This window comes from Geotrypetes seraphini, chromosome 6, assembly GCF_902459505.1.
Source record: "Geotrypetes seraphini chromosome 6, aGeoSer1.1, whole genome shotgun sequence".
In the NCBI taxonomy this organism is placed as follows: Eukaryota; Metazoa; Chordata; class Amphibia; order Gymnophiona; family Dermophiidae; genus Geotrypetes; species Geotrypetes seraphini.
Window position 1 is genome coordinate 239,202,600 of NC_047089.1, and position 1,153,433 is coordinate 240,356,032.

Sequence of the window (1,153,433 nt, forward strand, 5' to 3'; positions counted from 1 at the left end):
CACCCCTGAAAGCTAGCATGGCGATGACATTCGAGTATCAGCCCCCTTTTTTTGCAAAAAGAATGCACTGGTCATTACTGCAAAAGGAGCTTCCAAACACCGAGGCAATGGACAGGAAAAGATGTGCAATCGACATTTTTTGCGTTTTCTTATTACTTTTTGATTTCTAGAATTTTTCTTTCACGATAAATTTAGGAGTCTTGCCTAGATCAGTGAAAAGAACTCTTTTTAATGCATTCTGAATTATATATTTTAGACAATGGAATGTGGGAAATGCTTTGTGAGAAGACTTTTACATGGCACACTGTATATATGCACACAAGTGTATATACAAGCACAGATACATAAATGTATGCGTATTGGAGAGGACCTACATAATAAAAGCCTCTGCAGAAAGTACTGGAAGTATCACATTTAGAGGTTCAGTGCATTTGGGCGCATTCAGTGCAGATTGCAATATGCTTACTTAACCAACTCAAAAATTTAAAACCAAAAAACAAACAAACCGCACAGCTCATCAAAAATATACATTTTCCATATTCATTTTTTTCTTTTAAAATTAAAATAAGAACATGAAGCAAAAAAAGACCAAAAACAACCCTCCCTAGGTAGGATTTACAATCAACAGTAACGTCTCTACAGCGTAGGACTTAAAAAAAAAAAGATTCAAAATAGCAACGTGCAGCTTCTAGCAGGCCTGCACAGTAAATGCGCTGCATAGCATGCCGAATTTTCAGAGCAGGACCTTCACAGGCCAGTCTTCCATATGGTATAGAACACCCATCTGTAGTGGAAGGTCAAGGATCAGACATAAAAAACTTAAAACCACACATGAAATGTTTACGTCAGCTAGGTGTTCAAAAGTTATCAATGCTAAAGTGTGTGAAAAGCTTTACAGAAATTTTCTCATCAATCCCCCCACCCCCTTCACAGCCCCCACTGCAGATATCTTGCTTATAAAAGGCTGAGATAGAATATTATCCCATAATAAATGCAGCTCGAGCACTTCAGTGGCAGAATATATAAAAAAAAATCCCTTCTAGCAGAAAAATCGAAGGACTCCAAAAGACTTTGTGTCCTGTTATCCAGAGAACTGCTCCAGGCAAGCAACTTGGTTTTGTCATATAAGCACACCTGCTCCCAGTCCTTCCCTATATAAGAACTTACGTTTGAAATGACATGGCAAAAATTGGCCAGGCAAGGCTGTGTAGCCAAGGCCGTGAAATATATTGATTAGCTGACATAAGAGCAGCACACATTTAGAATCATATTTTTATTTGTAGAGATGTAGAATGCTGCAAAACTATCACTTTTTCTGATTTTTAAAAGCTAATGGTTTATTTTGCTTTGGGAACTGTTGATTGTAGACCTCTGCTTGACAGTAGGCTTTTAATTTAAGACTTGCTGGCAAACACATCAAAATGAATTGTCTATTTAGGTCCATCTCTGGCTTGTTGGTTTTCAGGAGACTCTCCCCCCCACCCCACTCCTATTTTAGTATGCAGGCTAAGAGACCTTTCTTTGCTAATCACTTGGTATAAACTGAGCATATCTAATCCAGTGTAAGATCAAGATTTCATCTATAAACACTGCTCTCTTCCCCCAGTAGAGAATAACATAGGTACAAAATTTGTCCCCGTGGATAACCGTGGGAAACCATCCCGTGTCATTCTTTAGTGTCTATCTCAAACTCAGTCCTCCTACACCAGCATTCTTTAATGCAAGGCTTGAGGGCCAGTGGCTGGGCCCATTCATACTCTGATTCTTATGTGCCAAGTATAGGACAATGAAGCCATTGTGACATCACTGATAAGGCTGGCTTTTAGGCATTGATGGAATGAGGCATTATGACATCACAATCTCAGCTACACTTTGGGTTTCTGCCAGGTACTTGAGACCTGAGTTGGCCACAGCTGGAAACAGGATCCTGGGCTTGATGGACCTTCGGTCTGTCCCAGAATGGCAACGCTTATGGTCTTATGTTCTAACCATCTGGGGGGTCATCCATTAGTGTCACTCTCAACCTCAGTCCTTCTACACCAGCATTCTTCAATGTAAGGCTTGAGGGTCTGTGGCTGGGCCCATTCATACTCTGATTCTTATGTGAGCCAAGTATAGGACAATTAAGCCATTGCGACATCACTGATGAGGTTGGCTCTTAGGCATTGGTGGAATGAGGCATTATGACATCACAATCTCTGCTCTGGATACCAGAGACTGTTATTCTTTAGCGTCTCTCTCAACTTCAGTCTTGAAGGTCAGTGGCTGAGCCCCTTCATATTCTGATTCTTTCCTCTCTCCTGTGGGACTTTATACTGCTGGTCGACTGTTATGTTGCAATTTAATAAAAACAGATTCCACATAAAGAATGACATAGGGATGGTTTTCCACGGTTAATCGCAGGGACAAATTTTGTCCCCGTGTCATTCTCCACAGTACCCCTTGCTCTTTTCCCTTCCTGCTCCTCCATCATGGAGTATCGGCCTGGCCAGATGTGGTAGTGAAGATAAATCACCATGCCACCATTCTTCCATGTCTTTGAGTGACAGGGCAGAACCTCCTTTCCCCTTGCTGCTTCTCCCGCCAATGACCACTACTACTTCTACTACAAATCACTTATATAGCATTGAAAGGTGTACGCAGTGCTGTACATTTTGATATTTATAGACGGTCCCTGCTCGGAAGATCTTACAATCTAACTTGGACAGACATGACATACAGGGTTGGGGATGTAGAACTCAAGGTGAGAGAAGTTAGGAGTTGAAAGTAGAGAATAACATGGGGGCAAATTTTTCCCTGTCCCTGTGGGAACTCATTTTCCCGTCCCTGCAGGTTTTTTCTTGTCCCTGCCCCAATCCTGCAAGCTCCGCCCTCATCTGCACAAGCCTCAGACTGACACATAGGAAGAGGCTCGACCTCACAGGAGTCTGCAGAATGCCAAGGCTGGATTAGAGTAACTAGCTTCGGTCCCATTTTGGTGAGGAACTGAACAAATTGCTGCTCTAACATGGTCTGGAAAGAAGCCGGCAAGGATGGATCCGTGTCTGAAACCGGACCACCTGCCTTGGCTGGAGATTCCACCGAGGCAGTGGAAATGTGCTTCGACTTAGAAGTCTTAGGCACCTTAAGCACCACCGGTGGAACTGTCTGCTGAGCTATCTGACCTGAGGATACAGGGGAAGATACAGCAGACATCTTCGAAGAAAGAGTCGCTGCAAACGAGGAAGGTCTGATGAGGCTCGAGGTCAAAGCAGTGGAGGCAGGAGGGCCCTCGGTCGAAGCAAGACCGAGATCAGCTTCAGAGTTGAGGAAGTGGTCGAATCCATCTGGAAGAGCTTCTTCACTGAAAGTAGACGACGTTTAAGGGCTCGAGGTTGAACAGTAGCACAGCGCTCGCACGACTTCAGGTGATGTTGTGGCCCAAGGCACTTGAGGCACCTGCTATGTGGGTCCGTGAGAGAAATCGCATGCTGGCACAGGCTACACTTCTTGAAGCCTGTAGCTGGCCGGGACATAGAGGGAAAAACAACCTCTGCAAGATCAAAGCCCCTGGGCTGCGGCAGAGCGGCCTGCCCCGGCAGCCAAACGGAGGAAATAAAATTTTTTTATTTTTTTTTTTAACTAGAAATAAAATAAAGTACAGCGATTCGTGAAGAAAAATAACACAAACCGCGGTGAGAAGGCACTAAGTAAGTTAAACGCAGAGAGTCAAAGATGGACTTCTCGGCTCGCCCTGTGCTGGGCGGGAAGGCACTCGCGCATGCACAGTGCGGCTTACTCAAAACTTCTAGTTTTTTCAAGCAAGTCTGCTTGTGAGACTTCCGCATCGAGGCTCCGTCGGTGACGTCACTCATATGTGAGAATAGGCTGCCTGCTTGTCCTGAGATAACAGCTGTTTTCCCGGCGCCAAAACTTGCGGAGACAGGATGGGACGGGGAAAGGTTTGTCCCCATGTCATTCTCTAACACCGACAACAAAATGTTTTTTTCTGTCATTTCATTGTGGGAGGAGTATCCAACCGGTTAGAGTGCATAAGAACATAAGCATTGCCTCTGCCGGGTCAGACCAGGGGTCCATCGTGCCCAGTAGTCTGCTCCCGTGGCGGCCCGCAGATCCGTGACCTGTAAGTGGTCCTTAATTTAAAATTCTTTATTTCCTATTCATTTAGTACCAGTATAGTTACCCTCTATCTGTACCCTTCAATCCCCTTCTCCTTCAGGAAATCATCCAATCCCTTTTTGAAACCCAATATTGTACTCTGACCTATCACCTCCTCTGGGAGACATTCCAGGTGTCCACCACCCTCTGAGTGAAGAAGAACTTCCTAGCATTCGTTTTGAATCTGTCTCCTTTCAATTTTTCTGAATGCCGGCCCGGTTAGTCTGAAGAATCTGACCTTCTCCACCTTCTCTATGCCTTTCATGATTTTATAAGTCTCTATCATGTCCCCCCCCTAAGTCTCCACTTTTCCAGGGTAAAGAGCCCCAACTTATCCAACCTTTCAGCATATGAAAGGTTTTCCATGCCCTTAATCATCCTTGTCGCTCTTCTCTGGACCCTCTCGAGTAACGCCATATCCTTCTTAAAGTAGGGCGACCAGTATTGGACACAGTACTCCAGATATGGGTGCACCGTCGCTCAATACAGTGGTAGAATAACCTCCTTCGTTCTGGTAGTGATACCCTTTTTGATTATGCCCAACATTCTGTTCGTTTTCTTTGAGGCCGCTGCACATTGCGCCGCCGACTTCATTGTTTTATCCACCAATACCCCCAAGACTTTTTCTAGGCAGCCTTCCCCCAGTACCCTCTCCCATCGTATTCCTGTACATTGGGTTCCCCTTCACCACATGCAAGACTTTACATTTCTCTACATTGAAGCTCATCTGCCATCTTTTTGCCCACTCACTCAGTTTGTTCAGGTCTCCTTGTAATTCTTTGCATTTCTCAACAGTTTTGACTCTACTGGAGAGTTTTGGTCGTCCGCAAATTTTATAACTTCGCACTTTATCCCTGTTTCCAGGTCATTTATGAATACAGTGGTGCCTCACACAACGAACTTAATTGGTTCCAGGAGCAAGTTTGTTATGCGAAAAGTTCGTTATGTGAAACGCGTTTTCCCATAACAATACATGTTAAAAAAAATAATTCGTTCTGCAGCATAAAATATGCTAAGATGACATAAAAAAAGATAAATTTGTCAAAATGGTGAAAATGGTGGTCTTGCTGAGGCCAAACTCTTTGATGAGGTCACACTGTTTTACCCCACATTCACTCCTTCTAATTATTTCCCGTTTCATTTCAACAGAAATCACCTTCCTGCTTTTTTTAGAAGCCATGATATATAAAAAATATTGAGTTTATCTTAAAAGGACGACTGTATACAGTGAGAGAGGGCAGTTAAGCGCAGTGACTAACGACTGCCTGCAGTGCCTGCGCGGAAGGATGCAATACATCGGCAGCTCGGGCGACTTCGTTGTGTGAAACGAAGTTCGTTGTGTGAATCAAGACATGAAGTTTGTTGTGTGCAGCGTTCGTTGTGTGAGGCGTTCGTTATGCGAGGCACCACTGTATATTGAACAGCAGCGGTCCCAACACTGACCCCTATGAGACTCCACTTATGACCCCTTTCCAGTCCGAGTAGTGTCCTTTTACTCCTACCCTCTGTTTCCTGTCCGCCAGCCAATTCCTGATCCATCTGTGCAGTAGGCTAAAAACCAGGAGAACTGGGTTAGATTCCCACTGTGGCTCCCTGTGACCCTGGGCAAGTCACTCAAGTCTCCATTGCCCCAGGTATGTTAGATAGATTGTGAGCCCACCAGGACAGATATGGACAAATGATTGAGTACCTGATTGTAAAACGCTTACACACACACTAATATATATATACTAGTCTTATAGCCCATTACATTAACGGGTGCTAGAATATATGTGTGTGTGTCTGTCTTTATTTCTTTCTCTCTCTCTTCTTAGCCGCTTTCTTTCTTTCTTTTTCCTTGGCTGTCCACCACCACCCCTTGGCTGCTCCCACTGTCCATTGTCCCTTCCTTTTACCTCCCCTGTGTCTACCTCCACCCCTTCACTGCTCTCCTTATGCAGCAGCAGCCCTTCTCACTGTTTTACCTCCCCTCTGTCCAGCAGCACCTCTTTCCTTCTCCCCCTGTCCAACATTAGGCCTCCGTTCCTTTTTCTTCACCCCCCCTGTCCATCAGCACCTCTTTCCTTCTCCCCCTGTCCAGCAATAGGATTCCTTCCTTTTTCTTCCCCCCCTCCTCCTTCTTATCCCTATGATACACTTACCTTGCTCTGCCCCTGATCAGAGGTTTCCGACAGCCACCCAGTTGCACCCATTGGAAAAGTTACCTCTGCCGCATCCCGCACCCCTCCTGACGCGACTCCCGCTGTCTTTCTTTCTGTCTCTGTCCCTGGCCCCCTTTGTCTGTCTGTCTTTCTGTGTATCTCCCTGCCCCTGTGTCTTTCTTCTTTTCTTTCTGTCTCCCTTCCTCCCTCTGTCTGTCTGTCCGAAGCAGCATTCCCTCCCCCTCCATTTCCCTCCCCCCACACCAGTTCCCTGTGCACCTTCCCCTGTGTCTTTCTTCTTTTCTTTCTGTCTCCCTTCCTCCCTCTGTCTGTCTGTCCAAAGCAGCATTCCCTCCCCCTCCATTTCCCTCCCCACACACCAGTTCCCTGTGCAGCAGCATAAGCGTTTCCTCTACTCCCCTTTCCCTTCCCGCGATCCCGACTACAAACGCGATCCCGAGTCCTTTGCCGCCCCCCCCTTCCCTTCCCGCGGGCCCGACTACACATGGCGATTCAAGCAGCGTGTACAGCAGTCTTCACATGCTGCTTCGGGTCCTTCTACTGCCCTGATTTACTCTGGCACATCCCTGATGACATCATCAGAGACACGGCAGAGCAAATCAGGGCAGTAGAAGGGCCCGAAGCAGTGTGTGAAGACTGCTGCACACGCTGCTTAAATCGCCAGTCAGGCCCGCAGGAAGGGAAGGGGGGGCAGCAAAGGACTCGGGTCCCGGGCAGCGGAAAGTTGCTGGGCTCCTCAGTGGGGGCGCTGAGCGGCCGCGACCCCTCTCCTTCCAGACCCCCCCCCTACTGGAGGAACGGAGATCGGCGGCTAGCTGCTGTCCCAGCTTGTGGAGGCAATCGGCGGCTGGTGACGTATAAGTGCGCATGCGCACTCCTGCGACCACAGACCTACTGATCACGGAAGCACGCAAATAGGAGTGCGTATGCGCGGCTAACCTTTTATTATATAGGATATATATATATATATAATCTTAATTAAATGAAAAAATAAAATAAAAAATCTTAAATTTAAGTATTTATCTACGTCTTATAGCCTAAGTTGTTTACATTCAGGTACTCAAGCATTTTTTTCTCTCTGTCCTAGTGGGCTCATATTATCTAATGTACCTGGGGCAATTGGGGATTAAGTGACATGCCCAGGGTTAAAGGGAGCAGTGTGGGATTTGAACCTACAGGGTGCTAAAGCTATAGTTTTAACCACTGCGGACCACTAAAGAAAGAGAGAGAACCTACATATAATATTAAACCACTTTGGTTGTATTATAGAAAATCAGTATATCAACACATACACACACACAAAATTAGATGTGTCTGGTGTAGCCAGCAGATCAAAAAATGCACATGCTCAGAGAGCCACTGGTACAGGTCTTCCCGAGCTGATAAGTGCTTTATTCCAATAGGGAAGCTGCCATGGATGACATCACCCATGCATGCAGCAGCATATCCCCCCTGCTTACCCACGGAGAATGGCCTAAAGCAGGGGTAGGGAACTCTGGTCCTCGAGAACCATATTCCAGTTGGGGGTTTTCAGGATTTCCCCAATGAATATGCATGAGATCTATTTGCATGCACCGCTTTCAATGCATATTCATTGGGGAAATCCTGAAAACCCGACTGGAATACGGCTCTCGAGAACCGGAGTTCCCTACCCCTGGCCTAAAGGTTCAGAAAAGGGACATATCGGGAGGATGGGGGTAGGGCTTCAGTTGCATATGGATGCTGCATGTTTATTTATCCAAAACAACAACTGGGCTGAGTGGATGGGCCAATCTGCTCCTTACCTAAAATCATTTACAGAAGGATACCACAGAATTTAGGTTATACCCTGGTAGGCAGAAGGGAAAGAGTTAGAGAAATGGTCCCCAATCCTGTCCTGGAGGACCAACTAGGCCAATCAGGATAGCACTACTGAATAATGCATGGAGCAGATTTGCATACCTGTCACTTCCATTATATGCAAATCTCTGTCATGTATATTCATTAGGGCTAGCCTGAAAACCCAATTGGCCTGGGTTGGGGACCACTGAGTTACAACAGCGTTTCTCAACTTGGTCCAGGAGTACCCCCTTGCCAGTCAGGTTTTCGGGATATCCACAATGAATTTACATAAATTTGATTAGCATACACTGCCTCCATTCTATGCAAATGTATTTCATGCATATTCATTGTGGATATCTTGAAAACCTAACTGGCAAGGGGGTACACTCCAGGACCGAGTTGAGAAACATTGAGTTAGAGGACAGACTGACAAGGTAGAGCACACGGGAAAGGGAAAAGGAGGAGGGAAGGAAAGAAAGAAATCACACTGCCATTCTGTAGACCATACTACTTTTTAACAGAGCAAATTCAAAACAGAAAATAAAAATGAACTAAGCACATCATTTTCACTTGTTTTTGTTTCCAACCCACAGGACAAATTATTTGCACATTGTTCAAGGATACAATTCCATGTAAGAGGGGATACACACGGTTTCCTTTGAGAACTCCACAGGACAACAAAGCCTGTTCAGCTGCTCCTCGTACAGTGCCAGAGCTTCAGTCAGGTTCACACAGTTTCCCTGTGGAAGAAGAGAAGAAAGGTAAAAAATCCAGTTCTCCTTTTATTAGCAAATACAGTGGTACCTCGGAATCCGAACGCCCCAGAACTCTAACAACTTGGAATCCGAACTATTTTTTAAATTAAATTTAGCCCTCGAATCCGAATGTACGGGAACTGCAAGCGGTGCTCAGCCCAAAGCTTCCCCTCTGACTCAGCTTCCTGTTTCCGCCTGGGCGGTTTGCGTCAGAGGGAAGCTTTGGGTTGAGCACCGCTTGCAGTTGCCGTTCTTGCTGCCTATGCTGGTGGGGGTGCCCGATCTTGTGGGACCAAGGAATGAATTAATCCAGTTTCCAGTATTTTCAATGGGAAAAACTGTTTTGGAACGCAAATGTTTTGGAACTCAAAATGGGTTCTGGAACGGATTAAGTTCGGATTCCGAGGTACTACTATGTAAATATGGGATATTTTGCGACTGCTTTCATCAACTATCCAAAGTATTCCCAGTGTTCCATATCTACAATCAATGTTAAATCATCTCCACAGTTACAGTAGGCAGGATTATAGAAAAACAGGACCCATATGATTGGCTCCATGTATGCAAGTGCTTTAGTATCTGCCTGCTCCAGCTTGCAAGATACTAAAATTCTGCAGTTCAGAAGCAGAACGGTTTAGAAAGAAACGGGGGCAAATCGAATGGCAATGGGTGACAAAGGAAGCATAAAGACTGACGTTCCCGAGTCATCCTCCTTGTGCAGTGACTATGGGTGGCAAAACAAAAATGATCTCAGGAGTTAACAGGAGCTAAATGGCTGTGCATGCTACAGAAAACATGCCATGTTTTGTGTGCATCTTGTAAGGATGTATTGTTTATTTGGGAAGTTCACCCAAGGTGATGTAAAGCGAGTATAACTAGACATCAGCAATAATTACAACAGTAAAATTTACAAGCGGTGCAGGGTATGCTACTTACAAAGTGAACATAATACACAATACAAACATCCTTATCATTAGGAAGTTACCATTCAAATGTGTGAACTGCCACCTGAAAATCAGGAAAAATTCAGGGGAAAAATCTAACCAAATTAGGTTTGCCTTTGCACCATTTTACAGAAAAACCAATGCAGAAGACACATGCTTCCCAAACTTTTACCCAACCTGACTTTTACTTGTTCTGCACCCAGAATTGTACCTATAAATTACAATACTAGGCTGACTTCTCAACATCAATGATGAAACACAGGTTTTGAAGCACCGTCTTGTTCCTGAGGTTTAGAGCCAAGGAAGCTGCCAGGAGCCCAGTTATTGATGTATGGAGGTGAGGAACTTTTGTGTGCGGAAGAAGAACAGGACTCGGGGGTGATTGTGTCTGATGATCTCAAGGTGGCAAAACAGGGAGAAAAGGTGACAGTCAAAGCCAGGAAGATACTTGGCTGCATAAAGAGAGGAATGGCCAGTAGGAAAAGGGAGGTGATAATGCCGCTATATAAGTCTTTGGTGAGGCCTCATTTGGAATGCTGTAGGTCAAAGTATACCATATAAACTGGATAGAAAAATCACCAAGGGCCTTCAAAATTGGAGACAATCAGGGTGTATATTGTTGGACCCGACATGCACCCTCAATCAGCCCAACAATATACACCCCGATTGTCTCCAATTCTGAAGGCCCTTGGTGAATTTTCTATCCTGTTTGCATGGTATACTTTGACCCTCTTTTACATTCTTCTAGGATAAAAAAGCTCATGGAGGGCTGAACAGGAATCTACTTGGAGAGGGGGCCAGTAATCATTCACACAAGGCTAAGAAATAGGTTCCACTAGCCCTTGGTGGCCTGAAGACCACTGTGCTACAGACCTAGCAATCCTGCTGCACTAGTTCGCCTCTGCTGGAGACACAGAAATATTGAGGAGCAGAAGGCAGCACTGTCCCACTATAAAGGAGTTGAAGCCAGCTTTGAGCTCTTTCCTCTGTCTCCATCTGCTGAAAGGGACAATTTACTTGCCTGGAGTAGTCTGACATAGACATGCAATTATCATTTTGGTTTCCTATTTTCTTAACAGTTTATCTTACCAAAAACTGAGGCTAATTTATTGCAATAGTGTGGCTCAAATGTGGCCACAAACTGCCAAAAGCCAGCAGCACTTCCATATCAAATGAAACACGGATAAAAATGTGATTTTATGCAAGTTTGTAACCAAACAAGCATCAAACCAGAGAATGGAAAAAAAAATAGAATAAAATCTTGGAGGGTTTTTTTTTGAGGGGGAGTGGGGTGTTTCAACAATAAGAATTTAAAGGATTTAGGAAGTAACATCCATACTTCATTCACCCATACTTATTTTAGATTTTAAACACACAGGAAACCATAGTATTTTCCAAATCTGGCCATACAATACGAGGTTTACTGCCAGAAATCTAAATGCAGCTCTGGGCAGAGCCACATCTCAGGTTATTTAAAATAGCTATCCAGCGTGGTTCTAAGAAAATAATTAAGGAAAGTAACCACAGAAGTCTGTGTTTATGCAAACTGCCAGTGATTTATCTACAAGTCCACTTGTTTAAAGTAGCCACTTTAATTTAGCCCATCAATATGCCTGTTTTAGGATGTTTATTATTTACTACTACTAATTATTTATTTAGAGCTGCTATACATATACAGCCCTGTACATTAAAATATTCTAGAGACAGTCCCCTACTCAGTAGAGCTTACAATCTTGTCAACGGACAAACAGGCCAAGTAGGGGGTTAGGGATTTTCTCAAGCAGGCAAGTGAGTAGGGCTAGGAGTTAAAAGCAACCTCGAAGTAGTGAGCTTTTTGTCTGGACTTGAATACAGCCAGGGACGAAGCTTGACGTAATGACTCGGGCAGTTTGTTCCTGGTGTTGGTGCAGCAAAAGAAAAAAAACGTAGTCTGGAGTTGGCAGCAGATGAGAAGGGTACAGATAAGAGGGGCCTACCCAATCAATAGAATTCACGTGGAGGAGTGTAAGGAGGGATGAAAGAGGATAGATACTTGTAAATCAAAAAGAGGAGTTTGAACTGTATGCAGAAATGGATAAGGAGGCAATGAAGTGATTTGAGGAGAGGGGTGATGTGAGTATAGTGACTCTGATGGAATATAAGTCTTACAGCAGAATTTTTAATGAACTGAAGGGGGGAGACATGACTTGTCACATAACCTTATGGATTAATGCTCCTGAAAAAAGGTGCATATAAATACTACTGTTTCATCAGCCAGATTGCAGCCACTGTAGGATATGAAATTTTTAACTTCATCCATATAAGAATTATCCAAAAATGTTGATACAAATGAGCTTTCAACAGCACAGACACAAGTGGCCTCAGAGGCTCATGTACAGAATTAATTGCAGCAGAATTCTTGAGCTATTTCATTATATCACAACCTATAGAGAATACAGAACAGTACATATTTCTTGACACTACTCAAAGGTTTCATTGTTTTCCTAAGTACTATAATGCTCAGGCAACTAGTAGAGATTTATGTCAAGGTCTTCATAGCTCATGTTAAAAATCCCACCTGTTCCGCATAGCTCGTACTCAGATTATTAACACTTCCAGGGGTTCTATACTTGTGTACATCAAAACTGAACTTTAAAAAACAATGAAAGACACATTTATACTAGGGCTACACACTGATTAATAATTTTAATTACATAAATAATCACATAAATATTTCCCCTCATATTTCCTCCAATACAGTGCAAAATATAGACAGCAGATAAAAATTCTCAAAAATGACATATTTCAATTACTAAACTGAAAATAAAGTTGTTCTTACCTTTTATGATCATCTTGTTCCCTTTCTCTGATTCCACTTCCCTTTCTTTATGCTCTGTACTCTGTCCTTTCTATTCATCTTTCAAGTTCAACTTTCTTCCATTTTCCTGTCTCTTTTTCAAACCTATATAGTTTCCAGTTCTTCCCTTTCCCTCCATCCATGGAAATCCATCCTTCTCTCTCCCCTTCCATCCATGTAAATTTCCTCTCTTCACGTCCACCATAATCCCAGTCTCTTCCCTCTCACACCCCACCACCATCCTGCACGGCCCCATCTCTTTGACCTGCCCCAATCATCCAGCATCATTCACTACCTCTCCCCATCACCATTACAAAAATAAAACCTCATCTCTCCCTCACTCCAAGCCATCTAGCATTGCCTTATCCCTCCTTTATCAGGCATTTCTCCATCTCCTCTCCTTCAAATTCTGCATTGCTCTCCCCACCCCCATAATCTGCATGGCTCCATCTCTCCTCACCCTCCAAATCCTGAAATGCCCCATCTTTCCCCCTGCCCAGTCTGCACTTCTGTCTCTCCCTCATCTTCATCCTGTCTTCACTCCAACTCTTCGTTGCCCTGTCTCTGTCTACTCCTCCACCTTACTCGTTCATTTTATGTGCTCTCTTGTTCCTGCACCAGATCGCTGTTCCTGTCTGTCTTCATGCGACTGTGTTGTTGGCAACAAGTAGAAGGCAAGTGTTGAGATGTTTCCTGTATGTGCTGCCACTAGCTCTGATGGACCCAGAAACAGGAAGTTAAATATCTTCCTGCTTCTGGGTCCAACAGGAGAAGACAGGGAGACAGATGGAGCAATACGGAATCCTAGGGAGGAGGGGAGTGATGGGGCAATGATGGATGCTTGCTGGTACAGAACAGAGAGAGAGATGAGGTCGTTAACAGAGTTAAAAATTTTAAGCAAGTTACACATTTAACGTCTTATTAATGTGCAGTCCTAATTTAGTGGTTGGAGTTACAGCCTCAGCACTCTGAGGTTGTGGGTTCAAACCCCGTGCTGCCACTTGTGAACATGAGCAAATCACTCAATCCTTCATGGCCCCAGCTACGTTAAATAGATTGTGAGCCCACCAGGACAGATACGTTAAATAGATTGTGAGCCCACCAGGACAGATGTGGAAAATGCTTGAGTACCTGATTGTAAACCACTTAGATAACACCTTGATAAGCGGCATATAAATCCCTAATTAAATACAATAAATAAGTTTAGTGAGATAAATAGGTGGTACATGAAAAGTTGACAGGTTGTATTTTTGTGAGTATTTATTGTATTGGATTGAATCTGATGGTGTATAGTTTGATGCAATGTTTTTATTTTATTTAATGATATGGTTTTTTTTTTTGTAATTTACATAGAATAGACTAGAAAAGTTAAAATAAAAGTATCACATTTTAACCTATGTGGCATATTGCTATGACGGGAAATCATAAAAATTACTTGTGTATTTTGCTATTCATGAAAGAATAAAAAAAAAACCAAATTGTTTTCCTCTACTGAAATAGACACAAAGCCCTCCCATATCCCTCGAATCTTAGTAAAACACAGTTCGCGCACTCTCTCAATGCAAAAAAATATCAGGTGTTTGTACATTGCATTTATATACCTAATAGCTTTAACAGTCAGTCTAAAGGAAGAGCTATTTTTCAAAGTTAAGAATTCGGATTTCTAACTAGGCAGTGCTATATATAAAGAAGAGCATACAGCTTCCTTGGTAACCTATCATCTGGTGACCTGCCACAGTAGTTTGTACAGACATGTAATTATTGTTCCAGTATAAAAACAACCTGTGTGTAATTTAAGATTTATAGATTTAAAATACTGCTAGGTAGACAGCCAATTTCACGCAGAGACCATAATAGGGCTTTATTTTTCCCTTTCCTTCCTCCCCCACCCCATGGACATCTGGACAAAGCATTAGAAAGCAAAGGTCCCACGAGGAGTAGCTGTCATTTCAGAGCCTCTTGCTCTCCACCTCCAAGCTCCTTTACAAGATGCAGATTTTACCAGTTGGGGAACCAAGATTCAGCAAGGAGAGAATGAAAAAAATATATATTTCTAGTACCCAATGTCTGCATCGCTCCATGGTGCGACCTCACTTTGAGTATTGCGTTTAGTTCTAGTTTTCTTATCTCAAGAAAGATATAGCGGCACTAGAAAAGGTTCAAAGAAGAGCTATCAAGATGACAAAGGAGATGGAACTCCTCTCATACAAGGAAAGACTAAAGAGGTTAGAGCACTTCAACTTGAGAAAAAGATGGCTGAGGGGAGATATGATCAAAGTCTACAAAATCCTGAGTGGTGTAGAATGGGTACAAGTGGATCGATTTTTTTTTTTTTACTGCAACAAGATTTACAAAGACTAGGGGACACTCAAAGTTACAAAGTAATACTTTTTAAACCAAGAGGAAATATTTTTTCACTCAGAGAAGTTAAGCTCTGGAATGCATTGCCAGAGGATGTGGTAAGAGCAGTTAATATAGCTGGTTTTAAAAGAGGTTTGGACAATTTCCTGGAGGAAAAGTCCATGAACTGCTGTTGAGACAGCCATGGTGGAAGCCATTGCTTGCCCTGGATTGCATGGAATGCTGCTACTATTTGTTTTTTTTTTGCCAGGTACTTGTGACTTGGATTGGCCTCTGTGAAGATGGGATATTGGGCAAGATCAGGGATCTCAAAGTCCCTCCTTGAGGGCCGCAATCCAGTTGGGTTTTCAGATTTTCCCAATGAATATGCATTGAAAGCAGTGCATGCACATAGATCTCATGCATATTCATTGGGGAAATCCTGAAAACCCGACTGGATTGCGGCCCTCACGGAGGGACTTTGAGACCCCTGGGCTAGATGGACCATTGGTCTGATCCAGTAAGGCTTTTCTTATGTTACGTTATCTTATTCTGTTGAGTCCATTAAATAAGTGGCCACAAATCATCAGCCACCCAAGAAAAAAAGAAACGCTCTTTCTTCTTTGATACAGAAAAAAGAAAATTTGAAACTAAAGAAACCACCCTGAAAAATAGATTAGTTTTCCTTTTATAGGTCACAAAAGTCTTTGGTATGCAGTCCCATTGGCCTGGCTATTAAAGTCTTTTGGTTCATGCTGTTATGCAGGGATCCTGTGAATCTCCATCATGAGAAAAAAAGGAATTGTACAATTGGAGACGCATCATAGCCTCCAGGGAAATGTCTAGAATCAATAATTAAGAACAGTTAATGAATAATCCAGGCATCTGATGGTTGCGCTCCCCCCTCCTTTCACTCCATGTATGTTGTACAACCCTGTCCTTGGGAGGATCTCGCTGCATCAAGACATCTTTGCACTCTGTGTGAATTCTGCAAGCATCTTCATTGCTAACTTGCTTCTATTTTTCATCCTCATCAATCTGTTATGTTTTCTTTTATGTTTCAGTCATATTGTATGTTTTTTTTTTAACTTGTTTTGTGCAGTGTGTTTCAACTTCCTCAAGCCAAGTACCCCCTAAGCCTAACAAATACCAACCGAGTACCCCTGCACAAGCTCCATCCCAGACCCACCCCCATAATAGTACTAATTGTAATGCAATTTCTTCCATTAATTTTTCAAATACACACAATATAATCTTAATACATAATGGTAACCACAAAATTTTTTTTAAAAACCCAAAAAACACAAAGCACACTGTGTGCACAGAAAATGTTAATTATTTATATTCTTTTTTTTTTCTTCCAATATGACTTCAAAATATGCAATGTCACCTCAGTAACAACTATAGAAAAATAGACAAATATAAATTCTCAAAACTGACACATTTTGATCATTAAATTGAAAATAAAAATCAATTTTCCTACCTTTGTTGTCTGGTGATTTCATGAGTCTCTGGTTGCACTTTCTTCTGACTGTACTTCCAATATTTAATTATTTCTGTCTCCTGCACGCTTTCTCTCCTCCAGACTTCATTCACTTTCACAACCAATATCTCTCTGTTCCTCCATGAGTCCAACTTTTCTTCCTCTCTCCTCCACCTCTATTGGCAACAGATCCCATAGATCATGTGCATTTTTCACCACTGCCCACCAGCCCCATTTCTCCTTACATCCCCTTCAATCTGTCCCTCTGTTCCCTCTCCACCACCATTTCTCCATCTCATCCTTCTATTCCCCATGCATCTCTACCTCACTCCTCTCTTTCTCTATGCCCAATTTTCCTTTCTTCCTTTCCCTTTGCACCATCTCCATCCTTCTCTCACACATTCATGCCTAACAATTCTTTCTATTCCCTTCCTCCCTATGTCCCAAGTTAGTGCCCCCTTCCTCCCTCCCTCCCTTGTGTCCCAAGTTCATGCCCCCTCCCAGCCTTTGTCCCAAAATCGTGCCCCCTCCCATGTCCCAATGCGCTCCCCCCTTTCTCCCAGATCATGTCCCATCTCTTCCTACTTGCTCACTCCAGGGCCACAATCACTGGGCTATTCCTTCCTACCTTCAGTGGCACTGGTTGCAGGGACGTGGGCAGTCGCTGCATGTGGCTGACCCACAAGCTTTCTCTCCAACGTCAGCCACGATCTTCATGGTGAAGGGTGGGACCAGGAACATGGGCGATATGGGTTTTCAAGGCAGGACGGAGTGGGCATTCCTCCTGCTTCTCTTTTTTTTTCAGGGCAATATGGCAGACCTGTTGGTAACAGAGTTACTGACCTACAACTGTTGTTCTTTTTTGGATCACTAGAAGTAATTGCTAACATTTTCACATCATGAAGCGATGCTTGGACATTTATCAGGGGGCTGGTTTTAATATTAATGATCTCATGTTAATACTAATGAGGTTGTTTGCACTGAGTGCAACAGACACACGAAAAAGTATGTAGTGAGCCACCGTGTACATCGGTTAGTAAAATTACATTGATGTTAAACTGATTCAACTGGTTTAGCAACGATCGTTAGACGCATGGCGACTTTAGTGAATCTGGGCCTCTGACAGGTGCTTGTAACCTAGACTGGCCACTGTTGGAAACATGACACTAGGCTAGACAAATTCTTGGTCAGACCCAATAGAGCAACTCTTCAAATGGATTTTTTCATTTTAATATTCAACTACTGACCTAAGTATTAAATGGTGTAAAGCAAACAAAATTTGTTCCAATTACAACATAATTAAGTTTATAAAAAGCATCATAATGAACATATTGCGTAAACCAGAAAAAGAGACTACTAATTCACTGGCTGCTTATAACTGCAAGTATCACGTTTAAATCAGGAATCACTGCCTTTAAGATACTTAGAAGGAATGCCCCAAACTATCTCAAAAGAGCTGGCCATCCTACTCTAAGGTGCCTCCAACATATATTCCACGAGAAATCTTTTCCACTTAAAATTCCCAGCATGCAACAATATAAAGTCTACCCAGCAAATTACCTAATCCATCCTATATCAATTAGCAAAATGCTGGAACCATCTATCACTTACACTACAATGCAGCCAAAAAAAGCAAACAAGATGCTAGGAATTATTAATGGTAAAAAATACTAAGAATGTTTTAATGCCTCTGTATCGCTTCATGGTGCGACATCACCTGGAGTATTGCGTTCAATTCTGGTCTCCTTATCTCAAGATTTAGAGGCTCTAGAAAAGGTTAAAAAATGAGTGACCAAGATGATAAAGGGGATGAAACTCCTCTCATATAAGGAAAGACTGAAAACGTTGGAGCTCTTCCCTCCAGAAAATTGTCCAAACCTTTCACTTGCTGGACTTACATTTTTTTCAAGATGCAGGGACTGAAAAATTATACCAATGTATAACCCTATCTATTATCTTGGACAGATCATTTCTTATTTAGTGCCAAGCTAATACAGGACTGTAATGTTTTATCAGTTGTTGGGGGAAAATGATTTAAGGTTAAACACATACAAGCTCGACAGGAAGAACGAAATAGCCAATTTTTCATCCTGAGACACAGATACTGATAACGGTACCTCAAATGATTAAGTGTTGAACAGGAATATGGAATTTAAATGTGTAACTGAATGCTTTGCCCCAGGGAACTGCTCTTAGTGAACAGTTGGTGAAATTCACCTTGGGATCAAGATGGTTTACATATCTTTAATCATAATAATAATTTTTTTTTTTTAAATCTAGGCAAAGCTTGGATCAAAATGCTGTTGCAAAGAGGCCTAATCATAAGAACATTAGAAGTTGCTTCCACTGGGTCAGACCAGAGGTCCATCGCGCCCAGCGATCTGCTCCCGTGACGGCCCATCAGGTCCATGACCTGTGAAGTGGTTCCTGACCATTTCTATAACCTACCTCTACTTCTATCTGTACCCCTCAATCCCCTTATCCTTTAAGAACCTATCCAAACCTTCCTTGAACCCCTGTAACGTGCTCTGGCTTATCACAACCTCCGGAAGCGCATTCCATGTGCCCACTAAAAGAACTTCCTAGCATTTGTTCTAAACCTGTCCCCTTTCAGTTTCTCTGAGTGACCCCTGGTACTTGTGGTTCCCCAGGATTTTGAAGGTTTCTATCATGTCCCCTCTAAGTCTCCGCTTTTCCAGGGAGAACAACCCCAGCATGTTCAACCTGTCAGCGTATGAAAAGTTTTCCATACCTTTTATCAGTTTAGTCGCTCTTCTCTGGACCCCCTCAAGTACTGCCATGTCCTTCCTGAGGTGCGGCGACCAGTACTGGACACAATATTCCAGATGTGGGCGCACCATTGCACGATACAGCGGCATGATGACTTCCTTCGTCCTGGTTGTGACATTCTGTTCGCTTTCTTTGAGGCTGTCGCACACTGTGCTGATGCTTTCAATGTTGAGTCCACCATCACCCCCAGGTCTTTTTCAAGGTTGCTCACTCCTAGCAATGATCCCCCCATTTTGTAGCTGAACATCAGATTTTTTTCCCCTACATGCATGACCTTGCATTTCTCTATGTTAAAACTCATTTGCCACTTTTTTGCCCATTCTTCCAGTCTCGTTAGGTCCCTTTGCAGGTCTTCACAGTGTTCCGTTGTTCTAACCCTGCTTCAGAGTTTGGCGACATCAGCAAATTTAATAACCTCACATTTCGTCCCCGTCTCCAGGTCGTTAATAAATATATTGAACAGGAGCGGTCCCAGCACCGACCCCTGTGGAACTCCGCTCGTGACCCATTGCCAGTCTGAGTAATGGCCCTTTACTCCAACCCTCTGTTTCCTGCCTGCCAGCCAGTGTTTGATCCATCGGTGGATATCCCCTTGCACCCCGTGGCTCCACAGCTTCTTAAGTAGCCGTTCGTGAGGTACCTTGTCGAAGGCTTTTTGGAAGTCAAGGTAAATGATGTCTATGGATTCCCCCTTATCCATCTGGCTGTTTATTCCCTCAAAAAAGTACAGTAAGTTCGTGAGGCATGACCTTCCCTTGCAGAAGCCATGCTGGCTCGCCTTCAGTTGTCCCTTGTTTTCTATGTGATCGCAGATTGTGTCCTTGACCAGTGCTTCCATCATCTTTCCCGGGACCGAGGTCAAGCTCACCGGTCTGTAGTTTCCCGGGTCACCCCTTGATCCCTTCTTAAAGATGGGCGTGACATTTGCTATTTTCCAGTCCTCTGGGATCTCTCCAGTTTTTAAGGATAGGTTACATATTTGGTGAAGTGTTTCAGCTATTTCGTTTCTCAGCTCTTTTAGTACCCTTGGGTGGATGCCGTCCGGACCTGGTGATTTGTCGCACTTCAGTCTGTCTATCTGTCGGAGGACATCCTCTCGGCTTACCTCTAGTTGGACCAGCTTTTCATCATGGACTCCGTTTATGATCTCCTCGGGTTCTGGGATATTGGATGTGTCTTCTCTCGTGAAGACTGACGAGAAGAACTTGTTTAACCTGTCAGCTATCTCTTTTTCCTCCTTTACCACTCCCTTCCTGTCTCCATCGTCCAACGGTCCCACTTCCTCCCTGGCTGGTTGTTTCCCCTTCACATACCTGAAGAATGGTTTGAAGTTTCTTGCTTCCCCCGCCAGTCTCTCCTCATTCTCTTTTCGCTTTCCTAACCACTCTGTGACAGTTTTTTGGGTGCCTTTTGTGCTCCTTCTGGTTTTCTTTTGTTTGGTCCTTTTTCCATTTTCTGGGATGTGTTACATGTAAAACTAACTAGAATATTGTTAATACCAGACTACAGCGTCAACTCTACTTTCAGGCTGATATGTATGACAGCAATTTCAGGCTTTTGTGCTCTATATCTCACTCTTACCTTCAGTTTAGAAGGCAACTGAAGACTCATCTCTTCAACAAATTTATAGGTAATTAGATTTCCCACACACAGATTATTCCTTGTATCCTTATTATTCTTTTGTGAACCGTATAGAACTATCTGGTTATGCGTCTAGAAATTGATTTACTGTATTGTACAGAGGGGACATGATCGAAACATTCAAGGTACTGAAGGGGATAGACTTAGTAGATAAGGACAGGTTGTTCACCCTCTCCAAGGTAAGGGGAACGAGAGGGCGCTCTCTAAAGTTGAAAGGAGATAGATTCCGTGCAAACGTAAGGAAGTTCTTCACCCAGAGAGTGGTAGAAAGTTGCAACGCTCTTCCGGAGGCTGTTATAGGGGAAAGCACCTTCCAGGGATTCAAGACAAAGTTAGACAAGTTCCTGCTGAACAAAAACGGGCGCTGGTAGGGCTAGTCTCGGTTAGGGCGCTGGTCTTTGACCAGAGGGCCACCACGTGAGCAGACTGCTGGGCATGATGGACCACTGGTCTGACCCATCAGCGGCAATTCTTATGTACAGTCTGTTCAGGAAAGAGATGGTAGGAAGAAAAAAAAAGAAAAAAAAGAAGTGAAACTGTCAGTAGAAGGGCTTCGCAGGCTATGTTTTTACACGATCCTTTTTTTGTATTAAATGTCAGGACAGGCAAGAATCTGACAAAGGTACTTTTTCTTGCAGACCTACATACAGTAGCAAAAGCACACATGCATTCCGATTAGTCTCGCTTATCTGACAAGGTCCCGGTGACATCACATCATCATCATTAAGATGCACGTGGATTCTCTTCCTCTGTCATTTCTTTAATAAGACATTAACTATTTTTTTCTGAGGCCTTCCAAGTACCTCCAAATTCAAAATGTGGCCCTGCAAAGGATTTGAGTTTGAGACCATTGTTCTAGAGTGTTTAGATTGAGTATGGGCAGAGTGTACAAGTGGGTCGGTACTCCAGGGATTCAATACAAGGTTGGACAAGTTCTGCTGAACCAGAACGAATGCAGATAGGGCTGGTCTCGGTTAGGGCACAGGTCTTTGACCTAGGGGCCGCCACGTGAGCGGACTGCTGGGCACGATGGACCACTGGTCTGACCCAGCAGCGGCAATTCTTATGTTCTTTACTGACATCACATTCAGACAAAACAGCAGCAATTTTTGAACCCGGCACCATGCTTTTTTCACCCTGCTCTCTCTGTAAAGGCAGCATGATTGGACCCGAGACTCTGCACTTCTCTGAAAAGCAGATAGTCCATATGATGCATAAATAAAAGGTATACAGTTAGTGCTTACAAACATGTCGAAGTAGGGAGATCTTGGATTCTCTACAAGAAGAACTGTTCTAACAGTTGGTGGGGTTCTACTGGACTTAGTGCTTACAAACGGGGAAAGTGTTTCTGATGTTACAGTGAGTGATCATCTGGCATCCAGTGAGCACTGCATGGTATGGTTTAATAAGACGGGTATAGAGAGGGCTCATTCAAAAGTAAAGGTTATACACTTTAGAAAAAACTAACTTTGTTCAGATGGGGGATATGTCTGGATGGGGACATCTGGAAGGAGTAGAAATGCAGTTTGCGACAAACCTTTTTGTGAGGCAAGTAAAAGGAAAAGAAGGCCACTTTGGTTCTCAAAAGCAGTAGCTGAGAAGGTAAGGAATAAGAGGTTAGATTACATAAAAACTACAAAAGATGGCAGAAAGAGGAAGATAGGCAAAAATATCTGGAAAAGTTAAGAGGTTGGTCGAGTAGTCAGGTAAGGAAAGATACAAATGGAAGAAAAAATAGCTGACACTGTAAAACGGGGAGACAAGACTTTTTTAGATATATCAGTGACAGGAAGAAGTGCAAAAGTGGCACTGTGAGACTCAAAAGTGAAGGGGAGAAATATGTAGAACCTGATAAAGAAAAGGCTGAATTGCTTAACAAATATTTCTGTTCTGTGTTCACAGCTGAAGCACCGGAAGCCGGACCACAGAAAACAAACGCAAATAGGGATAGAGTAGTGGTAGACCCTAATCGATTTTCAGAGGGTTGTGTTTGTGAGGAACTAGCTAAATTATAGGTAGACAAAGTGATGGGCCGGATAGTGTACATCTGAGGGTGTTGAAGGAACTTAGGAAAGTTCTAGTGGCTCCACTGACTGACCTTTTCAATACTTCTCTAGAGTTGGGAGTGGTGCCGGAGGACTGGAGAAGGGCGGATGTGGTCCTTCTACACAAGAGAGGAGAGAGATGATAGAGACGTTTAAATACCTACATGGCGTAAACGCGCATGAGTCAAGTCTCTTTCATTTGAAAATGGGGAAAGTGTTTCTGATGAAAACAGGGAAAGTTTTTCCAATTTGAAAGGATGCTCTGGAATGAGAGGGCTTAGGATGAAGTTAAGAGGTGATAGGCTCAGGAGTATTCTAAGAAAATAATTTTTTTTACAGAAAGGATGTTATATGTGTGGAACAGTCGACCGGAAGAGGTGGTGGAGACAGAAACGGTGTCTAAATTCAAGAAAGCCTGGGATAGTCACGTGGGATCTCTTAGAAAAAGGAAGAGATAAAGGTTACTGCGGATGGGCCATTTGGCCTTTATCTGCCATAATGCTTCTAAATATGAATTAATCACATTTTCCATATTACTCGACAATGGGTTGGCCTCTTTATGTCGGATAATTGAGAAGCTATGAGTTCTATTAGTTCTTTTTTTTTTTTTTTTTTCTTTTTTTCATCTTTATTCCTTTTTATTTCTTTCAACAAGTGTACAATATTATTACAAGTAATTCACATCACTCACTTGACATTCTTAAGCAATATTATTACACATGTTTTAATTCCCTCCACCCACCTCCCATCCCCTCCCCTATCAACAAAATATTTTATCCAAACATATACATATTTAGACTCTCCCTCCCCCCCATTTTTACAAATTATCCCCTAAGGAAAAAGAATAACCCTTAATCATTACAATATTCAATTAATGGCCTCCACACCTCCTTAAACCTTTTAAAATATCCCCTCTGTACGGCAAGAAATCTTTCCATCTTATATAAATGACAAACTGAGTTCCACCAAAAACTACAATTCAATCTAGAACAGTCTTTCCAATTAGTCGTTATTTGTTGAATTCCCACTCCAGTAAGAATCATCAATAATTTGTTGTTTGCTGCAGATATTTGACTTTTGGCCCTCATACACATTCCAAAAATCACTGTGTCGTAGGATAATGCTACATGATTTTCCATCAATATATTAACTTGATCCCATATTGATATCCAAAATGCCTGAATACATGGACAATAAAATAAAAGATGGTCTAAAGTTCCAATTTCAATTTTACAATGCCAGCATCTATTAGACTTAGAGCAATCTAATTTTTGTAATCTAGTAGGGGTCCAGAATGCTCTATGCAACAAAAAGAACCATGTTTGCCTAATAGATGCCGACATCGTACCTTTAATTCTCCAAGACCAAATACGTGGCCATTGAGATGCATTAATTTGATGCTTAATCTCAATGCTCCAAATATCTCTTAATCCATTTTTTGGTTTCTTATTCAAATAATTAGATATCATTTTATACCACTTTGCGGCCTGGTGTCCCAGAAAATCTGCCTGGAAACATAAGAATTCTAAGCTGTAATGATCATTTAAAGATTTCCATTCAGGGAACCCCACCTGAATAGCCTGCTTCAATTGCAACCACTTATAACTTTGTTTTTTATTCAGACCATATTTATGTTGCAATTGTGAAAAATCAAGCAGCTTACCATTATCAATTACTTCCGTTAAGGATCTTATACCTGCTTTAATCCAATCCTTCCAGACAATCTTAAACCCGCCTATTTGTATCTTGGAGTTTACCCAAATAGTCTGCTGTTTCGATTTTAAAATAGAATCACTAGTTAATTTATCTACAAATCTTAATGTTTTCCAAGTATCCATTAATACTCTATTGTCTTTACGTATTCTAGGCACTTTTATACCAAGCAGAAGATCAAGCCTAAGTGGAAAAATAAGTGATCTCTCCACCCTTAACCACTCTGGTAATTGTTCCAAAAGCTCTGGGAGGACCCAATACATACCTTGGCGCATGATATAGGCCTGATGATACCTATAAAAATTGGGAAAATTTACCCCACCCTCCTCAATTGGTCTTTGCAAAGACACTAGAGCCACTCTTGCAATTTTACCCAGCCAAATAAATTTAACCAGAATACTATTTAATTTTTTATAAAAAGACCCCTGAAAAAACACTGGTATCATTCCCAATTGATAGCAAACTACAGGCAAAATCATCATTTTAACAGTTTGAACTCTTCCCCACCATGACAAATGTAAAGGATTCCATTTCTCACATAACTCTGTTACTTTTTGTAATAAAAATTTTTCGTTTATTCTCATTGTCTCTTCAAGTGTTTTATTCAACCAAATACCTAAGTATTTTATACCATCCTCTTTCCAAATAAAAGGGAAAGAATCAAGTATACCTTTTGTACAATGCACATTTAAAGGTAAAATTTCTGATTTATTCCAATTTATTTTGTATCCTGAGAATTTTCCAAATGTATCTATTATCTCCAGTAGACATGGAATTGTTGTTTCCGGATTCCTCAAATGAAGCAATATATCATCTGCATAAGCGGATACTTTATATTCCACTCCAGCACATGGAATACCCTCTATGTCCTTTGCCTGTTGAATAGCTAACAACAAGGGTTCAAGAACTATATCAAAGAGCAAAGGAGATAATGGACAACCCTGTCTAACTCCCCTCTGCAATTTAAAAGCATCTGAAAAATTATTATTTATGTATAAACGAGCAGTTGGGGAGCTATACAGTGCTTGAATCATTTGTATAAATCCGGATCCAATACCAAACCATTCCATAGCTTGATACATGAAATTCCATTCTACACGATCAAAAGCCTTCTCAGCATCTAGTGATACTGAAAAAGCCTGATCATTAATTTGTCTTGTTAAATAATACATCTGAAATGCCAGTCTAGTATTATTTGAAGAGTGTCTTTGAGCAACAAATCCAGTTTGATTTATTCCTATTATATGCGGAAGAGCTTTAGCCAATCTTAATGCTAAAATCTTAGCTAATATTTTACCATCTACATTTATTAAAGATATAGGCCTGTAATTTGACACCAATGTTGGATCTTCATTTGGCTTTGGCAAAACAATAGTTAAAGATTCTGCCATAGTGCCTGATATACAACCTTTATTCAGTTGGTCCTGATATAGTTTTAATAAATATGGTAAAAGGGAAATTTGAAATTCTTTATAAAACTCCACTGTAAATCCATCTCCACCTGGAGCGGTCCCAACTCTAAGGGATTTCAATGCCATTTGTAACTCTTTTAATGATATAGGTTTATCTAAACTTCCTTTTATATGATCAGGAACCTTAGGTCCTTTAACTAAACTCAAAAAATCCAACCCATCTTTCTCTTTATCTAAATAAGACTCAGAAGAATACAGTGACTTATAATATTTTAAAAATTGTTTTAATATATTTCCAATTTGAGAATGAGAATGTCCTAATTCATCCTTAATTATGCTTATTTTCTCCTTTCTTTTCTTTGCTTTTAAATAATTTGCCAATAATCTTCCAGCCTTATTTGCACTACCATAATACATCGTTTGCTGAGCAAAAATATCTTTCCTTACTAATCCAGAGGAAATTTCATTATATTCACATTTTTTTTTTAACAATAATTGAAATGTCTCTTGTTCCCATTTATTAACCAATTTTAATTCCAAATTTTTAATTTCTTTTTCCAAATTTGCAAATTGCTTTCTTATCTGTTTCTTTTTATACGCAGAATATGATATAATTTGTCCTCTCATAGTTGCTTTGAAAGCATCCCATAATATTCCAATCGACATTTCCTCTAGGTCATTAAGTCTGAAATATTCATTCATTTTTATCTGAAATTCAGTGCAAAATTTAGAATCAGCAAGCAAAGTATTATCAAACCTCCATACAGGTTTGGAATTATCTTGATCTAATAAGTTAACTTCTATCCACACACCACCATGATCAGATATTACTATTGGTTCTATGTCAGCTTTTACAACTTGCTGTACAATCTGATCTGAAACAAATATATAATCAATTCTTGAAAACGATTGATGAACATGTGAACAAAATGTAAATTCCCGATCATTAAAATGAAGAATACGCCATATATCTTTCAAATTACATGCTTGTATCAAATTTTCTAATCCCATTGATTTCATAATTCTACTAGGCTTTTTATCCATTATTTGATCTATAACAGCATTGAAATCCCCAGCCACCACTAAATTAGTAGTAGCCAGTGGTAAAACTAATTGTTGTAGAGATTTAAAGAATTCACTTTGATTCGAATTAGGTGCATATATATTTAGTAACGCCATTGTATTACTGCCCATGCTCATGTCAACAAGTACCCACCTTCCTTGAGGATCTGCCTTTACCATATTAAATGTTGCTGAACATTTTTTATTAATCAATATTGCTACTCCTGCCTTCTTTTTTACCGCTGGTGCAAATAAACATTGTTTTATCCACTTATCTGTCAGCTTCATAGACTCTGTTCCAGACAAATGTGTCTCTTGCAAGAAACATATATCTATATTTTGTTGTTTAATATATTCCAATACCTTTTTCCTTTTTATAGGGTGATTAAGGCCATTTACATTCAAAGAAAAAATTTTAAAACCCATTTTACAAATAAAATATAAAATACATATATAATCCACTCAAACATAAAATATACATTTTTTCTTTTTCCTTAAACCAATATATGAGTCTCCCTCCCTCCCCTCTTTCCCCATCCCCCCTATTCCCATCCCCCACCCTCCCCTCCCCTAACACAAATGCAAACTTCGAAACGCACATATTACTGAGCAAAAATAAACTCCCCACAGGCAATAACATACTCATTTTTCTTTCTCTAATCTTTCAAACAACCAACACTAAATTATCCTGCAGTCAATCCATTCTTCAATACCCTAAATACCTATATTTACTATAATTCTTTATTATATACTTCCCCTCTCATTCAAATTTCCAAACATTCTTCCATCCTATACCTCTAATATATTTATAAAAGTATATACCCAATATTTCGGAAACCATTTCTTACAATATATACCCCCCCAAGATTAATATTATTATTTTATTATTTTTTTTTTTTTTTTAACCTAAGTTTCTCACAACTTCAATGGAACATACATCACTCCATCCTATAATATTCATTTTTTTTTTTTTTTTTTAACCTTACATCAAAAGAAGGATCAAACATTTCAACCAAGCAGACCTCATATTTTTTAAAACTCTCATTAATTTTCATTGCATCTTCAATCTATTACAGTCTATTCTCCATTCTGCACAACTGTAACACTTGTACATCTTCATCCTGCTGTTTCAGTCTCTTATTCCATCTTCTTGCAGATTGCTATTTCATCTTTCTCCAATAAAGTATTTTTGCAACATCATCCTTATATCTCAGTCAATTTCAGATGCAAATTGTAAATCTAAATAATGCTCAAGTCATTTCCATCAGTCCATCTTCACATCTTCTTCTCTTTACATCAATAGTCTTTTGTATTTTTCATCTTATTATATTCTAAGTTCCCACATTTCTCCAATGCAGCATTTATGTGTCCTCATATTATCTCAGTCACGCTCAAATGCAAATTATAAATTCACATTAAGAAACCATCCAAATCTTATAATTGTTCCTCATATTTTCTTCACTTCCTATATGCTCCATCCCTCTTCTTACCTTGTCAAAATCTTCTTTTCTTCTTTTCTTATTGTCTCTTTCAAATTTTTCATTTCTTTTCTTTAAATCTTGTTTGAAATGTTGATCCCCCTTAAACCTAACTGCAACAATTTTCTAGAAAATATTTTCTCCTTTTCTATTTTTTTTCCACTTTTTCCTTCTTTATAAAATATCTTTCAATTTTCACTCAAAAATATAAACCAAAAATAATCTAAGTATATTATTTATTACATTTTCTAAATAATTTCATGAAACCATAGGCAAATTATATTGATCTAGAAATTCCTGTAATTTGCCTGCTTCTTCAAAATTATAAGTTTTATTCTCATAAGTTACCCTCATAATAGCAGGGTATATCAATCCATATCTTGCTCCCATTGCTCTCAGTTTAGGTCTTAAATCCAAAAGCTGTTTTCTTTTGTAGGCTGTAGCTTTTGCAAAGTCAGGTACTATAAAGATCTTAGAATCCTGGCATTTAAGATCCTTGTTTGTTTTAGCCAGCTTTATAATCTCTACCACCTGCTGATGTCTTAGCAGCTTAAAGATTATTGGACGGGGACCCTTCTGACTATTTGATCTTTTCATCGGTATCCGATGTGCTCTTTCTATCTCCAAAGGAAAAGAACTTTTAAATGGCAAGATCTTTGGGATAAAATTAGTCACAAATTGAATAGGATCATTCTGCTCAATCCCCTCAGGTATCCCAATCAGACGCAAATTATTCCTTCTTTCACGATTTGATAAGTCTTCAAAATCCTTTTTCAACGCCTCTATTTCTCTGTGATCTTTTTTACACACCAGCATCTCTGCCTCAGATTTCTCAGCATGCTTTTCTAACTGCTCAATTTTGAAGTCAACTGCCTGCATTCTATTTGTCAGACTCTCTATTTCCTTCTTCACATCTTTTATATTTTTAGCGTTATCACTTACTATTTCTTTAATTTTCTGAAGTTCATTCATCAAATCACTGTTATCAATTTCTTCCTGAGGCAAAGGGACCGCTGTCGGGGATACCGAATCAATTTTTGTTCTTTTTTTACTTCCTGCTCCTGAATTCACTGGATTACTTTTACTAGTTTTACCCGAAGCCATTTCTTACTTCAATTCTCTCTTTTCCTTCACTTTTCTTTAATTTTAACTGCCAAAATCTTAATAAAATTTGCCTGTCACAACAGAGCTAATCCTCTACCCAGCCATCTTCGTGCGCTGCAAAGTTCTAGAATCTGTTCTATTAGTTCTATGTGGAGCTTCTAGTTTTAAGATGTTTATAAAACTCATTCCAATGTATTTTCAAGGTTTTTCAAATCAGGGGCAGCAGAATATCTTTTGAGTTGGAGGGGCTAAACAAATCAATCACTGCTCTCATTTCCAGGCATTCCCGTTGATGATGCTGTGTTGTGCAAAATACTGGGTCAAATCATGGCCCCAGTGGCCCATTCCATTATGCTGCCTATAGTCAGTCAGAGAAGTTTGTATAGCCCAACACAAAGTGCATGTGTAAAGCAGTGATAGCTAGGATCCTGCTTAAACAGCAGTCAAATGTCTCCACCTGGTGGAAAGATAGCGTTCCATCTTCTCTGGTCTATCCCTGCATAATACTGGATTTTTTTGATTACCAGTGTAAGATACCCAAAGCCTCTTTCTCCTATTTATGAAGCTTATTTTTAGCATTAACTATGTAGTGAACAACTCTATATTGTCATGTTTGTTTGTCCAAATTAGATTGTAAGCTCTTCTAAGCAGGGACCGTCTATAAATATAAAAATGTACAGCACTGCGTACACCTTTCAGCGCTATATAAGTGATAAGTAGTAGTAGTTAGTCTGTCTGCTTGTAATGTAAGGAAAGAGGGATGTCAAAATTTTACATTTTCATACATTCAGTTATGATGCTTACCCTCTCAAAGCAGAATACATTCTCAAAATCTATTGCCAAAGCCATTTTTAACAGATCAGGACCTATAATGCCTCAACTTCACTGTTAACATGAAAAGCATTTACATCACATGCTGTGGGACTTTCTGGCCCTCAGTGGAGGTCAGGGGCCCCCCATGGCCAATGTGATTTTTCAGGATTCCTGAAATGAGTACATACGAGATATCTGCAAGCAGTGTCTCCATTGTATACAAAGGGGCTCCTCTGTATTCATTCCAGATACCCTGAAAATCTAGATTGGCCAAAATCAAGAGTGAAGGTCGCCGCTGTAGTCAACCAGGAGTCATGAAATTTCTTTTCTACTTGACTTTTTATTTATTTATTCATTTATTTAGCCCGTCCTCTCAAAGGAGACCAGAACAGGTTACAAGAGTACATGCATAGTAAGGTTAGGACATACTTAGGTGAGAAATACAGATTCTACAGCATTTACAGTAAAGACAAAGGGGTTTGATTAGAGTATAGACATAACATGCAGACATAAAATACTGACTTAGTGGGCATAGGGTGGATTTAATTTCAGCACATTCAGTGTAGATATCACTTGGAGGTAAGATACCTTTCTTAGTAAATGGGTGCATGTTTGTGGTCGGAGAATGTAATAGTAATTCAGGTTATATCTGCGGTGGCATACGAGTATTTGTGAGATTCCGTTTGGAGTTTTAGGTCATGTCTTTGAGATCCATCCATCAGGGTGTAGACTTGGGAGCCTAATTTGAACTTGTGACCTGGAGATAAAAATTATTTTCTTCTCTCTCCAGGAAATAAACAGCGATAGCCATTTACAGTAAAATTCAATGAAAACCAAATTTAATACTGGTTAAACAAGAGTCCTAATAAAATGTTCAGATCGCAAGGCCTCTTCCCTCCAGGATAATTTTACATCAACTTATACACACATTAATAAGGGCCACAAAAAGTTATCATGTCCTTCTTAAATAATATGAAAGAACACATGACTGCTGTATTCAATGCTGCATCTGTTACTGAGTCACCAGAGTGGCCTTGTTGTTAGAGCACTGCAGCTCCTTCTGTCTCTGGGCAAGTCACTTAACACTTCACTGCTCCAGGTACAAAATAAGTATTTGTTTAAAAGATATGTAAACTACTTTGCAACAACACGAAAAAGCAGTATATCAAATACCATTCCCTTTACATGCAAACACCACAGAGCCCTGTGCATGTACAGCTGAACAAGGACAACAGAAAGAATAAGAATCAAATATGTAAGACTTAAAAGATCTGGTTTGGCTGCTAGGACCATATTAGCAGACGAGGTGCTTCATTACACTAATAGCTAATGGTGTTAAGAATAAAGGATACCCAAATATATAAGGGATATATAATTTATCCAGATTCTCCTTGTACCAGTTTAACAAACACCAGTTAACAAACACTTATAACTAAGTTGCCATATATAAAATCATGCTTAGCGGCCGTACGCATTGTTAACATTTAGGCCTAGAAAACCTGCGCCTAAGTAGTGCATGGATCAGGCATATTCTATAACAGTGTACATAACTTTTAGGAATGCCCTTAATCAGTCCATGCTCCTTCCGTAGCTATGTCCCCTTTTGTAATTCGGGCACTAGAACCAATATGCAACACTTTATAGAATGTGCCAAGTTCTGCATGTTGTTTCTAATTAGCATCAATTATAAGGTGCTAATTGCCAATTATCGGCGCCAATTGGCTTGTTAAACCATTAAATTGCAAGCACAAATCGGCTGTGCACACAACTTATGGCGCTATATCCAGAATTTGGAGGTAAATGTGTGCTTGTGAATTCCGCCTATACTCCACCCCTGCACACTGCAAAGTAAACACATATGCACATATTTTTATGGTGATCACAATTTTATAACCAGGTCCCATACACTCAAAAATTGACTTCACAAAATTATCCCCTTAGAACAGGGGTCTCAAAGTCCCTCCTTGAGGGCCGCAATCCAGTCGGGTTTTCAGGATTTCTCCAATGGATATGCATGAGATCTATGTGCATGCACTGCTTTCAATGCATATTCATTGGGGAAATCCTGAAAACCGACTAGATTGCGGCCCTCAAGGAGGGACTTTGAGATCCCTGCCTTAGAAGCATAACAGAGCAACCAAACCTGCAGCCTTGCAGTAAAATATTAGGTGCATAAACAAACAGATCTGTTCCTCTGCCTTAAGATACAATGATGATTATTCCTGCATCATGTTTATTAATAAGCATTCATTTAAAAGGACTTTGATGTTCAGTTTCATGCAGAGACAATTTATGACATTGTTTCTGTTTAACAAATGCTGCTTTCTATGCTAGTGATTACAGCTGCAACTTTCATCTCTCCAGATCTCTAAGTGTTATAACAAGAGAATATTTTAAGATATGCAGTCACCAGTCCCATGCCTTACCAAGTCTCATGGCCAATTATACCAGAGATGTTTCTGCAGTAACTCTCTCCATTCTAGCAATGTATTTTAAATGGCATTTTCCTTCAGAAAGAATTTCCAACATGCTTCACAATCTGGTGCTTCAGAACCATGCCTGTAGCCACTAGTAGGATGCAAGATATAATTGTACTATAGGAAAGATGTCAAAGGGGTAAAATCTATAACTGGACACCGCCAACATAGGCACTCTGCGGCCGCATGAAAGTAGTTTATTCTATAACAGAACCACCTAGATGCCTAAATTCTATTATAGAATACTAAGAGTAACCTGTGATTGGTGTGCCTAACATCTAAGTCACCAAAAAACAGTGGTTCACTTATCCCCTGTTTTATCTTAAAACCCTTATTAGTGTACTGTATATATTTTTAACTTTTATTCAGGATCCTCAGCGGCACCACTTAGAGCTCAAATATCCTCATTGCTCTAAGATTTGTGTGTCAACTCGTCATCTAAGTCAGCCATTCTCAATCCAGTCCTCAGGGCACACCTAGTCCCCTTTGGGTTGTCAGAATATGCACTCACGAGAGATTTGCATGCACTGCTTCAACTGCACGCAAATCTAACTCATGCATATTCACTGTGGATATCCTGAAAACCCGATGGAACCAGTTGTGCCCCAAGGATGGGATTGGGAATGGCTGATCCAAGTGTCTGCACTTAGCCAGTCGTAAAGATGGTGTTAAGTGAAGGCACCAAAATGGAGCAGGCACGTACGTAATGAACGCAATATTTCTTTGCCCTACCCATGCTCTACCTCCCTTGCAAATACTCACTCTGTAAAAGTTAAGCGAATATTTGCAGCCTAGGGCTTGGGTGGATTATTGGCACTTGCAATGTTGTGTGTCAGTATTCTAAACCAGTGTTTTTCAACCGCTGTTCCGCGGCACACTAGTGTGCCGCGAGATGTTGCCTGGTGTGCCGTACGGTCAGGGCCGCCATCAGGGCAGTACCACCAGTCTAGGGAGAGGGGCGGTCCGCCCCACGTGGATAGGAGAGAGCTGGACGGGGGACCCGCGGAGTTCAATACATCTCGAGCCGCGAGGCTCGTCTTCTGTTCCTGCCTGCCCTGCAGCTAACATATAGCCGATCTCAAGCGTTCCCCGATGTCAGCGCTGACGTCGGAGGGAGGGCTTAAGCAAAGCCTGCCCTCCGACGTCAGCGCTGACGTCAGAGAATACTTCCGGTCGGCTATATGTGCGCGGCAGGGCAGGCAGGAAGCAGAAGACAAGCCTCGCGGCTTGAGCTTCGTTTTGCTGAGAAAGTTGCAAAGATGGGCTGGGAGGCAAACACGGAACACAAAAGGGGGGAGGGAGTGCGTTTTGGACACAAGGCATGAACTTGGGAGAGAGGAAGAGAGGGAAAGAGATGCTGAGGTGGGGGAGGGAATGCGTTTTTGGACACAGAAGAAATGGACTTGGGAGAGAGGAAGGGAGGGAAAGAGATGCTGAGGTGGGGGAGGGAATGCGTTTTTGGACACAGAAGAAATGGACTTGGGAGAGAGGAAGGGAGGGAAAGAGATGCTGAGGTGGGGGAGGGAATGCGTTTTTGGACACAGAAGAAATGGACTTGGGAGAGAGGAAGGGAGGGAAAGAGATGCTGAGGTGGGGGAGGGAATGCGTTTTTGGACACAGAAGAAATGGACTTGGGAGAGAGGAAGGGAGGGAAAGAGATGCTGAGGTGGGGGAGGGAATGGGTTTTTGGACACAGAAGGCATGGACTTGGGAGAGAGGAAGGGAGGGAAAGAGATGCTGAGGTGGGGGAGGGAATGCGTTTTTGGACACAGAAGAAATGGACTTGGGAGAGAGGAAGGGAGGGAAAGAGATGCTGAGGTGGGGGAGGGAATGCGTTTTTGGACACAGAAGGCATGGACTTTGGAGAGAGGAAGGGAGGGAAAGAGATGGTTGTGTACACGGGGAATAGAAGAAAGGAGAATTTTTGGTCATAGGGAGGGAGTGAGGTACAGATAGTGGCATACCAGGGTGGGGGGGGGCGGTCTGCCCCACCCCGGGTTTACATCCCAAGGGGGTGCACAGCTGGCCACCCTCCAGTGTTGTCCCTAGGCCGGCAAACTGCGGCTCTTTAGCCACTTGAGTGCCACCGCTGCCATCGGGAACAGGCCGGCGCCAAGTTCTCCCTGCTTTTCCCTGTGGGGCCGGCCAACTCTCGCCACTCGCGTCAATTCTGACGTCGGAGAGGACGTTCTGGGCCAGCCAATCGCTGCCTGGCTGGCCTAGAACGTCCTCTCCGACGTTAGAATTGATGACGGGTGGCGAGAGTTGGTCGGCCCTGCGGGGAAGAGAAGCAGGGAGAACTCGGTGCCGGCCTGTTCCCGATGGCGGCAGTGGCAGCCTATTCCCCAGTGGCGGTGGCAGCATTATAAAATACTTTCTTTGTGTTTATTTGATTCCTATATATTTATATATAGTCAATATAGGCACAGTTAAATTTTTTAACTTTTTCTAATGGTGGTGTGCCTCGTGATTTTTTTCATGAAACAAGTGTGCCTTTGCCCAAAAAAGGTTGAAAAACACTGTTCTAATGCTTATGTTTATTAAAATCTGCGTTAAATGTGAGTGCTCGATTTACAGAATTGACCTTCAAGATGGTAATATAAGGAGGCACCTGCTTTTCTTTATAAAAATACAAGCATACAGCATATAGCAAAACCAGCACTTACCCTGCTTGCACTTTTGTTATTTAATGCATTTACTGTTGCGATTGTCTTTTGCCTATGTTAGACTTATTTTTGCTGTACATATCCTTGGGTGAATTTCTTCAAAAAGGCAGTAAATAAATCCTATTAACTGCTAAAATTTACACTAGCCCTAGAGCTGATATAAACATCAATGAAAAGATTTCAGAAGAATGCACATGACTTATAGGATTTTATGACATAAGAACATAAGAATTGCCGCTGCTGGGTCAGACCAGTGGTCCATCGTGCCCAGCAGTCCGCTCACGCGGCGGCCCCTAGGTCAAAGACCTGTGCCCTAACCGAGACCAGCCCTATCTGCATTCGTTCTGGTTCAGCAGAACTTGTCCAACCTTGTATTGAATCCCTGGAGTACCGACCCACTTGTACACTCTGCCCATACTCAATCTAAACACTCTAGAACAATGGTCTCAAACTCAAATCCTTTGCAGGGCCACATTTTGAATTTGGAGGTACTTGGAAGGCCTCAGAAAAAAATAGTTAATGTCTTATTATAGAAATGACAGTTTTGCATGAGCTGAAACTCTTTATAGTTTATAAATCTTTCCTTTCGGCTAAGTCTTAATAATAATATTGTAATTTATAGCTAAAGAGACATATGATCAAGAAACTGTTTTATTTTACTTTTGCGATTATGATAAACATACCGAGGGCCTCAAAATTGTACCTGGTGGGCCGCATGTGGCCCCCGGGCAGCGAGTTTGAGACCACTGGTACAGAACAACCGGTGAATTCTGGGCTAGACTTGGTTAAAAGGTTCGTTGTTGTTACAGTGCTTCCTGAGGTGAGAGAATGAGCACACCGTACCTGAGTGTAATATTTCCCATCACGCTTCAGAACTTTCATCGAAAGGTCAAGAATCAGTCGTAGGAACTCCCAAGTAGAATCTGGAATTGAAGCATAAATTAACATATATTTTCTGCATTAGACAATCAGAACCCACAAGCATCTACTGGTTAAGAATATATTAGAGTCTACATTTCTTACATATGCCAACTTGCAGTACAACTGTAGCCCTTGCTAGTAACACTCTTATAATTATTGGAATGACATATTCCAATAACTCTTTCCATAAAGGGCGAAGGGAGATCTTGCCTCACAAATCTGATTGACTTCTTTGAAGGTGTGAATAAACATGTGGATAAAGGTGAGCCAGTTGATATAGTAAATCTAAATTTTCAGAAAGCTTTTGATAAAGTTCCTCACAAGAGGCTCCTGAGAAAATCAAAGAGTCATGGGATAAGTGGCAAAGCTCAGTTGTGGATAAGGAATTGTTATCAGATAGAAAACAGTGGGTAGGGTTAAATGGTCATTTTTCTCAATGGAGGAGAGCAAATAGTGGAGTGCCGCAGGGGTCTGTACTGGGACCAATGCTATTTAACTTATTTATAAATGATCTGGAAATTGGGAGTACGAGTGAGGTGATTATATTTGCAGATGACACTAAACTGTTCAAAGTTGTTAAAACGCATGCGGATTGTGAAAAATTGCAATTGGACCTTATGAAATGGGAAGACTGGGCGTCCAAGTGGCAGATGAAATTTAATGTGGACAAATGCAAAGTGATGCACATTGGGAAGAATAACCTGAATCACAGTTACCGGATGCTAGGGTTCACCTTGGGGGTTAGTGCCCAAGAAAAGGGATCTGACTATCATTGTAGACAATACGATGAAACCTTCCGCCCAATGTGTAGCAGCAGCCAAAAAAGAAAAAGGATGCTGGGAATTATTTAAAAAGGGATGGTTAACAAGACTAAGAATGTCATATTGCCCCTGTATCGCTCCATGGTGCAACCTCATTTAGAGTACTCCGTTCAATTCTGGTCTCCTTATATCAAGAAAGATATATTGGTGCTAGAAAATGTTCAAAGAAGAGCAACCAAGAGGGTAAAGGAGATGGAACTCCTCTCTTATGAGGAAAAACTAAAACAGTTAGGGCTCTTCAGCTTGGAAAAGAGATGGCTGAGGGGAGATACGATTGAAGTCTACAAAATCGTGAGTGGAGTAGAACGGTACAAGTGGATCGATTTTTTGCTCCATTAAAAATTACAAAGACTAGGGGACCCTCAATGAAGTTACACGGAAATACTTTTAAAAACAAAATGGAGGAAATTTTTTTTTCACTCAGAGAATAGTTAAGCTCTGGAACGCGTTGCCAGAGGATGTGGTAAGAGCGGATAGCATAGCTGGTTTTAAGAAAGATTTGGACAAGTTCCTGGAGGAAAAGTCCATAGTCTGTTATTAAGAAAGACATGGGGGAAGCCACTGCTTGACCTGAATTGGTAGCATGGAATACTGCTACATCTTGAGTTTTGGCCAGGTACTAGTGACCTAGATTGGCCACCATGAGAACGGGCTACTGGGCTTGATGGACCATCGGTCTGACCCAGTAAGGCTATTCTTATGTTCTTAGGAATCATGGCTTCCCCTATCTTGGACTATACTCTTGTCAAAGAATAATGTAGTCTGGAATTTTCTTTTGATGGCTGACCAATCAGCTGTATTTGCTTCTCACCTTCCATTTTTCATTTTGATCCTTCCCCCTTTCCCACCTTATTTATTTCCTCAGAAATTGGTTTGGAACATATTTGATTCTTTAACTTTTATTACTATATTGCCTCTATTTCTTACTATGGATGTATTTTCTGTAAATCAGGTTTAAAACTTAATATCAAAAACTTTTCTTTTTTTAAAAAAAGGGTAATGGAATTAAGGAACCACCTCCCAATGGAGGAATTCTTGGTGGCATGAGGAAAGTACAGAAAATTCTTGCTGGGTCCAGGCAGGGGTAGGAGGTAAGAGATTAGGTTTCCTGTAGTACTATGGCAGAAAAGAAAAAAATAATTAAAGATTAGACCAGATGAGACAAAGTGTTTCCATCTGAAACACAGCTAAGGTTGATGTATAAAATGGTGCTTAGATGGTGACTGTGGCTGTGAAAAACTAAGACTTTCACAGTCTGTGTCTCATATATGGCAATTTGGTTTAGGATGTGCTGGAGAAGGCTCTAACAAGCTCCAGTAATTTTGGAACTCAAGGACAGTGTCTGGCAGACTTTTACGATCTATGTCCTGATATCATAAGATAAATGGAGAGGGCTTTGTGGCAACTCCAGTAGTTGGTACCTAAGGACAGTACCAGGCGGACTTCTATGGTCTACGTCCCAGAAATTTCAAAGACGATTTAATCATGAATTAATAATTCATGGTGAAGTGAAGCCAATGCCAGATGAACTTCTACAGTCTGTGTCCCGTATTTGGCAAGGCAGATTAGGATGGGCTGGGGTAGGTTTTGCGGCACCTCGGTAGCTAAAAAGTAAGGCCAATGAAGAGAAGACTTTTTATAGCCTGAGCCCTGAACATAGCAAAGATGGATCAGGAGCAAATATGCGTATTTTATACCACATTCATATCATCTGAGTGCAAGTCTTGCATATCTTGGGGGGTAGGAGAAGACATCTTATAGTGGAACTTAGCAAGTAAAATGCAATATACTGGATTGTTGGTTCAACATTGTCTTGACAATGAATGTGACTGTTGGGCAGACTGGATGGACCATGCATGTCTTTATCTGCCGTCATCTACTATGTTACTGGCATCTTTTAAAAATAAGATATTACAGAACAGAGTAAGTACTATTGCATCAAAAGAAGAGACCACCACAAATGGATCTTTTCAGTTCCAATAGGCATCTGAGTGAATAAGCCAAACTTTTACATCTTAAAATTCAACAGGATGAGAGTAAAGCAGTGCAGCGGCATGCCAGCGCTCCCAGCACAGCAGCCTTGCGTGCATTGAAATGTCAAATATCAAAACGCGTAATAGCTCACCTTCTTCTGGGGATGTGGAGATGGGAACAGCCGTCAGATCATTAATTACATAATCAAATGTCTGTCCGTCTTTAGCATACCTCTTCAATACTGGGATACAGTCCTCTACTAAAACCTAAAACATAGAAACCATTTTAAGGATTGGAAACATAATATTAAGTCTAGAAATGAAAAGCACAGAATTACAGCAACACTCAGTTCACATCAGAGCTGGACCCTTAGAACATCTATTATTGTCAAAAAATAATAATCAGGTGATGAGAGCCTGTAGGAAGCACCCCATAAGAATCGGTCACAGAGACCTGCACTCATTCCATGGAGAAGGGATTTAAAAAGTCATCAAGGAGTGAGTGTGTGTGTGTTGTGCTGGGGGGGGGGGGGGCACCGGTCTCCATTTATCAGTACTGGCTTCAATTCTCATTCCAGAAATATAAAAGACCTATTAGAACATAAGAATAGCCTTACTGGGTCAGATCAATGGTCCATCAAGCCCAGTAGCCTGTCCTCACGGTGGTCAATCCAGGTCACTAGTACCTGCCCAAAACCCAAGGAGTAGCAACATTCCATTCAGAATCCTAAATTAGCAAGATTCCGGAATCCCAGAGAGCAAGATTCTAGAACTCCAAAGAGTAGCAACATTCCATGCTACCGATCCAGGGCAAGCAGTGGCTTTCTCAATAACAGACTATGGACTTTTCCTCCAGGAAATTGTCCAAACCTCTCTTAAAACCAGCTATGCTATCCACCCTTACCACAACCTCTGGCAATGCGTTCCAGAGCTTAACTATTCTCTGAGTGAATTTTTGCAAGATAAAGTGGTATATCAAGTATCCAAAAACACTCATATTCCTAGGATGATCAGCTTAAAATCTGTTTTATTCCTTGAGGTCTTGTCAGGTACTTGTGACCTGCATTGGCCACTGTTGGAAACGGGATTCATGGGCTTGATGGTCCTGCGGTCTGCACCAGTATGGTAATTCTTAAGTTCGCCATGTATAGGACAATCAAGCCATTGTTTGTTTGTTTTTTTAAATCATGTTTATTGAGGTCAACCAGAGTAACACAGAATATACAAAGAATACAAATGCAAACAAACAAAAGCCATTGTGACATCACTGATGAATTTGACTCTTAGGCATTAGCCGAATGAGGCTTTATGACATCAAAATCTCAGCTCTGGACTGTTGCTACTCCTTGGGTTTCTGCCAGGTACTTGTGACCTGTGCTAACCCACTGTTGGAAATAGGACGCTGAGCTTGATGGACCTTTGGATTGTCCCAGTATGACAACTCTTATGTTCTTAAGAATGACAGTCTATATATTTTGGTAATATCCTACAGATCAGGGGTTCTCAACACAGTCTGCTTCTCAAGATATCCACATCCTTTGTCAACATGTTCCAGAGCTTAACTATTTGCTGAGCAAAAAAATATTTCCTCACATTTGTTTTAATGTATTTCCATGTAATTTCATTGAGTATCCCCTGGTCTTTCTAGTTTTCAAAAGAGTGAAAAAATGTATTCAGTTTTACCCATTCTATATCACTCAGAATTTTCTAGACCTTAATCATGTGCCCCCTCTAGTATCTCTTCTCCAAGCTGAAGAGCCCCCAGACTCTTTAGCCTTTCCTATGAGTTCTGTCCCCTTTATCATGCCCAATAATGGATAAGAAAGTGTTTTCTGGTGGCCTGGAGGACAGGGCAACATGAAACCAGGGATTAAACTAAAAGGGCAAAAAGGAGGAACAGAATCCAAATGGAAAAAAAATACATAACAACTCACGACTGTATACATTTTCTGGCTTCACTTTTTTTTCTCCTTACTCCTCACAACATCAAAGAAAAAATATATTTAATACTAGAATCAACATATTTTACCTGGTAACAGTTCCCCTGGAGGCTGTCTAAAACATCGCCACATGTCTTGCGCATGTATTTTTTACATCCATCAATCACCATTTGATCAATGTTGAAGCATGTTAAGGATTTTAAAATTTTTTTCAAAAAGCAAAAGGCAGGTTGCTAAAACAACAGTCAATATCTCCACAAACTGATATGAGAGTTAGGGAGTTAAAGAGATCCCAAGTCCTGACTAATATATAAAAATTAAGAGATAGTAAGTGCAAAGTCTGTGCACCAATTTGGTGGGGGCAGGTTCTCATACAATTACCATGCAGATTTTCCTACCGTGCATTAAGTGTACTCACAATTAGATAAGTTGCACTTACCACTCTAGTGCATCCAAGTTATTTATCATTTATATACCACTTATACTCTGAGAGCTTTTTCCCTATCTGTCCCAGCAGGCTCACAATCTAACAAGGGTTAAGTGATTTGCCTAGGGTCACAGGGGGTGAGCACTGGACTCGAACCCACAACCTCAGCTGCACCACTGACAACGTTTTAAGAACTATACACTAACTGCAATGCTCATACTTGCCCATTGCTCACCCAATTCCAGTCCCATAACAGGCTACAAGTTAGCACGTGACATGTCAGTAGGATAAAGGTCATTATGCTAATGCATTAACAGCACATGCTAATTGCTTGGTGCACTTTCAGAAACAGGTCACATTGTTCATTTTGTTTCTTTTTTTGCCATAAAAGCCTTGCTTTCAAAATAGTTCACAGAGATCCGTTGGGAGTGGCCCTGCAGCTCTTCTTCCACCAGCTTCCGAGATCTCATGATGATTATCACTCTTCACAGCTATTTTGCTTTTTTTTTCATTTCTATTTGAGTTTATAATACTATTTTTCTCTTCTTTTTACTTTCCTGAGGACTGGACTGACACTATTATTATTATTATTTCTTTTATTAATTTATTTGTGATGTTAATATGTAGTATGTTAATAAATGTTTAATATGGTGCTTTAGTTAGATTGTGATCCTGCCGGGACAGATAGGGAAGTTTTAAGCAGTACCTAATGACTACTACTATATTATCCATTCTGGGCTCCTATATTATCCATTCTGGGAGGAAGGGCTCTAAAAATTTTTTTTTTTTTTAAATTAAGCTGTAAGAAGAGGTTTCTGCAAGGCTGAACTCATCTCCCAGAGCAAACAGTTTGGTACTGAACTCCCCGGGAGGAGCTTTAGAATGGACTCCCCAAGTTTCATTTAAATTTGATACATAGCACTCAGGGAGTCCATCTAGGTCAGAGGTTCTCAACCTTGTCCTTGAGGACCCCCAGGTCAGTCGGGTTTTCAGGATATCCCTAATGAATATGCATGGAGCAGATTTGCATGCCTGGAGCCAACATTATATGCAGATTTCTCTCAAGCATATTCATTAGGGCTATCCTGAAAACCCGACTGGCCTGGTGGTCCTTCAGATCAGGGTTGGGAACCACTGATCTAGGTGGTTTACATGTAAAATTATAGTTAAAAGTCTGAAAGAACTATAATGTCAACAGGACAGCCAAAGCAAATGGTAAGAGAGAGAAGAGGGAAAGAAAGGTCATAGGGACTGGAGAAAAAAGTTGGGGGGGGAGGAGGGAGAGAAGAGGGCACGTCAACTATGCATCGAGGTGTGTCAAAGATTCATGCCAATCCCAATGCTTGATGTTTGAGCAGGGGTGTGTGTGACACAGCCTCAGTCAATGCTATGATATAACCTCAGGCTGTACTAAAGTAGGCATGGGCATCTTTAAAGCCTGTGAAGACGGCATTTGCAGTAGCCCTGCTAAGCTTCGGTCCTGGGCAATGATGGTCCAGATGAAATCGAATGCTGCTAAGACCAAACTCTTATGGATCGGTCCAAAGTTAGATTCTCTTCCCTCAGCTGTGACCTTAGACTCAGGAGAATCTCTGAAAATTGAGTTTTCCTCACTAATATTGGGTATTGTTATTGATTCATCTCTTACATTTAAGGATCAGCTAAATTCTCTTGTTAAAACGTGTTTCTTTAGCCTCCATATCCTGAGAAGAGTGAGAGCGCTCTTTCATCAGCAACACTTCTCTGTATTGGGTCAGTCAATTATCTTGTAAAGGTTGGATTACTGCAACTCAATGTACTTGGTCACTCAAAGGTCAGTATGCTGAACCAGAGCACCGCTGCCAAGTTCATTTTTGGTAAAAGTAAATTCAATCACATAACCCCATTGCTTAAGGAATTACATTGGCTTCCAGTGTACCTTTGAGTTTAATTTAAGTGTGTTTGTATTGCATTTAAAATTCTCTTTGGCATCTTTATTACTTTGGTTCCTTTAGATTGGAATGTACACAGATCTCATCTCGCTAGGAGTTCAAATAAACTAAAACTTACATTTCCTTTCCTTAGGGGTAAAAACAGAACTTTCAAGAGATTCAGCCACTCTTTCATTTTCAAACTAACTGAGCTCTGGAATGAGTTACTGCTTTCACTTAAAAGTCTAGGCCCCTTCGTTTTATTTTGGAAAGCTCTGAAAACTTTCTTGTTTACTAAACATTTTGGAAACTAAGCCATTCTAGATTACATTCTTCTTCCATATTTATATACTACTAGTTTTTAAGCCCATTACATTAACGGGTGCTAGAATAGATGTGTCTGTCTGTCTGTCTTTCTTTCTCTCTCCTTGGCTGCTGTCTGTCTTTCTTTCTCTCTCCTTGGCCACTGTCTTTCTTTCTTTCTGTCTCTATTCTTGGTCGCCTTCTTTCTTTCTTTCTGTCTCTATCTCTCCTTGGCCACTGTCTGTCTGTTTTTCTTTCTTTCTTTCTGTCTCTCTCTCTCTCTCTCACTCTCCTTGGCCACTGTCTGTCTGTCTTTCTTTCTTTCTCTCTCTCCTTGGCAGCTTTCTGTCTTTCTTTCTATCTGTCTCTCTCTCTGTCACTGCCTAACTTTTCCATCTTAGCATCAATGTGTGTGTCATTCTGTGTATATTCAGTCGGCACCTTTTGCTTTACACTACCCAAACTGTGGTCTTCTTCCCGGTTCTTGTCTTCACCACTCTCATTCTGCTGGGCTGCAAATTCACCATTCACTGGGGCAGAAACATCTGCACAGGGCTCCTTCCTCTCTGTCTCATTCGTAGCTTCCTCTCCTGTTAGCTTCTCAACGTTCTTCTCAGCTTTGTCCTTCTCAGTCATGCTGTTTTTGTTTTTTTTCTGAAGTGGTCCCCTCAGCACGGGCTTTGTTTTCCTTCTGATTTGGTTTCCTTGCTGACTCGGACTGCTGCTTCTTCACGTCATCACCAGTGTTGCTGTCACTATCCTGTCCTTTTTCCATCTGTTCTCCGGAACTGCCACAGGTGCCATAAACTGCCACAGGCTCCACCACTGTACGCATCACAGAAGCAGCATGGAGAGAAAAGCACTGCACCGCGCTACCGCTGGCTTCGGCGTCTTCTATCCACTGTGGCCAACCCTAGCGGAAACAGGAAGTGGTCAGAGAGGGGGGGCCACAGTGGACAGAAGACGGCAAAGCCAGCGTTAGCGCAGTGCAGCGCTTTTCTCTCCATTTAAACGCGGGTGAGCCGGCGAGAAGGAGGAGGTGGTGGTTTTGGCGGTGAGTGAGGGCGGGAGGGGGGAGTCGCCGGCTGTGCTGTGCTTTCCCGATCTGGCCGCCGCATACGCACTGTGACCAGCTGTTGCAGGAGCGGAGCGGGCTTCTGGAGGCGATCAGCGTGTGGCTGCGGTCCCGTGCTGAAGTTTGGAGACGGTGACACGACAGCGTCCTCTATACCAACTCTCTGGCAGACGTGGTAAGAGCTGAGAGGGCCGGCGGAATAAATATTTAGCCTCCCCCCCTCCAGCGCGGTCTCAGAATTCGGGGGAGGGAGAGACACGCGCATGCGCACTTCCTATGGGTCACTACAGCTCACGGAAAACGCACGCATAGGAAGTGCGCATGCGCGGCTTACCGTTTTATTATATTAGATACTAAACCGCGTCGAGCAACTTTTGGTTGAAGACCCGGTCTATAAAAGGAGAAATTAGGTTCTTACCTGCTAATTTTCTTTCTGTTAGCCTGAAGCCAACCCCCCCAAAATAAAAAGAACAAAATTTAACCAAATTGAAAAGAATGACTAAAAACAAAAGAAATGAAGAATTATGAAGAAAATTACAAAAAGTAAAAACAGGAAGGCCCACAAAAAGATTTCTAAGTTTGATGCACTGAGAAGAAATGGAAAACGCAACTTCTCGGCTCTGCGGTAAACTAAGAACTGATGGTCACTTGAGCCGCTGCCGGGCAGGAAGGCACCGGGTACGTGTGCAGCATGAGAACTGCCTAAAAGTATCAGTGTACATTTTTGATAGTGGACAGGAAGGTCTCTGTGATTCCAAGGAGCCTGCCTGTTCCTAGTGACTGAAAATACAATATTGAAAATACAACCTCTCCCTCTCACACCTTTCTATCATTTTGTTGCATCTCTCCCTTCATTTCCTCCACCCCATGTCCAACAATTCTTCTTTTCTCCTCTCCCCTCATGCAGCAGCCTACCCTCCCTCCTTCCCATTCCCCTCTGTAGCAGCCTTCCCTCCCTCCCATTCTCCTGTGCAGCAGCCCTCCCTCCCATCCCCCTGTGCAGCAGCCTTTCATCCCTCCCTCCAACCCCCCTATGCAGCAGCCTTCCCTCCCTCCTTCCCATTCCCCTCTGTAGCAGCATTCCCTCCCACCTTCCCATCCTCCTCCGCAGCAGCCTTCCCTCCCTCCCATTCTCCTGTGCAGCAGCCCTCCCTCCCATCTCCCTGTGTAGCAGCCTTCCATCCCTCCCATCCCCTTATGCAGCATCCTTCCATCCCTCCTATTCCTCTATGCAGCACTTCCCGAACGATCTCCCCCCACAGTTAAGACCTGACAGTTTCGGGCCTCCTAAAGCAGCAGTGGAGGCCGTCTTGGCAGAGGCAGCACTCTGATCAGGCTGCTCTTGGCCTGCCCTGCCAGGGTTTCCCTCTGCCAAGTCATCAGTGATGTCATCAGCGATACGGCAGAGGGAAGGCCCTGGAGGGGCAGACCACAAGCAGCCTGTTCACTGCACTGCCTCTGCCTGCTGGCCATCGCTGCTTTAGGAGACCTGGACGCATGTCAGCAGACTCATGACTCACTGAATTAGTGAGTCCAATTTTTTTAGAAAACAAATTGATTCACCAAAGTGAATCGGTGAATTCATTCGAATCGGCGAATCAAGCAGCACCAGAGCTCAGGCACCAACAGAAAGGAGACTGTTTGCAATGAGCTGCAGCTTACTGCTGCATTCCTAACATGACAGCAATTTGCATGTTCACTGATGATTGCACAGCTGTGGTATATAGTAACATGATGCAGATAAAGGTCAAATAATCCATCCAGTCTGCTCATCTGCAGTAACCATTATCTCTTCCTCTCTCTAAGAGATTTCCTTGTAACTTTCACTGAGCCGCATGGCTTTCTGTATCAATCCCCATGACTATTTTACTAATAAGGTAATCAAAAACTACAGTTCATAATGTCAAACATTTCAATGAAAAATAAAAATGCTGTCCTGCAGTCTCTTTTTTTTTTTTAACCTATTCTAGTAGCACAAATCTAATTTTAATTTTCTTGCAGTAAGGAAGGGCTTGGTTAACCCACACAGCTCCCACCACATTCAGAAAAAAAATTCTACAATAAACAGAAGGTTTTAGCAACCTGACATTAAAACTCATGTGTTCTCTGTCACTTCCTTCCTTGTCTTTGTGGTTTGCTAAATCCAAAACAATCTGTAAATAGAAACTTTGCTTTGTGAAACCATCCCGACTCCTCTGGCTGAATTCACAGAGCAGCACCATTGTCTGTCTGTTGTGTGGTGCTGTGCTAGACACCAATGTCACAGATACTGTACCTGCACCCAGAGAGTGATAGACAACTGGAACACTCTTCTGGAGTCTCATAGGGGAAACACCCTCCAGGGATTCAAGACAAAGTTAGACAATTTCCTGCTGAACCGGAACGTACGCAGGTAGGGCTGGTGTCAGTTAGGTCGCTGGTCTTTGACCAGAGGGCTGATGCGTGAGCGGACTGCTGGGCACGATGGACCACTGGTCTGACCCAGCAGTGGCAATTCTTATGTTCTTAGGGAGATCATTTATATTACATTTCTAAACCGCAAAACCTCACGGATTGATGCGGTTCACACAAGATAGAAAACTGGACATTCCTAGTGAACTACAGAGTAATCGTTAATCAATTCAGTTCTCTAAAAATTTTATAAACAAGAATGATTTTAGTAACTTTCTGAAATGTATGTAAGAACGAGACCTTAACTCCTTATAACATAACATCGTACTTATAAACCGCATAACTGTTAAGTTCAACGTGGTTAACAAAAGATAAATAATAAAATAACAAACATAAATTAATTCACCAGGTACTTTGAAAAAAGGTAAGTTTTCAATTGAGTTCAAAATGTTTGTAAGAACAAGCGCTACTCAACAAAGGTCGAAATTCCTTACTGTAGGAAGCAGCCTGGAATGCCAATGTATGATCCAAAGATTTCTTGCTTTCATAACCCTGAACAGATGGAAAAAGAAACAAAGCATGCGATCCTCTTTTAGGTTTATAAGATGCTATAAGGAATCTGTCAGTTATATAAACTGGAGCAATACCATACATGATTTTATAACAAAGACAATCCAACTTAAACAAAACGCAAGCCTCCACCGGAAGCCAGTGCAACTCGCGATAGAAGCGCATCACATGGTCATATTTCTTCAAACCATAAATCAATTTCACTGCTTGACAAGCAAACAGGCGTTGCTGGAACTTCTAATATATATAACATCGAACTGGGGGGGGGGGGGATAAATAAAGCAGTATTACGCAGTGGGCGATTCGATGTGAATAAGGTGAATAGTTCTAATAGGTACTCAGGCGCTTGACGTAACAGAGTGTTCCCAGTTTAAAGATCATACGGGCCTCAAATGGAGCTCTCTGTAATAAAACGTAATATGATCTGATTTTTTTCAAATCAAAGATCGGAAATACTGCGACATTCTGCATTCTTCATAGTCTAAGTATATTTGTCCCAGTCCCAGTCTGGGACTCCAAACAGATAAAAGGATTGTTGGCAGATTTCACAACTACTCCAATGAATCAAAAACTCAATTGGCTTTGTTTACTGTCTGTATAGCGGTGGAGTAGAGTGATGTGATCTAGTGGTGACAGTGAGGCCGAATTTCGGCACAGATCTGTCATACTCTAGTGCCAGGACAGCACTAAGTTTCACCGATACCTCCCCTCCATGCGTAAATATTAAATACATACTAAATAAATATTAAGACACTCTCTTAAGCTTGAAGTTTTTTTTAACATGACTTTCACACACTTCCTCTCAACCACCATCCCCTATTATCAGTGGGAGTTTGATATTTTTTATTTTTTTTTGCAATTTATATCATATTTTTCTCTTTCATTTCTAGTTGTTGTTAGGATTATATTCTTAATATATTTTTTTTTTTACTGTCTAGCCAAGACAGCGCCACTTCTGGTAATCATTGTTATTTAAAATCAAAAGCATATAAGATTAAAAATAACATGTAGTCTTAATAGCTGGAAGATGTGACAACCACCACTTTGTTATCCAATTCATCCTTCGATTTGGTTGATTTCTCGTCCTCCTTGGGGCTATCAATCAGATCAGGAGTCAACGCCTCCATTCTTAAAACAGTATATTAATAATCTCCTCTCTAGCCTAGTCATTAAAGGCTGCAGCTCTTAAACCAGATATGCACCAAATCTAGACACAAGGTCACTATAGTGCAATGGATGAAATCACCCTCTGTCAGAGATTGTGAATGCTTCCTTCACAGCACCACTGCCCCCATTTAATCCAAACAGTAGCAGCCCAGCTCTGGAATCATACTAAAGGTGCTGCACCATGACAATGGAAAGTATCAACATAAAATCTCCAATTAGGCTGACACACCTATCTATGAAGAATCAAGTAGATGCGCTGGTAAGTCGGGGTTTTCACACTTTATGGAAGCTCTTGGTCCTGAGTCAACTGGATTACTGTAAAATGCAGCGGTAAGACTAATTTTCAAGCTAAAGAAGCATGACCATGTCACTGCCTTCTTTCACAAATTGAACTGGTTGCCAGTGGAGACTCGGATTAAGTTTAAGTTCGGGTGTTTTTGCTATAAAACCCTATTTGGTCTTAACCCTAATTACCTCACGAATTCATTTTCACTTGCAACTAGTAAACATACTAGACACTCAAATGCCACTTTCATTTTTCCATCAGTAAAAGGATGCAGATTTTAAAAAATTCCACCAACGTCTCTTATCCTATCAGGCAGCGTCCTGGGACAAAGACTTAAATTTCTTAATCATGACTTCCAGCACTTATTTAGATTTCAGGAGGCATTTGAAAACATATTTGTTCACCAAGTATATAGGAAATTAAGTTATTACATTACATTACAGATTTCTATTCCGCCATTACCTTGCAGTTCAATGCGGATTATAAAAAGAGTTAAAGAAGGAGGGTTACAAAGTTAGATCAAAGATCGTTTCCAAGAGTGGGTCAGGTAGGATCAGGGGTTAGGGAGAGGATAGTAAGATGGAAGGTATTCGTGGTTTTAAGCCTTATTAAGGGATTTCTTGAACAGTATAGTTTTTATTTCCTTTCTGAACATCTTGTAGTCTTGGGTTATTATCAGTAGGTTGGAGATTTGGTTATCTAGTTTTGCTGCTCAAGTGGCTAGTAGGCCGTCGTATAGTTTTTTCCGTTTTACTTCTTTGATTGGGGGGGGTATGTGAATGGGGTGTGTGTTTTTCTATGCCTGGTAGAGGTAGTTTGGATGAAGCAGTTGTTTAGGTAGATTGAGCTGTCTCCGTTTATAGTTTTAAATTGTATTGGAAGCCAATGTGAATCGATGTATGCCTCTGTAATGTGGTCATGTTTCTTCAATGAGTAGACGAGTCTCAGAGCTGTGTTTAGAATTGTTTGTAGTTGTTTAATCATTATTGCAGGGCAGGGGAGGTAGAGGATGTTGCAGTAGTCTAGTATACTTAGGATTAGAGATTGTACTAAGAGCTGAAATTGTGTTCTTTCGAAGAATTTTCGGACTTGTCTAAGGTTTCTCATAACTGCGAAAGATTTCTGTATTGTTTTTTTATTTGTGGTTGCATGGTGCAGCCTCTGTCAATAGTAATACCTAGTAGTTTTAGGGTGGTTTAAATAGGGTAATTGATTGAGTTGATTTCTAAATTGGTTGTGGTTGAGACTTTGTTATTTACAACTTTCTCTCATGTAAACTGCATAGAGCTTCATGGTCCTGCCATATATATGCAGAATGTTATGTTACGTTATGTTATCACACCTATCTACTGGGTTGAGCAAAATGAAGCTATATTTTTATAGAATGTTATAAATATAAGGTCTGAGCCATGATGCTTAAGACGTTTGGTGAGAGATTAAAATTTTGTTAACCAAGCCCACTAAGAACACAAAATCATATACACCTGAATCACTAAAACAAACAAACAAAAAAATCATCAGTGCTTTCTATGATATCAAAAGCACATGTTTACCACACTCAGAAATATACATTGGTTTTGCAAAGGATATCTCCACCATAGTGACCATCTTTGGTTTCAACTTGACCATTTCATACAGTATCCCTCCATCTCCACCTCCAAGGATCAGTACTTCCTTCCCAGAGAAGTCCTCCTTCCCACTGCCCATTATGGCTTGGGTGTATGCCAAGTCACTCTCTGCCAAATCTGGGGGAGCAAAGAAAAAAAAGAACAGAACAAGAATTAATAAGCCAAAAAAGTACATGGTAGAAAAACAGGCTACAAAGAGAATTTCCCTTCCTCAAACCCTGGTGAAAGTCAACAAGGGGATGCACATTAAGAGTTGCCAGGGAAAACAGGGCATTGTAATTTTGCACAGAACTTTTGAGCCAAAATTTCAACTCCCTTACTGCTTTTACTCCCCCAAATCTCCTAGCTGAATTTCAGCAAAATGTATTCACTGGTTTATATTCATAACTTTTACTATGCATGTGGATGGACAGACGTACTGTCAATGGGCACTATTGTTCTAGCAGAGCACACTAACAGGCCGGTTTTCAGAATTCACACAAGCACAAGGAAAAGCAATCTCACTTTCTCTGTACCCGTATCAATTCTCAAACTGAAAGTCTCCATGCCCATTCCCTTTGAAAATCAGGGAACGAGACAGCAATTTGGCCTGCTTGAGAGCTACGGCCTCAGTTCCCCTCCAAAGAAAAGTGCGCACAGAGCACAACCTCTTCCAGTAACATACATCATGTTCACGCATAGCAAAAAAAAACTTGTAACAAAATCACTTTGTTAGCGAGCATATTTCCAAAATCTGGGCAGTGGGAAAAATCTTTGGCATACAGGTCTCTGGAGTCACAAAGCCAAGCAAAAAACAAAGAATTTACACAATTTTTGCCAGTGAATTTGGGAAAGAATGTCACAAACCCAACCCCTCTCTCCCATTTTAAGGAACAGTCATACTTACTAACATCCCCATTGAGGATAAGAATATTTCCAAACTGTTTTGAATGCAGGATTTTTATGTTCTGGTAAGGCGATTCCTCATCATACACTATATTGTCGATGTCGTACTCCACCAACCGCCCGTCCGCCGTAGGCCAGTATCTGTCAATGGCGCCTCCACGAGTAATAGCTGGCAAACTGGAAAAGACAGGGAAAGAAATATCTCAAGACATGCATGTGACTGATTAGAGGTTACCAAATAGCCTACCTAATTAAATCATATCCCTATTCTGGTAAGAAAATGTTAACACACACCTCTCTGCACTGGTTTAAAAACAAAAAACAAAACAAAACACCACACCACACAAATCTTTGTAGATGAAATCAGAATTCGTAGTTTTGCTGGGTTAAAGACTTATTTGTATATAAATCCAATTACACTGTGTATCTAAGTCCAAATACACCCCCACCCCCCAACCAACATATACCCTCACCTCCAGTTGGAAAACAGAGAAAAAAATGTTAAGTACCACACAAGAGCCCCATTAAATCATTTCAAGACAAGAGTTAAGAACGAGTTATGTTTTTAAAGCTATTCTTAAGTCGGATTTGTATGTTAACTCCGAACTTGTTAGATTTTAGAATTCTTGCTGCTTACCTATGCTCCCAGCTGACAAAGGGGTCAACTGTCCCTCAGTGTTCCCTCTAAGGTACAGCATACACAACCACACTCTGTTCTTAATGTGGCCAGGCATCATTCCTGAATCTGCTACAGGAGAAGTGTAGGGGTCTATGCCACTGGAAATACTGCTCAGTGAAATCAAATGAAACCAAAACCGCGTTCTTAAGTACGAGTCATACTTAGGTCGGGCGTCTAACTCAGGGACTGCCTGTATCCTGTTTGCTTATCAAAATGTTGAAATCCTCCAAAGAAATGAGTGTACAAAGTTATGATTTTGATAAATCACTTGTAATGACACTAAATAGAAAAATTAATAAAAATACAACGGTGCTATTAATACTATTTTTTTTTCCGATCAGGTAGGTACCTATAGTTCCTCTGGGCTTCCAGCTCAGCTGGAACTAGGGCTGGTATGTGGGACATGAGCCTTCATTCACAATAATCCAGGGATTTATTCTATTATGTTCCCTACCAACTTACTTTAGTCTAATAATTACAGTGGCAGTTGTTGGCCAGGTGCCACGTAGAGAATGACATGGGGACAAATTTTTCCCCGTCCCCATGGGGACTCATTTTCCCGTCCCATCCCTGTAAGTTCTTTTCTTGTCCCTGCCACACTCCTGCAAGCTCTGTCCTCATCTGCACAAGCCTCAAACACTTTAAAATCATAACTGTTCGAGGCTTGTGCTGTTAAGGCAGAGCTTACAGGAATGGGACAGGGACAGCGGCAAAACTCACGGGGACGGGACGGGGAAATTGAGTTCTTGCAGGGACAAGGAAAAATTTGTCCCCATGTCATTCTCTAGTGCCATGCATCAGAAACCCATTCAGAATTCTGTAATCAAAGCCCCTAAATGCAACCACTGGGTGGACACTTTTGTGTAAAGCTAGGACGTTCCTACCAGAGCCCATGAATGTATCCTTTGTATGGTTCCTAGACCCAGCTGAGGAAGCAGAAGACAGGAGTTGAACCCTGTTTTCTTCATACAGTGGTGCATACCACCACTCAAGCATTGAGTTGGACCATAATTTTTCCAATCTAACCTGAATTTCCGAATCACACTTTTCCAATATAGGTTCAAGGAAATTTACAATCAAGAGGCCCCATACATTATATGGAGAGAATATAGCATTATTCACAAATTATTTACATAAAGTAACAAGTGAGTACAGGGTCAGAACAATAAATTTACAGCGCTATTAGTGTTCGTGACATTATTTGTGGTGATTGAAGAGTGTTTGTCAAGGGTTGATGAGTTAAATTCTAGAGTCTAATTAAACGTTATGAGAAGAAATATTTTCTCTGGTTTTAAATTTACTACTTAGTAGCTTCATCACAAGCCCCCTAGTCCTAGTATTTTTGGAAATAGTAAACAAGCGAGTCACATCTACCCTTGCTACTCCACTCAATTCCCTTGCTGTGAACTGCCCGGAACTTCTGGTTGGGCGGTATATAAGAAAATAAATTATTATTATTTTACTTGCCAAGTTCCACTAAGATGCATATCTCGGGTGGGATGGGGGGTGGAGAAGACAAGTTAGTAGGCTGTTAAATAGGGAGACTAGCCACAGTATTAGTGAGTCTGGGATGTGAGTGAATAAGCATGAGGGGCAGTTGTCCAGTATCAAGTTTATTTAAGTTCTTTGATTTACTCGCATACTCCAAATCCAATGCTTTGAGTTGATATTCTTGGTTGGATGTTGTGGTATAGAGGTTGTTGGTTCTAACCCTACACTGCTCCTTGTGACCATGGGCAAGCCACTCAATCCTCCACTGCCCCAAGTACATTAGACAGATTTTGAGATAGGGAAAATGCTTGAAGTACCTGTATGTAAATCGCTTTTGAATGTAGTTGATAAAACTACAAAAAGGTAGTATACAAGCCCCAATCCCTTTCTAGTTGTGAAGATCATCTGTATAAGATGGAAAGAATATTTATTTATCAAGTATGTTTTATGTGAGGTGGGTAGGGATTAAATTCTTTTCTGTAAGAATTGTAGATTTTCAAGTGGAATTGTATATATTTTGAATGATTTTCTGTACACTTGATGTAAAATTTAAAATGAATAAAGATTTACAAAAAAAAAAAAGATCACCTGGAGAGATTAGATCAAAGTTGTTCCAGATTTGATCTACCATGCATGATTCACTGGTTTTGGGTTCAGATTGGATTTTTGTCATGTTTAATAATAATTTTATTTTTTATATACTGCCACACCACATAGTTCTAGGCAGTTCACATCTAGAAGAACTGTACAATCAGTAAATAAAATACAGTAAGATCAAATTAAAATAAACATTTAAAAATATTAATTTACGGTTTACCAATCAAGATTAAAACATCAGTTTACAAATTTACCAAACAGATCAGTTTTCAACAGCTTCCTAAAAGACACATAAGAATAAGCCTGAGAAATAATGGTACATAACCATGAATTCATTTTGCCTGCCTGAAATGCAAATATTTTGTCAAGAAATCTCTTATATCGGCAAGATTTTATGGTTGGATAAACAAATAGATAGTTTCCTCGAGTAATCCTGTTTGGTTTATATCGTTCAAAACAGGAAGACAAGTAAGTGGGAGCCAGACCAAATAAGGCCTTAAAACAAATGCAACCGAAGTTAAACAATATTCTTGCCTCAAAAGGCAACCAATGCAACTGCTGGTAAAATGGAGTAATATGGTCGTGTTTTTTCAGGCCGAAAATCAAACGATCTGAATAAGTTTTAATCTTTTTAGAAGTTTTTATGAGATCCCAAATATATTATGTTGCAATAATCCAAGACAAACAGGATGGAAGATTGTACTAATAACCTAAAAGATACGCTGTCAATTTTTTTTTATCATTCAAATCATTTTTTAGTCAATAGATTTGTATGGTCATCCAAAGTTAGGTGGCGATCCAAAATAACTCCTAAGCTTTTAATGGAGGTGGATATTAAAAAGGTTTGATAATTCAGGAGAAGTACCTTTTCGTTGATATTATCAGAAGGACTAGCTAGTAAAAAAATTTGTTTTTTCAGGGTTAAGTTTGGCCCTGATTATACATTGCTCAATATGAACCAATATAGAAGAAACTTGATTTTTTAGTTCCACTGAAAAAGATGTAAGTGGAAGCACTATAGTAATATCATCTGCATACATGAAGAACTTAACTTTCAAACTATGCAATAGTCTTCCTAACGGGGCTAAATAAATGTTAAACAAAGTGGGGGATAGTGAAGAACCTTGTGGTACCCCACATAAGAACTGCTGCTGCTAGGTCAGATCAGTGGTCCATCGTGCCTAGCAGTCCGCTCACGCGGAGGCCCTTTGATCAAAGACCAGTGTCCTAACTGAGACTAGCTTTACCTGCATACGTTCTGGTTCAGGAGGAACTTGTCTAACTTTATCTTGAATCCCTGGAGGGTGTTTTCCCCTATAACAGCCTCCGGAAAAGCGTTCCAGTTTTCCACCACTCTCTGGGTGAAGAAGAACTTCCTTACGTTTGTACGGAATCGATCCTCTTTTAACTTTAGAGAGTGCCCTCTCGTTCTCTCTACCTTGGAGAGGGTGAACAACCTGTCTCTATCTACTAAGTCTATTCCCTTCATTATCTTGAATGTTTCTATCATGTCCCTTCTCAGTCTCCTCTTTTCAAGCAAAGTTCTGGGTGTCACCTTAGACTCTTCTCTATCCTTCAACGAACATCTCCAATCCCTGGTGAAGAAATGCTTCTTCAGCCTTCACATGCTAAGGAAAGTCAGACCCTATTTTCACCAAAAACACTTCGCAGTCCTAGTACAATCCATCATCCTCTCCAGATTGGATTATTGCAATTCTATCTACCTCAGCCTAACCAAGAAAAGCCTCCACAGACTTCAGCGGATTTAGAACGCCGCAGCTAAGCTTGTTTTCGCGAAAAGCAAATTTGATCATGTCTCACCACTCCTGTCTAAGCTCCATTGGCTCCCAGTAATCCCCAGGATCCACTTCAAATGTGCGTGTCTGGCCTACAAGATCCTACATGGCATCCTTCCTGCCGTTATCCCTCTATCCTGGAACTCCCCAACCCCTACTTCCTCCAGATCCTCCCAAATTTTTAAACTATCCTTCCCTTCCATAAAAGGTATTTCCCATGTAGGCAAACTTGGGTCATCCCTCCCCTTTAGAATCACTGAGATCTGGAATAACCTCACCTCCCCTCTCCGAACCTCAAGCTCCCTCCAACTCTTCCACAAACACCTAAAAACCTGGCTATTCTCAAAACTGTAACACTTCCCCCCTCTTAGGCCTCTCACCTTCCCCCTTTACACCTAACTCTTTAATCTCTCCACTGTAATTCCTCTCTCATCTTTCTTCCTGTAAACCGTGCCGAGCTCCGCATTCGTGGAGATGGTGCGGTATATAAACCCAAGGTTTAGTTTAGTTTTAGTTTAGAAGAGGCCCAGTTTCTCTAATCTCTTACTGTATGGCAACTCCTCCAGCCCCATAACCATTTTTGTCACTCTTCTCTGGACCCTTTCGAGTAGTACCATGTCCTTCTTCATGTACGGTGACCAGTGCTGGACGCAGTATTCCAGGCGAGGGCGTACCATGGCCTGGTACAGTGGCATGATAACCACATAAGAATATAAGAATTGCCACTGCTGGGTCAGACCAGTGGTCTATCATGCCCAACAGTCTGCTCACGCGGCGGCCCTCTGGTCTAAGACCAGCAACCTAACCGAGATTAGCCCTATCAGCGTATGTCCTTGTTCAGCAGGAACTTGTCTAACTTTGTCTTGAATCCCTAGAGGGTGTTTTCCCCTATGACAGACTCCGAATATTGTTCCAGTTTTCTAACACTCTCTGGGTGAAGAACATAAGCATTGCCCCTGCCGGGTCAGACCAGGAGTCCATCGTGCCCGGCAGTCCGCTCCCGCGGCGGCCCCCCCAGGTCCATGGCCTGTAAGTGCTTCTAACCTAAAACGTTCATACCCTATTCACCTAATGTCCTGTAAGTAACCCTCTATCTGTACCCTGCAATCCCTTTCGCTTCCAGGAAGTCATCCAGTCCATTTTTGAACCCCAGTATTGTACTCTGTCGTATCACCTCTCCTGGAAGCGCGTTCCAGGTGTCCACCACCCGCTGAGTAAAGAAGAACTTCCTTGCATTCGTTTTGAATCTGTCTCCTGTCAGTTTTTCTGAATGACCTCTTGTTTTTGTTGTCCCCTCATTCTCCCTACCTTGTAGAGGGTGAACAACCTGTCCTTATCTACCAAGTCTATTCCCTTCAGTACCTTGAATGTTTCGATCATGTCCCCTCTCAATCTCCTCTGTTCGAGGGAGAAGAGGCCCAGTTTCTCTAATCTTTCGCTGTACAGCAGTTCCTCCGATCTGTTCGTGATTCCCTTCTTAATCATTCCCAGAATTCTATTCGTCCTTTGCTCCATAAAGATGAATAATTTTCCTCGCTAAACACTTGATAATATCTGTTTCAGAAAAAACCCTCAAACCAATTCCAACTTTACCCGAGATTCCAATTGAGTCCAAGCAGTCCAATAAAATCTTGTGATCAACCAGATCAAAAGCGCTGCTTAGATCCAACTGCAGGATCAGTGCACTCAAGCCTACACTAAATAGTCCATGAAGATAATCAGAGAAGCTAGTACTGTCTCTGTAGGGCTCAAAGAATACAAAAAATATACTATATGCAAAGCTGAATAGGTAACAAACGCAATAATGCCTACAAAGTACAATAATAAAAAAAGGCCATCTATTTAATAAATCATCTCTCACAACATCTACTATTCTAGGCTTAGTTAAAACAAAGAAACCTGTAAGTAGGGTAAACTCATAATCCAGTGTCAGGGGGAGGGGAAGTTCAGTTAGTCCTCATCCTACTCCACTGAATATAGAAAATGGTAGCCCTAATTCAGCATCAGAACTACATCTCCCTGCATGCAATACGATAAAGCTCAGGTTGTCACCTGGATGCAGAGCTGCATATATCTAGCACATGGCACAAAGCTGAGGACAGCTACAGAACAATATAATGTTAGATCACAGAGTTGGTGATGGTGTTCTGTTCCTTAATGTCTCCCTGGATGCATGTATCTTCAGAAGAGATTCTGTATTTAACCAACTGCAAGGTCAATTTGGGGAATTGAGGACAGCAAGGGAAAACACATGGAGAAAGCCCAGCAAATAACCCAGGGAATACCTGCCACTGGACAGACTACTTTTGCTATTGTAATAAAATTTGGAAAGGGCAGGGGAGTGGTGATGGCAACATCCTGGGAATAGGGTCACCACAGCAGACACTGTATTTATCTCCAGCAATGACCCTGTTACCACCTCCAATCCTGCTGTTCAGTCACCAGATGCAAGTCAGGTAGCTGAAGCATGTTTTAAGCGCCTGATTAGATGCTGCTGGGCCATGAGATTATGCAGATTATACTACAAAATTGAGAGCCTCCTGTTGCCTAGCCACATGGGCTGATGGAAAAAATAAAAAAGGCAGGTCACGAGGGAAAGATGAAAGAAAAATTGTCTTACCTGTTAATTTTCTTTCCTTTAGACACAGCAGATGAATCCACCTGCTGGTCGATGTGTGCTATCCCACTAGTCTCTGGATTCATCTGCTGCTGTTGCTAAGGAATTTGCTTTAGTGTAAATAGGGCTGTGCAAGCCAAGATCTTAGGGCCACTTTTATCAAGCTATGCTAGAGCCTTAAGTGTGAGCCAGTGTGGTAAATTCTCAGATGCTCATAGAATTCATATGAATGTCAGAACAGTTACCACGCTGGTTCACGCTAAAAGCCTCTAGCACAGCTTGATAAGGGGGGGGGAGGGGGGAATTAACTTGTTATTTATACCTCCTCCGTTTTACAAAACTACACTAGCGTTTTTAGTGCTATTTGCGGCGGCAACAGCTCAGATGCTCACAGAATTCCTATGAGCGTCAGAGCTATCACCCGCTGTGGCCAGCGCTAAAATCCACGCTACAGTTTTTAAAAAAAGTAGGGGGGAGGGGTTAGTTTGTTGATTTTTTTAATTTTGTCTTTTTCTGTTTGATATTGTACAGACAATATTGTCAACGCGTGCTGACAATACAAGGAGAAAATTAAATTTCAGGGTTTTGTTTCTTTTGTGTCCACTTAAAAAAAAAACCTGTGTATTGGGGGCGGCGGCCTATGTAGCAATTTTAAATCATCCCCCACCCCTGGTACCTTTTTCGGAGCCCCCTCACTGGATGTCTTGAATCTCCAGCAATGAAGGGCAGCCGCGATCTCTTCAGCATCCAGCCTGCCCCCTCACCATTTGCTGAGTGGCTGACGGCAGTTCTCGCGAGAGCTGACGTCGGCCATTCAGCGGCAGTGCGGGGGCAGGCCGGATGCTGAAGAGATTGTGGCTGCCCTGCACCACTGGAGATTCAAGCTGTGCCCCATCCAGTGAGAGGGTTTTGAAGGAGGTACTGGGGGGAGGGGAAGAAGGAGGTACCGGGGGGATGATTGAAAAGGCAGGGGAGGTACTGGAAGATAAGCCGAGGCTAATACAATGGGGCACCTTATCTTCCATTTTTTAAACATAGGTCGCCCTTTTCTGCGGCTTATACATAATAATTAATAATAATTTATTGTTTATATACCGCCAAAGCCAAAGTAGTTCGAGGCAGTTTACAATAAAGAAGAGCTGGACATACAGCGAAAAAACAATGAAGTCTTTGAGTACATGAATATTTGTACAGAGTATGGTAACATTCTAGATGCGGGTTTACAATAAAAAGTAAGTCGAGGCGATTTACAATAGGAAGAGCAGGTCATACAGTGTGGGAATAAGCAGTGAAGACTTTAGGAATTCTTGGTCAATAGGAAGTACATAAGAACATAAGCAGTGCCTCCGCCGGGTCAGACCATAGGTCCATCCTGCCCAGCAGTCCGCTCCCGCGGCGGCCCAAACAGGTCACGACCTGTCTGAATCACCAGAAGGGGCTCCCTTGCCACCTTGGTTTCTCATTTAAGTCCTGCCTTCCTATCGAAGTCCTAACCCTCCGGTCTTGCACATGCACGACCTGGTTGGTTTCTATACTCATTACCTGGTTAGCTTTCTATACTTGTGTTACATCCCAGCTCCTCCCTCAGTATCCCACGATCCCTTTATCCCTCAGGAATCCGTCCAATCCCTGTTTGAATCCCTGGACCGTACTCTGCCTGATCACTTCCTCCGGTAGCGCATTCCAAGTGTCCACGACCCTCTGGGTGAAAAAAAACTTCCTTGCATTTGTTTTGAACCTATCTCCCTTCAGTTTCTCCGAATGCCCCCTCGTATTTGCTGTCCCCTTCAGTCTGAAGAATCTGTCCCTATCCACCATCTCTATGCCCCTCATGATCTTGAAGGTCTCTATCATATCTCCCCTGAGCCTCCTTTTCTCCAGAGAGAAGAGCCCCAGCCTATCCAACCTCTCGGCGTATGGACAGTGTTCCAGCCCTCTTACCATTTTCGTTGCTCTCCTTTGGACTCTCTCAAGTACCGCCATGTCCTTCTTGAGGTGCGGCGACCAATACTGAACGCAGTATTCCAGATGTGGACGCACCATCGCTCGATATAATGGCAGATCGAGGAGATTTACAATAAGAAGGGATAGGTCATACAGTGAGTGATAAGCAGTGAAGACTTTAGGAATTCTTGGTCACAAATCGATTGAACAGGTTGGTTTTAATAAGTTTTCTGAAGTTGAGGTAGGATGAGGAGTGCATGATGATGATGCTTAACCAGTCGTTCTGTAGACTTGCTTGGAAGGCAAGCGTTCTGTCAAGGAATCTTTTGTATCGGCAGGTTTTTATTGTAGGGTGGCTAAACATGCGTATGGACTATGCAGAGGGGCGGCTTATATGTGGGGAAATACGGTAACACCTCTCAGATCTTTTCAAATGAATGCAGAAGGGGGTTGAGGCTCACTGGTAGAGCTGCTCCTTGTGACCCTTGGCAAGTCACTTAATCCTCCAGAGCCCACTGCTTTGAATGTCAGCTTTGAATTGCCAAAGCAACAAAAAAGTAGTATACAAGTCTCCATTCCCTTTCCCCACATAAAATACCAGTGTCCAGACTTTATTGCTTAAAAAATGCTTTCATAATCCTCTCTAAACTAGTACATTAACATTAAACCAAAGCCTTACCGTTTTACCCTTGTGATGTTGTTCTGAAACAATTCTCTCATTCTCTCTTCTAATTCGTTTAACAACTGTCAAGAAACAGAACAGAAAAAATGCCAACATCAGCTCAACGAATATCGTCATGCAGAAAAATCAGGGGCAAGGATGAAAAAGAATGCAAAATCAAGCAATATTCAGAAAAGCTCAGGAATTGAAAATTCAGTCATGTGAAGACCAGTTCCTCTGCTTCTCTTACTCTAATGCAACTTTACCAAGGACACCACAAAAAAACAAGCACGGGCAAGCAAATTGTAGTATACAGTTTCGAACACATTATTCCCTACTTTCCTGCCAGATCAAGAAAGGGAAGGGAATGGAAACTTGAATACCGCCTTTTTGTGGCTTTGATATTCAAAGCGGTGGGAACTGGAGGCTTGAGTGACTTACCCAGGGTCACAAGGAGCAGCACTGGGATTTGATTTTACAACTTCTGGATGCAGAGGCTGCGCTCTACCAGTGAGCCACACCTCCTCTCCATTGTTATCCCATAATACTGGGGATTGTCGGAAGGTTGGTGTCAGGAGGGAATGGGCATCTCTCCTGCCATCCTTCAATTTAAAGGTATGGGGGGTGGGTGGGCTGGAGGGGTGGTTTGGGTGCGACTAGGGTGAGCTTATGAGTTGGGAGTTTTTCTGCAATAATCAAACATTTTAGGAAACATCCAGGACCCAATTTAGACGCTTGGGGCTAGACCTGTTTTAACAACGAATGAGTGCTAAAAAGGGGTCCAAATTGGAGGGATGAAAGCATGAACCCCCCCCCCCCTACACACACACTCACCTAGTGGTCACTCACCCCCTCCCACCACCTAAAGATGAGAATGAAAACAGTATACATCTGCTTGTATGAGATCTTCTGATGTTATAGCCAGTTCTAGTAGAGCAACAAGCAGGTTACTGGTGTAACCTAGTGGGCGGTGCAGTGGACTAGAGATATGAGAACCTAGGCCCATACCCCACTCTAGTGACTACACTTATGAGACTTCCATAACTCACTATACCTATATAGCAATGTTACTTACTGTAATTGTTGTTATCCAGGGACAGCAGGCAGCTATTCTCACTAGTGGGTGACGTCATCCGACGGAGCCCCGATGCGGATGTCTCACAAGCATACTTGCTTGTAGAAACTTTAGAAGTTTCGAGTCGCCTGCACCGCACATGTGCGAGTGCCTTCCCACCCGATGCACAGGGCATGTCTCCTCAGTTCAGATAGCTAGCAGAGAAGCCAATCCAGGGGAGGTGGGTGGGACGTGAGAATAGCTGCCTGCTGTCCCTGGATAACAACTGTTACGGTAAGTAACATTGCTTTATCCCAGGACAAGCAGGCAGGTATTCTCACTAGTGGGTGACCTCCAAGCTAACCACAATGGGATGGTGGGTGTTGGCAACTTAGGAGAATAAATTTTGCAATACTGTTTGGCCAAACTGTCCATCCCGTCTGGAGAAAGTATCCAGACAATAATGAGAAGTGAAGGTATGAACCGAGGAGCAAGTAGCAGCCTTACAAATCTCCTCAATCGGTGTCAATCTGAGGAAGGCTACAGAGGCTGCCATTGCTCTGACCTTATGGGCTGTGACTTTACTGTGAAGGTGTAATCCAGCCTGGGCATAACAGAAAGAGATACAAGCCACCATCCAGTTGGAGATGGTACGCTTAGAGATAGGGCGTCCTAACTTGTTCGGATCGAAGGAGAAGAAAAGTTGAGGAGCAGTCCTGTGTGGCTTGTTGTGTTCCAAGTAGAAAGCCAAAGCACGTTTACAGTCCAGAGTGTGAAGAGCTGATTCTCCAGGATGAGAATGAGGCTTAGGAAAAAACACAGGAAGAACAATGGATTGATTCAGATGAAATTCCGAGTCCACCTTGGGGAGGAATTTGGGATGAGTGCGAAGGACCACCTTGTCATGATGAAACACTGTAAAAGGTGGATCCGCAACCAACGCTTGAAGCTCACTAACTCGACGAGCAGAAGTGAGGCCAATGAGAAACACCACTTTCCAAGTGAGATACTTCAGAGGAGCCTTGTTAAGAGGTTCAAATGGAGGCTTCATAAGCTGAGAAAGAACAACATTGAGGTCCCAAACCACTGGAGGCGGTTTGAGGGGAGGATTCACATGGAAAAGTCCTTTCATGAATCTAGAAACCACCGGATGAGCAGAAAGAGGTTTCCCTTGAAGAGGCTGATGGAAAGCATCAATAGCACTCAAATGGACTCGGATCGATGTAGACTTGAGGCCAGAATGAGATAGGTGCAAAAGATAGTCCAAAACAGAGGACAAGGAGGCAAGTTGAGGCTCCTTGCGATGAGAAAAACACCAAGTAGAAAATCTAGTCCATTTTTGGGAATAGCTTTGCCTAGTAGCAGGCTTCCGTGAAGCTTCCAAAACATCCCTCACAGCTTGAGAAAACTGGAGAGGAGCTATGTTGAGAGGAACCAAGCTGTCAGGTGTAGAGACTGCAGGTTGGGATGAAGCAGAGATCCCTGATGCTGCGTAAGCAGAGATGGAAACACTGGTAGAAGGAAGGGCTCCCTGCTGCTGAGTTGAAGTAGAAGGGAGAACCAAGGTTGTCTGGGCCACCGAGGAGCAATCAGAATCATGGTGGCCCGGTCCGACTTGAGCTTGACTAGAGTCTTTTGAATGAGAGGAAATGGAGGAAACGCATACAGAAAGAGATTCATCCAATCCAGAAGAAAAGCATCCGCCTCGAAGCGATGAGGAGTGTAGATCCTGGAGCAGAACTGAGGCAGTTTGAAATTGTGGGGGGCTGCAAATAGGTCTATCTGAGGCGTTCCCCACAGAGAGAAGATGTGGAATGGAGAGTCCATTCGTGAGGCTGTAGAAGACGACTCAAGTTGTACGCCAAGGCATTGTCCGCCCCCTGAATGTAGACAGCTTTGAGGAAGGTGTTGTGGCAAATTGCCCAATCCCAAACTTTCAGAGCTTCCTGACAGAGGGAGGCCGATCCCGTGCCTCCTTGTTTGTTGACATAATACGTGGCGACCTGGTTGTCCGTGTGAATGAGAACCACCATGTCATGAAGGAGATGCTGAAAAGCATTGAGAGCATTGAAAATAGCTCTGAGTTCCAGGAGATTGATGTGACACAAGCGGTCCCGCACTGGTCCAATAGCCTTGAGTGCGCAGACCATCCAGATGAGCCCCCCAAGCATAGGTCAAGGAGTCGGTCATGAGAACCTTCTGATGGGGAGGCGTGTAAAACAGCAAACCTCTGGAGAGATTGGAAGAGAGCATCCACCAGCGAAGAGACTGTGTCAGAGCAGGAGTGACCTGGATGTGGCGAGTCAGAGGGTCGAATACCTGCGTCCATTGAGATGCCAGGGTCCACTGAAGAATTCTGAGGTGAAGTCTGGCAAAAGGAGTCATGTGCACTGTAGAGGCCATGTGGCCCAGAAGAACCATCATGTGTCTTGCCGAGATGGACTGGCGAGAGGACACTGAATGACAAAGACGAAGGAGAGCATCCAGGCGTTGCAGAGGAAGGAATGCCCTGAGTCGAATGGTATCCAGAACAGCTCCTATGAAGGGAAGAGTCTGGGAAGGTTGCAGATGGGATTTTGTAAAGTTGATCTCGAACCCCAGACTCTGCAGGAACCATATCGTCCTTCGGGTCACCTGGACGACTCCCTTGATGAGCAAGTCGTCAAGGTAGGGAAACACCTGGAGACCGTGGTTCCTGAGTGCTGCGGCCACTACAACCAGGCACTTGGTGAAGACTCTGGGAGACAAAGCCAGGTCGAAAGGAAGCACTCGGTATTGAAGATGAAGATGTCCCACCCGAAATCTGAGGTATTGTCGAGAGGCCGGATGGATGGGAATATGAGTGTAGGCCTCCTTGAGATCCAGAGAGCATAATCAGTCGTTCTGCTCGAGGAGGGAATAGAGAGAAGCCAGGGTTAACATGCGAAACTTCTCTTTGACCAGAAACTTGTTGAGCACCCTGAGGTCCAAAATAGGACGCAGATCGCCCGTCTTCTTCGGAACAAGGAAGTACCAGGAGTAAAAACCCTTGTTCTGTTGATCCAAAGGGACCGGCTCGACAGCCCGGAGCCGGAGCAAAGCCTGAGCTTCCTGAAGAAGAAGGGCGATCTGGGTTAAGTTGGAAGGATACTCTCTTGGAGGATGTTCCGGAGGAACTTAATGGAACTGAAGAGAGTATCCCTCCCTTACGATGGAAAGGACCCAGAGGTCGGTGGTAATAGTTGTCCATCGATGGTAAAAATGATGGAAACAACCTCCGATGGGAAAAACAGGGAAGGGCAGAACGATGGCAGTTATGCTCTCTACGAGACAGTCAAAAAGGCTGAGGAGCCTTGGGGACAGCAGAAGGTTGAGGGCTTTGCTGTTGCTTCTGCGGGTGCTGTCTCTTAACAGGCTGACGGATGGTAGGTGCCTGTTTCGGTGGGTAACGCCGCTGGTAGATCAAAGGCGGGCGTGATGGACGAGGAGGAGCAGGCTTGGGCTTCGGATGGAGAATTGACTAGAAAGACTTCTCGTGGTCCGACAGCTTCTTGGTCGCCTCCTCGAAGGACTCATCGAAGAGGTCGGCTCCAGCACACGGGACGTTAGCCAGCCTGTCCTGAAGATTTGGGTCCATATCGATGGTCCTAAGCCACGCCAGGCGTCGCATGGCCACCGAACAAGCAGCAGCCCTCGCAGAGAGTTCAAAAGCGTCGTAAGACGACTGCATCATCTGCAGTCGTAGTTGGGACAACGAAGCCAGAACCTCCTGGTACTCGAACCGAGCTTGAGAGTCCAAATAGGGCAGAAACTTTTGCAGAACTGAGAGGAAAAACTCGAAGTAGGTTGCAAAATGAAAACTATAATTGAGGACTCGAGAGGCCATCATCGCGTTCTGGTAGATGCGCTTGCCAAACCTGTCCATTGTCTTGCCCTCCCGGCCAGGTGGAACGGTGGCATAGACCTGGGAGGGATGAGGCCATTTCAATGAGGACTCCACCAAGAGGGACTGATGAGAGAGCTGGGCCCCATCGAATCCTTTAAGGTGAACCGTGCGATACCTGGCATCCAATTTCCCGGGAACAGCTGGGATGGAGTAAGGTGTTTCAAAACAGCGCATGAAGGTCTGGTCCATCAGCTTATGCAGAGGAATCCGGAGAGACTCATCAGGCGGTTGAGGGAGATGCATCGTCTCCAGATACTCCTTGGAAAATTTGGACCCCGAGTCCAGGTTAATGTCCAGATCCACAGCCATCTGTCGAAGGAAAGAAGAGAAAGACAGCTGGTCAGCCAGAGCAGGGCCTCGAGAAGGACTCAAGGACGTCGAGGCCTCTGGATCCAACGAGGCCGTGGATCGACAGGGAGAAAAAGATCCCACGGTGTCCTCGAGCTCCGGCATAGGAGGAGGCGAAGTGGCTGGTGGTGAATATTCGAGGAAAGGCTGCTTCCGACGAGGCGAGGCATGCCTGGATGAATGCCTCTAAGAATGCCTCGATCGATGACCAGAACTGTGCCTGGATGATAGGCCAGGACATAGGCCGAAAAAGCTCCGCCGCTAGATCGAAGCCGCGGGGCCATGGCTACGTGGCCTACCCGGTCGAACGGATGGAAGAAATTTTAAACACGACGAAAACCAACGATTATGAGTAAAAAGAACCCAAAACCACAAGTAAAGATACTTCGCGCAGAAAGTCAAAGACGGACTTCTCGGCTCCGCGGAAAAGTAAGAACTGAAGAGACACACCCGGTGCATCGGGCGGGAAGGCACTCGCGCATGCGCGGTGCGGGCGACTCAAAACTTCTAAAGTTTCTACAAGCAAGTATGCTTGTGAGACGTCCACATCGGGGCTCCGTCGGATGATGTCACCCACTAGTGAGAATACCTGCCTGCTTGTCCTGGGATAAATAGGTGATACCTACAAGCATAAGTGCTATTGGTGTGGTGTACAGTTGGGTCCAGTAGGTTTTAGAAGGCTCTCCATATACTATAAGGGGGGGGGGGGGGGGGTTAAGGTGAGATATGCACCTGGGGCTTTTTATATGATGTTCACTGCAATAACCCCTAGGGTGCCCCACTGCTCTACTGGGAAGTCTGTATAGCCAGTCTACTAAAAATGCTGGCCCACCTCCTATATCCCAATGACTTGTTTTGTGCGTTTTTCTTCTGGTTGTTTTTTAAATTTTTTTTTAATGGTTCAAAAGGGTAGACACACATCTAAGAAATGGACGTTTTGAAAACAAAAAGATTTTTTTCTGTTTCGAAAAGGTCATTTTGTGCATGTTGTACAAAACATTCAAACTAGGATTTGGACATCACAAAAATTGCCCATCGAAAATGCCCATCTATTTCTGCTGGGTTCCCCAAATACCCCTTAGTGTTTTAGGTTTTACTTGTGTGGCTGGTCAGTCATTGCACAACAGAATTAGGTTTAGTGCTGCGGGTTCTCTAAAACACATTTTGGAGAAAAGCAAAGAGAGCAGCAACCGTGCAAATGTTAAGAGTTCTAGCACAGAATGCAAAGGCCATATATTGGAAGAGTCTCTATGCAGCAATACTGAAACGGCACTTAAGTCAGACACTCAGTTAAGTTGTGTAAGATTAACACTGATCTCTCAGATATACATTTTTGATAGTGAAAGCGGGCTCTCGAGGGATACCACCTGGTCAATTCTGTATGTAAAATATGTTGGTTGATGAGGGTTAAAGTGATTTTACATACACTTCTCCCTCTGTATTCACAGTTTCAGTAATTGCGGTTTCGATTATTTGCGGTTATTAGCTTGCTGGCTCCTACCCCCAAATTACATCAGCTTGCATAATGAAATTGCTGATTCCAAGCATTTACAGAGAAAATCGCTGATTCCCAGCACTTTCACTGTGTTTTGCCTCTCCTTCTGGAACAGGCCAGGTTATTCATGTTAACCATGTTATTCATGGTTTCACTATATCGTATTCACGATGGTTTTTAATAGAAAACAGCGAATAACATATGAAAAAGTTATTCGCGGATCTGTTAATCCCCTATCACAGCAAATACAGAGGGAGAAGTGTTGTATATTAGTTTGTTAAAAACTTGCAAAGGGACTACAATTAACACTAACTTTAACAGATTTGTTCACTAACTGATGTAAAACAATAATTGATTTATGTTGTGCAAAATGTCCTTCCTATCCTCTTAATTGGGGTAAGAAATCTGTAAAGAATATGCTAAACTCCCTTCCTGTTTTTCTCTTAGAAAGTTACATGTGATTTAGTGCTATCAACCCCCCCCCCAAAAAAAAAAAAACACCACCACCTGATAGGTGTTTCAGTTATTACTTTGTTCTTTCCAAATCCAAACCTGCTCCCCCCTCTTTTGACATTGTCATCAGTTGTATCATTTAAGAGAATACTTTCTGCACAACAGTCACCATCACAGGTTGTTGCATGCAATACAGATTCAGACACATCTATGATGATCTAGCACTGTTGCACCCTCGGGCTCGATGGGCATCAAAATGGTGTACCTACGTGATGATCCTCATTCTTTTCTTCAGCCCCATAGCTCTGCAGGTCCACCAGCACTGATCCGGGAGGGTATATTCGCACGGAAGCAAAACTACAAAATTAAAAATAAATAAATCAACCAACTAATTACAAGATCAGTACACATGACATTACAAAGATTTTTTTTATATTCTGCCATAGCCATTATGAGTTCCAGGCAGATTACAATAAAGCAGATGACCAGAAACAAACTCAGTTAAACAGGCAATATTGAAAAAAAATCATAAAAACAATCAGTTCAAAATTTTTTGAATAAAACTGTATAAGACTTTGGTGAGACCTCATTTAGAATATTGTGTACAATTCTGGAGGCCGCATCTTCAAAAAGATATTAAAAGGATGGAGTCAGTCCAGAGGAAGTCTACTAAAATGGTGTGTGGTCTTCATCATAAGGCGTATGGGGACAGACTTAAAGATCTCAATCTGTATACTTTGGAAGAAAGGGGAGATATGATAGACATTTAAATACCCTGTTTCCCTGAAAATAAGACCTATCCTGAAAATAAGCCCTAGCATGATTTTTAAAGATGCTCCTAACATAAGCCCTAGTTAAAAACGACCCCCAAAGCCACCCCCCCTCCCCGAATGTCTCCGACACTCCCTGACTCCATCCCTGACACTAGTGCTGCCTGATTTGCTAAAAAAAAATTGGACTTGTCGATTCAGCAACCCCCCACCCCTGCTGCTTTAGGAGGCCTCGGAGAAGAGGTATGTCAGTCTCATGGTGGGAGGGTCGGTGGGGTTGTGCTGCACAAGGGGATGGGTGAGAGGGGAGGAAAGATGCTGCACATTGGAGGGGGGGGAAGGAAACAGGAAGAATTGGGGTGGAGAGGAAGGGAGAGATAATTGTACATGAAAACAGTGGAGCATTTACATTGAATATTTTTATTACCCACTTTCACCAAATTTGGACATGAAAAAAATAAGACATCCCCAAAAGTAAGCCCTAGTGCATTTTTTAGACTCAAAATTAATATGACACTGTCTTATTTTCGGGGAAACACAGTACCTATGTAATGTAAATGCACACGAGTTGAGTCTCTTTCATTTGAAAGGAAACTCTGCAATGAGAGGGCATAGGATGAGTTAAGAGGTGATAGGCTCCGGAGCAATCTAAGGAAATACTTTTTTACGGAAAGGATGGTAGATGCTTGGAACAGTCTCCCAGAAGAGATGGTGGAGACACAGACTGTGTTTGACTTCAAAAGGGCCTGGGTTAGGCACGTGGGATCTCTCAGAAAGAGAAAGAGATAATGGTTACTGCGGATAGGCAGACTGGATGGGCCATTTGACATTTATCTGCCATCATGTTTCTATGTAAATAATTAGTTTCTGATCTGACAGTGAGAAGAAGTTTATTCCAAATAGTCGGAGCTTGATAACTAAAAGAGGTACTAAGCTGACAGAATAGCTTAATTGATTTAGGTGATGGAAATTGTAAACAGAATTGATTTCATTGTATATGACCCGTGTATACCAATGCTGAATACCATAAAACAGTAGTCTGCAACATGAGGCCCCCCAAAGCCCTCCACTGAAGCCCTTAAACCCTGTAACTCCGTTAATTTCAATCTTATCCACTTAATATATTAACCGCAAACAATCTCTTAAGTGTGTTGTTACTCAGGTGTCTCAGTTATGGAATTTGCTACTGTTGACAATCCAAAATAAGATGCGTTTCTACAACACTTCAAAAATATATTTTAAAATCAAAATTGGTATTGTTTTTTAACGTTTTAACACCCAGTCTGAACAAACAAGTCAATGCGGTTAACAAAATTAGTAGCATATGTGCGGTTGAAATCTTTTGGTGGCCCTCAGAGCTCTCTCATATTCATGCTGTGGCCCTTTACATGAAAAAGGCTGGAGATCACTGCCATAAGGTCAATATTCTAAAGAGCACAGCGAGTGTTTGTCTAACACAGTGTTTTTCAACCGCTGTTCCGCGGCACACTAGTGTGCCGCGAGATGTTGCCTGGTGTGCCGTACGGTCAGGGCCGCCATCAGGACAGTACCACCAGTCTAGGGAGAGGGGCGGTCCGCCCCACGTGGACAGGAGAGAGCTGGACGGGGGACCCGCGGAGTTCAATACATCTCCAGCCGCGAGGCTCGTCTTCTGTTCCTGCCTGCCCTGCAGCTAACATATAGCCGATCGCAAGCGTTCCCCGATGTCAGCGCTGACGTCGGAGGGAGGGCTTAAGCAAAGCCTGCCCTCCGACGTCAGCGCTGACGTCGGAGAATACTTCCGTTCGGCTATTTGTGCGCGGCAGGGCAGGCAGGAAGCAGAAGACAAGCCTCGCGGCTTGAGCTTCGTTTTGCTGAGAAAGTTGCAAAGATAGGCTGGGAGGCAAACACGGAACACAAAAGGGGGGAGGGAGTGCGTTTTGGACACAAGGCATGAACTTGGGAGAGAGGAAGGGAGGGAAAGGGTTTTTGGACACAGAAGAAATGGACTTGGGAGAGAGGAAGGGAGGGAAAGAGATGCTGAGGTGGGGGAGGGAATGCGTTTTTGGACACAGAAGAAATGGACTTGGGACAGAGGAAGGGAGGGAAAGAGATGCTGAGGTGGGGGAGGGAATGGGTTTTTGGACACAGAAGAAATGGACTTGGGAGAGAGGAAGGGAGGGAAAGAGATGCTGAGGTGGGGGAGGGAATGGGTTTTTGGACACAGAAGAAATGGACTTGGGAGAGAGGAAGGGAGGGAAAGAGATGCTGAGGTGGGGGAGGGAATGCGTTTTTGGACACAGAAGGCATGGACTTTGGAGAGAGGAAGGGAGGGAAAGAGATGGTTGTGTACACGGGGAATAGAAGAAAGAATTTTTGGTCATAGGGAGGAAGTGAGGTACAGATAGTGGCATACCAGGGTGGGGGGGGCGGTCTGCCCCACCCCGGGTTTACGTCCCAAGGGGGTGCACAGCTGGCCACCCTCCAGTGTTGTCCCTAGGCCGGCAAACTGCGGCTCTTTAGCCACTTGAGTGCCACCGCCGCCATCGGGAACAGGCCGGCGCCAAGTTCTCCCTGCTTTTCCCTATGGGGCCGGCCAACTCTCGCCACTCGCGTCAATTCTGACGTCGGAGAGGACGTTCTGGGCCAGCCAATCGCTGCCTGGCTGGCCTAGAACGTCCTCTCCGACGTTAGAATTGACGACGGGTGGCGAGAGTTGGTCGGCCCCGCGGGGAAGAGAAGCAGGGAGAACTTGGCGACGGCCTGTTCTCGATGGCGGCGGTGGCACTCAAGTGAATTACTTTATATATAGTCAATATAGGCACAGAGTTAAATTTTTTAACATTTTGTAATGGTGGTGTGCCTCGTGATTTTTTTCATGAAACAAGTGTGCCTTTGCCCAAAAAAGGTTGAAAAACACTGGTCTAACACACCAGCCACAATGTTTTAAACATCCATATATTTTCAGTGCTGCTATCCAGCGCTCACCAGCGTTTACTAAACAGGAGTGACAATATTCAGTCACTATTCATACAGGAAAAAGTGCTGTCATAACTTATATAAAATCAGTGGGCAAAAACTAAAAAGGAGATATTTCAGTATTACAAATGTTTTTGTTACATACAGTGGTGCCTCACACAACGAACTTAATCCGTTCCAGGAGCAAGTTTGTTATGTGAAACGTTCGTTGTGTGAAACGCGTTTTCCCATAAGAATACATGTAAAACAAAATAATTCGTTCTGCAGCCCTGTTGTCCCATAAGAATACCTGTAAAACAAAATAATTCGTTCTGCAGCCCTACATTTCCCTCCCTCCACCTCACCTCACATGCAGAGCCTGCCAGCCTTCTCCCTCACCCAGCCGCACGATCTGCAGGAGGCTAAGAACTTCGGGAACTGGGTCAGTTCCCACTGCAGCTCCATGTGACTCTAGGCAAATCACCTGACCCTCCAGTTGTCCTAGGTCAGTGGTCGGCAAACCGCGGCTCGCGAGCCGCATGTGGCTCTTTAGCCACTTGAGTGCAGCTCTGCACTTGCCTAGGGCCCGAAACTGTCAGAAGGGTCCCAGGGCTGGCGTAAGAGGGGGGAGCATAGATCTAAGGGGCCCTGCGATCCAAACTTCTTTATTAAACACCTAAATTTTCCTTTTCAGAGGGACCCCGACATGGCAGCTGTTCTCATAAACTGCCGGTAGCTGCCCCGAAGCTTTCCCTTTGCGGCGATCTGCCCTATCAGAAACGGGAAGTTGCAGCAGAGGGAAAACTTCGGGGCAGCCGCAGGCAGTTTGTGAGAATGGCTGCCATGTCGGGGTCCCTCTGAAAAGGAAAATTTTGGCTGGAGAGGGCAGTGATCTCTTGCCTTCCTTACTGCTCCTCCCCCGTACTGTCCAGCTTTCCCTCCCCTGCTGGCCAGAACTCCTCATCTTTCCCCCAAGAAATTCAACAGTTTTCCTTCCTCCCTCTTCGGCTGTACCAGCAGGTTAGTTTGTCTGCACAATATTCACTGCTGCTGTGCATCAGCGGGTCTGGCTCCCGGCACGATCTCAAAAAGCTGTGCACGCGCAGCTGCTGGAGTTGCGTCAGAGGAGAAGATTGAACAACAGAGCATGCGCGCATGTGCTGCTCCCTGAAAGCGTGTGGCTGGCCGAAAAAGAAAGCCGGAAAACTCGGCATCCGAGGTAAGGTGAGGGTGCTGCTGTTCCCGGCTCACATTAGGAAGCGGCGAGAGTAGTTCCGCCCCCCCCACGGGTGAAACATGTTGGCTCTTTAATCCCTTGCTAACCAACAACCACCAGTGAAGCTAAGTACATAACAATACTCTTTAATACTATTTATTGTTTTAGAATAAACTAAAATTAAAAAAAGTCAAAAATAGACAAAAATTAGAGAAGCACACACACTATATATTGACCCGATGAGGATCAGGTGCGTAAAGCCAGAGGATATGATGATGTGATCTTCTGGTGGCGTCTCTGAGGGTTTGAAAACAAACGTTACACTTTCCTTTGGATACAAGGTTGAAAGGGTGAACTGACAGTTTCACCTTAGATGATTTAGTGATATTGCCTTGTAAAAATAACAAACCTGTATACTAGCCAGATATATCAATTGATTAAGCTTAATGGCTTCAGAAGAAGATATTGAATTTGGAGGGTATTCGGACGAACAATTCAAGTTTATCTTGTCCAGACCCGCACTCCTAGACGGGGGGGAAGAGCTTCCCAGTGAGACATCATGGACGGAATGGGAGACGATAACTAAACGACTGATTAGAGCTGAACTCCATAGCAGCACACTTGTGCAATACCTCAAGAAATCTATGATCCCTAGAGGCCTAAGGGTTATAAAAGAACCCAAGGTTATGTCTTCAAACAAATCTTTCATGGATAAATGGACAAGTATATTAAATCGCTGTTCACGCGATCTCATGATCCTGTTGGTGGAGAGTACGATCGAAGTCGAGCAAGATTTGAAGGTAAAATTGGTCGATATACAACAGGAGTTACAGACTAAATATCCGACTGATGAGTTTGACAAGAAGAAAAAAGAACTTGAGGAATCAATGGATAAGGTTAGGGATTCTATACGACAAACGAAAATTAAGAAACTTCGTAGGGATGAAAAGGATTATCAGATGGGAAGGGTCTACTCATGGAACAAGAAACAAACCGTGCCACCCACTAAAAGAAGAGTTGCCTTTGAAGCTACCTCAGATGAAATGGAGGGATCGAGTGGGGAGTCCACGGATGCATCTAGACCTGGACCAAATGAAGAGACAAGACCAGCTCCAAAAAACTTACGTCCCAGGACCCGGGGTCGGGGATCCAGCAAGACAGGGGGGACCAACAGACCCAAATAACACCTTTAGTAGTTAACATCTCCCCATATCCCCTGACACCTATCCAACAACAAGTATTGCAGCTAGGTTTAGGGTTCGTAGTAAAAGAGAAACTAGATTTCTTCAAATTAAAAATTGCGCTGCATAAATTCATTCGTCTGATCCAGATTAAAATATTTTTTCAATGTGATTTAGAAGAAGGTGAAGGCAATGACATCTCTTCCACCTCTATAGATCAATCAATTTGTAGAGCTAGATCCACCTGGGTCCCTCCCCCTCCAATAGATCCAGCGATAGCCACGTTCCGAGATCTGATATTGAAAGACATTACTAAGTATGAAAAAGGGTATAATACCAATTCCCTTAGATATAATTTAACATACTCTCAATATTCAGCTATAAAGGAATTGGCTATGCGCAATGATATTATAATACAACAAGCTGACAAGGGAGGGGCTATTGTGGTCCAGGACCGCCGCTGCTATGAAAATGAAGCAGTGGGACAATTGGGGGATACGGTTTCATATACCCCTTTGAGTAAGGATCCGGGGGACGATCTAGCCAAAAAGATCTTTGATTATGTTACCAAAGCTTATGAGGAAAAAATTATCACCAAAAATTAATATAAATTTTTGTTAAAAAAATTCCCTAGAACACCTAACATTCGATTTGTCCCGAAGATACATAAAAATCTCCAGCACCCACCGGGGAGACCCATAGTCAATACGAGAGACAGTATACTGGAGCCACTCTCAAAGTTTTTGGACATTTTCCTCAAACGAGCAGCCACACAGGTTCGTTCATATCTCAAAGATTCCTCTCACTTCTTGAAAAAGCTTGGAGAAGTGACCCATCTCCCCTCCAATTGTTGGATGGTTACGATGGATATAGTGTCTCTCTATACGAAGATCCCCCAAAATGGGGCTTTGGATATTATTAAGGATGTGTTGGAAGCGAGACAAGAGCCACAAAGAATTTCTACGGACTTTTTAATGTCTTTGGCTAGATGGGTCACCGAGGAAAATTATTTTACATATGATAACATCTATTACAAACAAACCCAAGGTGTGGCAATGGGGTCTACTTTTGCCCCTTCGGTGGCCACTTTATATGTGGGACATTTCGAGGAACAGTTCATTTATCCATCAACGTATTATAATGCCAATATAAGATTATGGCTCAGGTTTTTGGATGATATATTCATTTTGTGGACTGGATCTGAGAAGGAATTATACAGCTTCATTCAGTGGATTAATACTGTGGATAAAAATTTACAATTTACAGCCGTTCATAATAGTTCACACATGGAATTTTTGGATATCACTATAAATAGGGTGGGTGATACTTTTGAAACCACCCTATATAGAAAACCAGTGGCGAGGAATAATCTGTTACATTTTGCCAGCTTCCACCCCTATAGACTCAAAACCAGCCTGCCTATAAGCCAGTTCCTGAGGGCTAGAAGGGTGTGCTCCAACCTCACTGAATTTCAGAGGGTGGCAAAAGACATTAGCCAGAGGTTCCGGAACCGAGGGTACCCAGAAAAGTGCATTCATCAAGCATATGTGAGAGCTCGCTTCTCTCACCGAGATCTTTTATTAGAACATTCTGATAGGGAAATCCAACAAGTCAGGGAGGGGGTTAACTTGGTATGTGTATTGCCTTATTCGGACGTAGTAATGACCATGGTTAGAATTATTAAACAACATTGGCCTATACTGAAGGAACTTAGGGGTTTGGTTGATCTGCCCCTATTCACATACACAAAAGGCACTACCATAGGTCAGTTATTGAAACGAAGCACACCTATCCAAAAACCTCGGGGTACCCATGCGCCCTGTCATCAATACCAATGGTGTGATAAAGCCATAGTGGGTAGTGATTGGTGTGACCCACGTACGGGGAAAGTGATCCAAGCTAGAATGCAGACATCTTGCAAAAGTACTTGGGTTATATATATTATTGTCTGCCCTTGCCCTCTGGTATACGTGGGCCGCACCAAACGCGCGATACATTTGAGACTTAACGAACATAAATCCAGAATCGTTACGGGTAATCTGACAGCTCCCCTGGTCCATCACTGGCAGTCCAAGAAACATGAGGTCACCCATATTAGGTGGAGGGTGCTGGAAACCCTGAACACCCAAGGAATGGAGGGAGATTTGGAGGCTAAATTAAATTATCTGGAGCAAAGGTGGATATATCGCCTAGACACTGTGGTTCCCCATGGGTTAAATCTTGAATTAGAATGGTCATCCCTCCTGTGATTCTCACTGGGAGCCTTATGATATTCCCCCCACCAATGTTACTGGGAGAGGTAAATATTGATTATTACTTGAAAAAGTATCCCTTAGGTCTAGGGTGATGCAAGGGATCGGGCGATTAGCCCCTCCCCTTTACATCTCACTTCCGGGTTTAGGGTGATATAAGGGAGATCTGTACCACGCCGCGGCCATGTTAAAAGACTTAAATTAGGTGGTCATATCGTGGAAAAAGAATTGGTATTAAAAAGGTAGGCATGTATGGCTATTTATTATAGTGTGCATGATGTTGAAGTATATTACTTGGCGTTTCTCCGATTAAAGTGAGGATTTCTTATTGCAGGGATGGTAGCCCTGAAGAAACCCCCTCCACGGGTGAAACATGTTGGCTCTTTAATCCCTTGCTAACCAACAACCACCAGTGAAGCTAAGTACATAACAATACTCTTTAATACTATTTATTGTTTTAGAATAAACTAAAATTAAAAAAAGTCAAAAATAGACAAAAATTAGAGAAGCACACACACTATATATTGACCCGATGAGGATCAGGTGCGTAAAGCCAGAGGATATGATGATGTGATCTTCTGGTGGTGTCTCTGAGGGTTTGAAAACAAACGTTACACTTTCCTTTGGATACAAGGTTGAAAGGGTGAACTGACAGTTTCACCTTAGATGATTCACTATTTTATGGAACATAAGAACCATAAAAAAATATTTTGACATGGTGTCCTTTAGGATACTAGTTCAATCCACCATCCTATCTACCTTAAGACTATTGCAATATCACATAATTAGAGTCAACCAAGAAAATATTGCTAAGACTTCACCTGGTTCAAAATGCGGCTGTACATCTGATCTTTCGATTAAAGAAGTTTGACCATGTAAGCCCTTTTTACGTGCAACTTCATTGGCTCCCTTTCGAAGCTAGAGTTATTTTTAAATTTGACTGCATTTGTTATAAAGCACTCTTCTGGCTACTACCATCATACTATACTTATCCACCCAACTAAAATTATTCATATCAAATAAGAACAGAAGAAACTTGGGCATGTTTATGCACCCCTCTCTGAAAGGCTTGCGTTTTAAAAGTTTTCTAGACAAAACTCTGGCTTTCCAAGCAGGGAAAATGAACTCTTGGATGTGTTCTCTAATTGCCCAATCCCAAACTTACTATGAGTTCAGAAAAATCGATGAAAACCTACTTGTTTGGTAAATTTATGTGATGATTTTACATTGTATTATATTGCATTGCATTGTATTGTATTCCACTGAATTCTACTGTATTTTGTGTCTTCACTGATATGTCTCAGTTCTCTTGCTGTGAACCTCCCGGAACTTCTGGTTGGGCGGTATGTAAGAAAATAAATTATTATTATTTTACTTGCCAAGTTCCACTAAGGTGCGTATCTCGGGTGGGGTGGGGGGTGGAGAAGACAAGACCTGCACTCAAGAGGATATGAAAGCGGTATAAAATATGCATACTTGCTCCTGAAGCATCCTTACTATGTTCAGGGCTCAGACTGCAAAAGATCTGCTGTGCATTGGCCCTACTTTCCAGCTCGTGAGGTGCCGCCCATCGTGATCTATCTTGCCAAAAACGGGAAACAGACAGAGGGAGAACTAGGACAAAAGGCAGAGGTCTCTGTACAGACCGAGGCCCTCCCCATCCCCAAGCAGACAACTACAGCCTCCACACAGACGGACGAGATAGACCAGCTAGACGGAGACATCTTGCGAGAGCTGACGAGCCTAAGAGAGGAGGTGAAGCGCTTGAGGAGCATCAGGGAGGACGAGGCCTTCATCAACGAGGTCATCCAGGAGCTGTCCCAGATCACCGAGCAGGAGCCAGGCAAGATCATCCTCGAGACGCCCAAACCGACCAAACCTATAACTTTGGCACCAACGACTGGGGTGCAGGAGGAGGATGGGGACGCTGACTCCTGGCAGCTGGTAACCTCCTCCACAAGAAAACACGGAAGACCTTCTTCTTTTTCTTCTCCTGTCTCCTTCTCTTGCACACAGGGCAGCCCTACATCAACCCCACTAATAACCTTGAGGAACAGATTCCAGATACTACAGGAAGGACCCGTGAGTGAGGCACAGGAGGTCAACCGTCACAGTCCCAGTTCCAGAGACAACTGATCAGCTCCCCTCAAAGAAGCACAGAGTAGTAGTCATTGGGGACTCCCTGCAGAGGGGCACCGAGGGACCAATCTGCAGACCGGATATGCAGTCGAGAGAGGTTTGTTGCCTGCCAGGGGCCAAGATCCGAGATGTAACCGCCTGCCTGGATCGACTCATCAAGCCCGAGGACTACTTCCACATGCTCCTTATTCACGTTGGAACGAACGACACTGCCAGGAACACCCCAGAGAACATATCTAAGGACTTTGGAGCCCTGGATGAGAAGCTGAGGCAGATGGGAGCGCAGGTGGTCTTCTCCTCGATCCTCCCTGTAAGAGACAAGGGAAGAGCCAGGGAGAAGCGTATCCAGAGGACGAACGAGTGGGTACATGAATGGTGCAGGGACATGAACTTCGGCTTCCTGGACCATGGAGAGGCACTAAAGGGACTGCAGGGACCAGATGGACTCCACCTGACCAGGAGAGGCAAGAACGTCTTCGGACATCGACTAGCCCACCTACTTTGAAGGGCTTTAAACTAGGTAAGTTGGGGGAGGGTACCCACTCATGTACCAGCGCAGTAAGTAATTTTCCAGGAGAGGTAAGTTCACACAGTAAAAACAATCATATAAAAGCCACTCAAACTCAGGCGGGAAATTCTACACAGGGTCTTAGCAAACAAAGTATGGAGGGCTATGTATGTTAATGCACACAGCTTAGGCAATAAAATTCTAGAATTAGAGACAGAGATAACGAACGCTGACCTCGATGTAATAGCGATATCTGAGACTTGGTTCACAGACTCACATGAGTGGGACAAGGCTATACCAGGATACAACTTACTTCGTCGGGACAGAGAGGGCAGAATAGGGGGTGGGGTAGCACTATACACTAGAGATAACATCAAAGTCACCAGAATCACAGATGTCAACTACACCGGGGAATCACTCTGGGTGAACCTGGCCAGAGGAAACGAAAAAGCACAGTTACTTACTGCTGTTTAAAAACTAAAGTGCTAGAATCTACCTTGAAATGCCCCCTGCAGTTCATGTATTAAAATAATTGCATTACTTTATACACTTTTTATCCATGCTCAGCTTGCTTTATTAACTGCTTTCTGAAAGGGAAGAATAGAAAGATATGAGTAAACGCTCTATTTCTTGAGGTAAATAGAAAGGAATGTAGTTAGGGATGTGCATTTAGTTTATTATCATGCCTTAAACATGTGAATGCATAGGAGTGGAGGAGTGGCCTAATGGTTTCAGCAGTGGCCTTACAGCCAGGGAGGTCTTAGATCCCACTTAGAGAACAGCAGGCAGATATTCTTGACTGATGGGTGACGGCACCGACGGAGCCCCGGTACGGACAATTTTAGAGTGATTGCACTCTAAGAACTTGGAAAGTTCTAGCAGGCCGCACCGCGCACGCGCGCGCGGTCCCCAGTTAGGATAAGCCAGCTAAGAAGCCAACCCGGGGAAGTGGGTGGGACGCAAGAATATCTGCCTGCTGTCCCTGGATAACACCTGTTACGGTAAGTAACTGTGCTTTATCCCAGGACAAGCAGGCAGCATATTCTTGACTGATGGGTGACCTCCAAGCTAGCAAAAAGAGGGATGGAGGGAAGGTTGGCCATTAGGAAAACAAATTTTGCAAAACAGATTGGCCGAAGTGTCCATCCCGTCTGGAGAATGCATCCAGACAATAGTGAGATGTAAAAGTATGAACTGAGGACCAAGTAGCAGCCTTGCAGATTTCCTCAATAGGAGTGGAACGGAGGAAAGCCACAGATGCTGCCATAGCTCTAACTCTAACAGAACCTTCCAGTGTCAGTCCGGACTGAGCATAACAAAATGAAATGCACACTGCAAGCCAATTTGACAACGTACGTTTAGTAACAGGACGTCCTAATTTATTCGGATCAAAGGACAGAAAGAGTTGGGAGATGATCTGTGGGGCTTAGTACGCTCTAAATCAGGGGTGTCAAAGTCCCTCCTCGAGGGCCGGAATCCAGTCGGGTTTTCTGGATTTCCCCAATGAATATGCATTGAAAGCAGTGCATGCACATAGATCTCATGCAGATTCATTGGGGAAATCCTGAAAACCCGACTGGATTCTGGCCCTCGAGGACCGACTTTGACACCTGTGCTCTAAATAGTAAGCTAGAGCCCGCTTACAGTCCAAAGTATGCAGAGCCTGTTCTCCAGAATGCGAGTGAGGTTTCGGAAAGAAGACAGGCAGAACAATAGATTGGTTGAGATGGAATTCAGAGACAACCTTAGGGAGAAACTTTGGATGTGTACGCAGAACCACCTTGTCATGATGAAAGACAGTAAAAGGTGGATCTGCAACTAGTGCATGTAGCTCACTGACCCTCCTGGCAGAGGTAAGAGCAATAAGGAAAAGTACTTTCCAAGTGAGAAACTTGAAAGGAGCGGTAGCCAAAGGTTCAAATGGAGGCTTCATTAAGGCAGAAAGAACCACATTGAGATCCCAGATAACAGGAGGGGCTTTAAGAGGTGGTTTCACATTGAAAAGACCCCGCATGAATCTGGACACCAAGGGATGAGCTGAGAGGAGTTTTCCATGAACTGGCTCATGAAAAGCAGCAATAGCACTGAGGTGGACTCTGATAGAAGTAGACTTGAGGCCAGAGTCAGACAAAGAAAGAAGATAATCCAACAACGTCTCCACTGCGAGGGAAGTGGGATCAAAATGATGAAGAAGACACCAGGAAGAAAATCGAGTCCACTTCTGATGGTAACATTGTAGAGTGGCCGGTTTCCTGGATGCGTCCAGAATGGAGCGAACGGGCTGAGACAAAAGAGTATCAGTCGAAGTCAGCCCGAGAGATACCAAGCTGTCATGTGCAGAGACTGGAGGTTGGGATGTAGAAGGGTCTCCTGATGTTGTGTAAGCAGCGAAGGAAACAGTGGAAGAAGAAAGGGTTCCCTGGAACTGAGTTGAAGTAGAAGGGAGAACCAATGTTGCCTGGGCCACCGTGGAGCAATCAGAATCATGGTGGCTCGCTCCCTCTTGAGCTTGAACAAAGTTCTTAACATGAGAGGCAGAGGAGGGAAAGCATACAGGAACAGATTGGACCAATCGAGGAGAAATGCATCCGCTGCCAGACGGTGAGGAGAGTAGAGTCTGGAGCAGAATAGGGGCAGCTGGTGATTGTGAGGAGCTGCAAAGAGGTCTATCTGAGGAGTGCCCCACTGAGCGAAGATGGACTGCAGAGTTAAAGGATCGAGTGTCCACTCGTGAGGCTGGAGAATTCTGCTGAGCTTGTCCGCCAAGGAATTCTGTTCTCCCTGAATGTAGATAGCTTTCAGGAATAGATGGTGATCTGTGGACCAAGCCCAAATCTTCTGGGCTTCTTGGCACAAGAGGCGAGAGCCTGTCCCACCCTGCTTGTTGATGTAGTACATCGCAACTTGATTGTCTGTGCACAGCAGGAGGACTTGAGGAAAGAGAAGATGTTGGAAGGCCTTGAGGGCATAAAACATCGCTCTGAGTTCCAGGAAATTGATGTGATGCTTCATTTCCTGGGCTGACCAAAGTCCTTGAGTTTGGAACTCGTTCAAATGAGCTCCCCAGGCATAAGGGGAGGCGTCGGTGGTAATGATAAGTTGATGAGGAGGTAGATGGAACAGAAGACCTCTGGAGAGATTTGAGGATATCAACCACCATTGTAGAGACTGACGAAGAGATGATGTCACAGATATGTGACGTGAGCAAGGATCCATCGCTTGGGACCACTGGGTAGCTAGGGTCCATTGAGGAGTGCGCAGGTGAAGACGTGCGAAGGGTGTGACATGAACTGTGGAGGCCATGTGACCCAAGAGTATCATCATTTGCTTGGCAGAGATGGAACGTTGTGGAAGCACCTGCTGACATAGAGATTGAAGAGTTTGAAGACGGCTGGACGGCAGGAACGCTCTCATGAGGACTGTGTCCAAGACAGCTCCAATGAATTGAAGTCTCTGAGTGGGGATGAGATGAGATTTGGGTAGATTGATCTCGAACCCCAGAAATCGCAGAAACAGGATGGTCTGGTTGGTGGCCTGGAGTACTGTCTGAGATGAATTGGCCTTTATCAACCAATCGTCCAGGTAAGGAAACACCTGAAGGTGGTAGAAAGGCAGCCACCACAATCAGACATTTGGTAAACACTCTTGGAGAGGAGGCAAGACCGAAGGGAAGCACCTTGTACTGGTAATGACAACGATTGATCATGAAGCGTAGGTACTGTCTGGAGGCCAGATTGACCGGTATGTGAGTATATGCTTCTTTGAGATCGAGGGAACATAGCCAGTCGCCTTGATTGAGAAGAGGGTAAAGAGTGGCCAGAGAAAGCATTCTGAATTTCTTTGACCAAGCATTTGTTGAGATCGCGAAGATCTAGAATGGGTCTGAGATCTCCTGTTTTTTTGGGAACTAGAAAATAACAGGAGTAGAATCCCTGCCCCTTTTGATCTAGAGGAACTTCCTCTATGGCGTTCAGAAGGAGGAGGGATTGAACCTCTTGAAGAAGGAGAGAAGACTGAGGAGTGTTCAAAGCAGACTCTTTTGGTAGACCTTGGGCAGGAAGAGTCTGAAAGTTGAGAGAGTAGCCGTGGCGGATGATGTTGAGGACCCACTGATCCGAGTTGATGGTTTCCCAACGGCTTATGAAATGAGTAAGGCGTCCTCCTATAGGCAGCTGAAGATGGGCAGATGGAGGGATACTGGCTATGTCCTGGAGAACCAAGTCAAAAGGGTTGTGAAGATTTTTGTGGAGGAGGAGGCTTCACCTGTTGTTGCTGCTGTGCCGGTCTATTGTTTTGCCTCTGCTGTTGCCTCTGACGCCTGGGTTGTTGAGGTGCCGGTGGTAAAGGACGAGCCACAAATCGACGTTGGTATGCCGATTGCTGACGAAAGGGCCTGGTAGGTGGGGTCTTCTTTTTTGTTTTGAGAAGAGTATCCCACCTAGTCTCATGAGCTGAGAGCTTTTGTGTAGTGGAGTCTATGGATTCTCCAAACAGCTCATCCCCCAGGCAAGGTGCATTAGCCAGTCGATCCTGATGATTGACATCAAGTTCTGAAACTCTGAGCCAGGCCAGTCGACGCATGGCCACCAACATAGCCGTGGCCCGAGAGGTCAGCTCAAAGGTGTCATAGATCGATCTGACCATGAACTTACGGAGTTGTAAGAGCGATGAAGAAGTTTGGCGAAAGGCAGATCTTTTACGGTCAGGGAGGTATTTTTCAAAAGATGACAAATTCTGAATGAGATGCTTAAGGTAGAAAGAAAAATGGAAAGCATAGTTCCCTGATCTATTAGCAAGCATCGCATTCTGATATAACCTCTTGCCAAACTTATCCATGGCTTTACCCTCTCTGCCAGGAGGGACAGAGGCGTACACACTAGCCCCCGTAGATTTCTTTAAAGTGGATTCCACTAATAAAGATTCATGAGGGAGTTGCGGTTTGTCAAAACCTGGAATAGGTATGACCTTATATAAGGAGTCCAGTGTGCGAGGAGCTCCTGGGATGGTCAAGGGCGTCTCTAGATTTTTGTAGAAAGTTTCTCGCAAAATATCATGGAGAGGCAATTTTAGGAATTCCCTTGGAGGCTGGTCAAAGTCCAGTGCATCGAGAAATGCCTTGGATTTTTTAGATTCAGCCTCCAAGGGAATAGAGAGAGAGTCACACATCTCTTTAAGAAAAGAGGTGAAAGAAGTTGCATCAGGTTTGGAGGACGGATCTAAACCAGAAGGATCCTCGTCCCCTGACGAACACTCTCCCTCAGAGAGGAAAGGCTCCTCTGAATCACCCCACAGATCAGGGTCCCTCACTTGAAAGCTGCGGTCCCGTGACTCCGGTGTGGAGGGTTCTAGGTGTCGAGTTTTGTGAGTCGACTTACCAGACCTCTGTGAAACAGTACCAGGAGATGTTATAGGGTGTGTCGGTGCAGAAGTTTGCACGGCCTGGTGTAAGGACCTCGGTTCCGGCGCTAAGATCGGCATGGATACCGAAGAAGCCGTATGCACCGGTACCGACAAAGTGGATGCCGATAAAAGAGGCTGCTCCACTGCCGGTACCGGTGGCTCAGACCGGACCGGGACTGGAAGGCTCGGTGTCAATAGAGCAGGGAGGAGCTGCTGTAATTGCTCCTTGAGCTGCACCTGCTGGACGGCGGCAATGCGCTCGTCCAGCAAAGGAACCGGTACCGCTTTTTTTTTCTGCGGTACCTTTGGTGCCGCTCTACACTCCAAAGAGGAACCCAAGGTCGAGGGGCTGACCTCAATCGGAGCGGAGCGCTTCCGCTGGCGCCTCGAGGTTGGCAGGATTGGACTCGCTGCCATTGAGACCGGAGGGCGCTCCAGCGGGGAAGGCTTCTTAGCTGGCTTACCTGAGGGATGCGACGCCGCCGCGGTGTCGATGAGGTAGGTGCTGACTGCGTCGGGGCCGAAGTCGGGACCGGTGCCGCCGAATCCGACATCTCGGTACCAAATAATATCCGCTGTTGGATTTGGCGGTTTTTTAAAGTTCTCTTTTTTAGAGAGGCACAGCGGGTGCAGGTAGACGCCCGATGGTCAGGACCCAGGCACTGTAAGCACCAATTGTGCGGGTCGGTAAGAGAAATGGGCCTCGCACACCGCTGGCACTTCTTGAACCCGGGTTGGGAGGGCATGAAAGTGAAAACGGCTTCTGCCAAATCGAAGGCCGAGGCCTCGATGATGGCAACAGGCCCCGCCGGGGCGAACCGAAAGGAATCAAAAAACAAAGTTTTTTTTTTTTTTTAAATAAAATAAAGAAAAGAAAAGAAATAAAGGAAACTTTATTTCCAGAAGGGTTTACGCGAGCGGGAAGGCGATTACAAAAAAAAATCTTTCAACAGCCGTTGAAAGAGACGCGTCTTCTTAGCTCCGCGGAAACTAAGAAACTGGGGACCGCGCGCCTCTGTCGGGCGGGAAGGCACTCGCGCGTGCGCGGTGCGGCCTGCTAGAACTTTCCAAGTTCTTAGAGTGCAATCACTCTAAAATTGTCTGTACCGGGGCTCCGTCGGTGCCGTCACCCATCAGTCAAGAATATGCTGCCTGCTTGTCCTGGGATAAATGCTTGTAACTGGGTGTGGTATACAGGCCCCCAAAACAGCAGGAAGACAGGGATATGGAACTAATCAAAGATATTGAGAACATCACTTTACGCAGGGACACGGTACTGCTAGGGGACTTCAATATGCCCGATGCTGATTGGAAGACACTTTCCGCTACTACCAGCGGCAGCAGAAGGCTTTTAACCTCCATAAAAGGGGCGTGACTCAAACAAATGGTGCTGGAGCCCACTAGAGATCAGGCGACACTGGACCTGATACTCACCAACGGAATGATACGCTAGCCTCCAGCGACCACAATATGGTATGGCTCAACATCAAGCTAGGCTTCACTAGATCAAACACAGCAACAAAGATCCTCGACTTTCGGGGAACTGACTTTAAACGCATGGGAGACTTTGTCCATCAGGCGCTACAAAACCAAGCTGAAACCAATAATGTAGAGGCTATATGGTCAATCCTGAAATGCACCTTGCATGAGGCAACAAACTGCTATACAAAAACAGTAAGCAAACGACGGAGGAAGAACAAGCCCCAGTGGTTTTCTGCAGAGATCTCGGATCTTGTTAAGGAAAAGAAAAAAGCTTTTATTTCCTACAAGCATACAGGAAACAGGGTGGCAAAAGAAGACTATCTGACCAGGTCTAAAGCAGTCAAAGCGGCAGTCAGAGAGGCCAAGATTCAAACAGAAGAACATCTAGCGAAAAACATTAAAAAAGGGGATAAATCCTTCTTCAGATACATTAGTGACAGGAAACGAAACACAGATGGGATAGTAAGCCTCAGGAAAACAACGGATTCTGATAAAGCCAAACTACTAAATGAATACTTTTGCTCAGTCTTTACCTGTGAGGCGCCGGGGACCGGTCCACAACTGCAGGCAAGGCAAACCTCGGAAGACCCGTTTCAAAATTTCAAGTTTACACCCAGCAGCGTCCATGGCGAACTATCAAAACTCAAGGTGAACAAAGCCATGGGACCGGACAATCTACACCCCAGGATTCTTAGGGAGTTGTGTGATGACCTGGCAGAACCGCTATCCGTGCTGTTCAGTCTTTCCCTGAGTACCGGAAAAGTCCCCAAGGACTGGAAAACAGCTAACGTCATTCCATTGCACAAAAAAGGTTGCAGAACAGAGGCTGCGAATTACAGACCGGTGAGTCTCACCTCAATAGTGAGCAAACTCATGGAAAGACTTATTAGACATGAATTAGATACGATCCTGACCGAGGAGAATCTACAGGATCCCCACCAGCATGGATTCACAAAGGGAAGGTCCTGTCAATCCAATCTGATCAGCTTCTTTGACTGGGTTACAAGGAAACTGGATATGTGGAAGTCTCTGGACGTCGTGTACTTGGACTTCAGCAAAGCTTTTGATAGCGTCCCGCACCGCAGACTGTTGAGCAAGATGACTTCGATGGGATTGGGAGCGACATTGACGACATGGGTCAATGACTGGTTAAGCGGTAGACTCCAGAGGGTAGTGGTTAACGGTACCCCCTCCAATACATCGGAGGTGACCAGTGGAGTGCCACAGGGCTCGGTCTTGGGACCGATCCTTTTCAACATATACATAAGAGACCTGACTCAAGGGCTTCAAGGTAAAATAACACTATTTGCCAACGATGTCAAACTATGCAACATAGTAGATAACAGCACCTTGCCCGACAGTATGGAACAGGACCTGCTCTTATTGGAACATTGGTCCTCGACTTGGTAGCTAGGCTACAATGCTAAAAAAGGTAAGGTCATGCACCTTGGCAGCAGAAACCCATGCAGAACTTACACTCTAAATGGTGAGACCTTAGCTAGGACTAGGGCAGAACGTGATTTGGGAGTAATCATTAGTGAAGACATGAAAACTGCCAAGCAGGTGGAGAAAGCTGCATCCAAGGCTAGACAAATGGTGGGATGCAACCGTAGAGGTTTCGCCAGCCGGAGGCCCGAAGTCATAATGCCCCTATACAGATCCATGGTGAGACCTCATCTTGAATATTGTGTTCAATTCTGGAGACCACATTATCAAAAAGATGTGCGGAGAATCGAGTCGGTTCAGCGAATGACCACCAGGATATTCTCGGGACTCAAGAACCTCCCATATGAGGAAAGACTGAATAAACTGCAGCTATACTCGCTCGAGGAACGTAGAGAGAGGGGGGACATGATTGAGACTTTTAAATATATCACGGGCCGCATCGAGGTGGAAGACGATATCTTCTTTCTTAAAGGACCTTCGACCTGGGCAGACTTGATGGGCTACAGCCCTTTTCTGCCGTCATATTCTATGTTTCGGCACGTGGGATCTCAGAGAGATGTAGAGATAATGGTTACTGCGGATGGGCAGACTGGATGGCCCATTTGGCCTTTATCTGCCATCATGTTTCTATTTATGTTTTTGTTTTTTATTCCATTCATTTTCTAATTAGAGATCCTCCATGTTCATCCCATGCCTTTTTGAACTCCATCACCGTTTTCGTCTCCACCACCTCCCTCGGGAAGGCATTCCAGGAATCAAATACACTCTCTGGGAAAAATAATTTCTGGGGCACACGCCCATATTTGCATGCACAATTCTGAGTGCCATATTTAGAACGCAGGGATCACTAACAGTGTGTGTGGGAAAATATTTGCCTTTTGCAAGGCTGACTAAACAGCTACTTTGCCTTAGCCTGCATTGGCAATATAATTAGTAAAAGTACTTCAATTTGATATTTTTTTTTGTTATTATCAATCACAGATTTAAACAACTTGGCAGAGGTGTCAAATACAGTGCTTTAATACTTAGACAAAAAAAAGGGGAGCACACATCTTGGGTTTTGGTAAACAGGAAAGCTTTGTTTACATCCTTATACAAAATGCAGTTCTCACTGCTTATGTGCATATGGAGAAGTTTTATAAAGGACTTTTCCACATATAAAGCCCATTTTACATGTAGAAAACGGCTTTTTCTCTATATATACATGTTAACTGAAATTTCTTTTATTAAATTGTGTGACCACAAATGCATGAAAAAGTACAAACTGAAAGCATAGGCCTTCTTTTACGTGACTTGAACATAGGCTTTTTTAAGAGCTGAGTGGAGGTTAGTTATGAGGTATGCACATTTATAAAACATGTACGTAAACGCAGAGTACACACACACACGGATCTAGGACAGTGGTCTCAAAATCGCAGCCTGTCAGGTACTATTTTGAGACCCTAGGTACATTTATCATAATTACAAAAGTAAAATGAAACAGTTTCTTGATCATATGTCTCTTTAGCTATAAATAACAATATTATTATTAAGACTTATCCAAAAGGAAAGATTTATTAACTATAAAGAGTTTTACCTCATGCAAAATTGTCATTTCTTTAATAAGGCATTAACTATTTTTTCTGAGGCCCTCCAAATACCTACAAATCCAAAATGTGGCCCTGCAAAAGGGTGAGTTTGAGACTAGAGAATGACACAGGGAAAAAATTCTGTCCCCGTCACTGCCCCGTAAAAAAACTTTAAAAAACTTAAGGGATGGAAGGTATGCGGTCATCGATCACGCACGTGGCCTCTTCCCTCTCTTCCTACCTCTGGCCAAATCTATCTCCCTCCCTCACTCCCTTTTACCTTCGCAGTGCTTTAGAAAAGAAACTGATGTCAGCAAAGCCTGCCTGTGCTGCCCTGCAGTCGTGTGTGTGTGAGCGGAAGCTTCTCCTCTGACAATTGTCATTTTATAAATACAAATAAAACAGAGCAAGGTTCAACAAAACTCATCTCCCCTCCCTTTCACAAATATCCCCTTCACTATTGTGAAAACTGAACAAACCAAATTACTACAGAATGCTACATAGAAAAATCAAGCTAACAGAATACTTTAGTTACACATGGCAAGAATAATGTTAGAGGAGTGCAACTAGGGCAACTGCACCCTGTTCAGAGAGAGCCCTAAGCCAGCTGGAAGCTAAAGAAGCACAGTCTGGACTTTGCGGTCCCCAGTTATGTCTAATATCAGCTCTAGCAGGATACATATTTCAAATCTGAAATATTCTAATCACAAAATATAAAATAAATTTATTTTTTTTCTTTTTGTTGTCTGGTAATTTTATTCTTCAAATCACATTGGTCTCAGGCTTTGGTTTTAGGTTCCTTCTGTCTTCATTGTGGCATGGCTGGCTCCTGAAGATATAATAGGTGTAAGAGGAGCTGGGGAGAAGATGCCGAGTCTGACACGGGCGCAATCTTTTTTACCACAGGTGTATGACTTTTCACCGCTACCACGGGGCGGTAAAAGGTCTTATCCCTATTCCCGTGGGGCGGTGAAAGGACTTGTCCCCATTCCTGCGGTAAACCAGTTGCAAATGTCTCCATTCCTGTGGATTTACTGCGTTGACCCGCGGTAAACGGTCCCCGTGTCATTCTCTATTTGAGACCACTGGTTTAGGACGATTCATCGCAGCCGATTTAAGAGCTACCAGTTCAACTTGGCCCTTTCATCACAGGACAAATTCAGTGCAGCCCACACCCTGCCATCAGCACTCCACCTCAATCTAGGATGTGGCGCATGGCAATGCCCCCTACACCCCCCCAATCAGCAGTCCACCTCAATCCAGCATAAGCTGTGCTGAACTTGTCCCGTGATGAAAAGGCTGCACAGAATACGCCCCTCGATGAAATGGCAGCTCTTAACAGCCACAATGAAGCACAATGTATTTAAAATGGGATTGCTATATTTTGGCAAGCTAAATTGGTGGTAATAGCTATTCAGAAAGCAATTAAAAATCTAGGAGAATTATCAGACCATGGGGAGCTACAATCCGCTTCAAGCAGCCAAAGTCAATTGGGCTATTGTGTCTGGTAAAGGAACTCAAACCACATTTAGATGATGGGAGCATTGTATTCAGTCATATAAGCATAAATCATCAGTATCTTAGACTACTGCAATAGTTTTTCTTGTAGGAATGTTGGCCAGAGGTTTATATAAATTACAAGTTATCTAGAACAGTGTTTCTCAATTTGGTCCTGGAGTACCCCCTTGCCAGTCAGGTTTTCAGGATATCCACAATGAATATGCATGAAAAGAAATTTGCATACAAATTTATGCATATTCTTTGTGGATATCCTGAAAACCTGATTGGCAAGGGGGTACTCCAGGACCAAACTGAAAAAACTGCTCTAAATAACATTCAGCTTTATATAAATTACAGGTTAACTGGAGTGAAGAAAAAGGAGAGCGTTTCATCTGTACCTTTTTATGTTTTACTGGCTGCCAATTCTAACTGTGAAAGTGCTCCATAATAAAGACCCAAATACTTACTGAAATGGCAAGCACCTTCAAGAGTTAACAAGACTAAGGATGTTATAATGCCCCTGTATCGCTCCATGGTGTAACCTCATCTGGAGTATTGCGTTCAATTTTGGTCTCCTTATCTCAAAAAAGATATAGTGGCGCTAGAAAAGGTTCAAAGAAGGGCGACCAAGATAGTAAAGGGGATGGAACTCCTCTCATGAGGAAAGACTAAAAAAGTTAGGGATCTTCAGCTTGGAAAAGAGACAGCTGAGGGGAGATATGATTGAAGTCTACAATATCCTGAGTGGAGTAGAACGGGTACAAGTGGATCGATTTTTCATGCCATCAAAAATTACAAAGACTAGGGGACATTCAATGAAGTTACAGGGAAATACTTTTAAAACCAATAGGAGGAAATATTTTTTTCACTCAGAGAATAGTTAAGCTCTGGAATAGAGAGTTGCACGGGGACAGAAATCCCACCCATCCCCGCCAGGATCCTCTCCATCCCCAACCGTCCCTGCAAGGAATTACCTCCATCCCTGCCCGTCCCCATAAAAAGCAGCAATTACTTCAGACAGGATCATCAATTCCACAGTTTCTTTTGTGTTTGCGCTGCTGTTTTCCTTGTGGAATCTCTTTGGTGGAACCCTGTTTTTGTTTTCTTATAAACCTCCTCTTTTACTAAGGCTGACATGTCCATTATATTATATGGATGAACCCTGCTTCCAAAGCCTTCCATCCCCGTGGCAGTCCCGTTGGCTAGAGGGGGGTCCCCGTGGGAGTCCCTTGGGGTAAGGAGGGATTCCTGCGATCCCCATTCCCGTGCAGGCCTACTCTGGAATGTGTTGCTAGAGGTTGTGGCAAGAGTGGATAGCGTAGCTGGTTTTAAGAAAGGTTTGGCCAATTTCCTGGAGGAAAAGTTCATAGTCTGTTATTGAGAAAGACGGGGGAAGCCATTGTTTGCCCTGAATCGGTAGCATGGAATATTGCTACACCTTGGGTTTTGGCCAGGTACTAGTGACCTAGATTGGCCACTGTGAGAACAGGCTACTAGGCTTGATGGACCATTGGTCTGACCCAGTAAGGCTATTCTTATTTCTTATGATTAGATACTCCTGTCAAGGTTATGAGAAAGAGTTGTTGGCCAGAAAGACCTTTTCATTAGCAGCACCAAGGACTGTAGAACTCCCCTCCTCCCCCTTTAGATAAGATTTAATCAACAGTGTAACATTTGAAAGAAACAAAAAGTTTATTCATGGCATTTTAGCCTAGGTCTCTCCTTCAATGAAGAGCACATGGTTTTTCTCATTTTTGCAAGCTCCATTGAACCTGTCTAATTCTGTTTTTAGTGTATGGTTTTATTGTACTTTTTATTGGTTTCCTGCTTTGCCCAATTTTTTTTCTTATGTTTTGTAAACCACTTTAAATGGTTGTTCCAGGAAAGCAATATATAAATGTTTATAAACAGTGAAACTAGGGCACAAGTGCAATCCACTTTGCACATCTCTACATTATAAGAACATAAGAATAGCCTTACTGGAACAAACCAATTGTCCATCAAGCCCAGTAGCCCGTTCTCACGGTGGCCAACCCAAGGAGTATCAACATTCCATATGAAATCCCAAAGAATAGCAAAATTCCGGAATCCCAAAGAGCAACAAGATTCTAGAACTCCAAATAGTAACAACATTCCATGCTACCGATCCAAGGCAAGCAGTGGCTTCTGCCGTGTCTTTCTCAATAACAGACTATGGACTTTCCTTCCAAGAACTTGTCCAAACCTTTCTTAAAACCAGCTACACTATCTGCTCTTACCACATCCTCTGGCAACACGTTATAGAGCTTAACTATTCTCCGATTGAAAAAAAATTTCCTCCAATTGGTTTTAAAAGTATTTCAGTGAAATGCAAGCTATATGCTGCGGCGAGATTTCCAGTGTACTGTCAGGGATTGAAGGACAAAAAGTATACCACAAGTTACTTCCGGCGTTAGTGCCGCTTCTCTCCACCCCTAAACGAACCTCGTCTCATTTTCCCTGAGCTCAGAACTGTGTCTGGAGGGCCTCTGAGCATATGCAAACGTCGTGATGACGTTGTGCGCATGCATGCGACGCTGTCGTGCTGATGTCCGCACATGCTCGGAGGCCCTCCAGACATGGTCCCGCGCTCAGGGAAAATGAGACGAGGTTGTGTGGGGCGGAATTGTGGGTGTGCCACAGAAAAACAGTCATTTAAAGCACACTGAGCCCTTATCAAAACATGCTCATAGTTGAACTCTTCATAGAATAATCATGAAGTTTTGAAAAAGGATGAAACCGTTTGCCATTCTAATCATAGCACGCTTGTCAATCTTGCCTTGGGCAAAAAATATATCTATATCGACTTAACAGGTTATGCATTAAACAATTTTCACAAACAGAATGTGCTCATGCCAAAAGCACAAACATCTTCAGCATCAAATAGGCATGCTGAAACACTAAACACTTTTTCCATCAAATTAGTGTTACTGCCTGTTTATCGTAAAACAATTTTTTTGAACAATAGAAAAAAATAAATCAAAAGTCAATACAGTTCAACATTTTCCAAAATTTGCCTAATCTAAACCCACAATCCTCCCCTTTCCATCCCATCTACCCCTTTACCCAGATAAACAAGACAGGCCATAGATCAAGAAACTGTAAACTCCCTCCCCAAACCCCGAGTTACTGCCTGTTTAATGCAAACTGCAACAAATAAAAATGCACATAAAAAGACAGTGCGAGTTCTGAAAAACAGATCTAAACTCCTCCCCACCCCCACTCTCTGGTACATAAAAAGGGAAATATATTGTGTATACAGTTTATAAAGTAATGGTTCCTGTAAAGCAAGACTCAACAAAACTCAGGAGCCAATGCAAGACTGTTTACTGCAAGAGGAGCCCTGGAGCAAAGTCTCACAGGAGCTCTGTTACTACTGTGGGTTTTAGCTACTGAGATTCAGAGCCTGCACTAGAGCTGCCCGATTCAGGAAAAAAAATTTCGATTCGATTCAGCCTATTGAAATAGATTTTTCGATTCGATTTTCCTGCCCAATTGGGTGTTTTTTTAAAACATCCTGGTGGGTTTATTTTATAGTCTCTTCACCTCTTTTATAGCCTCTTCACCCCCTTTGCCCTCTCCTAACCACATTGGCGCCGTGGTGTAAACAAAATAAAGAAACAAAAAAGACTTTTCCTCTCTGTTAAATCCTAGCTCACGTTTGCGGTCTAACACCAACTCTAGCAGGATACACATTTCAAATCTGACATATTATAATCACAAAACAGAAAATACAATTAGTTTTTCTACCTTTTGTTGTCTGGTCATTATTCAAATCTTGTTGATACCAGGCTCTGGTTGTCTTCTGATAACTTGCTTGCCAGGGTCTCCTTCTTTCTTCTTTCTCCATGCTAACCATCCATATGCCATCTCTGTTGTCCCCTTCCGTTTCCCTTCTCTCCCCGGAGGTCTGGCATCTTTCATTTTTTTGTCTCCCTCCACAGATCCACCTTTTCTTAACTACCCTTTCATCCAGCATCTCTCCCTCCTTCCCCACCACCCCAGGGTCCACCATCTCTCCCTTTTTGTTCCTTTCATCCCTAAATCCCATTGTCCACCATCTCTCGCCCTATCCTGTTTTTAGACCTATTATTTCTTCCCCCCCAAGTCCGACATATGCACATCTCTTTGACCCCCCCTTCCCTCCCTCCGTGTACTTCTACACCAGGGCCCCCTCCCCTGAATGTCTGCACACCCCTGAAAGCCAACACCCCACCCCTGAAGACCAGCCTGTCCCCCCCTGAAGGCCTGCACCCCACCCCTAAAGGCCTGCATCCCCACTAGAAGGTTGCACCCCCCTCAAAGGACTACACCCCCTCCCCCCGGAAGGCCTGCACCCCCCCTCACAAAAGACTACACCCCCCTCCCCCCGGAAGGCCTGCATCCCCACCACAAAGGACTACACCCCATCTCCCACAAAGGACTATACCCCTGTCCCCCGGAAGGCCTGCGTGTTCAACTTATCTAAATTCAGCAGCCTGCCCTGCAGAAGATCGCCGCTGGCTCTACCAATCTTTGTAAGCTGCCATACGACGTCCCAGTCGTCTTCTCTCAGCCACGGTCCGGCCCCCTTCTCCGACGTCAGAGAAGGGGCGGGACCGCGGCAGAGAAGACGACTCGGACATCGTATTGCAGCTTACAAAGATCGGTAGAGCCAGCGGCGATCTTCTTCTGCAGGGCACGCTGCTGAATTTAGATAAGTTGCTGCGGGGAAGCCAGCACTAGCAGGGAAGCCACTTCCCGATTGACCCTCCTCACTCGCCCTCTAAAGCAGGAGCAGCAGGCCAGCAAGAGGCAGCTCTGCCACTCCTGCTTTAGGGGCGAGGGGGGAGGGTCATTCAACGAATCAGGAGGCAAATTTTTTGTGTGGTAAATCGATTCGAATCGTGAATCGGGCAGCATTAGCCTGCACTGTTGCCATGACTCGTGTGTCTCCTGATTTTGAAGGCCCACAGGCTGCCGTGTACCGAGCTGCTTTGAGAGGGCCATATCTCTCTGGTCCTTGTGGGCACTGAAGAACCCGGTGACGAGGACAGGATGAAGCATTTGTTGGCCCCCATGGGCACAACAGGCCAGATCAGCTCATCAGCTATGTACTGCTGGCACATGGACTATTGGGAAGGCACAAGCTCTTTTCACACCTCCCCTGAAGCCTGAGCTAGGCAAGCAGTATGGAGGGGCAAAGGATGGCATCTGAGGGCTAGAAGCTGCCATTTATCTCAAAAGGGATGTGGAACCCAGATTTCTACTAGTCTGGCACCTGCTGGACTACTGCCTGGCCTTTTTTTTGTTTTAATATCTTCTGGAACGCCTCTGCCTGCCAATGTGTTTTTCTCCCTTACAGCAAAGCCCGATGACAGAAAGGGAATGCAACTTGTGTACTGCCTTTTTGTGGTTACACATTCAAAGCAGTGGGCAATGGAGAATTAAGCGACTAGCCCAAGGTCACAAGCAAGAGTTCTGGGATTCGATTCCACAACCTCAGGTGCTGGACTATGACTAGCAATGGCACACAGCAGTGTTCCAATTTTTGCTGGCCCCTGTGCAAATGAAAAACAACTTGTGCGCCAAGTTTTTCAGCCTCGACTCAATGTGTGCAGCATATACTGAAGGAGAGAGAGAGGCAGTTGTGAGATGCAACTTGCAGTAGTCAAGGTGAGAGGTGATAAGCGCAAGGATAAGAGTGTGGAGAAGGGTTTTGATGGTGTGCTCTGAAGGAAAGGGTCAGATTTTGGTGATATTATACAGAAATAAGCAACAGGTTTTGGCAGTCTGCTGGATTTATGCAGAGAAAGAGAGAGGAGTTAAAGATGACCTTGAGGTTGTGAGCTGATGAGACAGGGAAGATGAGAGTGCCATCCACTGAAATAGAGAGTAGGAGGAGATGAGAGGTGGGTTTAGGCAGAAGAATAAGTAGCTCAGTCTTGGCCATATTCAGCTTTAAGGAGCGGTGAGACAGGCTGAGACATAGTCCTGGATACCTGCAGAGATTTCTGGTGTGGAGATATAGATTTGGGAATCATCAGTTTAGAGATGGTATTGAAAATCATGGGAACAGATCAGAGTCCAAGGGAATGAATATAGGTGGAGAAGATAAGGGGTTCCAGGAGACAGCCCTGGGGTACCTCGACTGATAGCGGGATAGGAGTGGAGTAGAATCCACTCCTGTTTACACTAAAGGTGCTGCCCTGAGTAGGCCCACACTTGCTATTGGAAGCTAAGCAGGGTCAGGCCTGGCTAGTACCTGGATGGGGAGCCACTGGGGAATACCAGGTGTTGTAGGCTGCAGGGTCCTAGGTTGGACATCAGCAACATAGCTGAGCCACACACTTTGCGGGAGAAGACAGCCCTGCTTAAGTTAAGGATCTGCATATAGTTTTAAAACACAGGATCTCGTGCAAAAAGTTGCTTTCCCAGGAACAGCTGAGAGCTATGCAGTTTGTGTGAAAAGTACGCCTGCCAGGGTTTCCCAAAAAGCTGTGCTGCAGTACTTACAGTTCACCTGGGTAGGGTGATGTACTCTGATATTTTCTTCTTTAAAATCCACAGCCACCCAATGACTTCTCCCCACTTTCATAGTCTGCCTAAACTTATTTAGTCAAATTACTACAGCATCCTAGTCAGGATCATGCATCAGGACTCTGCCCAAATTCAACCACTCGAAGAGTCACTCTTTAGTGATAATTATGAACAATTTTGTAAGGGGGGGGCTCCACAACAACCCCAGACATGGCCAACTCAGGGGAGAGAAGACCTGACCTAGGCTTCGTTTGGGAACCTTCTACATGGGAATGTCTGTCCAGGAGGGGGAGGGAAATAAAGCACAGTTACTTACCGTAACAGGTGTTATCCAGGGACAGCAGGCATATATTCTCACATGTGGGTGACGTCATCTATGGAGCCCCGATGTGGAAGCATTTTCAAGCAAACTTGATTGAAGATTTAAGTTTGCTCTGCTGCTCCACGCATGCGTGCCTTCCTGCTCCACTAGAGGGCGCATCCCCTCGTGGTCTCCAGTTCACTTAACTAGCAAAGAAGCCAACCTCGGGGAGGTGGGCGGGTTGTGAGAATATATGCCTGCTGTCCCTGGATAACACCTGTTACGGTAAGTAACTGTGCTTTATCCCAGGACAAGCAAGCATGATATTCTCACATGTGGGTGATCTCCAAGCTAACTGAAAAGGGATGGAGGGAAGTTGGCAATTTAAGCAAATAGATTTCGCAATACCGATTGGCCGAACCGGCCATCGCTTCTGGACAGTGAGTCCAGACAGTAGTGGGAGGTGAAAGTATGAACCGAAAACCACGTGGCGGCCTTGCAGATTTCCTCAATAGGTGTGGACCTGAGGAATGCTACGGAGGCTGCCATCGCTCGGACCTTGTGTCCCATTACTCAACCATGCAGCGCGAGACCAGCCTGAGCGTAGCAAAAGGTGATGCAGTCGGCCAACCAGTTGGACAAGGTGCGCTTGGAAACTGGGTGGCCTAACCGGTTTGGGTCAAAGGACAAAAATAATTGTGGGACTTTCCGGTGTGGTTGAGTGCGTTGGAGGTAAAAGGCCAACGCTCTCTTACAGTCAAGAGTGTGAAGCGCCACCTCTCCGGGGTGAGAGTGGGGCTTGGGAAAAAGCACGGGCAAGACGATGGACTGATTGAGGTGAAAATCAGACACTACTTTAGGCAGGAACTTTGGATGTGTGCGGAGTACTACCTTGTCATGGTGGAAAACAATGAAGGGTGGGTCCGCTACCAGAGCCTGTAGCTCACTAACTCGCCGGGCGGAAGTGAGTGCAAGCAGGAAAATCACCTTCCACGTGAGGAATTTAGGATGGCATTTGTCTAGGGGCTCAAATGGAGGTTTCATTAGTTGAGCCAGAACCACGTTAAGGTCCCAAACCACCGGAGGGGGTTTGAGAGGAGGGTGGATATTCAGAAGACCCTTCATGAAGCGAGAGACTAAGGGGTGGAGCGAGAGGGCTTTTCTTTCCAGGGGCTGATGAAAGGCCGCAATCGCACTGAGATGTACTCGAATGGAGTTGGTCTTTAGGCCGGAGTGAGATAATTGAAGTAAATAGTCAAGGACCAGAGGGACGGGGACCGACACCGGGTCCTGGCTGTGAGAGGAGCACCAAGCTGAGAATCTGGTCCACTTTTGAGAATAGCAGGTTCTCGTCGAGGTCTTTCTAGAGGCCTCCAATATCTCCTTGACTGATTGAGACACGGGGAGAGAAGTCGGGGGGAAAGAAACCAAGCATTCAGATGAAGAGATTGAAGATTGGGATGTAACAGCGAACCCTGACTCTGTGAAAGTAGAGAGGGAAACCGAGGCAGAGGCAGTGGATCTCTGACACTGAGTTGAAGTAGAAGGGAAAACCAAGGCTGGCGTGGCCAGCGAGGAGAAATCAGGATCAGGGTGGCTTTCACCGTTTTCAGGTGGACCAGCGTCCGCAGGATCAGAGGGAACGGCGGAAACGCGTACAGAAACCTTCCCTCCCAGTCGAGGAGGAAGGCGTCGGCCTCGAGTCGGTCCGGGGAGTGTATCCGGGAGCAGAAGAGGGGCAGTTTGTGATTGTGGGGGGATGAGAACAGATCTATTTGCGGCGTCCCCCACTTTTCGAACACATGTCGTAGGGTCTGAGAGTGCAGTGACCACTCGTGTGGCTGGAGGAGGCGGCTGAGTCTGTCCGCCAGACAGTTTTGTTCTCCTTGTATGTACACCGCTCGAAGGAAGGTGTTGTTGGAGATTGCCCATTTCCAGAGGCGCATGGCTTCCCGACAGAGGGACCAAGACCCTGTCCCCCCTTGTTTGTTTACGTAGTACATTGCTACCTGGTTGTCGGTTCGGATGAGAACCACCCGGTCGTGAAGCAGATGTTGAAAAGCTACAGCTGCGAGATAGATGGCCCGGAGCTCTAGCACGTTGATGTGACAGCGGCGGTCTTCTGCTGACCACATCCCCTGAGTGCGGAGGCCGTCCAGGTGGGCTCCCCAAGCGTATTCTGACGAGTCTGTGGTCAGGGACGATTCTACCAACAGCGACTGGTGGGAGAGCTGCGGTTGTTCAAACCCCGGGTAGGGTACCGTACGGTACTTGGCCTCCATTTTGGAGGGGACGGCTGTGACCATATAGGGGGTCTCCAGGTTCCTGAAGAAAGCCTGTTGGAGTACCGGATTAGGCGGTAAGCGAAGGGACTCTCTGGGCAGTGATGGCATGTACAGCTCCGCTAGGTACTCCTTTGAGTATCTGGAATCGGACTGGAGGTCTAAGTCCAAAGCGTGGCCCATGTCCTGGACAAAGCGAGAGAAGGATGGGCGGGATGTTCCCGAGGCCCCTTGCGGGGTCGGTGAACGAGACCTCCGTCGGGTGGAGAAGGATGGGGAGGCTTCCCTCGAGTATTGAGGCTCCTGCTCCGATCCACGCTCCGAAACCGGGGAAGCACTGTGAAAGTGTTCCGGAGTCGTGGATCTCCGACGTCTCGAGGAGCCCCTCGGAGACGATGCCGGGGTTCGGGGTACCGATCGATGACGGATCGGTGACCTCGACCCGGACTCCCTCGGTGAGAGTCTGAAACCTCGGATCGGAGCCCCGGTCCGAGGGGGAGTTCGGAGGATGCGAGGGTTGGAGAGTGATAGCTCCGTCACCCTCAGCGGTCCCGTACGAGGTGTAGGTGAACGGCCTCGTAGAGTGGGGAAACCTCGGGCCTTTTTGGAGGTACGGCGGTTCGAGGTTTCTGTCGTTTTAGCACGACGTTTTGCCCCGCGGCGGTCTGTGGAGGGAGAGCGCCTCGGGTGTCTCGGCGAGGAGTCCGAGGAGGATGGGATGCGGCGAAGCTTGCGCGCTTTTCCTCGAGGTGGCTCGACACGAGGCTCAGGCTGGTCTGGCACATGCGGGATCGAGGTCGAGGCCGGTTGTAGATGGGCCATTGCAGCGGACAGCTCCGATGAAATCATCGCTCGGAGTAGGTCCTGGAAAACGGGCACGGACAGCATCGAGGGCATGTCCACTGCCTCGGTGCGCTACACCAGGGGCGACCTCGTATCAGAGTATTCCCGTGTGGTGGAGGCACGGCCCGAAGGCTTGGAGGGCTTTACCGGGGCTGTGAGCATGGGACTTCCGCCATGCGTCGCCGGTGTCCCCGAGGCTGGCTTCTTCGCTGTTGCGGAACCTGAAGAGGGAAGAGGGGACTTACCCGGAGCCGAGGCTTTCTGTTGTCCCGAGGACTTCGGATTCGAGTCTCGAGGCGATGCCGAGGTATTCGGGGCCGAGGTCAAGGCCGGGGCCGACCTCGAGGCCGAGGTAGAGGGTTGGTCGGCGGCGAAGAGATCCGCCATGCGGGCTTTTCTTCGGCGGAGGGCCCGGTTCTGGAAAGTAGCACACTGGGGGCAGGAGTCGGTTGGATGAGCGGCCCCCAGGCAGAGGATGCACCGGCGATGCGGGTCTGTGATGGAAAGAAGCCGCTCGCACCGGGTGCACTTTTTAAAGCCGGTCAAAGGCCGGGACATAGAATCGAAAGTGGCCGCGGCTTGAGTAGCCACGCGGCCACGGGGACCCGGAAGCCTCCGGGTCGGTCAAAAACGAAGCAGGATCAAGTTGAATAAGGAAAAAAATTCACGCACAGCGACTTAATAGAGAAAAAAATAAGAAAATCGCGGTGCTAGAAGGCAGTTGGGGCAGAGCCTGAAAAAACACGACTTCTAGGCTCAGCGGAAAATTTTGAACTGGAGACCACGAGGGGATGCGCCCTCTAGTGGAGCAGGAAGGCATGCATGCGTGGAGCAGCAGAGCAAACTTAAATCTTCAATCAAGTTTGCTTGAAAATGCTTCCGCATCAGGGCTCCGTACATGACGTCACCCACATGTGAGAATATCATGCCTGCTTGTCCTGGGATAAAAGCTACTTCTAATCTGAACATAGCCTTACTGGGTCAGACCAAAAGTCCATCAAGCCCAGTAGCACGTTATCATGGTGGCCAATCCAGGTCACTAGTACCTGGCCAAAACCCAAAGAGTAGCAACATTCCATGCTACCGATCCAGGGCAAGCAGAAGTATCCCTCATGTCTTAATAACAGACTATGGACTTTTCCTCCAGGAATTTGTCCAAACCTTTCTTAAAACCAGCTACGCTATCCGCTTTTACAACAACCTCTGGCAACGCATTCCAGAGCTTAACTATTCTCAGAATGAAAAAATATTTCCTCTTAAAGGTTTTTAAAGTATTTCCCTGCAGTTTCATCGAGTGTCCCCTAGTCATTGTAATTTTTGACAGAGTTAAAAATTGATCCACTTATACTCGTTCTACTCCACAAAGGATTTTGTAGACTTCAATCATATCTCCCCTCAGCCGTCTCTTTTCCAATCTGAAGAGTCCTAACCGTTTTAGTCTTTCCTCATACGAGAGGAGTTCCATCCCCTTTACCATCTTGGTCGCTCTTCTTTAAATCTTTTCTAGTGCCGTTATATCTTTCTTGAGATAAGGAGACCATTTAGTACCCCTTCTGAGGGGATACAAAGCTGTATCTTTGCATCATCTACCCTCAGGGGATTATCTGAACTGATCAGGGCTCTCTGTCTAGGCAGGCCAAAACATCTCTCTCAAAGCAGCACACCATTCTTATACAGTTCTGCTTCTCCAACTTTTTCAGGGACTGTAGAAGCTTATATTTTATTACATACTGTACTGGTCAAAAGAAAACCAAAGCACAATAACCCAACATTAACATTAAATGTCATAGGTCTCCTACCTGCCACTTTTGTTGATGTAGGTTGCCAAGTAGCCTCGATCTTTCCAGTTATAAACAGCTTCTGTCATTTCCTGCTCTTGAAAAACGGGCTGCAGTCCTTTAAGAATGGCACGGCCATCAGCTGGAAAAATGAAGAGAGAAACTGCATTACTCAAGCATGGACGCTTTTCTTTATTAAAATTCCATACACTTAATAAATGTAATGACTGAAGAATCACAAAACGCCCCAGAAACCAAAAATACTCCATTCTGAATCGTTCAATCTGGCCAAGGCGAAGGCTACTTATCTGTTTTATGTTAGTGGCAATATAAATTTTGATAGTTTCAAAGTTTATTTAAGTTTTGATATACTGCTCATTATAATACTGAGCAGTGTACAATAAAAAATGGGGGGTGGAGAAAATATAAAGAAAGGGGATACATTACACAGACAGACATAACATACAACAGGGTAAGACAGTTACAGAGAAGTGGGTAAAACTACAATATCTTGATAAGAAAGGAAGGAAAATTATATTAGTTAAAAGGGGTAAGAACTAGAGAGTTGCGCGGGGACAGAAATCCCACCCATCCCCGCCCAGGTTACAATAAATACCGTAAAATAAAATATAGCAAAGTTACTTACCTGTATAGTCAATTTATTTATTTTAAAAATTTCTATACCGTTTTTTAGATAATTTACATACATAATTTTAAAACAAAAACATGATATAAAATAAACATACAAACAGTCCTCAAAAATCATATCTACAAAATAATACCATAACTTGCATAGTAAAAAATAACGAATACTTCATCTGTGTCTGTATATGGCCCTTTGGGGAAGGATGGGCTGGGGAGGGATTCAATGGCTGGGAGGGTGTAGATGGGCTGGAGTAGGTTTATAACGAAGATTTCGGCAATAGGAATCCAAGCACAGTACCAGGTAGAGCTTTGGATTCTTGCCCAGAAATAGCTAAGAAGAAAAAATTTTAAATTGAATCAGGTTGGGCAGACTGGATGGACCATTCGGGTCTTTATCTGCCGTCATCTATTATGTTACTCTGCCACTGACAGCGGAATTAGTACGGCATACAAGGTGATGATGTCATCCAATGACACAATGAAATCGATACTCCCAGAACTCAGAATTAGCATAAAGGTCACTACATGTGCAGCACTTTCTGAGCACAGCATTCCACATGGTCTAAAGCTTAAAGTTAACTCTTGTGGAGATAGAGTGGGATTTTCTGATTCGTCCATCTAGAGATAACATGTTATAAGTAAGAACTTTATAACCTGCTTTTCTGCTGAAAAAGCAATCTTGTGTGTAAGTGGATAATTCCCACCTTGAGGCTTGATCCAGAATCTAATAGGATTAGTCCAATGTGTAGGAGCATCCTGTTAAAAACATGTTTGTACAGACCAAAACTTTTCTTCATTTCTTACAGGAATTTTTTTTTGCCATCATTGTTGGGGTTTTTTTTTTTTTAAATGTTTGTTTTGAGAACAATATTGTCAATAGAATGTAATTCCTTCCTTCCCCTGTTATTTCATGAAAAGTATCACTGGCATTCACAAGTCGAGTTCCCACAGCAATCTCATGGCAGCCATTTTTAAAAGCGAGACTGCACAGGTAGGAGCACAGGAAGATCATTCCTGCCCTGACTCAACATTAGACCGCCAGAGTTTAAGGAAGCATGGGGGAGGCCTGTGCTGGTTCTGGGAGAGGGGCGTAGTGGACAGGACCAGACACCTCCTATCCCAGATCACCACTGGACCACCCGGACTTTAAGACAGGCCTGAGGAGATGCCAGCGCTGGGTCTGGGAGGGGGAACGAATATAAACTGAGACCCCAGTTTTGGGCCATTTCTTTTTGGCCCCAAAGGAGAAATTAGGTCTTACCTAGAAACATGATGGCAGATTAAGGCCAAATGGACCATCTATTCTGCCCATCCACAGTAACCATTATCTCTTTCTCTCTCTGAGAGATCCCACATGCCTATCCCAAGTCCTCTTGAATTCAGACACAGTCTCTGTTTCTACCACCACTTTCGGAAGACTGTTCCAAGCATCTACCACTCTTTCCGTAAAAAGGTATTTCCTCAGATTACTCCGGAGCCTATCACCTCCTAACTTCAACATATGCCCTCTCATTGCAGTGTTTCCTTTCAAATGAATGAGACTCGACTCACACACATTTATATTGTGTAGATATTTAAACGACTATCATATCTCCCCTCTCCCGCCTTTCCTCCAAAGTATACAGATTGAGATCTTAAGTCTGTCCCCATATGCCATTAGTCCTTCACACTATTCCAGACCAGTAGGGATAGTCATGTCTATCAACCAGCAGGTGGAGATAAAATTCACAAAGAAGAGATGTCTTGTTATAGGCCCTACCTGACCATAGCCCTTCAGTACTTTACTTCAAGCAGAGAGAACTAAGAGAACAAGACCCTGGGCTAGTGCTGCCTCTGTCAAACTCATAGACCTTTAGTTGCATCCTTCAAGTCACGCGGTCTGTTTTCTCATTCTTTTTCTTTATTTTTTAAAGAAGGTGAGGACAGAATCAGCAAGGACTGCCTCCATCAATACCCTTCTCAACCTCAGACAGCAATGAATAAAGGGTCACTGCAGTTCCAGCAATGTCACACAGAGAGAGGGAGGGCCTCTGGAATAGTGTGAAGGACTAATAAGAACATAAGAATTGCTATACTGGGACAGACTGAAGGTCCATCAAGCCCAATATTCTGTTTCCAATAGTGGCCAACCCAGGTCCCAAGTACCAAAACAGATTTTAGGACAGTTCAAGCATACCCACACCACAAAGGAGCAACACACTGAAGACTACAGACACAGTGAAGCCACTTCAAAGGCCTGCTTTAGCGCATGCTCTATCTTTCCATCTTGAAGATCTTTTAGGGTAATGCCCCCTTCCACTGGAAGGGTCTTCTTCTTTGTAATGGTCAACACCAGGGCATCCACCCTGAGAACCTGGAACTTCTCCTTTTCTTCCAGCAAAAGAGGATACAACCGAGCCATAGCTCAGCCCATCTTCAACCCCCATATCCAGTCTGTCACTCTGTAACAATCAGTTCCTGTATATCCGTAAAAGCTTTTGGGGGACCCCATAGTCCTCTTATCACAGAAACCTTGTGCACCCATTGTTGGTGCTGAAGGATCTTCAATGGACAGGTTGGCCAGCGCATCCGAAATAAGGGAATTCAACTTGTTCCTGCAAAAGAATTGTAAGACTTTAGGGTCATCCCCCTGTTCAGGAGGGATCTCCCCATCTTCCAAAGGCTCCCTATCCAAGGACCTCTCAGAACAAACTGAGTCCTTCTCTGAAGGAGGTGAAGACACACACCTCTCTGCCCACACCCTTAGCCAAGTTCAAATGCTTATGCAATCGAGGAGCAAGAGACACCCCCCCCAAGCAAGGGATTTAAGACTTCTGCTAGAACCTGACCACCCCCCACCCCCGGGAAAGGCCCTGCAGAATCTGGGACAGCATGACCTGAAGCAATACTAGCACAAAATCTAGTGAAAACGTGGGCCCCTGCCCTGTAGACATGCCAGAGGAAGAAGGCCCTGATGCTCCCAAACCCGCGGGAGAGAGAACAGGGGCAAATCCATTGAGACCACATGGGTCCAAGATGGTCACCACTCCTGTACTCCGCTGGGGTGAACTTCCAGCAGCCATTTCACCAGTGCTGGCAAGCCACAAAACCACATGTGGATGCCCGCAGTCAAACCCGACAGTCTCCCCTGCTTTATTCACTTCTGATCATGCCTTTGGGGCCTTACATGAGCAATTTTTTTCCAAGACCTCTCGCTGCACTCCGCAGCGCTTGAATGACTCGTGGGTGCCATCATCTTCGAACTGCGACGCTCCGGAACCCCCTCCCCCCAGCTTATTTGAACATCTTCACAGTTCTGCGCTGACAACTCCCAGCTATCGCGGCTCACCAGAAGCTCGCCCTGCCAACCTTGCCTTGCTGAGTTTGATCTCGGGTGCCCTGCTGCTTTGTTTTTAATTTTTTTGCAGCTTACTCTTAAAGAGCCGAAGCCCTAAAACAAATAAACAAAGCCGAATAAAAGCAAATGCTTTCAAACAAAGCTGATTTCAATGACAGAGGCCACAGGGTACTAAGGCACTGAGAGAGAGAGGGAGAGCCGAGACAGAGGAGGATAGGTAAGAGACAGAGGCTGGCACCACTGAACATGCACCCCACAGGCCCTCTAGAAGGAAGCTCAACTGGGAGCCAGCTGACCAAATGGACCAGAAGCAGCCTAACCAGAATCCAGAGCCGATAGACACAACCATCCACTTGCTTGGAGATAGAAAATACCGAAGGACTGTAGTCGGGTAGGATCTACATAGAACAGCTATTCTTTGTGAAGGCTGGTCGAAGGACAAAACTATCCCCATTGGTCTGGAATAATAGGAAGGATGCTTTGGAAATCTCAGTTTATATCAGAATATGTATGACAAGTACCTCCATGTCTTCACTATCCTGCTTCTATTCCTGGAAAAATTATATATCTTTCTTTCAGTCTGTCCTATATGCTTTAGGATGAAAATTGCTGACCATTTAATCACCCGCCTTCTGGACAGCATCCATCAGTACTCCAAATCAGGTGTGATCAGTCTTATACAGATCCACCATCAACTCCTTATTCTTCTTTCTACGCACCCAAGCATCTTTATGGCTTTTGCCATCAACTCATCTACCTGTTTGGTCACTTTAAGATCATCAGATATGATCACCACCATGTATAGATCTTCTTTTTCATGCAAATAAGTACTTCACCCCCCTGTACCGTACCTCTCTTGGATTTTTGCAACCCAGATGAATGATTCTGCATTTTTTAAGTATTAAATCTTTGCTGCTACTCTAGACCAGTGGTTTTCAATCTTTTTACACCCGTGGACCGGCAGAAATAAAAGAATTATTTTGTGGACCGGCAAACTACTAGGACTAAAATTTAAAAACCCCGTTTCCGCCCCATCTCCGCAAGCTCGGACACCTCAGTAACTATTGAAAAATAGACAAATATAGTGCAAAATATAGACAGCAGATATAAATTCTCAAAATTGACACGTTTTGATCACTAAATTGAAAATAAAATCATTTTTCCTACCTTTGCTGTCTGGTGATTTCATGAGTCTCTGGTTGCGTTTCCTTCTGTCTGTGTATCCTTTCTTTCTGCACTCAGGCCCAAGAATTGTCCCTTTCTATTCCCTCCCTCTTTCCTTCCTATGTCCTTAGTTCACCCAGTGCCTCCTTCCCATGTCTTTAGTGCCCCCAGTGCCTCCTTCCCATGTCCTTAGTGCCCCCAGTGCCTCCTTCCCATGTCCTTAGTGCCCCCAGTGCCTCCTTCCCATGTCCTTAAGTGCCCCTTCCTGTCTTTAGTGCCCCCAGTGCCTCCTTCCCATGTCCTTAGTGCCCGTTCCTGTCTTTAATGCCCCCAAGTGCCTCCTTCTCATGTCCTTAATACCCCTTCCTGTCTTTAGTGTCCCCAGTGCCTCCTTCCCACGTCTTTAGTGCCCCCAGTGCCTCCTTCCCACATCTTTAGTGCCCCCAGTGCCTCCTTCCCATGTCCTTAGTGCCCCCAGTGCCTCCTTCCCATGTCCTTAGTGCCCCCAGTGCCTCCTTCATATCTCTTTAGTGCCCCCAGTGCCTTCTTCCTATGTCCCTCTCACCTTCTTCCACACTTTGTCCCACCCCCGAAGCCAGCCTGCTTGCCTGTCTACCTCTCTCCCTCCCTCCCTGGCCAAAGCCAGCCTGCTTGCCTGCCTACCTCCTTCCCTCCCTGTCCCACAAAAAAAAAGCCTCCCTCCTTCCTTTTCCCCTGCTCTTACCACCCTGCTGCTGCTGCTAAAGCCAACAGTTCCAAGTCTTCTTTCCAATGTCAATTCTGACGTCGGAGAGGACATTCTTGGCCAGCCAGGCAGCGATTGGCTGGCCCAGAACGTCCTCTTCGACGTCAGAATTGATGTCGGAAAGAAAACTTCCTGTTGGCTTTAGCAGCAGTGGCAGGGCGGTAAGAGAAGGGGACCCGGGAAAAGGAAGGAGGGAGGGACAGGAAATGATTGCCTGTCCCGTTGTCCCCAAACACAGCTTCGGGATGTTATCCCGAAGCTGTGTGTAGGGACAACGGGACAGGAGGTCTGAAAACAGACCTATGGTCACTTTAATCTTGCTGGCCCTGCGCAGACCAGCAGAAATTTCCTGTGGACCGGTCCGGCGGTTGAAAAACAGTGCTCTAGACTGTTCCTCAAGTTTTGCTAGATCCCTCCCTATATTATTTACACCTTTTCACCTGTACGATGAAATAATGCTTCTCATTTGCTATCCAGAGTTTGTCAAATACTCAAGAAAAGGATCTTTATATGGTGGATCATTAACAGGCTCTCTCACCTGTCACTTGCAGCTGACTCAACTATTTGTTTTGTTTGATTCAAACAGACCTGATAAGGATGTTGTGAAAGAAGTCTAGCAAACAAGCTGGCTGCCTGCGTACAAATGTCCTATGATCCAAGTGCAACTCCTTTCGGCTCCAAAGTCAAGCCTCATAAAATTAGAGCCACATGACGTTGGCCATGCTGAAATGGTCCTCTCTCTGCCTTTTTGTAGTTACACAGCCACATTCAAAACAGTTTACATACAGGTACTCGAGCATTTTCCCTATCTGTCCCAGTGGGCTCACAATCTATCTAATGTACCTGGGGCAGTGGAGAATTAGGTGACTTGCCCAGGGTCACAAGGAGCAGCGCAGGGTTTGAACCTACAGACTCAGGGTGCTGAAGCCGTAGTTCTAACCACTGCACCACATTCTCCTTCTATCATTACTCACCCACTGCATACTATTGGTTTAAGCTTCAACATGGACTGTGTCTTTGGTCAAGCTGAGAGATGCCGCAGAACAGAACACTGGTCTTTAATTACTTTTCTTTCACTTATTTTTCAAAGAGTGAGTCTCTAGTACAGTGTGTCTCCTGAGATTTCAGGTGTGCCGCGACACACTGGCAAGGAGGAGAGTCATCCAAGCCGGCTGCCTGCCTATAGGATGTGCTTGTCGCCTGTAGGAAATCAGCTGGCGTGGACGAATCTCTTCCTGGCCGGCGTCTTTCGTTTCCCTGCAATGGCAGGGTCGCGGCAAGATGGGCCTCCGCGCATGAGCATGATGTCATCGTATCAACTTCCGGGTACCTTTCAGCTGGGGCACTGCAATTAGTGTGACGCCAGCCAGAAAAGGTTTGTGGGACACTGCTCCAACAAGGTACAACCATTAAAAGAGTAGACATTCTCTTGTAAGCCAGAAGCTTGCAACCTTGCCAAATAATCGGCCTGAAATTGAAGACACACAAAATGTCCAAGATATCAAAGTCATCCTAAGCTTTCCGTATTTGTCAGTTTCGGCTAAAATGCAAGCAAGCTGCTCCTGAGCTTGTATATAAAGAGTCGACGCAGCAGAGGACAGGCCCTGCCAGGGCTGGCCAGAAGCTGCCTGTTTATCACAGCTTTCCCTGCTCGCCGGCTGCCGCTACATTGTCGGGTGAGTGAGGGAGGAGGGCGGGAAGTGGGGTTGTCAGGCCCAGCTCTGTTGCTTCAGGAATGGAGGGAGGAAGGAGGCTGTCAGGCCTGGCTCTACTGCTTCAGGTAAGGGAGCGGTTTTTTGTTTGTTTGGGTTTGTTTTTTTTGGGGGGGGGGGGTAGAAAGGGAAAGAGAAAGTGGAAGAGAATGGGAGAGAGAAAGTAACCAAGAAAGAAGGGAAGAAGTGGACCTACAAGTGGAGGTGAGGGGGATGATAGAGTGAGGTGGAAAGGGGGAGACAACCATTTTTACATTAACTTTCAAATAACCATAAACTACAGTTATCTAGCAACCACCAAGCCCCATGGGTACTGGATAAGTGAGATTCTACTTTACTTCTACATGTGCGTACACATATGTGTTAGGCCAGCAGGTGGACTGTTTTTGGGTTTGGGAGAAGTCTAGGATGGTAGGCCAGTTTCAAGGGAGGAGATAAGTTTTGGAGGGAAGGGACAATTTGGGTGGCTGAGAAAGCAGAGAGAGGTAGTATGAAAGCTACCATACAATTGCATTGGGGCTTTTTTTGTTGTTGTGTTTTGAGTTTTTTTTTTTTGTGGGGGGGGGGGGGTTGGGGGAGAAATCTCTTATCTAATCTTACCCATTTTCCAAATGGACATCAGTTTTGCCTTCATACGAAGTTTCATCCCATTAGATTAAATTTTTGGCCAGTTATTTTGCCCCCAGAAAGACACACAGGCAGGCAGGCATTTTTCAACCTATTTTTTTTGTATAATTATTTCAAACTGATACTCACCAATCTATTAATAACTGAAAATAGCATGTTAACCCCACTTAAGGCCAGATCGAAGAGAAGATAGTATAATGATCAGAAATATATAAGCCACAAATTTGTTCTTGGAGAATGAGATGTACAATGTCAGCGTCTATGAGACAAACTTGGTTTTTATTTTATTACATAGAGCTTTTTGGACCCCAGTTAGATTACAAAAATTAAATAGTTCCTTGTCTAATAGATGCTGGCATTGTAATCTGGATGTAGGGACTTTGGATCATCTTTTGTTTTATTGTCCCCATATCTTAGCCTTTTGGTACTCAATCTGGGATCAAGTAAATTGTTTATTGGAAAACCCTGTAGCGTTATCTTATGATACTGTGATATTTGGAATGTCTATGAGAAAAGAGTCAGATATCATCGTCTAATAATAAACTTTTAATGATCATGACGGGAGTTGCCATCCAACATATAACTAATAATTGGAAAGATTATAGGAGGCTTAATTTAAATTTTTGGTGGAATTCATTATGTCACATACCCTGTTTCCCCGATGGTAAGACACTGTCTTATTTTTTTTGGAAGGCCAAAATATGCTCTAGGGCTTATTTTCGGGGGGATGCCTTATTTACCCATGAAGAAGACTACAGTACACAGTTATTGTTGAAAAAAAACAGAATTTTATTACGTTCGCGATAGGTACGTTCGCAATGCGTTCGTTGGAGGAAGAAAACGGTCGGCTGAAGAATCGGTCGGCCGAAAAATCGTACCGTGTATGGCCAGCTTTATCCATCATACCATATATTGTACCATTTAATGTCCCCAATGTTCTCCATCAGGGAAACACAGTAAAGAGATTATTCTGTAGTGCAGCATCAGAGGGGACTTGACAATGTGAAACCATTGTTTATATACCGTATGCATTTTAAACAGGCTTTATATTCAGTAAGTGGTATTGCTCACAGCAAAAGAAACCTGTCTGCGTGTCTCACTTTTGGATGTTCTGGCCGTGAACAAACTCCTGCAGTCTCCGTTAGGGAGGGATGAGGGAAGCTGCCTGTGTTTCCTTGCGCGGAGTCACGTGCGCGCGCTGCAGTCCTGTCACTTCCTCCTCTTCACTTCATGACGAGGCGCGGCACGCAGCCATGGAGGCAAATACGGTAGACGGAGGGACCACACGGAGTCACCCACCGTACCACCCGATTCGGGTAAGCGCAGGTATCGGTGGGTGGCTTATTTGCGGGGGGGGTGCCTTATTTTACATTTTTTTCTAAAAAGGGGGGGCTGTCTTATTTGATGGCCCTGCCTTATCATCGGGGAAACACGGTATATAGAATGGAAAGATCATTAGCGGTACAGAAGGGAAAATATAAAAATTTTATTAAAATATGGGAGCCATTAACATCTTTTTGTCATGATTAAATGCCATTTTTCTATTAATTATACACCACTTAGTATTGGGTGGGGGGAAGGTTTCAAGAACATGATCTTATAATGATTTATGGGCTTTGAGGGAGGGGGGGTTACATTTGTATTTATAAGATATAATGATAAGATGTTCAAGTGATTAAATTAATTGTGTTTGTTATGAATTTCTGTACACTTGATGAAAGTTTAAAAATGAATAAAGAATTAAAAAAAAAAAAAAAAAAAGAAAGAAATGTATTATGAATACACTCTCAAGTCGACTATGGTACTATACCTAGGGAAGAACAAACAGGTGGCCCTAGATTTTAACCAAAACAGAGAATTAAATAGATGGGAAGGCCTCATTGTAGACAAAACCTCCCAAAAACCTAGGCTGCATCCTGGACTCCACATTAACTCTGGAACCTCAAATATCCCATCTCCGAAAGAAATCCCTCTTCACTATGAAACAATTAAGACTCATCAGGCCATACCTTCCATCAGCATCACTTTGCACTCATCATCCGGATGATATTGTCCCATCTGGATTACTGTAACTTCGTCTACATAGGAATTAACACCACACTAATCCACAAAATGCAGCTTATTCATAACACTGCAATAAGACTCATTTTTGGTCTGAAAAAATTTTTGACTAAAACCGCTGACCATAAACCTTTTCTCTGAATGAAGGCAGAAAAAGAGACTCATTGCTATGAAACGCCAAAACCACCTTCGGTACAAAGGAAGGTGTTTATCTAACCAATATCCCTGCCACACAGAAACAGCGAAATGGATCTCTAATGAAAGGGCTTGCAATTCTGAAATCCAGCGAGCTGAAGCTAAAGTAACGCGAAACACTGTTTTTACAAGGAGTCCTTTGATCAGCACAGAGCCTAATGGTTCTAATGGTGCTTTCTGCAGAGACTGAAGCCCTGGCCAGGGTTCGTAGAAGAGAGGCTTGAGGCAGTTGACTCCACATAACACCAAACCACATCCAGCTGCGAAGCCTGTGTGCATGAAGGCATCTGCCGCTGAAGTGTCGAAAGTCTTAGCTGTGGAACATAGCATGTAAGACCTGTACCACAACAGACTGCGAAGCCCCTATATGTGCAGCGTCTAAAACCATGTCAGTGGAATGCAGCAATAAAATCATATCTGCGGCCATCACCTACAAGTCAAACCTGTGTATGACATCTGTAACACCACCACTACAGAAAGTAGAATCGTGGGACGGGACATGTCCCTTCTACAGACGCATTACCGTCCTTTTAAGGATGTTTAAGACAATATTAGACCGGCCTATTAGGTCGCTCCTTCTGGTCTCCCCTCCTTTTTGTTTGTTCCTTAATTGTTCTTTACTATTCAAATATTGTAGTTCTTTCCCCTCTTCCTCTCGTTCCAGTTAGTCTTTGCTTTATTGTCTGTCTTTGTCTCACGTTTTTATGTCTTATGAGTTAGTTTTCCCTTCTTTTTTTTGATGCTGTAAACTTGTTTTTTCATTTTGTATAATCGCTTTGAACATGGATAAGGCGGGATATCAAATTTTAATAAACTTGATAAGATGGAAAAGCAGGATGCCAATTATGACTCAAATAGCTCTGTGCTGCCTAGGAGTGCTATGAGCAGGCCTCGACCTGCGTTAGTCTATAAACTCAGCAGGTAGAGGCCTGAAGCCAACCTTGGAGCTGCTGAGTAAGTTCCAGTGCAGTCAAACTAAGGAGCAACTACGAAACTGTTGCTTAAAGGACACAGGAAACTCCTCTAGACAGACGTGCTGGAACGTGTCACGGGCAATAAAAAAAAAAATCCTGCGCGTGGAACAGCAGGGAAAGTCCTGAGAAAACAGAACCAACATAAAGCAACAGATTCCACTGAGAAAATGGCAAAACGGCCATGTAAAACTGCACACTTGGCAAATACCCAGAGTAATAGAAAGTTGGAACTTCACCGTAGAGGCAGCCACCATCTTAAATCTTCCTCCCAACCTCACAATACCCCCTGTCCCGGGACTATTGAGGTATCTAGTGGTCCAGCGGCAGGAGCACTGTCCTCTTGCTCCTGCCTCCTAAAATAGCTGCCATGACCTCTTGCAGCCCTTGTGGCATTTCTTATAGCACTGCGAGCTGCCGTAAGAGGTCGCGGCAGCCATTTTAGAAGACAGCCATGAGGAGGCAGAAGCGAGAGGGCTGCAATCCTGCCACAAAGACTCCTGCTGGACCACCAGGTACCTTGGTATGCCTGGGGGGACATCATGGAGTTGGGAAGGAGATTAAAGAGCAGGGGTCTGAGGAGGGGAGGGAACCTTAGCTATGGGTTGTTGTGAGAAGGGGACGGGCAGGGGAGGGAAGGTGGGATGAGAGGTTTAGAGACCTGCAAGGGGTCGGATGGGAGAGAGGTTACACCTTGTGGCTCTTTGTAAAACTTGGGTCAAACATTTTGAATAAATTGGCTCTGCTGTAAAAAAAGGCTGCCGACCTCTGCCCTAGTGGAAAGAAGGTACAGGGAAGATTTGATAGATGCTTAAGTTCTTGAAATGTATTAATATACAAATCTTTTCCAGAGACAGGGAAGCAGTAGAACAAGAGGACATAAATTGAGGCTGCAGGGTGCTTGACTTAGGAGTGGTGTCAGATAGTATTTTTTTCATGGAGAGGGTGGCAGATGCCGGGAATGCCCCCTGGAAGAGGTGGTAGAGATGAAAATAGTAGTGAAATTAAAAAATGTATGGACATACAAGGAATCCCCTAAATTCCGCAGCCAGAATGATTAGGGGATTATACCTTTGTTAAAACTACACAGATTGTCAGCTATGTATTGGGTGCAGTAGAAAACCTTATCAATAATCCACAAAGGACTGGTATGTTTTTGCAAGTTTTGAAGATTTACCGACCAGAGATCAGAAACAGTAATGAAACTAGCTACAGAGAATATGGTAGAGATAAGAAACTCATGTGATAGCTATTTTGGTGGTTGGTCCGCAGTTATGAAATACCTCACCAGGAACTCTGAGATTGTGTCATAGTGTGGGACAGTTTAGGAAGATGTTAAAAGATACATTTCGTTTTTGCTGAATGATGATGAGCCGGGTGCAGGGATATGAAATACGAGGGTCATTTATAAATAATGCACACTATTTTCTTAAATTTACATGTTTTTGTTTTTTTTTCTCCCAAATACAGTATTTCTTTACAATCCTTCAATATAGTCTCCCTGCTTTGCATTGACCGAGTCCCAATGTCCAGGAAGCTTCATTATTCCATCCAAGACACCGTTTTAGTTCAGTTGCCCAATGGCTCGGGTACCGGTGGAAAAAAGCTCTTCCACAGATGCAAAACAATGTCCACGCATAGGTTGTTTCAATTTTAGAAAAAGCTCAAAAGTCTGGTGGTCTCATGTCTGGACTGTAGGGAGCATGAGGTAACTCCTTCCAGCCGTATTCGTGTAGTTTTTAAATTACATTCCCTATGTGAAGAATGAGTGGCTCAGCCAAGAGCAACTGAGGTTGGCTTGTGCATTTTTCTGCACATTTTTTGCAAAAAAATCACAATAATACACTGCTGTTGACACTTCTTCCACATGGAACTTTGTCTGTGAAGCAAAAACTCATCATTTGTTTGGTTTTTGATTGAGCTCGTTGAAATTTTTTTGGTCGTGGGGAAAATGGAGCTCTCTATTTGTCATTGAAAAACTGTGCAAATATGGCTGGGAGGTGTTACCTCATGCTCCTTACAGTCCAGACATGAGTCCACCAGACTTCGACCTTTTCCCAAAGTTGAAACAACCTATGCGTGGACATCGTTTTGCATCTCTGGAAGAGCTTTCTTCCGCCGGTACCCGAGCCATTTGGTATCCGAGCTAAAACGGTGTTTTAGATGAAATAATGAAGCTTCCCGGTCCCTTCATTGAAAATCTTAGGTATTAGAAGACAGGATATGTTCTCAGTAATGGCCCCCCAACTGTGGAACTCACTTCCCCAGTATATTAGAGAGGAAAAAGACCTTAACCAATCTGGAGTACTGTGTCTAATTTTGGTCGCCGTATCTTAAGAAGGATATGGCGTTACTCGAAAGGGTCCAGAGGAGAGCGACATGTCTGATAAAAGGTATGGAAAACCTTTCATACGCTGAGAGATTGGAGAAATTGGGTCTCTTTTCTCTGGAGAAGAGGAGACTTAGAGGGGATATGATAGAAACTTACAAGATCATGAAGGGCATAGAGAAAGTGGAGAGAGACAGATTCTTCAAACTTTCAAAAAATAAAAGAACAAGAGGGCACTCGGAAAAGTTGAAAGGGGACAGATTCAAAACGAATGCTAGGAAGTTCTTCTTTACCCAACGTGTGGTGGACACCTGGAATGAGCTTCCAGAGGACGTAATAGGGCAGAGTACGGTAATGGGGTTTAAGAAAAGATTGGATAATTACCTACTGGAAAAGGGGATAAAGGGGTATAGATAGAGGATTACTGCACAGGTCTTGGACCTGTTGGGCCGCCGCGAGAGCGGACTGCTGGGCACAATGGACCTCAGGTCTGACCCAGCAGAGGCATTGCTTATGTTCTTATGTTCTTAAAAGTTATCTTTTTAAAGATGCATTTAATATCTAATTTTAGATGAAGATTTTTGACTCAGTCTTTTACCCATCCTATTGTTTTTTCTGTTATCTTTTTTCTTAAACCAAGAACATGTAACTTTGCCCCTCCATCCCTCATATTTCGTGTGTGTCTTAGATCTGTAAGTTTGAAGTTACTTTGTTTAAATTATATAACACTATTTTAAGTAGTTGTAAATCGCTTAGCAACCTAAATAAGCGATTCATCAAATATTAATAAAAACTTGAAACTTGGGACTCAGTCATTGCAAAGCAGGGAGACTATATTGAAGGACTGTAAAGAAATACTTGAAAAAAAAACAAAAAACATGTAAATAAAAAAAAAAAAGTGTGCATTATTTATGAAATGACCCTCGTAGTACTGATATGGGAATTGCAGATGGATATTTGTGTTGCGTTTCTGTTATAATTTATTATGTATGTACACTTCTCCCTCCAAATTTGCGGGTTTAGGACTCGCGACTTTGGTTATTCATGAGTTTCTGAACTTTGACCCACCCCATGCCTCCCAACCTCTCCACGACATACCTGATGGCCTAGTGGTGAAGCAGGGCAGGAGCAATCTTCCTATGCGCCTGCTCAAATGCAGAGCGATCAACAAAAATGGCTGCTGTGAGTTCTTGTGGTCTCAGAAGACTACAGCGGGAACTCATGGCAGCCATTTTTTTGTTGATGGCTCTGAACGGGGAAGGAGCGTAGGAAGATCGCTCCTGCCACGCTTCAACACTAAATCACCAGGTATGGCGTGGAGAGGTCCGGGAGGCGGGTAAGAGTAGGCCCTAAAAGTTATCTGCCAGGGATGGTGGCATAGGCCTTCAGGGGGGACAGGCAGGCCTTCAAGGGGGGGAGGTGCACCCCTTCAAGGGGGGACAGACCTTCAAGGTGGGGCACTGGTGTAGAAGTACACGGAGGGAGGGAAGGGGGGATTCAAAGAGACACACATTTACCGGAATTGGGGGGGAAAGAAATAATGGGTCTAAAAATAGAGGAGAGGGAGATAGATGATGGACAATGGGATTTAGGGAGGTAATGAACAGAAAGGGAGAGAAGTTGGACAGAAGGGATGGTGTGGAGGGGGATAGAGATACTGGATAGGAGGGTAGTTGGGAAAAGAAAGTGAGAGATGGTGGACCCTGGGGTGGTGGGGAAGGAGGGAGAGATGCTGGATGAAAGGGTTGTTAAGAAAAGGTGGATCTGTGGAGGGAGACAAAAACAAGGAAAAATGCCAGACCTCCTGGGGAGAGAAGGGGAGGACAGAGGTGGCAGATGGATGGTTAGAACGGAGAAAGATGGAGGCCTTGGCAAGCAAATTATCAGAAGACAACCAGAGCCTGAAACCAACAAGATTTGAATAATGACCAGACAACAAAAGGTAGAAAAACTAATTGTATTTTCCATTTTCTGATTACAATATGCCAGATTTGAAATGTGTATCCTGTCAGAGCTGGTGTTAGACCGCAAATGTGAGCTAGGATTTAAGAGAGAGAGGAAAGCACAGTTACTTACCGTAACAGGTGTTATCCAGGGACAGCAGGCAGATATTCTTTACATGTGGGTGGCGTCATCACGGAGTCCCGACGCGGACAGCTTTTCAAGCAAACTTGATTGAAGATTTCAAGTTTGCTGGTGCTGCCCACGCAAGTGGGTGCCTTCCTGCTCCACTAGAGGGCGCATCCCCTCCTCATGGTCTTCAGTTCAGATAGCTAGCAAAGAAGCCAACCTCGGGGAGGTGGGAGGTTGCGAGAATATCTGCCTGCTGTCCCTGGATAACACCTGTTACGGTAAGTAACTGTGCTTTATCCCAGGACAAGCAGGCAGCATATTCTCTACATGTGGGTGACCTCCAAGCTAACCAAAAAGGGACGGAGGGAAAGTTGGCAATTCAGGAAAAAAGATTACACAAAATGACTGGCCAAACCGGCCGTCGCTTCTGGACAAAGTATCCAGACAGTAATGAGAGGTGAAGGTATGAACCGAAGACCAAGTAGAAGCCTTACAGATCTCCTCAATTGGCGTGGACCTGAGGAAAGCGACAGAAGCCGCCATCGCTCGGACTTTATGCCCCGTAACCCGACCACGCAGCGAGAGACCAGCCTGAGCGTAGCAGAAGGAAATACAAGCAGCCAACCAGTTGGACAAGGTGCGCTTGGAAACAGGACGACCCAACCAATTAGGATCAAAGGACAAGAAAAGTTGAGGAACCCTCCGATGCGACTGGGTGCGTTGAAGATAGAAAGCCAACGCCCTCTTACAGTCAAGAGTATGCAAAGCCACCTCCCCAGGATGAGAATGGGGCTTGAGAAAAAACACCGGAAGAACAACAGACTGATTAAGATGGAAATCCGAAATCACCTTAGGCAAGAACTTAGGATGAATGTGCAGGACCACCTTGTCATGATGAAATACAGTAAAAGGCGGGTCCATCACCAGCGCCTGCAGCTCACTGACTCTGCGAACAGACGTGAGTGCAAGCAGGAAGATCACTTTCCAAGTAAGGAACTTCAGATGAGCTTTATCCATGGGTTCAAAGGGAGGTTTCATCAACTGAGCAAGAACCACATTAAGATCCCAAACCACAGGTGGAGGCTTGAGGGGAGGATGGACATGCAAGAGACCCCTCATAAAACGAGAAACCACAGGGTGAACAGAAAGCGATTTCCCATCAAGCTGCCGATGAAAGGCAGCAATCGCACTGAGATGAACACGAACCGAATTGGTCTTGAGGCCAGATTGAGACAAATGAAGCAAATATTCCAGAACCGAGGACAACGAAGCAGACAGAGGTTCCACACGATGCGAAGCACACATGTGGAGAAACGAGTCCACTTCTGAGAATAGCACTGCCTCTTAGAAGCCTTCCGAGAAGCCTCAAGGACATCCTGCACCGACCGAGACAACCTAAGAGAAGGGGACAGGTAGAAAAGAACCAAGCCGTCAGATGAAGAGATTGCAGATTGGGATGCAGCAGTGAACTCCGATTCTGAGACAGCAGAGAAGAAAAAACAGTCTGAAGTAGAAGGTCCCTGACATTGAGTTGCAGAAGCAGAGAGAACCACGGCTGCCGAGGCCACCGAGGAACAATCAGAATCATGTCAGCATGCGCCGACCTGAGATGCACAAGTGTCCTTAAAATCAGAGGGAAAGGTGGAAACGCATAAATGAATCTGCCCTCCCAATCCAAGAGGAACGCATCCGCCTCGAGACAGTCCGGGGAGTACATCCTTGAGCAGAATTGAGGCAACTTGTGATTGAGGGGGGAGGCGAACAGATCGATCTGCGGAGTTCCCCAGCGAACGAACACTTGATGCAGAGTCTGGGAATGGAGAGACCACTCGTGCGGCTGCAGAAGGCGACTCAACTTGTCCGCCAGACAGTTTTGCTCTCCCTGGATATAAACTGCATGAAGAAAGATGTTGTGGTGGAACGCCCAATCCCAAAGGTGAAGAGCCTCCTTGCAGAGAGACAGGGAACCTGTGCCCCCCTGCTTGTTGACGTAATACATCGCCACCTGGTTGTCCGTGCGCACCAGGACCACCCGGTCCTGAAGCAGATGATGAAAATCAACCAGGGCAAGGTAAATGGGCCAAAGTTCCAGCAGATTGATATGACAACGATAATCTGCACTCGACCAAATGCCCCAAGTCCGAAGACCGTCGAGGTGAGCCCCCCAGGCATACGCCGAGGAGTCCGTGGTCAGGACCTTGTGATGCGGAGGAGCGAGAAAGAGCAACCTGAGGCACTGCTTATGTTCTTATGTTCTGGAAAGATTGGAAGAGTTGGTCCACCAACGGAGCGAGCGTCTCAAGGAAGGAGTCACCGCAATGTGCTGGGAAGCGGGATCCTGACACCATTGAGACGCCAAGGTCCACTGAGGAACCCAAAGATGCAGCCTGGCGAACGGCGTGACATGGACGATGGAGGTCATGTGACCCAGCAGAATCATCATCTGCCTGGCCGAGACCGAATCCCGCAGGGAAACCGACTGGCTCAGCTGAACCAGGGTGGCCCGACGAGGAGGCAGAAAAGATCGTAGGCGAACCGTGTCCAGTACGGCCCCGATGAACTGTAGAGACTGAGTGGGGCACAGCTGAGATTTCGGGAAGCTGACCTCGAACCCCAGACTTTGAAGGACGGGCCGCTGAAATAACTCCAGCCCTCGACGGGGCTTTGATCAACCAGTCGTCGAGGTACGGAAAGACCTGGAGTCCTTGGGACCTGAGGGCCGCAGCCATCACCACGAGACACGATATTGAAGATGCAGGTACCCCACCTGAAACCAAAGGAACCGGCGGCAAGCTGGATACACCGGAACGTGAGTGTACGCCTCCTTCAGATCGAGGGAACACAACCAGTCCCCCCCGTCTATCAAGGGATACAGTATGGGGAGTGAAAGCATCCGGAACTTCTCCCGAACGAGATCCAGGATAGGCCGGGGGTCCCCGGTCTTTTTGGGGACCAAGAAATAGTGGGAGTAAAAACCCCGCCCCCGCTGACAAGGGGCAACCTCCTCCACCGCTCGCAGGCGAAGAAGAACCCGAGCCTCCAGAAGAAACAACGGAAGCTGCACTCGGTTCGAAAGAGACATGCCGGGAGGACAGTCCAGCGGCAACTCCCGGAAATTCAGCGAATACCCCTCTCTGATCACCGAGAGGACCCAAGCATCCGAGGTGATGCTTTCCAAGACCGGATAAAAGGCACGGAGGCGGCCCCCAATAGGGAGAGGAGCGGGACCCAACACGGAGGAGGCCAGCCCATCAAAAGGACAGCGCGGGTTTAGTCGCAGCCGGGGTCTGAGGCTTGGGGGGAGCCCCTACCGCTGCTGGCGTCAGGGAGGACGCAAAAAAGCAAGCGTGGACTTCTGCGGCAACCGATAGGCCTTGGGAGGAGTGGGCTTTGGCTTGGACCGCACCAAGGATGCAAAAGAACGTTCGTGTTCGGAGAGGCGTTTTGTAGCCGCCTCGATAGAGTCATCGAAGAGTTCATTGCCTAAACAGGGAAGGTTTGCCAACCGATTCTGAAGGTTAGGGTCCATATCAACGATCCACAGCCACGCCAATCGTCGCATGGCAACCGCAAAGGTGGGGACCCTCGAGGAAAGCTCAAAAGCATCATAAGCCGCATGAATCATGTGCAGACGAAGCTGCAACAGAGAGTCCACCAGCTGTCGAAACTCCCCACGGCGCGAGGCGGGCAAGTCCTCCTGAAAGGCGGGCAAGGATTTGTCCAGAACCTTGAGATAAGAAGTGAATGTAAAAGTATAATTCAAGACCCGGTGAACCATCATGGAGTTTTGGTAGGGGCATCTGCCAAACTTATCCATCGTCCTCCCTTCCCGGCAAGGCGGGACAGCCGCAGACACCCTGGACGGATGAGACTTCTTCAAAGATGATTCCACCAGCAAAGACTGGTGGAAAAGTTGAGCCTTCTCAAACCATGGGCAGGGGACCATCCTGTATCGAGACTCCATCTTGGACAGAATAGCAGGGACCACATAAGGGGTCTCCAAATTCCGGAAAAAAGCCTGGCGCAGCACCGGATTCAAAGGGAGCCGTAAGGACTCCCGAGGAGGACAGGGCAGATCCATCTCCTCCAAGAACTCCTTGGTGTACTTGGAGTCCGACTGAAGGTCAAGATGGAGCGCCTTCCCAATGTCCTGGACGAATGTTGTGAAGGAAGAGGACTGACCATCCGACCGGCCCTCCATGGTGGTGGTCGAGCGAGAATGAAGCACCGCCGAAAAAGAGGGAGAAGCCTCCCGAGAGTAGTGAGGTGGCCTATCCGTGTCCCCATGACCCGAGCCCCACGACTCTCCGCTGAGAGAACGGGGCAGGGTCGAGGACTGTCGACACTTCGAGGACTCCCGAGGGGAGGACATCGGGGTCCGAGGAACCGAGGTCCAACGGCGCCGAGGAGACACGCCTCGGGAAAAAGAAGGGGACCCCTGTGAAGCCGGGACCTCCCGGCGCGGAGCCCCGGACCGGGAAGGGGACTTGAACAACCGAGGGTTGGACAAAGTCAACTCCGAGACCTGGAGAGCCCTGGTCATGCAACCAGCCCCGCCTTGTGAAGTGGCGAGACGAGGTCGAGGCACGCCCCGACCAGCGCTTCGACCTCGGATGCCCCGAAGGCGAGGAACGCCTCTGAAGAGGAAAGACGCAGAGACCGACGCACCCTGCCCTGAGGGGCCTCGACACGATGCTCAGACTGGTCTGCCACACGTGAAGTCGAGGCCGGGGTTAAGTGGGCCAAAGCCGAGGAGAGTTCCGAGGAAATCATAGCCCGGAACATATCCTGGAACACGGGCACCGACATCATGCTGGGCATGTTCCATGTAGCAGTGCATTCCACCGAGGGCGACCTCGAAGATGAGTATTCCCTGGAGGCGGAAGCATGCTTGGAAGGCTTAGAGGGTCTCGTTGAGGCCGGCAGGACAGCACTCCCCCCATGGACGGCCAGAGACTCAGAGGTTGACTTCTTCGCCGACGCTGACCCTGAAGAAGGAAGAGGGGACTTACCCGGAGCCAAGGACTTCGAGGTCGGTCCCTTCGAAGTCGAGGGCAGCTTACTTGGGGCCAAGTCTTCGAGGCCGGGGCCGAGATCAGAGTCGAAACCAAGGCCGGCTCCACCACAAACAGCTCAGCCATGCGGGCCCGACGACGACGCAGGGCACGCGACTGGAAAGTGGCACACCTGGGGCAAGAGTCGGTTGGATGATCAGCCCCCAGGCACAGGACGCACTAGCGGTGTGGGTCGGTTATGGACAGCAGCCGACCGCACTGCGAGCACTTTTTAAACCCAGTAAGAGGCCGGGACATAAGGAAAAAACAGGCTGCGGCGAACTGCAAAAACACACGAAAACTTGCAAAGAACAAAGAAAAAAGCGCACAGTGACTCCCGCAACTAAAACAAAGAAGCCGCGGTGCTAGAAAGGCACGTAGACACGGAGAGAAAAACAACAGGGCTTTCTGGCTCCATGGAAAACTAAGAGCTGAAGACCACGAGGAGAGGATGCGCCCTCTAGTGGAGCAGGAGGGCACACACATGCGTGGTGCAGCACCAGCAAACTTGAAATCTTCAATCAAGTTTGCTTGAAAAGCTGTCCGTGTCGGGGCTCCTGTAGATGACATCACCCACATGTAGAGAATATGCTGCCTGCTTGTCTTGGGATAAAAGTCTTTTTGGTTTATTCAGTTTACACCATGGCACCAGTGTGGTTAGGAGAAGGTAAAGGGGCTATAAAATAAACCCACCAGGATGTTTGAAAAAAACACCCAATTGGGCAGGAAAATCGAATTGAATCACCAATTCAATAGGCTGAATCGAATTGAAATTTTTATTCCTGAATCGGGCAGCACTAGTAAGCATGCATTAGAAATGTGCACCAACACTTAGGGCCTGATTCTATAAGACGCCTATAGTTAGGCACCTAGCCGATCTAGGCACCTAAATCAATTTTTTAATTGACAATCGGTGCTCTTAATTGAACAGCACCATTATAAAACAATTTTAAAATAATAATAAATTTCCAGGTATGGGTCTAACTCGTTAGGCGCGATGTCAGTGTCTACATCGAGGCATTTGCCCGAAAAGTAGGTGTGGAGCTTGGGAGTGGATGAGTTAGGTGCCAATATTTTAGCCTAAAAAAAACCTCTGGCCTAATATACTGGCGCCTAATTTGTTAGGTGCCGCTAGAAGCGATTCTATGAACAGTACCTAACTTTGAATGACTCGCGGTAGGTGCCATTTACAGAATCAGGCCCTTAGTGCCCAGCTTCCTAAAGCAAAGCATCAGCTCCCCAATGAAGTAACCAAACAGCATGGAAATAACCTGGATATAAAAAGTATGTACCAAGCTCATCAGATGCATACACATTTGGGTCTATGCTATTTATTGCATTATTTATTCTATTTTTTTATACTGTTCTTCCAGGGGAGCTCAGAATGGTTTACATTAATTTATTCAGGTACTCAAGCATTTTTCCCTGTCTTTCCTGGTGGGCTCACAATCTATCTAATGTACCTGAGGCAATGGGAGGATTAGATGACTTGCTCAGGGTCACAAGGAGCCATGTGGGTTTGAACCCACAACCTCAGAGTGCTGAGGCTTTAGCTTTAACCATTGCGCGTGCCGCTGCTGCCCCCTCCCCCATCCTCACCGCAACTGGACCTCCCCACAAACACTACCAAAAATAAAAAAATAAAGATGACCCCTGAGACCCTCCACTCCTACAAATACTGAGGTGCTCCCTGAACTCCCTACTTTACAAATGGCAGCAGGGGAACCTCCCCTAAACACCCTCTGAAGCCCTACAAATCCCCCACCCCACACACATAAACCTTAAAGATGGAAGGCAGAACAATATCCAGTTGATCCTGCCTCTATACCAGCATTTTGAACAATGGGTGTACGGTGCAGGCAATAATTCCCTTATTTGGTAGGCTGGCCCTGCTGGCAGAGGCAGGATCAAGTGCGGTTCACTCCAGCCTTATATCTTTAAAGTACATGGGGGGAAGGGGGGGAGAAAAGGACCACAGGCAAATAGGATGGGCATTTGGGAGGGGGTGGGAAATTTAGGCCCACCAGCATTATGTGAGTCTGGGATGGGGCCATCAGCGTTTATTGGTCTAGGAGTCCACTTAACCAGCACTTCACCCCAGATTACTTTCTGCTTCCTTAGACTGGGCATTAAAAACTTAAGTCTTGCACTCAGCTGCACACTCATCTGCCTCTGGGCAGAATAGATCATTATTCTCATCACAACCTTTTAAAAAAAAAAAAAGCTAGGCACTGGTCTCTAATTCAGGACGCTGAACTGGGTTAGGCTTTGGGCAACACCCCCCCTCTCCCCTTCATCTGTGCGCCCACAAACGGTGTAGTACTAAAGCCATCCTAATCCCGTGCAAAAGCCTAGCACATGTCACTGCAAAAGCCCCCTTAGTGAGGCGATCTACAACATCCTAAGCGAGGGATGCATAGCCGAATATCTAGAAGTACGGGGAGAGGGAAAGACTACGGCATTTGCAAAATCCAAGTGGAGTCATATGAGAGCGCGTGTGGGATACTGTGAAGGTGCAGTCAGCATCTATGTGCCACTTTTTCTGTGCAATATCTATTAAAAAGTAGGCATAAGGGGGGAAAAAAAAGAGAGAACGTGTTCCCATGCTAAGGATCCCAGGGGAACAATATCTTTTCTATCTCATCCGTGCACCGCCTCAGGCTCTCAGGACAAGGTCACTGAAAAAGAGAGAGAAAAACACCCCCCCCCCCCCCCCCGAACAATGCACTTTTAAGCCTCACCAGGGCGAACGTATTTGCTGCGACATCTACAGAAGCCCGGGCAGGAGGAGCAACAGGATCTGGGCAAAGGCAGCTCTGGAGAGAAACCACCCCCCCTCCCCTCCTTGAACGCGGGTGGCTCGTTTTAACGCGCCGGGAGGGGGTGGGGAGAGAATGCCCGTTTCTGCAGCTTTCAGGGCTCCAGGGTCCGAGAGGCGGAGGAAGGACGGAGCCCGGGCCCGGAAAGCGCCCGTGTGAACCCCCCTCCCCCCTCCGCTCCACGCGAGCAGCTGCTCCCCCACCTGTACGGTGGGGGGAAGGGGGCGCGCGACGACGTGCTCCCGAGACCTGCGAGCGCCGCACGGGCCCGGCTCCGGCTCCACCGACGTCCCTCGGGGGCTATTTGTTCGGGGTGAGGAGGGGTGGGGGGGAATTGTTGTGGTGTTTTTTTTTGTTTGTTTTTTTACCTGAGCCCCGGAGCGTGAAGTCGAGGATGTGGTGTCGCGCTGCTGTTGCCATAGTGAGGGAGAGCCCTGTGCCATGCCTGGAGGAGGCGGCCGCCGCGCTGCGAGGGGAACCGGGCGCCGTTGCCGAGCCGTAGCCGCCGCTGCCGCTCCTGCAGCTCGTGCTCTGCGCTTGCCGGCGAGCGCAGAGGCTCACGGGCGCGCGCGCCCGCTGGTGAGGGGCGGCGCGAGGCAGCGACACGCCCACTGTTCGGCGCCCTGGCCCGGCGGCTCAGCAGAAGTGGCGGCATTCGAGGGTTTGTGCTCTGGGCTTTTCTTTGGACAATTTGTATGTTGAGAGCTTCAATAATAATAAAAGATTTAACATAAATGCACCTAGGTCTGGAATGCGGAGTGTTTGGGGTTGAGTAGTGCATTTAATAGAGTGTGAAGCCCATTGACTGTATTTGTTACATCGTAATAATTGGCAAGTATTTATTTATTTGTTTATTTTTTGTTGATTTTCCTTACACATCCAGGGGAGGGAAATGTATTTTGATTATTAAAATTACTTAATTATAATTTTGTAAACACATAATTGTCTTCTTGTATTAATAATTGGGAGGAGGTGCGGAAATGATTGTTTTATGTATAAATTGTGTATTTAATAGTGCGTTTTATGAAATATTTATGTTCAAGTAATTGTATTGCACTGTCAAAGTTTAAAAATCAATAAAGATTTATATTAAAAAAAAAATCTCAAGTGCTTTAATAATGGTTGCTGAAAGGTTTCTTTCATATGTTTTTCTTTTAATTGCAATGTGTAGGAGCATTTCTGGGGTCCTTTGACTAAGCTGCTCTAAGGCCATTTTTACTGTAGCTGGAAAATCCAGGGTTCAAGATGTCCAGGTTGCCCCAGACATGTCCTCTTTTTGAGGACCCTGTCGGGAGTCCAGGTGGCTTTTTAATTTTACAACTAATAACCTTATAGCAGCTCATGCACCTATTCAGAGTCCTCTTCCCCTCACCTTGTGGGATCCGGTGCTTGCTCACCAGGCACTGCTGCTGTAACTCTCCAGGCCGGGAAGCAGTAGATGAGAGAAAGCTTCTGGGTCACCAAAGGCAACGTGTTTATTGTACTCATGTTGCCAATGGTCAAAGAGTTACATCAGTACCCGGTGAGCAAGCACCACATCCTGGGGGGGGAGGAGAGGGGGTCAGCACGGGAAGGATAAGAGACCTACTGGACCACGGGAATGGGGAGGAAAGGGAAGATGCCAGACCTATAGGGGAAGAAAGGGAAGGGGCAGACAGAGGGGGAAGGAGAGAGATAGACCACTGGATGGGGAAGGAAGGGGGGGGAGAAGAGAAAGATGCCAGACCAGGGAAAGGAAGAAGGAGGGAGAGATTCCAGACTAAGGCACGGGGAGGGGAAGGGAAAGACAGAAAGATGTCAGACTACAAAGGGGAGAGGAGAGAAAAGGAGGAGAGAGAGATGCCAGACTGTGGGAAGGAGAGGATAAAGATCCCATGGGGCTTGGTGGTTGCTAGATAACTGTAGTTTGTGGTTATTTGAGAGTTAATGTAAAAATGGTTGTCTCCCCCTTCCCACCTGGTACACAGGAATGGGAGGGGTGGGGAAGGTAAGAGAGATGGAAGAAATGCTGTTTATGGATAGATGGGAATAGGGGAGAAGAAAGCTTGAGGAGATGGCACACATGGATGGTGGGGAAGGGTAGAGGGAGGAGATGGTGCACATGGATAGATGGGAAGACATGGAAAAGTGGATAGATTTGAGGAGGAAAGCAGAAAAATGGACAAAAGTTGAAAGTTAATGTCAAAGATGGATGTAGGTATATTTCGTGGAGAATGTTTTCTAAGACAGCAAGTTCAAAGAACTGAGTCAATCTTGCAAAAGATAAAAGAATGGTTTGCTATGCTCGGCTTCCTGAGGTAGCTATCGTGAAACACAGCTCATGTTGAGGCTGGGGTTTACCTGTAATAAGTGTGTGTGTGTGGGGGGTTCTATTAAATGCAAACGTGTTTAAACGGTGCTTGTGTGCTATGATTAAAGTATCAGCTATACCATTGGTAAAAGTTACTTTACTGCATGATTGCCTTGTGAATATTTGGTTTATGAGCACATGAGCGTCTATAAATTTATGAAATGCATTCAAACAATGGGTGAAGATTGTTTCTGTCTCTGAAGGTTTTTATTTGGTGAAAGATGGATTTAGGGCAGAAAGTGAAGGAGATGAAAACAGAAAATGGATAAGGCCCTGGAAACAGTTAAGAGCACAGACAGAAGAAAGAGCAACCAGAGACTGGGAAAAGATGAGTAGAAAAATAAAATCACCAAAGGTAGGAAAAGTGATTTTATTTTCAATTTAGTGATTGAAATGTGTCCATTTTTAGAATTTACATCTGCTGTTTAGATTTTGCACTGTTCAGGACAAAATGTATTTCTATTTCTCTAACGTTGTACTGTATGCAGAGTCTGGCATCTTAGGGTTTTGTTTGTGTATATTAGGACTTTTAGTTTGTGGTTCTGTATTTGCAGAGGGTTTATCTGTGTTCTGCAAGTGTAACCAAGGCAGGTGTTCTCGTAGGAATGAATGTCGTAAAGCATTAATTGGTCTAATGGCCCCAAGTAGGAAGATATTTGCCAGCAGTTTGTCTGGGTTTTGGAAGGCACCAAGCTGGAGGGCCTCTGCACATGCACGAATGTTGACGTGATGACATCACATGCATAAGTGTGATGTCATGGCACTGACATCCACACATGTGCAGAAGCCCTCTAGACACATCCCAGAGCTTGGCGAAGGATACGAGGTCCATATGGGGTTGGGGGCAGAATGGGGAGGGACCACATCTCATTTTTAAAGAGGAAATCTGGTAACCCTAAAATTGGCCAATTTTTTTTCTATTATTCACCATGCACCAATATTGCCAGTAGCATGTAACCATTTAAAATAATTACTGTTTATCAGGGTTGTGGAGTCAGAATCGGAAGCTATTTTAGGCGGAGTCAAAGTGGTTTATATACAGGTATTCAAGCATTTTCCTTATCTGTTCCAATGAGCTCACCATCCATCTTATGTACCTGAAGATACCAACTCCAGCTTCCAAACAATAACTTACATTTTAATATATGGTAAATGTATCATTTTATACTTACATATATTGTCCTGGATCCAGTACAAAAATTTAAAGCCCAATATCCCCTTCAATCTGTTCAGAATTTGACTGCAAGATTCTGCCGGTGTTGTTATACTCACATTACCCTTCTCCGCAAGTCATGTAATTGGCTCTCTATCCACTTCCACATACAATTCAAACTCTTCTTGTTGACTTACAAATGTATTCATTCTGCAGCTCCTCAGTATCTCTCCTCCCTTGTCTCTCCCTATACTCCCCCAGGAACTCCATTCATCAGGTAAGTCTCTTTTGTCTGTACCCTTCCACTCTACTGCCAAATCCCAACTCTGTCCCTTCTACTTTGCTGCTCTGTATGTCAGGCTCTGTCTCTGGCAGTATTCGTAACCATGCTAAAAGCCCATTTTTTTTTTTAAAGCTGCTTTTAACTCTTAACTCCAACCCACTTGTAAAGCACTCATCTGTTTGTCATTCCCTCTATAGGTCCAAACTCTGTCTTCCTTATCATTCCCTCTGTAATTCCCTACCTGAGCAGCATATGTAGATTCACCCTTTTTGTCCTGTTTGTTACAATTAGATTATAAGCTTTTATCCCAGGACAAGCAGGCATGATATTCTCACATGTGGGTGACGTCATCTACGGAGCCCCGATGCGGAAGCATTTTCAAGCAAACTTGATTGAAGATTTAAGTTTGCTCTGCTGTTCCACGCATGCGTACCTTCCTGCTCCACTAGGGGGTGCATCCCCTCGTGGTCTCCAGTTCAAAATTTTCCGCTGAGCCTAGAAGTCGTGTTTTTTCAGGCTCTGCCCCAACTGCCTTCTAGCACCGCGATTTTTCTTGTTTTTCATCGTTTAAGTCGCTGTGCGCAAAACTTTTTCTTCTTCAACTTGATTCCTGCTTCGTTTGACCGACCCGGAGGCTTCCGGGTCCCCGTGGCCGCTTGGCTACTCGAGCCACGGCCATTTTCGATTCTATGTCCCGGCCTTTGACCGGCTTTAAAAAGTGCACCCGGTGCGAGCGGCTTCTTTCCATCACAGACCCGCATCGCCGGTGCATCCTCTGCCTGGGGGCCGCTCATCCAACCGACTCCTGTCCCCAGTGCGCTACTTTCCAGAACCGGGCCCTCCGTCGAAGGAAAGCCCGCATGGCGGATCTTTTCGCCCCAGACCAACCCTCTACCTCGGCCTCGAGGTCGGCCCCGGCCTTGACCTCGGCCCCGAATACCTCGGCATCGCCTCGAGACTCGACTCCGAAGTCCTCGGGACAACAGAAAGCCTCGGCTCCGGGTAAGTCCCCTCTTCCCTCTTCAGGTTCTGTACCAGCGAAGAAACCAACCTCGGGGACACCGGCGACGCATGGCGGAAGTCCCATGCTTACAGCCCCGACGAAGCCCTCCAAGCCTTCGGGCCGTGCCTCCACCACACGGGAATACTCTGATACGAGGTCGCCCCCGGTGGAGTGCACCGAGGCAGGGGACATGCCTTCGATGCTGTCCGTGCCCGTCTTCCAGGACTTACTCCGAGCAATGATCTCGTCGGAGCTGTCCGCTGCAATGGCCCATCTACAACCGGCCTCTGCCTCGACCTCGACCCCGCATGTGCCAGACCAGCCTGAGCCTCGCGTCGAGCCACCTCGGGGAAAAGTGCGCAAACTTCACCGCATCTCATCCTCCTCAGACTCCTCGCCGAGGCACCCGAGGCGCTCTCCCTCCACAGACCGCCACAGGGCAAAACGTTGGGCTAAACTAACAGAAACCTCGAACCGCCGTACCTCTAAGAAGGCCCGGGGTTCCCCCATTCTACGAGGCCGTTCACCTACACCTCGTACGGGACCGCTGAGGGTGGCATAGTTATCACTCTCCAACCCACGCATCCTCCGAACTCCCCCTCGGACCGGGGCTCCGATCCGAGGTTTCGGGCTTTCACCAAGGGAGTCCGGGTCGAGGTCACCAATTCGACATCGATCGGTACCCCGAACCCCGGCATCGTCTCCGAGGGGCTCCTCGAGACGTCGGAGATCCACGACCCCGGAACACTTTCACAGTGCTTCCCCGGTCTCGGAGCTTGGATCGGAGCAGGAACCTCGCTACTCGAGGGAAGCCTCCCCTTCCTTCTCCACCCGACGGAGGTCTCGTTCACTGACCCCGCACGGGGCCTCGGGAACATCCCGACCATCCTTCTCACGCTTTGTGCAGGACATGGGCCACGCTTTGAATTTAGACCTCCAGTCCGACTCCAGATACTCTAAAGAGTACCTAGCGGAACTGGATATGCCATCACTGCCCAGAGAGTCCCTTCGCTTACCGCCTAACCCGATACTCCAACAGGCTCTCTTCAGGAACCTGGAGACCCCCTATATGGTCACAGCCGTGCCCTCCAAAATGGAGGCCAAGTACCGTACAGTACCCTTTCCGGGATTTGAACAACCACAGCTCTCCCACCAGTCGCTGTTAGTAGAATCCTCCTTAAAAAAGGCTCACCCCTCCCGAGTCTCAGCGGCGGTCCCCCCAGGCCGAGAAGGCCGAACCCTAGACAAGTTCAGCAGAAGATTATATCAAAATGCGATGATGGCCTCTAGGGTGCAAAGCTACACTTTCACCTTCACATCCTACCTCAAACACCTCATTGGACTACTGAGAGCCTTTGAGACTGACCTACCGGCCTCCCGCCAAGGAGCCTTTAGCCTGCTTTTGGAATCCCTCTCCAACTTACGCCTCCATCTATTCCACGCGGCCTACGATGGCTTCGAACTCTCCTCCAGAGAGGCAGCCTTTGCTATCGCCATGCGCCGACTAGCTTGGCTACGCCTGGTCGACATGGACCCCAACTTACAGGACCGGTTGGCTAACCTCCCCTGCGTGGGAAAAGAACTGTTCGATGACACTATCGAGGCGGCTACAAAACGCCTCTCCGAACACGAACGCTCGTTTGCCTCCCTCGTCCGACAAAAGCCCAAACCGCCCGCGTCCAGGCCATATAGGGCCCCTTCGCGCCGCTACCCACAAAAATCCACTCCTGCCTTCTCGCAGCCTCCACCCAGGCGTCCGCAAGCCCACCACCGGGCCATGCCCAAGTCCCAACTGCCTGCGAGTATCAAACCATCCCCGTCCTTTTGACGGGATACGCGGAAGGGGGCGGGCCCCCTCCGCCATAGTCCCAGGCCTCCTTTCCATCGGGGGTCGCCTCAAAGCCTTTTACCCTCGCTGGGAACAAGTCACGTCGGACGCATGGGTCCTTGGCGTGATCTCATCAGGATACTCTCTCAACTTTCGGACCATTCCTCCGGACAACCCCCCAAGGAATTGCCCTCCCAACCGGACACAGCTACCCCTACTCCTCTCCGAAGCTCGAGACCTGCTTCGCCTGAGAGCAGTGGAGGAGGTACCCCCGACCAACGGGGGAAGGGCTTCTACTCCCGTTACTTCCTGGTACCGAAAAAAACGGGAGACTTACGCCCAATACTAGACTTGAGACACCTCAACAAATTTCTGATACGGGAAAAATTTTGGATGCTTTCCCTACCGACCCTCTACCCCCTGATCGACGAGGGCAACTGGCTCTGCTCCCTCGATCTGAAGGAGGCGTACACACATGTCCCAGTGCACCCCGCTCACCGCAAGTTCTTGCGTTTTCAGGTAGGGGACTGGCACCTACAATACCGTGTCCTCCCCTTCGGCCTAGCATCGTCACCTTGGGTCTTCACCAAGTGCCTCGTGGTGGTCGCAGCAACCTTACGCTCCCAGGGCCTCCAGGTATTCCCCTACCTGGACGACTGGCTGATCAAAGCCCCGTCCAGGGAAGCGGTTATCTCAGCAACCCAACAGACTATTACCTACCTACAAAGTCTGGGGTTCGAGATAAACTTCCCAAAATCCCAACTACGCCCCTCCCAGTCCCTACAGTTCATCGGGGCCACGCTGGACACGGTTCGCCTCCGTTCCTTCCTCCCCCCTCCGCGTCTAGAGGCGTTAGTAAGTCTGAGTCGAAGGTTTTCCCTGCTGACCTCGGTATCAGCTCGGCAGATGATGACTCTTCTGGGCCACATGGCCTCCACCGTCCACGTCACACCCTTCGCCCGCCTCCATCTGAGAATTCCTCAATGGACCCTGGCCTCTCAATGGCGTCAAGAACGGGACCCGATCGACCGCCCCGTGACAGTGACGCCTTCTTTGCAACGATCGCTCCGCTGGTGGGCCAACTCTTCAAATCTTTCCAAAGGTTTGCTCTTCCTCACCCCACCCCACAGCAAGATACTCACCACGGATTCGTCGAAGTACGCTTGGGGAGCCCATCTGGACAGCCTACGCACTCAAGGGATGTGGTCAGCAGAAGACCGCCGCTGCCACTTCAACGTGCTAGAGCTTCGGGCCATCTATCTCGCAGCTGTAGCTTTTCAACATCTGCTCCACGACCGAGTGGTTCTCATCCGAACCGACAACCAGGTAGCAATGTACTACGTAAACAAACAAGGGGGAACAGGGTCTTGGTCCCTTTGCCGGGAAGCCCTGCGCCTCTGGAAATGGGCAATCTCCAACAACACCTTCCTTCGAGCGGTGTACATACAAGGAGAACAAAACTGTCTGGCGGACAAACTCAGCCGCCTCCTCCAGCCACACGAGTGGTCACTGCACTCTCAGACCCTACGACGGGTGTTTGAAAAGTGGGGAACGCCTCAAATAGATCTATTCGCATCCCCCCGCAACCACAAGCTGCCTCTCTTCTGCTCCCGGATGTACTCCCCGGACCGGCTCGAGGCCGACGCCTTCCTCCTCGACTGGGAGGGAAGGTTCCTGTACGCGTTCCCGCCATTTCCTCTGATACTGCGGACGCTTGTCCACCTGAAAACAGTACAAGCCACCCTGATCCTGATTGCCCCTCGCTGGCCACGCCAGCCATGGTTTTCCCTTCTACTTCAACTCAATTTCAGAGATCCACTGCCTCTGCCTCTGTTTCCCTCTCTACTATCACAGGGTCAGGGTTCGCTGTTACATCCCAATCTTCAATCTCTTCATCTGAATGCTTGGTTTCTCTCCCCCTGACTGCTCTCCCCGTGTCTCAATCAGTCAAGGAGATATTGGAGGCCTCTAGAAAGACCTCGACGAGAACCTGCTACTTCCAAAAGTGGACCAGATTCTCAACCTGGTGCTCCTCCCACAGCCAGGACCCGGTGTCGGTCCCCGTCCCTCTGGTCCTTGACTATTTACTTCAATTATCTCATTCCGGCCTAAAGACCAACTCCATTCGAGTACACCTCAGTGCGATTGCGGCCTTTCATCAGCCCCTGGAAGGGAAGGCCCTCTCGCTCCATCCCTTAGTCTCTCGCTTCATGAAGGGTCTTCTGAACGTCCACCCTCCTCTCAAACCTCCCCCGGTGGTTTGGGACCTTAACGTGGTTCTGGCTCAACTAATGAAACCTCCATTTGAGCCCCTAGACAAATGCCATCCAAAATTCCTCACTTGGAAGGTGATTTTCCTGCTCGCGCTCACTTCTGCCCGGCGGGTTAGTGAGTTACAAGCTCTGGTAGCGGACCCACCCTTCACGGTATTCCATCACGACAAGGTGGTACTCTGCACCCATCCAAAGTTCTTGCCTAAAGTAGTGTCTGATTTTCATCTCAATCAGTCCATTGTCTTGCCTGTGTTTTTTCCCAAGCCCCACTCTCACCCCGGAGAAGTGGCGCTCCACACTCTTGACTGCAAGAGAGCGTTGGCCTTTTACCTCCAACGCACTCAGTCACACCGGAAAGTCCCACAACTGTTTTTGTCTTTCGACCCAAACCGGTTAGGTCACCCAGTTTCCAAACGCACCTTGTCCAACTGGTTGGCCGATTGCATCTCCTTTTGCTACGCTCAGGCTGGTCTCGTGCTGCATGGTCGAGTAACGGGACACAAGGTCCGAGCGATGGCAGCCTCCGTAGCTTTCCTCAGGTCCACACCTATTGAGGAAATCTGCAAGGCTGCCACGTGGTCTTCGGTTCATACCTTCACCTCCCACTACTGTCTGGACTCACTATCCAGGAGCGATGGCCGGTTCGGCCAATCGGTTTTACGAAATCTATTTGCTTAAATTGCCAACTTCCCTCCATCCCTTTTCAGTTAGCTTGGAGGTCACCCACATGTGAGAATATCATGCCTGCTTGTCCTGGGATAAAGCACAGTTACTTACCGTAACAGGTGTTATCTAGGGACAGCAGGCATATATTCTCACAACCCGCCCACCTCCCCGAGGTTGGCTTCTTTGCTAGTTAAGTGAACTGGAGACCATGAGGGGATGCGCCCCCTAGTGGAGCAGGAAGGCACGCATGCGTGGAGCAGCAGAGCAAACTTAAATCTTCAATCAAGTTTGCTTGAAAATGCTTCCGCATCGGGGCTCCGTAGATGACGTCACCCACATGTGAGAATATATGCCTGCTGTCCCTGGATAACACCTGTTACGGGAAGTAACTGCTTTTCGATCAGGGACTGTCTCTTCCATGTTAATATACAGTGCAGCGTGCATCTGGTAGCACAATAGAAATGATTAGTAGTAACAGACACATGATGTCATGTGTGGATTCTCCTATACGAACTCAAGGAGCAATTATAATAATTACTTCTGTTAGAATGTAAACAATCAGAGAAAACTGTCTCCACAAGTTACTGCTATTCAATAAATAAGTATAAAAACTAAGGAGAGTGCATACAGTGCTTAAAAACTACTCTTCAATTGTCATAAAGTGCTCAGTCACCAACCAAAAAGTGCTTTAGTATCATTAAATGTACCAGCGCTGGTTTTAGTAAGGGCCCATCATTGCACTAAGAAGTCCCTCTTACTGCCATCCAAAAAACTATAAATTTGTTGAAATATGTTGTTATACTATCAGTACTTATCTGATCAAAGCAGACACAGGAGAACCCACACACTCACTATTCACACACCCGCCAACCAAAAATGTCAAACGTAGAAAACTGGATGACAACCTACTGGCCACCAGAGTAGCAAAACTGGACAGACAACTCACCAATCTGCTGTCTTCGACCACAGATTTCAAAACCTTCAAAAGAGAAACAAAAACCCTACTCTTCAAAAAAAATACATAAAACCTATATAACACATCCAGATCCGTTCTCAAGCTTCACCTACAATACTATCTACTCCTTAGCAAACCTAAAACGCTCAAACTAACCCTTTGTATTTCCTATTCTAAGGTAATCCGCCTATGTACTTAGTAATATTACGACAATTCTAATGTAATCCGCCTTGAACCGCAAGGTAATGGTGGAATAGAAATCACAAATGTAATGTAATGTAATAAAGGCCAAATGGCCCATCCAGTCTGCCGATTCACAGCATCCACTATCTCCTCCTCTCCCTAACAGATCCCACATGCCTGTAGCAGACCATATCTCTCAGGTGGTATCTGCCTCATTTTACTACCTGCGACAACTCCAAAAAATAAGGAACTACTTTTCAGAGTCTGACTTGGCCCAACTACTCTATGCCATAATACTCTCCCGCATGGATTACTGCAATGCGCTATTCAATGGTCTCATGGCAAAGAATGTATGACAGCTCTGGTGTGTTCAAAATGCGGCAATCAGGCTTCTTAAAAAACCTCCGTACCCGTACTCCCAGGCTCTAGCGTCGGCTCACTGGCTGCCTGTAGTTAAACATATCTTCAAGGACCTGATGTTAGCGTTCAAATCCTTGCACGACATGGCACCGGGCTATGTGATGGCTAAACTTCCTCCATTACGTGCCAAACTGGCCTCTCTGCTCCCAGGATGAAATACGCCTCAAAACGCCCCCTGGTCGTACCCTTCAACTACAAAACACCAAACAACTCCCACTTCATACCGAGTCGCTGGAATCGACTGCCATCGCAGGTCAGATCTCTTGAAGGTCTCCTCAACTTCAGAAAAGCAATAAAAACATACCTCTTCATTTGATCCCCCTGCCTTTGATCCATGGACTACGACAAATTGTATATTGGTAACTGAACCAGTTACTGGAACACACATCCCAACCCCTGACATGCCCCGTCATGTAAAAATAACAAAAATTTTCTAATGTGCAGTTAGCACATGCCAATTTGAAACTTACCACAGGGCACCCGAGCACATCCCAAAGTAAGACATTTTAAGCTGTGGTAAATGGCCACTAAGGTCTACCGCAGCCTAGTAAAAGGATCCCTCCGGCTCCAAAAGTGGTCTTGTAAATGATCATCTGATTGCCGTTAATGAAGAGATCAAAATGATGCAAAATTATCATTTAGGTCTCAAATAACTAAAGTAATGCAGATTGCATTCTTCGCAATCAGAAAGTTGCTCTAAGTGAAAAAGATCTTATCAGGTTGGTATTTCAGACAGGTCTTACAGACACTAGTGCTCTCAAAGCTTGATTACTGTAATAGCATTTACCTGGGACTTCCATCCACCCGCTTAAGAGCATTTCAGATTATACAAAATTCCGCGGCACGAGTGTTAAAGGGAGCAGCATGGTATGAACATATTACACCAATTTTAAAGAAATTACATTGGTTGCCAATATATCATCGGGTACAGGGGTCTCAAAGTCCCTCCTTGAGGGCCGCAATCCAGTCGGGTTTTCAGGATTTCCATAACGAATATGCATGAGATTTATGTGCATGCACTGCTTTCAATGCATATTCATTTTGGGAAATCCTGAAAACCTGACTGGATTGCGGCCCTCAAGGAGGGACTTTGAGATCCCTGATCTAGGGATATATGACACCCTTCCAGACTATCTGACCAAATGCTTGAAAATATATAAACCTAATAGAGTTTTGAGATCAGAAGATAGGATGCTGTTAGAAGCAAGAATAAGAGACAAAATTAAGTATGCCTCCACTAGAAAGCCTTGCTTTTCAATTGCAGGTCCAGCGCTTTGGAATGGACTGTTTGGAGCAATACGTTTTTGTAACAATGTGCTATTATTTTGAAAATTACTTAAGGCTCATTTTTTCGTCTTAGCTTTTAGCTGTCCCTCTGACATCCAATAAAATGTTTGAAAATGACTACAATATTTTGTTGAACAAGGTAAACAAAGCTGATTGATGTTTGTAATGTACTGTAAAATATATGGTAAAATCTGACCTCTACTGTGTATGTTTACTTGTAAGTCGCTTAGGAAATAAGTGGATAATAAGTTCTTTAACATAAGAACATAAGCAATGCCTCCGCTAGGTCAGATCTGAGGTCCATCATGCCCAGCAGTCCGCTCACGCGGCGGCCCAACAGGTCCAGGACCTGTGCAGTAAACCTCTATCTATACCCTTCTATCCCCTTTTCCAGCAGGAAATTGTCCAATCCTTTCTTAAACCCAAGTACTGTACTCTGCCCTATAACATAGAAACATAGAAGATGACGGCAGAAAAGGGCTACAGCCCATCAAGTCTGCCCACTCTGCTTACCCACCCCCTGTCTATGCCCTAATGACCCAATTTCCTTATCTTGACCCTCGTAGGGATCCCACATGGGTATCCCATTTATTCTTAAAGTCTGGCACGCTGTCTGCCTCGATCACCTGCACTGGAAGCTTGTTCCAATGATCAACCACTCTCTCTGTGAAGAAATACTTTCTGGTGTCGCCATGAAATTTTCCACCCGTGAGTTTGAGCGGGTGCCCTCTTGTGGCCGAGGGTCCCTTGAGAAAGAAAATATCATCTTCCACTTCGACACGTCCCGTGAGGTACTTAAATGTTTCGATCATGTCTCCCCTCTCCCTACGTTCCTCAAGAGTGTAGAGCTGCAATTTGTTCAGTCTCTCTTCGTAAGAGAGACCCTTGAGCCCCGAGATCATCCTGGTGGCCGTCCGTTGAACCGATTCAATTCTGCGCACATCTGTACTGTAATGTGGCCTCCAGAATTGCACACAGTACTCCAGATGAGGTCTCACCATGGCCCTGTACAACGGCATTATGACTTCAGGCTTTCGGCTGACGAAACTTCTATTGATACAACCCAATATCTGCCTTGCCTTAGATGAAGCCTTCTCCACTTGATTGGCAGTTTTCATGTCTGCACTGATGATTACTCCTAAATCTCGTTCTGCTGAAGTCCTAGTTAAAGTTTCTCCGTTCAAGAAGTACGTCCTGCATGGATTTCCGCTTCCGAGGTGCATGACCTTACATTTCTTAGCATTGAAGCCTAGCTGCCAGGTTGAGGACCAACTTTCCAATGTAAGCAGGTCCTGCGCCATATAATTCTGTAAACTGCATTCACTTACTATATTACATAGTTTGGCGTCATCGGCGAATAGTGTTATTTTACCTTGAAGCCCTTGAGTCAGATCCCCTATGAATATGTTGAAAAGGAGTGGACCCAGGACCGAGCCCTGCGGCACTCCACTGGTCACCTCCGATGTTTTAGAGAGGGTACCATTAACCACCACCCTCTGAAGTCTGCCACTCAGCCAATCATTGACCCATGCAGTTAGTGTCTCTCCTAACCCCATCGATTCCATCTTGCTTAGCAGCCTGCGGTGTGGGACACTGTCAAAAGCTTTACTGAAGTCCAGGTACATGACGTCCAAAGACTCTCCCAAGTCCAACTTTCTTGTTACCCAGTCAAAGCTGATGAGATTGGATTGGTAGGACCTACCCTTGGTGAATCCATGCTGACTGGGATCCCGAAGATTCCCTTCATTCAAGATCGTGTCCAATTTGCTTTTAATTAGTGTTTCTATGAGTTTGCACACTATTGATGTGAGACTCACCGGTCTATAATTCGCAGCCTCTGCCCTGCAACCCTTTTTATGCAGAGGAACGACATTAGCTAATTTCCAGTCCAGGGGAACTTTCCCCTTACTTAGGGAGAGATTGAATAGCTCAGCCAACGGTTTCGCCAGGACATCGCTCAATTCTCTGAGCACTCTTGGGTGCAAATTGTCTGGTCCCATGGCTTTGTTCACCTTGAGTCTTGCCAGTTCACTGTAAACTTCACCTGGTGTGAACTCAAAATTCTGAAACGGGTCTTCTGTGCTTTGTGTTGCCTTCAACTGCGGACCGTGTCCCGGTGCCTCACAGGTGAAGACTGAGCAGAAGTATTCATTCAGTAGTTCGGCTTTATCGGAATCTGCTTCCACGTAACTTCCGTCCGGTCTTCTAAGGCGTACTATCCCGCCTGTGTTCCTTTTTCTGTCACTAATATACCTGAAGAAGGATTTGTCCCCCTTTTTAATGTTTTTTGCCAGAATTTCTTCCACTCGAAGTTTTGCCTCCCTAACTGCCATTTTGACCGCTGTAGACCTGGTCCTATATTCTACTTTTGCCTCTCTTTTCTCCGTGCGCTTGTAGGAGAGAAACGCTTTTTTCTTCTCCTTAATGAGGTGCGAGATCTCCGCGGTGAACCATTGGGGTTTATTGTTTCTTTGTCGTTTATTTACTGATTTTATGAAGCGGCTAGTTGCTTCATGTATGGTTGATTTCAGTGTTAACCACTTAGCTTCTACATCATCGGTCTCCGCTTGGTCCTGCAGCGTCTGATGGACGAAATCTCCCATGCGTGCGAAGTCTGTGCCCCGGAAATTGAGTACCTTTGTTTTCGTGTTTGATCTAGGGAAGCCTTTCCTAAGGTTGAACCATAATGTCCTCTGGAAGTGCATTCCAGGTATCCACCACATGTTGGGTAAAGAAGAACTTCCTAGCATTCGTTTTGAATCTGTCCCCTTTCAACTTTTCCGAATGTCCTCTTGTTTTTTTATTTTCTGAAAGTTTGAAGAATCTGTCCCTCTCTACTCTCTCTATGCCCTTCATGATCTTATAAATAAATAAATAAATTTATTTATTTATTTAAAACATTTAGATCCTGATTTAATCCTAAATAGCACCAAAAAGAGAGCCCAAGGAGGCCTCAACGACGAGACAACCAAAGCACAACAAAGGAGTCGTGAGGATGAGATGTCAATAATTCAGCCACGGGTGTAAAGTTCAAAGTTAACTTTACTGAAAGCAGCACTGCGAGGACTCGAAGACTTGACTCTGACAGTGTTTCGGCATCCTAAATAGATCCCAAAACACATAATCCATCAGTTAAAACAGAGAAAAAAAACCCCAAGCATGAATCAATTAAAATCAAATTAAGAGAAGGCCTGCGAATATATGTCTTAAGCTGCTTTTTAAATGTGCTCACTGTTGGGATTCATCTCACCTCCAATGGCAAATTATTTCACTCCTAAGGACCAACTACAAAAAAGCCCCCTGGGTGTGATATTGCTCTTAGGTTTACTGTTCATGCTCTTTTAAACAGTACAGTATGGTTTTAAAAATCCTGTTTCTGAAGCTGAGAAGGTAGGGAACCTAAGGGGCTCATTTAAAAAAAAAAAAAAGACATAAAAAAAAACTTGGACGTCTTACTGGACGATTTTCAAAGCCGACTTTCTGGACATCTTTTTAGACTTTTTAGCCGCTGTGCATCCAGAGTTCAAGGGTTGGAGGCAGTTATGGGCAGGCTTTGGGCGTGTTTAGCACTAGGACAGGGGTGTCAAAGTCTCTCCTCGAGGGCCGCAATCCAGTCGGGTTTTCAGGATTCCCCCAATGAATATGCATGAGATCTATTTGCATGCACTGCTTTCATTGTATGCTAATAGATCCCATGCATATTCATTGGGGGAATCCTGAAAACCCGACTGGATTGCGGCCCTCGAGGAGGGACTTTGACACCCCTGCACTAGGACGTCATAATCAAACATTTCCCAAGACGTCCAGAACAGAACTTAGATGTCCGGAGCTAGACCTGTTTTAAAAGCTCCCGCTAAAGTTAAGGCTAATGCATAAAGCTCTGACTCTTGACTTTCAAAGCATTGCGAACGGGCAATCCGAATATTTAGCTAATCTTTGGATTCCGTATAGACCAGCAAGAAACTTGCGTTCCATCAGTGGCAATCAATTATCTTTTCCTTCGGTCCACTTTCCCCCTCTTCTATTAAACTGAGCGAGCAGTTTTTAGCGCAGAGAGCCGCGTTGAATGGCCCGCGCTGCTCCTGACGGGGAGCAGCGCAGGCCATTCAGCGCGGTTCCCCACATTAGAAACTGCTAGCGCACTTTAATAAAAGAGACCCTTAGTGAGATTAACCTCTACACGAAATTCTGCCTTTTTTGCATCAGTACACTATCTATGGAATTCGTTGTCATGGGAATTATGTAGCGAACTCTCATATATTAAATTTAGAAGTCTGTTAAAAACTCATCTGTTTGGTTTGGCATACCCTTAATTCCACTTCTCAATCAGGGGATATTTTAGTATCATATAGGTACGAATGTGGGGGGGAGAGATTTACAGCTGCTGTTTTTATAATCATATTTTAAGTTTTATCTTTTTTTAAAAATAATTTTACTTTGTAATTTATTATTCTTTTGTATTTTTACTTTCCTATTAAAAATTGAGTTCCTTTTTTTTTGTTTAGTGATATGTAAACTGCTGTGATGATATATCTTAATAAACATAGACATAAGTACCAAAAAAATACCCAGACTGATCAGATGACCCCCCTCCCCACACTCCCCCAGTATCACTAAACCCCCTCCCACCCCCCCAAAGATCTGAATGAAACAGTATGTATCTGTCTCTAGAACAGCAGCGCCTGTTATGGGAAAGTGTACTCTAGTAGCACAAAGGTGTCTTAATTAGCCTTGTGGATGGGCTAATGAACCATAGAGAGGAGGATCCAGGTACTCTAACCACTATATTTATGGTGGAAAGTGCAAGCCCACCAAAACCCTACTATACTGTGCCACTTGCAGTCATAAGGACTATTGGGGTGGTAGACAGGTGGGTATAGTAGATTTCGGGGGGCTTACCATAAATTATAAGGGGATTATGTGAGATGTACATCTGGCACCCTTTATATGAAGTTCACAGCAGTGCCCAAGATGTCCCACTGTTCTGTTGGCATGTCTTTGTGGTCAGTCTATTCGAAAATGGCCATTTTTATACCTCCAACTTTGGACGTTCAGCTGGAAATATCTAAGATGGACTTAGACATTTAAAAAAAATGCCTCTCTAGATCTAAGGAGAAGTAGAAAAGTTAATTGATATATTGTAACCACAGAAAGATGGTATATCAAATTCTATCCCCTTTTAATTGAGCTAATTTAATGCTAGTTTTGGCGATTTAATGCCTTTTTTTTCCTCCCCCCTATGAGCATTACAGTACCTGCAACTTTTCAGTTCTATACACAGGTTAGAGCAGAAACAAAATTGTTTCCATACATGTCTTGGAATGTTGTTTTGTGGATCAATATCAACATCGCAAGACATTTTTGCGAGGCTGATATTCACCTGCAGAATACAGAGGTGCCAAGAGTGGCCCCTCCCAAAGCTGGAGATTTACCACTATGCTGGAGAGGTGGAGAACGATGGAGGTTTTACTTGTGGGCTCAGCCCTGTCTAAAACCAACTCTAGCCGATGTATATGCCAAAAAAACTGACATATTATGATCAATAAATAGAAAATAATTTTTTGTCTACCTTTTGGTCTTTTTTTTTTCCTAATTGTGTTGGTCAAAGTCTCTGTTTTCCTCTCTTCTTAACTATCTTGCCAAAGTCTATTTGTCCTTTTGGCAATGCTTTTCTCTCCATGACCACCATCCGTCTTCTCTCGGCATCCCTTTTGCCCCTATCCAGCATCACCCCTGTGTAATTGCCCTGGCCCAATGTTGAACATCTTCCCTCAGTGTACCCAATTCTAGCCCTGCTCAACATACCGTAATTGTTATGCGTCACTATTTCCCTCTCTCTTTGTTTCGTCTTGCCCCCCCCCCCCCCACATACCCAAACCAGCATATCTCCCTCTCTCTTCTTGTACTCCTCTGCCCCTTTCCTAGGGATCCAGCAAGTCTTCCTCCTCTTCTATTGCTCCCTTTCTGTCTCCCTAGTGCAGGTCTAGCACCTCTTCTTCTCTCCCCCATCATGATCCTGCATTTTTTTCTCTCCCCCCCACCCCCACCTTCTTGGCATCTCTTACTCATCCCTTCCCTATATCATCATTCCAGCATCTTTTCCTCTCCTCTGAAACACACTTTCTCTCTCCCTTTTCTTCTCCTACTCCTATTCCTGTGGCCCTGCCCAGCATCTCCCACTTTGTTTGTCCCCCACCCTGTGGCCTGCCAAGCTAGCTTGTGGTTGGTACAGCTGAAGAGACAATGCTTTCTAGTCCACCCAGGGCACTTCTTCTGCTGCTCCCACCTCCATAAATAGTGGCAGAAGAAGGGTTTTGTTCCAAATGGAAACAGCATCTCTTTAGCATTACTACAGGGCCTACTACTGTTAGTTATTTCTACAGCGCTACCAGTCGTACACAGCGCGGTACAGAGTCACAAAGAAGACAGTCCCTTCTCGAAAAAGCTTACAATCTAAGCGGACAAGATAGACAAAGAGGATGTCATGGATACAGTTAAGGGGAATGGTTAATCTGTAGGCTGGGTTGGAGGGCAGAGGGTATAACAGGACAATCAAACCATTGTGACATCACTGATGAGGTTGGCTCTTATTGGTGGAATGAGGCATTATGACATCACAATCTCTGCTCTGCTTCCCAAAGGCTGAAATTCTTCACACTACTACTATGAATTATTTCTATAGCGCTACCAGACGTATGCAGCGCTGTACAGAGTCACAAAGAAAACAGTCCCTGCTCAAAAGAGCTTACAATCTAAGCAGACAAGGCAGACAAACAGGATATCATGGATACAGTTAAGGGGAATGGTTGATGAGCAGAGGAGTAGAGTTATGGATTGAAGGCTAGATCAAAAAGGTGGGTTTTCAGTCTGCTTTTAAACAAGGGAAGAGGCTTGGCGGACAAACTCAGGTAATTTATTCCAGGCCTAGGGGACAGCTAGATAAAAGGAACAAAGTCTGGAATTGGCAGTGGAGGAGAAGGGTAACGCTAAGAGTGACTTATCTGAGGAACAGAATTCTCTCGGAGGTGTATAAGGAGAGAGGAGAGATATTGGGCAACAGAATGAACACACTACTGTCCACAAGCAAGCTTGGTGGACCATGGGGGGTTGGGAGAAAAAGAGGTGCTGGCAAGGGCTGGGCCATACTGGGGGAATAGGAAAAGGTAAGGGAGAGAGATGCCAGATCGCCAACAGGGGGCCAAAGCATGAGATCAGGGAACTTAGGCATGTTACTCAGCATGCCTGAGAGTACCATTCCAGCACATGCACAGATATGTGTTGACACTTCAGTTTTCCTCCGACATATATACAGGACTAGCTGCTCTCGGCGCAGAACCTTGGCTTATGGTGGCTTAGGAAGCTTATGGTGAACCACAAATTTGTGTTGGGGCATGACAACATGAATGCCTTAGCCTCCAAAAAAGGATTGGGCTATTTTGAACTGAGGACACTACCTCGCTACATTGCTTTTGAGCATAATTAATTGTGTGATTAAAGGAGGGGCATAACAATCCATGGGAGGAGGGGGAGGGAAATGGGGGACTGGGGGGCCTTGCATTTGCTCTCCCTCCTCCCATTAGGCATCAGACCTTTCCTGATGAGGATGCTGAAGCCCAACCAATCAAAGAAATCCATTGCCAAAGCTACCTCCTTGTGCTGCCTCAGGACTGAGGAAGTCAGTGGGATGCCTCCAGGCACCAATGTTGGCACTTCCCAAGCATGCTCAATTTGTGCCTGAACTGAGCATGCTTGGGGAGTGCAAATGCCTGTGGCTGGAGGCATGCTGCTGACTTCTTTGTTCCTGAGGCAGAATGAGGAGGGAGGAGGCAACTCAGGCAGCATTTCTTTGGCTGACGGGTCTTTGACATCCTTACCATCCATCAAACAGGTACTGGGCAATCTAGTTTATATTATAATAAAATTTGCGATTGTCATTTCCTGACTTCTAAGCTCCTTTATATTTCATTTTTTTTTAATTGGCTGTCCCCTACTTCTTTTTTTGTTTACATAGGACACAGTAGGTATGTATGCATTTGCATTTGTAAAATGGCTGATCTCATTACTCAAAAAGACTCAGATATTGTGAAAACCAACGGTGATTAATAAAACACTTCCACAACAATAAGATGCACTATGTCAGATGGTGTATTACTAACACAGTACAGGCTGAATGACCATTTTCAAATGGAGGAAAAAGCCTCAGACAAGGGCCCTCTCACCTCCACAATGGTGGAATAGCAAAGGCGGAGCGTTCATCTCACTGGCAAAAAATCTCCTTTAAATGAAATAAGCACTGTGCTGTGTTATGCTCAGCTTGGAAGATACTTCAAGATAGATGAAAAAACATATTCAACTTATCTTCTGTTGATCGGTACACCAACGGTGGCCAGCGTTTCACAAGTCTGCTGCCTCAGGGTGTAACATATCCAATCAAACTTTAATTCGGACACCCTGAGGCAGCAGACTTGTGAAACGCTGGCCACCATTGGTGTACCGATCAACAGAAGATAAGTTGAATATGTTTTTTCATCTATCTTGAAGTATCTTCCAAGCTAAGCATAACACAGCACAGTGCTTGTTTCATTTAAAGGAGATTTTTTGCCAGTGAGATGAACGCTCCGCCTTTGCTATTCCACCATTGTGGAGGTGAGAGGGCCCTTGTCTGAGGCTTTTTCCTCCATTTGAAAATGGTCATTCAGCCTGTACTGTGTTATTAATACACCATCTGACATAGTGCATCTTATTGTTGTGGAAGTGTTTTATTGATCTCATTACTCATACAGGCAAATACATAGGCACCCCTCCACATCCTTATCATATTTCACAAAATGCTCTGTGGTAGAGTTCAGATTTTACGATCGTAAAATCTGGACCCATGACCCCTACCCCTAGGCCTGCCCAGTTCTATCCAGCCCCGCCCTGTTCCATCCCAGCCCTACCCCAACCTCTTCTCGTGCACCTTGGGACGTGCGACGTCACCACATTCCATCCGCGCATGCACAGATGCTCTCCCGAAGCGGTCCCGAGCTGGAAGCTTTTCAAAACCTGGACAAAGTGCCGGGTTTTGAAAAGCCAACCGGACACCCGGACAGTCCTCTAAAAAGAGGACATGTCAGGGTAAATCCGGACATCTTTGGGGATGTGTGGGTATGGAATGGATTTTAGTGGGTATAGGTTAGATTCTATTGGGGATGGATGAAATTTCTGTCCCCGTGCCACTCTCTAGTAGCCATTTGAAATAGATTTGACAGGTTATCAATTTTGGATTTAGACTTTTTTGAGTGTTACAATTCTACTCAGTTGAACGCTGATGCTTTGATCTACTTGATTTATGGCACTGTCTCCACTGCTATGAGCACATGTATTTTATTTTACATTACATTAAATAAAATCTAAAAAAAATATTTTTGAGTGTATTGTAAACTGCAAGCTTTAAAGCTTTGTTTGTACTGATATAGGACAAGACACAAATTTAAACAGCTTCAGAACTACAAAAATGAATCATGTACAAAACACAGATATGGTGTATTTCCTGTAAGTCCTTTCTACCAAGTAAATGTGGCAACCATAGGCATCAGAACAGGGAGGGGGCCCACATGGGCCATAGCTCCCCCCCAAATTGTCACGGGGTCGACAAAAATTCTGTGAAATCCATGTAGGCCTCTTCCTCTTTCCTTCTAGCCGTACTTCTACAAGAAAGTGTAGGAACCCAGTGGCACCACCATCACCAACGCCTAATCCTAAACTGTGCCTTGCACAGGACTGAGCTCAATTGGAACTTTTTCTCAATTTAGTTTAATTTTTTCTTTTTTTTTTAATTTGATTAAATTTACTTTATTTTTAAAGTAATTTTTGTTTTTGTTTTTCATACTTGTTAGGATATGTATATATCTTGTATCTTTCTCTATCTCTTCCTTTCCTATCTGAATATGTTCAATATTTGAATATGTTCAATGGAGTTCCTTTCTGTTTTTAATTGTTATATTGTAAACCGCTTAGGTCAGTAAAATGCCGGAGTGGTATATCAAATTTTTAATAAATATAAATTTCTTCACAAAGCCGCAGGAAGTGGTTCCTACAGGCTGCCCGTGGCTGACCCAGAAGCCTTACCTCTGATGTCAGTGGAAGCTTCCCTCTGACATCAGAGGGAAGGCTTCCGGGTCAGCCATGGGCAGTGTGTAGGAACCGCTGGCCACGGCTTTGTGAAATGCGTCTGGAAAGAAGGAGGACGCCTATGCGGATGTCTTAGAGCCGGCCATAACTGGTACACACCTGTAGGAGGAGGGCATGAACTTGGGAAATAGAAAGGAGAGAGGGAGAGGGGCACGTTGGGACACGGGAGGGAGAGGGGGCGCATTGGGAAATGGGAGGGAGTATGAACTTGGGAAAAAAGATGGCATGAAGGAGGGAGGGGAGCACGAACTTAGACACAGAATGGAGTGAGGGAGGGAGTGAATTGGGACACAAAGAAGGGAGGGAGCACTTTGGGACACAGAAAGGAGGGAGGAGCAAGAACATGGGATATAGGATGGAAGGATGGAGGGAAAGAGATGCTCAGGTGGGGGAGGGAATAGAAAGGGAGAATTGTTGGGCATAGGGAGGGAGAGAATTATTGGACTTGTGGGATAGGAGTGAGGTAGAGATGCATGAGGAAGGGAGAAATGTTGGATGTGGTAGTGGAGATGGAATAGTGGGATAGATGGAAAGAGATGCAACAGAGAGAAATGTTGGACATGGTGGTGGAGGGAATGGATATCTGTGGTATGGTTCTGGAGAGAGGTGATAGAAGGAGAAATGTTAGGCATGGGGCTGGTCGACAGTGGCGAAAGATGCTGCACACAGCCCGGAGGATAAGAGAGAGAGAAATGTTGGATGTAGCAGTAGAGGGGGTGGGAGAGATGCACCTTGAATCTCTCTCTCTCTCTTTCCCCACTCCCTTTGCAGCAAGAGAGAGAGAGAGGGAGATGTTGCAAATGGGCGTGGAGGAGAGAGGAAGAAATGCTGTGCTAGGGTGAGAAGGGGATAAAGAGTGTGCTTTGTGTAGTTTAATTTTGCAGTTACCATTATGTATTGTTAATAAAATTATATTGTGTGCATATGAAAAATGAATGGAAGAAATGGCATTACAGTTAATACTATTATTATGGGTGGGGTCTGGAGCAGAGCTGGGTGGTGCTTTTGCCCTCCCCCCACCCAACAAAAAAGCGTTCCACTGCCTATGGTGTCAACTCATTATACACACCACTCTAAGAGAATGAATAGGTGCCATTGCTGAATACAGGCTGGCATATGGTAATAGCTTTGACATGTTCCACGGTATGGAAATACTGAGAGAAGTTCACTTGCTTTTACAAATTATGTCTCATTGTTTAACAAGGAATATGAACAGGAGACTCTGCCTTCACAACCATGAAAAGCAAAAAAACAACAACAAAGGTGACCAATGGTGTTCATTCTCTTTTTATTGTGATTGATGCGACACGATCGTGTTTCGGCCCACAAGGGGCCTGCCTCAGGAGTCTTGTAGTTAAGTCGTGATAAACAGAATCTTTTACTCATTATGGAAAGTACTACTCCGTATAAAACGTGCATATGCGGCTGAACTGCTAGCTTGAAGAAGCAATGTGCACGGACAACAGCTCACGTTGCTTCTTCAAGCCAGAAGTTCAGCCGCATATGCAGGTTTTATACGGAGTAGTACTTTCCATAATGAGTAAAAGGTTCTGTTTATCACGACTTAACTACAAGACTCCTGAGGCAGGCCTCTTGTGGGCCAAAACACGATCGTGTCGAGTCAATCACAATAAAAAGAGACTGAACACCATTGGTCACCTTTGTTGTTGTTTTTTTGTCATTGTCTAACAAAACAGCACGGTTCTAACAACACAGGTGGTCACTGTTTAGTTACAATACAAGTTCAAGTTGTAAACATTTACAATTCCATCCACAAAATATCTTACAGTAAGGTACGGCTTTAGTCACCAGAATAATTGATTTTGTCTAAGAAACCACCGACATGTTTTTTTTATACCACAAGAAAACACACCACTGGGCTATTTACTGGCCATATTATACAACTGAATGTTCTGGTGGACACAGAAACACGCAACTTTCATTGATGCCATAATACAACAATCAAATTTTTTAGTGTTCATTCTGATTGATATGTTCAGTGAATGACTCAATCATTATAATTTATAAGACAGAACAGTCAACATATACTGTATTGATCAAAGCATTAAGACTCCCGAGGCAGGCCTTCGGCCGAAACACGTACGTGTCGAGTCTTCATAGAATAAAGATATTGAGTACCACCTGGTCGCCTTTTCCATTTTCTTTGAGTATCTGCCTTGATAAGGTAGAATCTCCTGTTGCTTTGGATTGCCGTAATACAATGCCATCACCAGCCAACCTGTTGGAACTATGACCAGTCTCTTCCTCAGGCGGTGGGAAGAGCATGCTGGGACGGGTTCATGCTTGATCATCAGATTTCGAATGGTTTCTCTGTCATGATCTCTTTAGATTTCATCAGGTTAAGCCAAGAGGCAGATGAGATTGGCTTCGTAGTCACAGTTAAAAGAATGGAAAATGAGATGTTTCCATTCTTTTGATGGCTGGACACTGAAAGACCGACGTGCAGAGAAATCCAGGGACAAAAGTGCACCATCAGAAGTAAATTTACTTTGTACCATTTGGAATAATTTGTTGCTTCAGCATTGGAATGACATTGCTGGGGTGGTTATGCTTCTCATTTTGATGTGCTCAGTTTTTGTCCTATAGCATTTTGCTAGGTTATTTTAATAAATAAAAAGTCCTTTCCAGTGCAGCTACATTACAGAAATCAATACTGGACGGATGCTGCATCTACTCACTTATTCAGGTTCTCTCAATCATCCGACATCTATCCAAAATGCTATCGTGCTGTCACCATCCAAAGTCCGAGTGCCACATTGGCAGCCAAAAGAGCACTGCCAGCAAGTAAGATTAAAAATCCTATTAGTTCCCTATTTTGTTTCTCTGTAATCAGAGAACAGAGGGTGGCTTCCAAGAAAGCATTTAATATCCACTGCCCATCCAAGGCAAAGCAGGGCACAGCATTGATTACAGCTAGCGCACCAGACAGTGAAATGAGATATCTGGTGAGAACTAGTTAAGGTCATTCAGAGAAATCAGTTATGGCCACATTGTAAGTACAGTGGAACCTTGGTTTATGAGCATAATTCATTCCAGAAGCATGCTCATAAACCAAATTACTTGTATATCAAAGTGAGTTTCCCCATAGAAAGTAAGGGAAACTCGCTTGATTCGTCCCCCCCCCCCCGAGGCCAGCGGCACTGCTCTACCCCCCCCCAAGAACCGGCATTGCGAGATCCGCCATCCCCCCCGCAATCTGGAATTCCCCCCCTTGTGTCACCCCCCCCGGCCACAATCCGACATACCCCCACCACCAATCCACCCACCCGAACACATCACTGCCATCTGGCACCGGCACCAACGCACAGGATATGCCGGTGCCCGAAGATCTGCCATCTTCTTTTTGCAGGGCTTTGAGCATCTGCGCATGCTCAAGTCCTTCGAGTAGAGAGTTGCGTGGGGACAGAAATCCCACCCGTCCCCATCAAAGTCCCATCTGTCCCCACCCGTCCCCTTGAGGAATTCCACCCGTCCCTGCGAGGAATCCCTCCATCCCCACCCGTCCTCGCCCGTCCCTATAAACTTCAGAAATAGTTATTTCATTTAATTATGCTACTGAATTAAAGGCTCTGGTAGAAACCCATTTACAAAGAAGCAAAGAGACTTTATTAATTTGGAAATATTAATTGGGAAGAATACATACTTTGTAAACAGGTTTCTACCAGAGCCTCTAATGTTTATAAATTTTTATCAACACAACTAATATACTACTTTATCCTAAAGCAAAAAAAAAAAAAAGAAATAGAATTTTTTTCCTACCTTTGTTGCCTGGTTTCTGCTTTCCTCATGTTCTCATTCAATTCCTTCCATCCACTGTCTCTCTTCTCTCTGCGTCTTCCATTTGCTCTGTTATTGTGCCTCCCTTTCTCCCCCCTTCCAAATTGGTCTGGCACCCATCTTCTTCCCTCTGCTCCCCCCATAGTCTGGCATCTCTGTCTTCTTCCCTGCCAGCGTCTTCGCCCCACTCTCTCTTCCCCATTTCCTTTCAGCGTCCTTCTACCCCCCATCTTCCCCATGTCCTGTCAGCGTCCTTCTCCTCCCTCTGTCTTCCCCATGTGCTTTCAGTATCCTTCTCCCCCTCTGATTTCCCCATGTCCTTTCAGCATCCTTCTCCCTCCTCTGTCTTCCCCATGTGCTTTCAGCGTCCTTCTCCCCCCTCTGTCTTCCCCAGTGCTTTCAGCGTCCTTCTCCCCCCTCAGTTTTACCCATTTCCCTTTATCGTCTTTTCCTCTCCACTCCACCTTTCCTCCCTTTCTCCCTCCCTGCTCCTTACCTTTGTGGCGCTTCCCCGCCCGACCGATAACAGAACAGGCCCGGTCCGACAAACCTCCCTGCCCTGAATCCAGCTGCTGTAAGAAGGTAATTTAGATTTGCGGCTACAGGGCAGGGAGGTTTGTCGGACCGGGCCTGTTGTCGGTCGGTCGGGGGAAAGCGCCACAAAAATAAGGGTATCTGGTCGGCTCTGCACCCCACCCCTAAGGCTGCCCTGGGGCGGACCATCCCTCCTTGGTACGCCACTGCCTTGAGTTTTTCCTACCTGCCCTGCCACAGCACACAGCCGACCAGAAGTCTTCCCTGGCCGGCTGTGCACCCCCCCCCCTCCCTATGGCTGCACCTAGGGCAGACCGCCCTCCCCTGGTACGTCACTGCTGATCGCAGCACACAGCTGATCAGAACGGAAGTCTTTCCGATGTCAGCGCTGACGTCGGAGGGAGGGAGGACTTTGCTTAAGCCCTCCCTCCGACGTCAGCGCTGACATCGTGGAAGACTTCCGGTTGGCTGTGTGCTACAGCAGGACAGGTAGGGAAAAGAAGATGAGCCTCGCAGCTCGAGTACATCGGAACCCCAAGGAATCCCGTGATCCTAGGGGGCGTCCCCACAGGATCCCCGCGACCCTAGGGGGCGTCCCCACGGGATCCCCGTGACCCTAGGGGGCGTGCCAAGGGATCTCCATGACCCGAAGAGGGAACCCGCGGGATCCCTGTCGTCCCCGTTTCTGTGCAGCTCTCTACCTTCGAGTTCCCGCTCTCTCTGAGATTCTTGGAGATCTCCGAGAATCTCGGAGAGAGCCGGAATTCGAAGGCCTTGAGCATGCTCAAGGCCCAGCAAAAAGGACGACAGATCTTCGGGCACCAGCACTGGCATGTCCTGTGCGTTGGTGCCGGTGCCGGATGCCAGATGGAGGGTAAATGATGTGTTCGGGTGGGTGGATGGGTGCGGGGGAGATATCAGATCGCAGCTGGGGGGGTGACACGAGCAGGGGGGGTGCCGGATCGCGGGAGGAGGCGCTCGTACATCGAGGCAAGCTCGGTTTCCAAGGCACCGATTTTGCAAATGTTTTGCTCGTCTTGCAAAACACTCGCAAACTGGTGCACTCATAAACTGAGGTACCACTGTACATTAAAATGCATGAGCCTGAAAAAGGATTAGATGCTAACCTCACATATATGTTCACAAACACACATTCTCTCTTTTCTTACATTAGCTTCCTAGAAGGGGAATGGAACACTGGCTGAAATTACAAAGAACTCTATATTCAATGAATGAGATTAAGGCTTAAGCAACTTTTCTGCAGATAAAAACAGTTACCCCACCAAAAGGAGTAAATTTACAAGTCATTTACACACCCAATATGACTTGATATATAAAATCGACTGCTAAAGTATGCCACCTATGCTTAAGAACATAAGAAGTTGCCTCCGCTGAGGCAGACCATAGGTCCATCCTGCCCAGCGGTCCGCTCCCGCGGCGGCCCATCAGACCCATTGCCTGAACAATGGTCTATACCTATCTATACCCCTCAATCCCTTTTTCTTCTAGGAATCTATCCAAACCTTCTTTGAAACCATTTAATGTTTTCTTGTCTACAACAGCCTCTGGAAGCGCATTCCATGTATCCACCACCCTCTGAGTGAAAAAGAACTTCCTAGCATTTGTTCTAAACCTGTCCCCTTTCAATTTCTCCGAGTGCCCCCGTGTACTTGTGGTGCCCCTTAATTTGAAAAATCTGTCCCTGTCTACTTTTTCTATGCCCTTCAGGATCTTGAAGGTTTCTATCATATCTCCTCTAAGTCTTCTTCCTGAATCTGAGAATCTCGGAGAGAGCGAGACCAGAAGGCCTTGAGCATACGCAAATGTTCAAGGCCCAGTCCAGCCCAGCACAGAAGAGGGAGGATCTTCGGGCACCGGTACCGGCATGTCCTGTGCGTTGGTGCTGGTGCCGGTGCCCAATCGGGGTAAGGGATATCGTTTTGGTGCTCGAGGGAGCATGTAAGATCGGGGGGGGGGGCGACTCGAGCGAGGGGGGGGATGCCGGATCGCGGGGGGTGGCACTTGTAAATCGAGTCAAACTCGCTTTCCGAGGCACTGATTTTATGAATGTTTTGCTCGTCTTGCAAACCAGTGCACTCGTAAACCGAGGTTTGACTGTATTACAGTTCTTGCATTGTACTGTACGCTGAAGCACGTGCTGAAAAAAAACTGCCAAACTTTTTCTCGGCAATCCAGGATGATGTGATTTGGGGGGTGGAGCCAGCAAGATAAAAACCACGAATAATCGAAGTCAGTAGTGCTGAACCCGAGAATATGGAGGAAGATGTGTATAAGGCAAAATGTAGGATAAACACAGTGTATTGTATATATGGCAAAATGTAACCCATTGCCTGTATCTTATGTATGTTATCCTGTAACCTGTTCTGAGCTCGTTGGGGAAAACGGGACAGAAAATGAATTAAATAAATAAATAAAAACAATCTTTTCAAAGGATACTTGCAGAATGTCTCAATCATCACTGGAAGTTCTATGCTAAGGAAGTTATATCGTGGAATAAAACTACCGATGCTCACTGGAAAGAAAAGACACATTAATGCAGTTAGTTTACATATGTGTTTTTCATACGAAAATATCCATACTTGGAGTTAGTAACGTGGATGGGCATAATCAGAAAAAACGTCTAAGTCCCCTTTTGGCCTAAGGCCCTAAACGCTGAAAGTAGAAGCAGGAAAAATGTCCATTCTCAAAAAAAAACCGTCCAAAATGAGGGTTTTATTGAGAATGATCTACCTCTACGTTCAGCTGTTTAAATGTCTACACTTAGAACACATTATCAACCAAAAGACAACCTAAGTCCCAAACGCCCAAAACAAGACCTTTTAGGTGAAGGAAGGGCCAGTCCTTCGCCTAAAAGCTGGATTCTGTAATTGGCGTCTGTATAAACAAAACCGGTTACAGAATCCAACCCCCCCCCCCCCCACAACGATCGCAGAAGGAGAAATGGCTCATCTCCCCTGCTGCAATCGTGATGGTGATTGCCCCACCTCCAAACTACCACAACCCGTGGCAGGAGAGATGCCCAATCTCTCCTGCCGCAGTTCGGGGGGAGGGGTGATCGCCATCATGTTTGCACCAGGAGAGATGCCCAACCTCTCCTGCCGAGACACGACCCCTCCACTCCCGAACCAATTCTGGCAGGAGGGACCCAACCCCTTCTGCCCCAGCGACCCCCCACCCCCCTTAAGATATGGGTAGGAGGGAGCCCAACCCCTCCTGCCCACGACGCACCACCCCACCCCCCTAAGATACAGGCAGGAGGGATCTCAACCCTTCCTGCCCCGGTGATCCCACCAACCTCCCTAAGATATGGGCGGGAGGGAGCCCAACCCACGACGTACCCCCCTCAAGACTGCCCCCCCCGAACCTCCAATTGCCCCCCTCTGAACCTGTGACCCCCCTCACCCCCCTTACCCCCGACACTCCCTCCGAATGGTGGGCCTTGGGGCCTGATTGGAAGAGGCTCCTAAGGCCCCACCCACAGGAGAGGCCTTAGGCGCCTGGGCCAACCGGAATTGGCCCAGTTGCCTTAGGCCCCTCCTCTCTTTATGCAGCCCAGCATCCTTCTGGCAGCAGCCACCACCTTGTCACGCTGTTTTTTCACCTTTGTTTTGTATGCGACTTCAGCTTGTAGAATAGTGTTTTATATGCTTGGGTAGATGCTTCTAAAACTGCCCCAGTGCATACATGGAGAAAAGCAGAGTGCAGAAAACATATGTAGACACTCCCAGGGCCAGAGAACGTGTACAACAACGGCAGGATAATCAATTATGCAGTTATTTTAGCAAGCAGAGGAAGAGACTGCTGAACAGTTGGCTTTTGTGGAGGGTTGTACGCCCTGAGGAAGTGGTGGTATGCCATGAAATGGTCATTGGCCTTGCTGAGTGGAACCTTTTTGCTTACAAAAAGCTTAATGATTTAATGATTTTATTTTTTTTTTTTTTTGGGGGGGGCAGTTTTTACGAAAGTTTTTGTGCCTATAATGTAGAGGTGGTAGAGTCCTATTTTATTAGGCTCACCGGAACCCAAGGCTTTTTCTTTCGTTTTGAACAAGCACTTTGGCGTCTTTAATATTAATTGAAGAGTTCTTTTAGTATTTTGGATATTTTTTTCCTCCATTCCTCCTATTTTTGTTGGTATTTTCTAAAATACACACATATCTACATCGATCAAACATAGTCCATCCTTCATAAAACATTCAATTTATTGATGGATGGACCAGATTTAATTGACCCTATTTGAGGAATTGTTCCTGATGTAGGGAAAGAGGATGGGATTTGATATACTGCCTTTCTGTAGTTACAATCAAAGCAGTTTATGAGTATTACTGTATATACAGGTACTTATTTTGTATCTGGGGCAATGGAGGGTTAGATGACTTGCCCAGGGTTACAAGGAGCTGCAGTGGGAATCGAACCCAGTTCCCCAGGTTCGCGGGCCGTTGCACTAACCACTAGGCCAGTGTCCCGCAATCTTTGTGGAGCCACAACACACTAAACATAGTGGCTGCGGCTCGAGGCATCTGGAAGTGTGCGGATGTCGCTTTGATGACATCTTGGGCATGCGTTGATGTCCGTGCATGTGCGAAGGCCTTCCAGATAGGCCCTAAGCCGCCAGTGGATGGTGCCAGAAAGGAAGAGGGCTGGAGAGAAGGAGAAGCACTGGCGCCGGCCGATTGCCTACAGGAGGCACTAGGCTAGTCCTCCACGCCTAATAGGTATTTATTGAAACATGATGTCACGTTGCAAGGAAGATTGAACAGATAAGTTTTGCTGTACTTTTTTTCCCCATTTTACAAGACTGATTAGGAATGGTGTTACCGAGAAAATTGCTGAATTGTCAAAATGTCAAGAGATGGAAAGTCTACAGACCTAGAAGTTAATTGAAGAGGTACAAGGCTGAAAGTTCGCCTTTTCACAGGCCCTGGATGTGGGCTGCAGAGTTCAAGGGGTGGTGGTGCCAAAGGCTAAGGCCTGCTTCTACTCCTCTTCCTCTGTCACCGCAAGCACCCTTCCTCTGCCATGCCATCCTGACCTAGTGTGAAGTGCCATGAGCTCCACAGGGCCTCTCAGCACAGATACATGCTCAAGCTCTACTGGATGCCATCTCTTCTGATATCATGCTGGAGGAAGCAGGACCCAGCAAGCCTGAACTCATGCCTATTCTCAGAGGTCCCGCAGTGGACACACTGCTTTACCAGACTTCAGGGTAGCCCAGTGAAGGTGGGAAGGTGGGCTGGTGAGGGAAGGGAAGACAGGCAAGATGTGGGAGGGATACTGGACCCAGGAAGAGGGGCAAAGAGAAGGAAAGATGCTGGACATTAGTGGGGGAGGGGGAAATGAAGAGAAGGGAAGATGGTAGACATGGGGGCAGGAAGAAGGGGCCACATTTGAGGGGAAATTAGGAAGGAGAGATGCTGGGCACCTGGGGAGAGGATAGGTAGGGGAAGATGAGCACTTGATGAAATGATAGGGAGGGAAAAAGGAAATGTTAGGCATTTATGTGTGTGTGTGGGGGGGTAGGGATGCAGGACTATGGCTCAAGGTCTACCTAGGGCAGTGCTTATGAAACGTTCTATGTCTGTGACCTCATTATCGCAGCCACAGAAACATGTAATACCTGGAGGTTGTGACTCCAAACATGGATTTTGTGACCCCCACAGTTGAGGAAGCCCTGGCCTAGCGCATCAGACACTCTTAGGCCCACCTTGCATGCAATGTTCTAGTTTCGCTGAACGGAGTATATTACGGCTGCAATGTGTCATATATTATTATATTTCATCCCTCCTTTGTAACTTAAGCAAGCTCACAAACCTGAGTACTGAAGGTGTGCTGGGTAACCCACAAACAGCATATCAATATGAGGTGGATGTTTCACCCGGATGAGTCGGGTTTGGTTTTCAATGGATGGCGTAACACACACACTGGGGCCAAAATCCTTCTGGCAATCCATACTGGTTCGGCAAATTTGACTGGCTTCAATGGCCTTTCTTGCAGGCAGGCACGCATACTGCAAAGAAAATGCCAAATCAGGAAACAGATCCCACATTCAGAGCAAAGTTTCAACTAACAGGAATGTCCCACTTAGTTTGTAAGGAAAAGAGAAAGGCAGGTCCAACAGGCAATGCTTACACCAGGCTTGGAGGAAAACAGAGACCAACTGGGAAGAGAGAGGAAGAAAGCCCAAAAGACCAAGGAAAAAGAGAAAGTGAAAGCCAAAAGGGTCAGGCAAACAGAAAAGAAGAAAGCAAAAAGGGCTAAAAGACAAGGGGGTTAGGGAAAGGAATATGGAAAAGATCTTACCATACGACTGTCCAAATTATTGCTATATGAGAAGCAGATATCTGTGAGGCTGTTGTTACTGCAACACTCAACAGAGCCATCAAGCCGCCTGTACACTAAAGATTAACACAACCAATTACCTATTGGCAGATGCATCAGACAGTAAAGCACATGTACCAGGCAGATAAACCTCTCTGGAATCTGTAGTGCCCTTTGTGGGATCAACATAAAGATGTTAATATGGATGGACCATGCTAAAACTCGTCTTCAGAACTCTGAAGATAGGACCAGAATGGATTTAGTTCAGATATATGCACAAAAAAACAGGAGAGTGCAATCCGCACACAAGCAGTAGAAAAAAAAAACTGAGTGAGGACTAAAATCCAATGAAGGATGTCCAAACCAATTTAAAAAGTTTTTAATAAATAATGTGCTCCTCTACAATAATCCATGACACAAAAATGCCTGAGGAGAAAACACGGTGATATGAACACAAAAGTACAAAAAGTGTAGGAATAACTCAACATGGCTGTGTTTTGGCAAAGCAGTCTGCGACATAGAAGACCCTTACAAATAAAATGCCTGGAAAAACATTCTGATTTAGTATTTAGGAAAAGTATCTCGGTGCTTTGGAAACTCCGCACTATTAAGAAGTATTTTGACGAAGTCAGCCTGAGTATTCTTGATTATTGTAACATCATATATTTGGGTGCTTTCAAAAAGATTCTCAGGAAACTGAGGGTGGTTCAGAATACACCTGTCCGCTTTATTTTCGGCTTAAAGAAATGTGAACATGTTACCCCTTTTTATCAAAAGCTCCATTGGTTGCCACTGGAATCCAGAGTTTTGTTTAAGTTTTCATGCATCTGCTACAAAACAGTATTTGGCATGTTACCGAGTTATCTTACTCCTCATTTTATTTTGAGTTATACTAACAACAGTTCTCGAAAAATACACTTGTTTGCATATCCCTCAATTAAATTATGTCATTATTAAAAGTTTCTTGAGAGAACCTTTTCTTTTCAGGCGGCCAAACTGAATTTATGGCTGGCCAAAACTGTGTTAGAAGCTTCTTCTTATCTCGATTTCAGAAAACAGATAAAAACTCAATTATTTAACAGGCTGGGTTTTTAATGTATCTTATTCTTTTAACTTTTTATTTTATTTTAACATTGTTGTATCCTTCCTATATTGTATGTATTTCTTTTTATATTGTATGCACTTAATCTGTCGAATCTCAAACGATTTGCATTGTTTGTACTTTGCTTAACTGTTGTGAACCGCCTAGAACTCACAGGTATGGCGGTATATAAAAATAAATTATTATTATTATTAAAACTTGTGGTCTCTAATGCTGTTGATGAGCATAAGAACATAATAAATAGCCTTACTGGGTCATACCAATGGTCCATCAAGCCCAGTAGCCCGTTCTCACGGTGGCCAATCCAGGTCACTAGTACCTGGCCAAAACCCAAAGAGTAGTAACATTCCATACAGAATCTCAAAGAATAGCAAGATTCCGGAATCCCAGGAGTAATAAGATTCTAGAATCCCAAATACTAGCACCATTCCATGCTACCGATCTAGGGCAGACTGGATGGGCCATTGGGCCTTCATCTGCTTTCATGTTTCTATGTATGCACAGTATACAAAGTGGAGCTCCGCAGCATTTGTGGCACAGGGCTGGCAACATCTCAGGTATTAGTAAGGATGTACACATTGTTGCCAAAACACAGGCGTGTCGAGTCCTTCTATCTTTGTACCATAGACTATTGTAGATGAACACATTATTTATTAAAGACTTTTTAAACTGGATTGGACTGGACCTTCTTTGTTGGATTTTATTCCTTGCTCTATTTTCAGAAACAGCTTTGGATAACTTACTGTATTTTTCGGTCTATAAGACGCACTAGTCCATAAGACGCACCCCCCTGTAGAGGAAGAAAAACCAAGGAAAAAAATTTCTCCTCTACAGAGGGGTGCGTCTGGTGCTAAGCAGCCTGAAGCAGCCCACCCACAGCCCAAAGCCACCTGCTCCCGAAGCAGCTAGCCCACAGCCAGAATCTGCCCACACCAGAAGCCACCCACAGCGAAGGAGCTTGCTCGACGCCACCCGCACCTGAAGTCTCCAACCTGAAATCCAGTCAGAAGCCGTCGCAGCAAAGGAGCTTGCCTGGCGCCGCCCGCACCTGAAGCCTCCGGCCTGCAGCCCAGTCAGAAGCCATCGCAGCGAAGGAGCCCACCCACACCTGAAGCCTCCCGCCTGCAGTCCAGTCAGAAGCCGTCGCATCAAAGGAGCCCGCCTGGTACCTTTTTAAAGGTGCGGTGCTCTCCTTGGCTGTCTTTGGAAGCAGAGCAGAGCAGAGCAGCGCGATGCAGGACCGCAACCTTTGTGCTTCCTGCTTGGTCTTGCGTCGCTCAGTGATTGGCTGATGTCAGTTCTCAATGAGAACTAACCTCAGCAAATCACTGAGTGGCGCGGAACAAGGCAGGAAGCAAAAAGTTTGCGCTGCCATCCGGCAGGAAAGCACCACAACTTTTTAAAAAGTACCGGGGGGAAGGTGTATTTGGGGGGGGGAGAAGGTGTATTTGCTCCATAAGACGCATCTAATTTTCCACCCCCTTTTTGGGGGTAGACAAAGTGCATCTTATGGAGCGAAAATTACTGTATATGTTGCTTCAGTAAAGCATATCGCAGTTGCGAAGAATCCAATATGGCTTGTAAAATGTTACTGTACAGAGGATGAAGGTTCACTTCTAACATTTTCTAAATTTCTATATTTAGAATTTGTTAGCAGTTGACTGGTTTATTTGACTTCAAAATTCCCTAATATGTGACAGTGTACTGAATTGCCCAATAAAAAGGTATGACCTTATTTCTTTTCCACCATTATTTTTTTGTATCTTATAGCATTATTTTTTTGTATCTTATAGTAATCCGTAAGTAAAATGAATTCTGAGCAACAAGAGGACAATTTTATAAGGGGGTACCTAGTTAAGGCACCCCTTAAGGAGTCTATGTTGAAACTGTTCTATAAAAACAAGTAGGCACCTATTTGTTTTTATAAAATATTAGTGTAAGTAGCAGGTACAAATCTATATACCCTATTGCTGGTGTAAGTGTCTGTGCCGATAATTATCAAGTATAGTCTATTTTATTGGAAGTTCATCTTCTGGTTGCACTTTTCAATACATAACAAACATTCAAATGTGCATCCTATATTTCCTCCTCTACAACTAAAGTAAAATTGTCATATAGACAAACTATATTGAACAAACTATATAAGTTTCTATATAGCTGGATCGTCAGGAGTGCATCAAACAGGATCTTTATCATGCTTGGAAATTAGCACTTAAATTGTCATTGATCCGCTATAGTCTTTCTTTTTTTGCATTTAAATTTTACATTTCAAACATTAGTAGATTCTATATACAGTAAAACCTTGGATTGCAAGTAACTTGGTTTGCAAGTGTTTTGCAAGACAAGCAAAACATTTTATAAAATTTTAACTTGCTAAACAAGCAACATCTTGCAATACAAGTACATACAGTATACACACATCACACAATCATAACTGAGCCGATGGTTCTTCTCTCTCTGACGCTGTAGGATTGTAGTGACTGTTCTAAACAAGCAAGGTCTTGCAATACGAGTACGTACAGTATACACGTGTCACATCATCACAGCTGAGCCGATGGTTCTTCTCTCTCTGACGCTGTGGGAGTGTAGTGACTGTTCTAAACAAGCAAGGTCTTGCAATACGAGTACATACAGCAGTGTTTTTCAACCTTTTTTGGGCAAAGGCACACTTGTTTCATGAAAAAAATCACGAGGCACACAACCATTAGAAAATGTTAAAAAATTTAACTCTGTGCCTATATTGACTATATATAAAGTAATTCTCTTGAATAGGAATTAAATAAACACAAAGAAAGTATTTTATAATTACTTTATTATGAAATATTAAGTAAACAGAATAGTGAAAAATTATAAAATACTTTATTCAGTGCGAAACCGGGCCTGTTTGGCTGAACACAAAGCTGATATTCTGGCTGGAATCGAAGAAAGACACACACGTAGCTCTTCGTCAACAGCTCTCAGTCTCTCTCTGTATTTGGTTTTTATAGCATACAAAAATAGACAAATATACCCTCCATCCTTTTTATTAAACCACAATAGCAGTTTTTAGCGCAGGGAGCTGCGCTTATTGCCCAGCACTGCTCTTGACGCTCATAGGCTCCCTGCGCTAAAAACCACTATTGCGGTTTAGTAAAACCGAGATCTCCGAGACAACAAGAGCCAGAAGGCCTTGAGCATGCGCAGATGCTCAAGGCCCAGCCCAGGCAAGAGGCGGGAACTCGCATTCACCCTTACAACGAGCAGAAGGGGTAAGGACCGTGTTTGGGAGGAAGGGCGGGCGGATGCCACTTTCAGCCCGGGGGCGCTTTGCGGTTCTCGCAGGGGGGGTGCGATGCCGGTTAGAGCGGGGGGGAGGTGCTCGTACATCGGAACATGCTCGGTTTGCGAGGCAAAAGTTTGCTGAGTGTTTTGCTCGTCTTGCAAAACACTCGCAAACCGGGTTACTCGCAAACCGAAGTTCCACTGTAATTGGAAAAATTATGACAGATTAAATTACAACTTTTGGTGGAATTCTGTATGTCATATATATAAAATGGAGCGTACAATAGCAACACAGAGAGGATATTTTGATAAGTTTCAGAAAATATGGGGACCATTAACAGATTTTTGCAATGAGTACCGTATTTTCGCGGATATAACGCGCACCATTGTAAAACGCGCACAGGGGTATAGCGCGCAGAAATCACGATGATATGTACAAAAACTTTTCTATACCGCGCTCAGGCATATAACGCGCATGCTGCCCGACTCTCCGTTCACCCCCCCTGACTTTCCGTGCACTGTCCTCCCTTGAAGTCCTGTCCCCCCTTGAAGGTCTGTCCCCATCCTGAAAGCCTGATGCCCCCCCCTACGTCCGATACATCCCCCCCCCCCCGGCAGGACCACTCGCACCCTCACCCCGAAGGACCGCCGACTCCCCAACAATATCGGGCCAGGAGGGAGCCCAAACCCTCCTGGCCACGGCGACCCCCTAACCCCACCCCGCACTACATTACGGGCAGGAGGGATCCCAGGCCCTCCTGCCCTCGACGCAAACCCCCTCCCCCCAACGACCGCCCCCCCCCAAGAACCTCCGCCCGTCCCCCAGCCGACCCGCGACCCCCCCTGGCCGACCCCCACGACACCCCCACCCGCCTTCCCCGTACCTTTGTGTAGTTGGGCCAGAAGGGAGCCCAAACCCTCCTGGCCACGGCGACCCCCTAACCCCACCCCGCACTACATTACGGGCAGGAGGGATCCCAGGCCCTCCTGCCCTCGACGCAAACCCCCCTCCCCCCCAGCCGACCCGCGACCCCCCTGGCCGACCCCCACGACTCCCCCACCCCCCTTCCCCGTACCTTTGGAAGTTGGCCGGACAGACGGGAGCCAAACCCGCCTGTCCGGCAGGCAGCCAACGAAGGAATGAGGCCGGATTGGCCCATCCGTCCTAAAGCTCCGCCTACTGGTGGGGCCTAAGGCGCGTGGGCCAATCAGAATAGGCCCTGGAGCCTTAGGTCCCACCTGGGGGCGCGGCCTGAGGCACATGGGCCAAACCCGACCATGTGTCTCAGGCCGCGCCCCCAGGTGGGACCTAAGGCTCCAGGGCCTATTCTGATTGGCCCACGCGCCTTAGGCCCCACCAGTAGGCGGAGCTTTAGGACGGATGGGCCAATCCGGCCTCATTCCTTCGTTGGCTGCCTGCCGGACAGGCGGGTTTGGCTCCCGTCTGTCCGGCCAACTTCCAAAGGTACGGGGAAGGGGGGTGGGGGGGTCGTGGGGGTTGGCCAGGGGGGTCGCGGGTCGGCTGGGGGGGCGGTCGGAGGTTCTTGGGGGGGGGGCGGTCGTTGGAGGGAGGGGGGTTTGCGTCGAGGGCAGGAGGGCCTGGGATCCCTCCTGCCCGTAATGTAGTGCGGGGTGGGGTTAGGGGGTCGCCGTGGCCAGGAGGGTTTGGGCTCCCTCCTGGCCCGATATTGTTGGGGAGTCGGCGGTCCTTCGGGGTGAGGGTGCGAGTGGTCCTGCCGGGGGGGGGATGTATCGGACGTCGGGGAGTCGGCCGGGCAAGAGGGCTTGGGCTCCCTCTTGCTCCGATCGTGGGTGCGGGTGGGAGCGCGTGCGAGCGGTCGTTCGGGGTGGGGGTGCGAGCGGTCCTGCTGGGGGGGTGAATCGGGCGTCGGGCGGGGTGGGAACTATGTTTAAAAACTTTTGTATACCGCGCTCAGGCATATAACGCGCGAGGGGTATGCGCGGTACGTAAAATCACGTATAACGCGCGCGTTATATCCGCGAAAATACGGTAATAACATTTTCCCAAAGTAAGATATTTGACATGAGGGGTTGTGGGTGGGTAATATTTATTAATACTATAATGTATATGAATGTGTTAATAATTTTGATATATTGAGATGGAATTTCTGTAGAGGAAGGGAGGGGATGGGAGGGTTTTCTATCCTAATATTAATTCTTTAGATATTAGATGTAGTATATAATATTCAAGATATTATAGAACATAGGTATTGACTGAAATGTTATATTTAAAGTGTTATATGAAAGTTAATCAAGTGTATATATACAAATTCGAATGATTTCATCTGATACACTTGTTGTAATATGTAAAAACTAGTCTTATAGCCCGTTACATTAACGGGTGCTAGAATATATGTGTGTATGTCTGTCTTTAATTCTTTCTCTCTCTCTGTCTGTCCTTTGCGCTTTCTATCTTTCTTTTTCCTTGGCTGTCCACCACCACCACCCCTTGCCAGCTCCCCCTGTCCATTCTCCCTTCCTTTTACCTACCCTGTCCTGTTCCTGATTCCTGCAAACTTCCCTGTAGGTGTCTCTTCCTTTTTTTTTTTTTTTTTAATTCCTTCTTCAGTCTCAGTTCTTTATCTGAACATTCCCTTCCTCAGTCTCTCCAACTGCAACTCTATTGCTCTCTAAGCCCCTGCTGTGCATGTCGCTCCTGATCCCCTCTCACTGACACTTGCGATTGTGTTTCCATGGCAACCCTGCTCGCGGGTCTGTGAGTGTAGGGCCATTTTGCTTATTTCCTCATGGGAAGCTGTTTTGCAGGCTAGTGGGTGTGAGGAGCGGCCGGGAACGCGAGTAATGCCCAATGCTTTGTAGCCATGACTCCCTTAGTTGTGTCCGAAGTTATTTTTAAGTTCTGCTTCTCTCACGATCCCTGCCTGCGTCGGAAGCCTTCTCCAAAGCAGGTGCGGCTCGTGAGAAGAGCCGCGGCGGCGGCTTAGAACGTAAAAAATAACTTCGGCCACAACATTACCTGCTGAACTTAAAAATTAATTCTTTGAGAACATTAGCTTGGGTTCCGCGAGTGTGTAGAACCCTGGTGTCCGATCGGGTCCTGTTTGGTCTGCCACTGCCTGGAGGAATTGAAGAGCGTGTAGGGCGGAAGCGGGAGGCGGGGCCTCAGCACCAGCCGGGCGGCTCGCGCCGCCGGCCCCGAGGAGCTCGAGGCCGGTGCCGGACATGGGGCCCCCAGGAGCTCGAGGCCAGCGGCAGACATGGCTGGTGTGGCATGGTGGAGGAGGAACAGAGTTCGGTGACGTAAAACCCGCGCATGCGCAATCGTGTTTCTGCGACGGGATCAGGGAACACAAATTTTTTAGTGCGCATGCGCGTCCTACCATTTTATTATATTAGATGAATAAAGAATTTGAATGTCAAAAAAAAAAAAAAAAGAAAAGCCTAGTGGGTAGAGTGCTAGGTTGACAACCCAGGTTCAAATCTCAATGCTGTGCCTTGTGATCTTGGGCAAGTCACTTAAACTTCCATTACCTCAGGTACAAAGGCATGAGCAAAATTCAATGATATAAATATTCATACAGTACCTCTGCTCGAGAAGCTTAACTTCTGCAGAGTTGCAGCATTTATACAATAGCCAGTTTGTGCCTTCTGCGAGAGTTTGTCCAGGCATGCATGCCAGTCTTCCACATTATGCAATGGGCAATCCTGTAGGTGAGTAACAAGGTCCCCTACAAAGAGACCCCGGGGCCCACTAGCAGGGGAATCCTAAAGGAGAAAGAGGAGAGAAAATATGAAAATTGTTTTAAAGAAAACAAGACATACTAGCATACTGTAACATATGACAGAAATACATCTGAATGAACCAAGTAAGAACATAAGAACAGCCTTACTGGGTCAAATGAATGGTCTATCTAGCCCAGTATTTCGTCTTCACGGATGCCAATCCAAGTCACAAGTACCTAGCAAAACCCCAAATAGTAGCAGCATTCCAAAGCTAAGATTGTGATGTCATAATGCGTCATTCCACCAATGCCTAAGAGCCAACCTCATCAGTGATGTCACAATGGCTTGATTGTACTATACTCAGCTCACATAAGCATTGCTATACTGGGACAGACTGAAGGTGTGGCTCATTGGTACAACTGCTGCTTCGGAGGCTGTGAGATCAAATCCCAGTACTGCTCCTTGTGACCCTGGGCAAGTCACTTAATCCTTCAGTGCCCACTACTTTGAATGTCAGCTTTGAAATGCCAAAGCAATGAAAAGGCAGTATACAAGTCCAGTATCCTGTGGCCAACCCAGGTCCCAAGTACCTGGCAGAAACCCAAAGAGTAGCAGCATTCCAGAGCTGAGAATGTGATGTCATAATGCCTCATTCCACCAATGCCTAAGAGCCAACCTCAGCAGTGATGTCACAATGGCTTGATTGTCCTATACTTGGCTCACATAAGAATAGCCTTACCGGGTCAGACTAATGATCCATCTAACCCAGTATCCCATCTTTGCCGAGGCCAATCTAAGTCAAAAGTACCTGGCAAAAACCGAAATAGTCGCAGCATTCTATGCTTCAGTCCCATGTGTGTCTCAACAGCAGACTAAGGACTTTTCCTTCAGGAACTTGTCCAAACCTCTAGTAAACACATACCTCCACTAAGGGAGGGGATTATTTCCCTAGACTGGCAAGCTATTGGCCTACAACACCATGAGCCTTCATCTGCAACTACTTGGAGAAGGGGCTCCCCCTTACATGTCCCCCTTCCTACCCAATTTTGTTAGCTCAATTATTGCAGTGACCAGCCTTGACCAGGGGCTACTCAGTGTTCTTTCCTGTCCCTTCCTGCAATTATGACCCAGGAATCAAACTTCCAAACACCAGCACTGCCACTGAGCTGGTCCCTGAATTTTTTTATTTTTTTATTTTTATTAATTGGGGCATGCTCACCTGCATAAAAGGTTCAACATACAAGCTTTAAATGGTCAAAAAATTCACACAGAAATGAGACCAAGAAATAGGCATCTTATCAGTGGCATAGTAAGGGGCGGTGGTGCCCCCCCCCTCCCTCCACTCGCGCTCTCCCTTCCCCCTCCCCCCACCATACCTCTAAATCTTCGCCAGTGCAAGTGGCTTTTCTCCAGCATTCTCCTCGCGCCAGCTTTGGATTGCCCTCTGACGTCACTTCCTAGCTCCTTCACCCGGATGTGAGAACCAAGCTGGCGTGAGCAACAGGCAGAAGTTGCTCGCATTAGCAAAGATCTACAGAGGTACGGGGGGGAGGGATGGTGCGAGCGTGGCATGGTATGGTGGGGAGGGGAGGAGAGGTTTCAACACCCCAACCGACACGGTACCCGGGGCAGTCCGTCCTGTCCTTACTATGCCTCCGGGAGAATCTAGCCCATTTCCATGACAATAGGCAAACGATGCGCAATCTGGTTCTGCTTTACCTCTATGACTTCAGTGACCAGTGCACCGACTCCAGTAGAGTAAAAGGGGAAGAGAAGCGCTGGGAGCAGGAACAGAACCAAGACACTTACAAGCCCAAGAATGAAATTGTGCCAAATACCTAGAAATTGAGGAAAAACAATCTTACTATCTAAATGCAGAATTAGCACCAACAAGAAAACCCTTACAAGTCAATAATTAAACACTGCAGCGGGCACTATCCGGATAGTGGTGATACTCAAACAGGTTAGCAATCTGTCCTCTTAAATTTGAGGTCCTTTTATTAAGCTCCATTAACCCCCTCTTCTACTAAACCGGTTTTAGCATGGGGAGGTGCGCTGCTCCCGATGCTCATAGGAACCCAAGGAGCGTCGGGAGCAGTGCGGGTCATTCAGCGCGGCTCCCCGTGCTAAAACCGCTAGCGCAGTTTGGTAGAAGAGGGGGTAAATGTTAAACTGCGCTTAATGCAGTAAACAAAGCCTAACACGGGACACACATAAAATTATCCTGCTCTCCTTCAAAATCAGACTATCTCATAAGCCTTTATTTCTTGACAAACTACTAATTCCTCAAAGTTCCCCCCGTTCTTTAAGATCAACCGACCAAAAACTCCTTTTTATTCCATCTTTAAAAGAATCCTATTATACTCGTAAAACCAACTTTGCAATAACAGCTCCCACATTATGGAACTCCCTTCGCGACGAACCTCAATTACTCAAATTCAAGACTGAGCTTAAAACTTTCCTATTTCAAGATGCCTATGATAAATCATAATTTAACCATTATTTCTTTTTTTTCTACATCACTCTTAGCCTTATTCTCATCAACCATGCACTCCTACCCTTCTCGTTCTATCCCTTCCCCTCTATCTCATTTCTTCTAAATTATGTAACTTTTCCCATCCCCCCCATTTTATCCTCACTTTCCAGTATGTCTGTATATGTCATTTACATTTAATTTATTCACTTTCGTACACTTACTATTATCTCTTTCTAGTTTCTCCTTTTTTTTTAATTCTACTGTTAACCGGTCAGATATTTGTTTTATGATCGGGATATTAAAAACTAATAAACTTGGAAACTTGGAAACACACTAATTGTATTGTGTTAGTTTTCCAATGTGCATGTTAACCGCGTGCTAAATTTTGTTTGAGGGGGGGTGTCAGAGCAGAGAGTGGGTCCTTCTGCGTTAACCATGTAGCACTTCTATATTATCACTTGCTAACTGGTTAGCGCATAGATAACACAGGAGCCTTTACCATCCACAGAATGGGCGTCGATTTTTACAGCCACTGAAATAACGGCCTTAGCACATATGAAAGACCCACATAAGGGCACACTAGGGCCGATTTTTACCCTAGCTGAGACTACACAACTGCAAAAGTATAACTACCTGCGCAGAATATTCGCAACTGCTGGACTGGCGAGACAAGTTGCAAGTGGGTGGTGAAAAGATCGACAAACGCTCCAGGATAGACAATAAAGATAAAGATCCCGAAGCCATTAAGCCGCACTTGTTCTCTGGAAATAATCAAACCAAACATTATTACATATGTGAAAACGGACTTAGACGCTTTCAAAACTTTAGTATAGGTTAAAAACAAACAAACATGGTATTTCATTTTGTTAGGTCGGTCATGGATGGGATATCACGGCTAAAAGGAACACTGGCATGGTGGAAAAAGAGGTTGTGGAACTTGGCGCTTCCTGGTTATGCTGAAAATCTCCGTTAGGAAAACCAAACAAAAACTGCAGACAATGTACACGATGCAGGCAAGAATTTATTGTACCAAAGTTAAAATGCAGTAATATAAAAACCTTTTTACCAACCAAGAGACCCAACACGGTCCGTGTTTTGGACAACACAACTTCGTCAGGGGCCCTAATAGATAAAAAAGCAATACTGAAATGTACAATATGAAGAAAACTGAAAAACTGAGTAAAATAAAATAAGAGTGGTGTTGACATGCCATGCCTGAAGGAATGTGATGATAGGACAAAAATAGGATGGAGGATATATGTTGAGTGTTCTCAGTACAGACCAAAATTAATACAAAGTAAAAAATTGAAGAAATGAAAAAAATGAAAAAGTGTAAAATACAAAGAAAGTAGCATGCAGTGAATCAGAAATTAATAAAAGATAGGAGTGGAAACAAAAACAGATAAGAAGAAGAAATAGAAGTGAAAACGGAAAACGTGACACAGGGGCAATAGGTGAATCTCCGTTAAGCTCGAACATTGGATGGTTTGAAATGAAAGACACAAACCAAGTTGATAACTCAATTACCCCATTTATGGGCAAGTTGTTCTTGCTTTAAGGACAAATGGGATCAATGTCTACATTTGGGCAACATATACAGATTCCAGAGGATAGTGTGTAATTTTTTTTTTTTTTTTTAAATTCTTTGTTAATTTTTAATCTTACATCAAGTGTACAAATAATAAAACATTTGAAAATTAAATACATCACTTGAATTTCTTTCTAATATAACATCAAATATATAAATTTATTCCCTTCCCACTCCCCCTTTCCTTTAACATTTAATCAAAAATATACAATATAAATATTCTTTTTCTTTTGATTAAACCCACAGTAAACTATAAACCACCCTCCTCCCCCCATTTGCACTAGAAAACGGTGTCTATTCATTACAATAAGTTGTCAATGGCCCCCAGATCTTTTTAAATTTATAATAATACCCTTTTTGAGTAGCAATTATGCTTTCCATTTTATAGTGTGTAATTGAAAAAGGAGAGAGGCGTACAGGAAGGTGGCATATGGGAATGACACAGGCAGGTCATCCAATTATTTTTTTCACTGCACAGTCTAGCAGTGTGGCGCAGTGGTTAAAGATACCGCTTCAGCACCCTGAGGTTGTGGGTTTAAACTCACGCTGTTCCCTATGAGCCTAGGCAAGTCACTTAACCCCCCATTACCCTAGGTACATGAATAGACTGTGAGCCCAAAAGGACAGACAGGGAAAAATGCTTGAGTACCTGAATAAATTCATGTAAACTATTCTGAGCTCCCCCAGGAGAACAGTATAAAAGTTGAATAAATAAATAGTGTGAAAAGTTTCAGCCTCGATCTACATTTGAGCGCACAGATTCCGTACCAGAACACAGGCCTCGATCTACATTTGAGCGCACAGATTCCGTACCAGAACACAGGCCTCGATCTACATTTGAGCGCACAGATTCCGTAACAGAACACAGGCCTCGATCTACATTTGAGCGCACAGATTCCGTAACAGAACACAGGCCTCGATCTACATTTGAGCGCACAGATTCCGTACCAGAACACAGGCCTCGATCTACATTTGAGCGCACAGATTCCGTACCAGAACACAGGCCTCGATCTACATTTGAGCGCACAGATTCCGTACCAGAACACAGGCCTCGATCTACATTTGAGCGCACAGATTCCGTACCAGAACACAGGCCTCGATCTACATTTGAGCGCACAGATTCCGTACCAGAACACAGGCCTCGATCTACATTTGAGCGCACAGATTCCGTAACAGAACACAGGCCTCGATCTACATTTGAGCGCACAGATTCCGTACCAGAACACAGGCCTCGATCTACATTTGAGCGCACAGATTCCGTACCAGAACACAGGCCTCGATCTACATTTGAGCGCACAGATTCCGTACCAGAACACAGGCCTCGATCTACATTTGAGCGCACAGATTCCGTACCAGAACACAGGCCTCGATCTACATTTGAGCGCACAGATTCCGTACCAGAACACAGGCCTCGATCTACATTTGAGCGCACAGATTCCGTAACAGAACACAGGCCTCGATCTACATTTGAGCGCACAGATTCCGTAACAGAACACAGGCCTCGATCTACATTTGAGCGCACAGATTCCGTACCAGAACACAGGCCTCGATCTACATTTGAGCGCACAGATTCCGTACCAGAACACAGGCCTCGATCTACATTTGAGCGCACAGATTCCGTACCAGAACACAGGCCTCGATCTACATTTGAGCGCACAGATTCCGTACCAGAACACAGGCCTCGATCTACATTTGAGCGCACAGATTCCGTACCAGAACACAGGCCTCGATCTACATTTGAGCGCACAGATTCCGTACCAGAACACAGGCCTCGATCTACATTTGAGCGCACAGATTCCGTACCAGAACACAGGCCTCGATCTACATTTGAGCGCACAGATTCCGTACCAGAACACAGGCCTCGATCTACATTTGAGCGCACAGATTCCGTACCAGAACACAGGCCTCGATCTACATTTGAGCGCACAGATTCCGTACCAGAACACAGGCCTCGATCTACATTTGAGCGCACAGATTCCGTACCAGAACACAGGCCTCGATCTACATTTGAGCGCACAGATTCCGTAACAGAACACAGGCCTCGATCTACATTTGAGCGCACAGATTCCGTAACAGAACACAGGCCTCGATCTACATTTGAGCGCACAGATTCCGTACCAGAACACAGGCCTCGATCTACATTTGAGCGCACAGATTCCGTACCAGAACACAGGCCAACAGAACACAGGCCTCGATCTACATTTGAGCGCACAGATTCCGTAACAGAACACAGGCCTCGATCTACATTTGAGCGCACAGATTCCGTACCAGAACACAGGCCTCGATCTACATTTGAGCGCACAGATTCCGTAACAGAACACAGGCCTCGATCTACATTTGAGCGCACAGATTCCGTAACAGAACACAGGCCTCGATCTACATTTGAGCGCACAGATTCCGTACCAGAACACAGGCCTCGATCTACATTTGAGCGCACAGATTCCGTACCAGAACACAGGCCTCGATCTACATTTGAGCGCACAGATTCCGTACCAGAACACAGGCCTCGATCTACATTTGAGCGCACAGATTCCGTACCAGAACACAGGCCTCGATCTACATTTGAGCGCACAGATTCCGTACCAGAACACAGGCCTCGATCTACATTTGAGCGCACAGATTCCGTACCAGAACACAGGCCTCGATCTACATTTGAGCGCACAGATTCCGTACCAGAACACAGGCCTCGATCTACATTTGAGCGCACAGATTCCGTAACAGAACACAGGCCTCGATCTACATTTGAGCGCACAGATTCCGTAACAGAACACAGGCCTCGATCTATATTTGAGCGCACAGATTCCGTAACAGAACACAGGCCTCGATCTACATTTGAGCGCACAGATTCCGTAACAGAACACAGGCCTCGATCTACATTTGAGCGCACAGATTCCGTAACAGAACACAGGCCTCGATCTACATTTGAGCGCACAGATTCCGTACCAGAACACAGGCCTCGATCTACATTTGAGCGCACAGATTCCGTACCAGAACACAGGCCTCGATCTACATTTGAGCGCACAGATTCCGTACCAGAACACAGGCCTCGATCTACATTTGAGCGCACAGATTCCGTAACAGAACACAGGCCTCGATCTACATTTGAGCGCACAGATTCCGTCACAGAACACAGGCCTCGATCTACATTTGAGCGCACAGATTCCGTAACAGAACACAGGCCTCGATCTACATTTGAGCGCACAGATTCCGTAACAGAACACAGGCCTCGATCTACATTTGAGCGCACAGATTCCGTAACAGAACACAGGCCTCGATCTACATTTGAGCGCACAGATTCCGTAACAGAACACAGGCCTCGATCTACATTTGAGCGCACAGATTCCGTAACAGAACACAGGCCTCGATCTATATTTGAGCGCACAGATTCCGTAACAGAACACAGGCCTCGATCTACATTTGAGCGCACAGATTCCGTAACAGAACACAGGCCTCGATCTACATTTGTGTGCAGATTCTGTAGTAGAACACAAGCTTAAACCCGTAATTATGCTCACTTACGCCAGGTCAAGGGCAGGCATAACTTGGTATACGTAAATGTTAGATGTCATGAGCACAACGTACAGTCTTCTGTAAGTTATGCAAATAAGTGGGAGACATACCTATGTCCCATCCACACTTCGCCCATGTGTATGCCCCCATGCACTAATTTACAGACTAGCACACAGTGCATTTACACTCGCCACGTACAATTACTGAATTGCCCTTTTTGTGCCTTCCATATTTTTGGTAATGACGCTGCCCAGTTCTGAAATGTTCACATTTAAATAAAAGTTATGTACAGTCGAAGAAAAGCAGTATGTTTTACCTTATCGCTGCCACCCCATGGCCGATTTCATGTAGGACTCCGCTGATGAGGATTGCAGAGAAGAAATAGGTCAGCTGGCTGACAGGGAGATTTACGCCAGGCACCTGTTTACGTAGGCATGACAACAAAAATATAACATTAACAGTACAGAGACAAGTCTTTCCAGGCACAAGCTACAGTGGCTTTGGATCAACCAAAACCAAGCAGATTTACAACCTTTTGAACAGAGCCTTTTTAACTCTAGGTCTCAACTAATTTACAAATGAAAAGAATTTGTGGTGAATGTTTTGACTCACAGCTAGAAATTTAAGGGCAGGTATTTGGCTGAAATCTTTTCCTCCTTGAATTTGAATGTTCATATTAATTTTCATTTTGGATTCTACTGTTATGGAACCTTACACATATTGGATTGGTGTATTTCTTGGGGTAAAGTCAGCCTGTGGGTATATACACATCCCCCTCCGTATTTGGGGGTTCAGAACTCACTACCGGTTATTCGCAGTTTTCATCTGGGTGACCTACCCCCGCCTCCAGGACCTCTCCACTTACTTGGTGGTCTAGCAGTGAAGCAGGGAAAGAGCGATATTCCTATGCTCCTGCCCTGTGCAGAACTGGGAACAAAAATGACTGCAATGAGTTCCCGTTATCGGCACTTGGTTGACCTGTCTTTTAGGTCATCCAAGTGCTGACTTAGGCGGGTATATAGACGTATTTTTGTTTCGATTATGAGCCCCATAGGTACATAAAGGTTACAATATGTGTCGCAATCTAGGAAAAAGTATCAAGTCTTGGTGCACGCTTACTTGAAAAACGAGGCAACAATGTCAGTTGGGTTCTATTTATTTGTGAAATATATACTCCTCCCCTTTTTCCCCATTAAAAGTGCTCATTGTGCTGAAAAATGCCCTAGCTGTAATAAAAATGCTGGTTAAATGAGAAAAACAATACAAATGGCAGTTTTTAAGGGAAATGAGCCCTTTAGACCAGCACACCTCAGGATTTTTTTTTTTTTAATGACTTAAACAGAACAGACTCCACGGCTCTCAAAGCTGGAGGGCTGACCAACCAGGGGGCCAGGCCGCCGGCTGAGGCACCTCTACAAAAATGTGGGGAGGTGGAAGAAGGTGGGGGGAGGGACCCAGCATGAGACCCGCCGAGTTTAACACCCCCAAGGTCGGACGGATCCCCAAACAGGACCCGTCCAAGCTCTATCCGGCACAAAAGGGGAACCCATTCGTAAGGACTACACCAGTCTACCAGGTGCTACAGAAGAAGGCTAATCATAAAGGCCCAGATTCTACGGCACCTAAAAAGCAGCTGCCGATCGCGTGTCAATCACAAGATGGCGCTGTATAGAGAATTGCGCCTCTGTGAAAAATAGGCAGCCAGAAATGTAGGCCAGGGTTTTCTGGGTCTATCTTTATTGTGAATCATACCTCCATAGGCGCTTTAGGCCACCTAACGCCACTTCCAACATTAGCCACGCAAACAGTGGCATTAAGTGGTCTAAAGCACCTATGGAGGTACAATTCTGGCGCCTTGATACTCATTTTAAAACACTGGGCTCCTTTAACTAAACTGCGGTAGCGTTTTTAGCACACGTTGCAGATTAACGCGTGCTAACCCCCGCGCTATGCGGATAAACTAACGCCAGCTCTATGAAGGCTAAAACTGCTAGCGCAGCTTAGTAAAAGGAGCCCATTGTTAAGATGGCTTTTTTTACTGAGTTTTGGGCACCTACTGGCGCCTAAAAAAATTGGCGCTGATTAGAGAATCCGGGCCAAAATGCACTAAGTTAGTTCAATAAAAAAAGTATTACTTTATTTCCTTTTTATTTTATTTCTAAACAGTATATTACCTTAATCAGCCAATGCTTCTAAAGTCCAAGAAACTTTCACTATGTTCAATTGCGTAAACTCAAATTATACAATTTTCATTCATTATTTAACATGGGAAAAAGGACCTCAGTACCCACACAAATGCAGAAACTAAACTGCTTGCCAATGGTTCCCTTAATCATCAGTTCTTTAAAAATCCACGTAGAATTTTTCAATAGCGCTGCATGTGGAATGTGAAAAATTAAGGCCATGCAGATGTCTTTAAACGGCTCCACAAAAATCATATCATATTCCATTTATCTGTTAGTAAAATACCCCAATGGGGCTCGTTTCACCTCCTTGCCAGGCTTCCTCAGGGCGTACTTCATATTTAGGCATTAGCACAGCTCATATTTAATTTGAGATTATAGTCATCAATTATACTCTGGAGCTGCGGCTGAAATTTCAAATTAAATATGAGCTGTCTTAATGCCTAAATATGAAGGAGTCCCTGAGGAAGCCTGGCAAGGAGGTGAAACGGGCCCCACTGGGATATTTCACTAACAGATACATGAAATATGATATGATTTTGGTGGAGACATTTAAAGACATCTGACTAGTCTTAATTTTTCACATTCCACACACAGTACTATTGAAAAATTATATGTGGATTTTTTTAAGGACTAACGATTAAGGGAACCATTGGCAAACAGTTTAATTTCTGCATTTGTTTACAAGTTTCAAGTTTATTTGTTATTTGATTAATCGCCTATTACAAATACTAAGCGATGTACACATAATAAAATAAATTTCTAAAATGTACATAAAATAGATAGTAACGTTAACAAGGGTATAAAATCACCAAAACAAACTAATTAAAACAAAACAAGCAAACAATAGGACAGAAGGGGAAGAAATACAATTTTCGATAGGAAAGAATCAACAATTAAAGGTAAAACCCAATAGGAATGGGAGGATAAATAAGTAATTGGAGATAAAAATACATAAAAGAGCAAATGATGAAAGAGCAATTAACATTTCAATTAGGTGTGTGGGTACTGAGGTCCTTTTTTCCTTGTTAAATAATGAATGAATTGTATAATTTCAGTTTATGCAATTCAATGTAGTGAATGTTTCTTGTACTTTATAAGCACTGTCTTGCTTCATTTGGTCCAAGTTCATCTCTATCTTTATTGCAAAAATCAAGATCAGCCCGAGAGCCAAGTTAACTCTTCTAATTTAACTGAGCACTAACAGTATTGCTCCAATATCAAATGTTGTTGAAAACATAGTTCAGAATGTGCCATTTCATTCAGAAGGTCTGAACTATTTTTCCCATTATTATTTTGCTAATTTGTAAGGATCTGCATGTGTTTCAAACCACATAGAAAATATCAACAACATATGGGATAGCTGAAAAATGACTTCTGGGTTTGATGTTATAGCTGAAAAATGTTCTGGTGCCCAATATCAACAATTGGGTGAATGAATAAACTGGATATTGTTCCAAGGTGAATATAACAACAAGCAGCAAAAAGGAACAATAAAAGTTATTAACACCTTTCAAGCAGCAAAAAGGAACAATAAAATGTACATGTTTCCTACAAATCCTGGATTACCTAAGTATAAACAAGACAGTGACAAATGAACGGCAAAAGCACGCACAGCAAAAATGATTTGAATATCACGCATTTAAGAATGTCAAATAGATATGTGCTTTAAGTGAGCTTCCAATGAAAATGACACTTCCACATTAAGCGGAAAGATATCACAGGTCAGTTTGTCAGGATTGGTTCAACCACTGGATCAGGTGAGGCTCTGGCCCAGGGCACCAGAGATATAGGGCAACAAAATCCCTGGCCCCAAAGTTCACAGCCAGTGTTTCACCTGGTCCAAAGCTTTCTCCCCTTTCTTTTTTGGTCCAACATTTCCTTTTCTCTACAGACCTGTTTACCATTGCTCCCTCTCCTCTCTCCCTCCCTCCTCCTTCCCCCATGGTCCTCTAAACATTAGCTTGCTTGCTGGAAGCAACAGCATGCACAGCAAGTTCCTTTTAGTCAGCCCTGGGTTTTCCCTGTGCCGCGTCCTGCTTGCAATTTGGGGATGCAGCAGAGGGAAGACCCAGAGCTGGCCGAAAGGAGCATGCTGTTGAGAAAAAATTGGACTGAGCAAGAAATGATTGAAGGAAAGTGTTCACAAGATGGAAGACAGAGACAAGATGGAATGACTACAAGCACAGCAATGCCTGTGTAACCTTGAACACCAGAGAGACAGAAGCTGAGAGAAATGTAACATGTGATTTCCCAGAAAAGGACACTTTAGCAGGGAAACGAAACTTTAGGCACGGTTAGTTCCCTAAAACAAAGAGCAGGCTGGAGGTGAGGTGTGGCTATGCAAACTAAGAACAGCAAGGGAAATTAGGTGGCACAAGCAGATTTGCTAAAATAAAACAAAAAAAAACAAAAACCCTCAAAGGAAGGCCTGTAGCAGGCTTGGCAGAGAATTATAGGCTTATAAGAACTAATATATGCAAGGGGGTAGAGATTAGAGGTCTGTAAGGGAACGGGTATCACGGGAATCCCACGGGTCCCGTGGAGATCCCCCTAGGTCAATGGGACTCCCACGGGGACCTCTCCCAGGCTGACGGAACTCCAACAGGGACCCCTCCAAGGCTGATGGGACTCCCATGGGGATGGAACTGGGGTTCCTATCCCAACTCGAGGCCTACCTTATTTCCGGTCCAGTGCTATGCTGAGCTCCGAGTCCCGATGAATCAGCAGCATGTTACGTAGGTATGGAGCTCATAACGTAGGCAGTAAGCTCAGCACAGGCACACATTGGTTCAGCTGCAGCACAATGGGCCAATCACAAATGACCTCAGAGTTCTAATGTCATTTGTGATTGGCCCATTGTGCTGCAGCTGAACCAATATGTGCCTGTGATGAGCTTACTGCCTACGTGATGATATCCAGAGGAGGGAGAGCCGGCAGCTGAGTTGCTGATTCTGGGGAGCTGCGGCGCTTCACTTTTCGTTGCCTTTGTGCAGCCACCTGAGCGAGGAAAGGGATGGCTCTCTGGCTCCCAGCTGTGTTCTGCACTGCCCCCACCTGAGCTGGCCAAAGTTGCGCAGGGTAAGTGTGGGCACTGGGTCTGGAGAAGGGAAGGACCTCGGGGAGCAAGGCGGGCCAGGCCAGAACCCTGCACCTCCCCCTCCACGGCTCCCCGCTACCGTGGTGTAGGTGGCTGTAGCTCCAGGGCACTGGGGTGGCTGGCTGGGAGAAGGCCTACTCCCCCTGCCAAACCACTTGGCAGGAGCTGGCTGGTGTTGTTGAGGTCAGGTTAATGGGGGAGGGGGAAAGGCTTGGTGGGTGCTGGGACTTGGCATGCATTTGACAGGTGGGCAGGGGTGGGCTTGGGATTGTGGAAGACAGCTAGGGGGAAGGGAGAGGGAAGTGACAGGCAGGCCAGGGTGAGGAGAAGAAAGAGTGAGAGCTAGCATGAAGGAGAGAGTGAGGTGACAGGGAAAGGAGGGGGGGGGCACAAGATAGCAGAGACAAGTAAGCAGGCAGTTTGGCTAATATGAGAACTAGCAAAAGGGACAGGTGACGACCATCATGAGGGGTACGGAGAATGAGGCAATGATGACATGGAGCATGGGATGACAGGTGGCTAGAGAATAAGGTGGCAGACAGGCCAGCCAAGGTGATAGCCTTCCACCTTGGGCAGAGAGAGAGGTAGGGAGAGTGAAGTGGCAGGCTGGATGGGGTGAAGGGGAAGGGAGAGAATCTGATGACAGGAACAGGCATAAGGGGGTACAGAGATGATGATGACAGGATCAGGGGTAGGGAGAGTGTGGTGATGGTGACAAGGAAGCAAGTGGGCCAGTATGAGGCGTAGGGAGGTTGTGTTCTGTATGTATGAAAAGGACTGTTTTCTTTTAGCGTTGACTGTGCAGGATTGATCTGTATTAATCTGGCTTCCGTTTAACAATGGGTATATTAATGTTCTAATGTTCACTGCAGTGTTTATGATGCTCCCTTTTCCTAGGTGCACCCTTGCTTTGTGACTCATGGATTATTACTAAAAATATTTTTTTATAGAGAGGAGGGGGGTATTAAAAAGAGGAGGGGATGTTAAAAAATGATTGTATTTTATTGTTGGTTTATTTTTTATTCATTTTTTCATCTTGCATCAAGTATACAATATTACAACATTTGAAATTAAACACATCACTTGAATTTCTTTCTATTACTGCCTTAAATACATAAATTTACTCCCTCCCCACCCTACCCTTCCCTTCCCACAAATACTTTAATCAAAAAATTCATATAAATATTACATTCTTATCTATTGATTAAACCTTTAATAGAGCTTTATACCATCCCCCCTCCCCCATATTTATGAAAGTACTTTCAATGGAAAATGGCGTCTATTCATTGCAGTAAGTTGTCAATGGCCCCCAGATCTTTTTAAAATTATTATAATTTCCTTTTTGTATAGCAAGTGTTCTTTCCATTTTATAAATATGGCATAAAGAATTCCACCAGAATCTACTGAGTCTACTGTAATTTATTGTTGGTTTAAATAAACTAAGGCTTAAAAAAGAAATCAAAATTTTCTGAAGTAATTGCTGCTTTTTATGGGGACAGGTAACTTTTATGAGGGGATGGGTGGGGACGGAGGGGATTCCTCGCAGGGATGGGTGGGATTTTTGTGGGAACGGGTGGGATTTCTGTCCCCGCGCAACTCTCTAGACATATAAAAGGTATAGCCTAGGAGGGAAAGGTTGAGTGACACATTCTGTCCCTCATTTGCTGGCCTGAGGTCATAGAACTCACTCCCCTGTTATAGCTTATTGGATTACTAACCATTTAATTAGTTCTTGGCTTTCTATATTATTTGACTGCATTGATTTTTATTGATACAATAAAACGTTTGGATTCAAAAAACTATTACAGGGCACCGATGGTTATTCCTGTGAAGGGCTTTAGCAGCCAGCTCTTCACTGTACATGCTGTTGCTTCCGGCAAGCAAGCTAATGTTTAGAGGGCCATGGGGGAAAGAGGAGGGAGGGAGAAAGGAGAAAGAGCAATGTTGGACTAGACTCTAGAACAGGGATGTCAATGTCCCTCCTCGAGGGCCACAATCCAGTCGAGTTTTCAGGATTTCCCCAATGAATATGCATGAGATCTATTTGCATGCACTGCTTTCATTGTATGCTAATAGATCTCATGCATATTCACTGGGGAAATCCTGATAACCCGACTGGATTGTGGCCCTTGACACCCCTGCTCTAGAAGCTTGAGAGAAAAGGGGAGAAAGCTTAGGTTTTGAGAATGAGGACGCTGCTGGGGAGGGGGGCGCCATAACCCTTTGAACTAGCCCTGGGTTTTGTGATCTCACTGCTTGCAACTAAGGTCTCCATTCTCTTCAGCAAAATCTATAGGCATCACTGTGGTTTGGACATGGAGATCCTTCACATTGGGTATATACGGAGCAGAAACTATCGCTGCATGCTTTGCAAGAAATGAAATCGATACCAACCACAACTTGCAGCATGCGATCATTCTGGGCGGCTGGGGTCTCGGTCATCATCTGTGAGAGCGTCTGCAGTAATGTCTTCTCCAGCAGAATCACAGAACCAAACATGGCAATTATTCCAAACACCATCCCCAAACTGAACCTGCAATGCACCAAACAGGTAGAGAGTCTATAAACAAGACATTTTCTACTCTGAGTTAACCAAAGTGCAGAATCTTTGGCCAAAGACATACGAGTCAAAACAAAATTGTTCTAACGAGCTATGACGATGGATTCAAACGAGGACTCCATCTTCCACCAGAAAGATACACATTTAATATAGAGTCAAATTTCAGCAAATAACAATAAACTTTTGTTAATACTGACGGGGATTGCCATTCAACATATTACTGGAAATTGGAAGAATTATACTAAACTTAATTATACCTTTTGGTGGAATTCAGTTTGTCATATTTATAAAATGGAGAGAATGCTTGCTACACAGCAAGGAAATTATAATAGTTTCAAAAAGATTTGGGGGCCATTGATTACATATTCTAATGATTAGACACCTTGGACACCTTTTTATTACATAGGACTATATTTAATGTGGGGATGGGGAGGTATGTTATGTGATTTAATGGGTTTATTCCTGATGAATGGGATGGGTGGGGGAGGGGTCTTTTTTATATGCATTTGACAATAATTGTTAGAATGTCAAGTTATTTGTACGAATTATCTGATTGAATTTTGTACACTTGTTGCAAGAGTTAAAACTGAATAAAGAATAAAAAAAAAAAAAGAAAGATACACATTTGGGGGAGGGGACAATTCTATAACTGGGCCCATGGTAGCAGCTTATCCTATAGTGACTGGAAAGAAAGGGACCCCCAACATTTTCCCAACTAACCCCCCCAAATCCTACTCAAGCAGAAAGTTCTGCCTGAAATCTGAGACATTTCTGAGTACTTTATTTTTCTCAATAATAGCCTGACCACATGGTCCAAAATAGAAAAAACACCTACCGTGGAGTCCTGCCGAAGTAGCTAATTTATTCAATTACTGCTAATCTAAATCTTATTCAAGTATATATGTGAATCTAAAGGGATAAAAAGCCTCAGAATAAGGAGCAATTAATCCAACTGGGCTTCAAACGTGAACCATTCACTCGCTCCTGTTTAAATTATAGGCAATATACCCCCTTCCTTCCTATTTATTTAAATCTTTTTCTATAAATATATAAATTACTTGCTTATCCACTTATTTTTTAAAAGTTGAGCATCAAATGCAATTTAAGTTGTTATCTAGAATTTATGTATCTCCTTATAGAGCATACTGTGCTAAATTTCGACCATCGCCAGTGTGTGATAAATGTGGTCATCAGACCGCCGAGCTGGGCCATATGTTATGGTCCTGTCCGGCAGTCCAAACCTTCTGGATGCAAATTTTTGCTTTTAGAGGAACTCTTTGGACTGTGACTATATGACCCTCATCTCTTCTCTTATTTGGTGTTTCTCCTTCTTACCATCCGAGGCCACCGGGACTGAAAGCTTTTCTTAGGTGGTCCATTTTATATGCCCTCAAATGTATATTCCTCAAGTGGCTGGACAGGAGGCTCCCACAATTTTTATGTGGCGTACTCAGATGATTCTACTGCTGACTTGGGAGCGTCGAGATGTGCCTGATCTTTCCACTGTGCGGGGGGGAACGTTTTAGTTATCTGGGAACGTTTTTGGAATACCATGACTCCTGTTGCACGAAGTCAAGTGCTGAATTGTTGACTGCGTCTTGTTGATTTACCAGTGTTGCTGACTGTTTCTGGAAACTCTGACCAGTGGGGGGGAGGGGAGGCGAAAGGGGGGGGGGGTTGGGGGGAGGGAGGAGGGTTTGGTTTGTATAAATGTTCTATTTGGAACACTGCTTGTACGGCTGAGTTTTGGTACCTGTTTTCTTGTTTGCTCCAATAAAAATTATTTTCTCATAAAAGTTGAGCATCAATTTCTTAATTCACATTCAAAACATCTTCTTAGTTCGTTTTCAAAAAATCAGCAGAAGTCCATACAACTTGTTATACTCAATTTATAAAGAAATTATTTCAGAATCCTCAGCAGAGCATAAATCTATAGACCAGCAACTTCCAAATTTTATGCCAGTTACAAACAGTTCTCAACTGAGCAGAGTTTTGCCAAGAGTTGTTTTTAGCCTTTGATCCCTCAACGTTTTGGGTCCTAGGTACTCCTTTTGTGGATTATTGGATTGAACTTTTAAATAAAGCCTGCATCTTGAACATCATCTTTTCCACAGTGTTTGTGTTTTTGTTTTTACAGGCATAAAGAAATACATACATGTGGTGAGAGTGCCCAGTGGTGGCTGGTTATTGGGACCAAGTGTTCCTCCATGTTGGTAAGCTGGTACACGCCACAGTGCGCAGAAATGCCATGGTAGCTCTGTTAGGGGTTTGGGTGGAGGGTTATGAAGATCAGGATAAATTGCTTACCCTTACTTTTGTGGCCCAAACCTGGAAACAGTTGGTGGCCCACCTTACAGCTGATGAGGAATAAAATGAGTGGGCTCTGTCATAGGTATAGGCTCTCCGAACTCTTGAGCCGCAGGTGGCAAAACTTTATGGCTATCTGGGGTACTTACTTAGTATGTAATACTCGCTTAGTATGTAATAAGCGATTTATCAAATTCAATTAAACTTGAAACTTGAAGTGGAAGACACTCTTTAGTGACCAAGAAGAGCGACCAAGATGGTAAAGGGGATGGAACTCCTCTCGTATGAGGAAAGACTAAAACGGTTAGGGCTCTTCAGCTTGGAAAAGAGACGGCTGAGGGGAGATATGATTGAAGTCTACAAAATCCTGAGTGGAGTAGGATGGGTACAAGTGGATCGATTTTTCACTCCATTAAAAATGATAAAGACTAGGGGACACTCGATGAAGTTACAGGGAAATACTCTTAAAACCAATAGGAGGAAATTGGTTTTCACTCAGAGAATAGTTAAGCTCTGAAACATGTTGCCAGAGGATGTGGTAAGAGTGGATAGTGTAGCTAGTTTTAAGAAAGGTTTGGGCAAGTTCCTGGAGGAAAAGTCCATAGTCCATTATTGAGAAAGACCATGGGGGAAGCCACTGCTTGCCCTGAATTGGTAGCATGGAATATTGCTTCACTGTGAGAATGGGCTACTGGGCTTGATGGACCATTGGTCTGACTCAGTAAGACTATTACTATGTTCTTATGTTTATACAGGAGGTAGTCTAGTCGATTGATTTGATTGTTGTTGAATCAGCAGTTATGTACTTTATCTTTTTGATCTCTGGTCGATGTACAAACCGTTTGATTACTATGTTTTGGGGGGCTGTTTTTGGTGAGGGGGGCTGGGGTTTGATTGCTGTTTCATATTGTTCTAGGAACGCTGTCATTTTGCTTGGTGCATTGCTGTACTTCTTTTTATGCTCTTTGATGTGTATGGTATACTTAATAAAAATTTCCAATTACAAATATGAAACAATGGCTTTTGTAGCAAAAAAAAAGATGCTCTTTCAAGTGCTATAAAATTTTATTTTAAAAATGGATGATGTACAGTTGAGATATTTGTACTCAAAAAAGGGCCAAAATTTGTATAACGTATAGCACAGTTACTTACCGTAACAGGTGTTATCCAGGGACAGCAGGCAGATATTCTTAACACATGGGTGACGTCACCGACGGAGCCCTCGGTACGGACCTTTTTAACTAGAAGTTTCTAGTTGGCCGCACCGCGCGTGCGCGAGTGCCTTCCCGCCCGACGGAGGAGTGCGTGGTCCCCAGTTAGTATAAGCCAGCTAAGAAGCCAACCCGGGGAGGTGGGTGGGACGTAAGAATATCTGCCTGCTGTCCCTGGATAACACCTGTTACGGTAAGTAACTGTGCTTTATCCCAGGACAAGCAGGCAGCATATTCTTAACACATGGGTGACCTCCAAGCTAACAAAGAGGGAGGTGGGATGGTTGGCCATTAGGAAAATAAATTTTGTAACACAGATTGGCCGAAGTGTCCATCCCGTCTGGAGAACGCATCCAGACAGTAGTGAGTAGTGAACGTGTGAACTGAGGACCAAGTGGCCGCCTTGCAGATTTCCTCGATGGGCGTGGAACGGAGGAAAGCTACAGAAGCAGCCATAGCTCGGACTCTGTGGGCCGTACAGTTCCTTCCAGTGAGAGACCGGCCCGAGCATAGCAGAAAGCAATACAGGCAGCAAGCCAATTGGAAAGTGTCCGTTTGGAGACAGGACGACCCAAACGGTTGGGATCGAAAGATAAAAACAGCTGAGGGGATGTTCGTTGAGCTCTGGTACGATCAAGGTAGTAAGCAAGGGCACGCTTACAATCCAGCGTGTGCAACGCCTGTTCCCCAGGATGCGAGTGAGGCTTAGGGAAGAAGACGGGCAACACAATGGACTGGTTGAGGTGAAAAGCCGAGACCACCTTGGGAAGGAATTTAGGGTGGGTACGCAGAACAACCTTGTCATGGTGAAAAACAGTGAATGGTGGGTCAGCAACCAGTGCATGCAGTTCGCTAACCCTCCTGGCAGAGGTGATGGCAATTAGGAAGAGCACCTTCCAGGTAAGAAGCCTGAGCGAAGTAGTGGCAAGAGGCTCAAACGGAGGTTTCATGAGTGCTGAGAGAACCACATTGAGGTCCCAGACGACAGGAGGAGGCTTGAGAGGCGGTTTGATATTGAAGAGACCTCTCATAAATCTGGAAACCAGAGGATGAGCCGTGAGGGGTTTTCCGAGAATAGGCTCATGAAATGCAGTGATGGCACTGAGGTGGACTCTGATAGAGGTAGTTTTGAGGCCAGCATTGGACAGCGAGAGCAAATATTCCAATACAGTTTCCACCGCTAAGGAGGTGGGTTCCTGATGATGCCGGAGACACCACGAGGAGAATCTGGTCCATTTCTGATGGTAACATTGGAGGGTGGCCGGCTTCCTGGAGGCGTCCAAGATGAGGCGGACCGGCTGAGATAGGTTCTCTGGAGAGGTCAGCCCGAGAGAAACCAAGCTGTCAGGTGGAGCGAAGACAGATTGGGATGCAGTAGAGACTGATGTTGCTGCGTAAGTAGAGTAGGAAACACAGGAAGGAGAATGGGTTCCCTGGAGCTGAGTTGGAGCAGGAGTGAGAACCAGTGTTGGCGAGGCCACCGAGGTGCGATAAGAATCATGGTGGCGTTGTCCTTGCGGAGTTTGGACAAGGTCCGCAACATCAGAGGAAGTGGAGGGAAGGCATACAGGAACCGATCCCTCCAGTCGAGCAGGAATGCATCCGGAGCCAGACGGTGAGGAGAGAAGAGTCTGGAGCAGAATTGGGGCAGCTGATGGTTGTGAGGTGCTGCAAAGAGGTCCACCTGCGGAGTGCCCCATCGAGCAAAGATGGAGAGCAGAGTCGGAGGGTCCAACGTCCACTCGTGAGGTTGAAGGATGCGGCTGAGATTGTCGGCCAGAGAGTTCTGTTCGCCCTGGATATAGACCGCCCTGAGAAAGAGATTGCGGTCCGTGGCCCAGGTCCAGATGCGCAGAGCCTCCAAGCAAAGGGGGCGAGATCCGGTGCCGCCTTGCTTGTTTATGTAGTACATGGCGACTTGATTGTCTGTGCACATGAGGAGGACTTGAGGGCAGAGAAGATGTTGGAAAGCCTTGAGGGCGTAGAACATGGCTCTGAGTTCCAGGAAATTTATGTGATGACGACGCTCCTGTGGGGTCCAAAGTCCCTGGGTGCGAAGATCTCCCAGGTGAGCTCCCCACGCGTAGGGGGACGCATCTGTGGTGATGATCATAGAGTGGGGGGGCAGATGAAAAAGTAGACCCCTGGAAAGATTTGAGGAGTTCAACCACCATTGGAGAGATCGCTGAAGAGATGATGTCACAGAGATGGGATGAGAAAGAAGATCCGTAGTCTGTGACCATTGGTTGGCGAGAGTCCACTGAGGTGTGCGAAGGTGGAGACGTGCCAGAGGAAGGACATGCACCGTCGAGGCCATGTGACCCAGGAGGACCATCATCTGTCGGGCAGGAATGGAGGGATGCGTGAGCACCTGACGACAGAGGTGGAGCAGGGTCCGCTGACGATCGGAGGGGAGAAAAGCCCTCATTAGTGTGGTGTCCAGAACTGCTCCAATGAATTGAAGTCGCTGGGTGGGAAGCAGATGCGACTTGGGGTAGTTGATCTCGAACCCCAGGAGGTGGAGGAGAGAGATGGTGTGATGAGTAGCCTGTAGCACAAGTTGAGATGAAGGTGCTTTCACCAACCAATCGTCCAAGTAGGGGAACACCTGGAGGTTGTGAGACCTGAGGAAGGCCGCTACCACTATAAGGCACTTGGTGAAGACCCTGGGTGAGGAAGCGAGGCCGAACGGTAGCACCTTGTACTGATAGTGGTGGTGCTGCACCTGGAACCGCAGGTAGCGGCGAGAATTCTGATTGATGGAGATGTGAGTGTAGGCCTCTTTGAGGTCCAGGGAACATAGCCAGTCGTGTTGAGAAAGAAGAGGGTAGAGCGTGGCAAGGGAGAGCATTCTGAACTTCTCCTTGACCAGACACTTGTTGAGGTCCCTGAGATCGAGAATGGGACGGAGGTCTCCCGTCTTTTTGGGTACGAGGAAGTAGCGGGAGTAGAATCCCTGACCCCTTTGATCTGGAGGTACTTCTTCGATGGCATTGAGAAGGAGGAGGGATTGAACCTCCCTCAGGAGGAGGGGGGTTTGAGATGAGTGCGAAGCAGACTCTACGGGAAGGTTGTCCGGTGGAAGAGTCTGGAAGTTGAGAGAGTAGCCGTGGCGGATGATGTTGAGGACCCACTGGTCCGACGTGATGACTTCCCAACGGCTGGAGAAAATGGTGAGACGACCCCCGATAGGCTGTGGAAGAGGCAGTGAGGGTGGATGACTGGCTATGCCCTGGAGAGAAGAGTCAAAAGGGCTGAGATTGTTTAGCAGGCTGAGAAGGCTTAGAGGGTTGAGTGGCCTGAGATCGAGCCTGAGCATGGTGCTGCTGTTGACGGGGTCGGCGAGATTGTTGGGGAGGCGGATTGAGTGGCCTGGCTGAGAACCTCCGCTGGTAAGATGATTGAGGCCGATAGGGTCGGGCAGGCGGAGCCTTCTTTTTCGGCTTGATCAGGGTGTCCCACCTGGTCTCATGGGCCGAGAGTTTCTGGGTGGTGGAATCCAGTGACTCTCCAAAGAGTTCATCCCCGAGACAGGGGGCGTTGGCCAAACGATCCTGGTGGTTGATGTCCAGGTCGGAGACTCTGAGCCAGGCTAAGCGACGCATGGCTACGGCCATGGCAGAGGCCCGAGAGGTGAGCTCAAAGGAGTCGTATATTGAGCGGACCATATATTTGCGCATTTGGAGAAGACCAGAGATGTGTTGTTGGAATAGCGGGACCTTGCGCTCAGGCAGGTACTTCTGGAGGGCAGACAGTTGCTGGACCAAGTGTTTCAGATAGAAAGAAAAATGGAAGGAATAGTTGTTTGCCCTGTTGGCAAGCATGGCATTCTGGTAAAGCCTCTTGCCAAACTTGTCCATGGTCTTACCTTCTCTGCCAGGAGGGGTAGAGGCATAAACACTGGAGCCCTGAGTCTTTTTTAAGGTGGATTCCACCAGAAGGGACTCATGGGGCAATTGAGATTTGTCGAATCCAGGAATAGGGATGACACGGTAAAGGTTGTCCAGTTTACGGGGGGCTCCCGGTACCGTGAGGGGATTTTCCAAGTTTTTGTAGAACGTTTCCCGTAGGATGTCATGCACGGGAAGCTTGAGGAACTCCTTAGGAGGTTGTTCAAAGTCTAAAGCCTCTAGAAAGGCTTGAGACTTTTTTGAGTCAGATTCTAGGGGAAGAGACAGGGCAGCAGACATTTCTCTCAGAAATTTAGAAAATGAGGACTGCTCTGGTTTAGAGGTGGCATCGGGTGCCGATGGTTCCTCATCAGATGAGGAGGGATCCTCCTCGGTACCGAGAGGAGTTTCCTCCCATAAGTCAGGGTCCCTGACCTCTGGTGCATGTCGAGACACCGGGGTGGAGGGCGCGGTGTGGCGGGTCTTGGACAAAGACTTTCCAGAGCGCACCGAAACGGTACCAGGGGAGGACGATCGGCGTTGATCTCGGTCCCGAGAAGAATGCCGTACCGCCTGGTGCCGAGGAGGATCCAATGTGGCCTGAGAATGAACCACCGGATCGCCATGAAGTTGTTGGGCCGAAAGGATCGGCATGGAGGTGTTCACCGGTACCGAAGGGGTGGACACCGGGGGCTCGGTACGGGGCTCGGGCCGGTCTGGTACCGGAAGGAGCGGTGCCAGGATAGTGGGCAACAGTTGTTCAAGTTGTTTCTTCAACTGCTCCTGGAGTTGAGCCTTTAAGATGGCCGAGATACGGTCATCTAGGGGTGGCATCGGAACCGCTTTCTTTTTCTTCGGTTCCTTGGATGCCGCTCCACGCCCCGGCGATGAGGAGGCCGATGACGAGGCACTCACCGAGATCGGGGCGGAGCGTTTGCGGGACCGGTGCGATGCCGGTAGGGACGGTGTCGCCACCGTAGCTGGAGGGCGCTCGAGGGAAGAGGAAGGCTTCTTAGCCGGCTTACCTGGCGCCAGCGACGCCGATGTGGGGTCGGTCGGTGTCGAGGTCGACGGTGCCGATTTTTGAGGTACCCGCCGTTGAAGGTGAGGAGTCCATCGCCGACTCGGTGCCGAAGAGAAGAGTTTGTTGAATTCTTCGGTTTTTAAGGGTTCTCTTTTGAAGAGTGGCACAGCGGGTGCAGGAGTCCGCCCGATGCTCCGGACCCAGACACTGCAAACACCAATTGTGTGGGTCAGTTATGGAGATCGGGCGTGCACACCGCTGGCACTTCTTAAAACCGACCTGCGGGGGCATGAAGGGGAAGATAGCCTCCGCAAAATCGAAGCCCGAGGCCTGTATACTGGCAACAGGCCCCGCCGGGGCAAAAAACGAAAGAAAAAAGGCGAAAAAGCAGTTTTTTTTTTTTTTTTTTTTTTTTTGCAAATCAAAGAAAAATAAACCCGAAGGTAAGAGAGAAAAAATAAGGAAAAAAGCGCGAGCGGGAAGGCAAAAAAGTGGTTTCAACGGCCGTTGAAAAAACACACGCGTCTTCTTCGCTCCGCGGAAACGAAGAAACTGGGGACCACGCACTCCTCCGTCGGGCGGGAAGGCACTCGCGCACGCGCGGTGCGGCCAACTAGAAACTTCTAGTTAAAAAGGTCCATACCGAGGGCTCCGTCGGTGACGTCACCCATGTGTTAAGAATATGCTGCCTGCTTGTCCTGGGATAATAATCGCTACTTATCATACTTACAGAGTACTAATATCATTTCTTTGTACAATTATACTATATCTTTGCTTCCAACTGGCTGCAAAGCCTCCTATTGCAAATCCTATGTACATCTGCTCAATGTATTTTGCACTGTTCAGGAAGAAATGCATTTGTTTCTATATCTCTGGGTTTGTACTGCATGCAGAGTTTTGCATCTTAGGGTTTGTTTATATATATTACTAGCTGATGCCCCGGCGTTGCACGGGTATTTAATTATAGCAATAACACTGTAAATGGATTCAAATAAAGATACTTTATAGTGGTGAATGAAATTATTTTTTTACAGCTTTATAAAAAGTACAATATTCAAATTATAATGTGAAATATTTGACAAAATGAATACAATACAACTAACACAAAACTTGATTAAAAACAACATTTTTAGTTTCACCTCCAGGAGCAAGAACATATAAATTCTTGGGTGAACCCACCCTTGAGCAAGCAACATAGAGTTGTCCATGGGAAAAACAGGGGGATCTTAAATCCACTCCACAGTATGTAATAGTCTGTCCCTGTGATTTGTTGATTGTGATAGAGAATGCAAGTCTCACTGGAATTTGAAATCTCTTAAACTGAAAAGGAAGATCTGTTGGAATAAGTGGTATCTGCGGGATAAATACGGTTTCACCTTGTCCCTTTCCGGTTAAGATAGTCGCTTCAATTACATTGGACAGTAACCTCTTTACACAAAGCCTTGTGCCATTGCAAAGTTTTGGTGGGTCAAGGTTGCGAAGTAAAATAACTGGAGATCCCACTTTAAGTAAAAGACGATGTGGTGGTAATCCAGCTGGATCAAGTGAGTTTAGGAATTCTGTTGGGAAATTGATGACCTCATCAGCATCTACTACTGTATCAATAGACTTGTATTCAGTGACTGCGCCTGGTAACATGGCAAGTATTTGATTGTTTATTCCATGGACATCTTCATTTTTAGCAGCAAGAATGGCCCTCTCTCGCAACCAGTTAAAATTGATATAGTTTTCTTTAACTGCTGGATAGACTACATCTATTAGCTCTGCAACTGATGACACCAGATTACAAAAATTATAATCCAATTTTATTTTGCCAGAAGACTCAACTGGTAATCTACCTTCTCCAATTTCGAGTAGTTGGTTTGAGAAAATTAGCGCACTTTCATCCCCCAAATCTACTGTCATGTTTTGTTTTAAAGTTATTTGTTGCACATGTCTCCACAGAAATGAATGTTTTAAACATGCATGTATCTCATCAGCTGGTGTTGACTTTGGGATGACAGGCAGAGTTTGACGAAAATCTCCACATAGAAGTACCAGAGCTCCTCCCATCAGGTTGTCATTTCCTCTCAGATCTCTCAGAGTGACATGAAGGGCCTCATAGTTGGAATTACTGTGAGAATGGCAGCTTTTTACATTTTTTCCATTGACATGAATGGGTGAAATCTGATTTTCTGTTTGTAGCTCCGCCCACGTGTGCAGGTGGGCCGCGAGACCCCCAGAACATATCACCCCAGGTAGTGAGGGATCTGCATACCAAGTTTCGTTCAAATCGTTTTTTGCGTGATCGCGGCACATACACACACACATACATACACACATACATACCTCCGATTTTATATATATAGATTACTTTTAGTTTTGGTCCCTTATTTGCATAGGGATTATCTGTGTTCTAGTAGAAATGAATGTTGAGAAGCATTCAGTGTGCTTTGTGTAGTTTAATTTTGTGGTTAACCATATGTGTTGTTAATAAGATTATATTGTGTGTGTATATGAAAAATGAATGGAAAAAATAGTGTTACAATTAGTACTATTATGGGAGCGGGATCTGGGGCGGAGATGGGTGGGGTCTAGCCCACGATTTAGCTCAGTGTTCAACCGCCGATCCACAAAATAATTATTTTATTTCCACCGGTCCATAGGTGTAAAAAGGTTGAAGAACACTGTTCTAAAGCATTATGACCTCATTGCTTACTGCATCCCTCCAGCTGGCAGCATCATCTGCCGATGCACAGCGTGCCTGGTGAACAGCCACATAGACCAATCAGTGTTTTCTGCTGTTACGCCAGGCCTATTTTTAGAGCGTGACATATCTGCACTAGATATCACCTGCATGCCACACGCCTTGTAGGCGGAGCCTGCTTGTCCGTTATAGCCGTACAAAGCTACAGCTAAAAGCGACTCTGGGGACCAAATTGGTTGTCCGTTATAGGTGAAATTCCATTATATGCAAGTCCGCTGTATGCGGTGCTTTTCTGCATGTTCAAAAGGCGCACGGCCAGGACCAGCAGACCTCGTCTGCTATAGACGATATTCCGTTAAAAGCGAGTCCATTCTAACGGGATTATACTGTATCACATTTTTATAAATAAATACACATAAGAAACAACCATTTCAGCATACCATGTTTGTTTCATAGTTTCAGGATATAAATCCTTCAGGAAGATGGTGTGCCATATTTACCAAAATGTGGGAGAGAGAATTAGTTCTGCAGTGACAGGTAGATTTGATTAGTTTAAAAATAAACCCAAAGCAGTTATGAGTGAACTAAAGAGGTGCTAAGAATTTGCACTTTGTCCACAGAGTGATTAGTGAACAATAAACATGAAAAAGTTTATCTTTCCTTAACAGCACCATTAATTAAAATATTAACCCCCTCCCCCCCTTTAATGAATCCGCATTAGGGTTTTTTTTATCGCAGGCCACAGGGGTAAAAGTTCCAATGCTCATAAAATTCTTATGAGCATCAGAGCTTTAACCGCCACGGCCTGCAATAAAAAACCCTAACATGGATTCATAAATTGGGGGAGAACGACAAATAAATTCACCAATAGATAGATCCCTGATCTGATATTTTCACATTAATTATTGCTGCTTTAATACATTTGTAGTTATATTGAGTATTTTTTTTGCAATAGAGGTGATGCCCACATTCTATAATTCAGGATCCATACCACAGATACAGAAGCCTGGGTTTCCATCGTCCCCACTTGTACAGAAGGCGATTGAAGAGACAGGTTTGCCACCGTACATGAAAAGGAGAGATGCTAAGCCCATGGGATGTTAGCCAGTCTTCATAGGAAGTCTTCAGAGAAGCAGAGGACTATGAAATTAAAACAAATTATTGTATAAACCTAATAAAGCTATTTATTGCAATTTGATGTCCCATTGTATCAGAACATCAATTTTTTAAATAAAAATTAGTAATATGAGAAAACAGAGCTGCACAGTGATACAAATTTTCATTTATTTTTCTTAGAACCAAAAAAAAAGACAAAACTTCCACCACCTATGCTCATCAAAAGCCAACAACAAAAGGTGGAAAAAACCACATTAGAAAAATACTAAACATACGCTTATAAAGGTTCAATGATAATGGGGTTTTTTTTTTTTTGGTTTTTTTTACATCAGCTGACTTCAACAGTTCACTCAAGGAGGAAAAAAGACCTCAGATTCCCTCTATAAAGAGTAACGTTAATCATCGGTCAAAGAAAAAACCTCCTTCACATCAATAATCATCAAAAAGATTTCCCCCCTCTTTTACAAAGGTGCGGTAGCCATTTAGGCGCGTGCTACATGCTAACGTGTGCCAACGCGTCCATAAGATATAATGGACGCGTTTGCAAGCATTAGCATTTAGTACGCGCTAAAACGGCTACCGCACCTTAGTAAAAGGGGACCTTAAATAATAGAACAAGGTAAACACTGGAAGAGAGACAGGAAGAGGGAATGGGAGTGGAAAGAGAGGAAGAGACAAGAGGAGAGGATGAGAGTGGAAACAGAGAGAGAGCAAACAGAAAGAGACAACTGGAAGAGAGAATGGGAGTGGAAAGAGAGGAAGAGACAAGAGGAGAGGATGAGAGTGGAAACAGAGTGAGAGCAAGCAGAAAGAGACAACTGGAAGAGAGAAGGGGAGTGGAAAGAGAGGAAGAGACAAGAGGAGAGGATGAGAGTGGAAACAGAGAGAGAGCAAGCAGAAAGAGACAACTGGAAGAGAGAATGGGAGTGGAAAGAGAGGAATAGACAAGAGGAGAGGATGAGAGTGGAAACAGAGTGAGAGCAAGCAGAAAGAGACAACTGGAAGAGAGAAGGGGAGTGGAAAGAGAGGAAGAGACAAGAGGAGAGGATGAGAGTGGAAACAGAGAGAGAGCAAGCAGAAAGAGACAACTGGAAGAGAGAATGGGAGTGGAAAGAGAGGAATAGACAAGAGGAGAGGATGAGAGTGGAAACAGAGAGAGAGCAAGCAGAAAGAGACAACTGGAAGAGAGAATGGGAGTGGAAAGAGAGGAATAGACAAGAGGAGAGGATGAGAGTGGAAACAGAGTGAGAGCAAGCAGAAAGAGACAACAAGAAGAGAGAAGGGGAGTGGAAAGAGAGGAAGAGACAAGAGGAGAGGATGAGAGTGGAAACAGAGAGAGAGCAAACAGAAAGAGACAACTGGAAGAGAGAATGGGAGTGGAAAGAGAGGAAGAGACAAGAGGAGAGGATGAGAGTGGATACAGAGTGAGAGCAAGCAGAAAGAGACAACTGGAAGAGAGAAGGGGAGTGGAAAGAGAGGAAGAGACAAGAGGAGAGGATGAGAGTGGAAACAGAGAGAGAGCAAGCAGAAAGAGACAACTGGAAGAGAGAATGGGAGTGGAAAGAGAGGAATAGACAAGAGGAGAGGATGAGAGTGGAAACAGAGTGAGAGCAAGCAGAAAGAGACAACAAGAAGAGAGAAGGGGAGTGGAAAGGGAGGAAGAGACAAGAGGAGAGGATGAGAGTGGAAACAGAGATAGAGCAAGCAGAAAGAGACAACTGGAAGAGAGAAGGGGAGTGGAAAGAGAGGAAGAGACAAGAGGAGAGGATGAGAGTGGAAACAGAGTGAGAGCAAGCAGAAAGAGACAAGAAGAAGAGAGAAGGGGAGTGGAAAGAGAGGAAGAGACAAGAGGAGAGAATGAGAATGGAAACAGAGTGAGAGACAGCAGAAAGAGACAACAAGAAAAGAGAAGTGTATAATAGAAGAGAGAGTGGGGATGAAACAGTACACGTCAACCTGGGATAAAAATTGAGTTTATTAAAGACAGTTGAAATACTAAACATTTGAGATTTTCCACCGAAGGGCTCCTTTAACTATGCTGCGCTAGCGGTTTTAGTGCGCGCGCTAGACGCTAACGCCTCCATTGAGCTGGCGTTAGTTTATCAGCGTAGCGCGGGGGGCAGCGCCACGCTAAAAATGCTAGCGAAGCTTAGTAAAAGGAGCCCTAAGTTTTTATGAGCGCTTTTATTTGGTGTTTTACAGTACTTTTCTTTTGGAAGTTAAATGCTTAAGCGCCACCTACTGAATTACCACCTATACTCCTGAGGCAGGCTTCCACTTTGAAGCCAATACACAGGCTGTGTCGGGTCTGGAAGAAATTGAAAGACAGATTGATTGTCTCAAATGTTTTGTATTTCAATTGTCTTTAATAAACTCAATCTTATCCCAGGTTGACGTGTACCGTTTCTTCCCCACTCTCTCTTCTATTAAATAACTTAACTGAAGGGTCCTGATCCCAATGGGACCCGTTTCACACCTTGCTTCATCAGGGGACTAGAAGGAGAAATAGCTATTCCTGACAACCACTTAAGGAATCTTTTAAGTCCTTTCAAAATTAGTGAAAACCTAAAAAGCTGGATGTCACAATATTATAACCGATGATTAATGTTACCCTTTATAGAGCCATGTGCAGTTACACCAGCCACTAGAGGGAATCTGAGGTCTTTTTTTCCTCCTTGCTATGAATGTTATAAGAGAGAACTGTTAAAAGTCAGCACAAAACACATTTTGTTTGTTTGGAATTCTTCTTCTAGTGAATCTTTCCTATCTGAGTTCTGTGTCTGTGCTTTATTGCAGTGCTCTTCAACCACCGGTCCTTGGACCAGTGCCGGTCCACAGAAATTTCCTGCCGGTCCACAGGGCCAGCACGTGCATCAGGCCCAAAACAGTGTTCTTCAACCGCCGGTCCACAGAGTGATCGATGTGGCGTTATCTTCGAGCCAGCTCCCTCTTCCTAACTGATTCAGTGCACAAAGCCACGGGCAGTGGCTCCTACGGGCATTCTGCGCCTGAACCGGAAGCCTTCTCTCTGACGTCGCAACGTCAGAGGGAAGGCTTCCAGTTGAGGCATGGGATGCCCGTAGTACTATTATAGGGGCGGAGTCTGGGGTGGAGATTGGGTAGAGATGGGCGGGGTCTGGCCCACGACTTAGCCCAGTGTTCTTCAACCGCCGGTCCATGGACCAGTGCCGGTCCACAGAAATTTCCTGCCGGTCCACAGGGCCAGCACGTGCATCAGGCCCAAAACAGTGTTCTTCAACCGCCGGTCCACGGTGTGATCGATGTGGCGTTATCTTTGAGCCAGCTCCCTCTTCCTAACTGATTCAGTGCATAAAGCCACGGGCAGTGGCTCCTACGGGCATCCTGCGCCTGAACTGGAAGCCTTCTTTCTGACATTGCAATGTCAGAGGGAAGGCTTCCAGATGAGGCATGGGACGTGCAAGGTGTAATTAGTACTATTATGAGGGCGGGGTCTGGGGTGGAGATTGGGTAGAGATGGGCGGGGTCTGGCCCATGACTTAGCCCCGTGTTCTTCAACCGCCGGTCCACAGACCGATGCCAGTCCACAGAATAATTCTTTTATTTCTGCCGGTCCATAGGTGTAAAAAGGTTGAAAAACACTGCTGTATTGTGTAGTGTGCATAGCTTGAATGGGCATACATCCAGGTTGAATTGGTGGTAAAGTATTTATTTTGGTGTATTTTGTTTGTGAATTGTTAAAACATATGCCTGACATGCCCACGATTCAGCTGAAGGCTTTGTCAGAGGCAAAACTGTAATTAGAACAATAAAAACCAACAATCAAAACAATAACATATAATCCAAATAAAATCAAGTAGTATCTATACATATTTTAAATAATTAAATAACAAAAGAAGAAAACCCAACGATGGCACAGAGAATGGACAGACCAAAAACAAAAGAAACCGGGGAGAAGATGTTCTTGATGCAGGTGTTAAATTGTTGTATCATAATTCTTTACTGTTCCTGTAATTTACTCTTATCCTGTAATGTAATTCTACTGGAATTGCCCAGACATCTTCTATATTGTAATCCGCCTAGAACCGCAAGGCACAGGCGGAATAGAAATCCCTAATGTAATGTAATGTGTTTATTCAGACAATTGAAAGTTGCAATCGCAATCCACATGTGCGTGAGATGAGAAGGACCCAACACGGCCCGTTTCGACAAAAACATGCCTTCCTCAGAGGTCCTAGATTATGCTACGAGATCAGAGAAAGCAAATGTGGATGTTGAAAAACCAACACAAACCCCGAAGTCTAACATGGCCAAATCAGCTCATTCACACGGGCATTGCTATTGCAACTTTCAATTGACTGAATAAACGCCTGCATCAAGAACATCTCCACAGTTTCTTTTGTTTTTGGTCTTTAAATAGTTAGAAACATGTATACATAATAATTGCAGAAGTGAAAACATGAAGCTGCATATAAAAAAGAAGGTTGATTGGTTAGAAAGTGGTGCCCATTCTCAAGGCTTCAACATGCTACTGCCCCTAAGTTTCAGACTTACTTAATTTAGGGCTCCTTTTACAAAGGTGAGCCACGTGTTTTAGTCCGTGCTAAAAACTAACATGCCCATTATAAGTCTATGGCTGCGTCAGCGTTTAGCGCACACTAAAATGGCTAACGCACCTTTCTAAAAGAGAGAGTGAGCCTTTATGTGTGAGCTACTATATATCCAAGATAAAGGCATTTTTCTCAGCCTGTCTCTCTTCAGTTTTTCTTTTATTCTGTCTTCTGCAGTCCCATTCTGCTGTCTCCTTTTATCCTTATTTCATCTCTCTCCTCTTTCATTCTACTCTCTTTTTCCTCCGATTTGGTCTCTGTCTCTCTTTCTTTCCACTCCCATTCTCTCTTCCAGTTGTCTCTTTCTGCTGTCTCTCACTCTGTTTCCACTCTCATTCTCTTCTGTTGTCTCTCACTCTGTTTCCACTCCCATTCTCTCTTCCACAGTCTCTCTCCTCTCTTTCCACTCCCATTCTCTCTTCCAGTTGTCTCTTTCTGCTGTCTCTCACTCTGTTTCCACTCTCATTCTCTTCTGTTGTCTCTCACTGTTTCCACTCCCATTCTCTCTTCCACAGTTTCTCTCCTCTCTTTCCACTCCCATTCTCTCTTCCAGTTGTCTCTTTCTGCTGTCTCTCACTCTGTTTCCACTCTCATTCTCTTGTTGTCTCTCACTCTGTTTCCACTCCCATTCTCTCTTCCACAGTTTCTCTCCTCTCTTTCCACTCCCATTCTCTCTTCCAGTTGTCTCTTTCTGCTGTCTCTCACTCTGTTTCCACTCTCATTCTCTTCTGTTATCTCTCACTCTGTTTCCACTCCCATTCTCTCTTCCACAGTTTCTCTCCTCTCTTTCCACTCCCATTCTCTCTTCCAGTTGTCTCTTTCTGCTGTCTCTCACTCTGTTTCCACTCTCATTCTCTTCTGTTGTCTCTCACTCTGTTTCCACTCCCATTCTCTCTTCCACAGTTTCTCTCCTCTCTTTCCACTCCCATTCTCTCTTCCAGTTGTCTCTTTCTGCTGTCTCTCACTCTGTTTCCATTCTCATTCTCTTCTGTTGTCTCTCACTCTGTTTCCACTCCCATTCTCTCTTCCACAGTTTCTCTCCTCTCTTTCCACTCCCATTCTCTCTTCCAGTTGTCTCTTTCTGCTGTCTCTCACTCTGTTTCCACTCTCATTCTCTCTTCCACAGTTTCTCTCCTCTCTTTCCACTCCCATTCTCTCTTCCAGTTGTCTCTTTCTGCTGTCTCTCACTCTGTTTCCACTCTCATTCTCTTCTGTTGTCTCTCACTCTCTTCCCACTCCCATTCTCTCTTCCAGTTGTCTCTTTCTGCTGTCTCTCATTCTGTTTCCACTCTCATTCTCTTCTGTTGTCTCTCACTCTGTTTCCACTCCCATTCTCTCTTCCACAGTTTCTCTCCTCTCTTTCCACTCCCATTCTCTCTTCCAGTTGTCTCTTTCTGCTGTCTCTCACTCTGTTTCCACTCTCATTCTCTCTTCCACAGTTTCTCTCCTCTCTTTCCACTCCCATTCTCTCTTCCAGTTGTCTCTCACTCTGTTTCCACTCTCATTCTCTTCTGTTGTCTCTCACTCTGTTTCCACTCCCATTCTCTCTTCCACAGTTTCTCTCCTCTCTTTCCACTCCCATTCTCTCTTCCAGTTGTCTCTTTCTGCTGTCTCTCACTCTGTTTCCACTCTCATTCTCTCTTCCAGTTTCTCTCCTCTCTTTCCACTCCCATTCTCTCTTCCAGTTGTCTCTTTCTGCTGTCTCTCACTCTGTTTCCACTCTCATTCTCTTCTGTTGTCTCTCACTCTCTTCCCACTCCCATTCTCTCTTCCAGTTGTCTCTTTCTGCTGTCTCTCATTCTGTTTCCACTCTCATTCTCTTCTGTTGTCTCTCACTCTGTTTCCACTCTCATTCTCTTCTGTTGTCTCTCACTCTCTTCCCACTCCCATTCTCTCTTCCAGTTGTCTCTTTCTGCTGTCTCTCATTCTGTTTCCACTCTCATTCTCTTCTGTTGTCTCTCACTCTGTTTCCACTCCCATTCTCTCTTCCACAGTTTCTCTCCTCTCTTCCAGTTGTCTCTTTCTGCTGTCTCTCACTCTGTTTCCACTCTCATTCTCTTCTGTTGTCTCTCACTGTTTCCACTCCCATTCTCTCTTCCACAGTTTCTCTCCTCTCTTTCCACTCCCATTCTCTCTTCCAGTTGTCTCTTTCTGCTGTCTCTCACTCTGTTTCCACTCTCATTCTCTTCTGTTGTCTCGCACTCTCTTCCCACTCCCATTCTCTCTTCCAGTTGTCTCTTTCTGCTGTCTCTCACTCTGTTTCCACTCTCATTCTCTTCTGTTGTCTCTCACTCTCTTCCCACTCCCATTCTCTCTTCCAGTTGTCTCTTTCTGCTGTCTCTCATTCTGTTTCCACTCTCATTCTCTTCTGTTGTCTCTCACTCTGTTTCCACTCCCATTCTCTCTTCCACAGTTTCTCTCCTCTCTTCCAGTTGTCTCTTTCTGCTGTCTCTCACTCTGTTTCCACTCTCATTCTCTTCTGTTGTCTCTCACTGTTTCCACTCCCATTCTCTCTTCCACAGTTTCTCTCCTCTCTTTCCACTCCCATTCTCTCTTCCAGTTGTCTCTTTCTGCTGTCTCTCACTCTGTTTCCACTCTCATTCTCTTCTGTTGTCTCGCACTCTCTTCCCACTCCCATTCTCTCTTCCAGTTGTCTCTTTCTGCTGTCTCTCACTCTGTTTCCACTCTCATTCTCTTCTGTTGTCTCTCACTCTGTTTCCACTCCCATTCTCTCTTCCGAAATCTCTCTCTCTCTCCCCACTTTCTGAATCTACCTGTCCACATCAGGTCAGTCTCACCTTCAGCAGAGTGTCCGCCAGGTACACAACGCACCAGCCCCCCAGCACTACCACCACCACCGGGATCGGGATCATGGCGGAGGAGCAGACGGGGTGGGGTGGGGAGGGGAGCGCCCAGCACACACGAGCCGTTCCCGCCTCGACAGAAAGGAAACCAGAGACAGAGAGAGCAGACGGAACGAAACAAGAGGGGCCCAGTGCGGCTACACGCCGGGCTGTCACGCCGGACACTTCCGGGAAAGGACTGTCTGACGTCACTTCCCGCTCGGAGCACGTCAGCGCGTCGCCGGCGGCCATCTTGTGGTTGGCGGCTTTTGGAAGCAGGGAGCGCGCCATTTTCGTTTCGATTGGGAAAGCGAGGAGGGCTTGGGAAAGTGCGCCTAACAGTAGGGTTGCGCCGCATGGCCAAGCGCCGTTCCGCCCCCAGCCCAACCCCAGCAAGCTGCTGCTTTTAATGCCAGTTCTCCAGACACACCCCGCCCTATTCCACCCACCACCCCTGCCCCATTCCTCCCCACCCAGGGATCTCAAAGTCCCTCCTTGAGGGCCGCAATACAGTCGGGTTTTCAGGATTTCCCCAATGAATATGCATTGAAAGCAATGCATGCACATAGATCTCATGCATATTCATTGGGGAAATCCTGAAAACCCAACTGGATTGCGGCTCTCAAGGAGGGACTTTGAGACCCCTGGATGGTCTCTGCTCATGCGCAGGTGCAACACAATGACATTCTATGCATGCATGTGACGTCATCGCAGCGCAGGGCACCTACAGATGTGGCCCCGAGCTCAAAGCTTATCAGAACCAAGACAAACGCCAACTTTTCAAAAACCCATCCAGATACCTGGACTGTCCTCTAAAGAGAGGATATGTCCATGTAACTCCAGACAGATGTCCCCAGCTTCAGAATCATCTCTTCTGTCCCTGATTTTAGTATTTGGGGCAGAGGTGCGGTATCGAAGTTTGGTGTGGGCATATTACATTAGTGATTTCTATTCCGCCATTACCTTGCGGATATGTGGCATGTGGTCCAGCTCAATTCTTTGGATAATTGGAAAGAAATGAGCTGCGGTGGTTTTATGCTCTTGACACGGTGATTTTTGCTATACAGTACATATTGTGATCCCACGTTGTGACAAACTGTGTGCTATTTGATTAGATGTGAAACTACTAAATACAACAGATTGGTGAAGTGGGAAAAATATAAATATACAATTGCAAAAACCCCCAATTGCTTAAGGCTGAGAGTCGGCTCAAATGGAAGAAAAGCCTCAGGTTTTATCGGCAGAGCTTAAGCTCAAACCACCACTACCACATCATTGGCAAAAACTTCCAAAAAGAGCAACAATACACTATTTGAGGTTGTTTTTAGAGGACTAAGATTCTGTAGCAACTTAGAAAACTGTGTTAGAATTTTAGAGGAGTTTCATATATTGCCGACGTTTCAGGGTGCTAAGCTGTTTCTTCAGGGCTTATAGACTTCACTTATAACCACACAGATTGAATTGTTGCGTTCATGGGGATTCATAGGGACACTGGTGAGACCATGAACACAATGATTCAATCTGTGTGAATATAAGTGAAGTCTATAAGCCCTGAAGAAACGGCTTAGTATCGTGAAACGTCAGCAATATATGAGACTTCTCTAAAATTCTAACACAGTTTTCTATGTTGTTACAGAATCTTAGTCCTCTAAAAAATAACCTCAAATAACTTATTGTCACTCTTTTTGGAAGTTTTTGCCAATGATGTTGGTGGTGGTGGTTTGAGCTTAAGCTCTGCTAATAAAACCCGAGGCTTTTCTTCCATTTGAGCCAACTCTCAGCCTTAAGCAAATGGAGTTTTTTTACAATTGTAAATTTGATTAGATGTGACATGTTTTAGGAGCACCAATTTTTTTTTCTATCTCCACTAGAGAGTTGCGCGAGGACAGAAATCCCACCCATCCCCGCCAAATTCCCACCCATCCCCGTGAGGAATCCCACCCGTCCCCGCGAGGAATCCCTCCGTCCCCATGAGGAATCCCCCCCGTCCCCACCCGTCCCCGCGAGGAATCCCCTCCGTCCTCACCCATCCCCGCGAGGAATCCCCTCCATCCCCACCCGTCCATATAAACTACAGAAATAGTTATTTCATTTAATTATGCTACTGAATTAAAGGCTCTGGTAGAAACCCATTTACAAAGAAGCATAAATACTTTATTAATTGGGAAATATTAATTGGGAAGAATACATACTTTGTAAACGGGTTTCTACCAGAGCCTCTAATGTTTATAAATTTTTATCAACACAACTTTATCCTAAAGCAAAAAAAAAAAGAAAGAAATAGAATTTTTTTTCCTTCCTTTGTTGCCTGGTTTCTGCTTTCCTCATGTTCTCATTCAATTCTTTCCATCCACTGTCTCTCTTCTCTCTGCATCTTCCATTTGCTCTGTTACTATGCCTCCCTTTCTCCCCCCTTCCAAATTGGTCTGGCACCCATCTTCTTCCCTCCGCTCCCCCCATAGTCTGGCATTTCTGTCTTCTTCCCTGCCAGCGTCTTCTCCCCACTCTCTCTTCCCCATTTCCTTTCAGCATCCTTTCCCCCCCCATCTTCCCCATGTCCTGTCAGCATCCTTCTCCCCCCTCTATCTTCCCCATGTGCTTTCAGTGTCCTTCTACCCCCTCTGTCTCCCCCATGTCCTTTCAGCGTCTTCTCCCCCCCCCCCCGTCTTCCCCATGTCCTTTCAGCGTCCTTCTCCCCAGGTCCCCCACCCGACTGACAACAGAACAGGCCCGGTCCAACAAACCTCCCTGCCCTGTAGCCGCGAATCTAAATTACCTTCTTATAGCAGCTGGAGTATTGAAGCTGCTGTAAGAAGGTAATTTAGATTCGCGGCTAAAGGGCAGGGAGGTTTGACGGACCGGGCCTGTTGTCGGTCAGTCGGGGGACCTGGATGGCTGTGCTACACCCAGGGCGGACCGCCTCCCGCCTTGTACCACTGCCTTTTCCTACTGCCTTTGCTTAAGCCCTCCCTCCGATGTCAGCGCTGACATCAGGAAGACTTCCGTTCGGCTGTGTGCGGCAGGGCAGGTAGGGAGACGAGCCTCGCGGCTGAATACATCCAGCCCCGCAGGAACCCCGCGACCCTCGGAGGTGTCCCCACGGGATCTCCGTGACCCTAGGGGGCGTCCCCACGGGATCCCCGCGACCCTAGGGGGCATCCCCACGGGATCCCTGTGACCCGAAGGGGGAACCTGCGAGATCCCCGCGGGTCCCGCGGGATTCTCGTCGTCCCCGTTCCCGTGCAGCTCTCTAATCTCCACTGTTTGTCTATGTGATACTTATTCATGGGAGTGACTCCTGTGTCTGCAGTTGTACAGTATAAAGTCTACCAGGCAAATTACCTTATTCACCCAATATGAATTAGTAAAATGCTGAAACCAACTACCATTTACGCTATGATCTTGTGACCAGGTACTTGGAAGACAAAGGGATTGAGGGGTACAGATAAGAGTAGAGGTAGATTATAGGGATGGGATTAGAGGTAAGTTACAAAATTAATCAGGGACCACTGTTCAGGCACTAGGCCTGATGGGCCGCCGCGGGAGCGGACTGCTGAGCAAGATGAACCTCTGGTCTGACTCAGTGGGGGCAACTTCTTTCTTATCTCAAATTCAGAAAACTTCTAAAAGCATTTCTGTATCAAGACAGGGCGCTAATCCTGAAGTAACTGAAACAATAATTGTAAAAGCCCATTTCTAAACTGTCTAATGCAACTCCTAGGACAAAAACAAAGAACTAACGACCTACTTGTAACTATATATGATCTAACTGTATTAATAGTTGTAGTGATCTACCTGTACTAACAACCCTACTGAATGTCCACATCAATCTGTCCACTGTAACTTCCTGTGTAACTGACCCAACCTCTTGTAATGTAATCTGACCTTGAACTGAATAGGTAAAGGGAGAATAGAAAATCTGATTAACATAACATAACAAAATATAATTGGCTATCTGTTTGAAACCATGGCATAGTACTAAAAGGACATAGTATATTCAAAAGTGTCCAGAGAAGAGTGACAAAAATAGTTAAGGGACTAGAGGAGTTGCCATACAATGAGAGGCTAGAGAAACTGGGCCTCTTCTCCCTTGAAAAGAGGAGACTGAGAGGGGACATGATCGAAACATTCAAGATATTAAAGGGAATTGACTTAGTAGAGAAAGTGAGATTGTTCACCCTCTCCAAGGTGAAGAGAATGAGAGTGCACTCTTTAAAGTTAAAAGGGGATAGATTCCGTACAAACGTAAGGAAGTTCTTCTTCACCCAGAGAGTGGTAGAAATCTGGAACGCTCTTCCGGAGGCTGTTATAGGGGAAAACATCCTCCAGAGATTCAAGAAAAGGTTAAATAAGTTCCTGCTGGAACAGAACATACGCAGGTAAAGCTAGACTCTAGTAGGGCACTGGTCTTTGACCTAGGGGCCGCCGCAGGAACGGACTGCTGGGCACGATGGACCACTGGTCTGACCAGCAGCGGCAATTCTTATGTTCTTATGTTCTCTCAATTGATAATAAGCACCTGTCTTTAAGAATAGGTAGCTGGAGCCAATTTTTGTCTGATTTCCTTAAGCATCTGTCTTTAGCATATCTGTTGAAATTCCAGGGCTGTGTAAGATACTCCCCAATACTATGCCAAGGGTACTTTGTTAATCTCAAAGTACTGGTATTTTAGGCATTATTTAATGGCATACTAATGTCTTATGTTAGATTGAATGGCCAGGAGCCATTCAGTCTATCTGCACTAACATTCCCAGGGACAGAGTTATATAATATCCCAGAGACCTTTGCTTGCACTCTTGACCTGCCAACACACAGTAATGGAATGCTGGCAGCACTAACCAGATATTTTCAGTGGCACTAACTGGTTAAGTGCCACTGAAAATTAGTGGTTGGCCCCAAACAGGTGATTTAACTACCCAGCAGCCATTTCTGACCAGCTAAATCACTTTGAATATCAAGCCCTGAGTTTCTTACATAATAACATAGTGGGTGACAGCAGATAAAGACCTTCACGGTCCATCAGACAGGAAAATGCTGCAGGAACGGTGGTATGTTTATTTTTGAAAGACAAGCCAAAGCAGGGTTAACAAAATTTACTAAAGTAAAATCTGGACCCCCCCCTAGACCTGCCCCCCAGTCCCACCCAGTTCCACCCAGCCCTGCCCCATTATGCCCCAGCCCCGCCCCCAATCCCACCCTAGCTCTGCTCCAGTTCCACCCCCCCTGCTGCCTGCCCGATGCAATTTAGAGCAGGCTTTTCAAAACCCAGACAAAGTGTCGGGTTTTTAAAACCCTTCTGGATATCTGGTAACCCTAAACCAGAGCTAGTACAAGCAAGCAACACTAGGTAAAATAAGTCCTCCCAACAGCTAATGCCTGGATCTGAAGTCTGCTCAATGAGTTGCCCTTACTGACAAACTTCTCCCTGACATCCAGCCCCTGTTTTGTTTTTTTCAGCCTCCTAAGTCTGCTGGTGAGATGGACCCAAGTCACAGATTGTAGCAAAGTCTATATTTAGGAAGACCAGCTCCCAAGCTATGACAGGAATCCCTTTCACACTTAAGCTTTCAAACGGAGCTCATCCCTCCAGCCTCAGAGCAGCTCTCTACAGAGCTTGATGGGCACACGGCAGCCCAGCAAATTCAGCCACATTTGCAAGGACCGAAGCCAAGGCCAGGTCTTCGCAGACTGAGAGAGGAAGGAGCCTTGTCCACTGTCGAAAAACACTCAAGTGCCCCTGAGGACTTTCAACTTTCCAAAAGAAAAGAAAGAAGAAACCTGGTAAGCTGTGGGAAAAATATAACAGTTTAATAGATTGAAAAGGGGTGCTCTAGACTAGAGTGATCCTCCTGTTTGACTAAGCAGATTGGGAGTGAAGGGGCTTGTCATAGTGGAACCTTGACATCTAGTGAGTACGGACTGTATATACAAGGATAGCTGTGGGGGACATGACTTCAGTTTCTGCAAAGAGGGTGTTCTATAGCTGGTAATTTATCTTTCTTTTGACTTAACAGGATATTAATATTTTCAATGTAACTGTGACCTTGTGTCATGCTGAGTGCACCTGTCAAGGATTTAATACATATGGTACTGAAAGGCAGGGTTTCAAATAATCTAGGACATCACTGGAAGCAAAAGCTGAAACATTATACCAGTAATGTACTGTGCTCGTAAGTTTGCATGTCGCCTCATGAGTTTTGCATTCATTTCCCCCTTTAGTTCTAAACAGAGTTAAGATGTCAAAAATGGGCCTGGAAACTTTCAACTTTATCCCAACTTTCCATGAGCTTTCCCAGCACCTGTCACAAGGTGCCTAAGACTTTCTTGGCTTCAGCATTTTCATGTGCTGTAATAGAACTTTTATATGAAGGATATAATACAGTCATATCTGTGCTGGATGCCTCCCCTGTTCTTGGATAGAGTCCTCCTGTAGTGTTGGCAGAACAACATCCAAAGTGCACTTTTATTCCTCGGGCACAAGATTTGCACTCTAATGACTTGTCTCCTGAGCATTTAAAGCCCACTGAAAAGTCAGCCCAGCCTGGACAGCTGCAGATCACTCTGCACCCTCTCAGGGATTATTTTTAGGTCAGAAGGGGGGTAATCTGGACAGCTTTTCTATCCCTGCCAAATATGGGCCTACCTGTTGATTCCCTCCTTTAAAGTGACCCTACTGTGCAAGACTTAATTTAATTGCAGAGAGGATTGTTTCTTTCAGCTTCCTGAGACAAGATAAAGGCCCTGATGCTCAAGGCAAACCAGACTGGCAATGTTTTATTTAGACTGGTTTAAGCCAGCCCAAATGAAATGTTATTGTGTGTCTAATGCACAAGGACTTTTGGCGCTGCTTCTACAATGCGTGAAAGTAGCCACTGGAATCTATTCCATCCACTGCTCAGAGAAGCAGCACACAAAACTCCCCCCCTAAGGGCTAATATCTAGCAACAACTCTCAAGCAGGCATTAGGGTGAGGAAGCTCTGAATCACGGAGAGCCAAAAAAAATCAGTTTTCCTTTTCCCCTCAAATGGGTGCCTGAACACCGATTTGTAATGCAAATAAAAAGCTGACAGGAGAGAAAAAAGAAAGCATTAGAAACTCCCAAGATTACAAGTGGCACAGCAACCCTATAGAAAGTACATTCTTCCTATCTATAATAGGTTTGGATGCTCCAGAGACCACAACCTCTACTGGGCATGTGCAGAAGAGCTATACTTACCATGCTCTTGTGAGCATGCACCAGACATGCTCCTCCCCCTTTAACATCCAATGCTCAATACTAACAGCATGCTTATACCGGTATTTAGTTAATTAATTTATTTTGATTTCTATCCCATTCTCCCAGAAGCTCAGAACGGGTACAAGTAGATATTCACAATCGTTTGAAAACAGACTAGTCATGACAACAAATAGGTAACAGTAAACAATAACAGAGCTTATTCTAGAGACCAGACTGATCATAGCGCAGAGTACTAGGAGAAGTATATTGAGGAGGCAGTTTTTAATGGCCTGATTGGCGGAAGAGGAAGGTCTTTACTGCTTTATGGAAGTAACACAGTAGCTCACAAATATGTTGAATAGAATTGGCCTCAGTAGCAATCCCTGAGGCATTTTACTACTTACATTTCTGTTCTCAGAGAAAATCTATTGACCGACACCCTGACTGACAGATGATGGAGGGTGGTGGTTAATGGAGTTTTCTCAGAGGATAGAAATGTAAGTAGTGGAGTGTCTCGAGGATCAGTACTGAGGCCAATTTTATTCAACATAGTTGTGAGTGACATTGGTTCGGGACCGAGTCGGGAGGGCATCTGTGCATGCGCAGATCGCATGCATGTGACATCACCACATTGCATCCACATATGTGCAGATGACCTCCCGCCGCGGTCCCAAGCTGGAAGCTTTTCAAAACCCGGACAAAGTGCCAGGTTTTGAAAAACTGTCCAGATGCCCAGACATGTCCTCTAAAAAGACTGTTATCAAATAGGGTGCACTATTTTCAGAAGCTGACGTGGGACACATTTTTAGATTTCTCCTGGCCATTTTTGGCTTTTAATGACATTAATCAACAGGGGTTGGTATTTCTCATTTCATTACAAATGACAGCCCATCTCTAACAACAAAGTGCTATTATGGTAGGGCAACCAGTGTAAATCTAGGCAAAGTTGTGAGTTATTTAAAGTGATTGTGTTCTTGGCACTAGGAGGGTAATACTATAAAGAAGATCCATTTTTAGGCACCAAGAAGCAACCAATAGGCTTCTTGAAGCCTATTCTATAAAGAAAAGTAAGCCTCTAGTTTTCTTTATAGAATACTAATGTACATTTACACCAACCACACATAGATTGCTAAAAGAAACATGTAAATTATAGTATTCTATAATTTATATGTGTAACTGTGCACCCAACCATGCTTCATCCACACTCCACCCATGTATACGCCCACCTTCAAACTACTACTGTTTGAAAGAAGAGCGAGATGTGAAGGTGGTCATGTCTGACAGCTTTAATGTGGACAAACAGGTAGAAAGGGTGACAGCCAAAGCCAGAAGAATGCTTGGGTGCATAGAGAGAGGAATGGCCAATAGGAAGAAGTTGGTGATAATGCCTTTGTATAAATCTCTGGTGATGCCCCATTTAGAATACTGTGTACAATTCTGGAGATTGTGCCTTCCTAAAAATATAACTAGGATAGAGTTGCAGGACTTGACAGGGATTTTGGAAGACTCCTTATTTGAAGTTAAAGATCAAGGTATCTTATTGATGAATTTTGTATTTGAACAAGATCTTGCATCTGTGGTGAGAATTTTCTTCAAGAAGGGAGCAATCCCTTTTTGTGGTCAAAGAATATGGATATATCCAGATGCAACGAAGTCTACGCAAGATAGACAGAGAGAATTCTTAGTAATTTGAGACGAAACAAGAGGATTGGGTGCTACCTTCTTGTTTGCTTATTCCTGAAAATGTGTAGTAAAATACTTGAGTGTAAGATATGTGTTTTTCCTCCCGGAACATTTAAGATCTTTTCTGGACCTTAAGAAGCTGACCAGTGGCTCTGGATGAGTACACTTCCCCCTCCCCATTCGCGGTTTCGGCAATCGAGATTTCATATATTTGCGAATTTTTTGGGAGGGGGAAAAAAAGAAAAAAAAAACAACCCATAGTTTAGCCTTCCCCCGGCGTCCCGGCCTTACCTGGTGGTCTAGTGGGCTTTCGGGGCAGGAGCGATCTTTCTACACTCCTGCCCCATGTAGATCGCCAACAGGAAATGGCTGTGGGGAGTTCCCGTTGTAGTCTCAATTCCTCCTCCTCTCCCCCCAAGTCAGCCATTCAGCCTCCTCTCCCCCCCCCCCTGGTCAGCCAATCAGCCTTCTGCACAGCCGATTCCTCCTCCTCCTCTCCCTTTCAGAGTATACCGGGTATGATTTACTGCACCTGCCAGCGCCCCAGCTGCCCTATCCTGCCTCTCCTGCCTTTTTACAGACTCAAAACCACATTTGCAGTTTTTCAAAATTTTCGGGTGATTCTGGAACCCCTGCGAATTTCAGGGAAGTACAGTATATACCTTATCTCAGGGGTCTCCAAAGTCCCTCCTTCAGGGCCGAATCCAGTCGGGTTTTCAGGATTTCCCCAATGAATATGCATGAGATCTATGTGCATACACTGCTTTCAATGCATGTTCATTGGGGAAATCCTAAAAATCCGACTGGATTCGGCCCTCAAGGAGGGACTTTGGAGATCCCTGCCTTATCTTAAGCATTTTTACTATAATACACTCATCCTACATATCTCACACATAATACTAGTATTATGTATAGTGGTGTAGCGAGGGGGCAACGCATCCAGGGCAATGGCACCCTTCCCCTGCCCTCTTCTCCACCCCCCACTGTACTCCCATCCGCTCCTTCCCTGCCCCCATTCCTCTTTAACGTTCCCAGTATGAGCAGCAGCCCCAACCTGCTGCTCGCGACAGTGTCGGCTCTTCCTTGGACATCACTTCCTAGGTGTGTGCCCAAGATGTGACATCAGAGGAAGAGCCGACGCTGGCGTGAACAACAGATTAGGATTGCTGCTCACGCTGGGAATGTTAAAGAGGTACGGGGGAAGGGAAAGAGCATGCATGCGGCAGTGGGGGGGGGCAGAGAGGAGGACGGGTGCCAGTGCCCCACCATGACAGCGCCAGGGGTGGACCGCCCCCCTTACTACTATTACTACTACTATTAATTATTTCTATGGTGCTACCAGACACACTCAGCACTGGACAGAGTCACAAAGAAGAAAACAGTCCCTGCTCGAATGAGCTTACAATCTAAACAACCAAACAAGATGTCAAGGATACAATTAAGTGGACGGTTAATCTGCTGGCAGGGTTGGAGGGCAGAAGGGAGTACAGGACAATCGAGCCATTGTGACATCACTGATGAAGTTGGCTCTTATTGGTGGAATGAGGCATTATGACATCACAAGCTCAGCTCTGCTTCCCAAAGACTGAAACTCTTCACACTATTATTAATTATTTCTATAGCGCTACCAGACGCACGCAGCGCTGTACAGAGTTACAAAGAAGGTAGTCCCTGCTCAAAAGAGCTTACAATCTAAACAGCCAAGATAGACAAACAGGATGTCATGGATACAGTTAAGGGGAATGGTTAATCTGCTGGATAGGTTGGAGGGCAGAGGAGTAGGGTTAAGGATTGAAGGCTAGATCAAAAAGGTGGGTTTTCATTCTGCGTTTAAACAAGGGAAGGAAGGGGCTTGGCGGACAAACTCGGGTAATTTATTCCAGGCATAGGGGGCAGCTAGATGAAAGGAACGAAGTCTGGAACTGGCAGTGGAGGAGAAGGGTAACGCTAAGAGTGACTTATCTGAGGAACGGAGTTCTCCGAGAGGTGTATAAGGAGAGAGAGTGGGGAGTAGCCAGCTATTTCCTCCGTGATGCTGTGCCCCCTGTTTGTTGCATTATTAGTTAAAGTAGTCTATGAAAAGGCTTCTCTAGAACATCTCTTGAAAAAAAGTGTGAAATTGTTGCAGCTTTTCCAAACAACAGATTAAAAAAATGTCAACCCTAGCGCCTTTCGAGCTTTCATATATAAAGTTTTTTATTGATTTTTTCATATAACAACAAGTGTCATAAATTTTCATACAATTATCTTAACAATACACTTGATATTTCTATAATGTATTTTATATAAAACATATCTTATATTATTTTTATTATGATTTTACATATTATATATCTGTAATTATTTTTCTTATGAATTTATATAATATACATATTGTTATGATTTTATCAATTATTGTTTAATTATGAACCTTTTCCCCTCCCTTTATTATGTTGTTTTTATTTAAGAGTATCATCTATTATAATATTTTATTTATAATTTATGATAAAGAGAATAAAAAGTCCTCCCTATCCCTTCCCACCCTCCCTTCTTTAATCATTGTCTTATTATGGGAAAAATGAAAATCAGTCATTGCAAAAGTTTGTTAATGGTCCCCAAATTCTCTTGAACTTATCCATATATCCTTTTTGTGTTGCAAATGTACGTTCCATCTTATATATATGGCAAATTGATGTTGCCTTTCGAGCTTTCAGACTCTGCTTGTCAGCAACAGAAGTGCTTGGCTTCATAATTTCGTAGTCTACATTATTAAAGAAGAAAGTTCGGCTGTTGTTGTTTTCCCACACACGTGTAAGGGTGTAACCAAGCAACTCTGAAACTGAGCCTGAAAGAGCGTTTAGAGTAGACAGGCGAAGTGGATGGATATTGAGAGCACAAGCATGCATCAAGCTGAGGTTAAACAACATACTGTTGAATTTCAATGTCAGAATTTCTTCTTACTTTGTCTGCAGGGACGGAACTCCTTCTAAAATGTCTAATCAGCCAACGTCAAATGTGAGAGCCATTCAGGTAAGCTATCGAAATGGATAATTTATCTTTATTTTATATGTGCATTTCAACCAAGGTTCAACTCAAGGGACTGAGGGCATTTGATCCCCAAGGGGTCGATAGTCAGATACGTCTCCTGGCCAGTTAAACCACTTGTTCTGCACTAACCAGTCACACTCAGAGGCACGTAATCAGATAGTGGCGCTGAAAATGTCCAGTTGGTGCCCCAAAGTGAAGTCAGCTATTATAAAAACTTACGAATAGTCTTACTGGTTCAGACTATAAGTGAATCCAGCCCAGGATCCCATCTTCACGGAGGCCAATCCAAGTCACAAATACCTGGCATAAACCCGAATAGTAGCAGCATTCCGTGCTACCGATCCAGGGCAAGCAGTGACTCACCCCCCCCCCCCCCCCCCCCCCCCCATATCTGTCTCAACAGCAGACTGTGGACTTTTCCTCCAGGAACTTGTCCAAACCTTTTTTAAAACCAGCTACATTAACCGCTCTTACCACATCCTCTGGCAACGCGTTCCAGAGCTTAACTATTCTCTGAGTGAAAAAAAATTTCCTTCAGTTGGTTTTAAAAGTATTTCCCTGTAACTTCATCGAGCGTCCCCTAGTCCTTGTCATTTTTGACAGGAGTGAAAAATCGATCCCACTTGTACCCGTTCCGTATCACTCAGGATTTTGTAGACTTCAATTATAAAAACATAGAAACATAGAAGATGACGGCAGAAAAGGGCTACAGCCCATCAAGTCTGCCCACTCTGCTTACCCACCCCCTGTCTATGCCCTAATGACCCAATTTCCTTATCTTGACCCTCGTAGGGATCCCACATGGGTATCCCATTTATTCTTAAAGTCTGGCACGCTGTCTGCCTCGATCACCTGCACTGGAAGCTTGTTCCAATGATCAACCACTCTCTCTGTGAAGAAATACTTTCTGGTGTCGCCATGAAATTTTCCGCCCCTGAGTTTGAGCGGGTGCCCTCTTGTGGCTGAGGGTCCCTTGAGAAAGAAAATATCATCTTCCACGTCGACACGTCCCGTGAGGTACTTAAATGTTTCGATCATGTCTCCCCTCTTCCTACGTTCCTCGAGAGTGTAGAGCTGCAATTTGTTCAGTCTCTCTTCGTACGAGAGACCCTTGAGCCCCGAGATCATCCTGGTGGCCGTCCGTTGAACAGATTCAATTCTGCGCACATCTTTACTGTAATGTGGCCTCCAGAATTGCACACAGTACTCCAGATGAGGTCTCACCATAGCCCTGTACAACGGCATTATGACTTCAGGCTCCTATCTGGTTAAGCTCCACTGAGCAACCCAAAACACGAGATTCACGGCAATTTACTGGTTAGTGCTGCTGAATATCCCAATTAACCTGCCAACACCTATCTGCTTAAGCTAGAGGTGGATTGTAGTTTCACCACATTCTTCTGATGTGCATTTAGGGTTACTATATTTTACAAAGGAAACCCCTGGAAACACATAACCCACCCCGTTCCACCTCCAGCCACGGCCTGTTCTGCCCCAGTCCCACCCAGTACTGTCTCCAGTCTCACCCAGTTCTGCCTGTGGCCCCGCCCAGTTCCTCCCCCCCCCAGCCCTGCCCCAGCAAGCCTCCTCTCTTCTGCGACGAGCACCGGTCGCGTCTGGAGGGCCTGGAGCATGTGCGGATGTGTATGACATCATCTTCGCATGCTCAGAGGCCCTCCATATGCGACCAGAGTATGTCGGGGCTTTCCTAAACCCGGACAAATGTCGGGTTTTTGAAAAGCCCATCCGAGAGCTGAGGACGTGGCCCTCTGGCTCAAATAAACAGGGGGTGTGGCAGGCTTGAGCCCGGACAGTCCTCTAAAAAGAGGACATGTCCAGGTTTTCCCAAACGTCTGGTAGCCCTGTGTGCATTAGAAAGATCTCTAGCAATCAAGGTCGGGTTCTGAAAAAAGTTGCCAAAAGTTAGGCACTGACAGGTACCTAGATTGCCCCTACCAGCACCTAACTTAAGTATTTTAATTGGTTTTAAGTGGCACGATAATTGGTTGCACCATCAAAACAATAGTTAAAATCTTATATTTAAAAAATTAGGCGCCAAGTTTCAAGTTTATTAAAAAATTTATAAACCGCCCAATCGGCCTTCTAGGCCGACGTCTTGAAGTGGGCGTGTTTAGGGAGCAGCACCGGACTTCGGCATCACTAAGTACCACTGGCCATGATTCTGCAAGGACCTTAGGTGCCCGAAATGTAGGCCTGTAAAACCCTGGCCTACATTTCCAGCGCCTAGGGTCCTTTGCTAGCCGCGTTTCTGTAAGCAGCTCCTGTCCGTGATTGACACGCAGCAGGTACCCGTTTTGTAGGCACCTGCTCTGGCAGGCGCCACTGACGGAATCAGCCCCTCAGAGACTATGGAGAGAGTCACGCACTTCAGAGAAAAATTTGTCATGAATGCACACATGGCCGTGCCTTACCTAAAGTCATAGTTACATAGTAGATGGCGGCAGATAAAGACCCAAATGGTCCATCCAATCTGTCCAACCTGATTCAATTTAAAATTTTTTTAAATTTTTTCTTCTTAGCTATTTCTGGGCAAGAATCCAAAGCTTTACCCGGTGCTGTGCTTGGGTTCCAACTGCCGAAATCTCTGTTAAGACTTACTCCAACCCATCTACACCCTCCCGGCCATTGAAGCCCTCCCCAGCCCATCCTCCACCAAACGGCCATATACAGACACAGACTGTGCAAATCTGCCCAGTACTGGCCTTAGTTCAATATTTAATATTATTTTCTGATTCTAAAGTCCTAAGTCCTAAACATTTTTTGGTTTACTGTTTCACACCGCTTCAGAGGCATGTATACTGCGGCGGCCAAAAAAGCAAACAGGATGCTGGAAATTATTAAAAAAGGGATTGTTAACAAGACTAAGAATGTCATAATTTCCCTGTATCGCTCCATGGTGCGACCTCATTTGGAGTATTGCTTTCAATTCTGGTCTTCTTATCTCAAGAAAGATATAGTGGCGCTAGAAAAGGTTCAAAGAAGAGCGACCAAGATGGTAAAGGGGAAAGCCTAAAAGGGTTAGGGCTCTTCAGCTTGGAAAAGGGACGGCTGAGGGGAGATATGATTGAAGTCTACAAAATCCTGAGTGGAGTAGGACGGGTACAGGTGGATCGATTTTTCACTCCTTCAAAAAGTACAAAGACTAGGGGGACACTCAATGAAGTTACACGGAAATACTTTTAAAACAAATAGGAGGAAATTTTTTTCACTTGGAGAATAGTTAAGCTCTGGAACGTGCTGCCAGAGGATATGGTAAGACCGGATAGCATAGCTGGATTTAAGAAAGGTTTTGACAAGTTCCTGGAGGAAAAGTCCATAGTCTGTTATTGAGAAAGACATGGGGGAAGCCACTGCTTGCCCTGGATTGGTAGCATGGAATATTGCTACACCTTGGGTTTTGGCCAGGTACTAGTGACCTGAATTGGCCACCGTGAAGATGGGCTACTGGGCTTGATGGACCATTGGTCTGACCCAGTAAGGCTATTCTTATGTTCTTATGTCTTATGACTGCACATCATCAGATTTTATTCCCTATGTAACAAGTATTTCAGTATAGGATTTAGGACCTACCCTACAGTTCTGGTTCAGGTACTTATATTAGGAATCCATTATAAGTTGTTTCTGCTCTTTTCTCAGGCAAATATCAATATCCCGATGGGAGCATTTCGGCCAGCATCTGGCCAGCCACCCAAAAGAAAAGCTTTCACACCAGAAGCGGATGAGGTGAGAAAAGACGCTGGTTTTCCCTTATCTGTTAAGCTAAACCATCTGAGAACAGATGCTGTAAGAATCCCCCCCAATATTTAAACTACTATCACTATTGTTTCTATAATGCTACTAGACATACTGTAGACAAGGGGTAGGGAACTCCGGTCCTCGAGAGACATAATCCAGTCGGGTTTTCAGGATTTGCCCAATGAATATGCATTGAAAGCAGTGCATGCAAATAGATGTCATGCATATTCATTGGGGAAATCCTGAAAACCTGACTGGACTATGGCTCTCGAGGACCGGAGTTCCCTACTCCTGCTGTAGTCATGATATGCAGGTTATATCAGGAAAGAAATGGAAAACAAAGATGAAAATGTTATAATGCCTTTGTATAGGGCTACCAGATATCCTGGACATGTCCTCATTTTAGAGGACTGTCTGAGTTCTAGGATGGACTGTCTGGGTTTTAGAAAGCCCCGATGAGCTCGGCCACATCTGGAGGGCCTCTGAGCATGCGCGGATGATGTCACACACATCCGCGCGTGCTCAAGGCCCTCCAGACGCGGCCAGAGTTCGTCGGGGAAGAAGACGAGGCTTTGAGGGGGCACGGCCGAGGGCAGAACAAGGTGGGGATGGGGGCAGAACCAGTGTTTTACAGGCCTACATTTCTGGCATCTGTCTTTGACGTAGAATCACGCGTAGCAGCACTGAACGTCCATCCCGCCCATAACTACACCCCTTTTGATGTCCGGCGCTTATAAGCATCTGTGTAAACATGATTTTCAGGCACCTTTTCTTGTAGGCACCTCGCAGCGCCTAATATTTTTTTCCTAATAAGTTTAATTGTTTTGTAACGGCATGGTCAATTACTGCATTGTTTTTTGTTTTTAATTTTTTATTCATTTTTACATATTACAACAAGTGTAACAGAAAAAGACATATGATCTTATAAATACACATTTGATTTTCCTTAATATAACATTTAAAATACAACATATCATTCTATATTCATATTCTGTAATATCTTGAATATTATGTAATACATCCAATATGTAAGACAATTAATATTAAAATAGAAAACCTTCCCATCCCCTCCCCACCCATTGCAGAAATACCAACCTAAAAATACTTAAACTTAGGCTCTCTGAATGGCACCATTTTGAGAAAGTGGGCCCTACTCCATTGCCAGTTAAGTCCCGCATAAAGATAGGACTGACATTTATGTGGCCCTATTTATGAAGTTAACCTGGCTGGTTAAGTGTTAAATATTAGCATTAAAATGATCAAGTACAGACTCTGCCCCAAGAACAGGGGTAGGGAACTCCGGTCCTCGAGAGCCGTATTCCAGTCGGGGTTTTCAGGATTTCCCCAATGAATATGCACGAGATCTATTTGCATATTCATTGGGGAAATCCTGAAAACCCGACTGGAATACGGCTCTTGAGGACTGGAGTTCCCTACCCCTGCCCTAGAACCTCTCCCCCAAATAGCCAGTTCTCACGTAGGCGCTGACTGCTAATTTCCAATGGCAATAATTGTTTAAGTGCTGCTGAAAATTAGTGGATAGTCCCAAACAATAAATTTTCCCCTCCCTTTTACAAAACTGCACAAGAAGTTTTTACCGCCGGCCGGCACGCTGAATGCTCCGCGCTGCTCTGACGCTCAAAGGAACTGTATGAGCATTGGACCAGCACAGAGCATTCAACTAGAGAATGACACGGGGAAAAAATCTGTCCCCGTCACCGCCCCGTCACCGGCCCACCATCCTCTGCACCGCCCCGTCACCGCCGTTCCCTTCACCGCCCCGTCACCGTCACCGCCATCCCTTTCACCGCCCCGTCACCGCCACTGCCATCCCATTCACCGCCCCGTCACCGTCCCCGCTGCATCCCTTTCTTTCCTGCTGTGGGTTTTTCTTTCCGACTTCATCCCCTTGGCCCAGAATCTCTTTCCCTTTCACTCCCTCCTTCCAATTTGAGCCGGGAACACTAGCGATCGCACGGTCCCCGCAGCTCACACCCGCCTGCCCAATCGATTCTAGTGTTTAGCCAGCTCTCTCCCTTCTCCTCACCTTAGTTTGTAGATTTTCTTTTTCGGCGACCCGCACGCTATCAGAGAGCCGCGCACGCGCGGCTGCTCAGTGTTCAATCTTCTGCTCTGCTGCAACTTCCTGTTTCCGGTTGCGTCAGAGCAGAAGATTGAACACTGAGCAGCCGCGCGTGCGGGTCGCCGAAAAAGAAAATCTACAAACTAAGGTGAGGAGAAGGGAGAGAGCTGGCTAAACACTAGAATCGATTGGGCAGGCGGGTGTGAGCTGCGGGGACCGCGCGATCCTTCATGCCTCACTGCGGGGACAAGACCATTCACCGCCCCGCGGGCGGTGAATGGCCTTGTCCCCGTCGCCACAGCGACTGCTAGTTTTCTTCCCCGTTTTCGGCGGGTGACCCGCGGCTAAAATGCGGTGGCCGCGGGTAAACCGCCATCGTGTCATTCTCTACATTCAACCTCTTGTGCAGTTTTTTTAAAGGGGGAGGGGGGCGGGGAAGGTTAACTGCTCAGCGGCTGTTTCTGACCAATTAAATCACTTTGAATATCGACCCAAAAGGTTTAATTTTTATTATCACTCATGGGATTTTACAAACTTTTCTTTTATAGACAGTTCCTGTTCCTGCTTCCGAGGAAGAAGAGAAGAAACCATTTCCTGGAGCTGTGAAGCTCCCAGGGCCAGCTATTAACCTCTCAGAGATTCAGAACAGAAGAAGTGGACTCAAATTTGTTCCCAGAGCTGAAGAGCAATAGCGACAACTTAAAGGTGGGTGAGCACACACGTAAGGCAACTTCCGTAATCATTTTGCAGGCTTTCAAAGAAGCTGAAGACTGTTTTCAGATGTAATGGGCATGCCACTGATGGAATAATGATAGAATCGGCCAAAAGGGCACTTTTGACTTTCTGTGGAAGAAGCATAACAACAAGATTGTGGAACAGAAGACTGAAAGTACCAGTTTGCAGTTTAATAAGCGTTCAAAAAACTTAAAAACAATCCACAAAGGACTAAGGTTACCATATTTAAAGGCTCAGAAATGGGGTTATCAGATTTTACGTCAGTAAAATATGGACCCCTAGACCCGCCCCCAGGGCTGCCCAGTTCCACCAGTCCCTGCCCCATTATGCCACCACCATCCCTGCCTTGTTCCAACTCCAGCCCTGCTCAGTTCCGCCTCAAGTCCTACCCTGTTCTGACCCAGCCCTGCCCCCTCAAAACCTCACCTTCTTCCCTGATGAGCTCCAGCCGTATCTGGAGGGCCTCGAGCATACGTGTATGTATGCGACGTCACCCGCGCATGCTCAGATGTCCTCCAGATGTGGCCGGAGCTCATCGGGGCTTTCCAAAACCCAAACTGTTGGGCTTTGGAAAGTTCATCTGGGAACCTCTTAAAAGTGGATATGTCTGGGTTTTCCCGTACGTCTGGTAATCCTAACAAGTGACCCACATGATAAATACCAAAGAATGTATAAAATCCAAATGAATGCAATACATATCAATTCAGTGCTTTGAATTGTCAGGAGGTTTTTTTGCTGATGAGTGAAAGCTGGTCCCTAAGTAGTGCATGAGTAACGTGACCATTTATGTTTTTTTCCTGAAAATGGGACATCTACTAATTTATAGGTAATAACATTGTAGATATCTGTCTTTCTTTCGCTCTCCCTGCCCCCCTCCCCTTCCCTTTCTTTCTCTCTCCCTGCTCCATCCCCCCACTGCCGCCGATTTCTCCAAGCTACCGCCGCCGGAACTTCCTCTCTGATGTCAGAATTAACGTCGAGGTGGGGGGGGGGAGAAGACTTGTGGTCCCACCGCTTGTAAAGTCACATTGAAACATAGAGTATGACGGCAGAAAAGGGCCAGCGGCCCAACAAGTCTGCCCACTTCAGAACCCTCCCTCCCGCAAGTCTGCCCACTTAATCAATACGAACCCTCCTCCCTGGGGTATCCATCTTTTGGGCATAGCTCTGTGGTGCCCCCACCTGTTTGTCCCATTGACTCTTGAAGTCGAGCACGCTACTGGCCTCGACCACCTGGCGTGGAAGATCATTCCATCGATCAATAACCCGTTTGGTGAAGTATTTCCTGGTGTCACCATGAAATCTTCCCCCCTTAAATTTCAGCGGTTGCCCTCTTGTCGCCGTGGGATCCTTTAGAAAGAAGATTTCTTCCTCCACTTTAATGCGACCCGTGATGTATTTGAATGTTTTTATCATGTCCCACCTTTCTCTGCGCTTTTCTAGAGAATATAAGCGCAGTCTGGTCAGATGTTCTCCATAAGGGATGTCTTTCAGTCCTGAGATCATCCTAGTGGCCATTCTCTGGATTGACTCCATTCTCTTCACATCCTTTTGATAATGGGGCCTCCAAAATTGGACACAATACTCCAGGTGAGGTCTCACCATGGCTCTGTATAATGGTAGTATGACTTCAGGCTTTCGGCTGACAAAGCTTCTTCTGATGCAACCCAGCATTTGTCTAGCCTTTGCTGACGCTTTCTCCCCAAGCACTGTGCCTTTTTTTGAAATTGTTACAGTGGGTTGCTCTCTTTCTGAAAACAGGACATTTTGGAATCCCGAAGCTGTGCTTGGGGACAATGGGATAGGCTACCTAAAAACGGGATGGTCCCGTTCAAAATGGGACGTATGCATAAGACAAACAAAGTGATTTATGCATGGGGTTCTCCAAGGCCTTTTCTTCCTGTGTAATAAGGAGGTGTTTATTCTCACCACTGATTGGTATTTAGATAGGGTTACTGGACGTCCAGATTTTCCCAGTCATGTCCTCCTTTTGAGGACATGTCAGGGGGTTTGGATGGTTTTTCAAAACCCAGCACTTTGTCCGGGAAGCCCCGGTCAGATGATCGTGACTAGAGCCAGCAGGGGAAGCCACAGATCAGCTGAGCTGGCAGTCGCCGCTCTTCCTTCTTCTGGCTATCAGGTGATTTCGGCTCCAGAGCCACCATCAGCTGTGTAGAGGGGGAGAATGGCGGCTGCAGGCAGGAGGAGGAGCTGGGACCAGCAATTTGCTCTGAGCAGGCACCAGGCACAGTTCCTCCCCTCTTTTATTGGACTACTCCGCACAAATTGTATGCATATGATTTGCATGCTATTTGTGCAAGAATTGCCTGGTAAAAGTAAATCGCTCCCAACCCAGTATTTTTGGTTCATAGACAATGGCGCAAAAGACAAAAGCGCGCGCCGACAATTGAGCGCAGTGCGGAGGTGCGCGCCGCACAAAATTACAGTTTTTAGGGGCTCCGACGGGAGGTTTTGTTGGGGAACCCCCCCAGTTTACTTAATAGACATCGCGCCGGCGTTGTGGGGGGTTTGGGGGGTTGTAACCCTCCACATTTTACTGTAAACTGAACTTTTTCCCTAAAAACAGGGAAAAAGTTAAGTTTTCAGTAAAATGTGAGGGGTTACAACCCCCCACAACGCGGCGCGATGTCTATTAAGTAAAGTGGGGGGGTTCCCCCCACGCCCCCCCGTCGGAGCCCTAAAAACAGTAATTTAGAGCGGTGCGCGCCTCCGTGCTGCGCTCAATTATCTGGGCGCGCCTTTGTCCCGGCGCACTTTTGATCTGACACCGTATTTTTTAGCCAGAGGAGAGAATACCATAGCACCAAGTACAGCTTAATCTGTACCACCATGCAGACTGTTGTGTACTCCTGCAGAGGGCGCCAGTGTTCCATTTTTTAGCTCACCCAAGCTCTGAATTCTCTCTTGAAGCCTGAAAAGTGAGTAGGACTCATGATGACTTCAGTACCAGGAGTTGTGACCTCCCTTTCTGTCTTTCAAAGAATGCAGGCTGCAGTGCCCATAAGTGGGTACCTCAGAAACATTTCTCATTATTCCCTCTTCTGAAAATCTTCTGCCATAGGAAAGATGTGGAAAACAATTACTGTGTCCTTTTTTTTTTTATAATTCTTTATTCATTTTTGCATCTTACAACAAGTGAATTAAACATAATATAAACAATTTCCACATATCATTTGTATTTACAATCAAATATTCTTATATGAAAAATTAAATACCCCCTTTTTATTATCAATCCTATTTCAAATGATATACATTCCCCAACCCACCCCCACATATATACTACCCATGTGCTATGATATCTGATCATTAGAATAAATAGTCAATGGTCCCCATATTTTTTTAAAATTATGAATATTTCCTTGTTGTAACGCTATCATCTTTTCCATCTTATATATGTGACAAACTGAATTCCACCAAAATGTATAGTTTAATTTAGTATAATCTTTCCAATTTTGAGTAATGTGTTGCATGGCGACCCCTGTCAATATTAATAATAACTTGTTGTTATTTGCAGAAATTGGGCTCTGAGTTCTCATTGCTGTACCAAATAATATAGTGTCATACGAAAGTCCTACATGGTTCTCTAATAATTTATTAATTTGGGGCCAAATTAGTTTCCAAAAAGCATTTACACAGGGACAAAAATAAATTAAATGATCTAACAAATACTGTGTCTAATTAACAAGTTTATTCATTACAAAAAATAGTAACATTCACTGTTAAATTTCTTTACATCCCCCATACTAGAAAATCACATGCCCTCTTCATTTTCCCCTCAGTTAAAGGTTGCAAAAGCAAGAAGTATCATGACCACCTGGTTTCATTTCAAGCAGCTTCTCACGATAAGGCCTTTCGCTCACTGCTATTATCATCCTATTCTTATGAACATTTCAGAAAGCAACTTAAGGCCTTTCTTGTCTCCAAATATCTGATTGACTAGCTGTTCTCGATCTTTTCCTTGTTAATTATGTAACTTTTGTAAACCGCATTGAACTTATGGTTATGCGGTATAGAAGCATGCTGTACCTTAACATAACATAACATGCTCCCTGCTCTCTCCTTGCAGTTTAGAGGGAGACTGTAGATACCCTTGAAGAGGCTCTGCTTAGACAAACGGTGACAGAACCCACGAGGGAAAAAAATGATACTGGATCCGGTCCTCACAAATGGGGAAAATATCTCTAATGTTTGATTGGGTGCCCACCTGGGAAGTAGCAATCATCAAACGGTTTGGTTTGATATAACAGCTAAAGAGGAGGGTGGCCACACAAAACTCGAAGACCTAGATTTCAAACATATGGACTTTAGTAAAACGGGAGAGTACCTGAAGACAGAACTGTTAGGATGGGAAGACATAAAAGAAGTGGAAAAACAGAGGTCTAAGCTGAAAGGAGCAATAAAAATGGCTACTGACCTTTATGTGAAGAAAATAAATAAAAACCAAGAGAAAAATGAAACTGATATAGTTCTCCAAACTAGTGGCAAAGAAAATAAAGGCAAAAGAGTTGGCAGTCATGAAATTTAAAAAAAACTCAAGAAGAGGAGAACAGGTGAAACTGAAAGTAGCCAAGAGAGAGATACGTCTGGTGAAAGCACAAGCGGAAGAGGAAATGTCTAAAAATGTAAAAAAGGGAGATAATGTTTTTTCAGATATATTAGTGAAAGGAAGAGGATGAAAAATGGAATTGTGAGACTAAAAGACGCTATGAACTGATATGTGAAGAGTGATGAGGAAAAAGCAAACATGCTAAACAAATACTTCTGTTCTGCGTTCACGGAAGAAGATCCTGGAGAAGGACCAAGATTGGCAAAGTTACACATGAGAATGGAGTAGATACCATGCCATTCATGGAAGGGTTTTATGAACAACTTGAAAAATTGCAGGTGGACAAAGCAATGGAACTGGACGGGATCAGGGAGCTCAGAGAGGTCCTGACGGGTCCTATTAAAGATTTGTTCAATAAATCTTTGGAGACAAGAGTGGTTCCTGGGTATTGGAAAAGAGCAGATGTGGTCCCTATTCACAAAAGTGATTGCAGAGATGAAGCGGGAAACTACAGGCCAGTACCGGTAAGCCTTGCTTCAGTTATTGGAAAAATAATGGAAGTGTTGCTGAAAGAAAAGACAGTGAACTTCCTAAAATCTAATGGGTTACAGGATCTGAGATAACATGGTTTTACTAAAGGTAAATCGAGCCAAACAAATATGATTGAATTTTTTGATTCTGTGGCCAGAGAATTGGATCAAGGACATATGCTAGATGTAATTTACTTAGATTTCAGCAAAGCCTTTGATACCTTTCCTCATAGAAGGCTCTTGAACAAACTTGATGGGCTGAAGTTAGGACCCAAAGTGGTGAATTGAATTAGAAATTGGTTGATGGACAGATGCCAGAGGGTGGTGGTTAATGGAATTTGCTCAGAGGAAGGAAAGGTAAGTAGTGGCATCCCTCAAGGATCGGTGCTGGAGCCAATCCTGTTCATTATGTTTGTGAGCAACATTGCCGAAGGGTTAGAAGGAAAGGTTTGTCTTTTTGCAGATGATACCAAGATTTGTAACATAGTAGACACCAAGGAGGGAGTGGAAAACATGAAAAAGGATCTGCAAAAGTTAGAAGAATGGTCTAATAGCTGACAACTAAAATTCAATGCAAAGAAATGCAGAGTAATGAATATGGAAATAGAAATTGAAGGAGCCATATGTGCTGGGAGGTGAGAAACTGATATGCACGGATGGGGAAAGGGACCTTGAGGTGATAGTGTTCAAAGATCTAAACGCAAAGAAATAGTGTGACAAGGCGGTGGTTATTGCCAGAAGGATGCTAGGCTGGATAGAGAGAGATGTAACCAGTAGAAGAGAGAAGGTATTGATGTCCCTGTACAGGTCATTGGTGAGGCCTCACTTGGAGTATTGTGTTCAATTTTGGAGACCGTATCTGGCAAAGGACATAAGAAGACTTAAAGCAGTCCAGAGAAAGGTGACAAAAAAGGTAGGAGGTTTGCACCAAAAGACTTATGAGGAAAGACTGGAAGTCTGAATATGTCTATCTTAAAGGAAAGGAGGGACAGGGAAGATATGATTCAGACATAGAAATACTTGAAAGGTATTAATGTAGAACAAAATCATTTCCAGAGAAAGGAAAATGGTAAAACCGGAGGGCATAATTTAAGGTTGAAGGGTGGTAGACTCAAGAGTAATGTTAGGAAATTCTTCTTTATGGAGAGGGTGGTTGATGTCTGGAATGCTCACGCGGGAGCTGGTAGAGAGGAAAATAGTGACAGAGTTAAAAAAAGAATGGGATGAACACAGAGGACCTCTAATCAGAATCTAGGTATATATTGAAGGAACTAAGGCCAGTACTGGGCAAACTTACACAGTCTGGCCCTGATTCTGTATAAGACACCCAGGAGAGATGTCCTATACAGAATCGGTCCTACACTAAACCCCGATTCTGTAACTGGCGTCCATGGTACAGATGCCGGTTAGAGAATCGGATTAAATTAGACGCGGCCGCTATACTTATGGCAGCAAGGGATCTCGTTGACAGGAGGATGCCCAATCCTCCTGCCGGAAAGCCCGACGACCCGACGACCCCCCCCCCAAAAACTAACCTCCCTCCCTCAACTAACCTTTACATGTTGGTCGGCTGGACGGGTCTTGCTGCAGTCCAGCCGATAGGCCCGCCTCGTGAAAATGAGACGGGCCCGCCCCTTCCCGGCCCATCCCCAGTAAATCTAAGGCCTGATTGGCCCAGGCTCTAGAAGCCTGGACCAATCAGGCCTTAGGCATAGCGGGTCCGCCCATCCCCACTAATCCTAAGGCCTGATTGATTGGCCCAGGTGCCTAGGCCAATCAGCCTGGGCCAATCAGCCTGGGCCAATCAGGTCTTAGGATTAGTGGGGATGGGCGGACCCGCTATGCCTAAGGCCTGATTGGTCCAGGCTTCTAGAGCCTGGGCCAATCAGGCCTTAGATTTAGCGGGGATGGGCCGGGAAGGGGCGGGCCCGTCTCATTTCCACGAGGCGGGCCCTTCGGCTGGACGGCAGCAAGACCCGTCCAGCCGACCAACATGTAAAGGTTAGTTGGGGGAGGGAGGGGTCGTTGGGTCGTCGGGCTTTCCGGCAGGAGGATTGGGCATCCTCCTGCCGGCGATTACCAGTTTGGGGGGGGGGGGGGGTTCCAAGGGGGTTCCGGCAGGAGGATTGGGCATCCTCCTGTCGGCGATTACCAGTTTGGGGGGAAGGGGGGTTCCAAGGGGGTTCCGGCAGGAGGATTGGGCATTCAGTTGAGAACGGACTGGTAATTCCATCGCTTAGTATAATAAATACAAGACAAGATATGATCTTTGCGGTTACAGCGCCCAGAATACAGGGGAGAGTGTGGCGCAGTGGTTAAAGATACAGCCTCGGCACCCTGAGGTTGTGGGTTCAAACCCATGCTGCTCCTTGTGACCCTGGGCAAGTCACTTAATCCCCCCATTGCCCCAGGTACATTAGCTACTTGTGAGCCTGCCGGGACAGACAGGGAAAAATGGTTGAGTACCTGATTAAATTCATGTAAACCATTCTGAGCTCCCCTGGGAGAACGGTAGAGAAAACTGACTAAATAAAATAAGAATATGGAACTCTTTACCATCATTTATTAAGGAAGAAAATTCGCTAAGTACCGTATTTGCCGGCGTATAAGACGACTGGGCGTATAAGACGACCCCCCAACTTTTACAGTTAAAATATAGAGTTTGTTATATACTCGCCGTATAAGACTACCCCTTCTTCCGCACACCTTCTCTACCGCCCCGGGTGCAGCACAGCTGGCCAGGTCCCCTTACTTTTGTGGCACTTCCCCGACCGACCGACAACAGCCCCGGTCCGACAAACCTCCCTGCCCTTAACCGCAAATCTAAATTACCTTCTTACAGCTTCTTACCTGCTTACGGCCCGCTCCTCTCCCTTGGTAGCCACTCGAACCGCGAGGCTACTTTCCTTCTCCTTATCTGCCCTGCCTGCAGCACAGAGCCGAATGGAAGTCTTCCCGACGTCAGCGCTGACGTCGGAGGGAGGGAGGGCTTTGTTTAAGCTTTGTTTATGCCCTCCCTCCCCTCCGACGTCAGCGCTGACGTCGGGAAAACTTCCGTTCGGCTCTGTGCTGCAAGCAGAGAAGGTAGGGAGAAGAAGAGCCGCGTACATCCAGAAGACTGAGTACATCCAGCCCCGCGACCCTCGGAGGCGTCCCCATGGGATCCCCGCGACCCTAGGGGACGTCCCCACGGGATCCCCGCGACCCTAGGGGCATCTCCGTGCAGCTCTCTAATGTAAAGTAAGGGCATGTAAACAGTACCCGGCGTATAAGACGACCCCCGACTTTGGGGAGGATTTTAAGGTACTGAAAAGTCGTCTTATACGCCGGCAAATACGGTAAATTTAAAGGACTGTTAAAATGCTGGTTGTACAAGGATGAACAAAGCAAAAAACTGCAGACCTTGTACACGATGCAGGCAGGCTTTATTATGACAAGTAAATTTAGGTTAAAAACCTTTTACCAGGTGAGGGACCCAACACTTTGTTTGTTCTGGATTGTTTTTCACTGCAGACAGTTGAACCTTGTTTTCCTCCTTGGATTTGGTTTTTTGGTTGTACAAGGATGCCTTTGAGACCTAATTGTCAGATTCTCTTTTGACCCCATTCATTCCAGAAACTCGTGTTTCCTCTGTCTTAGGTTCCGAGAAATTAAAAAAACCCAAACCAACAACTTTTTAATTTTATTATGCTTTTAAAATGTTTACCGTTCTTTTATACTTACCTTTCTTGTTTCCTTTACTATGGTTATTGTAGTTTTCCCCACTTCCCCGTAATGTTCGTGTGTTTGTTGTAGTCAATAACTAAGACCTTGTTTTTAATTGTAAATCGCTTTGAATTCACGATATTGTGAGACATCCAAATTTTAATAAAACTTGAAACTTGACGGCTGGGATGGTTTAGATCAGGGGTAGGGATCTCCGGTCCTCGAGAGCCGTATTCCAGTCGGGTTTTCCCCAATGAATCTGCATGAGATCATTGTGCATGCAATGCTGAAATCCTGAAAACCCGACTGGAATACGGCTTTCGAGGACCGGAGTTCCCTACCCCTGGTTTAGATGGACCAGAGTGAGCTTTGACGGAGACTCCAGTAGATGGGACCTAAGCATAGTACCGGGCAGAGCTCTGGGTTCCTGGCCCAGAAATATCTAAGAACAAGGGCAATTTAAATTAAATCATTAATTTATAGAGAATGTACAGTTGGGCACTCTGGATGGACCATTCGGGTCTTTTTTTGCCGTCATTTACTTTGTTACTATACGTCATCAAGAAGACACCCTTCTATTGTAAAGTCCAAATCAAAATTGGCTAACACTTTTATTCTCCTAGACCTAGAGGGAATGTTTGGTGTAAAAAACTTTCAATAATGGACATCCGTATGAGCCCTTCAGATTGAACACGAGGGATTATTGGCTCAGGCGGTAACTCATTGATGACCAGCCCCAGACAAAAGTCTAAATAAGAACTGCCTCATGCATCATATAATCCTATTGATATATAATCAAAAATAGGAAGTGTATACTTTAAATCACTTGCAAACATTCACACTAGGGGAAAAAATATATATAAAATATTAGTGAGGCAAAATGGAACAAAGTGAATAAGTTAATTCCCAAAATGTTATAAGTTCTGGTACTTAAAGTTTTTGAAATGCTAAAAATACTTGAAGTGCAGGTGCAAATGCAGACGAAAAATTCATGTTAAAAACAATGTAATAAGCTGTATCGTGCTTCTATGTATTTCATCAGGATTCACTAAAATGTAATAAACTTGGTGCAAAAACTGATAGAAGCAATTCATATAGAAATAATTAATAGTAGTAGTGTATTGTGGGTTTTGTAGTCTTGTATTTTCCACTGGAAATTAGTCCTGCATCTACCAAAAAGTAATGGGAGGTGGCAAGCAAGAAAAGCCTATGGGGTCCTTTTATCAGGCGTCGGAAATTTCATCACACGCTAACCCCCGCGGCCGGCTAAAAACCGCAGGCGTTAGCGGCTAGCGTGGCAGGCGGTTTAACACGTGGTATTACGCGCGCTAAACCCCCTACCGCAGCTTGATAAGAGGACCCCTATGTTCAGTTTCCAAAAACTGGGTCGCTTGATAGCTGTAAAGAAGGGACATAAAATCAATAACCAAAAAAAACACCCTCCAAAACACAGGTCTATGTATCAGAATTATATCAAAAGGGAGAAAAGACCTCAGTGTCCAATAAGGGCTCTATATAGATACCCACATACACAAGCTGATTTCAAACATCATTTGAGACCAGCAGACACATCCTTGGTCAAAAAACTCCCAAATAAGAGAGCTATAATGTATCAGTCTCTATCAAAAAAGCACACTCTCTTTCAAAACTCTTTCAAAGTCAATTTTTTCAATAAAGTCACTTTCACTGTTATACAATTTTTTAGTTTTTTTCAATTTTATCAATGAAGTCACTTATCTGAACATTGCTGTTTGAACGTAGTCCTGGGGTTAGAAAGCAGGAAAAATTGCTCCGTGGAAAATAAGCTGAAAGCTATTCAAGCATGACCATTACCACACTTCCACATAATCCAACAGGGCTCCCTGTTTCGCTGACACGCTTCTTCAGGGATTTGAGCGTCCATTCACCCGCTTCCACTCCTGTCCGGGTGTGATCTGACCATTGCTCTATAAACTGTCATAATGCCACTTTATAGAGCAATGGTCAGACCATACTTGGAATACTGTGTCCAACACTGGTCCCCCTACCTAAAGAAGGATATAACCCTACTAGAGAGGGTGCAGAGACGAGCCACAAAACTAATAGAAGGTATGAAGAATTTGAGTTACGAAGAACGCCTCAAAAAACTGGGATTGTTTACCCTCCAGAAGAGAAGGCTGCGAGGGGATATGATAGAGACTTTTAAAATACTAAAAGGTTTCGACAAAATGGAGCAAGAATCTTCGTTATTCACATTGTCAACAGTGACTCGAACAAGAGGTCATGGACTAAAACTTAGGGGAGGCAGACTCAGGACTAATATCCGGAAGTTCTGCTTCACACAGCGAGTGGTGGACGCCTGGAATGCTCTCCCGGAGGAGGTTGTGACAGAGACCACCATTCTGGGATTCAAGGGCAAGTTGGATGCATATCTTCATGCAAATCACATTGAGGAACACGGGTGAACAATGTGTCCATTAGAGAACACCTAGCTTGGCCTCCACGTGTGCGGGTCGCCTGACTAGATGGACCTAGGGTCTGATCCGGTGAAGGCATTTCTTATGTTCTTATGTTCTCAAGGATGTGTCTGCTGCTCTCAAATGATGTTTGAAATCAGCTTGTCTATGTGGGTAGCTATATAGAGCCCCTATTGGACACTGAGGTCTTTTCTCCCTTTTGATATAATTCTGATACGTAGACCTGTGTTTTGGAGGGTGGTTTTTTTTGGTTATTGATTTTATGTCTTGAAACACACATAATAATTAAAAATAAAAAAGACAGAAGACAAAAGCCGCTTATACCTTGTAAGGTTTGAGTCCAATGTAAAGGTTATTTGTTTGGGTTACTAAAGATCACTGGCTCCCCAAAGAGTTGTTTTAAGTATCTGTTACAATATTTTGCAACAGACAACAGACCATCCAGAGCCTAAAATAGGGTTTGAGTTTAAAATAGTGTGTTCTCTCATACGCTGGTAAATCTAGAGTGTTTCTCAAGTTGGTTCTGGAATAGCCCCTTGCCAGTCAGCCTGAGATTGGTTTGCATGTATTGCCTCCATTGTATGCAAATCTTTGCCATGCATATTCATGATTGTGGATATGCTGAAAACCTGACTGGCAAGAAACTCTGATCTAGATTAACCACGGTTTAGGGTGCTGTGAAATAACAAGATGATATCTACCCTATTCAATAGCAGAAGGATGAATTTTTTTTTAGCTTTATTTAGGATTATATATATATACAGTGGTACCTTGGATTACGAGCATAATCCGTTCCAGGAGCATGCTCGTAATCCAAAATGCTCGTTTATCAAAGCGAGTTTCCCCATAGGAAATAATGGAAACTCGCTTTGATGCGTTCCCCCTCCCCGAGAACCGGCATTGCTCCCCTCGAAGGCTCCCCCCCCCGCGATCAGGCACCCCCCTCTGCGATCCGGCACCCCCCCCCGACACGATTGGGCACCCCCCGACACGATCCGACATCCCCCCCGACACAATTGGGCACCCCCCCTCCCGCCGCTTCTTACTCTCATCTGGGCACTCTTGAAAATCGGCTTCCTCCTCTGCTGGGCCTTGAGCATCTGAGCATGCTCAAGGCCTGCGAGTTCACGTTCAGAACATGAACTTGCAGGCCTTGAGCATGCTCAGATGCTCAAGGCCCAGCAGAGGAGAAGGCCGATTTTCAAGAGTGCCCAGATGAGGGTAAGAAGCGGCGGGGGGGTGTCGGATCGTGGCGGGGGTGTGACCAATCGTGTCGGGGGGGGGGGTCGGATCGTGGCGGGGGGGGTCAGATCGTGGCGGGGGGTGCCAGATCGCGGGGGGGTGCCGGATTGCGGGGGGGGGGGGGTGCTCGTAAATCGAGCCATGCTCGGTTTCTGAGGCACCGATTTTGCAAATGTTTTGCTCGTCTTGCAAAACACTCGCAAACCGGTGCACTCGTAAACCGAGGTACCACTGTATATATATATATATATATTTATTTATTAAATTTTCTATACTGTTCTCCCAGGGAAGCTCAGAACAGTTTACAGGAATTTATACAGGTACTCAAGCATTTTTCCCTGTCTGTCTTGGCAGGCTCACATACTGCCAATTGTACAAAGTCTGCTGGGCGGTAAACAAATGAAAATCAAGTTTGCAGAAGGGAAAAGAAATATAGGCTCCCTTTTATCAAGCTGCGTAAGGGTTTTTTTTCATCTCAGACCGCTGCGGTAAAAGCTCCGACGCTCATAGGAATTCTATGAGCATCGAAGCTTTTACCGTAGCAGCTGTCAATAAAAAACCCTAACGCGGCTCAGTCGATCTTTTGTTTTCAAGTTTGTAGAGATCTGGAATGAATTTCCTGACTCCATTAGGCTTTTAGGCCAGCTGCAATTATTTCATAAATCCCTGAAAACTCTGTTATTCTCGCAATTTTTAATTGGTTTAACTACAGTCTCAACAAAATAATATTAGTTATTTTTCTTATGCTTTTCTTATGTACTTTAGTTTTGAATTAGTTCGTCCTTCTATGTTTTCTGCTATGTCTTAATTACATGTGAACCGAGTCGAGCTCTACTGGGAGATGACCCGGTCTATAAACCAAAGATTAGGTTAGATTAGATTAAAAGGGGGTCATAATTAAGATAGAAAGAGGGGACTAGAAAACAAAATGGACTATTGACAGCATAGAAGACTAAACTTGGAAAGGAATAGGGAAAGGCATGACAGTTCTCAGGACACGTCCCAGTCATATGCCATGAAAAGTCTTCCTCTGTCTGACAGCTCTAAGCCAGTGTATCGCAAACTGTGTGCCACGAGACACCAGCAAGGAGGACAGGCGCCAGTGCCAGCTGACTGCTTACAGGACACGCCTCTCACAACGAGAGGCACATCCTGTAGGCAGGCAGCCAGCGCCAACGACTCTCTTCCTCGCCGGCATCTCTCCTCTTCCCCTCACACCTCCCCTCCCCACCAGTGAAGTGACAGGTTCAGGGTCACGGCCGGAGGGCCTCCGCGCATGCGTGGACATTGATGCAATGATGTCATGCATTCATGTGACATCATTGCATCAATGTCCACGCACTTCCGGATGTCTTCCGGCAGCAGCACGATATTTCATGTGCCACGGCATTGAAAAGATTGCGGAATGCTGCTCTGTCAACATTCTTCATTATCCAACCCAGACTCTGTGTAGAATACCCAGTGGAAAAAAATGTATTATATATCAGGGGTCTCAAAGTCCCTCCTTGAGGGCCGCAATCCAGTCAGTTTTTCAGGATTTCCCCAATGAATATGCATTGACAGCAGTGCATGCACATAGATCTCATGCATATTCATTGGGGAAATCCTGGAAACCCGACTGGATTGCAGCCCTCAAGGAGGGACTTTGAGATCCCTGTTATATATGGTTCTCACTTATTTATGTAGGTTCAAACTGGTGGATATAGAGCAGTGGTTCCCAAACCTGTCCTGGGGGACCCCCAGCCAGTCAGGTTTTCAAGATATCCCTAATGAATATGCATGAGAGAGATTTGCATATAACGGAAGTGACAGGTATGCAAATCTCTCTCATGCATATTCATTAGGGATATCTTGAAAACCTGACTGGCTGGGGGTCCCCCAGGACAGGTTTGAGAACCACTGATATAGAGGGTTAAAAATAGTCAAGACTTTTTCCCACTATCCTTCTAGCCAGGGTCGGTATTACTTATGGTGGGGCCTTGGGCAGAAACTTGGGAGGGGGTCCCAAGGTCCACTAGCAGCCTGCATCTCCTTCAGCTGTAAGCAGGCATGAGGGCCCAGGGCAACTGCCCTGTTGGCACAACTCCTCCCCCCCTCCCCTCCTGCCAATGTTAGCTCTACTAGGGTTACCAGATTTTATGATTGTAATATCCGGACCTAAGGTCCTGTTTCCCAGGCCGGCCCAGCCCCTACCCTGTTCTGCCCAAGTCACGCCCCATTCTGCTCCCACCCCCAACCTCATCTCTTGTCGGAGCCACGACAGTATGCACAGATGCGAAGCGATGACATCACACACATGCACACATGTCTGTGATGTCGCTGCATTGCATCTGGGCAGAAGCCCTCCTGAAGCAGTCCCAAGCTGGAAGCTTTTCAAAACCCAAAGTGCCAGGTTTTGAAAAGCCATGCGGATGCCCAGACAGTCTTCTAAAAAGAGGATATGTCTGGGTAAATCCCTAAGCTCTACTGCTAGCCCATTTGTCTGTTCATTTGCATTTTGCTGGAGGATTACAGTAGGAACACTCGAGCAATAAGAACATAAGAATAGACTTACTGGGTAGGACCAATGGCCCATCAAGCCCAGTAGCCCGTTCTCACAGTGGCCAATCCAGGTTACTAGTACCTGGCCAAAACCCAAGGTGTAGCAATATTCCATGCTACCGATACAGGGCAAGCAGTGGCTTCCCCCATGTCTTTCACAATAACAGACTATGGACTTTTCCTCCAGGAACTTGCCCAAATCTTTCTTAAAACAGCTGCGCTATCAGCTCTTACCAACCTCTGGCAACGCATTCCAGAGCTTAACTATTCTCTGAGTGAAAAAAAATTTCCTCCTATTGGTTTTAAAAGTATTTCCGTGTAACTTCATCGAGTGTCCCCTAGTCTTTGTCATTTTTGGTGGAGTGAAAAATCGATCCACTTGTACCCGTTCTACTCCACTCAGGATTTTGTAGACTTCAATCATATCTCCCCTCAGCTGTCTCTTTTCCAAGCTGAAGAGCCCTAACCGTTTTAGTCTTTCTTCATACGAGAGGAGTTCCATCCCCTTTACCATCTTGGTCGCTCTTCTTTGAACCTTTTCTAGCGCCAATGGAACAGCCTGGGTTTTGATTACTCTCCCTGTTCTGCTGTCTTGAGCCTGTGGGTGAATTTTCTTTTTCATTCTTCATAGCAAGTCTCTTGGATCTTGGAATTCTGCACTCACAGCCAGCTACCTAACTTGGAAATTAATTTAAAAAAAAATTTCTCTCTGAGTGCTTAGGCTTGCTCCCTTAATCCAATAGGAAGATTTCTGCTCTTCTTCTCTCCAAAAAAATGCCATGGCTGAAAGACTAACAATTATTTAAATCAAGCCCAGCTGTGATTTGTAATCAATCAAACAAAAGACAAGTAAACATTATTAGCGTAATAAGATGTGGAGAACAAAATTAGACATCCTGATGGGTACATTTAGCAGTTAGCAGGAAATATTACAGCAGTGAATACGTGTTTCTGAGGTCCTTAAATTCAAATCATACCACTGCTTTGTTTTAAACTTTGAAGTTGGCAATAACAAACATAAAGAAACCTGTGAGTACTGAGATTTTTGTAGAGTGCATTTTTTGACAAAGTACAAAAGCAGTCTAGCAGAAAGGTCAGGAGATCCAAGCAAGAGACAGGGGAGAAAGATAAAGAAGACGGCCAAAAACAAGAAAAGGAAAGGAGAGAGACATGGGAGAGGAGGGTGAAAGGCAGGCAGTCTTTGGAAAGAAGGCAGGAGAAAAGAACAGGGAGCCACAAGGGAGGAAGAGGAGAGGCAGAGGGGTTCCAGAGAATATAAATGGTGCAGGAGCTAGAGGGGAGCCACAAGAGACAAAAGAGAAGAGGGGTGGAGGGGATAGAAGAGGGAAGGAGGGAGATTATGATAAGCATGGGAGTGGAGAGGGGGAAAGAGCGATAATATGATGATAGGAAGCATGGGAGTGGGGAGGGGGAAGGGAGATTTAGAGGTTAGGCCAAGGATAGGGGAGGGAAAGAGGGAGAATATGATAAGCATGGGAGTGGGGAAGGGGAGGGGAAGGGAGTGGGGATTTAGGGGTTAGGGGAGGGAAAGAGGGAAAAAAGTGATAAGAAGCATGGGTGTTGGGAGGGGGGAGTAGGATTTAGGGGTTAACACTTTAGGGGAGGGAAAGAGGGAAAATATGATAAGAAGCATGGGAGGGGGGGAGGGGGATTTAAGGGTTAGTGGAGGGAAAGAGGGAGAATATGATAAGAAGCATGGGAGTGGGGAGGGAGAGGAGGATTTAGGGGTTAACACTTTAGGGGAGGGAAAGAGGGAAAATATAAGAAGCATGGGAGGGGGGAGGGGAGATTTAGGGGTTTGTGGATGGAAAGAGGGAGAATATGATAACAAGCATGGGAGTAGGGAGAGGGAAGAGGGACTTAGGGGGTAAGGGGAGAGGAGAGAACACAACTGAGCACATGTTAGTAACAAACCCTTAGTCCTACCTGCCAATGGGGTTTTCAGAATATCCATAATGAATATGCATGGAATCATTTTGCATATATGGGTTTCCACTATGGGGGTCAATGATATTCTTTGAGAACCATTGCCATAGAGGTTTTTTTAAAACATGTCCCAGGTGATCATCTGAACTAAGAATTTGCTGAAAAACGAAGGGATGAAGAACTTTCCATTTTATTCCTCTTTGATTTAGTTTCCGGACCCTTTACAGAGGAAGAATAGATTATAGACTTTGTGGCTTGTTCAATAAGAGGGTCATTCCATCACATAGACAGGTGGGTAGAGTGGGTTTTGGGGGGGCTCACCATAACCTATAAGGGACTTCAGGTGAGATGTTTATCTGGCACCCTTTTTGTGAAGTTCACATAGCACCTATATAAAATTTTCAAACATGGCTCTATAAAATAGACTATTACAAAAATAGGGGTCTGTGGATAATCAAAAATATATAACCTTAGATTTTTAACGCAAACCAATGAACTAATTTTCACAGTTACAATCTCAACTCAACGTTGTTAGCTAATTAAAAGGTTGCGAGTTGAGTTGGGATTGTAACTGAAAATTAGTTGCATTAAAAATCTAATGGTATATATTTTTGATTATCCACGGACCCCTATTTTTATAATAATCTAAATGTGGGTTGGATACAAGTTACGTATAAAGATCTGTTTTCTAGTATTTTTGGTTAGCAATTGATTCTCTAGGATCAGGCAATTTGGTATGGATCTATAAAATAGACTCTCAGAATGATCCCTAATAGCGCACAAACAATTGTGCACAAATTATTCCTGTAGCAATTTCAACCTTATATGTCATGTCTGTCTGTCCAAGTTAGATTGTAAGCTCTTCTGAGCAGGGACCGTGTATTAAATGTCAAATATACTGCACTGCGTATGCCTTTCAGCGCTGTAGAAGTGATAAATAATAGTAGTAACGTTAGAATTGTTGATAAGTTTCATGGAAACGGTGGCAGCGAGCAGGTATATGGTTTGCTCATCAATTGTCTACTCTCACTACGTCAATTCCTTTTGATATACTCTGCTCCACATACCTGTTGCCTTCCTCTGCCTATTCACAGTGGATCTCACTTATTGAAGTGCTGTCTTCTGTGCATGTACGGTATGACTTCATGTCTTCCAAAAACACTATCTACCATTGGTCTTTATGGTCTCTATCAAAAGGAAAAGCTATATCTTTTTTCTATAATATTCTGAGAGATCATTTATTCACTTTTTCATATCAATCTATGAAACACTGGGATAATATACTCACCATTCCGCTATCTGACATTGATTGGGAACTCTTTTGGTCTTCAACAAACCGCCCACTTCTATTTTCTAGAGTTTCACAATCAATGTTCTTTATTATGTGGAATGCAATATGGACCCCATTTCCATGTGGAAAGCCAACTTAAAACTTGACTCTATTTGCTGGAACTGCTTGAAAGAGGAGGGAACTCTTGATCATATGTTTTTTCATTGTACTTTAGTCCGCTCTTTTTGGACCCAAATTTGGAATACCATACAATCTATCACTAACTGCTCAGAAGAAATTTCTATGGACATTATAATCCTTCGATCTCAACATCCCTGCTTCGCGCAATCAAAATGTCCTCCTAAACTCATTGATACCATGATTGTGACTGCTCTCATGCACATTCTGAAAAATTGGAAATCATTTTCGTTATTAGATTATACGTTTGGTGGAACTCACTATGTATGTATCATAGACTTGAATCATATGCATATGAGAGTAAAATCACACTCCGAATCTCCATGAATTTAAAAAGCAAGAAATCACCCTGGTCATTTTTAGATTCATATGTTCGCTCTGCTTTGTAGACACTCCTGTCTTCCCTTCCTTTTCTCCACCTTTCCTCTTTCTTTCCTTTCTCTTTTTATTTTTACTCTGTCTTCTTTCATCTTTTTCTCATACAGTCTTCACAAACAACTCCATTACTCTGAGCTTTTCTTAATACTATGGTCCTTTATAATTAATTTTATATTTATAGATCATATATATACAAAACGTTATCTTATTCTTATGTATTTGAATTGCTCCTTGTATTTTTCAAAATACTCAATAAAAATTTATTGAACTTAAAAAAAAAAAAGAATTGTTGATAAGCTCTTTTTAAATGGAGAAGGGTTTTTTGGTATTAGTAATCTGTATCTCTTCCCGGTAAAACATTTTTTTGATTGACCACTTGTAATCAATATTTAATAAAATATGCATACACATTACAATTCCACCCCAGCTTTGCCTATAATACACCCCCAGAAGAGTAGTTATAAGTTCACAAATACTTGAAGGCTCATATTTAGCTGCCATTTAACTTGTGTAAAATGCCGTAATCTCTCTAATAATCTGCAGGGCTATTATTAGAAACACTGTTTTGGTTTTTTTTAAAAAAAGTCAGGGTAGGCTATTGCTGGAGGCATTATTGCTCTCCTCCCCACAATAACGTTGTTAATGCCAAAGAGACCGTTAACTCCTAATAGTAATAAATTATTTCTCATTATGACAGGAGTTGCCATACAACTTATCATAAAGAATTGGAAAAACTGGGACCGGTTAAACTATTTGCAATTCTATCTACCTCAGCCTAACCAAGAAAAGCCTCCACAGACTTCAGCGGATTCAGAACGCCGCAGCTAAGCTTGTTTTCGCGAAAAGCAAATTTGATCACGTCTCACCACTCCTGTCTAAGCTCCATTGGCTCCCAGTAATCCCCAGGATCCACTTCAAATGTGCGTGTCTGGCCTACAAGATCCTACATGGCATCCTTCCTGCCGTTATCCCTCTATCCTGGAACTCCCCAACCCCTACTTCCTCCAGATCCTCCCAAATTTTTAAACTATCCTTCCCTTCCATAAAAGGTATTTCCCATGCAGGCAAACTTGGGTCATCCCTCCCCTTTAGAATCACTGAGATCTGGAATAACCTCACCTCCCCACTCCGAACCTCAAGCTCCCTCCAACTCTTCCGCAAACACCTAAAAACCTGGCTATTCTCAAAACTGTAACACTTCCCCCCTCTTAGGCCTCTCACCTTCCCCCTTTACACCTAACTCTTTAATCTCTCCACTGTAGTTCCTCTCTCATCTTTCTTCCTGTAAACCGTGCCGAGCTCCGCATTCGTGGAGATGGTGCGGTATATAAACCCAAGGTTTAGTTTAGTTTAGTTTAGTTAGAACATATGAATTCCATATGGGACACTATAAGAAGTTTAAGGAAATTTGGGACCCATTAAGAAAATTTTGCAAGAAGTGAATATTAGTCTTACCCTTGATTTCTGAAAGAAAGTTATACACATCCAGGATGGGTGGGAGGGAGGGGGGGGGGATATGATTGTAATTTTATATGACCTGATCATTTGTATTATCCTTTGATCTGTGTTTTCATACTCTCAGGAAGGGTGGGGGGGAGGGGATATGTACATACAATAACATTTGGTGAATTTGAGTGCTGTTTTTTCTTTTAACTGTATGATAATATGTTGCTCTTTGTCTTGGCTTTAAAAACGAATAAAGATTAAAAAAAAAAAAAAAGAAAAAGAAACGCAGTTTTTTTAAAAGTCAGGGTAGGCTATTGCTGGAGGCATTATTGCTTTCCTCCACACATTAACCATTTCTCTCTTCCACCTTGTCACCCATGATAACCACCATTTCTGTCCTCCATCTTGCCTCCACCCCCACCCCCACCCCCGTGATGACCAAATCTCTCTTGTTACCTTGTCTTCCAGTTATACTGCTGGGCCAGTGCAGGGGATGAAGGGAGAGGAAAGCAATGCCAAGGGGGTGTGGGAGATTATTGGGGGAATCTTGATTTGTTTTTTAAAACCAAATTTTCTAGAGTTTATGGGTCATGAAGCAGGGGTTGGGCGACTATTAGAGAGAATACGGTATGCTCTCTATTTGTGGAAAATGCTTTATCACTTTACTGCCTAAATGAGCTCTCTGGGTTCCTGAAAGCCCTCAGCTCCTGGTATATATTAATTATTACAATCCTTACCTTTTGAAGTGGTTAAAATTGATATTTCTGTTTTGGGTTTCTTTTGGCAGGTCGGAGATGAGGACGAGTGGAGAAACCAAATGGATTCTGGAGAGAGCAAACAACTGAAATGTTTTATATATTTATACAAAGACTTTGAACTTCCAAACGGAAGAGACAGACTCTCCCTTAGATGCAGTTTACACCAAGTCCGAGGGCATTTCTTAATTTAGAAAGTGTTGATGACAGGATGGTACCAGAGGGCGATTTTGAAATACAGAAGAACAAGGAGGGAGGAATGTATACGATGTTCTAAAAAAAAAAAAAAAACCCAAAAAACAACACACACACCAAAAAAAATTCTAAAAACATTCTTAAAAAAACATTTCTTGTGTATTGACTAGAAATTAAAAATAAAAAAAAATCATTTTACAAAAAACCACAAAAGGGAAGCAGAAAAAAATTATTCTCCAAATAATTAAAATTAGTTTCCTTTGAAATTCACAATGAAGCCAGTGCTGGTGGCAATGTGGTAAAATTGGCTTAAGGTTGTATAGTTACATGATGTCACATAGGATTGAACTTGAACTGTTGATTGAACCTGAACTTGAATAGTTGAAGTGGCCAGCACTGAATATTGCCTTAACTGGTTAATAGTGGCATTGAATATCTGAGCTCACAGCTGACCATGGGAATTAGCTGAGCAGCCTCCCATGGTCTGAAAATCAGCCCCATAACACTGCTTGCCCTGGATCGGTAGCATGGAAGGTTGCTACTCTTTGAGATTCTGGAATATTGCTACGCCTTGGGTTTTGGCCAGGTACTAGGGACCCAGATTGGCCACCGTGAGACCAGGCTACTGATCTGAACCAGCAAGACTATTCTTTTTTTTTTTAACTGTTTATTGGTTTTATGAAAACATCTTACAGAAAGTGCATCAAATTATCCATCAATAACATTCCTTAAAAGCACTTATGTACTATACATGAAATACAATATAAACAACCCCCTTCCCTCCATCTCTGGATTGTAGGTAGAATAGAAAATCTTTAATTTGGCAGGTTCCAATAAATACTATTAAAGCTGCTTAACAAAAGAATCTAATGGACCCCAGATAGCTATGAATTTTTGTGACTCATTCATTTTCTCTGCGAACATTTTCTCATATCGATAATACATACAAAGAGTCTCCCACCAAAACGGCATATTTCACCGATCCCATTGCTTCCAATTCCCTATAATCCTTTGAAAAGTCACACCTGGCATAATGAGAAGAAGTTTATCTTTGGAACTACTGAGTGGACTCCTATTCATAATTGAAGTACCAAATAAAATAATTCCATATGATAACGGAATAGGAACTTCAAGAATAGAAATTATTTTGCTCCATATGTTATGTTTTTTATTAAAGGTCAATAAATGGCAGTGTGCATAAATACAAACCAAACAATATACAATACACAAGAAACCCCCCCCCCCCTTTTTCCAACCCCCCCTTCCCCCCCGGGAACAGCCACAGTTATACACGCCAGTGAATAATCAATCAAGCAAACGAGCTTTTGCTACAGGAGACAAAGTAGAACAAAAAGGTCTCCAACAACGGAGAAATAAAATACCCTTTTTAGAATGCAAATCGGGAATGGCCTGTCGTTCATAACCAGCCCAATAAATCATTTGAGTCTGCCAGTGCGAGACAGTAGGTGTTTGTGGAGGCAACCAACATTGTAAAATAGTCTTTATACCACCAGGATAACCCTTTGAACAAAAGCATTCACCCCTGGCTTAACTGGGTCCAGTGAAAATTTCAAAGTGAAGAGAAAAGTCGATGTCGGTATCCAGGAGCATTTCCACAGGGACTGAATCATAAGTCCTATGCGCCGCCAGTAGGCCCGAATACCAGGACATAGCCAAAACATGTGTCCGAGGGTTGCCCTGGTAGCAGCGCATTTAGGGCAGCCTGCAGAAGGGCTAATATGTGCTTTATAGGCTCGCACAGGTGCAAAATAAGCTCGAACCAAGAATTTATAGTAGCGCTCCCTTTCAATTGCTGCCACCAGGATGGTCGACCCCAATTTAAAACTCCGCTTTAACATGGATTCTGACACTGTTACTTGTAGATCCAAGGACCAGGAACCGGCCAAAGTTGTAAAATCCAGTTCCCCCGCCAACTCTTGCAGAAAACGATGGTAAAAGCGCAGCGGAGTGGGAACCTGCGCCGTTAAACATAAAGCTTCTGATAATGTTTCTTGTACTGTTTCTAATAAAGCCTGTCGGGGGAGAGAGTGAACATAATGCAGTAGTTGACCATAACTCAACCAATCATTAGCAGTTAATATATGAGCATCCAACAACATCTGAAATGATTGGAGTGTGCCATCGGTTTGTAGTACTTGAGACAGGTAAAACACCCCCCCCCCCCCGAGTCCACTGAGACGGGGCCCCCAGGTCAAAACCAGGAGCATAGTCTACATTACCATGAATAGGCAAACATGGGGTAACATCCGACCTGACATGTAATTGCTTGCATAATCTTTTCCAAATTTTTCGTACGGGGACTAAAAATAAATCCCCATAATGTTGAGTACGCAAAGGCAATGTCGAGACGTGTAGTAAATAGCTAAAGTGAAAGGGAGCAAATGCAAGGCACTCGACCCCGGCTGCCGAAAAATGGGAGGTCCCACAGAACCAGTCATTCAAGTGTCGAAGTTGGCATGCTATATTCAGTCTCCCCAAATGTAACAGTCCCAGGCCTCCTTGAGATACGGGTAAAGAAAGTGTACAAAGGGGAATCCGAGAACGTTTACCGCCCCACAAATACCCAGACAATGATTTATGAAGGACACGAAGATGACGATATTGTAGTAGCAAAGGCAATGTCTGTAAGAGATATAACCATTGGGGAATGACCATCATATTGTATAGAGCTATCCTGCCTAAAAGAGTTAACGGATAAGAGCGCCAAGCTCGGAGCCTCTGTCCCGTTCGCTGAAGTAGAGGAAGAACATTAAGCGTGTACATTTGAGTTAGATCTTGCGGAATCCAAATCCCCAGATAACGTAAGGACGTGGAAGTCCATTCTAATGGAAAGGGGCCCTGCCAAGAGGTCCGAATCTCCTCCTGCAGGGGTAGGACTAAGGACTTCTGCTTGTTTAAGATAAGACCAGAGAAAAGATGAAACTCGTCCAGTATCTCAAGGGCCCGAGCCAGGGACCGCTGAGGACAAGCCAGGGTCAACAGGATATCGTCAGCAAATGCTAATACCCGTAGTTGAGACGAGCCCTCTGATAGTCCAACTAAGGTGTCATCCCTCTGAAATGTCCGAAGGAAAGGTTTCAAGTATATCAAGAATAGTAAGGGCGACAGCGGGCAACCCTGACATGTCCCCCTACCAACCTCAAAGGACGATGTAAAAATCCCATTGACCAAAATCGATGCCTTGGAGGAAGAATACAGGGCTCGTAATGCAGCTAGAAAGTGCCCTCCAATGCCCACATAGTCAAGAACCGAAAACAAATAGGGCCAGAGAACCTGATCGAATGCCTTGGCCGCATCTAGGCTCACCAATATGCCCTTGGTGTCGGATGCTTGTGCTCTGGCCATAGCCAGAAGCGCCCGACGAATGTTAAGAACAGAGTGGCAGCCCTGAACAAAGCCAACCTGTGCTGGAGAGATAATATGCAGTAAAAGAGGTGTCAACCGATTGGCCAGCAAGCGAGATAGGATCTTTACATCTACATTGAGCAAAGATATTGGTCTATAGGAGTCGACCTCCTCCCTAGGTTTGTTCGGTTTAGGAAGTAAAGTGATAGTGGCAGAGTTCGCATAGTCTGGGAAAGCACCTTTCTCCATGACCTCATCATAGTAGGACATCAAAGACTCACAGAGCTGAGGCGACATCATCTTAAAGAATTCCGCCGAAAACCCATCCGGGCCTGGGGCTGTACAAGAACGCAATGTCTTAATGGCCTTTTGTATCTCTAAGCCCTGTATGGGTCTGTTCAGGGTCTCCCGCTGTTGTTCAGTGAAACAAGGCAAGCCAACGTCTGCTAAATAATCTAAAACGTCGGGGCCAGAATACGGTCCGGGATCCGAATAAAAGGTAGAAAAATGTTGATAGAACGCGTCCGCAATGTCCTTCGGTTTTGTATGATAAGTGGTGGTGCCATGCCTAAGTTTCGAAATATATCTAGATTCTTGCCAATTCTTGGTTAAAGATGCCAGCATCCGGCCCGGTTTATTTCCGTAGCGGTGGAATTTATATTTGCGGTAAATAAGAGAGCGTTTAGTACGATCATGTAAGAATGTATTAAGAGATACCTGAGCCGAATGAAGTTCATCTCGCAAGGCACGCAAGAAGGCCGCCTTCAAGAAAAAACATTTTCTCTCCAAACGAATAATGCCTGCCGAAATACGTTTATTCCGTGCCGCTATATAAGCGATGATCGCCCCCCTAAGGACAGCTTTAGCGGTTTCCCAGAACAATCCCGGGTCGGTACGGTGTTGCGCATTGTTTGTCAGAAAATCCTCCCAACAAGTCCGGAGGTAATCCCCAAAAATAGGGTCCTCATGGAGATAGGATGGAAAACGCCACCGACGGGCTCCCATAGGAGACAACCCCCAGGCCAGGTCCATCCAAATAGGGCAATGATCGGACACCTCCAACGGGCCTATGGTAGCCTCAGAAACTTGGGCAAACAGAGATTCCGAAAGCAGCAGATAATCTAAACGGGAGAAGGACCCGTGGGCACGCGACTGGTGTGTATAGTCTCGTTCCAATGGATGGAGAAGTCTCCAGGGATCTACTAAGCCCAACGATTGACATAGAAAGGGGATGCCTTTAGTCAAATTTGGTGGAGATGATGCGGGAGAACCGGAACGATCCAGCGAATTATCCATCACTTGATTAAGATCTCCAGCTATAACCAAAGGCAGTGAGGTATCCCGGAGACCTAAGGACACCAGAGAATCAAAAAATCCTGGGAATAAGTATTCGGCCCATATACAATCAACAGCCGGAAGTCTGTGCCCTGCAAAGAAATTTTTAAGAGCAGATATCTGCCCATAGGGTCCTCAGAAAGTATCGTTACAGAACATTGTAGCCCTTTGCGGACCAATAAACATACTCCCGCTCTTTTCCCCGAGGAGGAGGCCGAATAAACTGAGCCCACCCTTATTTGTAGCCTGCCCTTATCCAGAGCGAAGAACAATCATCCATACACAATAAAAAAAAAGTAACACGAAAGCAAAAACTCAGCTAATATACTGTACAATTGTACAAATGCTCCATTGTGCTTCCTTACAATAATCCAGTACAGTTTGCATCAAACCATAGTCAAAGTTATGCAAAAGCTGCAGCTGTTTCTTAAAAACAGATAAATTAGTCTACTTTAAATCCACAGGCAGTTTGTTCTATTCATAAGGGCCAGCCATTGAGAAGGTGTTGGTACGTGTTTTATTTAGTCTCCAGCGTTGATACTGAGGGATCATTAAGGCCTCAACTGTTCCTGAGCGCAATGCATGCCCTGTTGTTTTCACCAGTTTATACAAGTGGATCGATTTTTCACTCCGTCAAAAATTACAAAGACTAGGGGGACACTCGATGAAACTGCAGACAAATACTTTTAAAACCAATAGGAGGAAATATTTTTATCACTCAGAGAATAGTTAAGCTCTGGAATGCGTTGCCAGAGGTGGTGGTAAGAGCGGATAGCGTAGCTGGTTTTAAGAAAGGTTTGGACAAGTTCCTGGAGGAAAAGTCCATCGTCTGTTATTAAGATATGGGGGAAGCCTCTGATTGCCCTGGATCGGTAGCATAAAATATTGCGACTATTTGGAGTTCTAGAATCTTGTTGCTCTCTGGGATTCTGGAATCTTGCTATTCTTTCGATTCTGTATGGAATGTTGCTACTCTTTGGGTTTTGGTCAGGTACTAGGGACCTGGATTGGCCACTGTGAGAACAGGCTACTGGGCTTCATGGACCATTAGTCTGACCCAGTAAGGCTATTCTTATGTTCTTATGTACCTGAGAAACATAAGATCATAACTTTTCAGTTACCCACGGCAGTTCTGTAAGTTCTTTGATAAGAAACAAACTGAGTCCTCTCTTATACTGAGGCCCCGACGCTCTAAAATCACCGTGAATTCATTGTAGTGGTGGATAAATTGTCCGATTTGAAAACGGCGAGCGATGCTGGAGGAACTTTCATGCAAATGAGGTTCGTGGAGGCCCACGGAAATCCCATCTGATCAGTCGTTGGAAAAAGCAACTCACACCTGCTTAGAATAGTCCACGGAAAGTGGCATAAATGTGTACATGCATATGAGTCTGAATCATAGGCATGCTTTATAAGAGCGCATCATAGGCGCACGTCATAAGGGAGGGAGGGGGAGGGGTGAACCAAAAGCAAAACAAGCATAAGAACATAAGAATAGCCTTATTGGGTCAGACCAACGCTCCATCAAGCCCAGTAGCCCATTCACACGGTGGCCAATCCAGGTCATTAGTACCTGGCCAAAACCCAAGGAGTAGCAACATTCCATTCAGAATCCTACAGAATAGCAAGATTCTAGAACCCCAAAGAGTAGCAACATTCCAAAGAGAATCCTATAGAATAGCAAGATTCTAGAACCCCAAGGAGTAGCAACATTCCATATAGAATCTCAAAGAATAGCAAGATTCTAAAACCCCAAGGAGTAGCAACATTCTGTAGAGAATCCCATAGAATAGCAAGATTCTAGAACCCCAAAGAGTAGCAACATTCCATGCTACTGATCCAGGGCAAGCAGAGGCTTCCCCCATGTCTTTCTCAATAACAGACTATGATAAGAACTGTGAAAACATTTTTTTGTACACTGCTTTGGCAGGACAAGTGCTCCCCACATGCAATTGGCAGCCCTCCCCACCCAAACGTGATGAACTGCTAGCTCGCATGCAATAGGCAACCTAAGCTTTTGATGCATGTGCATGAGATACGCCTTCAACACACGCACCTGAGCTGCATTTTTAACATACTACCAGCACCTCAAGACCTGCTGTTAATTTTGGAGTGTTAAAGGCCAGCACTTTCAGTCTGTGTATCACCAGACCTCATTGTATTACATAGCAGTCAGAAGCTGTTTCGAAGCACAGAAAAGCCCGCAGTGAGCTAATATATGCATCGGTAGGCAAAATGCTTCAACGCTAACCCAATGAGATCTGGTTTAGCATCGATCGTTAAAGGCACAGTGAGTTTAGAGCAGTGTTTTTCAACCTTTTTACATCTATGGACTGGCAGAAATAAAATAATTATTCTGTGGACCGGTATCAGTCCGTGGATCGGCGGTTGAAGAACATGGGGCTAAGTCGTGGGCCAGACCCCGCCCATCTCTACCCAATCTCCACCCCAGACCCCGCCCCCCATAAATAGTACTAATTGCACCTTGCATGTCCCATGCCTCATCTGGAAGCAATGACGTTGCAACGTCAGAGAGAAGGCTTCCGGTTCAGGCGCAGGATGCCCGTAGGAGCCACTGCCCGTGGCTTTGTACACTGAATCAGTTAGGAAGAGGAAGCTGGCTCGAAGATAACGCCACATCGATCGCACTGTGGACCGGCGGTTGAAGGACACTGTTTTGGGCCTGATGCACGTGCTGGCCCTGTGGACCGGCAGGAAATTTCTGTGGACCGGCACTGGTCCATGGACCGGTGGTTGAAGAACACTGGTTTAGAGCATCGAGGCCGAAGTACCCTCTTATACTGGGTTGCTAAAATCTATTTTTTAAATTCTTTTGAGCTTCGCTCGAAAGCTAAATGTGGGAACAGACACTTATAGAAAATGTCGAAAAGCATGATAAAACACCCATCAGAGCCTGAAATTACATTATATGCAGGATTCCATGCGGAACTCAGAAATGGAAATGGTTTTTGCTTTTTAAATCTCCTGTAAGAGACAGTTCCATTTGAACTCAGACTCTGTAAATAGCTTCACCTGACATGCACTTTTTGACAGTATCCCACTAGTTAATATTTACAAATTTGAGGCGCTTATTACTCTAGTTTCACAAAGTATTTCTGAATAATGAGTGGCAAAAATCTACATTGCTAATTTATGCTAATCCAATCAGCACTTGACACTTCCTGAAGACCCCTATGGTGCTAATTTCTGCTGAATGGATCCTCTGTCATATCTGAATACGGGCTGACATGGGAGTGAAGGCTCCTGTATTCCTCTGGATAAGTCTCACCTTGCTCCAGTTAAAGGTATCACGACTTGCAAATGATCCTGGCTTCGTCAAGACCAATACTGTTGTTCTACCCTACTCTGTAGCTCTTGGAACACAGGCTCGGATGTACCAAAATTGTTTCTTAAAAGCTGGTGAGTCACTGTGGGGCCGACATGTCCAATGTCAAAACGGCGATCCGTGTTCAAATGACTTCCCATGCAAATGAGTTTCACAGAGGTCTGTCGTAATCCCACCCCATCAGTAATTGGAAAAGCGACTTTAAGACATGCGCAGTGCCGGCAAGGGAAACCCGAACAGCTGAGCAGCAGGGGAAGCCCAGGAGCCTCCAGCCGCTCAGCTGTTCAGGACAGGAAGACTTTTTTTCTTTCTTTTTTCCTTTTTAATGGGCACAGATGTTGTGTGTGTGTGTTACACACGCATAATATCTGTCCCCATTTTAAAAAACATTGTGCTGCCCCCCCATGATGGCTCCCCCCCCAAAAAAAAGGGCAGGAGGGATGACCACTCCCTCCTGCCTCAGTCCTCCGGTCCCCCATACCCCCACCCCGCACCTTATATAGAAGACGACAACAGGAGGGATGCCCAGTCTATTCTGCCTGCAGGCCCGCCTCTCCTAATTGGTAGACCTTTCCCTTCCTGGTGCATCCTGGGATGCACTGGGAGGGACCTAAGGCCCTGATTGGCACGGACGCCTAAGGCCCCTCCCCCAGGGGGGTCAGGACCCCGGGGTTGAGTTTCTGAGGCAGCAGGGAGTAGACATCCCTTCTCGCTCTCTTTTTTTTCAGTGGTTGTCGTGGCTAACGAGCGGCGCACAATATGGAAGACCTGTCAGTAACACAGTTACTGACAGGTTTAGGCCTGTTGGTAATTTCAGATCATTAGTAGTGGTCGCTAGATTTAGTGCATGCCTAAGCGATGTTAGGGCATCGATCAGAGTGCTCATTTTAATATTAATGACCTTGTTTATATAGCAGAGTCAGAGGCGGCATGGAACGCATGGAAAAGCCTGCATGAGCCATTGTGTACATCAGTTGGCTAAACCAGTTCAACTGATTTAGTGATGACAGATACAAATGTTACTTAGGCTACGATAGGGGTTTCTACTGCAGCCTGGGACGCTAAATACTGCCTTGATGCTGATAGGAATTCTGTGAGCATCAGAGCATTTTGCGCCCTGGGCAGCTGAGCTTCAACGCTAAAAAATGCAAGGTCATGCACCTTGGCAACAATAATCCGTGCAGAACGTACACATTGAATGGTGAGACCTTGGCTAGAACTACAGCAGAACGAGATTTAGGGGTGATCATTAGTGAAGACATGAAAACTGCCAATCAAGTGGAGAAGACTTCATCCAAGGCGAGACAAATGCTGGGTTGTATCCGTAGAAGTTTTGTTAGTCGGAAGCCCGAGGTCCTAATGCCATTGTACAGAACCATGGTGAGACCTCATCTGGAGTACTGTGTACAATTCTGGAGGCCACATTACCGTAAAGATGTGCTGAGAGTTGAGTTGGTTCAGCGAATGGCCACCAGGATGGTCGCGGGGCTCAAGGATCTCTCGTACGAGGAAAGGCTGAACAAATTGCGGCTGTACTCTCTCGAAGAACGCAGGGAGAGGGGAGACATGATTGAGACATTTAAGTACAGTGGTGCCTCACACAACGGACGCCTCGCACAGCGAACGCTGCGCACAACGAACTTCAGGTCTTGCTTCCCACAACGAACTTCGTTTCACATAACGAAGTCGCCCAAGCTGCATCGCTTAACTGCCCTCTCTCCGCCTGGCTCCCTGTGCAGTGACGCTACATATTTTAAACCCCCCTGCCGCCGCTGCTGCATATTTTTAAGCCTCTGCCGCCACCGCATATTTTTAAACCTCCCCCCGCCGCCACATATTTTTTTAAAAAAGCCACCACTGCTGCAACTTTAATCTCACCCGCTCACTCGTAACTGGTGGTCTAGCAAATTTCCTCTCTGACCTGGGATTCCACCAAACTATTACCACCCCCACGCACTCAGCAGGCAACATCTTAGACTTGCTCTTCACCCTCAGAGACCCAACTGCAGAGCCCCGACAAACTTATACCACCACACCTGTCCCATGGTCAGACCACCACCTCATTGAATTCGAACTCCCACTCGAAAATACCATAACCCCGCGTAAAGATCCTACCCCCCCCCACCCTACGTCAACTCCCTAATTCAGTCAGCCCTCAAACCATGGCCGCGGGTATTCGCACCCTAAATGAAACCTGCACCCAACATCCCCACTCCATTGACCTGGCTGCCTCCACATGGCACTCCAACATTCAATCCCTCTATAATAGCCTTGTCCAGACAAAAACAACCCAAAAAATCACCAACAAAGCACCTGCCCCCTGGTACACTAATGACCTCCGATCCATAAAACGATCACTGAGAAAAGCAGAAAGGATCTGGATCAAACACCCGTGCACAGAAACCAAAGCCCACTGGAATAACATATCCATCACCTACAAAGCAGCCATTCTAGAAGCAAAAAAGACCTACTACTCTCGCCTCCTACAACTAGCCCCTTCTAGATCTAAACAACTGTTCACCCTCACAAACCAACTCTTCACTAACGCCCAAAGAAAAAATCACAGCAACCAAACAGAACTCGATAGCGAGACTCTCTCGAACTTCTTCCAATCCAAAATACAAACCATTCGAGATAACCTTGACGCCAACACCAAACCCGCTCCTACTCAGCCCCAGCCGACTCCAAATACCACCTCTTCCGCCGCTCTCTCCCAATTTCATATAGCCACTCATACTGAAGTTCTTGAAACACTGAGAGAACTCAAACCCTCCAACACCATCCTCGACCCCTGCCCGTCCAGCCTCCTGCTATCCACAGAAGATGCCATGGCAGAATCCATCCTCCCCATCATTAACACCTCTCTAACCACTGGGACTGTTCCCCTCAGCTGGAAGTCAGCTATTATCAAACCCACTCTCAAAAAACCCACCCTTGATCCTAACGAACCTGGCAACTATCGCCCAGTCTCCAACCTCCCATTTGTCTCCAAACTCCTTGAACGAATTGTACTCCACCGACTACACCCGTTCATTGAAGAACAAGCTGCTCTATCTCCAGCCCAATCCGGCTTCCGAAAAGGCCACAGCACAGAATCAGTACTCCTCGATATCATGGATGACAGCTGGTCTATACTCGACAAAGGCAGTGATGCCCTACTAGTCCTACTAGACCTCAGCGCTGCCTTTGACACAGTCGACCACAATCTCCTCACATCCAGACTTTACGACATCGGAATCAAGGACACAGCCCTCCAATGGATCACCTCCTTCCTCCATCAAAGGACCCAGACCGTCCTACTAGGAACACATAAATCTAACCCCAAGCCTATCAAATATGGTGTTCCTCAAGGCGCCCTTCTATCCCCCCTCCTATTCAACCTCTACGTCAGGCCTGTCATCGATATAGCGAAGAAATATAACATTAAAATCCACTCTTATGCAGATGACATCCAGCTACTCCTCCCTCTAGGCGAGAACCGGTCGTCCCAAATTGCTAACCTCCAACACTGCCTCTCTGACATGAAAACTTGGATGTCAAACAACAAACTTCAACTTAACGCCTCTAAAACCGAACTCTTATGGATCAGGAAAAAAACCACCAAATACCCACGTCCTACACTAGCATGGGACTCCACTCTACTAACGGCAACAGATCAGGTTCGCAGCCTAGGAGTAACCCTAGACGGACACCTATCCCTATCTGCCCACATATCCCAAAGCAGTGTTCCCTCTAAGCGGGCGGGTGTTGTGAGCAAACTTTTTTCACTGTGAGCTAAAAATATCGGGCGCCAGCAAGTTATGAGCCAAATAAATATGTTGCTTTCTACCACAGAACTTCCTTACGTTTGTATGGAATCTATCCCCTTTCAACTTTAGAGAGTGCCCTCTCGTTCTCCCTGCCTTAGCTACTAAGTCTATTCCCTTCAGTACCTTGAATGTTTCTATCATGTCCCCTCTCAATCTCCTCTGCTCAAGGGAGAAGAGGCCCAGTTTCTCTAATCTTTCGCTGTACGGCAACTCCTCCAGCCCCTTAACCATACGTGACAAAAAATCAATTCATGTAGCAAATGCTACATTTATCTTTTGGCATGGCCCATCATGTAGCAAATGCTATAACTGATGGGCCATGCCAAAAGATAAATATATATATACTAAAAAATAAAAAATAAAAATAAATATATACTAGGAGTAAAGGGGCATGCAATAAAGCTTTTAAGTAGTAGATTTAAAACAAACCTGGGAAAATATTTTTCATTCAACATGTAATTAAAAAAAGATTTGGATAATTTCCTTAAAAAATCTGCATGACATTATTAAGATGGACTTAGGAAAGCCCACTGCTTATTCCTAGAATAAACAGCATAAAATCTGTTTTACTCTTTTGCACTGTTGTGCTTTCAGCAAAATGTTTTAAACACAAAAACAGAAAATCACATGCACAGGCATTAGGTCACCCAGGCATCTAGAATTAGCAATCTTGCACAGCCAGCCTATGATTGACAGGAGCTGCCAAATCACATTGAAAAGGATGATAAGGAAGGCAGATAAGAGATGGTGGAAGGAAGACAAAACGAAAAGGCAAGAACAAAACTGAAGTAGAAACGAGCCAAACATACAGTATAGCATACAAAAAATGTATGTTTTCCTTTGGCTTCCAAAAACTGATTGGCATCCAAGTTCCCTAAAGTTTCACACAGTCATCTTCTAATAATGTCACCATATACAGTTGGCTTGCCAGAAATATGTTTAGGATGCCACTGCAACTCTACCAACAGCATATTAACTTAACAGTGTAGCTTCAAAATAACTGCATCTCTATCCTTCCCTCCCCCCTGTGGTTTTTAGCATATCTCTCTTCTCATTTCCTCCACTCAGATCTGATCATTCTCTGCTCTCTCTTCCCTTTTCTTCTCTGGTCTTCCTTCTCTATTTTCTGCCTCCATCTAAATTAAATTCTTACTATTTAGTCCCGTTTCCCTCTTTTCACTGTGTCTACACACAGCTTGTCACCCCTTTCCCTCACCCCTCCATTATCTTACTATTTTCTTCCCCCTTTATTTATCTCCTCCTTCCATCCAGTATGTGTTCTTTCCCCACTTCCATTCAGCATCTGCTCTCCCTTCTCAACTGACATCCATCTGCCTTCTGCTCTCTCTCCCTTCTTCTCACTTCCATCATCTGTCCCCTTCTCTCTCTCTCTCCCCCCCCCCCAACTTCCATCATCTGCCCCCCTTCCCCTCACCTTTGTGGGTCACTTTCTTTCCCCTGAGGGTGGCTCATGTCACAGGGGAAGCTTTGGCCGAGCAGAACCGCTTGATTGACAGTGGAACTTACTTGATTGATGTCGATGCTGGGGCCCGTTGCCGTTTGAAGGAAAAAAAAAAAGGTGGAAAAAAGGAACCTGTAAAGGCGAGAGGAAGGGAAACCTCCAGGACAGCTGCTTTTTGCCCTCCTTCAGCGGCCCAAGAGTTCAGACCAGCAGCGGCAGCTGTGTATGCTTTTAACTTCGGCACAGAGCTGCCCCTAATCAATAGTTTAGCGCGGTTTCATGAGGCAGCCTCGGGGCCTTTGATAGCCGGCCCGCTTCGATGATGCGATGTGGGCCGGCCTAGCAAAGGCCCCGAGGCTGCCTTATGAAACCGCGCTAAACTATTGATTAGGGGCAGCTCTGTGCCGAAGTTAAAAGCATACACAGCTGCCGCTGCTGGTCTGGAGGTGCGGAGACAAGGCAGGAGGCAAACGCGGTGGAAGGCAGGAGTCCCGGCGAAGGCAGGAGTCCCGGCACAGCGACTGCAACAGGAAGTTGCAAGTCAGCTGACGCCGGCCTTTCGTTGCGGCGGGGACCGAATCCTTCGCGGACCGGCAAGATTTTGTTTGCGGACCGGCGGTTGAAGAACTGTGCTCTACACTGTGTGCGCTGTGACGAGAAACTTGTGCGCTGCGAGGTAATATTTTGTGCGCCAGCGCACCCCAGCGCAGCTTAGCGGGAATCCCAAGTAATCTCCACCTCTTTCTACTACCTTCGCCAACTGAAAAGGATCAAACCCTACATCTCCACACCGGACCTCGCCCAACTCCTCTACGCATATGTTCTCTCCAGAATGGATTATTGTAACTCCCTATTTAATGGACTAACCAAAAATAATCTCAAACGCCTTCAACGGGTCCAAAATGCAGCTATCCGCCTCCTACACAACCTCAACTACCACGATCCCATCTCCCCAGCACTCCGTGCAGAACACTGGCTCCCAATTAGCCAGCGCTGTGCCTTCAAGGCCCTGACAATTGCCCACAAGACAATTTATTCCTCCACCCCCTCCTACATAAAATCCAAGCTTCCCATCTACACCCCCACTCGCACCCTCCGCTCAAAATCGGAGATACGCCTATGCACCCCCCCCGGAAGGTCCCTCCTCACAGAAACTGCCCGCAAACGGTCCTACAGCCACTTCATTCCACACCTCTGGAACCAACTCCCCCCTCAACTCAGACAACAGAACTCATTATTAACATTCCGCAAATTGATAAAGACCCTCCTCTTCAACTAAAGATCACCCTCTGTCTTCTCCCCCCCCTTAAACCCCCTCTCTCCTCTCTCCCCTGCCTATCTTCTCCCTAAATTTCAATATAGTCCTCTCCTAGTCCTTACACTGACAAACTGTATCTAAACTCATAGAACTGTTCTTAAACTAAACTACTTATATGTAAAGTCTACTCTTAATTTGCTTATTCTCCTTTTATTTAAATTACATCACATTCTTATAGTCCAAACATTTAAACCTGTTGTACTTCTTATATGTCAAATTACTCTCCATTGTGTATGTTCACTTGTAGACCGTTCTGAGCTACTGGGAGGACGGGATAAAAATCTAAATAAATAAATAAATAAATAAAATAATAAATAAATAAATAAATAAGAAGCGCAGAGATCAAGAGCAAGCCTTCTGTGCTACTGCCTGGGCCTGCGCTGATCTCTGAATGGCTGCAGTCAGCTCTCGCGGGACTCACAAGAACTAACTGCAGCCATTCGGAGATCGGCATGGGCCCACACAGGCGTGCAGAGGAATTGCTCCTGATCTCTGCGCTTCTGGCCTGTACGCCACTGGCTGGGAAAGATGGGAGGAATTAAAAAAGGTACCGAGGGGGGATGATTAAAAAGGTACTGGGGAGTATGTGGGGGGTGATTATAATACACAGCAAGGATCAACAAAACCCCTGTCTCCCCTCCCCTTCACATATATCCCCTCTATATCATGCTAACAGCTCTAACAAGATAAATTTATCTTTTTTTATGTCATCTTAGCATATTTTATGCTACAGAACGAATTATTTTTTTAAACATGTATTGTTATGGGAAAACGCGTTTCACATAATAAACTTTTCGCATAACAAACTTGCTCCTGGAACGAATTAAGTTCGTTGTGTGAGGCACCACTGTATATCACTGGTCATCTTGAGGTGGAAGACAATATTTTCTTTCTTAAAAGGCCCTCATCCACAAGAGGGCATCCGCTGATAATCAGGGGCGGAAAATTTCATGGTGACACCAGGAAGTATTTCTTTACCGAAAGAGTGGTTAATCATTGGAATGAGCTCCCAGTGCAGGTGATCGAGGCCAGCAGCATGCCAGATTTTAAGAATAAATAGGATGCCCATGTCGGATCTCTAAGAGGGTAGAGCTAAGGGGATGGGTCATCAGAGTGTGAACTTTCAGAGGGTTAAGGGGGAGGGTCAATAGAGTGGGCAGACTTGATGGGCTATGGCCTTTTTCTGCCGTCATATTTCTATGTTTCTATCGTGGCTTAGTAAAAGGCGGGAGAGGGGAGATATGATAGAGATGTTTAAATGCCTACATGATGTAAATGCGCATGAGTCGAATCTCTTTCATTTGAAAGGAAACTCTGCCATGAGAGGCCATAGGATGAAGTTAAGAGGTGATAGGCTCCGGAGTAATCTAAGGAAATACTTTTTTACAGAAAGGGTGGTGGATGCGTGGAAGAGTCTCCCGGAAGAGGTGGTGGAGACAGAGACTGTGTCTGATTTCAAGAAAGCCTGGGATAGGCACGTGGGATCTCTTAGAGAGAGGAAGAGATAATGGTTACTGCGGATGGGCAGACCGGATGGGCCATTTGGCCTTTATCTGTCATTATGTTTCTATAACCATAAAGCTCTATGACTTCACAATGCAGATGTAAAGAGCCTTAGCCAATAGGAAGAGGAGATACAAATGTTAAGCGCTTTAGCCAATAGGGAGAGGAGGAGATAGTGGATGCTGCAGATGGTCCATTTGGCCTTTATCTGCCATCATGCTTCTATGTTTCTAATAAAATGACACATATCTTTGAGGTGAGCAATTCCCTCAGATTTCTCAGAGCTGTGCCTTTTTTTTAGCTGACCCTCCTTCCCTAGATTGGGATGGGCAACCACTGTTCTTGAGGGCCATAACCCAGTTGGGTTTTCAAGATTTCCAGAATGAATATGCATGAGATCTGTTTGGCATACAATGGAAGCAATGCATACAAACTGACCTCACGCACATATATTCTGGAAATCTTGAAAACCTGACTGGGTTGCGGCCCCCAAGGATCGTGGTTCCCCACCCCTGTTCTAGCTGGAGAGTGTATATGGACCTACGAGTGTTAACTGTGCAGTGGTCTGAATATTGGCCAGTGCCCTGTTATTTTCCAGGGGACCACAGATACCTGAATGCTGGAGGCCAGACATGCCCTGGAATTGAATATCTGGGGTCCTTTCTTTTTAAAAAAAATAATATTTCAAACAATGTTGTTACACAAAGTAAAGGTCATGGTACAAAAAAGGAAAGATAACTTTCGATATTTCAGTACTTCAATATTTGACAAAGTCCATCAAGCCCACATTATTGAGAGAAAAGTGTACTAACTTTTAAAAGTAAACTCCAGGAAAAGGAAAAAAAAAATTGGGAATTAAATCCCCAGTACCAGTAGGCACTGATAATAAATCTATGACCTTAAGTCAAAATCTGAACAAAGGAAATAATATACATTATTTCTCATTTGCTTGATGAAATGCTTCAAGTTGTGTTGGCTCCCCCAAAACATGATCCTTATTCTAAGTCAGTGGTTCCCAAACCCTGTCCTGGGGGACCCCCAGCCAATCGGGTTTTCAAGATATCCCTAATGAATATGCATGAGAGAGATTTGCATACCTGTCACTTCCATTATATGCAAATCTCTCTCATGCATATTCATTAGGGATATCTTGAAAACCCAACTGGCTGAGGGTCCCCCAGGACAGGGTTTGGGAACCACTGTTATAAGTGAAGCAGACATTTACCTGGGAATATCTGGGGCTATTTCAACCCACGGCAGTGAGTAACCTACAAGCCACTTACCGCCGTGGCTTCAATATTGTGACCATATTATTTAACTTCACTGCTTATATGCTTTCTGCTGAGCTGGAGAGACTGTGCTGCAGCAGGTTTTTAAAAAGGGTTGGATCAGGGGTCCCCAAAGTCCCTCCTTGAGGGCCGAATCCAGTCGGGTTTTCAGGATTTCCCCAATGAATATGCATGAGATCTATGTGCATGCACTGCTTTCAATGCATATTCATTGGGGAAATCCTGAAAACCTGACTGGATTCGGCACTCAAGGAGGGACTTTGGGGACCCCTGGGTTGGATAATTTCCTAAAACAGGGGTAGGCAATTCCGGTCCTCGAGAGCCGGAGCCAGGTCAGGTTTTCAGGATATCCACAATGAATATGTATGAGATAGACTTGTATCTCAAGGAGGCAGTGCATGCAAATCCATCTCATACATATTCATTGTGGACATCCTGAAAACCTGACCTGGCTCTGGCTCTCGAGGACCGGCATTGCCTACCCCTGTCATAAAAGAAAAGACCATAAGCCATTAATAAGTTATTATTAAGTTGGGCTAGGAAAATTCCACTACTGTTTTTTCTATGATAAGCAGAATAAAATCTGTTTAACTCTTTTAGGCATATTCCCAGGTAGTTGTGGCCTGTATTAGAAACAAGTTAGCGGCCTTGACTGGTCTTATGGTCTGTCCCAGTATGGCAAGGCTTATATTCTTATGTAACAGGGAACCCCCCAATCCACTTATCCCATGCACGCACCTACTCCCATGTACTCCCCCTCCCCCGTTTAACCTCCCTCCCACTAATCCACCCATCTCCAGAACCACTCACCTACTGATTCCATACTTGGATCTCACAGATATAGAGGGCCAGACCTGGGTTGCTCAGCTTGGGAACTTAGGTCTGTGGTTGGATGGCTTTTTTTTAAACTTCCATTTAGATCTAATACAAGTAAATGAAAGTTACAATTGTATTTGATCTCCAGGGCTATAATAAGCACTACAAGTGAGAAGAGAACTAGCACTTTCCCACATTGGAAGTCATTTCATATGCAACTCATTATCATGCAGTACCACAGAAAGCGTGATAAAAATTAACCTACCTTGTTCTACTTACCCTTTTGGTGCATTCACACCCTTCCTATCTTGAAAGTAAATTTATCTCAGCAAAAATATCCACTAAGTGGTAATAATAAGCTATGCTAAATTTTAATGCACCTTATTACATCAGCCTATAGCGCCCTCTTGCTTCCTCTCCTGATACAACTACACAGTTGCAGGATGACTTTCCCAGCAGGCACATAATGGTGGACGAAAGAGGGATTTTTTTTCCTGGGGCCTTAATTAACCTGGTAGGTTGTTCCTGGACTGTATGCAACTATGCCACTTGCACAACAGCAAAGCACAATATCAGAGCACTATAGAAAGGGAAGAGGAATCGCTTTCCACTAAATCATATTTTCTTCCTGCAGTCATTAGTATTGAGGGAATTTCATGTCCATGCTTTTGCCTATTGCTACTAACCCAATAGGCACTGTAAGAATTTAATACATCCCTGGTTTTTCTATCTCCCGTATCAATGCATCATCCTTCGTTTCTCTGCTCGCCCCTTATAAATAATCTATATATATAAAATCGGAGGTATGTGTGTGTGTATGTGTGTATGTGCCGTGATCACGCAAAAACGGCTTGACCGATTTGAACGAAACTTGGTATGCAGATCCCTCACTACCTGGGATGATATGTTCTGGGGGTCTCGCAGCCCACCTGCACACGTGGGCGGAGCTACAAACAGAAAATCAGATTTCACCCATTCATGTCAATGGAAAAATGTAAAAAGCTGCCAACGCAAAAACGGCTTGCCCGATTTGAATGAAACTTGGTATGCAGATCCCTCACTACCTGGGGTGATATGTTCTGGGGGTCTCGCGGCCCACCTGCACACGTGGGCGGAGCTACAAACAGAAAATCTGATTTCACCCATTCATGTCAATGGAAAAAATGTAAAAAGCTGCCAACGCAAAAACGGCTTGCCCGATTTGAACGAAACTTGGTATGCTGATCCCTCACTACCTGGGGTGATATGTTCTGTGGGTCTCGCGGCCCACCTGCACACGTGGGCGGAGCTACAAACAGAAAATCAGATTTCACCCATTCATGTCAATGGAAAAAATGTAAAAAGCTGCCATTCTCACAGTAATTCAAAAACGGCTTGACCGATTTGAACGAAACTTGATATGCAGATCCCTCACTGCCTGGGGTGATATGTTCTGGGGGTCTCGCGGCCCACCTGCACACGTGGGCGGAGCTACAAACAGAAAATCATATTTCACCCATTCAAGTCAATGGAAAAAATGTAAAAAGCTGTGGGACCGATTTGAACGCAAATTGGTATGCAGATCCCTCACTACCTGGGGTGATATGTTCTGGGGGTCTCGCGGCCCACCTGCACACGTGGGCGGAGCTACAAACAGAAAATCAGATTTCACCCATTCACGTCAATGGAAAAAATGTAAAAAGCTGTGGGACCGATATGAACGAAACTTGGTATGCAGATCCCTCACTACCTGGGGTGATATGTTCTGGGGGTCTCGCGGCCCACCTGCACACGTGGGCGGAGCTACAAACAGAAAATCTGATTTCACCCATTCATGTCAATGGAAAAAATGTAAAAAGCTGCCAACGCAAAAACGGCTTGCCCGATTTGAACGAAACTTGGTATGCTGATCCCTCACTACCTGGGGCGATATGTTCTGTGGGTCTCGCGGCCCACCTGCACACGTGGGCGGAGCTACAAACAGAAAATCAGATTTCACCCATTCAAGTCAATGGAAAAAATGTAAAAAGCTGTGGGACCGATTTGAACGAAACTTGGTATGCAGTTCCCTCACTACCTGGGGTGATATGTTCTGGGGGTCTCGCGGCCCACCTGCACACGTGGGCGGAGCTACAAACAGAAAATCAGATTTCACCCATTCAAGTCAATGGAAAAAATGTAAAAAGCTGTGGGACCGATTTGAACGAAACTTGGTATGCAGATCCCTCACTACCTGGGGTGATATGTTCTGGGGGTCTCGCGGCCCACCTGCACATTTTGGCGGAGCTACAAACAGAAAATCAGATTTCACCCATTCAAGTCAATGGAAAAAATGTAAAAAGCTGTGGGACCGATTTGAACGAAACTTGGTATGCAGATCCCTCACTACCTGGGGTGATATGTTCTGGGGGTCTCGCGGCCCACCTGCACACGTGGGCGGAGCTACAAACATAAAATCATATTTCACCCATTCATGTCAATGGAAAAAATGTAAAAAGCTGTGGGATCTCCAGTTATTTTACTTAGCAACCTTGACCCACCAAAACTTTGCAATGGCACAAGGCTTTGTGTAAAGAGGTTACTGTCCAATGTAATTGAAGCGACTATCTTAACCGGAAAGGGACAAGGTGAAACCGTATTTATCCCGCGGATACCACTTATTCCAACAGATCTTCCTTTTCAGTTTAAGAGATTGCAAATTCCAGTGAGACTTGCATTCTCTATCACAATCAACAAATCACAGGGACAGACTATTACATACTGTGGAGTGGATTTAAGATCCCCCTGTTTTTCCCATGGACAACTCTATGTTGCTTGCTCAAGGGTGGGTTCACCCAAGAATTTATATGTTCTTGCTCCTGGAGGTGAAACTAAAAATGTTGTTTTTAATCAAGTTTTGTGTTAGTTGTATTGTATTCATTTTGTCAAATATTTCACATTATAATTTGAATATTGTACTTTTTATAAAGCTGTAAAAAATAATTTCATTCACCACTATAAAGTATCTTTATTTGAATCCATTTACAGTGTTATTGCTATAATTAAATACCCGTGCAACGCTGGGGCATCAGCTAGTATTTTATAAAGAATGCTTTGCGCGTGCATTGAATATATATATTGTGATATTAGCATTATCCAGTGCTCTTGAAAAAGAATTATTGAGAAAGCCATGAAATCCAGTTCTTACTGAGAAAGTAAGAAGCATTACGGCGATGGAATTACTTTGAACTACAGCCATGGCGTGAATCTGTCGCATCCCAGACCACAGCTGTTGCACGTCAGAACACATGTCCCTCTTTCCCTACCACTGAAGGTTAAGCAGGAGAAATTCCAGCTTCCAAGTTTGTTCTGTGCAGTTCACTGGGGGTCTTCTGAATAATCTGATTTAAGGTCACCCAACGCTTCTAAATGTCACATGCGCCCTGATGCCCATGTGACCTGGGGAGCAGTACAGCCCTGCTGCATTCCCAAATGATATGCCAGTGACTCAGACTCCAAATTTCTCCACTGAGATAACGTTTCTTCTCACTTCTTTGACTGCATTTAACCAGTCCCTTACCATTCCGGATCAGTAGAAAAATAAACCACTGTGAGTCTGAATTAGTTTCTTTTGTATAGGGCTCCACTTAACACCCTCCGCCATCTTGTCCATTCAGAAATCAGATTTCTGTATTTATTTGCCCCAAATTTAAATGACAACAATAAAATAGAATAGGTTGCAAAAATGTATCTGGAATGCTGAGAACACAGGGTGGAGAAGATTACGATAAGCTGTTTGGACATAAGATTTCAGCTGGTGGAACTTGGGGCTCAGGTATTTAATGTTTTGAGTTGCCGGGGGCGGGAGAAGGATGTGGAGATTACATATGCTGACTCACCCAAAATCTGGGATCTGGCTATGGGGTCCTTTTACTAAGGTGCTAACCGATTTAGTGTGCGCTAAACGCTAACGCATCCATTATATTCCATGGATGCGTTAGTATTTAGCGCAAGCTTAATTGGCAAGTGCGCCTTAGTAAAAAAAAGGGGGGTATGCCTCTTTGGCCCTAAGCGTGTGCTAAGTGTTTTAGCGTGGATTTAGCGCACACTAGATCAATGTGTGCACTAACCACTAATGCATCCATAGGATAACATGCACGCGTGTGTTTAGCACGCGCTAATATTTATCACGCGCTAAAAAGCATAGCACACCTTAGTAAAAGAGGGGGGCTTATCTTGCAAAAACAATTTTTGACGGACAACAAAATAGAATCCATTGGCTGTGGTAGGATCCAAGTAGATTCTCTTTGACAACATTTTTGAAGCTGGGTCCATGGGGAAATAAATCTTTGCGCTGTAATGTTTATCTCTTCGAATCTATCTGGAACTGAAACAGATCAGGAGAACAGTGGGGAACAAAAGAAATAATGACTTTGCATAACACTGATGCCTTATTTGGACTCAGATTCATGCTAGGGATATTAATAGCTGGTGATTGCTATACTTCCTCTGTGAATGGGTAAGATGGCCATGTTCTCTCCGGCGGCATCCCCAACGCCGATGTCTGATTTTTGAGTTTTCTCCAGGTAGTCAGAGCTGCAGAATCATCAATTCCTAATGATAAGTCAGAAAAATAATCAAAAGTGACTGTAGTTCTCTCATCAGAGGCATGCAAGGGTAAAGCATAATCGCTTCCATTTTTTTGCAAATTTCTTCATTTTATACTGATGCAATTCCTTTTAAATGGATTTTTGAAGATCAACATACAGAACGTCAAATGAATCTACGGCACTATCGGTTTCCACGGCAGTCACCTTCTCATCTTTATTTAATGATTATTAGTCTCCATGGTCATTCCCAAATAAGAAACATTAAATCTAATGAACATTTGCTGAAAATGGAACTCCATTAATCATCCAAGGTTGAGATGCTGCAATACAATTTTGGCTCTTTTATAATTCATGCACTACAGGACATATGTTCTTGTTTGCAATTAAATAGCTGAATGATGAACAAGTCTAAATGAACTTGTCGCCTAACAGTAATACCATGTGACTACTGCTAGGGGTCGCTGGTGCCATTTTGAACTCAGCACTTGTAAGAGGCAAGAGCAGCTGGGGACCTGCCCTGACCCCACTAGACACCAGGGAGGGTGGGAAAATGTTTGGTGACTGGGAGGGTCTGGGATGAAGGCATTAGGACTTGTATTCAAGGAGGGCATTGGGAGAGGATCTTCAGGGTGGAGGCATCAGGTGGGGGATGAGTAGGGGCATAGGGAGAGGGGCTTTTATTGGGAGACATGAAGAAGGATAATGTGCAGGGGGCATTAGAAGGAGAGCTTGTATGGGGATGGATCATCAGGAGGGGAATATGGGGAGGCCTGTGGTTTAGTGCAGGGGTGCCCAAAAGGTTGATGGCGTTCGACCAGTAGATTGCAAAGGCAACGCGAGTCAATCGCGTTGCTTTGTGATCTGTTTTCCCTGCTCCCCAACACCAGGCCAGGCTCTTACAAGCGCCGGGCCCACAGCCTTCCCCTAAATTCTGGGCCACCCAGGCAGTGATTGGTTGGCTCGGAACTTCCTCTCCGATGTCAGAATTGACGTCGGGGTGGGGGTGGGGGGAGAGGAAGGCTGTGGGCCCAGCACTTGTACACACCTGGCCTGGCGTCGGGTAAGCAGGGATAAATCGGCAGCGGTAGCTTGGAAAGAGAAAGAAATAAAAAAAGAAAGGGGCAGGGAGAGAGGAACAAAGACAGAAAGAAAGGGGGGCAGGGAGAGAGGAAGAAAAAGTTGGATTCATGGAGGGACAGAGAAAGATGTTGGTTGGGGAATGGAATGAGGTCTGGAGGAAAAGAAGGAAGAAAGAAAGAAAGGCAGAAATAAATAAATATTGGATTTACAGTGAGAAGAAGGAAGTGCAACCAGAGACCCATGAAATCACCAGGCAGCAAAGGTAGGAAAAATGATTTTATATTAAATTTAGTGATCAAAATGTGTCCTTTTTAATTTAAATTTAGTGATCAAAATGTGTCTTAATTTGTATCTGCTGTTTATATTTTGAACTATGGTCCCCTTTTACTAAACCGTGATAGCGGTTTTTAGTGCAGGGAGCCTATCAGCGTCGGGAACAGCGCAGGGCATTCAGCGCAGCTCCCTGTACTAAGAACCGCTATCGCAATTTAGTATAAGGGGAGGGGGTATATTTGTCTATTTTTGTATATTTGTTACTGAGGTGACATTGCATATTTTAAAGTCATCTGCCTTGACCTCTTTGAAAAAAAACCCTGAATATAAATGATAATTAACATTTTCTGTGCGTACAGTGTGCTTTGTGGGGGTTTTTTTTTTTAATTTTATTGTTGGTAGATCATTTTGACTTGGTCATTTTAAAAGTAGCACGCAAGCCAAGAAAGTGTGGGCACCCCTGGTTTAGTGTCTAATGTTCCTGGCCACAATGAATAGCTTGTACTTAGTGGCTAGGCTAGTATTCTAGAGTAGGTTTCTACCAGGCCCGAGACACCTCATTGTATACACTAGTTATAGAACAGTGGTCTCAAACTCATGGCCCGCCAGGTCCTATTTTGAGGCCCTCGGTATGTTTATCATAATCACAAAAGTAAAATAAAACAGTTTCTTGATCATATGTCTCTTTAGCTATAAATGACAATATTCTTATTAAGACTTAGCCAAAAGGAAAGATTTATAAACTATAAAGTGTTTTATCTTATGCAATATTGTCATTTCTTTAATAAGACATGAACTATTTTTTTTTCTGAGGCCCTACAAATCCAAAATGTGGCCCTGCAAAGGGTTTGAGTTGGAGACCACTGGCTTAACTGTAACCATGACATCCTGTTTGTCTTTGGGAAGCAGAGCTGAGATTGTGATGTCATAATGCTTCATTCCACCAATAAGAGCCAGCCTCATCAGTGATGTCACAATGGCTTGATTGTCTTGTTCTCCCCTCTGCTCTCCAATCAAGCCAGCAGATTAACTGTTCCCCTTAACTCAGTGGTCTCAAACTCGTGGCCCGCCATGTCCTATTTTGAGGTCCTCGATATGTTTATCATAATCACAAAAGTAAAATAAAACAGTTTCTTGATCATACGTCTCTTTAGCTATAAGTGACAATATTATTATTAAGACTTAGCCAAAAGGAAAGATTTATAAACTATAAAGTTTTACCTCATGCAAAATTGTCATTTCTTTAATAAGACATTAACTATTTTTTCTGAGGCCCTCCAAGTACCTACAAATCCAAAATGTGGCCCTTCAAAGTGTTTGAGTTCACTGTTATAGAACTACTGTCGTGAAGGGCACCTATATACTAGGCACCCAGATTTACACACTCCTTGCATGTATTAGTACATAGTAGTGTCTTGCAAACTATTTCCAGCCCAGGGTCACAAGGGGTAGCGCTGGGATTTGATCTCACAACCTCTGGGTACAGAGACAGCAGCTTAACCAGTAAGCCACAGCCCTTCCGCATCCTGTAGCCCTCAGCACAAACCCTCCTTGGGTTTCCTCTTCCATGACTTTTTATTATTCAGGCTAGTCTAGGGGTGGGCAACTCCGGTCCTCGAGGGCCGGAATCCAGTCGGGATTTCAGGATTCCCCCCATGAATATGCATTGAAAGCAGTGCATGCAAACCGATCTCATGCATATTAAAACCCGAATGGATTCCGGCCCTCGAGGAGCGGAGTTGCTCACCCCTGGTCTAGTCTCATAGCAGCACTCCTGTGAGGTTTGACACTGGCATGACAGATAGTGTGAACCTGCCCCCCCCCCCCACTAACACCTTGTCCCACCTTCTCCAGTGCACAGAGGAGCTGCAGAGAGAGGCCACACACTACCATCTTCTTTGATTTTATATTCCATAATGAAATGTGGTTAACTTTCATATTACCTCCCTGTGCAGCATTAATCTCCATGGAAACACTGCTACGGGGACTGCTCTTAGCATTTGGTTTGCCTTAATTTATAACATTTTATTGAAGGAATCCAATAAATATACAATAAAATAAATACAAAAAAATAATCATTGCATTTATATTCACAATATTAATTTTCAAACATATGTCTATCATTCCTTCAAAATAAATTTCCATATTACCCATTACATACCTCTATACCAGGGGTTTCAAAGTCCCTCCTTGAGGGCCGCAATCCAGTCGGGTTTTCAGGATTTCCCCAATGAATATGCATGAGATCTATTAGCATACAATGAAAGCAGTGCATGCAAATAGATCTGATGCATATTCATTGGGGAAATCCTGAAAACACGACTGGATTGCGGACCTCAAGGTGGGACTTTGACACCCCTGCTCTAGAGGATAAATTTTGTATATAAGGGTCCCAAATTAAAAAAAAAAAACACCAAAAAACGACTTTGCCTTAAAGTATAAAGATGTTGGACTCTCACATTCAGCTTATCTGAATGTTTTGGGAAAGAGAGAAAATTGACAGCGAACCGAGACAAACCGGTTTGCTAAAGTATTAAGCAAACATCTGAAAATTCCATTATTTTTCGACTTCGTAAAGGCTCCCCTTCCCAAATCAGTTTAAAGTGGCTCTGATTGTGTTTAAATTACAGCACACGCAAATTAAAGAGGCTTCTGGCAAGTGGAAAAACGAATTTGCTGCTCCTCTAAGCATTCACAGTGCACCTTTTTTTAATTTAAAATAAATTAGTTGCCATTTCAGAACTAGGTTATCCTGTTCTCATGGAGTAAATAAATGAACAACGCTGTTACTTCAGGGTTGTTAGATTCTTCAAACATGTCAACATTCCTGCTTCGTGGTTCTTTCGGTCTTATTCCCACATCTTTTTCGGACCCATTATTATTTAATTTGCTACATTTTTAAAACACTGTCATAGAATAACGGTCACCTTTATCCATTTCGCTGTCTGTCTACATGGATCTGCCTGACCCCTGCATGGAGTTACTTCGATCGTTGGAATGAACTTCCGCTTTAGGTGATTCAGGCCAGCAGCGTGCTGGATTTTAAAAGGAAATGGGATACACATGTGGTATCTCTAGGGGGGTAAATTCAAGGGGGTGGGGTTGTTAGAGTGGGCAGACTAGATGGGCTATAGCCCTTTTCTGCCGTCATCTTCTATGTTTCTATATAACGGTGGTAAGCCGGGATGTTTTCGTTATTTCGTTTGGGACTGGGTAAAACGTGGACCTCGCGGATCTTAACCGCACGCCCGGGTCCGCCAGAGATCCTCGTTTTAACTCCCTCGGACCTCATGGATCCCGCTCACTCCCGAGGAGAGCAGCATTTTTAATAATAATAAACTTTATTTTTGTATACCGTCATACCAATGAGTTCTAGGCGGTTTACATCAAAAAAAGCTGGACAATCAGCAAATCTTATAAATGCACCACATGACATATCATAACTACAATACTAAAACAATTAAGATATGAATTTATCAAACAAGTAGTTTTTCTAAAAGCATGGTAAGATTGAGCTTGAGGAATTAAGATCCTCCACCAGGTGTTCATTTTACTAGCCTGGAATGCTTATGAGTGGTTGGAAGTATGTGGAGTTCGGTGGGTAGGGGGGGACTACATTTTGTGGGTGGGAGGATGGGATTTGGTTATTTTGTTTGATACGTGCTGAGCGGCATAAGCAAACAGCTTCTCAGCATACTCCTTTCTTGCTGGGGGTTTTTGGGTATGGATTGGGTCTCATGGTGTGGATTTGGGATGGGGTGGGGGTTTGGGTTTTGGAGTGGGTGGGGATTGGGGGGATTCTTTGGTTGGGGTGAAAATGTGTTTGATGGTACGTTTGGTGTTCGCGACCGTGTTGTATTGTCGTGCTGTATTGTGTATTTACTGATGGTGTGCCAATAAAACATGATTTATACTACTAGCCTGGAATGCTAAAGTTTGATCAAAAAATCTTGTATAACGACAAGCTTTAGGTGATGGAAATGCAAACCAGTAAGATCTGCACGTATTTTTAAGGGCGTGCGGTTAAGATCCACGAGGTCCACGTTTTACCCGGTCCCCTTTCGTCGTCTGGTCGAGTTCTCCGAAACCTTCTCGTTCTGCCTCCGAGGATGCACGTGGGAAGATTGGAAGCACGAAGCTGTCATTTCACCAGCTCTCGCTCAGCTCATCAGCAAAGACACTGCGGGATAAGAGAAACAGATGCCGCCTCTCTGTAGCTGAGGGGGCGAGAAATCATCACACTTCCACTGTGCAAAGATCCGTCCCGTTGTCGCACATGGCTTGACTCACCAATGAGTCACAATGGACTTAATGGAGCTTGGGGGCTCCTGCCGTTTCCCTGAAATTAACCAGCCTTTCAGGTTTTAAAAATGATGACGGATCACGCCAGGAGCAAAACGAAAACCAAGGTCATAAGTGGCATGAGACATTACATGTATTATTGCAAAATATACAATATTGTGACTATACGGAATGGGTTTGCTGCTCAGGGTTGATTTTTTTTTCTTTTCTTTTCAGATAGTAATAATAATAATAACAACTTTATTCTTCTATACCGCCACAGTCGAATGACTTCTAGGCGGTTCACAGCGAAGAAGGCTGGACAATCAGCGAATTACAGAATGCAGGAAGTGAGGGTACAACTGATTACATAAGAAATAGATAAAAGGAAAATATGAATCTTAAGTATGTAGAATAGGTCTCTTGTATGCAACCCAAGGAATAAAGCTGGACAATCTGCATAGTAGAATAATAAAAGGGTTTCCCAAACCTGTCTACAGCAGGTTGTGAATCTCAATCCATCCATAACATCAATAAAATGTACTTATGGAATTGGCAGTGGAGGAGGAGGGTATAGCTAAGAGCAGCTTATCTGACGAACAGAGTTTTTTTGAGACTGTCAGATCTGGAGTTTCAGGATGGTGTGGCTCAAACTCACTAAGAACTTTGTGGTGCAGAGGAGAGAACGGGGCTTCTGTTTCGGCAGAGGAGTAGCAGACTAGAGTAACATAGAAACATAGAGTATGACGGCAGAAGAGGGCTGGTGGCCCAACAAGTCTGCCCACTCAAGAACCCTCCCTCCCTGGACTACCCATCTTTCATGCATAACTCTGTAGCACCCCCACTTGTTTGTCCCATTGACTTTTGAAGTCAAGCACGCTACTAGCCTCGACCACCTGGCGTGGAAGTTTATTCCATCGATCAATCACCCGTTTGGTGAAGATGTATTTCCTGGTGTCACCATGAAATCTTCCCCCCTTAAGTTTTAGCGGATGCCCTCTTGTTGCCGTGGGACCCGTAAGAAAAAATATTTCTTCCTCCACTTCAATGCGACCCGTGATGTATTTGAATGTTTCTATCATGCCCCCCCCTTTCTCTGCGCTCCTCGAGAGAATATAAGCACAGTCTGGTCAGACGTTCTTCATATGGGATGTCTTTAAGTCCTGAGACCATCCTAGTGGCCATTCTCTGGATCGACTCCATTCTCTTCACATCCTTTTGATAATGTGGCCTCCAAAACTGGACACAATACTCCAGGTGAGGTCTCAGCATGGATCTGTGTAACGGTAGTATGACTTCAGGCTTTCGGCTGATAAAGGTCCTTCTGATGCAACCCAGCATTTGTCTTGCCTTTGCTGAAGCTTTCTCCACCCGATTGGCAGCTTTCATATCTTCCCAGACGAGAACTCCCAAGTCCCTTTCTGCAGTGGTTCTTGCTAAGTTTTCACCGTTCAAGGTAGCAAAGGAGTAGCTGACAAGACTGTGCCCCTGTGGGTGGCTGGATGGCTAACTGCAGTGGATGGAACAGTGCCTGAGGTGGGGTTGGTGGAAGCTGGTGGATTCCTGGGTGGTGAAAGTTAGTTGGAATGAGGTGGCTGGCTAAGAGGAGAGCTGGCTGGTTGGGGCAATGGCTGGTGCAGATTAAGGGTGGCTGGCTAAACAAGGGTTGAGTGGGGAGAAGGAAGACTATGGATGAGGGAGTGAGACTAGTGGGGAAGAGTGGGATAGCCCATCGAGAGAAACTAGAAACTTCTACTTATTTGCTTATCCAAAAATGAATGGGTGTAGATAGGACCCTAGCATTTAAAACTGGTAGGCAACAATCTTGGTTAGGTAAATGTGTTCAGCATGCTATGTTATCCTATTGCAGTTTTTGGAAATTGATTAAGACCACTTTGTTCGATAAGTTTATTACTTAGTGAGTTTTATTATTGAAATTCTATTTTACAAATATTTGTATTTTTTACTTTATTATTGTATTTCGCTGATTGTCCAACTCTTTTTAGTGTAAATCGCCTAGAACTTTTGGTTATGGCGGTATAAAAGAATAAAGTTATTATTATTAAAAGAGGGGGGAGAAGAGAGAAAGAGGGTGGGAGGGGGGCTGCTTGCATTAGGGGCCTAATTTATTAACCTGATTTCCCTTTAGACAGAGAAAGAAAATCAGATCCTAAAGCAGCTGAGGGGATCTCTCTTCCTCCTCCCTAACCATGCTGCTCTTCAGCTTTGGTTGGGACAGTAGGGTTTGGGGTGAAGGTCTCAGCCACCAGCTCCTAAGAAATGTGTCATGGCCTGGCCTAAAGCTAAAGCTTGTCAGGACCCCGGGATAAACGAGCAGTGGTCATCGCTGGAGAGGCAAACGGATAGAACAGACAGCAGTGGGACAGCCTGGTTTTATTAGCCAGCTCTCATTGCATGAACATATCAGCTAGCACCAGCATCAAACTGGGCAAAAGGTAGTTTTAAGCCATGAAAAAAAAGACAAAAATAAAATGCAAGGCCAAAAGGGTATTTCTCTTGGCAAGGTAGGTAGGGTAAGTACTTAGGTGATTATAGTTGCTTCAAATAAATGAATTAGAGAATGACCTGGCGACAAATTTTTCCCCGTTCCTGCAGGAACTCAATTTCTCTGTCCCGTCCCTTTAAGTTTTGTCTCTATCTCTGCCCTGTTCCTGTAAGCTCTGCCTTAACTACACAAGCCTCAAACACTTATGATTTTAAAGTGTTTGAGGCTTGTATAGATGAGGACAGAGCTTAGGCATTGGTGGAATGAGGCATTATGACATCACAGTCTGAGCTCTAGAATGTTGCTATCGTGTTCCCCCCAAAACAAGACCTAGTATACAGAAGGCCCCAGCGAGAAGGCCGCAAAGCAGCCTGTGAGTGCTGCTGGCCCGACACTCCTTTGAAGCAAGGTATTTATTATTGCGGTCAGCGGGGATCGGTTGAGAGGGAAGGATGGAAGGGTCAGCGGCGGTTCGGCTGAATGGCGGGTGCTCAAGGGTTCTGCTGCACGAGGGATGGGAGGGATAGAAAGATGCTGCAGAGGGAAGGCACAAGGGGATGGGTGAGAGGGGAGGAAAGATGTTGCACATGTGGGGAAAAGTAAAGAGGAAGAATTGGGGTGAAGGAGAGGAAGGGAGAGATGATCATATACATGAAAAATTAAGCCCTACCCGAAAATAAGACAGTGTCTTATATTTCCGGGGAAAAACGGTACTTATGATTTTAAAGTGTTTGAGGCTCGTGCAGATGAGGACGAAGCTTGGCATTGGTGAAATGAGGCATTATGACATCATAATCCGAGCTCTAGAATGTTGCTACTTATGATTTTAAAGTGTTTGAGGCTTGTGCAGATGAGGACGGAGCATGCAGGAATGGGGCAGGGATAGGAAAATAACTCGCCGGGATGGGAAAATGAGTTCCTGTGGGGACGGGGAAAAATTTGCCCCCGTGTCATTCTCTAAAATGAATGATGAAAGAACGAATGCCATTCACTTTGAGCATTACTACTTGTGGCTGGTAGATTACAAATATTTTCAAATAAACATTTTTAATTAATTTGCTTACTTTTTGATGCATATATTAATTCACTTTACTAAAATGGATCATGACTTGTGGGTTTCCATGCCAGCTCCAGTAGTTGAGAAGTAGACTGGTGCCCAGCAATCTTGTATAGTTTGTGCCCCAAAACTAGGCAGCCACTGAGCTCAATTTTGTATCCATATGGCCCCCTCCACTTCAGAAAATCAGCTCTGGGGCACAGAGGTGAAATTTCACACCAGCCCCTCTTCCCCATCATGAGCTTCGGGCTGCCACCAGGGTCAGGCAAAACTTAGCTTTGTGCCTCCTCCAGCCTTTTAGGGCCCGCGACCCCTTTCCCCCCCTCCCAACATCAGTATTACCCTTTACCCTTCCCATAATAATCTGGGTAAATGAGCTATGTGAAAATTGCCCACCAATATTCCCTCTAAGGATTGGCTTGATATGTGCCAATATTTTCTCTTGTGAGCAACAAGTTCTAAAAACCAACAATTTTCCAGATTTGCAAGTATTTTTGTGAGCGACCGTGCAATATCCGTGAGCGACACGCCTCGAATGTATGAGCAGTTGCTCAAGTGCTCAGCTTAGAGCAGTGTCTCGCAAACTTTATGAGCCATGGCACGCTAAACTGGCGGCCTTGGCCCGAGGGCACCCAGAAGTGCGCGGATGCTGCCATGATGACATCATGTGCATGCGTGATGTCATCACATCGATGTCCGCATATGCATGTCGGTCCTCCATATGGGGGCCTTGAGCCATCAGGAGGGGGGGGGCGCTGAAAAAGGAGGAAAGACGCCAGGGAGGATGTCAGACGGCGCCTCTCCTCCTCCCTGGCGTCTTGCGGCACACCTAAAATCTCGTGGGGCAGCTTGCAATACACTGGCTTAGAGGGAGCATAGCTGCCCACCCCCCTTGCTCTCGCCTGTTTGTCCTTGTCAGGATCTATTTCACTTTGTCTGTAGTTGCTCTACACCTCCTGAAGCTGCTGTCCTAGGCAACTGCCTAGTTCCGCCTAATGGTTGGGCTGGCTCTGGCTGCCACCCATGCCTGCCCTGATCCAGTTGCTTGCAAACAGCTTACAGAAATCAAGCGTTCCCCCCAGAGATACAACATGGGGTGGGTGGGGGGGGAATCTCTTTAGTCAACCGGTCAGTTTACCGGGGGGCAGATGCACTAAAAAATGGGAAGCTTCCTTGTGCCCCCCACTATATTATTTCTTTTATGTATTTATATATCACTTATAGCCTAAGTGGTACTCAAGCATTTTTCCCTGTCCCGATGAGCTCCCGGGGCAATGGGAGATTAAAAGGCAAATTCTATAAGAAGCGCCCAAAAGGTAGGCGCCTACTTAGGCACCGTTCAGCGCGATTCAAGTAAAATCGGGTGCTGTTTAGTGAATCACGCTGAGGGGCACCTATTTTGGAGGCGCCCATTAAACAGGACAGTTCTAGGCACAACTAAAAAGTTAGGCGCCCGTGCGAGCGTTTAAGCACGCTTAAGAGCAGTGATTCTGTAAGAAGGCCCAACACGTAGCCGCGCCCACACCTAACGTGCATAGCGCCTATTTTTTTGAAGGCCGCCTAAATTTTTATAGGCGCCTTGTTACAGAATCGTGCTTTCTTGATAGGCGCCTAGATTTCAATCAGTGCTGATTAAAAAGCTTAAGTGAGCTTGTTTAATTTAGACAGGCGCCTATCTAGTTGGGCGCCTCTGGAATAGGTGCCTAACTTTAGGCGCTGGTTACAGAATTTGGGCCTACGTGACTTGTGCAGGGTCACCAGGAGAAGCACGGGGTTTGAACCCGCAATCTCAGAGTACTTAGGCCATAGCTCTAACCACTGTGCCACATGGTGGCAAGTCAAATGCGCGCAAGACAAAAGCGTGTGGACAATTTCGCGCAGACAACTGAGCGCAAGACAATTGAGCGCAAGTCAATTGAGCGCAAGACAATTGAGCGCAACAACAATTGAGCGCAAGACAATTGAATGCAACACAATTAAGCGCAACGACAATTGAGCGCAAGTCAATTGAGTGCAACGACAATTGAGCTTAAGTCAATTGAGCGCAACAATTGAGTGCAAGACAATTGAGCGCAATGACAATTCAGCATAAGACAATTGAGAGCAAGACAATTGAGCGCACCACAAAATGGCGGAGCGCGCCACAAAAGTTTAACAACACAATCACGCGCACATTCACGTAAACGATTCACGCCCACGTTCACGTAAACGTGATGCTGTTTTGCAAGTGCATTTTTATCACTTTGGTGTCCACGCGCAAATGTATTGCGCGCGCATCAGACTATGAACCGTGCCACACATGTATTCTGTTGGCTAAACTTTGACCAGCAAAGCTTCCACTTTTGGTCTGCTCCCGCTGTCCTGCCACTTTCCGTCGCACACGAGCTAACTTTACTTTTTTTTTTTTTTTTTTTTTTGGGGGGGGGGGGGGGGTTTCAACCCAACTGAAACGACCTCTCCCTAGACCCAGTCAGGGAATCTGTTCAATATTGGGGGGTGCTCGAGCACCCACAGAGCTGGCTCCTATGCCGTCCAGTCAAGCTGCCCCGTCGGCTTATCTAAACTGCAGCCAGCCAGTTCCCGCCCAAATATCATCTTCCTCAGAGGCTCGTTAGAGGCCGCGGTGTAAATCGCACTTAATCCTCCCTTCTTCTCGTGTTTCGTTGGCCCCGGTCTCGTTAGCATCTGCTTAACCCCGACCTTCCCTTTCACTACACAAGAACTTTGCGCCTGACTCCCGTCAACCGTCTGACTCTCCCCCAAGTCCAGCTTTTCGGAGCCCCCGGCTGCTCTTGACGCGCCCTCTGCTCTTGGAAAGCCTGGGTCCGCTTGCTATTCTTGTCCCAGCTCTCAGAAACGCCCTGGCAGACGCTTCACTGTCTGGACTGCTTCCTTGTCTTTTAGGGTCAACGACGGCAAATCTCTCTGAAACCCCCGAGATGCTGATTTCCGGCTTAAGCACCGCTTCCAGAAGGAGCGATACCAAAGAAGCCGCTCTAGGCCGGGGACTGGAGTTAAGCTCGACTCCCCTGATCCACCAAACAGTTTCGGATTAAACGTGCCGCCGCGGTCACAGATACCACACCAAGACCTGTTTAGGTCAATTTCGTTGACTTAATCTCGTGTCTCTTCCTGGCTGCAAATTCTGCAGGTGAGCAAACAAAACTGCAGTAGCTTTAATGTCAGCATCTGAATGAATACGCTTCTGTGTTTTAAAACGACTTGCCTTGTGCATCAAGCCCTTCCCAACGACAGGTTGCAGTTGGAGAGCTCTCTAACCATTATGCATGATGAGCTACTTCCTGGCTCTGTGCAAATCGCACCCCGGGGCTGTGCTCGCCCGCTACCGAGACCTCCGAGCCGAGGGGCTGCTGTGTGATGTTTTCCTAGAGGTCAGTGGGAAGGAGTTCCCAGCCCACAAGTCCCTCCTGGCTTGTTCCAGCGATTACTTTCGAGCCATGTTCAAGGACTACACCAGAGAGTCAAAGGCTTCTGTCGTCCGCTTGCAAGCCGTTTCAGCCACGGGTCTCCAACACGTCTTGGACTTCATCTACTCCTCTTGGTTGTCTCTTTCACTGGACGCTTTGGAGGACACTCTGGAGGCGGCCAGTTACCTCCAAGTGACGGAGGCCGTCGCTCTTTGCAGCCAGTACATAGTGAACAATCTCGGGCTCGAAAATTGCTGCTTTTGTGCCAACGTTGCCTTCAAGTTTTGCCTGCCAGATGCGATACTGGCCACAGATAAATACCTTGTCAACAACATCTGGAAACTGCTGGAGCAGGAAGTGGGTATAATGGAACTTCTTGAGCTAAACTTTAAATCTTTGTTGACTGTGGTGGCATCGGACGACATCTCTAAGGTGAAAGAACTGTCGTTGCTGAGGCTGGTGGTGAAGTGGGTGAAGCACGAGAAGACCAGGCTCGTATACACTAGTCGGTTGCTAGAGCACATACGATTTGGACTTGTACCCCTCGAAGAGCTGAGAGACTTCTACTCTCGGCCAGAAGTTCTTCTAACAGGGACTATTAAAAACTCGATCATCCAAGCAATCAACTATCACTCGTTTGCTTTCAGACAACCCCTAGTGCAAGACAAGTCCAGTACCCTGAGAAATCAGAAACCCTGGATAATGCTGGTGGGCGGAGGGACTGCTCACGAGGGTCTAGTTAAAAAAGTGCTTGCATTTGATGTTTATAACCATAAATGGAGAGCGACAGCCCCGTTACCAGTCAAAGTGCAAAATCACTGCATTTGTGCGGTGGGGAACTTCTTGTACGTGCTGGGAGGGGAAACGCCAAGCCCTTCCCATGACGACGCAAAGAGTGTGGCGATGCCAGTCTCGAATGCGGTTCATCGCTATGACCCAAGGTCTGACCAGTGGATGGAGGTAATGGGCATGCTGGAAAGCAGGGCTCAGTTTTCTTGTTGCGCCGTAGAGAACAGTATCGTTGCGGTTGGTGGGAGGGCTGACGCCAAGTCCTTTCATTCGTCTGTTGAAATCTACGACCTAAGTAGAAACAGATGGGCAAAGACACGAGATTTGCCCCATAAGATGCATGGGCATGCCAGCGCCGTCCATAACAATATCATTTATATAACGGGGGGAAAGTATATGGATCAAGTGAATACGAGTAAAGATGTTTATTCTTTTAATATGCTAAAAGGAGATTGGAAAAAGCAGGCACCCATGAGCATTGCTCGCTTTGGGCACCAAATGGCGACCGTGAAAGAGACAATTTTCACATTTTTAGGAATTTACGAGCCCTTTTGTGACATAGAGAAATTTGACCCCTTGCTAAACCAGTGGACACGGCTGCGCCCCCTGATCTTTGATCGTTTTTGCTATGGCTTGGTGGTTGTAGAGGAAACCGTCCTGCTGCTCGGAGGCAGGAAGTGGCAGGATGCCCAGGAAGTGGCGACACCAAACGTCGTAGGCTACGACACTGAGAACGATTACTGGGAGGACATCTGCAAACTTCCCTGCCCTCTCTACGGACTGAAGAGTGCTGTGCTGCAACTTTCTGACCGGGCAACAGAGGACGAGAAAAACTTGAAAAGAGTTTGAAGGGACACCGGTCTAGAATACTTCCATGGCTTCGCTTGCAGCGCCGCCCTGCAGACGAATCAGCGGCTTCCAGTGTCTTTCATGGTGTGCTGTAGACGGAACGCAACAGTGGAAGGGCAATCCAACAAGGAAAGGTTGGGCATGGTATCCCTACACAGGCAGGTGATTCCGAGAGAACAGCAGATCAGCTGGAGTTCCCCCTGAAATGGAAGGCACAAATACATAATTAGTGCCACTTCCGCATATGAAAGAGAGTATTATATCATATTCTTTTTAATTAATTTAATCAAACATCTCTTGCAGAGAAAGAGGTATGGCCAGTAGGAAAAAGGCAGTATTGATGCCCCTGTATAAGACTGGTGAGACCTCATTTAGAATATTGTGTGCAGTTCTGGAGGCCGCTCCTTCAGAAAGATATAAAAAGGATGGAGTCGGTCCAGAGGAAGGCTACTAAAATGGTGTGTGGTCTTCGTCATAAGGCGTTTGGGGGCAGACTTAAAGATCTCTATACTGTATACTTTGGAGGAAAGGTGGAAGAGGGGAGATATGATAGAGACGTTTAAATGCCCATGGGCACAAATGCGCATGAGTCAAGTCTCTTTCATTTGAAAGGAAACTGCAATGAGGGCATTGGATGAAGTTAAGAGGTGATAGGCTCAGGAGTAATCTTTACAGAAAGGGTGGTAGATGCATGGAACAGTCTCCCGGAAGAGGTGATGGAGACAGAGAATGTGTCTGATTTCAAGAAAGCCTGGGATAGGCACGTGGGATCTCTTAGAGAGAGGAAGAGATAATGGTTACTGCGGTTGGGCAGCTCTATGACCTCACAATGCAGGTGTAAAGAGCCTTAGCCTATAGGAAGAAGAGATGCAAGTGTTAAGAGCCTTAGCCAATAGGGAGAGGAGGAGATAGTGGATGCTACAGATGGTCCATTTGGCCTTTATCTGCCATCATGTTTCTATTATCCTCTTGCATATGTGAATTATATATTGTAGACTAGAGCGTTCAGAACATGGCTATACTGTAGCTTTGTTCTAATTCTTATTCAGGAGACGAGACAGCAGCATATTCATCATTGAACTATGTGAAAACAACTTTTACAGAAGAAGAGAATAAAGTGCCCTTATCTTGTGACACTCAATTCACCTTCCTCTCCAAAGGTAATCGCAATGTATTTCTTCCGGTGCTGTCTGCGATCATTCAAACTTTCTCCAATGTCTGTGCATTTCCTGCGGCGCTGCCGTCCACACCCAAAAACCCAACTAGGATCCCGGTTACGCCAAAAAAATGAAACAACATAAAATAAAAATTTAAACTCCAATCTTCTATAAAAATAACATACTTCAAACTACTATTACAAACGAATATTGATGGCTCGTGTTTGTAATAGAAGTTTGAAGTACGTTATTTATATAGAAGATTGGCGTTTAAGTTTTTTATTCTATATTGTTTCAGTTCACTCTTGAGGAAGCCATTTTTTTTTTTTTTTTTTGCATAACCGGGATCCTAGTTGGGTTTTTGGGTATGCACGGCAGCGCCGCAGGAAATGCACGGACATTGGAGAAAGTTTGAACGATTGCAGACAGCACCGGAAGAAATACACTGTGATTACCTTTGGAGAGGAAGGTGTTTTGAATGTTACAAGATAAGGGCACTTTATTCTCTTCTTCTGTAAAAGTTGTTTTCACGTAGTGCAATGATTAAATATGGTGCTGTTTCGTCTCCCGAATAAGAACTAGCGCATAGAGCTACGGTGTAGCCATGCTCTGAACATTATACACTATATATTCACGTATGTAAGAGGTTGTGAGTATAATACTTGCACGGTCTGTGTCTGTATATGGCTGTTTGGTGGAGGATGGGCTGGGAAGGGCTTCAATGGCTGGGAGGGTGTAGATGGGCTGGAGTAAGTCTTAACAGAGATTTCGGCAGTTGGAACCCAAGCACAGTACCGGGTAAAGCTTTGGATTCTTGCCCAGAAATAGCTAAGAAGAAAAAAATTAAAATTGAATCAGGTTGGGCAGACTGGATGGACCATTCGGGTCTTTATCTGCCGTCATTTACTATGTTACTATGTAATACAAGAGATGATTGATTAAATGAATTAAAAAGAATTGTTGCTCTGGGATTTGTGAAATGTGCTACTTCAGGAGTCAAACGGGTTGTAGGGATGACCCAGCAGGTAGACTTGATCATCAGAGCAAGTGGTTGGAGAGGTGTTGCAAAATCATGCGTTATCTCTGTATTTATGCAAATGCATACAAACATACGTTTGTTACGGGGGGGAAGGGGGGGAGGGTCACAACATGATCTCTTTTTCAGCTTAAACATGCTATGAAGATGACCTTGTTCTCGGACCATCCGCGCACAGACACTTCTGATGAATATTCGTTGAGAATATCTGGAAAATGGTTTTGTTAGCTTCACTTTGAACCCTTGAGAACAACGTTTGAGACAATATAAAACATTACTCCTCCTGTCAATAACAGGGACGTGCTGTGGTTAAAAAAATGAACATTCACCGATAACAAGGCGCACTATTTGTGAACGAGCGTGCTTGCGCAATGGTTCGTGAATGTGGGCATTACCAGGATTCCATATACAGTGCCCAGGTTTCAAGTTAATTAAGTAACGAGCTCTGAGCCATCAATAATTGGATACTAACAGTCAACTATTGATGTTAATTGGCACTCACATCTGGCTTTGCGCTATTCTGTACGGCAGTGTGTCCCGCTCCCATAAGGCATGTCTTAAAAGGGGGCATGGCCATGGGAAAGGGTGTTCCATAAAGTTTTGCGTGTCATTATAAAATACTGGATCAGGGCGCTCAACTTGGGCACCAGCGTTAACACCGGGTTCCAGGAGGTATAAGTCTGGGGCCTAAAGTTTAAGCTAAGTGAGATTCTATAAAGGGCGTGTGCACTTTATAGAATTGCACTTAAGGGGAAATTCTATAAATGGTGCCTAAATTGACACTGAAACGCCCTTTGAAGCGCCAATTAATGTTAAATTCAAAGCACCTACCGGCACCTAAACAAAAAGGAACCAGAATCACGCCTTTGGAGGTGCCTATCAGCGCCTACACCATTGTAGACGTAGTTAATGCCAGAAGTGGCGTTAGGCACTGTAAAACGCCTCCTTGGCGCAATTCACATCAAAGATAAGCGCTGGAAATGTAGGCCTTGAAAACCCTGGCCTACATTTCCAGCACCTATCTTTCCCAGAGGTATGGTTCTCTAAACGGCGCTGTCACGTGATTGATACACGATCGTCAGCCGTTTTTAAGGCGATCTCCAGTATTGGCGCAATTTAGAGAATCTGGCTAGCACCAGTGGCGCAGCGTGGGTGAGTGGCGGCCGGGGTGGTGGTGTTCCTCCCCTGCCCCCCACTCCTTCCTGCCTGCCGTTCACGCCTACCTTCCCCCATACCTCTAGTCGAAGTTGTTGCTCGCGGCGGTCAGCAGCGTGTTCTTTGCGACCCCCATCGGCTCTCCCTCTGATGTCGCTTCCTTTGCGCGGAACCCGGAAGTGACGTCAGCGGGAGAGCCGACGGGGTCACGAAGAGCACGCTGTTGACCACCGCGAGCAATAACTTTGACTAGAGCAGTGGTCTCAAACTCACGGCCTGGGGGCCACATGCGGCCCGCCAGGTCCTATTTTGAGGCCCTCGGTATATTTATCATAATTACAAAAGTAAAATAAAATCGTTTTGATCATATGTCTCTTTACCTATAAATTACAATATTATTATTAAGACTTAGCCAAAAGGAAAGATTTATAAACTACTAGCTGATGCCCCGGCGTTGCACGGGTATTTAATTATAGCAATAACACTGTAAATGGATTCAAATAAAGATACTTTATAGTGGTGAATGAAATTATTGTTTTACAGCTTAATAAAAAGTACAATATTCAAATTATAATGTGAAATATTTGACAAAATGAATACAATACAACTAACGCAAAACGTGATTATAAACAACATTTTTAGTTTCACCTCCAGGAGCAAGAACATATAAATTGTTGGGTGAACCCACCCTTGAGCAAGCGACATAGAGTTGTGGGCCGAGAGACCCCCAGAACATATCACCCCAGGTAGTGAGGGATCTGCATACCAAGTTTCGTTCAAATCGGTCAAGCCGTTTTTGAATTACTGTGAGAATGGCAGCTTTTTACATTTTTTCCATTGACATGAATGGGTGAAATCTGATTTTCTGTTTGTAGCTCCGCCCACGTGTGCAGGTGGGCCGCGAGACCCCCAGGACATATCACCCCAGGTAGTTGGAATTACTGTGAGAATGGCAGCTTTTTACATTTTTTCCATTTACATGAATGGGTGAAATCTGATTTTCTGTTTGTAGCTCCGCCCACGTGTGCAGGTGGGCCGCGAGACCCCCAGAACATATCACCCCAGGTAGTGAGGGATCTGCATACCAAGTTTCGTTAAAATCGGTCAAGCTGGTTTTGAATTACTGTGAGAATGGCAGCTTTTTACATTTTTTCCATTGACATGAATGGGAGAAATCTGATTTTCTGTTTGTAGCTCCGCCCACATGTGCAGGTGGGCCGCGAGACCCCCAGAACATATCACCCCAGGTAGTGAGGGATCTGCATACCAAGTTTCGTTCAAATCGGTCAAGCCGTTTTTGAATTACTGTGAGAATGGCAGCTTTTTACATTTTTTCCATTGACATGAATGGGCGAAATCTGATTTTCTGTTTGTAGCTCCGCCCACGTATGCAGGTGGGCCGTGAGACCCCCAGAACATATCACCCCAGGTAGTGAGGGATCTGCATACCAAGTTTCGTTAAAATCGGTCAAGCCGTTTTTGCGTGATCACGGCACATACACACATACATACCTCCGATTTTATATATATAGATAAAGAGTTTTACCTCATGCAAAATTGTCATTTCTTTAATTAGAAGAAATTAACTATTCTTTCTGTGGCCCTCCATGTACCTACAAATCCAAAATGTGGCCCTGCAAAGGGTTTGAGTTTGAGACCACTGGACTTGAGGTATGGGGAAGGGGGGCATGCATGTGGAGAGGAGAAATGGGAAGAGGCGGGGGCCAGTGCCCCCACCAACATGGCCCCCTAGGGCAGACCGCCCCCCTCGCCTCCCTCTTAGGACGCCACTGGTTAGCGCAGATCTTTTCGAACATCTATTTTGTAGCGCCATTCATCAAATCCGGCCCTTTATGCAAATAGTGTGCATCATTAATGATACTCATTTTGAAACAACCCCTCCCCCCCAGAAAAAAAGCAAAATGAAAAATTTCTAGCTGCTCATCCCGGGTCACTAAATAAAAATTCATCAAATTGTTAGTTGCAGCTCTGTATATCTGTGTGAAAAAAAATAAAGGAAAAACCATCAGATCACAGATGTGCCAGGCAACATCATATGACCATGTGTCAAACAGCATCAAGCCCTATTATCTATGCATCTCAGACTCAGGAGGTGTTAGCCAATGGTGAAACAGATGTAACACACTAATGTACTCTGCTTTAACTTCATTTTGGCTTCAGTACACAGTATCACACGCAATAAAAATGTTTAAAAAAACGGCTCTTGAATTTTAAAGCCAAAGAGCATGAGGTTCTTTGACTTGGAGACATTTTTAAAGTACAGTCACACCCTAACATGGAAACAAACAAATTCTGACACACACACAAAAAAAAAAAAAATAATAATAATAATAAGGGTACTTAAATGTAACATTCTCCGGATGCAGCTTTGAGGTCTGGAGGATCATTCTGAGGGGGAAGGTTATTGCCTAGCGTCCCAGCGTCACAAGGGGGCGCCCTTGGCAAAGCTGAATGGCGTCACCGAGAGAGTTTCAGGACACCTGGCACTAGCCAGGGTATTCCTTTGGGATTTGCCCTGCGCTGTCCTGGCTGATATCAATTAAAACAAAATGCTATGAAGCCAATTCTAAAAGCTGGCGCCCTAAATTTAGGTTACAAAAATAGAACTATAGCTCCATGTACAGATAAATATATGTTTGAGCAACTTTTCCACCTCACTTGAAAATGTAATATATGCTCAGAGACCTGGAGACCTCCTGAGGAACCTTCCTCAGAAATAAAGTCTCGCCACCCAATCATCGCAAATAAATACGCTGTTAAGTTCATTCAATTAGAAAAATTCAAAATGCTTCACAATTCCAAAAATTGTAAAAGACGAACTTAGAAGAATTTCAGGGTCCCGACTAGAGAATGACACGGGGACAAATTTGTCCCCATTCCCGCAGGAACTCAATTTCCCTGTCCCGTCCCCACGAGTTTTCTGGCTGTCCCTGCCCCTGCCCCATTCCTTTAAGCTCTACCTTAACCACACAAACCTTGTTTGAGGCTTGCGCAGATGAGGACGGAGCTTAGGCATTGGTGGAATGAGGCATTATGACATCACAATCTAAGCTCTAGAATGTTGCTATTTGTGATTTAAAGTGTTTGAGTCTTGTGCAGATGAAGACAGAGCTTGCAGGAATGGGGCAGGGGGTGACGGGATAATCGCGCGCCAGACGTCAGCGTGCTGACAATCCAGCGCCGACAATTCGGCGCAAGACAGAAGCGCGGGGGAAAAAGTAATTTTTAAAGAGCTCCGACGGGGGGTTTGGGGTGGCAACCCCCCCACTTTATTGGTTAGTGTTTACGCTGCCGTTGTGGGGGGTGTGGGGGGTGAAACCCCCCACATTATAGAGAAAACTGAATTTTTCCCCCCCAAAATCAGAAAAAGTTCCGTTTTTGCTATAATGGAGGTTTCCAACCCCCCGAATCCCCCTCCAACAGCAGCGCGAACACTAATCAATAAAGTGGGGGGGTTGCCACCCCAAACCCCCCGTCGGAACTCTTTAAAAATTAATTTTTCCCCCGCACGCTTCTGTCTTGCGCTGGATTGTCAGTGCGCTGGCGTCTTGCGCGCCTCTGACTATGAACTGGGGCAGGGACAGGAAAAGAACTCGAGAGGATGGAATGGGAAAATGAGTACTCGCGGAGTTGGGGAAAAATTTGTCCCCATGTCATTCTCTAGTCCCAACACAGACGATATTTCGTCTCTGCTTCAGGGAACCCAATTGAAAATCCAAGTACTGCTTAAATTGTGGGTCTCTTTATTGCCTTGAAGCTCTTCTCTGCTCAAATTCTTCAGTCAAATAACAAAATATAACACTAGCACTTATGTGTGTGAGTTGCAGCTCCACATGTAATTGCAACTCTTTGTGTAAATCACGCAGGGACCATTTTACTAAGCTGCATTAGTTGCTAACTGTGCTTAATGCTGCGCTGTGAGAATTTGCTCAGGTGTCCTGTGGAAACGGTACAGTTTAGGGGGTGAAGAACGTATGTGCACGGCAGAAGAGCGGGACTTGGGTGTGATTGTATGTGATAATCTTAAGATGGACAAACAGGTTGAAAAGGTGACGGCGAAAGCTAGAAGGATGCTTGGTTGCATAGGGAGAGGTATGGACAGCAGAAAAAGGAGGTTTTGATACCTCTGTATAAGACTCCGGCGAGACCTCATTTAGAATATTGTGTACAATTCTGGAGGCCTCACCTTCAAAAAGATAAAAAAACAGATGGAGTCGATCCAGAGGAAGGCTATTAAAATGGTGTTGTCTTCGTCATAAGGCGTATGGGGACAGACTTAAAGATCTCAATCTAAATACTTTGGAGGAAAGGCGGGAGAGGGGAGATATGATAGAGATGTTTTAATACCTATGTATTGTAAATGTGCATGAGTCGAGTCTCTTTCATTTCATAGTTTATTTAAATTTTGATTAAACGCTTATCCAAATGTATAAAGCGTTGTACAAAGTATTTAAAAATAACTGGGAGACAAACATTTTTAAATTATTGGACATACACAACTAAAACTCTGCAATGAGAGGGCATAGGATGAAGTTAAGAGGTGATAGGCTCCGGAGTAATCTGAGGAAATACTTTTTTTATGGAAAGGGTGGTAGATGCGTGGAACAGTCTCCCGGAGGAGGTGGTGCAGACAGAGATTGTATCTGAATTAAAGAGGGCCTGGGAAAGGCACGTGGGATCTCTGAAAAAGAGAAAGAGATAATGGTTTCTGCGGATGGGCAGACTAGATGGGCCATTTGGCCTTTATCTGCCATCATGTTTCTATCAAAGTAGTTTATATATATAAACGAGTATATTCTATATGCAGGTCCCTTTTTCTGTCCCGAGTGGGCTCACAATCTAAGTTCTGTGCTTGGGGCAGTGGAGGGTTAAGTGACTTGCTCAGGGTTACTGCAGTAACCATTAGGCTCCTCCTCCACTGCCAATGTAGCATGTGCTAATCCATGCACAAAACAAATGTTGGGGGGGGGGGCATGTCATGGGGCATTCCTTTGTTAATCAGTACTGAAAAGTTCTCGGCCCAACTAAGAAGAGAATGACATGGATATGGTTCAATTAAAGTATTAGACCTTCTTTTAATAAGCCACGGTAGAGGTTTCTACCACGGTCTGGAGCGCTAAATGTTCCTATGAGCGTCAGAGTTGCATCAGAGCATTTAGCACTCCAGGAGGCTTAATAAAGGGGAGGGGGGAGGTTAATGATCTGAAAATGTCAAAATATGGAATTTTGTTTCTGCAAATTGATATTCAACGAAATAATATAACCCTATTTTCAGGTTCAGTGGCAAAATAACGCTCAGAATTTAGGAACTTGGTTGGTTGAACTGAGAACTGTAATAAAAGTGAGCCAAGAATAGGACAATCAAGCCTTTGTGACATCACTGATGAGGGTGGCTCTTATTGGTGGAATGAGGCATTATGACATCACACTGTTCACACTACCAAGGGATGCTGAAAAGTTCTCAGTCCAACCAAGGAGATAATGATGTGGATACAGTTTAATCAATGATCGGAAACAATGTCTGTATTACTATTTTAAAAGGCAATAGAAGACCTTCAATCACTATCCTCACTGGACAGAATGCCAGGAAATCAAAATAGTATACATATTAAGTTTTATTACATATATACAATATTTCTAGCCATAATCATTGATTAAGTACAGAGTTTGAATCAATACATTACCGGTTATTGCATCACTCCGATGGGGGACCACATTCAGGAGGCTTATTCAATATATCATCACACAGCTCGTCAGCAATGGAGAAAATGTCCCTTCCTTACAGGTAACTCCCCCCCCTTAAATTGTACTTTTTCCCCATCCCCTTTTTCCAGATTGGATATACCAATGCGTGCTTATCTCATGTTGAGAATGTAATCTCCAATCAGTATGTCTTGAAAACATCTGGCTTAGCTCGTGGGGTAGCTCGTGGGTTGTATACCCAGCCCCTCTTTATAGATTGGATACTTTTTCCCCTACCCCCTTTAGCCAGATTGGATGTACAAACGCGTGCTTATCTCATGTGGTGAGAGTGTGTTTCTGTTAAGCACCTATCATCAGGTGCTTAAGACTCCTGGCTCTGCTCGTGTGCTGACAGTGACTTGCTCTCATAATAGGCAGTTTATCAGTAGGTGCTGAAAAATTTCTGGCCTGGCTCGTTCTCATAATACTTGTGTTTCCTTGTAATAGCTATCATGGATCCTAGGCAGTGTCACTCAATATTAATATTCCTTTCATATCATACGTTTCACATACGTGTCACATTGTCAAAACATGAAAAACAAGACTATAAGTTCCAGCATGCCATTGGGCAAACCCAGGATGGGATCAACCCTGTCCTGCAAATCTGGATCCAATTGGCAGCCTTACCATAAGCTCAGGTGCTAGGAGTTGTGTGGGAAGGGATGTAGAGATAGGCAGGCTTATCTCAGGGAAGATGGGTGTCAGCTCAAGTAGCTTGAAGCAGGCAGCCAAGCCCCTAGGAATAAGGCAGAAGCTGCCTGTGTATCATGCCTATTCATTTAACCCTTTAACATGTGTTTTCTATGGCTCTTATGGGAGATCTGCATCTCCAAATGCCTGTTACTTGGCATTGTTGCTCTCGTTCGGCATCAAGTTACATAAAGCAGCCGTTTTACCATCTGCCAATTAAAGGGTTAAAGCACAGTTAAGAGCCAAGGTGGATCAGTGGAGGAAAGTAGGGTTACCAGATTTTATGTCAGTAAAATCTGGACCCCCCTAGACCCGCCTCCAGGCCCGCCCAGGTCCACCCACCTCTGCCCCATTATACCCCAGCTCCACCCTAAGCTCCACCCTCAGCCCTGCCCCCCAGCCCCACCCCCTTCTGCCTGTTCATTGGGCAGACAGGATGGGGGAAGGAGCAGGGGTGGAGATGAGGGCAGGGCGCCTCTCAACCTCACTATGCCATTGTCTACGCAGAAACCTTCCAATTAATAAATTCAGAATGAAATACCTTTTTTTCTACCTTTGTTAGAATATAAGAACATAAGACTAGCCTTACTGGGTCAGACCAATGGTCCATCAAGCCCAGTAGCCCGTTCTCACGGTGGCCAATCCAGGTCACTAATACCTGGCCAAAACCCAAGGAGTAGCAACGTTCCATACAGAGTCCAAAGAACAGCAACATTCCAGAATCCCAAAAAGTAACAAAAGATTCTAGAATCCAAAAGAGTGTCAAGATTCCAGGCAGAATCTCAAAGAATAGCAAGACTCTGGAATCCCAAATATTAGCAAGATTCTGGAACCTCAAAGAGCAACAAGATTCTAGAACCCCAAAGAGTAGCAACATTCCATGCTACCGATCCAGGGCAAGCAGTGGCTTCCCCCATGTCTTTCTCAATAACAGATTATGGACTTTTCCTCCAGGAACTTGTCCAAATCTTTCTTAAAACCTGTTGCCTGAGTATTTTATTTTTCTATTTGCTTTGGTCACAGTATTTCTGGTTTTAATTTGCTTTTTGGCTTCTGTCTTTGCAGAGTGCCATGTCCATCGCTCTTCTCCTTGTCTCCATTCCATCTTCCCTCTGCATTCCTATCGATCCAGTCCAGCATCTACCCTCTGTGTCCTTCAGTTGGCATAGTAAGTGGGGTGTGTGTGTGTGGGGGGGGGCACGGTCTTCCTAAGAGCGTGGCACCCCTCCTCCTTACCATCTCCCCTTCTGCTTCTCTCCATGCTGCGTGCACATGCCCCTTGCCTTCTCCATAACTTTTTTACTTCCCCAGCATGAAGTTGCTGCCCGCATCGGCATTGGCGCTCTCTCTGACGTCACTTCCGGGACTTGCAGCTAGGAAGTGATGTGAAAAGGCGAACCAACACCGATGTGGGCATGCTGCTCATGCTGGAGAAGTTAAAATGATATGAGGAAAAGGAAGGGTGTGTGCATGTAGCGTGGGGGGGGGGGGAACAGGGTTGGGGGAGGGGCACCAGTCACCCTTACTACGCCACGGGTCCCTTTGTAGCCCTGTGATGAATGTTGCCCTTCTGTACTCCCATTCCCTCTCTATCCAGCATTCCTCCTCTGTGTCTCTGTCCCTCTCTTCCTTCCATGCCTAGCATCTCTTCTCTGTGCATCACCTCTCTATAAATATCTCTCCTGTCATATAACTAGAGCAGTGGTCTCAAACTCAAACTCTTTGCAGGGCCACATTTTGGATTTGTAGGGGGAGCAGAAGAATCGGCAGTAGATTTTGGAGGGAGGGAGGCAGGCTTCAGAGGGAGAGAGACAGGCTTGGAGGGAGGGAGGCAGACAGACAGGCAGGCTGTTGGTTGCTGAGCTTTCTCATATCGGCGCGGCAGAGAGGGAGGGAGGGAGGCTGGCTGGCTGGCTTCGGGAGAGGGGGTGGGACAAAGGCTGGAAGGCAGTGAGGGGGACATAGGAAGGAGGGAGGAAGGAAGAAGAGAAAGAGGCAGAGAAAGGGGAGGGAAGGTTGTAAGCAGAAGAAAGACTAGAAAAGGAATGGCCTGGACCAAAGGGGAAAGATAGGAGGCAGATGCAGGACTATGGGAGGTTCAGACAGAGGGGGAGAGATCCTGAGGAAGAGCAGAGAGATGCAAGATCATAACAGAGGAGGGAGAGAGAGACCTGGAACAAAGGTACAAAGGAGAACTGACACTGGATCTGGGGAGGGTAACAGAGGGAAAAGAGAGAGAGACCTGAATCCAAAGGGGAAGGGGCTGGATTGTGAAAGAAATGTTGGATGTGAAAGAAAGAAAGAAATATTGGATGCACAATCAGAAGGAAGTGTAACCAGAGATTCATGAAATCACCAGACAACAAAGGTAGGAAAAATGATTTTATTTTCAATTTAGCGATCAAAATGTGTCCGTTTTGAGAATTTATATCTGCTGTCTATATTTTGAACTATATTTGTCTATTTTTCTATAGTTACTCAGGTGACATTGCGTATTGACATCTTTGAGAAAAAAACCCAAAACTCATAAATGATAATTAATGTTTTCTCTGCGTACAGTGTGCTTTATGTTTTATTTTTAATTTTATGTATACCATTATGAATTAATAAGATATTGTGTGTACATGAAAAATGAATGGAATAAATTGGGGGCGGGGCTAGGGCAGGATTGGGGCGGGACTGAAAATTAATAGAGTGGCTGAAAGGGGGATACAATGAAAACTTGGGTGTAGAAGGGGGAACACATTTATTAATTAATTTATTTTCTATCATTTATATTCTGCATATCCTACAATTCTATGCGGATTACAAATTATTGAGGTACTCAAACATTTTTTCCTAACTGTCCCTGTGGGCTCCCACTCTATCTAATATACCTAGGGTAATGGGAGATTAAGTGACTTGCTGAAAGATCAAATGCAAAGTAAGCCTGCAGGCATTTTAGCTGAGCAGAGGAGGGCAAGTTTTAGCTGCTCTGATTTACCCAAATAAATGCCTTTGAAAATTGCTATGTGACACAAACAAATGGATTAAAATCACCCCAGCTATGGGCCAGAACGAGAAGAGGGAAGGCAGCTCATCAAAGCCAGTCTTTGAGAGTCTAGAGGTGTGATTCTTGATAATGCACTTTCATTCAAAACACAAATTAGTTCCGTAATTTGAAAATGTGTCTTTAAACTCAAGATGATACAGTCCCTTGCGTCAATTCTAGAAGCAAAGTCTATCAATATTCTCATTCATTCCTTGGTCATCTCCACCGTAGACTACTGCAATTTCCTTTACTATGGAATCCCCCCAAAAGAGACTAGGAGATTACAAATTATTCAGAATACTGCCATAAAAATTATCGTCAATGCAAAGAAGATTGACCATGTCATGCCTCTTCTGAAAAAGGCCCACTGGTTGTCCATCTCCCACAGAATCACATTTAAAATTCTCTTTCTTGTGTTCAACGTTTAGGCCAATCACTCTCCTTCATTTATCGACAGACTTCTTTTTTTATTTTTATTTTATATTTATCTTTATTTAACATCAAAGAAGAAAAACACCTTTGAAAAGAAAATTAACATCCAATAAGAAAATATTACATATAATAGAAATAAGTATACAATGAAAATAGTCCTCTACTAAGGAGATTCAAGCACTATCAAGGGTAGTTGAATTTCAAGAAAAATAAAAATAAAAGGATAATAATATACAGAGCAATAATCAGTTGTATAAAATATTAAACAGTCCGGACAGTGATGTCAATGGGCACCTCTGGGGCTAATGAAGCAGCTTTGCCCTCCAAGAAAAATTGTAACTGATTTAGTTCATAGAAAACATATCTCTTAGTTTGATAATTAATGCAACATTTACAAGTTTCAAGTTTTTATTTATATTTGATGAATCGCTTATTCAAATTACTAAGCGATTCACAACTTCATAAAACAGGTTTCAATAGGTAAACAAAAGAAGAAAAACAAAAAAACAAAACTTAGAACTAACAATTTTAAGACATACACGAAATGTGAAGGATAAAGGGGTAAAGTTACATCTTCATAGCTTAAGAAAAGAGACAAAACAAGGGATGAAACAGTGGGGTTGGGTAATAAAACTGAGCCCTAATATTTGCAACTAAAGAGGAAGGTTAGAGATTGAACGCGTCTTTAAAAAGATAATTTTAGATGGATGCAACTGAAGCATGCCATTCAGGCGGGGTTCCCTGATTGGAAAAACCTTAATAATCATTATAGTATGGAGTTTCTTTGTTTTCAGACAGACTTCTTGGGTCACCAGGCCTATAAATTATTAAATGGATTTACTAAGAAGAAATTAAAAACTGGTTTAAGAGATATTTGGTGCATTGAGATTAAGCATGAAATTACTGCATCTCAATGGCCACGAATTTGGTCTTGGAGGATGAAATGTACGGTGTCAGCATCTATGAGACAAACTTTGGTTTTTTTCTGTTGCATAGAGCGTTATGGACCCCTGTTAGGTTACAAAAAATAGATAGTTCTTTGTCTAATAGATGCTGGCATTGTCATTTAGAAGCAGGAACTTTAGATCATTTATTGTTTCATTGCCCATATATTATGAATTTTTGGAAATCAATTTGGGACCAAATTAATAATTTATTAGAGAACCCAGTGGCATTATCCTATGATAATGTGATATTTGGTATGGATATGAGAGCAAAAAGTCAGATTTCTGCAAATAACAATAAATTATTACTAATAATGACAGGGGTTGCCATTCAACAAATCACATATAATTGGAAAGACTGGAGGAGATTAAATTATAACTTTTGGTGGAATTCTTTATGCCATATCTATAAAATGGAAAGATTTATTGCTTTACAAAAGGGATATTTTAAGAAATTTCAGGATGTGTGGAAACCATTAACAAAATATTGTCAAGATTAAGTAAAATTATTTCCCTTATGTTTATTAGTTTATGAGGTAGGGAGGGGGGTATTTTATTATTACATATATCATACAATAATGGAGTATATGTAATATACCAATGATTGTTTATAAGTGATGTATTTATTGTTACTGTGAATGAAAATATTAACACTTAATGTAATTTGTGAAAATGAATAAAGAATTATTAAAAAAAAAAAAAAGATAACTTTTTAGAAGTTTTTTTAAATTGACTAAGGTCTTTTTCTTCTCTGATATATTGAGGAAGAGCATTCCACAATTGGGGGCCATTACTGAGAACATATTGTGTCTTCTAGTGCCAATGATTTTTAATGAAGGGACTGTTAGGAAGCGCAGCTGGAAAGTAGCTCCCAAACTCAATACAGGTTGACGTAACATTAGAAACTTTTCCCGCCGAGTCTGCGTCCACTTAGAAACATCAGGAAAAATAGCTACTTTACTACCCCAAAATTCAACATTCTCGGTGCTAAAGAATAGACGAAGAATGGCTTCTTTATCTTGTAAAAAGACAAAAGTCACGAGAAGTGTAGCCCTTGCAGAAATTTCAGGTTGTGACAATTCTAGAATTTATGTAATATTCAGTTCAGCTGCTTGTTGATCCCTTTGGGAAAATTTAAGTAATACAATTTCTGTAATGGGGGTATAGTTTCAAGTTTCAAGTTTATTAGGTTTTTATATACCGCTTATCAAGGTTATCTAAGAGGATTTACAATCAGATACTCAAGCATTTTCCCTATCTGTCCCGGTGGGCTCACAATCTATCTAACGTACCTGGGGCTATGGAGGATTAAGTGACTTGTCCAGGGTCACAGGGAGCAGGGCAGGATTTGAACCCACAACCCAAGGGTGCTAAGGCTGTAGCTCCAACTATAGCTGTCTCCGGATATTTTAGAACAGAAGACAAAAACTGTTGAAATAGTTCCTTCGGTGATTGCAATCTGGAGACTGGAAAATTGATCAATCTTAGATTTAAGTTCCTAATTGCATTCTCCAGGTTCTCAATCTTCCTAGCCAACAGTGCTTTATCCTTATAATATAAATTAGAGGAATTTTGTAACTCGGAGACCTGCTTCTCAACTTTGTCCTGATGTTGAATTTGTAAGTCTAAATTCATTATTTGAGTTGAGGAGGTTTGTGAAGCAGAAATAAAGTGTGAACATACCTTGTGAAGGCTTTCAATAGCCTTCCAGATTGCCTCCATATCTATCACTGGTGGTTTTTTTCAGCGGGTTCAGGAGGGGAGAAAGAATCATTAAGGAACTTGCAACCGTCAGGTCCACTTTAGGATTTTCACCTCCCTCACCTGTCTGAATTTTAGGTCCCTCAGTCACTGTGGTACGAAGCTGAAATTCCAGCGAAGGTAACACTGCCTCCAGGGTCAAGGGTGAGCTAATCAGCGATGGCAAAGTGAGGTTCATCTCCGCTGCTTCCTGTGGTGCTGTCGGCGTCCCTAACAACATCCCAGGGCATGGGGGAACTCGCGGACCAGCAGTGAAACTTTGCTGTCCAACGTCGAGGTCAGCCCCCCTCAACCAGACGAATCGCCCCTTACAACTGGAACAGCGTAGGTGATAATAGCTGATTGGTGCATTGGCGGTGTAGCAGAGAGGGCAGGAAGTCCACCTTTCTGTTTTCCCCTTCGCTTCGGCATGAAGAAATAACAGGGAAAAGGCAAGTAATACGTGTTATTTTGCCGGCGTTGCAGGAGCTTCCTGCTATGCGACTTGCTCCGTCGCCTTCTTGAATCTCTTATCGACAGACTTCTGATCCCGTACGAAACCTTGCATATTCTACGATCATCCCAGCAACATCTTCTTATGGTTCCATCTGTTCATCAGTTATTTTATGATACAACCCCCAAAACCATTTGTTCTGTAGTCGGTCCCACTCTATGGAATGCCCTCCCCTTAGTGTTAAGACTGGAAACTAACTCTAATCGTTTTAAAACATAAGAACAGCTTTGCTGGGTCAGACCAATGGTCCATCAAGCCCAGTAGCCCGTTCTCATGGTGTCTAATCCAGGTCACTAGTACCTGGCCAAAACCCAAGGAGTAGCAACATTACATGCTACCGATACAGGGCAAGCAGTGGCTTCCGCCATGTCTTTCTCAATAACAGATTATGGACCTTTCCTCCAGGAACTTGTCCAAACCTTTCTTAAAACCAGCTACGCTATCCGCTCTTACCACATCCTCTGGCAATGCGTTCCAAAACTTAACTATTCTCTGAGTGAAAAAAAATTTCCTCCTATTGGTTTTAAAAGTATTTTCCTGTAGTTTCATCGAATGTCCCCTAGTTTTTGTAAATCTATCCATTTGTACCTGTTCTACTCCACTCAGGATTTTGTAGACTTCAATCATATCTCACCTCAGCCATCTCTTTTCAAGCTGAAGAGCCCTAACCGTTTTAGTCTTTCCTCATACGAGAGGAGTTCCATCCCTTTTTTCATCTTGGTTGCTTTTCTTTGAACCTTTTCTAGTGCCACTATATCTTTCTTGAGATCATCCCTTCCTTGATTCCCGGCATCTCTCTCCTTTCCTTTTCTTCCATCTCTCCCTCCCCCTCCATGCTCTGACATCTCCTTTCATTCCCTTCCTCATCTTCCTTCTCCTTCCAGTTGGGTACAGCAACACTCTCCCCCTCTGCTCCCTTTCCTCCTTCTGTCACCCAAGACCTGGTGTCCTGAACTTCATCAGGTAGCAGCAGCGTTTACAATTCACTTCTGTTGCTGGCTTCAGGCCTTCCTCTCTGTCGGGTCCTGTCTTCATGAAAACAGGAAGTAGGCAGGACCCGACAGAGAGGAAGGCCTGAAGCCAGCAACAGCAGCGAATTGTAAACGCTGCTGCTGCCCCAAGAAGGTCATGGCGCCAGGCCTTGGAGCACTCGAGGCAGACCGCTTCTCTCCCCCCCCCAGCCGAACCCCCGTTGACCCTCCTATCTCTCCCTCCCATGCGAACCCTGCCAACCCTCCCAGCGAGATGACCAAGCAGCAAATCTCCCTCCAATAGCGTTGGCAGCCGCAGCACACTAAATAGGCTACTTCGCGGCTTTCTCCTGCCTGTGAGTCCCTCTGCCGCGTCATCGATGACATCATCAGTGATGCTTCACCGGCAGGAGAAAGCCACGAAGCAGCCTGTTTAGCGTGCTGCAGCTGCCAACGCTATTGGAGGGAGATTTGCTGCTCGGTCATCTCGCTGGGGGGGTCGGCAGGGTTCGCAAGGGAGGGAGAGATAGGAGGGTCAACGGGGCCCGAAATCAGGCTGCGATCCCCTGCCCCTTTGTCCCTACTCACAGCTTCGGGACGCCCTCTCTGAAAACGGGACATTTCGGTGTTCCGAAGCTGTGAGTGGGGACAACGGGACAGGGGATCTGAAAAAGGGACTGTCCCGTTCAAAACGAGACACATGGTCACCTTAAGTATGATTAATAAATGTGATTATAGAGAGAAAATTCAGTGAAAACCTGAAGTGGCTTCAGCTCCTGAGGACGCCTGTGTGGTGAAACGCAAGATTGTGTTGGGCTGGCTTGAACATTTTGCCAGTTGTTATTCAAGAGAGAACAAGATCTTATCATGAAAGTAGGAGTTTAATCCATGAAGCACCAGTTTGGCAAATAAAACACTGGACAATGTGGAACTGATTATCCAGGTTTTCGGGGCAACCAGGGCATTTGCCTGGGTTGTCTGTTGAAATAGGTGCTTGTTATAAGTCAAAGGGTGGTATATTCAATATATTTATAATATTTATGAAAAAAGTAAGGTTGATTAATAAATTATTAATGTTGTGTGCATATATGTATTAGTTCTTCTCTTCTGCTAAATGTATGTTATGTGGTTAAACAATGTATATGCACGAGATCTATTTGCATACAATGGAGGCAGTGCATGCGAATAGATCTCGTGCATATTCATTGGGGGGAAATCTTGAAAACCCGACTGGATTGCGGCCTTCGTTGCCCACCCCTGTTCTGGCCCATCTTGACTTTTTCTTCAATAGCCTGCTAAGCTTGCAAAGATGCTTTTGGTGTCAGGTCAAAAGCGCGCCGGGACAAAGGCGCGCCCAGACAATTGAGCGCAGCGTGCGCCGCCGCCCCGCTCTAAATTACTGTTTTTAGCGCTCCGACGGGGGGGCGTGGGGGGGAACCTCCCCACTTTACTTAATAGACATTGCGCCGCGTTGTGGGGGCGTTGTCGGGGGTGTGGGGGGTTGTAACCCCCCACATTTTACTGAAAACTTCACTTTTTCCCTGTTTTTAGGGAAAAAGTTCAGTTTACAGTAAAATGTGGAGGGTTACAACCCCCCAAACCCCATAACGCCGGCGCGATGTCTATTAAGTAAACTGGGGGGATTCCCCAACAAAACCCCCCGTCGGAGCCCCTAAAACCTGTAATTTAGAGCGGCGCGGCGGTGCGCGCTGCGCTCAATTGTCGGTGGACGCTTTTGTCTTTCGCGCCGTTGTCTATGAACCGATGCTTTTCCATGGTTTCCCTGCAGTCCAGGTGAATCCATTTCTCCTCTATAATCTGTGGGCCCGATATTTAATCAGGAACGCTCAGAATTTTGTTGACTCTGATGTTATGCCCAGAAATTCAGTTCTGGGGCCATGTCTTGGCTTCGGCATTGAATTTCTGGGTTTGCGCAGCTGGCTAACGTATGGTCGGCTAAGTGTGATATTCAGCGCTTGACCAGCTATGGGTCACTACCAGTAGCATAACAAGGATGAGTAGCACTCAGGGCGATAAGTTGAGTGGCGGCGAGGGTGGTAGTGCCTCTCCCCTCCCCTCTTCTCTGCGCCCCGTACCTTCCCGACCTCCCTTACTGCGGGCACACCCCATTCCCTTCCCCCATACCTTTTTAATTTTCCCAGCCCAAGCAGCATCACGCATTTGCTGCCCACATTGTGCCGGCTCTCCCTCTGATGTTACTTCTTAGGCATGGGACCCGGAAGTGACATCAGAGAAAGTCGACACCGACGCTGGCAGCAAGTTCGTGATACTGTTTGCGCCGGAAAAATTAAAGAGGTATGAAGGAATGGAAGGGGCTCATGAGTGCGACAGGGAAAAAGCGGGGGGTGGAGAGGAGGATGGGTGCTTGCGTCCCCACCGAGATGGTTCCCAGGGCGGACCACACTTCTGGAACCCCCCCCCCCTCCCCTTGTTACGTCACTGGTTACCAGAGGATGTGGTAAGAGTGGATAGTGTGGTTTTAAGAAAGGTTTGGACAAGTTCCTGGAGGAAAAGTCCATAGTCTGTTATTGAGAAAGACATGCTGCCCTGGATCGGTAGCATGGAATGTTGCTACTATACGGAGTTCTAGAATCTTGTTGCTCTCTGGGATTCTTGAATCTTGCTGTTCTTTGGATTCTATATGGAATGTTGCTACTACTTGGGTTTTGGCCAGATATTAGGGATTTGAATTGGCCACTGTGAAGACAGGCTACTGGGCTTGATGAACCATTGGTCTGACCCAGTAAGGCTATTCTTATGTTCTTATGTCTTATTTATGCAGTTACCTTAGCCAGTTAAGAGCTGAATATTGGCACTTAATCATCCAGGTGCTGACTCTGTTCCCAGAATCCCTCCCTTCCCCACACCTAATAGCTGGTTTTCAGTAAGGCACTAAGACCCAGATTTTGTAACTGTTGCTGATTTTTTTGGTGTCAGTAGAGGTCCTACCGGTGCCTAAAAAAAGCCTGGTGCTGGAATTGCCCCTCTGTAGGCACTTTAGGCCTCCTAACGCCACTGTGGGCGTGGCTATCGCTGAAAGTGGCATTAGGCAGCCTACAGTGCCTATGTAAGTGTGATTCATGACCAAGATAGGTGCCAGAAATGTAGGCCTGGAAAACCCTGGCACCTAACTTTCGCAGAGGTATGATTCTCTATATGGCGCCAGTGCAGAGATTTTCAGTGGCACTAATCAGTTAAGTACTGCTGAAAATGAGCAGTTAGCCTGAACAGGTGATTTAAGGGAAATGGAAAGCAATTGAGACTTGTACATTATACGGCCATTTTGTAGTTTTACAAACACACTCAAAGCAGTTTACATACAGATACTTCAAGCATTTTCCCCTATCTGTCCCAGTGGACTCACAATCCGTCTACTGTACATCGGGCAGTAAAGGATTAAGTGACTTGCCCAGGGCCACAGGGAGGGGAGTTGAACCCTCAACCTGAGGGTGCCGAGGCCATAGCTCTAACCACTGCACCACACTCTCCTCCAATACAATATTAGAAGTGAGCTAAGTATGGAACAATGAAGCCATTGTGACATCACTAATGAGGTTGGCTCTTATTGGTGGAATGAGGCATTATGGCATCAGGGAAAGGGATTAGGACATGTATATTGCCTTTTTTGTATTTCTACAAGCACACTGAAGGTACTTCAAACATTTTCCCTATCTGTCCCAGTGGGCTCACAATCTCTCTAATGTACCTGGGGCAGTGGAGGATTAAGTGACTTGCCCAGGGTCACAAGGAGCAGTGCGGGGTTTGAACCCACAACCTCAGGGTGCTACCATCCAGAAGCCTTTGAATATCAACCCACACGTTATCGTAAGGTGAATAGGGAAACACCTTAGATCCGAAAAACCTCTCCATAACAGTCTTCTCAAGTTTCTTTCATCTGGATACCCATCCACCTTCCCCGTCCCATGGTCCCGTCCTCCCTCTGTGTATATAAGGCCACAGAGCTGCCCTGCCTCTCTCTCTTCTCCAGCCCTGCTGGTGATCCCAGAAGTCCCTTTCTGGATGCAGTATGAGGTGTTGAGGAATTAAGAGGCCTGGTATCCCTTCTCTGTCTTTTAAGTATTGGAAATGGAGGAAGGTTTTTTTGTAAAAGTTTGGGGTTTGCTCTGTAATACTCATAGCTATAGCCAACAGCAGAGGGGCCCATGATCTTTTTCTTGGAACCTCCCTAATACTTGGGGCCTCATCCATTCCTGCCTACTTTGGATGCCAAAGCTAGCCATTACCTGGAGGCTCAGTTTGAGGCTTGCCAGTATCCCTATCCAGTTCCACACTTGGAGATACAGGAATGAAAGTCTTCTGGCCTCTTTCAAGCTCCAGTGCGGTTTGCTGTGTCAGAGAGCCTTAGTCGGAAAATGTTTCTCAGATCTATGGAAACTCCGAACCATTAAGAAATACTTTGATGCAGCCTCGTTTCGCTTGCTAGTTCAGTATATATACTAAGTATTCTTGATTACTGTAACATAATTTACTTGAGAACCTATAAGAAAACTTTTAGAAGACTACAAGTGTTACAAAATTCAGCAGTACGGTTGATTTCTGGTTTGAAAAAAATGGGACACATTAGACCCTATTACCAAAAATTACACTGGTTGCCGATGGAGGCAAGAGTCTTGTTCAAATTTGCCTGTATTTGTTTTAAATCAATATTTGGTATTTCTCCAGTCTACCTGGTTTCCCCATTTTCTCCGGGATTATTCTAACAAGTCTACACGTAGAGTTCATTTATTTGCATATCCAGCAGTAAAAGCCTGTTGATTTAAGAGATTTCTCAATAGAACTCTTGCTTTTCATGCAGGCAAAATGAACGCTTGGCTTGGTAAAATTATTCCATGTGTTTCATCTTACCACACCTTCAGAAAATGAGTAAAGACAAAGTTATTTGATACATTTGTAACATAAGTTATTGGGGTTTTTTTTACCGTTCTAGCTTATTTGCTTTGCTTATTATGTATTTTTTTATGATTTGTACATGGCGTTGACTGTTCAGTTTCTCTTGCTGTAAACCTCCTTGAACTATTGTGGTCTGGCGGCAGCGAAAAGGGCTAACAGAATGCTAGGAATGATTAAGAAGGGGATCACAAACAGATCTGAAAAAGTTATCATGCCTTTATACCGGTCCATGGTATACCTGGAATACTGCATCCAACACTGGTCACCGTACATGAAAAAGGACATAGTACTACTGGAAAGGGTCCAGAGAAGAGCGATAAAAAATGATCAAGGGACTGCGGGAGTTGCCGTACAATGAGAGGCTAGAGAAACTGGGCCTCTTCTCCCTTGAGAAGAGAAGACTGAGAGGGGGACATGATTGAAACATTCAAGATATTGAAGGGAATTGACTTAGTAGAGAAAGAAAGACTGTTCACCCTCTCCGTGGTGAAGAGAACGAGTGGCACTCACTGAAGTTAGAAGGGAAAAGATTCCGTACAAACGTAAGGAAGTTCTTCTTCACCCAGAGAGTGGTAGAAATCTAGAACGCTCTTCCGGAGGCTGTTATAAGGAAAAACACCCTTCAGGGATTCAAGTTCAAGTTTCAAGTTTTATTAATATTTGATAAATCGCTTATTCAGTTTGCTAAGCGATGTACAACTTCTAAAAAACAGAGATGCGAAGACTAACAAAGTAACATTCAGACTTACGAATCTAAAACAGACATGAGTCGGGGGGATTGGAGGGAAAAGTTTCAATTCTTAGTTAGTATGAAAAAACAAAAAGGGGAAAAATGAGAGGGAGGGTAAAAAATTTTCGAGACCTAAAGCAACTGATTATAGGTCGAAAGAGGAAAGATTAAAAGCGTCATTGAAAAGATAAGTATTTAGAAGTTTTTTAAATGAGGTGAGATCTTTTTCTTCTCTAATGTACAGTGGTAGTAAGTTCCACAGTTGAGGGGCCCTAACTGAGAACATATCTTGTTTCAAGATATCTTGATTCAAGACAAGGTTGGATAAGTTCCTACTGGAACAGAACATACGCAAGTAAGGCTAGACTCTAATAGGGCACTGGTCTTTGACCTAAGGGTCGCTGCGTGAGTGGACTGCTGGGCACGATGGACCACTGGTCTGACCCAGTAGCAGCAATTCTTATGTTCCTATCATTAATGTATAGTGCTATCAGTGCAGCTTTTCCAATGGATCTGAGTGAGACATCCTGGGAGCTCTTTAAGACCAGCATTGGTCTTGCCAGTCAGCAGATAACACTGTACCTTACAGATTTTAAAAACAAACGCAGCCTGGAAGAATTCCAGAATCCACACCATTTTCTTGTTATTATCATAATAACAAGAAAAGTAAATCATATAACGTGTCCTATTTAGCAGCTCTTTGTTTATTCTGTGAACGATAAAGCTTCATTTTAGCCTAAGAAAAAAAAAATAATAGTGAAATGAAACCTACTGTGAGAAAATCAGATTAGAGGGACATTTTCGGCAGGACGTTTAAGTCCAACTTTGAACGTTTCCTGCAGAACATCTTGAATTGGACTTCCAGAAGGGTCCATTTTTGAAAATGTTGCATGTCCAAATTGGTTTTTGGAAAATCGTCTAGTTGGACGTCTTGGCCATTGGGACGTCCATCTAGATGTCCAGCCTCAGGTCTTAGTCCCCGTTTTCGACCACAATACCGTCCAAGTTGAAAATGTCCAAATGAAGCCCATTTGGATGTGGGAGGGGCCACCTTTCTAATGGACTGGCCACACAGGCATGCCAACAGAACATTGGGGCACATTAGAAGACGCTGCTGTGAACTTCACATAAACAATGCCAGAAGTATATCTCACCATCCATAATCCCCTTATAATGTGTGGTGAGTCCTCCAAAACTCCCCAAAAACCTACTATACCACCCCAATAGCCCTTATGGCTGCAGGTGGCATCTATTTGCCAATATAGTAGTGTTTTGTGGGTTTTGGTGGGCACACATGTTCCACCATAAATGTAGTGGTTGGAGTGGCTTATGGGCCTGGCCTACCCACCTGACTACCTAAGACACTTGTGTGATGCTCTATACTTCTCTCTCCGAATCCATGTTTTCAGTATCCGCAGATTTGGTTATTCATGATTTTTTTTTTTTTTAAAGAAGCTAATTCTGGACTTTCTCCGCCTCCCTCCTGGCACCCCAGACCTTACCTGGTGGTCTAGTGGACTTTCAAGGCAGGAGTGATCTTCCTACCCTCCTGCCCTGTGCAGATCACTCATAGCAAATGGCTGCGGGGAGTTCTCGTCGTAGTCTCGCAAGACTACGGTAACTTACAGCAGCCATTTGCTATGAGTGATCTGCATGGGGCAGGAGCGTAGGAAGATCGCTCCTGCCCCGAAAGCCCGTTATCCACCAGGTAAGGTCTGGGATGCCGGGAGGGAGGCGGGAAGGGCTGGAATGAAGCGGGGGTGGGTCAGGGCCAGCCAAAAATCTTTTCGTGATTTTTCACACTTCACGGTCCGGTTCTGCACCCAACCCCCGCGAATACCGAGGGAGAAGTGTACTAGGCTTTTCTATACCAAATATTGCTGTTCGAGAGCCAGGTATGTACTGTTTCATTCAAATTTGGGGGTGAGTGGGAGGGGACTAGTGACCACTGGGAGAGTGTGTGTGGGTCATTACTTAATCCTTCCGGTGGTCAACTAGTCAGTATGGGTAACTTTTTGGCACTTAGATGCTTCTCAAACAAGTCTAGTTGAAAACATCTAAGTTCCATTTAGGGCAGGGGTGTCAAAGTCCCTCCTCAAGGCTGCAATCCAGTCAGGTTTTCAGGATTTCCCCAATGAATATGCATGAGATCTATTTGCATGCACTGCTTTCATTGTATGCTAATCGATCTCATGCATATTCATTGGGGAAATCCTGAAAACCTGACTGGATTCCAGCCCTCGAGGACTGGAGTTGCCCACCCCTGTCTTAACCTCATTCTATACCAGGGGTGTCAAAGTCTCTCCTCGAGGGCCGCAATCCAGTCGGGTTTTCAGGATTTCCCCAATGAATATGCATGAGATCTATTTGCATGCACTGCTTTCATTGTATGCTAATAGATCTCATGCATATTCATGGAGGGAAATCCTGAAAACCTGACTGGATTGTGGCCCTCGAGGAGGGACTTTGACACCCCTGATCTAGGGCATCCTGAGATAGCAGCAGGATGTCCAAGTCTAAGCCCACCCAAAGCCCTCCATTCCCTGCCCATGGTACGCCTACCAACAAGGCCATTTCTACTCTGGAAGCACAGCGGGTAAGAAGTCCTGCTAGACGTCCTGAAAATCAATTCTCAAAACGGCCACTTGGACGTTTTGATTAGTAAGACTTACAAGTACCAGTTTATGCTGTCTTTTGGACATCTGTCTTTTTTTTGAAAATGAACTGCTAATGTCAGCATTGAAGATTACTGCACAGCTTCTCGCTTTCAGAGCCTGAAGTAGGGACATTTTCCTCAGTGTTCTCAGAAGCAGCTTTGGAGAACTTGAAACCCAAAACAAATACCAAATGAGCCCATCACTTTCCAACTGCTTTGGCTGAGCAAAATTGATGGGTCAGTTCTAGAGAAGGCCTAGAGAAGGCAAGATAGCAGCTCCCATGAACTTCCCTTGCAATGATGAGAGTCTCTGGATGACTGCACGCAGAGCTCTCTTAGCCAGTGGTTCCCAACCCTATCCTTGGAGGACCACCAGCCAGTCAGGTTTTCGAGATAGCCCTAATGAATATGTATGGGGAAGATTTGCATGCCTGTCACCTCCATTATATGCAAATCTGTCTCATGCATATTTATTAGGGTTATCCCGAAAACCCGACTGGCTGGTGGTCCTCCAGGACAGGGTTGGGAACCACTGCTCTAAGCTATGCTGGTCCAGGAGGAGGCCAAATTTTGGCAGGGATACAACACCTTTTAATGGTCCAACACAAGAATGTCCACAGACAATGATCATGATGTATTGCAATCACCTTTTTTTTTTGTTGCCAATGAAGGCGAGATCCTTGACTTCATGGCACCATCTTTCCTTGATTCTTTAAGCTGGCCATTTGGGAACAAAAGATGCTAATCAAAACCTGGAAAGAAATCTGTTGAGGGAAGCGGTAAAACGCGGACCTCATGGACCTGACGTACCTCACGGATCTAAAACCGCACGTCCTTAAAAATCTGAGGTCCGTGTCCGTGCCACTTGTAGTTTCTGTCTCTTACAGACATCTATGAGATTTTAGCGCTGACGGATCCTAATGGAAAAGTATTAGGATCCGTCAGCGCTAAAATCTCATAGAGATCTTGAGGCTAGCGTTTTACCCTTTCTCCTAGAAAGGCAGAGCAGAGGGGTCCATCGAGCAATTCAGAGGAAGGAAAGCAGCCGAGGCTCTGCCTCATGCCTACGATCCGCTCCAGCACTAGTCTCTGGCTCTGACAGACCTCTATGAGATTTTAGCGCTGACGGATCCTAATACTTTTCCCTCCCTATGCTGAGACGGATCCGTCAGCGCTAAAATCTCATAGAGGTCTGTCAGAGACAGAAACTACAAGTGGCACGGACACGGACTTCAGATTTTTAAGGACGTGCGGTTTTAGATCCGTGAGGTCCGCGTTTTACCCCTTCCCATCTGTTGATGCAAAATTGGCCGAGGGGGCAAAGATCTAATCAGTTAAACCGTGGTGGGTCTTGACCTGCTTCAGTAGAAAATGTATCAGATCAAAGCTTGTACGTACTTCAGAATCCCTTAAAAGTTAAGAGTGTGAGCAGAATATATTTCAAACAAAATCAAGAAATTAAATGGAAACTGAGGCGCGATAGCGTTTTAACGTGTGATAAACCGCTGGCCGTGCTAGCCGCTACCGCCTCCTCTTGAGCAGGCGGTAGTTTTTCGGCTAGCGCGGGGGTTAGCGCGTGATTAAAAGTCACGAGCGCTAAAGCCGCTAACGCGGCTTCGTAAAAGGAGCCCTGAGGGACATTTGTCTTTTGTTTTAAAAAAAAAATAGCTTGACTGCGATATGCTGAAGTGGAATCATGTATACCTGACAATCTTCATTACATCCCCGGGAGCTCCAAGGGTGTTGCTGATGAAAGGGAAATCGACCAGTCAGTTTTGCCAGATAGTTTAAATATTTCCCAGTTTCTGGAATCTTCTAAAGCCATAATAGCTAAACCTGCTACTTTGTTGGTTACGCAGGCTCTGTTTTTTGATCAGCAACTGAGAATTTTTCCTGATGTTTCTAGACAGGCGCAGTTTCGGAGGAAGCAGGTCCCATGCCTTAAACCTCAGGTTTTTGGCAACAGGAGCTGGCTTCTTCCTTAAACTTCCATGTAAATGTTTGATATCTTAGGGAAATGATAAATATACACGTGTGGATCCATCTCCAACGGAGAATTTCCTAAAAGATACATTTTCACCAGATAAGGTTTCAAAACCGAATGCAATGGGAGCTGACCATAAGTTGCACAAACAGGAGAGAGACAAGGTGGATGTCTCGACCAACCAAAATGGGTCTTGATTGAATTGCACAAACTTTAAAAAAAAAGTCCCAACGGGGATCCGTGTTTTGGCGCTGCTGTCCAAGCATGCGCTGTAGTAAATCCGCTAGGCGGTCCATGCTTTCGCTTTTGCAGCGTTCAGCACGGACCGCCTAGCTATTCTGCTACAGCGCATGCATGAACAGTACTCTACAAACAAGTGTCCCCTGAAGGAGGCGCTATATAGCAGCGCCGAAACAGGGATCCTTGTTGGGACTCTTTTAATGTTTGTATTTTGATGTACGTGTGGGTTTGGCCATAAACGAAATTCATCGTCGATGCGACGTATATGTTATTATGTCACGGGCAGGGCAGCGCTGTGCCATCTAAAACGCCAGTGTGCCCTAAGCAGACCCAGATAGGGACCTATATTCCTTGCCTAGAACAGTGGTTCCCAACCAGGCCAATTGGGTTTTCAGGATAGCCCTAATGAATATGCATGAGAGAGATCTGCATATAATGGAGGTGCCAGTGACCTGTCCCCGTGACCGTCCCGTCCCTGGACCACCATCCTCTGCACCGCCCCGTCCCCGCTGGTACTTTCACTGCCCCGTCCCTGTCTCTGCCGTCCCCTTCACCGCCCCGTCACCGTCCCCGCTGTCTCTTTCACCGCCCCATCACCGTCCCTGTCTTCAGTATCTTCTCCTCTCCATCCCCCCATTTCCAGAACCTTTCACGCGGTCCAGCAGCTCCCTCCCGCTGGCCAGCCGTGCATTTCCCTCCCTCCCTCCTTTTCCCTTACCTTTTCTTCTTGAAACTGGTGATTTCTATAAGGCTACGAGCTGTATTACAGCCGGAGCCTTGAAGTTGGGTTGCCTGCTAGAAAAGTCTCCTCCGATGCAACCGGAAACAGGAAGTTGCGTCAAAGGAGACTTTTTCCAGCAGGCAACGCGACGCGACTTCAAGGCTCCGGCTGTAATACAGCTCGTAGCCTTATAGAAATCGCCAGTTTCAAGAAGAAAAGGTAAAGGAAAAGGAGGGAGGGAGATGCATGGACGGCCGGCAGGAGAGAGTGGGCTGCCGGATCGAATGCTCGTTCACCGCGCGTTCACTACTTGTTCACTGCCCTGTGCTACCATTCACCGCTCCACGGGGCGGTGAATGGCCTTGTCCCCAAACTCGCGGTGACCCTTTTTTTTGGTCACCGTTTTGGCGGGTTACCCGCGGCTAGCCGCGGGTAACAACCACCGTGACATTCTCTATTTTGTACGAAAAATGTAAATCTTTTATTTTGTATGTTAATATGTCACTCGCTCTGGATAAGGGCGGGTGAGAAGTAAACAAACAAACAAAACAAACAAAGGCCCATTTTGGTTGATTGAAGCATCCACCATGTCTTTCTCCTTTATCCTAAGACAAGGGGGTTCTTCTTTTGCGCCTGCTTGATGAAAATAAGTGTCAGTTGGCTATACCACTTTACTAAGTAATCTACTAAGGCTATATATGTTACACTTCTCCCTCGGTATTCACGGGGGATAGGGGCAGAGCCGGACCGCGAATGGAGAAAACACGCAAATATCTTCTCGTCCGGCTCTGACCCACCCCTGCCTCCCTCCCGCCTTCCCCCCGGCATCACAGCTTTACCTGGTGGTCTGGCGGGCTTTCGGGGCAGGAGCGATCTTCCTACGCTCCTGCCCCGTGCAGATCGCCAATAGGAAATGGCTGCCCGAGTTCCCGTAGTCTCTCAAGAGTGTAGGAAGATCGCTCCTGCCCCGAAAGCCCGCCAGACCACCAGGTAAGGCCGGGATGCCGGGAGGGAGGCGGGAGAGAGGAGGGAATGTGATAAAATATGGGTTCTCCCCAAATAAAATCACGAATTTGTGAAACCGCGAATGGGGAGGGGGAAGTGTACACATTCATATCCAAGAGAGCCTTAGAGTAATTTATTAGCCCTCAGCGGTGCAACAGTATGCATATTATACTTTCATGCATACCGCATAGCAGCACCAAAATCGTCTAAGGCAGTGTCCTTCAACCACCAGTCCATGGACCAGTGCCGGTCCACAGAAATTTCCTGCCGGTCCACAGGGCCAGCATATGCATCAGGCCCAAAACAGTGTTCTTCAACCGCCGATCCACGGTGCGATCGATGCGGCGTTATTTTTGAGCCAGCTCCCTCTTCCTAACTGATTCAGTGCACAAAGCCACGGGCAGTGACTCCTACGGGCATCCTGCGCCTAAAAACAGGGAAAAGTGAAGTTTTCAGTAAAATGTGGGGGGTTACAACCCCCCAAGCCCCCCATAACGCCGGCGCGATGTCTATTAAGTAAAGTGGGGGGGTTGCCCCCCCACGCCCCTCCGTCGGAGGCCTAAAAACATTAATTTTGAGCGGCGTGCGCCTCCGCGCTGCGCTCAATTGTCTGGGCGCGCCTTTGTCCCGGCGCGCTTTTGACCTGACACCATGTAACAAATATAAAGAGAAAAGCTTCAGACTGATGGTAATGTAACCATAATACTGCCCAATTAACCAGTTTTAACAGCAATGAATCAATTAAGGATCTCGTTTTATATATATATATCTTTACATATATAGTTTTAATATGTATATATCTGTTTTAAATTGAATGCTTTTCTACATCTTTAAAAAATATAACTCCGGCAGTAAACATTCTCAATCACATTTAAGAAAATACATATAACATTTCAACAAATATTTTTAAAAAGTTTTCTTTTCTCATCGCAAACCTGATATCGGCACTCCCCAAAATGTGGCATATTACTGAAATTATAACCCCAAAAATATCAATCTTTTTTTTAGCATCTGGAGACCAATTAACCTCCTACGTCCAGCTGACGTATCCGTCGACCGCCTTTTCAAACGTGTGCTCTTTTATGCTTTAATTGTTTAAAGACCATTATTTATTCAAGTCACAAGGTAAACACAGAGCTGAGCACTGGTAGCAGATAAAATAATACAAATGTCCGTCAAAGAGCGGAGCTTCATGACCATAAAAGAGTTACGTCACATAGTTCAGCAACAATGAAATATTATGTACTCTACCTCCCATTGATTGATAAAAAAAACAACGTCGGCCGCCAGGCAAAAGAGCTGGCGTGTAGCAGTGTGAAAAGAAGACATTTATACATGCGTTTCAATGTATGAATGACTAAGCGCTAAGGATGGGATAAGGTCGTCTTCTTCGGAGGAATCGTTTACGGAGTCTTTTGTTGCACTGTTTTCACAGATGTCCAGGTAGAGGTCAAGGTACAACAGTTTCCAGTCCTGAAAGTCCTTAGATGTCAAATCTGGATTGTCCAGAAGCTTGTCTATAATGGCTACTTCTCCTTCTCTGGCCTGAATGAGAAACACAAATCGAGATGTCAGCTTGGCACTTACCCACATGTGGCTAATTACAGGGAAGGGGAGGAGGATCTATTTTCACTTGCTTTCACTGCTGTAAAGTACATGAGGTCATTAATTTTCAATCTTCTACCAACCTCGCTACGCTCATGTCATGTCATGTTATGTCTCCTTAAGTCACTTCACTGGCTCCCCCTATCTGCCATCGCATACAGTTCAAGATCTTTTTGCTGACCTACAAGTGTGTTCATTCTGCTGCCCCTCAATATCTCTCCTCGCTTCTCTCTCCTTATAAAACTACCAGAGAACTCCGTTCCTCAGATAAGTCACTCTTAACGTTACCCTTCTCCCCCACTGCCAATTCCAGACTTCGTTCCTTTCATCTAGCTGCTCCCTATGCCTGGAATAAATTACCTGACTTTGTCCGTCAATGCCCTTCCCTTGTTTAAAAGCAGATTGAAAACCCACCTTTTTGATATAGCCTTCAATCCTTAACCCTACTCCTCTGCCCTACAACCCAGCCCGCTGATTAACCGTTCCCCTTAACTGTATCCATGACATCCTGTTTATCTTGCTTGTTTAGATTGTAAGCTCTTTCAAGCAGGGACTGTTTTCTTACTCTTTATGACTCTGTACAGCATTACGTGCGTCTGGTAGTGCTATAGAAATAATTAATAGTAGTAGTAGTAGTAGAGTGAAGAGTTTCTGTCTCTGGTAACCAGAGCTGAGGTTGTGATGTCATAATGCCTCATTCCACCAATAAGAGCAAACCTCATCAGTGATGTCACAATGGTTTGATTGTCCTGTTATCCCCTCTGCCCTCCAACCCAGCCTGCAGATTAACCATTCCCCTTAACTGTATCCATGACATCCTGTTCTGTCTTGCCTATTTAGATTGTAAGCTCTTTCGAGCAGGGACTGTTTTCTTCTTCTTTGTGACTCTGTGCAGCGCTGCGTGTGTCTGATAGTGCTGTAGAAATAATTACTAATGGTAAACCACTCCCTTTGGTTTATGTATTGATAAGCTACAGTATCTTACCAATGTACAGCATGATGATTTACAAAGAAATTATAAAAACAATTGGGTTGATATATCAACCTGTTGGTCTCTGTATTGTCGTAAGTGCCCCCAGGCCCGCCCAGTTCCACCCAGCTTTGCCCCATTCCGCCTGAGTCATGCCCCTCCCCCTCATCATGTTCAATTGTCAGGAGGACATCTGCGCATGCGCTGGTGTGATGTGATGTCATCGCGTTGCATCTGTGCATGCACAGATGCCGTCCCGTCATTGCCGCTGGCTGGAAGCTTTTCAAAAACCCGGACAAAGTGCCGGATATTGAAAAGCCGGACCCCCGGCCATGCACTTGAAAAGGACAATCGGTAACCATAACCAAGAAGCACAAGAGGCCTTCAAGTTCTGAGCAGTCAAACTTCTGTTTATTGAAGGACCCGATAAAGCCCATATTTCGGCCTATCTGCCTGTCTGACAGGTCATTCAATGTAATCCATACAAAGAACAATGGAAAGATAGTCAAACAGATAACACCAAATATTGACCGTCTCAACAATCTGTATCCAAGATATAGCAAGGGTGAAGTTACACCTGCATATTGCCAGCGAATGCTTTGTTCTTTGTATGGATTACATTAACTGACCCCTGACACAGGCGGATACGCCGAAACACGGACCGTGTTTGACTGCTCAGAACTTGAAAGCCCCTTGTGTTTCTCAGTTGTTTTTTGTAGTTTGACTCCCGCTCAATTTTGACTAACAAACATTTCTCAACATTTGCTTACTTCTGATCCGAAGAAGGGGTTACTTTTGAAAGCTAATCATAAAATGCATTGAGTTAGTCCTATAAGAAAGGTATTACTTTATTTCTTTTGTTTTTGATGTACAGTGTTCCCCCGCGAATTCGCGGTTTCACTCATTCGCGGTATTCTCCGACTGCCTCTTCCTGTACTAAAGTCGGGCTTCACCGATCAGGAGCTGCAGGTCAAAGCAGCTCCTGTGTAGCCCGACTTTAGTACAGGAAGAAGCGGTCGGAGCCAGTGGCGTACCAAGGGGGGGGGGTGGGGGACGGTCCGCCCCGGATGCAGCCTTAGGGGGGTGCACAGCCGGCCAGGCCCCTTTACCTTCGTGGCGCTTCCCCCCCCCTCTGCCCACCCAACCGACTGACCGACTGACAACAGGCCTGGTCCGACCAACCTCCCTGCCCTGTGGCCACAAATCTAAATTACCTTCTTACAGCAGCTGGAGTATTGAAGCTGCGTGTGGCTGCTGTAAAGATCATCTCTGACGCAACCGGAAGTTGCGTCAGAGATGACCTTTACGGCAGCCATATGCAACTACAATGCTCAGCTGCTGTAAGAAGATAATTTAGACTTGCGGCCACAGGGCAGGGAGGTTTGTCGGACCGGGCCTGTTGTCAGTCGGTCGGGCGGGGGAGAAAGGGAGGAAAGGTAGAGTGGAGAGGAAAAGACGCTTAAGGGAAATGGGTAAAACAGAGGAGGGAGAAGGATGCTGAAAGCACATGGGGAAGACAGAGGTGGGAGAAGGATGCTGAAAGCACATGGGGAAGACAGAGGGGGGAGAAGGATGCTGAAAGCACATGGGGAAGACAGAGGGGAGGAGAAGGACGCTGAAAACACATGGGGAAGACAAAGGGGGGAGAAGGAAGCTGACAGGACATGGGGAAGACAGAGGGGGGAGAAGGATGCTGACAGGACATGGGGAAGACCGGTGGGGGGGGGGGGGAGAAGGATGCTGAAAGGAAATGGGGAAGAGAGAGTGGGGAGAAGATGCTGAAGGGAAATGGGGAAGAGAGAGTGGGGAGAAGATGCTGAAGGGAAATGGAGAAGAGAGAGTGGGGAGAAGATGCTGGCAGAGAAGAAGACAGAGATGCCAGACTATGGGGGGAGCGGAGGGAAGAAGATGGGTGCCAGACCAATTTGGAAGGGAGGAGAAAGGGAGAGGCACAGTAACAGAGCAAATGGAAGACGCAGAGAGAAGAGAGACAGTGGATGGAAGGAATTTAATGAGAACATGAGGAAAGCAGAAACCAGACAACAAAGGTAGAAAAAAAATTATATTTCTTTGTCTTTTTTTGCTTCAGGATAAAGTAGTATATTATTTGTGTTGATAAAAATTTATAAACAAAGCCCTGCCAGCTGAACATCTCTTTCTCCAGTTCAGCAGCCAGAACTTTGATTTAGAAGGAAGGAATAAGCTAAATATTGCAGTACTGAGGCTTGTATGGATGCTGCAGGGACGGTGACGGGGCGGTGAATGGGATTGCGGTGACGGGGTGGTGAAGGGGATGGTGCAGTGATGGGGACAGATTTTTTCCCCATGCCATTCTCTAGTGCTCACGTCAAAAGCTTCCCTTTGATTCAGCTTCCTGTTTCCGCTTTTGACTGAGCACCATGTTGTAGATCTGAAGTTCTGTTGATGCCAGGGGTAGAAGAAGGCTCGTTGCCGATCTTAAGTGTCATCGCGGGGGGGGGGGGAGTTGCAGATCTTGTTGCCAAAATTGGAAAGGTGAGGAAGGGAGATAGATGGGCCTGTGATGGATGGAGAGATTGAGAGAAGGGGGCAGATGATGGTAGTGGGGAGAAAGGGGAGAGAGAAGAGGGCAGATGATGGAAGTAGGGAGAAGGGGCAGATGATGGAAGTGGGAAGAGAGAAAAGGGCAGATGATGGGGGAAAAGGATTGAGTTAGGGAAATACTGGAGGGGGTGAGGGAAAGAGGTGGCGAGCTATAGGTAGACAGTAAAAAAGGAAATTGATGAGAGGGTAGTAAGAACATAATCTAGATAGATGCAGAAAATAAAGTGAAAAGGAAAATGAGGGAAGAAAGGGATTGCAGAAGAGAGGTATGGGAGAGGGAAGGAGAGGAGAGAGATGCCAGACCAATGGGGGTGAAAGGAGAGATTGAAGGGGGAGGCATACAGTTTCTGGAAGGGACAAAGAAGGAAAGAAGATGCCATATAGGGGAAGAGAGATGGTAGACAGTGAATGGAAGGAAGAGAGTTACAAGAAGATGAGGAAAGCAGAAACCACAGAAGACAAAAGTAGAATCAATTTTCTATTTATTTATTGCTTTAGGAGACATGTGTCACTGTTTCTGTGGTGTTGCATTGTATGCAGAGTCCAGCTTCTTGCTGGTTCAATTTAACCTTTGTCTATGTATTTCTATTTTATCCCTCCTTTTACAAAACTGTGGAGCGTTTTTTAGCGCCAGCCGTGGTGGTAGCAGTTCTGATGCTCAGAATTCTATGAGCGTCAGAGCTGTTACCACCGTGGCTAAAATCCACACTACAGTTTTGTAAAAGGGGGAGGGGTTAGTTTGTGATGACATATTCCATACTAGGCGAAGGTGTTTTCTGTGTTCTGTGTGTTCGAAAGACATGGTTTTCTGTTAGGATTGACGGTGTAGGATTGATCTGTACTGGTCTGGCTTGTTTAGTTTTAAAATGGGTGTATTGATGTACTGCTCACTGCAATATGTAAAATGCTGCCTTTACCTAGGTACTCATGTGTGACGTGTGGCTTGTTACTAAAAATCATGTTTTTCGTACAGATGCCAAAAAATGATGGGCCCTGGGTGTCACATATGCTAGATACACCACTGGTCGGAGCATACCGCGAGTGATTTCCTTTACTCGTCAGCGCTCCAGCTGCCCTCTGCTGCCTCCCCAGGTGAAAAACTGTATTCACGATTTTTCGATATTCACGGGGGTTCCTGGAACGGAACCTCTGCGAATATCGGGGGAATACTGTATTTCCAAATATTTCCTTGAAAAGTGGACTAACATGGTCACCAAACCATTTCACTCAAGATGATCTTATTGCGAAATTGCTTTCTATTGATGACTGGCTGCCTACTAGTGGATTAAAACTGAACCCTAGGGAAAACCCAGGGCCTTATTATCCAATTTCTATTACAGCGACTTCTGTTTCTTTCATATCAGCTCTGAAAACCAGCTCTTGATTCAAATTTAACTTATCATTCGCATATTTCTGATATAGTTCAGCACTGTTGGTGTAAGTTCAAAATGATTTCCTCGGTTCATCAAACAGGCTTTCCTGATTTTTTACCAATTAATTTTTAATTTGTGGAACAGTCTCTTGCATGGATCAAAAACCACAGAGAATAGATTGGCCAAAATACAGCGATAAAAACTTCCTCAAAGAAATTTTGATCATGCAACTCCGCTTCTTCAGGAAGAATCCGGACTTCCTGTTGTTCGTTGGATAGCTTTCAAAATTCCCACCACAGTTCATATAGTTCATTATTCTTGGTATGTCACAATATCTTTTGCAATATTTGATTGCATAGGCTCCCTCTAGAACAGCGGTCTCAAACTCAACCCTTTGCAGGGCCACATTTTTTTTTTTAAATAAATTTATTATTTTGTTACAACATAAAGCAACTTCATGCAATTACACAAATCTCAAAGTTCAAAATAAAATTATTTATCAAGTCCACATTTTGGATTTGTAGGTACTTGGAGGGCCGCAGAAAAAATAGTTAATGTCTTATTAAAGAAATTACAACTTTGCTTGAGGTAAAACTCATTATCTATAATAATAAAATGCTAAGCGCGCATGCGCACTCGCGCTGCTTGTTCCCTGATCCCTTTTCTGTCGGGAAGTGGCCACAAGAGTGTGCATGCGTGCTTTTTACGTCACACATGGCAACTCGACTCACTCAGGAAGAAGGGCCCGACATGGTGGAAGAACAGTAGCAGCCCCCGAAGCTCCTCACCAGTCCAATCCCTCTCCAACATCACCAACAACGAAGAAGCTGCAGCTGGGGTAGTCGGGGCCTCCCCCGCCGTGCACAACCCGCTCCCTCTCCTGCAGCTCAGGCACCACAGAAGCCGCAAAATCCACTGAGCGTGAAAGCGCAACCCGGTCACCGCGCCTGCCTAACCCCCCCCCCCAACACAGTGCATCTAAGCCGCCGCCGCGGCTACTCTCTCGAACCGCACCAGGCAGGGATCGAGAGAGGAGCTTCAGCGTCGGCTTTGAATTAAAAAAGCGCTGTCCTTTCAGGGCCTCAATCTTCACCAGCAGCAAGCAGTTAGTACTCTCTCTTAGGGGAAGGAGAGCAGGCCTGGGATTCGTCCGGCCCCGGCTAGGCAAGACCCCCTTTCCCCGCTGCACCCAGGCCCTGGCGGTCCCTGTCGGCAGAGGCGGAAAGAGATCTAAGCCCACAACTCCCGACTCTGGATGACAAAGTTCATTTTTAAAAATCAAAACCGCCGCCTCGGCTCCTCTCTCGAACCGCACCAGGTGGGGATCGAGAGAGGAGCCGCGGCGTCGGCTTTGAATTAATAAATGAACTTTGTCATCCGGAGCCGGCACCTGTCATGCTCGATGCCAATGCTGATCCAAAACTAAATTATCTCATTTGCATGCCACCTCTCCCTCGAAAACCTATGTATTGAGATCACAATTCACATCCGGGTAATAGTAGGCGCGTTAGACGGTTGCCATAACAATGTTGCATCTGGTTACTAATAGGCCCGTTCCACGTGCTAACTTTCGCATTTAAATGAGTGTCAAGTGACGGTTTGACCTACACAAGTCACTCTGTGCCTATTTCATACTTTGGACCATTTCTACTGTGCCGATTTACTTCAAATAACTTACTCTGTGCAACTTCCCTTATTACAAAAAAAAAAAAAAAAAAGGTAAGTGACAGACATCTCCACACACAGAAAATACATACACTGAAGTACAAGGGGGCTACAAATACAGATTCAAAGAGACAGACACCAAAACAAAGACAGACAGACAATGGACAAGGAAAATTACTTGAGAGACAGACAAACAGGAAAAAAAGACAGACACAGAAGGACAAGGGGGATACAGATTCAAAGAGACAGACATCAAAACAAAGAGAGATAGACAGACATGACACACAGAAAAAAAAAAAAGAAGCACAAAGGAGAGAGAGAGACAGAAAGAAAAACAAAACAAAACCCTATAGCAGCCAAAGAGACAAACACCAAAACAAACAAAAGTAAGAATTACAGTCAGCAGCCAAACACATAGACAGAAGGTGACTGTCAAAAAACCAAACAGAAGAACAGGAGTCTAAAGAAACACATTTAAAGAAAAAAAAAAAATTGCACAAGGAGAGAGACAAACAGGAAAAAAAGACACACACAGAAGGACAGGGAGCTACACACACATATTCAAAGAGACAGACACCAAAACAAAGACAGACAAACAGACATTGGTCAAGGAGACACACAGCAACAACAACAACAAAAAAAACAAAACCCAGGGAGGCAGACATACACAGAAAAAAAAACCCCACCCATATAGCAGCCAAAGATACAAACAACAAAACAAACACAGACAGAGAGACCACAAGTAAGAAATACAGACATCAGCCAAAGATATAGACAGAAAGTGACAGTCAAAAAACCACACAGAAGACCAGGGGTCTAAAGAGACAGATTTAAAGAAAAAACAAGTAGAGAGAGACAACAAACAGGTAAAAAAAGACACACATAGAAGGACAGGGGGCTACAGAGACAGATTCAAAGAGACAGACACCAAAACAAAGACATATATTCTATTCTAGCACCCGTTAATATAACGGGCTTAAAAACTAGTAGTTTATAAATCTTTCCTTAATTGCTTCTGATCATTTCAGCTATACACAGCATGCAGAAAGTGAAGTTTAGATAGTTTTTCACTTTCTGCATGTTGCACTGCTTTCAGCTGTGTATAGCTGAAATGATCAGAAGCAATCAAGGAAAGATTTATAAACTATAAAGAGTTTTACCTCATGCAAAATTGTGATTTAGATTCTACAGTATCAACTGCAAGAGACAAGATTTTGGTGTAGTCCTCTAGGGGAGCATCAATATCCGACTTGTGTCTGGAAAACTTGTGCCTTAAGTGTCCGGTGGTCGCATCCACAACCGCCTTCAGCTCTCACCTCCTCCAGCACCGGACACAACCGCCATCTTACATCAGGCAGTCACTGCCAGGAGAGGTGCCGAATTGCGCGCGAGTTCACGAGATTACGTACACGCGCAAAAGCTGCACTACCTCACTGCTGTAACCTCACGCAAGCGCTTTCCTGCGTTTGTACGCGATTGTCCTCTCCACTCTACCTCATAATCGCGTACAGCCGCAGGAAAGCGCTTGCGTGAGATTACCGCTCTGAGGCAGGCAGCATTCTGGAAAAATGGTAACATACCAAGGGCCTCAAAATAGTACATGGCGGGCCGCGGGTTTGATTCCACTGCTCTAGAACTTTGTGCTACTCCCAAAACAACACCTTAGTCATTTTTTCTTTTTTGTCACCTCTATTTTCATTCAATTCAATCATAAGCTTTTAGTATCATTGGTCCAACCCTATGGAAAGTGCTTCCCTTACCAGTTCAATTAGCGAGAGCCTATAAAATTTTTCAAACTGGTATCAACATGTTTTTATCTCTGGATGCTTTTGACCTTTGAACCCCCTCGTTTATTTTCCTCTTTCAACTGCTGAAGAATTTTCGGTTCATAGACAAGTTGGCGAAAGACAAAGGCGCGCGCCGACAACTAAGTGCAAGATGGAGGCGCGCGCTGAAGAAAATTACAGTTTTTAGGGACTTTGACGGGGGTTTTTGTTGGGGAGCCCCCCCCCCAGTTTACTTAATAGAGATCGCGCCGGCGTTGTGGGGGGTTTGGGGGGTTGTAACCCTCCACATTTTACTGTAAACTTAACTTTTTCTCTAAAAACAGAGAAAAAGTGAAGTTTTCAGTAAAATGTGGGGGGTTACAACCAGTGTTCCCTCTAAGCGGGCGGGTGTTGTGAGCAAACTTTTTTCACTGTGAGCTAAAAATATCGGGCGCCAGCAAGTTATGAGCCAAATAAATATGTTGCTTTCTACCACAGAACTTCCTTACGTTTGTATGGAATCTATCCCCTTTCAACTTTAGAGAGTGCCCTCTCGTTCTCCCTGCCTTAGCTACTAAGTCTATTCCCTTCAGTACCTTGAATGTTTCTATCATGTCCCCTCTCAATCTCCTCTGCTCAAGGGAGAAGAGGCCCAGTTTCTCTAATCTTTCGCTGTACGGCAACTCCTCCAGCCCCTTAACCATTTTAGTTGCTCTTCTCTGGATCCTTTCGAGTAGTACCGTGTCCTTCTTAAAGTACCAGTGCTGGACGCAGTACTCCAGGTGAGGGCGTACCATGGCCCGGTACAGCAGCATGATAACCTTCTCTGTCTCTTCAGTCCAGCATCTGCCCCTTCCATTCACTGTCTGTCTTTCCCTGCCATCTCTCCTCCTGCCCCCCCCCCCACCCCCCAATTTGGTCTAGCATCCATCATCTTCCTTCTGTTCCCCTCATGGTCTGGCATCTCTATCCTTCCCTCCCCCCTGTGGTTTTTAGCATATCTCTCTTCTCATTTCCTCCACTCAGATCTGATCATTCTCTGCTCTCTCTTCCCTTTTCTTCTCTGGTCTTCCTTCTCTATTTTCTGCCTCCATCTAAATTAAATTCTTTCTTACTATTTAGTCCCGTTTCCCTCTTTTCACTGTGTCTACACACAGCTTGTCACCCCTTTCCCTCACCCCTCCATTATCTTACTATTTTCTTCCCCCTTTATTTATCTCCTCCTTCCATCCAGTATGTGTTCTTTCCCCACTTCCATTCAGCATCTTCTCTCCCTTCTCAACTGACATCCATCTGCCTTCTGCTCTCTCTCCCTTCTTCTCACTTCCATCATCTGTCCCCTTCTCTCTCTCTCTCATCTCCTCCATTCCATCATCTGCCCCTTCTCTCTCTCTCTCCCCCCCCCCAACTTCCATCATCTGCCCCCCTTCCCCTCACCTTTGTGGGTCACTTTCTTTCCCCTGAGGGTGGCTCATGTCACAGGGGAAGCTTTGGCCGAGCAGAACCGCTTGATTGACAGTGGAACTTACTTGATTGATGTCGATGCTGGGGCCCGTTGCCGTTTGAAGGAAAAAAAAAAAAGGTGGAAAAAAGGAACCTGTAAAGGCGAGAGGAAGGGAAACCTCCAGGACAGCTGCTTTTTGCCCTCCTTCAGCGGCCCAAGAGTTCAGACCAGCAGCGGCAGCTCTGTATGCTTTTAACTTCGGCACAGAGCTGCCCCTAATCAATAGTTTAGCGCGGTTTCATGAGGCAGCCTCGGGGCCTTTGATAGCCGGCCCGCTTCGATGATGCGATGTGGGCCGGCCTAGCAAAGGCCCCGAGGCTGCCTTATGAAACCGCGCTAAACTATTGATTAGGGGCAGCTCTGTGCCGAAGTTAAAAGCATACACAGCTGCCGCTGCTGGTCTGGAGGTGCGGAGACAAGGCAGGAGGCAAACGCGGTGGAAGGCAGGAGTCCCGGCGAAGGCAGGAGTCCCGGCACAGCGACTGCAACAGGAAGTTGCAAGTCAGCTGACGCCGGCCTTTCGTTGCGGCGGGGACCGAATCCTTCGCGGACCGGCAAGATTTTGTTTGCGGACCGGCGGTTGAAGAACTGTGCTCTACACTGTGTGCGCTGTGACGAGAAACTTGTGCGCTGCGAGGTGATATTTTGTGCGCCAGCGCACCCCAGCGCAGCTTAGCGGGAACGCTGGTTACAACCCCCCCCACCCCCCACAAAGTGGCGCGATCTCTATTAAGTAAAGGGGGGGTTCCCCCCCACGCCCCCCTGTCGGAGCCGTAAAAACAGTAATTTTGTGCGGCGCGCACCTCCACGCTGCACTCAACTGTCTGCGCGCGCCTTTGTCCCGGCGCGCTTTTGACCTGACACCGAATTTTCATTTACTGGGCATTGGATGTTTTGCATGGTTAACGCTTTATCCTCAGCTGTACTGTCTAATAACGTAGTTCAACTTTTCTCCCTCTTTTAACGTTATTTTATACTATGGAAAACGTCCAAAATGTGACATAAAGTGCCAGATGAATGGTTTTCTCGCCAAACCGTCCAAATTGCTATTTTTGAAACCTATTTTCCAGATGTTCATCTGCAGTTCATCTAAATCTCAAGGCCTGTGTGGTAGAGGTGTCTTCTGGATGGGTCTAGGGCGGGCTTATGACTTGGACGTTTTTCTGCCATATTCAAACATTTTACAAAACCGCTCTCTTACTCTTCCGCGGCTGGCGTCATGACTGTTGCAGTTATCTTGGTCTCGCCACGTCTGGGGCGGTGAGACCAGGATAACTGCAACAATCATTTTAGAAAACATCCAAGGACACAATTTGGACTTTTGGGAGTAGGCCTGTTTCAAAAATTTAGTACTAGATTCAAATGTTCCAATGTCATATGAGGCTATAATTTGTGGAACAATTTTACAAGTGAAACCCACTCTAGATAAATATAAGAGTCATCTATTTATGATCCTAACAGGTATAGCCATTCAATTGATTACTAGTAATTGGAAAAACCATGACAGAATTAATTATACATTTTGGTGGGTGAATGTGTGTACTTCATACAGATACGAACGAATTAACGCAGAATGTAGGGGTTTTAGTGAGGTATTTAATAAAATTTGGAGCCCACTGACTAAATTTGTAAAAACATAATAATGTATTTTCATCATATCTCTTATTTTCTTTGGTTTATTTATCTTTACGCATCCAGGGGGGTGGGGGGTTGGAGGGAGGGGAATAAATATTGATAGTGATATTTGGGTAACTTTATTCTTTATTTGTATTGTATATTACGATATATTATGATATTATTATATGCAGGAAAATGAAATTATTGAATGATATTTATGTTACCTGTATAGATAATAGTGGAATATACGGGATATCTTTTGTTCTTTCATTTGTGTGACACTGTTTTTGATTAAAAATCAATAAAGAATTAAAAAAAGAATAAGTGCCCAAAAAAAGTACACAGGGATGGAAGCATGACCCCCATCCCACTACTTCTGGAGTCACTGACCCCCTCACACCTCCCAAGATATGAATTAAACAGTGCACACCTGTTTGTATGACAACTGCAGATGTTATGTCCAGTCCGATGAGAGCAGAAAGCAGGTCTCTGGAGAAGCCTGGTGGGCAGATCCAGGCCCTATCCAACTCTAACTAATATACTTGTGGTGGAGAGTATGAGCCCACCAAAACCTACCATACCTACATGCAGGTGACACCTGCAGACATAAGGTCTATTGGGGTGGTGTTCAGTTGGGTCCAATAGGTTTTGGAGGGCTCACCAAACATCATAAGAGGGCTATAGTGAGATGTGTACCTGGGACCTTTGATGTGAAGTTCACTGCAGTGCCACCTGAGTTGTTCCACTGCTCTTCTGGGATGTCTGTGTGGCCAGTCTACTAGAAATGCTGGCCTCTACTACATCCCAATGGCTTGTTTTGTACTTTTTTCGTCTGAATGTTTGCTTTTTAGAAAATGGTCAAAAAACAGAGACACTCTAAGAGGGAACGTGTCTAGAAAGGTCATTTTGGGGGGAAAAAAGATGTTTTGCGGTTTCAACAATGGCTATTCACCTGATTTTTGGGTGTACTTCACGAAACATCCAATCTCGAACTTAGACGTCATATCGACAATCAAGTTTCATGTTTCGAGCTTATTTCAAATTTGATTTGATCACTTCTCAGACTTCTAAGCGATGTACAATGAATTAAAATGGGATTATACAACATAATCAAACAGACATGGACATCAAAACACGCACAAAAGTACAGACAAAACGAGGGAAGGGGGAAGAACTACAATGATTACAGAACAAAGATGGTAAAACAAAGATGGTAAAAACAACAAGGAAGGGGAGATCCAAATAGGACAAGAAGAAGAGAAAAAAAAATGCCCCATCACACGTTTTTATGCTTTAAACTCTGAAAGATGTTTTCTTTAGGGCAGGGGTAGGAAACTCCGGTCCTTGAGAGCCGTATTCCAGTCAGGTTTTCAGGATTTCCCCAATGAATATGCATGAGATCTATTTGCATGCACTGCTTTCAATGCATATTCATTGGGGAAATCCCGAAAACCCGACTGGAATAAGGCTCTCGAGGACAGGAGTTCCCTACCCCTGCTCTAGGGCAATATATCAAGGATCTAGGGCAGACATGGGCAACTCCGGTCCTCGAGGGCCGGAATCCGATCGGGTTTTCAGGATTTCCCCAATGAATATGCATGAGATCTATTTGCTTTCACTGCTGTTAAAGCTTGATTGAGCTCATTAATCAATTTAGATAGACGCCTATCTAGTTGGGTGCCTCCGAAATAGGTGCCTAACATTAGGCACCGGTTACAGAATTTGGGCCTAGGTGACTTGCCCAGATTCATAAGCAGCTGCGGTGGGAATTGAACCCAGATTTACTGAACCTGAACTCTACTATAGCTAAATATACATGCATGTGAACACTCGCACAAATGTGATGCCATTTACGCAGGTTCATAGACAGTAACGCGGAAGACAAAGGCGCGCGCCGACAACTGAGCGCAAGATGGAGGCGCGCGCCGAAGAAAAAGACTGTTTTTAGGGGCTGCGACGGGGGGTTTTGTTGGGAAGCCCCCCCACTTTACTTAATACAGATCGCGGCGGCGTTGTGGGGGGTTTGGGGGGTTGTAACCCCCCACATTTTAGTGAAAACGTAACTTTTTCCCTAAAAACAGGGAAAAAGTTAAGTTTTCAGTAAAATGTGGGGGGTTACAACCCCCCAAACCCCCCACAACGCCCACACAACGCGGCGCGATCTGTATAAAGTAAAGTGGGGGGGTTCCCCCCACACCCCCTGTCGTAGCCCCTAAAAACAGTCTTTTTCTTTGGCGCGTGCCTCCGCGCTGCGCTCAGTTGTCTGCACGCGCCTTTGTCCCGGCGCGCTTTTGACCTGACACCATTTACGCATGTAGATTGTGGAATACCAAAACCAACTTCCACATGTAAACGTCAGCATTTGCATTTGAAAATTGCTGTGTTTTCCCATTCAGGTTTTCAACCTCAATCTTAGTAAAATGGCTGGTCCTGCTTGTAGTTTGGAAAAGGCTCTATGTAGGCACATTCTTTCCTAAAATAATATCAGAATTGTATATGTCTTGACCTGAACGCATCAATTATAACTTCTATGTTCTATTTAAAATGGGGCTGCGTGACCACATAGAATACAGGGACTACTCATTTATATTTTGCTATAGTTCATAGCGGATAACGCCACAAAGAAGCTAGATCAGTAAATCTAGGATATACATATGATAAGTCAGTTTACAATACGGATGAACATTACTGGGCTGGATTTATTAATGTGATATACTGCTATTGACAACCAGGTATTAAACAGTTTACAATATAAACAAGTTATGAAAAACAAACACATTACTTCAATAAAAGACAAATACAAAACCAAAAGATCTTAGTCTAACAAACAAATAAAAATCAGATTACAGCTTAGATCATAATTAGAGAATGACACGGGGACAAATTTTTCCCCGTGGGAACTTATTTTCCTGTCCCGTCCCCGCAAGTTCTTTTTCTGTCCCTGCCCCATTCCTGTGAGCTCTGTCCTTATCTGCACAAGTCTCAAACGCTTTAAAATCAGAAGTAGCAACATTCTAGAGCTCAGATTGTGATGTCATAATGCCTCATTCCACCAATGCCTAAGCTCCGTCCTCATCTGCACAAGCCTCAAACGCTTTAAAATCATAAGCAGCAACATTCTAGAGCTCAGATTGTGATGTCATAATGCCTCATTCCACCAATGCCTAAGCTCCGTCCTCATCTGCACAAGCCTCAAACGCTTTAAAATCATAATTAGCAACATTCTAGAGCTCAGATTGTGATGTCATAATGCCTCATTCCACCAATGCCTAAGCTCCATCCTCACCTGCACAAGCCTCAAACGCTTTACAATCATAAGTGTTCGAGGTTTGTGCGGTTAAGGCAGAGCTTACTGGAATGGGGCAGGGACAGCGACAGAACTCACAGGGACGGGGGAGATTGAATTCCTGCAGAGACGGGGACAAATTTGTCCCCGTGTCATTCTCTAATCATAATCAAGCAGCCCTCAAAACAGCAGTTGCATAAATAATGCTGAAATAAGATTGATTTAATCTTCTTATGAAAAGTTAAATAAGAGCAATCGCCATGAAAGCAACTTAATCATGAATTCCAAAGAGCTAGACTGGCATAAGAGAGAGCCGTACTTCTTGTAGACAACAATTTAATTCATTTCAAACCTGGCAGTTTGAATAGATTCCTTTGCAAAGAACGCCAAGGGTCCAGCACAGTGGATCGCAAATTGTGTGCCCGGCAAATTCCAGGTGTGCCGCGAGATGCTGGCGAGCAGGAGAGGTGCCAGTGCCAGATGACTACTTACAGGACGTTCCTCTTGCGGCGAGAGGCACGCCTGTAGTCAGTCAGCCGGCACCCACGCCTCTCCTCCTCGCTGGTGCCTCTTCTTCGTCTCGTCACCTCTCCTTAACAGCACCCCCCCCCACACACACACACACACACACTGGTGGTAACAGGAGGCTCAGGGCTGTGGCTGAAGGACATCCGCAAATATAATAATAATAATAATAATAATAATAATTTTATTCTTATATACCGCCATACCCGGTGAGTTCTAGGCGGTTTACATCCATTAGATTAGTATCTGCGTTGACAAGCAGATTTACAAAAGTTTATCAGATATATCACAAGTTTTAACCGAACTTGACATAGGAAGACGGGAGGTTGTGGAAGATATGGAAGAGAGAAGCTAATATGGGGGGGGGGGGGAAGCAAGGGGGGCGAAGTGGTAATGTAAACGGGGGGGCCATTAGGGGTCTTGTTTGCTGAATAGGTAGGTTTTGAGTAATTTTCTGAAGCCGAGGTAAGTGGGGGCCTCGAGTATCATTTGGGCAAGCCATGGGTTGAGCTTGGCTGCTTGGAAGGCGAAGGTTTTGTCTAGGAATCTTTTAAGATGACAAAGTTTTAGCGACGGGAAGGCGAACAGCTAAATTCTACGGGAATTCTTGTTTGTGTAATAGAGGTTAAAGTGAGGAATGATGTAACTTGGTGCTGAACCATTTACCGATTTGTAGCAGAAGCATGCGAATTTAAAAAGGACTCTAGATTCGAATGGCAGCCAGTGAAGTTGGTGGTAGAAGGGGGTGACGTGTTCCCAATTCTTTAGGCCGAAGATGAGATGCACGGCGGTATTTTGGATTATTTTTAGTCTCCTGGTGGTTTTCTTCGTGGCGTTAAGGTAAATGATGTTGCAGTAGTCAAGGATGCTGAGGATGGAAGATTGTACCAGTAGGCGGAAAGAAGTGTCGTCGAAGTATTTTTTTATGGTACGTAGTTTCCACAGTACGGAGAAGCTTTTCCTGACCATGAGGTCGGTGTGGTTTTCTAAGGATAAATTTCCTTCAGCTGTTGCCCTCCAGCTGTTGCCCCAAGGTTAGTGTGCCGCAGCTTAAAAAGTTTGCAACCCACTGGTCTAGCAGGTAGATATCTTAATTTATGTGTCGGATATTCAGGTTGACCAATGTTACATGCTTTGATCATCAGGCGGAACAATTTGAATTCCATACGTTTATAAACAGGCAGCCAGTATAGGTCATACAGAACTGGCACATATGTAACACCTCATAATTGAGGTCAATTGGAACTTGACAGGCGCTGAACGTGGTGGGCGCGATTCTTTAAAAGATAGGCACCTTGTCCAAGGCGCCTGCCTAAAAGTGGGCGTGGTTAGGGGCAGATTGTGGGTGTGTTCTGGAGTTAGGCGCCTGTTTTCGACATAGACGCCGTTTTGCGCCTAACTTAGGCCAGTGGCATACATAGGGTGCTTCTAAAAGCCAGTACCTCTAGCGATGCCTAACACCGCTTAGGCAGCGCTAAGCGTGATTCTGTACTGTGCGCCTAACTGTTATAGAACCACAATTACTGCTGCACTTGTCGGCACCGACATTTTAGGCGACCTATATAGCATCGGGCCTTTACTTCATAGTAACAGCAAAACTTTAGTGCATTGTGGTCACATATTTATCTCTTCCTGGAACAATGGCTCCGGGAAATAAGAACTTATAATGCATTACTTGAGGAATCAGACTCGACGGCATGCGTCAAGCTGCATCTTTTTATTTAGCCCCGGTTCCGTGAAATGCACTGTCACAATCTATTAGAGTTGAAACTATTTTAGGAGCTTTACCATTGGCTTAAAAATGTACTGTTTCTCTGTGGCTTTTAGTGGTGACTAACCACAAGGATGGCGGAGTTGGTTGCAGCTTTTGGAGAGTGTTGCTGCATTTTGAAAGATTCCCCCCCCCCCCCCTATATTCATTTAAATACATATTAAACCAAAGGCCAAGGCAGATTATAGCCAAACATGCACAATAAAACATAGAGAAGGTGGAGAGGGGCAGATTCTTTAGACTAGCGGGGACAACAAAAACAACCACTCCCCCCTCCCCTTCCCGGAAGAGGTTGTGGAGGAAACCACCATTCCAGGATTTAAGGGCAAGTTGGATGCATATCTTCTTGAAAGACACATTGAATAACTAAGGTATTCGCCAGGGTAGACCTGGCTGGGCCTCCGCGTGTGCGGATCGCCGGACTAGATGGACCCATGGTCTGATCCGGTGCAGGCATTTCTTATGTTCTTATGTTAAGAGGTCATTCAGAAAAACTGAGAGGAGACAGATTCAAAACGAATGCAAGGAAGTTCTTCTTCACTCAAACGGGTGGAGGACACCTGGAACACGCTTCCAAATGAGGTAATAGGACAGAGTACAATACTGGGATTCAAAAAGGGACTGGGTGACTTCCTGGAAGCGAAGGGGATAGCAGGGTACAGATAGAGGGTTACTTACGGGACATTAGGTGAACAGGGTATGGAAGTTGTAGGTTAGGAGCACTTACAGGTCATGGACCTGGGGGGCTGCCGTGGGAGTGGACTGCCGGGCACGATGGACCCCTGGTCTGACCTGGCAGGGGCAATGCTTATGTTCTTATGTTCTTATTTAACTACAGCTGTTAATATTCAGCCACAGTCGTCAGTGTTTTTTTTTTTTGTGTTTTTTTTTTTAAATAAACGCTGACCAGCACTAGCTAAATTAGCCCTGGATAGGGTTTCCAGATGTCTGGATTTCCCCGGACGGCTTTTCAAAACCCGGCACTTTGTCTGGGTTTTGAAAAGCTTTCCTTCGTGCAGGAGGGCATCCGCGCACGCTTGGATACGACACAACGATGTCAAACGCACGTGACGTCATTGCGTCACATCCGCACATGCGTGGATGGGCTGCCTGACAAGAACAGGCAGCGGGGGGTGGGATCAGCGTGGATGGGTGGGTCTGGGGGACCTGGGGGCGGGTCTAGGGCAGGGGTCTCAAAGTCCTTCCTCGAGGGCCGCAATCCAGTCGGGTTTTCAGGATTTCCCCAATGAATATGCATGAGATCTATGTGCATGCACTGCTTTCAATGCGTATTCATTGGGGAAATCCTGAAAACCCGACTGGATTGCGGCCCTCGAGGAGGGACTTTGAGATCCCTGGACTAGACGTAGGGGGTGAGCAACTCCGGTCCTTGAGGACCGCAATCCAGTCGGGTTTTCAGGATTTCCCCAATGAATATGCATGAGATCTATGTGCATGCACTGCTTTCAATGCGTATTCATTGGGGAAATCCTGAAAACCTGACTGGATTGCGGCCCTCAAGGAGGGACTTTGAGATCCCTGGTCTAGGGGGTCCGGGTTTTCCCTGGATATTCAATGCTGGACCTGGCACAGAATATCCAGGCCTGACCAGACTTCTAGCGAAGCTTATGCAAATCCTGGTCAATATTTTACCTGGACCCGCATAAATATGCGGTCTGGATGAATAGTGAGGGAGACCTGTGTAAATTTTGTCCACATATCCTGAAACAGTTCTTCACATGCTCCCATCCCACCCTCAGATGCAACTTCAGTCCCCCTCCCACACCCAACACAGTTCTAGAACCCCCTCCCCCACCCCCGATGGAGGTCCAAACCTCTTTTCTTCTTGATACAGCTCTGCTCCTCCTCCTCCTCCCCCTCCTGCTCCCCGTCTCACCCTCCCCAGATAGGGTTACCAGATTTCCTCTTTAAAAAAGCAGAGGACACGTGGCTCCGCCCTGTTTTATCCCAGCCCCGCCCTGTTCTGCCCCAGCTCCGCCCACACATGAACCTCATGTCTCCTTCCCCGAGCTTGCTTCTGGAGGGCCTCCGCACATGTGCAGAGGTCGAAATGAGGACATCACATGCATTGCATCGACATCCCTGTGTGCACGGAGGCCCTCCAGACACAGCCCTAAACTTGGTGCCTTCCAAAACCTGGACAAACTGCCGGGTTTTGGAAATCCCTCCGGGTACCCGAACAGTCCTCTAAAAAGTGGACATGTCCGGGTTTTCCTGGACCTCTGGTCACCCTATCCCCAGGACCTCTTTACTGCTCCCACCGAGCCCCAGACAGCTCCCTTGGGTCTACTTAGGGTCCCTACTTAAGTGCCATTGAATATAGGCGCGCAGCCTGCTACCTCTTAAGTTTGATTTAAGCGGACAGGAGCCTCCCCTGCTCGCTTAAATTGCTTTGACTATTGACTGGACAATACTCGACATACATACAAACAAATGCACAGCATAAAACTCAGTTGCCCACAGACATATAAAACTACTCTGCCATGAATAATAAAAACATTATAACTTAAAGATAAACATAACCTAAGCCCCAGTTTCCCTAAGCAGTCTCTCTCGATTCTCTTTAACTGTGTGCTCTGAATCCCTCTGAAAATGCATCGTAACCTTTCGGCAGCTTCTCCAAGTTCCCCCATGTTAGGATGAGGCAGAACCGTTATGTTCGTGGTCTATTTTTTAAATTATGCTAACTCATTATGGCAGGGGTTGCCATACGACAGATTACGAATAATTGGAAAAAATTGGGATAGGCTGTATTATAGCTTTTGGTGGAACATTTTGGGCTCATTTTTATCAAGCCACGCTAGCGGAGTTAACGCGCGAGACTTTTCATCACGCGCTAACCCCCGCGCTGTCCAAAAACTACCGCCTGCTCAAAAGGAGGCGGTAGCGTCTAGCGCGGCCCGATAAAAGGAGCCCTTTGTGTCACATATTCAAAATGGAAAGGATAATTGCCACGCAGCAGGGAAATTTAAAAAAAATTCAGGTTATTTGGGAGCCATTAACAAGATACTGTAAAGCAGGGATCTCAAAGTCCCTCCTCGAGGGCCGTAATCCAGTCGGGTTTTCAGGATTTCCCCAATGAATATGCATTGAAAGCAGTGCATGCACATAGATCTCATACATATTCATTGGGGAAATCCTGAAAACCCGACTGGATTGCGGTCCTCAAGGCCCGGAGTTGCTCACCCCCTACGTCTAGTCCAGGGATCTCAAAGTCCCTCCTTGAGGGCCGCAATCCAGTCGGGTTTTCAGGATTTCCCCAATGAATACGCATTGAAAGCAGTGCATGCACATAGATCTCATACATATTCATTGGGGAAATCCTGAAAACCGGACTGGATTGCGGTCCTCAAGGACCGGAGTTGCTCACCCCCCTATGTCTAGTCCAGGGATCTCAAAGTCCCTCCTCGAGGGCCGCAATCCAGTCGGGTTTTCAGGATTTCCCCAATGAATACGCATTGAAAGCAGTGCATGCACATAGATCTCATGCATATTCATTGGGGAAATCCTGAAAACCCGACTGGATTCCGGCCCTCGAGGACCGACTTTGACACCTGTGCTGTAAAGATTGAAATTACTGCATAGAATAAATATTACATTTTTTCCCTTTTGTTCATACACGTCCAGGGGAGGGGGGTGGGTGGGTGGGAATATTTTATGATTTCTTTTGCTTATGAAAAACTGTTGGGTATAAGGGAGGGGGGATATTTGATGCTAGTTAGAATTTGAGGTTCATAGACAACCCCGCGAAAGACAAAGGCGTGCGCCGACAACTGAGCGCAAGTCGGAGGCGCGCGCCGAAGAAAATTACAGTTTTTAGGGGCTCCGACGGGGGGTTTTGTTGGGGAGCCCCCCCAGTTTACTTAATAGAGATCGCGCTGGCGTTGTGGGGGGGGTTTGGGGGGTTGTAACCCTCCACATTTTACTGTAAACTGAACTTTTTCCCTAAAAACAGGGAAAAAGTGAAGTTTTCAGTAAAATGTGGGGGGTTACAACCCCCCAAACCCCCCACAATGCCCCCACAATGCGGCGCGATCTCTATTAAGTAAAGTGGGGGGGTTCCCCACCACGCCCCCCCCCCCGTCGGAGCCCTAAAATCAGTAATTTTCTGCGGCGTGCGCCTCCGCGCTGCGCTCAATTGTCTGCGCGCACCTTTGTCCCAGCGCGCTTTTGACCTGACACCGAATTTGATGATATAAGTGATGTTAAAGTATAAATGATTGTATTATATGTTACACTTACTGTGAGCTTTAAAAATGAATAAAGAGTAATTAAAAAAAAATTATGCTAATATAAACTGTTTTGATTTTTGCCTAGCCCTAGGAGAGCAGTGTAGGACGTTCCCAAATGAACACAAACAGAAATATCGATGGCAAATTGATACCCTCTGCTTTGATCTGTTCTGCCTGACATTTGTAACGGGGTAAAGAAAAGGCCTCAGGATTCAATTCTTTATGTTCTTAAAAAAAAAAAATATCTGACGCATTGTCAGTGTTTTTATTAAATGCAAGCAGCAGCAGCTCAAACTCCCCCTCCTCCCAAAAAATTTGGCTATTCAGCGTTACTATCCGAATATGGCCTGCGCTAAATATCTGGATCTTGTGGTGAGAGCCGGAACTCAGTGGCATAGTGGGGGTAAGAGGCGCCCATGATGTTGGTGCCTCCTGCGCCCTCCTCTCCATCAGCTCCTTCTATGCCACCCCTCCTCTGCCCCCTTGCCCCTACTCCTTCTGCGCCCCACACGCCACTGTCCTGCTTTAGCCCGCTGCTCCCGCCGGCGCTGGCTTTCCCTTTAACGTCACTTCTTGGCCCCGAGGACTGGAAATGATTTCGGAGGGCGCCAGGCTGTCACGAGCAGCAGCCTAGGGTTACCAGACGTCCGGATTTCCCCGGCCGTGTCTTCCTTTTGAGGACATATCCGGGGGTCCGGATAGCTTTTCAAAACCAGCGGGGCTGGGGCGGGATTTGAGGCAGGGCTGGGGCGGGATGGGATGGGGGGAAAGTGACAGGGTGGGGATTGGTGGAACTGGGCAGGCCTGGGGGCGGGTCTAAGGAAAATCTGGCAGGCTAAAGTGGTTGATCACACTTGTGAAGATTTAACTTATAACATTTTAATGAAGGAAATAAATAAATATAATATAATACAAATAGATTTCATTTCAAATAGATTCATAATTATAATATTTGCATACATATTTCTATCATTCCTTTAAAATATATTTCCATATGACCCAAATCAACCCCCTACTACCTCCACCTCTCTTCCCCCTTTCCCCCTTTCTCCCTCCCTATTCCCCCTACTATTAGAGGTATGGGGGGAAGAGAGGGTGCAAGCGTGGCATGGTGGGCAGAGAGGAGCCAGCGCCCCCACCAAGATAGCGCCTGGGGCTGTCGTTCCCCCCTCCTCCGCATACTACGCTACTGCCTGAACTTACCCAGATAGTGGCAGGCTGGATATTGCCACTATCTGGGTAAGTTCTAGGCTCCAGGCACTATCCCCTGATTTTCTAATTGTTGTCCAAATTTGGGCATCCAGGGCAAACTAGTTAACAAGGGTCAACAAACAATAATTGGAGTTGATGACGACAATTTGGATTAGAACGCACATCCCCTCTGGTCGTTATTCTATAACACCTGTGCCTACATTTCACAGCATGAAACTCAAAAAGGACGTGGCCGTGGAATGGGTGGTGTTCCCAGAAATGAAACGCGAGGTTGCGGATGAGCAAAGCAGGCAGAGGAGCGGCAGAGTTGGACTAGCTGAAGAGGAAGAGCGTGGTGTGGAGAACGATGCGGCTGGAGGGAAATTCTAGGCCCCAGCGATCCAAGACCTCGAGGAGGTTGGCCTACGTGCTTGTGGTCCTTTCGCTGCTCCAGTGCCTGTCCACCCGGCATCTGACTGTGCTTTCTGCTGGGCCTGAGCCATGTAGAGATAGGAGGATAAGAGATGACAGCGTTATATAGCAGGGAGAAAGGAGGGAAAGAGGATAGAGTAAGTGAAGGAAAGAACCAGTGGGATGGAGAGTGCGTAGGAAGTAATGGGGAGTGGGATAAGCAGGAAAAGAATGAAGTGGGGGGAAGAGGAAAGTAGGAAGGAGCAGGATGAGGAGTGGGGTAGGGTTACCAGATTTGCCGTTTGGAAAATCCGGACCCCTAGACCTGCCCTCCCAGGCTTGCCCCCAATCCCACTCTAGCTTTTCAAAACTCGGACAAAGTGCCGGGTTTTGAAAAGCCGTCTGGACCCCTGGACATGTCCAGGGAAATCCAGACGTCTAGTAACACTAAGGGGGGGGAGAAAAGGGGAATGTGGGTTACACACTAAAGGTTCCCATATTTTTACGGCAAAAAGTGATGTGTGGCCCCCGCCCTGTTCCAGTCCCAGCCCCGCCCCTTCCACCTCAGCCCCGCCCTCACACAACCTCATCTCCTCTTCTTCCCAGAGCTTGGGACCGCGTCTGGAAGGCCTCCGAGCATGAGCGGATGACACGAAGATGTCGGGCACGCGCGCGTGTGATGTCATTGTGTCATACCTGCGCATGCTCAGAGGCCCTCCAGACACAGCTCTGAGCTCTGGCAGAGCCTGGGCCGTCCAAAACCCGGACAAAGTGTCGGGTTTTCTAAATCCAATCGGACACCTGGACAGTCCTCTAAGATCTGGACATTTGGTAACCCTAGTAGTTAAACAGCCACACGTACAACGCCTCCCGCCTCTGTTCCCCTGGCTTGTGAACACTGCCATCTCACCCTCTCACTGTCTCCCATTCCCAGCCCACTAATAATACACACATAAGTTAGTCTTATACCTATAGAATAAATCATCTATACTCAGAAACCACTGCCGTCTCTTCATACACATACATGGTTATTTATTAATCGTATCTGCTCTACAGTCTCCCTGGACACGACAATCAAAACAATTTAAAATATTAAAGTTCAGACTAGCATCTATTAATAAAAATAACTGAGTGATGAGCAATCTACAGCCGTGAATAGCAAACGGTGTGCCATGGCACAACAGTGTTCGGTGATGAGATCCCAGGTGTGGAACAGCGAGACAGGATGTCACTGCTGGCACAGACCCCGCTACCTCTCCTTCTCTCTGCCGCCCCCCCCCCCCCCCTAGGTAATGGAGGTATTTCCAAAACCTGGCAGTTTGTCCGGGTTTTGGAAAGCCCTGATCTCAGGGCTACGTCTGGAGAGCTTCTGAGCATCACACATATGCATATCCATGACATCCTGTTTGTATGATTGGATTATAAGCTCTTTCGAACAGGGACTGTGTTCTTTGTGACTCTGTGCAGCACTGCATATGTCTGGTAGCACTATAGAAATACTTCATAGTAGTAGCGGTAGTGTGAAGAGTTTCAGTCTTTGGGAAGCAGAGCCGAGCTTGTGATGTCATAATGCCTCAATCCACCAATAAAAGCCAACCTCATCAGTGATGTCACAATGGCTTGATTGTCCTGTACTCCCCTCTGCCCTTCAACCCAGCCAGCTGATTAACCGTTCCCTTTAACTGTATCCATAACATCCTGTTTGTCTGTCTTGTCTGTTCAGATTGTAAGCTCTTTGGAGCAGGGACTGTCTACTTTGTGACTTATACAGCATTGCGTACATCCAGTAGCTCTGTAGAAATAATTCATAGTAGTAGTGTGAAGAGTTTCAGTCTTTGGGAAGCAGAACTGAGCTTGTGATGTCATAATGCCTCATTCCACCAATAAAAGCCAACCTCATCAGTGATGTCACAATGACTTGATTGTCCTGTACTCCCCCTCTGCCCTCCAACCCAGCCAGCTGATTAACCGTTCCCCTTAACTGTATCCATGACATCCTGTTTGTCTTTGGGAAGCAGAGCTGAGCTTCTGATGTCATAATGGCTCTTCCACCAATAAGAGCCAACCTCATCAGTGATGTCACAATGGCTCGATTGTCCTGTACTCCCCTCTGCCCTCCAACCCAGCCAGCTGATTACAGGTTCCCTTTAACTGTATCCATGACATCCTGTTTGTCTTTGGGAAGCAGAGCTGAGCTTCTGATGTCATAATGGCTCTTCCACCAATAAGAGCCAACCTCATCAGTGATGTCACAATGGCTCGATTGTCCTGTACTCCCCTCTGCCCTCCAACCCAGCCAGCTGATTACAGGTTCCCTTTAACTGTATCCATGACATCCTGTCTGTCTGTCTTGTAGCACTATAGAAATAATTCATAGTAGTTCAGTCTTTGGGAAGCAGAGCTGAGCTTGTGATGTCATAACGCCTCATTCCACCAATAAAATCCAACCTCATCAGTGATGTCACAATGGCTTGATTGTCCTGTACTCCCCTCTGCCCTCCAACCCAGCCAGCTGATTAACCGTTCCCCTTAACTGTATCCATGACATCCTGTTTGTCTTTGGGAAGCAGAGCTGAGCTTCTGATGTCATAATGGCTCTTCCACCAATAAGAGCCAACCTCATCAGTGATGTCACAATGGCTCGATTGTCCTGTACTCCCCTCTGCCCTCCAACCCAGCCAGCTGATTACAGGTTCCCTTTAACTGTATCCATGACATCCTGTTTGTCTTTGGGAAGCAGAGCTGAGCTTCTGATGTCATAATGGCTCTTCCACCAATAAGAGCCAACCTCATCAGTGATGTCACAATGGCTCGATTGTCCTGTACTCCCCTCTGCCCTCCAACCCAGCCAGCTGATTACAGGTTCCCTTTAACTGTATCCATGACATCCTGTCTGTCTGTCTTGTAGCACTATAGAAATAATTCATAGTAGTTCAGTCTTTGGGAAGCAGAGCTGAGCTTGTGATGTCATAACGCCTCATTCCACCAATAAAATCCAACCTCATCAGTGATGTCACAATGGCTTGATTGTCCTGTACTCCCCTCTGCCCTCCAACCCAGCCAGCTGATTAACCGTTCCCCTTAACTGTATCATTGACATCCTGTGTGTCTGTCTTGTCTGTTTAGATTGTAAGCGCTTTGGAGCAGGGACTATTTTATTTGTTTGTTTGTTTTTGTGACTCTGTGCAGCGCTGTGTAAATCTGGTAGCACTATAGAAATAATTAATGGTAGTAGGCCCTGTAGACGCGGCCCCAAGTTCAGTGTGCCGTGGCGGAAAACGTTTGCGACACACTGGTCTAGAGGTTAGAGCAATGAGCTAAAAACCAGGGAATCTAGGATTCGAATTCTGCTTCTCTCACTGAAATGTCTTGTGACCTCTTCAGCCTCCATTGACTCAGCTCTAAATTTAGATCTGCGTCTCTCAAATTTTTTTTTTTTTTTTTTTAGCTCCGGCACAGCCTTTCTGGGGTCACGGATATTATCACTGGTCCCCAAAACCTTACAGACTGAACGCTGTCCCCTAATAGTGTTAATTTGGTGGGTAAGGAAACGAATGAGACACTAAGCCCTCTTTTTAGCGTGGATTTAGCGCGCACTAAATCATCGCATCTGCTAACCGCTAACGCGTCCATAGGATAACATACACACGCCAGCTTTTAGCTTAGCGCACCTTTTAAAAGAGGGAGGTAAGCCCTGAAGAAGCCCCTGTGTGGAACGGCAGACTCGCCGTTGGGTACATAAAAGCTTAATTTCCTTCTGGTACAGCTTCATTTTTCATCTAAAAGTCTGAACATAGACAAGAAATTTTGAAAACATAAAGAAATGTTTTGAATTAAAATTAAAAAGCAAAAATATTTTGTAAGGTTTTTGGAACCAGTGATAATATCCATGACCCCAGAAAGACTCGGGGTGTGACCTGTAGAAAGGGGGGTTTGAGGTCCTTTTCCTTACAGTTTAGACTTTTTTTTTGATCTATCAGTGCATTTCTTACTACTGCTTGATACTGACAGTGGCACTCTCTCCTCCTGGCAGTAGAGAATGACATGGGGACAAATTTCCACCATCCCCGTGGGAAATAATTTCCCCATCCCATCCCCACGAGTTCTTTTCCTGTCCCTTCCCCATTCCTGGAAGCTCCGTCCTCATCTGCGCAAGCCTCAAACGCTTTAAAATCATAAGTAGCAACATTCTAGAGCTCAGATTGTGATGTCATTAAAATCATACGTAGCAACATTCTAGAGCTCAGATTGTGATGTCATAATGCCTCATTCCACCAATGCCTGAGCTCCATCCTCATCTGCACAAGCCTCAAACACGTTAAAATCATAAGTGTTCGAGGCTTGTGCGGTTAAAGCAGAGCTTGCAGGAATGGGGCAGGGACAAGGACAGCGACAAAACTTGTGGGGACAGGATGGGGAAATTGAGTTCCTGCAAGGACGGGGTTAAAGTTCTTCCCGTGTCATTCTCTACCTGGCAGCTGGCCTATAAAGCCACATCCTGCTGGGACTGGGCAGTAGTGTCAGAGGAGGGAAATGGCTGGGGGTGGCATGGCCTGGGATGCTGTAATCTCTTGAGCCAGACTTGACAGTAAGAATTACAACATTCACAGATTGATCTGGGGCAGAGCTGCAGGATGAACCTGTTGCCCAGTAAATTAAGGGGGTCGCTTTACTAAGCTGCAGTAAAAGTAGGCCTTAGCTAGGGTTACCAGGCTTCCGGGAAAACCCGGACATGTCCTCTTTTTAGAGGACTGTCCAGGGTCCCGGACGGACTTTCCAAAACTCGGTAGTTTGTCCGGGGTTTGGAAAGCCCCGACGCGCTCTGGCCGCATCTGGAGGGCATCTGAGCATGTGCGGATGGCGTCCAGGCCCTCCAGACGCAGCCGGAGCTTGGCGGGGAAAGAAGAGAGGAGATTTGTGGGGGCGGGGATGGAGGCGGAACTGGGAAGGGCTTGGGCGGAACGGAACAGGGCTGGAGGTGGAACTGGGAGGGGCTGGGGCAGAACGGAACAGGGCGGGGCCAGGGTCTGGATTTTTGCGGGCCTGAAAAATGGTAACCCTAGCCTTAGCATATCCGTGCACAAAGGCCATTTTTACCCTGGCTGTAAAAACCCTGACATAAAACGTATTCAACTCATACAAAATACTGCTATCAAAATTATCTCAGGTTCCACAAAATTCGACCACGTCACCCCTTTATTACAAAAAGCTCATTGGTTGCCTGTCTTACAGCGGATCACTTACAAAATTGCACTTTTGACTTTTAACATCAAACAGACTAATACTCCTGCTTTCCTAGATAGATTATTAATTCCGTAAGACCCTCCTAGATCTTTAAGATCTGCCTCACAACATTCCTTCCCTAAAGGTAATTGGTAGTCGTCGTGCTCTCATTTCTTCAGCCACTGTCCCACTAATTCTCTCCCTCTGTTCCTCAGAGCCGAACAAAACTTGCAGAAATTTAAAAGTAGCCTAAAATGTTTGCTTTTTAAAGAGGCTTTTAACTGATTGAACTTCCGTACACACCTATCTTCCTATGAATTAAATCATTTCCTTTCCCTATTGTAATTTCCTTATTTGTATTCTTTAAAAAAAAAAAAAAAAAAGTTGTAACATAGTAACATAGTAGATGACGGCAGATAAAGACCCGAATGGTCCATCCAGTCTGCCCAACCTGATTCAATTTAAATTTTTTTTTTTTCTTCTTAGCTATTTCTGGGCGAGAATCCAAAGCTTTTCCCGGTACTGTGCTTGGGTTCCAACTGCCGAAATCTCTGTTAAGACTTACTCCAGCCCATCTACACCCTCCCAGCCATTGAAGCCCTCCCCTGCCCATCCTCCTCCAAACGGCCATACACAGACACAGACCGTACAAGTCTGCCCAGTAACTGGCCTAGTTCAATCTTTAATATTATTTTCTGATTCTAAATCTTCTGTGTTCATCCCACGCTTCTTTGAACTCAGTCACAGTTTTACTCTCCACCACCTCTCTCGGGAGCGCATTCCAGGCATCCACCACCCTCTCCTACTTTTCCTCAATGTTTTCATGCTACCAGTATGTTTGAAATGTTTGTTCATGTTGATTATTTAAAATGTCTGTTCCCCAGCTAATTTTAAATTATTATGTACAACGCTTTGCACCTTTGGTTAAGCGTTTAATCAAAATTTAAATAAACTATGAAACTATTTTCTACTCTTTCCATTAACGGGCGTGCGCAAATTACCATTAACGTGTGACCATTTTTATAAATGACCACAGGAGCACTTTTGCGTAGGCGGCAAGCACTCCTGTGTTATCCATCTGCTAATCAGTTAGCATGCAGTCATGCAGACATGCTAAATGGTTGCTCTCCACCACCTGACCCCTCCCCCCCCTCAAAAATGTAAACTACATGATGCTGTAGGTGAGGGTTTTCCAACCTGCGGCCCCGTGAAGTATTTTGTGTGGCCCCGGTCGAGGGCGATGCAGTGTTTTCCTCTGCTGCCCCCGGGTGTTTACTGTCTTGCCGGCACCCTCCTCTGTCTTGCTACAGCACTTGCGCGTTTGTGCGGCCCCAGAAACATTTTTTTCGGCCAATGCGGCCCAGGGAAGCCAAAAGGTTGGACACCCCTGCTGTAGAGCATCTCGCAGTTGCCCACGGTTTACTCTGTTAGATGCGTGTTAGCCCTTAACGCAGTTTAGTGAACGGGCCTCTAATTGCAACCATCTTGGAGACAGAATGCTGACTCGGCTAAAAGTTTCATAATTTTGACCAGCGCTCTGTGTTAATTAGCCACTGTTGCTCTAGGAAAGGTCAATCCCACCGCACCAGAGAACACAATTGTTTAGGTTTGCACATTTTTTGCACTTTGCTCTTGGAAAAATGTGTTTTCACTTCCATTCTCTTTTCTTTGATCTAGCTTACTGTTAGAGACTGCAGATTGCCTTCTCCATTGCCAGCCTCAGTGGTGGAGCAAGGGGGAGGGGGGCGGGTGGACTGCCTCATGCATCATCTTTGTGCCTCTTCTCCTCTCCGCGTACCTCTTTTAATTGTTTACCAGTGCGAGCCTCTTCCACTTGCAGCTCATGCAGGTGTCGGCTCCCTTCTGATGTCACTTCCTGGCCACGGGAGCAGGATGTGACATCAGAAGGGAGCAAAGGTGGGCGTGAGCAGCTGACGGAAGGTGCCACTCAGGTTGGCGAACGTTTCAAGAGGTGCGCGGGAGGGGGGCGCTCAATCAGCGGCTAGAGCAGGGGCGCTCAAGCAGCGGGGAAAAATGGGGGGGGGTGCACAGCGTTGCAATGCTGGATGCCAATCTCCCTCGCTATGCCACTGGCCAGTCTTAATAACTGATGTTGGCTTTGAGTGAGCTCTACTGACTGACTCGCTTTGTTCTCCTCCTCGTGATCCTACCTTTAAAGTGCTTTTCAGAATTCGCAGTCTGTGCAGTTTCTCATTGACTACTGGATCGCTACATCTGCTTATAAAAGACTTCTTGTACTCCAATTTGGTTGAAAGGCGGTGATCTCCAAGAGGGGACAGACTGGCCCGCTCCAGGGCTCGGTAGAGATCTTGCAGTGAGTCTGCTGGCTTCTCTTCTACAATGTCTGCTAATGTGAAACACAGAAACAGACAAACAAACAAACAAAAAAAAAAAGGAATGGAGCATAAATAATGTGGTCATTACTTATGGGAGAGGTGGTGGTATTCTCTCTGCCTCCCTCAGCTGGAACAAATTATGGGGAAAAAAAGAAGCCGCCATATTGGCCAAAGCAGAGTGTTGGATGAGCAATTTGGTGAACCAAAGAAGGAATACGGAAGGGACCGAACACACCAACCTTAAGAAACAAATACAATCTTATTATAATAAGCAAATATAACATGAAATCGTATCATATATGTATAACCAAGCCTTATAAAAAGTCCAAGTCTTGTGAATTTTGTGGATCCAATGCTGTTCGTGTTTCGGCTTATGTGGAGAAGTCTTCCTCAGGGGTCAGCCCAGTCGATGGCGCTCAATGAAAAACTCTTCCAATGACAAGGCTTAAAGGCTGGATGGAAGAGGGCATCTAAACCACCAAAGATGCCTCTTCCATCCAGCCTTGTCATTTGAAGAGTTTTTCATTGAGCGCCATCTAATGGGCCGACCCCTGAGGAAGACTTCTCCACAGAAGCCGAAACACGGACCGTGTTGGGTCCACAAAATTCACAAAACTTGGCTTGGTTTACATATATGATATGATTTTATATATTTTCGCTTATAATAAAATTGTATTTGCTCCCTAAGGTTGATGTGTTCAGTCCCTTCCCCATTCCTTCTTTGGTTTACCTAGTTTGTTCGGGGGGGGGGGGGGTGTTCCTTCCTTTTGGATTATTTTGTTGTATGAGCACCTTGGCCATCTTTGTACTTTGGGTCAACAGATGTATGGTAAAGCATAAAATATGAAAGGAGATAAGGATTGTAAGGCCCATGTGATCCGGCCAGTTCTCTTCCCCTTGCAATGGCATGAACCATGGTTGATCTTCAGTTTTCCCTTCACTTTATTCCCATTAAGAATCTCTTGCGCTTACCTCAAGCTACTTGGATACCATTAAGGAACCCCGGAGTAAATATTCAGTCAGCAGCAGCTAGTGTATATTTTAGCCACCGCCTGAATTGGGCCCAGATAATCCGTGCTAGGTCATATCTGGGCACCAGCAGTGAATATCTGTTTTTCTTTTGCCAGTTAAGTGTGATATTCAGCATTTAATTGTCTATGCCAGGGTTAGGCAATTCTGGTCCTTGAGAGCCACAGGCGGGTCATGCTTTCAGGATATCCATAATAAATATGCATGAAATAGATTTGCATCTTAAGGAGGCATCTCATACATATTCATTGTGGATATCCTGAAAACCTGACCTGCCTGTGGCTCTCAAGGACTGGAATTGTCTACTCCTGGTCTAAACGAAACGGGATAAAGATAGGACTGAATTCTATGTGCTCCGATTTGTCCAGTTAACTTATGTGGTACAGTGCTGACATGGTGCAGTGACGGGGGGGAGGGAGGGGAAGGAAGGCAGGCAGACCACCCTGGGTGCCATCTTGGTAGGGGCACTGGCATCTCTCCTCCTTTCCGCCCAACCATCTCTTCAAATCTTTGCCAGCAGCCAGCAGCATTTCCTAACCGTTGCTCGCGCAGGCCTCAGCTCTCCTTCTGATGTCACTTCCTGATCAAGGGATCAGGAAGTGATGTCAAAGGGTGAGATGAGACCAACATGAAAAGAAGGAGAAGCTGCTCACATCCGGCAAGGATATGAAGAGGCATGTGGGACGAAGGATGGGGGAAGAGTATGGGGGAGAGGGGCACACGTGGCATGGCGATACTGGGTGCCACTACTCCAGCCTCGCTACGCAGCTGAGTGCGGAATATTGGCACTTAACCGAATAACTCTACCTCCAGAAATAGCTATGCCATCAGTGGGTTGCGCTGATATTCCTGGCCAGGGAAATCACTTTGAATATCGACGTGCTCTGTATTATCTCGTGCTATTTTGTCACCATCACGCTCTTACCTCACGCTCTCTTAAATTCTTTCACTAAATGTTACTTGAATCTGTTCCCTTTCACCATCATAGCAGGACTGCTGGCTCTTGAGTTGTACTTTACACTTTCTCCCTAATTCTATATATGGCGCTTTGAGTTTCATGCGCAAATTTGGGCTTGCGCAATTGATTTGACGAGCCAGTTTGCGCGTCTTAACAAGCAATTATTACCGTTAATTGGATTTCATTTAAATTTTACACGTAAATTTAGGCGTGGTGCCCAAAAATAGGTGCAGTGATAGGAGGGTCATGGGCGGGTCAGGGACATTTCTCAAATTGACGCACATACCCCCTCTTTTATGAATGTGTAGTGTGGGTTTTAGCGTCGGAGCAGCTACTTCCGCTACCGGTGCTAAAACCTGCGCTATGCGTTCGTAAAAGAGGGGAATAATTAGAGAATAAGAGATATCAATGCCTAGGTTAGGTGAGAGGATTTGTACCACATTTCAGTTGGTGTACATGGATTTAAGGCACAGGTTCCCGGCATATTCTATAAATCACGCCTAACTTTAGGTGCGGTTTATAGACTACCACATTGTGTTTTTAGGTGCTATATATACAATTTACCCTTTCAAGACACTGCTTGGTATGTGTTAGCCTCCTACTCATCCTCAAAATCTCGACAACAGAACAGTCCTCCAGTTGAACGTCAATTTCATTTGTCAAAATAATGTTCCGCTTGGTCTATTCATCAATGATTGCTACAACAAATGAGCACAACAAATTCTAAAAGACAAGCTAGTTTAAAATGATAAATCTGTTCTATCCGTGTTTTTATCACATGTCTGAAAAGAATGAGGAACAACTCTACTGTTAAATTTGGCTTTTGTCTAGAGCAGGGGGGTCAAACTCAATCACATAAGAGGCCGAAATCTAAAACATAGGCTACGTTGTGGGCCAAATTTTTTATTAAGATACTTAAGGGTCCTTTTATTAAGGTACACTAACTGATTTAGCGTGCGATAAAGATTATAACACGCTAAATGCGCACCTTAATAAAAACACTCCCTAGTCTTAGTAGAAGTATAGGGTTACAACCTCTCCAACTCCACGCTGGCTCTGTTAAGTCCTAGTTCACGCTCGCTGTCTAACACCAGCTCTGGCAGGATACACATTTCAAATCTGACATATTGTAATCACAAAACAGAAAATACAATTATTTTGTCTACCTTTTGTTATCTGGTCATTATTCAAATCATGTTGGGCCCAGGCTCTGGTTGTCTTCTGATAATTCGCTTGCCAGGGCCTTCCATTTCCCTTCCCTCCCCCAGAGGTCTAACATCTTTCCTTTTGGCCCGAGATTTGGCCCTCTGTTCCTTCCCTCCCTTCATTCCAATCTCACATTAAAGCAGCCTGCAGAGGATCGCCAGTCGGCTGTAGTGATCCTAGCAGGCTGCCGTCAGCCTCTGCAGCACGTTCTCTCTGTTGCGGTCCCGCCCCTTCTCTGACATATGGGACCGCGGCAGAGGGAACGTGCTGCTGAGGTTACAGCAGCCTGCTAGGATCGCTACAGCTGACCAGTGATCCTCTGCAGGCTGCTTTAATGTGAGACTGGGAAGCCAGGATAGAGGGGGGGAAGGAACGGCAGGCAAATCTTGGGCCAAATTTGACACCCTTGATCTACAGGATGGAGGCCTGGTAGGTGTTTAATATCCAGGCAAATAAATTACTTTCCCCGCCCACTAAGAAAATGGAGCTGCCTAGAAGATAATGGTTCAACCTGATCACAGGGAATCATTGTTTTGCAAGAAACCAACCACAGCAGAGTAAGCCAGCATTTCACCGGAATGAAGTAGAACTGAAAATTGAAGACTCGCGTAATGAAAGGCTGATAGGAAAAATCAGAGTGAAACTATTTTTTTTTTTTGGGGGGGGGGCCCTGTTTCTAAAGTTTTGCTATTCAAAACGATTTAAACTGGAAGGAGAGGACCATATCTGGTCAAATTGAAAGGTCACTCAGACACAATAATCAGAGACTTGAAGAAAGCAACAGGGTTTATTCAGCATATATGCGACTCCCGACCACCAAGTTGGCATCTTCAGAAGTCCCGAAACCAGGAAGTTACAGAGGTATTTATTTATTTTTCTGGCTATACAATTGAATTCTAGAAAAAACTTTTCACGTGCTACTTTTCTTAACAATCATTGGTCCTAAGCTCACACTAGCAGGTCACTTATCTAAGCCCTGCAGTCTTTCTGTTACATGTCCAGGAGGGCGGAATACAATATCGTGTATGCTGAGATAACCATAAGAACATAAAATGTCCAAGCTAAAACACCCAGTGCAGGCAGGCTAGAACATGAGATAAGTTAGATCTGCAGCTAAACATAATTCAGCATTTTATTAAAGAGAAAACTTAGTTCAACACTCAGGAAAACCAGTCCCAGACTCCTTCAAAATCATGCTGGCCGTCTGGCCCAACTGTTAATATTCCGTGGCATTTAGATAGTTCTATTTAGCACTATTTGGTTGCCACAAAAAAGTAGGGGCGGACCCCTGGCCTTTCCAACTATGAAATGGATTCAAAAGAAATGTTTATTTAACATTTTAAAAAAAGCTGCACCAAAGGCTTATGAAGGTGAGTAGACTCAACACGGGTCCATGTTTCGACAGAAAAGCTTACATCAGGAGTCAAAATATCTGAAGAGTTCTTAGATAGAATAAAAATGCCGTCAATAAATATCCCAATCAAGACGCAGAATCACATAAAAACCGAGCGCTTTTCTGTCTACTTTCAAACGCTCCCTGTAATCAAGCAAAGCAGAGAGTGTATGGAAGTAGACAAAGGAGCAGGCAGTTTTTACATGATTCTGCATCTTGATTACGATATTTATTGATGACGGTTTTATCCTATGGCTGCTTTTGCTTCAAGGTTCTATTCGATCTAGCCCCCAAATACATAACCGACCTATTCTCCTTTTCAACCAATAGACATAAAAGAAGCTCAAACTTGAATTTTGTTTCCCCCCCGGTTAGAGGATGCAAATTCAAAATTCATCACCAACATCTTCTCTCTTATCAAGCAGCATTATGGGACAACGATCTGAAACAACTACTTACGCTTGCCAATACATATAGGGAATTTAGGAGACAACTGAAAACATATCTTTGGGATATATTCCTTTGGGAATAGAATCTCTTTATCCAACCCAAACTAAACACCCCTACTGTCCATATCATCAACATTAATTAACCAACATCATGCAATCATCAAAACAATAAATACACCTCCACTTATAGGCATATGATGCTACTCTCCATCCGAAGAAACTTGACTCAGCTCATGTAACATCTTTTGTAATCTAGAATATATTGTAATTCTTTATTCTCCACCAGTTGTAAATTGACTCAGTTGCTATGTAACATCTCCTGTGATATTGAATGTACTGTAATTCTTCACTATTACCTGTAATTAACACTTCTCCTGTAATGTAATTCTACTGGAAATGCCCAGATATCATCTTTATTGTAATCCGCCTAGAACCGCAAGGCACAGGCGGAATAGAAATCCCTAATGTAATGTAATGTAATATCTGTTCCTAAAGTACGTAGGAAACTGATTCGCACAATCTCTCTCTCAATACCAGATCTCTAGAACTGCTAAACAATAGATATTAACTATCTCAATTCTATTCAATTTGTAACATTTTTTTTAATAATCATTGTAAACCGCATAGAACTTCACGGTCCTGCGGTATATAAACCGTTATTATTATTATTATTATTATCTACGAACTCTTCAGATGTTTTGACTCTTGACGTAGGCGCTTCTACCGAAACATGGACCCTGGCCAAGTCTATTCATCACAAGAACAACAGTGGAGATGTTCAATGATACCGGTGTGCTTTATTTATTTTATTTCAAAGCTTTTCCTAATTGGTGCGATGACTCGACACGCACGTGCTTCGGCCCAAGAGGCCTTTCTCAGGAGCCTCAATTTATCCGTATTATGCTTTGCAGAGTTAAGTATATCACAAAAGGAAACACCGCTCTTGGACAACGCTAATTTAAAGGACACATGGGCATAAAAATGACAAAAATAAATAAAGCACACCAATATCATTGAACATCTCCACTATTGTTCTTCTCGTGATTTAGCTGTGGAGACGATTCTCCCGTCTTTCTTCGTCAAGTCTATTTATCATCATGAGCCCTTTGGTGCTGCTTTATTTAAGTTAATAACCATCTTTTGCGAATCCATTTCTCTGATAATATTTTACATTTGGAAAGGCCAGGGGTCCTTGCTACACTTCTCCCTCCGTATTCGCGGTTTCGATTATTCCCGGTGTTTAGCTTGCAGGCTCCTCCCCCCCCAAAATTACATCAGCTTGCGCAGAGAAATCGCTGATTCCCAGCACTTTGTTCACCGTGTTTTGCCTCTCCTTCAGGAGGTCAGGTCTCCCACCACGTTATTTGCGGTTTCACCATATTCACGATGGTTTTTAATAGAAAACAGCAAACATATAAAAAAGTTATTCGCGGTTTGTCAGTATTTGCGGTTCTGTTAATCCCCTATCACAGCGAATACGGAGGGAAAAGTGTACTTCTTTGCTGTGGTGCTGCTTCCCCAGTAGGGATGGTTTATCTCCTTTCTGTTTGTTTCGCTAGACTGTCTAGTTATTGCCAGGGCAATTCAGTTATCTGGAAACTGCAGATAGTCACTGTTGTTGGCCTTATAGCAAATTGGGCATTTTGGATCATATGGAAAAGGCAGTTATGTAGCAGAATGTACGACTCTAAATAAATAAGTAAAATTTATGTGTCCCTTGCATGCATAATTTAATAGGATATTAACAAGTGCACATTTACTCATAAAAGTGCCATCAGAGCGCTTGAGCATTATTCTATAATGGCGTGCGTAAGAGAAGGGGCGTTTTAGAAAAGACGTTCAACTCAGAATGTAGATGTCCCAGTCAGTATGTCACAAATGGATGTCTATCTCATGTGCATTTTAGAACAGGATCATAGAAACATAGACATAGACGGCAGATAAGGGCCAAGGCCCATCCAGTCTGCCCACCCTAATGTCCCTCCCCTACCTTTGCCCTGTGAACAGATCCCATGTGCCGATCCCATTTGGCCTTAAAATCAGGCACGCTGCTGGCCTCAATCACCTGCAGTGGAAGACTATTCCAGCGATCAACCACCCTTTCTGTGAAAAAGAATTTCCTGGTGTCAGCTCGTAGTTTCCCTCCCCTAATTTTCCACGGATGCCCTCTTGTTGTCGTGGGACCCTTGAAAAGGAAGATATCTTCCTCCGTCTCTATGCGGCCCGAGAGATACTTGAACGTCTCGATCATGTCCCCCCTCTCTCTGCGCTCCTCGAGTGAGTATAGCTGCAATTTGTTTAGCCGTTCCTCGTATGGGAGATCCTTGAGTCCTGACACCATCCGGGTGGCCATTCTCTGAACCGACTCCAGTCTCAGCACATCCTTGCGATAATGCAGCCTCCATGAGACGGACGACCATGTGCTGAAAATGTACAGCGCGAGCATCCATTTTACAAACTGGAATGTCCAAATTATGAATGGAGGAAATGAGAGACGTGGACGTCTCTGTGGCAGCAGAGGCGCATCCAAATTACAAAATAGCCACACAGCTACAGTCTAATGCAGAGGTGTCAAAGTCCCTCCTCGAGGGCCGTAATCCAGTCGGGTTTTCAGGATTTCCCCAATGAATATGCATGAGATCTATTAGCATACAATGAAAGCGGTGCATGCAAATAGATCTCGTGCGTATTCATGGGGGAAATCCTGAAAACCCGACTGGATTGCGGCCCTCGAGGAGGGACTTTGACACCCCTGGTCTAATGATTAAAACAACCAGTTAAGAGACGGAGCTGAGATCTAGAGTTTGCCAGTTCAAATCCCACTGCAGCTTTTTGTAATTTTTTTTTTTTTAAATTATGAACACTGCAGGGACTGAAAATGACCTACTGTGAATTCTTTTATCGTCGTTCAGTGGAGAACTGCTCAATCAGAGCACCTTCTCTGTAACCTGGACTTGCCACGTACCAAGTCTAAATATGGCCATCCAGCTTTTTTTAGGCTTAGACATATTTTGGGCCCTCCCTAGTCTAGCTCTAAACATGCCCAGAACACACCCCTTTGCCTTTATAAACTTGGGATTTGAACGTCCATGCAATATTGATGTCTGAATGCCCATTTTCAGATGTCCAAAACAACAGAGCTTCTAAAATACCCACCACAGCTCTTAAATACATGGGTGGCGCAGTGGTTGGCTCTACAGCCTCAGCACCCTGGGGTTGTGGGTTCAAACCCCGCGCTGCTCCTTGTGACTCTGGGCAAGTCACTCAGTCCTCTATAGCCCCAGGTACGTTAGATAGATTGTGAACCCACCGGGACAGATAGGGAAAATGCTTGAGTACCTGGTTGTAAAGACCGCTTAGATAACCTTGATAAGCGGTATATCAAATCCTAATAAACTTGAAACTTGATATGTATGGGCGGGGCATAAACATGTCTTCCACTTATAAGCCACTCTAAGTGACGTGCATCCCTGTTTCATTTCTGTACTTACAGTCACGCTAGGTCTACGGCTGATAGAACTGCGGGCATGGAAAGGCGCTGGAAACGCACCCAGCAGTTACTGCACAAGCATGGCAATTATTATAATTTATTTATTTATTTATTGGGTTTTAAGTCCCATCCTCCTAGAACAGCTCAGAATAGGTTACAAGTTTACACACATAATAAAGTGTATTTATATAACGTGATAGCAAATATGGCATGGCAGAACACTGGCAAAGATGGCAAAACATAACAAAGCATGGTAAAACATAATATGACAAAACATGGCATGGTGAGACGTAGGATGGTCAGCATAGTACGACAAAACATAGCATGGGAAACATAGTATTACAGCGAAAAAAAGCACAAAGAGCCTCAACGAACAGGGACTTGTCTTTATTGACCCAACACATGGTCTTTGTCATAAGGCATCTCTCTCTCTATATATATATATATTGACTAGTCTTTAAGCCTGTTACATTAACGGGTGCTAGAATAGATGTGTCTGTCTGTCTGTGTTTCTTTATCTCTCTCTCCTTGGCCGCTGTCTGTGTCCTTCTGTCTTCCCCCCCCCCCCCCCCGAGCAAAGCTGTCTGCCCCCAGCACACACCTCCCTCCCCCAAAGCAGCCCCCTTTCCCTCTCCCTGTCTCTCCATGGCCCCTTCTGTCCCCCCCCCCAGAGCAAAGCTGTCTGTCCCCAGCACACTTCCCCCCCAAAGCAGCCCCCTTTCCCTCTCCCTATCTCTCCATGGCCCCCTCTGTCTCCCCCCAGCACACCCCTCCCCCTAAAGCAGCCCCCTTTCCCTTTCCCTCTCCCCCTGGCCCCCGGTATTGATCCCCTTCTTACCCTCCCTCCATCCCGGCGTCTTCTGGCCTGCTCCTCTTCAAAGCAGCCTGCGATTGTGGTGGCCGGCTTTAGCGAACCTTGCAGGCCGCTCTCCAACTCGGTAGCACGTTCCCTCTGACGCAATCCGTTGCGTCAGAGGGAACGTGCTACTGAGGTTGGAGAGCGGCCTGCGAGGTTCTTTAAAGCCGGCCACGATCGCAGGCTGCTCTGAAGAGGAGGATCAGCGGCGGCGGCGGCAGCAGTGAGCGAGGGTGGGAGGTGTGTTCCCTGCCGAGGACGCGGGCAGGGAGAGAGCTTGCCTGTGCTTCCGGTTGGTGAGTGAGGGCGGGAGGAGGGGAGTGGCCAGAATGTTCCCTGCCACCGGGTTCTAAAATGGAACACGGCCACGGATCACACACCACAGCGGCAGGGATCACGCTGTTTTAACAGCGCATGCGCCGGTAAGCTTTTATTATATAGGATAGATACTTTGCAGGAAAGGCATGGGAGGGGAAATATGATAGAGACGTTTAAATACCAACATGGCATAAATGCACATGAGGCGAGTCTCTTTCATATGAAAGGAAGCTCCAGATTGAGAGGGCATAAGATGACGTTAAGAGGTGATAGGCTCAGGAGTAATTTAAGGAAATACTTTTTTTTTTTTTTACAGAAAGGGTGGTAGATGCATGGAGCAGTCTCCTGGTAGAGGTAGTGGAGATAGAGACTGTGTCTGAATTTAAGAAAGCCTGGAATAGACACGTGGGATCTCTTAGAGAGAGGAAGAGATAATGGTTACTGCGAATGGGCAGACTGGATGGGTCATTTGGCCTTTATCATGTTTCTATAACCATAAAGCTCTATGACATCACAATGCAGGTGTAAAGAGTCTTAGCCAATAGGGAGAGGAGGAGATAGTGGATGTTGCTGATGGGCAGACTGGATGGGCCATTTGGAATTTATCTGCCGTCATGTTTCTATGATTCTCTTTCAACACACACAATGTTACTATTCAAACTTGTATCAGTGCACACACCAAGCACACCACAACTACCACACCGCTGTGTGAACTGCCCTACCTCAAAAACTATCCCTGCAACTTTTCCACCACCTTGCAGACCTCTCCACCTACAAAAACTTCTATAACTGACCCACCATCCTGCAAACTGCTCCCACCCCTAACAAATATTCCTTTGCAAGATTCCTACCACCCTGCAAACTGTTCTACACCCACAGCGGCTCCACCACTCCACGCACTGCCACCATCCTCTAATAACTAGCTCCATGCAACGATCCCACTGACCGGTAACTGCCCCACCAACTTGCAGACTTCCGTATCCCTGAATACTATCCCCAGCGACCACATCCTACAACTAGCTCCTTGCAGCTGTTCCAACATGCTTCAAGCTGCCCCAATGTCACTGTGAGGTTTCCTCTGTATGACGGGTTGAGAGCAATATAAATATGACAGGGACATTTAAATACCTACATGATGCAAATATGCATGAGTTGAGTCTCTTTCATTTGAAAGGAAGCTCTGGAATGAGAGGGCATAGGATGAAGTTAAGAGGTGATAGGCTCAGGAGTAAATTACAGAAAGGGTGGTAGATGCATGGAATATTCTCCCGGTAGAGGTGATGAAGACAAAGACTGTGTCTGAATTCAAGAAAGCGTGGGATAGGCACGTGGTATCTCTTAGAGAAAGCAAGAGATAATGGTTACTGCGGATGGGCCATTTGGCCTTTATCTGCCATCATGTTTCTATTACCATAAAGCTCTATGATCTCACAATGCAAGTGTTAAGAGCCTTAACCAATAGGGAGAGGAGGAGATAGTGGATGCTCTGGATGGGCCATTTGGCCTTTATCTGCCATCATGTTTCTATTACCATAAAGCTCTATGACCTCACAATGCAAGTGTTAAGAGCCTTAACCAATAGGGAGAGGAGGAGATAGTGGATGCTCTGGATGGGCCATTTGGCCTTTATCTGCCATCATGTTTCTATTACCATAAAGCTCTATGACCTCACAATGCAAGTGTTAAGAGCCTTAACCAATAGGGAGAGGAGGAGATAGTGGATGCTCTGGATGGGCCATTTGGCCTTTATCTGCCATCATGTTTCTATTACCATAAAGCTCTATGACCTCACAATGCAAGTGTTAAGAGCCTTAACCAATAGGGAGAGGAGGAGATAGTGGATGCTCTGGATGGGCCATTTGGCCTTTATCTGCCATCATGTTTCTATTACCATAAAGCTCTATGACCTCACAATGCAAGTGTTAAGAGCCTTAACCAATAGGGAGAGGAGGAGATAGTGGATGCTCTGGATGGGCCATTTGGCCTTTATCTGCCATCATGTTTCTATGTTTCTATATCTACCCTATTATCATCATAAGAACATAAGGATAGCCTTACTGGGTCAGACCAATGGTCCATCAAGCCCAGTAGCCTATTCTCATGGTAGCCAATTCAAGTCCCTAGTACCTGGCCAAAACCCAAGGAGTAGCAACATTCCATTCAGAATCCTATAGAATAGCAAGATTCTGGAATCCCAAAGAGTAACAAAAGATTCCGGAACCCCAAGGAGTAGCAACATTCCATGTGGAATCCCCAAAGAGTAGCAACATTCCAGAATCCCAAAGAGTAACAAAAGATTCCGGAACCCCAAGAAGTAGCAACATTCCATGTGGAATCCTCAAAGAGTAGCAACATTCCAGAATCCCAAAGAGTAATAAAAGATTCTAGAACCCCAAAGAGTAGCAACATTCCATGCTACCGATCCAGGGCAAGCAGTGGCTTCCCCCATGTCTTTCTCAATAACAATGGACTTTTCCTCCAGGAACTTGTCCAAACCTTTCTTAAAACCAGCTATTCTGTCATGTACCCCAGCCTACAAGGTTTGCCATCTGAAAACAGTTGAAGGCTTTCCGCATAGCCTGCTCATGGTTAGGGAAGCCAATAGGCAATTTATTTATGTATATACCACTTATGGCCTATATATAAGTATCTCTCAAATGGTGTGCCATGAGCGATTCCAGAATTTTAGTTTAATTTTAAAAAATTCCCTTCATACAATTTTTTTTTTTTTTCCTTTATTTATTGGATTATTCATTACAATATCTCTGTAACAAACATACATGAATGAACACAAAAAAAAATACAAAATACAAAATGTAAATTCCCAAATGGGAATTAACATAATATAAGAAAACTAATTCAACCGTATCCTAGTCCACATTAAAGCTGATCGCCAGTGCAAATAAAACATCAAAGCAAATCTTTCTATCTACTTTCTAGGAACAGGCAAATGGCTATTATATATATTATACATCATCCTCCAAAAGTAAACCAAAATAAGGAATTAAACTTTCAACAAAGGTTTCTCTTTGATAAAATCTTCCACCTGGGCTGGATCAAAAAACACATATTTATCAGTTCCATATGATATTAGGCATTTACATGGAAATTTTAAGAAGAAAGTAGCTCCGACTGCCAAAACCTTAGGCTTTAGCTGAAGGAACTGTTTCCTCTTAAACTGAGTTTGTCTAGAGACATCTGGAAAAATTATCACCCGTTGACCACAAAACATCTCTTGCTTTTTCAGGAAATATAATTTCAAAATATCTTGTTTCTCAAGTTCTGTCTTGAAGGTCACGAGAAGAGTTGCTCGTTTCTCAATTATGTCTTTAGAAGACTCCAAAAACTGTGATACATTCAAACTCTCTGGTGATACTATTCTATCCATTCCACCTTCCTCTACCTTTTCTTTGGAATCTCTTGAAATGTAATATAAATTATCGACCTCATACAATTAATAGATGAAATGTACGTCACATACACAAGAGTCTGTCAATGTTATGAGCGCTTGTGTGTGTAAGGATACAACCACCCAAACAAGCATCATTCTTTGATGTGATTGGTCTTTGAAAACTAATGGCAAGTCATTTTATTTTTATTTTATTCTAACTTGAGCAACAAAGCAATCCTTGACAACTGACTCTTCCCTGCCAGCACCTAGGTAAGGAATGCAAACCATGAACATTTTAAGTTCTTCTTTGTCCTTGTCATCTTTCCTTCTTCGCTTTTTACCTCATTGAAGTTTGTGGCGTTAGTTATCCCTAGTTGGAGGAGCTGTTTCGGGTAAGTAATGTTATGTCACTAGTAGCTTGTTAACTGGACCCCTTTTTAAGGGCTCCTTTTACAAAAGACGCGCTAGCGGGGTTAACACGCGTGACTTTTCATCACGCGCTGGCCAAAAATTATCGCCTGCTTAAAAGGAGGCAGTAGCGGCTAGCACGGCCGGCGGTTTAGCGCGCGGTATTACGCGCGTTGAGCCGCTAACGCACTTTCGTAAAAGGAGCCCTAAATTTTTTTATTGTAAAACGCTTAGAATTTATGATTAGCTTTTTATCAAATTTTTAATAAACTTGAAACCTGAAGAACAGCAGGCCGACGATCTTGCCTCATGCGGTCACTCGGTCACGTGTTTCTCAGTGCGGTGGAAAAGAAGGGGCTAGGAAGCGGCATGCGCGTCAAGTATCAGGAAAAATGGGTTTTACCGTTTCGTTAATACATTATCACTGACTGCCACGGGGATAAAAATAATTCTGAAATAAGTGTGAAATTAATTTTTTATAAAAATGGCATTCCTGGAACGCTGCCCGTCTCAGGCAAAGGCATAAATGTCAGAAAAGAAGGAGTTATTGGCTCTTTGGGACCTATAACTCTGTCACACAAATGATTTTCTATGGCATCATCCCAGAATTCTATCACAAAAGGAGGCCGGAATTCAGGTTGTACAGTGGAGAATATTCCGGCATCATCCCAATCTCGCTTGTACTACATGAGAGTATCAGAAGGAAGGGGCTGGTGTTGTGCTACCTTGCAGACACATTTTCCCAAGGTATAGTCATAAATCCTGGGGGGGGGAGGGGAGGAGGGAAACCCTGTTTTGTAACGATGAGTTAATGGTGATAGAAAATGCCATGATTCACCTCCATCTTTATCTGATTTGATTACTTCATTCAGGCTAGTTACTAGTGAAAAGTCATTAAATACAGTTACTAGCTTCGGTTCATAGACAACGGCGCGAAAGACAAAGGCGCGCCCGGACAATTGAGCGGAGCGCGGAGGCGCGCACCGCTCAAAATTACTGTTTTTAGGGGCTCCAACGGGGGGTTTTGTTGGGGAACCCCCCCACTTTACTTAATAGACATCGCGCCGGCGTTATGGGGGGTTTGGGGGGTTGTATCCCTCCACATTTTACTGTAAACTTAACTTTTTCCCTAAAAACAGGGAAAAAGTGAAGTTTTCAGTAAAATGTGGGGGGTTACAACCCCCCACAACGCAGTGCGATGTCTATTAAGTAAAGTGGGGGTGTTACCCCCCCACACACCCCCGTCGGAGCCCAAAAAACAGTAATTTTGAGCGGTGCACGCCTCCGCGCTGCGCTCAATTGTCTGGGCGCGCCTTTGTCCCGGTGCGCTTTTGACCTGACACCACTAGCTTCTTCTCAGCATAAAGTAATTAGTAATTGACTACTGTAATATCGCCTATCTGGCAATTACCCAAAAGAATATGCAGCGATTACAACCGGTGCAAAATGCAGTGGTCAAACTGATCTTCGGGTTGAAGAGGTGACTCCTTCCTTCCGACTCCTACACTGGCTGCCGATGGAGGCACGGGTGACGTTTAAGTTTGGATGTTTCTGCTTTAAGGTACTGTTCGCTTTAGCCCCTAAATATATGTAACTGACCTTTTCTCTTCCCAATCAACAGACATAAGAGAAGCTCACGCCTGAACTTTGTATCTCCACTGGCCAGAGGATGTAAATCCAAAAGTCATCGTCAACATCTTCTCTCATATCAAGCAGCATTATGGGTAAAGACCTGGAACAACGACTTATGCTTGCCAACAGGGCCGGATTTAGATGAAAAGAGGCCCTAGGCTATTCCACTTATGAAGCCCTTTCACCTCCCATTTTTAAGTTTGTAAATTACATGAGAGATAATATAATGCATCATTACTGTGATATATATCAATATGTTAAATGAAACATGTTGTTATTGGTACTAACCTTTATAAAAAAATGTGACACGGACAATAAATAAAAAAAAGTCGAGAACACTTATTTGGACATTTATTCTCAGCACCATATATAGTACTTGTAACAATAACTAATCAAACATAACACACAACATTGCCCCTTCCTATGTCCATAGTGCCCCCAGTGCATCCTTCCTCACCTCACCCCCACTCCGATGCCCGCCTGCCTCTCATCCCCCTTCCATTGAACACCCCCCCATGCCCTCCTGCTTTCCATTAAACCCCCCACCCCCCCTCCGATGCCAGCCTGCCTGCCTCCCATCCCCCTTCCACTGAAACCCCCACCCCACCCCAAACCCCGATGCCAGTCTGGGCCGCCCTGTCCTGACGGATCCACGTTTTGCCTCTCTCCCCGTGGGGCTGGGCTTTGCCCAGCTGTTTCCGGACTGACGTCTTTCCCTCCACGATCCTCCTCCCAGGGCTAGAAAAAGAAAGGGAGAAGCCGAGTCGGCGCCCCGTTGCGGCCGGAGCCGGTTCCTATCCCGAAGCGTAGAATTTCTCCTTATTTTCGGTTCAGTGTTTTAGTGTTCACTGTTTTTAGAATAGTGTAATTTTAATTTTGCTAACAATTTGAATGTAGGCCCCTCTTGATCTTGAGGCCCTAGGCTGAAGCCTAGTTAGCCTATAGGAAAATCCGGCCCTGCTTGCTAATACTTATGGGGAATTCAGGAGACAGCTAAAAACATACTTAGGCAGTTGATTTGTACAATGTTTCCCACAATAACTGATCTCTAGAGCCGCTAGTCACTAGTTTTAACCTGCCAGTTCTACTCAATTTGTAGCATTTTTAATTATTGTAAACCGCATAGAACTTCACGGTCCTGCGGTATAAAAACTGTTAATTATTATTATTATTATTAATTAAATTACTCATTTACCCTCCTTTTAAAGCCGTGGTAGCAGCTGCTGCCTGGCAAACGCCCGTTAAATCCCTATGGGCATTGGAGCGATTACCCTGCGGCAGCCGCTACTTTGGTTTGAAAAAGGAGTCAGGTTCAAATGCGGAGCTCCGGTGTGTATTTACTGCCCACGCAACGTTCACCGATAGCTTACAGGCCTACAACTGGCAGCCTGGGCAGAGTGGGAATTTATCTTGGCTTGAAATACTGAATTGAGCTTTTTATAAATCCTGCTCCTTTAATGTAATGTAATGTAATTTATTTCTTATATACCGCTACATCCGTTAGGTTCTAAGCGGTTTACAGAAAATATACATTAAGATTAGAAATAAGAAAGGTACTTGAAAAATTCCCTTACTGTCCCGAAGGCTCACAATCTAACTAAAGTACCTGGAGGGTAATAGAGAAGTGAAAAGTAGAGTTAGAGGAAAAATAAAAATAAAATAAACATTTTAACAAGACAGCATTGATCTAAATACTTTGGAAGGTAGAAGAGAGGAGAGAAAGGAATAGAAGCAGAAGGGGGAGCCGTTGAACAGTAGAATTCTGCAGCATCCACTATCTCCTCCTCTCCCTATTGGCTAAGGCTCTTAACATTTGCATATCTTCTTCCCATTGGCTAAGGCTCTTTGCCTGCATTGTGATGTCATAGAGCTTTATGGTTATAGAAACCTAGAAACATGATGGCAGATGAAGGCCAAATGGTCCATGTAATGTAATGTAATGTAATTTATTTCTTATATACCGCTACATCCGTTAGGTTCTAAGCGGTTGACAGAAAATATACATTAAGATTAGAAATAGAGAAGTGAAAAGTAGAGTTAGAGGAAAAATAAAAATAAAATAAACATTTTAACAAGACAGCATTGATCTAAATACTTTGGAAGGTAGAAGAGAGGAGAGAAAGGAATAGAAGCAGAAGGGGGAGCCGTTGAACAGTAGAATTCTGGAGAAATTTAAATGATAGAAATAGAACAAAACAAAGACAAAAGGCAAAACAATAGAAGAGCTGCTCTGGGCATCTCCTTCTCTCTGGCTCTCTTTAATCCCTTCTAGCTGCTTTATTCTGTTGTAATTACATTGCCAAACACTGCCAGATGGCACACCATCGGCCCATCAGTAACAATTGCTTAATGACATTACAATTAACACCAAGTCCCTAAATTACCATGGATCTGAAAGAATTGAGTTTGGGTTTATGGAGAACAGCACGGTCTGCTCTTCTAAGTAAAAGGCACCAGATGGGACTAGCTAGGAGTTGCAAAACACCCCGTTTCGCTTAGGACGTCCAAGTTTAAAAAGGAAGTTGAGACATTCAGGATTTCGGCCCCGATTCTGTACATGGCGCCTAAATCGGCCCTGACAGTGTTCCAGTCATAGGGTTACCAGACGTCCGGATTTCCACAGACATGTCAAATTTTTTGAAAACATGTCCGGGGGGGCCGGACGGCTTTTCAAAACCCGGCACTTTGATAGGCTCCAAAGGGTGGTGGTGAACGGCACCCCCTCCAAAATGACGGAGGTGATTAGTTGAGTACCACAGGGCTCAGTCTTGGGCCCAATCCTATTCAACATCTTTATAAGAGACTTGGCAGAAGGGCTTCGAGGTAAAATAACATTATTCGCCGATGACGCCAAACTGAGTAATGTAGTGGGCAAATGCACAACAGACGAAGATTCAGTGCCCGACAACACGATGCACGACCTACTCCTACTGGAGCGATGGTCTAGGACATGGCAACTCAACTTCAATGCCAAAAAATGCAAAGTTATGCACCTGGGCAGCCAGAATCCATGCAAGTCTTACACCTTTAATGGCGAGATCCTAGCAAAAACGGTAGCAGAACGAGACTTGGGGGTAATCGTCAGTGAGGACATGAAGTCTGCCAATCAAGTGGAGCAGGCTTCGTCCAAGGCAAGACAAATCATGGGCTGCATACGAAGGGGTTTCGTCCGTCGTAAGGCGGAAGTCATTATGCCATTGTATAGATCCATGGTGAGGCCCCACCTGGAATACTGTGTGCAATTCTGGAGGCCGCATTATCGCAAGGATGTGCTGAGACTGGAGTCGGTGCAAAGAATGGCCACCCGGATGGTCTCGGGACTCAAGGATCTACCGTACGAAAAACGGCTTGACAAATTACAGCTATACTCGCTCGAGGAGCGCAGAGAGAGGGGGGACATGATCGAGACGTTCAAGTATCTTACGGGCCGCATCGAGGCGGAGGAAGATATCTTCTTTTTCAAGGGTCCCACGACAACAAGAGGGCATCCGTTGAAAATCAGGGGCGGGAAACTACGAGGTGACACCAGGAAATTCTTTTTCACTGAAAGAGTGGTTGATCGCTGGAATAGTCTTCCACTACAGGTGATTGAGGCCAGCAGCGTGCCTGATTTTAAGGCCAAATGGGATCGGCACATGGGATCTATTCACAAGGCAAAGGTAGGGGAGGGACATTAAGGTGGGCAGACTGGATGGGCCGTGGGCCCTTATCTGCCGTCTATTTCTATGTTTCTATGTTTCTATGGGTTTTCAAAAGAAATTGCGTCGGGGGGGGGGGGCATACGTGCACACCCGGATGCAACGCGAAGACATTGTGTGCCTGCGCGCCTCCGCTTGACATCATCGCATCGCATCAGCCCATGCGCGGATGCCTTCCTGCCCGACAAACAGGCAGCGGGGGCAGGGCTGGGGGGGTGGAGTTGAGGGCAGAGCTGGGGGCGTAACAGGGCGTGGATGGGTAGAACTGGGCGGGCCTGGGGGGGGGCAGGTCTAGGGGTCCGGATTTTACTGATGTAAAATCTGGTAACCTTTAGTCAATCACACGTAGGCGCCTTTAACAGAATCGCAGCTACCGGCACCTAAGAAAAAACTTAATTTAGGCCAGGGTTTTACAGGCCTACATTTCTGGTACCTAAGTTTTATGGAGAATCGCACACAGCAGCACCAAAGGTCATCTCCACCCCTAGCCAGGCGTACTTTAACCTTAGGCATCGCTAGACTCCTAAACGGGCTTGCGGCAAAAAACATCCATTGACTTCAACGAGTACAAAATGCTGCCATCCTACTCCTGAAGAACCTCCACATAGGAGACCCGATCGCCCCGACGTTGCGCGCTGCCCATTGGCTACCGAATGACAAACAATGTAATTTCAAAGGCCTAGTAATGGCCTACAAATTCTTTCATGACATGGTACTGGCCTATAGGGCCTCCAAACTTCCGCCCTATGCCCCAAATCAAGATGAACAGCGATTATGTGTGCCCTTGGGATGAGCCCTCAGCCTTGAGAATGCCCCCAAAAGATCTTACTCGCACTACCTACCACACCTCTGGAACAAACTTCCTACCTGCATAAGACTGTTGTCAGTCTTGTAGTTTTTTATAGAAATGTATGTTTTAATTGTTAAATTTTTGTTTAAATGTTATTTTAAATCTTGTTCAACGCTTTGTAGTTTCGAAAAGCGTTTAATCAAAAATCTGAATAAACAATAAACAATAAACAATCTACTGAACTTCAGAAAGGCAATAAAAACTCACCTCTTCCCCTGACCTTTGAGAGCACGCCAATCAAATTCCCTGAACCTTCAGACAAACTGCCCGACCTTCCACTGTCTCAAATCTAAAACGCTATGTGCTTTGTCCTATGTCTGTGCAAACAATAAGGAAGAAGGTATCAAGCCTCGTGGTAAAACAGAACAACAAAAGAAGAGGCACAGGAGATGTCAAAACCAACCTTCAGTTACATGTGCTTTATTGGTAATTCTCCAAAGTCTAAAATCAAAGTCCCTAGCATACAAAATGAATGTGGTCCCAACTCAGATCCAAGTTTTGGCGACTATGTTGCCTTCTTCAGGGAACAACAAGGGACTTGTGATGCTCTGCTAACGTGTGTGATAACACGTCGGCTTTTCTACTTTGAAAAAAGTGCTTTTTTTCGAAGTAGAGACGGCAACGCGTTATCACTCCAGAAGCATTCCCGAGCGCCTAAACCTGGACAAACTGCCCAGACAGTCCTCTAAAAAGAGGACATGTTCAGGCAAATTCTGGCGTATGATAACCCTACAACTACATGTACAGCTGTAGACGGGCGTGGGCTGTTGTAAAAGAAGCTATGAAGATGTTGGTGTTACTTGATAGTGCACAAAGCTCCTTCAAGCACGTCCAGGTGAGGCAAGCCATGTCATCCTATATAATAAAACGCTAGCCGCACATGTGCACTCAGACCTGCGTGATCCGTGATCCCTGATCCGTGATCTGTAGGTCCGTGGCCAGAGTGCGTATGCGGCGGCTAGACAAAGCGGGAGAAACAGACTCGAGCACTGTGGCCGACTCAGGATGGGTGGATGCGCCGCAGCAAAGTGCTGCACAGGTACTGGAGGGGGAGAGACATATTAAACAGAAGTGGGGACAGGATAGAACCTTGTGGAATACCATAAGAGACTGAAAAACTAGCAGAAATAGAATCATTAAAGGAAACTATAGAAGATCGATTGTCTAAATAAGATCTAAACCAGAGAAGGACTTGCTCAGTAATGCCTATAGATTGTAATCTATTCAATAAGAGATCATGATCAACCGTATCAAAGGCTGCCGAAAGGTATACAGATTGAAATCTTTAAGTCTTTCCCCATATGCCTTAAGACAAAGACCACGCACCATTTTAGTAGCTTTCATAAGGAACGACTCCATCCTTTTTATATCTTTTTGAATGTGCGGTCTCCAGAATTGTACACAATATTCTAAATGAGGTCTCACCAAAGTCTTACACAGGCGCTTCAATACTTCCTTTTTCCTACTGGCCATACCTCTCCGTATGCACCCTAGCATCCATCTAGCTTTCGTCATCGTCATCATCATCAAAGACGCGACAGAGAGACTCAACGGCAGAAGAAAGCCGCGAACCAGCCTGTTTAGCGTGCTGCGGCTGCCAACGCTGGAGGGAGGTTTGTTATTAAAGTCATCTCGCCGGGAGGGTCGCAGAGTCAGCGGGGGCTGGGCTGGGAGGGGAGAGAAGCATCTGCCTCGGGTGCTTCAGGGAGCAGCAGCGTTTACAATTCGCTGCTGTTGCGGCTTCAGGCCTTCCTCTCTGGCCGGTCCTGCCTACTTCCTGTTTTCATGAACACAGGTCCCTCCAGAGAGGAATACCTGAAGCCAGCAACAGCAATGAATTGTGAATGCTGCTGTTGCCCGATGAAGTAGTTGAAGGAGGAAAGTGAGCAGAGGGGGAGAGAATGGCTTGGAGGGAAGAACAGATGGCAGGGCATGGAGGGAAGGAGGAAGGTATGCCAGACCAAGGGAAAAGGAAAGAGGAGATGGAGAGAGGCCATATGGGACAGAGAGAGAGGAGACAGACACTAGATGGAAAGAGAAGAGAGGGCAGTGAATGGAAGGGGCAACATAGAGGGTGAACAGTATTCTAGCACCTGTTAATGTAACGGGCTTAATGACTAGTCATTTATAAGATCGCTCAAAGACACAGCATCGTCACTGGAAAACAGGTATATTTACAACTCATTGGGGTCTCTCATAATGCTGGTGATAGGTAGATTTCGTCTTTGACCAACCTTCCTCCACAAAGAGTTTAAGAGCAATTTTGCAATTTGTCTTGTTGCAGAGTTCACACTTATCTGATTACGGTTACCAGATTTTAGTTGACTAAAATCCGGACCCATAGCTGCCCAGTTCCAGCCAGTCCTGCCCAGTTCCGCCCCCTTAACCTGCTCTCGTCGGGAGGGCATCCGTGCATGCACGGATGCCCTCCCAATGCCCTCCCAAAGAAGAAGCTTTTCAAAACACAAAAAGTGCTGGGTTTTGGAAAAGCCGTCCGGATGCCTGGACATGTCCTCTAACAAGAGGACATGTCCAGGTAAATCCGGAAGGCCGGTAACCCTTTATCTGATCAACACGTAAAAGTATGCCCTCTTTCCGATAGGAATCACCACTGGGGAAACTCTAGTGCTTCCTGCTTTTGACACAGATGCATGTTGATGTATTCTGCAAAGCGGTGAGTAGCTGTCTGTTCAAAATGCCAGACCTCACAGATTTCTACTACCTTGTACCTTTTAGCAATATCCTTTTCCAATTCTATAGTATACCTTGTCCTTACTAGGGCTCTCTCACCATTTTCGTGGATGTTTTTCTCCCTCTGACCTGTCTCGGTGCACATGTGAACCAAAGGAAAATAAGCTTATTGTGCAGCCTAACGGGTAACATGGGTAAAAGAGTCCACATGGGACATGCTCGGCGGTTCTATTCTACTGTGCATACGGAGGCATGGAGTTTCAAGTGCGCATGCGCGGCTAGGGTTTTATTATTATTATAGATGGACGAACCCTGCTTCCAAAGCCTTCCATCCCCTTGGGAGTCCCGTTGGCTAGAGGGGGGTCCCCGTGGGAGTCCCGTGGGCCAGAGGGGGGTCTCCGTGGGAGTCCTGTGGGTTAGGGGGGATTCCCGCGGGACCCGTGAGATTCCAGCGATCCCCGTTCCCGTGCAGACCTCTAATTCAGATGCTTAAGCGGCGGGGAAGATTTGTGGGGGTGCTCAAGTGGCAAGGAAGAGTGGGAGGTGCACGGCATGGCAATGCCGGATGCCACCACCCTGGGCGCCAAACTCCCTCGCTACGCCACTGCTGACTAGTAAATAAATAGAATATCGTCATTAACCGTTTAAGTACCGGGGGTACACCTTGACTTTCACAAAGCCGAAATAGAGAGGAGCCTGAGATTTTCATAGATGGTTTGCAGATGACTGATCAGATATGGTAACACAAAGAGACGGGATTTTGAGTATTACAGTGGGAGTTTTTATGATCTGTGATTGGATCTCATAGCCATTAGGTTATTAATAAGACTATTAGGGCTGCAGAAGTTCTTAGATCTCTTCACTTCATTAAATTCTGTACCCACTGGGCAAATTATTATTCTCTGTTGTGATTCGCTACTCGAATCTAGGTTATAGCCCTGTTAACTGGAATCCCGACAATTGGTAGGAAGACAATTGTTAGAATGACAGTTGGTAGGATGAACTTGGTGGGATGACAATTGGTAGGATCTTCCTACCAAATGTCATCCTACCAATTGTTGTATCTAATTGCCATAGCCAAATGTCATTACCAATTGTCCTATTGCTACCAATTGCATAGTCCCCAACATCCCCTTGATCACCCAGCCCTCCAACACCACCCTGACATTCTACACACCCCCTCCTGACACCCCACATACCCCCTAACACAACTCTGACATTCACACACACATGACACCCCTCTGACATCACCAAACCCCCTTGACATCCCCAGTCCCCCAACACCTCTGACATCCGCACCCCATCAACACACCTCTAACACCCCCACACACCCCACCTGACATCCCTCCAGCCCCCCACCTGACACCCCTCTGACATCCCCACACTCCCTGTACCTTTCGCAGATACATTGGCAGGAGGGACACCCAGTCTCTCCTACCGATAGGACTGCCTCTTCACAATGGCGACCCTTCCCCCTCCCAGTGCATCTTGGGAGTAACATCAGAGGGAAGGCTAAGCCAGTAAGGGCCTTAGGCCCCTCTCAGTGCATCTCATGATACACTGGGAGGGAGAAGGGCATCATTGTGAAGAGGTAGCCCTATCGGTAGCAGGGAGTGTGCATCCCTCCTGTCGATGTCTCAGCAAAAGGTACAGATGTATGAGGATGTTAGATGGGGGGAGGGGGGTATGGGACGGATGTCAAGGCCTATGCAATTGGTAGCGGTAGGAAAATTGGGTATGGCAATTGGATATAACAATTGGTAAAACATTTGGTAGGAATATCCTGCCAACTGTCGTATCCGTCCAACTGTTGTCCTACCAATTTCATCCTGTCAACTGTTGTTCTAACAATTGTCCTTCTACTAATTGCTGAAGTCCCCCATTAACCAATTGTTAAATATCACTATTTATACTTGAATAGCATGTGATTAATAATATATTTTTGAAGCTGGTAGTTGGCTTGAAGTTTTACTTTTGCTTACCAGAGCCATAGCTGGAGAATCTTCAGTAAGAGTTACAAATATGTGTTATCGCACTGGTGAATTCTAACACCATTAATGTGTGTTATTAGTAATTAGATGCCACAGAAAAAGGGGCAAAATGAATCCAACTTAAAAAGTCCACAGGGGAAGGACGTTGAAGCCTGCAATGTTGGACAGAAGCACCTGTGGTCCTCAAACGTGCATTTTATGCACTGTGGACTCATTGGGACTCTTGAAGAAGGCCGAAAGACAGGCTGTGTTGAGTCCTTATTATTTTCGAATTTTAATAAATTATTTTGTGTTGTTCCAGACTCTGGTCTTTTCCCCCCACTAAATTGTGTTTGGATTAGTAATTAAATGTCATTGTGTAAAATGGTCACAGCTATAATGTGTGTTGATGCCCCTGTACAGGTCATTGGTGAGGCCCCACTTGGAGTATTGTGTTCAGTTTTGGAGACCGTATCTGGCGAAAGACGTAAGAAGACTTGAGGCGGTCCAGAGGAGGGCGACGAAAATGATAGGAGGCTTGCGCCAGAAGACGTATGAGGAGAGACTGGAAGCCCTGAATATGTATACCCTAGAGGAAAGGAGAGACAGGGGAGATATGATTCAGACGTTCAAATACTTAAAGGGTATTAACGTAGAACAAAATCTTTTCCAGAGAAAGGAAAATGGTAAAACCAGAGGACATAATTTGAGGTTAAGGGGTGGTAGATTCAGGGGCAATGTTAGGAAATTCTACTTTACGGAGAGGGTGGTGGATGCCTGGAATGCGCTCCCGAGAGAGGTGGTGGAGAGTAAAACTGTGACTGAGTTCAAAGAAGCGTGGGATGAACACAGAAGATTTAGAATCAGAAAATAATATTAAAGATTGAACTAGGCCAGTTACTGGGCAGACTTGCACGGTCTGTGTCTGTATATGGCCGTTTGGTGGAGGATGGGCTGGGGAGGGCTTCAATGGCTGGGAGGGTGTAGATGGGCTGGAGTAAGTCTTAACAGAGATTTCGGCAGTTGGAACCCAAGCACAGTACCGGGTAAAGCTTTGGATTCTCGCCCAGAAATAGCTAAGAAGAAAAAAAAAAAAAAAAAAAATTTTAAATTGAATCAGGTTGGGCAGACTGGATGGACCATTCGGGTCTTTATCTGCCGTCATCTACTATGTTACTATATGTTACTATGTTAATGTCATTTGTAAGTGTTAGCTCCACAGTGCATAAGAATAGCCCTACTGGGTCAGCCCAATGGTCCATCAAGCCCAGTAGCTTGTTCTCATGGTGGCCAATCCAGGTCCCTAATACCTGGCCAAAACCCAAGGAGTAGCAACATTCCATTCAGAATCCTAAAGAATAGTAAGATTCTGGAACCCCAAAGAGTATCAAAATTCCAGGCAGAATCTCAAAGAATAGCAAGATTCCGGAACCCCAAATAGTAGCAACATTCCAGAATAATAATAATAAATAACAGTTTATATACCGCAGTACCGTTAAGTTCTATGCGGTTTACAAAAGATTAGTGAAGTTCAAGTTGAGAGAACTTAAGGGAAGGGAGAACAAGTGGGGGACATGACCAGAGAACCGTAAAGGAGGGGGAAAGGGAGAAACGGGTCAACTGTTTAGGTACTTCAGGAACAGGTGAGCTTTGAGGCGTTTCCTGAACACCTCGTAAGTGGTGGGCGAGAGGAGTTGTTCTAGTTCTTTACCCCATAAAGCTGCTTGATGTGAGAGAAGGTGTCCATAGTGTTTTTTTAGTTTGCAACCTCTGACTGGGGGAGAAACGAAGTATAAGTGGGAGCTTCTCTTGTGTCTGCAGGCTGAGAAGGAGAAGAGATCAGTTATGTATTTAGGGGCAAGACCGTAAAGAACTTTAAAGCAGGCGAACTTAAATTTTACACGAGCTTCCAATGGCAACCAGTGTAGCTGTTTGTAGTATGTCGTCACGTGATCGAATTTCTTTAGACTGAAGATAAGTCTGACCGCAGTGTTTTGCATTAATTGTAAGCGTCGTATATGTTTTTGGGGGATTGCTAAGTAGGTGATGTTACAATAGTCAAGTTGACTTAATACGAGGGATTGTACCAGGATTCTGAATGCAGAGTTATCAAAGTATGCTTTAATGGATTTGAGCTTCCAGAGGGTGAAAAAACCCTTTTTGATTAGGGAGTCCACCTGGTCTTTCATGGTTAGGCATTGGTCCAGTATATATACCCAGTATTTTAATGGTGGGCTGTATGGGGTAGTTAAGTTTGTTAATGTCTAGTGGTATTTTGGTGTCGTGCGGGCGTGGTGAAGAGACAAAGAATTTTGTCTTCTCTGTATTGAGCTTGAGCTTGAAGTCTGTCATCCAGTGCTCCATCAAGTTTATGGCTTCTGATGCTTTGGGAATGGTTTCCGAGATGGAGTTGGCAAATCCCAAAGAGTAACAAAAAATTCTAGAACCCCAAAGAGTATCAAGATTCCAGGCAGAATCTCAAAGAACAGCAAGATTCTAGAACCCCAGAGTATCAAGATTCCATGCAGAATCTCAAAGAACAGCAAGATTCTAGAATCCCAGAGTGGCAAGATTCCATAGAGAATCCCAAATAATAGCAATATTCTAGAACCCCAAGGAGTAGCAACATTCCATGCTACCAATCCAGGGCAAGCAGTGGCTTCCCTCGTGTCTTTCTCAATAACAGACTAGGAACTCTACCTGTTAGCGACTTGTAGCCTCCTCCCTCTGCCAAATGGGTGAAAAATAATAGTTCTACATCAAAGCATGTCCAACAACTCAGTCTATGCCCATGTTAAGGATGCGTTCTATGCCACTGCACCGTTCACTCACCCTGGTGTTCAAAAACTTGGTTTGACGGCTTCATCTGCTGGTCTGTCCAGTGAATTTGAGATTGACCATTCCCCCCTCCCTCCTTTTTTCATTCTTTAATATACTCCCGTCACTATACTTTCTCTACAGTCAGGAAATGCGGCCCTGAGGCTTTAGCAGCATATTTTGACAGCTGCGATATTTTCATTGTGGCTCCTGAAATGTCATTTAGATTTCTATCTTGCTTTTACCCAAATTAATGCTTCTTTTGTAATAGTTTTGGCTTTCAGCCTTTCAAACCAGAAATGTTCTCATTCTGCTTTACTTCATCTCAGCTGTTCCGTTTCATTTCCCAAACGTGCCACACACACATCGCCTAACACCGCCCACTGGGCCTGCCACGTTAATGACTGTTATGTGACCCATTATTGGGCTGGCTGGTGACAAGCTATTCTCTGCATTTTCACTTTACTGCTTAACTGGTGGCGTGGCGAGGGTGGTAGGCGCCTGGGAAGGTGACACCTCAGCGTGCCCTCCTCTCCACCCCTCCCCGCTCCCATGCTGCACTTCACCCTCCCTTCCCGCCCCCGAACCTCTTTAAATCTTCGCTGGCGCGAGCCACTTCTCCAACCTGCTGTTCACACCGGCTTTGGCTTTCCCTCTGACATCACTTCCTGGTCCCGGGCCTTGATGTGATTTTAGAGGAAGCCAGGCTGGTGAAAGCAGCAGGCTATAGCCGCTTGCACTAGCGGAGATTTTAAAGAGGTACGGGGCGGGGAAAGGAGGGCCCAAGTGAGGCATGGTGGGGCAGAGAGGTGGTAATCCGTCCCCCATCCCCTTTATTACTACGCCACTGCGCTTAACCAAACTCTCATATTTGCGTTACTTCTCAAATTCATGTTGCGTTTTAGCTTGTCCCCTCCTTTCGTATGTTACATACATTGAAAGTGGATGAAGGACGCAGAGAAGAAAAGTACTTCTGTTGTGCCAATGTCTCCACTGGTCTTTGAAGAATCTAGCTAGAACAGGAGTCTCCAAAGTCCCTCCTCAAGGGCAGAATCCAGTCAGGTTTTCGGGATTTCCCCAATGAATATGCATTGAAAGCAGTACATGCACATAGATCTCATGCATATTCATTGGGGAAATCCCGACAACCTGACTGGATTCTGCCCTTGAGGAGGGACTTTGGAGACCCCTGAGTAAGAACTAGTTATAGCAGGGGTAGGCAATTCCGGTCCTCGAGAGCCGGAGCCAGGTCATGTTTTCAGGATATCCACAATAAATATGCACGAGATAGATTGCATATTCATTGTGGATATCCTGAAAACCTGACCTGGCTCCGGCTCTCGAGGACCGGAATTGCCTACTCCTGAGTTATAGGATCTGTCAGGCTGCGCCATCTGTTTTGCAAAATGAAATATGGTTGAAGAACGAGGGACTATGAGAAGACATATTTTGAACATTTATGTTAATTGATGCTAATCGTACGTTTTTATGGTTTTATATTTATGTATTTTTGTATGGTTTTACGTCTGTAATGACATTTATTATGTTTGTTGATTTGTCCTTCGCTTTGTACAAGGCGAATAATAAATAAACACGCAATACAATAAAACACACCATACATAAAACAGATTTCTGTAAAACTTTGCTTTCATTTTCTGGTTGTTCCAGTTTTGACCCAACAATTTTTCACATTACTAAATACTTTGAAAGTTTCACAGATGCACCAGGAATATTCTGATGAGGAGAAATAGTCGATATGCCTGGGCCCATACATTTTTCCTTGCCCCGGTGGGATAATACCTTAGTTTTTGGTTCAAGGCTTGACTACACATTCCCACCACCGAAGAGTTGTTTATCAACCAACACTGACACCCATCTCATGAACCAGCAATTCCATAAGCATTTCAAGCCAAAGCAAAAGTTATAAGAACACATTTATACAGACGGTGGGCGTTGACTGAAAAAAACAACAGCTAGGGCACCCTATACATGCTAAGAAAAGCACAACATGACGCAAAACAATTTGGTTAAATTTGAGGCTTATGCATGGCTAATGTGTTGTTTCGAGTTCCTTCTATTCAAGTTAGTGTCTGCTTTTCTCTTCAAATTGCATAATGAGGGTGTGAAATGCCACCGAGGACTCAATCTGTTTTCTTAAAAAAGCTGTTATCATTGTTCGTACTCCGCACACTGTCCGCAGAGAGGCTTGAGTAGGATGCTTAATTGATGGTATCTAGCTGAGGGAGATACACACTCAGTTTGTCGTCAACAAGAGTATGTTAGGAAGACACCAATGACGAAGCCCCAGAACATAACATCTGGTAGAAACTGGATCAAATATCACCATGTTTAGAAGACCAATGTACCACTGTGTCTGCTCTTCCCTCACAATGAGATTAGCCCAGTAACAGAAGGCTTTCAGTGTGGGACAACACTAAGTCACACTCCCAGTATCTGCAGTTGCTTGTCCTTAACACTTATGCTTCTTGACTAGTAAGAATGTGTGATACACTCATGGTATCTCCACTGTGCTACCACTACTCCTTAGAGGGTTAAGCCAAGGGAACCTGTCACCAGGAGTGGGATCCCTAGGATAGTAGACTTGGGGGTGGCTCTTATCTGCCGTCATCTTCTATGTTTCTATGATGGTGCGGATAACATGACGGAGGACCTGGCAAAGCTTGAGGAATGGCCTGAATTCTGGCAGCTAAGATTTAATGTTAAGAAATGCAAGGTCATGCGTTTGGGCTGCAAAAACACGAGGGAACGGTAGAGTTTAGGGGGTGAAGAACTTTTGTACATGAGGAGTGGAACTTGGGAGTGACATGTCCGGGGAAATCCGGATGTCTGCTAACCCCACCTGTAAATGACCTGGTGAGATCTCATTAGAAAACTGTGTACACTTCCCCCTCCCTATTCGCGGTTTCGACGTTAGCGGTTTTGATTATTCACAATTTTTTTCCCCAGGCCCCCCCCCCCCAAGAATCGCTCGTTGGTAGCCCGAACCCAAACAATGACCCTGGGACTTGGATCGGGGTGAGGAAGGAGGCAATCGGAGCAGGAAGGGGCGATCGGAGATGAGCAGCCGCCCCAGGAGCACGGACCTTACCTAGTGGTCTAGCAGTGACGCGAGGCAGGAGCGATCTTCCTGCACTCCTGCCCCGTGCAGAGCCGTGATGGGAGTTCCTGTGGTTTCATGATACTACAATGGGAGTTCCTGTTGTAGTCTCGTGAGACCATGGGAACTCACAGCACAGCTCTGCATGGGGCAGGAGTGCAGGAAGATCGCTCCTGCCCAGCGTCACCGCTAGACCACCAGGTAAGGTCCGGGGGTGGGTCAGAGCCAGCCCAAAAGTTATTCACGAATTTTCCCTATTCGCGGGCCGACTCTGCCCCTATCCCCCGCGAATATGGAGGGAGAAGTGTACAATTCTGAAGACTGCCCATATCATGCCTCTAACATGCCCCTTGAGATTTAGACGGTTCATAGACAACTCGGCGAAAGACAAAGGCGCGCGCCGACAACTGAGCGCAAGACGGAGGCGCGCACCAGAGAAAATTACAGTTTTTAGGGGCTCCGACGGGGGGGTTTTGTTGGGGAGCCCCCCCCAGTTTACTTGATATCGCGCCGGCGTTGTGGGGGGTTGTAACCCTCCACATTTTACTGTAAACTTAACTTTTTCCCTAAAAACAGGGAAAAAGTGAAATTTTCTGTAAAATGTGGGGGGTTACAACGCCCCCACAACGTGGCGCGATCTTTATTAAGTAAAGTGGGGGGGGTTCCCCCCCCGCCCCCCCCGTCAGAGCCGTAAAAACAGTAATTTTCTTCGGCGCGCGTCTCCGCGCTGTGCTCAATTGTCTGCGCACGCCTTTTTCCCGGCGCGCTTTTGACCTGACACTTATTTAGACAAACTGCAGATGAACAGCAAAGAAATCCATCAAGAAAATAGGTTTTGAAAATAGCGACTTGGACAGTTTGGAGAGAAAAATGGCCATCTGCCACTTTATGCCACTTTTTGGATGTTTTTTTTCTCTTTTGAAAATGAGCCTCATAGTGAAATTAGGAAAGGTTCAAAGATGAATAATCAAAATGATTAAGGGGATGGAATTCTTCTTCTAAGGCAGGGGTGTCAAAGTCCCTCCTCGAGGGCCCCAATGAATATGCACGAGATCTATTAGCATACAATGAAAGCAGTGCATGCAAATAGATCTCATGCATATTCATTGGGGAAATCCTGAAAACCCGAGTGGATTGCGGCCCTCAAGGAGGGACTTTGACACCCCTGCTCTAAGGAAAGACTTCAAAGAATTAGGGCAGTGGTTCCCAACCATGTCTTGGGGGACCACCAGGCCAGTCAGGTTTTCAGGATAGCCCTAATGAATATGCATGCCTGGCACCTCCATTATATGCAGATCGCTCTCATGCATATTCATTAGGGCTATCCTGAAACCCCGACTGGCCTGGTGGTCCCCCAGGACAGGGTTGGGAACCACTGAGTTAGGGCTCTTTAGCTTGGAGAAGAGTGTTTAGGAGGGATATGATAGAGGTCTGCAAAATTCTGAATGGAGTAGGGCAGACATGAGCAACTCTGGTCCTCGAGGGCCAGAATCCAATCGGGTTTTCAGGATTTCCCCCAATGAATATTCATGAGATCTATTTGCATGCACTGCTTTCAATGCATATTCATGGAGGAAATCTTAAAAACCCGATTGGATTCCGGCCCTCGAGGACCTGAGTTGCCCATGTCTGGGGTAGAGCAAGTGGACCTGAATCAATTTTTTTTTCACTCTTTCCAAAAGTATAAAGAAGAGGGGGAACTCAGTAAAGTTATATGGTAATACTTTTAAAAAGAATAGGATAACTTTTTTTACTCAATGTTCTGTCCCCACATTCATGGGAGCTTGTCTGGAACTATGTAAACCAGGGGTGTCAAAGTCCCTCCTGGAGGGCCGCAATCCAGTCGGGTTTCAAGGATTTCCCCAATGAATATGCATGAGATCTATTAGCATACAATGAGAGCAGTGCATGCAAATAGATCTCATGCATATTCATTGTGGAAATCCTGAAAACCCGACTGGATTGCGGCCCTCGGGGAGGGACTTTGACACCCCTGATGTAAACAGTGTTTTTCTTTAAGTCAAGTTCCCAGTGTGCACTGTTGCATCCTTATTGGGCTGAAGCCCCCTTCCCTTGTGTATGTAGATATGACTCCATTTTATAGCTGCACATGGCCATAGGAAAGCAGTGTTTCCCATTTGTTTTACACCTTTGAATCTGCTAGCCTCTAAGTAACTCGGAGTCGTTAAACTTTAAAGTACAGTATTATCCTTCACTAAAGCCATGTGGAATACACTCCTGGCTTTCTCTATCTCTGGGGATACGCTGGTAAGTGTAGACTTCGTAGAGGACAAGAATCCTTAAGATCAACTGAACTGTGAGTTTATTTATTTCTTTGTTTTAAGTTTTGTATTAAAGAAGTTTGTTTAAGTAACTATAGAATCCAATCTGGTAATATTATAGGCCACAGGTTCAATGTGTTGAAGCTGTTGACAATTCTGAGAGCCAGAGTGAGAGGTCAAGACACTCAATGAATGGTACAACTCTGGACCCCTAGACAGCAGTTAGCATGTCTAGGTTTAGAAAAAGGTTTGGACGAGTTCCTGGAGGCAAAGTTCATAAAGTGCTATTTTAGGTAGACATGAAGAAAGCCACTACTTATCTCTAAGGTTGGTAGCATGAAATCTTGTTATTCTTTGGGATTCTGCTAGATACTTGAACCTGGAATTGCCTTACTTGGATGTAGGATACTGGACTAGGTAGACCATTGGTCTGACGTATTATGTCTAGGGTTACTAGACGTCTGGGAAAACCTGGACATATACTCTTTTTAGAGGATTGTCCAGGTGCCTGGATGGACTCTTCAAAACCCGGCAGTTTGTCCAGGTCTTGGAAAGCCCCGACGAGCTCCAGCCGCAGCTGGAGGGCCTCTGAGCATGCGCGGATGACATCACACACATGCTCAAGGCCCTCCAGACGCGGCCTGGAGGTTGGTGAAAAAGAAGTGAGGCTTCCAGGGGGCGGGCCTGGGGGGTGGGGCTGGAGGCGGAACTGAACGGGGATGGGGCGGGATAGGGCGGGGCCAAGTGTCCGTGTTTTTGCTTCTCAAAATATGGTAACCCTAATTATGGCTATTCTTATGTTCTGCATGCAACCCATGATAACAGCATAGTTAGGTGATGTGTCAAAACCGCACGAGACAATCGTGCGCAGGACATCAGCGCGCCAGATGTAAAGTCAATTTGAAAGCGTTCCGAGGGTGCTCTGAGGGGGTGGGGAACCTCCTCCCACTTAACTTAGTAGTGTTGGCGCTGCCGTTGGGGTGTGTGTGGGGGGGAACCCCTCCCCCCCACACATTACAGAGGAAGCTGAACTTTTTCCCTAAAAAAATAGGGAAAAAGCCTGTTTCTCCACAATACCCCCCCCCCAACGGCAGCGCCAACACTACTAAGTTAAGTGCGGTAATTTTCCCCCCCCCAAAAAAAAACCCTCGGAACGTTTTCAAATTGAGTTTAAATCCGGTGCGCTGATGTCCTGCACGCGATTGTCCGCCCTGCTCTGTCTGCGTGCGATTTTAACTATGAACCGCATAGCTATACCCATGGTAGCTTTTCGCACTGGCCCTTCTGCGTCCACCTGAGCGGCCAGCCTGGCTGTATCACTGGAGGGGCTATTCTTTCTCTGGACTAGCTGTGTTTTTGAAGGGTAACCCCTTCTTTGTCCAGCAGCAGCTCTCACACTGAAGATTCTTTATTTATTTTTTTGAATTATATTTATTGAATTTTCAATATAATCAAGATTAACTTGTACAGAAAGGAAATTCAGCAAGAAAATAGATAAGCAAACATTATAAAACATCTAACATCAAATAAAAGCTTAAATTTCTACTCAAGTCCTCAAATGGGATCCAAGATAGATGATAGGCGAAAATAATAAGTAAAATTATAATTACAAAAATATAATAGTTGGCTGAGGTTAGTAAACCCTTCATTAAACTTAGCACTTATGTTCCATCTTTCTCCAAACATGAAGTTGAGAGAAAGGTTATCAGTTGAGATGGCTCAAAGAATACAAATTTATGTGAACGATAATTAATTACACATTTACATGGATGTCGCAAATAAAATGTGGATTTATTTTTTTTTTTTAAACTGTGCCTTCAATATTAATTTAATGAGAGCAGCGTGGATGCCATGTTTGCCCACTTCAATGCGTGGTAATAAAGTATGAGGTACAAAGTCATATCAGGTCACAAATTATGATTTAAAAAAAAAAAAACTAAATTAACTTCACTTATCCCACCTTTTATGAAGATGCGCTCGTCTTTTCTGTCGCTGGCTGCGACGGCATTAGCGCTGATGCTCATAGAATTCGTAGGAGCTGATATAACCGCGGCCGGCAATAAAAAAGCCCAACGCATCGTTGTAAAAAAGGGGGGAGGGGCTTAATTAGGAAGAGACTTATTTTCAAAGCCGTTCCCAAGTCTTTTGGAAATGGATTTTTAGAAACATTGTTTGCCTGTACTGTATTAAATATAAATGTTTTAGATCAGTGTTCTTCAACCGCCGGTCCACGATGCGATCGATGCGGCTTTATCTTCGAGCCAGCTCCCTCTTCCTAACTGATTCAGTGCACAAAGCCACGGGCAGTGGCTCCTACGGGCATCCTGCGCCTGGACCGGAAGCCTTCTCTCTGACGTCGCAACGTCAGAGGGAAGGCTTCCAGTTGAGGCATGGGATGCCCGTAGTACTATTATAGGGGCGGAGTCTGGGGTGGAGATTGGGTAGAGATGGGCGGGGTCTGGCCCACGACTTAGCCCAGTGTTCTTCAACCGCCGGTCCATGGACCAGTGCCGGTCCACAGAAATTTCCTGCCGGTCCACAGGGCCAGCACGTGCATCAGGCCCAAAACAGTGTTCTTCAACCGCCGGTCCACGGTGCGATCGATGCGGCGTTATCTTCGAGCCAGCTCCCTCTTCCTAACTGATTCAGTGCACAAAGCCACGGGCAGCGGCTCCTACGGGCATCCTGCGCCTGAACCGGAAGCCTTCTCTCTGACGTCACAACGTCAGAGGGAAGGCTTCCAGATGAGGCACGGGACGTGCAAGGTGCAATTAGTACTATTATGGGGGTGGGGGTCTGGGGTGGAGATTGGGAAGAGATGGGCGGGGCCTGGCCCACAACTTAGCCCCGTGTTCTTCAACCGCCGGTCCACGGGCCGATGCCGGTCCACAGAATAATTCTTTTATTTCTGCCGGTCCATAGGTGTAAAAAGGTTGCAAAACACTGTTTTAGATAATTAAAACATGCATGAAGTCAGTATGCATTTAATTTTACCCACAGGGAAGGAAGCTTCCCAAAAGGCAGGGTCCACACTTAACCCTTATAGGATCGATATTCAGCTGACGGTGGTCAGCATTATGCCGACCGCCGCTAGTTTAATTCCCAGATATTCAATTCCAGGCCACGTTTGAGGACAAGCATTGAATACCCGGGCACACATGGCCGGCTAAAACATATCAAGTTAAGTGCAATATTCAGCAACTCAATAGCTGATGAAGGTAGGACTGTGTATAATCTTAGCTGGTTAAGGGCCGAATATTGGAACTCTGCCTGATAAATGCCGACTCCGCCCTGGTTTCGGCTTAGGCGCTAACTGGGCATTTTCAGTGGCACCATCCAGTTCAGTCAAGCCATTTAGCAATTTAAACAGCTATGAGTGTTTCTGATCATTTAAATAACTTTGAATAAGACCTTTAAGCTTTTATTCTAATTTTGATATACTACGTGGGACTCATAATTAAAAATGATACATGGCTAAAATCCCGTCCAAGTCAGTACTTGGACGATCTAAAAGACAGTGCCGATAATCAAAACGGTTTTTCAGACGTATCCAGGGACTTTGTAGGCCTCCGAATCCCGCTGTGCGCCCAGAGCTGAAAGGGGTGTTTTTGGAGGGCGGGATGTGGGCCGACCTAGACTAAGGCCCTCTTTTGCTAAGGTGCGCTAATCGAATGAGTGCACGCTAATCGCTAATGCGTGCATGTTAGTCGATGGATGTGTTAGGGTTTAGCGTGCACTAATTCGATTAGTAAAAGAGGGGGGGGGGGGTTAGTCGTCCTGCAGGGATAATCGAAGGTTGGACGATCTAAAAGACAGTGCCGATAATCAAAACGGTTTTTCAGACGTATCCAGGGACTTTGTAGGCCTCCGAATCCCGCTGTGCGCCCAGAGCTGAAAGGGGTGTTTTTGGAAGGCGGGATGTGGGCCGACCTAGACTAAGGCCCTCTTTTGCTAAGGTGCGCTAATCGAATGAGTGCACGCTAATCGCTAACGCGTGCATGTTAGTCGATGGACGTGTTAGGGTTTAGCGTGCACTAATTCGATTAGTAAAAGAGGGGGGGGGGGGGGTTAGTCGTCCTGCAGGGATAATCGAAGGTTTGACGAGGCTGCCTAGACGAAACTTATACGTTGTGACTTAGACGATGTAAAGACACGTATAAGTGCCCCAAACCTATCCACAGTGACTGGATAACCACTGCAGGGACAAAAGTAAAGACCCTCAGACACACACACACTCCGTGTTCACTGACCCCCGTCGCACCCCCACAAAGTTCAGAACTTCAGCACTTGCTACAGGAAAGCCTAGTAGAACTGCACAGAGTTGGGCTACTGAACCATAGAGAGGAGGACCCAGGCCCATAAGCCAGTCTAACCACTACATTAATGGTGGAAAATGTGAGCCCCCCCCCAAAAGCCTACTGTACTGCCATATAGGTGACACCTACAGGGTGTCAGGTCAAAAGTGGGCCGCGACAAAGGCGCGCCCAGACAATTGAGCGCAGCGCGGAGGCGCGCGCCGCTCTAAATTACTGTTTTTAGGGCTCTGACGGGGGTGTGTGTGGGGGGAACCCCCCACTTTACTTAACAGACAACGCGCCGCGTTGTGGGGGCATTGTAGGGGGTTGTAACCCCCCACATTTTACTGAAAACTTAACTTTTTCCCTGTTTTTAGGGAAAAAGTTCAGTTTACAGTAAAATGTGGAGGGTTACAACCCCCCAAACCCCCCATAATGCCGGTGCAATGTCTATTAAGTAAACTGGGGGGGTTCCCCAACAAAACCCCCCGTCGGAGCCCCTAAAAACTGTAATTTTGTGTGGCGCGCACCTCCGCATTGCGCTCGATTGTCGGCGCGCGCTTTTGTCTTTCGCGCCGTTGTCTATGAACCCACCTACAGCCATAAGGACTATTGGGGTTGTGGACAGATAGGTATAGTGTGTATTAGGGGGCTCACCATATCCTATGAGGGAATTCTGGTGAGACATTTATGTGGCACCCTTTTTGTGACGTTCACAGCGGGGCCCTCCAAGGTGCCCCACTGCTCTGTTGCCATGTCTGGGTAGCCAGTCTTATCACAATGCTGGCCCCTCCCATGTCCAAAAGGTCTTGTTCTGGGCGTTTCGGACTTGGATGAATTTTTGGTCGAGAATGTGGTACAAAGATAGATGTAGTGGCAGTCTGGACGGTCAAACGCCTGGACACATAAATGATTTTTGAAAATAAAAAAGGATTTTGGACCTACTTTTCAAGAATGGACATTTTGCCGCTGCCGACTTTGGGCGACTAGCGTCCTACGCCCAAATCGGACTTAGATGTTTCTTTTGATTATGCCCCTCTGTGTGTCTTCAAAGCATTAAAAACTTTTATTTATAACTGCTTTGGTGCTAACTTGCGATAGACGGTATAAAGTGCTCCCCCAGTCATTCGTGGTCGGCGATTCACGGTCCCAGTCATTCGCGGTATTTTCCGACTGCAAATGACCGGGCAGGAGAGAGCAGCCGGAGCTCCGGCGAGTGAATGAAATCACTCGCGGTATGCTCCGACCGCCTCTTCCTGTAATAAAGTCGGGCTACACCAATCAGGAGCTGCTTTGACAGCAGCTCCTGATTGGTGAGGCCCGACTTTAGTGCAGGAAGAGGCGGTCGGAGCATACCGCGAGTGATTTCCTTCACTCGCCGGCGCTCTGGCTGCTCTCTCCTGCCTCTCCGGCTGCCCTCTCCTGTCTTCCCCGCTAAAAACCGTATTCACGGTTTTTCAGCATTCGTGCGGGTTCCTGGAACAGAACCCTCGTGAATAAAGGGGAAGTACTGTATAAATTATAAACATAAATAAATAAATACAGTAATAACATCAAAATCAAATTTTACCCCAGACAAATTTACATACATCCTTTGTCAGGTGAAAACGTACGCACATACCCCCTCTTCTACGAAACCGCGCTAGCGTTTTTTTACCGCAGAGAGCTGCGCTGAATGGCGCACACAGCTCCCGATGCTCACTGAGTTCCTATGAGCGTTGGGAGCAACCTGGGCCATTCATCGCAGCTCGCTGCGCTAAAAAACGCTAGCGCGGTTTCGTAGAAGAAGGGGCTAATATCCCTTCGGGTCCAAGTTTCACGCAGAATTCTGCCCAGGCCTAGCCTAACGATGCCTACCTGAAAAGTAGACATGGTAAGGGGCGGAGAATAGGCGTGCTTCACTTAGGCATCGTTAAGCATCTGTGTGAGGTGCCGGTTAATTAGTCCAGGAAAACTCCGGCTTAATATAACGACCCTCTAAGCACGCCTAAGTGCCGCTAAGCTTGATTCTGTAAAAGACACCTAGTGATCGAAAGACAACCGCACCTACAAGTTAGGCGCCATTAACAGAATCAGCCTCTTAAGTGCTCCTGCGTTAATTTTCAGTAGTTATCACATAGGGACATTAGCGTACAACCTTCAAACACTGAAAAAGAAAAAGGTCTACAAAAACGGTGCATTTAATCTAGGCTTAGTCCAACGTTAGAATATGCTAAGCCCAGATTTTGTTGTATCTTAGTATAAAGGTTCCTAGAGTAGTCGAATAAAAAGGAATCTTTTCTTTGGGGGAGGGGCCTGTAACCTTTGGTTTCTAAGCTGTTTACTGAGAGCTTTTACTTTGGGTCAAATTAAGGAAGAATCAATAAGTAATGGAGCAAGGTTCAAAATCCCTGATAGGTTCTTGGGCGTTGGAATGGGAGGGGCCACAGACTCCCCATAGTAGCTTGGCGGTCACCGGTCAATCATGGCTCTTCTCCCCCCCACCCACCTCCTCATGATGCTGTTCTTTTAAATCTTTGGGCAGGCCTGCCCCGGAACCTTCATTCTACTTCTGGGGGCAGGCCTGCTCGTTGACGCTGCGTGGCGAGTGACTGAAGATTTAAAAGTACAGGGCCCAGAGGGGGAGTCGGGAGCTGGTGAGAGCTCGTGCCGCAGGACTCCGCTGGGGCCTAGGATGAAGCCCTTGGGCCTTCCCAAACAAAACACTATTTTTTCTATAACCGCTCCTCAGTCCTGGAATGATCTCCCATTATATATAAGAGAGGAAAAGAATTTGGACAAATTCAAGACCAAACTTAAGAGTTTTCTCTTTAAAGATGCTTTCGGTGAATAAACATAATGCTTTTGTCTTTTTTTTTTTTTTTCTTCTTATCTTATATGTCATTGCGAACTATACGTGTTTCCCCTCCTAATGTTTTTACCTTAAATATATTGAATTAAAAATTGATTGTAATCCCTTAATAATTTTTCCCTTTTATTTTGATATTGTATGTCACTTAATTTAAGTAATTCAAACTTTGTAAAGGAATGTTTGTATTTGTCATTTTAATATGTTTAGATTTATGTCTGTGTGATTTGTTAATCCAAAAATAGCAAGAGGAATATATTTAAAAATCCACAAAAAGTATTCCAATTTATATCCACTACTGTAGAGGAGTGAGGTATAAGATAGGATATGTATTCCTAAATGGAGAAAGACCTCAGTTTCTTCCAGTGAAAGAAAGCAATCACCTGGAGGATCTCTATGTCTGCCGTATACAACTTTAAGCAGCATAGGAAAAAACATCCCTGGTCAAAAACTCCATTGTAAAATAATATCTGAAAAACTGTTAGCATACAGTCCAGAACATCACAAATCACTTATCTTTTTGCTTCACTGTCCTCCAGGTGGAAATAGAATCCAAACAGTTCAATCAATGTCCCCACGTTAACTTTCTTCTATATGTGGGAACAGATATTTTTGAGACTCCCGACAGGCCCTGTTTCGCTGTTAGAACGCTGCATCAGGGGAGGTCTTTTGAAATAATGAGCTACCGCTTCACAGATTCACAGATTCTTTTTTCTTTTTAGTGAATCTGTGAAGCGGTAGCTCATTATTTCAAAAGACCTCCCCTGATGCAGCGTTCTAACAGCGAAACAGGGCCTGTCGGGAGTCTCAAAAATATCTGTTCCCACATATAGAAGAAAGTTAACGTGGGGACATTGATTGAACTGTTTGGATTCTATTTCCACCTGGAGGACAGTGAAGCAAAAAGATAAGTGATTTGTGATGTTCTGGACTGTATGCTAACAGTTTTTCAGATATTATTTTACAATGGAGTTTTTGACCAGGGATGTTTTTTCCTATGCTGCTTAAAGTTGTATACGGCAGACATAGAGATCCTCCAGGTGATTGCTTTCTTTCACTGGAAGAAACTGAGGTCTTTCTCCATTTAGGAATACATATCCTATCTTATACCTCACTCCTCTACAGTTGTGTGATTTGTTACCCATATTTGGCTATTTTAGCAATTGTACATCGCCTAGAACTTGGAATAGGCGATTAATCAAATTATATAATAAACTTGGAAACTTATGGATAGGTTGATGGTCCACCTTCAATGTATCAAGCAAATTATCAAAGGGAACCTACCTGAACCGTCTCTATAATGTGCTGAATAACACTCAGGATATTATTAGCCATAAAAAGCGTAATACGTACTCGAAAGATCTTCTGTTTCTGCTGCCTCTTCCTCTTCCTCCTCTTCCTCTTCCGTTACTTCCTTTTTCTGAACTGTTTGCTGCCGTTCAGAGGCGCTAACTGAAGAGTTCCGACTGCAGTGATTGAAACCCCCATCCCGGGGTAAGGTGAAGCTGCGAGGTTTACCCCCGCCCCCGCTGTTCAACGCCTGCACTCTTTCACCCTCCACCAACGGATACGGCCCGTAGTGATCCTGCAGGTGGCACTTCTGCGTCGGAAGGGTCGACTGCCGCCTGTGATCTGGCGAGATGACCGCGGAATCGGAGAACACCGAGTCCTCGAGCGGTGAAGTCTGGAGGTAATGCAGTCCCGAACTGGTCAGCGGTGTTTCAATTAAATCCTGCCAGGAGCGGCGCTGACTGGCAGTTTTGCGTGCCGGCGATCCGGCGGCGCTCTCTGCCGCTTCCTGATGGTGCTCCTCGTGTGAGGACTGCGACGTCTCTGTGGATGACAGTCTACTGTGCTTTGGTTCAATGAAGGGACTTGTGCAACTCATCTGTAACCAATAAGAAGCGTGGTTAGTTCTCGGGTGGAATGCGCTTTCAACCCAACCTGACCTTACCACAAGCCAAGCCTAAGCCCTGAGGGAAGAATTGTGCAGCATAAGCCAGAAGAGTTATTTAAAGTGAACCACTTTGGAACTAAGAATACATACGTTTCAAGATAAATAGTGAATCAAAATGGTACCACTGGGCTAAAGTTACATATTTTAGGCCCGATATTCAGATTAGAGAGTTGCACGGGGACAGAAATCCCACCCATCCCTGCCCGTCACCGCCAGGATCCTCTCCATCCCCACCCGTCCCCGCCAGGATCCTCTCCGTCCCCACCCGTCCCCGCCAGGATCCTCTCCATCCCCGCCAGGATCCTCTCCGTCCCCACCCGTCCCCGCCAGGATCCTCTCTGTCCCCATCCGTCCCCGCCAGGATCCTCTGCGTCCCCACCCGTCCCCGCCAGGATCCTCTCTGTCCCCACCCGTCCCCGCCAGGATCCTCTCCGTCCCCACCCGTCCCCGCCAGGATCCTCTGCGTCCCCACCCGTCCCCGCCAGGATCCTCTCCGTCCCCATCTGTCCCCGCCAGGATCCTCTCCGTCCCCACCCGTCCCCGCCAGGATCCTCTCTGTCCCCACCTGTCCCCGTCAGGATCCTCTCCGTCCCCACCCATTCCCGCAAGGAATTACCTCCATCCCCGCCCGTCCCCATAAAAAGCAACAATTACTTCTGACAGGATCATCAATTCCACAGTTTCTTTTGTGCTTGCGCTGCTGTTTTCCTTGTGGAATCTCTTTGGTGGAACCCATTTTTTGTTTTCTGTTCAGGTAATTAACTTATAAACCCCCTCTTTTACTAAGGCTGACGTGTCCATTATATAATATGGACGAACCCTGCTTCCAAAGCCTTCCATCCCTGTGGGAGTCCCGTTGGCTAGAGGGGGGTCCCCGTGGGAGTTCCGTGGGCCAGAGGGGGGTCCCCATGGGAGTCCCGTGGGTTAGGGGGGATTCCCGCGGGAACCCTGCGGGACCCGCAGGATTCCCGCGATCCCCGTTCCCGTGCAGACCTCTAATTCAGATGCTTAAGCGGCGGGGAAGATTTGTGGGGGTGCTCAAGCGGCAAGGAAGAGTGGGAGGTGCATGGCACGGCAATACCGGATGCCACCACCCTGGGCGCCAAACTCCCTCGCTACGCCACTGCTGACCCGTTAATAAATAGAATATCGTCATTAACCATTTAAGAACCGGCTCTACTCAACGACCGTCACAGCACTAACCAGATATTTATCATGCCTTGGTTGGGGGTTACCAGACGTCCGGAGTTCCCCGGACATGTCCTTCTTTTCGAAGGCATGTCTTGGGGGGGTCCGGATGGCTTTTCAAAACCCAGCACTTTGTCCGGGATTTGAAAAGCTCTCCAGGTAGCAGCGATTGTCGGGAGGGCAACTGCGCATGGAACGCAGTGACGTCACGCACATGCGGGCATGTGTGCGACATCATCGTGTCGCACCAGCGCATGCGCAGATGTCCTCCCGACCGGGTTGAGGGGGGGCGGGGCTCGTGGCAGAAGGGGACGGGCCCGGGGGAGGAGCCAGGGGTCCAGATTTTCGGTCCCGAACATCTGGTAACCCTAGTCTTGGTAGTCTGAGCCGATACTCATGAGAATCTCATGAGAATTTCGGAGAGGGTGAGATCCCGAAGGCCTGAGCATGCGCAGATGCTCAAGGCTTAGCAGCAGACCGGCGGCAGGCACTTTCTATCACAGGTGGTGTAGGGGTAAGGACAGAGCCAATCGGGGAGGGGGGGGAAGAGGTGATAGCAGCACCGGTGGCCTCGGGTGGAGCATAGGAGTCGTGGTGCGTCCGGCAGGAGTGAGCCAGCACTTGAGAGTCCCAGCAGAGGGGGTAGTGGCATCCGGGGGGGGGGGGGGGGTGCGCAGCGTCCAGTCGGGCTCTGTGGCGGCGGCAGTGGCGTTTGCTTAGCCAGCACCACCCGCAGTGAGAGGCAGCGAACAGCAGCAGAGGAGGAGAATTGGAGGAGCCACGTGGATGGGTCTGTGGCAGAGGCAGCGGTGGAGGCGTCCCTCACGGTAATTAAGTTTTTGGGGATGTGGAACGAATTGTTCAAGTTTACACTAACTCTTATGGGAAAAGTTGCTTTGATATACGAGTGTTTTGGTTTAAGAGCGTGCTTCTGGAACGAATTATGCTCGTAAACCAAGGTTCCACTATATGTTTATTTATTTATTTTTTTAAAAATTTCTTTTCCGCCTACCAACCTAGGTGGGTTACAGTAAAACAAACCCAGAATATTTCACATCATCTTCACAACAAAACAAACTGCAACAAGTAACCCTACTGGTGACGGGTCAAAAGCGCGCAAGACAATCGAGCGCAGGATGTCTGTGCACTGGATTTAAACAGTATTTTAAAGCGCTACGAGGGAGGGGTGTGTAGGGCCCCACTTTACTTAGAACTTGGCGCTCCCATTGGGGGTGGGGGGAACCCTCCTATTACAGAGGAAACTGTAATTTTTCCCTAAAAAAAGAGGGAAAATGGCTGTTCCCTCTATAATGGGGAGTTCCCCCCAACACCCCCTAACGGGAGTGCCAACAGTTCTAAGTAAAGCGTGTGGGGGTGTTTTCCCTCTACACACCCCCTCGGAGCGCTTTAAAATACTGTTTAAATCCAGCGCCTTGACTTCCTGCGCGCCACTGTTGGCGCGTCTTTGTCTCGCACGCTTTCGTCTATGTACCAACCCGCCTCCATCATTCCCTCTTCTAAAATTTCAAACCTAAAACCTCACAAAGAGGAATATTTCACAGCATTTCGCTCTAGACAAAAAGCTCATACAAATGAGTAAGTTTTCAACTCCTTTTTCAATGATTTTAATTACGTGCGAGTAAAGTCGTGCACACGTTCAAGCCGCTAATGGCACACCTATTTCGGAACATGTTCCTTTGTCAAAGAGCTGTTCCTGCTGGACACGCCGCTGACTTTTTACAACACTTCACCACCAGCAGGACTACAGTACTCCCCTGAAATTCGCAAGGGTTACGTTCTCTGAGTCACCGCGAATGTTGAAAAACCATGAATATCGGAAGAGTACTGTAATCGTCATTCCCCTCCCGTTTGGAACCGCGTGAGCCATTGGGGGAGGGGGGAGGCATTAATAAACTAAGCGAGGGAATGCGGATTCCCATGTAACAGTATTGAAATCCTGGTTTAAAAAAATAAGTAGGATTCTGGTTTACCCAGACCCATATGTGGAGTGTAATTTTCCATATATTGCCATCCTTGAAAGCTACTGCTAAGCCTTGCTGTCTGACAGCTTTAATCCTTTTCGGCTCACCCCACCCCCTTCCTCTCTCAGAACAGGAAGACATACCCACCCTGCGGCTTCGCAGAGGGAGACAGCGCTCACTCCCTTGGCCGTGCGCTACAGACTGGGATAGGGAGGCGGGGCCGGTAGCTGCTGACATCAAGCACCGTGCCGGGGAAGTATAAGCCGATTTTGGTTTGAGCGTAGGGGAGGTGGCGAGGCGCCTGCGTCGTTGAAGGAGGAGAGGCTGGAGACGAGCGTCAGATAGACAGGCGCAGGGAGGAGGGTTAAAAAAAACAACCCCAAAACGCGAATTACTAAGTCCTCAAATTCGGAACCACAAATTCATGAGGGTATACTGTATAATATTAAAAGCCCTTAAACTTAATGGAGTTAATTTTTCAAATAATATAAGAGCTCATACAAACCAACTTCCCAGGACCAGTGACGATTGGATACTTAAAGCTTTAGGGCTACGAGAGTAATCGAGCCCTGAGTGGTATCGCTGTGGTCCTGGGAAGTTGATTTATACGAGCCCTTATATTTGAAAAATTGGCTGACTTTTTACATGCATTTTTCCTGCAACTTCAGAGGCATTTTACAAAAGGCTCTACCTTCAATGAACTTTCTGGAACCTGCTCTGCAAATCATGAACGTGTAGACTTGGAAGGCCTACCTGGAAGGCCTGTCTAAAATCATGCTTATATTCTCTATTTGTAACCATCTCAAGGCAGTGTGTTTTCAAACAAAGGGCTTACCGAGGGAGGCCGTGGGTAAGTGTCATAAGGAGGTGGCGGGCTGTCTTGCTTAGGTGCAGAAGGAGTGTCTGCTTCTTCCTGATCACTTTCACTCCAGTATTCTAAAAAAGAGACACGTCCAACGATAAAGTTAGAGAACATCGCCTTCTAGCATGTCCCAGTTAAGAGTCTCAGAATGCTTAGGGTTACCAGATTTAAAGATGGATAAACCTGTATGCATGGCCCCGCCTTGTTCTGCCGCAGCCCTGCCCCATTCCACCTCCAGCCCCGCCCCCCTAAAGCCGCTTCTCTTTTTCCCAACCTACAGGCCGCGTCTGGAGGGCCTCCAGCGTGTGCGGATGCATACGACGTCATCCGCCGATGCTTGTTGAAAGCCCTCCAGACACGGCTGGAGCTTGGAGCTTGGAGCTTTTCAGATCCCAGACAGGCTGCCGGGTTTTGGAAAGTCCCGTCTGGGAACCCAGACAGTCCTCTAAAAAGAGCACATGTCTGGGTTTTCCCGGACGTCTGGTAACCCTAAGAACGCATCCTACCTTGTCAGAAGTTAACATGTCATGATGGAGCTGGGCCACGAGGAGGCCCTCCACTCCGACAGCAGGACAGAACCTTGCTACTGACCCTGTCCAATTAGGCAAGAGCTTTTTTTTTAATCAAATGTCAGAAAAGAATAATACTAAGCGTTTCAAAGATTTCACATTTGGTTTGATAATATTACAGTCTGAACATGAATGCTCCTCCATCTCAAATCAGAACATTTGGTAGTTAAAGTTACGCTATAAAAATCTATTGAGCTTCTGGTGAATTCCATTTCATTCTGCTTAATGCACCATTTAGAGCTCATTTTGACCTACAAGAAAATTGAAAATACACGGTGAAGGTCAGACCGTGTTTCTTCTTGAGTTGCTGTAGAAAAATCATGCAGACACAAAGTGCTCACACATTTCCTCCTGCCATTTCTCTCGAAACCTCCGTACATGTCTTCAATCTTCCCCTTCTCATGTTCTCTACGCCTCTTTACCTTCAAGACCCCCTCCTATTTTTGTACATAGAAACATGATGGCAGATAAAGGCCAAAAGGCTCATCCAGAGCACTCACTATCTCCTCCTCTCCCTATTGGCTAAGGCTCTTAACATTTGCATCTCTTCTTCCTATAGGCTAAGGCTCTTTACACTTGCATTGTGAGGTCATAGAGCTGCCCATCCGCAGTAACCATTATCTCTTTCTCTCCCTGAGAGATCCCACGTGCCTATTCCAGGCCCTCTTGAATTCAGACACAGTCTCTGTCTCCATCACCTCTTCCGGAAGACTCTTCCACGCATCTACCACCCTTTCGGTAAAAAAGTATTTCCTCAGATTAATAATAATAATAATAATAACAACTTTATTCTTGTATACCGCATTACCATGGAAGTTCTATGCGGTTAACAGAAGAAGAGACTGTACAATTACAGCGAAGATACAATTTCGTTAATGTTACATTAATATTTTAGATAATGCATATTTTCTTTTTTTTTTTTTTTAGTTCAATGTTTTTTATTAATGTTTGTGAAAAGTTACAGTCCAAGTACAGGTCCAAATACACGTTTAAAATACATGTTCAAAATCAGGACATCAAGTCTAAAGCACTTAATATAGTACAACTTCAATTGCAATTAACTATAGTCGTGTCAAAACTTTTTAAGAAGTTCATAATACTTGAACCGCCAATAAGAGAACAAGAAGGAAAGAGAGAAAAGGAGGGAAGAAAAAGGAAAGAAAAGAATGGAGGAAGGAAGACAAGAAGAGGAAGAAGGAGACAGGAGTGTCTATGAAACAGAACGAACATAAAAATCTAAGAATTTCCAGGGAGAATTACATCGTACCATGTTCATGGAAAAGCGAGCAATGTTTTTCTTCTCATATGCATATGATTCATATTTATGGTACATACTCAAAGAATTCCACCAAAAAGTATAGTCCAATAAGGAAGAGGATTTCCAGTTTTTTAAGATATGCATAATGGCAGTCACAAACATAGTATCTATGAGTTTGGGAGGACAGTTTGACAAAGTAAAACATGGGTGTTGAGAACGAAGAATAATAATGTCTAAGGAAATTTCATCTGAGCAGTTGGTGATACGTTTTATAGTGACCCAAATGCGAGCCCAGAAGGATCGAACTGGAGTACAGTGGAAAAGCATGTGATCCAAGGTTCCGGTCTCTTTCATACAGTTCCAGCATACAGAGTCTTGTTTGAGGTTAGCCTTCCACATCCTAAAAGGAGTCCATACTGCATTCCACATGACGAAGAACATTGACTGTGAAACTCTGGAGGACAGGAGAGGACGGTTTGTCGAAGACCAAAAGAGATCCCAGTCAACATCCGTAAGAGGGGTCGTTAGCATGGATTCCCAGTGTTTCATAGAATTGGAAGAAAAAATAAAGGAATTGTCTCTTAGTATGCTGTAAAATAAGGAGATTGCTTTACCGTTTAGTATAGCCAGTGAAGACCAGTGGCGTATAGTGTGAATGGATGATTCAAAGTCAAATCGTAGAGACAAAGAAGACAACGCTCCAGTGAGAATAAGCCATTGAGAAGCTGTAGAGTGGGGTAGCGAGTAAGTGGAGCAGAGTATGTTAAAGGGAACAATGGAGGATTGATTAATTATTTGATGAGGAAACCACAACCCAGACCTCTGCCAACGTTTCCATGAGATTGATTTTCCATTATGTTGGAGTTTGGGATTATTCCAGATACACATGAATGGACTGTCTTTAATTGAAATTTCTGCGATTGCATCTAATAGATGAAGGGCATGCTGCGTTGCACTCAACAGAGAGTATCCTCTCAAATTTCGAGGAACAGGTATAGTTGCCAAACAGGAAACATGTAATGGTGTACAGAGAAATCGCTCCATTTCAAACCAGGTTGGAGGATCTTGGGGACAAGGGTCAGTGATCCAATATGCTCCGTATTTGGCCAATGATGCTACATAATAAAAATAAAAATCAGGTAGGTTTAAACCGCCATGTATTCTGGAGGCTTTTAATTTAGTGAGTGCAATACGGGGCTTTTTCTTATTCCAAACAAATTCAGAAATTTTTTTATCTAGCCATTGAAAAAATGTCTTCCTACATAAAAATGGGAGCATCGAAAGGGTGTAATTTATCTGTGGGGCGAGAGTCATTTTGATGGAAGCAATCCTGCCCCACCAAGACAAATAGAGTGGGGACCATCGGGATGTCGTGTTCAAAACTAAATTTTTAATTTTAGTCAGGTTGAGATCTTGAGCATAAATTGGATCTTTATGTATTAAGACACCCAGGTACTTCACAGCCCCACGTGACCAAGGGAAAGGGAATTGAGCGAGATCCGATGGAGAGATATGATCGTTAAGAGGGAAGATCTCTGATTTTTCCCAATTAACTGAGTATCCAGAGAGCAGGGAGTATTGAGAGACAATGTCAACAAGAGCAGGAAGGGAATTAGTAGGGTCTCGGATGAAGAGGAGAACATCATCGGCATAGGCCGCTAACTTGACGTGACGAGAGGAAGTGGAGATGCCTTTAATTAAGGAACATTGACGAATGGCCGAAAGGAGTGGTTCTAGAGCTAAATTAAATAATAGGGGAGAAAGTGGGCATCCTTGACGAGTACCTCTATGAAGTGGAAACTTATTAGAAAGAGAATTGTTGATTAGAATGCGAGCTGTGGGTTGTCGGTACAAGGTTTCAACCCATGACGTGAAGGAGGTACCAAAATTGTACCACTTCATGATTCGAAAGAGAAAAGGCCATTCGACGCGGTCGAAGGCCTTTTCAGCATCAATAGCAAGGCCAATTACAGGATCCGGGAGGGTTTTAGCGTGGGCATTAATGTGGTGAAAAAGACGTAAATTATCACCGATAAATCTCTGTTTAATAAATCCTACTTGATCCTTATGGATTAGAGAAGGGATTGCTTTATTAAGTCTCAGGGAAAGGAGTTTTGCCATAATTTTATAATCTAAGTTAAGAAGAGAGATGGGGCGAAAATTTTTAACCAAAGTGGGATCCCTGTCAGGTTTGGGAATAACCACAATAGTGGCCTCGGTAAAATTAAATTGTTTTTCTGGGGTAGAATGAAGAAATTCGTAATAAGTATGCAGATAAGGGGCCAGGAGAGTCCGAAATTGTTTAAAGAATTCATTAGTGAAGCCATCTGGGCCTGGTGCTTTGCCGTTAGGCAGAGATAAAATTGCTGCTTCTATTTCAGGTATAGTAATAGGAGAGTCTAATTCCAATTTTACAGATTCTGATAAAGATGGGTGATCCAAGGGAGCTAGGAAAGAATCTATCTCAGAGTCAGAGACTAAGTGTTCGGATTTATACAAAGTGGTATAGAATTGTTCAAATTGAGAGGAAATCAGAGATTTAGTCTTAACCATCAGCCCCGATGAGTCTTGAACAGCTGTAATATGCAAGCGTTTAGATTTAGTTTTAAGATATCTGGCCAGTGGACGACCCATCAAATTGTCACCTAAGTAGTGGCCCGAGGTTGAAATAAAAATATCTCTCCTAGCGTTATGGGACATCAAGGTGTTATATTCATATTTAAGGTTTTGGATACGCTGATGCATGGCCGGATCATATAAGTGATCAGACATATGTTGTAATTCTAACATTTTAATAGAGGATTCCAATTCCTTCTCTTTCTGCATGGATTTTTTCTTTTTCCAGGATGAAATTTTGATTAATTCACCTCTAAGGGTAGCTTTGTACACCTCCCAAACAATGGCAGGACAAACCTCAGGATCTTTAGAGTTAAGTTCAAAGAATTCGGTGGTAATTGATTTTATTTTTTCAGCTATTTCCGTATCTAAAAGTAAAGTGTTATTCAGTCTCCAAGAAGGAGAATCTTTGCGGGGTGCCGAGAGAAGTAGATGTAGAGAAATGGGTGCATGATCTGTGAGAGAGATCGGGTGAATAATGGTGTTTGTGAGGTCATGAGTTAGAGAAGAGGATAGAAGAAAGAAGTCTATTCTTGTGTATGTATTATGCGGCGGTGAAAAATGAGAATACTCCCTACCCTTCGGATTGAGCAATCGCCAGGGGTCCACTAGTGAATAGGTGTCTTTAAGGGCCTGTAGGGCTGCGAAGGACCTGGATTTTGAAGGTTTACAGGACGAAGATCTATCGGTATAAACATCCTGAACTTGATTAAAGTCGCCCCCTAGTATTAAGGAGCAGGATGCATGTCCCATCAACTCCATCTGAAGATCTTGAAAAAATTCCGGATGATCTAAAACTGGAGCATAGATATTAAGAAATACAAAATCCACCGAGTGCAACGCAGCATGAATCAAACACCATCTGCCCTCTGTATCAGTTTTAGAGGAGTGAATAGTAGGAGAAAGTTTATCATTAAGAAATATTGACACTCCATTTTTTTTACGCTGAGTGGCAGGTGAGTATATATGAGTGGAGTATCCTTTAATTTGGAATTTCATAGCGGCAGCAGGTGTGAGGTGGGTCTCCTGTAGAAATATAACATCAGGGTGTTTACTGGAAACGTAATTGGTTATCTTTTTTCTTTTAATAGGGTGGTTCAAACCGTTCACATTAAAAGAAAAAACATGTAGGTCAGTCATAGGTCACAAAATGTAATATTATAATACAGAAGAGACTATCCATGCTCAGAAGAAGCACAAATTCAGCATAATAATAATGAAAAAAATAAAGGACACTCCTGTCAGAAAATAGAAAAGGGAAAAACAGAGAAAGAAAAGAGAAAAAAGAGAGACAGCTAGAAATATCAGCATGTAATGCAGTCAAAATGGACTCCATTGCCATGCGTACAATATAACAATTCAAGGGTGCACCTATGGGCACAGGGAACAAGCACAGATGAGACAACTAGCAAACCTCCCACCCATATATTATCAGAAACATGAAAAAGATGTGCCTGTCAAAGAAACAGGTAAATACACTTGTAACTGTGAAGGGGAAAAAACAAATTAACCAGCAGCAGCCTTCCTCTTCAGCGCATTTTCAAAGAATCAAGGAAAGCAACTAAATCATCCGGCTCAGTATATGAAGTGGTGTGATTGTTGTAGGTGACTTTCATTCTGGCCGGGTACATCAGTCCGTACTTGGCACCTATGTCTTTAAGCTCCTGGCGGTGAGATAAAAAAGCCTTTCTTTTTAATGCTGTAGTTTTAGCCAGATCAGGCACAATGAAGAACTTCTTGCCCTGGTAAAGCAGTTGGGGTTTGGCTTTTGCAGCTGTGAGAATCTGTAGAGTGTGTTGAAATCTAAGCAGTTTGGCCACTATGGGACGAGGAGCAGTAGCATGTGCAGAGAGATGGGAGGGCACGCGGTGAGCACGTTCAATTTCCAGTGCTGGAGAGAAGGTTAGACCTAGCATTTTAGGCAGGAAATCAGACAGGAAGATAATCATATCAGAGCCCTCTGTCGATTCCGGTAGTCCAATAATCCTCAGATTGGATCTCCTGCTGCGATTAGAAAGGTCCTCAATATCTCTTTGCAGGTTGGTAATCAGTTTTGCATGCGTATTTACCATGGCTTGTGTAGACTGCAAATTCGCCGTTTTTTCTTCCAGGGCATCAAGATGGTGGCGCGCATCTACAAACTGGGAATTTAGCGCTTCTATCTCCCCTCTAATCAGTTTAGTTTCTTCAACCTGCTCCTGCACAATCGATCGGATTGATCGTGTTTCTCGGAGGAGCAGGTCAAGTGTAGCCTCCTCTCCCTTGGGCGCCATTTTCTCCGGCGTGCTCGGCGTGCTCGGATCGGGCTTAGGCCTTTTCCCCCCGAGGGGCGCGGGTGCGGCAGACTCCGATTTTGTTGGTTTCGGAGGCGACATTCTATTCCCGGGTAAAGGCAGTGCTGGTTTTCGCTGCGGCTTTAATTTTTATTTCCCCAAAAAGGCACTTTTTTAATATAATCGGGCGCGGTGTGGAGGAGCCATTAACACATGCGTGCTCTCCCCGTGGAAGTTAGGCTCCGCCCCCAATAATGCATATTTTCAATCAAGTTGAATTTACATTTTAGACGATACATTTACGGAGAAGTTAATTTTTGCAGGTAGGTAATATATTCGGAGTAGTTATGTTTGCTATGAGTTACATACATCAGAGTTACAAGTAGAAGTGTTACATACGGCGGTAAAGAGTCTGGGGAGAGTCAAGGTCAGAGGAGGAGGAGGGAGGAGAGGAGAATGTTCAGAGGAATTTGTCAAAAAGGTAGGTTTTAGTTAACTTCCTGAAAGTTTGATAGGGGGGGGAATTGGAGATGAGAGTGGAGAGGCATTTGTTCCATTTGCCCGCTTGGAATGCTAGGGATCAGTCGAGGAATTTTTTGTAGAGGCAGCCCTTCGGGGAGGGAAATGAAAACAGGTAGGTATTTCGAGTACGAGAGGGGCCTGCAATTTCGATGTGCTCAGATAGGTAAATTGGAGAAGAGCCTGCTAAGGTTCTGAAGCAGAGGCAGGCGAATTTAAAGAAGATTCTTGCAGCCAGTGGAGTTTGGAGTAATAGGGGCTGACGTGGTCATATTTTTTGAGGCCGAAAATGAGGCGGACAGCGGCATTTTGTACTATTCTGAGACGTTTGATGGTGTTTTTATAGAGCCTATCACCTCTTAACCTCATCCTATGCCCTCTCATTCCAGAGCTTCCTTTCAAATGAAATAGACACGACTCATGCGCATTTACGCCGCTTAGGTATTTAAATGTCTCTCAATAAATAAATCGTAGTGACAATAAAACCAACAATTTTATGAAAATGTCACTCACCAGCAGTGGACTCAATTTCTCAGATCTTACATTCAATCAAAAAAGGTGGAGAAAAAGCCTCAATTATTATATCGCGTAGCAATCATTGATGATTTTTAAGCTAGCAATTAGTTAAAAATATAAAAATTTTAGGGGTAATTTTTGATAATAAACTTAATTACCATGAACATATCAGTAACATTGTGAAAATCACCTTTTATAGGTTACGTAAAATTCGTTCAATCTCTAAATTTCTTTGTCCTAAATCACTCACAATATTGATTCACTCCTTGGTGATGTCTAAAACTGATTACTGCAATTCTTTATTCAAAGGAATTGCATTATATGAAATAAAACGATTACAAATTATACAAAATACAGCAATAAAATGAATAACTAATTCTAAAAAATTTGATCATGTAACACCACTTCTCAAAGAGGCTCACTGGCTTCCTGTTAATTACAGAATCACTTATAAGTTATGCTTGATTATCTTTAAAACCTTGATTAATAAGACTCCTGCTTTTTTATATAGGGCACTTATTCCATACTCTGCAAAGAGAATTTTACGATCTAGTGAACAAAATCTGCTATCGATTCCATCATTAAAAACTATCAATACGAGGAGACAATTTATTTTTTCTTGTACGGCACCGCAAACATGGAACGCCCTCCCTATATTTTTACGGGAGGAAAAAGAACTTGGAAAATTTAAATCTGAACTAAAAACCTTTCTTTTTAAAGATGCCTTTTTAACATAATTTTACTCTACATGAATTATTTTACTTGGTTATACCTGTTCTAACTATATCCCTTTTGTATTTTCCCTCAATGTTTCTTCTTTACTTTAAAAATTGTATTTCATCCCTCCTTTCCTTATGTTTATTAATGTTAAATTAAGAAGATTTAATCCATTATTTAAGATTGTATGTATAGTAATGTATTATATTGTTGTTGTTTTTTTAAATTTTAATTGTAAATTTTAAATGTACATCGCTTAGAATATTTGAATAAGCGATTGATCAAGTCACCTAATAAACTTGAAACTTGAAACTAGCGTTGTTTTTGTCATTGGCAAAATGCTCACACCCAAAAGAATGTAGGGATCTAGAGAGATTTAAACCCCACTACTGGGCACAGTAGATAATAATCTTTTTTTAGTTTTTCATTTTATCTATACAATTAGTTCATCAAAAAAGCCTATAGTTTTAAAGGCGTTTAAACAACAACCGATTAAAGGTAGAAAAATAAAAACGTAGCTCTGGCGCCAGAAAGAAGGGGTAATATAAGACGTAAACTCCATCAATGTGAACAGCGCTGGATCTACATCCAGAATACGATCTGGCCTCGAGGTTTGAATCAGAAGATTGAGTGGTGTGCCTTTTTTTTTATTAATTGTTTTGGATTTCTTCCCGGAAATGCTGCCCTCGGAAGTCAATCCGTTTCTCTCTATTTCTGTGATGTGCCGTCCTGTGCCACTGTTTACGCTATTAACAAATGCTGCCCAGATGGAAGTTGGTATTGGTTTTGAATCCATGAAGAAACTATCGGACAGTTGGTGAAACAAGATCTTGTAGGAGGAGCTGCTGGCCTGTCGCCGTTGATTATGCTGCAAACCTTAACGCCATTGAAAAGAAAGTTTTTTGCTATCGGTGAAGCTGGTTTTGTTTCAGCGAAGTTCTGGCGCCAGAGCTAAGTTTTTCTTTTTCTACCTTTCATCTGTTGTTGTTTAAACGCCCATCCTCCATTCTTCAAATCTCATCTTCTTCTCCAGCTGCAACATCTAGGAGATTCAAGAAATTCCTGCAAACGACTTAATACAGCTAGCTCCTTCCCAGTTTCCAATACCACTCCCTAATACCTTCCTGATTCCCCAAAGCAACCTCATCTACTCCTTATCTCCTCTAGAAATTACCAGATATCTTTTTCATGTAATACCTTTTTTGTAATTCTTTTGTAACCCGCCTTGAACCGCAAGGCAATGGCAGAATAGAAATCTCTAATGTAATGTAAAATTATAAGGACTGCTTGTGTGTGGGTTGGTGTGCTAAGGTTTAGCTTTCTGTTGAATATACTGCATGTCTGCTGAGTCATGGTCCATCACTGAATCTCCAAGTCTAATTTAGCTGTTTACAGTCAGTGCTTAAAAAAAACACTGAACACTGCTAGTTGAATTTTGACCTGTAAAAGTGCCTGTTCCAGCTCACCTGTTTCTCTAGATAGCCATTTTTTTTTTCAGCAGTGTTAAATATCCTCAACAAAGTTCCACCATGACACCAAAACCTTGGAGTGGTAAGAGACTTCAAAGAATGTTAAAAAAAACAACAAACCCATCTACGGTTAGAGTCACAATAAGACTTTCTTGGTACCTTGTTCCGGTTTAATCCGCTCTCTCTCTGCAAAACCAGCAGCTGCCATTCCGACTCTGTTCAACCACCTGCAGTTGAATTACATAAATCAGGAAGAAAGAGAAAGCACCATTAAAACAATACTTTCACTCTCCGGCACTATTTACGTGTCTTTTAGTACATGTTATACTGTGTGAATCCAAGAGGAAAGTTGAGTCCTCTGTTAATTCACGCATCACTTAAGCAGCTGCTTCCTGTAATGCTTAATTCACTGGTGTCTCCTACAACGCATAATTTCACTGCTGTGCAGATTGCTTCCAGACCAAGACATGCATTAATTACCGTATATACTCAAATATAAAATGAGATTTTTGGACCAAAATAATGGCCCAAAAATGGGGTCTTGGTTTATATTCGGGTCCTTGGGTCTGCACCTAACCTCTGCCCCTGACTGGACCTGTTGCAGGCCTCCCACGGGGTTGCCTGAAGCCCTGGTGGTCCAGCGGTGAGCCAGGACAGGACTGATCTTTCCCACGTCCTGTCCTGGCTGTCACTAAGCCACCCCCATCTCCCTCCAGCCTCCCTGACTGCTGCAGACCTTATCTTTTAAAGCTCTGGTGGTCTGGCAATGAAGTGGGGCAATAGCGATATCTCTATGCTCCTGCCCCTTGAAAGCCGTGATCAAAAATAGCTGCCCCAAGTTCCCATTATAATCTCATTAGACTGCAGTGGGAACTCGCGGCAGGCAATTTTGATCATGGCTTATCATGGGGCAGGAGTATAGGAAGATCACTCCTGCCCCACTTCACTGCTAGACCACCAGGGCTTCAAGCAGGCCTGTAGTGGGCATTAGGGGTTGGGTAGGGAGGGTAGGAAGGAAGAAAGACACGACATTTGAATATAACATCCACATGCGCGCGCACACACATGGCTTATATTCATGTCAACCTTTTTTTCTTCTTTTTTGGGGAAAAAGGTTACCTTGGTTTATATTCGGGTTGGTTTATATTCAAGTATATACGGTATTTTTGTTGGTTTTCAAATGAATGGAGATTCCAAACATCTGTAAGAGAAAGGATAATCTGCCTTTCACAGGTGTGTGTGATGGATTTGATATGCCACCTTTCTGAGGTACAACCAAAGCAGCTTACTAATTCCCCTGCTGTTCTTTGCATTGGTAGCGCCACCCATTACCACACTAAACGTGTTGGCCAATGGCATGAGGCATCCAGATGTGCGCATACAGTGACACGATGATGCATGCGCGAAGTCCCTTTCATGAGGCCTTGAAACACCAGTGAGAGGTGATGAAAGGGAAGACGTGTGGAGCGAAGGAGAAGCACCATGAAAGGCACGTCCTGTAGGTTGTCAGCTGGCATCGGCGCCTCTCTTCCTCCTTGGCGTTTCACGGCACACCTGGAATCTCGGACGGCACACAGTTTACGATATACTGCCCTACAGAGTTGAGAGCAGCACTATAAGAACAAAAGAATAGCCTTATTGGGTCAGATCAATGGTCCATCAAGCCCAGTAGCCCGTTCTCACGGTGGCCAATCCAGGTCACTAATACCTGGCCAAAATCCAAGGAGTAGCAACATTCCATTCAGAATCCTAAAGATTTGCAAGATTCCGGAATCCCAAAGAGTAGCAACATTCCATGCTACTGATCCAGGGCAAGCAGAGGCTTCCCCCATCCGCTATAATAAAACCCTTAGTGCACATGCGCAGTTGAAACTCCATGCGGACGTGATCCCTGATCCGTGACTCCATGTCGCCGCATGCACAGTAGAGTTGAACTGTGCCTGAGGCGGTTTCCCCATCGCCCTCTCTCAGCGACGCTGCAAGCGTCATGCTTCCGACTGCATGGGTCCCTGCCCCACCCTCGAAAAGGCCCGCCAAAACACCTGCACATGCGGGAAAGTAGCTGGAGGCGATCAAAGGCCAAGGCACTATCCTGTCGGCTCCCAGACACAACCCACTCCTCCCGCGGCCTGGAACACCTAACCGACAACCCCAGACACCGAGCTCCTCAGATCCAGTGTGGGTAAACCAGCTCCCTGCGGCCCGGCAGAGGCCATGCACCAGAGTGCGTCAGCACCCAATGCACAAGTCAACTCCCCCGGAGCCTGAATCCCACCAGCGCCAGACGGAAATAAGGAAGGTAAAAGGGGAAATGGGAGCTTGAATATGGGTAGGTAAAAGGAAGGGAGAAGGGCTACTGCTGGTCAGGGGGAGCAGGAAAAGGGTGCTGCTGAACAGAGGGAAGGTAAAATGAAGGGAGAAGGGCTACTGCTGGACAAGGGGAGCAGGGAAAGAGTACTACTGGACAGGGGGGAGGTAAAAGGAAGGGAGAAGGGCTACTGCTGGACAGGGGGAGCAGGGAAAGAGTACTACTGGATGGGGGGAGGTAAAAGGAAGGGAGAAGGGCTACTGCTGGACAGGGGGAGCAGGGAAAGAGTACTACTGGACAGGGGGGAGGTAAAAGGAAGGGAGAAGGGCTCTGCTGGACAGGGGGAGCAGGAAAGGGGTGGTGCTGGACAGAGGGGAGGTAAAATGAAAGGAGAAGGGCTACTGCTGGACATGGGGAGCAGGGAAAGAGTACTACTGGGCAGGGGGAGGTAAAAGGAAGGGAAAAGGATTATTGCTGGACAGGGAGAGCAGGGAAAGAGTACTACTGGATAGGGGGGAGGTAAAAGGAAGGGAGAAGGGCTACTGCTGAACAGGGGGAGCAGGAAAGGGGTGCTACTGGACAGGGGGGAGAGACAGAAAAAGAAAAAGAAAGAAAAGAAAATCCTAAGACTACACATCTATCTAGCACCCGTTAATGTAACGGGCTGAAAAACTAGTGTCTTAATAACAGACTATGGATTTTTCCTCCAGGAACTTGTCCAAACCTTTCTTAAAACCAGCTATGCTATCCGCTCTTACCACCACCTCTGGCAACGCGTTCCAGAGCTTAACTATTCTCTGTGTTAAAAAAAAAAAAATTCCTCCTATTGGTTTTAAAAGTATTTCCCTGTAACTTCATCCAGTGCCCCCTTGTCTTTGTCATTTTTGATGGAGTGAAAAATTGATCCACTTGTACCCGTTCTACTCCACTGTGGATGGGTTAGGGGTGTGCTGAGCGCTTACGCAGTTAGGCCTAGATTCTGTAAACAGAATTGTTATTGCTGACCGCTTGAAAGCGACTGCCAGTCATGTGTCAATCACACGACGGCACTGTTTAGGGGAATCACACCTCTGGTAAAGATAGGCGCCAGAAATGTAGGCCAGAGTTTTCAGGGCCTGCCTTTTCCGGAATCGCTCTTCTAGGCACCAGTAGGCGCCTTATAATTTCTCTTAATTCCACATTTAAATGGCATTTTTGACTTAACTTAGGCGCTGGTAGGGCGCCATTTAGAGAATATGGCCTTATAGAATACTAGCAGTTACGCACCTAACTCCCTACAATTAGAAGTGAAGTAAATATAAATGGGGACGACTGACTCAATATTTCAAAGAATTGAGTGATTAAAGAAAGTGTATCAAGTCCAATAGAAAAATCACTCTTTAAGCAATTCAAAATAGGCTATTTCAAACGTGCATCAACTGTTGATAGAACTTATACTCAAAGACATGAAGGCAACGACAGGGGAGAACCCCAACATTACTGCCTCACCACCCAATCATCGCATGTTCAAAACGATTTTAAGTTGATGATCAAGTTCGTTAAATATTTGACGTGAGATAGATAAGACGTTAATAATGAAACTTTACTTTAAAAATAGACTGACTAAATTTTGTGGAGATTTAGTTAGGATTTTTCCTGACGTCTCAAGAGCTACGCAACTAAGGACGAAGGAATTTTTGAAATTAAGAGCAAGAGTTTTAGCTCTTGAGGCATCATTTTATTTAAAATTTCCATGTAAATGTCTTGTTCAATTGCAAGACATTGAATATGTAAAAATAATTCAGTGTTCCCGCTAAGCTGCGCTGGGGTGCGCTGACGCACAAAATATTACCTCGCAGCGCACAAGTTTCTCGTCACAGCGCACACAGTGTAGAGCACAGTTCTTCAACCGCCGGTCCGCAAACAAAATCTTGCCGGTCCGCAAAGGATTCGGTCCCCGCCGCAACGAAAGGCCGGCGTCAGCTGACTTGCAACTTCCTGTTGCAGTCGCTGTGCCGGGACTCCTGCCTTCGCCGGGACTCCTGCCTTCCACCGCGTTTGCCTCCTGCCTTGTCTCCGCACCTCCAGACCAGCAGCGGCAGCTGTGTATGCTTTTAACTTCGGCACAGAGCTGCCCCTAATCAATAGTTTAGCGCGGTTTCATAAGGCAGCCTCGGGGCCTTTGCTAGGCCGGCCCACATCGCATCATCGAAGCGGGCCGGCTATCAAAGGCCCCGAGGCTGCCTCATGAAACCGCGCTAAACTATTGATTAGGGGCAGCTCTGTGCCGAAGTTAAAAGCATACAGAGCTGCCGCTGCTGGTCTGAACTCTTGGGCCGCTGAAGGAGGGCAAAAAGCAGCTGTCCTGGAGGCTTCCCTTCCTCTCGCCTTTACAGGTTCCTTTTTTCCACCTTTTTTTTTTTCCTTCAAACGGCAACGGGCCCCAGCATCGACATCAATCAAGTAAGTTCCACTGTCAATCAAGCGGTTCTGCTCGGCCAAAGCTTCCCCTGTGACATGAGCCACCCTCAGGGGAAAGAAAGTGACCCACAAAGGTGAGGGGAAGGGGGGCAGATGATGGAAGTTGGGGGGGGGGGAGAGAGAGAGAGAAGGGGCAGATGATGGAATGGAGGAGATGAGAGAGAGAGAGAAGGGGACAGATGATGGAAGTGAGAAGAAGGGAGAGAGAGCAGAAGGCAGATGGATGTCAGTTGAGAAGGGAGAGCAGATGCTGAATGGAAGTGGGGAAAGAACACATACTGGATGGAAGGAGGAGATAAATAAAGGGGGAAGAAAATAGTAAGATAATGGAGGGGTGAGGGAAAGGGGTGACAAGCTGTGTGTAGACACAGTGAAAAGAGGGAAACGGGACTAAATAGTAAGAAAGAATTTAATTTAGATGGAGGCAGAAAATAGAGAAGGAAGACCAGAGAAGAAAAGGGAAGAGAGAGCAGAGAATGATCAGATCTGAGTGGAGGAAATGAGAAGAGAGATATGCTAAAAACCACAGGGGGGAGGGAATGATAGAGATGCCAGACCATGAGGGGAACAGAAGGAAGATGATGGATGCTAGACCAAATTGGGGGGTGGGGGGGGGCAGGAGGAGAGATGGCAGGGAAAGACAGACAGTGAATGGAAGGGGCAGATGCTGGACTGAAGAGACAGAGAAGGTTATCATGCTGCTGTACCGGGCCATGGTACGCCCTCACCTGGAGTACTGCGTCCAGCACTGGTACTTTAAGAAGGACACGGTACTACTTGAAAGGATCCAGAGAAGAGCAACTAAAATGGTTAAGGGGCTGGAGGAGTTGCCGTACAGCGAAAGATTAGAGAAACTGGGCCTCTTCTCCCTTGAGCAGAGGAGATTGAGAGGGGACATGATAGAAACATTCAAGGTACTGAAGGGAATAGACTTAGTAGCTAAGGCAGGGAGAACGAGAGGGCACTCTCTAAAGTTGAAAGGGGATAGATTCCATACAAACGTAAGGAAGTTCTGTGGTAGAAAGCAACATATTTATTTGGCTCATAACTTGCTGGCGCCCGATATTTTTAGCTCACAGTGAAAAAAGTTTGCTCACAACACCCGCCCGCTTAGAGGGAACACTGTTTGGGACCCCATTCAATTACAACAATTTTTAATGGCTCGAGAACAGAAATGAGGTTTGTTGGTTTAATGTTTCACTACTGAGAAAACTGGAGGGAACAACTGATCCAAGATGGCGATCTGAGAGCAGGACGCGCTGAGCTGCGTGTCCCAGGATCGCGTTCGTTAAAACTTTTCTAGCGGTTTTTACTTACTGCGATGCCGAAGAGACGGGGCCGGAGTGCCGCTTCTGCCTCGCGGCGTCCTGGAGCCCCGGGTCTCGGGAATATTCATGAACTCTTGAGGCGCATGCAGGAGGTCACAGCGACGTCGGATTTGAGCCCGCAGAGGACACAGGGAGGCGAACCCGTTGTGGATGCTCCTGGGCCCGATACTACACTGAGCCCCGACGTTAGGGCACCGCCCCCGCAGCCCCAGACGACCAGCTCTCCCAGGGGCGGGGAAACCCCGGATTCATTGGTTTTCTCCTCTCCAGAGGCAAGGAAGGATTCACTGGAGAGTTTGGAGGTTGGGGCTCACTTTTCCAGGGCCCCCATGGAGGTATCTGGGGGAACACCATCTCAACATGAGGGGGAAGGGCAGAAGACTCCCCTCGAAGGACTTCAGGACGGTGAGCACTTTACATTTACGCAAACTCCAATTGTACTGATTAAACCTGCAGAAGTGACTTTAGACTCTATTTGGGACTTAATGGCTGATTTTGTTAAAAATATTACTCCTACATTTCAACAAATTGAAGGGAAAATTAAGGAACACGATAAGGAACTGAAGAATTTAAGAGAAGAAACGAATACTTCTAACTCATCTATTCAAAAAATAGAAAAAGAAATTGTATCATCGAAACAAATTCAAGAGACCTTAGTTAAAGACAATATTAACCTAAGGAAGAAGATTGAAATGCTTGAGAACAACTCACGTAGTAATAATTTAAGGTTAATAAACTTTCCAAGACTTGAGTTAGTAACACCTAGAGATATGCTTAAGAGATATCTAGTGGAGAATTTAGAGATACCCGAAGATTCATTACCACCATTTTCACGGGTTTATTATTTGCCTGATAAAGAACAAAGCCAACAACCAAAAGTAAAATCTTCTGATCAAGAACCCTTAAACATTTCACAGATCTTAGAAACATCTGAGAAGGATTTGGCATCACCAGCCACTATGATTATTACTTTAGCTTTGCCGATTGATAAAACATGGTTGTTAAAACTTTACTTTAAAAATAGACAAAAAAGCTTTCTTGGTTATAAAATACAAATGTTCCCAGATTTGGCACGGGAGACGCAAAGGCGTCGCCATGAATTTCTTCTTTTGAAACCTGGGGTTTTATCTTTGGGGGCAACTTTTTACTTGAGAACCCGTGTAAATGTATTGTATATTACCATACTCTTAAATATGTTGTTTTTTGAACCATCACAACTGACCAATTTCGTGGCTATGTCTTGTCTGAATGTTAACAATCTTTGAGCCCTATAACTTGGATATTGTGACCCCATCTCAATGCTATAGCTCTCTTAGTTTCTTGTTATATTGCTGTTTTTCTTTATAATTTCACCAATTTTCTTTAATTCTTGGATCAGAATCTGTGGACTTGAGCATAAATAGTATATTTGTTAACTTAGGAATTATATTACTATTGTATTTGATATCTATTCTATTCTTGCTTTCTGTACAAGTGTAATACTTGAAATTTAAGTTGAAAATAATAGAAAATAATTTTAAAAAAAAAGAGAAAACTGGAGGAACGTCAGAGTCCCAATAATATAAGGAAAGGTTAAGATTCAATGAATCAAGAACCAATTCTTAGTTTTCTTTGTATTCTTTGTTAGTTGATATTAAGGTTTGGCTCCCCAACTTTGTGGGCTTGAAAAGAAATTTTGTATTATATGTATAATTACTGTAAAACTTTGTGTAAGAATCCTTTTTCTTTGGTATCATTTGATATTATAAATTGTTAAATTTGTATAAATAAAAAAAAAATAAAAAATATTTGACTTGAAATACCACACAGGCTACAAAGTGTACCCTATGCACTTGTAGATTGAAAAGAAACGGTAAACTTATCTTTCAGCTTGCGGGTTCCGACGTGACACGTTTCAGTCCTGCTTCAGGGAACCGACGGTGCATTTCAAAAAAGTTTGTTGATCCTATCGTTAATTTTCTGGCTATTACACAAGATGTTTCCTATCCAAACCTTCTTTGAAGCCCTGTAGCGTTCTCTGATAAGCCAGAGAACGCTACAGGGCTTCAAAGAAGGTTTGGATAGGTTCCTAGAGGATAAGGGGATTTAGGGGTACAGATAGGAGTTGAGGTAGGTTATAGGAATAGTCAGGGACCACTGCACAGGTGATAGGCCTGATGGGCCGCCGCCGCGGGAGCGGACCGCTGGGCGGGATGGACCTCTGGTCTTACCCAGCAGAGGCAACTTCTTATGTTCTTTTTGAGACTACATCGCCCGAATTTAAAAATCTTGTTTGAAATGCACCGTCGGTTCCCTGAAGCAGGACCGAAACGTGCCACGTCGGAACCCGCAAGCTGAAAGATAAGTTTGCCATTTATTTTCAATCTACAAGTGCATAGGGTACACTTTGTAGCCTGTGTGGCATTTCAAGTCAAATATTTAACAAACTTGATCATCAACTTAAAATCGTTTTGAACATGCGATGATTGGGTGGTGAGGCAGTAGTGTTGGGGTTCTCCCCTGTCAATGCCTTCAGGTCTTTGAGTATAAGTTCTATCAACAGTTGATGCACGTTTGAAATAGCCTATTTTGAATTGCTTAAAGAGTGATTTTTCTATTGGACTTGATACAGTTAGGAGTGAGCATTTAACTAGAGCAGACATGGGCAACTCTGGTCCTCGAGGGCCGGAATCCAGTCTAGTTGTCAAGATTTCCTCAATGAATATGTATGAGATCTATTTGCATGCACTGCTTTCAATGCATATTGTGTGGGGAAAACCCGATTGGATTCCGGCCCTCGAGGACTGGAGTTGCCTACTCCTGAACTAGAGTAACTGCTGCTATAGAATTACACATCATCATCATCCCAGCACCTTATTTTAGGCAACCATTTTGAAGCGTCTACATTTAGGTGTCCTATGAACATAAGAGTTACCGTACCGTGACATACAGAAAGTCCATCAAGTCCAGTATCCTGTTTCTAACAGGGGCCAACCCAGGCCACAGGTACTTAGCTAGATCCCAAGTAGGAAAACAGATTTTATGCTGCTTATCCTGCGAATAAGCAATGGATTTTCCCCACGCCATCTCAATAATGGCCTATGGACTTCTCTTTTAGGAAATTATTCAAACCTTTTTTTAAACCCCGCTAAGCTAACTGATTTCACCACATTCTCCAGCAACGAATTCCAGAGTTTAATTACACCTTGTGTGAAGAAATATTTTCTCTGGTTTGTTTTAAATCTACTACTTAGTAGCTTCATCTCATGTCCTCTAGTCCTAGTATTTTTGGAAAAAGTGAACAAGCGATTCATGTCCTCCTATATACTCCACTCCATTCATTATTTTATAGACCTCTATCATATCCCCCTGAACTGTCTCCTCTCCAAGCTCAAGAGCCCCAGCCACTTTATCCCTTCCTCATAGGGAAGTCGTCCCATCCCTTTTATCATTTTCGACACCCTCCTCTGTACCTTTTCTAATTCCGCTATATCTTTTTTGAGATACTACTACTACGGCAATCAGAACTACACACAGTATTCGAGATGCAGCCGTATCATAGAGCGATACAAGGGCATTATAACATTTTCATCTTTGTTTTTCATTCCTAACAATCTATTTGCTTTCTTGGCCACCGCTGCACATTGAGCTGAGGGTTTCAACGTATCCTCAATGACGACACTTAGATCCTTTTCCTGGGCAGCGACTCCTAACGTAGGCCCCAATTCACTAAACTTCCCGATTGGATCGTTGTTGGGAAATTCTTGGCCAAGTTTTGCCGAGCGACCAATTCACAACCGATTTTACAGGCCAATGATCTGATCCGATGCACGCCCTATAGCAATCCCACAGCTCGCTGTAAGAGTACGCTGGCGTAGGGCACCCTTGTTGGTTAATGATGCAACGTATGCAGGTGCTTGTTCTTCGCTCTTTACTACGTAGTTAGTGGGCGGGATTTATTCTCGCACATCATTGGCGGGCGTCAAAATGTGCTGCCCGCAAAGCACTGTTTTAGTAAAAAATGCAATATAAACGACACCAGAAGAGCAATAGCTGTTCTCTTCGGAGGTTTCGGTGGAAGCTGTGGCCGGAGCTTAAGAACATAAGCAGTGCCTCCGCCGGGTCAGACCACAGGTCCATCCCGCCCAGCAGTCCGCTCCCGCGGCGGCCCAAAACAGGTCAAGACCTGTCTGAATCATCAGAAGGGGCTCCCTTGCCACCTTGGTTTCTCATTTAAGTCCTGCCTTCCTATCGAAGTCCTAGCCCTCCGGTCTTGCACATGCACGACCTGGTTGGTTTATACTCATTACCTGATTTACTTCCTATACTTGTGTTACATCCCAGCACCTCTCTCAGTATCCCACGATCCCTTTATCCCTCAGGAATCCATCCAATCCCTGTTTGAATCCTTGTACCGTATTCTGTCTGATCACTTCCTCCGGTAGCGCATTCCAAGTGTCCACGACCCTTTGGGTGAAAAAAAACTTCCTTGCATTTGTTTTGAACCTATCTCCCTTCAGTTTCTCCGAATACCCCCTCGTACCTGTTGTCCCCTTCAGCCTGAATAATCTGTCCTTATCCACCCTCTCTATGCCCCTCATGATCTTGAAGGTCTCTATCATATCTCCCCTGAGCCTCCTTTTCTCCAGAGAGAAGAGCCCCAGCCTATCCAGCCTCTCGGCGTATGAGCAGTGTTCCAGCCCTCTTACCAATTTTGTTGCTCTCCTTTGGACTCTCTCAAGTACCGCCATGTCCTTCTTGAGGTGCGGCGACCAATACTGAACGCAGTACTCCAGATGTGGACGTACCATCGCTCGATACAAAGGCATGATGACTTCCCGTGTTCTGGTTGCTATGCCCTTCTTTATGATGCTGGTGGAGTTCTTCGAAGTTGTGTGGCTTCTTGGGCCGTGAAGTGACCCCGTGACGTCATTTACATGCGACAAGCGAGCTCAAAGAAAGGGGGGAGGGGTGACTGCAGTTTACTTTTGCTGGCCCTACCAGTTGGACATTTTTAAAAAGGAATGATTTGCGACCGATGTAGTGAATTATATGTTTGTGTAGCCAGACTATGGACATTTATCGAACAGAACATGCTTTAAACCCGCGGGATAAAACCCCGGGCTCGCAATGCGCATTTTACAGAATATAAAACAGGAATGAATTCTTACACATATGTAAAGTTATTTTACAGTTTTATTTTTTAATTCTAATGGTTCTTTTATAAGGGGTTGTAACCTCGATATTTCGGGGCAGAAGAGTCGGCAAGGATAGTAAGTGACTGGTCCTCAGCGGTCACTTCTTTTCGGACCGGCAAACCCAATCGGGGTTTCTTCTTCTGCTTAGTGCAGGGGTGTCGAAGTCGGTCCTCGAGGGCCGCAATCCAGTCGGGTTTTCAGGATTTCCCCAATGAATATGCATGAGATCTATGTGCATGCACTGCTTTCAATGCATATTCATTGGGGAAATTCTGAAAACCCGACTGGATTGCGGCCCTCGAGGACCGACTTCGACACCTGTGGCTTAGTGAATCGATCGCTTCCTACTTTTGCATGCCATTTCCCCTCATTTGCAAGGGCGGATCGGATCGGAGATTCATCGGACAGCGGTTTAGTGAATCGGGTCGGGGAACGGTCGCAAAACCAGTAACACTGCTTTTGCGACCATTGGTACAGGATCGGTAAGTTTAGTGAATCTAGGCCATAGAACCCAGCATCACATAGCTATAGTTTGGGTTCCTCTTTCCCACATGCTTTGCACTTGCTCACATTAAAAGCCAAAGAATGGAGGTCACCAGTCATCAGAACACTTTATCCCTTTAAAAATAAACAGAGAACAGAATATCTTCTTGAAGATCCAATTAAAGCTAAGTTGGTGCTACTGAATAATACTGTTAAAGTCAAGTGGACATCTCTATCCATGAACTCCGAGCTCCTACTTTTGCAGTCCAACTCAACTGGTTAACCAAGAAATAATACTGAATATTGATTTCTGCGGTCAGGGAAACTCACGTCTGAATTTTTATGCTGCCACTTCCCAAAGGTAGCCAGATAAATCCTTGAATATCAATCTCATATAGTTAAGGGTATGGGCGAAGGAAAAAAAAATTCTCCTTCCCCATTGTGTCCCCTTAATATGGAACTCGACTAGGTTTTAGGCAGGTTATCTTTGTGACCCTGGGCATGTCTCTTAACCCCTCCCACCCCCCAATTGTTCCAGGCATATTAGATATTTTGTGAGCCCACTGGCATAGACAGGGAAAAATGCTTGAGTACCTGAATAAAATAAATTCTGAGCTCCCCTGGGAGAACGTATAGGAAATTGAATAAACAGTGTGAAAAGTTTCAGCCTTTAATAGCCAGAGCTGGTATTGTGACATCATAATGCCTCATTCCACCAATGCCTAAGAGCCAACTACATCAGTGATGTCACAATGCCTCGACTGTCCTATACTTGGCTCCCTTTCACTACATTTTGATTTCTAGAATGGTGCAGTGGTTAAAGCTACAGCCTCAGCACCCTAAGGATGTGGGTTCAAACCCATGCTGTTCCTTGTGGCCCTGGGTAAGTCACTTAGGGGGTCTTTTACTAAGGCGCGATAAATGCTAATGTACCCATTATATTCTATGGACGTGTTAGCATTCATCGCGCCTTAGTAAAAGAACCCCTAAGTCAGTGGTTCCCAACCCTGTCCTGGAGGAACACCAGGCCAATTGGGTTTTCAGGCTAGCCCTAATGAATATGCATGAAGCAAATTTGCATGCCTATCACTTCCATCATATGCAAATCTCTCTCATGCATATTCGTTAGGGCTAGCCTGAAAACCCGATTGGCCTGGTGTTCCTCCAGGACAGGGTTGGGAATCACTGCCCTAAGTGACTTACCCAGGGTCACAAGGAACAGCATGGGTTTGAACCCACATCCTTAGGGTGCTGAGGCTGTAGCTTTAACCACTGCACCATTCTAGAAATAAAAATGTAGTGAAAGGGAGCCAAGTATAGGACAGTCGAAGCATTGTGACATCACTGATGAGGTTGGCTCTTAGGCATTGGTGGAATGAGGCATTATGATGTCACAATATCAGCTCTGGTTATCAGAGGCTGAAACTTTTCACACTATTTATTCATTCAATTTTCTATATTGTTCTACTAGGGGAGTTCATAACGGTTTACATGAATTTATTCAGTTACTCAAACATTTTTTCTTGTCTGTCCTGGTGGGCTCACAATCTATCTAATGTACCTGGGGCAATAGGGGGATTAAGTGACTTGTCCAGAGTCACAAGAAGTGTGGGTTTGAACCCACAACCTCAGGGTGCTGAGGTTGTAGCTTTAACCACTGCGTCACTCTAGAAATCAAAATGTAGTAAAAGTGAGCCAAGTATAGGACAGTCGAGGCATTGTGACATCACTGATGAGGTTGGCTCTTAGGCATTGGTGGAATGAGGCATTATGATGTCACAATACCAGCTCTGTTGTCAGAGGCTGAAACTTTTCACACTGTTTATTCAATTTCCTATACGTTCTCCCAGGGGAGCTCAGAATTACATTAGATAGATTGTAAACCTACAGGGACAGACAGGGAAAAATGCTTGAGTACCTGAATAAAATAAATTCTGAGCTCCCCTGGGAGAACGTATAGGAAATATCTGTCTCAACTACTGCTTTTCAAAAGATCTCTCCCTGTTTAACCCTTTCAGGACCAAGGGACATATTTGTCCCATAACTTTAAAATCCTATCAATTTTGATTGGGATAGTCTACAGTTCTAAATTTGATATGTACAGATTCCATATGATACTGCCTTTATGTAAACAAACTGGTTCCGACATTCATTCATTAGCGTCGTTGCCAGATTGACGAGAAGATTCACTTGCCACACTGTCCATAAGCCAGAAGTGTGATTTTTTTTAAATAAAAATAATGATATTTCACAAAAAAAATCAATTTTTTGGCATCTGCAAGCCCTTTTTACCATAAAAATGTCGTCAAAACCACAAAAATTGGCCTACGATCCTTATGGTCCTGAAAGGGTTAAGTGAGAGTTGAAATATGTGTTTAGTTTTTTCTCTTTCCATTGTGAAGATGCCAGAGAGAGATGCCAATGTTGGTGTCGTTCTATTGTGCCAGTTCCCCCTCCTCTTTCCCGGGTGGGGGGTGTGTGTCTTTAATTGGCTATTTAGACAGGGACCTTCTACCCATCACCAAATGTTTAAATCAACTGCAAAAGATGCTCATTCTGAGAAAGTAAAAAGCCGCGTCTGAGAAACTAGCGTCGGCCTGGAGCGGTTTTAATGTGCTCGCAGTTCAGGGAGCACCGAGTAAATTTAGAAAGCGCACATTCACAATTTAGCCTTCATTGAGATTCAAAGAATCCTTTAACAGAGAACCACGAGTAATTATCATCTCTCTTGCTCCGACTCGACTAATTATCATCTGTCTTGCTCCGACTCCACACAAGCAACTTCTGTGACAATTAAGGCAAACTGTGATCTCGGGCAAGTCTTGCCTCAGGTGCAGAGAGTGTAAGCCTGCTGGAGACAGGGAGATACATTCTGTTCCTGAATGAAACTGGTCTTGAGCTACGCAGTGGCTAGAGCTACAGCCTCAGCGCTGCTCCTTGTGACCCTGGGCAAGTCACTTAATCCTCCACTGCCCCAGGTGCATTAGAGAGGTTGAGAGCCCACTGGGACAGACAGGGAAAATGTTTGAAGTACCTTCAGGGTGCTTGTAGAAATACAAAAAGGCAATCCCATTCCCTGATGTCATAATGCTTCATTCCACCAATAAGAACCAACCTCATTAGTGATGTCACAATGGCTTCTAATATTGTATTGGAGGAGAGTGTGGAGCAGTGGTTAGAGCTACAGCCTCAGAACCCTGCGGTTGTGGGTTCAAACCTGGCACTGCTCCCTGTGACCCTGGGCAAGTCACTTAATCCTCCACTGTCCCAGGTACATTAGAGAGGTTGAGAGCCCACTGGGACAGACAGGGAAAATGTTTGAAGTACCTTCAGTGTGCTTGTAGAAATACAAAAAGGCAATCCCATTCCCTGATGTCATAATGCCTCATTCCACCAATAAGAGCCAACCTCATTAGTGATGTCACAATGGCTTCATTGGTCTATACCTGGCTCACTTCTGATATTGAATTGGAGGAGAGTGTGGAGCAGTGGTTAGAGCTACAGCCTCAGAACCCTGCGGTTGTGGGTTCAAACCCGGCACTGCTCCCTGTGACCCTGGGCAAGTCACTTAATCCTCCACTGCCCCAGGTGCATTAGAGAGATTGAGAGCCCACTGGGACAGACAGGGAAAATGTTTGAAGTACCTTCAGTGTGCTTGTAGAAATACAAAAAGGCAATCCCATTCCCTGATGTCATAATGCTTCATTCCACCAATAAGAACCAACCTCATTAGTGATGTCACAATGGCTTCTAATATTGTATTGGAGGAGAGTGTGGTGCAGTGGTTAGAGCTATGGCCTCGGCACCCTCAGGTTGAGGGTTCAAACCCCCCCCCCCATTGCTCCCTGTGACCTTGGGCAAGTCACTTAATTCTCCACTGCCCCAGGTATATTAGAAAGATTGTGAGTTTAATGGGACAGATAGGAAAACAATGCTTGAAGTACCTGTATATAAACCGCTTTGAGTGTGATTGTAAGACTACAAAAAGGTGGTATATAAGTCTCAGTCCCTTTCCCTCCCTGAACTCCCACCAGGAATAAAGCATAGGAAGTTTGCAAAGGGTTCTCCTTCCCTGGCAAACAAAATGCCCTGTGGGCAGAGACTTAAATGATTGATGACTCAGCTATTTGGGGAGACTAAGGTGGGATGCAGCGAAATTAGTGAAATTAATATTGCTGAAGTTTTTGGGCAAATTTTTGCAAATTTGGTACAAGAAAGAAAAATATAAATTAGAAAACATTAAAAACATTTTAAAAAATGATGAAGGTGTTTTGACCAATGAAAGAGAACTTGATCCAGTTATTACCAATAGACTTCAATCTAGCCCAGGGGTAGACAATTCCTGTCCTCGAGAGCCGGAGCCAGGTCAGGTTTTCAGGATCTCCACAATAAATATGCATGAGATAGATTTGCATCTCAAGGAGGCAGTGCATGTAAATCCATCTCATACATATTCATTGTGGATATCCTGAAAACCTGACCTGGCTCCGGCTCTCGAGGATCGGAATTGCCTCCCCCTGATATAGTCTAAGGTTTGGATCACTGAGGTGTTTTCTTTCATTTATATTCATAATTACCTTTACAACCACATTGAATATCATGTTTTAGGGACATGCATTTTCATTTCGATAGACCTTCAGTTGCTCGATACAATTTAAGAGAAAGAACAGACTGCGGCCAGATACCCAGCTTCACAATCCAGCACCACAACCAGTACAGACTAAGATAGAAACAGCTCAGACCTTCCTGGAAAAGCAGCTTCCTGCCTTATGATCACAAGCGTCTGTGCTATGAAGTAATTTTTTGGCTGGATCTCAGGGGGCAAAATCTGTTGGGGGCTTTCTTGCCAGACTATTAAGTGTCATCTCCATCTGCAAAGGGATCACAGACTCTTGAGCTCATTCCACAGAAAGGATAGCCTGGAACAAGTGCCAAGCGCAGGTGTACGCGTTTGCCGTAACTGGTTGATGCCTTCTGGCACAATGACGTTCTCACATGACCACGTCAAGAGACAGGATTGTTGGTTCGCAGGCGTGTTGCGTAAGGGTGTGGGGATTACTAGAGTAGCAGGCTGGAATCTGGAATGTCAACTGGGACATAAACAGGAATCTTATGATCAGCCTCTCAAATGACAAAACCTTAAAAGTCTTGTGTTCTGGTGTCTATAGTGTATTCAGTGCAGGCCTATCTTCTTAAGTAGATTTGAATAAAATGAGAAAATAGGCCATGTCAGTCCACTTGACTCCAGGTCAACGACCCCTTCCCTGCAATATTGCATCTTTTTTACTGCACTAAATTAACACGAGAGTGTACTAATGGCATCATCCCCAGTCCCCAGCTGAATGTTTTCACAGGAGCAAGCAGGGTCAACTTTCATACCATGTATGAAAATATATTCACAGATATGACTAAGCATTACAGAAGAGCCAGCCACTCACTGCCATAGGGACACAGATAGGGCACATCAGAGGCAATCTCCCCTTATAAGGTTAGTTCAGTTGCATCAAACGAAAGTCGAGGGGACAGGGGTACTGGACCTCCAAAGAATTACTCCAGAGTAGTGGGGATGAGGCCTACACGGCTGGGAGCCTCGGCCGCCCCCATGCAGTAACTCGGACAGGTCTTGCAGCTGTTATCCACTTGTACCCGTTCTACTCCACTCAGGATTTTGTTGACTTCAATCAGATGGCTGAGGGAAGTAGAACGGGTACAAGAGGATCGATTTTTCACTCCGTCAAAAATTACAAAGACTAGGGGACACTCAATGAAGTTACAGGGAAATACTTTTAAAACCAATTGGAGGACATTTTTTTTCACTCGGAGAATAGTTAAGCTTTGGAACGTGTTGCCAGAGGACGTGGTAAGAGTGGATAGTGTAGCTGGTTTTAAGAAAGGTTTGGACAGGTTCCTGGAGGAAAAGTCCATAGTCTGTTATTGAGAAAGACATGGGGGAAGCCACTGCTTGCCCTGGATTGGTAGCATGGAATGTTGCTACTCCTTGGGGTTCCGGAATCTTTTGTTATTCTTTGGGATTCCGGAATCTTGCTATTTTAGGATTCTGAATGGAATGTTGCTACTCCTTGGGGTTCCGGAATCTTTTGTTACTCTTTGGGATTCCGGAATCTTGCTATTTTAGGATTCTGAATGGAATGTTGCTACCCCCTTGGTTTTGGCCAGGTTCTAGTGACCTGGATTGGCCAACATGAGTACGGGCTACTGGACTTGATGGACCATTGGTCTGACCCAGTAAAGCTATTCTTATGTTCTTATCATGTTGCACGTCAGTCAGGCAATTAAGGAAATTAGGTGAGGGGTCTTGTCAGGAGACTTTGGATCTAATAGCAAGGACTGTGCAAGCAGAGAAGTTGTAATAGTGTTTTAATTTCCTTTCTCCCCGTTGCCTCCAATGGAGTAGGCCCTCCTACATCTCTTTGAGCATGTGTGGGCAAACCTTTTTGGCTTTATCCCCTTCCTCTAATCAATGAACTTCCTCCACCCCCTCTGGCTTAGGGTTACCAGACGTCTGGATTTCTCCGGGCATGTCCTTCTTTTAAGGACATGTCCGGACAGCTTTTCAAAACCCAGCATATTGTCTAGGCTTTGAAAAGCTTCCCGACAAAATCGCATCAAGAAAGGGCATCCGCGCATGTAAGGTTGCAACCCGGCGACGTCATGCGAACGCACCCGTGATGGTCATTATGTCGCATTTGCATCTGTGCAGATGCCGTCTGGGGGCGGTCCTGGAACAGGACGTGACAGAGGCGGAACTGGGCGGTCCTGGGGGGGCGTGGCCATGGGCCCGGATTTTCCAGACGGAAAATTTGGTAACCCTCTGGCTTTTTATTGTTCTCATGTTGATGCAGAACAAACAAACAAACAAAAAAAAAAGAAAATGAGGAATGGGGGTAATTTAAACCCAAGCTATAAACCGTGAACACCCCATTAATAATCAACTTCCTAGCAATAGAAAACGCCTCAGTTGCAATGGCGAGGGAAAAACCGCTCTACCAGCCACACATCACGGGCATTAGGAAACTTTCGCTGCACGGCAGTAGTGTATTTTAAATACAGAAAATGGTGAAAACTTGGGAACCGTCGTGCAAAAATAGAAGCTATCGTGTAAACAGCCTACGATCGTTTCGTAGCCAGATATGCCACTTCTTCAGGGCAAAACACATTATTAGCATAGCAGTTGAACTCTTAGAAGCGCTGTTCCGCAAGATATCTAGAAACATAGAAACAGACGGCAGATAAGGGCCACGGCCCATCTAGTCTGCCCACCCCAATAACCCTCCCCTACCTTTTTCTGTGAATAGATCCCACGTGTCGATCCCATTTGGCCTTAAAATCAGGCACGCTGCTGGCCTCAATTACCTGTAGTGGAAGACTATTCCAGCGATCAACCACCCTTTCGGTGAAAAAGAATTTCCTGGTGTCACCGTGCAGTTTCCCGCCCCTGATTTTCCACGGATGCCCCCTTGGTGCCTTGGGACCCTTGAAAAAGAAGATATCCTCTTCCGCCTCGATGCGGCCCGTGAGATACTTGAACGTCTCGATCATGTCTCCCCTCTCTCTGCTTTCCTCGAGTGAGTATAGCTGCAATTTATCCAGCCGTTCCTCATACGGGAGGTCCCTGAGTCCCGAGACCATCCGGGTGGCCATTCGCTGGTCCGACTCAAGTCTCAGCACATCTTTGCGGTAATGCGGCCTCCAGAACTGTACACAGTATTCCTTATGGGGTCTCACCATGGATCTATACAATGGCAGAATGACTTCGGGCTTACGGCTGACGAAACTCCTACGTATACAACCTATGATTTGTCTAGGGGAGGGAAGGGATGTTGGCTTTTCCTCATACCTTTTTTTTTAACTTGTAGCTCAAGTACAGTTAGTATTTTCCTGTCTCCAGCGGGCCTACAATCTAACAGGTCGATGTTCAGCTGCCAGCCAATTAGATCAGGATATTCAAAGGTGTACCGTGTCCAGGCACTAGCACTAGTTATCCAAGTGAGTGGCAAAACCTGGAAATTATGCGGGTACAGCTGATATTCTGTACTGTACCAACATGGCTAAACTGGTAAAAGTTAGGATTGTTACCATGTTTCCCCCTAAAATAAGACCTATCCGGAAAAGAAGCTCTAGCGTCATTTTTAAAGGTGCTCCTAATATAAGCCCTACCTCAAAAATAAGCCCTAGTTAAGATCGACCCCCGAAGCCCATCCCAAATGTCCCTAACACTCCCCGACTCCATCCCAGTGATGCGGCAGAGGGAAGGCCCCGGCAGGGAAGGCCACGAAGCAACCCGCTCAGAGCGCTGCTGCCGCCGCCGCTGTTTTTGGAGACCTCGGAGCGGAGGTGTATCAGTCTCACGATGGGAGGGTCGGCGGGGTTCTGCTGCACAGGGGGATGGGAAGGAGGGATAGAAAGATGCTGCACAAGGGGATGGGTGAGAGGGGAGGAAAGATGCTATACATGGGGGAGTGGGGGAGAAAGGGAAGAGGAAGAATTGGGGTGGAGGAGAGGAAGGGAGAGATGATCGTTGTACATGAAAAAAATAAGACATCCCCGAAAATAAGCCCTAGTGCGTTTTTTGGACCCAGAATTAATATAAGACACTGTCTTATTTTTGGGGAAACGTGGTTTATAAGCAGTCTTACTTTCCTGGTTTGTTATGTAGGCATAAGAACATAAGCAATGCCTCTGCTGGGTCAGACCTGAGGTCCATCGTGCCCAACAGTCCGCTCTCGCGGAATCTGCAGTAATCCTCTATCTATACCTCTCTATCCCCTTTTCCAGCAGGAAATTGTCCAATCCTTTCTTGAACCCCAGTACCGTACTCTGCCCTATTACGCCCTCTGGAAGCGCATTCCAGGTGTCCACCACACGTTGGGTAAAGAAGAACTTCCTAGCATTCGTTTTGAATCTGTCCCCTTTCAACTTTTCTGAATGCCTTCTTGTTCTTTTATTTTTCGAAAGTTTGAAGAATCTGTCTCTCTCCACTTTCTCTATGCCCTTCATGATCTTGTAAGTCTCTATCATGTCCCCTCTAAGTCTCCTCTTCTCCAGGGAAAAGAGACCCAGTTTCTCCAATCTCTCAGCATATGAAAGGGTTTCCATCCCCCTTTATCAGATGCGTCGCTCTCCTCTGAACCCTCTCGAGTAACGCCATGTCCTTCTTAAGGTACGGCAACCAATATTGGACGCAGTACTCCAGATGCGGACACACCATCGCCCGATACAACGGCAGGATAACTTCCTTCGTCCTGGCTGTAATACCCTTCTTGATTATACCTAGCATTCTATTCGCTCTCTTAGCGGCCGCTGCACACTGTGCCGTCGGCTTCATTGTCATGTCCACCATTACCCCCAAGTTCCTTTCTTGGGTACTCTCATTCAATAACATCCCTCCCATCATCATTGAATACTACTGATGCCTGTGTAAGTTCTGGGAACACGCCTGGACTACGCCCACATGATCTGGACAGTGCCCCGATGGATAGAGAAGATATTAAGAGCGCTGCCTGACTAACTGTTGCAGAATATCCCCTTCCAGCCTGCTCAATATGGTACACCAATAAATCCGCGCACGACAATTGCGCTCCGACAAATGCGCCCCGACAATCGCGTGCACGGACAAGTGCGCGCACGACAACTGCGGCCCGTCAATTGCACCCCGTGACTGAATCTGCTGTAAGTGGATATCTGGAAGGCCCTAATTTGCTCAGACTCCTCAGGCCTCCCCCCTCAAGCCCCTCCCAAGGGGCGGGGCCTGAGGAGTCTGAGCAAATCAGGGCCCTCCAGATGTTCCCTTATGTAAAGGGTTCCCATAATCATGATGTAAACCTTACCCTAATACTAGATACCAAGTGAATCTTTTAAGTGTAGTGGGGGGTGTCCCCCTCCCACCCACCTTCAAAAAAGAGGGTTACTTTGTAACCCCCAAAAAGACAAAATAGTATCCACCGTCGGGGTACATTTAACGGGTCACCTCCCATTCAGTGTGCGCATTTGTCTTGGCGTTATTGTGCGCGCATTTGATGGGTCACCGCTCAATATAGTTAAACTGGGCAGAAGAGGCCGTTTTGAATATTGGGTCCTAAGTTTGTATCTGAGGCAATGCATAGGTTTCCAGACGTCTGGGTTTCCCAGGACATGTCCGGGTTTTGAAAAGCTTCCAGCTAGGAGCGACGTCAGAACAGCATCGGCGCATGCAACGGGGTGACGTCACACCAGCGCATGCGCAGATGCCCTCCCGACATGTGAACAGGTTGAGGGGGTGGGGCGGAACGGGACGTGACTTGGGGTGAACTGGGCAGGGCTGGGGGAGGGGCCACGGGTCCGGATTTTAGTTCTGGAAAAATCTGGCAACCCCAGCAATGCAGGGTTAAGTGACGTATTCAAGGTAACAAGGCGCCAAAGGAATTTGAACCAGGCTTCCTACGGCCTGCGGCTCTAACCATTTGCCTACTTCTTCATCTAAAACGGTTCATAGTCAGCTGCGCGCCGAAAATGGAGGGCAGACAGTTCAGCGCGCCGCACCGCGGGAAAACTTAGTTTTAAAAAGCTCCGAAGCGGGTTGTGAGTGGGGAACCCCCCAACTTTACTGCATAGTGTTTGCGCTGTTATTGGGGGGGGGGGGTGTTTGGGGGGTTGGAACCCTCCATTTTAGAGAAAACCGAACTTTTTCCAATTTTTTTCAGGAAAAGTTCTGTTTTCTCTATAACGTGGGGCGTTGCACCCCCCCCCACTCCCTCCCAACGGCAGCGCGAACAGTATGCAGTAAAGTAGGGGGTCCCCCTATACCTCCCGTCAGAGCTCTTTAAAACTAAGTTTTCCCACGGCGCGCTTGTGTCTTGCGCCGAACTGTCAGTGCTCAATTGTTGGCGCGCTGGTGTCTGGCGCGCGATTGTCCCGTCACCTCTAAAACGGATAATGACAAGTTATGCCACAATCTAATATAATAAAATGGTAGACGCGCATGCGCACTAAAAAAATCGTGTTCCCTGAGCTGTCCTGTTTTTTTTTAGTGCGCATGCGCGGGTTGTACGTCACCAAACTCGGCAACGCAAGCCATGTCCGCTGTCGGCCTCGAGCTCCTGGGGGCCGGCGGCTCGAGTCGCCCAGCCGGTGCTGAGTCCCCCCACTCCCACTTCAGCTGGCACGGACGGTTTGAGAATGAGGGAGAGAACAACGCAGCCAGACGGACCGCGGGAAGGGAAAGGGGGGGAGGGTTTCGAGGGAGCCGGCTGGCCGCATAAATTATTTTAATTTGAAATCTGCTGCCGTCGCCGCGGCTCCTCTCTCATCTTCCGACATAATATAAGTGCAGCTCATGAGAGGAGCCGCGGCGGCGGCTTTGAAAACGGCTCCCTTAGTTCGCTGCATTTTTTTTTAAGTTTAAAACTGCCGCCGTGGCTCCTCTCACGATCCCGGCCTGTGTCAGAGAAGGCTTCCGATGCAGGCCGGATCGTGAGAGGAGCCGCGTAGGCATCTTTAAACTTAAAAAAAAATCCAGCAAAGAACTAAGGGAGCCGTTTTATCTCCATGCTGCTACGAAGGAACAGGTGAGGAGGAGGGAAATGCTGATGCTGATGCACAGGGAGCAGGCAGGCATGGCAGGCAAGCAGGGGAAGAGGGAAAGGGGCTGCTTTGGGGGTAGGGGTGTGCTGGGGGCACATAGCAGTCATGGGCAGGGGATCACAGAACAGGCAGGCATGGCTCAACAAGGGGAGAGGGAAAGGGGGCTACTTTGGTTTCCTGGGCCAGACAGCAATCATAGGGGGGAAACAGAAAGGGGCCACGGAGCAGGCAGGCATGGCACAAAAGGGGGCAGGGGCATTGGGAAACGGGGCTGCTTTGGGGGGAAGGGTGTTCTGGGGGCACACACCAATCATGCCGGGGAAGAGAAGGGGGCCACAGAGAGATAGGCAGGCATGGCGCAAGACAGAGACACAGACAGAAAGAATGACAGACAGACAGACAGCATCCAAGCACAGAGAGAGAAAGGAAAAAAAAAACAGTCGTCTACTCTAGCACCTGTTGCACAGGGGGAGAACGAAAGAGATGCTGATGGACAGGGGGTTGAAGAAAAGGAATGGAGGACTAATGTTGGACAGGGGGAGAAGGAAAGAGGTGCTGCTGGACAGGGGGGAGGTAAAACAAAGGGAGAAGGGCTGCTGCTGCATAAGGAGAGCAGTGAAGGGGTGGTGGTGGACACAGGGGAGGTAAAAGGAAGGGAAAATGGACAGGGGGAGCAGGCAAGGGGTGGTGATGGACAGCCAAGGAAAAAGAAAGGCAGAAAGAAAAAAAGCGGCTAAGGAGAGAGAGAGAAAGAAATAAAGACAGACACACACACATATGTTCTAGCACCCGTTCCCGTCACCTCTAAAACGGATAATGACAAGTTATGCCACAATATAATGTATAATATAATATATTCACCAGAATAAGCGCTGTGCAAGTCCATGTAGAAGGGCCTTGTAGAAGTCCATGTAGAAGGGTTTGAGGCCCTATGTTGGGTCCTCCACTAAGGTTCCCTATAAGCTGAGCAGGAGACGGTCCTCCATCTAGATTCCTGCCAGTCAATAGTTAGGGTCAGTCAAGCCAAGCAAGACTCCAGGGACCCTGCCTGCCTCTAGCCATGGAAAATGCAATATTGAAACACCACCGCAATGGAAGCAGTGCAGCTGGAGGACTCCCACTCCCACTCAGCTTAGAACAGTGGTGTCAAAGTCCCTCCTCGAGGGCCGCAATCCAGTCGGGTTTTCAGGATTTCCCCAATGAATATGCATGAGATCTATTGGCATGCACTGCTATCATTGTATGCTAATAGATCTCATGCATATTCATTGGGGGAAATCCTGAAAACATCCCTTTGACATCCCTGGCTTAGAGGGAACAGTGTCCCACACCCCCTAGGTTGGTGTCAGGTCAAAAGCGTGCCGGGACAAAGGCACGAGCAGACAACTGAGCGCAGCGCGGAGGCGCGCGCCGAAGAAAAAGACTGTTTTTAGGGGCTACGACGGGGGGGCGTGAGGGGGAACCCCCCCACTTTACTTAATATAGATCGCGCCGCGTTGTGGGGGCGTTGTGGGGGGTTGTAACCCCCCACATTTTACTGAAAACTTAACTTTTTCCCTGTTTTTTAGGGAAAAAGTTACATTTTCACTAAAATGTGGGGGGTTACAACCCCCCAAACCCCCCACAACGCCGCCGCGATATGTATTAAGTAAAGTGGGGGGGCTCCCCAACAAAACCCCCTGTCGCAGCCCCTAAAAACAGTCTTTTTCTTCAGCGCGCGCCTTTGTCTTCCGCGTTACTGTCTATGAACCCCCTAGGTTGGGTGAAACTGGGGAGGCTGGGAAGGCGTGCAAAATATACTGGGAAGTCTGTGCAAACCAACTAGAAATGTGTGCATGCAACTTCCAAAGAACTATATAACATTGCCTTTCCATTTTTCTGCTACCGCAGGAAGAAAAGCATTAGTTCATCTCGCTTGAAAAACCCACACATTTTTTCCCACAGGCTACTTCTCCATGTGTGGTGAAGTACGTCAGGAACAGCCTGGCAGGATTAGGAAACGCTCTTGGGGAACAAGTGCACTTTAATAATCACCCAGAAACATAACAGCCCGAAGGACACAAAGGCTAGTACAGGCGATACCGGAAAAAAAGCCCCCACAACATGCACCTAAGAACAGCAAGAGGCAGTGCACGGTTTTAGGAGCCAGAGATGTACAATTTATCGAAAGGAAGTTGAAAATAATTACAGAAACTGTTTGTTGTTCTCCTCTGTACTTCTGCAAATTATTCCCCCCACCTACCAGTATTTTAATTCCTGGTTGGCGTCGCTTTAAAACACTAACTATGGCCTAAAAGTTATATCTGGATATTCAGCGTCAGGCTGTAGCCAGATATAGGAGCTTAATAGGCAGGTATAAAATGACCGCCGGAAATTATCTGAATACCGCAGCTAATTATAATTATCTGGACAATGGGCATAGCTCTATTGTTGTATGTATTAGCCCAGTTACCCAGACAGTGACACAGAATATCGGTGGGACCTGCATAACTTCTAACTCTGTCCACAAATAATACAGCTGAATATTGAGGCCACCGAGGATTATTTATTTATTTATTGCTTTTTTTTTTTTTTTTTTTTAATGAATTTATTCAAGGCGGTATACAGGAAGAATAAGTCAAACATAAACAACAGATAATTACAGCAGTAAAAATATTCAAGTAACAATACAAGGTATGGTATATTATGCTACATTACAATGTCAACATAATATGCAATAAAACACTCCACACTGCCACCCTATGCTTCCCCAAACAGCTCCGAGGCCCACCCGTGGAAAATGATGGGCCTTCCCCTCCCCGGTGCACCATGTGATGCACGGGGAGGAGCCTAAGGCTCTGACTGGCTCAGACGCTTAAGGCACAGGGTGAGGCCTAAGGTCCTGATTTGCTCAGATGTCAGACCTTAGGCCCCTCCCTGTGTATCATATAGGATACAGAGGGAGGAGCCTAAGCCCTGATTGGGTCAGACGCCTATGACCCCCTCCCCTTGAGCCCCTTGGGAGGGGTTTTAGGGATCTGACCCAATCAGGTCCTTAGGCACCTCCCCCTGCATCACCGGGGAGGGGAAGACCCATCATTTTCCACAGACGGGCCTTGGAGCTGGAGGGACTGTGCTTTCCTCCAGCTCCCAACATCTACCAAAGGCACCGAGGGGCGGGGGGTGTCAGGGAGTAGGGGAGGGGTTCGGGGGAGCTTCCGGTGGCAGGAAGCAATGGGCACCCCTCTTGTCTTTTTTTTTTTTTTTCAGAAGGAAGGGAGAAGGGGAGGGGTTGATGGGGGGTCCAGGACTGGGTGGAGGTAACACACGCACAACAACTGTGTCATTACAAACAAAGAAGTCCTAACAGCAGTGACAGGAGGCTGCTTCCCCTGTCACTGCTGTAAGGTCTCTGCGCATGTATCAATAGCTCACTGAGCAATTAATCTGTCATGTATGCATGCATGCAAACTGGGTAGCGCATCGCTCGCTCTTCTGCAATTGGCCAGAGAATCGGCCAACGGTGATCCAGTCAGTGTTACCGATTATCTTTAGTGCATCCAGGCCTAAAAAGCCTAACTCCATCCCCTCTTCTTCCTCCCCCATCTGGCCTTCTTTTTCTTCCTGGATTGACTGCTGCAGAGTCCCTTTATGGCGTCCTTTTTGCACTGGCTGTGACTCTGCTGACAGAACCCAGAAAGCTGCGAAAACCCTACATTTCAGAGATGACATTGTTTTTGACTAAATGCGTTCAGGGTTCTAAAGAGCAAACCTCGACTGAACATTGTCAGTTTATAGCCTTACGAGCCATTTACCCCTCAGGGCTGTAACTTTCCATTCTCATTTCAAATTGTGGTCAAGGACCTTTCTCTTCATACACTAATTCCAAAGCTCCAACCATCTCGTGGAACGTGCAGAATCGAAGACAGCCAAAGAGAGATCCTTCCTTACCTATTCATGTCATCCAGATTGTCCGCTGCAAAATAAAAGCTTTTGATCTTGGGATGGCAAGCCTTAAAAGCACTGTGAAAGGAATGAGAAAGAGAATAATAATAACTTTATTTTTGTATACCGCAACACCACAAACAGTTCAGAGCGGTTTACAGCGGAAGAGACTGATATTACAAAAAACTTTCAAAATTACATTAGCCTGGTAAGGTTAATCACATTTTTCCTGGAAGTGTTTTAGAAGTACATCAAGGCAGAAATGGGGTCAGAGAAATTTATCAGAGATAGGTTTTAATTGACTTCCTGAAAGTTTGATAGGAAAGTGCGCTTGAAATAAAGTTGGTTAAATATTTATTCCATTTGCCTATTTGGAATGATGGTGTTCGATCAAGGAATCTCTTGTAGATACAGCCCTTCAAGGATGGACAAGCGAACAAGTAAGCACTACATATATAGGTTGTGCCTGGAAATTCAAAATGGTGAGACAGATAGATTGGGGATGAACCTGGCCCCCTCCCCCAATCGACGGAAAGTAAGACAAGCAAGCAACGCAGGTAAGAAAGGCAACGGGAACTGTACATAACATAAGAACATAAGAAATGCCATCTCCGGATCAGACCTTCGGTCCATCAAGTCCGGCGATCCGCACACGCGGAGGCCCTGCCAGGTGTACACCTGTCGTAATTTATAGTCCACCATATCCTTTTTTTTTTTTTTTTTTGTAAATTGTTTATTAATAATTTTTCAAATATACAAAACAAAAACAAAAACACAGAGGTTAAGCAAACAGATATCTACAATGTCACATTTTCTCCAACCTCTTCCCCCCAGATTAATAAAAATATAAAGTTGTACTTGAATCTTCAGCACAATGCAAACAAGAATCATATAAATCAAAATAAACCCCCCCCCCTAGCCCACCCCAAAATCAGCTTTCACATAGGGTTACACAAATGTAGCTAAACACTCAGGTCATGAAGGACATTCACACCACCGAATATAAGGATTCCACACCTTAAAAAAGGGTGTAAGACGAGATTTTGTCAATGCCGTCAATTTAGACATACGAAAAATAAAATCTATTTTTCGCAATAAGTGTAGTCGACCTGGGGGAAAGGCCTGTTTCCAATATGCCGCTAACAAAAGACGAGCAGCAGTAAAAATATAACAAGCCAATTTATGTGTATTAGAAGACAATGGAACCAAAGGTAGATGTAAAAGAGCACTACCCATAGCTCGAGAAATCGTGGTATGTAAAATATCAGATAACAGTTCAAATACCATATCCCAATATGGGACTACCTTCGGACAATCCCACCAGATATGAAGGAAGGTACCCAAACAACCACAGCGTCTCCAACATAAATTAGATACTTGAGGATACATGAGATGAAGACGCTGGGGTGTTAGGTACCATTGATAAAGCATCTTATATCCATTTTCCACCAAAGAGCTGGCTATAGAAACTCGAAGCAGGCGACTAAACACCCGCTCCCATTTAATAATCGGTGGCACTGGGCGTAAAAGTCCCTCCCATAGAGATAGATATTTTACCGGGGAAGCTTGTTGTTGAATAAGAGCTTTATAGAATCTAGTAATACACCCCTTACCACTACTACCCATAATTGCCTACTCTAGGGTGGTTTCTTCCAAACAAATATCATCAAAAGCCCTGCGCCTAATAAAATCTATTGCTTGAAGATAGCGAAAATAATCAGTCGGCAACAAATCATAAGCTTCCCTCAATTCCAAAAATGATAATAATCGCCCCTCTTCCACAAAATCTCCCAAATCCATAAGACCCATTTGAGCCCAAACCCGAAAACGACAATCAGATCTTCCTGGTGCAAAACCCCACGCAACCCACAACGGGGTACTACGAAAATACAATCGAGAGGGGAAAAACCTATTACGCAACCTAATCCACATCACAAACGTATGTTGCAAAAAAGGGTTAGCCCCCTTAAACAATTGTCGAGCCTCTTCCACTTTTAACCAAGGGATCACCCGACAAAGCTCTTCCGATCCCAAAATTTTTTCCCCTCGAACCCAGCTTTTTGATCTATCCTTACACCAACTCAAAAAAGACTTCAGTTGAGCAGCCTCATAATAACGCCTCAAACAGGGTACAGCCATACCCCCCTGAGAGCGAAGTTGATACAACACATTCCTAGGCACCCGTGGGGGTCGACTCTTCCAAATGTATTTAAAAATTTTTCTAGCTACCCCACGAAAAAAAGCAGCAGACAAAGGAATTGGTAAAGCCTGAAAAAGATAAAGTAGCTTCGGCAATACCATCATCTTTACACTTTGTATGCGACCAAACCATGATAAGGAGACATTCTCCCATCTATCCAAATCAACCCAAAGAGATTGCAAAATCGCTGGATAATTAACTTCAAACAAAGAGCAAAGCCGCGCTGGCACATTGATTCCTAAATAACGTATAAATTTAGATGCCCATTTAAAAGAATAAGTAGCTTTCAAAAAAGCACAATCCCTTGGATGTACTGACAAATTCAATATCTCAGACTTATCCATGTTGGTCCGAAATCCAGATACAGCGCCATAGGCAGACAATTCACCTATAATACCCGGGAGAGTAACATAGGGATCAGTTACAGTAAAAATAACATCATCAGCAAACATCAATAACTTTGTGGAAAGTCCATTACAAACCATGCCATGAATATTCTGCTGGGCTCGAACATGAGAAGCAAAAGGCTCCATCACCAACGCAAAAAGTAGTGGCGAAAGCGCACAACCTTGCCTTGTTCCTCTAGCTAACTGAAATGAATCTGTATATCCCCCATTAATCCGGAGAGCTGCTAAAGGCTTTGTATATAGAATCTGAATCCACATAAAAAACTGTCCTCTAATTCCCATAGCTGATAAAGTGCTCAACAAAAATGGCCACGACACCCTATCAAAGGCCTTTTCAGCGTCAGCACTCAACAGCAATGCTGGCATCTTTTCATGTTGTACAAACCAAATCAAATGAAGCAATCTACGAATATTATCAAATGTTTGCCTCCCCGCAATAAAACCCGCTTGGTCATCCTGTACTAAATAAGTCATATAACATTGCAACCTACGAGCCAATATTTTCGTGAAAATTTTGTAATCAGTGTCTAACAATGAAATTGGACGATATGATCCACAAAGCATAGAATTTTTTCCCGGTTTCAAAATAAGTGTTATACCCGCCAATCTCCATGAATGAGGCAACTCCTTACCCATTTCCAGACTATTAAAGGCTCGAGTAAGAGGGCCTACCAGCAAATGTCTAAAACATTTATAAAATCTATTCGTAAAGCCATCTAACCCAGGTGCTTTCCCATAAGCCAAAGTGGAAATCGCCCATTGAGTTTCAGCTTCCGAAATAGGGGCTGACAGACACTCTGCTTCTTCAGATGTCAATTTAGGAAGCTGTGTCTGTGCCAAATAATTATCAATTTGAACTTGAGACACATCTTGTTCAGGAGTATATAGATGTTGGTAAAATGAAAGGAAAGCACCTGCAATAGATTCCGGCGTATAACAGGCTGAACCATCAGTGGCTGTCACCTTAGTAATCACATTCCTCAATCTTTGAGCTTTCAACTTATAAGCCAACTGACGGCTCGCCCGATTACCATATTCAAAATGTTTTTGTTGGACCGATTGTAATTGGTCTGATAATTCGTCCAATTGCATCATCTGAAGATCTGTTCGCACCTTATCTAGACGCGTCAGCAAAGCAGAAGAAAGATCCCGCTTATGCTTTTGTTCTAGATAATGCAATTGTTGGCGCAGAGCTTCCTGTTTTCGCCCACGTTCTCGCCGTCGATGTACTCCAATAGAAATAATATGACCACGTAAAACTGCCTTCATACCTTCCCAAAATATCAAAGGAGAAATCTCATCACTAGTATTAAACTGAATATAATCCTTCAAATTCTGTTCTATTCGAGACACTATTATAGGATCCGTCAATAGGCTATCACAAAATTGCCAGAACCGCCGCCCAAAGGAAGCCATATGAGGATGTAAAATAAAGTATACCGCAGCATGATCTGACCACACACGCTGAGCAATTCCAACATCTGACACCTGGGAAATTAAAGCCTTATCAATACCCCAAAAATCAATACGAGAATATGAATCATGTACTGTTGAAAAATAAGTATAATCTTTGGTAGTTGGATATAGATGTCTCCAAGGATCAATCAAATCCCAAGTCATAAAGAAAGAGTGCAATTGCTTTCTATCAGATTTTCCATAATGAATCGACTGTGACGAATTATCCAATCCCACATCGTAAGTCAAATTAAAATCCCCCCCTACTAATAAAGAACCCTCAACAACCCCTCGCAACACCTGGTCTAAATTTACCAGAAAATCTTTTTGCTCAGAATTAGGAGCATAAATATTACAGAAAGTATATAGCACCTGCTGCAATTCAACTTTCAATATCAAATAACGACCCCTCGGGTCTCGTACCACCTGTTTAATCTGAGGATCAAGGTGCTTTGCAAAAAGAATCCCTACTCCATGTTTTTTAAACCCCTCCTCATTTGAAGCAAAATATATATGGGGATAACGAGGATGTTTCACTAGCGTTTCATATTGAGGTTTAAGATGGGTCTCCTGAAAGAAACCCACCCCAGCCTTCAACCTATCAGCCTCTTTAAAAAGCAATTGCCTCTTTCGAGGTACATTCAGACCCCGTACATTTAAAGTAAAGAAACTAATACCTTCAGGAGCCATTCATTCAAACATACCCACACGCAACCATACTCCCGCAAACAACCCTTCACAACCCAGAATAACAAACCCCACTATAAAAACCAGCAGCAAGAAAGAAAAAACCCCTTCCCCATTCCCCCCCCCACCTCCCTCCCCTCCCATCCCCAAACTAACCATAGGCCCTCCTCATGGTGGGCTAAAAGAGAAAGTGACATCCCAACATACCCCAAATCACACCAAACATATAAAAAATAGTACGAAAAGAGATCATATATGCCAATAATAAACAAAAATTAGCAAGAATCGCATATCATTCAACCAAAAACCAAACAAGGCATCTTAAAAATTTAGGTAGGTCCAGAGGCCGAGTTCTGTTCCAGGCCAGATCTCCGCTGCAGGCGCTTGCTACTAGTAGGGACCCGTTTCCAGCGCTGCGATGAAGCACCAGTTCCAGACGATGTAGTCGGCTCTTCCAAGGATGTATAAAGTTGAGCATCACGTAATATAGCAGCAGCTTCCTCCACTAAAGTAACCTTATGCTGTTGAGAAGCCACTTGAAAGGAAAGTCCAAAAGGAAAAAGCCATCTATAACTGATAGCATGGGATTGTAAGCAGCGAGTAATCTCCCGAAAATCTCGACGCTTTCGTAGAGTAATTGCGGACAAATCCGCAAATAATTCCACTTTAGAATTTTCCCATGTGATATGTCCCACTTTTCGAGCAGCTTGAAGAACTTGATTTTTAACTGGATAGCGCGTAAAACAGGCTACCACATCCCGGGGCCTATCACCTACCCGGGGACCCAGAGCCCGATGCACTCTTTCAAACTCGATCACAGGTATTGGAGCCTCTGGGTCATCTGCCTGAAGAAAGCGCTTGCAGATTTCCAACAAATGAGCCTGTAACTCCGATGCAGCCAAAGATTCAGGAACCCCTCTAGCACGCACATTACTCCGTCGGCTGCGATTCTCACCATCTTCTAGGCGAAGTTGAAAATCTTCCTGTCTGCGTTCCAAATGAGCGCACCGCGCTTGCAGAGCCACTAGATCCGTATCATGATCAATAACGCGTTCTTCAAACTCCTGCAGCCGAGCCCCCATCTCATGCACTGACTGCCCAATCTTAGCCACCTCCGATTGCAAAGTGCTTTGGATAGAAAGCATTGTAGATTTTAAATCTGCCATCCATGCACGCATTTCCCCACAGGTGGCCGATCGAGCATCAGACTCGGTACTCAGCTGGACAACGCCCTTACCGCGTTGTGGTTCATCAGTCTCACAGGCCTCAGAATTATCCGATGGCTGGTAAGCATAGGATTTCAAATCCGCTCGCCCTTTTTTCGAAGCCATCTGCTACCCGCTAGTTTTCCACACTCGATTATGCAAAAAATGCAAGATACTAGCCTCGTACCGCTAGCTGAAAGCTAAAAGTTTAGCGCGATTCGGAGGAGCTTTGATTTTAAGCCACCATCGCTCCCGATGACGTCACTTCCTCATTTTTCGTCCACCATATCCTTACATGCCTCTCTTAAGGAGATATGCATCTAGTTTGCTCTTGAAGCCTAGGATGGTCGATTCCGCAATAATCTCCTCTGGGAGGGCATTCCAGGTGTCAACCACTCTCTGAGTGAAGCAGAACTTCCTGACATTAGTCCTGAACCTGTCCCCCCTTAGCTTCATTACATGTCCTCTAGTCCGTGTCAAATTGGACAATGTAAATAATCTTCTCTGCTCTATTTTGTCGATTCCTTTCAGTATTTTGAAGGTCTCGATCATATCCCCACGCAGTCTCCTTTTCTCAAGGGAGAATAATCCTAGTGTTATAAGTCTGTCCTCGTATTCCAGTTTCTCCATACCCTTCACCAGTTTTGTTGCTCGTCTCTGCACCCTCTCCAGCAGTTTTATATCCTTCTTTAGGTAGGGAGACCAATGTTGGACGCAGTATTCCAAGTGTGGTCTGACCATTGCCCTATAAAGCGGCATTATAACTGTGCAAGTGGTCCTGCTTGCCCAAAGCTTCCCTCTGACGCAGCTTCCTGTTTCCGCCTGGGCGCATGGTGGGATGGGGGGAGCAGGTGGCCCACTGTAGTTGTGTGCTTAGGGGCCCTCGACGAATTAATCCTGCCCTGCTTAAGGACTGATAATTTAAATTTGGAGCTTATGATAAGTTCAAGTTATTAGCTCACTTCTTATTGGTTCACTACTATTTCTTAGGGTCAATCATTCATTTATTATTTTTCACCGGGATTTCAGTTCTCATGTGTCCAAGTTTCCCTGGTATTCAAGTGTTTATCACTTTATTTACTATGAGCGCTTAAAAATTACTGCTAGGTCACACTTTCTCCTGCCTTTTTATCTTTAGCAACTAAGGATCCTCTGTGCTCATCCTATGCCCTCTCAGTCAAGCATGATTTACCAAAATGATTTTTTTTTTTTTTTTCTGTTCTTCTTAAAAGTGACAAGTGAAGCATAGGAGGAGATGCTGAAAAGTTCTCAGCCCAACCAAGAAGAGAATGACGTGGATATGGTTCAATCAATGCTCTGAAACAATGTCAAAATGTAGAATTTCATTTCTGCAAATTGGCACTTAACGAAAGAAGATAACCCTCTTTTCGGCTACAGGGGCAAAATAACGCTCGGAATTTAGGAAGTTGGTTGGTTGGGTTGAATTTTTCAGCACCCCCTTGTATTTTTGCATTAGAACTGCGGATGCAAATGAATCATTTCTCTAAACCACGTAAGCTAACAGGTAACTGTACACACACACACACACACACAAATATCTATCTATCTATCTATATAATTTTTTAAAATTTGACTTACTATTTCTTTCGGCATTCACTGGCTCGATCAATCTTAAACTCAGGTAGACTGATAAAGCCCTCTGCTTTTTCTTCCTAAGGAAGTAATATTTTTTGTTAGTTGGGTGATGCATCGGAGGAGCAAAATGGTCTGCAAAAATGATTTTCCTGTATAAAGACTCCACAAATGGATGGGATTTTTCAGTTTGTTGGTTTGACTTTAATGTTTCCTCCTAGTCCTTGGGGCTTCCAGCTAGGTCAAGCCCTAGGCTGGGATCTGGAGTTTTACACTTTCATTTGCAACTAATTAGGGATTTCCCCCCAGTATCGTCCGGGCACCAACCCTGACTATCACCCAATGCCTAGATAAATTCCGGGTAGTCCTGTGCTTTGCCTTCTCATCCAACCCCCTCCTCTTCCCAAAAGAGCACTGGAGCATTCCCCTGCCTCCAACCTTCCCCCAACCCACCCCCTCAAAAGAGCAATGCGACATCCGCCTGCTTCTGATCTTCCCTCCATCCTCTCCCATCAAAAGAGCATCAAGGCATCCCCTTGTTTCGATCTAACCCCCCCCCCCAAAGAGAATTAGGCTTCCCAACAGTGACCCTCCTACCTACCTCCACCCCATATAGGCCCCCAAAGCCTATCTTTCTGATGCCTGGTGGACTAGCATAGGAAGGATTGGAGAGATACTGACTCACATATGCCCTTCACAACTCCCACTTCAAAATGCCTACCACAACCTCTAATGGCAGCCTCACCATTCTACCAAAGTATCATAAGATTACAGCTAGAGGTCATGGCAATCATTTTAAAGTTGGAACCAGATACAAGTTTCAAGTTTATTCATGGCTTGATATACCGACCATCACATGTATCTGGGCGGTTTACAAAATTAAAAATTAAAAAGGTCTAATAAAATGTTTGATTTAGGTGGGGTAAAATAAAAAGGGGGTAAACCTAAAACTATGACAAATTAGGACCGATTGGAAACAAGAGGTTTTGGGGGACAGGGAAGTTTTAATTATAATGATAAATGAAAATAAAAGGAAGAGTAGGGGGAAGGGGAGTAACGAGAGGGAAGCAGGGATGTCGCTTCTTAAAAGCCTTTTTTGTAAATCCCCCCCCACTTATGGGAAGGCATCTTTAAAGAGAAATGTTTTGAGATTTGTTTTAAAATTACTTAAGGAACTTTCATTACGAAGATGAGATGGCATTGCATTCCAGAGCGAGGGAACAACTACTGAGAAAATGGAATTTCTAGTACAGTGGTACCTCGGTTTACGAGTGCACCGGTTTGCGAGTGTTTTGCAAGACGAGCAAAACATTCGCAAACTTGGTGCCTCATAAACCGAGCTTGCCTCGCTGTACGAGCGCCCCCCCCCCCCCGAGAACCGGCACCCTCCCTCCCGCGATCCGGCACCCCCCCGCCGCCATCGGGCACCCCCCCCCCCCCGCCGCCACCTGAGATCCCCCAACCCACCCGAACCCTCTTCTTACTTCCAGTGTAGCCTCCGCATCGGCACCAGCATGTTCTGTGCCCGAAAATCTGCTTCCTGTGCCGGGCCTTGAGAAGGTTTGAGGTGGGAACATATCAAAGCAAGTTTCCCTTACTTCCTATGGAGAAACTTGCTTTGATATACGAGCATTTTGGATTACGAGCATGCTCCTGGAACGGATTATGCTCGTAATCCAAGGTACCACTGTATAGTATAGGTCCTTAATTGAAGGTAGTGTCAGTGGGTTTTGATTATGCTAGTCCTGACTGGAGCCTGCATAAGTAAGTATCATATGCGGGTATCTGGCCGAGTATCAGCCAGCCCGTGTAAGTTCTGTGCCCATACGTGGCCCGGCATAGGGGTTTAATTCAGCCAGTGACTGTTAAGTGGCTAAAAAAGCACTGACTGATATAAGCTAAATATTACCCCCTTTTTATGTACCAGAGAGAGGATGGTGATCATCAAATACTACTAAGGAGTAAATAACCAACCAGAAAGAAGCATTTTGCAGAGGACAGAAAGTGAGTTAGGCTTAGGGATAGGGGTAGGCGTAGGGTTAGGGCTATGGCCATGGTAGAGCCCCTCTCCTACCCTAGGAATGATTCTTCCCCCCTCTCCCCTGAATGGCACCATTCTATTCTCCTTTCCTCAGCAGGAGGTGAAATGCAATTCATCTCTGTGCCTCCCTCAGTCTAAACACTTTTTTTTTTTGTATATCTTTATTGAATTTTCAAACTACAATTGTGCAACAAGTAATTCATAGACATAAAATATTACAAGACAAGCACAATAAACTTTCAGACATTAATGTACAATTATATTTTCCCCCACCCTCTCACTTAATATTCAAATAAAATAAAACCTTCAAGGAACTATCCATAAATTCCCTAAATCAAATTCCAATGCAACTCCCTTCCCCCACCCTGGATGTGTATGTTTACAGGTCAATGAAATAAAATCAGTTATCATTCCTTACAAAATTTAGCCCAAGTCCCCTGGGATACGGGACCTTCCATTTTTCAGATTTTAAATGAAAACTGCCTGAGGTGGAGACAGATGGAGGCAAGAAGCTCTGCCTTCCTCCTGCTAGTGGAAGGGAAAAGGATGAGGATTGTACAGATGGGTCGTGAATTGACCAGGGAACTGGCCAATAGAATCAAAGAATGGACCTCAAGTGCTGATGCATAGCAGCATTTCTAGGTCTTGATAAAAGGAGAAGTCACTACAAGGAAGTATTTCTCCACAGAAACACATGAAGCAGTCTTCGAGGGGAGGCGGGGGAAGCCAAAATCATTAGATGATAGCAGATAAAGGACTAACAGGCCCACTCATTCTGCTTGGCTGTTTTCTTCTACTCAGCTCAGTCACACAGAGCCAATGTTAAGAACAAGAACAAAAGAATAGGCATCCTAGGTCAGACCGATGGTCCTTCTTTTGAGGACATGTCCAGGGGTCCGGACGGCTTTTCAAAACCCAGCACTTTCTCCGGGGTTTTGAAAAACCTCCTCAAATCATGTTGGGCAGGAAGTCCGCGCATGTGCGGATGCCAGGTGATGACGTCACGCACGCGTGACATCATCACCTGGCATCCGCGGACTTCCTCCCTGCCCGGCAAGAGCAGTTGGGATGGGCGGGGCTAGGGCGGGACTAGAGGGCGGGCTTAGAGTGGGGATGGACGGAACTAGGCGGGCCTGGGGGCGGGTCTAGGGGGCTCCGGATTTTCCGATTGGAAAATCTGGCAACCTTACATGTAGGTCCCCTGTCACTTGAGGCTCTGGGCAATTGCCCTGGTTGCCTACCTCTAACACAGGCCCTGCATTCATATGAGTATTTTGTGAAATTCCCTATCAACTCTGCATCCAAATTATTTTTCAGTGTCTTGGACTAAGATCCTCCAGTGGACAGGGTAACACCCTTTGAAAATGAAGGCTATCAATAAATGTCTCCCTAATGCCTTTCTTCTTACCTCCTCATTAATATACCAGTACAAGGAGGTATCCTTCAGAACGAACCAATATTTCTTCCACTTCTGGGAAAAATAACTCTTGGCATCTTTCTTTTTCCAGAGCCAGCCTTCGCAATCTCCTCGACCCAGGTCTTTGCAGGAAATGCGCCTTTTGCTCTTGCCCGGCACAGGACCTGAAAACAACAGATTTTATTTATGCAGTAAAGACTATTATGGGACTAAAGTGATAAAAAAAAATACAAATAATAATAATGTTTGGTAGATTAAAAAACAAATGGATCAATATTCAGGCCTGGACGATCAGCAGCTTTTTAAATACTGACTGCCACAGGCGGAACTGAGCTCCAATATTCAGTACTGGCACCTATCCTGATACCGGTACCAAGCATCCAGGAGCTGGTGGCCTCACGCAAATTAAATAGGTAGGGGACTGAATATCTAAGAGGGAAAAACACCTATGCTTACCAACGACCCTATGCCCATGCTGCTCTAATGCGATAACTCGAGCACGCTAGCCTATGTATTCTGTAGTGAATTTCATGTATGCTAATTAAGAACATAAGAATTTCCGCTGCTGGGTCAGACCAGTGGTCCATCGTGCCCAGCAGTCCGCTCACGCGGCGGCCCTTAGGGACCCTTTTACCGAAGGGCGTTTAGCAAGTGGAAAAAAAAGGCTTCCTGCAAAACACATTAAAGTTTGCCAGTTTGTGTTTGTTAATCTTCCCCCTCTTTTACTTAGGCGCGCACGCACCCATTATATTGTGTGGACGTGTTAGCATTTAGAGTGCGCTAATTGTTTGCGAGCCTTAGTAAAAAGGACCCCCTTGTGTTTACAAAAGCGAGTGAGGAAGCGTTATCCAGCTAGCGAGTTCGCCTTAGCATGTTTTGACTGGAAAATGCAAATTAATGCAAGAGTACATGTGGGGGAGGCGCTAATTGCTCCCGTGATAATTATTTTGCAAGCTCCACATGTTAAAAAAAAAAAAAAATCCCCCCTGGATATTTTGGTGGTGGTGAGCATTTTGCTGCCCCCTGCTGGTGTTATTCCTGGATCTTCAGTGTCAGGCCCAGTCTGGGCTTTGGCATTGAATATCCATTGTTTTTTTGGAGCTGGTCAACATGTATCCCGTGAAGCCACTATTCAGACCTTGTCCGCAAAATCCAAATCACTTTAAAGGCAGGACTGCTATTTATGTGGCCTGATTTAAGCGATTCGCTTATACGGTGAGGGGCTGAATATTGGCACTTTACCAGACTCTACTCCTAAAATGCCCGCAAGTCAGCTGCTTTTGAACTTGGCACTAGCCGGCCATTTTCAGTGAAAATAACCAGATTAAGTGCTGCTGAAAATGACTGGCTGGCAGCGAGCGAGTGATTTAACTGGTTGGCAGATGGTTATGACATTTTGAATATCGGTCGAAATATGTTTAAAAAGCCCTAAATATTGATGTGTTAAACCTTAGCTTAGTGAAAAAAAAAATCCCTGCATTGAAACACATTAAGCTCATATCTATCTTCATGTCTTTTAGTAAAAGGGTCACTCAGATTCTTGAGTTACAGCCCTGCTTGGATTCAAGATGCCACACCTACGAAAACTCTCTTATCAATTCTAGACGGTACACTACCTCGAGAGCTCGGTCACTACACAAAATCGAAACAATCCAGAAGGGGGCACAAGCGAGCTGGGGCAGCTCCTAAAAACCCTACTCCTTTAGGACTGTTTCTGGAAGTTTCACTTTGTCTTTCCTTTTGGCAGGGGTGCCACCATGGGTAGGGTTATCAGACGTCCGGATTTCCCCTTTTCGAGGACACGTCCGGGGAGTTCGGACGGCTTTTCAAAACCCGGCACTTTGTCCAGGCTTTGAAAAGCTTCCTCGAAATCGCGTCGGGCAGGAGGGTATCCAGGTGTGCACGGGTGCCCTCCTGCCCGACGAGAGCAGGCAGCGGGGTGGGGGTGGGGCTAGTGTGAGATTGGGGGCAGGACTAGGGTGGAATGGGGCGGGGATAGGTGGAACGGGGGGGGGGGGGGCGGGTCCAGGAGTCCGGATTTTACTAAAGTAAAAAAAAAAATAAAAAAAAATCTGGTAACCCAAACTATGGGGTGTTCATTGCAGGTCTCAGGGGCTGGAATTAAATGATTGTCACCTTTGTTTCTTTTCTTGCTCTTCTGCTGCAGGGACGAATGTTGAAACGTCTGAAAGAAAAGAGAGACATGCAAAGAGTGAAAAATGGAGGCTGCGCTTAGTGCGAGCATCAGCGTCTCTCTCAAATGTACCAAGTGGACAACCGAGGGCACCGCACTGAAAAGAACAGAATTAATGAAGAATGGTCTGCTCTAAACGAGTTGCAAGGCAAAGCCTTTTTGTTCTCCTGTTGAAAGTGGCACGAACGTGAACAACTTTTGTATGTGCACCTCTTGTGAGACCATAAGGGAAGACAAGCGCGAACAGATGTAAAACCATGTTTAATGGCTACATTCTTTAAAAACGATTACAAGTGTTTAGGATTCTGCAAAGAAAATTCCATGCTGTCATCAAGGACACGGGGAAAATGGAACCTGAGAAAAGCATGATGCTTGTCCATTGATTTAAGTGGTATGCTAGCCATGTTAGTCCACTTATAAAGGTTTTAAAACATTCATCATGATAATTGAGATATCTAGGAGCCTTCCAGCAAGTACAAGAAAGTAGCATTTTCTAAACAAGTTTCAAGTTTATTAAATTTTTGATTAATCGCTTTGTCATATTTTCAAAGCGATGAACATAAATACAAAGTAATAGGAGTGGATACAAAATTACCTTATTAAAAAATAAAAAATAAAAATTACATATAATCTAAAACATTAATTATCCATAATCAGTAAACATATACTATATACATACTTGACAAGACATGAATAAAAGGGAAAAGGGATAAGAAATACAAAATTCAATAAAAAGAGAGGTAGGTTCAAAACATGAGGTTGGGAATTAAAATTAATGCATCATTGTGTTCCTATTTATGAGTACTTAATCGAAAGCGTCTTTGTAAAGGAACGTTTTTAGGTTGATCTTAAATTTATCGATATCATGTTCTTTTCTTAAATAGATTGGCAAGGAGTTCCATATTTGTGGCGCTGTAACCGAAAAGATGAATTGTCTTCTTGTATTTATAATTTTAAGAGAAGGAACTGTAAGTAAATGTTGTTCATTGGATCTTAATGGTCTACTAGTGGAATAGGGAATTAGAGTTCTATAGATAAAGGCCGGAGTTTTAAAAAGCATTGCTTTAAAAGTGAGCAGACATATTTTATATGTTATTCTGTGTGATACTGGAAGCCAATGGGCGTTTTTGAGAAGTGGCGTTACATGATCAAATTTTTTTTTTTTTGTTATTAATTTAATGGCGGTGTTTTGAATTATTTGTAACCTTCTTATTTCTTTTTGTGTAATCCCTTGAAAGAGGGCATTGCAATAATCAATTTTGGAAATTATTAGAGAGTGTACCAGAATATTTAATGATTTGGAGGAAAGATATTGCGAGAGAGAACGTATTTGACGAAGTCTATAAAATGAAGATTTAATGGTATTGCTTATATGTTCATGAGGTTGCAGGATAAGGAATCACAGGATGAGGTTTGAGGGACAAACGATTCAGAGGAAAGGTAACAATCATAAAATGGTACCAAAATATAGGGGGAGGGAGTAGAGTTCCCAGGTTTTTGTCCAGAGAAACTTGGCCACATTACCCTGCCCTGTTCTGCTCCCAGCCATGCCCCTTTCCGCCTCCAGCCCCGCCCTATTCAGCTTCTAGCCCCGCCCCTGTAGAGCCTCGTCTTTGTTTTCCGACCTCCGGGCCGCGTCTGGAGGGTCTCTGAGCGCGCGCGTGTGAAGGCGTGTGACATCATCCGCACATGCTCAGAGGCCCTCCCGTCGCGGCCGGGTAGGTCGGGGCTTTCCAAAACCCAACCTACCAGGTTTTGGAATGTCCGTCTGGACACCCAGACAGTGCTCTAAACAAAGAACATGTCCAGGGTTCCCCGGATATCTGGTAACCCTAGGGGAAAAGGAATCACTCCCTTAAGAGGAAAGGCTAAACAGGTTAGGGCTCTTGAGATGGCTAAGAGGAGATAGAAGTTTATCAAACTATGGGTGAGGCAGATCAGATAAACAATTAAGATGTGCAGCACCGTCACTTATATGACAGCAGTTCTTCAACCTGTCCTGGGGGGATCCCCAGCCAGTCAGGTTTTCAAGATATCCCTAATGAATATGCATGAGGCAGGTTTGCATATAATAGAGGTGACATACATGCAAATCTGCCTCATGCATATTCATTAGGGATATCTTGAAAACCTGACTTGTCATATGATATGCAGACTTGATCCTCATCTGTCTTATGCCATTTGCAGAACATAGACCCAGAGAAGTCTTATCTGACACTGGCTTTAGTTCCCACCTACTGGTGTTGAATAGGGTTACCACATCTCCGGATTTCCCCGGCTATGTCCTCCTTTTGAGATCATGTCCGGGCAGCTTTTCAAAACCCAACAAATCGCTGTCAGGCAGGAGGGAAGGCAGTAGGGGGCGGGGCTAGGGTGGGATTGGGGGCGGGGCTAGGGCATAACAGGGTAGGGATGGTGGAACTGGGCGGGTCTACGGGTCCGGATTTTCCATTTAGTAATTCTGGTAACCCTAGTGTTGCTGATTCTACAAATGTCTTATACCGTATGCGGAACACGGACTGTAGAAATCGGTCTCGTGCTAGCCTTGGTTGCCAGCTACTCTTGCCTCACATAATATCTCTCAACAGCCATGTTTTGATTTTATCCACTTTCTATTCAGATATCCCTAATTAGAATTCTAGCCACCGTACTGGGCAGACTGGGTGCAGGGCTTTATCTGCCATCTGTTACTATCCGATCCATATTCAACCTGCAGTGGTCAACGTATTCCAAAATTCACGATATAATTACTCAACATAACCTTCAAATCCTATTTCTCACAGAAATATGGTTAACTCAGGGAGATGATGCTTATATCACTCAGGCTTGCCCACCCAATTATTCAGCATATTTTCAACCCCGCTCAAACAAAAAGGGAGGTGGACTAGCAATCATACATCATGCCTCAATTCCTATTCAGGTAAATACCGCCAACCTTTTCTCTCACACTCCTATTGAATCTCTCCATTTTTCTATTAAACTCCCCTCTCCTCTTAACTTTCTTCTTATCTATTTACCCCCTCCTATATCTAAAGTCTCTCTTTCATCTCTTATCTCCACTCTAACGGATTTCAATATCGCCTACCCTGATTCAATAATCCTCGGAGATTTTAATATCCACTTCAACTGTCCTAATCACTTTAACACCTCTGAACTCTTAACTTCGATAGCTGATTTATCTCTATCACCTCTTATTCATACGCCCACTCATTCAGCAGGAAATACTATAGACATGATTCTTTGCCCAACCACCATGACCCATTTCTTTCACACTTTCGATTTCATCCCTGTACCATGGTCAGATCATACACTAATTATTTGGCAATCAAACATTCCAAATCATTCAAATCCCATTAAACAGACAAATAATTCCTCTTTCTCTCGTAATCTAAATAACATAACTCTCCCTGCTATACAATCCTCTTTTGCTCTAAATCTCTCAGATTTCTCTTCTCTTCCAATCACAGAACAATTTTCAAAATGGGAAACAGCTACGAAAACCCTATTAGACTCTTTAGCACCCTCGACTGTTACACAAAATAAACCCACTTTCAACACTTCCTCAAGAAAGCAACAACCCTGGTTTAACGAAAACTTGATCCTCCTTCGTCGACAGGTCCGGACTGCAGAAAACAAATGGCGCAAATCTCGTTATAATAGTCACCTTCTTTCTTCTTTTAAAGAAAAAGCTTCTCACTATAAAAAGGCCATTCAACAGACTAAAAAGGACTACTATTCAAAACTTATCTCTACTACCAGCAATTCATCTACTCTTTTCAGTATTGCCCAATCTCTCTCAAAGTATTCTAAAAAAAAACTTCCTCCTCCTGCCTCAAATATTCCATCTGCTGATGAACTTTCCCAATTCTTTGACAATAAAGTCGCTAATATTCGTACCCATCTTGGACCTTCTCTTCCTACTTTTACGGTTTCTACTAATAACGATCTAACTTTCCTACCACTGAGTTCTTTTTCTAATTTCAAAGTACCCTCGCTAACACAACTATCCATAGTTTTACAATCTATAAACTTACCTAATAATATTATTGAAAGTTTTCCTCCTCATCTTATCAAAAGATTCTTTTCTTATTTTGGACCCTATTTAAGGGAAATGATCTCCAAATCCTTTTCTGACTGTTGCGTTCCTATCGCATGGAAATCAGCTCTAGTTTTTCCAAAATTGAAACAACACAACATTGATCCTTCTTCCCCTAACAATTATCGTCCCATTGCTAATCTGCCTTTAATTTCTAAACTTACTGAAAAAGTAATTCATTCTCAATTATCAGATTTCTTTGAACAAACACATGCCCTACATCCTTATCAGACAGGCTTTCGAACTTCTCATTCTATTGAATTATCTTTACTAGGTCTCATTTCTACTATACAATACTCACACGATCATCTAAAATCAGTTATACTAATCTCCCTTGACTTATCTTCAGCTTTCGACACCATTGACCATTCTTTACTTCTTTCTAGATTAGCAGACTGTAACATCACAGGTCCCGCTCTCAACTGGTTCATCTCCTACTTTCATCAACGCAACTTTAAAGTTCATATAAAAAACCACACTTCTCCTTCAGTAACTCAATCTTTTGGAGTTCCTCAGGGCTCTATTTTATCTCCACTTCTATTTAACATTTTTCTATCTTCTCTTCTTTCACTGGCCCAATCACTAGGATTCTCAATTTTCGCCTACGCTGATGATATTCAGCTGCTCTACCCCATTAATACCTCTAACTCCTCAGATATCATTAATCTCAACTCTAAATTAGATATCATAAGTGATTGGCTGTTCTCCAATAAACTTTCACTCAATGTTGCTAAATCTTGTGGCTTACTCCTTCCCATTAAAAAATCCGAAACCTTACCAGGAACTATCTACATCAAATCCACACCCTTACTTATGGATACCAAAATAAAACTACTTGGCGTTACTCTAGACACAGATCTCACTTTCCATGATCATATAAGCACAGTTGTAAAAACTTGTTTCTTTAAACTCCGTATCATTCGCTCACTTATCTCCATCCTAAATACCAACTCGATTAATATTCTCATTCATTCGTTAGTTATTTCGCACCTGGACTACTGTAACTCATTATTAAATGGATTACCCCAAAAAGAACTTCGCCGTTTGCAGATTATACAAAATACTGCAATTAAACTCATTTACAATATAGGCAAATTCGAACACGTTACCCCGCTTCTTAAGGAGGCTCATTGGCTCCCAGTCACACACCGTATAGTTTATAAAATTCTACTGCTCTCATTTAAAATCAAACTTTCCCACCTGCCTTTATTCTTGGACAAATTACTTATTCCCCAAAGTTCTCCCCGTACCCTACGTTCTACGGACCAAAAACTCCTTTTCATCCCTTCCCTAAAAGAATCTTTTTATACAAGGAAAACCAATTTTGCTATAACAGCTCCTACTTTATGGAACTCTCTCCCTCAATCTCTTCGGGATGAAACTCATTTACTTAAATTCAAAACTAATCTAAAAACTTTCCTATTCAAGGATGCTTTCAACAATCCCTAATCACTTATATCCACTTACTTACTCATCATTTATTTCTGCGCATATCTTTTATACCATGCACCCCTGTCCCTCATGTTTTATCCCCTCCTTCTATCTCATTTCCTCCAATATTATGTAACTTTTCCCTTCCTTCCCATCTCTCCTCACGATTATGTTTGTCAGTATATGTCTAATATGTTTTCGAAAATTTCTCAAACACACCTTTAACTAGTTCTTCTCTCCTATCTTAAATTTTTTTTTATATTGTTAACCGATCAGATATTTATTTTATGATCGGGATATCAAAAATCAATAAACTTGAAACTTGCCTCCACAGGCTGATGTAGTCCTGGATATTCAGCACCATATGTGGGTCGTCAACAGCCAGCAGAATTATCCGAGTGCTCCCAACCCCTCACAGAATTACCTTTAAAATTGCTCTACACTCCTCCCTCAATATTCGCAGGAGTTAGGGGCAGAGCCGGCCCGTGAATATTGAAAATTCATGAATAACTTTTGGGCCGACTATGACCCACCCTACCTCCCTCCCGCCTCCCCCCCCCCCCGGCATCCCAGACTTTACCTGGTGACCTAGTGGTCTTGGTGGCAGGAGCGATCTTCCTATGCGCCTGCCTAGTGCAGATCACTCATTCAAAATGGCTGCCGTAAGTTCCCGTAGTCTCTCGAGACCACAACGGGAACTCACGGAAGCCATTTTGGATGAGTGATCTGCACGGGGCAGGAGCGTAGGAAGATCGCACCTTCCCCGAAAGACCGCTAGACCACCAGGTAAGAGGTGGGAGGGAGTTGGGGGTGATTCCGGTTTTAGGAAATCGCGAATAATCAAAATCGCGAGTCCTAAAACCGCGAATCGGGAGGGGGCAGTGTACTTACATTTAAAACCCTTAAAACCAGACAACCAGCCTTCATTGATATGTTACTCAATCCCCACAATTCAATCAGAATTCTTAGATCTTCTTCCCAAAACCTTCTGCTCATGCCCACTCTTAAGACATTTAGCACTCACCGTACGACCTGTTTGGCTGTTATCGCCCCTCATAATTGGAGTATCTTGCCCACTTACATTAGGGAAGACGTTAACTTAGATAAATGTAAAGGATTGCTAAAAGGTTTTCTATACAGAGATGCCTTTGAACATTGATGCTTCTCATCTCTCATCATAATATTAGTTTTTGTATAATCGCTTAGTATTACGATAAGCGATACATCAAATTATTATTAAACTTGAAACTTGATATTCAGTACCAGTACCAGGACAGCGATCTGAGCAGGTTCCACTGTTCCCTCTAAGATGAACAGAAGTCCTCCAACTGCATGGCTGCCACTGGGTGGTGCTAGTGCTTAAGTATTGTGTTTTCAGTCTCTAGGGCAGTGTCCTGCAAACCTTTTGATGCTGCGGCACACTAAACTCGGGGCTGCAGCTAGAGGGCATCCGGAAATGCGTGGGTGTCGATGCGACAACATCACGCGCGTGTGTGATGTCATCGCATTAATATCCGTGCATGTGCGGAGGCCCTCCAGATGGGGCTCTGAGCCTGCTATTACTAAGCTGGGGGGGAGTGCTGGAGGAGGAGAGGCACCGGCGAGGAACAGAGGAACCGGCTGACTGCCAGAGTCCGTGCCAGCGCTGGTACCTCTCCTTCTCGCCGGCGTCTTGTGGCGCGCAGTTTGCAATATACTGCTCTAGGGACAGGCAGGTGCTCTGGAGTTCTGCAGAGCTTTCCTGTCTCTCACTTTTGAAAATGTGAAAGTGAAACAGCACCCCCTACTGGCAGGACTATAGGCGGAGGACTCCTGCTCAGCTTACAGGGAACAATGAATTTAGAACTACTATTTATGTGGTCCAACGTAACCAGATGGTTATTTTTGGCAGTGCCCAAATAAGTCCCAGCTCTGACCTGCACATGTTTAGCAACACTCTCCAGCAGACCCAGCCAGCCAGGGGAAGAGCGGCCTAGTGCTTAGAACTGCTGCCTCAGCAACCTGAGGTTGCAGGTTCAAATCCCTCACTGCTCCTTGTGACCCTGGGCAAGTCACTTAATCCCCTCATTGCCCCAGGTACACTAGATAGAGTTTGAGCCCGCCGGGAAAGATAGGGAAATATGATAAAGTACTTGAATGCAAACCACTTAGAATATAAGTGGTATATAAATAAAATATTTGTGGTATAAAAATATATTCAACTAGGTAGGAGCTGCTTCTACCCGGTTAACTTCCACTGAATATCAACACTTGTATTTCTGCCATCAACTGCTCCGTTCCTTTAGTCTTTTGAGCACAGAAATGACACCAGGGCTCTGCCAGGTCACAAACATGCTACGAGAGCAGGACGGAGGCTAGCGAGACAGAGGCAGAAGCTGCACATGCTGTTGGCAAGTATGGTACTATCGTTTCTCAGCAGTTCGTGATTCCAGATGCATTCATTCCAGCTTCCAGGTGAAAGCATCAAAAAAGAAGGAGAAAAAAAAAAAGCAGCTCTGCAGTTTCTGTTTCTATAGCAACGAATATTCTTTCCCATTTTACAAAATTAAGGCCGACAACCAGCCCTCTTTCCCCCTAGACAAATAGCTTTTCTTCGTATATGGGAAATGAGAAGTTAACAGATGCTTCTGAGCATGGCTGTGGCTAGGAAGCATTAAAATACAGTTTCATAAAACAAGAACTGAGCAGCTGTTCTCTCTTCCCCTGTTTTTAAGAAAGACAAAAGCTCGTTTGCACGTGAACTGCCGATTTGGCATGGCCCACTTAGTTTTGGCGACATACCATCCCTTTATCTCGCCCTCCTTTTAACTGTGGTATCACCTAAAGAAACATGATGGCAGACAAAGGCCAAATGGCCCATCTGCAGCATGCACTATCTCCTCCTCTCCCTATTGGCTAAGGGGCTCATAATCGAAAGAGAAAAACGTCCAAAAACCGGCCTATCTGTACTTGGACAAACATTTCTCAAAAACGTCCAAGTGCTGATACAAAAAACGGGTTTTGGATGTATTTCTAAACGACCTAGGCCTTCAGAGTGCCACTGAACAACCAAAGCTAAACGTGGTGTTTCGGGAGGAGTGTCGAGGGCGGGAGTTGGGCAGCACGTGGGCCGGCATAGACTTAGTTGTACAGCATGAATAATCGAAAGTTATACAGCCTCCAATCGATGGAACTTGGAGATTGTGACTTAGACCGTGTAAAACATGGTCTAAGTCACAAAAACCCACCTAAATTCACCAGAAAAACACTGCAAACACATAAAACAGACCCCCCCCCCACACACTACCCCAATGATAACCGACCCCCCCCACCCCCATAAAAATATTAATCACACCTTTAAAATTCAGCCTCCAGACCATCATCACCTGGCAGCCTGGCATAGGAAAGCCTAGTCGTCCAGCACAGAGGCAGCTTAAGTCGTCTTGGGGATGGGTTAGGGACTCATGAAGAGGAGAACCCATGCCCATAAGCCCCTGTAATCACTGCATTGATACTTAAACATGTGCACTCCCCTATACTGGCATATAAGTGGCTCCTGCAGCCAGTGGCGTACCTAGGGGGGGGCGGGGGGGGCGGGCCGCCCCGGGTACCAGCCCTAAGGGGGTGTTCCCGGCCTTGCCGTTCAGTCCCCCGCCACCCCCGAAGGACCGCTCGCCCCCCTGGCCTCCCCGCACCACCTATGAACAGCCGCAGCAGGATCGCGAAGTCAGCGTCAGCATCCCTGCGCTGCTTCCTACGACGCGATCCCGCCCCTCCTCTGACGTCAGAGGAGGGGCGGGACCGTGGCGCAGGAAGCAGCAGGGATCGCTGACGCTGACTTCGCGATCCTGCTGCGGCTGTTCATAGGTGGTGCGGGGAGGCCAGGGGGGCGAGCGGTCCTTCGGGGGTGGCGGGGGACTGAACGGCAAGGCCGGGAACACCCCCTTAGGGCTGGTACCCGACGCTGACTTCGCGATCCTGCTGCGGCTGTTCATAGGTGGTGCGGGGAGGCCAGGGGGGCGAGCGGTCCTTCGGGGTGGGTCGGGGCATCAGGCCTTCAGGGTGGGGCGGGCGGGCAGGCAAGCAGGCTTTCAAGGGGGAGGGGGTGACAGGCAGGCAGGCAGGCCTTCAAGGGGGGACAGGCCTTCGGGGGGGGGGGTGCAGACATTCAAGGGGTGCAGGCCTTCAAGGGGGGCAGGCAGGCCTTCAGGGGGGTGCAGACCTTCGGGGGGGGGGGGGTAGGCCTTTGGGGGGGTGCAGACCTTCAAGGGGGTGCAGGCCTTCAAGGGGGGAAAGGCAGGCAGGCCTTCAAGGGGGGGACAGGCCTACAAGGGGGGGGGGACCGGCCTACAAGGGGGGGACAGGCCTACAAGGGGGGGGACAGGCCTTCAAGGGGGGGTGCAGGCCTTCAAGGGGGGGTGCAGGCCTTCAAGGGGGGTGCAGGCCTTCAAGGGGGGAAAGGCAGGCAGGCCTTCAAGGGGGGGACAGGCCTACAAGGGGGGGGGGACAGGCCTACAAGGGGGGGGGGACAGGCCTACAAGGGGGGGGACAGGCCTACAAGGGGGGGGGGACAGGCCTTCAAGGGGGGGTGCAGGCCTTCAAGGGGGGGTGCAGGCCTTCAAGGGGGGTGCAGGCCTTCAAGGGGGAGACAGGCCTTCAAGGGGGGGAAAGGCAGGCAGGCAGGCCTTAAAGGGGGGACAGGCCTACAAGGGGGTGGGACAGGCCTTCAAGGGGGGGACAGGCCTTCGGGGGGGTGCAGACCTTCAAGGGAGTGCAGGCCTTCGGGGGGGGGTGCAGTCCTTCAGGGGTGGGGTTTAGGCCTTCAGAGGGGGACAGACCTTCGGGTGGGAGGTAAAGTCCTTCGGGGGGTGCAGGTCTTCAGGGGTGGGGTGTAGCCCTTCGGAGGGGGGACAGACCTTCGGGGGAGGGGGGTCCTGGTGTAAAAGTACACAGAGGGAGAGAGGGAAGGGGGGGTTCAAAGATACATGCATATGCCAGACTTTGGGGGTTAGAAATAATGGGTCTAAAAACAGAGGAGTGGGAGAGAGATGGTGCATAATGGGATTTAGGGAGGGAAGGAACAGAAAGGGAGAGAACTTGGAAACAGGGGATGGTGTGGAGGGGGGATAGAGATACTGGATAGGAGGATAGTTGGGAACAGAAAGGGAGAGATGGTGGATCCTGGGGTGGTGGGGAGTTGAGAAAAGGTGAATCTGTGGATGGAGACAAAAAAAAGGAAAGATGCCAGATCTCCGGGAGAGGGAAGGGAAACGGAAGGGGAGAACAGAGATGGCAGACGGATGGTTAGCACGGAGAAAGGAGACCCTGGCAAGCAAGACAACAAGAGCCTGGGACCAACAAGATTTGAATATTGATCAGAGAACAAAAGGTAGGAAAAATAATTTTATTTTCTGTTTTGTGATTACAATATGTTAGATTTGAAAAGTGTACATGAGACAGCTTGAAATGGGAACTTTTCTATTTTTGTGAATGGCAAGGCTGAGTTCAGTTAAAATATATGCTTTATAAGAAAATATAATAATGTGTTTTATAAAGTTTATAAGCATTGCTGGCATACTCGGTGAGGTGTTCCTAGTGTTGGTGGTGGTGGTAGCATGTCAGTGTGTTGAGAGGAAGAGGTAGTCTGGGAAATTCTGCTGAGCAAACTCTGGGCCCATTTCCACCCCCAGTTAGTCCACTCCACTCAACTGGTTCACACACTGAGTGGGTCTTTGGGTGTTATTTCTGGGTAGTTGTTTTAGAATCTCTTCCAGTGGTTTGTCAGTATCTCCTTCTGGTCCAAGGAAGGAAACTTTGTCAACCTTAGCATTGACCTTCAGAATATGTTTGTAACAGCGCTGCTTGTGTGGCATTAGGCTATGTAGTGATCGAAAGAAAAAAACAGACCTTTGCACATTTTTGCACTATATGGTGGGTGTATGAGGAGATTCATTTCCTGCACAGTTAAGTCCATTTTTTCTACTGAATAATAGTATAGGTACAATGAAAGTAAATAGCAAAAATGTTTGAGTAGATAATTAAGGAAATCTTTTTCATATTGCTTGCTTATGGACTGGGAAAAAAGACTGTTCAAGCAAATGTCTCCAGAACTGCTTTAATGGAAAAATGTGATTTTTTTTTTTTAAGTACTTTGTGAAATTTATTGTTGTTGTGAAATTTATTGTTATACTTTGTTTAAACTTAAAAAGCGGTGTCATTAACAGTGAATCTAATCGAAAAATCGATTCAACAGGGTGAATCGGATCGAATGAAATATTTTTCTCTGAATCGGGCAGCACTATTGGCTACCATGAGAATGGGCTACTGGGCATGATGGACCATTGGTGTGACCCAGTTAGGCTATTCTTATGTTATGTTCTCATCTGTAGGGGCCTTTGTTTTCACTTCTTATTTTAATGTATTTTTTTCCTGGGAACTTATCAGTGTTTTTTTATAATGGGAACAAAAATGGAAGAGAATTAATGTGTGTGGAATGGGGGGGGGGGTAACTAATTTCTTCAGCTAAATAATTCAATCCACTTCAAACAGACATAGGAGAACTCACGCACCATTCACACACCCTCCAACCAAAAACGTCAAAAGAAAAAAACTGTTCGACAACCTCCTAGCCATTCGAGCTGCAACACTTGACCCCCAACTCTACAACCTATTGACCTCGACCACAAACTACAAAACCTTAAAAAAAGAAATAAAAACCCTTCTATTAAAAAAACACATAAAACCAAACTAACATAATCAGAACTGTCCCAAGCATCACCTGCAACTACTCCATATGTACTTCTGATGTCATGACAATTCAGACATAATTTATGTTATGTTATGTTTGGAATAATGGTTACATAAATGAGGTTCAATAAAAGAAAATTTTCTGTGGGAGCATTTGTTGGAACTTCTGTTATCCTGATTTCTTCTATCTGTGGGCTTTCTTTAGCTAACCTACTTATCTGGGGCTTTCCACTTCTGCAGCTGCCCTTTTCACGGTCCACTTTGCGCTTGCACTCTCTGGGGAGGGGGGGGTTGGGTCTGGGCTTGGTGGGGTAGGTGTGTCTGGTAGTTTTGTCTGGGTGGTGGCTGGGTGTTTCTTGGGTGCTGGGTGTTTCTTGGGTGCTTGTTGTGCGGATTGGTGTGTCTGGTGAGCGGTCTGGGTGTTGTTGCTTGTGGGGGTTTTTTTCATTATAAAATATGGCTGAGGGTCTAGTCCGGCTTATTATTCTTGTGGGTTCTGGGGTGGGATTTGTTTGCTTGCCCCAAGTTTTGGCCTTTTGTTGTGTATTGCTATGCCTCTCATTGGCAATTTTCTCTTGGGAGAGGCTTGTTCATGCTTGTTGTTGCTGTTACTCTCATTCTGTGTTCTTTTTGATAATGTATAAGTTTCTGTACAGACCATGGTTGCTTGTCTGGACCTTTTGCCATTCTCAATAAAAATACTTTGGAAAAAAAAAAAAAAAAAAAAAAAAGAAAATTTTCACTGCCTGTTTCTATTCTGACCATTTATTCCATTTCATGGTTATTGCAAAAAAAAAAAAAAAAATTTTACATGAGGGGGGGGGGTGTCAAAAAATGATGGGCCCCGGGTGCCACATACCCTAGGTACGCCACTGCCTGCAGCCATAAGGGCTTTTGGGGTGGTAGATAAGTGGGTCTAGGGGATTCTGGAGGGGGGTTTGGAGGGCTCACCGTAACCTATATGGGAGCTGTAGGGAGGAGAAGGCATGGCACCCTTTTTGTGAAATTCACAGCAGTGTCCTGTAAGGTACCCCACTATTTAGGTGCCATGTCTGGGTGTTTAGTACATCACTTTGCAGACCCCTCCCACGTCAAACAGGGCTTGTTCTAGGTGTTTTGGACATGGATGAAAAGTTAGACAAAAATGTGGTATAAAGATGGACGATTTAGTGACTTGGATGATCAGATCTGCAGGACGTATAATTAGATGATTTTCAAAAGTAAAAAAATTTTGGACATATTTTTTGAAAATTTGTCCTAGGCTCTTTTTTTACTTTGGACGACTTGCGAGTTGGACGTAAACGGACTTAGACATCCCTTTCGATTATGCCCCTCCACGGCTCTTAACATTTGCATCTCCTCTTCCTATTGGCTAAGGCTCTTTACATCTGCATTGTGAAGCTTTATGGTAATAAAAACGTGAAGGCAGATAAAGGCCAAATGGCCCATCCAGTCTGCCCATCCGCAGTAACCATTATCTCTTCCTCTCTCTAAGAGATCATATCCCAAGCTTTCTTGAATTCAGACACAGTCTCTGTCTCCACCACCTCTACCGGGAGACTGTTCCATGCGTCTACATCATTTCTGTGAAAAAGTATTTGCTTAGATTACACCTCTTAACTTCATCTTATGGCATCTCGTTACAGAGACTCGATTCATACGCATTTACACTACGTAGGTATTTAAACGTCTCTATCATATCTCCCCCTCTCCTGCCTTTCCTTCAAAGTATATAGATTGAGATCTGTAAGTCTGTCCCCATACGCCTTATGATAAAGACCATGCACCATTTTCGTCAGTTCCTTTCCAATTTGTTCTGTGGATTTGGTCAAGGGGTTCAAAGAAGCTTTGGATAGGTACTTGGAAGACAAAGGGATTGAGGGGTACAGATAAGAGTAGAGGTAGATTATAGGGATGGGATTAGAGGTAAGTTATAAAATTAATCAGGGACCACTGTTCAGGCACTAGGCCTGATGGGCCGCCGCAGGAGCGGACCGCTGAGCAAGATGGACCTCTGGTCTGACTCAGCGGGGGCAACTTCTTATGTTCTTATATTCAAAGTGCTGGTTCTCAAACCCAATCTAAGAGACCACCAGTTAGTCGGGTTTTCAGATCATCCCAAATGAATACACATGAGGAAGATTTGCATATAATGGAGGTGATGAGCTTGTAAATCTGTCTTACCCATTTTCATTAGGGATGCTCAGCAAACCTGGCTGGCCGTGGTCCCCCAGTATAGGTTTGAAAACCACTGCTCTAAAGGGTCTAAGCCAGGGGAGTCCAACATTAGCTCTCGCCACGTTGGGTTTTCAGGATCTCCAGATATTTATGCGGATGACTTTACAATCGTTATCCCGTTCAATACTTCTCCCTCTGAAACCACCCCCATGGCAACAGAAGCACTAAACCTGATGGAACAATGGACCACAGAATTCAGACTGAAGCTTAATTCAGATAGTTTCAAGTTTATTAGGTTTTTATATACCGCCTATCAAGATTATCTAAGCGGTTTTACAATCAGGTACTCAAGTATGTTTCCCTACCTGTCCCAGTGGGCTTACAATCTATCTAACGTACCTGAGGCTATGGAGGACTGAGTGACTTGCCCAGGGTCACAAGGAGCAGCATGGGGTTTGAATCCACAACCCCAGGGTACCGAGGCTGTAGCTCCAACCACTGCGCCACACACTTCATAGCCTCACCACACCCACCTGTCACCACAACACCACTACGCATCAACAATCTCAGCTACCCTATTCAACCTACACTGAAGGTTCTGGGGGTAATACTGGACCAAGGTCTAACCATGAAAGACCATGTAGACTCCCTAGTCAGAAAGGAGTTTTTTACTCTCTGGAAACTTAGATCCATTAGAGCATACTTCAACGCATCATCATTCAGAATTCTGGTACAATCCCTAATACTAAGCCATCTTGATTATTGTAACATTGCCCATCTGGCAATCTCCCAAAAGAAAATGCAGAGACTACAACTGATACAAAATGCGGCAGTCAGGTTGATCTTTGGGTTGAAGAAGTCCGATCACATAACCCCTTCCTACCGACTCCTGCACTGGCTGCCAATGGAGGCACGTGCGAAGTTCAAGCTAGGATGTCTCTGCTTCAAGGTACTATCCGGTCTAGCCCCTAAATATATAACTGACCTCTTCTCCTTCTCAACCAACAGACATAAGAGAAGAACACACTTGGAGTTCGTTTCCCCATCGGCTAGAGGATGTAAATTTAAGAGACACCATCAACAACTTCTATCGTATCAAGCAGCCACATGGGGCAAAGACCTGGAAAAACTAATTATACATGCAAATAACTATGGTGAATTTAGGAAACACCTAAACACATACCTGTTCTTGAAGTACCTAGGAAACGAATCTGCTCAATCGACCCCATCACAATCTCACCCTCCAAATCTGATCCCGTAAACTGTTAATCACTAATCTCTAATTACGAATGTTCCATTCAATTTGTAGAATCTTCTAATTCATTGTAAACCGCATTGAATCTTTCTAATTCATTGTAATTCATTCTAATTCATAGAATCTTTCTAATTCATTGTAAACCGCATAGAACTTCATGGTTCTGCGGTATATAAACTGTTATTATTATTATTATAAGAAATGCAAGGTCATGCATTTGGGCTGCAAAATCCCAAGGGAATGGTACAGTTTAGGGGTGAAAAACTTTTGTGAACAAAAGAGGAACGGGACTTGGGAATGATAGTATGTGATGATCTTAAGGTGGCCAAACAGGTCAAAAAGGTGACAGCGAAAGCTAGAAGGATGCTAGGGTGCATAGGGAGAGATATGGCCAGTAGGAAAAAGGAGGTATTGATGCCTCTGTATAAGACTCCGGTGAGACCTCATTTAGAATATTGTGGACAATTCTGGAGGCCACACCTTCAAAAAGATATTAAAAGGATGGAGTCAGTCCTGAGGAAGGCTACTAAAATGGTGTGTGGTCTTCGTCATAAGGCTTATGGTGACAGACTTAAAGCTCTCAGTCTGTATACTTTGGAGGAAAGGTGGAAGAGGGAAGATATGATAGAGACGTTTAAATACCTACATGGCATAAATGTGCACGAGTCGAGTCTCATTTGAAAGGAAGCTCTCGAATGAGAAGGCATAGGATGAAGTTAAGAGGTTATAGGCTCAGGTGAGGGTGATGTATGTTCTTTGTGGGATCTTGTGTTGGGGGTGGGGACAGTTAATGTTGCTGGTTGCTTTCTGTACCATAATGGACATCTCTGTGTGTGATGCTTTTCAATTCTATGGCATTTTGTTTACTGCAACAAAAAAACAGAAAATTAAATGGTTATCTATTAATTAAATATACATATATTAGAAGCCATTAAAAGATCAAAAAGGACTGTAGACTAGAGAATGACACGGTGACAAAATTCATCACCGTTCCTGTCCCTGCGGATAACCACGGGAAATAATCCCATGTCATTTTCTAGTGTCTATTTCAACCTCGGTCCTTCTACACCAGCATTCTTCACAGCAAAGCTTGCGGGTCAGTGGTTGTGGCCATTCATACTCTGATTCTTATGTGAGCCAAGGATAATGAAGCCATTGTGACATCACTGATGTGATTGGCTTTTAGGCACTGGTGGAATGAGGCATTATGACATCACAATATCTGCTCTGGATACCAGAGACTGTCATTCTTCAGTGTCTATCTCAACCTCAGTCCTTCTACACCAGCATTCTTCAAAGCAAAGCTTGCGGGTCAGTGGTTGTGGCCATTCATATTGATTCTTCCCTCTCTCTTTAAAGAATGACATGAAGATGGTTTCCCGCGGTTATCCGCGGGGACGGGAACGGTGATGAATTTTGTCACCGTGTCATTCTCTACTGTAGACTATAAATTATACTCATTAAATATTTAGATTTAAATTTTGCGTGGACAAGCCTCAGATTATAGAGTAAATCTTCCTATACTGGGATGTCTTCAAGAGAAAGAAACCATCTTTTCTCTTCCTCCTTATAACATCACCGGCTTGAGCCCCACCTCCCTACCAAATTAATGAATTTCTTCTTATTAATCTGCTACTTTCTAAAATACACAAATCTTACTATTCAGATACTCTCCAATTTTATTTCTTTCACTATTTAAATAATCTAAAAACTCATCCACTATTTTAATAATCTAGATATATAAAACTCTTAGGACTCCTTTTTACGAAGTGTGTCAGCGGCTTTATCGCACGTGACTTTTTATCAGGCGCTAACCGCCACACTAGCCAAAAAACTACCGCCTGCTCAAGAGGAGGCGGGAGCGGCCAGCGCGGCCGGCAGTTTAGTAAAACTATTACGCGTAACTCCTTATTACCGGCAGTTGCACTGGCTACCGACAGAAGCACGCGTAAAGTTTAAGTTCGCCTGCCTCTGCTTCAAAGTACTATATGGTCTAGGCCCTAAATACATAACAGACCTTTCCACCTTCTCCACCAACAAACAAAAGAGAATCTCACACCTGAACTTCGTTTCCCCTCCAGTCAGAGGTTGCAAATTAAAAAAACACTATGAACACCTTCTCTCACATCAAGCAGCATTATGGGGCAAAGACCTAAAATAATTGCTCTCGCCCTCCACTTACGAGGAATTCAGGAAGCGCCTAAAAACATACCTATTCCTGAAGTACCTAGACAACTGACCCGCACTCCACTCTCAACAACTGTTTTCTTGACCTATTTCTCACTCTCTTCTCTCTTCAGGTCACTCATTTTGTACCTCTTGTAATCTTTTGTAAACCGCATAGAACTTCTTGGTATTGCGGTATATAAACTGTTATTATTAAACCGCTAACGCGGCTTCGTAAAAGGAGCTGTGGTATGGGATACATATGTTCTCTAGAAAAGTCCACATGCCGTTGTGATACTCGAAACCAACAAAGAGGCTGTATTATAAAGATGAAGTGATTCATAAAGTTCAATTCATTTTAAACTGTAAATTCATAAGATTATTATCAGTCTAGAAAATTTCAAGTACTTAGCTCAAATTTGCTCTTTCCAAAACCAACGCCGTTGCTTATATTTTTATTTCAGTCTTCCGACAAGGCCTTCGTTTCGCGGGACAGACTTGCAACACCCGCTGCATCAGGGATATGACTGAAGCAACGCTTGTCTAAGTCTCCATACCCGTGTTGGTTCTGAGCAAATATTTATCTAAATATTTAATGAGTATAATTTATAGTCTACAGTCCTTTTTGATCTTTTAATGGTTTCTAATCTAATATAATAAAGCCCTAAGCGTGCATGCGCACTCCCACCTGCGTGCTCCTGTTTTCCGTGCGCACGCGCGAGAATCCTCCGAGGTTGATATCAGCCGCGGTGGCCATCGTCGGCTGCCGGCCGCAGCAGCGGCTGCAGGCTATGGCGGCAGATGGCTGAAGCTTGGCTGGAGGAGGACAAGGAGGAGCTGTGAGAGCTCTGCAGAGGCAGGAGGTGAGGAGAGAAAGACAGAGACAAATGGATGAGAAGGACAGAGGGGCTACTAGGGGGACCAGAAGAGATGGTAGGGGATAGGGAGAGATAGACTTCAGGGAGTGTGGAGGGGGCAGGAGAGAGAGATGGTCTTGGGGAAGGACAGAGGGGGACAGGAAAGGGAAAGATGGCAAAAGGGGTGAAAGAGAGAGATGGTAGAGGGTGTGAAAGGGGGAAAGGAAGAGATGGAAATGGTAGAACCACTGCTGCTTTGGGGCACTGAGGGAGGAAAGGTTGGTACGTCAGGATTGCTGCTGCCGCCTCGGGTAAGTAAAGACCCTGTCAGAGGGCCTAAAGGGTACAAAGGAAATGGTGAAAGGTGAGGTGGTGGGACTGGGATTAGTGGGAGGCAGGGTCCGGACATGATAGAGGCAGGGCATGGGTGGGGTCAGAGTCAGGGTCAGAGTATAGGTGGGGCTATTCTAGCACCCGTTACTTTAACGAATGTAACGGGCTAAAACACTTGTATATGTATATTTTGTTTACTGCTCATATGGATGTGTTGTTCTGTATAATATGCCTTGGCAACCAATAAAAGCTATAAGTTAAAAAAAAAACACAAAAGGTGATGGGCTCAGGAGTAATCTAAAACACTGTTTTACATAAAGGGTGATAGATGCATGGAATAAGCTCCCGGTAGAGTTGGTGGAAGAAAAGACTGCGTCTGAACTCAAGAAAGTGTGGGGCAAACACATGGGATCTCTTAGGGAGAGGAAGAGATAGTGGATGCTATGGATGGACAGAGTGGATGGGCCTTTATCTACCACAGTTTTCATAAACACAATCCCATATCATTCACAACTCACAACCTGCTGTTCATTGGGATTTTCCACCAGCTCCATCAAGTCTACTTTGCCTTCTTGATCAATGATTTGCATTTGATTTCCTATCTCTAAGTCACTTTATGTTATGTTTACATTTTGCCTATGCCTCCACAGTTCAAGGGCAGATTTACAGAAAAGCAAGATATCGAATTTGTGAAAAATAAATGTTTGTAAGTATTTCCTGAATAGAAAATAATGATCGCATGTTCTCAAAAAGAAAGGGAGTTGATTCCATAGCTCAGCCACATGGCATTGAATTCAAGAGGAAAAAGTTGTCCAAAAGATTTAAGGTTTTTCTATTACCTTCAGTCAAGCCTATCTTCTATTTTCTTAAGAATATTATTTTAGTTTTGATAACCTCTTTCACCTCATTTTTAAACCATGCAAGCTGTCAAGTGACATTCCTTCTGCCTTTTTTTTAATATGTGGAATATATCTGGTCTGGGCTTCCAGAAGAACATTATTATACAACATCCATGTCTGCAACTTCTTTTTCTAAGATGATAAATAGCATAAAATCTACCAATGCTCCATGCCCGGATACCTATGGCCCCTCCTAAGGGGCGTTTGGGCATATCAGAGCTTCAGGCCCCTTCACAATACATCCAGGGAGGGGCCTAAGACTCTGATTGGCCCAAGTTGTATAAGGCCTCTCCTATGAGACATTAACTTCTATGGGAGGGGCCTTATATAACCTGGGCCAATCAGAGCCTCAGGCCCCTCTCAGGTGCATCCCCAAGATGCACCAGGGAGGGGAAGTCCCATTTTAGATGACGCAGGCAGGCAGCTGGGAGGAGGGAGTACGTACTCTCTGAGCATCTATGTTGAGGTAAGGGGGAGGGGGTATCGGAGGTGGGGAAGGGGACGCGGGAGGGAGGTCACTTGGCAGTGGGGAGAATGGGCAGCTCTCCCGCTGCGGGCTGTGCGCACAGCTGAGCGGCAGCAGGTATCTTGGCTGTGGGGAGGTTGGGCATCTCTCCCGTTGCGGGCAGTGCGCACAGATAAGTGGGGGCAGGTGTCTTGGCAGCGGGGAGAGTGGGTATCTCTCCCGCTGTTCTGTTTTTGTTTTGATTTTTTAATGCGTTTTTTTCTGCACATGTGCCCATCGCTTTCACTAGCAATGGGCACATGAAAATTTGGTGAATCTTTGCTGCTGTCCGCTGACCTCATCTGCATGTGTGATTTTTTGAAAATATCTTGCTTTTTTCAATTTGCTATCAAAATGGCTGCGTTAGAGAGAGAGGATAAGGCTGGCCTTAGAGAGAGTGGATAAGATAGTGAATGCTGTGGATGGGCCATTTGGCCTTTATCTGCCATCATGTTTCAATCAGATTTGATTTAATAACAAGTAAGTACATACAGGAAATACAATGTTAGCATTTAACTTTCAAAAGGAGAGTATAATAAAATGAGAATGGTAAAAAAAGAAAAAAGATTTAGAGGATTAGCTGCAAAAATTAAAAATTTACATCAGGGATGGATGTTGTTCAACAATGCTCTTCTGGAAGCCCAGACCAGATATATTCCACATATTAAAAAAAAAAGGCAGAAGGAATGTCACATGACAGCTTGCATGGTTTAAAAATGAGGTGAAGGAGGTTATTAAAACTAAAAGAAGATTCTTCAGGAAATAGAAGATAGGTCTGACTGAAGGTAATAGGAAAATCCTTGAATCTTGTAGCTAATTTTTTCCTCTTGAATTCATTGCTATGGGCTCCTTTTACAAAGGTATGCTAGCATTTTTAGCGCACACACTGGCTTAGCGCATGCTGTAGCGTGCGCTACCCGAAAAACTACCGCCTGCTCTAGAGGAGGCGGTAGCAGCAAGCGCGTGCGGCAATTTAGCACGTGCTATTCTGCGCGTTAAGGCCCTAACGCACCTTTGTAAAATGAGCCCCCATGTGGCTGAGCTATGGAATCAACTCCCTTTCTTTTTGAGAACATGCGATCAAGTTTCAAGTTTAATAATTTTTTTGATTAATCGCTTAATCACACTTCTAAGCGATGTACAGTTTAAAATTACATTTGTTGGGTGACAATACAATAAATAAGAATACAATACAAAATTACAATCAATTTTAACATACTCATAACATTAGGTAAGGAGGAATGAAATACAAATCTTTAAAGTAAAAAGAAAACATTAAGGGAAAAATACAGAAGGTTAACAAATTGACAAAATATAATAAGATAAAATTTAATAGGGTTATTGGATATTAAAATTAGTTTTCAAAGGCATCCTTGAAAAGGAATGTTTTTAAATTACTTTTAAATTTTCCGAATTCCTGTTCTTCCCTTAAAAATATTGGAAGAGCATTCCAAATCTGTGGTGCAGTAACCGAAAAAATAAATTGCCGTCTTGTATTAATAATTTTCAACGAAGGAATAGTCAATAGATTTTGTTCATTAGATCTCAAAACTCTATTTGCAGAATATGGAATTAATAATTTGCGCACATTCGATATCTTGCTTTTCTGCAAACCTGCCCCTGAACTGTGGCGTTATAGGCAGAATGTAAACAGAACATAAAATGACTTAAGAGATGGGAAATCAAATGCAAATCGTTGATCAGGAAGGCAAAGCAGACTTGATGGAGCTGGTGGAAAAGCACTTGGTAAATTGGGCAAATCTGAACCTTGATTCCGAGGTCTGCCAAATCAGCCACCTGTGGGGGTCTTTCCCCAAGGCAGAGAAAGAGGATTTATAATAAACAGACTGAAATGCTCTGCCTTAGAAAGGGTTGATGGTATTTGCTATAATTTTTGCGTGCATGACCAGAGACCGATGAAGCAATTAACCCTGGAGACACGCAAGACATTATCCTAGATAAGCATCAGTGTTCTGTGTTTATTTTACAAGCTGGCACTGTAAACTAGTCATCTTTATTTAGACAGATAAAAATGACAACGGCTATTCAAGACCGGTAAACCTATTGCTGTGAACATCAGTGTAAGTGACTAAGCGGCATCAAAGTGCAAATTATATCCCCATTTAATCTCCCTGTAATGCAATTGATCTCTCGTTTCTCACTCAGAGAGATCACACATTTAATTGGATATATGTATATTCATTTCCTATGGATTCATGCTGATAAGATTAATCACGACGAATGAAGGCAAGCAACTGTACTAAGATGAGTCAAGAAAAAAAAAAAAGGCACACACACAGTCACAGGATATATAATCAGGTTGAGATTTCTTGAATTAATAAAGACCAAGAAATCATTATCTACAAGGATGAAGGGCCAACATTAGGCTTTGTAACTGCACATGTCAAGGTTAAAATGAGTGTTCCCTGATAATGCAGTTTGATGAAACCTAAAGGAAAAGACCTAGTGGCAGTTAGGCCCCGCCCAGTGCATCCCAGAACGCACTGCAGACAGGGCTGGGTGATGCCATTTTGAATGACGCTGCCCAGAAGGGTGGAGGGAAGGATGCCTAGACCCTCCCTTCCAGCAAAAGCATGTTGAGTTGTTTAGGGGGTGGGCCAGGGTTACCCTAGGCCACCAGGGAACATTCCGGTGTGGAAGGGGGGGTTCAGACCCAGCTTGGGGTCCCACTGGGCCATAAGGGTTTTGTCTAGGTTTGCTTGGGTGGAGGGGGGGAGGTTTCAGAGTTGGGATCCACAGGACCACCAGGGCTTTGTCTTAGGTTTGGATTCAGGGTCCATTGGACTACCAGGGCTGATTGTGAGTGGTGTTGGAAGGGGCCTTACCATGATTCATTTCAGCGGGTGGTCTGGCCTGCTGGCCTCAGGGTGGGAGAGGGGTTCGGTCTGGGTCTGGGTCCCTGTTAGGGTCCACTGGAGAGAGGGTGGGAGAGAATTCAGGCCTGGGTCAGGGGCTGGTGGCATTCCTTTTTATTTTTTAAATGTCTGCATTCCTATCAGTGCCTGAGCCAATCAACTATCAGGGCAGGATTAACGAATAGGCCAAGTAGGCACTTGCCTAGGGCCCAAAATGGTCAGGGGGGCCCGATGAAGGAGGGTATTTTTTTTCAAACGGCGATGCCCCTCCTCCCAGTATCAATTGGCAATGCGACCCGCCGATCGGCAATGTGGGCCCCCCCATCGACGAACTGATCGGCAACGGACCCCCCCTTCCCCATCGACAGAAAGTAAGATGAGCAAGGAATGCGGGTAAGAAAGGCAACACCAACTGTAATTTTCCAAGCGGTGCTGCTTGCCCAAAGCTTCCCTCTGACACAGCTTCCTGTTTCCGCTGGGGCGCATCAGAACGGGGAAGGGGGCCCAGTGTACTTGTGTGCCTAGGGGCCCTCAAAGAATTAATCCTGCCCTGGGTACTGACAGGAAATATTAGCACAGCATAGTATGTAGCAAATTAATACTGCAATTTTAATGTGGTATAAATTTGCATGTTCATTATTCTGAGCGGCAATTTTGCAGCGAGAGATTTGGGGTAGAATTTGAGTCTACGCAAACCTTTGAGCATTGACCCATCTATCTGTCTCTGTCTTTTCCCTCTGTGTTCCCCCTTCCTTTCTGTCTCTTATTTCAAAGAAAGGCTTCCTTTAAATTCCCCTTTGTCAACCACCTAACAGCTAATTATTGCAGCTGTCAAGCACTGACAGCAAACTGGAGTGCTGCTAATTAGTGCAGCTGCGAGCTGCTGGATTAGCATGTTTTTCCCAGGCTCCTGTCAAGCCTTTTCCTGCTGGCCTCACTTGCCTTATGGGGCTTGAAGTTCCCCTTTCTTAAAGGGCAAAACCCATCTTTTCTAGCTTCCATTGCAAGAAAGTGAGAATCTGCTATTGGCCTTTGATCTCTGTCTTAGTCATGAGAAGTGTGCAACCGTGACTTGTCATAATATTCTTTGAGGAACCATCCAAACCATACCTAGAATCTTGAATTCTTTGCCTACTGGGGCGTTACAAATTAGACAACAACACTTGTCTTTCGCCATGATGAAGAAGTGGTAGGTTTTGCTCCTCTTTGGAACACTCGTCTTCGTTATACAGTACTGGGGTGGCTGGATGTCAGAAGACCAAATCTGCTAAGTTAGTATAAACACCGGCTGACGGGGCGAGCTGCTGGAGAGATGGAACAAAGATCTACCTCTTACCCCTCAATGATCTACAGGTAGATCGGGATCTACCAGTTGGACATGTCTGCGCTATTGCATGCTTCTCAGGCAGGTTTTAGCTCCCATTATAGTACAGAAACGGTACTTGCTGCTATCTTGGATTTCCTTCATAATCATAACACATGGCTCGTAAAACCCATTCTCGAGGCCACTTCTTACGCCGACTTCAGAAAATCACTGAAGACCTGTCTCTTTAACAAATTCTAATTCCTAATTCTTGCCCAATCTCCCTCAGCTATCCTCATCCCAATCTCAAATTCTCTTGATTTTAGATTAGCTCATCCTTCTTCCCATTTGTAAAGGTATTCCACCCAAATTGTTTTCCCCTGCACCCCTATCTCTGACTAGATACTTCCTTTTGATTCAAACTATCTTGGTTCTCTTCCATTTGCATTTTGTATGCCAGAAAGTACTTTTTCTGTTCCCCTTACATCTCATACACTCATTGTATGTATCTCGTTGTAAACATCTCTTACTTCTTGTTGTAAACATCTCTTACTCTCATTGTATGTACCTTGTTGTACAAAGCAACAAAACAAAGAGAAAAGTTCCAACCTAAACTGCAGTAAAAAAACAACCGAGAGCAAACAAAACAAAACTGCAGATCTATACAAGACGTAGGCAAAATTTATTGTGACAAAAAATAATTATATGCAAACCCTTTTACCAATCAGGGGACCCGACACGGTCCGTGTTTCGGACAAACCTTCGTCAGGGGTCCTAATAGGTACAAATATAACATAAAATTTATTATTATTAAAAAAACAATTATACACATAATAATGGATAAAAATAGTAATTAAAAAACCCTTTTAACAAAAATGGTGTTTAAAACAAACTTATTGTCAAGGTATGTGAGGAGTACGACAGAAGAACGCATGTGCGTAAATGAAAAAAATAATAAGAACCAAAGTGAAAAAAAGAAATAGTAATGGCATGCAATTTCAATGAACTACATGCAGAATAGAATAAGCGATATTAATAAGCTATAATATATATAAAAAATATAAAAATATGTATAAGGACAAAGATAGACACACAAAAAACGTGACCCGTAGAAAAAGAACGCAATAGAGAAAAAGCAATGTTACTTACCGTAACAGTTGTTATCCAGGGACAGCAGGCAGCTATTCTCACTAGTGGGTGATGTCATCCGACAGAGCCCCGATACGGATGTCTCACAAGCATGTCTTGCTTGAAGAAACTTAGAAGTTTCGAGATGCCCGCACCGCGCATGCGCCAGTGCCTTCCCGCCCGATGGTCCGGGCGTGTCTCCTCAGTTCAGGTAGCTAGCAGAGAAGCCAACCCAGGGGAGGTGGGTGGGACGTGAGAATAGCTGCCTGCTGTCCCTGGATAACAACTGTTACGGTAAGTAACATTGCTTTATCCCAGGACAAGCAGGCAGGTATTCTCACTAGTGGGTGACCTCCAAGCTAACCTCAATGGGATGGTGGGAGAGTTGGCAACTTAGGAGAATAAATTTTGTAACACAGTTTGGCCAAACTGTCCATCCCTTCTGGAGAATGTATCCAGACAATAATGAGAGGTGAATGTATGAACTGAGGACCAAGTGGCAGCCTTACAAATCTCCTCAATCGGTGTCGATCTGAGGAAGGCTACAGAGGCTGCCATCGCTCTGACCTTATGGGCTGTGACCTTACAGGGAAGGGGTAGTCCAGCCTGGGCATAGCAGAAAGAGATACAAGCTGCCATCCAGTTGGAGATGGTACGCTTTGATACAGGTCGTCCCAATTTGTTTGGATCAAAGGAGACGAATAGTTGAGGAGCAGTTCTGTGTGGTTTGGTGCGATCCAAGTAGAAAGCCAAAGCACGTTTACAGTCCAGAGTGTGAAGAGCTGATTCTCCAGGATGAGAATGAGACTTTGGAAAAAACACTGGAAGAACAATGGATTGGTTGAGATGAAATTCAGAGACCACTTTAGGCAGGAATTTAGGATGAGTGCGGAGGACCACCTTGTCATGATGGAATACTGTGAAAGGTGGGTCCGCCACCAAGGCCTGAAGCTCGCTGACCCTGCGAGCAGACGTGAGGGCCACCAGAAAAACCACTTTCCAAGTGAGAAACTTTAGTGGAGCCGTTTTCAGAGGCTCAAAAGGAGGTTTCATAAGCCGAGAAAGGACAACATTGAGATCCCAAACCACTGGAGGCGGTTTGAGAGGAGGATTGACATGAAAAAGTCCTTTCATAAATCTGGAAACCACAGGATGAGCAGAGAGAGGTTTCCCCTGTAGAGGCTGATGGAAAGCAGCAATCGCACTCAGGTGGACTCGTATAGATGTCGACTTGAGACCAGACTGAGACAGGTGTAGAAGATAGTCCAACACAGAAGATAGAGAGGCTCTCTGAGGCTCCTTAGAGTTGGAAATACACCAGGAAGAAAATCTAGTCCATTTTTGGGAGTAGCATTGACGAGTAGCAGGCTTCCTCGAAGCCTCCAAGACATCCTTCACCGCTGGGGAAAACTGGTGAGGGGTTACGTTGAGAGGAACCAAGCTGTCAGGTGGAGAGACTGCAGGTTGGGATGAAGTAGAGATCCTTGATGCTGAGTAAGCAGTGAAGGAAACACTGGAAGAAGCACCGGCTCCCTGCTGCTGAGTTGAAGTAGAAGGGAGAACCAAGGTTGTCGGGGCCACCGAGGAGCTATCAGGATCATGGTGGCACGATCGGACCTCAGCTTGACCAGAGTCTTCTGAATGAGAGGAAATGGAGGAAACGCATACAGAAAGCGATTCCCCCAATCCAGTAGAAAAGCATCCGCCTCGAGGCGATGAGGAGTGTAGATCCTGGAGCAGAATTGAGGCAGCTTGAAATTGTGGGGAGCCGCAAAGAGGTCTATCTGAGGTGTTCCCCACTGAGCAAAGATCTGAAGAAGGGACGTGGAATGGAGTGTCCACTCATGAGGCTGGAGAAGACAACTCAATTTGTCTGCCAAGACATTGTCCTTCCCCTGGATGTAGACAGCCCTGAGGAAGACGTTGTGGCGAACCGCCCAATCCCAGACTCTGAGAGCTTCCTGGCAGAGGGAGGCCGAGCCCGTGCCCCCCTGCTTGTTGACATAATACATGGCGACCTGGTTGTCTGTGCGAATGAGGACCACCATGTCGTGAAGCAGATGTTGGAAGGCTTGGAGAGCATTGAAGATGGCTCTGAGCTCCAGAAGATTGATTTGATGGAGTCGGTCCGCACTGGTCCAGAATCCCTGAGTGCGAAGCCCATCCAGATGCGCTCCCCAGGCATAGGTCGAGGAATCGGTCGTGAGGACCTTCTGGTGGGGAGGAGAATGAAACAGCAAACCTCTGGATAGATTCGAAGAGGTCATCCACCAAAGTAGAGACTGCCGAAGAGCAGGAGTGACGACGATGTGTCGAGACAATGGATCCGCCACCTGAGTCCACTGAGATGCCAGGGTCCACTGAGGAATTCTGAGATGGAGTCTGGCGAACGGCGTCACATGAACTGTAGAGGCCATGTGGCCCAGGAGGACCATCATGAGTCTCGCCGAGATGGACTGGCGAGAAGACACAGACTGGCAGAGATGAAGAAGGGCATCCATGCGCTGAGGAGGAAGGAACGCTCTGAGGCGGATGGTATCCAGGACCGCTCCGATGAAAGGGAGCGACTGCGTGGGCCGCAGATGAGACTTGGGAAAGTTGATCTCGAATCCCAAACTCTGTAGGAACTGAATCGTGGACAGGATCGCCGAGATGACCCCCGATGCCGAGGGAGCCTTGATGAGCCAGTCGTCGAGGTAGGGAAATACATGAAGACCCTGGTTCCTGAGTGTAGCGGCCACTACCACCAGACATTTCGTGAAGACTGGAAGACGAGGACAGGCCGAATGGAAGCACTCGATACTGCAGATGCAGATGTCCCACCCGAAATCTGAGGAATCTGCGGGAGGCCGGGTGAATGGGAATGTGAGTGTAGGCCTCCTTGAGATCCAGAGAGCATAACCAGTCGTTCTGCTCGAGGAGGGGGTAGAGAGAAGCAAGCGTCAGCATGCGAAACCTCTCTTTGACCAGGAATTTGTTGAGGACCCTGAGATCCAAAATGGGTCTCAGGTCGCCCGTCTTCTTCGGAACGAGGAAGTACCGGGAGTAAAACCCCTGGTTGTGTTGGTCCACAGGGACCGGCTCGACGGCCCGGAGCCGGAGCAAAGCCTGGACTTCCTGAAGAAGAAGGGCGGACTGAGTCAAGTTGGAAGGATACTCTCTTGGAGGGTGGTCTGGAGGGACCCGATGGAATTGAAGAGAGTATCCTTCCCTGATGATAGCAAGGACCCAGAGGTCGGTGGTTACGGCCTCCCAGCGATGATAAAAATGATGGAGGCGCCCTCCGATGGGAAAAACAGGAGGAGGCAGAACGAGACTGGTTATGCCCTCGACGAGACAGTCAAAAAGGCTGAGGGGCCTTAGGGACAGCAGACGGCTGAGACTTTTGCTGACCCTTCTGAGGAGGCTGCCACTTCGCTGGTTGCCTCGCTGGAGGGGCTTGCCTCGGCTGATAACGCCGCTGATAAATCAAAGGCGGTTGAGAGGGTAGAGACTGCTGAGGCTTAGGCTTCGGCCTAAGAATGGACTGGAAGGATTTTTCATGATCCGACAATTTCTTTGTGACAGTCTCGATGGATTCGTCAAAAAGATCCGCCCCAGCACATGGGACGTTAGCCAGGCGGTCCTGAAGATTCGGGTCCATGTCAATGGTCCGTAACCAGGCCAAACGGCGCATCGCCACAGAGCAGGCTGCTGCTCGTGCCGAGAGCTCGAAAGCATCATAGGCCGATTGCATCAACTGAAGACGAAACTGGGACAGCGAAGCAACGACTTCTTCAAACTCAAATCGAGCCTGGGACTCGATGTAGGGTGTGAATTTCCGAAGCACAGGCAGAAAAAATTCCAAATAGGTGGCGAAGTGGAAATTATAATTCAGGACTCGGGACACCATCATAGAATTCTGATAGATGCGTCGTCCAAACTTATCCATTGTCCTGCCCTCGCGGCCTGGAGGCACCGAAGCATACACCTGGCCAGGATGAGACCGCTTGAGCGAGGATTCGACCAGGAGGGACTGATGAGAAAGCTGAGGTCCCTCGAAGCCTTTATGATGCACCGTGCGGTACCGAGCGTCCAATTTGCCAGGTACCGCCGGGATGGAGTAAGGAGACTCAAAGCACCGCATGAAGGTTTGATCAAGGAGCTTGTGCAGAGGCAGGCGTAAGGACTCGGCCGGAGGACGAGGCAAGTGCATGGTATCGAGATACTCCTTGGAGTAGCGGGACCCCGCATCGAGGGTAATGTCCATGTCATCCACCATCTGCCTGAGAAACGAGGAAAAGGACAGTTGGTCCGCCAACGCTGGTCTCCGAGAAGGACTAGAAGAAGTCGAGGCTTCGGGCTCCACGGAGGCCTGTGAGCAACAGGGTGAGTAAAATACCTCGGGGTCCTCGAACTCCGGGCCGGGAGGAGGAGACCCAGCAGAAGCAGAATACCCCATCCGAGGCAATTTCTTTTGAGGTGAGACGGTGGAGTGCCGAGAGGAATGCCTCGAAGAGTGTCTGGAGCGATGCCCCTCTCAATGGGCATTACCGTAAAGACGTGCTTAGAGTTGAGTCGGTTCAGCGGATGGCCACTAGGATGATCTCGGGGCTCAAGGGTCTCTCGTACGAAGAAAGACTAAACAAATTGCAGCTATACACTCTAGAGGAGCGCAGGGAGAGGGGGGACATGATTGAGACATTTAAATACATCACGGGACGTGTCGAGGTGGAAGAAGACATCTTCTTTCTCAAGGGACCCTCGGTCACAAAGGGGCATCCATTCAAACTCAGAGTAGGGAAATTCGATAGTGACATAAGGAAGTATTTCTTCACAGAAAGGGTTGTAGATCACTGGAACAAGCTTCCAGAGCAGGTGATCAAGGCCACCAGCGTTATTGATTTTAAGAATAAATGGGATGCCCTAGTAGGATCCTTACGAGGGTCGAGTTAAGGAAATAGGTCATTAGTACTCAGAATTAATGGGGTGGGTCAGTAGAGTGGGCAGACTTGATGGGCTATAGCCCTTTTCTGCCGTCATCTTTCTATGTTTCTATGTTTCTATGATGTCTGGAAGTGGATCGAGTTCGTCTGTGAGAGTACTGGTCCCCAGAAGCCTCCAAGGAGCAGATAGGACTCGAAGCTGTCGATCGTAGAGGCGGATGAGTCGGAGCCTCCCCGGAAGCCACCCAGGCCTGATAGGGGGTCCGGAAGAACTCGTCCTGCCTCCTGCTATGCCCAGGACTGGGAGGCCTCGAAGGTGGACGCCACACTGTGTCATGGGGGTGGAATAATAGGTTCCAAAGGAGGTAAGTCACTAAGGGAAGCTTTCCTCGAGGGAATCGGTTCCAAGGGAGGCATATCTCCAAGAGGAGCTGTCGTCGATGGAACCGGTTCCAAGGGAGGCATGGCCCCAACCGAGGATCGCCTCGAGGAGCTGGACACCGCCCGCCGGTCCTCCTTGCCGAGCAATGAGGTCGTGCGGCGCAGAGGAGGAGGAGGGGGCGGCCCGCCCCTCGGGACCGGAACTGGGAGGTCACCCTGGATCGAGGCAATCAGCCGGGGACCCATGGTAGTCATGAGCTCCACAAATTGAGCCTCCAGGAAGGACTTCAACGAAGCCGATATGGAGGGATCCGCACCAAACGGGGGCCCTTCCGCACGGTCTTTGCGCACTTTCGGTGCAGTGTGCTTCTGTTTGCCAGGTTTCGGCACTTTAAGCACCACCGGAGGAACTATGGGGGTCGGTACCTGTTCCGAGGAGACAGATGAAGGCACCGGCGCTGAAGACGAGGCCGAAACTGGCGTGAACGAGGCTGGTTTCAAAAGGCCCGAAGCAGCCGGGGAGACAGAGGGCTTTGTCGATGAAGTCGAAGCCCCAGTTGATGTTGAAGCAACAGGATCCAACGAAGCTTCCATCTTGAACATGGACTCCCACAGCAGGCAGTGGCGCTTAAACGCTCGCGCTGTCAAAGTGGAGCAAGGCTGGCACGATTTCGGAAAATGATCCGGGCCCAGACGCTCTCTACCTCGGTAGCATGTTCCCTCTGACGCGATCCCGTACGTCAGAGGAGGGGCAGGATCGCGTCGGAGGGAACTTGCTACCGAGGTGGAGAGCGGCCTGCGAGGTTCGCAGATATGGACATGAAAAAAAGGAAAGATGCCAGACCTCCGGGGGAGGGAAGGGAAATGGAAGGGGAGGACAGAGATGGAAGATGGATAGTTAGCATGGAGAAAGAAGAAAACGACAAATGGGCAGGAGACCCTGGCAAGCGAAGACAACCAGAGCCTGGGACCAACAAAATGTAGAAAAAATAATTGTATTTTCTGTTTTGTGATTACAATATTTATTTTGTTTACACCATAGAGCAGGTGTGGGGTTGGAGATATTGTAACCCTATATTTCTGCCAAGACTAAGCCTTAGTCACTTAGGGGCCCTTTTATTAAGGTGTGCATTTAGAACGCACTAAATCAGTTAGCGTACCTTAATTAAATGACCCCTAATTATCTTAATTAAAAATTTGGCCCGTGGCTTAGCCTTTTTTTCAGATTTCGGTCCCTTATGTGATTGAGTTTGACACCCCTGAGCCAGGACAATTAACTTTGGCCTAACATACCATCATCTGAACCCAATTGGCCACATAATGCTTCTCCTGTGCTTATGTAATGAAAACAAAAAGAGGACGAAAGCCTCAGTGAATATTTATCCATCGTTGCTCATCTGAATGCAGCCGTGGTTTAGCTCACGTCTAATTCAGGCAATTGTGCTTAAGATTATATTCATATGGGCTTATTCAAAACAGACCTGCTTCTATCACTGTGAGAGCTTGCAGTTCTTTTGTGACTTTGAAGTCCTGCTCTTGTTATCAGCATCGGAGCGAGATTGCTCAATTATCTTCCACTGGAGGAAACCGTAATGAAGTCGGATCATTCTGGCAGTTAGGGGATGAGAAATGTCTTCATCGCTCTCTTTTTCTCCTCTTTTGGGTCTCTGATTACTGTATTAATAAAGTCCTAGATAAGACTTTCAGCTTATTATAATACCCTAGGCCCTAGATGATATAATTTTAATAATATATTTTAGAATAATAAATCTGAAACCATACCAAAAAAGTATGATCTACGTGATTAACCTGTTACTGCTTTTAATTATTTCTAGAGTGTTACCAGACATATCCTGCGCTGTATAGTCACGAAGGAGGCGGCCCCCTGCTCCAATGAGCTTACAAACTAAACAATTGCCACAGGGAAACTTCTGTGAGCCACATTTCAAACCCCAAAGTGGCAAATGCTGACAATAATAAGCTCATGGCTAAGCCCAGACTCTCACAAGAAAGGAGGCAAGAACAGGCTAATACCTATTTATCTTTTTCTAGGGAAGCAGCTAGCGGACTAAATACAGCATAGCAAGGTTCAGGTATGCTAAACGGAGAATTCCTGACCTTAAAGCTAGCTAATTCCCTAGCCTGAAAGCTGGGTTTAATAGGTGTATTAACACAAACAACTATGGAGAATTCAGGAAACACCTGAAAACATACCTGTTCACAAAATTACATTACATTACATTACATTAGTGATTTCTATTCCGCTTGTGCCTTGCGGTTCTAAGCGGATTACAAGTTAGAAGACTGGACATTTCCAGTAGCATTGTAGTACATGTAATCAAGAATGCGTCAAGTTACAATTGTTATTCTGGACTTTTCCAGGAGAAATTGATAGCAGATAGTAGATAGTGATAGGTTGTTTTGACGAATAGAGATAATATTGTCCGGATTCTGTTGTTTAGACCAGTGTTTTTCAACCGCTGTTCCGCGGCACACTAGTGTGCCGCGAGATGTTGCCTGGTGTGCCGTACGGTCAGGGCCGCCATCAGGGCAGTACCACCAGTCTAGGGAGAGGGGCGGTCCGCCCCATGTGGACAGGAGAGAGCTGGACGGGGGACCCGCGGAGTTCAATACATCTCGAGCCGCGAGGATCGTCTTCTGTTCCTGCCAGCCCTGCAGCTAACATATAGCCGATCGCAAGCGTTCCCCGATGTCAGTGCTGACGTCGGAGGGAGGGCTTAAGCAAAGCCTGCCCTCCGACGTCAGCGCTGACGTCGGAGAATACTTCCGTTCGGCTATTTGTGCGCGGCAGGGCAGGCAGGAAGCAGAAGACAAGCCTCGCGGCTTGAGCTTCGTTTTGCTGAGAAAGTCGCAAAGATGGGCTGGGAGGCAAACACGGAACACAAAAGGGGGGAGGGAGTGCGTTTTGGACACAAGGCATGAACTTGGGAGAGAGGAAGGGAGGGAAAGAGATGCTGAGGTGGGGGAGGGAATGGGTTTTTGGACACAGAAGAAATGGACTTGGGAGAGAGGAAGGGAGGGAAAGAGATGCTGAGGTGGGGGAGGGAATGCGTTTTTGGACACAGAAGAAATGGACTTGGGAGAGAGGAAGGGAGGGAAAGAGATGCTGAGGTGGGGGAGGGAATGAGTGTTTGGACACAGAAGGCATGGACTTTGGAGAGAGGAAGGGAGGGAAAGAGATGGTTGTGTACACGGGGAATAGAAGAAAGGAGAATTTTTGGTCATAGGGAGGGAGTGAGGTACAGATAGTGGCATACCATGGTGGGGGGGGGCAGTCTGCCCCACCCCGGGTTTACGTCCCAAGGGGGTGCACAGCTGGCCACCCTCCAGTGTTGTCCCTAGGCCGGCAAACTGCGGCTCTTTAGCCACTTGAGTGCCACCGCCGCCAACGGTGTTGTTGGCGGTGGCAGCATTATAAAATACTTTCTTTGTGTTTATTTGATTCCTATTCAAGAGAATTACTTTATATATAGTCAATATAGGCACAGAGTTAAATTTTTTAACATTTTCTAATGGTGGTGTGCCTCGTGATTTTTTTCATGAAACAAGTGTGCCTTTGCCCAAAAAAGGTTGAAAAACACTGGTTTAGACGAATAGAGATAATACTGTCCGGATTCAGGGTGTTGCTGGTGGTGGTGATGGAGGTGGTCATGAGAGCATTTTCTAATACTTTTGTGAGGTTATGATGATGGGAAGTGTTTTTTGAAGAGATGAGTTTTGATTTCTTTTCGGAATACTTTAGTGTCTGTTGATTTGGTCAGTAGATTGGTGATGGTAGTATCGATCTTTGCTGCCTGTGTCGCTAAAAGGCTGTCATATAGTTTCTTTCGTCGTGTTCCTTTGAGAGGGGGGTGAGTGAATAGGCTCTGAGTTCTCCTTAATCTGTGTGAGAGGTTACGGTGTAGTCTGTTGTTTAGGTAGCTGGGTGCTGTTCCATGTATTACTTTGTATAGGAGACAGTAGAATTTGAACTGGGATCTTGCTTTTATTGGTAGCCAGTGTGAGTCTAGGTATGCTTTGGTGATGTGGTCTTATTTGCCGAGTGAGTAGATGATTCTGAGGGCTGTGTTCTGAACTGTCTGTAATTGTTTTATCATGTAGTTTGGGCATGATACCTAGGCAACGAACAAGGACAATAACCCCCTTCGCAATCACTCCCCAAATTTGTTCTTGTAAACTGTTAACCCCAATCACTAACTTCCAACCCTGTGCAAACCGCAAGGTACCGTATTTGCCGGCGTATAGGACGACTGGGCGTATAAGACGACCCCCCAACTTTTAGTTAAAAAATAGAGTTTTGTGTTATACTCGCCGTATAAGACTACCCCTTCTTCCGCACACCTTCTCTACCGCCCCGGGTGCAGCACAGCCGGCCAGGTTCCCTTACTTTTGTGGCACTTCCCCGACCGACCGACAACAGCCCCGGTCCGACAAACCTCCCTGCCCTTAACCGCAAATTTAAATTACCTTCTTACAGCTGCTGTAAGAAGGTAATTTAGATTTGCGGCTACAGGGCAGGGAGGATTGTCGGACCCGGGCTGTTATCGGTCGGTCGGGGAAGTGCCACAAAAGTAAGGGAACCTGGCCGGCTGTGCTGCAACCGGGGCGGGGCGGCCGCCCCTCTCTCTTGGTACCGCGAGGCTACTCTCCTTCTCCTTACCTGCCATGCTTGCAGCACAGAGCCAAACGGAAGTCTTCCCGTGTCAGTCGCGCGGCTCTTCTCTCTACCTTTTCTGCTTGCAGCACAGAGCCGAACGGAAGTCTTCCCGACGTCAGCGCTGACGTCGGAGGGAGGGAGGGCTTTGTTTAAGCTTTGTTTAAGCCCTCCCTCCCCTCCGACGTCAGCGCTGACGTCGGGAAGACTTCCGTTCGGCTCTGTGCTGCAAGTAGAGAAGGTAGGGAGAAGAAGAGCCGCGCGACTGAGTACATCCAGCCCTGCAAGTAAGGGCATGTAAACTGTACCCGGCGTATAAGACGACCCCCGACTTTGGAGAGGATTTTAAGGTACTAAAAAGTCGTCTTATACGCCGGCAAATACGGTACTTCACGACCCCACAGTACATAACTGTTGTTATTATCATTAATGCTGTTACTATCAGATGTACATTGCAATATTCTTTGCTGTAAACCGCCTAGAAGTCGCAAGATTGTTGGCGGTATATAAGAATAAAGTTATTATTATTATTATTATTAATCCCCAGAAGTCCCCACCAATGTGACCAAAGCCCTCATCTGAAGCTGGTCTTAATTACCCTAGCAAAGTAAGTCAGAGGTACACAGTGCAAGCAAGTAGCGGGAAGGAACGGCACCCACAAGCCAAACCTCGCTGGATGAATGCCAAGGATAAAGCTGAAAAGGTCAGGCTATCCAGGTTTCTCACAGAACCTAAAATAGATTATCCATAAGAACATAAGAATTGCCATTGCCATCCTGGGACAGACCGAAGGTCCATCAAGTCCAGTATCCTGTTTCCAAGAATGGCCAACCCAGGTTCCAAGTACCTAGCTAGAAACCCAAAGAGTAGCAACATTCCAGAGCTGAGATTGTGATGTCATAAAGCCTCATTCCACCAATGTCTAAGAGCCAACCTCAGCAGTGATGTCACAATGGCTAAATTGTCCTATACTTGGCTCACATAAGAACAAAAGAATTGCCATACTGGGACAGACCGAAGGTCCATCAAGCCCAGTATCCTGTTTCCAGCAGTGGCCAACCCAGGTCCCAAGTACCTAGCTAGATCCCAAGTAGTAAAACAGATTTTATGCTGCTTATCCTAGGAATAAGCAGTGGATTTCCCTCAAGTCATCTCAGGACCACATGTTGGTGGGTTCTGATAATGATATAATTGAAGATGAAGCTGAATCAATGGATTGCAACGGAAGTTATATTGAATGTATTTCTATGGAGAGACGATTTAAAGTAGGAAAGGCTACGATACTGAAATAGATGCGTTTGCCAGAAGGAATGTTTGGAAAACAGAAAGTACTGATTCTAGGGTGGAAACTGTGAACTGTCGGAGAAATTGCAGCCTGTGCCATGGTGTGCTCAGTAGTTAATGTTCCAGCCATAGGCGTCGGAACGGGGAGGTCCATAGGGGCCGTGGCCTTCCCCCAAATTGCCACTTAGGGCTCCTTTTACTAAACTGCGTTACGGCTTTAACACGCGGAATAGCGCGCGCTACATTGCCTTGTGCGCCAACGTTGAGCTGGCGTTAGTTTTTCCGCATAGCGCGCAGTAATTTTCTGTGTGCGCTAAAAAAACGCTAGCGCGCCTTCGTAAAAGGAGTCCTTAATCCCTGGTGGTCCAGAGGTGCAGCGAGCAGGAGCGAGCTTTCTTGCTCCTGCTCCGCTGCTCAGCTGGTCGATCGCGCCAAATTCCTTCTGCCGCTGAGCGGTAATGAGCGGGAGCCTTTCTCCAGTCCTCCGGTACCACTCCCGCAAACCATGTCACCTGCCCACTCACCGAGCCACTCCCCCTGGAGCCCTGTTTCTCATTTAAAAAGGTGCTTAAAAGTCGACAGCTCACTTCCTGTCCTCTTTTCCAGATTTATTTTTTTACTCTTTCTTAAACCCTGCCTTCATACTCTCAGCGCTCATAGAACTAGGCCTGGGAGTTAGTGGGCAGGTGAGAGGTTTTGTGCTGAGCAGAATTCACAGAGGCAGGTTAAATAGTAGTAGCAGTTAATTTGTTACTTACGCCAACAAAACATTCATCTTCAGCTTGTTCGGTTTCTTACTCTGTTATTACGCTTTCCAGCTCAACAGATGTTAGGAAGAATTATGCAAAAGGAGTCAAAAACTTTTGCCTGACTGAGGGCAAAATAGTTCTCTAATAATTTATTGGCTTGGGATGAATCTCAGCATGAGGAAAAGACCAGTAAAGAGACAGCAAGTTCAAAAATGGGACAAATTGGACTGGGGGGGTTCCAGAAAAATTAAGCCCCTCCCACATTAATACACATCTCCTGGGAGGAGTTTCCAGCTTCCATAGCACAGAGAACTTAACATAATGGGACTAAATTTGGCATGTATTAAATTGTGAGATACCCTTGCAGTTTAGTTGGTAAGTTCAGAGTAGTGAGGACACAGAAGGATTGCGAAGACCTATAACGAGACATAAACATACTCGAGGAATGGGCCACGAAATGGCAAATGAGGTTCAACATGGATAAGTGCAAGGTGATGCATGTCGGTAACAAAAATCATATGCACGAATACAGGATGTCCATTGCTATACTCGGAGAGAGCCCCCAGGAGAGAGACTTGGGAGTACTTGTAGACAAGTCAATGAAACTGTCCGTGCAATGTGTGGCGGTGGCGAAAATGGCAAACAGAATTCTAGGAATGATTAAGAAGGGGATCACGAACAGATCTGAAAAGGTTATCATGCCCCAGCTGACTCCAACCGCTGATGCTGCCGCAAGAGAAGGAGTTGGGGCAGGCGTGGGAGACAAACTCCGCCCCCCCCAACAGCCCTCGCGGCTCTAATTAAAACAAGATCTCTTCAGGGCAGCTCCACTGTTCTTGGGAGCTGCCCAGCTGACTCCAACTGCCGACGCTGCCGCAAGAGAAGGAGTTGGGGCAGGCGTGGGAGATGAACTCCGCCCCCCCCAACGGCCCTTGCGGCACTACTGCCTACAGCAAAGATCTCCTCAGGGCAGCCCCGTCAACTTACCCCACCTGAACTGGGAGCAGCAGGAAGGAACCCGAAGGCGTGGGAACACACTCTGCCCCTTTCCCCAATTTTCCACCGCTGAGCAAAAAAAAAAAAAAAAAGGATCAGCGCCTAACGACGTGCCACTGATTGGGCGCGTACGCCTTTGCAAAGTGACCAAACCACTACCCTCTCAAGTCCGCCTAACCAGCCCATACAAAGCTTCACCCAACACTATCCATCCACAACACCACAAAATACCTGCTCTTTCAACAGAAAACAACTCTCAACAAGCCAAGGAAGGAAAAGAACTTCCCCACCACTTCCCTCAACTACAACACCTACCACTCTCTGCGCCACAATGAAAACCACACCACAAAAATATCCTCAAGTTATCCTACTGATTACACTGCTCCTAACCAACTGGAAGGCAACAGCAAACATCATCTCCCCAATACCAACTAACGGACTTACCCACCCAACCAGACGGCTCACAATAGATAGAAACACAAACTATCAGACCCACACTTACCAACCCACCACACAAACTACAAGGAGACCGACAAACCCTTACAAGACCAAAACACAACCTCACCAAAGATCACTCATTTACCCAAATCACACAAACAGACTACACCACTTTCACATGTGCATATGTGAACATCAGAGCCGTAAGCCCCAAGACAGAACACATAAAAAACTGGATAGAAGAAGAAAATATAGATTGCCTTTTCCTCACAGAAACTTGGCTTACTTCTGATTCAGACCCCAGAATAACGGAAGTCTGCCCAAAGGGATACAAAATAATAGTGGTCTGCAGAGAAAAAAAACGAGGAGGAGGTATCGCCATAATAGCCAAAACCTCCTTAGACCTAAAAATACAAGACAAAACAATCGCCCCATACATGGATCTACTAGCCTGTCAACTTTCAAGCTCATCACTCATGCTCTGCTACATAACTCTAGGAAACTGGAACACAGCAAAACCAACCTTCGAAGATTTCATATACCGAAACTCACTAACGACAACCTACAATTTAATTCTAGGAAACCTCAACCTCCACCTCGAAAACCAATCTCAAAAACAAGTTAAAAACTTACTATCATACCTCGAGGCCCTAACATACAAGAAAAAGGACACCAACTCGACATTGCCTACATGTCCCAACAGCCCACTCAACCAGAAATCCACACATCAAACAGATACTGGTACTGTTCCCTCTGGTCTGATCATTATATGTACTCCTTCAAAATCAACTGGACCAAAAACAAAAGCAAACCAATTACACAAAAAATAACTTACAACTCACATCACTACATCGACCCCACCAAATTCTGGACAAAAACAGACACCATAATCCAAGACTACAACCCCAAAGACTTCATCTCACAATGGAGCCATGTAAGTACAACAACCCTAAATGAGCTAGCCCCAGAACAATCCAAAACTAGAATCCACAGAAAATCAGACAAATGGTTCGACAACGAACTACTCAAACTCAAAAGGCAATGCAGACAACTAGAAAGAAAATGGAGAAAAAGTAGCCAAGATTCCACAAAAACAGCATGGAGAATACTACACCAAAAATACAAACAAAAGCTGAAAGAAAAAAGAAAGACATACTACACAAAGCAAATAGGAGAAGGATCACAAGACACAAAAAGCTATTCCAGTTACTAAAAGAACTCACAGACACCACACCATATCTGACCAATAACAACTCCCCCTCCCCCTCAGCCACTCTCTTAGCCACATTCTTCAAAAACAAGATCGCAAATATCAGAGCCACTTTTAATGGAACACCTACTCACCTAGAAGAGATCATAACTCCCCCCACAGAGAAAGATTCAGTAGCAGCAGACAGAACCTGGTCCCACTTCTCACCTATACAATGGTCAGACTTCAACAAACTATATAACAAATACAGTCATGCAGTCTGTGACCTTAACCACTGCCCCCCATACCTATTGAAAACCTCCAGTACGCTATTCCGCACTCTGCTCCTACAATGGATACAAACTTTACTCACAGATGGCCAGTTCCCACAAGACCTCAGCAAAATCATTATAACTCCAATCCTAAAAGACCCCAAAGGAGCAACAGACCAACCATCCAACTACAGACCCATAGCCTCAATCCCACTTTACGTCAAGCTAATGGAAGGCCTCGTAGCTAAAGCCCTAAACTTATACCTAGAAAACCACAACTTACTCCACCCCACACAGTCTGGATTCAGAACCAACTACATCACTGAGACTCCACTAGGAACACTTATGGACATCGCGAGACAACACCTCAACACAGGCAAGAAATGCTGATCATACAACTAGACCTCTCTGCAGCCTTTGATCTAGTAGACCATGACATCCTTTTACAAACACTAGATTCAATAGGAATTACAGGCAAGGTACTAACCTGGTTTAAATGATTCCTACAATCCAGAACTTATAGAGTCAAAACAAACAAAGAAAAATCAGAACCATGGTCCAACCCATGTGGAGTACCCCAAGGATCACCTCTGTCTCCCACACTCTTCAACCTATACATTGCCTCCCTAAGCTCTTACCTAGACAAACTAGGCATTAACTCCTATAGTTACGCAGATGACATCACCATACTCCCCCCCTTCGACCAACCAGCTCCCTCCATGGTAGGCACAATCAGTGCTCCCTCTAAGCGGGCGGGTGTTGTGAGCAAAATTTTTTTCGCTGTGCGCTAAAAATATCGGGCGCCAGCAAGTTATGAGCCAACTCGCCCGATTCTCCTCTCGCCGCCCTGCCCGCCGTGCGCTGTGACGTGAAACTTGTGCGCTGGATGTAATATTTTGTGCGCCAGCGCACGCCAGCGCAGCTTAGAGGGAACACTGGGCACAATACAAAGAACACTCGAAGCAGTAGCAACATGGATGAAAGAACACAAACTAAAGCTTAACCCTGACAAAACAAACTTCATCCTCCTAGAAAACAGCAAAACTCCAACCTTGACTAACCTAGTAATTAACTCTATCTCATACTCCATTCAACCCAAGCTAAAACTCCTCGGAGTGCTGATAGACAGAGGCTGTACCATGCAACCACAAATCAACAAAATAATAAAAACATCATTCGCCACTATGAGAAACCTAAGACAAGTCTGAAAATTCTTCGATAGAAAACAATTCCAACTCGTGGTTCAATCACTAATCCTAGGCCTAATAGACTACTGCAACATACTATATCTCCCCTGCCCTGCAACCACGATAAAACAACTACAAACCATACAAAACACAACCCTAAGACTCATCTATTCGCTGAAAAAATACGACCACATCATGGAGGCATACCACGACTCACACTGGCTACCAATACAGGCCAGAGTTCACTTCAAGTTCCACTGCCTACTATTTAAAGCTATAAACGGAGACAGCCCAATCTACTGGAACAATCGACTGATTCAATCTACCTCAACCAGACACAGGAGAACCCACACAATATTCACTCACCCGCCAACCAAAAATGTCAAACGAAGAAAACTGTATGACAACCTACTGGCCACCAGAGCAGCGAAACTGGATAGACAACTCACCAATCTGCTGATCTCGACCACAGACTACAAAACCTTCAAAAAAGAAACAAAAACCCTACTCTTCAAAAAATACATAAAACCAATATAACACAACCAGACATGCCCCAAACTCCTCCTACAATACTATCTACTTTTTAGCAAATTAGAAAATGTTCAAACTATTCCTTAAGAACTTCTTATTACCTTAACAATATGTACTTCTTAATATCATAACAATTCTTATGCAATCCGCCTTGAACCGCAAGGTAAAGGCGGAATAGAAATCACTAATGCAATGTAATGTAATGCAATGCTGTTATACTGGGCCATGGTACGCCCTCAACTGGAATACTGGTCGCCGTACATGAAAAAGGACATAGTACTACTCGAAAGGATCCAGAGAAGAGCGACAAAAATGGTTAAGGAAATGGGGGAGTTGCCGTACAATGAGAGGCTAGAGAAACTGGGCCTCTTTTCCCTTGAAAAGAGGAGACTGAGAGGGGACATGATCAAAACAATCAAGATATTGAATGGAATTGACTTAGTAGAGAAAGAGAGATTGTTCACCCTCTCCGACGTGAAGAGAACGAGAGGGCACTCGCTAAAGTTAAAAGGGGATAGATTCCATACAAACGTAAGGAAGTTCTTCTTCACCCAGAGAGTGGTAGAAATCTGGAATGCTCTTCCGGAGGCTGTTATAGGGGAAAGCACCCTTCAGGGATTCAAGACAAGGTTGGATAAGTTCCTACTGGAACAGAACATACGCAAAGAAGGCTAGACTCAAATAGGGCACTGGTCTTTTACCTAAGGGCCACCGCGTGAGCGGACTGCTGGGCATGATGGATCACTGGTCTGACCCAGCAGCGGCAAATCTTGTGTTCTTATATTAAGATACGTTAGATAGATTGTGAGCCCACCGGGACAGATAGGGAAAATGCTTGAGTACCTGATTGTAAAAACCGCTTATATAAAATCCGAATTAAAAAAAAAAAAAAGAATTGCCGCTGCTGGAAAATCTCCAGTTCACCTTGTATGTCTCATCCAGGGCTGTTTTAGCCATTATGCAAACTAGGCAGTTGTCATCTGTGGTAGAATTCTCTAGGGCAGTGGTCTCAAATTCACGGCCCATGGGTCGCACGCGGCCCGCCAGGTGCTATTTTGAGGCCCTCAGTATGTTACCATTGTTCTGGAACGTTGCCCATCTGCAAGCGCGTTTGTGAGGTGGAGTAGAGAGGACAATCGCATACAGACGCAGGAAAGCGCTTGCATGAGGTTACAGCAGTGAGGTGGGCAACGTTCCAGAACATAAGGTAACCATTGGAGGCAGTGCAGCTTGTGCGTGTGTACGTAATCTCGTGAAATTCGGCACCTCTCCTGGCGGTGACTGCTTGATGTAAGATGGCGGTTGTGTCCAGCACTGGAAGAGGTGAGAGCTGAAGATGGATGCGGACGCGACCACCGGACACTTAAGGCACAAATTTTCCAGGCACAAATCGGATATTGATTCTCCCCTCTACAAAAAAACCTAGAGGACTACACCAAAATCTCGTCTCTCGCAGTTGATACTTTAGAATCTAAATCACAATTTTGCATGAGGTAAAACTCTTTATAGTTTATAAATCTTTCCTTAATTGCTTCTGATCATTTCAGCTATACACAGCTGAAAGCAGTGCAACATGCAGAAAGTGTAAAACTGTCTACAAAAATGCTTGAGTACCTGAATAAATTAACGTAAACCGGTCTGAGCTCCCCTGGGAGAACAGTATAGAAAATTGAATTAATTAATTAATTAAGGAAAGATTTATAAACTATAACAAGTTTTACCTCATGCAAAGTTGTCAATTCTTTAATAAGACATTCACTATTTTTTCTGCGGCCTTCCAAGTACCTGCAAATCCAAAATGTGGCCCTGCAAAGGGTTTGAGTTTGAGACCATTGCTCTAGAGCACAGGTGTCAAAGTCGGTCCTCGAGGGCCGGAATCCAGTCGGGTTTTCAGGATTTCCCCAATGAATATGCATGAGATCTATATGCCTGCACTGCTTTCAATGCATATTCATTGGGGAAATCCTGAAAACCCGACTGGATTCCGGCCCTCAAGGAGGGTCGTTGAGATCCCTGGACTAGACGCAGGGGATGGGCAACTCCGGTTCTCGAGAGCTGGAATCCAGTCGGGTTTTCAGGATTTCCCCAATGAATATGCATGAGATCTATGTGCCTGCACTGCTTTCAATGCATATTCATTGGGGAAATCCTGAAAACCCGACTGGATTACGGCCCTCGAGGAGGGACTTTGACATCCCTGCTCTAGAGGGATGGCATCCCCGACCCTACCAGTATGTCCAGGCTTGACCAATCCTGATATTTCTTAGACCTTATCTTTTGTTGCTTTCTGAATTTAACACAAAAGTACTAGATGCTACAATGGGTCGCCAATTATCGTCTATTTCCACGCTGGCTCTTACTAAGCAACTGGAGATTGGAATGCTTATCAAGCAACAGAAGGGGTGACATCAGACTGTAGAACACCTCCTCAAAATCTGTATTGTTTTTCTAAAATTACTTTCAAAGTTGAGCTAAAGAGCACAAGAAATGATAAAAATAAATCCAACACAATTTTTTTTTTTAAAGGAAGTCCAAGGTAGTCCAGACTATTTCATAATCTGGACTACCTTGGACCTGGAGGTCCCTGGCAACGTTCCTTCTAAGGACTGAGATGATGTGAGCAAAAAGGTTTCTTTGCGAGCAAAGGACTGAGTTGACATGAGCCCAACTTTTCTGTTACCTTACCATGCGAGGTCATAGACACACACACATACTACAGACACGTGTGAGCGCACTCACACACACAGAAGTTGGAAAGAAATCCATAAACTATGCATACGTTCCCTACGTGTTCACCTGTAGTTTATAGCTACTTTTACTCAGATACTAACCCCCTCTTTTACAAAGGCTCGCTAATCGATTTAGTGCGCGCTAAACGCTAACGCACCCATTATAGTCTATGGACGCGCTAAATTGGCTACCGCACCTTAGTAAAAAGGACCCGAACATGTTTAACACTGCTCCCTCTGTATAAGCACCACTCTTTAAAAAAAAAAAAAAAGGGGGGGGGGGCGGGGGGCTAGTCGGAGCTCTTTTGAACACAGCAGAGAAGAACTCCTTCACTGTCTACAAGCAGGACAGGATTAACCAATAGGCCAACTAGGCACGTGCCTAGGGCCCGAAATGGTCAGGGAGGCCTGATGAAGGAGGGCAACAACATTGTTTTTTCCAAACGGCAATGGGCCCCTCCAGCATCGATCGGAAATGCGCCCCCCCCGATCGGCAACACGGCTCCCCCCCCCCCATCGACGGAAAGTAAGATAAGCAAGCAACGCGGGTAAGAAAGGCAACGGGAACTGTAACTGTGTAAGCGGTGCTGCTGGCCCAAAGCTTCCCTCTGACGCAGCTTCCTGTTTCCGCCTGGGCGCATGGTGGGGTGGGGCGGGGAAGGGGGGCCCAGTGTACTTGTGTGCCTAGGGGCCCTCGACGAATTAATCCTGCCCTGTCTACAAGCTGCTTCCGTCAAAACAGTCCAAAAAATGAAACAGATTAACCAAATTAATAAGGTCTGCCCAAAGTTAATCAAAATGGAGATTACGTCAATTAAATGAAGGACAGGAATCTCAGAAATGCCACTTCATGGATCATAATGATATTATCCATATAGGGAATTGTGGCGTGGATATCTTTCATAGATCCAAAAGCTAAAAGATAAGTGCTTTTCCTGTTTAACAACTATTAATGCTGGTTGTAATCTTTAAAAACAGTGCTTGTGCCATTTGTGCACACTTGAGGAAGATTTGATAACACGAATGAGTCGTTAAGCAAAATAGAAAGAAAGTAAGATAAAACAGAAAAATTTTCTATATAACTAAATTATATTGGTATTTATGACAAAGGTCTGAGTAATAATTTAAAAAATAATAAAAATTTGACGAATTAAGTCTTTTTAATATATGAAGGTTTTTGGATCTATGAAAGATATCCACGCCACAATTCCCTATGTGGATAATATCATTATGATCCATGGAGTGGCATTTCTGAGATTCTTTTCCTTCATTTAATTGACTTAATCTCCATTTAGATTAACTTTGGGCGGACCTTACAAGCTGCTTCCCCAAGTACTTCTGTTACTGATGGGACATGAAAATACTTACTGTAGTTCGTTCTAGTACAGGGGTCTCAAAGTCCCTCCTTGAGGGCCGCAATCCAGTCGGGTTTTCAGGATTTCCCCAATGAATGTGCATGAGATCTATGTGCATGCACTGCTTTCTATGCATATTCATTGGGGAAATCCTGAAAACCCGACTGGATTGCGGCCCTCAAGGAGGGACTTTGAGATCCCTGTTCTAGTACAATAGGTATTTTCATGTCCCTGGAGGGCTTATATTTAAGGGGTCCTTTTATTAAGGCACGCTGATTTAGGGCTCCTTTTACAAAGGTGCGCTAGGGCCTTAACACGTGCACTAGTGAGCATTCAATTCCCGAGCGCGCTAGCCACTGCCACTTCCTTTTTAGGAGGCGGTAGATTTTCAGCTGCCGCGCACTATATCGCACGGTAATTTTGTGCGTGCGCTAAAAAACCCTAGCGCAGACCTTTGTAAACGGAGCCCCTAGCATGCGCTAAATGCTAAGGCATCCATTATTACATTGCATTAGAGATTTCTATTCCGCCATTATCTTGCGGTTCAAGGCGGATTCCAAAAGAGTTATAAACGGTTGGGCTACAATGGAAGATCATTGGTGATTTCTAGAGGAGGACAGGTAGTATCTGTGAGGTAGGAAGTAGGTGGGAGGAAGGGAGGTAATTGCGATGTTAAGACTGTTTCAGGGATTTCTTGAAGAGTATCATTTTTATTTCTTTTCCGAACATCTTGTAGTCTGGGGTGGTTATCAGTAGGTTGGAGATTTGGTTATCTAGTTTTGCTGCTTGAGTTTGATTTCTTTGATTGGCGGGTGTGTGAATAGGGTGTGTATTTTTCGATGTCTGGTTGACGTTGTTTGGATTAGGCGGTCGTTCAGGTAGGTTGGGCCGTCTCCATTTAAAGATTTAGAGCTCCTCAAGGTGCGCTACAGGGGTTAGCGCGTTGGACATTTCACCCCTGCGGCAAGCCAAAATACTAATGCCTCGTTAATGGAGGTGTTAGCGATTAGCGCGGCAGGCGGTTTAACCTGCGGTATTCTGTGCGTTAAACCCCTATTGCAGCTTGATAATAGGAGCCCTTAAATATCATGCAGTAGAATTTAAATAGTATTCTTTCTTGAACTGGTAGCCAGTGTGAGGTGATGTATGTTTCTGTAATATGGTCGTGTTTCCCCAATGAGTAGATGAGTCTTAGAGCTGTATTTTGGATTGTCTGTAGTTTAGTCATTGTTGCAGGGCAGGGGAGGTAGAGGATGTTGCAGTAATCCAGTAGACCTAGGATTAGGGATTGAACTATGAGCTGGAATTGTGTTCTTTCAAAGAATTTTCGGACTTGTCTTAGGTTTCTCATAACTGCAAAAGATTTCTGTATTGTTATAGTCTATGGGCGTCTTAGTTTTTAGCACGCCTTAACCCTTTCAGGACCAAGGGACATATTTGTCCCATAACTTTAAAATCCTATAAATTTTGATTGGGATAGTCTACAGTTCTAAATTTGATATGTACGGATTCCATATGATACTGCCTTTATGTAAACAAACTGGTTCCGACATTCATTCATTCGCGTCGTTGCCAGATTGACGAGAAGATTCACTTGCCACACTGTCCATAAGCCAGAAGTTTGATTTTTTAAAAAAAAAATAATGATATTTCACAAAAAAAATCAATTTTTTGGCATCTGCAAGCCCTTTTTACCATAAAAATGTCGTCAAAACCACAAAAAGTGGCCTACGATCCTTATGGTCCTGAAAGGGTTAATAAAAGGACCCCTAAGTTTTCTGAGGCCATGGAGGTCTACGTGACTTGTCCAAGATCTCAAGGAGCATCAGTGGGATCTGAACCCTAGCTTCCCTGGTTCTCAGCTTGCTGTTCTCCGTTTGGTAACTCATTAGCAAACTAGAGGTTAGAGAAGCTGAAGCCTGGCGGCCATTTGGCAACCTTCTAAAAATATTGATATGTAAATTATTTTATGGTCGCTTTTAACCTCAATAGCTCATCACTGAGACAAGTGGAGGTTTAAATCAAAACCCCAAATCTAATACAAGGCATATTATGATAAGAACATAAGAAATGCCTTCACTGGATCAGACCGAGGTCCATCTTGTCCGGCGATCCGCGCACGCGGCGGCCCTTTTAAGTACACCTTTTAGGAGACCCGGTTTTCTCGTATCCCTCAATATGATTTTCAAGAAGATGTGCATCCAACTTGCACTTGAAATTCGGAACAGTAGTCTCCGCCACAACCTCCTCCGGGAGAGCATTCCAAGTGTGAAGCAGAACTTCCTAACATTTGTCCTGAACCTGCTGCCACTCAATTTCAGGCTATGACCCCGTGTCCGTGTCACCTCCAAAAATGTTAGTAATGCTGTTTCCTGGTCTATTTTATCAAATCCTTTTAATATTTTAAAAGTCTCTATCAAATCCCCTCACAATCTTCTCTTCTCGAGGGTGAACAGTCCCAGTTTTCTGAGGCGTTCTTTGTAGCTCAAATTTTCCATACCTTGATTGTAATAAAAAAAACCACTCAAATGTCACTCAGGATCTATAGAGTAATTCCAACATACAACAGTCAACATACAGTCAACATACAACAGTCCTGGTTGGGTAATTATATCAGTGGAGCCATGCTGTCCTATGGCGCTTTTAGAAAAGAAATCAAGGTAATATTATTTGACAAATTTATCTCTTAATCTGTGCTTTCATTCTTAACATAATTAATTTTATTCCATTAATTTTAAATTTTTAATGTCTTTTTTAATACAATAGATTGTATTCATTTTTTACTATTTTGAATTTCACTGATTGTCCAGTTTTTTCTCTTTTGTGGAAACCGTCTAGAATTCTTTTGATTAAGGCGGTATAGAAAAATAAAGTTATGTTATGTTATGTTATATACCATGATAGCGGTAACTTCCGCAGGTCACACAACAAGCACCTACTTAGGAAAATACAATACCATAAACAAGTGAACACTAGAACATCAATAAACCTATTGGAAAACTAGAGAAACAAGATTAAAACAGATCGATCATGCCGTCAGGGACAACAGAAAATCATAGCTCCTTCTCACACACAAAACACAGATCCTCATCCAGCACAGAATAAGTAACCACAACTTAAAAATAGAAATAAAAAATTCACCAGGGAAAGAAAAAGCAATGCCTGTCCCCCTTTACTCTGCAAAATACAAAGATGGCAAATATAAATCTCAAAATCTGACACATTCCAACCACTAAATTTGCAAATTTACAAATGAAAATAAAACAAAAAAATTGGAAAATATGATATCATTTTATTGGACTAAATATATTTTTTTTCAATTAGCTTTCAGAGGCTGAAATCTCTTTCCCCAGATCAGGAAGTATATTGCTTTTATGGTCCTGACCTGAGGAAGCGGGTTTTGGTCTCTGAAAGTTAGTCAATATGGTACTAATCCAATAGAAGATAACATCTACACTTCCCCCTCCGTATTCGCCGTGATAGGGGATTAACAGAACCGCAAATACAGAAAAACCACAAATAACTTTTTCATATGTTATTCGCTGTTTTCTATGGTGGGACACCTGGCCTGTTCCTGAAGGAGAGGCAAAACACGGTGAAGAAAGTGCTGGGAATCAGCGATTTTCTCTGTAAACGCTTAGAATTAGTGATTTCTCTATGCAAGCTGATGTAATTTGGGGGGAGGAGCCAGCAAGCTAAAAACCATGAATAATCGAAACCGCGAATGCTGAAACTGCGATTACGGAGGGAGAAGTGTATTTCCATTTCTATTTCTTAATGTTTATTAACATAGATACCACATTACTTTATCTTAAATTTAAAAATAAAATTCTTTTTCCACCTTTCTTGTCTGGCCATTTACTTTTTTCAGTTGTGTTGGTCCCAGTCTCTGGTTTCTGCTTTCCTTGTCTTGTCAGGATTTCCTGTCCATTTGTCAATTTTCTTTCCTCCTTTTCCTTTCAACTTTCTTCAATTTATTTTTTATCTCAGCCCAGATTTAATTCTTTCTTACCATTCAGTCCTCAATTTCCCTCTTTTACAGTGTCTACCTACAGCTTGCCCTCTCTTTCACTCATCCTGGCTCTCCTATTTCACTTCATCTTATTCCCCAGTCTCTCACTAACTCTAACCTCCCACCTCCCTCTCCCATACAGCATATTCACTCTCTTTTCCTTCTTTTATCCAGCACCTGTCCTTTTTCTTTATCCCCTGTTCCACCCAGCATTTGCCCTCTCTCCCCCTTCCATCCAGCAACTGCCTCTTCTCTTCCTCCATCCATCCAGTGTTTACCCTCTCTCTCTTCTTCCATCCAGCATCTGCCCCTCTGTCCTCTCCACTTCCTTCCAGCATCTGCCCCCTCTCTCCTCTCCACTTCATCCATCTTCATTTTCACAGTTTACAACATTCCCAGCCCTATTGGAGCAGTTCTTTCAACAGGATTCTCTAGATAGAAACATGATGGCAGATAAAGGTCAAATGGCTCTTCTAGTCTGCCCATCTGCAGTAACTATTATCTCTTTCTCTCTCCGAGAGATCCCACGTGCCTATCCCAGGCCCTCTTGAATTCAGACACAGTCTCTGTCTCCACCACCTCTTCTGGGAGACTGTTCCATGCATGAAAAAAATGGCCACTCAAGAAATAAGCATCTCTAATAAGCATTTAATTAGCAATTGAGATGTTAAAAAGAGCTCTTCCAAATTTATTAAAAATCAAATGACTGTGCAATGCTCAACATCCGGCCATGTAATTAATGTGCATGGATGACTTTAATGCGAGTTAAATGAATTAAATTCTTATTAGAAATGCATCCAAATTTATGGAGTTAATAAAGAAATTAGAGAGGCTGAAAATATGGAGATCTCAAAGACCAGAAGTATTAGGTTAAACCTGCTATAGAATCTGACTATTCCAGAAAAATACTGTTCAAGGATCATGTCGGTAAGACTTCAGTTTGTAACAAAGGGGTTTCTGCTTGTGAGCACGGCTCTCTGTGCCTTACTGCATTAATTAAAGTCCATGTCGGCAGGGTTGGTGTTAGACACACAAGGGTTTGGGACAGAAACTGGGGAGGAGGCTTCAAAGCTGCCTGTAGGATGAGTCCTTCTGTTTCATGTAGGCTCAGGGCCCTTTGTGGCATGGGTATGGTTACCAGATGTCTGGCTTTTCAAAACCTGGCATTTTGTCCGGGTTTTGAAAAGCTTCTGGCAACGATGCAACGCGTCGTGATTGCGTCACACCTGCGCATGCGGGAATGCTGTCCGACATTGCTCATTGCTTGTGCAGGTCAGGGGGGCAGGGATGGGGGTGGCCTGGGGGCATAACAGGGTGTGGCTGGCCAGAACAGGGCAGGCTTGGGGGCGGGGGCATTGGTCCGGATTTTCCGTTTGGAAAATCTCATAACCCTAGGCATGGAGGTGTGTGCAATTGCCCTGGTTGGCACCCCTAAAGCCGGCTGTGCATGCAGGGGCAAAGTTTGACCTGCTACAACAGTAGTCTAGTGGTGATATTGCCCAAGTGAAAGCCAAAATCCTTGCAGCCTGTGATACGTTTTGTAGGAGCAAAAAAAAAATGGCATTACAGAACATGAGTTTTCAAGATCTAACAGATCATCATTGACCAGACATTCGCCTACTCAAAATCCCCATTTAACCCAGTAGGTTCTGGTGTTTGTACTCACATGGTATAGTCCAGTGTCTGTAACGGACGAGCTCACCACATCCTGCCGCATTACGTCCATGTCCACGCCCACTCCCAAGGCGTAATGGCTTGGACTTTTATTCTTCTCCCCTTTTTTCTTTGATTTCTTCCCGGTTTCTTTCTTGTTGTTCCTCGGTTGCATATAATCTTCCTGAGGTATTTTCTCGTTGCTCATATATCGTAGCAGAGAGCTCTCTAAAACAACACAGACAGAACTTCTGTTTTTCTGCACTGAGGTGAGTCGCGGCATTGAAAAGTGGATGAACCTAATTACCGATGCTGGCCCCTTCTCACCCATCAAACACTGCCTCTCTCAACAATCAACCTCTTGGTGTCACCACTACCCTGGCTGAATATAAATAACATGTACAGTATTTAATAATAATAATAATAATTTATTTCATTGTATACCGCTATACCAAAAGTTCAAAGCTGTTCACAACAGAAAAGATACATACAGTCAATGTATATAAAGTCTATAATAACACAGTCGATAAAAAAGAATACATCAATTAAAAAGCAAGAAGAAGTTAAAACAGTATCACAACTAAAATGTAAACATGTCAAACAGGCGTGTCTTTAGTGATTTTCTAAAATCAAGATAAGAAGTCGCCTCAAGTATAGGTTTTCCAAGCCATATATTCAGTTTAGTGGCCTGGAATGATAAAATTCTGTCAAAAAAATTCTTATATTGACATGACTTTAGAGTAGGGTAATTAAATAGATTTATTCTACGTGTACTCTTATTAGAATAGTTCAAAGAAAACTGAGAGGCAAGGTAATCTGGTAGCATCCCGAAAACTGCTTTGTAACAAATGCAAGAAAACTTAAACAGAACTCTGGACTCCACTGGCAGCTGGTGGAGTTTTTGATAGAAAGGGGTAAGAACATAAGAATAGCCTTATTGGGTCAGACCAATGGTCCATCAAACCCAGTAGCCTGTTCTCACGGTGGCCAATTCAGGTCACTAGTACCTGGTCCAGACCCAAGGAGTAGCAACATTCTAGAATCTCAAAGAGTAACGAAAGATTCTAGAACCCCAAAGAGTATCAAGATTCCATGCAGAATCTCAAAGAATAGCAAGATTCTAGAACCCCAAAGAGTATCAAGATTCCATGCAGAATCTCAAAGAATAGCAAGATTCTAGAACCCCAAAGAGTATCAAGATTCCATGCAGAATCTCAAAGAATAGCATGATTCTAGAATCCCAAAGAGTAGCAACATTCTGTGCTACCGATCCAGGGCAAGCAGTGGCTTCCCCAAGTCTTTCTCAATAACAGACTATCTACTGAGATTTACGAACTGCCATTATTAAGAGATTCACCCATGGCAGTGCACACCCAGGTGGACCAATTGTCAGTGTAATATACAATTAAAATACCCCCTCCTTTACTAACGCATTGCGCGGGTTATAACACCGGCAGCGACGGTAACTGCTCCGACGCTCATAGGAATTCTATGAGCGTTGGAGAAGTTACCGCCACTGCCGGCGCAATAACCTCCGCTATGCGTTAGTACAGGAGGAAGATAGTGAGGTAATCTTGGAAACAGGGACAGTAAATAATAATAACAGTACTTCAATTTGCATTATTTCATTTTGTTTATTTATCTTTATTGAAGAATGTACTCAATATTTTGTATGATAGATGTATGATATTTAGATTATTTCTTTGCTTTTCCTATCTTTAAGTGGAGTTCTTATCATTACTTTGATTGGATTCTATCGCTAACCGCCTTGATCCTATTTGGCAAACTGAGCGGATGAGAAATCGTTACATACTTTAATTCATGCTTCTGTCTTATCTAAATTGGATGATGGCAATTTAGGGCTCCTTTTACTAAGGTGCGCTAAGCACTTTAGCGCGCGCTAACGGTGGGAACTGGAGGCTTGACTGAGTTGTCCAGGGTCACAAGGAGCAGAGCCGGGATTTGATCTCACAACCTCATAATCTCATAATGCCGTTGTACAGGGCCATGGTGAGACCTCATCTGGAGTACTGTGTGCAATTCTGGAGGCCACATTACAGTAAAGATGTGTGCAGAATTGAATCGGTTCAGCGGACGGCCACCAGGATGATCTCGGGGCTCAAGGGTCTCTCGTACGAAGAGAGACTGAACAAATTGCAGCTCTACACTCTCGAGGAACGTAGGGAGAGGGGAGACATGATCGAAACATTTAAGTACCTCACGGGACGTGTCGAAGTGGAAGATGATATTTTCTTTCTCAAGGGACCCTCGGCCACAAGAGGGCACCCGCTCAAACTCAGGGGCGGAAAATTTCATGGCGACACCAGAAAGTATTTCTTCACAGAGAGAGTGGTTGATCATTGGAACAAGCTTCCAGTGCAGGTGATCGAGGCAGACAGCGTGCCAGACTTTAAGAATAAATGGGATACCCATGTGGGATCCCTACGAGGGTCAAGATAAGGAAATTGGGTCATTAGGGCATAGACAGGGGGTGGGTAAGCAGAGTGGGCAGACTTGATGGGCTGTAGCCCTTTTCTGCCGTCATCTTCTATGTTTCTATGTAACCTCTGGGTGCAGAGGCGGCAGCTCTACCAGTGAGCCACAGCCTTTCCTTTCAAGGACCTGACTCTATAAATGGCACCTATATTAGGTGCTGCTAGGTGTCCTAATTGTGGCCACTTAGCACCGCCTAACTTTTTTTTTTTTTTCTGACTTAATTGGTGTGCTAATTAATTGTGCTGGTTTTCAGCCAATAAAAAAAAAAAAATCATGAATTAAACAATTTAAGAGTTCGGTGCTGAACTCATAGGATGCCTAGCAACACCTAAGGATGCCTAACGATGCCTATGTTAAAAGTAGGCGTGGTTAGAGGCGGAGAATAGGTGTGGTTGACTTAGGCATCCGAGAGAGGCATCTATAAATTAGGCGAGTGAAAAGCTGGCCCATTGGAGCGGCGTCTACCTTTAGGGATGCCTAAGTCCCCTTAGGCACTGCTAGGCCTGATTCTGTAAACAGTGCCTAAGAGTTAATGACAACCTTTGCCGGCTATTTTCCATTTCTGAATCTTATATGAATTTTAGGAAAACTGTTAAAAACGTATCTCCGTGCACAATTTTTGTAAGATTATTTATATGCAAAGTTTTGGGGAAGATTAATTTATTGTAGCTCGCTGCCGATGTTCAGCTTTCCCTAAATTTGTTATACCGCATAGATCTGCAAGGTATTGCGGTACGCCAATGTTATGTTATGAGCGGCGCCTACAATGTACTGTAGACGCTCTTTTGTAGAATCTAGTCCGAAGTGGCTTGGCGAGCCGTTGGAAGTGGATGGGATTTGATTTATTTCCTTCTTTTTTGTAGTTACAATCAAAGTTGTTTACATACTGGACTGGATTCCGAAAATGGCGCCCAAATTTGGTCGCCAAAAAAATTGAGCACTGAACATAATTTATAAATGGTGCTCTGACTTGGGCGCTTAGCACTGGGATTCACACCCAATTTTGGGCGGAAGGATTTATCCCAATTGAAACTAAGTGTAAATCCTTGTGCCTAAATTAGGCATGCATCTTCTATAATACTACGTGCATCTGTAATGAAAGCCCCTGACTTGTCCCTTGCCCCCCCCCTCCCTTTGTATTGAAAAGGTTTATGCACGCATATTTATAGACCAGGGGTGTCCAACCTGCGGCCCAAGGGCCCCATAAAGTATTTTGTGCGGCCCCGGTCGAGGGCGATACAGTGTTTTTCTCTGCTGTCCCCGGGTGTTTACCGTCTCGCCAGCTCCCTCCTCTGTCTTGCTGCAGCATTTGCGCATTTGTGCGGCCCCAGAAACATTTTTTTCGGCCAATGCGGCCCAGGGAAGCCAAAAGGTTGGACACCCCTGTTATAGACTATTCCCTGGTATGATTTGTGCGTAATAGGGATAGCAGATATCCGGGAAAACTCGGGCATGGCCTCTTTTTAGAGGACGGTCCGGGTCCCCGGACAGACTTTCCAAAACCGGGCATTTGTCCGGGTTTTGGTAAGCCCTGACGAGCTCCAGCTACATCTGCATTATGTCACACACATCCACAATGTGCTCCTGGCCCTCCAGAAGTGGGTGGAGCTCATCCGGAAGGCTTTGTGGGGAAAGGGCTGGAGGTGGAACGGGGCAGGGCTACAGGCAGAACAGGGTACCCAAAGTTTCACGGAGAAAAATATGGTAACCCTGGTGTGTAAGTCTACATTATTGACAATTACCTTATTTCCCCATATATAGGCCGCGGCCTATATAGGGGTTTTGTAGTCCAAACAGTGGGTGCGGCTTCCTTATATGAGGTGGTCTATCTAATGACATCGTAGATAAGCCGCCCCGTTAGTAGATTCCCCTATACTTTATTAAATAATGTAGCTCCCTTGCTGGCCTCCTGCAATTTCGCGGCCGCGGTGCAGGGCTGGAGCGATCTTTTCAGCGCACAGCCCACCCCGCGCTGCTTCTTCAATGCCTGCGTTGGTTCTCGCGGGACTCGCGAGATTGAGAGTCCTGCGAGAACTGACGCAGGCATTAAGGAAGCAGCGCAGGGTGGTGCTGGACGCTAAAAAGATGGCTCCTGCCCTGCGGCAGCGACATTGCAGGAGGTAGGAGGCAGCCGGCGGAGGTAGGGTACTTATCGGTGGGGATGTATACGGGGGGGAGGGATGTATAGGCCGCCCCCAGGTGGTTTAAAAACTCTTAGATAAGCCACGGCTTGTAACATGGGACGGCTTATCTAAGAGTTTTAAAATATGTATAGGCATTTTTTGCAGTCTATACACTGGGGCGGCCTATATGCGGGGAAATACGGTAGCACCAATAATTGATTGCTTTCACCCAGCTATTGGTGCTATTTGGCTTCTTACTCAATGAACTCGTGCATGAGCTCAAACGTGTGCAATTTTGAGTACCTAGAATTTGAGGGATAATGCGCAGATACTTATTTTGCCGCTCGGGCAATAGAGGTTGAGTGACTTGCCCAAAGTCACAAGGAGCTGAACCTGGTTCCCTGGCGACCCGTCAAACGCGCGTAGGACCACTGCGCGCACCGAATGGGAGGTGACCTGACAATTGCGCCCTGACAAGATAATGTTTTGTCTTTCTGAGGGTTACAAAGTAACCCTCTTTTTTGAGGGGATGGGGTGGGGGGACCCCACCCCTACACGCAAAACATTCACTTCTCTCTAGTGTTAGGGTTGGGTTTTAATCATGATTAAGGGAACCCTTTTAGGGGACACCTGGAAGGCCTTGATTTGCTCAGACTCCTCGGGCCTTCCAGATATCCTGGAGGGGGCCGCAATTCTCGTGCGTGCACTTGTCCGTGCGCGAAATTATCAGGGCGCATTTGTCGGAGCGCAATTGTCCTGCGCGGATTTGTCGGTATACTGGTCCCCCTAGTTATCAGGCCTAGTTACAGGGCTCGCCACTGTCCCCCCACCTTATTCAATATCTACCTCGTCTCCCTGGGAAACCTCCTGCACAACTTCAAGCTCAAATTCTTCATTTACGCAGACGACATCACAATAATCATCCCCCTAACCAGTTTCACCCTAGAGCTGCTTGATTCTATATCACACTTACTCAGGCAGATAGAACTCTGGATGCTATCCCATAGACTAAAATTAAACGCTGACAAAACTAAATTCTTCCTGGCCTCCCCCAACGACAAACTCAAAACTACCTCAATCCAAGTGAATGGATCGGACTTTCCCCTAGAACAAACCCTAAAAATACTAGGAGTCACCCTAGACAAACACCTTTCACTTGAGAAACACACCGATCTTACCGTCAGGAAATGCTTCTCTGCTCTGGAAACTCCGCACCATAAAAAAATACTTTGATGACAACTCATTCCGACTGTTAGTACAATCTTCCATTCTCAGCATCCTCGATTATTGCAATGTCATTTACATAGGCGCCATGAAGAAAACCACGAGGAGACTAAAACTGATCCAGAACACTGCTGTCCGCCTTATTTTTGGCCTAAACAAATGGGAACATATCACCCCTTTCTACCATAAACTGCACTGGCTGCCATTTGAATCCAGAGTACTGTTCAAGTTCGCATGCCTCAGCTTCAAAACGGTGTTTGGTCTATCCCCAAGCTACCTCATCCCCCACTTTAAATTAAATCACAACAAAAAGAACTCTCGCAGAATTCATCTATTCGCCTTCCCCTCCCTAAAACTATGCCCTCTCAAACGATTCGTTGACAAAACCTTCTCCTTCCAGGCGGCCAAAATAAACTCATGGCTTGCCCAAATTATACTTGACTTACCTGGACTTCAGAAAAAAACTCAAAACTTACTTATTCCACAGACAGAATCCCTAACACTCCCTCTCGCAACTTCTACTCCCTTCAATACACTTGAACCCCACCTTCCCCCCCTAGGTCCCCTCCAAACCTATTAACTTCCCGGTCACTCATGTATATTCCATGTACTATATTCCCAGTATATTCCTTGTATTCTCCCTGTACCATACTCCTTGTATTCTCCTTGTATACTACTTGTATATTCCCACTGATGGCATTTTATATCGACTTCATCTCGTTATATTCCTGTTAATCTCAATGACGTGTACATTCCAACAAACTGTAAATTCCAACGTTATTTTTTCATGTGTAATCTTATTAACTACTGTGAACCGCCTAGAACTCTCTGGGTATGGCGGTATACAAAATAAAGTTATTATTATTATTACTAACCATTAGGCTGCTCCTCTTGGGCAGAGCATGAGAGGAACATGGGCGTGTCTTCTACTGACATATGCAACTTCTATATTATTCTAGGTTGTGCACCTTGACCTGCCTTTGACCTGGCTTAAGTGGGCGTTTCTACATTTAGATGCACCAATGTGGATTCACACTAGTATTTTATAATAGCATCTGGGTGCTCAGATAGGGTTGCCAGATTTTCCAATCGGAAAATCCGGCCCCCTAGACCCACCCCTAGGCCCGCCCTAGTCCCGAACCCATTGCCTGCTCTTCTCGGGCAGGAAGTCCGCACATGCGCTGATTTTCTTCCTGCCCGACGCAATTTGAGGAGGCTTTTTCAAATCCCGGACAAATTGCCTAAATGGAGGTGCCCAGTTATAGAACTGCCCCAATTGTATTAAAAAAAATCTCTTTCCTTAAGCCCACTTCACAACTAGTAGACCTAGACTAACAGAACAGGTACAATTAAATCAGGATAAATAAATATGTTTCCTTGCGGGGGTTCATTTTTTTTTGCAAGCTAAGTCTGGAAAAGATGCTTTTTCCTGGGCCTGACATATGACAACCACCCTTCCCCCCTCAAAACCACCGTAACAGTCTTCTAAACACTCCCCATCACCTCCCTCACAGATTCCGAGGGCATCATCTCTGCAACGTGTCCGCACCGGGCGCGATCAGATGTCTAGCGCCGCAGTGCGCAGCATCTGAAGGACACAGACGATTCCGTTTGATATAGCGTTAATTGTTTCCTGGAACTTCACATGGCTGTCAAGGTGTGGTGCACGTCTTGGAAGGCCACAGCCCCCACGCTTACCTCTTCTGCCGTCTCGTTTCATCTTGCTGGGATCTTCATAATCGCCAACCCAATTATATTCAACCGGCATAGAGATGGGGCGCAGCTTTCCTAGAACGAGCCAAGAAAGGGTGATGTGACAATTACTTCCAAGGGTTTAACGTTTTCTGTTGGCCTAGGGCAGGGGTGTCATAGTCCCTCCTCAAGGGCTGCAATCCAGTCGGGTTTTCAGGATTTCCCCCAATGAATATGCATGAGATCTATTAGCATACAATGAAAGCGGTGCATGCAAATAGATCTCATGCATATTCATTGGGGAAATCCTTGAGGAGGGACTTTGACACCCCTATCCTAGGATATGACCCCGTTGTGTACTGATGTTAATTCTGTACCTTGTTTAACATGTACTGATTACAGACCCCTTTTACTAAATTGTGCAAAGTACTTCAACCCCCCTCCCCCCCCGATTCCATATATGGTGTCCAAAATTGGCAGTTAATGAAATAGCACTCTTTTCAGCTGGTACACCGTCAGTAGCATGGAGGACATTGGCACGCCGACAATTCCGCTCCGTCAAATGCTCACAGGGACAAGTGCGTGCATGAAGGGAGCGGGATTATCGGGGTGCAATGGTAAGTGTAGTAGGGGGGGGTTGGTGGCAATCGAGTGTGTCGGCATTCCCCTGAAGGAGAGGGGAATTGTAGTGTGTGTGTGTGTGGGGGGGGTCCTCCCCCACACCCCCGAAAGCAGAAGAGCAGAAACGGGAAGACTTGGGAAAGAGAGCGCGAGTTTTAAGTGTAGTGGGGGTTCCCCCCCCCACACCCCCCCTCAACGGGAACACGAGTGTGTTGGGGGCTGCCCCTAAACCCTCTCTCAGAGCGCAAACGGGAAAGCATAGGATCCAGTACGCATTTGTCCTGTCCGTAAATGTCGGGGGTGATTGTCAGCGTGCTAATGTCCGGCGCGCTTTTGACGGGTCACCTTTCAGCTCGTACAGTGGCAAAATAACGCTCAGAATTTAGGAAGTTGGTTGGTTGGGCTGAGAATTTTTCACACACAAACACACACATGAGGGGCGTCTGAGGCAGGCACAGATCCATGTCAGGTCTTTTTTTTAAATAAAACCCTTGTGCTGGAATTTGTCTCTACTCTTTTGGGTTTTTTTCTATGTACACACATACTCATGTAAATTACATTATTCTACTCGATAGAAAGAGAGGAGTCTTCCTTTGCCCAGCACAGCGAGAAGCAAAACAAAAGAAAGGCAAAGCCGAAGTCACAATACAACCCAAGGGATTTTACTGAAAGCTCCTATGGGAAGCCCCAACTAGGATCCTTGTTTCGGCAGAATGCTGCCTTTCTCAGGTGACATACCAAACTAAAATAAACATAATTAATAAAACAATTAGTAAAATGATAAACCATACAGAATATGATAAACAAAAACATCTAAAATACAGAACCATAATTAGTATACATAACGAAATCATTAGTATACATTAAAAATGTGGTAAATGTCATAAGTCACGGTCATAGGAGGTCTTAAAAAAATGTTAAAGCAAGGATAACATACCTGATAACAGGATATTACAGTGGTATCTCTATTTCAGGTAGTCTTGAAAAAGACCTAAATATAGATTAAATTATCCCGAAAATATATGCTCAGATGGGAGATCAAGGTTTGAAATGAAGGGCTCCTTTTACGAAGCCGCGTTAGCGGCTTTAGCGCGCGTGACTTTTAATCACGTGCTAACCCCCGCGGTAGCGGCTAGCGCGGCTGGCGTTTTAGCACGCGCTATGACGCGCGTTAAACCGCTAACGCGCCTTCGTAAAAGGTAGATAAAACCGAAATAATGTTTGTAGGAAAACAGGATCAACAGTGGCCTAAAAAAAGTGAAAGTCATTGATGACTTTCTTCCTGGTCACGAGTTTATGACTCAATGAGGTGACTGTACAAGCGTGCTTTGCGCAAATTCATTTGTTACATCGACTGAAACCAATGCCTGCGCCATTTGATTTTCGTACCATAGTTCAGGCCATGGTCCTGTTGAAACTTGATTATTGTAATGCCCTGTATCTTGGAACAACAAAAGCTGGGAGCAGGGCATTCAGGTTGTACAAAATGCAACGGCAAGATTGATTATGGGACTGTCCAAATTTGATCACATTTCGCCATATCTACAGCAATTGCATTGTCTACCAGTCGCCTTCAGAGTAGAGAGTTGCGCGGGGACAGAAATCCCACCCATCCCTGCCCGTCCCCGCCAGGATCCTCTCCATCCCCACCCGTCCCCGCCATGATCCTCTCCATCCCCACCCATCCCCACCAGGATCCTCTCTGTCCCCACCCGTCCCCGCCAGGATCCTCTCCATCCCCACCCATCCCCACCAGGATCCTCTCCGTCCTCACCCGTCCCTGTCAGGATCCTCTCTGTCCCCACCCGTCCTCGCCAGGATCCTCTCCATCCCCACCCATCCCCATCAGGATACTCTCCTTCCCCACCCGTCCCCGCCAGGATCCTCTCCGTCCCCATCCATTCCCGCCAGGATCCTCTCCGTCCCCACCCGTCCCCGTCAGGATCCTCTCCGTCCCCACCTGTCCCTGCCAGGATCCTCTCCATCCCCACCCATCCCCACCAGGATCCTCTCCATCCTTACCCGTCCCTGTCAGGATCCTCTCCGTCCCCACCCGTCCCCGCAAGGAATTACCTCCATCCCCGCCCGTCCCCATAAAAAGCAGAAATTACTTCTGACAGGATCATCAATTCCACAGTTTCTTTTGTGTTTGCACTGCTGTTTTCCTGGTGGAATCTCTTTGGTGGAACTGTTTTTTTTGTTTTCTGTTCAGGTAATTAACTTATAAACCCCCTCTTTTACTAAGGCTGACGTGTCCATTATATTATATGGACGAACACTGCTTCCAAAGCCTTCCATCCCGTGGGAGTCCCGTTGGCTAGAGGGGGGTCCCCGTGGAAGTCCCGTGGGCCAGAGGGAGGTCACCGTGGGAGTCCCGTGGGTTAGGGGGGATTCCCATGGGACTCCCGCGGGACCCGCGGGAATCCCGCGATCCCTGTTCCCATGCAGACTTCTACTTCAGAGTACAATATAAAACAGTAATGTATGGAAACATTGTTTAAAACTAATAGGTCCAGTTATACACCAAATAGATCATTACGTTCTGAAAATTCAGCTTTACTGAAGACAAATGTATACCCAAGGCTTGTTGAGACTGGCAAAATGACTTTCTGCTGTGCAGGAGTTAAAAAAAATGGAACTCCTTTGTAGGCCAAATACGAAGCTGCCGTGTGAAGGATATGTTCAGGAAATTACTCAAGACACAGCTATTTGTAGATGCCTTTTTTCTAGCTAATAATTGCCTTTTTTGGCAAAGCTGGTGAACTGTTCACGATCACTTGTATCATGATTTTAGTTTGTAATAATGTTTTTTAACATGATTTCTTAGGATTATTTGTATGTCATGATGATTCTGTTTTTAAATTAAGTACGTAGCTTTGTGAACCGCTTAGTTATAAATAGTATAGAAGATTTTAAAATAAATAAATATATATATGAAATACACAAAATAGACAAAAAATAGACAAAGTCGGGAGTAGGGGTGGGTGGGGGGGTTGGGGGGAGGTTTGGATCCGGTTTTCTACGGTGTATTCTAATGTATGTTATAGTATTGGGGTGCTACGATATGTCCTGGGGGGGTTATTCAGAGGGTTTTACATGGAAAATTGTATTGAGCACCTCTTGTTCCTGAGCCATCTGATCTTGGTTGTGTCTATGACCTTTGCTCTCTGTATGCCCGGTAGGGCAGTTTTTTTCTGGATTGATGGATGTCCCTTTACTCTGTTATGTTATGTGTGTACTGGTTTGCTCAATAAAGAAATATTATATATAAAATAAATAAATAAATAAAGACAAGAGTGAGGGGGGGATGGAGTATTTGTGATAAGCTGTGAAAAGCCAGACAGGGATGGCAAAACAGATTAAACCAGGATCCCGGCTGGGACTTCCCGTAGGAACTTTCAATAAAATCCCTTGTGTTGTATTGTGACGTCGGCTTTGCCTTTCTTTTGTTTTATTACATTATTCTAAACATTTATGTTCATTTTGCATGCACGCAGGAGGGTGTCTGGGATATAGAATTGCCCTTATGGAGGGCAATAGTTAAAGCTCTATCTATGGCTATACTGGCATTTCACTAGTGGACATTAGGGCCTGCACTATTGACCAAGAGCCCCAACCTTTCCACCTTTTATGCGGTCTGGTAGGCTCTTAGAACACTACCTACTTTTATATGATACAGTATGGAACCATTTCTTAGGGAAAAATAAACAGGCAAGATTAACATTTATATCTCCTCGAGGGCCGCAATCCAGTCGGGTTTTCAGGATTTCCCCAATAAATCTGCATTGAAAGCAGTGCATGCACATAGATCTCATGCATATTCATTGGGGAAGTCCTGAAAACCCGACTGGATTGCGGCCCTCAAGGAGGGACTTTGAGACCCCTGTTATAAAATATTCACATATATATCTCTATGCATATATTTATACAAGGGATCTCAAAGACCCTCCTTGAGGGCCGCAATCCAGTCGAGTTTTCAGGATTTCCCCAATGAATATGCACGAGATCTATGTGCATGCACTGCTTTCAATGCATATTCATTGGGGAAATCCTGAAAACCCGACTGGTTTGCAGCCCTCAAGGACCGGAGTTGCCCACCTCCTATGTCTAGTCCAGGGATCTCAAAGTCCCTCCTCGAGGGCCGCAATCCAGTTGGGTTTTCAGGATTTCCCCAATGAATCTGCATTGAAAGCAGTGCGTGCACATAGATCTCATGCATATTCATTGGAGAAATCCTGAAAATCCAACTGGATTGCGGCCCTCGAGGAGGGACTTTGAGACCCCTGTTATAAAATATTCACATATATATCTCTATGCATATATTTATACAAGGGATCTCAAAGACCCTCCTTGAGGGCTGCAATCCAGTCGGGTTTTCAGGATTTCCCCAATGAATATGCACGAGATCTATGTGCATGCACTGCTTTCAATGCATATTCATTGGGGAAATCCTGAAAACCCGACTGGTTTGCAGCCCTCAAGGACCGGAGTTGCCCACCTCCTATGTCTAGTCCAGGGATCTCAAAGTCCCTCCTCGAGGGCCGCAATCCAGTTGGGTTTTCAGGATTTCCCCAATGAATCTGCATTGAAAGCAGTGCGTGCACATAGATCTCATGCATATTCATTGGGGAAATCCTGAAAATCCAACTGGATTGCGGCCCTCGAGGAGGGACTTTGAGACCCCTGTTATAAAATATTCACATATATATCTCTATGCATATATTTATACAAGGGATCTCAAAGACCCTCCTTGAGGGCCGCAATCCAGTCGGGTTTTCAGGATTTCCCCAATGAATATGCACGAGATCTATGTGCATGCACTGCTTTCAATGCATATTCATTGGGGAAATCCTGAAAACCCGACTGGTTTGCAGCCCTCAAGGACCGGAGTTGCCCACCTCCTATGTCTAGTCCAGGGATCTCAAAGTCCCTCCTCGAGGGCCGCAATCCAGTTGGGTTTTCAGGATTTCCCCAGTGAATATGCATTGAAAGCAGTGCATGCACATAGATCTCACGCATATTCATTGGAGAAATCCTGAAAACCCGACTGGATTGCGGCCCTCAAGGAGGGACTTTGAGATCCCTGATTTAAACCTACCTCAGAGCCTATATAAAATGTGTGCACCTACTTTACCTGGAATAATTTTATAAAGGTAACTTGGGCTATATAGAACACTGCAACACATGAGCCTATGTGCCTGGCTAGCCTGGTTGTTCTGCCCCTTGCATACTCCATAAAACTTTAATGTTGCAGTCATTTCCTGCTATGGTGTGTGAGAAATGCACTTTGCTGTGCCTTGAAGGCCCTGGTCCTCGTTTTCAAAACCTTCCATGAAACGATTCCGTACCACATGAAAACTAAACTACAAATCTACTTCACAAAACGACCACTGAGGTCCCAAGGAGAAAAATGACTGACCATACCTCCCGGCCGCTCTCTCAAAACTGAAACCGCCTGCAAACGCTCCTACTCGCATTTCATACCTAAACTTTGGCACACAATCCCTCCATCTGTCAGATCACTAGATGGACTCTGGAACTTCAGGAAGGCCGTGAAAACCTTCCTCTTTACTAACCCAGCGCCTTAAAGTCATTCACCCTGAAATGCCACCCAGTCAATGCACCTATGTCACTTAATCTCACCAGATGCTACTAAGTACATATGTTTTATTGTCACGTCTATATTGTAATTTATGTAAACTATGTCATCTCTGCTCTGTCTGGATTATTATGGATGTACTTTGTAACCCGTTCTGGGCTCCTTTGGGAGGACGGGCTAAAAAATCGAATAAATAAATAAATAGTCTCGTGCATGCTGCAGCTACTTTTGCTTACCGGCATAAGCTTCACTTCCAGTGGCCTTTTCTCCTTTTCCTCTCATCTAAACTTGAGGCCTTTGTCTCACTGCTGTACTTCCTGGTCACTTCTACAACCTTTGCTCTGTTGGGTCTGCAAAGATATGACTTCGCTCTGTTACCTGTTGCCAAGCTCTGTCTCCATCGGTCTCTTCTCCTCTCCCCCCTAGCCTTATGAGTATTCCCTGAGGACTTTTTGTCCCAGGGATCAGTCACACTTCTCCTTCAGTCTGAAACACACGTGGCCCTAGTCCCCGAACAAAGGATCAGTCTCGTCACCTTAAGCTATCTGACCACATGCATGAATAATTCAGCATTTCATCTCTGGAATTTGGAATACCTTACTGTCTAACTATTCTCTTATCTCTGCCACAGAGCTTCTGTTCTTCAAATCTTCACCTCCAGCTGCAGTATTTAAAAAAAAAAAAAATCTACCAACTGTGAGTACATCTACTATATTTATTCAATAAAGTATATTTCAGAAAATTATAAGGACTTTCTGCATGTGCGTTGGTGTGCTAGGGGTTTAGCTGTCTGGAAAGAGAGACTGAACAAATTGCAGCTCTACACTCTCGAGGAACGTAGGGAGAGGGGAGACATGATCGAAACATTTAAGTACCTCACGGGACGTGTCGAAGTGGAAGATGATATTTTCTTTCTCAAGGGACCCTCGGCCACAAGAGGGCACCCGCTCAAACTCAGGGGCGGAAAATTTCATGGCGACACCAGAAAGTATTTCTTCACAGAGAGAGTGGTTGATCATTGGAACAAGCTTCCAGTGCAGGTGATCGAGGCAGACAGCGTGCCAGACTTTAAGAATAAATGGGATACCCATGTGGGATCCCTACGAGGGTCAAGATAAGGAAATTGGGTCATTAGGGCATAGACAGGGGGTAGGTAAGCAGAGTGGGCAGACTTGATGGGCTGTAGCCCTTTTCTGCCGTCATCTTCTATGTTTCTATGATGGGTCATTTGGCCTTCATCTGCCATCATGTTTCTATGTTTCTATAATCAGAAAGTTCTATGACATCACAATGCAGGTGTAAAGAGCCTTAGCCTATAGGAAGAGGAGATGCAAATGTTAAGAGCCTTAGCCAATAGGGAGAGGAGGAGAGAGTGGCTGCTGCAGACACCAGAAAGTATTTCTTCACAGAGAGAGTGGTTGATCATTGGAACAAGCTTCCAGTGCAGGTGATCGAGGCAGACAGCGTGCCAGACTTTAAGAATAAATGGGATACCCATGTGGGATCCCTACGAGGGTCAAGATAAGGAAATTGGGTCATTAGGGCATAGACAGGGGGTGGGTAAGCAGAGTGGGCAGACTTGATGGGCTGGAGCCCTTTTCTGCCCTCATCTTCTATGTTTCTATGATGGGTCATTTGGCCTTTATCTGCCATCATGTTTCTATAATCAGAAAGTTCTATGACATCACAATGCAGGTGTAAAGAGCCTTAGCCTATAGGAAGAGGAGATGCAAATGTTAAGAGCCTTAGCCAATAGGGAGAGGAGGAGAGAGTGGCTGCTGCAGACACCAGAAAGTATTTCTTCACAGAGAGAGTGGTTGATCATTGGAACAAGCTTCCAGTGCAGGTGATCGAGGCAGACAGCGTGCCAGACTTTAAGAATAAATGGGATACCCATGTGGGATCCCTACGAGGGTCAAGATAAAGAAATTGGGTCATTAGGGCATAGACAGGGGGTGGGTAAGCAGAGTGGGCAGACTTGATGGGCTGTAGCCCTTTTCTGCCGTCATCTTCTATGTTTCTATGTTTCTATATGTCTGCTTAGAGGGTCTGACTGTGACAGCATGCTATATGAATCCAGAATACTGGGCACTCTGTTATTTTATTTATTTCGTTTCTTTCCTAGTACTTAATATTCTACCTAAATACACCTTGTGCCACTAGACGGTGTACAAAATATATAATTGTGAATGCAGAAAGGGGAAGTGAAATTATAATAAGGTAAGAAAAGGATAAGTGAAATTAGATTTTAAAAATGAGGTGCTATGGAACAGGGAAAGCAGTCTATGGGACATGGCAGAATCAGCGGAAGGATCGTTTGAAAAACCAGGTTTTACGCATAATCTTAAACTTCTCGAATGAAAGCTCAATATGGATGGATGTTGGGAGAGAATTCCACAATTGAGGGCCTAAATAGTTGAAGTTCTGTTAACGTAATTCAGTTTTGACTATGTTAAAATGATCTAAAACTGAGATATTGGTAATGTTCAGTAAAAACGTAAGATTCATTTATTTTTTTTGCATTTTCCTGATCCTTTGGACCTCCAGCTAAATCAAAATCAGGCTTAGGACCTGGGCCATAATCCTTTATTTGCAACTATATGGAGCTTTCCCCCCTATTTTGTACCCTTTTCCAATCAGGGTCATTGAAGCCTCAATCGTTGGCTGGACAGGGAAGGAGCGAAACCCTTCCCTGCAATTGGGAGCTCTAAATTCAGTCAATAGATGATGCTTAGTGGATGTGGACACTTGCCTCCACAGCATCCCCAGTGCTCACTGATGAAGGGAAACAAAACCAGGTCCATATAGCAAAAACAAAGCACAATCATTAATGGAGCACTCAGTTTTACTGAGTAAGAAATGGGAGAAGCTGCTAATCAGGGCTGGATTTAGATGAAAAGAGGCCCTAGGCTATTCCACTTATGAGGCCATTTCACCTCCCATTTTTAAGTTTGTCAATTACATGAGAGATAATAAAATACATCATTACTGTGATATATATCAATATGTTAAATGAAACATGTTGTTATTGGTACTAACCTTTATAAAAAATGTGACACGGATAATAAATAAAAAAAAGTCGAGAACACTTATTTGGACATTTATTCTCAGCACCATATATAGTACTTGTAACAATAACTAATCAAACATAACACACAACATTGCCCCTTCCTATGTCCATAGTGCCCCCAGTGCGTCCTTCCTCACCTCACCCCCCCTCCGATGCCTGCCTGCCTCCCATCCCCCTTCCATTGAACACCCCCCATGCTATCCTGCCTGCCTGCCTTCCATTAAACCCCCCACCCCCCTCCGATGCCAGCCTGCCTGCCTCCCATCCCCCTTCCACCGAACCCCCCCCCCCCCCCCGATGGCAGTCTGGGCCGCCCTGTCCTGACGAATCCACGTTTTGCCTCTCTCCCCTCGGGGCTGGGCTTTGCCCAGCTGTTTCCGGACTGACGTCTTTCCCTCCCCGATCCTCCTCCCGGGGCAAGAAAAAGAAAGGGAGAAGCTGAGTCGGCGCCCCGTTGCGGCCGGAGCCGGTTCCGTTCCCGAAGCATAGAATTTCTCCTTATTTTCGGTTCAGTGTTTTAGTGTTCACTGTTTTTTTTTTACAATTTGAATGTAGGCCCCTCTTGATCTTGAGGCCCTAGGCTGAAGCCTAGTTAGCCTATAGGAAAATCCGGCCCTGCTGCTAATATATATTTTGAATATTCAGGCGGCACAGTTGGCTACTGGAGAATGAAAAGTGCGTTGTTTGTACGGCCTTACAATCAAGTTAGTGGAAGGTCACAGAATTGGGAGATTCGGAATCTCTGCAATCATAATCCTCACTTGTTTGGGTCATTTATAGGATGGCAAGAGGGCTTAAAAAGCCTTTCATAAAGCTTTAGCTCATCTAATGGCCTCCTGTTTAAATGCAATTTGTTTGCCTGTTGCTGTATTTCTTACTGTTACTTAAAAAAAAAATATACTAAACAACGGCAGTTCATTTTTTACTTATCCATTTAATGCAGTGTCTCTAGTATGCCCCGACGGGACCCGTTTCGCCCACAAGGGCTTTTTCAAGGGTTCACAAAGGAGCTCTCATTCAGCGTCCTTCCTCATTTAGGGATAGAATTAGTCTGCACCTAAATGAGGAAGAACGCTGAATGAGAGCGCCTTTGTGAACCCTTGAAAAAGCCCTTGTGGGCGAAACGGGTCCCGTCGGGGCATACTAGAGACACTGCATCAAGGGCTCCTTTTACAAAGGTGCGCTAGCGGTTTTAGTGCGCGCTTAGCGCACGCTAAAATGCCCCCGCGCGCTAGCCGCTACCGCCTCCTTTTAAGCAGGCGGTAATTTTTCGGCTAGTGCGCGCTAATCCGGTGCGTGCACTCAAAACGCTAGCGCACCTTTGTAAAAGGAGCCCTAAATGGATAAGTAAAAAAATGAACTGCCGTTGTTTAGCATTTTTTTTTTTTTTTGAAAAGTAACAGTAAGAAATACAGCAGCAGGCAAACAAATTGCATTTAAACAGGAGGTCATTAGATGAGCTAAAGCTGGATGAAAGGCTTTATAAGCCTTCTTGCCATGACCCAAACAAGTGAGGATTGCGAATGCTGTGATTGTTTCCAGTTTGGCTCACTTTTTCATCTTCTGCATCTATCTAAATTCGGAATCTCTCCCAACCCCTCTGTTTCCATGTTTGAACATAGTAACATAGTAACATAGTAACATAGTAGATGACGGCAGATAAAGACCCGAATGGTCCATCCAGTCTGCCCAACCTGATTCAATTTAAATTTTTTTTTTTTTTTTTCTTCTTAGCTATTTCTGGGCGAGAATCCAAAGCTTTACCCGGTACTGTGCTTGGGTTCCAACTGCCGAAATCTCTGTTAAGACTTACTCCAGCCCATCTACACCCTCCCAGCCATTGAAGCCCTCCCCTGCCCATCCTCCTCCAAACGGCCATACACAGACACAGACCATACAAGTCTGCCCAGTAACTGGCCTAGTTCAATCTTTAATATTATTTTCTGATTCTAAATCTTCTGTGTTCATCCCACGCTTCTTTGAACTCAGTCACCGTTTTACTCTCCACCACCTCTCTCGGGAGCGCATTCCAGGCATCCACCACCCTCTCCGTAAAGTAGAATTTCCTAACATTGCCCCTGAATCTACCACCCCTCAACCTCAAATTATGTCCTCTGGTTTTACCATTTTCCTTTCTCTGGAAAAGATTTTGTTCTACGTTAATACCCTTCAAGTATTTGAATGTCTGAATCATATCTCCCCTGTCTCTCCTTTCCTCTAGGGTATACATATTCAGGGCTTCCAGTCTCTCCTCATACGTCTTCTGGCGCAAGCCTCCTATCATTTTCGTCGCCCTCCTCTGGACCGCCTCAAGTCTTCTTACGTCTTTCGCCAGATACGGTCTCCAAAACTGAACACTGAAGTAATAGGACCCTTAGATTCATCAAAACCCCTGCAGCTCAAAGTTGGGTGCGCAATCCTATGAGATGATAAAACAACCACGACTACTCCTGACAAATTAAATGGAACAAAATGTAACGCAGAACAAGATCCCGACAATTGGTAGGAAGACAATTGGTAGAATGACAAAGGTTCTATCAATTGTTGTATCCAAATGCCGTGCCCAAATGTCCTTATCAATTGTCCTACCACTACCAATTGCACTGCACATACCTCTCCTGCACCCCTCTTACTCCCCCTCCTACTGATAGGGCTGCCTCTTCACAATGGCAGTCCTTCCCTCTCTCAGTGCATCTTGGGATGCACTGGGAGGGGCCTAAGACCCTGTTTGGCTTAGTCTTCCCTCTGATGTAAGCTAAGCTAATCAGGGTTTTGGCCACTCCTGGTGCATCCCAAGATGCACTGGGAGGAGGAAGGACCGCCATTGTGAAGAGGAGGCCCTATCAGTAGGAGGCAGAGGGGTGCCAAGAGTGGTGGTGGTGTGTGTGTGTGGGGGGGGGGGGGAAGTACGTGGACTGTCGGGAGGTGTGGTGCAATTGGTAGGAGATGTCCAAAGGTTGTTGGGAGTGGGGTGTGTGGGGTGCCTTGCAATTGATAGTGATAGAACAATCGGATATATCAATTGGATAAAACAATTGTCATCCTACCCAATTGTTGTATCCTACCAATTATCTTCCTTCCGATTTCATCCTACCAACTGTCGTTCTCCCAATTGTCTTCCTACCAATTGTCGTCGACCCAAGCAGATCAAGTGCAAGACTCGATTTCTTTTTGCTGAACCGATGCCATCTGCTTCAGAAAACCAGAGTGATTCTTGACAATTTGAAAAATGCTCAACAAATTGACCACCTACAGCATATTCGGGACAATCTATTGTGTTCTGAACTCTCGTCTCAAGCTCTTACAAGTAAATAACACGTCTCTTTCTTTTGGATCTGTTTATAGCTTAGGACAGTATATCGCTTAGACTTGGCTTGTTCAAAATTTGGTGATTCATCACAGATGAGAAATAAACAAACATAAATAAAGGCCCATCCATATAGATCTGGCTTTTACATGGGCAGTGTTGCTGAAAAATTTTACAGAGTACTCCTGCATTATATAGATAGTGCAGGGCCTCAGCAAATGTACAGTATGGGCATTGCACCTAACTCTACTGACTCATATGAGGTCAAATTGATCTATGGTCTGAAGAAGTATGACCATGTGACATCATTCTATTGCGAGTTGCATTGGCTCCTGATGGTGTCTTGTTCAAGTTGGGCTATCTTTGTTATAAGGTTATCTATGGCACTGCTCCATTCTATATGGTAGATAGATTTTCTATTGCATTGCATAGTCGGTTCAGAGAATGGCCACCAGGATGGTCTCAGGACTCAAGGATCTCCCGTATGAGGAACGTCTGGGTAAGTTGCAGCTATCCTCACTCGAGGAACGCAGAGAGAGGGGGAAGACATGATCGAGACGTTCAAATATGTTACGGGCCGTATTGAGGTAGAAGAAGATATCTTTTTTCCTTAAAGGACCTACGGCAACAAGAGGGCCTCCGTTGAAAATCAGGGGTGGGAGATTTCATAGCGACACTAGGAAGTATTTCTTCACCGAAAGGGTGGTTGATTGTTGGAATGATCTTCCACTTCAGGTAATTGAGGCAAGCGACGTGCTCGATTTAAAAAAAAAAAAAAGGGATAAGCATATGGGATCACTTCAAGGAAGAACTTAGGGGGAGGATCATTAGAGAGGGCAGACTTGTTGGGTCGGTGGCCCTTTTCTGCCGTCATTTTCTATGTTTCTATGCATAAACATAGCAGAAGATCTCATGCCCTGTTTACTTTCCCATCCGTACAGGGTTGTAAAAGCAAGAAATTTCTCAATCATACTTGAGCATTTCAAGCAGCATCCCACGATAAAGAATTTCAATCGTTACTGCTTATAGCTTGTTCCTATAAACCAGGGGTAGGGAACTCCGGTCCTCGAGAGCCGTATTCCAGTCGGGTTTTCAGGATTTCCCCAATGAATTTGCCTGAGATCTCTTTGCATGCACTGCTTTCAAAGCATATTCATTGGGGAAATCCTGAAAACCCGACTGGAATATGGCTTTCGAGGACCGGAGTTCCCTACCCCTGCTATAAACACTTTAGAACTCAGTTGAAAACCTATCTTTTCTCAAAATACTTGGTCAAATAACTTTTCTTGTTCTTCGTGACATTGTTTATAATCTTTTGTAAACTGCGTTGAACTTACGGTTACGCGGTTAAGAAGCACAATGTTATGTTATGTCCAGTGATATTCATTTATTTAAAAATTTTAGATCCCGCTACATCCACAGTTCTGAGCAGGTTACATAACAACGTCCATAATAACTAATGTCAAACAAATATTCAACATACAATTAAAACATACTAAAATGTACACTTTTTCTTTTATTTATTATATATACTGAAACTGAAAAAAAAAACCCCAACCCAGGCCTTCCTGCCAAAAAGTCAAGGAAAAAATCAATTCATTTATATAGAATTTTAGAAACGTATAGCGTGGTTTTTAGCGTCAGCAGTGGCAGCAACAGCTCGGATGCTCATAGGAATTCTATGAGCGTCGGAGCTGTTACCACTGGAACCGCCGCTAAAAACTGCGCTACGCTTTTGAAAAGGGGGGAGGGAATAGTTTTTATGCATTTTCTAAATTGCATCACATCTGAAGACTATTTAATTTATGCGGCTGCTATCCAAAAAGCTATGTAGTGCAATATAGAACAGCAAAATAGTAGAGCCATTTTAACTCAGTATTGTCTCTTCACTTACTTGCTGAGAGAAGAATGCTCTAAAGTAGAGAATGACACCGGGACAAATTTTTCCCTGTTCCCTCGGGAACTCATTTTCCCATCCCATCCCCGCAAGTTCTTTTCCTGTCCCTGCCCCATTCCTGCAAGCTCCGTCCTCATCTGCACAAGCCTCAAACACTTTAAAATCCTAAGTAGCAACATTCTAGAGCTGAGATTGTGATGTCATAATGCCTCATTCCACCAATGCCTGAGCTCCGTCCTCATCTGCACAAGCCTCAAACACTTTAAAATCCTAAGTAGCAACATTCTAGATCTGAGACTGTGATGTCATAATGCCTCATTCCACCAATACCTAAGCTCCGTCCTCATCTGCACAAGCCTTTCACAATTTAAAATCATATGTGTTCGAGACTTGTGTGGTTAAGGCAGAGCTTACAGGAATGGGACAGGGAGGGACAGAGACAAAACTCATGAGGACGGGACGGGACAGGACAGGACGGGAAAAATGAGTTACTGCGGGGACAGGGAAAATTTGTCCCCATGCCATTCTCTACTCTAAAGCTTATCACCAAAGTATTGAGTTAACCCAGCACATGGTCTCACCTATGACTTGTTTGCTGACCTTTATTTTTATGCATTTTGCTTTGCTTGAGAAGGTAGATACAGTATGTTAATCATCATTTTTGTTTTATAATGCATTATTCAGAGCCAAAAATAAAAGCCCCCAACTTTTGTGCCTTTTTTCTGGCATGATTCATGTTGACGCAGTGGGTTTGTTTTTTTTCTGGATACCTGTGGCTTACAGCAGTGTTTCTTAAGTCAGTCCTGGAGTACCCCCTTGGTAAGACAACAAACTCCAAATAGCACCGAAAGGTTCCACAAAGGAAATGAAGCAGCAAAACAAGAAAAAGATTGTGGAACAAAAGGTCGGATGTACCAGTTTGAAGTTTGATAAGCGTCGAAATAACTTAATAACATTAACTATAAAAATAATCCACAAAGGGTGTGTGTAGTCCCAAGTGGCCCACAGGACAGAAACCAAATAATGTGTACAACAAAAATGACCCAACACAGGCCGTGTTTCGGCAAAATAAAAACACCTTCCTCAGGGGTCTTATAGGGTCCTCGGCTGTGCCTCTTAACTACTTGTATTTTTTGTAACTTTTATGTTTTATATTTAAGACAGCCAAGGGCCCTATAAGACCCCTGAGTAAGGTGTTTTTATTTTGTCGAAACACGGCCCGTGTTGGGTCATTTTTATTGAATATCAATATGACTCCGCACTGCTCCTTGTGACCGTGAGCAAGTCACTCAGTCTTCCACCGAGGAGGACTGAACGGTAAAGAAGCGACAAACACAGAAGGTAAGGAAGAGACAGACGCCAAGGGAACAATCCCACACATACAATCAAGGTGAGGTAGAGCGGAGACAGCACACACAAAAGACACAGCAAGGCAAGTAACATAAGGAAGCAGCAGGCAAGGAACACAAGCACACACGAGGGAAGCAAGAAATGGAAGCCCAAGGAAGTCAGAAGGTGAGCTTTCCGGTCTTCTGTATCGGCTGCAATATGTATGACTACCTCCCTTCGGGGATCCAGGCATACATTTGCAATCGATGCATGGAGATGGATAGCTTGAAATGTCAGGTAAGACTATTGGAAGGAACAGTGATGGAACTCGAAGACAGAATCCGAGCACAGGAGAAGATTCTAGTGGAGTACAGCCCAAACGACGAGGTCAAGGAACTAGAAATGTTCATAGAGGAAGCTCATCAGCACCACGTAGAGATCCCAGGGCTGGGAAACTGTACTCAAGAAACCCATGTGAGGAGAGAAGACACCCATGCAAACACAGAAGAAACCGAAGACGAGGTAGGAGACAACCGCACACCAGGAGAAATAGTGAGAGCACAGGAAGACATCCCCCCACCCAAAGAACAGGAAACAATTTCAAGAGTATCATTGGAGGAAGAAGACTGGCCCTACTCCAAGGACGTGGACCTACGCCCCCCAAGGAACTCCCGAATAAAGAAGATGGGGATCATCGTAGGCGACTCCATTATACGACATGTGGACAGCCACACCGCAGGAGGAAGAGAGGACAGAGTCGTCACCTGTCTGCCTGGAGCAAGAGTGAAGGATGTGACCAACAGGATCTCCAGGATCATAGATGGCGCAGGGGGAGAGGACACCGCTGTGCTTATCCACGTGGGAACAAATGATGTGAGCGGGCGGAAGTATGACAGGGAAGAGCTGAAGGGCCAGCTCCGCTCACTCGGAAGACAACTGAAGATCAGGGAGGTGAGGGTGGCCTTCTCTGAGATCCTCCCAGTACCAAGAGCGGATGGAAAGAGACAAGGGGAATTGCAAGTAATCAACGCCTGGATGAGACGATGGTGCGAAGAAGAAGGCTTCGACTTCGTGCGCAACTGGACGGCGTTCTGGGGAAAAAGCAAGTACTACAGAAGGGACGGACTACACCTCAACAAGGAAGGAGCACGAGTTTTGGCAGGCAACATGAAGAAGGCAATCGAGAAGGCTTTAAACTGAAAGATAGGGGAAAGCCGACAGTCGACCACCGGTCGATGGCACGGATAGCAGGATGCCCCGACGAAGAAGCCAAGGACTACTACTCCTACACAAGAGAAGACGACCCCACAGCCAATAAGGGAGAAAAAGCAGGAAGGGACAACTCAGACACAGGAGAGGACGACCACACAGCAAATAAGGGTGATAACACAGGAGCAGTAAAGGATACCGTATTTGAAACTATAGGGACGGCCAAGAGTAGAAGGTCCAAAAAGGTAACACAAAGGGAATTTAGATGTATGTATACGAATGCTAGAAGTCTAGGTAACAAAATGGGGGAACTAGAGACAATAGCGAGACATGACATATTGGATATCATTGGCATAACAGAAACATGGTGGAATGAAGAAAACAAATGGGACACAGTACTACAGGGATACAAACTGTATAGAAGAGATCGAGTAGGGCAGAAAGGTGGAGGTATTGCTCTATATGTCAAGGAGGGAATAGATTCTGTTGAAATGGTTACAACAGAAATGAAAGAGAAGCTTGAGTCACTCTGGATCAAAATTCCTGGTCAATATGGTGCAGATACGAAAATTGGCCTTTACTATCGTCCCCCAGGACAGGCGGAGGAAACTGACTCAGAAATGATGGAAGAAATCAAACAAGAATGCAAGACGGGCAATGTAATTGTATTGGGAGACTTCAATTTCCCAGGGATAGACTGGAAACTAGCAACCTCCAACTGCGGCAAGGAGGCCAAGTTCCTGGATGTGCTAGGGGATTGCTTCCTGGAACAAATGGTAAAAGAGCCGACAAGAGGCAACGCCACCTTGGACTTGGTCCTAAATGGCCTCACGGGACCGATAACAGAAGTGGAAGTCGTGGTTCCACTGGGAACGAGTGATCACAATGTAATCAACTTTAAACTTGACATCGGGAAAGGGAAACATGCCAAAACCTTAACCACCACCTTAAACTTTAAAAAGGGTAAATACGATCGCATGAGGGCCATGGTAGAAAAACGACTAGAGAAGATGGTGGACAAACTTGAAACGGTAGATCAGGCATGGTCCCTACTGAAAAATACTATCACAGAAGCACAAGATCTCTACATTCCGAGGATTTCCAAAGATCGGAGAACAAAGAGCAAAAGAGAACCGGCATGGCTTACCATACAGGTGAAGGAAGCCATAAAAGAAAAGAAGGACTCTTTCAAAAAATGGAAATGCATAAAGACAACCGAAGCCTGGAACAAACATAAAGATGATCAGAAGAAATGTCACAAGGAGGTGAGGGATGCCAAACAGGATTATGAGGAAAAAATAGCCCAGGAGGCCAAAAACTTCAAGCCCTTCTTTAGATACGTGAAAGGGAAAAAACCTGCAAAAGAGGCAGTGGGACCCCTGGACGACCAGGGAAGAAAAGGGTACATCAAGGAAGATAAACAAATCGCAGACAAACTAAATTCCTTCTTTGCGTCTGTCTTTACGAAGGAAGACACCTCAACAATACCTGAAGCAGAGAAAGTGTTTCCAGGAGAAATAGAGGACAGCCTCACCACAGTTGAAGTGGACTTAGACCAGATATACTATCAGATCGACAAACTTAAAAGTGACAAATCCCCTGGACCGGATGGAATTCACCCGAGAGTCTTAAAGGAATTGAAGGTTGAAATCGGAGAGTTATTGCACAAACTTGCAAACCTGACAATCAGAACTGGACAGATACCGGACGACTGGAGGATAGCGAACGTCACGCCAATTTTCAAAAAAGGATCGAGAGGGGAACCGGGCAACTATAGGCCTGTGAGTCTTACGTCGGTCCCCGGCAAGATGGTTGAAGCACTGATCAAGGATAGCATAGTCCGGCACTTGGACGCACACGACTTGATGAAACCCAGTCAACATGGATTCAGGAAAGGGAAATCATGTTTGACGAATTTACTCCAATTTTTTGAGACCGTAAACGAGCAAATTGATAGTGGGAAGCCTGTGGACATAATATACTTGGACTTCCAGAAAGCGTTCGACAAAGTTCCACACGAAAGACTTCTCAGGAAACTACAAAGCCATGGCATAGAGGGAGATATACAAAGATGGATAGGCAAATGGCTGGAAAACCGAAAGCAGAGAGTGGGCATAAATGGGAAGTTCTCCGACTGGGAGAAAGTGACTAGTGGTGTACCCCAGGGCTCGGTACTTGGGCCGATCCTTTTTAATATTTATATCAATGACCTGGAGGAAGGAACATCCAGTGAGATCATCAAGTTTGCAGACGATACAAAACTATGCCGGGCAATCAGATCGCAGGAGGATAGAGAGAAACTCCAGAGCGACTTGTGTCGGTTAGAAACATGGGCGGAGAAATGGCAGATGAAGTTCAATGTGGAGAAATGCAAGGTAATGCATTTAGGCAATAAGAATAAGGAATACGAGTATACAATGTCAGGTGCAACTCTGGGGAAGAGTGAACAAGAAAGGGACCTGGGTGTACTGATAGATAAGACCCTGAAGCCGTCGGCACAATGCGCGGCAGCGGCAAAGAAGGCAAATAGAATGTTGGGCATGATAAAGAAAGGAATCTCGAGTAGATCGGAGAAAGTTATAATGCCGCTTTATAGGGCAATGGTCAGACCACACTTGGAATACTGCGTCCAACATTGGTCTCCCTACCTAAAGAAGGATATAAAACTGCTGGAGAGGGTGCAGAGACGAGCAACAAAACTGGTGAAGGGTATGGAGAGACTGGAATATGAGGATAGACTTATAACACTGGGATTGTTCTCCCTTGAGAAAAGGAGAATGCGTGGGGATATGATCGAGACCTTCAAAATACTGAAAGGAATCGACAAAATAGAGCAGAGAAGATTATTTACACTGTCCAATTTGACACGGACTAGAGGACATGGAATGAAGCTGAGGGGGGACAGGTTCAGGACTAATATCAGGAAGTTCTGCTTCACTCAGAGAGTGGTTGACACCTGGAATGCCCTCCCAGAGGAGATTATTGCGGAATCGACCGTCCTAGGCTTCAAGAGCAAACTAGATGCATATCTCCTTAAGAGAGGCATATAAAGATATGGTGGACTATAAATTACGCCAGGTGTACACCTGGCGGGGCCTCCGCGTGTGCGGATCGCCGGACTTGATGGACCGAAGGTCTGATCCGGTGATGGCAGTTCTTATGTTCTTATGTTCTTATGTTCATAGCCCCATGTACGTTAGATAGATTGTGAGCCCACCGGGACAGATAGGGAAAATATTTGAGTACCTGATTGTAAAACCGCTTAGATAATCTGGATAAGCGGTATATTAAAAAAAAAAAAAAAAAAAAAAATCTAATAAACTTGAAAATAATGACTGCGCTTTCGTAGTAAGCGTTTTCGGTGCTAATCTCTACAGTTATACCATAAAGAGGATATTAGATTTAAATATCCCCCAGCAGTATCACCTTTCCAAATCCTTTGATCCTCAGAAACACCATTCTGTGTTCTATAGGTTTTCACTACACGGAGCTTTATGTGTTCTGTCGTCATGGGATCATTATACATTTATTTTTAATAGATTATTGCTAGTACCTAGCTTTTTCAGTGTGGTCGGAATCAGGGACAGACATCACCAACATGTTTCGCATAACAATGCTTTTTCAAGGTGAAGTCCCTAATGATATTGTCACCATCCGCTTAGATAAGGTGGTCTAAAACGATTAACACCATGCTGATAACTTGAGAAATATGTGTATTTTACTAACTGTATTCTGTAATTCGCTGACTGTACTGTGATATCTTCGCTATATGTATTCTGTAATTCGCTGATTGTTCAGCTCTCTTCACTGTAAACCGTCTAGAAGTCATAAGATTGTGGAGGTATAGAAAAAATAAAGTTATTATTATTATGACGACAGAACACATAAAACTCTGTGTAGTGAAACTCTATTGAACACAGAGTGGTATTTCTGAGGATCAAAGGATTTGGAAAGGTGATACTGCTGGGGGATATTTGAATCTAATATCCTCTTTATGGTTAACACTGGAATTCGCACCATAGTAACATAGTAACATAGTAGATGACGGCAGATAAAGACCCGAATGGTCCATCCAGTCTGCCCAACCTGATTCAATTTAAATTTTTTTTTTCTTCTTCTTAGCTATTTCACACTCAGATTGTTCACAATAAAATACACCAACTCAGATATAGTGGCAAAAAAATGGGCCGCAGCTTTATTTTCATTAAGAACAAATCTTAATCAAATCAACTTATCAACATTTTCAAAAAACAGTGTAGCTTATACTCAAAATTCTGGAGCTACTCGGTGTCGAACTAGCTCCTCTTCCAAAATTCTCCCCCATTCCCCATTTCCCTTACAGCAAGACACGCAGTGCCGCAGAGTCCAGCCGCCACCCATGGCGGTATCGCACATGAGCAGTTACAAAATTTAGTCACCAAATCTGTTGCATAGCCACACTGATCCAAAATTGTTTCCCCAACATATAATTTTTTCCGCCACGTGCAGAGACAGCTTAGTTAGTCACCGCACCCCCCCACAAAAGCTGCGGCCCTGGGGGTCCGCATAACAGGCCTCCATCAAATCCTGCACTGAACTCAAAAAAATATCAAGCCCAATATCCAACAAATGTACCCCGTCTGCCCTATACAACCCAGGGCAGTCAACAGTGAGCAAATCATGGCACAGAACTAAACCTCCCATCATACCCGGAAACCTGGAAACTTCAGAATTAACACGTTTGCGTAGACGCTCAATACCCTCAATACCAAATCCTTTGATCCTCAGAAATACCACTCTGTGTTCAATAGGGTTTCACTACACAGAGCTTTATGTGTTCTGTCGTCATAATAATAATAACTTTATTTTTTCTATACCTCCACAATCTTATGACTTCTAGACGGTTTACAGTGAAGAGAGCTGAACAATCAGCGAATTACAGAATACATATAGCGAAGATATCACAGTACAGTCAGCGAATTACAGAATACAGTTAGTAAAATACACATATTTCTCAAGTTATCAGAATGGTGTTAATCGTTTTAGACCACCTTATCTAAGCGGATGGTGACAATATCATTAGGGACTTCACCTTGAAAAAGCATTGTTATGCGAAACATGTTGGTGATGTCTGTCCCTGATTCCGACCACACTGAAAAAGCTAGGTACTAGCAATAATCTATTAAAAATAAATGTATAATGATCCCATGACAACAGAACACATAAAGCTCCGTGTAGTGAAAACCTATAGAACACAGAATGGTGTTTCTGAGGATCAAAGGATTTGGAAAGGTGATACTGCTGGGGGATATTTAAATCTAATATCCTCTTTATGGTATAACTGTAGAGATTAGCACCGAAAACGCTTACTACGAAAGCGCAGTCATTATTTTCAAGTTTATTAGATTTTTTATTTTTTTTTTTTTTTTAATATACCGCTTATCCAGATTATCTAAGCGGTTTTACAATCAGGTACTCAAATATTTTCCCTATCTGTCCCTGTGGGCTCACAATCTATCTAACGTACATGGGGCTATGGAAGACTGAGTGACTTGCTCACGGTCACAAGGAGCAGTGCGGAGTCATATTGATATTCAATAAAAATGACCCAACACGGGCCGTGTTTCGACAAAATAAAAACACCTTCCTCAGGGGTCTTATAGGGCCCTTGGCTGTCTTAAATATAAAACATAAAAGTTACAAAAAATACAAGTAGTTAAGAGGCACAGCCGAGGACCCTATAAGACCCCTGAGGAAGGTGTTTTTATTTTGCCGAAACACGGCCTGTGTTGGGTCATTTTTGTTGTACACATTATTTGGTTTCTGTCCTGTGGGCCACTTGGGACTACACACACCCTTTGTGGATTATTTTTATAATTACCTTACCTAACCTGCCTAACAACCCACTACTCATCCTCTTACCTACCTACTACTATTTAATTAACCCTTTCCCCCCCAAAACAATCTTCGCTGACTCATCCAGTGTTATAAGCCTGCAGATTAATCTGCAAGCCACTATAACTTTAGGGTCATTTTTATTGTACATTTTATTTGGTTTCTGTCCTGTGGGTCACTTGTGACTGTACGCAACCTGTGTGGATTTGTTTTTAAGTTTAATAAGCGTCCAAATGACTTAAAAACGATAAACTAGAATTTTGTTCCGGAATCTTTGTGTTGTTTCACGGTACCCCCATGCCAGTCAGGTTTTCAGGATTATCCGCAATGAATAGGCATGAGACTGATTTGATCATGTTACTCCTTTGCTTCAAAAAGCCCACTGGTTGCCTGTCCCACACAGGGTAACTTATAAAATCGCCCTTCTGACATTTAAAACTTTACAGACCAATACACCAGCATTTATAGACAGACTTTTTGATCCCATATGACCCTCCGAGAGCTTTAAGATCTATTTCTCAATATAATCTTAACATCCCATCTTTAAAAATAATTGGTACACGTCGTACCTCAATCTTTTCTGTGACAGCCCCTATGATCTGGAAAATGGAAAAAAACTTAAAAAATTTTAAAAGCAATTTAAAGTGCTTTCTTTTTAAAGATGCTTTTAATTGATCAATTATATTTTAGTAATTAAACTATTCTTGTTTTTTACATTTATTTTCCCATTCCCCTTCTGTGTTTACCTTAAATGTTTCTCACATTTTCTATATCGATTGTATTTCTCCCCCTCTTCCTATTCGTGTTTAGGGGCCTTTCGGTCCGTTTTTACCTAGTATGTAATTGTTGTCAGTCTTGTAGTTTTTATTATAGAAATGTATGTTTTACTTGTTAAATTTGTGTTTAAATGTTAATTTTAAATCTTGTTCAACGCTTTGTAGTTTCGAAAAAGCGTTTAATCAAAAAAATCTGAATAAACAAACAAACATACAGTGCCTCCATTGTATGGAAATCCCTTCCGTGAATATTCCTTGTGGGTATCCTGAAAACCGGACTGGCAAGGGGGTACTCCAGAACCAGCCCGGGAAACACTGATTTGCAGTACAATGTATCCAGCACCAGAAATGTGAACTGCTTAGTTACCATAGGTTGGCGTGCTCTCCCGCTTCCCTGAGACACTCGTTCTCCCTTTTTCATATTCATAACAGTACAGAATTGCGTCTTCTTCAACCACATTAAAACGCTTCCGATACTCCTGGTCAAGGAAGGAGTTAGGAGACTCGGATCCTTTGGAGACTGGCTTACCCATTAAGTGTCGGCTGAGATCTTCAGAGGGAAGATTGCCCTTTTCATCCCTATCGGAAGCAAGGGAGGGGGGGACACAGAGTATGAAGAGATGAACAAGAGATGACAGCTTTTCAGAAAGAATGTATTCACAATTTCATCCGTTAAATCGGCAAACAACAGATCTGATTTTTAAAAAAATTTGTGACCACTAGTGAAGGAGTTTGCGAAAGTTATGTAAGCATTTTAGGGTAACAGTCACTCTTGAGGTCACTCTTGAGGTCATCCAAAAATTTGTTGCGTCAATATCTAACTTAGGACTCCTTTTACTAAACGGCGGTAGAGGTGGGATGGTGAGGTAAATACTTTGATGCTCACAGGGATTCTATGGCGGTCGGAGCACTTACCTCTACCGCCGTTTCGTAAAACCCAACGTTAATCTCTGCAATAACAAATTTCCCTTTTTAAATAATAATAATAATAATAACTTTATTCTTCTATACCGCCATAGTCGTGAGACTTTTAGGCGGTTTACATTGAAGAGAGCTGGACAGCCATCGAGTTATAATATGCAGTGATAAGAGAAATACAGCATGCAGAATCTTTAAAAAGGTAGCAAAATACAATATACAGATAGTTTAACAGATGCTAGAAATTTCAGACTTATACGCAGGAGTGGACATGTTTGAAATATTAGAAATTGATTTAGACTTTTGTGTAGATATTTTTTTAAGTGACATTTTTGTCGAATAAGGCAGTTTTTATAGCTTTTCTAAAGAGATCTTTTATTAAACACAAAGAAGAATGAAAAACAGAAGCAAGGGCTTATCGAAATATTTAATAAGAACATTGGAGAGGTCTAGAAATAGTCATGAACTAGGCTGAGAACCACCAACCTAGAAGAGAAAGACTTTGAAACCTTGCACTACGTCCCTTGAACCATCGAGCTTCCAAATCCCAGTAATTACTTAACAATCCATATAGTTAAAAGGAGCCCTGTGTTGCATTGTAAACCGCTTAGATCGGTAACGACCGAGGGCTTGATGGTGGGGCTAATTGTAGAAAGGGCACAGCCGCAAAGGCGAAACATGTCGGCAGATCCCAAGTCGGCAAAACTTCATTGAAAGATAAGTGCCTGCTTTACAGGAGATTTTATAGAAAAAAGTATTTAAATCTTTGAAAGTAAAAAATACCAAATGATATTTATTTAAAGATTAAGTTAAAATGAAGCAAAGAAAGGATCAATGACAATTAGAGCAAGTATCTTTAAGAAATAATGAGAGATCACTGCGCTCAACTCTGAAGCTTCTTAAAAGTGAATGGAGTGAATGAAGTGGCTAGAATATCGTACGATTGCAAGATTGTGTGAAGGAATTATATATTTATAGACTGCAATCAAAAAAATATATTGCCAATACAATAACTTGTTTGTGTTTATTAACATTTGTTATACCGCTTAAGCATATTACAGATCTAAGCGGTTTACAATGCAACACAGGGCTCCTTTTACGTTTTTAATGCACGCAGGATATTACCGCGCGCTATGTGGCTAGAACTAATGCCAGCTCAATGGTCTAGCGCGCGGGGCAATTCAGTGCGTGCTATTCCGCGCGTTAATGCCCTAACGCAGCTTAGTAAAAGGAGCCCACAGATAAATTAGGAAAGGAACCCCATTAATGACAGGAAAGCTAGAGATAAGATAAAGAGAGAGGATATATCTTAAGTGGCTCAGGCCAGACCCATTAGCTGGAACTATGTACTAGATGCAGTTACATAACAATTAAAAAAAAAAAAAAAAGGAGAGGAAAATGTAGAATAAAATAAAGTCTTTGAAGATGAGATCCACTCATTCTGCGAAGTAGAAGTTGGCTCCACCGTAGCCGAAGTCGATCCTGGCAGGTAGGACAGTCAACCTCTGCCTGATGGAGAGACAGTGCCCAAGATCGGAGGCCATCAAAGACAGATAAGCAGCTCCGCCGAAGCAGGCAGTCCAAACAGTTGACGATAGCAGGCCGAGGAAGGAAGCCAGGCCACCGGAGATATATCATGTCATCTATTTCAAAAGCTGTCATAGCAAGGAGCGCTTTCCACGGTCACGTACCAATGGGGGCGAAGGGGTCCGACCCGGGTGCCATGTTGGTGGGGCGCTGGCACCCCTTTCTCCTCTTCCCGCTCCTCCCCTCATCACGTGTGCGCCCCTTCCCCCTACCTGTAGTTGTTCAGCGCCACGATAAACGACTTGAACGTGCTCCTCGCGGCCGCGTCGTCTCTCATGCCGATGTCAATTCTGGATGCCGCGCATTGGAAGTGACATCAGCGGGAGAGCCGAAGGGGTCGCAAGGAGCCCGTTGAAGTTCTTGTCGCTCGCGGCGGTGAACAACTAGAGGTATGGGGGAAGGGAAGGGGCGACTGTACAGCAGGGGGATCAGGGAAGGAGCAGGGGGTGGAGATGAGGGTGGGGGAAGGGCGCCACTGGCTTTCCTTACTGTCCCGTTAAAAATGCTGCCTTCACAAACTTATTTCATTCAAGCAGCTCCTCTATAATTCCTCTTCATTTTTAAGTAGTATAAAGAAGTTTCAAGTTTATTTAATATGTTTGATTTGATCGCAAAATCCAAATCCAATGCGATTTACATTTGGTTAAAAATTAGTTTAAGATAAAAAGAAAAAAACAAGACAATTAGTACTGATTGTAATAAAATAATACGTTTAAGAAAGGGAGGCGAAAAAAAAAAAAGTGGCTTAAATACAATTCAAAAACAAATAAAAAGGGACAGGTAATGAAACAAGAGGTTGGGGAATGTTACCCACTTAATTTTCACTTGTCGGTGTTCCTAGTCCAATGTAAAATCTTAAAACTTAAATGAATCAGTTAAAAGCATCCTTAAAAAGCCAACTTTTTAGGAGAATTTTAAACTTAGTAATTTTTCTTCTCTTATGTTGATCGGGAGCGAATTCCAGATTTGAGGGGCTGTAACCGAAAAAAAATCACATCCCTCCTTGAATAAATGAATTTCAACGAGGGGACTACTAGCAAGGATTTATCTTCAGATCTTAAAGATTTAGTGGGGATGGATGGTATTAGAAATCTTTCTAAGAATGCAGGATTGTATCAATAGAAGTTTCGTCAGCCGAAAGCCTGAAGTTATAATGCCGTTGTACAGGGCCAAGGTGAGACCTCATCTGGAGTACTGTGTGCAATTCTGGAGGCCACATTACAGTAAAGATGTGCGCAGAATTGAATCGGTTCAGCGGACGGCCACCAGGATGATCTCGGGGTTCAAGGGTCTCTCGTACGAAGAGAGACTGAACAAATTGCAACGCTACACTTTCGAGGAACGTAGGGAGAGGGGAGACATGATCGAAACATTTAAATACCTCACGGGACGTGTCGAAGTGGAAGATGATATTTTCTTTCTCAAGGGACCCTCGGCCACAAGAGGGCACCCGCTCAAACTCAGGGGCGGAAAATTTCATGGCGACACCAGAAAGTATTTCTTCACAGAGAGAGTGGTTGATCATTGGAACAAGCTTCCAGTGCAGGTGATCGAGGCAGACAGCGTGCCAGACTTTAAGAATAAATGGGATACCCATGTGGGATCCCTACGAGGGTCAAGATAAGGAAATTGGGTCATTAGGGCATAGACAGGGGGTGGGTAAGCAGAATGGGCAGACTTGATGGGCTGTAGCCCTCTTCTGCCGTCATCTTCTATGTTTCTATGAGCTTGGTTTACTAATATTTTATGTGTGAGCAATGCTATTTTAGATGTGATTCTCTGATTTACGGGTAACCAATGCTTTTCCTTTACAAGGGGAGTTACACGATCAAATTTTTTTCTTTTCATAATTATTTTTATTGTAGTATTTTGGAGAATTTGCAGTCTACGCATTTCTTTTAAGGTAGATCCCAACCCTCCCCCAAGGAAATAAGGTGATACCTTTTTTTATTGGACTAACTCAATGCATTTTATGATGAGCTTTTGAAGGTAACCCTTCTTCTTCAGATCAGAAATAACCAAATGCTGACAAATACCAGTATTTTTTGTTTCGTTTCTTTATACTACCTCGGAAAGTGGACTAGCACGGCCCCCCCCCCCCCCCCACCATTTCATTCTTCAGTTTTAGGAACAGCTGTCCCAAATGAAAGCACAAAGATTGGTATCTGATTGGTTCGTACAGTGCGAGATCTCATTTTTAACATCACGGCTGACGTGAACCAGTTAACGATCAATGAATAGCATAATCACAAAAGCCAGAAGGGGAAAGCGTTCCGTTAAGGAACAACAGGCAAGCCTTAAAACGCGCAATTACTCGGGTGAATTGTCTGCGTCTTTTGTTTGGATGCTTACGTTGACTTGACAAGTGAACCCTTACCGATGGCACTTGTTCCACATGTCATGAAGGGGCAACGCCAAAAGCTGGCTGAAATATAAATGCTCCAGGGCCAGAAATGGTTTTGTTTATGTTTATTGAGAGCACCTATACTGCGACTGATGAATGGGGCGTCAATTCAGAACGGTTTACATGTAACAGCAGTTTTGGAAAATTATTTTAACGGATGTAAAAGATAGAGCTACGTTCATTGTACATTTTGTATTTGAGCAAGACCTCAGTTCAATTATGAGGTTATTCTTTAAGAAAATAGGTACGCCTTTCTGGGGGTCATCGTATATGGGCTACACCGTGATGTTGCGAAACCAACACAAGAAAGGCGTAAGCTATTTTTAGAAGCTGGGGGCTATTTTTACTTTAGCTTATCCTTGTAAGTGCATAATTAAGTATATGGGTTTAAAATACGTTTTTTATGCACCTGATCATCTAAGATCCTTTTTGGACCTTAAGGGGTTAATCAGAGGTGGAGAGTCTAGCTCTAAAAATTAAAATCCGGGGGGTGGACGTACTAAGCCTTTTCTTTTTCTTACATCTTGTAATTTTACTTTGATCATCTCCCTGTAATTCAGATCGTTCCTCTAAATTGAGGTCTAGGAAGGAGTTATATCCATTAAGAATTTGTCTTGCTTCTGATAGGAATGTGATTTTCCTTTTTTTTTTTTTCATGATGGATTATAACTCTGTATTGCTTTAACAAGTTTTATTACCTGTGAATAATATGATAAAGAATAAAAAAAAAAAAAAAGAATGGTTTACATGAAGTTCTGTAAAGATGGGGGGGGGGGGGAGGGGGGAGGGAAGTGGCCTAGAGGTTAAAGCGGCTGCCTCAGCACTCTGAGGTTGTGAGTTTGGTCCCAACCTGCTCCTTGTGATTCTGGGCAAGTTGCTTTAAACCCCCCCCCTCCATTGTCCCAGGTGCCACAGTTAGACTGTAACCTACCAGGACAGATAGGGAAAATGCTTAAGAGTATCTGATTTGTAAATCACTTTGGGTAGGGTACCAGATTTTCCAGGAGGAAATCCAGACCTATCCCCAGGCCCGCCGACCTCCACCTCTGTCATGCCCCATTCCACCCCTAGCCCCGCCCCCAAATGGCATCCATGCATGCGCGGATGCAACACAATGATGTCACAAGTGCGTGCGCATGACATCACCGAGTTATGTCCGCGGATGCCCCTTCCCAATGCGATTGTTGCCGGGAAGCTTTATAAAACCCGGACAAAGTGCTGAATTTTGAAAAGCCCGCCGGACCCTTGGACATGTCCTCGAAAAGGAGTTCATGTCCGGGGGAAACCGGACATCTGTTAACCCTAACTTTGGGTGAATCTCTTCATGAAAAGGTGGTTAATAAATCCCGATCAATCGATAACCGTTTGGTGTGCTGAGCAGCAAAATCTTAAGGATAATGCTGTCATCCCACCATATCCATAAAGAGAGCCTGTTATCAGGCCTCCAAGACTCTGGAGAGATGACGTTATGAGAAGGAGAAACGAGAAAACATGCTGAAAGGGAGCAGACGCAGGAGTCACATATAGGGTGGTGGTTGTATTGAACATGGCAAACCAAACACGAGCAAAACTATGGAAACGACAATGTTCTTGACCTTCATTTTATTTCTTCAAACGACCTTTAAAACACTGTCCACATTTGTGTTTAACGGACCCAATCAAAAGTCAAACAAATGATGATTTTTGCTTATGATCATGAAGTCATCATCATCACAAAGTTCCATGTGGAAGAAGCGTCACAGCAGTGTATTATCGTGATTTTTTGCAAAAAATGCACAGAAAAATGCACAAAACCCAACCTCAGTTGCTCTTGGCTGGGCCACTCATTCTTCATGGCAATGCTTGCCCGCACATAGGGAATGTCATTGAGAAATTACACAAATACAGCTGGGAGATGTTACCTCATGCTCCCTACAGTCCAGACATGAGTCCATCAGACTTCGACTTTTTTCCAAAGTTGAAATAACCTATGCGTGGACATTGTTTTGCATCTGTGGAAGAGCTTTCTTCTGTCGGTACCCGAGCCATTTGGCAACTGAACTAAAACGGTGTCTTGGATGGAATAATGAAGCTTCCCGGACGTTGGGACTCTGTCATTGCAAAGCAGGGAGACTATATTGAGGGATTGTAAAGAAATATTTGAAAAAAAATAAAATAAAACATGTAAATTTAAAAAAATAGTGCATTATTTATAAAATGACCTTCGTATATTCATTTTGGGTCCAAAAAGCACATTAGGTCTTATTTTCAGGGGATGTCTTTTTTATTTTTCATGTACAACAATCATCTCTCCCTTCCTCTCCTCCAATCTAATTCTTCCTCTTTCCTTTCTCCCCCTCCCCCCCCCTCGTGTGCAGCATCTTCCCTCCCCTGTCATCCATCCCCTTGTGCGGCATCTTTCTTGCCCTCCCTCCCATCCCCTTGTGCAGCAGAACTCTACCGGCCCTCCCACCGTGAGACTGACATACCTACGCTCCGAGGCCTCCAAAAACTACAGTAATGGCAGCTGTTTTTGAGAACTCAGAGCGAAGGTATGTCAGGTCTCACCGGGGTGGGGATTGCTGAATTGACGAGTCCAATTTTTTTGGTGAATCGGGCAGCACTAGTGTCAGGGATGGAGGGGGGGGCTTCGGGGATCCATCTTAACTAGGGCTTATTTTAGGGGTAGGGCTTATATTAGGACCATCTTTAAAAATCATGCTAGGGCTTATTGTCGGGATAGGTCTTATTTTCGAAGAAACAGGGTAAAACGAAGGTCAAGAACATTGTTGTTTCCACAGTTTTGTTCGAGTTTGGTTTGCCATTTTCTGCTGTGGAAATTTGGGTCGTCTTCTCTTGTTTCTGGCTGTATTCAACAGTCTCCCACTGGAGCTGGTGGAGGCAAAGAGAGTGACAGGCTTAAGGGATGAAACACAAGGGACTATGGTTACAAAGGGAGAGTGCAACGCAAAGGAAGAACCGCATTGCCCCAGGGGCGAATTTGGACAGATTAGTTTAGACCTTACAGTCTTTAACTACCATCATAGTCTAATGCCAGGCAGATGTAACATGACTTGATTATCCGCTTTACTTTGAAATTTCCAAAGAAATATAGGCTACTTGCAGAAAACACGTACTGAGGAGTCAGGGCACAATTAAGGCACAGGAAAACTAGGTACTTGTTTGGGGCCCAGAAGTTTAAGAAGAGCCCTGGCAGATTTTTGGCCTGGTAACTCGGCTGCTGCCAGAAAGAGGAGCAGGGGTAGGGTCACCATACCTGGAGCCTCACAAACCTGGACGCATGGCCTGGCCCTGTTCCGCCTCTAACCCCGCCTTCTTCCGCCTCAAGTCCCGCCCCAGCTCCGCCCCCTTCAAAGCCTCATCTTCTTCCCCCCAATGAACTCCAGCCACGTCTAGAGGGCCTCGAGCGTGCGTGGATGTGCCTGACATCATCCGTGCACGCTCAGAGACTCTCCATATGTGGCTGGAGCTCGTCAGGGCTTTCCAAAACTCGGGTGCAACAATAACACAGACACCTTATGAAAGGGAGGTGGCAGATACAGTACTCCATAGCACTGATATTTAAAAATGATTGGGAGAGCTAAGCAGTGCAAATTATATTTCCCTGGACACAAGCAAGGAACTTGCTCAATATTGGGGGTGCTCAAGACCCACTGGTAACTATAGAGCTGGCTTCCTACACGTTATGCTGAGAATAAACAGAGCTGTTGCTTAATTAAAAACTTAGAATAGTGAAAAGGGGACTTGTGTCTTTGGCAATCAAAGCAGACATTCAAAGCGGTGGGCACCGGAGGATTAAAGGGGTCTTTTACTAAGGCCCGCTAGCCGATTTAGCGAACGCTAAATGCTAGCGCATCCGTAGAATATAATGGGCGCGTTAGCATTTAGCGCTTGCCAAATCGGCTAGCGCACCTTAGTAAAAGACCCCTTAAGTGACTTGGCCAGGATCGCAAAAGGAGCAGCGCTGGGATTTGATCTCACAACCTCTGGGCGCAGCGGCAGCAGCTCGGCCAGTGAGCCGCAGCCCTTCCCCCGCTGAAGGGTGCTGGAACGATTGTTAAGGAAGGAACATAAAGGCCCTCGTTTACAAAGGTTCACTAAGCGTTTTAGCGTGCTTTTAGCGTGCGCTAAATCAACAAGTGCGCTAACTGCTAACACGCCCACAGAATAACATGCACGCGTTAGCGTGCGCTAAAAAGCATAGCGCACCTTTGTAAAAGAGGGGGGGGGGGAAGTCTCACAATGCAGCTTTTGAATCTTCACCAGGTCACGCGAAGGCACATTATCAGCGACCTCACTCTTACCTGGGGATGTAGGGCTCGGCTGGCGGAGGTGGGATGAAAAGATCTTGCAGCGCAGAGCTGTCCCTCCTTGTAGGTGTGCTAATGGTGCTGGATGGCGTAGCAACGCTGCTTGTAGGACTTCTAGGTATAAGCGGCTGGGGAGAAAAAAAAAGCGTAGAAAACGTTACATTCAAGTGCTAGAAAATCAAGTTTCCTTTTCAAGTTTTACAATATTAACTCCCTTTACTGTTCAACTAAGGAAAGAAAAGACAGAAATAAAGGCCTTATAATATTCAGCACTAACTTGGCACTTAACTTCAACCAGTTATACTCAAACAGGTCAACTTAACCAGATGCCATTAGCTAAATATTAAGAACATCAGAATAGCCTTACTGGGTCAGACCAATGGTCCATCAAGTCCAGTAGCCCGTTCTCATGGTGGCCAATCAAGGTCACTAGTACCTGGCCAAAACCCAAAGAGTAGCAATATTCCATCATCTCAAAGAATAGCAAGATTCTGGAACCCCAGTGAGAGCAACATTCCAGAGCTGAGACTGTGATGTCATAATGCCTCATTCCACAATGCCTCAGAGCCAACCTCATAAGTGATGTCACAATGGCTTGATTGTCCTATACTTGGCTCACATAAGAACATAAGAATAGCCTTACTGGGTCAGACCAATGGTCCATCAAGCCCAGTAGCCCATTCTCACGGTGGCCAATCCAGGTCACTAGTACCTGGCCAAAACCCAAGAAGTAGCAACATTCTATACATAATCTCGAAGAATAGCAAGATTCCGGAACCCCAGAGAGTAACAAGAATCTAGAATCCCAAGGAGTAGCAACATTCCATGCTACCAATACAGGACAAGCAGAGTCAATATTTAGCTGATGGTATCTGGTTAAGTCCCGAAGGCAGCAGTGCTGAACTTCCATGTAGCCCAGTGCTCCATCTGTGGGAAAGGGTGACTCCCACCCACCGCCACCCCAGCTCGGGAGGTACTGGGGCAGGCACTGCTCGATGGTGGTGGTGGGGGGGGGGCAGGAGAGAGTGAAAGGAGGGGGAGGGCTGCAGGCACTGGAGTGGGTAGGAAGGGAGGTAAAGAGAGAGACTGCATGGGATGCAAGGGGCGGAGGAAGGGAAAAAGAAAGATGCCTACTTTGGGCTCAGGCCCTCCCACTTTGGGCTCAGGCTCACCCAAATCAGTTGTCTGGCTACGCCACTGTATTGACCTTGCTCTTCTAGTTCAAAAGTGTCACTAGTGTACACAGCACTGTTGAGGGAAATTCCCTCATTACAGTGTTCATTTCCAACAACTTATGAAGCCACCGTACTAAGGAGTGGCTATATTTGCACGTGCGTTAATGTACATGGAACTGGCAAATACTATTGCACATTTATGGTTTCGTATGACTTAATGAGCATTAACTCACGCAAGACCTATTATTGTCAGTGGGATTTATTTGCCAACTATTGGGCAAGTCTATCAAGTGGTTCCCAAATTAGCATAAACATTTACAATATAACCCACTATTCACGCAGACCTCATACACCCGGAACACTACTCGATTTGCTTCTGTGCCCTTACTGGGATGGCGCATTCATCATTGGGTCTGATTTTCTATTTTTTTCTATTTTCTCTCGAGTTTAAACTTATAATGAAAACAACTGTGTGCCTCCAAATATACAAGAAGGAACCACTTTATAGACTTGACAAATAAAAGTTCTATTCAGTGTATTTGGGTCTTTCAAAGGTCAGTCTGCAGACACGTCAGTTAATACAGAACACTGCAGCTAAACTTATCTTCGGTAAGAGTAAATTTGATCACGTAACCCCTCTGCTCAAGGAATTACATTGGCTTCCAGTGTATCTCCGAATTCAACTGAAGGGCATTTGTATTGCATTTAAGATCCTATTTGGCATTTTAGACTGGAATGTTCATAGTAACATAGTAGATGACGGCAGATAAAGAGCCGAATGGTCCATCCAGTCTGCCCAACCTGATTCAATTTAAATTTTTAAATTTTTCTTCTTAGCTATTTCTGGGCAAGAATCCAGAGCTTTACCCGGTACTGTGCTTGGGTTCCAACTGCCGAAATCTCTGTTAAGACTTACTCCAGCCCATCTACACCCTCCCAGCCATTGAAGCCCTCCCCAGCCCATCCTCCACCAAACGGCTATACACAGACACAGACCGTGCAAGTCTGCCCAGTACTGGCCTTAGTTTAACCTTAGAATAAATATGGTTCGCCTAAGGTTAAGATGCCTATTTATTTATTTAATTAATTAATTAATTTAAAAATGTATTTATCACCTATACTCTAAGCGGTTTCCATTAAAATAACATTCATAAGTGAAGAACAATAAATAAAACATTTATTCTATAAACATCACTTAAAATATTACAAGATTCTTACAGATCAATAACCCCCCACCCAAACTATTCTCTATCATTCAAGTATCTATAAATTTATCATTATTCCTTAATTCACTACATATTTTAAACATAAAATCACACATTTATCCATTTAGACATATTTTAAATTTATAAACCACCCTGTCCCCATCCATAATAATAGTTGATTATAACCCTTATATTCCTCCCACCCTCCCCCCTCCCTCCCTAGATGTGCAATTCTTCTAACAACAAAAATGTAGAATTATAATAAATCTACAAAAAACGTTAATGGACCCCATATTAAATTAAAGTTTTTAAAATTCCCTAACTGATCAGCTCTCATTTTTTCATATTTATATATTTGACATAAACTTGCCCACCAGAAAGCAAAATTGAGACGATCCCAGTTTGTCCAGTTATGTGTCATCAATTGTATAGCTGTACTTGTCATAATTAAAAAGAGACTTCTTTTATATTTATCTAGGGGATCTTTGATATACAAAATGGTACCACAGATTACTACTTCATAAGTTAAAGGAATCTCAGATTCTAAAATATTAGTAATATGTCCCCAAATTGATTTCCAAAAAACCAGTAAATAAAACAGTAAATGATCCAATGTTCCTATGTCAAGATGACAGTGCCAGCATCTATTAGACTTTGAATTATCCAACTTATTCAATCTAACCGGGGTCCAAAAAGAACGATGCAACAGAAAAAAACAAGTTTCTTTCATAGATGCTGAAGCTGAACACCTCATCCTCCAAGACCAAATACGTGGCCATCGAGATGCAGAAATATACTGCTTAATCTCAATGCTCCAATTGTCTCTAAGAGCGTTTTTGGGTTTCTTATTCATAGGTTCAGATATTAATTTATACCACTTAGCAGCTTGATGTCCTAGGACAGGGGTGTCCAATGTCGGTCCTCGAGGGCCACAATCCAGTCGGGTTTCAGGATTTCCCCAATGAATATGTATGAGATCTATTAGCATACAATGAAAGCAGTGCATGCAAATAGATCTCATGCATATTCATTGGGGAAATCCTGAAAACCCGACTGGATTGCGGCCCTCGAGGACCGACATTGGACACCCCTGTCCTAGGATGTCTGTCTGAAAACAGGAATTGCAAATTACACCTCTCAGGGAACCCTTTCTGAATAACCTGCTTCAGTTGCAACCATTTATAAAATTGAAATTTAGAAATACCAAAAGATTGTTGCAACCGTGAAAAATCAAGCAATTTCCCATTTAAAACAACATCCTCTAATGTTCTTATTGAAATTATTTTAAAATGAATAAAGATTATTTAAAAAAAAAAAATAACATTCATAAGTACATTTTAAGGCCTAACAAATTTCAACTCGCTCTCAACATATAGTCAACAATTATCAAACTGCTCATTAAGAACATCAACAGGCGCTACAGTTTCAAGTTTATTAAAAGATTTTTTTTTAATCACTTAATCAGGTTTCTAAGCGGTGTACAATTTAAAATTACATAAAAACATATTAAAACTGGGGATATTGGATAAAATTCAAATGTCATAATAAAGCACTGATAAGACGTATAGACCTACTTCAAACAATGGGAAATTGGGAAAGAACTACAATCGTTAAAGAAAAGTGCAACAAAAAAGGGAAAATACAATAGGATAGGGTAAAAAGTAATAATTTTGATTTAATTTTTTTGTCCTTAAGAGGACAGTTCTTCAAAAGCATCCTGGAACTAGAATGTTTTTAGTTTTGCTTTAAATTATTTTATATCGGATTCACTGCGCAAATGATTAGGCAGCGAATTCCAGAGAGTCGGGGCGGTGACGGCAAAATTATTGGAGCGCAACATATTAATCAATTTTAAAGAAGCTATAACGAGAAGATTCTGAGACATTGAACGAAGAGATTTTAAAGTATTATAGGGAATTAAAAGTCTGTTAATGAACTCAGGATGGTTGTTTAATTTTGTTGTGAATGGTAAAAGTAAGATTTTATAACTGATTCTATGTTTGACTGGTAACCAATGTGCACTACCGTATTTTCACCCATATACCGCGCACCCGTGTAAAACGCGCACACGGGTATAGCGCGCGGGGAACACAAATTTATGTAAAAAAATTTAATATAGCGTGCACACGCGTATACCGCGCATGCTAAAACCTCCTCCCGCCTACTCCGAACCGGCATCCTCCCCCCCTCTCGCTTACCCGCGTTTTACAACTTTTTTTTTTCAATCCGATCTGGCATCCCCCCTGCGAAACGGCATCCTCCCCCCCCGCTCGCGTCACCGCCCCCCCCGCGATCCTATATCCCCCCCAGCACCGCAAAACATCTCTTACCCGATTGGGCACCGGCACCGGCACCAGCACCAGGTATGCACAGGATGTGCCAGTGCCAGTGCCCGAAGATACTCCCTCGTTGGTTTGGGCTGGGCTGGGCTGGGCGGTGCAGCAGAGATCCTCCTTCTTCCTGCGCCGGGCTGGACTAGGCTTTGAGCATTTGGGCATGCTCAAAGCCTTCTGGTCTCGCTCTCTCCGAGATAATGCTCAAAGCCTAGTCCAGCCCGGCGCAGGAAGAAGGAGGATCTCTTCCGCACCGCACCGCCCAGTCCAGCCCAAACCAACGAGGGAGGATCTTCGGGCCCTGGCACTGGCATGTCCTGTGCATTGGTGCTGGTGCCGGTGCCCAATCAGGTAAGAGATGTTTTGTGGTGCTGGGGGGGATGTAGGATCGCGGGGAAGGGGTGGTGGTGACGCGAGCGGGGGGGAGGATGCCGGTTCGCAGGGGGGATGCCGATCGGATTGAAAAAAAAAAGTTGTAAAACGCGCTCACACGTATAACGTGCACGGTTATGCACGGTTTGTAAAATCGTGTTTAATGCGCGCGTTATATGCGTGAAAATACAGTAATCAGAAGGGGTGAGACGTGATCGTATTTCTTTGCACTGCAAATGATCTTAATAGCTGTGCTTTGTACAACCTGAAGCCGTCTAATTTCCTTTTTTGTAATACCCTTATGCAGGGCATTACAGTAGTATATACAAGAGATTACTAGGGAGTGGATCAATGTGTTCAAGGAGGCTGGTTCAAGTAACTTTGCAAGGGAACGTATCATCCTGAGTCGATAGAAGCACTTCTGAACGACCGTGCTAATGTGAAAATGATAAGAAAATTTACTGTCAAAAGTAACTCCTAATAGAACAGAATTCACTACGTGGAATTCACACATGTCTTAGGTTGTAATTGCCTCCACGTATAGGCATCTACAAACAACTTGGTTTTTACCAGTTTTTTTGAAACTGAAACTGAGCAACTTATTCCAAAGGGACACCCCTGCAATGGAACACATTCTTGATTCTGTGGTCATCTGTTTCACTCCCTCTTCCATTCTTGCTATTAGTTTCATGCCACCTTCTGATCTCAAGACTCTGGTCTATAGACGCAACAAGACAACAAGACTTGTAAATTTGATTATCTACAATCTTGAATACTGTGCTCTCAGATGCCTGCGCTGATAAATCAAAAACGATTTCTTATCAGCTTGTGCAGGAAAGGGGTATCTTTCATCGGGCTCAGTATCACTATTTGCTTGAGAAAAGTGCTACTGCTTAGTGCAAAATATTTTATCAAAGTGCTCACGTGCAAAATAAATAACAATGTTCGACACTTATCTCAAGACACCAGCGTTAAAGTTACCTTGAGATAAGTGCCGAACATTGTTATTTATTTTACACGTGAGCACTTTGATAAAATATTTTGCACTAAGCAGTAGCACTTTTCTCAAGCAAATAGTGATACTGAGCCCGATGAAAGATACTCCTTTCCTGCACAAGCTGATAAGAAATGGTTTATGATTCATCAGCGCAGGCATCCGAGAGCACAGTGTTCAAGATTGTAGATAATCAAATATACAAGTCTTGTTGTCTTGTTAATCTAGCAATTAAGTGGACTTATTTCCATTGTGACATAATTCAGTGTTTGGTCTATAGACGTCCCACAGAGCTTCAAACCAGAAAGGGACCGACTGATACAATGTCTGGTATACCAATGATATCACCTTGTAGTATACTCGCTGTTGCATAGGTAGCAAGTAGAGTTGTTTCAGAATAGGAGTGAAGTGCGTGATTCTTGGAACACCATTATTAATAATAATAATAATAATAATAATAGCTTTATTTATATCCCGTCATACCTTTTCAGTTCAAGATGGTATACAGGTATCGATACACGAGAGGAGAGCAGGGAGAATTACAGCATAGGTTTAAGGGGGGGGGAGGACTGTGCAGGTAGGGGAGGAGAGATTGGAGGAGTTGCGGGAAGGGATAGTAGGTAGGTTGGTTACTTAGGGTCCGATAAACTTGTCGAATAGGCGGGTCTTCAGAGATTTCCTGGAGGATTGGTATGATGGGGAGTTCAGGAAGAGTGCGCTTAGGGTGTTGTTCCAGGTGCCAGCCTGAAAGGATAGTGTCCTATTAAGAAATTCTCCTTGGGCGTGGGGAATGCAAATAGAAGTGTTCTGTGGGAAGGACGGGGATGGTCCTGTAGAACGAAGTGCTTCATGAGGTAGGTGGGTGAAGTGCCGAACAGCGTCTTATAATAATAATAACTTTATTTTTTCTATACCGCCATAATCTTGCGACTTCTAGGTGGTTCACAATGAAGAATAGCTGTACAGTCAGCGAATTACAGTGTACAAATAGAGAGGAGGTCACTGAGCGGTCAGTGAATACAAGGTGCAAATTGGCAAGAAGAAAGATAAACATAGGTTACAATATAATTTTGACATGTTACGTTGAAAAAATTGGAAGCCAACGAATAACTGAGTACAAATTGAGAAAAGACATTGTACAGTCAGAGGATACAGAATACTGATAGAGAGGAAAAGTGAATTCAGTATAATGAGCGGTAGCTTTGATCCGGGGGGAGAAAGTCTGGCTAGGAAATAAATTTCTTAAACAAGGTGGTCTTTAGTTCTTTCCGAAAAGCGCCATATGTCAACCTGGCAAAGGTTGACATAGCTGGCAAAGGTATGTCAACCTAGCAAAGGCAGCTGAATTTGGGAGGGGAGTGGGAGCCAGTGCAATTTTTTTGAAGTATGGGGATATGTGGTTGGATTTTTTCAGGCCGAACATCAGTCTTACTGCCGTGTTTTGGACCGCTCTTAGTCTCCTAATGGGTTTTTTTTGTGTGATCCTAGGTAAATTATGTTGCAGTAGTCCATTGAGCTTAGAACTAGAGATTGGACTAGCAGCCTAAACGTGGCGAAGTCAAAGTAAGGTTTTAGTGTGCGTAGTTTCCATAGTAGACTGAGTTCATTAGAACCTGTAAGGCCTTGAGCTTTATTTTGTCGTGCCCAAATAGAGAGAATTGCAGTAGTCCAGGTCGGGTAGAATTAATCCTTGTACCACTAAAATCATATGGTGTTAACAGTGGTTTTAACCTATATAAGGTACGCAATTGTGCATATCCCCTCTGGATAGATTTCAGAATCTGTTTTTCCATGGTGAGTGCTGAATCTAAACGGATGCCTAAGACCAGTTCAAGCGCCGCTAAGGCGCGATTCTATAAAATGGGTCTAATGTTTACAGAATCACGTCCGTGTGCCACCACTGCTCAGCACCTATGTTTTGGGCGCCATTTATAGAATCGGGCTCTTAGTGATGATTGTTATACATCAAATTTTAAGCACCATTTATAGAATTACCTCCTTCGCAAGTTGCACGCCAATATTAAAATAAAATGCAAAGCACATGTGTGTATGAGCCAATTAATGGTGCCAGTCCGGTCCATAAGTGCCACTATTCCATAAACACTGGCGCACAACTGGTACGTAACTTTAGGCCCGCCTTACAGAATTGCCTTTTAAGTGCTTAACTCAAATTAATGCGAGTTAATGTGCAATAAGACACATTAACTGGTTCATGCACGTTCATAAACAGAGCCCAATAGATGACATTCTGTTTGCAAGATTTTGTATTGATTACATAATAATAAATTTATTCTTTTATACCACCATTACCAAGAGTCCTAGGCGGTTTACACCATATGAGGTTCATAGACAACGGCGCGAAAGACAAAAGCGCGCGCCGACAATTGAGTGCAGCGCGGAGGCGCGCGCCACACAAAATTAGTTTTTTTGGGCTCCGACGGGGGGTTTTGTTGGGGAACCCCCCCAGTTTACTTAATAGACATCGCGCCGGCGTTATGGGGGGTTTGGGGGGTTGTAACCCTCCACATTTTACTGTAAACTGAACTTTTTCCCTAAAAACAGGGAAAAAGTTAAGTTTTCAGTAAAATGTGGGGGGTTACAACCCCCCCCACCCCCCACAACGCCCCCACGATGTCTATTAAGTAAAGTGGGGGGGTTCCCCCCTCACGCCCCCCGTCGGAGCCCTAAAAACAGTAATTTAGAGCGGTGCGCGCCTCTGCGCTGCGCTCAATTATCTGGGCGCGCCTTTGTCCCGGCGCACTTTTGACCTGACACCCCATATGAAACTGAACAAACAGCGAAATCCATTCATACCATAAAAATAAAATCATTATAAAAAGTTAGAAATGAATTACAATCTTAAAAATACTCAACTAAGTAATACATTTGTCAAACAAAGAAGGCTTAACTAATTTTCGAAAAGAACAGTAAGATATGGCTTGATAAATACATTCACCAAGCCAGGATTGTAGTTTACCTGCCTGAAACGCTAAGGTCTTATCAAAAAAGGTCTTAGATCTGACACCATTTGGCTTAGGATAGGCAAATAAGTAACAACGTCTTGTATTCCTTTGAACGATCAGCGTCTTCATAGACCTCTTATCGGTTCTGTTCATTATGAACGTAATATTTATTTATTATAAAAATTTCTATACCGTTTAAAACTAAACAGTTTACATAATTTACACACATAATTTTAAAACAAAAACATGATAAAATAAACATGCATGTTTGGAAATTCTTTAATTGTATATTTGTTTAATTCATTTATTACAATGCTATAATTGGAAATAAAAATTAGGGGGGAAGGGAAGAGGGAAGGGGGAGGGGGAAGGGTACAGGGGAAGTGTATAGAGGTATGAATAGGTAATATGGAAATATATTTTGGAGGAATGATAGAAATATGTATGGAATATTCAAATTTTGAATTTAATTGTAATGAATGTTTTATTGTATTGTATTATTGTATATTTATTTGATTCCTTCAATAAAATGTTTTAAACTAAATATATAAGAACATAAGAAACGCCATTCACCGGATCAGACCTTAGGTCCATAGTCCGGCGACCCGCACACGCGGAGGCCAAGCTAGGTGCTCCCTGATGGAGACCTTGATTATCCGTATCTCTCAATGTGATTTGCAAGAAGGTGTGCATCCAACTTGCGCTTGAATCCCAGAATGGTAATCTCCGTCACAACCTCCTCCGGGAGAGCACAAACAATCCTCAGAAATCATGACTGCAAAATAATACCATAACTTACATAGTAAAGACCATGAGTAGTTCAACTCTGCCAGAGAGGAAAATTATTAGCTAGGAAAAGGCATCTACAAATAACTGCGTTTTAAGTAATTTTCTAACCATGCCCTTTTCAGGACAGTTTCGTATTTGACCCACCAGGGAATTCCATAACTTAACTCCTGCACACCAAAAAGTCATTTTACCAGTCTCAACAAGCCTTGGATTCACAGTCGTCTTCAGTCAAGCTAGATTCTCAGAGCGCAATGATCTTTTTGATGTATAGCCAAGTACAGTGGTACCTCGGTTTACGAGTGCACCAGTTTGCGAGTGTTTTGCAAGACGAGCAAAACATTTGCAAACTTGGTGCCTTGTAAACCGAGCTTGCCTCGCTGTACGAGCGTCCCCCCCCCCAGCGAACCGGCATCCCCCCCTGCCCGCGTTGCCCCCCTCCACCGTGATCCTACTTCCCCCCCCCGAACAGTCAATGACACCCTTTACCCGACTTGGCACCAGTGCCGGTGCCCGAAGATCCTCCCTCTTCTGGCACGGCCTTGGCTGGGCAGTGCGTCGGAGATCCTCCTTCTTCTGGGCTGGGCTGGACTGGCTTTGAACATTTGCGTATGCTCAAAGCCTTCTGGTCTCGCTCTCAATCTCGGAGAGAGCGAGACCAGAAGGCTTTGAACATGCGCAAATGCTCAAAGCCAATCCAGCCCAGCCCAGACCAGAAGAAGGAGGATCTCCGACGCACCGCCCAGCCACGCCAGAAGAGGGAGGATCTTCGGGCACCGGCACTGGTGCCAAGTCGGGTAAAGGGTGTCATTGACTGCTCAGGAGGGGGGAAAGTAGGATCGCGGTGGAGGGGGGGCAACGCGAGCGGGGGGGGGGGAAGCTGGATCGCGGAGAGGGGTTTGGAACAGCGTCGGATTCCTCAAGGGGGGGGGAGAATGGAGCAGCGCCGGTAGCCTCGTGGGGGGAGGGGAGGAGGTGGAACCAATCAAAGCAGTCTCCCTTGCTTCCTATGGGGAAACTTGCTTTGATATACGAGCAATTTGGTTTATGAGCATGCTTCTGGAACGAATTATGCTCGTAAACCAAGGTTCCACTGTATATTATTTTTAAACAATTCTGGAATGTTTCCATACAAGAACTGATGGCAAATCATTGCCACTTTAGACTGTACTCTGAAGGCAAGCAACAACAAGGGAGACGGACACCTCTGCTCTCTGGTATTGGAACTTACGAGAGTGAGTGACTTTTTTTGCCTTTCATCTTCTCTCTGGAATTCCCTTCCATCTTTAGTGCGTCTTGAATCTACATATTTAACCTTTAGAACTTTGTTAAAGACTTACCTTTTTGAGCAGGCTTTTTCTATTCAGTTGGACGGCTCTGATATGGTTCTGATTTACCAGCAATACAGCCAATAATTTTTAATTTTTCAAATTTTTTAAAATTTCAATTTGTTTACTTTATTTTTGTGATAGTAACATAGTAGATGACGGCAGATAAAGACCCGAATGGTCCTTCCAGTCTGCCCAACCTGATTCAATTTAAATTTTTTTAATTTTTTCTTCTTAGCTATTTCTGGGCAAGAATCCAAAGCTCTACCCGGTACTGTGTTTGGGTTCCTACTGCCGAAATCTCTGTTAAAACGTACTCCAGCCCATCTACACTCTCCCAGCCATTGAAGCCCTCTACAGCCCATCCTCCACCATACGGCCCTATACAGACTGTGCAAGTCTGCCCAGTATGGGCCTTAGTTCTTCAATATTTATTATTATTTTCTGATTCTAGATCCTCTGTGTTCATCCCACGCTTCTCTGAACTCAGTCACAGTTTTCCTCTCCACCACCTCTCTCTCTCTTTCTTTGTCTTTCTCTTTTTCTCTCTTTCTCTTTCTTATAGTAATATAGTAGATGACGGCAGATAAAGACCCGAATGGTCCATCCAGTCTGCCCAACCTGATTCAATTTAATTTTTTTTTTTTATTTTTTCTTCTTAGCTATTTCTGGGCAAGAATCCATAGCTCTACCCGGTACTGTGCTTGGGTTCCTAATGACGAAATCTCCGTTAAAACCTACTCCAGCCCATCTACACTCTCCCAGCCATTGAAGCCCTCTCCAGCCCATCGTCCACCAAACGACCATATACAGACCGTGCAAGTCTGCCCAGTACTGGCCTTAGTTCAATATTTAATATTATTTTCTGATTCTAAATCCTCTGTGTTCATCCCACGCTTCTTTGAACTCAGTCACAGTTTTCCTCTCCACCACCTCTCTCGGGAGCGCATTCCAGGCATCCACCACCCTCTCCGTAAAGTAGAATTTCCTAACATTGCCCCTGAATCTACCACCCCTCAACCTCAAATTATGTCCTCTGGTTTTACCATTTTCCTTTCTCTGGAAAAGATTTTGTTCTACGTTAATGTGATGTGGTTACTGTAGTTTAATGTATATTCTATTGACTTTGTATACTGCTTTGTTAATGTCTTACCGTATGTTTAAATGATTGTGAAGTGCTCTGTTATTGTACAACGAAGGGCAGAATATTGAATAAAGTAAACCATAAACCATGAAGTACCCTCTGAAAACAGTTGCATTTCATAACCAAAACACTCCCATACCACATCACCCTGCATACTTGCTGAGGTTGGAAAGAACTTCATGAGCCTTGCTCTGCGTGCTTTTCTATTTGTTACGATCTCCTGATATGCATGGAGCAGGAGAGGAACCTCGGGGTGATATCTGAGATGGCAAAAAAAATGCGCTAAGGCAGTGTCTCTCAAACTTTCTCGCGCCGGGGCACACTAAACGTACTGGCCACGGCTCGAGTCACCCAGAAATGTGCAGATGTCACCGTGATGACATCACACATATACGTGACATCATCATGTCGACATCTGCGCATGTGCAGAGGCCCTGCAGATGGGCCCTGAGACGCCAGTAGGGGGCGTCAGCAGGGAAGAGGGCCGTAAAGAAGGAGAGGCTCTGGCGCCAGCTGATTGCCTATAGCAACGTTTCTCAACTACTTCAAGCTAAGTACCCCCTAACCCGAAGTTATATTGCCATTATACAGATCCATGGTGAGACCGCACCTGGAGTACTGTGTCCAGTTTTGGAGGCCACATTACCAAAAGGATGTGAAGAGAATTGAGCCAGTTCAGAGAATGGCCACAAGGATGGTCTCGGGACTTAAAAGATCTTTCATATGAAGATCGTCTGAGCAGTCTGCGCTTATACTCGCTCGAGAAGCACAGAGAAAGGGGGGACATGATAGAAACTTTCAAGTACATAACGGGCCGCATCGAGGAGGAGGAGGAACTCTTCACTCTTAAGGGTCCCACGGTGACAAGAGGACATCTGCTAAAACTTAGGGGAGGAATCATGGGGACACCAGGAAATACTTCTTTACCGAGAGGGTGATCGATAGATGGAATGGTCTTTCCACGTCAGGTAGTCGAGGCTAGTAGCACGCTCGACTTCAAGAGACGATAGGACAAACATGTGGGGTCGCTACAGAGGTATGATAGAGGATAGTTTCTCGAGGGTGGAAGGGATCATGATTGGGCAGACATGTTGGGCCGTCGGCCCTTTTCTGCCGTCATATTCTATGTTTCTATGTTTAACAAATATCAACTGAGTACCCCAACCACAGACCTCCCTAGGCCCACCCTAGCTCCGCCCCAGATCCCATCCCCTTTACTAATTGTAATGCAATTTTTTTCCATTCATTTTTCATATACACAGCAGATATAAATTCTCAGAACTTACACATTTCAATCACTATATTGAAAATAAAATCATTTTAGCTACCGGTGATCCTCTGCAGGCTGCTGTAATTAGCTTTAAAGGGGAGACCGTGAGGCCAGGGGGGGGAACCGTAGGACGCTAGAGAGAAGGGGGGAAACATGAAGGCAAATTGTGCAACGCTGGCACTGTACCACGTAGAGAAGTCAGCTGGCAGGCGCCTCTCTCCCTCCTCAGTGTGCCACGGCACTCTTGGAATCTCAGAAGGTACGCTTGTATGCCTCGGCACACAGTTTGAGATCCGCTGTGCCACGGCGATGGAAAAAGGCAAAAGAATGCTAGGCATAGCTAACAGAAGAAAGGTGGTATTAATGCCCTTGGGCATCTCTTGGATTATCGCGTTCAGTTTGGTGTTCGGTTCAGGCTTAGATTACTGTAGTCTACTTCTAACTGGTCACCTGCTGAACCGCCTCTCCTCCCAAACCTCTACGAGCACAGGACTGCGTCTGCACATGCGCGGACATCGACGCGATGACGTTGCACACACGCGCGCATGCATGTGACATCATCACGTTGACTTCAGCCCGTGCGCAGGCACCCTACAGACGCGGCCCTGAGGTCGGGGACTTCCAAAACCCGGACAAACTGCCGAGTTTTGAAACCCCCCTCTGGGCACCTGGATATCCTCTACAAAGCGGACATGTCCGGTTTTTCCCGGATGTCTGGTAACCCTCTCTGTACTGAACTGCCCGCTTACTGATTCACTGTTGTCTCTGCTGTTTAGAAGGGAAGTTGTTAGTCTCTGCGGTATTTATTTATTCCATTTCCTATACCTTTCTCATAGAGGAGCTCAGAACAGTTTACATGAATTTATTCAGATACTCAAGCATTTTCCCTGTCTGTCCTGGTGGGCTCACAATCTATTTAAGGTGCCTGGGGCAATAGGGGGGATTAAGTGACTTGCCCAGGGTCACAAGGAGCGAACCCACAACCTCAGGGTGCTGAGGCTGTAGCTTTAACCACTGCGCCACTCTAGAAATCAAAATGTAACTAAAGTGAGCCAAGTAAAGGACAATCAAGCCATTGTGACATCACTGATGAGGTTGGCTCTTATTGGTGGAATGAGGCATTATGACATCACAATACCAGCTCTGGTTATCAGAAGCTAAAACCTTTAACACTATTTATTTATTCCATTTTCTATACCTTCTCCCAGGGGAGCTCAGAACAGTTTACATGAATTTATTCAGATACTCAAGCATTTTTCCCTGTCTGGCCTGGTGGGCTCATAATATATCTATTGTACCTGGGGCAAAGGTGGGATTAAGTAACTTGCCCAGGGTTACAAGGAGCAATACGGGTTTGAACCCACAACTTCAGGGTGCTGAGGCTGTAGCTTTAACCACTGCGCCACATTCTCCCCTGTAGCCTAAGCCTCGCAGATTATTGAGCCCCGAGAATATGAGTTGTATATGTAAAATTGTGCAATGCCTTTAATAGCTCCTCTAGGTAGGAATGAATAGAGCAGGTGGACCTTATTTACATTTTGCTCCTAACTTCTAAACCAGGTCTTTTTTGATAAGAGTTGAACTATCGGGTGTAATTAAAGAAGGCCATGAGGCTTGCTGTCTAAGATTTCTTTTGCATGACAGAATCTCTGCACACCCCTAACCCCCCGGCTGCCATTCCAACATCTTTAAACCTTCAGGTTTCCTATTGGGTTGCCATGGCAACAATTTTTCATGAGCTGGATGTATGGCATTTGCAAGGTCGCTATATTCTGGCATGGATTCGAACTACGGATTTTTTTTAATTTTTTTTTTACATTTTTAGTGACATTTACCTAGGGCTCCTTTTATCAAGCCGCGCTAGCGGGGTTAACGCGGGTGTCGTCTCATCACGCGCTAACCCCTGCGCTGGCCAAAAACTACCGCCTGCTCAGGAGGAGGCGGCAGCAGCTAGCTTGGCCGGGGGTTTAACACGCGCTATTGCTTGATAAAAGGAGCCTCGAGTTTTTAGACCTTGATCCCGTCCAACGATGTTTATTTTGATTCCACCATAACGGAAGAATTATTCGTCACACACACAAGAAATGATCACAGCTGTGTACAAAACTTTCAAGGAACTCAGGACTCAGCTTAACTGTTCATATACAGTCATTTGGTCCTCCGACGGTAGCATTTCATGGGTTACCTGCACCTAGAGTTACCAGATTTTCTGTTCGGACGTCTGGTAACACTACCTGCACCTGCTTCAGAACCATTTATCCAGCTGTAAACATTCTGTTCCTTCTTGAAGTGCCTCAGTGATATTCTGAGATGTTTTCCTTCTTTTAATGTAAAGTTCCATTGCTGCATTTTAAAAGGCTTAATTTTTGTCGGAAGTTATATAATGTTGTAGCTTGATACATAAGAACATAAGTAGGGCTATCTACGGAACAGACCTTAGGTCCATCAAGTCCGGCGATCCGCACACGCGGAGGCCCCGCCCAGGTGTACCCTGGCATAGTTTTAGTCCTCATATCACTCTAAGCTTCTTATAAGGAGATGTATGTCTAGCTTACCGTTACCCATGTCACTTTATGCCACTCATAAGGAGATGCACATCTAACTTACCCTTAAATCCTAGAACGGTGGATTCCGCAATAACCTCCTCTGGGAGAGCATTCCAGGTGTCCACCACTCGTTGCGTGAAGCAGAACTTCCTGACATTTGTCCTGGACTTGTCCCCCCTTAGCTTCAATCCATGTCCTCTTGTCCGTGTTACATTGGACATTGTAACCTCCTCTGGGAGAGCATTCCAGGTATTCACAACTCGTTGCGTGAAGCAGAACTTCCTGATATTTGTCCTGAACTTGTCCCCCATTAACTTCTGTCCATGTCCTCTTGTCCATGTCACATTAGACATTGTAAATCATTTTTTTTCCTGCTCTATTTTGTCGATTCCTTTCAGTATTTTGAAAGTCTCGATCATATCTCCTCGCAGTCTCCTCTTCTCGAGGGAGAACAATCCCAGTCTCTTGAGTCGTTCCTCGTATTCCAAGTTCTCCATGCCCTTTATTAGCTTCGTTGCTCGTCTCTGCACCCTCTCGATTATTTTTATATCCTTCTTTAGGTATGGAGACCAATGTTGGACGCAGTACTCCAAGTGTGATCTGACCATTGGTTTATAAAGCGACATTATTACTTTCTCCGATCTACTCGTGATTCCCTTCTTTATCATGCCTAGCATTCTGTTTGCATTCTTCGCTGCCACCGCGCATTGTGCCGACGGCTTCAGGGTCCTATCGATTGATACGCCCAGGTCCTTTTCCTGTTCGGTTCTTCCCAGAGTCGCAGCTGTTAACTCAGCACCCTGAGGTTGTGGGATCGAATCCCAGCGCTGCTCCTTGTGACCCTGGGCAAGTCACTTAGGCCCGGATTCTAAAAACGGCGCTGAAATCAGCAGGTACCCGAAAAAAAAAAATGGCGCCAGTCACGTGCCACTCAGATTATGGCGCCGTTTTCAGAATCGTGGCCTGCGTCAAAGGAAGGCGCCGGAAGTGTAGACCAGGATTTTTAAAAGCCTACATTTCCGGCACATACCTTCGACGTAGAATCACGCAGATAGTTTACATACAATAAGGGAAAAAAACAGAATAGACACCTTTTTTCATTTTGGGGCCCTTTAACTAAGGTGCGCTAACCGTTTTAGTGCATGCTAAAAGCTAATGCGTCCATTATATCCTTAGTAAAAGGACCCCTTTGTTTTTAACGGCATGGTCAATTACCTACTGGCGAAAACCAAAAAAACTCAGTGGAGTGACGATGTTCCTAAATGGACTTTATTTGAAAGTGTCAAAGTTCCAAAGGTACACTGAAATCATCCACAAAAAATAATTCCATCCACATAAAAATAAATCATCCACATAAAAGCCTTAAAGGACCTAGTCCGCTAGGGATACAGGACCCAACACGGTCCGCGTTTCGACAAAAAGTCTTCTTCAGGGGTCCCTGCAGTGTCTCACTTCCGGCTCACTACACAATTGTTTCCCACGTAATCACCTTTATAGGACCCCCATGGACCCCTGAAGAAGACTTTTTGTCGAAACGCAGACCGTGTTGGATCCTGTATCCCTATCGGACTAAGTCCTTTAAGGCTTTTATGTGGATGATTTATTTTTATGTGGATGGAACTATTTTATGTAGATGATTTCAGTGTACCTTTGGAACTTTGACACTTTCAAATAAAGTCCATTTAGGAACATCGTCATTCCACAGAGTTTTTTTTTGTTTTCTCTGGATTTTCTTCTTTGTGGATATTTCGGGGTCAATTCCTTTTGTTTTTTGCAATTACCTACTGGCGCCTTCCTAACAGCGCCATTTTTAGAATCTGGGCCTTTGTCCGCCATTGCCCTGGGTACAAAATAAGTACCAGTATATATATATATATATATACCACTTTGAATGTATAACCACAAAAAGGTGGTATACAAGTCCCTTTCCCTTTATAATGCAGATTTTTACATGGGGAATTAAGAGGCCTCGTAAAGAGGCGTATATATACCAAAACCCTTGTCCACACTCTCATCACCTCGTGCTTAGACTGCTGCAACGTACTTCTGCCGGGCTTCCCGTGCCTCCGTCTCTCGCCTCTTCATTCCATTCAAAATGCTGCTGCGCAACTCATATTCCATATGAGCCGCTATTCTCACATTACCCTTCTCCTCAAGTCACTTCATTGGCTCCCCATCCATTTCCGAATACAGTTTAAACTCCTTTTGCTGACCTACAAGTGCATTCGCTCCAATGGCCCCCGATATCTGTCCTCGCTCATCTCCCCCTATGCTACCCCCCCCCCCCGTGATCTCCGCTCATTGGGCAAGCCCCTCTTATCTGTACCCTTCTCTTCCACTGCCAACTCCAGACTCCGTCCCTTCTTTCTTGCGGTGCCGTATGCCTGGAACAGGCTTCCTTGAATCAATATGTTCTTGCTCCCTCCCTGGCAGCGTTCAAATCCAAGCTAAAGGCCCACTTTTTTAAAACTGCTTTTAACTCTTAACTCCCCCTCACTGCTGTCAGATACCTAGACCCGCTATAATCTCCCCAACCCTGAAATGTCCTGTCTAAATTAGATTGTAAGCTCTTCTGAGCAGGGACTGTCTATTGTGTGCTAGAATGTACAGCGCTGCGTACGCCTCTCAACGCTATAGAAATAATAAATAGTAGTAGTATATGCATGAAAAAGTCTTTTTAAAATTGCTCCTAAAATGGAGAAAAGAGTCATGCCATAGATCAGGTGCAACTGGGGGGTCCAGAGAAAAGTGAGAAAAATAGTATGGGGCTCATATTCGAAAGAGAAAAACATCCAAAAATAGGCCTAAGTCGGCACTTGGACGGACATTGTCAAAATCCAAGTGCTGATAATAAAAACGGGTTTTGGACGTATTTCTAAATGACCTAGGCCTTCATAGTGCCGCTGAACGACCAGAGCTAAATGGGGCGTTTCAGGAGGAGTGTCGAGGGCGGGAGTTGGGCGGGACGTGGGCCGGCTTAGACTTAGTCGTACAGCATGTATAACCGAAAGTTATACAGCACAGGATCGATGGAACTTGGACGTTGTGACTTAGACCATTTAAAACATGGTCTAAGTCACAAAAAAACACCTAAAGTGACCAGAGAAGCACTACAAACACATAATACAGACCCCCACACACTACGCCAGTGATCATCGACCTCCCCCCCCTAAAAATATTAATCACAACTTGAAAATTGTGCCTCCAGAACATCATCAACTGGCAGCCTGGCATAGAAAAGCCTAGTCGTGCTGAACAGAAGCGTCTTAAGCCGTCTTGGGGGTGGGTTAGGTACTCATGGAGAGGAGGATGCATGCCCATAAGCACCTGTAATCACTGCATTGATATTGAAACATGTGCACTCCCCTATATATCCCCAAATATCCCCCATAGAAACATAGAAACATAGAATATGACGGCAGAAAAGGGCCTACGGCCCAACAAGTCTGCCCACTCAAATAACCCTCCCCTCTAAGTTCCTATTTGAAGTGAGCCCACGTGTTGATCCCATTTGATCTTAAAATCAGTCACGTTACTGGCCTCAACTACCTGAATTGGAAGATTATTCCAACGGTCGACCACTCTTTCGGTGAAGAAGTACTTCCTAGTGTCACCATGGAATCTCCCGCCCCTGATTTTCAGCGGATGCCCCCTTTTCGCCGTAAGGCCTGTAAGGAAGAAGATATCTTCCCATATATTTTATACTGGCATATAAGTGGCTCCTGCAGCCATAAGGGCTATTGGGGTGGTAGATAAGTGGGTCTAGGGGATTCTGGAGGTGGTTGGGGGGGCTCACCATGACCTATAAGGGAGTTGTAGTGAGATGATGACATTGCACCCTTTTTGTGAAGTTCACAGCAGTGCCCTGTAAGGTACCCCACTATTTAGGTGCCATGTCTGGGTGTTCAGTCCATCACTTTGCAGACCCCTCCCAGATCCAACAGGGCTTGTTCTAGGCATTTTTGACTTGGACGAAAAATTGGATGAAAATGTGGCATAAAGATGGACGATTTAGCGGCTTGGATGATCAGATCGGCAGGACGTATAATAGATGATTTCCTCTGATGTCTCTTCCTGGACAAATCAAGAACGAGTATGCGTATTTTTATATCACATTCGTATCATATGCTGAGTATATCTCGTAGGAGAAGGGGAAGGCATCTTAAGATTAATAGCGAGTAAAAACGTTGACAGTTTGCAACTGTGGATTCCGGCGGCTAATTATCACTTCAAGACAAAGTGCTCAGCTAAGCTTTCCTTTATTCAGAAGAATAATTGCCGGCAATGAAGAAGCTTCATGAGACCGATCGCTGGCAATCAGATGTCAGTTCACCTCTCACGAGCTTCTTGCCGGACAAAGGGAGAATACAGAATTATACAGATGAACAACAGCTTAGCTAACAATCGGTTCTATTCAAGGAAATCAATAGGTCAACAAAAATACAAAAAAAGGGTCATTGATTGATAGGTAGGAGACAGCTTTTTGTACGAAAAGCAAAACATGTCTAATGCATAGTATTTTCTCAACTATTGATAAGGAAACTCTTAATAATTACGGACATCTTATTTAAACGAAACATACTATTTGCAGCTTGGAGAACTGAAGAAGAAAAAACGGTTTTCAATAATAATTCTTTATCTAAAGCAGAGGTTCCCAACCCTGTCCTGGGGGACCCCCAGCCAGTCGGGTTTTGAAGATATCCCTAATGAATATGCATGAGAGAGATCCGCATACCGGTCACTTCCATTATATGCAAATCTCTCTCATGCATATTCAATTGGGATATCTTGAAAACCCGACTGGTTGGGGGGTCCCCCAGGACAGGGTTGGGAACCACTGATCTAAAGAGAAGCACCTTGGCCCAGATTCTATAAATGGCATCAGAAGTTAAGCACCTGAATCGGTGTATCTAGCCCATGTAGGTGGCTAACTTAGGGCTCCTTTTACAAAGGTGCGCTAAAACGCATGTGCTAAATGTTAATGCGGCCATAGGATAACATGCACGCATTAGCGCGCGCTAAAAACCATAGCGCACCTTAGTAAAACACCCAGTTAAATTTTTAAAAATATATATATTTTATTAAATTTTTCATAGTACACTCAAAAATAACATGAAATAATACTAATAATCATTGTGGGCTCCTTTTAGTAAGCTGCGTGGAATAGCGTGCGCTACAATGCTGCGCGTGCTAGACGCTAACACCAGCATTAGTTCTAGCCACGTAGTGTGGGGTTAACGTGCGCTAATCTGCTGTGTGCGCTAAAAACGCTAGCGCACCTTAGTAAAAGGACATAATACAAATTTAACATAAAATAACATAATCAATCTGGACGCAGGGGAGAAACATCGGTCCAAAACGATGGCCACGGCACTGAACTTCCGAAAAGGGAATTACAAAGGGATGAGACTCATGGTAGGGAAGAAGATTAAGAAGAGGAAAAGCACTGTAAAAACGCTAGAGCTAGCATGGTCCCTTTTTAAGGACACAGTCACAGAGGCGCAAAATCTATATATACCGCGTATCAACAAGGGATCCATGTGGAAAAAGAACAAAGAACCGGCATGGCTCACTGTAGAGATGAAGGAAGCGATCAGAGACAAGAAAACTTCGTTTAAGGAATGGAAAAGGTCAAAAACAGACGAAAACTGGAACATGCACAAATAACATCAATGCAAGTGCCATAAGGCGGTAAAAGGGGCCAAAAGAGACTACAAAGAAAAAATAGCCATTGAGGTGAAAAACTTCAAGCCGTTCTTTCGATATATTAAGGGGAAACAACCTGCGAATCAAGCGGTGGGACCATTGCATGACCATGGAATAAAGGGAGTGCTAAAGGAGGACAAAGCAATCGCCGACAAACTGAACACATTTTTTGCGTCTGTATTTACCGAAGAAGATTTACACATTATACTGGAACCCATTAGGCTATATGCTGAAAACGAAGACGGGAAACTGACAGGGTTGACGATCAGTCTAAAAGAGGTATGCAGGCAGATCGATAGGCTTAAGAGCGATAAATCACCAGGACCAGATGGCATCCTTCCGAGGGTCATTAAGGAACTGAAAGGGACTATAGCTGAACAGCTTCAACTAATAGCCAATCTGTCGATCAAATCAGGAAAGATTCCAGAAGACTGAAAGGTGTGCGAATGTTACGCCGATCTTCAAAAAAGGTTCGAGGGGAGACCTGGAAAACTACAGGCCGGTGAGTCTGACCTCGGTACCGGGAAAGATGGTAGAGGCGCTGATAAAGGACCGCATCACTGATCACCTTGATGGACACGGTCTGATGAGGACCAGCAGCACGGCTTCAGCAAAGGCAGATCTTGATAAGAATTTTTATTTGAATAAGGTGCAGAGATTGACAAAATTAATTGTTCAATATTGCAATAAACAACAACACTGTATATGAATTATGGCAGTCGATTAGTAGACTACGCTGGTTTGTGCACAGTATTTTGTTGTGTTTTTTGGGCAAGTTTTCTGTTTGTGGCTTGTAGCAATACCGGACCCCGGAAGAAGGTTGTTTTGCAACCGAAACACGGCCCGTGTCGGGTCTATGCCACAATTCATATACTGTGAAGTTGGGTTTTGTTTTTTTGTTTTTTTTTTTTGCATCATTGAACAATTAATTTATCAATCTCTGCACCTTATTCAAATGAAAGTTCTTATCAAGATCATCAGTCCCACATTCTTTTGTTTTCTGCTCTGTTTCCAGTTTTGTGGAAGTTTCTTGGTGGACATTTACATTTTTTTGCTTCTCCCTGACTTTCTTAGCCCACTGCATCTTGTGATGGTGGCCCATCCATGACAGAGGTCTAATGAAAACAATCTATTGATTCCACCCTAACATCGATGCAATTTCTTAGACAGTAGTGATGGATGCCCTGTACTTCTGTTTCAATTGGCTAAGATATATCTTTGACTTATGCATCTTGCTGTGATCCTAGTAAACATTTCACGCTGAAGCATTTACTCCCCATGGACTCCAGCATGCACATCACCTGAATGCAAAAATGGCCTTATATCTGGAGACATTCAGATTAGAGAATGACACGGGGACAAATTTTTCCCCGTCCCGGAGGGAACTCATTTTTCTGTCCCGTCGAGTTCTTTTCCTGTCCCTGCCCCATTCCTGCAAGCTCTGTCCTCATCTGCACAAACCTCAAACACTTTAAAATCATAAGTGGCTACATTCTAGAGCTCAGATTGTGATGTCATAATGCCTCATTCCGCCAATGTCTAAGCTCTGCACAAGCCTCACTTTAAAATCATACGTAGCAACATTCTAGAGCTCAGATTGTGATGTCATAATGCCTCATTCCACCAATGCCTAAGCTCCATCCTCATCTGCACAAGCCTGAAATTGAGTTCCTGCGGGGATGGGGAAAAATTTGCCCCCATATCATTCTCTAATTCAAATCACATTTTTTTCAGATTACAGAAAACATATATATTTCGGCAGACCCGGGGAACATTCAGCTTACATCATATTAAAATATTTGTGTTCTGCAATTATCTGTCCAGTTTGCTGCAGATTACCTAATAAACTTTAGGCCATCTCTAGGAAATTCAAAACAATACATGAATTACAATTTATCTAATGCAAACCTTTTAAATAGGTTTTTAATTCTTTCCTAAATCCCTAATCATCAGAAGGCAAAGCACTCCATATCAATGGAGTTTAGTAGCGTAATGAGGACATCAACTGTTTAAAGTTTCACGCTGTTAGTGTTTGGAAAATGAAGCATTAACACGTTACGGAGGGAATAAACCCTCATACCATTTGATATTTGTAAATGTGCCAACATGTAAGGTAGCTAATTGTCTTATATAAACCCAAGCTTTGTTACATAGGCACAAAATCAGGTGGCCAACATTGACAAAGTCACAATTTGTGGCCAATCTGCACCTGCTATGATGCTATTACACCACTGACAGGGGCTGCAAGAGAAATGACCCATTCTATCATTCACCACCTCATCACAGTAAATTTGTTTATAGGTAAGCATTCCACCTAAGGTGCAACCCTGACAATATGCACGAAGAGGATATTCATCAAAACCTTTATGCAAAGAAAGAACATACCATGATTCTAGCTATGGCACTGCTTTTGTTGGAGAAAGGCATGACTGCCAAAATCTGTGTCTCAGACTTTTACTGTAATAGTAAGTCCTGTGAGCTCTAATAAATTGGATAAGAGATAAACTCATCTTCAGACGGTGGGGGTGAAAAGGAAAATGGTAATACCAGAGGACATAATTTGAGGTTGAGGGGTGGTAGTAGATTCAAAGGCAATGTTAGGAAATTCTACTTTACGGAGAGGGTGGTGGATGCCTGGAATGCGCTCCCGAGAGAGGTGGTGGAGAGGAAAACGGTGACTGAGTTCAAAGAAGCGTGGGATGAACACAGAGGATCTAGAATCAGAAAATGATAGTAAATATTGAACTAAGGCCAGTACTGAGCAGACTTGCACAGTCTGTGACTGTATATGGCCATTTTGTGAGGGATGGGCTGGAGATGGCTTCAATGGCTGGGAGGGTGTAGATGGGCTGGAGTCGGTTTTGATGGAGATTTTGGCAGTTGGAACCCAAGCACAGTACCGGGTAGAGCTTTGGATTCTTGCCCAGAAATAGCTATGAAAAAAATTAAAAAATTTAAATTGAATCAGGTTGGGCAGACTGGATGGACCATCTGCCGTCATCTACTATGTTACTATGTAAGAGAATGTTCTTTGCGACTTCTTTACAATATAAGGATATGTTTGCTCTGAATAACTATATGGACAGGTTTCATATCCCCTCAGCTTTTTCTACCATCTCTGGAGGAGACAAAGGAATAACACACAAATTGTAGTTTAAACATCAAGGCCTTGGGAATTCTTGGTGATCTACTAACTGGTAGAACACCAACCAAGAATTTCCCTAAGCCATGAGTGACAGTCCATTTTCTTAGGTTTATGACATCACTTCAAATATCATTATTCATACGTAAGTTAGTACGTTTTCCAATTGCAATACAATTACTTAATTAAGATCGATAAACTGCATACTCTAGCAATGTTCTTTTGGTTAGTATTGATCACATGATTTCTTGTCAGTCTTATTTCATTAGTAATTTTTCCCTAGCAACAACAGAATGACTTAGGGGTCCTTTTACTAAGGTGCGCTAACCGATTTAGTGCACGCTAAATGCTAACACACCCATAGAATATAATGGGCGCTTTAGCATTTAGCATGCACTAAATTGGTTAGCACAGCTTTGTAAAAGGACCCCTTAGTTATCACACACTATTTAGTTTTGCTCCTGGCAGCATTTACATTTAGACTAGCTGAGATTACTATTTATTTCAATTTATTGGACATCTTGTAATAACGTGTTGGCTTAGGGCACAGTGACCTGTTCCCTATTCTAGAACACATATATTTCCCAATCGTACAGGAAGTAACAGCTGGGGCAAACATCTATTTAAAAACTTTATCATTTTCCAGTAATGCTAAACAAGCAATATTTTTTTTCTGTAACTCCAAAGCATTTCTATCTCATTCAGCTTAATCTTTTATTTATATATATATATATATATATTGGTGTCTTTCTTCAGATATCCCAGACAAAGGGTGTCTCACACATATTGGATTATGGCCCCCCATATATCCTGCTTAATACCATTATTTCCATCAGAAATATGTAATCTCCCATGTTGCTTAATTATCCGCACATTAAGAAAAAAAACAATTGTTTACTGGATGTCATTATGAATTAAAGATTTGGATTCAAAGAATTCAACCATTGGCGAGAAAAGCATCTTTTTTGCAAGACACTACTCACTTTTTGAGACTGTTACAGGAGATTCTTTTTTTCTGTTTTTTAATAAATCTGTTTATTGAAAATTTTAATACATCGAAACAGACAACAAAGGAAAATACAGGTCTTATATCATGCATGGAGATAATGATATATGCAAGTATGATCAAAGAACAAAGAAACATGCATGTGGAGGCATGTGGTAATAAAAATCATGCCCTCAAACATGCACAAAAACTTTGTAACTGAGTAACCCTAAAATACAGTCTTGCAGAACGATATAACCACTTTGCAGCAGGAATAAACCAATTAATTACATTACATTATATTACATTAGTGATTTCTATTCCGCTTGTGCCTTGCGGTTCTAAGCGGATTACAAATTAGAAGACTGGACATTTCCAGTAGCATTGCAGTACATAGAATCAAGAATGTGTCAAGTTACAATTGTTAGTCTGGACATTTCCAGGAGAAATTGAAAGCAAATAGTAGATAGTGATAGGTTGTTTTGATGAATAGAAATAATACAGTCAGGATTCAGAAGTGTTGCTATGGTGGTGGTGGTGGTGGTCATGAGAGTATTTTCTAATACTATTGTGAGGTTATGATGATGAGAGAGAGAGAGAGAGAGAGAGAGAATTTCATTTTCCTGCATATAATAATATCATAATATATCCTAATATACAATACAAATAAAGAATAAAGTTACCTAAATATCACTATCAATATTTATCCAATAAGAGGAAATATTTTTCACTCAGAGAATAGTTAAGCTCTGGAACGCATTGCCAGAGGTTGTGGTAAGTGCGGATAGTGTAGCTGGTTTTAAGAAGGGTTTGGACAAGTTCCTGGAGGAAAAGTCCATTGTCTGTTATTGAGAAAGACACAGGGGAAGCCACTGCTTGCCCTGTATTGGTAGCATGGAATGTTGCTACTATTTGGAGTTCTAGAATCTTGCTATTCTTTGAGATTCTGCATAGAATCTTGATACTCTTTGGTGTTCTAGAACAGGGGTGGGCAAACTTTTTGACTCGTGGGCCACAATGGGTTCTTCAATTTGACAGAGGGGCCGGACCAAGAGCATCTTTCTATTCCTCCATCCCTCCCATCCCCCTGTGCTGCAGAACCCTTGCCCAGCTTCTATCCTTCCCTCCCTCCCATCCTTTGTGCAGCCTTCCCTCCCTCCCATCCCTCGTGCAGCAGAACCCTTGCCAAGATTCCATCCTTCCCTCCCTCCCTCCCATCCCTTGTGCAGCAGAACCCTTGAGCACCCACCCCCTCCACGCAGCCGAACCCTTGCTGACCTTCCATCCTATCCCTTCCAAACCCCGCCGACCGCGAGCCCTACATACCGCCCTCCAGAGCAGCGTCGGCCTGACAGTACTCTAAACAGGCTGCTTCGTGGCCTTCTTTCATCGGGGCCTTCCTTGTGCCGCGTTACTGATGACATCATCAGTGATGCAGCAGAAGGAATTCCCTGTCGAAAGAAGGCCGAGAAGCAGCCTGTTTAGAGTGCTGCCAGCTGATGCTGCTCCAGAGGGAGGTATATTGGACTCGCGGTCAGCGGGGTTCGGATGGTTGGCGAGCTGGATTAAAAAACTAAACGAGCCGGATATGGCCCTCGGGCCTTGGTTTGCCCATGTCTGTTCTAGAATCTTTTGTTACTCTTTGAGATTCTGGAATGTTGCTACTCCTTAGATTTTGGCCAGGTACTAGGGACTGGAAACTGTGAGAACAGGCTGCTGGGCTTGATGGACAATTGGTCTGACCCAGTAAGGCCATTCATATGTTCTTATGTATTTTGTAGCTGGAGCAGTGACTAGTTAAGTGACCTTCTCAGAGTCACAAGGAGCTTGAACGGGAATCAAACCCTGGTTTTCAGGCCATTGCATTATTCTGTCCTCCTAAAAAGCCAGTAAGAGGAGCACCGCTTAAGTTATTTTGAGTGGGGGTTGCACTGACCAGTATATTAGGTCAACATCTCCACAACCTAGTCAGGCATCAAATTAGGGCCTTCTTTTCACTAGTTGTCCTCAAATTGATTCAGTCATTGATGCGTTCTAACATGGTTCCTTCCGTTCCCCTGATAACGTTAAATTCCTGCTTTATTTGTGCGACGCTAATATGTAATTAGTAGCACACTTACCCATTCACTGCTAATGACATTTATTCTCTGCTCTAAGAAGACTTCCTCACTGAATATTTATTTCATCATTGCTTGAGTCTGGTGAATTTTTGGCGTAATTAATGTTTCCTCAGCATTGCTCACTTTGAGACACTTACAAAAGTGTTCAATTATTTTAACATTCATTGTTCATGAACAGTAATTTATGGTTATTAAGAAGCATTTTTTTTTCTAGTTACATTCATTCTACCTGTGAACTGAAAGGAGTTTCCCCAAATATAGTAAATTATTCAAGTCATATTACCCCTACCACTAGTTAACCCCCCCCCCCCACAATAAAACAAATCTCTTGATAACAGGGTACTGTAGATTGATAAGAATGTGTTGAAAGTGACATCAGATTTATTAGTCCTACACAAGAAAAGGAGTCTTCACCGATTCCACTTCAGTTTGAACCAGAAGTATAGACTTTAGGAGGACTTTATAGAATCAGGGCCTTTGTCTTAGGGTTCACCAACTTAGAAACATAGACACATGATGGCAGATAAAGGCCAAATGGCCCATCCAGAGCATCCACTATCTCCTCCTCTCTCTATTGGCTAAGGCTCTTAATATTTGCATCTCTTCTTCCTATAGGCTAAGGCTCTTTACACCTGCATTGTGAGGTCATAGAACTTGATGGTTATAGAAACATAGACACATGATGGCAGATAAAGGCCAAATGGCCTATCCATAGCATTCACTATCTCCTCCTCTCACTATTGGCTAAGGCTCTTAACATTTGCATCTCTTCTTCCTATAGGCTAAGGCTCTTTACACCTACATTGTGAGGTCATAGAGCTTTATGGTTATAGAAACATGATGGCAGATAAAGGCCAAATGGCCCATACAGTCTGCCCATCTGCAGTAAGCATTATGTCTTCCTCTCTTTAAGACAGGGGTGTCCAATCTGCGGCCCGAGTGCCGCATGTGGCCCGTGAAGTATTTTGTGTGGCCCCAGTCGAGGCCGATGCAGTGTCTTCCTCTGCTGCCCCCGGGTGTTTACCATCTTGCCGGCTTCCTCCTCTTTCTTGGTGCAGCATTTGCGCATTTGTGCAGCCCCAGAAACCTTTTTTTCGGCCAATGCGGCCCAGGGAAACCAAAAGGTTGGACACCCCTGCTCTAAGAGATCCCACGTGACTATCCCAGGCTTTCTTGAATTCAGACACAGTCTCTGTCTTCATCACCGTTCCACGCATCTACCGCCCGCTCTGTAAAAAAGCGTTTCCTTAGATTACTTCCATTCCTTCTGTTCCTTATGGACTCTTGAAACCTATCAACCCTAAGCATTCAAATTACAGAGGCTGGCCAATGGAGAACAGAGTCAGGCAAGAAGTGGACTGGGATTGAGGAGCAATGCTCATTCTAAGCTATAACAGCATTCCTCCATCTACATTCCTGCCAGCAGCAATCGTGTTTCAGTATCACATTTTCAATAGCAAAGGATAACTTCTCTATGTTTCCCCTCTGGTTATATGTTCCCTTTGCAATTGACAATAAAGATATTTAAAAAAAAAAAAAAAAAAAGCAAGGGATAAGAAACTTCTGAAGAACTCCAGAGGACTTGCCGTTGCCCTGGTGAATGAAAACATGATAGTGAAGCATTCCCCCCCACCCCCTCAATTGAGCAGGAATGAGGTTGGAGGCCTCCTGCACAGCTCAAGAGGAAACACCGATGAGGAGGTGGTGAAGAGAGAGATTTGCGGAGGAGAATCTTTCAGAATTTGAGGGAGGGAAGAATAAATGAAGAGAAAAGAATATATCCAATTGCTCTCTCTGGAAAAGGTAGCAACCCTTACCTAGGGATTTTAGACATGCAGGGGCCCAGGGCATAAACTGGGAAGAGAACTCCTTGAGGTAGGCTGAGACCCCCTGTGGCATGCGGGTCTAGGGTAATTTCCCTATTTCTTACCCTTGCCCTCACCTTGCCTGCTGCTTTAAAGAATACTTTATTTTCTAGATCAATTTTCCAGAATGGCCTCTATAATTATAATAAATTTTACAGCAATATTTCAAGGGTGCACAATGATTCTTATTAGAAGATACAATTTGCTTTCCTTTAATAAGTCTATTTATCTATATATGAGGCTGGTTTTCTCATTCATCTTTAAATGCATCCATTTGCTAGTGACTTAAAATTTGCAGATATGAATACACTGGAAGACCTGTAACTGCATCACAATAATCATCTTAAAGTCATGCAATTCTGTAAAATTTTTGAGTCGTTAAAATTTCGCAAACTATAGTCACATAGTACATGACAGCAGATCAAGACCCGGGTGGTCCATCAAGTCTGCCCAACCATACACGCTCCATAAATTAATTATTTAGTCTACATGGTCCTTTTTCTTAGATATTTCTGGGCCAGAAACCCAGAGCTCTGCCCAGTAGTGTGCTTAGGTTCCATCTACTGGAGTCTCTGTCAAAGCTCACTCCAGCCCGTCTTAACCATCCCAGTCATCGAAGCCCTCCCCAGGCCGTCCTCAACTGAAAGTCCATATAGATAGATAACGGATCTCAACTTTTGTTAGCTCAATGGCAGTGGATTGCTATTTTACTGTAAACACTGCCTCCTCTTACCACATCTATTTTAAAGCATAACCTTCACACTGATCTCCTCAACCCCTTCCTTCCTCAACATTACATGAAAAGACCATCCCATTTCTTCCTGTAAAATTCTGAGTCGGCGAGGCGTGCCCGCTGGATCATGCACTTCTCTTATTTGGATGGATCATCTATAGAATGGAAAATGCAAAAAAATGGTCATGCCCTCTATTTATGTCCAGTTAACGTCAAGGAAAATACGGATTACTGCCTGCATTCTGTTTCACGGAGTCAACCGATGGATTTATCACAAAAGCATCACGGAAGGTAAGCTGTGGAAGGGGTGCAAGGCTAAGATCAGCTCACAACACTCTTCAAAAGCATAGAAAAAAGGGGTTAGTCCATATGTTGTGGAGATGAAACAAAGCATGACGAAGGTTACAGTATCTATGGCTAGGATGATGGTGCATGACTTATGATTAAGACTTATTACCTGCAGAGCAAGAGGTTTCCATCTCATATTTTTCAGTAAAGCTGGCGCTGAGGTTAGCATGCTCTGAGGTCGCTTTTTCAAAGTTAAGATAACACCGCTCGGGTCCTCTCGCAGTGCATTCACCAAATTTTTCAACTGCCACCCCACCTGGTAACCAGCAAAATCGTTACAATATAATTGAGGTACAGTATTCATGATGTAATGCTCCCCCCCCTTTAACAAATAAGAGAATTAATTCAATCAGTTTGACAAGATAAGTTGTTTAGTTTACTCTAGGAGGTAAGCAAGCAGAAGAAAATTTAAAGGCGCATCACTTCTCTCAAAATGAGATGTCACGCTACCCAAAGAAATGTTGTCCATCACTAGGCATTAAATCGGGTCCCCCTTGAAGTTTGATGACAGTATGGATAGGAAAATGATGGGGGAGGAGTCAGACAAACTTTACTTTTGTGGAATGAGGTAGGGTATAAAGAGATCAGGATGATAGATAGTCGCCATTGACTACATCTAGCTTGCTCTTCCACAAAACAAGTCATTGAATGGCAGTAACAAATTTGCCCATCAAGAAAGGCCTCTCTCGCTCCTTCTCTTTTTCAATGACGCTCGCTCTGTACTACAAAGCTGGCATGCGAACTTTCACATCAGTAGAGAGAAGAAAAACGGGAGAGGGGAAATCAGGAGAGCCTCAAGTCTTTACTCCAGAACTTCTGTCTCATGTTTAAAAAAAAGTTTCAGGAAACCACCCTTACCCTGAATAGGCACCAAACCCATATGGGAAACGGAAAACCACCAAACTAATTTGCTTTCAGTGTTGCAATTTCAACAAATTTTTGGTTTAGTTGTAAAAGCTTCATCTCTGCATACTTCCTCTGCATTAAACTGAAGTCTTGGTATCTTTAGTTACTCTTTGATTTTCTAAATAATTTATCTCAGAATGTAGAAATAAACATAACCTACCAGTGGTTTCAAGCGCACAGTTAAGAAGCTACCACTACGCTTAGTCTGATACTAAACAATACTTTCAAGCATCTTGTGACTGACGGAAGTCAGCAGCTGGGTTGCCAATCACTTGCTTCAACACAGAAGACAAATGTCTGAATGACGAAATTCACAACTCTTCATCATTAGTCCTGTAAACTTAAAATAGCCACTGCCTATCCCTTGGTGTAGGCAATAAGAAATGCCTCTACTCTACGTAATCCTTCTGGGTACTTGGCCACTGTTGAAAACAGGATGCTGGGCTTGATTGACCTTCGGTCTGACACAATGTGGAAGTTCTTATGTTCTTAATGAGATGATCATGCCTTGATTCATCTGCAATCCAAGGACTACCATTGTGACAACTGGGATGATAATGGAAGGAGGAGATGAAGGAAAGGTCAGGCTACGCTATCCCTGCCTTGCGTCCCCTCTCAAGTCGCAGAAGACCAAGTAGGTTGGGTTAGCTGCCAAGTTTCAAGTTTATCATTTATTGGATATCCCGCCTATCAATACGTCTAGGCGTAGAGAAATTTGGCCAGGCCAAACATTTGCATAACAGTTATGATTTAGTAGTTGTTTTCTGCCATTATAAAGTACTGTCTCCACTGTTGGGAAATCAGATATTTATATCAATCCTCTCCCTTCACTGGCTGCTGGGAAAGTGTGGTACTATCATATGAAATGCAATGGAGGCCATCTTAATGAATGAGGACCTGCCCCCATAAAACAGCACTTTTTAATCATCCTCCAAGTGCTCAAGAGTCCTATTTTGCGGAACAACCTCAACCTGTCGGGATCTTTTTCACATGTGATCTTGGTTCAAGCAGCCATTTGATGGAAAAACTCTTTATCTGGGTAATCCAGGATGAGGGTTTATTAAATAGAACTACAGAAAACCATTTGTGAGCCTAGTATGTTTTTCAGGTATCCTATTCCTTGGTCAAAGTTTGGAACGATCTTCCCTCGATTATCAGAACGTCATTATCTCTATCACTTTTTAGGAAAAATCTGAAAACTTATCTCTTTCAGAGATTCTTAACTGAGGATTGATCTAATTTATTGAAAATTTTTCTATTACCTTCATTATTGTTTTATATTATATTCTTTTAAACTTTGTTAACCGGCTCGAGTCCTTGCTGGAATGATCTGGTATATAAGATGGAAATTAGATTAGATTGATTTTATATAAAGTTCTTGTATGTCTGTCTCTTTGTTAACGGGACAATAAACAGAATAGAGGACACTTTTGTTCCTTTGTTACATGCACATTGATCTACAGTGCTCATGAATGCGGGGAACACAGCATGCCTGTATCATTTTAATGTTTTCCCTTTCACAGAAATAAAGGACCATTCACAAAGTATGGTAAAATGCAGGCAGAAAACGTAAGAGCTGAACAAAGTCAAAGATCAGCAAACCTTTCAGCAGGCCATCAATTCAATCTTAAAATGGTTTGCAAGCATTCTACAGAACCAATTAAAAAATGTAAAAATAGGATAGTCGTTATTTCGCTTGGAATTTTGTTTTTCTTTGGTTACAATTTTCAATGACTACCGTACTTTCACGCATATAACGTGCACACTGGTATAGCGCGCGGGAAAACAACATTTATGTAAATAAATTGACATATAGCACGCACACGGGTATACCGCGCATGCTGCTTGCCGCCCCGACTCTCCTCTCGCCAACCTGCCCTTGAAGTCCTGTCCCCCCACTTGAAGGCCCGCCCCACCCTGAAAGCCTGATGCCCCACCCCGAAGGACCGCTGGCCCCCCCACCCTGAAGGACCACTCACACCCTCCCCCAATGTCCGATTCATCCCCCAGTCCCTCTGCACCGTTTGCGGTGGAGAAGCAGTCTACCGTGGGTTCGCGATGCCAGTGAGCCCTGCGCTGCTTTCTCTGCTGTGGTCCCGCCCCTTCTCTGGGCTGCTTCCTCTGCCGCGGTCCCGCCCCTTCTCTGTTGTCAGTTGATCCTTGGATAATTATTGTAAATCTTATAAAATCTTATAAAAATAACCAAATTTTAAAAATGTATGTAATGTTCTTCCGATCTTGGACTCTTGAATGCTTGCAGGGGGGTCAGCTCAAGGCTAGAGTTGGGTGAATTGGGCTGGACAGATAACTCAAAACCTGAATGGCAACAGGATGGACCATAAATTGTTCTTTTAGGCTTCTGCAGCTAGTATTATGCTTGTTGTATTTTCCTGGGTCTCACCGCATCTAACGTTTCAGCCACCATGCTGTGGCTTTCTTCAGGGTATGCTGCGAGGTCTGCAGTTTGTCTTTAAATGTAGTGGGTCCTCAAATCCGATTGGTTGGGGCTTGAGGCAAATGAGGCAGGAAAGTCACAGCTTGATGGCTGAAACGTCGGTTCTACCTGACCAGATGCGGTGAGACCCGCAAAACTGCAAACAAGCATGATACTAGCTGCGGAAGTCTAAGAGAGCATATAACCCAGCTTCAAGGGGAAGACACCTTTAAACTCGGCAGTAAATTTCCCATTCTGTGGAAAAAAAGACAAACTGAATTTCCCACCAAAATTCAAATTTGTGATCAATGGACTTTCCCATCAAAATTCAGTTTTTTGACCAACAGACTTTCCTGCGTCATTCACCTCAAGCCCCAACCAATTGGGTTGAGGACCTACTATATATATGTAAAGCCAAACTGCACACCTCACAGCATACCCTGAAGAAAGCCACAGCATGATGGCTGAAACGTCGGTTCTACCTGACCAGATGAGGCAAGACCCAGATAACTGCAACAAGAACCATAAATTGTTTTTAATTGACGACTATTGTACATTAAGATTGCAACATTGTTGGGTTAATGAAACTAACTACACCTTCTGAATTCCTCAATATGATTATCTCAAATACTTTGGAATTCTATATACGAAGATAAAGATAACTGGGAGCCAATGAAATCCTTCAAACACTGGGGAAATATGATTATATCTATACCTTCTCACTACTTCTAGTCTGGTTGCTGCAGAATGACACGGTGACAGAATTTGTCACCATCTCCATCCCTATGGGAAACCATCCCATGTCTTTCTATAGTGTCTATTTCAACCTCAGTCCTTCTACACCAGCATTCTTTAATGCAAGGCTTGAGGGTCAGTGGCTGGGCCCATTCATACTCTGATTCTTATATGAACCAAGTATAGGATAATGAAGCCATTGTGACATCACTGATGAGTTTGGTTCTTGGGCATTGGTGGAATGAGGCATTATGACATCACAATATCTGCTCTGGATACCAGAGACTGTCATTCTTTAGTGTCTCTCTCAACCTCAGTCCTTCTACACCAGCGTTCTTCAATGCAAGGCTTGAGGGTCAGTGGCTGTGCTCATTCATAGTCTTTTTCTTGCATTTATGACATTTATGACATCACAATATCAGCTCTGTCTTCTTTAGTTAGTGTCTATCTCAACCTCAGTCCTTCTACAGCAGCATTCTTCAATGCAAGGCTTGAGGGTCGGTGGTTGTGTCCATTCATACTCTGATTCTTATTTGAGCCAAGTATAGGATAATGAAGCCATTGTGACATCACTGATGAGTTTGGTTCTTGGGCATTGGTGGAATGAGGTATTATGACATCACAATATTTGCTCTGGATACCAGAGACTGTCATTCTTTAGTGTCTCTCTCAACCTCAGTCCTTCTACACCAGCGTTCTTCAATGCAAGGCTTGAGGATTAGTGGCTGTGTTTATTCATAGTCTGATTCTTCCTTCTCTCCTTAAAGCAGTTTATTGCAAACTGTGTGCTGTGGCACACAAGTGTGCCGTGGTGAGATTCCGGGCGTGCCACGAGATGTTGGCGAGGAGAAAAGGTGCTGGCACCGGCTGACTGATTACAGGACGTATCTGAAGAGGTACTTAACTAGTATAGACTGTAGTTCACAGTTCTTCAACCGCTGGTCCGCAGACCGGTGTCGGTCCGCAGGAAATTTTTGCCGGTCCGCGCAAGGCCGGCAAGATTGACTCCCTTCAATTTCCTGCCGGTCCGCGCAGGGCCAGCAAGATCAACAGCTGAAGTCTGCGCTGGGCCGGAGAGATCTTGGGGAGCCTCCGACAGTGGCTTTCTCCCCTCTATGCAGCTCTCCTTTACTTCCCAGCGCAGCGATTCACGAAGGCAGCCTCGGAGCTTTTGCTGAGTCGCGGCTGCCTCTGATGATGCAACTTCCTCTTTCCTCAGAGGTGGCGCAACCCAACAAAGGACCCGAGACTGCCTTCCTGAATCGCTGCGCTGGGAAGTAAGGAGAGCTGCTTGGAGGGGAGAAAGCCACTATTGGAGTCTGGGAAGCTGCTACTGAACAGGGAGAAGGAAAGATGCTGCTGGGAGGGGAGGAGGGATAGGAGTCTGGGAAGCTGCTGGGCAAGGGAAAAAAAGGGACAGCTGTTACTGGACCTGGAGGGAAGCTTGTGGGCAAGGGAAAAAAAAGGGACAGCTGCTACTGGAGAGGGAGAAGGAGAGATGCTGCTGGGAGGAGAGGAAAGGAAGAGAGTTACTGCTGGACAGGAGGAGGAGGGAAGGGAGAATGAAAAAAGGAAGGAAACAGCTGGCAGAGAGATTAGAGGAGGGGAAGGGGAGACACAGGCATGAGAAAGTAGAGAGACTGATGATAGGAAGGGGTCAGCAGAAAAATAAGCAAAGAGGGACAACGATGATAGATCTGGTGTAGGAGAGATAAAAATGAAGAGAGCAGTGAAGCTGGAATGAATCATGTAAAAAGGAGAGAGGGGGCACAAGCTGGATGGAAAGGGGAGAGGGGGAGAGGGGCATAGAAAGAAGACAGATACCATATGGAAGGGGAAGAGGACAGACAGTGAATGGAAGGGGCAGATGCTGGATTGAAGAGACAGAGAGGGCAGGCGCTGGAAGGACGAGAGTGAAAAGAAGATTGAAAGCAGAAACCAGAGACGACAAAAGGTAGAAAAAAATAATTTTATTTCTATTTTGTGATTAGAATATATCAGATTTGAAATATATATCCTGCTAGAGCTGGCGTTAGACATAACTGGGGACTGCAAAACCCAGGCAGTGCTTCTTTAGCTTCCAGCTGGCTTAGGGCGCTCTCTGACCAGGGGGCAGTTGCCCTAGTTGCACTCCCCTAAAACTATTCCTGTCATGTGTGACTGCAGTATTCTGTTAGCATGATATTTCTGTGTAGCATTCTGTAATAATTTGGCTTGTTCAGTTTTCTTGATAGTAGAGGGGATATATGTGAAGGGGAGGGGAGACAGGGGTTTTGTTGATCCTTGCTCTGTATTATTTGTATTTATAAAATGACAATTGTATAGAATACTGTTTCTTTTTATACTTTAATAAAATACATTCAATATAAAATCATAACTGAGGCTTTTGTGGATGGGATCAGATGATTTGTGGGGACCGAGCTCGCAGAGATGGGGCGGAAACGGGGTTTTTAAATTTTAGTCCTAGTAATTTGCCGGTCCACAAAATAATTATTTTTTTTCTGCCGGTCCACGGGTGAAAAAGGTTGAAGAACACTGCTGTAGTTCATAAATGTTTGATTTTGGAAGCCATTTGGTAGTCTATTCCAGGCAGGACTAGTTCGTGAACAACCTATGTCAAGAATATGTCAACTAAAAACGGGCCACAACCCATGAACTTGGGAAAAGGTATGAAAAGGAAACGTGATGCTCCAGAGGAATATAATCAAAGGTCAGAGGTCATCACAACGAACAAGAGAAGCAGAATGACAATTTTCTATCACCTGTAGTAAAGCGGTAATTCTCCGAAGAGGCACCAAGAACCTGAGTAAATGACCAGAATTCCCACATTATATGTGTGGAAATACAATATTCTGCTTATGTGCTAGTCTATGAAATGGTGGCAGAATGCGATGGAATGTAGTTTGAATATAAGCGAACGCTGGGCAGATTATGAGCAGGTTATAGGTGGGACACAGTAAGGCACTTAGGGGGAAATATTCATCCAGAGGTGGTCAGCGGTTTTTTTTAAACCCCCCCCCCTACTGGTGTTATGCCTGAATATTCAATGCCGGGCCATGTCTGGGCACTGTGGCTGAATATTCAAGTTTGTAAGGCCGTCAGTCCCGCATCAGGTTAAGAGCGATATTCAGAATTTAACGGACTATGTGAAAATGGACACAGATAGAACTGACTTTTATGCTGTTCAATTTGTCCAGTAAACTTAGGTGGTTAATATCAGCACTTAACCGCGTAAGTGATAATTCTGCCCTCCAAAAAAAATAGCCAGTTATCGCTTAGCGCAGGGGTGTCCAATGTCGGTCCTCGAGGGCCGCAGTCCAGTCGGGTTTTCAGGATTTCCCCAATGAATATGCATGAGATCTATTTGCATGCACTGCTTTCAATGCATATTCATTGGGGAAATCCTGAAAACCCGACTGGACTGCGGCCCTCGAGGACCGACATTGGACACCCCTGGCTTAGCGGTTAGTGCTAATATCCAGCAGCACTAACCAGTTTAGTGCTGCTAGAGTGGCTTAACCATAGGTGATTTAACCAGCCAGGAGTAGAGGTCTGCACGATGGGGATCACGGGAATCCCACGGGTCCCGCGGGGGTCCCCTGGGAATCCCCCCTAACCTACGGGACTCCCACGGGGACCCCCCCCCTCTGGCCCACGGGACTCCCACGGGGACCCCCCTCTAGCCAACAGGACTCCCACGGGAATGGAAGGTTTTGGAAGCAGGGTTCGTCCATATAATATAATGGACACGTCAACCTTAGTAAAAGAGGGGGTTTATAAGTTAATTACCTGAACAGAAAACAAAAAAAGGGTTCCACCAAAGAGATTCCACAAGGAAAACAGTAGCGCAAGCACAAAAGAAACTGTGGAATTGATGATCCTGTCAGAAGTAATTGCTGCTTTTTATGGGGACGGGCAGGGATGGAGGTAATTCCTTGCGGGGATGGGTGGGTACGGAGAGGATCCTGGCGGGGACAGAGAGGATCCTAGCGGGGATGAGTGGGATTTCTGTCCCCGCGCAACTCTCTAGCCAGGAGCCTCTCCTAGCTGGTTAAATTACTTTGAAAATCAACCCCTTAATGTTCAATCATTTTTATTGAGTTTTAAAAATAAAATATACATAACAAAAATCTTTCAAAGAATATCATCTCAACTCAGTTAATACAATGTAGATATATAAATTCAAAGAAATCAACAATCAATTATCATCACAATACAAAGATGATAAAGTACCTCCCAACACACCCTCCTCTCTTCCCATCCCCCTTCTCCCCTCCACCCATTGAAAATCAACCCCTTAAATTATACTATAGAATAATATAAAATTTTGCTGTTTCTTTAACAATCTAGGGCCCTTTTTTACTAAGCCACAGTAAAGGTTTCTACCACGGCCTGGGGCACTAAATTCTCCGACGCTATTTCAGCACTCATAGGAATTCTATGAGCATTGGAGCAGCGTTTAACGCTCTAGGCGGGGGATAGGTGTGAGCACACATCTGCGTGTAAGTGCTTGTGCCTAAAATATGTACACGTTTGTGCCCTGTTAGACTAAAAAAGAAAGTAGGAGCCTACTCTCCTGTTGAGAATAGGTTCCAAATAGGGATCTTTTGGCACCTGAATGTAGGTGTCCTTATATTTATTTATTTTTAGTATTATGTATACAGAGAACAACAAAAAGAGGCACTGGACATGTTACAGCCAACTGAATGTCCCGAGTTTTATTTGAAGATAAGCAATTAAAATATATATAAAAACAAACAAATCCCCACTAGGATCCAAGTTTCGGCAAAGGATCCTAGTTTTTACATATTTCAATTGCTTATCTTCAAATAAAAGACTCGTGACCATCAGTTGGCTGTGACATCTCCAGTGCCTGTTCTCTTCACATTAGTTCGAGGCTTTGTCTCTTCTTTTATTGTTCTCTAATATTTTTTATACACCACTTGTACTTAAGTGGTTTATATTCAGGTATTCCTTATCTGTCCTGGTGGGCTCACAATCTGACTAATGCACCAGGGGCAACTGGGGGATTAAGTGACTTGCCCAGAGTCACAAGGAGTAGCATGGGTTTGAACCCACAACCTCTGGGGGCTGAGGCTGTAGCTTTAACCACTGCGCCACTCTAGAAATCAAAATGTAGTAAAAGTGAGCCAAGTACAGGACAGTCAAGCCATTGTGACATCACTGATGAGGTTGGCTCTTAAGTATTGGTAGAATGAGGCATTATGATGTCATAATACCAGCTCTGGCTATTAGAGGCTGAAACTATTCACACTATTTATTTATTCAGTTTTCCATACCATTCTCCCAGGAGAGCTTAGAACGGTTTACACAAATTTATTCAGGTACTCAAGCATTTTCCGTCTGTCCCGGTGGGCTCACAAGCTATCTAAAGTAGTTGGGGTAATGGGGGGATTAAGTGACACCCAGGGTCACAAGGAACAGTGTGGGTTTGAACCCAGAACATCAGGGAGCTGAGGCTGTAGCGTTAACCACTGCACCACTCTAGAAATCAAAATGTAGTAAAAGGGAGCCAAGTATAGGACAATCAAGCCATTATGACATCACTGATGAGGTTGGCTCTTATTGGTGGAAGAGGCATTATGATGTCACAATATCAGCTCTGCTTATCAGAGGATGAAACTTGTCACACTATTTATTTATTCAATTTTCTATACTGTTCTCCCAGGAGAGCTCAGAACAGTTTATGTGAATTTATTCAGTTACTCAAGCATTTTTCCCTATCTGTCCTGGTGGGCTCACAATCCATCTTATGTACCTGGGGCAATGGGGGGGGGGGGGGGGATTAAGTGGCTTGCCCAAGGTCACAAGTTGCAGAACTGGGCTTGAACCTGCAACCTCAGGGTGCTGAGACTTCAGCTCTAACCACTAATGTGTAGCTATGATGTCCTGCTCTCCTGACACTTCCTGTTAATCTTTTTATCTCACTTTCGATTCCTGTGCCCCCTCCCCATTTCATACCACAGAAAGGAAAGGATCTGGGTGTCTTCTGTTAATTATAATTATATTTGAATAATTATTAATTGTATTCCTTTTTTGACCTATTTTTTTTGCTTGCCTCATATTGTGGTATGTGTGCTGATAGCCATATATAGAAATTATTTAAAAAAAAAAAGAAAAAAAGACAAAGGGTGAGAGCATACTGATGGCTGCATGTTCTGGAAGGGAATGCCATATAAGCCTTGCAAGGGTAGACAGAATTTAATTTATGGAGCTGGAAGTAATGCAATTCAGGTCTTAATTTATTAGTATTCTAGAGATCAATTCTGTGGAATTTGGTGGTAGGCAAGTTTATTCTGTATTTGATTAATTGCTTATTCAAAATTCTAAGCAATGTACAAAATGTTAAAATATTGTATTACAATAATCAAAAGGAAATGGACTATTTAAATATGACGGACAGGACAAAACATATGATACAAAAGGAAAGGAATAGGAAAAGAAATACAAGTTAAAAATAGTAAAGAAAACGAGTAAGGGAAAACACCAATAGGAAAGGGGAAAGCAGTAAGCTTCAAAGAGTTTGAGAACCAGGGCTCAGGCAAACATACTGCAGGAATTTAGGGTGATGGGGAGGGGGGGTTAGGAGAGATATACAAATTAAAAGCTGTGCATTCAGGGTTAGAAATGGTTCACAAGGGCTGCCCCATAGATCAGCACTGGTGTAACGCTTCAGGGTTAGCCTGGCTTATTTGCTCCACTCAAGCTTTTGGCCAGAGAATATATGATCTCATTTATTCCATGACTTCATTGCTTCTTTTTTGAACTGGGACTACCTCCTTTCCCATCAATCCACCTCTCTCCCTATGATATTATGCACCTCTGAGAATGGGGACAAGGGAAAACAATAGCTGTGCCCACGGTGACTGATGCCACAGTGGAAAGGAGCAGACGGTGCATAGCATCTGCCCGCACTGCTGAAGGAAAAGAAGAAAAGGTACAGAGAAGGGAGATGAAAATTGAAAAAAAGGGGGATGAGACGACTTCCCTGTGAGGAAAGGCTGAGGCGGCTAGTGCTCCTCAGCCTGGAGAAGAGACGGTGCAGGGGAGATACGATAGAGGTCTGTAAAAATACCGAGTGGAGTGGAAAGGGGTAGATGTGAATCCCTTGTTTCCTCTTTCCAAAAATACTAGAACTAGGGGGTATGCGGTGAAGCTGCTAAGTAGTAAATTTAAACAAATCGGAGAAAATATTTCTTCACTTACCTCCCCCCTTTTATGAAGCCACGTTAGGCTTTTTTATTGCCAGTTGTGGCGGTATTAGCTCCGACGCTCATAAGAGTGTCAGAGCTAATACCGCTGTGGCCAGCGATAAGAATGCCTAATGCAGCTTTGTACAAGGGAAGGGGGGGGGGGTTAATGTGTAATTATACTCTGTTGCCAGAGAATGTGATAAAAGCAGTTAGCTTAGCAGGGTTTAAAAAAATGTTTGGCTAATTTTCAAAAAGAAAAGTCCATCAACCATTATTAAGACGGACTTGGGAAAATCCACTGTTTATTTCTAGGATAAGCAGCATGTACTACTGTTTTAGGATCTTGCCAGGGACTTGTGGCCTGGTCACTTTTGGAAACAGGCTTGATGGACCTTTGGTTTGTCCCAGTATGGTAACTGTTATGTAATCTTTTACCTAAAGGTTTCTTAATGCTCTATGAGCTACTCAAAATATGATATACCACCTAATTAGTGTACTCTCTACAGTAGATGGTTTACAAAATATTAAAAATAAAACCACACAGCATTTTCAAGAAATAAAATAAAATGAAATGGAATTTACAATATACAGTATAACAGAAAAGAATAGAACAGGATCTTACTGTTGTAGAGCGCAAACCCTAAATGTCACCATGACCCCTCCTACCATACAGCTAGTCCGCAAGTTTTTCCATGTTTCCAAGTTTTATTTAAAATTTGATTAAATGCTTATAAAAATTTCTAAGTGACTTACAATTTAAAACCAGGGTAAAAACACTCAAGTCATACAAGACCAAAACAAGACAGTCACTACAGGAACAAAATGGAAGGAGGGTAGAGCGACAATTGTAATAGCAAACATTACATGGGCAAATACATAAGGAAGGGGAGAATAATAGCTTAAAAAGGTTTTCCCCCTGTTTTACTAAGGTGCGCTATGCATTTTAGTGCGCTCTAACCACTAACGCATCCATAGACTAACATACACGCGTTAGCGTATGGTTAGCGCGCGCTGAAACGCTTAGTGCACCTTAGTAAAAGGAGCCCTACGTTGTCACTGTGGAGATGTTAATTATTTTGGTGTGTAGGCCCGATGCTTGCCGGTAGCTTCAGCTCTCGAATGCGTCATTGAAAAGGAAACTTTTGAGAGAGCTTTTAAATTGATCTAATCGTGTTTCAGCTCTAATAAAGGAAGACAGGTTACTAATCATAGGCTGTATTAAAAAAATTAAGGGGCTTATTTTCAAAGCACTTAGACACACAAAGTATCAGAGATTGTCTACGTGCTTTGAAAATGAGCTTCTTTAACTGTCCAGTATTCAGAGTGATTTAGAGGCTGAAACCCACTTAAATCGAAACTGGTTGCCCAGCCACCGATATTCAGTGGCACTTAACTAGGCAGAAAGGTTGAATATTGGGGATCTGATGCCCATTAAAAATTGGCAGGTCAGGGTTGGTACAGGGAGTGGTGGTGGGGAGGAGCCAACAGTTATGCAGGTACTAGCACTCCTATAACTGAGCGGGCGGATTTAAGACAGCTCCAAAGCTGTCTTGAATGCTGGCACTACATAGTGGCTGGCACACAATAACAATTTAAAAGGTTTCTGGAGCCCTCCAAGCCTAGTGTTAACATATTTTTCTCAGGGAAACCCTAGACACATGACCCTACCCTGTTTTGCCTCTAGCCCCACCCAGTTCCACTCCGCACATTTCCACTCCCAGCCCCGCCCTATTCTGCCCCAAACCCTGCCCCCACAAAACTTCCTTTCTTCTTCCAGACGAGCTCCAGACGCGCCTGGAGCATGCACGGATGTGTGTGACGTCATCTGTGAATGCTCAGAGGCCCTCCTGATATGGCTGTAGCTCAATCGGGGCTTTCCAAAACCCGGATTAATGCCGGGTTTTGGAAAGTCTGTCTGGGATCCCGGACAGTCCTCTAAAAAGAGGACATATCTAGGTTTTCTCAGACGTCTGGTAACCCTATCCAAGCTCCCTTCCGCCTCCAAAACACTTTCCCTCCTTTCCTTTCCCCTTCCTAGCCCTTGACTTTAACACCCCCCCCCCCCACGGAATATCATGCCAACCTCCCACTCCTCAGTCTGGCTAGCCCCCTCTGGGCCTACCTTGGCTTCCTGGTGGTCTAGGAGGGGTGATGGGAACAGGAGCAAATCCCACTCGCTCCTGCCCCTAGTGGTAGTATCTTCAAAATGGCTACTTCGACCTCTCAGAGCAGTTGTGATTGTTGGAGGGACATTCCAGGGCAGGGAGGGTTTATGTTGGAGGCTGGGGGAAGGGGAAAGGGAAGGAAGGGGACTATATTTTTAGGGTGGAAGGAGGCTTGTAGAATTCCATGAACCTTTTATATACTTATAAAAGTGCCAACCGATATTCAGCTGAGGCTTGCATAATTGTCTTATGTGAGCGTCGGCTGAATATCATCCGGCTTCAGAAGCAAACAGTGGGACAATTAGCCCTGACCTCCACTAGCTAAATATTACCACCTAAATTTTTAATCCAACCTTGAATTTTTGATATGTTGATTCCAAGTTAGATATCATAAGACCATAAAAATACCTAAATACAAGTTAGACCTTTCTCCAGCCTTTTTTCAGCATTTATTAAGAACCGCTTTTAAGAAGTGTCCGCTCCTCCTTGCTTGTTCCTTCCCCTCCCTTCCTTCCCATCCTTTTAATCTTTTTATTTTAACTTCGATATATTTTTTGAACTTTCCCTTCCCTCAGGACCTTCTGTGTCAACCCCCTTCCCTTCATCTCCGTCCTGTCCATGTACCACCCCATTTTATTTTTTTAAACTCCTATTTTAGCATTGTAAACCAACCAGACACCCATTGATGTCCAGTCTACCAAACTATAAATAAACTTGGAAACTTGAATAGTCTTACTGGATCAGACCAATAGTTCATCAAGCCCAGTAGCCTGTCCTCACGGCGGCCAATCCAGGTCACTAGAACCTGGCAAAAACCCAAAGTAGCAACATTCCATACAGAATCCCAAAAAATAGCAAGATTCCGGAATCCCAAAGAGCAACAAGATTCTAGAACTCCAAAGAGTAGCAACATTCCATGCTACCGATCCATGCTACCAAGCAGTGGCTTCCCCCATGTTTTTCTCAATAACATATTATGGACTTTTCCTCCAGGAAATTGTCCAAACCTTTCTTAAAACCAGCTACGCTATCCACTATCCAGAGACATTATTCCAATGCATAGATCCATGTTTAGACACAGAACATTGCAAAAATGCAGAGTATTCATTCTTCATCAGCTTGTGCAATAATGGGTTTATACAAGGGTACACAGCTCCAATCTTGGAAGGATACAGGCAGGTATGCTTCTTCTCGCCCTTCTAAAGCAGCTCACTGCCAACTCATACCAGGGACAGGATTCCATAAAAACATAAGAATTGCCGCTGCTGGGTCAGACCAGTGGTCCATCATGCCCAGCAGTCCACTCACGCGGCGGCCCTTTGATCTAAGACCAGCACCCTAACCAAGACCAGCCCTATCAGTGTACGTCGTTGTTCAGCAGGAACTTGTCTAACTTTGTCTTGAATCCCTTGAGGGTGTTTTCCCCTATGACAGACTCCGGAAGAGCGTTCCAGTTTTCTACCACTCTCTGGGTGAAGAAGAACTTTCTTACGTTCGTACGGAATCTATCCCCTTTCAATTTTAGAAAGTGCCCTCTCGTTCTCCCTACCTTGGAGAGGGTGAACAACCTGTCCTTATCTACTAAGTCTATTCCTTTCAGTACCTTGAATGTTTCGATCATGTCCCCTCTCAATCTCCTCCATTCGAGGGAGAAGAGGCCCAGTTTCTCAAATCTTTCACTGTACGGTAACTCCTCCAGCCCTTTAACCATCTTAGTCGCTCTTCTCTGGACCCTTTTGAGTAGTACCGTGTCCTTCTTCATGTACGGCGACCAGTGCTGGACGCAGTACTCCAGGTGAGGGCGCACCATAGCCCGGTACAGCGGCATGATAACCTTCTCCAGTCTGTTCATGATCCCCTTCTTTATCATTCCTAGCATTCTGTTTGCCCTTTTCGCCGCTGCTGCACATTGCGTGGACAGCTTCATCGAATTGTAGATCAGAACCCCCAAATCCCTTTCCTGGGAGGTCTCTCCAAGTACCGCCCCGGACATCCTGCATTCGTGCATGAAATTTTTGTTACCGACATGCATCACCTTACATTTTTTTTAATGACTGTCCAATTTTTGCTGATAAGCCAGCTCTTTTCACTGACCAGCAAAACTGGCAATAAAATGTTTCTGATGCCACTGGTAACCCTATGTTAACAAATAATGTGCCAGGTGGGAGGGGGTTGCCATCTGAAGCTGAAAATCTCAGTCTAAGCAGCTACTGGTTGTCCCATCTGTCCAATCTATAGTTAAAGAAACTAGTCATTCTCATGTTTTTGGCATAGTAGTTCCTCAATTATGGAATTCTATCTCTGATTCAGTTCGTCAGATTTCTACCTTTCTATCTTTTTGTAAGAGTGTGAAAGCTCTTTTTTTTTTTAACAAGGTTTTTCAGGCTCTGTGATGGGAAATGTTTTTTTTTCTTTTATCATTTTATTTAGCGCTCCTTTTACAAAGGCATTAACGTGCGTAATGCCACACGCTAAACCGCCGGCTGCGCTAGCCGCTACCACCTGCTCTTGAGCAGGCGGTAGTGTTTAGGCCAGCGCGGGGGTTAAAGCGTGATGAAAAGTCACGTGCGTTAACCCCGCTAGCGCGGCTTGATAAAAGGAGCCCTTTGTTTATATAAGAATAATTCTTGGTTTTAAAAGGACACGTATGTTGCTTGTACTAAGATAATGGAAATGTATGGTATGATTTTAATATGTTGGGACGTGTTTGCACATCTTAATGCACGAATGTTACTTCTGTAACCTGCAGAGATTTTGGATATGCGGGATATAAATGTTTAAATAAATAAATAAAAGCCTGCTTGCCAAGGGTCGCTTCCTCTCTGAAAGCAAAGCCTTTCCTCTTCCAATGGGTCGTTCTTCTTTGATAGTGCGGAGCCTTTAAAAACTGAAAAGCGGCGTGTGACTGCTCAGTTTTGGAAACAACCTAAAGCACTGTCCAATCAAATGTAGTATCAATGTATACATGATAGTTACATGATGAACTGATTTTTTTTAAGGGAAAAAAGGTACCAGTACTCGTAAAGAGCCAGCTTTAAGGACAAGGTTACTTTCTCTCTGTTACCACAATGTTCAGTTTCCTTGTATCTTTTTGATTAGTTGAAAATGAGATGTCCTAGAGACATGACTGGGGACTCAAAGCCCAGGCAGTGCTTCTTTAGCTTCCAGCTGGCTTAGGGCTCTCTCTGACCAGGGGGCACTCCCCTAACACTATTCCTGTCATGTGTGACTGCAGTATTCTATTAGCATGATATTTCTGTGTAGCATTCTGTAATAAATTGGCTTGTTCAGTTTTCTTGTTAGTAGAGGGTATGTGAAGGGGAGGGGTTTTGTTGGTCCTTGCTCTGTACATTTGTATTTATAAAATGGCAATTGTACAGAATATTGTTTCTTTTTATACTTTAATAAACTACGTTCAATATAAAATCATAACTGAGGCTTGTGCGGATAGGATCAGATGGTTTGCAGGGACCGAGCTCGCGGAGATGGGACGGAAAGGTTTTTTTTAAAATTTCATTCTTGGTAGTTTGCCGGTCCACAAAATAATTATTTTATTTCCGCCGGTCCATAGGTGTAAAAAGGTTGAAGGACACTGTCCTAGGTGATCTGCAGGGAGAAGCTGAATGTTAGTCTGGATCGTAGCTGTCATAGATTATGAGGGTATATTCCAGCTCTTTCAAATGTAATAGGCAGCAAATAACAAAACAAAACAAAAACCCTTTACACGCTGTCTTTTAGTGATATAATACCTACTTTAATCTTTTTAAACTGTCAAGCTCACATTAACTAGGTCACGATGTGCTCAAACGTTAACAACCATCTCCGTTCTTATTCATTCAGCTGCATCTTGAGCAAACCCTGCATCTACGCTTTCTGTTAAGACAAGGTGAACTTTTGTGGACAGAGATTCTCATCGTGCTTTCCTCTAGTAATATATCTCGTTTTCTCAATTCAAGACACAATGAGGGGCACTTTCGATAGGACATCAAAGTCCGACTCTGGATGTTTCCTGCATGATGCACAAACTCAGAAGCAGACAAGCGGCCATTTTCAAAACTGCTAGATTACATTACATTACTGATTTCTATTCCGCCTCAACCTTGCAGTTCTGGGCGGATTACAAAAGAGACATCTGGACATTTCCAGGATGATTACAAAGAGACTTCTGGACTTTTCCAGAAGACTTACAAGAAGAAGAACATTTCCAGGGGAGTTACAAGAAGAATGGTGTAGTATAGTTTAGGGAATGGGATTCGGCAAGGAGGATTGGGCTATTCCAGTGGATATACAATTCGGGATGCTGTACAGATAGGATATAGTGCAGTTTCAGTATATATGCAGTTAGGGAAGCAGTTGACAAGCTTGGGCTTTGAGGGGAAGGGTAACTGGTGAAGAAGGGAGGATGGGGGAGTCACACTGAGGGGAATCCAGGTTGGAGTTATGACATCTGTATAAATTTTTTGATTAGATGGGTTTTGATTTCTTTGCGAAAAGATTTGAAATCGCTTGTTGTCATCAGCAGGTTGGAGATGGCATGGTCCAATTTCGCTGCTTGCGTTGCTAGCAGACTGTCAAACATCTTCTTACGCTGGGTGCCTTTGAGTGGGGGGTAGGTAAATGGAGTCTTAGATCTTCTTTGTCTAGCGGGGAGATTTTGGTTCAGGCGGTTGTTTAGATCTCCCCCCCCCCAATTTTTTTTCTCTCAAAAATCTTCTACTTAGACGTCTTGGCCGTCAGGACATCCAACCTTTGGACACCTTCCATTTGTTCGCCATTTACAACCACAGAAATGTCAACGTTCAAAACATCCAAATCCAGACCATTTCCTCACACCCAGCCGAATCACTACAGTGGCAATTTTTAGCCAGGGATACGGCCCCTGTCCCAACTTAATACATAGGGCTCCTTTTACTAAGCTGCGATAACGTTTTTACCACACGCAGAATTTTAGCACGCGTTAAACCCGCGCTACGCGGCTAGAACTAACACCAGCTCAATGCGTGTGGCAATTCAGGAAGAACGACGTTAAGGTTTAATTGCTGAATTGCTAGACCTTAACGCCAGCATTGAGCTGGCGTTAGTTCTAGCCGCGTAACACGGATTTAGCGCGCTAAAAACGTTATTTCAGCTTGGTAAAAGGAGCCCATAGACATCCCATGTCTTACCAGTAGGCATCACTCTAGCATGACAGCTGGTGGGATGCCATCCATGCCAGGAGCTTTAGCACCTTAATGTCTTTCTTCCTTTTATATTCTATAGCAAAAATGAGCATAAAAAAGATACAGCTACCCCCAATCTCTCAATAAAGGAGCTTACTTTCTGAGCATTTGGATGTTTCAAAATGCCTAAATGGACTTCAGTGTGCTTGAAAGGTCCAAATCCCAATTTTGCAAAGGCAGAAGAGAGATGTCTAACACTGCAGTACACACATCCAAACAGCAAGGGGACATGTTGTTGACAGGACTGGGGAGGGCCTACAATCATTAAATCATTACACCTAACAGTGATTACTGAACAGGAAGAAATGGCCAAACCTAAAAAGAAGGGCATTGTAAGTTAGACCTGTTTTGGTCACGTCCAGGGTACACAAAGGTGCTCTGATTGAGCAGCTGACCACTGGAGGGATTAAGGCACATGATACTTCCTTAATCCCCAATGGTTGCTGTCACCATCCCTCTCTCCTGAAAGTAAAACTGAAAGAGGATATCAAGTTCTATGACAGCTTTAGGTATTATAGACATTCTTAGTACAATGGACTTTAATTTAAGGGACCAAGGTTCAAATCCCAACTCTTACTTTTTTGTTGTTAGCTTTGCAGGAAGAGAAAAATACTTATTATACTTAAATAGATGCATGCCTGAAAACTATTGAAGTAGTGTAATTTCAGGTACAGTAAGTATTTTTTGTTCTTGGAGGGCTCAAGATTACAAAAACAAAGAGCTAGATGCACTAAAGTCAGCGATTGTCACTAAACTTGTTTTTACAGCTTTAGCGGTAATCAATTTTACCGACCTGATGCACAAAATGGCTCAACCTGTGTTTTTCCCTTCAATCATTCATTTTCCAATCCGGCCATGCAAATTAGCTAAAACCCCATGCAACGTACCCAAGCAATTGATGCACTAACATCACTTGGCTATGCATTAACCCCCCCCCCCCCCCCAAACTGTGGTTTTAGCTATCAGAAAAAAAAAAAGACTGGTCTAGACCTGTGTTACTGACAGGTCTGCCTGTTTTGTTTTCATGGTTTTTTCAATGGCACAGATATTCTTCGTGTCCCATTCAAAAAGTCACCCACCGCCGATGACGGCCCTCCCCCAACGACCCCCGACGAATGTGGCAATGGGAATCCCTCCCCCACGAGAAAATTGGCAGGAGGGATGCTCACTCCCTCCTGCCAACACAGGTCCCCCCAAACCATCCCCTACCTTCCCGAAAAAAAAGGCAGGAGCGATGCCCACTCCTTCCTGCCAACAGAGATCTTCCCTTCCTCCCGAAAAAAGGCAGGAGCGATACCCACTCGTGCCAATGGAGACCTCCCTTCTTCCTCCCCAAATAAAAGACAGGAGAGATGGCCACTCCCTCCTGCCACCAGTTATCAGACTTTTACAGCCAAGTATCTATGAACTAATACCTGGCCTCGAGTAGAAAAAAAACCCAATCTGAGAGCAAAGAAACTTTCTGATATCAAAGCTAGCAGTTCATCCTTCCTCTCCACTTGCACTGCATATGTAGCCCTTGTTCCATATAAATATTACTTGTCATCGGTACATACATTTCTTTGATAAAATCGACTCCACTTGATTCATATTTTCTGCCAAAAATTACAAAGACTAGGGGACACTTGATGCAATTACAGGGAAATACAGTACTTTTAAAATCAATAGGAGGAAATACTTTTTCACTCAGAGAATAGTTAAGCTCTGGAACGCGTTGCCAGAGGTTGTGGTAAGAAGGGATAGCCTAGCTGGTTTTAAGAAAGGTTTGGACAAGTTCCTGGAGGAAAAGTCCATAGTCTGTTATTGAGACAGACATGGAGGAAGCCACTGCTTGCCCTGGATTGGAAGCATGAAATGTTGCTACTCTTTGTGTTTTGGCCAGGTATTAGGGATCTGAATTGGCCACCATGAGGACAGGCTACAGGGCTTGATGGACCATTGGTCTGACCCAGTAAGGCTATTCTTATGTTAGATCATGTATTTATTGTTTGATAGTTGGGTTCATCTAAAAAAAAGAGTCAATTTTATTGATAAGAACATAAGCATCGCCTCTGCCGAGTCAGACCACAGGTCTATCATGCCCAGCAGTCCGCTCCCGTGGCGGCCCCCCAGGTCAATGACCTGTGAGTTATCTATTATTTAAAATATTTTGCCTGTATAGTATCCCTGTAATTATACCCTTCAATCCCCTTTTCCTTCAAGAACTCGTCCAATCCCATTTTGAAACCCAAAACCGTACTCTGCTCTACCACCTCTTCTGGAAGCGAGTTCCAGGTGTCCACCACCCTCTGAGTGAAGAAGAACTTCCTAGCATTTGTTCTGAATCTGTCTCCCTTCAATTTTTCCAAATGCCCTCTAGTTTTTGTTGCCCCTGCCAGTCTGAAGAATCTGTCCCTCTCTACCTTCGCTATACCCTTCATGATCTTATAAGTTTCTATCATATCCCCTCTAAGTCTCCGCTTCTCCAGGGAAAAGAGCCCCAGCTTCTCCAGCCTCTCAGCATATGGAAGGTTCTCCATGCCCTTTATCATTTTTGTTGCTCTTCTCTGGACCCTCTCAAGTATCACCATATCCTTCTTAAGGTACGGCGACCAGTATTGAACGCAGTACTCCAGATGCGGTCGCACCATTGCCTTATACAGTGGGAGGATAACCTCCTTGGTTCTGGTAGTGATACCTTTTTTGATAATGCCCAACATTCTGTTCGCCTTTTTTGAGGCCGCTGCGCATTGTGCCGCTGGTTTCATTGTTTTATCCACGAAAACCCCCAAGTCTTTTTCAAGTTTGCCTTCCCCCAATATCGTCCCCCCCTCACCATCGTGTAGTTGTACATCGGGTTTCCTTTCCCTATGTGCATGACTTTACATTTCTTTACATTGAAGCTCATCTGCCATTTATTTGCCCACTCACTCAGTTTGTTCAGGTCCCTTTGAAGTTCTCTACATTCCTCAACAGATCTAACCGTACCGGAGAGTTTTGTGTCATCCGCAAATTTTATTACATTACATTACATTACATTAGTGATTTCTATTCCGCCATTACCTTGCGGTTCAAGGCGGATTACATCCAAACTAAAACAAGAATTACATTTCAACTTTGAAGTAATAGAATAAACGATGAGATAAAATTTTAAGGGAGAATTATAGGTTTTAGATAATGTTTGGTAACTCGAAAATTAGAGAGTACTAAGGGTTCATAGAGTGTTGGATGTTGGGTTAGGTTTAACGTGTTTTTTGAAGAGTATGGTTTTATAACTTCGCACAGTTGGTTGGTAGTGCTGTCAAATTCGCCAATTTGAATCGATTTGCCTATTCACTTCGGTGAATTGATTAGTTTTCTAAAAAAATTGGACTCACTGATTCAGTGAGTCCCTGACATTCTCTGGGCCTCCTAATGCAGCGGCAGCAATGGTGGTGGCCAGCCAGCAGAAACAGCACTCTGAACAGGCTGCTCTTGGCCTGCTTCGCCAGGGCCTTCACTCTGCCGCATCACTGATGATGTGGCAGAGAGAAGCCCTGGCAGGGCAGGCCTCAAGCAGCCTGTTCACCGTGCTGCCTCTGCCAGCCAGCCACCGCCACCACTGTTGCTACTTTAGGAGGCCTGAATGGGAGTTGGTCGGGAGGTGCTGCAGAGGGGATTAAGAGGGCTGGAAAGCTGCTGCACAGTGTGATATGCAAGGTATGCCTGCTAGGGCTGTGCATAGTAGAAATCCCACTGTTAGAGCAGATATCCCTGTGCCTACTATTACTCCTGTGTCCAGCAGAGGGAGTGCAGGTGTCAGAAGGCAGATTTCCCTTCCCCCACCTAGTCAGGGAAAGGAAGGGAGGATATCCGGCACACCTGAGAGTTTGGGGCGTGGTCCCAAGTTCCTAAACCTCAAGGCTGCCTGGCTGGAAGGGGAGAGGCAAGCAGGCAGTGAAGGCAAACAGTCACCAAGCTCAGGGCTGAGGGCTCTGCAAGGCTGTTATGTTCCAGAGCAGATGGAACTGGTAGAGGCCGGGGCAGAGCCATCTGAAGAGCCTTTCTCAGAGTTCCAGGAAATGGAACTAGACTTTGTACCGGAGTCCTGCACAGAGGTACCTGCCAACCCACAGCCCATGGAAGTTTGCTAACCAAAGGCAAGTGGTCACTGTGGATTACAAATGTAACAGTTTTTCAGTATGGACTATTCTTGAGCAAGTCTGACAGTGTTTGTTGAAAGGTGGTGGGGATTAGCCCCACGTTAATTGTGGAGGGATAGAGGGCCATATCTTGGCAATATTCCAGCACGTGGAGCACACCACCTTCTCCAGCACTACTGCGGCTGGAGGAATCAGTGCGGGTGCACTGGTTCAAGCTTAAGTCTGATTGTTTGTTGAAAGAAAATAAAGACTTAGGCCAGGACTTTATTTTGGATGTGCAGCAATCCTTTACTGGGGAAAAAGGAAGAAGAAATTTGTTGTTCTTTTTTCTTTTTGAGTTTTAAAACCTCTTCGCTGTTTGGAGAAATACTGGTTTTGCAATAAGACTCTTAAAGTTACTTAAACTGGAGGTTCAAGGACTTACCGATGAGTGGCTATGACCTGACAAAGTTTAATGTGCTTGATTACTTTATTTTTGAAGACTGATATCAAGTTGTTTTGTAAAGTAACCATTTTGTGTGGGGAATCGCTCCATTAAATCCAGTCCAGTTTTTGTTTGTTTCCATACTTACCAGTTTGCAGTGTGTTGTTTTTTTTTTGGTCGTGTTGAATCCTGACATTAATTATCCCTGTGTTGCTAGCCACAGCACACAGGAGCAAAAACTTCTATGTCCCAGCGGCACAGGACGCATTGCCTTAACCCCGCTGGTGACAACAGGGGGATAAGGAGGAGGAAAGCTGTTGCACATGAGGGGAGAGAGGAAAAATTGTTGGGCATGGGATGGAGGAGAGAAAGGAAGAGATGCAACAGAGGTAGAAAGGGGTGAGAGGAAGAAACCCTGCATATAGTGGAGGGGAGGGAGACATGCATGAAGAAGAGAGAAAGATGATAGTGGGAAGGGAGACTGTTTTACCAGTAACTCTCAAGCAAACAGAAAGTACAGTTATCCGGCATCCACCAATCCCCATGGGTGCTAGATAACTGAGAGACGACTATATTGTATCCCAGAGCAGGAGAAAGTAGAAATACTCTGGATATATACATCCTGTATTTGGGTAGATATGCAAGCAGGCTTCTTGAAATCTAAGTGGTTTTGATTTCACGGAATATACTTAAACTGAATAAAGATAGATAACAGATGGAGCTGAGCCTTCTTTCCAAACATGGAGAGTTAATTCATGCTCTTTGCCAACCTTCTGCCCCCACTCCAGGCACTGTGCGGGCAACAGGTGGAAAGGGAGGGCATAGCTGGCTGAGAAAATCAAAGAAAAGTCGCTCATTTCCCTAATCTAGCTCCTCCTTTCCTACCGTTTCTTCCTTCATTTCTGTCCTGCAGGGAACAGGAGAAGAAGGGATGAACCTGGAGAAGCCAAAAGTCCAGTCTTTGCAATTTTTTTAACTGGACATTTATGGCTCCTTAGAGGCTAATATTCAGAAGATTTGTCCAGTTGACTTTGGGCGTTACCTAGGCAATTCCTAGATTTTAAAAATTCACAACCTCCTTCCCCGCCAACCAGGGGAAGGGAATCTGCAAGGCTGAAGGATCTCCTGGGGTTCCTAATAACCGCTTGCATTTACCCTGTCCTTAAGACAGACCCAGCACGGCGAAATACACGTTGCCATGGTTACTACATCTTATCTGAGGAACAGTAAACACACGTTCTATGCATTAGAGATGACTATTGGCACACAACTCATACTGAGCTGTCATAAATCATCAGCAAGTTCTGTACACGTTATAAAAATCAATCGCTTATTTTTTAATATGTAGATAGAAAATGGAAAATTGCACCAGAGGGTTCCATTATGGAAATGGCAAGTGGGATTCTTTTTCTTCATGCACGTTTTACTTGTAAAGTGAATGCATTTAAAAATCTGATAATAGAAAAATAAAATCAGAAAACTGACAGCAGATAAAAGCGCCCTGACTCATCTAGTTCCTCCACTTTCCCTTCCCCTTATAGATCCAACTTAGTCTCTAAATGAACAATTTACTTGAGGCTTTAAATAATTTATCTACCTGAGTATGTTGAAACAAGTCTACGCATGTTGTGACATGTCTCAAAGTTAGATGTATAATGATTATTTATACCACTCAGTTTATTATACCTTAAGATTTTATGTCTCAAAGTTACTCATGCGCAGTTGCGGCTCAGTATGAGTCTAACATACCAAGAGACAGGATGTCAGGAGAGTCCTCCTTGCGAATCAAGTAAGAAACTAATTGATTTGGAGCACCATTCACAAAATTTCTCACAAAAGAAAGGAAGAAGCCAAAGGAGATCCATGAACGCATGATTGCAGTTTATGGTGAGTTGGCCTCATTATCCTACACAGTAAAATTTTGGAACAAGCGGTTTAAGTGGGATAGAGAGTCCATTGATGATGGCGCTCACATTGGATGGCCTGTGGAAGCAAATTCCACAGAAATGCGCAAGAAGATTGAGAATTTCATTTTGTCAGACAGACAAATTAAGTTTTTCCGAATAGCTGAAGAAATGGGCATCTCGGCAGGTACAGTTTGGAAATAATTCATGAAAAGTTGGTCTTGAGTTCCAAGAATGCCGATGCCATGTCAGAAGGCCATGAGGCTCCAGTGCTGTCAAGAGAACTTGGAAACGCTCCGTGAAGCTCAAGTGAATTTCTTTCATCATTTGGTGACTGGAGATGAGACTTGAATTTTTCACAAAGATCCCGAGTCCAAAATGGAATCAATGCAGTGGAAGCACAAGTCATCCTCCACCCCAAAAAAGATAGAAAAATCTGCAGGCAAAGTCAGGCAACTGTCTTCTGGGATGATGAAGGATTTAATGCATACATGACAACCATTGCCGGGGAGAGTTACGCCTACACAATGATCGCTTTGCGGGAGTTAATTAAGGAGAAAAGATGAAGAAAACTCATAGAAGGCATGTTGTTTCTTCTGCCAATGCGCCGGTTCACATGTCACGACAATCACAGGCTGCCATCTGAGAATGTGGATTTCAGTAGCTGAACCATCCACCTGACCTGGCTCCCTCGGATTAATTTCTGTTCCGGGTTTTGAAGAAATCTCTCTGTGGACAAAAGTTTTCAAATGACGACGATGTCAAGGAAGCTGTGACGTCCTGATTTGAAGGTCAAACAGAATATTCTTCTCAAAGGGGTTAAAGTCATTGCAGGAAAAGTGGATGAAGTGTATGGAGCTATCAGGGGACTATATTAATAAATAAAACAAATATTATCTGAAAACTTTTTTTTTTTTTTTTAATCTTTATTGATTTTCAAACTTTGACAGTTCAATACAATTAATTGAACATAAAATACTGCATAAAACGCACTATTAACTACACAAATAATACATAAAACAATCATTTTCTCCCACCCTCCTCCCAATTATTAATACAATATGACATATGATGTGATTACAATATTATAATTAAGTAAATTTAATCCTCAAAATACATTTCCCTCCCCCCACCCACCCACCCTGGATGTGTAAGGAAATCTAAGAAAAGGAAAGATACATGACCCTTATTGCGAGGTAACAAATGTAGTCAATGGGCTCCACACTTTATTAAATGAATTACTAAACCCCAAATATTCCGCATTCATTCTCTCGTATTTATATGTGGTACACACATTTGCCCACCAAAATGTGTAATTAAGTCTGTCGTGGCTTAAGTCTGTGTGACCATTTGGATAGATATTCCCGTCATGATCAAGAAAAGACGGCTTTTATATTTATCCAAAGTAGGCTTAACGTATAGTAACGTACCACAAATTATGGCTTCATAAGTTAAGGGAATAGATGACTCAAGAATAAAATTTATTTGTCCCCCAAATTGACCTCCAGAAATTAAGTATCAATGGTCAAAAATATAACAGATGATCCAAAGTCCCTATATTAATACGACAATGCCAGCATCTATTAGACATAGAACTCTCTAGTTTTCGTAAACGAACTGGGGTCCAAAAAGTCCTATGTAATAAAAATAACCATGTTTGTCTCATAGATGCTGACGCTGTACATTTCAACTTCCAAGTCCAAATTCGTGGCCAACGAGATACAGAAATATACTGTTTTATCTCCATGCTCCAAATGTCTCTAAGACTATCTTTTGGCTTTTTATTCAAAAATTCAGAAATCAATTTGTACCACTGTACTAAATCTGTCTGATAGCAAAGGATCTGCAAGCTATAAGTTTTTAAGTTTTTCCATTCAGGGAACCCATTCTGAATAGCCTGCTTCAACTGCAACCACCTATAATGTTGAGATTTTAAAATACCAAATGATTGTTGCAGCCATGAAAAATCAAAACTCTTTTTGATCTTACTGAGGTTGATGAATTATTGAATGCCTCTCGTAACAACCCAAAGGGCCCTGCCTACCAAATGACATTAAGGTTTTGCAGTTAGTATGCATTAATTACTAAACTAAACTAAACTAAACCTTAGGTTTGTATACCGTGCCATCTCCACAAGCGTAGAGCTCGGCACGGTTTACAGGGTTAGGTTGAAAAGGAGCTACAATGAAGGGTTATAGGAAAGGAGCTAGGAAGATAAAGAGGGACAGGGAACCAAAAAGCGGGAAGTGTTAGATTTTTGAAAAGAGCCAAGTTTTCAGGTGTTTGCGGAAGGATTGGAGGGAACTTGAAACTCTGAGCGGGGATGTGAGGTTATTCCAGAGTTCTGTGGTTCTAAAGGGGAGGGATGTTCCTAGTTTTCCTACACGGGATATACCTTTTGCAGAGGGGAATGATAGTTTCAGTTTTTGGGAGGATCTAGTGGAATTAGGGTTAGAGGAGTTCCAGAAGAGTGGGATAACGGGAGGGAGGATGCCATGTAGGATCTTGAAAGCTAAACAGGCACATTTAAAGAGGACTCTGGAGTGAACTGGGAGCCAGTGAAGTTTGGACAGGAGTGGGGAGACGTGGTCGAACTTGCCTTTTGCGAAAATAAGCTTGGCCGCGGCGTTCTGGATTAGCTGAAGTCTATGGAGTTTTTTTTTAGTTAGGCTTAAATTACAAAAGATAACCTGTCACAGCTGCAAAGCCTCTGTGGTAACTGTTGGGGTGTCCCCAGCATTTGAAGGGAAACAGCTGTGCCACTTCACTCTATGCATTGATTGTGTTCACACGATGGGTAGCCATACATGATTAAACAGCCAGATAAACCAAGACAACACCCAACGGGAGACTAGTTTTTCTTAATTTCCAACTGTTCATTGCAAATAAACGAAAAGAGATAACTTACTCCATGGAGATAGCTGAAGAACAAGAGCTCTGTCCAGGTAGGATGAGTCCTTGAAGCTGGATGCTGCGTCCCGCTGTTTGACAGTTTGCCAGACTGAAGTAGAGGATGTGACTGGAGAGGTGGGAGTTAAACATTAGTGGGAAAGGGATGTCTATGATTGCTTGCAGATCTTCACCTCTTCTTTTGTGTTTCTCAGTTAATTGGATAGATGCAGGGAAGATGCTGAGACTCGTAAGTGGAGGATGTTAGGCATTTGTGAAGAGGATGTTGGCCTCTGGTGAAAAAGAGGATACTTTCTCCAGAGAGGGACTACTTAATCTTGAATCCTGAGATGGAGAATTTTGCTCTGTGGGGAGGAGGGCAGAGAATACCCATAAGACCAAGAGGTTGAGGAAATGACCATTAGGGACAGAGTATGCGGTTGGGGGGAATGAAGTCGAAACTTGGCAGGTTTCTAAGTGACCGAAAGAAATGGGTCACATGCAAAGGATGACCTATGAAAAATGGGAACTGCAGAACCTACCAGGAAGTTGATGCTCGATTGAATTCTGTAATATGAATGCAAATATAATATGCAAACATGCATATACAAGTGTGGGGACGGAACATTAGTAGCACAGTCACTAATGCAGAATACGGAAATTACATCTTTGAAGTGCAATTCTGCAACAGAGCCGGATTATGACCCAGGCAAACTAAAGGCGGGACCCCGTCAGATGTGCAGGGGGTCCAGAAGCCTTGGATTGCCAACTGTCTGGAATCTTTTAGGATTCTACAAATGTGTAAATTACCAGGCTAAAAGTCAGAATGATGGCTAAAATGTCTGGATATTTTTTTTCCCCCCTACAATTTTGCCCTCTGTGGCTCTCCAATGCCTCCCCCTCCAGTGAAGAGGCTGTGGTAGGATCCTGTCAATGGGGAGTCTTCTAGTCGCAGAAGTAAGGGGCTGAGCTGCAAGGCCTAGAGCAGCGTGTCGTACACTTTTTAAACTGCTGGCACACTAATCTCAGGGCTGCGGATGGAGGGAACCCCGGAAATGTGTGGACGTCAACGCAATGATGTCACGTGCTTGCGCGATGTCATCATGTAGACATCCATGCGTGCACAGATGTCCTCCAGCTCCAGCCCTGAGCCTCCTGTTACCGCTGGTGGTGGTGGTAGGGAGGGTGCTGCAGAAGGAGAGGCGAGGAAAAAGAGGAGAGGCACGGAGAGGAGAGGTGCAGGCATTGGCTGACTGACTACAGGATATATCTCTTGCCGCAACAGGCACATCCTGTAAACAGTCAGCTGGCACAGGTGCCTCTCCTCCTCACAGGCATCTCAGGGCACTCCTGGAATCCTCCAGGGCACACGGTTTGCGATACACTTGGCTACAGAGAAGGTACAGGCTGAGCCCTGTATGGGTGAAACTAGGGTTACCATATTAAAAAAAAAGAAAACCCCACACCCATGACCCCGCCCCTTTCTGCCTCCAGCCCCGCCCCCCCCAAGCCTCTTCTCTACGCAATGAGCTCTGGTCGCGTCTGGAGGGCCTAGAGCGTGTGACGTCATCTGGGCATGCTCAGAGGCCCTCCAGATGTGGCTGAGGCTTTGTTCTGTCCCGGACACATGTTCTGCCTCAGACAAACGCCAGGTTTTGGAAAGTCCATCTGGGAGCCCGGACAGTCCTCTAAAAAGAGGACATGTCTGGGTTTTCCCAGACGTCTGGTAACCCTAGGTGAAACCACCCATGGAGGTGGGTTTTTTTCAGAGCTTGTAAAGAAGGAAATCTTTGTGTTTAGTTGGTTTGAAATCGGTATTTATCTGTTTGCATTGAAACTGAATGAGAACAGTTGTGACTGCCACCCGTTGAGAGAGCAGGAGAATTGCATCTACTTAGGAGGGGGCTGGACAACACCTTCTGCAAATCCTGTACTGAGGGATGAATACACAGACATTTGGGAATTTAAGAAAACATAGGGGAAATATGATTCAGACGTTCAAATACTTGAAGGGTATTAACGTAGATCAAAATCTTTTCCAGAGAAAGGAAAATGCTCGTATCTTCGTGAATGAAGAAACGCAGGGAAAGGTTTTATTCGTAAATTTACAAAAGCTCCAAAGCGTCACTGTTTGTGTGTATGTATGTGCAACTGTCAGAAGCAACGATTTTTCAGTGTCCATTGCAGCACATGAATAAAATTTTTCGATCCCCTGATGAAGTCTTTGGGCTCCTTTTATCAAGCTGCGGTATGGGGTTTAACGCGCGCTCGGAATACCGCACGCTAAACCGCCTGCCGCGCTAGTCGCTAACACCTCCATGGACGAGGCATTAGTTTTTGGGCTTGCCGCGGGGGTTAGCGCGTGATGAAATGTCCGACGCGCTGACCCCCGCAAGCGCACCTTGATAAAAGGAGCCCTTTGGTGAAATGGGTTCCCATTGGGATCTTTTTCAGATAAGTAGTGCCGATAAGTGCTGTCTTATCCTGCTAAACATTATACATTACAGTAATACAGTGGAACCTTGGTATACGAGCATAATTCGTTCCAGAAGCATGCTCGTAAACCGTATATCAAAGCAAGTTTCCCCATAGGAAGTAAGTGAAACTGCTTTGATTGGTTCCACCTCCTCTCCCCCCCCTGAGGCTACTGGCGCTGCTCCATTCCCCCCCCCTTGAGGAATCCGACGCTGCTCCAAACCCCTCCCCGCGATCCGGCTTCCCCCCCCTGCGAACCGGCATCCTCCCCCCACTCGCGTTGCCCCCCTCCACCGCGATCCTACTTCCCCCCCCCCCGAGCATGTCAATGACACTTCCTTTACTCTGACTTGGCACCAGTGCCGGTGCCCGAAGATCCTCCCTCTTCTGGCGCGGCCTGGGCTGGGCGGTGCATTGGAGATCCTCCCTCTTCTGTCTCCGAGATTGAGAGCGAGACCAGAAGGCTTTGAGCATGCGCAAATGCTTAAAGCCAGTCCAGCCCAGCCCAGACCAGAAGAGGGAGGATCTCCAATGCACCGCCCAGCCCAGGCCGCGCCAGAAGAGGAAGGATCTTCGGGCACCGGCATTGGTGCCCAGTGGGGGTAAGGGATGTCATTGCCGTGCTCGAGGGGGGATGTAGGATCGCGGGGGGTGGGGGGCAGACGTGAGCGGGGGGGATGCCGGATCGCTGGGGGGATGCCGGATCGCGGGGGGGGGGGAGCGCTTGTACCGCGAGGCAAGCTCGGTTTACGAGGCACCAAGTTTGCAAATGTTTTGCTCGTCTTGCAAAGCACTCGCAAACCGGTGCACTCGTAAACCGAGGTGCCAATGTATATTTAAATTTTAAGCAATGGAAGTTTTTCTGACCAATGCTGTAGCCTGGTTTAAAGCAGTAACATTAGTTCTGCAAGAGGTCATTTGAGAGACTACCTGGGTGTCTGAGGCCTTTTTCTCCATTGAGTTTACAGATAGATTTTTCAGAGCGATTATAAGTGATGGTTTATTTCCACAATAGTAGGGTTACCATATTTTTCTCAGCGAAATCCCGGATGCCTAGCCCCGCCCTATTCTACCCCAGGCCACGCCCAGTTCTGCTTTCTGCATGCATCATTCTGCCCCAAGCCCCACCCTCTTCTGCCTTCGGCCCTGCCCCCGAAAGCCTTGCATCATTATTTCTGACCTCTGTACCATGACCTCTGTACCTTGACATCATCTGCGCATGTTCAGAAGCCCTCCACACATGGTCAGAGCTTTCCAAGACTTGGACAACTGATGGGTTTTGGAAAGTTCGTCCAGTAACCTGGACAGTTCTCTAAAAAGAGGACAAATCCGGGTTTTCCCTGATGTCTGGTAACACTATACAATAGTGTTTACAGAACTCCCTTGAAATTTGCGGGGGTTCTGTTCCAGGAACCCCCGCAAATTTTGTTCATAACATTTTAATGATTTTATGAAATTGAATATATAAAGCAATACAGCATATGTCTCCGAAGAAGCAAAAAACAAACTTGGGATAACACCCGTCAAGTATATCAAATTGCAGAAGGAACATGTTAGACATATAGAAAGTAAAAGTCAGCAAGTTATACAGCAAATCTTAATATCACAAGCAGAAAGAATCACAAAGGAACTTTGGGTAAAGAAATAACAGCAGTAGTGATAGAAAGGTATGAACTAAAAGATGTATACCATTTAGGAAAAGTTGTAAGCCTAGTCAAGGAGATCGAACACAAGGTAAAACCGTTCAGGTAGAATCAATCCATCAAGCAATGATGCGAGCAGTCAATCAGTCAAAGGTCAGATTTACAGGGATCCAGTAGTAAAGACCATCCTGTCAAAAGGCAGGGGAGGCAGAGCCGTCGTCGAAAATGGCTGCTGTGAGTTCCCGTGGTCTCACGAGACTACAACGGGAACTCACGGCAGCCATTTTTGAAGACAGCTCTGCATGGGGCAGGAGCGTAGGGAGATCGCTCCTGCCCCGTGTTGCCACTAGACCACCAGGTAAGGTCTGGGAGGCAGGAGGGAGGGTCAGAGCTGGCCCAAAAGTTATTTGTGAATTTTCAATATTCGCTGGCCTGCTCTGCCCCTAACCATCGTGAATACGGAGGGGGGGGGGAGTGTACTCCTGCCACTGAAGTCTTGATTTTCTCATAATGTACAGTCATCGGCTCTTTGCTAACGAACCGTAACATCCCTTCTGATCTCTAAGATCTTGATGGCTGGTGAAGGGACACGTATCATATACCTTGGTAGTTTTCCATAGAATGTTTTGAAGCTGTAAGAAAACCAGATCTGTTTGTTTTTCCTTCTCTGATGTTTGAAAAGATATGTTCTTATCATGTTGTGAGTGACTTCAGTTGTTTTTATAAGCCATATTTGCAAACAGCTTTAGTTAAGAGGCTTTGCTGGCCCAAGGCTCTTCTGACCTTTTGGACTCCAGCCAGAGATAGAAAAAATGCTGATGTGTTTAAAGTTTCATGTGACCTGTGTCCATATATGGTTTGTGTTTATGTCACATGCTGACAACACTGATTCATTTAGAATAATATAAAAGGAATGTGAAGCTCACAATAAAGCAGACATGTTTCGGAGATCATTTCTTGCCTCTACAATATGTCCCCAGGTGCACCTGACTTCCAAATGGCAGAGAAAGTATGGGGCAGGAATTGGGACCTAAACCTTTTCAGCTGGTACGCTTTCAATATTTGCATCTGCTAACTAACCATAACATCCCTGCTAACTAACCATAACATCCCTTCTGATCTCTAAGATCTTGATGGCTGGTACACTTTCAATACCTGCATCTGCTACAAAACCGTATCTGGTATGTCACCAGACTATCTTTACCCCCACTTCAACCTGAACTATAATAATAAGAGCTCCCGCAGAATAACTATGTTCGCTTTTCCCCCACTGAAATCGTGTCACCTTAAAAGATTCCTCGAACGAACCTTCTCTTTTCAAGCGGCCAAACTAAACTCATGGCTCGCCCAAATTATACTCGACGCCTCTTCATACCTCCACTTTAGAAAAAAGCTCAAAACTCTACTTTTCAATGAACCAAATCCTTAATGCTCCCCACTTCCGCCTTAACGTTCCCCTTTTCCACACTAGAAAACAGATTAAAATCTCTTCTTTGCAACAGATCAAATCCTTAACCCTCCCCTCCCCCTCCTCAACGCTTCCCACCTCTTCCTTTACTTTTTCCCCACCCTTCCAAGATTGTTGCTCCCCCCCCTCTCATCTAATATGCTTTGTTGCCCCTTCTCATAAATCCAATTGTATTCTCTTACAGTACATACTGTATACGCTCTGTATTAGCCCTTCCCTCACCTAAATTGTCAATGTAAACTAGTTTTGACCTTTCGACTGCCTTGCTATGTTCTTCTTTTCTCAATCGAACTGTATGTAATTCATCTATTTGTTGTGAACCGCCTAGAACTCCCTGGGTATGGCGGTATACAAAAAAAATAAATAATTATTATTATTACCTGTGTTAGGTACCATGGGATCTCAAAATGAACGCCCTTAAATAGGTATTCTTGGCCTAAATACTGCTGCCTAAGTCCAAAACAGGTACCTCCATGCCAAACATGTCCACGATCCACCCCTTCTTTCTGGTAGGCACTTTGGACAAGAGGGCGGGGCAGGGGCACCTCTCACCCTCGCTACGCTACTGAGTAGATGCACTTTCATGATAGATTTGTTTTAAATATCCCTGACTGATAGCAGAGATCATTCTTGCCAAACCATTAAAAAATTCTATCAGCAAAATTAAAGGTTGAGCTTTATCTCATTAGTTAAAATTAAAGACCAGCAAAATACACATTTTGTGGTTAGGGAAGCAAGACAAATACCAGATATGATTTTTAACTAAGTGCAAATGATTGTATGCCCATTGAACGTACGACCAAAGTTGGTTGGGATAATTGTGCAGTTCGAGAGGGTGATTAAAAGTGGGGATTTGATAAGTTGGGAAATACTGGATTGCTTATGGAACATTTAGCTCACTCAGTATATGCAAATCCTTTGAGCATTATTTCTAAAGGCTCTAAGTCATAAGAACATAAAAACATAAGAATAGCCTTCCTGGGTCAGACCAATGGTCCATCAAGCCCAGTAGCCCGTTCTCATGGTGGCCAATCCAGGTCACTAGTACCTGGCCAAAACCCAAGGAGTAGCAACATTCCATTCAGAATCCTACAGAATAGCAAGATTCTAGAACTCCAGAAAGTAACAAGATTCTGGAACCCCAAGGAGTAGCAACATTCCATTCAGAATCCTACAGAATAGCAAGATTCTAGAACTCCAGAAAGTAACAAGATTCTGGAACCCCAAGGAGTAGCAACATTCCATTCAGAATCCTACAGAATAGCAAGATTCTAGAACTCCAGAAAGTAACAAGATTCTGGAACCCCAAGGAGTAGCAATATTCCATGCTACCGATCCAGGGCAAGCAGTGGCTTCCCCCATGTTTTTCTCAATAACAGACTATGGACTTTTCCTCCAGGAACTTGCCCAAACCTTTCTTATAACCAGCTATCCTCTGGCAACACGTTCCAGAGCTTAACTATTCTCTGAGTGAAAAAATATTTCCTCCAATTGGTTTTAAAAGTATTTCCCTGTAACTTCATCGAGTGTCCCCTAGTCTGTAATTTTTGACGGAGTGAAAAATCGATCCACTTGTACCCGTTCTACTCCACTCAGGATTTTGTAGACTTGAATCCTATGTCCCCTCAGCCGCCTCTTTTCCAAGCTGAAGAGCCCTCACCGTTTTAGTCTTTCCTCATACGAGAGGAGTTTCATTCCCTTCCATCATCACTGACTTGCTACCAGTAATTGAAGCAACTTTAATAAGGTGAGGTGCAGTAAGAAATCCCCCAAGCTGATTTACGAGGGTAAATCAAAAAATAAAGGCAAAATACATTAAATGGCTTTAATAGAAGTAACTGTCAGCAATTGAACATACCACTTTCCCACACAGTCCCCATGCAAGAAGACACATTTGTTGTATTATTCAACTAGCTTCTGCATTCCTGCAGAGAAGAAGTTTTTTGGCTGCTCCTGAAGCCAGGAGAGCACCGCTTCCTTTACTTCATCGTGCTTTGGCTTTTGCTCCCAGGGTCGCAGTGATACACCCATGTCTCGTCGCTGGTGACAATTCTCTTTAGAATACTCGGATCTTCTTCATACCGTCTACGTCAATGGGGCGCAACCTCCACACGCTCTTGCATGTGCAGATCAGTCTGCTGTTTGGAAGCCCGACTTTCCTGTATCCCAAGTCATCATGCTTGGCAGGGGTGTCAAAGACCCTCCTCGAGGGCCACAATCCAGTCGGGTTTTCAGGATTTCCCCAATGAATATGCATGAGATCTATTTGCAGGCATTGCTTTCATTGTATGCTAAGAGATCTCATGCATATTCATTGGGGAAATCCTGAAAACCCGACTGGATTGCGGCCCTCGAGGAGGGTCTTTGACACCCATGCATTATGGCAAATGCAGATCCGTAGCTGATATTCAAATTTGCAGCCAATTAAGACACTGTTACCTGTCAGTCTTCTTTAATCAAGACAACTGCCTTGTCAACATGCTCTTGTGTGTGTGATGTTGATGGGCGACCAGAATGACCAGGGCCGGATTTTCCTATAGGCTAACTAGGCTTCAGCCTAGGGCCTCAAGATCAATAATAATAATAATAACTTTATTCTTATATACCGCCAATAATCTTGCGACTTCTAGGCGGAAAGGAGGAAAGGAGAGACAGGGGAGATATGATTCAGACGTTCAAATACTTAAAGGGTATTAACGTAGAACAAAATCTTTTCCAGAGAAAGGAAAATGGTAAAACCAGAGGACATAATTTGAGGTTGAGGGGTGGTAGATTCAGGGGCAATGTTAGGAAATTCTACTTTACGGAGAGGGTGGTGGATGCCTGGAATGCGCTCCCGAGAGAGGTGGTGGAGAGTAAAACTGTGACTGAGTTCAAAGAAGCGTGGGATGAACACAGAAGATTTAGAATCAGAAAATAATATTAAAGATTGAACTAGGCCAGTTACTGGGCAGACTTGTACGGTCTGTGTCTGTGCATGGCCGTTTGGAGGAGGATGGGCTGGAGTAAGTCTTAACAGAGATTTTGGCAGTTGGAACTCAAGCACAGTACCGGGTAAAGCTTTGGATTCTCGCCCAGAAATAGCTAAGAAGAAAAAAAAAAAAAAAAAAAATTTTAATTGAATCAGGTTGGGCAGACTGGATGGACCATTCGGGTTTTTATCTGCCGTCATCTACTATGTTACTATGTTACTATGTTTACAATGAGGTGAAACTGTACAGACAGCGAATTACAGAGTATAACAGTGAACATCAAGAGGGGCCTATATTCAAATTGTTAGCAAAATTAAAATTAAACTATTCTAAAAACAGTGAACACTAAAACACTGAACCGAAAATAAGGAGAAATTCTACGCTTCGGGATCGGAACCGGCTCCGGCCGCAACGGGGCGCCGACTCGGCTTCTCCCTTTCTTTTTCTCGCCCTAGGAGGAGGATCGGGGAGGGAAAGACGTCAGTCCGGAAACAGCTGGGCAAAGCCCAGCCCCGCGGGGAGAGAGGCAAAACGTGGATCCGTCAGGACAGGGCGGCCCAGACTGGCATCGGGGGGGGGTCGGGGGGGTTCAGTGGAAGGGAGGCAGGCTGGCATCGGAGAGGGGGTGGGGGGGTTTAATGGAAGGCAGGCAGGCAGGATGGCATGGGGGGTGTTCAATGGAAGGGGGATGGGAGGCAGGCGGGCATCGGAGGGGGGGTGAGGTGAGGAAGGACTCACTGGGGGCACTATGGACATAGGAAGGGGCAATCTTGTGTGTTATGTTTGATTAGTTATTGTTACAAGTACTATATATGGTGCTGAGAACAAATGTCCAAATAAGTGTTCTCGACTTTTTTTTATTTATTATCCGTGTCACATTATTTATAAAGGTTAGTACCAATAACAACATGTTTCATTTAACTTATTGATATATATCACAGTAATGATGTATTTTATTATCTCTCATGTAATTTACAAACTTAAAAATGGGAGGTGAAAGGGCCTCATAAGTGGAATAGCCTAGGGCCTCTTTTCATCTAAACCCGGCCCTGAGAATGACCTTCGTCAGTTACACCTGTTCTTCTGCTTTAAAACCTTTTTACCCACTCTTAAACCTTTCGTAGAGTCATGGCGCTGTGTCCATACTGAGTCAATGTCCGATGGTGAATTTCCACTGGTTCCACTCCCTCTGGCCAAAGAAAGCACACTATATCCCAATTTAATCTTAATATTCCTTCTTTAAAAATTATTGGCACACGCCGCACCTCAATTTTTTCTGTGACAGCCCCTATGATCTGGAATGCCCTTCCGCTTTATTTAAAAATGGAAAAAAACTTAAAAAATTTTAAAAGCAACTTAAAATGTTTTCTTTTTAAAGATGCTTTTAACTGAAATACTGTATTTTAGAATTTAATTTAAATCTGCTTTTTTTTTCTATTTATTCCTAGTCCTTTTGTGTTTACCTTAAATGTTTCTCCCATTTACTATATCAATTGTATTTCCCCCCCTTTCCAACATGTGTCCATTGCAAGTATCTATTGCTTGTTTGTCCATAACAACCTAGTTAGTATTGTTATTAGCCTTGTAGTTCATAGAAAGTATGTTTTAACTGTAACATTGTTCGTTGAAATGTTATTTTATACTTTGTACAACGCTTTGTAGAACCGAGAAAGCGTTTAATCAAAAACTAAATAAACAATAAACAATAATGCACATTGTTCTTCAATGGTGTAGTTTTGCAATAGAGTGTCCATGTTTCTGTCCTTGTGGCTGCCACACGACTACAGGCCAAGCGCTGCACTGTGCACGGACGAATTATCCAATAGGCAATGTACGAGTACATATGTTGCATTACACTTTCCAAACATGACGTCCTTCTCCATTGATCTTTCTCTCCTGACAGCAATTTATCAATTTATAGCTTATTTAAATTCAATGGGATCAATATTCAAAGGGGTTTAACGGAGCAGGAGAGGCTCCTGCCCCGTTAAACCCCACTGAGCCGACTGGCCCGGGTAGTGTCACCGAGTATGTCCTCCAAATGGCCATTCCCTAACTGGCTAGGGGGCACAATTTGGGATAACCTAGTGGTCTCCAACCTTTTTCAACAAAGGACCATGATATGAATGCGAGAAAGTTCTGAGGGGCAACAAAAGATTTCAGGCTTATCCATTCAAGCCTTTACTAGTTAAATATGTCATTGAAAAATCTGTTCTCATCATGCACTCTTCTGTGTTTTAGCAAAACTTTGTTGAGGCCCCACTTGGAGTATTGTGTTCAGTTTTGGAGACCGTATCTGGCGAAGGACGTAAGAAGACTTGAAGCGGTCCAGAGGAGGGCGACGAAAATGATAGGAGGCTTGTGCCAGAAGACGTATGAGGAGAGACTGGAAGCCCTGAATATGTATACCTTAGAGGAAAGGAGGGACAAGGGAGATACGATTCAGACGTTCAAATACTTGAAGGGTACTAACGTAAAACATAATCTTTTCCAGAGAAAGGAAAATGGTAAAACCAGAGGACATAATTTGAGGTTAAGGGGTGGTAGATTCAAGAGCAATGTTAGGAAATTCTACTTTATGGAGAGGGTGGTGGGTGCATGGAATGCACTCTCAAGAGAGTTGGTGGAGAGGAAAACGGTGACAGAGTTCAAAGAAGCGTGGGATGAACACAGAGGATTTAGAATCAGAAAATAATATTAAATATTGAACTAAGGCCAGTACTGGGCAGACTTGCACGGTCTGTGTCTGTGTATGGCCGTTTGGTGGGGGGATGGGCTGGGGAGGGCTTCAGTGGCTGGGAGGGTGTAGATGGGCTGGAGTAAGTCTGAGCAGAGATTTTGGCAGTTGGAACCCAAGCACAGTACAGGGTAAAGCTTTGGATTCTTGCCCAGAAATAGCTAAGAAAAAATTAAAAAATTTAAATTGAATCAGGTTGGGAAGACTGGATGGACCATTAGGGTCTTTATCTGCTGTCATCTACTATGTTACTATGTGTGGTTTCCACAATTCTCTGAACCCAAGTGTTTCATGGTTTCTCTAGCTTTGTCATGCCACGTGCCTGTAAACATAATTCCTGACCTTTGACTTGTCTATGCGTATGGCACAGGCATAGTAGACCCTATACTAGTTAATGCCTGGCCTATGGCAATGCTTTTTTCACACATTAAATTCCCCCTGCTGCGCTCACCCCCCCCCTCCCTTTCCATGCCACGAGTAACAACTTCAACCTGCTCCGTGCGACCCCGGCGGCTCTCCCTCTGAGGTCACTTAATATGCGCAGCACCCAGAAGTGACGTCAACGGGAGAGCTGACGCGGCCGCGAGGGATACGTTGAAGTTGCTGCTTGTGGCGGTGAACAACTAGAGGAATGGGGGAAGGGAAGGGGCGGCAAGCGCGTGGCAAGGGGAGGCGAGGGGTGCCGGTGCCCCCAACAACATGGTGCCCAGGGTGGACCGCCCCCCTTACTACGCCACTGGAGTCCCCAGTCAACATCTTCCATGGATACAAAATAGTGGCCCGAATATAGGGGCCCCCTAACTGGACCTAGTTGAGATCGTACCCGAAAACTTTGGATATCCTCTGAAAAAAACCCATCATCAGTTTCTGAGATGGTTGAGTGGGGAGCTCTGGACCACTTGACATGGAATGACCCACATCTAAGATCTCTAAAGAAGATGAACAGATGATAGATTGAATGGATAGGCCATATGGGCTTTATCTGAGGCCAGTTTCTGTGTTTCTGTTTTAGACGAGGAATATGAATATGCAGCAGCCCTAAATAAACCAATTTCCAGGACAAGCTGAAGTGATGGAGTGTTACAGTAGTTATGTATGTCCACTGTCCAGGATCATCTGAACGTCTTTCTTTTAGTAGGTGGGTGGAGGTTTCGTGCCGGAGTGGCGAACGTCAAGTCTGAGGAGCTCAGATGATTGACTGAAGCTTCAGACTGGCTTTCTTAAAAGCACAAGCAGCCTTCTGAAGGCTAAGAGCAGGGGTCCCCAATGTCCCTCCTTGAGGGCCGAATCCAGTCGGGTTTCCAGGATTTCCCCAATGAATATGCATGAGATCTATGCGCATGCACTGCTTTCAATGCATATTCATTGGGGAAATCCTGAAAACCCGACTGGATTCGGCCCTCAAGGAGGGACATTGGGGACCCCTGGCTAAGAGTAACAATGCAATTTTTAAAACCAATCTTAACTGTGCTTTTAAGTGACTGCTGATACTATAATGTTTTTCTTTAATAAATTAAAAGCAGATGTAATACCCTTGAAGCAGCCATCTTGGCGAAATGCAGATTTCTCTCAGGTTTCTTAAGAAAAGGTTTGGAGAGAAACGTCAAGCAATGGAAAGAATTACGAACAAGGAAAGTCCACAATGAGGCTTTTCAATAAACCTTAAATACGTTGGCAGAGATCAAAAAATATTTCGGGAGCCCTGTATAAGCACGGAGATTAAAATATTGCGTTGAAATAAGCTATAAGTTACTAGAAGACATAAGCCATCAAGGTTCTTTTTAAATTATAGAGAAGCTATGCACTCATCAAGATTCTAAATGAGAGCGCCAAGGACTATATAACGCTATAAACATTTTGTCAAATAATATTGCAGCTGATTTCAAAGGCCGCTTCTTAACATACTAGATACTCTATGGTGCGACCTCACCTGGAGTACTGCATTCAATTCTGGTCTCTTTATCTCAAGAAAGATATAGCAGCACTAGAAAAAGTTCAAAGAAGAGCGACCAAGATGATAAAGGGGATGGAACTCCTCTCATATGAGGAAAAAGGTTAGGGCTCTTCAGCTTGGAAAAGAGACGGCTGAGGGGAGATAGGATTGACGTCTACAAAATCCTGAGTGGAGTAGAACGGGGACAAGTGAAAAGAATTTTCACTCGGTCAAAAATGACAAAGACTAGTTTTAAAACCAATAGGAGGAAATATTTTTTTCACTCAGAGAATAGTTAAGCTCTGGAACGCATTGCCAGAGGTTGTGGTAAGAGCGGATAGCGTAGCTGGTTTAAGAAATGTTTGGACAAATTCCTGGAGGAAAAGTCCATAGTCCTTTGAGACTTAATTGCCCTTGTAAGGGGGACCTAGAATGATTTTAGGTTCAGAATCCTCTCCTATTGTTTTTCCCCTAAACGTTTTCTTTTACCTTGACTATTGTAGTTCTTGCCTTTTTACCTTCTGTCCCCATTTGTCATGGTTTTAAATGTCTCTGAATGTAGTCGTTAGAGAATGATACAGTGGCTTTTACCCACGGCTAGTCGCGGGTAACCTGCCAAAACGGTGAGGGGAGAAAAAGTGCTCACTGCGGGTATGGGGACAAGAGTGGAAGAGAGTGTGGGGAGAAGACGCTGGAAGGAAAGAAGACAGAGATGCCAGCCTATGGGGGAGCGGAGGGAAGAAGATGGGTGCCAGACCAATTGGGGGGAGGGGGGGGGTGAAGGGAGAGGCACAGTAACAGAGCACATGGAATATGCAGAGAGAAAACAGACAGTGGATGGAAGGAATTGAATGAGAAGATGAGGAAAGCAGAAACCAGACAACAAAGGTAGAAAAAAAATTTCTATTTATTTATTTTCTTTTTTTGCTTTAGGATAAAGTAGTTGTGTTGATAAAAATTTATAAACAAAGCCCTGCCAGCTGAACATCTCTTTTTCTAGTTCAGCAGCCAGAACTTTGATTTATAAGGAAGGAATAAGCTAAATATTGCAGTACTGAGGCTTGTATGGATGCTGCGGGGACAGGGACAGGGCGGCGACAGTGGTCGTGGGGACGGGGCGGTGAAGGGGACAAATTTTTTCCTCGGGTCAATCTCTAGTAGTCGTCATCCCTAGATATGCCTTGTCATGTTAAATATGGAAAGGGGTCACAAGTGGGGTCCCACAGGGGGTCAGTGTTGGGACCGCTGCTGTTTAATATATTCATAAACGACCAAGTGCGAAGTCATAAAATTCGCGGATGACGCAAAACTCTCCAGTAGGAGTCAGAACGGTTGAGGATTGCAAAGAATTACAAGGAGACCTGAACTGAGTGAATGGGCAAAGAGATGACAGTATGACGCAGGACCTACTTCTATTGGAACACTGGTCCTCGACTTGGCAGCTAAACTTCAACGCTAGAAAATGTAAGGTCATGCACCTCGGCAGCAGGAATCCATGCAAAACTTACACACTAAATGGCGAAACCTTAGTTAGGACCAAGGCGGAACGTGATTTGGGGGTGATCATTAGCGAAGACATGAAGACCGCCAATCAAGTGGAGAAGGCTTCATCAAAGGCAAGACAAGTGATGGGTTGCATCCGAAGAGGTTTTATCAGCCGGAAGCCCGAAGTCATAATGCCGTTGTACAGATCCATGGTGAGGCCTCATCTGGAGTATTGTGTACAATTCTGGAGGCCACATTACCAAAAGGATGTGCTGAGAGTTGAGTCGGTTCAAAGAATGGCCACCAGAATGGTCTCGGGACTCAAAGACCTCCCGTATGAAGAAAGGCTGAATAAATTGCAGCTATATTCGCTCGAAGAACGTAGAGAGAGAGGAGACACGATAGAGACGTTTAAAATATATCACCGGCCGTATTGAGGTGGAGGATGATATCTTCTTTTTTAAAGGCCCCTCTGCCACAAGAGGCCATCCGCTGAAAATCAGGGGTGGGAAATTTCATGGCGACACCAGGAAGTTCTTCCTTCACCGAAAGGGTGGTCGATCGTTGGAATGAACTTCCACCTCAGGTGATTCAGGCCAGCAGCGTGAAGGATTTTAAAAGGAAATGGGATACACATGTGGGATCTCTAGGGGGGTAAATTCAAGGGGGTAGGGTTGTTGGAGTGGGCAGACTTGATGGGCTGTGGCCCTTTTCTGCCGTCATCTTCTATGTTTCTATGTTTCTATGAGCTTCAATATAGAAAAATGTAAAGTCTTGCATGTGGTGAAGGGGAACCCAATGTACAGCTATACGATGGGAGGGAGGGTACTGGGGGAAGGCAGCCTAGAAAAGGACTTGGGGGTATTGGTGGATAAAACAATGAAGTCGGCGGCGCAATGTGCAGCGGCCTCAAAGAAAGCGAACAGAATGTTGGGCATTATCAAAAAGGGTATCACTACCAGAACGAAGGAAGTTATCCTACCACTGTATCGAGCAATGGTTCACCCCCACTAGGAGTACCGTGTCCAGTACCGGTTGCCGTACCTTAAGAAAGACATGGCGATACTCGAGAGGGTCCAGAGAAGAGCGACTAGGATGATAAAGGGCATGGAAAACCTTTCGTATGCTGAAAGGCTGGAGAAGCTGGGGCTCTTTACCCTGGAAAAGCGGAGACCTAGAGGGGACATGATAGAGACTTATAAAATCATGAAAGGCATAGAGAAGGTAGAGAAGGACAGATTCTTCAGACTAACAGGGCCAACAAAAACAAGAGGGCATTCAGAAAAACTGAAAGGAGACAGATTCAAAACGAATGCTAGGAAGTTCTTCTCCACTCAGAGGGTGGTGGACACCTGGAATGCGCTCCCAGAGGAGGTGATAGGGCAGAGTACAATATTGGGCTGCAAAAAAGGAATGGATGACTTCCTGAAGGAGAAGGGGATTGAAGGGTATAGGTACAGGTACTAAATGAACAGGGAATAAACAATTTAGGTAAAGGACCACTTACAGGTCACGGATCTGGGGGAGCCGCCATGGGAGTGGACTGCTGGACACAATGGACCCCTGGTCTGACCCGGTAGAGGCAATGCTTATGTTCTTATGTTATTTATGTTCTAAATTATGTTAATTTAGCTAATGGATGTTTTTATGATTTTGTACACCGCCTAGAAGTCTGATTAGTCGGTATAAGAAATTTTAAATAAACTTGAAGACATAGAGGAAACCTCTGCTTGCCCTGGATCGGTAGCATGGAATGTTGCTACTCTTTGGGTTTTGGCCAGTACTAGTGTCTTGGATTGGCTACCGTGGGAATGGGCTACTGGGCTTGACGGACCATTGGGCTGACCCAGTAAGGCTGTTCTTATGTTCATATACTCAGTTCAGTAGTGTTTATGTATTATGAAATACCGCAACCGAGATAATACATCAGTTATTCATGGAACAGAACAGCAGGAAAGCTAAGAATGTGTGTTCTTTAGGAGTACTTGATCATTAATGCACCTTAAAAATTTTAATGCAAGCACAATCAACACATATTAATCTAAGAGAAAGGTCCTCTGGGATTCTCTAGTCTGCTCAGTTTTATTCCTAGCACAATGTCCTAGATCTTGAGTCATCCCTGGCTTTCCTCAAACTTCTTCACAACTGGGGGATTTGTAGCGCTTTTCTATAGTTTGTTATGGAAAAAGACACCTGGAAATCATTGCTTGCCTTGTATCGGTAGCATGGAATATTGCTACTCCTTGGGGTTCCGGAATCTTTTGTTACTCTTTGGGATTCCGGAATCTTGCTATTCTTTGAGATTCTATATGGAATGTTGCTACTCCTTGGGGTTCTGGAATCTTTTGTTACTCTTTGGGATTCCGGAATCTTGCTATTCTTTGAGATTCTATATGGAATGTTGCTATTCCTTGGGGTTCTGGAATCTTTTGTTACTCTTTGGGATTCCGGAATCTTGCTATTCTTTGAGATTCTATATGGAATGTTGCTATTCCTTGGGGTTCCGGAATCTTTTGTTACTCTTTGGGATTCTGGAATCTTGTTATTCTTTGGATCCTGTATGGAATGTTGCTACTCCTTGGGGGTTCCGGAATCTTTTGTTACTCTTTGGGATTCCGGAATCTTGCTATTCTTTGAGATTCTTTATGGAATGTTGCTACTCCTTGGGGGTTCCGGAATCTTTTGTTACTCTTTGGGATTCCGGAATCTTGCTATTCTTTGGCTTCTGTATGGAATGTTGCTACTCCTTGGGGGTTCTGGAATCTTTTGTTACTCTTTGGAATTCCAGAATCTTGCTATTCTTTGGATTCTGTATGGAATGTTGCTACTCCTTGGGGTTCTGGAATCTTTTGTTACTCTCTGGGATTCCGGAATCTTGCTATTCTTTGGATCCTGTATGGAATGTTGCTCCTCCTTCGGTTTTGGCCAGGTACTAGTGACCTGGATTGGCCACCGTGAGAACAGGCTACTGGGCTTGATGGACCATTGGTCTGACCTAGTAAGGCTATTCTTATGTTCTGTAAGGTTTATTTTCCATTGCTAAAGGTTGGATAGATAGCAGATTAAGTCTTGCAGCTGGTTTATTGGGCAGGAACTTGCTATATATACATTTGCTAGCCTCCCCCCCCCCCCCCCACCACACCACACACCTCTTGACTGGAGGAACGCTCTATTATTATAGAAAGGTATTTTGATATAAAATTATTTGAGAGAGATGTTTCATAGCTAACACAGCTCACAGATCTCTGGTTGCCTAGGCCCTCCCACCCCCCAGTGCTTACACTATCCGGTTCATAGACAAAATCGCGCGAAACAACGGCGCACCGACAACTGAGCGCAGACAACTGAGCGCAAGGTTGACGGCGTGCCGAAATAAAGCACTATTTTAAAGGGTTCCAACGGGGGGTGTTGGTGGGGACCCCCCCTATTTTACTTAACAGACATCGCGCTGGCGTTGTGGGGGGTTTGGGGGGTTGTAACCCCCCTCATTATACTTGAAACCGAAATTTTTGCCTGTTTTTTAGGGAAAAAGTTCAGTTTTAAGTATAATGTGGTGGGTTACAACCCCCAACCCCCATCGAAGCCCTTTAAAATAGTGCTTTTCTTCGGCTTGCCTTCAACCTTGCGCTCAGTTGTCTGCGCGCCGTTGTCTCGCGTGATTTAGTCCCGTCACCACACTGTCCAGGTCTGCCTAATACCTAATTCTCATTTGCTTGGTTATCTGCTGAATTAAGGACAAATTGCTGGCACAATGTCCTAGATCTTGAGTCATCCCTGGCTTTCCTCAAACTTCTTCACAACTGAGGGATTCGCCGCGCTTTTCCCAGGCCTTCTCAAATTCTGTTATAGTTTCCATCTTGCATCATTATACCGGTTGGAAGATTCTCTTTGCTGGTGAGAAAAGCTGTTTTGTTTGGCTGACTCTTTAGCCTCTGGCCTCCTCCTTCTCACAGAAAACTCAGCAGATGAAGCTGCTTCCTACCCTCTATAATCAGCCAGCTGGATTACACACTGGAGACCAGTGATTTTTTTTTTTTTTGGACAATGGAATGGAGGGTGCGGCAGCGAAAAGGCACATAAGGGAGAAAGCAGTTTGATCAGCAAAGGGGAAAAATGCATTCTCTTTTATGGAAAGACTCACTTTTGGCAGACGTTTGATAGAAAATCACAAACATGTAGAATGAACTGTAGCAGAGATGCTAACGTCTCACTCAGGAGTGTGTCATACTTAAGTAAAGACTCACTTAGGTAGAGTCTCCATTCCAGTGCATCAGTCCGATCACTGATTCATGATAAAGGGGACGGAACTCCTCTCGTATGAGGAAAGACTAAAACGGTAAGGGCTTTTCAGCTTGGAAAAGAGACGACTGAGGGGAGATAGGATTGAAGTCTACTAAATCCTGAGTAGAGTAGAACATGTGAATCAATGTTTCACTCCGTCAAAAATGACAAAGACTACGGAACACTCGGTGAAGTTCCAGGGAAATACTTTTAAAACCAATTGGAGGAAATATTTTTTCACTCAGAGAATAGTTAAGCTGTGGAACGCATTGCCAGAGGATGTGGTAAGTGCGAATAGCGTAGCTGGTTTTAAGAAAGGTTTGGACAAGTTCCTGGAGGAAAAGTCCAGTCCGTTATTGAGAAAGACGCTGGATTACTGCAACTCTGTCCATCTTACAGGTCCACGTAACAATTTACCTAGACTGCGCTTAATTCAGAATGCGGTCGTGCGTCTGATTTTCAACCTAAAGGAAATCGGATCATGTTACGCCATAACTTTAGTGAGCTCCACTGGCTTCCAGTTGAGACCTGAACATTTTTCAAATTTGAGACTGTTTGCTATAAGGCTCTGTATGGCCAGGCTCCTGGTTATCTGGTGGATCAATTTACCCTCGTTGCTCCAGAACGTCCATTATGACATGCATCGCTATTTGTGTTTCCTTCTGTACGTGGCTGCATCTACAAAAGATTCTTACAACGACCGTTTGCTTATCAAGCTGCCTGCTGGGATGCTGAGCTTCGTAAATTGTTCTCCCTTTTCTCATCATACATGCATTTCAGAAAATCACTGAAATCAAGTTTATTTGCTAGATTTGAGGGGGAATCTGATTGTTGGTTTGTTTTTTTAAAAAAAAAATATTTTATTAAAGTTTCAAACAATAACAGAAGCGATAACAGCAAATACACCGTAAATATACAATCGCTAAACTAGACCATCCCTCCCACCCATCCCCTTCCCATCCGCCCACCCATCCCAAAACAAAATCAACAAGTTCAATTGTCCAGAGTTCAAAATGGGTATCCAATCAAGGGTTCAACAGGTGACTACGAGCCTTATTGGTCAATGTGAGCCAAAAAGGCTCCCAAATAACAGAAAACTCACAATCTGGAGCGGAGTCCTGAGGGGCACCACAAAGGCGCTCCAAAGATGCGTGTTGTAACATAAGAGTACGCCGATTATTTTCTTTGTATTATTTGAATTTTCTTTGTATTATTTGATAAAGATTTCAGCCATTGTAAAGCTTTCTCCCCCCCTTAATTGAGGTCTAATGATACAAACCAGTAAAAATTCATATTTGGGTCTAATGTTTTTGCCGAATGAGAAAGAAAAATTTTGTTTTGTTCTTGTATTTGAATTGTATATTTTCATTATTACCTATCGTCTCATTTTAATGTTTGAACTGAATTGTATTATTTTCTTGTTTTGACTAATATTATGTCAATACTATAAAATGAAAATAAAGAATTAAAAAAAAAAAAAAAAAAGAGTACACCAATGAGACAATGTTGGTGAGTCCGATGTTATCCAACCATGTAAAATGGTTTTCTTCCCCAATAAGATTGCTCGTTCCATAAAGCCCCAAAACCCCCTCGGAGTCCTACGCGGTAGAGACGTTGTTGTTTTTATAATTTGAAACTCTGTAGATCACTGATGTTGTTCCAGTCTCTTTACTTACTCTTTATTTTTCTTTATTTATATTCTGCGTATCCTACAATTCTATGCGGATAACAAATTATTCCGATACAGGCACCGTTCAGCGCGATTCGAGAACAATTGGCTGTTGTTTAGTGGAGGCCAGCTCTAGGCACAACTAAAAGTCAGGCGCCCACGCGAGCGCTTAAACACGCTTAAGAGCAGCGATTCTGTAACAAAGCCTAACATGGATAGCGCCTAGTTTTTTGAAGGCCGCCTAAATTTTTAGAGGCGCCTTGTTACGGAATCGCTCTTTCTTGACAGGCGCCTAAGTTTCAATTATTGCTGATTAAAACGCTTAATCGGGCTTGTGGTTCAATTTAGACAGGCGCCTCCATAATAGGTGCCTAGCATGAGGCGCCGGTTACGGAATTTTGGCCTAAGTGACTTGCCCAGAGTCGCAAGGAGCCGTGCAGGATTTGAACCCGCCGCCCCAGGGCGCTGGCGCTGTAGCTCTAACCACTGCACCACACACTCCTCCCTCCCTTCCCTAGCAAGTGAACCGCATAGAACTGTGAGGTTTTGTGGCCTAGAAATGAAAATGTTTATGTTATTTCTAAGACAGGCGCCTGGCGAACTCATTATTTGAAAGATCAAGACTATAAGCGGTGAAACACAAGACACAGCTAGGTGTTGCACTTGGCCAGTACATAGCGGCTCTCTCTCTCTTTGAAGGGTGCATGTCCAAACATAACTGATGCCTTGAACGGCAAAATATTGAAAATGGTGGCATCATTCACTGAATTGTTAAAATAGCGTTAGAATTTTCAGTAAGTTCTAGAAATTGTTTCTCTAGGGTTGCTAGATTTCCTCTTTGATTAAAGAGGACACCTGGCCCCACCCCATTCCTAATCAAGCCCCACCCCCACAGAACCCCCCCCCTTGAGCTCGAAGGCCACATTTGGAAGCCTTTGCGCATCCACGGACATTGATGCAACGACGTAGAGGTAAATTACAAAATTAGTTAGGGACTACTGTTTCAGGCAATAGGCCTGATGGGCCACCGCGGGAGCGGACCGCTGGGCAAGATGGACCTCTGGTCTGCCTCAGCGGAGGCAACTTCTTATGTTCTTATGACGTCACATGCGTGCGCATGTGCACAGGACATCGCGGTGACGGCCGCGCATGCACAAAGGTTTCCAGACGTGGCCTCTGAGCTCAGGATTTTCTAAAACCCAGACAAACTGCTGGGTTTTGGAAATCACTCCGGGCACGAGTCGATGGCATCTAACCACAACTGGTACTTATCTCCAAACCAAGTGACATTTTAGTGCCAATTAGCTAATTATGTTGTGCATATAAGTGTCCCTATTTCATAAGTGGGCACACAATTCCATGCCTAACCTTAAATGCCATGTGCAGAATTTGGAGGTTAGAGTTAATGGTATTCATAAATTATTTGCTTGTTATATATGAATGTATATTAATAAGCCCAACATAAGAACATAAGCAATGCTTCCGCTGGGTCAGACCTGAGGTCCATCGTGCCCAGCAGTCCGCTCACGCGGCGGCCCAACAGGTCCAGGACCTGTGCAGTAATCCTCTATCTATACCCCTCTATCCCCTTTTCCAGCAGGAAATTGTCCAATCCTTTCTTGAACCCCAGTACCGTACTCTGCCCTATTACGCTCTCTGGAAGCGCATTGGCTAAGGCTCTTAATATTTGCATCTCCTCTTCCTATAGGCTAAGGCTCTTTGCACCTGCATTGTGATGTCATAGAGCTTTATGGTTATAGAAACCTAGAAACATGATGGCAGATAAAGGCCAAATGGTCCATCCGCAGCATCCACTATCTCCTCCTCTCCTATAAGAACATAAGCAATGCCTCTGCTGGGTCAGACCCGAGGTCCATCGTGCCCAGCAGTCCGCTCACGCGGCAGCCCAACAGGTCCAGGACCTGTGCAGTAATCCGCTATCTATACCCCTCTATCCCCTTTTCCAGCAGGAAATTGTCCAATCCTTTCTTGAACCCCAGTACCGTACTCTGCCCTATTACGTCCTCTGGAAGCGCATTCCAGGTGTCCACCACACGTTGGGTAAAGAAGAACTTCCTAGCATTCGTTTTGAATCTGTCCCCTTTCAACTTTTCCGAATGTCCTCTTGTTCTTTTATTTTCTGAAAGTTTGAAGAATCTGTCCCTCTCTACTCTCTCTATGCCCTTCATGATCTTGTAAGTCTCTATCATATCCCCAAATGTTACAACTTTTTAAAACAACGAGCATGCTGCCAAGAACAGCATTTTGTTGATTAACTGCCAGATATTTTCACCGATAAGAATGATTTAAAGGTTCACGGTGCTTCACCTGGCCCTCGGTGCGTCTGGGGCTGGATTTCAATTCCGGCAACACAATAGCAGAAACAGCACAACAGAGTCTGCAAACCAATGTGCCTAAAAAGTTCTACAAGGACATTTTGGTGGCAGTTCTTTGAAGGAGTGCTCACGTGTAGGCGCCCGGAGCGCCTATTCCATAATGGCAGCTGGGCGCCCCAATTCTGTTATTGAATACTAGCGTATATTCCTGTCAGCTAATCCATTTACGCCAGGTCTATGGCAGGCCTAAAATGGCAGGCCTCAGTGTGCCGTGCATGTAGGGTGACTTTCTGGCCACTCCTGGTATTAAAGTTACATCCCAAAGCAGTGTAGTATTTGTAGTCCATGATTCAATCCATTGAAATCAGTGCTGCAGGTCCCATAATGCACCAGGATGAGGCTGGCAAAAATCCAGGACTGGCCCAAGATCCCTTCTGGAATGGGTAACCTGGTCACCCTACATACATGTTGCATAAATTATAGTATTACTAGGAGATATGCCCAGTGGCATAGTAGGGGGGGGTCCAGCACAGGTACCATATTGGTGGGGGCGCTGGCACCTGTCCTCTCCACCCCCTCGCTCCTTCCCAACCCCTTCTGCCGCACATGTACGCCCCTTCCCTTCCCTTTTAACGCTTTAATTTTTCTGGTGCGAGGAGCATGATGAACTTGTCGCCCGCTTCCGTGTCGGCCCTCTCTGATGTCACTTCCGGGTCTTGCGTCTAGGAAGTGACATCAGGGGGAGAGCCGACACAACGCGGACAGCAAGTCCGCGATGCTGCTCGCGCCCAGGAAAGGGGGAAGGGAAAGGGACACACGCTTGGCAGGGGGGCCGGGAGGAGCGGGGGTGGGGTGGAGAAGAGGGCAGGGGGAGGGGTGCCACCTCTCCGGGCGCCACCCACCTTTGCTACGCCACTGGATACACCCTTGTGATTCCCATGCTATAGCTCAAAAAGCTGACATTGCAAAATACTGGCGCTAATGGATGAGCACCCTTTATACAATAGTGTTAACTGCTCTGAACCGAGAGGTAGCTGTGGTATATACGTTTTTACGTTATATTATGTTCATGTTTATTCCCACAACCAAAGTTGAACACTAGTACAGCGTTCCTCCGGTCGTTCGCGGTCGGCGGTTCGCGGTCATTCGTGGTATTTTCCAACCGTGAACCGCCGACAAGGAGAGGGCAGCGGGAGAGACAGGAGACAGCAGCCGGAGCGCCGCGCGTGCAGGAAATCACTCGCGATACGCTCCGACCGCCTCTTCCTGCACTAAGTCGGGTCTTATCCAATCAGGAGCTGCTTTGACACCGCAAATCCAACCGCCCCAGAACTGGAACAACTTGGAATCTGAACTTTTTTTAAAATTAAATTTTGACCCGGAATCCGAACACTGCTTTGCAGTCCGAACATACGGGAACTGCAAACGTTGCTCAAAACTTCCCCTCTGACGCAGCTTCCTGTTTCCGCCTGGAAGGGAAACTTTGGGCTGAGCACCGCTTGCAGTTGCCGTTGCCGATCTTGCTGTCTATGCCAGTGGGGACCTGATCTTGCTGTTTCTGCCACGTGGGCCCGATCTTGCTGTCTCTTCCAATCTGAGTTTGTGTGACTAAGGAACAGATTGACCCAGTTTCTATTATTTTTAATGGGAAAAACTGTCTTGGAATTCGAATGTTTTGGAATTCGAACGGGGTTCTGGAACGGATTAAGTTCGGATTCCAAGGTACCACTGTATTTAGATGCCAACCGATGCACACTCAAATAAACCAACAACAACTTATATTGAATTCAATTCTCCATCTTCAACCAATATAGCATGACTTTTGGGGGGAGGAGGGAAGAAATAGAGGGGAAATGCTGGCCATTTGGGAGGGAGAGGAAAAGGAGTGGATGCTGGACACTTGGGAGGCAGAAAGAAGAGAGATACCGGACATCCAGAGAGGGAGAGAGATGCTGGATGCCTGGGGAGCAGGGTAGGGAAGGGAAAGAGAGTAGGGAAGACCTAGTAGGGGAGGGGGAGGCGAATGGGAGGCACGGTGCAGGGATACATGCCTGATGGCTCACCTATGGCATCAGATACTCTTGGACTGGCCCTGAAAATACAGCAGATGGAACTGCATAGCTTGACAAACTCTTTGTTGATGGCTGCTTGTAATGAGGCTAATTTCTTCTTCAACTGCCTTGATACACTGTCACCATATAAGATCAGATAATAGAGATTGTTGGGGTTTTTAAAAAATTTTATTTTAATAAGTTTTGCTGGAAATTTTTATGTATGTTTGCTGCTGGAAATCGCTTATATATTAAGTGGTCTATAAATGTTTTAAATAATATAATAAATAAACAATCGGAAACAGTTACAACTTGGTACAAGTTCACTTTTTGTCATTTCCAAAAGGGGCTTGAAAAAAGCATGCTTGGGGGGGCCTATACACACTAGGAAATGAAATGGTCCACTACAACCCTAGATGGACTGTGAAACTACACTTCCCCCTCCATATTCGCGGTTTCGCGGTCCGTGGTTTCGGTTATTCGTGGTTTTTCCACTGAAGGCCTCACCCCCAAATTTACGTCCCGGGAAATCGCTACTCCCGGCGTTGCACAGAGAAAATCGCCCAGCTGCACTTTCTTCACCGGAAGAGGTCAGGTTATTCACGAATGCAGGGGGGGGAATTGTACTATGAATAAAATGTAAACATTCTCAAGACCAGAAGCTTAACTCAGTTTCATAACAGGATGTGATCACCAATTGAACTAAACAAGACTTGCAAAAATACCTCTATAGAACCAAAAAAAATGTGAAACAGGCCAAATAAACATTTCTTGACCTATTTCTTAAAACACAGCATGTTTACATTCAAATATACACATTTCGCAGTCTTATAAATCAAGGGTTCTCAGCCCGGTCTTCGGGTCATGACAGTCTGGCTTTCGAGGAGTATATGCCCGAGATAAATTTCTAGGTCACAAAGAAACAAATCCAACGGGTCTGCAGTGAGTGTCAAAATGACAAAATCCCCAAAAGATACTGCAGGACTGAGGTACTTGAGGCAGGAAACTTTATTTAAGTCAATAAAATGTTGTTTTAGGGTGGTCCACCTTGGTTTAGACACAAGGACCCGACACGGTCTGTGTTTTGATCAACACATCTTCCTCAGGGGTCCGTGGTGTTTCTTTCTTTTTTTGTGTGTGATTTATTAATAAATCTTTTTTTATTAGACCAAACAAACAACCAACAACAAACAGTACAGTCTTTTCAATGCAAAGATCCCAACACCCAACACCCCCATGGCCATGACCAACCAAACCCCCCTTCCAAACAGATACCCATCCCCTCAATCTCCAACCCTCCCCTTCCCCCCCCCCCAATTGTACAGGTATACCATCATAACATAGCTACTCCCGATAGGTGCGCATGCAATTGAAGTCTGTCCAGGACTTGACTCCTACAACGAGGATCAAATATATGTAAATAAGGAGTCCACTCCAGACCTTAACAAAAGCCCGACTGCGAAAATGAGCAGCCATGCGAGCATCCTTTCCCATTAGTTCATGTAATCTATGAACTCTGTGGAGCACAGCAACGTAGAGAAGATTTCAGACCTTGTGAAACAGCGCTGCTTCCACTGTGTACAAATCTATCCCAGGCGTATTCATTAAGGATATCCTGAAAACCTGGATGGCTGGGTGTATCCCCCGTCTGAGAACTTCTGTTATATAGCAAAGCGATGGAGGAAGGGAGCACAAAGTAATATGAAGATTAAACTATAACCCTTCTCCCCCTTTTTAAAAATTTTTTTACAAAACCGCGAAAGTGTATTATAGTGCTGGCCGGCGCCCTAAATGCTCCGACGCTCATAGTGAGCAGAGCACTCAGCGCGCCGGCCAGCACTAAAAACCACTTTCGCGGTTTGTAAAAAGTGTGTGTGTGTGGGGGGGGGGGGGGGGAAGACAATTATTATTATTGGGAAAAAAGTAGAATTTTTATAAACTGAAAAAAAACTACATTTGGACAATTTTTGGTTCGAATGAAAATCTAGATGAATATATACACAGAAAATGTTATCTGGATCAATGATTATGGTGCTCATTTTCAAAGCAGATGGACGTTCTAAAATACCAAAAAAAAACACCCCACATCTATATACTAAAAACAGCCAAATCCCAATTTGGGAAAATCAGAATTTAGATGGTTCATAAGGCAATTCATCCAAATAACAAGGGGGAGTGTTGTGGGCGGGTTTTAGGTGGAACTAGGGAGGGCCCAAAAGTAAGCCATCCAATAGGGATTTTCAAATGCAAAGAAACGTCCATGTCTAAATGAAAGACGTGTTTATCTAGACCAGGGATGCCCAACACGTCGATCGCGATCCACCTGTCGATCGCAAAGGCAACGCGAGTCGATTGCGGAGCCCTGCCTTTCAAAATAAACTCTACCGCGCCTGAAGCTGTATGTTCAGTTCACCTTTCAAACCTCCCTCCCCCACCAGCTCCTAGCTCTGACCCCTCCCAATCACGAATCAAGCGCGGCTCCAACTTTAGTAGTGATCCACGTTTTAAGGAAACAAGTCACTACCGTCCTCAATGTCCCAGTAACCCATCCCTACCACAAGGGCACCAGCCGTCTCCACCACAAACTCTCGCGAGAACTGCTAAGGTAAACGTTTCCTGCGAAAGTCGAGAGAACCCTGAACAGGTGGCGAGCGACTAAGAAATCTCTCGAGAACTGCAAAGCAGTCCCTTGCCATACATGTTCATGCCGTTACGCAAGGTGAATATATATTTTTAAATATCAAGCACAGGTGTACACCTGGCAGGGCCTCCGCGTGTGCGGATCGCCGGACTTGATGGACCGAAGGTCTGATCCGGAGATGGCAGTTCTTATGTTCTTATAACACTCGGTATATATAGAGATAAATATATATTTAGCATTTTTATTGTTGGTAGATCATTTTGACTTGGTCATTTTAAAAGTAGCTCGCAAGCCAAAAAAAGTGTAGGCACTCCTGATCTAGACCAATGGTATTCAACTCAGTCCTCAGGAACCACCTGGCCAGTCGGGGTTTTCAGGCTATCCACAATGAATATGGATGACAGAGACTTTGAAAACTCGAATAGCCAGGTGGCCCCTGAGGACTGGGTTGAATACCACTAGAACTTTTTCAGTCAGGTCCACGTTAGAAGAAGTTGCTTGAGTTGAGCATCTGGCCACTGGAGGATTTAAGGCACGACCCTTCCTTAATCACCCAGTGGCGGCTGTCCCCCCTCTCCTGCCTCTGAAAGTGAAACCAGGTATGTCAGCTGCAAGCGTTACAGTCATTCTGAACAGAGCAGTAAGGAGATCAAAGGAGTGCCTCAGAGGTTGGTGCCAGTGGCATAGTAAGTGGGGTGGTTCACTCCGGGCACCATGTTGGTGGGGGCGCTGGCACCCCTCTTCCTCTCTGCCCACCCCCCTCGCCACACACATGTCCCCTCGGCCCTCTCTCCTTCCCTCTAATTGCTCCAACTTCAACGCGCTCCTCGCGACCGCATCATCTCTCCCTCTGACGTCGCATCTGGGTGCCGCGCATAGAAAGTGACGTCAGAGAGAGAGAGCTTGACAGGGTCGCGAGGAGCACGCTGAAGTTCTTGTTGCTCGCGGCGGTGAGCAACTAGAGGCGTAGGGGAAGGGGGCAACAGGGGGGGGCAGGGGGAGGGGGTGGCAGGGAAGAGTGGGGAAGGAGCGGGGGGGGGAGACGAGGGCGGGGAGGGGCAGACACCTCTCACCCTCACTACGCCACTGGTTGGTGCAATGGATTTTAAAACCAAGGGTGCCAGGTTCAAGTCTCACTTCAGCAGTTGTTTTTCTTATTATTAAAAAAAAAAAATAACGTGCAACCTCAAAACATTTCGAAAAGAAATCAAAACCCTGCTATTCAAAAAATGTATCCGGTCACCTTATCCCCACTCATCTTCCCTCCCCTCCCTGATAAAACCCCTCTCAATTCCACCGCTCCTCTGGTATTCTCTTCCACTCCAAAATATCAATCAAGAATACAGTACCCTAAAATGTAATGCTCCTGGAAATGTCCAGCTATCTTATTTTGTTATCTTATCTGTTATCTAATTTGTAATATTGCCTAGAAATGTCCAGTTGTTTTACTTGTTATCTAATTTGCAAAATCTCCTGGAAATATCCAGCTATCTCATCTCATTTGTAACCCAAAATTGTAACTTTCCTGGAAATGTCCAGTTAGCTCTTCTGTAATCCGCCTAGAACTGCAAGGTACAGGCGGAATAGAAGTCACTAATGTCATGTAATGTAATTCTGAGCCTTCCAGAAACAGACAAATATATAAGAGAGCTGGAAGCCTGAAGACTACTGGAACAGAGCTTTGTCGGATGAGAACGGTCAGTTCGCCCAATCTACTCCCTCCGCACTCAGAAATGAATACCAAACGCTTTTAAGAAGAGTAATGTCTACCCCCCCTCCACCCTTACCACCCTTTTTTATCTCGATGTATTTTCACTCTTACCTAGCCCCGGATCTTCTTGCTTCTATATGACTATGTCCAGTCTATATAAATATTACTTTTAAACTTTTTTTTTTTTACTACCCTTTTAAAAATTTTATAGCATTGTAAACCGTCTAGGTACACGTTGATAGACGGTATATCAAATTTGGAATAAACTTAGAAACTAGTAGGTATTTTCAGGTCTTGAAGAGATCATATTTACAAAAAAAAAAAGAACAAAAGAGTAATAATGGGACTTGAACCTGTGCCTCTTGGGGGGCCTCTACTATCAAAGTGCGCCAGCAGTTTTTAGAGCAGAGAGCTGCGCTGAATGGCCTCCGCTGCTCCCGACGCTCATAGGAACTCTATGAGCGTCGGGAGAAGCGCGGCCCATTCAGCGTGGCTGATAGAAGAGGCACTTGGTCTACAGTCCACCGCATTAACCACTAGGCTATGCCTCTGTTCTGCGGCGACATCTGTGTAACCATATATTTTTTTTAAATGGTTCCAGACAAGATCCCCATGTCCCCGTTTTTTTTAGTGATTCAAAAGTCGGACCGTTCACTTTTGGAAAATGGAAAATGGTTATTCATTTTGGATGTTTTCAGGACAATAACATCTCATCTCACAGCCATAATCAAACAGGAAATCTAGACGTTTCTCCCATTTGGGTTATGGCTGTGAGGTGGCAAAAAGGTGGAGTCCATCGACCGTGGAGTCGATGTTCTTCGTGAAAATTTAAAAGTTTATCGATACATGTAATAAAATCCCAATAAGGGACTGAAGTCCAATATGTATATAGACGTTGTAAATCATAAGAAAACAACGACCACAATCGGTGGAGACAACATTTCAAACAGATCCTGATTTAACGATGAGCAGAGTCTAAAAAGCCACACCAATGACAAAACTGCAATGGCCATTCTCAGTTTGTGTACAGACATGGATACACTCCTCCCTCAATATTTGCGGTGGTTAGGGGCAGAGCCAGCCCGTGAATATTGAAAATTCGAGAATAACTTTTGGGCCGGCTCTGTCCCACCCCTGCCTCCATCCCACCTTCCCCCCCGGCATCCCGGACCTCCCCTGGTGGACTAGCGGTCTTTCAGGGCAGGAGCGATCTTCCTACACACCTGCCCCGTGCAGATCACTCATCCAAAATGGCTGCCACCAGGGGAGGTCCAGGGAGGTCCGGGAGGTGGGAGGGAGGTGGGGGTGATTCCGATTTTAGGAAATCGCAAATAATTGAAATCGCAAATCCTAAAACCGCAAATCGGGAGGGGGAAGTGTACTTGTAAATGTCTCAACATCTGAAAACAATACCCACAATCTATGTGAAAAGCTAGCACCAGTGGCTTAGTAAGTGGGGGAGAGACAATCCACCCCAGGCATGCTCTCGGTAGGGGCTCTGGCACCCGTCCCCCTCTCCGCTCCCACGGCTCCGTCCTGACCCCTTTGCCATACGCGTGAGCCCCTCCCACCTCTTTAATTTTCCCCCACGCGAGCAGCATTACGAATTTGCTGCCCGTGTCGGTGTCGTCTTTCTTTGACGTCACTTCCGGGCCCCGCACCTAGGAAGTGACGTCAGAGGGACAGCTGACACGACATGGACAGCAGGTTCGTCATGTTTCTCGCACCTGGAAAATTAAAAGGCACGGGGAAGGGGGCGGGAAGGAGTGGTGGGGTGGAGAAGAGTACAGGGGAGGGGCACCACTCACCCTCGCTACGCCACTGCTCGTCACCTGCAAGAAAGCACCTTGCTGCTTTTAAGAGAGCCTAACTGTTAAAGTTTAAAGTGCTCAGCTGGTGTAATAAGTCACCCTGTAAAAATAAGCTGGCAGCATGATGGTTTCAAATGACATTTGTCTACATAGTCAAATGATATTTTTGGTGGCCCAACATTTTCAAGGAAATTTAAGGGTCACATGCCTTCAGAGTTAGAATGCCATCCTTCCTTTTGAACGGATCTTGGGTTCCTTCCAGCCAAATCGGTTAACATGCAGTTTTAACAACCAAACGAAGGAATTATAGCCAGATTCACAGGGGGAGCAGACTGGTGCAATGTTATGGGTTCGTGGGTTTTTTTTTTTTTGGGGGGTGGAGGGGTTTCGTGACTTATTTTATCAATTTGAACTTTCAGTTCAATCAAAGTCACCAAATCTAGGCCACCCCTCTTCTCTTGCTCTGCGCTTCCTTCCACTTCGAGAACGACACGGTGACAGAATTTGCCACCATTCCCGTGACGCGGGAAACCATCCCATGTTATTCTTTAGTGTCGATCTCAGCCCTACACCAGCATTCTTCGATGCAAGGCTTAAGGGCCAGTGGTTGTACCCGTTCATACTCTGATTCTTACGGGAGCCAAGTATAGGATAATGAACCCATTGTGACATCACTGATGAGGTTGGCTCTTATTGGTTGAATAAAGCATATGACATCACAGTATCAGCTCTGGATACCAGAGACTGTCATTCTTTTGTATCTATCTCAACCTCAGTCCTTCTACACCAGCATTCTTCAATGCAAGGCTTGAGGGTCATTGGTTGTGCCCGTTCATACTCTGATTCTTCCCTGTCTCCTTAAAGAATGACCCGGGGACGGTTTCCTGCAGTTAACCACAGGGACGGGGACAAATTCTGAGCATGATTCTAGAATCAAAAGGTAACTATCTTTATTTATTCCCAAATGGATTTGTTCCACTTGTTGAGTTCCTTGAGTTCAAATTTTCTTGTGGAAAGCCAGAACATGAGATGGTTTAAACTTCCTCTGATCATACCACAGTTTTTTCAAGACTATAAGACTTTTGTTTTTCTCACGTCAAACTGTGCTCCAAGACTAAATATTCATCATACATACCACAGTTTGGTGGTTAACTTGAATCACTTCATCCCCAGCATGGATTTTCTTGCACCGATCTGCAGGTGACTGCATTTAAACACAAAACATGATCACGGAACAGAAAGAGTGGCACTACGTTTAGAATGAGACAAAAAAGACCGAGACAAACTCCTTGCTTCTGTATAGCGCGGCAAATGTTGGGTGCGCACTCAAGACTGAGTCCTGAATTGACTCTTTAACTAGCAACAACTGGTTGCTAACAAGCCATTATTGGAGTTAATTGGCTTTGACAGGAGTTGCACGTGCACCTTGCTGCATGCTACAAAATTATGTGCCCAATTTCAATTGCCCGTATCTGAAAAGGGGGCGTGGCCAGGGGCCGTGTCAGAGGCATTCTCAAAAGTTGCGTGCAGAATTATGGAATTAGGTTGAGCCACACCTAATTTAGGTGTTGGCATTTATACCTGGAAAAATCTTAATAATCAGTATAGTCTGGAGTTTTTATGCTTTCAGGCGGATTTCTTGGGACACCAGGCCGCACAGTGGTATAAATTGATATCTGGATTTAAGAATAAAAAACCAAAGACTGGTCTTAGAGACATTTGGAGTATTGAGATTAAGCATCAAATTTCTGCATCTCAATGGCCACAAATTTGGTCTTGGAGGACGAGATGTCGGCATCTATGAGACAAACTTGGTTCTTTCTGTTACATAGAGCATTTTGGACCCCAGTTAGATTACAAAAGTTGGATAGCTCTAAGTCAAATAGATGCTGGCACTGTAATCTGGAAGCAGGGACTCTGGATCACTTAATTTTCTATTGTCCCTGCATTATGTTCTTTTGGAAATCAATTTGGTCTCAAATTAATTGTTTATTAGAAAACCATGTAGCTCTATCATACGATACAATTCTATTTGGGACGTCAATGAAAATAAAAAGTCAAATTTCATCAAGCAATAATAAACTTTTATTGATAATGACAGGAGTCGCCATTCAACATATCGCCAGGAACTGGAAAAATTACACTAGACTTAATTATACCTTCTGGTGGAATTCGTTGTGCCATAGATACAAAATGGAAAGAACAATTGCTATACAAAAAGGAAATTATAATAATTTTAAAAAGATTTGGAGGCCATTGATAACTTATTGTAATGATTAGACGCCTTTTAACACTGAAAGTACAATTATAATTATGGGAAGGTGGTGGTATATAGTTATGTTAAAGGTTTAATCAATATTTATGAATAACACAGGTATGATTTTTTTGATTACAATATTTGTGGGAAGGGTGGGTGGTGGAGGGAGATAATTTACGTATTTAAGATGATAATAGTAAGAATTTCAAGTGATGTGTATAATTCAACTGATGTAATATTGTGTACTTGATGTAAGATGAAAAAATGAATAAAGAATTGGAAAAAAATATATATATACTAGTGTTTAAGCCCGTTACACTAACGGGTGCTAGAGTAGATGTCTGTATGTCTGAGGGTTTTTTTTTGTCTCTCTGTCTGGACACTGTCTGTCTGCCATTCTTTGTGACTGTGTCTCTCCCTGGTCCCCTGTCTGTGCGTCTTTCTTTCTGTCTATCTCCCTGGCCCCCCTGCTTGCCAAAGCAGCCCCCTTTCCCTCTCCCCCTGTTGTGCAATGCCTGCCTGCTTCGTGGCCCCCCTTCTGTTCCTCCCCCCCCCCCCCCCCGCAATTGCTGTCTGCCCCCAGCACACCCCTCCCCCCAAAGAAGCCCCCTTTCCCTCTCCCCCTCACCCCCGGTTGTGCCATGCCTGCCTGCTCCGTGGCCTCCTTCTATTCCCCTCCATGATTGCTGTCTGCACCCAGCACAACTCTCCCCCTAAAGCAGCCCCCTTTCCCCCTGTTGTGCAATGCCTGCCTGCTCCGTGGCCCCCCTTCTGTTCTTCTCCCCGATTGCTGTCTGCCCCCAACACACCCCTCCCCTCAAAGCAGCCCCCTTTCCTTTGCCCTCTAGCCCCCTGTTGTGCCATGCCTGCCTGCTCCGTGGCCCCCTTCTGTTTCCCCCACCCCCCATGATTGCTGTCTGCACTCAGCACAACCCTCCCACCAAAACAGCCCCCTTTCCTGCCTGCTCCATAGCCCTTCTTTTTTCACTTCCCCTCCCATTCTTACCCTCCCTCCATCCATCCATGGTTCCTGTCGCCGCTGCCACTCCTGTTCCTGTTCAAAGCGGCCTGCTTAGGTTTGCGGCTGGCTGTAGCGAACCTCGCAGGCCGCTCTCCATATGCTAGCATGTTCCCTCTGACGCGATCGCATCAGAGGGAACATGCTCCATGTGGAGAGCGGCCTGTGAGGTTCGCTACAGCCGGCTGCGAATCTAAGCAGGCCGCTTCAAACAGGAGCGGCAGCAGTTGGTGCGGGAGGGGGGAGTTGTCGACGTGTTCCCTACCGGACACTGCCGCCGCCAGCGCTGCTCCGCACCGCCTTCATCCTGCCGTCTGGTGTGCCAAGCCAGCGCATGTGCAGCCACGGACGGACACAGCACATGTCAGGTACCCACAGCCTCCTAAGTGCGCATGCGCGCTTAGAGAATTATTATTATATTATATTATTATATTGATGGAATATGGATCTTATCCTTTAATATTAGGTGGTGACTTCAATCAAGTTCAGGATATATATATTGATAGATCAGCATCCTGTAGATATTCGAAGTCCAGGTCCCTCGCAGCCTTACATGCCCTTAAAGATGCTTTTTCACTAATTGATCCCTGGCGATTGTTTAATCCAAAGAGTAGGGAGTACTCTCACTTTTCACCACCACACAATACATACACTAGAATAGACTTCTTTCTTTTATCCTCTTCACTAACTCATGACCTTACAAACACCATTATACATCCGATCTCTCTTACGGACCATGCGGCTATTTCTCTGCACCTACTTCTCTCTGCGCCTCGTAAAGAATCTCCATCTTGGAGACTGAACAATACCTTACTCTTAGATACTGAAATAGCGGAAAAAATAAAATCCTTCACCACTGAATTCTTTGAATTTAATTCCAAAGACCCTGCAGTTTGCCCTTCCATTGTTTGGGAGGCCTACAAAGCTACCATTAGAGGTGAATTAATTAAGCTCGCCTCCTGGAAAAAGAAACAATCCATGCAAAAAGAGAAAGAATTAGAATCTTCTATCAAAAAGTTAGAATTACAACACATGTCTACACATCTACATGACCCGTCCATACATCAACGTATACAAAATCTTAAATACGAATATAATACTTTGGTTTCGTGCACAGCCAGGAGGGATATTTTTATTTCGTCCTCAGGTCATTACATGGGTGACAACCTCATGGGCCGTCCTTTGGCTAAATACCTTAAAACTAAATCTAAACGTTTACACATCGCGGCTGTTCAAGACCCGTCAGGACAGATGGTTAATACTAGGTCTCTAATTTCTTCTCAATTTGAACAATTCTACACTTCCTTATATAAATCCGAACACTCAGCTTCTGACTCTGAGATAGACTCCTTTCTCACTCCACTGATTCACCCATCCTTATCAGATTCTGTAAAAATGGAACTTGATTCCCCTATCACTATATCTGAAATAGAAGATGCAATTACATCTCTGCCTAATAACAAAGCACCAGGTCCAGATGGCTTCACTAATGAGTTTTTTAAACAATTTCGAACTCTTTTGGCCCCTCATCTTCATACTTATTATGAATTTTTACATTCTACTCCAGATAAGCAATTTAATTTTACTGAGGCTACTATTGTAGTTATTCCTAAACCTGACAGAAATCCCACCTTGGTTAAAAATTTCCGACCCATTTCTCTCCTTAATTTAGATTATAAAATTATGGCAAAACTTCTTTCTCTGAGACTCAATAGAGTGATCCCCTCTCTCATTCACAAAGATCAAGTAGGATTTATTAAACACAGATACATAGGTGACAACTTACGCCTTTTTCATCATGTTAATGCCCATGCTAAAACTCTTTCAGATCCTGTAATTGGCCTGGCTGTTGATGCTGAAAAGGCTTTCGATCGCGTCGAATGGCTCTTTCTTTTCCGAATCCTGAAATGGTATAATTTTGGCTCATTCTTTATAAAATGGGTTGAAACCCTGTACAAACAACCCACAGCTCGAATCTTGATTAATAATTCTCTTTCCAACAAATTTTCACTTCACAGGGGCACTCGCCAAGGCTGTCCACTCTCCCCCTTATTATTCAACCTAGCTCTAGAACCTCTTCTTTCGGCCATTCGTCAATGTCCCTCAATTAAAGGCATTTCCACTTCCTCTAGACAGATTAAATTAGCGGCATATGCTGATGACGTTCTTCTCTTTATCCAAGATCCTACTAATTCCCTTCCAGCTTTCGTTAACATTGTCTCTCAATACTCCTTACTTTCTGGATACTCAGTTAATTGGGAAAAATCAGAGATTTTTCCCCTTAATGATCATATCTCTTCCTCAGACCTCACTCAATTTTCTTTCCCATGGTCGTATGAAGCTGTGAAATACCTAGGTGTCTTGATACATAAAGATCCAATTCACGCTCAAGATCTTAACCTATCTAAAATCAAAAACATAGTCCTGAACACAATATCTCGTTGGTCTCCACTGTATTTATCTTGGTGGGGCAGGATTGCTTCCATCAAAATGACTCTTGCCCCCCAAATAAACTATATCCTCTCAATGCTCCCATCTTTATGTAAGAAAACATTTTTTCATTGGCTGGATAAAAAAATTTCTGAATTTGTTTGGAATAAGAAAAAGCCTCGAATTGCTCTTGCCAAATTGAAAGCCTCCAAAATTAATGGTGGTTTAAATTTACCAGATTTCTACTTTTACTATATTGCATCAATGGCCAAATATGGAGCTTATTGGATCACGGACCCCTGTTCTCAGGACCCTCCAGCTTGGTTTGAGATAGAACGATTTATATGTACACCACTACATGTCTCTTGTATGGCAACAATTCCAATCCCTAGACACCTGAGAAGATACTCTCTGCTGAGTGCGACACAGCATGCCCTTCATCTATTAGATGCGACAGCAGAAATTTCAATCAAAGATAGCCCATTTATGTCTATTTGGAACAACCCCAAACTCCAACACAATGGAAAATCACTTTCATGGAAAAGATGGCAGCGGGCTGGGCTGTGGTTTCCTCATCAAATAACTACTCAAACTTCTATTGTTCCCTTTAACACACTCTGCTCTACATACCTATTACCACCTTCCACGTTTTCTCAATGGCTTTCCCTCACTGAAGCAATATCTTCTCAGCCCCTACGATTTGATTTTGATTCATCCATTCACACTATACGCCATTGGTCTTTACTGGCTATATCGAAAGGCAAAGCAATCTCTTTATTTTACAGCATACTAAGGGACAACTCCTTTATTTTTTCTCCTCATTCCATGAAACACTGGGAATCCATACTAACAACCCCTCTTACTGATGTTGACTGGGATCTTTTTTGGTCCTCGACAAATCGACCTCTCTTATCCTCCAGAGTTTCACAATCAATGTTCTTCGTTATGTGGAATGCGGTATGGACTCCTTTTCGGATGTGGAAAGCCAAACTTAAACAAGACTCTATATGCTGGAATTGTATGAAGGAGGCCGGAACCCTTGATCATATGCTCTTCCACTGTACTCCAGTTCGCTCCTTCTGGTCTCGCATTTGGGACACTATAAAACATGTTACTAACTGTTCGGATGAACTTACCTTGGATATTATAATTCTCAGATCTCAGCACCCCTGCTTTATTCTTTCGAACTGTCCTCCTAAACTTATTGACACTATGTTTGTGACTGCCCTTATGCATATATTAAAGAATTGGAAATCCTCTTCATCATTGGATTATACTTTTTGGTGGAAATCTTTGTGTATGTATCATAAATTTGAATCATATGCTTATGAGAAGAAAAATATTGCTCGACTATCCATGAACATGACACTATGCAACTCGCCTTGGAAATTCTTAGACTCCTATGTTAGTTCTATTTCATAGACACTCCTGTCTTTCTCTCTATCTCTTTTTCTCTTTACTTTCTCTTTTCTCTCCTTCTTTCTTTCTTTACTGTTTTCTTATAAGCAGTCCAAGTACTTTGGTTCTATTAGAAGATTTCAAACCTAATTATAATTGATTGTAGTTACTGCTGTGTCACACTAAATGTTATAAGTTTCGAGATCCCAATGTCTTACATATATCTGAAAATATATTTGGACTGTATCTTTTCATAAAACTTAATAAAAAAATATTGAACTTGAGAATTATTATTATAGATATATACCTGCTTTTAGTAAGTCCCACGCCTAACAGGTACGGATCCATGCTGAAGTGCGATTCCTTAAAGCTTGCCTGGGAGGGAATTCATTAATGGCCGCTAAGCGATTTAGTGTAGGCTAAAAGATAAGATGCCTGCTAGATTCCTATGTGGTTAGCATGCTCTAAATAGGTTAGCGTCCATTGATGAATTCCACTCTTAGAACCCTTTAAAGAACCACACTTAGGGCTAGATTCACTAAGGGCACGGATCCGATCCGATCCGTGAGGGATCCGATCCGTGTCCGAGGGGCTGATTCACAAATCGCCTTCATGCAAATGAGGGCGATCGGAATCACGCCCCCCAAACCGAGCGCCTGTAGATGGTCTGCGCATGCGTCAATGAGCAGCGACTTTTTTAAAAAAAACTTTAGTCCAACGAGCCCGTTGTTTTAACCCGCTTTAAGCTCGCGGTTTAAAACCACCGGCTCGCACTGCGGGGGAAGGTCAGGGCAGCGCTTAGGGCAGAGAGCAGGAGAGTCGGGGGCAGAGAAGACCGGCAGGAGCACATTGGCAGAGAGTTGGGGCAGGGAGCAGGAGAGGAGATTCGGGGCAGAGCAGGCCGGCAGGATAAAATCGTGGCAGAGAGCATGAGAGTCGGGGGTATAGAGCTGGAAAGTCGGGGTATACAGCAGGCAGAGAGCATGAGAGTCGGGGGTATAGAGCTGGAAAGTCGGGGTATACAGCAGGCAAAGAGCAGGAGCGTCGGGGGCAGAGAGATGGAAAGTTGGGGTATACAGCAGACAGAGAGCAGGAAATGGCAGTCGGAAAGCAGTGAACGATTGGTCCCCAGCAGTCGCTTCTTTGTGGTCGGCCAGCCCAGTCGGTGTTGCAGGGTTTTTGTTCATGAATCACTGCCAGCCTACATTTCAATGCCGTTCCCCCTCATTTGTATGCGTGGATCGGAGGATAATCGGGACAGAGGTTAGTGAATTGGGTCGGAGGGAAATCGGTTTGCAAAGGGTTCGCAAACCGATCAGTACACGATCGGTTTGCTTAGTGAATCTAGCCCTTAGTAGAAACATAGAAACATAGAAAGATGACGGCAGAAAAGGGCCAAGGCCCATCAAGTCTGCCCACTCTATAGACCCTCCCCTTAATACTATACAATGTTTTACCCTGACCCACTTAGGGATCCCACATGGGCGTCCCATTTATTCTTAAAATCTGGCACGCTGCTGGCCTCGATCACCTGTACTGGAAGCTTGTTCCATTGATCAATCACTCGCTCCGTGAAGAAATACTTTCTGGTGTCGCCGTGAAATTTTCCGCCCTTGAGTTTGAGCGGGTGCCCCCTTGTGGTTGAGGGGCCTCTGAGAAGGAAAATGTTATCTTCCACTTCTATACGTCCGGTGACGTATTTAAACGTCTCAATCATGTCTCCCCTCTCCCTGCGTTCCTCGAGAGTGTAGAGCTGCAAATTGTTTAGTCTTGCCTCGTACGAGAGACCTTTAAGCCCTGAGACCATTCTGGTGGCCATCCTTTGGACCGACTCGACCCTCTGCATGTCTTTGCGATAATGTGGCCTCCAGAATTGCACGCAGTATTCCAGATGAGGTCTCACCATGGTCCTGTATAATGGCATTATGACTGCAGGCTTTCTGCTGACGAAACTTCTACGGATGCAACCCAGCATCTGTCTTGCCCTTGAGGAAGCCTTCTCCACCTGATTGGCAGATTTCATGTCTGCACTAATGATTACTCCTAAATCTTGTTCTGCTGTAGTGCTAGTCAAGGTCTCCCCGTTCAAGGTATAAGTTCTGCATGAGTACTGGTATAAGTTCTGCATAAGTACTGATTTTTTTTTTTTTTTTGGGGGGGGGGACACACCATCATTTACTAAATTCCCTCCACAAGCATTTAAATTAAAGATTAAAAAATATAGAGCAGGATTTTAGGCTGCTGCTTTTATGGTCATTATACTGCAACACCTGGAAGTATAGAGCCCAACAGGCAGATTTTACATTACTGCTGACTCAGACATGAAACGATGCGCAAGACCGGTAAAAACTGGTTTTAAAAAAAAGGTCTCACAAAAAGTGTTATGGGTGTGAAGCCCAAACCAAAACAAAAGAGCGATCCAAATAATCTGCAGTAAAAAGTCAGACGACAAAACCAAGCCCACAGAGTTGCAGTAGGCCATGAGCTCTACGTTGCTTGGCGTTCACGGATCACCCGTGTTAGTTGTTTTTCAATAAGGTTCTCTATATGTGTGTAGTCAAGAAAAAAACAGGGGAAAAAACGGTGTCAGGTCAAAAGTGCGCCGGGACAAAGGCGCGCGCAGACAATTGAGCGCAGCGTGGAGGTGCGCGCCGCAGAAAATTACAGTTTTTACGGCTCTGACGGGGGGGGCCGGGGGGAACCCCCCCACTTTACTTAATAGAGATCGCGCCGCATTGTGGAGGGTGTGGGGGGTTGTAACCCCCCCACATTTTACTGAAAATTTCACTTTTTCCCTGTTTTTAGAGAAAAAGTTAAGTTTACAGTAAAATGTGGAGGGTTACAACCCCCCAAACCCCCCACAACGCCGGCGCGATCTCTATTAAGTAAACTGGGGGGGCTTCCCAACAAAACCCCCCGTCGGAGCCCCTCAAAATTGTAATTTTCTTCGGCGCGCACCTTTGTCTTTCGCCGAGTTGTCTATGAACCGATGAACCGAAAAAACACCACCACAGACACAAATATGCAACAACCAGAGTGGAGTTGTCCAAAAGAGAATGATGTGTACTAAAAAAAAGTGTCCTTCAATCCGTCTGGTGAAATGACGATCTTTATTGTTCAAACATCAAATTGACAAATTAACTCGACATGCGCATGTTTCGGCCAACAGGCCTGCCTCAGGAGTCTTAAAAGTCACTAATGATGATATATGAGGTATACTGACACTCGAATGAATCTGACCACAAATCAATCAAAGAAGAGTTGTCATGCCACCAGGAAAACAAATGCTGTCTGCTGCCACAACGCCGAGTCATTTCACCAGACGGATTGAAGGACACTTTTTTAGTGCACATCATTCTCTTTTGGCAATTCCACTCTCTACATTTGTGTGCCATAACTTCTCGGACCCCTGAGGAAGGAGTGTTTTCCGAAACACGGACAGTGTCGGGTCCTGTGTCTTCACATATGAGAACCATTATTTTTTCCCCAATAAAGATTTCATACCTTGTACGTCACATCTGCAGGTTTTTTTTTTTCTCTTTGTTTTCATGGGTGTGAAGCCCAACAGTCTTTGTGCTGTGTTGTTTCCCGTGTCATGTACTGGAATGTTTGTTTTTTAGGGGGGTTTGGGCTTTTTGATTTTTGTGATGGAAGCAGGGTCTAAGTGTGTGTGTGCTCTTTTGGAAACAATATAAATTCTTTCAGAAAGTATGTGCTTTACTGAAAAACTACCCACTGTTTCATGAAGAATGTGCAAAGAGGAATCTCTTATAATAAAACCCTTACCCGCGCATGCGCAGTTGAAACTGCGTGATCCCTGCCGCCATGATGTGTGCCTCCGTGCCGAATTCGATAACCTTCATAGGCGATATATAAATATCTAAATAATAAGGGGGAGCAGGCAAGGGGTGGTGGTGGACAGCCGAGGAAAGAGAGAGAGAGAAAAAAAGAAAGACAGACAGCGGCCAAGGAGAGAGAGAGAGAGAGAGAGAGAAAGAAAGAAAGACAGACACACACATCTATTCTAGCACCCGTTAATGTAACGGGCTTAAAGACTAGTAATTCTATAAAGAGCTACCCAGTTCTAGGTGACAAGAATTACCAGTATGTATACAATGACCTCTTAAATAATACCAACTAGTGGAAAAGTACACACCATGATTTGATGGTGCATATTTAGAACACAAGAACAGCCTTACTGGGTCAGACCAAAGGTCCTTCAAGCCAAGTAGACCGTTCTCACGGTGGCCAATCCAGGTCACTAGTACTTGGCCAAAACCCAGAGAGAAGCAACATTCCATACAGAATCCAAAGAATAGCAAGATTCCAGAATCCCAAAGAGCAACAAGATTCTAGAACCCCAAAGAGTAGCAACATTCCATACAGAATCCAAAGAATAGCAAGATTCCGGAATCCCAAAGAGCAACAAGATTCTAGAATCCCAAAGAGTAGCAACATTCCATACAGAATCTCAAGAATAGCAAGATTACGGAATCCCAAAGAGCAACAAGATTCTAGAATCCCAAAGAGTAGCAACATTCCATACAGAATCTCAAGAATAGCAAGATTCCGGAATCCCAAAGAGCAACAAGATTCTAGAATCCCAAAGAGTAGCAACATTCCATGCTACCAATACAGGGCAAGAAGTGGCTTGCCCCGTGCCTTTCTCAATAACTGACTATGGACTTTTCCTCCAGGAACTTGTCCAAACCTTCCTTAAAACCAGCTATGCTATCTGCTCTTACCACAACCTCTGGCAATGTGTTCCAGAGCTTAACTATTCTCTGAGTGAAAAAATATTTCCTCCTATTGGTTTTAAAAAAAGTATTTCCCTGTAACTTCGTAGCCCTTATTTCAATCTTCCTATACTAAGAACGTGGTAGTCTCTAGAAAATTGTGTTTTCATTTATTTGGCTCCTTCTTGAGACCCTCACACTGCTGACATATTTGCTGTCTCATCAGACATCTCTGGTAGATAGGAGAGATATTCTCGTGTATGGATTTGATTAATATTCTGGCTGCAGTGCTTCAGGTTTCACTGGAAGCAGCCTAAGTAATGACACATCTGGGATGTGTCTTCTTAGCTCAGCTGGATGCATAGCATAATAAAGCAAATAACGCCCCTTCCTTTTCTTTTCCAGCAGCTATTCAACATGCAAATTCCAAAGAGTGTATAAAGCAAATGGAGCAAAACTGCTCCGAATAACAGCTGCACAGGGTTCCATTAGAGTAACGTGTGCATTTCTCTGTGTTCAGTGAGAGACAAGTTGATAAGAGTTTCTTGTTAGAGCTACATTAGGAAGAAAGGATTTGTCTTTCATGCAAATACACCGGCTTCTTGAGATGCAGGTCGTACAGCTTTGAGAGATTAAAATCTCTGATGGGCATAGAAATTCCCCCAAATACCATGACTTTATTTGCCAGTCAGTGCATAGTACATATATTCATCTAATGCAGACTTGACCGAATAGAGCAGTGGTCTCAAACATGCGGCCCGGGGGCCACATGCGGCCCGCCAGGTACTATTTTGAGGCCCTCGGTATGTCTATCAGAATCACAAAAGTAAAATAAAAGTTTCTTGATCATATATGTCTCTTTAGCTATAAATGACAATATTATTATTAAGACTTAGCCAAAAGGAAAGATTTATAAACTATAGTTACCTCATGCAAAATTGTCATTTCTTTAATAACACATGAACTATTTTTTCTGCGGCCCTCCAAGTACCTAAAATGTGGCCCTGCAATGGCTTTGAGTTTGAGACCACTGGAATAGAGCATTTTAGGAAGCTTGCAAGGACACACCACGGCCAACTCATCTCGAATCGGCCCGAGGAGAAAGATGTTACATTTTGCCTTCACTATGAGAAGCATTTTGGTTTTATAGACCAGCGATTTTCAACCTTTTTCGTGTCATGGCACAATTAGACAGCGCAAAAATTCTCAAAGCGCATCGCCAGATACGTTCCAATGTTTTACTGTACACTTTTCCCTCCCTATTCGCGGGTTTCAGCACTCGCAGTTTTGCTTATTTGTGACTTTTACCTTGCTGGCTCCTCCACTCAAATGGCTTGGAAGAATAGCTGAGCCAATAAACTAATACCTGAAATTTGAAGTGAGAAGCAGAGGAAACGCACGCCTTCAGTCCTATAAATTCCCCAAATGCTGTTCCAGCCTTTCCTCCTCCAGCTCATCATTTTATGTGCCAAATAAATACCACTGTCTGATTTTAAGCAGCTTTTAAAACACCCCCCCCCAAATAACACAACCTCCCCCTCGAAACCACTCCCTACCCAGGAGATCTCGGCTCCGCCTACAGTTCCCCCAGAGTCTACCGCCACGTCCCAATTCCCGAACCGGTTCGGCAGCTGCGGCGCGGCGCATGGCGTTGACGTCGTGCGCTCACGTATAGGTATCCCAGGCTGGCGGCGGTGGCCGAGGTCATCCAAGAGTGAGAGAGAAGCAGTGCTGGAATGTAGGTGGGGAGTTGAGGAGGAGGAGGAGCGAGGTCCTGGCTGTTCCTTTCTTGAAAGCGGCGGTAAGCTCAGAGGTCCAGAGACCCCTTGGGGGTTGGGGGTTTGGCATCATGGAAAGGGGTGACACCGGCATCTGAAGGTAGAGATTGGCGTTCGTAGGTCATGCTGGCAATGCTGACATTTTTTTTATTTGTGATTTGATCATATTCCCGAGGGTTTTAACAAAAAAAACAACAACCCTGCGAATAATCATGGGCTGCATACGAAGGGGTTTCGTCAGTCGTAAGGCGGAAGTCATTATGCCATTGTATAGATCCATGGTGAGGCCCCACCTGGAATACTGTGTGCAATTCTGGAGGCCGCATTATCGCAAGGATGTGCTGAGACTGGAGTCGGTGCAAAGAATGGCCACCCGGATGGTCTCGGGACTCAAGGATCTACCATACGAAAAACGGCTTGACAAATTACAGCTATACTCGCTCGAGGAGCGCAGAGAGAGGGGGGACATGATCGAGACGTTCAAGTATCTTACGGGCCGCATCGAGGCGGAGGAAGATATCTTCTTTTTCAAGGGTCCCACGACAACAAGAGGGCATCCGTTGAAAATCAGGGGCGGGAAACTACGAGGTGACACCAGGAAATTCTTTTTCACTGAAAGAGTGGTTGATCGCTGGAATAGTCTTCCACTACAGGTGATTGAGGCCAGCAGCGTGCCTGATTTTAAGGCCAAATGGGATCGGCACATGGGATCTATTCACAGGGCAAAGGTAGGGGAGGGACATTAAGGTGGGCAGACTAGATGGGCCGTGGGCCCTTATCTGCCGTCTATTTCTATGTTTCTATAACATCTAAAAAGTTATTCATGTTTTTTTCCGTATTTGCGGGTCAGCTCCGCCCCTAACCCCCGCGAATACAAAGGGAGGAGTGTACCTTCTACCTCACCCCCATATGGTCCAACATGTTACCTTCTTCCTACAAACAATCGCAACGACCAGAAGCCAAAGAAGCTTATCTAGAGAAATCTAGAACTGTTAAAACAGCGGTCAGAAACGCCAAACTCCGGATGGAAGAAAATTTAGCTAGGAATATCAAAAAAGGGGATAAATCCTTCTTCAGGTATGTTAGTGATAGAAAGAGGAATACAGACGGGATAGTGCGCCTGAGGAAACCCGACGGCAACTTTGCAGAATCGGACTCCGATAAAGCCGAACTACTGAACAAATACTTCTGCTCAGTCTTTACCTGTGAGGCACCGGGATCCGGTCCACAGCTGCAAACAAGGGAGAGCTCAGAAGACCCGTTCAGGAATTTTGAATTTTCCACCAGCAGCATCTACCAAGAATTGTCAAGACTCAAAGTGAACAAAGCCATGGGACCGGATAAATTGCACCCCAGAGTGCTTAGGGAATTGAGAGATGTCCTGGCAGAGCCGTTAGCTGCACTTTTCAATCTTTCTCTGAGCACGGGAAAAGTTCCATTAGACTGGAAAACAGCTAACCTTGTCATTCCGCTCCACAAAAAGGGATGCAGGTTAGGACTGCAAATTACAAATCGGTAAGTCTCACGTCAATAGTGTGTAAACTTATGGCAACATTGATTAAACACAAATTAAGACTGAGAGACTGAGGGATCCCCCACCAGTATGAATTTACAAGGGCGAGATCCTGCCAATCCAACCTGATCAGCTTCTTTGACTGGGTAACAAAAAAACTAGATAAGGGAGAGTTCCTAGATGTAGTGTATCTGGACTTCAGTAAGGCTTTTGATAGCGTCCCACACTGTAGACTTTTGAACAAGATGAGTTTGTTGGGGCTAGGAGAAATATTAACTGCATGGGTTAAAGACTGGCTCAGTGGCAGACATCAAAGGGTGGTGGTAAACGATACTCCCTCTGAAAAGTCAGAAGTGCACAGTGGAGTGTCGCAGGGCTCGGTCCTGGGTCCAATTTTATTTCATATCTTCATACGAGATCTGCCTCAGAGACTTCGGGGTAAAATTGCATTATTTGCCGATGATGCTAAATTATGCAACATAGTGAGCAGAGGTACCGTGCCCGACACTATGACACAGGACATACTTTTACTGGAGCACTGGTCTACTATTTGGCAGCTGAATTTTAATGCCAAGAAGTGTAAAGTTATGCACCTTGGTAGCAGAAACCCATTCAGGACCTACATTCTGAATGGTGAGACCTTAACTAGAACTGTTGCAGAATGGGACCTGGGAGTAATCATTAGTGAAGATATGAAGGCAGCCAATCAAGTGGAGAAAGCCTCATCCAAGGCTAGACAAATGCTGGGTTGCATCCGGAGAAGTTTTGTCAGCCGAAAGCCCGAAGTAGTAATGCCGCTATACAGGTCCATGGTGAGACCACATCTGGAATACTGTGTACAATTTTGGAGGCCACATTCTCAGAAGGATGTGCTGAGAATAGAATCGGTTCAACGGTTGGCCACCAGGATGGTCTCAGGTCTCAAGGATATCCCATATGAAGAACGTCGAGGTAAGTTGCAGGTATACTCTCTCGAGGAACGCAGAGAGAGGGGTGACATGATAGAGATGTTCAAATACGTTACTGGCCGTATTGAGGTGGAAGAAGACATCTTTTTCCTTACAGGACCCACGGCAACAAGAGGGCATCCGCTAAAAATAAGGGGCGGGAGATTTCATGGTGACACTAGGAAGTACTTCTTCACCGAAAGGGTGGTTGACCGTTGGAATGATCTTCCACTTCAGGTAGTTGAGGCCAATAGCGTGACTGACTTTAAGAGCAAATGGGATCAACATATGGGTTCACTTCAAAGAAGAACTTAGGGGGGAGGGTTATTTGAGTGGGCAGACTTGTTGGGCCGAAGGCCCTTTTCTGCCGTCATATTCTATGTTTCTATGTTTCCCTCACCCACATGCACAAACAGTCCAGCATTTATGTTCTCCTCCCCCCCCCCCCAGGTAGTCCAGCATGTACCTTCTCTTTCCCCTCACCCCACTCACAAATGGTCCAGCATCTCTTCTTCATGTCTCCTCTTTAGCTGGCAACTAGGTATCTCCCCTTGTCTCTCTTGAAATATCAGCCCCCCACCCCCAGGGACCTTTTAAAAGATTTCTTGTCTCGCGGTGGGCAGCGGCAAGTATAGATTCATATATCCTGCTCACGCCAACGCCAAAACCTTCTCTATGATGCTTCCCAGAGGTTATGAAATGTAATACAATCAGAGAAGTACCCTCATCCCCCCCCCTTCCATTTGATATCAGGAAAAAAGGATTGGAACAAAACTCCATAAGGTAACTAGAATTCCAGTGTTCAAGATTCTACCCGCAAAGCCATTTTCTCAGTCATTGCTCCCACGTTATGGAACAACCTTCCGTCAGATCTCAGACAAGAAACATCTCTTGAAAAATTCAAATGTCATTTAACAACGTTCCTTTTCAAAGAAGCTTTTTCAGTTTGACTCTATTCTCCCCGAGCCCAAACAGCATCCTTGTAATCGGCGGTACCGAATTAAAACGCTTCTTTCAAAGCGACCCCTAACCTCGGGCTCCTTTTACTAAGGTGCATTAGGGCTTTAACGTGCAGAATAGCGCGGCCTACATTGCCGTGCGTGCTAGACCTTAATGCCAGCATTGAGCTGGCGTTATTCTAGAAGCGTACTGCGCGGTGTAGCGTGCGGTAATTTCGTGCGTGTGCTAAAAACGCTAGCGCACCTTAGTAAAAAGGAGCCCCTACTGTGCCCTTCCGTTTCTTCCCTCCTTTTTAATATTTTATTTTTGCCATTGCATTTGAGCTCTTACCATTTCCCACTTTTCCTTTTTTATTCCAGTAAGTCTATTTGTTTTGTTGTTCCCCCCCACACACACTTTTTTACTTTAAAGTTTTTAATTTATTTTATTTTAACAATATCCTGATAATTGTAAACCGTTTAGGTATGTTTTTGATAAACGGTCTATCAAAGATTAAATAAACTTGAAACTGAAACTTGAAACCTGTCGTTACCAGAAAGCAGGGTAATGTTTTGAGAGCTGCAGGGAAGGAGGGAGGAAGGAGAGGGAGAAATGCCAGCCTAAGGCCCGGAGAGAGAAGGCGAAAAATGTTGGACCGAGAGAGAAAGGGGGAGAAAGCTTTGGACCAGGTGAAGCGGTGAGTTCAGGGGCCAGGGATTTCAGTGCCCGGTTTCTCTGGCGCCCTAGGCCAGAGCCTCACCTGGTCCAATGCTTGGAACCGTCCCTGGGCAGAGCGCTCAAGTATGATAGAATCCATCGGGGGTCAAAATTCAGCTGGTGGCGGGAGAGTGTTTTGTTTACCACCGATGGCATTTTTCCTGGATATTCAAAGCCAGGCCCTGAGTGGGCTCCGGCTTTTTGAAAATCCACTTCTTTTTAAACCAGCTAACACAGATCCACTTAAGTCAATATTCAGCACTTAAGCTGCCATGGTTTACTGCATAAAAATAAGATAGACTTTTCTGCAGTCCCATTTACGTGGTACACCTGGCCACTTAAGAGCTGAATATCACCTCTTAAGTAGTCAAGTGCTGAATCTGTCCCCAGAATACCCCTAACATAATAGGCTTTCATTTAGGCGCTAAGCACAATATACAGCAGCACTTAGAGCAAGATTCATGAACCTGTCCGATTGGACAGATCCGATGAATTCTTAAAACAAAAATATGCAGATGGGGCAATTGAAGGAACGCCCCCATATGCCTGCCTGGATCGCTGGTGTGTAGAATCAGATTCAGATAAAGCCGAACTACTAAATGAATACTTCTGCTTGGTCTTCACCTGTGAGACACCGGGGTCCGGTCCACAGTTGCAGGTAAAGCAAAGTTCAGAAGACCCATTTCGGGATTTTGAGTTTACTTCTGGAGACATCTACGACGAATTATCAAGACTCAAGGTGAACAAAGCCTTGGGCCCGGACAATCTACATCCCAGGGTGCTCAGTGAGCTCAGGGACGTCCTGGCAGAACCGTTATCCGTACTCTTCAATCTATCCCTGAGAGCGGGAATAGTCCCCTTGACTGGAAAACAGCTAACGTCGTTCCTCTGCACAAAAAAGGTTGCAGGACAGAGGCTGCGAATTACAGACCGGTAAGTCTCACATCGGTAGTGAGTAAACTCATGGAGACACTCATCAAACGCAAATTAGACATGATACTAGACGAGGAGGAACTACGCGATCCCCACCAACATGGATTCACCAAAGGTAGGTCCTGTCAATCCAATCTCATCAGTTTCTTTGACTGGGTAACAAGGAAACTGGATTTGGGAGAGTCCCTAGACGTCATGTACTTGGACTTCAGCAAAGCTTTTGATAGCGTCCCCCACCGCAGGCTATTGAGCAAAATGAAATCGATAGGCTTAGGTGAAACACTTACAGCATGGGTTCACGACTGGCTGAGTGGTAGACTTCAGAGAGTGGTTGTTAATGATACCATCTCTAAAACGTTGGAGGTAGCCAGTGGGATGCCGCAGGGCTCGGTCTTGGGCCCGATCCTGTTCAACATATTTGTAAGAGACATGACTTAAGGGCTACAAGGTAAAATAACATTATTCGCTGATGATGCCAAACTATGTAATATTGTGAGTAACGGCAATCTGTCCGACAGCATGACGCAAGACCTGCTTTTGTTGGAACAGTGGTCCTCGACCTGGCAGCTTAGCTTCAACGCTAACAAATGCAAGGTCATGCACCTTGGCAACAATAATCCGTGCAGAACATACACATTGAATGGAGAAACCTTAGCAAGGACTGCCGCAGAACGGGATTTGGGGGTGATCATCAGCGAAGACATGAAAACGGCCAAACAAGTGGAGAGGGCTTCATCTAGGGCTAGACAAATGCTAGGTTGTATCCGGAGAAGTTTTGTTAGTCGGAAGCCCGACGTCCTAATGCCTTTGTACAGAACCATGGTGAGGCCTCATCTGGAGTACTGCGTACAATTCTGGAGGCCACATTACCGTAAAGATGTGCTGAGAATCGAGTCGGTACAGCGAATGGCCACCAAGATGGTCTCGGGGCTCAAAGATCTATCATACGAAGAAAGGCTGAACGAATCGCAGCTATACTCTCTCGAAGAACATAGGGAGAGAGGGGACATGATTGAGACGTTTAAGTATGTCACTGGTCGCATCAAGGTAGAAGATGATGTTTTCCTTCTTAGGGGACCCTCGGCCTCAAGAGGACACCCGCTGAAAATATAGGGTGGGAAGTTTCATGGTGACACCAGGAAGTACTTCTTCACTGAAAGAGTGGTGGACAGCTGGAATAAGCTCCCAGTACAGGTGGTAGAGGCCAGCAGCGTGCCAGTTTTTAAGAACAGTTGGGATGTTCATGTCGGATCTCTACGAGGGAAAAGGTCATCAGAGTGCGATTAACTAGGGGGGTGGGTCAATGGAGTGGGCAGACTCAATGGGCCTTGGCCCTTTTCTGCCATCACTTTCTATGTTTCTATGTTCACGGGATACTTCTTCCGAATCGTCGACGCTTGGTCGACTGTCGGATTTCCCCTTCTTCTTAGTTTAAAGCCTGTTCTATTCCTCTCCTAACGTTGTTTGCTAGAAGTCTTGTTCCCGCCGTGCTCAGATGCAGTCCATCTCTCCTGTAGAGCTTGCTCTTGCCCCAGAACGTTGTCCAGTTCCTCACGAAGTGGAACCCTTCTTCCTCACACCATCTCCTCATCCACGCATTTATTGATTGTAGTTCCTCCTGCCTTTTCATATCTGCCCTCGGTACTGGTAGGATCTCTGAGAACGCTATCTTCTGGGTCCTCATCTTCAGCTTCCTTCCCAGAATCTTGAACTGTTCTATCAGCGTGCTTCTTCTGTAGTCTCTCCTGCTGACATCGTTCGTCCCGATGTGGATCATTACTGTGGTCTCTTCTGTCTCCGTTCCTTCCAGGATCTTTCCAATTTTGTCCATGATGTCCTTGGTTCTCGCTCCTGGGAGGCAGGTCACCAGTTGATCCTCTCTCCTTCCTGCTATGTGGCTGTCCACATGCCTCAGGATTGAGTCTCCCACTAGGATCGCTGACTTTCCCTTCTTTAGGTTTCGCTTCAATCTCAGGTCAGTGTCCTCGGTGTGCTTCACTGCTTCCTCTCCTGGGCATCGACTAGCCATTTTCTCCCCCTCGTGCGATGTTCCTCTGTGGGTGTCTTCTACGAGGTCATCTGCTTCTTGTTCTTCCTTCCATGTTGGTGTTGGTGCTGGTGTAACTTCATCGTTCATCTGAAGTTCGTTTTCTTCCACTCTCCTCCTGTAGGCTTCCTCAATGAATTTCTCGAGTTCCCTGACCTCCTCCTCAATGTGTCTCTCATTCGTAAAGTCTATAGCTGTCCTGACTGGGTCCTCTGTAGTGTGAAGTCCTTCTAGCTCCTGTATCTTGTCCTCTAGTCGCTTTACTTCCTTTTTCAAGCTTTCCAGATCCTGGCACCGACCGCATACTTATGACTGTCTCCTCGAGGGGAGGTAGTCATACATATGACAGTCTGTGCAGAACACTGGAAAGCTCATCTTCTGGTTTCCCTCTGCTTCCATTGTCGTTCTCTCTCTCTCTCTCACCCTCTGCCTGCTGCTGGTGTCCTCTCTCTCTCTCTCTGCCTGCTGCTGGTGTCCTCTCTCTCTTTCTCTGCCTGCTTCTGGTGTCCTCTCTCTCTGCCTGCTGCTGGTGTCCTCTCTCTCTCTCTCTCTCTGCCTGCTGCTAGTATCCTCTCTCTCTCTATTTACTGCTGGTGTCCTCTCGCTCTACCTGCTGCTGGTGTCCTCTCTCTCTCTCTCTCTACCTGCTGCTGGTGTCCTCTCTCTCTCTCTCTGCCTACTTGCTGTCCTTCCCTGGTGTCCTTGGGTGTACTGACTTGGCCCTTCTTGAGGCCCTTCGCAAAGGCGCTCTCGCTAAGGCGAGCGCTTTTGCCGCGCTCCGTTGGCTTCTCCCCTTTTAAGGGGGAGCTTCAAGTCTGCTTCGGGTGATGTCAGGGAGTGGGCGGAGCTACCTCTCGCCTCAGCCCCTCACCCTCTGCCTTCTCTCTGCTCCCTCGTGCCTTCTTCGGTGGAGTTGCCGTACAGTGAGAGATTAGAGAAACTGGGCCTCTTCTCCCTTGAAAAGAGGAGACAGAGGGGACATGATCGAAACATTCAAGATACTGAAGGGAATAGACTTAGTAGATAAAGACAGGTTGTTCACCCTCTCCAAGGTAGAGAGAACGAGAGGGCACTCTCTGAAGTTAAAAGGGGATAGATTCCTTACGAACGTAAGGAAGTTCTTCTTCACCCAGAGAGTGGTAGAAAACTGTAACGCTCTTTCGGAGTCTGTTGTAGGGGAAAACACCCTCCAGGGAGTCAAGACAAAGTTGGACAAATTCCTGCTCAACTGGAAAGTACGCAGGTGAGGTTGGGCTCATTTAGAGCACTGGTCTTTGACCTAGGGGCCGCTGCGTGAGTGGACTGCTGGGCACGATGGACCACCGGTCTGACCCAGTAGCGGCAATTCTTATGTTCTTTATTTCTGAGTTCTGCTGGGAGAAAAGTATAGTGTGCAAAATTTCAGCCTCTGATAACCAGAGCTAGTATTGTGACATTATAATGCCTCATTCCACCAATGCCTAAGAGCCAACCTCATCAGTGATGTCACAATGGCTTGATTGTCCTAGACTTGGCTCACTTTTACTACATTTTGATTCTAGAGTGGTGCAGTGGTTAAAGCTACAGCCTCAGCTCACTGAGGTTCTGGGTTCAAACCCACACTGTTCCTTGTGACCCTGGGTGTCACTTAATCCCCCCATTACCCCAAGTACATTAGATAGCTTGTGAGCCCACCGGGACAGACAGGGAAAATGCTTGAGTACCTGAATAAATTTGTATAAACCGTTCTAAGCTCTCCTGGGACAATGGTATAGAAAACGGAATAAATAAATAAATAATTCTGTAACAGGGTTCTCAATGTTAATGCTGATTATAGAGTATAACTTTTTAAATCTTACATGGAATTTTTGGGCCTTTAGTCTCAATTTCTGTGAATTAATTATGATCTATAAAGTCTAGAACTTCTCAGATGTTCTTCATCTCGTAAAAGAATAAAATCCCCGGATTATATTTCTCAAGAAGAAGATGTACACAGCATACTGGAACCCATCAGGCTATATGCTGGAAACGAAGACGGAAAGCTGACAGGATTGACAGTCAGTCTAGAGGAGGTATGTAGGCAGATTGAAAGGCTTAAGAGCGATAAATCCCCGGGACCGGATGGTATCCATCTGAGGGTCATCAAGGAACTGAAAGGGACCATAGCTGAACTGCTTCAACTAATAGCCAATCTGTCGATCAAATCGGGAAAGATTCCGGAAGACTGGAAGGTAGCGAATGTTACACCTATCTTCAAGAAAGGTTCGAGGGGAGATCCAGGGAACTACAGACCAGTGAATCTGACCTCTGTACCGGGAAAGATGGTAGAGTCACTGATAAAGGACAGCATCATTGATCACCTTGATGGAAACGGGCTGATGAGGACCAGTCAGCACGGTTTTAGCAAAGGCAGATCGTGTTTGACGAACTTGCTGCACTTTTTTGAGGGAGTAAACAGACAGATAGACAAGGGCGATCCAGTCGACATTGTATATCTGGATTTTCAGAAGGCGATCGACAAGGTTCCGCATGAACGACTACTTCGGAAAATTGCAAGCCATGGAATTGAGGGTGAAATATTCATGTGGATTAAAAACTGGCTGGAGCATAGGAAACAGAGAGTGGGGATAAATGGACAATACTCGGACTGGAAGAGCGTCACCAGTGGGGTGCCGCAGGGCTTGGTGCTTGGACCCGTGCTCTTTAACATCTTTATAAATGATCTGGACATAGGTATGACGAGCGAGGTGATTAAATTTGCAGATGATACGAAGTTATTCAGAGTAGTAAAGAGGCAGGGGGATTGCGAAGATCTGCAACGTGACATAATCAAGCTCGAGGAATGGGCATCGACATGGCAGATGAGGTTCAACGTGGATAAGTGTAAAGTGATGCATGTCGGTAACAAAAATCTCATGCACGAATACAGGATGTCCGGGGCAGTACTTGGAGAGACCTCCCAGGAAAGGGATTTGGGAGTTCTGATCGACAAGTCGGTGAAGCCATCCACACAATGTGCGGCAGCAGCAAAAAGGGCAAAAAGAATGCTAGGAATGATAAAGAAGGGGATCATGAACAGATCAGAGAAGGTTATCATGCCGCTGTATCGGGCCATGGTACGCCCTCACCTGGAGTACTGCGTCCAGCACTGGTCGCCGTACCTGAAGAAGGACACGGTACTACTCGAAAGGGTCCAGAGAAGAGCGACTAAGCCATAGGGGCTGGAGGAGATGCCATACAGCGAAAGATTAGAGAAATTGGGCCTCTTCTCTCTCGAACAGAGGAGATTGAGAGGGGACATGATCGAAACATTCAAGATACTGAAGGGGATAGACTTAGTAGATAAGGACAGGTTGTTCACCCTCTCCAAGGTAGAGAGAACAAGAGGGCACTCTCGAAAGTTGAAAGGGGATAAATTCCGTACAAATGTAAGGAAGTTCTTCTTCACCCAGAGAGTGGTAGAAAGCTGGAACGCCCTTCCAGAGACTGTTATAGGGGAAAACACCCTCCAAGGATTCAAGACAAAGTTAGACAAGTTTCTGTTGAACAAGAACGTGCGCTGGTAGGGCTAGTCTCAGTTAGGGTGCTGGTCTTAGACCAGAGGGCCGCCGCGTGAGCGGACTGCTGGGCATAATGGACTGACTCAGCAGTGGCAAGTCTTATGTTCTTATGTTCTTATTCCCTTGCATATATTTTCACATCTATTTGGAATGAACTTCCTGTTGGGATTAGAATTCTTTCCTCTCGTCCAACTTTCAGAAAATCTTTAAAAACACGTTTTTATCAGTTATTTTTATTGAGATTTGGATTTTGTTATAATGTCTTTATTGTTTTTGAAAATTATGTCTGACTTTTCCATTTCATTAAGTATCTTATGTAAACCGAGTTGAGTTTTTATTTTTAAAAGATGACCCGGTATGTAAATTTAAGGATTAGATTAGATTGTAAGCCTACTCTATAAAGAAAAGAAGGCACCTACTTTTCTTTATAGAACAAAAATACAAATCTTAAAAAAATGTCCATACACGAGGGTTCTTCAAAAAGTTTCTGCACTTTCGTATTTTTGCAGCAAACGGTTGGGGGCGGGAGAAGTGGTAAGAGGGCGTGTCGTAGAATGTCACGGGAAAAAAATGTATCGCGAAACAGGGTGATGTTGTGGAAAAGTGAAGTCATTTGCTTTGGAGATATTTAATAAATAGTGTTTAAAAAAAATAAAAGTGCGGAAACTTTTTTGAAGATCTCTCGTATTAAGGTGTGATCATGTACACTAACCCTACAGCTGATATAAATGACCATACCTAGATGTTAACATGGGAGCCGACATTCAAAGCAATTTAGCTGGCTGCTGACCTTGCGGAGGAGTGTGTGGCGCAGTGGTTGAAGCTACAGCCTCAGCACCCTGGGGTTGTGGGTTCAAACCCTGTGCTGCTCCTTGTGACCTGGGCAAGTCACTTAATCCTCCATAGCACTAGGTACGTTAGACAGACTGTGAGCCCACCGGGACAGATAGGGAAAATGCTTGAGTACCTGATTGTAAAACCACTTAGATAACCTTGATAGGCGGTATATAAAATCCTAATATACTTGATAGATCACTTGGAAGGGGCTAGCTGATAATATTCAATGCCACTTAATTGGCTAAGGCAGGGGTGTCCAATGTCGGTCCTCGAGGGCCGCAATCCAGATGGGTTTTCAGGATTTCCCCAATGAATATGCATGAGATCTATTAGCATACAATGAAAGCAGTGCATGCAAATAGACCTCATGTATATTCATTGGGGAAATCCTGAAAATCCGACTGGACTGCGGCCCTCGAGGACCGACATTGGACACCCCTGGGCTAAGGATTAGATTCACAAAGCAAACCAATTGTGTACCAGATTTCCCTCGGGCCCCATTCACTAACCTCTCCAGCGATCCGCTTCGAATCCATGCATGCAAAGTAGCCAGGGATGCGATTCACAACACAAAAGTCACGATCCGACTGGGCTGGCCAATCAACTCAAGAAGTGACTGCTGGGGGACCATTCGCAAACTTTCTTTTCCCGCTCTCCAGCTCCATTTCCTGCTCTCTGCAGCCCCGATCTCGCTGCCTTTACGGTTTCAGGGCTGCAGAATCCCTGGGGGCCGAGGGGAGAGCAGTGCCTGTTGGCCCCCTGACATATGAAGCTGGGATGGGCTGAAGTGGGGACGTAGCTTTAAAATTTGAAACTTTAGATCCTCTCGCCACCCAGACTGATCTCTGCTGCCTTCCCTGCAGTGCGAACCCCCGGGTTTAAAGTGGGGCTGCACGCCGCAGTGCAGCCCCGCTTTAAACCCGCGGGCTCGCACTGCAGGGAAGGCGCACGGAGCAGGGCATGGGAAGAGGCTGCTGCCGCCGTGGGGAAGAAGCTGCCGCCGCCGGGAATAACAGGAACAGGAGAGTTGGGCCCGAAAAATAAATCCCAGTAAAAAAAAACAACAAAAAACAGACACAAAATGCATGCGCAGACCATCTGCAGGGAAAGCAGACGGTCTGTGCATGCGTGCATGAAGAAACTAAAGACCGAAGCACTGGGAAATGAAATGAAGACAAGAAAATACCAGGATCTAAATTGCATATATACTAATGCAAGGAGCCTAAGAAACAAAATGGGGGAATTAGAAGCCATGGCCAATGCAGAGGACATAGACATCATTGGAGTCTCTGAAACGTGGTGGAATGAAGAAAATAAATGGGATACAGCACTGCCGGGGTACAAGCTCTATCGCCAGGACAGGTCAGGACAGAAAGGAGGTGGAACAGCCCTATACATAAAAGAAAGCATACAATCGACAAAAAAGGACACAGCAGAGACGACCAACAAGCTGGAATCGCTATGGGTTAAAATACCGGGAAGGAAAGGGCCTGAAATAAAGATGGGCCTACACTATCGTCCACCCGGGCAAACCGGAGATATCGATGAAGAAATGGAAGCCGAGATTAAGCGAGAATGCAAAAGCGGTAACACGGTTATTATGGGAGACTTCAACTATCTAGGGATAGACTGGAGTCTTGGAAGCTCAAAATGCGCTAGGGAGACAGAAATCCTGGAGGCTATACAAGATTGTTTCATGGAGCAGCTTGTTAGAGAACCAACGAGAGGAAATGCCACTCTGGATCTAATCCTAAATGGGTTAAGGGGACCTGCAAAGGAAGTACAGGTAGTGGGACCGTTGGGAAACAGCGATCATAACATGATCAAGTTCAAGGTTGAGGTAGGAATACCGAAAGGAAAGAGAACCATAGCGACAACTTTCAACTTTCAAGTTTCCAGGAAAGGAAACTACGAAGCAATGAGAGAAATGGTAAGGAAGAAACTTAGGAACACTTCAAAAAAATGACAAATGGTAGAACATGCCTGGTCTTTTCTCAAGAACATGATGAGCGAGGCGCAAAATCTGTATATCCTCAGATTCAGAAAGGGGTACAAAAAGAGTCGAACAAAAGACCCGACGTGGATAACTAAAATAGTGAAGGAAGCGATACATAGAACCATAGAAATAGACGGCAGATAAGGGCCACGGCCCATCTAGTCTGCCCACCCCAATGACCCTCCCCTACCTTTCTCTGTGAATAGATCCCATGTGTCTATCCCATTTGGCCTTAAAATCAGGCACGCTGCTGGCCTCAATAACCTGAAGTGGAAGATTATTCCAGCGATCAACCACCCTTTCAGTGAAAAAGAATTTCCTGGTGTCCCCGTGCAGTTTCCCGTCCCTGATTTTCCACAGATGCCCCCTTGTTGCTGCGGGACCCTTGAAAAAGAAGATATCTTCTTCCACCTCGATGCGGCCCGTGAGATACTTGAACGTTTCGATCATGTCACCCCTCTCTCTGCGTTCCTCGAGTGAGTACAGCTGCAACTTATCCAGCCATTCCTCGTACGGGAGATCCTTGAGTCCCGAGACCATCCGGGTGGCCATTCTCTGGACCGACTCCAGTCTCAGCACATCCTTACGGTAATGTGGCCTCCAGAATTGCACACAGTATTCCAGGTGGGGCCTCACCATGGATCTATACAATGGCATAATGACTTCAGGCTTACGGCTGACGAAACTCCTGCGTATGCAACCTATGATTTGCCTTGCCTTGGATGAAGCTTGCTCCACTTGATTGGCAGTCTTCATGTTCTCACTGACGATCACCCTTAAAGTCTCGTTCTGCTTCAGTTCTTGTTAGGATCTCGCCATTAAGGGTGTAAGTCTTGCATGGATTTTGGCTGCCCAGGTGCATGACTTTGCATTTTTTGGCATTGAAGCTGAGTTTCCAGGATCTAGACCAGCGCTCCAGTAGGAGTAGGTCGTGCATCATGTTGTCGGACATTGAATTTATGTCTGTTGTGCTTTTGCCCACTACATTGCTTAGTTTGGCGTCATCGGCGAATAATGTTATTTTACCTCGCAGCCCTTCTGTCAAGATGTTGAATATGATCGGGCCCAGGACCGATCCCTGCGGCACTCCACTGATAGGCAATAAGAAAAATTAATTCAGGAAATGGAAAAAGGACAAAACTGAGAGGAACTGGAAAGAGCACAGGAAGTATCAAAAAGAATGTCACCGAGTGGTTCGAAAAGCCAAAAGAGAGTATGAAGAGAGGCTAGCCAGGGAAGCACGAAATTTCAAACTGTTCTTTTGATATGTTAAAGGGAAGCAACCGGCTAGGGAGGAGGTGGGACCGCTGGACGACGGAGACAGGAAGGGAGTGGTGAAAGAGGAGAAAGAAGTGGCAGAAAGACTTAACATGTTCTTTTCGTCTGTATTTACAAACGAAGACAAATCCAACATACCGGAACCTTAGCAATTCTTCAATGGAAATCAAACAGAAAGATTAACATCCATGGAAGTGAGCTTTGAAGATGTACGCAGGCAGATAGAAAAACTAAAAACTGACAAATCCCCGGGTCCGGACAGAATCCATCCAAGGATTCTGAAGAAATCAAAGGAGGAGATAGCGGAACTACTGCAGAAAATTTGCAATCTATCCCTGAAAACAGGCATGATCCCAGAGGACTGGAAGATAGCCAACGTTACGCCCATCTTTAAAACGGGATCAAGAGGTGACCCGGGAAACTACAGACCGGTGAGTCTGACCTCGGTTCCAGGGAAAATGGTGGAAGCACTGATAAAAGAAAACATTGATGAACAGTTTGAAAGAAACGAACTTCTGATAACCAGCCAACATAGTTTCTGCAAGGGGAGATCGTGCCTAACAAACTTATTGCACTTCTTCGAAGGAATTAACAAACGGATGGACAAAGGAGACCCCATAGACATCATATATCTAGATTTCCAAAAAGCCTTTGACAAGGTGCCCCATGAACGCCTACTCTGGAAACTGAAGAACCATGGGGTGGAAGAAGACGTACATAGATGGATCAGAAACTGGTTGGCGGGTAGGAAAGAGAGGATAGGAGTGAAGGGCCACTAGTGGAGTCCCGTAGGGCTCGGGGCTCAGGCCGCTGCTATATAATATATTCATAAATGATCTAGAAACAGGGACGAAGTGTGAGATAATAAAATTTGCGGTCAACATCAAACTATTTAGTGGAGCTTGGACTAAAGAGGACTGCAAAGGGACTTGAATAAACTAGGGAAATGGGCGACGAGATGGTAGATGAAGTTCAACGTTGAGAAATGTAAAGTATTACATGTGGGAAACAGAAACCCAAGGTACAACTATACGACGGGAGGGATGTTATTAAATGAGAGTACCCAAGAAAGGGACTTGGGGGTAATGGTGGACATGACAATGAATCCAACGGCACAGTGCGCAGCGGCCGCTAAGAAGGCAAACAGAATGCTAGGCATAATCAAGAAGGGTATTACAACCAGAACGAAAGAAGTAATCCTGCCATTGTATCGGGCGATGGTGCATCCACATCTGGAGTACTGCGTCCAATATTGGTCGCCGTACCTTAAGGAGGACATGGCGTTACTCGAGAGGGTTCAGAGGAGAGCGACGCGTCTGATAAAGGGGATGGAAAACCTTTCATATGCTGAGAGATTGGAGAAACTGGGTCTCTTTTCCCTGGAGAAGAGGAGACTTAGAGGGGATATGATAGAGACTTACAAGATCATGAAAGGCACAGAGAGAGTAGAGAGGGACATATTCTTCAAACTTTCGAATAATAAAAGAACAAGAGGGCATTCAGAAAAGTTGAAAGGGGACAGATTCAAAACAAATGCTAGGAAGTTCTTCTTTACCCAACGTGTGGTGGACACCTGGAATGCGCTTCCAGAGAGCGTAATAGGGCAGAGTACGGTACTGGGGTTCAAGAAAGGATTGGACAATTTCCTGCTGGAAAAGGGGATAGAGGGGTATAGATAGATAGAGGATTACTGCACAGGTCCTGGACCTGTTGGGCCGCCACGTGAGCGGACTGCTGGGCACGATGGACCTCATGTTTGACCCAGCAGAGGCATTGCTTATGTTCTTATGTTCCTCCAGCCCCTTAACCATTTTAGTCGCTCTTCTCTGGACCCTTTCGAGTAGTACCATGTCCTTCTTCATGTACAACGACCAGTGCTGGATGCAGTACTCCAGGTGAGGGTGTACCATGGTCCGGTACAGCAGCATGATAACCTTCTCCGATCTGTTCGTGATCCCCTTCTTTATCATTCCTAGCATTCTGTTCACCCTTTTCGCCACCGCCACACATTGTGTGAACGGCGTCATTGACTTGTCGATCAGAACTCCTTTCCTGGGAGGTGTCTCCAAGTACCACCCTGGACATCCTGTATTCGTGTATGAGATTTTTGTTACCGAAATGCATCACTTTACACTTATCCACATTGAACCTCATCTGCCATGTCGATGCCCATTTCTCGAGCCTGATTATGTCACGTTGCAGATCTTCGCAATCCCCCTGTGTCTTCACTACTCTGAATAACTTTGTATCGTCCGCAAATTTAATTATCTCACTTGTCGCACCAATGTCCATTTACCCCCACTCTCTGTTTCCTATGCTCCAGCCAGTTTTTAATCCACGTGAGTATTTAAGAACATAAGAACATTAGTATTGCTCCTGTCGGGTCAGACCAGAGGTCCATCGTGCCCAGCAGTCCGCTCACGTGGCGGCCCTTCAGGTCTATGACCTGATAGTGCTCATACTCTAAAACTCTCATACGCTTTTCGCTTAATGTCCTGTAGAGTAACCCTCTATCTGTACACTGCAATCCCCTTCGCTTCCAGGAAGTCATCCAGTCCAATTTTGAATCCCAGTATTGTACTCTGTCCTATTACCTGATTTGGAAGCGTGTTCCAGGTGTCCACCACCCTCTGAGTGAAGAAGAACTTCCTTGCATTCGTTTTGAATCTGTCCCCTCTCAGTTTTTCTGAATGACCTCTTGTTTTTGTTGTCCCCGCTAGTCTGAAGAATCTGCCCCTCTCCACTTTCTCTATGCCTTTCATGATTTTATAAGTCTGTATCATGTCTCCTCTCAGTCTCCGCTTTTCCAGGGTAAAGAGCCCCAGTTTGTCTAACCTTTCGGCATATGAAAGGTTCTCCATGGCTCGCAATTTTCCGAAGTAGTCGTTCATGTGGAACCTTGTCGAATGCCTTCTGAAAATCCAGATATACAATGTCGACCAGGTCGCCCTTGTCTATCTGCCTCCCTCGAAGAAGTGCAGCAGGTTTGTCAAACAAGATCTGCCTTTGCTGAAACCATGCTGGCTGGTCCTCATCAGCCCGTGTCTGTCAAGGTGATCAATGATGCGGTCATATATCAGCGCCTCTACCATCTTTCCCGGTACCAAGGTCAGACTCACCAGTCTGTAGTTTCCTGGGTCCCTCCTCGAACCTTTTTTGAAGGTCGACGTAACATTCGCCACTTTCCAGGCCTCTGGAATCTTTCTCGATTTGATTGACAGATTGGCTACTAGTTGAAGCAGTTCATCTATAGTCCCTTTCAGTTCCTTAATGACCCTCGAATGGATGCTATCCGGTCCCGGGGATTCATCGCTCTTAAGCCTATCTATCTACCTGCAAAACTCTTCTAGACTGACCGTCAACCCTGTCAGTTTCCCGCATATAGCCTGATGAGTTCCGGTATGCTGTGTATATCCTCTTCGGTAAATACAGATGTAAAAAATATGTTCATTTTGTCAGCGACTGCTTTGTCCTCCTTTAGCACTTCCTTCATTCCACGGTCATCCAATGGTCCTACCGCTTCCTTTGCTGGTCACTTCCCCTTAATATATTGAAAGAACGGCTTGAAGTTTTTTGCCTCCTTGGCTATTTTTTCCTCGTAGTCTCTTTTGGCCTCTTTTACCACCTTATGGCATCTGCGTTGATGTTGTTTGTGTTTATTCCAATTTTTGTCCATTTTTGACCTTTTCCATTCCTTAACCAAAGTTTTCTTGACTCTGATCGCTTCCTTAACCTCTACAATGAGCCACGCCGGTTCTCTGTTCTTTTTCCTCTTGGATCCCTTGTTGATATGTGGTATATATAGATTTTGCACCGCGATGACCGTGTCCTTAAAAAGTTTACACAAATTAATTCAGGTGCTCAAGCATTTTTCCCTGTCTGTCCCAGTGGGCAATGGGGGATTAAGTGACTTGCCCAGGCTCACAAGGAGCAGCACGGGCTTGAACCCACAACCTCAAGGTGCTGAGGCTGTAGCTTTAACCACTGCATCACACTCTCCCCTATGTTTATAGGAAAAATCCAAATACATTCAGCCCTTAATTGAGACTCTTCAGAAAACTTAATTTGCTGAAATTGATTTTTTTTTAAAAGACTGTGGATTCCCTGAAGACCACACGAGAGTGACTGTAGACAATGTCAGTGATCAGGGCATTGCACTGATCAGATCTAATTTATGCGAAACAATTTGTGACATTGTTCAGAGCACAGCTACGCCCAGATGCTTGAGGGAATTGTACAGAAGCAGAGAAGAGAGGAGAAAATACCTGCAAAAAAGGTAATATGGCATTGTGAAACACTGACCAGTAGATGCTGGGTTCACTTCTCCCTTTTCAGTACAGGCAGTCCCCAGGTTAAGAACAAGTTACGTTTTTAAAGCTGTTCTTAAGTCGGATTTGTATGTAACTCAGAACTTGCAGATTTGAAGATTCCTCTCAGCTGACAAAAGGGCCAGCTGTCTCCACCAATGTTACAGCATGCACAACCACACACTGTTCTTAATGTGGCCAGGCATCATTCCTGAATCTACTACAGGAGAAATGTAGGAGTCTACACCACTGGAAATACTGCTCGGTGAAATCAAACAAAGCCGCACCCGTGTTCTTAAGTACGAGTCATACTTAAGTCGGGAGTCTGTAACTCGGGGACTGCCTGTACTTCAAACATGAGGTGCAAATATGAATGGAATAAAATACATACATAGTAACATGGTAAACTTACATTTTCTGTGGTTCCTGTAATGACATGGAGTCCATCGTAGGTCGACTTAATGTACATGCCCTAGGCAAAACAAATTATTGGAAAATATTTGCCATGGTTTGGATAATCTGCATGATAATTAACAAACAAACGCTATGCAAGAAAGAATAAGCCCACTTCGGAAATAACCCAAATATCAAGAGGTCGACATTCCGCGATTTAACCAGGCAGAAGAAGATTCCTGCCTGGTTACATCCGGCTCAGCTCAGAGCTGCTGAATAAGGGCAGCAACTGCCATGTCTCTGTTCGGGCAGAAACGGGGCGGCCCAGGGGCAGTGTCGAGGCGGAGCTGGAAGAGATGCGGGCACCAGTAATGTTCAGATCCAGTGTTCACGTACTTTACTGGACAAGTTGGACGGTGCGACAGGCTGTCTTAACGTTGCCTGTTTGGGTAGGCAGGTATGGCACTGAACATTGGCGGTACCCACATACTTTCTGGGCGAGTACATTGACTCATAGATTCAATGCTGGTGCCTGGACATGGTCAAGCTTGGTATATCCAGACTTAATTCAGCCCTCGGCTGACAGTGGCTTAAAAACTGCTGACCGCTGCAAGCTGAATATTGCCATCCCTCATAGAAATATTTTATGGTTTTGAAATCAGTGGCTGTCTGATGACTGTGAATAAAACCCCTTGGTTAAACTAATATAAATCAGTAATGATTTGCCATCAAGTGTTGTATGGTAACATACCAAAATTGTTTAAAAATAATATACTTAACTATACACCAAATGGATACCCTACGTTCTGAGAATTTAGCTCTACTGAAGACGAATGTTAACCCAAGGCTTGTTGAGACTGGCAAAATATGGAACTCCCTTGTAGGCCAAATATGAAACTGTAGTGAAAAGGGCATGTTTACAAAATTATTCAAGATGTAATTATTTGTAGATGCCTTTTAGCCAATAATTGTCCTCTCTCCACAGTTGATGAATTATTTGTGATTCTCATTATATAAGCTATGGGATTAGTTTGTAGATATGAATTCTGATGATTGATTGTGTGTCTGTTTTATCATGTTTTTACAAAAATTATGCATACAAATTAAGTAAACCGTTTAGTTTTAAACGGTATAGAAATTTTTTAAATAAATAAGCTAATTTATGGAAACACAAAATGGCCGCCGAGCAGAATAAAGCTTGAGCGCTCCTTGACAGGAAATCACAGCATTGGCCACAGATGTGTTTCGATATTTCACTATCCCAATTCTGACCTTTAGGCACTGGTGGTCCACAATTACACGCTATTGTTTCATTTTTCTATCAATCCTTTTGGCTCAGAATTCCCGATGTAAAATTTGAATCGTATAATGCTCAGCATGTACCAAGGCTTCATCGGGGTTAACACTAGCGTCAACACATATCTGAAAAATAAAATAAAACATTGCTTGTTTGTCTTGGCCGCTTAAAGCCTCGGTACGTGCTCAACGCTATTCCCCTCCTTTATGAACGCATAGTACAGGTTTTAGCGCCGGCATAGGAATTCTGTGAGCGTCAGAGCAGTTGTCGCCGGCGCTAAAACCCACGCTATGTGTTTGTAAAAGCAATTTTTCAATTAATTTTGTAAACTGGTATTTTCGATTGAAAAGTTAAATTCAGTATTGAAGCTCCACTAATATGTGATCGGTATGAGGATAAATATGAGTAATGAGTTAAGCAAAATAAAAAAAAGAAAGGTTTCTTTGGCACCAATGAACAAGATTTGAACCGAGGGTTCCTAGCACTGAAAGGCAAAAAGGTTTGGTTTGTGCAGGATGATTCTCTGAAGTCCCTTTTCCCTTTCATTAAAACGCATATGCTTAACGATTGTTATATACGCTTTGATTTACTATTGTCTATGCTGAATCTAACCTGAAGGTCGGCACCACTTATGAAGGTCAAAAGAGCCATGAAATTGACAGATGCCTATGAGTACTAGGCGCTATTCTGTAAGACAGTGCCTAAGTACCATAGCTCCTAACTGCATAGGGGGAGGGATATACAGATAGGCGGAGCATGGATAGGCCATGGGTGTGTCTCCCAGGTAAGCGCATACTATCAACAACGCACTTCACTTATTGAGAAAGACACAGGGGAAGCCACTGCTTGCCCTGGATTGGTAGCATGGAATGTTGCTAATATTTGGAGTTCTAGAATCTTGTTGCTCTCTGGGATTCCGGAATCTTGCCATTCTTTGGATTCTGTATGGAATGTTGCTACTCCTTGGGGTTCCAGAATCTTTGGGATTCTGGAATCTTGTTATTCTATGGATTCTGTATGGAATGTTGCTACTCTTTGGAGTTCTAGAATCTTGTTGCTCTCTGGGATTCTGGAATCTTGCTATTCTTTGGATTCCGTACGGAATGTTGCTACCCCCTTGAGTTTTGGCCAGGTACGAGTGACCTGGATTGGCCAACGTGAGAACGGGCTACTGGGCTTGATCCAGTGAGGCTATTCTTATGTTTACATGGTGCACTTAGGCATGCCAAATTACACAGGCCACTAACATGGAAGTGCCTACACATGGGTGCAGCAATGCCAACCTTGGCGTTATAGAATTAGCACTAAATGCGTAGCATTTGGATGCCTAGACTGAGGTGCCAATTTATAGAATTACCCTTATAGGGGTTTAATTCTGTACAGGTTGCCTAACATTAAGCTCCAAGACAATGGATGATGAATGCAAATTCTATAATGGCAATTCACACAATGTCATTATAGAATAAGAATGTAAGGCTGCAGTTATGCTCCTAAATTAGGCGCAAGCCCTAAACCAAAGGCTGGTGTAAAGCTTGCGTCTAACTTCTGTCAGGTGCCTATTAGAATTCTATTACCTGAGCATAGGCTAGGCACGCCCGTAACCCACCCATGTCACTCCTGGATCCGTGCCCTCCTTGCAATAGTGTGCTTTGGATTTTGCACACTCAATTTGTACAATCTCAACTAACGGTGGCTGCATATGTAATTGAAAATTAGTATGAAAGGTTCTTCATACCTTTTAGGAGAGCAACACGTCTGATAAAAGGTATGGAGAACCTTTCATACGCTGAGAGATTGGAGAAACTGGGACTCTTTTCCCTGGAGAAGAGGAGACTTAGAGGGGATATGATAGAGACTTACAAGATCATGAAGGGCATAGAGAGAGTAGAGAGGGGCAGAAAGAGAGAAATAAAGGGAAACAGAGAGAAATAGAGAGAGAGAGATAGAGAGAAAGGGAGACAGAGAGAAATAGAGAAAGGGAGAGAGAGAGAAAGAAAGAGAGAGATAGAGAAAGATTGGAGAAACTGGGGCTCTTTTCCCTGGAGAAGAGGAGACTTAGAGGAGACATGATAGAGACTTACAAGATTATGAAGGGCATAGAGAGAGTGGAGAGGGACAGATTCTTCAAACTTTCGAAAAATAAAAGAACAAGAGGGCATTCGGAAAAGTTGAAAGGGGACAGATTCAAAACAAATCCTAGGATGTTCTTCTTTACCCAACGTATGGTGGAGAACTGGAATGCGCTTCCAGAGGACGTAATAGGGCAGAGTACGATACTGGGGTTCAAGAAAGGATTGGACAATTTCCTGCTGGAAAGGGGGATAGAAGGGTGTAGATAGAGGATTACTGCACAGGTCCTGGACGTGTTGGGCCGCCACGTGAGCGGACTGCTGGGCACGATGGACCTCGGGTCTGACCCAGCGGAGGCATTGCTTATGTTCTTATGGTAGTACTAATTAGCACCAATTGATTGGTTAATGCCAATTAGCAGCTAATAATTGGCCACAATTGGCAACGATTTGCAGGTATGTGCGCAACTGCCCTTATAAGGCCAAATGTGGGCACTGGTGGCAATTAGCACTAGATTAGCGCCCGCGTTAGTGAGCGCAGAATGCTCAGAGGGCTCTAGCACGGGAGACAACATGGCGCGCCAAAGATTAGAGCAAATAGCATGCAAATGCAAGTCAAATGGTTTCAGCATCCTCCAACCTGCTCTCCTGACAGCATCGGCTCTTCCTCTGACATCACTTCCTGGATCTGCATCTAGGAAGTGACATCAGAGGAAGAGCCAACGCTGCCGTGACAGCAGCCTGGGGGTTGCTGCTTGCACCAGGAACGTTACAGAGATACGGGGGGGAAGGGAAGTGGCATGCGCACGGCAGGAGGGGGCGGTGAAGGAGCGTGTGGGGGTGGGGGAGGGGCACCACCGCCCCGGGTGCCTCTCTCCTCGCTACGCCACTGGTTATAGACTTGCCTCTTTAGGCGGACTATCAGCAGGGCTTTTTTTGTCAAGGCACTGGGAGGCAGCACCTTTTCCATTGCATTATAAAAATAACCCATGGTCCCCAAATATTAATAAAAGAGCTCAAGTTCTACGTTTCATGGATTCTTGGCTGGTTTCAGGGGGCTTGGCTACTGTGGGGTGGATCCATCATTGATCGCCCCACTCTTGATGAATGGTCTTATATTTGAATACCGGGATCTTTTTTGATAGCAAAATGCACTGAGTATCTGCCTTAGTGCTGCACCAGGGTAGCCTTAATCCAAGCTGGGAAAACACTAAGTAAAATAAGGAAAGCACAGCTAATATGCTAATATATCCAAGCATCAATAAAATTCCCCTGCAGGGACCTGTCTTACAAAATAGGCCGAGAAACAACCCATATAATATGCATGAAATGGTCATTCGGTTTAATCAGCAAAACAACCGGAAACTTCCATGTGCTTCATGCAAAGATCAGACAGTTTCAGCTTTAATCACGCTAGAAATGTCTCAGTCAGAGCAGCGGAAGGGATTCTGATTTTAAACTTAATTTGTCTTGTTGCCAGACAGTAAACAGAATGCTCTCTTTCCAGGCAGCCCAACTGAACACATGGCTAGCAAAACCAATACTCGAAGCCACATCATTTGCGGACTTCAGAAAATCTCTGAAAACCCGCCTCTTCAACACCACCTAAACTCCCCCCTACCAGTTATAATCCTCCTCGAAAGTCCTCCCCCTTCCTTTTCCCTTCCCCCAACGCTTAATGCTGTACACCTCTCTTACGCACATTATATATATCTAGCTGTAAACAGCATTGATCTCTTGTAACTGTTCATATTGTATCATCCTATAACTTCCTGTATTTTAATTTAAACATCCTGTAACTGTTTTCTTGTTAATATCTTGTACCTTATTGTAATCACCCCAGTACCTGCTCACTTTGTATTATCCTGTATTCTACTGTTAACACTGTACTCTCTCTAGACACAACTTTCATTGTAAACCGCTTCGAACTTAGGGTATAGCGGTATATAAGAAATAAAATTATTATTATTATTAACACAATAATGTTGTAGATAAGGACCCCCCCAAAAAAAAGGGAATGTTTGATTATGAAGATGACTTTTTCAAGATATTTAATCACAGAGACACTGCAATACAGAATGGCATGGGGACAAATTTTCCCCCGTCTCCGTGGGAACTCATTTTCTCATCCCATCCTGGCGAGTTCCTTTCCTGCAAACCCTTTCCTCATCTGCACAAGCTCAAACACTTTGAAATCATTAGTAGCAACATTCTAGAGCTCAGATTGTGATGTCATAATGCCTCATTCCACCAATGCCTAGGCTCCGTTCTCATCTGCACAAGCTTCAAACACTTTAGAACACAGTTCAACCGCTGGTCCGCGGACCGGTGCCGGTCTGCAGAAAATTCCTGCCGGTCCACGCAGGACTGGCGAGATCAACATCTTCAATTTCCTGCCGGTCCGAGCAGGACCGGCAAGATCGAGGAGCTGTAGTTCGTGCAGGGCCGGAGAGATAATGGGGAGCCTCAGACAGTGTGCTTTCTCCCCTCCCAGCGACTCTCCTTACTTACAAGCGCAGCGATTCAGGAAGGAAGCCTTGGAGCTTTTGCTGAGTCGGGCCGCCTCTGATGATGCAACTTCCGCTTTCCTCAGAGGTGGTGCGACCCAACAAAGGACTCGAGGCTGCCTTACTGAATCACAGCGCTGGCAAGTAAGGAGAGTTGCTGGGAGGGGAGAAAACTGCTGGGCATGGTGAAAAAAAAAGGGACAGATGCTACTGGACCTGGAGAGGGAGAAGGAGAGATGCTGCTGGGAGGGGAGGAGGGAAAGGAGTCTGGGAAGCTGCTGGGCAAGGGGCAAAAGGGACAGCTGCTACTGGACCTGGATTGGGATAAGGAGAGATGCTGCTGGGAGGAAAGGAGGGAAAGGAGTCTGGGAAGCTGCTGAGTAATGGGAAAAGAGACAGCTGCTACTGGACCTGGAGAGGGATAATGAGAGATGCTGCTGGGAGGGGAGGAGGGAAAGGAGTCTGGGAAGCTGCTGGGCAAGGGGAAAAAAGGGACAGCTAGCTGCTACTGGACCTGGAGGGAGGGAGAAGGAAAGATGCTGCTGGGAGGGGAGGAGGGAAAGGAAAGGGAAGAAAGTTACTGCTGGACAGGGGGAGGAGGGAAGGGAGAAGAAAAAAGGAAGGAAACAGCTGGCAGGGGGATTAGAGGAGAGGAAGGGGAGAGACAGGAATGAGATGGTATGGGGGTCAGCAGAGAAATTGAAGAGACAAAGATGCTAGATTTGGTGTAGGAGAGATAAAAATGAAGAGAGCAGTGAAGCTGGAATGAATCGTGTAAAAAGGAGAGAGGGGCATAGGCTGGATGGAAAGGGGAGAGGGGCATAGAAAGAAGACAAATACCATATGGAAGGGGGGAGAGGTCAGATAGTAGGTGGAAGGGGCAGATGCTGGATTGAAGAGACAGAGAGGGCAGTTGCTGGAAGGAAGAGAGTGAAAAGAAGATGAAAGCAGAAACCAGAGACAACAAAAGGTAGAAACAAATAATTTTATTTCTATTTTGTGATTAGAATATATCAGATTTGAAATATATATCCTGCTAGAGCTGGTATTAGACATAACTGGGGACTGCAAAGTCCAGGCAGTGGCTTAGGGCTCTCTCTGACCAGGGGGGCAGTTGCCCTAGTTGAACGTCCCTAACCCTATTCCTGCTATGTGTGACTGCGGTATTCTGTTAGCATGATATTTCTGTGTAGCATTCTGTAATAATTTGGCTTATTCAGTTTTCTTGATAGTAGAGGGAATATATGTGAAGGGGAGGGGAGACGGGGGTTTTGTTGATCCTTGCTCTGTATTATTTGTATTTATAAAATGACAATTGTAGAGAATATTGTTTCTTTTTATACTTTAATAAAATACATTCAGTATAAAATCATAACTGAGGCTTGTGCGGATGGGATCAGATGGTTTGCGAGGACCGAGCTCGCGGAAATGAGGTTTTTAAATTTCAGTCCTAGTAATTTGCCGGTCCACAAAATAATTTTTTTTTTCCGCCGGTCCATAGGTGTAAAAAGGTTGAAGAACACTGCTTTAGAATTATAAGTAGCAACATTCTAGAGCTCAGATTGTGATGTCATAATGCCTCATTCCACCCATGCCTAAGCTCCGTCCTCATCTGCACAAGCCTCAAACACTTTAAAATCATAAGCAGCAACATTCTAGAGCTCAGATTGTGATGTCATAATGCCTCATTCCACCAATGCCTAAGCTCCGTTCTCATCTGCACAAGCCTCAAACACTTTAAAATCAGAAGTAGCAACATTCTAGAGCTCAGATTGTGATGTCATAATGCCTCATTCCACCCATGCCTAAGCTCCGTCCTCATCTGCACGAGCCTCAAACACTTTAAAATCATAAGTGTTCGAGGCTTGTGTGCTTAAGGCACAGCTTACAGGAATGGGGCAGGGACAGCGACAAAACTCGCAGGGACGGGATGGTGAAATTGAGATCCTGCGGGGAGGGGGACAATATTGCGAGGCGTGCAAACCATTACACGCAGGACTGATCTGAATATTCCTTCAGTGATTCGAAATATCTTTCCTGGCATTGTGAAAGACAAACCTCAGCCTTAGAATGCAGCTTTCACTTCTAATGACGTAAAAACCATTCCCTCCTGGGAGGGTCAGTGGTTCAAACCATACCCAGTTTCACAACTATTTCATGACCTTTCAGAGACCCTTTATGAAGGGGGGGGGGGGGCATCCTTAGTCCAGGACCCGCGGCAAGTGCACGTGTATGACCTGGCTTTGAATCTATTAACAATAGAGTCAGACTTTGGCTTTTTACCATTTAACTCTGCCTAGAAAAACAGAGCCTTAGGGGAAAGTCAGATTTTCAACATACTTTTTTCTTCCTCAGTCGGAAAGATCACGCTTACATCCTAGCCTAGGGGTGCCCAACGCGTCGATCGCGATCGACCAGTAGCTCAGGAAGGCAACTCGAGTCGATCGCACTCGTGTTGCCGTCCTGATCTACGGGCCGATCAGCCTTCCTCTCCAGTGTTCTCCCTAGGGCCTTTTAGCTGGGCGGTCCGCTGCCGCTGCTGAACATTAAAACAAAAACAAAAAAAAACGGCTTGGAGATTTCAGCCCCTAGCGAACTTATGCTCCGGGCTCTAACGTGTGCGTGCCGGCTTCTCTTTTCTTCCCTCCGAAACCGGAAGTTATGTCCGGGGAGGGGGGGGGGAGAAGGGAAGCTGGCACGCACATGTTGAGAGCCCTGAAGCAAGTGTTCGCTACAGGCTAATGCGGGAGACAGGTTAGTGAAGCATTTGTTCGTGTTCCTGCCGGGTCCTGCCTACTTTCTGTTTCCGCGAAGGCAGGACCCGGCAGCATTTCCCCCAATAGGTTGATCACGATCTTGGGCTGATCAGCCTTCCTCTTCCCGACGGCAGAATTGACGTCGGGGAGAGGAATGCTGGTTGGCCGAAGCAGGGAGAGCTTGGGGCCTGTTATTGGTGGTGTTTGGGTCCTGGTCCCCGATGGTAATGGCAGTGGCAGTGGCTTGGGGGAGGGCAGGGAGAAAGAAAGAAAAAGGGCAGGCAGGGATACAGAAGGAAAGAAGAGAAACAGAAAAAAATGAAAGGGAGGCAGAGAGAAAGAAAGGGCAGGGAAGAGGAAGGAAAAGTTGGGGGGAAGGAATGAGGTCTGGAGGAGAAGCAGCATACAGGCTAAAAGAAGGGAAGAAAGATTGTATGCACAGTCAGAAGAAGAAAATGCAACCAGAGACTCATGAAATCACCAGACAAGGTAGGGAAAATGATTTTATTTTAAATTTAGTGATCAAAATGTGTCTGAATTTATATCTGCTGTCTATATTTTACACTAAGGTCCCCTTTTACTAAACCGCAATAGAGGTTTTTAGCACAGGGAGCCTATGAGTGTCAAGAGCAGCACTGGGCATTCAGCGCAGCTCCCTGCGCTAAAAACTGCTATCGTGGTTTAGTAAAAAGGGAGGGGGTATATTTGTCTATTTTTGTATGGTTGTTACTGAGGTGATAGTGCTTAGAGTCATCTGCTTTGACCTCTTTGAAAAACCCTGGAATAGGAATGATGATTAACATTTTCTATGCATACAGTGTGCTTTGTGTGTTTTTTTTTTATTTTATTGTTGGTAGATCATTTTGACTTGGTCATTTAAAAAGTAGCTCGCAAGCCCAAAAAGTGTGGGCACCCCTGTCCTAGCCTATCTCATTTTCCTAAAGTAACAAGCTGTCTTCTTGTTAATGACTCCTGTGAACACATGCAAACATCTTACCAGCCCTTCGCTTGGCTTGACATTGGTCAGCTGAGTCACTTCAAGATGAGCAGACTGGGACACCAAGGGGTCAGATGAGAGAGAAATAATGTGGTCACAGACGCTGGAGAGAGTTTTACACTGCAAGCAAAAAAAGAACACAGAGATCAACTACTGGTAACTAGATTATGGGGACAAAGCTAACCCAAACCAGGTCACTGGCGCCTTCCAATACCACCACGGGTGCAAAAGCAGCTATTCCAGATATTTATTTGGGGGTTAGACAGGATCACATAGAAGAACATAAGAACATAAGTATTGCCTCTGCTGGGTCAGATCAGGGGTCCATCGTACCCAGCAGCCCGCTCAGTTCCCACAACCTGAATTGCTTATGCCCTAATCCTGATGTATCCTGTATAGTACCCCTCTATCCATAACCTGTAATCCCTTTCTCCTTCAGGAAGTCATCCAATCCCTTTTTGAAGCCCAATATTGTACTCTGTCCTTTCACCTCTCCTGGAAGCGCATTCCAGGTGTCCACCACCCTCTGACTGAAGAACTTCCTAGCATGCGTCTTGAATCTGTCTCCTTTCAGTTTTTCCGAATGCCCTCTTTTTTTGATGTCCCCGCTATCCTGAAGAATCTGTCCCTCTCCACCTTCTCTATACCTTTCATGATTTTATAGGTCTCTATCATGTCCCCTCTAAGTCTCCGCTTTTCCAGGGTAAAGAGCCCCAGCTTCTCCAGCCTTTCGGTATATGCAAGGTTTTCCATGCCCTTGATCATTTTTGTTGCTCTTCTCTGGACCCTCTCGAGCATCACCATATCCCTCTTAAGGTGCGGCGACCAGTATTGGACGCAGTACTCCAGATGCGGGCGCACCATCGCTCTATACAGCGGCAGGATAACTTCCTTCGTTCTGGTAGTGATACCTTTTTTGATAATGCCCAACATTCTGTTAGCCTTCTTTGAGGCCGCGGCACATTGTGCCGCTGGCTTCATCATTGTTTGCTATTTGTTCTACCTAGATAAGAACTGCTGATTGCCGTACGGCTGAAAATCAGGCCTGTTAGTTTTGCTGGGAGGCTGAAGAGCATTCTTTTATGCATTTAAAATCTTTTGGAACTTGGAAACGAGAATACAGATTATTTATACGGCACAGAAAGATGCACTTTTACAAATTACCCATCACCAACTGTTTTATGGCATTCACACGTCAGCGGCCAAGATTTTGTGGCAATGGAAGTACCAATATCCAGATAATTAAATAATGCTGAATTACTTTTACATTTCAGAAGATTACTGCTACTGTGGTTTCCAAAGTAACAAATCCATATTCTCAGGATGGAGTCCGATTTGGCTAATGTCCCAGACACTGGAGATTTGCAGGAGCACTTGATTAGATTTAAATTGCGCATTATCAGTAATAACTCATCTAGTTCTAGGTCTTGATTATTCACATTGTCTATCATCTGTCCTATTTCTGGCTTCCTTAAAGAGTACGGGAACTGATTTATGAAGAAAATTTTCATCTTTCTGTGTCTATGGGAAAACAAGCCTTAAAGCTGGGATCTAAGCTCTTGTATAGTTCTATTTCTTTACAAAACACAAAGCACATTACCTCAAAGCTATACCCATGCAGTATCATCTGCTTAAAGACTGAAGGAATAGACATCCAGGCCCAATTATCCTACACTCAGCCCTGGGAAATATGCCAGTACTCTGCTGATGTCAGTATAGCTGCAGCACGAATAAGGCCTGTGGTGGTTACCAGCTGGTTCCAATAAGTCAGAAGAGATCTCAACCTCTTGAGGCATATGGGTTTGCCGTTCCTGAGCTTCTCAGGAGCCATTGGAGCTACAAGTCCGTTAATGTGACAGGGGGGAACAGCAGGACTAGATCAGCCACCCCTGAGAAGAATGGAGCTGGTTGGCTCCCCTACAAGAGCTTTCAGGTCTCTGTTACACTTGAACAGACTTTGGGGACAGACTTACTGATCTCAATCTGTATACTTTGGAGGAAAGGCAGGAGAGGGGAAATATGATAGAGACGTTTAAATACCTATGTAATATAAATGCGCATGAGTCGAATCTCTTTCATTTGAAAGGAAACTCTGCAATGAGAGGGCATAGGATGAAGTCAAGAGGCGATAGGCTCCGGAGTAATCTGAGGAAATACTTTTTTACGGAAAGGGTGGTAGATGCGTGGAACAGTCTCCTGGAAGAAGTGGTGGAAACAGACACTGTGTCTGAATTCAAGAGGGTCTGGGACAGGCACGTGGGATATCTCAGAGAGAGGAAGAGATAATGGTTACTGTGGATGGGCAGACTGGATGGACCATTTGGCCTTTATCTGCCGTCATGTTTCTATTTTGATTTCTAGTGAGATAATTCCATTTGCTGATGACACAAAGTTGCTTAAAGTTGTTAAATCGCAAGAGGATTGTGAAAAATTGCAAGAGGACCTTGTGAGACTGGACATCAAAATGGCAAAGTGATACATATGGGCAAGAAGAACCCCCAACTGTTGCAGGGTTCCATGTTAGGAGTCACTACCCAGGAAAAGGTTCTAGGTGTCATCGCTGAGGATATGTTGAAACTCTCAGCTCAATGAATGCTGAGGAAGCAAATAGAATAATAGGAATTATCAGGAAAGGCTTCACCAGTTATCTTACAATTTGTGTCATGCAGCTGAAGCCTTTTGAGTCCTGAGGAAGTGGCGGAAGAGCCGTGAAACGTTGACTAGATTTACCCATACATTTTTGGCTGACTGAATGGATAATCGTTGCTTTATCAAAAATAAGAATATTTAAAGTTTGTTCTAAACTTTTATTCACATGTGTGCAGCGAGAAATCAGAATTGAATCGCACTGCCAATTGATTCTGGCACTTGGCATTGTGATACACCATTGAACGAAAGTTGTTTTTATGCCGATGATGTGGTTGGAGGTTGGTAGGGCATAAATTTGCTCTCCATTATCCTCAGGCTTTTACTTTCATTCTGAGTGGTTTATTTATTGTGGGTGTTTATTGTAATTGAATTGGTATTATATCCCTTGCTTCCTTGTTGGTTAGGGAAGAGAGAAACACACAGAGAGAGGAGATGCTGGGCGTGGGGAAAGATATGGAGGTGAATGATGGAGAAAAAAAAGAAATGCAAAATGGACAGGATACCCTGGTAAAAGAGTTAAGAGAAGACAGAAGAAAGCAGAAACTAGATTCTGGGACCAACATAATGGCCAGACAACAAAGGTTTTTGGAATATGCATCTGCCAAAACTGATCAGAAATTGGTTGCAATTTGTTCAACTTAGGAAGTACAGTAAAATCTTGGTTTGCGAGCATAATTCGTTCCGGAAGCATGCTTGTAATCCAAAGCACTCATATCAAAATGAATTTCCCCATAGGAAATAATGGAAACTCAGACGATTTGTTCCACAACCCAAAAACATTAATACAAAATACTATATGTACTTGTATTGCAAGACCTCACTCATTTAGAACAGTCACTACACTCCTGCAGCGTCAGAGAGAGAACCATCGGCTCAGTTGTGATGATGTGACGTGTGTATACTGTATGTACTCGTATTGTAAGACCTCGCACGTTTAGAACAGTCACTCCACTCCCGCAGCGTCACAGAGAGAAGAACCATCGGCTCAGTTGTGACGATGTGACACGTGTATACCATATGTACTCGTTTAGAACAGTCACTACACTCTTGCAGTGTCAGAGAGAGAAGAACCATCGGCTCAGTTGTGATGTGTGCATACTGTATGTACTCGTATTGCAAGACATTGCTTGTATATCAAGTTAAAATTTAATCATATGTTTTGCTTGTCTTGCAAAACATTTGCAATCCAAGTTACTTGCAATCCAAGGTTTTACTGTACTTGGCTTAAGAAAGTTGAGAAACAGTGCTGTAAGCCAGCGGCACAATGCGCAGCGGCCTCAAAGAAGGTGAACAGAATGTTGGGCATTATCAAAAAAAGTATCACGACCAGAACGAAGGAAGTTATCCTGCAACTGTATCGGGCGATGGTGCGCCCGCATCTGGAGTACTGGTCGCCGTACCTTAAGAAGGATATGGCGATACTCGAGTGGGTCCAGAGAAGAGCAACAGGGATGATAAAAAGCATGGAAAACCTTTCATATGCTGAAAAGCTAGAGAAGCTGGGGCTCTTTTCCCTGGAAAAGCGGAGACTTAGAGGGGACATGATAGAGACTTATAAGATCATGAAAGGCATAGAGAAGGTGGAGAGGGACAGATTCTTCAGGCTAGCGGGGACATCAAAAACAAGAGGGGGCATTCAGAAAAATTGAAAGGAGACAGATTCAGAACAAATGCTAGGAAGTTCTTCTTCACTCAAAGGGTGGTAGACACCTGGAATGCGCTTCCAGAAGAGGTGATAGGACAGAGTACGATACTGGGTTTCAAAAAGGGATTGGATGATTTCCTGAAGGAGAAGGGGATTGAAGGGTATAGATAGAGGGTTACTATACAGGATATTAAATGATTAGGGAATAAAAGGTTTAGGTCACTTACAGGTCATGGACCTGGGGGGCCGCCGCGGGGGCGGACTGCTGGGCACAATGGACCCCTGGTCTGGCCCGGCAGAGGCAAAGCTTATGTTCTTATCTACTGCAAACTGAGTCACTTGACTAGTCATAGAGCATTCTAGAAATCAAGTAAACCTTTGGAAAAGTCCCCAGTGTGCGGTCTCTAATTCTTTTATAAAGCAGCAATTTAGGCCATAGAATACTATATTTCCCTACAAAAAAAAAGTGTAGCTAGGTTTGATGAAAAGTTGCTTCAAGCTGTGCACTTTCAGTAATTCTGGTACCTAATGTGCTTCTAGCATCTCCCTGACTGACAAGTTTTGAGGGGGCTGCTCATTAGAGCAGCATGCGGAGAGTTAAGCGAAGTGTGGGAGCATAAAAGTCCTCTAGGAATTCATAGGACTACCAGAACGCACCGAGGACGGCTCGGCAAAAGAATGGTGAAAAGAGAAAAGTAGGGCACCCTTCCTAGCTAAGTATACTGCAGGCCAGAAGCAAGAAACAAAGTCATTGGGAAGGAGGGATGGGGCAGGGAGGAGGGAGAAAGAGAGAACTGGGTCCAATTTAAGAATCAGTGAAAAAAAGTTTGCAAAGCGACCGATTCATACAGTTATGTAAGAGGGAACCTGCTGCCGAAAGCTTCATCTTTTGTAGTAGGGGCAGAGCCACCATTGAGCATGCCTGGCAACATTCCAAAGACTGCCCAATGGAAGGGGCTGCCTGAAGTCGCACCTCTGCCCCACTCCCCCCATGCTTGGGTCTGCGATCGTACCAGCTCTCCCTCACTGCTGGTCCTCCCCACACGGCAAATAGAGCACTGAAATCTGCCTCTCTGGCTGTCAGGGCCTTTCCTGTGCACATCCCTTTGGCTGCATCTAAACCCTGCAGCTTTCCCTATGACACTGACACAGCCATGCCTATCGCTCATGAACCCTCCTTTGCGTCTTCTCACCTACATTGTCTGAGATTAGCTCATAGCCTGTTTCTTCCTATTGTTCCTCTTTCCTTTTCCACCACAGTGGCTTCTGCACAGTGGGGTAGTGAGGGGGAGGAGGGGGGCGCCCCGGACACCATCTTGGTAGGGAGCGCCAGCACCTCTCTGCCTCCCCATGCCATGCTCGCGCCCCTCTCTCCCTCCACCTCTTTAAATCTTCGCCAGCACGAGCAATTTTTCCAGCCTGTTGCTCATACCGGCCTGGCTCCCCTCTGAAATTACTTCCGGGACACGGGGCCAGGAAGTGACATCAGAGGGAAAGCCTATGCTGGTGCAAGCAGCAGGCTGTTCACGCTGGCAAAGATTTAAAGAGATAGGAGGGGAAGGGATAGGGCTACCAAACGTCTGGATTTCCCTGGACATGTCCTTCTTTTTGAGGACATGTCTGGGGGTCTGGACGACTTTATCCAACCTCTTCCTTCTCATCTAAACCAATGAGCTCCTCAGTACCACATCACTTACTTTTTGAACCCATTACCTCACCCTCCTATTTGTCTACCATCCTCCTCTCTGCCCTAAAACTTTAACCCTTTCTCTCTCTCATTCAGATGTTCCCATTCTTCCTGCAAGTATTTCACCTCCGAGGCAGCAGGTCTTCCCTTGCTTCCCCCTCTCTCACTAGTGTCTTCTTGCTCCTTCTTATGCTCTCTGCTGGTGATATCAACCCTAACCGTGGCCTTCCCAATCAACTTCCACCCTATTTATGTGGCTCACACTGCAATGTTACAAGTTTTCAAGTTTTATTAGGATTTTATATACCGCCTATCAAGGTTATCTAAGCGGTTTTACAATCAGGTACTCAAGCATTTTCCCTATCTGTCCCGGTGGGCTCACAATCTATCTAACGTACCTGGGGCTATGGAGGAGTAAGTGACTCCCCCTGTCTTTTCTGCCCTTCTCATGCGCCCTGTGGAATGCCCGCTCTGTCTCCAATAAGTTTGCTTACATCCATGACCTTTTCATTGCTCGATCTTTCCATCTTCTCACACTGACTGAGACCTGGATCTGCCCAGATGACTCTACTTCGGCTGCTGCACTGTGTCGTGGAGGCTACCTGTTCTCCCATATGCCTCGCCTGGCTGGTCATGGAGGTGGCGTGGGGGCTATTGCTTTCACTCTCTTGCAAATTTCAACCCCTTGTTCCACCTCAGTCTCACCGCTTTTCTTCCTCTGAAGTCCACTCTATCTGTCTTTTTTTCATCTCTACCACTCTGCATAGATGTCATTTACCGACCCCCTGATAAGTCCATCTTTTCATTCCTCACGGACTTCAACTCCTGGCTTTCCCTCTTTCTTCAACATCCATCTCCCTCCCTCAACCTTGGTGATTCCAACATTCATGCTAACAACAACCCCTCACTTCTAGGCATCTAGTCCTAACATCCTCATTTGATCTTCAGCTATGCTCCACCACCCCTGGCCACCAGAAGGACCATTGCTTTGATCTTGTCTTCTTCTCCAGCTACACTATCACAAATTTCTCCATGGCAATACTTCCCCTCTCTGATCATCATCTGACAACTTTCAGAATCCATCACCCTCCACCCCAGCCCAGGTCGATCTCCTCCTGTATAATTAGGGATCTTCAGGCATTCGACCCCGACAATCTCTCTGCTGCTGTTTTGCCCCTCCACTCTACCACTATGCTGCACAAAGTCTGTAAACAAGGCTGTCTCCTCCTATAACATCACTGCTCCCCCCCCTACCCCACATTCTGTAAGGCGCCCCAAACCCCAGCCCTGGCTAAACTCTAAAATCCACTACTTACATTCTCATGCTGACTTTATTCATGTCAAATTCCTCCTGACTTCCTTCCAATCCGCTCTCTCACTTGCCAAACAAGATTATTACATCTGCCTGACTCTCTTGGCTCCAACCCTCGCCGCCTCTTTTCCACATTGAACTCCAACCCCTCTGTCACCCTCCCCCCAGACTATGGCTGAGTGCTTCATTGACAAGGTTCACAAAATTAACCTTCAGTTCTCAACCGAACCACCTCCCCCAGCCCGCTCTACCAACCAACCTCCCCTGAAACCTTGCCACCTCTCTTCCTTTCCTAAAATTATCGAGGAGGAAACTGCATATTTTCTGTCCTCCAAACTCACTACTTGTTCCTCTGATCCCATCCCTACCCATCTACATACCACTCTCTCTCCTATTGTTTCAGAATTTAAAATGGATTTTTTGTGACTCCTGTTGCTAAAAGGAGGTATTAAGTACTGGAAAATAGAGAGTTTTAATCCCATCACTGTGTAAAACCACTGATTCAGCTCAGATTGCCTAGTATTATTGGTGTTTGAAGCAAATTTTTTATATTTAATTTGGTGTTCCGCTATTTTTCTGCTGGAGTCCATTCCTGCAGTCTTTTCTGATTACTAATCCGCTGAGCCCTTAACCAGTATACACCACTGTATGATGTTTAGAGAATCTGAAACTATTTTTTGAAAGCTAAATATTCTTTTGAGAACTAAACGTCTAAAACTTTAAGAACAATCACTTGTTTTGGAACTCTGAGAGGTAAGTACTTGAATCTTTACTATGTTATCCCATCGGATAAATTCAGATATCCTCTAATTTGTAACTCTCAACTGTATCATGTAATGTACATGAATCTTTGTTATATAATTCTCTCGGTAATGTCCAGATATCTTCTAATTTGTAATCCGCTTAGAACCGCAAGGCACAAGCGGAATAGAAATCACTAATGTAATGTAATGTAATGTTCTATGGTGAAGAGCTGTTTCCAGTTAGTATTCCAGATATACCGGGGCTGTGAGATAATTACTGAGGAGTTTCATTATTTCTGAATCAAAGACACTTGGATATTCAGATAAAGCTGAGTGGCTCAGATATTGTGGGAATGTGTTTGTTGAAACTCTGTTAGCTGACTTCATATCGGAAGCATTTGGGAGGGGGGTGTTTCCTGGGAAGGTCATCTTAGGGATAAAAAAATTATCTGTTTTTTGGCACATGTAGTTAGAAATACATGACCTTAGCCTAAGAAGACACCGACTTTAACTTTCATTCATGTAGGGAGATTAGGGTTTTGCTTCCTTTCATATGTTTACAGATAGGATAGTGTCAAACATCCAGAACTTCAGAGGAGCTGCGGTTCCAGACAGGACAATGACTCAGTGGTACCCAGCCCAAGAAAGTGGCAATACCAGTGAAAACAGGGTTTTTTTTAGTTTGTTTGTTTTTTAAATACAAAATGTGTGTCCATTTTTAGTATTTTATTGAACTTTGGGACTGCGAAACACTCTCTGGTTTTAAAAGAGTCACCTAGTCAAATACTTACCTGTGGTTCTGGGTATCCTGGAACAAAGTTGATATTAAGTTGTTTGGGGTTTTGTTTGGGGTTTTGACTATTATCACTAACTATAATGGTGCAATCAATGTAAATTTAATCACACATGAATGCTAAATTAGTTTTGATATTCATTTATATTTAAATCTAATTTACCTTATTTAAACATGTTAACAACAATTATTTATTTTTCTTTCACCTTCAATTGTTATTGTTGTTTCCAGTTGCAACAAATAAATACAAACATTTAAATGTTTAACTTCTCTGATGGTGTGAATTGAAGGAAATATCCATTGAAACATCTGACCGTGCTTACAACGTCTCATACATTTAATTGTAATAATTAAATTGTAATGTAATTGCATCACATCACCATTAGGGGGGGTTTATATATTGAATAAAAGCAGCTGGTCCCTCCCATACTTGCGGGACTACAGGTGATTTACTCTGAACATTTCTGATCGTTATTCTCATATTCATATTTAAAGAACATTTGCTATTGTTTTCTCTGAGCTACCTAGCGTAGTCACACATTTTAATTACCTCTGCTTTATTATTTAATTGCTTTCCTTGCATGTAAATAAAGCAGCTTTGATCTTTATAAATCTGTGGGCCTCGTGTCAGTTGCTTGTCAGTGTTTTCAGGAGCTAAGAACTCAGATTTGCATAGCTAGGGGGGACGTTGCCTAGAAATCCTGATAACAGAGTGCTACCATTATATACGTAATTAGCATGTCCCTATTTTAATACAGTGTTCGCCAGGAGGCACTGTAACGACTCCTCTTACAGAAAAATAACCTCACAGGATAAAGTCCTTTATTACTTACTGTGAGATTTTTCTTTTATTAGGATGTAAAATAAATTGCCTTAGTAGCTACGAGCATACTGGTATTTCATTCCAACATCTGAGGGCTAATATGCTTCAGATTGGACTAAAATAGTTCATCCAAGCTATAGTTGAGGCTGTGATGATTATAAGATACTTAGAAAGGGGGTAGAAATCTGGAACGTTCTTCCAGAGGCTGTTACAGGGGAAAGCACCCGCCAGGGATTCAAGAAAGTGTTAAATAAGTTCCTGACGAACCGGAACGTACGCAGGTGAGGCAATACTCAAATAGGACACTGGTCTTTGACCTAAGGGCTGCCGCATGAGTGGACTGCTGGGCACGATGGACCACTGGTCTGACCCGGCAATTTTTATGTTCTTAAATATGTCATTAAGCTCTGGAACACATTGCCAGAAGTTGTGGTAAGAGCTTGTCCAAACCATTTTTAAACCCAGCTAAACTAACTGCATTTACCACATCCTCTGGTAACAAGTTGTTGAATAAGAATTCCATGTTTAAATATTGACCTAATAACACTGCATTACTTAACAAGATAAAGCACAGTATACTAAAGTGTATCCATTCGGTCAATCTGATATTCTGATTTCATAGGGAGAGTGCGGTGCCATGGTTAAAGCTACAACACCCTGAGATTGGGGGTTCAAACCCACGCTGCTCCTTGTGATCCTGGACAAGTCAATTAATCCCCCCACTGCCCCAAGTACATTAGATAGATTGTGAGCCCACCAAGACAGAAAGGGAAAAATGCTTGAGTACCTGAATAAATTCATGTATACTGTTCTGAGCTCCCCTGGGAGAACAGTATAGAAAATTGAATAAATAAATAAATTGTGATGTCATAATGCCTCATTCCACCAATAAGAGCCAACCTCATCAGTGATGTCACAATGGCTTGATTGTCCTAGACTTGGCTCAATTTTACTACATTTTGATTTCTAGAGTGGTGCAGTGGTTAAAGCTACAACCTCAGCACCCTGAGGTTGTGGGTTCAAGCCCACGCTGCTCCTTGTGACCCCTGGGCAAGTCACTTAATTCCTTCATTGGCCCAAGTACATTAGATAGATTGGGAACTCACTGGGACAGACAAGGAAAATGCTTATGTACCTGAATAAATTCATGTAAACCGTTCTGAGCTCCCCTGGGAGAATGGTATAGAACAGTGGTTCCCAACCCTACCTGGAAGACCACCAGGCCAATCGGGTTTTCAGGCTAGCCCTAATGAATAGGCATGAGAGAGTTTTGCCTATAATGGAAGTAACAGGCATGCAAATCTGCTCCATGCATATTCATTAGGTCTAGCCTGAAAACCCGATTGGCCTGGTGGTCCTCCAGGACAGGGTTGGGAACCACCGGTATAGAAAATGGAATACATAAATAAATAAATAAAAAGAATCACCCACAAGTCAAAAACATCATTCACTTCAAAAATACTCACCACATGAAGAATTTTGTTCTCCGTTTCATACACCGTGCAATCCTGAAATTGAAAGAAGATCATTGCGTCATCAGAAAGGAAAATGGTATTTAATGTACCATCTCCAGCAAAGTAATGCTATAGAAAACTTCAAACCTTTCTTTTGGTTACAGGTGAGCACTGAAATCAGTGGCATAGCAAGAGAAGCTGGCACCCCGGGAGGAAAGAAGACTATGCCCAGCAATTGGGGGGTGTCTCTTAATTACATCCCCCGTTACCTCTTAAATCCTTCTATTGGTCACCAGCCTACCTGCTGTTCACACAAACTTGAGCCTTCCCTCTGATGTAGCTTCATGATTATTTGAACAGGAAGTTACGTCTGAGGACTTGGAGCCGGTATAAGTAGTGAGTAGTAGTCTCTGCTTGCTACCAGCTAAAATTTAATGCTAAGAAATGCATGGTCATGCATTTGGGCTGCAAAAACCTGAGGGAACAGTACAGATTAGGGAGTGAAGAGCTTATGTGCACAACAGAAGAGCGGGACTTGGGTGGGATTGTATGTGATGATCTTAAGGTGGCCAAACAGATCGATAAGGTGACGGCGAAAGCTAGAAGGATGCTAGATTGCATAGGGAGAAGTATGGCCAGTAGGAAAAAAGAGGTATTGATGCCCCTGTATAAGACTGTGGTGAGACCTCATTTAGAATATTGTGTACAATTCTGGAGGCTGCACCTTCAAAAAAATATAAAAAGGATGGAATCGATCTAGAGGAAGGCTACGAAAATGGCAAGTGGTCTTCATCATAAGGTTTATGGGGACAGACTTAAAGATTTCAATCTGTATATTTTTAAGGAAAGGCAGGAGAGGGGAGATATGATAGAGATATTTAAATACCTACGTAATATAAATGTGCATGAGTCGAGTCTCTTTCATTTGAAAGGAAACTCTGCAAAGAGAGGGCATAGGATGAAGTTAAGAGGTGATAGGCTCTGGAGTAATCTGAGGAAAAACTTTTTTATGTAAAGGGTGGTAGATGCATGGAACAGTATCCCAGAAGAGGTGGTGGAGACAGAGACTGTGTCTGAATTCAAAAGGGCCTGGGATAGGAACTTGGGTGTCTCGGAGAGAGAAAGAGATAATGGTTACTGCGGCTGGGCAGACTAGATGGGCCATTTGGCCTTTATCTGCCATCATGTTTCTATAACCACAAAGCTCTATGACATCACAATGCAGGTGTAATGAGCCTTAGCCAATAGGGAGAGGAAATGCAAATGTTAAGAGCCTTAGCCAATAGGGAGAGGAGGAGATACTGGATGCTGTGAATGGGCAGACTAGATGGGCCATTTGGCCTTTATTAAGATATACTGGGAGGGGGAAACTGCAGTTAAGAGACCCCCCATCCCCAATCACCTGGGGTGAGGGGGGGGGGGGTGGAAGAGGAGAGATGCTTGGCTGCTGGACTGCTGCTGGGTGACATCCCTGCCAACACTGCACCTGGAGTGCTCTGTCCGTCCCCCCCCCCCCTCCCCTTACGACACCACTGACTAGAGCAATTGTCTTTCTTTTTTTACCTAGCTCCACGGACACTGTAATATAAACATGACCAGCTAGAAAATGTTTGAGTCGTTTTTCCTCATTGTAAAGACACACTCTTAGCAAAAGAGTGCATACTATCTCCAGATTCTGTGAAGGTCGCCCACATTTAGGCGCTCAAGTTTCGGGAATTACAGATCCATGCACAAAGTAATTGTCTAAATTTGTACTATCAATCAAGTTAAAGAATTTATAGCCTACTGCATCCACAGTTTTGCGCGGGTTACATAAGAATGCATATAATAAAAAATTATAGGAGGGATCCAAGATGGCCGCTGGATAGGTTTGCTGAGTTACATGCTCCTGTGGGTTTGCTCTGGAATTCCGCTTTTCATTGTTCTTACCTGACATTTTCATTTGAATAACGCCAAAGAGGAGGGGGGAGAAGTGTCGCCAGTGCCTCACGATGCTCTGGGACCGCTGTCTTCGGGAACACAGAGGAACTCATGCGGCGCATGCAGGGCATACCGATATCATCAGTGACCCCCGCCCCCGCTGGACACACTGCAGAGGAGCAAGATGCAACAGATCTCCCAGGGTTTGGAAACAACTCTAAGTCCTGACATGAGAGCACCACCCCCGCATCTGCAAACTACCAGTTCCCTGTGGGCAGAGGAGCTTCCGGGAGTCAGAATGCAACCTCCCTCGGAGTCTAGAGAGATCATAACAGGGACTGAAGATTCAAGCTCTCAGTTTCTAGAAAGGAGCCTGAATATGGATTCGGAAGACTTGATAACATCAGGGACTGGATTAACCCAGCCAGAACATCGACAAGAAGACTTGCCAGTGGGTGAGCAAAGTACTTTACATTTACAGTTTTCTCAATTTTAAAAACCCCACGAAGTAACATTAGACGTCTTGTGAGATCTCATGGCTAATTTAGCTAAGACTATTAATCCCCAATTTCAACTAAACTAAACTAAACTAAACCTTAAGTATGTATACCGCATCATCTCCATAAAGATAGAGCTCGGCACGGTTTACAGGTAACTCAATAAACGAGGGAAGGCCATATTAAGAAATTAGAGGTTATGAAGAGGATAGCTAGCTTTACATTTTAAATAGATAGCTTTACATTTTGGAGAAAAGCCAGGTTTTCAGATGCTTTCAGAATAATTGGAATGAGCCTAGGTTCTGCAGCGGAGCAGGGAGGTTATTCCAAAGCTCAGTGAATTTGAAGAAAAGGGATTTCCCTAATGTACCTGCATAGATGACGCCTTTTAACGAGGGAAAGATAGTTTGAGTATGTGGGCGGATCTGGTAGTGTCAGGTCTCAAAGAATTCCAGGATAGTGGGATTAGGGGAGGAAGAATGCCATGTAGGATCTTGAAAATTAGGCAGGTACATTTAAAGTGAATCCTAGAAATCACCGGAAGCCAGTGAAGTTTTAACAGAAGCGGGGAAACATGATCGAATTTGTTTTTTGTGAAGTTCAACCTAGCAGCAGTGTTCTGGATCCACTGAAGTCTTTGAAGATTTTTCTTGGTTAGACTTAGATAGATGGAATTACAATAGTCCAGCCTAGAAAGAATGATTGATTGTATAAGGACAGCAAAATGTTGTTGGCGGAAGCAGGATCTCACTTTCCTCAACATGTGAGGACTAAAAAAACCATTTTTTACCAGAGAATTGAGATGATCATTAAAGGAAAGAGAAGGGAGATTAAAAGAACATGATAAAGACATTACCAACTTAAAGCAAATGACTGGCGACTGTAAAATTGTAGTAGAAAATTTGCAGCAAGAAATAAAATCTTCAAAACAAATACAAGAGACGCTAATGAAGGCTTATACTATTGATTGGTGGTTACAAAATCTGCTAATGGGCCCCAAATCTCATTAAAGTTTTTACAATGACCAGTTAGTTCCGAATTCATATGTTCATATTGATAGAATAAGCACTCCTGCTACCTTACTTTTGACAGTTGCCCTTACTTTAGATAACACTTGGTTGTTACGAATGTTTTTCAAAAATAAACAAAAATAATTTTTGGGATTTCAATTTAATATCCTTCCAGACTTAGCACGCAATACACAAAGACGTAGGAAAGAATTCTTTTTTTTTAAAATTTAAATCTTTATTAATTTTCAAATATTAACAGTGCAATACAATGAATTTAAACATAAACACTTCACAAAACGCACTTTATGATTAAATCTTTTTTATTCATTTAAATAACAAAACAAAGAACAGTTAAGCCAGCCACATATTCAAGGCAACACTTCCAATTCTAACAATTCAACCACCTAACCACCCCACCCCCCACCCACCCACCCACCCACTCCTTTCCCATGGGAACAGCCATAATTAAACATCTCAATTCAACAGTCTACTGCGTACAACTGGTGTCAGAGTTTCACAAAAAGGCAACCAACAACGTAAATATGAGGAACCATTTTTAGAGTTTATATCTGTAAGGGCCAAACGCTCATATCCCGCCAATTGGATCATCTGTGCTCGCCAATGAGCCACAGTAGGGGTATTGGAGGACAGCCAGCATTGGAGAATAGTTTTAAGGCCCATGAATATGGTCTTTTGAACAAACGCTGCTGTGCCTGGACGTTTGGGCATTAAAATAAATTTCAATGTAAAGAGAAAGGTGTTTGTTGGTGTCCAGGTACAGTTCCAAATGGACTGAACATGAAGACAAATTCGTTTCCAATAAGCTTGTATACCCGGACATAGCCAAAACATGTGTCCCAGAGAGGCCCTCGGGGCCGCGCACTTCGGGCAACAGTCACAAAACGCACTTTAAATTCAAAAATAATTCAAAAAACAATCATTTTCTCCCCCCCCCTTCCTCCCCTTAACTATTAAAAGTAGAAGTGCATATTTAATTTCAATAATATAGATAAATTAAGTATAGCAAACAATAATACATTCCCCTCCCCCCACCCACCCACCCTGGATGTGTAAGGAAGTCAGATAAAAAGGAAAGGTACAACAGTTATTGTGACTCGATAAATGCAGTCAATGGGCTCCACACCATTTTGAATGCGTTACTATATCCCAAACGTTCTGCGTTCGTTCTTTCATATTTGTAACTGGAACATAAGTTTGCCCACCAGAAAGTGTACGGTAATTCAGTGTACGGTACACAATCTTCCAGTTACGTGTAACCATCTGGATGGCTATTCCCAACGTAGGAAAGAATTCTTGTTAATGAAACCTGCTGTTTTAGCTTTGGAGGGCTACCTTTTTCCTTCGTCACCCATGTAAATGTATCATACATTATAAATCACATAAATTTGTTTTCTTTGACCCTCCCCAACTGACAACGTTTTGTCAATGCCCCAACTGGACAGTGTAATCGCGATCCCCTCCCCCCCCCCCCCCCACCGAACTGGCGCGAATCGCAGGAGAGATTGGGCATCTCTCCTGCCGTGTTTTGCGGCAGTTTGGGGGGGGGGATCACAATCGCAGCAGGGGAGATGAGCCATCTCTCCTGCCGCGATCGTTGCGGAGATAGGGGGGTGGGCAGGTTGCCGGGGCCACTGAGCTGATCGCGGCAGCCAGAATCAGCTCAGCGTCCCCTATTCGGAACTTATACCTGTTTTGACTCGGTCTACGTCAAAACGTTTAAGTTCCGACTGGGCAACCTGTTTGTTATACTTGCTGTACAACTAAGTCTAGGTCGGCCCACCTCCCTCCCTTTCCCCTCCTCTAAAAACGCCTCTTTTCGCTCTAGGCGTTTAGAGGCAGGGGAAAGGCCTAAGCTGGTTTTAGATACGTCTAAATCCGGCTTTGATTATCGGTACTTGGACAATTTGGCTTTTTGATCGTCCAAGTACCGATTTAGGCCTCTATTTAGACTTTTTTTTTTTTTTTTATTAGCCCCTTAGGCTTCACTTTATTATATTTGTTTATTGCCAGCTTTTACAAAGCTGCAGTGAAGGTTTTTAATGCAAGCCGGTGAGGTAAATGCTCCAATGCTTGTAGAATTCTTATGAGCGTCGGAGCGTTTACCGTGCCGTAGAAACCTCTACCGCTGCTGTGTAAAAGGAGCTCTATGTTTTTAATTCATTTATATATTTTTATTATTATTGTGTTTGACCCCTGGTGCAATCGGCTGGTGGCATTATATTCTTAAATCATAAACTTAAATAAGGGTAACGTTCACAACTCCTTGCAGAAATGCTTGATGTCATCACGCATTCACCCCGCTCCTTATTATCATCATTAGCAGTCTTCCAGATCCTCAGCGGTACCACCACACATTCAAATGCTTAGGCGTCGGAACGGGGGAGGCCACGGGTGCCGGGTCCTCTCCAAAAATTGGAAACCCGCCCTCCCGCCCGCTTCCTGGTGTTCTAATGTTTCAACCTTCCGGCAGCTGCCGCACAGCGTCGGCGAGCAAGCCTGCCCCGGAGCCCTCCATTCTACTTCCGGGGGCTGGACTACTCGCTACGCGGCGGCTGCCTGACGCTTTAAAAGTACAGTGCCGGGAGGAGGTAGGTGGGGAGTCTGGAGCTGGGGAGAGTCCACACCGTAGGATTCCGCGGGGCTAGGGCGGAGATCCTGGGCCCCTCCCAAACCAAGCAGCGTTCCGCTTTCTATGCTCAAAAGTATCTCATAGTATGTGGCTTTATGTACCAACTCGTAGAGAATGACACGGTGACAAAGTTCATCACCGTTCCCGTCCCCGCGGATAACCGCGGGAAATAATCCCATGTCATTTTCTAGTGTCTATTTCAACCTCAGTCCTTCTACACCAGCATTCTTCAAAGCAAAGCTTGTGGGTCAGTGGTTGTGGCCATTCATACTCTGATTCTTATGTGAACCAAGGATAATGAAGCCATTGTGACATCACTGATGTGATTGGCTCTTAGGCACTGGTGGAATGAGGCATTATGACATCACAATATCTGCTCTGGATACCTCATTCTGTAGTGTCTGTTTCAGCCTCAGTCCTTCTACACCAGCATTCTTCAGAGCAAAGCTTGAGGGTCAATGGTTGTGGCCATCCATACTCTGATTCTTCCCTATCTCCTTAAAGAATGACATGAAGATGGTTTCCCGCGGTTATCCGCGGGGACGGGAACGGTGATGAATTTTGTCACCGTGTCATTCTCTACCAACTCGTCACTGGATCTATTTATATATATTTTTTTAACCTTTTAATTTATAACATTTTTATTGAAGAAATCAGTAAATATACAATAATATAATACAATAAAATCATTAAATTAAAATTCATCATGCGTGGGGTCCATTGAAGAATTTTGTTAACTCTGATTAGTTGGATTATGCCTTTATTTTTCTTCTTTGATTTTCACATCCAGGTAGGGTGGAAGGGAGGAAGAGGGGGGTATTATATTTTGTAATATTAATTGATTAAATACAAGTCCTGTTTATGATATTAATTGTATGTATAATTAATGCACCTTGTTTTTTGTTCTCGAATTAGGGTGGGAGGGAGGAAATATTTTGCAGCATTGTTTGATTGATAGTAAGTGCTGTCTATGAAGTTAATTGTATGTTTATTTTAATGCACTGTTCTCAAATTGAAAATTAATAAAGATTTTGTTTTTTTAAAGGTCTCTGCGTGTTGTACTGTAAATCGTATAGGACTTCCCCAGGATATTAAGGCATATAAAATGTAATAAGTTAAAACTAAAATGGATATTGAATTGTATGAAAAAAAAAAGCTAACTCACTCTGTCCCTTTGTTTTATAGTGGAGGTCTTCCTACACCATTATGTCATAAATGTGGGAGGGAGGGTCATACTTTAGGACATGCATTTTGGTTTTGCCCCATAATTCAGCACTTTTGGAAGCGAATACTAAATTCTGAGTCAAAGATAATTGGAAGATCTTTGCGCTGTTCTCCTTCCCTCTTTATTTTGGATTTGCCAGAAGCTTTTGGCCATTTGCCCGAGGGACATAAGACGCTGTGTAGGAAAACGAGTCTTTTGGCTAGAAAATGTATACTTCAATATTGGACGATCCCGGACCCTCCGAGGTTTTGGCATTGGCGGAACCAATTACATCGGTCCCAATTACATTTGGGAAGCTAGAGATGCTGGAATTACAAGAAAGCGAAAGATGATGTTTATACAAACCTGAGATTCATATTTGCAAGCTTTGCATCCTAAGGGCCGTAGTGCGATTTTAAGTTGGGTCTCTTAATTGGGCTTTTATTTAGTTGAATGAAGAGAGTATCATTGGGTAGAGAGTACCATTGGGTGGGGAGGGGAGGGTGTGGCGAGGTTATTGAAAGGTTCAAACACATAGTTACATATAGATAAAGTGGGGGTTTATTGAAAGTGGAATTTGTCTTTTTTATTATGTATATTATATTATTATATTTGATGCATTATTGTTGTAATCAGTGCCTTGATATTGTATTTGTTGTGTTTGATGATGTCTGCATCAATAAAACTATTTGAATCTAAACCACCGAAAAGGCTATAAAAAGTTGAGTAACTTGTTCTTTTGTTGTTGTTTTTTTAAAAGGCTGTTGGAAGTACAAGTTACCTCATGTGAAATGCTGGCAGGAAGCTTTCTTAAGATCAATGTGTGTACACTACAGGGGAGCTGAACTGGAAGCCATTTCTTAGATTAAACTTAGGATAAATGCAGCACAGCACAGCATGAGTTATTAAAAAATATTAATCACATACTGCAGATTCCATCATGAGCTACCAGATGGTGGGTATGCAACATATTCCTCACGTATTGTACTCCTGAGAAGCTTCAAGCTATTTTAAGCAGATGATTTCTATAACAGCCTCTTTGAGTGCAAAGTCTGAAGGATACTTTGGTCTGAGAACATATTTTCTAGAGGCAAACCCATTCCTTCTTTTGCTTTGAAAATGGCCCCCAGAATTTTGCACCTGCCACAGAGGGGTGTGTGTGTGGGGGGGGAGGGGGCGGGGGGGAGTTAAATTTAGTTGGGAAACAGCAGGGCATATACTGTAAATAGCAACATATGTGCATGATTTGCTGGTCTCACCCAAGCCGTTCCCCTGTTCCAGGGAGTCCCTGTCCCAGGGAGCTCAGACTAGCTGGATGATATTCAGCTGCTGCAGGCAGTGTTTTGTTGTGCAAAATTACACCTGATGGTCAGTGGCTGTCCTTATCCACATACTGGCACTGAATATTTGGGTCTTCAAAGCTACCCGGAAGCTCTTTGTGCTCTGCTGATATTCAGTGCCAGGCTCCAAATAACTGGCCAGGCAAACTTGGGTCACTCCCACACAGGGCATAAAAAAAATAAAAAGATGAAAGTGTAGCAAAAACTGCTAAGGGTAGGGACTGAAATAGCTGAAGAAAGAATGAGCAAGTCAGCTTGCCGAAGAAAGATCCTGAGGCAGTGGCATAGCCACGGATGGGCCAGGGTCCACCCAATGTAGACTCGGGTCCACCCAGAATTATGCCACTCTTGCTGTGCCCACCGACCGAACACTTCCTCTTCCTTGGGCAGCCAACACTCTTCCAAACGGCACCGGCAGCACTTACCTTGAGCTGACGCTGGCCCCTCTGCACACGCTCAGTTTTCGCACACAAGCAAGCATGCGTGGCCTGTGCGTTGCTGGATGCCATTTGGAAGAGAGCCAGCTGCCCAGGGTTTGGGATTTCCAGGCAGGAGGGGGTGGGTGGGAGAGGCCAGTGGCAGAGAGTAGATAATGGAGCAGGAGGACAGATTCCATGCCCACCCACCTTGGCCTCAGGCCCACTCAAAACCTATCCTGAGGCTCTCATGTGCAGCAAAACTGCCTCTCCTCTAGGCAGCAGAATCCAAGCGCAAGCCTTCTAAGATGCCCCCGCCTACTCCCTGATTGGTTGTCTGAATCACAATATGCTAATCAGCCTAGGGAGGCGGGGAAACAGCAGCTGTCTTCCCATACCTGCAGCTATGACAAGACAGAGAGGGAGCAAAGGGGATGATGAATGGTGGAGCCCACACAGGGATTACCAAGAGCAGCTCTTTAATGCATTTTCAATTAAAGCTTTCTGTAACGGTCTGCAAATAATTCTCATGCATCTTTTTCTTTTTTTCATTTTGCTTCTTTCTGATTGATTCTACTCTTTTTAAATATGTCATGCTGTTACCAAATGTGGTTTACCATGTATTAGGCACAGATATATTCTCTCTCTCTGCTCCCACCCACACTTCACATCTTGTATTGATGTAAGATAAGAATAGAGGAGCCCAGGCTGCAGAATATATTTTTAGATTATTCTTTGAACTCTACCTTGCTGCATTAGGAGTGAGACACTCTATTTGCTTGAAGAAATTCTGCAAAATCTGTTTGGCAAGCCAATAACCTCTTGCACATTATTCCATCAAGCTTCTGGCATCTTTAGAAGTTCATCAAAATTTCATTATTTCAGAAGACCATGAAAAACATCCAAGTGCACTAGAAGCTCTTTTTTCTCTCAATACTTTTAAAGCAGAAATCCTCTAAATTTAATCTCAACACCTCAAAGCAGAAGGTTTTCAGCATTTCCACAATGAGTATGCATAAAAATATATGTAGTTTTTATACATTCTTTTTGTGGGAGGCAAATCTGGAAATCTCTCTCATATATATCCTTGTGGAAATTCTGAACAATTAAGACCATTTTTTGACTATGCTGTATAGTAGAGAAACCGCGGGGACGGGAACGGTGATGAATTTTGTCACCGTGCCATTCTCTACTGTATAGAAACAGCTGAGGGTCATTTGGACCACCTAGTCTATTCACTAACCTGGCTGCAACTTCCCCCGAACATCAAAGATTAGGCCCCTGGAGATTAAGTGACTGGCTGAAAGTCATATAAAGAAAGAGAGACAGAGCAGTGAATGGGGAGAAATATAAAGCGGGTTTTCAAGAACAGAGATCTGTGCTGAGGGGAACATACAGTGTATGTACTGAAATATCTAGACTGTGTCTACCCAGGAGGAAAATCAGAGCATATTTCCTGGTTCTGCACAGTTCTAGGGGCTGTATTGGTCCAGGAAGAAACCGGATTCTTTGTAATTACTGATCCCTTTCGAAGTAGAGATCTGCACAGGAATGGGGATTGCGGGAATCCCCCCCCTAACCCACGGGACTCCCACGGGGACCACCCTCTGGCCCATGGGACTCCCCTCTAGCCAACGGGACTCCCACGGGGATGGAAGGCTTTGGAAGCAGGGTTCATCCATATAATATAATGGACACGTCAGCCTTAGTAAAAGAGGGGGTTTATAAGTTAATTATTTGAACTAAAAACAAGAAAAGGGTTCCACCAAAGAGATTCCACAAGGAAAACAGCAGCGCACACACAAAAGAAACTGTGGAATTGATGATCCTGTCAGAAGTAATTGCTGCTTTTTATGGGGATGGGTGGGGATGGAGGTAATTCCTTGCGGGGACGGGTGGGGATGGAGAGGATCCTGATGGGGATGGGTGGGGACGGAGAGAATCCTGGCGGGGACGGGTGGGGATGGAGAGGATCCTGGCGGGGACGGGCGGGGATGGGTGGGATTTCTGTCCCTGCGCAACTCTCTATTTCGAAGGACCAAAGAAAGATCTTGCACTACCTCAGCTTTTGACACCACCTGTAGGTCCCATTTGGTATTGCAACTTACAAAGAATTCAGCATTATCGTTTTTGTGTAAACACAATGGGAAAAAAAAATCTCTAGTGACTCTTCAGAAAGATAAAAGTATATTTATAATTAACTATCTTCCTTCTCTGAATTCTAGCTGGTTGGTTTGTTTTTATTTATCAGTGTTCTCCTCGGATGAGGAGGTAGAGAGGGGGGTTGTTTTGTATGTTAATAAGCCAAAGTTAAAAGAAAAAAATTAAAAATGTTTTTGTTTAAAGTTCCAGTTTCAATGTGTTCTCTTGAACTGTGCCAGGAAATCTGTTCCCTGCCTGTTTGCATTCATGCATCAAGCGCACAAGGAAGCTTTCTATACTGCAAAACCCTGAGTTTGTCAAGGTATGAGTCACTATCAGGTCTTGAATATCTACGTACCAAACTTGCCAGTCTGTACTGAATCCATTCACTTCTATTCTCTTCATTGTCTATACTGTGACCTTTCAACCTGAAATTTAATATTCCAGCTTCTACAGAAGTTGATGGAAATGATAATAGACCTGCATTCAAAGCCCTCCAACAAACGTGACCCAGCTCCCTTTTAGCAAAAATTCTGCACAGACAGGACGGCAGTTTCAAAGCTGCCCTAATTCATACAGAGAGCTAACCCGAGAAAGAGACATTTTGACAGCACCAGAGTCGCAAAGGGTCAGGTTTCTCATCACGACTCAGAGATAAACAATTCAAGAATCAGCAGTTCTATTATTTGGGATCAGTAGAGAAGATTGTACCAGATTCCCGAATTGGGAAAACCTCCTTTTTATGATTCTCTAACAAGAAGGGCCTTTGCTGGGCTCAGTGAAAGATCATGTTTTTAGGCGTACTGTGTGGAATCAGAATCAGGGCACCAAGGATATAGGCCACCTACTTTAGTCTCAGGCCCACCCCAAATTATCACTCCCTTGTTATGGTTTGGGGCCCATTGACATCATATATTACTTCACTATAGTAGGTTTTTGATTATGAATCAGGTTTTGTTTATTTTTATACACATCCAGGGACGGGTGGGGGGGGATATTTTTGTCCTAATTTTGATCTTTGAGTATTTGCATTTGGGGAGGATGGGAGGACATTATTAATTTGAATTGGGTAAGGCTATTGGAAAAATCTAGGTTTCTGTTTCTGGGTTGTTTGAATAATTATTGGGTGTGTGGGTGGGAGAAAATGGTTTGGTTATGAATATTTGTAAGTTGAATGTGCTTTTGTTGACTAATTGTATGTTATATTTCTGTTTATTGCACCATTGCAATTTGAAAAATCAATAAAGAATTTAAAAAAAAAGAAAAGCAACTAATCTGGACCAAAGGCATCAGAAGTGCACGCAGGTAGAAGTTGGCCATGAACCAGGGTTGCACCTGGGTATTATGGAACTATAAGCAAGTTATAAGAACCAATAAAGCAAAGCGACAGACACAGCCATTTTAGGAACCAAAGATAAGTTTATTGCAACCATCATCAGGTAGCAGCAGTGGCGAAGTGAGCGGTGGGGTGGGGGAGGGGGCAGACCGACCCGGGCGCCGTCTTGGTGGGGGCACTGGCACCTCTCCACCCCCTCCCATCCCCCATGCCACGCTCACGCCCTCCCTTCCCTGCCCCTCCCCCCCCACCGGTACCTCTTTAAAATCTTCACGCCAGCCTGGTTTCCTTCTGAAATCACTTCCGGGTTGCAGGGCCAGGAAGTGACGTCGGAGGAAAAGCCGACGCCAGCGCAAGCAGCGGGCCGGAGACGCTGCTCGCGCTGGCGAAGATTTAAAAGAGGTGCGGGGGTGGGAAGGGAAGAGTGTGAGTGTGATGTGGGGGTGCAGAAGGAGTGGGGGTGCTGGGGGGGGGGGGAACCGCCGCCCCGGGCGCCTCCTACCCTCGCTACGCCACTGGGTGGCACACAAGAAAAGGACTTGACAGGCCGTGTTTCAGCAAAGCTGCTTGCAACTGTGGTTACCCTGACTTGAGAATTATTCTATTTTTCTTTTGGCTGTGGTTCCTTTGGAGGCTTCCACCTACCTGCACTGGCCTGTAGTGACACACCTTCAGTGCTGTTCGCCACTGACGCATCTGGAGACTTTGACCCTTCATGTGAGCACGTTTTTGCCACAACTCGGACATGTTGGGTCCTTTTCTTCTGTGCCACCTGCGATGTTGGCTACAATAAACTTCCCTTTGGTTCCTATAACTGCTGTGTCTTGCCACCTTGCTTCACTGGTCTTGTGATTTCTCAGTTCATAGTCATTCGCGCGTGAGACTTCAGCGCGTTGACGTTGCAGCGCAGACAATTTGGTGCAAGACCCCAGCGCGCCGCCAAAAAAGTTTACTTCATACTCTTCGTGCTGCCGTTGGGGGGGGGGGGGTTGGGGGGTTGGAACCCTCCATTATAGAGTAAATTAACTTTTTCCCGATTTTTTTAGGAAAAAGTTAAGTTTTCTCTATAATGTGGGGGGTTGCACCGCCCCTCCCCCCAACGGCAGCGCAAACAGTCTGAAGTAAAGTGGGGGGCTTGCCCCCACATCCCCCGTCAGAGCTCTTTAAAAGTCACTTTTTAGGCGGCGCGCTGGTGTCTTGCGCCGAATTGTTGGCGCTGCAATGTCGGCGCGCTGGAACCTGGCACGCTTTTTGTCCTGACACCGATTTCTCACGTGGGGCTCTCATCCTTCCTCAGCTTTCCATCACTTTCAGCGAGCTGAACAGAAGCGACAAGTGCCATACGGTTACAGAACACCACCGCGATGAGAAGTACAACGACAAGCTCGTCTTCCTGTACCTGCTGTACGATTGTCGTTAACTCCAGGCAGAGCTGTATGACGTTATTTCTGGTTACCGAATAGTCTGTCACGGCAGCGAAGGGCGATCTGTAAAAAAAGAAAACAGGACAAACGAGGTAATCTTCTAACAAAATCAGCCCCTGTACAAATTCTTAATCTAATCTACTCACAGATCTTGAAGGACGTAGAAAGGTTGATAGTTTAAAAGCTGCTTGTGCTACTGGTTAGCGCACCTTAGTAAACACGCCCGTATTTATTTACATAAGAATATAAGAACAAAAGAGTTGCCATACTGAGACAGACTGAAGGTCTGAAGGGTTACCAGACGGCCGGGAAAACCCGGAGATGTCCTCTTTTTAGAGGACTGTCCAGGCTCCTGGATGGACTATCCAAAACCCGACATATGTCCAGGTTTTGGAAAGCCCCCGACGAGCTCCAGCCGCATCTGGCGGGCTTCTGAGCATGCGTGGATGATGTCACACACATCCACGCACGCTTGAGGCCCTTAAGACACCACCGGAGCTCATCGGGGAAGAAGACAAGGCTTTGAGGGGGTGGGACTGGAGGGGGCAGAACAGGGCGGGACTTGAGGCAGAACTGGGCAAGGCTGGAGGCAGAACAAGGTGGGGATGGGGGGTGGAGCCATGCGGCCGGGTTTGTGAGGCTCCAAATATGGTAGCCCCCTGAAGATCCATCAAGCCCAGGGTTATCATGCGTCCGGGAAAACCTGGACATGCCTTCTGTTTAAAGGACTCTCCATGTGCCCGGTTGGTTTTTTTAAAAAAAGTGGGGAGTCTGATCGGGTTTAGTTGGCTCTCCCGACTCCTCCTTCCTGGCCTCTGTAATTCAATCTTTGGCCAGCCGGCACAGCAATGAGATAAACCTGCTGCCACCTTTTCATGCCCACCGCCTTCCGTGGAAAAGCATTCCATACATCCACAGAGACTGTGTCTGAATTCAAAAGGGCCTGGGATAGGCACGTGGGATCTCTCAGAGAGAGAAAGAGATAATGGTTACTGCGGATGGGCAGCTCTATGACCTCACAATGCAGATGTAAAGAGCCTTAGCCTATAGGAAGAGGAGATGCAAATGTTAAGAGCCTTAGCCAATAGGGAGAGGAGGAGATAGTGGATGCTCTGGATGGGCCATTTGGCCTTTATCTGCCATCATGTTTCTATGTTTCTGATGGTGCTTTTCAGATTTCCCCTTTCAGCCTCTTTTAGACACAAATATAATCTGCTTCATACTGGACTATCAACTAGAACCTGGTTCCACATAATGGAGGTAATTTTTTAAGAAAGTGTCTCGTTAAAGTGCTTTTTGTGTTTTATCAGTTGTACTAGTGACCTGGATTGACCACCGTGACAAAGGGCTACTGGGTTTGATGGACCTTTGGTCGGACCCAGTAAGTCTATTCTTATATCATGTAGCCCGACGCCATGTCATGCAAGGTTTTGAATGCTAGCACCAGGCCCTTGAAGACATCTTGGCCTATATTACAGGCGCCTAAGATTTAAGTTAGACACTGCTAAGCGCGATTCTGCAATGGGCACTTATGTGTGATTGACATGCAATATGAATCTATCTTTTTTAGGCGCCCGTTACAGAATCCGGTGCTAACATCCGGTGGCCATCTCGAGTTAGATCAACTACCTTCGTCCATTTCATTGCCTTCTGGATCTTCACGGCAGATTGACTTCTTAAGTAAAGTTCTGGGTGTCATTATAGACTCAACACTTTCATTCAATGACCATCTTAATTCTCTAGTTAAAAAAAAAAATGCTTCTTTAGTCTCCATTTGCTGAGGAAAGTGAGATCCTGCTTCCACCAACAACATTTTGCTGTCCTCGTATAATCAATCATTCTTTCGAGGTTGGATTATTGTGTTTGTTTTAAATCAATATTTGGTTTGGCCCCTATGTCCTTGGTTTCTCATTTTAATTTGGATTGTTCTATTAGGACTACACGTAAAATTGGTGACGGGATAATCGCGCACCAGACGCCAGCACGCTGACAATTCAGCGCAAGACAGAAGCGCACGGGGGAAAAAATAATTTTTCAAGAGCTCCGACTGGGGGTTTGGGGTGGCAACCCCCCCCACTTTATTGGTTAGTGTTCGCGCTGCCATTGCGGGGGGGGGGGGGTGAAACCCCCCACATTATAGAGAAAACGGAACTTTTCCTGAAAAAAATCAGAAAAAGTTCCGTTTTCTCTATAATGGAAGGTTCCTACCCCCCGAACCCCCCTCCAACAGCACTGCGAACACTAATCAATAAAGTGGGGGGGTTGCCACCCCAAACCCCCCGTCGGAGCTCTTTAAAAATTACTTTTTCCCCCCGCGCGCTTCTGTCTTGCGCCGAATTGTCGGCGCTAGACTGGCGGCACACTGGCGTCTTGCGCGCCACTGACTATGAACCCGTAAAATTCATATGTTCACTTATCCAACATTACAGGCCTGTCGTTATAAAAGATTCCTGGACAGAACTCGCTTTCCAGGCTGGTAAATTGAACGATTAACGTGCACTCCTCATCCTATTTTAGTTTTAGAAAATCAGTAAAAATGAAATTGTTTAATTGATTTGTAACCTAAGAATTTTAGGAGGTCCTTTTATCAAGGCACGGTAGGGGCTTAACGCGCGGAATACCGCACGTTAAACTGCCTGCTGCGCTAGTTGCTAACGCCTCAAATTGAAGAGGCGTTATTTTTTTTGGCTTGCCGCAGGGGTAGCGCATAATTAAATGTCCGACGCGCTAACCCCGCTAGCGTGGCTTGATAAAAGGACCCTTTACTGTTTTTATTTTTATTCTGTATGCATGTTTTTGATGATTTTACATTGTGACTATTTTTCTGATTGTCCAGCACTTTTTATTGTAAACCGCCTCGAACTATTATGGCTTTGGCGGTATATAAGAATAAATTATTATTATTATTATTATTATCTAAGTCTAACCAAGACTTCAACAGATCCAGAACACTGCAGCTAGGTTGATCTTTGCAAAAAGCAAATACAGTGGTACCTTGGATTACGAGCATAATCCGTTCCAGGAGCATGCTGGTAATCCAAAATGCTCGTTTATCAAAGCGAGTTTCCCCATAGGAAATAATGGAAACTCGCTTTGATAGGTTCCCACCCTCCACCCCCCCCCCCGAGGCCAGCAGCGCTGTTCCCCCCCCCCATGAGAAACGGCATTGCTTCCCCCGAAGGCCCCCCCCCCGCGAACCGGCACCCCCCCCAGCGATCCGGCCCCCCGCCAACATCGGGCACCCCCCCCCGCCGCGACCTGAGGTCCCCCAACCTACCCGAACCCTTTTCTTACTTCAGTGTAGCCTCCGCACCGGCACCAGCACCAGCATGTCTTGCCGGTGCCCGAAGATCTGCCTCCTGTGCTGGGCCTTGAGCATGTGCGCATGCTCAAGGCCTGAGAGTTCACGTCCTCTCATTGACTCACATTGGCTTCCCATTAGCCAACGAATAACTTATAAAATTTTGCTTTTAGTATTTAAAACACTGTCTACCAACGAACCTCAATTTATAGATCGGCTACTAATCCCATACAATGCGACACGTTCACTCCGATCTACAACTCAGGGATTGCTAATGGTTCCTTCTTTGAAAATTATTGGAACCAGACGTCACGATATATATTCAGTAATGGCCCCCCTAACCTGGAATGCCTTGCCTTTATATATAAGAGAAGTTAAAGATCTCAGCAGATTCAAAAATAATTTAAAAACTTTTCTCTTTAGAGACGCATTTAATGCTTAGATAATTCATTTTTAACAATCTTAATCCCATTCCACATGTTCTTCCCTTATTTGGTTTTTCTTTTCTTCCCAATTATGAAAAATATTAATATTGTAACTGTCTTCCCTTCCTTTTCCTTTCCCTTATGTATCCGAGTTTGTCTGTTCTGTCAGTTTGTTTTTAACCCCTTTTAAAGCTGTATAATGAACTCTAGAGCTATCCTATATTTTACTGTTACTCGCTTAGTATGTAATAAGCGATTTATCAAACTTAAATAAACTTGAAACTTGACATGCTGGTGTCGGTGCCGGTGCGGAGGCTACACTGAAGTAAGAAGAGGGTTCGGGTGGGTTGGGGGACCTCAGGTCGTGGCGGGGGGGGGGGTGCCCGATGGCAGCAGGGGGGGTGCCGGATCGGAGGGGGGAGGGTGCCAGTTAACGGGGGGCGCTTGCAAATTGAGGCGCGCTCAGTTTCCGAGGCGCCGATTTTGCGAATGTTTTGCTCGTCTTGCGAAACACTCGCAAACCGGTGTACTCGTAAACCGAGGTACCACTGTATGATCATGTTTCCCCACTTTTGGCTCCCAGTAATCTCTAAGGTTTACTTTAAATGTGCCTGCCTATCATTTAAGATCTTGCATGGCACTCTTCCCCCTTTAATTCCTCTATCCTGGAATTCTGTGAGACCTGACATTACAAGATCTATCCAAAAGCTTAAATTATCTTTCCCCTTGTTAAAAGGCGTTATCTATATTGGAAAATTAGGGAAATCTCTTTACTTTAAAATTACTGAGCTTTGGAATAAGTTTCCTGTCTAGCTGTGTAACTCGGGCTCTTTCCAATTATTTCGAAAACATCTGAAAACTTGGCTATTCTCAAAAATGTAAATTCCGCTGCTCTCTATACAATCACTAATTCATACTATATTTTCCTTTCTTCAAAACTCTTGTAAACCGTGCCAAGCTCTATCCTTATAGAGAAGATACGATATATAAGCTATTTTTTTTTTTTTAATAATTCTTTATCAATTTTCAATTCAAATACAAAGTGCAAAGAATATACAATCAATTAATACATTAAACAGCACTTATATCCCAACAAATGGTAAAACAAAGTATATTCCCCCCCCTCCCTGGATATGCATTAAAATCAATCAGGAATTAAAGGTTTATTCAATGAATCAGTTTTAACAAATTCCGCTAATGGATCCCAAGTTTCCTTACTTTTTTTTATGATGTCCCAATTGTGCAGAATTAATTCTTTCATACCTACAATATTGACAAAGAGTTTCCCACCAGAAGTTAAAGTTCAAACTGTCCCAGTTCTTCCAATTTCTTGCTATTAACTGCATAGCTACCCCCGTCATAATAAGAAGTCTTGGGGGGTGTGGGGGGGTTAATATCAATTGGACTCTTAGGGCTCCTTTTACTAAGGTGTGCTAGCATTTTTAGCGCACGCAGGAAATTACCGCGCGCTACGATTCTAGAACCAACGCCAGCTCAATGCTGGCGTTAAGGTCTAGCGCGGAGCAATGTACTTTACGAAAAGTGGGTAGATGAGAGAACTCTAATTATAGAAGGAAGGTCATTCTAAACTTTTACGAATAAAAAAGCAACAGAAACAAAAAGAGGGGAGTCCAACCTTGTCTGCAGTGAAAAAACCAACCAGGGAAAAAACAAGCCAAAACTGCAGATATGTACAACGATGTAGGCAAAATTTATTGTGACAACCAAACTATATATTAAAACCTTTTTACCAAACAGGGGACCCAACACGGTCCATGTTTAGGACAACCTTCATCAGGGGTCCATGGTAGAAAAAGGAAAAAACATATGTCACAACAAATGTATATAATAAAGCCAAACTGATGTTATGTAACGCCGAGAGTCACTGTGAATAGTAAAAATCGCTAGAGTAAAAAAGAAAATGATTGATAAAAAATTGGCCATTCCTTTAACAGTGGGAAAGCCAAATTTATATTTTTGAGAGCTTCTAGAATTAGAGAATTCTTGTGAATTAAATGGAAAAAGAAACCAAAGGAGGAAAAAAAATACCCTACAGGATTTTGAAAATTACAGTTGCACACTTAAATTGGATCCTCTAGTAAACAGGAAGCCAGTGAAAGGATCTCAGTAAAGGTGTAACATGATCATATTTATGTTTACTGTATATCATATTCTGCGCGTTAAAGCCCTATCGCACCTTAGTACAAGGAGCCTTTAGGTTGCAATAAAGTCCCAAATAAAACAATGTCATATGATAGTGGATCAGAAGCCTCCAATATCTTCTTAATTTTACCCCAAATAGACTTCCCAAAAGTCGAGAATCAAAGGACAATAAAACAAGTGATCCAGTGTCCCTACTTCAAGATGGCAGTGCCAGCATCTACCGTATTTTCACGCATATAACGCGCGCGTTATACAGGATTTTACAAACCGTGCATAACCATGCGCGTTATACGTGTGAGCGCGTTGTACACATTTTTTTTTTCATTCTGATCCGGCATTCCCCCTGCGAACCGGCATCCTCCCCCCGCTCGCGTCACCCCCCCTCCCCCGCGATCCTACATCCCCCCCAGCACCGCAAAGACAACTCTTACCCGATTGGGCACCGGCACCAGCACCAATGCACAGGATGTGCCAGTGTCAGTGCCCGAAGATCCTCCCTCGTTGGGTTGGGCTGGGCTGGGCGATGCGAGACAGATCCTCCTTCTTCCTGTGCCGGGCTGGACTAGGCTTTGAGCATTTGCGCATGCTCAAAGCCTTCTGGTCTCGCTCTCTCCGAGATAATCTCCTCATTTCTTTTCCCTGCCCTAAACCCGCTGATGTTGCCACTCCGTGGCATAGTAAGGGGGTGGGAGGCACCCTTTCTCCTCTCTACTCCCCTTCCCACTCCTCCCCCCTGCCACGCATGCGCCCCTACCCCGCACCTTTTTAATTTCGGCGCGAGCAGCCGCCGACTCGCCACCTGCGTCGGCTTCGGCACTCTCTCCAACGTCACTTCCAGGACCCTAGGTGCCTAGGTGCCCTAGGAAGCGACGTCGGAGAGGGCGCCGGAGCCGATGCAGGGAATTTGGTGGCTGCTCGCACCGAAGTTTAAAAGGTGTGGGGAAGGGGGGGCATGTGTGTGGCGGGGGGGGGGAAGAGAGCAGGGGAAGGGCACCATTGCACCGGGTGCCGCTCACCCTCTGTACGCCATTGTTGCCACTCACTTGTCATACTCCCAAATACAGAAGTTTCATGGAATTACGAGTATAAATACAAGAAATTTCAGGAACGACTGTTATCTTTTCAGGCAACCTTATGGACTAGGGATTTAACTCATATACACTTCCCCCTCCGTATTTGCAAATTCCGTATCTACGGATTCGGTTATTCATGATTTTTGACCATAAAATAAATTTTAATTTTTCGGGCTTTTTTTTAGTCCTGTAAGCCCCCCCCCCCTTTAAGCCTTACCTGGTGGTCTGGCGGGTTTTCAGGCAGGAGCGATCTTCCCACACTCCTGCTCTATGCAGATCGCTCACAGGAAATAGCTCAAGAGACTAAGGGAGCTCAAGGCAGCCATTTCCTGTGAGCGATTTGCACGGAGCAGGAGCGTGGGAAGATCGCTCCTGCCTGAAAACCCGCCAGACCACCAGGTAAGGCTTAAGGGGGGGTTTACAGGGCTAAAAAATAGCCGTGGGAAGCCGGGGATAAGGGCAGAACCGGCCCAAATATTATTTGCGGTTTTACCATATTCACGGGCCGGCTCTTCCCCTAACCCCCACGAATATGGAGGGGGAAGTGTATTTGCATTTCCAATTTTATACCAACAGTTTCGTCGTGCCTTAAAAGCGAATCTTTTTAGGGAATCTTTTGGACGTTAGAATCTGAATCCTTATTCTTTTGTATTACTAATTTTTGGGGAACCGCATAGAACTTGCAGTATACAAGTGAGTTTTATGTTATGTTATGCTCTTAGCTGTAGTAAATCTTCAGAGAAACCTTTTTAGGAGCCAAACTCTCACAGGTAGAGTATGAATCCTTTGAATTAAAAGGGCCAAAAGTTTACACAATTGAGCCATACAGGGACCCCCCCCCCCCAAAAAAAAAAAAAAAACAACAACCCAAAACCAGACCTTGATGAGCACTGATGGATTCACACTGATCTTACTGAAGCAATCAATTTTCGGCTTGGCCGTCCATATTCCCGTACTCCCAAGTCAGCAGCGAGCGTAACAAGAGCAGTAACGCAGGATCAATAGCAATGCGGCCCCGATGGACGCACTGCAGTTACACTGCATTCAGGCACAGAGGACGTGAATAATTCATTTCCTCTCATGTTTATGAACAGCAGGACGTAACAGCCGGCAGGACTTTGAAATGAAAGACTATTTTAATGGTCACGACGAATAAGCTGCAGAAGAGAAGAGGTTCCTTTGACCGGCTGCCCCCCCCCAGCGTGTAGACAATTCGGAAAGTGCCCTGGGTCAGGGTTTCTGGCCAAAGGAAGAGAAGAGGCACGATTTCAGCATGCCCCGCATTTTTGACGCGTATGGGAAAAGGTGGCTAAGGTCACCAGAACCGAAAAAAGGAAAAGAGGTTTTAATGAATTCCACTAGAGCAAAACTATGAAAAAGTTACAGAAGCTCAAACATGTAACTTTTTTACTTTGAAACATTTTGCATCTAGAGAGACCTTTAGTCAACTTTGCCCAGAGAGGGTCTCATAGTTCCGATTGCCTGGCTAGGGAGAGAAGAAGAAAGGGACAAATCATATATTCCTCAGAAAGTAGGGTTACCAGAACATAAGAATAGCCTTACTGGGTCAGAACCAATGGTCCATCAAGCCCAGTAGCCCATTCTCACAGTGGCCAATCCAGGTCACTAGTATCTGGCCAAAACCCAAGGAGTAGCAACATTCCATTCAGAGGTTATTAAGGAATCCACTGTGCTAGGATTCAAAGGCAAATTAGATCCACATCTCCTTACGAGAGGCATAGAGGGATATGGGTGACTAAAACTGCATCAGGTGTATACCTGACTGGGCCTCCGCGTGTGCGGATCGCCGGACTCGATGGACCATGGGTCTGATCCGGAGATGGCAGTTCTTATGTTCTTATGTTCTAATCCTAAAGAATAGCAAGATTCTAGAACTCTAAATAGTAGCAACATTCCATTCAGAATCCTAAAGAATAGCAAGATTCGGAACCCCGAAGAGTAGCAACATTCCATTCAGAATCCTAAAGAATAGCAAGATTCGGAACCCCGAAGAGTAGCAACATTCCATTCAGAATCCTAAAGAATAGCAAGATTCCGGAACCCCGAAGAGTAGCAACATTCCATTCGGAATCCTAAAGAATAGCAAGATTCTACAACTCTAAATAGTAGCAACAATCCATTCAGAATCCTAAAGAATAGCAAGATTCCGGAACCCCGAAGAGTAGCAACATTCCATTCGGAATCCTAAAGAATAGCAAGATTCTACAACTCTAAATAGTAGCAACATTCCATTCAGAATCCTAAAGAATAGCAAGATTCCGGAACCCCGAAGAGTAGCAACATTCCATTCAGAATCCTAAAGAATAGCAAGATTCCGGAATCCCGAAGAGTAGCAACATTCGGTGCTACCGATCCAGGGCAAGCAGTGGCTTCCTCCATGTCTTAATAACAGACTATGGACTTTTCCTCCAGGAACTTGTCCAAACCTTTCTTAAAACCAGCTACGCTATCCGCTCTTACCACATCCTCTGGCAACGCATTCCAGAGCTTAACTATTCTCTAAGTGAAAAAATATTTCCTCCTATTGATTTTAAAAGTATTTCCCTGCATCTTCATCGAGTGTCTTTGTAATTTTTGATGGAGTGAAAAATCGATCCACTTGTACCCGTTCTACTCCACTCCGGATTTTGTAGACTTCAATCCTATCTCCCCTCAGCCGTCTCTTTCCCAAGCTGAAGAGCCCTAACCGTTTTAGTCTTTCCTCATACGAGAGGAGTTCCATCCCCTTTTTCCATCTTGGTTGCTCTTCTTTGAATCTTTTCTAGCGCCACTATGTCTTTCTTGTCCCCTAGACCGCCCCCAGGCCTGCCCAGTTTCACCCATGCCTACCCCATTACACCCCAGCCCCACCCCCAATCCCACCCCGGCTCAGCCCCACCCCCCGCCCCTCACCTGCCTGCTCTCGTCGGGAAAAGGAGGACATGACCAGGGAAATCAGAGAGGACATTCCTTGCGTGATTAGATTAAGGGGCTGAAAACCCATTGCAGCTTATTGTAATCTTGTGCAAGCCTTGTAGAGTGGGGGAACGCAATGGGCTGTGAACCGATTCCCACTTCAGCGCCTAGTAACCCTCCATTGCCCCACTAGAGGCAGAGAAAATACCTGCGTTTAGTATATACAGTCAAAGTTGGGAGAAAGCAGTCTTGAGAGAGACTTGGGTGTGCTGGTGGATGCATCACTGAAGCCATCTGCACAGTGCGCAGCAGCCTCGAAAAAAGCCAACAGGATGCTGGGCATCATAAAGAGGGGCATAACAACCAGGACGCGGGAAGTCATCATGCCATTGTATCGATCGATGGTGCGTCCTCATCTGGAATACTGCGTTCAATATTGGTCGCCGTACCTCAAGAAAGACATGGCGGTACTCGAGAGAGTCCAAAGGAGAGCAACGAAACTGGTAAGAGGGCTGGAACACTGCCCATACGCCGAGAGGTTGGACAGGCTGGGGCTCTTCTCTCTGGAAAAAAGGAGGCTCAGGGGAGATATGATAGAGACCTTCAAGATCATGAGGGGCATAGAGAGGGTGGATAGGGACAGATTCTTCAGGCTGAAGGGGACAACAGGTACGAGGGGGCATTCGGAGAAACTCAAGGGAGATAGGTTCAGAACAAATGCAAGGAAGTTTTTCTTCACCCAAAGGGTCGTGGACACTTGGAATGCGCTACCGGAGGAAGTGATCGGGCAGAGTACGGTACAGGGATTCAAACAGAGACTGGACAGATTCCTGGGGGATAAAGGGATCGTGGGATACTGAGAAAGTATAGAAACCCAACCAGGTCGTGCATGTGCAAGACCGGAGGGCTAGGACTTCGATGGGAAGATAGGACTCATCAGGAAACCAAGGTGGCATGGGGGCCCCTTCTGATGATTTAGACAGGTCATGACCTGTTTGGGCCGCCGCGGGAGCGGACTGCTGGGCTGGATGGACCTATGGTCTGACCCGGCGGAGGCACTGCTTATGTTCTTATGTTTAAACCGTGGACAGCGAGTAACGTGGTTTACGAGTGTTTTGCAAGACGAGCAAAACATTTTCTTAAATTTTAACTCGATGTATAAGCACATAGACGTGTGTCACGCCACATACGCCTAATATATGAGCGTCGCATCACTGAGCGCAGCTGAACGTAATAAAAGCATCACGCCCGATTCACCCGCAGTGTAGCGACTGTTCAAAACGAGTGCGATCTTGCAATACAAGTGCGTACAGTACTGTATTTTCTATTAAAGTTTTTGGGATGTGGAACGAATCGTCTGAGTTTCCTTTATTACCTATGGGGAAATTTGCTTTGATAGACGAGTGCTTTGGATTGCAAGAACATAAGAACATAAGAAATGCCTCTACTGGGTCAGACCTGAGGTCCATCGTGCCCAGCAGTCCGCTCACGCGGTGGCCCAACAGGTCTAGGACCTGTGCAGTAATCCTCTATCTATACCCCTCTATTCCCTTTTCCAGCAGAAAGTTGTCCATTTCCCTCTTGAACCCCCGTACCGTACTCTACCCTATTACGCTCTCTGGAAGCGCATTCCAGGTGTCCACCACACGTTGGGTAAAGAAGAACTTCTTAGCATTCGTTTTGAATCTGTCCCCTTTCAACTTTTCTGAATGCCCTCTTGTTCTTTTATTTTTTGAAAGTGTGAAGAATCTGTCCCTCTCTACTCTCTCTATGCCCTTCATGATCTTGTAAGTCTCTATCATATCCCCTCTAAGTCTTCTCTTCTCCAGGGTAAAAAGTCCCAGTTTTTCCAATCTCTCAGCGTATGAAAGGTTTTCCATCCCTTTTATCAGACGTGTCGCTCTCCTCTGAACCCTCTCGAGTATCGCCATATCCTTCTTAAGGTACGGCGACCAATATTGGACGCAGTACTCCAGATGCGGACGCATGCAAATAAATCTCATGCATATTCATTGGGGAAATCCTGAAACCCGACTGGATTCCGGCCCTTGAGAACAGCAATTGCCCACCCCTGGTCTAGGCCTTATTTTCCTAGAGTGTGCATGAGGCTGAGAGTTGCAAAATAAGGACTGGACTAGAATCTCACAACCCTGTAGAGCAGGGGTGTCAAAGTCCCTCCTCAAGGGCCGCAATCCAGTCGGGTTTTCAGGATTTCTCCAGTGAATAGGCATGCATGCTTCTGGAACTGTATAATCTGCTTTGATGGTACCCACCGAAAGGCGATATATCAAATCCATGGCCCTTTACTAGGATTTCCAGATGTCTGGGAAAAACTGGGTTTTGGCAGGCCCCGAGCTCGGGGCTGCATCTGGAGGACTTCCGAGCCTACGTGGAGGCGACGCAAAAACATTACATGCATGCACGCTTAGGTGCGACATCGTCGCGTCGCACTCTCCCTCGCTCGGAGGACCTCCAGATGCAGCCCCGAGCTCGGGGAAGAAGAGACGAGGTCTGTGTGAGAGCGAGGCTCGGCAGAATGGGGCGTGACTGGGCGCAGAATGGAGTCAGAAGTATTCCTACTGCCTCTAATCGTACGCTTCTCTGATCGTTTTCAAGCTTGCAGGCAGCATATAAGAACTTAAATAAATTAATAACTTTATTAAAAAAAAAAAAAAATCCCACTTAAAGAATACCGTTCTGTAAATTAATTAAAAGCCATGCTGCTCCGCTTCAGGTAAAGTTAAATTATCTTCACAAGGCTTCCAGTGAACTGCCAGATTCACTCATCCTCCCTTTTTTTTTCTCTCCATTTATAAGCCAACGCTTTTCCCTATTCAACTGTCTACACAACTCGCTGACTCCAAGGCCGAGCAGACTGCATGCAATACCATTGAATTAAAACACACTCCCCCGGTTATGGACGCTCATTAAACCAGAAAGCAAGTTAATTCTGATAAATATACAAGAGCAACAGACTGCAGTATTAAACGGAAAGTAGGTGATTTTTTTTTGTTCCAGCTCGCTGTAACATTAATATGAAATACGCGGTGACACTAAGCACATTTCAGTTCAATAAATTGTATTGAAGGGAGGCTGTGGTCAGACCATAAAAATCAAGAAATCTGCAGCCGTGCATCCATCAAGAATAAGACAGCATCTTTCTTAGCCCTCGGTGCGTCACAGTGGCTTCTGACGGTATCTCGCTTCGGCAGCCTCACTAGTAAAATGAGGCACCGCTGCCCTGATCCTCACGTCCAGATGATAAATAGATACACGGAAAGCATGAAAACGGCACAAACGGATGGAGACAGTGAAAACAGGAGGCCGACTCTGTGGGAAAATGCACCCAATTAAATGAAAAATGTGCAAAAACTATATGCCAGGAACTCCGGTCCTCGAGAGCCATATTCCAGTCGGGTTTTCAGGATTTCCACAATGAATATGCATGAGATCTATTTGCATGCCCTGCTTTCAATGCATATTCATTGGAGAAATCCTGAAAACCCAACTGGAATAAGGCTCTCGAGGACCGGAGTTCCCTCTCCCTGCTATATGCAAAAGACAGGGCTGCCAATCAGCCTCTGTGTCAGGGGGTCCTCAAATCCAGGCCTCGAGATCCACAACCTGGCCTGGTTTTCAGGATTTCTATAATGAATAGGTATGAGATATATTTTCATGGAGTATAAGCAGGGCATGCAAATATCATACATATTAATTGTGAACATCATGAATGTCAGGGCGGGTTGTGGACCTCAAGGGCTGGATTTGAGGACCCTTGCTCTACAGCAGGGGTGTCAAAGTCCCTCCTCGAGGGTCGCAATCCAGTTGGATTTTCAGGATTTCCCCAATGAATCTGCATGAGATCTATTTGCATGCACTGCTTTCATTGTATGCTAATAGATCTCATGCCTATTCACTGGAGAAATCCTGAAAACCCGACTGGATTGCGGCCCTTGAGCAAGGGACTTTGACACCCCTGCTCTACAGGGTTGTGAGATTCTAGTCCAGTCCTTATTTTGTAACTCTCAGCCTCATGCACACTCTAGGAAAATAAGGCCTAGACCAGGGGTGGGCAATTGCTGTCCTCAAGGGCCGGAATCCAGTCGGGTTTTCAGGATTTCCCCAATGAAATTGCATGAGATTTATTTGCATGCACTGCTTTCAATGCATATTCATTGGGGAAATCCTGAAAACCCGACTGGATTCCGGCCCTCGAGGACCGGAGTTGCCCAACCCTGGCCTAGACTGTGTTTCAAAGATTGCTCCAACATTTGCACTTACAGCAGGGGTGTCAAAGTCGAGGGCCGCAATGCAATCGTGCATGCAAATAGATCTCATGCATATTCATTGGGGACATCCTGAAATCCCGACTGGACCGTGGCCCTTGAGGAGGGACTTTGACACCCTTGACTTATTAGGGGAGACTGTGGTTGTTCTACCCCCATTTTATGTGGGCATTTACTCTGTTTCTTTCTTTTTTTTAAACTTTTTCCCATTTTACTCCGTTTCTTGTAAAAGAACAAGCATAAGTGTTTATGCTAAGATGTATCAGTAAAGCGTGCTCTGTGGACTTAAATCCCCAGGAAGATCCCAGAGAGCTAGGCTGCAGCCACGGAGCTTAAGCCTGCCCTTCTTCATCAGCATGACGTCATCGCGGCCACGCAGGCGCGGACTTCCTCCCTGCCCGACCCAGCTTTTCAAAACCTGGACAAAGTGCCAGGTTTTGAAAAGCCGTCCGGGGAAATCCAGACGTCTGGTAACCCCAGTAATATATTTAAGGCAATAACTTATCTTATCTAGAGCTTCTGGGGGGGTAATGGCACAGCCAGGCAACCGCCCCGAAACCATATTAATTCATAATAGAAACGATAAAGATAAAGTGCTGTCCCAAAGTCTTCGGCATGTCCAGCTTTTCGCGACGTCCGGTAACCCTAGTGTTCACAGGACGGGAGCCGGGTTGGTCCACATTCGTGCACGTAGTTTTAGAGAATACAGTAAGTTGTCTGCATGTTCCTTCCACCTCCCCCTCAACGTGTTTCTTTCCTCACCTCCCTCCACCACGGTGGTGAAGCTCCAATCAGCAGAACAGAACAGGCATCAAGGCCAGCCTGGGGGGGGAGGGACATAAAGCATCTGCATATGCTCAAGGCCTGCTGGCTCTCACTCCCTGTTTGGAAGGAGGTGGAAGCGGACAGGCCTTAAACATGTGGAGATGCTCAAGGCCCCATGTATACCGCAGTTATGCCAACATAAGTGCCACCTCCATGAAAGAAACACCTTGTGGGAAGGGAAGGAAGAAAGGAAAATTTGGAGGGTTCCATGGCACATGTGGCCCCCCCTCCATTGTAAACATAGAAACATAGAAAGATGACGGCAGAAAAGGGCTATAGCCCATCAAGTCTGCCCACTCCACTGTCCCACCCCATTAAGTCAGAGTGCTGCTCGACCCACGTAGAGATCCCACGTGGATGTCCCATTTATTCTTAAAGTCGAGCACGCTAGTGGCCTTGATCACCTGCACCGGTAGTTTGTTCCAGTGATCCACCACCCTTTCTGTAAAGAAGTACTTCCTGGTGTCACCACCAAATCTCCCTCCTCTGAGTTTGAGCGGGTGCCCCCTTGTGACTGAAGGTCCCTTCGGAAAGAATATGTCGTTTTCCACCTCGACACGACCTGTGACGTACTTAAATGTCTCAATCATGTCACCCCTCTCCCTGCGCTCCTCTAGAGAGTAGAGCTGTAACTTGCCCAGTCTTTCCTCGTATGAGAGACCCTTGAGTCCGGAGACCATCCTAGTGGCTATTCGCTGGACCGACTCAGCTCGAAGTACATCTTTACGGTAATGTGGCCTCCAGAATTGCACACAGTACTCCAGATGAGGCCTCACCATGGTTCTGTACAGTGGCATTATGACTTCAGGTTTACGGCTGACGAAGCTTCTATTGATACATCCCATCATCCGCCTTGCCTTGGATGAGGCCTTCTCTACTTGTTTGGCAGCCTTCATGTCTGCACTGATGATTACTCCCAAGTCCCGTTCTTCTGAGGTCGTAGCTAGTGTTTCTCCATTCATGGATTTACTAAGGGGAGATCCTGCCAATCCAACCTGATCAGCTTCTTTGACTGGGTGACGAGGAAGCTGGATGCTGGTGAGTCCCTGGACATCGTCTACCTGGATTTCAGCAAAGCATTTGATAGTGTACCACACCGCAGGTTGCTAAGCAAGATGAGTTCTATAGGTTTGGGCGACACATTGACAAATTGGGTTGGGAACTGGCTTGGTGGTAGGCTTCAGAGGGTAGTGGTGAATGGCACCCCCTCCGAAATGTCAGAGGTGATAAGTGGAGTGCCACAGGGCTCCGTCCTGGGCCCGATCTTGTTCAACATCTACATAAGAGACTTGACAGAAGGGCTCCGAGGAAGAATAACATTATTCGCCGATGATGCCAAGCTAAGCAATGTAGTGAACAAGAGCACAACAGACAATAATTCAATGGCAGATGATATGATGCATGACCTACTTCTACTGGAGCACTGGTCTATGTCCTGGCAACTCAGTTTCAATGCCAAAAAATGCAAAGTCATGCACCTGGGAAGCCAAAATCCATGCAAGACTTACACCCTAAATGGCGAGATCTTGACAAAAACTGAAGTAGAAAGAGACTTAGGGGTGATTGTCAGGGAAGACATGAAGTCTGCAAACCAAGTGGAGCAAGCTTCATCCAAAGCAAGGCAAATCATAGGTTGCATACGCAGGAGTTTCGTCAGCCGTAAACCTGAAGTCATTATGCCACTGTATAGATCCATGGTGAGACCGCACCTGGAGTACTGTGTGCAATTTTGGAAGCCACATTACCGCAAGGATGTGCTGAGACTGGAATCGGTCCAGAGAATGGCCACCAGGATGGTCTTGGGACTCAAGGAGCTCTCATACGAGGAGCGGTTAGGGAAGTTGCAGCTCTACTCACTCGAGGAACATAGAGAGAGGGGAGATATGATCGAGACATTCAAGTACCTCACAGGTCGCATCGAGGTGGAAGAGGATATCTTCTTTTTCAAGGGTCCCGCGGCAACAAGGGGGCATCAGTGGAAAATCAGGGGCGGGAAACTACACGGTGACACTAGGAAGTTCTTCTTCACCGAAAGGGTGGTTGATCGCTGGAATAGTCTTCCACTTCAGGTTATTGAGGCCAGAAGCGTGCCAGATTTTAAGGCCAAATGGGACAAACATGTGGGTCTATCCGCAAAGATAGATAGGGAGGGTCACTGGAGTGGGCAGACTTGATGGGCCGTGGCCCTTATCTGTCGTCTATTTCTATGTTTCTATGTTTCTAAGGTGTATGTTCTGCATGGATTTCTGCTGCCGAGATGCATCACCTTACACTTCTTTGCGTTGAAGCCCAGCTGCCATGTTGAGGACCAGTTTTCCAGCTTGATCAGATCCTGCGCCATACCATCCGTGATATCGCTTTCACCTACTATATTACACAGTTTGGCGTCGTCGGCAAACAGTGCTACTTTTCCCTGAAGACCTTGGGTCAAGTCCCTTATGAATATGTTAAAAAGGGATGGTCCCAGGACTGAGCCCTGCGGCACTCCGCTAGTCACCTCGGATGTCTTAGAGAGGGTGCCATTGACCACCACCCTCTGTAGTCTTCCACTCAGCCAATCATTGATCTATGCCGTTAGTTTCTCACCTAACCCCATCGATTTCATCTTGTTTAATAGTCTACGGCAGGGGTGTCAAAGTCGATCCTCGAGAGCCGCAATCCAGTCGGGTTTTCAAGATTTCCCCAATGAATATGCATGAGATCTATGTGCATGCACTGCTTTCAATGCATATTCATTGGGGAAATTCTGAAAACCCGACTGGATTGCGGCCCTCGAGAACTGACTTCGACACCTGTGGTCTACGGTGTGGGACACTGTCAAACGCTTTACTGAAATCCAAGTACACTATGTCCAGAGACTCTCCCGAGTCTAGCTTTCCTGTCACCCAGTCAAAGAAGCTGATAAGATTGGATTGGCATGACCTGCCCCTAGTGAATCCATGTTGACAGGGATCCTCAGATTCCCCTCATCCAATATTGCGTCCAATTTCCCTTTAAGAAGAGTTCCATGAGTTTACACACTATTGATGTGAGACTTACTGGTCTGTAATTCGCAACCTCCGCTCTGCAACCCTTTTTGTGCAGAGGAACAACATTGGCAGTTTTCCAGTCCAGGGGGACTCTCCCCGTACTTAGGGAGAGATTGAAGAGCATGGCTAACGGTTCCGCCAAAACATCGCATAGCTCTCTGAGCACTCTTGGGTGCAGATTGTCCGGTCCCATGGCTTTGTTCACCTTGAGTCTTGACAGTTCTCTGTAAACATCAGCTGGTGTGAACTCAAACTCCTGAAATGGGTCATCCATGCTTTGCTTTGCATCCAGCCGAGGCCCGTGCCCTGGTGCCTCGCAGGTAAAGACTGAACAGAAGTAATCATTCAGTAGTTTGGCTTTATCAGAGTCAGTTTCTACATAATTCCCGTCTGGCGTTCTAAGGCGTACTATCCCGTTTGTGTTCTTTTTCCTGTCGCTAATGTATCTGAAGAAGGATTTTTCCCCTTTCTTTATGTTCTTCGCTAGAGTTTCTTCCATACGAAGTTTGGCCTCCCTGCAGTGGCGTACCTAGGGTATGTGGCACCCGGGGCCCATCATTTTTTGACACCCCCCCCCCCCCCCCCCCCCCATGTAAAATTTTTTTTTTTTTTTTTTTTTTTTTTGCAATAACCATGAAATGGAATAAATGGTCAGAATAGAAACAGGCAGTGAAAATTTTCTTTTATTGAACCTCATATATGTAACCATTATTCCAAACATAACATAACATAAATTATGTCTAAATTGTCATGACATTAGAAGTACATATGGAGTAGTTGCAGGTGATGCTTGGGACAGTTCTGATTGTGTTAGTTCGGTTTTATGTGTTTTTTGAATAGCAGGGTTTTTATTTCTTTTTGAAGGTTTTGCAGTCTGTGGTTGATATCAATTGGTTGTAGAGTTGTGGGTCGAGTGTTGCAGCTCGAATGGCTAGGAGGTTGTCGAACAGTTTTTTTTCTTTTGACGTTTTTGGTTGGAGGGTGTGTGAATGGTGCACAAGTTCTCCTATGTCTGTTTGAAGTGGATTGAATTATTTAGCTGAAGAAATTAGTTACCCCCCCATTCCACACACATTAATTCTCTTCCATTTTTGTTCCCATTATAAAAAACACTGATAAGTTCCCAGAAAAAAAATACATTAAAATAAGAAGTGAAAACAAAGGCCCCTACAGATGAGAACATAACATAAGAATAGCCTAACTGGGTCAGACCAATGGTCCATCATGCCCAGTAGCCCATTCTCATGGTAGCCAATCCAGGACACTAATACCTGGTCAAAACCCAAAGAGTAGCAACATTCCATGCTACCGATCCAGGGCAAGCAGACACTTCCCCCATGTCTTAATAACAGATTATGGACTTTTCCTCCAGGAATTTGTCCAAATCTTTCTTAAAACCAGCTACACTATCTGCTTTTACCATAACTTCTGGCCACTTCATTTTTAAGTTTAGATCTTTCCTTTCAAACAGAGACCTTGCTAGATGTCAAATACAGCACAAGGTAACTTCACATGGACTTAGCTGTGCAGGAAATGTGAATCTCCTCATACACCCACCATATAGTGCAAAAATGTGCAAAGGTCTGTTTTTTTCTTTCAATCACTACATAGCCTAATGCCACACAAGCAGCGCTGTTACAAACATATTCTGTAGGTCAATGCTAAGGATAACAAAGTTTCCTTCCTTGGACCAGAAGGAGATAAACCACTGGAAGAGATCCCAAAACAACACCCAAAGACCCACTCAGTGTGTGAATCAGTTGAGTGGAGTGGACTAACTGGGGGGTGGAAATGGGCCCGGAGTTTGCTCAGCAGAATTTCCCAGACCACCTCTTCCTCTCAACACATTGACACGCTGCCACCATCACCACTAGGAACACCTCACTGGGTAGGCCAGCTATGCTATAAACTTTATAAAACACATTATTATATTTTATTATAAAGCACATATTTTAACTGACCTCTCTGACATCCTCAGCCTTTCCATTCACAAAAATAGAAGGAAGAAAAGTTCCCATTTCCTGCTGTCTCATGTCCCCGGCCTATACAATATTTTTTTTCTGCAGACCCTTCAAAAGTCTGACCAAATCCTCGTTTCACTTGCATTATAAAGTACTGAGGATGCCATCTCTCCCCAATCCCAGGTCCTAAAGTCTAAGACAGTAGCGCAAACTAATGCTGCCAGATACAGGAAAAAAAAAATTTTGATTCGATTCAGCCCTATTGAATTGGTTTTTCAATTCGATTTTCCTGCCCAGTTGGGTGATTTTTTTCAAAACTCCTGGTGGGTTTTATAGCTTTTTCACCCCCTTTGGCTTCTCCTAACCACACTGGCGCTGTGGTGTAAATAAAATAAAGAAACAAAAAGGACTTTTCCTCTTTCTGTTAAATTCTAGCTCACGTTTGCAGTCCAACACCAGCTCTGGCAGGATACACATTTCAAATCTGACATGTTATAATCACAAAACAGAAAATAAAATTAATTTTTCTACCTTTTGTTGTCTGGTTATATTTCAAATCTTGTTGGTCCAAGGCTCTGGTTTTCTTCTGATAACTTGCTTGCCAGGGTCTCCTTCTTTCTGCATGCTAACCATCCATCTGCCAACTCTGTCCTCCCTTTCCATTTCCCTTCCCTTCCCAGGAAGTCTGGTATCTTTCCTTTTTTTCATCTCCCTCCACAGATCCACCTTTTCTTAAATACCCTTTCACCGGCATCTCTCCCTCCTTCCCCACCATCCCAGAGTCCACCATCTCTCCCTTTCTTTTCCTAATTACCCTCCTATCCAGTATCTCTATCCCTCCTCCACACCATCCCTTGTGTCCAATTTCTCTCCCTTTCTGTTCCTTCCCTCCCTAAATCCCATGGTCCATCATCTCTCTCCCTCTCCTCTATTTTCAGACCCATTATTTCTTCCCCCCCCCCCAAAGTTTGGCATATGCATGTCTCTTTGAACACCCCCTTCCCTCCGTGTACTTCTAAATCATGGTCCCCCCCCAAAGGCCTGTCCCCCCTTAAAGGTCTGCCTGTCCCACCTTGAAGGCCTGCACCCCCCTTGAAGGCCTGTCCCTTCCCCTTGTAGGCCTGTCCCCCCCTTGAAGGCCTGCCTGCCTGTCCCCCCCTTGAAGGTCTGCACCCCCCGAAGGCCTGCACCCCCCCCCGAAGGCCTGTCCCCCACTTGAAGGCCTATCCCACCCCCTTGTAGCTTCCCCCCCCCCCTTGTAGGCCTGTCCCCCCTTGAAGGCCTGCCTGCCTGCCTTTCCCCCCTTGAAGGCCTGTCCCCCCTTGAAGGCCTGCACCCCCTTGAAGGCCTGCACCACCCCCCTCGAAGGCCTGCACTCCCTTGAAGGTCTGCACCCCCCCCCCCGAAGGCCTGTCCCCCACTTGAAGGCTTGTACCACCCCCTTGTAGCTTCTCCCCCCCTTGTAGGCCTGTCCCCCCCTTGAAGGCCTGCCTGCCTTTCCCCCCTTGAAGGCCTGTTCCCCCCCTTGAAGGCCTGCACCCCCTTGAAGGTCTGCACCCCCCCAAAGGCCTACACCCCCCCCGAAGGCCTGCACCCCCCTGAAGGCCTGCCTGCCCCCCTTGAAGGTCTGCACCCCCCCCCCCCCCCGAAGGCCTGTCCCCCCTTGAAGGCCTGCCTGCCTGCCTGCCTGCCTGTCACCCCCTCCCCCTTGAAAATTTACATGTACAGCATAGATTTTTGTGTGTGAACTTTAGGCCCCTTGGTTTTCTAAGAATATAAATAAGAAAACTCTTTAGTTTCTGGGTTTTTGCTTTTTTAAATCTGTGAAATACAGAGGCACTAAGATGGCTTCTCCAGGGCAGACCTTGCATAGCTGACTTTCTCTGTTCCTCTATGTGCAGCAGACGGGAAGATCAGAAAACCAGATCTCCTCCTCCCGTACGCTCCTCTAGTACTGCACCAACTTCCTCTCCGACATCAGAGGCATCGCTTGCCTGCCCGCCCGCCCCACCCTGAAGGCCTGATGCCCCGACCCACCCCGAAGGACCGCTCGCCCCCCTGGCCTCCCCGCACCACCTATGAAGCAGCCGCAGCAGGATCGCGAAGTCAGCGTCAGCGATCCCTGCGCTGCTTCCTGCGCCACGGTCCCGCCCCTCCTCTGACGTCAGAGGAGGGGCGGGATCGCGGCGCAGGAAGCAGCGCAGGGATGCTGACGCTGACTTCGCGATCCTGCTGCGGGCTGCTTCACAGGTGGTGCAGGAAGGTCAGTGGGGCGAGCGGTCCTTCAGGGGTGGCGGGGGACTGAACGGCAAGGCCGGGAACACCCCCTTAGGGCTGGCACCCGGGGCGGCCCGCCCCCCCCTAGGTACGCCACTGCCTCCCTGACTGCTGTTTTGACCGCTGCAGACTTTGTCCTGTATTCATTGTTTGCTTCTGTTTCCCCCATGCGTTTATATGATAGAAATGCTCTTTTCTTCTCCTTGACGAGGTGTGATACCTTATCTGTGAACCATTGGGGTTTCCTTTTTCTTTGTTGTTTGGTTACCGATTTTATATAGCGGATAGTTGCCTCATGTAGGATCGATTTCAAGGTTGACCACATAGCTTCCACATTATCAGTTACTTCTTGAACCTGCAGCATCTGGTAGACGAAATCTCCCATGCGTGCAAAGTCAGTGCCCCTGAAATTGAGTACCCTTGTTTTTGTTTGTGATCTAGGGAAGCCTTTCTTAAGTTTAAACCATACCATGTTATTGTCACTGGTGGCTAGCGTCTCTCCCACCAAGACGTCCGAGACGCTTTCCCCATTCGTAAGTACCAAGTCCAGGATGGCTTGGGCCCTAGTGGGCTCTAGTACCATTTGTCTGAGCCTTACTCCCTTCATGGACGTTAATATCCTCCTGCTGTCACAGATTGTCGCTGATAGTGTGTTCCAGTCTACATCAGGCATGTTGAAGTCTCCTAATAGAACAGCCTCCCCCCGTAAGGTGATATTCTCAGTGTCTTCAATTAATTCTGCGTCCTTTTCCTCCGATTGTCTCGGAGGTCTGTATACCACACCAAGGTACAGGCATTTTTCACCACCTCTGGCCAGGTTTACCCAGATGGATTCCCCAGTATACTTGACGTCTGTGATCCTGGTTGTTTTAATGTTCTCTTTGATATAAAGTGCTACCCCACCACCTAACTTACCCTCTCTATCTTGTCTAATCAGGTTGTATCCTGGTATGGTTATATCCCACCCATGAGAGTCTGTGAACCATGTTTCTGATATTGCTACTATGTCTATGTCTGCATTAACTATTTCTGTTTCTAGTTCTAGAAATTTATTCCCTAGGCTGTGTGCGTTAACATACATAGCTCTCCACTCTTTCTGTTTGCTAAGCTCCTGTTGTGAGCCACCCATTTGAGTCAAATTGTCTCCTTTCTTATACAAATAGTACCAGACAGGCTATCGGCCATTATGCTAGCTGTATAAGGGCAAAAAAATCCATATACTGTATAGTGAAGTTACACTTCTCCCTCCGTATTGGCTGTGATAGGAGATTAACAGACCCACAAATAACTTTTTCATGCTATTCGCTGGTTTTAATTAAAAACCATCGTGAACCTGGTGAAACCGCAAATAACACGGTGGGAGACCTGGCCTGTTCCTGAAGGAGAGGCAAAACACGGTGAAGAAAGTGCTGGGAATCGGCGATTTTCTCTGTAAACGCTTGGAATCAGCGATTTCTCTATGCAAGCTGATGTAGTTTGGGGGAGGAGACAGCAAGCTAAAAAACGTGAATAATTAAAACTGCGATTGCTGAAACCGCAAATATGTAGTGGTGTAATAAGGGGGGGGGCGGGTCTGCCCTAGGCACTACTTTGATGAGGGCGCAGGCACCTGTCCTCTCTGCCCCTCCCCCGCTTCTTCCCCGTCCCCCCACTTCCATGCGTGCATGCCGCTTCCCTTGCTCCGTACCTCTGTCATGTTCCTGGCACGAGAAGCAACCCCCAAGCTGTTGTCGTGCCAGCGTCGGCTTTTCTTCTGACATCACTTCCTGGACTAGGAAGTGATGTCAGAGGAAGAGCAGACGCTGCACAACAGCAGCTTGGGGGTTGCTGCTCGCACCAGGAACATTACAGAGGTACGGGGGAGGGAGGTGGCATGTGCACGGCAGAAGGAGGCAGGGAAGGAGTGTGTAGAGGTTGGGGGGGTGTAGAAGAGGGCGAGGAGGGGTGCCACCGCCCCGGGTGCTTCTCTCCCTCGTTACACCACAGGTCACGTGTTTACTGGCTGCCAACGCGCATATAACTTCTTTCAAATAACGTCCCAAGACTTTTTCCTGGGTGCTTCTGAACTGGTTCCCTGTAAAACATCGGGAGTCTTTACCTGTCCAACCAAGCCAACAGGCTCTTAGCTGCTCCAATCAGGTCCACCACAGAAGTCAGGAAGTCGTTCGGTAATTTCCTGCTGCTCTTGCCGTCGTAATGGCCGCTTCTTCTTCTTCCCGTGATGAAGTTCTGCAGGTTTTTGGCAGATGCGTTTAGCTTGTGAGACAGGGTTTTTAAATTTTCGGTTTCCAAGCCATAATTCTGCAATGGTGGACGGAAAATAAAAGAAAAGACAGAGTAAATTTGTTACAGTGAACGATTCCTCTTGATACGACCATTAGCCCTGAAAACCCTCTTCCATTTCGAGGACTCATATGTGGTTAGTTTGCTTAGACACACAGAGGGGCCTTTTCGATATGACGCCTAAATCCATGTTTGAATGCTCTTATTTCTCCATCCCTTACTTATTATCAATTTCGGAAAGATCTTAAAACGTATTTATTTAAAGAATACAAAATTTAATCGATTTTAAAATTATCACATGATAATTTTTAAAATTATTTTAATGATTATTTTAAAATTATTTTTAATGATTATTTTAAAATTATTTTAAAATTATCCACATGATAAGTGGATTTTTATTATTTTATGGAATAATTTTCACAGTTTCTTACCTATTTTAGTATAAATAATTTGTATTGTGCATATATTACTCTGAATAGGTTAGGGTTGCATTTTGTTAGTTAGGGGTCCTTTTACAAAGGCGCGGTAGCGGTTTAACGCACGCAATATCGTGCGTTAAACCACCTGCCGCGCTAGTACCTAACGCTTCCATTGACGAGGCATTAGGATTTTAGGCTACCGCGGGGGTTAGCGCGTGATGAAATGTCCGATGCGCTAACCCCCGTAGCGCGCCTTGATAAAAGGAGCCCTAAGTATCTTTTTTGAACCGTGTTACTTTCTTTTATAAGACACTGTGGGCTCTTTTTATCAAGCCGCGCTAGCGGGGTTAACGCGCGCGACTTTTCATCACGCGTTAGCCCCCGCGCTGGCCTAAAAACTATCACCTGCTCAAGGGAGGCTAGCGCGGCCGGTGGTTTAGCGCGCGGTATTACACGCATTAAACCGCTAGCGCGGCTTGATAAAAGGAGCCCTGTTATTTGGATCTGTTTTTTAATTACTTGTAGTACCGTATTTTCATGCATATAACGCGCACGTTATACAAGATTTTACAAACCGAGCATAACCATGCGCGTTATATGCGTGAGCGCGTTATACAATTGTTTTCTGTCTTGCCGGCGCCCTCCTCCATCTTCCTGCAGCGTTCGCTGAAAGCCGCAGCAGCGGCTTCCATGCGCCTCCAGCGGCTGGGAAACGTTCCCTCTGACGTCGTGACGTCAGAGGAACACTTCTGGGTCAGCCGCAAGAGGCACATAGGATCCGCTGCCCGCGGCTTTCAGCGAACGATGCAGGAAGATGGAGGAGGGCGCCAGCAAGACAGAAAACACCGCATCACAATAGAATAGGCATTACAATAGAAAACCTGGGAAACAAAATGAGGTATACGCGTGGGCGCGCTATACCAAAATTTTCTTACATAAATTCCTTGTTCCTGCGCGCTATACCCTTGTGCACGTTATATGCGTGAAAATACGGTAATTACTATGGTGTAAATCGCCAAGAACTGATGGTTTGGCGGTATATTAAAAATAAATAAATAAATAAATAAATAGTATTATAAAATGTACAAAAATCCAGGAAAATGTCAAATTTTTAAGGGCTCCTTTTACTAAGCTGCGATAGCGTTTTTAGCGCGCACAGAATTGCCGCGAGCGCTAAACCCGTGCCACGCGGCTAGAACTAATGCTGGCATTAGTGTCTAGAGCAGGGGTGTCCAACCTTTTGGCTTCCCTGGGCCGCATTGGCCCCAAAAAATGTTTCTGGGGCCACGCAAACGCTGCAGCAAGACAGAGGAGGGAGCCGGCAAGACGGTAACCACCAGGGGGCAGCAGAGGAAAACAGTGCATCGCCCTCGACCGGGGCCGCACAAAATACTTCACGGGGCCACATGTGGCCCTCGGGCCGCAGGTTAGACACCCCTGGTCTAGAGCATGCGCTAAAACTTCTATCGCAGCTTAGCAAAAGGAACCCTTAGTTTTGAAAATGGCCATTTCCTAGACGTGTTTGTCCAAATGTAAAACGCACAGAACCCAACCACTGAGACGTAGGAGGGGGCCAACGTTACACTACATTATATCAGGGCTGTGGAGTCGGAGTCGAGGAGTCGGAGGAAATTTCGGGTACCTGGAGTCGGAGTCGCCAAACAATGCACCGACTCCGACTCCGACTAAATTTAGATTGGAATTTAAAAAAAAGCAAGTTTAAATGTCCCAATTCACAAAAAGTTATAATTAATGACTTCTCTACTGTAAGAATAAAGACCAATGCATGCAGTGCCTCACGTAACCGCAAAACGAACTCGTGCTTCACTATATGGCACGCAACACACAATTCGGAGCACCAGTACTTATAAATGTATTCTCCCTTGTTGCTGTTTACAACTTATTTCCAACGTTCAACAAGGTTTTCAATACCTCGTTGGTAGAAATCACCTGGTGTAGACTCGAAAAATTCATCCAACCAAGCTCTCCCACCATATGCACAACATCTTTTTACGCGGATGAAGACCTTGTTTCACGCGCGGGGTCGTTTGTTTACCGGAGTCGGAGTCAGAAGTACAAAAAACTGAGGAGTCGGAGTCGGAACATTTATCTACCGACTCCACAGCCCTGCATTATATCAGTATTTATGGACCGCTACTATGCCCCAGGAGTTCAATGTGCTTTACAATTTAGAAGAGCCTGGCCTTACCCAGGGATTACATGATTTTATTAGTCTTCATGACACCGATAACTTGGTTTGTGTTCACGTAGGTGTATATTTATTTTAATTTAAAACATTTTTATTGAAGGAACAAAGTAAAATAATTATATAATTTGTTACAAATAATTTCACCAATTTTGAAAATTCAAATCCATATATTCCATTAAATACTATCATTCCTCCAAATATTTTATAAGACAAATCCTATTCCCCCCTTTCACCCCCCCCTTCCCTTTTATGTTATAACATTTTATTGAAGGAAACAAGTAAATATACAATAATATAAAACAAATAGATATGCATTATGATTAAATTCACAATTATGATATTTCCATACATATTTCTATCATTCCTCCCAAAATATATATCCATATGACCTATTTCAACTCCCCCTACACCCCCCTAATCCCTATTTATTTTATTTTTGATTTATTTACCACTTATAGCCTAAGTGGTTTTACATTTAGGCTCAAGCATTTTCCCTGTCTGTCCTGAGGGACTCATAATCTATCTAATGTACCTGGGGCAATGGGGAGATTAAGTGACTTGCCCAAGGTCACGAGGAGCAGCATGGGTGCTGAGGTTGTAGCTTTAACCACTGCACCACTCTAGAAGTCAAAATATAGTAAAAGTGAGCCAAGTAAAGGACAATCAAGCCTTTGTGACATCACTGATGAGATTGGCTCTTATTGGTGGAATGAGGCATTGTGATGTCACAATACCTGCTCTGGTTATCAAAAGCTTGAAGGGAGCAGCTGAACAGCTTCTGAAACAATGTAACAGCAACATTCTTAACTGGTAACAGATTTATTTATTTATTCAATTTTCTACTATTATTTTCTGATTCTAGATGTCTAGTTTCGCTGCTTGCGTGGCGAGTAGTCCGTTGTGTATTTTTTTTTTATGCTGAATGCCTTTGATGGGGAGTAAGGGGTGAAGGGTGATCATATTTTCCTTTACTAAAGATTAATTTGGCCGCCGTATTTTGTATAAGTTGTAACCTTTTTAGAGTGCTTGTACTAATGCCGATGAAAAGCGAATTTATATAATCTAACTTTGCAAGTACGATAGCCTGTACCAATATGGACAAGTTCCTGGAGGAAAAGTCCATAGTCTGTTATTGAGAATGACATGGGGGAAGCCACTGCTTGCCCTGGATCAGTAGCATGGAATATTGCTACACCTTGGGTTTTGGCCAGGTACTAGTGACCTGGATTGGCCACCGTGAGGACGGGCTACTGGGTTTGATGGACCATTGGTCTGACCCAGTATGGCTATTATGTTCTGTTAAGTTAGATTTTCAAAAAAACTGTTGCATAACAAATGGAAATGCAAAATGAATGAGCTCTGATAGGAATAACAAAACATATTTCACATATTGCTAAGTACATGCAATCTAAAAAGACAATTATATATGGACTGTAGTGCCCAATGTTTAGTCAAAATGTCACCTACTGTAGTTAAAGTGGAAATAGATATTAAGCATCAGTGCCTCTATACCAGCCGGCGGTAAATATCTGATTTCATAGTCTATCAGGAACTGTTATCTGGTTGGCGGCCATATTTTTTACATCCCATCTTTAATCTGATACAGAGAGTGAAAAGGGGACAAATTTTTCCCCATCTCCATGGGAACTCATTTTCCCGCCCCATCCCGGCAAGTTCTTTTCCTGTCTCTCCCCCATTTCTGCAAGCTCCGTCCTCATCTGCACAAGCCTCAAACACTTTAAAATCATAAGTAGCAACATTCTAGAGCTCAGACTGTGATGTCATAATGCCTCATTCCACCAATACCTGAGCTCCACCCTCATCTGCACAAGCCTCAAACGCTTTAAAATCATAAGTAGCAACATTCTAGAGCTCAGACTGTGATGTCATAATGCCTCATTCCACCAATACCTGAGCTCCACCCTCATCTGCACAAGCCTCAAACGCTTTAAAATCATAAGTAGCAACATTCTAGAGCTCAGACTGTGATGTCATAATGCCTCATTCCACCAATGCCTGAGCTCCTTCCTCATCTGCACAAGCCTCAAACGCTTTAAAATCATAAGTAGCAACATTCTAGAGCTCAGACTGTGATGTCATAATGCCTCATTCCACCAATACCTGAGCTCCGTCCTCATCTGCACAAGCCTCAAACACTTTAAAATCATAAGTAGCAACATTCTAGAGCTCAGACTGTGATGTCATAATGCCTCATTCCACCAATACCTGAGCTCCACCCTCATCTGCACAAGCCTCAAACGCTTTAAAATCATAAGTAGCAACATTCTAGAGCTCAGATTGTGATGTCATAATGCCTCATTCCACCAATACCTGAGCTCCGCCCTCATCTGCACAAGCCTCAAACGCTTTAAAATCATACGTGTTCGAGGCTTGTGCGGTTAAGGCAGAGCTTACAGGAATGGGGCAGGGACAGCGACAAAACGCGCGGGGATGGGACGGGGGAAACTGAGTTCCTGCGGGGACGGGGACAAATTTGTCACCGTGTCATTCTCTAATCTGATAGATACGGAGTTCGAGGTCAAATTCAGCCACTCATTCGATAACTTCGGGCTCTGTCCACGCTCTGCCCACAGACTGTTCTGGCATTATCTGTGTAGCATTGAGGCCATCAAAGGAAACATCCAACGGCACAATTCAGTACTTCCTTTTAAATATCCCTGTCACTGGCACTTATCCTTCTAGCAGGATTCGCTAACCAGATTAAGTGTCTTTCAATATTTACCCACTAGCTTTCAAATGACACAGAAACATGAACATCCTGTCTTTGTCAGGCACATGTGAAAAGTGAAGCCATAGATCTGACATATTCCATATTCCTAAATCCACTTTCCAAACCTTGTGAACCACACTCAAATCTTATAATGGTAGGCTGTCACACAAATATGAACATAGTAACATAGTAGATGACGGCAGATAAAGACCCGAATGGTCCATCCAGTCTGCCCAACCTGATTCCATTTAAAATTTTTTTTTTTTTTTCTTCTTAGCTATTTCTGGGCGAGAATCCAAAGCTCCACCCGGTACTGTGCTTGGGTTCCAACTGCCGAAATCTCTGTTAAGACTTACTCCAGCCCATCTACACCCTCCCAGCCATTGAAGCCCTCCCCTGCCCATCCTCCACCAAACGGCCATATACAGACACAGACCGTGCAAGTCTGCCCAGTAACTGGCCTAGTTCAATCTTTAATATTATTTTCTGATTCTAAATCTTCTGTGTTCATCCCACGCTTCTTTGAACTCAGTCACCGTTTTCCTCTCCACCACCTCTCTCGGGAGCACATTCCAGGCATCCACCACCCTCTCCGTAAAGTAGAATTTCCTAACATTGCCCCTGAATCTACCACCCCTCAACCTCAAATTATGTCCTCTAATTTTACCGTTTTCCTTTCTCTGGAAAAGATTTTGTTCTACGTTAATACACTTCAAGTATTTGAACGTCTGAATCATATCTCCCCTGTCTCTCCTTTCCTCTAGGGTATACATATTCAGGGCTTCGAAAGAAGCTTAGGCCTTTTCACTGCCACTCTGCACCCAGAGTGAAAAGGAGTGGTAGGGCGGAATGTGAGCCGACCTAAACTTAGTCGTCCTACAGCAATAATCGAAAGTTTAACGAGACTGCTTAGATGGAACTTATACGTTGTGGCTTAGGCGATCTAAAAACAGGTATAAGTGCCCAGAAGGTATCCAAAGTGACCAGATAACAACTGCAGGGACAAAGTACAGACCCCTCACACTCCCCCAGTGATCACTGACCCCCCCCCCCGGCCATAAAAATCGGATAAAAACGTACATACCTGCCTCCAGAACATCAGCACCTGACATAAGAAAGCCAGTAGAGCTGCATAGAGTAGTCTGGGGGATGGGCTAGTGAACCATGGAGAGGAGAATCCAGGCCCATAACCCACTCTAACCACTGCATTCATGGTGAAAAATGTGAGTCCACCAAACCCCCCCAAAACCCTACTCTACTACCATATAGATGGCATCTGCAGCCATAAATGCTATTGGAGTGGTAGACAGGTGGGTATGGTACAGTGGTCTCAAACTCAACCCCTTTGCAGGGCCACATTTTGGATTTGTAGGTGCTTGGAGGGCCTCAGAAACAAAAAGAGTTAATGTATTATTAAAGAAATGAGGTAAAACTCTTTATAGTTTATAAATCTTTCCTTTTGGCTAAGTCTTAATAATAATATTGTCATTTATATCTAAAGAGACATATGATCAATAAACTGTTTTATTTTACTTTTGTGATTATGATAAATATACCGAGGGCCTCAAAATAGTACCTGGCAGGCCGCTTGTGGCCCCCGGGCTGCGAGTTTGAGACCACTGGTATAGTAGGTTATGGGGTTGTTTTGGGGGGGCTCTTCATGACCTATAAGGGAGTTGTGGTGAGATGTTTATGTGGCACCTTCTTTGTGAAGTTCACAGCAGTGCCCTGTAAGGTGCCCTACTGCTCTGTTGACATGTCTGGGTGGCCAGTCCAGAGCAACAAAAAAGGAAGGAGAGGTCCAACCTTATCTGCAGAAAAAACCAACCAGGAACAAACAAAAACCAACTGCAGATGTGTACAAGATGCAGGCAGAATTTATTGTGACAAATATAAATTTATAAAAACCTTTTTCCCAAACAAGGGACCCGACACGGTCCGTGTTTCGGACCAACCTTCGTCAGGGGTCCAATATGCAAAAAGGTTTGAAAAATATGCCACAAAAAATATGGAATAAAAAATCATAAACCAAAAGGTCCAATGTGCCGAGAATCGCCAACTCCTGTAAAGCGTCTCACAATAATTCTGCCTGCATCTTGTACACATCTGCAGTTGGTTTTTGTTTGTTCCTGGGTGGCCAGTCCATCACTTTACTAGTCCCTCCCATGTCCAAAAAAGTCTTTTTCTAGGCATGTGGGACTTGGACGATTTTTTTGGACAAGAACACGGTATCAAGAAAGACAACTTTGTGGTTTGGGCGATCAAACGGCTGGACGTAGAAGTAGACGATTCTCGGAAAAAATATATATATATTTTAGACATATTTTTCGAGAATGGATTTTATATGTTGCTGACTTGGGACGACTAGCTTCCTAGGCCCAAAACAAACTTAGACTTAAAAAAAAAAAATTATTATGCCCCTAAATGTTTTCAATGCATGAACCATCTTTATTCAAAGCCTTTACAAACTGTGTCATCAGGCCTAGCCATGTATTTAGTGGTGACAGTATACTACCAAAGGTTCATTGATTACATCTTGTCCTCCAACCGCCATATATATTCTCTCGGAGGCCAATCTTTTTTTGCCCAATGTTCATGTTTCTGCAGATGAAACCATATCTAAGAAACTAGAGTTGATGTGGTCTATCCACTGCAATTTTCTGAATCAGCACCCGAAACAACCCCAGGAACAGGTCAAAAAACCCAAGGCACCAAGAAAAATCTTTCTTGTTGTTGTTGACCTGTGTAATCATCTTTCTCGTCAAATTTATTTATTTAAGACCATAAGAATAGCCCTACTGGGTCAGACCAATGGTCCATCAAGCCCAGTAGCCCGTTCTCACGGTGGCCAATCCAGGTCACTAGTACCTGGCCAAAACCCAAAGAGTAGGAACATTCCATACAAAATCCAAAGAATAGCAAGATTCAGGAATCCCAAAGAGCAACAAGATTCTAGAATTCCAACATTCCATGCTACCGATCCAGGACAAGCAGAGGCTTCCCCCCATGTCTTAATAACAGACTATGGACTTTTCCTCCAGGAATTTGTCCAAACCTTTCTTAAAACCAGCTACGCTATCCGCTCTTACCACAACCTCTTGCAACGCGTTCCAGAGCTTAACTATTCTCTGAGGGAAAAAATATTTCCTCCTATTGGTTTTAAAAGTATTTCCCTGTAACTTCATCGAGTGTCCTCTAGTCTTTGTCATTTTTGACGGAGTGAAAAATTGATCCACTTGTACCCGTTCCACTCCACTCAGGATTTTGTAGACTTCAGTCATATCTCCCCTCAGCCATCTCTATTCCAAGCTGAAGAGCCCTAACTTTTTTAGTCTTTCCTCATACGAGAGGAGTTCCATCCCCTTTACCATCTTGGTCGCTCTTCTTTGAATCTTTTCTACGCCTCTATATCTTTCTTGAGATATGGAGACCAAAACTGAATGCAATACTCCAGATGAGGTCACACTAAGGAACGATTCAGAGGCATTCTAATATTTTTAGTCTTGTTAACCATCCCTTTTTAAATAATTCCTAGCATCTTGTTTGCTTTTTTTGGCCGCCACCGCGCATTGGATGGAAGATTTCATCGTATTGTCAACAACAACACCCAGATCCTTTTCTTGGGCGCTATCCCCCAAGGTGGACCCTAGCCTACGGTAACTGTGATTTGGGTTATTCTTCCCAATATGCATCACTTTGCATTTGTCCACATTAAATTTCAATCTGCCACTTGGACACCCAGTCTTCCAGTTTCCTAAGGTCCGCCTACAATGTTTCACAATCCACCTGCGTTTTAACAACTTTGAACAGTTTCATGTCATCTGCAAATTTAATCACAGATAGGAGGCTAACCTCAAGGCATATACAAGGTATAAGGAACTGATTTACTCCCTCCCCTCTTTTACAAAACCGTGCAAGAGGTGTTGTGCGTTCAGCACACTGATCCGGAAGTGATTCAGAGAAGAACCAGGCTGAACAAACCACAGTGGAGAAATTTAGTGATGTTGGTGTGCAACTTTATTCGGCAATCATGGGAAGCTGTGCGATGGCTCGACACGCACGTGTTTCAGCCAATATGGCCTGCCTCGGGAGCCTTATTACTAATGTGATATCGTATGCGTGGTGGAGCTAAAAGCCAATGGGAAGCCTCAACAGAGTTCTAAAAGTGCTTGTGAAGATTTCGCAGTGTTCTCTCTACATACGCGAATGAACAAAATGGAATTTTTAATTCGCGCGTGTAGAGAGAACTCTGCGAATCTTCACAAGCACTTGTAGAACTCTGATGAGGCTTCCCATTGGCCTTTAGCTCCACCACGCAAACGATATCACATTGGTAACACGGCTCCTAAGGCAGACTGCATTGGCCGAAACGCGTGCGTGTCGAGCCATCGTACAGTTTCCCATGATTGCGGAATAAAGTTGCACAGCCACATCACTAAATTTCTCCACTGTGGTTTGTTTTGTTTCCGTTTGGACTGTGGAGTTTTTTCCTGATTTTCCTGACATTGACGCGAGCAACAGGCAGAAACTGCGCTCGCTAGCAAAGATAATACGGAGGTAAGGGTTGGGGGAGGGGAGGGATAGCAGAAGGGTGGCATGGTGTGCCAGCGCCCCCAATGACTTGGCACACAGGGTGGAAAGCACCTCAGGCACCCCCACCTACCCCCTTCGCCATACCACTGAGCGGCGCTGTAGCAAGTACAGATCTGTCTTGTGTTTGCAAATTAATTCACAAACAAAGCTTACAAGCATAGCGGACTACATGTTCTTTGCTCTGAGCAGTATCTTTTGCTGTTCCGGATCTTACCGATTTTGCACAAGGTTTGCCTGATTGCTTTAAGGCAGTGTCCCACAAACTTTCTCTAGCCACGGCACACTAAACGTAGTGGCTGCAGCTCAAGGCATCCAGAAGCACGTGATGTCATCACATCGACGTCCGCACATGCTCAAAAGGGCTCCAGACGGGCCCTGAGATGCCAGTGGGGGGTGCTAGCAGGGGAGAGGACCAGAGAGAAGGAGAGGCACTGGCGCTGTCTGACTGCCTACAGGACGTGCCTCTCGCGGCGAGAGGCACGTCCTGTAGGCAGTCAGACGGCGTCTCGCCTCCTCCCCGGTGTGCGGCAGCACACCTGAAATCTCAGGAGGCACACAGTTTGCGAAACACTGCCTTAAGGTAAGATTGTGACAGGAAAATGCCTACGCACCCAGGGCCGGATTTAGATGAAAAGAGGCCCTAGGCTATTCCACTTATGAGGCCCTTTCACCTCCTATTTTTAAGTTTGTAAATTACATGAGAGATAATAAAATACATCATTACTGTGATATATATCAATATGTTAAATGAAACATGTTGTTATTGGTACTAACCTTTATAAAAAAAATGTGACACGGATAATAAATAAAAAAAAGTCGAGAACACTTATTTGGACATTTATTCTCAGCACCATATATAGTACTTGTAACAATAACTAATCAAACATAACACACAACATTGCCCCTTCCTATGTCCATAGTGCCCCCAGTGTGTCCTTCCTCACCTCACCCCCCCTCCGATGCCCACCTGCCTCCCATCCCCCTTCCATTGAACACCCCCATGCCATCCTGTCTGCCTGCCTTACATTAAACCCCCCACCCCCCCTCCGATGCCAGCCTGCCTGCCTCCCATCCCCCTTCCACTGAAACCCCCCACCCCCGATGCCAGTCTGGGCCGTCCTGTCCTGACGGAGCCACGTTTTGCCTCTCTCCCCGCGGGGCTGGGCTTTGCCCAGCTGTTTCCGGACTGACGTCTTTCCCTCCCCGATCCTCCTCCCGGGGCGAGAAAAAGAAAGGGAGAAGCCGAGTCGGCGCCCCGTTGCGGCCGGAGCCGGTTCCGATCCCGATCCCAAAGCGTAGAATTTCTCCTTATTTTCGGTTCAGTGTTTTAGTGTTCACTGTTTTTAGAATAGTGTAATTTTAATTTTGCTAACAATTTGAATGTAGGCCCCTCTTGATCTTGAGGCCCTAGGCTGAAGCCTAGTTAGCCTATAAGAAAATCCGGCCCTGTACGCACCAGAATGTAGCCCACCTTCAACAAGTGAGAAAGATGTGAGCCAGAATCCAAATCCCAAAGTGACTGCTAGCTAGTGCCAACTCTGACTAGAGCAAGCTGTAAAGCTCTCTGTCTACATCTCAAAGACAAAGCTTTTCAACGTCAAATGCACTGTTTAAAAAGTGCCATTTACACAGCTCGAGGATACATGTGTAATATACATATCACAATAGAGAAAATTAACAGCTGGCACAGAACATTCCGTCTTTCTCCGATTTTAGCGGTTTAAAAACACACGACAGTTTTGAAACTAGTACACTGGAAACGGTATATTTATTAGTCAAGCGGAAGCTTAAATAATAAGATGAAGTCTTTATAATAGGACAAGGTGAAGAATACAAAAAGAAAGATAAAAAAAGTTTAAATAAAGTTTTCATTTATGTACAGTCATTTACTATGTTAAATGTAAAAAAAACTAACGAAATAGGAGACCATTGGAGTTGACGAAAGAAGAGACCAGAAGAACAAACAGGGGAATTAAATGTAAGTTGAGCCACAAACTTTTGTTAATACCAGTGACCTACATAGCACTATAGAAATCTAGTTTTGATTATTAAAATTTCTTAATTATAATATTGTAATCACATAATATGTCTTCTTGTATTAATAATTGAGGGGGGGAAAGAAAATGATTGCTTTATGTATAAATTGTGTATTTAATAGTGCGTTTTATGAAATGTTTATGCTCAAGTAGTTGTATTGCACTGTCAAAGTTTAAAAATCAATAAAGATTTATTAAAAAAAAGAAAAGAAAGAAATCTAGTCTAGAGAGGGTGGGCAATCCATTTAGTGGATGATACAATAAGATAAGGATGTATATACCAAATGTTATAAAGATAAAATCAACAAAAGACTAAGTGGCTTTGGATCAATAAATACTCTAAGACTCTTAACAAAAAGGACAAGTATAATCACGGAAGAAGGGAGTGTTTGATCTGTTGAGCTGTAAGAGCAGATGTACAATTTGAATTAGTAGAAGATCCATTTGAAATTTGCATAAAGGTAGTTGAAGCAAGAGAAGTTACAGGAATAAAACTGTGTATCATTAGCCTACAAATGAAAAGAAAATAAAAATCAGGGAAGGAAAGAAAGGAGCTGAAGTATAAAAGGTTACAGAAGAACGCTACGAATACAGCGATAATGGGATAAAGTAGGAGAGAGAAATGTTGCTGGAACCGAACAAGAACGGAACCGAACATCAGTGGCGTAGCGAGGGTGAGAGGCGCCTGGGGGGTGGGGGTGGCGCCCCTCCCACACCCTTGTCTCTGCCCCTCCCCCGCTCCTCCGTGCCGCACACGCCGAGACTACTATGGGAACGCACGGCAGCCATCTTCTATGAGCGATCTGCACGGGGCAGGAGCGTAGGAAGATCGCTCCTGCCCCGAAAGACCGCTAGACCACCAGATAAGGTCTGGGGAGGTCCGGGAGGCGGGGGTGATTCTGGTTTTAGGAAATCGTGAATAATCGAAATCATGAGTCCTAAAATCACAAATCAGGAGGGGGAGGGTACTTACACTTGGATAGCCATGCCACGCAGAGATTACGAGGGGTTGTAGTTTGGGCAGGGCTATAATATACACGTGTATTCCTCATTTTACCAACAGAATGCATGTGCACGGAGAAAAGTTTCCATGTTGGGTTTTAAGCAAAGACACGCTGAGGTTTTTAAACAAATGCTCATTTCAGCCAGGCCTTTGCAAGAGGGATCGAGGGAGTTACTCTCCCTACTAGAGAATGACACGGTGACAAAATTCATCACCGTTCCCGTCCCCGCGGATAACCGCGGGAAATAATCCCATGTCATTTTCTAGTGTCTATTTCAACCTCAGACCTTCTACACCAGCATTCTTCAGAGCAAAGCTTGCGGATCAGTGGTTGTGGCCATTCATACTCTGATTCTTCCCTCTCTCCTTAAAGAGTGACATGAAGATGGTTTCTCACGGTTATCCGCGGGGACGGGAACGGTGATGAATTTTGTCACCGTGTCATTCTCTACTTCCTACTACATTGGCTGCTGATAACTGCAAGGACCAAGATTAAATTGGGCATCGCCGCCTTTAAGAACCTAAGAGGGAATGCCCCCGACTACCTAACAAGAGTTGGCCATCCTGCTCCAAGATGCCCCCAACAGATAGTCCACCAGAAATCTTTTCCACTTAAAATTCCCAGCATGCAACAACATAAAGTCTACCATCCAATATCAATCGGCAAAATGCTGGAGCCAACTACCATTTACACTCTGATCTTGTGACCAGTATCTCAGGATCAGAAAACTTCTAGAAGCATTTCTGTACCAAGAGGGAGTCAACCCTAAAGTAGCTGAAACAGTAATTGTAAAAGTCCATTTCTAAACTGTCTAATGCAACTCCAGGGACAAAACAAAGAGCCAACAATGACCTGCTTGCAACTAAGTATTTGTAACTACGAACTAACTGTATTAACAGTTGTACTGATCTACCTGTACGAGCAACTCTACTGAATGTCCTTTTCAGTCTGTCCATTATAACTTCCTGGGTTATTGACCCAACCTCTTGTAATGTAATCCGACCTTGAATTGAATAGGTGAAGGCGGAATAGAGAACCTGATTAACATAACATATCATATCCCCTGGTTGTTTGCGGTCGGTAGTTCGTGGTCCCGGTCATTCGCGGTATTTTCCGACCACGAACTGACGACAAGGAGAGGGCAGCAGGAGAAGCAGGAGAGAGCAGCCGGAGTGCTGTGAGTGCAGGAAATCACTCGCGATATGCTCTGACCATCTCTTCCTGCACTAAATCGCTGCCTGGCTGGCCCGGAACGTCCTCTCCGACGTTAGAATTGACATCAGACAGCCAGAGTTGGTGGGCCCGCGGGAAACGAAGCAGGGCGAATTCGGCGCCGACCTGTTTCCGATGGCCAGTGGAAGCCTTTCCCCGGCGGTGGTGGCAGCATGGTGGTGGTGGCGGCGGTGGCATGGGGGAGGGCAGGGAGAAAGAAAGAAATGGGGGGGGGGAGACAGGGAGCCAGAAAGAAAGAAATGGGGGGCAGGGATCCAGAAAGAAAGAAAGGGGGGGGGGACAGGGATACAGAAAGAAAGGGGGCAGGATGAAAGAAAGAAAAAAATAGGGCATGGGGAGAGAGAGAGAAAGACAGACATAGAGAAAGAAAGGGGGCATGGAGAGAGAAAGAAGGGGGCAGGGTGAAAGAAAGAAAGAAATGGGGCACGCGCAGATGCCATGTAATGATGCCACGCACACGCACACGTGATGTCAGCGCATCCCAGCCGCACATGTGTCGTTGCCCTCCTGTCCGACCAGAGCAAGCAATGGGGTGGGGCTAGGGAGGGATTAGAGCAGGGGTGTCAAAGTCCCTCCTCGAGGGCCGCAATCCAGTCAGGTTTTCAGGATTTCCCCAATGAATATGCATGAGATCTATTTGCATGCACTGCTTTCATTGTATGCTAATAGATCTTATGCATATTCATTAGGGAAATCCTGAAAACCCGACTAGATTGCGGCTCCAGGAGGGACTGACACCCCTGCTCTAAGTGCATTAATCCCCTTGTGATTTTATCTAGCAGAACTGCTAGCACAGAGGGTGTCAAAGTCCCTCCTCGAGGGCCGCAATCCAGTCGGGTTTTCAGGATTTCCCCAATGAATATGCATGAGATCTATTTGCTTGCACTGTTTTCATTGTATGCTAACAGATCTCATGCATTTTCATTGGGGAAATCCTGAAAACCCGACAGGATTGCGGCCCTCGAGGAGGGACTTTGACACCCCTGGATTAGAGGCAGGACTGGGGCCTAACGGGGCGGGGATGGGTGAGCCTGGAGGCGGGTCTAGGGGGTCCTGATTTTACAAATGTAAAATCTGACAACCTTATCTAATCCTAAATCTGGCTCTACATAGAGTTATCAATGGAAAGTCAGTATATTCGATCAAGAAATGACAAAAGAACCATGAATATTCTTTTTAATAGTTCTAGCTTTTTAGGTATTGAAGCATGGAAAGAAAACCTCGGGGGTGTTTGAAGCAATGACCGTGACAAGAACTAACCTCACCGCAGGTGGGGGGGCCCTCAGGGAATTACAGGCATTTTAAAACCGCTATAGTGAAGGGCATCCCAGAGATATATTTAGGGCTCTTCCTTGTAAACCATCTCTGGAATGTGGTATCAGGGCAAATGTCCTGTTCCACTCTGTCTTGTCACAGCTGATGGTGGTTCTCTTCTCTCTTAACTGACCCCGCAAAGAAAGGCTCGACGTCACCTCGAATACGGGAGAAAGAAAGGCCACTTTCCGGCAGACGTTTTCTGAAAACCTCAATGGAGCAGACACCTTCTGCATCAACAAGTGAGGTAGGCATGTGTACAGGCAAAAATTATCAATTCATTTGGGGATTTTTTTTTTGTACTGCTCCCAACTTTTTTGGGGGTGGGGGAAGGGTGTTCTTTAATGACATTTGTTTTCATACAAACTTAATGTGCATGCATACAATTTGAATATATGTGTGTTAATTTGTAGGTTAAAGGGTGATAAATCAATTTTGTATGAACTAGGGGGGATCTTTTTACTAAGGCGTGCTAACTGATTTAGCACGCGTTAATCGATTATCGCGCCTTAGTAAAAGGACCCCTATGTTTTTTGAAGGCATGGCAAATGAGGTTTCACGTGAATAAGTGTAAGGTGATGCATGTCGGTAACAAAAATCTTATACATGAATACAGGATGTCGGGTGCAGTACTCAGAGAGACCCTCCCAGGAAAGAGACTTGGGAATACTGGTCGAGAAGTCGATGAAGCCCAATGTGTGGCGGCGGCGGCAAAAAGGGCGAACAGAATGCTAGGAATGATTAAGAAGGGGATCACGAACAGATTGGAGACGGTTATCATGTCACCATGGTCCATGGTACGCCATCACCTGGAATACTACGTCCAGCGCTGGTCGCCGTGCATGAAGAAGTACACGGTGCTACTTGAAAGGGTCCAGAGAAGAGCGACTAAAATGGTTAAGGGGCTGGAGGAGTTGCCGTACAGTGAGAGATTAAGAGAAACTGGGCCTCTTCTCCCTTGAAAAGAGGAGACTGAGAGGGGACATGATAGAAACATTCAAGATAATGAAGGGAATAGACTTAGTAGATAAGGACAGGTTGCTCACCCTCTCCAAGGTAGAGAGAATGAGAGGGCACTCTTTAAAGTTGAAAGGGGATAGATTCCGTTCAAACGTAAGGAAGTTCTTCTTCACCCAGAGAGTGGTAGAAAACTGGAACGCTCTTCTGGAGTCTGTCATAGGGGAAAACACCCTCCAGGGATTCAAGACAAAGTTAGACAAGTTCCTGCTGAACCGGAACGTACGCAGGTAGGGCTAGACTCAGTTAGAACACTGGTCTTTGACCTATGGGCCACCACGGGAGCAGACTGCTGTGTACAATGGACCACTGGTCTGACCCAGCAATGCCAATTCTTATGTTCTTATGACTTTCAGCTTGCTGAGCTCCTTGTACAATAGTGATACTTATCAATTACACAGCGTGACTGATGTACATAGCACTGTACAATGATCATAAGTATTCACACAAAACATGACCCTGTTGCAAAGAGTTTACAGTCTAAATGGAGACCTAAGCTAAAGAGAGAGAAGCAACTCCACTTTAAATAATGGCCTTTACATGTACACATGTAGACACATGTAACTAGTGATTTCCAAACTGCTGTTTTACTCAGCTGAGCTGAAGTTGGCGTTAGTAAGAAATGAATGCTGAAAGATGAAGAGGAGCTCCCCTGACGCAGCCTCCGCTGGCGAAACATAACGTTATGTTGGGGCTTCTTAATAAAGAAAGAATTTCAGCTCTGAAAGAATACCGACAAAATTCAGATAAGTGCAATCCACTGCCGCTTTAAATCTGGGAACGAATTTATTCTAAAGTATGACATACGATAAGGTTATTAGATGGACCTATGACAATGTGACTGGAGCCCGCTAAGTTGAAAATTGGGGTCAAGTCTTACCATCTGACGATTACCATTTTGATTGCGATAAAATTTATATTGATGGGTTTTACTATTAGGAATTGATGATCACATTTCTGGGATTCACTATTGACATGGTTTAGGCATGGCTATACGTTTCTCATCTTACACAGGAAATACATTTTTATGTAAAAAAAAAAAAAAAAAAAAGAACTTTCTAGTGAATTATGCACCGGATCAGAGGCATGCATAGATTTCTTAAGTGTTTGTTTCATACATGGTTTTTCTCAAGGGATTAAGAGGGCAATGCCCTTTAATACTCATGGTTTATGTAAGCCTCCAAAACAGAAACATATAGTAACATAGTAAATGACGGCAGATAAAGACCTGAACGGTCCATCCAGTCTGCCCAATAGTTATACCCATTAAAAATACACAATTAAATTAACTTGTCTCTTCTTTGATATTTCTGGGCCGTGGACTGTAAAGTCTGATCTTGTCCAAGGATCCAACTGCTGAAGTTGCCATCTAATCAAGCCATTGTGACATCACTGCTGAGGTTGACCCTTAGGCATTGGTGGAATGAGACATTATGACATCACAATCTCAGCTCTGGAATGCTGCTACTCTTTGGGTTTCTGCCGGGTAACATAGTATCATAGTAGATGACGGCAGATAAAGACCTGAACGGTCCATTCAGTCTGCCCATTAGTTATTCTCATTAAAAATATCTGATTAAATTAACTTGTCTCTTCTTTGATATTTCTGGGTCATAGACTGTAAAGTCCACCTGGTAGTGTCCTAGGTTCCAAATGCTGAAGTTGCCATCTAACCAAGCCATTGTGACATCACTGCTCAGGTTGGCCCTTAGGCACTGGTGGAATGAGGCATTATGACATCACAATCTCAGCTCTGGAATGCTGCTACTCTTTGGGTTTCTGCCGGGTAACATAGTATCATAGTAGATAACGGCAGATAAAGACCTGAACGGTCCATCCAGTCTGCCCAATAGTTATACCCATTAAAAATACAGGATTTAAATTAACTTGTCTCTTCTTTGATATTTCTGGGTCATAGACTGTAAAGTCCACCTGGTCTTGTCCTAAGTTCCAACTGCTGAAGTTGCTATCTAACCAAGCCATTGTAACATCACTGCTCAGGTTGGCCCTTAGGCATTGGTGGAATTAGGCATTATGACATCACAATCTCAACTCTGGATTGTTGCTACTCTTTGGGTTTCTGCCAGGTAACATAGTAGATGACGGCAGATAAAGACCTGAACGGTCCATCCAGGCTGTCCATTAGTTATACCCACTAAAAATGCATGATTAAATTAACTTGTCTCCTCTGATATTTCTAGAAAATAGACTGTAAAGTCAACCTGGTATTGTCCTGGGTTCCAAATGCTGAAGTTGCCATCTAAGCTCACTCCTGCCTATCCAACCATCTCTCGTAGCACATTCGGAATCTCTTTGGGGCATACTATTGTTGGCACTTAGTTTGAGAGACACTGGGTTAGACAACAGAGGAGCAGTCGTTGTGAGCCTCAAAGGAAGACATCTTTAACTATGGAAGTACCTGCCTATCACGAAAAAAATGTAAACATAACCAAATACTGTATTTTTGGATAAACAAAGGTCTTGTGTAGGCATGAACCCTCCCCCCCCACACACACACACAAAACAAAATCAGAACTTTTTCAATCCATCAGAATCTTTTCCCCCACCCCCACCCCTTCATGCAAAACTCCTCTGCATCATAGATTTACCAGGGCACAGAGCAGGTCAACCGCTTCCAAGATAAGTTCCTGATGTCCAATGCGAGAAACTCCCAACTCCTCCAGCTCCTGGTGGGTAATGCGTAGTAACTGATCCCCGCCAATCTTCTCGCGCTCAAAGTTCTTGATGTACTGCTGCAAACAGTCGTCGAGACCTTGTGAAACAGAGAGAGGCAACAGTGAGAACATTCAACAAGCCTCGCATTTTCAACAGCACAAAAAGGTCAAATAAAATGCCATAACGTGTCATATCGACTTTACGCATCGACCCACCCTAATTCGATGAAGTTGGGCGTCCAACTTTACGCTTAGCAGACTAAGTTCCAAGCACAGTTTGTAAAATAAGATCAGTTACAGAACTAACTTAATTATTTAATTAGATGCTAATTAGCTGTAACAACCAATAATTGCCAGTAACAATAGGTAATTAGCGGTGATTGGCTCTAATTTGTAGTTAGGTATATAACTTACCTAACCCCCTCTTTTACTAAGGTGCGCTATGCTTTTTAGTGCACGGTAAATATTATCACGCGCTAATCATGCGCTAAACGCTATGGACATGTTAGCGGTTAGCGCATACGTTGATTTAGCACACACTAAACACGCGCTAAAACGCTTAGCTACTGGGCTTGATGGACCATTGGTCTGACCCAGTAGGCTATTCTTATGTTCCAACGTGTGCCATGTATAGGACAATCAAGCCATTGTAACATCACTGCTGAGGTTGGCTCTGAGGCACTGTGGAATGAGGCATTATGACATCACAATCTCAGCTCTGGAATGTTGCTCTCATTGGGGTTCCAGAATCTTGCTATTCTTTGAGATGATGGAATGTTGCTACTCTTTGGGTTTTGGCCAGGTACTAGTGACCTGGATTGGCCACCGTGAGAACGGGCTACTGGGCTTGATGGACCAGACGAGTTGATGACCGGAGACACTGGATTTGGGGCTTCCGGTTTGCTGACAAGGATCGGATGACATCTGGAGAAGTTTGGCAGCCAAAGCAGTGAAGTCATTTCAAGCTGGACTTCAGTCTTGACTGTTTTGTTTTTATTTTTCACTTTCTTTTTAGTTTATGATATATATTTTTTTTAATCTCATTCATTGTTTTGCCACTTGTTTTTGTTTCTTATTTTATTATTTAAATTTCCCCAGAATTCTATAGTTTCAACGGTTCTCCCTTCTGCTTCTATTTCCTATCTCCCCTCTTTTTTCAACCTTTCAAACCTTTCAAAGTCCTTTAGATCATTGTAGTCTTATTAGAATGTTTATTTTCTTATTTTTCTCATCTATCTCTATTTTATTTCTTCATTACTCTTCTAATTGTCATTTTTCGAGGTACTTTAGTTAGATTGTGAGCCTTCGGGACAGTAAGGGAATTTCTAAGTACCTATATTACTTATAATTTTAATGCACCCTATTGTCTATTTTCTGTAAACCGCTTAGAATCCTAACGGAATTTAGCGGTATATAAGAAATAAATTACATTACATTGGTCTGACCCAGTAAGGCTATTCTTATGTGAGCCAAGTATAGGACAATTAAGCCATTGTAACATCACTGATGAGGTTGGCTCTGATGCACTGTGGAATGAGGCATTATGACATCACAGTCTCAGCTCTGGAATGTTGCTCTCATTGGGGTTCCGTAATCTTGTTATTCTTTGAGATGCTGGAATGTTGCTACTCCTTGGGTTTAGGCCAGGTACTAGTGACCTAGACTGGCCACCGTGAGAACGGGCTATGGACTGGCCACTGTGAGAACGGGCTACTGGGCTTGATGGACAATTTGTCTGACGCAGTAAGGCTATTCTTATGTTCCTAAGAAACTGCTGTCTCTCTTTCCCATGTTTTTCATTTAGAGGTAGGGTTACGAAACATCCAGGAACACCCAGACATGTCCTTTTTTTAAAGGACTGTCCGGGTGCCCAGGAAGGATTTCCAAAACCCGGTAGTTTGTCCAGGTTTTGGAAGTCCCCGACCTCAGGGCCGCGTCTGGAAGGCGTCTGCGCATGCGTGGCCATCGACATGATGATGTCAAATGCATGCGTGTGATATTATTACGTCGACGTCCCTGCATGCGCAGACACGGTCCCGAGCTCAGGGAGGTTTGTGTGGGGGCGGGGCTGGAGGGTGGAAGAGGGCGGAGCTGGAGGCAGAATAGGGCAGGGATGAGAGCAGATCGGGATGGGACCAGGTGTCCTCTTTTTTCATAAAGGAAATCTGGCAACCCTATTTAGGGGGGGATTCATCACGGTGGGTAAAGGTTTGCCTTTGATGCCTTGTGGGATTCAACAATCTGTGGTATCCTATTTTATAGGAATACTAGCTGATGCCCCGGCGTTGCACGGGTATTTAATTATAGCAATAACACTGTAAATGGATTCAAATAAAGATACTTTATAGTGGTGAATGAAATTATTTTTTTACAGCTTTATAAAAAGTACAATATTTAAATTATAATGTGAAATATTTGACAAAATGAATACAATACAACTAACACAAAACTTGATTATAAACAACATTTTTAGTTTCACCTCCAGGAGCAAGAACATATAAATTCTTGGGTGAAGAGACCCCCAGAACATATCACCCTAGTTAGTGAGGGATCTGCATACCAAGTTTCTTTCAAATCGGTCAAGCCGTTTTAGATTTACTGTGAGAATGGCAGCTGTTTACATTTTTTCCATTGACATGAATGGGTGAAATCTGATGTTCTGTTTGTAGCTCCGCCCACGTGTGCAGGTGGGCCGCGAGACCCCCAGAACATATCACCCCAGGTAGTTGGAATTACTGTGAGAATGGCAGCTTTTTACATTTTTTCCACTGACATGAATGGGTGAAATCTGATTTTCTGTTTGTAGCTCCGCCCACGTGTGCAGGTGGGCCGCGAGACCCCCAGAACATATCACCCCAGGTAGTGAGGGATCTGCATACCAAGTTTCGTTCAAATCGGTCAAGCCGTTTTTGAATTAGTGAGAATGGCAGCTTTTTACTTTTTTTCCATTGACATGAATGGGTGAAATCTGATGTTCTGTTTGTAGCTCCGCCCACATGTGCAGGTGGGCCGCGAGACCCCCAGAACATATCACCCCAGGTAGTTGGAATTACTGTGAGAATGGCAGCTTTTTACATTTTTTCCATTGACATGAATGGGTGAAATCTGATTTTCTGTTTGTAGCTCCGCCCACGTGTGCAGGTGGGCCGCGAGACCCCCAGAACATATCACCCCAGGTAGTGAGGGATCTGCATATCAAGTTTCGTTCAAATCGGTCCCACAGCTTTTTACATTTTTTCCATTGACTTGAATGAGTGAAATCAGATTTTCTGCTTGTAGCTCTGCCCACGTGTGCAGGTGGGCCGCGAGACCCCCAGAACATATCACCCCAGGTAGTGAGGGATCTGCATACCAAGTTTCGTTCAAATCGGTCCCACAGCTTTTTACATTTTTTCCATTGACTTGAATGGGTGAAATCTGATTTTCTGTTTGTAGCTCCGCCCACGTGTGCAGGTGGGCAGCGAGACCCCCAGAACATATCACCCCAGGTAGTGAGGGATCTGCATACCAAGTTTCGTTCAAATCGGTCCCACAGCTTTTTACATTTTTTCCATTGACGTGAATGGGTGAAATCTGATTTTCTGTTTGTAGCTCCGCCCACGTGTGCAGGTGGGCCGCGAGACCCCCAGAACATATCACCCCAGGTAGTGAGGGATCTGCATACCAATTTGCGTTCAAATCGGTCCCACAGCTTTTTACATTTTTTCCATTGACTTGAATGGGTGAAATATGATTTTCTGTTTGTAGCTCCGCCCACATGTGCTGGTGGGCCGCGAGACCCACAGAACATATCACCCCAGGTAGTGAGGGATCAGCATAGCAAGTTTCGTTCAAATCGGGCAAGCCGTTTTTGCGTTGGCAGCTTTTTACATTTTTTCCATTGACATGAATGGGTGAAATCTGATTTTCTGTTTGTAGCTCCGCCCATGTGTGCAAGTGGGCCGCGAGACCCCCAGAACATATCACCCCAGGTAGTGAGGGATCTGCATACCAAGTTTCGTTCAAATCGGGCAAGCCGTTTTTGCGTTGGCAGCTTTTTACATTTTTTCCATTGACATGAATGGGTGAAATCTGATTTTCTGTTTGTAGCTCCGCCCACGTGTGCAGGTGGGCCGCGAGACCCCCAGAACATATCATCCCAGGTAGTGAGGGATCTGCATACCAAGTTTCGTTCAAATCGGTCAAGCCGTTTTTGCGTGATCGCGGCACATACACACACACATACACACACACATACACACCTCCGATTTTATATATATAGATTGCTGTGGCACAGGATCGGGCCACACAAAATTTCCTTATATGGACATATGACTAGCGCAGGGGTCTCAAAGTCCCTCCTTGAGGGCCGCAATCCAGTCGGGTTTTCAGGATTTTCCCAATGAATATGCATGAGATCTATGTGCATGCACTGCTTTCAATGCATATTCATTGGGGAAATCCTGAAAACCCGACTGGATTGCGGCCCTCGAAGAGGGACTTTGAGATCCCTGGACTAGACGTAGGGGGTGGGCAACTCCAGTCCTTGGGGGCCGCAATCCAGTTGGGTTTTCAGGATTTCACCAATGAATATGCAAGAGATCTATGCATGCACTGCTTTCAATGCGTATTCATTGGGGAAATCCTGAAAACCCGACTGGATTGCGGCCCTCATGGAGGGACTTTGAGATCCCTGCTCTAGCAGTAGTCACATGAGACTGCCGCTAAGGGTGCCATTTTGACTGAGATACTAGAGTGGCCAGGAGTGATTGGGGATCACTCCTGGCTGCCCCCACCCCTGGACCCCACTGGAGCACCTCCCCCACAAGACCACAATGGAATTTTGAGGTAGCCACTATGGAGGCTGAGAGGGGCTAAGGAAGGTGGCGGAGTTAGTACTTGGAGGGGTTGGGGGGTCAGAGGGGGGATTCATTACTGCAGCCTGGGAGCTTTGGGCCGTGGCTTTGCACGCCTAATGCTCCCGGGCGGTAAAATAACCCCAGCTAAGAGCAGGGGCTATTTTACCATCGCACATGAGCCTTAACGCCGTTTGCAGTATATCATTGCAAATCGTATTAGGCAATTTGCATAGTAATGAGATACAAAACAGGCATTTGCATATTTTGCATTTCATTACTTAGTGGCATACGGTATGTTAAATATCGCCACACTATTTTTGGGAACTGCAGCGTTAGGGCTGCTTAAGTCACAGTGAGGTCCATTTACCATGACTTAAAGCTCTAATGCTGCTTGATGAATCCCCCCCCTTAACTCCTCATTCTCCCTGCCCTGCATAAAATTGTTCTCCCTCTCCAAACCCCCTACCCCCTCATCATTCTATTTTCTTTATTTGGGAGGCGCGATTCCTTGTACTTTTGGCATCATTTGTAACATTCCAACTTCTGACCAGGGTTCTGCCCTCAGCGCTAGAAGCACCTACCACAGCAACGCACAAAGCATAACATTTCATGATCACCAGCCCTGCCAAAGTTATAAAAAAACAAACAAACCAACAAACCAACCCAGATTAAAAACATTCTCGCACCATCTGCGAAAGCCACTGAGTCACCTCCTCTCCCGACAAAAGCCTCCTACAGCACCAGAACAAAATGCAAAGAAATCATTACACACGAGCAGAGTCACACAATGTGCCACAGAAAGTTCCGGCGTCAGCCGACAACAAAGACAAAGTGGGAAGAAAAGAACATCTTAGCCCATTAGTCTTAAAATGTATTCACTTCTTTCCTCTTAAAATAAACACTGGAGCGCTGCTGCACCATTGTTCAAAGAGAATACAGTAAAAAAGAAAAAAAAAAAACCCAGTAAAATCTCAGCAATTCCATATTTTCATCAAGAAGGTTTTTGGGGTTTTTTTGGTCTTATGCAGTTCATTAAATTTGCCTTGTACTGCATTGTAGCATTATTAAATCCTAATATATAAAGTGAGCAAGCCTCTGACTGTGATCTTGAAAACTGCTCTATGGATTTTGATGAAATTGGGACAATCTGTGCGAGAAAGCGATGAAGCTAGGTCTGGAGTTCGGCAAAACTCATTTAGGGCGGGGGGTGAGTCAAACGGGGGATTTTTTTCAGACGTTCCAGCCACCCCCTGAAGCCTATTGGTCAGACAAGGAAGCTTAGCCAGTCAATAGGCTGCAGGGAAAAACAAGACTGAAGGATGCTAAGCAGGTTGCTTAGGCACTGCCTCTGTTCCCGCCTCCCCCTGCAGCCTATTGGTCACACATTCCTAAGGAAGTTTAGTCAGCCAATAGGCTACATGGAAAACCAGGACTGAAGGGTGATATATCATAACCTATTGGTCCAGTCTCCTCTGCAGCTTATTGGCTGTCTAAGGAAGAAGACCTGCAGTGTAGCTAAGGGGTTCCCTATATGTCATGTCTGTCTCTCCAAGCTCTTCCAAGCAGGGATCATCTATTAAATGTCAAAATGGACAGCGCTTCGTACTCCTTTCAGCATTATATAAGTGATAAGTAGTAGTAAAAGAGAGCGCATACCTGAAGTTAAGGCATGGAAAGTGAAATAAAGATAACTGCAGCACATTACTCAGACATTCCTAAGGAAGCTTAGTCAGCCAATAGGCTGCAGGGAAAACAAAAGGACTCAAGGTTGCTAAGGCACTGTCTCTGTAGCTACTGCTCCTGCCTCTCCCTACAGCCCATTGGTCAGACGACATTCCTAAGGAAGCTTAGTCAGCCAATAAGCTGCAGGGAAAACAAAATGACTCAAGATTGCTAAGGTACTGTCTCTATAGCTCCTGCTCCTGCCTCTCCCTACAGCCCATTGGTCAGATGACATTCCTATGGAAGCTTAGTCAGCCAATAAGCTGCAGGGAAAACAAAATAACTCAAGATTGCTAAGGTACTGTCTCTATAGCTCCTGCTCCTGCCTCTCCCTACAGCCCATTGGTCAGATGACATTCCTAAGGAAGCTTAGTCAGCCAATAGGCTGCAGGGAAAACAAAAGGACTCAAGGTTGCTAAGGTACTGTCTCTTTAGCTCCTGCCTCTCCCTACAGCCCATTGGTCAGATGACATTCCTAACGAAGCTTAGTCAGCCAATAGGCTGCAGGGAAAACAAAAGGACTGGAGGTTGCTAAGGCACTGTCTCTGTAGCCACTATCTCAATGGCTGCTGCAAGTTCCCACGGTCTTGTGAGATTGCTGCGAGAACTCACAGCAGCCATTCAGAGAGCAGCTATGCAGTACATGCGGCAGGAGTGTAGGAAGATCTCTCCTGCCCTGGTTCACTGCTGGATCACCATGGATTTTAAAAGGTACACTTTTTACTAATCGGGGAGGCGGCAGAGAGGTGAGAATTGTTAGAGTAGGCCAGGACAGGAGGTGGGAGGGATCCTTCCTATTCTAGCCTACCACTGGACCATCAGGGCTTACGGCAGGCCCAGTGGAGGCCTACAAGGCATCTGGAAAGAGCGGTGGGGGGGCAAGAGTCTGGCAGGGAGGGAATGGGGACAGTGTGCAGAGCCTGGTGGAGCACTTGATATAAACTCCCCAGTTTATATTTGAGTTAACCTTATTTCCTTCTTTTTTTTTTTTTTGGGGGGGGGGCATAAGGTTACCTTGGTTTATATTTAAGCATACAGTATATTGTATTTAATAAAATTGCTGTTTCCTATTTTTTTTGAAAGACGGTTTATCTGGCCCTACTTTTCTTGTTTGGTTTACCACTGAAAAATCTGTTACTTTCCTTTTTGGGGGGTTTTGGGTTTCACGATTTTTAGCACCACACATATAATTACTTAGCCAGTTAACAAATGAATATCCTGCTAACTGGCCAAGTTATTGTGCAGACCACCTTCATAGGAATCAGGGAGAGTAAAGAAAAATTTTAAATCAAGATGTCTTCTTTAAGGTAGGAAAAAATTTACTACTACTATTAATTATTTCTATAGACAGGGGGCCAAATGTTTTCCCGTTCACGTTGGAACTCAATTTCCCCGTCTCGTCCCCACGAGTTTTGTTGCTGCCCCATTCCTGTATGCTCTGCCTTAACTACCTCGATTTATGATTTTAAAGTGTTTGAGGCTTGTGCAGATGAGAACTCCGGCATTGGTAGAATGAGGCATTATGACATCACAATCTGAGCTCTAGAATGTTGCTACTTATGATTTTAAAGTGTTTGAGGCTTGTGCTGATGAGGACGGAGCTTAGGCATTGGTGGAATGAGGCATTATGACATCACAATCTGAGCTCTAGAATGTTGCTACTTATGATTTTAAAGTGTTTGAGGCTTGTGCAGGTGAGGATGGAGCTTAGGCATTGGTGGAATGAGGCATTATGACATCACAATCTGAGTTCTAGAATGTTGCTACTTATAATTGTAAAGTGTTTGAGGCTTGTGAAGATGAGGACAGAGCTTAGGCATTGGTGGAATGAGGCATTATGACATCACAATCTGAGCTCTAGAATGTTGTTACTTAAGATTTTAAAGTGTTAGAGCAGGGGTAGGGAACTCCGGTCCTCGAGAGCTGTATTCCAGTCGGGTTTTCAGGATTTCCCCAATGAATATGCATGAGATCTATTTGCATGCACTGCTTTCAATGCATATTCATTGGGGAAATCCTGAAAACCCGACTGGAATACAGCTCTCGAGGACCGGAGTTCCCTACCCCTGTGTTAGAGGCTTGTGCAGATGAGGACGGAGCTTAGGCATTGGTGGAATGAGGCATCATGAGATCACAATCTGAGCTCTAGAATGTTGCTACTTATGATTTTAAAGTGTTTGAGGTTTGTGCAGATGAGGACGGAACTTGCAGGAATGGTGCATGGACAGGGACAGAACTCTTGGGGACAAGACGGGAAAATGAGTACTCGCAGGGATGAGAAAAAATTTGTCCCCCGTGTCATTCTCTACTGCCACTCCCAGTGTTATGGGCAAATCCTCATTACCGGCACACTGTCTAGATCAGTGGTTCCCAACCCTGTCCTGGAAGTCCACCAGGCCAATCGGGTTTTAAGGCTAGCCCTAATGAATATGCATGGAGCAGATTTGCATGCCTGTCACTTCCACTATATGCAAATTTATCTCATGCATATTCATTAGGGCTAGCCTGAAAACCCGATTGGCCTGGTGGTCCTCCAGGGCTGGGTTGGGAACCACTGGTCTAGATCATATCATTTCTTTGGTAAGTTTTAATGTGTCCCCCCTTCTGGCATCATAGTTACGTAGAGGGAGACCTGGATGATTTTAATGAGGAAACGGAACCATTTGAATACCCGAGTCATCATTTGCCCGTTCACTCATGGGTGAGATTTAATCAGATGGTTGATTCTGATTTCATTGCTCCAGCCTGGGAGATAAGCAATCTGTCAGTGTCCTATAGGATCTAAGCTCCAAAATCCTGCCACCTTCAAAGGTTGCCCTTAGATATTAATGCAGTCTACCAAGACACACACGCTGGAAGAAATGATGTCTGCAAAAGGCATTTCGTGCCTCTTTAACACTGAATACGCTCAATCCCTACAGGCAGCAGGAAATTAAAGCACCGTTTCTGCTTCCATATAATAGCTCCATAAAATGTGATATTCCAGCCCATGAAGATCAAAGGCAAATGGAACTTTTTCAAAGCTCTGGGCTGACAGGTTTAAAGTACTACATGGGAGCTTCTGAAATTCCCAGATTATCGAAGGGAGGAGAGTTGTTGCACGCCGGAGAGCAACAGCGATTCCAACATCTGCTTATCGGCTAGAGAAATGGAATAAAGAAGATTAACAACTCATTTTCAACTCGAGTGGAAATTAAATATTAACGAAGTTGTTCTCATATTCCCCTTTTAATCAGTACAAATCACACTGATGCCAAATGTGGGAGCATCTGATGAACTTGCCCGCTTTCTCCGTGCAACACCCAGACTATCACAGCAAACCTCAGATTATCAACAGAAAGAAATCTTGGATTCAGAAAGAAAAAGGCAAAGAACAAGTTTCAAGCTTATTAAAATTTGATGCAAACGCTTATAATATTATTTCAAAGTGAATTACATATGTTACACCGAAATTTCTGTTTCATAGGGTTTTGAAAAGCTTCCAGCTAGTTTCCAGCTTCCAGCCCTGTCCCCATGAGTTTTGTTGCTGTTCCTGTCCCTTTCCTGTAAGCTCTGCCTTAACCGCACAAGCTTCGAACACTTATGATTTGAAAGTGTTTGAGGCTTGTGCAGATGAGGACGGAGCTTAGGCATTGGTGGAATGAGGCATTATGACATCACAATCTGAGCTCTAGAATGTTGCTACTTATGATTTGAAAGTGTTTGAGGCTTGTGCAGATGAGGACGGAGCTTAGGCATTGGTGGAATGAGGCATTATGACATCACAATCTGAGCTCTAGAATGTTGCTACTTATGATTTTAAAGTGTTTGAGGCTTGTGCAGATGAGGACGGAGCTTAGGCATTGGTGGAATGAGGCATTATGACATCACAATCTGAGCTCTAGAATGTTGCTACTTATGATTTTAAAGTGTTTAAGCATGCGCACATGAGGACAGTGCTTGCAGGAATGGTCCAGGGATAGGGACAGAACTCGCCTAGATGGGACGGCAAAATGAGTCCTTGCAGGGACGGGGAAAAATTTGTCGCCGTGTCATTCACTAATCCATATAGCAAATGACTGGTTAATATTCAGACTTAACAAGCCATAGGTTAGCGCATAAAGGCCTTCTTTTACTAAGCCGTGGTAAAGGTTTCTAACACAGCCCAGAGCGCGAAATGCCCTGATGCTGCTCCAATGCTCATGGGAATTCTATGAGCGCTGGAGCAGGATCGGAGCATTTAGCACTCCAGGCTGCGGTAGAAACCTTAGCCATGGCTTTGTAGAAGCACCCCCTAATTATTTAAAACTCTGCACTCATAAATTATTTATTAAAATTTCCCCCCTTAAGGACAGAGATGGAATACACCAGTTAAAGCGGGCAAATGCCAAAGCATCTTCTAGAAAAAGAGAGAAACCAGGAGGAACTGGCATTGGGACTGGTTTATTCAGCGCTGATAACATGCTTAATTGACTCAATAATTGGCTTAAAAGAAAATTAATTACTTGGTAGCTGCCTAACTCAGTAGATGCCTACAACTTTCAGGTATGCGCCTGGTCTAAGGCACTTACCAGAAAGTGGACGTGGTTATGACGGATTACGGGCAGAACTTGGGTGTGTTTCTATGTAGGTACCTAAATTAGACTTAGGCACCGGTATTTAAGAACATAAGAATAACCTTACTGGATCAGACCAATGGTCCATCAAGCCCAGTAGCCCGTTCTCACAATGGTCAATCCAGGTCACTAGTACCTGGCCAAAACTCAAGGAGTAGCAACATTCCATTCAGAATCCAAAGAATAAGAAAAGATTCCGGAATCTCAAAGAGCAACAAGATTCTAGAACTCCAAATAGTAGCAACATTCCATGTGGAATCCCCAAAAAATAGCAGCATTCCATGCTACCTATCCGTGTTTTTCTCAATAACAGACTATGAACTTTTCCTCCAGGAACTTGTCCAAACCTTTCTTAAAACCAGCTACACTATCCGCTCTTACCCCATCCTCTGGCAACGTGTTCCAGAGCTTAACTATTCTCTGAGTGAAAACATTTTTTCCTTCTATTGGTTTTAAAAGTATTTCCCTGTAACTTCATCGAGTGTCCCCTAGTCTTTGTAATTTTTGACAGAGCAAAAATTCATCCACTTGTATCCGCTACTCCACTCAGGATTTTGTAGACTTCAATCCTATCTCCCCTCAGCCGTCTCTTTGCCAAGCTGAAGAGCCCTAACCGTTTTAGTCTTTCCTCATACGAGAGGAGTTCCATCCCCTTTACCATCTTGGTCGCTCTTCTTTGAACCTTTTCTAGCGCCTCTATAGCTTTCTTGAGATAAGGAGGCCATGAAAACTCTGGAATAAATAGAGGTAGGGCTACAATACATCCGGATTTCCCCGGACATGTCCTTCTTTTGAGGCCTTAGCACATGCTTATGTATTTCTTTAGCAGGCCTAAATCCTAAAACCCTAATTCCAGGTCCTGGTGAGCTCAGGCCCACAGAACAATCTCCAAAAACCTGATGGTATACCAGGCCTTCCTGTAGCAGGGCATAAGTAGCCTTAAGGTAGATAGGGCGAGTCTGGGGGGTTACATTAACGTTACCCCAAGAAGTCTCACATCACCACATTTTATAAAAAAAACAAACCCAAACAAACATGTTACCTTTGTATGTTCTTTGAGGTATTTGGATGTCTCTTTTATATCCCTGCTCTCTATTTTATTCCATCCTTTGCTCCCTCCCCCCAAAAATTAAACTATCAAGCTAAAGCAGCAAATGAAAAGCTGTATAGTTGAGATTATTTTTTCAAAGTTAAGCTGTGGGAATTTTCGAGATTTTGACAGATGGAGGTGTTGACGTTTACCGACATACGACTTCATCTGTACGATGCTGTTGCCATGAAAGTAATTCACGTTTCATCTGGAATATTTTCTCTTCAGGAGCAATTATATTAGCTCGGCTTTTTATATGTTCTTTTCAAATAAAATAGTAGCAGGGCTATGTGAGAGATGGACAGATGAAGCACGGCATGAACTAAAAGAAATGACGAATGAGCCGGAGAACAAATAGAAATTTACTGTGCATGTTTGGTGTTCATCAGATCAGTCATACTGAAATGGTGTAAGAGATTACTGCGCTCATTCCTCACTGATCTGGTGAAGTCTGTGAGCAAACATCTATAGGAGAGAAATAAAAGCTGGGAAAAGGGGATAGAAGGGCAGGGATCTCAAAGTCCCTCCTTGAGGGCCGCAATCCAGTCGGGTTTTCAGGATTTCTCCAATGAACATGCATTGAAAGCAGTGCATGCACATAGATCTCATGCATATTCATTGGGGAAATCCTGAAAACCCGACTGGATTGCGGCCCTCAAGGAGGGACTTTGGGACCCCTGGTATAGATAGAGGATTACTATACAGGTCCTAGACCTGATGGGCCGCCGTGTGAGCGGACTGCTGGGCACGATGGACCTCTGGTCTGACCCAGCAGAGGCACTGCTTATGTTCTTATGTTCCTATGTTTTCCGTGCTGGGGAGGGATTTGAAATGAATAACATTCAATTATTTGTACTTTCCTTTTGTGTTGTCATTCAGTTCTGGAGCAGCAGGAGGCAGTAGGCTGCCTTCCGCCTCATACTCTTCTGCTTCACCAATCTGGTGAAGGTCAGATTGGTTTGGGGGGTGGGATTCTTCATGGGTCTGGGACTTACAGGTTGGGGAGATGCGTTTTCTTGAAGGGAGGGGGGAGGTGGAAGGTGTTGGCACTACAGGATAGGAGAATCTGGCGCATTCAAGTATGGTCTGACTGTAGGGGGAGTTAAGAATCTCCTATTATGGTACCTCCCCCCCCCCCCCCCCGATTCCCTGAAGCCTATGGAGTCAATATTCAGCCAGTGGTGATCAGCATTCTATGAGTGTCGGAGCATTAACATCGCCGGCATACGGTAAAAGCCAGCGTTAGACTTCCGATTATTTTTAGCAGTAGTAACCAGCGAAATGCCTCTGAATATGACTGATTAGCCCTGCCAGGGACTGTTTCTGAATCTCAAACCACATATTAACAAGGTCCATATCTCAGGGATGGTGAACATGAGTTGCAGAGGAGGGTCTAACAGATCGTGGGTGTATTTTATAATAACGAATAGAGGACAAATAATAACAAGAATTCTTGCTATTCTATACCGCTCTCAGAACCCTGTAATGTTCAAGACACTTGAGTATCCAGACATAACTCATACAGGTACATGGTATCTTTCATCGAGCCGGTATTTTCATGTGCAAAACTACAAATGTGCAAGAAGCTGTAATAAAGTGCTACGTGAAATAAATAACATTAAAAATTCGCACTTAGCTTTTATATGTACTTGATTTGTAGTGGATCATTGTAGTAAACAAAAATTGGCTAAACGCCCTACGGGACCCGTTTCGCCACAGTCAGGGGCTTCATCGGGGGTCTTGTATTTATGAACTACAATAAACAAAAAACATAAAACAATCAGTATATCTGTAATACAATGGTGCAAGAAAACTCTCTCTAAAAATATATATGTAGGAAGTACTCACTGTGCAACTTTGTTTGAGCTGACACGTAACAAAAAATGGCGCTGGCGAACTTTAAACGCCGCGCATGCGCTTTTTAAACCTTCTACAAAGATGACGTATGTGTTAATAATGCGCATGTGTCAACTATATGTCATAGCTTCGAGCTTCGTTTAAAGTTCGCCAGCGCCATTTTTTGTTACGTGTCAGCTCAAACAAAGTTGCACAGTGAGTACTTCCTACATATATATTTTTAGAGAGAGTTTTCTTGCACCATTGTATTACAGATATACTGATTGTTTTATGTTTTTTGTTTATTGTAGTTCATAAATACAAGACCCCCGATGAAGCCCCTGACTGTGGCGAAACGGGTCCCGTAGGGCGTTTAGCCAATTTTTGTTTACTACAATGATCCACTACAAATCAAGTACATATAAAAGCTAAGTGCGAATTTTTAATGTTATTTATTTCACGTAGCACTTTATTACAGCTTCTTGCACATTTGTAGTTTTGCACATGAAAATACCGGCTCGATGAAAGATACCATGTACCTGTATGAGTTATGTCTGGATACTCAAGTGTCTTGAACATTACAGGGTTCTGAGAGCGGTATAGAATAGCAAGAATTCTTGTTATTATTTGTCCTCTATTCGTTGGTTTGATTATTTTGATTCGCTCAAGAGGACTTAGTCCATTTTTTGTGGTTAAGTGTATTTTATAATAGCCTGGGTAATATTCAACCAGTGACAATTAGTGTTTAATAAAATGCTGGCTACCTGGAAACCATATACACTTCCCCCTCCCCATTCGCGGTTCCTGCACTCGCGGTTTCATATAATCGCAATATTTTTCTGGGGAGGGGGAAAATTTAAAAAACAGTCTTTTTTCCTCCCTGCCGCCTTCCCGGCCTTACCTGGTGGTCTAGAGGGTTTTCGGGACAGGAGCGATCTTCCTACGCTCCTGCCCCATGCAGATCGCCATGAGGAAATGGCTGTTGGGAGTTCCCGTTGTCTCTCGAGACTACGTCGGGAACTCCCTACAGCCATTTCCTGATGGCGATCTGCACGAGGCAGGAGCGTAGGAAGATCGCTCCTGCCCCGAAAACCCTCTAGACCAGTGATTCCCAACCCTGTCCTGGAGGAACACCAGGCCAATCGGGTTTTCAGGCTAGCCCTAATGAATATGCATGAGAGAGATTTGCATATGATGGAAGTGATAGGCATGCAAATTTGCTTCATGCATATTCATTAGGGCTAGCCTGAAAACCCAATTGGCCTGGTGTTCCTCCAGGACAGGGTTGGGAACCACTGCTCTAGACCACCAGGTAAGGCTGGGAAGGCGGCAGGGAGGTGGAGGTGGGTCAGAGCTGGATAATCACGGTTTTTCGGCATTCGCGGTCCGGCTCTGCCCGTATCCCCCACGAATGACGAGGGAGAAGTGTAGCCACTGGAAGCCATCAGGTACTGCCAATTTGTAAACCGCTTGGACCAGTCTTATGAATTAGCGGTATAACAAGTTTTAATAAAAACACTAGTACCCAGATAACTGTCCAGAAGATTTAGGATAGGCATTTATAAACCACTAATAGCCTAAGTGGTTTACATTCAGATAGTCAAACACTTTTCCCTATCTAACCTGGTAGGCTCACACTCTATTTAATATTCCTGGGGCAATGGGGGATTGAGTGACTTGCCCAGGGTGACATGGAGCAGCATGGGAGTTGAACCCACAACCTCAGGGTGCTGAGGCTGTGGCTCTAACCACTGCACCACAGTCTAACTTATCAGGATAGGTTTTCTGGTGCCGGCACTGAATATTGGCAGCATCCAGATAACTTCCGGCTCTGCCTCCAGATCACCCCAGCACTTCTATAATGTGCCCAGCACATCTTAACAAGGGATGACTCAAGTGATCAAGGAAAGCTATAGGATGAAAAGTGTCAGGAAAATTGTGCACGAGTCGAGTCTCTTTCATTTGAAAGGAAACTCTGCAATGAGAGGACACAGGATGAAGTTAAGAGGTGATAGGTTCCGTAGTAATCTGAGGAAGTACTTTTTTACAGAAAGGGTGGTAGATGCGTGGAACAGTCTCCCGGAAGAGGTGGTGGAGACAGAGACTGTCTGAATTCAAGAAAGCCTGGGAGAGGCACTTGGGACCTCTCAGGGAGAGAAAGAGATAATGGTTACTGCAGATGGGCAGCTCTATGACCTCACAATGCAAGTGTAAAGAGCCTTAGCCTATAGGAAGAAGAGATGCAAATGGTAAGAGCCTTAGCCAATAGGGAGAGGAGGAGATAATGGTTACTGCGGATGGGCAGCTCTATGACCTCACAATGCAAGTGTAAAGAGCCTTAGCCTATAGGAAGAAGAGATGCAAATGGTAAGAGCCTTAGCCAATAGGGAGAGGAGGAGATAGTGGATGCTCTTGATGGGCCATTTGGACCTTATCTGCCGTCAGGTTTCTAAAATCAAAAGTACGTGCCACTCCAAGAAGCGAATCTGTTGTATTCTCAGCCATGATGGCCTGTGGATGCTAAGTGCCAAAGCGCATGCTATTTACAGACGGGAGGCACACTGCTTGCAAAGAGGAACAATTTGTACTGCCTGGCAGCCAATAAACACCACGTTTGCTCTTAGGCTTCTCTTTTGATCTTTTATATTTCTACTGCCGCTGAATTTCAGTTTGATCTGATCCTAGAAAAAAAACCCCCCCCCAAGGAAACTTGATGTTAGAAAAAAGAAAAAGCAAAGAAATGTTCTCAGGTGCACAGTAGCACATCAAAGAGGACAGACGGTGCAGCATCAGTGAGGGGGAAGCTTATTGTTGGAAATGTACGCGAAGACAAACACAGTCACCCGGATTCTCGGAAGACACCAAAGAGGCCCACGGTTTAGAACAGTATTTCTCAACTCGGAATACGCATAGGGCTCCGTTTAGTAAGGCGCGCTAGTGTTTTTTAGCGCAGGCAGGAAATTACCGTGCGCTCAACCCACGCTACGCTTCTAGAACTAACACCAGCTCAATGCTGGCGTTAAGGTCCAGCGCAGGGGGGGGGCGATATAGCGCACGCTATTCCGCGCGTTAAAGCCCTAACGCGGCGTTGTAAAAGGAGCCCATAGACTTGATTTGCATACACTTCCTCCATTATATGCAAATTACTTTCATGCGCATTCATTGCGGCTATCCTGAAAGCCTGACTGGCAAGGGGCTACTCCAGGACCGAGTTGAGAAAGCACTGGTTTAAAAGCCCTATTCAGGATTTACATGTGCATAAACAGAACTTACACGTGTTCTTATGTTCTTACATAAAAGACAATTTTAGTATTCTACCTTTGTGTAGCACTGCTATGTGTATATGGGAACTGATCACCAAGATAGAGGTCTATAAAATACTGAGTGGAGCGGAAAAGGTAGATGTGAATCACTCGTTTACTCTTTCCCAAAAATCCTAGGACTAGGGAACAAGCGATGAAGCTACTAAGTTGTAGATTTCAAACAAACCGGAGAAAATATTTCTTCATACAACCTTTGTAATTAAACTCTGGAATTTGTTGCCGGAGAAGGTGGTGAAATCAGTTAGCTTAGCGGGGTTTAAAAAAGGTTGGGATAATTTCCTAAAAGAGAAGCCCATAGGGCATTGTTGAGATGACTTGGGGAAATCCACTGCTTATTCCTAGGATAAGCGGCATAAAATCTGTTTTACTGCTTCGGCTCTAGCTAAGTACTTGGGACCTGGGTTGGCCACTATTTGAAACAGGATCCTGGGTTTGATGGACCTTCGGTCTGTCCCAGTAATGGCAACTCTTATGGCTCAAAAATCCATTGCCAGTCCTCTGAGTCATCCAATGGCCTTTCAAATGTTGATTTCTATGTCACGGTGCTTCTGCTTAGCATAACTCAGGCAAGCTTTGTGCGATTCCCTTTCTTGCTCACTGACTCTCCATTTTTAACTAAGTGGAGCCCATCCTCTGCCTAGTACAGTTGTACGCTAGTCCGATCTTAAATTATGCAAGAGATCTGCTCTGGATAATGTTAATGGTGGTGTGCCAGGAATCAATAGATTGCTGTCTGGAAAGTGTTTTGCTTTACCACCGTCCAAATGTAAAAATGGCTTCCACTAATAGCTGCTCAAAATTGACCTCAGTTCAAAGACTCTTCTGGCCGGTGACCGAACACGTAATTTATCATCCAGTTTCAACAGTTAAAAAAGAAGATGCATACAAAATGAAACGGGTTTATAGGCATTTTTGGTCTTGCCACAATGACTGAAATATGCTTTTTAAAATCCGTCCTCTTCTCTCTGAACACGCGACCAAAACCCTTGTCCGCGCTCTCGTCACCTCGCGCTTAGACTACTACAACGTACTTCTCTCGGGCCTCCCGCACGCCCGTCTCTCGCCTCTCCAATCTGTTCCAAATGCCGCTGCGCAATTCATATTCCGTGACAGCCACTATTCTCACGTGACCCCTCTCCTCAAGTCGCTTCATTGGCTCCCCGGCCGTTTCCGAATACAGTTTAAACTCCTCTTGACGACCTACAAGTGCATTCGCTCTGAAGCCCCCCGATATCTCTCCTCTATCATCTCCCCCTATGCTCCCCCCCCCCGTGATCTCCGCTCGTCGGGCAAGCCCTTCTTATCTGTACCCTTCTCTTCCACTGCCAACTCCAGACTCCGTCCCTTCTTTCTTGCGGCGCCGTATGCCTGAATCAATATGTCGTGCTCCGTCCCTGGCAGTGTTCAAATCCCAGCTAAAGGCCCACTTTTTTGAAAACTGCTATCAACTCTTAACTCCCACTCAGATACCTAGACCCACTATAATCTCCCCAACCCTGAAATGTCCTGTCTAAATTAGATTGTAAGCTCTTCTGAGAAGGGACTGTCTATTGTGTGTTAGAAAGTACAGCGCTGCATACGCCTTTCAGCGCTATAGAAATAATAAATAGCGGTGGTAGTAGTAATTTTAGAAAACCCACCTAGGGCCTGATTCTGTATAGGATGCCTTGTGTCAGCAGCCACCTATGCAGCTTTTGAGAATCGCATACGGGCATCCTATATAGAATTGCATCTGTCTGTAACCACTCTGATTCTCTAACTGGCGTCCATGTCACAGACGCCGTTTAAGAGACTTGCGTTGCCGCTGAGCTTACCACAGCAAGGGCATCTCTCTGCCAAAAACATGCTCAGAGACATGAAGGCAACAACATGGAGCCACAGCCCCAAGAGAAAATTGCCTCTCCACCCAATCATTGCATATTGTAAATTCCAGTGAAAAACAAAATTCTTTGCTGCAAACTAGCATAGAAAAAGTTCTTAGACTTTGAACAGTCGCAAGCAATCGCTTAGCTTGATGAAAGGTTCCGACGGGGCCTGTTTCGATCCTGCGTCAGGGAACCAAATGGAGCACTCGGCAAAACTCTCAAAAAAAGTGGTGGTGCCTCAAAAATTCAAATTTCATGCATATATACACGAGACTCCTCCACTGATTTCACTGAAACTTGAATTTTTGAGGCACCACCACTTTTTTTGAGAGTTTTGCCGAGTGCTCCATTTGGTTCCCTGACGCAGGATCGAAACGGGCCCCGTCGGAACCTTTCATCAAGCTAAGCGATTGCTTGCGACTGTTCAAAGTCTAAGAACTTTTTCTATGCTAGTTTGCAGCAAAGAATTTTGTTTTCCACTGGAATTTACAATATGCAATGATTGGGTGGTGAGGCAATTTTCTCTTGGGGCTGCGGCTCCATGTTGTTGCCTTCGTGCCTCGGAGCATATTTTTCTGAATTCTAAGGGGCTCATAATTGAAAGAGAAAAACGTCCAAAAAACGGCCTAAGTCGGCACTTGGACGAACATTTCCCAAATACGTCCAAGTGCCAATACTAAAAACGGGTTTTGGACGTATTTCTAAACGACCTAGGACTTCATAGTGCTGCAGAATGACCAAAGCTAAGCGGGGCGTTTCAGGAGGACTGTCGAGGGTGGGAGTTGGGCGGGAAGTGGGCCGGCTTAGACTTAGTTGTACAGCATGTATAACCGAAAGTTATACAGCCCAGGATCGACGGAACTTGGACGTTGTGACTTAGACCATGTAAAACATGGTCTAAGTCACAAAAAACCACCTAAAGTCACCAGATAGGCACTGCAAACACATAAAAAAGACCCCCCACACACTACCCCAGTGATCACCGACCCCCCTGCACATAACAGGTGGCGGGAGGAAGATAAAGGGGGGAGGGAGAAAGATGATGGGGGAGGGGAGGAACCTCAGGAGCGGGCCCAGGAGGAGGAACGGGATCAGGAGGGTGGTCAGGAAGATAGCCAGGAAAGGGTGAGGTAGGGTGAAGGGCAGATGCAGGAAGCAGGGGGGGAGAGAGAGGGTGGGGGTGGGGATGAGGGTACATGGGAAATGGTACGTAGTAAGAAGGCGGGGAAACACCAGAGGAAAAGAAGGGGGGATAGGGTCGAGGATACTAATAGGTTTAGTGTATTGACACAGGAGGAAGAGGATGGAGGTGGGGTGTCCCAGAAGAGGAAAGGGAAAAAAGGTCAGGAGGGAGGGCAGCAGGAATACCCGGTGGTGATTCTGGAGAGGTTGCGGGTTGAGAAAGTGGGAGAGGAACGGGATGGGGGGAGGGGCTTTTCTAAATACAGAGGGGGGTGGGAAGGAGGGTATGGAAGTAGATGGGGGAACGTTTTGATGGTGGGGAGGGATGTGATTAAAGAAGGTGAAGATAAGGAAAGGGAAGGAATTGGGGAAGAGTTGATCCTGCCGGAGGACGAGGCGGTCCCGCCAGGGGTGGTGGTAAAGAGAGGAATGGAAGAGGGGAACGGAGAGAAGTTGGGGGGGGGGAAGAAATCTAAATTAGTGTCATGATGGGGGGGTCCCGGTTTGAATATTGCAACTTTGAATGTTGCTAGTCTCCGGATGGAGAGAAAGCGGTTTCTGGTTTATGAGTTCCTGGCTTCCAAAAAACTGGATGTTATCATGTTGCAAGAAACAAGGGTTGACCACCCAAGTTTATTGTGGAAAGCTAAAAGGGACTGGAAATGGGGGCCGTCGTACTGGGTATTAGCCCAGGAGGCATATCGGGGGGGGGGGGGGGGTGGCAATTCTGTTTAACTCCAGGGCGGTGGAAGTGCGTAGGGTGGTGGAATTGGGTGGGGGGGAGGGAGCAGATATTGGATGTAAGGGTGGAAGGGGAGGAGGTAAGGTTGGTGAACATCTACGGTCCTCAGAGGAAGTGGGAGCGTAAAGCTCTAATCTCCCGGATCAGACCATATTTATACACGGTCAGGAGGGTGGTGTGGGGAAGGGATTTTAATGCAGTGGTGAGGCAGGAGGATAGGGAAGGGAGGAAATTTTCTTTAGGATATGATGAATTATTTTTGAAACAGGTGGGGGAGGGGACAGGGCTGATTGATATTTATACAATTTTTGGGAAGCAAGGGGGGGGTTATGTTTGGCAGGGGGAAATGCCGCAGTCGTATCGACATGCTTTTTGTAAGGAGGGAAGACTGTCAGGTCCCTCCCCAAGTGCAACATGTTGAATTTATGGATCACGCTTTGGTGAGCATACAAGTAAGGGGGAAGAACCCGGTTATGGGTAGGGGTCTTTGGGGGCTCAACAATGCATGGCTCCAGGAGGACAGTGTACAGGAAGCCTTTAGGGAGTTCTGGACAGACCAGCTGTCTACTGTGAGCACGTATGGGTCATTTCGATGGTGGAAGGTTGTGAAGGGTAGGATCAAGGTTTTTTTCAAGAAAATAAGTAGGAGGGTATCACAAAACAGGGAGGGGAGGCTGGTAGCCTTGAGGAAGGAATTAAATTGGAGGGTGGAAGGGGGTGAAAAGGAGGAGGGGATTCAGGTACTCAAGGGAAAAATTGAAGCACTACAGTATAATAGATATAGGTCCTTAGTGTGGGAAAGGGACTATGGGCATTTCATCTCACCAGACCCTTTCAGGGCATGCAGAGAGGGTCAGGCGGCGGAAGGTGGGGAATTTGTGGGACAATGAGGGGATAGAGCAGGAGTCACGAGAAGGGATCTTGAGGGTGGTGGGAGAGCATTTTGGGGGGCCTCTTTGCAGTTGGGCAAGAGGGAAGGGAGGGGTGGGAGGAATATATAGAGGGAACCCCAGGGGTGGTGGGAGGGTTAACAGAGGAGGAGGCAGAAGCGTTGAATGGCCCATGGACGGTGGAGGAGGTAAGACGGGCGTTAGCCGGCCTGACCAGAGGGAAATCACCCGGTTCAGATGGGTTGACTGCTGAGTTTTAAAAGACATTTTGTGAGCAGCTTGGTGCGGCTGTTTACGGAGCTTAGCTGTCATCCTGTTCTGCCGAGGTCCATGAGGGAGGCGGTATTGGCTTTGATTGCGAAGCCAGGGAAGGGAGGGTCAAGGGTGGGAAATTGGAGGCCGATTTCTTTGCTTAATACAGATAGGAAAATTGTAGCAAAGATGATGTGCGCAAGACTGGGAGAGGTGGCGGCAGCAGTACTGACACTGGCACAGATGTGTGGTGTGCAGGGGAGGGGGGCGATAGAAGCAGCGGTAACAATAAGAGAGGCAGTTGAGAGGGGTCGGAGGACCCAGGGGAGGCGGGAGCTAGTTAGTTTGGACCAAGCCACAGCCTTTGATAGGGTGCCATACGAATATTTGTGGGGGATTCTTACTAAGTATGAGATTCCAGTGCAGTTTGTGGAGGGGTTGAAGACTGTATAGGGAGGCAGCAACCTTTCCCTTGGTGAATGGGTGGAGGGGGAGAGTTTCTCCATTGGGAAAAGGGTGAAACAGGGATGTCCCTTAAGTCCGTTGCTATATGTGTTTGCCATCGATCCATTGCTGCAGCGGCTGGAGAAGGGTGGGGGTTTAACAGGGATAGATATGGGGGAAGGCACAAAGGTCAGGGTGGTGGCATATGCCGATGACATCTCTGTGTTTGTGTCTTCAAAGAGAGAGTTTGGGTGGATGGAGGAAAAACTGGGAGAGTATTCAGGAGCCACAGGGGCGTGCATTAACCAGGAAAAGAGTCATTTGTTGAAACTCGGGGATCCTGCATGGGAGGTGGAGAGTACATGTGGGTTCTTGCCTCCAGAGGGGAGGGTAAGGGTGCTGGGGGTTGTCTTCAGTGGGGATGAGGCGTATCAAATGGAGAATTGGAAGGGAAAAATCCAGGAAGGGCAGCAGAAGGTGGAAGCCTGGAAGCAGTGGAAGCTGACATTTCTGGAACGGGTGCGTCTAATGAAAGTATATTTGGTTCCTTTGTTCCTATTCCCTAGTTATGTGTGTTTGCTCCCACAGGGGTTGCACGCTACGATGTACAGTCTTTTTTTTCAGTGCCTCTGGGGTAACCGCTTAAATCCAATAAAAAGGGGGGTAACATATTTGGCAAAAGAACAAGGGGGCTTGGGGATGGTGAATCCCATTCTTTTTTTCTCTTCCCTCTTCCTCCAGTTCCATTTGGGGGGGTTGGTGAGGGGACAGCAGGAAAGGGTGGCATGGGTAGAAAGTGTTCAAACGTGGGGTACAGTGTTTTGGAAAGACTGGTTGGGGGGAATGGAAATAGGGAAGAAGCGGGTGGTGGGGGTTTTGGCAGGGGTGCCGGGTCAGGTGGACATGGCCCGTTTAGTTAGGAGTTGGAGGGCAACGGTGGATGAAGTGGTGGAGGGGAGGAAGAAATGGACGGAAAGAGTGCTGCACCAGTGTTATGCGGTGGAACCTCTGCTGAAGGATTGCCCAGGGATATGTCAACAGCAGGCACTCCATTATGTGGCGAGGCCACGCCTGCCCCCTAAGTACTTTGATGTGGCATGGCTGGCACTGCATGGCAAGATGTATGTCTGGGCGAATCTGAAGTGTAGACCCGTGGCTGACAGGGAGTGTCCAAGGGGGGAGTGCCAGGGAGTGTTAGAAACAATGGAACATTTTTTGTGTTTTTGCCCCTTTTCAGTTGAGGTGAGGAGGAGGGTGGCCAGGGATTTGGGGTTTCAGGTGGGTTTGTTTGAAAGTCTGAGTTATGCGGATTGGATTTATGGGGGTGGTGGGGGGAAGAGGGTGTATGGTGAAACTTTTTTTATTATTTTGTCCATACTGAAATATTTCATTTGGATGGCATGTTGCCAGATGTCGCTGAGGCAGTGACAGCTGGCACCGGACACAGTGGCGATGGATGTGGTGTGGGCAGTGTGCCAAGTTGCAGAAGCAGAAGGAAAAAGGAGGAGTGAACAGCAGTGGCGTTTACTGTGGAAGGGGGTGCAGCTTCGGCCTCCCTGACGCGTGTTTCGGTTTTTGTTTTAACTGAGTTTATCCCAGGACAAGCAGGCAGCATATTCTTAACACATGGGTGACGTCACCGACGGAGCCCTCGGTACGGACCTTTTTAACTAGAAGTTTCTAGTTGGCCGCACCGCGCGTGCGCGAGTGCCTTCCCGCCCAACGGAGGAGTGCGTGGTCCCCAGTTTCTTCGTTTCCGCGGAGCGAAGAAGACGCGTGTGTTTTTTCAACGGCCGTTGAAACCACTTTTTGCCTTCCCGCTCGCGCTTTTTTTCCTTATTTTTCTTTCTTTACCTTCGGGTTTATTTTACTTTGATTTGCCAAAAAAAAAAAAAAAAAAAAACTTTGCTTTTTTTCCCCTTTTTTTCGTTTTTTGCCCCGGCGGGGCCTGTTGCCATTATACAGGCCTCGGGCTTCGATTTTGCGGAGGCTATCTTCCCCTTCATGCCCCCGCAGGTCGGTTTTAAGAAGTGCCAGCGGTGTGCACGCCTGATCTCCATCACTGACCCACACAATTGGTGCTTGCAGTGTCTGGGTCCGGAGCATCGGGCGGACTCCTGCACCCGCTGTGCCACTCTTCAAAAGAGAACCCTTAAAAACCGAAGAATTCAACAAACTCTTCTCTTCGGCACCGAGTCGGCGATGGACTCCTCAACTTCAACGGCGGTACCTCAAAAATCGGCACCGTCGACCTCGACACCGACCGACCCCACATCGGCGTCGCTGGCGCCAGGTAAGCCGGCTAAGAAGCCTTCCTCTTCCCTCGAGCGCCCTCCAGCTACGGTGGCGACACCATCCCTACCGGCATCGCACCGGTCCCGTAAACGCTCCGCCCCGATCTCGGTGAGTGCCTCGTCATCGGCCTCCTCATCGCCGGGGCGTGGAGCGGCATCCAAGGAACCGAAGAAAAAGAAAGCGGTTCCGATGCCACCCCTAGATGACCGTATCTCGGCCATCTTAAAAGCTCAACTCCAGGAACAGTTACAGCAACAACTTGAACACCTGTTGCCCACTATCCTGGCACCGCTCCTTCCGGTACCAGACCGGCCCGAGCCCCGTACCGAGCCCCCGGTGTCCACCCCTTCGGTACCTGTAAACACCTCCATGCCGATCCTTTCGGCCGAACACCTCCATGTCGATCCGGTGGTTCATTCCCATGCCACATTGGATCCTCCTCGGCACCAGGCGGTACGGCATTCTTCCCGGGACCGGGATCGACGCCGGTCGTCCTCTCCTGGTACCGTTTCGGTGCGCTCTGGAAAGTCTTTGTCCAAGACTCGCCATACCGCGCCCTCCACCCCGGTGTCTCGACATGCACCAGAGGTCAGGGACCCTGACTTATGGGAGGAAACTCCTCTCGGTACCGAGGAGGATCCCTCCTCATCTGATGAGGAACCATCGGCACCCGATGCCACCTCTAAACCAGAGCAGTCCTCATTTTCTAAATTTCTGAGAGAAATGTCTGCTGCCCTGTCCCTTCCCCTAGAATCTGACTCAAAAAAGTCTCAAGCCTTTCTAGAGGCTTTAGACTTTGAGCAACCTCCTAAGGAGTTCCTCAAGCTTCCCGTGCATGACATCCTGCGGGAAACGTTTTACAAAAACTTGGAAAATCCCCTCACGGTACCGGGAGCCCCCCGTAAACTGGACAACCTTTACCGTGTCATCCCTATTCCTGGATTCGACAAATCTCAATTGCCCCATGAGTCCCTTCTGGTTGAATCCACCTTAAAAAAGACTCAGGGCTCCAGTGTCTATGCCTCTACCCCTCCTGGCAGAGAAGGTAAGACCATGGACAAGTTTGGCAAGAGGCTTTACCAGAATGCCATGCTTGCCAACAGGGCAAACAACTATTCCTTCCATTTTTCTTTCTATCTGAAACATTTGGTCCAACAACTGTCTGCCCTCCAGAAGTACCTACCTGAGCGCAAGGTCCCGCTATTCCAACAACACATCTCTGGCCTTCTCCAATTGCGCAAGTATATGGTCCGCTCGATATACGACTCCTTCGAGCTCACCTCTCGGGCCTCTACCATGGCCGTAGCCATGCGTCGCTTAGCCTGGCTCAGAGTCTCCGACCTGGACATCAACCACCAGGATCGTCTGGCCAACGCCCCCTGTCTCGGGGATGAACTTTTTGGAGAGTCGCTGGATTCCACCACCCAGAAACTCTCTGCCCATGAGACCAGGTGGGACACCCTGATCAAGCCGAAAAAGAAGGCTCCGCCTGCCCGACCTTATCGACCTCAATCATCTTATCAGCGGAGGTTCTCAGCCAGGCCACTCAATCCGCCTCCCCAACAATCTCGGCGACCCCGTCAACAGCAGCACCATGCCCAGGCTCGATCTCAGGCCACTCAACCCTCTAAGCCTCCTCAGCCTGCTAAACAATCTCAGCCCTTTTGACTCTTCTCTCCAGGGCATAGCCAGTCATCCACCCTTGCTACCTCTTCCACAGCCTATCGGGGGTCGTCTCACCATTTTCTCCAGCCGTTGGGAAGTCATCACGTCGGACCAGTGGGTCCTCAACATCATCCGCCACGGCTACTCTCTCAACTTCCAGACTCTTCCATCGGACAACCCTCCCGTAGAGTCTGCTTCACACTCATCCCAAACCCCCCTCCTCCTGAGGGAGGTTCAATCCCTCCTCCTTCTCAATGCCATCGAAGAAGTACCTCAAGATCAAAGGGGTCAGGGATTCTACTCCCGCTACTTCCTGGTACCCAAAAAGACGGGAGACCTCCGTCCCATTCTCGATCTCAGGGACCTCAACAAATGTCTGGTCAAGGAAAAGTTCAGAATGCTCTCCCTTGCCACGCTCTACCCTCTTCTTTCTCATCACGACTGGCTATGTTCCCTGGACCTAAAAGAGGCCTACACTCACATCTCCATCAATCAGAGTTCTCGCCGCTACCTGCGGTTCCAGGTACTGCACCACCACTATCAGTACAAGGTGCTACCGTTCGGCCTCGCTTCCTCACCCAGGGTCTTCACCAAGTGCCTTATAGTGGTAGCGGCCTTCCTCAGGTCTCACAACCTCCAGGTGTTCCCCTACTTGGACGATTGGTTGGTGAAAGCACCTTCATCTCAACTCGTGCTACAAGCTACTCATCACACCATCTCTCTCCTCCACCTCCTGGGGTTCGAGATCAACTACCCCAAGTCGCACCTGCTTCCCACCCAGCGACTTCAATTCATTGGAGCAGTTCTGGACACCACGCTAATGAGGGCCTTTCTCCCCTCCGATCGCCAGCGGACCCTGCTCCATCTCTGCCGTCAGGTGCTCATGCATCCCTCCATTCCTGCCCGACAGATGATGGTCCTCCTGGGTCACATGGCCTCGACGGTGCATGTCCTTCCTCTGGCACGTCTCCACCTTCGTACGCCTCAGTGGACTCTCGCCAACCAATGGTCACAGACTACGGATCTTCTTTCTCATCCCATCTCTGTGACATCATCTCTTCAGCAATCTCTCCAATGGTGGTTGAACTCCTCAAATCTTTCCAGGGGTCTGCTTTTTCATCTGCCCCCCCACTCTATGATCATCACCACAGATGCGTCCCCCTATGCGTGGGGAGCTCACCTAGGAGACCTACGCACCCAGGGACTTTGGACCCCACAGGAGCGTCGTCATCACATCAATTTCCTGGAACTCAGAGCCATGTTCTACGCCCTCAAGGCTTTCCAACATCTCCTCTGTCCTCAAGTCCTCCTCCTGTGCACAGACAATCAAGTCGCCATGTACTACATAAACAAGCAAGGCGGCACCGGATCTCGCCCCCTTTGTTTGGAGGCTCTGCGCATCTGGACCTGGGCCACGGACCGCAATCTCTTTCTCAGGGCGGTCTATATCCAGGGCGAACAGAACTCTCTGGCCGACAATCTCAGCCGCATCCTTCAACCTCACGAGTGGATGTTGGACCCTCCAACTCTGCTCTCCATCTTTGCTCGATGGGGCACTCCGCAGGTGGACCTCTTTGCAGCACCTCACAATCATCAGCTGCCCCAATTCTGTTCCAGACTCTTCTCTCCTCACCGTCTGGCTCCGGATGCCTTCCTGCTCGATTGGAGGGATCGGTTCCTGTATGCCTTCCCTCCACTTCCTCTGATGTTGCGGACCTTGTCCAAACTCCGCAAGGACAACGCCACCATGATTCTTATCGCACCTCGGTGGCCTCGCCAACACTGGTTCTCACTCCTGCTCCAACTCAGCTCCAGGGAACCCATTCTCCTTCCTGTGTTTCCTACTCTACTTACGCAGCAGCATCAGTCTCTACTGCATCCCAATCTGTCTTCGCTCCACCTGACAGCTTGGTTTCTCTCGGGCTGACCTCTCCAGAGAACCTATCTCAGCCGGTCCGCCTCATCTTGGACGCCTCCAGGAAGCCGGCCACCCTCCAATGTTACCATCAGAAATGGACCAGATTCTCCTCGTGGTGTCTCCGGCATCATCAGGAACCCACCTCCTTAGCGGTGGAAACTGTATTGGAATATTTGCTCTCGCTGTCCAATGCTGGCCTCAAAACTACCTCCATCAGAGTCCACCTCAGTGCCATCACTGCGTTTCATGAGCCCATTCTCGGAAAACCCCTTACGGCTCATCCTCTGGTTTCCAGATTTATGCGAGGGCTCTTCAATATCAAACCACCCCTCAAGCCTCCTCCAGTCGTCTGGGACCTGAATGTGGTACTCTCAGCTCTCATGAAACCTCCATTCGAGCCTCTTGCCACAACTTCACTTAGACTCCTTACCTGGAAGGTGCTTTTCCTGATTGCCATCACCTCTGCCAGGAGGGTTAGCGAACTGCATGCACTGGTTGCCGACCCACCGTTCACTGTTTTTCACCATGACAAGGTTGTTCTGCGTACCCACCCTAAATTCCTTCCCAAGGTGGTCTCAGCTTTTCACCTCAACCAGTCCATTGTGCTGCCCGTCTTCTTCCCTAAGCCTCACTCGCATCCTGGGGAACAGGCGTTGCACACGCTGGATTGTAAGCGTGCCCTTGCTTACTATCTTGATCGTACCAGAGCTCACCGAACATCCCCTCAGCTATTTTTGTCTTTCGATCCCAACCGTTTGGGTCGTCCTGTCTCCAAACGGACACTTTCCAATTGGCTTGCTGCCTGTATTGCATTCTGCTATGCTCGGGCCGGTCTCTCACTGGAAGGAACTGTCACGGCCCACAGAGTCCGAGCTATGGCTGCTTCTGTAGCTTTCCTCCGTTCCACGCCCATCGAGGAAATCTGCAAGGCGGCCACTTGGTCCTCAGTTCACACATTCACTACTCACTACTGTCTGGATGCGTTCTCCAGACGGGATGGACACTTCGGCCAATCTGTGTTACAAAATTTATTTTCCTAATGGCCAACCATCCCACCTCCCTCTTTGTTAGCTTGGAGGTCACCCATGTGTTAAGAATATGCTGCCTGCTTGTCCTGGGATAAAGCACAGTTACTTACCGTAACAGGTGTTATCCAGGGACAGCAGGCAGATATTCTTACGTCCCACCCACCTCCCCGGGTTGGCTTCTTAGCTGGCTTATCCTAACTGGGGACCACGCACTCCTCCGTCGGGCGGGAAGGCACTTGCGCACGCGCGGTGCGGCCAACTAGAAACTTCTAGTTAAAAAGGTCCGTACCGAGGGCTCCGTCGGTGACGTCACCCATGTGTTAAGAATATCTGCCTGCTGTCCCTGGATAACACCTGTTACGGTAAGTAACTGTGCTTTTTGTATTTATGTTTATTTATTGCTGGGGGGAGGGGGGTTTCTAGTCACTTTGTGTACAGGGTTTGGGGCTGTTTAGTTTTCATATGTACAGGTTTAGTGTGGGGATAGTGAAGTGTCAGTTTATGTTTGTATTATTTGTATGATATTTGCTGCTGTGACTTTGTAATGTGTTGAATTATAATGCTTTTTGGTGTAAGTCTATATAATAATAAAAAAACAACTTTTCAGTAGTTGGAATTAGAGAATGACACGGTGACAAAATTCATCACCGTTCCCGTCCCCGCAGATAACCGTGGGAAATAATCCCATGTCATTTTCTAGTGTCTATTTCAACCTCAGTCCTTCTACACCAGCATTCTTCAAAGCAAAGCTTGCGGGTCAGTGGTTGAGGCCAAGGATAATGAAGCCATTGTGACATCACTGATGTGATTGGCTCTTAGGCACTGGTGGAATGAGGCATTATGACATCACAATCTCAGCTCTGGAATGTTACTGCTCAATCTCAGCATTCTTCAAAGCAAAGCTTGCGGGTCAGTGGTTGTGGCCATTCATACTCTGATTCTTCCCTCTCTCCTTAAAGAATGACATGAAGATGGTTTCCCGCGGTTATCCGCGGGGACGGGGACGGTGATGAATTTTGTCACCGTGTCATTCTCTAGTTGGAACCTAAGAACAGTACCGGGCAGAGCTTTGGATTCTCACCCAGAAATAGATAAGAAGAAGAAGAAAAAAAACCAACAAAATTTTAGATTGAATCAGGTTTGGCAGACTAGATGGACCATTCGAGTCTTTATCTGCCGTCATCTACTATGTTACTATGTTACAGTTGCACACTAAAATTGGATCCTCCAGTAGATAAGAAGCCAGTGAAGGGATCTCAGTAAAGGTCATGCCATTAAAAACAATGAAAAACTCATGAAAAAAATTAGGTGTTGATAGATGCCCTCTGGGACCTGTGCCTAGTGACGTTGAAGCCTGGGAGTTGGTAAGTTTAGGGGCGACACTGGATTTCGGCGTCACTAGGTGCCGTTGGCTCTATTCTGCAAGGACCCTAGGCTAAGGTTACCAGGTGTCAGGGAGGGGGTACAGGGAAGGGTATATGGAGGGGGGGGTGGAGGCAATGTAGCCATGCCAGGGGGCACATAGGGGGTGCATGTCATGGCCATGCTTGGTGTCTACACCCCAGCACAAGCTTCCCTCGCTATGTCACTAAATCACTCTTCTCATATATTAAATGCCAGTGCTCGGATATGGCCCAGCATTGAATATCCGGGCCTAATTCAGTCCGCAGTTGTCAGTGGCTTATAAACCTCTGGCCACTGCAGGTTGAATATTAGCCAAGGATTTTAATCAATATCCAATTGCAAATGAGTGTGAATGTTGCTTGAGTTTGGCGTGGACAATATTTTTCAGAAGAGACCAAACACTGCCAATCCAGTGAGGCTGCTTGTTTTTGGGGCTTTTTTTTTTTTTTTTTTAAACCAAGGACTTCATTTTAGTTTTAGGGATTATTTGTCTTATCCCTTCTTTGGAAGTGAAGGGATGGTTAGAGCAGCAGGCTGAGAGCCAAAGGAGTCAAGGTTCAAATCTGTGGTCTTGGGCAAGTCACTTAACCCCTCCATTGCCTGTGGAAGCTCTGGTATTGTTCAAGTTGTGCTGTTTTTGTTACAAGATTTTATAGGGTGCAGCCCCTACTTATCTGGCTAATAGTTTTTCCCAGCTACGCACAAATGCAGCAGAAAAACTCATACTCTATTCAATTTCCCTTCTGTAAAAGGTTGTAAAAGCAAGAAATTCCTAAATCACTCTTTAGCATCTCAGGCAGCTTCTCATGAAAAAGAATTTCGGGTTTCTTACAGACATTTTAGAAAACAGCTAAAAACCTATCTTTTCTCCAAATACCTGACTAGCTGACTCATTCAAATATACGATTATGTTTAATGTTTATAATCTTTTGTAAACCGCGTAGAACTTTTTGGTAACGCGGTCTATAAGTATAATGTTATGTTGTGTAACAAACCCAGACTGTGAGCCCTCCAGGGGCAGAAATAATACCTACCATACCTGAATGCATGCTGCTTTGATAGCCTGAAGGCAGTATATATAAAATACGGCCACTATTATTTCTAGAGCGCTACCCAGACGTACGCAGCACCGAACACTCATGAAGGAGACAGTCCCTTCTCAAAAGAACTTACAATCTAAACAGACAAGACAGAAAACAGGATGCCAGGGTGAGGGATACAGTTAGGGGAGATGATGGTTAATCTGCTGGGAGAAGGGCTATAGATTGAAGGCCATATCAAAAAAAGTGGGTTTTCAGTCTGCTTTTAAACAAGGGAAGGGACCTGTACATTACTAGAAAACTCATTAAAAAGAATTATAATTAACAGTTAAGGTCCGTCTCTCAGTTTCTTTGAATTTGCTGTGCCAAAATTATTAACAGCTAGCACTGCCAGTTCACTGTCAGGGGAACCTTAGCAGTCTGTGTGTCGTGGGAAAGTAGAGATCGCTACAAATGATGTTATCCCCTGGCCTTTGCGGCTTCCCTCTGCAAGATGTCACAGCATGATGTCCAGTTCTGTTCTGGGAGGGATGCCACTGGGGTGATCTTCCCTGAATTTTCAACTGTGCCAAAACATCTGACCTAAGTGTAGTGATGTTAATTGTACACAGCACATCAAAGTAAAATTGTATCAGTCTTTCAAAATGCCCAACTATTTCTTACAATCTTATCTTGAATAAGCAAGCTGGAACAAATTTGTTTTCAGACACTTCTTAAACTCCCTTAAGTTAGTTATTAGGCATAAATTCAAAAGCAATAAGTCCCATAACTTTGGAGCTGCCACTGGAAAGAATCTGCTCCCGAGTGTCACACAAACGAACACGACGACGGCTAGATATTTCCTGTAAACAATGATGTTCTGATGAAGAAGGATTTCTAAAGAATGCTGCGGGAGGGACACTGATTTCTGTGCAATACATTCTAGTGATTCCCTAGGGAATACCAATTTACATGTTCTAAGAATAATAACGACAAGACATTGAAGGATCGGGTGGTTACACAATGCATTGCATGTATCCATTTTTGAGTGAATGATCTAACATTGACATTTTTGCGATGTCAACTAATGCTAAGTGCAACAGAATTGTAAATCTGTTTAAACACGGAGCCTTATTATAACTTAACCAAATTTGTTAAGAGTTTTTGCATGTTTTCTTAAGATTCAGCCCAAGATGTATCGAATGCGGCATCCTGGCTCCAGTCTGGGTCACAAGTATTTGGTAGATATTGAAAACATCTCTCTTTCTAGGGATAAAAAAGTGACTCTTCGATATATGAAATAGAGTGCCATAATCAAAAGAAACGTCTAAGTCCAATTTGGATGTAGGACGCTAGTTACACAAAGTCATCAGCAGCAAAATGTCCATTTTCAAAGTACGTCTAAAATATATATATATTTTTTTCAAAAATCGTCTTCTGTACATCCAGGCTTTTGATCGTCCAGACTGCCACTACATCTATCTTTATATCACATTCTCGACCAAATACTTGTCCAAGTCCCAAACGCCCAAAACAAGATCAGGATTCATAACCGTGTAATTACCACAATACGTATCACACGATTAAGAACTCTGGAGTAAATTCTATATACATAAGAACATAAGAACATAAGCGTTGCCTCTGCCGGGTCAGACCAGGGGTCCATCGTGCCCGGCAGTCCGCTCCCGCGGCGGCCCCCCAGGTCCATGACCTGAAAGTGTTCCCTACCTAACTTAAAATACCCATACCCTGTTCACTCAATGTCCTGTAAGGTAAATCTCTATCTGTACCCTGTTATCCTTTTCGCTTCCAGGAAGTCATCCAGTCCCTTTTTGAACCCCAGAATTGTACTCTGTCCTATCACCTCTCCGGGAAGCGCGTTCCAGGTGTCCACCACCCTCTGAGTGAAGAAGAACCTCCTTGCATTTGTTATGAATCTGTCTCCTCTCAGTTTTTCTGAATGACCTCTTGTTTTAGTTGTCCCTGCTAGTCTAAAAAATCTGTCCCTCTCCACCTTCTCTATGCCTTTCATGATTTTATAGGTTTCTATCATGTCCCCTCTCAGTCTCCGCTTCTCCAGGGTAAAGAGACCCAGCCTGTCCAACCGTTCGGCATATGAAAGGTTCTCCATACCCTTTATCATCCTCGTTGCCCTCCTCTGGACCCTCTCGAGTATTGCCATGTCCTTCTTGAGGTATGGTGACCAGTATTGGACGCAGTATTCCAGATGTGGGCGCACCATTGCTCGATACAGTGGCAGGATAACTTCTTTTGTTCTGGTAGTGATACCTTTTTTGATAATGCCCAGCATTCTGTTCGCTTTTTTAGAGGCCGCTGCACATTGTGCCGCCTGCTTCATTGTGTTATCCACCAATACCCCCAGATCTTTTTCTTGGCTTCCTTCCCCGAGTACCCTCCCTCCCATCGTATAGCTGTACATGTAGTTCCCCTTCCCTATGTGCAAGACCTTACATTTCTCCACATTGAAGCTCATCTGCCATTTTTTTGCCCACTCACTCAGTTTGTTCAGGTCGCTCTGCAGTTCTTTGCATTCTTCAACAGTTCCGGCCCTGCTGCAGAGTTTTGTGTCATCCGCGAATTTGATAACTTCGCACTTTGTCCCCGTTTCTAGATCATTAATAAATATATTGAACAGCAATGGTCCCAGCACTGACCCTTGCGGAACACCACTTGTGACCCCTATCCAGTCAGAGTAGTGCCCCTTTACTCCTACCCTCTGTTTCCTGTCCGCCAGCCAATTTTTGATCCATCTGTACACGTTCCCTTCCACCCCGTGACTCCACAGCTTCTTCAGTAAGCGTTCATGGGGCACCTTGTCAAAGGCTTTTTGGAAATCCAGATATATAATGTCCACTGGGTCACCTTGGTCCAATTGCTTACTTATCCCCTCAAAGAAATGCAGTAGATTTGTCTGGCATGATCGGCATGATATACCAGGGTAAATAAAAAAAGAAAAGGCAAAATATATGTAACGGCTTTAATAGAAGTACAGGTCACTGTCAACAGTTGAACACGTCACTTTGTCACATAGTCCCCATGCAAGACGATGCAGTAGTTCAACTAGCCTCTGCGTTCCTGCAGAGAAGTTTTTCAGCTGCTCTCGAAGGGAGGCGAGAACCACTTTCGTTACATCGTCACGCTTTGTCTTTTGCTCTCCGGGTCGCAGTGACGCGCCCGTGTCTCATCGCCGGCGACAATTCTCTTCAGAATATTTGGATCTTCAGCATACCGTCTCGGGAACTGGGTCGCAACCTCCACGCGCTGTTGCTTGCGCAGATCAGTCTGCTGTTCGGAAGCCCAACCCGCACAGGCTTTCCTGTATCCCAAGTCATCGTGCACTATGGCACCTGCAGGTCCAGATTTGCAGCCAATTGAGACACCATTATCTGTCGGTCTTCTCTAATCAAGGCGTCCGCCCTGTCAATGTGCTCTTGTGCGTGTGATGCTGACAGGCGTCCAGAACGACCTTCGTCAGTTACACCTGTTCTTCCCACTTTAAACCTTTTGTTGCCATGTCCATTCTGAGTCGATATCCGATGGTGAATTTCCACTGGTTTCACTCCCTCTGCCCAAAGAAAGCGTACTACTGCACGCGGTGGCGTAGTGAGGGGGCGGACTGCCCCAGGCGCCATCTTGGTGGAGGCACTGGCACCTCTCTACCCCCATGCCATGCTCATGCCCTCTTTCCCTGCCCCCAAAACTCTTTAAAATCTTCGCCAGCACGAGCAATTACTCCTCGCGCCTGCCTGACTCACTCTGAAATCACTTCTGGGGCACGGGGCCAGGAAGTAACATCAGAGGGAAATCCAATGCTAGCGTGAGCAGCAGACCAAAGAAGCTGCATGTGCTGGTGAAGATTTAAAGAGGTAGAGGGGTGGGAAGGGAACGCACGAGTGTAATGTGGGGGTACGGAAGGAGCAGCGGGGGGTGGAGAAGAGGGTTAGCGCGGTAGGAATGGGGAGGGCGGGGAGGAGGGCGCAGGGGCTACACCACAGACTGCACGTTGTTCTTTGATGGTGCGATCTTGCAATGGAGCGTCCATGTTTCTGACCTCGTGGCTGCCACACGACTGAAGGCCGAGCGCTGCACTGTGCGCGGACGAACTATCCAACAGGCAATGTACGAGTACATATGTAGTATTTTGCTAGCTCTGTTCCGGTTATTACGTCACTTAACAAATGCCTTTAATTTTTGATTTGGCTAAAAAAAATTGGCGCTTCGCACTATTCCATAAACCATCTCCAGTTTATAGAACAGACTAATATTTAAATGGAGGCATTTAAGCCCATGAAAACCAGGCGTAAATGCCTGCACTTCAGTTGTCCGTGGGTCAGGCGCATTCTATAACAGTGCGCCTGACTTTTAGGAATGCGCACAACCTGCTCATGCTCCTCCCCCCCTAGTCACGCCCTTTCGAGACCTGCACACTAGATCCTAGGAATTCCATGAGCGTCGGAGCTTTTACCGCCGCAGCCGGCGATAAAAAACGCTGAGGCGGCTTCAAAAAAGGGGGGTGGGGGTACATTAGCAAAAAAAAAAAAAAACTAATTAATGATAGTGACAACAGTTCTACACAAACGATTTCAATCATCTGAACTTTTGGAAAGAAATTATCTAACAGTCACAATTTCTTTCCTCAGATTTTTGTTTTAGACAACTAGGGAATTTTACTGAAACCCATGACCCTGTCTGGGATACAGGAGTTGAAGCTTCTTCTGTGGCCAAAATGAATTCCTTTGAACTATGTATATTGACCATACTCTCTAAAGCAGTAGCTAGGATTTAAAAACCTGTAGCTTATTTGATCCTTTTCCTATACTGTGATTGAAGATGTCTAGACATGGATTACTTCCGTTGCTACTACTTATGGTTAATCAAAGTTTACAAAGCAAAAAAAAAAAAGACTTCACTCCATTAATAATAATACAACACAGCTGTGCACCTAATGGATTTCACAAACGAAAGAAAAAGCCTCAGATAACGGGAGAGGTGAACCCACACTCTACCACCCAAACATGACATAATTCTTAAAAAGCCATTCGTCCTTCATAACAATACTTTAGAAATAGTCCACAATCTAAAAATTCTAGGAGTTATAATTGATGCTAAATTGATTTTCCACGATCACATTAATAATACAGTCAAATCTTGTTTCTATAAACTGCGGCTAATAAGATCAATCGCCAAATTTTTTGGAGCCTAAATCACGCAATATTCTGATCCGTTCACTGGTCATAGCCAAATTAAATGATTGTAACTCCCTATTACTTAACATCTCCCAAAAAGAAAAGCGACGTCTTCAAATCATTCAAAACACTGCCATTAAATTGATTTATAATGCAAAGAAATTTGATCACGTTACGCCTCTATCGATGCTCATTGGCTTCCTATTAGCCACCGTATTTTATATTACATTACATTAGAGATTTCTATTCTGCCTGTGCCTTGCGGTTCTAAGCGGATTACAAGATTGGGTGTAAACTGGACATTTCCAGGGAGTTTACATATCAGGTATATAACATATACATAACAAGTTTACATAGCAATAGCAATACATACAAATTAAGAAGATTATTACATAACGTTGAGGGACGGAATATTCTGGTTACAGATGGAGGTTGCTTACATAGTGTTAAGGGAAGCAATATTTTGATCCCGGATGGAGGTTGTATTTTTAGGTTTCTGAGTATGATTTTGGGGAAGGTTTGAAGGATTTGGCTAGGGGATACTATAGGGGTGGTGTTTATGAAGGGGTATGCGTGTGCGTGTAGGTTAGAATGATGGAAGGTGTTTTTTGAATAGAAGAATTTTGATTTCTTTACGGAAAAGTTTGATGTCTGTTGTTTTGGTCAGCAGTTTGGAGACGGTTGGGTCAATTTTCGCAGCCTGTGTCGCTAGAAGGTTATATAAGGTAATGTTGCTCATTTTTAAAACCCTAGTTCATAGTGAGCCTCTGTTTATATCAAGGATGTTAATTCCTTATAATCCCGTTCGTTCACTTAGATCATCCTCTCAAAACGTATTAGTTATACCTTCCCTTAAAACAATAGGAACAAGAAGAGCAGACGTGTTTTCTGTTATGGGTCCACAATGGTGGAACTCTCTACCACAACATATCACAAACGAAAGAGATCTTCTTTCTTTTAAAAAAAATTTTGAAAACTCACCTTTTTAAAGATGTTTTTAATACTCGTTATTAAAAATTTTTTAGATTTTTAATCTTTTACTTATCCCCGTTCCCTTATGTTTTTTTCCCGTATTTGTTTTTCTATATATAACAGATGTAATCTTTCCCCCTTTTTTTCCTCCCAATTCAAGTTTGTCTTGTCTTAAAATTGTCGTTACTGAGTTTTAATTTGTATCTTTATATTTTATTCTTTTACTTATGTACATCGCTTTGTAAACAGATTCAGCGATAAATCAAATATTAATAAACCTTGAACCTTGAACCTTGACAGGCAAAAAAAAAAACACCTTTTGTTAATGTGAAAAACAACACGGTGGAAAAAACCCAGTGATAGTCCCACAGATAAAGTCCACGGCCTAATCAAAGTTTACTACTTGGAAATATTCCTATATATGTCCGATTATGAAATCTTTAAAGGCTGATCCCTTGACTGTACAAAACTATAGGCCTATTTCTAACTTCTGTATGCCAACTGAGAAATGCCACTCAGTCAACACACCTATGCCACCTAATCTCACCAGATGCTACTTAGTGCATGTTTTATTGTCATGTCTATATTGTAATTTATGTAAATTATGTCATTTCTGTCCTGTCTCGATTATTATGGATGCACTTTGTAACCCATTCTGGGCTCCTCTGGGAGGACGGGCTGAAAAACTGAATAAATAAAGTTTGGAACATCTGGTGCTCAAACACTTGTTAAGTTTTATTGAAGACGCTAATGCTTTGCATCCTCAATAAATGAGTTCCCATAGCGGGAATTCCATGGAACCTGATGACAATTTTACCCAGTATTACCGTGGGAAAGGTTGGCTGTTCCGTGGTAGTGCCACGGGGATGGGAACGGCTGCCGCAGTAATACCTCAGCAATGGAGACACAGGGCACCCTCCCCCGACGCCGACCCCCGTGCCGTACCTTATCATCCCTGGTGGTCTAGTGCCCCTGCTGCTGTTAGAGCGCCGCTGGTCCCAAAATGTTCAAAATGGCTGTTGCACCACGAGCTAATTAAAGATAGTCCCCTGCGTGCAATTTCCAAATTGGCAACGACGTACGGGGACCGCTACCCAAGTGATGGGCTCCTGGCAGATATTAGCCGAGGGGTTTAGCATTGCCTTCTTCAGTTAACTTCACCCTGCGGCTAAGGCTTGGAACTCATTTATTGACCAAAAGAAGATGAATTGCTGAGTTGGCAAGAGGCTGGTTACGACAAGACATCCTAGTGCAGTGTCTGAACTCAAGTTATGGATGCAAATGGCCTACTGATTTCATTATGAGGCCTTGCCATCTAAATTACCACACCTAAAGGTTAATTCTATTAACTAGGCCTTCACATCCATGCATATGTTACATATCATTCATGACCTTGAGAAAACTGAGAAAAATCCGATCATTCTTCGAAAAGAAGCAATTCCTACTACTGGTACAATCTCTAATCCTTGGGATGCTGGACTACTGCAACATACTATACCTACCATGTCCTGCGACCATGATAAAGCAATTGCAGACAGTGCAGAATACAGCCCTGAGACTTGTCTATTCACTAAAAAAATATGACCATATCACAGAGGCATACCATGACTCGCATTGGCTTCCAATAGAAGCGAGAGTGAACTTCAAATTCTACTGCTTACTTTACAAGGCTATCAACGGAGAAAGCCCAACTTACTGGAATAACAGACTAAATCAATCCTCTTCAATCAGACACAGAAGAACCCACTCACTATTCTATTACCCACCATCCCAAAATGTCGAACGAAAAAAACTTTATGACAACCTAATAGCCTCCAAAGCAGCTAAGTTGGACAAACAACTCACCACTCTGTTATCTTCATCCACAGATTACAAAACCTTCAAGAAAGAAATTAAAACCATACTCCTCAAAAAACACGTTAAACATAACCCAACATCTAACACTCTATAAACCCTTAGTACTCTCTAATTTTTCTAGTTACCAAACATTATCTAAAACCCATAATTATCCCTTATAATTTTATCTTATCGTTTATTCTATTACTTCAAAGTTGAACTGTAATTCGTGTTTTTAGTTTGGATGTAATCCGCTTTGAACCGCAAGGTAATGGCGGAATAGAAATCCCTAATGTAATGTAATATGTAAATATTTAGAGTAATATTCAACTTAAGTGCTACTCTGTAAATATCTGCTTAACCTAGGGCACTGTCTCCCAAACTTTCCGACCGGTGGCACCCTAAACCCAGTGCCCCAGCTGGAAGGTACCCAGAATTGTGCGGTTGTCGACATGATGACGCCAGGCACATGCATGCCATTATTGCATCAACATCCGTGCATGCACGGAGGCTCATCTGGCCGCGACCCGCATCGGGGGAGGGATCTGGGAGCAGAGGAGGTGCGGGCAGAGGAAGAGAGAGGAAATACACCATGAGAGGCACATCCTGTAGGCAGGCAGCCGATGCGGACGACTCTCTTCCTCGCCGGTGTGTCGCAGCGCACCTGAATTCTCAGGAGGCACATTGGTTGGCCGTGGCACACAGTTTGCGATACACTGACCTAGGGTTACCAGATTTCCGCCCTGTTTTACCCCCAGCCCTGCCCCACTCCGCCCTCATTTCTGTCCCCCCCCCCAACCTCGTGTCTCTTTCACTGAGCTCGGGGCCGCGTTTGGAGGACCTCCGTCCTGTGTGCATGCATGTGACATCATCGCGTCAACATTTGCGCATACGCAGAGGCGCTCCAGAAATGGCCCTGAGCTCAGGGCTTTCCAAAACCTGGACAAACTGCGGGGTTTTGGTACGATGACCCATCAAAAGCACGCCGGACATTGGCACGACGATATTTCTGCGGTGACATTTGCACGCAGGACTAATGTGTGCTGCCGCTTCTGTTGGTTTCAAAAATCGGTATCAAAAGTCGGTATCAAAATTCGGTATCAAAAGTCGGTATCAAAAATCTCAAGCACGAGTACAGGATGTCTGGGGTGGTACTTGGAGAGACCCCCCAGGAAAGGGACTTGGGAGTTCTGATAGACAAATCGATGAAGCCGTCTACACAATGTGTGGCGGCGGCGAAAAGGGCGAACAGAATGCTAGGAATGATAAAGAAGGGGATCACGAACAGATCGGAGAAAGTTATCATGCCGCTGTACTGAGCCATGGTGCGCCTTCACCTGCAGTACTGTGTACAGCATTAGTTGCCGTACATAAAGAAAGACACGGTACCACTCGAAAGGGTCCAGAGAAGAGCAACTAAGATGGTTAAAGGGCTGGAGGAGTTGCCGTACAGCGAAAGATTAGAGAAACTGGGCCTCTTCTCCCTCGAACAGAGGAGATTGAGAGGGGACATGATCAAAACATTCAAGATAATGAAGGGAATAGACTTAGTAGATAAGGACAGGTTGTTCACCCTCTCCAAGGTAGAGAACGAGAGGGCACTCTCTGAAGTTAATAGGGGATAGATTCTGTACAAACGTAAGGAAGTTCTTCTTCACCCAGAGAGTGGTGGAAAACTGGAATGCTCTTCCGGAGTCTGTCGTAGGGGAAAACACCCTCCAGGGACTCAAGACAAAGTTAGACAAGTTCCTGCTGAACAAGGACATACGCTGGTAGGGCTAGTCTCAGTTAGGGCTCTGGTCTTTGGCCAAAAGGGCTGCTGCGTAAGCGGACTGCTGGTCATGATGGACCACTGGTCTGACCCAGCAGTGGTAACTCTTATGTTCTTATGCTCTTATGTTCAGGTTTGCGCTCTGAGGGGGGGGGTGTATGGAGAAACCCCCCCCCCCCACTACAGTTAGAAGTCCTGGTGCTCCCGTTGGAGTGTGTGTGGGAGGGGGGACCCCCCCCCACTACACTGAAAACTCCTATTCTCCTTTCTTTGGGAGTTTTCAGAGTGGGGGGGGGGGGAAGCGGCGGCGCACATTAGTCCTGCATGCAAATGTCGTCGCAGGTTTGTCGGAGTGCCAATGTCCAGCAAGCTTCAGTTATGGTACCTAAATTACATGTTACCCGCTATATTTAAGTGTCTACACTTATACCAGCTTTATATCTGGCATAAGTTTTGATGTGTAGAAGTCAGGTATGCCGATACTGGGTTATAAAATCCTTTTACTAATGGGCTTTAAGACCTTAATGTGTGATTACAACGTGCAAATAGGCTGGCGTAGAAATGCGATAAACTGCTTTGCGGCATTTTGCCTGTTTATGCACGTTAACCCACACGTTACTGATTTTTCACAAAAATATTTTTCTAAGGAGGCATATCCAGCTAAGAACTTATGAACAGAAGAATAGCCATACTGGTCAGACTAATGGTCCATCTAGCTCGTATCCTGTTTCCAACAGTGGCCAATTCAGGTCCCTAGTACCTGGCCAAAACCCAAAGAGTAGCAACATTCCATTCAGAATCGTAGAGAATAGCAACATTCCAGAATCTCAAAGATTAGCAAGATTCCGGAATCCCCAGAGTAGCAACATTCTATGCTACCGATCCAGGGCAAGCAGTGGCATCCCCCATGTCTTTCTCAATAACAGACTATGGACTCTTCCTCCTGGAAATTGTCCAAACCCTTCTTAAAACCAGCTACGCTCTCCGCTCTTACCACAACTTCTAGCAATGCGTTCCAGAGCTTAACTATTCTCTGAGTGAAAAAAATATTTCCTGCTATTGGCTTAAAAGTAGTTCCCTGTAACTTCATCTAGTGTCCCCTAGTCTTTGTGATTTTTTGATGAAGTAGAAATTCGACCCACTTGTACCCGTTCTACTCCACTCAGTATTTTGTAGACTTCAATCGTATCTCCCCCTCAGCCGTCTCTTTATCAAACTGAAGAGCCCTAACCATTTTACTCTTTCCTCATACGAGAAGAGTTCCAACCCCTTTACCATCTTGGTCGCTCTTCTTTGAACCTTTTCTAGTTTCCGCTATATCTTTCTGGAGATAAGGCGACCAGAACTGAACGCAATACTCCAGGTGAGGTCACAGCATGGAGCAATACAGAGGCATTATAACATTCTTAGTCTTGTTTACCATCCCTCTTCTAATAATTCCTTGCATCTTGTTTGCATTTTTGGCCGTCGCCCGCACATTGGACAGAAAGTCTCAGCATTTGTCTACAATGGCACCCAGTTTTTTTCTTGGACGCCGACACGGGCATACTATATTATCCAATTAATGCACATTAAGATTAGCGCATACGAACTGGATAATACAGAGTTAACACAGGATCAAAGCGCCTGACAATTAGCTGGTGAATTAAGAGGAAGGGGGATTAAGTCCTTCCATACCGTACACTAACGGGAAGATCCGTGTATAACCTGGAAATAATGAAAAAGGCTAAAATAAAGTGCTGTAGTCCTCTGGACTTAGCACGCAGGTCAATCCTGTGTTAAAACACATTATGGGCTCTTTTTACAAAGGTACGCTAGCGGTTCACTACCGCCTCCTTTTAAGCAGTCATTTCTCGGCTAGCACACGCTAATCTTGTGCGTGCGCTAAAAACGCTAACGCACCTTTGTAAAAGGAGCCCTATGTCTCACTCAAATTGGTCCTACCCATCCTATGAATGCACTCCTGTAACCCGTTCTGGGCTCCTTTGGGAGGAAGGGCTAAATATATAAATAAAGTTTCACCCTTTAGCAGAACTAGGGCTCCTCTTCAATGCTCTTCTCCATATATTGCAGAATAAAAACAGAATGTGTTATCATAAATATTCAGTAACACCAGACAAGCGCGTTCTGTCTGCGCCTTTTTCTTGATGAGTTGTCAGTTTTCCAGGAAATAAAAATGTGTCATCTCACGCTGATGTGCCAAAGAGGATCTGGACCGTTTCTGTGTTTCACTCGTACTTTCAGCCTGTCCCCTCCATGTGGTGTTTTGCATTTTGAAAGAATTAGAAATTGCAAAAAAAAAAAAAAATCACAAAGGAGAGAGGTATGCAACAATCAAAACTGGCCCAAAAAAGAGACATTCTTGCAAAATGATGTCACTTGCTTATTCTAACTCGGAGCAATACAATGTGGTACTAATTTTATATTATATTAATGGTAGCAAAAAAAATGTCACCAGATCTTCTTCGTTTGCAAACAATACATGGAGCTGTTCGTGTACTGTGTTCTTCTTTTTACTGCTGTCTTTCTTACAAAATAATCTGAAGTAATTTCAAGTTCAGTGTTCCCCCGGTGAATTTGCGGTATTCTCCAACCGCCTCTTCCTGTACTACAGTCAGGCTTCACCAATCAGGAGCTGCGTGTCAAAGCAGCTCCTGAATGGTGAAGCCCGACTTTGGTACAGGAAGAGGCGGTCGGAGCAGACCGCAAGTGATTTCCTTCACTCGCCGGCGCTCCGGCTGCCCTCTCCTGCCTCCCCAGGTGAAAACCTGTTTTCGCAGTTTTTCGATATTCGCGGGGGTTCCTGGACAGAACCCCCACAAATATCGGGGGAGCACTGTAGTTTCAAGCGGCCACACCTTGCCAGCCTGTCTGGTTGTTGCAGTCGTAATTTGTATCCCCTCCTGATGAAGGTCACGAAACTTGAGTCGGGGGGGGTGGGGGGCTGACTTTATATTCGGCTTTAGGAGCTTCTTACTAGAGAATGACATGGTGACAAAATTCATCACCGTTCCCGTCCCCGCGGATAACTGCGGGAAATAATCCCATGTCATTTTCTAGTGTCTATTTCGACCTCGGTCCTTCTACACCAGCATTCTTCAAAGCAAAGCTTGTGGGTCAGTGGTTGTGCCCAATTATACTCTGATTCTTCCCTCTCTCCTTAAAGAATGACATGAAGATGGTTTCCCGCGGTTATCCGCTGGGACGGGAACGGTGATGAATTTTGTCACCGTGTCATTCTCTACTTCTTACATCACAATTATGTTCACAACTGCAGTTGCTATCTAGCTATGAGACCAGCAGACCGCAAAAGAATTACAGATAAGTCTTTTTTCAGTTGGTTCTGATCAATGTTATGGCGGTCGGGACAGTGAATGCTATGATGGTCCCAGCGGCAACTTCGGTTTGGTTTTCACACTGCGGGTCTGAGCACTTCACAAAAGAATTTTTGTATATTAATTATTTAGTGTCGCACACTGTGATGCAAGAAATATTAACTCATTTTTGATTGCCATTTATAGAATTCCCTCTAGTGTCTACCTTTTCTGGATAGTATATGCATGCATATGCATAAGAACATAAGGTCTATCAAGCCCATTATCCTGTTTCCAATAGTGGCCAACCCAGGTCACAAGTACTTGGCAGAAACCTAAAGAGTATTAACATTCCAGAATTGAGATTGTGATGTCATGATGCCTCATTCCACCAATGCCTAAGAGCCAGCCTCATCTGTGATGTCACAATGGCTTGACTGTCCTATACTTGGCTCACATAAGAACATAAGCGCTGCCATACTGGAACAGACTGAAGGCCCATCAAGCTCAGTATTCTGTTGCTGACAGTGGTCAACCCAGGTTTCAAGAACCTTGCAAGATCCCAAGGAGTAAAACAGATATTATGCTGCTTGTCCTAGGAACAAATATTGGATTTCCCTATGCCACATCAATAATGGTTTATGGACTTTTGTTTTAGAAAATTATTCAAACCTTTTTTTTAAACCCTGCTAAGCTAATTATGCATGATGAGTCACACATACATACTGGTTCAAGCATGTCGTTAATATCAGAAACGAGTGCGTACTAAGTGCAAATAGTGCTACTCTTAATGACATTCATTTCCACCCAAAACAAAAAAATGAACACAGAAATGAAACATTTCTCTGCGTCTATCCCTATTTGTGGTGTGATTCTATAAATCAGCTCATTATCCACACTAAGAACACGGGGCGGACCAAAAATCCATTGAGCCAAACGTCCTGTCTTCATTAGGGTTAGCCAGTTTTCCTCCATTTTGCCTATCAGGACCAGGTTTATTGAGCTGTGGAGTAATGAGGGCCTCGCAAAATAACACACTTCAGAATTGCGTGAATGTAACTTCAGAGCCATTGCCATGAGAAGTTTAACTGCACCTCAGGGAAGTACAGTTAAAGTATTTTCCACAATGGCAGCGTTGCGGTATACATTTCAACACCCTAGGAGTAACCTTAGACGGACACCTATCCCTATCCACCCACATATCCCAAGTAGTCTCTACCTCCTTCTACTACCTCCGCCAACTGAGAAGGATCAAACCCTACATCTCCACACCTGACCTAGCCCAACTCCTCTACGCATATGTCCTCTCCAGAATGGATTACTGCAACTCCCTATTTAATGGAATAACCAAAAAGATCTCAAGCGCCTCCAATGGGTCCAAAATGCAGCTATCCGCCTCCTACACAGCCTCAACTACCATGATCCCATCTCCCCAGCTCTCCGCGCTGAACACTGGCTCCCAATTAGCCAACGCTGTGCATTCAAGGCCCTGGCAATAGCACACAAAAGAATTTATGCCACCACCCCCTCCTACATAAAATCCAAGCTACCCATCTACATCCCCACCCGCACCCTCCGCTCAGAAACGGAGACACGCCTATGCATTCCCCCCGGAAGGTCCCTCCTCTCAGAAACCGCCCGCACACGCTCCTACAGCCACTTCATTCCCCAACTCTGGAACCAACTCCCCCCTCAACTCAGACTACAGAACTCACTAATGACATTCCGGAAAATGGTAAAGACCCTCCTCTTCAACTAAAGGTCACCCTCAGTCTACACCCAACCCCCATAAACCCCACCTCTACCCTTCTTTCTCCATTCTAATCTTCTGCCTAAATTTCTGTATAGTCCACTCTCAGCCTATACTCAAATAACTCGTATCTAAACTAAACTACTTATATTTAAACTACTGTTCTTAATTTGCTGTATAGTCCCTATATCTAAACTGCTGCTCAGTCTCGTATGTCCCAAGTATTTAAATCTACTGTATAATCTTGTATGTCCAATTCACTCCATTGTGAATGTTTACTTGTAAACCGTTCTGAGCTACTGGGAGGACGGGATAAAAATCTCAATAAATAAATAAATCTGTAGGCTATTTAACATGGACTCTTGTCATAGCTCCATACATCAGCCCCCTCGTGATTACAGTAAATAGAAATATGGTGACAGATGTTTCATCAAATTGAAGAGCCAGTGTTTGCACATAGACAGCTTTTGGCAAGTATGAGATAGAAATAGGCCTAAAATTTATATTGCTGGCAAAGAACTCTGAGTAGAAGTGCTACAAAATAAGAAAACGTGTTTTGTTTTGTTTTTTTAAATATATTTTTTTATTAAGGGCTCCTTTTACGAAGCTGCGTTAGCGGCATTATCGCACACACATTTTTGGCGTGTAATAAATCAAATGTATATTAATGAATGTAAATTTCTACAGCCAGACTTATGGATTGGGTAAAAAAAAACAAAAAACCATAAAATCTTGAAACAGGCCCAATTTTGTCCCAAAGTTTTAACGTCTTTTAGAAGGGAATACAAAGTTCATCTAAAAAAAAAAAAAAAAAAAATCTGGCCAGGGAAAATCTTGTGAAAAAAGAGCGTGCCTTGAGGTCAACTTTAATAAAGGATTCAAAAACACGAAAAAAGGCCCAATAATGTGCAGTTCACATCAGACACATCCATCATGGAGGGCTCATGGACTGTATGAAAACTAGTGATGGGATTAGGGAGGGGAGAAGTGAGGTTATTATTAATATGAATCTGCCAGGAAAGCCACACAGGGAGAGAAGTCAATGGTCCTGGGTCACTTTGATAAAGCAGAGCCCGCAGGCCAAATCCTTCCTGAGAGTTAAAAAAATGGTCATCACGCAGCTCCAGCTCATCCCCGGGGGGAGGCCCGCCTTCTCCGAAACGGGCTGCTCTGAGTTTTATTGCACTGTAACATCTTGTACCATCTCTGGAACAGTTTATCTCTCAAACAGATCATTGCACGGTGCTTTAAAAGATGCCGGCGGTACAAAATATCCGTCTCTTCCACAAACAGCTACTCAAGAAAATTCTAATAGCTGTCGTGGTCCTGGCTAAACTCACCTTCAGAGGTTGAGATAATATCGTGGTTCAAACAAACTGAACAAGCAGAAAATGCTGCAGCCTAAGGGTGTCACAGACCACATAAGGCCCTTTCTTAGAAGCCCAGATAATTCACTCCTTTTTAAGGCTTGCAATTACAATAATCATCCATTATTATAAACCACTCCAACTGTGATGATATTAACCACAGTGATTTGCAATTACATGTGAACACATTCACTAGAAATATATCTTCTCGGCTTAGACAAGTGGTTATTTGTTATTACAAGCTACCTGCAACATAAGCTGTGCAGAGCATCAGTATATTAATGTCATTACTAAATATTTTTATAGAGCTATAAGGTGTGTGCAGCACTATACAGACATAGAAACATGACAGCAAATAAAGGCCAATCCAGTCTCTCCATGTGCAGCATCCACTATCTCTTCCTCTCCCTATTGGCTAACGCTCTTAACATTTGCATTTCCTCTCCCTATTGGCTAAGGCTCTTTACACCTGCATTGTGATGTCAGAGAACTTTATGGTTATAATACCATGATGGCAGATAAAGGCCAAATGGCCCATCCAGTCTGCCCAGCTGCAGTAACCATTATCTCTTTCTCTCTCCGAGAGATCCCACCTCTTCCGGGAGACTGTTCCACGCATCTATCACCCTTTCTGTAAAAAAAGTATTTCCTTAGATTACTCCGGAGCCTCTCACCTCTTAATTTCATCCCTGCTCTGTAGAGATTAAAATGTAGTTGGCAGATTGACATCAAGAACAGGGGCCACTGGCGTAGTAAGAAGGAGTGTGTGTGTGTGTGTGGGGGGGGGGGTACGGTCTGCAGGCATCCATCCTCTTTCCCCCTCCTTCCTGAACCCCCTGTCATGCGCGTGCACCCCTTTCCTTCCCTCGTACCTCTTTGATTTTTTCCTGCGCCAGCAGCATTACAAACTTGCTGGCTGCGTCGGTGTCGCCTCTCCCCGTTGTCACTTCCGGGGCCCCGCACCTAGGAAGTGACCGGAGGGATAGCTGACACGATGCGGGCTGCAGGTTTGTGCTGTCGCTGTCACCTGGAGCATTAAAAGGTACGGGGGAAGGGAAGAGGGCATATGTGCAGCGGGGGAGGGGGGTTGGAGAAGGAGGGAAGGAGCGGGGGTTGGAGAAGAGGGCGGGGAGGGATGCCACTTGCCTTCACTATGCCACTGACAGAGGCTACTCTAGTGGCGTGGGAATCTTTGCTCTCTGAAATCCAGAGGAGAGAACAATCAAAGGGGTAGAATGGGTGTGGATCCAGGGAGGATGAGTTCCTGAACCAAAGCACAAAAAGTAAAATCCCCCTCTTATACTAAGGCGGGCTAGCCGTTTTAGTGCACGCTAAATGCTAACGCATCCATAGAATATAATATAATATAGCGTGCCTTAGTAAAAGGACCCCTATATCTATGTACCTATAAAACTCTAATTTGTGCTTTGTTCCAAGAAGTGAAAGTGCTGTATAGAATATTTGCTATGTCATTGCAGTTTTCGATATGAATTGGTAACACAAAAGATTAGAAAGCCAGAAAGCCCGTCTCGACGGGTGACTTGTAACGCAGAGCTGGGGGGCCCGCGAGATCGCCCATTGGTTAGGTGAAGGGGGGGGGGGTCAGCTGGGTGTAGGGCAGTAGGATCCACAGCGGGGGAGGTCTTTCCCGCCGTGGGATTGACCTCCGATTGGTTAGGGGCCGTCGCCGGAGGGAATCGTGGGAGGGGGCACTTAAAGGGGGCTCTCGGAGGACCCTAACAGTTTCCGGTCCTCCGAGGCAGCTTTCCCGCCCTCCCGCCCGCTATGTCCTTGGATGGGTGTTAGGGTGCTAGGGTGGCGGTATCCCAAGTTACTGGCTGCTGGGCTCATCAAGGGATGAACGGTGGGCCGGCTTGGAGCCGTGCCTGGTGGGCTGTATGACCCTGGACAATGGGGCATGTCGGGACGTGCCACCCCTCGGACCCTTGCTTAGACGGCGGGGTCGGGGGCCATTTACATCTGTTACGGTAGCTCGGGATCAAGGTCACAATGGTGATACCATTGTGTTTGTGTAATCTGCTAATGTGTTATTTAATGATATTGTTAATATGTTATTTAAAATATGTTAATTTTCAATAAACAGGGCTGCGGCCAGGTTTCACCACACAGGTTTGAGTGTTTCCTTGGGATGAACTAGAGGTAGGTAGGGTGGGGGGAAGTGTTCCCTTGGGGGAAGCGGGCCGCTCCAGATTCCGCTGTTACAAGTATGTCAACAAATTGCAAAAGTTCGAAATTAGATGTTTGGCAAAGACAGTTTTTAGATATAAAGAAAAGAGGGATGTTGGTACTTTCTAAATTACTGGTCTGGACTTTGGGTGTATCAAAGTCAGATTATGAATTGCAATTTGTTTCTGAATTGAGAAATGTAGCTGTTCAAATAGATTCAACACTGCAACTGAGATCATACGAGGTCTGGTCAAAAGATTTCAGGACTGATTTTATAAAAATTTATTATACAATCTTACAACTTATTGCATTGGGTCCCCTTCAAAGTGCTCCCCTTCCCTGTGTCTACACCAGGGGTGTCCAACCTTTTGGCTTCTCTGGGCTGCATTGGCCGAAAAAAATGTTTCTGGGGCCGCACAAACGTGCAAATGTTGCAGCAAGACAGAGGAGGGAGCTGGCAAGATGGTAAACACCCGGGGGCAGCAGAGGAAAACACTGCATCGCCCTTGACCGGGGCCGCACAAAATACTTCACGGGGCCGCATGCGGCCCTCGGGCCACAGGTTGGACACCCATGGTCTACACCATTCTCAATGTCATTTCCACTTCTGGAAACAGTCCTTCAACACATCTTCAAGAATCGCTAAAAGTTGCTGCGTCAAATTTTGCTTTATGTCTTCAATGGTGTTGAATCGCTTTCCTTTCAGCGTGGATTTAAGTTTAGGAAACAAAAAGTCATCGGGGGCCAAGTCAGGAGAGTAAGGTGACTAGAGAAGAACATTTTTTGTGCAAAATTTGCAGTTGTTCTTCTTGTCATCAGTTATCAACCATGAAACAAACTTTGCCGCAATGCAAGACATCCCCAACTTCTCTGTTAGAATGTTGCGGCATGAACCAATGAAGATGCATTTCTCTGCCAATTCTCTAACGGTTAATTGCTGATAAACGCATACAAGAACCCTCGCTTGATCAGCATGGTCACCAGTTCACTTTGATGGTCTTCCAATTCACAAATTGTCTTCCACTGATTCACGATCACTTTTGACGTGTGAATACCATTCAGAACACTTTCCATGACTCATGACATGTTCCCCATAAGCCACTTCCAACATTTCATAAGTCTCTGTAGCGGTCTTACCCAATTTAAAACAGAACTTCACGCTGTAGCGCTGTTCATTGAGGTCACACGTGATGAAAAATAGCCAATCACAAAAACACACTTTCACAAAAAGTGCTGTAGCTCGGAGACAAAACAGATATCAACAAACGGAAAAAAGGAAGTCACCTGTAAGGTTTCAAGTTACTCAATGTTGCCTTGCATGTCTCAAAAGAGCTTCCTATTGGTGCACAATTCAGACTGTCCAGGAACTTTTTGAACACAATTCGTAGATGAGATCATTAATCCAAAAAATGTTTATAAGTCATGTATATTATGAAGACTAAAACCATATCTTGATTATGAAAATTTTAGACTGGATATTCAAATATTTGTGATGGCAGTACTCCCTAGATATTCATGGGGATTCCATTCCAGGAACCCCCCGCGAATGTCAAAAAACCGCGAATACGTTTTTTAGGCAGGGGAGACAGGAGAGGGCAGCTGGAGATGCAGGAGAGGGCAGCCGGAGCGCCGGCGAGTGAAGGAAATCACTTGCTGTATGCTCCGATCGCCTCTTCCTGTACTAAGGTCGGGCCTCATAAATCAGGAGCTGCGTGCCAATCAGGAGCTACCAAATCAGGAGCTGTGTGCCAAGTCGAGCTCTGTTAAGAGATGATCTGGTATATAAACCGAAGACTAGACTAGATTATGGTTATTCCATCTAGCAAAAATCCAAATAACATAGTAACATAGTAGATGACGGCAGATAAAGACCCAAATGGTCCATTCAGTCTGTCCAACCTGATTCAATTTAAATTTTTTTTTTTTCTTCTTAGCTATTTCTGGGCAAGAATCCAAAGCTTTACCCGGTACTATGCTTGGGTTCCAACTGCCAAAATCTCTGTTAAGACTTACTCCAGCCCATCTATACCCTCCCAGCCATTGAAGCCCTCCCCTGCCCATCCTCCACCAAACGGCCATACACAGACACAGACCGTGCAAGTCTGCCCAGTAACTGGCCTAGTTCAATATTTAATATTATTTTCTGATTCTAAATCTTCTGTGTTCATCCCACGCTTCTTTGAACTCAGTCACCGTTTTACTCTCCACCACCTCTCTCGGGAGCGCATTCCAGGCATCCACCACCCTCTCCGTAAAGTAGAATTTCCTAACATTGCCCCTGAATCTACCACCCCTCAACCTCAAATTATGTCCTCTGGTTTTACCATTTTCCTTTCTCTGGAAAAGATTTTGTTCTACGTTAATACCCTTTAAGTATTTGAACGTCTGAATCATATCTCCCCTGTCTCTCCTTTCCTCTAGCGTATACATATTCAGGGCTTCCAGTCTCTCCTCATACGTCTTCTGGCGCAAGCCTCCTATCATTTTCGTCGCCCTCCTCTGGACCGCCTCAAGTCTTCTTATGTCTTTCGCCAGATACGGTCTCCAAAACTGAACACAATACTCCAAGTGGGGCCTCACCAATGACCTGTACAGGGGCATCAACACCTTCTTCCTTCTACTGACTACGCCTCTCTATATACAGCCCAGAATCCTTCTGGCAGCAGCCACTGCCTTGTCACACTGTTTTTTCACCTTTAGATCTTCGGACACTATCACCCCAAGGTCCCTCTTCCCGTCCGTGCATATCAGCTTCTCTCCTCCCAGCATATACGGTTCCTTCCTATTATTAATCCCCAAATGCATTACTCTGCATTTCTTTGCATTGAATTTTAGTTGCCAGGCATTAGACCATTCCTCTAACTTTTGCAGATCCTTTTTCATATTCTCCACTCCCTCTTCAGTGTCTACTCTGTTACAAATCTTGGTATCATCTGCAAAAAGGCACACTTTTCCTTCTAACCCTTCAGCAATGTCACTTACATACATATTGAACAGGATTGGCCCCAGCACCAAACCCTGAGGGACTCCACTAGTCACCTTTTCTTCCTTCGAGCGACTTCCATTAACCACCCCCCTCTGGCGTCTGTCCGACAGCCAGTTTCTGACCCAGTTCACCACTTTGGGTCCTAACTTCAGCCCTTCAAGTTTGTTCAACAGCCTCCTATGAGGAACTGTATCAAAGGCTTTGCTGAAATCCAAGTAAATTACATCTAGCATATGTCCTCGATCCAGCTCTCTGGTCACCCAATCAAAAAATTCAATCAGGTTCGTTTGACACGATTTACCTTTTGTAAAGCCATGTTGCCTCGGATCCTGTAACCCATTAGATTCAAGGAAATACACTATCCTTTCTTTCAGCAACACTTCCATTATTTTTCCAACAACTGAAGTGAGGCTCACCGGCCTGTAGTTTCCTGCTTCATCCCTGTGACCACTTTTATGAATAGGGACCACATCCGCTCTCCTCCAATCCCCAGGAATCACTCCCGTCTCCAGAGATTTGTTGAACAAGTCTTTAATAGGACTCGCCAGAACCTCTCTGAGCTCCCTTAGTATCCTGGGATGGATCCCGTCTGGTCCCATCGCTTTGTCCACCTTCAGTTTTTCAAGTTGCTCATAAACACCCTCCTCCGTGAACGGCGCAGAATCTACTCCATTTTCTCGTGTAACTTTGCCAGACAATCTCGGTCCTTCTCCAGGATTTTATTCTATGAACACAGAACAGAAGTATTTGTTTAGCACATTTGCTTTCTCCTCATCACTCTCCACATATTTGTTCCCAGCATCTTTTAGCCTAGCAATTCCATTTTTTATCTTCCTCCTTTCACTAATATATCTGAAAAAATTTTTATCTCCCTTTTTTACATTTTTAGCCATTTGTTCTTCCGCCTGTGCCTTCGCCAAACGTATCTCTCTCTTGGCTTCTTTCAGTTTCACCCTGTAGTCCTTTCTGCTCTCCTCTTCTTGGGTTTTTATATATTTCATGAACGCCAACTCTTTCGCCTTTATTTTCTCAGCCACTAGGTTGGAGAACCATATCGGCTTCCTTTTTCTCTTGTTTTTATTGATTTTCTTCACATAATGGTCCGTAGCCATTTTTATCGCTCCTTTCAGCTTAGACCACTGTCTTTCCACTTCTCTTATGTCCTCCCATCCTAACAGCTCTCTCTTCAGGTACTTTCCCATTGCATTAAAGTCCGTACGTTTGAAATCTAGGACTTTAAGTATCGTGCGGCCGCTCTCCACTTTAGCCGTTATATCAAACCAAACCGTTTGATGATCGCTACTACCCAGGTGAGCACCCACTCGAACATTAGAGATACTCTCTCCATTTGTGAGGACCAGATCCAATATCGCTTTTTCCCTTGTGGGTTCCGTCACCATTTGTCTGAGCAGAGCCTCTTGAAAGGCATCCACAATCTCCCTACTTCTTTCCGATTCCGCAGACGGAACATTCCAGTCCGCATCCGGCAGGTTGAAATCTCCCAACAGCAGAACCTCCTCTTTCCTTCCAAACTTTTGGATATCCACAATCAGATCCTTATCAATTTGCTGCGATTGAGTCGGAGGTCTGTAGAATACACCCACGTAGATAGAAGTTCCATCTTCTCTTTTCAGAGCAATCCATATCGCTTCTTCCTCTCCCCAGGTCCCTTGCATTTCGGTCGCTTGGATATTGATCTTTACATAGAGAGCTACTCCTCCAACCTTTATGACCATCTCTGTCCTTCCTAAAAAGATTATATCCCGGTATGTTTGCATCCCATCCATGTGATTCACTGAACCATGTCTCTGTGATAGCAACAATATCTAGATCTGCCTCTAATATCAGGGCTTGCAGATCATGAACTTTGTTGCTTAGACAGCGAGCATTTGTGGTCATCGCTTTCCAGCTATTTTTCAGCGATAATCTCCTTTTTCGTATGGATTTTTGTGTCGTTTCACTTTCCGTTGCAATACTAAGAAATGAGTTGCTGATATTGCTTATGTTGCAGCCTTTACTACTATCACATCTTTTCTTTTGACGGGGGTGGTCTCTATAATTGTCCTTCGTACATACACCACAATATCATCCGGCTCGCCTTTATCATCCCTTCAAAGAAATGCAGTAGATTGGTGAGGCAAGATTTCTCTTTAATATTCTGCAAATATATGGGGATATTTTAATACTTAGCTTGACAGTCTGGTATCTTCTTGTTGGCAGCACTAACCAAAAATCCTGGTCACTAGCAACCATAAACTTTAATGTTTTTGGTAGGTGGCCAAATGGCCACCAGGCTTCAGCTCTGCTATCTGCTCCTTGAAATCTTGGACAAGTCAATTGACCATCCATTGAATCAGATATAAAACTCCAGGATGATGAAAATACCTACTGTACCTGAATGAAACTGGCCCAATAAGTTTTTACATAACATAACAAAAAACTTTTATTTACGAATCGCACACACCTCACGGTCCTATGCGATTTACAAAACATAAAACCAGCACATTAACTGTTGAATTTATAATCAGTTAAAAGCATACAATAATCATTTTCCAAATTCATCAATCTTCTAGAATGCATGTAAGAGAATGATGGTGAAATTAATGGTCAAATTATAGACTCCCATTTGGCCTCTTGGTAGGAATGTAGATTGGTTACATACAGTGACGTACCTAGCATATGGGCCCATCATTTTTTGACACCCCCCCAACCATCTATATGAAAAATATGATTTTTAGTAACAATCTACATATCGCACAACAAGAGTGTACCTAGGAAAAGACAGCATCTTAAACACTGCAGTGAGCACTAGAACACCAACACATACATTGTAAAACTAAACAAGCCAGATCCCGCACAGTCAATTGATCCTGTACAGTCGATGCTTTCAGAAAGCCACGTCCCTTTCGTACACACAGACAGATACACCCTCGCCCAATATGGAATAATCACAAACTAAAAATAGAAATATGTAGACAAAAGTTAAACTGAACCGCCAAGAAACCAGACTCTGCATACAATGCAACACCACACCACAAAAATAGTGACACTTTCCCCTAATACTGTGCAAAATATAAAGACAGTAGATGTAAATTTGAAAAAACTGATACATAACAATCACTTTACAAATTAAGAAATAAAAATAAAACAAATAATGAGAAATAAGAAAATACCATTTTATTGGACTAATCCATTTTTCAATTAGCTTTCAGAGGCCAAATCTATCTTCAGAACAGTACAGTATACTGTTGTTATGGTATTCTGTCCTGACCTGAGGAAATGGGTTTAATCCAAAAATTTCCTTATTTCCATTTCCTATTTATAAAATTTTATTAATACAGTTACAATACTACTTGATTCTAAATACAGCAACAAAAAAATCTTTCTATATTTTGTCGTTTCTGCTTTAATCATCTTCTCTTTGCTCTCTTTTCTATACAGCGTTTGTCCTCTCTCCCTTCCATGCAACATCTGCCCTCTCTTTGCCCCTTCCACCCAGCTTCTGCTCTCTCTCTCTAGCCCTTCCATCTACTGTCCCATTCCATCTACTGTCCACCCTCTCTCTCTCTTCCATATGGCATCTTTCCTCTTTCTATGTCCCTTCAATAAACTGTGTATCCTGTGTCCCTTCTCTCATTTGCACATGATTCATTTCAGCTTCACCCCCTCTCCATTTTTCTGTCTCCACCCCCTCCTCTGTGCTTTGGCATCTCTCTCTTTCTCTTCTCCTTTCCTTCCTTCCTTCCTTCTCACTCCACACCATGGTTTGGTATCTATCTCCTTCCCTTCCCTCCCCCATGCCATGGCATCTCTTCCTCTCCCGCCATGGTCTGGTATCTCCTTTCCTTTCCCTTCCTCCCATGGACTTGGCATCTCTGGCTCCTCTCCCTTGTCTTCCTTCTCCCTCCTTCCCTCTCTCTTCCCAATTGGGTGCTGCTGCAGCAGCATTTCTCTCCTCCCTCCTTCCCTGTGAAGCAGCAGCATTTTTCTCCCCTTGCCTGTGCAGCATTTCTCCCTCCCCCTTTGCTTGTGCAGCATTTCTCCCCCCCTTGCCTGTGCATTTCTACCCCCTTCCCTGTGCAGCAACAACATTTCTCTTCCCTGCCCACTATTTCTGGCTGGCTCCCCTGCTCAAAGCCACGGGTGTCTACACCTCACGCAATCCGCGGCTGCATCGGAAGCCTTCTCTCTGACGTTGTGACTTTAGAGGGAATGCTTCCAACGCAGCCGCAGATCGCACAAGGAAAAGAGAGACAAGAAGGCTAAATTTAAAAGGTTGTGGTTGCCTATACAAGAATTTGTGGACAATGGTTGAGTGTTATTAAAGAACGGATAAGTATGTATGTATAGGTATGAATGTATGTACGGTTTTTCACTCTCTGCAAATGGGGTGAGATGGGAGGGTTTGGGGATAGTTCTTAGAAATTTCATGAACATGCTTTTTTTTTTCTTAGCTATTTATGCAATTTTAAATATCTTATATATATATTTAAAAAAAAAATAAATTTATTATTGTAAACCGACCACATACTTGTGACGGTCGGTATATCAAATTACAAATAAACTTGAAACTTTGCATTGTGATGATATAGTTAATAAACAAGCTTTTCAGAATTTGTATTCTCTCCTGTTTGAATGCATGTTGATTATATAAAATTTCAATAAAAAATTTTTGGAACTCCCCTCGTACCTCTTTGATTTTTCCTGCGCGAGCAGCATTACGAACTTGCTGCCCGCATCGGTGTCACCTCTCCTACGCCTAGGAAGTGACATTATAGGGATAGTCGACATGGGCAGAAAGTTGGTATTGTTGCTTTCACCTGGAAAATTAAAAAGGTACGGACAAGGGAAAGGGGAGCATGCGTGGCGGGGGGGGGCGGGAAGAAGCAGGGGGTGGAGAAGAGGGTGGGGGAGGGGAGCTAAGTACCTTCGCTACGCCACTGAGTGAGGCCATGGTATATTCCTCTACACGTCCATTTTGTTAGGTTCAAACTACCTGATTTACGTGACTCCTTGCTATAGGACTGGTGGCAACTCTGATTCGGGGAAACATACTCTATGCATAAAAGTTCCCTTTCTTGAAAACAAATCGCAGATCGCAGCCACAAACATTTGTATGGATTCATCTCTCGTATTTTGTCAGAGAGGCTGAACTGCTCGTTCCCTCTCCAGGCCTTTTTAAAGAGCACAAAACAAAATTTTACATAGATTCAAACAGCTGGTTGAGTTTGGCTAAGAGTTGAGTTTGGCTAAGAGTTGAGTTTGGCTAAGAGTACTCTCCCTTGAAAAGAGGAGGCTGAGAGGGGCCATGATTGAAACCTTCAAGATAATGAAGGGAATAGACAGTCAGTGTTCCCTCTAAGCGGGCGGGTGTTGTGAGCAAACTTTTTTCACTGTGAGCTAAAAATATCGGGCGCCAGCAAGTTATGAGCCAAATAAATATGTTGTCAAAGTTGCTGATACATGAGGACGAGGTATTCAAAGGAATTTTAGGCCTACACGCTAAATTAAATAACGTTAAATAATATTTTTAAGAACACAGAAATTGTAGGGATGAAATGATATCTTAATAAATGTTTTACAACAAATGTAGTTATGTCTGTTACATCCATATGTGTAAACTGTAAATTAAAAACAGTCCAGAAGACAATACGTTTGATGCTTTCAATTTCTAGACCAGTGTTTTTCAACCTTTTTTGGGCAAAGGCACACTTGTTTCATGAAAAAAATCACGAGGCACACCACCATTAGAAAATGTTAAAAAATTTAACTCTCTGCCTATATTGACTATATATAAAGTAATTCTCTTGAATAGGAATCAAATAAACACAAAGAAAGTATTTTATAATTACTTTATTATGAAATAAAAATTATAAAAATTATAAAATACTTTATTCAGTGCGAAACCTGGGCCTGTTTGGCTGAACACAAAGCTGATATTCTGGCTGGAATGGAAGAAAGACACACACGTAGCTCTTCGTCAACAGCTCTCAGTCTCTCTCTGTATTTGGTTTTTATAGCATACAAAAATAGACAAATATACCCTCCATCCTTTTTATTAAACCACAATAGCAGTTTTTAGCGCAGGGAGCTGCGCTGAATGCCCAGCACTGCTCTTGACGCTCATAGGCTCCCTGCGCTAAAAACCACTATTGCGGTTTAGTAAAAGGGGACCATATTGTAAAATATAGACAGCAGATATAAATTCAGAACTGTGCATAGTAAGTGAAGGGAAGTTTTCATCTCTGGGAATTTACCCAGTTAACTATTAAGTTATTTGGGCAAATTCCTTTGAAAACTGTGGTAATACTGCCTCCACTTTGCTAAATTTAAAATAAAATCATTTTTCCTACCTTGTCTGGTGATTTCTGGTTGCACTTTCTTCTTCTGACTGTGCATCCAATCTTTCTTCCCTTCTATCAGCCTGTATGCTTTCTCTCCTCCACACCTCATTCCCTCCCCCAACTTTTTCTTCCTCTCTCCCTGACCTTTCTTTCTTTTTTTCTGTTTCTCTTCTTTCCTTCTGTTTCCCTGCCTGCCCCCTTTCTTTCTTTCTCCCAGCCTCCTGTCCAGCAGTAACTCTCTTCCCTTCCTCCCCTCCCAGCAGCATCTCTCCGTCTCCCTCTCCAGTAGCAGCTGTCCCTTTTTTTTCCTTGCCCAGCAGCTTCCCAGATTCCTTTCCCTCCTCCCCTCCCAGAAGCATCTCTCCGTCTCCTTCTCCCTCTCCAGTAGCAGCTGTCCCTTTTTTTCCTAGCCCAGCAGCTTCCCAGATTCCTTTCCCTCCTCCCCTCCCAGAAGCATCTCTCCTTCTTCTCCTTATCCAGTAGCAGCTGTCCCTTTTTTTCCTTGCCCAGCAGCTTCCCAGATTCCTTTCCCTCCTCCCCTCCCAGAAGCATCTCTCCTTCTTCTCCCTCTCCAGTAGCAGCTGTCCTTTTTTTTCCTGGCCCAGCAGCTTCCCAGATTCCTTTCCCTCCTCCCCTCCCAGAAGCATCTCTCCTTCTCCTTCTCCCTTTCCAGTAGCAGCTGTCCCTTTTTTCCCCTGCCCAGCAGCTTCCCAGACTGATAGTGGTTTTCTCCCCTCCCAGCAGCTCTTCTTACTTCCCAGCGCAGCGATTCACGAAGGCAGCCTCGGGTCCTTTGTTGTGTCGCGCCGCCTCTGAGGAAAGAGGAAGTTGCATCATCAGAGGCAGCCGCGACTCAGCAAAAGCCCCGAGGCTGCCTTCGTGAATCGCTGCGCTGGGAAGTAAAGGAGAGCTGCAGAGAGGGGAGAAAGCCACTGTCGGAGGCTCCCCAAGATCTCTCCGGCCCAGCGCACGCTTCCGATGCTGATCTTGCAGAAGTTCAAATGAGTCAATCTTGCCGGTCCTGCGCTGTGACGAGAAACTTGTGCGCTGCGACCTAATATTTTGTGCGCCAGCGCACGCCAGCGCAGCTTAGCGGGAACTCTTAGTAGATAAAGTTGTTCACCCTCTCCAAGGTAGAGAGAACGAGAGGGCACTCTCTAAAGTTGAAAGGGGATAGATTCCGTATGGACGTAAGGAAGTTCTTTTTCACCCAGAGACTGGTGGAAAACTGGAACACGCTTCCGGAGGCTGTCGTAGGGGAAAACACCCTCTAGGGATTCAAGACAAAGTTAGACAAGTTCCTGCGGAACTGGAACGTACGCAGGTAGGGCTGGTCTCGGTTAGGGCGCTGGTCTTTGACCTAAGGGCCACTGTGGGAGTGGAATGCTGGGCATGATGGACCACTGGTCTGACCCAGCAGCGGCAATCCTTATGTTCTTATGTTGGCCTCCCTACAAATCAGTAAGTTCTAGGGTTCCGTTGGACCCTTTCACCTTTACCTCTGACTGCTAATCTGTGGCCCTTTCACCGCAGACTTTCAGCTTCCTACAGACAAAATGTCATGGCCTGATCTGCTTTTGCACAATTATTTATTAAGGAAATACATTACACGATGATCTTTAATTGAATTAATTTTGTCAACAGCATCTGAGGGCTTCTTTGAGCTTAGGGGGGGGGGAAGATAAGAACCACGTTTATGTGTAACATCATATGCCGGTTCCTCCGCTGCAGTCCAAGCGAAACCCTTCTGAAATCATTTGCAATTACTTTATGAAGAAAAGCACAAAGGATTTACTGTTTTAATTGCCTGCATTAGATAGTCGATTGTAAAAATGGCAGCTGTTAACACTTATGATATTCGAAATTAAAGGAAAGTTAATTGTTTGCTGACTACAGATTGCAATCATGCAACGGTAAGGAAACAAATTATAGGACACTATTTTTACCTTCAATATGTTCAAAGTAGAGGTCTGCACGGGAACGGGGATCGCAGGAATCCCCCCCTAACCAATGGGAATCCCACGGGGACCCCCCTCTGGCCCACGGAACTCCCACGGGGACCCCCCTCTAGCCAACAGGACTCCCAAGGGGATGGAAGGCTTTGGAAGCAGGGTTCGTCCATATAATGTAATGGACACATAGTAACATAGTAGATGACGGCAGATAAAGACCCGAATGGTCCATCCAGTCTGCCCAACCTGATTCAATTTAAATTTTTTTTTTAAATTTTCTTTACCCGGTACTGTGCTTGGGTTCCAACTGCCAAAATCTCTGTTAAAACTTACTCCAGCCCATCTACACCCTCCCAGCCATTGAAGCCCTCCCCTGCCCATCCTCCACCAAACGGCCATACACAGACACAGACCGTGCAAGTCTGCCCAGTAACTGGCCTAGTTCAATATTTAATATTATTTTCTGATTCTAGATCCTCTGTGTTCATCCCACGCTTCTTTGAACTCAGTCACAGTTTTACTCTCCACCACCTCTCTCGGGAGCGCATTCCAGGCATCCACCACCCTCTCCGTAAAGTAGAATTTCCTAACATTGCCCCTTAATCTACCACCCCTCAACCTCAAATTATGTCCCCTGGTTTTACCATTTTCCTTTCTCTGGAAAAGATTTTGTTCTACGTTAATACCCTTTAAGTATTTGAACGTCTGAATCATATCTCCCCTGTCTCTCCTTTCCTCTAGGGTATACATATTCAGGGCTTCCAGTCTCTCCTCATACGTCTTCTGGCGCAAGCTTCCTTTCATTTTCGTCGCCCTCCTCTGGACCGCCTCAAGTCTTCTTACGTCTTTCGCCAGATACGGTCTCCAAAACTGAACACAATACTCCAAGTGGGGCCTCACCAATGACCTGTACAGGGGCATCAACACCTTCTTCCTTCTACTGACTACGCCTCTCTTTATACAGCCCAGAATCCTTCTGGCAGCAGCCACTGCCTTGTCACACTGTTTTTTCACCTTTAGATCTTCGGACACTATCACCCCAAGGTCCCTCTCCCCGTCCGTGCATATCAGCTTCTCTCCTCCCAGCATATACGGTTCCTTCCTATTATTAATCCCCAAATGCATTACTCTGCATTTCTTTGCATTGAATTTTAGTTGCCAGGTATTAGACCATTCCTCTAACTTTTGCAGATCCTTTTTCATATTTTCCACTCCCTCTTCGGTGTCTACTCTGTTACAAATCTTGGTATCATCTGCAAAAAGGCACACTTTTCCTTCTAACCCTTTAGCAATGTCACGTCAGCCTTAGTAAAAGAGGGGGTTTAAAAGTTAATTACCTGAACAGAAAACAAAATAAAAGGTTCCACCAAAGAGATTCCACATGGAAAACAGCATAAGAAACTGTGGAATTGATGATCCTGTCAGAAGTAATTGCTGCTTTTATGGGGACGGGCGGGGATGGAGGTAATTCCTAGCGGGGATGGGTGGGGATGGAGAGGATCCTGGTGGGAACTGGTGGGGACAGAGAGGATCCTGGCAGGGACGGGTGGGGACGGAGAGGATCCTGACGGGGACAAGTGGGGACGGAGAAGATCCTGGCGGGGACGAGTGGGGACGGAGAGGATCCTGACGGGGACAGGTGGGGACGGAGAGGATCCTGGCAGGGATGGGTGGGGACGGAGAGGATCCTGATGGGGACAGGTGGGGACGGAGAGGATCCTGACGGGGACGGAGAGGATGCTGATGGGGACGGGTGGGGACAGAGAGAATCCTGGCGGAGACGGGTGGGGATGGAGAGGATCCTGACGGGGACGGGTGGGGATGGAGAGGATCCTGATGGGGACGGGTGGGGACAGAGAGAATCCTGGCGGAGACGGGTGGGGATGGAGAGGATCCTGATGGGGACGGGTGGGGACGGAGAGGATCCTGGCAGGGACGGGTGGGGACGGAGAGGATCCTGGCGGGGATGGGTGGGGATGGAGAGGATCCTGGCGGGGACAGGTGGGATGGAGATGATCCTGACGGGGACGGGCGGGGTTGGTTGGGATTTCTGTCCCCGCACAACTCTCTAGTTCAAAGTAAAACCATTACAATGCCTCTAATTTTGCTCCCGTCTGGTTCTCCAAATCTTTTCTAGAGCTCACCTCGGAAGAGGCCTTACTGTCAAAGTACTACTGATTATTTATTTGGTTCATTTCTGAATTCAGTCTCATACCAAATGTTTAGAAGATCTGTGAAGACTTATTTATATGATAAATTTGTTTAAGAAATTGGGGTTATATGATAGACATTTGTTTGTATGTATTTCATCTGCGCCTGGCAGATCTTCCTGATGTAAGAACATAAAAATATAAGAATTGCCGCTGCTGGGTCAAACCAGTGGTCCGTCGTGCCCAGGAGTCCGCACATGCGGCGGCCCTTAGGTCAAAGACCAGTGCCCTATCTGAGTCTAACTTTACCTATGCATGTTCTGGTCCAGCAGAAACTTATCCAACCTTGTCTTGAATCCCTGCAGAGTGCTTTCCCCTATAACAGCCTCCGGAAGAGCGTTCCAGATTTCTACCACTCTCTGGGTGAAGAAGAACCTCCTTACGTTTGTACGGAATCTATCCCCTTTCAACTTTAGAGAGTGCCCTCTCGTTCTCTTCACCTCGGAGAGGGTGAGCAATCTCTCTTTCTATACTAAGTCAATTCCCTTCAATATCTTGAATGTTTCGATCATGTCCCCTCTTAGTCTCCTCTTTTCAAGGGAGAAGAGGCCCAGTTTCTCTAATCTCTCATTGTACGGCAACTCCCTCAGTCCCTTAACCATTTTTGTCGCTCTCCTCTGGAGCCTTTCGAGTAGTACCATGTCCTTCTTCATGTATGCTGACCAGTGTTGGACGTAGTATTCCAGGTGGGGGGTCGTACCATGGCCCGGTACAGTGGCATGATAACCTTCTCAGATCTGTTTGTGATTCCCTTCATAATCATTCCTAGTATTCTATTTGCCCTTTTTGCCGCCGCCGCACATTGAGCGGATGGTTTCATTGAATGATCAAGGCATAGCAGATTATAAATAAAACTTTATTATCATTATTATTATTTAGTTCATGGCTTGCTCAGTAATAGCTCAAGGTGAGTTACCCTTGTAAGCATTTGCCCCCGTGCTCCAAGATGCCATTATAGGACATTAGCTCAAACTCAAATTGGCAAGCCCAAATCCATGATCTTGCATTTCGTAGCATTACATTTTAGCTGTCAAATTTCAGACTGCTTTTCAAGCTTCGCCGGGTCTTTCTTCATGTTATTCGCACCGTCCGGCGTGTCTGCTCTATTGCAGATTTTGGTATCATCCGCAAAGAACAAAGAGAGCTGTCTTGCGGGCAATTGCATTCTGTGGCTGGTAGCTGGGAAAACGGGCGTAGCTACAGGTGTGCGAGATCGACTAAATGTCCAGGGCCGCCCGATGATAGGGGCCACCTGCAGTGGAACCCTCCCTTCCGGCACCTCTCCCCGCCTCACCTACTGGTTTAGCTGCCCCCGCGGGTCCTCCAAACACGACGGGCAGAGGCAGGCTAAAGGATGCCTCTCTGTGTGGCAGGGCTTTTCCTCTGCCAAGTCCCACCCACAGGAAGTTGCTTCAGAATGGCAGGAAAGGCCCCCATCACTCAGAGAGGCAGCCTTTATTAGCCTGCTTCTGCCATGTTTGGAGGACCCAGGTTGGGTAAGCAATCGGGCACGGCGGACAGGTGCTGGGACACATGAGGAAGAGTTGATGGACCCGGGGCTGGCGCATCTTGATCTACAGAGCAGCAGAGCATCCTTAGCAGCAGGGACACAATAGCCAAGTCAACTGGATGGACCAGATAACTTTTTTTTTACCATCATCTACTATGTAACTACCTGCCTGAAGCAGTTTTCTCACTAGGCCACATTGAAACTGCTTATAAAGGTGTTAGACAGGTCAACACCCAGGGAACTAATGGAAGTAATTTTTACTGTTCAGTAAATCATAACACCCGCTTCACTAGTGCACAGTGGTTAGAGCTACAGTCTCAGCACCCTGAGGTTGTGGGTTCAAATCCCATGCTGCTCTTTGTGAGCCTGCCGGGACAGAGAGGGGAAAATGCTTAAGTACCTGAATGCAAACCACTTAGACTATAAGTGGTAAATAAATACTATAAAGTTAATAAAAATAAAGAGCAACAGTGTGCAAGCTGAAGGATCTTGGATTGGGGGGAGGGAGAGGCAGTTGTGGACCTGAATGTAAACCACCGTGACCTTATTGTGCAATTGCATTATATCAAGCGCTATAAATTAGAAATATAATATAATTTCTGAAAGAGTTCAGCACTGATATGCAGCTTTAATAAAGATCTCTCCTGTAGACACAGGATAAAAGAACAATTCTTCCTCAGCTGCCTTTTCTTAACATCCTCTTAGTCGGGCCTTATCCACATTTTCTTCTACAATCACGGCTTTATTTTTAAAGATGCTTCCGTGCGGATTTTCCCGCCTTATTCTTTATTAAAAGACGCTTTCCTATACTCCGTCTACGGAAATAAAAACCCCTTACTGAAGAAAAGCCCGTTTGTTTCCGAGGCCTGTGCTCATTAGGATAGTTTAATATGTGACGCTATGTATGTTTTAATGCTTGCATTTAAAATTAGTGGACTAAATCGACTTCTCTCGATCCGTCACCTGCAAGCGAGCAAATCACTGCCACTTTATCGACCGTTTCTGTGAAAGTGTTCCGGGGAAGATGCCGAGCTGCTTTTTATTGCCGGCACAGCGGGGGAAGAGACTTGTGGCTTTCCCAGCAGGGCTCAGCCCTTCACAGAGGAAACAGTAAGTCTGCCAGCCATTACCTCTGTCTCAGGAGTCTTACCTAACACATTGTAGTCTCAGGCTGCGCTTTTAGCAGATACATTTGGGGAGCAGAAATTTTTTTAAACCACTATTTCTGCATTATGATTTGTATATATTTGCAAAAAAAAAAAGGTGGGGGAAATTCTTACTAGCAGAGTAGAGAATGACACGGGGACAAATTTTTCCCCATCCCCGCGGGAATTCATTTTCCCGTCCCTTCCCCGCGAGTTCATTTCCTCTCCCTGTCTCATTCTTGCAAGCTCCATCCTCATCTGCACAAGCCTCAAACACTTTACAATCCTAAGGGCTCCTTTTACGAAGGCGCGTTAGGGCCTTAACGCGAGGAATAGCGCGGGCTAAAATGCCGTGCGCGCTAGCCACTACCGCCTCCTCTTGAGCAGGCGGTAGCTTTTCGGCTAGCGTGCGCTAATCCGATGCGTGCGCTAAAAACGCTAGCGCGCCTTCGTAAAAGGAGCCCTAAGTGTTCGAGGCTTGTGCGGTCAAAGCTGAGCTTTCGGGAATGGGGCAGGGATAGGGACAGAGATAAAACTCACAGGGAGCTTTGCCCAGAAATAGCTAAGAAGAAAAAAATTTTAAGTTTTTTTTTCCAATTTATAACATTTTTATTGAAGAAATCAGTAAATATACAATATTATAATACAATAAAATAGTCATTAAATTAAAATTCATCATATTAATTTCCATCAAATATCTTTCATTTCTTCAAAATATATTTCCAAAATACCCATTACATCTCTCAATACCCTCCCCCTAATTCCTACCCCCCTTCCCTTTTCCTATTGACCTCTCCCCCCTATCCTCCCCCCAAATTTAGTTTTTAACTTTTATATTGAAAGAATCATACTAAACCCCCCCTGCCAAGCCCAATGAAAGTTGACAAAAACAAAGAATAATAAAAATAAAGAACTGGAATTTTAGATAAATAATCATAGCTTCAATGTAAATCATTAAGAATTAAACTTCTTGCCTTAGTTGAAAGATTCTGAATATACGGATCCCAAATTTCCATAAACATACGAATTTTCCTAGCCGAACGCCTAACTTCCCAAGTCTCAAATAACAATAGACGATGAAATTGATTCCTCCAATGCCAAAAACTAGGAGCTTCTTTTGATAACCAAAATTGCATAATACATTTATGTCCTATTATACACGCCTTTTGAAATAAGAGACACTTCTTTTTACCAAAAACCCCTCAAGCCGCAGCTTTTCCAAAAATTACTCCCCTTGATGAATCTACAACCGAACTACCCCATAATGAGCCTAAAAATAACAGGATGGCAGACCAGAATGACCTAATCAAAGGGCATGACCAAAAAGCACGAGTTAAAGTACCAGGATCCTTATTACACTTCATACAAATTTGGGTATTAATTAAACCGGCATGAAAAGCTTGAATTTGTGAAAAATAAGCTCTATGTAAGACTCTAAATGAACATTCCCTCCAAATAGAACCTGTAATAACTTTATTACATAAATGGTGGTGGGATTTATTACCCGATCATACATATGAAAAAATTTTACAGAATTGGAGTGAGAAATTGGGAAGTCAAATTTCACTTATGGATTTTACACAAGCTATTTTTCCAATTCTTTATTCATTTTTTCATCTTACATCAAGTACACAATATTATATCAGTTAAACTTGTTATACATCACTTGAATTTCGTTCTAACATCATCTTCAATACATAAATTTATACCCTCCCCATCCATCCTTCCCCCAAATATTTTAATCAAAAATATCATATAAATATTGTATTTTTATCTATTGATTAAATCTTTAATATAACTTTATATCATCCCCCCTCTCCCCTATGTATAAGTGTACTTTCAGTGGATAATGGTGTCTAAACATTGCAATAATTTGTCAATGGCCCCCAAATCTTTTTAAAATTATTATAATTCCCTTTTTGTATGGCAATTGTTCTTTCCATTTTGTAAATTGAATCAGGTTGGGCAGACTGGATGGACCATTCGGGTCTTTATCTGCCGTCATCTACTATGTTACTATGGAAAAGATGAAAAAGGATCTGCAAAACTTAAAGGCATGATTTAACGTCTGGCAGCTAAAATTCAACACAAAGAAGTGCAGAGTGATGCATTTGGGGAGCAGAAATTCAAGGGCGACGTATGTGCTGGGAGGTGAGAGGGACCTGGGGGTGACAGTGTCTGAGGATCTGAAGGCGATGAAACTGTCTAATAAAGCAGTGGCTGTAGCCAGAAAGATCTAGTCCAGGGGTAGGGCACTCCGGTCCTCGAGAGCCATATTCCAGTCAGGTTTTCAGGATTTCCCCAATGAATATGCATTGAAAGCAGTGCATGCACATAGATCTCATGCGTATTCATTGGGGAAATCCTGAAAACCCGACTGGAATACGGCTCTCGAGGACCGGAGCTCCCTACCCCTGAATTCTAGGCTGTATAGAAAGAGAAGCAACCAGCAGAAAAAGGGAGGTATTGATGCCCCTGTACAGGTCATTGGTGAGGCCACACTTGGAGTGCTGTGTTCAGTTTTGGAGGCCGTATCTGGCGAAGGATATAAAAAGGGTTCTTAGTCAGTGGCGCACAAGACACCAGTGCGCTGACAATTCAGCGCAAGACAGAAGCGCACTGCAGAAAGCCGCCGAAAAACTTATTTTTTAAGAGCTCCGACATGGGGTGTGGGGGGGAACCCCCCCACACACACTTTAATGCATAGTGTTCGCGGTGCCGTTGGGGGCGTGGGGGGTGGACCCCCCCATTATAGAGAAAACGGAACAGTTTCCGATTTTTTTCAGGAAAAGTTCCGTTTTGTCTATAATGTGGAGGGTTGCATCCCTCACACACACACACCCCCACGGCAGCGCGAACACTATGCATTAAAGTGGGGGCGTTCCCCCCCCACACACCCCCCGTTGGAGCTCTTAAAAAATAAGTTTTTCGGCTGCTTGCAGCGGCACACTTCTGTCTTACGCTGAATTGTCAGCGCGCCGGTGTCTCGCGCGCGATTTATCCCGTCACTATAAAAAGACTTGAAATGGTCTAGAGCAGGGGTGTCAAAGTCCCTCCTCGAGGGCCGCAATCCAGTCGGGTTTTCAGGATTTCCCCAATGAATATGCATGAGATCTATTTGCATGCACTGCTTTCATTATATGCTAATAGATGTCATGCATATTCATTGGGGAAATCCTGAAAACCCGACTGGATTGCGGCCCTCGAGGAGGGACTTTGACACCCCTGGTCTAGAGGAAGGCGACAAAAATGGTAAGGGGTTTGAACCAAAAGAAGTATGAGAAGAGACTGGAAGACTTAAATATATATATACTCTGGAGGAGAGGAGGGACAGGGGAGATGATACAGACGTTTTAAATACTTGAAAGGTATTAATATAGAACCAGATTTTTTCCAGAGAAGAGAAAATGGTAAAACTAGAGGTGGCAGGGAGGCAGACTTAGGAGAAATGTTAGGAAATTCTTTTCACACAGAGGGTGGCTGAGGCCTGGAATGACCTCCCGAGGAGCGGTGGTAGAAAGTAAAATGGTGACCAAATCCCAAAAAGCATGGGATAAACAGAGGATCTCTGATTAGAAAATAAATGGTATAAAGTGAGGCCAGTGCAGGGCAGACGTACATGGGTTGTGTCCAGACGATGGCAATTTGGTACAGGATGGGATAGGGAGGGCTTCGATAGGAACTTCCATGAGCACATTGCTGGGCAGTCTTTACGGTATATATCCCGCAAGCGACGAGATGGTTGGATAGGCTGGCGTGAGCTTTCGACGGATACTTCAGTACTTGGAACCTAAGGACGTTAGCGGACGGACTTTACGGTCTATCGCCCAGAAATAGCAAAGAAAAAAGACAATTTAATCATGAATTTATAAGGTGTGTAACTAATGGCCAGACTTGATGGACCAGTCGGGTCTTTATCTGCTGTCATTTACTGTGTTACAATGTTTAGATGGCATAGTCTACTCCAGTGGTTCCCAACCCTGTCCTGGAGGAACACCAGGCCAATTGGGTTTTCAGGCTAGCCCTAATGAATATGCATGAAGCAAATTTGCATGCCTATCACTTCCATCATATGCAAATCTCTCTCATGCATATTCATTAGGGCTAGCCTGAAAACCCGATTGGCCTGGTGTTCCTCCAGGACAGGGTTGGGAATCACTGGTCTACTCCAGGGGTAGGCAATTCCGGTCCTCGAGAGCCGGAGCCAGGCCAGGTTTTCAGGATCTCCACAATAAATATGCACGAGATAGATTTGCATCTCAAGGAGGCAGTGCATGCAAATCCATCTCATACATATTGATGGTGGAGATCCTGAAAACCTGACCTGGCTCCGACTCTCGAGGACCGGAATTACCTGCCCCTGTGTAACTAGATGCATTTGCCTCATTGAAAGGAAAAGTGTTGATAAAAGTCTGGAATAACTTGTAAGTTTCATGGCTCCACATCGTTCTTGCCTTGGTTGGGCTGAGAACTTTTCAGCAGCTCCTCTCCTATTGTGATGTCATAAAGCCTCATTCCACCAATGCCTAAGAGCCAACCTCATCGGTGATGTCACAATGGCTTGGTTTCTCTATACTTGTGCCCATTTACTAGACCAGGGGTAAGCAATTCCGGTCCTCGAGAGCCAGAGCCAGGTCAGGTTTTCAGGATCTCCACAATAAATATGCACGAGATAGATTAGCATCTCAAGGAGGCAGTGCATGCAAATCCATCTCATACATATTCATGGTGGAGATCCTGAAAACCTGACCTGGCTCCGGCACTCGAGGACCGGAACTGCCTACCCCTGGTTAATCTCCATCTTCTGTTCAGCCTCCTTCCCTTACCTCCTACACACTTTTACACCCTCCTTCTAGTGCTCCCAACTGGGTGGTGGGATTACACTGGTGGGTGGTGACAGCGCAAGCAGCACGGTAGGAGATACAGAGCGTGTTGCTCAGGGGTTCTTTGACTAAGGCGCGCTAGCCGTTTTAGCGAGCGCTAAATGCTAACGTGTCCATAGACTATAATGGACGCATTGGCATTCAGCGCGCTCTAATATTTAGCGCACACTAGAACGGTGAGCGCACACTAGAACGGTGAGTGTACACTAGAACGGTGAGTGCACACTAGAACGGTGAGAGGGCCTTAGTCAAAGGACCCCTAAGTGTGTGTGAGTATGTTTGTATCCACATCTACACAATTACGCGTCTGTTTCGACTGCGTCACGTTAGGATAAAAACTTGTATCGTAAACATGTACTGAAATGATGGTACATCCAGTGCACATTTATTGACTGATTGATTTCGATTTCAATCCTGTCCTCCCACAAAGCTCAGAACGGGTTACAAGACGACAGTCGCAAAATAAGTCCACAGACATGACAGAAACATTCGGGAAAAACATTAGAATAGCCTTACTGGGTCAGACCAATGGTCCATCAAGCCCAGTAGCCCGTTCTCATGGTGGCCAATCCAGGTCCCTAGTCCCTGGCCAAAACCCAAGGAGTAGCAACATTCCATTCAGAATCCTACAGAATAGCAAGATTCTAGAACTCCAGAAAGTAATAAGATTCCGGAACCCCAAGGAGTAGCAACATTCCATTCAGAATCCTACAGAATAGCAAGATTCTAGAACTCCAGAAAGTAACAAGATTCCGGAACCCCAAGGAGTAGCAACATTCCATTCAGAATCCTACAGAATAGCAAGATTCTAGAACTCCAGAAAGTAACAAGATTCCGGAACCCCAAGGAGTAGCAACATTCCATGCTACCGATCCAGGGCAAGCAGTGGCTTCCCCCATGTTTTTCTCAATAACAGACTATGGACTTTTCCTCCAGGAACTTGCCCAAACCTTTCTTATAACCAGCTATCCTCTGGCAACACGTTCCAGAGCTTAACTATTCTCTGAGTGAAAAAAAGTTTCCTCCAATTGGTTTTAAAAGTATTTCCCTGTAACTTCATCGAATGTCCCCTAGTCTTTGTCATTTTTGACGGAGCGAAAAATCGATCCACTTGTACCCGTTCTACTCCACTCAGGATTTTGTAGACTTCAATCCTATCTCCCTTCAGCTGTCTCTTTTCCAAGCTGAAGAGCCCTAACCTTTTTAGTCTTTCCTCATACGAGAGGAGTTCCATCCCCTTTACCATCTTGCTCGCTCTTCTTTGAACCTTTTCTAGCGCCATTATATCTTTCTTGAGATAAGGAGACCAGAATTTAACGCAATACTCCAGATGAGCAATACAGGGGCATTATGACATTCTTAGTTTTGTTAATCATGCCTTAACAAGACTACAAAGGAAGCAAAAAGGGCTGGAGTCTAATTGGTGGAGTCATTTTACGGAGAGGCATCCATTTGTTGACGTCGTAACCTGTTAACTGTATACAGTACTCCACAGATATTCGCAGCTCCTGATTGGTGAGGGCCAACTTTAGTACAGGAAGAGGCGATCGAAGCATACCGTGATGAATTCCTTCACTCGCCGGCGCTCCAGCTGCCCTCTCCTACCCATCATTTACAGTCAGAAAATATTGCGAATGACCGGGACCACGAATCGCGGACCGCAAATTCGCAGGGGAGCACTGTACTGTGCATGTTTAACCAGTTCTGAGCTCTTTGGGGATGACAGGATGAAAACGAATTAAATAAATATATAAACCTCCCTTGGATTTCTTACTTTAGAACAGGCTCTGTATCATCAGATCCTGTGCTAAAACGCTAGCGGAAATTGACACGTCCAGAGCTAGACATCTCAATTCCAATTTGTACAATCTTTCTAAAATGCTCCCTTTTATGTAAAACTTACATGGGTTTGAGGGGTGGGGGGGGGGGGAAATCTAAATTTCCTAGTTAAAAAAAAGCATCAAAGTCGGAATGCGAAGAAGAGAAGAAAAGGAGATTATGGTTCTCGAAATGAACATGCAAGCGCAAAGTGCAACTACAGAGGAAGGAACCGGCCATCGGTACAAAAACAGAGTGTGATTTTTTTTTTTTTTTCCTTTAGATCTCCAATCTCTGGCTTTAGTCTCCAAATGCGCTCTATGGCAATGGTTCTCGAACCTGTCCTGGGATCTGCATATTATGGAGATTACAAGCATGCAAATTTCCTGTCCAATTATTGTTCTCCTAGGTTTTTTGAGTTAACTTTCATTCGAGACCCTTTGGGGAATGACCCGGTATATAAGACTAAGGATTGGATCTGTCTCACGCATATTCATTAGGGATGTCCTGAAAATCCAACTGGCTGATGGTTTCCCAGGACAGGTTTGAGAACCGCTGCTCTAAGGCAGACATTGCAGGCATCGTGGACTCCGTGAAGATGATGGGAATAATCTAATATAATAAAACGCTAGGCCGCGCATGCGCACTCCCATCGCGTGCATCCATTTTCTGTGAGCTGTAGGGCACCGCAGATAGGAGTACGCATGCGCGTGAAGCTCTCTCTCTCCCTCCCCTCGAGGCGGATGTCGGCCGCGGCGGCTGTCGGCGGCCCGAGGCGGATGTCGGCCGCGGCGGCTGCTGCCCGCCCGAAGCTCTCTCTCTTTCTTCCTCCCCCCCGAGGCGGATTTCGACCGCAGCGGCCCGAGTCAGATGTCGGCCACGACGGCCCGAGTAGGATGTCGGCCGCGGCGGCTACAGGCCGCGGCAGCCAAACCCGGAAAGCATGAGGAAGGTATGGGGGGGAGGAAAATACTGCAAAGGGAAGTGGGGTGGGAGGGAAATGCTGCAACACACGGAAATGGAGGGGCAGAAAAGGGGTTGATGGACAGGGGAAGAGGTGCTGATGAACAGGGAGGGGGCCAGAAAAATGAAGACAAGCCTACTGCTGGACAGGGGGAGCAGGAAGGAGGTGATGATGGACAGGGGGAGGTAAAACAAAGGGAGAAGGGCTTCTGCTGGATAAGGTGAGCAGTGATGGGGTGGGGGAGGACACAGGGGAGGTTAAAGGAAGGGAGAATGGACAGGGGGAGCAGGCAAGGGGTGGTAGGGGACAGCCAAAGAAAAAAAAAAAAAAAAGACAGACAGACACACATATATTCTAGCACCCGTTAATGTAACGGGCTATAAGACTAGTAATAATAATAATAACTTTATTCTTATATACCGCCACAATCGTGCGACTTCTAGGCGGTTTTCAACTGAAGAGAGCTGGACAATCAGCGAGTTACAATATGCAGATAATTAATGAAATTACAGTATACAGAATCACGGAAAAGCCGCAGTAACAATATACAGTTTGTTTAGAAATTCAGAGGGGTCCTTTTAGATAAAGTGGCGAAATACATAGTACAGTTTGTTTAGAATTTTTTCAGGGGGGACATATTAGGAAAAAGAAAAGGAAATAGTTGAGAGATAGGATGGAGGACACAGAGGAAACCAGCGCTGGTTTGAGGTTTGAAGATCTTTGCTGCTTCCCAGAATGATAGCAAGAGCAGAAGACAGCCAGAAGATTAAACTAGGGGTCCCCAAGCAAAATATCAAAAAGGACTCCTCAAGCAGAAAACTCCATCTCAGAAGATATGGAGTAGAGAATAAGATGCCAGGTCAAAAGTGCGCCGGGACAAAGGCGCGCGCAGACAACTGAGTGCAACGCGGAGGCACGCGCCGAAGAAAATGACTGTTTTAAAGGGCTCTGACGGGGGGTGTGGGGGGGAACCCCCCACACTTTACATTATACAGATCGCGCCGTGTTGTGGGGGCGTTGTGGGGGGTTTGGGGGATTGTAACCCCCCACATTTTACTGAAAACATCACTTTTTCCCTAAAAAACAGGGAAACAGATAAGTTTACAGTATAATGAGGGCGGTTACAACCCCCCAAACCCCCCACAACGCCGCCGTGATCTGTATTAAGTAAAGTGGGGGGGTTTCCCAACAAAACCCCCCGTCAGAGCCCCTAAAAACACTCTTTTTCTTCGGCGCACACTTCCGTCTTGCGCTCAGTTGTCGGCGCGCGCCTTTGTCTTCGGCGGTTTTGTCTATGAACCGAGAATGACACGGTGACAAAATTCATCACCGTCCCCATCCCCGCAGATAACCGCGGGAAACTATCTTCATGTCATTCTTTAAGGAAAGAGGTAAGAATCAGAGTATGAATGGCCACAACCACTGACCCGCAAGCTTTGCTTTGAAGAATGCTGGTGTAGAAGGACTGAGGTTGAAATAGACACTGAAGAATAACAGTCTCTGATATCCAGAGCAGATATTGTGATGTCATAATGCCTCATTCCACCAGTGCCTAAGAGCCAATCACATCAGTGATGTCACAAAGGCTTCATTATCCTTGGCTCACACAAGAATCAGAGTATGAATGGCCACAACTACTGACCCGCAAGCTTTACTTTGAAGTATGCTGGTGTAGAAGGGCTGAGGTTGAGATAGACACTAGAAAATGACTTGGGTTTATTTCCCGCGGTTATTTGCGGGGACGGGAACGGTGATGAATTTTGTCACCGTGTCATTCTCTAATATGGAGCAGAAAAACGTAGACCCCCTTCTTTCTCTGGGTTCCCCTATACTGCAGAGATTGCTTAGGAGAAATGTACACCGTTAATTCCAACGTGTGAATGACAAGTTGCAAGCGAGGTGCTGACTCTTACTGTAACCGAGCTGTAAATATCTTCTACACTGCTGAAAGCTCTATGCTGCAACACAGTAATTAGGAAGAATTATTACCCAGCCCCTGGCACGATACCTAATGCTCTATAATTACCAGCAAATGGGGATGTGCATGGAGAAACTTTGGCTAGTACCTAGGGGGTAATGAGGTCAAAACCATTTTCACTTCTCATATGCGAAGCTGTGACAGACAGAAAGTCTCTACCTTTTATTTTGCATAACTGTAAGATGTGACCTGTCAAATGTGTGCAGGACAATGGTGCACTGTTAACCCCCCCTTGAATTTCACTGGTGGAGGCGGGGTTTGAACCGGCTCCAGCCTGGGACCCTGGGGACCAATCTGACTGCTGAGCCATGACAGGGGTCCCTGTAGAGGTGGTACATTCAGCAGACTTTATCATTGCTGAGGAATGGAGGTGATTTGTTTTTTCCACCCTGAGGTTGTGGGTTCTGACACACGCTGCGTCCTATGACCCTGGGCAGGACACTTGGTCCCCCAATACCCCAGGTATATTAGACAGATTGTGAGCCCACTGGGAGAATGGTATCGAAAATTGAATGAATGAATGAATGAATAAATAAATGTCTAATGAATGAGAGTTCACTCTGAGGATAATGGTGCTGCCAGTGGTGTGCCACAGGGATTGCTCCTTGGACTGGTTCTTTTAACATTTTTGTATGCGATCTTGTATAGGGACTGTCTGGTAAGGTGTCTCTTTGAGGATGATAGACCACCCTGTATCTGTAGACCCCTGATGATGTGGCTACTACAAGGAGGGATCTAGAGAGGCTTAGAATGGTCAAGAACTTGACATCTAAAATTTAATGCTTAAAAATACAGGATAAGTCATTTGGGATGCAAAATCCCAAGAAAGCAGTAAAGTATGGGAGGTGAAGGGTATTAACGTAGAACAAAATCTTTTCCAGAGAAAGGAAAATGGTAAAACCAGAGGACATAATTTGAGGTTGAGGGGTGGTAGATTCAGGGGCAATGTTAGGAAATTCTACTTTACGGAGAGGGTGGTGGATGCCTGGAATGCGCTCCCGAGAGAGGTGGTGGAGAGTAAAACTGTGACTGAGTTCAAAGAAGCGTGGGATGAACACAGAGGATTTAGAATCAGAAAATAATATTAAATATTGAACTAGGCCAATACTGGGCAGACTTGTACGGTCTGCGTCTATGTATGGCCGTTTGGAGGAGGATGGGCAGGGGAGGGCTTCAATGGCTGGGAGGGTATAGATGGGCTGGAGTAAGGCTTAACAGAGATTTTGGCAGTTGGAACCCAAGCATAGTACCGGGTAAAGCTTTGGATTCTTGCCCAGAAATAGCTAAGAAGAAAAAAAAAAAAAAATTTAAATTGAATCAGGTTGGGCAGACTGGATGGACCATTCGGGTCTTTATCTGCCGTCATCTACTATGAAGTACTTCTGTGCTTGAGAGAAGAGCAGGACATAGAAGTGACTATATCTGATGATCTTAACGTGGCCAAACAAAAGGTGGCAACAGAAAGCTAGAAGGAAGCTCCCTAGCCCTAGTATTTTTGGAACGAGTAAACAAACGGGAAACGCACGACGTGAAGCTGCAAATGCTATTGGGGCTTTGATGTTGTTTTAGAACGACAATGCATCCTGAGTTATTCACAGAGGTGAAACCTTGACCTAACATGCCGCATATTTCCCCGATGCTAGGAAGAGAGTACGCCCATCTGTCAAGCAGCCCTCCTTGTGAGCTTCTCCTAGAGCACATGGACTGCCACCGCACTGCACAGTTGTCAGAATCACACGAAGTAACACTTTGAGAGTCATACTGAAACAGATGTGCGATGAGCTCAATAAGCTCAGACATTCTGATAAAGGCATTCTTAGCAGGCAGAAGGCCAACACAACAGTTTCTTGGCTTCTATGGCAGGTGAGGCTCACGTATCTACAGCAGAGCCTTCCGCTCCTGTTCTGGGGACCCCCATAGCCAAAGAACAATAGTATGACCTAGTGGTCCAAATGCAAATACAGTATTATAAAGTTAAACACACTCTACTAATGAATGGCCGGGATGTCATAAGGTTGACTTATTTTTGTTTATTGCTTACTATCTTTTATGCTGCTTACAATCTTTAATGGGGGGGGGGGGAAGCCTCAGAATCTGGAGTTACAAGTGTGACAAATCACTTCGCTCCTATTGAAGACATAGGCAAAAAAAAAAAACAACCCTCAAAGTTATTTTTCTCGCTATTTATCTTTCTATATCTTTTTTAAATTATTATATCTTTTCTATCGCGAGAAGTGTATTGTTATGGGACGTCATCAATGGCGTAGCGAGGGTGAGAGGCGTCTGGGCTGGTGGTGTCCCTCCCCACCCCCTGCTCCTTCCCTGATCCCACCTGCCATTTGAACCCCTCCCCCCCATACCTCTAGTTGACGTTGTTGCTCGCGGCAGTCAACAGCGTGTTCCTTACGACCCCGTTGGCTCTCCCTCTGACATCACTTCCTATGTGCGGAACCCGGAAGTGACATCAGCAGAAGAGCTGATGAGGTCATGAAGAACATAAGAAACATGACGGCAGATAAAGGCCTTACTGGGTCAGACCGATGCTCTATCAAGCCCAGTAGCCCGTTCTCACGGTAGCCAATCCAGGTCCTTAGTACCTGGCCAAAACCCAAAGAGTAGCAACATTCCATACAGAATCCAAAGAATAGCAAGATTCCAGAATCCCAGAGAGCAACAAGATTCTAGAACTCCAAATAGTAACAACATTCCATGCTACCGATCCAGGGCAAGCAGTGGCTTCCCCCATGTCTTTCTCAGTAACATACTATGGACTTGTGAAAGGTTTTGATTGAATTCGGTAGCGGAAGGAAGCCCCTGCAAACCTCTAAGCGCTGGGAACGAGAAACACAAGTCTGAGCAAAGCCAAACATGAAAGCATGCGTTTGCGCCTGTTTTCTGCTCTTAAATACTCGTATTAGCCTTCCAGTGAAAAGAAAATTTGGAAAGGCTTATATTTAAAGGTGCAGAGGAATGGCACTAAGCGTGTCTGCAAGAGCCGCGCTTAGTGTGAAACTCTTGTGCACACGCACCAGGCCCATTCCTTCCCCTCTCACAAAATTTGCACGGCATTAGTTTCCAGCATCAGAGGGCTGTTTTCCAGCATTGTTGCTGCTCTGTTTGTTGCCATTGTTCAACATATACTTAGTCCCTTTGGCTAATTTACCACTAAATCTAAATGTGACATTCTACATATACGCTGACGATATCACTATTAGAGTTACACGGGGACAGAAATCCCACCCATCCCCGCCAGGATCCTCTCCGTCCCCACCCATCCCCGCCAGGAACCTCTCCGTCCCCACCCGTCCCCGCCAGGATCCTCTCCGTCCCCACCCATCCCCGCCAGGATACTCTCCGTCCCCACCCATCCCCGTCAGGATCCTCTCCGTCCCCACCCGTCCCCACCAGGATCCTCTCCGTCCCCACCCATCCCCGTCAGGATCCTCTCCGTCCCCACCCGTCCCCGCCAGGATCCTCTCCGTCCCCGCCAGGATCCTCTCCGTCCCCACCCATCCCCGCCAGGAACCTCTCCGTCCCCACCCGTCCCCGCCAGGATCCTCTCCGTCCCCACCCATCCCCGCCAGGATCCTCTCCGTCCCCACCCGTCCCCACCAGGATCCTCTCCGTCCCCACCAGGATCCTCTCCGTCCCCACCCGTCCCCGCCAGGATCCTCTCCGTCCCCGCCAGGATCCTCTCCGTCCCCACCCATCCCCGCCAGGATCCTCTCTGTCCCCACCCATCCCCGCCAGGATCCTCTCCGTCCCCACCCGTCCCCGCCTGGATCCTCTCCGTCCCCACCTGTCCCCGTCAGGATCCTCTCCGTCCCCACCCGTCCCCGCAAGGAATTACCTCCATCCCCGCCTGTCCCCATAAAAAGCAGCAATTACTTCTGACAGGATCATCAATTCCACAGTTTCTTTTGTGTTTGTGCTGCTGTTTTCCTTGTGGAATCTCTTTGGTGGAATCCTTTTTTTGTTTTCTGTTCAGGTAATTAACTTATAAACCCCCCTCTTTTACTAAGGCTGACGTGTCCTTTATATTATATGGATGAACCCTGCTTCCAAAACCTTCCATCCTCGTGGGAGTCCCGTTGGCCAGAGGGGGGTCCCCTTGGGAGTCCCGTGGGTTAGGGGGGATTTCCGCGGGACCCCCGCGGGACCCACGGGATTCCTGCGATCCCCATTCCCGTGCTGACCTCTAATCACTATACTAATACCACTCCAATCATTCTCAACAGAACTAAACAACCTAATCTCAGATATCCTGGGAAAAATAGAACAATGGATGTTGCAGTCAAAACTCTAACTCAACCCTGAGAAAACTAAGATCTTCCTAGCTAGTCCTAATGATAAACTCAGAGAAACTTCCATCCAACTTAATGGCCAAAAATTTGAAATAGCAAGCTATATTAAAATCCTGGGAGTAACTATAGACCGGCACCTAACGTTCAAGAAACACACAGACCAATTGACTAAAAAATGCTTCGCTATTTTATAGGAAACTAAGAACTGTAAAAAAAATACTTTGACATAGTGTCCTTTAGGATACTAGTTCAATCCACCATCCTATCCACCTTAGATTACTGTAATATCATATATCTAGGGTCAACCAAGAAAACACTGCAAAGACTACACCTGGTTCAAAATGCTGCTGTACGTTTGATCTTCGGACTGAAAAAGTTTGACCATAGAAGCCCTTTTTACATGCTAATTGGAAGAGGAGGTCTCTAAGGTCAGTGATTGAAGCTGTGAACCGTTGAGTCTTGGTATTGACAAAATGTCCCTATCCAAGAAGGTTTCTGAGACCCTTTTATCCTCCTCTCTCTCTCGAAACATAGTGGGATTTTTTTGTGTGTATTTGAAGCTTTTCAAAACCCAAAGTGCCGGGTTTTGAAAAGCTGTCCAGACCCTCAGACATGTCCGGGGAAATCCGCACGTCTGGCAACCCTATGTGTCGAAAACCCCCACCCCCCATAGATGCAATTCTCACTTAAACCTAGAAAGCACAGCTCAGGTTGGTGTATTCATCGGACACAACCGGTGATGGGATAATCGCGCGCCAGATGCCAGCGCTGTCTATGAACCCAACTGGTGACGGGATAATCGCGCGCCAGACGCCAGCGCGCTGACAATCCAGCGCCGACAATTCGGCGTAAGACAGAAGTGCGCGGGGCAAAAAATAATTTTTAAAGAGCTCCGACTGGGGGTTTGGGGTGGCAAACCCCCCCCCCCCCACTTTATTGGTTATTCGGCGGAAGACAGAAGCACGCGGGGGAAAAAATAATTTTTAAAGAGCTCCGACTGGGGGTTTGGGGTGGCAACCCCCCCACTTTATTGGTTATTCGGCGGAAGACAGAAGCGCGCGAGGGAAAAAATAATTTTTAAAGAGCTCCGACTGGGGGTTTGGGGTGGCAACCCCCCACTTTATTGGTTATTCGGCAGAAGACAGAAGCGCGCGGGGGGAAAAATAATTTTTAAAGAGCTCCGACTGGGGGTTTGGGGTGGCAACCCCCCCCACTTTATTGGTTATTCGGCGGAAGACAGAAGCGCGCGGGGGGAAAAAATAATTTTAAAGAGCTCCGACTGGGGGTTTGGGGTGGCAACCCCCCCCCCACTTTATTGGTTAGTGTTCGCGCTGCCGTTGCGGGGGATGGGGGGTGTGAAACCCCCCACATTATAGAGAAAACAGAACTTTTCCGTAAAAAAATCAGAAAAAGTTCTCTTTTAGCTATAATGGAGGTTTCCAACCCCCCCGAACCCCCTCCAACAGCAGCGCGAACACTAACCAATAAAGTGGGGGGGGGGGTTTCTTTAAAAATTATTTTTCCCCCCACGCGCTTCTGTCTTCCGCCGAATTGTCGGCGCTGGTTTGTCAGCGTGCTGACGTCTTGCGCTCCACTGTCTGTGAACCGACACAACCTGGTCACTTGTCCAGATCTAATTCCCTCAGTATCTTGATGGAGGGCTGCATTAACCACTAGGGATGTTTATCCGTTTGAAAGGGAGAAAAAGGATGGAATCCAATTAAAGCAAAATGTAAATGACCTCATTACCGGAGTGAGCTTTGATGGGCCGTTTCAGAGGTTGGGAAGTGAGACCGATGCTGGGCAGGCTTCTATGATCTGGGTCCTGTAATGAACGGCAACGACTGGGCATTAACGATCAATCATTGACATTAAATGACGCCAATTAGGATTAGCGCATGCATCTGGCTACATATTCTATACGGCATGATGCCTAAGTCTAAGAGCGTGTAATACAGAATGACATGGGGGACAAATTTTTCCACTAAACACTTTACCTCAGGACTAGGGTCAGTATATTCCAAACCACAACTTAAATCAAAACCCTATATGGAAAAAGATACACTCTCTGCAAAACTAAAAGGCCTCACTCACATACACTCATCAACCATACACCATACAAGAAGAAAGAAAAAGAATAAGAAGTGGAGAAAAAGGCCTAAGTTCGGCTTCATATGACCAAAAAACTCCACTCCTTAGAAAACCACTCCAGCATGAAAAAACAGAAAAATGTACGGAGAAAAAAAGCAACTGTAATAGCCTGCAGAGCGGTATCAAAACAGCACGCCAGGGCACTCACACCCACAAATGGTGATATCAGTGAATAAAGTGAAAACTATAGCACTACGGTCCAGTACATAGCTTTAAAGAGCAAAAAAACCCACAAGAAAACCACTTAGCTACTACTGGCTGCTTCAAAAAAGCCAGGCAGCCGCTGCACCCAACGGGGAACCCTCCGTTTCGTGTTGTGTCGTTGCGTCAGGGGTGATGGTTCCACTGCTCACAATGCACATTTTCCAGACCCGCTGTACTTCTCAAACTCTCACACCACTCCATAGGGTAATATACTGGCGCAAGGACACGCCTTTTAATGTTGCAGAGGGTGTATCTTTTTCCATATAGGGTTTTGATTTAAGTTGTGGTTTGGACAAATTTTTCCCCATCCCCGCGGGAACTCATTTTCCCGTATCGACCCCGCGAGTTCTTTTCCTGTCCCTGCCCCTTTCCTGCAAGCTCCGTCCTCATCTTCACAAGCCTCAAACGCTTAAAATCAGAAGTAGCAACATTCTAGAGCTCAGATTGTGATGTCATAATGCCTCATTCCACCAATGCCTGAGCTCCGTCCTCATCTGCACAAGCCTCAAACGCTTTAAAATCATAAGTAGCAACATTCTAGAGCTCATTGTGATGTCATAATGCCTCATTCCACCAATGCCTCAGCTCCGTCCTCATCTGCACAAGCCTCAAATGCTTTAAAATCATAAGTGTTTGAGGCTTGTGCAATTAAAGCAGAGCTTACATGAATGGAGCAGGGACAGGGACAAAACTCACGGGAACGGAACGGGGAAATTGAGTTCCTGCGGGGACGGGAACAAATTTGTCCCCGTGTCATTCTTTAGCATGTAACTCAAAAGGGGATGTGGCCATGGGAGGGGCATCTGCATGTCAGGGGCGTTCCAAAAAGTCACTCACATTGTTACAGAATATTGCTTCAGTGCAAGTAACTTAATGCTGGCATTTACATCAGGTTTCAACAGGCATCTACAGGTAGGCACGAGAATTGGCATTATGATTCTATAAAGGGCGAATTTTGAGTGCCATTTAAAATTTTTCCCTTTAACCCTCCATTGCTCCAGGTACAAAATGTAGACAATTACTTGCATATAATAAATGTAAACTGCTTTGGTTGTACCACAAAAAGGTGGCATATCAAATCCATGACCCCTTTACCCCTTATAAACCCCAGTGAAGTCAACAGGTCCCATAACATAGCTACTGCTTCCCTGAAAGTAAGGTCTAACACAGGGGTTGGCAACCTGCAGCTCTTCTGCCATGTGGCTGCAGCTTTCCCAGCCCTGACCTTTTAATATCCCTTCCAACCCCACGATTTCCCCCTCTCCCCCCTGGGCCTATCAAGGTACCTGGTGGCCAGCAAAGGGGGGGGGGGCCCTTGTGGTAGGAACTTGGCCCTCTCGCTCCTGCCCCCTTGTGGCTGCCTTCTAAAATGGCTGCCGCAACCTCTCACAGCAGCTCGTGGTACTACAGGAAATGCTGTGAGCAGCCGTGAAAGGTCATGGCAGCCATTTTGGAAGGCAGTCATGTGGAGGCATGAGCAAGAGGGCCAAGCTTCTGCCACAAAGACCCTGCTGGACCACCTGGGAAGGGATCGTGAGGTTATGAGGGAGATTACAGGGCCGGAGCCTGGATTGGGGAGAGAACCTTGGCTATGGGTTGGGGGAGGGGCAGGGGGGAAGGGAGGGAAGAGAGATGCAGAGACCTGCGAGGAGTTGGAGGGAAGAAAGAGGGGAGAGAAGCTAAACCTTGGGGAGGGAAGAGAGAGTGAGAGACCTGGAATATCTCAAACTCCCTTCTCTACCCATTGCAGCTCTTTGTAAATTGTGGGCCAAATTTCTAGGATAAATTTGCTTTAAAAAAGCTTGCCAATCCCTGGTCCAGCAGAGTGAGTTGGCCAAATCCTCTTTACCTGTGGGCATCTCTTCCTTACTGTTAAATATGAGTAAAAAGAGCTAAAGGCTTCCCAAAGGTGATATTTTTCTTCTCATTCAGACCTGTCCATTTGCAACGTGAAACGTCCTGCTTGATATTTTTGAAGAACATTGATGCAAGTTTTTTTAAAAAAAACCCTGTCACTCAGCGTTAACATCTCATTTGTACACTCGCCTCAGGAGATGTCTTGATAGATAATAAGCAACTTCTCTAAGTAAATATACAGTACAGGGCGGCTGGTAAGCAAATAACAGTTCCTAATATTTCCCTGGTGAAGCGGAGAGGCAGCTCCGGCTAGGAACGCCTGTGCTCTCTCTCCTTCCTCCTCTTCTGCATTTGATCAGGGAGTCAGATGCAAAAACAACAAAAAAAGGCTTTACGGCAAAACCATGCTACCAATGGCGAATATTTATTTCTTTTGATTTAAAACATTTTTAATCCGCCTTTATCCAAGGCGGCTCACAGTATTATATGCACATTTCAGGATTTGCACAACATAAAAATCCCATACATTAGCAAAAACCAACATGGAGAAAACTAAATCAACAATACAAGCTAAAACTAAAAGAAAGACACACTACACCAGGGGTGTCCAACCTTTTGGCTTCCCTGGGCCGTACTGGCCGACAAAAATGTTTCTGGGGCCGCACAAATGCACAAACGCTGCAGCAAGACAGAGGAGGGAGCCGGCAAGACGGTAAACACCCGGGGGCAGCAGAGGAAAACACTGTATCGCCCTAGACCGAGACCGCACAAAATACTTCAAGGGCTGCATGCAGTCCTCGGGCTGCAGGTTGGACACCCCTGCACTACACCAACCTAATAGGCAAAGAAACCCAAGACACAAAAAAACTATTCCAAATACTAGAAGAACTCACAGACACAAACTCTATCTGGCCAATAACGACACCCTCCCCCCTCAGCCACCCTTTTAGCAGAATACTTTAAAAACAAAATTACAACTGCCAGGACTACCCTCACCGGAACCCCAACCCATCTAAAAGAGATCACAATGCCCCACCCCCCCCGAAAAAGGATCAGCTGCGGCAGACAGAACTTGGACTCACTTCCCCACTATACAATGGTCCGACCTTAACAAACTCTACAAAAAATACAGCTACACAGCCTGCGACCTCAACCACTGCCCTCCATACCTACTAAAATCCTCCAGTACTAAATTCTGCGCTCTCCTTTTACAATGGATAGAAACCATGCTCTCAGATGGCCTTTTCCCGCAAGACCTCAGCGAAATCGTCGTCACCCCGATCCTAAAAGACCCCAAAGGAGCAACGGATCAACCATCCAACTACAGACCTATAACCTCAATACCACTTTATGTCAAACTAATGGAAAGCCTAGTAGCCAAACTCCTAGAAGACCACAACATACTCCACCCTACACAGTCTGGTTTCAGAACCAATTACAGCAAAGAGACACTACTCGGTTCCCTCCTGGACACATCTAGACAACACCTCAGCACAGGTAGAAAAATGCTGATTATACAACTGGATCTCACCGCAGCATTTCACCTAGTGGACCATAACATCCTACTACAAATACTAGATACAATAGGAATCACAAATAAGGTAAACACATGATTTCAAGGATTCCTACAATCCAGAACTTACAGAGTAAAGTTGAACAAAGAAAAATCAGAACCATGGTCCAATCACTACGGCGTACCCCAAGGATCTCCTCTATCCCCTACTCTCTTCAATCTCTACATTGCATCCCTTGGCACCTGCCTGGACAAATTAGGCTTAACCTCCTATAGCAGGGGTGTCCAATGTCGGTCCTCGAGGGCCGCAATCCAGTCGGGTTTTCAGGATTTCCCCAATGAATATGCATGAGATCTATTAGCATACAATGAAAGCAGTGCATGCAAATAGATCTCATGAATATTCATTGGGGAAATCTTGAAACCCGACTGGACTGCGGCCCTCGAGGACCGACATTGGACACCCCTGTCCTATAGCTATTCAGACGACATCACCATTCTCCTTCCTTTTGACCAACCAACGTCCTCCATGACAGACACACTACAAAGGACACTTGAAGCAATAGCAACATGGATAAAAAATCACAAACTGAAACTGAACCCAGACAAGACAAAATTAATTCTCCTCGAAAATAATAAAACCCCCGACCATAACAAATCTAGTAATAAACTCAATCACATACCCCATACAACCCACTCTAAAACTTCTAGGAATGACGATAGACAGATGCTGTACCATGCAACCACAAATCAACAAAACAATGCAAAAATCATTCACGGTCATGAGAAACTTAAGGCAAGTTCGAAAATTTTTTAACAGAACACAATTCCAGCCCTTGGTCCAGTCCCTAGTCCTAGGTCTTCTAGACTACTGCAACATACTCTATCTCCCCTGCCCCGCAACCATGATAAAACAACTACAAGCAGTTCAAAACACAGCGCCAAGACTTATTTATTCACTGAGGAAACACGACCACATCACATCGGCATACCTTGACTCACACTGGCTCCCAATACAAGCAAGAATACTATTTAAATTCTACTGCCTACTATTTAAACCTTAAATGGAGATAGCTCAGCCTACCTAAACAACTGCCTAATCCAAACTACCACAACCAGACATAGGAGAACCCACACACCGTTCACGCATCCCCCAATCAGAGACGTCAAATGAAAAAACTGTACGATGGCCTTTTAGCCATACAAGCAGCAAAACTAGACTACCAACTCTCCAATTTACTGATAACGACCCCAGACTACAAATCGTTCAGAAAAGAAATACAAACCATGCTATTCAAGAAATCCTTGAAAACAAACTAACATCGCAAGACTCATCCCAATTCTCTGAAGCAACCCGCTCTACTTCTCAATTCCTTTGGGAAAGGCCAGATAACTCCTTTTGTAAACCGCCTTGAACCGCAAGGTAATGGCAGAATAGAAATCACTAATGTAATGTAATGATACCATCTCAACCTATAAATTACATCTCAACTACTCATCTACTACATTACTTCAATAAAGCACAAATCTAACAACCTGCAAAAAAGATGATATTCAGAAAGTAAAGTATTAACTCAAGAAGCAGAATATTAACTTTAGAAAGCTTGAACAAACAAATGGGTCTTGATCAACTTTCTAAATTGCAATAGATTTCTACCAAAGCGTAAGGTACCAGACAATGCATTCCACATCAATGGTCCAGCTATAGAGAACATGACGTTTTGGTCCGTACATATCGTAAATTATTCCCCTTTGATGTGTCTAACAACCAACAATTCTATGACCTCAGCGTCCTTGGCGGAGTATATAGTAATAGGCATTTTGCCAAATAATTCGGCAGGATGTCATAAACACCTTGTTGGACAAGTTTCAAAACTTTGAATTGGATACGAAACAAAATCGGCGTAATGTGTTAGTATCGAGATACTCCTGCCAGTAGCCGGACAGCTGAGGGGCTTTAATTGTTTTCGCATGAAGGAGGCACCACACAATGGCAATTCCTAGCCCTACACTGCAAACAAGATATTGATTCAAGCTTTGGATGGGAAATATCCCAGATGGATTTTGGATTCCCACGTCTTTTGTGTTCCAGATAGCATGCTCTCACCCCGACTCTTACCTTCTCTGGGATCTTTCAGACCAGCCGGACCCTGATGGAAAGTTTCTGTTTTGCTAAACCCTAAACAGGCTATATAAACAATGCTCAGCATAGCACATAAAGAACATAAGAATAGCCTTACTGGGTCAGACCAATGGTCTATCAAGCCCAGTAGCTCATTCTCACGGTGGCCAATCCAGGTCACTAGTACCTGGCTAAAACCCAAGGAGTAGCAACATTCCATTCAGAATCGTAAAGAATAGTAAGATTCTGGAACCCCAAAGAGTATCAAGATTCCAGGCAGAATCTCAAAGACTAGCAAGATTCCGGAACCCCAAATAGTAGCAACATTCCAGAATCTCAAAGAGTAACAAAAGATTCTAGAACCCCAAAGAGTATTAAGAGTCCAGGCAGAATCTCAAAGAACAGCAAGATTCTAGAACCCCAGAGTATCAAGATTCCATGCAGAATCTCAAAGAATAGCAAGATTCTAGAACCCCAAAGAGTATCAAGATTCCATGCAGAATCTCAAAAGAATAGCAAGATTCTAGAACCCCAAAGAGTATCAAGATTCCATGCAGAATCTCAAAGAATAGCAAGATTCTAGAATCCCAAAGAGTAGCAACATTCCATGCTACCGATCCAGGACAAGCAGTGGCTTCCCCCATATCTTTCTCAATAACAGACTATGGATTTTTCCTCCAGGAAATTGTCCAAATCTTTCTTAAAAACAGCTACGCTATCCGCTCTTACTCCACAATTCGCCCCAACCTCTTGCTCGCCCTCTTGCTTGATTTTCTGCATTGCCCCCACAACAAAAGAAAATCCATGCTGAGCCAGAACAAGGTGCATCAAGCCCGGTACCTTTTCTGAAAGGGGCCAGTTCGGGTTGCAAGTACACAGCACATATCAGAAAGAAAATCTATTACTTATAACTTCCTTTCCTTCCCACCCCCCACGATTCCTCAAAAAATAATTTGGGGAAGGGGAACTGTATAAATTTGTGCTTCCTTTTTGGGAGTCCTGATGAAGCACAGGGACACCCATTCTTTTATGGCATCAGGGCCCCCTGATTCTGATACAGAATATTTGCGCAAACCCCCATTGGCCTTCCAAAAAGAAAGCACTCCCAATGTTGCCAAGTTTAATGGCACATCTGGCCAATCAACACGCACAACTTATAGCATTCCATCAGCTGTGCGCATTAGTGGTTGACACACCCTTGTCCCATTCCTGCTCCCCCCCACGCGCAGACTCTCTTCTCAAATGCACGCTATGCCACTTAACTGCAAACATCTAGAATAGCCCTTTGGGCAGAAGGGCACATAAGCTGCGTTTATTCTGCAGTTATATTCCGTTGTGCCTATCTGCGATGTGCATCCTAGTCAGAATAGCCCTCTTATGTTAATATAGCATGCGATAATTCTTTTAATCGAAAAAGTTTTGCAATGTTATTTGAATGGTGTAATTGCCTTTGCCCAGAGTGTTCTTGCTTGGGTGAATTTCTTCAAAAAGGCAGTAAATAAAATCCTAATAAATAAAATAGAACAAAAGAAGTGCCATGCTAGGTCAGACCAAAGGTGCATTAAGCCCAGCATCCTGCCGTCACCACTGGCTAATCCAGACTGTAAATATCTAACAGAATCTCAAAGAGCAGATCTATGACATAATTCATTCTTAGAAATAAGCAGCTGCATTGCAAGGTCTACTTAGCTAATTAATAGAACATAAGAAAAGCCTTACTGGGTCAGACCAATGGTCCATCAAGCCCAGTAGCCCGTTCTCACGGTGGCCAATCCAGGTCACTAGTCCCTGGCCAAAACCCAAAGAGTAGCAACATTCCAGCATCTCAAAGAATAGCAAGATTCCGGAACCCCAATGAGAGCAACATTCCAGAGCTGAGATTGTGATGTCATAATGCCTCAGAGCCAACCTCATCAGTGATATTACAATGGCTTAATTGTCTTATACTTGGCACACATAAGAGCATAAGAACAGACATACTGGGTCAGACCAAAGGTCCATCTAGCCCAGTAGGCCGTTCTCACGGTGGCCAATCCAGGTCCCTAGTACCTGGCCAAACCCAAGGAGTAGCAACATTCCATCATCTCAAAGAATAGCAACATTCCAGAGCTGAGATTGTGATGTCACAATGCCTCAACCTCATCAGTGATGTTACAATGGCTTCAATGTCCTATACTTGGCTCATGTAAGAGCATAAGAACTGCCATACTGGGTCAGACCAATGGTCCATCAAATCCAGTAGCCCGTTCTCACGGTGGACAATCCAGGTCACTATACCTGGCCAAAACCCAAGGAGTAGCAACATTCCATGCTACCAAAACAGGGTTAGAAGTTTTGACCACCTCCTCTGGCAACACATTCAACAACTTTGATCGTCCACTGACCCCACCAGTTCTACATATGGCACCTTAAAAGCCAGCGCCAATTAGAACGCACTTAGCATGATTCTATAAATGTGCCCACTATATACAGAATTGCGCTTAGCGACCAAATGCGGTAAAACATTTGAGCCAAGGAAAACCAGGCCTGAATACTACTTGCTCCTAAGTTGTGCGTGGATCAGCCATATTCTATAACAGTGCGCATAACTTTTAGGAATGCCCACAATCTTCCCCTGGCCACTCCCCTTTTACGCACTAGAAGTGATGTGCACCACTTTAGAGAATGTACCTACAAAGTTGTGTGCCTAACTTCTAATGAGTGCCAATTATCGTCACTCATTAGGTGTTACTTGCCAATTATCGGCGCCAATTGACTTGTTAATTAAGCTGCATGCGCAAATCAGCTATCTGCACTGATTTGCGCGCGCTATTTAGATCACCATATATGGAATTCGGGCCTGAGTGAATTTTTAAAAAAAAACTTTCTCAATTTGTCTAAACCAGTGGTTCCCAAACCTGTCCTGGGGGACCCCCAGCCAGTCAGGTTTTCAAGATATCCCTAATGAATAAGATATCCCTAATGAATATGAGATTTGCATACCTGTCTCTTCCATTATATGCAAATCTCTCTCATGCATATTCATTAGGGATATCTCAAAAACCTGACTGGCTGGGGGTCCCCCAGGACAGGTTTGAGAAACCACTGGTCTAAACCCTACTACCTATTAGTTTCATGGGGTGTCCCCTAATACTGGTACAGTCTGCAAGCGTAAATAACCATTCCCTATTTGTTTGCTCCCCCTTATTCCTGATTCTATAAACTTTTATCATATTTTCATCTCTTCTCCAAGCCGTTGCATAAAAAAGGGAGTCATCTTAGCCCCTCTATCATTTCTGCTGCCCTTTGAACTTTTTCCCGTTCTGTAACATCATTTGAGGTGGGGGCGAACCAGAACTGCGCAAAAGATTCGAGAGGTGGTCGATGCACCGATCCATACAGAGGTTTAATAATATATTCTGCTGCATCATTCCTTCATTCCTTTCTGAGTAATTCCTCGAAAACAATGGAAGACGTATTTGTTTCCTAAATAATGATTATTCTTAATGATTATATGGTTCTTAACTTTGGTCCTCTTTTCCTAAGGTGTGCTAATCGATTTAGCATGCGCTAAACGTTAACGCATGCATGTTAGTCTAGGGCAGGGGTAGGGAACTCCGGTCCTCGAGAGCCGTATTCCTGTCGGGTTTTCAGGATTTCCCCAATGAATATGCTTGAGATCTATTTGCATGCACTGCTTTCAATGCATATTCATTGGGGAAATCCTGAAAACCCGACTGGAATACGGCTCTCGAGGACCGGAGTTCTCTATCCCTGGTCTATGGAAACATTAGCGTTTACCACGCGCTAATTCGATTAGCGCACCTTAGGAAAAGAGGGGGGTTTGTTAACCGCATAGAACGTACAAGGTTATGTGGTATAGAAGTTATCTGTTATATTATGTTATGTTAAGTTTAAGATTATTGTATTTGATACACCGCCAAGGCGATTTACATAAAATGAAAACATTTGTACAAATACTTCAAAGGCAATAACATAATATAAAAAATAATTTAAAAAACCCAAAAAGTGAGACAAACAAAAAGGATTTGCTAAAGGGTAAAGATGGATACACAAGGAAGAGAATACATCATTTCTGAGTTTCCAAGTTTATTATTTCTTTGATATACCATAGTAACATAGAAGATGACGGCAGATAAAGACCCAAATGGTCCATTTAGTCCAGGGGTAGGGAACTCCGGTCCTCAAGAGCCGTAGTCCAGTCGGGTTTTCAGGATTTCCTCAATGAATATGCATTGAAAGCAGTGCATGCAAATAGATCTCATGCATATTCATTGTGGAAATTCTGAAAACCCGACTGGAATACGGCTCTCGCGGACCGGAGTTCCCTACCCCTGATCTAGTCTGACCAACCTGATTCAATCTAAAGATTTATTGGATTTTTTTTTTTTTCCTTCTTCTTCTTAGCTATTTCTGGGCAAGAATCCAAAGCTCTGCCCGGTCCTGTTCTTAGGTTCCAACTACTGAAGTCAATGCTCACTCCACTCCATCTACACCCTCCCAGCCCTTCCCAGCCCATCCTCCACCAAAAAGCCATATACAGACACAGACCGTGCAAGTCTGCCCAGTACTGGCCTCAGTTCTTCAATATTTACTATTATTTTCTGATTCTAGATCCTCTGTGTTCATCCCACGTTTTTTGAACTCCATCACCGTTTTCCTCTCCACCACCTCCCTCGGGAGCGCATTCCAGGCATCCACCACCCTCTCCGTAAAGAAGAATTTCCTTACATTGCTCTTGAGTCTCCCACCCCTCAACCTCAAATTATGCCCTCTGGTTTTACCATTTTCCTTTCTCTGGAAAAGATTTTGTTCTACGTTAATACTCTTCAAGTATTTGAACGTCTGAATCATATCCCCTTGTCCCTCCTTTCCTCTAGGGCAGGGGTGTCAAAGTCCTTCCTCGAGGGCCACAATCCAGTCGGGTTTTCAGGGTTTCCCCAATGAATATGCATGAGATCTATTAGCATACAATGAAAGCTGTGCATGTAAATAGATCTCATGCATATTCATTGGGGAAATCCTGAAAACCCGACTGGATTGCGGCCCTCGAGGAGGGACTTTGACACCCCTGCTCTAGGGTATACATAGTCAGGGCTTCCAGTCTCTCCTCATACGTCTTCTGGCGCAAGCCTCCTATCATTTTCGTCGCCCTCCTCTGGACCGCTTCAAGTCTTCTTATGTCCTTCGCCAGATACGATCTCCAAAACTGAACACAATACTCCAAGTGGGGCCTCACCAACGACCTGTACAAGGGCATCAACACCTTTGTTCTTCTACTGGCTATGCCTCTCTTTATACAGCCCAGCATCCTTCTGGCAGCAGCCACCGCCTTGTCCCTCAAAATTTGTCTAGATGGTTTACAGTCAATAAAAATACAGTACTCCCCCAAAATTCACAGGGGTTCCGTTCCAGGAACACCGGCGAATTTTGAAAAACCGTGAATACGGTTTCTCAGCTGATTGAAGGCAGGAGAGGGCATCCGGGGTGCCCGCGGGTGCTTAAATTGTACTTACGAAGCCGAGCACATTTTCTGATCGCCTCTTCCTGGTACTAAAGCAGCTCCTGATTGGTGTAACCATGACTTTATTACCAGGAAGAGGCGGTCGGAAAATACTGTGAATTACTGAGTCCGCGATTTGCGAACCAGGGGTTTCCTGTATTTAAAAACAGACATTATATACTAAGGCTAAGCGTTTTAGTGTGGATTTAGCGCATGCTAAATTAACGCATGCGCTAACCACTAACACGCCCATAGGATAACATGCACGCGTTAGTGTTTAGCACGCGCTAAATCAATTAGTGCACGCTAATTGGTTAGCGCTCCTTAGTAGAAGAGGGCCTAAAGGGATTAAATAAATTTAATAAAATATGGGAGCCATTAAAATCTTAGTCACACGCCTGTTAAGCCATGATGATTCAGCTGAACATGGTGTACGTCCATACTGCCTTTCCGTTGTATCTATGATACCGTTATTGATTAATTGTTAATTGTCATTATCTCGCTATGTTGCTTTGCTTTTTTTTTTCTTCTCTACCTTTTCTTGTCTCATACATTTCACTCATGTTATCTTATACATTACATTACAGATTTCTTTTCGGCCTATACCTTGCAGTTCAAGGCGGATTACAAAAGATTTGGCTGGACATTTTCCAGTGAAGATACATTTTTTTTTTTTTTTTTTTATAAGGGGGTAGAATTCTAGGGGACCTTAAGGGTTGGATAGTAAACTGACTGTGCCGAACTGGGTGAATTAGCAAATGGAATACAGTTAGAGTAGGCAAGATTACAATCTATTTTAGGGGTCTGTTTACTTGAAATGTGTTTAAGTGGGGTATTTGGGGAGAGTTATCTGGTGGTAGGTGAGTTGCCTGGCGGTAGGTGAATTAGCTGGAGGTAGGTGTAGAGGGTTTAAGATATTTGGATGAATTTTTTGAAAAGCAGGGTTTTGATTTCTTTACGAAATGTTTTGAAGTTGTCCGAAGTTGTCAGTAAGTTGGAGGTGGTATGGTTGAGTTTTGCTGCTTGTGTTGCCAGAAGGTTGTCAAACATTTTCTTGCATTGTGTGCCTTTGAGTGGGGGGAAGGCAAAAGGGTTCGGGGTTCTTCTGTGTCTTGAGGTGGAGATCTGGTTTAAGCGGTTGTTTAGGTAGGAGGGGGAAGAGCCGTGCACTGCTTTGAATATCAGGCAGTGGAATTTGAATTGAATTCGTGCTTGTATGGGTAGCCAGTGGGAGTCTAAGAAGGCAGTTGTTATGTGATCATATTTTCTAAGTGAGTAGATCAGTCTGAGGGCGGTGTTTTGTATAGTCTGGAGTTGCTTTATCATAATGGCTGGACAAGGAAGATATAGGGAGTTGCAATAGTCCAGCAGACCTAAGACTAGGGATTGTACAATTAGTCTGAATTGTGTTTGGTTGAAGAATTTTCTGATTTTACGTAGGTTTCTCATGGTGAGAAAAGCTTTCTGGGTCGTCTTGTTGATTTGAGACTGCATTGTGCAACATCTGTCTATGGTAACTCCTAGGAGTTTTAATTCGGGTTGTATTGGGTATTTGGTATTTTTGATTATCAGTTCTGTGATGGTAGGAGTTTTGGCCTTTTCGAGCAAAAGGAATTTTGTTTTTTCAGAGTTTAGTTTTAGTTTGTGATCTATCATCCATTTTTCTACAGTATCTAGGGTAGTTTCCAGCTTTGCTGTGGTGGAAGGCTCTGATGGGTCGAAGGGGATGAGTATGGTGATGTCGTCTGCGTAGCTAAAGGATGTGACATTTAGGTTATCTAAGGTGGCTCCAAGGGAGGAGATAAAGAGGTTGAAGAGCGTAGGTGAGAGAGGTGATCCTTGTGGGACTCCGCAGGGATTTGCCCATGGTTCTGATTTGATATCATTGTATTTTACTTTATAGGTTCTTGATTTGAGGAACCCTTGAAACCAATTGTAGACTTTGCCTGAGATCCCTATGGCGTTGAGTATCTGTAGTAATAAGGTGTGGTCAACAAGGTCAAATGCTGCAGAGAGGTCGAGTTGTATTAGTATCATCTTTTTTCCTTTACTAATGTGTTGCCGTGCTGTATCAAGAAGTGAGACCAGTAGTGTTTCTGTACTATGGTTAGTTCGAAATCCTAATTGTGAGGGGTGGAGTAGGTTATGTTTTTCCAGATAGTTTGTGAGGTATTGTGTAACTAGGCCTTCTATTATTTTGACGTATATTGGAATTGAAGCGATGGGTCTATAGTTGGAGGGGCTATCTATTGGGCCTTTGTGATCTTTCAAGATTGGGGTGATTAAGATCTCTCCTAGGTCCTGTGGGAATTGGCCTTCTGTTAATGTGGATTGAATCCATAGCATGAGGTTGGTTTTGAATGTGGTGGAGGAGTTTGATAACAGGTAGGTGGGGCAATTATTTAGTTCGCTGGAAGCATGGCTGTATTTATTGTAGAGTCGGTTCATATCCGACCAAAGTAGGATTGGGAAGTTGGACCACCTTCAGTCTGCTATGATGGCTTCACCTGTTGTTGGGTTAGTTGTTATCTTTTCGAGACGGGTGGGTGTGTTGATGAATGCAGTTCTGATATTGGTGATCTTGTTTTTGAAGTGGTCTGCTAGGTGGATGGCTGTCGGTGGGTGGGTTCCTTGAGTGGCAAGGTAAGGTTTAGTATCAGTGAGGTTCTTTACCAGGTTGAATAGCTTTTTTGCGTCTGGGATTTTTGTGCCTATCATTTTGGAGTAGTAGGCTTTCCGTTTTTCCTTGAGTTTGGTTTTGTATTGGTTAATTTGATTTCTCCATGCTGTTTTAGCTGTTTTAGTGTGTTCTAAGCTCTTATTTTTTTTCCAGTCTCTCTCTAGTTGTCTGCAGAGCTTTTTTGATTGGAGAAGTTCGGAGTCGAACCATTTATCAGAAGGTCTACATATTTTAGATTTTAGTTTTTCTGGGGCTAGTTCATTCAGAATGGTTTCGCTTATGGTTCGCCATTGGGATATGAATTCGTTGTGGGCTATGTTGGTGATGGCGTGGTCTGCTTTATCCCAGAATGTGGAGGGTTCGATTTTTTGGCGTGTTTTGAAGGAGGTTTTTTTTTGGAGGTTGTTTGTTAATGCTTTGAGGCCAGTTGATGTTAAAGGTGTATTTATAGTGATCTGACCAGAGTGAGGGGTGCCAGGCCCCATTTGAGATATGGATTACGGGTTTGTGAGGGTGTTGGGTCATGTAGGCAGCGACATCTAGTTGGTGGCCTTTTTCGTGTGTGGGTTGGGGGTTAAGGATCTGGTAGTTCAGTGCTTTGAGGTATGCGATTAAATTTACTACTTGTTTAGAGGTGTGATCTTCTAAATGGAGGTTTATGTCTCCTAGGATTAGATTATGAGGTGATATTAGGGAGTTCTGGTAAATAAATTCTTCGATATCTTGTTTGTTATCATTCCACTTTCCTGGTGTTGAGTAACAGAGGATGCATGTTAGAGTTCCAATGAGAGAATCATCGGATAGTTGACAGGCTAGGAGATCTAGGTGGGGGGTGGAGTGTTTGTCTAGGGTCTTTATATTGATGTTGTTTTTGAGTATGATGGCTAGACCTCCACCACGTTTTTTTTTTCCTGCAGATCAGTTCTATTTTGTAACCTGTTGGGCATATTTCTGTGATGGTGGGATCAGATTCCGAGGTTAGCCAGGTTTCGGAAAGAAATAAGCAGCTTAGTTGTTTTTTAACTATCCAGTCCTTAATAAGGTCTGCTTTTGTGCTTATTGATCTGATGTTCATATATGCGCAGGATAATGAGGTGTTGAGAGTTTGGGGAGTGGGTGAGCAGTTTGGGTGGATGAGATTTTCTTTATTTTGTGGATGATGGTTGTGGTTTTCTGATTTTGGTTTTGGGGGTGGTCTTTTTCCCCAGCTGGTTGGTATGCTGATGTGGTTGAGTGAGGAGCAGTCTATTAAGTTTCTGAGCGAATATGGTTTTCTGGTAGGTAGAGGGAACCTATGGGATTCTGTTAAGGTTGGGATGGAGGATGTATGATATCCTTCTGTTTTTCTGTTGGTTAGGAGTAGGAAGAGTAGTAGATGTAGGAGTACGCTTGTGGAAAAGTTGGGAGGCATAGTGATTTTTTTGTAGTGTGCAGGAGAATCTGTAGTTTGGTAACTGGTGTGAGGTGCAAGGTTCTGAGTGGTGTAGGGAGGTTAGGGGGGACGGGGGTTTTTCTTCCCCTTTGTTCTGTAGCGTCTGTGATCCTCAGTAGTGAGTTCAGTGATGGGTAGGTTTTTCTTCCCACTGTTGTGAGATGTGGAGCTCTTATTTGAATTGTGAGGGACCCTGCTGGTTCGGGGGAGTGCTGTCAGAGTTATGTAGGAATGAGGAGAACTAATAATGGGATATAAGAGTGTCAGCTATAGCAGTTTGTCTATGCTAGTCAGGTTATTTAGGAGATAGACAATACTATTAACTTATCAGGCTACACTTCTCCCTCCGTATTCGCGGGGAATGCGGGCGGACCATGGCCGCGAATATGAAAAAAAACGCGAATAACTAGAGCTGAAAGTACCTGGGAGTGTGCTGGAGACCGACTATGTGAGCAGCGCTCTCTGTCTCTATCTTGCTGGGCTTCGTGCAGACTCTGCTTCCGCTCCGTGCCACAATGAGAGGGGGCGGGGCATGGGCCTGCGTGAAGGATGCGTCCGTTTTCAAAGCGCTCAGCACTTGCGTTTCCTGCGCTGTCTTCTTCAGTTCTGTGCTAAGAGAGGCGAGAGCAGCTGGTGGAGGAGCTGATGCGCTGGGTTGGCAGAGAAGATGATGCGCTGGGTTGGCGGAGAAGATGACGCGCTGTTTCTGGGTAGGAACTTTAATCATGATGGAATTGGGGGGGGCGGAGTCAGCAGCTGAAAAATCACGAATAAGCGAATCCTCAGATACGGAAACCGCGGATACGGAGGGAGAAGTGCACTGTTGTAATCATTTGGTACCTCATAATGGTACCCGACGTAAGAAACTTTACGACAGCCTTCTGGCGACACAGGCAGCGAAAATTGACCCCACCATCACCAAACTGATGATCAAAACAACAGACATCAAAGTGTTTCGAAAAGAAATCAAAACAGTTCTATTCAAAAAACACGTCCTCACTCACTAATTTCCTCCCACTCGTACATGCTTTCTCCCCCGCGAATAGCACATCAGTCATTCCCCTCGAACCACACCTACCGAAAAAAAAAAAACATTCAGATTCCTTAAAAAGCATCTACCACAAGTATCCAACAAACTTTTTCCTTCAATGTTAGGTAATCTTCTTCTATTACCCAAACATATTGTTTTTCTCCACTGTATCCTGTAAGTACTTGAATCTTTATATGTAATTTCTCAACTATATTATGTAATGTACAAGAATCACTGTTATATAATTCTCTCGGTAATGTCCAGATATCTTCTAATTTGTAATCCGCTTAGAACCGCAAGGCACAAGCGGAATAGAAATCACTAATGTAATGTAATGTAATATATGATCTATTTAAATGCCAATAAAAGTTATTGAACTAAAAAAAAAAAACACACCACATGATAATTAATCCCCTCTTCTACGAAACCACGCTAGCGGTTTTTAGTGCAGTGAGCCGCGCTGCTCCCAACGCTCATTGAGTTCCTATGAGCGTCGGGAGCAGTGCGGCTCCCCGCGCTAAAAACCGCTAGCGTGGTTTCGTAGACGAGGGAGTAAATGTGTAGGGGGGGAGGTTTCAGATACATGACAGGGGAGGGAGGTACGAGAAGTGTTAAAAAAAATATATGAAGGATGGAAGGAGATGGATAGAGCATTGGGAGTTAATTCATCCGTAAAGAGGCGTTTGGAGTTGGAAACCTGAAATGAAAATTAGCGTATTTTTTTTGTTCCATAAGACACACTTTTTCCACTCCCAAAAAGGGGGTGGAAAAGTGGGTGAGTCTTATGGAGCGAATATACCTTCTTTTCTTCCCCCCCCCCCCCGGGGTACCTTTTAAAAGTTGAGGTGGTCCAGAGCGCTCTCCTGCTGGACGGCTGGCTTTGGTAGCAGAGCAGAGCAACGAAGGAGCGTGACCTTTGCGCTTCCTGCCTGGTTCCACACCGCTGATCAGTGATTGGCTGATGTTCTTGTATGAGAACTGACCTCAGCCAATCACTGAGCGGCGTGGGACCAGGCGGAAAGTGCAAAGGTCGCGCTTCTGTGTCACGCCACTCTGCTACCAAAGCCAGCCGTCCAGCAGGAGAACGCGTTGGACCACTGCAACTTTTAAAAGGTACCGGGGAGGGGGGGGGTCTGTGGGTGGCTTACGCTACTTTGGCTGTAGGCGGCTTCGGGCTGTGGGTGGGCTGCTTCGGGCTTCCCAGCACCAGATGCACCAGACCAACAAACGCACCCCCCTGTAGAGGAGGACACTTTTTTTCCTTGGTTTTTTCTCCTCTACAGGGGGGTGCGTCTTATGGACGGGCGCGTCTTATAGAACGAAAAATATGGTATTCCAGGGAAAGGAAAGGGTTCCTCGATTAGGTATTATAAACATCCTTGAATTAAAAAGTTTTGAGTTTTATCCTGAATAATGTGAGAGAAGACTCTTTGTTTTATACGCAGGGGAAGAGTGTTCCAAATCTTTAGAGGGGGAGGAGAAAACCAAAAGGGTAGGAAAGGAGCTTGAAGGGGCAGGCAAGAGGCCTGCTGACAGAGGTAATCATGGGCAGAAAACGTACTTTAACTAACAAATGCGTCTTGGAACAGCAACGTTTTTAGGCCTGATTTGAATTTAGACAGACGGTGTTATGTTATGTTCCTTGTTCACTGCCAACGCACAGTGAGCTGAATATTTCAAAGCACTGCCCGCAACGTCTGCAAGATCCTGTTCTGGGTGGGGACTCTTCTAATAAGAGATGAGCCACTGTATAATTATAGCTGGGATTCAATTCCCCCTGTGTGCATCTCTTTGCACTTGCTCACATTTGGGGGTCCTTTTACTAAGGCACACGCTAAATGCTAATGCGTACTAATGCATCCATTATATCCTACTAGTCTTATAGCCCATTACATTAACGGGTGCTAGAATATATGTGTGTGTGTCTGTCTTTATTTTTTTTTCTCTCTCCTTAGCCGCTTTCTGTATTTCTGTCTGTCTTTCTTTCTTTTTTTCTTTTCCTTGGCTGTCCACCACCACCCCTTGCCTGCTCCCCCTGTCCATTCTCCCTTCCTTTTACCTCCCCTTTGTCCTCCACCACCCCATCACTGCTCACATTATCCAGCAACAGCCCTTCTCCCTTTGTTTTACCTCCCCCTGTCCATCATCACCTCCTTCCTGCCCCCCTGTCCAGCAATAGGCCTCCCTTCCTTTTTCTGCCCCCCATTTCCGTGTGCTGCAGCATTTCCCTCCCACACCACTTCCCTGTGCAGCATTTTCCTCCCCCCCCATACCTTCCTCCTTACCTCCATGCCCTACCATTCTCTCCCCCTCTGCTCCCTTTCCTTCTTCAACTTCATTGGGCAGCAGCAGCAGCATTTATAATTAATTGCTATTGCTGGCTTCAGGTCTTCCTCTCTGGCGGGTCCTGTCTTCATGAAAACATGAAGTAGGCAGGACCCGCCAGAGAGGAAGGCCTGAAGCCAGCAACAGCAGCGAATTTTAAATGCTGCTGCTGCCCGAAGAAGCCAGGCCTTAACCACAAAGCTGGGGGGGTGAGGGTTTTAAAAGGTACAGCGGCGACGGTGGTGGTGGGGGATTTGAAAAGCCTTTAAAAACTTGCCTGTTTTATTTTTAAATGCCGTCCGGGCTCGGCCGCCACGGCTGACATCCGCCTCGGGCCGCTGACAGCCGCCGTGGCCGACATCCGCCTCAGGGGGGAGGGAGAGAGAGAGCTTCGCGCACATGCGCACTCCTACCTGCGGTGCCCTACAGCTCACAGAAAACAGGCGCACGCAGGTGGGAGTGCGCATGCGCGGCTTAGGGTTTTATTATATTAGATGGACGCATTAGCATTTAGAGCGTGCTAATTTTTAGAGCACGCTAAGATGCACTAGCGTGCCTTAGCAAAAGAACCCCTAAATTTCATCTGCACTAGCAAACAGTCTTGCACTGATGGCGTGGTGGACACTAGAACAGACTTCTAACCAATGTAATATGTATGAGCTTAAACAGTGGGAGAATTTGAGCATTCATGGGCTAGGAAAAACTGACTACGGCACTTATGATTTTATGATGAGAATGCTAAAAGGGAACTTTAAGACAATCCAAAAACGTAAAACCTTTGAGATCAAAATGATAAGGTATTTTGACACCTACCAGACAGGACTTAACAGAGATCCCACTATAAAGCCATTTAAAAGTGCTCTGCCACCTCTCTGTCTCCTGCCCACTCCCCCCAGCTACCCACTCCCCCCAGCTACCCACCCCTCCCTCGTCCTATCCCTGAAATGTTTTCATGTTTTCCTTATATATACTGATATCTTCCAACATTTGCTTATTTCTGATCTGAAGAAGAAGGGTTATTACCTTCGAAAACTCATCATTGAGCATTGAGTTAGTCCAATAAAAAAGGCATCACCTTATTTCCTTTGGGGTTTATTTTTGTTTTATTTCTTTAAACTACCATGGGATAGGCGGAACGTGACCTCGGTGGTGGGAGGAGGGAGGGAAAAGAACACAGATCAAGAAAGTCCTGTCACAACAGGAGGAGTGTGTGGCGCAGTGGTTGGATCTACAGCCTCAGCACCCTGGGGTTGTGGGTTCAAACCCCGCGCTGCTCCTTGTGACCCTGGGCAAGTCACTCAGTCCTCCATAGCCCCAGGTATGTTAGCTAGATTGTGAGCCCACCGGGACAGAGAGGGAAAATGCTTGAGTACCTGATTGTAAAAACCGCTTAGATAACCTTGATAGGCGGTATATAAAATCCTAATAAACTTGAGGCAGATACAAATGAGCGGGCTGGGTGGACCTTGTCTGCTCATATTGCCTGTTTCTATGGTAAACAAAGGGTTTCTTTTTTGGACAGAAATATGTCTAATCTTTTGGGAAAAAGCAAGACTTATGGAAGAGTTTAGTAAAGCAGAGCCAGGTCTGCACACTTCTGCCGAGAACAAAAAGTGGAAAATATTTCCTCCAGTCACAACACAGACGATCTTGCTTTCCAGGATTCAATAAATCCACAAATTCCCTGGGCCCCTTTCCATGTAGATTTGCAGATCTGCAGCTTAATATCCTGCCCCTTTTATTAATTATTTATTTATTTACAACACTTGTTGCCCGCATATCTATGTGGAAATTATGTGTTATAAGACCATATTTTGAGATTTCTGTTTTTAAAATTCTTGGGCAATCTTTAGCACCGGCAACTCTCCGCCCTGTTCCGCCACACTATGTCACACTCGCCCCATCCCTCTGTAGATCTTCGCTAGCGCAAGCAACGTCTGCTCCCCCTCCCCCCATACCCCGGACTCTATGCCCCGGAGCCCCCAGGCAGCAAAGAGCCGGACTCTGCTGCATTTTCCCAGAATGCGGGGCAGGGTCTGTATGGAAAGATCCCAGAATTACTTAAAAGTAATAAACTCAGCTATACACCAGTGAGAGAGATCTCTGTGTTCTGAGAGTTTAGCCTTACTGAAGATGTCTGTGAATCCAAGACTTGTTGAGACAGGTAAAAGGACTTTCTGTTGTGCAGGGCCCTTAGATCCACTTATCAGAACTTACTGACAGTCCACTCAATTAAGGTGGGGAAGAAGATTAAGAAGAGGATAAGCACTGTAAAAACGCTAGAGCAAGCTTGGTCCCTTTTTAAGAACACAGTCACCAAGGTGCAAAATCTATATATACCACGTATCAACAAAGGATCCAGGAGGAAAAAGAACAAAGAACCAGCGTGGCTCACTGTAGAGGTGAAGGAAGCGATCAGAGACAAGAAAACATTGTTTAAGGAATGGAAAAGGTCAAAAACAGATGAAAACTGGAACAAGCACAAACAACATCAATGCAGGTGCCATAAGGCGGTAAAAGGGGCCAAAAGAGACTACGAGGAAAAAATAGCCAAGGAGGCAAAGAACTTCAAGCCGTTCTTTTGATATATTAAGGGGAAAGCGGTGGGGCCGTTGGATGACCAGGGAATACAGGGAATGCTAAAGGAGGACAAAGCCATCACTGACAAACTGAACACATTTTTTGCGTCTGTATTTACCAAAGAGGATATACACAGCATATCGAAATCCATCAGGCTATATGCTGGAAACGAAGATGGGAAACTGACAGAGTTGACGGTCAGTCTAGATATGCAGGCAGATAGATAGGCTTAAGAGTGATAAATCCCTGGGACCAGATGGCATCCATCCGAGGGTCATCAAGGAAATGAAAGGACTATAGCTGAACTGCTTCAGCTAATAGCCAATCTGTCGATTGAATCGAGAAAGATTCCGAAAGACTAGAAGGTGGCGAATGTTACGCCGATCTTCAAAAAAGGTTCGAGGGGAAATCTGGGAAACTACAGACCGGTGAGTGTGACCTCGGTACCGGGATAGATGATAGAGGCATTGATAAAGGACTACATCATTGATCACCTTGACAGACACGATCTGATGAGGATCAGCCAGCATGGTTTCAGTAAAGGCAGATCTTGCCTGACGAACTTGCTGCACTTATTCGAGGGAATAAACAGGCGGATAGACAAGGGCGACCTGGTCGACATTGTATATCTGGATTTTCAGAAGGCATTCAACAAAGTTCCACATGAACGACTACTTTGGAAAATTGTGAGCCATGGAATCGAGGGTGAAATACTCACGTGGATAAAAATCTGGCCGGAGCATATGAAACAGTGAGTAGGGGTAAATGGACAATACTCGGACTGGAAGAGCGTCACCAGTGGAGTGCCGCAGGGCTCAGTGTTTGGACCCGTGCTCTTCAACATCTTTATAAACTATCTGGACATTGGTACGACGAGTGAGGTGATTAAATTTGCGGACAATAAAAAATTATTCAGAGTAGTGAAGACACAGGGGGATTGCAAAGATCTGCAATGTGACATAATCAAGCTTGAGAAATGGGCATCGACATGGCAAATGAAGTTCAACGTGGATAAGTGTAAAGTGATGCATGTCGGGAACAAAAATCTCATGCACGAATACAGGATGTCCGGGGCGGTACTTGGAGAGATCTCCCAGGAAAGGGACTTGGGAGTTCTGATCGACAAGTCCATGACAATGCACAATGCGCTGCGGTGGCAAAAAGGGACAACAGAATGCTAGGAAAGATCAAGAAGGGGATCACGAACAGATCAGAGAAGGTTATCATGCCGCTGTACCGGGCCATGGTGTGCCCTCACCTGGAGTACTGCGTGAAGCACTGGTCGCCATACATGAAGAAGGACACGGTACTACTCGAAAGGGTCCAGAGAAGAGTGACTAAAATGATTAAGGGGATGGAGGAGTTGCCGTATAGTGAGAGACTGGAGAAGCTGGGCCTCTTCTCCCTTGAAATGAGGAGACTGCGAGGGGACATGATCAAAACATTCAAAATACTTAAGGGAATAGGCTTAGTATAGAAAGACAGACTGTTCACCCTCTCCAAGGTAGAGAGAACGAGAGGGCACTCTCTAAAGTTAAAAGGGGATAGATTCCGTACAAATGTAAGGAAATTCTTCTTCACCCAGAGAGTGGTAGATAACTGGAATGCTCTTCGGGAGTCTGTTATAGGGGAAAACACCCTCCAGGGATTCAAGACAAAGTTGGACAAGTTCCTGCTGAACCAGGACATACGCAGGTAAGGCTAGTCTCAATTAGGGCACTAGTTTTTGACCAGAGGGCCGCCGCGTGAGCGGACTGCTGGGCAGGATGGACCACTGGTCTGACCCAGCAGCGGCAATTCTTATGTTCTTATACTATACTAGAAACATCATTTTTTTCTGCAGCCGCGCCTTCGCTTTGGAACGCAATGCCACCACACCTCCGCTCTGAAAATTCTCTAAACAAGTTCAAAACACACTTTAAAACATTTCTATTTAAAGACGCCTGTCAAAATTCCAATTGAGAACCCGAAAAAAGGGAAAATAGAAACTAATCAATGGAGAAACGCTTTCAGGAAGTGACATTCCCCTTCTCTTCTTGTTTTATCCTTCCCCTCTCTCCTTCCTTTTACTTTTATGTACACAATGTAATTAAAATCTTTCCTCTCGTCTCCTACCTATCTTAATTACGTCCTTGTCTTGGCCTCAATCCCCCTATTTTTTTAATTTCAATTTATTATTTTAAATATTTTTATATTTCTATTATTGTAAACCGACTAGATACTTGAAACTTAGGGCTCTAGGGTTTTTAGCGCACGCAGCGGATTGGCTAGCTGAAAAACTACCACCTGCTCAAGAGGAGGCGGTAGCGGCTAGTGCACGCCGCATTTTAGTGCACGCTATTCTGCACATTGGGGCCCTAACGCGCCTTCGTAAAAGGAGCCGTTAAACATGGAAATCCTTAGAGAGTCTGATCCGAAACTGATGTGAAAAGGGTAGGTTCAGACGATTACTAAAGACGCAGCTCTTCGTAGATGCCTTTTTTAAGTTAATCTCAGCTAAAATTGATGAATTATCTATGAGCTCTTTTATCCACATTATGGTATTTTCTTGAGGATTGTTTATATTTTTACTTTTATTATTTGAATATTTTATTATGTATTTGCTTTTATTTTGCCGTCATTTTAACATTGTGTATGTAAACCATTTAGTTTTAAACGGTATATAAATTTTTAAAATAAATAAATAAGCTGCTTATCCTAGTAGTAAGCACTGGATTTCTCCAAATCCACCATAATTATTGTTTATGGACTTGTTTTAGGACATTATCCCATCCTTTTTAAAACCCTGCTAAGCTAACTGCTTTCACCACAATGGGTATGCTTAGAACTGACTATGATAGCTTCAAGGTGAGTCTGAGCCTCAATGGAATACCAGTGCAAAGCCGAACTGGCACACTGAAATCTAGATGCACCCACTTTGGACTGTTAAATAGATGGCATAACTATGCACCATGCAAATTGTGTAACTACCGTGTTTCCCCCAAAATAAGCCCTAGCATGCTTTTTAAAGATACTCCTAAAATAAGCCCTACCCCAAAAATAAGCCCTAGTTAAGATCGACCCCTGAAGCCACCCCGACACTCACCGACTCCATCCCTGACACTAGTGCTGCCCGATTTGCCAATCATCTCTCCTTTCCTCTCCTCCACCCCAATTCTTCCTTTTCCCTTTCCTCCACCCCCCACCCCATGTGCAGCATCTTTCCTTACCTCTCACCCATCCCCTTGTGCAGCAGCTCTGAGGCCTCCAAAAACAGCGGCAGTGCTCTTAACATCACTTTCATGTCAGGGCTGAACCTTCCCTCTACAGCGTCTTTCTATCCCTCCCTCCCATCCCTCTGTGCAGCGTAACCCCAATGACCCTCCCACCATGAACCTGACATCCCTCCACTCCGAAGCCTCCAAAACAGCAGTGGTGGCAGCGCTCTGAATGGGCTGCTTCTAGGCCTTCCCTGCCGGGACCTTCCTTCTGCCCCATCACTGACGCGGCAGAGGGAAGGCCAAGAAGCAGCCCATTCAGAGCGTTGCCACTGTTTTTGGAGGCCTCAGTGCTGCTGCACAAGGGGATGGGTGAGAGGCAAGGAAAGATGCTGCACATGGGGGGAGGGGAGAGAAAGGAAAGAAGAAGAATTGGGATGGAGGAGAGGAAGGGCGAGATGACTGTTGTACTGTGAAAAAAAATAAGACATTCCCCGTAAATAAGCCTTAGTGCATTTCTTGGACCCCAAATTAATATACAGTAAGAGCCTGTCTTATTTTTGGGGAAATACGGTAACAGTATTCATGCCCACAGCCCACCCATGTTCTGTCCATGTGTACACCCCAATTATGCACCAAGTAACTTTGGCATAACTGTTGGCATAATTATTGGCGTCTCTGATGCATATAACATGCCCACTCATTTGTTATCTAACATTAGGTGCCAGGTTATGGAATTGCCCGGTTTATGTTCTTGGAACTCACACAGCCTGTCAAAAAAATGCAGAGTTTTGCGTCATCTGCAAAGACTTCAAAGCACATTAGGCCAAACCAAAATAAAGCATATTACGGTAATAAATGTTATTCGTCACAAAGGCTCGCATCACTACCCAAAGGTCATATGGATTCACCAAATTAAATTCTGGGAACAAAAGTAGCTTAACCACGCACATACACACATCTGTCACTTAGGGGAAGGGAGGTGGATTAAGGTGACAGTCCAGAGCCCACTGTTTCTATACTAGCTCCACCCACAGTATTTCCTGTCCATAGTAACATAGTAACATAGTAGATGACGGCAGATAAAGACCCGAATAGTCCATCCAGTCTGCCCAACCTGATTCAATTTAAATTTTTTTTTTTTTTTTTTTCTTCTTAGCTATTTCTGGGTAAGAATCCAAAGCTTTACCCGGTATTGTTTCTCCCTCATGCCATTACACATATGCATTGAAGCACCTGTAGGAAAAGAGTGTCCTGGAGAGATACAGTAGTAATATCATCTATGCCAGTACCTCAGATTAGACCATGACACGGGGACAAATTTTTCCCCATCCCCGCGGGAACTCATTTACTCATGCCATCCTGGCGAGCTCTTTTCCTGTCCCTGTCCCATTTCTGCAAGCTCTGTCCTCATCTGCACAAGCCTCAAACACTTTAAAATCATAAGTGCTCGAGGCTTGTGTGGTTAAGGCAGAGCTTACAGGAATGGGGCAACAACAGAGACAGTGACAAAACTCACAGGGATGGGACGGGGAAACTGAGATCCTGCGGGGACGGGGGAAGAATTGTCCTCGTGTCATTCTCTATATCGCACCACTCTAGAAATCAAAATGTAGCAAAAGTGAGCCAAGTATAGGACAATCAAGCCATTGTGACATCACTGATGAGGTTGGCTCTTATTGGTGGAATGAAGCATTATGATGTCACAATACCAGCTCTGGTTATCAGAGGCTAAAACTTTTCACACTACAGTATTTATTTATTCAGTTTTCTATACTGTTCTCCCAAGTAGAGCATGACATAGGGACAAATTTTTCCGTATCCCCACAGGAACTCATTTTTCATCCCACGAGTTCTGTTCCTGTCCCTGCCCCATTCCTGTAAGCTTCGTCCTCATCTGCACAAGCCTCAAACACTTTAAAATCCTAAGTAGCAACATTCTAGAGCTCAGATTGTGATGTCATAATGCCTCATTCCACCAATGCCTAAGCTCCGTCCTCATCTGCACAAGCCTCAAACACTTTAAAATCCTAAGTAGCAACATTCTAGAGCTCAGATTATGATGTCATAATGCCTCATTCCACCAATGCCTGAGCTCCGTCCTCATCTGCACAAGTCTCAAACACTTTAAAATCCTAAATAGCAACATTCTAGAGCTCAGATTGTGATGTCATAATGCCTCATTCCACCAATGCCTGAGCTCTGTCCTCATCTGCACAAGCCTCAAACCCTTTAAAATCATAAGTAGCAACATTCTAGAGCTCAGATTGTGATGTCATAATGCCTCATTCCACCAATGCCTGAGCTCCGTCCTCATCTGCACAAACCTCAAACACTTTAAAATCATAAGTGTTCGAGGCTTGTCGGGAAAATTGAGTTCCTGTGGGGAAGGGGACAAATTTGTCCCCACGTCATTCTCTACCTCAGACACAGATACACCCCCCCACTTCAAGCAGAGCACTGAAGACAGCCAATGCAAAGTTCCTTCACACAGTTTCCCAATTTATGAAAGGGGGGTGGAGTTAACAATTTAGACACCTTTCTACTGGACTGCAGGCTGAGACCACCAACTCATTTCATTCAGGTTGCCAACCCAAGCTGGAACTGCTGACCTGGAGTTCTTAACGCAATGACCATTTCCACATGTCATCCAAATCTCCCATTTTTTTCACTTGCTACCCAGCAAAAATTCACTTTTCCATGGCACTAATGCAGCGTTTCCCCTGCTCCAGCCATTCAGTTTTCAAATAATCTTTATTTAAAATTGTATATACCGCATAACAACTATGCGGTTTAGAAAATTCCATGCATACATATTAAAAATACTAAAACATGTTTCGACAGAACAAACACATTAAAACATTAACGATATCATTATTAAAACCTTTTTTTCAAATTCATCCTACAAGATGGAAAGACAAAATCCCATAAAAACATTTATAGGACGGGAAAGCATTAACAGCAAATAGCATTGGCATTGACAAATAACTGCGTTTTCAACATTTTCTTAAAGTTCAGTCTCCCATCACAGAATCGCAGAATACCGGGTAGTGCATTCCAGAGCTTGGCACCTGGTACAGCATTGTTGCCCCGATCTTAACATGAGGGACTAACATCTTACCCTCCAAACTCAACTTCAATATTAAGTAATCTAATGTAATGTAATGTAATGTAATTTATTTCTTATATACCGCTACATCCGTTAGGTTCTAAGCGGTTTACAGAAAATATACATTAAGATTAGAAATAAGAAAGGTACTTGAAAAATTCCCTTACTGTCCCGAAGGCTCACAATCTAACTAAAGTACCTGGAGGGTAATAGAGAAGTGAAAAGTAGAGTTAGAGGAAAAATAAAAATAAAATAAACATTTTAACAAGACAGCATTGATCTAAATACTTTGGAAGGTAGAAGAGAGGAGAGAAAGGAATAGAAGCAGAAGGGGGAGCCGTTGAACAGTAGAATTCTGGAGAAATTTAAATGATAGAAATAGAACAAAACAAAGACAAAAGGCAAAACAATAGATAAGATGAAAGATAAATCATAAGCTGGAAAGAAAAATAAAATAAAACTTTGTCTTCAATCCACGGTTTCAGCGTCAGTGATGAAGTGGAGCAAGTAAGTTTAGGAGGAGCGATTGACGTTTCCAGAAAGGGCTTCTTCAGGGAAGAGACTTGGCAGACAGTCCCAGGATGCCTATGTCTCCTCCCCTGCGATGTTCTACTCTTAAGTAATCTACTTTTAAACAAACTGCACAGTCCTTCAATTAAAACACAAAAGGAATTGACCCCAAAATATCCACAAAGAAGAAAACCCAGAGAAAACCAAAAAAACTCTGTGGAGTGACGATGTTCCCAAATGGACTTTATTTGAAAGTATCAAAGTTCCAAAAGTACATTGAAATCATCCACATAAAAGTAAATCATCCACATAAGAGCCTTAAAGGACCTAGTCCGCTAGGGATACAGGACCCAACACGGTCCGCGTTTCGACAAAAAGTCTTCTTCAGGGGTCCCTAGGGGTCCTATAAAGGTGAGTACGTGGGAAACAATTGTGTGGTGAACCGGAAGTGAGACACTGCTTACATTTGCAATGGAAAAGCCTTCAATTAACCACAAATACTTTTGCTAAAGAGCCTTCAATTTTTAACATCCGGAGTGAATTACTGTACTATGGTTGCGGATATAACAGCTAATTAACATAAGAACATAAGAAGTTGCCTCCACTGGGTCAGACCGAGGTCCATCTTGTCCAGCGGTCCGCTCCCACAGCGGCCCATCAGGTCCGTGACCTGTGAAGTGATTTCTGACCACTTCTATAACCTACCTCAAGTTCTATCTGTACCCCTCTATCCCTTTATCCTCCAGGAACCTATCCAAACCCTCCTTGAACCCCTGTACAGAGTTCTGGCCTATCACATTCTCCGGAAGCGCGTTCCATGTGTCCACCACCCTCTGTGTAAAAAAGAACTTCCTAGCATTTGTTCCAAACCTGTCCCCTTTCAATTTCGCCGAGTGACCCCTAGTGCTTGTGGCTCCCCACAGTTTGAAGAATCTGTCCTTATTCACTTTCTCTATGCCCTTAAGGATTTTGAAGGTTTCTATCATGTCCCCTCTAAGTCTCCTCTTCTCCAGGGAGAACAGCCCCAGCATTTTTAACCTGTCGGCGTATGAAAAATTTTCCATACCTTTTATCAGTTTAGTCGCCCTCCTCTGCACTCCCTCGAGTACCACCATGTCCTTCTTGAGGTACGGCGACCAGTATTGAACACAGTACTCCAGGTGCGGTCGCACCATTGCGCGGTACAGCGGCATGATGACTTCCTTCGTCCGGGTTGTGATACCCTTTTTGATGATGCCCAGCATTCTGTTAGCTTTCTTTGAGGCTGTCGCACATTGCGCCGATGGTTTCAGTGATGTGTCGACCATCACCCCCAGGTCCCTTTCCAGGTTACTCACCCCTAGCAGTGTTCCCCCCATTTTGTAGCTGAACATCGGGTTCTTTTTCCCTACATGCATGACCTTGCATTTCTCTACGTTAAAACTCATTTGCCACTTTTTTGCCCAGTCTTCCAGTCTCGTTAGGTCCCTTTGCAGGTCTTCGCAGTCTTCCGTGTTTCTAACCCTGCTGCAGAGTTTGGTGTCATCAGCAAATTTGATAACCTCACATTTAGTCCCTGTCTCCAGATCATTAATAAATATGTTGAACAGTAGGGGTCCCAGCACCGACCCCTGCGGAACTCCGCTCGTGACCCATTGCCAATCTGAGTATTTGCCCTTTACTCCAACCCTTTGTTTCCTGCCCGCCAACCAGTGTTTGATCCATCAGTAGATATCCCCTTGCACCCCGTGGTTCCACAGCTTTATATATATATTTATATATATAATATATATTATATTATATATATAAATATATATTATATTATATTATAATATATATATATATATATATTTTTTTTTTTTAATTTAATTTAGGAAGATTGAAGATTGTATTGAATTTGCTGCTGAGCAGCCTGGACTCCTGGCTCCTTCTCTCGGCTCCTTCGCAAAGGTGCCCTCGCTAAGGCGAGCGCCTTTGCTGCTCACCTTCGCCGCTCGCCTTCGCCGCGCGCCGAACGGCTGTGCGCCGTTGGCCCCCCTCCTTTTAAGGGGGGGAGTCCGGGCACCGACGCTGCTGTGACGCAGTGCGGGTGGGCGGAGCTACCTCTCGCTACCCGCTCCACTCTGCCGCTAGCCCCTGCTTCCTCCTCTGTCCAGAAATCGCTTTTCCTCTCCCTCTGTCTCTCCTGCTTCCTCAGCCGCTGCCTACCCTCGCTGCCTCCACGCGCTGAAAAGCCTTTGCTTCGTTGGCCCCCCTCCTTCACTTATTTATAGGTTGTTAATGTTTATTCGTATTTATAGACCGTCCATCGCTATAACAACAAAGCGGTTTACAAAAATTAAAAACAGAAGGAAAAGAAGTCCATTGGCATAAGGAAAGCTTTTTTTAAAATATATATAAAAATAAAAGAATAATATAAATCCTGCATTCGGGAATCCCTCCCTAGGTTCCAGACCCAAAAAGTTTGAGTGCCCTAAGAAACAAGAATCTTTCTAAGACAAAGCTAAACCAAAACGCTTCTGAATTTCATATAAGAAAGTTCATGACCAGGGCAGGAGTAACCAATAGGCCAAGTAGGCACGTGCCTAGGGCCCGAAATGGTCAGGGGGAGCCCAATGAAGGAGGGCATCAACATTGTGTTTTTCCAATCGGCGATGGATCCCTCCATCATCGATCGGCAACGTGGGCCACCCCCCAATCGGCAACGCAGGCCCCACCCCGATTGGCAACGCGACCCCCCTCCCATCGACGGAAAGTAAGACAAGCAAGCAACACGGGTAAGAAAGGCAACGGTGTAATTGTGCAAGCGGTGCTGCTGGCCCAAAGCTTCCCTCTGACGCAGCTTCCTGTTTCCTCCTGTGCGCATGGTGGGGTGGGGCAGGGCAGGGGAGCCCAGTGTACTTGTGTGTTTTGGGGCCCTCGACGAATTAATGCTGCCCTGTTCATTACGTAATTCAATAGGGAGAGAATGCCAGAAATATGGAACGGAAGCAAAAAAAACAAAGGCAGAATGACTAAACAGACAGTACTTTACAAGGAGTCTGTATGCAACTAAAAATTTACACAGCCTTTAGCTATTCGTGGCCGTGCTGTCTTACTGGAGTAACTCAACATATGCTCGATGCTCACTGCCTCAGATTTTAAGGATCTTGAAGGCAGGGGGGGGGAAGGGGGGGCGTGCTCCCAAGCACTCCCACAATGTGGCAGCTGTTCGGGAATCACATCCTTCCAGCTGTGCTCTCTCTACGAGCAGCGATGTAAACCTAGATGTGTTTTATTCCGACTGCAGCTGAAGTCTAAAATTAAAGATTAGCAACTGCCTTTGACGTCATGGCAATAATTCCGTCGGAAAAAGGGAGAAAACAGAACAAGTCTGTCCATATGTTCTCACCCTGCCTGTTGAGATTTAAGCTGTACTGGGTTAAAAAAATAAATAAGCATGATGCGTGTTAAAACGCTTTAGAACTGTACTGCACATTTTTGAAAGATGAATATTCATTGTTTCTCGTATTCGGTAATACGTGTAACATCATCCATCATGAACGGTGCTATTATGTCAGATCATTGAGACGCTTATCGATCAAAATTCACTGTAGATTCCTAACCCCCTTTAATAATAATAATAATAATAATAACTTTATTCTTCTATACCGCCACAATCTTGCGACTTCTAGGCGGTTTACAATCAAGAGTGCTGGACATTCAGCGAAATACAATAAGTAGATATTCAGAGGAAATGCAGAGATCAGAGACCTCAGGAGGCAATAGTATAGAAATACAATTTGCTGAGCGAAAATGTAATAAGTACATTTTAGTAGGTAATGTCCGACAGGACCTGTTGGGGATAAATAGCAACGTAAAGTTACGATAAGGTGAAGATAACAGATTATATTTATAACAGTGCTGTAAGTTCAGGTGGAATAGGGAGGGGGGTCAATTGTTTAGGTATTTCTGGAACAGGTATGTTTTTAGGTGTTTCCTGAATTCCCCGTATGTAGTGGGCGAAAGCAGTTGGTCTAGGTCTTTGCCCCTTTAGCCCTCGATTTGGCAGTGTGGCTCAGAAGCAACATGTGTCTTCTGTGGCTCCTCTGGGAGATCTGCATCTCCAAATAAGAAGTCGCATCCGCTGGGTCAGACCAGAGGTCCATCGCGCCCAGCAGTCCGCTCCTGCAGCGGCCCATCAGGTCCATGACCTGTAAGGTGATCCTTGTCTAAAACCCTTTAGTCCCCTTTATCCTTCTATCTATACCCTTTCATAACCTATCTCTACCTCTATCTGTATCCCTCAATCCCCCTATCCTTCTTTGAAACCCCGTAGTGTACTCTGTCCTATCACAACCTCCGGAAGCGCATTCCAGGTGCCCACCAGTCTCTGAGTGAAAAAGAACTTCCTAGCATTGGTTCTGAACCTGTCGCCTTTCAATTTCTCCGAGTGCCCCCTTGTTCTTGTGGTTCCCAATAGGCTGAAGAATCTGTCCCTCTCCACCTTCTCTATGCCTTTCATGATCTTGAAAGCCTCTATCATGTCTCCTCTGAGTCTCCGCTTTCCCAGGGAGAAAAGCCCCAGCCTTTCTAACCTGTCTGTGTATGGAAGGTTTCCCATACCTTTTATCATTTTCGTCGCTCTTCTCGTTCAACATTAAGGGCTCCTTTTACAGAAGCCTTTTTAGCGAGCGTTAACCCCTGCGCTAGCCGAAAAACTACCGCCAGCTCAAGAGGAAGCGGTAGCGGCCGGCGTGGCCGGCAAATTAGCACGCGCTATTACCCGCGTTAAACCGCTAACGCAGCTTAGTAAAAGGAGCCCTAAGTTGCGTACAGCAGCCGTTTCACCATCTTCCAATTAAGGGGTTAAAACGCTTTCAAACAAATGCTACATTTAGATTCTCACCTCACTGCCATCGCCATTTTGAACTGTAGAATATTAACGTAATTTAGGTGGCATTGGGTTTCCCCACTCTCTGGGTCAGGAAGGGAGGGTGGGGTTGGGGGAATGATGCAGAGGCAGCATTCGCAGCCCCCTCCCCAGGGAGGAATGGAGAAGAGAAGCACGGCGCAATGCTTAAGGGCGACGACACCTAAGGGCCAATCCTTCGACGGGTAACAAAATTAGGTGGCGACAGTTAGGCCCAGATTCTAGTCAGCGGCCACCTAAAACCAGCTGCCGAACGGGCGCCGATCATGCATCTGCGCCGTTAATGGAACTGCTGATTTTAAAACAGGCACCAGCATTTTGACGGGCCAACATTTAAGGCGTCTGTCTTGCGCCTACAGAAGCGCCTAAGGTCGCCTTAGAATGCCTAAAGCACGCCCATGCTGGTCTCAGCCATCCTTAGGCGTGCCTAGGTGCGCAAACGGCACCTTCGACATAGGCACCATTCGCCACATTAAATTTTGTTTTAAACGTGCGTCCCGATAGGTTAGATGCTGTTATGAGAATCCAGGCCTTTGTGGCTAGTGTGCCTTTTTTTTATAACGGTAATACGTGCAATTTCCATTATATGTAGAATGCTAGCATAAGTTGACATCAATGGGTCTACAATTAGGTCCACCCACTTATGCCAGGTCTATGGCTGGCATACACATTAGCACCTAGATGCGGGTCTTCAGTACGTATCTTACCATGTTCTGCAAATCTGCATGCAAATGTTGGCCACGCCTATGCCCCGCCCAGGCTCCTCCCCAGTGAACGCCCCCTTCCATTACATGCTAAGACACGTATATAATAGAGACTGAAGGGCAAATTCTATAAGAAGCGGCCAAAAGTTAGGCACCTACTTAAGCATTGTTCAGCACGATTCAAGTACAATTGGGTGCTCTATAGTGAATCGCGTTGAGCGGCATCTATTTGGCCACCTAGTTTGGAGGCGCCCAATAAATAGGTCAACTCATAAGAACATAAGAATTGCCGCTGCTGGGTCAGACCAGTGGTCCATCGTGCCTAGCAGTCCGCTCACGCGGCGGCCCTGCGTTCATTCCGGTTCAGCAGGAACTCGTCTAACTTTGTCTTGAATCCCTGGAGAGTGTTTTCCCCTATGACAGACTCCGGGAGAGAGTTCCAGTTTTCCACCACTCTCTGGGTGAAGAAGAACTTCCTTACGTTTGAACGGAATCTATCCCCTTTCAACTTTAAAGAGTGCCCTCTCGTTCTCCCTACCTTGGAGAGTGTGAACAGTTTGTCTTTATCTACTTTGTCTTGAGTCCCTGGAGGGTGTTTTCCCCTATAACAGCCTCCGGAAGAGCGTTCCAGTTTTCCACCACTCTCTGGGTGAAGAAGAACTTCCTTACGTTTGTACGAAATCTATCCCCTTTCAACTTTAGAGAGTGTCCTCTCGTTCTTCCTACCTTGGAGAGGGTGAACAACCTGTCCTTATCTACTAAGTCTATTCCCTTCAGTACCTTGAATGTTTCAATCATGTCCTCTCTCAATCTCCTCTGTTCAAGGGAGAAGAAGCCCAGTTTCTCTAATCTTTCACTGTACGGCAGCTCCTCCAACCCCTTAACCATCTTAGTCGCTCTTCTCTAGACCCTTTCGAGTAGTACCGTGTCCTTCTTCAAGTACGGTGACCAGTGCTAGATGCAGTACTCCAGGTGAGGACGCACCATGGCCCGGTACAGCGGCATGATAACCTTCTCCGATCTGTTCGTGGTCCCCTTCTTTATCATTTCTAGCATTCTGTTCGCCCTTTTTGCCGCCGCCACCACCGCACATTGCGTGGATGGCTTCATCGACTTATCGATCAGAACTCCCATGTCTCTTTCCTAGGAGATCTCTCCAAGTACCGCCCCGGCATCCTGTATTCGTGCATGAGATTTTTGTTACCGACATGCATCACTTTACACTTATCCATGTTGAACCTCATCTGCCATGTCGATGCCCATTCCTCGAGCCTGATTATGTCACGTTGCAGATCTTCGCAATCCCCCTGCGACTTCACTACTCTGAATAACTTCGTATCGTCCGCAAATTTAATCACCTCACTCGTCGTACCAATGTCCAGATCGTTTATAAAGATGTTGAAGAGCACGGGTCCAAGCACCGAGCCCTGCGGCACTCCACTGGTGATGCTCTTCCAGTCCGAGTATTGTCCATTTACCCCCACTCTCTGTTTCCTATGCTCCAGCCAGTTTTTTTTATCCATGTGAGTATTTCAACCTCGATTCCATGACTCACAATTTTCCGAAGTAGTCATTCATGTGGAACTTTGTCAAACGCCTTCTGGAAATCCAGATATACAATGTCGACTGGGTCGCCCTTGTCTATCTGCTTGTTTACTCCCTCGAAGAAGTGCAGCAAGTTTGTCAAACAAGATCTGCCTTTGCTGAAACCATGCTGGCTGGCCCTCATCAGACCGTGGCCGTCAAGGTGATCAATGATGAGGTCTTTTATCAGTGCCTCTACCATTTTTCCCGGTACCGATGTCAGACTCACTGGTCTGTAGTTTCCCGGGTCTCCCCTCGAGCCCTTTTTGAAGATCGGTGTAACATTCACCACCTTCCAGTCCTCTGGAATCTTTCCCGATTTGATTGACAGATTGGCTATTAGCTGAAGCAGTTCTGCTATAGTCCCTTTCAGTTCCTTGATGACCCTCGGATGGATGCCATCTGGTCCCGGGGATTTATCGCTCTTAAGCCTATCTATCTATCTATCTATCAAGGCACAATTAAAAGTTAGGCGCCCATGCAAGCGCTTAAGCACGCTTAAGAGCAGCGATTCTGTAAGAAGGTTCCTAAAACAGCCACACCCATGCCTAACATGCATAGCGCCTGAAGGCCGCCTAAATTTTTAGAGGCGCCTTGTTACAGAATCGCGCTTTCTTGATAGGCGCCTATGTTTCAATCAGTGGTGATTAAAAAGCTTAATTGGCCTTGTTATTCAATTTAGATAGGTGCCTATCTAGTTGGACGCCTCCGAAATAGGGGCCTAACTTTAGGCGCTGGTTACAGAAGGTTCATAGACAACGGCGCAAAAGACAAAAGCGCACACCGACAATTGAGCGCAGCGTGCGCCGCCGTGCAGCTCTAAATTACAGTTTTTAGGGGCTCCAACGGGGGTTTTTGTTGGGGAACCCCCCCCAGTTTACTTAATAGACATCGCGCCGGCGTTATGGGGGGTTTGGGGGGTTGTAACCCTCCACATTTTACTGTAAACTGAACTTTTTCCCTAAAAACAGGGAAAAAGTTAAGTTTTCAGTAAAATGTGGGGGGTTACAACCCCCCACACCCCCCACAATGCCCCCACAACATGGCGCGATGTCTATTAAGTAAAGTGGGGGGGTTCCCCCCCACGCCCCCCCCCCATCGGAGCGCTAAAAACAGTAATTTAGAGCAGAGCGGCGGCGCGCGCTGCGCTCAATTGTCTGGGCGCGCCTTTGTCCCGGCGCGCTTTTGACCTGACACCGTTACAGAATTTGGGCCTGAGTGCTAGTATTTATTTCTTCAATTTGTGCGTCCCACATACCTATACAAGCTCTTGGCGACATTACAGAGGAAGGGGTTAGAAGAGGGTAGGGAGGACAACGGAGGGCAGGAAGATAGAGGAGAAGAAGAGGATACAAGTGATTAGATGTCAAATAGATGAGTTTTCAGTTTCTTCCGGAATTTGATATGGTTAGGTTCCATCCTGGTCATTTCAGTAAGGTCATTCCAAGTTTTTACGCCTAGAAAGGATTCTACAGCGGTGTTTTTCAACTCGGTCCTGGAGTCCCCCCTTGCCAGTCAGGTTTTCAAAATATCCACACTGAATTTGCATAAACTTGATTTGCATACACTGCCTCCATTGTATGCAAATTTCTTTCATGCATATTCATTGTGGATATCTTGAAAACCTGACTGGCAAGGGGGGGGACCAAGTTGAGAAACACTGTTCTATAGCATAGAATGGGGGGGGGGGGGTTGGTGCCAAATTCAGGATCCATGATTGCAAAGCTCCAGGAGGAGTGGAAGAATAGCCTCACGGTTGGTGCCGAGGCCTATGATCCTGGGTTCAATTCCCACTGCAGTTTCTTGTGATCCTGGGCAAGTCATCCAACCCTCTACTGCCCCAGGTATTAAAAAAGCCACACACACACCCCTTCCCCCTCTTTTACAAAGTTGTATGGGAAAAGCCCTGAAGCCCTTTAAATCTTTATGGGCTTCTGGCACCTGCTATTGTGGCTTTGTAAAGGGTGGGGTGTCAGATTGTGAGCCCACTATTTTATTTATTTATTGAATTTTCCATACCGTTTGCGAATGTAGAGATGATGTGGTATACAAACCTAAGGTTTAGTTTAGGGGAGCTCAGAATGGTTTACATGAATTTATTCAGGTACACGAGCATTTTTCCTGTCTGTCCTGGTAGGCTCACAATCTATCTAATGTACCTGGGGCAATGGGGGGGATTAAGTGACTTGCCCAGGTCACAAGGAGCAGCGTGGGATTTGAACCCACAACCTCAGGATGCTGAGGCTGTAGCTTTAACCACCGCGCCACTCTAGAAATCAAAATGTAGCAAAGTGAGCCAAGTCTAGGACAATCCAGCAATTGTGACATCACTGATTAGGTTGGCTCTTAAGCATTGGTGGAATGAGGCATTATGATGTCACAACACCAGCTGAAACCTTTCACACTATTTATTTATTCAGTTTTACCTACTGTTCTTCCAGGGGAGCTGAGAATGGTTTACATGAATTTATTCAGGTACTTGAGCATTTATCCTGTCTGTCCCGGTGGGCTCACAATCTATTCATATACCTGGGGCAATGGGGGGGTTAAGTGTCTAGCCCAGGGTCACAAGGAGCAGGGTGAGTATGAACCCAGAACCTCAGGGTGCCGAGGCCGTAGCTTTGACCACTGTGCCATACTCTCCCTGAGAGGGACAGAGAAAGCACCTGAAAATACTGTGTACTGCGCTGCAAACGTTTATTTAGTATTTATACACCACAAAATGGTTTATATTCAGGCACCAGGCGTCGGAACAGGGGAGGCCGCAGGGGCCATGGCTTCCCCCCAAATTTGATGACCGACCGCCCTCCCATGTCCCTGCATTCTACCTTAAATCTTCGGGCAGCCCCCGCACAGCTTCAATAAGCAGGCCTGCCCCGGAGCCCTTCATTCTACTTCCAGGGGCAGGCCCGCTCCTTGACGCTGTACAGCGGCTGCCCAAAGATTAAAAACTACAGTGCCGGGAGGAGGTGGATCAGGAGAGATGCTGCAGGATTTTTGCTGGGGCCAGGGCAGAGCTCCTGGCCCTCCTCCCTCCTCCCCCCCCAAATAAAAACAGGGCAGCACTCTTCTTCCCATGTACTCAAGCATTTCTCTCCACTTGTGCTGGTGGGCTCCCAACCTGACAATGGAGTGTTAAGTGATTTGCCCAGGGTCACAAGAATCAGGGCTGGATTTGAACCTGCAATCTCAGGGTATGGAGGCTGCATCTCCTAACACTAAGCTACTCCTCGTTCAGCTAAAGACAGTGGCTAAAATGGAATACAAGGGAGGGGGGGGGGGGGGAAATCTTTTCCAGGTAGTTGTAAATGTAGGTTCATGATGCCAAATCTCAGCTGAGCAGCCATCTCTGCGGGTGCTAAGAACTAGAGAATGACACGGTGACAAAATTCATCATCGTTCCCGTCCCCGCGGATAACCAAGGGAAACCATCTTCATGTCATTCTTTAAGGAGAGAGGGAAGAATCAGAGTATGAATGGCCACAACCATTGACCCTCAAGCTTTGCTCTGAAGAATGCTGGTGTAGAAGGACTGAGGTTGAGATAGACACTGAAGAATGACAGTCTCTGGTATCCAGAGCAGATATTGTGATGTCATAATGCCTCATTCCACCAGTGCCTAAGAGCCAATCACATCAGTGATGTCACAATGGCTTCATTATCCTTGGCTCCCATAAGAATCAGAGTATGAATGGCCACAACCACTGACCCGCAAGCTTTGCTTTGAAGAATGCTGGTGTAGAAGGACTGAGGTTGAGATAGACACTGAAGAATGACAGTCTCTGGTATCCAGAGCAGATATTGTGATGTCATAATGCCTCATTCCACCAGTGCCTAAGAGCCAATCACATCAGTGATGTCACAATGGCTTCATTATCCTTGGCTCACATAAGGATCAGAGTATGAATGGCCACAACCACTGACCCGCAAGCTTTGCTCTGAAGAATGCTGGTGTAGAAAGACTGAGGTTGAAACAGACACTACAGAATGACAGTCTCTGGCATCCAGAGCAGATATTGTGATGTCATAATGCCTCATTCCACCAGTGCCTAAGAGCCAATCACATCAGTGATGTCACAATGGCTTCATTATCCTTGGCTCACATAAGAATCAGAGTATGAATGGCCACAACCACTGACCCTCAAGCTTTGCTTTGAAGAATGCTGGTGTAGAAGGACCGAGGTTGAAACAGACACTAGAAAATGACATGGGATTATTTCCCGCGGTTATCCGCGGGGACGGGAACAGTGATGAATTTTGTCACCATGTCATTCTCTACTAAGAACCACCAGCACTGGGAAAGCTCTTTCACTGTGCCTGGGGAGAGAGGGTGGGTAATTTCTACTCCCCCTTCCCCTGCTTTCCAAGAACCAGCAATAAATTGCAAATCTGGCATCTTAGCAAGTGACTGTGCAATCTCGAGCAAATATCAAACGTTTTAAATCAGGGGTCTCAAAGTCCCTCCTCGAGGGCCGCAATCCAGTCGGGTTTTCAGGATTTCCCCAATGAATATGCATGAGATCTATGTGCATGCACTGCTTTCCAATGCACATTCATTGGGGAAATCCTGAAAACCCGACTGGATTGCGGCCCTCAAGGGGGGACTTTGAGATCCCTGCTTTAAATCATGCTTCCTTATCATTGTGTGCGAACACGAACATACATTTTGGGGGAAGACACAGTTGTCAATGGACTGTAACTCCAACAGAGAAAGGAGAACATTTTCTGGACCTGATCTGATCTCTAAGTGCAGTCTTGCTTTGCATTAGAACAGGGGAAGGCAATTCTGGTCCTCGAGAGCTAGAGCTAGGCCAGGTTTTCAGGATCTCCACCATGAATGTGTATGAGATGGATTTGCATCCACTGCCTCCTTGAGATGCAAATCTATCTTGTGCATATTTATTGTGGAGATCCTGAAAGCCTGACCTGGCTCCGGCTCTCGAGGACCGGAATTGCCTACCCCTGCATTAGAATACAGTATACAGCAGGGGTGTTAAGGTCCCTCCTCGAGGGCCGCAATCCAGTTGGGTTTTCAGGATTTCCCCCAATAAACATGCATGAGATCTATTTACATGCACTGCTTTCATTGTATGCTAATAGATCTCATGCAGATTCATTGGGGAAATCCTGAAAACCCGACTGGATTCGACCCTCAATGAGGGACTTTGGGGACCCCTGGTGTATATAAAGTAAAGGAACAAGATATATAGCCTGGTGCCTTTAGTCCAGGGGTGTCAAAGTCCCTACTCGAGGGACACAATCCAGTCGGGTTTTCAGGATTTCTCCTAATGAATATGATGAGATCTATTTACATGCACTGCTTTCATTGTATGCGAATAGATCTCATGCATATTCATTGGGGAAATCCTGAAATTCCGACTGGATTGCGGCCCTTGAGGAGGGACTTTGACATCCCTGGTATACAGTAAGGCCTCCATTCACTGATCAATTATTAGCTGGCATCCAAGAGCATGGGGGGGGGGGGGGGAGTCTTCTATTTAACTCTAATTAACCTTGTCTACTGTGATACAGTCTTTAATATACAGACAGCCTGGTATTTAGCTGTAAAACATTTTAAAATTACATCCAGTATACATAAAACAATAAATTATATGGGATTTTTTTTTTTCAGTTCACCCAATGGTCAACCTACTAGTTGGGGGTGCAAGGTCTTTAAGAATTAGGGGTGCACCCTTAAGACCAGGGCATTCCTGAGCATTAGGGAGCAGGAGGAGGAGGGTGGATGTAGAGCACCTTCTTTCTTAGTTCATGAGGTCCAAACAGAAGCTCCCTCCCAGAACCAGGGCAACCCCGGGAAAGGAGGGGGAGTGGGGGTGGGGCTGAGCTGTATTTCCCTAACCGGCCACCTAGGAACGGACCAAAATGCATTCCTGCTCTTTCCAGACAGCAAAATCCCATTTAACGATGCAGTTTTATCGGAAATCAGCAGAGGGATGCACCCCAAAGAGCCAACCAAGATCTTTAAAACGAGCGCGAGCGCGCAAGCACGGACAGGCGGCTTTTCCGCGGAATGCACGAAAGTTTTCCGACCAAGCCCGGCTAAAAAATCCGACCGGCTCCCTCCAACATCTCTTTCCTTATAGCAGATTTCAAATTTTAAAAAGAAAGAAGACCCAAATCTTGATAGTCGGATGGGGGGGGGGGGAGGGGGGGGGGGGGACAGGTGTCCGATTAGAAATTCAGTCCTAGTAGTTCTAACATACATTTTCCGAAAGAGGCGCTTCTGCCATTTCCACCCTAGACGCAGACGATGAACAAAAATGCGTCTATCCCGTATTTCCAGAGAAAGATGCCCGTCTGCACTGCAGATCGCATTTTGCATCCGAGGCAGCATCACCTGGCCAAGCCCGGGAGCGGGTCGGGGGAGGCTTTAGCCCCCGCAAGGCGAGTGAGATCCGGTGCCACGCACTTTTCTTCTCTTCCCCCACCCGAAGGAGTAACGCAAGTGGGGGAGGGGGCAGAGGAGGGTCGGGGTGAACCTTTTCTTACCTTTCATCCAGTCCACCACCTGACTCGGGGACCATTTGCTGACGGGCTCCATGATCAGAGCCATGGCGAGCAACTTTCCCCGTCTCCTCCCGACGCCAAGCGGGCGACCTCCTCCTGCGGGGGTGTAAGCGGGGGTCTGCCTCCCCCCTCTTGATGCTAAGCAGGCGGTAATCCTCTGGAGCCTGGACCGGAGCTGCTGCTGCTGCTCGGAGCTGTCACTGAGCCGATCTCCGGGGGGATCCTCTCTCTCTCTCTCTTCCCCCAACCTCTCCGTCCCCCGTCCCTCCCTTTCTCCACCTCTCGTGTCTCTCCCCTCTCCCGATGGGAGGAGCTTCTTTCTCCGATCTGGGCTTCCTCCACCCGCAGTTCGGGGCTCCCCCCGGGCCACCCCTTCCTTCCCCCGAGGGTTATCTGCACCTTTACTCCCTCCCTCCCTCCCCCGCCAGCTTAAGCAACAGCCCTGAGAGGTCCCCTAAAATCCGTACTCGGGGGGGGGGGGGTGGAGGCGGAGCAGCCGGTTGCCACTAGTTGATCGCGGCATGCATAGCCTTCCCCGAGATTTGGGGATCCCCCCCCCCCCAGCTTTTCAGCAGCTGCAGAGGAGGGGGCACGGCTGAATCACGCAGCAGAAGGAGGGAAGATTACTCGGCTTTCCAGTCCTGGTAACCAATTCGCACCGTTTTGCATCTCGGGAGGGGAGCCGGGAATGCACTAATTGACCCGGACTTACACGTGAGCCTGGGTTGTTGTTTAAACGTCCAATTCTCAGCCGTTCCAGAAGTTCTGCTATTGGAAAAATGCCTGATTGCTTTCTTATTGCTCTCTTTTTAATGCACAGTATTCCCCTCTCCCTTTTTTATAACAAATCTGGGAGAGAGGACAATTTAAAAGAATAAAAAGCCCAAGAGCTAGTCTCGACGGGCGACTTTAACGCGGAGCTGGGTGGCCCGTGGAGTCGCCCATGGGCTAGGCAAGTCTAGGGGTGGGGTAGGTAGCTCGAGGGCAGCAGGGATTTCATCGGGAGAGGTCTTTTCGTCGAGGGATTGACCTTCAATTGGTCCGTCGCGGCCCAAGGGGATTGTGGGTGGGAGGGGTTAAAAGAGGGGCTCTCGGAGGACCCTAACGGTTTTCGGTCCTCCGAGGCAGCCTTCCCGCCCGCCCTTTAGGTTAGGGGGTGAGTGGGGATGATAGAGTCGCGGTATCCCGAGCTACTGGCTACTGGGCTCATCAAGGGATGAGCGGTGGGCCGGCTGGGAGCTGTGCCTGGTGGGTTGGATGATCCTGGATAATGGGGCATGTGTGGGACATGCCACCCCTCGGACCCTTGGTCGGGGGCCAGTTACATCTGTTAAGGTAGCTCAGGATCAAGGTCACAATGGTGATACCATTGTTCTGGGTAATCGGTTAATGTGTTATTTATGGCTGTTAATTAATATATATTTAATATATGTTAAATGTTATATGAATATGTTTACTGTTCAATAAACAGGGCTGCGGCCAGGTTTTACCAACTAAAGAGAATCCTTGGGAAGGGTTAGAGGTATGTTCGGTGGGAGGTAGATTGTTATGGGGAAGCGGATCACATCTTCTTGCTACACCTTGGGTTTGGGCCAGGTACTAGTCACCTGGATTGGGCACCGTGGAAATGGGCTAGTGGGCTTGATGGACCATTGGTCTGACCGAGTGAGGCTATTCTTATGTTTTTTTTCTTCTATTGATCCTAACAAATGTTATTACACTTCCCCCTCCGTATTTGTGGTTTCCGTATTTATGGTTTCAATTATTTGCGATTTTCTGCCAAAAAAATCATTTTCATTTTTCGGGCTATTTTAAGTCCTGCGAGCCCCCCACCGCTTAAGCCTTATCTGGTGGTCTAGCAGGTTTTCGGGCAGGAGCAATCTTCCCCTTGAGTTCCCGTCGTAGTCTTGAGAGACGACGGGAGCTCAAGGCAGCCATTTCCTGTGAGCAATCTGCACGGGGCAGGAGCGTGGGAAGATTGCTCCTGCCCGAAAACCCACTAGACCACCAGCTAAGGCTTACAGGGCTTAAAATAGCCGGGGGGGGGGGGAAGCGGGGGTTAGGGGCAGAACCGGCCCGAATATTATTCGTAGTTTTTTAATATTCGCAGCCCGGCTCTGCCCCTAACTATCGCGAATACGGAGGGGAAAGCAATTCTGTTCTCTGCTTCCCATTTCTCCAATCACCCTGAATTTCTTCACCAGCTGTTGAGAAGATTTAAAATGTGATGCCCTGAGAAATACCTTTTTGTTTGGGGGTAGAGAGACCCAAGCACCTCCCCAACCCCCACCCTAGCTCAACCTCTAATCCCATCCTCTCTGCTGGGGGAAGAGGGACCCCAGGCACCTCCCAACCCTATCCTAGCTCCACCTCTACTCCCATCTCTCTGCTTCTCCATAAGAACATAAGAAATGCCTCTGCTGGGTCAGACCCGAGGTCCATCGTGCCCAGCAGTCCGCTCATGTGGCGGCCCAAACAGGTCCAGGACCTGTGCAGTAATCTTCTATCTATACCCCTCTATCCCCATTTCCAGTAGGAATTTGTCCAATCCTTTCTTGAACCCCCAGTACCGTACTCTGCCTTATAACGTCCTCTGGAAGCGCATTCTAGGTGTCCACCACACGTTGGGTATAGATAGAACTTCCTAGCATTTGTTTTGAATCTGTCCCCTTTCAACTTTTCCGAATGCCCTCTTGTTCTCTTATTTTTTGAAAGTTCGAAGAATCTGTTTCCTCTCTACTCTCTCTATGTCCTTCATGATCTTGTAAGTCTCTATCATATCCCCTCTAAGTCTCCTCTTCTCCAGGGAAAAGAGACCCAGCTTCTCCAATCTCTCAGAATATGACAGGTTTTCCATACCTATTATCAGACTTGTTGCTCTCCTTTGAACCCTCTCGACTAATGCCATATCCTTCTTAAGATACGGCGACCAATATTGGACGCAGTACTCCAAATGCGGGCGCACCATCGCCCGATACAACGGCAGGATAACTTCTTTCGTTCTGGCTGTAATACCCTTTTTGATTATACCAAGCATTCTATTCGCTCTCTTAGCGGCCGCCTGCACACTGTGCCGATGGCTTCATTGTCATGTCCACCATTACCCCCAAGTCCCTTTTCTGGGTACTCTATTCAATAACATCCCTCCCATTGTATAGTTGTACCTCGAGTTTCTGCTCCCCACATGTAATACTTTACATTTTTCAATGTTGAACTTCATCTGCCATTTTGCCGCCCATTCTTCTAATTTGTTCAAGTCCCTTTGCAACTTTTCGCAGTCCGAGCTCCATTAAATAGTTTGGTGTCGTCCGCAAATTTTATTATCTCGCACTTCGTTCCTGTTTCTAGATCATTTATGAAGATATTAAATAGCAGCGGCCCGAGCACCGAGCGATTGCTCATGTGCTCCACTTAGAGGGAACATAGATGGCAACCATGGAGAAAACAGGAGTGACTAAACCAGCCAAATGGAAGAGGCTGACGTCTACTGGTAGGAAGACAGAGGTTCAGTGAGGTTTTCTTAGAGAATGAGCCAACTGCAAGCTGTTTATGGAATTTTACACCCAACCTCCATTATATCACTCTTTAACCAGAAAGTAGGGCTCCAGAATGTCATCAAACCAAATGTACACATGGAAATTTGGGGGATCCTGCTGCACACAAGAAGAGCATTACTAACAAAAGTGTCTGTGCAAAGCAACTCCTCAAGTACCAAGAATTGCAGTTAGAGACCAAGAAAATGTGGTAGGTATAGAAATAATTCCAGTTGTGTTGGGTGCCATCAGCCTGATTAAAAAGAATTTCCAAATTGATTTTGATATATCAATATTGGTCATTGGATCTGAGCATTCTAGTGGGGGTGGGTGTAAGGATAAGAAGTCTGTCAATGAATGCTGGGGCCTTGGAAATAATTGTTTTAAGAGTTAACAAACATGTTTTATAAGCTATTCGATGAGAAACCGGAAGCCAATGGTATTTCTTTAGATGTGGCGAAACATGATCAAATTTCTTTGCTTTCGTAATGAGTTTAATAGATGCATTTTGGATAATCTGTCTGCGCTTTATTTCCTTTTGGGCAATTCCCTTATATAGGGAGTTACAATAAGCGATCTTGGAAATCACCAGAGAATGTATTAATATGTTAAGTGATTTAGGTTCGAGAAAATTCGAGACTGAACGAATTTGACGTAATCTGTAAAAGGTGGATTCGACTATGCTGCTGATATGATCGTGATATGAGAGTTTATGATCAAAGATAATCCCTAAGATCTTAATAGTGGTAACCAACTAAAGAGTGTTGCCTTTATTGCCTTTAATGGGGGAATCAAGTTTAAGTCTGTCTTTCCAAGGAAAGAGCATTGCTTTCAACTTTGTCACATTAAGTCAAGAGCAAGTCTGTTGTTATCATTTGCTCGAGTATGCTGATAATTGATAGGACGTCTTGAGGTGTTTTCAGAGTCTATAGGGTAACACTTTGATCACTGTACCCCACTCCTAAAATCACTTCGCTGGCTTCCGTTCTTCCATCGTTTCCAATTTAAGATTTTATGCCTAGCCCATAAAGCCCTCCACCGAGGCATACCATCTTATTTTTCAAATTTGATCCTGTTCTATCTGCCTACCAGATCACTCCGCTCTTTAGACAGAAATTAGTTAGTTCTCCTCTCCCCCCCCCCCCCCCCCCCCCCCCCCACCCCACCAAAGTGTATTGCAAATCCACTAGGCATTTGGCCTTTTTCCTAGCCCCAAAACTGTGGAATACTCTGCTCCAGCCTTTTCGGAGCCTATCAACTCTGCCTTCAAGAAAGCATTAAAGATCTCTTTTTAGTGCTGTGTTTGTGTGTATTATAGGGGTGGGGGTTGTGGTTTTTTTTTTATTTTTTTGTAGGGGGGGAGAAAATGTTAAAAATGTTTGCTCCACGGAGACAAAATTTGAGACTGATTAATTTTCCTAAATTAATTACTACCTCAGCATTGGATATGTTTAAGAGATATCTCTCAGAGGTTCTGAAAGTCCCACAAAATTCTTTTTCTCCTATCTCAAAAATTTACTATATTTCCTTGGGAAAGAAGAAACCTCCGGAGGATCACTAGGAATTACCAATACATGTGTTGGATTTGACGAATATACTAGAGAAGTCAGAATCAGAGCAGTTAACCTTTGCTACACTTTTTGTTCAAGTTTAATTTTTGTTCAATTTGCTACACTTTTTTTTTCAAGTTTCATTCAAATTTCTTATACTGCCTAATCAGCCTTCCAGCATACAATAGCTAAAATACAAATTTAAGACAACGGGACGACAAAGACTTTTGGAGACATAAAACCATAACGAGTGAAAACAAGAGGATAATGGGCAAGAACTACAATTTTAAAGATAAAAGATAACAATTTAGGGGGAAAACAGTAGGAGGGGAAGTAGAAATAAAATCATACTAGGCCGCCCTTAACAGGGCAATTAAATCGCAAAAGCATCAATGAAAAGAAACGTCTTTGTCTTGAATTGATTCTTTGGGTAAATAAGCTAGGATACTATTCCAAAGAGAAGGAGCAGTCACGGAAAAAATGGAAGATCTCACTGTGTTTATGAACTTTAGTGACAGAACAGAGAGAAGATTTGGGGCTGATAATCGAAGGATCATAGAAGGTTTATGTAGGATAAGAAGATTATTAATGAATTCTGGTTGGTTACTATGTCAGATTTTGAAAATTAACTAAAGTATTTTATAGGCGATTCTGTGTTCTACTGGTAACCAATGAGCTTTATGTAAAAGGGGAGTAACATGGTCATGTTTTTTGCATTAAATATGATTTTTACTGCAGTATTCAGAACTATCTGAAGTCTTCTAATTTCTTTTTTTTGTTATGCCTTGGTAAAGGGCATTGCAATAATTTATACAAGAGATCACAAGGGAGTGAATCAAAATGTTCAAAGAGGCTGGTTCTAGCAATTTAGACAGGGCTCTGGTCATGCGCAGCCGGTAAAAGCAACGCTGGACCACTGTATTAATATGAAGGTGATAATTGAATTTGCTATCAAAAGTGACTCAAAGTAATTTTAATGAAGATACAATGTTGATAGATAGGATTTTGAGTTTTAAGGGAACCTGTAAGGAAAGTTCTCCTTCGATGGGAAATATCATCAATTTAGACTTTTCGATATTCAAAGAAAGCATGTTAGAATCAAGCCAAGAATTGACTTTTTCCAATTTTTGGTTTATGAGTATTACTTCGTTTGGGTTGTTTAGGTCTATTGGATGAACTAGTTGGACATCGCCCGCATAGGCGAACATCGTAAAAACAATGGATTGCCCTAATATTAGGAGAGGGGCCAGGTAGATATTGAATAGTAGAGGAGATAATATTGATCCCTGTGGGATCCCATATTCAGTCGTGAAAGAATCTGAGGATGCTCCGTTAAAGACTACCTTGGCGGACTGTTCAGAGAAAAAAGACGAAAACCAGTCTAGGACCCGATCTGATATTCCAGTTTCTCTCAGACGTAACAGAAGGAGCTTGTGATCTAACGTGTCGAATGCTTCGGAAAGATCTAGGGAGATAAGAAGAACCGACTGATGATGGTCGAAGTGATACACTATTTTTGTGGTTAACCCAATGAGAGAAAGTTCATTGGAGTGATGTTGACGGAATCCGGTTTGGTTGGGGTGAAGGACTTTGGTTTGTTCGGTGAAATCAGATATTTGGCGAAAAACGATTTTATCCGTAATCTTTGCCAATAATGAGATGTTCGCTATGGGTCAGTAATTTGATACTTCATGTAAACTAGTTTTACAGTCCTTGATTATTGGGTAAATGATTGACTTTTTCCATGTGTTGGGTAATGTTCCTGAGGTTAAACTAGTACAGACTAAGTTTAAGATGGCGGGACCAAAGAGTGAGAAAAAAAGTTTCAGAAAGAATGGAAGAATATTTTCTGATATGGAGCCTTTCATGTTTAGTGAATTCATACAACGCTGGATGTTCTGGAGAGTGGGTAGAGTAAATCTCGAGCATTTGGAAAGAGGAAGGTTTGACTTGGGGGTAACAAATTTTGTGCTGACGATATTTGCTTGTGAGATTGAGCATCAAATAGTTTGAATTTTGTTGATAAGATGGGAGGCAATAGCTTGAGCTGAAGGTAATTGGGCAGTTGAATTCAGTTCAATCTTCTGTGTGGTTAATGATTTTGGTTTTGCATATAATGCAGAGGTATTTTTAGCTTTTTTATATGTTTAGAATAGTACTCTTTTTTTGATCTATTGATTTCAGACTTGTAATAGATGACTTGTTCCTTAAATTTATTTAGGTTGTGTAAATTTTTGTTGTGCCGTCATTTTCTCTCTCTCTTTTGAGAGAGGGTTCATAGACAACGGCGCAAAAGACAAAGGCACGCGCCGACAACTGAGCGCAAGATGGAGGCGCACGCCGAAGAAAATTACAGTTTTTAGGGGCTCCGACAGGGGGTTTTGTTGGGGAACCCCCCCTTTACTTAATAGACATCGCGCCGGCGTTATGGGGGTTTGGGGGGGTTGTAACTCTCCACATTTTACTGTAAACTTAACTTTTTCCCTAAAAACAGGGAAAAAGTTAAGTTTTCAGTAAAATGTGGGGGGTTACAACCCCCCACAATGCCCCCACAACGCGGCGCGATGTCTATTAAGTAAAGTGGGGGGGGGGGGTTCCCCCCCATGCCCTCCCCCGTCGGAGCCCTAAAAACAGTAATTTTGAGTGGCGCGCGCCTCCGTGCTGCGCTCAATTGTCTAGGCGCGCCTTTGTCCCAGCGCGCTTTTGACCTGACACCGAGAGAGAGAGAGAGTGCAGTTGTTTTTTTGATAAGGGCTAGACTAGGTGTATACTAGAGATTTTTTAATTTACGGGGGGAGATGGTGAAACTACAGGGTAAGTGCTAAAGAGTCTAAAAGTTTGGTTATAGAGGCTGGCCAAAAAGTGACTTTCTCCTCAATGGAGGATGCTGACATTTCCATTAATCGAGATTCAAAGTTAGAAGAGATAGATGCCTCATCCAGCTTTGAGTAGTCTCGAGAAGTAACTCTCTTGGGGCTAGGATAAATTGCAGGGGTCTTAGTATTCTGGGAAAAAGAAATGAGAAAGTGGGCAGACCAGGGAAGTTGTTTACAAGCCTTAACCTGAAAACAGTCATTCTGGGATGCTGGCACAAGTACCCTGCCAAGAGTGTGCCCGGCTTTGTGAGTTGGGTTTGTTATCAAAGGAAGGAGATTCAAATCTTTTAGGAGGGTCAGAAGGTCTGAGGTAGCAGCATTGTTAGGATCATCAAAATGTATATTAAAGTCACCTAAGGTGATGGGGTTAAGAGAGGAGATAGAGAACTCAAAGATGGCGGACCGGAGAAGAATTATAGTTTGACTACTAATTGGAAGGGGGAGATAAAGTAATAAATAATTTGAAGAAGGGTTGGACTTCAATCCAGACTGTATAGATTGCAGAAAACAGTTAGCAGGAGAGAACTCTAGCTTAGAAATTAAAAATTCACGGTAAATTATTGCGAGGCCCCCCTCCTTTTATTCCCCCTTTCGGTGGTTAAACTGGTAAGAGTAGCCAGGGGGGGGGGGGCATGAATAAGCGAGATAACTCTCCTCCCCCCTCTGCTAGCCATGTCTCAGTGATACAAAATACATCATATTTATTTTGTAACACTGGGCTCCTTTTACAAAGGTGCGCTAGCGTTTTTAGCGGACGCACCGGTTAGCGCGCGCTATAGCACGCGCTAGTCGAAAAACTACCGCCTGCTCAAGAGGAGGCGGTAGCGGCTAGCGTGCATGGCATTTTAGCGCGCGCTATTTCACGCGTTAAATCCCTAACGCACCTTTGTAAAAGGGGCCCGCTGAGTCCTGTAGCAGATGGTGTTTGGATTTTAATGATCGGGCATTAATTAGTCCGAAGTTGAACACCTCCGACCGTGAAATAGGCAAGTGAACAGGAGTCGGATAAGTCAGATTTGTCTTCTGGGAAACAAGAAGAGAGTCAGGTTTGTAAGGAGGGATGGGCCGGTGTCCCCAGTGAATTTGAAAGTTAGGAGGAGTCATATTAGAGATGGAGACAATTAGTGAGAGCAAGACCAGAATAAATACATTTGGGAGGCTTTGCGCAAGTGAGCGCCAAGCAGTAAAAAGCAAAGCAAAAGTGCACGTAGGAGCGCACTAAGGAGCTGGACAAGCTCCTTAAGCGCATGCCTTTGGCGTGCGCCGCAAGCAAGCCCAATATATGTAACATGTACCGGCATGTACACGTTTGTGGGCGGAGTCGGCAGGAGAGAGAAACGCGGGCGTCAATCTTAGCCAGCACCTTTACTGTCCCAGCTTCAACTAGCCTTAGATTCAGACAGAGAGTGGCTTTTAAAGTTGTTTTTCAAATATAAAGATGTTCTTTTTCTGAATCAAAAAATAAGAATGTACCCAGATGTCTCCAGAGTAACACAACAAAAGAGGAAACAATTTTTACTTGTGAGACTTCAGGTGTTAAAAATGGACGCTACCTTTGTATTAAGATGTAAGTGTTTGGTGAATTTCTTTTTTTTTTTAATTTCTTTATTCATTTTAAAGCCATAAGTAAGTGCAAAATATAATACAATCATATAACTCTTTAAAAGCGCTTAAATACAATTACAATTATAATCTATGACAAAAATATATATCATCCCCCCCCCCATAATTATATCTAAAAACTACATTCAAATTGAGAAATTGAAAAATACACAGGGGCAGGGAGAGAGACAGAAAGACAGACAGACAAAGGGGGTCAGGGAGAAAGACAGACAGAAAGAAAGACAGACAGCAAGAGGGAGAGAGACAGAAAGAAAGACAGGGGCAGGGAGAGAGACAGAAAGACAGACAGACAAAGGGGCCAGGGAGAAAGACAGACTGAAAGAAAGACAGACAGCAGGAGGGGAGAGAGACAGAAGAAAGACTAGGGCAGGGAGAGAGACAGAAGACAGACAGACAAAAGGGGGCCAGGGAGAAAGATAGACAGAAAGAAAGACAGACAGCAGGAGGGAGAGAGACAGAAGAAAAGACAGGGGCAGGGAGACGCGACAGAAAGACAGACAGAACAAAGGGGGTCAGGGAGAAAGACAGACAGAAAGAAAGACAGACAGCAGGAGGGAGAGAGACAGAAAGAAAGACAAGGGCAGGGAGAGTGACAGAGATACAGAAAGACAGACAGACACCCGTTAATGTAATGGGCTTAAAGACTAGTAAGTTAATAAAAGCACATTCAACTTATAAATATGCATAACCAATCATTTTCTTCCCCCCCCCCCCAACGATTATTCAATAAAACACAGAAACATAGACTATCCCAATAACCTTACCCTATTCAGATTAAAAATATCCTCACACCCGCCTCCCACCCCAGGTGGACATACTCAAGTCAAATTAGGACAGAAATAGCCCCCCCCCACCCTTTCCTGGATGTGTACGAAAATAAACCAAAACTGACTCATAATCAAAGACCTACTATAGTGAAGTAATATATGATGTCAATTTTGTTTATTTTTAATTGTACATCTGAGTAATAAAATATATTCGCAAAAAAAAAGATCTCTTTTTTCAAACAGGCTTTCAACTAAGCTTTTCGACTGAGATGACTCTATAGACCTCTGTATAAGTGGCTTCTAGTTTAGCCTTTACTTTGAATTTATGGAGTTCCTTTCTACCTGTTTGGGGGTTTTAGAGTAGAAACCACTTTGACCGTAGGCATTGCGGTATAGCAAGAGCTGTAAATAAATATAGTCCTCCCTATCTTGTCAGCTCGTAAACTGGAGGTCATGTTTGACTTTCTTTCTCGGCACATATCTCACAGACTGCCGAAACCTGTGATATCTTCCTCTATAACATCCCTAAAATTCATCCCTTCCTTTCCGAACGCACTACTGACAAAACGTATCTTTATTGTAACCCATGTACTGACTAAATGTATCTTTATGGTAACCCACCTGTATCCCATACACTGACCAAAATGCACCTTGATAGTAAACACTTGTATTGTAACCCACTTGCATCCCATGTACTGACTAAATGTATCTTTATTGTAAACTGCTTCGAACTTCACGGTTATAGCGGTATATAAGAAATAAATTATTATTATTAAAAATTATTATTACCAAAACCCTTATCCGCCACTCTGATCAATTAGTTCAAATTTTGCTACACGACATATTACACCAGCGTTGGCTATGCTCACACTAGCCTGTTCTCAGATCACTTCATTGGCTCCCTATTCATTTCTGCAATTATTTGGACTAACTTCGGCAGAGGGTAGTCTTTAAAATCAAAAATTCAGATGACTGGAAATTAATTTTTTCCTTTCGTTTTTAACAATTGTTAAAAAAAAATGACCTTCAGCGCACTCCCCCCCCTCGGACAAAAAGTTAGCATTCCCCCTCCCTAACAGGCACCACCAACCCCCTCCCGGACCCAGAAGAAAGACACCCCGGGCCTACCTTGTTTCCCTGGTGGTCTAATGGTGTGCTGGGGCAGGAGCAATCCTACTCACTTCTGCCAATGCTCTGTCAGTGATGAAAATAGCTGACGGGACTTCCAGCGGCAGTTTCGCGAGGGTACTCCTAGGGAGGGAGGGGGGAATGCTGCCTTTTCTTGTCGGGGTCGCTGATGGTATTTTTTTTTTTTTTTTCAATTATTAATAACAAAAGAAAAAAAAAAGTCCAATCATTGCAGGGGGCATGCTGATGGTGGGGGAAAGTCTCCCAGTTTGGGAGGAAGGTGGGCACTGGACTGGGAAGTGGTGACAGAAGCAGAGAAGGAGCACCAGTGGGAGGGAGAGTGATAGGAATGGTAATTCAGGGGGGAAACTCAAATATAAACTGAGACCCTCGAAGCAAGCTGAATAATTGGACATCAGGATTAGAGAATGACACGGTGACAAAATTCATCACCGTTCCTGTCCCCGTGGATAACCGCGGGAAGTAATCCCATGTCATTTTCTAGTGTCTATTTCAACCTCAATCCTTCTACACCAACATTCTTCAAAGCAAAGCTTGCGGGTCAGTGGTTGTGGCCATTCATACTCTGATTCTTATGGGAGCCAAGGATAATGAAGCCATTGTGACATCACTGATGTGATTGGCTCTTAGGCACTGGTGGAATGAGGCATTATGACATCACAATATCTGCTCTGGATACCAGAGACTGTCATTCTGTAGTGTCTGTTTCAACCTCAGTCCTTCTACACCAGCATTCTTCAGAGCAAAGCTTGTAGGTCAGTGGTTGTGGCCATTCATATTCTGATTCTTCCCTCTCTCCTTAAAGAATGACATGAAGATGGTTTCCGCGATTATCCGCGGGGTCGGGGAACGGTGATGAATCTTGTCACCGTGTCATTCTCTAATCAGGATTATTGGCGTTCTACTGTAGTCCAAACTCCTCTTATTGGCTTACGAGGGCATTCATTTTGCAGTCTTTCAATATCCCTCCACTTTAATCTCTCGCTACACCTCTCCCCAGGAACTCCATTCATTGGGCAAGTTTCTCTTCTTTGTACCCATCTTCTCCACTACTAAATCCAAACTCTACCACTAATGAATACAGTATACCCCTGGGAATTCGTGGTTCTGACTTCGCGGACTCAGTCATTCGTGGGTTTTTCTGTACATGTTTTTAAACTAGAATGACTTCAGGGAAATTCCCGGGGCTTAGAGGAGACACAGACTAACAGCCAATGACAGACCGAAAAGTGTGCCAAAATTCTTTCCGGCTCGGTTTTCGGTGCTTAGCTTGATGAGGAAATGAGAAATGCCAACCTCCCCAACACTGTTCTGCAGCCCTCTCCCACCTCTGATCCCGGCATCCAATATAGTACGGTATTTGTGGGTTTTCAAAATTCGTGGGTGCTACCGGAACGTAACCCCTGTGAATTTCGGGGGAATACTCTACCCTTCTGTAAAATCCGTTCGATATAAGAAATTTCTTGAAAGGACGTTTGTTTTTCAAGCAGGGAAAATGAATTCCTGCATGAGTTCCCTTATAATCTATATAATAAAACCGTAGGCGGCGCATGCGCAGTCTTATCGGCGTGCTTCCATGATCCGTATGTCCGTGGCCGCCAAGACTGCAGCATGCCCCGCGCTTACTACGGCCCACGCGCAGCTCAGTTCGGCACGGCGGTTTCCCAGATAGGGGAAGCCGAAAAACTCAATCCCGCCTCATGGTCCTGCTGCCGCTCACGAATTCCCCCCCCCCCAATCCTCCTGCAACAGCCGCTACCGCTCTGTTCAAAGCGGCCTGCTGAGGTTCGCGGCCGCTGTAACGAACCTCGCAGGCCGCTCTCCACATGGTAGCACGTTCCCTCTGACGCAATCGCGTCAGAGGGAACATGCTACCGAGTTGGAGAGCGGCCTGCGAGGTTCGTTACAGCAGCCGCGAACCTCAGCAGGCCGCTTTGAACAGGAGCGGTTGCGGGAGGGGGGGGGGAGTTTTAACAGGAGGAGTCGCGAAAAAAACCTTCAGCCGCAGCAGGCCAGCACACGGGAAGGGAAGGGGGAGGGGCCGAACGGAGCAGGGCAGCTCAAGGTAAGAAGGGAATGGGGGGGGGGGAAATGTTTCTACTACTCAGCAGGGACCTGGAGGGGAAGGGAAAACCGCTGCTGCTTCTGCAAAGGAAAGTGGTGGTAGGGGAGAGAAGGGAATGGGGGGTGGGTGGGGGGAAAATGCTGCTACTACTTCTCAGAGATCTGGAGGGGAAGGGAAATATCACAGCTGCTTCTGCAAAATAAAGTGGGGGGGGGAGAGAAGGGAATGGGGGGTGGGGGAAAATGCTGCTACTGCTTCAGCAAGGACCTGGAGGGAAAGAGAAATACCGCTGCTGCTTCTGCAAGGAAAGTGGGGGGGAGAGAAGGGAATGGGTGGGTGGGTGGGGGGAAATGCTGCTACTACTTCACAGGGATCTGGAGGGGAAGGGAAATAGCACTGCTGCTTCTGCAAAGGAAAGTGGGGGGGGGGGGGAGACACAGAAAGAAATACAGACAGACAAAGGAGGCTAGGGAGAGAGACAGACAGAAATAAAGACAGACAGGGGACCAGAGAGACACAGAAATAAAGACAGACAGGCAAAGGGTGCCAGGGAGAGAGAGAAAAAAATTGCAGGAGGGAGAAAGACAGAAAGAAAGGAAGAAAGAAACAGGAGCAGGGAGAGAGACATAAAGAAAGAAAGACAGACAGCCAAATATTCTAGCACCCGTTAATGTAACGGGCTTAAACACTAGTAATAATAATAATAACTTTATTTTATATACCGCAGTACCACAAACAGTTCAGAGCGGTTTACAGTGTAAGAGACTGTACATTTACAGCGAAGATACAATGAGGACTGTACATATTCAGTAAAGGTGTTTATACAGCGAAGAACAATGTAGATTTACCATGCAGGAGACGGTACATATACAGCAGAGATATATATATAGTGGAGAGGCAGTGCGAGAGGCTTATAAAGAACAAAGCAGTGGACAAAACCAATGCAGGGTGGTGAGTGTCAAGAAGACAACCAGTATCAATTACAGGATGGAAGTATTTGATTATTTGGTGATGAGGGGGGTTCAATAAATTTGTCGTAGAGGAAAGATTTGAGAGATTTCCTGAAGGATTTCCCCAAGCTGATCTTACTATGCTTTTGGAAAGGTGCTAAAGATGAAATTATTTGAAAAATTGTGAAATCTGATGTATTTCTATTTAACTGTTTATATACTTCACTGAATGCACAGTCTTCTTCATGTAAACCGCTCAGAACTTATGGCAGGGCGGTATATAAGAATAAAGTTTATTATTTATTATTAACTCACGGCAAGGGAACTCTCCTGGAGAGTTTCTTGAGGCTTGTATCAGCCTCTAGATTTGGAATGGTGGAATTCATTGCCCAATACATAAAATTGAAAAAGACATTTCCTCCTTCAAGAAATCCCTGAAAACATTTCTTTTTAAACAGGCTTTTAATATATAAAAATTTACTTTATTATATGAATTTTTGTTTTAAGAATCCCCTTGCTCCTTAATGTTTTTTCCTTAAATGTGTTTTTCAATATAACAGATGTAACTTTAACCCCTTTTCCTTCCAATTGTTGTTGGTCTTGTCTTACTTCTAATGTTTATATATATACTGTATGTATTTTAACTTAACTTATTTTATTATTATGTACATCGCTTTGTATAAAGATATAGCGATTCATCAAATATTTAATAAACCTTGAAACCTTGAAACCTCCTCTCACTCTGGGACGTCCCTGAATGAATCTTAAACTGGAAAAGATATACTCATGTCTGCCTGGATCCCATCCCCGTGACTCAGCAGCTCTTCCCCCCTCTTTTTGGGTAGCTCAGCCTTAATCTGTGGAGCCCAGGGCATCCTAGGGGTTGTAGTTCCTTCTCTCTATGATTAGCGCCCCCCCCCTGCTGCCTGATGGTATAATATCATCATTATTGAGGGAGAATCCCCAACTCTTTCCCAGAGTATTAATTCCAGGCAGGCAAATGGAACGATTGGCTGAGTAACATTATCACGCACTCCTCAACCTACTTCAATTTAAAAAAATTGGTAAAAACGAGTTTGTTCAATCAATTTGTAAACTAAGAATTTTATAGCTCTGCTAATTCAACCAGTAACCTTAAGAACTATATAGCTTTCTACTTCTTCCATTATGTAAGATTGTATTGATGACTTTGAATTGCGACCTCTTCGCTGATTTGTCCAGCGCTTCTTGTTGTAAACCGCCTCGAACTTTCATGGCTTTGGCGGAATTATAAGAATAAAATTATTATTATTATTATTATTATTATTATACATGAAGAAAGAATATCTCTTTCCTTACTGTTGATCTCCTTTACTTTTTAAAAGAGGCATAAGAAGGCCTAGGCAGCACCAAGAAAGGTACCAATCAAAAGAATAATGGGTTTCCTTGCTTTACTAACTCTTCCACTGCTTTCTGTTCTGCTGATAGACATATTGGCAAGTTGGTGATAAGAGTGTGACGTCTAGGCTGTCAGCCCCGTTGGCGATGTTTTAGAGTACACTAAATTAATTGACTTTACTTTGCAGGATCACCTTTGGCCCACGGGCTGATAGAAGAATAGACTGCCAAACCAATAGATCCTGGAGTACTGTGAGCTGTCACTCACTCTGATAGCTGATAGCCAGTACACTTAAATATACAGTGGTACCTCGGTTTGTGAGTGCACCGGTTTGCAAGTGTTTTGCAAGACGAGCAAAACATTTGCAAAATCGGCGCCTCGGAAACTGAGCGTGCCTCGATTTACGAGCGACCCCCGCAATCCGGCACCCTCCCCCCCCCGCGATCCGGCACCCTCCGCTCGCGTCGCACCCCCTCCCCGCCGCGATCCGGCATCCCTCAGGCATCCACCCACCCACCCGATCACATTTCTTACCCCCGTATGGCACCGGCACCAACGCACAAGACATGCCGGTGCCGGTGTCCAAAGATTTGCCTCCTTCGCGCTGGGCCTTGAGAATCTCGGAGAGAATGGGAACCCAAAAGCCTTGAGCAATGCGCAGATGCTCAAGGCCCAGCGCGAAGGAGGTAAATCTTTGGACACCGGCACCGGCATGTCTTGTGCGTTGGGGTGAGAAAGGAACTCCAAGGAAAAGATGAAGATCAGAGGAAAGAAGAATGTTTAGAGGACTAGGATATCAAAGGAGGAAGGAGTGTTACATTTTTGAGAATAGCCAGGTTTTCAGATGTTTGCGGAAAAGTTGGAGAGAGCTCAGGTTCCGAAGAGGGGAGGTACGGTTGTTCCAGAGCTCAGTGATTCTGAAGGGAGGGAGGTCCCTAGTTTTCCTGCAAGGGAAATGCCTTTTAATGAGGGCAAGGATAGTTTTAATTTGTGGGTGGGTCTGGTGGTATTGTCAATCAGGATATACAATACAGGAGTATACCTTTCCTCAACTGGGGAATAAATGTGTACATTTTGGTTCCACCCAGCTTCTGCCAACACCATACCCCCTTGCAGTCTCACCGGCTCTGTAAAATAATGTATGCAATATACACATATAAAAACTGATGTTTACATAAGTAAGTCACAAATAAGGCTTTGAAAATAAGGGTCATAGCATTGCTGATAATGTCAAATACCTGGAATTTCCAGTTCCTACCAAGACGTTTTACTGAAAATTGACCAGCTCGTTTTGGGAACCACATACATAAGAAATGCCTTCACCGGATCAGACCATAGGTCCATCTAGTCCAACGGAGGCTACGTAGGTGTTCCCTGATGAAGACCTTGTTTACCTGTATCCTTCAATGTGATTCGCAAGAAGGTGTGCATCCAACTTGCCCTTGAATCCTAGAATGGTGGTCTCCGTCACAACCTCCTCCGGGAGAGCATGCCAAGCGTCCACCACTCACTGTGTAAGAGGAAGGTTCTCTTTGAGACCACCTTCGAGTTTCAGGGGCCCAGAATCTGGAACAACCTTCTGGGCAGCCTTCAACAAACACCCACATACTTCCAATTCAGGAAAGCACTAAAAACTCACCTTTTATTTCTCTCTATGCATTGACCCGTTCCCATACAGTCCCTTGCTTTCATGCAATTTCTTTATGATATCGATGTCTCTGTAGCAATTCTAATATTGTGTAAGCCACAATGATTCCTAGCTGACATTTGTGGATACAAGAGTTGGTATGTATGGTATACAGCACCTTATTTGAGCCATTCTGGTCTCCTTATCTCAAGAAAGATATAGTGGCACTAGAAAAGGTTCAGAGAAGAACACCAAGATGAAAATGGGAATGGAACTCCTCTCGTATGAGGAAAGACTAAAACGGTTAGGGCTCTTCAGCTTGGCAAAGAGACGGCTGAGGGGAGATATAATTGAAGTGTACAAAATCCTGAGTGAAGTAGAACGGGTACAAGTGGATCGATTTTTTCACTCCACCAAAAATGACAAAGACTAGAGGACACTCGATGAAGTTACAGGGAAATACTTTTAAAACCAATTGGAGGAAACTTTTTTTCACTCAGAGAATAGTTAAGCTCTGGAACGTGTTGCCAGAGGTTGTGGTAAGAGCGGATACCTGGTTTTAAGAAAGGTTTGGGCAAGTTCCTGGAGGAAAAGTCCATAGTTTGTTATTGAGAAAGACATGGGGGAAGCCACTGCTTGCCCTGGATTGGTAGCATAGAATGTTGCTTCTCCTTGGGGTTCCGGAATCTTTTGTTACTCTTTGGGATTCCGGAATCTTGCTATTTTAGGATTCTGAATGTTGCTACTCCCTGGGTTTTGGCCAGGTACTAGTGTCCTGGATTAGCCACCATGAGAATGGGCTACTGTGCTTGATGGACCATTGGTCTGACCCAGTTAGGCTATTCTTATGTTCTTATCACGCTCAATGCTGCAGGAGTACTAAGTTCATCTGAGGATCCTGAAGAATTATTCCCCTCCCCTGAACAACAAGACTGCTATTATTATTTATCATAGCGCTGAAGGGTATACACAGCGCTTTACATATAATATTCAATAGACGGTCCCTGCTCAGAAAAACTTAAATACAGACAGCAGATATAAATTCTCAAAACTAACACATTTTGATCACTAAACTAAATTGAAAATAAAATCATTTTTCCTAAAAAAAAAAAAAAAATCTAATTTGGACAGACAGACAGGACATCTCAGGGTTGGGAGTTTTTGGTACAAGGAAAGATCCAATGGGTTAAAGACATCAGTAACTCTTTTACTGAATTGGGAGTGATGAACAGATTTATATTTCCAAAGCTTCTAGGGCTTCCTTTGTAAGGTGATGAGACAGCACAAACATCAGATCTTTTCACCTGTCAGAATGAAGGGAACAACCGTTAGGTGAAAAGGCAGTGGCTGAGTTAATAAATGAATTCCAGCAGAAGAACAAACCACTAACACTTGGTCAGATTGTTCATTTAGGGTATTAGTTCAACTCTAACTGAACATCTTCCTTATTCTAAAGCAGTGCATCGCAACCTGTGCGCCTCCTGAGATTTCAGGTGTGCCGCAACGCACCTGGAAGAAGGAGAGGCGCCGGCTGACTGCCTACAAGATGTGCCTCTCGCTGCGAGAGGCACGTCCTGTCGGCAATCAGCCGACACCTCTCCTCTCCAGCCCTCGTCTCTGCTGGCACTCCCTACTGGCGGCTTCGCGCATGCACGGATGTCGATGTCACGCAGGTGCACGGCCACCATCCGCGCACCTGCTGATGCCTCAAGCCGCAGCCACGACGTGTAGCGTGCTGCGGCTCGACAAACTTGGCGGGGCACGGTTCTTAAATAGCGTTTCTGTAGAGTATAGCTTTCAATATCATTAGAAAGTAAGGAATGTTTTGGGAGGGTTTGTTTCATGTTCGTATAGGAATTTTTTTTTTTAAAGTTACGTTGTTGAAAGCAAATCAGCAGATTAAAACTTGCCAACAAAGATGCCCGTAATAATTATAATGGTGCTCCATTAACCTTTGCCTTATTACTGTCTCTCTTATTCCACAGAAACATTATTTTTAAAATTATAATCCTTTGAAATGTAAACGGCTTTGTAAGTATAATCACAGCAAGTCTGATTTGAAATGTATTTGTACTCTGCAAGGATATTGAAGCTTCCATGGCAACCGAAAAGAAAAACAGCCAGAGAACGCCTGTAATTATTACAGAAGCATATATAACTCCTGTAACTACAGTATATCTGCAGGAAAGGGTGGTAGGAAAAAAAATTAATGAACGAATCCTTTAATGTATCTTAATTTTCTTTTGGTACATTTTTAAACACCCACTACACGCAGTGCTATAAACATCGACAGGACCACAAACTAACTGGTAACGGGAAGTGCTTTTCAGCAAAGCATTCACATCTGAGCTGAACTGCGGGTTGCGGAGAAATCAAAACGCTGTGGTCTCTGCTGAATAGGTCAGCAAAGGAGTTCAGTCCAAAGCAACACCTCAGACATTCCGCCGTGTTCGTCAACACGCAAAAGAAGTCGCAAGACCTCTTTTGAAAAAGGTATACCCCTCCTCGCCACAGGACATATTCTATACATTTTTTTAATTATTTTGGAAAGTGCCATTAGTGAAGGTTTAGAGTGGTATAAGCCAGGGGTCTCAAAGTCCCTCCTCGAGGACCGCAATCCAGTCGGGTTTTCAGGATTTCCCCAATGAATATGCATGAGATCTATGTGCACGCATATTCATTGGGGAAATCCTGAAAACCCGACTGGATTGCGGCCCTCAAGGAGGGACTTTGAGATCCCTGGTATAAGCTAAGCTCTCTGTCCATTTCCCTCTTCTGTTGCAACACTGCAAACGTGACTTGATCTCTGTCGTCACCCTCGTTTTCCCATAAACCAATCCCAACTCTTCTCGAATTCCTACAAGTATCCCATACTTTAATTCCACTCCCCCCTGATGCCTCCACGACATTCGGTGGGAGACTGCACTGTCTATCTCTTTCTTTAAAGATGTCAATTCCTATTGCATTCTGGACCCTTCTCCACCCTCAATTTTTTTTCAAAAAAGAAATGCACCCTTAGAATTTCAAAGAGATCTCTATGACTGGCTGGTCACTTTGTTTGAGACAGGAAATTTCCCAAAGAAAGATGGACATATCGTAATTACGCCCATTATTAAAAATCAAAAAGAATCTTCTTCTCTATCTTCAAATTATAGGCAAATCGGAGGGTCTTGTTCACTCTCATCTTATCTGTCATAACCCCTCAAACATGGAATTCCCTCCCTTTTTATTTAAGGGAAGAGCACAATTTGAATAAATTTAAGAGCAAACTAAAAAGCTTTCTTTTTAAAGATGCGTTTGATAATTAGAAAGCTTGACTAGGAGTTTCATTCCAATTTTCATAATCTCTCTGAGGTTCATTGATCTCTCCCTTCCTATTGTTTGTTTTTTTACCATAATTGTCTTCTCTCCTATCAACAGTTGTATTTCTTTTCCCATCCTTTCCTTTTGTTTTAAACTAAACTAAACCTTAAGTTTATATACCGCATCATCTCCACAGAATGGAGCTCGACACGGTTTACAGGAATTAATAAAGAAAGGAACTCCAATGGAAAGAAGAAGGGCTTGGTAAAAAGGAAAGAAAGAGGGGACTTAGTATAATGGAGAGGGAGGGAGTAGTTACATTTTGGAGAAAAGCCAAGTTTTCAAATGTTTTCTGAAGCGTTGGAGGGAGGTCAAACTCCGAAGATGGGCAGTAAAGCTGTTCCACAGCTCGGTGATCCTGAAGAGGAGGGATGTTCCAAGTTTTCCTGTATGGGATATGCCTTTTAAAGAGGGGGAAGGATAGTTTGAATTTTTGAGTGGATCTGGTGGAGTTAGGATTCGAGGAGAGCCAAGATAGTGGAAAGAGGGGAGGAAGGATGCCGTGAAGAGTTTTGAAGGCCAGACAGGCATATTTGTAGTGAACCCTGAGGATGACTGGGAGCCAGTGAAGCTTAGACAGAAGCGGGGAGACATGGTCGAATTTGCTTTTTGCGAAGATTAGTTTAGCTGCGGTGTTCTGAATCCGCTGAAGTCTGAGAAGACTTTTCTTTGTTAGGCTTAGGTAACTTAGGCTTAGGTTTTAGGCTTAGGTAACTTAGTCTTAGGTTTTAGGCTTAGGTAACTTAGGCTTAGGTTTTAATATGTTTGTAAAGTTAGTCTCCAATATGTTTTGTAAGGTTTAGTTTTTTGTTGCCCCTTAAACTTTGTAATTTTTACTGATATGTTCATCACTTAGAATTTTGAATAGGGCGATCAATCAAATTTAGAATAGGCTTGAAACTTGAACACTCCCTTCTTTAGGGAACGCAATCCAGTTTTCGGCCTCAGTACAGCAACGGAGACACTACTTGCCTCTCATCTGGATCGGCTTCATAATTTGTTTAGTAAGGGCAGAGGTGCCTTGATAATGACTTACGCATTGTAGTTCGTTTCGATTCATATCGAACAATTGTGCATTGTAATTCCTGAGAATGTCCCTTCTTTGAGTTGCAAACTGCATAGAACTGGAAGGTAATACGGCACAGAAATTATAATGTAATGTAAAACAAGATTTTCTCATCTTCATCCTGGATCTCTCCCCTTCCCCCTCCTCCCCAACCATTGAGCTTCATAATAATGGCTTCTTGATCTAGAACTTCTTTTCCATTAAAAAAAAAAAAAAAAATACTTTCTGTTCATAATTTATGTCCGCAGGTGTCTGGATACCTTTGTTATAACCACCTCCCCGTCTTTCCTCAGTCTATGGTACATATGTAGGGGAAAAAACCCTTTTGTACCCAGCATAAGGATGGCGCCTGCACTTTGAATCTAACCTTATAATTTTCAGAAACTGAATGAGGGGATTTCAGTACGGGCTCAATTATCCCTACGAATGACAAGAGCCCCGAGCAGGTGTTCACAGGTGACTAGCACCAGACCGAAGGGTCTAAATAAACACTGCCCTGTACATCATGGTTGCCCTTATTTCAAAACATTTGGCTGGTACCATAAATAAATATAAAGTGCAGACGTGCATCCAGCATAGGAAGAAAAGGTGAAATGTAGGGTGTGTATGAAATCCCCTTGTGACCCCGGGCAAGTCACCACTTTGAATATCAGCTTTGAAATGCCAAAGCAACAAAAAGGCACAAGTCCCCATTCCCTTTTCCCAATGAAGCCCAGTCTGTTCTGCAAGCCAACAAATCAATGCCAATAGGAACATAACTTAAAACATAGTGGAAACAAACAAGCCACCTACCTGAGTGCAACCAGCACTAACACTCATGTAGCTCTCAAAGTGCCTTTTTGCAACAGAGTTCATTTATCACTCTTCTGGCCTGTCTGGCAGGAGAAAATCAAACATCAGAAAATATATACATGTCTAAAAAAGCAAGTAGGTGAAAATAAATCTGACAGAGTGGACCTTCAAGACTCATATGCCTTTCTACTATAACAATGGTTATCAAGGTAAGAACCTAATCTCCCCTTCTAGTGCAAAAGGCATATGAGTCTTGAATCAGTGGGATGTACCAATCGTGAGTCTAAGGCGGGACAGATGAGCCTGCTTCCAGCACTGAGGACCCAGAAGAAGTGACCATTTGTGCAGCCACATCTACCCTGTAAAACTTTGTGGAAGTATGGTGATTAGACCCCATAGATGCCCTACAAATCTCTTTGGGCAGAACTGCCCAAGATTCTGCCCATGATGAAGCCACACTTCTCATAGTGTGCTCTCTCAAAGAAATTGGTGGTCGTTTACCACACCTGATATATGCTGAAGAAACAGCCTATGAGAGAAGAGTAGGATGAAGTGGCAGTTTGAGACACTTGTCTCTCTGCAGCTGAACCAGACCTGTGTACCTCAGATGATGTGGCCAATCTGGAGCCACCAGAATTATTAACCCTGGGTGGGTCACTATTCTTTGAATGACCCAGCCTATCATGGACCACAAGGGAAACACATACACCAGTCTTGCTGTGGCCAAGGCTGTACTAGAGCGTTCATATCATTGCTCTTGAATCTTCGGCTGCAAAAATGAGGGATTTTTTTGTTGTTGTTGGCTGCTGACACCATTTGATCAAACTTTAGATGTCTCCATGATGTACAATGCTGACAAAGGTTTTCTGGGATAAAGAACATTCCCATGGGTCCAAGATCTTCCGGCTGAGATAGTTAGCCTGTACATTGTCCATGCCTGCTATATGTGCTGCTGTTAAACTTGTAGGTGGACTTCTGCCCAGTAAAATTATAACTGGGCCTCCAGTCTCAATGGAGCATTCATGGTACCTCCCTATCAGGTGATGTATGCCACAGCCATGGCAATGTCAGAGAAGACCCTGACCCTTTGCCTTCCAGGGTGTTCTCCAATGTGTTCAGCACTAGATGAATGGCTCATAGCTCCAATTTGTATATGGACCATGTCCTCTGAGAGGGCAACAATCGACCCTGACCTAGAAGACCCTCATAAAGATCTCCCCAGCTGAAGACTGGCATCTGTCTTCAGGATCATTCGAGGATATGCAGAGGGCAAGCCTTTTGCCAATGACTCCATCTGGAGCCACCACCGCAAATGTCAATGCGCCCCCATTGTCAAGGTCAGCAACATCTGGAGTGAATCCATCTACGGAGACCAAGGGTGCATCTTGGAGAGGGTGTAGATGAGCTTTCAACCAAGGAACTGCCTCTATGGTCGCTGCCATTGACCCCAACGCCTGCAGATAGTGCGAAGCTGTAGGGGCTGGCATCATTAGGTTCTCCAAAATTTGGTGCTTGAGTTTCAGTTTGCGTGTCTATGGAAGAAAAACATGGCCCTCTGCTGTGTTGAAGCGGACCCACAAGTACTCTAGGGATTGTGTCGGCTCCAAGATACTCTTCCAAAAAAATGTTAATCCACCTCAGGTCTTGCAGTAGGTGGATAACTTGTTTCACTGCTTTCTCGCAGCTGGTCTTAGATTGGGCTCTGATCAGCTAGTCATTCAAGTAGGGATGCACCTGGATTCAAGTTTCAAGTTTTATTAGGATTTGATATACCGCTTATCAAGGTTATCTAAGCGGTTTTTACAATCAGGTACTCAAGCATTTTCCCTCTCTGTCCCGGTGGGCTCATAATCTATCTAACGTACCTGGGGCTATGGAGGACTGAGTGACTTGCCCAGGGTCACAAGGAGCAGCGCGGGGTTTGAACCCACAACCCCAGGGTGCTGAGGCTGTAGATCCAACCACTGCGCCACACACTCCTCCACCTTGCATAGGTGAGACCAAATATGAGCACTGCGAATTGGAAATGTCTCCCAAGAACATGATATCTCAAGAATTTCCTGTTGTACAGAAATATGAGAATGTGTAAGTAAGCCTCCATTAAATCCAGAGAGGCTAGAAAGTAGAGAATGACATGGTGGCTGTTACCCGTGGCTAGCCACGGGTAGCCGTGGATAACCCATCGAAATGGGGGGGGGGAAGTGCTCACTGCGGGCATGGGGACAAGGCCATCCACCACCCCATGGAGTGGTGAATGGCTTTGTCCCCGCAGTTAAGGGAGGGAATGCGCACAGTCACCGATCACCCGCAGCCCCCTCCCTCCTTACTACCTACTGGCTGAATCTATCTCCCTCCCTCCCCCTTACCTTCGCAGCAAATTAGTTTCCAAAATAATTTGCTCAAGCCATCTGAGTCTGCCTGCAGTCGCGTGAGTCTGTGGGCGGAAGCTTATCCTATAACGCAACCGGAAGTTGTGTCAGTGGAGGAGCTTCCACCCACAGATGCACAAGACTTCTGGCAGGCTCAGCTAGCTTGAGCAAGTTACTTTGGAAACTAATGTGCCTCAAAGGTAAGGGGGAGGGAGGGAGATTCTCAAGCTGCGTGAGGGGTGCTGAAGGGCGGTGAGGTGGCGAGAGGGAAGGATGGTGATGGAAAAGAAAGGAACAGACACTGAAGGGGGGTGGAGAGGTATAGACGCTGAAAGGAAATGGGGAACAGAGAGTGGGGAGAAGACGCTGAAGGGAAAAAAATGGGGAAGACAGAGTGGGGTGAAGACACTGAAGGGAAATGGGGAACAGAGAGTGGGGAGAAGACGCTGGAAGGGAAGAAGACAAGAGATGCCAGACTATGGGGGGAGTGGAGGGAAGAAGATGTGTGCCAGACCAATTGGGGAAGGGGTGAAGGGAGAGGCACAGTAACAGAGCAAATGGAAGACACATTGAGAAGACAGACAGTGGATGGAAGGAATTGAATGAGAAGATGAGGAAAGCAGAAACCAGACAACAAAGGTAGAAAAAAAATTTCTATTTATTTATTTTCATTTTTTGTTTTAGGATAAAGTAGTATATTAGTTGTGTTGATAAAAATTTATAAACAAAGCCCTGCTGAACATCTCTTTCTCTAGTTCAACAGCCAGAACTTTGATTTATAAGGAAGGAATAAGCTAAATATTGCAGTACTGAGGCTTGTATGGATGCTGCGGAGATAGTAGTCGCAGGGATGGGACAGGGACAGTGGTCACGTGGATGGAGACAGGGCGGAGACAGTGATCACGGGGATGGGGGCGGTGACAGGGACAAAATTTTTCCCCCTTTCATTCTTTACTAGAAACTCCCCCAGAGCCATTGCAGCTAGGAGCAAATGAACAGTCTCGATCTGAAATTAGGGCATGTTCAGTGCTGCATTGATGGACTTCAGATCCAGGATTGGTCTCCAGTTCTCTGAATCTTTCTTGGGCACAATAAAGTATATGGAGTAGAGAATGACACGGTGACAAAATTCATCACCGTTCCCGTCCCCGCGGATAACCGCGGGAAACCATCCTCATGTCATTCTTTAAGGAGAGAGGGAAGAATCAGAGTATGAATGGCCACAACCACTGACCCGCAAGCTTTGCTCTGAAGAATGCTGGTGTAGAAGGACTGAGGTTGAGATAGACACTGAAGAATGACAGTCTCTGGTCTCCAGAGCAGATATTGTGATGTCATAATGCCTCCTTCCACCAGTGCCTAAGAGCCAATCACATCAGTGATGTCACAATGGCTTCATTATCCTTGGCTCCCATAAGAATCAGAGTATGAATGGCCACAACCACTGACCCGCAAGCTTTGCTCTGAAGAATGCTGGTGTAGAAGGACTGAGGTTGAGATAGACACTGAAGAATGACAGTCTCTGGTCTCCAGAGCAGATATTGTGATGTCATAATGCCTCCTTCCACCAGTGCCTAAGAGCCAATCACATCAGTGATGTCACAATGGCTTCATTATCCTTGGCTCCCATAAGAATCAGAGTATGAATGGGCTCAGCCACTGACCCGCAAGCTTTGCTCTGAAGAATGCTGGTGTAGAAGGACTGAGGTTGAGATAGACACTGAAGAATGACAGTCTCTGGTCTCCAGAGCAGATATTGTGATGTCATAATGCCTCCTTCCACCAGTGCCTAAGAGCCAATCACATCAGTGATGTCACAAAGGCTTCATTATCCTTGGCTCACATAAGAATCAGAGTATGAATGGCCACAACCACTGACCCGCAAGCTTTGCTCTGAAGAATGCTGGTGTAGAAGGACTGAGGTTGAGATAGACACTGAAGAATGACAGTCTCTGGTCTCCAGAGCAGATATTGTGATGTCATAATGCCTCCTTCCACCAGTGCCTAAGAGCCAATCACATCAGTGATGTCACAATGGCTTCATTATCCTTGGCTCACATAAGAATCAGAGTATGAATGGCCACAACCACTGACCCGCAAGCTTTGCTTTGAAGAATGCTGGTGTAGAAGGACTGAGGTTGAGATAGACACTGAAGAATGACAGTCTCTGGTCTCCAGAGCAGATATTGTGATGTCATAATGCCTCCTTCCACCAGTGCCTAAGAGCCAATCACATCAGTGATGTCACAATGGCTTCATTATCCTTGGCTCACATAAGAATCAGAGTATGAATGGGCTCAGCCACTGACCCGCAAGCTTTGCTCTGAAGAATGCTGGTGTAGAAGGACTGAGGTTGAGATAGACACTGAAGAATGACAGTCTCTGGTCTCCAGAGCAGATATTGTGATGTCATAATGCCTCCTTCCACCAGTGCCTAAGAGCCAATCACATCAGTGATGTCACAATGGCTTCATTATCCTTGGCTCACATAAGAATCAGAGTATGAATGGCCACAACCACTGACCCGCAAGCTTTGCTCTGAAGAATGCTGGTGTAGAAGGACTGAGGTTGAGATAGACACTGAAGAATGACAGTCTCTGGTCTCCAGAGCAGATATTGTGATGTCATAATGCCTCCTTCCACCAGTGCCTAAGAGCCAATCACATCAGTGATGTCACAATGGCTTCATTATCCTTGGCTCACATAAGAATCAGAGTATGAATGGCCACAACCACTGACCCGCAAGCTTTGCTCTGAAGAATGCTGGTGTAGAAGGACTGAGGTTGAGATAGACACTGAAGAATGACAGTCTCTGGTCTCCAGAGCAGATATTGTGATGTCATAATGCCTCCTTCCACCAGTGCCTAAGAGCCGTTCACATCAGTGATGTCACAATGGCTTCATTATCCTTGGCTCCCATAAGAATCAGAGTATGAATGGCCACAACCACTGACCCGCAAGCTTTGCTCTGAAGAATGCTGGTGTAGAAGGACTGAGGTTGAGATAGACACTGAAGAATGACAGTCTCTGGTCTCCAGAGCAGATATTGTGATGTCATAATGCCTCCTTCCACCAGTGCCTAAGAGCCAATCACATCAGTGATGTCACAATGGCTTCATTATCCTTGGCTCCCATAAGAATCAGAGTATGAATGGCCACAACCACTGACCCGCAAGCTTTGCTCTGAAGAATGCTGTTGTAGAAGGACTGAGGTTGAGATAGACACTGAAGAATGACAGTCTCTGGTCTCCAGAGCAGATATTGTGATGTCATAATGCCTCCTTCCACCAGTGCCTAAGAGCCAATCACATCAGTGATGTCACAATGGCTTCATTATCCTTGGCTCCCATAAGAATCAGAGTATGAATGGCCACAACCACTGACCCGCAAGCTTTGCTCTGAAGAATGCTGGTGTAGAAGGACTGAGGTTGAGATAGACACTGAAGAATGACAGTCTCTGGTCTCCAGAGCAGATATTGTGATGTCATAATGCCTCCTTCCACCAGTGCCTAAGAGCCAATCACATCAGTGATGTCACAATGGCTTCATTATCCTTGGCTCACATAAGAATCAGAGTATGAATGGCCACAACCACTGACCCGCAAGCTTTGCTCTGAAGAATGCTGGTGTAGAAGGACTGAGGTTGAGATAGACACTGAAGAATGACAGTCTCTGGTCTCCAGAGCAGATATTGTGATGTCATAATGCCTCCTTCCACCAGTGCCTAAGAGCCAATCACATCAGTGATGTCACAATGGCTTCATTATCCTTGGCTCCATAAGAATCAGAGTATGAATGGCCACAACCACTGACCCGCAAGCTTTGCTCTGAAGAATGCTGGTGTAGAAGGACTGAGGTTGAGATAGACACTGAAGAATGACAGTCTCTGGTCTCCAGAGCAGATATTGTGATGTCATAATGCCTCCTTCCACCAGTGCCTAAGAGCCAATCACATCAGTGATGTCACAATGGCTTCATTATCCTTGGCTCACATAAGAATCAGAGTATGAATGGCCACAACCACTGACCCGCAAGCTTTGCTCTGAAGAATGCTGGTGTAGAAGGACTGAGGTTGAGATAGACACTGAAGAATGACAGTCTCTGGTCTCCAGAGCAGATATTGTGATGTCATAATGCCTCCTTCCACCAGTGCCTAAGAGCCAATCACATCAGTGATGTCACAATGGCTTCATTATCCTTGGCTCCCATAAGAATCAGAGTATGAATGGCCACAACCACTGACCCGCAAGCTTTGCTCTGAAGAATGCTGGTGTAGAAGGAACCTGAGGTTGAGATAGACACTGAAGAATGACAGTCTCTGGTCTCCAGAGCAGATATTGTGATGTCATAATGCCTCCTTCCACCAGTGCCTAAGAGCCAATCACATCAGTGATGTCACAATGGCTTCATTATCCTTGGCTCCCATAAGAATCAGAGTATGAATGGCCACAACCACTGACCCGCAAGCTTTGCTCTGAAGAATGCTGGTGTAGAAGGACTGAGGTTGAGATAGACACTGAAGAATGACAGTCTCTGGTCTCCAGAGCAGATATTGTGATGTCATAATGCCTCCTTCCACCAGTGCCTAAGAGCCAATCACATCAGTGATGTCACAATGACTTCATTATCCTTGGCTCACATAAGAATCAGAGTATGAATGGCCACAACCACTGACCCGCAAGCTTTGCTTTGAAGAATGCTGGTGTAGAAGGACTGAGGTTGAGATAGACACTGAAGAATGACAGTCTCTGGTCTCCAGAGCAGATATTGTGATGTCATAATGCCTCCTTCCACCAGTGCCTAAGAGCCAATCACATCAGTGATGTCACAATGACTTCATTATCCTTGGCTCACATAAGAATCAGAGTATGAATGGCCACAACCACTGACCCGCAAGCTTTGCTTTGAAGAATGCTGGTGTAGAAGGACTGAGGTTGAGATAGACACTGAAGAATGACAGTCTCTGGTCTCCAGAGCAGATATTGTGATGTCATAATGCCTCATTCCACCAGTGCCTAAGAGCCAATCACATCAGTGATGTCACAATGGCTTCATTATCCTTGGCTCACATAAGAATCAGAGTATGAATGGCCACAACCACTGACCCGCAAGCTTTGCTTTGAAGAATGCTGGTGTAGAAGGACCGAGGTTGAAATAGACACTAGAAAATGACATGGGATTATTTCCTGGTGATGAATTTTGTCACCGTGTCATTCTCTACTAGTGATCCAAGTGATTCCTTGCCCAGGCCCTCCAAGTTCTGCTCGCTTCCTACTCTCCCCCCCCCCGCCTCACCTCCCTTAACCTGTTTGTGCGTCAGGAAGACATGCGCAGATGCCGTCCCAACGTCGGGGGCTTTTCAAAGCCCAGACAAAATGCCGGATTTTGAAAAGCCGTCCAGACCCCTCTTTGGAATAAACTTCTTTTACACCTGCAATTGGAGAATTAATAAGGCACACTGAAAAACTATTTTTGAAGGAAAACATTTACTAAGCGACCCTCCTCTTTTACAAAGCCGAGGTAGTGGCGGCAGCGTAGCAGATGCTCCGACGCCCATTAAATCCCTACAGGCATCTGAGCGGCTACCGTGTTTTTATAAAAGGAGCCCTGAATTTGTTGCTCCCGGGGCACTGAAGCAGGGGCTTTCCTACTGTTTCTTTTCCATTTGATTTCACTCTCTCCATTATTATTTTGAATTGTGCGTAAACCACATTGGGGTGTTCTCAGTGCAATAATCAAAGAAAAATAAAATTTGAAACTTAGCCATGGCATGCGTCTGTTCTTCGGCATGAAAAATATTAACATTGGATGTATGAGGGTCATGACTCAGAACAGACGCATAAAATACAATATCACATCGACAGGGTTCTGGGGAAGACAGAGGTAAGCAACAGAATAATGACAAGAGTGAGTTTCCTAGGAGAAACCACGTCATTAGGAAGAGTCACAGTGGACTGAGAATAGAAGATAACAAAAACCTATTTACTCTGCTATGCTGGAGGTCGCCATCTTACCTTGCATGTGTTTTAAGGCCGAACGCCAGGGCAGCACACTATGCACATTAGAATAAATTAAATTTGCAATATTATAGCCACGTTTTCAGCCTCTGTGTAGGTTTTAAGCATGCTTTCTGCATCTAAATTTTTGGAAACATGGGAACTCAGTTTTCATAATGATTTAACTGGCCAGGCACTTAGCTAGGCAATGATGACACGGGGACAAATTTTCCCCCATCCCTCCGGGAACTCATTTTCCCGTCCCAGCACAGAGAGTTCTTTTCCTGACCCTGCTCCATTCCTGCAAGCTCTGTCCTCATCTGCACAAGCATCATAAGTAGCAACATTCTAGAGCTCAGATTGTGATGTCATAATGCCTCATTCCACCAATGCCTAAGCTCCGTCCTCTTCTGCACAAGCCTCAAACACTTTAAAATCCTAAGTAGCAACATTCTAGAGCTCAGACTGTGATGTCATAATGCCTTATTCCACCAATGCCTGAGCTCTGTCCTCATCTGCGCAAGCCTCAAACATTTTAAAATCATAAGTGTTCGAGGCATGAGTTCCCGTGTCCCCGTGTCATTCTCTAGTTCTGACCACCTCAGCACAACATGAGGGCAGTCTAAGGGCATAGCTGGAGCAGGCACTGGCACTGGCAATATTACGTTCCGGAGCTAGCACATCTAACCAGGCAAGCGGGACCACTTAAATAGCCCTCCTAACTTTGCCCAGTTTGCTAAGCATATGTGGCACCAAATATTGGCTGTACCCACATAACTTCCAGGTGTTGCTGATGTCATAGATATTCGGAACCAGTGCTCAGCTATGACCTAGCGCTGAATATCCAGAGGTTAGTGATTAAAAAGCACTCGGCGCCACCAATTAACTATTGAGCTGATAAGTACTTTTGTGGGCATCGTCTACTGCAGATGGCGATGGAAACCAGTGCTCCCAGTTTAAATCAGCAGCCAAAATTTGCCATTTGGATTTGGCCGAACACAACAAAGAAACTGAAAATGGCACCTCCCCCGGCCCCACAGAGAGCAGGTCCTCCCGGGCCAGCTGCCGCCCCTGCCTCCACCGCCCATCTTCCCTGGCAGAGGGCAGGTCCTCCAGGACTGGCCCGCCACCTGCCCCCTGACCACAATCCCTCTGTCTTTCCACCACCCAAAAGCCCTCTCCTGTCCTCCCTTTAAACGCCTTGGAGATCTAGTGGCCTCTTCTAGACGAGCAACCCCAGTTCTTGTCCACACAGGTTCTTCAGACAAAATGGTTGCTGGGACATCCCATGGCAGCCTTGTGAGCTTGCCATGGGAAGACCCATTGGTTATTTTGTGATTGGAACAAGCATTAAGTAGTAGCAATATGAAACCAAAATTGAAATTCAGTCGGCCTCTGATTTGCAGTAAATTGTTCTTTAAATGTGTTCAATTTTGGAGACCGTATCTGGCGAAGGACGTAAGAAGACTTGAGGCGGCCAAGAGGAGGGCGACGAAAATGATAGGAGGCTTGTGCCAGAAGACATATGAGGAGAGACTGGAAGCCCTGAATATGTATACCCTAGAGGAAAGGAGAGACAGGGGAGATATGGTTCAGATGTTCAAATACTTGAAGGGTATTAACGTAGAACAAAATCTTTTCCAGAGAAAGGAAAATGGTAAAACCAGAGGACATAATTTGAGGTTGAGGGGTGATAGATTCAGGGGCAATGTTAGGAAATTCTACTTTACGGAGAGGGTGGTGGATGCCTGGAATGTGCTCCCGAGAGAGGTGGTGGAGAGGAAAACGGTGACTGAGTTCAAAGAAGCGTGGGATGAACACAGAAGATTTAGAATCAGAAAATAATATTAAATATTGAACTAGGCCAATACTGGGCAGACTTGCACGGTCTGTGTCTGTGTATGGCCATTTGGTGGAGGATGGGCTGGGGAGGGCTTCAATAACTGGGAGGGTGTAGATGGGCTGGAGTAAGTCTTAACAGAGATTTCGGCAGTTGGAACCCAAGCACAGTACCGGGTAAAGCTTTGGATTCTTGCCCAGAAATAGCTAAGAAAAAAATTAAAAAATTTAAATTGAATCAGGTTGGGCAGACTGGATGGACCATTCGGGTCTTTATCTGCCGTCATCTACTATCTTCTGGTTGCAAATTACAAGCACACTTACTTTGAAGATGTCTTTTTCTCAAGGCAATTACCAATAAGAAAGTGATGTCCTATAATTCCAGCAGCCTATTGAGACATAAGAGCAGATAGGACCAAAGTTATATCACAGGCAGCATCCTGTGTCTCTGACAGTGACCAATTCCAAGTTTATGAAAATCTTACTATCCCGCGCCATTGACAACCCTTCTGGGCGGCTTACAATCTAAAATTCAATCATTCAATTAGAACATAAGAACATAAGAATTGCCGCTGATGGGTCAGACCAGTGGTCCATCATGCTCCCGCGGCGGCCCTCTGCTCAAAGACCAGCGTCTAATCGAGACTAGCCCTATCAGCGTACGTCCTTGTTCACCAGGAACTTGTTCAACTTTGTCTTGAATCCCTGGAGGGTGTTTTCCCCTATGACAGACTCCAGAAGAGCGTTCCAGTTTTCTACCACTCTCTGGGTGAAGAAGAATTTCCTTACATTTGTACTGAATCTATCCCCTTTCAACTTTAGAGAGTGCCCTCTCGTTCTCCCTACCTTGGAGAACAGTCTGTCTTTCTCTACTAAGTCTATTCCCTTCAGTATCTTGAATGTTTCGATCATGTCCCCTCTCAGTCTCCTCTTTTCAAGGGAGAAGAGGCCCAGTTTCTCCAATCTCTCACTCTACGGCAACTCCTCCATCCCCTTAACCATTTTAGTCGCTCTTCTCTGGAATGTTGCTACTTATGGTTTTAAAGTCTTTGAGGCTTGTGCAGATGAGGGCGGAGCTTAGGCATTGGTGGAATGAGGCATTATGACATCACAGTCTGAGCTCTAGAATGTTGCTACTTGTGGTTTTAAAGTCTTTGAGGCTTGTGCAGATGAGGGCGGAGCTTAGGCATTGGTGGAATGAGGCATTATGACATCACAATCTGAGCTCTAGAATGTTGCTACTTGTGGTTTTAAAGTCTTTGAAGCTTGTGCAGATGAGGACGGAGCTTAGGCATTGGTGGAATGAGGCATTATGACATCACAATCTGAGCTCTAGAATGTTGCTACTTGTGGTTTTAAAGTCTTTGAAGCTTGTGCAGATGAGGACGGAGCTTGTAGGAATGGGGTAGGGACAGGAAAGAACTCGCAGGGATGGGATGGGAAATGAGTTTGCGTGGGGACGGGGAAAAATTTGTCCCGTGTCATTCTCTAGTTTCTATTTCCCTGTCCGCAGAGGACTTATAACCTAAGTTTGTGCATGAGGCCAGGAAGGGTTAAGGGGTAGATTCTGTGTAGAGAAAATAAAGAAATCTGGGTTCAGTGCTATTCTATAATGGATACTCAAAGACGACTGCCAATTACAGGATAGCATTGAGCGCCAATTTTGCCACCCCAATTTGGGCACTAGGAGTTCAAAGCTGGTTTAGGTCCCAGTGCCCATTTTGGCACATGTCCCCAGTATTCAATAACACTACATGGAAACCTTAGGAACTCCCCTACTCCTCCCATGTGCATCTATGGCCACGCCCCTTTTGGATTACACGCTATGGCATTTGGATGCTGAAATTTACAGAATAGTACATAACCAGATGTGTAAGCAAATTCAGACTCATGCCAATTAGCACCCAATTATTGGTTTTAATTGGATGGTTAGCCAATATAATTGGTCACACCCAATTGTGGATACCATATACGTGTAGAATCTGGGGGTAAGCGGCTATTCTGTTACGGAAAGAACATATGTGCTTTCCACTATAGGCCTCTCAGTAATAGCGACTAATCTCCTCTTCTATGAAACTGCCCTAGCAGTTTCTTGCTCAGCGAGCTGCGCTGAATGGCCCGCGCTGCTCCTGACGCTTTAACATATGGATCTGGAATGGCCAAGTTGTCGTCCGCTCACACCCCGTCTAATCCATCCCCTACACCCTAATTACAACACCCCCCCTCACTGTACACGCTTACGCACTTATATCCTCAGCAATAATGTCAATGATAAAATAAAACACAGACACTTTATTGATGGCAATAATCAGGCCGCAGCTTTGTTTATCGAGACTACCAAGAAGCAATAGAAACATAGAAAATGACGGCAGAAAAGGGCCAAAGCCCATCAAGTCTGCCCATTCTAATGACCCTCCCCCCTGACTTTACCCCCCCTAGAGATCCCACATGTATATCCCATTTACTCTTAAAATCTGGCACGCTGCTGGCCTCAATCACCTACAGTGGAAGTTTATTCCAACGATCAACCACCCTTTCGGTGAAGAAATATTTTCTGGAGTCGCCATGAAATTTCCCTCCCTTGATTTTCAGCGGATGCCCTCTTGTGGCCGAGGGTCCTTTAAGAAAGAAGATATCATCTTCCACCTCGATACGGCCCGTGATATATTTAAACGCCTCAATCACGTCTCCTCTCTCTCTTCGTTCCTCAAGTGAGTACAGCTGCAGTTTAGCCTTTCTTCATATGGGAGATCCTTGAGCCCCGAGACCATCCTGGTGACCATTCGTTGAACAATTGCTTCACCCCGAGCTACAAGACATTGCGATTTTACAAAACTCACAATTGTATTCCCCTAACCCTACCATTCTCAGCAAGAGCCTCGGGGGGGGGGGGGGGGGGGAGTGGCATGGATCTCCATGCCCCTCCGTGCAAGGGGCCTCAAGACATATTCGCTCACTTGAGCTCTCTTCCCCTTAACTGCTCATCCCCTGATGAGCCTAGGGGGTTATGCATGGACCACCATGCCCCCTCCCCCTTACAGGGTCACCTGGCCCATGGCATCACCACTCAACTGAGCTGACTGCCAAATACCCGCTCATCTTCCGATGAGCCAAAACCTTGAAGCTTGGGTTACCGCCGTTGTGACAACTCTAAACCCCCCAAAGCACTGGAGGGAACCCTATATCCAAAGGGGAGGGTAGGCAGGAAAGTTGCCTCCGAGGGATAGGGATGCGCACTGTTCCTCGGTGGGATGCAACCCCTTCCCATCATTCCCTGCTTTGCATAACCAATCCATTCCCGGCCTCCCTACCCAGCTACCTCCCCTATACTCTTGTAAACTGTCTCAACATGGGTGACTACTTGGGCCATCCAGCCCATTGTTATAGTCGCCTATTGAGACAAGCTCTTGGGCTCCTTTTATAGGAACTAAATGAGCATCAGGAGCAACGCGGGCCATTCAGCGCGGCTCCCTGTGCTCTCTCTGCGGTAAAAAACGCTAGCGCGGTTTCATAGAAGAGGCGGTAAGTCTGAATTTAGGCTTGCCTATTTAGATGCCTTCCCCCATCTACACCAGTTCACGGACTGGTGCAAATACAGGTACCTAATAATAATAATAATAACTATTCTTCTATACCGCCACAATCTTGCGACTTCTAGGCGGTTTACATTCAAGAGAGCTGGACATTCAGCGAGTTACAATATGCAGATAGTCAGAGGAAAGTGTGCCTAATATGCATATAGATACAAGCATTCTATAAAGAGTAACCCGAGAGCTTTTCTCGACGGGCGTATTGTAATACGGGGCTGGGAGGCCCGTGTATTACCCTCAAGGCATGGTGTGGGGGGGGAGGGACTGTAGTTGGTGGAGAGTTAGGGAGGAAATAGAGGAGGAGTGGTTCGCGCCAAAAGGCTGGCGAATGATTGGGCCAGTTGGGTGATTGACGGCGCGGGGGAGGTAATAAAGCCGGGACCTTGGAGGACTCGGTTTTTCTAGGGTCCTCCAGGGCGGTTTTTCCCCCACCCGCCCGCATGTTGGTGGCTATGGTAGCTCTGGAGGGCGGGTCTCCCGAGCTACTGGGTGCTGGGGCTCAACCGGCAAAGAAAAAAACTGCCACCCAAGCAGCAAAACTAGACTACCAACTCTCCAATTTACTGATAACAACTACAGACTACAAATCGTTTAGAAAAGAAATAAAAACCATCTTATTCAAGACATCCTTTAAGACAAACTAACACCGCAAGACTCATCCAAATTCTCTGTAACAAACCACTCTACTATTCAATTCCTCTGGAAATGGCCAGATAACTTCTTTTGTAATCTGCCTTGAATTGCAAGGTATTGGCGGAATAGAAATCACTAATGTAATGTAATAAATAGTAAGCAAAAATGTGAGCTAGCTGGCACACTCCAGTTCCTACCATGGAAACTAGCTCTATAAACGATGCAAGCTCAAGATTTTTTTGAAAAATGAAACAAAGATTTCAGATATCCATACCTATGGCACATAAGTGTCAGAAGGTAATTTTTGGATGATGGTATCTATCATCGATCCTAAGAAAACCTTTTAATATTAATAATTTACTTTCATTCTTTTTCTTTTTTTTCTTTCTATTAATCGTGACTTGTGTGTAGAAAATGTACACAACTTTTTATATTAAACTTTCAAAAAGCTTAAGTTTATTAAAGCCTTAATAAAAAAATATCAAAGTGCAATTTCAAATACAATTGGCGACTGGCAAACATGGTATTGAAACAAAGTAGCATTTCATGGCATGCATATTTAACGGTGTCAGGTCAAAAGCGCACCAGGACAAAGGCACGAGCAGACAATTGAGCGCAGTGCGGAGGCGCGCGCCAAAGAAAATTACTGTTTTTAGGGCTCTGACAGGGGGGGGGCGTGGGGGGAACCCCCCACTTTACTTAATACAGATCGCGCCGCGTTGTGGGGGCGTTGTGGGGGGTTTGGGGGTTGTAACCCCCCACATTTTACTGAAAACTTCACTTTTTCCCTGTTTTTAGGGAAAAAGTTAAGTTTACAGTAAAATGTGGGGGGTTACAACCCCCCAAACCCCCCACAATGCCGGCACGATTTGTATTAAGTAAACTGGGGGTGCTCCCAAACAAATCCCCCGGCGGAGCCCCTAAAAACAGTAATTTTCTTCGGCGCGCGCCTCCGTCTTGCGTTCAGTTGTCGGCGCGCGCCTTTGTCTTCCGCGTTGTTGTCTATGAACCTATTTAACTGCTCCTTTTTCTATGCGCATCCCTATTCACTTTGTCGAAACACGGACCGTGTTGGGTCCTGCGTCTCTAGTGGACTAGGTCCTTTAAGGTTTTCATGTGGATTATTTTATTTTTATGTGGATGATTTATTGTACCTTTGGAACTTTGACATTTTTCAAATAAAGTCCACTTAAGGAACACCATCATTCCACAGAGTTTCTTTTGGCTTCTTCCGAGTCCCACTTTCACCATGCTGACAGTTGAGGAATCCAGCCCAAAACCAAACACCTACTGCGTAGCTGTTTTCAACGGGATCTTTGTCCAGCTTTGACAATTGCTCTATGCAGGGGGAACGTTTTGCTAAGAAATGGAAATCGATACAGATTTCGTGCCAGCAGTCACCTGGGCAAACATGTTTTGCGGCCCGCAGGAATGCCCAATCGAGCGCGGGCTGTTAGGAAAAATGATGATCTCAGTCTCTTGTGTACTGTTGGGCTTAGCTTAACTTCTGTCTCACAACAAATGCACAGCCCAGGGGTTGAACTTCAGTCTCTCTAGTGCTGTGATTAGTTTAAATTCATATTAATCTGAGCAGCTTCAGTTGAATCATACAAATAATATGCTCCTGAGATCTGATTGCTTAGTCATTGCTAAAATAATAACACCCACCCTGGCCTGCCATTGTGCCTGTGAGAATTATTACATTTTGATTCGCAAACTGTCTTCCTTCTTTTGTTTTGACCTAGTTTTATAATTTTGCTGATGGTTGGTTTTTTTTTTTTTTTTAAATATTTTATTCTTAATTTGTCTTCCGCCTGGCAGTCTTCCTTTGCTCCTCCAGTCCAGTTAGAAACTTGGGGTTTTCTATTCCATTTTATTCCTCGTTTCACCGCCATATACCTAGTTTGGTCATAGCAGCCACAGGAAATTTTTAGGGTCCTTGAGCCAGAGCATTCAGGGGTTTTGAATCCAGCCAGTAGGTGTCACCCTTGAATAACAATCAAAATGCCTCCCTTTCCCCTGGGGCTGTAAAACCTGCCAAAACTGCAAAAAAAATCCCACATTAGGGAACACAAAGGGCTCCTTTTACTAAGGTAGCGTTTTTAGCGCACGCAAGAAATTACCGCACGCTACACTTCTAGAACTAACGCGAGCTCAATGCTGGCATTAAGGTCTAGCGCAGGAGTCTCAAAGTCCCTCCTCGAGGGCCGCAATCCAGTCGGGTTTTCAGGATTTCCCCAATGCATATGCATAAGAGCTATTAGCATACAATGAAAGCAGTGCATGCAAATAGATCTCTTGCATAGTCATTGAGGAAATCCTGAAAACCCGACTGGATTGCGGCCCTCAAGGAGGGACTTTGAGATCCCTGGTCTAACGTGCATGGCAATGTAGCTTGCGCTATTCCACGCACCTTAGTAAAAGGAGCCCAAAGGGTTAGAAGAGAGAGACTGAGGGTCTCAGAAACCCACTTGGAATTGGATAAATAAACCTTAAACCAAGACTGACTGGTTTCGAGTTTCCATCATCGACCCTCTAAACCAGTGGTTCCCAACCCTGTCCTGGGAGACCACCAGGCCAATCAGGTTTTCAGGCTAGCCCTAATGAATATGCATGAGAGAGATTTGCATATAATGGACATGACAGGCATGCAAATCTGCTCCATGCATATTCATTAGGGCTAGCCTGAAAACCTGATTGGCCTGGTGGTCCCCCAGGACAGGGTTGGGAACCATTGCTGTAAACCCCCACCTCCTTTTTCTAAAACTCTACTGCTGATTTCTTTCTTAATCTTTCTTTTACGTTAATTTAACCCAGCAGAGAGAATTTATCACTTGTCTTAAAAATGCAGATATCCAAAAAGCCCGACGGGACCCGTTTTGCTCATTTTAATGGCTTTCTCAAGGGTTCACCGGTTGCACTGCATATCTCTGTTTGGTGATGGTGGGGTCAATTTTCTAGCGACACAGGCAGCGAAAATTGACCCCACCATCACCAAACTGATGATTAAAACAACAGACATCAAAGTGTTTTGAAAAGAAATCAAAACATTTCTATTCAAAAAACACATCCCTACTTACTAATCTCCTCCCCATTCGCACATGCTTTCTCCCCCGTGAATAACACATTAGTCAACTCCTCGATCCATTCCTACCAAAAATATTCAGATTCCTAAATAAGCATCTACCATCTGTATCCAATAAACTTCTTCCTTCAATGTTAGGTAATTTTCTTCTGTTACCCGAATATATTGTTATTCGCCACTGTATCCCGTAATTACTTGAATCTTTGCTATGTAATTCTATCTGAAAAATCCAGATATCTTCTAATTTGTAATTCTCTACCGTATCATGTAATTTACATGAATCACTGTTATGTAATTCTCTCGGTAATGTCCAGACCTCTTCTAATTTGTAATCCGCTTAGAACCGCAAGGCACAGGCGGAATAGAAATCACTAATGTAATGTAATGTATATATATATATAACCATTAAGTGATATTCACACTCCAAATACCGTATTCTGAACCAGATCTCCTTGCAGAATCTTGCATTCATGGGTTTTGAATCCAGCCAATAGGTGTCACCCTCGAATGACAATCATAATGCCTCCCCTTTCCCCCTGGAGCTGTAAAACCTGTCTCTGCAACATCCCTGACCTCAGGTCAACTCAGGGAGTAGAAGACCCCAATTCAAGGATGCATGGATGTATACAGGAATTGCAACTGCGCCCTGTCTTCCATTGTACAGCAATATTCCTTGCAAAATAAAACTGAATTGTGTACCATGTAATAGACTAGAATCAGGGGTGTCCAACCTGCGGCCCTGTGAAGTATTTTGTGCGGCCCCGATCAAGGGCGATGCAGTGTTTTCCTCTGCTGCCCCCGGGTGTTTACCATCTTGCTGGCTCCTTCCTCTGTCTTGCTGCAGCGTAGAAAATGACACAGTGAGAGATCCCCGCGGGAAGCCGCGGTGTGCTGCGGTTTGGCCGCGGGCTATGGAGACTCCATAGCCAAATCGCCGCAGACACGGGAACAAAAGTTATCACCGTCCCTGCAGGCAAATGTACTCCCTTCTATGTGACCGCGATTTACCATGTCTTCACCGTGTCTGATTCTTCCGGTGGCCATGCTGTCTCGGCCATGTTGTCTCCTCCAACTCTCCACCGCCAACTTGCACGTTGCCGCATTGACTCCGCCCCCTTCAATATACTGGCTCCTGATTAGTCAGTTCTTACTGCTCGAGCAGGGGACCAATCGCTATTGCCACACATGATATTTAATGGGTTGTAGTGGCGCAGCAGTAGCGATTGGGATTTCGGAGCTGAGAGCCGAGGATTGGAGTCGCTGGAGTCGCTGCCTGGACTGGAGTCACTGCGGACTTGGAGAACCTGAAAACTTTGTTGGCTCGGCGCTACAACTAGTTGTAAGAGGTAAGGTGAACACTTTCCTACTGCTTGCCTGCCCAGGGTTCCCGGAGGGGGGTGGGGTGATTCTTTGCTCCGGTGACCAGTCGGAGTCTAGTTGAGCTGCTCATGCACCACGGAGCTGGTTCTTTTTTTTTTTTTTTTTTTTAATCTAAGTACTAGTGTATCCATTCCCATGGGTTACTGAATCCTATTCCTGAACATGTGCTGCAAGACTGGAGGAACCCAGCACGTGTTCAGGAACCCATGAGAATGGATACACACGCTGCTTTCCAGTTTCAACACGTGGCGTGGTGGATCTCTGATCCTGGGAGAAATTGTTGCATCCTTCCCTGCTTCCTGGAAACTTGGGTAAGGTGGGCCGCATCCCCACACTTTCTGCTTGCCTACCCAGGGTTCCTGGGGTGGGGTTCATTCTTTGCTCCAGTGTCCAGCTGAGCTGATCACAAGAGAATCCAAGATCAGCTGATTCCCTGACAATTAAAAGTACAGATTGTGTTTTGTTTTTGTATCGTTAAGTAAGTTGTAAAGAATGTTTCCTTTATACGTTAATAAAGATAAGTATATAAAATCATAGCTGTTTGAGGCTTTTATGGATGCTGCGGGGACGGAGACGGGGTGGTGAATGGGATGTCGGGGGCGGTGAAAGGGATGGCGGTGATGGTGATGGGGCGGTGCAGAGGATAGTGGGCTGGTGACAGGGAAAGGTTTTTTCCCCGTGTCATTCTCTACTGCAGCGTTTATGCGGCCCCAGAAACATTTTTTTTCAGCCAATGCGGCCCAGGGAAGCCAAAAGGTTGGACACCCCTGGACTAGATAATTAATCTGTAGCTATTACACTTTGATTGCTTCCCATTTCTTGTCAAATCTTTCACATAACTGAATGGGCAATTAAGGGTCATACCTGTTTATTGGACTGAACTGATATGTGCGTGAATTAGTTCAGTGCTAAGGTATTATCCACAGCTCATTTGCTTGAGCACATTCCATGATGTTACACAGTCGTACATTAAAAAAAAAAAAAAAGGGAGAAAATATTGTTTCGCTGAGTGCATAGTTAATATAGCTGGGTTTAAAACAAGGTTTGAATAAATTCCTGTAGGAAAAGTCCATAAGCTAGCTGTTTTTAAGGTAAACCTGGGGAAAGCCACTGCTTTTCCCTGCGATTAAGTACCATACAATCTTGCCACTTTGTGGGTGGGGGGGGGGGGTGCTCTGCCTTGTACTTGTGTTGGAACCAGGATACTGGGCTAGATGGACCCTTGACCTGGCCTGGCAAGGCAACTCTTAGCCTTCTATGCCGACTCTCATTGCTACACATTCAAGTAGATGAGCCCAAGAACCATATCTACATAACAGCATTAGCATCGAATCCATCCGATATTCAAGATCATAGAAACATGATGGCAGATAAGTCTGCCCATCTGCAGTAACCATTCTCTCCTCCTCTCCCTATTGGCTAAGGCTCTTACCATTTGCATCTCCTCTTCCTATAGGCTAAGGCTCTTTACAGCTGCATTGTGATGTCATAGAACTTTATGGTTATAGAAACATGATGGCAGATAAAGGCCAAATGGCCCATCTAGTCTGCCCATCTGCAGTAACCATTCTCTCCTCCTCTCCCTATTGGCTAAGGCTCTTACCATTTGCATCTCCTCTTCCTATAGGCTAAGGCTCTTTACAGCTGCATTGTGATGTCATAGAACTTTATGGTTATAGAAACATGATGGCAGATAAAGGCCAAATGGCCCATCTAGTCTGCCCATCTGCAGTAACCATTCTCTCCTCCTCTCCCTATTGGCTAAGGATCTTAACATTTGCATCTCCTCTTCCTATAGGCTCACGGCTCTGCATTGTGAGGTCATAGTACTTTTTTTTTTTTTTAGAAACATGATGGCCCATCTAGTCTGCCCATCCAGAGTAACCATTATAACATCGTAACATAGTAGATGATGGCAGATAAAGACCCGAATGGTCCATCCAGTCTGCCCTTCCTGATTTAATTTCAATTTTTTTTTAATTTTTTCTTCTCAGCTATTTCTGGGCAAGAATTCAAACCTCTACCCGGTACTGTGCTTGGGTTTCAACTGCCGAAATCTCTGTCAAAACTCACTCCAGCCCATCTACACCCTCCCAGCCATTGAAGCCCTCCCCTGCCCATCCTCCCCCAAACGGCCATATACAGACACAGACCGTACAAGTCTGCCCAGTAACTGGCCTAGTTCAATCTTTAATATTATTTTCTGATTCTAAATCTTCTGTGTTCATCCCACGCTTCTTTGAACTCAGTCACAGTTTTACTCTCCACCACCTCTCTCGGGAGCGCATTCCAGGAATTCCTAACATTGCCCCTGAATCTACCACCCCTCAACCTCAAATTATGTCCTCTGGTTTTACCATTTTCCTTTCTCTGGAAAAGATTTTGTTCTACGTTAATACCCTTTAAGTATTTGAACGTCTGAATCATATCTCCCCTGTCTCTCCTTTCCTCTAGTCTAGGGTATACATATTCAGGGCTTCCAGTCTCTCCTCATACGTCTTCTGGCGCAAGCCTCCTATCATTTTTGCCGCCCTCCTCTGGACCGCCTCAAGTCTTCTTACGTCTTTCGCCAGATAAGGTCTCCAAAACTGAACACAATACTCCAAGTGGGGCCTCACCAATGACCTGTACAGGGGCATCAACACCTTCTTCCTTCTACTGACTACGCCTCTCTTTATACAGTCCAGCATCCTTCTGGCAGCAGCCACTGCCTTGTCACACAGTTTTTTCGCCTTTAGATCTTCGGACACTATAGTCCCAAGGTCCCTCTCCCCGTCCGTGCATATCAGCTTCTCTCCTCCCAGCATATACGGTTCCTTCCTATTATTAATCCCCAAATGCATTACTCTGCATTTCTTTGCATTGAATTTTAGTTGCCAGGCATTAGACCATTCCTCTAACTTTTGCAGATCCTTTTTCATATTTTCCACTCCCTCTTCGGTGTCTACTCTGTTACAAATCTTGGTATCATCTGCAAAAAGGCACACTTTTCCTTCTAACCCTTCAGCAATGTCACTCACAAACAGGGTCTTACAGGCATACATTTCCGGTGACTGGGGTCCTTGCTGAATCATGGCTTCCGAAGCCTAGTGGTGCCGAAGCCCGGCGCAGCCCCTAAACGCGCCCATTTCTGGGTTTCAACATCATTAGCACCATGAACCTAGGCCCCAGTCCCGTAGGCCACCTAGCGTCACCTATTTTTTTAAATTAGTTTTTAATGAAGCGACCAATTATTACATCATTTAGAACCAATTAAAACCCTTAAGTTAGTCGTCGGTAGACACGATCTAGGTACCTGCCAGCGAGTAACTTATACAAACAGGTCGATATTCAGCAGCAGTTGTCCAGATAGAAGTGACTCCGGTCAAGGTATGGTTTATGGTTTATATTATTTAATATACTGCCCTTCCTTATACAATAACGCAGCGTTTCACAAAATCTGAGGGTTGCCTATTTAGTCTAACTCCTACCTGGGGTGGTACTAGTCATTGTGGAAGACAAGGTGGTAGTGATAGGAATAGACTACGCCTATTTCCCCGGTTTGTTGCTTTCCTGAGTAGCAGAAAAGCCTGGACGATGTCTACCTTGGATTTGATGAACTGATTTGTATCCTAATTTGCACATAGTTGAATCACAGAGAAAAGGGTCTATTTGAACTGAGAAAGACTCTTAAAGACTTGAACTGGACTTCTGACAGGGAAAGGAGATTCATCTTGGAATCTTTTGGCCTTTAAAGGGGGGAGGAGTTTGAGGGGGGGTCAAGAGGGCTCTCACCTTGAGCATAAAGTGGGGGCTGGTTAATGGACTCCCAAAACAAGCGTGTATAGTTTGAAATTTTTGGAGATAAGGATTCCCAAACAATCCATGAGGCACGCCTTTAACCTCATCTGAGTGTCAGGATTGACCAGTGTGCTTGTGCTCAATTGTCTTGCATGTTTTTGTCTTTGCGCGGTATTATCTTTGCGCTGATTTATCTTTACATTTTTGTCCGCATGCTGTTGTTTTACGCACATTTGACCTGACACTGTGCTAGGGAGCTGGATTGGCCACCGTGAGAATGAGCTACTGGGCTTGATGGACCATTGGTTTGACCCAGTAAGGCTATTCTTATGTTTACTAAACTATGTTAAGTTTTGGGCTTAACACACTGTAATGCTGGATTTTAATTTACCAATGAAAACATTTTTTTGCTACTTCAGCTTGTCTGCGGTGTTCTTTGCTCACATGTTTAAAGACAATAGACAGTTTTCAGTCCAATTCTTTATATGTGAGTTTGCAAACAGTTGGACCCCTGAGGAAGGTCTGTTCGCCGAAACACGTGTAGGGTCTGGTTGGATTTTTATCACAGTATTTTTTATCATTGTACTTTTTTAATTGAATTTTCATGGTTTTATATGTTAGTGTTTAATAAATTATCTCCAGAACATCTGTATCCACAGTTTTTTGTTTTTGTTTTCATCGGTAGATTGTTTTCACTGTGGATCATTGGGTCTCCCCATTTTTCTTTGTTGGGCAGACTAGATGAGCCATTTGGCCTGTATCTGCCATCATGTTTCTATAACCATAAAGTTCTATGACATCACAATGCAGGTGTAAAGAGCCTTAGCCTATAGGAAGAGGAGATGCAAATGTTAAGAGACTTAGCCAATAAGGAGAGAGATAATGGTTACTGCAGATGGGCATTTTATTGCTACTTCAGCTTGTCTTCGGCGTTCTTTGCTCACATGTTTAAAGACAATAGACTGTTTTCAGTCCAATTCTTTATATGTGAGTTTGCAAACCATTGGACCCCTGAGGAAGGCGTGTTCGCCGAAACACAGACCGTGTAGGGTCTGGTTGGATTTTTATCACTGTATTTTTTATCATTGTACTTTTTATATTGAATTTTCATGGTTTTATATGTCAGTGTTCAATAAATTATCTTCAGAACATCTGTATCCAGTTTTGTTTTTGTTTTCATTGGTGGATTGTTTCCACTGTGGATCATTGGGTCTCCCCATTTTTCTTTGTTGGATTTTAATTTACAACAAGACCGCACTAAAGCTTAATTTAGCCCACAGTGGCTTAAAATCTGCTCACTTCCATGGGCTGTCAGGATGTTGCCTTTTATAAAACTGTCTTCCCTATATGTAAATAAAAGTGCCTCCATAGTGTTATTCCAAACATATGCTTATCCACATTAGAGGAAAATGCTCTGTATGGGTTAAAGCCTGCACAGAGCTGAATACATTTCTCCTACGAAATTCAGAGATTGTGCCTGAAGCAGGGAAAATCTCTGGCCTACTTCTGCTCCTTAGGGGTCTTATCAGTGACTCACTCAACTGATAAAACTGTGACTTATTACACTGGGCAATAAGCATTTTGCTACTGGAGTTCTGTCACCTGTACCTTAACAAGGGCCATTTGCTGACTCTAAATCTGAAAACAGTTTTTGTGTATCACATCCTATTTTTAAGTTATGCGTCAGTTTGTGTTTATATCATTTTCGTCAATAACGCTACCGTGAAGTGTCGGTTTTTTACTGTTTCTGTAACATAATACAGTATTACATTTTAGGACATCTCATCGATCAAATACTGTACACCAGTAATTTAAAAGTTTACACTAAAAAGTGATAGTGCTGCTTTTTGTACCTGTGAATTTTTATATTTTGTTTGTTTTTGTCTAAGATGTTATAATTAGGAACAGACGAGGTTGTATTAACCATCCTGATAATTTCTGTTATGTATGTGGACAATTTATTGTACAATCAGCACCTAAAAAGTACATTTGGATTTGAGAAAGTTGAAGCCAAAATCAAAGAAGGTGTTTTTGTTGGACCCGAAATCCGTGAACTGATGCTTGATGATGCGTTCAAACAGAAGCTGAACCTAGCTGAATCAGCAGCATGGGAAGCATTTGTACTGGTTGTTCAGAATTTTCTTGGCAATCACAGATCAGAGAATTATGCTGAGATTGTGGAGAACATATGCCGACAGCATATCAGCTAATGGGTGCCAGAATGTCCCTTAAACTGCACTTCTTACGTTCTCACCTCGACTTCTTTCCACCCAATCTTGGTGATGTCATCGATGAGCATGGGGAAAGATTTCATCAAGATATCAAGGTGATGGAAAGCAGATATCAGGAAAAGTTCAATCCTGGTATGATGGGAGACTATTTTTGGTTCTTGCGAAGAGAGAGAAATATATAGTACAAGCATAAAAGCAAGGGTCTCAAACATTTCTGAACATGCTGGCATCACTTTTGTATGAATTAAGAGAGGCGTAAATATATGCTGTAAGTGTTCCCTCTAAGCTGAGCAGGAGTCCTCCACCCACAGTCTCACCAATAGAGGGTGCTGTTTTACTGTCACATTTTTCAATTGTGAGGGACAGGCAAGTTCTGCAGGACTCCAGGGAACATACCTGTCCTTAGCGACTGAAAATATTCCACCCCCTAGTGGTAGCAATGCAGCTGGAGGACACCTGCTCAGCTTAGAGGGAACACTTTGTAAACTCCTTAACACAAGTTTGGTGGGACACAGTTCATGCAATATTGTGCCGATATGGCAAACTGTCTAAAAAATCAGTAAAGTGTATCTCAGATACCTGACATGCTACCAGTAGCTGAATTTCAATTACAGATCAGAAATCAGCATCATTAAATTGACTAAGAACACTTCTTAAGTTCTCAGTAGCAAAGAAATACTTTTTTGTTGTTGTTGACCAGTGTTATCATCGCCTATTCCAGCTTGGAGCACACTGGCCCTTTTAGACAACTTTGTGCCCAAACATCCTGGGGGGGCCAGGTGACATCGAGGGGATATTTCTGGAAGTCGGAACAAGCAGCATGGAAAGCATCATTTTCCCAGATAGGACCTGAGTCCAAAGGAGCATAAAAATGGATTCCCCAAAAGACTACTCCTCCTATTTATTTCTATAGCGCTGAAAGGCGTACACAGCACTGTACATTCTAACGCACAAAGACTCCTGGTTCGTGGCCATTATTCTGTAAGAGGGGGCATGTTGCTGGTTCCTGACCCTGAGGCCTGCTGGCTGAACTGCCCCCCTTCAGGTATGGGTAGGGTTTTCCATTTGGAAAATCCGGACCCCCCCTAGACCTGCCCCCAGGCCCGCCCAGTTCTACCTGTCCCTGCCCCATTATGCCCCAGTTTCACCCCCAATCCCACCCCAGCCCCACCCCCCACTGCCTGCTCTCGTCGGGCAGGAGCGCGTCCATGCCCGACAGTGATTTGTTCCAAGCTTTTGAAAACCCGGACAAAAGTGCTGGGTTTTGAAAAGCCATCCGGACCCCTGAACATGTCCTCAAAAGCCGCCCAGACCCCCGGACATGTCCTCAAAAGGAAGACGTGTCTGGAGAAATCTGGACGCCTGGTAACCCTAGGTATGTGACACGGACCTAAAGAGAATTGCTGGACCCAGACTGCTACTGTCCAGCGTCCAGTCCTCCTCCTCCAGGACACCTGCGGGGTTCCTGCTGCCCGAGAGATGTCTCTCCCACACAGACCGTGTTGGGCAATGATCCGGGTGCCATGCATTGTGCCAGAGCTCCAGCTGACTGAGAGACCTCCCTTGCACTAGAGTATGACACGGTGGCGGTTTACCCGCGGCCACCGCGTTTAGCCGCGGGTAACCCGCCAAAACGGGGAACGAAAAATAGCAGTCGCTGCGGGGACGGGGACAAGGCCATTCACCGCCCCATGGAGCGGTGAATGGTCTTGTCCCCGCAGTGAGGCATGAAAGATCGCGCGGTCCCCGCAGCCCACACCCGCCTGCCCAATCGATCCTAGTGATTAGCCAGCTCTCTCCCTTCTCCTCACCTTAGTTTGTAGGTTTTCTTTTTCGGCGACCCGCACACTATCAAAGAGCCGCGCACCCGCTGCTGCTCAGTTTCGATCTTCTGCTCTGACACAACCGGAAACAGGAAGTTGCAGCAGAGCAGAAGATTGAACACTGAGGCGCGTGCGCGGCTCTTTGGGAAGGCTTGCACATACAGGTTCTATCAGCTTTTCTGTGTAATCTAGGAATTAGTCAGGGAGAACGTGTGTTTGCTTCCCAAGTGATCAATACTACTGTATAGTGGGTAATTGTATTCCTTTTTTTTTTTTTTAATAAACTTTATTATTTTCCAATATGAACGTGCAACATCAATATATACATCTGAAACATATCAAACCATTACAAAGCACTTTTGAACTACAGAAATTAAAAGACATCATTACCCCCAACCCTGTATAACTCAGAAATGTAAACATACATCAAATATCTATGCGGTATCTTCCCCTCCCCTCCCCCAGATGTGTATGGGAACGAAACCTAATTTAAAAGGGATAAGACATAAATATGTAACTACATTTCTTAAATAGATGCAACAAAAGCTGCTAATGGGCCCCACACGAACTTAAATACCTTATCGTTCCCCAAAAATTCTGCATTCATTTTTTCATATTTGTAACTGGAACACAAATTTGCCCACCAAAAAGGAAAATTTTGATTTTGTAAATCTTTATTGACATTTCAAACTTTTATAATGTATACAATTGAAAGAATCAGAAAAACTATATGAAAATACATTATTATCATCACAATTATTACCTTAAACAATTTTTCCTCCCCTTCTTATCCTTGTTATCTATATATATAAAATCGGAGGTATGTATGTGTGTATGTATGTGTGTGTGTATGTGTGTATGTGCCGCGATCATGCAAAAACAGCTTGACCGATTTGAACGAAACTTGGTATGCAGATCCCTCACTACCTGGGGTGATATGTTCTGGGGGTCTCGCGGCCCACCTGCACATGTGGGCGGAGCTACAAACAGAAAATCAGATTTCACCCATTCATGTCAATGGAAAAAATGTAAAAAGCTGCCATTCTCACAGTAATTTAAAAACGGCTTGACCGATTTGAACGAAACTTGGTATGCAGGTCCCTCACTACCTGGGGTGATATGTTCTGGGGGTCTCGAGGCCCACAACTCTATGTTGCTTGCTCAAGGGTGGGTTCACCCAAGAATTTATATGTTCTTGCTCCTGGAGATGAAACTAAAAATGTTGTTTATAATCAAGTTTTGCGTTAGTTGTATTGTATTCATTTTGTCAAATATTTCACATAGCTGATTACCCGGCGTTGCCCGGATATTTATTTATCCCAAAATGTCCAACCCCCTACATGTCCCACCCCCCTATGTCCCACATGTCCCACCCCCCACGTTACCCCCCCACATGTCCCATATGCCCCACTCCCATGTCCCAACCCCCTACCCTCCACATGTCCCAAAGGAATGTCCCTCTCTATGGGGCTGAACTTAGACTTAAACGGCATCGGGAGTGTCGGTATTCATCTCTGCGAGCCCGAAAAGTATGGGTTGGACATTAACATCTGTCACTTTTGATAATTTTAACATATCACCCCCTTCCCACCCCCACAGTATTTTACCCCGTCCCACCTGCACATATTTTTCCCCAGATAGTAAGTCATATGTGTACCAAGTTTGGTTGAAATATCTCCATGCGTTTCAGAGTTATGCTGAGTATTCATCTGTGAGCCCGAAAACACTATGGGGTAGATACTAAAATCTGTCATTTTCAATCATTTTTACATATCCCCCCTTCCCACCCCCACAGTGTTTGTCCTCAGATAGTAAGTAATGTGTATGTCAAGTTTGTTTGAAATCTGTCCATGCACTCGTACGAGTGTCGGAGCTGTTACCGCCAAGGCTGGCGCTAAAAACCGCACTACGGTTTTGTTAAACGGGGGGTGGGTGGGTTAATGAAGAGCCATGCTTTTGACTCATTGATGTATTGGTATTGTTTATGAAATTTCAAACAATCCCGTTCGACATGGATTTCTAATGTACTAGGATCCTCCTCTGACCAGAACCACCTATGCCTCCTCTAAAAAGTCTCACTCTATCCAAAAGCCTCCATTCACCTACAGCACTCTACAATAATCCAAAATATTCTCAGGCCTCATTGGGGCAACTGCTGCAGGGGTCAAATCCACCCTGATATTGTGACATTCCAAGAAACGACATCACCAAAACATGAACCACCCCCTGACAAATGCTTCGTTGGAAGAAACACGTCAAGGCAAGCAGGTCTGCTCCAGTTCCCTCTCTCCACACAGTCACAGAGGTCACCATGATGGTCGATGGTAGGCCAAGTCTATCCTGATCTTTCCAATGCTCCCAGAAATAATGTCACCAGAAGGTGGGCAGGACTAATTTTTGCAAATGTTGTGAAGGCAGCATCAACAAGAGACACAGAGCGACCAACGGAACTGTTCCACTTCCCTTTCCACGCAGAACTTGCAATGGTGTGAACCACATCGGATCATTAGTCTCTGCCTATTACAGGACACTTCACTGGCTACCTATAAAGGCCCAAATAATGTTCAAGCTGTCTTACATGGTTCACCATGCACTGGACACCAACACACCAGAGGGTACGCCGTCAAAAGCGTGCCAGACTCTGGCGTGCCGACAATACCGCGGTGACATTTGTGCACAGGATATATGCATGCTGCCGCTTTGAAGCCTTTCCATTAGCGCTTTGAGGGGGTGTGGGAGGACAAGTACCAGTCTTTGCAAAGCTCAGAGCAGGGAAAGGTTAGCTAGTGTGACCTCCAGCATAGGAAGGGATCTGGGTCTTCTGTGTGTGTCAGTGAAACTTGAAACTGTCAGTTTTCCAAAGCAAGTTTTGCGTCTGACACAGACAAGCTGCTTGATTTCACCTTTCTTTCTGTTTGTACCATTTTTCTCTCAGTTGTACCATTTTTTTTTCTCTCTGTTGTACCATTTTTTTCTCTACCACCTAATTTTATCTGATTGTAACATTGTACCATTTTCGCTGATTGTCCAGCCCTTCTTCGTTGTAAACCGCCTCGAACTACTATGGCTTTGGCGGTATATAAGAAATAAAATTATTATTATTATTGGATATGTTATAATATGTTTATGCATATTCAGAAATTAATGTAAACAAAAATATGACTTTAAAAACTTTGTCTTTGAGTTTGTAAAACTTGTAAAGGAATGTCCTTTGTTGAAACTTAAGGACAGCCTCTATTAGCCGATTGGCAGACAAGTATGATGTCAAACTGGACTGAAGATATATATTGATGAATAACGGTTATAGGATTTGAGATTTTTGCCAGAATGACAGTGTTTGGTCTGTAAAGATCTCCCAGTGATGCAAATAATCTTTTGAAAATCAATATGTATAATTAATAAACAATTAATAATTGTTTTTGGAACCTTTTGTGTCATGTGCCATTTTTCATGTACCCTTTACCCACCTATGATCAAACCTGGCTGCTCACCATCCAGAGTAACCATTATCTCTTCCTCTTTCTCTAAGGGATCCCACGTGCCTACCCCAGGGTTTCTTGAATTCAGACACAGTCTTTGTCTCCACCACCTCTTCTGGGAGACTCTTCCACGCATCCACCACCCTTTCTGTAAAAAAAAGTATTTCCTTAGGTTACTCCGGAGCCCATCACCTCTTAACTTCATCCTATGCCCTCTCATTCCAGAGCTTCCTTTCAAATGAAAGAGACTCGACTCAAGCACATTTACATCATGTAGGCATTTAAATGTCTCTATCATAACTCCCCTCCCCCGCCATCCCTCCCGAGTCAATGCTTTGTTCTATCCGTGTGCTCTTCGTATAAAGTAAAACTACTGTCTGATTTCTCAGCTGTGATTTTAAACAACACAGTTCTCTGCATGAGATTAATAGAGCATAAAATCTCGCATTATTAGACAGAAGAACAAGAAACAAATCAACACAGTTCCGAGAGAGTACGGCACTTTATGACCGTCGATAATATAAAAGGAAAATCGTCAATGCTGAGCACTTCTGTAACTGCTGAGCTCAGCATAACACGTGCCTGCATTGGTACATTTTGGGATTTTCAAAGGAATTTTTCCAGGTACAGTGTTTACCCGGGTAAATTGCTTTAACTGAAAGTTGAGCCCCTCATAGTATGGGTAGACTTTCAAAGAATACATACTTTAAGATGATTTATGAGAGATGTTCTAGAATCTGTGCAAGCCATTTTTGGTTTCTATATTGTTCTCCCAGGGGAGCTCAGAAATGTTTTACTTGAATTTATTCAGGTAGTCAAGCATTTTCCCGTCTGTCCTGGTGGGCTCACAATTCATCTAATGTACCTGGAACAATGGGGGGGGGGGGGGGTTAAGTGACTTGCCCAGGATCACAAGGGCAGCGTGGGTTTGAACCCACCTGAGGGTGCTGAGGCTGTAGCTTTAACCATTGAGCCACTCTAGAAATCAAAATGTAGCCAAAGTGAGCCAAGTACAGGACAATCAAGCCATTGTGACATCACTGATGAGGTTGGCTCTTAGGCATTGGTGGAATGAGGCATTATGATGTCACAACACCAGCTCTGAGGCTCTAGGGGAGCAGCGAAACAGCTTCTGAAACAATGTAACAGCAACATTCTTAACTGGGGAGCTCAGAACGGTTTACATGAGTTTATTCAGTACTCAAACATTTTCCCCTGTCTGTCCTGGTGGGCTCAAAATCTAATTCACATGGGGCAATGGAGGGGTTAAGTGACTTGCCCAGGGTCACAAGAAGCAGTGTGGTCTGAACCCACAACCTCAGGGTGCCGAGGCTGTAGCTTTAACCATTGCACCACACTTTAGGCTTTGTTACTTCATAATGGCACATACTATGGCCCAGATTCACCAGCCTGCCCGATCGGGCCTGATCTGGGCAGGTCCGACGAATTCTGCACAACAAAATATGCAGATGGGGCTGATCGGAGGAACGCCCCCATCTGCAGGCACGGATCGCTGTTGTACGATCCCCCGCGGCATGCGCAGACCATCTGGGAACCTCCCAAGGGACGGGGCCTGAGGAGTCTGAGCAATCAGGGCCTTCCAGATAATCATAATCTAAACCAGGGGTGCCCAAATGGTCGATCACGATCGACCAGTATATCGCAAAGGCAACGCGAGTCGATCGCATTGCCTTTGCAATCTTTTTCTCCCTACTGCTTCCCCAAGCCAGGCCTGGTGCGTACAAGCGCCGGATTCACAAGACTTCACCTCCGACGTGAATTCTGACGTCGGAGAGGAAGTTCTGGGCCAGCCAATCGCTGCCTGGCTGGCCTGAAACTTCCTCCCCAACGTTAGAATTGATGTCGGAGGTGAAGTCTGGCGGGCCCGGCGCTTGTACGCGCCAGGCCTGGCTCGGGGAAGTAGCAGGGAGACATCGGCATGGTGGCTGGGGGGGGTAGGGAAAGAATCAGGGAAGTGGAGAAATCAGCATGATGGTTTGGGGGGCAGAGGAGAGAGAAAGAAAGAAAGAAAGAGGGGGCAGGGGAAGAGAGAAAGAAAGGGGGGCAGCGGGAGAGAAAAAGAAAGGCAGAAAAAAGAAATATTGGCTTTACAGAAGAAGGAAGTGCAACCAGAGATTCATGAAATCACCAGACAAAAAGGTAGGAAAAATTATTATTTTTTTTTTCAATTTAATGATCAAAATATGTCCATTTTGAGCTGTCTATATTTTGTACTATGGCCCCCTTTTACTAAACTGCAAAAACAGTTTTTAGCGCAGGGAGCCTATGAGCATTGAGAGCAGCGCAGGGCATTCAGCGCAGCTTCCTGCGCTAAAAAACGTTATTGTGGTTTAATAAAAGGGGAGGGGGTATATTTGTCTATTTTTGTATAGTGTTACTAAGGTGACATTGCATAAAGTCATCTGCCTTGACCTCTGATAAAAACCCCGAATACAAATGATAATTAACATTTTCTCTGCGTACAGTGTGCTTTGTGTTTTTTTTTAAATTTTATTGTTGGTAGATCATTTTGACTTGGTCATTTGAAGAGTAGCTCGCAAGCCCAAAAAGTGTGGGCACCCCTGCTCTAAACCTTACCCTAACACTAGATGATACCAAGTGAATATTTTAAGTGTAGTGGGCTCAAAAAAGAGGGTTACTTTGTAACCCACAAAAAGACAAAATAGTATCTGTTGTGGATTGTTGGGGGGTTTTTTTTTGTTTGTTTGTTTTAGAATTATCTTTATTTGCAATTGCAAAGGGCACATACAGCCAGTATGAAGAAAACGCAGAAAATACAACAGTCAGAGAAAACAACAAGTGAAAACCAGAACAGCATGTGATTCATAGCACAGAAACCCTTTGGCTGGATGCCCATCACAATTAACAGTTTTAAATAGCAAAAACTCCCAAGCAAACACACACAAACCCCATACATCTGGCTCCAACAGTCATACCACAAACACCCCGCATTCATACCCCCAAACAATCGAACACACAAGTGCAACCACACAAGTGAAACCACCCAGGTGCAGCCCCTCCAAGGGGGCGAAAAAAGAGAAGAAGAAGAAGAGAACGTCATCCCCTCCAAGAAGAGTCAAAGCATGGGTTCCGCGGTCTCCGTCTCCGAGCCGGGACATAAAGTTAAGGCCCGCTTCCATAGAGTTTGGTAACACCGGTGGGCAGGGTTCCCTCCGCTGTGGATTGTAATCGGGGAGCATTTGACGGGTCACCTCCCAATTCAGTGCACGCATTTGTCGTGTGCGCAATTGTCGTGCGTGCATTTGACGGGCCACTGAAAAAAAACAGGTTGAGAACCACTGCCCTGGAGCCTCAGCGGCAGCTGGAAAGCAAAACTCCATGCAGATCTTTCCACGCGTCTGCACGGTATATCCCGCTTGCAAATGTCGCTCATAGGCCTTCAGTCTCGTTCATTGCAGAGGTGAATGTCACTCTTCGGGACAGGTGGCGCTTGACGTCTCTGAAAATCAAACATGCGCACTTGGGGCTCCTTTGACGAAGGTGCGTTAGGGCCTCAACGCGTGGAACAGCGCGCGCTAAAATGTCGCACGCGCTGGCCGCTACCGCCTCCTCTTGAGCGGGCCGTCAATTTCTATGTTTCTATGTTTCTATGTAGTTTTTTGGCCAGCACGTGCTATCCAGTGCGTGCGCTAAAAACGCTAGCGCACCTTCGTCAAAGGAGCCCTAAGGAAAAGACTTGAGCAATACCTGTGTTCGGTTTGGTGTATATCAACACGGCAACTAGGTTCTGAGCTGTTCGTTACATTGATAACGGGAGAAATAGATTCAACTGAAATAGGCGATGCCTAATCAGTCCTGAAAATGTGATATGCGTGTTTTGTAGAGATCATTGGTTGTGTTATTATTCAGTGCTAAACTAAAATTTTTATGGCTAACAGCACAGCAGAAGGTCAGCAGGCTTAAACGAAGGCAACTCATTAGAGATGCATTTAACGCTAATTAGACTGTACCTTTCCCTAACATGACTCTGTTCTACTCATGTACTAGATAAGTCTATGAAATTGCATCTCTCTGTTTAGTGCACAGGGAAGGCAGAAAGACGCTCAGTGGAATGTTTTTTAAAAAATATCCATCTATACCATTAACCTCATTCATAAAGCAGATGGTAAGAGCGGAGAGCGTAGCTGGTTTTAAGAAAGGTTTGGACAAGTTCCATGCAGAATTCCAAAGGATAGCGAGATTCCGGAATCACAAATAGTAGCAACATTCCATGCTTCTGATCCAGGGAAAGGAGTGGCTTCCCCCATGTCTTTCTCAATAGCAGATTATGGACTTTTCTTCCAGGAACTTGTCCTAACCTATTTTAAACCCAGCTACTCTAACCGCTTAACTGTTCTTTAAGTGAAAAATATATATATATTTCCTCCTATATGTTTTAAAAGTACATTAAAACCTTGGATTGCAAGTAACTTGGTTTGCAAGTGTTTTGCAAGACAAGCAAAACATTTTGATTAAATTTTAACTTGATATACAAGCAATGCCTTGCAATACGAGTACATACAGTATACACACATCAAATCGTCACAACTGAGCCGATGGTTCTTCGCTCTCTGACGCTACCGGAGTGTAGTGACTGTTCTAAACGAGCAAACACTTGCAATACGAGTACATACAGTATACACGCGTCACACCGTCACAACTGAGCCGATGGTTCTTCTCTCTCTGACGCTGCAGGATTGTAGTGACTGTTCTAAACAAGCAAAGTCTTGCAATACGAGTACGTACAGTATACACGCGTCACATCATCACAGCTGAGCCGATGGTTCTTCTCTCTCTGACGCTGCACGAGTGCTCTAAACGAGCAAACTCTTTTAATACGAGTACATACAGCCATACAACGAGAGGCTAGCGAAACTTTGCCTCTTCTCCCTTGAAAAGAGAAGACTGAGAGGGGACATAATCGAAACATTAAAGATATTGAAGGGAATTGACTTAGTAGAGAAAGAGAGATTGTTCACCCTCTCCAAGGTGAAGAGAACGAGAGGACAGGGGCCAAACAGACGGGACTGACAGAAAAGGTGGCAGTGAAAGACACAGAGGGACAGTGAGCCAAACAGACGGGACATTGACAGACTAACAGAAAAGGTGCTCTGGGGGGGAAAGACAGAAGGGGGCCACGGAGAGACAGTCAGAGAGAGGGAAAGGGGGCTGCTATGGGGGAAGGAGTGTGCTGGGGGGCAGACAGTTTTGCTTTGGGAGGAGGAAATACAGAAGGGGACCAAGGAGAGACAGTCAGTCAGGCAGGCAGACAGGGGGCCAGGGAGAGAGACAGACAGAAAGAAAGTCAGACAGCAGCCAAGGAGAGAGAGAAAAAGGGGGAAAAAACCCCAGATAGCAGACAAGGAGAGAGAGAAAAAAAAAAGAATGACAGAAAGAAATACAGACAGACAGACAGTAGCCAAGGAGAGAGAGAAAAAAAGAAAGAATGACAGACAGACAGAGGGCCAGAGAGACAGATAGACAGCCAGCATCCAAGGAGAGAGAGAGAGAGAGAGACAGAGAGAAAAAAACAAAACAGACAAACAGCGGCCAAGGAGAGAGAGAAAAAGAAAGAATGACAGACAGACAGAAGGCCAGAGAGGCAGATAGACAGCCAGCATCCAAGGAGAGAGAGAGAGACAGAAAGAAAGAAAAAAACAAAATAGACAAACAGCGGCCAAGGAGAGAGAGAAAAAGAAAGAATGACAGACAGAAAAAAAGACAGACAGACAGGGGGCCAGGGAGAGACACAGACATAAAAAATGACAGATAGACAGACAGCATCCAAGGAGAGAGAGAGAGACAAAGAAAAAACAAACCAGACAGACATCTATTCTAGCACCCGTTAATGTAACAGGCTTAAACACTATCCCCCTGACATCTCCACAAACACGGACAGGGGCCAAACAGAAAAGGTGGCATTGAAAGACACAGAAGAACAGGGAGCCAAACAGACGGGTCATTGACAGACTGACAGAAAAGGTGCTCTGGGGGGGGGGAGACAGAAGAGGGCCAGGGAGAGACAGTCAGAGAGAGGGAAAGGGGGCTGCTATGGGGAAGGGGTGTGCTGGGGGGCAGACAGTTTTGCTCTGGGGGGGGAAATACAGAAGGGGACCAAGAACAGACAGTCAGGCAGGCAGGCAGACAGGGAGAGAGACAGACAGAAAAAAAGACAGACAGCAGCCAAGGAGAGAGAGAGACAAAGAAAAAAAGACATAGTCAGCCAGCATCCAAGGAGAAAAAGGAAAAAAAAAAACAGATAGAGGACAAGGAGAGAGAGAGAAAGAAAGAATGACAGAAAGAAATACAGACAGACAGTAGCCAAGGAGAGAGAGAGAAAAAAAAGAATGACAGACAGACAAAGGGCCAGAGAAACAGATAGACAGCCAGCGTCCAAGGAGAGAGAGAGAGAAAGAAAGAATGACAGAAAGAAATACAGACAGACAGACAGTAGCCAAGGAGAGAGAGAGAAAGAAAGAATGACAGACAGACAAAGAGCCAGAGAGACAGATAGACAGCCAGCATCCAAGGAGAAAGAGAGAGACAGACAGAAAGAAAAAAACAAAACAAAACAGACAAACAGCAGACAAGGAGAGAAAGATAGAAAGAAAGAATGACAGACAGAAAGAAAGACAAACAGATAGGGGGCAAGGGAGAGACACAGACATAAAGAATGACAGACAGCATCCAAGGAGAGAGAGACAAAGAAAATAACAACAACCAGACAAACATCTATTCTAGCACCCGTTAATGTAACGGGCTTAAACACTATCCCCCTGACATCTCCATACACACGGACAGGGGCCAAACAGAAAAGGTGGCATTGAAAGACACAGAAGGACAGGGAGCCAAACAGACGGGACATTGACAGACTGACAGAAAAGGTGCTCGGGGGGGAGGGGGGGACAGAAGAGGGCCAGGGAGAGACAGTCAGAGAGAGGGAAAGGGGGCTGCTATGGGGAAGGGGTGTGCTGGGGGGCAGACAGTTTTGCTCTGGGGGGGAAATACAGAAGGGGACCAAGAAGAGACAGTTAGGTAGGCAGACAGGGGACCAGGGAGAGAGACAGACAGAAAAAAAGACAGACAGCAGCCAAGGAGAGAGAGAGACAAAGAAAAAAAACAAAAACTAGACAGACATCTATTCTAGCACCTGTTAATGTAACGGACTTAAACACTAGTTAAATAATAAAGGCAAATCAGAAAAAAGGTAAACTAGATAATCATTAAATTACAAGTATTATAATTATTCATATCTTTAAACTCTTAATAAGGCCTCAATTCTCAAGAGAAAACAATAAAGAAAAAGACAAGGAGGTCTTATTTTTAACAATAATTATAGAAATGGCTTAACGTTATCTATACTTGGCCCGAAATTTATTTTTAGACTACCCTACGGCATTTTCTTAGTGTCCAGAAAGGTACAAAGGTGCTAATTCCAGAGTATCTAACTAAACATTTACAAGGATAACCAAGCATAAATGTAGCTCCCAAACTTTTAACTTCCTCCCTCATAGCTAAAAATAGTTTCCTATGGTCCTGAGTGGTCTTTGTAATATCAGGGAAAATCCAGATTTTAATGTTATATTAAGAATTTTCTTTCGCAACTCCCAAACTTTATTTTTTGGTCAGAAAATCTGGCTGTAGTTCTTTTATCATTTTTCTCAGTTTTTCCAGCTCAGGGTTGCATGTCATTACCAGAGGGATGTTGTCTGTGGTTTTCTTGCCTTTAACTGCAGTAGGTTTTCTCTGGGTATTTCAAGGGAGGAGACAATATTCTTGGAGATAATTTTGTAGTAGTATCCAAGACCAGGGGTGGTAGTGCCCACACTCTGCTCTCTGCGCCTCCGCTCCTTCCGCATCTTCCCATTCCTTCCCGTCCCCCACTCCACACTCATGTTCTCCCTCACTCCCTAAATCTTCTAGTGCTAGTGGCTTCTCCAGAATGCTCCTCGTGCCAGCTTTGGATTTCCCTCTGATGTCACTTCCTGGCCCCGTGATTCAGAGGGGAACCAGGCTGGTGCGAGCCACAGGCTGGAGAAGTTGCTCGTGCTAGTAAGGATCTACAGAGGTACGAGGTGGGAGGGAGGGATAGCACGAGCATGGCATGGTGAGGCGGATATGTACTGGCGCCCCCACCGACACAGCATCCAGGACGGTCTGTACCCTCTGCCCCCACTTAGTTCGCCACTAATAGTATCCTTTTTTGGATTAAAAGATTCAGTCAGGGGTTTGAGATGTTTATCTCTGTCTCTTGGGTCAGAGCAGATATGGTGGTATCATGGTGGCTTGCTTGTATATAATGGATTTGTTTTTGTATGTGAGGGGTGGAAGCTGGAGTTGTGGCCACAACTGCATCTGTCTGTAGGTTTCCTGTACATTGTTGATAGAAACAGTGGTGTTAAGAAAGTTTTCTGGGAGGGTAATCAATTTTGAATTTGATTGTAGGTTAGACAAGTTCCTGCCGAACCAGAACGTACGCAGGTAAGGCTAGACTCAGGGCACTGGTCTTTGACCTAAGGGCTGCCGCGTGAGCGGACTGCTGGGCAGGATGGACCACTGGTCTGACCCAGCAGCGGCAATTCTTATGTTCTTCTGATCTACAAGTTTAATTATAATCAATGCATTTTGGTATTTTAGGAGCCCAGTGCCAATCAGCTCTTGCCGGGCAGGATGGGAAGGCGTGAATATAGTCTACTTGTTTAGAAAAGAAAATTAGTAATTGAGAAAACCTACTCACAAAAATCAGTCTCTTTTCTTTCTGTGTTGCCGTAGTTACAGCTTGGAAATGGTGTGTGGCGAAAAATGATTACTCGGACGTGTGTGACTATGAATCATCAACGCCCTGGCGAACTCCTAGATACTGACTAGAAAGAAACAGTTCTACATACATATACTGTACTATGTATATACTGTACAGTGGGTATAAATGTCAGTGACCACCATTGATGTTTTATATAAGGTTCCTAGAGAATGACACAGGGACAGAATTTGTTCCCGTCCCCACAGATTACACTTTTTAGTGTCTCTCTCAACCTCAGTCCTTCTGCATCAGCATTCTTCAGTGCAAGGCTTTAGAGGGTCAGTGGCTTGGCCCATTCATACTCTGATTCTTATGTGAGCCAAGTATAGGAGAATCAAGTCATTGTGACATCACTGATGAGTTTGACTCTTAGGCATTGGTGTAATGAGGTATTATGACATCACAATCTCAGCTCAGGAATGTTGTTACTCATTGGGATTCTGCCAGGTACTTGAGACTTGGGTTGGCCACTGTTGGAAACAGGATACTGGGCTTGATGGACCTTTGGCCTATCCCCGTACGGCAACGCTTATGGTGTTATGCTCTAACCATTCCATGCCATTCTTTGGTGTCTATCTCAACCTCAGTCCTTCTACACCAGCATTCTTCAGTGCAAGGCTTGAGGGTCAGTGGCTGGGCACATTCATACTCTGATTCTTATGTGAGCCAAGTATAGGAGAATCAAGTTATTGTGACATCACTGATGAGTTTGTCTCTTAGGCATTGGTGTAATGAGGTATTATGACATCACAATCTCAGCTCAGGAATGTTGATACTCATTGGGATTCTGGAATCTTGCTACTCTTTGAAATGTTGCTACTCTTTAGGTTTCTGCCAGATACTTGGGACCTGGGTTGGCCTTTGGTCTATCCCAGTATGGCAACGCTTATGGACTTATGTTCTAACCATCCCATGTCATTCTTTAGTGTCTATCTCAACCTCAGTCCTTGTACACCAGCATTCGTCAATGCAAGGCTTGAGGGTCAGTGGCTGGGCCCATTCATACTCTGATTCTTCTCTCTCTCCTTAAAGAATGACATGAAGATGGACCTGCTTCTCATAGGTGACTATATGCGATAAAATTATTTCGGAGAATGGATCACCACAAAAGAGGATAATTTTATAATAGGGAGCCTAGGTGCTCAGAGACCACTGTAATTCTGTACATATACTTGCTGACAAAAAGAGGCTCCTATGCACGAGGAACTCAAAATTCGATGAGTTTAATTGCTGTGGTGTAACCTCATTTTCAAAAATTGTTTAAATTAAGATTTCTACGCGGAGCTCAGAGCAGCGCCCACCGACATCAAAGTCGAGGTGCCTACTGTCGATTAATGATGCCTGCCTAAAAAATAGGCATGGTTATGGGTGGAGAATAAATGTGGTATGACTTAGGCATTACTAGGTATCTGTGTTAAGCACCAGTACATTAGGCCAGCACAGTGGCATAGCGAGAGTGAGAGGCACCTGGGGCAGTGTCGCCCCTCCACCGGCCTCATCTCCATTTCCCGCTCTTTCTCCAATCTACCTGCTGTGGGTGCACCCCCTTCCCTTTCCCCGTACCTCTAGTCATTCACCACCGTGTGCACGGCACCCGGAAGTGATATCAGCAGGCGAGCCGACGTGGTCGCGAGGAGCACGTTGAAGTTGTTGCTCACTGCAATGAACGACTAGAGGTATGGGGGAAGGGAAGGGGGTGCTCGTATGGCGAGGGAAGGAGTGGGACGAGGCGGGGGGCAGAGAGGAGGAGGTGTCGGTGCCCAGGGCAGACTGCCCCCCCCTTGCTAACACCAAACCCTGGCCTAACAGTAGGACACCTAGTGATGCCTAAGTCAGGCGCTGCTACGCGCAATTCTATAAATGATAAATGTAGGTTGATTGACAACCTTGTCGACTGGCAACTAGGAGTTAGGCACTGTTTATAGAATCAAGCCCAAAATATTGTGTTTTTTCTACTCGGTTGCATTTGTTAACAACATGCAACGATACTGGGTATGTTACCGACATTTCCTATGTCACTGCAAACGACTCGGCGTTTTGAGCCCATGTCCTGCACACATCTTTTTCGGATCAGTTTATTTCCGACTGGCATTTTTAGCCACGTATCTTTACCATAGGACTCCATAGGGACCCCTGAAGTAACTACAAAGTCATGGAATAGATGGGGATATACAAAGATGGATAGGCAAATGGCTAGAGAACAGAAAACAGAGAGTGGGCATAAATGGGAAGTTCTCAGACTGGGAGAAGGTGACTAGCGGTGTGCCCCAGGGCTCGGTACTTGGGCCGATCTTATTTAATATTTATATCAATGACCTAGAAGAAGGAACATCCAGTGAGATCATCAAGTTTGCAGACGACACAAAGTTATGCCGGGCGATCAGATTGCAGAAGGATAGCGAGGAACTCCAGAGCGACTTGTGTCAGTTAGAGAAATGGGCGGAGAAATGGCAGATGAAGTTTAATATGGAGAAATGCAAAGTAATGCATTTAGGGAGAAAAAATAAGGAATACGAGTATAGAATGTCAGGTGCAACTCTGGGTAAGAGCGAACAGGAAAAGGACCTGGGTGTACTGATAGATAGGACCCTGAAAACGTGCGGCGGCGGCAAAGAAAGCAAATAGAATGTTAGGCATGATAAAGAAGGGAATCACGAGTAGATTGGAGAAAGTTATAATGCCGCTTTATAGAGCAATGGTCAGACCACACTTGGAATACTGTGTCCAACTTTGGTCTCCCAACCTAAAGAAGGATATAAAACTGCTAGAGAAGGTACAGAGACGAGCAACAAAACTAGTTAAAGGTATGGAGAATCTGGAATATGAGGATCGACTTAAGAGACTGGGATTGTTCTCCCTTGAGAAAAGGAGACTGCGAGGGGATTTGATCGAGACTTTCAAAATACTGAAAGGAATCGACAAAATAGAGCAGGAAAAAAATTATTTACAATGTCCAATGTGACACGGATAAGAGGACATGGACTGAAGCTAAGGTGGGGACAAGTCCAGGACAAATATCAGGAAGTTCTGCTTCACATAGAGAGTGGTTGACACCTGGAATGCTCTCCCAGAGGAGGTTATTGCGGAATCGACCATACTAGGTTTCAAAAGCAAACTAGATGCACATCTCCTAAGAGAGGCATAGAAGGATATGGGTGACTAAAAATTAGGCCAGTTGTGCGGATCGCTGGATTTGATGGACCGAGGGTCTGATCCAGAGATGGCGCTTCTTATGTTCTTATGTTGGGTCCAGGGTCCAAAGCTTTTCAGCGGACTGCGTCCTAGAGTTTTTATATGGTTTGCCAAGTTTTAATATTATTTTAATATTAATAAAGTCCACTTCAGGAACATCATTTCTCCACATTGTTTCTTGTTTCTTCTTGGATTTGTCTGTGGAGATCATTGGGTCACTTCTCTTGTTTTCGACTGCAAATTAAAGCCTAGATGAAGTTCTAGATGAAACCGAGGGGTGAATTTCAACCATGGATTCGGTTTCATCTAGAACCAGACCCTTTTCTTGGTTGACTTCTAAGATTAAATGTCTGGTTAACCAACATGTAGTGGTTGCTTTCAGGATTAAGGATTAGTCGGTGATCCTTCAACCAGAAAGTAATTGCATCTAAATATAGCTACAATGAGGAGAATACAGAAATAGTATACCATCTATAGATAGATAGATAAGAACATAAGAATAGCCTTACTGAGTCAGATCAATGGTCCGTTCTCACTGTGGTCAATCCAGGTCCCTAGTACCTGGCCACAAACCAAGGAGTAGCAACATTCCATACAGAATTCAAAGAATAGCAACATTCTGGAATCCTAAAGAGTAACAAAAGATTCCAGAACCCCAAGGAGTAGCAACATTCCATTCTACCGATCCAGGGCAAGCAGTGGCTTCCCCCAAGTCTTTCTCAATAACAGATAGTTGGACCATCAGTCCATGATCGTGAATAAGTAAGGCTAAAGGACTTTAAAAAATATTGAATAATAGTAAGGACAAAATAGATCCTTGCGGCACTCCACAATTCTAATGACTGACAGAAACCTCATTGGGGGATCTTTCAGCAGCTAGAGGGAGCTAAAAGGGGTTTGAAAATGTATATGGGTCTTGGCCAGTATTCGGCTAGGACCCACATACCCAGCACATACCCAGCACATACCACATACCCAGGAGTCAACTCCATCATTAGCTCCCAGTATTCAAACTAGTGCCCAGACATGGCCTGGCATTAATTCTGCCTGCAGCTGTTGGCATCAAAAAACAAACAAACACTGACCATCATGAACTGAATATCCTAATTTTTTTCTGCTAACTTTGACAAAAAACACAGATTGGAAATTGGGTGACAATGGGCAGAAATAGGATCAAAAGTTGGTTTCTTTAAAATTGTCTTAATTATTGTTGTTTTCCAAAGTTTACCAGTAACAGCATCGATAGGAAACTCTGCCATGAGAGGGCATAGGATGAAGTTAAGAGGTGACAAGCTCAAGAATAATTTAAGGAAATACTTTTTTTTACAGAAAGGGTGTTAGATGCGACATTGGCGCCCCCTCCCTCATTCTCTTCTTCATCCCCACACTGCCCCGTGCTGTGACAAACCCGTAGCCAGCTTTGTCCCTCTAATGGATAAAAGCAGAGCACAGCCCCTGGTCAGGAGAGCTGACCAGGTTAAAAGTAAGGATATTGAAATGCCTGACTACCCCTCAGACAGTGAGGTAGAGCAGGAAGGATTTAATATTAAGCAGAGAGTGCCATATCAGAATAAATACACCAGAAATCCTGATAGGACTTTTACTGAGAAGTAGAGACCTAGTCCTGCATGGTATTCACATTATCAGCCTAGGAGAAACCTGAATTATTTCCCTAAGGATTTTCAGCCCAACCCCCCTGCTCCTAGGAGAGAGGGGTGGGGCTTTGACACACATAAAAACAGAGCCCTGAATCACAGAGAGGGAGTCAGGGACGGAGGTGAAGCAGGGGAAAGCAGGAACAGAGGATAGACAAACAGCAAGGCAGGAGAAGCAGAGGAAACAGGAAGGTGAGGAGAGAAGTCTCTCTCCTCAGCTCCACAGCGGTGAGGATATGGATATGGCAGAGGACTTCCCAAGCCTGAGCCCAACTGCTGAAAAAGCTGAGGCAATGGACACTACTGAATTGTGTCTGGAAGCTGACTATAACTCAGAGGGAATGGAGGTTAGTCCATGAGGTGAAGTGAAGTCAGGAAACTGTCTTTCTAAGCTGTGTTTGTGTGCTGGCTCTCTGTAACCTGAGACCAGCTGCCTTGATTAGGGAGAGAAGGAAAACCTTTCCTTTTTTGCTCCGAGAAAGCTCCAAGGTTTTGTTTGCAAGCCACTGTGATAAAGTCCAGGTAGAACTAATAACTTATCTAAAGTCCTGCTGTGCTTCCTCGGCTGAAAGCCCAGCTGATGCTGATAAGGTACATTGAACGCCTGAGCTCTGAACGGAGTCAGAGCTGGGCACTAAACACTTTATTTTACAAGATCAGCTGGGGAGCTGGGAACTTTATTTCTAAAGTTTGCTATTCTTTTCTACTGGCTAAGTTTATGCAATTTACTTGCATTGATTTGGAATTTGTTTTCATGGCATTTCTGTTTATTTAAACCCTGGTGAAGAGGACTATTTTTAAAGCAGAGAAAGTCCAGGGAACTGCAACTGTATGCCATACTTGATTCTCAATTAATCAATCAATGCACAGACTTATAATATGATTAATTCAAGGGTGCTATATCTATCATACAACTCTTCCACCTGATAGTATGTTTTTCTATCAGCTGCTTTGCAACCCTGTTTTTTTGTTGTTGTTTTTTTCCATTTTTTCAGTTTTTTGGGATCCTCAGCGCTACCACCCAGAGCTCAACCAGATCTCATTGCTCTAAGCTTTACGTGCCAGCTCCTCATCGGGTCCCTTTATTAATTTCTATCATGTATATTTAAGCTATTTTGCTTTTGTACAATCACGGTGTGATGTTTCTCCTAGCCAGAGACCACAAGATAAAAGCTAAGTAAATGCTTAAATGTTGACAAAATAAGTAGATTGTACAAAAGCAAAATAGCTTAAATATACATGATAGAAATTAATAAAGGGACCCGATGAGGAGCTGGCACGTAAAGCTTAGAGCAATGAGATCTGGTTGAGCTCTGGGTGGTAGCACTGAGGATCCCAAAAAACTGAAAAAATGGAAAAAAAAAAAACAAACAGGGTTGCAAAGCAGATGATAGAAAAACATACTATCAGGTGGAAGAGTTGTATACTTGATTCTCAAGCCATTCTGACAACTGTATGATATTTTTGTTTGATTGATGCATTCCTTGAGGGTGGTTGATGGTATTCAGACCCCCTATCAAATAAAGCCTGAGAATGAGAATGAGCCTGAGCCCGAGAATGAGATTTTGACCATACCTGAATTGTGTCTCCCTTTATTGGCAAACGTATCTCAGTGTGGCCTGGGCAGACTAGGTGTGTGCCTAGGTATGTTTTACCTGATATAAGCCTTCCTCTTTCCTGGGGAAGCCACGCCGATAGGTCAGGATTCGGCACAATTAATCCGCCTGACGGATAGTTGTGTGACAGTGCGCACACTGCCTCTCTTCTGGCACGAGCAGCAACCTCCAAACCTGCTGTCGCACCTGCATGAGCTCTCCCTCTGACGCCACTTCCTAGGCGCAGGATCAGGAAGTGACATCAGAAGAACTGACGCAGGCCCTGCAGCAGGGTTCGGGGTTGCTGCTCACGCCAAGAACCTTACAGATGTATGGGGGAAGGGAAGCGGCACAGATTACTGCAACACCCTTTACAAGGGCATAACAAAAAAAGAAATGACACCTTCAGATTGTTCAGAATACCGCTGTAAAAATAATATTTAACGCATGAAAATTCAACCACGTTTCTCCCCTACTGCACAATGCGCATTGGCTTCCAGTGGATCATAGAATTAGTTGCCAAATCCTGCTAGTAACATTTAAAACTTGTCAAAATAATCAACCCAAATGTATAGACAGACTCCTTCTTCCCCATAACTCCTGTAGAACTCTTCACTCCATGACTCAGAATCTGCTCTCGGTTCCATCCTTCAAGCTTATAAACACAATGAGATCGAGTATGTTTACAGTGACTGCTCCCTCCCTTTGGAATTCCATCTCTAACTCAATTTAAACCAAAGTTAAAAACATTTCTATTTGTCAATGCCTTTGAAACCTAACTGTCCTTGTAAGAACGAAAACATGCAGTCTTCCACCACAGCAACCCTTCCCAGTGTACTTTCCTGAATTCTCTCTTTCTCTATAATACTGTAGTTCTAACCTTTTTTTCCTGTTCGTCCCTGTTTAAAATGTCCTTGGATGTATTAACTACCCCTAAAGATGTCTACCAATTTTAAGACTAAGAATGTTATAATGCCCTTGTATCGCTCCATGGTGTGACCTCATCTTGAGTATTGCGTTCAGTTCTGGTCTCCTAACCTCAGGAAAGATATAGCGGCGCTAGAAAAGGTTCAAAGAAGGGCGACCAAGATGAGAAAGGGGATGGAACTCCTCTCATATGAGGAAAGACTAAAACAGTTAGGGCTCTTCAGCTTGGAAAAGAGACGTCTGAGGGGAGATAGGATTGAAGTCTACAAAATCCTGAGTGGAGTAGAACGGGTACAAGTGGATCGATTTTTCACTCCGTCAAAAATTACAAAGACTAGGGGACACTCGATGAAGTTACAGGGAAATACTTTTAAAACCAATAGCAGGAAATTTATTTTTCACTCAGAGAATAGTTAAGCTCTGGAATGCGTTGCCAGAGGATGTGGTAAGAGCGGAGTGCGTAGCTGGTTTTAAGAAAGGTTTGGACAAGTTCCTGGAGGAAAAGTCCATAGTCTGTTATTGAGAAAGACATGGGGGAAGCCATTGCTTGCTCTGGATCGGTAGCATGAAATGTTGCTACTCCTTTGTTTTTGGCCAGATATTATTGACCTGGAATGGCCACCGTGAGAATGGGCTACTGCGCTTGATGGACCATTGGTCTTATTAATATTGTACACTGCCTAGAAGTCTGATTAGGCGGTATAAGAAATTTTAAATAAACTTGAAACTTGGGAGGCGGGGAAGGAGCAGAGGGCAGAGAGGCGGATGGGTGCTATGCCCCTACAAGACCTCCCCGTCGTTACACTACTGATTGTTATAGACCAGATGCTGGGCTCAAAAGACCTTTGATGTGGCCCAAACACAGCATGTCTTACACTCGATTTTGAAGTGAATGTTTTTGTTTTTATGTATCCAAACCAAATTTGCATGTTCAATATTAGGTCTGGACCTCTGAAAATCTATTTTCACTCTTCCTTTTGCAAATTAGTGGTTACAGGATATGCCTGTCATGTCTTTTCTCAGCTTTCAAAACACCTATATGATGGTGTGAATGAAATAATCTTAACATATTGTTCAAGTTTTGCACCAGGCTATAATTTCAGAATAAAGACCTGGAGGCATAATCCTGTTCATTATGTGATAACTTAGGTTCAATGACACCGAAAAGAGAATATTAGATTTTGAGTAACGGCTCACCACAAAATCAAGTCTAAATCGGAACACGCATCCCAATAACGACATAATTGGACTCAAAGGGGGAACGCTCAATAAATGCTGTTCACAAAATCATCTTTCAAACAGCTCATGCAGCTGAAACAAATTATAATCAGCTAGTTCAAATAAGAAGAAAAATGATTCAGGGTGAGTTGCGTGTCAATTATAGATGGGATAATTGTGTCAGACCACACTCAAATCTCCTGGGGACACAATGGGGAGAGAGGCAAGGATGACGGATTATTTTTTATGTTCTCTAATCTCTACATCGTTCCTCCCCCACCCAAAAAAAAGATATACTCCTTGCCTATAAATTTAATGGTATCATGCCAGTATTTTCACTTTTTTTGTAAAAAAGATTTATTATAACAGAGATTCCGAAATGTGATCCTGGAGGTGCCCCAGAGAGTCATGTTTTCAGGATATCCACAATATCTTTCTCTCCCCTCTTCTCTCTCTTGCCCAATCATTAGGATTCTCAATTTTCGCTTATGCCGACGATATACAGCTGCTTTATCCGATTAATACTTTAAACCCCTCAGATATTAATGATCTAAATACCAAATTAGATACCATAAGTGATTGGCTCTTTTCCAATAAACTTTCACTCAACATTGATAAATCCTGTGGTCTCCTTTTCCCCATTAAAAAATCTGAAACATTACCGGGAACAATTTACATTAAATCTACACCATTATTTATGGATACTGAAATAAAATTACTAGGCGTAATCTTAGATAGAGAGCTTACTTTTCATGACCACATTAGTTCAGTTGTAAAAACATGTTTCTTTAAATTACGTATCATCCGTTCCCTCAGTTCCATTCTAAATACTGACTCGATTAACATCCTAATTCATTCTCTAGTCATTTCTCACTTAGATTACTGTAATTCTCTTTTGAATGGACTACCCCAAAAAGAACTTCAACGTTTGCAACTCATACAAAATACCGCAATTAAACTCATTAACAAAATAGGAAAATTCGAACATGTCACCCCCCTTCTTAAAGAGGCTCATTGGCTTCCAGTCACCCACCGTATAATTTATAAAATCATACTGCTCTCTTTTAAAATCAAACTTTCCCATCTACCTTTATTTCTTGATAAATTATTAATACCCCAAAGTTCTCCCCGTTCATTAAGATCTACAGACCAAAAACTCCTTTTCATTCCTTCTTTAAAAGAATCCTACTATACTAGGAAAACTAACTTTTCTATTACTGCCCCCACATTATGGAATTCTCTCCCTCAATTTCTTCGGGATGAAATTCATTTACAAAAATTTAAGATTAATCTTAAAACTTTCCTATTTCAAGATGCCTTCGATAAATCTTAATCTATACTTTGTTGAATTATTCATCTTTTTTCCCAAACTAACCCCTACTTCAGCGCATACCTTTTATACCATGTCACCCTTATCCTTCTTGTTCTATCCCTTCCCTCTATCACATTTCTTCTTATATTATGTAACTTTTCCCTTCCTCCCCATTCTTCCTCACGGTCAGGTTTGTCAGTATATGTTTTATATGTTTTCTCTAACTTTTCTAATACACTATCTACTAGTTCTTACTATTCTATTTTAAATTTTATTGTTAACCGGTCAGATATTTGTTTTATGATCGGGATATTAAAAACTAATAAACTTGAAACTTGAAACTTGAGAGATTTGCATGCACTGCCTCCGCTGCATGCAAATCTCTCTCGTGAATATTCATGGTGGCTACTTTGAAAACCTGGCCGGCTGGGGTGCCTCCAGGACTAGGTTTGGAACCGCTGCGTTATGGTGTGAATGTGCAAGGGTGACGGACAAGCATTTTGCCCTATCATTGACCTGGCCATAAGGAGTGAGCAACAATATTCATAAAGTACAAACGTACAGACAGCTTCCTTTTCCTTAATTTCGAGGACTATTCTCTTTCTCTTTGCTTCTGATTCTGGAGCTCCCTTTGGTGTGGTCCCTGGTAGATGTCGCTGTGCAATGATTTTTCTAGTCAAGCAATGTACACAGCAGCGTAGTGACAGAAGGACGCACCGGGTATCGCCTCGCTGTGCACCCCCTCCACGAATATTCCGTCCCCACCGCGTCCTCCCCACCATACCTCTTCAAATGATTGCTGGCAGTGAGAAGCACCTCTAACCTGCTGCTTCCGCCTTCCTCAGCTCTCCCTCATACATCACTTCCTGATCCCGTGACCAGGAAGTGACATCAGAGGGAGAGCTGAGGCCGGCGCGAGCAGGAGGTCCCAGATGCTGCTCGCCGCCAGCATTCATTTCAAGAGGTCGGTGGGTGTGCAGAGAAGAGGAAAGGTGTCTGAACTAGAGAATGACACAGTGACAAAATTCATCACCATTCCCGTGCCCGTGGATAACCACGGGAAACCATTTTCATGTCATTCTTTAAGGAGAGAGGGAAGAATCAGAGTATGAATGGCCACAACCACTGACCCGCAAGCTTTGCTTTGAAGAATGCTGGTGTAGAAGGACCGAGGTTGAAACAGACACTGAAGAATGACAGTCTCTGGTATCCAGAGCAGATATTGTGATGTCATAATGCCTCATTCCACCAGTGCCTAAGAGCCAATCACATCAGTGATGTCACAATGGCTTCATTATCCTTGGCTCACATAAGAATCAGAGTATGAATGGCCACAACCACTGACCCGCAAGCTTTGCTTTGAAGAATGCTGGTGTAGAAGGACTGAGGTTGAGATAGACACTAAAGAATGACAGTCTCTGGTATCCAGAGCAGATATTGTGATGTCATAATGCCTCATTCCACCAGTGCCTAAGAGCCAATCACATCAGTGATGTCACAATGGCTTCATTATCCTTGGCTCCCATAAGAATCAGAGTATGAATGGCCACAACCACTGACCCTCAAGCTTTGCTTTGAAGAATGCTGGTGTAGAAGGATTGAGGTTGAAATAGACACTAGAAAATGACATGGGATTACTTCCTGCGGTTATCCACGGGGACGGGAACGGTGATGAATTTTGTCACCGTGTAATTCTCTAGTCTGAACCCAAGTTGGCACCCACTTAATGTATGCGCCTTTTTCTTTTCAAGCATTTTGCTTGTGAATTTTCTTTGTAATTTTTTAAAAGAAAATTTTTTTAAAAAAAAACTTAAACAAGAAAGGCTAATCCCCAGGTACCACTATAGCGACTTGGGTGCTATTTTCTTTTCTGAGAGGCTTGATTTTCATGAGGAAAGGCTGGAAATCAAACAGCTTGGGCAGGTAGGCTGCAAGTATTAGGTTTACCATATGGCTCCAGAAAAAAAGAGAATGGATTGAAACATACGGGCTTTACTTCTATTGCTTTCAATGGAAATAAGGAAGATCTAATGAGACGTCTGGGTTTCACTTCCATTGAAAGCAATGGAAGTAAAACCCGGATGTCTCAATCCATCTTCCTTTTACTGGAGCCATATGGTAACCCTATGCAAGTAGATTAGCAGACGTTATCACCTTGCCATTATCCCACAATGCCAAGCAGGATCTCGTATGTCAAATTAGCAAGATGGAGTGTCCAAAGGGGCTGGCAAGAAAACATTTTAGGGACTTTACACCATGAACAGCTTACCGACGTCTGGCGTAAGAAAATAGAGTACCCAAGGGTTCTGAAGGAACTAAGACAAGAAATAGCGGGCACAATCCAGCATGTTTGCAACCTATCCTTGAAAACTGGTGAGGTACCAGAGGACTGGAAATTGGCAAATGTCACACCTATCTTCAAGAAGGGATCGAGGGGTGACCCCGGGAACTACAGGCCGGTGAGCCTGACTTCAATTATAGGGAAGATGGTGGAAGCTATGATCAAGGACGGCATTTGCGAGCACATCGAGAGAAATGGCCTACTGAGAACAAGCCAGCACGGATTCTGTAAGGGAAGGCCGTGCCTAACGAACCTTCTGTAATTCTTTGAGGGAATAAGCAGTCGGGTGGACAATGGGGAACCCATAGACATCATTTACCTCGATTTTCAAAAGGCTTTCGACAAGGTGCCACATGAAAGGCTGCTTAGGAAGCTGTGGAACCACGGGGTGGGAGGGATGTGCACAGATGGATCAAGCACAGGTTGTCGGGTAGACTGCAGAGGGTCGGAGTGAAGGGCCAATATTCTGACTGGCGGGGAGTCACGAGCGGTGTGCCACAGGGATCGGTGCTGGGGCCGTTACTCTTCAACATATTTATCAATGACCTGGAAAAGGAGGCAAAGTGCGAGGTTATAAAATTTGCAGACGATACCAAACTGTGCGGTAGAGTTAGGTCCAGGGAGGAGTGTGAGGACCTGCAAAGGGACCTGGACAAGCTGGAAGACTGGGCAAACAAATGGCAAATGCGCTTTAACGTGGAAAAATGCAAGGTCATGCATATAGGGAAAAAGAACCTGTTGTTCAACTACAAATTGGGGGGGGGGGGCATTGTTGGGAGACAGCAGACTTGAGAGAGACTTGGGTGTGCTGGTGGATGCATCACTGAAGCCATCTGCACAGTGCGCAGCAGCCTTGAAAAAATCCAACAGGATGCTGGGCATCATAAAGAGGGGCATAACAACCAGGACGCGGGAAGTCATCATGCCATTGTATTGAGCGATGGTGCGTCCACATCTGGAATACTGCGTTCAGTATTGGTCGCCACACCTCAAGAAGGACATGGCGGTACTTGAGAGAGTCCAAAGGAGAGCAACAAAACTGGTAAAAGGGCTGGAACACTGCCCATACGCCGAGAGGTTGGATAGGCTGGGGCTCTTCTCTCTGGAAAAAAGGAGGCTCAGGGGAGATATGATAGAGACCTTCAAGATCATGAGGGGCATAGAGAGGGTGGATAGGGACAGATTCTTCAGACTGAAGGGGACAACAAGTACGAGGGGGCATTCGGAGAAACTGAAGGGAGATAGGTTCAAAACAAATGCAAGGAAGTTTTTTTTCACCCAAAGGGTCGTGGACACTTGGAATGCGCTACCGGAGGAAGTGATCAGGCAGAGTACGGTACAGGGATTCAAACAGGGATTGGACGGATTCCTGAGGGATAGGGGGATCGTGGGATACTGAGAGAGGAGCTGGGATGTAACACAAGTATAGAAAGCTAACCAGGTAATAAGTATAGAAACCCAACAGGTCATGCATGTGCAAGACCGGAGGGTTAGGACTACGATGGGAAGATAGGACTTCAATGAGAAACCAAGGTGGCAAGGGAGCCCCTTCTGGTGATTCAGACAGGTCGTGACCTGTTTGGGCCGCCGCGGGAGCGGACTGCCGGGCAGGATGGACCTATGGTCTGACCCGGCGGAGGCACTGCTTATGTTCTTATGTATTTTCACTCATATACCGCGCACCCGTGTAAAACACGCATATGGGTATAGCGCGCGGGAAACTGTAATTTATGTAAAGAAATTTTTATATAGCGCGCACACCCGTATACCACGCATGCCGCCCCGACTCTCCTTTCGCCTGCCCCGACTCTCCTCTGGCCGCCCCGACTCTCCTTTCGCCCGCCCCGACTCTCCTCTCGCCGCCCCGACTCTCCTTTCGCCCGCTCCGACTCTCCTCTCCCCCTTGAAGTCCTGTCCCCACCCTGAAAGCCTGATGCCCCCCCGACGTCCGATTCACCCCCCTGCAGGACCACTCGCACTTGCACCCGCACCCCCACCCCGAAGGACCGCGCGCACCCCCACAGCCTCCTTCCCCCCCCATCATGGAGAAGCTGCCTACCGTTGTCCTGCTGCTTCCTCTGCCGGTGGTCCCGCCCCTTCTCTGAGCCCTGCGTCTGCGCTGCTTCCTCTTCTGGCTGTCCCGCCCTTTCTCTGATGTCAGATGGAAAATCTGGTAACCCTTAGTTATAGCATGTTACAAAGGAACCTTATGAATGGATTTCAGATTTCTCTTTGTTTACTTCATTTTCTTGGCTTCCTTGAAAGAATAGCAAGCAACCGTTTGAATACAGATGTATTGAATTAATGCACAGATGGATATTCCACGAAAGTTTGCCTAAGTAATACTATAATTCTTTCATTTATCACAGCACTTATTTGATGCCTCTGTTCAAAGACATCTTACAACACTGAGTCAACCTTCTTTCCTCGGTAAGTTCCTCATTCCCTCCTTGCGCCCATCACGAACTCTCAGATCAGCTGACCAGAACTTACTCTCCATCCCTTCTATAAAGGAATTTTTCTATACTAGGAAATCAAATTTTTCAGTGGTAGCCCCAACCCTATGGAATGCTTTACCATCTCATCTCCGTCATGAAAAATTAATCGATAAATTTAAGACTAACCTAAAAACGTTTCTATTCAAAGACGCATTCAATCATTCTTGAATATCTCTTCTTAAATCAACCAACCGCTTTCAAGAAGCGATCCTATCCCTAATGTTTTTTCCCTTTCTTTCCATTTCCTTTCATCCCCATTTTTTTTTTCCTTCTTATCTTTAATAATGTAACTTTACCTCACTCCTCCCTTTTACCGTATTTTCACGCATATAATGCGCGTGTTATACACGATTTTACAAACCGTGCATAACCATGCGCGTTATACACGTGAGCGCGTTGTACAAATTTTTTTTTACATAGTTCCCCCCCCCGACGTCCGATTCATCATCCCGAAGGACCGCTCGCACTCCCACAGCCTCCCCCCCTCCCCCTCCCGCATGGAGAAGCTGCCTACCGTTGTTTCCGGATGCCAGTGAGCCCAGCTGCTTCCTCTGCCGGCGGTCCTGCCCCTTCTCTGAGCCCTGTGCTGCGCTGTTTCCTCTTCCGGCGGTCCCGCCCTTTCTCTGAAGGGGGGAGGGGGGTTCCTAAGATTCTTGCTCTTGTTACAGGTTTCTGTATTGGGAATGAGTGGGAGGAGGGAGGTGGAGTGGCAACTTCGGGGCTCATAAGAGTCCAGGGTCCCGGAGGGCCATTCTGCCGACTCTAGCCTCACTGGCCATGACTCGATTTGAGGGCGGGTTTGTTCCTGTATTTATCTTTAATGTTTCCTTGCATTGTGTTGTATATGATGCATCACTGTTTGTATCCTGAACCTTTTGTGTTCTGTCGTTCTGTTTGTACTCTTGATCGCATCGATAAAAATTGTTTGAACCTAAAGATTAGAATACGTAAGAATGAGAACATGAAAAGAGAATGTTAAAGTGATATCAGTTCGTTAATTCAGTAGGTAAGCCATTTAGATACTGTATAAACAGCCGAGTTTTTAGGACTTTGCGAAATTGTTGTAGCCGACCTATCAGTCTAACAGAGTCAGGGAGGCCTGTTCCAAGTTTCTACCAGTTTGAAGGCAAAGGATTGGCTAAGCTTCCCGACAGATTTGATTCCCCTAAAGGAGGGGAACGATAGTTTAGATTTCTGTGTAATCCTCGAGTGGCAAGATCTAGAAGTATTCCAATATAAGGGAGGAGTGTGTTGCGCAGTGGTTGGCTCTACAGCCTCAGCACCCTGGGGTTGTGGGTTCAAACCCCGTACTGCTCCTTGTGACCCTGGGCAAGTCACTCAGTCCTCCATAGCCCCAGGTATGTTAGATAGATTGTGAGCCCACCGGGACAGATAGGGAAAATGCTTGAGTACCTGATTGTAAAAACCGCTTAGATAACCTTGATAGGCGGTATATAAAATCCTAATAAACTTGAATCAAATATTCCATAGAGAACCTTAAAGATAACACATGTACATTTAAACTGCATTCTAAAGCACTGGGAGCCAGTGAAGCTTTCTCAACAGAGGAGAAACATGATCGTACTTTCTTTTCCCCGAAAATGAGTTTAGCTGCCGTGTTTCGTATTAGCTGTAGTCGTTTTAGGCTACCCTGCCATATAAACAGAATTACAATAATCCAGCTGGGCAAGGGACCCTCGGTCACAAGGGGGCACCCGCTCAAACTCGGAGGGGGGAAATTTAGTGGTGACACCAGGAAGTATTTCTTCACGGAAAGGGTGGTAGATCACTGGAACAAACTTCCGGTGCAGGTGATCAAGGCCACCAGCGTGCTCGATTTTAAGAATAAATGGGACATCCACGTGGGATCCCTACGAGGGTCAAGTTAAGGAACTAGGTCACTAGCACTCAGTCTCAATGGGGTGGGTCAATAGAGTGGGCAGACTTGATTCAAAACACCGCAATAAAGTTAATTTACAATGCAAAGAAATACGATCATGTTTCTCCGCTGTTAATAGATTCTCACTGGCTACCTATTGGTCATAGAATCACATTTAAAATAATGCTACTCATCTTTAAAACTTTAGCCTGTGACGAACCCCAATTCATATCTAGACTCTTGATACCTTATAATACACAACGTTCACTTCGCTCCACCAATCAAAATCTTCTTTCAGTTCCTTCCCTGAAAATCATTGGTACAAGAAGGGCTGACATTTTTTCTGTGACAGGTCCCCTATGGTGGAATGCCCTTCCCCAATATATTCGTAAAGAAAAAGATATTTTAGCATTCAAAAAATCTTTAAAATCTTATTTATTTAGAGACGCTTTTAACGTTTGAAGCATTGCATGTTTATAATTGCTGAGTTTTTTACGTCCCTTTACCTATTGTTATTTCCATTATTCTACCCTAAATGACAATTGTAACTTTTATCCTCTCCTTCCAAGCTAAATGTTTGTTTAAGTTAAATGTTTGTTATTAAATTGTGAACCTCTTTTTAATTTATTATATTTTTGTTATGTACATCGCTTAGTGATTATAATAGGCGATTAATCAAATTTTGTTAATAAACTTGATAAAACTTGATTTTCTGCCGTCATCTTTCTATGTTTCTAATGGACTGAACCAACACTGAATAAGGTTCTTGATGGAATAATGACCGAACTTTTCTCAACATACGCAGACTAAAAAAAAGCACTTTTTTTTTTGCTAAAGAGTTTAAGATGATAAGAGCTGATTGAAACTTGGTCACCTGTCATCTACTTGAATGTTTTGCGTTGTAATGAGAATTTATATACCAATCCGGCTGCTGCGTACTATTCTCCGTCTTTCTAGATAACAGGAAGCAGACTGTTTTGAAGCTGACATTTCAGCGATACACCCAATCTGGCCTATCTTTCTTACTTCCCAACATGCTGACAATTATGGATTTGGCAAAATTAAGTGAAAATAAAATCGAAACCAAGCTTTAAGGAATCTGTTGTTCTTCATGCCAATGCAAAGAGGAGATGCTGGCGTCGATGTTTCATCTTGATCTGACACACAATTAGAGTGGCTTTGTATTTTTTTTTTTTTTGGGGGGGGGTAATGGCCAAGAGGGTTTTTCTTTGCAGTTTCTTCTACTCTTAGGTTTTCTTCGCACGTTGAACTCCTGCATTGTCATCGAGAGACAAACTCCCACAGGAGGGATCTCGGTTTTCTCTTCACGGTGTGTTAAGAACACAAGAATAGCCTTATTGGGTCAGACCAATTGATTGATTTATTCAAGTTTCTATACCGTTCTCCCAAGGGAGCTTAGAATGGTTTACATGAATTTATTCAGATACTCAAGCATTTTCCCCTGTCTGTCCTGGTGGTCTCATAATTTATCTAATGTACCTGGGGCAATGGGGGGATTAAGTGACTTGCCCAGGGTCACAAGGAGCAGCGTGGGTTTGAACCCACAACTTGAGGGTACTGAGGCTGTAGCTTTAACCACTGCACCACTCTAGAAATCTGGTAAAAGGGAGCCAAGTAAAGGACAATCAAGCCATTGTGACATCACTGATGAGGTTGGCTCTTAGACATTGGAGGCATTGGTTGACTGAGGCATTATGATGTCATAATCCCAGCTCTGGTTATCACACCATTTATTTCATTTTCTATACTGTTCTTCCAGGGGAGCTCAGAATTGTTTATATGAATTTATTCAGGTACTCAAGCAGTTTTCCCTGTCTGTCCTGGTGGGCTCACAATCTATCTAATGTGCCTGGGGCAATGGGGGGATTAAGTGACCTGCCCAGGGTCACAAGGAGCAGTGTGGGTTTGAACCCACAACTCCAGGGTGCTGAGGCTGTAGCTTTAACCACTGCACCACTCTAGAAATCAAAATGTAGTAAAAGGGAGCCAAGTATAGGACAATCCAGCTATTATGACATCACCGATGAGGTTGGCTCTTAGGCATTGGAGACATTGGTTGAATAAGGCATTATGATGTCATAATCCCAGCTCTGGTTATCGCACCAGTTTTCACACTATTTATTTCATTTTCTATACTGTTCTTCCAGGGGAGCTCAGAATTGTTTATATGAATTTATTCAGGTACTCAAGCAGTTTTCCCTGTCTGTCCTGGTGGGCTCACAATCTATCTAATGTACCTGGGGCAATGGGGGGAGATTAAGTGACTTGCCCAGAGTCACAAGGAACAGCATGGGATTTGAACCCACAACCTCAAGGTTGGTCCATGTAGCCCAGTAGCCCATCTTCACAGAGGCCAACCCAAGTCACAAGTACCTGGCAAAACCCCAAATAGTTTAAACCATCAAAGAATGAAGGGTAGCGTCAAAACACTCTCTCTCCCCAAGATGGACATAAGTCTCCCTAATCCTACTGCAAAAAAACATGTTTTACCACTTACATCTGCATAATGGCTTTAGTCCAAAAATGTTTGAAAAAAATTTCTCCTAAAGCATCCCAAACCCCCCAAAAGCTACAAAGTTATGATTATATGTGGTACAGATGAAGGAGAGAAACATCAGAATTTCAACTGGAATGGGATCATAGGGCTTCTTATAGCGCACAGCTATTCCAGTACCCACTTCACCGATCTCAAGCAGATATAATCATTTGTTTCGCTCCCCCCAACCCTCCTTGATCTATTGAGCACCTTAGTAAGAGCAATATTGACGTTTCAGCTCAATCATAATCAACTTCAAAAGTCAACAACGTGTGAGACTCTACTCAACTCTCCGTTAGGACTCCAGCGCTGTACGAATTACACTCCCAACGCCCGGGTACAGCTACTATACTGACCCTTCCTGGCGTTTCGGTCCAAGGACCTGCCTCGGGGGATTCACTGGCCCAAACGTTTGAAAGACGGCGTCTCGCTCAAGAGGGATTTCACTTCCGAACACTGCCACAAGCCTCTGTACCCTTCTCTTACTCTGCGAACTCCAGACTCTGCTTTTTACCAGGCCGCCCTCATCCCTACGGCAGGCTCCGTCTCTGGCAGTGCTCAAGGTCCCGTTAAAAGCTCTTCGAGAGTGCTTTTGACTCCTAACGCCTCTCATCCCCAACCCTATAAGTCACGTTTGTCTGTCCAAGTTAGATTGCAAGCTCTTCTGGGCAGGGACCGTCTATTAAAAGTCAAAATGTACAGCACTGCGTACCCTTTCAGCGCTATATAAGTGATAAATAGCAGTCGTAGTAGAATCAATGACGGTGGAGAGGGCATCGCAATCCCTTGAGCCAGCCCTGATAAGTTGAATTTGACATGTCCCGATCTAGACATCTCAGGTCTGATTTGGACATTCTATCGAAAACTTTATGTTTCTGGCTACCATACGGCAAATTGACTTTTATTTACTCCTATTAAAAAGGAGTAAATCAGGCTGCAATTTTTTTTATGTTTTTACATTTTCGATCGACAAAGAATGAATAGCCTAGGTGAGCATGTTGTTGCTTTTGTCATGCAGGAAATATGAGCCAGTCAGGGGAATGAAAAAAGTAGCCAGGCTTCGTTAGAACTAACGGTGGATTTACTCTGCCTGCCCCTGCCACTCCCATCTCTAAATCAGCTGTGCGACAGCCTGCCCGCAAGTCCTACTACAGCACGCCGCAAACAAAGTACAGAGCTTAGAGGGACTGTCGGGGCACTGAGGGGCTCAATCCATCAGTCGTTTCATGCAGGCTTCCCTAGAAGACAAAGAGCGTGTTGCAGTGGTAGCCTTTCGCAGTCATTAAAGACAACCTTGGAAACAGGAATAACTGGCATCCGAAGGGAGAAGAATTGATAAAGATGAGTGCCCCGTTTGAAAATCAATTTCCTCTTCAGGAAGAGTGATTGAAAATAGATTATTTAGGACGTTAATCAGATTTCAGCTAGTTAGTCAGGCGTTTGCTCACAGGGCCTTGGATTTTGATAGGTTGCCTGCTTGGTTTTCATTGGGCCTTTAAGGAGTAAATTAGAGAATGACACGGGGAAAAATTATGTCCCCGTCTCTGCCGTCCCATTCACCGCCCCGTCACCGTCCCCGCTCTCCCTTTCATCGCCCCGTCCCCACCTTCAGCGTCTTCTCCTCTCCATCCCCCCACCCCCAGCACCCTTCACGCGGTCCAGCAGCTCCCTTACGCCAGCCAGCCATGCATTCCTCTCCCTCCCACCCTCTTACCTTCTCTTGTGGCAAAACTGGCAATTTGTATAAGGCTATGCGCTGCATTACAGCCGAAGCCTTGAAGTCGCGTCGGGTTGCCTGCTAGAAAAGTCTCCTCCGATGCAACCGGAAACAGGAAGTCGCGTCAGAAGAGATTTTTCCAGCAGGCAACGCGACGCAGCTTCAAGGCTCCGGCTGTAATACAGCTCATAGCCTTATAGAAATCGCCAGTTTCAACAAGAAAAGGTGAGGGAGGGAGGGAGATGGATGGCCGGCGGGAGAGAGGGAGCTGCCGGATCGAATGCTCGTTCACCGCGCGTGCTAACCATTCACCGCTCCACGGGGCGGTGAATGGCCTTGTCCCCGATCTCGCGGTGACCTTTTTTTTTTTTGGTCACCGTTTTGGCGGGTTACCCGCGGCTAGCCGCGGGTAACAACCACCGTGTCATTCTCTAGAGTAAATCTCTGCAGCTTAGCAAAAGAGGGCCCAAATGTTAGGTGCTGATGTGCTGATCATAGTCCCTAGGTAAGTATAAGCAGTAGCATAGTAAAGGGGGGTGCGGGGGGGATGCAGACCGCCCCAGGCGCCAAGTCGGTGGGGGCACTGGCACCTCTCCACCCCTCCATGCCACACCACGCCACCCTTGCTCCATTCCTCCCCCCCACCTCCGTATTATCTTCGCTAGCACAAGCAACTTCTGCCTGTTGCTCGCGCCAACCTGGTTCCCCTCTGAATCACTTCCGGGGTCACAGAGTCAGGAAGTGACATCAGAGGGAAATGCAATGTTGGCGCGAGGAGCATGCTTGCAGAAGCCACTCGTGCTGGCGAAGATTAAGGGGGGAGGGGGAGGGAGAGCGCAAGTGTGGAATGTAGGGAGGGAAGGAACAGAGGGGGGGGGCGCCTCCTACTCTTAGTACGCCACCGAGTATAAGCCCTCTGGTAAGTAAATCACTAAATATCTCTACACAAATAGGAAAAAGGGACAATGTCTGGAAAGCAGTATATACTAATGCTTAGGGTGGCCAAATTTTCCAATAGGAAAATCCGGACCTTAGACCTGCCCCCCAGGCTCGCCCAGTTCCACCCATCCCTGCCCTGTAACACCCTAATCCCGCACCCAGTCCCATTTGAGAAGGCTTTTCAAAGCCCGGACAAAGTACCGGGTTTTGAAAAGCCTTCCGGACCCCAGGACGTGTCCTGCGAGTATGGGAAAACAAGGTTCTGGATCTAGAGTCTGTGATGGAAGAGGCTGAGTTGGCTTAAGTGACGATCACAGAGACTTGGTTCACAGAGAACCATGACAGGGATATAATTATACCAAGCTATAATCTGTTCAGGAAAGACAGGGCAGGAAGACAAGGAGAGGGAGTGGCGCTATATGTTAAAGGTCATATTGCAGGATCTTCAGGATCAGTCTGGAAAAGAGGGAATGGAAAATGTATTTACATCGGTGTGATATACAGGCCTCCTTCACAAACAGAAGTGGACAGAGATTTAATAGCAGACATTCAGAATATAGCTGTATAAGGGGAAGTATTATTAATAGGTGATTTTGGCCAACGAGATAACAGAAATATACTGTTTTATTTTGATGCTCCAAATGTCTCTAAGACTATTTTTTGGCTTCTTAATCAAATTTGTACTTGGAGGTTGAAATGTACAGCATCAGCATCTATGAGACAAACATGCTTATTTTTATTACATAGGACTTTTTGGACCCCAGTTCGTTTATGAAAACTAGAGAGTTCTATGTCTAATAGATGCTGGCATTGTCGTATTAATATAGGGACTTTGGATCATCTGTTATATTTTTGACCATTGATACTTAATTTCTGGAGGTCAATTTGGGGGACAAATAAATTTTATTCTTGAGTCATCTATTCCCTTAACTTATGAAGCCATAATTTGTGGTACGTTACTACACGTTAAGCCTACTTTGGATAAATATAAAAGCCATCTTTTCTTGATCATGACGGGAATATCTATCCAAATGGTCATACGTAACTGGAAAAGCCACGACAGACTTAATTACACATTTTGGTGGGCAAATGTGTGTACCACATATAAATATGAGAGAATGAATGCGGAATGTTTGGGGTTTAGTAATTAAGAACATAAGAAGTTGCCCCCGCTGAGTCAGACCAGAGGTCCATCTTGCTCAGCGGTCCGCTCCCGCGGCGGCCCATTAGGCCTAGTGCCTGAACAGTGGTCCCTGATTAATTTTGTAACTTACCTCTAATCCCATCCCTCTAATCTACCTCTACTCTTATCTGTACCCCTCAATCCCTTTGTCTTCCAAGTATCTATCCAAAGCTTCTTTGAACCCCTGTAGCGTGCTCCTGTTTATCACATCCTCTGTTTATCACATCCTTGCCCTTCTCTCTTCCTCTTTAAAAAGGACAGATGCTTTCAGTGATAGTAGTGAGAGAGGGGAGTAGACCTTCCCCCAAGTCACCATACCTTGTCTGCAAATGTTTGAAGAGACCACTCAGTCTTTAAATCCTAACCAGGAAACCCTAGCACAGAGATCCAGACCAACCCTATCAAACTAAGGGACTGAGTAATGTAATGTAATGTAATGTAATTTATTTCTTATATACTGCTAAACTCCGTTAGGATTCTAAGCGGTTTACAGAAAAATAGACAATAGGATGCATTAAAATTATAAGTAAAATAAGTGCATTAAAATTATAAGTAAAATAGGTACTTAGAAATTCATTTAATAAAGTGTGGAGCCCATTGAATACGTTTGTTACCTCGCAATAAGGGTCATGTATCTTTCCTTTTCTTAGATTTCCTTACACATCCAGGGTGGGTGGGGGGGGGAGGGAAATGTATTTTGAGGATTAAATTTACTTAATTATAATATTGTAATCACATCATATGTCATATTGTATTAATAATTGGGAGGAGGGTGGGAGAAAATGATTGTTTTATGTATTACTTGTGTAGTCAATAGTGCGTTTTATGCAGTGTTTTATGTTCAATGAATTGTATTGCACTGTCAAAGTTTGAAAATCAATAAAAATTTAAAAAAAAAAAAAAAATAATAGGTGATTTGGGGTTCCTCTTTCCCACATTTGCACTTGCTCACATTAAACATCATCTGCCATTTTGAGGCCCAGTCTCACAATCAATTATTATCATACTTGTCAGGCATACATAAACGAGGGATGAAGGACGAATAATACAGTAATTTAATTTAAAAAAACCCAAAAACAACACAACAGAAGAGAAAAACTCTAAAGACGCAGAGTTATTGAACAGATAGGTACGTTTTTGGTCATTTTCTGAAAGCGACTTAATTCAGTTCTGTTCTTGCGATGTAACAACTTTGTGTCATCAGCAAATTTACAACACACACCCCTTTTACAAAACCGTCGCGTGGTTTCTAGCACCAGCCGTGGCGGTCACAGCTCCGACGCTCATAGAATTCCTATGAACGTCGGAGCTGTTACCCCCCCCCCCGGCCGACGCTAAAAACCACGCTACGGTTTTGTGGGGGAGGGGTTAATGATCTCACTAGTTATTCCCATCTCTAGATCATTGATAAATATGTTAAAAAAGCAGTGGTCCCGCCACAGACCCCCCTTTACAGAAAGGGCGCTGGATGTATGGAACGGCTTCCCAGTGAGACTGTACCTGAATTCAAGAAAGTGTGAAATAAGTACCTAGCACCGGTAAGGGAGAGAAAGGGATGGGCAGACATGAGTAATAATAATAATAACAATTTATTCATATACCGCAAAGCTTTGAAGTTCTATGTGGTTTACATCGTTTAAAATACAATAGAACTGAAGAGAATTGGAAAGTTAAAACCAATGAGTAAAAAACCCTAAAAGATCTGATTATTGCATAATAAAAATTTTACAAATTAACTACCTAAATATTTCAAAAACAGATGTGTTTTTAAAATGTTTTCTAAATTCCCCATAAATTTCAGTAAGCATTAGCAGTTGATCTAACTCAGTGGTCTCAAACACGCGGCCCGGGAGCCACATGCGGCCCGCCAGGTACTATTTTGAGGCCCTCGGTATGTCTATCATAATCACAAAAGTAAAATAAAACAGTTTCTTGATCATATGTCTCTTTAGCTTTAAATGACAATATTAATATTAAGACTTAGCCAAAAGGAAAGATTTATCAACTATAAAGACCTCATGCAAAATTGTCATTTCTTTAATAAGACATTAACTATTTTTTTCTGAGGCCCCCATGTACCTCCAAATCCAAAATGTGGCCCTGCAAAGGGTTTGAGTTTGAGACCACTGATCTAACTCTTTGCCCCATGCTGCTGCCTGGTATGAAAGAAGATGCTGAGGATGTTTTTGACAGGCGGGGGAACAAAATTCAAGTGGGGGCTTCTTTTATGTCTATTAGTTGTAAAAGGAAAAAGCTCATTTATATATGTGGGAGTCAAACCAAGTAGAGCCTTAAAACAAAAGCAACCGAGTTTGAATGTCACACGCGCCTCCACTGGTAACCAATGCAACGCCCGGTAAAGGGGTGTCATGTGGTCATATTTCTTTAACCCAAAAATCAGCTTGACCGCTGCATTTTGCACCATCCGCAATCGTTGCATGGCGACACCAGGAAATATTTCTTCACCGAGAGAGTGGTTGATCCTTGGAACGAGCTCCCGGTGCAGGTGATCGAGGCAAACAGCGTGCAAGAATTTAAGAGCAAATGGGATGCCCATGTGGGATCTCTTAGAGGGTTAAGCCAAGGGAACCTGTCACCGGGAGTGGGATCCCTAGGACAGTAGACTTAGGGGTGGGTCAGTAGAGTGGGCAGACCTGATGGGCTATGGCCCTTATCTGTCGTCATCTTCTATGTTTCTATGTTCTTCTGAGAAATTGCTGAATAGGCAACATTGCAGTAGTCAAGTTGGCTTAATATAAGAGATTGCACCAAAACTCTAAACGATGAAACATCAAAATACGCCTTAATGGACCGCAGCTTCCAGAGAGTAAAAAATAAATAAATAAAATCCTTTTTTTAACCAAAGAATCCACTTGGTCCTTCATTGTCAGTCCCTGGTCCAGTATTATACCCAAAATAGTGGATTGAATAGGATGGCTAAATTTATTGATACACAATGATGTTTTGGTATCAAAAGGATGAGGTGAAGCAACAAAAAAATTTGTTTTTTCTGAATTAAGCTTCAATCTAAATTCAGCCATATGATCTTCATCTCCTATCATTTTCTGTGTTGCTATGTTTGTTTCTATGCCAAACCCCAACTCTGCTGAGCTATATCTGTGGGAATGTGTAAAAACTCTAGAAGTACAGTGTGTACAGTAGCGTCAGTGACTCATCGGTGCAGTTTCTTCCGTTCTGGTCTCCGAGCATTCTTCTGCCTTTAACACGATCCCAATTAATGATAGGTATGAGTGGGCAGCAACATGCTGAGTGAACCATTTCTGCTGACATTCTCTGAATAATGGGGTTGTATCACCATTATGAATTTTAATTTTCCACATTCATAAAGAGAGTTATTCAGGCAGGAGAGAGAGACGCGACCAGAGCTAGTGTGAGCTCAAGCCAAAATGGCCGACGGTCTCTTCTGTTTCCTGAAGAAAGATATTTAAAAAGGAAACACAGATACACAAAAATTTTGTTTTGAAGGTTAACCTCCATTCCTATTTCGATTTTACCCTTACATGCCTCAATTTGCCGGATATAAGCACCGCTATACTTTATAAGAGAGAGAGAGCAAGAAAAGGAAGAAAGAGGATAAAACAAAGAACCAAAGTGTCCCCTGATGAAGGTGTGTTAAACGTCGAAACTGGGATCTTTGTTGGGACCTGTTGTTTCTAATAAAGACTTTTTGCAGTTGTTAAGACATCCACCTTGCCTTTTTTTCTTATTTTAGGACAATGTATCTCAAATTGTGTGCCTCCTGAGATTTCAAATGTGCTGCGGCACACTGAGGAGGAAGAGAGGTGCCTGCCAGCTGACTTCCCTACACGGTATGGCGCCAGCGCTGTCCATTTGCCGAAGGCCTACATGTTTCCCCCTTCCATCTAGTGTCCTCCAGCTTCCCCCCTAGCCTCCCAGTCTCACCTTTAAAGCTAATTACAGCAGCCTGCAGAGGATCACCGGTAGGTAAAATGATTTTATTTTCAATATAGTGATTGAAATGTGTCAGTTTTGAGAATTTATATCTGCTGTGTATATGAAAAGTGAATGGAAAAAGTTGCATTACAATTAGTAAAGGGGATGGGATCTGGGGCGGAGCTTGGATGGACCTAGGGAGGTCTGTGGTTGGGTTACTCAGTTGATATTTGTTAGACTTAGGGGGTACTTAGCTTGAAGTAGTTGAGAAACACTGCTGTAGGCAATCAGCTGGCGCCAGTGCCTCTCCTTCTCTACGGCCCTCTTCCCTGCTGGCGCCCCCTATTGGCGTCTCAGGGCCCATCTGCAGGGCCTCTGCACACGCACGGACGTCGACGTGATGATGTCACGCATATGCGTGATGTCATCATGGCGACGTCCGTGCACTTCTGGGTGCCTCAAGCTGTGGCCACTATGTTTAGTGTGCCCCGGCGCGAGAAAGTTTGAGAGACACTGTTTTAGGGGATAATAGATGCCACAGATAACCAGCCCTATAAAGAGCCAGGAAACTGATCAGCTCACCAGCTTGTTGATGGAATGGTTTGGGGTCCATCTGCAAAGACCTTCATGAAGGGAACGTGGCCTCAGTTCTAGTGCCCGTATCAGAGCACACTCAGAAGATTCTTTTCTTATACAGTCAATGGCGTAGCGAGGGGTGGAGGCGCCCGTGGCGGTGGAGGCACCTCGCCCCACCCCCATCTGCACCTTCCCTGCCTCCCCTGCTGCGTGTGCACCTCTTCCTTTCCCCCGTGCCTCTTTAACGTTCCCGGCGTGAGCAACAACCCTAACCTGCTGCTCACGCCAGCGGCAGCTCTTCCATTGATGTCGCTTCCTCGGTATGGGTCCAGGAAGTGATGTCGGTGCGTGTGGTAGTTGGGGGCGGGGAAGGGGGTGGAGAGGAGGACAGGTGCCTGCACCCCCACCAAGACGGCGCCTGGGACAGACTGCCCGTCCACCCCCTTACTATACCACTGTATACATTGAGTTGATCTTTGTATAGCAAAAAAAAAAAAATCAAATACTGTAATACTTTAAATAAAAATTAAAATAAAATCAATTTCTGGAAGAAATTTAAGTGTAAAATTGGTACACCACACCACATTTTGCCTACCACATGTCTGGTAGTTCTTCTGTAACAGTTTATGGTATGGCATAGTATGGGGTACAGTATTAGTTAGGCCTAGGGCATGGATGTCAAAGTCCCTCCTCGAGGGTCGCAATCCAGTCGGGTTTTCAGGATTTCCCCAATGAATATGCATGAGATCTATTAGCATACGATGAAAGCAGTGCATGCAAATAGATCTCATGCATATTCATTGGGGAAATCCTGAAAATCCGACTGGATTGCGGCCCTCGAGGAGGGACTTTGACACCCCTGGCCTTTGGTTACCATATGGCTCCAGAAAAATTAGACTGGATTGAGACATCCGGGTTTTACTTTCATTGCTTTCAATGGAATTAAAACTCAGATGTCCCAATCTGTCCTCCTTACTTCCATCGCTTTCAATGGAAGTAAAACCCGGATGGCTCAATCCGTCCTCCTTTTTCTGGAGCCATATGGGATCCCTAGTTAGGCCTATTCTTAATAGTAACTCTCAAGTAACCAGAGACTACATTTATCCAGCATCTACCAATCCTGATGGGTGCCGATTAACTGAGAGTCTACTGTATATAGTGAAGTGCGTTCTAGTCCAGAGCGTCACAAATCTGTCACGATGGCAGCGGGTTGTTTTTTGGAGAGGCTATCTGCCATGAATCTGTAAATGGCACATCTCCAACTAATTTACAATGCAAAAAAATTTGACCACGTCACCCCTCTGCTGATAGACTCTCATTGGCTTCCTATTATCCATCGAATTTCGTTCAAAATATCACTGCTAGTTTTCAAATCTATGACCTATAATGAACCCCAGTTCATTACTAGAATGCTCATTCCATACAACGTTTCACGGACCCTCCGATCAGCTTCAAACAATCTATTAACAGTTCCATCCCTGAAAATAATTGGAACCAGAAGACAAGACATGTTTTCAATTATTGCCCCTCTTTTGTGGAACTCTATGCCCCAGTACATAAGAGACATAAAGGACCTCTTTTCTTTTAAAAGAGCTTTAAAAACTTATCTTTTCAAGGATGCTTTTAATATATGACCCCCAGACTTAGAATTTTTTGTCCCTAGGCTTGACATCCTACAATTTTTTTTTTTTCCCTTCCTTGAGATATTTTCCCTTTAATGTATTTTTTCTTCTACAAACATATTGTAACTTTCCCCCTCAATCCTCACGATTCATGTATGTTAACCCAGTATGTTTTTATTTAAAGTCATTGTATTTGTCTTTCTATTTTATTTGAATTGTACATCGCTTAGATATTCAATAAGCGATTTATCAAACACTAATAAAACTTGAAACTTGTATGCAAGCCCGACTGCCTGAGTGGTCACTAGGCCAGGTTTGGAAGCCCTTTTCACGATAAAGATTTTAGAAAGGTCTGTGTACACAGTGGCCAGTGTGTTATGCGGTGATCAATTGCTCGCTAACATGCATTATATAATACACCAGGTGGCCCATATTAATTAACCTGCAAATCAGGATAAATAGCAGGAATTAAATTTCCTACGGCGGTGCCATCATTATTGCTAAAAAAATGGACCTGTGCCCCCACAGGGCATAATTACGTTTCTGAAGTGAATGGTTCTGCATGCACATTTTTGCGACTCGATATAATTTGTTTTGCAAACATAGGCAATGAGTTGATTTACAGAAAACGGGGATTCTATCTGGTGATCTTAAGGAGGCCAAGCAGGTAGAAAAAATGATGGCTTAAGCTGTAGAAATTGCCTTGTCCTAAATTGTGTCTGTCTGGACACATCCGGGAAAATATTCAATTGTTGTCCACAAAACAGTTTTGGCGGTGGGAGCTGCATTTTTCCTAAAATTTCCTTGTAAGTGCCTTGTAACATATGGGAATGTTACATTTATTTTTGTAGATCCATTACAGTTGGAAAACGTATTGAAAGATAAACTTGTGCAGAAAGTTTCAGATATTAATTTGGTTGAAGATAAAAAGTCTAAATAACCTCAAAATTTCCGTGAAATACACTAAATCCCTTGAAAAGGCAAAATCACAAGACAAAAAAATTGTGCACGGATTTTTGAACACGTGCGGCTCGGAAAAAAGGAAGCCGAAAAACTCGAAATTTAAGTGAGATTGGTGGCTCTTTTTTCCTGACGAAGCTCTCTCAAAAATTTGGATGAGCGAAACGGAGATCTTCCGTCGTCTTTGTCTTTTTGTCACCATGCTATTAAGCTAAGTACTCTTAGATATATTTAGTGGAATTTAAGAGTATTGTTTGCTACTGAAGTAAAGCAAAATAATTAATAAATAAGACTCCAGCATTTTTATTCAGATTACTTATCCCATATTCAGTTAAAAGAACTTTAAGATCTAGTGAACGGAACCTTTTGTCAATTCCTTCGTTGAAGGTTATTAGCACAAGAAGACAATTTATCTTCTCATGTACAGCTCCCCAGATCTGGAATGCGCTTCCCATGTTTTTACGGGAGGAGAAGGTGTTTGGGAAATTTAAAAGCGAATTAAAAACCTTTTTGTTTAAAGATGCATTTGCAAATTAATTAAATTTTTTTATAAAGTGTTATTTTAGTGAATTATTTTGCTTTCTCTTGTTTTTTTTCAATTTCCTTTTGTATTTTCCCTGTATGTTCCTTCTTTACTATAAAAAAATGTATTTCATCCCCTCTTACCTTTTGTTTACGTTATAATTAATTAATTGTATGTAATGTTTTTGTTTCCTTATATGTATATTTTATTGTACATCGCTTAGAAATCCGATTAAGCGATTGAACAAGCCAATTAATAAACTTGAAACTTGAAACTTGAAACTAATAAGTTTTTTAAGAAAACAGTTGAAATAAGAATAAAATAATAGATATAAGATTTTTGATAAATAAATAATATAGTTTATGGGAGAATCTAAAAGGACCGATGATAGCTCACCCTATGGTTATCAGTTCGTAAGATACATCGAGCTGTTAACTGTGAGCGCTTGAGTTCCCTATAAATCTCTCCATAAGTTCCAGTTTGGAATTTTTTTGTCTTGTGATTTTGCCTTTTGAAGATAAAAAGTGACATATTTGATTGAGGCCTATTTTGCCTGACAGGCATCGTCATAGACTCCTCCCTCTCCTTCAATGATCACCTCAACTCCTTGGTTAAAAAATGCTTCTTTAGCCTTCATATGCTGAGGAAAGTGAGATCCTGCTTTCATCATTCTCACTTCGCCGTCCTTGTTCAATCCATCATCCTCTCTAGACTGGATTACTGCAACTCCAACAATATAAACCTAACTAAGAAAAACCTACATAGACTTCAGCTAATTCAGAATGCCGCGGCTAAGCTTATTTTTGCAAAAGGCAAGTTCGATCACGTCTCCCCACTCCTCTCCAAGCTTCACTGGCTTCCAGTACACTCCAGAGTCCTCTTTAAATGTGCCTGCTTAGCCTTCAAGATCCTACATGGCATCCTTCCTCCCGTTATCCCACTCTTTTGGAATTCCTCAAACCCCCACTCCACCAGACCCTCCCAAAAACTGAAATTATCATTCCCCTCTATAAAAGGTATATCCCGCGCAGGAAAACTTGGAACATCCCTCCCCTTTAGAACCACAGAACTCTGGAACAACCTCTCATCCCCGCTCAGAAATTCAAGCTCCTTCCAATCCTTCCACAAACACTTGAAAACTTGGCTCTTTTCAAAAATCTAATCACCTCCCGCCCTCTGGTACCCTTGTCCCTCTCTGTCTTCTTAGTTACTCTCCTATAACCCTTCATTGTAGTTCCTTTCCTCCTAACTCTGTAAACCGTGCCGAGCTCTACGCTTGCGGAGATGGCGCGGTATACAAACCTAAGGTTTAGTTTAGTTTAGGAATACTCTATTTTGTTTTAATTTGTTTCTCGTTGTATAACTAAAGTGTAGTAGTATTTGGCTCCATTAATGTGGACTGGAATCGATGTTCATTTTTGCCCGATTAGATTTGGTTTATGTACGACATTGTTTATTTTCCTGTATTTTGTTATCTTTTAGTAACAAAAATCAATAAAGTATATTAAAAAAAAAAAAAGAAAAAGTAATGGCAAAGCATGGCTTTTGCGAAAAGGGAGATAATGCCTCTGTACCAGACTCTGGTAGGTCTCCTTTAGAGTACTGTATACAAGTCTGGAGGCCAGAGTTGTTCCAGAGAGCAGCTACTAAACTGGTGAATTTGCTGAGGCCATATTTAAAACATAGAAACATGATGGCAGATAAAGGCCAAATGGACCATCCGCAGCATCCACTATCTCCTCCTCTCCCTATTAACTAAGACTCGTAACATTTGCACTTCCTCTTCCCATTGGCTAAGGCTCTTTACACCTGCATTGTGATGTCATAGAGCTTTATGGTTATAGAAACATAGAAACATGATGGCACATAAAAGCCAAATGGCCCATCCAGTCTGCCCATCCGCAGTAACCATTATCTCTTTCTCTCTCTGAGAGATCCCACGTGCCTATTCCAGGCCCTTTTGAATTCAGACTAGAGAATGACACGGTGACGGTTTACCCGCGGCCACCGCATTTAAGCCGCGGGTCACCGCCGAAAACGGGGAAGAAAACTAGCAGTCGCTGCGGTGACGGGGACAAGGCCATTCACCGACCGCGGAAACGGTGAACAGGTTTGTCCCCGCGGGCCAATGTACCCCCTTCTAGGAACCGCTATTTACCGCCCGACGCCCGATTCACCCCCCCAGCAGGACCGCTCGCACCCCCACCCCGAACGACCGCTCGCACGCGCTCCCACCCGCACCCGCGATCGGAGCAAGAGGGAGCCCAAGCCCTCTTGCCCGGCCGACTCCCCGACGTCCGATACATCCCCCCCCCCGGCAGGACCACTCGCACCCCCACCCCGAAGGACCGCCGACTCCCCGACAATATCGGGCCAGAAGGGAGCCCAAACCCTCCTGGCCACGGCGACCCCCTAACCCCACCCCGCACTACATTACGGGCAGGAGGGATCCCAGGCCCTCCTGCCCTCGACGCAAACCCCCCTTCCCCCCCAACGACCGCCCCCCCAAGAACCTCCGACCGCCCCCCCCAGCCGACCCGCGACCCCCCTGGCGACCCCCACGACCCCCCCACCCCCCTTCCCCGTACCTTTGGTAGTTGGCCGGACAGACGGGAGCCAAACCCGCCTGTCCGGCAGGCAGCCAACGAAGGAATGAGGCCGGATTGGCCCATCCATCCTAAAGCTCCGCCTACTGGTGGGGCCTAAGGCGCGTGGGCCAATCAGAATAGGCCCTGGAGCCTTAGGTCCCACCTGGGGGCGCGGCCTGAGGCACATGGGCCCAACCCGACCATGTGCCTCAGGCCGCGCCCCCAGGTGGGACCTAAGGCTCCAGGGCCTATTCTGATTGGCCCACGCGCCTTAGGCCCCACCAGTAGGCGGAGCTTTAGGATGGATGGGCCAATCCGGCCTCATTCCTTCGTTGGCTGCCTGCCGGACAGGCGGTTTTGGTTCCCGTCTGTCCGGCCAACTACCAAAGGTACGGGGAAGGGGGGTGGGGGGGTCGCCAGGGGGGTCGCGGGTCGGCTGGGGGGGGCGGTCGTTGGGGGGAGGGGGGTTTGCGTCGAGGGCAGGAGGGCTGCAGTGCAAACATAAGCCTTTCATTAAGACAATCCTGGTTCGCTTTTCCAAGTTAAAACAATTAGAAAAATATTTCTGGAGTGCTGTAATAAATTAAAATTAATAGTGCTCAGAACCCCCAAGGTAACTTCAGGCATCATTTTGAAGCTTTTAGGGAGAAGATTTTGAGATGTCAACAAAGATATTTTATGTTTAAACAATTTTTCCAGTGTTACAAAATATATGTCCAACTTTTTTATATGTCGGTAGATTAAACAACTGACATCTCCATCCAAAAATGTTTACTGGGAAGCTTCAAGGGGGGACAGTGCAGGGAAGTCAGGGAATTTATATTAATTAATTTTTTCTCTGCGTGTTTTGTTTTTGTATAGTTATTAACTAATATTTAACTAAGTTTTAAAGTTTTAAAGAATGTTTCCTTTATACGTAAATAAAGAAAAGTGAATGGGATTGCAGTGGCGGTGACGGGGCGGTGAATGGGGTGGCAGTGGCGGTGACGGGGCGGTGAAGAGGATGGTGAGACGGGGACGGGGCGGTGACGGGGATGGTGAGACGGGGACGGGGCGGTGACGGGGATGGTGAGACGGGGACGGGGCGGTGACGGGGACCAATTTTTTCACCGTGTCATTCTCTAATTCAGACACAGTCTCTGTCTCCACCACCTCTTCCGGGAGACTGTTACACACATCTACCACCCTTTCTGTACAAATGTATTTCCTTAGATTACTCCGGAGCCTATCACCTCTTAACTTCATCCTATACCCTCTCATTCCAGAGCTTCCTTTCAAATGAAATAGACACGACTCATACGCATTTACGCCACATAGGTATTTAAACATCTCTATTATATCTCCCTTCTCCCGCCTTTCCTCCAAAGTATACAGATTGAGATCTTTAAGTCTGTCCCCATATGTCTTATGACGAAGATCACACACCATTTTAGTAGCCTTCCTCTCTACTGACTCCATCCTTTTTATATCTTTTTGAAGCTGCAGCCTCCAGAAGATCTCAATATGTATATTTTGGAAGAAAGGTGGGAGGAGGCGCCCCCCTCCACAGCTTCTTCTTCCCCATCATTCCTTCTGCGCTCCACACTCACGCTCTCCCTTCCTCCCCACGTACCTCTGTAAATCTTCGCTAGCGTGAGTGGCTTCTCCAGCATGCCGCTCGCACCACCTTTGGGTTTCCCTCTGATGTAACTTCCTGGCCCTATGACCTAGAAGTGATTCAGAGGGGAAATAGGCCAGCACGAGCAACAGGCAGGAGGTGTAAATCTGGGTGTCAGGCCAGACGCCATCTTAGTGAGGGAGCAGGCTACGGATTCTCGCCTATACAGGTTTTAAAATAAGTTTGTATAATTTCCTATAAGATAAATTCATAGGCCATTATTGAGATGGTTTGGGGAAATCCATCGCTTATTCCTAGAATAAGCAGCATAAAACCTGTTTTACTACTTGGGATCTAGCCAGGTACTTGGGACCTGGGTTGGCCACTGTTGGAAACAGGATGCTGGGCTTGATGGACCTTTGCTCTGTCCCAGTACAGCAATTCTTATGTTCTTATGTGAACCAAGTATAAGATAATCAAGCCATTGTGACATCACGGATGAGTTTGACTCTTAGGCATTGGTGGAGTGAGGCATTATGACATCACAGCTCTGGAATGTTGCTACTCTTTAGGTCTCTGCCAGGTACTTGGGACCTGGGTTGGCCACTGTTGGAAACAGGATGCTGGGCTTGATGGACCTTCAGTCTGTCCCAGTACAGCAATTCTTATGTTCATATGTGAGCCAAGTACAGGACAATGAAGCCATTGTGACATCACGGATGAGTTTGACTCTTAGGCATTGGTAGAATGAGGCTTTATGACATCACAATCTCAGTTCTGGAATGTTGCTACTCTTTAGGTGTCTGCCAGGTACTTGGGACCTGGGTTGGCCACTGTTGGAAATAGCATACTGGATTTGATGGACCTTCGGTCTGTTCCAATAGGGCAATTGTTATGGCTTCATTTTCATTACTAGCCCTTTGGTCACTTCACTGATTTCCCCTGCGGCTTTATTTTTCCAGTTGCCTTTTTCTCTGACACTATTTTTAGGAATTGAAGGCCAAGAAATGTTAAATATAGCAGGCAATGTTTCAGTCACTTCTCCACTGTCAAGGAAATAAGCTATTTGTTTCTTCCCCCCCCCTCCATGCTAAAATTTTCAGCAGCTTATTCAGCCATCGACACATAGAGTTCCAGCTTATTCCTTTGATGGTTAAAGAACTGGAATCTGCTAATTAGAAAAACCTCTTTACGCTGGAGGAAGATATGCCACAGAAACACATATTTGAACGATATTGCCACCAACAAGCAATGCAAGTGCAGCCAGGGTCATTCTGGAAGAGACTATGAATGAGCCATAGGGAATGTGTAATTGATATGGATTAGACACTCGCTGACTGCAACTGAGGTCTGTTGTTTCATTGATTTTCAAAAGAGTTCTGGCAGCTGAATCCTACTACTACTGTTTATCATTTCTATAGCGTTGAAAGGCGTATGTAGCGCTATACATGAAGGTAATAGATGGACCCTGCTCAGAAGAGTTTGCAATTTGACTAGGACAGACAGGACAAATGAGGACGTACTTGCAGAGAGAATGATATGTATCATACAATGGGTTAAGAGTTGAAAGCGGCCTTGAAAAAGTGGGCTTTTAGCTTGGATTTGAATATTGCTAGAGACTGAGCTTGATATTTTGACTCAGGCAGTCTGTTCCAGGCATATGGTGGAGCAAGATAGAAGGGTTGGAGTCTGGAGTTGGCAGTAGAGGAGAAGGGTACAGATAGGAGGAACTTCTTCCCTGCTCGATACAGCTTCTCAAAACCCGGGCAAAGTGCTGGGTTCTGAAAAGCCATCCGGGGAAATCCTGACATCTGGTAACCCTAAGGAAGAGGGGTTAGAAAGGGTCAGAAGGAAAGCAGAAGGAGCCTATATCTTTCCTCGCTTTCCCGCTTGATGTTGCTCAGCTGCAGGTCAAACCTCTCAGCCGCAGTAGTAGTGAAGACACCTCGGCACTAGCCAAAGAGCTTGTGAATCTCTGTGTTCATTCTGCACATCTTGCCCCCCACTGACTCATACTTCCCATTTCAGAGGGGGGGCAGACACTTGAGTGCAGAGGCTCAAAGGCTCCACGTAGGCCCAGAAATATCTGTTTCACTGCTGCTACTACCGAAGGCCCATCAGGATGCAGTAGTTTCAAGTTTTATTAAAAATTTGATTCGATCGATTATAAGCGAAATGCAATTTTTTAAAACCCATACAAATTAAAAATTCGTTTGCAAAAGTTAGATAGTTCATAGTCTAATAGATGCTGGCACTGTCATCTTGATGTAGGGACACCGAGTCATCTGTTGTTCTATTGTCCCTTGATCCGTAACTTTTGGAGATCAATATGGGGACAAATTAATTTGATATTGGAATCTTCGATTCCATTATCCTATGGGATGGTAATCTGTGGGATATTGTTAAAAACTAAACCCCCATTAAACAAATATAAAAGCAGGCTCCTAATTATTATGACAGGGATGGCCATGCAGATGGTTACCAAAAATTGGAAAAATTGGGACAGCCTTAACTTTTCCTTTTGATGGGAGACTATCCACCTCTTTTACAAAGCTGTGCTAGCGGCTGCGCTGTGCTAAAGGCCCCGAAGCCCATAGAGATTTAAAGGGCTTCGGGGCTGTTGCTATGCGACTTTGTAAAAGAGACCGTATGTTTATGTTATAAATTTGAAAAAAATGAATTCCGATATATTAGGTCATTATAATTTCTTTTAAATCAGTATGAGGCCCATTAACAAATTTTGTTAATTCTGATTAGTTGTATAGTGCTTTTATTTTTTGGTTGAATAGCAAACAAATCCAGGTAGGAAGGGAGAGGGGGGGAAATACATTTTGTATTCTTTTTTGATTGGATATAATGGAAGGGAGGGGGAGAAAGTATATTTTGTATTGATACTGTTTGAATGTTAAGTGCTCTTTTATGATCATATTTGTGTGTAAATTTTAATGCACTTTAGAATGTGATGTGATAATTAATAAAGAATTATTTTTAAAAAGGCGTATGCAGTGCTATACAAACACCTCCCCTTCTACCCTTTCCCCCTCCTCTCTCTCCCCTCCTCCCGCCCTCCTCCCCCCTTTAAAGTCAGTTTATAGACGAAAGCGCATGGGACAATCGCTCGAGGACAAAAGCCGCTAAGACAAATGCGCGCAGGATGTCAGCCGCCAAATCAAAAGGTAACTTTAAAGAGCTCCAAGGGGATGTGTGGGAGGGGGACCCCGATTTTACTTAGAAGTGTTGGTGCTGCCGTTGGGGGTTGGCCCCCTCCCATTAGAGAGACAGTGTAATTTTTCCCAGTATTTTAGTGAAAAATTACAGTTTCCTATGTAAGTGTGGGGGAGGGGTGTTCTCCCCCACTCCCACCCCAACGGTGGTGGCAACACTTCTAAGTAAAGTGTGTGTGGGAGGGGTCCACACAGACACACCTCCCCTCGGAGTGCTTTAAAGTTACCTTTTAATCCGGCGCGCTGACGTCCTGTGCGCATGTCTTAGCGGCTTTGTCCGCGCGCGACTGTCCGGCGCGCTGTAGTCCCGTCACCTTAAAGTCACCTTGAGCCTGCATAGGTATGAGCGACACGCAAATGGAAGATTAGGTTAGATTAGATGAAAAGAAAGAGAGAGAGAGAAAAAAAAGAGACCAGCGATATCCATTTAGAAAGAGTTATAGGTTGTAGGCATCCTTAAATAAAAAGCTTTTCGAGTTACGTTTGAAACATACTAGATTTTCTTCCTCTCTTAAGTACGCTGGTGTAGTGTTCTAGAGTCGAGATGCGATCACGGAGAAAATATCTCACCGCCGTGATAGCAAGGGGAAAGCTGAGGTGCGGTGGGGGAGGGCGGATGTCTAATATTTAGAAGGGCCAGGGCTCATTTGGCCCACTCTATTCTCGCACCCTAGCACGATTTGTTTACTTCATTGCAAAATGCATGAGCTTCGGTATTGTTTTTCAGATGCGAGTCCCTCTCTTGATATCATCCGTATCTTAGAGCTGGCAAAAGAATACAGAGAATGCTGTAACATCAGAAGGAAGAATCTTCTGCACTGAGCCAAGGATGGAACCTGGCAGACTACACGGGCAAACGGCCATCTTCCCATGACAAGGGCTGGAAAATGGGAGAGGAAGTTACAGTATTGCAAAGAATGCACGCGTCTCTTCTTCCTTTCCTTCTACTCCTGAAGGAATAGAAAGCAGAAAGCCAAGAATGGACAGAAGAAGCACTTCTTAATGATTTTGCAGGCCATGGGGTATTTGGGCTGCTTCCAGTGGGCCACAGCTATCCAGAAATCAATGGATTTGCACTCCTCCCTCCGTATTTATGGGGGTTAAGGACAGAGCCGGCCCGCGAATAAGAAAAATTCTAATAAATTTTGGGCAGACTCTGACCCACCCCGGTGGTCTAGCAGTGACGTGGGGCAGGAGCGATCTTCCTACACTCCTGCCCCGTGCAGAGCCGTGCTATGCACCCATGCTGTGAGTTCCCGTGGTTGGACCACGGGAACTCACAGCATGAAGTTGCCACCGGAGCTGCGTCCACGGCTGAGGGCTGTGCTCCTGGGGTGTCTGCTCGCCTTCAATCATCCCCTCCACCTCCGATCACTCCCTCCAGTCGCCTCGATCCAAGTCCCGGGGCTTGTTCTGGTCGATGTGGGTTGCCTCTGAGCGATTTTCTAGGGGGGGGGGGGGCTAGGTAAAAAAATCACGAATAGTCGAAACTGCGATCACTGAAACCGCGAATAGGGAGCGAGAAGTGTAGTGCCCCAAAGTTGATGCCAATCTGGTACTGTACAGTAAGTTCACGGGGACATATCTGGTCCGATGGGGCCAGAAGTCCATTTTTAAGGGTTCTAGGTATTTATTTTAAAAACAAACAGAAAACTGGCAAAAAATAGAAATGGCCCCAGTTTCCGGGATGATGTACCTGCAGTAGGGAAGACAGGCCACTTCCAGAATGAGAAGCCAGTTAGAAAGTACAACCCTACCAGGAAGTCGGTAGCTGTACACATGACAGACGTGCTACCCACAGCAACTCAACCAACTGACCGCTCTCCTACTATAGAGAAAGTAGAGGATTCAGAGCGACATTAAAAAAACAACAACAACCACATTCTCTACAGAAATGTTGAGGGTTCAGGGAGAAGCCCTTAAGAGAGCAAAAAGAACTGCTAAGAAAATACAGGATTCGCTATAAGTGTTGCTCTTCAACCAAGCACATGGCTCAAGACTGTAAAGTGGCCATTAAATGCTTCGTATGTGACAGTGACCAGTGTATAAGTAAGTGCCTTCCATCCTGTGACAAACTGAGACAACTGTAATTAAACCAGATCGTCTTAGGAGTGAGATAGTGAACTTCAAACACCCAAACGCCCTCAATCTTACGGCGCTTTTTACTGGGGTATGAATCATCATCGCATGTTCGCACGCCACTATGAAACAATGACGGAAGCTTAGAAAAGTATGACGGTCAAAGATTAGGTTTGGGCCACTGAGGCTGTACAAAGACACGACAGGCCGTAAACGTTTTAAACCCCTGACGAAGCAAGAAATAGCGAAACGGCAGAGCTGCCGTCGGGTGAAGCTAAGTATTTATGTTATACAGTACTCCCCCGATATTCGCGGGGGCTCCGTTCCAGGAACCCCCCCTGCGAATGTCGAAAAACCGAGAATACGGTTTTTAGGCAAGGGGAGACAGAAGAGGGCAGCCGGAGCGCCGGCGAGGGAAGGAAATCACTCGCTGTATGCTCCGACCGCCTCTCCCTGCACTAAAGTTGGGCCTCACCAATCAGGAGCTGCTTTGACACAGAGTCCCGTTCACGCAATCTAAGCTAAGTTATTCACTAAATTATTTCATAAAAATATTTAAAATGCATAAAAGGTCTACCTAGAAGAAAAACTAGGGGATAAGACCGATGAGGCAGCTAGCTACGCTGGAAATTCTGTACTGTAACAGAGCTGCTGAAGTCTCATCCCAGAATAATAATAATAATAACTTTGTTTTGTATACCGTCATACCCAGAGAGTTCTAGGCGGTTCACAGCAATTAATTAAGATTACAAACGATGAAATCATTGGAATTAACATTTTAGGTATGTAGAGGTCATTGAAGTTGACAGGAATATACAAGAATGTACAAGGAATATACAAGAATGTACAGGAATATACAAGAATGTACAAGAATGTACAAGGAATATACAAGAATGTACAAGGAATATACAAGAATGTACAGGAATATATAAGAATGTACAAGAATGTACAAGGAATATACAAGAATGTACAGGAATATACAAGAATGTACAAGAATGTACAAGGAATATACAAGAATGTACAGGAATATACAAGAATGTACAGGAATATATAAGAATGTACAAGAATGTACAAGGAATATACAAGAATGTACAGGAATATACAAGAATGTACAAGGAATATACAAGAATGTACAAGGAATATACAAGAATGTACAGGAATATATAAGAATGTACAAGAATGTACAAGGAATATACAAGAATGTACAGGAATATACAAGAATGTACAAGAATGTACAAGGAATATACAAGAATGTACAGGAATATACAAGAATGTACAAGAATGTACAAGGAATATACAAGAATGTACAGGAATATATAAGAATGTACAGGAATATACAAGAATGTACAGGAATATACAAGAATGTACAAGAATGTACAAGGAATATACAAGAATGTACAGGAATATACAAGAATGTACAATAGGAAGGTAATATTTTATTTTCAGGAATATACCGGTCATTGAAGTTAATAGGTTTGGAGGGTACGATAAGAAGGGAAGGTGGAGGTTCACGTGTATTGATGGGAGTTGAAGAGGTGCGAGGGTGTGTTAAGAGTTCTGTCCGTTGAATAAGTGATTTTTGAGTTTTTTTTCTGAAGTCAAGGTAGGTGGGGGCATCGAGTACAATTTGGGCTAGCCATGAGTTTAGTTTAGCTGCCTGGAAGGAGAAGGTTTTGTCAAGGAACCTTTTGAGATGACATAATTTTAGGGAGGGGAAGGAGAACAGATGAATTCTGCGAGAGTTCTTATTGTTTGTGATTTAGCTTGAAGTGAGGGTTGAGGTAGCTTGGGGATAGGCCAAATACAATTTTGTAGCAGAGGCATGCGAACTTGAATAGGCAAATGCAAAGAAAAAAATGGAGAAGATTTTGAATGTTTGGTAAAATGAAGAAGAAATATTGGAGAATATCAGAAGATCTTCTTTAAAACTCTCTGTAGATAAGGAAATGAGGATATAGTTGGTAGAGGTGTGTTTTGGGCAGCATATGGACCAGATTGCAACGATAATCAAACTTTTTGAAGGACATCCTAGACGGAAATGAAAAACGTTCTGAGCTAGACCTGTTTTTGAAGTGTCTAAGTGCCAAAAAGGCACCCAAACTGACCAGATGTCTACTGGAGGGATTAAGTAATAACCCCACACTCCCCCAGAGGTCACACACCCCACCCAACTCTTTCTGAAAAAGTACATAACTTTCTAGAACAGCACCATCAACCATAGGAAGGCCTACTAGAGTGGCACACAGGTGTCTTAAGTAGGCTTTTGAATGGGTTAGTGAACCATAGAGAGGAGGAGCCAAGTCCGTAAGACACTCTAACCGCTACATTTGTGGTGTAAAGTGTGAGGCCACTGAAACATCCAAGTTAAAAATGTCCAATTAGGCACCATTTAGACTTGAAAGGGGCCACACAGACATCCCAATAGAGCAGTGGGACGCCTTAGAGGGCACTGCTGTGAACTTCACATACAGGGTGCCAGATATACATCTCACTATAACCCCTTTATCATTTATGATGATCCTCCCCCAAAACTTACTATACCAACCTATCTACCACCCCAATAGTTTTTATGGCTGTAAATGGCACATATATAGCAGTATAGTAGGATTTTGGTGGGTTTTGGTGGACTCACACTTTCCACCATAAATGTAGCAGTTAGAGTGTCTTAAGTGCCTGGCTCCTCCCCTCTATGGCTCATTAGCTTATCCAAAGGAAAAAACAACCCCATCACGTGCAGGATATAACGACGTTATATCCTGCATGTGGGGTTGTTTTTTCCTTTGTATTGTGTGACACATCATTAGCCCATCCACCAGGCTACTTAAGACACCTGGTGGAACGGTGGTGGAGACGGTGGAAAGGAAAACAGTGACATAATTCAAAAAAGCGTGAGATAAACACAGATCTCTAATTAGAACATGAATGATATATATTGAAGAACTAAGTCTGACACTGGGCAGACTTGCACCAGTCTATGTCTCGTATATTGGAAATTCGATATAGGATGGGCTAGGGAAGACATTGATGGGATCTCCAGTAACTTGGAAGATGAGGAACTTGCTGGGCTGACTTTACGGTACGTATCTGCAAATGCCGAGATGTGGATGGGCTGGAGTTAGCTTCAATTCCAGTAGTTGGAACTTAAGGACAGTACCGGGTGGACTTTACGGTCTATGGCCCAGAAATATCAAAGAAAACAATTGAATTTAATTGTGAATATATAATGCATGCAGCTAATGGGCAGACTATATGGAGCGTTCAGGTCTTTATCTACCATCATATATTATGTTAAGCTCAATCATATTTATTCAAAGCAAGGCTACAATTGTAGATCGATGCAGAGTTGGCCATTTATCATCTTATACATCTCCGAGATTCTGAGTAGAAGTTCCTTTAAGCTAGATTGAAATTCCTGTCTTGAGATGAGAACGGGACAAATGATACAGCGGTGTGGAAAGAATCCCAGCGCTTCAAAATAACAGCGGCGACAGCAATCATAGTAATGAGGCATTCGTAGAAGCGAAATGGCCTTTGTCAGGATTGGGCTCTCGTTTTTTGTTTTTGTTTTTTTTTAAGAATTACTCGACATCTGCATTAAACAGAAAGAACTTTTTTTTATCTTTCTAGTCTCAAAGTCAAAATCCACACATTGAGCGAACAGGCCAGTGGAAAAGGTAAACCGGGGTCAACGGCATGATTGCCCCCCTTTTCCGTACAACGCACAGCATTGAGGAGAGATTACCCCTGCTGGTCTAAAGTCATTCTGCTGCTCACAGCGAACCCATGCAGATTCTGTTCAAGACCCTACATTTTCATGCATTAGCTGATGCCAAGCCAGGTGAGTGGGCGTTTTATAAATCTTACTGGTTTGAAAAAGGAAGCCATGCGAACAGAAGGTGATAAACGCAGCCTGCCTACTCAGTTTCTGTCACAGAAGATGTCAATTCTATATTTTAATTCTATTTTGTGTGTGTGTGTGCGCCAGTATACAAAAAAGCTGTTTCATGGCATTATAATTTCACCTCTGTTGCTTTTCGTTCGGCGCTGAGATTGATCCCCCACTAGTGTGCTTCTGGTTTTCATGCGAGATGTTTAAAATCACCTTTCAGATACGGTAAAACTGAAGAAAGGCACCTTTGGAGAGTGCCTTACATATTTGCAATTAGACACATTTTGACCCTTGTAATTATTCTGAACTCGTGCATTTGCTTTTCGTTTCTATTATTCTTAAAGCCGCCCGCTGATCTACTCTAATTTCTCATAGCCCCCTGCCTCTCTATTATGTGTAAATCAAACTGCTTTATGCATGAGTGAGCTATGAGAGGATGCTATAAAGTAAAAAGAACTGGCTATGAAGATAGCGGACATATATTTAGTTAACGCACTCAGACGCTATGAGGAAGTCTTGCTCTATTCTTCCTGAGCAGATCGGCCTTAAGCATGCCATCTTTCCCCCAAAGGGCTATAAGGGAAACCAGGAGACCCACCAAAACTGCAGGAGTACACGATATTACTGTATATACTGTATATCAAGCAATAAAGCGACTGGGGGTCCTGGAGATTGCTTGGGCTACCTTGGCACTAGAACAGGGGTAGGCAATTCCAGTCCTCGAGAGCCACAGGCAGGTCAGGTTTTCAGGATATCCACAATGAATATGTATGAGATGGATTTGCATGTACTGCCTCCTTGAAATTTTCTCATAATTCTGACTTGGTAGTTGATTTTCTTGTAACTTTTTCATATTACTTGTGATCAGGTACCGTAACATAGAAACATAGAAATAGACGGAAGATAAGGGCCATGGCCCATCTAGTCTGCCCACCCCAATGACCCTCCCCTACCTTTCTCTGTGAATAGATCCCACGTGTCTATCCCATTTGGCCTTAAAATCAGGCACGCTGCTGGCCTCAATAACCTGAAGTGGAAGACTATTCCAGCGATCAACCACCCTTTCCCCATGTATAGGCCGCGGCCTATACATGGGTTTTACAATCCCCTGCACTGGGTGCGGCTTCCTTATGTGGGGCGGTCTATCTAAAGACATCATAGATAAGCCGCCCCATTGGAAGATCAGCTGCGGAGTCTCCCATACCTGGAGCTCCCTCCTGGACGGCTACCAGCTGCCTCCTGCCTCGTCGCGGCCAGCGGTACAGGGCAGGAGCATTCTTTTCAGCATCCCTCCCATCTCTTTGTGCACCGGAACCTCATTTATTTATTTATTTCGATTTCTATCTCATTCTCCCAAAAGCTCAGAACGGGTTACAAGTAGACATTCACAATCATTTGAAAACAGACTAGTCATGACAACAAATAGGTTACAGCAGTGCAGGGCAGGAGAATTTTTTTCAGCATCCCTCCCTCCCATCCCTTTGTGCACCGGAACCTCATCAACCCTCCCACCATGTAATACCTATCCCTCCCTCCCATCCCTTTGTGCAGTGGAACCTCACCTACCCTCCCACCGTGTAATATCTATCCCTCCCTCCCATCCCTTTGTGCAGTGGAACCTCACCTACCCTCCCACCGTGTAATACCTATCCCTCCCTCCCATCCCTTTGTGCACCGGAAACTCACCAACCTCCCACCGTGTAATACCTATCCCACTCTCCCATCCCTTTGTGCAGTGGAACCTCACCTACCCTCCCACCGTGTAATACCTATCTCTCCCTCCCATCCCTTTGTGCACCGGAAACTCACCAACCCTCCCACCGTGTAATACCTATCCCACTCTCCCATCCCTTTGTGCACTGGAACCTCACCAACCCTCCCACCGTGTAATACCTATCCCTCCCTCCCATCCCTTTGTGCACCGGAACCTCACCAACCCTCCCACCGTGTAATACCTATCCCTCCCTCCCATCCCTTTGTGCACCGGAACCTCATCAACCCTCCCACCATGTAATACCTATCCCTCCCTCCCATCCCTTTGTGCACTGGAACCTCACCAACCCTCCCACCGTGTAATACCTATCCCTCCCTCCCATCCCTTTGTGCACCGGAACCTCACCAACCCTCCCACCGTGTAATACCTATCCCTCTCTCCCATCCCTTTGTGCACCGGAACCTCACCAACCCTCCCACCGTGTAATACCTATCCCTCTCTCCCATCCCTTTGTGCACCGGAACCTCACCAACCCTCCCACCGTGTAATACCTATCCCACTCTCCCATCCCTTTGTGCACTGGAACCTCACCAACCCTCCCACCGTGTAATACCTATCCCTCCCTCCCATCCCTTTGTGCACCGGAACCTCACCAACCCTCCCACCATGTAATACCTATCCCACTCTCCCATCCCTTTGTGCAGTGGAATCTCACCTACCCTCCCACCGTGTAATACCTATCTCTCCCTCCCATCCCTTTGTGCACCGGAAACTCACCAACCCTCCCACCGTGTAATACCTATCCCTCTCTCCCATCCCTTTGTGCACCGGAACCTCACCAACCCTCCCACCGTGTAATACCTATCTCTCTCTCCCATCCCTTTGTGCACCGGAACCTCACCAACCCTCCCACCGTGTAATACCTATCCCTCCCTGGAAAACCTCTCATACGCTGAGAGATTGGAGAAACTGGGTCTCTTTTCCCTGGAGAAGAGGAGACTTAGAGGGGATATGATAGAGACTTATAAGATCATGAAGGGCATAGAGAGAGTAGAGAAGGACAGATTCTTCAAACTTTCGAAAAATAAAAGAACAAGAGGACACTTGGAAAAGTTGAAAGGGGACAGATTTAAAACAAATGCTAGGAAGTTCTTCTTTACCCAACGAGTGGTGGACACCTGGAATGCGCTTCCAGAGGGAGTAATAGGGCAGAGTACAGTACAGGGGTTTAAGAAAGGATTGGACAATTTCCTGCTGGAAAAGGGGATAGAGGGGTATAAATAGAGGATTACTGCACAGGTCCTGGACCTGTTGGGCCGCCGCGTGAGCGGACTGCTGGGCATGATGGACCTCAGGTCTGACCCAGCAGAGGCATTGCTAAATCCCTTTGTGCACCGGAACCTTAACCAACCCTCCCACTGTGTTATACTTATCCCTCCCTACGTTCCATGAATTTACTCCCTTTCCATGAAGAAGTATTTCCTCAGATTACTCCCGAGCCTGTCCCTGTTCTCCTTCATTCTGTGCCCTCTCATTCCAGATCTTCCTTTTAATCGAAAGAGTCTGCCTCCTGTGCCATTATGGAACAGAGGTATTTAAATACATATGTCTGTCATATCTCCCCTCTCCCACCATTAAGGAAAAGTGTCCACATACTATATGCAGATTTTAAAGACCTAACACAGATTTTGAAATGAAAATCTTCTTATAAATTATGTTCCATTAAGTGAAAAACACTAAAAAAAAAAAAACTCATTGAAAAATACAGAAAATGGTGGTATTTAAATTCTAGATTTGTAGATCCAGCGTGAGTTAATTGAATCAATGATAAAGCAACGGTTGGGCGATTGCCCACCTTTGTCCCCCTTCCGTGGGACTCGCCAGTTATAACTGTAAGCTCCTTTAAAAACTTAGAAGTGATTTTCGTCCCTGGCTTGTCTTTCCACTGTCACGTAGACGAGCTTTTTTGGTACTTTGTCAATCCTGATCAGTTCTCGGCTATCTTGTCTTTCACATCGTGCGTCTGTTACTCCTCGCTTTGCTCACGTCTCATTTACATTACTGCGAAAACAAAAGGATCTGTGGAGATGGTGATGCTCAAGATGAAGGCTTTATTCAAAAATGTACAATTGGATAATCCACATAAATTATATCTAGGACCTAAACCATAGAGAGGGATGGAGCCATCGCGTCCGTGTTTCGACAATGCTGTCTTCCTCAGGGGTCCCTAAAAGCCCTGCTATTAAAGCATGTGGATTAAATGCTGAAAACAATACCGAGTGTAACTCTGCGTGGATAAGGATTCTGCACTATTAACTGAAATGGCCGCAGCTACTTCAGCAGCTCGACCGCCAGTTTCACAACTTTCAAAAGTGCCTCTTCGTACGCTGGTCCATTGTCATGGAACCAATTGCCTGGCGCTCTCCTGAAAGTGACATAGGAGAAATAGGAGTGGACCAAATAACATAGCATAACATAAAAACTCACTTGTATAGCGCAAATACCGTTAAGTTCTATGCAGTTTACAAAGATTAGCAATACAAATGAATAAGCAACCAGTTTCTAACTTCCAAAAGATTCTATGAAAAGATGCGTCTTTAAAGCACGTCAAAAGTTGAAAGTGTGACTATGTGAGCCGTGAACAATCGAAAGTTTATTTCAAAAGCGCCCAAAATGCAATGACCCAGCACAGGGCTGCAGTGGCGTAGCGAGAGTAAGTGGTGCCCCTCACCTGCCCTCCCACCCCCGCTGTGCGTGCTCCCGCCTCCCTTTCCCATGCACATTTTTTAATGTTCCGAATGAGAGCAACAGCACGAACTTGCTTTCCCATGTCGTGACGGCTATCCCTCCAACCACACTTCCTAGGCGCGGGGCCCGGGAGTGACATCAGAGAGAGGACACCGGTGCGGGCGGCAGGTTCGTAATGGTGCTCATGCAGGAAAAGTGAAAGAAGTACAAGAGAAGGGAAGGGGGGAGTGGAGAACGGGTGCCTGCACCGTATACAAAGACCACACTCAGGGCGGACTGACCCCCCCCACACACACACACATACCTTACTACGCCAGTGTGGGGCTGTGTTTTGGCAGTAAGACACCTGCTTCAGGGGTCAAAATGCTCTGTAGAACTGTAAAGAAAAGTACAGTTCCAGCTAGTGGTGTAGCGAGGGTGAGCAGCGTCCGGGACGCTGATGCCCCTCCCCGCCGTGTGTGCCTCTTCCACGTACCTTTTTAACTTCGACGTGAGCAGCCACCAACCTGCTGCCCGCGTCGGCTTCGCAGCTCTCTCTGACGATCCCGGAAACGATGTCAGAGTGAGCGCCGAAGTTGACCCGGGCAGCGAGTTGGTGGCTGCTCGCGCCAAAATTAAAAAGGTATGGGGAAAGGGTACGCGCGGGGAAAGGGGAATACTTTTTTTAAAACCAATAGGAGGAAATTCTTTTTCACTCAGAGAACAGTTAAGCATTGGAACGCGTTGCCAGAGGATGTGGTAAGAGCGGATAGCGTAGCTGGTTTTAAAAAAGGTTTAGACAAGTTCCTGGAGGAAAAGTCCATAGTCTGTTATTGAGAAAGACACAGTGGAAGCCACTTCTTGGAATGTTGCTACTCTTTGGGGGGTTCTAGAATCTTGTTGCTCTTTGGGATTCCGGAATCTTGCTATTCTTTTGATTCTGTGTGGAATGTTGCTACTCCTTGGGTTTTGGCCAGGTACTAGTGACCTGGATTGGCCACCGTGACCACGAGCTACTGGGCTTGTTGGACCATTGGTCTGACCCAGTAAGGCTATCCTTATGTTCTTACGAATGGGGGCGGAGAGGGGGAGAGGTGCTGGTGCCCTGAGCAAGACAGCACCTAGAGCGGACTGCTCCCCTTCCGCCCCCTCCCCATTACTATGCCACTGGTTCCATCAACGAAGAGGCACAAGAAGACACTTAAAAAGATACAGCAGTTTCTAGCTCCAACAAGTAGTTCAAGCTGTTTATAATTAGTGGCGGAAAAAAGTCCTTCATTATCATTTGCATTGCTATCTACATTTTGTAGCTTAATTTGGGAATAGATTTCAAATGAACAGAAACGTAACTTGTCACAATAAATACTTTGTAGAACTGCTCCTTTTGCAGCTACGCAGCATTTGCTCTTCACAGTATTTGTGACACAAGCTACGTTTCAGATTAGTGGGAGTGTATGGTGCAAGTGGTTAGAGCTACAGCCTCGGCACCCTGAGGTTGTGGGTTCAAACCCACGCTGCTCCTTGTGACCCTGGGCAAGTCACTTAATCCCCTCATTGCCCCAGGTACATTAGATAGATTGTGAGCCCAACGGGACAGACAGGAAAAATGGCTTAAGTACCTGAATAAATCCAAGTAAACCTTTCTGAGCTCCCCTTGGAGAACAGTAGAGAAAATTGAATAAATAGTGTGAAAAGCTTCTGTCTCTAGTAGCCAGAGCCGAGACTGTGATGTCACAATGCCTCATTCCACCAATAAGAGCCAACCTCATCAGTGATGTCACAATGGCTGGATTGTCCTATACTTGGCTCCCTTTAGCTACATTTGATTTCTAGAGTGGTGCAGTGGTTAAAGCTACAACCTCAGCCGGACCAATCAGCAAGCAAGGCTTTCATCTGTGTACGTGCTGAGCTCACTGCTCAGCATGGCTATTTCCCGCCGCGACGCCGGACTTGTAAGTTGCATGCCTGCGTGACACACTACCGGAGCCACGGCAAAGGTGGAAAAGAGCCGCATGCGGCTCTGGAGCCGCGGGTTGCCGACCCCCGCGGTAGACGGAGGGACCACATGGAGTCACCCACCGTACCACCCGATTCGGGTAAGCGCAGGTATCGGTGGGTGGCTTATTTGCGGGGGGGGGGGGTGCCTTATTTTACAATTTTTTCTAAAAAGGGGGGGCTGTCTTATTTGATGGCCCTGCCTTATCATCGGGGAAACACGGTAATAAAAGCTGAAGCAAAATATTGATATGTAAAGGCAAGGCTAAAGAGTTACCAGGTGTCCTGGCTGAGAAATGAATATAAACTATTTGATAACCTTACTCAAGACTTGAACCCCCTGATGTATGGAAGATGAAAAGCAATGCCTTAAGGCATAGAGCTATAGAGGTAACTTTGTTTAGAACATAGAGCTTCGTATCAAAGCTTAGAGATGTGAAGAAATGACTACAACGTCACTACAGCTGTATATGGCAAAACGACATCCAATGCACATCCAATTAGATTTGAATCCTAACGGTTCCTATGACGTCAGATGCTAATTAGGCGTGCTTTAGTATATAGAAAGCTTTGGCACAGCCATTTTTCCTATGTAAGACCCCCTCATGTGAGTTGGTGTTTGTGGTGTTCCGTTTCCTCAATGATGAAACTTTGTGCTATGACTTGCCTGTTCTCCTTTATACTCCCTTCTGCCTTTGACACTCCTCCCCACCCCCATTATCTGTATTTCTTTAGTTTATGGATTTTTCTGGGTGTTGGTGTGAGGGATTGTTGAGGACTTAGGTTTTGTGTTAAGTGTGGAGGGGAATAAATTGTTAGGGAAAAGAAGGGGCCAGGTCAGGTTACACACAGATGCCCACACCCACCACTCTCCCTGCTTTCATAATGTCATGGTCTGCCCTACCTCCATTTTCCATATTAGCAGAGTACACCAAAAAGAAAGAGCGGAGGGGGCCTACAACTTTCAATTAACTCCAAGTGGAATGGATGGGAACCTGTGTTTAAATATGGGAAATATGTCATCAACCAAGGCAGCTACTGCACCAGATGGGATACATATTAATGAGATTCTTAAGTTGAATGCAGGAGAGGTGTCTAGATATGGCCAGACTTGGGGGAGGGGGGGAGAAATATGCTGGATAGTAGTCTGGAATGAGAAAAGATAAAAGCAAGAGGTGGAGGATGTCATGGAGGCAAGGAGAGATTAGGGATGCAAGGGTATTTGCAAACAGAAAGGGTGAAAGGTTGACACTGGGGATGGAAGGAGATTAGGGAGAAACACTAGGTTTTGAGGTGGAATGGAGAGATGGCATGTAGGTTCCAGCCCTCTCCTCCCCTCCCCTGGTATGCATCAAGGAAAATAACAGAAAAGAGAGGGACAGATGTTGATGCATAGGGAGCTAGGTTGTGAAAGGTGGGATAAGAGGATTGTAAGGGATAGCCCTAATGAGCATGCAAGAGAGACCTGCATCTAATGGAGGTGTCAGCCATCAAATCTACCACTATGCATATCCATTAGGGGTATCCTCAAACCCTAACTGGCCTAGTGGTCGTTCATGACACTGTTGGGACATACCTCTGTAAACCACATGATACAGCAATGTAGCTCCGTGAAGCACCTAACGAATACAATATAAGCTGAAACACAAACACACTGTCAGCTATATATGTTTCATTTATTTGATGGATTTTATTGTAAAACATAAATCCATTGACTTGCTGTTGTACATAATAGATGGAAATATGCATAATATAGGATGCAACCACAAAAAACAAAAGGGAACAAGCCTGAAGAAGTATTTAATACCTTATTTAACTCAGATGGTGCTCAGAATCCACGGATGGAATAGAAAAAACTCAGGATGGGGAACAAACCCCTAAAGAGATTGGTCATTGAAAGTGCTTCATTCTGTTTAGCATGTCCATAACATAGGTGAGTATTCAATGATTCAAAAAAATATAGTTTCAAAAAGTGCAAGCAAACTTAACTTCAAAGTCCATACAGCGATGGTCTGGCAGGGTTCTGACGCGTTTTGCCAAGGAGGCTTCTTCAGAGAACCCGCTGTGCTGTGTGCAATTCAAAATTAAATGCTTCCTGGTTCAAAGGAAGAAGTCTTTCATTTCCTGTGACAAAGATGAAGTCAGGCAAATGTCCAGGCTGCCAACAGATGGCACAGGTTGCACCTTAAGATGAAGTCAGGCAAATGTCCAGGCTGCCAACAGATGGCACGGGTTGCACCTTAAGATGAAGTCAGGCAAATGTCCAGGCTGCCAACAGATGGCAAGGGTTGCACCTTAAGATGAAGTCAGGCAAATGTCCAGGCTGCCAACAGATGGCACGGGTTGCACCTTAAGATGAAGTCAGGCAAATGTCCAGGCTGCCAACAGATGGCACAGGTTGCACCTTAAGATGAAGTCAGGCAAATGTCCAGGCTGCCAACAGATGGCACGGGTTGCACCTTAAGATGAAGTTAGCAACATGGCTCCTGGAGAGCTACAGATCCTTGGAAGGGTGTAATAGTTATTATCCAACTATGATGCCCTCGATGGGAGTTGAAGCTGATGAAGATTGGCACTCAGGCCAGGAGGCTATCTGGATGAAAGATCTGCAGTGACTGAACCGTGATATAGAGGCTGTGGCGTGTACATGCAGAGGAGGTCCAGCGGAGCCCCAGGGTCCATGCGGCATGACTGACCTGGGAGTGTTCAGAGGACATAGTGGGTCCTAATGGGGGTCCTTTCCTTTTCCCTTTCCCCGGCCACGGCCTCGACCCCGGCCACGGGTGGCCGGGGGGGAACCCTGCCTGGTGGGAGCCTGGCTGGAGGAGGTCTGGGAGGTGGATTGAGCTCCAGGATCCCCATGGGAGGCAGTCTGGGTGATGAGCTGGGGGAGAAGGTGTGAAAGAATGCCACACATGTTCTCCAGGGCCCGGCGAGTCCCTGCCTGCTCTTCCAGCATTGCAGCCTGCAGGGCACGTGTTGCAGACTGCTCGGCCACCAGGGAGGCCAGGTGCTGGTTCATGACATGTGTGGCTTCTTTTATCTCAGCCACCTCCCTGATGAGCAAAGTTTGCCTCTGGTGGATGTGGTCACCCACCTCCACCAATTGACGGTGGAGCTCATCAGGGGGGGCCTCCAGCTCATCACCCTGATGGAAATCTTCCTCCCCCAGGGCTCCGACCTCATCCACCTCTTCTTCCCCCTCCAACTCTTCCCCCTCCTCTACTGCCCTGTTGTCATCGTGGGGATGAAGGGGGGGGGGGGGGGCGCCGGTGCAGCTTGTGTATCACTATTCTGAGGAGGAGGGGTGGCGTATGATGTGCCAGCCACTGCTTCCTCCTCCTCCTCCTCTTCCTCCCCTTCATCCCTATCAGCAGCAGAAGGAGGATGGGACGCCTCTGCAAAAAGACAAGAAAATACACATTGGTATTAGTTGAAAGCGGTAACATCTGAGAACATCATTTGAATTGCATCACAGGTCACAATACTGTACATCTGGTCATTTACAAGGTATTATGCAGGCTAACAATATGGAACATTAGCAACTTATTCCACATGTTAGGCTTCCAAGAGTATCAAAACAGGCAATGGCTTTTATTATATTACTATGAATTGCATTGGTTGTATAGTACTGTTGTAGTTTAGAAAGATATAAAATATGAGTTAAAACACCAACAAGTCAATGGCTTCTATGTAAAGTGATTTTACCTTGATGCCCCAGGGAAGTATCAATGGCTCCCACAACAGGACCTATTCCAGGACCCACTATGTCCATCGCCTCACTCTCCAGGACAGTCAGTTGGAGGTTGCCGCAAGGACCCTGCGCATTAATCCGTTCCTGCTTCCGCCGGACCTCTCTCCGCGGGGCACGCCACCATTTTTTCAGAGCCTCTATATCACGGCCCTGATGGTGTACAGCATCTATGTCACTGCAGATTCTTCTCCAGATAGCATGCTGGCCTTCTATCCCAATCCTATCAGCTTCCCTCCCAAAGAGGGAATCATAGTTGGCCCCGACTTGGGCCACGAGGATCTGCAACTCTCCATGCAAGAAATTCGATTTTCGCTTTGGAGCCATGTTGCAAGGTGTAGCCATCTTTTCAGGCTACTTGTAGAACACGTTGAAACACCCCCCCCCCCCATAGAACACCCAATGAGGTGTGGTGGGCGTGGTTAGGAAGCGGGCCAAGGAACCGCACCCGAACAGCGCCCAATAGGCATAGAGAAAGTTTTCCCGCCATGCTGACGTCAGACGCTACATAGGCGTGCATGGGTATAAGAAGGTCCAGGTGAGCAGCGTTTCCTTTCTATTCTGTCCTATTGCTTATGCAGATGTTTGAGACTTTACTCTGTCTTAGTCTTTTACATTTTTTTTCCTATCTCTGCCTCCCATTTCTCTCTATTCCACAGAGCCATTAACAAACTACATGTCATTCTAATATGTTGTTTTATCTTTTCTAGAAGCAGCTCAGATAGTAAGTCCAGGTGAGAATGATATTTTGTAAACTACTTAGGTGTCCTTATGATAGAACTAAAGAAACCAACCAGAAAAACTGACTTCTCTTTATGGGCTTTCATTGTGTGCTATTGTTTATAATAGTTATTTTATTTCTGATATCTCTTACTCTCCATTCCACAGGGCTGACAAAAATGACTGAGAAGACTGATAAAGACCATGCTGGTAGAAATTTTGCTGGGAGAAATATGGATATGTAAGTAAAATGGATGTGTTCATACATCTGAGAGGGTTTACTCATAGAGCTAAAGTTAATTCTTTGTAGAATCAAATTACAGGCAAGTTAAAATCAGGTGAGGAATGGTTCTGTGTACTAACTCATTGATAAGAATAGGTCGGGTGTGTTGGGGGGGGAACACTGCCATTCAGTGGACATCCAATCAGTGTACATGGTTCAGGTGGAAAACTCCTAATGAGTGCCTAATGGCTGCCATTTTTAATAAGGAGTCTAAAGGTATGTTAGCACCTCTGTTACTTCTAGGTGTGTGCTCTGCCACAACTTCAGTGTTTAATTTTGGAGACATAGGTCTTTGTTAACAGTTTCTCTCTATTCTTCATTTCAGGTTAACTCTGCTCATCACCTATGTGTTTGCCAGAGAGAGACCAGACGAGCAGCTCAGCACACCAGCTTGCACCTAGCCAAACAGTTGTAGGTGAGAATGATATATGGTAACCTTTATTTGCTTACTCTACTATTCTTCACTTGAGTCACTCTTCTGATGAGTGAAATAAATGTTTCACACTTCTATTGTTCTCTTCACACAGGTATCCTTGATGACTTTCAGGAACAATAGTAAATTGATAATGTTGGCCTCATAGAACACCATGGCACGCATTCCTGCTGTTATATGCACACAAACTTTTTGTTTTCAGTTAGTCTATTCCCTCACATGAGTTCTAAACAGTAGCAGTGGAGGATTACAGGTGATATTAACCCACACCATCAGCGAGTTAAGGCTATTGCTTTAACAACTATACCACAGTGACATCTAAGCAGCTCAACATAAATGAGGTTAACACTTTGCTTCAGGGAAGGGAGGACAGATATGGACCTTGGGGGTTGAACCCCCTGTTTGTGAACCTTGTGTAAACCAGCTTCTTCTCTTTTCTGTTTTCAGGCAACTGTAGTTGTTCCTGCAGTATTGTCAGATGGGGTTTTGTATTACTGAGAGCAGTGCAGCTGTGACCATCTTTGTGGTTTCCACACCTGCTTAACCAAAATAGTGCAGCTCAAGAACCAGGAGGATAGATTGAGGTATCTGGCCTTTACTTCCATCACCTTCCGTGAAAGGAAGAAAAACCCACATGTCTCATTTGGATTCTCCTGGGGTGGAGCCAACTATTACTAGGAGTAACCCTATTCCTCAACAACAAATCTACCACAGTGACTTATATTCTCTTCCTTATGTAGCCATTTACTTTGGAACAGGGACTGGCTTACTTTGCACATCATAGCTGAGATGTCTTCATCTACCTACAGTTGCATATACCCTTGCATTCACTTGCTGCTTTCCTAGATTCTGCAATGATTTGACATCAGAGTGGCTAGCAGGTAATAGAATGAATGACATACCCCAATAAAGATTGTCAAACTTTCTATATGTCACCTTGTTGTTATATTGAAAAGGGCCCATTCAGCAGTCCCTCCTGAACCCCTATCTACCTTGGACTCTGTCCACTAAACTGCTGATGCTACAAGGTTAAAACCACACAGGAAAGTTTAAACAATTTTTTTATTCAAATATAAAACTTTTTTTTTAATTTAAACTTTTGAACAAAATAACTATTTACATAACACATAACGCAGCGAAAAAGGGTGGGTGCCCCCCAAGAGCAGCTTGAGCTACCTCAGGCGAGGGGGGTGGAAGAGGTGCAGTTATTGAGAGGGTGTATGGCTGCTGGCACCATGCCCTCTTTTGGCTACCAGCCGCAAGAGGGCATGTTCCATCCTCTCAACACACCCTCTCAATACCTGCACCTCTTCCAAGAGGGCAGAGTAGGGCTCTATCTCCCTGACCGCCCCCTCCTGAGGCTGGTCGGGCTGCTTCTGGGGGGGAACAGCAAGGAAAGGTGGTGGGATGGGAACAGGAAGGGCAGGAGAGTGAGGGGAAGGGCTATGGGTGGGGGAAGGGGAAGGTCCAACAGGGGATGGTGGTGGTGGTCCTGGAGGTAGTGGGCGGGCAGGCGGTGGGGGTCCAGGGGGCAGTGGTGGGGCAGGCATCCAGGGGGCAGTGGTGGGGCAGGCGGTGGAGGTCCAGGGGGCAGTGGTGGGGCAGGCGGTGTGGGTGGTCCTGAGGGCTGCCAGGCCTCCTCCTCCTCCTCCTCTTCCCTCTCCTCTCTCCTCTTCCTCCTCCTCCTCTGCAGAGGACCAGGGTGGGGCTCCCTCCATTAGTTGCGGTGCCTCCTGAGGGGGTGCCTGCGCTGCTGCTTGACAAGAGAGAAATAGGATACAGTCAGATATGTACACAACACTTTTGAACATGACATTCTTTACTACGTTATGTTCTTCAAATGCTAATAACAGGATGCAAAGCACCTACTCCACTGTAAACATCAAAATGTAGCATAAGTAAGTGAGGCAAGTAGAACACCATAAAGCCATTGTGACATGATATCACAATAGCAGCTTTACTGCAGATTTTATGATTAAGAATGGTTTACAGCTACTCAAGCATTTTCATCTATTTATTCTGGTAGGCTGATCACAAAGAAACACACGCTGGACTCATTACTCACTGGCTTCAGCGCGCAATTCCTCCATCACCCCCTCAAGGAAGGCCCGCTCCTGGTGCCTCAGCAGCCGCCCCCTTTTCCTGAGATCCTCAACCTGGATAATAGAGAGAGAGAGAAAGAACAGAGAGGGAGGGATATGATGAGTGCCATCTAGCACTGTGGCATAACATGTTTACTTAAGTATTGACCTCTATAAGCACATAAAAATGGAGTATGCTGCCCTCCAAGAGCCCCTATCCGCTTTACTGCCTGCCTCCACCCCCTTCTGCCACATGTTTTACATGAATGTATTCACATACTCCAGCATTTTCCCCTTTCTGTGCTGGAGGCATCGCTATCTCTCTACTGTACCTGGGACAGTGGGGGGGGGGGGGTTGAGGTGACATGGCCAGCATCACAAGGAGGAGTGTGGGATTGAACTCACAACCCCAGGGTGCTGAGGCTGTAGCCTATTAGCACTGCCCCACATTACAGCATGTCCTGGTGAGCTTACAATCATGCAGCAGGGGCAATAAAATAGTTTGGTCAGAAGGAGCAGCGTGGCTTGAAACCCCTGACGTCAGGGTACTGACGCTGTCACTTTAAACGTCATGCCACTATCTCCCTAGACCAGCAGATTGATACAGGAAAGTTGAAGGTATTTGAAATGACATAGCAGCACATTAATATATTTGTTTTCCTTTGGCAAAGTTGATTTCAAGATGTTTCTATTACAAATGCGATGTTCATGACCCAAAAATTAGTTGTGTGCATGTTGTGAATGGAATAGATGCCTTATAGAAGCTGAATTTGTCATTTAAAATCCTACTACTGCTCCTTTGGGATGTGCTTTAATTTCAGTATTCAATGTAAAAGATTTATTATGCACAATTGTAGTTTTTAAAAGGAATCAAGATTTACCCACAATAACATGACCAATTTGATTGAGACAGGTTTCCATCATCATTACATGATTATTTGTGAGGGCCTGACTTGGAATACTTACTTCCCTGGGACATGAGGCTCTTCTGTTATACCGCCGGGTCAGGCGGGTCCAGGAGTTCCTGAACTGCAGGTATGACCTGCGATGGCCTGCCACTCTAAAATAGTGGTGCTCATGGACCAAAAAGAGCCTGGCCAGCAGCCTGGAGTCCTCAGTACTGAAGTTTGGCTGTCTCCTGGCAGCCATTTTAGGAGAAATAAGTGCGTATGAAAAACGGGTGATTCTATGATGTCACAACGCAAAAATCCGCGATGACGTTTTTGTGCCGCTTGGGCGTGCATGCAGCGGCCGCTCCGCACTACATCAACACTGTTGATTACATCCTAAACCACGCCGATATCGCTGTTATACAAAAAAGTATAGCAGATCGCTTAGAAGCTTACCATGTAAACCTAATGAAACTTCACCTCCCCCAAACACAATGACAAGTTATAAATTAAATAAATGAAGATTGGGAAGTGAGGTTGACATATTTTCGCTTAGCTATGCATGTTAGGGTGGGTGGAAAAAAAAAGAATATTATGTCTTTGGTAACCTTAGTTAGGACTTGAACCCCTGCCCTTTGGAAGATACATGCAGTGCTTTTAAGCACTGAGCTATGTTGGGGATTTGGGAATGGGAGTCTCCAGAAATGACTTTAGGTACAAGCTTAGAAGCTTACCATGTAAACCTAATGAAATTTCACCTCCCCCCATGTATTTAGGTTCACACGATCTACATTTGAACAAACACAATGACAAGTTATAAATTAAATAAATGAAGATTGGGAAGTGAGGTTGACATATTTTAGCTTAGCTATGCATGTTAGGGTGGGTGGAAAAAAAAAAGAATATTATGTCTTTGGTAACCTTAGTCAGGACTTGAACCCCTGACCTTTGGAAGATACATGCAGTGCTTTTAAGCACTGAGCTATGTTGGGGACTTGGGAATGGGAGTCTCCAGAAATGGCTTTAGGTACAAGCTTTGACAAGGGGTAATCATTGCAAGTATCTACAGGTGTATTTGATCTGAGAACACCCAATGAACGTCCAAAACAATTTCAAAATTCTAATGGCTTCTATGACGTCAGACGCTACTTTATGGTTAGGGTTAGGGCTAGAGTTAAGTAGCTTAGTGAGTAAATGCGCTGTACCAATCATCCATAGGTTGTGAGTTCAACTCCCAGCTTGTCTTTTACTTGATTATAACATGAGGGGTTTATGCTGCAGGAGTGTGTTGTTGGGGTGTTGCAGGGGTGTCTAGGATGACAGAGAATAGTCACTTGCATTTTCAACAATGCATTTGAATTTCTTAAGACAAAACCTTAGTGAGCTGGGGGAGGAAGGTCACCGCAGCCTCGCGCCTCAGATGAAAAGGTTAATTTTTTAGGGACTGTGTAAGCTGATCTGGGACAGTCTTCAGCGACTCGGAGCCCTCCTCCCGGCTGGGCAGAAGGAGGAGGCTTTGGCGGTGGTGGTTTTGGTGGTGAGTGAGGGCGGGAGGGGGGGAGTTGCCTGGCTGCTGCATCTGCACTCCTGCTGGCCACAGACCTACTGATCACAGAGCAGAGATCACAGAAGCACACAGGTATGTGCGCATGCGCGGCTAGGGTTTTATTATATAGGATATACACCTATCGCATCTCATTTTCATCACAAACACATTAGCGAGACTATACACAATACATTACAAAGTTGAGCTTGGGTTTGATAAAATAAACAGCATAATTTTGTCTCTGTATTACATTTATTGAACCATACTTAAGAATATGGGTGTTGCATCCGTGACAACGGGGCTTTACACCATTGAGCTACCAGTCTTTTGCCTCAATTGACTGTGATATGATAGCTAAGTAGAGTATACTTTAGCACATCACTAAGGTATGCTATGACAGGGGAACCAGAGACACAGGTGTAGATCAGTGAGTAAAAGCACTATATCGATCATCTGTAGGTTGTGAGTTCAACTCCCGGCTTGTCTTTTACTTGTGGCATATCTACCTTCCAGGTGCACCTTGATGATGTCACAATGAGGTCAGCATTGTGCTGCTTGCTACTTCCTCTTCCTGTGAACTAGAAGCCACATTCAGGTCTAATCTGTGTTTTGATTCTGTTTCTAAGTTGGGCCAGTGTAAGTTATGGGATTTACCTTTGTTCTGAAGAATGAGCTGATTGTTGCAATGTTTTAAGACCAGGAGAGTGTTCTTTCGAGCAAGATATCACTTCTAAACTATCCTCTCTGAAATAATGTCTCTGGGAAATCGAGAGAAAGCTTATTGGATGACTTAGGGTGCCTTTCCTGCCAGTCTTTGTGGAACTTAAACGAAGTTTATATGGTGTTCAAAGTCCTATCCTTTCCACTTCTAATAGGAGGTGAGTATGACATTTCTGTACAGCTTTCTGTGTAGCATACATCTACCGGTTCCCACCTTCCATACTGATAATGTAAGTTCAACACCCACTCGGTACGTTTCATCTTCTAGTTCTCCTTTGAAACATAACATATTTTTTTTCCTTGTATTAATGGTAAACTGTACAATTCTGATATCCTAGAGGAAAAAGATACAACACAGCAGTGTTCTCTGTCTGCCATTCCCTACCTCACTGATATTGCTAGATCAACTAATATATAGTTTACAAAATGGTATACTGTGTTTTGGTTATCTTTTTCATCCTCCTATACTTACAATGCTGAATGAGTGATAATAAAGAGTATAAATAAAGTATAATCTAAAAAAAAACAACAACAAAAAAAAACCATACCCACGTCTATCACGGGTCCATTGGAGACATCTTAATGACGTTTCAGAAACCTGCGTCTATCTTGCGCCACGCGGTTCTCGAGACGTCTACCGCCCGCCTAAGTAGCGTTTGATTGACACTTGCGTTTGCCGGACGTCTAAAGCACGCCTATGTTAGACGTACTAATAGAGAATTTACCCCTACGTGTACAAGTTGTGCCTGGAAATTCAAAATGATGGGATAGATAGATTGGGGATGAACCTGTTAAGGTTTAGAAGCAAAGGCAAGCAAACTTAAAAATAGCCCTTGCTTCCATGGGCAGCTAGTGTAATAAAGGCTTACATGATCAGATTTCTTGAGACCGTAGATGAGACGGACTGCGGCGTTCTGGACGATTCTCAGTTGTTTGATAGTTTTCTCAAAGGATCCCAAGTATAGAATATTGCAATAATCACAAAAAGTAAAATAAAACAGTTTCTTGATCATTTGTCTCTTTAGCTATAAATGACAATATTATTAACACTTAGCCAAAAGGAAAGATTTATAGAAACGAGAAAGTTTTTACCTCGTGCAAAATTGTCATTGCTTTAATAAGACATTAACTATTTTTTTCTGAGGCCCTCCATGCACCTACAAATCCAAAATGTGGTCCTGCTTGAGTTTGAGACCGCTGTTCTAGAAGGAGCTCTGATGTATGGTTTCAGGCTGCAATGACTAGACTGAATGAGTTGTGAATGGATATAAAATTAGGAATACATAGCAAAGAATTAGAGGAAATGAAGGCGGATACAGACCACATGGCCTCTCCGGTCTGCTCATCCTGTCAGTCTACTATTCCTATCACTCCCATAGAGAACCTCTTGAATTCAGATACGGTTTTTGTCTCCACCACGTCCACTGGCAGGTCACCCTACCCATTCACCACCCTTTTTGTGAAGATGTATTGCCACTGGTTACTCCTGAGTCTGTCTCCTTTTGTCTTCATCCTAGGTCCCCTTATTCCAGAGCTCCCTTTCAATTGATAGAGTTTTGCCTCCTGCACATTTATGCCACCGAGGCATTTAAATGCCTCTGTCAAATCCACCTCCCCTCTTGCCTTTCTGCCAAAGTAAATACAGGCAGTCCCCGAGTTACAGATGCCTGACTTAAGTACGACTCATACTTAAGAACGCGGTCACGGCTTCATTTGATTTCACCAGTGGCTTAGACTCCTATACTTCTCCCATAGCAGGGCCACATTAAGAACAGTGTGTGGTTGTGCATGCTGTACCTTGGAGGGAACACTGGTAGGGACAGTTGGTCCTTTTGTCAGCTGGGAGCAGATTCTTCAAATCTACAAGTTCAGAGTTACATACAAATCAGGCTTAAGAACATCTTTAAAAACATAACTTGTTCTTAACCCAGGGACTGCCTGTATAGGAATAATCCAGCCATTGTGACATCACTGATGAAGTTGGCTCTTAGGCATTGGTGGAATGAGGCATTATGACATCACAATATGGGCTCTGGCCAGGCTCTTGCGACCTGGGTTGGTTACTGTTGGAAACAGGATACTGGGCTTGAAGGACCTTCAGGCTTTGCCAGTATGGCAACTCTTATGTTCTTATGCGAGTCAAGTACAGGCAGTCCCCGAGTTACAGATGCCCAATTTAAGTGTGACTCATACTTAAGAACGCAGTTGCGGCTTCACTTGATTCACTAAACAGTATTTTTGAAGGTGCGGCATCCGGCATTGTACACGGTACTCTAAACAGGATCTCAGAGGTCGACAGTGAGGGTGTCAGGCCGTGACCCGTTTTTATTCAGGTTCTTGTGAACGAAGGGTCACGGTGCCAGGTCTGAACCCTAGTTCTGATAGAGCTGGAAGCCCAAAGGAACTGGAGGAAAGAGCCAGAACAGAGGGCAGGAAAAAAGGAAAATCACGCAAGGACAGATGTATGACTTCATGTTATAATTTTTCTAATGCAGCGAGGCCAAGCCATAAAAAATGACTCATAGCACAGTGGAAAAAAAAAAAAAGATGGATGCATTAAACAATTACTTCCTTATTACAGGTTCTCATCTCCTTGCAATTCTTTTCTAAGCAAATTATAAAATGATACTAATGACTGTTAAAAGACTATGATACAATCTAACCAGATTATAATCTTGATTGCAGAGTTGAGAGAGAGCATTTGAACAATTACCCGGCTCATTTCTACTTTCCATTTGCGGACCAGCTGCCCTCTTGAAGAGCCACTAGCTACGCTTTCTTGTGTCATAGCCAAACTCTTGCTATCAATACCCGTCATCCTAATAAATGGCTAGGATTTAAGACTACCCTTGCACATATAGCACCACTAAGTAAAAGCAAGTTACAACCTCTCCAACCTCATGCCGGATCTGTGATGTAAACAAAATAAATAAAAAAGACTTTTCCTCTCTCTTTTAGGTCCTAGTTCACGCTTGCTGTCTAACACCAGCTCTGGCAGGACACACATTTCAAATCTGACCTATTGTAATCACAAAACAGAAAATACAATTATTTTTCCTACCTCTTGTTGTCTGGTCATTATTCAAATTATGTTGGTCCCAGGCTCTGGTTGTCTTCTGATAACTCGCTTGCCAGGGTCACCTGCCCATTTGTCATTTTCTTCTTTCTCCGTGCTAACCATCCATCTTCCATCTCTATCCTTCCCTTCCGTTTCCCTTTCCTCCTCCGGAGTCTGGCATCTTTCCTTTTTTCATCTCCATCCTCGCAGCTGCAGCAATGGACCCCACCATCCACAGATGCACCATTTCTCCTTTTCTCAACTACCCTTTCATCCAGCATTTCTCCCTCCTTCCCCACCACCCCAGGGTCTACCATCTCTCCCTTTCTCTTCCCAGCTAACTCCTATCCAGTATCTCTACACCCCACCCCACCCCATGCCATCCTTTATGTCCAACTTCTCTCCCTTTTTGTTCATTCCCTCCCTCCATCCCATTGCCCACCATCTCTCTCCCTCTCCTCTGTTTGTAGATCCATTATTTCTTCCCCTCTCCCCCTCCCCACCCTCAGTCCGACATATGCACGTCTGTTTGGACCCCTCCTTCCCTCCCTCCTTGTACTTCTACACCAGGGCCTGCCCTCACCCCCCTGCCCCAAAGGCCTGCATGTTTTCCCCCTTCTTCTTCACCAGTCTCACCTTTGAGATTTGGCCCGCCGTTGCTTCCCACCCTCCATCCCAGCTTCCTAGTCTCATCTTCAAAGCAGCCTGCATGAGGATTGCCAGTTGGCTGTAGCAAACCTAGCAGACTGCCTCAGCTTCTGCAGCACGTTCCCTCTGCTGCAGTCCCGCCCCTCCTCCGATGTACGGGATTGCAGCAGAGGGAACGTGCTGCGGAGGTCGACGGCAGCCTGCTATGTTCACTACAGCCAACCAGCGATCCTCTTGCAGACTTGACTTGACTTTATTGACCCAACACTAGGGATACCAGACGTCCAGGAAAACCCGGACATGGCCTCTTTTTACATAACAAACATAAAAATCCATTTCTAGACCACATGGCCTTTAAGTTCTATGCGGTTTAAACAAGATTAGCTAGGAATACACAATAGATGAAAGTTAGAAACTAGGGCCCCAAGAACTTTGAGAATAAGTAAGTCTTACGTTGTCTCCTAAAGTGTAGATAAGAAACAGATACCAATAATAAAGATTTCAGCTCCTTGTCCCAGATAGTAGCCTGATATGAAAGCATCCAATCATGATATCTTTTCAATTTACAGCCTTTCGCTGATGGAAAAGTCAGAAGGGCCTTAGAACTTCGAGAGAATTTTAAAGAAGTAAAACAAAATAATTCTATCAAGTAAGAAGGAGCAACCCCAGCTAGAACTTTGTAATATATACAACCCAACATGAAAATAATCCTCTTTCTGGGCTTCCGGACAGACTTTCAAAAACCTGGCATTTGTCCGGGTTTTGGAAAACCCTGACGAACTCCGGCCGCATCTGGGGGGGGGGGCCTCTGAGCATGTGCGGATGACATCACACACATCTGCTCATGCTCCAGGCTCTCCAGATGTGGCTGGAGCTCTTCCGCAATAACAGGAGGCTTTGTGGGGGTGGGGTGGTTATGGAACGGGGCATGTGTCCAGGGTTTCCCGGAGAAAGATATGGTAACCCTACCCAACATGAGCCGTGTTTTGGCAAGGGGTTGGCCAATGAGCTAAATGATTACCAAACTTTAGGGAATTCTGATCCATTCCTTGGTTATCGCTCACTTGGCATAGTGGTTAAAAGATACAGCCTCAGCACCCTGAGGTTGTGGGTTCAAACCCACGCTGCTCCTTGTGACCCTGGGCAAGTCACTTAATCCCCCCATTACCCCAGCTATGTTAGATAGATTGTGAGTCCACCAGGACAGACAGGGAAAGAACTGCTTGAGTACCTGAATAAATGTATGTAAACCGTTCTGAGCTCCCCTGGGAGAACAGTATAGAAAATTGAATTAAAAAAAAAATAAATATATATATATATATATACTAGCTTTATAGCCCGTTACATTAACGGGTGCTAGAATATATGTGTGTGTGTGTCTTTATTTCTTTCTCTCTCTGTCTCCTTAGCACTTTTTCCTGTCCATTCTCCCTTCTTTTTACCTCACCTGTGTCCACCACCACGCCTTCACTGCTCCCCTTATCCAGCAGCAGCCTTTCCCCTTAGTTTTACCTTCCCCCTGTCCATCAGCACCTCTTCCTGCTCCCCCTGTCCAGAAGTAGGCCTCCCTTCATTTCCCCCCCTGTCCATCAGCACCTCTTCCTGCTCCCTCTGTCCAGCAGTAAGCCTCCCTTCATTCCCCCCGTCCATCAGCACCTTTTCCTGCTCCCCCTGTCCAGCAATAGGCCTCCCTTCATTTCCCCCCCTGTCCATCAGCACCTCTTCCTGCTCCCTCTGTCCAGCAGTAGGCCTCCCTTCATTTCCCCCCCTGTCCATCAGCACCTTTTCCTGCTCCCCCTGTCCAGAAGTAGGCCTCCCTTCATTTCCCCCCCTGTCCATTAGCACCTCTTCCTGCTCCCCCGTCCCCTTCCTTTTATCCCCCCTGTCCATCATCACTTCTTCCTGCTCCCTCTGTCCAGCAGTAGGCCTCCCTTTATTTCCACCCCCCTGTCCATCAGCACCTCTTCCTGCTCCCCCTGTCCAGAAGTAGGCCTCCCTTCATTTCCCCCCCTGTCCATCAGCACCTCTTCCTGCTCCCCCTGTCCAGCAATAGGCCTCCCTTCCTTTTTTCCCCCATGTCCATCATCACCTCTTCCTGCTCCCTCTGTCCAGCAGTAAGCCTCCCTTCATTCCCCCCCATCCATCAGCACCTTTTCCTGCTCCCCCTGTCCAGCAATAGGCCTCCCTTCATTTCCCCCCCCTGTCCATCAGCACCTCTTCCTGCTCCCTCTGTCCAGCAGTAGGCCTCCCTTCATTTCCTCCCCCTGTCCATCAGCACCTTTTCCTGCTCCCCCTGTCCAGAAGTAGGCCTCCCTTCATTCCCCCCCTGTCCATTAGCACCTCTTCCTGCTCCCCCCGTCCCCTTCCTTTTATCCCCCTGTCCATCATCACCTCTTCCTGCTCCCTCTGTCCAGCAGTATGCCTCCCTTCATTTCCCCCCCTGTCCATCAGCACCTTTTCCTGCTCCCCCTGTCCAGAAGTAGGCCTCCCTTCATTCCCCCCCCTGTCCATCAGCACCTTTTCCTGCTCCCCCTGTCCAGAAGTAGGCCTCCCTTCATTCCCCCCCCTGTCCATCAGCACCTCTTCCTGCTCCCTCTGTCCAGCAGTAGGCCTCCCTTCATTTCCCCCCCTGTCCATCACCTTTTCCTGCTCCCCCTGTCCAGAAGTAGGCCTCCCTTCATTCCCCCCCCTGTCCATCAGCACCTTTTCCTGCTCCCCCTGTCCAGAAGTAGGTCTCCCTTCATTCCCCCCCCTGTCCATTAGCACCTCTTCCTGCTCCCCCCGTCCCCTTCCTTTTATCCCCCCTGTCCATCATCACTTCTTCCTGCTCCCTCTGTCCAGCAGTAGGCCTCCCTTCATTTCCACCCCCCTGTCCATCAGCACCTCTTCCTGCTCCCCCTGTCCACGGGAGTTAGTACAGGGCCGGTCTCTGCCGTTCTCCCCAGAGTTTTTTATTTACTCGGATAGAGTCCTTGCCGCCCACCCCCCTTCCCTTCCCTTCCCTTCCCTTCCCGCGGACCCGACTACGAACCCGGCGATTCAAGCAGCGTGTGCAGTAGTCTTCACACGCTGCTTCGGGTCCTTCTACTGCCCTGATTTACTCTGGCACGTCCCTGATTACATCATCAGAGATGCGGCAGAGCAAATCAGGGCAGTAGAAGGGCCCAAAGCAGCGTGTGAAGACTGCTGCACACGCTGCTTGAATCGCCGGGTTCATAGTCGGGTCCGCGGGAAGGGAAGGGGGGTGGGCGGCAAAGGACTCGGACTCCTCTCGTTTCGTCCCGGAGAGGGGGAGGAGGCAGGAGGCGCTCTTTGTGAAAACTTGTGGAGGCGATCATCAGCTGGCTGGGAGCGGGCTTGTGAAGGCGATCGTCGGCTGGTGACGTAGTACGTGGATGCGCACTCGTGCCGCCACACTCCGACAGAACAGGGATCAGGGAACACGCGGCGCGAGTGCGCATGCACGGCTAGTATTTTATTATTATAGATTACAATTCCCTCTACTCTAGAATTACCCAGAAAGAGATCCGAAGGCTCCAAATCATTCAAAATACGGCAATAAAACTCATCTACAATGCAAAAAAGTTGATCATGTAACTCCTTTGATGAAAAAAGTTCACTGGCTACCAATTTCCCACTGTATTATATTTAAAATTCTAGTTCTTACATTTAAAACAAAAATCTGCTCATTCTCTCGCCATCATTGATAAACTGATCATACCATATTCTACTTCTAAATCACTACGCTCCACTAATCAATACCTCCTTACTGTTCCCTCATCGCGTGTCGTTGTATACGATAACCACTCGTAGATCCATTTTCTCTGTTGTTGTTGCTGCCTATTCGCCTCAGACAGCAAGATTCTTTTTTCAAAATTCAGATTGGATTTAAAAAGTTTTCTATTTAAAGACGCTTACAGCTGTTAATACTTAACAGGATTTGGATTTACAATACTCTTTTTTTTTTTTTATCCCCTCCTTTTGTTCTCTTCCCTCCCCAGCTTATCTTTCCATTTCAACCCCTCTTCCCCTTTCGTTTGCTTCTGTCAAAAGCCTTTCCATTTATTTAATATGTCCATGCGTACTGTTAATTTATTTTTAACCATTTTACTGCACACCGCCTAGATTTTTTTTAGATAGGCTATCTATCAAAACCTAATAAACTTGATCAGAATCAGTCCTAAAGACTAAGCAATCTTAGTCCTGTATTGCTTCAGCAGGAAAGTGAAAGTGAAAGTAAAAAAAAACATCCTAGAGAGAGAAAGAAGCACTAATTTCAGTTCTATTTACCATTTTTCTGATCACTGTGTCTGTATTTCACTGAATCCAAAATACTTTTAGAGTGTCAGGTACATTATGGAGGCTAATACAGAACAGCCAGCATGGGTATAAAGTACATGCATTTTTTTCTCTGCGCAAATTTTACTTAGAAACATAAAAATGAAGGCAAATAAAGACCACATGGCCTATCTAGTCTGCCTAACCATACCATCTATAACGTGACCATTTATTTTTTTCATCAAAAGGGGACATCTATTAATTGTCAGTCCCGCCCCCAATCCCGCCCTAGCCCTACCCCAATCCCACCCTAGCCCCGCCTCAACCCTGCCCTAACCCCGCCCCCAATCCCGCACCCAATTTCTTCCATTCATTTTTCATGTACACAGAATATCTTCATGTTAATTCATAATGGTAACCTTAAAATTAAAAAAAAACTACAAAGCAAACTATACGCAGAGAAAATGTTAATTATCATTTATATTTGGGGGATTTCAAAGATGTCAAGGCAAATGACTTTAAAATATGCAATGTCACCTCAGTAACTATAGATAAATAGACAAATATAGTGCAAAATATAGACAGCAGATATAAATTCTCAAAATTGATCACTAAATTGAAAATAAAATCATTTTTCCTACCTTTGCTGTCTGGTGATTCAATGAGTCTCTGGTTGTATTTCCTTCTTACTGTGTATCCTTTCTTTCTTTCTTTCTTTACTCAGGCCCAACAATTGTCCCTTTCTATTCCCTCCCTCCTTCCTTCCCATGTCCATAGTGCCCCCAGTGCCTGTCCTGTGCCCTTAGTGCCCCCAGTGCCTTCTTCCCATGTCCATAGTGCCCCCCAGTGCCTCTGTCCTGTGTCCCTAGTGCCCCCAGTGCCTCCTTCCCATGTCCATAGTGCCCCCAATACCTCCTTCCCATGTCCATAGTGCCCCCAATACCTCCTTCCCATATCCATAGTGCCCCCAGTGCGTGTCCTGTGTCCTTAGTGCCCCAAGTGCCTCCTTCCTATGTCTTCTCTTGCCTTTGTCCCTCCCCCGAAGCCAGCCTGCCTGCCTGCCTCCTTCCCTCTCTCCAGTGCTTGATTCACCACCCTCACCCGCAGATTCTACCCCCCCCCCGCGTGATTCAACTCCCTGCCCACCCACTGGCCCGTGTACTGCCGCTGCTTGCCTGTCTTCCTCCCTGCCACGCCGATTGAAACGCTGGGCCACCGCCACTGCTTCTTGGCTTCTTCCCAACCTCAATTTTGACGTCGGAGAGGAAGTTCGGGCCAGTCAGGCAGCGATTGGCTGGCCCCGAACTTCCTCTCCGACGTCAAAATTGACGTCGGGAAGAACAAGAAGCAGCGGCGGCGGCCCAGGTTTTCAATCTGCGCGGCAGGGAGGGAAAGTTATCGGCCGTCCTGGTGTCCCCGCGCACAGCTTCGGGACGCTGTCCCTGAAAACGGGACATTTTTGGTGTCCCAAAGCAGTGGGTCGGGACAACGGGACAGTCGGCCCGAAAACGGGACTGTCCCATTGAAAGCGGGATGTATGATCACCTTAACCATCTACTATCTCCTCCTCTTCCTTAGAGATCCAACATACTTGCCTCTACCGGGAGGCAGTTCCAAGCATTCACCACCCTTTTTGTGAAATGTATTTTTCGAGGTTACTTCTGAATCTATCCCCTTTCAATTTTATCCTCTGTGCCTCATTCCAGAGTTTCTTTTCAGTGGAAGGAGAATCACCTCATGCACATTTAACCCATGTAAATATGTAACCATCTCGGTCTACTCATATCTCACCTCTCCTACCTTTCCTCCACACACTGAGATCCTTAAGACCTTAAGATGAAGACCCCATTAAAAGTTGGGTTAATATTGCTGCAACCTACGCAAGACCTATTGATAATTCTTACGGTGAGGGGAAAGGATACGTGTTGTGAGTGGCATACTACATTTCCCCTGTTACAGGCCATTCTTCCAGGAAGAGTAGAAATCCCTAATCGCTTATGGACATCACACACGGCACACATTCTGGTCTCTCCAGGGTCTCTTTACAGATTCCAGCTTGACCTTTGAAATGACAGCTTGTAAGTGTTTAATTTGTAGAAGGCACAAAAAAAGAAATGGCTAGAAAACTCTGAAATGATCTTCTTCCTTTAACTGAAATTAAATACTGCCAGGACCTGTAAATAACATTAGTCATGGTCGTGAGCGTCAGCTTAGAAAAAGACACAGATGAGCAGTGAAAAAAGAAAAAAAAGGATAGGATAAATAAAAGATTGAACATGAAGGTTTTTTAAAATGATTGTTTCTTTCATTTTATTTGGATTTAGCTCACCCCTTATGATTAGTAGTGCAAGGCAGTCATATTCAGGTATTTCCCTGTCTGTAGGGTCTTACAATCTATTTTAAGGAGTTGATATATTCAACAGGACATCTGGTAAGGAAAAAATTCTGTTGACCAGGCTAAAACAGTGGCGTACCAAGGGGGGAGGTCCGCCCCGGGTGCACGCTACAAGGGGGTGCACAGCCACCGGATCCGGAACCTCCCGCGCTGCTTCAAACCGCACTTCAGCGCGGCTTCCCTACTTAGAGAAGAGTCGGCAGCCACGCTGAAGTGAAGAAGGTCCCGCGATGACTGGGAAGAGGTAAGTGGTGTCGGGGGGGGACCGGCAGCCGCAGTCATCACGGGATCTTGCCGCAACTAACTGCGTCTGCCGGCCCAACCCCCTCCGACATCACTTACCTCTTCCATCGGAGCAGAAGCAGTCATTGCGAGATCTTTCGGATGGAGAAAGAAAGGAGGTCAGGGTGATATGAAAGGGTGTGGAGGGTGATAATGGGGGGGGGTCAGGGTGCTATGGAAACATGGTGAAGGGTGACAAAAGAGGATCAGGGTGCTATGGAAACATGGTAAAAGGGTGACAAAAGGGGGTCAGGGCGCTATGGAAATATGGTAAAGAGTGACAAAAGGGGGTCAGGGTGCTATTGAAACATGGTGAAGGGTGACAAAAGGGGGTCAGGGTGCTATGGAAACATGGTAAAGGGTGACAAAAGGGGGTCAGGGTGCTATGGAAACATGGTAAAGGGTGAAAAAGGGGGTCAGGTTGCTATGGAAACATGGTAAAGAGTGACAAAAGGGGGTCAGGTTTCTATGGAAACATGGTGAAGGGTGACAAAAGGGGGTCAGAGTGCTATGGAAACATGGTGAAGGGTGACAAAGGAGGGTCAGGGTGATATGGAATCACGCTGAAGGGTGACACAGTGGGGTCAGGGTGATATGCAATCATGCTGAAGGGTGACAAAGGGGGTAAGGGTGACAAAGGGGGTCAGGGTGGTATGAATGCATGGTGGAGGGAGAGAAAGGGGCAGATGCTGAAGGAATTGCAGGGAAAGAGACATAAGGGGGAACGATACTGCATGGAATTGGGTTGTAGGGGGCGAAATGGGGCAGATGCTGATGGAAGTGGGGGGAAAGAGAGAGAAGGGGCAGATGATGGAAGTGGGGCGAGAGAAGAGGGCAGTTGATGGTAGGAGGGGATAAATAAAAGGAGGGCATATGATGGGAGAAAAGGATTGAGTTAGGGAAATACTGGAGGGGGTAAAGGATTAAGTTATGGAAATACTGGAGGGGGTGAGGGAAAGAGGTGGCGAGCTGTAGGTAGACAGTAAAAAAGGAAATTGATGAGAGGGTAGTAAGGACGTAATCTAGATGGATGCAGAAAATAAATTGAAAAGGAAAATGAGGGAAGAAAGGGATTGCAGAAGAGAGGTGTGGGAGAGGGAAGGAGAGGAGAGAGATGCCAGACCAATGGGGGTGAAAGGAGAGATGGAAGGGGGAGGCATACAGTTTCTGGAAGGGACATTGAAGGAGAGAAGATGTCATATAGGGGCAGAGAGATGGCAGACAGTGGATGGAAGGAAGAGAGTAACAAGAAGATGAGGAAAGCAGAAACCAGAGAAGACAAAGGTAGAAAATTTTCTATTTATTTATTGCTTTAGGAGACATGTGTCACTGTTTCTGTGGTGTTGCATTATATGCAGAGTCCAGCTTCTTCCTGGTTCAATTTAACCTTTGTCTATGTATTTCTATTTTATCCCCCCCCCCCCTTTTACAAAACTGTGGAGCGTTTTTTAGCGCCAGCCGTGGTGGTAGCAGCTCTGATGCCCAGAATTCTTTGAGCGTCAGAGCTGTTACCACTGTGGCTAAAATCCACACTACAGTTTTGTAAAAGGGGGAGGGGTTAGTTTGTGATGACATATTCCATACTAGGAAAAGGTGTTTTCTGTGTTCGAAAGACATGGTTTTCTGTTAGGATTGACGGTGTAGGATTGATCTGTACTAGTCTGGCTTGTTTAGTTTTACAATGGGTTTATTGATGTACTGCTCACTTCAATATGTAAGATGCTGCCTTTTCCTAGGTACTTGTGTGATGTGTGGATTGTTACTAAAAAATGATGGGCCCCGGGTGTCACATATGCTAGGTACGCCACTAGGCCAAAACCCATACTTTTAGCAGCACCTTGGCTTATCTAGGGACTGCTAGGGTGGAGCTGGGAGATACCCCTGTCAGCAGCGATATGTAGTCTGCTCACCAGGTAATTGCCCAGATAAAATGAGAAAAGTAATACGGCTGCCTTAATGTAGGGTCGCCAAAAGTCTGGGAAAACTCCGGGTGCCCGGACGGACTTTCCAAACCCAGCAGTTTGTCTGGGTTTTGGAAAGCCCCGCCGCATCTGGAGGGCCTCTGAGCATATGTCATACACATCCGCGTATGTTTGGAGGCCCTCTAGACCTGGCAGGAAAGAGACAAGGCCTTGCGGGGGGGGGGGGGGGGTCATGTCTGAGAGGCAGAATGGGGTAGGTTTTGAGGCAGAGTGGGGCAGGGCTGGAGGTGGAACAGGGCGGGGCCTTGAATCTGGGATGTTACGATTTCAAATATGGTAACCCTACCCCAGCGGTGTCAAACTCAAATCACATAAGGGGCCAAAATCTAACATAGGCTAAGTTGGGGGCCAAAATTTTTATTATGATACTTAGGGGTCCTTTTATTAAGGTACGCTAACTGATTTAGCGCACGCTAAATGCGCACCTTAATAAAAGGAGCCCTTAGTCTTAGTAGAAGTCTAGGGTTACAACCTCTCCAACCCCACACCGGCTCTGTGATGTAAATAAAATAAATAAAAAGACTTTCCTCTCTCTTTTAGGTCCTAGTTCACACCTCTTGTTTAACATCAGCTCTGGCAGGATACACATTTCAAATCACAAAACAGAAAATACAATTATTTTTTCTACCTTTTGTTGTCTGGTCATTATTCAAATCATGTTGTGGTCCCAGGCTCTGGTTGTCTTCTGATAACTCGCTTGCCAGGGTCTCCTTTCTTCTTCCCTTCTGTTTCCCTTCCCTCCCCCGGAGGTCTGGCATCTTTCCTTTTGGCCCGAGATTTGGCCCTCTTTTCCTTCCCTCCCTCCACCCCGGATTCCCGCTCTCGCATTAAAGCAGCCTGCAGAGAATCGTCAGTCAGCTGTAGCGATCCTAGCAAGCTGCCATCGGCCTCCGCAGCATGTTCCCTGTGCCGCGGTCCCACCCCTCCTCTGACATACGGGACCGCAGTAGAGGGAACGTGTTGCTGAGGCTACGGCAGCCTGCTAGGATCGCTACAGCCAACCGGCGATCCTCTGCACGCTGCTTTAGTGTGAGACCGAGAAGCCGTGTGAACCTACAGCTGATGCAGCGGGTCAGCATAAGTGCAAATTTGAAACCATCTGGTGTGCCAAATTTTATTACACCGCGGGCCAGAGTTTGACATGTCTGCCCTACCCTAATGTCATCTAGTCACCTAGCCAAGTAGTGGCCCGAGTACTGACTGAGCCAGCTAAGCGGCAACAGCCAAACTATACCTGGATGTCTATCTGGGGCCACAACTCTTCAAATATTTCATAGAATTGGGACCAAGCAGTGGAATAGTAAAGGTGGGTGGGGCAGGGGTATGAACCACCCTGGGCGCAGTCTTGGTGGGGCCACCGGCACTTCTCTGCCCCCCCTCCCCCCGTCCACGCCATGCTTCTGCCCTCCCCTGCCCATACCTCTTTAAATCTTCGCCAGCAAGAGCAACTACTCTAGCCTGCTGTTTGCGCCAGCCTGGTACCCTCTGACATCACTTCCGGGTCACAGGAAGTGATGTCGGAGGGAAAGCCAATGCAGGTGTGAGCAGCAGGCCTGAAAAGCTGCTCACACTGGCAAAGATTTAAAGAGGTATGGAGGTGGGAAGGGAGGGCGTGAGTGTGGCATGTGGGGCCCAAAAGGAGCGGGGGAGGGGGTGCGGAAGAAGCAGGGGGTGGAGAAGAGGGCACATGGGGGTGCCACTGACCCGGGCACCTCCTACCCTCACTACGGCACTGGGACCGGTTCATAGTCAAATGTGCGCAAGACAAATGCGCGCATGCATTTTGGCGCAGGACAAACGCACGCAGGTCTATATCACACTAGACAATAGCGTGCGGACAAACATTTATATTGCACGTCATTGTCTCGCGTGTGATTGTTTCATGCTCAGTTATCCTGTGTGTGAATTTGTGTTGCGCATAATTGTGGTGGCACGCAATTGGCTGGCACGTATTTGACTTGCCACCCTGGGACCAAGTATGATGAGGAGAAATTGAGAAAAAAAAACACACAGTTGAAAGACGGATCAGATCAGATCAGGGCTTTGCATTGCTGTTGTAACCTGCCCCACCCCTGAGAGAGATCTGCAGCTCTCCAAATTGTCTGTAGTTGTTTAGCCGAGTTAGCAGAAATTCTCCCAGGAAGAAAAGCCGGGTTTTACAAGAAAGTTTAACTTTTGCCCAACATTTTAATGAAACGGGTGAAATAAAGTTATAGCAGGACTTGAGAACCATGTGAGAACAAATGTGAAGAAGTTCCCAGTTTCTAAACGCAAGTCCAGTACAGAGAGAATTATTTATTGCACTCTTACTTTCAAACCAGTCAAACTAATGTTCAATTGTCAAAACTTTTGAAATGGTTTCAATAATTATAATAATTTCTCTAGTACAGTAAAAACCTTGGTTTGTGAGCATAATTCGTTCCAGAAGCACGCTCGTAATCCAAAGCACTCGTATATCAAAGCAAATTTCCCTCATCAGAAATAATGGAAACTCAGACGATTCGTTCCACAACCCAAAAATTTAATACAAAATACTATACGTACAGTGGTGCCTCACACAACGAACTTAATTCGTTCCAGGAGCAAGTTTGTTATGCGAAAAGTTCGTTATGTGAAACGCGTTTTCCCATAACAATACATGTTAAAAAAAATAATTCGTTCTGCAGCATAAAATATGCTAAGATGACATAAAAAAAGATAAATTTGTCAAAATGGTGAAAATGGTGGTCTTGCTGAGGCCAAACTCTTTGACGAGGTCACACTGTTTTACCCCACATTCACTCCTTCTAATTATTTCCCGTTTCATTTCAACAGAAATCACCTTCCTGCTTTTTTTAGAAGCCATGATATATAAAAAATATTGAGTTTATCTTAAAAGGACGACTGTATACAGTGAGAGAGGGCAGTTAAGCGCAGTGACTAACGACTGCCTGCAGTGCCTGCGCGGAAGGATGCAATACATCGGCAGCTCGGGCGACTTCGTTGTGTGAAACGAAGTTCGTTGTGTGAAACGAAGTTCGTTGTGTGAAACGAAGTTCGTTGTGTGAAGTTCGTTGTGTGAAACGAAGTTCGTTGTGTGAAACGAAGTTCGTTGTGTGAAGTTCGTTGTATGAAACGAAGTTCGTTGTGTGAAGTTCGTTGTGTGAAACGAAGTTCGTTGTGTGAAGTTCGTTGTGTGAAACGAAGTTCGTTGTGTGAAACGAAGTTCGTTGTGTGAAACGAAGTTCGTTGTGTGAAGTTCGTTGTGTGAAACGAAGTTCGTTGTGTGAAGTTCGTTGTGTGAAACGAAGTTCGTTGTGTGAATCAAGACATGAAGTTCGTTGTGTGCAGCGTTCGTTGTGCGAGGCATTCGTTATGCGAGGCACCACTTGTATTGGAAGACCTCGCTCATTTAGAACAGCGTCAGAGAGAGAAGAACCATCGGCTCAGTTGTGGTGATGTGACACGTGTATACTGTATGTACTCGTATTGCAAGACCTCGCTTGTATATCAAGTTAAAATTGAATAAAATGTTTTGCTTGTCTTGTAAAACACTTGCAAACCAAGTTACTTGCAATCCAAGGTTTTACTATATATAGTCCCTGCTAGTCTAAAACAGAAAACTTGAACAATGTTTCACATCAACATTTGGCTGCTAAAATGACAAAAAAAAAATCTATTAAAAAGAAACACTAGGTACAGAGTGATTATAAATATCAGAAATTCCTACAGACTGAGATAGGCTGGCACTGCACTACAAGTAGGGCTACCATATCCACCACTCAACGGTACCTGTCGTAAGAAACTCTATGACAACCTCCTAGGGACACAGGCAGCCAAAATAGACTCTGACATCTCTAAATTACTGACCAAAACAACAGACATAAAAGAGTTCCGCAAAGAAATAAAAACACTACTGTTCAAAAAATATCTCCCATCACTCTAACCACCGCCCAATGAGTTCCCATTCAACGACTTCGGAATCACTCATCCATATTATCTCTTTGTCTGTGATCAAGAATGTACTGTAATTTCTTCTACACTACACCCGACTTAACTGATCGAGTTGACCTCTGCAAAATGCATTATCTTCTGCTATATGTACTATCTTCTGTAATAAGTAATATCTGCTGTGAAATTGTAATATCATAACTCTTCACTGTTCCTGTAACTTACTCCTATCCTGAAATGTAATTCTACTGGAATGTCCCAGATATTTTCTATATTGTAATCCGCCTAGAACCGCAAGGCACAGGCGGAATAGAAATCCGTAATGTAATGTAATGTAATATGGCTCCAGAAAAAGGAGGACGGATTGAGACATCCGGGTTTTGCTTCCATTACTTTCAGTAGAAGTAAGACTCGGATGTCTCAATCCGTCCTCCTTTTGCTGGAGCCATATGGTAACCCTAACTACAAGGGGCCGCTGAAAAGTTCTCAACAAAGTTGGTGCATTCTCCATCAAGGGCTATGCACTTAGTCCAGTGATTTTCCACTTTTTTTTTTGTTCTGTCGGAAACATATGAAATTAGGAAAAGTGGAAAATCATGGAATATGGGTTGTGCAATCAGCTTACAAGCTAACCAGTGAGCTAGCCTGCCAGCCTACAAGCTAGTCAGCCACCTATCCAGCCAGCCTGCCTGCCTCAGCATGGAGGGTAAGAGGAGAGAGATGTCAGGGGGGAGACTAACATTCGAAGAGGCAGGATGTCAGGAGAGTCCTTGTGTGAATCAAGTAAGAAACTGCTGGATTTGGAGCACAGTTCAGTGATAAAATTTCTCACAAGTGAAGGAAAAAAGCCACAGTTTATGGCAAGTCTGCCCCATCATCCTACAAAGTGAAATTTTGGAACAAGCAGTTTAAGTGGGGTAGAGAGTCCATTGAAGATGACCCTCACACTGGATGGCCTGTGGAAGCAAGTTCCAGAGAAATGTGAAAGAAAGTCAAGGATTTAATTTTGTCAGATATTCAAAGTAAGGTTTCCTGAATAGCTGAAGGAATGGGCATCTCCGCAAGTACAATTTGGAAAATACACTTCTCCCTCAATATTCACGGGGGGTTAGGGGCAGAGCCGGCCCGCCAATAATATTCGGGCTGGTTCTGACACCCCCCCCCTCCCACCTTCCCCCAGAATCCCAGTCCTTACCTTAAGCCCTCTGAGACTCCCCAGAACCGTACCGTACGACAGGAGCTCATGGCAGCCTTTTCCTATGAGTGATCTGCACGGGGCAGGAGCGTAGGAAGATCGCTCCTGCCCTGAAAGCCCGCTAGGCCATGAGGTAATGTTCCAGGGAGTCTGAGGGCTTAAAAATAGCCCCCCAAATTAAAAATAGTTTAAAGGCCAAACTGAAGAATTCTTTTCAAAAGGGGTTAAAGTCATTGCAGGAAAAATGTATGAAGTTTATGGAACTATCAGGGGACTATAAAGAAAAATAAAACAAATTTTTTTTTTTAAACTCTTTTCTTTCCTACTGAGGTAGATAAAATATTGAACACCCCTTGTATGTTTGACATGCAGCTCCTGATTGGTGAGGCCCGACTTTAGTGCAGGAAGAGGCTGTCGGAACATACCGCGAGTGATTTCCTTCATTCGCCAGCATTCCAGCTGCCCGGTCATTTGCGGTCGGAAAATACCATGAATGACTGGGACCGCGAATCGATGACCACGAATGACCAGGGGAGTACTGTATACATATACCTTCCAGAAAATGGAAAAATGTAAAACATAAAACATCCTAGGACAGGAAAGAAAGGAGTCTAAATTAAAGGCCAACAAAGGAAGAAATAGTAATAGTAGTAATTTGTGTGACTTGACTATTTATCATTTCTATAGCGCTGAAAGGCATACATATGTTGTAATAGACAGTCCCTGTTCAGAAGAGGTTACAATCTAATATGGACAGACAGGTAGGACTTAGAGGGGTTGGGGAGAATTAAAGGATGGCTTTAAGAAAGGTTCGGACAAATTCCTGGAGGAAAAGAAGTCCATAGTCCGTTATTGAGAGACACAGGGTTAAGCCACTGCTTGCCCTGGATCGGTAACATGGAATGTTGCTACTATTTGGAGTTCTAGAATCTTGTTGCTCTTTGGATTCCGGATTCTTGCTATTCTTTGGATTCTGTATGGAATGTTGCTACTATTTGGAGTTCTAGGATCTTGTTCCTCTTTGGGATTCCGGAATCTTGCTATTCTTTGGATTCTGTATGGAATGTTGCTACTATTTGGAGTTCTAGAATCTTGTTGCTCTCTGGGATTCCTGAATCTTGCTACTCTTTGGATTCTGTATGGAATGTTGTTACTCTTTGGGTTTTTGGCCAGGTACTAGTGACCTGGATTGGCCACCGTGAGAACGGGCTACTGGGCTTGATGGACCTTTGGTCTGACCTAGTAAGGCTGTTCTTACGACATGGGTGTCTTATGGTGAGTGGGAATTAGTAGTTGAAAGTAGCCTTGAAAAAGTGGGCTTTACACTTGCATTTGAATACTGCTAGAGTTGGAGCATGACGTAGTGACTCAGGCAGTCTGTTCCAGGCATATTCCCAGCAAGAAAGAAGGGACAGAGTCTGGAGCTGGCAATGGAAGAGAGACCAGATGTGTTGTTCCCCTTTTGGACCTGACTTTTCCTGTTTAATTCAAGACATCTGGCCCTAAGAATTACAGCCAAAACTGCTGCTTTCATTTAAAAAAAATAAATACATTTTATATATATATATATATATATATGACTATGAATGACTAAGAAGGGCAAGTCTGATTTTTTTTTTTTATTCATTTATAACCTGCTTTTTACAGATCGGCTCACAAGAAATCACATCGCCATACATAGCACAGATCTACATCAACACTTCAGCGACCAGCGCTTACATCATCACTCTAAAACTCAGTGCCCATATTTCAAATTGCAAAACAAATGTCTACAGGAATTTCTTAAAGTCAAGCAAAGTTCCCTGCTCTCGTAACCAGCACCAGAGTCTTCAGCTTAGACTCCTCAATGTCCCTAGTGGTTACAGCAAAAACTGCATCGGCGTGTGACCCAGTATGGAGTCACCCTGCGATATGAGTAAAACCAAAATACAGAACCAATGCATAGAGTTCCAGGTTCGATTTTCAAAAGAAAATTTAATTCAGAAAGGACAGAACGGCAAAATCCCAAAACAATGCAACTTGCAAAACAAAAGAATCCCAAAGAGAAAACTCTCGGGTGAGTTCAGGATTTTTCCTCCCCAAATGCCAATAATCTGCTCTGTGCTTTTATTCTCAACAGAGCTCCTGGCAATCAAGCTTCCAAAGCCTGCTCCTAGCAGGTTTCCAGAAAGTTCAGCTCCCTGCTATGGTACCCCAATGTTCAATTAGTTTTAAATAGCAAAGCCTCCAGCTTATCTTTTAGCACTGCTGGGTCTAGGGGAGTGCCTCAAGTTTGCCTGACCAAAAAGCAAAAAACAGCTTTCAAAATCCCTCTCAGTTGTTGGCAAACTTCTCCCCACCAAAAGCACTCCCAGCTTACCAAACTATGCAGAGAACAAATAGAAAAACAGCCCCACAATTCTAGCAGTCAATGAAACTGGCTGGAAAACTAAACCACCTCAGCCACAATAGCAAAAACAAACAAACAAAAAAACCAACTCTCAGTTGTTGTTTTTTGTTAGCTCAGTCCTTGCAAATGGCTGCCAATCCTACTTCCATCATCTCAGGTGTTGAATACGAATCTTCAAGAGCCAGCTCTTTTTGCAATTCCATGGGCATCTCCAGGTCTGCTTCCAGCAACTCTGAAGTAGGTCCAGCTTCCTCCACTTCCATGGGGTCACAGGTATTACCCGCGCTTGATCTAGGAAGGTCTTCTTTAGGGAGAGACTGAGCTTCCTCCCTAACCTGCCTAGTAGCTTGCTAACATCCACTGGCTTTTCAAGATGGGAGCCAAGCCCTGCTCTAGTTGAGCCTGCTCTCACCTGGGCTTCTCTCTGGCTCCCCCTGTGGATACTAGGATAATAGCCTTCCTCACTATTCCTGGAAGAAGGTTTAAAACTTATATCCCTAGCCCTGCTGTGTGAATGGTAGCGATTGTGCGAGGCCTCCTCTTCCCCCCATTCTGAGTCGGTGGCATCCTCAAGTGGGTCAGATTGGTACTGGGAGTTGGCCTTGGCAATCCCCTTTCTAGGCGTCTTGCCACCCTTTCTTCCAGCTTTCACCGGGACCTTGGCAGGCTCAGAGCCTGACTGGTCACAGTATATACCTTGGCATTTGATTCCATTCCTGAGGGCCTATGCAAGAGAACATGCTAGTTCTAGAACTCACCAGCCTCGGGTATTTCACCAGAGGAATGTACAGCTCTGCGCAATTGACCGAACTAAGTTTTGGTAACGGGACATAAGGCAGAATAGACCTCAACAAACTTTCCGGGCCATTCCACACACACACAAATAGCTCATCACTAATAGTCTATAGCAGTGTTCTTCAATCTTTTGACACCTATGGACCGGCGGAAATAAAATAATTATTTTGTAGACCGGCACCAGTCCACGGACCGGCAGTTGAAGAACACTGGGCTAAGTCGTGGGCCAGACCCTGCCCATCTCCACCCAATCTCCGCCCCAGACCCCGCCCCCATAATAGTACTAATCATAACACCATTTCTTCCATTCATTTTTTCATATATACACATATAATATAATCGTATTAACAACACATAATGGTTAACCACAAAATTAAACTACACAAAGCATACCATATGCTTCTCAACATTCATTCCTACCAGAAAACAGATAACCCCATGCAAATACGGGACCAAAAACTAAAAGTAATAATATATACAAAGAAACCCTAAGATGCAAGACTCTGCATGCAGTACAACCCCCAGAGGAAAAGAAACAAATGCATTTCTTCCTGAACAGACAGCAGATGTAAATCAATCACTAAATTAAAAATAAAATCATTCCCCCTATCGTTGTTGTCTCCCTCCCTCCATGCTGTGCCTTGCCTCCTGGCCTGCCCCCTGATGTTATCTTCGGGCTGGCTCCCTCTTCCTCAGTGCTGCAATACATAAAGCCATGGACAGCGGCTCCTCATGCATTCCCTGCCTCATCTGGAAGCCTTCTCTGTGACGTTGCGACATCAGAGAGAAGGCTTCTGGTTCAGGCGCAGGACATGCGTAGGAGCCTCTGCCCATGGCTTTGGGCACTGCAGCACTGAGGAAGAGGGAGCCGGCCCGAAGACAACGCCGCATCGATCACACCGTGGACCGGCGGCTGAAGAGCACCGTCTGGGACCCGATGCACGTGCCGGCCCTGTGGACCGGCGGTTGAAGAACACTGGTCTATAGTATATGCGATCTTCCACTTTTAACCAGTATAGCTTCACGTAAAAATCAGTTACATGGTCAGTCCTCTCTAACTGCAACAACGTTCTAACAAGCGAATTTTACGCAACCTGCAACATACTTAGGGCTCCTTTTTTTTTTAAATTTATTTATAATTTTCAAACATTTGACAACAATATCAGTCAAAAAGAAAAAAAATACAATGAACTGAAATCAGTTTTCATTGTAAAGGGTCAAAAACACAGGTGTCAGGTCAAAAGCGCGCCGGGACAAATGTGCGCCCAGACAATTGAGCGCAGCATGGAGGCGCGCGCCGCTCAAAATGACTGTTTTTAGGGCTCCGACGGGGGGGCGTGGAGGGAACCCCCCCACTTTACTTAATAGACATCGCACCACGTTGTGGGGGCGTTGTGGGGGGGGTTCCAACCCCCCACATTTTACTGAAAACTTAACTTTTTCCCTGTTTTTAGGGAAAAAGTTAAGTTTACTGTAAAATGTGGAGGGTTACAACCCCCCATAACGCCGGCGCGATGTCTATTAAGTAAAGCGGGGGGGGGGGTTTCCCCAACAAAACTCCCCGTCGGAGCCCTAAAAACAGTCATTTTGAGCGGTGCGCGCCTCTGCGCTGCGCTCAATTGTCTGGGCGCGCCTTTGTCTTTCGCGCCGTTGTCTATGAACCAAAACACATGATCCCTACTTTTAAGGTAATAACAACTTATCAAAGTATGGTTAGTCCACAATTACAGAGAACGGAGCTAGAAAAATGACTGAGAAACATCATAAGGAACTAAAAAGAGAGAGGAAAATAAAGACTAGTCCCAGAACTATTTACCATTGAGCAGAACTATTGGATCTAATCCTCACGGTGATGATGTTATCTGACCTTTAGTAACAATAAACTTAGATAATTGTTGCGGCTCGTAGAAAACATATCTATTCTGCTGATATACTAATACACATTTGCAAGGGTACCGTAGAACGAAAATCGCTCCTTGTGGCTCCTTTTACTAAGCTGCGGTAGTGTTTTTAGCGTGCGCTAAGTGGAAAAACTAACGCCAGCTCAATGGAGCCCTTAGTGCAGTAAAGGGCAAACCCAAGTTCATAAGTCAATCAAAACCTAGCTTTTTGATAAATTCCTCTAACTTCTCCCCCCTCCCCTCTTCCTTGCTTCCTCCTCGGACCTTGACTTACCTCAGACTCTCGACTCCTCCAATCCTGTCAGCCACCAAATGGCTTAACAAAATGGATCACCCTATCCAACTAATCACCCCTTCTTCGTTACCTCCCTTACTAAATGCCTCTGCTCTGCTTTATCGAACTCCGCAGTATATATCACCGCCGTATGTAACACTACTGTATGAACTCCGCTATATATATATGCAACTTACAGCAAATGTAACTTCTCTGCAATTGTAACCGACCTGAAAAATAACTTCACCGTAAATGTAGTGTCGCCGAAAATGTAAATTTAGCTATGCCAAAAAAACACAAAAAACGTGTAACTTCGCTGTAATGTACAGTCTCTTTATCTGTTAACCGCATAGAACTTCCATGGTAATGCGGTATACAAAAATAAAGTTATTATTATTATTAATTAAAGGGCCAGATGTGTTAAAAAGTTGTATCCGTGTCGGACCTGACTTTTCCCATTCAGTGTCTATAAGAAACACATTCAGGACATGTGGCCTTAAGAGCTGCAGCCAACACTGCTGCAGTCACTGGAGAACCATAAGAATGCGGTATCCGCCTTCTTTCTTACTTCACTTTGCAGGTGGTTTGAAAGTTTCTTTGAGGACAGGAGCACGGGGGATATAGAAACGCCAATGACTCTGTGTGCATCCACTTGCCAAGTACATGCTTTTAAATTCTAAATACAATGCCTTGCCGTGGCTGTAGAGGTACAGTGCATGATTTAAAAAAAAAAATAAAATAAATTGTGAAAGCAGTGCAGTATAGTAGATTTGCAGAGTGGTCTTGAGTAATGAACTGGCACTTACTGTCAAAAGTGTCAAGCAAACCAGAGGAGGACGGACTCATTAGACCAGTGTTTTTCAACCTTTTTACACCTATGGACCGGCAGAAATAAAAGAATTATTCTGTGGACCGGCATCGGTCCGTGGACTGGCGGTTGAAGAACACGGGGCTAAGTCGTGGGCCAGACCCCGCCCATCTCTACCCAATCTCCACCCCAGACCCCGCCCCCATAATAGTACTAATTGCACCTTGCACGTCCCGTGCCTCATCTGGAAGCCTTCCCTCTGACGTTGCAACATCAGAGAGAAGGCTTCCGGTTCAGGCGCAGGACACCTGTAGGAGCCACTGCCTGTGGCTTTGTGCACTGAATCAGTGAGGAAGAGGGAGCTGGCTCGAAGATAATGCCTCATCGATCACACCATGGACCGGCGGTTGAAGAACACTGGGCTAAGTCATGGGCCAGACCCCGCCCATCTCTACCCAATCTCCACCCCAGACTCCGCCCCCATAATAGTACTAATTGCACCTTGCACATCCCGTGCCTCATCTGGAAGCCTTCCCTCTGACGTTGCAACGCCAGAGAGAAGGCTTCCGGTTCAGGCGCAGGATTCCCGTAGGAGCCACTGTCCGTGGCTTTGTGCACTGAATCAGTGAGGAAGAGGGAGCTGGCTCGAAGATAACGCCGCATCGATCGCACCGTGGACCTGTTTTGGGCCTGATGCACGTGGACCGGCAGGAAATTTCTGTGGACCGGCACTGGTACGTAGACCGGTGGTTGAAGAACACTGCATTAGAGTCAAGCCAGAAGTGGAACATAGAGGATTCCCACGCAGATGGAAGAAGTTGCTGTAGGATTCCCGCAAGGATGGAAGTCACAGGATTCCCGAGGGAATGTAGCAGAATCTCTGGTGACACTTGAATGAGGCTTGGAGTGCAGCGAGTGAAGCAATTTGTGTGCCGGGATGAGGCTTGGAACATACTGAGAGAAGCAACTTCTGCAACACCAGACTGAGGCTTGGAACACTCATTGGTTGAACAGTGAATGACAGAGAGGCTGGAATGGTCAGGAGGAATTGGAGGGCTGTAAGTGAGTAAGTAACAGAATTGACTCCTGTGGGGATGAGCGGGGATGGAGGAAATTAATTGCAACTAAGGGCAGGGATGTAATGGATCATAGCGGGTATGGGTGGGTATAGCTTAGATTTCATTGGAAACAGGCAGGGATGGGTGAAATTTCTTCTGACTGAGGGAAGGAGCTCCAAGAGAGTGAGAATGAGACAGCCTTCAAACGAGTGTGACACACGCCTAATGGATATTACAGATGGGAAAAGGGATGTATCTCTCCCATCCCCCTCTACTGCCACATCCAACATTTCTCCCTCTCTCATTCCCCCGATGATGTGCAGCATTTTTCACCACTGCCCTCCAGCCCCATGCCCATTTCTCCTTTTATCATCCCTCTCCAGCATCTCTCCCTCCATCACTATGTCCAACATTCCTCCCCCTCGCATCCCCTTCAATCTGTCTCTCTGTTCCCTCTCCACCACCATATCCAACATTTCCCCCCTCTCAAAATCTCTTTCCTATGCATCTTTACCTCAATCCTCGCTCTCTCTATGCCCAAATTTCCTATTTCTTCCTTTCCCCATGTGCACCATCTCTTTCCCTCTCACTCACACACTCATGCCCAACAATTCTCCCTTTCTATCCCCTCCCTTCCTCCCTTGTGTCCCAAATTCATGCCCCCTCCCTTCCTTCTTTGTCCTGAGTTTGTGACCCTCTCTCTGCCTTCCATCCTTTGTCCCAAATTCCCCCTCCTTTCTCTCTTTGTCCCATGATCATATCCCCTCTCTCCAATACTTGCAACAATGCTTTCGCTCCCTTCAGGGCCATCCAGCTCGGCTGCTCCTTCCTGCCTTCAGCCGCACAGGGACGCGGTGCAGGTAGCAGGTTTAACACGCTGACGTGCCTGACCCACAAGCCTTCCCTCTGACTTCAGCTCTGACGTTGTAGAGAATGCTTCTGGGTCAGCCACATGTAGTGTGCAAAAGCTGCTGCGCGTGACGCATCCCTGTTTGGCTGAAGGCCGGAAGGAATAGCCCTGAAGGAGGTAACTAGGATCTTCCACTGACCTGGAAGGTTCCCCTCTGATGTCAGCTCTGACATCGGAGGGAAGCCTTTTCAGGTCGGCTTCGGAAGATGGGAGAATGCAGGTAGGAGAGCATGGGATCCCCAGCGGTGGCCAGAGATTAAGGAGGAAGGGGGGTGGGAGACCCATGCAGTGCCACGTAACCCCAACAAGCAGCTCACGTACCGTACCGCGTGTTGAGAAACTCTGTTCTAGAAGTAGGGAGGTCCTGGATTCTCTACAAAAAGAACTGTTCCAGAAGTTGGTAATGGAACCCATGTGGGATTGGGTCGTATTGGACTTAGTGCTTTCAAACGGGGAAAGTGTTTCTGATGTTACAGTGTGTGATCATCTGGCATGCAGTGATCACTGCATGGTACGATTTAATATTAAGATGGGTATGGAGAGGGATCATTCAAAAGCAAAGGTTCTAGACTTTTAAAATACTAACTTTGTTCGGATGGGGGATTATATCAAGAAATTGTTTTCTGGATGGGAACGTCTAGAAGGAGAAGAAATGCAGTGGGCAAAACTAAAAGGAGTAATTGTAAGAGGAACAAACCTTTTTTGTGAGGCAAGTAAGGAAAAGAAGTCCGCTTTGGTTCTCCAAAGTAGTAGCTGAGAAGGTAAGGAATAAGGGGTTAATTTTCATAAACTACAAAAGAAAGAGGAAGATAGTCAAAAATATCTGGAAAAGTTACGAGAGGCTGGTCGTGTAGTCAGGAAAGCAACAATGCAAATGGAAGAAAAAAATAGCTGACACGGTAAAAGAGGGAAACAAGACATTTTTTAGATATATTAGTGATAGGAAGAAGTGCAAAAGTGAGATTGTGAGACTCAAAGGTGAAGGGAAGAAAAATGTAGAAGATGATAAAGAAAAGGCCGAATTGCTTAACAAATATTTCTCTTCTGTGTTCACGGCTGAAGCGCCGGGAGCGGGACCGCAGAAGACAAAACATGATTAGGGATGGAAGAGTGGTAGACTTTGATCAATTTTCAGAGGGTTGTGTTCGTGAGGAGCTAGCTAAAATAAAAGTAGACAAAGTAATGGGGCCAGATGGTATACATCCAAGGGTGCTGAAGGGAAGTTCTGGTGGCTCCGCTGACTGACCTTTTCAATGAGTCTCTAGAGTCGGGAGTGGTACAGGAAGATTGGAGAAGGACGGATGTGGTCCCTCTCCACAAAAGTGGAAGTAAGGAAGAAGTAGGGAATTACAGGCCGGTAAGCAAATGAATGGAAACGCTATTAAAACAGAGAATGGTGAAGTTTCTAGAATCCTGTAGATTACAGGATCGAAGGCAACATGGATTCACTAGAGGTTGGTCTTGTCAGACAAATCTAATCAATTTCTTCGACTGGGTGACGAGAGAATTGGATAGAGGGAGTACGCTAGATGTGGTGTATTTCGATTTTAACAAGCGGAGGCTTAGAGGGGACACGATAGAGACTTACAAGATCATGAAAGGCATGGAGAAAGTAGAGAGGGACATATTTTTCAAAATTTCAAAAAATACAAGAACGAGGGGGCATTCGGAAAAGTTAAGAGGGGACAGATTCAGAACCAATGCTAGGAAGTTCTTCTTCACCCAATGGGTGGTGGACACCTGGAATGCGCTTCCAGAGGGTGTGATATGACAGAGTACACTACAGGGTTTCAAGAAGGGTTTGAATGAATTCCTGAAGGTTAAGGGGATTGAAGGGTATAGATAGAGGATTGGATGATTTCCTGAAGGAAAAGGGGATTGAGGGGTACTGATAGAGAATTACTATGCAGGTCCTTGACCTGATGGGCCGCCGTGCGAGCGGACTGCTGGGCGGAATAAGCCTCTGGTCTGACCCAGCAGAGGCACTGCTTATGTCCTTTGACAGTGTTCCACACAGATGTCTAATAAATAAACTGAGTGCCCTTAGGATGGGTTCCAAAATGATGGACTGGGTCAAGAACTGGTTGAGTGGAAGGCGACAGAGAGTAAAGATCAATGGAAAGGGATGTTACCCAGTGGTGTGCCTCAAAGTTCTGTTTAGGCCTTTTCTTTTTTACATTTTTATAAGCGATATTGCTGCAGGGCTGTCGGGTAAGATTTGCTTCTTTGTGGATGATGCCAAAATTGGCAATAGAGTAGACACCCAGGATGGTGTGAATAACATGAAGAAAGACCTGGCAAAACTTGAAAAATGGTCTGAAATTTTGGCAGCTAAGATTTAATGCTAAGAAAATGCAAGATCATGCATTTGGGCTGCAAAAACCAGAGGGAACGGTACAGTTTAGGGGTGAAGAACTTATGTGCACGATGGAAGAGCGGGACTTGGGTGTGATTGTTTGTGATGATCTTAAGGTGGCCAAAGAGGTTGAAAAGGTGACGGCAAAAGCTAGAAGGATGCTAAGTTGCATAGGGAAAAGTATGGCCAGTAGGAAAAAGGAGGTATTGATGCCTCCGTATAAGACTCTGGTGAGACCTTATTCTGGAGGCTGCACCTTCAAAAAGATATAAAAAGAATGGAGTCGGTCCAGAGGAAGGCTACTAAAATGGTGTGTGGTCTTCATCATAAGGCGTATAGAGACAGGCTTAAAGATCTCAATCTGTATACTTTGGAAGAAAGGCGAGAGAGGGGAGATATGATAGAGACATTTAAATGCCCACGTGGCGTAAATGTGCATGAGTTGAGTTTCTTTCATTTGAAAGGAAGCTCTGGAATAAAAGGGCATAGGATGAGGTTAAGAGGTGATAGGCTCCGGAGTAATCTAAGGAAGTACTTTTTTACAGAAAGGGTAGTAGATGTGTGGAAGACTCTCCTGGAAGAGGTGGTGGAGACAGAGACTGTGTCTGAATTCAAGAAAGCCTGGGATAGGCACATGGGATCTTTCGGAGAGAGAAAGATATAATGGTTACTGCGGATGGGCAGCTCTATGACCTCACAATGCAGGTGTAAAGAGCCTTAGCCTATAGGAAGAAGAGATGCAAATGTTAAGAGCCTTAGCCAATAGGGAGAGGAGGAGATAGTGAGTGCTCTGGATGAGCCTTTTGGCCTTTATCTGCCATCATGCGTCTATGTTTCTATATTTGAACTGATCTTGAACAAAAACCTTGTATTCCCTTTACATGGAAATAATACACAGCCACAAGGCTTATTTTCCAGAGAAAAATAAATTACAGTAACCTGTCAAGTGCTGTTGCTAATGCAAAGACAACAGTGGATGATTATGTCAAGTCTGACACTTCCTAGAACAGATTTCTGAATTTCAGCAGCTCTGATTATTTCATCAAGTGTGCGAAATATTGCATACAGTTTAAAGGCCCTGCACGATGGAGCTTTGTAGAAAATTATCTCTAATTATATCGTCTCCTGGCATCAGGACATTTTATGGAGATGAAACAGCAGCACTAAATACAGTAAATAAATTGAAAGAAAGCTAAAAGGTCTGTTGATTTATGAAAATAATCATTTGCTCATCTCACGCTGCCATTTTTTTTATTTTTATTGTTCTTTGTTAGTTAATGGGACAATTTTGGAGGGGAGTTACTAAGAGGGGGGCGTTGATCCGAAGTTGAAAGTTTGGTCTCCTTTGTTTTGCTGGTACCATTTTGCTTCTTACCTAAAGGAAGGAGTAGCCTAGGGTTAAGTCTACAGCCTCAGCACCCTGAGGTTATAGGTTCAAGCCCTGTGTTGCTCCTTCTGACCCTGGGCAAGTCACTTAATCCTCCATTGCGCCAGGTACATTAGATAGATTTTTGAGCCCACTGGGACAGACATTGGAAAAAGGCTCGAGAACCTGAATAAATTCATGCAAACCATTCTGAGCTTCCCCTGGGAGAACAGTATAGAAAATTGAATAAATAAATAGTGTGAATTGTTTCAGTCTCTGATAACCAGAGCTGATATTGTGACATCATAATGCCTCATTCCACCAATGCCTAAGAGCCAACCTCATCAGTGATGTCACAATGGCTTGCCTGTCCTAGACTTGGCTCACTTTTACTACATTTTGATTTCTAGAGTGGCGCAGCCTCAGCACCCTGAGCTTGTGGGTTCAAGCCCCCATTGCTCCTTGTGACCCTGGACAAGTCACTTAATCCCCCTATTAGATAGATTGTGAGCCCGCCAGGACAGACAGAGAAAAATGCTTGAGTACCTGAATACATTCATGTAAACCGTTCTGAGCTCCCCTGGGAGAACAGTAGAGAAAATTGAATAAAATAAAAAAATGCTGTAATTTCCTAACAGGATATATGCATAAGTAGTAGGTGTATACTTTTCAATATGTGAGTGCAAGCAATTTTCTTTTTTTTTAAATTTAAATCTTTATTCATTTTCGAACTTCCAATACGTGTGTCAATATGTTAAAACAGATTAACAATAAGTGCATCACTTAATAGTCATCAATAGTACAAATAATATATTCTTATCTCCCACCCCTTCCCACCTACCTCTAGATAATTCTCCCCCAAATTACCCACCTAAACACCTTCCAAGTAAACAAACCCCATAAATAGATTGCAATCTTACCCTCTCTAACTGTATTCCATTTGTCTTTTTCACACAGTTCTGCATTGTCAGTTTAATATCCATCCCTTAAGTTCCCATAGAATTCTATCCAGCTATCTCCCATATGTTTTAAAAAAAAAACAAAACAAAACTGTATCTTCACTGGAAAATGTCCAGACAAATCTTTTGTAATCCGCCTTGAACTGCAAGGTATAGGCGGAATAGAAATCCGAAATGTAATGTAATGTAATATTATATAATCAATACCTTGTACAATAAGTAAGCATAAAATTACCCTCCCCCCTCATAATTGAACCTGTAAATTTAAGGGAAAAAAATGTCATCTAATCAGTACAATATTTTGTTAATGGCCCCCACACATCTTGAAATTTCCTGAAACATCCCCGCTGTATTGCAATAAATCTTTCCATTTTATGCTTAAATCTTTTATTGATTTTTCAATTTAAATTTCAAGTATTACACTTGTACAGAAAGCAATAATAGAATAGATATCAAATACACTGTAAATATGACTCATAAGTTAACAAATTTGCTATTTATGCTCAAGTCCTCAACTTAGGATCCGAGAATCAAAGAAAAATTGGCGAAATAGTAAAAGAAAATAATAATAATACATAAGAAACTGAAAGCTATAGCACTGAAATGAGGTCATCAATAATCAAATTATAGGGCTCAAAGATTGTTTGCATTCAGACGAGACATTGCCACAAAGTTTGTCAATTGGGATGGTTCAAAAAACACATATTCGAGAATACGGTAACACACAATACATTTACACGGATGTCTCAAATAAAAAAATCACCCCCAAAGATAAAACCCCAGGTTTCAAAAGAAGAAATTCACGGCGGCGCCTTTGCGTCTCCCGTGCCAAGTCTGGAAACATTTGTATTTTGTGACCAAGAAAACTTTTTTGTCTATTTTTAAAGTAAAGTTTTAACAACCATGTTTTATCAATTGGCAAAGCTAAGGTAAAATCTTTCCATTTTATAAATATGACATAAGGAATTCCACCAGAAATTATAATTTAATCTACTCCAATTTTTCCAATTATACGTAATTTGTTGAATGGCAACCCCAGTCATTATAAGTAATAATTTGTTATTATTTGAAGAAATCTGACTTTTTGCTCTCATTGCTTTACCAAACAGCACAGTATCATATGATAATGCCACTGGGTTGTCCAATAAACAATTAATTTGGTCCCAAATTGATTTCCAAAAAGTCATAATAAATGGACAATAGAATAATAAATGATCCAAAGTCCATGCTTCAAAATGTCAGTGCCAACATCTATTAGACTTAGAGCTATCCAACTTTTGTACCTGAACAGAGGTCCATCATGCTCTATGTAATAGAAAAAAAACCAGGTTTGTCTCATAGATGCCGACACTGTACATCTCATCCTCCAAGTCCAAATTTGTGGCCATTGAGACGCAGAAATTTGATGCTTGATCTCAGTGCTCCAAATGTCTCTCAGACCAGTGTTTGGTTTCTTTTTAATAAATCCAGTCAGCAATTTATACCACTGGGCAGCCTGCAAGCAATTTTCAAAATGAAAGTAACGTGCATATTTCCACTTTGAAAATTAACCCAGGGAATTTATTTCTATGACAGCTACACCTCTCTTTCGCGCACCCACATTTTCGTGGTTTATTGACATGCAAGTTCTACAGACTGTATGGCCCTGACTCTATAAATGGAGCCTAACTCCTAAGTGCCACTGAGTGGGATTGTCTCTTATCCGCCGTTTATAGAATCGCGCCTAGTGGTTTTAGGCACCGGTAGTTGTTGAATCCTTAGGCGCACTGACATTTAGGCCAGGGCTTTCTTGGCCTAAATGACTGTGCCTAAGTCAAACCAGGCTCCAAATCCACCCTTCACCATACCTACTTGCCGATAGGTGTCTCAATGTTGATGCCTACCTCAAAGTGGGAGGCGTCTACCAGCAAATTATTTTTTTTTTTTTTATGGTGCTTTCAATTAACAGCGCAGATTAAGAAAATTAAGTTAGGCTAGGCATGCTGATCTAAATACCTAACTTTAGGTGTTATTTATAGAAATCTGGGCCTATACGTATAACTTTATGTGCATCTATATCTATACCAAGATTCCTGCTCTGTTTATTTCTTGAGTTCTCCTTGCCACTATTGAACTGACTCTGACATTGCCATGATCATTTCTTATTTGTACTCCTATGTTACTTGTGTCCTAGAAACATGACGACAGATAAAGGCCAAATGGCCCATCCAGTCTGCCCATCCACAGCATCCACTATCTCCTCCTCTCCCTATTGGCTAAGCCTCTTTACACCTGTATTGTGATGTCATAGAACTTTATGGTTATAGAAACATTGTAACATGACGACAGATAAAGGCCAAATGGCCCATCCAGTCTGCCCATCCACAGCATCGACTATCTCCTCCTCTCCCTATTGGCTAAGGCTCTTTACACCTGCATTGTGATGTCATAGAACTTTATGGTTATAGAAACTTTGTAACATGACGGCAGATAAAGGCCAAATGGCCCATCCAGTCTGCCCATCCGCAGTAACCTTTATCTCTTTCTCTCTCTGAGAGATCCCACGTGCCTATCCCAGGCCCTCTTGAATTCAGACACAGTCTCTGTTTCCACCACCACTTCCGGAAGACTGTTATAAGCATCTACCACCCTTTCTTTTTAAAAGTATTTCCTTAGATTACTCCGGAGCCTATTGCCTCTTAACTTCATCCTAGGCCCTCTCATTCCAGAGTTTCCTTTCAAATTAAAGAGACTCGACTCATGCGCATTTACATTATGTAGGTATTTAAACGTCTCTATCATATCTCCCCTCTCCCTCCTTTCCTCCAAAGTATACATACTGAGATCTTTAAATCTGTCCCCATACGCCTTATGATGAAGACCACACACCATTTTAGTAGCCTTCCTCTGGACCGACTCCATCCTTTTTATATCCTCACCTCTTATATATAATCCGCTTAACTCCTGTTAACCACATAGAATTTCATGGTGTATTGCGGTATAGAAATAAAATTTTATGTTATGTTATATGTACAGTATTCTAAGAAGCAATTTTTTTTTTTTTAGCATTATATACCACTTATAGCCTAAGAAAATGGTAAAGAACCTCCTCTTCAGCTAAAGGTCACCCTCAGTCTACACCCAACCCTCTTAAACCCCACCTCTACCCTTCTTTCTCCATTCTAATCTTCTGCCTAAATTTCTGTATAGTCCACTCTCAGCCTATACTCAAATAACTCGTATCTAAACTAAACTACTTATATTTAAACTACTGTTCTTAATTTGCTGTATAGTCCCTATATTTACACTGCTGCACAGTCTCGTATGTCCAAGTATTTAAATCTACTGTATAATCTTGTATGTCCAATTCACTCCATTGTGACCCTCATGGGACCCTCGACCCTCGACCACCAGAGGGCATCCGCTGAAAATCAGGGGGGGGGGGGAAGTTTCGTAGCGACTACAGAAAGTATTTCTTCACCGAAAGAGTGGTGGATCATTGGAACAAACTCCCACTGCAGGTGATTGAGGCCAGCAGCTTGTCAAATTTTAAGAGAAAATGGGATATTCACGTGGGATCTCTAAGGGAGTAAAGTCAGGGGGGCGGGTCTTTGGAATGGGCAGACTTGGTGGGCTATAGCCCTTTTCTGCCATCTTTTTCTATGTTTCTATGTTTACATGTAAACCGTTCTGAGCTACTGGGAGGACGGGATAAAAATCTAAAGAAATAAAGAAATAAGTAGTTTGCATTCAAGTACTCCAGTATTTTTCCCTTATCTGTCCTGGTGGGCTCACAATCTATCTAATGGGGGGGATTAAATGACTTGCCTAGGGTCACAAGGAGCAGTGGGGGTTTGAACCCACAACCTCAGGATACCTCAGGAGGCTGCAGCTCTAACCACTTGCACCACACACTCCCTTTTCTGGGGTCCTTTAAATAAAATGCTTTAAAAACGGGGTCCTTTTATCAAGCCGCGCTAGTGGGGGTTAGCGCGTCGGACATTTCATCATGCGCTAACCCCTGCTGCTGGCTAAAAAACTAACGCCTGCTCAATGCAGGCGTTAGCGGCTAGCACGGTTTAACGTGCGGTAGTATGCACATTAAACCCCCCTACCGCAGCTTGATAAAAGGACCCCCCCTATTTAATGCGGCAGTGAAATTAGGCTTTTTATTTGCAGGTTGTGCGTTAATGTTGTCAGTGTGCAGCAACCTGCAAATAATTAACCCGGGAACACTTACCGATTCTTAGAGCCCCTTTCACAAAGCCCGCGGCAGCGAGTACAGGTGCAGCAAATACAATGCCGCCCATAAGAATTGAATGGTCTGCATCGCATTTGCCGCGCGGGTCTCACTACTGCACCTTCGTAAAAGGGGCCCTTATTTAGGAGGAGGCGGGTGTTCCTGCATTAAGTCTGTTTTATCTAGATAGCGCACGTTAATCAGAGTACACTAGTTGGACAACACTTCCATGCCCATTCCTCGCCCATCCAGTCCAATCTGTGGTTTTATATACCGATTCATCCCTCCAATAGGGCTCGACTCGGTTAACAAATATTTAGAGAACAAATGAGGAATAAGACAGAATCTCAACATGAATCATCATTAGTTTGAAGCAGATGAATCTGTCAGGAACTTCTGAAATAAATAGGTTTTCAGTGCTTTTCGAAAGACTGATAATTGAGGGAGAAATCTGACCTCAGAAGGAAGCTCATTCTAAATTTTTGCGAATGTAAACGTATAAGATCGACAAAGGTTGGCCAAAGTTTTAATTCTCTTAACAGTAGGACACACCCTCTCCCCAAAAATATATATTTTTTAAAATGAATAACAAGTTACCACTTGAACAAGGGGACCTTATTGTAAAATGCTTTAACACAGGGGTCTCAAAGTCCCTCCTCGAGGGCCGCAATCCAGTCGGGTTTTCAGGATTTCCCCAATGAATAGGCACGAGATCTATTAGCATACAATGAAAGCAGTGACTGCAAATAGATCTCGTGCCTATTCATTGGGGAAATCCTGAAAACCCGACCGGATTGCAGCCCTCAATGAGAGACTTTGAGACCCCTGCTTTAACATGCGTTGCGGTAAGCGTTTTCTCACACATGCCGCATACAGCATGAACATGTATTTGAAGAAAAATAGATTCAAATATCAATGGGGCAAAACTGGAACATGAATATTTCTGTGGTAGCACATGGTTGCTCATGTTCCGAAATGGTAGTATAATCGCAAGAGGATTGTGAAAAATTTCAAGAGGGCCTTGCGAGAAGGGGGCGTCAAAATGGCAGATGATGTTTAATGCGAGCAAATGCAAAATTATACATGTGAGAAAGAGGAACCCGAACTATAGCTATGTGATGCTGGGTTCCATGTTAGGAATCACTACCCAGGAAAATAATAGTAATAATATAATAAATGCATTCTTTTATACCGCCATTACCAAAAGTTCTAGGCGGTTTGCACCGTAAGAAACTGAACAGTCAGCAAAATACATTCATACCATAAAAATAAAATCATACAAAAAGTTAAAAATGTGATTACAATCTTAACGATACCCAACTAAGTAATGAATTTGTCAAACAGAGAAGACGACTAATTTTCGAAAAGAATAATAAGACATGGTGTCATTGTTTATTGTTATAGGGGAAAGCAGCCTTCAAGGATTCAAGAAAAGGTTGGATAAGTTCCTGCTAGACCAGAACATACGCAGGTAAGGCTAGACTCAAATAGGGTACTGCTCTTTGACCTAAGATTATTCCAGCGATCAACCACCCTATTTCTTCACCGAAAGGGTGGTTGATCGCTGGAATAACCTTCCACAACAGGGAATTGAGGCCAGCAGCGTGCCAGATTTTAAGAAAAGATGGGATTGGCATGTGGGATCTCTTCATGGAGGTAGTTAGGGGGTGGGTCATTAGGGTGGGCAGACTAGATGGGCCGTGGCCCTTTTCTGCCGTCATGTTCTATGTTTCTATTTGGCATGTGGGATCTCTTCATGGAGGTAGTTAGGGGGTGGGCCATTAGGGTGGGCAGACTAGATGGGCCGTGGCCCTTTTCTGCCGTCATGTTCTATGTTTCTATTTGGCATGTGGGATCTCTTCATGGAGGTAGTTAGGGGGTGGGCCATTAGGGTGGGCAGACTAGATGGGCCGTGGCCCTTTTCTGCCGTCATGTTCTATGTTTCTATTTGGCATGTGGGATCTCTTCATGGAGGTAGTTAGGGGGTGGGCCATTAGTGTGGGCAGACTAGATGGGCCGTGGCCCTTTTCTGCCGTCATGTTCTATGTTTCTATGTTTCTAAGGGCTGCCGCATGAGCGGACTGCTGGGCACGATGGACCATCGGTCTGACCCGGCAGCGGCAAATCTTATGTTCTTATGTTTAGGCTACGTTGAAACCCTCAGCTCAATGTGCGGCGGCGGCTAAGAAAGCAAATAGAATGTTAGGAATTACCAGGAAAGGAATGGAAAACAAAGATGAAAATGTTTATAATGACCTTGTATCGCTCGATGGTACGGCCGCGCCTCAAATACTGTGTGAAGTTCTGGTCGTCGTGTCTCAAAAACAGATGTGGCGGAATTAGAAAAGGTACAGAGAGGAGCGACAAAAAATGATAAAAGGTATGGGATGACTTCCCTGTGAGGAAAGGCTAAAACGGCTAGGGCCCTTCAGCTTGGAGATGGCTCAGAGAAGATATGATCAAGTTCTTTAAAATACTGGAGTCCTGATGCTCAAAAGGTTCTCGAGGGGCTGTTTGATCCTTGTAGCAGCCACCGAGAACCCTATGCAAATGCAGCACAAGGAGCTCATTAGTATTTAAATGAACTCGCCTTTCGTGATGCAAAATTTTCCAACAGGTCTGAACCTGCCGGCAGCTGTTGTGCTTGTGTTGTCTGCCTGTATGTCCAGCACACACAAAACACAACAGCTGCGCCCCATTTTAGAGCTCATACACACACACACACATAAATAAAAAAGCCTGCAGCTGAGCCGACAGTCCCTGCTCTTCCTGCCAGCTCAGCTGATCGGGGCTCCAAAGCTGTGATCAGCTGAGCCGACAGGGGAAGCCCCGATCAGCTGAGCTGGTGGAGACCAGTGGCAGCAGGAGAAGAAGAGCACTTTTGGCCTGACAGGAGGGCTGGGGCAAGGGGCTGTGCCTACCGCTTTGCTCTTCTGAGCAGGCACCAGGCACAGTTCCTCCCCCTTTTACCTGGGATGCTCCGCACAAATAGCATGCATATAATTTACATGCTATTGTGATGAGCATCACCCTGTACATTTAAATTACTCTCAACGCGGTATTTATTACTGTGTTGTGTGTGTGGGGGGGGGGGGAGGGGGGCATTGTGCATCCTGCCCTGAGTGGAGTGAAACGGGTAGATGTGAATCGCTCGTTTACTCTTTCCAAAAATACTAGGACTAGGGGGCATGTAATGAAGCTACTAAATAGCAGATTAAAAACAAACCAGAGAAAATATTTCTTCACTCAACATATAATTAAACTCTGAAATTCATTGCCAGAGAATGTGGTGAAAGCAGTTAGCTTAGCAGGGTTTAAAAACGGTCTGGCTAATTTCCAACACGACCATGAGCCAATATTAAGATGGAGTTGGATAGTCCACCGCTTATTCCTAGGATAAGCTGAATAAAATCTGTTTTACTCTTTGGGACTGCTGGATGCGATGGACCTATGGCCTGACTCGGCAGAGGCGATGCTTATGTTCTTATGGATCTTGCAAGGTACTTGTGACCAGGGCTGGCCACTGTTGGAATACTGGGCTTGATGAACCTTCGGTCTGTCCCATTAAAGCAACTCTTATGTTCTTATTTGCTTTTATTAATTTCCAGGTACTTTAGTTAGATTGTGAGCCTTCGGGACAGTAAGGGAATTTTTTAAGTACCTTCTTACTTCTCATTTATAATCTTAATGTATATTTTCTTCAAACCGCTTAGAACCTAACGGATGTAGCGGTATATAAGAAATAAATTACATTACATTACATTACATTATGTGCTGGAGCATAAATATTTTTGGCAACCAATTTAGAAGTATAAATGTTTACTTTCCCCGAGGCTGTCACAGTGCTGGAGATGGGTAACCAAGGCTATGATTCTCTTGTATACAGTTAGACTTAACTGCAACTTTTGTCACTGTCTCTCATTTCAAATTGCTTGAACTCGTGAGTCAATTTAGTACTGACTCTAAGGGCTCCTTTTACTGAGGTGCGCTAGCGTTTTTAGCGCCCGCACAAAATTACCGCGTGGTACGCGTCTAGAGTAACGCCAGCTCAATGCTTTATGGTATTTTTTTAAATGTGCAGTCCTGAAAAAATTGGTATAGAATAGTGATAAACTCTCCTTAAACCATGCCGGAGACGGTGTAGAGAATGTGCTTCCAATGACTATTAGATAAAAATCAATAAATAAGAGAACCAGTCAGTACGGGCCCAGTACCCCCTTAACAACCAATGGCCCCGGGCAGGTGTTTATGAAGTGACGAGCACTTTGAAATTAATCTAAATAAACCCTGCCCCGTACATCATCTTGTCCTCATATGTCTATATAAAATAATAAATACTGAGGAGCATAAACACCCCCCAGACGTTTGGAAAATCCCATTAAGGACAGAAATATAAACTTGGCTTCCCCTCTGTTAAATGAATAAAAATTATGGCCCAATTTTTGTCGATCATTTTCTTTTTTATTCGTAAAAGTTTGGAATGATCTTCCTTCTATAATGAGAGTTCTCTCTCATCTACCCACTTTTCGTAAATTAATGAAGACATATTTATTTCAGAAATATACTAATGATCCTTCTTTTTCAAATAATCAATCATAAAAGATAAAATTCTAGCCTAAAAGATATACCCGCTCTTCTACGAAACTGCGATACCAGTTTTCAGCGCGGTGAGCCGCGCTGAATGGCTCGCACTGCTCCCGACGCTCATAGAATTCCTATGAGTATTGGGAGCAGCGCAGGCCATTCAGCGCGGCTCTCTGCGTTACAAACTGCTAGCGCAGTTTAATAGAAGAGGAGGATAGTTTCTGTTCTAATCTCTTGTATAATTTTATTAATATTTTGTTAACCAAGTCGAGCCCTCCTGTTGGGATGAATCAGCACAAAAAAAAATGAAAGATTAGATTAGATTAGATATCTTCTGGCAAAGTTTATCGTCCGCGGAAAGGGAAGTACAATGTCGCGCCCTTAATTGTCGGAGTTCCCCCGAGAGAGCCAGTAAGTCTGCATCCAGTTTCTTCCGCTTGCGAGAAAGATAAACGATAATGAACCCCCCGCAGGACCACCTTGGAGGCCTCCCAGAATGTCACCGGATGGTTGTCTGTTCCCTTTGCAATTGCTAATAAAGATATTAAAAAAAAAAAAAAAAAAAAAAAGATTAGATATCTTCTAAACAGGTTCTATTAACTTTAAATGAAAAGCCCAAAATTTAATTTTCAGCCACTGTACTGTATAGGATAAATCTTGCAAAGCTCAAATGCTTCAAGATAAAAGACCCTTTGCGAATGTCACCAGGAACAGGAGTCACCAATCACCAACAACCCTGGTAATTGTACTGCACTTAGGGCTCCTTTTACTAAGGTGCGCTAGCGTTTTTAGCGCACGCAGGAAATTACCGCCCGCTACACCGTGCGCGACGCTTCTAGAACTAACGCCAGCTCAATGCCGGCCTTAAGGTCTGGCGCGTGCGGCAATTTTAGCGCCCGCTATTCCGCGCGTTAAAGCCCTAACGCGGCTTAGTAAGAGGAGCTGTAGTCGCCGAGCGACTTCCAGAAGATCACGGAAGACTCCCGTGGAAGGAACGTTCCATTTTGACAAAGGAATAAAGAACATTCTGACCTCATGGACACAAACAAATATTATGTGGCCATACGAGGCTCTCGGCTGATATTAAACTGAGACCTTTTGAAATCCCCCTGTCTAATAGCCCCTGTCCTAGAAGTATTAATGTTCCATTTCAAGCGCTCACCTTCCGGGGGCTCAACTAGATGTTCGTTTATCATCCCTACGGCATCTTATTCAGTTTCCGCTCTTCAGTTCCGCTTAAACTGTCGTAGAATAGACCCTTGTATCTCCTCTTCAGACTGAAGTTTATTAGGTTCATAGTCAAAAGCGCGCGCTGACAACCGAGCCCTGACAACCGAGCGCCGACAACCGAGCGCAGACAACTGAGCACAGGACTTAATCGCACCGAAGAAAAACCGTATTTTAAAGGGGTCCGACGGGGGGTGTTGGTGGGGAACCCCCCCCCACTTTACTTAATAGAGATCGCACTGGCGTTGTGGGGGGCTTGGGGGGTTGTAACCCCCCTCATTATGTAATGTAATGTAATGTAATTTATTTCTTACATACCGCTAAACTCCGTTAGGATTCTAAGCGGTTTACAGAAAAATAGACAATAGGGTGCTTTAAAATTATAAGTAAAATAGGTACTTAGAAATTCCCTTACTGTCCCGAAGGCTCACAATCTAACTAAAGTACCTGGAAAAAAATGACAATTAGTAGAGTAATGAAGAAATAAAATAGAGATAGAGGAGAAAAATAAGAAAATAAACATTCTAATAAGACTACAATGATCTAAAGGACTTTGAAAGGTTGAAAAAAGAGGGGAGATAAGAATAGATGCAGAGGGAGAACCGTTGAAGCAATAGAATTCTGGGGAAATTTAAATGAAATTAGAATGATAAAATAAAACAAAATAAGTGGTAAAACAATAAGTGAGATGAAAAAATATATCATAAACTAAAAAGAATTGAAAATAAAATCAAAACAGTCAAAACTGAAGTCCAGCTTGAATGGGCCCCTTGTTTTTTAGGGAAAAAGTTGTTTTCAGTATAATGTGGGGGATTACACCCCCCACACACCCCAACATGGCAGCGTGAGGCAGCACGATCCCCCCCACACCCCCATCAGAACCCTTTAAAATACGGGTTTTCTTCATCGCGATCAAGCCCTGCGCTCAGTTGTCGGCGCGCTTTTGTCCTCGTGCGCTTTTGACCCGTCACCAGTTTATTATCTGTCAGGAAAAAAAGTCTTTGTAAATATACACCTCCCTTTTGCGAAACCGCAATAGCGGTTCTTAGCGCAGAGAGTGGGGGGAGGGGTAGGTTTGCACGTCCTGGTTTCCTTATGAGGTGAAATGCAACTGAAATTCTATTGACTAAAAAGATAGACCGAATCAAAGGAAACCAGGACGTGATAACGGCACAGACCGTGAGCGTCAAATATTTTGGAATAATGCAGCTGTTGCCCAAGACCTGAATTTCCTGCAGTTTCTTGAAACAACAAAGAATTGTGCGGTTAAACTTGTAGGAAAGCGCTGTCCCCCTCGTTTATAAAGGCGCATTAACCATTTTAGCGCATACTAATATTTAGCGTGCAGTAAAATGGCTAGTGCGCTTTACTAAAAGGGCCCCTGCGTGATCTTCTCTGTTCTTCTAACGGATGTAGCGGTATATAAGAAATAAATTACATTACATTACATTACATTAACTTTGCTCTTAAGGAACTAACCCTCCCCCCTCCCCCGTTTTACAAAACCGCGCTAGTAGCTTTTACCGCCGGCCAGCGCGCTGAATTCTCCAGCGCTGCTCCCGCCACTCGTAGAGTTCCCGTGAGCATCGCAAGCAGCACAGAGCGTTCAGCGCGCCGGCCTGCGGTTTTGTGAAAGGGGAGGTAAGGGACGTATTTTGATTTTAAAAATGCTGTGACAAAAATCAACATTGCTTATCGTCTTCTGCCACTTCCCATCTGACTGAAACCGAAGTATTGTGTATGTCACGCATCATGTGAACTCAACCACTGCCCGCCATATCTCCTGTCATCAGTGAGCACTAAGTTCCGTACCTTACTCCTACACTGGATACAAACCATGCTCACAGATGGCATTTTCCCGAATGACCTCAGCGAAATCATCATCACCCCAATCTTAAAAGACCCAAAAGGACCAACAGACCAACTACAGACCAATAGCCTCAATACCTCTATATATCAAACTAACAGAAGGATTAGTAGCCAAATTCCTCACCAACTATCTCGAGGACCATAACTTACTCCATCCCACGCAATCCGGCTTCAGAACTAACTTCAGCACAGAGACACTACTAGGCTCCCTTATCGACACCGCAAGACAACACCTCTGCATTGGAAAAAAAATGCTGCTCATACAGTGTGACCTGACGGCGGCATTTGACCTGGTAGACCATAACATCCTACTGCAAACCTTGGACTCAATAGGCATCTCAGATAAAGTATACTCATGGTTTGAAGGTTTCTTAAAATCCAGAACATACAAAGTAAAATCAAACAAAGAAAAATCCAAACCTTGGTCCAACCCCTGCGGCGTTCCACAAGAATCGGAGTTTGAATGGGCACAACCACTGAAGCCTTGCATTGAAGAATGCTGATGTAGAAGGACTGAGGTTGAGATAAACACTAAAGAATGGCACCAGATGGTTAGAACATAAAACCATAAATGTTGCCATACTGGAACAGACAGAAGGTCTATTAAGCCCAGGATCCTGTTTCCAACAATGGTAAACCCAGACCCCAAGTACCTGGCAGAAACCCAAAGAGTAGCATCATTCCAGAGCTGAGATTGTGATGTCATAATGCCTCATTCCACCAATGCCTAAGTGCCAACCTCATCAGTGATGTCACAATGGGTTCATTATCCTATACTTGGCTCACATATGAATCAGAGTATGAATGGGTTTAACTACTGACCCTCAAGCCTTGCATTGAAGAATGCTGGTGTAGAAGGACTGAGGTTGAGAGAATGACATGAATGGATGTTGAATTTTGTTACTGTGCCATTCTCTAATACAGAACCAGATGTGCAGGTTTTGTACTTAGATTCTATTGAATCAAATCCTGTAGATAATCCAGGCTTCACTCTCACACAGAAGAATCTGTTGGACTTTTTATAATAGCTGTTTTACCTGGTAGCTGAAACTAGCTGGAGGAGAAGAACATAAGAATTGCCGCTGCTGGGTCAGACCAGTGGTCCATCGTGCCCAGCAGTCCGCTCATGTGGCAGCCCCTAGGTCAAAGACCAGTGCTCTAAATGAGCCCAGTCTCACCTGTGTTCTTTCCAGTTGAGCAGGAACTTGTCCAACTTTGTCTTGAATCCCTGGAGGGTGTTTTCCCCTACGACAGACTCCGGAAGAGCATTCCAGTTTTCTACCACTCTCTGGGTGAAGAAGAACTTCCTTACGTTCGTACGGAATCTATCCCCTTTCAACTTTAGAGAGTTCCCTCTCATTCTCTCTACCTTAGAGAGGGTGAACAACCTGTCTTTATCTACTGAGTCTATTCCCTTCAGTATCTTGAATGTTTCGATCATGTCCCCTCTCAATCTCCTCTTTTCGAGGGAGAAGAGGCCCAGTTTCTCTAATCTCCCGCTGTAAGGCAACTCCTCCAACCCCTTAACCATTTTAGTCACTCTTCTCTGGACCCTTTTGAGTAGTGTCGTGTCCTTCTTCATGTACAGCGACCAGTACTCCAGGTGAGGGCGCACCATGGCCCAGTACAGCAGCATGATAACCTTCTCCGATCTGTTGGTGATCCCCTTCTTTATCATTCCTAGCATTCTGTTTGCCCTTTTCACCGCCGCCGCACATTGTGTGGACAGCTTCATCGACTTGTCGATCAGAACTCCCAAGTCTCTTTCCTGGGAGATGTCTCCAAGTACCGCTCCGGACATCCTGTATTCGTGCTTGAGATTTTTGTTACCGACATGCATCACTTTACACGTATCCACGTTGAACCTCATCTGCCAAAGAAGGTATGGGAGTAAATTCTCAAAAGGTCATGAAAACTGTAAAAATGCAAAATACGTACAAATCTGTTTACTGTGTTCATTTTACCTATGTAGGAACAAAGTGATGGATTTCACTTCCTTGGGAAATAAGGGAACAGAGAGATTATTTAATGTTTGGTTAATATGATATTTCAGTGTCTCATAAATACGAAACCATATAGTTCTTGATTGAGTTGATGTTTTAATCTGTGTTATGTGCCTATATTTTGCATGATTTACATAACTGATTTTTTCTCTGATTTACATAACTGATTACAGATTTTTATTATAAATTCGTTAATTGAGTATGAACCTATTTTTGTCTTATCGATGATTGCCTATTTGTTTTTTCCGTACTCAGATTTACGAGGTTGTCTGTTATCACTAATTGGTCTGAAAGATATATGGTCTCTGATAAAGTGAGGTTATTTCATCTTGTTTTTAAAAATGTATGTTATCTAATCTAATCCACAATTTGTGAGTCGCTCTAAACCTAAGCAGGTTCAAGGCGACGAACAATTCGAGTGAAGTCAGAAGAAAGAGAGAGGGGAATGGAGATAGAGAAGGAGGAGGAGGAGAGAGAATAGTCTTCTAATTGGATGGTAATTAGGAGAATTCACAGTACAATTTGCATTGGAAGAATTAGAAACTGAGTCAGAACGAGCTACTTATTATCAAGGGAGTATATTGCCTCAAAGACAAGAGTCTTCAGTTTTTTCCGAAATATGAGATAGCATGGTTCGGTTTTGATAGCTATCGGGAGGCTGTTCCAGGTCTTTGTGCTAATGTAGGTGAAAAGTGTGTTAAATGTGCCCTTGTATTTTATTCCTTTAGGAGATGGAAGGACAAGAAGGAGTTTCTTGATGTTTCTGGTTGAGTTGGATAGAGAATTGGTGAAAAGGCTTATGAGAGGTTATATTACAAGACAGTAGAAGTTTCTACCGTGGGCCGGCGAGGTAAATACTTCGATGCTCATAGCATTTCAATGAGCATCAGAGAACTTACCTTGCCGACCCACAGTAGAAACTTCTACCGTCATTTAGCAAAACCTAGCGATGGTTTGTAATAATGTTGCTACATTATTTTTCTTGTTTGATGCGAATGTAAGCTGCATTGAACTGAATTTGTTCCTGGAAAATGTGGGATAATCAATAAATGAAATGAAATTTAGGCACTGGGATGATGTGTTCTAAGTGCAGATTCTATAACGGCAATTGTGTACACAACTGGCACTATAGAATATTAGCATAAGTCCATATTTACATGTCTAACTGTAGGCATGAGCCTTATGTCAGCTTAATGGTATGCCTTCAGGTGATGGTGATCAATGTATCTTTATTGAAAAAGACCCGACACAGGCTGTGTTTCGGCGTATCCACCTGCGTCAGGGATCTGTATACAATTGTATCAAAACCAGACAAAAAACATCTGGAAATATTAATACTTTTGCTCCAGAGAAGACAGTTCTTATTCTTAAAGTTTTCATGATTAACATTTTATCAACTTCTGTGGAGCATGCCATCAGTAGGGTAGACTTAGTTTGAATTACATCTTGAGAATCCTCAAGAAAACTTTTGAGGTCAAAATCAGTAGTAACTAACTGTTCAATCCCTTTTTCCACTAAAAATTTTTCCACAAAAATTTTCTCTATAAAATTTCCACTAAAAATTTTTCCACAAAAATTTTAACAATTTGATATCACCATTTGGTCGGAATTTTGTATCCCCAAAACCTCTTTGAGGTACTTCCTCAAAATAATTTCTGGGGACAATTTAGACGCAAAGCCTTTTTGGCTTAAAAATCTAGGGTGTTGGCTTTGGTTGCCACTCATATTCTTAAATTTTCTTGCAAATGCTTATTGAAATTTCAAGACAAAGGATATCTTTTCTGGGATCCAATACAACTGGAACAATTTCTTAAAATGCAAGAAGAAAGAATACCTTGGCTGATTATGTGGAAGTTACGCTGCATGTTGTTTTGGGAATATTTCCAATGATTTCTTAATGTAAAAATGTGATTTGATTTGGTATCTGCTCTCTAAATGTAGGCTAGATGGAATAGCGTGAAATTGATAATTAATACCTTTGTGTTTTTTTCTTTGTATTTCCATATCTTGCATCCTAATAAAATGTAAAATATAAATATGCAAATAAAAAAACCAGACAAAAAAACACGATTATAAGCTGATGGCGCTTACAATTCAAATAGGGCTTACAGGTTAAAATGCTATCTTCAGGTCTCCCAAGCCAAAGCTGAAAGGGAAGATGCCACAAACCGCTCCAAAAAATACTACACATGTGCATTTTTTTTTTTTTTTGGTGCATGAACTTTTCTTGGTCTTTTATAAAATTACCCCACGGTTTACTTGCTTAAAAGTATATTCGGTGAAAAGAAGGCAAGTAGTTTCATGTGACATGTAGTCATGTTCTGGAGTAGAGTTTGAGCACAGTGCAGGCACATGTAGAGAAAGCTAGGGTTTTGCTCCACCGAGGATTAGAGAGACCTCTAGTGGATCTACTAAAGAACTGGACTTTGGGGCTCATTTTCAAAAAAGGAAACCATTCAAAAAAGTCAACTAAACGGGCGGTTCATAGACAAAATCGCGCGAGACAACGGCGTGCTGACAACTGAGCGCAAGGTTGATGGCGCGCCGAAGAAAAGCACTATTTTAAAGGGTTCCGATGGGGGGTGTTGGTGGGGAACCCCCCTATTTTACTTAACAGACATCGCGCTGGCGTTGTGGGGGGTTTGGGGGGTTGTAACCCCCCTCGTTATACTTGAAACCGAACTTTTTGCCTGTTTTTTAGGGAAAAAGTTCAGTTTTAAGGATAATGGGGTGGGGTTACAACCCCCCAAACCCCCCACAACGCCAGCGCAATGTCTGTTAAGTAAAGTGGGGGGATTCCCCCCCCACACCTCCCGTTGGAGCCCTTTAAAATAGTGCTTTTCTTTGGCGCGCCGTCAACCTTGCGCTCAGTTGTCTGTGCACCGTTGTCTCGTGCGATTTAGTCCCATCACCAAATGGGCAGGTGGGCATTTTCTCACCAAACCCTTCCAAGTCGCTATTTTCAAAACCTATTTTTTAGATGGATATCTAAATTTCAAGGGGGGGGAGGGGTTAGAGGCATGGTGTGTGTGGAACTAGAGTGAACATAGGAGTTGGACATTTTTCTGCCATACTTGAACATTTTAGAATACATCTGGGGCACAGTTTGGATGTTTGGGGCTAGACCTGCTTTATTTTTAACAGTGAATAAGACAAAAAAGTTGCCCAAACTGGACAGATGACCACTGAAGGGTTATAAGCATGACCCCCTTCATGCTCCCCCAACACTCACTGACTCCCTCCCACCTCCCAAAGATGTAAATGTATTTTATTTATTTATTCATTTTTAATATTTAAATACCACTTATAGCCTAAGCGGTTTACATTCCGGTACTTGAGCATTTTTCCTTATCTGTCCTAGTTAGGGCTACCAGACGTCCAGATTTCCTTTTGAGGACGTGTCCGGGGATCCGGACGGCTTTTCAAAACCTGCCACTTTGTCCGGGTTTTGAAAAGCCTCCTCTCGATTGCGTCGGGCATGTGGCGATGCCACGTGATGAAGTCATGCGCATGGGACATCATCGCGTGGCATCCACGCATGTGCGGATTGCCTCCTGTCTGACCAAAGCAGGAAGTGTGGGGGCGGAGCTAGGGTGGGACTGGGGCGGAGATGGGTGGGCCTGGGGGGCGGGTCTAGGGTGTCCGGATTTTACAATTGTAAAATCTGGCAACCCTAGTAGGCTCACACTCTATCTAATGTACTTGGAGCAATGTAAATGACACAGTGCCTAGCTTTTGGGTTGAAACCCAGACCGTGCTGGGTCCTCATTCGTTGATTGTAGTTGTCGATGTATTTCATTACTTATAAGACTGTGAACAGTTTTCTTTTAACATCAATAATAATAACATCAGACTCCACAGTTTGTTTTTTGGCTTCCTACTTTTCCGTGGATTCAAGGGGGTCCATCCTTTGGCTGCATACCTAGGGTTACCAGATTTTCCGTTTGGAAAATCCGGACCCCCCTTAGACACGCCCCCCCAGGCCCGCCCAGTTCCACCCATCTCCCGCCCCATCACGCCCCAGTCCCGCCCCCCAATCCCACCATAGCTCTGCCCCAGCCCCGCCCCCTTGTCTCCTGCTCTGGTCGAGCAGGAGGGCATCCGCGCATGTGACACGATGACATCACGCACACACGTGTGACAGCGTCGCGTTGCCCTCCTGCCCGACGGCGATTTTGAGGGAGGCTTTTCAAAACCCGGATAAAGTGCTGGGTTATGAAAAGCCATCCAGACCTCCAGACATGTCCTGGACGGCTGGAAACCCTATGCATACCTGTCTGTATGCCCGCTTCAGATGTTATGGGCAGTCCTAGCCGAGCAGCAAGCAGGTGCCCACTAGTTGCCTGTCCTACACAGGATAACTTATAAAATCGCCCTCTTGACATTTAAAACTTTACAGCTCAATACACCAGCATTTATAGACAGACTTTTGATCCCATATGACCCTCCGAGAGCTTTAAGATCTATTTCTCAATATAATCTTAACATCCCATCTTTAAAAATAATTGATACACGTCGTACCTCAATCTTTTCTGTGATAGCCCCTATGATTTGGAATACTCTTCCTTTACACTTAAAAATGGAAAAAAACTTACAAAAATTTAAAAGCAATTTAAAGTGCTTTCTTTTTAAAGATGCTTTTAGTTGATCAACTGTGTTTTAGCAATTAACTTAATCTTGTTTCTTACATTCATTTTCCCAATTCCCTTTTGTGTTTACCTTAAATGTTTCTCACATTTTCTATACCGATTGTATTTCTCCCCCCCTTCCTATTTGTGTCCAGGGGCTTTACGGTCCTTTTTACCTAGTTCGTATTTGTTGTCGGTCATGTAGTTTTTTTTTATTATTATTCAATTAATAATAGATGTATCATCACAGTAATGTAAGTTTTATTTGTTAAATTTTTGTTTAAATGTTAATTTTTAATTTTGTACAAAGCTTTGTAGTTTCGAAAAAGCGTTCAATCAAAAACCTGAATAAGCATAAACAAGAACCTGGTAGTCAATAAAGGGTACGGCAAAGAAGGGCACCCAGGCCTATATCCCATTCTAACTAGTACACTTGTGGTGGAAAGTGTACGTCCTCCAAAACCTACTGTACCTTCATATAGGTGACACCTGTAGGAATAAGGGCTGTTGGTATAGTGGACAGTTGGATCCAGTAGGATTTTGGTGGGATTTGGAGAGCTCACCGTACAATATAAGGGGGTTACGATGTGTACCTAGGTCCTTTGATCTGCAGTTCGCTGCAGTGCTCCCTGAGATGACCCACTGCTCTGCTGGGATGTCGATGTGGCCAGTCTGCTAAAAATGCTGGCCCCCTCCTACATCCCAATGGCTTGTTTTGTGCTTTTTTTTATTTTGAATATGTTTTTTATTTTTTTCAAAAACTGTTCAAAAACATCTGAAAAATGAAGATTTTCAAGGAAAAAAAAAACCAGGAAAGAGGCTTTGCAGTTTTGAAAATGGTCATGTCGTAATTGTGCTCTAAGAAAGAATTAAGTTTTTAGCTTCAATGGACAAATGTTTTGGTTTCTTTGTGAATTTTTTCTTTCTGTATTGCTTGAACAAGAGATCTCTTATGAAACTATGTTAAAATTGCAATTAAAAATAAATTTTAAAAAATGGTCATGTCCACTACTGGATTTTTGCGTGACTTCCGCAAAACGTCCAAACTTGGACTAGGATGTCATATCAAAAATGCCCCTCTTTGTCTTGTAATACCCCCACAGCTTCTTGAACAAGGGGAGGAGGGGTCTCCTGGCCAGGGCCATAACAAGGTATGTTCAGTCAGGAGAAAGGGTTGCCTCCAGTGCTTGCCCAGCATCTCCAATTATTCTCCCTATGGACACCACACCCCCCTCCTTCCCATAGGTCCACCTGACAGAAAAGAGAGTAGATAGTCCCACTCACTCCTGCCTGTGGTGGCTGCAGATTCAAAATGGCAGCCGTGACTAGTGCTGCCCGATTCACTAGTGCTGCCCGATTTGAATCGGTTCACCGATTCACGATTTGAATCGGTTCACCGATTCACTTCGGGTGAATCAATTTGAATCAATTCAAAACAAAAAAAACCAGCTCCCGATTTGGCTGACCCTCCCCCCTCAAGCAAGAGCGGCAGCACTGCTCTTGCTGGCTGGCTGTTGCCGCACCTGCTTTAGAGGACGAGGGGGGAGCGTCAGCTGGTTAGTGCTGTTGTCCGGTTCCTCCCCCCCTGGCGTCCAGTTCCCCTCCCTCTGGCGTCAGAGCAGGGGCTGGACCACAGCGGAGGAAACAGCACCGAAGAAGTGCAAAGATCGCTGGCATCGCGATCTTGCTGCAGGCTGCTTCTATACGGTAAACGATGTGGGGAGGCCAGGGGGATCATGCACGCCTTCCCGGGGGGGGGGGGGTGTGAACAGTCCTTCGGGGGGAACGGGCAGGCCTTCAAGGGGGACAGGCAGACAGGACTTCAAGGGGGGGACAGGCCTTCAAGAGGGGGGACAGGCCTTCATGGGGGGGAAAGGCCTTCAGGGGGAGGACAGGCCTTCATGGGGGGAGACAGGCCTTCAGGGGGGACAGGCCTTCAAGAGGGACAGGCAGGCAGGCATTCAAGGGGGGGACAGGCCTTCAAGGGGGGACAGGCCTTCAAAGGGGGGGACAGGCCTTCATGGGGGGGACAGGCCTTCAGGGGGAATGCAGGCCTTCAAGGGGGAGGACAGGCCTTCATGGGGGGAGACAGGCCTTCAGGGGGGAAAGGTCTTCAAGGGGGACAGGCAGGCAGGCCTTCAACAGGGGGACAGGCCTTCAAGGGGGACAGGCAGGCAGGCCTTCGGGGGGATGTAGGCCTTCAAGGGGGGGACAGGCCTACAGGGGTGAGATGCAGACCTTTAAGGGTGGGGAAGGCCTTCAGGGGAGGGGGCCCTGGTGCAGAAGTACATGGAGGAAAGGGGGGTTCAAAGAGACATGCATATGCCGGACTTTGGGGGGGGGAAGAAATAATGGGTCTGAAAATAGAGGAGAGGGAGAGAGATGATGGACCATGGTATTTAGGGAGGGAAGGAACAGAAAGGGAGAGAAGTTGGACACAAGGGATGGTGTGGAGGGGGGATAGAGATACTGGATAGGAGGGTAGTTGGGAAAAGAAAGGGAGAGATGGTGGACCCTGGGATGGTGGGGAAGGAGGGAGAGATGCTGGATGAAAGGATAGTTAAGAAAAGGTGGATCTATAGAGGGAGATGAAAAAAAGGAAAGATGCCAGACCTCTTGGGGAGTGAAGGGAAATGGAAGGGGAACACAGAGATGGCAGATGGATGGTTAGCATGCAGAAAGAAGAAAGAAGGAGACACTGGCAAGCAAGTTATCAGAAGACAACCAGAGCCTTGGACCAACAAGATCTGAAAAATAACCAGACCACAAAAGGTAGAAAAACTAATTTTATTTTCCATTTTCTGATTACAATATGTCAGATTTGAAATGTGTATCCTATCAAAGCTGGTGTTAGACCGCGAACATGAGTTAGGATTTAACAGAGAGAGGAAAAGTCTTTTTTGTTTGTTTATTTTGTTTACACCACAGCGCCAGTGTGGTTAGGAGAAGGCAAAGGGGGTGAAGAGGCTGTAAAATAAACCCACCAGGGTGTTTGGAAAAAAAACACCCAATTGGGCAGGAAAATTGAATCGAATCGAAAAACCAATTCAATAGGCTGAATTGAATTGAATCGAAATTTTTTTTCCTGAATCGGGCAGCACTAGCCGTGACCATATTTATATTGCATCCAATGCCTCACTAGTTATGAAATTGCGGCTTATAAGATAATAAATTGAAAAAAAATGTGTGTGTATGGGGTGGTTGGCAGAGAAGGTGCATGCATTGGCTTCACCACAAAGGATGCAGCGCTTCTTAACTGTGCTTCAATTACTGTCACGGGGATTCATTGCTCCTGCCGGGCTGTTCTTTACACAGGTCAACCCTGCCAGCAGGGAGAAACCAGAAAGGAGTCCTCCCGTGCGACAGAGATGGTGAAAGATAGAGAAAGTGCACAGAAGCCCAATCAAACATTCCCCTTCTCACTGCCTTACCTTTGACATTCCTCTCCACATTTGATATCGTACCAAGTCAAGTTCTTTCCACCACATCACATAAATTCTAGAACTGAACTTTAAGTCTGGGGATTTTCCTGACAGCTTTTGACAGCTCCAGTTATGGGTGCTGATAGGAGGTCAGAGAGTGCAGCGCAGACAGGATTGGCCGTGTCGGGCTTAACCAGAATGCTACGCTAAAAAGTTACAATTAAAAAAATTTTTTTAAGAGGGGCAACTTTGTAGATATACGAAGCCACTTTGTGCAACACGGGCTAGAAATGTATTTCTTTTTCGAGCTGTGAGGGCAAATGCCTAGGAGTCTACTGACTTCATTGTACATTGCTTTTTTTTTTTTTTTTTTTTACTTTATCTTTATTCAAAATTTTAGCATAGCAAACAAGGAAACAACTTGGTTCATAGACAACAGCGCAAAAGACAAAGGCGCGCCCAGACAATCGAGCGCAGCGCGGAGGCGCGCGCCGCTCAAAATTACTGTTTTTAGGGGCTCCGACGGGGGATTTTGTTGGGGAAACCCCCCACTTTACTTAATAGACATCGTGCCGCGTTGTGGGGGTGTTATGGAGGGTTTGGGAGGTTGTAACCCTCCACATTTTACTGTAAACTTAACTTTTTCCCTAAAAACAGGGAAAAAGTAAAGTTTTCAGTAAAATGTGGGGGGTTACAATCCCCCACACCCCCACAACGCCCCCACAACGTGACACGATGACTATTAAGTAAACCCGTCGGAGCCCTAAAACAGTAATTTTGAGCGGCGCGCGCCTCCACACTGCGCTCAATTGTCTGGGCGCGCCTTTGTCCCGGCGCGCTTTTGACCTGACACCAAACAACTTGCATGAGAATTCAAGAATGAACATCTTACCAAATTCAACTAACACAGGAAATTAAATACATACTTAGTCCACAATAACCTGATCCAGGTAAATAATATTAAATACTTAGACGGAATGGGAGACATTGATCATACATCCAGGCAGCCGGTTCCCAGGAGACATCGTGCCAATAATCACCCCTCCCCCTTCTCTAGCTGTTACACTGTACATTGCTTTTATTCATACCAAGAAATTATTGAGTTAAAAGAAAACAGACCTGCATTTTTGCTATGTGGGGCTCTACTAGCTGAAATATGAAGGTATTGCTTTACAATCCTTCAATATAATAATAATAATAATAATTTTATTTCTTATACTAGTTGTTTAGCCCGTTACATTAACGGGTGCTAGCAGCCCTTCTCCCTTACTTTTACCTCCTCCCTGTCCAGCAGCACCCCCACCCATTCCCTGCTCCCCCTATATAGCAGTAGCCCTTTTCCTTTTATCTCCCCCTGTTCAGCATCACCCCATTTCCAGCTCCCCATATCCAGCAGTAGCTATTCTCCTTTGCAGGAGCCCTTCTCCCTTCCTTTTATCCCCCCCCTCCCGGTCTAGCAGTACCTCTTCCCTGCTTCCCCTATCCAGCAGTAGGCCTCCCTTCCTGTTACCTCCCCCCCTGTCCAGAATCACCTCTTCCCTGCTCCTCCTGTACTGCAGCACCCCCTTACCTGCTCCCCCTGTCCAGTCCGGTGATCTCCAGGCAACAGGATGGCTCCTGCAGGGAGTCTAGTTCCTGTCCGGTCCGCGCCAGGTGTGCGAGCCTGCTCCGCCCCCTCCCGACCTGCTGGGAGTATTTGAATTAGACCCGACGGTTCCTGTTGAGGGAAGCACTCCTCACCGGACTCAGCGGTGAACTCCAGCCATCGGGCCGACATCCGCCTTGGTTTTTTGTTTTTTTTTAGTTGAAAGATGCGGCGGTGGCTCCTCTCATGATCCCCGCCTGCGTCGGAAGTCCAATGCAGGCGGGGATCGTGAGATTAGCCACCGCCGCGTCTTTCAAAGAATCGTAAGCCGCGCATGCACACTTCCTATGTGTCAAATGCAGGGCTCACGTGACAGTGGATCGCAGGCGCTCCTCTTGCTCTCTGGCTGGTGTTAACGTCTGGGGCATTTTTTATTGTTATGTGTAATCAAGGCAGAGATGAGAAGTGGCTCGAGCCGACGCGCTTCTGCTGGGGACTCGTACAGTCCAGTCCTTCTGGAGAGTGTAGGGCAGTGGGGCCGTAGTAAGAGCGGGGCATGCTGCAGTCTTGGCGGCCACGGACATACGGATCATGGAAGCACGCCGATAAGACTGCGCATGCGCCGCCTACGGTTTTATTATATAGATACCGCCAAAGCCATGGTACTTCGAAGCGGTTTACCATAAGAGGAGCTGGACAGTCAGCGACGTAGAAGTTTCATCAACCATAAGCCTGAGGTCATAATGCCATTGTACAGATCCATGGTGAGACCCCATCTGGAATACTGTGTACAATTCTGGAGGCCGCATTATCAAAAAGATGTGCTAAGAGTTGAGTCGGTTCAGGTCTCAGGACTCAAGGATCTCCCGTATGAGGAACGGCTGGGTAAGTTGCAGCTGTACTCACTCGAGGAACGCAGAGAGAGGGGAGACATGATCGAGACGTTCAAATGTCACGGGTCGTATCGAGGTGGAAGAGGATCTCTTTTTCCTTAAAGGACCCACGGCAACAAGAGGGCATCCGTTGAAAATCAGGGGTGGGACATTTCATGGCGACACCAGAAAATATTTCTTCACCGAAAGGGTGGTTGACTGCTGGAATAATCTTCCACAACAGGTAATCGAGGCCAGCAGCGTGCCAGATTTTAAGACAAGATGGGATTGGCATGTGGGATCTCTTCATGGAGGTAGTTAGGGGGTGGGCCATTAGGGTGGGCAGACTAGATGGGCCATGGCCCTTTTCTGCCGTCATGTTCTATGTTTCTATTTGGCATGTGGGATCTCTTCATGGAGGTAGTTAGGGGGTGGGCCATTAGGGTGGGCAAACTAGATGGGCCGTGGCCCTTTTCTGCCGTCATGTTCTATGTTTCTATTTGGCATGTGGGATCTCTTCATGGAGGTAGTTAGGGGGTGGGCCATTAGGGTGGGCAGACTAGATGGGCCGTGGCCCTTTTCTGCCGTCATGTTCTATGTTTCTATTTGGCATGTGGGATCTCTTCATGGAGGTAGTTAGGGGGTGGGCCATTAGTTTGGGCAGACTAGATGGGCCGTGGCCCTTTTCTGCCGTCATGTTCTATGTTTCTATTTGGCATGTGGGATCTCTTCATGGAGGTAGTTAGGGGGTGGGTCATTAGGATGGGCAGACTAGATGGGCCGTGGCCCTTTTCTGCCGTCATGTTCTATGTTTCTATTTGGCATGTGGGATCTCTTCATGGAGGTAGTTAGGGGGTGGGCCATTAGGGTGGGCAGACTAGATGGGCCGTGGCCCTTTTCTGCTGTCATGTTCTATGTTTCTATTTGGCATGTGGGATCTCTTCATGGAGGTAGTTAGGGGGTGGGCCATTAGTTTGGGCAGACTAGATGGGCCGTGGCCCTTTTCTGCCGTCATGTTCTATGTTTCTATTTGGCATGTGGGATCTCTTCATGGAGGTAGTTAGGGGGTGGGCCATTAGGGTGGGCAGACTAGATGGGCCGTGGCCCTTTTCTGCTGTCATGTTCTATGTTTCTATTTGGCATGTGGGATCTCTTCATGGAGGTAGTTAGGGGGTGGGCCATTAGGGTGGGCAGACTAGATGGGCCGTGGCCCTTTTCTGCCGTCATGTTCTATGTTTCTATTTGGCATGTGGGATCTCTTCATGGAGGTAGTTAGGGGGTGGGCCATTAGGGTGGGCAGACTAGATGGGCCGTGGCCCTTTTCTGCTGTCATGTTCTATGTTTCTATTTGGCATGTGGGATCTCTTCATGGAGGTAGTTAGGGGGTGGGCCATTAGTGTGGGCAGACTAGATGGGCTGTGGCCCTTTTCTGCCGTCATGTTCTATGTTTCTATTTGGCAGTGGGATCTCTTCATGGAGGTAGTTAGGGGGTGGGCCATTAGGGTGGGCAGACTAGATGGGCCGTGGCCCTTTTCTGCTGTCATGTTCTATGTTTCTATTTGGCATGTGGGATCTCTTCATGGAGGTAGTTAGGGGGTGGGCCATTAGTGTGGGCAGACTAGATGGGCTGTGGCCCTTTTCTGCCGTCATGTTCTATGTTTCTATTTGGCATGTGGGATCTCTTCATGGAGGTAGTTAGGGGGTGGGCAGACTAGATGGGCTGTGGCCCTTTTCTGCCGTCATGTTCTATGTTTCTATAGCTATGAATTCAGTATACAGAATATGAGAGATAATTTATTTATTTATTTATTTATTTTATTTATTTATTTATTTAGATTTATATCCCGTTCTCCCAGTAGCTCAGAACGGTCTACAAGTAAACATACACAGTAGAAGTAATTAGGCAAATAAGATGTACAATAGGTTTAGATGCTTGGACATACAAGATTGTGCAGTATTTATCAGGGTACAAACAATTTTTCAGAGTACAGACAATTTATCAGAGTACAGACTAAGTGAGGACTATACTGAAATTTAGGAGAAGTTAAATAGGGGAGAGAAGAGAGAGGTGGGGTTTAAGGGGGTGTGTAGACTGAGGGAGACCTTTAGTTGAAGAGGAGGGTCTTTACCATTTTACGGAATGTCAATAAAGAGTTCTGTTGCCTGAGTTGGGGGGGGGGGGGAGTTTATTCCAGAGATGTGGGATGAAGTGGCTGTAGGATCGTTTGCGGGCAGCTTCTGAGAGGAGGGACCTTCCAGGGGGAATGCATAGGCGTATTTCCGATTTTGAGCGGAGGGTGCGAGTGGGGGGTGTAGATGGGAAGCTTAGATTTTATGTAGGTGGGGGTGGTGGCATAAATTCTCTTGTGGGCTACTGCTAGGGCCTTGAAAGCACAGCGCTGGCTAATGGGGAGCCAGTGTTCAGCGCGGAGTGCTGGGGAGACAGGATCATGGTAGTTGAGGTTGTGTAGGAGGCGGATAGCTGCATTTTGGACACGTCGGAGGCGTTTGAGATTATTTTTGGTTAGTCCATTAAATAGGGAGTTACAGTAATCCATTCTGGAGAGGACATATGCGTAGAGGAGTTGGGCGAGGTCAGGTGTGGAGATGTAGGGTTTGATCCTTTTCAGTTGGCGGAGGTAGTAGAAGGAGGTGGAGATTACTTGGGATATGTGGGCAGATAGGGATAGGTGTCCATCTAAGGTTACTCCTAGGCTGCGTACCTGATCTGTTGCCGTTAGTAGAGTGGAGTCCCATGCTAGGGTAGGACGTGTGAATTTGGTGCTTTTTTTCCTGATCCATTAGGTGACAAAGCGGTTGAACAGTTTCATTTTTACTAATTTTCTAAAACCTTGATAGGATGAGGAGAGCATGATAATGTTACCCAGCCAGTCGTTCAGTTTACCCGCCTGGAAGGCTAGAGTTCTGTCCAAGAATCTTATGTAACGGCAGGCCTTTATTGTTGGAGTCTCCCTGCTTTGCAATGATCGAGTCCCAACGTCCAGGAAGCTATATTATTCCATCCAAGACACCGTTTTGTTCAGTTGCCGAATGGCTTGGGTACCGGCGGAAAAAAGCTCTTCCAGAGATGCAAAACGATGTCCACGCATCGGTTGTTTCAACTTTGGAAAAAGGTCAAAGTCTGGTGGACTCATGTCTGGACTGCAGGGAGCGTGAGGTAACGCCTCCCAGCGGTATTCGCGCAGTTTTTCAATGATGAGTGGAGAACTCTATCTTCCCCACGGCCAAAAATATTTCGACGAGCTCAATCAAAAGTCAAACAAATGATGATTTTTGCTTACGATCATGAAGGCATCAATCATCACAGACAAAGTTCCATGTGGAAGAAGTGTCGCAGCAGTGTATTATTGTGATTTTTTTGCATAAAATGCGCAGAAAAATGCAGAACACCCGACCTCAATTGCTCTTGGCTGGGCCATTCATTCTTTATGACAATGCTCACCCGCACATAGGGAATGTCATCATTGAAAAACTACGCGAATACGGCTGAGAGGTGTTACCTCATGCGCTACACAGAGGCGTTCCCTAGGTGGAGTTGCAATGTGTGCACATATTTTATAAAATATATACATATGCACACACTGTAACTGCCCTCCCCCCCCCCTTTACCAAACCACATTAGTGGTTATTAGCGCAGGGAGCCGCACTGAATGCTCCGCACTGCTCCTGACGCTCATATGAACTCTAGTAAAAGGTAGGGTAAATGGGCTATTTAAATCGTTATCCCATGAGCACTAACCATGATAATTTATCTATCCTCATACAGGGGTACCTCGGAATCCGAACGCCCCAGAACGCGAACAACTTGGAATACGAACTATTTTTTTTAAATTAAATTTTGCCCCGGAATCCAAAGGCTGCTTTGGAATCCGAACGTACAGGAACTGCAAGCGTTGCTCAGCCCAAAGCTTCCCCTCTGACACAGCTTCCTGTTTCCGCCTGGGCGGTTCGCGTCAGAGGGAAGCTTTGGGCTGAGCACTGCTTGCAGTTGCCGTTCTTGCTGCCTATGCCGGCGGGGGCCCGATCTTGCTATCTCTGCCTGGAGGGCCTGATCTTGCTGAGTTTGTGGGGCCAAGGAATGAATTAATCCAGTTTATATTATTTTCAATGGGAAAAATTGTCTTGGAACTCAAACGTTTTGGAACTCGAACGGGGTTCTAGAACGTATTAAGTTCGGATTCCAAGGTACCACTGTAATAATTGTTTAGACACAAGCACCTTTATCAAAATGTTTATAATACGCCTCTCATTGACAGATTGTCTAATATCATCACCGCTGACTACCCACCACCAAATGTTGTAGCTTCAAGGGCTTAGTAATAACATACAAGTCCTTACGCAACTTGGCGCCCAACTATATCCCAGCCAAACTTTCTCCTTGCACCCCAAAGAGACCATGCCGCTCCCAGCAAGAGGGTTGCTCCTCCCAGTCTCCCGTGCCATCCAATGAGAGGCGGACAACCCCACTGACGTCAGATGATGATGATGAGGGAGCAAGGGAAAGCTGTGAGGCGGAGCAAAGGCCGGGCCCCCTCTGGACAGCCGCCATGTTACCTGCGGCATGCTCCAAGGGCCATCACTGCCAGCACTTTCCCTTGTACGGTAAATATAAATGTTCCTTCATTCAGGAATGTTGTCATCGTTCACCTCAAACTGTGATTTAATATATGCTTCTATAGAAGAGAGATTACAGCATAAGGTATTGTAAACCATATGTGGCTGGCATAATTCCTCAGTTGCCGGCTCGAAACAGAAAAGTAAAGGCAGTAATAATGAGAAGAGAATCATAAATAGACTAAGCTATATATACTTGCTTTTACTAGTGTGTCAGCTCTCCTGAATCTCATGGCAACGCATGGTCTGTTTGGTAAAAATACTGCAAAAGCCTCTTATTATTTTCTGTGTAAGACTACCCTCTAGTGAGGGAAAAATACAATAATTTAAGGAGATTAATAAAGGAATAAAGAACATAAGAACAGCCTTACTGGTTCAGACCAATGGTCCATCAAACCCAGTAGCCCATTCTCACGGTGGCCAATCCAGGTCACTAGTACCTGGCCAAAACCCAAAGTTAGATAGATTGTGAGCCCACCAGGACAGATAGGGAAAATGCTTGAGTACCTGATTGTAAAAACTGCTTAGATAACCTTGATAGGCGGTATATAAAATCCTTTTAAAAAATATATATATATATTTTATTATTTTATTTAGTTACAATAGTGTAATCCACCTTAGCGTTGCCTGTGTTGCTAACTGCTAAAGCTACTTCAAAAAACGCACCAAAAAGCAGTAGAAGTCAATGGGTTCTTAGAGGGGACCAACCTGCATACATACGCACAGGGCAGGATTAACCAGTAAGCCAAGTAGGCACGTGCCTAGGGCATGAAATGGTCAGGGGGGCCCAATGAAGGAGAGCATCACCATGGTTTTTTCCAAACAGCGATGGATCCCTCCAGCATCGATCGGCAATGCGGGCCCCCCCCCCAATCGGCAATGCGGGCTCCACCCCAATCGGCAACATAGGCCCCTCCCATTGACGGAAAGTAAGACAAGCAAGCAACGTGGATAAGAAAGGCAACGGGAACTGTAATTGTGCAAGCGGTGCTGCGTGCCCAAAGCTTCCCTCTGTCGCAGCTTCCTGTTTCCGCCTGGGCGCATGGTGGGGTGGGGCAGGGCAGGGGGCCCAGTGTACTTGTGTGCCTAGGGGCCCTCGACGAATTAATCCTGCCCTGGGAACAGCAGGGATAAATTCAAGCATTTATTATGCTGAATTTCTCTCAATGTTACATATACCGTATATACTTGAATATAAGTTGATCCAAGTATAAGACAAGATACCCCCAAAAAAGGTTAACTCGAATATATGACCGGGGGGGGGGTAATATTCATGTGCTCTGCAAGGATCTGTGCACTGCCCCCCTCCCTCCCTCCCTCCCCTGCCAGGCTCCGCACTCAGCCCCCCTCCCTCCCTGTCCTGAAAGGCTCTCCATCCTGTCCCCCCCTCCCTACCAGGCTCTCCATCCTGTCCCCCCTCCCTCCCTGCCAGGCTCTGAATCCATCCCCCCTCCCTGCCCTGTTCCCTGTCCCCCATCTCTTCCAATGTCCTGCAGGCCTCCACCAGGCCTGCCTTATGACCTGCTGGGCCAGAACAGGAGGGATCCTTCCTGTGTCCTGTCCTGTCCGACTGGCAATTTTTTTTAACCTCTCTCTCGCCTCCTCTGTGTACCAGGCAGGAGCGAATTTTCCACGCTCATGCCCCGCGCTGAGCCCCTCCCTGAATGGCCGCCTCGAGTTCTCGCAGCCCAGTATACCAAACATGACCATTTATTTTTTTTTCCCTCAAAACGGGACATCTACTAATTTATGGGTAATAACATTGTAGATATCTATCTTTCTTTCTTTCTCTCTTCCAGCCCCCCCCCTTTCTTTCTTTCTCTCTCCCTGCCCCACCCACCCCCCTACCGCCGCCAATTTCTTCCTGCTTCCCCGATGCCGACACAGCAACAGGCCAGGTGCGTGCGGCAACTTTACAAGCGGCAGGCCCACAAGCCTTCCCCCATCCCACCCCCAACATCAATTCTGATGTCAGAGAGGAAGTTCCGGGCCAGCCAGGCAGCAATTAGCTGGTCCAGAACTTCCTCTCCAATGTCAGAATTGATGTCGGGGGGAAGGGGGAGGGGGGGCAAAGACTTGTGGGCCCGCTGCTGTAAAGTCGAATGCCGTTGTACCCAAAAACAGCACTTTTTTTGAAATTGTTATAGTGGGATGCTCTCTTTCTGAAAACTGGACATTTCGGCATCCCGAAGCTGTGCTTGGGGACAAGGGGATATTCTACCTAAAAACAGGATGGTCCCGTTCAAAACGGAACGTATGGTCAATTAAGTATACCGGGCATGAGCGAGCTTTCATCCTCCTGCCCAGTGGGACTTATGAGAACTTATTCAGCCACGAGAGCTCAAGGCAGCCATTCAGGGAGGGGCTCAGTGCGGGGCAGGAGCGTGGAAAGCTCACTCCTGCCCAGTATACCGCTGGACCACCAGGGATTCAAAAAGGTACGCGGGGAGAGGCGGGAAGGAGATTTTTTAAAATTTGGCAGAATCGACCAGGACAGGAGACGGGAGGGATCCCTCCTGTCTCAGCCCACCTAACCAGGCCATACGTCAGGCCCGGCAGAGGCCTGCAACAAGTCCGGGAGGCGGGCGGGTGAGCGATGACCCGAATATAAGACGAGACCCCCATTTTTTATTCAATTTTTTTGGTCCAAAAATCTCTTCTTATATTCGAGTACATATGGTAATTAGGTGCCTCCATTTAGCACAGCTGCCAAGGTGTAGGGTTACCAGATTTTGAAATGCAAAAACCCTCCTTGTTCCCGCGTGGCTAAATCAAATGTTTCGATGGTGAAGAAAAGTCACTCATCATGCAAAAAAGAAGGGGAGGCTCCCAACTGATGCCCAGGTCTAAAAAGGCCCTTGAGCCACCGAAAAAAGAAAGCTAAAATGGCAAAAAGTTCTAAAACCATAAGGTTAGGAGAAAAAATGAAGCCAAAGGCAAAATAGAAGGCACCGCATGATGAAAACTGAACTTTTTAAACGAGGCTGAGAGAAGCCACGAAAAACACATCTTCCTCTTTCCGTGGTCCTATGCTCGTGAGGCTGGTGGGAAGACGGTAATGCATGCTCAGTGGGACACGGTCTCAAGATTTTTTAAAATGATGCACATGCTTTTTAATGTCCGCTCCGGGGATCCGTAGATGACATCACCCACATGTGAGATTATCTTGGCCTACTTGTCCTCATAGAAACACGATACTCGTGTGTTTGCCGCCAATACTAAGCTTGTGTCATGCAGGCTCAGAGTTCCAATTCAGCCTCGTGTATGCAGTTCAAAGTACCCTTTATTGGTACTACCAATAAAGTGTACTTTGAACTGTGTCCCCGTGGCTGAATTATTGACATCTTATCCTCACGACTCCTCCGTTGTGCCGTGCTTCTGTCGTGGTCGAGGCCTTATGGGGCTTTTTCTTCAGGGGCTCAGAGTTCCAAACAGAAGAGGACGTGGGATTTTGAACTAGATTGCGGGCGGTTTTAGCACGCGCTTAGCGTGCGCTGCAATGCCGTGCGCACTAGACGCTAATGCCTCCATTGAGCTGGCGTTAGTTTTTGGTGCGTAGCGCGGGGTTAGTGCTCGTGGCAATGTAGCATGCACTAAAATTGCTAGCGTACCTTAATAAAAGGAGCCCTTAGTTTCTGATATAAAATGAGTTTGTTTTGTTCAGTAGCCAATGTTAGTCAGGAGAGTCGCTTGTCAGCAGGCAGATTCTGTACAAACCAGTAAACTGCCTAGACCATTGCAACACCCTTTATAAGAATATAACGAAAAAAGAAATAATATGCCTCCAGATCGTGCAAAATAATGCTATAAAAATCATATACAATGCAAAAAAAATACGACCATCCTTATATAATAAAAAGCTAGCCGCACATGCGCACTCAAACCTGCGTGATCTGTGATCCCTGATCTGTGATCCGTAGGTCCGTGGTCAGAGTGCGTATGTGGCAGCCAGACAAATCGGGAAAGCACAGCACAGCCGGCGACTCCCCCCTCCCGCCCTCACTCACTGCCAAAACCACCACCGCCAAAGCCTCCTCCTTCTCGCCAGCTCACCCGCGTTTAAATTGAGAAAAGCGCTGCACCGCGCTAACGCTGGCTTTGATGTCTTCTGTCCACTGCAGCCCGCCCTCTCTGACTACTTCTTGTTTCTGCTAGGGTTGGCCGAAGTGGATAGAAGATGCCGAAGCCAGTGGTAGCGCGGTGCGGCGCATTTCTCTCAATTTAAATGCGGCGGCTGGGAAGGGGGCGGCGGGAAATGCTGCTTCTGCACAGGGAAGTGTGTGTGTGGGGGGGAAATGCTGCTTCTGCACAGGGAAGGCCAGGAAATGCTGCTGTTGCACAGGGAAGTGTGTGTGTGTGTGGGGGGGGGGAAATGCTGCTGTGTGGGGGGAAATGCTGCTTCTGCACAGGGAAGGCCGGGAAATGCTGCGCCTGCACAGGGTAGTGTGTGTGTGGGGGGGGAATGGGGGGGAAATGCTGCTGCTGCACAGGGTAGTGTGTGTGTGGGGGGAAATGCTGCTGCTGCACAGGGAAGGGCAGGAAATGCTGCTGCTGCACAGGGATGGGTGGGAGGAAAATGCTGCTGCTGCTGCTGCTGCTGCTGCTGCAAAGGGAAGTGGAGGGGACGGAGAGGGAAAGGGGGCCTGGGAGCAATCTTGGTTTGCTTTGGGGAGGGGAGACAGAAGGGGGCCATGGAGAGACAGGCAGGCAAGCAGCGCATTAGAACGAAAGACAGACACACAGAAAGACAGCAGGCAGGAAGAGAGACAGAAAGAAAGAAAGACAGACAGACAGGGTGCCAGAGAGAGAACCAGAAAGAAAGAAGGAGAGACAGCAGGAGTGAGAAAGACAGAAAGAAAGGAAGAGAGAGACAGGGGCAGGGAGAGACACAGAAAGTAAGAAAGAAAGACAGACAGAGATATATTCTAGCACCCGTTAATGTAACGGGCTTAAACACTAGTGTAATATAATGTAATGCTTAGTTTTGTATAACAGGTCCTCAATCTGGGAAAGCTCGACTCGGTTTACAGTGGTTAGATAAGATAATAAAAATATAACACAGTGATTAAATTATACCAATAACAATGTAGCAGAGATGGAAAATAAATTAATTACCAAAGTGTTTGGTAAACAGAATGGTTTTCAAAGACTTACGAAAGGATGAAAGAGAACTAAAACTTCGTAGAGAAAGTGGAAGATCATTCCAAAGTTGGGTGAACGTGAAGGGCAGAGATTGACCAAAAGCTTTGATTCTCTTGATACCTTTACTGGTTGGACAAGATAGCTTAAATTGTTGATCGCCCCTTGCAAAAGAGAATCTATAAAGATTCCAAGATAGAGGGACTAGCGGAGAGAAAATTCCAAAGAGAATTTTGAAAATGACACAGGCACACGTAAACTGGACTCTAAAATACACAGGAAGCCAGTAGAACGTAGAATAAGCTCCAAAATCCTTCTACTCACATTCGAAACCCGTCTAAGCAATCGACGGGAATTCATCAATAATCTTGTCATTCCCTACAATCCTTCCAAAGGATGAACCAGAATCTCCTCACAATTCCGTCTTTAAAACATATAAATACCACGCGATCAAGTAACTTTGCCGTATCAGCACCATTCCTTTGGAACGCCAAACCCAATTATCTGCGTGAAGAAAAAGTCTACCTCATTTTAAGGGCAAAATTTAAAACATTTCTATTCCAGGATGCCTTTGAAACATAACTACTGCCCTTATAAGGGCTAAAATTCAAAATTCTTAATTCCTTCATGTCACAATTTTATTTTGCAAATTAACTTTACCACCTACTTTTTGTCCCTTACTTGTTCTTCTCCTATCAAATATTGTAGTTCTCCCCTTTTTATCTTTCATTCCTGTTTGTTATAAATTGAAGTCTTTTGGCTACTAATTTCCCCTTTTTGTCATATATCATTTAGTCCTTAACCCTGTTGCTGTAAATGAGTAATATTTTTATCCTTGTACACTGCTCAGAAGTCTGATTAAGCGGTATAAGAAGTTTTAATAAACTTGAAACTTTATTAAAACTCTTACTACAGCACTTAAGCTACAAATAAAAACAAAGCGGTTTACATAATAATACATTACAGTATGGTAAGAAAAGAATTTCATTAAAATAAGACAGATAATTCAAACAGACTAGATAAATTCACATGCAGAAAATATCAAGGAATTCATAAGAACAGCCATACTGGGTCAGACCAATGGTCCATCAAGCCCAGTAGCCCGTTCTCACGGTGGCCAATCCAGGTCACTAGTACCTGGCCAAAACCCAAGGAGTAGCAACATTCCAGCATCTCAAAGATTAGCAAGATTCCGGAACCCAATGAGAGCAACATTCCAGAGCTGAGATTGTGATGTCATAATGCTTCAGAGCCAACCTCAGCAGTGATGTTACAATAGTTTAATTGTCCTATACATGGCACACATAAGAACATAAGAACAGCCATACTGGGTCAGACCAATGGTCCATCAAGCCCAGTAGCCCATTCTCACGGTGGCCAATCCAGGTCCCTAGTACCTGGCCAAAACCCAAAGAGTAGCAACATTCCAGCATCTCAAAGAATAGCAAGATTCCGGAACCCCAATGAGAGCAACATTCCAGAGCTGAGATTGTGATGTCATAATGCCTCATTCCACAGGGCCTCAGAGCCAACCTCAGCAGTGATGTTACAGTGGCTTGATTGTCCTATACTTGGTAGACATAAGAGCATAAGAACAGCCATACTGGATCAGACCAAAGGTTCATCTAGGCCAGTAGCCCGTTCTCACGGTGGCCAATTCAGACCACAATGTCCAAAAAGAAGGCTAATCTAAAGTAATGTGATTTTTAAACTCTTTTTAAACATTACTAAGGATTCGTCTTTCCTTAATTCTAACAGTAGACTATTCCATAAAACCGATGTTACGTAGAAAAAAGCACACTTTCTAATGGATGCCAAATGCGCTTTTGAAATATGAAACTACTCTGTTATCATCTTAAGATCTTAATAACCGCCATGGAGCATAAAACATTACCAACGATGATAGACACGGAGGTTGTAACTCAAACAGAGCTCTATGTGCTAAAATCACAGTCAAATTTAATTCTAAATTCCATAGGGTCCCAAACATTGGGGCAGGTGTTTTGGATACAGAAGATTCCCATTTCGCCAGTCCTTGGTTAACATAAATACAGCATATCCACATCCGTTTCTTGAAAAATAGCTGATTTTTTTTTCAGTTCACTTAATTGTCTTCTGCCTCTAATGCTTTTTTTAATCAATCAATGACAGGCCTGGGACAGATTCCATCAGAGCTTTCAAACTGCTTCTTTCATGACATACTAAGAGCTTGATTAAAAAAAAAATTATCAGAAAGGTAATGTACTCAAAGTAGCAGTCCGTCAAGATAGCTAATTTAAGCATCAAGGAGTGAATATTATAAATGCATTAATTCTTCTGAGATGTGGTCTAAAATCAATCAGTCTAGTGCAATATAGGTCTTGTTTCATTTTGCCAGTTTAACAAGATAAAATTCCAATTTCGCTTCATTTCATTTTGAAATGAAATGACAGAAAAATTAACACAATGTTCTTTTTCTTTTTTTTCCAAAAAAATTTATCAAGTACAATTAGCCCCTGAGCCTTTCCTTCCTTGAAAAAAACAAAAACCCCTGTTGAAACTCGTATCTGCTTCAGTTTGGTATCACCCCACAATTCACCATTCTGCCTCTTATTGTATCCACAGGTTAAATGGGATGAAGGAAATCTCCAGTATATATACTGTATATATTAGAGTAGGGGTAGGCAATTCCAGTCCTCGAGAGCCACAGACAGGTCAGGTTTTCAGGATATCCACCATGAATATGTATGAGATGGATTTGCATGCACTGCCTCCTTCAGATGCAAATCTATCTCGTGCATATTTATTGTGGATATCCTGAAAACCTGACCTGGCTCCAGCTCTCAAGGACCAGAAATGCCTATCCCTGCCCTAGGGGAAAGCGACTGAATATAGGAGTCCCAGATCTACAAAAAAACATTTTCCCACTTGAAAGACAAGCGGGCAGACAGAAAGCAACGGGTTGGAGTGAAGGGCCACTACTCGGACTGGCGGAAGGTCACGAGCGGTGTTCCCCAGGGGTCGGTGCTCGGACCACTGCTGTTCAATGTATTCATAAACGACCTAGAAGCGGAGTTGAAGTGTGAAGTTATAAAATTTGCGGATGACACCAAACTCTGCAGCAGGGTTAGAACCACGGAAGAATGTGAAGACCTACAAAGGGACCTAAACAAACTGGAAGAGTGGGCAAGCAAATGGCAAATGCACTTTAATATAGAGAAATGCAAGGTCATGCATTTAGGGGAAAAAAACCCGATGTTCAGCTACAAAATGGGGGGTCAGTGCTAGGGGATAGTATTCTTGAAAAAGACTTGGGTGTGCTGGTAGATACTACAATGAAACCAACGGCACAATGTGCAGCGGCCTCCAAGAAAGCAAACAGAATGTTGGGTATTATTAAGAAGGGCATTACAACCAGGCCGAAGGAAGTCATCATGCCGCTGTATCGTGCAATGGTTCGCCCGCATCTGGAGTACTGTGTCCAGTATTGGTCACCATACCTCAAGAAGGACATGGCGATACTTGAAAGGGTCCAGAGAAGAGCGACGAAAATGATAACAGGTATGGAAAACCTTTCATACGCAGACAGGTTGGGAAGGCTGGGGCTCTTCTCCCTTGAAAAGAGGAGACTCAGAGGAGACATGATAGAGACTTTCAAGATCATGAAGGGCATAGAGAGGGACAGATTCTTCAGATTATTGGGAACCACAAGCACAAGGGGGCACTCAGAGAAGCTGAAAGGGGACAATTTTAGAACCAATTCTAGGAAGTTCTTTTATACACAGAGGGTGGTGGACACCTGGAATGAGGTTGTGATAGGACAGAGTACACTACGGGGGTTCAAGGAAGGATTGGATAAATTCCTGAACGATAGGGGGATTGAAGGATACAGATAGAGGTAGAGATAGGTTTTAGACAGAGTATGGATAGAAGGATAAAAGGGATTAGAGGATCACATTACAGGTCATGGGCCTGATGGGCCGCCGCGGGGGCGGACTGCTGGGCACGATGGACCTCGGGTCTGACCCAGCGGAGGCAACTTCTTATGTTCTTATGCTCCAAGAGCATCAAATTATGAAAGCAGTTCCTCCAAGCCCAGTAAGCAGGTGCGGTCGCTTGCATCCATACACTAAGTATGATCTTCTGACCTAAAACGGCAGCCTTCCAATTCCGAATCAGCATCCGATGTCCCCGAGCAGACACCCTCAAAGATTCACACCGATCCAGAGGTAAGCCGACCGGCGACATTGGAAGAGATTGGCCAAAAAGCCTTTCCAGAAAGCGGAGTAGGGCCCTCCAAAAAACTGTCACGCGAGGGCACCCCCAAAAAGCGTGGAAAAATGAATTGCAGCCCTGTTGACATTTAGGGCAGGTCGGGGAAGAAATACCCCCTGCTTCGTGCACCTGCTCTTGGGAAAAGTATGCTCGATAGACCACTTGAAATTGGCATTCCTTCAGTTCGACGCTAATAGATATAGAGGAAATACGATTGATAAGGGAAGGAAAATTCAAGGACTCGACATTCTTTTTTTTTTTTTTTTTAAATACTTAGGGCTCCTTTTACTAAGCTGCCATAGCGGTTTTAGCGTGCGCAGAATTGCCGCGCGTGCTAAACGCTAACACCAGCATTGAACTGGCGTTAGTTCTAGCCACGTAGTGTGGGTTTAGCGCACGCTAAAATTCTGCACGCGCTAAAAATGCTATCGCAGCTTAGTGAAAGGAGCCCTTTATGTAATATTTGTTGCATACAAAATAACAAAATACAGGAAAATCCACAGTTGAATAAACCAATAGAAGGAAACAAGAAAATAAATATTTTTTTCTTTCAAAGATACAGTCACTTGATACCTTAACAGAAAGCAATTATAGTAATAAATCATTTTCTCCTGTGGGCGGGGCCTTAGGCACATGGGCCCAACCTAGCCCATGTGCCTAAGGCCCCGCCCTCAGGAAGGGGCTTAAGGCTACTGGGCTGATTCCGGTTGGCCCAGGCGCCTCAGGCCCCACCTGTGGGCAGGGTTTGAGGCAGCTGGGCCAATCAGGCCCTAAGGCCCAGGCCTGCCGTTCAGATGGGCTTGGGTCCCATCCATCCGGCCAATGTTTTGACAGGTATGGGGGGTGTCGGGGGTGTCACAGGGTCGTGGGGTCTCACGGGTTGACAGGTGGGGGGGCCGATCGGGGGTTCGGGGGTGGTCATGGGAGGGGGTGTGCCGAAGGCAGGAGGGCCTGGGATCCCTCCTGCCCATATCTTAGTGGGGGTGGGGGGTAGGGGGGTCGCCTGGGCAGGAGGGGTTGGGCTCCCTCCTACCCGGATTGAGTGTATGGGGGGGGGGGTCACCTGGGCAGGAGGGGTTGGGCTCCCTCCTTCCCAGATCGTTTTGGCAGGGTGGGGTGTTCGCCAGGGCAGTAGGGCTTGGGCTCCTTCCTACCAGATCATTGTCGGAGCGGTGGATCGCTGCAGGAGAGATGGGTCATCTCTCCTGCTGCGATAGCGATAGCCAAGTGCCACGATTGGTGGCACTTAGTGGTATTGCTCTCGTGGCAGGGGAGATAAGACATCTCTCCTGCTGCGATGGTTGCGGTGGGGGGTAGGCAGGTTGCCGGGGCCGCTGAGCTCATCGCGGCAGCCGCCATCAGCTCAGCGGCCCCTTTTTCAGCACTTTTTCATACCTGTTTTGACTTGGTCTAAGTCAAAACGTATAAGTGCCGACTAGGTAACCTGCCTAAAAGTTTTGGTTATACCTGCTGGATGCCTAGGTCTAGGTCGGACTACCTCCCGCCTTCCTCCCGCCCTTTCCCCTCCTCTAAAAACGCCTCTTTCACTCTATGCACTTAGAGGCAGGGGAAAGGCCTAAGCTGGTTTTAGATACATCTAAAACCAGCTTTGGTTATGGGACGATCAGGCTTTTTGATCGTCCAAGTACCCATTTAGGCCACTTTTTAGACTTTTTTATTATTATTATGAGCCCCTTAGGCTTAAGCTGTAGGAAAAACTTTCTTCTAAACTAAACTGAGAATTTTCATTTTTAAAGTGGAAATGTCTGCATAGTTGTGTTTGAAATTTTGTATAGGTTATGCACGCACAAACTGCCTCACACTTTATAACTAAGATGACCACTGGAAACATTTTTCCTGCAAAGTGCAATTATAGTGACTCATGCAGCTGACAGTGAGCAGACTTTGGGAAGGAGTGAATGTGATCCCCTTGGCAGGAATCATCGAAGAACAAAAGATTTGCCATACTGGGACAGACCGAAGATTCATCAAGCCCAGTATCCTGTTTCCAACAATGGCCAACCCATGACCCAAGTACTTAGCTAGATCCCAAGTAGATTTTATGCTTCGTATCCTAGGAATAAGCAATGGATTTCCCTAAACCATCTCAATAATGGCCTATGGACTTCTCTTTTAGGAAATTAGCCAAGCCCTCTTTAAACCCTGCTAAGCTAATTGATTTCACCACATTCTCCAGCAACAAATTCCAGAGTTTAATTACATGCTGTGTAAAGAAAAAAAATTTCCAGTTTGTTTTAAATCTATTACTTAGTAGCTTCTTCACATGCCCCCTAGTCCTAGTATTTTTGGAAAGAGTAAACTATTGACATTTCATTCTCATGACTCCTATGGGCAGGGCCTTAGGCGCCTGAGCCAATCAGGCTACCTAGGCCCCTTCTCGGTTCATCCCAGCCTTATGTGGACCTGCCGGCCAGATGGAGACACAACCTATCAAAAAAGGTTAGAGGGGGTTTGGGTGGGGTTCGGGTGATCCTGGTGAGGGTGGGTGGTCTGGGTGGGAATGGAGGGGGAGTCCGGGGTGGGATGGATGATTTGGCAGGGGTTCAGGGGATTGTCTGGAAGGAGGGATTGGGCATCCCTCCTGCTGGTGAAGAATGCGATTGCACAGGGAGTTTGGGGGGCTGTCTGGCAGGAGGGATTGGGCATCCCTCCTGCCGGTGAAGAGCGCGATCGCTTGGGGGGTGGCGGCAGGAGAGATTGGACATCTCTCCTGCCGCGATGTGTCAGGGGGGGTCGCTGCAGGTGGCGGCAGGAGAGATTTGGCAACTCTCCTGCCGCGATTGTTGCGTGGGGGGGACGGTTCCACCATTCTCTAACCGGCATTGTTTATGACAGACGCCGGTTAGAGAATCGTGCTTTTAGGCGAAGGACTGGCCCCTTATTCGCCTTAAAAGTCTTGTTTTGGGCGTTTGGGACTTGGGCGATTTTTTTGGTCGGGAATGTGTCGTAAGCATACACGTAGTGGAGGTCTGGGCAATTAAACTGCTGAATGTACAGGTAGGCCAGTCTCGAGGAAAAAAAAACACATTTTGGATGTTTTTTTCGAGAATGGACATTTCCCTGCTACCTACTTTGAACGACTAGGGCCTTAGACCAAAAGGGGACTCAGACGTTGTTTTTAATTATGCCTCTCCACGTATTCAATGCACGAACCGTCTTTATTCAAAGCCTTTACAAATTGTTTCATCAGGCCTAGTTTTATATGTAGTGGGGGGGGGGGGACAGTATGATTTTATCTCATGCTACCAAAGGTTCATTGATTGCATTTTGTCTTCCAACCACCCTCGGAGGCCAATCTCTTTTTGTCCAATGCTCATGTTTGGCTCTATAAAGGCACATCTACTATCCCATAACCATATCTAAGAAACTAGAGCTGATGCAGTCTATCCAATACAATTTTCTAAATTAGCACCCCCAAATAACCCCAAAAACGGGTCATAAACCCAAGGCACCAAGAAGAAATATTTTTTTTTTGTTGATCTGTGTATCTACATAGTAACATAGTAACATAGTAGATGACGGCAGATAAAGACCCGAATGGTCCATCCAGTCTGCCCAACCTGATTCAATTTAAATTTTTTAATTTTTTCTTCTTAGCTATTTCTGGGCAAGAATCCAAAGCTTTACCCTGTACTGTGCTTGGGTTCCAACTGCCGAAATCTCTGTTAAGACTTACTCCAGCCCATCTACACCCTCCCAGCCATTGAAGCCCTCCCCAGCCCATCCTCCACCAAACGGCCATATACAGACACAGACCGTGCAAGTCTGCCCAGTAACTGGCCTAGTTCAATATTTAATATTATTTTCTGATTCTAAATCCTCTGTGTTCATCCCACGCTTCTTTGAACTCAGTCACAGTTTTACTCTCCACCACCTCTCTCGGGAGCGCATTCCAGGCATCCACTACCCTCTCCGTAAAGTAGAATTTCCTAACATTGCTCTTGAATCTATCACCCCTCAACCTCAAATTATGTCCTCTGGTTTTACCATTTTCCTTTCTCTGGAAAAGATTTTGTTCTATGTTAATACCCTTCAAGTATTTGAACGTCTGAATCATATCTCCCCTGTCTCTCCTTTCCTCTAGGGCAGGGGTGCCCACACTTTTTTGACTCGCAAGCTACTTTTAAAATGACCAAGTCAAAATGATCTACCAACAATAAAATTTAAAAAAAACACAACGCACACTGTACGCATAGAATTGTTAATTATCATTCCCTCACTGAAATCGTGCCATCTTAAAAGATTCTTCGAACGAACCTTCTCTTTTCAAGCGGCCAAACTAAATTCATGGCTCGCCCAAATCATACTTGACTGCTCTTCATACCCCCCCTTCAGAAAAAAGCTCAAAACTCTACTTTTTAACGGACCAAATCCCTAACGCTCCCCTCTTCCGCCATAACGTTTCCCCTTCTCCACCTTAGAAAACAGATCAAACCCTTCTTTGCAACAGACCTATCCCTTAACGCCCCCTTCCCCCATCTCACCCCCCTCCCCTCGTCCTCTTTTTTCCGCCCCCCCCCCTTTTTTTCCCAACTAATATGCTTGGTTCCCCCCCTCTCTTAAACTTAATTGTATCCTACCACAGCACACTCTGTATGTACCCCGTATTTGGCCCTTCCCTCACCTAAATTGTTATTGTAAACGAGTTTGACCCTACGATTGCTTTGTTATGTTTCCTCTTTTTCTAATCGCACTGTATGTAATTCATCTATCTGTTGTGAACCGCCTTGAACTCCCTGGGTATGGCGGTATACAAAATAAAAAAATATTATTATTATTATTCCGGGGTTTTTTCAAAGAGGTCAAAGCAGATGACTCTATGCACTGTCACCTCAGTAACCATACAAAAATAGGCAAATACCCATCCCCTCCCTTTTTACTAAACCACAATAGCAGTTTTTAGCGCAGGGAGCTGCGCTGAATGCCCAGTGCTGCTCTCGACGCTCATAGGCTCCCTGCGCTAAAAACCACTATTGCGGTTTAGTAAAAGGGGACCATATTGTAAAATATAGACAGCAGATATAAATTCAGACACATTTTGATCACTAAATTTAAAATAAAATCATTTTTCATACCTTGTCTGGTGATTTCATGAGTCTCTGGTTGCACTTTCTTCTTCTGACTGTGCATCCAATCTTTCTTTCAGCCTGTATGTTTCCTCTCCTCCACACCTCATTCCCTCCCCCAACTTTTTCTTCCTCTCTCCCTGACCTTTCTTTCTTTCTCTCTTCATGCCCTTTCTTTTTTTCTGTTTCTCTTCTTTCCTTCTGTTTCCCTGTCTGCCCCTTTTCTTTCTTTCTCCCTGCCCTTCCCCAAGCCACTGCCACTGCCGCTGCCATCGGAGAACAGGACCCAAATGCCACCAATGGATAACAGGACCCAAAGCTGACGCCAACGCCACCCCATGCTTTCTCTGCTTCGGGCCGATCAATCTTCCTCTCCCTGACGTCAATTCTGCCATTGAAGAGGAAGTTCCGCCCAGCCAGGCAGTGATTGGCTGGCCCGAACTTCCTCTCCGACGGCAGAATTGACATCAGGGAGAGGCAGATTGATCGGCCCGATAGATCACCAAGGCAAAGTGAATCCTGGATGATCGACTCACTTTGCCTTGGCGAGCTACCGGTCGATCGCGATCGACCTATTGGGCACCCCTGCTCTAGGGTATACATATCCAGGGCTTCCAGTCTCTCCTCATACGTCTTCTGGCGCAAGCCTCCTATCATTTTCATCGCCCTCCTCTGGACCGCCTCAAGTCTTCTTGCTTAGAGTTCCCATAAGGCTCAAGAAAAAGGAGAATGGATCGAGACAACCGCTGACATGGCAAGCGTTTACTTCAGAATTGGGCTACATTTTATTCAGAAAGTAAACATGAGACAAAGAGCCAGGTGTACACATCAGATAAGGTTTTATGTTTCAGTATCATTTATAAAACTGTACAAAGCACATTGGACATGTGTGGAGTATTCGGAAATCTATAGAAACCATGTGGGAGGTTCTTTTGATCAATGATTGATTAGAATATTCTGAGTGCATTACTTTTGTTCAGTATGGTTTGAGATCTTTCTCTCTTCTCATTGAATATAATTGCACGAGGGTGTATTGAACATTATAATCAGTGATCAGTGGAATTTGTTTGGACTTGTACATGCTATTGAGCACACAAAAGAATATTTTAAGAGTGCTTGATTAGGGCACACCCTTGGCTTGGGGGTGGGTGGCGAAGATTACTGCAAAAAAGGTTCCATGTACATCAATGGTCTTAATAAGGCCAATTAAGCTTATCATAAAAGCCAGACTGCCTCAAATTGCTAAGCAATGGGAGTCTTCAAATATTGCCAGAAAAATAAAAATATGTGCCAGAGAGAGAGAGCGACAAAGCTGAGTTGTTTATCTCGGGAACCTATAAAGACACTGCTTTTAGGAGCAAACTGGACAGAACAAGATATATCTCATCGTGACTCACTATTTACTGCTTAACCTGATCCTATCCAGGCTACTAGTGACATCTGACTAATTTCCACTTAGGTCAGAACTCCTTCCATTACAACATGCTGTATTGATTCACACTGTTAGTTAAATGTCAAATCTGCAACAGCTAATTGATTGCCACTGTCTGGATTCTGCTTTCCCTAGGTTAGATTGCGAGGAAAGAAAGAGCAGTGTTGGCGATCACAGAAATACGCAGCTGTGAAGATCAGTGGCATACCTAGCATATGTGACACCCAGGGCCCATAATTTTTTGGCACCTCCCCCCCCCCACCATCTGTACGAAAAACATGATTTTTAGTAACAAGCCACATGTCACACATGAGTACCTAGAAAAAGGCAGCATCTTACATATTGCAGTGAGCAGTACATCAATACACCCATTGTAAAACTAAACAAGCCAGACTAATACAGATCAATCCTACACCGTCAATCCTAACAGAAAACCATGTCTTTCGAACACACAGAACACAGAAAACACCTTCGCCTAGTATGGAATATGTCATCACAAACTAACCCCTCCCCCTTTTACAAAACTGTAGTGTGGATTTTAGCCACGGTGGTAACAGCTCTGGCACTCATAGAATTCTGAGCATCAGAGCTGCTACCAACACGGCTGGCGCTTAAAAACTCTCCACAGTTTTGTAAAAGGGGGGATAAAATAGAAATACATAGACAAAGGTTAAATTGAACCAGCAAGAAGCTGGACTCTGCATAAAATGCAACACCACAGAAACAGTGACACGTCTTCTAAAGCAATAAATAAATAGAAAATTTTTGTTCTACCTTTGTCTTTTCTGGTTTCTGCTTTCCTCATCTTCTTGTTACTCTCTTCCTTCCATCCACTGTCTCTCTTCTCTCTGCATCATCCATTTGCTCTGTTACTGTGCCTCTCCCTTTCTCCCTCCTTCCAAATTGGTCTGGCACCCATCTTCTTCTCTACTCTTCTCCCATAGTCTGGCATCTCTGTCTTCTTCCCTGCCAGCGTCTTCTCCCAACTCTCTCTTCCCCATTTCCCTTCAGCGTCTTCTCCCCACTCTCTCTTCCCCATTTCCCTTCAGCGTCTTCTCCCCACTCTCTGTTTCTCATTTCCCTTCAGCATCTTCTTCCCACTCTGTCTTCCCATGTGCTTTCAGCGTCCTTCTCCCCCCTCTGTTTTATCCTGTTTTCCTCTCCACCCTACCTTTTCTCCCTTTCTCCCTCCCTGCCCCTTACCTTTGTGGTGCTTTCTCCCCCCTCCCTCCCGGCCCGGACAACAGGCCCAGTCCGACAAACCTCCCTGCCCTGTGGCTGGTGATGTCTAAACTGCCTTCTTACAGCAGCCGGAGCGTTGTAGTTGCATATGGCTGCCGTAAAGGTCGTCTCTGATACAACTTCCGGTTGCGTCAGAGATGACCTTTACGGCAGAAACACGCAGCTTCAACGCTCTTGCTCAGGGGTGCCCACCCTTTTTTGGCTTGCGAGCTACTTTTAAAATGACCAAGTCAAAATGATCTATCAACAATATAATTTTTTAAAAAACCACAAAGCACACTGTACGCTGAGAAAATATTAATTATCATTCCTATTCTGGGGTTTTTTCAAAGAGGTCAAGGCAGATGACTCTATGCACTGTCACCTCAGCAATAACCATACAAAAATAGACAAATACCCCCCTCCCTTTTTACTAAAGCACAATAGCAGTTTTTAGCACAGGGAGCTGCTCTGAATGCCCAGGACTGCTCTCGACGCTCACACGCTCCCTACACTAAAAACTGCTATTGTGGTTTAGTAAAAGGGGGGCCATAGTGCAAAATATAGACAGCAGATATAAATTCAGACACATTTTGAGCACTAAATTTAAAATAAAATCATTTTTTCTACCTTGTTGTCTGGTGATTTCATGAGTCCCTGGTTGCACTTTCTTCTTCTGACTGTGCATCCAATCTTTCTTCCCTTCTTTCAGTCTGTATGCTTCCTCTCCTCCAGACCTCATTCCCTCCCTCAACTTTTTTTCCTCTCTCCCTGCCCTTTCTTTCTCCCTGCCTCCCTTTCTTTTTTTCTCTCTTCATGCCCCCTTTCTTTTACTCTGTTTCCCTTCTTTCCTTCTGTCTCCCTGCCTGCCCCCTTTCTTTCTTTCTCCCTGCCCTCCTCCAAGCCATTGCCGCTGCCATCGGGGAACAGCCCCCAAGTCACTGTCATTGGGTAACATGCCCCAAAGCCGCTGCCGTCCCAAGCTCTCCTTCCCTGCATATTCCCTGCGTCGGGCCGACCAGCATTCCTCTCCCCGACGTCAATTCTGCCGTCGGAGAGGAAGTTCCGCCCAGCTAGGCAGCGATTGGCTGGCCCAAACTTCCTCTCCGACGGCAGAATTGATGTCGAGGAGAGGCAGGCTGATCGGCCCGGTAGAAGTTTCCGGACCTGGCCGGCTGTGCACCCCCCCTAAGGCTGCACCTGGGGCGGACCTCCCCCCCCTTGGTACGCCACTGGTGAAGATGTTGGTTCTTTGATATTTAGGTGAGGGACCAAAAGGGGTTTGTAGAGGTAGCAGATTACCAAAATGCCATGTCATTGTAGTTGCAGAGGGAACGTTCTGGATCCTTGCTCCAGGAAACAGAGGCCAATCAAAGGATAACACTAAGAGGTACAATCAGAGATTCTGATCCAATAGGATTTGCTCATGAGCTTATGGAGGGAAGTATAAAACAATAAGGACCAGGCAGTGGTAGCCAGTTCTTCCTTCCCCAGAGGAGTTCCAGCTAAGAAGGATATAGAAGATCAGGTTGATAGAGAACCCCACCCAGAGGCCTACTGGAGCCTTAGTTCTGTAATCCAGGATCTAAGGGAGACGTCAGAAGGCGCAAGAGCACAGGGGTTGCTAACCTCAGCTATCTCTTGGAGCGAGACTTGGGTGTGATGGTATGTGATGATCTTAAGGTGACCAAACAGGTTGAAAAAGGCGATGGCGAAAGCTAGAAAGATGCACAGGGAGAAGAATGGCCAGTAGGAAATAGGAGGTATTGATGTAAGACTGATGAGATCTCTTTTAGAATATTGTGTACAATTCTGAAGAATGCACTTTAAAAAGATATAAACAGGATAGCAACTACAATGGTTGATGGGCTACATCATAAGGTGCACAGAGATAGACTTAAAGATCTTAATATGTATACTGTGGAGGAAAGGTGGTCCTTGGTATCACTATTGATTCCTCTCTCTCCCTCAATGACCACCTCAACTCCTTGGCAAAATCATGCTTTTTCAGCCTTCACATGCTGAGGAAAGCTAGATCCTACTTCAGCCAACAACACTTTGCCATCCTTGTCCAATCCATCATCCTCTCCAAACTAGATTACTGCAACACCATCTACTTAAATCTATCAAAAAAAAAAGTATTCTAAGACTCCAGCTAATCCAGAATACTGCAGCCAAACTGATCTTCTCAAAACGCAAGTCTGACCATGCCTCCCCACTCCTTGCCAAACTTCATTGGCTCCCAATAATCTCCAGAATCCATTTCAAATGTTCCTGCCTGGCTTTCAAGATCATTCACGGAATCCTGCCTCCTCTTATCCCATTGTCTTTCAACTCCTCCAGTCCCGACTCCTCCAGAACTGCCCAAAGGCTTAAACTAGCTTTCCCCTCTCCACGCGGCATCCACTATTCAGGCAAACTGGGAAAATCCCTTCTCTTCAAAATCACAGGTCTTTGGAATGACCTCACCACCCCACTGCGGAACCTGAGCTCCCTTCAGTTATTCCGCAAACAACTGAAAACCTGGCTTTTCAGCAAATTGTAGCTCTATGCTTCCCCCCTTTCTCTCCCCCCTTCTACACATAAGTTCATGTAATCCTTTTTCTTCTTCTCTACCCACTATTTTAAGTTCTTGTAAACCGTGTCGAGCTCCATTCTCATGGAGATGATGCGGTATATAAACTTAAGGTTTAGATTAGATTAGAAGGGAGATATGATAGAGACATTTAAATACCTAGGTGGCATAAATACATAGGAGAACAACACAAAATTGACCCTGGTCCCTCCACAGAAGGTAATGCCAAAGAAACAAAGAGATCGTGGAGAGTCGATGTTCAAGATGAAGGTTTTATTCAAACAAATAAATAATCCACATAAAAATGTCTAAGGCCTGAACCTCTGGGAAACACATGGACCCAACACGGTCCGTGTTTCGACAAAATAGTCTTCTTCAGGGGTCTCTATATGGTCCTAAATGCAGGCGTGTGGATCAAATAATGAACGTAAAGCCTCTACTCTGTGGAGAAGCGATAGTGAAAGTCACAGGAGGCAAATCTCTTTTCAATTGAAAGTAAACTCCAGAGTGGGAGGACTCAGGAGTACTCTACTTTGTTACCGAAAGGGTGGTAGATGCGTGGAATAGACGAAAATGTTATAATGCCTTTGCGTCTCAAATACTGTGTGTAGTTCTGGTTGCTGTATCTCAAAAAACATATAGCGGAATTAGAAAAGGTACAGAGAGGAGCGACGAAAATGATAAAAGGGATGGAATGACTTCCCTATGAGGAAAGGCTAAAGCGGCTAGGTCTCTTCAGCTTGGAGAAGAGACAGCTCAGGGGTGATATGATAAAGGTCTATAAAATACTGAGTGGAGTGGGAAGGATAGATGTGAATTGCTTGTTCACTCTTTCCAAAAATTCTAGGACTAGGGGGCATGCGATGAAGCTACTAAGTAGTAGATTTAAAAACAAACTGGAGAAAATATTTCTCCACACAATGTGCAATTAAACTCTGGAATTCATTGCCGGAGAATGGGGTGAAATCAGTTAGCCTAGCGGGGTTTTAAAAAGGCTTGGATAATTTCCTAAAAGAGAAGTCGATAGGTCATTGTTGAGATGGCGTGGGAAAATCCACTGCTTATTCCTAGGATAAGCAGCATAAAATCTGTTTTACTACTTGGGATCTAGCTAGGTACTTGGGACCTGGGTTGGCCACTGCTGGAAACAGGATACTGGGCTTGATGGACCTTCGGTCTGTCCCAGTATGGCAATTCTTTTGTTCTTATGTGAGCCAAGTATAGGACAATCGAGCCATTGTGACATCACTGGTGAGGTTGGCTCTTAGGCATTGGTGGAATGAGGCTTTATGACATCACAATCTCAGCTCTGGAATGTTGCTACTCTTTGGGTTTCTGCCAGGTACCTGGAACCTGGGTTGGCCACTGTTGGAAACAGAATGCTGGGCTTGAAGGACCTTTGGTTTATCCCAGTATGGCAATTCTTATGTTCTAATGTGAGCCAAGTATAGGACAATTAAGCCATTGTGACATCACTGGTGAGGCTGGCTCTTTATGGCATCACAATCTCAGCTCTTGAATGTTGCTACTCTTTGGGTTTCTGACAGGGATTTAGGACCTGGGTTGGCCACTATCGGAAACAGGATACTGGGCTTGATGTACCTTCGGTCTGTCCCAGTATGGCAATTCTTATGTTCTAATGTGAGCCATGTATAGGACAATTTAGCCATTGTGACATCACTGCTGAGGTTGGCTCTTAGACATTGGTGGAATGAGGCTTTATGACATCACAATCTCAGCTCTGGAATGTTGCTACTCTTTGGGTTTCTGCCAGGTACTTGGAACCTGGATTGGCCAGTGTTGGAAACAGGATACTGGACTTGATGGACCTTCGGTCTGTCCCAGTATGGCAATTCTTATGTTCTAATGTGAGCCATGTATAGGACAATCAAGCCATTGTGACATCACTGGTGAGGTTGGCTCTTAGGCATTGGTGGAATGAGGCTTTATGACATCACAATCTCAGCTCTGGAATGTTGCTACTCTTTGGGTTTCTGACAGGGATTTAGGACCTGGGTTGGCCACTATCGGAAACAGGATACTGGGCTTGATGTACCTTCAGTCTGTCCCAGTATGGCAATTCTTATGTTCTAATGTGAGCCATGTATAGGACAATTTAGCCATTGTGACATCACTGCTGAGGTTGGCTCTTAGGCATTGGTGGAATGAGGCTTTATGACATCACAATCTCAGCTCTGGAATGTTGCTACTCTTTGGGTTTCTGCCAGGTACTTGGGACCTGGATTGGCCAGTGTTGGAAACAGGATACTGGACTTGATGGACCTTCAGTCTGTCCTAGTATGGCAATTCTTAAATTCTTATGATATAGCAGCCAGGATATTTTAGCATTAAAGTGATTTGACATTTTAATATACTGGATTCATTGTATGGGATTATTGGATGCCATCTGTACTGGAAGGAGTAAACATCACATAACCCTACTTTTAACAGATGAATATTGGTTGTCGATATATTATTGGGTTCAGTTCAAATTGGAAAAGTGGCAGCTGAGGAGAAATCTACAAAATCCTGAGTGGAGTAGAACGGGTACAAGTGGATCGATTTTTCACGCCGTCAAAAATGACAAAGACTAGGGGACACTTGAAGTCACAGGGAAATACTTTTAAAACCAATAGGAGGAATTTTTTTTTCACTCAGAGAATAGTTAAGCTCTGGAACGCGTTGCCGGAGGATGTGGTAAGAGCGGATTATGCAGCTGCTTTTAAGAAAGGTTTGGACAAGTTCCTGGAGGAAAAGTCCATAGTCTATTATTGAGAAAGACATGGGGGAAGCCACTGCTTGCCCTGGATCGGTAGCACGGAATGGTGCTACATGTTGGGTTTTGGCCAGGTACTGGTGACCTGGATTGGCCACCGTGGGAATGGGCTACAGGGCTTGATGGACCATTGGTCTGACCCAGAGGCTATTCTTATGTTCTTAAGTTGGTTTTAATTGTTTTTAAAGTTTTCAATACTGGAGTACCAGCAACTCTTTAAAAGTTGAAACCATATTGCTCATCCAGATGTTTGCATTCCAGTCAAGCTCGTTTTTTGAAAGGTCTAAATTTACATGATGCAAGATTGGAATGTACCAAAAAAAACTCTTTTTTTTTTTTTTTTTTTACGTGGGACCGGTTATATGGAATGTACTTCCTTTCCATTCAAAATTAAAACCTCTTTACCTAGATTTATAAAGTTCCTTAAAGTCTACTTATTTTAACAGGCTTTTGGATGTGAGTTATGTGTATATTTGAGGGTTTTCTATGGGAGAGAAGCACAATGGTTAAAGCTACAGCCTCAGTACCCTGAGGTTGTGGGTTCAAACCCACGCTGCTCCTTGTGACCCTGAGCAAGTCACTTAATCCCCCCAATGCCCCAGGTATATTAGATGGATTGTGAGCCCACTGGGACAGACAGGGAAAAATGCTTGAGGACCTGAATAAACTTATGTAAACCTTTCTGAGCTCCCCTGGGAGAATGGTATAGAAAATGGAATAAATAGTATGAAAAGTTTCTGGTAACCAGAGTTGATACTGTGATGTCACAATGCCTCATTCCTCCAATAAGAGCCAACCTCATCAGTGATGTCACAATGGCTTGATTGTCCTTTACTTGGCTCACTTTAGTTACATTTTGATTTCTAGAGTGGCGCAGTGGTTAAAGCTACAGCCTCAGCACCCTGAGGTTGTGGGTTCGCTCCTTGTGACCCTGGGCAAGTCACTTAATCTCCCTATTGCCCCAGGTACATTAGCTACTTGTGAGCCCGCCAGGACAGACAGGGAAAAATACTTGAGTACCTGAATAAATTCATGTAAACCGTTCTGAGCTCTCCTGGGAGAACAGTAGAGAAAATGGAATAAGTAAGTCTGATGGTGTCTTTTTGGCTTTTGGGATGGGCTTTATTTTTATGATGTTCTTTTCTGTTCTATTTAACTTTTTTATATTATAAATCGCTTTACTTATAAGTGAGATAGCGGTATATCAAATAAACGAAACCTGTAACCTATAATAAAGTAGCGTGATGTTTTATTATACGTAGTATGATAAATTTGTTGAATTACTTTTCGTCTTCTAATACATGACAATTCACCTCTGCTGCTATTGTATTTGAGCTCAACATTAAGGGCTCCTTTTACGAAGCCGCGTTAGCGGTTTAACGCGCGTAATAGTGCGCGCTAATTTGCCGGCCGCGCTAGCCGCTACCTCCTCCTCTGGAGCAGGCGGTAGTTTCCGGCTAGCGCGGTTTTTAGCGCACGTTGAAAAGTTGCGTGCGATAAAGCCGCTAACTCGGCTTCGTAAAAGGAGCCCTAAATAACCCGTTCTCCCACTCTCCCCTCCTCCTAACACCTCAATACCCCCCACACACACCACATCCCCCACTCCCACACCACACACCCCACACACACACATAAACCTCCACACACACCCCACCCCCCCCCACACACACACCACATCCCCCACTCCCACACCACACACCCTACACACACACACATAAACCCCCCCCACACACCCCCACCCCCCACACACACCACATCCCCCACTCCCACACCACACTCCCCACACACAGACATAAACCCCTGCACACACCCCGCACCCCCACACCCCCCACATCCCCCACTCCCACACCACACACCCTACACACACACACATAAACCCCCGATCACACCCCCCACCCCCACACACACCACATACATACACATACCCCGCACACATCCCCACACCACCACACTCATACCACACCCACACTGTCACACCGCAAGCCCTGCTTAGCTTGCAGGTAGCCTGCGCGGTGGCTTTTCTGAGGCCTTGGCGTGGCTTCCCTAGGAAGAGGGAAGACTCTCTTCAAGTAGGTAGGACTCATGCACTGTTTCAACCCAGTCAGAATGCTTTCGGTAGAAACACGGAAACACAGGCCAAAGTAGTTCTTCAAACAAAATCCGATTTTTACTGTTGGTTTGTCACAGAAGCCAGGATTGGACTTTCCAAAACAGTATCAGTCTTTCAGGGAACATAAGAATTTGTTGCAGTTCAAAAAAAATGAAAGCAAACTTTCTGTACAAGAATTATTTTTCCCACAGTTCAAATACATACACTTCCTTTCCTGGTCTGGCAATCCTTGTTCCAGTCTTTTCCTTCAGGCAAAAGTGTGAAAGGGAAATTATTACGCAGAGAGTGGTGGACACCTGGAATGCTCTCTCAGAGGAGGTTATTGCGGAATTGACCATCCTAGGATTCAAAAGCAAACTAGATGCACATCTCCTTACGAGAGGCATAGAAGGATATGGGTGACTAAAAATTACGCCTGGCAGGGCCTCCGCGTGTGCGGATCGCTGGACTTGATGGACCGAAGGTCTGATCCGGAGATGGCGGTTCTTATGTTCTTATGAATAGCAAGATTCCAGAATCCCAGAGAGTAACAACATTACAGAGCTGAGATTGTGACATGGACAAGAGGACATGGACTGAAGCTAAGGGGGGACAAGTCCAGGAAGTTCTGCTTCACGCAACGAGTGGTGGACACCTGGAATGCTCTCTCAGAGGAGGTTATTGCGGAATCGACCGTCCTAGGATTCAAAAGCAAACTAGATGCACATCTCCTTACGAGAGGCATAGAAGGATATGGGTGACCTAAAATTACGCCTGGCAGGGCCTCCGCGTGTGCGGATCGCCAGACTTGATGAACCGAAGGTCTGATCTGGAGATGGCGCTTCTTATGTTCATAACTTCCTTCAAACATTTGACAGTTCATAGACAAACAAACTTGGCTCAGTTCTTCCCTGAAACAGGGAAAGAGAACAAGCTTAAGCCTCAGTATCAGAGTTTGACACTGCTCAGCCCAGCTTTGTTCAGGGGATTTATCTTAAGCAGATAACTCAGCAGGGAGTCTTGAGATTAGATTTCAGTCTTAGCAAGGCAAACTCCTGGGAGCTCCGTTTCTCTCTTTCTCTCTCTCTCACTGTATAATTAGTCAGTTGTACATAGTTCTCTCCGTGCAAGAAACAAACATTGCTAACACAGGGTTCATAGTCGAAAACGCGTAGAACAATCGAGCACCGACAATACCAAGCAAACAATCGCGTGCAGGATATCAGCGCGCTGGACTTAAACTTAATTTTTAAGTGCTCTGGGGTGGGGTGGGGAGGGAACCCCCCGCAGTTAAGTTAGTACTGTTTGCCCTGCCGTTGGGTGGGGTGTTGGGGGGAACCCCCATTTTAGAGGGAAGAGGCGTACAAGCCCATGGTTTTAACCCGCGGGCTTAAGCAGGTTAAAACCACAGGCTCTAAAAAAAAGTTTAAAAAGAAAAAAAAATTCTGCGCCGAGCCCGGAGGTCCATCTACAGATGGTCTGCGCATGCGCGCGGATCGCACAACAGCGATCCGTGCAGACAGATGGGAGCGTTCCTCCGATCGCCCCCATCTGCATATTTTAGGTTTCAGAATTCGTCGGACCTGCCCGGATCGAGCCCGATCAGGCAGGTTGATGAATCTGGCCCATAGATTGATATCCATACCTTCTGTATCAGCCTGTACTCCCTCGAAAGGGCTGGAGATATCCATAAAATCCTCTTTGGTAACAGTCACCGGGTCTGAGCTCAAGCCTGGAAGCTCTTCAGTCATCTCCACATCCTGGATACTGCCTGAGTTAGGGAAAAGGCTCCTTCTCTTTACCTCCTGCTTAACGTCTGACCTTCCTTCAGGTCTGAACTCCAGTTGTCTGTTTTGCCAGTTCTCTCTCCCTTTTGCTCTCAGAACACTGAGCTTAAATGGACTCAACCCCTGCCCTTCTCTCCTGGGAAAGAGGCTTGGCTTAGAGAATGACATGGTGGCAGTTACCTGTGGCTAGCCATGGGTAACCCGTCGAAACAGTGGGGAGGGGGGGGGGCGAAAGTGCTCACTGGCGGGCATGGGGACAAGGCCATCCACTGACGGCACTAAGGACATAGGATGGGACACTAAGGACATAGGAAAGAGGCACTGGGGGCACTAAGGATATAGGAAGGAGGCACTGAGGACACTAAGGACATAGGAAGGGGCACTAAGGACATAGGAAGGAGGCACTGGGGGCACTAAGGACATAGGAAGGAAGAAGGGAGGAAATAGAAAGGGACAATTGTTGGGCCCGAGTGCAGAAAGAAAGAAATGAAAGAAAGGATACACAGTCAGAAGGAAATGCAACCAGAGACTCATGAAATCACCAGATAGCAAAGGTAGGAAAAATGATTTTATTTTCCATTTAGTGATCAAAATGTGTCCATTTTGAGAATTTATATCTGCTGTCTATATTTTGCACTATATTTTTCTATAGTTACTGAGGTGACGTTGCATATTTTAAAGTCATCTGCCTTGACATCTTTGAAACCCCCCCAAACATATATGATAATTAACATTTTCTCTGCGTGTGAGTGTGCTTTGTAATTTGTTTTTTTTAATTTTATGGCTACCATTATGAATTAATAAGCTATGTGTACATGAAAAATGAATGGAAGAAATTGGGGGCGGGATTGGGGGCGCGGCTAGGGTGGGATTAGGGCAGGGCTAGGGCGGGATTGGGGGTGGGACTGACAATTAATAGATGTCCCATTTTGATGAAAAAAAATAAATGGTCATGGTACATATACCACACACATACACCACACACCTCACCTATATCACACCCACTACACACCCACACACATATATACTCCTCACACACACCCACATCCCCCACACACCCCACACATCCCGCCACACTTCCACTTTTGTTCTCAATCATAAAACCAAAGGCCTTAATTTGAATTTCTACCACTGCTTGTGATCAACAGAACTCTGGCACCGACAGCTACAATGTGTAATGCGGGACCTGGAGTGCCTTAATGGAATTATAGCAAGAATAAGTTCTATTGATTTTTCTTGTTGGTATGTCATTTAGAGGCGTCTAAAGTAATGCCAGTGCTTTTTACTTGCAAAGTACAGCTGAGGCACAATATCTGGACACGTTGCAATCCTGCCAGTTAACTTGTTCAAAGGCCATAATAACATTATAATTCACACAATAATTTGTGGAATTTAGTAAGATAGTAGAAGGGTTATAGCTATAAACTAGACTTTATTATAATGGTAAATATTGACATCCTGGCTTAAACATTGCAGGCTTTAACATTAGGAAGGAATATGGTAATACTGGGGTAAATATTCATCCAGCACCGTCGCCAGCGTTATTCCCAGATATTGAATGCCAGCTTATGGCATGACTTCGACACCGAATATCCAATTTATGCAGCACCAGCTAGCACCTAGCTCTAGGTCAGTATTCATAATGTAGGCCCTATTTTACTAAGCGACAGTGGAGGCTTCTACCGCGGCCCTAAATGGTCTGATGTTGCTCGGATGCTCATAGTGAGCATTGGAGCAGTGTTAGAGCATTTAGCGCTCTGGACTGCGGTAGAAACTTCTTCCGAGGCTTAATAAAGGGGGTTTTAACTAACCATGGTTTTACACAGTTACCCTAGCCAATTGCCGACTCTGCGTCCTGGACCTTCCCCAAAGGACTCCTCAACTTTAGGAAACTAATAAAAACATACTTCATCACCTAATCCCCTGCCCTTAACCAATGGGCTACAGAGAAACATAGAAACATGATGGCAGATAAAGGCCAAATGGCCCATCCAGTCTGCCCATCCGCAGTAACCATTATATCTTCCTCTCCCTATTGGCTAAGGCTCTTAACATTTGCATTTCCTCTCCCTATTGGCTAAGGCTCATTACACCTGCATTGTGATGTCATAGAGCTTTATGTTTATAGAAACATGATGGCAGATAAAGGCCAAATGGCCCATCCAGTCTGCCCATCCGCAGTAACCATTATATCTTCCTCTCTCCGAGAGATCCCACATGCCTATCCCAGGCCCTCTTGAATTCAGACACAATCTCTGTCTCCACCACCTCTACCGGGAGACTGTTCCATGCATCTACCACCCTTTCTGTAAAAAAGTATGTCCTCAGATTACTACAGAGCTTGTCTCCACTTAACTTCATCCTATGCCCTCTCATCGCAGTTTCCTTTCAAATGAAAGAGAAATGTACATTAGTACCAGAACTCGGTATGTGTCATGTAAGGAAAGCTTATAAGGTAAAATCTTGTATTATAACTGTGGCAAATCCAACCTGTAAACTGTCTGTGTGTCAATTAGAATAAAACTTGCACTGTAAAGATAACCAGGGTAAATTATGTATATATATATATATATATGTATGTACATGTATACAATACTCCCCTGAAATTCGCGGGGGTTCCAGGAACCTCCGCAAATTTTGAAAAACCACAAATGCATTTTTTCGCCTGTCAAAAGGCAGGGGAGGCAGCAGAGGGCAGCTGGAGAGGCAGAAAAGGGAAGCAGGAGTTGCCGGCAGGTGAAGAAAATCATTCATGGTCTGCTTCAACCTCCTTTTCCTGTAGTAAAGTTGGACTGCACCAATCAGGAGCTACTTTGACACGCAGCTCCTGATTGGTGTAGCCCGACTTTACTACAGGAAGAGGTGGTCGGAGCAGACCGCGAATGACTGTATGTCCAGCCATCTGATCGCCCGACCACTAAGTCGTCCATCTTTATACTCCATTTTTGTCGGGAAAAAGTTAATTTTAATCTATAATGGAGGGTTCCAAACCCCCCCCCCCCCCAACGGCAGCGCGAACAGTATGAAGTATACTGGGGGGGGTTCCCCCACGTCGGAGCTCTTTAAAAGTAACTTTTTAGGCGGCGCACTGGGGTCTTGCGCCGAATTGTCTGCACTGCAATGTCGTCACGCGAATGGCTATGAACCCCTTTTACTAAGGCAGGCTAGCTGTTTTAGCATGCACGAAATATTAGCTAGAGTGCCTTAGTAAAAGATGGGGATAATTTGGAGTTTCTCCAAAACGTATTTTAAATAGTGTACAATAGAATTTATAAAGTGTTCTCCCTTCTATAGGTGGCCAGTGCAGTTCTCGTAGGTAAGGTGAAATCTTATCACTTTTCTTCAATCTGAAGATTCATCTAATGGCTGTATTCTGTAGAGTTTGGAGTTTATTTTATTATAAAGTTTGGGCAATAGGTAGCATATTATGAAATTAATAAGCAATAAACAATATGGGGCTCATAATCGAAACAAAAACCGGCCTAAATCGGCACTTGGACGATTAGTAAGACAAGTCTTCCAAGTGCCGATAATCGAACCGGGTTTTAGACGTATTTAAAACCTAGGGTTTCACAGTGCGGCTGAACGACCAGAGCTAAAAGGGGCGTTTCAGGAGGAGTGTCGAGGGCGGGATTTGGGCGGGACGTGGGCCGTCCTAGACTTAGTCGTACTCAATGTATAACCGAAAGTGTTATAACACTGCCAAGGCGGAACTTGGACGTTGTGACTTAGACCAACTAAAACCAGGTCTAAGTCCACAGAAGGTATTCAAAGTGACCAGATAAGCACAGCAGACACAAAGTACAGACCCCCACACACTGCCCCAGTCCCCCCTAAAAATTGTAATAACAACTTTACATATCTGCCTCCAGAACATCAGCACCTGGCAGCCTGGCATAGGAAAGCTTAGTAGAGCTGCAAAGAGGTGGCTTACGTGGTCTTGAGGGTGGGTTAGTGAACCATGAAGAGGAGGACCCAGGCCCATAAGCCACTCTAATCACTGCATTCATGGTGAAAAATGTGCACCCCCCATATGCCTCAGGCCCCGCCCCCAGGAGGCTCCCTCCTGGCCCGAACGAGTCGGGGGTGCCGCGGTTAGCTGGGGCAAGAGGGCTTGAGCTCCCTCTTGCCCTTTTTTCGGCACTTAGACCTGGTTTTATTTCGTGTAAGTCAAAAAGGTCTAAGTGCCAACTAAACTGTTTTGGTTATACCTGTTGTACGCCTAGGTGTAGGTCGGCCCACCGCCCGCCCTTTCCCCTCCTCTAAACACGCCTCTTTTCTCTCTATGCGTTTAGAGGCAGGGGAAAGGCCTAAGCTGTTTTTAGATACGTCTAAAAACCAGCTTTGGTTATGGGTACTTGGACGATCAGGCTTTTTGATCGTCCAAGTAGCCATTTAGGATACTTTTTAGACGTTTTTGGTTTTTTTTTTATTATTACCCCCTTAAGCTCTAGAATGCAAACATTGCCAGAAGTTGTGGTAAGAGCTGATAGCGTAGCTGGTTTTAAGAAATGTTTGGACAAGTTCCTGGAGGAAAAGTCTATAGTCTGTTGTTGAGAAAGACATGGGGGAAGCCACTGCTTGCCCTGGATCGGTAGCACGGAATGTTGTTACTATTTGGAGTTCTAGAATCTTGTTCCTCTCTGGGATTCCGGAATCTTGCTATTCTTTGGATTCTGTGTGGAATGTTGCTACTCCTTGGGGTCTGGCCAGGTACTAGTGATCTGGATTGGCCACCCTGAGAACGGGCTACTGGGCTTGATGGACCATTGGTCTGACCCTGTAAAGCTATTCTTATATTCGTAAAGATTGTATTGTATATACAAAGCAGGTGTTACATCCAACCATCTATACACAAGTCGACTTTGGAGTCCAGGTGTGCAAGCAAGAATATTTATTTTGCTTGTAGGGATTGTTTTTTTTTGTAAATTTTCATTTTACTTGTCTATTTTTAACTGTTTCTGTGCGTTATTTGTTATCCAAACACCCACCAGGCGTGTAGGACTGGCAGACCACAGGATAAAGCGAAGTTGTTCGAATAAGGTGGGATGTTGCATCCAGCACGCTGTAGATTGAATCAAACCACATTCGGGTCTCCGGCATAGGCAAAGGTAACTTAGCGACGGGATGTTGCTCTCACGTTACTGCAGCCTCGGAGAGTCGATCTGCTAAATGTTTTGAACACTAATGCATGATAACGGTTACAGCAGTGGATGTTCCGCTCTATCTCTTGATCTTTTTTGCAGGTGCAGCGATTCACTAAACTAAACTAAACCTTAGGTTTGTATACCGCGCCATCTCCACAAGCGTAGAGCTCGGCACGGTTTACAGAGTTAGGAAGAAAGGAACTCCAATGAAGGGTTATAGGAAAGGAACAAGAAGAAAGAGAGGGACAAGGGTCCCAGAGAGCAGGAGGTGTTAGATTTTTGAAAAGAGCCAAGTTTTCAGGTGTTTGCGGAAGAATTGGAGGGAGTTTGAATTTCTGAGCGGGGATGTGAGGTTGTTCCAGAGTTCTGTGGTTCTAAAGGGGAGGGATGTTCCTAGTTTTCCTGCGCGGGATATACCTTTTGTAGAAGGGAATGATAGTTTCAGTTTTGGGGAAGATCTGGTGGAGTTAGGGTTAGAGGAGTTCCAAAGGAGTGGAATAACGGGAGGAAGGATGCCGTGTAGGATCTTGAAGGCTAAGCAGGCACATTTAAAGAGGACTCTGGAGTGTACTGGAAGCCAGTGGAGCTTGGACAGAAGTGGAGAGACGTGGTCGAACTTGCCTTTTGCGAAAATAAACAGACTCCCACTCCAGGTGATAAAGGCCAGCAGCGTGACGGATTTTAAGAGAAAATGGGATACTCACGTGGGATCTTTAAGGGAGTAAATTCAGGGGAGGGGATACTTGGAATGGGCAGACTTGGTGGGCTATAGCCCTTTTCTGCCGCTTTTTCTATGTTTCTATGATGGCAGATAAAGGCCAAATGGCCACAGCATCCACTATCTCCTCCTCTCCCTATTGGCTAAGGCTCTTAACATTTGCATCTCCTCTTCCTATTGGCTAAAGCTCTTTACACCTGCATTGTGAGGTCATAGGGCTTTATGGTTATAGAAACAGACTCCCACTCCAGGTGGTCGAACTTGCCTTTTGCGAAAATAAGCTTAGCCGCGGCGTTCTGAATTAGCTGAAGTCTATGGAGGTTTTTCTTAGTTAGGCTTATAAAGATGGAGTTGCAATAATCCAGTCTAGAGAGGATGGTGGATTGAACAAGGACGGAGAAGTGAGAATGGGTGAAAGCAGGATCTCACTTTCCTCAGCATAGCTGAGCTCACGTAGCTCTGGTGTGCTGCTTTGCGCTTCAAGGCCAGGGTCAGCAACATTCACCTGCCAGTTTCTTTTAAAAGTACCCTTTGTGAATTTTAAGAGTCATATCTACCATATGGCACAATCAGGACCACACACAGAAAGTAATTTGTACAAGTTGCCAAAAAGTGCTTTTGACAGTCATCCACGTGTGAGAAAAAAGAGAGCATAACCCCCTCCTACAGCTAGGAGAAGAAAAAAAAACAACAAAAACCCAGGCATTATCTATTCCAAATGGCAAGAAAGAAAGAGACATTTTAGAGAAGAAGGGAATGGATTTTGCTCTCGCCTTTTCCCAGTTGCAGCTCAAGGAGAGTAATTTTTCTGTATATTTCCCAATCAGGCTGTGAAAAGGACTTTCACTTTGCTTCTCCATCTTTAGAGCCTTATGAGAACATTTCCATAATGGAGTGCCTCTGTTTAGCCCCCCCCCTCCCCCCCCCGGGGCGTGCTGCGGCAGCCCATCCAATCAGAGATGCCAAGCTTCCCAGTTCTAGGCTGGAGATTTCTGGCCATCCCATCCTGGTGCATTGTGGGTCCTACACTGTGGATTTCAATGAGGAGAGTCAGGCGCAGCAAATCTAACGCTGCCAACTGGATCCAGGTTCGCGGGACAGAGTTGATCCAGTCCTGGGCTTACCACAGCGTGGGTAGTGTTCTTTTCTTAGGGAATGGAATGGGGAAATCAGAACCACAAGCATTTGATAGCGTCCCTCGTCGAAGATTACTGAACAAGCTAAAATCGATAGGATTAGGAGACATTCTAACTACATGGATTGGGGATTGGCTGAGCGGCAGACTTCAAAAGGTGGTGGTGAACGGTACCCCATCCGAAGCGTCGGACGTGATCAGTGGAGTGCCGCAGGGATCGGTCCTGGGCCCGATTCTATTCAACTTATTCATAAGAGATATGACGCAAGGACTTAGAGGAAGGGTATCACTGTTCGCCGACGACACCAAACTTTGCAACATAGTAGGCAGATGCTTATTACTGATAATATGATACACGACCTGCTGCTACTGGAACAATGGTCAAACACTTGGCAGCTAGGCTTCAATGCTAAAAAATGCAAGATAATGCACCTGGGCAAGAAAAAACCGTGTAGAACTTATGTACTAAATGGTGAGACCTTGGTTAGGACCACGGAGGAACGCGATCTAGGAGTGATCATTAGCGAGGACATGAAAGTTGCCAATCAAGTGGAAAAGGCTTCCTCCAGGGCAAGACAAATGTTGGGGTGTATCCGCAGAAGTTTCGTCAGCAGGAGACCTGAAGTTATGATGCCGCTGTACAGAGCCATGGTGAGGCCACACTTGGAGTACTGTGTTCAGTTTTGGAGACCACACTACCGAAAAGACGTGCTGAGGATCGAGTCGGTTCAGCGAATGGCCACCAGGATGGTCATGGGGCTCAAGGATCTCACGTATGAGGAAAGACTAAAGAAATTGCGACTGTACTCACTTGAGGAAAGAAGAGAACGGGGAGATATGATTGAAACGTATAAATACATCACGGGACGCATCGAGTCAGAAGATGATATCTTCTGGCTCATGGGACCCTCGACCACCAGAGGGCATCCGCTGAAAATCAGGGGAGGGAAGTTTCATGGTGACTCCAGGAAGTACTTCTTCACCGAAAGAGTAGTGGATCATTGTAACAGACTCCCACTCCAGGTGATAAAGGCCAGCAGCGTGACGGATTTTAAGAGAAAATGGGATACTCACGTGGGATCTTTAAGGGAGTAAATTCAGGGGAGGGGATACTTGGAATGGGCAGACTTGGTGGGCTATAGCCCTTTTCTGCTGCTTTTTTCTATGTTTCTATGATGGCAGATAAAGGCCAAATGGCCACAGCATCCACTGTCTCCTCCTCTCCCTATTGGCTAAGGCTCTTAACATTTGCATCTCCTCTTCCTATTGGCTAAAGCTCTTTACATCTGCATTGTGAGGTCATAGGGCTTTATGGTTATAGAAACAGACTCCCACTCCAGGTGATAAAAGCCAGCAGCGTGACGGATTTTAAGAGAAAATGGGATACTCACGTGGGATCTTTAAGGGAGTAAATTCAGGGGGGAGGGATACTTGGAATGGGCAGACTTGGTGGGCTATAGCCCTTTTCTGCCGCTTTTTTCTATGTTTCTATGTTTCTATAGGGGGAAAAAAACCCAAACCTTAGGAGCTTTATTATTAAAGCTTAATGTTTACTAAACACTGCCTACCCCCAGTTGCGTAGAGAGGTTGAGTGGCGCCCGAGGCAGTGGTGTCCCTTCCCCACCCTCTTCTCTGCCCCCCCCCCGCTCCTTAATGATACCCCCTGCCATACCCCCCTTTCCCCTTACCTCTTTGATTTTCTAGGCATAAGCAGCATCACGGACTTGCTGTCATAAGAACATAAGAATTGCCGCTACTGGGCCAGACCAGTGGTCCATCGTGCCCAGCAGTCTGCTCCCGCGGCAGCCCTTTAGGTCAAAGCCCATCGCCCTAACTGAGACTAGCAATACCAGCGCACGTTCTGGTTCAGCAGGAACTTGTCTAACTTTGTCTTCAATCCCTGAAGGGTGTTTCCCCCTATAACAGCCTCCGGAAGAGCATTCCAGTTTTCCACCACTCTCTGGGTGAAGAAGAACTTCCTTCCATTTGTACGGAATCTATCCCCTTTTAACGGTGACGGGATAATCGCGCACCAGACGCCAGCGCGCCGACAATCCAGCGCCGACAATTCGGTGCAAGACAGAAGCGCACGGGGGAAAAAATAATTTTTAAAGAGCTCCAACTGGGGGTTTGGGGTGGCAACCCCCCCCACACACACTTTATTGGTTAGTGTTTGCGCTGCTGTTGTGGGGGGGGGGTGAAACCCCCCCACATTATAGAGAAAAACGGAACTTTTCCCGAAAAAAATCAGAAAAAGTTCTGTTTTCGCTATAATGGAGGTTTCCAACCCCCCGAACCCCCCTCCAACAGCAGGGTGAACACTAACCAATAAAGTGGGGGGGTTGCCATCCCAACCCCCCCCCCCCCGTCGGAGCTCTTTAAAAATTACTTTTTCTCCTGCGCGCTTCTGTCTTGCGCCAAATTGTCAGCACTGGATTGTCAGCGCACTGGCATCTTGCGCGCCACTGACTATGAACCCCTTTTAACTTTAGAGAGTGTCCTCTCGTTCTCCCCACTTTGGAGAGGGTAAACAACCTGTCTCTATCTACTAAATCTATTCCTTTCAGTATCTTGAATGTTTCAATCATGTTCCCTCTCGGCCTCCTCTTTTCGAGGGAGAAGAGGCCCAGTTTCTCCAGTCTCTCACTGTACGGCAACTCCTCCAGCCCCTTAACCATTTTGGTCGCTCTTCTCTGTCCGTGTCATGTCAGCTAGACGCGGGACGTCCGACAGAGCCAACACTGACACGGGCAGCAAGTTTCTGATCCTGCACCCACCGTGAAAATGAAAGAGTTACGAGGGAAGGGGTGCACGTATGTGGTGGGAGTGGGGTCAGGAAGGAGCGGGAGGGCAGAGAAGAGGACAGCTGCCAGTGCTCCCACCGAGACGACGTCCGGGATGGACTGCCCCCCTTACTACTCCATTGCCCACCTCCCCCTTTTACAAAGCCACACTAGTGGCAGCAGCACAGCAATGGCAACAAAGCCCAGTAATTCCTAAGAAGTATGGATAGGGTTACCATATTTTGCGTCCAGAAATCCCAGACGCGTGGTCATGCCCTGTTATGCCCTCAGCCCTACCCAGTCCCGCCTCCAGCACCGTTCTGTTTCACCTTTAGCCCTGCCCAGTTCTGCCCTCATCCCTGCCACCAGAAAGTTTCTTTTTTTAAAATTCCTGATCTCCGGGCCACGTTCCAGGGCCTCCGAGCATGCGCAGATGCATGTGACATTATCTGTGCATGCTCAGAGGCCCTCCAGATGCAGCTAGAGCTTTCTACAACACAGACAAATTGCCGGGTTTTGGAAAGTCCATCTGGGCACCCGGACGTCTGCTAACCCTACCTATGGATCCTGTCTTTGTAACCACTCTGACCTGTCTTCTCAGAAAGGGTGGTATAGCATGTGCATCCTTAAAGTGGCTCCTGACCTCCAGGTTAGAGAATGGCATGGTAACAGAATTCATCACCATTTCCATCCCTACAGATAACCACGGGAAACCAGCTCGTGTCATTCTTTAGTGTCTATCACAACTTCAGTCCTTCTAGAAACATAGAAACATAGAACATGATGGCAGAAAAGGGCCATGGCCCATCTAGTCTGCCCACACTAATGACCCACGCCTTAACTTCCTCCATGAAGAGAACCTACATGCCAATCCCATCTTTTCTTAAAATCTAGCACGCTGCTGACCTCAATTACCTGTTGTGGAAGATTATTCCAGCGGTCATCCACCCTTTTGGTGAAGAAATATTTTCTGGTGTCGCCATGAAATTTCCCACCCCTGATTTTCAACGGATGCCCTCTTGTTGCCGTGGGTCCTTTAAGGAAAAAGAGATCCTCTTCCACCTCAGTACAGCCCGTGACTTATTTGAACGTCTCGATCATGTCTCCCCTCTCTCTGCATTCCTCGAGTGAGTATAGCTGCAACTTACCCATTCGTTCCTCATACGGAAGATCCTTGAGTCCTGAAACCATCCTGGTGGCCATTCGCTGAACCGACTCAACTCTCAGCACATCTTTTTGGTAATGTGGCCTCCAGAATTGTACACAATATTCCAGATGAGGTCTCACCAAGGATCTGTACAACGGCATTATGACTTCGGGCATTCGGCTGACGAAACTTCTACGGATACAACCCATGATTTGTCTAGCCTTGGATGAAGCTTTCTCCACTTGATTGGCAGCCTTCATGTCTTCACTAATGATCATTCCTAAGTCTCGTTCTGCTGCAGTCCTTGCTAAGGTCTCACCGTTTAGGGCACAGGTGTCAAAGTCGGTCCTCGAGGGCCGGAATCCAGTCGGGTTTTCAGGATTTCCCCAATGAATATGCATGAGATCCTATGTGCATGCACTGCTTTCAATGCATATTCATTGGGGAAATCCTGAAAACCCGACTGGATTGCGGCCCTCAAGGAGGGACTTTGACACCCTTTAGGGTGTAAGTTCTGCATGGATTTCTGCTGCCAAGGTGCATGACCTTACATTTTTTTGCATTGAAACTTAGTTGCCAAGTTTTTGACCAATGTTCCAGTAAGAATAGGTCCTGCGTCATACTGTCGGGCTCTGTGCTTTTGTCTATTGTGCTTTTGCCTACTATGTTGCATAGTTTGGCGTCATCGGTGAATAATGTAATTTTACCTCGAAGCCCCTCAGCCAAATCTCTTACAAAGATGTTAAATAGGATCGGGCCCAAGACCGAGCCCTGCGGCACTCTACTGATCACCTCTGACGTTTCGGAGAGGGTACTGTTCACCACCACCCTCTGAAGTCTACCTCTGAGCCAGTCCTTAACCCATGCAGTTAATGTTTCACCTAATCCCATCGAACTCATCTTGCTCAATAACCTGCGGTGTGGGACGCTATCAAACGCTTTTCTGAAGTCCAAGTACACGACGTCCAGGGACTCCCCCATATCCAGCTTTCTTGTTACCCAGTCAAAGAACCTGATTAGATTGGATTGGCAGGACCTTCCCTTTGTAAATCCATGTTGGTGGGGATCTCTTAGATTCTCCTCGTTCAGGATCGTATCCAATTTGTATTTGATTAGCGTTTCCATGAGTTTACTCACTATCGACGTGAGACTCACCGGTCTGTAATTCACAGCCTCCGTCCTGCATCCCTTTTTGTGGAGTGGAATGACATTAGCCATTTTACAGTCCAACGGGACTCTTCCTGTACTCACTCTGATTCTTATGTGAATCAAGTATAGGACAGTCAAGCCATTGTGACATCACTGATGAGTTTGACTCTTAGGCATTGGAGGAATGAGGCTTTATGACATCACAATCTCAGCTCTGGATTGTTGCTACTCTTTGGATTTCTGCCAAGTACTTGGGACCTGAGTTGGCCACTGTTGGAAACAGGATACTGGACTTGATGGACCTTCGGTCTGTCCCAGTATGGCAACACTTATGGTCTTATGTTCTAACCATCCGGTGTCATTCTTTAGTGTCTCTCTCAATTTCAGTTCTTCTACACCAGCATTCTTCAATGCAAGGCTTGAGGGTCAGTGGTTGTGTCCATTTGTACTCTGATTCTTCCCTCTCTCGTTACAGAATGACATGGGGATGGTTTCCCGCGGTTAATCGTGGGGACGGGGCAAATTCTGTCCCCGTTAGAGAATGACACGATGACAAAATTTGTCACTGTCTCTGTCCCCGTGGATAACCGCGGGAAACCATCCCGTGTGCTTCTTTAGCGTCTATCTCAACCTCAGTCCTTCTGCACCAGCATTTTTCAATGCAAGGCTTGAGGGTCACTGGCTGTGATCATTCGTACTCGGATTCTCCCCTCTCCCCTTAAAGAACGGCTATGGGGATGGTTTCTCGCCATTATCTGCGGGGACGGGAGCGGTGATGAATTCTGTCACCGTGTCATTCTCTACTTCAGGCAGAATACTACTCATTTGCTAATGTTTTCAGCAAGAAGGAAGCCAAGATTCTTCCCAAACATCACAGATACTATAGTGCAATTATCTACTGCTAGACGCTCAGGCAAGCGGGTGTGAAAATTGCCTTTAAACTTATAAATCCAGTAATGCTCATTATGTGTGTAATGATAAATCCATAGACAACGCCAGTGCCTAGACTGCAACAAATCAGGCATGAATCTGAGAAAAATTTGCTACTGAGTGACTGTTTGAAATCTCACTTTGTAAACCGTTAGCTCAAATGGGCTTTTATAGGCCTCAACTGAGCATATTAATTACAGTAAATCCGCAAAGCAATTATGGCAACCTGTCTAAAACCAGTACCAAAAAAAACCCAATCAAATTAAGAGCAGTGAACACAGTTTTACTGCAATTATCTCAAGAGGAAATAATGAATTTGATTAAAATGAATCTACTGTGCTCTTGAGCTCCTCTCTCTCTTGTCGGAGTTAAGCTGTCTTTGGGATCCTACACACTTCAGTTTCTCTCAAATGAAATCCTATGTTGGTCTCAGAGAACGAAAAAAATATGTAATAAAATTGTGGCTTATGAAATATACTATTTGGTTCTATGTAAAACCACACAGCAGGGGTCATTTAAATGTTTGAAAGGTATTAATATACTGCACAAACAAAACCTTTTCCAAAGATGGGAAGCAGTGAAACTAGAGGACGTGGGTTGAGGATGCAGGAGGGGGGTCGACTTAAAAGTAACACCAGGAAGAGGCAGGGATCCGTATGACCAGCAGTAACGACAGGAGACCACCAGATGATATCAAAGCGGTAGTGGTATAAAAGGTTTTAATGCACAAATAAAATCAGAATGCCTGGCATGGCCACATTTCGTCTACAAGGCTGCAGCAAGTTTGGACAAGTTCCTGGAGGAAAAGTCCATAGTCTGTTATTGAGAAAGACATGGGGGAAGCCACTGCTTGCCCTGGATCGGTAGCACGGAATGTTGCTACTCCATGGGTTTCCGGAATCTTTTGTTACTCCTTGGGATTCCAAAATCTTGCTATTCTTTGGATTCTGTATGGAATGTTGCTACTCTTTGGAGTTCTAGAATCTTGTTGCTCTTTGGATTCTGGAATCTTGCTATTCTTTGGATTCTGAATGGAATGTTGCTACTCTTTGGAGTTCTAGAATCTTGTTGTTCTTTGGGATTCCGGAATCTTGCTATTCTTTGAGACTCTGTATGGAATGTTGCTACTCTTTGGGTTTCGGCCAGGTACTAGGGACCTGGATTGGCCACCATGAGAACGGGCTACTGGGCTTGATGGACCATTGGTCTGACCCAGTAAGGCTATTCTTATGTTCTTGTTGACCAGATATATAACATTCAATAAATTAATAAAACCAATATCATTCACATTAAAGAAAAAAATCAATGAATTAATATTTTTAAAAAATACAAACATATGAAAAAACCTTTTAGCAACTAATGGTGACAATAAAGAACCGAAATAAAAACATGCATAATGCCTTGACAAAACCAAATGAAAATTCAGCTCTCTCCTAGTCTAATATTATATTTGATGCAGAGAGGTAGTCACAGGTGGGCCCGAGTGATGCTCAAGTCCACCCAGCAGCGGCGCAATCTTGACAGCCGCTGGCATGGAGGCTCCCGTGATCCTGCACCTCCCTCCTTTCTTATATCTCTTGAAATCAGCAGTGGCAGCAGTTCCCACATGCTGCAGGCAGCTGACCCAGAGCCTCTCCTCTGCCATGTCCCTCCTTCTCTGATGCAACTTCCTGTTTCTGCTTCAGTTGAGCACGGTAGAGGGGAGGCAACCAAGTCAGCAGCCTGGCAGTATGTAGGAATCACTGCCACTGCCAGCAATCCTTTCAAGCAAGAGATGATTGTTATAGTACAGATGTGGGCAATTCCGGTCTTCGAGAGCCGGAGCCAGGTCAGGTTATCAGGATATCCACAATGAATATGTATGAGATGGATTTGCATGCACTGCCTCCTTCAGATGCAAATCTATCTCATGCATATTTATTGTGGATATCATGAAAACTTGACCTGGCTCCGGCTATTGAGGACCGGAATTGCCTACCCCTGTTATAGTAGATGGGGGATAGATCCAGAAAAGTGCTGGATAATGGAAGGGAGGGAAGATAGAGGGAGAATTGTTGGGCATGGGGGTGGATGGGAAGGGATGAAAATTAGGGTTACCATATGGCTCCAGAAAAAGGAGGACAGATTGAGACATCTGGGTTCTACTTCCATTGAAAGCAATGGAAGTAAGTAGGACCAATTGAGATCTGGGTTTTACTTCCACTTAAAGCAGGGGTCTCAAAGTCCCTCACTGAGGACCGCAATCCAGTCGGGTTTTCAGGATTTCCCCAATGAATATGAGATCTATGTGCATGCACTGCTTTCAATGCATATTCATTGGGGAAATCCTGAAAAACCGACTGGATTGCGGCACTGTCAGATGTGAAATTTTGTGTAGTGAATCGCGTCGCTGTCCAATTTGCATGCGTTTCTCCTCATTTGCATGCACGGATTTGAAGTGGATCGCAGGAGAGGTAAGTGAATCAGGCTGGAGGGAAATTTGCACAGTAAGGGGTCGCAAACCGATCGGTATACAATCTGTTTGCTTAGTGAATCTAGCCCAGTGGTTCCCAACCCTGTCCTGGGGGACCACCAGGCCAGTCGGGTTTTCAGGATAGCCCTAATGAATATGCATGAGAGTAATCTGCATATAGTGGAGGTGCCAAGCATGCAAATCTGCTCCATGTGTATTCATTAGGGCTATCCTGAAAACCCGACTGGCCTGATGGTCCCCCAGGACAGGGTTGAGAACTACTGGGCTAGCCCATAGTCTGCAAACAAATTCGAGCAGTGGGTGCCTATGCCGAGAGCAAAGATGAGCTCCTTTGATTAACGGTGCTGATAACTTGCATATGGAAATAGCTTCACACCCAGATCCTTTAGGGCAGGGGTGTCAAAGTCCCTCCTCGAGGGCCACAATCCAGTCGGGCTTTCAGGATTTCCCCAATGACTATGCATGAGATCTATTAGCATACAATGAGAGCAGTGCGTGCAAATAGATCTCATGCATATTCATGGGGGAAATCCTGAAAACCCGACTGCATGAGATCTATTTGCGTGCACTGCTTTCATTGTATGCTAATAGATCTCATGCATATTCATGAAGGAAATCCTGAAAACCCGACTGGATTGCAGCCCTCAAGGAGGGACTTTGAGATCCCTGGGAGCCTTACATTGTAAGCGAATAGAGCAGGGGTGTCAAAGTCCCTCCTCGAGGGCCGCAATCCAGTCAGGTTTTCAGGATTTCCCCAATGAATATGCATGAGATCGATTAGCATACAATGAAAGCAGTGCATGCAAATAGATTTCATGCATATTCATTGGGGAAATCCTGAAAACTCGACTGGATTGCGGCTCTCGAGGAGGGACTTTGACACCCCTGATATAGAATGAGGTTAAGACAGGGTTGGGCAACTCCAGTCCTCGAGGGCTGGAATCCAGTCAGGTTTTCAGGATTTCCCCAATGAATATGCATGAGATCGATTAGCATATAATGGAAGCAGTGCATGCAAATAGATCTCATGCATATTCATTGGGGAAATCCTGAAAACCCGACTGGATTGCAGCCCTCAAGGAGGGACTTTGACACCCCTGGTATAGAATGAGGTTAAGACAGGGTTGGGCAACTCCGGTCCTCGAGGGCTGGAATCCAGTCAGGTTTTCAGGATTTCCCCAATGAATATGCATGAGATCGATGAGCATATAATGAAAGCAATGCATGCAAATAGATCTCATGCATATTCATTGGGGAAATCCTGAAAACCCGACTGGATTGCGGCCCTCGAGGAGGGACTTTGACACCCCTGCTTTATGGGCTGTCTGTAGGCTAATTTTGTTTTTGCTAGGCTAGCACAATACTCTTTCAGCTTTGATTCTTAAACATAGTACTGGCACCCAGATGCCCGATTCCAAACTGTTTACAGTCACCCATTCACGAAATTACAGTTCTGTCTACTAAACTGAGCAAGTTAGCAGCTTGCTAACCTTAATATTTTGCACAGAAGAAAAAGTTAACAAATATATTTATGTAAGAAAAACCAGCTTTTTATAGAGCTAAGTGACGCTTTGAGCATTTAGCAGCTTATTTTTCCAGCAACTGGTGTTTTCACACCTATGAATGTGTCTTGAAGCTCTTAACCTCTTGAAGTGAGCTGCTAAAATGAATAACAAAACTGAAAACCCATCTGTTCTACACAAAGGGCTGGATTCACTAAGCAAACCGAACGTGTACCAATCGGTTTGCGAGCCCTTTGCGACCAAATTTCCCTCCAACCCCATTCACTAAAGCCTGTAGAGATCCGATCCCGAGCCTCCCATGCAAATTAGCAAAACCCCATGCAAAATAGCCAAGTGATTGATTCACTAACAATTGCTTGGCTATTTCGAATCGGGTTTTTACTATTGGCAAACCTGACTGCTGGTTTTTTGACAGACCTGCCTGTCTTTTTTATTCATTTTTTTTCTATGACACTGATATTTTGCATGTGTTACACATGCAAAATATCTGCCCCATTAAAAAAAATTAATAAAAGACAGGCAGGCCTGTCAAAAAAATGTGCCCCTCCACACACAAACGCGCCCCCTCTCCCTAAAGAAAAAAGCAGGAGAGATGCCAACTCCCTCCTGTCATCGGCGATTCAAAAAAACCCATTCCCGATGCTGCCCCCATCCCGCACAAATATGGCAGGAGGGATGCCAACTCTCCCTCCTGCCATCCCCCCGACCTTCACGGCTCTTGCCCCCCCCTGACTGGCACAGCTCTCCCCCCTCCCCCTCCGACCATCTCAGCCCCAAGAAGTTGGGAGCAGGAAGGGTGCTCAGTCCCTCCTGCTCCTCCGGGTCCAGCGACGTGTCTGCTGGGCCTTAGGCTCTGCCCCAGTGCATCATGTGATGCACAGGGAGGAGCCTAAGGCCCTGATTTGCTGCGGCATCATGGGTTCCTCCCCCCTTGGGAGGGGCCTGAAGCGCCTGAGCCAATCAGGGAGCGCCTGAGCCTAAGGAATTCCCTGATTGACTCAGGCACCTCAGGCCACTCCCAAGGGGAGAGGAACCCGAGGAGCCTCAGCCAATCAAGGCCTTAGGCACCTCCCCATGCATCAGATGATCTAATCTAATCTAATCTAATCCTTAGGTTTGTATACTGCATCATGATGCGCTGGGGTGTGGCCTAAGGCCTCTATAGCACAGCGGCCAGCGGGGGTGCAGGAGCAGGAGGACTTTGTGCTTCCTCCTGCTCCCAAATATTGAGGCCTAGGAGCAGGAGGGACCGGGCACCCCTCCTGCTTCCAATAATTTAAAAGGTACACGGGGCGGGTGGGCTGGGCCCGACCTGGGGTGGGCCGGTCATGGGTGAGGAGGTAGGGCTGGTCGGGGTTGATTCAGGGGGGGTGTCGGGCCAGGCCAGGGTTTCAGGCTACTGCAGACTCTCCTGCCTGCCCTGCTCTGCCCCGATCTCTCCTGCTCTCTGCCGCTGTTCCCCGCTGTGCAGGCCTGCTTTAAATTTGGAAAGCATTAAAAAAACCATTAAAGTTTTGCACGAATTTTAGTTAGGCATTGCTAAGTGTTTGGCGATGCCTAAACCCAAGTGCCTAGGCACACCTAATGATACCTCACTGAAAGGTAGGCATGATTAGGGGCAAAGTACAGGTGCGGTTTGAGTTGGCCGCTGCTAGGTGCCTGTGTTGTAGGCCTAAGGGATCTGGCCAATCGGAATCTTAGAAAAGGGGAACGAAGGTATCAAACCTCGAAGCTAAGCTTAACAAACAAAAAGAGGCACTGGAAATGTCAGACCAAACCTACGGCCACAAAATGTTTTATTGATGATTTGTACCAATGATGAATATTTAGGAAAAGAAAAGGTTCAAAGAAGAGCGACCAAGATGGTAAAGGGGATGGAACTCCTCTCGTATGAAGAAAGACTAAAACGGTTAGGGCTCTTCAGCTTGGAAAAGAGACGGCTGAGGGGACATATGACTGAAGTCTATAAAATCCTGAGTAGAGTAGAACAGGTACAAGTGGATCGATTTTTCACTCCGCCAAAAATTACAAAGACTAGGGAACACTCGATGAAGTTACACGGAAAAACTTTTAAAACCAATTGGAGGACATTTTTTTTCACTCAGAGAATAGTTAAGCTCTGGAACGCATTGCCAGAGGATGTTGTAAGAGCGGATAGCGTAGGTGGTTTTAAGAAAGGTTTGGACAAGTTCCTGGAGGAAAAGTCCATAGTCTGTTATTGAGAAAGACATGGAGGAAGCCACTGCTTGCTCTGTATTGGTAGCATGGAATATTGCTACACCTTGGGTTTTGGCCAGGTACTAGTCACCTGGATTAGCCACCGTGAGAACAGGCTCCTGGGCTTGATGGACCATTGGTCTGACCCAGTGAGGCGATTCTTATGTTTTCATTTGGAGAAAGACCTTGGCAGCTACACCTGAACAAACATTTCATTCTAATCTATGTCGGAATTCATGTCGGAGCACTGAGCGGTTCTAATTATAAGATAAGCGTTTCATTGCTGAGAAGAATCTACTAAGTCATAAGTAAAAAGAAATCAAATTCTGCTCGATATGGTATGGAGTGGAGGGCTGACCAGGCTAGCTACATGACGCCTGAACGAGAATGAAATATGTTTTGTTCAAGTGTAGCCGCCGAGGCCTTTCTCCAAATGACAAAATACCTAAATATAAAATAAGTGATTTACACTAATATATTTTCAAAGGATTGAAAAGTTATATTACATAGTAACATAGTAACATAGTAGATGACGGCAGATAAAGACCCGAATGGTCCATCCAGTCTGCCCAACCTGATTCAATTTAAATTTTTTAATTTTTTTCTTAGCTATTTCTGGGCAAGAATCCAAAGCTTTACCCGGTACTGTGCTTGGGTTCCAACTGCCGAAATCTCTGTTAAGACTTACTCCAGCCCATCTACACCCTCCCAGCCATTGAAGCCCTCCCCAGCCCATCCTCTACCATACAGACACAGACCGTGCAAGTCTGCCCAGTACTGGCCTTAGTTCAATCTTTAATATTATTTTCTGATTCTAAATCTTCTGTGTTCATCCCACGCTTCTTTGAACTCAGTCACAGTTTTACTCTCCACCACCTCTCTCGGGAGCGCATTCCAGGCATCCACCACCCTCTCCGTAAAGCAGAATTTCCTAACATTGCCCCTGAATCTACCACCCCTCAACCTCAAATTATGTCCTCTGGTTTTACCATTTTCCTTTCTCTGGAAAAGATTTTGTTCTACGTTAATACCCTTTAAGTATTTGAACGTCTGAATCATATCTCCCCTGTCTCTCCTTTCCTCTAGGGTATACATATTCAGGGCTTCCAGTCTCTCCTCATACGTCTTCTGGCGCAAGCCTCCTATCATTTTCGTCGCCCTCCTCTGGACCGCCTCAAGTCTTCTTACGTCTTTCGCCAGATACGGTCTCCAAAACTGAACACAATACTCCAAGTGGGGCCTCACCAATGACCTGTACAGGGGCATCAACACCTTCTTCCTTCTACTGACTACGCCTCTCTTTATACAGCCCAGAGTTATAATATGTTGTAACTATCGTACTAGAGTTGCATATTTTAAATGATATAAATTTATATTGAAGATTGGTTGATGGACTAACTTCACTTACAAATATAATTGAATATTGGCTTGGGTACATAAGTGACTGTGATATTTACAGAAGAACACTTAAGCACACATTTGGCATTCACATGTGTATAAGGGCTTACATATCACCATTCTAATCATGTACCCACAATATTGGTGCGTGAATATTAGCACCTACCGAATAGAATTATCACCAGTACATGTTGGGGCCATTGCAATGCATTAACTGTTAAGATGCAAACCACGCCCACTCCCTACTCCAAAATGACATTTTCCACCTAATCCGTTTAATATAACTGCCTTCCTAGACTCTCACTGGCTACCTATGCAAGCACGAATTCAATTCAAATTCTACTGTCTATTATTCAAAGCATTAAATGGCTCCGCCCCCCCCTATCTAAACAACCGCCTAAACCAGATCCTCACCTCAAGACAAAGAAGAACTCCGAACCCTTTTGCCTTCCCTCCACTCAAGGGCACTCAGCGCAAAAAGATGTTTGATAACCTTCCGGCGACGCAAGCAGCAAAACTTAACCACTCCATCTCCAACCTGTTGACGGCAACGGGCGACTTCAAAACTTTTCGAAAAGAAATCAAAACCCTACTTTTCAAAAAATTTATCCTGATATCTTAACCCAACCCTTCCCCCTCCTCCTAGATAAATTCTCCCCCAAAACCTCCACTTAAATAATCTCTTCCTCCCCAAAACACCAACCAAGTATTCAGATCCCTGAAATGTAACGTAATCTTTTTTTTTTTTTTAATTATCTTTATTAACAATTGCAAAGGAACAAACAACCCGGAGCAGAACAAGAAGAAAACAGAGCATCTTATTTGTACTCTAACTGTAATCTATTTGTTATATCACACAATAAAGTACAGTCAATTTAATATCCAGTTTGCAAGTTCTTCCGGAATTAATCCAGGTATCTCTCCTCCCTTGTAACCAAACCCCCCCCCCCCCCAAAACCCCCCAAAACTGTTGTAACTTCACTGGAAATGTCCAGTTAGCTCTTTTGTAATCCGCCTTGAACTGCAAGGTATAGGTGGAATAGAAGTCCCTAATGTAATATGGGAATTATCACGGCACTGCCCACATTAAGCGGCCAACACCTTCGTAAATAGGTGCACTTGTGATTCACGCCACAATATATAACTACCGCCTAAGGTACTATCCGGTTTAGCCCCTAAAAATATAACTGACCTCTTCTCCTTCTCAAGCAATAGACATAAGAGAAGCGCACACCTGAAGTTCGTCTGCCCACCGGTTAGAGGATGTAAATTTAAAAGACACCATCAACATCTTCTCTCTTATCAAGCAGCATTATGGGGCAAAGACCTGGAAAAACTAATGTCGCATGCAAATAACTATGGTGAATTTGGGAAACCCCTAAAAACATACCTGTTCCTGAAGTATCTAGGTAGCTGATCTACACAATCTCTCCCATCACAACTGATCTCTTAAACTGTTAGCCACTAATTTCCAACTATGTAAGTTCCACTCCATTTGTAGCATCTTTCTAATCATTGTAAACCGCATAGAACTTCACGGTCCTGCGGTATATAAACTGTTATTATTATTATTATTACCTCACCAATCGGTTCATATTCGCCAGACCCGGACGATCCACTCAACCTCAGTCATTCTTCATCTTCCCCCACAAGAGATTCATCGACAAGCTCCAACCCTACCAAGCCGCCTCCAAGGATCCTGAATGGAACCAAATGGTCAGAACATCCACATCCTACATGCATTTCAGAGCTCCTGCAAACGCACCTCTTCCCCAAAACCAGGGGTAGGCAATTCTGGCCCTCGAGAGCCGGAGCCAGGTCAGGTTTTCAGGATCTCCACAATGAATATGTATGAGATGGATTTGCATGCACTGCCTCCTTGAGATGCAAATCTTTCTCATGCATATTTATTGTGGCTTTCCTGAAAACCTGACCTGGCTCTGGCTCTCGCGGACCGGAATTGCCTACCCCTGCCCAAAACCAACGACCCACCCTAAATCCACCAGAAAAACTCTGCCGCCTCCACGTTGCTACTCTCAGACTATGAACTCCCTTCCTTATTTATTAACCTCCCTTCTCGGTTAGGTCCTTTTAATTCCCTCTCCGCGATCCTCCAGTCTCTCGGTTCTCTTCTCCTTTAATGTAGCTCGCTGATTCTTCTCAGCCATTTTTATATAAAGCGCCTTGAACCGAAAGACACTCGCGCTATATAAATAAAGATTTATGTTATGTTATAACTGGTGGGCTTTAGTCTATGGCCCAGAAATATCAAAGAAGAGACAATTTAATTTAATCATGTATTTTTTACGAGAATAACTTAACGGGCAGACTGGATGGACCGTTCAGGTCTTTATCTGCTGTCATTTACTACGGGCTAGATTCACAAGCAAACCAATCGTGTGCCGATCGGTTTGCGACCCCTTAGAGACCCCGGCCCGATTCACTTATCTCTCTTCCAACCATTCTCCGAACCGCGCATGCAAATGAGGGCAACGGCATGCAAAGTAGGCAGGGACGTGATTCACTAAACAAAACTCTGCAACACTGACTGGGCTGGCCGATTAGAAAAAAAAAAGCGACTGCTGAGGACCAATCGCTGAAGCCCTTTCCGGCTGCCCTGCCTTCTGCTGACCTGCTCTCTGCCCTGTCAGCCCCAATCTCCTGCAGCCCCAAACGCGCCTGCCTGCCTGCCTGCCCCAAACGCGCTGTCTGCCTGCCTCCCTTCCCTGTGCTGCAAGCCTGTGGTTTTAACCCATGGTCTTAAGCGGGTTAAAACTATGGGCTCCATTAAAACGATCGGGCTGCTGCTATTTAATATATTCATAAATGATCTAGAAACAGGGACGAAGTATGAGATAATAAAATTTGCGGACGACACCAAACTATTTAGTGGAGCTCGGACTAAGGAGGACTGCGAAGAATTGCAAAGGGACTTGAACAAACTAGGGGAATGGGCGACGAGATGGCAGATGAAGTTCAACGTTGAGAAATGTAAAGTATTTCATGTGGGAAGCAGAAACCCGAGGTACAGCTATACGATGGGAGGGATGTCATTGAACGAGAGTACCCAAGAAAGGGACTTGGGGGTAATGGTGGATATGACAATGAAGCCGACGGCACAGTGTGCAGCGGCCGCTAAGAAGGCAAATAGAATGCTAGGCATAATCAAGAAGGGTATTACAACCAGAATGAAAGAAGTTATCCTGCCGTTGTATCGGGCGATGGTGCATCCGCATCTGGAGTACTGCGTCCAATATTGGTCGCCGTACCTTAAGGATATGGCGATACTCGAGAGGGTTCAGAGGAGAGCAACACGTCTGATAAAAGGGATGGAAAACCTTTCATACGCTGAGAGATTGGAGAAGCTGGGTCTCTTTTCCCTGGAGAAGAGGAGACTTAGAGGGGATATGATAGAGACTTATAAAATCATGAAGGGCATAGAGAGAGTAGAGAGGGACAGATTCTTCAAACTTTCGAAAAATAAAAGAACAAGAGGGCATTCGGAAAAGTTGAAAGGGGACAGATTCAAAACGAATGCTAGGAAGTTCTTCTTTACCCAACCTGTAGTGGACACCTGGAATGCGCTTCCAGAGGATGTAATAGGGCAGAGTACGGTACTGGAGTTCAAGAAAGGATTGGACAATTTCCTGCTGGAAAAGGGGGTAGAAGGATAGAGGATTACTGCACAGGTCTTGGACCTGTTGGGCCGCCGCGCAAGCAGGCTTCTGGGCACCATGGACCTCAGGTCTGACCCAGCAGAGGCATTGCTTATGTTCTTATGATCGCCTTAAAAAAAAAAAAAATCTATGCCGGCCCTGAGGTTCAGCGCATGTGCAGTCCATCTACAGATGGTCTGCGCATGCGCAGGAATCGCTATCAAGCGATCTGGGAAGGCAGATGGGGGCATTCCTCCAATCGCTCCCATCTGCATATTGGGGCTTTGTGAATTCATCGGACCTGCCCGGATGGGGCCCGATCGGGCAGGTTCATGAATCTAGCCCTTTGTAGCTATGTTATATATCCTCCCTGTATCACACATTGGCATCCTGTGAAATATCACAAGAATGATATCTCCGTGCCCCACCCAGTATATTCTGACACAGCTTCTTCAATGAGATCTTCCAATCCCCCAGATTGTATTTGCTTGTGATCTGCACTAATCAGCTGGTGCTCTGGTACACTTAGCAGTCCAGATACCGGAAATAAACACGTGTGGGTTTTGATAAAGGCTGAGTCACAGGGCTAAACTCGATTTATCACACTCTACTGCAGGAGGTGTTTGAGTTCAAGAAGATGCTGCTTTGTCACAGAGGGGATCCACTGCAGCGCCAAGTCCGAAGGAAAGGCGGTTTCAGCGAGCACTGCTAGCAAGAGAGCTCGTTTTCAAGGAAAATTTCTCTTCAGCCCTCAGTCAACAAGGAGGCTTAAACAGGGAAGGGGTAAAACACAGGCCTCACGGATCTGAAGTGCACGTCCTTGGAAATCTGAGGTCCGGGCCACTTTTAGTCTCAGCATAGGGAGGGAAAAGCATTAGGATTCGTCAGAGCTAAAGGGTCATAGAGGTCCGTCAGAGCCATAACCTATGCTGAGACTAAAAGTGGCACGGACCTCAGATTTTTCAGGGCCTGCAGTTAAGATCCGTGACCTGAAAGATGGACCAAAGGGATAGTATTTCTTGAAAATAATGACAGGAAAATACAAGACAAAATCGCGCGAGACAACGGCGCGCCGACAACTGAGCGCAGACAACTGAGCGCAAGGTTGACGGCGCGCCGAAGAAAAGCACTATTTTAAAGGGTTCCGACGGGGGGTGTTGGTGGGGAACCCCCCCTATTTTACTTAACAGACATCGCGCTGGCGTTGTGGGGGGTTTGGGGGGTTGTAACCCCCCTCATTATACTTGAAACCAAACTTTTTGCCTGTTTTTTAGGGAAAGAGTTCAGTTTTAAGTATGATGTGGGGGGTTACAACCCCCCAAAACCCCCCACAATGCCAGCGCAATGTCTGTTAAGTAAAGTGGGGGGGGTTCCCCACCCCCACCCCCCGTCGGAGCCCTTTAAAATAGTGCTTTTCTTCGGCGCGCCGTCAACCTTGCGCTCAGTTGTCGGCGCGCCATTGTCTCGCGCGATTTAGTCCCGTCACCGTTTAAATCACCCTCAACTCACACATTCAGAAAAAGGAGCAATATGCACCTGGACCGGATGGAAGCAAGGTATAAGGTTTTATTCCCCTGTACGAACTATTCGGGGAGGGGGGAGGGAGGAAGACAAATTTATTTTGCCGTGTGCCATTACAGATCACTGAGACTTTCTTTCATAAACCTATTTAGAAATGAATTTTTTCACAGATCTGGCTAATCCTGGGGCACAGCGCAACAATGCTGAGACTAAGGGCTCCTTTTACTAAGCCGCACTGGCGGTTTTAGCGCCCGCTAAACGCTAATGCCTCCATTGAGCTGGCGTTAGTTTTTGGCGCATAGCGTGGGGTTAGCGCGCGGGGTAATGTAGCGTGCGCTAAAATCGCTAGCGCACCTTAGTAAAAAGGAGCCCTAAAAGTGGCACGGACCTCAGATTTTTAAGGACGTGCAGTTAAGATCCGCGTTTTACCCCTTCCCGCTTAAACATGCGTTCTAGGGTGAAGAGCCAAGAGGCTTTGCAAATAATAAATCTGGACAGAAGCAGGGGATTTTTTTTTTAGGTTCAAACAATTTTTACTGATGCAAACAACAACAAATACAACACTAGAACACCCCAAAGGTGCACAGTACAAACAATGATGCACCATATACAATAATAGAACAAGCATGTACAATAAAAGAATAACATCAACCAAAGCCCACTTATCCTATCCATGTCTAATTACCAGAACCTTTCAATACCCCCCCATTTCCCTCCTCACACCCCACCCCACCAGTACTCACTATAACGTTCCAAACCCATCTAACTGAGCGCCCAAATTAGGACACCCATCTTAAAACCGCGCTGTGGCCTTTGGGATGTAAAACTTACAGATGAGGCTCCCAAATATTCCAAAGCAACATCTTTCGCTTCCTAGACCCTGCGGCATCTCGCACCTCCCAAATAACCAACAGATGCAATTGGTTCCACCAATGCCAATATGCCGGAGGATCTGGAACCGTCCAGCACTGAAGAATACATTTCCTGGCCAGTAAACTCATCTTCCTACACAAAGTCCGATGCCCATCCCGGGCTCTGTGAGAGACTCACTTTGCCTTGGCGATCGACCATTTTCCGGACCTGGCTGGCTGTGCACCCCCCCTAAGGCTGCCGTCGGAGAGGAAATTCGGGCCAGTCAATCGCTGCCTGGCTGTGCGGGGAGAGGAATGCTGGTCGGCCCGATACAGGGAAGCAGAGAGAGCTTGGGGCAGCGGCGGCTTTGGGGCCTGTTCCCCGATGGTGGCAGCAGTGGCTTGGTGGAGGGCAGGGAGAAAGAAAGAAAGGGGGCAGGGAGATAGAAGGGAAACAGAAAAAAAGAAAGGGGGCATTAAGAGAGAAAAAAGAAAGGGAGGCAGGGAGAAAGAAAGGGCAGGGAGAGAGGAAGAAAAAGTTGAGGGAGGGAATGAGGTCTGGAGGAGAGAAAGCATACAGGCTGAAAGAAGGGAAGAAAGATTGGATGCACAGTTAGAAGAAGAAAGTGCAACCAGAGACTCATGAAATCACCAGACAAGGTAGGAAAAATTATTTTATTTTAAATTTAGTGATCAAAATGTGTCTGAATTTATATCTGCTGTCTATATTTTGCACTATGGCCCCCTTTTATTAAACCGCAATAGCGATTTTTAGCACAGGGAGCCTATGAGCGTCGAGAGCAGCCCTGGGCATTCAGTGCAGCTCCCTGCGCTAAAAACTGCTATTGTGGTTTAGTAAAAAGGGAGGGGGTATACTTGTCTATTTTTGTATGGTTGTTACTGAGGTGACAGTGCATAGAGTCATCTGCCTTGACCTCTTTGAAAAAACCCTAGAATAGGAATGATAATTAACATTTTCTCAGCGTACAGTGTGCTTTGTGTTTTTTTTTTAATTTTATTGTTGGTAGATCATTTAGGCTTTGTCATTTTAAAAGTAGCTTGCAAGACCAAAAAGTGTGGGCACCCTTGAGCTAGAGCGTTGAAGCTGCGTGTGGCTGCTGTAAAGGTCATCTCTGACACAACCGGAAGTTACATCAGAGACGACCTTTATGGCAGCCATATGCAACTACAACACTCCGGCTGCTGTAAGAAGGTAGTTTAGACATCACCGGCCACAGGGCAGGGAGGTTTGTCGGACCGGGTCTGTTGTCCGGGGGGGGGGGGAGAGGGGGGCGTTGCAGATCTTGTTGCCAAAATCGGAAAGGTGAGGAAGGGAGAAAGATGGGCCTGTGGTGGATGGAGAGATTGAGAGAAGGGGGCAGATGATGGAAGTGGGAAGAAGGGAGAGCAAATGCTGAATGGAAGTGGAGAAAGAGAACACATACTGGATGGAAGGAGGGATAAAGAAAAAGGATGGGGGAAGAAGAACGAATTAGTGAGATAGTGGAAGGGTGAAGGAAAGGGGTGGCATGCTATGGGTAGACATAGTGAAAAGAGGGAAACTGAGGACTGCATAGTAAGAAATAATTTAATTTAAACGGAGGCAGAAAATAAAGAAGGAAGACCAGAGAAGGAAAGGGAAGAGAGAGGAGATAGAGATGCCAGAGAATGGGGAAGGAGACAGAGATATCAGATCTGAGCAGAGAAAATGAGAAGAGAGAAATGCTAAAAGCCACAGGGGGGGAGGGAAAGAAAGGAGAAAGATGCCAGACCAGAAGGGAACAGAGGGAAGATGATGGATGCCAGACCAAAGGGGGGGTCTAGAGGAGAGATGGAAAGGGGAGGCATACAGTTTCTGGAAGGGGCATACAGTTTCTGGAAGGGGCATAGAAGGAGAGAAGATGCCATGAAGGGAGGGGCAGAGAGATGGCAGACAGTGGATGGAAGGAAGACAGTAACAAGAAGATGAGGAAAGCAGAAACCAGAAAAGACAAACGTAGAACAAAAATTTTCTATTTATTTATTGCTTTAGGAGACATATGTCACTGTTTCTGTGGTGTTGCATTTTATGCAGAGTCCAGCTTCTTGCTGGTTCAATTTAACCTTTGTCTATGTATTTCTATTTTATTCCCCCTTTTACAAAACTGTGGAGCGTTTTTAGCGCCAGCCATGGTGGTAGCAGCTCTGATGCTCAGAATTCTATAAGCGTCAGAGCTGTTACCATTGTGGCTAAAATCCACACTACAGTTTTATAAAAGGGGTAGGGGTTAGTTTGTGATGACATATTCCATACTAGGCGAAGATGTTTTTTGTGTTCTGTGTGTTCGAAAGACATGGTTTTCTGTTAGGTTTGACTGGCAATGGGTCACGAGCGGAGTTCCGCAGGGGTCGGTGCTGGGACCGCTCCTGTTCAATATATTTATTAACGACCTGGAGGCAGGAACAAAATGTGAGTTTATTAAATTTGCGGATGACACCAAACTATACAGCAGGGTTGAAAACACGGAGGATTGCGAAGATCTCCAAAAGGATCTGACAGCGCTGGAGGAGTGGGCCAAAAAGTGGCAAATGAGCTTCAACATAGGGAAATGCAAGGTCATGCATGTAGGGAAAAAGAGCCCGATGTTCACTTACAAAATGGGGGGATCACCGCTAGGGGTGAGTAACCTTGAAAGAGACCTAGGAGTGATGGTAGTCACATCATTGAAGGCATCGGCACAGTGCGCCACAGCCTCAAGGAAGGCGAACAAAATGTTGGGAATCATTAAGAAGGGTATCACGACCAGGACGAAGGAAGTCATCCTGCCACTGTATCGTGCAATGGTGCGCCCGCACCTGGAGTACTGTGTCCAGTACTGGTCGCCGTACCTCAAGAAGGACATGGCGGTACTTGAGAGAGTCCAGAGAAGAGCGACTAAACTAATAAAGGGTATGGAGGACCAGTGGCGTACCTAGGGTATGTGGAACCCGGGGCCCATCATTTTTTGACGCACCCCCCCCCCCCCCCCCCCCCCCATGTAAAAAAAATTTTTTTTTTTTTTTTTTTTTGCAATAACCATGAAATGGAATAAATGGTCAGAATAGAAACAGGCAGTGAAAATTTTCTTTTATTGAACCTCATATATGTAACCATTATTCCAAACATAACATAACATAAATTATGTCTAAATTGTCATGACATTAGAAGTACATATGGAGTAGTTGCAGGTGATGCTTGGGACAGTTCTGATTGTGTTAGTTCGGTTTTATGTGTTTTTTGAATAGAAGGGTTTTTATTTCTTTTTGAAGGTTTTGCAGTCTGTGGTTGATATCAATTGGTTGTAGAGTTGGGGGTCGAGTGTTGCAGCTCGAATGGCTAGGAGGTTGTCGAACAGTTTTTTTCTTTTGACGTTTTTGGTTGGAGGGTGTGTGAATGGTGCACAAGTTCTCCTATGTCTGTTTGAAGTGGATTGAATTATTTAGCTGAAGAAATTAGTTACCCCCCATTCCACACACATTAATTCTCTTCCATTTTTGTTTCCATTATAAAAAACACTGATAAGTTCCCAGAAAAAAAATACATTAAAATAAGAAGTGAAAACAAAGGCCCCTACAGATGAGAACATAACATAAGAATAGCCTAACTGGGTCAGACCAATGGTCCATCATGCCCAGTAGCCCATTCTCATGGTAGCCAATCCAGGACACTAATACCTGGTCAAAACCCAAAGAGTAGCAACATTCCATGCTACCGATCCAGGGCAAGCAGACACTTCCCCCATGTCTTAATAACAGATTATGGACTTTTCCTCCAGGAATTTGTCCAAATCTTTCTTAAAACCAGCTACACTATCTGCTTTTACCATAACTTCTGGCCACTTCATTTTTAAGTTTAGATCTTTCCTTTCAAACAGAGACCTTGCTAGATGTCAAATACAGCACAAGGTAACTTCACATGGACTTAGCTGTGCAGGAAATGTGAATCTCCTCATACACCCACCATATAGTGCAAAAATGTGCAAAGGTCTGTTTTTTTCTTTCGATCACTACATAGCCTAATGCCACACAAGCAGCGCTGTTACAAACATATTCTGTAGGTCAATGCTAAGGATAACAAAGTTTCCTTCCTTGGACCAGAAGGAGATAAACCACTGGAAGAGATCCCAAAACAACACCCAAAGACCCACTCAGTGTGTGAATCAGTTGAGTGGAGTGGACTAACTGGGGGGTGGAAATGGGCCCGGAGTTTGCTCAGCAGAATTTCCCAGACCACCTCTTCCTCTCAACACATTGACACGCTGCCACCATCACCACTAGGAACACCTCACTGGGTAGGCCAGCTATGCTATAAACTTTATAAAACACATTATTATATTTTCTTATAAAGCACATATTTTAACTGACCTCTCTGACATCCTCAGCCTTTCCATTCACAAAAATAGAAGGAAGAAAAGTTCCCATTTCCTGCTGTCTCATGTCCCCGGCCTATACAATATTTTTTTTCTGCAGACCCTTCAAAAGTCTGACCAAATCCTCGTTTCACTTGCATTATAAAGTACTGAGGATGCCATCTCTCCCCAATCCCAGGTCCTAAAGTCTAAGACAGTAGCGCAAACTAATGCTGCCAGATACAGGAAAAAAAAAATTTTGATTCGATTCAGCCCTATTGAATTGGTTTTTCAATTCGATTTTCCTGCCCAGTTGGGTGATTTTTTTCAAAACTCCTCGTGGGTTTTATAGCTTTTTCACCCCCTTTGGCTTCTCCTAACCACACTGGCGCTGTGGTGTAAATAAAATAAAGAAACAAAAAGGACTTTTCCTCTTTCTGTTAAATCCTAGCTCACGTTTGCAGTCCAACACCAGCTCTGGCAGGATACACATTTCAAATCTGACATGTTATAATCACAAAACAGAAAATAAAATTAATTTTTCTACCTTTTGTTGTCTGGTTATATTTCAAATCTTGTTGGTCCAAGGCTCTGGTTTTCTTCTGATAACTTGCTTGCCAGGGTCTCCTTCTTTCTGCATGCTAACCATCCATCTGCCAACTCTGTCCTCCCTTTCCATTTCCCTTCCCTTCCCAGGAAGTCTGGTATCTTTCCTTTTTTTCATCTCCCTCCACAGATCCACCTTTTCTTAAATACCCTTTCATCCGGCATCTCTCCCTCCTTCCCCACCATCCCAGAGTCCACCATCTCTCCGTTTCTTTTCCTAATTACCCTCCTATCCAGTATCTCTATCCCTCCTCCACACCATCCCTTGTGTCCAATTTCTCTCCCTTTCTGTTCCTTCCCTCCCTAAATCCCATGGTCCATCATCTCTCTCCCTCTCCTCTATTTTCAGACCCATTATTTCTTCCCCCCCCCCAAAGTTTGGCATATGCATGTCTCTTTGAACACCCCCTTCCCTCCGTGTACTTCTAAATCATGGTCCCCCCCAAAGGCCTGTCCCCCCTTAAAGGTCTTCCTGTCCCACCTTGAAGGCCTGCACCCCCCTTGAAGGCCTGTCCCTTCCCCTTGTAGGCCTGTCCCCCCCTTGAAGGCCTGCCTGCCTGTCCCCCCCTTGAAGGTCTGCACCCCCCGAAGGCCTGAACCCCCCCGAAGGCCTGTCCCCCACTTGAAGGCCTGTCCCACCCCCTTGTAGCTTCTCCCCCCCCCCTTGTAGGCCTGTCCCTCCTTGAAGGCCTGCCTGCCTGCCTTTCCCCCCTTGAAGGCCTGTCCCCCCTTGAAGGCCTGCACCCCCTTGAAGGCCTGCACCACCCCCCTCGAAGGCCTGCACTCCCTTGAAGGTCTGCACCCCCCCTGAAGGCCTGTCCCCCACTTGAAGGCTTGTACCACCCCCTTGTAGCTTCTCCCCCCTTGTAGGCCTGTCCCCCCCTTGAAGGCCTGCCTGCCTGCCTTTCCCCCCCTTGAAGGCCTGCACCCCCTTGAAGGACTGCACCCCCCCCGAAGGCCTGCACTCCCTTGAAGGTCTGCACCCCCCCGAAGGCCTGTCCCCCCCTTGAAGGCCTGTCCCACCCCCTTGTAGGCCTGTCCCCCCCTTGTAGGCCTGTCCCCCCTTTAAGGCCTGCCTGCCTGCCTTTCCCCCCCTTGAAGGCCTGTCTCCCCCTTGAAGGCCTGCACCCCCCTTGAAGGCCTGCACCCCCTCTTGAAGGCCTGTCCCCCCCCCTTGTAGGCCTGTCCCCCCCCTTGTAGGCCTGTCCCCCCCTTGAAGGCCTGCCTGCCTTTCCCCCCTTGAAGGCCTGTTCCCCCCCTTGAAGGCCTGCACCCCCTTGAAGGTCTGCACCCCCCCAAAGGCCTACACCCCCCCCCGAAGGCCTGCACCCCCCTGAAGGCCTGCCTGCCCCCCTTGAAGGCCTGCACCCCTTGAAGGTCTGCACCCCCCCCCCGAAGGCCTGTCCCCCCTTGAAGGCCTGCCTGCCTGCCTGTCACCCCCTCCCCCTTGAAAGCCTGCTTGCCTGCCCGCCCGCCCCACCCTGAAGGCCTGATGCCCCGACCCACCCCGAAGGACCGCTCGCCCCCCTGGCCTCCCCGCACCACCTATGAACAGCCGCAGCAGGATCGCGAAGTCAGCGTCAGCGATCCCTGCGCTGCTTCCTGCGCCACGGTCCCGCCCCTCCTCTGACGTCAGAGGAGGGGCGGGATCGCGGCGCAGGAAGCAGCGCAGGGATGCTGACGCTGACTTCGCGATCCTGCTGCGGGCTGCTTCACAGGTGGTGCAGGAAGGTCAGTGGGGCGAGCGGTCCTTCGGGGGTGGCGGGGGACTGAACGGCAAGGCCGGGAACACCCCCTTAGGGCTGGTACCCGGGGCGGCCCGCCCCCCCCCCCGCCCCTCCTAGGTACGCCACTGTGGAGGACCTCTCGTATACTGATAGACTGAAAAAGCTGGGGCTTTTCTCCCTGGAAAAGCGGAGACTTAGAGGAGACATGATAGAAACCTTCAAGATCATGAAGGGCATAGAAAGAGTAGACAGGGTCAGATTTTTCAAATTATGGGGAACCACAAGCACAAGGGGGCACTCAGAGAAATTGAAAGGGGGAAGGTTTAGAACAAACGCCAGGAAGTTCTTTTTCACCCAGAGGGTGGTGGATACATGGAACGCGCTACCGGAGGACGTGATAAGCAGGAGCACGCTACAAGGCTTCAAAGAAGGTTTAGATAGGTACCTGGAAGACAAAGGGATTGAAGGGTACAGATAGGAGTAGAGGTAGTTTATAGGGATAGGATTAGAGGATTAGAAGCAGTTACAAAATTAGACAGGGACACTGTTCAGGCAATTAGGCCTGATGGGCCGCCGTGGGAGCGGACCGCTGGGCAAGATGGACCTCTGGTCTGCCTCAGCGGAGGCAACTTCTTGTGTTCTTATGTTCTTATGGTCTGGCTTGTTTAGTTGTATATTGATGTACTGCTCACTTCAATATGTAAGATGCTGCCTTTTCCCAGGTACTCATGTGTAACATGTGGCTTGTTACTAAAAATCATGTTTTTCGAACAGATTGGGGGTGGGGGGGGGTGCAAAAAAAATGATGGGCCCCGGGTGTCACATATGCTAGGTACGCCACTGGCTGGCTGTCATCTCTGTTACCCTTCCCTCTCCCCCTTACCTGCTTTCTGGCATCTCTATCCCTTCCCTTGCACAGGGCTGACATCTCTTTAGCCTTCTTTCCCCTCCCCCAGTCCAGTACTGCTCTGGCTTTTCCCTCCTGTCCTTCAACATACTCCAGTGTTTCTGGGGGTAGCCAACAGTATCTATAAAGAAATCAAATGGCTCTGGGTGGCCCTGGAGCTGTTCTTTGCTGTGACCTGCCTATGTGAACACAGAAAATTGTGCCACAGGAGATGGGGCATAGATGAGGGAATGCATCTGGGGGCCAGCCTGCTTTCGTGACTGACGGCAGCCCACAGAAATGATGGAGGACCACCAAAGGACAGGAGCGAAGGACCAGAGTGATACTAGACCACGCAAGCCAGGGGAAAAGGAAGAAGTGCCAGATCAATGCATACCTTATGAAACTGGGGGGAGGCAAAGGGAGGGGGAAGAGACGCCATTTTTTGCGGGCTGGGCTCTCTCTATATTTCAGGTCCTTATTTTATATATCTTTATTAATTTTTCAGTCTAAACACAGTGCATAAAGGAATACATACAAGTAATTTGAAAAACAGCACTTCCATCCATCAATAAATACATGAGAAACCATTTTCTCCCCCCTCCCACCCACCCTAATTCCAATTTATTCAATAAAACCATACATCAGTACATACATGTAATTAATAAACAAATCCTAATATAATATCTCTCTCCCTCCCCCCTTCCCTGGATGTGCAAATCAAACTGGTAATAGGGGAATAAACCATTTAATTAAAATTAATAAAATTGGTCAATGGACCCCACGTCAACAACTTATTATTATCCATTTGTTCAGAATTTATTTTCTCGTATTTATAACACAAGCATAATTAATTCCACCCCAAAGTGGCAGCTCTTCATCATTCTTTAATTAGTCAAACAGTTCATATGTGCTGTTGGGATAAGACAAGTGAAATCTTCCCTATTCACAAGTAACAAATAACAAGTAACTCTGGTCCTCAGAACCCATTGATACCCCCTGCAGAAAAGCCTGGTTTCTTACGTTTGCCAGAGTTCCTAAGTACTCCATCTTTTCATTGGCGATTTGACAGATTTTTCATGCCTTGCCCTCTGATTCTGCAGCATTTGCATGCTTTCCCATCTGCAGTTCTCCCTTTTTTGACGTGCTCTAAGCTGTCTTGTACCATTGGCATTGGCAACATATAAGCTGGGATTTTCATTATTAATAGACTTAAGAAGACATTCCTTTTTTTCAGTAAGGGAGCACCATCAATTCTCCACCCAGTGCTCTTATAAGTTAAATGATCTTATTTTTAGGATTCTTTTTCCTTATGAAATGTACTCACAACCTGGTAATATTTTTAACTCTCTACTGATTGAAATATTGGCATTATCTCTATGAAAACCTGCAAAACTGTCTGTGCTGCTTTTTTGAATATTCTGCCATGTTTTAAGAACCTAAGAATAGCCTTACTGGGTCAGACCATCGGTCCATCAAGCCCAGTAGCCCGTTCTCACGGTGGCCAATCCGGGTCCCTAGTGCCTGGCCAAAACCCAAGGAGTAGCAATATTCCATGCTACCAATCCAGGGCAAGCAGCGGCTTCCCCCATGTCTTTCTCAATAACAGACTATGGACTTTTCCTCCAGGAACTTGCCCAAACCTTTCTTAAAACCAGGTATCCACTTTTACCACAACCTCTGGCAACGCGTTCCAGAGCTTAACTATACTCTGAGTGAAAAAATATTTCCTCCTATTGGTTTTAAAAGCATTTCCCTGTAACTTCATCGAGTGTCCTCTAGTCTTTGTAATTTTTGACGGAGTGAAAAATCGATCCACTTGTACCCGTTCTACTCCACTCAGGATTTTGTAGACTTCAATCATATCTCCCCTCAGCTGTCTCTTTTCCAAGCTGAAGAGCCCTAACTATTTTAGTCTTTCCTCATACGAGAGGAGTTCCATCCCCTTTATCATCTTGGTCACTCTTCTTTAAACCTTTTCTAGTGCCGCTATATCTTTCTTGCGATAAGAAGATCAGAATTGAATGCAATACTCCAGGTGAGGTCGCACCATGGAGCGATACAGAGGCATTATAATATCTTTAGTCTTGTTAACCATCCCTTTTAAAATAATTCCTAGCATCTTGTTTGCATTTTTGGCTGCTGCCACACATTGGGCGGAAGGTTTCATCATATTGTCTACAGTGACCCCCAGATCCATTTCATGGGCACTAAGCCCCAAGGTAGACCCTAGCATCTGGTACCTCTGATTTGGGTTATTCTTCCAAATGTGCATCACTTTGCATTTGTCCACATTAAATTTCATCTGCTACTTGGATGCCCAGTCTTCCAGTTTCCTAAGGTCCGCTTGCATTTTTTCACAATCCGCATGCGTTTTAACAACTTTGAACAGTTTAGTGTCATCTGCAAATTTAATCACCTCACTCGTCATTCCAATTTCCAGATCATTCATAAATAAGTTAAATAGCACCAGTCCCAGTACAGACCCCTGTGGCACTCCACTGTTTACTCTCCTCCATTGAGAAAAATGACCATTTAACCCTACCCTCTGTTTTCTATCCGATAACCAATTCCTAATCCACAACTGAACTTTGCCACTCATGAGGAACTTTATCAAAAGCTTTCTGAAAATCTAGATGGTGTATAACGGACTGTAACAACCCAGTGCCACGCCTCCCACTCAGAAACACATGTCCAGATTATTACAGACTCTATTGTTCCTGGATTAGCCTCGATGGCATCTCTGGACCCTAAACTAGGAATTATGGAAGATAATTATCCCTGAGGGCACGGAATTGCTGCTACTGATGATGATGGGAACTATCGAAGCCTAAGAAAAGCAAACTAAGAAGCAGCTCTTTGAAAACCAATGGAGAAAACCAAATATGATGTTATCAATTCTCCACAGCAGGTGGTTTAATTTTGGCAAATAGTTCAGGCCTACTTAGGTTTAGATTGGGGAATAGGGAATATTTCACTTGTCGTATCCCAATAGCACATATGAACCGTCTGACTAATTAAAGAATGATGAAGAGTAGCCACAGTTTCAAACTGAATGATTTATCATAATCATTTAAAACATCAGACAAAGTTAATTATGGCAGTGATTCACGTTAAATTATTCATGGGTTTAATTGCAATGCTCATTCATTCTCCTTATAGAACTAAATCATCGCAGACTCTAGAACAAGGATCTCAAAGTTCCCTCCTCGAGGGCCGCAATCCAGTCGGGTTTTCAGGATTTCCCCAATGAATATGCATGAGATCTATTTGCATGCACTGCTTTTATTATATGCTAATCGATCTCATGCATATTCATTGGGGAAATCCTGAAAACCTGACTGGATTCCAGCCTTCGAGGACCGGAGTTGCCCACCCCTGTCTTAACCTCATTCTATACCAGGGGTGTCAAAGTCCCTCCTCGAGGGCCGCAATCCAGTCGGGTTTTCAGGATTTCCCCAATGACTATGCATGAGATCGATTAGCATATAATAAAAGCAGTGCATGCAAATAGATCTCATGCATATTCATTGGGGAAATCCTGAAAACCCGACTGGATTGCGGCCCTCGAGGAGGGACTTCGACACCCCTGCTCTAGAACCAGGCAGCTAACCACCGACTTGCCCTTTCCTCTCCATCCTCACTTTCTTCTCTCTATGTTTCTCTCCCTTTACATTTGATCTTTAATATTTGTGGTCATCTCCTGACCTGGGGTTACCATATTTTTTCTCCCAAAAAAGAGGACGTGTGGCTCTGCCCCATATTGCCCCAGCCCTGCCCCGTTCTGTCCCCCAACCCTGGCCCCACACAAACCTCATCTTTTCGGAGCCGCGTCTGGAGGACAAACCGCGCATGCAATATCACACGCATGCGTGTGGCATCATCGCGTCACGTCCGCCCACGTGCAGACGCCCTCCCGACGCAGCCCCCAGCTCAGCGGTTTTCAAAAGCCGGGCAAAGTGCTTGGTTTTAAAACCCGTCTGGACGCATGGACATGTCCGGGTAAATCTGGACATCTAGTAACCCTATCCTTTCCCTGCTACCACAGTCTATTATTTATATTACAACATATTTTATTCATGAATAAGAGACATCAAACAACAGAGAAAACATGCATTAAGTACAGAGCAAATATCCAAAGGAGGTGGTCATGATGCGCCCCCACCTGGAGTACTGCGTCCAGCACTGGTCGCCGTACATGAAAAAGGACACGGTACTACTCGAAAGGGTCCAGAGAAGAGCGACTAAAATGGTTAAGGAGCTGGAGGAGTTGCCATACAGTGAGAGATTAAAGAAACTGGACCTCTTCTCCCTTGAAAAGAGGAGACTGAGAGGGGACATGATCGAAACATTCAAGATAATGAAGGGAATAGATTTAGTAGATAAAGACAGGTTGTTCACCCTCTCCAAGGTAGTGCTGCCCGATTCACGATTCGAATCGGTTCACCAATTCGAATCAGGTAAATTGATTCGAATCGGTTCGTTTTTGTAAAAAAACGAACTTACTGATTCATCCCGATTAAAGTTCATTCTTTTTTCACTGCTGGCCGCCGGACTCGTTCCCATCTAATGTAACTTCCGGTTTTACAAAACCGGAAGTTACATCAGAAGAAACGAAAGGACATGAGAGCGTCGAGGCGGAGCGAGCAGACCTCGTGCAGCGGACCAGTCGGAAGCAAAGGGTATTTTTTGGTTGTCTCCGCATTTCTCCTCTCTTCCCCGCAATTCCACATCCAGTCGAGCAAGTAACTGAACCTGCAGGGAGGGCTGAGAATCGGCAGGGGGTGCTCAGAATCGGCAGGGGGGGCTGAGAATCGGCAGGGGGGCAGAGAATCGACAGGGGTGCTGAGAATCAGCAGGGGGTGCTCAGAATCGGCAGGGGGGGCTGAGAATCAGCAGGGAGTGCTCAGAATTGGCAGGGGGGCTGGTGAGTCTTGGGGGCTGGGGATGGAAGCTGAAATTGGCAGGGGGGCTGGGGATGGAAGCTGGGAATTTTTGATATGATATTGCCTTGGTTAAATAAAATGTTTAAACTTAAAAAGCTGTGTCATTAACAGTGAATCGAATCGAATCGAAATATTTTTATCTGAATCAGGCAGCAGTACTCCAAGGTAGAGAGAACGAGAGGGCACTCTAAAGTTAAAAGGAGATAGATTCCATACGAAAGTAAGGAAGTTCTACACCCAGAGAGTGGTAGAAATCTGGAACGCTCTTCCGGAGGCTGTTATAGGGGAAAACACCCTCCAGGGATTCAAGAAAAGGTTAAATAAGTTCATGCTGGAACAGAACATACGCAGGTAAGGCTAGACTCTAGTAGGGCGCTGGTCTTTGACCTAGGGGCCACCGTGGGAGCGGACTGCTGGGCACGATGGACCACTGATCTGACCCAGCAGCGGCAAATCTTATGCTCTTATGGTATCTATCTCCTTGATGCTACTCAGCGTAGTTGGCAATCAATCACTAGGGGCCCGATTCACTAAAGTCAGCGATCGTCGCTAAACCTGTTTTTACAGGTTTAGCGACGATCGCTACTATCCGACCCGATTCACAAACCTGCCCACCGCGTGTTTTCCCCCTCGATCGCCCATTTCCCATGCAAATGAGCAAAACCCCATGCAAAATAGCCAAGCGATTGATTCACTAACATTTGCTTGGCTATTTTGAATCGGGTTTTACGATCCTAAAACCCGACTGCTACAGACCGGAGCCTAAGACCACTTAAGCACCACTAGGCACAATTCCATAAACTGCCGTTGGCAGCAGTGGGTTGTTTTGGGTTTTTCTTCTTTTTTTTTTTTAATGGCACAGATATTTTGCATGTATTACACAAGCACAATAACTGCCCATTAAAAAAAAAATGAAAAAAACCCCAAAACATTGCTGCCAACGGCAGTTTATGGAATTGTGCCTAGTGGTGCTTAAGTGGTCTTAGGCTCCGGTAAGCGTTAAATCCTTAGGCACACAGCCATTTAGGCTAGGGTTTTCTTGGCCAAAATGTGTGTGCCGAAGTCAATCCCCATCCAAACTCTGCTCCAAATCTGCCCGAATGTAAAATCTGGCCACCCTACCGCCTCTTTTACAAAGGTGCGCTACGCTTTTTAGGCTCCTTTTACGAAGGTACGCTAGTGATTTTAGCGCACGCACAAGATTAGCGCACGCTATAGTGTGTGCTAGCCGAAAAATTACCGCCTGCTTAAAAGGAGGCGGTGGCGGCTAGCGTGCGTGGCAATTTAGCGCACGCTATTCCGCGCGTTAAGGCCCTAACGCACCTTTGTAAAAGGAGCCCTAAATGCTAACGCGTGCATGCTATCCTTTGGACGTGTTAGCGGTCAGCGCACGCTTAGCGTGCCTTTGTAAAAGAGGGCCTAGTCTTGAGGGTGTCAGGTCAAAAGCGCGCCGGAACAAAGGCGCGCCCAGACAATTGAGCGCAGTGAGGAGGTGCACGCCGCTCAAAATTAATGTTTTTAGGGCTCCGACGGGGGGGCGTGGGGGGAAACCCCCCCACTTTACTTAATAGACATTGCGCCACATTGTGGGGGCGTTGTGGGGGCGTGGGGGGGTTGTAACCCCCCACATTTTACTGAAAACGTCACTTTTTCCCTGTTTTTAGGGAAAAAGTTAAGTTTACAGTAAAATGTGGAGGGTTACAACCCCCCAAACCCCCCATAACGCCGGCGCGATGTCTATTAAGTAAAGTGGGGGGGTTCCCCAACAAAACCCCCCATCGGAGCCCCTAAAAACAGTAATTTTGAGCGGCATGCGCCTCCGCGCTGCGCTCAATTGTCTGGGCGCGCCTTTGTCTTTCGCGCCGTTGTCTATGAACCGTCTTGAGTCCACAAGACAAGCTTGTTTTTTGTCTCTGGGTCCCCGTTACTGGAATCTTCTTCCGCCTGAATTGCATGGTGAACTGAATCGAGCATTCGTGTGAGGCATCTGAGCTGTTCAGCGGTACAGAGGGTGTATTTTATGAGAAGATATTTTAGGATTTTGCTTTGTGATGTTTATTTCCTAGTTTTTTGGTTTTTTAAAAATTTTTTATTTATAATTTGTAAATCAGTACAAGTAAAACACTTGCATTAGCAAATCGAAAAAGTAATAACAAATAAGCAAAATATAATGAAACAATATCACTTTTACATTCTCCTTAGATCCCAATTAAAGACTTTAGGGCAGGGGTGTCAAAGTCCCTCCTCGAGGGCCGCAATCCAGTCGGGTTTTCAGGATTTCCCCAATGAATATGCATGAGATCTATTAGCATACAATGAAAGCAGTGCATGCAAATAGATTTCATGCATATTCATTGGGGAAATCCTGGAAACCCGACTGGATTGTGGCCCTCGAGGAGGGACTTTGACACCCCTGCATTAGAGGGAGTGACTCACATATGAGACTGCAGTATCTTATAGATCAGGGGTAGGGAACTCCGGTCCTTGAGAGCCAGGTTTTCAGGATTTCCCCAATGACTATGCATTGAAAGCAGTGCATGCATAGTCATTGGGGAAATCCTGAAAACCCGACTGGAATACGGCTCTCGAGGACCGGAGTTCCTTACCCCTGTTATAGAGGAAAAAGAAAATTCCAATTAAACAGGCATTTATGGGTATCACTCCTTCTATTTAATCTTAAATCCATTAAGCCCTAGAGATCTTCTTCAAGTCCAGAAAGCTCCTGAGATATTCTGGGACAAAGAATGTATATTTTATTCCTAAATATTTAATGAGGCATTTGCATGGATAAACCAGCTGAAAAGTGGCACCTCAATCTTTTGTCTCATGCCTCATTACAAGAAAAAGTTTTCTCCTTTCATGGGTGTCTTTATTAACGTCTGGGAAAATCCATACTCTTTGTCCCATGAAAGGAGTCTGTGCCTTACGAAAAAAGAGTTTCAAGACTGTATTATAATCTTGTTGGAAAACAAATGAGATAAGCAGGGTGGCTCTCTCTGTAATTATTGTGATAGATGGTTCCAAGATTTCTGATATATTATTTCCTAGCTTTAATGTTTGTAATTTTGTAAACCACCTAGTTCTAGGCCAGACATGGCCAACTCCGGTCCTCGAGAGCTGGAATCCAATTGGGTTTTCAGGATTTCCCCAATGAATATGCATGAGGTCTATTTGCATGCACTGCTTTCAATGTATATTCATTGGGGAAATCCTGAAAACCCGATTGGATTCCGGTCCTTGAGGACCAGAGTTGCCCATGTCTGTTCTAGGCAGTACAGTGTACCCCCCAGTCATTCGCAGTCGACGGTTCGCGATCCCAGTCATTCACGGTATTTTCCAACCTAGAACCACCAACAAGGAAAGGACAGCTGGAAAGGCAGGAGAGAGCAGCCAGAGCGCCCGGCGAGTGCAGGAAATCACTCGCTGTATGCTCCGACCGCCTCTTCCTGCACTAAGTCGGGCCTTATCCAATCAGGAGCTGCTTTGACACGCAGCTCCTGATTGGTAAGGCCCGACTTAGTGCAGGAAGAGGCGGTCGGAGCATACAGCGAGTGATTTCCTGCACTCGCCAGCGCTCCGGCTGCTCTCTCCTGCCTCTCCCGCTGCCCTCTCCAGTCTCCCCCACGAAAAACCGTATTCGCGGTTTTTCTAGATTCGCGGGGGTTCCTGGAACGGAACCCCTGCAAATATCAGGGGAGTACTGTATATAAATTTTAAAATAAATAAATGTATATCTGGGCTAAATTTCATGTATTCCCCTTGGCGTATGAAGCTGCATCGTGTCCCTAGCTCGGGTCAATCTGGCTAGTCGTATCTCTTTCCTTCCCAGTCCTTTCCCCTGCTATCTTTTCTGGTTAATTAATTGTATTTCTTTCCTTTCTTTAAGAATATTTGTTTATAGCAAATGTTCTTCATGCTCTCTGTTTGAAATGCAATACATCAAGAAATAACATTAAACTAAAATAAAAATTTAAAAAAATGTGTCTTCTCTGCCAAACAGTACTCAAGTGACTAAATTACATTCACTGAATGCAAATACTTCTCATGAATATTCATTGTGGATTACCAGAAGAGATGAATTTGACGGTTAGATTCTGACATATTTGGTTGCAAATATAAAGTTTCAAGCCATGCAACCTTTCATTTAATTGTGATATATCCTTAACAAATGTACCGCATCTTTTCAGCACGCCTGTAGCTGTCCTTGGTTCAAGCTCGCATACCGTCTACATTTGTATTCTGCCTGGAATTTACAGTATTCAACATGTGCTGTTAGGTAATGATCAGTGGAAATTTTCTATCTAAGGGTTTTCTGCGAAAAACTAGGTTTACATAAGAACATAGAACATAAGAATATAAGACTTGCCTCTGTCGGATCAGACCGGAGGTTCATTGTGCCCAGCAGTCCGCTCACACGGCGGCCCCTCAGGTCCAGGACCTGATAGTGCTCCTACCCTAAAACTCACATACGTTTTTCGCTTTTGTCCTGTAGAGTAACCTTCTATCTATACCCTGCAATCCCCTTCGCTTCCAGGAAGTCATCCAGTCCCTTTGTGAACCCCAATATTGTACTCTGTCCTATTACCTCATTTGGAAGCGCGTTCCAGGGGTCCACCACCCTCTGAGTGAAGAAAAACTTCCTTGCATTCGTTTTGAATCTGTCCCCTCTCAGTTTTTCTGAGTGACCTCTTGTTTTTGTTGTCCCCACTAGTCTGAAGAATCTGTCCCTCTCCACCCTCTCTATGCCTTTCATGATTTTATACGTCTGTATCATGTCTCCTCTCAGTCTCCGCTTTTCCAGGGTAAAGAGCTCCAGTTTGTCTAACCTTTCGGCATATGAAAGGTTCTCCATTCCTTTTATCATCCTAGTTGCTCTCCTCTGGACCCTCTCAAGTATCGCCATGTCTTTCTTAAGGTACGGTGACCAGTATTGGACACAGTATTCCAGATGTGGTCGCACCATTGCTCGATACAATGGCAGGATAACCTCCTTCGTTCTGGTAGTGATACCTTTTTTGATAATGCCCAGCATTATGTTCGCTTTCTTTGAGGCCGCTGCACATTGCGCCGCTGGCTTCATTGTTGTATCCACCAATACCCCCAGATCTTTTTCTAGTTCTTAGTTAGGGTCCACCTTAGGGGTCAGTACCCGAGAACAAGATCTAGGTGTCATTGTAGGGGTCTCAGAGTCCCTCCTTGAGGGCCGCAATCCAGTCGGGTTTTCAGGATTTCCCCAATGAATATGCATGAGATCTATGTGCATGCACTGCTTTCGATGCATATTCATTGGGGAAATCCTGAAAACCCGACTGGATTGCGGCCCTCAAGGAGAGGCTTTGAGACCCTGTTGTAGACTGTATGCTGAAACCTTTCTCCCAATGTGTGGCGGCAGCCAAAATTGTAAACAGGATGCTAGGAATTATTAGGAAAGGGATGGTAAATTAGACCACGAATATTATGATGCCTCTTTATCGCTCCATGGAGTGACCTTACCTTGAGAATTGTGTTCAACTCTGGTCGCCATAGCTCAAAAAAGATATAGAATTAGAAAAGGTTCAAAGAAGAGTGGAGTAGAATGGGTACAAGTCAATCAATTTTTTACTCCATTAAAATGACAAAGAGTAGGGGGCACTCGATGAAGTTACAGGGAAATACTTTTAAAAACAAAAGGAGGAATTTTTTTTTCACTCAGAGAATACTTAAGCTCTGGAATGTGTTGCCAGAGGATGTGGTAACTGGTTTAAAAAAAAAGGTTTGGACAAGTTCCAGGAGGAAAAGTCCATAGTCTCATATTAAACATAGAAACTTGATGGCAGATAAAGGCCAAATGGCTCATCCAGTCTGCCCATGTGCAGCATCCACTATCTCCTCCTCTCCCTATTGGCTAAGGCTCTTAATATTTGCATTTCCTCTCCCTATTGGCTAAGGCTCTTTACACCTGCATTGTGGTGTCATAGAACTTTATGGTTATAGAAACATAGGAAGATTGAAAGTACAAGCAATGGCACTGGTTTCAAATAGAGCAAAAAAGCTAATGGGGTAATAATAATAATAATAAAAAAAAACGTCTAAAAAGTGTCCTAAGTGGCTACTTGGACGATCAAAAAGCCTGATCGTCCAAGTACCCATAACCAAAGCTGGTATCTAAAAACAGCTTAGGCCTTTCCCCTGCCACTAAACACACAGAGAGAAAAGAGGTGTGTTTAGAGGAGGGGAAAGTGCGGGCAGTGGGCGGGAGGTGGGCCGACCTACACCTAGGCGTACAACAGGTATAACCAAAACAGTTAAAGGTTGCCTAGTCGGCACTTAGACCTTTTTGACTTAGACGAAATAAAACCAGGTCTAAGTGCCGAAAAAGGGGCCTAAGGCGCCTGGGCCAATCAGAAAAGGCCCGGGAGCCTTAGGCCCCTCCTGTGGGCGGGGCCTTAGGCACTAGGGCCCAACCCATGATTGGGCATTTAGGCAGAGGAAGGCCATAATCAAAACAAGGACGTTTGTTTTGGTTATGGACACTTTCCCTGCTTCTGGGTTGAACGTTTAAGGACTTAGGCCAAAAGGGGACTTAGACGCTTTTTTTGATTATGCCCCTCCACGTACTTTAAGTTTTGAGAAGCATTGAATCAATTGAATTAACTGAAGTATTTATAGCACATAAGCACTTTCTATGAAGCACTTTAAAGCACCAGTGCACTTTAAAATTACAGCACAGTTTTTCTGTTGGTTTCGAGTGTTGAAATGAATTGTAGTTTTCTAATGAAAAATCCCCAACCATGAGAAATTGAGTTATATGAATTTTTAGATTTCTATATTAGATTTAACTTAATTGGACAATGAACTTATTAAGAAGAAGATTAGAAAAATAGAAACATAGATGACGGTAGATAAGGGCCATAGCCCATCAGGTCTGCCCACTCTACTGACCCACCCCCAAGTCTACTATCCTAGGGATCCCACTCCTGGTGACAGGTTCCCTTGGCTTAACCCTCTAAGGGATCCCTCATGGGCATCCCATCTGCTCTTAAATTCTTGCACGCTGTTTGCCTCAATCACCTGCACCGGGAGCTCGTTCCAAGGATCAACCACTCTCGCAGTGAAGAAATATTTCTTGGTGTCGCCATGAAATTTCCCGCCCCTGAGTTTGAGCGGATGCCCTCTTGTGGCTGAGGGTCCTTTGAGAAAGAGAATCTCTTCTTCCACTTCGATACGGCCGGTAATATACTTAAACGTCTCGATCATGTCTCCTCTCTCCCTACGTTCCTCGAGTGAGTACAGCCACAAATTTTTCAGCCTTTCCTCGTACGATAGATCCTTGAGCCCCGAGACCATCCTGGGGGCCATCCGTTGCATCGACTCTACTCTCAGCACCTCTTTTCAGTAGTGTGGCCTCCAGAATTGCACACAGTATTCCAAATGAGGCCTCACCATGGTTCTGTATAATGGCATTATGACTTCAGGCTTCCGGATGACGAAACTCCTACGGATGCAACCTAACAACTGTCTTGCCTTAGATGAAGCCTTCTCCACATGATCAGCAGTTTTCATGTCTGCGCTGATGGTCAGCCTGTGGCCTTTGCTGGTTATTAGACCAGGCATTCAGTGCCAATATTCGCTTGCCTGCTGACAAGGAATCTATGTATGAGTATAACTTGGCTGGCACTGCTTACCCAGATGCCAGCGATACCCCGATTGTCTCCTCGATAAGTTACCAGATAAAGTTAGGACGTTTACAACAAAACTCAAATTTCTTTTTAAGTTCGAAGATTTTATTGATTTTAATATACAGTAAGTAGAAGAAAAAAAAGAAATGTTAACTGTGGCTATGCGATTTGTCGACATTTCTCTCTTATATAAAGGCTTAGATCAGATTGTTATATTACATAGATAATATTGTATGAAACCCTAATTTGCATTATACGTATAATGTATTTGTATCTTGCCTTGTTAGCAAAACTCAAATTTCTGACCAACTGACTTTCCCGCCAAAATTCAATTTGGTGGACTGCCCTGTTCCCAATCAGGTCAGTGACCCACTATTTCCAAAGTCCCACTGCAGACTTCAGAGCGTACCCTGAAGAAAGCCACAGCATGGCGGCTGAAACGTCGGTTTCTATCTGACAAAGACACAGCGAGACCCAGAAACCTGCAACAAGGAAAGTTAGCACCAGTTAGCGGATCAAACATTGCCCTTAATTGGGTAAATTCAGTTAGAGCCAAGATGGTCTCTCGGGATTATCAGCAACATTTGTATAATGCTGCTGAAATTCCAGCTAGAGAATGACACGGGGTCAAATTTTCCCCATCCCCGCGGGAACTCATTTTCCCACCCCATCCCAGCAAGTTCTTTTCCTGTCCCTCCCCCCATTCCTGCAAGCTCTGTCCTCATCTGCACAAGCCTCAAACACTTTAAAATCCTAAGTAGCAACATTCTAGAGCTCAGATTGTGATGTCATAATGCCTCATTCCACCAATGCCTAAGCTCCGTCCTCATCTGCACAAGCCTCAAACACTTTAAAATCCTAAGTAGCAACATTCTAGATCTCAGACTATGATGTCATAATGCCTCATTCCACCAATGCCTGAGCTCTGTCCTTATCTACGCAAGCCTCAAACACTTTAAAATCCTAAGTAGCAACATTCTAGATCTCAGACTATGAGGTCATAATGCCTCATTCCACCAATGCCTGAGCTCTGTCCTCATCTACGCAAGCCTCAAACACTTTAAAATCCTAAGTAGCAACATTCTAGATCTCAGACTATGATGTCATAATGCCTCATTCCACCAATGCCTGAGCTCCGTCCTCATCTACGCAAACCTCAAACACTTTAAAATCCTAAGTAGCAACATTCTAGATCTCAGACTATGATGTCATAATGCCTCATTCCACCAATGCCTGAGCTCTGTCCTTATCTACGCAAGCCTCAAACACTTTAAAATCCTAAGTAGCAACATTCTAGATCTCAGACTATGAGGTCATAATGCCTCATTCCACCAATGCCTGAGCTCTGTCCTCATCTACGCAAGCCTCAAACACTTTAAAATCCTAAGTAGCAACATTCTAGATCTCAGACTATGATGTCATAATGCCTCATTCCACCAATGCCTGAGCTCCGTCCTCATCTACGCAAACCTCAAACACTTTAAAATCCTAAGTAGCAACATTCTAGATCTCAGACTATGATGTCATAATGCCTCATTCCACCAATGCCTGAGCTCTGTCCTTATCTACGCAAGCCTCAAACACTTTAAAATCCTAAGTAGCAACATTCTAGATCTCAGACTATGAGGTCATAATGCCTCATTCCACCAATGCCTAAGCTCTGTCCTCACCTGCACAAGTGTTTGAGGCTTGTGCGGTTAAGGCAGAGCTTTCAGGAATGGGGCAGGGACAAGGACAGCGACAAAACTCGCAATGGCGGGATGGGGGAAATTGAGTTCCTGCGGGGACGGAGAAAAATTTGTCCCCAAGTCATTCTCTAATTCCAGCTATGGACCTGGTGAGCAGAACTTGCCTGGACAGGAGTCGGACCTACCTGGATAAATCTCTCTGAATATGAAGCTGTTATTGCATTGCAGATTACCTTTGTTGTGATTTCTTGTTACTTTATTTTCTTTTACAAGTTTACGCTTTTTGATATTTTATTGTAAAAATTTCATAAGGAGAACATTAAAAAAAAAAACAACAAATAAAAATAGAGCATTTTGTGTGGGGGAGGAAAACATTGAAAGCTTGCCTTCCTTATGTTTATTTATTTTTTTTTTTCACGGCTAGCAGCGGGAAGCTGCTGAGTGAACTTTCAAAGCACAATGCTTGTTTACGTGGGGAAGAGTCTTTAAACCTTCCACTCGCCTATTCTCTATCAGGTAGCAGGGTGCTGAATAATAGGATTTCGGAATACAGTGTTTGTTTGTGAGAGGCAGACGCTGTTTCAAAGCACGCACTTGCTTGATTGTTATTGTACATAGCAAGAAGTTATTTAGCGGGATAGTTTCACGTTAACCTGCTATAAGAAATTCATAAGAACGCACAGAACAATGCCCAGAATGCCGGTGGAGAGACAGGGACAGTCTGATGAAAGAGATGGTGACAACAACATACTGAGCCTCAGAAAATCAAATTGTAAACAATCTAGTTCCCCCTTTCAAAATGCTTCCTGATCCCTGCCAGCATTTTGAATGCCTCTTTGCTTATTACAGTTTATCAGCTGCCTTTCTGAAGTGGTCATGCAAGGTGATATACTTTGAGAACTACAAAACACAGCAGTAAAAACCATATACAAAGCGGAAAAAATTTTGATCATGCGACCCCCCACTTCTCATGGATGCTCACTGGTTGCCCGTTTCTCATCGGGACAGATAGGGAAAATGCTTGAATACCTGATTGTAAACCGCTTAGTTAACCTGATAGGTGATATATAAATATAGTGTTCCCACACGAATTCGCGGTTCGCAGACTCGCTCATTCGCGGTCTGCCCCGACCGCTTCTTCCTGTAGTAAAGTCGGGCTACACCAATCAGGAGCTGCGTGTCAAAGCAGCTCCTGATTGGTGTAGCCCGACTTTACTACAGGAAGAGGCGGTCGGAGCAGACCGCGAGTGATTTCCTTCACCCGCCAGCGCTCCAGCTGCCCTCTCCTGCCTAAAAACCGCATTCACGGTTTTTCAAAATTCACGGGGGGGGGGAGGGGAGGTCCTGGAATGGAACCCCCGTGAATTTCGGGGGAGTACTGTACCTAAAAAAAATTAAAAATACTGTACTTCTCACTCTTAAAACAAGACTTTAACAATCTCCAGCTTTTATTGACATTACGTTCAAATTACCAAAATCTCTTATTAATCCCTTCAATACACCACATTGTTTATGACAGAGCACATAAAACAATTTATATGGTAACAAAGTAAATGACGGCAGATAAAGACCCAAATGGTCCATCCAGTCTGCCCAACTATATATGCTCCATAAATTAATTATTTAGTTTAAATGTTCCTTTTTCCTAGATATTTCTGGGCCAGAAACCCAGAACTCTGCCCGGTAGTGTGCTTAAGTTCCATCTACTATAGTCTCCGTCAAAGCTCACTCCAGCCCATCTAAATCATCCCAGCCATTGAAGCTCTCCCAGCCCATCCTCAACTGAATGTCCATATACGGGACACAGGCCGTGTAAGTCTGCCCAGTACTGTTCTTAGTTCCTTCAATGTATACCCATTATTTTCTGATTAGAGATCCGCTGTGTTCATCCCACCATTTTCTTCTCCACCACCTCCCTCAGGAGCACATTCCACGCATCAGCCACCCTCTCTGTAAAGAATTTCCTAACATTACTCTTGAATCTACCACCCCTCAACCTCAAATTATGGTTTTACCATTTTCCTTTCTCTAGAAAAGATTTTGTTCTACGTTAATACCGAAGAGTAGGAAAAAAAATTATTTACAATGTCCAATGTGAGACAGACAAGAGGACATGGACTGAAGCTAAGGGGGGACAAGTCCAGGACAAATATCAGGAAGTTCTGCTTCACGCAACGAGGGGTGGACACCTGGAATGATCTCCCAGAGGAGGTTATTGCGGAATCCACTGTTCTAGGATTTAAAAGCAAACTAGATGCACATCTCCTTACGAGAGGCATAGAGGGATATGGGTGACTAAAATTACGCCAAGTGTACACCTGGCTGGGCCTCCACGTGTGCGGATCGCCGGACTTGATGGATCGAAGGTCTGATCCGGAGATGGCAGTTCTTATGTTCTAACGTCTGAATCATATCTCCCCTGTCCCTCCTTTCCTCTAGGGCAGTGGTCTCAAACTCGTGGCCCGCTAGGTACTATTTTGCAGCCCGCGGTCTGTACTAGTGCTGCCTTCTCTTTGCAGCGTCCTCCGGCTACCCGCTCTTATCTTCAGATAATTACCGCAGCCTGCAGAGAGGATTGCTGGTATTGTAGCGATCCTTGCAGGCTGCCGTCGTCCTCAGCAGCACGTTCCCTCTGCCGCAATCCTGCCCTTGACGTCAGAGAAGGGGCGGACTGCGGCAGAGGGAACATGTTGTGGAGGCCGATGGAAGCCTGCAAGGATCGCTACAGCACTGGCGATCGTCTCTGCAGGCTGCGGTAATTAGCTGAAACTAAGACTGGGAGGCCAGGGGGGAATCTTGAGGACGCTGCAAAGAAGGGTGGAACTTGCAGGCCTTCGAAGGGGGGGGGGGAAGATTTATAAACTATAAAGAGTTTTACCTCATGCAAAATTGTCATTTCTTTAATAAGAAATTAACTATTTTTTTCTGCGGCCCTCCAAGTACCTACAAATGCAAAATGTGGCCCTGCAAAGGGTTTGAGTTTGACACCCCTGCTCTAGGGTATACATATTCCAGTCTCTCCTCATACGTTTCTGTTTCTGCTCCTTCCTTATGGAACAACAAAAAAAAAGAAATCCAACCGAATCTGCAGAAAAACCACCAAAACAGGAAAACCAAACAAAAACTGCAGACAATGTACACGATGCAGGCAAGAATTTATTGTACCAAAGTTAAAATGCAGTAATAAAAAACCTTTTTACCAACCAAGAGACCCAACACGGTCCGTGTTTCGGACAACACGCCTTCGTCAGGGGTCCATGGTAAATAAGGTATACAATGTACCGCAAAAAATGAAGGTAACAACAAATGCCTGTGTATTACACCAAGAGCCGCTGCCAAAAACCAAATCACTCAAAAGCAGCGGCTCTTGGTGTAATATACAGGCATCTGTTGTTACCTTCATTTTTTGCGGTACATTGTATACCTTATTTACCATAGACCCCTGACGAAGGCGTATTGTCCGAAACACGTACCGTGTTGGGTCTCTTGGTTGGTAAAAGGATTTTTATTGCTTATTTACCAACTAAGTTTTTAAAGGAAAACAAAGAAATGGGTTGAATTCTAATGAACCCAAATCATTCCCAATTAATTTAGGACATTTGGACATTCCTATCCTAATTTCTCATCAAAGAATGAAAAAGAAAAAGAAGAGAAATCTAATTTCTGTTCAGGAGCTACCAAAAATTGTTGCAATTGAATGGGATCCCAAAAGACAAATTCTTTATCTTGTGTCTTAATCAAATATTTGGTAAATAAGCAATATGCTCCCCCCCTTTTAGTGGGCTTGTAAAGGATTGTTTTTGTATTGTTTGTTGTATTGAAAATTTGTATGGAAACCTTTTTTTCCTTGATATCTGTATGATATTGTAAATGTATTAAACTCAAATTTTTTAAAAAAAGGTTTTTTATTACTGCATTTTAACTTTGGTACAATAAATTCTTGCCTGCATCGTGTACATTGTCTGCAGTTTTTGTTTGGTTTTCCTTCCTTATGGAACGCATCTTAGACAGGAATCCTCTATAACAAAATTCAGATCAAATCCTAAAACATTCTTGTTTATAGATGCATTACACATATGAGTATAAATAGTTCAAATGAGTAAAACATTTGCTCTCCCCTACCTTTGTTTTTTTTTTCGGTTTCCCTTCTTTTTTTTTTTTTAATACAATGTATTCCCCTCCCCTCTTGGTTTCATGTCTGTTAAATAGTATTTCTCATGTAATTTTGTATAAATTTTGGGCATAGTTTTACATTTTTTTATAACAAATTTTATGTTTGTTTTTTTTATTTTTTAAAAAATTCTTTATTCAATTTTTAAACTACAGAAGTGCACACAAATAATACACTTACATAGAATATTAAAATAAAGCCCATTAAACTTACAAAACTTTCTAAAAAGGAAAATTATTTCCCCCCCCCCATCCTTCCACCTATTAATCAACAAATAGATACCTTCAAGAACACTCAACATATACCCCTTAAACCAATTCCAAATTGAACCTCCCTTCCCCACCCTCCCATCCTGGATGGATTTTATTGTAAAATGGTTAGATATGTCTGATAGATGGTATATCAAGAAATATATAAACTTGGAACTTGGATACTTTGCAAGCCAGTCCTCGCCAAGGTGATGTATGGCAAGATTAAGCTCACCATACATAGGCAAGGATAAAGTAGTTCATTTACTCTTTCATGTTTCATATTTGAGTGATTTGATGTTTGGTATCTGGGTCATTTTTACTGCATACACTATTTGGTTTCTATCCTGTGGGTCACTTGTGACTGTATGCTGTACACCCTTTATGGATTGTTTTTAAGTTTTTTGGACGCTTATTAAACTACAAACTGGTCCACCCAATATTCTTGCTGTTTTGCTGCTTCATTTCCTTTGTGGAACCTTTCGGTGCAATTTGGATTTCATTGTTTTGTCCCCATTGTACATCCCTAAAATGAGGCAGAAGAGTGCTTTAATAGAGCCTATAAGACATGTCCCATCATAGAAAGGACTTTTGGCCATCTAAAGAATTGCTTTCGATGCCTCAACCGATTGGGGAGAGCTCCTCTACATCCCAAAGAAGGTTACCAAAATCTTCATGGCGTACTGCACAATTTTTCCCAGAGCCTGCAGAGCAGCAGCCGCGGCAACAGCCGGAGCTAGGCAAAGAGCTGGAGGATGTTCCCTTCCCTTCCTCCCCAGCCAGAACAGACCAGGCATGACACCAGTTGGGGGTGCAAGCACAACAAAGGCTCATATATACACATTTTCAAAGACAGTATGTGCTACACTTGGATTTCCTAATTGATTAGGACAAACCCAACCCCAACACCATCTCCCCTGTCTACCACCACTTCTCCCAACCCTGACACACAAACCCACCCCAAACACCTAACCTACCCTACTGCCCATCCTCTCTACCACACAACACGCACTCTGCCCCTTATGGCCTCAGCCACTCCACTCCCTCCCACATCCTTACTTGTGGCCAGCCCTCCTGCCCCTCTCTCCAGCCCTAGTGGAAGGTCCAGCCCTCTCTGGAGGCAAGGCAGTGATTGAACCCTGGCATCAGAGATGTTTATGTCTATTGGAAGCTTCTGTACTGCTACAAATGACTGGGGAGTCAATTCAGAAAGGTTTGCATGAGCTTCAGTAAAGGTTTTATAATACATGAACCAATCAAGGCCTTTGGCCCCTCCCACTGCATCCCAAGGTGCATTGGGAGGGGAAGCACCATCATTTGCAGCACGCAGGCCCTGTAGGCAGGAGAGAGTAAGCTTCCCTCCTGCGTTTGATCTTCTGAAGGTACAGAGGACGGGGGGTTCCAGGGATGTAGGCCCAGGAATGTTGGGGGGATGTGGGGGGGGGTGGAGATGCCAAGCCATGACAGGGGAGTTCCTGGATGTCAAAGGGAGGATGTGGGGAGGATGTTGGGGACGTCAGGGGGAGGGGTGTAGGGCTCAGCAGCTCAGCTGATCCTGGCAGGGGGAATCCTCATCAGCTGAGCCACCAGGAATCCCAGAAACCGGCTCAGCTGATGGGGATTCCTTCTGCTGCGATCAGCTGATGGGAAGCCTACAGTTCTTCTTTTTTTTTTTGCTCTTCGGGTGGGAGGGAGTCGTGACCACTGGGGAAGTAAGGGAAGATCATGCCTTAAATCCACCGGTGGTCTTCTTGTCAGTTTGAGCACCTTTATGGAACTTAGATGCAACTCAAACAGATCTAACTGCTGGCATCTAAGTTCCCTCTAGGAAAGCTTTGATTATATTATGGCTGGGGTGCGTCCAGGTTGAAGCCCGACTGATTCCTGCCCATAACACACCTCCCAACACATCCCGTTGCTCTCTGGACGCACAGTAGCTTAGAAGTACTGCTGCACATCCAGAAAGTTGGTTATGATTATCAGCACTTAGACGTCCCTGCTATTAGGATATCCAAGTGCCGATTTAGGCTGGTTTTTGGATGTTTTAAAGTTTTGATTATGAGCCCCTTCTTAGACTATATAAGTGGCCTATAAATACTAAAATAAAATGCATTAATAGATGTGGCTAAATTCAGCCAGAAGCAACGCAGTTTCTTCTGTCATGACCTCATGGGATGCAGATGAAGAAGGGGAGGGAGGGATTTATATTGGTTAAAAATTTCTTGCAAGTGCATCACGTACAACAGGAGAACGGGATAGAAATCTAAACAAAATAAATAAGCGGAGGGTGCAGTCGCTGAAAAAATATTTGATCTCAAGGTGTTGATATGTTTTAAAGATGGAATATTTAGAAGGTTTTGGGCCATGGAACGGGGCGATCTGGTGGGATTATACGGAATTAGAAGTTTGTCGATGAATTCAGGCTGGTTACTTAAACGAGTTTTGTGTGGCCCTGTTGCTTTTTTTTTTCTTTTGTTTAGTGCCGAGTATAAGAACATAAGCAATGCTTCCGCTGGGTCAGACCTGAGGTCCATCGTGCCCAGCAGTCTGCTCACGCGGCGGCCCAACAGGTCCAGGACCTGCGCAGTAATCCTCTATCTATACCCCTCTATCCTCTTTTCCAGCAGGAAATTGTCCAATCCTTTCTTGAACCCCAGTACCGTTCTCTGCCCTATTACGTCCTCTGGAAGCGCATTCCAGGTGTCCACCACACGTTGGGTAAAGAAGAACTTCCTAGCATTCGTTCTGAATCTGTCCCCTTTCAACTTTTCCGAATTCCCTCTTGTTCTTTTATTTTTCAAAAGTTTGAAGAATCTGTCCCTCTCCACTCTCTCTATGCCCTTCATGATCTTGTATGTCTCTATCAAGTCCCCTCTAAGTCTCCTCTTCTCCAGGTATATAAGTATTTTTATTGGACGTTGGCTTTAAAATTGAACAAAGTTTTTAAAATACAGCTAGGCTGGAATATGCTGACAGCACATATTGAGAAGAGAAGGGACAAGAGCACGAAGTGTACAAAGCTAGATATTAATCAAAAAGTTCAGTTTTAAAAAGTAGGAAAAGCTCACAGAGAGATAATTTTATAATGCCGAGAGGAACTTACTCAACAATGACAGTGCAAATAGGGAGAAATATGTATATAGGAGACAGTGAAGAGGACGTGAGCAGAACATACAAGCAGAGAGATGGAGCTAGTTAGCCATGTATGAAGACAAAAGCAGAGTCTAAGAACCAAGATATGCTCAAATCTAATTTTACTCCAGTTCTGAAAGTTTTTTTCCCTATTTATTAAAATGCTGATGATTCACTATAATACAAATTATCATTTCAAAGGACATTAGTGAAACAACATAGGAGTATTTGTAGGAAAATCTCAAGGTCCTCATCGTCCCCATGCAGCAGGTTGAATCGCAAAGCTGAAGGTCTCGAGAGCCAGTACTGCAAACGATGACGCTCACCTACACACAAAGATCTTTCCAAGGCTATTTATTTCAGGATTTGCAGAATTGTTCAGTTAGCTACTGCCCTGGATGGAAACAAGTTTTGCGTAAGTACAGAGTAGGAGGGAACAAAGTTTTGAAAGCAGAGTAGTGGAGAAAATGTCACAAGGCAGATGTGATTCAGGAATCAAGGTGGTGTGGGTTGAATACAATAGCTTAGCATCCGAATTTGGCACAGTAGACAACTGCAGCTAAAATGCCAAACTGGTCAAACCAATGCAATTCATTTGCAATAAGAACGTAAATATCTATTTATTCCCATGTTTTTCTTAACTTTCCTAAAAAAATAAAATCCAAAGCAAATACAGTAAAACCTTAGTTTGCGAGCATAATTCGTTCCGGAATAACATAAACACTTTCAAAACAATGCCAGATTCACTTTGGGGCTCATAATCAAAAGAGAAAAACGTCCAAGTGCCGATAATAAAAATGGGTTTTGGACGTATTTCTAAAAGACCTAGGCTTTCATAGTGCCGCTGAACGACCAAAGCTAAACGGGGCATTTCAGGAGGAGTGTTGAGGGTGGGAGTTGGACGGGACGTGGGCCGGCTCAGACTTAGTCGTACTGCATGTATATACAGCCCAGGATCGACGGAACTTGGACGTTGTGACTTAGACCATGTAAAACATGGTCTAAGTCACAAAAACCCACCTAAAGTCACCAGATAAGCACTGCAAACACATAAAACAGACCCCCACACACTACCCCAGTGATCACTGACCCCCCCAACCCCATAAAAATCATGATCACACCTTTAAAATTCAGCCTCCAGAACATCATCACCTGGCAGCCTGGCATAGGAAAGCCTAGTCGTCCAACACAGAGGTGGCTTAAGCCGTCTTGGGGGTGGGTTAGGGACTCATGGAAATGAGGACCCATGCCCATAAGCCCCTATAATCACTGCATTGATACTTAAACATGCACTCCCCTATACACCCCTAAAACCCTTTTGTACTAGCATATAAATGGCTCGTGCAGCTATAAGGGCTATAGGGGTGGTAGATAAGTGGATCTAGGGGATTCTGGAAGTGGTTTGGGGGGCTCATCATGACCTATAAGGGAGCTGTAGTGAGGAGAAAACATGGCACCCTTTTTGTGAAGTTCACAGCAGTGCCCTGTAAGGTACCCCACTATTTAGGTGCCATGTCTGGATGTTCAGTCCATCACTTTGCAGACCCCTCCCACATCCAACAGAGCTTGTTCTAGGCGTTTTTGACTTGGATGAAAAGTTGGACGAAAATGTGGTATAAAGATGGACAATTTAACAACTTGGACGATCAGATCAACAGGACGTATAGTTAGATGATTTTCAAAATAAAAAAAATTTTGGACGTATTTTTTGAAAATGTGTCCTAGGCACATGGCCCAATCCGGGCCATGTGCCTAAGGCCCCACCCACAGGAGGGGCCTAAGGCTCTCGGGCCTATTCTGATTGGCCCAGGTGCCTTAGGCCCCACCTGTGGGCGGGGCTTTGAGACGGCTGAACCAATCCGGCCCCATTCTGCTGTCGGCTGCCTGCTGGACAGGCGGGTTTGGCACCCGTCTGTCCGGCCAACTTGAAAAAAGGTACGGGGAAAGGGGGTGGAGGTGGGGGGATCGCGGGTCGGCTGGGGGGTGATCGTTGGGGGGAGAGGGGGTTGCATCGAGGGCAGGAGGGCCTGGGATCCCTCCTGTGCATAATGTAGTGGCGGGTGGGGGTAGGGGGTCGCCGGGGCCAGGAGGGCTTGGGCTCCCTCCTGGCCCGAACGAGTCAAGGGGGGGTGGTCACCGGGGTCAGGAGGGCTTGGGCTCCCTTCTGGCCTGAACGAGTCGCGGGGGGGGTGGTCGCCGGGGCCAGGAGGGCTTGGGCTCCCTCCTGGCCCGCACAAGTCGGGGGGCACGATCGCCGGGGCAAGAGGGCTTGGGCTCCTTCTTGCCCCGATATCGTCGGGGAGTCGGCGGGGCTAGAGGGCTTGGGCTCCCTCTTGTCCCGATGTTGTCGGGGGGGGGGGGGGTGTTGCGGTTTGACATGGCAGGAGGGCTGGATCGTTGTGTGTGTGGGGGGGGTTCTGTAACCGGTGTTGTTTTTGACTGGCTCCTCCTTCGCCTAAAAACCCTTCTGTTGGACGTTTGGGGCTTAGGCGTTTTTTTGTTTCATTATGGCTAAAAAGTGTAGACGTCGTATGGGTGTACTTTTAGACGTAGTGGAGATTGGGCGTTTAGGCAGAGGTAGGCCATAATCAAAACAAGGACGTTTGTTTTGGTTATGGACACTTTCCCTGCTTCTGCGTTGAACGTTTAAGGACTTAGGCCAAAAGGGGACAGACGCTTTTTTTGATTATGCCCCTCCACGCCTTTTCTCCCTTGAAAAGAGGAGATTGAGAGGGGACATGATCGAAACATTCAAGGTACTGAAGGGAATAGACTTAGTAGATAAGGACAGGTTGTTCACCCTCTCCAAGGTAGGGAGTAGAGAATGATACAGTGACAAAATTCATCACCGTTCCCGTCCCCGCGGATAACCGCGGGAAATAATCCCATGTCATTTTCTAGTGTCTATTTCATCCTCTCTCCTTCTACACCAGCATTCTTCAAAGCAAAGCTTGCGGGTCAGTGGTTGTGCTCAATTATACTCTGATTCTTCCCTCTCTCCTTAAAGAATGACATGAAGATAGTTTCCCGCGGTTATCCGTGGGGACGGGAACGGTGATGAATTTTGTCACCGTGTCATTCTCTAGTAGGGAGAACGAGAGAGCACTCTCTAAAATTGAAAGGGGATAGATTCCGTACGAATGTAAGAAAGTTCTTCTTCACTTAGAGAGGGGTAGAAAACTGGAATGCTCTTCCGGAGTCTGTCGTAGGGGAAAACACCCTCCAGGAATTCAAGACAAAGTTAGACAAGTTTCTGTGAAACAGAACGTACGCAGGTAGGGCTAGTCTCAGTTAGGGCGCTGGTCTTTGACCAAGGGTCACCGCGTGAGCGGACTGCTGGGCACGATGGACCACTGGTCTGACCCAGCGGCGGCAATTCTTATGTTCTTATGTAAAACAAATTTCACTTAGAAACCTAGAAATATGATGGCAGATAAAAGGCCAAATGACCCATCCATAGCATCCACTATCTCCTCCTCTCACCCAGAGATCCCACATGCCTGTCACATGCTTTTTTTTTATTCAGATAGTCCTTCTTTTTACGATCTTTACTGGAAAACTATTCCACACATCTATCACCCTTTCTGTAAAAAAGTATTTTCTTAGATTACTCCTGAGCCTATCACCTTTTAACTTCATCTTAAGCCCTCGAATTCCGAGCTTCATTTCAAATGAAAGAGACTTGCCTCATGTGCATTTATGCCATTTAGGTACTTAAACATCTCTATCATATCTCCTCTCTCTTGCCTTTCCTTCAAAGTATACATGTTGAGATCTTTAAGTCTGTCCCTATACGCTTTATGATGACACCACACCATTTTAGTAGCCTTCCTCTGGACCAACTCCATCCTGTTTATATCTTTTTGAAGGTGCAGCCTCTAGAATTGTACACAATATTCTAAATGAGATGTCACCAGAGTCTTATACAGGGGCATCAATACCTCCTTTTTCCTACTGGCCATACCTCTCCCTATGCACCCTAGCATCCTTCTAGCTTTCGCCGTCATCTTTTCAACCTGCTTGGTCACCTTAAGATCATAATATATAATGCAAAAAAATATGATCATGTCTCTCCACTACTCAAAGACGCTCATTGGTTACCAATAAGTCACAGGACTCTGTTTAAAACAATGCTTCTCATCTCTAAGACTTTATTATCCAACGAACCACAATTTATCTCAAAATCATTAATACCTTATATAACCCAACGCCCATTACGATCATCTGAACAAAACCTTTTAACAGTACCGTCTCTGAAAATCATAGGTACACGAAGAGCCGACATGTTTACAGTAATGGGACCACAATGGTGGAATGCACTTCCCCAATATATTAGAACTGAACAGGACATTACAACTTTTAAAAAATTACTAAAAACTTATTTATTTAAAGACGCTTTTACTTCTGATTGACCTAAGAATACTTTTTAATATTGGCTTAAACCTTATTGTTTTATTCCTTTTAAAACTACTTACTTAAAGATCTTCTTTAATCTCAAAGTGTTTATTTGCTTTTGAGACAGCCTTATCTTGTGTTTTGATAAAGTTAAACCTAGCCTTTTGTTTTTCCCTTTTTTCTAACCCAACATTGTAACTTTATGTTATTCCTTACCCCTCATGTATGTTTTAGATGAAATTTATAGTGTAATATGTCAATATTTGTTATATTTTAGCCTCTTGAATACTTTTATTTTGAATATGTACATCGCCTAGAAATTCTTTAATAGGCGATTCATCAAATATTTAATAAAACTTGAAACTTGAAACTTGATCACATACAATCCCACCCAAGTCCCTATCTTCTGTCGTGCACATATGTTCTTTACCCCCTAAACTATACTGTTCCTTTGGGTTTTTGCAGCCCAATACATGACTTTGCATTTCTTAGTATTAAATTTTAGCTGCCAAATTTCAGACCATTCTTCATGCTTTGCTAAGTCTTTCTTTATGTTATTCACACCATCCTGGGAAAAAAAAGGAGGAACAATTTTTATTTTATCCCACATTAGCTGCAGATCTAGGCAGAATACAAAAAACCAGGGCTGTGGAGTCGGAGTCGAGGAGTCGGAGGAAATTTCGGGTACCTGGAGTCGGAGTCGGAGTCAGAAGTACAAAAAAACTGAGGAGTCGGAGTCGGAACATTTATCTACCGACTCCATTTTTGAACTTGGCATACCAATCACGAGCGATTCTTTCAGCTATAGCACCCACTATATACACAGCACAAATGTTGCGAGCAGCTTCTGCGGCCTTAGAACCTTGATTAAAAGCTAAAAGAAGGTGGTGTCGAAAATGCTCATTTCTCTCAACTTGACATTCCAGTTTAACGATCTGAAAATTAACCAGTGCTGTGGAGTCGGAGGAAATTTCGGGTACTAGAGTCGGAGTCGGAGTCTGAAGTACAAAAAACTGAGGAGTCGGAGTCGGAGTCGGAACATTTATCTACCGACTCCATTTTTGAACTCCATTTTTGAACTCCATTTCAGCTATAACACCCACTATATACACAGCACAAATGTTGCGAGCAGCTTCTGCGGCCTTAGAACCTTGATTAAAAGCTAAAAGAAGGTGGTGTCGAAAATGCTCATTTCTCTCAACTTGACATTCCAGTTTAACGATCTGAAAATTAACCAGTGCTGTGGAGTCGGAGGAAATTTCGGGTACTAGAGTCGGAGTCGGAGTCTGAAGTACAAAAAACTGAGGAGTCGGAGTCAGAGTCGGAACATTTATCTACCGACTCCACAGCCCTGCAAAAAACATACATAAGCAAATAAAAATTCATCCAAAAGGTAAATGTCATATCAGTATAAACCAATTGTTCAATTAAAGCATAATTATCTACAAAAATCCTTTCTGGTATCTTGTTGCAAAAAATCAAACATATCATGCCTTTAGTTGCTTATCAAATTTAAACAAAGATTGATAATACGAGGGTCATTTCATTAATAACGCACAAATTTTTTTTTAATTTACGTGTTTTATTTTTCTCAAGTATTTCTTTACAATCCTTCAATATAGTCTCCCTACTTTGCAATGACTGAGTCCCAAGCTTCATTATTCCATCCAAGACACCGTTTTTATTCAGTTACCGAATGGCTTGGGTAACGGTGGAAGAAAGCTCTTCCAGAGATGCAAAACGATGTCTTTTTTGTTTGTTTATTTTGTTTACACCACAGCGCCAGTGTGGTTAGGAGAAGGCAAAGGGGGTGAAGAGGCTGTAAAATAAACCCACCAGGATGTTTGAAAAAAAAAAACACCCAATTGGGCAGGAAAATCAAATCGAATCGAATAACTAATTCAATAGGCTGAATCGAATCGAATCAAAATTTTTTTTCCTGAATCGGGCAGCACTAGTTTTCAGGCTAACATGAATAGACGCAGGTTGTCTTTGTTTCAAATGTTCATATTAAAAATTCGATAAAGTTATTGAACTAAAAAAAAAGCAAATTTCTATATTCCTCCAGTCTGATCTCTGATGTGCTTAAAAGAAAGAATATATTTACCCACCAAACTTCTATACTTGTCATATTGGCCCAAGGACTGGCATCACAAGCTGCAATGAACCCAATATGCACTAGCATGAATACAGCAGCTATTACAATCCTCCAAGGATACTAGAAAGCAAATCCAGTTCAAGGGGGAGTATGAGTAAGAAACGTTTTCAAGAGAAAGAATTGTCATGAATTCCCATTTTGTCTCGCCTCAGGAAACATAAGTGCTGGCAGGATATTTTATTGTTTCCATAGGGAAAAATAGGCAATGAGTCACACACGACCATGATGATATAACCTATGATTCATCTTTTCTTTTAGTGTCTAAATAATAAGGTATTCTAGTTCAATTTTGTATTTTCTGATAGAAAAAGGAAGAAATCAGGTGAACTATCTTTTCCATCAATGTTTTCTTATCCTCTGGAACCAGAGCATTATCACAGGAAGCACACTAGGTTTATTAGTGCCGATGTACAGGGCAGGGGAAGGACTGTTACCACATGATTTGGGTGAACTGAAAGCGGTCACTGATGTGAGATCACAACTTCCACATCTTATTCAAACACTGTAACCCAAGATTTCCCAAACGTATTGTAAAGAGCTCATACCCAGACAAGTCTCCAGACTATTAGTATTTAGCTTATGCATATTCATTCTGGATTGCCGGAAAACCCAGCAGGTTGTGGGTCCCAAGGACATGTTTGGAAAGCCTTTTCCTAACCACATGGCCACCATCTATAAACCTGTGGCACTTTGTGAATGAAAATGTTATTTGGGGGGGGGGGGGGGAATTCTGTGCAACATTTTTGAAGACGCTGCACACAATATTTAAAAATTCTGTAACATTCAGCATTGATAATTTGTTGTGTTATTGATTAGACCTTCTCCATCCTAAGGCCTGAAATTCCCACCTACCTGTTCTGTACTGTTTTCCACACCATCAGGGGTGTCTACTTTATTGCAGATTTTGGTATACTTTTTCTTATGCAGATGATCTCTTTCTCCTCTGTGTAGCCAACGACTCCTTCAAGGATACATTGCAACACATGTCTATTCTGTTTGAGGATCTAAGTACATGGTCACAGCAGAACTTCCTTAAATTAAACAAGCAGAAGATGAAGGTGCCTTGATTTGTTGATCTTAACTCAATACCTCACTCAGAGTTAACCCTATCCTCAGATGAAAAGCTCATAGAAACATGATGGCAGATAAAGGCCAAATGGCCCATCTAGTCTGCCCATCCGCAGTAACCATCAGGGCAGGATTAACCAATAGGCCAAGTAGGCACATGCCTAGGGCCCGAAATGATCAAGGGGGCCCGATGAAGAAGGCCATCAAAATTGATTTTTCCAAACAGCGATGGGCCCCTCTAGCATCGATCAGCAATGCAGGCCTAAAAGCTCAAAGCCTTCTGGTCTTTCTCTCTCCGAGATTATCCGAGAGAGAGCGAGACCAGAAGGCTTTGAGCATGCGCAAATGCTCAAAGCCTAGTCCAGCCCGGCGCAGGAAGAAGGAGGATCTCTCTCGCACCGCACCGCCCAGCCCAGTCCAAACCAACGAGGGAAGATCTTCGGGCACTGGCACTGGCACATCCTGTGCATTGGTGCTGGTGCCGGTGCCCAATCGGGTAAGAGATGTTTTGCGGTGCTGGGGGGGATGTAGTATCGCGGGGGAGGGGGGTGACGCAAGCGGGGGGGGAGGATGCCGGAACGGATTAAAAAAAAAAGTTGTAAAACACGCTCACACGTATAACGCACACGGTTATGCACGGTTTATAAAAATCGTGTATACCGCGCGCGTTATATGCGTGAAAATACGGTAATTTACTTACAACAGTCTTACCGGCCTGTAGTTCCCTACTTCTACTTTTGTGGAGAGGGATCACATCCTCCCTTCTCCAGTCGTCCGGTACCACTCCTGACTCTAGAGAAGCATTGAAAAGGTCAGTAAGCAGAGCCAACAGAACTTCCCTAATTTCCTTCAGTACCCTCATCAGATGTACACCATCCAGCCCCATTGCTTTATCCACCTTTAGTTTAGCGAGTTGCTTTCATTTTCTGCATTTCTGCTCCCAACCCTTCAGCTGTGAACACAGAACATAAATATTTGTTAAGCAATTCAGACTTATCTTTATCAGCTTCTACATATTCCTCCCCGTCACCTTTGAGTCTCACAATGCCACTTTTTGCACTTCTTCCTATCATTAATATATCTATAAAATGTCTTGTCCCCCTGTGTTACCGCATCTGCTATTTTTTCTTCCATTTGCATCTTTGCTTTCCTCACTACTTGACCATCCTCTCTTAACTTTTCCAGATATTTTCGCCTGTTTTTTTCTTTCTGCAATGTTTTGTAATTTATGAAAGCTAATCTCTTTTACCTTACTTTCTCAGTTACTATTTTTGAGAACCAAACAGACCTTCTTTTCCTCTTATTTTTACTTACTTTTCTTACAATATCTCCTGTACATTGGAGGGAAAAGAAGCTGAGGATCCATTTCCAAAAACTTGCTTCTCCACTAAGGCAATATGTTCGTTCATTTCCTTAAATTTTATAACTGTCTACAATAAAAATAAAAATTACATAGTTGAGAAATAGTGCCCTTCAAGATGTCCTTAGTCCAAGTTGCAATTTCCATATATCAGCTAAGGTAATATAAGCTGCTGAGGAATTTCAGAGGCAGAAGATGGTTGAGGAAATAAAACAGGCTGAGGCATTTTAAGCAGGCAATAAACCACATTAGCAATGATAGAAGATGTCAAAGAATGACCAGGAGGAGAGGGGGGAACCCTTTCAGTAGATCTTACTGAAGTTCTTTCTGGAAAGAGACCTGTATGCAAAGAAGCACCACGATATGCAACAGAAGTTACATATTTGTAAGTGGTGTAGAAGCAGCTACAATTTGGAGTTAATCTTGCACTTGCCTATTCTCCCAAAAGATTAGATGAAACAGTCCACAAATCTTCTTACTTCTCCCCTCTCCACTATTGTTCCCCTGGTGCTCTGCCAAGGCCAACGGGGCATGCCCTATTGATCATGATCCATCCCTGTAGCTTGGTACAACAGTGTCTGCGACCCCATATGAGCGCATCTTGCCGATGTCAGTGAGCTTCCCAACTTCTGTCTACTGAACCAAAAGGAAGAGCAAATTCCCAAAACTGTCCTCGAACACACAATCACTTCCATTCACAAATCCTGCTGCCACATTTCCACTTCTCCTAGAGATTACTTGGCCTCAGTAGTCCTCTAAGTCCCCAAGTGAGTAGGTCTTGATGGTAATCACAGAAAGGTGATACTGTATATCAAGTCCCATTCCCTTTCCTTCCTTTATTTAGCCAGATAATTTAAAAAATTCTGGCCTGGCAAAAAGTTAAGGATTTTTCTAGGTAATGTCTACATTTATATGGATATGGTGTTTTGAATATCAATCCCAGTTAGTATCTTAAAGAGGAAAATAGCCTTCTCCAGAATAGACACTGTAAACTCTATTCATAGAGACCCCTGAAGGGTATTTCCAAATGTGTAATTTCATATCATCTAATCCAGTGGTTCCCAACCCTGTCCTGGAGGAACACCAGGCCAATTGGGTTTTCAGGCTAGCCCTAATGAATATGCATGAAGCAAATTTGCATGCCTATCACTTCCATCATATGCAAATCTCTCTCATGCATATTCATTAGGGCTAGCCTGAAAACCCGATTGGCCTGGTGTTCCTCCAGGACAGGGTTGGGAATCACTGATCTAATCAATATCCCACAGACCAGTACTAGTGTCTATATGTGATGTTACAAAGAATGTGTACATCAAACATACTTGTGCTCATAGAACATACTTTAACATGAATGACCATGAAGTAAAGATACTAGTGTAATGTGTAATGTCTTCTGTTGGTCAACACAATCAATTACACAGGCCAACAATAACAAAAAAAATTATTGGTACCTTGAGTTTTTGACCTGTTCTTGGGGTTATCTGGGGCGCTGATTCAGAAAATTACATTGGATAGACCGCATCAGCTCTAGTTTCTTAGATATGGTTATGGGATAGTAGGTATGCCTTTGGGATAGTGGAGCCAAGCATGAACATTGGGCAAAATAAGATTAGCATCCGAGGGAATATATGGTGGTTGGAGAACAAAATGTAATCAATGAACCTTTGGTAGCACACTATAGAATCATGCGTATACATATAAAGCTAGGCCTGATGAAACAATTTGTCAAGGCTTTGAATAAAAATGGTTCATTCATTGAAAACATAGCGCATATGCTACCTAGACTTACCATGGAAAAACTGAAGGCAGGAATTTTTGATGGTTCACAGATCAGACAACTTATAAATGACCCACATTTCATAGCATCAATGAATGAAATGGAATCATGTACCTGATCTTCATTTGTTCTTGTTGTGAAGAACTTTCTTGGCAACAAGACGGCAGACAACTACACACAATTAGTAGAAGCTTGGCTGGAACATGAGTGTTAAAGTCCATTATCCGCACAGTTACTTAGATCGCTTTCCAGAGAACCTCGGTGACTTAAGCGAAGAGTAAGGTGAAAGATTTCACCAAGACATAAAAACAATGGAAGCCAGATACCAAGGAAGATGGGACGCACACATGATGGCACACTATTGTTGGAATCTTATGCGGGAATGTCCTGGTGGATCCCACACTCGGAAGTCTTCCAAGAGGAGCTTTTTGGTGTGTCAAATGACCGAAAAGTTTGTATCATAAACTCGTGCTTTGGTATGAAATAAGAAGATTTTCATGTTGCACACTTTTATTTTAATTTTTAATGTTTCCTTCATACTTAAAAGATATTAATTTTAACACTACATTAAAATATCCTGATTTTTTAATGAGTGAGCAGAGTGAAGAGTGGTATATGGCACATGTTCTGTATCTCAAAAACTAGAGCTGATGGGAGAAACTGGTGCCAATTTTTGGAATCAGCAGGTCAAATATACCCAGAAACAGGTCTAACATTTGAGGCACCATAATGTGTTGGCCAGTGTTATTAATTCATGAATCACTTTTTCTCATAAGTTTGAAGTTTGTTATTTAAGACATAAGAACATAAGAATTGCCGCTGCTGGGTCAGACCAGTGGTCCATTGTGCTCAGCAGTCAGCTCCCGCGGTGGCCCTTAGGTCAAAAACCAGCGCCCCGAGGCTAGCCCTACCTGCGTACGTTCCGGTTCAGCAGGAACTTGTCTAACTTTGTCTTGAATCCCTGGAGGGTGTTTCCCCCTATAACAGCCTCCGGAAGAGCGTTCCAGATTTCTACCACTCTCTGAGTGAAGAAGAACTTCCTTACATTTGTACGGAATCTATCCCCTTTCAGCTTTGGAGAGTGCCCTCTCGTTCTCCCTACCATGGAGAGTGTGAACACTCTGTCTTTATCTACTAAGTCTATCCCCTTCATTATCTTGAATGTTTCGATCATGTCCCCTCTCAGTCTCCTCTTTTCAAGGGAGAAGGGGCCCAGTTTCTCTAACCTCTCACTGTACAGCAAATCCTCCAGCCCCTTAACCATTTTGGTTGCTCTTCTCTGGACCCTTTCGAGTAGCACTATGTCCTTCTTCATGTACGGCGACCAGTGCTGAACACAGTACTCCAGGTGAGGGCGTACCATGGCCCGGTACAGCGTCATGATAACCCTCTACGATCTTTTCGTGATCCCCTTCTTAATCATTCCCAGCATTCTGTTTGCCCTTTTTGCCACATTGCGAGGACGGCTTCATCGACTTGTCTTCAGTTATTTAGTTTAAACTTTAGTTAAAATGACTTGCCTGCTTATTGGATTTACAGAGTTATATTGAGACCAAGGGACATGAATCATGAGTAGTGTGACCATATGGCTCCAGAAAAGAGGGGACGGATTGAGACATCCGGGTTTTACTTCCATTGAAAGCAATGGAAGTAAGGAGAACAGATTGAGACATCTTGGTTGCTTTCAATGGAAGTAAAACCCGGATGTCTCAATCCGTCCCCCTTTTTTCTGGAGCCATATGGTCACACTAATCATGAGGCTAAACACCAATTTGCATCCTGTACCTCTAATGATGCCCTGATGCGAGTGACAGAAAAATATCAGAAGAAACATGCCAAAATACATCAGGGTGGAACTGAGTACTTTCTATCATGCAGTCTTTCAGTTCCTCTATTCAGGGTAATTCTTGTTCTCTTTTAAGTAAGCCTCAAATGCATTTGAGGTTTTTTTTTCTGGGGAAGTTAAGTAAGGACTACACCATATATTACAATGAATATTTTCAAAGAAAATAATCAGAGCCATGCTTATAATTTTCCTATGCAAAACTGTTACAAGAGCTGCCAAATTATGCACTCTAAGAATATGCACACTGGCAATAAGTTTAACGGCCTCTTTTACAAAGCCACGCTAGAGGCTGGGCTGCGCTAATGGCCCCGAAGCCCGTAGCACGACTTTGTGAAAGAGGCCGTAAATGTTTCCTTCAGTTGACATTTTCCTCTCAGCAGCAGAGGGGTATTTTTGAAAGGACATTGAAGTCAGAATAGGGATGCCGCATTGAACTTCTGGAACAGACACCCATTTCCCATGTATTTTCAAGCAGGAAAAAAGTTCAAATTTCCTGTTCGAAAAGAAGCGGGATGGATGTCCGTGTACTGGAGACATCCAGCATGAACATCCATTTTATGAACAGGGGGAAAACAAGGGACATGGAGGAAATATTTTTTTTCACTCGGAGAAGAGTAAAGCTGTGGAGCGTGTTTGCCAAAGGGTGTGGTAAGAGGGGTTGACATAACTGCTTTAAAAAAAGGTTTGGACAAGTTCCTAGAGGAAAAGTCCAGTCTGCTCTTGAGACAGACATGGGGGAAACCATTGCTTGCCTTGGGATTAGTAGCATGGAATGTTATTACTATTTAGGATTCTGGAATCTGGATCCATTTCCTTACAACCTCACCAACAGCCAAACATATGACATTGCTCTCACACATCCAGTGTCTGCCATATATTCACAACCCGTCCCAGTCTCACAACCCCCTAACTACTCAAACTCCCCCTCCCATACACACAGACACATCACATAAGCCTCCCAGATAAACACACAGTTCTGTATTATTTAATACTACATATGGATACATTTCTGAGAAGATCCTCAAGTGCCAAAAAAATGCAATCAGAGACCAACAAAATGCGTCAGTCACTTCTCAGTTAAGAATAATTTTCAAGCAGATCTCGATATGTTGCCTTTATGTATTCTTCTTCGTCTTAGGTGCCATCGACTCATGCTCGACTTGATGAATTACAGATCTAAAAAGAAATCTGTTTTGTGCTAGTCCATTAAGGTCCTCCAACATCAACCCCATGGTTGTTTTCAATGTGTCCAGCCATTTGATTACAGGTCACCCTCTTCACCTGGTTCCTTTGATCTTTCCAAACATGATGTCCTTCTCCAATGATCGTTCTCTTCTGACAGTATGACCAAAATAAGATAGTTGTAACTTCATCATTTGGGCTTCTAGTGACATAGTCGGTTTGATCTCTTCCAGAATCGATTTGTTAGTTCTTCTGGTGGTCCACAGCATGCATAAAATCCTTCTCCAACACCAAAACTCAAATGAATCAATCTTCTTTCTGTCTTGTTTCCATAATGTCCAGCTTTTACATCTGTAATTGACCACTGAGAAAATGAGTGCATGAACAAGTCTGATCTTTGTTTGGAGTGTTATTTTCTTACCTTTGAATACTTTGTCAAGAGCCTTCATTGAAGAGCGACCAAGTGCTATTCTGCAGAGTATTTCTTCCTTGCTAGTCATGTCTTTGTTTACAAAAGAGCCTAGGAGACTGAAATCCTTCATAACTTCTATTCTATCGCCTTCAAGCTCAAAATCTTCATAATTTTCCATGTTCATGATCTTCGTTTTGATCCCATGTTATGACTTTCAGCTTTGACTTTTCTCAGTAGATACAGCATGTCTTCTATGTTGCTGGTGACTGTCCATTTGACTCTTTGAGATAAGTGGTTATTTTTCTACTTTAAGACAGTGTTGTAAAACTGCATTATATGTAATCACTTTTTCCTATATGAACGCCTTTTTTAAGAACCTATGATAGTAGTGGTTCACTCGACACTCTTTGTGTTCTAGAGCCAAAATATTGTGGTCTGTTTTTCTCCACTCTTCTTTGTGCATATTGATGTTATTGTTTTGTGTTGATGAATGTGAAAACTCTAGCAAGTTTTTAAAGGCACATTTTTCATTTTGTACTTTTTCTCTATCACCAGAGAGTTTTTTTTGTCTTCTTTGTTTGCTACTTTATGGGTTTCTTCCGAGATTTGATTTCAGTACATGCCATTTAGAGAGGCCCATGTGTACTGGTGATATTTGTGGTGTTAGAAATGTGTATTCATGATTGACAGTTGGTTGTTATCACCAGCACAACAAAGAAAAATGGGGAGACCCAATGATCCACAGTGAAAACAATCCTCCGATGAAAACAAAAACAAAAAACTGTGGATACAGACGTTCTGAAGATAATTTATTATATATTGGCATGTAAAAACATAAAAATTCAATGAAAAAAGTACAATGATAAAAAAGACAGTGGTAAAAATCCAACCGGACCCTACACAGTCCGTGTTTCGGCGAACATGCCTTCCTCAGGGGTCCATAGCATTTTTTTTGCTACTTCAGCTTGTCTGTGGTGTTCTTTGCTCACATGTTTAAAGACAATAGACTGTTTTCAGTCCAATTCTTTATATGTGAGTTTGCAAACAATTGGACCCCTGAGGAAGGCGTGTTTGCCAAAACACGAACCGTGTAAGGTCCGGTTGGATTTTTACAACTGCATTTTTTATCATTGTACTTTTTCCATTGAATTTTCATGTTTTTATATGTCAGTATATAATAAATTATCTCAGAACATCTGTATCCACAGGTTTTTGTTATCACCAGCTTCATTTCTTTCTCTTATGCCATGCTTTTCAACCATTGAATCTTCAGGTGTACTTCCTACTTTTGTATTGAAGTCCCTCACAATGATCAGTAGATCTTGTTTCTGCATTTAATCTATTTCATTTTGAAGTTGTTCATAGAACAACTCTACATCCTCATCTTCTGCATCTGTTTTTGGAGCATATACTTGGATCAAGGTCACATTGATCAGCTTTTCCTGTAGACTGACCGTCATGACTCTATCACTGATAACATTGTACTTTAGTACCATCTTTGAGAGCTTATTGTTGAGAATGAATGCCATGACATTTTTCCTGTGTTTCGTGATCAGCGTAACAGATCCAATGCTCATTTGATTGAAAGTGGCCCTGTCCTGTCCATTTGAGTTCACTGATCCCTATCAAATCAATTTTGGTTTGTTTGTTTTTTTCATTTGATCTTTAACAATTTCCAGTTCTCCTTAATTCATGCTTTGTACATTCCATGTTCCTATGTTAAGAATTTCTTTACAGCTTCTGATCTCCCTTTTCTGTCCAGCAACATCAGCATCAGAACGTCCTGGCGGCTTTGATCCGTCAGCTTCACAAACACTGGGCATACTCTGGGTGACTATCAGCTCTTTACTAGGGGACCATCTTCCAGCATTATATGTTGATTCTTTATGTCTCATCATAAGAACATAAGCATTGCCTCTGCTGAGTCAGACCACAGGTTCATCATGCCCAGCAGTCTGCTCCCACGGCAGCCTCCCAGGTCAATGACCTGTAAGTGATCTAATGCTCTAAAGCATTTTGTACTGTATAGTAACCCTCTAATTGTACCCTTCAATCCCCTTTTCCTTCAGAAACTCGTCCAATCCCATTTTGAAACCCAAAATCATACTCTGCTCTACCACCTCTTCTGGAAGCGAATTCCAGGTGTCCACCACCCTCTGAGTGAAGAAGAACTTCTTAGCATTTGTTCTGAATCTGTCTCCCTTAAATTTTTTTGAGTGCCCTCTAGTTTTTGTTGCCCCCGCCAGTCTGAAGAATCTGCCCCTCTCTACCTTCTCTATACCCTCCATAATCTTGTAAGTTTCTATCATATCCCCTCTAAGTCTCCACTTTTCCAGGGAAAAGAGCCCCATCTTCTCCAGCCTCTCAGCATATGGAAGGTTCTCTATGCCCTTTATCATTTTTGCTGCTCTTCTCTGGACCCTCTCGAGTATCATCATATCCTTCTTAAGGTACGGCAACCAGTATTGATCGCAGTACTCCAGATGCGGTCGCACCATTGCCCTATACAGCGGGAGGATAACCTCCTTGGTTCTGGTAGTGATACCTTTTTTGATAATGCCCAACATTATGTTCGCCTTTTTTGAGGCCGCTGCGCATTGTGCCGCTGGTTTCATTGTTTTATCCACCAAAACCCCCAAGTCCTTTTCTAGGTTGCCTTCCCCCAATATCATCCCCCCCATTGTGGAGTTGTACATCGGGTTTCCTTTCCCTATGTGCATCATCATCATCTTTTCTTTGCAGAATACAGAAATAGATTGTCGGGCCTTTCTTCTATGCAGTATAAATTTGATGTTGTCACATCTAAAATAATAAAGCCCTAAGCACACAAGCACACTCCCACCTGCGTGCTCCCATTTTCCGTGTGCTGTAGGGCACCGCAGGTAGGAGTGCGCATGCGCGAGAATCCCCTAAGGCAGATGTCGGCTGAGGCGGTTGTCGAAGGCTGCAGGCCACAGCGGCGGCTGTCGGCAGCTGAAGGCTGCAGCGGTGGCTGTCGGCAGCTGAAGGCCGCAGCGGCGACTGTCGGCGGCTGAAGGCCATGGCGGAAGATGGCTGAAGCCTGGCTGGAGGAGGACGAGGAGGAGCTGCAAGAGCTCCACAGAGGCAGGAGGTGAGAAGAGAGAGACAGAGACAGATGGATGAGAAGGACAGAGGGGCTACTAGGGGGACCAGGAGAGATGGTAGAGGATAGGGAGAGATAGACTTCAGGGACTGTGGAGGAGGCAGGAAAGAGAGATGGTCTTGGGGAAGGACAGAGGGGGACAGGAAAGGGAAAGATGGCAAAAGAGGTGAAACAGGGTCAGAGAGAGATGGTAGAGGGTGGGAAAGGGGGAAAGGGAGAGATGGGAAAGGGAGAGATGGAAATGGTAGGACCACTACTGCTTTGGGGCACTGAGGGAGGAAAGGTTGGTACGTCAGGACTGCTGCTGTCCCTCGGGTAAGTAAAGACCCTGTCAGGAGGGCCAAAAGGGTACAAAGGAAATGGTGAAAGGTGAGGTGGTGGAACTGGGATCAGTGGAAGGCAGGGTCCAGGCATGATAGAGGCGGGGCATGGGTGGGGTCAGAGTCAGGGTCAGGGTATAGGTGGGGCTATTCTAGCACCCGTTACTGTAACGAATGTAACGGGCTAAAACACTAGTCATACATAATCCTCTGCCTCCAACACTGTCAATCTGCTGCTGCCGCCGCCCAGATGGGTGGTACATCATTAGTCTGGCATCTCCACTGAAACCTGTCTGCTTTGGGAGACCCTTTTGGTAGTGAAACTGCAGATGGCATAGCTTTCAGCTTCTCAGGCATGCAAGCCCCAGTGACACAACAAGCCCATGTATCATGACTGGAGCTTTATGTATTACACCTTGTGAACTCCAAATAGAAGCTCTATTTGAAGCAATGTAGGTGTGCAGGTGAGCATTAGCAATGAACCTGAGAGACTGGGTTCACCTGCAATGTACAATACTTCAGCACGGGAGTGATCCATTCCTATCATGGTATATCCAAAATTAATCCTCTTAGAGCAGTGTATCGCAAACTGTGTGCCATGGCACACCAGTGTGCCTCCTGAGATTTCTGGTGTGCCGTGGTACACTTGGGAAGAGAAGAGGTGCCAGCGCTGATTGACTGTCTACAGGACGTGCCTCTCACGAAGAGAGGCACGTCCTATAAGCAATCTCCCAATGCTGGCACTTCTTCTCTCTGCCAGCCTTTAACTCCAGCGTGGGTCTTTCTGTCGGCACAAGGCCCATTTGAAGGGCCTTTGCGCATGCGCTGATGTCGGCAAGCTGATGTTATGCATGTACATGATGTCATCACGCCAACACCAGCACACTTCCGGGTGTCTCAAGCCAGGGACACTAGGTTTAGTGTGTCCCGGCTCTCAAAATTTTGCGAGACTCTGTCTTAGAGACATAATCCTGAAAGCCCGTCACTGTAGCCCTCAACCCACACAAACACAAACTCCCACATCACCACATGCACAACCCCACTCATCTCAACATACACATCACTTATGCCGCCCCCCCTCCCAGTCTGCAACCCTCAGACACAACCCAATTCCAAACTTCCAGTACCCTCACCTTCTATGTATCTTTTTAGAAAAACATTCCCGAAGCCATGTATGCCTTCCTTACTTAAATCTTTTTTTCTGAATTTGAATAAAATTGTGTGGTTGCTGAGTTAGAAATTCAAGTCAGCAACAAACAAGTTTCAGGTCTGTGATACCGTGTTATTAAACCATCTTTTAAAAGGTATCACCGCCAACATTTTTGGTGCTAATTATTTCTAAAATAGATTTAAAATGTAATACTGTGAGGCTTTAACAGAACTCTACATATGTAATAGTAGCTTATTGCAGCCAAAACAAACATTTTTTTTTTTTTCGTTCTTGAGCTATTATTAAAAACGATGCCTTTTACATAAACATGCAAAACTGCAAAAAGGTTTGCTTCCTCTATGAAGCCATTCCAGTTCCTAGTTTCACTTCTCAGTCCCAATGTTTTCACATTGTTTCAGCTTTGTCTAACACACATTCTGTACAGGGTGTTTTTGAATGAACTGATGTCATTTCCACCTAACTCATGTGAGAGAGAACTGACACATCGAGCTCTAGATAGCTGAGTGGGTGAACATTTTTCTCAGCTCCACACGGTGAAATATTTGTCACTTCACATTCTACAAAAACTTGTAAATTAACTAAATTAAATCTTTATTTTAGGCTTGTTTTTCAGTGATTCATTTTGAAATAATAAACAACCATGCAATTCAGCCAGCCACATCAGCTTCCACATTCATTCTTCTCTGCCGAGGCTATTCAAACTTCTTTCTTATTTGTTCAAATGGTCATGCAGAAAGCTTGGGTTCAAGTTCTACCTGGGGATGTGGCAGAGGCAATGCTCAAAGTCCTCAATGAGAATAGGATTCCAATCATCTTGCAGTGGTGACATCTAGTGGTTGGATTTAGGAACTATAAACACTTCACTGGTAACACTTCACTGGTAGAGCCACTAGAGGCCTCTGCTGTGCATTTACAAAGCAAAACCTACAGTAAGTACCTTTACAGTAGGATCTATATTCAAAGTGATGTAAACAGCCAGAAGAGGCTCCTGGCTGTTTAAATTGCTTGTGCAAGGCTATCTGGGGATATTCAGAGGCATTGGATAATGCCACTGAATATTCCATCTAAACGCCTAAGTTCATGGGGGGGAGGGATTTGGATGTGACGTTAGGGAGGAGTAAAAACTTAGCTGGTTAGCAGCAAAATTCAGTCCTTTAACCGGTAAGTAACTGCATAAAGTTGGGACAGCAAAACAGCCTTCCTAACTTTATGCAGCATATTAACTGGCACCAGTCTGAAAATCAACCAGTGCTAGATATTCAATGCTGGAAGTTGCATATACAATCTGGTAGCAGCCAGAACAGGGAATAAGCATCAGGTTGGCCACACCACTTTGACACTGAAGTTGTGAGGTGTAAAACCTAACAGCATTTCCTGGTTCTGTGTGATTAGAATGAAAGAAGTTCCCAAATTGACTGGTTTCCTCAAGGATTACCTTTGATATATTGACCTGTTAGTTCTTTTCTCCCTTTTTTTCTTTTCTAAGTCCACTCAAATTACATTCTCTTTCTCCCTTCTCTTTACTTTCAGCTACCTATCAAATTTCCATATTCTTTCACCCACTCTTCTATTTCCTTCCATCTTCAGTCAACTCCCCATCATCATTTTTTTACCCAATGTAATCACTACCCCCTGCTCATTTGTTTCCCAGCCAACTTCCCCCCCCCACTCTCCCTCATAGTGCCACTGTTCTTAGCGTTCTCTCTCCCTTCACCCTTCCTGCCCTGCATCTGCTCCCTCTTTCTCCCCTTCCCACCCTCAAAGTCTCAGATTTCCCTGTCCCTTCCACTCTACCCCCAGCAGCATCCTCCCATCCCTTTCTTCCTTCCTGTCCCTTCTATTTTTATCCAGCATTTCTTCCTTTCTCTCCTCCCTCTCATTGTACAGCATCCTCACTCTGCCTCTGGATCCAACATTTCCCTTTCTCCCTCTCTTCCCTGCACATTTTTCCTCTTTCCTCCATCTCTATGTTCAACATTTATCCCTCTCTCATTCCTTCCCCCATGCAGCATTTCTTGCCCCTCCCCACCAGTCCCATGCCCAACATTTCTCTTATATCACCTCTCTCCAGCCCCATGCTGCCTCCCTCCCTCCTCTCCACCACCATGTCCAACAATTCCTCTCCCCCACTGTACAGCATCTTTTTTCCCTTCTTCCTACCTCCATGCCCAACAATTCTCCCTCCTTTCCCCATGTGTACCATTTGTCCCTCTGCTCCACCATGTCCAAAAGGTTATCCTTTCTCTACCTTCACACCCTGCCCCCTTCCTGTGAATTTCTCACTCCCTCTGTTACCATGTCCAACAATTATTCCTCTTCCCCACTGTACAGCATCTTTCTTTCCTTCTTCCTCCCTCCATGCTCAACAATTCTCCCTCTTTTCCCCATGTGTACCATCTGTCCCTCCCCTCCCCCCTATGTCCAAAACGTTATCCTCTCTCCACCTCCACACCCTGCCCCCTTCCTGGTATTCAATACAATTCTATAACTTTTGCATGCACCTTTGCATGCTAAGCATAAAATTGTGCATGCAGGATTATAAAATTAAGGGTATGGGGAAGTTTGATGCAACCATTTACACAAGCTTAAAGTATGTATGTTCAGTGGAGGAATTTGGGCCAAGCATGGGCAGGTGCAATTCACGCACATGTCTTCCATGATAGCATTTATACCTGCCCACAGCTTCAGTCTAGCCATTATTTTCTGCAGGATTTGTGCTAGTATTTTATAAAGACATATAAGCATGCTACCATTTTAGATTTATTTGCAGCCTTTGAGGACTTTGTAAAATCATATGCAACAAAGAGAAAGGATACTTTTTCAGAAAAATGAATCATGCAATAATTGTACTACCCCAAAAGCAGAAAGAGATTCTTGGGAATCCACATCATATACACCCACACCTCGATTAAATCTAGACATTGGCATCAGTTATAGCAGTGAGATACCATATCAAATGGGACTTGTCCAAAAGCAACAAGGGGTGACTAATAGTTATAATGTACTAGCTGTACTTTGCACTAAAAGAAGAAGGGCGAACAGCCATGTTATGCTATTAGTTCTTACTGTACACTGTTCTGGGCCAACTTTTAGGCCGTGAAGGCTGTCTATAAAACTGTATAAATAAATAAATTATAGGTCTGGATACAGAGAGGACATTTGATCAAGTAATATGGCAACGTATGTTTTGGTTACTGGAAAGGCTGGGATTAAAGATGGAGAGGGATCCAAAAAACATCAAGGGCCATCAGAATCTGAGACAATCATGGTGTTTGTTGTAGGACCCGACATGGGCCTGTTTTAGCATGAAATGCCTGAGACAGAGGTTGTCTGATGAAAGAACAGAAATGTGAAAATAACTCCAACTATCTAAAACACAGGAGTCAATGCTATTTCTTACTCGCTCACAGTCCTGTTTCCTCCCGACCCCTTGGTTGCTGACTTCAGATCCATAGGTAAAAGAAATAGTCGAGGTTCCTAAAAGCACATAAGGACTTTAAGACACATGTCTTCTGCTATGTTTTAAAGAGAAACAATCTAAGCAATTTATCTTAAAGGCTTTAAAAAGGCCACATGCTTGCTTCGGCTCTTCCACCTTCCACCTTCACGTTCCCCTTCTCCACACTAGAAAACAGATCAAAACTCTTCTTTGCAACAGACCAAATCCTTAACGCTCCCCTTTCCCCTCCTCAATGCTTCCCACCTCTTCCTTTACCTTTCCGCCTCCTCCCCCCCCCACCCTTCTAAGATTGTTGCTCCCCCCTTTCATCTAATATGCTTTGTTCCCCCTTCTCATAAATTCAATTGCATCCTCTTACAGTACACACTGTACGTGCTCTATATTTAGCCCTTCCCTCACCTAAATTGTTAATGTAAACTAGTTTGACCCTACGATTGCCTTGTTATGTTCTTCTTTTTTCAATCGCACTGTATGTAATTCATCTATCTGTTGTGAACCGCCTAGAACTCCCTGGGTATGACGGTATACAAAATAAAAATTATTATTATTACAAGCTGAGGAATATCAGACCGTAATAATTAGGGTTACCATATGTCCAGGAAAACCCAGACATGTCCTCCTTTTTAGGCGACTGTCTGCGTGCCCGGACAGATTTTCCAAAACCCGGTAGTTTGTCCGGGTTTTGGAAAGCCCTGACTTCCCGGCTGCATCTGAGAATGCGCAGATGATGTCGCATGCATCCGCGCATGCTTGGAGGCCCTCCAGACACGGCCCGGCAGTTTCAAGGCTTGAGGTGGAATGGGGCGGGGCTAGAGGCAGGGACGGAACGGGGTGGGGTCATGTGTCCGGGTTTCTCCGTGGAAAAATCTGGTAACCCAAATAGTAGCATATACCAGTGAGAGACACTAGTGAGGGCATGTCATATTACAATATAAGAACATAAGAATAGCTTTACTGGGACAGAACAATGGTCCATCTAGACCACAGGTCTCAAAGTCCCTCCTTGAGGGCCGCAATCCAGTCGGGTTTTCAGGATTTCCCCAATGAATATGCATGAGATCTATGTGCATGCACTGCTTTCAATGCATATTCATTGGGAAAATCCTGAACACCCGACTGGATTGCGGTCCTCAAGGAGGGACTTTGAGATCCCTGACAGTATCCCGTCTTTATGGTGGCCAATTCAGGTCACAAGTATCTGGCAAAACCCCAAAGAGTAGCAATCTTATTTATTGGTGACAGAAAAGGCAACTGTCTTATTACAAATGTCACAACTACAGCTCATCACAAATGAACTTCTTACATTCCAGAAAAGCCACATTTTCTTTTTTTTCTTTTCATTCTTTATTTTAGTTTTGTCAAATACATTAAAAAATTTTCAGATACATCATAATAGGAAATTTTAACCTAAGAAAATACATTAAAAAAAATAGTTACTGATCTAGTCCACATCATAAGGGCTATCTATGAACATAAGCAATGCCTCCGCTGGGTCAGACCTGAGGTCCATTGTGCCCAGCAGTCTGCTCCCGCGGCAACCCAACAGGTCCAGGACCTGTGCAGTAATCCTCTATCTATGCCCCTCTATCCCCTTTTCAGCAGGAAATTGTCCAATCCTTTCTTGAACCCTAGTACCGTACTCTGCCCTATTACGCTCTTTGGAAGCGCATTGGCTAAGGCTCTTAACATTTGCATCTCCTCTTCCTATAGGCTAAGGCTCTTTGCACCTGCATTGTGATGTCATAGAGCTTTATGGTTATAGACACCTAAAAACATGATGGCAGATAAAGGCCAAATGGTCCATCCACAGTATCCACTATCTCCTCCTCTCCCATAAGAACATAAGCAATGCCTCCGCTGGGTCAGACCCGAGGTCCATCGTGCCCAGCAGTCCGCTCACACGGCGGCCCAACAGGTCCAGGACCTGTGCAGTAATCCTCTATTTATACCCTTCTATCCCCCTTTCCAGCAGGAAATTGTCCAATCCTTTCTTGAACCCCAGTACCGTACTCTGCCCTATTACGCCCTCTGGAAGCGCATTCCAGGTGTCCACCACATGTTGGGTAAAGAAAAACTTCCTAGCATTCGTGCAACAAAGAAAAGGAAACAAATCATTAGAGCATCACAGGCTACTATTGGCTCTCATTTTAAATGTCACTTATTTTCATCAACCACAGGTATCGTTACTGAAATTTTCTCAGGTAATGATTTGTCTTTTAAAAAATTCTCCAACTGAGTTGGATCTACAAAAATGTATTTATCATTTTCATTTAAAAAAATCAAGCATTTACACGGGAATTTAAGGAAGAAACCCACTCCTATTGCCAAAGCCTGAGGCTTAAGTTTTAGGAACTGTTTTCTCCGAAATTGCATCTGCCTAGCAACATCAGGAAATATTCTTATCTGTTGGCCACAGAACAAAGCCTGTTTTTTTTTTCCAAAATAAAGTTTTAAAATATTTTGTTTCTCCAATTCTGTCTTACACATTACCAACAAAGTGGCCCGTTTAGGGATTATATCCTTTGAAGACTCCAAGAATTGGGAAATTTCAAGACTATCTGGAGTTACTAATTGTTCAATCTCTCCTTCTACCTTGGAACTCCTGGGGATGTAATAAAGATTATCCGGCAAAAATAACACCGCTTAGGCATATTTTTTTTTAGTTCAATAAATTTTTATTGATTTATATATAGAAACAGAACAAACAGAAAAATATCAACATGATAAACATCATACATGTAACCAATGTTTGTACTCCAATATTACAGATTAGAGACAGACCTTTTATATGTAATATACACATATAAAGAATAGAAATATCCCTTAGCTACCAAGTTTAACAAAAACAATAAGAGTGTATACAGCCCTAAGAAGATTAGCACAGGTAAATAGGGAAGTGTATATCTAGAGCGAGATTGTTATTAGTGAACATCCTTTGTACAGAATTGCAAAAGTGGATCCCAAATCGCATGAAATTGAAGTAAAGAATTCCTCTTTTGTGCGTAGAGGGATTCATACTTAATAATAGTATGTAAATTCGACCACCATGCCGCATGTGTCACTAAAGTGAAGTTTTTCCAGTTCTTCAGTACAATGTGATGTGAATGAGGGTTATAAGAATCTATTACTGAGGCATATTTTAAAAACTCAAATACATCCTCAGGAGTTCCAAGGGGGTCAGATAATGGTAATAGGAAAATTCAAGTCTAAGTTTTTTTGATCTCACAAAATTCTCCATTTTTTCTAATTGAACATGCATTAATGTACTATTTTTTATATCGGATATCATTGGTTTTTTTTTTTTGCAAAGTACTAACAGATAAATCTATTTTATCCAATTTTTTCCCCATTGTTACTAATTGTTCTTCATGTTCATTTACTTTCATAGTTGTATGGAAGAGAATTGACACAGCTTAGTAACAGTACTTTGTAGTGAGGTTTTGATTTGATTAACAACTAACCAGACATCTTGCAAGGTGATAGGCTTATCTTGAGATAGTAAATAAGAATTAGACTCTGAGTGCATCTGGACCGGTATTAGCCCAGGTGCTGACAGAGTTTCCAATTCAAATTTAGAAGAAGACATTTTGGATAAATCTAAGGGTGAGATAACAGCCTCAACTTTAGAGACAGAGTCTAGCTCTACAGTCAAGTCAATTTTTGGTTGAGGAGGTGGTGATGCTTCTCCTGATGTTAGGGAAACAGAGTAGATAAGTTTACCTTATCTTCCGATGCAGGAGGTAACAAAGGCTGGAGATAACGATCCATGGATCCAATGCACAAGGCAGATGGAACTATCTTCGCCTTTCTTTTCCCCATGTTGACAATCATCGATAATCCCCTGCTCCTCAGGGGCTCTAAAGGGGCGTGTCATATCCCTTGAGACATGCCCCTTCGGACTCACGACCGCGGGCCACAGCTGGCAGGTTTTAAATATGGCCACAGAAAGACCCCTTCAGGATGCTGGTAACTGTGGCTGGCTGGCCGTGGAGGGTGCCTGTGACCCACTCTCTCCAACTCCTGAACCAGGCAACCTTAAAAAAGCCGCATTTTCAACCCCTCTTTAAATATGGGGAAAAAATTTATGTACGCATTTTCAGGGGGAGAATATACCATAAACATTAAACAAAAAAAATTAAAACACCAGAAAATGGCCTGGTGCATAGAACCCAGGTGAGCAATAGATAGAGGAGTGCACCTGAGATTGCCTAAAAACTTGGTAGGGAATAACTGGAGCAATAAGATAACATCTTTATTTATATACCGCGAAAGCCTTTCGGTTCTAGGCGGTTACAGAAAAATGCTAAGGTACATCGAATTTCCCTAGCTGTCCCAGATTGGGATCACAAACTAAGCTAAGGTGTCTATGAAGTAATGGTATGGAGAAAATCAATGATCTTCAGTGCAAGGCCTGGGAGTCAATAGTAGCCATTGAAGGCCTCTGTGGCAGCCAGTGGTGTAGCGAGGGTGAGAGGCACCCTTCCTCCGCCCTCTTCTTTGCCCCCACCAGCTCCACACACTGCTTCCTGCCAAGCGCATGCCGCTTCCCTTCCCCCATACCTCTGTAACGTTTGTGACACGAGTAGCAACCCCCAAGCTGCCATCACGCTAGCTTCGGCTCTTCTTGACATCACTTTCTAGGCGCGGGACCAGGAAATGACATCAGAGGAAGAGCTGGCACAAACATTACAGAGGTACAAGGGAAGCAGCATGCATGGCAAGGGGGGTCAGAGGAGCGGAGGATGGGTGCCTGCACCCTCACCAATATGGCATCCAGGGTAGACCGTCCCCCCCTTACTATGCCACTGGTGGCAGCCCATATCATCATTCTGCCTTTTCTTCTGCTACTCTTTACTTCTTTATCCAAGCTCATGGGAGAAAAAGCTGCCTACTCTCGTATGAGAAAAGATTTAAAAGGTTAGGGCTCTTCAGCTTGGAAAAGAGACAGCTGAGGGGAGATATGATTGAAGTCTACAAAGTCCTGAGTGGTGTAGAACAGGTACAAGTGGATCATTTTATTTTATTTTTTTACTCCATCAAAACTTACAAAGCCAATGAAGCTTTTTGTAATATGGGTGATATATGATCAATCAACTGAAAATGAAGAAAAATAAAGGGTTTGTCCAAAACAAAAAACTAATATAGACCAGAGGACAAATTCATGTCAAGTTATATTAGACTACCAGACCTCAAATACCCAAGGCACTACTTGAGTGATTTTTCGTGCCCTTACTGGGGTGGTAAATTCATCATCGGTCTTGGTAAAGTGCTTGTGCTGTGAAAATTAATTTAAATATTTATGCTATTAAACTTCACAGCAAATTTGTAGTCTAATATAACTTGACATGAATTTGTCCACTGGTCTATATTTGATATATGATCAAATCATGATGCTCCCATCAACATGTGAACAACCTTATAAGGCACTATTTAAAATCTTATTCCTGGAGTTATCACCATATAGTATAAATCCAATATCAAATTCCAAGCTTCCAACCTTTAAAGTATTCTTCCTATGTTACACCTTTAGATCCTTATCTGGTGTTACTGCTTCTGTTTTAGACCTCAGAAACACCCCTCCTCCGTCCCATATAGGTTATGTTATCATAATGGGGAGATTCATGTGTGAACTCCTCATCGGTCAAGGCTTAAACTTTAATAGCTGATGCTCAATACTTTTATTTTTTTTAACTCTTTTTATAACTTTTAAAACGACTAATGAAGTATGTGTACTTATCTTCAAAAGTGTTGCTGTACTTAGGCTGGTGGACCCGACATGTTTCGCTGCCGCTTCATCAGGGATCCACTCATGCCGTTAACCACCATCCCACATAGACTCTTCAGATACATGTGAGCAGCAGAGTTTTGTACAACATTATCTCCGTAGACTATTCCCAATTTGTGTCAAGTAGTTCAATCAAGAAAACTAACTCTGTCTCATCTAGTTAATATAACATTAGTAAGCTTCCATTTTGCTGCATGAAATAATATTGATGAGGCACGATGTAGGGTTACCATACGGGTCCAGAAAAAGGAGGATGGATTGAGACACCCATTGAAAGCAACGGAAGAAAGGAGGAAGGATAGAGTCATTCAGGTTTTACCCAGTGAAAATAATATTTATTTTATTTAATTCATTTTCTATCCCGTCCTCCCCAAAGAGCCCAGGACGGGTTACAGGTCAACATACACAATATACAGTTAACAGGTTACAAGTTTGCCATAGTTACAAGTTTTTATCCTAACTCTACACATACTAGGGATCTAATATCAATATCCATAATATACAGTTTACAGGTTAAATAAATCATAGTTACAGTGCAAGATTTTTCAATACAAGTTGTTTTTTTTTTTTATCCTAAGAGGACATAGATCGAGGATCTTGTAGCAATATATATTTCTTTATAGTGTATTGGTCATGGGCAGGGGAGTTAGGTGAACAGGTACATTTTTATTGCTTTCCTAAAGTTGAGGAGTCCTTCAAGGGATCTAATCTGCAATAGTAAGACAGACTTAGATGCCTCAATCCATCCTCCTTTTTCTGGCATTATATGGCAACCCTAAGCACAGAACAGGAAGGGAAAATTTTTATAAATTCACTAGCTGATGCCCCGGTGTTGCACGGGTATTTAATTATAGCAATAACACTGTAAATGGATTCAAATAAAGATACTTTATAGTGGTGAATGAAATTTTTTTTTTCAGCTTAATAAAAAGTACAATATTCAAATTATAATGTGAAATATTTGACAAAATGAATACAATACAACTAACGCAAAACGTGATTATAAACAACAATTTTAGTTTCACCTCCTGGAGCAAGAACATATAAATTATTGGGTGAACCCATCCTTGAGCAAGCAACATAGAGTTGTGGGCCGCAAGACCCCCAGAACATATCACCCCAGGTAGTGAGGGATCTGCATACCAAGTTTCGTTCAAATCGGTCAAGCCGTTTTTGAATTACAGTGAGAATGGCAGCTTTTTACATTTTTTCCATTGACATGAATGGGTGAAATCTGATTTTCTGTTTGTAGCTCCGCCCACGTGTGCAGGTGGGCCGCGAGACCCCCAGAACATATCACCCCAGGTAGTGAGGGATCTGCATACCAAGTTTCGTTCAAATCGGTCAAGCCGTTTTTGAATGACTGTGAGAATGGCAGCTTTTTACATTTTTTTCCATTGACATGAATGGGTGAAATCTGATTTTCTGTTTGTAGCTCCGCCCACGTGTGCAGGTGGGCCGCGAGACCCCCAGAACATATCACCCCAGGTAGTGAGGGATCTGCATACCAAGTTTCGTTCAAATCGGTCAAGCCGTTTTTGAATTACAGTGAGAATGGCAGCTTTTTACATTTTTTCCATTGACATGAATGGGTGAAATCTGATTTTCTGTTTGTAGCTCCGCCCACGTGTGCAGGTGGGCCGCGAGACCCCCAGAACATATCACCCCAGGTAGTGAGGGATCTGCATACCAAGTTTCGTTCAAATCGGTCAAGCCGTTTTTGAATGACTGTGAGAATAGCAGCTTTTTACATTTTTTCCATTGACATGAATGGGTGAAATCTGATTTTCTGTTTGTAGCTCCGCCCACGTGTGCAGGTGGGCCGCGAGACCCCCAGAACATATCACCCCAGGTAGTGAGGGATCTGCATACCAAGTTTCGTTCAAATCGGTCAAGCCGTTTTTGAATTACAGTGAGAATGGCAGCTTTTTACATTTTTTCCATTGACATGAATGGGTGAAATCTGATTTTCTGTTTGTAGCTCCGCCCACGTGTGCAGGTGGGCCGCGAGACCCCCAGAACATATCACCCCAGGTAGTGAGGGATCTGCATACCAAGTTTCGTTCAAATCGGTCAAGCCGTTTTTGAATGACTGTGAGAATAGCAGCTTTTTACATTTTTTCCATTGACATGAATGGGTGAAATCTGATTTTCTGTTTGTAGCTCCGCCCACGTGTGCAGGTGGGCCGCGAGACCCCCAGAACATATCACCCCAGGTAGTGAGGGATCTGCATACCAAGTTTCGTTCAAATCGGTCAAGCCGTTTTTGAATTACAGTGAGAATGGCAGCTTTTTACATTTTTTCCATTGACATGAATGGGTGAAATCTGATTTTCTGTTTGTAGCTCCGCCCACGTGTGCAGGTGGGCCGCGAGACCCCCAGAACATATCACCCCAGGTAGTGAGGGATCTGCATACCAAGTTTTGTTCAAATCGGTCAAGCCGTTTTTGAATGACTGTGAGAATAGCAGCTTTTTACATTTTTTCTATTGACATGAATGGGTGAAATCTGATTTTCTGTTTGTAGCTCCGCCCACATGTGCAGGTGGGGTAGTGAGGGATCTGCATACCAAGTTTCGTTCAAATCGGTCAAGCCGTTTTTGCGTGATCGCGGCACATACACACACACACACACACACACACATTCATACCTCCGATTTTATATATATAGATTTTGCATATAAAATGCATTGTTTAAGAGAAAAATCACTCTTATAAAACTATGCGGGGGTATAAACACCTAGAATTTGGAGGTAAACGTGGGCGAATTATCATGCTGCTACCTTGCTGGATGTAAACAGTTGAATACCACACAAACATGTTTTGTTAGTCATAAACTGAAACTGAGCTGTGACAAGTCAGAATTTTCATGGGTTAGTGGGCAGCAAAGAGTGCTGATGAACTTCCCAGAATTAAGGACATTACACTGAAGCAAAAAAGAGACTGAAGGTGCCTCTTTTTCAGTGGATGATCAAGATTTTGTAGTTGCTTGAGTTGCATTTGGGCGTAAGATGGTTCCATAACAATAATTCATGCTTCAATTAGAAACATAGAAATAGATGGCAGATAAGGGTCACGGCCCATCTAGTTTGCCCACCCTAATGACCCTCCCCTTCCTTACTCTGTGAATAGATCCCATGTGTCGATCCCATTTGGCCTTAAAATCAGGCACGCTGCTGGCCTCAATCACCTGAAGTGGAAGACTATTCTAGCGATCAACCACCCTTTCAGTGAAAAAGAATTTCCTGGTGTCACCGTGCAGTTTCCCGCCCCTGATTTTCCACGGATGCCCCCTTGGTGCCGCGGGACCCTTGAAAAAGAAGATATCCTCTTCCGCCTCGATGCGGCCCGTGAGATACTTGAACGTCTCGATCATGTCTCCCCTCTCTCTGCTTTCCTCGAGTGAGTATAGCTGCAATTTATCCAGCCGTTCCTCATACGGGAGATCCCTGAGTCCCGAGACCATCCGGGTGGCCATTCTCTGGACCGACTCCAGTCTCGGCACATCCTTGCGGTAATGCAGCCTCCAGAAGTATTAAATAAAACTATTGCAGCTTGTATGTTAGGGAGAAAAAAAAGCCTGTAATCATGGGGGCCCTTTTACTAAGCTGCAGTATAAACTGGGCTTAGCACATTCTAACATGGGGCTTTCCCACGCATTAAGCCCATTTTTAAAGCAGCTATAAAATAGGACTTTTTTGGGGGGGTTTATTGTTGCTGGTCCCACACTATTTTCTTCTATTAGCCTACGAGACCAGCATTAACCTACATTAGACAGTTAGCACACATTAATATGAATGTGCTAGCTAATTAACGCTTCCACATGGCCATTCCCCATCAATGCCATGCC

At 44.9% G+C, this 1,153,433-nt stretch overlaps 5 protein-coding genes across 11 annotated transcripts; 2 read left to right on the forward strand and 3 right to left on the reverse strand.

Annotated features, from left to right (window-relative positions):
• Nucleotides 1–208: 208 nt before the first annotated feature.
• SMS (spermine synthase) lies at nucleotides 209–127,585 on the reverse strand. Of its 2 annotated transcripts, none has more exons than XM_033948760.1 (11): nucleotides 127,298–127,585; nucleotides 103,219–103,339; nucleotides 69,327–69,414; nucleotides 61,801–61,865; nucleotides 51,999–52,174; nucleotides 51,075–51,229; nucleotides 41,445–41,534; nucleotides 39,568–39,682; nucleotides 36,544–36,623; nucleotides 8,766–8,881; nucleotides 209–784 (listed from the first exon to the last, which is right to left on the reverse strand). In XM_033948760.1, exons 1-11 carry the CDS (start codon nucleotides 127,347–127,349, stop codon nucleotides 748–750), a joined length of 1,095 nt encoding a protein of 364 aa, XP_033804651.1. In that variant the 5' UTR covers nucleotides 127,350–127,585; the 3' UTR covers nucleotides 209–747. The 2 variants fall into 2 exon arrangements, with proteins under 2 accessions (XP_033804651.1, XP_033804652.1); XM_033948761.1 differs by lacking the exon at nucleotides 127,298–127,585 and adding an exon at nucleotides 126,852–127,164.
• A 23,499-nt stretch (nucleotides 127,586–151,084) lies between these two features.
• MBTPS2 (membrane bound transcription factor peptidase, site 2) lies at nucleotides 151,085–203,638 on the reverse strand. The gene is made up of 11 exons (XM_033950357.1): nucleotides 203,280–203,638; nucleotides 195,768–195,916; nucleotides 183,493–183,631; nucleotides 176,132–176,235; nucleotides 171,351–171,478; nucleotides 169,961–170,079; nucleotides 168,103–168,283; nucleotides 160,156–160,250; nucleotides 159,667–159,862; nucleotides 156,293–156,368; nucleotides 151,085–152,466 (listed from the first exon to the last, which is right to left on the reverse strand). Exons 1-11 carry the CDS (start codon nucleotides 203,613–203,615, stop codon nucleotides 152,244–152,246), a joined length of 1,746 nt encoding a protein of 581 aa, XP_033806248.1. The 5' UTR covers nucleotides 203,616–203,638; the 3' UTR covers nucleotides 151,085–152,243.
• Nucleotides 203,639–208,702: 5,064 nt separating this feature from the next.
• SMPX (small muscle protein X-linked) lies at nucleotides 208,703–243,204 on the forward strand. The gene is made up of 5 exons (XM_033950358.1): nucleotides 208,703–209,105; nucleotides 215,176–215,233; nucleotides 218,909–218,995; nucleotides 221,639–221,795; nucleotides 242,893–243,204. The coding sequence occupies exons 2-4, from the start codon at nucleotides 215,195–215,197 to the stop codon at nucleotides 221,780–221,782; spliced, it is 270 nt and encodes an 89-aa protein (XP_033806249.1). The 5' UTR covers nucleotides 208,703–209,105; nucleotides 215,176–215,194; the 3' UTR covers nucleotides 221,783–221,795; nucleotides 242,893–243,204.
• Nucleotides 243,205–277,857: 34,653 nt separating this feature from the next.
• KLHL34 (kelch like family member 34) lies at nucleotides 277,858–280,461 on the forward strand. The gene has a single exon (XM_033947801.1). It carries the CDS (start codon nucleotides 278,352–278,354, stop codon nucleotides 280,128–280,130), a length of 1,779 nt encoding a protein of 592 aa, XP_033803692.1. The 5' UTR covers nucleotides 277,858–278,351; the 3' UTR covers nucleotides 280,131–280,461.
• A 30,107-nt stretch (nucleotides 280,462–310,568) lies between these two features.
• CNKSR2 (connector enhancer of kinase suppressor of Ras 2) lies at nucleotides 310,569–857,029 on the reverse strand. 6 transcript variants are annotated; one of them, XM_033948515.1, is made up of 22 exons: nucleotides 856,832–857,029; nucleotides 732,258–732,421; nucleotides 712,908–713,110; nucleotides 688,529–688,616; nucleotides 674,627–674,668; nucleotides 663,509–663,628; nucleotides 653,902–653,961; nucleotides 621,955–622,023; nucleotides 561,705–561,851; nucleotides 530,575–530,708; nucleotides 521,891–521,940; nucleotides 497,686–497,775; nucleotides 490,158–490,372; nucleotides 437,958–438,006; nucleotides 435,813–435,985; nucleotides 432,370–432,443; nucleotides 424,823–424,894; nucleotides 397,716–397,783; nucleotides 387,593–387,693; nucleotides 382,984–383,518; nucleotides 341,746–341,942; nucleotides 310,569–311,376 (listed from the first exon to the last, which is right to left on the reverse strand). In XM_033948515.1, exons 1-22 carry the CDS (start codon nucleotides 856,893–856,895, stop codon nucleotides 311,161–311,163), a joined length of 2,931 nt encoding a protein of 976 aa, XP_033804406.1. In that variant the 5' UTR covers nucleotides 856,896–857,029; the 3' UTR covers nucleotides 310,569–311,160. The 6 variants fall into 6 exon arrangements, with proteins under 6 accessions (XP_033804406.1, XP_033804404.1, XP_033804403.1 ...); XM_033948513.1 differs by having other exon boundaries at nucleotides 341,746–341,939; nucleotides 521,729–521,940; XM_033948512.1 differs by having other exon boundaries at nucleotides 521,729–521,940.
• Between the last annotated feature and the right edge of the window lie 296,404 nt (nucleotides 857,030–1,153,433).

What these genes read in the sequence shown, in the direction of transcription:
- SMS (XM_033948760.1), bottom strand. Translation starts at nt 127,349, where the DNA reads ATGGCAACAGCAGCGCGACACCACATCCTCGACTTCACGCTCCGGGGC. An exon ending in AACATCACAAGGGTAAAACG is followed by an intron (nt 52,175 to 61,800) that starts GTAAGGCTTTGG and finishes TGTCTTTTCCAG; the next exon opens with TTTGCCAGCTATTACTCGTG. An exon ending in CTCCACATCCCCAGAAGAAG is followed by an intron (nt 36,624 to 39,567) that starts GTGAGCTATTAC and finishes CTTCAATTCCAG; the next exon opens with ATTCTACTTGGGAGTTCCTA.
- MBTPS2 (XM_033950357.1), bottom strand. Translation starts at nt 203,615, where the DNA reads ATGGCGCGCTCCCTGCTTCCAAAAGCCGCCAACCACAAGATGGCCGCC. An exon ending in ATCGCATGCTGCAAGTTGTG is followed by an intron (nt 176,236 to 183,492) that starts GTTGGTATCGAT and finishes CTACGTAAACAG; the next exon opens with GTGCCTGGCGTAAATCTCCC. An exon ending in GTTGCGAATATTCTGCGCAG is followed by an intron (nt 170,080 to 171,350) that starts GTAGTTATACTT and finishes CTCAATTTCTAG; the next exon opens with GTATTTGGCACAATTTCATT.
- CNKSR2 (XM_033948512.1), bottom strand. Translation starts at nt 856,895, where the DNA reads ATGGCTCTGATCATGGAGCCCGTCAGCAAATGGTCCCCGAGTCAGGTG. An exon ending in TTGACCTGCTCTGTGCCCTG is followed by an intron (nt 713,111 to 732,257) that starts GTAAATCTATGA and finishes CCACCATTGCAG; the next exon opens with AATTATGGCTTGGAAACCGA. An exon ending in TAACGACAATCGTACAGCAG is followed by an intron (nt 674,669 to 688,528) that starts GTACAGGAAGAC and finishes TTTCAATTTCAG; the next exon opens with GATTGCACGGTGTATGAAAC.
- KLHL34 (XM_033947801.1), top strand. Translation starts at nt 278,352, where the DNA reads ATGATGAGCTACTTCCTGGCTCTGTGCAAATCGCACCCCGGGGCTGTG.
- SMPX (XM_033950358.1), top strand. Translation starts at nt 215,195, where the DNA reads ATGTCTAATCAGCCAACGTCAAATGTGAGAGCCATTCAG. An exon ending in CAAATGTGAGAGCCATTCAG is followed by an intron (nt 215,234 to 218,908) that starts GTAAGCTATCGA and finishes CTCTTTTCTCAG; the next exon opens with GCAAATATCAATATCCCGAT. An exon ending in TCACACCAGAAGCGGATGAG is followed by an intron (nt 218,996 to 221,638) that starts GTGAGAAAAGAC and finishes TTTCTTTTATAG; the next exon opens with ACAGTTCCTGTTCCTGCTTC.